Here is a 1153433-nt window from a genome sequence, read left to right as displayed (position 1 = left end):
AATAGGTGATGCAATGAATAAAAAAAATTAGACTTGGAGTTAGGAGGTTAGGAGTTAGGAAGACCTGAGTTTGAATTCTGCCTCAGATCCATGTTCTGTGAGACCCTGAGCAAGTACCTTGAAATCCCTCAGGTTCAGACTCCTCACCTAAAAAGGGAATGATAACAACATTCATCTCCCAAGGTTTAGAGGAAGATTAATTGAGATAACATGCACAAAACACTTTGCAAGCCTTAAAGCACTAAATAAATTCTAATTATGAGGATGATATTTATTAATTATAACTCAACATCAACAGATATAATGCTATAGTCCCGCCTTGGTTTTAGAAGCATAATAGAAAGGTCTAAAAAGTCTTTAAGAGCTTTCCTTATATAAATTCTTATTTTCCTTATTTTATGTTACAGAATTAAAATTGAAAACTCAGTGTCTAAAATAGATGAAATATAAGTATATGTATGTGAATGTATATATGTTTGTGTATACACACACACACACACACACACACGGAGGTTTAGAAAGAGTATTAGTTAAAAAGACATTCTTCCTAAGAGGTTTAGAGCATACTATCACACAAATACATTCAGGGTCTACAGGGAGGCTTAGTACATGTGCAAAAATACAGAAGTATGATTGATCATGTATGGAGAACTCATGTGGCAAAGGGGCAACTTAATATTCTTAACCTTTTTTTCCCTTTGTAGAAATGTCATAAAGTTTTCCTTAGGTGTAGTTCTCTTGTGATATCTGAGGACTGGCCTTTAGAGAGTCCACAGTAGCTGTTCCTCTTACAAAAATGCCTTGAGGTCTATAAGACTTATACGCTTATAAGACAGAGCAGAGCTTAAGCTCATCCTCCTGTTGGACAGTTTCTCCCAGGAGGGAGAATTTCTTCTCTTCATGTCAGTCAAAGCTGACAAAGGTACCCAGAAGCTACTGACTTCTTAAAACCATGAGATTGCCTCCAAGCTTGGAAACATTCATCTCAAGATCCTTGTTCACATGCCTATTCTTAGGAAAAGGAAAACAAAGAGAAGAGATGGCCAAAGGTCCAAGGTTCAGGCATAGGCTCAACTAAGCAATACATGTGCCTTCTTCCACCTATGAGTGGTGTTGGAATGGATGACCTCTACAATTCCTTCCTGTTCTAAATCTATACCCCTATGACTGCACTACCCATAAATCCACTTCCTACTCTGGTTGGTTCTATTTTGTTGGACACAGCAATCGGTATCTGATAACTAAAGAACAACTGCTAATGGACGATGAATATGTTTTCATTTACTGATGTCATTTCTGAATTAAATAGCAATCATTTGGTAAATGTATCACTGTGAGACTTCAGCAGCCAAAGAGAATATGGAGTTGTCTTTTTTAAAGTCCTTAGGTCTTTGGTTTAAGGGATATTTTTTTTCTTTTCTACTTATGTGATTTTTATAAATCATAAAATTTGCATTTTTGTAAGAGGAACAGCTACTGTATTCAGCATTTACCATTTGAATAGTGAGTTATAAAGGAAAGACATGAGACTGGAACCAGAGAAATTGAGTTGTCCTGACTTGGTCACTATGTAGCTGTATGGGATGGGGTAAGATATAGATACCAGAGCTGTGATTTCCTTGGTACAGGCTCCCAGGTAAGGAAATTCTCCCTATAAATGGAGATCACCTCTTTCTTTGCAACTTATAGTCACGGAGAGTTGCCTAAATTGATGGTGCAAATTCAAATTGAAAAGGGTATCACTAAACTGCATGTAAGAATCCCTAAAGGCCAAATTTGTGTTGACTTAGAAAGCCACATATTATCTCTATTTTGCTGTATTTTCATTTATTTTGTTAAATATTTCCCATTTATATTTTTATCTGGTCCAACTGTCCCAGGGAATATTGGGTTGCAATGCTGTAGGCTGTGTTTTTAACATCTCTGGCTCATTGTACTCAGAGGTTACCTGACACAGCCATTTTGTGTTAGAGACCAAGATTGCAACTCAAGGCTTCCTAGTCTTGATAAGAGCTCTCTGTCCACAACACCTAGTATGACTTTAGACAAATATCTCAAACTCTCTTGGCCTCAGTTTCTGTACATGTAAAATGAGGAAAGTGGACAAGGTAACTTCTAAGGTTTCTAATCCCTAAAATCTACAATTTTATACAACCAGCTTTTTTTTCTTGACCATGGACAAAATGAGTATGTATAATCATCACAATTTTGGCAATCATTCACATCACTCCATAGGTCAGTTACCTTACAAATAAAAATATAATAACAATATCCATCATGAAGCCACTAAAGTACATTGCCAAAATATATGCAGCCCTAAAATTCTGAAAATGTAGAAGATAAGAATTCCTTATTGTGACTATAAAGGGGTGTGCTATAAGGCTTTGGCTAGTGACACTGAATACACAGTTCCAGAGGAGTTTAGCCCAAGGAAGTGATCTATTTTATTCTGTTCTACCTAATATACAACAAAGCTCACAACCCTCAGAATTTCTCTCTCATTGAAGAGTGAAAGCCAAGTAGAAAGTGTACCAAGTTATCTCCCCCATTATACTATAAGCTCCTTCACAGGAGGGATTATTTCTTTTTTTCTTTTTTTTGTATTCCCAGCACTTGACATTACAGGATCAGGAACATACTCAGCCACTGATTCTTGTTGACTGTCAAAAAAATGGGGTCATTTTACATCACCATCACAGATAAATAATGGAATCTTGAGCTGCATTCAAAGAGGCGTAGTTTTAAGAAATAAGGAGATCTCTTATCCACGGATAAGAAACCCAATAATCTGATCTCCAGTCAAACAACATCCAGAGTACTGTGTTCAGTTCTGGGTTCCATGATTTAAGGGGGTTATTGCTAAGATGAAGATTGTTCAGAGGAAGGAAACCTTCACTGCCATGTAGAAGAGGGACTAGACTTGTTCTCTTTAGCTCCAGAATCACTGCGTAGAAGCTGTAGACGGTCAAATTTAGTCTTGATGTCAGGAAAATTTTCCTAACAATCAGAGCTACGTATCTCAAAGGGAAATTGTCTACATTAGAAAAAAGTGAATTCCTCTCCAAAGAAAGTCTCAAAATGTACTCTAGGTCTCTACCAGCTCTAAAATTCTACGACTCGGTGAATTCAGCTTTATCACTAACTTGTAAGAAAGCATCAAACCTTCCCTTTATATAGAGACACCTGTATTTTACAGAAGCTATCGCTCCCAAATAAACAATATTCCCCATGGTTACAGTTTAAATTAGTGGCCTGAATGGAAAGCATTCTAAGTACATAAATCATCCTTCTCCACAGTAAGATTTATGTGTTCTTATACTTCACTATACTTCTCTAAATTCAGAAGAGACCTAAGGTAATGATTTTGTTCATTTGCGAATATCTAATAGGAAGATAATATAAAATCTTCCCGGTGATTCATAAGCATTTTAATTAACTGGTCTAAATGACTTGGGGGGAGGGAAGGAATTCAACCTAAAAAAGAGAGATCTAATCAAGAGTAAAGTATACAACTAATAAAGATCAATTTGAAAAGTCCCAAATTTCCTGTAACTATGGCCTAAGTCAGGGGTGACATTTTCTAACATTTCCTTTCCCAGCCCTATGCTAAATGCTTAATAAATTTAGAGGGAATTAGAATAACTGAAATATATTTCTTATGATTATGACTGGAAATGAATTGAATAGAATTCTTTAAAATGTACAATCTCCTCACTAGTAGTAATCTGGCCACCTTTGGGTGGTTGAATTTTCCTTTTCAGGCTGCCTGTATTATCATTTGGTTAATTACAACCTTAGCATGTTCAATCAAGAACATACAATACTCACAGTCCATAGATAGGGTTTGGACTCAAAAACCCTATGAACACACCTAGAGCCTCTTTTTTTAAATTTTTAAATCCAATGTCCTTTCTTATGCCTTACTTTTCTAGACCACTCAGCAAGATTTCATACTGTTAACCACTCCCTTCCCCTTAATATTCTATTTCCCTTGTGTTTTGATGAAACTGCTCTTTCACAGTTGTGTTCCTACCTTCCTAACAAATCATCCTGTTTCCTATGCTGGATCAACCCTCCATGTGAATGTGACCCAGGGCTCTGTATTGGGCCTTCTTCTTTTCTGTCTCTATACCTCCTTTTTTTGTAATCTTATAATTTTGTAATCTCATTAGCACCCATTCAACTATCATCTTTTAGCAGATGACTCTTAAATTTCATCTTACTTCTGAACTCAAATTCCAATATATTGAATTGTCCACCAGAAATCTCCCCTCTGATGCCCCACTGGTGTCCCAAACAAAATTCATTTTAAAACTTTAACCCATCCTTTTTTCTAAATTATCTATTTCCCATTTCTCTGCTCTCCCAAGAATCATGCTCAACTCTTCATTCTCATATATCCTTCTACAATCAGAAATATCAAGTCACTGGATTCAGATGGCTCTGGGGGAGAAGTGAGGCTGGTGACCTGCACAGCCCTCCCTCACTCAAAACAAAGTCAAGTGCAAATCATGTCATCATTTCTCTGATGGCATGGTCTTGTTTGGCAGCAAAGGACGAACACAATCAACAATCATCTGCCAAGGCTTGTTGATTCTATTTCTAAAACATCCTTCACATTCTGTTCCCCTGTATTTTTTCATATAATCTCCACCTTTATTCAGGTCCTCAACCTCTCTCTTCTTGACTGCTGCAATAGTCTTCTACAGCCATACTCTGTCTCCCTCCAATCCGTTGTCCATCCAGCAAATTGGTATTACTAAAGCACAGCAGAAACTTCAATGCCTCCCTGTTACCTCCAGAGAGGCAAATTTCTCTCCTTGGCATTTAAAGCCTTTAACCATCTGGCTCTAACCTGCCTTTCCAGGTCTAGAATATTCTCCCTCATTGTCACTGGTTTTTGAAACCCCTAACCTCCTGAATTCAAGTCCTGGCTTGGGTGCCTCCCCCCACAATAGTTCTTTCCTGATTCCTGCAGTTAAACTCCTTAACCTATGTAAAATTATTTTGTGATAATTTTGTAAATTTATTTTTAATTTATTTATCTGTATACATATTATTTTCCCTACTCTAAACAGAATGTAAGATCCTTGAAGGCAGAAAATATTTTGTATCCTCAATAGCCCTGGCAAAGTGGAATTGAAATGGGGCCTCAGATGCTTTCCAGCAGTGTGACCCTAGCAGATCACTGAATCTCTGCTTCAGTTTCCTCAACTGTGAATAGGTATAATAATAGCACCTACATCACAGGGTTATTGCGGGGATTACATGATATGATTTTTTTAAAGTGCTTAGCACAGTGCCTAACACAAAGTTTACTCCCTCTCTCACCAGCACATAGTACACACTCTGGCACATAGGTGGCTCTTAATTAATATATGATTAATTGAGCTGAAGCTCACGATCTTTCCTAGAGCTGACTTTGGGAAACCATAAGAGGGAGGAAAAGGGCTAAAAATGTGCCTATCTATCCCATCCTATGTTGTCAGTCTAAAGCTTAAGCCAAGAAGAAAGAGTTTCTTTCCCTTCTCACTAGATATCAGTGAGAGGCTTCTAATCAGTGAAAATTACCAAACTTTTCTAGAGAAAATCATAAAAACATACTGAGTAGATCCACTAAAATTTTATGCTACTTAATTTAGCTCTTTTCTCTTGCCTACAGCTAGTCTCGAATACCCTTGATTTTTATCCATCCTTTCAACTGCAATCAACCAAATACAGTCCCCTTTTACCCCTCAATTAGACTATTGAAATAAGACTAATGGACCTTCATGTATTCAATCTATATACTCTCCAACACATCCTTCACACTGATGTCTTCAGCATCATGTTAATGTACTATTTTTATTACATCACTTGCTCAGACCCTTTTAGGAGTTCCTCATTTTCTCCTAAATAGGGTCTTTGGCTTTCTGTATATTTCATTTTAGTGGTAAGGATAAATAAAGTTCCTTTTGGACTAAAAAAATACCTTGTAACCTTGGCATTCAAGAACTATCACAATCTTGGGACAACCAGCCTTCTAGACTTATCTTGCCCTATTGCCCTTGGAATACTCTGTGTCCCAGCCACACAAGAATATTCACTCCCCCATTCACCTGCCCTCCATTGTCTCAAAGTTTTTGCTCAAATTGTCTCCCAGTACCTCTAATGGACTCTCTATGCTAACTTTGTATCACTTCCAATTATAGAAGTTAATTAATCATCCCTTGAACAATCAATAAATATTAAATAAATAAATATTTAAGCACCTACTATGTGCCAAACACTGTGCTACATGGTGGGAATACAAAATGAGGCAAATAGCAGTCTCTGTCTTCATGGAACTTACAATCTAATGATAGAGATAACCTGCAAAGAAACAGACATGAAGTCAGCTATATACTGGATAAATAAGAAAACAGTTAACAGAGGGAAGGCATTAGAATTAAAAGAGTTTGGGAAAGTCTTCCTTAAAGATGAGCTTTAAGTTGGGACTTAAAGGAAGCTAGGAAAGTCAGTAGGCAGAGTTTAAGAGATACCACTCCAAGCATGGAGTACAGCCAGAGACAATGCCCAGACATGGAAGATGGTAGAAGAGTAAGATCAGTGTCACTGGATGGAAAAGGTGCATGGCAAAGAGAATAAGGTATATGAAGACTTAGAAAGGCAGAGGGAACCAGTTCATAAAGGGCTTTCAATGCCAAACAGAGCATTTTACATTTGCTCCTAGAAGCAATAGGAAACCACTGGAGTTTATGGAGTAGAGGAAGTGACATGATCAGACCTGAACTTTAGGAAATCACTTTAGTGGCTGAATGGAGGATGGACTGGAGTAGGCAAAGACTTGAGGCAGGCTGATTCACCAGCAGGCTACAGCAGTAGCTACTGCTACAGCAGTAATCAAAGCATGAGGTAATGAGGGCTTATACCAGACTGGTGGCAATGACAGGGAAGAGAAGAGGGTATATTCAGGAAATATCACAAAAGTGAAACTGACAGTCCTTGATAACAGACTGGATATGGGGGGAGAGTGGCGAGAGAGTTAGGAGTTGAGGTTGTAAGCCTAAGGGACTAGGAGGATGGAATTGTCTTCTACAGTAATAGAGAAGGTTGAGAAGAGACTATTTAGGGGGAAATAAAATGAGTTTTAGACAAGTTAAATTTAAGATGTCTATTGGACGTCCAATTCAAGATTCTGAAAGGCAGCTAGAGATGTGAGATTAGAAGTCAGTGGAGAGGTTTGGGCAGGATAGGTAGATTTGAGAATCATCAGTGTAAGAATGGTAATATGAGAGCTAATGAGATCACCAAACGAAGTAGTATAGAAGGAGAAGAGAAAAAAGAACCCTGTGAGACACCTGGGACTCAGCAAAGGAGAGTGAGAAAAAACAGTCATATAGGTAGAAGGAGAACCAGGAGTGATATCCCAAAAGCCTGGAGAGAAGAGAATACCAAGGAGGAGTGGGGGATCAACAGTGTAAAGGCTGTCAATGTCAAGGAGAATGAAGATTGAGAAAAGGCCACTGAATCTGGCCACTGAAAAATTATTGTTAACTTTGGAGAGAGCAGTTTCACTGGAATGATGAAGTCAGAAGCTGGATCATAAAGGAGAGGAAAGAAACAGGAGGCACCTATTGGAGATGGTCTTTTCAAGTTTAGCTACAAAGAAAGACAGCTCAGGATGGGAGAGATGTGGGCACGTTTTAGGTAATAAGCAATGAGCCAGCATTAGAGAGAAAGTAATTGAAAAATATGTGATAGAGTAGGGATGATAGAGGGATGTCTGTTGGAGGAGACAGGATGAAATGAGATTATCTAAACAGGTAGAGATGTTAGCCTTAGCAAAGAATAAGGTCACTTCATCATCTGGAACAAATATGAAGGAGGAGATAGGGTTAGTAAGCATATGAGTGATATGAGATGGAGAAGATGGGAAAAGGGGTCACTCACGGCAAATGGTCCCAATAACATAATGCATAATATAAAATATAATAATGATATAACACATTCTACAATTATGCCATTAAACAAACTTAAAATCACCAGACTACGATCTGAAGGCTTCATTTTCTTCTCTGATGTGACAATTAGGCCATCTATACTTTTCAAATCCCATGGTAAACCTCCTGTTTCCCACAGTCTTTCAAAGCTACTGTCAGTGGCTCAGCATCACATCCACCAATATGCTCAATACCTGAGGACATAGTTCATTTGACCCTGATGATTTGAACTCATTAAGGATAGGATAACTAGGTATTCTCTTAAAAATCTTTGTATTTATTTGGGGTATTAAGTTTCTGTTAGCCAATTTTGTTCTGTCATTTCTATTCCAAACATCACTGGCAAGAAAATAGAAGCAAAATAAAAGCTAAGTAGCAATATCTGCTCTCTGTCGTCAGATATCACAACCTTTCCCCCACAGACCAACTGCTTATTTAATATTCACCTTTCCCCCATAAGTACTTACTGAAACTTCTCTCCTCTTTAAAAATCATCCTTAATAGGAGGCACCTCAATCAAGAAGTCTTTTCTCATCTTCTCAATTTTAAGTGATCTCTCCACCTTCCAACTTCTCATAATACTTTATTTTTATCTCTCCTTTGCATTTATATAATATGATCTTATGTTATATAACCTAGAATTACACTAACCTACACTAACCTTCTTGAGCTCTGGTTTTCATATGATATCTTTGTATCTTCGTCACTTACCACATTACTTTTTATAGGTTAGATGCTTAATGTTTTCTGAATTGAACTGAATTTTCCACTCCTCTCCCCACTCTCTGCCTAACACACGACAGAACGGACATGGACATTAGAGCTTAAATTCAAAGCTTAGCCAAACCTATTTCCTGGTCCCCAATTCCCATTTCAACCCCAAATTCATAGGTTCGCACAGAATATTTAAGGAATGTAGGAAACTAGCTTGTCATAATCTAATGCTGTGGTCGGCAAACATTTCACCACAGAAACCACGAAGGTAAAACGAAAGGCCCATGAATATCAAACTCAACCTGCTCCCACTTTCTCCTAGGGTAAAATATAATAAAAATTATGTGGAGTTTTTCTTGGCTTGGATAAATAACAATATATCATCACTATAGTCTTAAACTGTTCGTATTTTTGTTTTTGATTGCTGAAATAAGCCCAAAGTGGAAAAAAATAATACAGAAGGAGAAAAACATATGTTTCATGTGATATTATTTTGGACCCTCACGGAATTCTGCAAATGACCTGAGAATGATTTGGAAAACCACACCACTAAAATCTGCTAAATCATGAACTGTTTGTTACCTTACTAACCTTAAAGCACTAATAAAATCTGCAAAAGTAAAAGCATCTTACTAACATGGAAGAACTAATATCCTGGGGCATGTAAACTCCGTTGAGAAATTACAGACTTTTAAAACTTTTAACAACTGAGCTAATGGTCTCCCCCACACTGCTCAAATATTAATGATCAAAAAGAGTTGGCTATTTTAAAGGACAATCTGGTATTTTTCTGGTAGTGTATGACTAAGATCTAAAATTCCATACTTTCACAGGAGAATCATAGTGAGAAATAGGCTGCTGCTTTTTTTTAACCTGCCCCAAAATTGCAGGAATTCACTCAATTTACTTTGTGAAACCAGATCAACCCTTACTGGCATTGCAGTATCTTACACACTGGGGCCGGGGGGGGGGGGGGGAGGGAGACACAGGAGGCAATTTACTCTCAAGAAAAATGGTTAATCATGTAAACTTATGATCAGAAGGTCTCTTTCTATTTGAATTTGATTGATTTTTTCATCAAATTTCTTCCAATTTATTTTTATCCTATTTACAATGAAAATTCAGGTATATAAGATTTACTCAAGTTAAAGAATCAAAAACATATCCTAGTTGTCCAAGTGAAAAAATATATTTAAAAAAATATTGGCTCAGTGAGGGAAATGTTTGAGCTCAAGGGCAATTCAGTAAAAGAAATATGTAATTACCTAGTACTAAGCACACTGGAGAACAAATGGGGATCTGGGGAGCACGAGGGGAGGTATGAAAGAAAAGCTGCAGAGGAGAAGCAGTCACTTTGAGACAGTCTGAGAATGTTATCTGGATGTCTCACTGGATGAGAGATTCTCAAAGAACGTTATGCTAAGTTGTAGGTGAAAGAGGCATTTCAAATAAACCCAACCAAGATTTATTTCCCTTTCAACACTTTTTTTTCCTAAAAAAAAGACGAAAGAAGAAGTACTTGAAAAAGACCAAAAAAAGTCAATCTTTTAATCAAATCTTTCTTTGGATAGAGGCAGCTAGGTGGCACATTGGATAGAGTGATGAGTCAAGAAGACTCATCTTTGTGAGTTCAAATCTGATCTGAGACACTGATGAGCTGTGTGATCCTGGGCACATCACTTAACATCTAGAAAATGAGCCAGTGAAGGAAGTGTCAAGCCACTCTAGTATTTTTGCCAAGAAAATCCCAAATGGGAGCATGAAGAGTCAGAAATGACTGAACAACAAAAACAAAAACCTTTGGATATGTGACTTTGCAGCACTGATTCAAACATTAGGTCATGATGATTTTCACCATTTGTGTAAACTACACCATGTTTTTAGCATATGAAAGGCTTCCAAAAGCTTGAAATTATAGTCAACTTTTCAAAATTATTTTTTTCAATTGTAGGATAAGAGCCTTATAAAAAGTACTGTCACTTCATTTTGTTAACCCATACTTAATTCTGACAATGAAAAAACAAACCTCTCTCTAGCTAACTTGGCAAGCCATTACCCATGGCGCCCATTGTGGCCTGAATTGTTCTGGCTTCATGTCCCGTATTTCCTTCTACCAAGCTAATGAATCACAACTTCAGGACCTGAGAAATCACTGTTTCAATCTCAAGTATAACTGGATAAAGAGCTCTTAAAGTGGTTAAAATATGCACTTGTGTTTTAAAAGATAGATGCTGTCTCAAAGGGACGACTATTAAATTGGATAAAATATTGAGGTGAGTGAGAAATGAGTATGTAATTTTATTGTACTGGTTAAGCATTACAGCTTTATCATGTACTAGTAAATAAAGACTACATTCACAACCACGGTCAATATTTGATCACCAACAGCAAAAACTACAGGAAGGTCACTTTGTCAACTGGCACAAATTAAGAGTTCTATTTCCCCAGTCTCCCAATTTCTTAAGAGATCAAGAGGGCACATCAACACTTTATTTTTTGCTAAAAACAAAATATTTTAAGAAATAGCATCAACTTCCATCTGAATATAACCACTTGCCATCATCACTGAAAGCTTATCTATTAGCTCTGACCTCACTACCACCAGCTTCAAGAGTGTGGAAGTTGATGATACTGTAAGATTCATTTGGGTTCTCAACTGTTTGTTGTAAACTAGAACTTAGTCTTATTGCCAATTACCATTAATTTTTTCTATCACCTCAATAGTGGTTGCAATTGAAAATAATTTTCACATTTGTATAGTTAACTGCATGTTTCAAAAATATGTTCACTGCAAGACCAATGGTTGAAAATATTCAGGAAGACAACATTTTTCTGCGGTTATGATATTTAGCTACTCAAATACAATATGATAGTTTTCACTCTTAGCACATGCACACACATGCGTGAGCACACACACTCACACACACATACCGTTACAAGTCTTAGTGCAGTTATACTTAATGCTTAATGCTATAACCACACATTCAGAGAAGCTGTCAACTTCTTTCAGTTTAGTTGAGATAACAGCAAATCAATTCAAATTATTAAAAACAAACATTTAAATATTTTTAGATGTTTTAATGTGACATCCTATATATCACAAATGAAAATTCCAACCCCAAGTAAAAACAAATCAAGCTAGGTAAATACTTATCATTCTAAGATATATATATTTTTTAAAAAGAATTGCAAAATAGTATGAAAACCATGTAAAATTTGAACTCAAATGTTTAGGAAAACAGAATGAAATTTTAAACAAGCAATGATTCATCATTTCAATTCCTCATTGGTAACATCCCAAGATGGATTTAACAGCCTACTAGCAAAACTCCACATTCACTGGTATTGCCAAATATTACTGACATATGCTACAAAATCATCAGAATGCATTAATTTTTGAAAGCTGGACATATTTTTGGAAAAAAGTGAAATAACAGAGTAATAAGTACTATCTCAGTTTGGGAAAGAGTTAAGAAATATTTTTTTTTTCCAAATCTGGAAATTCTCCTTTAAAAGGCTATTGTTAAATACTATTAAGTATTACCTTTTTGAAATATTTTTTTTCTCTCATTCATAATATATCCAAAAATACTATCTAAAGATTTCAGGTTAAATATGCAGTTAAAGGCACCCACATTTTCAAGCATACAAAGGCAAAAACATAGGAAACTATTATGGAGCTCTTTCATGTGGGAGTGCATTTCTAAAATAAAAAGTATTATCACTCCAACAGATGTAAGTCTGCTAAATGATCAAGTCAGACTTGAAATTCTGTTTTGACAGTTTCACCAGAGATCCTGAGAAACACAAAGATGTTTAGTGATGAGCATGAAAATGAAGCAAAACCGATGTTGAAAGGACAATAAAGTTTGTGAAGATTTTCTTCTGCATATACATGTACATATATATATATACACATGTATATATAAATATATATATATACATATACACACATATATATATATCTTCTAGTATATGCTACATCTAAGGGCAAACCAGGTTACCCACGGACTGTAGTTAGCTTTTTCCATCATAGTGTAGTACTCAAGTTTAATACATTAATATATAATCATACATGGAACTGCCATTCTATTTTTAAAGTAAATTTCATAATGTGTGATAGTCTCCTAGAGGGTTGGAAACAGTTTGTTTTAATACAAAAGTCTTTTGGATTTCTACAATTCAATGAACTACATATATATTTTATATATGTGTGTGTATGATCTATATGTATATACATAGTTTCACATGTGTGTGTATATTGCTTCATATATGTATGCAAACATCTGAAACTGAAATCCAATTTTATACAAAAAAAAAATCTGGCACTTTCGTTTACATACTACAATCTGAATCCTGTAAGCCACATGTTGTTACATAAAGACTTTATTTTCTTTCATAGCAGATGATAAATCCTTAAGTGCATAGTTGTATGCCATTTCCAAGAAGATCAAAGAGTACAAAATACTATACTCAATGGACAAAATACATTTGTCACCCCAGGCACGTTATAGCATTCTGGGGTAAAGTTACAATTCCATATAGCTTTGTATGCAGTATTTTTCCTCATCCCTGAAAGCACAGGTTGATTTGTTTGTTTCTTTCAGAATTTTCTCTTTATACTGAGGTAATATGATTATTTACTTATTTTCCCCATTTTTTAAAGCTAATTCTACCAGAAAAGTGGAATTCAATTCAATTTTGTTTCCAGATGTAAGACAGACCACAAATGATGGTCAAACACAATTAAAAAACAGGTGTCTCTAGGATACACATATCTAACTAGAACACCACATCATATGTTGTGTTTGGGGGGGTGGGGGAGGAGTTGCAACTACAATGCTTTCAAAAATATTACAATCTGATTTAGATAAAAACCGGATATAAAAGAGGAATACAGGTGGGCATGATGTTTCTTTGTGAAAACAATAAAATGGCACATTTGCATTTCAGATTGCAACATCCTAGGCACTAGTTCTTTACTAACCCAAAGTTACATTGAAAACCATTATCACAAGGATACATTAGAAACTCAGTATCGCACAAGTTACAATACAATTAGTAAAAATAATAAAATGTTCCTTCTTTAAAAGAACACAATCCTCAGGATCCTTTCCATTGCTACAAGGCAGAACTTAGGGTCCAAAACTGTGCTTACCCGACGTTTGCCCAGTTTTGTTTTTATTATGAACAACACAGGCGAGGTTATTTTCATTGGAAATGGTCAGTCCTTCCTCTTAGCCTTCTCAAAAGGTACACAGAGATGTCAATTTACATGTATTGAAGAAGGCCAACTATTTTTTTTTTTTTTTTAGCAAAAATAGCCAAGCTCAAGCTCTTTCCAGATCATGATATGGCAAACGTCTGGACTGAGTCTGCGGAAACAAAGTAGGCGAAAACTAAAGAGGAAGGGGGTGGGGGGCGGGGATGGGAACGGGGGTTCCCTTATTTCCGACTGAGCAGTGCGACTCTGCCTGGCATCTGCAGAGGTTCCGAAAAACACATCCGTGAGTGTGTGTGTGTCTGTGTGTCTGTGTGTGCACCATACTAACCCAATAAACAAACAAATCCTTGCGGCAAGGGAGGGAGCATCCTCAGGCTTTCGGGGCATGAACCGAAACCCAGTCTACCTGTCACTGGTCTCCTAACTACAGCCCTCCAGCGCCGGCAAGAGATCTCCATGCACCGCCTGGATACCGGGCTCGGGGACTTGTGGGGTTCTGCTTCCCTTTTGTTTGTCACTATTATCCTTCTTTGGCCCTGAAGCTCGTTTGCTCACCCTCTCCCTTCCCCCGCAAAAAATAAAAGAACTCCCAAATGCCCCCCAGCCATCCTCCTTCCTCCCCCGCCCCCTACTCCACCATCCCCCGTCCCCGAGAGCCACTAGGTCCGAGAAGAGCGGCTTCCCCGGCAAGCCCCCACGCCAATAATCCCTCTCCCCAAGCGCTCGGATCCTTACATCAGCTGGAGGGGCGGCGGGTGGGCTTCTCTAGGGCCAGCGACTTGCAAATGGATGGATGGTGGCAGCGCTGGCCACCGGCGGTCCTCTCCGGCCGCTCGGGGCTCTCGCGCTCCGCGTGTGTATGCCTCTGTCTCTCGGGGTGTCTGTGTGCCTCTCTCTCTTTCTCCTCTCCCTCCCTCCCTCCCTCTCTCTCCTTGTTCTCTCCTCCCGGCTTAAGAGCCAAAGCTCTCTACTTGCAACCCAAACCTGCCCAGGCTACGGAGCATGCCCAGTCCGGCTGCTCCGAGCCACTTAGAGCGGGTGAGCAATGTGGGGATCCTCCCGCCGCCGCCGCTCCTCCTCCCGGGTTAGGGAACGTCGGGGCCAGGAGGAGCGGGAGTGGAGAAGGGAAGAGCTAGCCTCGGGGTGCCCAGCCCGTGCCGGACCCCAGGACCGAGCCCCAGGATGTCTGGGGGGCAGGGCGGGCTAGGGTGGGAGCAGGCGAGGGGGTGGGCGGGGCGCCCCGTCCGGGGAGCCGGCAGTCTACCGTGGATCGGTTTCTACTAGGTGGGGGGCGGGGAGCGTGTGTGTGTCTACTCTGTGTGTCTACTCTGTGTGTGTGTCTACTGTGTGTGTCTGCTCTGTGTGTGTGTGTCTACTGTGTGTGTCTGCTCTGTGTTGTCTACTCTGTGTCTACTGTGTCTGTTCTGTGTGTGTCTGCTCTGTGTTGTCTACTCTGTGTCTACTGTGTCTGTTCTGTGTGTGTCTGCTGTGTGTGTGTCTACTCTGTGTGTGTCCGCTGTGTGTGTCTACTCTGTGTGTCTGCTCTGTGTGTGCGTCTACTGTGTGTGTGTCTGCTCTGTGTGTGTGTGTGTGTCTACTCTGTGTGTCTACTGTGTGTGTGTCTGCTCTGTGTGTCTGCTCTGTGTGTCTACTCTGTGTGTGTGTATCTACTCTGTGTGTGTGTATCTACTCTGTGTCTAATCGTGTCTACTCTGTGTGCGTGTCTACCCTGTATGTGTGTCTACTCTCTGTGCCCAGGCTCTCCGCCCCGCTTCCCGCACCGCCCCCTCCTCGGCAGGTGTGCGTGTCTAGTCTGGGTCACTCCTAGGGAACCTCGAGCGGGCCTCGCCGGCGCTTCTCCTCTGCTGGGGATTGGCTACCCCGGGGAGTGCCGTCATCACCGTGGGAAGAGAGGCAGAGCGCCCCGAGGGGACGCAGGGGGGGCGGTGCGGTGCTGGGGGGGAGGGGGGGATGGATGGGAATCACGTGTAAACACATACAGCGGGGTGGGGACCGGCGCTGGAGGATGGCCAGAGGGATGGCTTCATGACAGCTCCAGATCACAGAATGCAACAGGGCTGGAGGGTCCCGACCGCAGTCCCCAGGACGCGAGCTGGTTGGGAAACCCCTACCCCGCTTAAGAACCATCAGCCCTCTCTGCACTTAGGGGTCACGATGGGTGGGAAGGGGGAGAGGATGGAGGGCACTGGACTGAAGCTCCCAACGCTCTGGAGATCGCCTTCGCCCCCGTATCCAGCCCCCACTTTCAGACCTCCTCCTTTCAGGCTTCATCCATGTGTGGAAGCTACACTTTCTCCGCCTCCTGGCTCCTCTCTCTCACTCCGCCACTACCCCGGTCCCTGCTCACTGCGCTCCTCCCTCCTCCGGCCACCGAACCCCGCGAAGTGGGACCTGCGCATTGTGGCTCCTTGGTGGCGCTCACAGCCGCACTGGGCATGCTCAATAGCCTGAGCAGGTTTGGACTGCCAAAAAGGGCGGGGTGGAGGCAATGCCTTTTGCAGACACCTGTAGGGATGTAACAGAGGAGGAATGGAGGGTGAGAAGACTGTCTAAGCTCAGAAGCAGGACCAGCTTTTTACCTGCTCTCAAGTTCCAGTTCACACGCGTTGTCCCTTTGTGGGACTGGGCAGGGGAGACTGAAAGGAACACGCAGACCGGCAGTCAGTGCTTAGAGGGGTCTAGATGCCACATTATTTTCTCCCAGTCTCTTTCTGGTGCCTAATTTATCTGAAGAACGCCAGTGCTAGCTACAGCAGCCTCATCAGTGTGTCTGTGTGTATGTAACCAGATGAAAAACCCAACTCGCATTCTTCTGCACCAGAATGTCATGAATAAAAGGAGTTGAACCTTTGTAGCTGACTGTCATTGTTCAAGAAATTAGACTGGAGATCTCCAAGACACTGATTGACCCCCAGGCCATCTCAAATATATGTATATACTTACTGAATTGAGGGTATATGTGGGTGTATGTTTTTACCCATGCCCTCAGATACCTCTGTTTATCTGCATACAAAAGTAAGCACATTAACTGTATCTATACACTAATTATCAGTACACCCACTCTTGTTACTGATGTGTATGTCTATTTTACCCACTCCCCAGTATCTGCATACAGATGTGCCATGTGAAATGTTCTATGCATTTTGTCTATTATTGATCCTTGGTCATCAGAGATAATTTATCTGAGACAGGCAAACATAACCTGTCATAATGCTAGGCCTCTGGGTTTATGGTGGAATATACAGCTAATATTCAATTCTTCGTATTAAAAATTTGTAAACCAAACAACATTTTTTTTGTCTGGTTTTCTAATATAATGTAACATCATTTCAAGTGAAGGAAAGTCCCAATAAAAATGCAATGGAAAAGGGCGGGGGAGGGAAATAGGATAATCAGCACATAGACTTAGGGTTGGGTCTGCTGAAGAAAAAAATACTATGTAATAGTCTATTCAGAAACAGGTTACTGTCCTCTAGTGTTCTGTTTATAATGTGTTCATCATAGCTGCTAAAGAACAAATGGGTCTATGTTATAAACGCCAGTAAATGTTTAGACCAGAAGTTAACTTCTTTGATTCGGCTGTCTACTTCATTTACATAGAACTTTACAGTTTTTAAAGATGAGATACCCAACAAATTGCAACTATGATATGTAAACCCGGGCTCAAAGTCCATTTGTATAGGACTGTCCCTACTAGTGAAGATCAGTGCCCTTAAACTGCATCAGGGGCAGGGATGGAGCTGGCTGGTGAGAGTAGGGTTTAGTTTCTTCAGTCTTCCTTGAAGGGTCTTCTGGTTTCCAGCTTTAACAGATAAGATGGAAGAGGTGAACTCCACTTCAGGTTGCTGAAGGAAAAAACTCTGGGAGGACAGGCAAGGAGTTGGCAGTCTTTCCCTGATGTCCCTATGTGCAGTTAGTAATTTCCCCTTGGGTAAGACCTCAGTTTTGCTGCTACCTTACTCCAGATAGGAGAGCTCCTTCACAATATATTGCCGGGCATTTATTTTCCTACTTTGTCTGATTTCTGTTTTGCTATAGAATTATATAAATGAGTTTCTTGGCTAAGTGCTATGTGTATTCATTGTGGAAGTGGTGAGGAAAGAGGTCAAGTCTTGGGATTTATAAAAATATAAAACTTGTAGTCCTGCTTTCCCCCATAATGGAACAAATCAGAAGCTAGATTAAATCTGAAAAACAGATCTACTAGATGAGGAGTGGGGAACATGCAGTCTCAAAGGCACATATGGTCTTCTAGGTCCTTGGGTATGGCTTGTTGACTGAGTCCAAGTTTTACAGAATAAATCCTTTTATTAAGGAGATTTGATCTGTAAAGCTTAGATTTAGTCAAAGGGCCACTCTTGAGGACCTAGAGGGCCACATGTGACTTCAAGACAACAGGTTCCCCACCCCTGCCCCAGACCAACAATATTTAAGGGAGCAGATGAATTTAATTCTAGCCCAGTGACCCCCTTTTCTAAGGAGAGCAAGGTGGCCTCCAGCCCCAAACTTGGCTTTCCATCCTAGAAGGAATTCAGGTTCTCCTTGGAGAAAATTAAGGGGAGAAAAGGCTATAGATGTCTATTCTGCCTCCCTTCCAGCCACACAGCCCCTCCATGGTATTTGCTGGGGAACAACCCTTCTACATATTGAATATAAACCTGCTGAGGGCAAGGACGGTATCCTTGTTTGACTTTCTTTTTTATCATTGTATCCTTATTGCCTAAAAAAATGCCTGGCACATAGTAGGAGTTAAATAAATGTTTGTAGAACAAATGTTTACTGAATGAAGGTAGGTAAGGTAAGAATTAAAGCAATTTTCCGGATAAAGAAGCAGGCTCAGAAAGGTCATGACCTCCCTATGGTCCCATGGGTAGTAAATAGTCAGATATGCATATCTGCCTCCAACCCAGTGCACTTTTCACTGTCATGATGCTTGTCTGTTTTCTATCCTTTGTATTTGAAGAGTCCTTATTAATCCTTAGAAGATTATAGGTTTTGAGCTGTTATCAAGAATCCTTTGTAATGAAAGAGAAACAGCTTAATGTATGAAAAATGATATAATATAAAGAACACTGGGTTGTAGCCATGAAACCTGAGTTTTCATCCTGGTTCAGCCACTACCTATTGGTTTGACCTTGAGCAAAGCAGGAATCCTTGATTTCCTAATATATAAAATACAGAGTTAGTCTAGATGATGTCACTTGTAGAAGGGACTGTACACTCCACGGAGCATGAAGAGGCCATACCAATGGAGTGTGCACTTAGTTCCCCTGGCAACTTTCAGGGACATGCATGACTTAATGCTGAAAAAAAATAATTGGCCCTTTTTTCATCAAATCCTCTCCCTCCACCACATGATGGCTGCAGAGGGAGAGGAGACTTCCTGAAAGCTCCATCAGAGAGGATTAGCCACTGAACCAGGAATATTTGCTCAGATAGAAGACTTTAAAAAAGTAACTTCACCTTCTGGTGCTCTGTCCTAAACTTGTAGCATTTTGCTTTTTCTCTCTAGGATTTCCCATGAAATCTAAAGTAAAAATGGTGAGTTGCATCCATCTACATACTTGTGTGGGATGAGTCTGGACATTAAAGTTCTGGCTGCTTCTTCTGTTTGCTTCTTTTCCCTGATCATAGGTGATTGAATCTATTGTGTTGTTAAAAAATTGCACAGTACAATGAAGTTCTCCTTTGGAATTCTCTGTGTTTTCTACATTTCTACACTTCCCTTCAAAAGGAATGGGATGCCTTAGAAGGTAATGAAAATAGTACCTTCCCCTTAATTGTAGGTCTTCAAGGAGAAACCTGATAGTTATAAACTGTAAAAACAGATTTGCAAGGAATCTGTAATTCTGGTTGTTATGGATGTTAAATCACATGACCTTGTCCTTTGCACCATTCTCAAAACAATTGTGCTAACTATAGTTACATACATGGTTAAAAAAGATTCCCTGATGGAAAATACTCAAGGTAAATCATCCTCCTTCTCTTCTTTTGGCTCTGGACATGTACTCTATCTGATGGCTAAATAGAAGAATGGGCTTTCCTCCCATCTAGACCTACCAGTAAAGAGAAAATCTCAATTCTCCCATCCAAATAAGAAATTTAGTAACCAAAACAAACAGAACAAAGAACTAAAGATTATGAATCAAATAAGCCCTATCAAATTAGAGCAGTTCTCTCCAGCTGAAATCTGTGTATCTTATTTTAAAAAAAACCTATGCAAATTGACCAGTCAGTTTGAATATCTCCAAAACTTCTCCCACTCCTTACTCCATTGTTTCTTAAGGATAACCATGGAGAAATGCAATGTTGTTTGGAGTTTATCACTGACATTCATTGAATTTTGGCTCAGAGGTAATTTTTCTCTCTCCTCACCCCTTTCCTAGCCCATAAATCTAGGATTTTCTCTGTTGCATAATAGCGTTCAAGCAGACATGAAATAAGCCCCTTTGTTCATATTTGGTGAAATGGTTTTTGTTTTTACTCTAGTGAACCCAAGGAATAAAAAAATCCCTGAGGGAACCTCACTGTTTGGTTCCCCAATTTTGTAACACTCATGAAAATGGTCCAAAGAATGTGTTTATAATAATCAAAACAATGCCCACCACTTATATAGTACTTTTGGATTTGCAAAGTATATATATTCTCACATTTGAGGCTCAAACAACCCTATGAAATAGATACTAATATCACCCCCATTTTACAGGGAAGTAATCTGAGACCTTAAGCAGTTTAAGTACTCATCCCAGGGTCATATAGCTAATAAAGATCTGATGCAGAATTTAAATTTAGACCTTCTTAACTTTGAGCCCTGCATTCTATCTACTTGTTCCATCTAGAGGCCTCATGCATGCCAATAGAAAAGCAGAGAAGTTGAAGATGAGAGAATAACAAGAGGCATTGTAGATGAGCTCCCAGCAAAAGTCCAAACATGTAGAAAACATTTCCTAATGGGGAAATTCAGAGAAGTCACAGTAAGTCTTTGTGTAATCTGGGTCAGCATAGGAAGACAGATAGAGAGGTCTGTGGGGACTAGGGACAGGGTCTAACCAGGATTGTGCACCATAGAGCACTATGACAAGCAGGGAAAGAATGTGTACTAGGACAAGAAGGGGTCCCAGACCCATACAGGTCACCTAGTACAGTATACAGGAATAGGTGCCAACTATTGGCTCCTAGTACCCAGTTCCAGGACGTAGAGTTATGGTGGACTGAGACTTGTACCTGGGAAGGGCATTCAGCGTAAGGATGCTCAGGGTGGTGTACTAAGAACAGAACTGGTTCAGAAGCAAGCAGGAGTAAGGTGGTTCAGATCCCAGAAATGAGGCAGGTCTCAGTTCCACCTCAGTCTATGGAGGAATAACCAGGGCAGGAATCCTGGACCAAAAGGAAGCCTACAATTTGGTCACTCTGAAATAGAAGACCTTCCCTAAAAGTTAACAGGGCATTTGTTATTGTTGCTCAGACCCAAACCCAGGTCAGAAACATAGAATTCAAACTGGAGCAGGGGATGAGTGGGTAGCCATCAGCCTTTGCCGTGGATCAGACCACTTTGGAAGCACTGAAAGCTTGCAAGACCCCATTTTTTTATCTGAGATCTAGAATAAAACAACACTCAGTAGCTCAGGAAAGCAACAACAGGACTGGCCCAGACTTTGCATTCAGAAGAGTACAAAGCCCAGTCCTAACATCAAGTCAGTAATTGGGAAGTATATTTAAAGAGTAATGAAACAACAACCACAAAAAAGAATCCCACCATAAAGAGATATTATGTAAGCAAGAATACTCAAGATATGAAGGCAGAAAAAAAACTGCAAAACTTCTACAAATAAAAAAGCTTCAGAATAAAACACAACTTGGGCACAAATTCAACTACAATTTTTCAAAGTGATGATGCAAAAAAAGAAAAAAATTAAAATTAATTTAAAAATTAAATGAAAGTGCTTGAGGAAAAAAATGGAAAAAATGAGAACTATAGAAAGAAGAATTGGGAAAGGAAGAAATAAATGGAAAAGGAATTAACAGCTTGCCAGATGAGGTACAAAATCTTGCCCAAGCAACAAACTCCTGGAAAATTGAACCAGTATGAAGCGAATGACTCCATGAGACCACAGGAAATATTAAAACAAAGTCCAAAGACTGAATAAAAAAGAAGAAAATGTAAGGTATCTCATAGGATGACATGAAAAACAAGTCAAGGAAAAAAATTATTAATCCTTGGGCTACCTGAATTGCATGGAAAACAACAGCATAGACATTATATTTAAAGAAATCTTAGAAGAAAACTGTCCAGATCTCTTAGAATGAGAGGGTAAAGTTGAAACAGAAAGAATCTACCAGTCACATCTTGAAAAAAACCACCCAAATAAACTCCCAGAAATATCATAGCCAAAATCCAGAGTCAGAAAAATTAAAGAAAAAAAAATAACCCTGCGAACAGCCAGGAAGAAATTTAAGTACTAAGGAGTCACAGACAGAATTACACGTAATTTAGCAGCCACCACCATAAAGAAGCAGAGAACTTGGAATATGATATCCCAGATGGCAAAGGATGTATATATAGGCTAATGGCCAAGAATAACTTACCCAGTAAAATTGAGTATAATGCTACAGGGGAAAAAAGATGTATTTTTAATGAAATAGAGGACTTCCAAGCATTCCTGATGAAAAGACCAAAGTAAAGAACAAAGCTTTGAAGTTCAAACATAGTAGCGAAGAGAAACATAAAAAGGTAAATAAGAATAAACAATGATAATTTCTGAATAAGGATAAACTACTTATATTCTAATGCAGGGTAATAATACTGTGCCTCTATGAGCCCTATCATCATCAGGGGTTATAGAGGGAATCTAATTTGATAAGACCTGGGAATGGGTCTGTTATATCTTGATGGTCTTAAGAGAAGAATGGAAAGAAGGGAAGAGGAATGTATAAAGGGGAAAGGGAAAGGAAAATTAGAGAAAATTATCTCACATAATTAGAGTGCATAAATAGATATCTCTACAAACAAGGAGGAAGGGGTGGGGAAGTGACTGACACTGAATGTCACTATCATCTGAACTCCTTAAAGGCAGGAAAGATACTTACATAGTTGGGTACAGATATACACTTTATTCCACAGAGAAATAGGAGGAAAAGAGGAAAAGAGAAGGAGGGCAGATTTAAGGCAGAATTAGACCTAAGCAAAAGACATCCTAAGGATATACAAAAATATAGCTCTATTGAGGTGATAAAGAATTGGATTCTAAGGGGTTGCCCATAAGTTGGGGCATGGATGAGTGAGTTATGGTATATAAATGTGTTAGAATATGTATGTGTGTGTTTTAATGATGAAGGTGATGGTTTCAGGGAAAGTTGGGAAGATTTATATGAACTAATGCAAAGTAAAATGAACAGAGCCAGAACAATTTATACAATGATAGCAATTTGGTAAACATAAACACTTTGAAAGAATTAGGACCTTTTATCAGTATAATGAATGAATGTGATCCTAGGGGCTATAATGATGAAACACTTCCTGACAGAGGGGAGAGGTGAAGAGTGCAGGGTAAAAAAAAATCAAACACATGCAAACACACACACACACATACATGCTTCTATATATGTGTGTATACATATATACACACAGATATACATATATATATATGACATGGACAATGTGGCAGTGTGTTTTGATTGACTACATATATTTGTAATAAGTTGGTTTTTCTTTGGTTCTCAAGTGGGTCTGGAGGGCTGGTATGGGAGAACAAGAAGGCAGCTTTTTGCTGACTATATATATATGTAATTAAAAATATTTTGGGGGGCCAGTAATTAGCACATACAGTCCCATTTAAACATTTAACATTGAGTTAGGTTTTACAAAGAGATATTTACTTCAAAAATATAGCAAGAACATAAGCAAATATTTTTCCCTGCTCTAACATCTTGAGGGCATATTCTTTTCTACTGAAAACTGGGGGTGGGGAGTGAGTACACTCAAAACTTTACCAAATTCCTACATAATATTGGACTCACCAAGTTCATGTCCATATGTAGCATAACTGGACCTGTGTCTCAGCTACCAATGACTATTCCAAAGGTCATTCCCAAAAATACTTTATTGCTCCTTTTTTTCAGTTCCCCATTCAGCAAAAGGGTTAAAATACTACACTACCACACTTGCCATGAAACTTGTCATCTGGAATGGCCAGATGCTAAAGAAGGCTTCACTCATTTCTTATCTGGGACATTGAAATTATGATGGCTGCCAACACAATTTCTGCATCTGAAGTATGCCAAGGAGTCCTTTAGACCTCAGGTTATAGGTTACATTCATTTTACCTGTTGCTGAAATCCTCAAACAGTATTGAGGCAAAGATACCATAGATGAAGCTGAATAACTTTTCTGAATGCCCCTAAAGCCAGTTAAAGAGTTTTTCTTTCCCCACATGTTTAGTTGACCAGAAACAATAATCAAATGTCTGTGCATGCTCCAATCTCTCCAAGGCACTTTCCTTATGTATCATCATAATTCTTCTGGAAGTAGCTCCCTAGTGTCTTCCACATGAAGACATACCAACTACTCCCTAGTGTCTTCCGTGTTGAGACATTATCTGAATAGATTCATGGGGTCTTCAAATGTGCTAGACCCCTGTTAGAAGCAGCTAAGTGATACAGTATGTAGAGCACTAGACTTGGAATCATGAAGGCCTGACTTCAAATTGGGTTTCAGATACTAGTTCTGTGACCTTGGAAAAGTCATTTAACGTCTTATCTGACTCAATTTCCTCAACTGTAAAATGAGAATAATAATAGTACCTATCCCCCAGTGTTGTTGGTTTGAAATGAGGGAACTAAGGCATAGAAAGATAAGTGACTTGCTCAAGAACAAATGGCAGGGTTTGAACTTCGGTATTCCTATCTCCAAGCCCAGTGCCCTATTCGTTATTCAATACTGCCTTACATTTTTTACTTATCTTTCAACATGCCAGATATACTGTGCAGAACAAATTTGTTGTTCCTACTTACCTAATGTTTATGACAACATTGCATGAAACAGCTGAGAACATATGGCATATATGCAATACTTAATGATCCTACTCAACTATGCTACGTAATTGCTTTTGTTTTATCCCATTCTTTAACTGGGAGAAAATCAGTTTTGTAAGTAAAATGATAACTGTTTACTATCATTGTTATTCTGTGAAGACATAAGAAAATACATTAATTTGCAATATGAGTATCTAATACACATTCAGTAAGACTGAATATTCTTTTATTTTCAATGGTTTCTTGTCTTTGGAATCATAAAAAAAAATGCAACCTAGTTAAATATATTCTTCTTTTCCTCTTTCATCCCAGCCTTTATGTGAACACTATTCTTTGACTTTCCTTTACATATCTGACTAGTAGTACAATAATCAAAATTCTAAGTCAGGATAAAATCGTAGGGTTTTAGAGCTTAGTCTAACCCCCTCACTTTATTAATGTAGAAACTGAAGCCAAGAGTAATTAAATGAACTGCCCAAGGTCATAGATCTCCTAAGTATCAGACCCAGAGTTTCTGACCTCTCAATCTAGAAGATACCAGGCAGGTCAATCAGCCAGGTCAGTTAACAAAAAAAAAAAAAAAAAGAATGAATTGGTTTGAGAGTTGGAAATTGTGCTATGAAGAATTTGTGTTAACCATATACCATACTACTGATAAGTGACAACTCCAACTCTCTTCTACACTACAAGTCTCTTTGGATTTTATAAACTCAACCTGATCCACATTTCCTTTTCCAACCTAGATCTTATAAAATAATTCAATTCAATTCAATTTCAATAAAGCAAACTTTTATAAAGAACCTACTGTGTGCAGGGTAATGTGGTAGACTCTGGATATGTAAGTATTAAAATAGACACAATTTTCCCTCAAGAAACTTATAATCTGGTAAACTATGTGCCCTAATAACCATAACATAAGTTAAAATATTAGAAGTCCATAAAAGTCAAACATATAGCAGTGATTTTTAAAGTATCATCCAGGGATCTCTGGGGATCCCTAATGTACTTTTAGGAGGTACTCAAAGTCAAAACTATTTTTACTATAATGCTAAGACATTTTAATTCTGAATCCCATAGCTATCAATTGATATAATTCATATAAACAAAAGTTCTTTAGAATCATCAATAATTTTTAAGAGTATAAAGGAGTCCCAAGACCAAAAAGTTTGAAGACCACTTCTCTAGAATGTCAAGAGAGGTGTAAGTAGAGAGGGATCACTTTATTGTGGAAAAGTATCATGACACATGAGCTAAACCTTGAAACAAGGGAAAGATTTCAATATGTGAAGTAATGAGGAAATCCATATCAGGCAAAGGGGTTGGAGACGGAAGTAGGAGATAAGGGAGAGCAGTCTGGCCATATGGTAGAGTGTGGGAAGTGGAATAATGTGAAATGAGGCAGAAAAAGCAGGTTGGAGCTTGACTGTAAAGGCATTAAATATTCAAAAAAAAGAGTTTGTCTTTTGATTTGTGACTTATGAGAGCCAAAGACGGGTTTTGAATGGAAGAGTAATGTGTATTACAAATATTACTCTGACAATGGTGACACATCAACTGGAATGGAGAAGGACTGGAAGAGGGCAATCATATAGAAGGTGATTTTATAATCTCTATTGTAATAAGTAGAAGTTACCAACACACTGACAAAATGACTCCAAAGTCATAGAGAGCAGATATTTTAGATTGAATGTAGCCATCTCAAATCATTTTAAGAATTAGGTAGAGGGCGGAGTAGAAAGATGCACATACACTACCTCCAAACCCACTGCCCATAAAATACCTATAAAAAAAAGAACCATGGGCAAATTCTGGAGCAGCAGAAGCCACAGAATAGAGTGGACGAGATTTCTGCTCCAGAGAGCCTGAAAACCTCTCGCAAAAGGTCCCTTGCACCCCGGACCCAGAGCAGAGCCCAACCCTGCCTCGGCGGCGGCGCAGCGCTGAAAGGAGCAGATCTGACCAGGCTTCAGGGACGGAATCTCCAGCAGCCACGCAGGTCCCTCCACCCACAGGTGACAAGGGTCGGTGAGAGGGTCTCTTTGGCTGGTCGAGAGGGGAGTGGGGTGCCCCCATAACTCAGGCCCCCTCAGGAGGCAGCTGCAGAGGAGGGAGCAGACCAGGGCTCCCCAAGCAGGCAGGGCCCCAGATCCATTGTTGAAGGTCTCTGCATAAACCCCCTGAGGGAACTGAGCCTGTGAGGCAGCCCTGCCCTGACTTGAGCACCTGAACTTAACCTCACACTGAACAGCAGCCCTGCCCCCGCCCAAAGCCCTGAGGCTGGGGAGCAGCATTTGAATCTCAGACCCCAAGTGCTGGCTGGGAGGATCTGGAGGCGAGGTGGGGGTGGAGAGGACATTCAGAAGTCAAGTTACTGGCTGGGAAAATGCCCAGAAAAGGGAAAAGAAATAAGACTATAGAAGGTTACTTTCTTGGTGAACAGGCATTTCCTCCCTTCCTTTCTGATGAGGAAGAACAATGCTTACCATCAGGGAAAAACGCAGAAGTCAAGGCATCTGTATCTCAGCCCACTCAATGGGCTCAGGCCATGGAAGAGCTCAAAAAGGATTTTGAAAATCAAGTTAGAGAGGTGAAGGAATAACTGGGAAGAGAATTGAGTGACATGCAAGCAAAGCATGAAAAGCAAGTAAACACCCTGCTAAAGGAGACCCCAAAAAATGCTGAAGAAAATAACACCTTGAAAACTAGCCTAACTCAATTGGCAAAAGAGGTTCAAAAAGCCAATGAGGAGAAGAATGCTTTCAAAAGCAGAATTAGCCAAATGGAAAAGGAGGTTCAAAAGCTCACTGAAGAAAATAGTTCTTTCAAAATTAGAATGGAACAGATGGAGGCTAATGACTTTATGAGAAACCAAGAAATCACAAAACAAAACCAAAAGAATGAAAAAAATGGAAGATAATGTGAAATATCTCATTGGAAAAACAACTGACCTGGAGAATAGATCCAGGAGAGACAATTTAAAAATTATGGGACTGCCTGAAAGCCATGATCAAAAAAAGAGCCTAGACATCATCTTTCATGAAATTATCAAGGAAAACTGCCCTGAGATCCTAGAACCAGAGGGCAAAATAAGTATTCAAGGAATCCACAGATCACTGCCTGAAAGAGATCCATAAAGAGAAACTCCTAGGAACATTGTGGCCAAATTCCAGAGTTCCCAGGTCAAGGAGAAAATATTGCAAGCAGCTAGAAAGAAACAATTCAAGTATTGTGGAAATACAATCAGGATAACACAAGATCTAGCAGCTTCTACATTAAGGGATCAAAGGGCGTGGAATAGGATATTCCAGAAGTCAAAGGAACTAGGACTAAAACCAAGAATCACCTACCAAGCAAAACTGAGTATAATACTTCAGGGGAAAAAATTGGTCTTTCAATGAAATTGAGGACTTTCAAGCATTCTTGATGAAAAAACCAGAGCTGAAAAGAAAATTTGACTTTCAAATACAAGAATGAAGAGAAGCATAAAAAGTAAATAACAAAGAGAAGTCATAAGGGACTTTACTAAAGTTGAACTGTTTACATTCTTACATGGAAAGACAATATTTGTAACTCTTGAAACTATTCAGTATCTGGGTACTGGGTGGGATTACACACACACACATGCACACGCACATGCACACACACACATAGACACACACACAGAGTGCACAGAGTGAATTGAAGAGGATGGGATCATATCTTAAAAAAATGAAATCAAGCAGTGAGAGAGAAATATATTGGGAGGAGAAAGGGAGAAATGGAATAGGGCAAATTATCTCTCATAAAAGAGGCAAGCAAAAGACTTATTAGTGGAGGGATAAAGAGGAGAGGTGAGAGAAAAACATGAAGTTTACTCTCATCACATTCCACTAAAGGAAGGAATAAAATGCACACTCATTTTGGTATGAAAACCTATCTTACAATACAGGAAGGTGGGGGATAAGGTGATAAGCAGGGTGGGGGGGATGATGGAAGGGAGAGCATGGGGAGGTCAACACTCATGGGGAGGGACAGGATCAAAAGAGAGAACAGAAGTAATGGGGGACAGGATAGGATGGAGGGAAATATAATTAGTTCTTACACAACACTACTATTATGGAAGTCATTTGCAAAACTACACAGATTTGGCCTGTATTGAATTGCTTGCCCTCCAAAGGGAAGGGGTGGGAAGGGAGGGAGGAAGAGAAGTTGGAACTCAAAGTTTTAGAAACAACTGTCGAGTACTGTTCTTGCCACTAGGAAATAAGAAATACAGGTAAAGGGGTATAGGATGGAGACAACGGCAGAGAGGGATGATAGAAGAGAGGGCAGATTGGCAGACAGGGGCAATTAGAACGCTCGGAGTTTTGGGGTGGGGGGAGGGGATAAAAGGAGAGAAAATTTGGAACCAAAAATTTTGTGAAAATGAATGTTAAAAGTTAAAGAAATAAAAAAAAATAAAAATAAAAAGAATTAGGTATGGGTATTTATAAATACATGTGTCCACACTGGTAATAGAAAGAAAAAGCAAAAACTATCTTAGTTGGCAAGGGGCTTACATTGTAATGGGGAATTAATGTGTCCATACATAAATACATAAAAGAAAAACAGAAAGATACAGAGACAGGAACAGGGAGAGGGAGGGAAGGAAGGAAGGAAGGAAGGAAGGAAGGAAGGAAGGAAGGAAGGAAGGAAGGAAGGAAGGAAGGAAGGAAGGAAGGAAGGAAAGAAGGAAGGAAGGATGGAAGGAAAGAAGGAAGGAAGGGAGGAAGGGAGGAAGGGAGGGAGGAAGGGAGGAAGGGAGGAAGGAAGGAAGGAAGGAAGGAAGGAAGGAAGGAAGGAAGGAAGGAAGGAAGGAAGGAAGGAAGGATGGATGGAAGGAAGGAAGGAAGGAAGGAAGGAAGGAAGGAAGGAAGATGGCTGAGAAGACAGAAACAGAGGATAGAAGGAAGAAAAAATGTAAGACAGCTGGAAACACAGAGAGACAGGAAGAGGGAGAGATGGAGGAAGGGAAATGGGAAAGAGAGGGAGAAGAGGAGAGAAGAGAAAAAAAGAAAAGGAAGGAAGGAATTAGAGAAAGAAGAAAAGAAAAAAGAAAGAAAGAAAATATGTAAGATAGCTGGACAGTTTTTCAAACTGATTTTTAAGAATTTCAATAAGAATTTCCCAGATCTATTGTTTACAGACTTGGAAAAATTGATTGTGAATACAGAAATTAGAGGCAAGGTAGAAATGTATGATTGATTGCTTGAATTAAATATGAAAAGAAATAGAAGCAAAATGAGAATTTCAGTAACATTAGATTTAAAACAGTACCACATTTCAAGGAAATTGAGAACTCTAATAAGAGTCTAATAAGAAGGTTGGAGACATGAGACAATGCTGAGATATCCTAAGAGTTACAATGATTAAAGCAAGGAAAATTGAAATTCCTATGACAGATAATTATCCAAATAGTTAAGATTATTCATTGTGTGTTCATGAACTGAATAAGTCAAACCTCTTCAAGAAATCCAAATATACCAGACATCAATGAAAATAAATGTTCTCATTTATCAAGAATTGATTACAAAGTAAAAAAAAAAGTAACCAATGGAAGAAAAGAAGTAGTTTTAAGACTTTTTTTGAAAAAAAATCTGTTTATATTTTCAGATTTATGCTTCAAAACTTGAAGTTTCTGTAATTTTGTTGAGTGCTCCTAATGCCAGTTCAGACTATACTCACCCTTCTCCAACTTAGTATATGATCTTATCTCTTTGGGGTCAACATGGTGTTGAGTTTTTCCACACTGGGGTATGCACCACAGGCATAAAATCCATCCCTAGATCCACATCCACATATCATGAAGCTTTCCTAGATTGATAGGACCTGCCAGAACTTTTTGTCTGCTGACAGAATTCAAGGTCATCTCTGCACCATGATGCAGCATCAGAGATGGACTATAGTGGTGGATAAAAATTTAAATCTATGGATGCATATAGAGTTATACATATGTATAAATATATATATATATAAAATAAAAAGATGAATCACTAACAAGTACAACAAATCAATAATAATTAGGTTTCTGATCTCTTCATTAAAAGCCCAGATTCTAAAAGAGGATTATGATGAAGTAACTTGGGAATGAAGTAATAACAGAAAACTTGGACAAATGTGAGTATTTTAGTGTCCATTTAAAAAAAAAAAAGAGTTTAATAGTCCTTTAAACTATTTTTGAGAAATAGACTTCAATGAATATTTAATCAATAAAAGTAAAATTTGTCATGCATCCTCACAAAGGGAGTCAAAATAATGTAAAGATATAGATAAGTGAATATGAAAGCAAGGAAAAGAGTGATGACATCTGGGGGGATTAGGCAAGGCCTTCTGTAAGAGGTGGAGGTGGAAGGAAGTCTTGAAGTGGCTGAAGTAAAGAGTGGGAGATCTCCAGTGGCAATCTGTTTAAAGAAAAAAAAAAGTTGGGAGTTCAAATGCCAGTAACAGCAAAGAAGCAAGTTAGGTTGGCATGCCAAATGCACAAAAGGTCATAATATATAATCATCCTAAAATGATAGATTACAATGAGATTGCAATGGCTTTAAATGACAAAAGATACTTTATATTTTATCCTACAATAGGGATACTGAATCATTTTTTTAAGGTATGGACCTTTTGGGCAGTTTGGTGAAGACTATAGATCCTTTTTCAAATTCATATTTTTAAATGAATAAAATAAAATACACAAGACTGAAAAAATTATCTTTGTGTGTCTATGAGGTGGGTGGTCTGGGGAACTGAGTAGTTAGTAATGAAGGATATGTGTTTTGAAGTCTCTTAGTATAAGGGCAGGAGTTTGGGGGTGGAGAGAACAATTGTGAACTATGTACTGAATTCATTGGGGGAGGGAAGGGAGTGACCCGGAAGTCTATGGACCACAGCTACCAGAATTTTGATTAGGCAATAGAGATTAATTACAGGGACTTCAAAAGAGGAAAGATTTCTGAGTGATAGGGAGAGAATTTAAAAATGGCAATGGGGAACCAGTATTCCCATTTCTTTTTCTTGACCAGTGAGACAAAGGAGAATGAATGATGATGCAGTTAGAACTAGGAATGAGAGCCAGGGAGGCTGTGTCATTAGTAGGGAGACAGATTTCATTTATAGCTAGAAGATGAAAGCAGTAGAAGTGGAAAAGATTTAGGATGAAAGGCGTTTGTTGTCTATGGAATAGGCTTTCTATTGGGCAAAGTAGAAGGGGTGGATGGTGTTTGGTTGGAACTTTAGAGATGAGAGAGTTGAGGGAGTGAGAATAAGGAACCAAGTGGTGGGGGAATGGGAAATAGGGTTTGGATTATGATAAAAAGTAATTTGGAATCATTTCTGTCCGTTTCAGCACAAGGCAACTTCCATTTCGTGCTGCTATCCTAAACTTCGAACCTAGGATATATAGGGTATGCCAGGTATGAGAATGTTAATTACTGAATGGAAAGTGCCACTTCTTTTTGCAAAGGAGGCTGGATTTTAGGCTGGAGACAAGTGCAGCATAAGAAGAAAGGCACATGGTCAAGTGGTCAGATGGGGGCCCCAGTTTCATTTATCCTGTTCCCTCAGAAAGTTAGAGATTAGGCAGAAAATGAAACAGCATGAGATGGAAGTTGAATCTGTGCAGTAGGAAGAAGGAAAAGAGGGAAGCTCCCCAATGACATTCCTCTTTGTCTTCTCTCAAGAGACAGGTGCAATAGAACATGGATAGCCTGAGGTTAAAGGGAAGGTTGTACCTCTTTGCTGTCACAAATGGAAGTGCCACCTTTCCTTAGGTAACACACAAGACGAGGTGAAAGGGCATGTCAGGCTTTAAGCTTTACTAGATTTTATATTGATACAGAGCTATAGATATATATAATTCTTCCAAGTTATATGCATTATTCGAAGGACAAACAACAAATTATTCTCTCTATGTGTTGTAAAAGTATATTGTTGGCCCTGCCAAGTGAAAACAAATTGGTCCCATTGTTTAGGATTTATTGGGATAGTAAAAAAAGCATTAGCTAAATCAATAACTTCATTCCAAGTTCCATCCTGTTTCTGGATTCTTTCTATTGAGGTAACGGTATCTGAAACAACAGTATACAAGGAAGGAGTCACCTTCTTATACCTGGCATACCCTACATAATGAGTCATCTTATTCAATTGTTTATCATCCACTGTCATCCTCTCCATGTCCTATATGACTTTTGTACTGTCTAGACAGGGTTATTCCATTGAGTGGTTGTAGGAACTAATACCCCTGCCTCTACATATTCCTTTATAGTATTGGTAATTTCATTTTGCCCATCTGGCACACAAAACTGCTTTAAAGTAATTACTTCAGAAGATTCAGGTAAAGTGATTGGGTCCATTTTTATTGTACCCACTAAAACTGTATTAATTTCTATCTTCCTTACTGCAAATTGGTATCTCCCCTTAGGTAAATTTAAAGTCATACCCCTCAATATATCTATTCCAATGATGTATTCAGGAATGGGTACAATCACCACAGTTTATTCTTTTTTGAGTAATTGTCCAATTTTCATCGTCTGGCTGATTGAAAATTTCAGCCCCTTCTAGTCCTGTGATGATAATACGAGTTGCGTGTTTAAACTTATCAGGGTTTCCATATGTAGGGGAAGCCTTTGCCCCAGTATCTATTAATGCCCTAGTTACAGTATTTGATCCGTTTTTCCAATATATGGTCAAATTGATATGGGGTTTGTAATCCCATCTGTGTATTTCTTTAATATACTGGAATATATATGAGAATTCCTAAGAATCATTTTGGATAGATGTTACCTAAATCAAGATTAGGAGCTCAAAGAATACATGTATTGGCTGGAGTGATAGATTCTAATTATTAAGGAGAAATTATTGTGACATTCCAAAATTTAGGTGTAGAACCCATACAGTTTTGTAAAAATGATGGAATAGTTCAAATGATTATTATTCCTTGTGAAACAATACCCCTTGTGGAAATTGACCCTCCTTCCAAAATAACTAGTGCAGGAACTGAAGGCTTGGGTTCTACTGATGGAATAAAACTGGGAGCTAAAGTATAGGTAAAATGGAAGCTAGACAGTGTTCCAAAGGCTGCAGAAATTATAGCACATAGGAAAGATAATACCGTAACTGTTGTTTATTCAGGGGAAGATGATTACCAAATTGTACCTTTAATTCATATATGTAACTATGAAGGAGGCTATGATAGTGGATTCCTGGACTCTGGAAGCATGGCTGACCCCATATCTACCCTGCTTCTAGTTATTGCCTCCTTGTTTCTTTTTGACTTTTTGTCTGTTAAATTTGTTTGCTAGATTTGTTTCCTGCAGGCTTAGTACCCTCCACCTGCAGATGCCTCATCTCTTAAAACAGATGTCACCCCCTGTCTATGACTGTGATGTGTCACCCCTGGACCTGGCATTGATTAAGCTTCAGATGCCAGCTAAAGAACTGACTTCTCAAGTGGGACCTTTTGGGGTCAGGGACAGGTCTATGTCCAATTTCAGCAGGAAGTATCTATGGAAGAAGAGACCTTCGCCCCTTACCCCAAGATTTTGGGCCCCATTTGTTTGAGGGGGGAATAATGGGGTGATTATGCTCAAGCCCCACCCTAAGGTGTGCTTTGATGTGCTTATTTTGTGTGATTTCTGTCATATTGTTGCAGAGTTCTGTTGACACCAGTTGCCCCATTGACCAATGTAATGGATAAGAAAGACCTTGGGGCAAAAAAGTATTTTTAATGTATTTTGCTTAATTTGAAAATCTTTTGCACCCATTAATAGCCCTATGTGATCTGCTTAAATCACATGGAAGCATAAGTCACAAGTAGGAGGAGATTGCTGAATGGGTAGAACAGGAAGGGTGAAGAAGAGCTGGGAGGAAGTTGGTGAGAGCAGTTAGAGCAGAGGAGAGAGGACACAGGAAATCAGACAACTAGTGCTGGTAAGTGTATGCTTATAGGAAGGCCCTAGCAGGGGGACAGGGGGAAGCAAGACTTAGGAATGGCATTGTCCCTTGTAGTGTTAACGTGTATTGACTTCTTGGTTACTATGATGGATTTGGCTTTCTGATGTTGGGATTTGGCTTTCTGGTGTCTGAATAAATATTTTTTTTTCCTTCTGCCTTCTGTATGGAGAGGCTGTTATAATTTGCTATTCAGAACTATGCCAGGATATTCACCATCACAGTTGGTGCTGTGAATGCTGCTTTGGCATTACAATGGCCCATTCCACTTCTGGGTAATTCTAGTTGTTACACAATTTTTGACATTAAGCTTATATTGACCTTTTTGTGGCTTTGATCCATTGCTTCTAGTGTTGCTATATTGGGCTTCCCTGAACAAATGGAATCTTCCTTCCATGTGACAGTCCTTCAAATAGCTGAAGATAGCTATTAGAATGATTTCTACAATTTGGGAAAAATATGTAACATTTGCAGTACCTCTAGGGTTCTTCCTTCACCTCTCACTTGAATTGGAAGTTTAGGACCCTAGAACATCAATTGATTAGTACAATCCTCAGAATCGAGGGTAAATCTGTTGTGCTTGGTTTTGAGTGCTGTCACTCCCAAGTCTATCACATTAACAAGTCAGCTAGACTTCAGTAAGCTTTTAGAAAAGATTATTTACTAAGATAGTATAAGAATAGGTGACAAAAAACACCCCTTCCTCGAATCTGGTGCAAACTCTGCCACAAGCATAAACTCACAACTGGATACTGGCGATCCTTTCTTGAGTCCATAGCTGACATTTTTTCTGGTTCAAGGAGTCATTGAAGCTACTTCCTTCTGCAGATGGTTATAGTTGTGTTTTCTCCTATGTCCTTGAATGTCTGTGGTTTTCCTTACCGTGTTCTCTGGATGCTTTATCTGCTGCTGGTTTTGTGAGGTGACAGAAGATGGAAAAGGTGGAGGTCAAGAAGAGACAGAAACAGAAAGACTCATCTCTTCACAAGAATATTTCAACCTTACACTAATACTTGGGGTCCCTCACAGCTATCCTGGTTAACCATTTCACTGAACAACTCCTGAAATTTCTCTCATTATTTAAAGCTCCTGAGGGAGTGGTTAGCCTGTTTGATTAATCAAGAGGATATATCTGATAAAGGAATCAAAGGGTTTGTACAGTTTGTTACTTTTTTACAATTTTTAAAATCCTAATAATTTCTATTGATTGATTAAGGTGGAGATATGACATTATTTCCCATATAAATAAAAAACTAAAGAAATGAACACATTTTGGTTTGTTACATAGTGTTAAAGAAGCAGTATCTACATAGATGGTCTAGGTAAGCAACATGCAAAAAAACCATATGAGCAGCCATTCTACTGTTCAAAGTATAAATTTAAGAGGAAGAAATCAAACAGATTTGCAAGTGTAAGTGCACTAAAATCTACACAAAACTCAAAGCTTAATATCTAAGTACAAGGCAAAAAACAGACGGACTAGAAATCAAACAACATTCAAAGACTAGACTGGCAGAGGCAACATCTAGTTTAATCAGTGCCAGAATCACCAAGTGAAAAATGCTTAGTCTACAGAATGACAAAAAACAAAATAATGAAAAACAAAATACGACAAAAACATTTTCATTAAAAACATAAATGTCACAAACATAAATATCAAAAGAAATGTGAAGTATATGAATAAATTAGAAAGGAGTAATGCCATGGGTTGACAATTATTTATCATATTCTTGAATGATCTTTAAAAATCAGTTCAATCCACAAAGATGGTAGAACCTTTCTCCACAACTATTCCAGCAAAGACCAAGGAGGGTTAATGGACTAAGTCATGATCAGGAAATCCAAGGAAAAGTCAGTGAGTCATTTTTCCAGCTGAGGACAGCATAAGGAGACAGAGATCTGAGGGCAGTGGAGGCCACGTCTAGCCAGGAAGGCGTTAGGCAAAACCTTCCAATATAGGGAATGAATTAGAGCTTTTTGACTATATACTAGGCCAAGGTGAGCTCCTGGATTTAATAGGGTCATGTCAGACATGTTCAGAGAACAGGAACATGAGCCAAATGGTAACACTTTCACTCATATCCCTGAGCTAGATCACAGAATTAGTGCTGACTAAGAAGGGGATCTGTTATCTAGAACCAACCTGTGGTTACTTAACCAACACAAGGGGAAACTGTGGACCTTAGGCTATGTAGTGAGCTGGATCAGGAAAAGAAGTGAACAGCAGAGCCACTCATCTCAGAAGGAGAATAATTTGTCAATTTAGAAGAAGCTAAGGAGCCTTAATCACTTAAAAGTAGTCTGCAGTCAAGCAGACATACATACCGACATGAATATAGAGAAGCAGTTACTCATGGTCAGAAGTAGCTTTAAGGAAACAGATCCCCAGAAGTAAGAAAACCAGATGGAGTCAGAAGACATAGCTCAAGCAATAAGAGAAAGAATTAGGAGGACTCTGAAGAGAAATAAGAATTGAACACCCCCATTATATTTCCTTTCCCACATAAATTCCCTACATATATTCCTCATGACCATTGTAATTTCAGTTTTTAACTTTCTCATGGATTCTCTCTGATATTATACACACACACACATACACACACATTATTTATTAATATAATGCTTGGGAGAGTGAATCCCAGGTTTATGGAGGGGGAGAGGGGGGAATATTTTGTAGCTACTGTTCTTACAACGTCATTTTAATAGAAGCCTTTGTTAAGAGCTAATTGTTTCTACTGGCTAATTTGCAGTTGGATACATAGTGGTAGGGACTCATGAGATATTATTTTAGGAACGGGTACCTACTTCATACTTCTAGAACCTATGAGTGCAGGTAGGGTGAATAGTTCAGAGGTGGTGCTCTCTGTCTATCTAATGTTCATTTAGTGATTCATTCAGCATTTATTAAGCATCCACTGAAAAGAAAGCACTTAGCTCTGTATTTGTGGAAATACTCCAAAATTCCAATAGGTATGTAACCGCAAAAGATACAGATCTGACCTAACTCTTTCTGGTTTATCTATGTCCTCCTATAAATTTGCTACGCATTTAGGCTCTTTCTCCTGTTCTCTTGATATTAGGTGGATACAAGTGGTGTATGTGGTTTATCCATTGGTTATTCTTTACTTTTTTATAACTGATGGAGATAACAAAGGTCAATTAAGACATGACCTTTGCCCTTATTAATCTTATTATAGTTGGGAGATATGGCACATAAAAAATAACTAAAATGTATGCCTAATATTGTATTATAAGTATAAACAAAAGGTATAAATGTAGTGTTCTATGAAGTCCTAAGTGGAAAATATCATTACTGACTTGTCAGATAGCAGGGAAAGCTTCATTGAGTTAAGCTTTAAAAGAAGGATAAGATTTAAGCAGGTTAAAGAGAAAGAAGGGTGATAGAGGCACAGGCAAGAGAATCTGATACAAATGAACACAGATATGTATAAAAGCACAAAAAAGCTGAAGGAGATTTTTTTTAAACCCAGAAACAAAAAATTTCAGGAATTATTTAATAACTACTTTCAGATAAAAGATGGACTATTATGAAGGAGCATGAGCAAGAGGAAATGGGTTTATACTGCATTAAGAAAGAATTTGGTTAGACAGATGGATTAAATTATTTAGAAGAGGAGTTCTGTACACTGTAATCAGCTTTTTAAAAGCCTCTCCATGGTGATCCTTTCCCTCACTCACTCCATAATAATACTATTAATGATAACAATCACTCACCTTTGTATATCACTTAAAGGTTGGTAAAATACTTTCCTACTCCCTAGATGCTACACCTTAGACTCTCTCTAATTTTCCCACCATCAAGACTTTCTTTCAGTAGAGGATTTGAGAAACTCACTCTCATTAACATATAAATTTGCTGATGGGTATTTGCATCATAACACACAAAGGTATGAATCATGGAATTTGAGAGGTCAGCACGCAGGATAATGAAGATAATCTGGAAACCTGTTCTGGGGCTGCAGAAACCATCCTACAGAAAACCAGCCCTTTCCTAAAAGCAGTAAGACACCGATGATTTTGGAACGTTCAGTTTCATTATAATGGTGTAGAAAGAAGACAGATTTCAAAGGGTTAAGGGTAAGTGGGCAAAGGAGATATGGAAGCAGCCATCATATGATAATGAATGCTCTCATATAAATGTTACATATATGCATATACATATACATACACACACATATATATACACACATAAACACACACCTGTATAATTTCTTATTTATATATTTGATTAAAATTACGATTTTTAGGTTATTTTTTTCCACTGAATTTTTTATTGTATTATTTTTATTTTTTCAAGTAACATGCCTTTTTTTTAGAGAGTGATCTGTCTCTCTCTCACTACCCCTTCCTCTACTAAGTAAATAAAAAAAGAAAAAGTTTTTAAAAAAATCCTTCAATATGTGTCTATACATCTGACAAAACATTTCCACCCTAGCTATGCCAGAAAACATCATATGGCTCATTCTGCATTTTAAGTCCATCACCTCTGTGTCGGGAGGTGAGGCATGTTTCATCTTCATTCTTTTGGATTCATGGATAATCTTTGTATTGATCAGAACTCTGAAACCTTTCAAAGTTATTTTCCTCTATAATGTTGTTGGTCTTGTATAAATTATACTTCTAGTCCTGCTTATTCCACTCTGTAAAGGTCTTCCCAGTTTCCTCTGAGATTGCCTTTTACACAATTTCTTATGGCACAATAATAATCCATTACATACATATACCACAATTTCTTTAGTCATTTACGAAGAAGAAGACAACCCCTTTGTTTCCAAATTTTGGATACCATGAAACGAGCTGCTATAAATATTTTTATGCATGCAGATACTTTCCCTCTTTAATTTCTGTGTGTTGAGACCTAGCAATGGCACAGATAAGTAAAAATGTAAACACAGTTTGGGCATAGATTCTTTCTGGGCATAGATCCAGATTACTTTCCAGAATGGCTGGACCAAATGACAACTCTACCAATACCACACTGTTATATTTTTGTTTTCTCTTCACTTATACTTATTCTCTCAATTTCTTTTTCTTATCTTGCTGCTATAGCTAGCATTTCTAGTACTGCATTAATTATGGAGGTGTTAATGGGCATTCTTACCTTATCCCTGATCTTATTGGAAAGGCCTCTAAATATTCTCCATTAAATATAATGTTTACTCTCAGTTTTAGATAAAAATAATTTAATATATTAAGAAATATCCACTTATTCCTATTCTAATATGAAGTTAGATTTTGTTTAAAGACTTTTCAGTATCTTTCAATGTAATCACATGACTTTTATTATTGATATTATTAACATGGATTATTATATTGATTGTCTTCCTTATATTGAACCAATCCTGCATCCCAATTACAAACCCAACATGGCATAGTTTATAATCTTTCTAGCAAGTTGTTGTAATGGCCTACTTGCTAATATTTCATTTTTTCCTCAATACTCATTAGGGATCTTGGTCTGGAGTATTTACTTTTTCTTATTTCTCTCTCCCTAGTTAAAGTGTCAAGATAATTTTTGAATTATAGGAAAAGATTGGAAGGATATCTCATTCTCTTGTTACTGTAATTTATGCAGTATTGGAATAAATTATTCTTTGAATATTTTATAGAATTCATCCATAATAAATCCATTGGATTCTAAAAGTGGGGTTTTTTTGTTGTTTTTCCTTATTTTTTACTTATGGCAGTATATGTACGGTTGTTCAATTTTTTTTCCGATATTGAGTTATAAAATAGTTTATTTCTTCTTTTGTTAAACTTGCAATTTTGTGTTTTTAGAGTATTGATAATGTTCTCTGCTACTAAATTTGTTAAACACGTAATCGAAAATAGTTCCTAACAGTTTCCTTTATTTTCTCAATTGTTGTAAGGTCTTTCTCATTTTAAATTTATGTTTCCATTTTTTGTTTGGTTTTCCTCTATCTTTTATCATAAGGTTAGCTGTTTTTTTAATTAATTTTTTAACAACTCCTGGTTTTATTTATTAATTCAATAGTTATTTACTTTCAATGTTATTAGTATCTTTATTTTTTTAACTTAATTTCTCAGTTCCAAATTCTCTCCCTCTAATCCTCCCCTATCCATTGAGAAAATGAGAAATACAATATCAATTATACACACACACACACACACACACACACACGCACACATATATATATATATATATGAATCATACAAAATATATTTCCACATTGGCCCTGTTATACAAAAAAATGAAAGAAAAACAAAGAAAAAAATGTGCTTCAATCTGCAATCAGTTCTCTATCTGAAAGCAAATAGCATTTTTTATCAGGGGTGCTTTGGAATTATTGTGGATCATTGTATTGATCAGAGTTGCTAAGTCTTTCACAGTTGATTATCACTGCAGTATTGCTGTTGATGTATACATGGTTCTCTTGGTTCTGATTACTTCATTTTGCATCAGTACATATGCGTCTTCCCAGGTTTTTCTGAAACCATCTACTTCATCATTTCTTACTACACAATACTATTCCATCACAATTATATGCCATAATTTCTTCAGCCATTCCCGTATTGATGGATATCAGTTTCCAATTCTTGGCCATCACCAAAAGATCTACTATAAATATTTTTGTGCATATGGATCTTTTCTCCTTGTTCATTGATCTCTTTAGCGGTATAGACCTAGTAGCTATCTTGCTGGGTCAAAGGATATACTTTTTATAGTCCCTTGGGTAATGATCCAAATTGTTCTCCAGAATAGTTGGACTTGTTCACAGTTCCACCAATAAAAAATTGGTGTACCTATTTTCCATATCCCTACCATCATTTGTCATTTTCCCTTTCCTGCCATGTTAGCCAATGTTATAAGAGTGAGGTCATACATCAGAGTTATTTTAATTTGCAGTTTCCTAATCATTAGTGATTTAAAACATTTTTCATGTGACTATTGATATACTTCATTTTATCTTCTGAAAATTGCCTGTTCATAACCTTCAATCATTTATCAATTGGAGAATGGCTCTTATTTTTACAAACTTGGCACAGTTCCTTATATATTAGAGAAATGAGACTTTTATCAGAGTAACATAAATTTTTTTTTGGGGGGGGGATGGAGCCAAGATGGCAGAGTAGAAAGATGCACATACTCTAGCTCTTCCCCCACAGCCTATAAAATACCTGTAAAAAATGACTCTCAACAAATTCTAGAGCAGCAGAAGCCACAGAACGACAGAGTGAAAGAGATTTCCAGCCCAAGGTAACCTAGAAGGCTGACAGGAAAGGTCTATTGCCCAAAGCTCAGAGAGGAGCACAGCCCAGCCTTGGCCACACAGGCACTGGGAGGAACAGGACTGGAACAGGCTTCAAGGGCAGAATCCCCAGAAGCAGTGGAGGTTCTCAGATCCCTCAACCCATAATCAGGATAACATAAGATCTAACATCTTCTACATTAAGGGACCAAAGGGCATGGAATATATTTCAGAAGTCAAAGGAACTAGGATTAAAACCAAGAATCACCTACCCAGCAAAACTGAGTATAATTTGGGTTATATTTGTTTAGCTTATTGAGAACCTTTTTATTTTAATGTGATCAAAATCATCCATTTTACCTCTCATGGTCCTCCCTATTCTCTTATTTTGTTGTAAACTATTCATTTATTTGTTGATCTTGCAGGTAATTTATTCCATGCTTATCTAATTTGCTTATTATATCATCCTTTATGTCTAAATCAGGTGCCCATTTTGAGCTTATCTTGGTACACAGTGAGATGTTGGTCTATGTCTAATTTCTGCCAAAATGCTTTCCAGTTTTCCCAGCAGTTTTTGTTGAATGTGAGTTCTCGGCCCAAAAACTTGGATCTTCAGGTTTATCAAACATTAGGTTACTGTGCTCATTTATTTCTGTATACTGTGTGCCTAATCTGTTTAACTGATCAACCACTCTATTTTTATCCAGTACCAGATTGTTTTGAAGATTAATGCTTTGCAGTATAGTTTCAGATATGGTACTACTAGGCTCCTTGCCTTCACTTTTTTATTATTGTTTCCCTTAATATTCTTGACCTTTAGTTCCTATAGATGATTTTTAACTTTTTCTCTTTGTAGTTATTCTTTGGTCGTTTGACTGGTATGGCACCACATAAGTAAATTAAGTAGTATTATCATTTTTATTATATTGACTTTGCCTATGCATGAGCAATGACTATTTTTTCAAAAGTTCAGATTTGCCTTTATTTGTGTGAAATATATTTTGTAATTGTGTTCATATAGTCCTTGAATTTGTCTTTGCAGGTAGACTCTGTCATATTTTATATTGTCTGCAGTTATTTGAAATGGAAATTATCTCTTTTTGCTGTGTTTTATTGGTAATATGTAGACATGCTCCTAATATCTGTGTCCTTATTTTATATCCTAAAACTTTGCTAAAGTTGTTCATTGTATTGACTAGTTTTTTAGGTTGATTCCCTTGCATTTTCTGAGTATTCCATCATATCACCTACGAAAAGTGTGTCTTATTTCCTCATTGCCTGTGCTTATTCAATTTCTTGTTCTTATTTTATTGCTCTAGCTAGTATCTCTGGCTGGTTGTTATGTTTCATTCTCAAAGGGGACCAAAACGACATCACTATGTTGGTATCAAGACACTATCAGACCAACATGAGCTTGGAAGACTCTATCACAGGTCAGGCATAAATAGTTCATATGAGATGCCTCTAAATTTGTGTATGTCATTTCTTTTGAGCTACTGAAATTCTGCTTTGCTAATAGAGCACAGTGCTTTCTTTGATGTAGGCATATCATGCTGTAGTTCTGTGCCATTATCTCCCATGTCTCACAATGAATTCCAAAGTTCTTCAGAGAGATTTGGAGAGTGTCCTTCTATCACTTCTTCTGACTGCCATGTGAGTGCTTGCTTTGTGTGAGTTCTCTGTAAAACAGTCTTTTAGGTAAAAGTACTGTTGGCGTTTGAACAATGTGACCAGCCCATTGGAGTTGCATTTTCTGCAGTAGAGTTTGATTATCTGGCCATTTAGCTCGAGAAAAGACCTCAGTGTCTGGTACTTTGTTGTGCCAGGTGATCTTCAAAATCTTCCTAAAACAATTCAAGTGGAAGATTCAGTTTCCTAGCAGGGCACTGGTATATAGGAATACAGCAATAAGATCAGCACGGTGAGTTTGTACACCTTAATTTTGGTAGGTAGTCTAATACTTCTTCTACTATATACATATATATATATGTGAATGTAATGGAACTCATTTATTTTTTCATATATTTTATAGTTATATATAGTTTATATATAGTTTATAATGAAATGTTCTTTAAATGATAGAAATCACTTGTAAATCTAGCTGGTCTTTACTTCTCCCTTAGGGAACTCATTTATGACTTAGTCAGTTTTGCTTTCCAAAATTGGCTGATTTAAATATTCAGATTTAAATATTCAATAGAAATATTCTATTTCTTCTTCTAATCTGTGTGATTTACACTTTTGTAAATGTTTGTCCATTTCATTTAGATTGCCAGTTTTACTGGCATAAAGTTGGGTTAAAAAGCTCCTAACAAGTGCTTTAATTTCATCTTTATTTGTTGTACATTTTCCTTTACATTTTTGATCTTGGTAAGTAGGTTTTTGTCTTCTTTTAATCAAATTAGTCAATATCTAAATTTATCTAATCTCTTCTTTAATTTTGATAATTTCTACCTTATTTTGTTTAGCTTTTTTGTTTTGTTGTCTGTTATTTTTTTATTTATATTTCCAATTAATTGATTTGTTCTCTCTTTTGTCACTGAAATGATTTAAAGGCTTAAATTTTCCCCTCAGAATTATTTTAGCTGCATCCAATAAGATTTGGTATTTTGACCCTTTATTATTACTTTCTTTGATGACATTTTCTATTGCTTCTATAATTTGTTCTTTCACCCATCAATTCATTTGAAATATATTATTTAATCTCCAATTATGTTAAAATTCTTTTAATGGCCTTTTATGGAATATAAGTTTGTTGCATTGTGATAAATAAATGATGTGTTTGATATGTTTAGTACTTCTTTTCTATCTTTTTATTTTGTGAAGTCTTTATGCTCCAATACATACTTTTTGTAAAAATGCCTTATACAGCTGAGAACATTTAAATTACTTTCTAATCTATCATATCTAACTTTTTTAAAAATTCTATTTAGCCTCTTAACTTCTTTATCATTTAGCTTGGTTAGATTTTTTTAGGTCTGAAAGGGGGATTGTAAGGTCCTTCATTGTTATAGTTTTAATAGCAGTTTCTCCCTTCAAGTCAACAATTGAGTTAACTTTTCCTTTAAATATTTAGATGATATGTTGTTAGGAATATGTATGATATCTATGTATATGTATTTGATATTAACTTGTCTACAATGCCTCTAAAAATAATATAATTTCTTAGCTTATCTCTTTTTTCTTATCTATATTACTGTAGCCTTATATAAACTCGTGATTGCCATCTCTGATTTTTGAGTTCAGCTGATGCTCTCTCCCCTCACTTAAAATGATGTCACACACAGTTAAATTCTGTATGAATTTTTGCATTCCAAGATTTTTTTGTAAACAACATATTGTCAGATTCTGCTTTCCTTTGCATTTGCATCTTCATATATGTGTGTGTGTGTGTTTGGGTGTATATGTGTGTGTGTGTGTGTGTGTGTGTGTGTGTGTGTACACAGAGAGAGAGAGGGAGAGAAAGAGAGAGAGAGAGAGAGAGAGAGAGAGAGAGAGAGAGAGAGAGAGAGAGAGAGAGAGAGAGAGAGAGAGAGAGAGAGAGAGTTCAGCCTAGTTACACTCACGGCTATTCATTGGGTATTTTCCTTCAACCTCGCCTTTTGTTCTTTTTTCACCTTCCACTTTACAAATCAAAAAAGATGGGATAAGGGAAGGAATTTGTCTGTCTATTTTTAATAAGTGATCATATAAGTGAAACAACCTGTATCTTCTCTTTTTATCTCTTATCCTGTTCTTGATTTTAGATTTTTATTCTTTATTATCTTTTTTTTAATATTCCCTTCACATTGCTCCCTACAGCATTCTAATTTCTTTCATTTATGACTTTTCTTTCCTTCTTAGACCTCTCTATACTCCCTTGTCCCTCCCCCACTCCCTCCTTTTTAAACTTAATGTATTTCTAAACGGGAATGTTTGTGTATATACGTATGTTTGTAGTATGCATCTGTGTGTGTGTAAGTATATTCTATCTTCATTTAAACAATTCAGATGAGACTGAGGCTCACAGGATACTCAATCTCTCTTCTCTTCTGGTATGGCCATAAACTCTTCTTCTTGTGAATCTCTATTATGCAATAATGATTTTCTTCCCTTCCTCATTGTTTCCTCCCCAGGATCTCCTATTTTTGTCTTCTCCTAAGAAATGTTAAAATAGAACAACCCCCTTTTTTACCTTGTGCCATTTTAATTTATGTCTATGACTCTTAAATATATTAGGGTTATGAAAATATATTTGTTTCTTATTGACATGTAAAAAATTCTCTATTTAACATGTAAAAAATTCATCCTCATTGATTCCCTTTCAATTATACAAATATGTATACTTTTCAATATTTCTCTTTCCATCTACATTTTTTCACTTTCATTTCTAAATATCTACTCAGTTTTTTGTCTTTTTATCAGGAATGCTTGGAAATCCTATATTCCACTGAAGGTCTACATTTTGCCATATAGGATTATAGTTAATTTTTTTAGATAGGTTATCTTTCATTTTAAACCTTTATATTTTGCCTTTTAGAATACTGCATTCTGATTTCATCTTCATGTGTACAACTGCTAAATCTCGTGTAATGCTTATTGTGGTTTCTTGGTATTTGAACTTTTGGGGGTTGCTTGAAATATTTTGGTTCTGACATGAAATTTCTGGAATTTGGCTATGATATTCCTTGGAGTCTTCTTGTTGAGGTTTCTTTCTGGAGGTGATCAGTGGATTCTATTTTCACATTACATTCTTGGCATAAGTCTTCTGGGCAAATTTTATTTATAATTCCCTCAAATATAGTATCCAGACTTTCGGGTTACAATTTTTCAGATAGCATGATAATAATTACATTGTCTCTTATTGACCTGTTTTCCAGGGCAGTTATTTTTTTGTAATACATATCTTAGATTTTCTTTTGTTTTTTCCCCAGTCTTTTGGCTTTATTTTGATATTTCCTGTATTGTTGAGTCATTGATTCCCGTCTGGTTCAGGGGTGGGGAACCTGTGGCCTAGAGTCCACATGTAGCCCTCTAAGTCCTCAATTGCAGCCCTTTGACTAAATCCAAACTTCACAGAACAAATCCCCTTAATAAAAGGATTTGTTCTGTAAAACTTGGATTCAGTCAAAAGGCTACACCCAAAGACCTAGAAGGCTACATGTGGCCTTGAGGCTGCAGGTCTCTCACCTCTGGTCTGGTCCATTATAATTTTCAGGGTAGGCAGGTCCTGAGGAAATGTTTTGCATTCTCTGTTCTGTGATGTCAATTTTCATTACCATTCTTTCCTTTCTATGCATTTTCATTCTGTACCAGTCACTTTTTCATTCAGTACCAAGTAGTTCTGTGGTCTTCTAGGGCAATTTTTTTTTCCCTGAGGCTTTATTTTGTTTGAATTCTGATGGCTCCGAATCAAAGTACATAGCAATTCTTTCTGTCTTGGCCAGAAACCCTGAGAGTCCTCCCCTCCCAGACTGATTTTTTTGGGGGGAAAGGGGGGATATGTAAAAGAGGCCATTCTCCGCCTCATTTCTTACCTAACCTCACTGCATGGCCATTGCCTCAGTCAGACTGAGTCCTGTTAAAACCCTTAGCTTAAAAAGGCCAAGGTCTACCACAGCATCTGGGCCCATTTCCAGTTGACCTGACATATATCTCACCACTGGACACAGATGGTCCCAGAGAAGAAAGGCTGGTGGTTTTGTACAGCCCTCCTTCACATAAATCCATTTCACTTGTAAGTCATAGCATCACCTCCCTGATGTCATGGTCTTCTTTGAGAACGAAGGACAAATAACAAGGGAACCAGGACTTTGAATTTTCAAAGGACAATGTGACAGCAATCATAAGATTTTGTCATGGTGAAGATATTGATAGAACTAAAAATAAGGTTATATGATGGAAACAGCAAGAGTTCCAATTCATGGAGTCAACTGGAACCAGAACCAAGGACTAGTTAGCTGAAAAGACTGCTGTTGGATGAATCAAAGTAGACATACAAGTTGACTTTGGGTTAGGCTACTGACTGTAGGGAGATGAAGTAACAGAGATGTGGCAACATGTAGTTGCAGGTGGAGGTGGGGTAGATAGCCAAGATCTGTAATTAGCTCATGGAAACTAAAATTTGCACTGTTTTCATCAGTTTTTAGGCAGCATGGAGGACTAAAGCTTTTTTTAAAATATGAGATATGTTGAGAAGGAAAATGAGAATGTATTCATTTGTGACTATTGAATTTTTTTTATTCTTGTTCTGTTCCAATTATATATTAACTCTGTGCTGTTTTTTGTTTAGGTTCTTTTGGTATGGCAAAAAACTGAATCTTTAGACCCCAGTTACCTTTAGAAATCCCTAGTTTCATGCTGAGGTGTGGACTTGAACCATTTGGGGTTTATTTACCAGAAAACATCCTACCACAAAACTGAATCCTAAGCACATATTGAAAAGATCATTGCTATGAGAAGGCTGAGTTTGTATCAGGAATGTAGAATTGGAGAATTTTAAAAATTAAAAACCTAACAAAACATAGTAATAAAAATGCAGAAAAATTGTTTGCCAAAATACACATCCACTTATATTTTTAAAAATTAAAAAACTTAGGGAGAAATGGACCTTTCTTTAATATGGGAAATATCTATTTTAAACAAAGAACCAGCATTCTTTATAATGGAGGAACTCTGGAAGCCTTTCCAATAATATCAGAACTAAAATAATCATGTTCATTATAACCATTATTATTAAATACAGTTCTGGAAATATTAGCTAAGGTAATGTAAAGAAAAACAAAGGAACAAGTACAGGAAAAGAGAAAACAAAATGATCATTTTCTATAGGTGATATGATATTCTACTTAGAGACCCTAAAAATTCCATTAAAATTAATTGAAATAGTAACTTCAACAAAATATCAGTATATAAAGCAAATCCACATAAATCATCAGCTTTTCTCTATATTAAGCAAAAACCACCTGGCAGGAAGAAATAGAGAAATGCTGTTTAAAATAACTACAAAACACATAAAGTAACTTGCACAGGAATTATATGAATACAATTATAAAAGAATAATAAATATAAATATACTATGAATAAATATATAATAAATAGGTATATAAAATATAAATATCTTTACAGATTTTAAACCTGGAGATATATATTTTTTTTTTTACTTTTTTATCTGAGTTATATTGTCTTTTAGTGTTGTCTACATTTTCTTTTTTTTTTTTAATTTAACTTTTAACATTTATTTTCACAAAATTTTGGGTTACAAATTTTCTCCCCTTTTCTCCCCTCCCCCACCAAACACCAAGCATTCTAATTGCCCCTGTGACCAATCTGCTCTCTCTTCTATCTTCCCTCTCTGCCCTTGTCTCCGTCTTCTCTTTTGTCCTGTAGGGCCAGATAGCTTTCTTTACCCCTTAACCTGTATTTCTTATTTCCTAGTGGTAAGAACATTACAGTTGATCCCAACACTTTGAGTTCCAACTTCTTTAGCTCCCTCCCTCTCCACCCCTTCCCTTTGGAAGACAAGCAATTCAATATAGGCCAAATCTGTGTAGTTCTGCAAATGATTTCCATATTAGTTGTGTTGTATAGGACTAACTATATTTCCCTCCATCCTATCCTGTCCCCCATTACTTCTATTCTCTTATGATCCTTTCCCTCCCCATGAGTGTTGACCTCGGATTGCATTCTCCTCCCCATGCCCTCCCCTCCATCCTCCCCCCCACCCTGCTTGTGCCCCTGTCCCCCACTCTCCTGTATTGTGAGATAGGTTTTCCTATCAAAATGAGTGTGCATTTTATTCTTTCCTTTAGTGGAATGTGATGAGAGTAGACCTCATGTTTTTCTCTCACCTCCCCTCTTTATCCCTCCACTAATAAGTCTTTTGCTTGCCTCTTTTATGAGAGATAATTTGCCCCATTCAATTTCTCCCTTTCTCCTCCCAATATTTCTCTCTCACTGCTTGATTTCATTTTTTTTTAAGATATGATCCCATCCTCTTCAATTCACTCTGTGCACTCTGTCTCTATGTATGTGTGCGTGTGTGCATGTGTGTGTGTGTACTCCCACCCAGTACCCAGATACTGAAATGTTTCAAGAGTTACAAATATTGTCTTTCCATGTAGGAATGTAAACAGTTCAACTTTAGTAAGTCCCTATGACTTCTCTTTGCTGTTCACCTTTTCATGGTTCTCTTCATTCTTGTGTTTGAAAGTCAAATTTTCTTTTCAGCTCTGGTCTTTTCATCAAGAAAATTTGAAAGTCCTCTATTTCATTGAAAGACCATTTTTTCTCCTGAAGTATTATACTCAGTTTTGCTGGGTAGGTGATTCTTGGTTTTAGTCCTAGTTCCTTTGACTTCTGGAATATCCTATTCCATGCCCTTCAATCCCTTAATGTAGAGGCTGCTAGATCTTGTGTTATCCTGATTGTATTTCCACAATACTTGAATTGTTTCTTTCTAGCTGCTTGCAATATTTTCTCTTTCACCTGGGAATTCTGGAATTTGGCCACAATGTTCCTAGGAGTTTCTCTTTTTGGATCTCTTTCATGCGGTATTCTGTGGATTCCTTGAATATTTATTTTGCCCTCTGGTTCTAGAATCTCAGGGCAGTTTTCCTTGATAATTTCATGGAAGATGATGTCTAGGCTCTTCTTTTGATCATGGTTTTCAGGTAGTCCCAGAATTTTTACATTGTCTCTCCTGAATCTATTTTCCAGGTCAGTTGTTTTTCCAATAAGATATTTCACATCATCTTCCATTTTTCCAATCTTCTCGCTATGTTCTGTGATATCTGTCTTTCTCATAAAGTCCTTAGCATCCATCTGTGCCATTCTAGTTTTGAAAGAACTATTTTCTTCAGTGAGCTTTTGAATCTCCTTTTCCATTTGGCTAATTCTGCTTTTGAAAGCATTCTTCTCCTCATTGGCTTTTTGAACCTCTTTTGTCAATTGAGTTAGGCTAGTTTTCAAGGTGTTAATTTCTTCAACATTTTTTTGGTTCTCCTTTAGCAGGGAGCTGATCTGCTTTTCATGCTTCTCTTTCATCCCTCTCATTTCTCTTCCCAGCTTTTCCTCCACCTCTCTAATTTGATTTTCAAAATTCTTTTTGATCTCTTCCATGGCCTGAGCCCATTGGGTGGGCTGAGACACAGAATCCTTGATTTCTGTGTCTTTGCCTGATGGTAAGCATTGTTCTTCCTCATCAGAAAGGAAGGGAGGAAATGTATGTTCTCCAAGAAAGTAGCCTTCAATAGTTTTATTTCTTTTCCCTTTTCTGGGCATTCTCCCCAGCCAGTGACTTGACCTCTGAATATTCTCCTCACACCCACCTCTCCTCCTGGTCCTCCCAGCCAGCGTTTGGGGACTGAGATTCAAATGCTGCTTCCCGCCTTAGGGCTTTTGGCGGGGGCAGGGCTGCTATTCAGTGTGAGAATTAAGTTCAGGCGGTCAGGTCGGGGCAGGGCCGCCTCTCAGGCTCAATTCCCTCAGGGGGTTTATGTACAGACCTTCCACAATGGATCCAGGCTCCCGCCCACTTGGGGAGCCCCTGTCTGCAGCCGTCTCTCAGCTTCTATCTCCCGGGGGGGGCCTGAGCCATGGGGGGCACCCCACTCCCCTCTCGACCGCCAAAGAGACTCTCTCACCGACCCCCGTCACCTGTGGGTGGAGGGTCTTGTGCTGCCGCTGGAGATCCCATCCCTGAAGCCTGCTTGGATCTGTACCTCTTGGAGCCGCGGGCGCCGCAGGTCTGTGCTGGGCTCCGCGTCTGCAGCGTGACGGATCTTTTGCGAGAGGTTTGCAGGTCCCTCTGTGGGTGGAGGGACCCGCGTGGCCGCTGGAGATCCCGTCCCCGTAGCCCGCTTGGATCTTTTCCTCACGGTGTCGCGGCCGCTGCAGGGCTGCCCTCTGCTCCCAGTCCCGGTGCCCAGTCCGCAGCGTGAAGGACCCCCTGCGAGAGGTTTGCAGGTCTCTCCAGAACGGAAATCTCCCTCATTCCAATATTCCATGGCCTCTGGGTGCAGAATTCACCGTGAGTTGGTCCCCTCTAGCCGTTCTGTGGGTTGTGGGTTCGGAGCTATGTGTTTGTGTGTCTTTCTACTCCGCCATCTTGGCTCCGCCCCCCTGGAGATATATTAATTGCTCAAATTTGGGCTATTCCAATATAAAAAAATGATAATACTAGCTAAATTATTTATTCCTTGCCATACCAATCAAACTACCAAAAGGTTACTTTATATAGACAGAAAAAATTATAACAAAATTCATCTGGATAATACCATCCAATCAAGAATCTCAAGAGAAATAATGAAGAAAAAAGCAAAGAGCTTAATGTAGCATTTCTCAAATGTGTTGCAAAGTAGTGATCACAAAATTATTTGGCTTAAAAATTTTTTTAATTGATCAATGGAACATATCAGATACATAAGAGTCAGAAGGAAGTGACCATACTAGCATAGTGTTTGATAAACTTAAAAACTCTAAAAATTAAGGGTTCATTATTCAACAGAAAGCAGTCTAACCAAAATAATAATAAAGTACAATACTGGGTCTCAAATTTAAATTATCTGATTGTTTATTTCAATGGCCTTTCCCTATCACCATAAAGCTTGCATCACCTTGCCCATTACTGTTGATTATATTTCTTCAAGCCAATGACCCAACACTGGAATACATGCAATAATGAACCATCAGCAAGTGATTAACTTTTCACTCATTCTGCATACAAACCACTAAGGCTTTCATAGAATAATGGAAATAATTACAAGAGCTTATTGATATCTAAATGATAATGGAGATTTAGTCCAACTTCCCAGTAAATGCATGAGTCCCATCTAAAATTCTACATGTTGTAGAATTTCCTATTATTTCTTAAAAGTAGCTATAGCTAGACAGAACTTCTGAATTTCTCAAAGTTGAGGATAAAAATGGACTCTGCCATAAATTTCTATGAAATTGCCCAAGTCTGTAAGCCTGAGTCATAACTAACTAATGTTGAGTATTAACCAGAATAGGTTCTGGGAACAATGTTGAGTATTCAGTGTAAAACCAAAGCAAACCTGAATCAGCATCTCAGAGACGAATGTACCTTGCTTGAGGCCACAGAATCTAACCTTTGCCTGATCAAGAATTCCCTCTACATTATTCTTTAGTAGTTGACATGATAAACCTGAATTCACTTTCAGTTTGATGAATCTATCTATCTGTTCTCATTATCCTTAAACACGAACTTATTTTTGCCTTCTAGTTTTGTTTTACATTGGATTGGGTGATGGTTCCTGAAGATGTCATTCTTTAAAATTTCCAGCACATTTATTTTCAATTACATGAACTTTCCATTGAATATTAGCCATAATAGACATGAGCTTATGAGAATTGCTCACATTTAAGTCTCCCTTTAATCCTTATAGCAATCATGTGAGATTGGTAGGACATGTGCTGTTATCTTCATTTTACAGATGACAAAAATTAATTTCAGTAAGGTTAAACAATTTATTCTGACATTAAACATATTAAGTGGTGGAGTCAGGATCTGAAGCCAAGTTGTTTCATTCTAGGTCCAACCCTGTTCTATTTAATATAGACAGGTCTCTAGGGCTACCAGCTTGCTTCATTTTTGTCCCTTTAAAGAACTCAGTACACGCCAGCTTGGACCTTTGACAAGAAGGAAGGTCCTGAAGAGATTCAGTTGTCACTAAAGGGTTTTTTTTAAAAGCACAGTTCAGATATTTTTCTTCTCATGAGCCTTTCATACACCCATGTCTTATTTTCCTTTATTGTTTGACATTCATATTGTAGCAATAGCCATGTGGCAGTTATCCACAAATACTCCCTAGCAGTAAATTCTTGGTAATAACGAGTGTAAACAATATAAAGTCACATTTTATTGAATGACAGACTGATTAGATAACTTGATTACATGGGTCCATTACCTGTGACATCTATACATAATAAGGTAATTTGGTTGGCAGAATGATGAAGACATATTTTGGTGCCTAAGATAAGATGTTAGCTTAGCATACACCCTTGGTAACAGCAGAAAGGAGGGGAAAGGGTGAATGCAGGTTACCTTAAATGGAGAATAAACATTTAATTGATAAATAGAGTCCTCTTTTTACATCATGGGTAACAGGAACTGAAGGGTAAAAACATTTCAGCTGTTGCTGCTATAGGTAAGAAAGAATGGTGATAGAGAAGCTACCAACAAATGGTTTGAATTTTTTCTATTACCTGAAGAATCAAAGGTTGAATTTAGGACCCTGATATGGATATTGAGTATAAGCCAAGAATCAAGCCACAGGAGGATAAAATGTCATGACTGATCTTGCCAGGTTTAATAATATAGTAGCTGCTCAGCTTTCTCTTACCCTTATGACACAGCCTGGAATGCTTTAGGTCGTACTAGAGATCTTCTTTCCCAGTTACCTTTCAGCTGGCCTTAGACCCTACAGTACTTCCTCAAGAAAATCAAACAGTTCTGTCCCATCTGATAAGATGCTATTCTGTTTTGGTGCCTGAAATCTCAAAAGCCTGCCCAGAGAGAGGAGGCAACATAGCCAAGTGAGTGATAGACCTTTAAACTTTTTACCCCCTTATTAACTCAAATTGACAAAAACATGCTTTATGACATAACATTACGAATAGGAAGGAGGAAACAGATCTTCTGAAGGTAATTAGTATAAACAAAATAGACTATTATTCTAAGTCTAGGTACAGCCTATGCCAGAGCTCCTGTTTCCGCCTTCCCCTGCATGACTCCATCCCAGACCCAGGTTATTCCTTCGTCTCCCTATCTCATTACTCCCCTGGAACCAGTCAGATGAATCCAACCTTTTTGCTTTCCTGTCTCCTCCATGTTCCCAACATCATGCCTTGTTAGACTCCCTATAAAACACAAGCTCCTGCTTTCCCACTCTCTAGAATTGTCCCAACCCCAGGCCTGGCTTAGTTCAATTCTCTTCTCTCAAGAATTGCCCTGGTCCCAAGCTCAGCCAAGTTGAAACCTGGGCTTCCCACCTCCCTAGCACTACCCTAGGCCCACACTGAATTCCCTACTTCCTCAGCCCCTCCCTCAGGACCACCACAGTTCTGCATTTGATCTGAGGTGTAGTCCAACCCCAGTTCTTTCTTTTTTCCTTATTCCAGGACTAGTCTAGCTTAAGTCTTTATTTTCCCTTTCCCAAACTCAATTCCTAAATAAGGACAGATCAGAACTTTCCCTTTCAACGAAGAGCCCTAGACCAGAGTGTACTGATCCCTACTGTGCCACCTCAGACCCTAACCCTGTTCAGATTATTAGTTTGTCCCAAGTTGAATCCAATCAACTACAAAGCCCTGGCCTGGTTCAGTCAAGTAAGGTCATCAGCTCCCTTATTCTGATCAATGCAAGGATCAGCCATGACTTCAGGGGAAGAAGAATACTACGCACCTGGTGACAGAGACATAATGAAGAAGAAACACATTTTGGGCATGGAAGAGGTGGGAATTTGTCTTGCTTACATGGAAGATACAAGGCCTATTCTTTCTTCCTTTTTTTCTTTTCCCCCTCTCCTTTGTTTTTCCTCCATCCCTCCCTTCCTTCCTCCCTTCCTTCCTTCCTTCCTTCCTTCCTTCCTTCCTTCCTTCCTTCCTTCCTTCCTTCCTTTCTTCCTTCCTTCCTTCTTTCCCTCCCACCTTCCCTCCTCTTTCTCTATGTCTCTCTCTCTCTGTCTCTCTTTGTCTGTCTGCCTGTCTCTCGCTTTCTTCAGAACTGTCATTTGGAAGTATCTTTAGAGTTAGCCTGCTTGTTCTAGAGGGCATTATGAGGAGCAATTGGACAAAGTGGTGAAGAGGACAATCTAGGCTTGACACCAGAAACACTTCTTAACAATTAGGGATAATTAAAAGTAAAACAGCCTGTCAAAGGATATAGTGGATTCCCCCTCACTGGAGGTCTTTAAGCAAAGACTCGATAACTACTTCTCTGGTATATTTTAGTGGGCATTCTTTTTTGGGGTACAGATTAAACTAGATGGTTACTAAGGTGCCTTCCAAACCTGAAATTCTGTAGTTTGATTTTTTTCCCCCCCTGTGAGGAGGAGGTGGGAGCAAAACTGAAGAGGAACCAAAGAAAGATAGCTTAAAATCCATGCACCAAAATGAATGCATTTTTATTATGGCCCCACCCTTTAGAGTTTTCTCAGAATGTATTTACTCTCTTTTTTTCCCAAGACAATTCTAACAATCTTGTAATTTGGTTTCCTGGCTAAGACAAATTATAAAACAGATTAGAAGGGAATATTTTTTTTTCTACAGGCAGTAGCAAAAAGCCACTGCTTAAAACTTGAAATGAAAAAGGAACCTGGATAAAACCTGAAACCTGGAAAAAAGGATACAAGAATTAAAAACCTCTCACTGCAGATAGTCATCATTGATTGTAGAAGCAAATAACCCTACATACTCATTAGACCCACAGCAGATTAGAAAAAAAATCAGATTTGAGTGAGTGTTTCAATTTTTTTGAGACAATTGGGGTTAAGTGACTTGCCCAGGGTCACACAGCTGCTAAATACCAAGTGTCAGAGGTAGAATTGGAACTCAGGTCCTCTTGACTCCAGGGTTAGTGCTCTACCTACTGTGTCACCTTGCTGCCTCTGTGTTTCAATTTTTTAAAAAATTAAATGTAAGCTTCAGTTACATGTAAATTTCCTTATGTGGAACAACTCATTGTAGCAGTGAAATTCTTAGCTGAAGTTACTCTAGTTGAAGTTAAGTTACTCTACTTAGTTGAAGTTAAGTTGAGACAACTTAATGGTATTTACTTTGGGATTTGTCCAGTTGGTCAGAAATAGCAGCACAATACAGTGAAGGGGTCAGGGAGGAGAACAGAGAAACTGTCTTCTCAATAAGAAGACTTGCATCTGCATTCTAATTTCTATTATTTTTGTCTGTGACCTTGAGTAGATCTCTTACCCTCCTTTGGCCATAGTTTTCTTATGTGTAGAATGAGGGCTTGGCCTACAGTTTCCCCATCCCTGAACTAGAGGATTGCTAATTTCAGTTTTAATAATCCTTTCAAATAAATCTTGTGTATTTTCTATCTGGGGAGGAGGCTTAGGGGATTAGAAAAAGGTTAGACCTGAGCTTTCAGGGTGTCTTCTTGCCCAGGATAGTTGAACAGGCAGTTGAAGAATGATTGGCTTATACCAACCACTTGCTGAGAACTGCTCGGTTTTACTTTCCTCATATTTCCTTAATCCACATCTGCCAGTTGGATGATGCAGATTCCATCCTGAAAGTTTTAAAACTTTAAAAGAACACAAAAATACTATGAAAATTCAGCTTCAATGTTAATCTGGGTGCAAACTGAAATCAAGCGCCTTGAATGTCGAGATGACTCACCACAGTTTTTCCTTTCACCTCCTTCAGGATTTTCCTTTGGCTCTTAATTATTTATCTGTTCTGACATAAGTTTACATTCCAAGTTGCTCTGTCTAGCACATAGTCAGGCAGTAATATGAAAAGTGAAAGGCAAAAATTTCCTTTGAACTTGGAGGAATACAGTAAGCTGATTAAATAGAGTTCTCTAGTCAGAAAAATGAGCTTTGTTACCAAGTTGATTAAAAGAACCCAAACCTAAAATCAAAATTCCCAATGTCCCAATATTATAAAATACCTTCAGATATGACTCAAAATGTTCTTTGATAAATATCTTGATACTTTAATATTTCATATTAATATTATTATTATAAAGATAAAATAAGCCAGTTGTTCACCATTGCCTAAATTAATCATTGGTAGTAAAGAGTTACTTAGGGTAGCATTAACTCTTGTCCAATTTCTCATGTACCAATTTTTGCACTTTAACAGCAGAGTATTTTGAGAATTAGACTCAATGTTGCTCTGGATTAGGCTGTTAAAAAAGGTATATGAATTTACAAGCATAGATTATTGCATTCAGAAAGCACATTAGAGATCAACTAGTCAAAACACTATCCTTGAACAATGGAATTGGAGACAAGAAGACCTTGGTTTGAGCCTTGCCTCAGATATTTACTGTGTATTTAAGTATTTAACTTCTCTGAATCTGTTTCTTAAGGCAACTAAGCATTTATTAATTGTCTATGATATGCCAAACCCAGAGCTAAGTGCTAGGTATACAGACATGAAAGCAACGTGGTCCCTGCTCATAAGGAATCTATTTTCTAACTAGGGGCATAATACATATATGTATATATATGTAGGTATATATGTGTGTATACATGTAGAGAGGCCTCACATGTGAAAAAGGGCTGTCCTCCCCCACTCATCTGTAGTGTGGGGGTGTCATTGTGTCGTTCAGAGGAAAGCAGAATAGACATCTCTAACTTCTTCTATTTCCACTCTTATCAGGCTAAACTTTGATTCTTGCCAGGAGAAACAGGGGTTTGGGGCCAGAGTGGCCTCTTCATGCTCCATGTATGTACAGTCCCTTCTACAAGTGACATCATCTAGACTAGCTCTATATTTTATATGTTAGGAAGTTGAGGATTCCTGCTTTGCTCAAGGTTATACAGATAGATAGTGGCTGAACCAGGATGAAAACCCAGGATTCATGACTACAACCCATTTTCATGCATTAAACTATTTCTCTTTCATTACAAAGGGTTTTGATAACACCTCAGAATTTATAATCTTCTAAGGGTCCATAAAAACCTCTTCAAATACAAAGGTCAGAAAACAGACCAGCATCACAACAGTGAAAAGAGCACTGAGTTTGTGGCAAATAAGCATATCTGACTGCTATTTACTACACATGGGACTATGGGGGAGGGGGGGCACAACTTTTCTAAGTCTGCTTCTTTATCTGTAAAATAGGAATAATTCTTTCCTTACCTAGCTTAATTCACCAACATTTGTTCTACAAACATTTATTAAACCCCTACTATGTACCAGGCATTTTTTAAGGCCGTAAGGAGACTAAAAGGAAAATCAAACAAGGAAATAGTTATTTCCTTCAAGGAACTTACATTTATTTGTAGGAAGGTTGTCCCTCAACATGTACCATGGAGGGGTTGTGTGGCTGGGAGGCAGAATAAACATCTATAGTCTCTTCTGCCCTTGCCCTTCTCCAAGGAAGACTTGAATTCCTTCCAGGAAAGAAAGCAGGAGTTTAAGACTGGAGGCCACCCTTCTCTCCTTAGATAAAGGGGTCACTGGGCAAGAATTATATCTAACTGCTCCCTTAAATATTGTTAATCTAGGGGATGTTTTTTCTGGTTTAATTCAGCTTCTTATTATTGTTCCATTATGAGGGGAAATAAGAAACCTCTAGTTTTATATTTTTACATATCCCAAGGTTTGATCCCTTTCCCACCACTTCCACAAAGAATATACATAGCATTTAGCAAGAAGCTCATTTATACAATTCTATAGCAAAACAGAAATCAGAGAATATATACCAGATAATACAGAGTGAAGGACCTCTCCCATTGGGAGTGAAGTAACTGAGTTGGGGAGGAAGGGAGGAAGAGAGAATATGTCCCCAGTCTCACCAAAGAGAAAGTTCCCCTGATCTCCAATGTAACAATCTAGGAGCAAGGACATGATGGAGACTGCCAACTCCTCTCATGTCTTCTCAGGGTCTTTTCTGCAATCCTAAGTGGAATTTATCTCTTCCCTCTTCTTTCTAGAAGTGGAAAGCCAGACGAATGTCTGAAGAAAAACGAAAGTTCTCTAGTTCTCACTAGGTCTACCCCACTGCACATGAAGGAAAGGACATTCACCCCACAAATGAGGAGAGGGTCCCATAGTAATAGACTTTGGGATGTGTGTGGTGTGTGTGTGTGTGTGTGTGTGTGTGTGTGTGTGTGTGTGTGTGTGTGTGTGATACTCAAAGAAACCTTTGGAGGTAAGTCATTTGTGGCTGAGGGAACCAGGAAAAGTCTCATGCTGAAGGTGATAATGGAGAGGAGTGTTGAAGGAAGGCAGAGATTCCAGAAAGTCAGAGATGGGGAGGGAATGCCTTCCAGATATGGGAACACTCAAGACAAAGGATAGGAATAGGAAGTGGAATGTTGTCTATGAGGAATAGAAAGACCAATTTGGCTAGATAATAGAGTGTGTGGAGGGGAAAATTTATAATGAAGCTGGAAAGGTAGGGTAGTGACGGGTTTTAAAGAGTTTTAAATGCCAAACAGAGGTTTTATATGATTCAGGAAGTAACAGGAAGCCACTGTGGGTTAATGAGTAGGAAGATGACAGGGTCATGCCTGCCTTCTATGAAAATTCATTTTGGTGGCCCTGTGGAGAATAGATTAAAGGGGAGAGAGACTTGAAAAAGGGAGACCAATTAGTTTAGGTAAGAAGCAGTGGAGGGGGGGCGGAGCCAAGATGGCGGAGTGAAAGCAACGCCTCACCTAAGCTCCTGGAAAAACTCCTCTGGATATCTCTGGGGGGAGAGTCTGACCAGACTTTGGAGGTGTAGAATCCAGTGGGTGACGGACTTTGATGGATTCGGAGCCCAGGCTGGACCGGAGGGTCCACGGGAGGGATCTGTTCCACGGGGGTAAGACCCCGGCACACAGCGCAGCGCGGTCGGCGCGGCAGGGCGGAGGGGACCAGAGGAACCCGAGAGTGGCGGGCAAGACCAGCGGAGCAGGAGATAAGCCAGGCCGAGCCCGTGAGAGCCGCTGAGTGCCAGACATCAGCGCAGCAGCCCTTGAAATCTTCAGCCTGAAGACGGACTTCGGTGGGTCGCTACTTGAACTTCCAGGAACTGGTATGGCAGAGTGATCAGTAAGTGCTCTCTCCTCCCCCCTGATGACCGTGAGGGAACCATAAAATTCTTCCCCAGATTAATCCTGGATCAGCGGGAACAGCAGAAGGGGGCGGGTGGTCTCATAACACCAGAGGCTGGAAAAGTGGCAAAGGGGGATTCTTCCTACTGTGGCGGAGGCGATCTGGAGGGACAGACGACCCAGGGCAGAGAAAATTCGCACTGAGACCCAGGCAAGCCTCAGAACCAGGAGACGAGCCCAAGGAGGGGCGGGAACACGCGTTAGCTTCTAGGCATGCCCCAGCCCTCCAGGGGAAAAGGGAAGACAATAGGGAAGCTGGGATCACCATCCCCTGACCTTGCTTTTGCCTCAAGTCAGCTGAGGAGATATCCTGAGGACAGACCACCCCTCCCACATACCTAACAAGCTAACCCCAGGGTTGATCGGGGAAACAAAAAACAAAAGCCTGCTTTTAGCCTAGACACACATCAGCTCAACTTAAAGATCTGTACCTTCTGACTGAAAGAACCAAAAGCTACAACACTCAGCCAACATCATGAATCGGAAAAAGCAGACGAAAAGTGAAAAAACCATAGAATCTTTCTATGGGGATAAGGACCAAAACACAAACACCAAAGAGGTTAGAGCTGAGACTGTACTTCCATCTGAAACCTCAGATAGGACTATGAATTTCTCGCAAGCACAACTAGATTACCTGGAACGTCTGAAGAAGGATATAAAAGAAAAACTGGCCAATGATTTTAAAACTACAAAAAAAGAATTCACTGATTAGAACATCACCCGGAAAAAGAAAATTGAAGAAATGGAAAAGGAAGTTCAAAAATTAACTGGAGAGAATAATTCCCTAAAAGGAAGAGCTAATCAAATGGAAAAGGAAACCCAAAACCTAATTGGGAAAATTGATCAGATGGAAAAGGAAACCCAAAACCTAACTGGGAAAATTGGTCGAATGGAAAAAGAAGTACAAAAATTAAATGGAGAAAATAGCTCCTTAAAGGGAAAAATTGGTCAGATGGAAAAGGAGATGGAAAAGCTAACTGAAGAAAACACTACGATGAAGATTAGAATTGGGCAAGTAGAAACTAATGACTCAATGAGGCAACAAGAATCAGTCAAACAAAATCTAAAGAATGAAAAGATAGAAGAAAATGTAAAATATTTAATTGGAAAAACAACTGACCTGGAAAACAGATCCAGGAGAGAAAATCTAAGAATTATTGGCCTGCCAGAAACCCATGATGAAGAAAAGAGTCTGGACAATATCTTCCAGGAAATCATCAAGGAAAATTGTCCAGAAGTACTAGACTCAGAGGGCAAAATAGTCATCGAAAGAATCCACCGTTCCCCTCCCGAAAGGGATCCCAAGCTCAAAACCCCAAGAAATATAGTTGCCAAATTCCAGAGCTATCAAGTGAAGGAGAAAATACTACAAGCAGCCAGAAAGAAACAATTCAAATATCAAGGACACACAGTCAGGATCACACAGGACCTTGCAGCTTCTACATTAAAAGATCGAAAGAATTGGAACCCAATATTCCGTAAGGCAAAGGAGTTGGGACTTTAACCAAGGATCAACTACCCAGCAAAGTTCAGCATAACATTTCAGGCAAGGAGAAAGTCATTCAACGAAATAAGGGATTTCCAGAGCTTCCTGACCAAAACACCAGAACTCAATAGACAATTTGATCTTCAAATGCAGGTCTCCAGAGGATCATAAAAAGGTAAACAGAGGGGAAAAAACAAAAACAAAAACTTGCTACTCAATTAGGGCAAACTGTTTACCTCCCTATAAGGGAAGATGATACCTGTTAATCTTGAGAACTGTGCAGCTATTATGATAAAAGGGATATATGTAGAGGGAACGGGCATAAAGTAAATGATGTCATGTCAAAAATATGATTTAAGTATGAGAAGGGAATGTAATAGGAGGTGTGGAAAGGGGGAAGCAGAAAATGGCAAATTATATCACAGGAAGAAGTACAAAACTATAGTAGAGGGAAGGAGGGGAGGGAGATGAGCATTGTTTGAGAGGTACTCTCATCTGATTCGTTCAAAGGAGGGAACAATAATCTTAAGTAGATAAGCCTAACTAGCTCTATAGGTAGTAGGAGGGGAAGGGGGAAGAAAGGGGAGGGTGGCTAAAAGGGAGGAAAGAAGCAATAAGAGTAAAGGGGACTAAAAGGGAGGGGGGTCAAAAGAAGGAGGGGAAGGCTGCAGGAGGAGGGGGAGAAAAGTGAATACTATTGAGGAGGGGAAGGGAGATGGGAGAGCTAAAAGCACAAATGGTGGGAAAGAGGTTGGAGGGAAATACACAGATTGTAATCATAACTGTGAATGTGAATGGAATGAACTCTCCCATAAAACGGAGACAGATAGCAGAATGGATTAAAAGCCATAATCCAACAATATGCTGCTTACAAGAAACACATTTGAAACGGGGGGATACACATAGGATAAAGGTCAAAGGATGGAGCAGAATATATTGTGCTTCAGCTCATGTAAGAAAGGCAGGAGTAGCAATCCTAATCTCAGACAAAGCAAAAGCAGAAATAGATCTAATCAAAAAGGGATAAGGATGGAAACTATATCCTACTAAAAGGCACCATAGACAATGAAGCAATATCATTACTAAACATGTATGCTCCAAGTGGTATAGCATCCAGATTCTTAGAGGAGAGGTTGGGGGAGTTGAAGGAAGAAATTGATAGCAAAACTATACTAGTGGGGGACCTCAACCTCCCCCTCTCTGAACTCGATAAATCCAACCTCAAAATAAACAAGAAAGAGGTTAAGGAGGTAAATAAAACTCTGGATAAGGTAGATATGATAGATCTTTGGAGAAAATTAAATGGGAATAGAAAGGAATATACTTTTTTCTCAGCGGTACATGGAACATTTACAAAAATTGACCATGTACTAGGACATAAAAATCTCACAATCCAGTGCAGAAAGGTAGAGATAATCAATGCATCCTTTTCAGATCATAATGCATTAAAAATTACATGTAATAAAAGGCCATGGAAAGAGAAACCAAAAATCAATTGGAAACTAAATAATCTAATTCTAAAGAAGGGTTGGGTTAAAGAAGAAATCATAGAAACAATCAACAATTTCATTTGAGAGAATGACAATAGTGAGACAACATACCAAGACTTATGGGATACTGCAAAAGCAGTTATTAGGGGAAGTTTTATATCTCTGAATGCTTCATAAATAAAATAGAGAAAGAGGAGATCAATGACTTAGGCTTGCAGTTGAAAAAGCTAGAAAAAGAACAAATTGAAAATCCCCAAGTAAATACCAAATTAAAAATACTGAAAACCAAAGGAGAGATTAATAAAATTGAAATTAAGAAAACTATTGAATTAATAAATAAAACCAATAGTTGGTTTTATGAAAAAACTAATAAAATTGATAAACCTTTGGTCAATCTGATTAAAAAAAAGAAAGAAGAAAACCAAATTACTAATATTAAAAATGAAAGGGTTGAACTCACCTCCAATGAGGAGGAAATTAAAACAATAATTAGAAACTACTTTGCCCAACTTTATGCCCACAAATTCGATAATCTAAACGAGATGGATGAATATTTTAAAAAATACAAATTGCCCAGATTAACAGAAGAGGAAGTTGAATACTTAAACAACCCCATCTCAGAAAAAGAAATTGAACAAGCCATCAATGAACTCCCTAGGAAAAAATCTCCAGGGCCAGATGGATTCACAAGTGAATTCTATCAAACATTTAAAGAACAGTTAATTCCAATACTACATACACTATTCTTGAAAATTGGGGAAGAAGGAGTCCTCCCAAATTCTTTCTATGATACAAATATGGTTTTGATACCCAAACCAGGAAGAGACAAAACAGAGAAAGAAAATTATAGACCAATTTCCCTAATGAATATAGATGCAAAAATTTTAAATAAGATTCTAGCAAAATGAATACAGCATCTTATCACGAGATTAATACATTATGATCAGGTAGGATTCATACCAGGACTACAGGGCTGGTTCAATATTAGGAAAACTATTAGCATTATCGATCACATCAACAACAAAGCTAACAAAAACCACATGATTATCTCAATAGATGCAGAAAAAGCTTTTGACAAAATACAGCATCCATTCCTACTAAAAACATTGGAGAATGTAGGAATAAAGGGAACTTTCCATAAAATAATAAGCAGTATCTATCTAAAACCTTCAGCAAGCATTATATGCAATGGGGATAAGCTAGATGCATTCCCAATAAGATCAGGGGTGAAACAAGGTTGTCCATTATCACCACTATTATTTAATATGGTACTAGAAATGTTAGCTGTAGCAATTAGACAAGATAAAGATATCCAAGGAATTAAAATAGCCAAAGAAGAAACTAAGTTATCACTCTTTGCAGATGATATGATGATTTACCTAGAGAATCCCAGAGATTCAAGTAAAAAATTACTAGAATTAATAAACAACTTTGGCAAAGTTGCAGGGTACAAAATAAACCCACACAAATCTTCTGCATTCCTATATATTAGCAACAAAGTCCAACAGCAAGAGATAGAAAGAGAAATCCCATTTAAAGTTAGGGTAGACAGTATAAAATACTTAGGAGTCTACCTGCCAAAACAAACCCAGGGATTATATGAACACAATTACAAGACACTTTTTGCACAAATAAAGTCAGATTTAAGTAAGTGGAAAAACATTAGTTGCTCATGGGTAGGCCGTGCTAATATAATAAAAATGACAATTCTACCCAAATTAATATACTTATTTAGTGCCATACCAATTAAACTATCAGACAATTACTTTCTAGAGCTGGACAAAATAATATCAAAATTCATTTGGAAAAACAAAAGGTCCAGAATATCAAAGGGACTAATGAAAAGAAATGCTTGGGAAGGTGGCCTAGCGCTACCAGACCTCAAACTGTACTATAAAGCAGCAATTATCAAAACCACTTGGTATTGGCTAAGAAACAGAGAGGTAGACAAGTGGAATAGACTTGGCACTCAAGATGCAGTAGGCAAGGAATATAGCAACCTTCTGTTTGATAAACCCAAGGACCCCAGCTTCTGGGATAAGAACTCATTGTTTGACAAAAATTGCTGGGAAAACTGGATAACAGTGTGGCGGAAATTAGGCGTAGACCCATACCTGACACCGTACACAAGAATAAAGTCCAAATGGGTACATGATTTAGGTGTAAAGATTGATACCATGAATAAACTGGAGAAGCAAGGAATAGTGTATTTATCAGATCTATGGAGAAGGGAAGAATTCTTTACTAAAGGAGAGATAGAATGCATTATGAAATGCAAAATGGATAACTTTGATTACATTAAACTGAGAAGTTTTTGCACAACCAAACCCAATGCAACCAAAATCCAGAGGGATGTAGTAAATTGGGAAAGAATTTTTACAGCTAAGCTCGGGGATAAAGGCCTCATTTCTAGAATATATAGAGAACTGATCCAAATGTATAATCATACAAGTCATTCCCCAATTGATAAATGGTCAAAGGATATGAACAGGCAATTTTCAGAGGAAGAGGTTAAGGCTATCTATAATCATATGAAAAAATGCTCTAAATCACTATTGGTTAGAGAGATGCAAATCAAAACAACTCTGAGGTACCACATCACACCTATAAGATTGGCAAACATGACAGAACAAGAAAATGATAAATGCTGGAGAGGATGTGGGAAAGTTGGAACACTAATTCATTGTTGGTGGAGCTGCGAGTGCATCCAACCATTCTGGAGAGCAATTTGGAACTATGCCCAAAGGGCTACAAAAATGTGCATACCCTTTGACCCAGCAATATCGCTACTAGGACTATATCCCCAAGAGATCATAAAAATGGGAAAGGGTCCCACATGTACAAAAATATTTATAGCAGCACTCTATGTAGTTGCCAAAAACTGGAAGTCAAGGGGATGTCCATCAATTGGGGAATGGCTGAATAAATTATGGTATATGAATGTAATGGAGTACTATTGTGCCATAAGAAATGATGAACAAGAAGACTTCAGAGAGGCCTGGAAGGACTTATATGACCTGATGCTGAGTGAAAGGAGCAGAACCAGGAGAACTTTATGCACAGCAATAACCACAGTGTGTGAGAGTTTTTTCTGGTAGACTTAGATTTTTGTAATAACACAAGAACTTCTTACTAAAAAAAAAAAAAAAATCCCAATGGAGGATCCCAAGGCAAAATGCCTGCCACACTCAGAGAGAGAAATATGGAAGTCACTCACATATTGTAGCAGATCATGTTTGTGTATGTGTATGTGTTTGTGTATCATGTTCTGATTTGTTATACGATTTCTTTCATTTATCTTAGTCTGACTACATAGCATGACTATAGTGAAAATATACTCAATAGGAAAGTATATGTAGAATCTATACAGAATTGTATGCAGTCGTGGGGAGGGAGGGGGGGAATGGGGGGTAGGTGGGGGGGATAAAATCACAATTGTATGGCAGTGATTGTTAAACATTACAAAATTAAAAAAAAAATCCCAATGGAGGATCTCAAGGCAAAATGCCTGCCACACTCAGAGAGAGAAATATGGAAGTCACTCACATATTGTAGCAGATCATGTTTTTGTATGTGTATGTGTTTGTGTATCATGTTCTGATTTGTTATACGATTTCTTTCATTTATCTTAGTCTGACTACATAGCATGACTATAGTGAAAATATACTCAATAGGAAAGTAAAAAAAAAAAAAGAAGCAGTGGAACTTTAACTAGGATATGAGTAGAAAGAAGGGGACAGATACAAGAACTATGGATGTATAAATGGAAACATTTTTGCAGTGAATTGTCTATGTGGGATAAGTGAGAGTCTAATTGAGGATGACTCTGAAGTGATGAGCCTGCATAATTAGGATAGTGGTGCAATCAAAATAGGGAAAATTAGAAGAGAGGTGAGTGTAGAGGGAAAGATTAGTTCAGCTTTTCACATGTTGAATTTGGGATGTCTAGAGGATGTCTGGTTTGGAATGTTTGGTGAGTAGTTGGTGATGAAAAAGACAGAGAAACAGCGATGTGTAACAAAGAAAAGCAAGAGAGACAGGGAAACAAGGAGAGATTTGTACTACACATAAGCAGTATAAGTGGGAGTCTTAAACATAGAGTCGACAATTAATGCCTATGGGTGCTGATGACTTGACTTGGTTTAAAAAAAAGAAAAAAGGGAGCATTAAAAAAGAACATATCTTTCAGTATTACATGGTACCTTTATAAAAAGAGACCATGTATTAGAGAAGTCATTATAAATAATAAAACTAAGAAATACTAAACAAATCCTCTATAAACCATAATGCAAAATAAATAGTGTTAATACTAGAAGCACAAGGAAAAGATTAAACCTAAACAGAAACTTAATAATGATATCCTTTTTAATGAGTGGGTCAATGAATAAAACATAGAAGCAGTTAAGGACTAGGCAAAAGACAATGATAATCATTATACAAAATAATGGAATTTCTGGGATACAGTTAAAGCATTTTTCAAAGAAAAGGTTACCTGAGAACATTATTAATGAAGTAGAAAAATAAAATTAATGAAATGAATACAAAATCAGTAAATTAGAAAATCAACAAACCAAGAGTAAGCAGTTGTGAAAATGGAGAAATAGATACAACAAAATACAACAAAAAGATTGTAGATTGAATAAACTGAAGTTCTTTGAAAATCAGATTAATAAACCCCTAGTTACCATAATCTAAAAGAGAAGAATCAGGTTTACAATTAACAAAGTAAAAATATAATAGAGAAGAAAAAAATTCAAGTTACCAGAACCTACTACATAAAGTTTTATATCAACAAAACTGATAACTTAAAATGAAGGGAAATTATCTCAAAAATATAATATATTCAAATTAAGAGAATACAAAATAAGTAGCTCCTTCACAAAAGTAAACAAAACTAGTTATATAAGATATATATGAAAGGGAAAAGCTTAGGGAATTTACAGGAAAAGTTTATCAAAGTATTAAAGAATAATTCATGCCTATACAACAATTTCCTTAATTCCCCAATTCCTTTAATGAAACAAATACAATCATATACCTAACCCAGGGTTGGATAGAGCAAAGAAACAGATATATTCCAAGTTTTTTATTCTATTATTAATTTATTTTAAACTTAAATATTAAAACATATAATTAGAAAAGAAAAAGAGATATATGATAACTTACATACAAAACAAGAAAAGAAAAAAAACATCGATGTGTGCACAGCGGAACATGAGAGGATTCAAAATATGCAGCAATAAATTTCTTTTTCAAGAAATCCTACATAATAAATATTATCCATTGTGTTCCAAGCTGCCTATCTTTGCTTCCTTGTAAGTTTTCTTTTGTTCTCTGCTGTGCAATTTTTCTTTGTTCTCCCCGCTACCCCCGTAGGCTACAATGAAGCACAGATACACAAACATACACATATACATATGTGTCCATATACACACATTTATATACATATATACCCTTGCATACACATACATATACTTAGATATCTATAATCATGTTTACATAGAGTTGTATACATTCATATTCATCTATGTAAGACCCTATTATAGTTGTGTGCTCTCTGTTTGAGGGTAGATAATGTCTTTCTTCCTAAGTCTAAGTCTTTCCATATTTTTCTAAGTCCACCAACTAATCATTTCCTATACCTAGCAATATTCCAACTTTATACTGTCTGGTTATTTTAAATAATCTAAAATAATACTGATTAATATGGCTGACATATAGTTTTCCTATTTTTCCCTTTTGATTAAATGTATGCTAGCTTTAACTTGTCTGAGATCATGATTACTATCCCAACTTTTTTCTCTAATAAATTCTATTCCTAATCTTTATTTTATGTTTGTGTGTATCTCTTATTTGTTATCCCTTCTAATCTCTCTACTTCTACTTGCTACCTTTCCCCCCTACCAAAGATCCCTCCCTTATCCTCTCCTCCACCCTGAAATTCTTCCCTTATTCTCTTTCCACCTCCCTATCCCCTTAATATTTTACTTCTTTATTTCTTTATGATTTCAGAAGACTTTTTTGCCCTTCTAAAGATGTATGTATCATTCCCTCTTTAATCCATTCCCAATGAGTTCTCACCCCAGCTAATTCATCTGTCTCAGTTCTTCCTCTCACTCTTCATTTGTATAAAATAATTACTCTTTTCTAGATGTTTTACTTTTTTAGTATTACATCATACTCAACTCTACCCATATCTTCTTTTCAAATTACCCAATTACTGATAATAATCTTAGACATACAATTTACATTTCCTGATATAAAAGTAAACAGTCTGTCCTTATTGAGTTTCTTCTAATAATCTTTGATGTTTACCTTATATTACCTTATATTTCTCTTGGATCATGTATATCAAATTTTCTGTTATTTCTATTATTTTGCTTACAACAAAATTCTGAAAGTCTAGCAATTCATTGAATATTCATTTTTTTTCATTCAGGATTATGCTTCACTTCACTGGATATATTTTTGTTTGCAACCCAAGTTATTTTGCTCTTTGATATATACTGTTCCAAGATTTGTGGTCTTTAAGTGTAGCTGATACTAGGTATTGTGTGATTCTAATTGTGGTTCTGCCATATTTAAATTGGTTTTTTTCTTGTTGCTCATAATATGTTCTCCTTGAACTGAGGGTTTTTGGAATCTAGCTATGTTATTCCTGCAGATTTTCCTTGTAAGGTCCCTGTCAGGTGGTGATCAGTAGATTTTTTTTTCTATTTCTACTGCACCCTCTTGTTCTAATGCTTCAGGACAATTTTCTTTAATTATTTCTTGTATTGTTATATCAAGATTCCTTTTTTGATCATAGCTTTCAGGTAGTCCAATTATATTTTCTTTATCTGTTCTACAGATCAGTGATTCTTCTTGTGAGATGTTTCACTATCTTCTTTTATTTATTCTTTATATTTTATTTCTTGATGTCATATCTTCACTGGCTTCCCCTTGCCAAATTCTAATTTTCTTTTTTACCTAATTATATTTGTTTTCGGTTTTCAATATTTGCTTCCACAAAATTTTGAATTTCAAAATTTCTCCTCATCTCCTTCTCCTCCAACCCCAGGACAGCAGGTATTCTGATTACCCTTTCCTCCAATCTGTCCTCCCTTCTATCATACCCCCAACCTTTCCTTCTATTTTCCTGTAGGCAAGATAGATTTCTATGCCCCATTGCCTATATATCTTATCTCCTAGTTGCATGTAAAAACAATTTTTAGCATTAATTTTCAAAGCTTTGAATTCCACATTCTCTCTCTTCCCCCCTGCTGTAATAGTAATTTAAATGGGAACATCTTTCTCTTTCATTAATAGACCCATGTGACCTGCCTAAGTCACATGGAGCCTGTGGTGGGAGGAGTTTGCTGAATGGGTAGAACAATAAGGGTGGAACAGAGGATATTTGGTCAGAGCAGTCAGAACTGAGGGAGAGAAAATCAGACAGCTGGCTAGTGTGAGTGAGGGAGCCTGTTTGTGATTTGTTTAAGAGAGTTGGTTTGTGGGAAGCCTAACAAAAGGAAGGGATATAGATTTCTTTGTTACTATGATGAATTTGGTTTACTGGTGTTGGAATTTGGCTTTCTGGTATCTGAATAAATGTTTTTGGTTCTGTCTTCCATGTGGAGAGTCTGTTGTATTTCATGATTCAGAATTGCACTGGCATATTTGTGACTGCCTTGGGTGCTGAATATCTTGATGGCACTACAAATCATGACAAGGATGGAATTGTGAAATATCCAACCTCTATTTGGAGGCAGAAAGACTTTAGAGAAAGAAATGGATATTCCAGGATGGGAGGATTTATCTTATTCCTCCTTGGTGAGAGAATGAGCTAAACACACAGGGCTCTGTGAAAACTGGGAGGTAAGGCTACAGAAAGAAGAGCCTAGACATTTAGGAAGGTGTTTGCAAGGAATACCAATAGAACCAGGGAAAGAACTGGCAGGGGTGTGTAGGAGAGGCTGGACCTTGCTAACAAGTTACCACCTTATGTATAAAAGCAGAGACAAGCTGCTGGATGGAAAGGGAGCTGGCTGGTTTGCATGAGAAACTTTTTATCCTGCAGCATTCAAACTCTTCTTTAGAAGAGCAACATAGAAAGTCTCAAGTGGTAGAAGAAAAAGCTGTTGCTAGTTTAACTCACAAAAAGAAGAAAAAAATAACAAGAGGAAGGAAGCATGGGTGGCATCTCAGGCAGACACACAACAGGAGAATCAAGGGAACCACACAGTGTTTTGGAAGGTAATTGAGGATTTTATTCAGCAGGAGGTCACAGATATTTTGAGTCAGCTCATCCAAAGGATGGGAGAATCATTAATATATTGGATGGTGAGAATCAGTGAAAAAGATAAATTTCCTCAAGAGAGAAGAGTAAATAGCCAGCAGATTCAAAGTCAGAATCGACTGATAAGAAAAGAAATGTTTACTGCTCTATTGAGAGCAGGGGTAGATTTAGGAATAACAGATGACATTCCAACTAATGAACTATATAAATTATATTGAGGAAAGAGGCTTGATATTAGACTGAGCAGGGAAATAAGAACTACCCCCTACAGATCCTTCCCAAACATTGTATCCAAGTTTGTCATACCTGCAGGGAGAATATGAAATTGGCCAGGCCCCAGCTCAGATTACACAAAGTATACCTCTAGCCAGAATAATGATCCCAAAATTGCAAAGTAGAAAACAGTAAACTACAGTGAATGAGGCTATGATAGTAAGAAATATAGAATATCTTGAGGTCACATGTAATGGTAATTTAAATGGGAAGATCTTTTCTATTCATTAATAGACCCATGTGACCTTCCTAGGTTCCATGGAAATTTGAGTTACATGGAGCCTGTGGTGGCAGGAGTTTGTTGAACAGGTGGAATAGGGAGAGGCAGAGCTAGAGCAGAGCTGAAAGGAAATTTGGTCAGAGCAGTCAGAACTGAAGGAGAGAGAGAAAAGCAAGCAACTGGTTAGCATGAGGAGGGGAACCTGCTTGAGATTAGTTTAAGGGAGCTGGTTTGTGGGAAGCCTAATGGAGGGAAGACTTGGGAATTGTATTGACCTCTGCATTCTTATTATGCATAGATTTCTTTGTTACTATGATAGATTTGGCTTTCTGGTATTGGAATTTGACTTTCTGGTGTCTGAATAAATGTTTTGGTTCTGTCTTCCATGTCTGGAGAGTCTATTGTATTTCTGAATTCTGAATTGTGTGGGCATATTTGTGACCACCATGGGTGCTGTGAATATTGTGTTAGCACTATACTTGCCCACCCACCCTCACTGAGAAGGTTTGATATAGGTTATATATGTATAGTCATGCAAAACACTTACATAACAGTCATTTTGTGAAAGACTAACTATATTTCCGTCTATCCTGTCCCATGCTCTATTTATTCTATTCTCTCTTTGACCTGTTCCTCTACAAAAGTGTTTGCTTTCAATTAATCCTTCCCCCAATCTGCTGTCCCTTCTATCATCTTCCCTCTCTTATCTCCTTCACCCCTACTTTCCTGCAGGGTAAGATAAACTTCCATTCTCAATTGAGTGTATATTTTATTCCTTCCTGAAGTCAAATCGAATGAAAGTAAGGCTCGCTTATTCCCTCTTACCTTCCCCCCTTTCCCTCCACTGTAAAAGCTTTTACACACACACACACACACACACACACACACACACACACACACACACACACACACATATTCCCTCCAACTACCCTAATACTGAGAAAGGTTTAATGAGTTATGAATATCATCTTTCCATATAGGAATGTAAACGGTTCAACTTTAATAATTCCCTTAAGATTGCTCTTTGCTTTTTACCTTTTCATACTTCTCTTAATTCTTGTATTTGAAAGTCAGATTTTCTATTCAGCTCTTTTCTTTTCAACAAGAATGCTTGGAAGTCCTTGAAACTGCAAGCAAAGTAAGATCTTTTGCTGTTTGAGTTTTAGTCAATCAAGTGACTTTGATTGAGTCTTGCCTTTGATTGAATCAGTCAAGAGTCTGATTAAAAACAGTATATATGTTGGAGAGACAGAGACAGAGCAGTCAGAAGCAGAGCTGAGAGAGAAGCGACCAAACAGGGAAAAGTCTGAAGTGGAACAGTCCCTGTGAGCTGAAACAAGGAGCAGAAGCAGAGAGCTGCCTGTGTGGGAACCCAGGCAAGAGCTGGGAACAATCAGGCTATAGAGGAAGAGCCCACTGAGGAGGAGCTGTGAGATTTGGAAGTCAGCCTCCAGTCAAGATGAAAGAAGACTTTACTTGGACACTTGATATTGATTAAGAAATTGTTTTCTCAGTGACCTAGGGGTGAATGGTGTGGTATTGTGAAAAAGGACTTTACTTGGATATTTGATATTGATTAAGGATGTTGTTGTTATGATATATATATATATATATATATATATATATATATGTATTAGATATGTATTAGATGTTGGATGAATGTTATGCTTTACTATATTGAAAAAAATTTAGTTTGTTGCTGAATAAATAGAGAGTTAATTTTGCTATTCGATTAGACCCCTGAAATCATTCACAGCATCAGTCCTCAGGTGTGCTGCCATGATTGGCTTTACAATCCTCTATTTAATTGAAATTCCATTTTTCCCCTCAAGTATTATACTCAGTTTTGCTGGATAGGTGATTCTTAGTTTTAATTCGACCTCCTTTGACATCTGGAATATCATATTCCAAGCCCTTCAGTCCCTTAGTGTAGAACTTGCTAAATCTTGTGTTATTCTGATTGTGTTTCCACAATACTTGAATTATTTCTTTCTGACTGCTTGTAAAATTTTCTTCTTGACCTGGAAACTATAGAATTTGGCTACAATATTCCTAGGAATTTTCCTTGGGGATCTCCTTCAGGAGGTGATAGGTGAATTTTTTCCATTTCTATTTTACCCTCTGGTTCTAGACTATCAGGGTGGTTTTCCTTGATAATTTCTTGAAAAGTGATGGTCTAGGATCTTTTTTTTTTGATCATGGCTTTTAGGTAGTCCAATAATTTTAAAATTATCTCTCCTGGATCCATTTTTCAGGTGAATTGTATTTCCAATGAGATACTTCACATTGTCTTCATTTTTTTTCATTCTTTTGGTTTTGTTTTATAATTTCATGATTTCTATTAAGGTCATTAGCTTCCATTTGCTTCATTCTAATTTTAAGGAATTATTTTCTTCAGTGAGCTTTTGGACCTCTTTTGCCATTTGGGCTAGTCTAATTTTAAAGGTGTTATTTTCTTCAGAATTTTGGGGGTCTCCTTTAGAAGCTGTTGACTTATTTTTCCTGATTTTCTTGCATCACTCTCATTTCTTTTCCAAATTTTTCTTCTACTTTTCTTACTTGATTTTCAAAATCCTTTTTGAGCTCTTCCATGGTCTGAGACCAATTCATATTTTTCTTGGAGGCTTTGGATGCAGGAACTTTGACTTTGTTGTGTTCTTCTGATTGTATGTTTTGCTCTTCCTCTTCACCAACATAGTAAGAAAAAAGCTTTTCACAGAGAAAGTAAGAATGTTTGGTTTTTTTCCCCCTGCTTGCTCATTTTCCCAGGCAATTACTTGACTTATGAGCTCTTTGTTAAGTGAAAGGTTCCAGAAATAGCCACTACTTCGACAGTGGCTGTTGCTACCTTGGGGCTGTGACCTGGGCTGGGGCTGGGGCTGCACCACACTCTCCTCTCAGCCAGGTGAGGGACCCTTCCCACTCACCTTCAAAGTTTTCTTTGGTGTTTGAGGGGTGAAAAGTCTGGAAACCACCACAACCACCAGCAATTTAGTCCCATAAGGCCTGCTCTAGCGTTGTCCATGCTGAACTGCAATCTGCTCCCAACCTGGTGTGATAGACCTTTTCTATCAATCTTCCATATTGTCTTGGGCTGAAAATTTGCTTCAGTTTGTCATTTTGTGACTTTTGTGCTCTATAATTTATTTAGTCATTTTTTACAGGTTTTTTGAGGAGTTTGGGGAAGAGCTCAAACAGATCCCTGCTTCTCCTCCACCATCTTGGCTCTGTCCCCCCAAATTCTAATTTTCAAGGAGTCATTTTCTTCCCTAAGATCCTGGATCTTCTTTTCTAGTTAGCTGAATTTCTTTTTATAATCTTATTTTTCTTGGATTGTTTTGATTTAAAAAAAATTTTTTCCTCAGGTTCTCTCTTTTGATTTTTAAAGTCTTTTTTAAAGTTCTTCTATGAATTCTTTTTCAGGAGGTGACTATTTAACATTACTTTTTTGATATGAGAGGCTTTTTTGCTTCAGTATCCTCCTCTGAAGACCAATCGTGGTCCTCTCTATTCACATAATAACTTTCTATGGTGTGGTTCTTTCTCTTGTGCTTATTCTTTTTTCTTTCTTTCTTTATAGCAGCTTGTTATTGTAATCACCTCTAGTCCTGAGGTAAAGGGGATAGTGTCTCTGGTCTCAGATCCTCCTTCAGTTCTCCCCTCTTGCTTGGAACCAAAACTGAGTATTCTGCCCTCTGTAAGTGCCCACATCCAACAGCATCTCCTCCCCACTGCTTCTGCACTCATTGGAAGTATACTAGTTCCTTCTTACCAAGGGCTGTGTCTTGGCAGCATAGCTGGGCCTAGTGTGCCTTATCAGAAGAGTTTCCTTCATTCTTTCCCTGCTTAGATGCCCAACTCCCCACATTGTCTGGGAAGTGAAAATTCCTATGGTTGGGGCTGAGGCTACCTCTTAACCCAGGTAGACCTATGGCTTGCCACTGGCTCTTTCAGTTGTTATTTTTACCATTCTACATTAGCCCTGAGGTGCTCTTTTATGTTATTTATGGAGGAAATCTTGAGAGATTGGAATTTTCTGATCTCCACCATCTCAGAATCCTCTCTTTATTCCAAATTTTAATATGAAATTTTTGCAAAAAGTCTATAGCACATTGTTCAAAAAATTATTTGCTATAACCAAGTTAGATTTAGATCAGGGATACAAGAATGGTTCAAAATTAGTGAAAAAACAAACCCCATAATTTGTCACTAAAAGAAAAAACATCCAGAACTGTATTATATGAATTCAGGGAAAAAAAGGCTAGTTACTTTCAAAATAGCTACAATACACCTAATATATTTCTGCTAGCAAAACATACTGAAGAACTACATAGATGTAATTACCAAATGTCCTCTTAATGAATAAAGAATGACTTAAATAACCAGAGGAATAGTTAATGATCATGACCTAATTGCACCAGTGTAATAAATTGACATTATCATTCATTCATTTACATATTTAATGTTATACCAACTACTCAGGGGACACTTCATAGAGCTATATACAATAAGAAAAAAAATCATTTGGAAGAACAAAAAAAAAAGATTTAGAATTCAAGAGAAATAATGAAAAAAGTAGGAATAAAGGGAGAGTAGCACTTTTAAGTCACAAAGTATACCATAAAACCATAAGTATCAAAATTTTTGAGACTGCTCAAAAAACAGGGCCAGTGTAGAGAACAAAACAATGCAGCAGAGTCCCTGAAAGGAAATTACTTCAGTGGCTGGGGATAGCCTCTGTCTCCTTCAACATCCTGCTCAGAGGAGGACCTCATAAATTTCTGGTCAGAGAACTTGGACTTCTCATTCATGTTCTAGCAGTATCCCAGGGCTAGCAGCATTTGGAGTTTGGAGGTAGTGTCAGCATTAGGAGAGACAACATTGAGGGAAGAGAGTTTTAAGATCATATAAGGATCCCAGAAGAAAACTAGCTTCTTCTTCAAGGGAATTTTATGAGTACTCAAGGAAGAAGAAGGAAAGAACAGCTAAGTCCATGAAAGGCACTTTCTACTTTTCAAGCCTGTGCAACATAGGCAAAAAGAAGACATGCATTATTTTCAAGTTGCTCCAATTCAACTTAAGAAGTTCATGCTATTGTCACCATCCTGGGTGTACCATACACTGAACCTCTCATTGAGGCTGACGAGTGAATGAGTGTCAGAGATGAAACAAACCAAGTTATGACCTTGTGAGTATTGAAAGGTAAGAAAAGTCGTTAGATGTCCAGCAAATGGAGTCTATTATCAGAATTTACAAGTAACTGCACTAGCAAAACCTGATTAAAAGTGAGCTCCAGGAGTGATCCAATCCAGCAATGAATTGATCTAGCATCTGAGACGCTAGAGATAGTGAATTACCCATTACCTATGCCACAGCCAGAAATGAAGCCAGTGAAGAGAATGTTTGGTAATCCTCAATTAAGTTTTAGTTCATTATTCTCTCAGGGACTGTGTGAGTGTACAGAAGGGAGTGTATTCTTCAGTGGGAGGAATCCATGAAGGGATTTTTTTTTTTGTAATTCTGTCCTTGCTATATTGTCTCAGTAAATATCTCTTTATAAAAGCTAAGCAATGAACAATAAGCCAAAAAATACAATTCAGGACTGGTTAAAAGAAGAAAAGTAAATGAATAAAACAGATTAGATAATGGAGATCATTTCAAAAAACTGAACTTGATAACCTCACTGTTCAATAAATACCAAAACCCAAATTGTTAAGGGACAAATTCACTATTTTACAGTAAATGATAGGGAAACCAGAAAAAAGTTTTTCAGAAATTCATTTTAGTGATTAACTTTTATGCTATATACCATCATTAATCTTAAAATTTTATATTTGACTTTACTATTAAAGAGCAAACTACAAACCAAAAATAAAACAGAAGAGAATCAGATCAGGTACCTTTCTTATCTACAGACAAGAAAATTCTTTGACAGGAAATTGAAACTATCATTACAAAGTTATATTTTTATTATATGAATTGAGGCTTTTTCAAGAACACAATGCAACCAGTTGAAGAGATGAATGGGATTCAGTGCTTAGCACAGTATCTGGCACATAGTAGGTACTTAATGTTTATTGACTGACTGAATGGAGCATGTATCTCTTCAACCTTGGGGGTTCTTCTTGTACCCCATCTTTCCTACCACCATATTAATCATTACTGATTGGGAGTTTGAGTTTGAGGAGGTTTTTTTTTTATTTTTTAAGCAAGCAATGTCAGTCAATTTATTTGAATGCATTTTCAAATCCTCTTTTTATAGAAAATCACTTCATTCAACTATCAGTCTGGCATTCTATATCAATCACATTCAAATCCAGTATAGAATAATTACACAACAATAATAATGATAGCCAATAATATAAAGAGCTTACTATGTGATAGGTACTACACTAAATACTGTACAATTACTGTGTCATTTGATCCTTACAACAATCCTAGGAGGTAGGCACTGTCATTATCCAATTTTACAGACAAGGAAACTCAGGTAAAATAATTTGCTCATTATCACATAGCTAGTAGGTTTCTGAGACCTGATCTGAACTAAGGTTTTCCTAATCCATGCTGTTTCCAAGTATATTGCCTTAATGCCTAATATCAACTGTATCTTATATTAAATTCTGACTTACCACAGTTATCATAATAGGAGAAGATATCTTACTTTATTTAAACTTTAAATGAAACCAAATTATGTAATTTAGCTTCAGGATATACTTCAACCAAATCAAATCTGGATTTACAATCACAAATGGCAACACTAAAAATCCCTTAGTTGTCAGCACCTGAAATTAGAGACCATACTGCTTTCAGGTAGTTTACCTTCAAGGATTTCTATTAGCAGTTTCATTTCTTATCCTCCCTCTTTTTGAAGCCCAGGAATCTCTAAAGATTGAGACATGCTCTTCTTTTTTTTTTAATTAACTTATTTAACTTTTAACATTCATTTCCACAAAAGTTTGGATTCCAAATTTTCTCCCCATTTGTCCCCTCCCCCCACCCCAAAACACTGAGCATTCTAATTGCCCCTATCACCAATCTGCCCTCTCTTCTATCATCCCTCCCTTCCCTTGTCCCCATCTTCTCTTTTGTCCTGTAGGGCCAGATAACTTTCTCTACCCCTTTACCTGTATTTCTTATTTCCTAGTAGCAAGAACAATACTCGACAGCTGTTCCTAAAACTTTGAGTTCCAAATTCTCTTCATCCCTCCCTCCCCACCCATTCCCTTTAGAAGACAAGCAATTCAATATAGGCCGTATCTGTGTAGTTTTGCAAATGACTTCCATAATAGTCGTGTTGTGTAAAACTAACTATATTTCCCTCCATCCTATCCTGCCCCCCATTGCTTCTATTCTCTCTTTTGATCCTGTCCCTCCCCAAGAGTGTTGACTTCAAATTGCTCCCTCCTCCCATTGCCCTCCCTTCCATCTTCCCCCCCACCCTGCTTATCCCCTTCTCCCCACTTTCCTGTATTGTAAGATAGGTTTTCATACCAAAATGAGTGTGCATTTTATTCCTTCCTTTAGTCGAATGTGATGAGAGTAAACTTCATGTTTTTCTCTCACCTCTCTTCTTTTTCCCTCCACTAAAATGCCTTTTTCTTGCCTCTTTTATGAGAGATAATTTGCCCCATTCCATTTCTCCCTTTCTCCTCCTGATATATTTCTCTCTCACCACTTAATTTCATTTTTTAAAGATATGATCCCATCCTATTCAATTCACTCTGTGCTCTCTGTCTCTCTCTCTGTGTGTGTATGTGTGTGTGTGTGCATGTGTGTGTGTAATCCCACCCAGTACCCAGATACTGAAAAGTTTCAAGAGTTACAAATATTGTCTTTCCATGTAGGAATGTAAACAGTTCAGCTTAGTAAGTCCATTATGACTTCTCTTTGCTGTTTACCTTTTCATGCTTCTCTTCATTCTTGTGTTTGAAAGTCAAATTTTCTTTTCAGCTCTGGTCTTTTCATCAAGAATGCTTGAAAGTCCCCAATTTCATTGAAAGACCATTTTTTCCCCTGAAGTATTATACTCATTTTTGCTGGGTAGATGATTCTTGGTTTTATTCCTAGTTCCTTTGACTTCTGGAATGTCATATTCCATGCCCTTTGATCCCTTAATGTAGAAGCTGCTAGATCTTGTGTTATCCTGATTGTATTTCCACAATACTTGAATTGTTTCTTTCTAGCTGCTTGCAATATTTACTCCTTGACCAGGGAACTCTGGAATTTGGCCACAATGTTCCTAGGAGTTTCTCTTTTTGGATCTCTTTCAGGTGGTGATTGGTAGATTCCTTGAATACTTATTTTGCCCTCTGGTTCTAGAATCTCAGGGCAGTTTTCCTTGATAATTTCATGAAAGATGATATCTAGGCTCTTTTTTTCATCATGGCTTTCAGGTAGTCCCATAATTTTTAAATTGTCTCTCTTGGATCTATTTTCCAGGCCAGCTGTTTTTCCAATGAGATATTTCACATTATCTTCCATTTTTTCATTCTTTTGGTTTTGATTTGTGATTTCTTGGTTTCTCATAAAGTCATTAGCCTCCATCTGTTCCATTCTGATTTTGAAAGAACTATTTTCTTCAGTGAGCTTTTGAACCTCCTTTTCCATTTGGCTAATTCTGCTTTTTAAAGCATTCTTCTCCTCATTGGCTTTTTGAATCTCTTTTGCCAATTGACTTAGCTTATTTTTCAAGGTGTTATTTTCTTCAGCATTTTTTGGGGTCTCCTTTACCAAGATGTTGACCTGCTTTTCATGCTTTTCTTTTATCTCTCTCATTTCTCTTCTCAGTTTTTCCTTCACCTCTCTCACTTGATTTTCAAAATCCTTTTTGAGCTCTTCCATGGCCTGAGCCCATGGTATATTTATTTTGGATGTGTGGGATACAGAAGCCTTGACTTCTGTGTCTTTCCCTGATGGTAAGCATTGTTCTTCCTCATCTGATAGGAAGGGAGGAATTATTTGTTCACTAAGAAAGTAACCTTCTATAGTAGTATTTTTTTTCCCCTTTTCTGGGCATTTTCCCAGCCAGTCACTTGACTTCTGAGGTTTCTTTCCACTGCCACCACGCCTCCAGATCCGCCCAGCCAGTGCTTGGGGTCTGAGATTCAAATGCTGCTTCCTAGCCTCAGAGCTTTGGGAGGGGGTGGGGCTGCTATTCAGTGTGAGATCAAGTTCAGGTGCTCAATTTGGGGCAGGGCCACCACAAGGAGCTCAGTTCCCTTGGGGGTTTATGCAGAGACCTTCAACAATGGATCCAAGCTCCTGCCTGCTTTGGGAGCCCCTGTCTGCCACCCCCGCTGTTGCCTCCTGAGGGGGCCCGAGCCACGGGGACATCCCACTCCCCTGTTGGCTATCCAAAAAGACTCTCTCACCGACCCTTGTCACTTGTGGGTGGAGGGACCTGCGTGGCCACTGGAGATTCTGTCCCTGAAGCCTGCTCGGATCTGCTCCTCTCAGTGCCACACAGCCAAGGCAGGGCTGGGCTCTGCTCAGGGTCTGGTGCATGATGGACCTTTCACTTCAGGTTTTCACGTCTCTCTGGAACAGAAATCTTGTCCACTCCATTGTTCTGTGGCTTCTGCTGCTCCAGAATTTGTTGGGAGTTGCTCTTTGTAGATATTTTATGGGCTGTGGGTTTCAGAGCAAGCATATGTGTGTCTTTCTACTCCACCATCTTGGCTCCTCCCCCCTGAGGAGGTGTTTATTGAGAACTGCAGCAGCAGCATATGTAATTATTCTTATAGACCAATGAAATGTCTAGAAAACAAATCAAAATAGACCCTATGATTATAATCCTGTTAAATTGAAAAATATTGATAATAGTTATATTAACGATAGCTCAATTGTCATAAAAGAGGCACAATGAAATTATGTTTAAATTCAATGTCCACTTCTTGACATGTATTGTATTTCTGGCTAGTGGTATGGCAGCAAAAGTCCAAAGAAATTATCATGTTAAATTAGCAGAGAAAGACTAGATAAAATGTGCACAGTATTGGCCAACCAAAGACCAAGCTTTTTGAAGAAGCAGGGTTCTGTGTGAGCCTCCTGCCAGAAGACATGAAATTGAATACACTAAAATATTCATAGTACTGAAACCAAGATAGTATCTCACTTTCATTGTACTGTGTGTTGGATTTCAGAGTCCCTGAACCATCAGTTTTATTCCTCAATTTTTCATTTAAAGAAATCTGGTTCCCTGAATGCTGAATATGGACCTGCAGTGATTAATTCACTGTAGTTCAGGAATTGGATGGTCTGGAACATTTTCACCAGTTAATCCCCAATCTTGGGGTGTTGTTGGAAATGTTCATATTAAGCAAATATTGCTGACTATGATAAAATAGTAAATGACTGAATAATTATTTCTCAGATTTCATAATGACTAAGATTCCCATATATGGCTGCAATAGAAAGAGCAAAATTTGTAATGGGAGCCTCAAATATATAAAACTGGTAGAAAGAACATTCCGGTGAAGATGAGCCATTTAGCAATGAACATTAACTATTTCATCAAACTAAAATAATTACCGAAATGTACAATGGATAGTTTTGATTACATTAAATTGAAGTTTTTGCACAAACTAAGCCAATGAAGCAAGATTAGGAGGGAATCAGAAAACCAGGAAAGAATCTTTACAACCAGTGTCTCTGATAAAGGCCTCATTTCTTAAATATACAGAGAACTGAGTCAAATTTGAATGAATATGAGTTATTCTCCAGTTGATCAATGGTCAATGATACTAACAGGTCATTTTCAGATAAAGAAACTAAAGCTATCTATAGTCATATGAAAAAATGCTCTACATAACTATTAGTTAGAGAAATGCAAATCAAAACAAGTCTTAGGTACCACATCATACCTATCAGATTGGCTAACAAGATAAAACAGGAAAATGATAAATGTTGGAGAGGATGTGGAAAAATTGGAATACTAATGCATTGTTGGTGGTACTGTGAACTGATCCAACCATTCTGGGGAGCAATTTGGAACTATGCCCAAAGGGCTGTAAATATGTGCATATCCTTTGACCCAATAGAACTACACTAGGACTGTGTTCCAAAGACATCATATAAATAGGAAAAGTATCCACACATACAAAAATATTTATAGCAGCTCTTTTTTGTGGGGGCCAAGAATTAGAAATTGAGGGGATGCCCAACAGTTGGAGAATGGCTGAACAAGTTGTAGTATATATGGAATGGAATCCTATAGTTCCATAAGAAATGATGAGTAGGGAGACTTCAGAAAAACCTGGAAAGACTTACATGAACTGATGCGTAGTAAAGTGAGCAGAACCAGGAGAGCATTGTACATAATAACAGCATTATTGTGTGATGACTAGCTTGAATAGACTTAGCTTTTCTCAGTAATGCAAGGATCTAAGACAAAACCAAAGGACCCATGATGCAAAATGCTATCCACAACCAGAAAAAGAACTATGGAGTCTGAATACTGATTGAAGCATACAATTTACTCTCTTCTTTTGCTTCTTCTTTCTTATGATTTCTTATTGGTTCTACTCTTCTTTACAGCATGACTAATGTGAAAATACGCTTAATATGAATATATATGTAGAACCTATATCAGATTGCACACCATTCTGGGGAGGGTGGAGGGGAAGGAGGAGGAGAAAATTTAGAACTCAAAATCTTATGGAAGTGAATGTTGAAAACCAAAAATAAATTATTTTTTTTTAAAAAGTAAAGTACTATGAGAACATAGTGGATTTAAAAGAAGAAAAAAAAGGGACCAAATAAACTTTAGAAACTTTCCACTAAAATTAAAGCTACTGTGAAATAGAGCACTGAAAATATTGTTAGGAAATGATGCCAGAAAGATGGAAGCTAATAGAGCTCAGAAGGTTTAGCAGATGAAAGATAAGTCGGGCTGAATGAACTGAAATCTTCATTAATTGTCAAAGTTCTGAAGCTATAAATTTTGAACCATTGACACACAAAACAAGACTTGAAGCCTTCTTGGCAATCAAAGTGATATTCGGTAAATCTCTAGAATGCCTCAAACTTATCTATTTGCAATGTAAACTAAATACTCAGGTACTACCAGCAAAAAGATTTTACAAAACTTATAAATTTTCTGTATTAGAATGCTTTAAAAGTGTTTATAAGAATTGTAAAAAGACATAAATCAAACAAGTCAGAAGATACTACTTTGTAATGTTCTGGCATTCTTATACTATATTTATACTTTGTGAACATTAAATTTTTTTAACTGAAATGTTATTTTTATTTAAAAATGCTTTAAACATACCTAGGATAAGTAAAGAAGTGGTCAACCAAGGAAAACAAAAACAACCTTTGCATTAAATATCTCCAATAAAGGTTTACTATCCAAGGCCTATAGGAAACTAACCCAGTGATATAAAATCAAAAACTATTTCCTAAGGGTATGTGGTCAAAGAATATGAATAAATGTTTCTCAAAAGAAAAATTGCAAACCACAGACAACCACATGAAAGATTTTCCAAATCATTAATAACAGAAGAAATTAAAATCACAACTCTAAAATTTCACCTCAGTCTTAGAAATTTAGCAAAGAGGGCAAAAGATGGGAATAGTCAACATTGAAAGGGTTAGGAAAAAAATCACACAGAAAGATTGTATTGTAGAGCTGAGAAGTGGACTAACCATTTTGGATAGCATTTTGGAGCTCTGCCACATAAGTTAAACGTCCATATCCTTTGAGCCAGAGTTCCTGTGCTAAACATAATATCTCAATGATGTCAATAATAAAAACCATAACATATGCAACAACATACTTACATTATATTTTTTGCATTGGCAAAGAAAGCATATTAGGAGGGAAAATATATAACACTGAATTAAGAATAGTTAAATAAATTTTTATATATGGATGCAATGGGATAATAGTATTTTAGAAGAAATTATGAATATGGTGAATACAGAGAATCAGAGGAAGACTTAAACAGTCTAATACAAAGTGAACTTTAGCAGAACCATAAAAACAATATAATGTTCACAACCATGTAAGTATGAAAAGTCACAACAAAGCAATTAAAACTGAATTTTATGAAATTAAAATAACTGAAATTGGTTGAAAAAAGTTATGAGAATGTTCGTTCCTTCTCTCTTTAAAAAAAGGTAATGAACTCTGAATATGAAACATAACATAAAATGTACAAGTTGGTTAGCATGTTTGTTATTCTTCCTGAATTTTTTCTTCTTTTTTTTCCCCTCTGTTATAAAGAGAAAGGGGAAGACATATTAAGAATTGTATCATTAAAATAAGACAAATCAACAATATTTTCTTTACATGCTGCCAAAGTAAACACATAAACATTTTAAAAAAGAGAAAAATACTAAAAATATTACCTACTTTATTGGATTGCTATGATGATGAAATGAAATACATATATAGGGTTTTGTAACTATCCATCCTTCTATCTATCTATCTATCTATCTATCTATCTATCTATCTATCATCTATCTATCTATCTGTGATATTATAATTAGATCTTCCAAATTCTTCCCTTTCCCAGTATTCTCACTTGGCATATAAATATGATCCAAACATCAAAAGCAATAGAGTCTTTTAAAAAAAATTGTCAGAAACACTCATATTCAATAATGTGGAAAGTTCAATGGGAACCCTACTTAGGCACTTACCATGAGATTCTGGGGAATTCAGTTAACATCTCTAGGGTCAGGCTCTTCATCTGTAAAATTAAGATATTAATACTTTCACTACCTGTCTTTCAAAGGTGGTTATGAGAAAAGCATTTCAGAGATCTCAACATTGAAAGTTTTGTTGTGGGTATAATGCCATAATGATGATGATGAACCACAAAAAATCTTTTATATTAATTATATTTTCTTGATCTGACTATTATTAGTTCTCTACAATGTATAATATTGTTTGGGTTTTCTATAAGACTAGAATAAAGTCAGTGATATGATAAATGCCACATAAATACTTGATTTGAGTTGCTACCTTTTGGGAAAGACATTACTAAACTGTAAAGCATCTATGGAAGAGGGATGTAGAAACATAAGGACCTAAAGGGCACACTTGTAAAAAGCATTTCGAGGAACCAGTGATGTTTAGTTTGGAGACTAGAAGTCTCAGCAGAACAACATCACTCTCCATCCATCCATCCATCCATCCATCCATCCATCCATCCATCCACCCATCCACCCATCCATCCGTCTATCCATCTATCTATCTGTCTATCTATCTGAAGGGGATTGTCCATTTGAAAAATGGAATAGATGTATTCTACTTAACCACTGAAGGAGAACAAGTCTCAGTAGGCAGAAGATGTAGAGAATTAAATGTAGGCTTGATAGAAGTCTATAAATCTAACCTGTGAATATCTATGTGTCACTTGGTTTATGCCACAGGGACTGACAATCTTGACTAATCCCTGTCTTTTACCAGAAATTTTCCCTGGGTTTGTTGCTCTGAAGTTGCCTGATTCTTCAAAAGGGAAGTTAGATTCCCTAATTCTCACAGTCATTGACTTCTGACCTACACCATAGCTACCTTTGGATAATTTTATTTTAAGCTTTCCTGACCCCTTCCTCCCTGCCTCCTCCCTCCCAAGGTGAGAATTAAAGGAAGCATCCAGTATCCGATATAAACCAGGTATGGTACAGATAGTTTATTCCCTCACACACAAAAAAGAAAATGCTAAGCAGAGCAGAATCATAGAATGATTAGGACAAAATCCAGTAACCTCACTTGGTACAATCAATTCAGATGTCAATATTCATGCTTCATAGGGACATACTTTCTTTGCACAAATATTAACCAGTCATTTTATATTTCACCTTCACAGAGCATAGTCTGATCAAACATGGGAAGGATTATTTTTCCAGTTGCCTTGTTTTTTCTCTTTCCATGATATCAGAGTACTCCCAATGAAATGGCAGGAATTGGATTTCAATGCACTTTCCTTTCCATCTGCAGTTCTGCTTGGTTTTAACTACGTGAAACAAGATGACCCCAGGCAGGGTACACTGTTTCCCCCCTCCCTTTCCAGCTTCCCTTTGTGTGTTGTCTTGTCTTATTGGCTTGTAAGCTCCTTGAAGATAGGGATTGCCTTTCTTTTTCATATTTGTATACCCAGTACTTAGCACATTGCCTGGCACATAGTAGGTGCTTAATTTATTGAATTTAATTGCATAATAAATCCTCCAAGATCTTTTAATAATCCTGGGTTGATCTTAAAAGAAGGAAATATACAAAAGAGCCAAAGGCAGCTAGAGGTCTTGGTATAAGCTCAACTAATTAAGTCCTAATCTACATAGGGGATGGCCTCTTCTGTCTATCATCTTATTGGGGCAGAGAAGAGTATCATTCTCCAACATTGCCTGAAAATACATCTTAGTGCCAGAGATTCCCAAACTTATTTGACCTACCTCCCCCTTTAAAAAAAATTACTCAACACCCCGGCTCCCAGAAATCAACTTTCTTTAGCACTTTAATAGATTTTTTAAAAATTTGTGTCATTTCAAAAAAATATATAAATTATACATTTTTAAATAATGCATTTTAAATTTAGTAATTTACTATAAATTTGTGGGGAATTTTTCCTACATTGAAATTATGATGATGCATGTAACTGTATGGCATCATGTTGTAAACAAGTCATCAATGCACATAATCCTGCTGATGAATGCTGAACTAACAGGCAGTGGGCAACAGGCTGTCCTACCAACACTTGTTTATTAAGACTTGTTGGTAGACTTGACTACTGATTAGTTAGAACTTGCATTTTGTGTATTTGTTTGGGAAATAATATAATCACTACATCCTTAACTCTGTTACACAACAGATGAAATATGCAAGAATGGTTTTTCTAAATTTTCTTCTTTTCTTTCCTTATATTTTCATTGCCCCTTATTTTTATTCAATGCCCCCCACCATTTGCACCTGAGGCTACTTCTGGCTCCTCCCTGCCAATCATTCCAGTGCCCCCAGAGGGTGGTATCACTCACTTTGGTGATCCATACAGAAGCCAAGAAAAACTACTAGTTAACTAGCCATCCAGGAGTCCCCTCCCCTTTTTACCTGGTGTAGCAATCAGTGTGATCAGCTTTTCCAGATCAGCAATCAAATGGTGGGGAGGAAGAAGCAAGGGAAGTGTCAACCCAGGAATGAGTTATACACAGAATCAGGCAGAATGTATCTTCTGTGCAAGTTCAACTTTTTTTTTTTTGCTTAGTTTTAGTTTAGTTTAATTTTATTTTATTTCAAAGTTCTCTGTGAGCATGGGGAGAACCTCTCCATGGAAGGGATGGGGTGAGAAGTGTCATATAAAGAAAAACTTCCTGAAAACTAAAGCTTTCTGAAAAGGACAGTTTACAGGTAAAAAGACATGAGATCTTCAAACGATGGCTAGATGATTACTTATTTATTATGTTGCAGGGGGTGTTTTGGACACTGTTCTTGTCATCATTTACACGTGGCCTCATGACATCCACTTGCTTGGAAAATCTTTTCCCAATACAACAAAGCACTGCAGTTTCTAACAACCACTAGCAAATCATGTTTCTCAGAAGAAATTTCATTCCTCCATTAAAAACCAAATGTGCATGCTATATATTTCCTCTTTTGCTCAGAATGTTGAACTTCCCACATTTCTTGACCTTCCATACCAGATTGTCCAAAGGCTTCAGAATATAAACATATTCAGCCATGTTTGAGAAAGAATTACTCACATTTAACAGGAAAAAGGAGAGAGGACACTAAGGAGGGGCTATAAGTGACTTTCTTGAGGTCGTGAAACGAATTTTGAGAGGAAGCCAGAAAAAATAAAGCACTAACCTTCTGCAGCTTCCCTTTGTTAACCACCACCTCTCCCGCACTTTGTCCGTTAACTTGGTCCATTCTCAATAGCGATATTGTTTTTATCTGCAGAAGTGGAATAAAAATTCAGCTGAAAAGAAGTAGATTCAATTGATTCTAATAGAGGTGGGCACATATAATTTAACCAAATATATAGCCTTAAGACCCACAGAACAGTTAACACTTAAAGGATTTTGCATTTAACATTTAGGCACTGCTGCATATTATTGATTACGCATTGGAAAACTTTTGAAGAATGCATAAATAACCAAAAGCATGTTATAAACATTATTAATGTTGCTTTGGTTGATAAGGCTTTAATGATATAAGCACACTTATACAAAAAGAACCCTGAACAATTTATTTTGTATGACTGCAATTTCACAGTTTTAAATTGAGGAATTTGCACCAAGGGCATATACTTTGTATCAGGAAAATAAGTAACTAAATGTGATCCACAAATTGTATATGAGTTGCAAGAAAGGAATTCATTAAAAAAAAATGACTCACTGAAATCCCATGGTTTGGGAAGTAATTACACTGTTTGATACAAAGCATAATGCTTCATGATACTTAAAAATAATTGTTTTCTTGAGATCATCAAATTATCTTTAGAGAAAAATCTATTTGACCAAATATCAAGTTTGCTTGTGGTACTTTATCTCAATTTATATCATATTCTCTAAAGGGTTGTCATGCTTCATTAAAGTACATATAGTCTTTGTTTTCTGGAGTCCCTCAGTCATTTGGTACTGGAATCTCATAATTGTTTGTCTAGGATTTCTGGTTCAAGAATCTAAAATGTATTTGGTTTAAAAAGCTCATGTCACTTTAAATTAAACATGAATACTACATAAAGGCAACATTAGTGTATTTATGTTATTGGAAGAGTAAAAGGGCTATGGATTATTCTAGGTCACAGTTAAATCCAAATCATTTATAACTAGTTATCATTTATTTTTCAATTTATATTGCCAAAGGACAGTTTGAGTCCACTTACAAAATTAAAAATATATTAAATTGGACAAGTAAGAATGAAAACAGAACAGAGACCACTGCAAATGAGCAGAGGGAGTTTGTATTACGAGGCCCCTGATGTGACCTAATTATCTTCTAATGGTGTGATAGAGAGAGTACTAGAAGCAGAATATTAAAATCAGGAAACCTAGGTTCCAGTTCTGGAACTAATTGTATGGCGATGAGCAAATCACTTTCCATTTCCGAGTCTCAGTTTCCTTTCATGTAAAACCAAGTTCCCTTACTGCTCTGACACTCCATGATTTTCTGACATTGATATACTTGTCAACTAAAGGAAACAGATTATAACATTTTCATTGTTTTAAAAGAAAACATACAAGATTCATCTGAAGAGACAATTTTTTTCCCCCAGAAATGTCACATATAAATTGCTATGTAGATCATTCTAAAGGGCTCTATGCTCCTGATCTATGAGAGTTCATCACTTTTAGCTGGATGCATAGCCATCATAATGTGTACTCTGGATATTTTCGGGATATGTTGTCAAGTACATTTGCCCAAGACTCCTCCTATTTCCCCAAATTGCCCCAGAAGCAACAATTAAATCAACACTACTACTTTTGGAAAGGCCATGTCAATCAATAGTCCCAGAATTATACTCATTATCCCTGTGACTTCCCAAACCAAAATTTTCTCCTCCAATATGTGCAGTCATACTTCTACTTGAGGGCAGGTACTCTTGCTTTTTAATCCATCAGGGCCCAAACAATGACTAAGTGAGGAGAGGCCTAGGTGATGGCGAGTCAATGAGAACCAGAATGATTTGGTTCTTAAGGAAAAAAGCCTTCAGCATCAAAATTTACATTCTTTTTTTCTCTTTTCTCAGTCAAACTGAGACCTCTTAAAGACCTTAGCTAAAAAAGGTTAAGGTCTCCAGAGGGGGCAGAGCCAAGATGGTGGAGTAACAACATGCACCTTCTAGAGCGGTGACCCCAAGTCCAATCTAATACCTGTAAACATATTCTGGAGCTGCAGAACCCACATAATGATAGAGTGAAGCAAATCTCCAGCCCAAGACAGCCTGGAAGGTCACTGGGAGATGTGTATTGTGCCACACAGGGGGCAGAGAGCAGTCCAGCATGGGCCAGCACAGACAAGACCTAAGGAGGCCTTTGGGGAGACTAAATCTCTCACACCTATGGCAGTTTCCAGACTTCAGGACCTTAAAACACCAAGGACAAATTGGAATGTCAGTGGAAAAAGCCTGTGGGACCAGTGTGGGAGAATGTAGTGGTACAGCTCCAGCCCTAGGGTGGCAGAGAGGGGAGATGTGGAGGAACCCCCAGCATCCACAGCAGCAGTAGGGGCAGAGATAGCAACTGTTTCTCTGTTTCTGAAGCTTTAGGCCTACAGATTGTGGGGGAATCAAATAGCTGACTTCTCACCCCCACTGGAAACAAAGAACTACCTTGACAAAGAGCTCAAAAGTCAAGTAAATGGCTGGGGAAATGAGAAAAAAATGGAAAAAGAATCAGACTATAGAATCTTACTTTGTTAACAAGGAAGACAAAAACATACAAACAGAAGAAAACAAAGTCAAAGTTCCTTCATCAAAAGCCTCCAAGAAAAATAGGAATTGGTCTCAGGACATGGAAGAGCTCAAAAAGGATTTTGAAAATCAAGTAGGAGAAGTAGAGCAAAAATTGGGAAGAGAAATGAAAGTGATGCAAGAAAATCATGAAAAATTAGTCAACTGCTTCCTAAAGGAGACCCAAAAAATTGCTGAAGAAAATAACACTTTAAAAAATAGACTAACCCAAATGGCAAAATAGATCCAAAAAGCCAATGAGGAGAAGAATGCCCTAAAAAGCAGAATTGGTCATATGCAAAAGGAGATCCAAAAGCTCACTAAAGAAAATAATTCCTTAAAGATTAGAATGGAGCAGATGGAAGTTAATGACTTTATGAAAAATGAAGAAATTGTAAAACAAAACCAAAGGAATGAAAAAATCGCAATGTGAAATATCTCATTGGAAAAACAACTGACCTAGAAAATAGATCCAGGAGAGACAATTTAGAAATTATGGGATTACCTGAAAGCCATGATCAAAAAAAGAGCCTAGACATCATCTTTCATGAAATGATCAAGGAAAACTGCCCTGATCTTCTACAACCAGAGGGTAAATATTGAAAGAATCCACCAATCACCTCCTGAAAGAGATTTAAAAAGGAAAACTCCTAGGAATATTGTAGCCAAATTCCAGAGTTCCTAGGTCAAGGACAAAATATTACAAGCAGCCAGAAACAATTTGAGTATTGTGGAAATACAATCAGGATAACACAAGATTTAGCAGCTTCTACATTAAGGGATTGAAGGACTTGGAATATGATATTCCAGAAGTCAAGGGAACTAGGATTAAAACCAAGAATCACCTATCCAACAAAACTGAGTATAATACTTCAGGGGGAAAAACAGTCATTCAATGAAATAGAGGACTTTCAAGCATTCTTGATGAAAAGACCAGAGCTGAGGAGAAAATCTGACTTTCAAACACAAGAATCAAGAGAAGCATGAAAAGATAAACAGGAAAGAGAAGTCATAAGGGACTTACTAAAGTTGAACTGTTTACATTCCTACATGGAAAGATAATATTTATAACTCTTGAGGCTTTTCTCAGTGTTTGGTAGTTGGAGGCATTATATACATATAGACAGAGGACACAGGGTGAGTTGAATAGGAAAGGATGATATCTGAAAAAATAAAATTAAGGGGTGAGAGAGGAATATATTGGGAGGAGAAAGGGAGAAATGGTATGGGGCAAATTATCTCTCATAAAAGAGGCAAGAAAATACTTTTTCAATAGAGGAGGAAGGAGGGAGGTGAGAGGGAAAAAGTGAAGCGTACTCTCATCACATTTGGCTTAAGAAGGGAATAATATGCACACTCAATTTGGTATAAATATCTATCTTACCCTACAGGAAATAGGGGAGAAGGGGGTAAGTGGGATGAGGGCGGGGCATGATAGAAGGGAAGGCAAATGGGAGGAGGGGGTAATTAGAAGTAAATATGTTTGGGGAAGGATAAGGTCAGAAGAGAGAATAAAATAAACAAGGGGAAGGATAGGGTGGAAGGAAATATAGTTAGTCTTTCACAATATGACTTTTACAGAAGTCTTTCACAAAACTACACATGTATAACTTATATGGAATTGCTTGCCTTCTCAGTGGGGATGGGTGGGGAGGGAAGAAGGGAGAGAAGTTGGAACTCAGAGTTTTAAAAACGAATGTTAAAAATTGTTTTTACATGCAGCTGGGAAATATGAAATGCAGGTAATGGGGTATAGAAATCTGTCATGCCCTAGAAGAAAATAGAGGAAATGGGGATAAGGAAAGGGAGGGGTGTGATAGAAGGGAGGACAGATGGGGGAAGGTGTAATCAGAATGCATAGTGTCTTGGGGTGGGGAAGGGGAAAGATGGAGAGAAATTTGGAATTCAAAATCTTGTGGAAATGAATGTTGAAAACTAAAAATAAATAAATTAATAAAAAAAGAAAGAAAAGACCAAGGTCTCCCACCACATCCAGGACCATATTCAGTTGTCCTGATCTGTAGCTTGCCACTAGACCTAGATGGTTCTGGAGAAAAAGTGAGAATGGTGACTTTGCACATCCCTCTCCAACTTAAATCCATTTCACTTGAAAGTTATGGCATCACCTCCTTGATGACATGGTCCTCTTCAAGAATGAAGGACAAAAAACAACAAGAGGATAAGTGATATACCCAGGCTCTAGGTAGGGCTTGGACTCTGCTTCTGCTGACTCCAAGGCCAGTTCTCCATGCACCATGCCATTCTACAATAAAAGTAACCAGTACCAGAATGATTTCTGTAGCTCACAGTCCTCATGAACTAATTTGTCATTTCAAATATCTCTAGTCTCCTGTCTTCTTTCCTCCTTGGTATATTTTCAAAGACCTTATTATTAAAGGCAAACTAGTATTGCTTGTGTCTTGATCAATTCCAACTGTTCTACTCAGCCAGAAACAGGACTACAATAAGATCTTCATGTGCTTATCTTTTGGTGTGCTTTTTGTTCATATCATCTATGCATTTTATATTTTGGATCTTAACTAAAGTCTTCTCTCCTAGAAAATCTCTAGTCCTCAGTCTTAAATATACTATGGTCCTCTTCAGAAATGAAGGATGAACAACAACATGATATAGTCAACAACAGTTTATTTCCAATTAACTATAATTCTTTCACTTTTAATCATTTTTAATTTTAATAATTTTTAAAATCAAATTTCCTGTACCCATGGTATTGGTAGAAGAATCTGTCCAAAGGCCTAGTAAAAATGAAAAACCTACCTGGTAGAGTATGAAAAGTTTTCTGGCTCTGTGTCCAGGAGATCTGAATTTGAATTTCAGTAGTAACATCAACCAGCAAAATGGAGAGCTTAATCATTTAACATCTTTGAGTGTGGGTTTCTCCATTTTTTTTTAGACCATTGAGGTTACGTGATTTGCCCAGGGTCACACAACTAATAAGTGTCTGTGGCCGTATTTGAGATCAGCTGGTGCTTTATCCACTGTGCTACCTTGCTATTCCTGGTTTCCCCAACTTTTAAAGGGAAATAGTGACACTTTATATTATTACCTCATGAAATTTGTGTGAGGAAAATGCTTTACTGGTCTTACAAGTCTATATAAAGGTGGGATAGTCATGTATCTATGTGATACATATGATCTATATTTGTGCACCTATTTGTGTATATACAGTGTGACTGGGGTAGAACTTTGCAAATCAGTTACTATCTTTAACTAAATAATGAGGCATATGCATATCCTTATCAAAACCTCGAAATGAAAACCAGAAATACATTACAGGGGGAAAAGGAAAAGAAAGGGAGGAAAAGATATTTTCTTAATTCTAACCTGTAAATTCATTCTATTCAATCAGTCAGTCATGTAACATTTATTAAGTTCTTGTCATGTGTTAGTCACCATGCAAAGCACTAGGGATACAAAGAAAAGTTTAAAACACACAACACATCAGTCGCTGTTCTCAAGAAGCTCATAATTTACTAGCTTGAAGTGACATAAAAGACATTATCCAAAATAATTGAATATTAAAAGATACATAGGAGGGACCTTGGCATGTTGGATGGATCCTGCATGGAGTATTTATGGGAGGATACCAACAAGAATCCCAAAAGATAAGAAGAAACAAATGAGTTAAAACTTGCACCACTGGAAGCATAGAAACCCTATCCAGTGAAACTGCTGTCATCCCCAAGTGACATACATTCAATCTTAGCCTAATGAACAATATTTTATTATATTTTTATTTATAAACTCCCTATAGAGAGAGACTTTACCCTCTTTCCTCCTAACAGAACTTCATCCACTGTTTATGCCCTCTTCCATCATTTATGCTTCCACCTGTGTCTTCATTTTCTGTTGAGAACTTCTACCACCAAAGACCTCCCCAGGTTTAGGAGCCCAGCATTAGCCCTTCACAAATAGAGATACCAAAGGCAAAGACATCTCTTCCCTTTTTCTGATCCAGAGCTCTCAAAGTTCCTATGAGAATTGTCCAGTTCTTAATCAGATAGTGAACATTTATTAAGTGCCCACTATGTGTCAGGCACTATGCTAAGTGCTGAGGATACATAAAGAAATAGAAGACAGTCCCCAACCTCAAACTCAGAATCTAATATATTATTACCTCTTATGTCCATAGTTCAGAAGTAATCTAAACTTGGAGGTGGCACTCAGAGATCCTAGGGACTCAGTATCAGAACCTTAAAGGAGCTCAGGGTTCAGAAGGTTTAGAGAGCTCAAAGTTGAGCACTACATAGTACTTATTACAGCCACCGAATGAGTTAAATAGGCTTTTGTGAGCTGGTCTGGGAACTCAACCAACTTTTATAACATTGTTTGTATGGGGCAATCTGTTCCAAGTTCCAAACAACTGACATACAATCAAACTTTTGGAACTCAGCCTATTCACAGGCAGGGGACTACCTTACTGATTTCTCAAACTTGCTGGACATTAGCCAGTGGGTGTGTCTAATGTTGACATAAATATAACGTTGTGATATTTGCCACCATACATTAATAGATTTAGTTTGAGTCTCTTCCTACTCCATTATGCCTTCCCTGAGTATCCCAGTCCACAATGATATCTCTCCCTTCTGAATGTCCTCCTGTAATACTAATTTTCTGGACCACTCATAAGAGGTAAATGACTCATATATTGCTATTAGCTGTCTTTTCATATCTATGCACCTTGTCTCTCCAATAAGATTTAAGCCCTTTGAATGCAGAAACAACATTTTGTACTTTCTTGGTTTTGCCAAAGGATGAAATGAAATTCCTTATACCTAAGATGTTTAATGAAATTCTGTTTATGATGTTGGGTTTACAACTGGACAAAAATCTAGTGACATTATTTTGTGGAAGTCAGGGTTAAAGCTTATTTTAAGTTTTAACTGAATTTGAATAATACACATTTATAATTTCATCAGTTTAAGAAACTCCTTGTATATGAACTTCTTCCTCAAAACAGAAATCATGATCTATCCATGACTTAGTACATAAGCCCTAGGGCGGTATCTGAGACCGATAGAGGTTAATTGACTGGCCCAGGGTCACAATTAGTAAGTTTTAGAGGCAGGATTTGAAGCTATGCCTTCCTACCTCCAAGCCTGGTACTCTATCCATCCCACCACTCTGAATAAAGACCAAGTTTGTTCCCATCAAATAGATTCCTGTAGTACTTATTGTCTAGTATTCATTTTTTTGTTATTGGATACTATACTGCTTTCTATTGCTATTTAATTAGAATATCCATCTGAATTCAGTGACCAGATATTCATCAGGATGACTGGAAATGACCCAGGATGCACTGGGAGACCTCAGCTCCTTTAGGCCAAGGTCTTTGCAGGTATTCACTTAGGATGATGCCACATCCATTCATTGAGTAGGCCTGTTTAAGAAGTAGCCAGGGCATGGCCCTTTTAATGAGATCCAGAAAAAGAAAGACACCAGGCTGGGAGGGAAACAGCAACAGTTACTATTGATAATCACTGTAAAAGGTTTTGGGACAGGACAGGACAGAACAGAGTAAGACAGGGGAGGGGAGGGGAGGGAAAGGATTAGCCATCCTAAGTGAGTATCTGGTCACTGGATTCAGATAGCTCTGGAGAAGTGAGGCTGGTGACCTGCACAGCCCTCCCTCACTCAAAACAAAGTCAAGTGCAAGTCATGTCATCATTTCTCCGATGGCATGGTCTTCTTTGGCAACGAAGGACGAACACAATTAGAATATCCAGTCAACCTACAAAATTATAAATTGTCTGAAGGCAGGGATTATGCCTTGTACTTCTTTAGTATTGATTACAATACATGGTAAAGAGATGAGAAAACATAGAGTACTATAACATTTATCAAGTACATTTGAATTGGAGTGATTTAATTAAATTAAATGTTCAGATTAAACCTCTCTTTGGTCTAAAAGAATGGACCCATACAAAACACAACATCCAGTCATTTTGTATAAAAGAGGTGAAGGAGGGGAATCATTCTCATATATAAGTTAACCAGTTAGTTGTTCAGCATGTTTGGTTTCCCTTATACAGCAACACAAAAGTGTCTGCAACTAAGAAATGTTTCAATCTTTTATTATTGAAAATATGGATGACTTCTGAAGTCATGTGCTCTTGATAGAATCACAAGAATTTTTAACAAACAGTATGAATGATGCAAGTCACAATGGGTGTGACCTCTTCTAATTACAATCAAGAGAATTCTTTTATATCATAAAACTAAGAAAAACCAAAAACAAACTCAACTCTCTTCAAAAGAGGTCCCTGAACCCAGCTGAGAATTTCTATTGCTGAAGCACCTTATTACCACCAGGTAGAATATAAAACCACAAAGAAGCAAGGACGAGCTAGTAAAAAAACACTCACCATCACTTTACCAGTCTCCCAAAGGTATTGGCAAAGGACTGAAACCCCCTGAAATATCGATTTGTATTTAAAATATTTTATTAGAACTCCAAGTCCCTGAAAATAGAGAAAGCTAGAGAAGACATTGGAAGCCAGAGGTTCAATACCAAAACACAACCAGAATTGATGTGTTTTGGTGGAGACTGGGAGGTATAATTTAAAAATTATGGGGTTAATTTGCTTTTCTATCTCAAATGGCCCCTGAGAAGGGTAATGTAATTGATCACTCAGTCACAGTGATGAAAAGGTTCTGGTACAAAGCCAGTTCTTGTCTCCTCTTGTAAATTCTTCTATTGGAGTAGGGAAACAATTGACTCTTATGTGATTTCCTCTAGGCTTGCTGGCTATTTCCTGAACACAGTAGACTTTCTGGTTATCACCTTTGTTCTCAGCTCTGACAATCTAAGACATTTCATAAAAAAATGAACCAAAACAAAAAGCCCTTAGCAATACCATTTTCTGAAGCATCCAGGATGATAATGATAGTGTATCAAGAGTAAAGCTGAATTACAATACTGTTCCTGTCTGATGTAAAAAGGCAAGAGCTGACCAGTTTTGAATACATCATAATCCTGAGTTTATATCAGGATTTTTAAAGGGAAGAAACTTGATGTAACAAAAATTATAGTAAATCAACGCATTCATTGAGCTAGTTCAACTTTATTTGAAAAATTACTATAATCATTCTGAAGTTACAAAGGTGAAAAACAAATTAAAATTGGGACCAGAGCTAGGGTCCTGTCAAATTATAAAGAGGAGGAAAGTTATCTTCAGGGTCCCCGGCATCCTTTTAGCCCCCAGTAGAGTTCCTAATATATCCACAAAGTGCTTCCCAATACCTATTGAGGGATCTGATAAATATCTAATCCAATCCAATTGCTCTATTATATGTATGGGACTGTGCTAAGCACTGGAAATAAAGACAAAAGTCTCTGTCCTTAAAGAGCTTTTAGTCTATTGGCAAGATTCAAGCCATAAACAGATAAGAGTACTCATGATCATTTAAAGTGGGAAAGAGCACTACAGGGGTTGGGAACCTCAGGCCAGGAGGCCACATGTGGCCTTCTAGGTCCTTGAGTGCGGCCTTTTGACTGAGTCCAAGTTTTACAGAACAAATCCTTTAAGAGGATTTGTTCTGTGAAGTTGGGATTCAGTCAGAGGGCTGCACTTGAGGACCTAGAGGGCCACTTGTGTTCTTGGGGTCACAGGTTCCCCACCTCTGAGGCATCAGGAAGGCTTTCTAGAGGTGTGGCACATGAGTTTAGCTTTGAAAGAAGCTGGAGATTCTAAGGGGAAGGAGGAGGGAAGAGAAGAAGCATTTATATAGTGCCTACTACATGGCAAGCAGTATGCTAAGTGCTTTACATATATTATCTCATCTGATCCTCATAGGAACCCTGCAAAATAGCTGTTGCTATTATCCTCATTTTACAGTTGAGGGAAACTGAGGAAGACAGAGGTTAAGTGACTTCCAACATCATACAGTGAGTAAGCATCTGAAGTCACATTTAAACTCAGGTCTTCCTGACTTCTGGTTCTAGAGTCCTAGAATATATGGAGGTTAGCAAGCGTTCATTAACCCGGAAAGGCAGGCTGCAGCTATCTTGGGAAGAGCTTTAAAAGACAAATTGAGGAGTCTGTGCTCTCCTAGAGGCAATTGAGAGATACTAACAGTTCTTAGAGGAGGAAGTGACATGGTCTGACCTGTGCTTAAGGAAGATTACTGTTCAATTTGTGCACAGCATAGACGGGAGTGAAAAGAGACTGGAAACTTGTTCACATTAAAGTGTACAATTATTACTAATTTAGACACATTTTAACTGAAATCAAAGACTCAGAATGAAGAAATGAAGTTCGAATAGTAGAATTTCAGATACTTGCTAAGAGATAGGGATGGGATTTCAAGGGAAAAGCAGATTACTGAATACACCTAAACATCAAGTTAGCCCTGCTCAAGACTTCACTTGACAACTCAATCAAAGTGATAGACTCTGAAGCTCATAGATTAGGCAACAGGTCCATGCCCACCTAGCACAGAGTGAATGTAAATACTAAATAGTCACTGTTTCCCTTTTACCCAGGAAGGTCTTCCTCTCCCAGTTTGATTTTTTTATTTTTTTGATTAAAGGGGCCATCCCTTCAGTAAATACTTAAAGAAGCCTATTCATTGAATGGGTAAATCTCACTCAAAGTGGGAATCTGTCAGACTAAAATGGCCAGGGTCTCACATTGCATCCTGGGACATCTCCAGTTGTCTTGATGAATATCTGGCCATTGGACCCAGATGGTTCTGGAAGAGAAAGTGAGGTTGGTGACCTTGCATAGCCCTCCCTCACTCAAATCAAAGTCAACTACAAGTTGTGTCATCATCTTGATGTCATGGTCCTCTTCAAGAATGAAGGACAAACACAACCAACAGCAACAACGATAGGCAATGCTCACAAAATGGAAAATTGGCTTTCCATTCATATCAGTAGATTCATAGAAATGAAAAAGATATAAAATTTCTACCAGGATACAATTCAGTTTCAAATTTACGGAGTTGGAGAGGAAGATTAGGTTATATTCTCTGTGGATAACATGTATAATATTATATGGGCAGAGAAAAGGACCAAAATGAGCCTAAACCAAACAACTCTGTAAAGATGACTTAAGCAAAGCACAAATCTTAGGGCTACAAAGTAGAATGAGAAGACTATGTTCAATTACTAGCAAAGTCCCACATGAGGAGAATGGACAACACATTCAAATAAAAAAAAAAAAAAGAATTCTCCTCAGCAAACCTAGCAATCTACCACATTATTTAAGAAACTAAAATCCATGTTGTATTTCTTTACTACATCACATTAACTTTATATGAAAAGCAGTGGTAATAGGGAAGCAGTTAAACTAACACTAAGTGTATTGTCATAACAAAAAAAAAATCACCACTGTTTTTAAATGTTTAGAAACAGATGTATTTCCATTTTTTTTTGATTTGCAAACTTTTTTTGCATGAAACAATTCTATATAGAAGCAGACAGGTCAATCTAAATTTTTTAAAAGTCTCATTTGGAATTGTTCTAGTGTAACATCAAGCTTCTTATCTATACTTGCATATACATATAATGGTGACTTTGGCAAATTTATAGGTTGTAAGGGATAGTAACAGATACAATTTGGCTTTGAATAGCTGATCTGCAAAGCTTAAAACACAGCAGGGATGATGAGTTTGCCTCCAGGGCATAGACTACCTCATTACTTCATTTCCTCACTACTTATTTACATAAGCCCAAGAGGAAAAAATTGCTTTAAAAAAAACTGAGGAGAAACTCTAAGTCCCTAACCTATTTATTGATTATTAGGCAAATGGCCATAGCCTTTAGCAATGAAGATTTGGGAAATATGTTGGGTAGTCACCATAAGTCAGAGTGAAGTTTCTCCCTGAGGAAACCTAAACCGAGAAGGATTGTTAAAGGAAAGGAGAGGCTATATCATATTGTACTGTCACCTGTTCCCTGAAAAGTTTAGAAAAAAATCTTCAGAACCTGGCTACAAGTATAGAACTAACACTGGGCTAAGGGTCTCAGCCCTTTCTGGAAAAGGACACCACCACCCAAGCTGAGGGTTTTAGTTAAACACTGAGTGGAAAGTGTCAGAGTCTATGGGTGTCATACAGGAATTATAAGATTTAAGCAGAGAACATTTTACCATATTAATAGCAGAGCCAATCTGTCTAGAAAGTAGAGCTAAAACAAGACGGCTTGCGAGGAACTAGCTTAATCCAGTAGCTGAATAGCCTACTCTAGCTGCGGAGAGACCTAACAGCCCAGAACCTTGTCCATTAGTAATGACTGTTCAAGAGAGAAAAGACATTGCAGCCCTATAGTAAATGACTTTGGTTATTTATCTGCGCTACATGTTTTCCTCACTATTCCTGTGCTTTACATTTGTGTCCCCTCTCCATTCATGGCTATTATGTGTACTGGCAGAGAAGTGTACCCTACGTTTTGGGGAGGAATGTTTTGTACTATTTTTCTTGCTATTCTATTTGAGTGATTGCCTTTTAAAAAAAAAAAGTATAAATTTTTGTTGCAGTTTTTGCTTTTTTAAAAAATCACTAGAATTTCTCTCAGTATCTTCCTTCCCATAAAGCCATCCCATGTAAAAAATTTTAAAGAAAAAAATTTAAAAAAGAGCAGAAGAAAAAACCAACAAAACCAATCAATATTTTGAATAAGATTGAACACATATGCCATGTACCCCACTCAGGGACTTTGTAGCATTGACAAAGGAGTGAGGTGAGGGCTTCTTTTCAATTGTCTTCTTTGAGGCCATGTGCTTTCTTGATAATCTTGTAAGATTTACTTTTGATTGTTTTGTTCTTTCCGTTGCATTTTTGTATTCATTGCGTTTATTGTTTTTTCTTCCTGCTTACATCATTTTTCATTAGATCATATTTCTCTATATTTGTCATTTCTTATAGCACAGTAATAATTCTTTAACTCTTTTACCACAATTTATTAAACCTTTTCTAATCTAATTTGTTTCTAAGTTTTTGCTATCCGAAAATGATGGATATAAACATTTTGGTGTATATGGGGACTTTACTCCAAATGATCTCTTCTTTGTTTCTTTTGATATTCTAGATCTTTTGTTTCTCCAAATGACTTTTGCTACTATTATTTTTATCAAGTTCTACAAACTATACCTTTGATAGTTTAAAAATCTTTGTTAAGAATTAATTGAATATACTGTCTGAAGGTTAATGGGAAACATACCAAAAGGGATTCAGGAGCTAGAGTTTTACAAATGTGACCACCCACAAGGGTTACCTCTAGACCATAGCAGTTGTCCATATGGGGGACTTAAAGCTGTGAGTTGACATTTTAGGGATAGATCCCAGAGAGGAAATGCATTTTCACAGCTTTATATGCCAGTGATAGGATGTGTGGTGTAGACAGTTGTTGCCATAGGACCCAACAATAGAAATCTTGCTATGTAGGACAAAATTCTACTTAAATTAAGGAAACAATAGCCTTTCAGGTGTCAAAACCTAATTTTATTCAACAAACATTCATTAAACATATACTACGTGCAAAGCATCATGAGAGAACTAGGAGATATGAAGGGGCAAAATAGTAGAACCTGATCTCAAAGACTAAATTCTGCAAGAGGTAGAGAAAAATATGTACACATATTTTATATAATTATATAACTAATACAATATTATATAATTATATCACATAATTATATAATTAAATATAAGGTAGTTTGAGAAAAGGAAAGACCTGACAATAGGCTTTTGCTGACATAGACTGAAGAGGGGAAAACATGAGAGAAAAAAGACTGAGATAAAGGAGGAAGGGAGCAAGATGAGAAATGTGAGAAAAGAGCAAGAGAAAGGCAAAAGACTGAGAAAGAGGTGCAAATAGGAAATATGAATCAATAATTGGCTAAGATATCCAGGTCCTCTGAAAAACTGGTATAATGTAATTCCATTGTTCATGACTGCCTGTATTTCCCTCAACCTTTCTCCTTGTTTCCTCAATAGATTATGATGTAGCAGATGGAATGCCTGATAGAGTTAGGAAGAGCAAAGTTTCAGTTCTGTTTTAGAACATATTCATTAGTCGTATGAGCCTAAGCAAGTCCCTTTCTTTGAGCCTCATTCAGTTTCTTCTTCTGTAAAAAAGAGACAATAACACTAACCTCACAGGGTTGTTGGCAGGATCAAATGAGAAAATAAACATACCTTAATGTGCTATATAAATGTGATCTTTTTTAAAAAATTATTTTTGTTCTAACCTTCCCCTGTGATATCTTTCCTTCTAAACTGGCATTTCCCTCTGATCATCTCATCCCCAAATATTTATTTCCCAAATTTTACATTTTACTTGATTTTGTCCTAACCATAGGCAGCTTGGAATGTTTCATCTTTTATCTTGTTTTTTTCCTTGTTTTTCCTCCTGCCGCTGCTACCATCCTAGCGGTTTTTTCCTTGTTTTCCTATATCATAATGGCAGCATTGTTGGAAATGTATAGATGTTGGTGATTTCAAAAGAGAAATTATTATCCTAGTCTACTGAGAACAAAAGAATATTAGAGCTGAAAGGGACCTTTAAGATAATCTTGTCCAAACTATTCTAGAAAGTAATGTGCAACTATGCCCCCAAATTTATTAAACTATGCATACCCTTTGACCCAGCGATATTACTACAAGGCTTACACAACAATGAGAGTTTAAAAAAAGAATGAAAGAAAGCTGCATATGTGCAGAAATGTAGCTCTGTTTTATTGGCAAAGAATCAGAAACTGGAGGTATGAATGGCTGAACAAATTATGATATATGAATGTAATGGAATATTACTGTTACAGGAAATGATGAACAGAATTGTTTGAGAGATACTAGGAAAGATGTGTATGAACTGAGACAGAATGGAGTGGGCAGAACCAGTACTTTATATAATAACACTGCAAAAACAAACAACTTTGAAAGAAAAAAACTCTGATGAATAAAATGACCAACCATGATTACAGAAGACCAATAATGAAGCACACTACCCACCTTCTGACAAAGAGCTGATGGACTCCTGTGCAGAATGAGATGAACACACATATATATGTATATATACACACATGTATATATGTATATGTGTGTATATACACACATGTATTTCATCATGAACATTGCAGGAATTTGTATTGTTTGACTCCTGTGCAGAATAAGGCATATTTTTTTTACTGTTTGACTATGTATGTTTGTTATAAGGGTTTTGCTTTTCTTTTTTTTCCCCCAATGTGGAAGTAGGAAGGGAGAGAAAAAAAATATTTTTGTTCATTGAAAAACAAAAGATAATTGTTTCAGTCTTTCTAAATTTATAGGTGAGGGACTGTGGCTTAGGGAGGTTAGCTGATATATTTATATAGTAACACAGTTACTTAGTTGCTGAGCCAAATCGCCTTCTCTTTTCTTTCCTTTAATTATTTATAGGGGAGAAAATCATAGTTTATAACATTAGCTCAAATAACAAGTTTAAGTCAGAAAAGACTTTCTATTTTACCCTGGGAAATAACGACAAAAGAAAAAGATATCTTGCACTTATAGATCATTATTGTTGTCTAAGTGCTTTTGCATATATAATGCTATATATGCAAAAATTAAATACATCTCTTTCTAGAGCTTCTATAAAAGGAGTTAGGTGACACAATGGATAGAGCACTAGGCCTGGAGTCAGAAAGACATCTTCCTAAGTTCAAATCCAGCCTCAGACACTTACTAGCTGTGTGACTCTGGGCAAGTCACCTAACCTTGTTTGCCTCCATTTCCTCATCTGTAAAATGACCTGGAGAAGGAAATGGCAAGAAAACTCCAAATGGGATCACAGAGAGTTGGATATTTTAATTTCTTACTAAGCTGAACTGAATCCCCAATATTTTACTTTGAAATCTGTTTTCCACTAGATGACCTTTTCGGGCAGGTATCATTTCCCAATTTTACAAAGGAGAACAAATTCTTGTTGACCAAGTCACAAGACTTGACCTAGTTGGAACTGCAACTCCTCCTTCAGACTCAGTTCAGTCTTTGTTTTTTTGTTTTTTTTTTGTAGATTCCTTTTTGACTCCAGTTTTTGTAAATCATCATAGGAATAAATTTCATATTTTAAAACCACAAAAATGATATTGCAGAATCACACCAAAGGTTATATCACCTTGAAACTGACATTCACTGTGCATTCTTGAACACTGCTGTTTATCCATAAATAGATCATCATCAGGTATACATATGATATCTAAGTTAAAGAACCTGGAACCCAACTGCCCACTGAAATCCTATGTTCTACAGTTCCTTCCTCTCCACAAACCCCCAAAATTACACACTCTCACACACACACACACACACACACACACTCACAAAACTATCCATTCCTGACCAAGTGCTTCTATACAGCATTGTCTATTTACATATTTTTAAAAAGCCCAGATGAATGATATTTTATTATCTAAAAACTTCTGTGGTACTTTACAATTGTTTGGTTTTAATTAGTTTTTTCTTTAATGATCAGTACATTTGTTAAGTTCACCCAGGATTTTTTTTTCAGTAAGTTTATGTGAATAGAGTTTTCATGTGCAAAATCCACAAAAGCTTGCATGTACAGATACAAAGCATTCAGCTGAATGTATTGTTTTATAAGTCCTAAGAGCAAAGTTAGAGTCAGCACCAAAGACTAGCTCAGCATAAAAAAAAAAACAAACCAAAATGACCTTTTGCATTTTAATGCTTCAGTGGTGTTGCTTCTATTTTCTTTGTTTTTAGCCTAATTTGATTCTATTATGTGTTTTTCACTGAAAGGAAACATTTTTTTCTTTTCATCATAGGGCAAGATGCACTGTGCCAGGCCCCAGTAGCCTTGTTATGATCATTTTTGCTGTCATTAATTATTTACTATTTGTCAAGTACCAGTAGCACACCCTCTTTCTTTGGCTAAATATTTCCCATCTGTCACAGATCTCCCAATCCTTGTTACCATGGAGTCCCCTGAGATACTATCTCCTTTGACCCTACCAACTCAGCAGCAGGCTTTAAAGAGAAGCCAGCTGTTCAGTGGTACCTAGGAAGGAAGAAGAAAGATGATGGGTCTTTTATTGAGAGCAAATCTGAGATATTCTAGCTTTTTTATATTGCACTCTATTCTTAGGATTAGATGTCCTAAAATCTCGAATAACTTGGTTAGGACAAAATGCTGTACATCGCCTCTCAACCAGACCACAGCATGATGCGCTTTCATTTCTGCCATTTTCAAAGTTGATACAGATTGGTGTATTTAAATTAACAGTGTGGATTAACTTCTGTATTTAAGATAGCTCAAAATAAAAACTTGATTGTTTATGCTTTAAAAGCTATCCTGTGGCCTTTTAAATGTTAGTCAAAGATTCTCAAAGACATAAATGCAGTTTTCTTTTCCCTTATGTGAAGTCTAATTTCTCTGCACTAGCTAAAAACGTTATCATATGCATTCCAGCCTTAGGATTATACTTATTAGCTATCCCCTTCCAAATTTCCTCCTTACCAAGAGAATCAACTTCACATAAATAATACCTGTATCACATTCACTCTGGAATCTCCATGACTTACTAGGTTGAATATAGGTTTTAATATATGGCTTGAAACCTTATCCAGTTCCTGTTCTACTTAAAATTGGGCCACAAGAGGGGGAAAAAAGCCAATCAGAAAAGCACTAAATTGAAAGAAAATAGTAAAGTATATAAAAGAGAGAAGTCAAGCAATGGAATCATATTTAGCTCCCTATCATCAAATTAGTAGAATCTCCCACAGAATTATTATCCAGGAAAAGGGTATGAGGCTGGATACCTTAAAAAAAGAAACCTAGATAACTTCTTATAAGAGGTAGAAGAATTGATATTTCAGTTCTATGTGCCTTGCATACTGAAAAGATTCCTGTACCCTGAAACCTCATGAATCTGTCTCCCAAGAGCCAATTCCGTCTCATTGATTCTTGATTTCTGTATGGTTATCCGCTGAACTTTCACCTTTAACTTGTACTCTTTTTTCTCAGTTATCATTTATAGCTAGTCAATTACACTTGTCATCAACAGTTGTTTGCTACAACTCTGAAGCTCTGTCCCACACTGGCTGCTTTGTACAGCCATCACTCTGACTTGTGACTACTTCTTCCACAGGGAAATATCATAGTTATTTTAGAGTGAGAATATGTGGGCTCGCATAAATAAAAGTTAGACCATACATTTTTAGCTCCATTGTTAGCCTGCCTCATGGTCTCACTCAAGTAGCATGATAAGGCTGCTTGACAGATGAAAGATTTACAAATTCACCTTTCTAAGGAGGAGAATGCTCAGCTTTACCCTTACTCCTAGCTAAGTGACCATGATTGAATTCCAGTCTCCTCTTTCCTACTTTAGTATCATTAGGTATTTTTGCAACGATAAACAGTTACCCTTGTTTCCATTTGCCTGTTTCTACTGCACCTTATCCCTAAAGCTGTATTAGGTCAATTCAACTGCCTTGAATCTTCGAAAAAACTCAGGAAGGCATTTAGAAACACTGAAAAGAGCGGGGCAAAAACTGGCAACTTCTTGCCATCATGGCAAAACACATTTCCTAACACAAATAATAATGTGTTTGGAATAGGAAAATACACATCTTGTTAGCTTTCTTTACTCCTTGCTAGTACAAGAACCACACTTTAATTGAAGGGATGCCCATCATTTGGGGAACAGCTGAACGAGTTGTGGTACATGAATGTAATGCAATAATACTATTGTGCAAAAAGATATTATGAGCAGGCAGATTTCAGAAGAACTTAGAAGGACTTACATGAACTGATGATGAATGAAGTGAGCAGAACCAGGAGAACATTGTATATAGTAACAATGTATATAGTAATTATATGATGACCAATGTTGATAGACTTGGCTCTTCAAAGTAATACAATGATTTAAGACAAGTCCCAAAGACTCATAATGGAAAATGCTTTCCATATTCAAAGAAAGAACTATGGCGTCTGAATGCATATCAAAGCATACTATTTTAACTTACTTTTCTTGTGAGTTTTCCCTTTTGTTCTGATTTTTCTTTCATAGCATGACTAATGTGGAAATATGTTTACTATGATTGTACATATATGACCTATGTCAGATTGTTTGCTGTCTTGGGAGGGAGTAGAGGAAGAACAAAATTTGGAACTCAAATTTATAAAACTGAATAGTGAAAACTAAAATAAATAAATTTATATTATAAAAGAACCATACTTTATCTTAGTTAACGAGAATAATAACAAATATAACAATCATTCCTATTCAGTAAAAATAAATTTTGGAAATTTGACTACATATGACAATTTCTTTATAAGGACCAATTCTCTTTCCCCCTTAATAAAATTTATTGTCATGTCAAGCATCATGGGGGATGCAAATGGAAAATGCAAAGAGAAAGACTCGATTATTCCATTAGGTAAATGAAATCTCTGAACATTCTGGTGAGCACATCCAATCCTAAAATAAGATATGATCAGGATGACACCATGAGGAGTGCAATACATAGCTAATTCCTGTCATGATCCCTTCTCTAACCCCAATTATTTGGGAGTAATATAACTGGCAGATTATAATAAAAGCTGACATTTATATAATATTATAAGATTTACAAAGTGATAGATTATCTCATTTAATATTCACAATAACCATGTATGATTTAGGTGCTCTAATCATCTCCATTTTAAAATGAGGAAACTAAGACTCCGATAGGTGGCACAGTGGATAGAGCTGTGGGCCTGGAGTCAGGAGGACCTGAATTCAAATTCAGCCTCACTTATCAGCTATGTGACCCTGAGCAAGTCACTTAACCCTGTTTGCCTCAGTTTCCTCATTTGTAAAATGAGCTACAGAAGGAAATGGCAAAACACTCTAGTATCTCTGCCAAGAAAACCTCAAATGGGGTCAGAAAGAGTTGGCCATGACTCCACAACAACAACAGTGAAAAAAGAACTGGATTTGGAGTCAGAGGACCATGGTTTGAATCCTAGCTGTTACTTAGCTCCTAGCTTTGAACAGGTCACCTAATATTCTCATCTGTAAAATAGGGGGATTGGACTAAGATGTTGTCTCAGATCCCTTCAAGCTCTAAATCTGTGATCTAATGATTTTCCTAGGTTCTTGTAATTAGTGTTAAAGGCAGAATTTAAACCAGATCTTTCTGACTTCAAGTCTATCCCTGTGCAAAGGGCACCAGGTTACCTCTCTCATAGTTTTCTCTTATACTGACCTTACTGGTTTACTTTACTGTGTAATCACATAGTGTCTCTTAAGAAACATTCAAATCTAGTTCCAAATGATTCCCAAAGCCACAATTTCATTGTATTCAACTGAGTAGTCTGGAAAAGAAATACTTTTCTTCTTCTTCTTCTTCTTCTTTTTTTTTTTTTTTTTTTTGTGGCCATTAGAAAAACACTTACCTACTGCAGGATTAGTCACAGGGTCCTGCCATGGGTTTGTACTAGGTCAGCAGAGGAGAAAACACAAGTCAGCATGAATGCTGATTTAAAACCTGTGTCTGTCCCTTACTACCGTGAGCAAGGAACCTTACCTCTCTGCTTCTCAGGTTACTCATTTGTAAAATGAGGGGTTTGGATTATATGGCCACAAAGGTCTCTTTCCTATTTAAATGTGTGATTCTATGATAAATAGATTAAAGGACAAGCAAGGTGCTTAAGAAGAGAATTTCCTAAGGTCATAGTTAGCAACAAAGGTGAGGTGGTGCAATAGATAGAGCACTGGACCTGGAGTTAGGAATACCTAAAATCAAGTTAGACACATCTTAGCTATGTGAACCCCAGGCAAACTAATTAACCTCTGCTTCATTGTCCTCATCTGTACAAACAGGGATAATATAACCTCTACCTCCCATGGTTTTTGTGGAGATAAAAATGGAATGATATTTGTAAAATGTTTTGTAAACCTTAAAGTACCATAAAAATGCTAATTATTTTTCTATTATTACTATTATTACCCCTAATGCTAGCACTTAGTGACCAGTGGTATAATCATGTCTCCAAGTAGTTTTTCCCAGCCTCAAAACAGATTATGCACTAATACTCTTCAATATACCTGTGAAATCATAGGAATTTTCATCCTCTTGAAACTTTCGGGAATATCAGCATTCCCCAGCTTCACACGTCTTTATAGTTTATATAAGCAAATACAATAATGTTGAAGTTGGAATATCTTATTGCTTTTTTCCACTTTAAATTCTCTAAAAAGTACTCTGTGCACATACACATGCAAATACACACATGCACACATACATGGTGCAAAATATATTAAATCTCCCAGTGCTGACATATAGAATGTGGGCACCTAAGTCTGGTTTTATACTGTCAGGTTATATTTATTTCAAGATGTATTGTGAAATATTAAAAAGAATGGGTCAATTCTAATTATCTCATATGTACATCCACACCTATAATACATGTATATAATGTGCAAGCCCCATTCAACAGTCCTTTAAAATCTGCCCTATAGTTATAGATATATAGAAAAATGTTGCCTGAATTAGTCCAGTCTTGTGAGAATTTCTCAGCACCCCTTGAAATACTTGAGGATGACTGGAGGTAGTATAAAACCACAGTTAGACATTCACATCTCAGCCATGTTACATGGGTAGCAATAGGGGTTTGACTATACTGTGTGGTCTGTTTTGCTACCTTGACAACATATCTTTCTGTATACATGAACGTGAAAACTATTATGTGTGTTTTTAATTCGAGCACACCAATAAAGTAAAAATCAATTCAATTAAATTCAATTGAACAAATGGGTATTGAGTGTCTGCTGTTGTGAGGTGCTGAGAAAAACATCAGAGGTGATAAAAGATGAATAAAACATAGTTCGTACTAATAAGAAACTTTGAAGACATTAAAGGAAGGAAGATGTTCACAAATAAACAGAATAAAGGACAGAATGAGGTGAGGGGGAAGAGTCCTATAGAAGAGTAACAAGAAAAGTGTCATGGAAGGGTAAATTATAGAATTATTTCTGGCTAGGGCTGAGATGAGGGCATTCTTCAAGGAGAAGGTAGCATTTGAGCTGGGTCCTGGGGGATAGGTAGAATTTCCACAACTATAACTCGAGGTTGCAGGACTGGAGAGGGCATTCCAGGAAAAGTAAATCGAAAGCTATTTTGGTTCAATAGCTTGAGACTATGATTTGTGATCGTATATACTTTGAACGAACAATGATTTATGCTTAACCTACTTTTTTCATGATTTCCCCTTAGAACTAAAATCCCAATCATGCTGAAGAAATAAGATAATATTTAAAAAAATACTAATGTCCTAGGATATAAAGCACACAAGGTAAGCTGTTCACACAAAAAGGTTCATTGCACTGAGCCTGACCATTTATCCATTGCAAAGTTATGGGGACTTTTCCATTTGAACCAATGTTGGAAAGATGCTGCTTTTAGAGTTGCAGTGTCATCTAAGAATAACCTCTAAAAGCGGTTTCTTCCTAGTGATATTGATTTACAGACTAAGAGGAAAGCAAATAAGATAATGAAGACAAACATCCTTCAGAGGTACCTGATCTTTGGACTCCTATAGCCTAATGGGACTGGGCAGTAGGAATTCCTTCTGACAAAGGTGACAGGTAAGACAGGCTCATTGATTGAACAAGAGCTTTATGGATGGAATTCCATTATCTGTACTACGTATTACTGTGCAGAAGTGACAATGTGTAGCAAAATGTGATTAAATTTATATCATTTTGTTTTGCTACAGTCGATTCCCTAATTTTTCAGGCACAAGTGATGAAATGTTGCACCATGTCCCTTCTCTACAAGTATCTTCTATCCACCTTTAATTTCAGCTTCATTTTCAGTAGCATTAATTATGCAGAGGTCTGTACTGAATACTTTAGCATTCAGCACAATTGATAGAACTCCTTTTGTCAGGAATTAAGTAATCAAAAGGGGAGTAGACTCAGACATGAGAATGACTTTGCTAAAGCTTATATAAGACCATCAAATAATGGAAAGAAACATGAATAATATAGCTAGACATAAATTAGAATTTCTTAGTTAGTATTAGTTATTTTAGAAAGAAACCACAGGAAGATTTTATGTGTAACATGTATTGCTAGGCTACATAATTGAATTTAAGGTATGAAAAAATTAAAATAAAAATCCTGAGCTTCTTGAAATTATAAGTATTTTTGTCCTCAAAAACAAAGTGAATTTTGCTTCCTGTTGGATTGATCTTCTACTAGTAAGATCACATTGGCATTTCCAAGTTATTTGAAAAATCAGAAAAACTACTGGTAAGTTTAATGTACTCCTGTGGGACAAGAGAGATAAGAAAGTGGTTTCAGGGTCCTAAATGCTTCTAATCAACTTTGATAGTCTCATTCTTTAATTTATCCTTCAAAATGACATTGGGACCAAAATAACTGGAATGTTATTTCTTGTCAAGTGTCTTTTGTACCTTAAGGAGAAAGAGGCATATTGTGTTACAGTGTTTTGTTTTTATTTTGTTTTGTTTTGTAGTTCAGACCTGAGATTTTAACTCCTGGAATGGAAATTCCACCAATGCAGAAAAGCAACTCACCTGTAACACAGCTTTAGAGAATTGTCCAAGGGCACTGAGAGGTTGTTGCAAAGCCATTATGTGTGAGAGGCAGTATTTGATCACAGGTCTTTCTGACTTCAAGGCTAACTCACCCTACATTCTCTAAGTAACATTGTCACATACACATATGCTATACATAACAAAATATTTTTTTTTATAATTGTGAATAGAAAGAGAATGAATTTAAGTATTTTTTTAGAGTTGGGGAAAACCTTCACAAAAATAGTTAAATACTTGAGATTTTTTTTTACATTGTACTGAATCAAAAAAGAAGAAACAACAAAAAAAATTTCTTTTTTTTCTTTTGTTGATGTTTTGCTTCTTGTATTGGCAATAATATAGAAAATAGAATAGAATATTCTCTGGGATTTGAGACTTTTTATGATCAATCAATAAAAGTGTTTTGTAAATGTTCTCATAAAACCATGTAAAGCACTGAAGCCACTGACAAGGAGCCATAATTCCTGAAAGAAATACAAAAAAAAGGACAGATAGTAGTTCTCAAACTTTTTCATTCCCTGATCTGTTTCAGTGAGGCAAAGTATACCACAGATAGATAGATAGAGACATAGATATATGCCTATATGTACACATACATATATACATGTAAATATTTACATGCATGTGTGCACACATATACAAATGTTAACATATACTCTCTCCTTCCTTTACATTCCCTTCTATTCTCAAGATGAGGATGCTGTCTTTCCAACCAAAATCCATTAACAGGTTACTGAATTGTTGTAATAAAGGGATAGTGGAGAGAACCGATTGCACTACACATGCATGTACACATAGAAAGAGAAAATATAGAACCTTCCCAAGCAAAGTTCTCCAGGTATATGCATGCCAAATGGAAGTTACTAAGGTAGTATAAAGAATGCTAGATTTAAAGCCAGAAGTCTTGGGCTCAAATTCTCATATTCATTACCTGTGTGACTACCTGGATAATTGGCTTCAAACGTCTTTTGCAGTTCTACATTTCATCATCCTATAAATACACACACACACACAGGCACACACACACACACACACACCACATACCTTTGCCAAAAGAACTTCTATGTCATCTGAGATGCTGTAGCTATATGTTGAGTCCCTGTTCTTTAACCCAAGGACAGGATAACTATATTTCCTGAACCTAAAATCAGAACACCTGGTTTAATTTATTATTTGCTTGAAATCTAGACTCTTCCAGAAAATCAGGTCACTGTATCCACAAGCCATCTGGAAAGCTCTCATGGTTCACTTTGCAAACAAAGCTGCTGTGGGAGAGCTCTATTGTTCAAGCTTCAGATTTTTCTCTTCTCTTGGATCTCTCAATGTTATTCCAGACCAGATTCTTAACCTGGAGATTTCACTGAATTGATAAACTTGGGGAAAAAAATACATCTTTATTTTAGTTAACCTCTAGCTGAATTTTAGCATTTCCTTTTATTGTTCAAGATTATTATTCTGAGAAGATAGCCACAGGTTTCATCAGACTGCCATGACATTAAAAAAAAAAAAAAAAAAGAAAATATTAAGAATCCCTGCACTAGAGGACTTCCATATAAAATGGGACTAGGAAAAAGAGAGCTACTGTAAGCATTCAATCAGTTTGGGATAAGCTCTGTGAGGGCAAGGCAACCTATTTCTTTTTATCATCCTCAGCAGTATTTAGGAAGTGTAATTACTAGGCACTGACTAAATGCTTAGTGATTCGTTGATTGGCCTCTGGGTTACCACAAATACCAGTCCCGTGTTTTTAGTGTTACATTTCCTCCTTTGTAAAGTTGCTTCTTTCCTCCATTCTCTCTCAGAGGAGCCCATTATCCATAAGGTTTCTCCATCCTTCTCTCCCATTAATCCTCTCATGAATTAAATTAGATTAAAGTGTTATTGGATGATCAAAGCTTAAAGTTAGTCAATCAGCAGGTCCCAACTGTAGGCTTCTAGGTGAGATTTTATGGGGATTACCATACTTTTTCTCCACTACATCAAAATGTATTGTTGTGAATGTTAAAGGGCCATAGAGCATCAGTCAGAGAATTCCTATAATATAGGAGAAACCATCAACAAAGTGTAAGACAAGCTGATTTTGCTTTTGTTTTTCTATTCATTTTTTATTCATTTCATTCTTTCAAACATTTATCCACCTCCTGGTCTTTACAGTACACTTTGCTGGATTCCAAGGAAAATAGAAAAAATGAATAAGAAACAATACTTGCTCTCACAGAGCTCAGTACTCAGTTAACAAGACACACAATGTGCTTGGAAACATGGTGTAGGACCTTAGGTCAGTTCATCATCTAACTGTGAAGTATCATTCTTTTTATAAAGGGAGGGATTTTAATCAGTGGCAGATTATTTTAATCAATGGCACATATTTTAAAAATGAGAGGTTAGAAAAGAATCACAGACTATTATAGTGATATGGGTTCCTGAGATTTAGTCCAACCCATATCAAATAGGATTTCTTAAATGTTACCTGAAAAAAAGGGATGATTCATCGAGAGTAGCAGTTCCACATTTGTGATTAATGGACCGTCAGGTGTCTGTGTATAGACCACAGGGGTCTGTAAACTTGGATAAGGAAAGAAAAATTACATCTTCATTTTCACTAACTTTTAGCTGAAAATGAGTATTTCCTTAAATTGTTTTAAAATATTCTGAGAAGGGATTATACTTTTCATCAGACTTTCAGAGGTTTATGACATATCCAGAGGGTTAAAAATCCCTCTTCTAGAGAATCCTTATGAATCTTTCAAGCTTTACATTCTGAGTCTTTTTATTCATGGACTATTAAGCTTAAGGTTAAAAACCAAATAACAATTTTTCCTCAAATAAGATGAACATTTTAAAAGTGTAACTAGTAGCCTATGTATAAAAATACACACATTCATAAAAGATATATTACTCTTTTCAGAGGATCGTTGTGCTACAGTGATGCTCTCTACTATTTAGGAAGTTTACTCATAATAAAAGGAAAATTTCATATTCTGAAAGTTTCTCGATTTGGTATTTGGCATCGAAGTGTTCGTTCCCTCATTTTAACCCATATGAAAACATAAATTGTGTTATATCTACAGTGCCAAGGAAAATTGAGATCAGTAAATTTCTCTAACACAGAGGATGGAATCTGTTCTTTGATCCTATTAGCTTGTAAGGAAATTCTTTGTGTAGTTTGGGCAACAGATATTACACTTAATCCAAAATGGAAAACACAATGCAGATATTTTGGAGAGGTTAAGGTGACCCTGCAACAAGAAGATTCAAGGAAAGATCACGGGTAAAGTGTGTTATGTTAAACTCTTAGGCAGACCATGTAACCAATCACTAGGGAACAGGGACCACAGCTTCACTTAGACGTGTTTATCTAGAAATGAGACTTGAATAAATCACAAAACAATAGGAAAGCAATTAAAAGAATCCACTAAAATGCCTTCTTATGCAAAGTATATCTAAATCATACTGGTGAATTGTTATTCATGTTTTCTCCAAATACATAAGAATTTTTGGATCATTTCCATTTAGGAAGAGATTCTGTTTAAATTTAGACTGAAAAAATAATGAAGGAATTTGTTTTTTTAGAACACTGGGACTTTGGGTGGCACTCCACAATGCGACCCTATATTTAAATCTACCCTTGAGTTAGGAGGAAAGGTCTGACAAATCTTAACAGTCAGTTGGTGCAGTGTGGATCTGCAGTCCCTTCCCATAGCCCGGACTGTGTTCTAGCCTCCACATTACAGGTAGGCGAAAATTGAAATCACTTCTGTATCATCTTACTAGCGAGTTTTTATGTGAACAAAATGATTCAATTTATTGTCTTTAACCATGAGTTAGCCTTAAAGTTAACTAGAAGTAAACCTGCCATGTTTTAGTGTTAGCTTGTTGACACAGCAATGTCATTTCATTACCTGATTTGGATTTGTTTACCTCTGCATATGGTTATCCAAAGCGATATTAGTTAAGAATTAACTTTTCATAGACACAAGCTATCCCTATCCAATTATAACTTCTCATCCAGCTTTTCAAAAACAGGTAAAATTTAGATTTAAAAGTATCAAGAAAAACCATATCTTTTTCGTTTAAAGTATTTTAATGGTATTTGTATATTGCTCTTTCTTTTTAAAAATATATTTTTTATTTATTACATTAATTACATTAAATTACTTTTAAAAATTTTACATTCATTTTTAAAATTTTTGAATTTTAAATTCTCTCCCTCCCCATGAGAAAGCAAACAATATATTGTTTATGCATATGAAGTCATGCAAAACACATTTCTATATTACATTATTCTTTTCTATATTGTCTTGGGAAAATAAAGATGATTTCTTTTAAGGTTATGCTCTAGGAGGTCCAAAGTAATGTGGGAGGACCAGGCATCTGCAGGGCTACTTTTCACTCATGGTTTATTATTATACTAAGATGATGTTCCCTATCATTTCATTCCTTTCAGAATAATTTTAATTAAGAAAGGATCAGTTGTTAGCACTGCATCCTGGTGCCTCTGTTCACTTGTGCTGCCTAATCTCTTTTTGATTCAGCTGGCCTAAGTTTGCTTAGGCTTCATATGTCAGGAGACCCAGATTGAAGTCTCAGCCTGACCACTTACTAGCTTTGTGATTCTTGGCAAATCACTTCAATTCTTTATGCCTTAGTTTCCTCTTCTTCTATCTAGCATTTATGCACTGCCTTAAGATTTGCTAAGGACTTTACAAATAGCATATAATTTTATCCTTACCATAATTCTAGGAGTCAGGTGCTATTATTATACTCATTTTACAGAACAATAAACTGAGGCAAATAGAAGCCAACAGATTTGTCCAGGGTCACATAGTTAATAAGTGTCTGACACTTGAATCAAATTCAGGTCCTTTTAATTCCAGATCCAGTACTCTATTAACTGAGTCACTTTAGAAAGTCTCAACTTGACCACTTATTACATGTATGACTCTAAGCAAACCACTAAACTGCTCTGAGACTCGGTTTCCTATTATATGATATAGGGACAATATTTGGAAAAAAAAACCCTACCCCATATAATTGCTGTGAGGAACATGCACTGAAAGATGTAATCTTTGAAATAAACATCAGTGGCATTGTTATATGTTAGACATGACTCTCACATTGTACCAGGATCAAAAAGATTGAGGAACCATTGAAGTTCATAATCTAATCAGATTTTTAGAAATCCTAGATCTCTCGCCTTCTGTAATTTGAGTCCAAATAATGGCAGATGTCTAAATCATTGTGTCTTGGAGCCTTATGACCTCTGCTCAGTTATTGCTATTGCTGCTATCATAGGGCAGGTAAAGATAGCTTTGAGTTCATGTTCTGGTCACTGTAGCTGATTACTTGGAGATGATGAGGACAAGGTCACCTCCACACTCCTCCTCTGGGCCTGTTAGTTTCACTCTATTCTACAGTCCTAGATGACACTCCAAACACTAGCCATCTGTTAAAAAGCACAAGGTCACAAGGCAGATGGCAAGAGGGGTAGCTCAATCAGCATAAATTCATCCCTTGCTTCTGGAAAAGAAAAAAATTCAAAGTGCCATCTACAAGGAAAATGTGTCATTCATTTTTGTGCTTGTTACACTCTACATCTGAAAACCAGCCTGTTTGCAAATTATCATGACATTTTGTTTGTCTTTTAAAGGCCAAGGTCAAAAGCTACTTCTTACCTGAAGCTTTCTCTGATACTCCTACCTGGAAGTGAGCTCTCTTGTCTGATCTTATAGTGTGCTACTCTTATGCACTTAATGTTTTCTCATTTATCTTTTATTTAGATATTTTAATATTTTAGCACAACGAGAATCTGTGATTTTGTTAGGGTGGGCCCTTCATTTACTGCTCTGCCTCACAATCCCTTTAAACCTTAGTAGATGATCTTTGAGAGTTGCTGTGCAGGACAAATTAGTCATCTGGAGGCCAACCTGATGACTAATCTTTCTTCAGATAGTTGAATATTTTGTCTTCTCCAATACTTCAATGCAAATTCATCCATTTAGATATTCCCACTAGAACTCAAAGGTGATGATTACAACCTGAACATGACCTTCCTATTTATGTTGTCCATATCCTATCATAATTGCTCCCCCATCCAATCAACATTTAAGTGCTTTCTTTATGACAGGTGCTATGCTAAATCCTGGGAATACAAAACCCAAAATACAATCCTTGATTTTAAAGAAGAGACAATTTGCAAATAACAATAGGCCTATAAGATAATATGGTGTAAACAGAAAGCAGTTTCAGAGGGAAAGGATTAGTGATGGGGAGGGCAGAGGATGAACAAAGCTTTCTGCAGAAGGCAAGATTTAAATTGCCTTGAAGGAGGCCAGGAAAGATGGGAGTTGGAAGTGAGGAGGGAGTGCATTCCAGGCATGAGGGATAGCTAATGGATGGGGCATAATGTGTGAAGGTAGCAAATAGGCAAGTCTAATAATTGTACAGAGTGTGTGGAGGGGAAAGACAGGAAGAGGCTGGATTATGAAAAGTTTTAAATGTCAAATAGATGATTTAAAGTTTGATCCAGGAAGTAGTAGGGATTCTCCAGAGTTTTTTGAGTAGGGAGGGGGAAAATAGTCAGACCTTCATTTGGGGAAGTCACTTTAATAGCTTATTGTAAGAGACTGGAGCAAGGACACACTTGAGGCAGGGAGTCCAACAAGGAGGGCATGGTAATTGTCCACTTGTAAGGTGATAAGGTCCTTTGCAATTGCACAGAGAAAAGGGAATGTGTATAAGAGATATTGTAAAGGTGAAAATGACCAGTTTTAGAATAGATTGGTTAAGTGTGGTGAATGTGACTAAGGAGTCAAGAATTACCCTGAAATTGTGAACTAGGAGCCTAGGACAATAGTTCTGCCTTCAGCAGTAATAAAAAGTTAGGAAAACAAGAAGGTTTGAGGAAAAAGATAATGTGTTCTAAATGTTGAATTTGAGATGCCTTTGGACCTCCAATTTGGATGACAAAATGAATGACAAATGAATGATAAAACACGTATTAAGTGTCTATTGTGGACAATGCATTGTGCTAAGCATAGAAGATACAAATAAAGACAGTAGTGGCTAGATTTTGTAGGATGTTTTATGGAACAATAGGACAGATACTTTTCAGAAGCTATCGGTAGAACTGATTTGATAACTAATCCAAGAACAAGAGATTAGACGCTGAGTGAGGAGAGGGGAACATGTTGTTATGTGGGGGCGTGGCCAAAGGATAGCTAGAGTGAAGCAACGTCAGGGACCTGGGGCTGGCTAGATAGTCTAGTTCATGTCTTCTCCTTTATCCACTTACCATTTTGGGACATCAACAGCTTATATCGTTACTGTTGTTATTCTTCCTTCATACTCAAAGAGATCCAATGACATCATGATGTTGGGGTCAAGGTACAATGTGTTTTACTGTGGCTGATCAATCCAATAAGTCAGGACCAAATAATACATTTGAACATTTAAGATGGAGATATCTCTAGATTTATTTGTACATCTCATGTTTCCTTTGTGCTACTGCAATTCTGCTTTACTCATAGAGCACAGCAGCATCTTTGATTCAGGCACCCCATGCTGGGTTGTCCTGTGCCAGTGTCTTTCATGTCTCACAACTGATTCCAGTGTTCTTCAGAGAGACCTTGAGAGTATTGTATTGCTTGTGCTTAACTTGTACAAGTTGTCCATAAAATAGTATTTTAGATAAACATACATTTGGCCTTTGAGCTATGTGGCCAGCCAATTGGAGTTGTACTCTCTGCAGTACAGTTTGAATGCTTGGCAGTTCAGCTTAAGACAGGACCTCAGTGTCCATTACTTTTTCTTGCCAGGTGATCTTCACAATCTTCCTAAGACAATGCAAATGGAAGTGATTCAGTTTTCTGATATGCCACTGCTAGACCATCCAGGTTTCAAAGGCATACAACAATGAAGTCAATAAATTGACTCTGTAGACCTTCAATTTGGCATGAAATCTAATACCTCCTCTCTCCCACACATTCTTTGGGAGCCTTCTTAGCATGCCAATGGTCTGATTTACACTGATAGCTGATTCATAAATAACTCCCACATTTGTAACCAGTCATTTCCTATCTGTTAAGGAACAGCTAATTTCATTTTTGTAATATTATCATTCAATTTCCACCATGTTTAGTAACCTCCCAATCTCTCCTTGAAGAAAGTTCATGATATATAGTCTAGTGCAGTCTAAGTTGTGAGCCTCTTATGTTTCTTGATCTTGAGCTACATTTTTCAATACATTTTTTAGTGTCTTCCCATGTCCATCTTTACATTGATGTCACTGAGTATTTAAGTATGTCTGTCCCATATATTGCAGTTTCTTTTTTAAATTTAATTTTTTTCGGTTACATATTAAGTCCTGAACTATCTCCCTCCTTTGCTCCCTCCACACCCCACACTAAAACAAGCCACCACTTGACACAGATACACACATATATGTTATGTATAATACATATAATTTTAATACATATAATATCATATGTATAAAACATATATGTGTGTAAAACCATACTGTTTACACTTCTATTTGTCAGTTCTTTCTCTAGAGGTGGATAGCATCTTCTTTGTAGTTGATCTGAGTATTTATAATACTCAGTAACTTAGTTGTTCACGGTTATTCTTTGAACAATATTGCTGTTATTGTATGCAACATTCTCTTCATTTTTCTCATTTCACTCTGCATTATTTCATGCAAGTCTTTCCATGTTTTTTTCTAAAAAACATCACTTCTTATAACACAGTAATATTGCATCATAATGACATACCACAATGTGTTTAGCCATTCTCCAACCGATGGGCATTTCTTCAATTTCCAGTTCTTTTCCATTACAAAGAAAGCTGCTATAAATATTTTAGAACAAATAGATTCTTTTACTTTTTCCTTGATCACTTTTGGAAATAGAGCTAATAGTAGTATTGCTGGGTCAAAGGATATACATCATTTTATAAAACTTTGGCCATAATTCCAGATTGCTATGCAAAACGATTGGATCAGCTCATAGTTCCACCAAGTGTACTAGTATCCCAGTTTTGCCATATTCCCTCCAACATCTGTCATTTCCGCTTCTATCATTTTAACCAATTTGATAGGTGCAAGATGATATATTAAAGTTGTTTTAATCTACATTTCTCTAATCAATAATAATTTAGAGCATTTTCATATGACTGTATTTATAGCTTTGATTTCTTCAGTAAAACAAACACAAAAACCCTGCCTTTTCTTGTCTTTTGACCATTGACTAATGACTGTTAATTTTATAAATTTTACAAAGTTCTCTATATATTTGAAATATAAGACCTTTATCTGAGAAGCTATCTATATAATTTCACACATACTCCATTTTCTGCTTTCCTTCTAATCTTCTCTATATTAGTTTTATTGTAAAAAAAACTTTTTTTACATTAGTATAATCAAAATTATTTATTTAATATCTCATAATCCTCCCTATCTCATGTTTCTTCATTAATTCTTTTCTTACCCATAAATCTGATAGGTAATATGTTCCATGCTCTTCTAATTTACTTGTGATATCTCCCTTTATATCTATCCAAGTTATGCATCCATTTTGACCTAATTTTGGTAAATGGAGTAAGATATTGGTTTGTACCCAATTTTTGTCAGACTGGTTTTCAGTTTTCCCAACAATGTTTATCAAATAGTGAATTCTTGTCTTCAAAGTCTGAATCTTTGCATTTGTCAAACACAAAGTTACTATAATCATCTACTACTATGCATTTTATGTCTTCTCTGTTCCACTGATCAACCTTTCTGTTTCTAGGATAGAACCAGTAGCAATTTCTTTTATGACTTAGGAAATTTTTACAAAACTATTAGGCTAGCCAATGATGCTAAAAGGGAGAGGTTTTCATTATTTGTCCAATTTAACTCCTACAGGGGAAGGCTTGAGGTTTAAGGGGATACCCAGAGGTGGGATTTCAGAGAAGGAAGAAACGGGCATCAAGAAAAGACTATAACTAGATTTGTTACAAGCCTTTAGGTGTTAGGATCTCAGGTCTATAACAAGAGGACAGATGATAATAATTAGTAGTCTTGTGAAGGATCTTCTCACGTCCAGTTTCAGCTCTTCCATCACTCCTCTTAGTCAGTGAGAGAGAATACTCAGGTGTCATCCAACAGGGCAACACCTCTCACAATAAGCCCAAGAGATGAAACTTTCCATGTGAGAGTACAGGTGACATTGTGGCTCCACTAAGTGTGCTAGGATTGCCTGCATATATGGCAACCTAGATATCCAACAACATTTTCAGCAATAAAGCAGGTGAGGATGACAGATTTTAGAGAGAGGTAGAACAATCCCCTCAGAGTCTTGTGACTTGGGACAGGTAATGGGATTTTGATTGTCATGATTATATGAAAAATTTAATTTTCTGATATGGAAGAGTCTAGGTGCCAAGGATCTCAGAAGTGAAAAAGTACTAGGAAAGGAGAAATGTGTCTAGATGAAGCAGCACATTGCAAGAAAGGATAACCACCCTCCCTAAGTATCACACAAAACTATTTTTCTTTTACCCTTTATTTACACACTTAATCAATCAATAAACCTTTATTAGGCACCTATTATTTTCTAGGTACAGTGCTAACCACCCTTCCAACTCCATTCTTGAACTCTCTAAAGAGAACCCATGAAATATCCAACCATTTAGCTGCCCCATATCTTCTGACTTAATTTATTGAAAATATGACAATATTTGTGCTATTTTATCTTTCCTGCTAAACAAATATCTCATAGCAAGAGTATTAAAATTTCACTGATGACTCAAAAACTATTATTCTTAAGATTATCACAATCACAAGAGAAGCAGAAGTCCTTTTTTTCCTTCTCTCCCTTCCTCCAAACACATTCACAGGGCTAAGAGCAATTTTGTATGTAAGAGCCTCTTTTCCATGAGTTGCTTGAGCCAAATAATTTGGCACCAATAGTCAGTTTTCATTCTGACTAAATTAGAATCATCTTAAGGGCAGAAATCGGTGCTCATTTATCCTTGTGTTTTCCCTATGTGCACTGAAAATTGTTGATGCTTAATAAATGTGGAAGGAACAAGTTATTTGAAAGTATATCAAATAATCCTCTCCAAACATTAAAAGCCACTAATCATCTCCACATGCTTAGACACAAGTCTCTAAGGAATGTAAACATCAAGTTACCTGCATTCAGATAAACAGAATAGATAATAACAACAACTAAATCTAGCACTTTAAAGTTCACAAAACACCACCAATATTATCTTATTTGGTCCTTAAAACAATTCTGGGAGGTAATTGCCATTATCCTATTTTACAGATGAAGAAACTAAAGCTAAGAGAGGTTAAATGACTTGCCTAGGGTCACATAGCTGGTTTATGAATGAGGCAAGATTAAAACCTTCAAGTCCAGTACCCTATGAAGTATATAACACTGTCTCCTAGATAATACAGTAAAATCCATTAAATCATGAATGTGAGGCATTCATTCTAAGAGACCTTTGCTTTGACTGCTTGGAAGGGCTTGAAAGACAGCAGAGCTAGTTCTTGGGGGTATATTTTTGAAATTCATCTGAAGTCAGAGCCAATAATTTTAATGATTTTGAATATGCATAAATATTTCTCCATATTTGGGCTGGGCCAACTGCACTATTTGTTTCTATAGGTTAGTCTTAACTTGTTAAAAAGGGTTTTACTTATATATTTTTTTCCTTGATCACTGGTTCCTGAGCAGCCCAGAAAGCAATCAACCTTGCGGTAGTGTCAAACTTCACTGTCAGGATAGAAACTAGCTGGGTGGTGGTCATAACTAGTGACGAAAATGTCATCTGGGAAAAATCACACAAAAGTCTGAGCTGACTTCTGTGTACTTTTTCCACATGAATTTTTACTGTACTCCCTAAATCTATCTGTGAAAGTAATCCCAATTATAATCTATTTTCAAACAGCTGATGGCAGAGGCAAATTAATTAAACAGGTTTCATTTCATGCCTTGCCACCGATAAACTTTCTAATATTAAACAATTGTTTTGTAGATAAATTCTTAGAATTTCAGAGTTGAAGGAGACCTCAGAGATCATCTCATGCATTGGAGTAGAAAATGTGCCCTTTGTAGACATCTGGCCAACCCTTCCCTCTGCCCCCCTGGCCCATGCTACCTGAACCAAATTATATTTACCAAAATAAATATTTAATATAACAAATATTAAAATATTAAATATAATATTTAAATATTTGATATACTAAAGGTTAAATATAATATTTAAATATTCAATACACTAAATATTAAATAAATATCTAAGAAAATGAAATAAAATATAGTGAAACATAGAGATATTAATACCTTGTTTTCAGAATCAATATGCAACCTATAGGGATCTTTATGTATGGTTTAGTGGTCTCTATTTCTAGAATTTGACACCCTTGTTCTAGTGTAGTCCTCTCATTTTACAGATGTGAGAACCTGGAAAGGTCAAGCATCTTTTGACTGCTGTTATCTGTGTAAACTTAGTGGAATTCACTTGACCACTCTAGTATTTAATTTCCTCACTTGGAAAATGAGAGGGCTGCTAGCGAGGTGATCTCTATGCTTTTTCCTAGTCTAATGAAACAATGGATCTATACTCCTTGTCTAAGATTACAGAATGAGGTAAATGCAGAACCAACACCAGGACCCAGACAGAAGCATGCTGGATAAGGGGTATACTGGATAAGCTCAAACAAGCTTAAATTTTCAGTAAAGCATTTACAATTCAGGTATCTAGTACAAGCTAGAAATCTGGACTTTGTATATTGTTTTGTTGATTTAAGAAAGTGATAGGGAAAATGCTAATAACACAGATTAAACTTAAAAGTGTTTCAAGAGCAATTTGTTAAAACATTTGCCAGAATATCCCTGGACCCAGGTCATCTTAATCCCTGTCTAGGGGATCTTTCCAGTTCAACTGTTGTGTCAAATCAAACTCAAAAAGGTACTGATTTCAGTGGGGGGCACACTGACTTAGAAAACCACAAATTAATATTATCTATGTTGCATTGCACTTGTATCTATTTTTGTTAAACCTTTTCCAGTTACATTTTAACCTGATTATGACTGCACTGGAGAATCTTGCCCCTCTGACAACCTTGACTATGTCACACTGTTATATTTGTTTCCATTTTATAACAAGGCTTATGCTCAGCTTCTTTTCTCTCTGAGAATGGCTGAGAAAAGGGGTTGATGCTTTGGATCTGAAGAGAGTCAGATGAGGATTAGATGTCATGATTGTTGTTTTTCTTGCATTTGCCTAGAAAAGCAGAGAGTCCACGAATGCAGATCTTTGAGGTCTCACACTCCCTTGGCTGCTGCCAGAGAACATATGGTAAGTTCTATGTACTCTGCATATCTTAACTAATGCCTGACTAAGCAAACAAATTTCAGCACTTACTAATTATTTGACCGTGGGCAAGACACTGACCTCTCTGGGCCACAATTCACTCCCACTTAAAATGAAAGGGTTGGATAAAATGATCTCTAAATTCTTTCCTAGATTCTTAATTATTTAGCTTCATTTTTCTTAAATTTTCAGAACAATTTTTCAGACTTGAAAAATATGAAAACTTGGGTGTACTTCAAATAATCTGCATCTGTCTAAAAAGGAAAGCATTCAGTTATAGCTTAGATATCACATCAGCAAAAATTTCCTTTTTGTTTGTTTGGCTTCTACCTATAAGCTTCAAAGTTTGAGAAGTCCCCTGGATTCTGTGAGGGCAAAGCTTTCTATCAGGAAACAACGTGTGGCAGTTGTGGGTCTTTTAAAAAATCCAAGCAAAGATTCTCTCGTCCTCCCAGCTGGAAGCTGACTTACCACCCTGTAATTTCAGGCTGGTTAGATCAAGACCTACAGTCTAAATGATACAGACACCCAGTCATTAAGCAATTTCTTGAATTTCCAAATGGGCTTCCATGTAAAGCAGAAGAAGATGAGGATTAATTGGTCATTCTGACTCTAGACTTTTTCCTCTACCAGTTTCTTTATTGGAAAAAAAATCCAATCTTAATGCTACATTTCCCCTAGGCATTAGATTCTCTGAGACTGATCAATGTTCTACTGTACTCTTAAAATTTTTTCCAAGTACATTTATTTTCCTGATTTCTTGCGTTTTAACCGGCTGTCCTCCATTTTTTAAAAGTTGTTCCACCTCACCTCTACCTCCTCTTTTTTTCTTCAAGATTCAGCTCAAATCCTACCTTTTGCAAGCCTTTTCAAATTGTCTAAGATGTTAGTTTCTTTCTTTTTTTTTTCTCTGAAGTTATGTTCTATTTACCCCGTGTATATGACAGGTGGTAAAGTGTCAGAGGGCTTGCAGAAGAACAGACACCAAAGCTACTGAGACCAGAACAAGCAATACTTTTATTAGGCTTACAGATTTGGGAGTCATGTAGCAACCAAGTACCCCTGGTGTCTCGTGGATCAATATATGAAGTAGTTTGGGTATATAGCCGTCTGTAAGCCTGAAGAAGTGGGCAGGGTGCATTTTTTGGGGGAGGAGGTTGTTATTATTATTATTATTATTATTATAATTACTGGAGAGAATATGTGGGTTCATTGGCAAATCCACCAACTAGATAGAAGGAAGAACAACGAATAGATCTGAGGAACAAGGCATGGGGATATGATTTTGGAAAGCACATATTTGGAAAAGAGCACATTTGGGAAAGGGCATTGGATGATGATTTGCACGTAGCCTATCATATCTTGCACACTATTTTATCTCAAGGTGCTCAGGTGTAAAATGTGGATAATTTGATAATTTAGGGTCATCTTGCCCAGGTATGATATCCTAGTCTGCAAAATATATATTGTATATAAATTTTTGTTGTTTAGTCATATCCAACTTTACATGATCCCATTTGGGGTTTTCTTGTCAAAGATACTGGAGTGGTTTTCTATTTTCTTTTCCAGTTCATTTTTGCACATGAGGAAACTGAGACAACAAGACTTGCCAGGGTCACACAGCTAGTCAGTGTCAGAGACCAGCTTTGAACTCAGGAAGATGAGTCTTCTTGACTACAGGCCTGGCACTCCATCCACTGTGCCACCTAGCTGCCCTGAATATACATAATTATTTTCCTTTTTCCTCTTTAAAATGTGAAAGGACAGTATTTTTGCCTTCTTTGCTGTCTTTACAACTCAATATATCACCTAAAACGCAGTAAGACCTTAATAAATGCTTGTTGACTGTTGAATGATTTTTTAAAATGTAGTGGACTCTTTCTTCTCCTATTATCATATACAAGCTAAATTTTTATAACTGGACAGAAAGACTGAAGCTTAATTTCAGGAATGCAAAAACTGTAGAGAATACAATGAGAAAATTCATCACATCTACAACTTGTGCAGATTAGAACCATTTCTTTTACAGTGAGGGAAGGGAATCTCAATAATCTCCAACCTCAGGTTCACCTTTCATGTAGGGAATTAATTATGTGCCACAGAAACTTTTTCAAAATTCCCAATCAATTTTTTTGGTGGGGAGAGTGAATGTGGAGATGGAATACAATATAACCTTTTCAATTTCCTTTTTATTCATAGCCATGGGGATTTTACTGTCCTTACGTAGAAACTTGTCCATTTATAGATGGCAATACTCATTTCTGAATGTTGCTATCAACCTTGCTTAGGTATAGAAAAATATTAAGGATAATTCAAAATTAACAGAAAAAACAACACACAGCAAAAAGGGTATTAACCATCTGAATAATAGTGGAAGAAGCCATTGCTTCAGACTTTGTTAATTTACAGTCTTCCCTCTTTGGATTTCTCCACTTTTTTTTCTAGAACCTCTGACTATTTCTCCTGCTCCCTTGACCCACTGTTATTTTTTATTTTCCCATCTTCTTTTTCTCACATGAATACTTCTAGGTTTAATACAGAGTAGGATAAAAGTTCCCATTTTTCTCTTCTCTATAGCTCCTGAAATGAGTACATGACTGCTTTCAGGTTTTGTTTGCTTGTTTGTTTTTTGCGGTAGATAGGTGACTCAGTGGAGCATTGTGTCTGAAGTCAGGAAGTCCTGAATTCTAATCTGTCCTCAGTTACTAGCTAAATGGACCAGTCACTTAACATCTGTTCGCCTCAGTTTCTTCATCTGTAAAATAGGGGTAATAATAGCACCTATCTCCCACGGTTGTTGTGAGGAGTAAGAGATAATCATTGAAAAGGTAATAATAATAAGCACTATATGAATGCTAGCTGTGATGAAAATGAGTTGTTTTTTTCTTTTTAATTGCTAGGAACTATAGTAAAATAGACTAGGTTGACAAACTATCAACCCAAGGGGAGAAATTTCAAAATACTTGAGGACCATAGCAATAGATAGCCCTGGTATTTATTGGGATAATCAGGGAAGCAGGCCTGATATTTATTAGCTCATGTTCTCTTGCACTGTCTGGCTTCTTTCAGTGTTGCTTGAAAATCATTCTTCTTGTAGGAGAATAAAATGTAAAAACCAAAAAGAGCTTTTCTAAGCCCAGTTTTCTCTAACTACAGTCCAATCACACATAGAATTGGCTGGCATAGTTTATGACTCACTTTTCTTCATTCCTATTCTTTGCCTCTACTATACCTGCAGTAGAGGCTACCAAGCAACTGGGGTTCCTAGCCTAAGGGAGCTTTGTTTTGCCATCACTAATATAGGGGAATTATCACATGGAAGAGGGATAATATTGCTCTTCTTGGCCCAATAGGAAAGAACTCGGAGCAATAGGGATAAGTTCCAAAGAGGCTGGTTTAAGACTGATCTAAAGAAAGCGTCATAATCATTAGTTACACAAAAGTAAAATGTGCTTTGTCAGGATGCAGTGAATTTCTCTTCAATGGAGTTCTTTAAGCAAAGACCAGACATATGTTATATAGGATATCATAGATATATTGCTGAAAAGACTTTCTCATATGGGTTGGACTAGATGACCTTTGACATCCTTTCCTACCTTTAGATTCTGTGATTTTCTGATTCTGGTGAGATTCTGATTTCTTTTTAGAAGTAGATGACTTCACTTTTCTCTCAGTTTCAAATTTAAGTCCTTTGGCCTTTCTGTTCCTAAAATACATCAGCAATCTTGGGTCCTGCTCTGGTCTCTCACTTCTCCAAAGATTCCTGTTCTAGACTTTTGGTTATTCTGAACTAACCTTGCATTCACCTCTTTTGACTTTCCAGGAGCCATAGATATCTCTAGGTTATCTATATTTGTGACAAGTAAAATAAATAAAAAGAGACTTAATAAAAGGTATGTGCAAGACCTTCAGGTTACTAGCTAGGGAAAACAGGTGAGCTAAGAGTAGCTCAACGATCTAGCTAGCTATTGTGCCACCTTTATTGACATTTACACACAGAAGAGGTATTTACCTGGTATATTAACAAGGAAAACCAAAGCTGATGGGAAATCCTATTGCCTTTAGCCATAGTTGGCCATCAAAATGGATGGATCTGACTCAAATAAACATCTGGGGTTTAGGGTGTGGCTGTATTGTCTGGGTCTCCAAGGGAGTTTTCCTTACAGGGAACATGTTTTCTCTTTCTTCGGTGAACCAACCCTCAGAAAGTCAGCAAGTGGAGAACAAGTTTCTATGTTTATGTCTTCTTCTGGCATCTCATACATGTACTCTGCCTATACTCTGTACCCTCATTGGTGGATAAGGGGACAATTTAACAGGAAAGTCAAGATTGTGATGACAAAGTCTTTCAGATACATTCTGCTTGCATTTTCAGTAAGGCTATTCTGAAATTACCGCATCAGCCCAAGGACATATTTGAGAGCCCCCAAAATATAATAGGCTTTGAAAACTTGACTTAGATGAGTATGAAAAGTCAAATAGGAAAGCAAAGCTAATTTCCATGTGAACAGGGATTTCTTTATTCTACCTATTTGAAACCAGACCCTACTGGTTTGTTTGTTTGTTTTTTGCTTTATGAGACAATCAGGCTTAAGTGACTTGCCCAGGGTCACATAGATAATAAGCCTCAAGTGTCTGAGTTTAGATTTGGACTCAGGTCTTCCTGACTCCAGGGGTGCTCTATCCACTGTGCCATCTAGCTGTCCTGACCCTACTGGTCTTTGAAAGGCTTTCTTCACATTTGGGTGAAGCCAATTACTGTAAAATGCTATGACAGATATAGCACAAGGCTTTGCCCTCTAGTCTCAAGGAGTTCCTAAGAATTCTAACATGCCAATTTACCTCATCTTCTCCCTTCCTTTATTCAAAAAGTCTAGAAATCTTCCCCTTGGGAAACCATTCCTAATGAGGAAAAGATCATGAATTATTTCTCCCTAATTTGACGTCTCACATGATTTTCTTTCTTTTTTTGTGTGTGTTGGATAATATATGCATCAAATGATTAATTTGCATACATAGCCAACTTTCTAATGATCTGTATTATTTTTATGTATGTGTGATTAACAATCAACAACATGTCTGCTAAAATAGATCGATATTTTGCCTAGCAGAGATGGCCTGTTCAAGCTGGTGCTTATGAGCAATGGAAAGGACTCTGAACTGAGAGACAAAGACTTTTACTCAAAGTCCCAGTTTTGCTACTAATTGGATATGTAACCTTGGGCAAGACACTTCATCTGTTTGGGTCTCACTTTCTTGATCTATAAAAAATGACTGTATTGGAGTACATGATTTCTAAAGTGTCATACAGTTTTAAAGCTCTGTGATTTTAAAAGACTTTTGAATGGATTAAGTGGTAACTTCCTCATCCCATGGATATTAGCTGCTATAGTTAACTGGTGATTTCATTCCTGTATGTGTTGATGTACAGAAGATAGAGGAAATTCCTTCCTTTTCCCCACTGCCCACTGTCAGCCTCACTTCCTATCTGACCTCTATAGTAATTACATACACATTTATCTTTACGGGAAATAAATTTTAAGGGAAAAACTGAGGCAAGGCTAAGTTTATCATACATAATTATAATTTGATTTCCATAAGCTGCGGAAGCATATTCACTCCTTTCATCATGCTCAGGGCAGGAAGAAGGCTATGACTACAAGAAGAGAGGTAGCTTTTCGAAGAGTGAGTTCAGTGCTTTTGAAAGATCTCAGTGTTAGCTCATCTAATTGGCAGTTTCAATTTAGCACAGCTTGAGAATGAGGCAGTCTTCAATGCTTTTCACACTATGAAGACGAGAGGCCTTTCATGACGAACTTGTCTTAAATTAGTGTCCTTCAGTAGACACCCATTTTCTCAAGCCCCTTTTTCCCCCTGAAATTGACTATTCACTTGAGTTTCTCCATGTGTACAGAGAGGAGGAATCTGCATATAATATATTAGCTAGCATTTATATAGAACTTTAAGCACTTTCCAAATATCTCATTTGAGCCTTATCACAATCCTACCAAATAGGTACTATTATTATCCCCATTTTATAAATGAGGAAACCGAGTCAGAGGAAGATGACTGGACCTCTAAGTTCAGATCCAGTAGATAGTCTATTTAATGTATAAAGCATTTTTCAGAATTCATTAAAGTATGTGTATGTGTATACACATGCACACACACATATATTTCTGGAACACAAAGTCAAAACCATCTTTCCCTGGTCTTGCTCTTTTTCAATGACTAATATAGTAGAAACTCAACCCTTCTTTACCCAGAATCTAAGTCCAAAGAGATATCAGACTTGTGGAATATTAGAGCTAGAGGAGACCTTTTAATTCAATCTTGTTATTTTAATGATGAAGAAACTGGAACCGAGAAAGAATAGCTTTCCCAAAGTCATATGTAAAGCTGATAGTAGCCCCCACCTCAGATCTTATTTCTCACTTTGCTTCTACATGACAGTTAGATGTCATAGTGTATATAGAAAACTAGATTTGGAGCCAGGAAGATTTGAGATTGAATGCTATCTTAAACATTTATTAGCTGTATAACCCTGAGCAAGTCACTTCACTTCTGTTCACTCATCTGTAAAATGGGGATAATTATAGCACCAACCTCACAGAATTATTGTGAGAATCAAATGAGATAATATATAAAAGCATTTGTCAATTATTGGTCTACATAAATGCTAGCTACTTATAATAATAATAATTAATGTTTTCCTGTTGCCTTCATATCACATATCCTGAAAATGTTGTTCCATACTTTCTCTTTCCTCAAGCCCCTAACTCCATCTTTACTTCCATCTCTCTTACGAGAAATGACCTTATCTCTGCTTAAATGATTAGACTTCATATCAATCCCTCCATACCTCAAAATACTGCAAAATCATCCTCCTTTGCTTTGGACTCAGAGGATGAAGTATAGATTTATAGAGATGGAAATGGAAAGGATACAAAGATATGGATATATGGATGTAGATGTAGCTATAGATGATAGAGATATACATATAGATACATATATTGTCTCCTCCCCAAGTGAATGTGGTTCTTTGAGGACAACAATTTTGGATTTCATTTTGGACCCTCTTTTCCTCTCCCTCTATGTTACTTCATATAGTGATCACATCAGCTCCAGTGGATTTAATTACCATCTCTATGCTGAAAATTTTCAAATCTACTTTTCCTGTTCTGTTGTCTCTGCTGATCTCCAATCTCACATCTCCAACTGCCTTTCAGACATCTTAACTCAACGTGTTCAAGACAGAACTCATCTTTCTAACTAAACCTTCCCCCTTCCCTCCCACCTTCACCTTCCCTATTACTGTAGAAGGCAATACCACTCTCCCAGTCCCTCAGGCTTACAAAGTAGGTGTCATCCTTGACTCCTCACTATCTCTTATCCCTCATATCCAATGTGCTGCCAAGGCTTGTTGACTTCACCTCTACAACATCTCTAGGATACTCCCCCTTCTTTCCTCTGACACTGCTACCATCCTGAGACAGGCTTCTCATTACCTCATACATTGATTCCAGCTATAGCCTGCTGTGTCAGCTTGCTTTAAGTCTCTCCCCACTCCAATCCATCCTCCATTCAGCCATCAAAGTAATTTTCCTAAAACTCAGATTGGACCAAGTCACCTCTCCCTGCTTTTATCCCCCTCTTCAATAAACTCCAGTGACTCCCTATGGCTTTCATGATCAGATATAAAATCTGATTTAGCATTCAAAGCTTTTTATAACCTAGCCCCACTCCCAATCCTCTAGTCTTCTTATACTTTATTCTCTGCTGAATTTATAGGCAGGATTATTGAATGCAGTTCTTGCTGATGCCATTTGATTCTCAAAACAATCATATGAGGTAGGTGCTATTATTATCTCTATTTTACAGATAGAAAACTGAGGTTCAGAGAGGTTAATCAACTTGCCCAGGATCACATATCTAATGAGCATCTGAAGCTGGATTCAAAATCAGGTCTTCCTGATGCTCACTCAGTCTAGCACTCTAGCCACTGTACCCCCAAGCTGCCTTAACCTCAAGATTTCAGTGTTGATGCAGAGTCTGTCTTTGGCTCAACATCTGCTCTGATTTTCTGAGATTCTAACCCCATCAAGACACATGCAGTTGTTTTTCTATCACATCGGATACTCAAGAAGCCTCAGTGCTTTCACTTGGAGTGCCAAAAGAGAGGTTTGACATATGTTTTCCACACTTGAAGTGGCTCTTTCCATGGAGGGGCAGAAATTTCCTAAACAGGAAACGCCCTTTTTTAGCTATTTCTGTCATCTTGACTAAGTGTTGACCACTGATTACTAAGAAACTTCCTACTAATTTCTCCCCTCAGTATATAATTCCAAATATCTGGCAACTTTGTATGGATGAAAAACTTTAGTACTTTGTGTTTTAGGTTTCTATTCTATCAGAAGGCATTTTATTAATATGCATGTACATTTATGTATCTATATACCTATATATATACTGTAAGCATATACATACATACATACATATACATAGCTTTGTGTGTGTATAAATATATAAAACTTCTGCCTCCTGATTTCCTTGACCTCTTATAAAACTGCTCCAAGCCTACCTTTTACAAGAGATCTTTTAGAGTTCTCCTTCACTACTATTGCCTTCCCTTTGAGATTCCATTTGCTGCATGTATATAGTATATTAGAAAGTAAGTTCCTTAAGAGCAGGAAGCATGCTTTGCTTTTATTTGTCTCTTCAAGTGCTTATCACAGTACCAGGCACAGAGGAAGCCCTTAGTAAATGTTTATTGAATAAATATATATGTATATACACACACACACACACACACACGTGTGTACATGTAGTAATATTTATAAGTATTGCTGTTTCAAGGGAGATTCAAAGATTTAAATAGCTGAGTTACCTTTACTGTCTCCCTCCTGGATGCCCTTCAATTGCAGAATGACTGAACACGTAATGTTATATGATCATGAAAGAATATTATTGTGTTTTAAGACATGATGATGGTGATATTTCAGAAAAATGCGGGAAGACTTATATAAACTACTAGAAAGTGTAGTAAGCAGAACCAGGAAAAAATTGTATATAAAAACAGCAATATTATAATGATAATCAACTAAGAAATACTTAGCTACTCTTATCAATAGAATGATCTACAACATTTCTAAAAGACCCATGATGAAAAATGCTATCCACTGACAGATAGAAAACTGATGAACTTATGTAGATTGAAGTGTATTTTTTTAAACTTTATTTTTTTCTTGCTTTGTTTTGTAACAGCTAATATGGAAATATTTTTTCATGACGTTCAATATATAAAGGATATAATTACTTGTCTCCTAAATAAGTGGGGGGGGGGGCTGGGGGAGAAATAGAATTTGTAACTGAAAATTTAAAAATAAATGTTAAAAAAAGAAACAGAAAGTAGCAATTAAAACTTTAAAAAAAAAAAAAGAAAAGAAAAGAAAAAAGGACACTTTCCCCTCCTCAGGCAAGGTTTTCATATATTTTATCATCTTCAGAAACAAAGAAAAAATTCCAGATTAAAGATTATTTCAAGGTTCAGAGTTTAAGTAACAGTCTCTCATTTATCAAATAGAACAATAGTCTCCTTAACTTTTGCCACACCCTGGGGAATCATTTTCCCAAAACCATTAAGCTCTCCATAACTGCTCCCTCCAGCGATAACCCTTTCAGCCTGGTCAAAGGTGATATTAATAAGTACATATATTAATTAAATTAACCAAAGACTTCTTCCTTCACCTAGTCAGATTCTTACCAGAAACACTTCAGGAAAGAGGTCTTCCTGGAACGATCAAGTCTTTCCCTTTAGAAATTGGTTAGGCTTTCCATAGGAATTATTTTAAAAGTTTTCATTTCAGGGCAGTGCTTTGGAATAGATGGTTAAAGAAAGACTGCCAGTGGTTCCTCATTAATATTAGACTAAGGACTCCAGACTACAGTAAGGTGTTAATATTACTTTGTAAAAGCAGAGACCTTAGAAATTGGGAATAGGGTGAGAAGGAAGGAAGGAAACATGCATGTGAGCTTATTATATGATAGGCATTGGTTGGGGAGGGGCGTTGGTGGGGGAACTCAGTGTTCTATCATATACTATGGATTAGGGTCATATTCTTCTCTTCTCTTTGCATTTTGCATCCATCACTTGGTGATCTCTCCATCAGTAATAGCAAAACACTGCATTCTACTTTCTGTAGTTGCTGTATCTTATAGGACCAAATGGTACACATTTTCATTCCACTGGCAACACAATCCTTTCTAGGGAACAAACTTTAATCCCTATTTTTCCAAATAAAGTCATAGAATTTTGCCAACATTTCCTTTGCTCAATGAGAGAAAGCACTTGCAACACACTAGCGGTATTACTTTGGGCAAGTCATTTAGGTGCAAAGGGGCTCAATTTCCTCAATTGTAACATTGGCGTATCTACCTGGTAAAACTCTCAGAACTTTTTTTAATGTTAAAAAAAAATAACTAAGAGAACATTAATTACTGCCTTATATGACTTCTTTCCTATATAATTTTATGGTATATATTCACGTACACGTATATATCTAGAGCATCCTTGATGAGCTTAGATTTTTGCAAATGATTTTTTAACAGAGAACCACTTTTCTATGTTATATTTAATTGAAAGATGTAGAGAATAAAAGATCACATTTGGGTTTATTGTTTGTTGATTATGAAAAGGCATTTGACTTGATTAAACAAAATGTTACCTGGCAAACTCTTTTGCAACAAAGCGTTTCCCATTATACATCAAAAGTATTCAAGATTCTTTGGAAGATATAACAACAAAAATACCCCTGTTCTAAGACTATGATAATAAATATCAGGTGAAGCATAAAACAGCAACATGCATGTTTGCCAAAGGTGTTCTCCTTTGTAGCACCAAATTTAGTCTACTAGGGATTGCCTATGGAAAGAGAGGGCTTCTAGATGGTCCTCTTTGTGGATGATACTGTGCTGAGTACATTGAATTCCCAAATACTGAAGTACTTGGTCCTCTTCTGGAGAAAGAGGAACAGTAATCTATGAATAGTAGTAGCTGTCCCACTGTGGACCCAACTGGTCAGTTCCTGTTGGGCTGTTCCTTGGCCCCTTCTGAAGCCACAGTGGCTCTCAGGTATGTGACCATCTTCCAGATGAAGGATTAGCCTATTAAGGAGGACTCCAGCAAGAATTTTGCCAGCAATGACTAAGAGAGAGATCCGCTTGTGATTGTCGCAGGACAACCTATTCCCTTTACCCTTATAGAGATGGACTATGGAGGCATCCTTGAACTCCTGGAGGATAACCGCCTCTTGCCATATAACCTGGAAAATTTCAGTCAGCTTTTGTATGAGCAATGGTCCCCCTACCTTGTAAATCTCAGCTGGAATAGAATCAGTACCAGGTGCTTTGCCACATGAAAGGAGCCTAATGGCCCTCAAAACCTCTTCTTCAGTTGGAAGTTCAGCTAAGGAGAGATTGACTTCAACTTGAGGTAAATAGTCAATGGCCTCAGCATTGATTGATGATGGTTTGTTGAGAACACTATGAAAGTGTTCAGCTCATCTCTCAAGGATCATGTCCTTATCACTAATCAATGTGGCTCCATCAGCACTGAGTAGTTGTGATGCACCATAGGTTTTTGGTCCATAAATAGCTTTCAGGGAATCATATATGCGCTTTGGATTGTTACTATCAGCATAAAACTGAATTTCATCTACCTTCTTATTGATCTAGGAATTCTGCATCTCTCTAAGCTTTGCTTGTACTTTGCTTTTGATGGAATTAAATGCTGCCTTCTTAAAGGTGGATGAACTATCCTGCAGGTAAATTCTGTAGAGTTCTCGTTTTTTCATTTAGCAGTGTCTGAATTTCCCCATCATTTTTATCAAACCAGTCATGGTGTTTGTGAGTGTTCTGACCCAGATGAGAAAATACAGTGCTGTACACCAAATCTCTGAATGCTGCCCACTCCTTTTCTGCTCCACTGTTGCCAACTGTATGTTGGCTCAACTTTTCCTCCAAGTCAGCAGCAAACTGTTCATGCTCAGAAAAGAGCTCTAATTTGTTGACATTAATTCTTCTGGTAGTCATTTTGCCTTGGGTTCCATGCTTTTGATGAATGCAAATATTTAGTTTGCAAAGGATAAGTCTATGATCAGTCCAGCACTCTGCACCACTCATTGCCTTTGTCACTCTCACATCTTGCCTGTCTCTTCTCCTTACAATCACATAATCTAATAGATGCCAATGTTTGCTGCGAGGGTGCATCCATGAAGTTTTATTGCATTTAGGTAAACAGAAGACAGTGCTGGTGATGAGAAGGTCAGGTGATACACAAGTCTTCAGCAGTAAATGACCATTGCTGTTGCTATTTCCAACTCCATTCCTCCCAAGGACTCCCTGCCAAATCTGGTAGTCTGAGCCTACTCTAGCATTAAAGTCACCCAGAATTATACGCTTGTCTTCTTTTGGCACATTGATTATAAGGTTCTCTTCATAAAATTTTTCTTTGACTTCTTCAGGGTTTGTCATGGTGGGAGCTAGGCACTGATGATGGTGGCATGACATTTTCCTGCGAGTGGCAATCGCATTGTCATGAGCCTGTCATTCACTCCTTTTGACTGGCATGCCAGCTTGCTGATTAGATTGGTTTTGATTGCAAAACCCATGCCAGCTTCACGACACTCCCCTTCACTGTGCCCACTCCAGAAAAAGGTGTATCCAGCTCCAACCTCAGTAAGCTGGCCTTCATTTGCCAACCTTATTTCACTCAGGGCTGCTATTTGGATGCAATACCTGTTGAGTTCTCTTGCAACAAGAGCAGTTCTTCTTTCAGGTCTACTGCATTTTGTGTTGTCTATTAGTCTGCGCACATTTCATGTGCCAATGGTGAGCAGAATCATCTTTGCAGATGTTTTCTAACATTTTTTTTTGTGTTTTGACCACATAGTGGGATTCCTTGCTTGCCACAGTAATTAGACCAGGGTTGGGGTAGGGCACCTTTTCTAGCCCCCTTCCTCACACCAGGAGGTGAGGAGTGCCATTCTTAAAAGGTTGCTGAGACACCCAGGGGGCTGCTGAGTCCCACTGCTGCTTCCAGTGAGAAACGACCCTATGGCCTGGGCTACCTATGTGCACGGTTGTGACTACAGCTCCCAGTGTATCCTCACCTGCTGCTCACTTACTTATAGCCACAGGACTTTGAGGTATAATAGTGAAATGGTATAGGTGATGTTTTTTGATTTGTGGGTAAGTTGGATTTAAGTGAGGCAGAGTTGCACAAAGTCGTCAGTCTCTCTCTCTCCTCCAGAGTTGATATGGTGTTTGCTGCCTGACAATTCCAGGAGAAATGCCAGGAGCAGAACAGAAGTGTGTACACAATATTTGTAGATCTGACCAAGGTCTTTGACACTGTTAGGCATAAGGGCTTATGGAAAATCATGTCCAAATTTGGTTGCCTGGAGAAGTTCATCAACATTGTACGTCAATTTCATGATGGCATGATTGCCCAGGGTTCTGGATAATGGACAAAGCTCTTATGCCTTCCCAGTCACCAATGTAGTGAAACAGGGCTATGTGTTTGCTCCCATGCTTTTTAGCATGATGTTTTCATCCATGTTGACAAACGCTTTCAATGAGGATGAACTCATCATGGTCAACTACTATAGTGATGGTAAGTTCTTCAATTTGAAAAGGCAAAGTAGAGGGAGTATTGGTGCATGATTTTCTGTTTGCAGATGATTGTGCACTCAATGCAGCCTCTGAAGCTGAGATACAAAAAGTATGGATCAATTCTGTGCTAATTTTGGCCTAATAGTTAACACCAAAAAAACACAGGTTCTCCATGAGCCACCACCACACCACCCATACGTGGAACCATCAATTACAACAAATGGAGAAATTTTGACTTCTGTGGATAAGTTCACTTACCTTGGTAGTGTACCTTCCAGGGATGTACACATTGACAATGAGGTTGATGTACACATTGTCAGAGCTAGCTCAGTGTTTGGGAGGTTCTGGAGAAGTTTGGGAGAGAAGAGGTATTAGACTGACTACCAAATTGAAGGGCTACAGAGCTGTTCTACTGACCTCATTGTTGTATGCCTGTGAAACATGGACAATCTACAAGTGCCATGCCAGGAAATGAAATCCTGAAGTCTTTGCTCAAGCTGAACTGCCAAGTATTCAAAGTATGCTTCAGAGAGTGCAGCTCCGATAGGCTGGCCACATTGTTCGAATGCCAAATGTACTCTTACCAAAATGACTATTTTATGGAGAACTCGCGTGGGGCAGGCGATCACATGGTGGCCAGAAGAAACGATACAAGGACACTCTCAAGGTCTCTCTCAAGAACTTGGATTTGATTGTGCAACATGGGAGACACTGGCACAGGACCGCTCAGCATGGCATGCCCACATAAGAAAAGGTGCTGTGCTCTTTGAGCAAAGCAGAATTGGGATAGCACAAAGTAAATGTAGGATGTGCAAATTTGGGATATTCACCCCAAATATTCACATGGACTATATGTGTCCAACCTGTGGTAGAGCATTCTGAGCTCATATTGGTCTGATCAGCCACAGTGAGACACACTGAAATTTCACTTGCAATGGTGATTTCATTTTGGTCCTCTTCAAAGATGATGAACAAAAACCATCCTGTTGGGCAATGCTGCTATTTCCTTCTTTCCTTCTCCTCTTCCTCCTCTTCTTTTCCTTTTCTCATACCCTTAACATGTGGTTATTCTATCCAAAGGAATAAAGATTTTGATTGCCTATACCTTGCAAGATATCTTGAGATTTGGGGTCTACATTTCTTTTCTTCCCTACTTATTTATTCTATCTTTTTTTTCCAAAAAAAAAACAAAAAACAAAAAACAAAAACAAACAACCTGAAAGAATTAATTCTTTTATCTCATGTAGTTTTCATTTATGATTTCCGGAAATACAGATTTGAAAAATCAGGCTTTGATAAAACCCATTGGGATTCAAATACAGGCACTTGACTATGCTTTTAAACCCAAATCACTTTGGCTTTCACTGACTGGCCAACAACAGGTCCAAGCCCAAGCTTCTCTTTCTCATTGTTTGAGTTTTGATGGCTCCGAGTGTATTTAACAACTGTTTCCATTCTGACCAGAAGCTCTGAGGGGCTTCCCCTCCCATGCTGATTCTTTTGAAAAGGCAAGCTAGGCCATTTTTATCTCAATTCTTACCTATCCTTTAATCACTGAATGGATGTTATCTTGCACAAACTGAGATCTGGAGAAGATCTTAGCTTAAAAAGCCCAAGATTTCCCACTGCTTTCAGGGGCATTGCCATTGCCATGATCTACACCTTGCCACTGAACTCCTAATGACTCTGGAAGAGAGAGTGAAGCTGATGACTTTGCACAGCCCTGCCTCACTTAAATCAATTCACTTGCAAGTCAAGATATTACCTGCCTGATGTCATTCCTCCTCTTCAGAGAATGAAGGACAAATAGCAACTATGAGTTGGGTCCAGAATTGTACAGGAGTAGGATAATAAGGCTTGATTTCTTTCAAGAAATTATAAAACTCCTTTACTAAATTCAAGTTTCCAAAAAAGCAAAAAGCCATCTTTTCAGTACTACTATTCTACCGGTGTTACTATATGGCAGTAAGACTTTGTAGATTTAAAAATGATTATCAAAAAAAGGCAATGGAGAGGCGCCTAGTGAGTGTGAGTAAGCTATCACATAGAACAAAAAGAGAAACTCTGGAGAACTGGAAATACAGAAGTAAAAAGCATCATCAAGGAATTGCATTATAGGAAAAGAAGATGGATCAGTCACATAATAAGACTGAAGGATGACAGATGGACAGCTAGAGTGCTCCATTGGTACCCTTGCAATCAGGGAAGGCCTCCTGCCCATTGGGTAAGCACTCTCTGGTGAAAACTTCTGATAGAAAGGCTTGGACAATAGTTGCATGGAATGGACAGGCGTAGATGGTTTTCTATTTTTGAATCACTTGAGGAATTCCCTAAGTTGATGATCACAGATCCATTTAAGCATTATCTACTTTATAGTTTTGTTGTGATGATTGTGCTTTGTAAAACATACATAAATGTGGGCTATGTGTCTTGCTTGTGGTGTCAATGCACATATGAGTTGTGTTTATACATTGAAGTTGTTGAAGTTTAGGGGTGCTGGGACCTCAAAATATCAACACATGAGTCCTGCCTAAATGAATTTGACCCAAGTCTTCTTTCCGGAGGGAACAAAATTTATTAGAATACAGATAGAGGGTGGCCCTCATTCTAAAAATCTACCCTCATATTTTTCAGACTGTTGGTTGGTTGGTTGGTTGGTTGGTTGTTGTCCTTTGTTCTTGAAGAAGACCAAAATGACATCACTATGATAAAGTGAAATTTCAGTGTGTCTGACTGTGGTTGATCAGACCAATTCGAGCTCAGAATGCTCTACCACAGGTTGGACACAGACAGTCTGACTGAATGTTTGGGATGGATACTCCATATTTGTGCAACCTACATTTATTTTGTGTTGTCTCAATTCTGCTTTGCTCATAGAGCACAGCACCCTTTTTGATGTGGGTACACCATGCTGAGCTGTCCTGTGCCAATGTTTCCCATGCTGCAAAGTCAAATCCAAAGTTCTTGAGAGAGACCTTGAGAGTGTCCTTTTATCACTTCTGACCACCATGTTATCTCCTGCCCCATGTGAGTTCTCCATAAAACAGACTTTTTGGCAAGTGTACATTTTGCATTTGAACAATGTGGTCAGCCCATTGGAGTTGTGCTCTCTGAAGCATAGTTTGAATGCTTGGCAGTTCAGCTCAAGCAAGGACTTCAGTATCTGGTATCTTATCCTGCCAGGTGAACCTCAGAATCTTCCTAAGACAGTTCAAATGGAAGCAATTCAGTTTCCTGGCATGGCGCTAATAGACTGTCCATATTTCACAGGCATACAACAATGAGGTCAGCACAACAGCTCTGTAGACCTTCAGTTTGGTAGGCAATCTAATACCTCTTCTCTCCCAAACTTTTCTTCAGAGCCTCCCAAACACTGAGCTAGCTCTGGCAATGTGTACATCAACCTCATTGTCAATGTGTACATCCCTGAAAAGTACGCTACCAAGGTAAGTGAACTTATCCACAACATTCAAAACTTCTCCATTTGTTGTAATTGATAGTTCCGCGTATGGGTGGTGTGGTGGTGGCTGATGGAGCACCTGTGTTTTTTTGGTGTTAATTATTAGGCCAAAATTAGCACAGAATTGATCCACATTTTTTGTATCTCAGCTTCAGAGGCTGCATTGAGTGCATAATCATCTGCAAACAGAAAATCATGCACCAGCACTCCCCCCAATTTGGTCTTGACTTGCAGCCTTTTCAGATTGAAGAACTTACCATCACTACAGTAGTTGACCTTGATGCCGTGTTCATCCTCGTTGAAAGGATTTGACAAAATGGCTGAAAACATCATGCTAAAAAGCATGGGAGCAAGCACACAGCCCTGTTTCACTCCATTGGGAAGGTATGAGAGCATTGTCCACTATTGAGAACCTGGGCAAACATTCTGTCATGAAATTGACTTAGAATATTGATGAACTTCTCCAGGCAACCAAATTTTGACATAATTTTCCATAAGCCCTCATGACTAGCAGTGTCAAAGACCTTGGTCAGATATGCATCTGTTTAATCGAGGTCAGACTGTAAGTATTGGCTAGATTCTTAAGGAATCTGAGCACTTTAATGGAGGCAAGATGGATCTTTTATACAGAGGAGTGGGAACAGAGAAAGGATCTAAATGGAATTAAGGGAGTGGAAGTCTAGAGTGGGGCCAGGTGCAGACAATGAAAGGCAGTTCATTAACTGGGAAGGGCCAATTGCCCCAGGTTAATGCCAGGGACCTGGGCCCCTTGGGAAAGTCCAAGGGTTTTTCCTTTTGGAGGTTCAGCCCATCCCCATCAAAACAATGTGGCATGGAAGAGTTATATCAGTCATCAAGTATTTATCAAACATTTACTATGTGCCCAGCATTGTGTTAAATATCATTCAGGATCACAGAATCAGATTTCGAGCTAAAAGGGACTAAATTATTTTTCAGATGAGACAACTGAGACTAAAGAATTTAACTTGCCTTGGGTTACAAAGCTAGCAAGTTTCTGAGGTAGGGTTTGAAACCAGGTCTTTCTGTCTCTAAGTACACTCTACCTACTACTCCATACTACATATCTCAAGTTATGGGATGGGATCTCAATGATATGGGAATCAGACAGAATAAATATGAGACAGAAAAAGTTATGTTTAAATGAAGAAGAAGAAAAAATAAAGGTCTAAGGGTCATAGTGAATAGCAAGCTGATCTTGAGTTAGCAACATGGAATTGTCTGATAAAAACAAACATGAAATTGCAGAAATGGAACTGCTGGACATGAAACTTTCTCCCTCCCCTCAGAATTTTTCAGCACCTCTCAGATATTTTTCTCCATCCAGTTCTGGACTCCACTGTGAGTTCTAGATGGGAAAAGGGAGAAAGGTCATGGAAATAATTAAGGGAATGAATGGGAAGACTGAGCAAAAAAGGTTAAACCAAGGGACTAAGATTATTCAGGCTGGAGAAAAGAAGGTTGAGGAACAACTTAATTATAGTCTTTAAGTGCATGAAGGTTTTTTAGACAGAAAATGGTGACCAGCTGTTCTCTACTCCTTCAAAGGAACAGAAAAAAAATGGGCTTTAATTGAAGTATGAGAGATTTAAGTTAGCTGTAACCCAGTTGTATGGACCTATGTGGTCAGGAGAGTGCCTACCACTTTATTACCCTTCATATCACCTTATCTCTTTTATCATATAGTTAATAATTTTATGCAAGAGTTTTAGTAGATAAGAATTTCTTAATTAGAGTTTCATTTCGTTTCTCAAACCTGGATTTCAGTTGGATACCACAGGTTTTATATGGCCTCAGCCTCATTTTATATATGTATTGAATACATATATGCAATTAGAGGCAGCTAGGTGGTACAGTGGATAGAGCACCAGAGCAGGAGTTAGAAGGACCTGAGTTCAAATCTCACCTCAGACACTTGATCCTCAATAGCTATATGACCTTGGGCAAGTCACTTAACCCTAATTGCCTCATCCTGGGTCTGAAGGAGAGGTAAGGCTGGTGACCTGTGCTACCTCCCTCACTCAAAACAAAGTCAAGTGCAAGTCATGTCATTATTTTTCTGATGGCATGGTCTTCTTCAGCAAGGAAGGACAAACACACATATGCATATACATGTATACATATGTGTGTATATATGTGTGCATATGTATGCATGCATGCATATCTATCTATCTATCTGTCTATCTATCTATCTATCTGTCTGTCTGTCTATCTATCTATTTATCTATCCATATGCTCAAGGAGAGCACAAGACAAAGCATCACAGGATCTCAGTTTGACTCACAGAAGGCCTCAGATAAAAATTTGGCTCAGCTACTTGTTACCTGTGGAATCTTGGACAAATCACATCATTTCTGTGGAACTCATTTTCTACATCTATAAAATGAGTTGTTTGACCAAGTTAATCTCTAAGGTTCCTTCCATTGCCGGTATTCTATGATTCTGATCACTTTGCTAGTGAGAGTCTCATCCAGTCCACGTCACCTGGTTCTGCTGTGAGGTTGCTATGGCCAGGAAAAAATGAATTCTTTATTTCAATTTTCATTACAGACTTGCCTTTGCTACACCCTTCAGCCCTGAACTGCTTTTTTCTGAGCATGGAGTCTTGCGGAAACAAGGAAAAACAATCCTGGCCTTATCTTGCTAGCTGATTATTTAAACAGCTGCAGGACAGTTGCAGCTGCCTTGGCATGATTCCACTATAAAGAAGGGAGTGAACTGGCATTTTGCTTGTACGTTCACAATGTAGTCTGAGACCCTTGAATTCTAAGTGGGTGTTTAAACACACACAAAAGCAAGTTTTTTAGCTATCACCTTAAATAGCCTGGCTTTGGGAGGTAACCTGCCTTTAGACTGACAGGAAATCTGGAAATGGTTTAATAGGTGGATGTTCATTAAAGGTTATCTGGTCTGATCACATGGAGACCACCAGGGCAAAACCTGGGCAGAACTGTGAAGCAGAAAAAGAAACAACCTTTCTCCACCTTCTTTTTCCTGCAGCCCTTCCACCTTATCAGTTTTCAAAGTTGGACTGAGTTGATTAACCATCTAGAGCTAGGAGTCAATAGGAGTGATTGGCATCCTCTTTACCCACCAGCTTTGATCTACCACCATTATTCAGTAACTTCTCCTTTGCATTCAGTCCATTTATTCATGTCCCACTATCCCAGTCCTACTGGCTCTTTCCTTCTCTCAAACTCCAGGACCCTTTCCTACCTTCCTCAAGAGCTCATACATCTAGTTAACAGTCTTCTCCATCCCAACTGCTGCTATCATCTTGGTGACTGCAGAAGTCATACTAGTAACTCCTCTGACACCCTGGTCTCTGACTTCAGTGTTTCATTTTACCACCTCAACTGTTTCACTTCTACTCTTGCCTTAGTGGCAGAGGAAGATGAACCTTGCCATCTGTTGAAATGGTACTACCTCTACAATTCTGGGATATGGAAGCTTCATTTTCTGGTCCCAGTTCAATGCTGTATCACCTCTTTCACTAGTTCACTTTTCCTCAGCCTTCTTTTTGCCTTCATTGTGAACTCTGCTTTTTCACCTACATTCTCAAACCACTCAAAGGATCATATGATTTAGAACTAGAAGAGACCTTAGGAATCATTTAGTTCAAGCCATCAATGTAATAAAGGAGAAAATGGAGATTCAGAGAGGTTATGACTTAGTCAAGGTCACAAAGATAATAACAGCTGATATTAGCATAGCTCTGTAAAGTATGCAGACTGTGTCATATAAATCATCTCATTTTATCCTCACTCCAACCCCATGATGTGGGTTTTGGATCACTGGTCTCCAAAGGGGTGATAGGCTCCCCTGAGAGGCTGTGCTATGAACCAAGTGGTCCCTAGCTTGATTCCAAGGAGTATGTGATCAATCAGAAAGGGGGGAAGCTGGGTCACATCCCATTCTTTCTGTAACAGTCAATCCAGCACCATCACACCTATCCTTTACCCATTACATCCTAACTCCTACTCCACCTCCTCTCATTGCTGTTCAGACTATCAACCTTATTCCTTCTGAGTGGATCCCTATGATCTAGGACCAATTCAACAGCATCTGGGCAGGTACAGTTGGGAAAATCTGCCTCCTCCTCCCTACACACCCCAACTATACCACTTGGGGGGAAAATTAAATGTTATATAGAAAGAAGTGACCATTCAAATTATTTGGAGAACACTGTTACAGATAATGAAACTTATCCTCAGAGAGGTTAGATGACTTGTCCTTCAGGTCACCTCATACAGCTAGGAAGACCAAAGGTAACAAAAATGAAACACACAATGAAACATTGCTACATCATGATCATAGATGCTCCAGCAAGTCCTGCCTATTTGAAGATCTTGTATAAAAAAAAATTCAAATTATTTCCACAATTGCTAGATTCTTGTTTGAATCAAAGGATTGTTCCATCATTAGGAAAATGAATTATGACAAGTTTCCTTATTCATGGTGTATAACGTGGAAAGCCATCATCTTATTTTATAGCAAATGCATCTTGATAATGTGCTCATTAATATGCCTCATGTACAAGGTACAAGGGCACAATTATCCAGGGGAAGTTGGTGTGCATATTTTAGAAGTTCCAATTAGTAACTATAGGAAAAAAAGTCAGTCATTTAAAAATAAATAATTTCTGTCATAATCCCCTATTGTCTAATGGGGTGACAGGACAGTCTAGTCTGAAACAGAATTAGGACTATGATCTTTCTTTAGACAAGGCATTTTTCAAATGAGATGTTATATCAATTGGACCTATTCTGGTTTTATTTATAGATATTCTTGGAATCTTGAAATAATGATGGCTATTGATTATTCAAAAAACAATCTAGGAAACTGCAGAAAGTATCCATTTAAAGCACCAAATAATACAGTAATACTAAGTAGAATTTTGTAAGGTCAAATGGATTAATAATACATTGGCAATTAAGCTACCAAATAGGGAGCTGACATCTATAACATTTAAAATTCTATTTTAGAGACATACTTGTTCTGATAAGTATAATAGAAAACAAGTCAGCCTTTGTGTCAAGAAGACCTGTATTTTAATTCTAACTCTGATGCATGCTGGTTATGTAAACCACCCCCACCCCCCAACAAATCCCTCAACCCCTCAGTTCCCCAGGCAATTCTCTTAGACTACAGGTTACAGAAAAGTTGATGTGATTTGAATTAAATGAATGTAGTGTTTATAAAGTACTTACTTCAAAGCACTGTACTAAACACTGGTGATAGAAATAGAAAAGTAAGACAAAAATCCCTGATCTCAGAGCTCTCATTAGAAATGGGTTACTCAACAGTACAAAAGGTTTCAGCTGCAAGGCTGATGGAAAAGTCCCATGGTGTTTATGATGCAGTGGCCAAGCAAATGCTATGACCTCTTCTTTAATATGATTTCCACTAATAAAATCATATCATATTCTGATGTTGAATCATTTGACATCACCAAGGACTTTGGGTGGGAGTTTTCTTTTCTTGTTCTCCAATAGCTGTGGCTATGGAACCTGAAGGAAGTTGCCAGGCTGCATCTCCCAGGATTGTCTCCCAGGATGATAACTGAGGGCATTGGACTGGAAGCACTGTTACTCCCAAGGATCTTGGGTTCAGGGTCTAGGAATGTTTCCCATGGGATCTCAGGGGAGATAATATAGTGGTGGTGGTAGTGGTTTAACTTGCTTGGTACATGCTACTTCCCACCTGTCCTTCAGGGACCTTGTTGCTTCAGCTAGGTTGGTTTGCCTGTCCTGTGTTTTACAGTTGGTTGGCTGTGAGCCCACAAGCCTTGGGAACAGTAAGATTTCTAGCCCAGTTTCCTCAGTTGTGATCCTGGGATACATCGTCTGTAAAGATGCAGTCAGGTACCTTCTCCTTCAAGTGTTACATCTACAGCTATTAAAGATACAGAAAAGAAAGTTCTTGCTACCAAAGGCCTTGGTACTGTCAAATGCATCTACATCAGAAAAGATGAATTACATTGAAGAAGAAGAATTATCATCTGCTTTGCCATTATATCCTAGGGACCATGGAATCTTTCCATCTGCATTGCAGCTAAACTTTTTCATCCATTTTGTCCACTTCATTTATAATAAGAGCCCTTAGAGAGCAGGGACTCTCTTTTCTAATTCTATTCCTAGTGCTTTATACATAGTAATCACTTTTCTCTCCCTCCCTTCCTCCCTCCCTCCCTCCCTCCCTCCCTCCATCCATCCATCCATCCATTTCTTCAGAAAATTTGTTACAAGAATGCTTGGTCTATTCCATCTCCGTGGAAGCATGAAAACAATCTACACTGCTGTATCATTGATAGAAATTCTGTATTAAATAGCCTGGTTGTTTTAGACCATTTTTTTTCTAGCTGGATTGGGACAATTAAAAATGAACACAACATACTGGCCTACCCAGGCAGTGGGATATAGTTGATAAAGTGTCGGGTTTGGAGTCAGGATGACCTGGGATAGAATTCTGCCTTTGACTCTTACTTCCTGTGTGACACTGAACAAAATACTTAATCTCTCTGATTTCAGTTTTCTCATAATACTCACAAAGGCTGTCTTACATTGTTGTTATGAGGTTAAAGATCACTATTGCTTAGCATAGTCCCTCTCTGTAAGGCTTAGCGCAGCGACTTCTGTGCTTAGCACAGTGCCTGGAGCATAGTGGATGCTTAATAAATGTTTATTGATTGATTGATTCTGTAGACAAAATCCAATTAGAACTTTAAAGCATCATATAACTGTCTATTATTATTACCAAGCCAATGATAGCTTTATTTTTTCTTCTTAAGAATAAATTTTGTTATTCTGAACTTGACAAATACCCTAAACATGAACATTTCATACTTCCATTAATAAAGACCACACATATATACAACAGGATCATATATGACATTTGGGCAAATCACTTAAACTTCATGAGTCTCAATTTCTTCAACTGGATATAGCAGCAAATACCCTGACACATCCAGGATGGTCAGCTACCACAGCTTCTTGGATCTGCTTTTCTAAAAGGAAAGCCACTTTTGAGGGGTCAACAATCTTCTTTAATTGCATATACCCACAGAGAAAATATAATCAGAGAAATAAAAACCAGCAGACAGGGCTTCTAACTGTCTGACCTTAAGCAATACATATATCACAGATCAACAGACAGTTCCTAGTGTCTAACCATTACATACATACATAGTTACCAGAGAGATAAGCACCAGCATCTGGTTTTTCAAAGCTGGGGGGCTCCTTAAGGGCTAGCCAGAATCTCATCTGGCACATGAACCTTCTTCCAAAGATTAAGCCTCAAAGCCGAATCTCACCTCAGAGTATATATACACTTTTTAGAGCATCACTACCTTGTGACCCAGTGACTCATTAGAAATTAACAAAAAGTGTGAGGCTTCCTACAAATCAAGCCTCCCCTAATCAAGCTTCCCTTAATGAGTTCCACCTAAGGCCCATTAATGGGTAAGGAAGATCTTTAACTTGTATTACATTGTAAAACGAGAGGATTATCCAAAATGACTTCTGATCCATGCTCTAGATCCATGAACCATGTGAAATTTTGATTTGCTATTAAGTACAACTTAATTTTCAAAATGTATGCATGAACTTCAATATGTTTAGTTTCAGATTTGTCCTACTTATTCATGACTCTCTCTTAGCTGACTTCTGCATTATAAAAAAAAGTTTTAACAAAATTTTAAAAAATTTTAAAAATCTCTCCCTTTTATCAAACAAACATGGTCAAACAAAACAAATACACATATATTGACCATGTCCAGAAATGTGTCATTCCACGTCATGAATCCATTAACTCTGTGTCAGAAAGTGAGTAACATTCTTCATTATAGGTCCTCTGGAATTGTGTTCATTGACCAGAATTCTTAACTATTTGAAAGTTGCTTTTAGAGTACTATTGCTTCATAAATTGTTCTCCTGATTCTGGTCACTTCACTCTACATCATTGCATACAGGTATTCCCAGTTTTTCTTGAATCTATCTCTTTTATGATTTTTTACAGCACAATATTCCATCATATCCATATACCATAATATATATAGCTCTCCCTTGGTTTCCAATTCTTTGCTATAATAAAATGAGCTGTGATTTTGTTTTTTGTATATCAGGGTCCTTTATATTTCTCTTTAATTTCTTTGGGGTATAACCCTAGTAGTACCTTCTCACTCTGGAAGACACTTATACCTTTAGGCAAATTAAGTGACACTAGTCAGGAATCAATCAATAAATAAAATTACATGCTTACTATACGCTAGGCACTGTACTAAGCCTTGAGGATACAAATTCAAGCAAAAAGAAAAAAGTCCCTGCCCTCAATGACTTTACATTCTAATGAAGGAAGATAATCCATAAAAGAGAACTGAAAAAGGGGAGAAGTAAAGGCGAAGTGGCAAAGGGTTGAAGAGACAAATCCAGAGAATCACAAGAAGAGGTAGGAGTGGAGTAAAGCAGTGAGCTTGGTCAATTTGGGCACTTACTCAAAGTGGAGATTCTGGAAGGCACTGTAAATGTCAGGAGAGGGTCACAGAGTCAGAAGGATTTTCTAGGGTGAGGTCAAAGGATATAACTGACTTCCAGAGTTTGTATTTAGGAATCTTTATGTTTATCAAAGACCATGCTGTTGTGTTCTTTTGCCTATGTAGTGTATCTAAACTGTTTTAGTGATTTATCTCTGTGTATTTTTTAAAGTTGTGCCAAATAATTTTGATGATTACTGCTTTATAGTATAATTTGGGACTTTATATGGCCTAGACCTTTTCTCTCTCTCTTCTATCTAATTATTCTTGTTTTATCATTTTTCTGATTTTGTAAAGTAATCCATTGGTGGTTTGTTTAGTATGACATTGACTAAATTAATTTAGGTTATATTTTCAGTTCATCATATTGGCAATGTCCAACTATGAGAAACTGTCACTAATTATTTTGTCTGTTTTCATTTCTATAGAGTGGTTGGCTGTTGTTGTTGTACTCATATAATTCCGGTTTATTGCTGGATTCCCAAATCTATTATACATCCTTTAGTTATTTTGAATGGATATCTCTTCCTGCTGGATTTCCTTGCTAGTGTATAAAAATGTTGATAATTTGGGTAGGTGTTTAATATCTTGATACTTTGCTGAAGTAATTTTTAATAATTGATAGCAATTAATTTCATACTTAAATTTCTAGGCTTCTTTAAGCAGTAGATCATAACTTATCAAAAATAGTAATTTTGTTTCCTCATTGTTTATGTTTATTCTACCAACTTCGTTTCCTTGTCTTATCGGCATAGTCAGGTTACCTAGAACTATATTAAACAACAACAACCATAACATCATAGTATTATGTATTTAGAGCTGGAAGGACTTTAGAAATTATTGAGTCCAACTCCCTCATTTACAAATGAGGCAACTCAGGCTTTCTTACAGACACTTAATTAATAAGGGTGTGAAGTGACAAAGGTTAACCTACTTTTCTTTTTTTTTTTTGCCCTCTGGTCTTACTGGAAAGGCATTTGGCTTTTCTTCATCATAGAGGATACTAGTTCTTGATTTCATGCAGATGATATTTACCACATTGACAGAAAGTTCATTCATTGCTATGCTTTCTAACACAAATAACAGCAAAGGGTGATGCATTTAAAAAAAATTCTTAATGAATGTATTGATATAATCATGTGATTTTTATGGTTTTGTTTCCATTGAACTAATAATGCTGGCATGAATCAAATTATATCACAGTGAAATAATCTTTTTACTTTCACATCTAGTCTCTTTGATAATATTTTGTTCAATATTTTTGTGTCAATATTTATTGAGAATATTAAAGTTCTCTTTCTTTGCTTTTACCTCTCTCTGATCTGTGTAAAGATCATATTTGTATTATACAAGGATTTGTTAGAATTCTTTCTTTTCCTATTTTTGCACACAGTTTATGTATTATGGAAATTAATTTTTTGTAGAGTATATTGGAGAGAATTTGGCTCCTCTACCACCTTTAATGATGCCATCTTAAAAAATCCAATAATATATCCCTTAAGGCCTATCAAGTCTTTGTAGAAACCTACTTACAAACCATGCCCATGACTCTGATCAGCGAGAAATACTATGGAACTACTTAGCTTAGAAAAATTGATAGAATTCACTTGTAAATCCATCTGGTGCTGGGGCTTTGGATTTGGAAGTTCATTTATGGGATGTTCAGTTTCTTTTTCTGAAATTAGACTTATGCAAATACTCCACATAGCTTGTCCTGCAAATCTGGTCTTTAAATTTTGATAAATATGCATCCATTTCATTGGATTCATAAGCTTTGTTGGACTATAAATGGGAAAATATCTTCTAATAAGTAATTTCCTCTTCATGTGTTGTGAAGTCTCCTTTTTCATTTTTGATACTAACAGTTTGACTTTCTTTACTCTCTCAATAACATCATCTAAGAGCCTATATTTTAAGTTATTTTTCCAAAACAAACCCCCAGATTTATTGATCAATTCAATGTGTTTTTTTTGTTTTAATTTAGTTAATATTTTCTTGGATTTTCAGAATTTCTTTTTTAGTTATAGGTCCAATTTATTGACCTAGTTTATATCTCTTGATGATGTATTTTAATGAATATTAGTTATATCACCCTGGAATGATCAAATTAGCTTTTTAAAGAAACAAACTCACATGTGGAAATGTAATATGTAGAATTTTTAACTCAGTAACAACTCAATAAGCTAATAACCAGTATAATCAGTAAATACATAAATAGCTAAATAAGCCTCTAATTAAGCTCTCAAGTTGAGAGCTTGCTGCTCTGGACAGTCCCTCCAGACGTAGAATAAGCCAAGATCCAGGAGTTCTGTTACCTTCACAATCAGAATCTGCCTTTGAACCCCTAAGGGGAGGCACTCACAGTTGTTCAAATCCTATTTGTCTTAAGACTAGTCATTAGGTATAGACACAGTAACTCTAGAGTCAGGGTCACTCATGGCATGGGAGCTGGAACGCAGGATCTAATATTAACTAGAATAGGGTTGTTTTATGTAGTCTCTGAGGTCTTATGACCTCATCTGGCTGCAGCTAATTATGGAGCTTGGTTGGTAGTATCTGTGGCCAGTCCAGAAAAGACCCAAGGTCACCACTATCTTTGTGTCTTTCTGTCCTCATTTCCTATTGTCATTCCCAGCTGTAATCACACACATCACTCCTTTCCAGGGGTGCAATGCACTGGGAATACAAAAAAGAAAAGTTCAGTGATCTCTACTCTCAAGGAGCTCCCCTTCTAATGTAGGAGACAAGGCATATGGAAGTTTCCAGGTGCAAGTCAAATGGAGTGGTCCCATGGTCCTAAGAGTGCAAGGGCAAAGTGAGAGGGAGGGGACCTTACAAGTACTTTCAACACTTATCTCACAGTGTTGTTATGAAGCTCAAACCAAATAATGTATGTAAAGAATTAAGTCTATCTTAAAGCTTTCAATAAATGTCTGTTGTGAATAGGTAAAGGTAGTGTTCAGCAGGTCTGGCTTTGCATTGTCCTTTCTTTAGTCCTCCAGGTGTCTATTGAGTTCATACTACTCAGGGATTCTCTTATTATGGAAATAAAGTGATCTGATTTTATGGGAGACAAGAAAGAAAGAAAGAGAGAAAGAAAGAGAGAAAGAAAGAAAGAAAGAAAGGAAGGAAGAAAGAGAGAAAGAAAGAAAGAAAGAAAGAGAGAGAGAAAGAAAGAAAGAAAGAAAGAAAGAAAGAAAGGAAGGAAGGAAGAAAGAAAGAAAGAAAGGAAGGAAGGAAGAAGAAGAAAGAAAGAAAAAAGAAAGAAAGGAAAAGGAAGGAAAGAGGGAGAAAGGGAAGGGAAAGGGAAAGGAATGGAATAGAATCTAGCCAATGTACAAAACCTTAGACCCTGTGTACTCTGAAGCCCATGGATTAAACAAAAATGGGTCCTTGCCCAACCTCCACTCAATGGCTGCTTTTGGACCCTCCTGGCCCAAATTTTTGCACCATTGTACCTAAACTGAAAGCATATTTGTTGAAAATAACTTGACCATGAGAAGAAAAAACATTCAGCAAATAAAGCCTAGTCAAAATAAGGCCCAGAGGCCTTTCTGACTTTTCTCAGATCAACCAACAAACACAAATACCTACTTCACCTACATATGAAGCCAGTTCTCCTGTTGACTGGAATGTCCACTGTTTGATCTTGGTTTTTTTGACTTTGTAATGTTTGAACCTCAAAACCCAAAGATTTGTGAGCAGAAGTGAGGTTTGGGCATATGTCAAGACTGGAGCATAGCCTTTGGCAGAAGTAGAACATTTGAGCTTGAAAACTCTAAATCACCTTTGGCCATGTGCAATATCAAACTCTGTCCTGCTTCTGAAACTCCAACTGCTGCAGTAATGCTTTGCCAGTCCCTTAAACGTTGTTGAAAAGAGGTTTGGGCAAATATGAAACAAAAATGAGAATGAAAAATAATTGTGTGGTCCAGTTGTTAAATCCTTGTGGTCCTATTCCTTTGTCTTCCTCACTCCCCCTTGCTTGGGGAAGAATCTTTCTTCTGGGACACAGCTACTGATCAGTCTATGCAGTAAATTCAGAATCATCACTTTCTACATAGCCAGATGATATACCTATGGTAGGAATTCATGCCAAGGTAGAAACCTATTTGTTAACTCTCTTTATGAGGTATAATCTGATGGAAAAATTTGGGTTAGTAGCTCTGACAAGGGGAAAAAAAAGAATTGACTGGTTTCTATAAAATCCCTACCCCATCCACTGTTATACTATTGCATAAAAGGCAATTCTTTTAATATATGCCCTATTTATAGTGACATTTATAGTTGAAATGAAGGAAACTCCTTGTTCAGCCTCTTTATTGCCTATTGAATTAGAAACCTATCATAAAGTAGGTATTATTTGCAGCCACCAATCTCATGATGGAACACAGGTCCAGTAGATTCTCTTTTTTATACATTCTTTGACCAGCCTTGCACTAGGGGACAGGAATAGCAGGGGGAAAAAGAATCAAGAGGATCCTCATCTCTCATTTATGTTATTAGCTTTGAATCCTTCCTTATCAAACTTCTGGCAATAGCCTGTTAAGGCAGTGCATATTAAAATGGAGTAGATGTGCCTTTCAGTTCCTTTTATTCCTTCTCTTACCTTCATTAACAAAAGCTAGTGAAGATCCTCCCAAAGGTTGAAGGTAGAAATAAATGTCTTATGTAAACCAACATATTCACTTTTTTGTATTAGAAATATACATATGTGCGTATATGTACATGTATATATATATACATACATACACATATATATATATGCAAAAAAGTAAATGTGTATAGATTAAGAAATGACTGAACAAGCTAGAGTATAGGAATACAATGGGATGTTACTGCACCTTCAGAAACAATGACTATGAGGAATTCAGAGAAACATGGGAAAATACGAAGTGAATTAGAGTGAAGTTAGCAAAGTCAGGAGAATAATGTAGACAATCATTACAGTAATGAAAATGAAAAGAAGATTGAAAGATAACCAAAATCTTCATAACCATAATGACTAGTCTTAGAGAAGAGTTGAAGAAGCACTGCCTCCTTATTGGTAGAAAAGTGGAGGATCAAGGATGAGGAACGTTGTATAGGTGTTCCGTTTAGTCTCTGTGTTGTTTTTGTTTGTTACAAGGGAAGACTATGGTTTGGGCTGTATATCTGGAAATGATTGTGATATAAAATCAGAAGGCATCAATAATTTTTTTCTGAGCTAATGAAATCCTTTCAAAGTGAACAGTCATGAGGGGGGAGGAGAGACTAACAGGAGAAAGGAGAAATAGGGACTCAACCAATAGAGTCCTTAAGTTGGCAGGGGTTACTTTTAATTATTTCCCCTTGTGCTTTAGTTACACATTGAGAACACTGAGTATCCTTATTAATTTATCATCCATAAATTCTCACGGATGGATTATAAAGACCAAAAGCCCTGATCCCAAAGTCTAACATTACTTCCATTGCCAGCACAAAGCTTAAAGGATTAGATCACGAGTAGCCCCGTGATGATAGTTTCTGTCTCATTCTGGTAAGTAACAAGCTCTGATTTGGCTAGCTTTTCATTGCTGAGAACATTTCCTTCTCATTGTCAAGTAGTTTTAAAAGATTCCATTATGCAGTGAAAATTATCCTCAAATATAAGTGAAAGCCCAATGATAATAAAAATTCTTATTGCTAAACACAGTCATGTACATATATAGATATACTTACGTACACAGATACAGTCAATATTTATGCTGTATGTGGCCTGAATTTTATTTCCCTCCTGTGATCTACTCTAGAGTAATGGACTAACTCCCTTAAATGATTTCCCTTGTGGCAAACTTTGTTATCAGTACTGCTTTGCTATCAGTACTGAAAACAGCTATTGCTTTACTTTATTTTTGAGGTAGCACAAATGACCACACATGACCATTGAGATCTAAAAATATTTGGAATCTAGGACATTATGGAAATAGGAATGAAAGAATTAGGGAAAAAAACCCTTCTCATCCATTTTGTTCATCTGCATATTCCAGCAGTCAACTTCCATGGATTTTCCTTTCTCCCATCAAATGTCCTGATGATGCTGATTTCACCTGCGCTTCTTTCTTTTGGGATATTCTTTTGTGATCCAGACATTTTGGCAGTCTCATCTTTTACTCTCTTACAGTTTTCCCCAGGTATTGAGTTTATATCTTTTCTTTGAATGTAGTTTTTATTCATGCTAGCAATTTTACTGCATGGAATTGCAGCTGTTTAGAATTTCAGCCTCGATCCACTAGGTGGCGCAATGCAATGATGCTTTACACCTGTCCTCTCTGGTCCCCTTGTTGCAAATCTAGTTCTCTTTAAGGAGGGCAGGGCAAAAGGGGAATGAACATCTTGAAGTCAGCGAATATTAAAAGAATAAAACACTGACCTTACTTCTCTGCATAAAGCTTTACAACTCATTCCCTCTCATCTCACATTTCTTTCCCAGCTGGTTAAGTTGTGTCAATTTGAAACTGATACCATAATAATTTTATTATCTTGACTCACCTCCATCCCCTAATTCTGCATCTGCATTGTAATGCTCTTTGACTTGACAGGAGGATGTATCTGGTCTTGATCTCACCCATTCATTCTAATTGGGTAGATAACACTTGCAACTGTTGAAGTATATAAATTTCAGGCATTGTTACTAAGTTTCTTGTTTTAGCAGAGGACTTAGAGTTATCTATTATGTCCCATTGTGCCCATTGTGTTGTAGTTGATGATTTGCAACATATTGCAACTCTCATGAAAACTGAAACCATCATATTTCTCATACTTGTTAGCTTTCATTTTGGGGGAAAAAGGAAAGTAAGTATTTGACTTGTTTTGACTAAAAGATTTAAGTAATATTCATTGTAGCTCTCTGGCACATTGATGGTTAGTATTAAAAAGAAAAGGATTGCATCACAGATGAATTAATACTTCAAGTTCTCTTTATACCTGAACTTGGAGTTTCTAAAACCCTTCAAACTGGAAAGCACTCTTAAAGGGTCATCTGGTCCATGGACTGACTCCAGATCAGGCAACAACATTTAAACCATCTGACACATGGGTATCATCCTATTTTGGAAGATTTCCATAGATGGAAAATCTTGGCAGCTTCTTCCATGTTGAAACAGCCTTACATTAAAAACTTTTATCCTTACTTCTAATTAAACTTTCTCATCACAGTTTAAACTTTCTTCCTTTTGCTCTCTATTAAAGCACAAGACTACATAACAAATTTCTTTGCAGCAACAGATACTAACTTTGGGTCCTTGTTTACATCACCAAAATCATCCTCAACATAAGTTTTAGTTGGAAGCATTTTAGCCATCTATCAACCTGATGCAGATAGGTGGCATGGTGGATAAATCACTGGACTTGGAATGAGGAAGATTCATCTTCCTGAGTTCAAATCTGGCTTCAGACACTTACGAGCTGTGTGACCCTAAACAAGTTACTTAACTATGTTCGCCTCAATTTTTCATCTGTAAAATTGGCTAGAGAAAGAAATGGCAAACCACTCTAGTATCTTTGCCAAGAAAACCCCAAACAGGGTCATGAAGAATCAAACATGACTGGAAGGACTGCACAACAACAAGACTGCTTGGCAGTAGTACCCAAAAGTATTCATCCAATGGGTTTTTCTACCAGCTAGAGGTGAGACAAAACAATTCAAATCTCACAAAGGAAAAACGAGAGGGATTTTAATTTTTTGATTCCAGTTGTTGTGACCCAACCCAAATCATGCCTTAGTTTTTACTTCTTCACACAAAATAATCCCAAATTGCAGAATTATAGGCTCTCCCAGTTGGAAAGGACCTGAGGTTTTTTAGTCCCACACTTGGCCTGATACCTGATTCCTTTTACATGTGGTTAGGCAGTCTCTGTTTGAACAACTACAATGATGGAGAAACATGCTTCTCAATGAGGAAGTTTGTTCTATTTTTGAACAGTTCCAACTGCCTGGTTCTTTCCCCTAGAGCTACAGAGCGTAAGATTAATCTCTCTTCTACATGACAGGCCTTTAAATATTTAAAAGCAGAGACTATGTCCTCTCTCCCTAATTTTTCTCTTGTAATTCCTTTACTCTTACCACAGAAGGCTCATTTATCATCTCTTTATTCATTCAGCTTACCCAGTTTGATACTTGGATGGCTCTGTAATCTCATCAGAACAGATAATCCCTCTATTGGTATAGAATTCAATTCCACCTTACTTTCTCATCCTATGTGATTACTGTCTATATATTTCTATAAAACTCTTAATAGAAGATGTGAATAGTGGGCCAGTGCATTCTTCCTATTCCTTTAACATGGTGTGTAGGTCTGTATAGAACTTGAGTTATCCATCTGTTATGTCTCATTCTTGACATATGACATTGTACCTCCTTTCCAGTAATATTTATTTTTTATCATGTCTTTCACACCATTTCTCTCTGATGATACTGTCCCAGTTACCTCAAGTCCCATAGTACGGAAGAGCCGTAGCCATTTGAAATAAACTGAGCTAGCCCACACTAGAAAAACTGAGTAGATTAAAAATGAAAATTGCCCAGATTTTGACATATTGTTGAATGAGAAATTATAATTTCGAAAAAAATCAGTGGTCATAGCTATCTTGGATCTTTCCATTGGCCTTTGACTCAGCTAAGATTTGATTCTTTTGAAATAATGATCTGCCGTGATTCATATCCATATAATATAAATGAGAAAATACAGTAGTTTAAAAATGTGAGTCTTTTAGCAACAAACATAATTAAAAGAACTGTATGAAGTGAGATACAACCTGACTTGCTCCTTCTCTTCAATTCTGAGCATATCTATTCAATATAAAAACACAGATAGCACAGTTCTGTGAGTCCATCCAACAAAATTTTGTAATTTGGACTTTTAAAAAAATCTACTTAGTTTTGCTGGTGTAGATGTGACTAAGTCAGTTTCTTTGAAATGACTGTGGCTTGATCTAACTGGAAAAATGTCATCTGAGAGCAGACACATCATGCTTGATAGGGAATTCTTTCTTAAATCGGCGTGTGATCTGCTCCATTAGGCTAAAAACTATCAAAGAATAGAAGAAGTAAAAAACAGTATTTTTATTAAAAACAAACAAACAAAAAAGTGGTTGTGAAAGCCATAACAGCTAGGGACCCATGTGCCTACTTTCATATATTTAGAAAAGTCATGAGAATGGTCTTTGAATACATCAAGGGTATCCTTGACAATATTATTAAATAAAAATAGTAGGCTTTCATAGATAATTTTCTATCCTACATCACATCATAATCACAGAACTGACCAGGAATACAGCATAAAATCCTACTTGCATGTGTTGATTTCAGTCAAATATCTGGCTCTTTAGAACAAACCAAAAGGTTATCAAGGATCTATTAATTGCCTTTTCTCAATCCAGAGACTTCCGTACCTCTCTGAAGTATCTGACTTTTTAAACTGCTTCCTCCTCCTAGATACTATCTCCACTTATTTTCAGGACACTGATTTCTCCTCTTTCTGGCTGCCTCTTCTCAGCCCTTTTGCTGGCCATCATCCTCACTTACCACCTATGGGCTTGGTCCTAGATCCTCTTCATTTCTCTCCCTACCTTCTCTCTCTCTGTGATTTGTCAGCCCCTGTGTGTTCAGATGTCATCTCTATGCCAAGTTTTATATCCCAGATCAATATGTCTAGCTCTAGTCTCTATCCTTAACTCTTGATGCGTATCGCTGATTATTCCTTAGACACCTTCAACTGGATTTCTAGTAAGCATGATAAACTCAAGATAGCCAAAACGGAACTCACCGTCTTCTCCCCTCAACCTCCCACTCGAATCCTGCCCACTTTCTATTTGCCTTATGTTGATTAAGGGCATCACTTTCCTTCAAGAACCCAGAAACCTTCTTCCTTAAGGACCAAGGTTCTTCATCTCTGAGTTATCCTATATGCTTCACCTGGCTTCACCCCTCACATCCAATCAGTTGCTGTGTCTTGTCAAGTCTATCTCCATCATATATCTTCTATTTTTCCCCTTTTCTTCACTTACCTAGCTACATTCTAGTTCAAGCCTTTATTACCTCTTATCTGAGTAATTAAAATAGCTTCTTAATTGGTCCCCCACCTCAAGTCTTTTCAAATCCATCCTTCACACAGCTGCTAAATCAATATTTCCAAAGTACAAGTCTGACCATGTTTAGAGTCTTACATCCTCAAGAAGCTCTGGTAGTACTCCTTTAATTCTAGGATATAAAACTTCTGGTTTGGTTTTTAAAGCTCTTCACAATCTTGTTCTAACCTACTTTTCTAGATTTATTGTATCTTCTTGTCCTTCACGTATTTCATGTTCTAGCCTAACTGGTTTAATTTATTATTCCCTATAAACAACATTCCATATTGGGTATAAGTCCCTTTGAATAGGTTATCCTCTATCACTACAATGTACTCACTCTTCATTTTGGCCTCATAGAATCCCTAGTTTTCTACAAAATTATTCTCAAGGGCCACTATCCATAGGAAGCCAATACTCAACATCCCCTTTACTCAGTTCCTAGTGCTATCCCACCTGAAATTACTTTACTAATACAGTTGTCATCATTCTTGGTAGCTTTCTATAAAGTCCTCTCAAATATTGAATTAGTGAATATTGAACCATTGCTTCCAGGGGAAATATGGGGTTAGGTTCCTGTGAACCTATTTACCTTAGCCATTTACTTTACTTTCTTAAGCAGCCTCATAGACAGATCAGCTATTTCCTCTCCTTTTTCTGGTTGTATCATATTATTGATTCATTAACATTGAACTCATGGCCAATGGCACTGTATCTCATGCCTGAACACAGTTTTTCTAATACATATGTTTTCTCTGTAAGGTACATGACAGTTTTCTTGCTCTTAGGAGCATTAGATAGCAGGTCAGTACCACACTTGGGGGTCATTGTAAACTGCAAAATCATTAACAAAAAACACAGAGATGTGGAAAATGTGGCACTAAATAGACCACCAAAAGGACAATTGTATACAGTATGAGAGCTGAAACAAGGAGGCAGAGCATCACCTTGTTCAACCTTGTCTGGGAATGTGTTCTACACTGTTAAAGAGCCCCAAGTATTAATCTGGGACCTACAAATAGGTTTTAATGAGTAGTCAAGTTGCATGTTGATTTACATGAGTGGTTGCCACTCCCTAATAGAATGTAAGCTCTGTGAGGACAGACCTCATCTTTTTTTGTTTTTTTGTATTTATATCCCTGTTACCTGGTCCATACAGTGGTTAAGTGGTGAATAAATGTTTAATTGAATTGTTAAAGAGTCAATTACATATTCCATCATGAAGACCAAATAGTTCAGTGATCCACTGAGTATCAATATTAAATCAGGCACAAAAAAACTGTATGCTCACAGACCAGTAGAGGCAACTTTGTTGAAAGGAAGGATGGTAGACTCTACCCCTATACATAAGTGTTAATCAGGGGAAAGACATAGAATGTAAGCACCTGTAATAAAGCAAAATAATGAAACATGTTTCTGAGATTGCAATAGGCAAACCCCTGGGGAAGAGGACATTTACTTCCAACTGAGGGTCAGAGTTGATAATAGAATAAGGATGAACTTCATCTAGAGTGCTGGGATTCAGTTGGTGGAACAAACAAGGGCAGGAATATCTACCTGTGATAAACTTGCCAAAATGTATTTATCTGATTCTTACCTTGATTTCCCAAAACTTTAGCTTCATTATTTTTTTTACAGCTGTTTTCATGCTCTGAAACACGATGAAGTTTCCTGAGTGAAATCTGTCTACATCATACAGTTTCAAAGTTAAAGAGAAATAAGAGTCCTTGCTACAACGGTCCTGATGATTGGTCATCTAAATTTTATTCGATGAGCTTTAGTAATGGAGAACACACCCCTTCATGTGGCATAGTTCTATTAGAAAGTTTCTTTTGCATCAAATGAAAACTCATCTGTGCCTTCTATTTGTTTCTCCTAGATCTGCACTCTAGGGCAGACGCTCAGCAAAACAAGTCTAATCTCTCTTTCATGTGAAATTCTTTCAAATGTGTGAAGGGAGCTGTCATTTATCCCTCTAGCCTGAAAATCCCCAGTTCATTGTATGGATCCTAGTGTGGCACTATCAAAGTTCAATACCATCCTGATAGCCTTCTTTTGGGAATATTTCAGCTTTTCAATGTCCATCCTAACACGTGGCAGCAAGAATTGAACACAACATACAAATACATTCAGTTTAGACCATGATACTGGCATATTTCTAGTTCTATGCCTCTCAATCCAATCTGAAAATTAGATTAGCTTATTTTAAAACCAGACAATCATGCTTTTTATTCACATTAGTCTTATAATACTAAAGTCTCATAAAACTGGAAGATATTGTTTCAGATAATGGTAATAATACTATTTATATAGTGCCATAATATTTCTAAAACATTTTACAAATATCTCATTTTATCTTCAGAACAGTCTTAAGAAGTAAGGTGTTATTATTATCTGTATTTTATAGATGAGGCTGACAGAGGTTAAGTGACCTAACTAGGGTCCTAGTAACAGTTTGCGGCTAGACTGAACTCAGATCTTCCTGATACCAGGTCCGGTGTTTTCTCTCTCCATTAGTTCTGTCACCTCTGCCTTTTACTTGTGAAGCTGATTTCAGATTAATTCACATTTGTAGACTTCGCCCAATACTTTAGGCTGTTGGAACACATATCCTTACTCTGTCATTCAATGTATTAACTGTTACTTTTAGCACATATATATATATATATGTGTGTGTGTGTGTATCATGCTTATTGAATTTTTGGATAACATAAAACTAGAAATAACAGCATATATGTGTGTGTCCATACATATCAAACATTTTATTATCGTTCAGACATTTAGTCATGTCTGACTCCTTATGACCCCACGGACCATAGCATGCCAAGCCCTTCTTTCCTCCATTCTCTTTCAAAGTCTGTCCAAGTTATATTTCTAAGATACTATCTATCCACCTCAATTTTGCTGTCCCCTCTTCCTTTAGGCTTCAATATTTTCCAACATCAGGGTCTTTTCCAGTGAGTCCTATCTTCTCACTATGTGTCCAAAGTATTTAAAAGCTTCAGCTTCAGTATTTGACTTTCCGGTGAATAGCCTGAATTAATTTCTCGAAGTATTGACTGATTTGACCTTCTTGCTGTCCAAGGGATTCTCAAAAGTTTGTAGCACTACAATTTTAAAGCATTAATTATAGTCCAATTCTCACAATCATACATGGCTACTAGAAGTATCATAACTTTGGAGAAGATAGGTGGAGTAGTAGATACAATACCAGCCCTGGAGTTAGGATGACCTGAGTTCAAATCCGGTGTTAGACACTTCACATTTACTACTTGTGTGATCTGGAGCAAGTCACTTTACCCCAATTTCCTAACAAAGTAACAACAACAAAACTGCTTTGACTATACTACCTTGGTTGTCAAGTGATGTCTCTGCTTTTTAGTATGCTATCCAGATTTGCCATTACTTTCCCTCCAAGGAGCAAGCATCTTTTAATATTGCGACTGCAGTTGCTGTTTGCAGTGATCTTGGAGCTCAAGAATATAAAATCTGACACTGCTTCCATTTCTTCTCCCTCTGTTTTCCAAGTTCTTAGAGTTGCCAAGATCTTAGAGGTTTTTTTTTTTTAATGTTAAGCTTCAATCTAGCTTTTATACTCTTCTCTTTCACCCTCATCGAGTCTTCATAATCTACTTTGTGCCATCAGAGTGGTATCATCTGTGTATCCAAGATTATTGATATTTCTACTGACAACCTTAATTGCAGCTTTTGATCCATCCAGCATTTTGCATGATGTACTCTGGATGTAAGTTAAATAAAGTGGATGACAATCTACAGTCCCAATCTTAAACCAATCAATTGTTCCATTGGTTCTAACTATTGCTTGTTGACCCTGAATACAGATTCCTCAGGAGACAAGTGAGATGATCTGGTATTACCTTCTCTTTGATTTGTTGTGATGTAGACAGTCAAAGACTAGTCAGTGAAGCAGAATTAGATATTTTTTTCTGGAACTCCTTTGCTTTCTTGATAATCCAAAGGATGTTGACAATTTAGTCTCTAGTTCTACTTCCTCCTCAAAAACCAGCCTGCACTTCTGGTAATTCTCAGTTCACATATTGCTAAAGCATATCTTGCAGAATCTTAAGAATACTCTTGATAGTGTGTGAAATGAATACAAATGTTTGGTAATTTGGCATTTCCCTTCTTTAGGATTGGGACATAAACTAATCTTTTCCAAACCAGTGGCCAAATTTATTATGTTTTCCAAATTTGCTGACATATTGAGTGCAGCACTTTAAACACCATCTTTTAGGAGTTTAAATAAGTCAATAAGAATTCCATCATCCCCAATGGCCTCATTTTAAGCAATGTTTCCAAAGGCCCATTTTACTTCATTCTCCAGGACATCTGGTTCTAGATCAGTAACCACACTACGGTGGTTATTGGTGATGTTAAGATCTTTCTTGTAGTTCTTTTACGTATTCTCACCACCTCTTAATCTCTTCTACTTCTCTTAAATCCCTACGTATATCATTATTTACACACACATACACACACACATACACTCACACTCACCCACACACACACCCTCCATCCAAGTCATTATTAATTAACTGGTAAATAATACAAAGCCCAGTACAGATTCCTAGGGTATGACATTAGAGACCTCCTCCCAAGCTGATACTGAACCATTAATGATTATTTGGATCTAGCTATTTACCCAGTTCTAAATTCACCTAGCTATATTACTTTCTAGCATGTTTTTTCCATCTTGTTTCCAGGAACAGCATGAAACACTTTGCTAAAATTTAAATAAACTATATTTATAGAATTTTCTTGATTTATTCATCTAGAAGCCTTGCCAAAAAATTACCAATTCCTTTTCCACATACTCACTAATCCCCTTTTAATCTGCCAACAACTGAATATTTAATACATACTGCATCTTAGATTATGTACTTGGTGCTAGAGATACAAAGACAAAAACAAAAATAGCCCCTTTCCAGAAGGAAATTACATCCTGGTGGTGGGAAAGAACATGTACATATGTACAAAATATGTAAAGTCAATACAAAATATTTTAAAAGTGAGTACAATTTCCTGAGAGATGATGAGGGGGCCAATTTAGCAGGAACATAGAGTGGTTGAAGTAGTGTAATGTATATTTAATTTGGAAAGATATTCTGGAGTCAGATTTTAAAGGGCTTTTCTACAAGGAATAGGGACTCTTTGGAGCTTCTAAAGCCCAGAGAGGAAAGATTAAAGAAAAGAGGCCAATTAGAAGTTTGTTAAAATAGTCCAAGCAAGAGGTGATTAGGGCAGCCGTGTGAGTGGAATTAGCTAGACCAATTTGAAAGAAGCTGTGGAAATAGAATTGATACAACTTGGCAACTAATTGGACATGGAGGATGAAGGAAATAACAGTTGAGTCTGACTCTGTGGTTACAAACCTGGTTGACAGGGGAAATGGAAATACCCCCAAAACCAACAGGGGGGTTCAAAAGAGGGATGGACTGGGAAGAAAAGATAACGAATTCTGTTTTAGACATGTTGAGCTTAATATGACTACAAGAAATGCAATTGGAAATACCAAATGAGCTTTCCTCTTGGATACTCACTATTCAGGCTTTTCAGTCACATCGATTCTTTACGACCACATTTGGGGTTTTCTTGGCAAAGATACTGGAGTGGTTTGCCATTTCCTTCTCCATCTCATTTTACAGATGAGGATCTGAGGCAAATGGTTTAAGCAACTTGCCCAGGATCCCACACCTAGTAAGTGAGGCTGGGTTTGAACTCAAGAAGATGAGTCTTCCTGACTTCCGGCCAAGTACTCTATCCATTGTGCTGTCTGCCCCGGATGGTCAGTTTTCAACATACTACTCTTTATTGGTTCTCCCTGTTCTATAAAACTGCCCCTAAATAGACCATCAGTCACATCCTGCCCCTCAGCTACCGATTGTATTCTCTTCTCTCTTTACAACATGTATTCTACTTTAGTATTCTGGACTCCTTTGGTAGTCTGCTGAACCCGATGGACTGCTTCTGAAAATAATGTTTTAAAATGCATAAAAAAATATAATATAATGAAGAAAATACATTATTTGGAAATACAGTTATTAAAATATTTTTAAAAATAAGTCCACAGACCTCAGGTTAAGGACTCCTGTTCCAGTCTGTCTCTCTAAGTGATCTCATGTGCCTGGAAGGGTTCAGTGACTATCTCTAAGCAGGGGAGGAAAGAATGGTCAATAGTGTTATACAATGCATTAAACTGAAGGAGAGAGAGTCGGGTCTCAGTGAGTGGCAGAAAATGGAAGTGAAAAAGGACTATGCATAAGACAAAATGAAGTTTGTTAATGATTGAGCAGACATTCTAGAGTGCATAGTAGAAGGATTTAACAAACTAGAGTAGGACACTGGGGAAATAGAAATATGAGATGGATGGTAAGAAGGGAGTGAATAGGTGGGGTAGGAAAAATGAATTTGTTCTTTTGAACCCAAGGGTTCAGTACCACTCAGAGACAGAGAAAAGAGGAGTAAGCTTATAACCATTAAGAAATCAACTTCCATGGATGGGGAGAGGAACCTTGAATGAAGCACATGATTAGGTGGTTCAAGGTTATCTTTCAAGGCTTTAACCTCATGAAAGATGTGAATTGTGAGGAATTTGGTATAGCATGGGGAGTCTTGAAACCTGGTCAGAAGGCAGAGGTGATAATGTGAGGTGAAATATGGTATAAAGGAGGAGGAAATATGAAAATAACATTCTCTCTCTCTCTCTCTCTCTCTCTCTCTCTCTCTCTCTCTCTCTCTCTCTCTCTCAGAGCAAACATTGGCATTTAATAGACTATGTGATTGTAAGGAGAAGAGACAGATAGGATGTGAGAGTGACAAAGGCAATGTATGGTACAGAGTGCTGGACTGATCATAGACTTATCCTCTCCAAGCTAAATATTCTCATTCAACAGAGTCCCCAAGGCAACATGACTACCAGGACAATTAATGTCAACAGATTAGATTTTTCTCTGATCCTAAACAGTTTGTTGCTAACTTGGAGGGAAAGTTAAGCTAATACACAGTTGACAACAGTGGAGCAAAAAAGGAGTGGGTAGTTTTTAGAGATTTGGTGTATAATACTGCATTTGCTCCTCTGGGTCAGAACACTGGCAATCTTGATATTGCATATTAATGGGAAGAATTAACTCATTAAAAAGGGAGAACATTCAAATGAATTGTCAAGCAAAACCTGTCAGTTTGCTGAATATAAGATATACCCTTAAAACATAAAGATTCAGATAGAGTTAAAATGAAGGTGCAAGTGAAATTTAAGTCAAATTTATTACTTGTCAGATGAATCCAAAATAGCAGGTTTAGACATTAAGATTTCAAGAAAGCAATAGTAAAAATAGTTACTGTTAGTAAAAACAGATACTTCAACCTGGATATAACACAGACGTCTCAAAATAACATACCTCAAATGAAATTCACCACTTCTAGTATTTCTCTTTCTTTTTGAGGATATCATCATTCTTCCAGGCTTCCAAATTTGCAACCTAGAAATCGTCCTCATTACTCACTCTAATCCTCCCACTAACCAATCAGGTACCAAATCTGGCTAATTCCATGTCCTCAACATCTCTGAATCTATTCTCTTCTCTCTGCTTAGGTGATAACTATCCTAGTTCAGGACTTCAATAGCTCTTGCCTTGATGATTGCAATAGTCCTGTAATCATTTTGCTTCATCTAGTTTCTTTCCTCTATAATCTATTCTCTATGCAGTTTCCAAATTGATATTCCCAAAGCACAGGTCTTGATGATGTCATTCTCTTTGCTCAAGAAGCTTAAGTGTTTCTCTATTGCTTATCTGGCAAAATGCAAGCTACTTTGACTTTTAAAGTCCTTCACAATCTGGCCCAGACTGACCTTTTAAAGTTTCCTGTACATGACTTCTTTTAATACTCTTTATCTTACCATGAAACTATCCCTCATTTTGTTTCAGTGCTGTCCCAGCACTTAACACAATTCTAGGCATATACTAGGCACTTAATAAATGTTAATTGATTGATTGTTCCCTAAATATGACATACCATTTCTTGAATCCATGCCATTGGACAGATCACCCTCTCATATTTAAAATGTCCAACCTTTTTACCTCTTGGAACCCCTCTCTTCTTCCTAGGATCAGCCTTCAAAAGGCATTTCCTTATTTTCTTAGTTGTTAGTGTCCTTGATTTCTTAATTATTGTGTAATTATTCTGTATATCCTATAGTAATAATAATGATAGATAGCATAGTGCCAAACATTGTGCTGTGCTTTCACAAATATTTAATTTGTTTTTCACAATAACCTGAGAGAGCTATTATTAACCTCATTTTATAGTTGAACAAACTGAGGTAAACAGAGTTATGTGACTTTTCCAAGGTCACCTAGCTAGTAAGTTTCTAAGGTCATATTTTAAATCAGATCTTTCTGAGAGTAGGTCCAGAGCTCTATCTACTGTGCCATCTACTTGCTATCTATCATGCATATTGTATATTACATATACATATATGTATGTATATATCTATATACATATATACACACACACATGTGTATATGTATGTGTGTAAACACATCTCAATAGGAGAGGTTGGAGGAAGCAACTTGCCCACAAATTATATCTATTCATCTATCTAATTATCATTTATGTATCATTTGTGGACAAGTTGCTTCCTCTTGGAATATAAGCTATTTGAGAGTGGAGATTGTGTCCTTTCTATATTTGTACCCTCATCACCTAGCATGGTATTTAGATATAATAGCTGCTTGATAAATTCTTGCTGATTAATTGGGAAACACATCATGTGTAAATGTATAGATAATAGATAAAAGCATAGATAATTATGTTAGTTCAATATTGAAATTGAAGAGCCAAATATCAAAGGATATAAGTCCTTAAAGGAAGAGTTAGCTAAATGGAAGAAAAAAAAAGACATAGATTGTAAGGTAATAAATGTCAGTGACTTAAACATGCCCCTTTCAAATACATGCAAGTATAACAGGAATCATTCAATCAACAAGCATTTATTAAGCACAAATTATGTTCTAGGCACTGGGGACATGAATATATAGAATGAGATAATATCTATTCTCAAGAAGCTTAAATTATTCCCAAGGAAACAACTTACAAGTCAGTACAGAATAAATATATTAAAATAAATACAATGTAACTAAATTAAAAATAAAATAGGCAGAAAAGGCACTAGCAGTTGAGGACATCAGGAAAGACTTCTAAAAGAAGGAAATTAATGGAGCCTTCCTTAAAATAATAAGTAGCATCTACCTAAAACCATCATCAAGCATTATATGTAATGGGAATAGGCTAGATGAAACAAGGATGTCCATTATCACCATTGTTATTCAGTATGGTACTAAAAATGTTAGCTTTAGCAATAAGAGAAGAAAAACAAATAGAAGGAATTAGAATAGACAAAGAAGAAACTAAGTTATCACCATTTGCAGATGCTATGATTATATAGTCAGAGAATCCTAGAGAACCAAGCAAAAAATTGCTTGAAATGATAAAGAACTTTAACAAAGTTTCAGGATACAAAATAAACCCACAAAAATTATCTGCATTTCTGTATATAGCTAACAAAGCCCAATAGCAAGAGATAGAAAGAGAAATCACATTCAAAGTTACTGTAAACACTATAAAATATTTGGGAGTCTACATGCTGAAAAAAACCTGGGGACTACATGAATGCAATTATAAAACACTTTTCTCACAAATAAAGTCAAATCTAAATAATTAGAAAAATACCAGTTGCTCATCGAAAGGTTGACCTAATTGTAACAAAAATGACAAATCTACACAAATTAATTTACTTATCCAGTGCCATTCCAATTAAACTACCAAAAAAATTTTGTAGAGCAAGAAAAAAATATCAATATTCATCTGGAAGAACAAAAGATCCAGAGAACTAATGAAAAGAAATGCTAGGGAAGGTGGCCTAGCCATATTATAAAGCAGCAATCATCTAAACTCCTTGGTACTGGCTGAGAAATAGAGGGGTAGATCAATGGAATAGGTTAGGTACACATGACACAGTGGTCAATAGTAGCAGTGTAATCCAAGGACCCCAGCTTCTGGGATCAGAACTTTGACAAAAACTGCTGGGAAAACTGGAAAATAGTATGGTGGAAACTGGGCATAAACCAACACCTGACATCATATACCAGAATAAAGTCCAAATGGGCACATGATCTAGGTATAAAGGCTGATATTATAAACAAATTGAGGAGCAAGGAATAGTTTATTTTTCAGATTTATGGAAAATGGAAGAACTTATGATCGAAAAAGACAGAACATTATTAAATCTAAAAGTGATCACTTTGATTACATTAAATTGAAAAGTTTTTACACAAACAAAACCAATGAAATCAAGATTGGGAGGGAAGCAAAAAACTGGGAAAGAACTTTTGCAACTAGTGTCTGTGATAAAGGCCTAATTTCTAAAATATATAGAGAACTCAGTCAAATTTCCAAGAATACAAGTCATTCCTCAATTGATAAATGGTCAAAGGATATGAATAGGCAGCTTTCAGAGGAAGAAATTAAAGCTATCTATAGTCATATGAAAAATGCTTTAAATCACTATTGATTAGAATGATGCAAATCAAAATAATTCTGAGGTACCACATCACACCTATCAGACTGGCTAACATGACAGAATAGGAAAATGATAAATGTTTGAGAAGATGTGGGAGAGTTGTGGGTGGAGCTGTGAGCTGATCCAACCATTTTGGAGAGCAATTTAGAGCTAAACCCAAAGGGCTATAAAAATATGCATACCCTTTGACCCACCAATATGTTACTCCATTATTCAATAAACTCCAGAGGCCTTTCTCCATGCCTGGAATGCTCTCCCTCTTTGCCTCTGCTTCCTGAATGTCCTAGTTTTCTTCAACATTTAGCTCAAATTCCACCTACTGCAAGAAGCTTTTCTTGGTTTCCCCTTCCCACCTCCAATACCTGTCCCCCAAATCTTAATGTCTTTCTTCTGAGATTACCTACTACTTAATCTCCTACTTTATATATCATGCATGCATACAAGATGTTGGTGGAAGCCAGGTGGCACAGCCTTGAGTTAGGAAGACTCATCTTCAGGAGTTCATATCTGGTCTCAGGCACTAGTTGCATGGCCCTGGGAAGGTCACTTAACCCTGTTTGCCTCAGTCTCCTCATCTGTAAAATGAGCTGGAGAAAGAAATGGCAAATAACTCCAGTATCTTCACCAAAATGGGATCATAAAGAGTTAGAAATGACAGAACAATAAAAAAAAACCCATATAAATATTTTCGCGTTGCCTCCCTTATTAAAATTTGAGTTCCTTGAGTTTTTGCCTTTGTTTTTGCCTTTTTTCTAATAACAGTGCTTAGCCCAGTGTCTGGTAGGTGCTTAATAAAAGCTTATTGTTTTTGCTAACAATAATTACGATAATGATCATGAGATAATAAAGCTAAACTAGAAAAAATTTTGAAAGTCATCTAGTATAACCTTCTCATTCTAAAGATGAGGAAATTTAGGCCCAGGAAGTTTAAAAGTATGGATATGTGTGTGTGTGTGTGTGTCTGTGTGTGTGTACACATAATGTATATATTTCCCTACGGTCAAGTTTGATTTATACCAAGAATGCAAGGATGGTTCAATATGAGGAATCTAATGTTCATTTCTCTACTCGGCAAACAGATCAAGTGTATACTTACTAAAGGAATTTTTAGGTTCTTTTGGTTTCCTTGACTAATTTACATCAGTTATACTTCCTTTAGAAATGATGACATGTTATACTGATATCTATTTATTCATTTCCCTTTTTTCAGCATCAACATCTTGTTGAAATGTCTGACGAGGTTTTCCTCAATAGCATTAACTTTTAATTATTAACTTTTCTAAATCTTCCTTAATTTTGATCTTTTGGTGAAAAAGTTGATGTTCTGACTTAACACAGACACTGATTCAGAAATGAGTCCCTTCTCTGTTTAGAACATAATCAGTTTCATTTATTGGGCCAAACATATTTGCTGAGTCAACTGAATCTCTCCAGAAATTATGTATGATATGGAGGCAGGTGGTTTCTATATTACATGTAAGCCTCTTTGTTTCATGCTTGTGAGCCAACATTTAATTTTGCTATCCTCTTTTGTACGCGAATGCATTTAGGCTATAAAACAATAAAAATTACAATCAAATCAAGTCGATAAACATTTATAACTAGCTACTACTTTACAGGTGTAGAGCTAAGCTCCTTCCATGTCATAAAGAGGGCCTTAATGCCCAAACCAGGGGTTGGTAGAGGGAGCAAGCTATAAACCCAATCTATTCTTTCTTCAAAAACAAAAAGTCAGCATATTTTATACTCAAAACTTGTGTCTTGGCTTTCCCTCAAAAGCTTCTTAATAATTAGACATATTTCTAATAAATATTCAAACAGAAAATAAAATTATTAAAGAACAAAATTAATAAAGAAAATTATAAAAGAAGATATTAAAGAAAATAAAATTATTAGAGAAGAACATATGTATGTATAATGTATGTTTATGTTTCCCTATGACCAAGTTGGATGTATACCAGGAATGCAATGATAGCTCGACATGAGGAAAGCTAATGGCATTGTTAACAATAGAATAATAAGATCACATGATCATATTAATAGATGTAGATAAAGACCAAAAATCAGCAATGCATATATGCTAAGGAGTATAGGCAATACAAATCATTTCCCTTAATACAGGCAAAATTATTTACCTAAAACTAATAATTAGCATATTTCTAAAGGGTAATTAGTGAAAGCTTTCCCAATGAGATCAAAAGGTAAGAGGATGAATACGATTCCCAGTATTATTTGGCATAACACTAGAAATTCTGGCTTTTGCAACATGACAAGAAAGAGAAATTAAGGGAATATGGAAAGGAGGCAAAGGAGAGGCAAATGTATCTCTTTTTGCAAATGATATCATGGTTTTCTCCAAGAATACTAGAGACTCACCACACACTCCCCCCCTTCCTCAAATCAAGAGAATACTTATTGAAATGTGGCAGACAAAATAAATACAAAAAAATTCATCAGCCTTTCTGGATTTTGCTAACAAAATATGTATAAAAAGGAGATAAGAAGAAACATTCTCATTTAGATAACTACAAAATACATTAAATAACTAGGAATTTATCTAGCCAAAAACCACATATACAAATGCAGTATATATTCAGCTGGGTTTTCTCTTTAATGATAAAGACAACCCATCTATTCCTGTTTGCCCTATGTGACTCTGTCCAGGTGCTCCCCAAACTCATCTCTGTAGGGCTACCTGATATGTTAGGAAATTTTCTCACTTTCACCTGACAATCCAACAATACTACAGAGACACTTGGGCTGAGTCTCATTATATGACCAATAAAATCAATCTTCTTTTTCATTCATATATTTCCTAGATATCATTCTTTATCAATCAACAAAAACAAATTAATCATCTATCATGTGCTAGGTCTTGGTACAGGTTCTGGTATTACAAATACAAAAGTGAGGCAGACCTTGCTCTCAAGGGGTTGGAGCACAGGAATTGGAGTCAGGAAGATCTTAATTCAAATCTGGTCTTAGACACTCTAACTACCTGTGTGACCCTGAGCAAGTCACATAATCCTGTCTGCCTCAGTTTCTTCATCTGTAAAGTGGAAATACTAATAGCATCTACATCCCAGCACTTTTGTAAGGATATAATTATATGATATTGCAAAACTCTGCAAATCTTAAGTGCTAGAAAAATGTTCACTACTGCTACTGCTGCTGCTGCTACTACTACTATTACTTCTACTACTACTACTACTACAACTACTACTACTACTATTACTACTACACTGCTACTACTACTACTACACTACTACTACTATTTCCTGTTTAATTCTGGGCTCACTTCATTATTCACTTGGACTATGTTGCAGACATATATACTCATGGACAATATTCATAGCTTGTCCATATAACCACATAGCATAATCCGAGCATTTTCCATTCACTTGCTTTTTTGTTGTTCTTGTTGTTTTTTTTTCACCGTGGATGATTAGATCAAATACTATCTTCTTCTCGCTTTCTTCCTCCTTCCTTCCTTCCTTCTTCTTCTCTTTATGATGTTGTTGTTGCTATGTAAGTAAAACTACTGGTTCTGTTCACTTCACTCAATATCAGTTTGTATAAATTTTCCTGGATTTCTCTGAAACTGACCATTTTGTTATTTCTTTCAGTACAATAATATTTCCTTTATAGTCATATATACAGTAATTTGTTCAAACCCCTTCTCCATTGATGAGTTTTTTCTTAGTTTTCATCACAAAAAGAGTCAAAAATATTTTTATGCATTGTGGGTCTTTTTCTTCTTTCTTTGATTTCTTTGAAGTAGTGAGCTTATGGAGGTATTCCTGGGTCAAAGGTCAGACATGGCTTAGTAATTTTTAATCATAGTTCCAAATTGCTTTCCAGGATGGCTGGCCCAATTCCCAGCTTCACCAACAGTGCAATAATATTCATATTTTCTCACAACCTTCCAACATTTGTAATTTTCCTTTTTAAAATCATCTTCGCCAATCTAATAGGGTGTGAGTTGGTACCTTCAAATTGCTTTCATTTGTATTTCTCTAATTATTCGAGATTTGGAGTTTTTTTTTAAAGATGGCTATTGATAGGTTGGATTTCTTCATCTGAGAATTGCCTGTTCATGTCCTTTCATCATGTATCAATTGCAGAATGACGTTGCAAATTTGAGCACATTCCATATATTTATTGAAAATGAGAACTTTCTCAGAGAATTTGCTGCAAAGATTTTTTTCCTTCTAATTACTTCTCTTCTAATTTTAGTAGCTTATATTTTGTTTGTTCAAAAATGCTTTTTAATTTTATGTAATCAATATTGACGTTTTACATTTTGTGATCTTCTTTATCCCTTTTTGGTTACAACCTCCTCCTTTATGCAAAGATTCAAAAAGGAAATTTCTTCATTGTTCCTCTAACTTGTTTCTTTTCATATTTATTTAATTTTTTTCAGTAAAAGACATTTATTTTATTTTTAAAAATTAATTTGCCTATTTGTTTTGTTTTCTACAATCACTTCCATATATCTCAGATTTTTCCCCCTCCTTTCTCCACCTTCCTCCTTCCTTCCTCCCTTTCTCCACAAGACAGCGTGAAATTTTATATAGGTTCTACACATACATTCTTATTAAATACATTTTCACCTTAGTCATGCTTAGCTTGATTTTTGATGTGACTTTTTTATATGTAAATCATATATACATTTAGGACTAATTTTGATATATAATGTAGGGTATTGGTCTACTAATTTCTTCTATATTGCTTTCTGGTTTTCCCAGTTTTTGTTCAATAGTGACACTTTACCCCACAGGCTGGTGTCTTTGTGTTTACTGAACACAAAGTTCATTGGTTCATTGGCTTCTATATGATGTATACCTACTCTGTTCCAGTAACTCTGCTGTTTAACCAGCACCATATCATTTAGATGAGTACTGCTTTAAAGTATAATTTGAGATCTAGTACTGATACTTTCTTCCCACTTTTCTCCATTATTTCCCTTGAGATTCTTGACATTTTTTTCCTCCAGATGGATTTTGTTGTTATTTTTCTAACTCTGTAAAGCAATTCTTTGGTAGTTTGAATCATATAACACTAAATATATAAATTAACTTAGGTGGTATTGTCATTTTTATTAGCCAAATACTTATGAATGTTTAAAATTCTTTTAACAGGCTCTGCAATGTTATGGGATCAATGCAACCAATATACATAATCCACATACATAAATATTTAGAAGTCCTCACTATCCATGGGGGAATCCCTTTTCAACTTAGGCCAAATGTGATTGCAGCACATTTTTTTTTCTGTAAGCATGTTTCTTTTCATTTGTCAACTATCTTCTAGCTATTATTAGAGTCTGAAAAAGTCCTTTTCTGTTATAATTTTTGATATGTCTTGTATCATTTTTATTTATGGAAGAGATATATGGAAGTGATTCACTTTGTTGAGAAAGAATTTTTCATATGGCTTTTCTCTTTGGTATTTTTTTTTAAGTAATCAACAAAAATAAACAGTGAGATCTTGTATTCTGAACATATTTCTGTTTGTGAACTATTTATGAAAGCTTATTTCTCCCCTACTAATACTTTCATGGATGTTATTCTTAATTGCATGTGTAGATGAACCTCATAAAAATTATGTAGATGGGAAAGTATCATATAAGGCAGTAGTTGTTGACTTTTCTTGATCATCTTTTTTGGTATTAAGTCTGAGTTTGTTTTTTTTTTCACGCCTATGGCATTATCTCCCTCCAGTCACTTTGTAAATCAGTCTCTGAAGACCCTCTGAATTATGTCATGTCCTATATTCATCACATCTGCCTACTTGGTATAACACAGCTACTTTTCCTCTTTGTTCTCTTTAGTACCTTCTACGTTTTCTATGTGCTAAGAGATAAACATGATTAGTATTATTATGTTAGAGTTCAAGAGTATGAGAATTGTTCTTGACAGAGAAAAAAAATGCTGTAAACATGTTTGCAGATCTTTTCTACTTTTTTCCTGCCTGGTTTCCTCCTTATATTTTCATCCTTGAAGGTATTTAGGATGAAATTTTAATTAGTCTTCTTGCCAATCTTCTTTTAAATTGCTTTTACTGTCCATGGGTTCTTTCTGTTTTATGGGGAATTACAATTCACAATTTTCTGTTATTGTTCTCCATAATCTTTTACAAACAAGTTTATATTCTAAACCAGTATTGCCCTTGGCTTTCATCTCTCTCCTTTTGGCAAGCAGATCAAGTGTTTGCTGAGGAAGGCATTTTTAAAATTATTTTGACTTCCTTGTTACAGCAATTGCTTTCCATCAGCTTAATTTCTGTATGAAATTATTCTAGTCTGGATTAACCTCTTTTCTTTTATTCCTTTTGAGTTTTCCATTGTCAATAATTTGTTTGGACAGGACAGAACTGAATTGTTTCCATTGAATGCCACATCTTTTAAAATATTTTTATTCTTTTAGCTTTGTACTAATTTTGATCTTTGCTCTAATAAGTTAATGGTGTGACTTTAAATAGACATGTGATTCAGGATTGACTCCAACATTAGTAGCATGCTTTTACCAAAATATTGGTCCCTTGCTATCAAAATTAAAGTTCCTATTCTTTTTGCCAACAATCATTTATGGAAATGGTGGAAATTTTCATGTACTATCAACCCTACTCATCCTATAAAATGTTTTTGTTTTGTATCTGTTTCTGGGGAATATATTTTGTACAGGGCTATTATTTGGGAGTTTTTTGAAATTGATTTCGAAAGAAAAGAATATATGAATAAAAATGTGGGTGAGAAAATAAATATAATTTTTTTGGGGATTTGATTCTCAAAATGGACAAATGGGTTGCTAAGCTGACAATATATAAACCTTGGGAGAAAGTAATCACTCTATTTGAATTTGTGATTGAGGAGAAAAGGAAACCCAGAAACAATTTGACAAGGACCTAATATTTTTGAAGAGTAGGTTTCAAAGATTTCAGATAAAGAATGAAAAGGAGCCTATGCCTTAAAATTCTATAGAGAAATTGAGGACAGGAGAGATGGAAAACTCTCAAGTATGAAGTTCTGGAAACATCAGGAGAAATAATTCCACTGAAGAAGAAAGGAGAAGGTTGTCTAAAAAGAAAAATGCACAAGAAATTCACAAAAACCCACAAATCTTAAGATTTTAAAAAGACATGTAGAGAGAATGGAAGCAGGGGCAGTTAATGGAAGATGAAGGAAAAATATGGCCTGGTCTTATAAGAGTGGGGCAAGCATTCTTAAAGCTCTGAGTAATCCGAGGCTGACATTTCTCACAACATGGTAATATTTCATCACATTCAGGTACTATAATTTTTAAAGTCATTCCTCAATTGATGGGAAACAATTTTGTCAAACTTTTCATTTTTCAGATGAGGAAACTGAGCTCCAGAAAGGGGAAAGCAGTGACCTAAGGTCACAAGGAAAATAAATAACTAATACAAAGATTGAATCCAAGGTCCTTTCGCTCTAAATCTTTCACTTTTTCCATAGAACCTGGCTACCTTTAAAGGAATTATTTTGACTTTTAATCATGGCTTTCTTAAAACTGCTATCTTTGAAGTTCATAAACTCTCAGAGACAGTTCTTGAATTAGGTAGAGTATGGGCTAAATGTTTCACACCCTTGAGCATAAATTGAGTGTTATCATTTAATTTGCTGATTTGATGATTAGTGTTACCATGTCTATTTGTTACATGTATAGGTGAAAACCCCAGAAGGATTCTTGTCTGGAATAACCAATTAATTAAATATAGTGACTGCAAAGAAACTGGGTATGAACAAGCTTGGGCTCTGTTTCTGCCTCTCTTGCAAAAAGAAATATCAGGGACAACTTTGAAAGTACGTCATTGTATCAGCAAGGACCCGACATACACAGGAGGTCCTGCTGTAGAGGTTCTTAGATCTGCTTTTCTGAAAGGAAAGGCAACTTTTGAGGGGTCTACAATCACTTTAATCAAGTACATGTATCATTCACTTAGTTCAGGGGGAAAAGTCAGCACCCTGAACTTCAGAGAAAATGCAGAGAAATAAAAACCAACAGACAGGGCTTCCAACTGTCTGACCATAAGCAATACATACAGTTACCAAAGAGAGAAGCACCAACATTGGGTTTTCAAAGAGGGGGAGGTAGGTGGGACCTTAGTGGCTTCCCAGAGTCTTATCTGGCACACAAAGCTTCTTCCAAAAACTAAACCCAAAACAAACCCTCACCTCAGAGGATATGTAATTTCAGAGCCTGAAGGTCTCACAATCCTGGAGAACCAGCGCCTCCTTAGAAATTAACAAAAGGTGTGGGCCTTCCAACAAGACAAATCTCCCCTAATCAAGCTTCCCTTAATGGGCAGGCCCATTAATGGGTGGGAAAGATCTTTAACTCTCTCATTAACATTACAGTCATTGAACAAGTAGGTGTAGCTGGGTGGTCAGTCAGGGATCTCAGAAGGATAAGAGACCCCAGGTCATTATTTAACTGCCATTTAAGGCAGTTGGCTTTGTTGATCACAGTTTTTAATCAAGCTAAGCCTACCATGGGTATGACATGAAGGAAAACAAAACAGCTATGAAATCATTTCACTAAATTGATTGTCAGTCAATCAATAAAGATTTAATAAGTGCTTACAGGTGTGACTGGCCCTGTGGTAAACTCAGGGAATATGAAAACAAGAAAAAAGAAAGATAGTCCTTGCCTTCAAGGAGCTTACATTCTGATAGGGGAAAAAACACATAAATGGAAGCTGAGAAGGATTGGGAAAGTACTGAGCTAAGGGGGCATGCTGGAGAAGGACAAAGGTGGAGAGGTGTAGGGGCAGAGAGAGTTCCAAGTGAAGAGATTCTGGGCAAGATGAAGAACTTCAGAGGACTGAAGCCTGGCCAAAAGTTAATTTTTGACAATGCATGGATAAAATGGAAAGAATAGTGGGTGTGAAGTCAGGATATCTGGATTCTGGTCTGGGGCTCTCAAGTTGCATTGAGAGAGAAAGTTCCCTATGCTATACAATGGTCCAGATTCCCCTCCCTCCTCAAAAATGTAGTTGTTTGTAGCAAATTACCAATGTCTTCTTCTCTGATGGAACTATATTTCAGGAGAAACTTTTGAAAACTTGTATAACTAGAAAAAGAGATATGTTGGTCATATAGTAAGTGTAAGAGATAACTGAAAGACTGAGTTTTGTACTTATATCCACAACATATGGAATGTCCTGTAGTACATTTTCTCTAAAGAATTTATCAAAAGACAAGAGTAAATGTCACATATGTGATGAGAAGGTCTACTGGATGAATTTTGTTGATCTGAGTGGAGAGGGAGATATTGACATTAATAAGATAGCTAATTTATAGAAACATGTCTTCTACTGAATTATAAGAGCCTTGAGGATAGATGTTTATAAATTCAGCTGAATTTAATTCAATTTAAAAAAATGTATTGACAGTTTGTGAGTATAGTGAATACTGTTGGATCTAGACTCAAGAAGACATGAGTTTAAATCCTTACTTAGATACTAGCTATGTAACCATGGGAAAGTCACTTAACCTGTCTGTCTCCATCACCTTATTTGTAAAATAGGGATAACAATAGCATTTACCTCTCAGGACTATTGTGGAGATAAAAAAATATGCAAAGCAATCATTGCTATTAAACAACTATCGTGTGCAGAACCCTTGTACTAGCTGCTAGAGTATATATACATTTTTGAAAAAAAGTTTATGGTCTCCTTAAGCTTACAGTTTAGGAGCAGAATATGATTCAGAAAGCTCTCTACATATGACTATTATATACAATAAGAAATAATAAGTCAATAAACATTTATTAAGTGCCTACTATGTGTGAGGAGGACATTGTTGGACCTACGCTTTAGGAAAATCACTTTAGTTACTGAATAGAAGATGAATTGGATAGGGGAGAGAATTGAGGCAGTATGGGTAAAATCAATACACCTTGGCAACAGATTGAATGGGCGATGGTGGGGGTCAGTGAGAGTGAGGAAGTGAGGATGACACATAGGTTGAAAGCCTATGGGACTGGGAGGATGGTTTGCCCTTGACAGCAATAGGGAAGTTAGAAGTTGAAGAAGGTATAGGGAGAATGAAAATGAGTTTCCTTTTAGACATGTTGAGTTTAGGATGCCTATTGGACATCAAGTTTAAGATGTACAACAGGCAGTTGAGATGCAAGACTGGATGGATGTTAGCAGAGAAGTTAGAAGTTAGGATAGGTAGGTTTGGGAAGTATCACCATAAAGAAGGTAATTAAATTCATTATTGTTTATGTCAAGTAGTATAGAAGGTAAAGAGAAGAGGACTGGGACCCTATATTCAGACAGTTTAAATACAAAGAAACAATTGAGGATAGGGAGGAGGGGATGAATCAGCCCTGACTGAGAAAACCAGGGATAATAGGGAGTTGCAATGGAGTTGGGCTTTAAAGATGAATAGGAATTCAAGAAATGAAAAGATGAAAGAGTTCATGAAAGAAAGTGAGAAAAAGTGTGCCGATGGGTATGTGCCCTGGTAGAGGCACTTTGGGAAAGTGAGAAAGTGCAATTTGGCTGAAGAGTGGAGGAAGTGGAGGGGATTACTCTGGCTCTCATTGATTGACCAATGATAGGTCCCAGGTCAAGTCCTGCTTGGTTACTGTTTGGGTCCTGATTGACTCAGGCTGCATGTAAATAGCAATTGCTTCTGTTTTGGCCCCAAACTAAAGGGTCTTCTCCTCCCAAATCGACTTTCTTTCTTTGAGTCATTACTTGTTAAGCATTAATCACTGAATGGGTTTTGCCTCAGTCAAACTGAATTCTGTTAAGGACTTTAGCTTGAAGAAGGCCAAGGATCCCTACTGAATTCTGGACCATCTCCAGTTGTCCTGATCTATATCTGGCCACTGAATCTAGATGGCTCCAGAGGTGAAAGTGAGGGTGGTGACTTTGCACAGTCCCTTCTTGCTTAAATCCAATTCATTTGCGTATTGTGGCACCACCTTACTGTCGGCATGGTCCTTTTTGAAAAAGAAAGAAAAGTAACAATGACAGTAGAAATACAGGAATGATTAAAAAAAGGGTAGCATTAGGTAACTGATTAATGAGCAAAGAGGGAGAGGAAAGACTTAAAGATAATGTCAAGTTAGAGAGTAGAGGTTTGGGGTACAGATTTAATTTAGAAGTTTGACAATGAAGGAGAGGCAAACACTGATTGAGGGAGAACCAACAAGGGAAGATCTATTTAGGAATGAGGAAACCTGGACTTATTTGTAGCTAGCCAGGTGGTACAATGGATAGATTACTGAGCCTGGAATCAGGAAATCCTGAGCTCAGAGCTTCCTTGAGACCTTTTCTAGCTATATAACCCTGAGGAAATCACTTATCCTCTGCCTCAGTTTCCCTATCTATAAAATGAGGATAACAATAGTAACTACCTTCCAGGGCTGTTCTGAAGATAAAATGAAATAATATTTATAATGGAATACAAAATTACTAGCTATTGTTATTATTGGACAGCTGGATAGGAGCCAGAGAAGGGGAACACATGAAAGAAGAACGATAAAAAGAAAATAATTGCTCAAGGAAGGTCCTGGAAGATAGAAATAAGGTCAAAGGATAGAAGTTTCAGAGAAACTGATTTCAGATTTATTTTAGGAGAGATTCCTAAAAAATTACAGCTAACCTAAAGTGAAAGAATTCACCTGGGGGAGACAGGGAATTTTCCAACATTTGAGTTTAATCAAATAGACTGAATATAATGCAAAGAATTACCATTCAGGCATAGGTTTGACAGTATAACCTTTGTGTTCCTAATGGTTCTGAGATTCCTTAAACCTGATTCTATGAATTAGCTTATCTTACTTCTCAATGATGACCTCATCTGCTTCTCTTAAACTTCCTCCAGTCTTGTTCCTTAATTACATTATCATATTCACATCTAGTTATTTCACAGCTTCTCAGCCTTAGAAAAGACTTTCAGAAGCCATAAGAATTCCTTCAACAACATATCCAACTGATCCTTCCATATTTTCTTGAAGACCTCTGGAGAAGACCTCTTAAGGAGGCTCATTTCACTTTGGGATAAGGCTAATTGTTAAAATGTTTTTTCCCCCAAGTTTCACTTCTAAACTTGATTACCATCTCACCCTCCCCACCCTTCAAGCACATTCAGGGGTATTTTCTGTGACCTGTCTCCTCCAGCTCAGCCCCAGCCAAAATCAGTTCTCCATATCATAGTTGGGTCTAGGGGAAATTTTCTTGAGAAAGATAAGATTTATTAAACAATCACACATAATGTTGTTCTTTGTGATGTCATTCTAGGTGTCATTGTTTCTCATTCAGTTAAGATATACAACTTAAAAGTTGCCTTTGTTCAATATACCACCTAGTGTTTTCTTATATTCCTCTGTAACACTCAGAAATGGAGGTATTGACCTTTGTCTAAACCTGAAACCCAACATATGCTTGAAGTTCTTATCCTATTCAAACACTGTGTACATAGTAGGACAGCAAGTTGTTGGTGAAAGTATGAGTGATTCGTTTGGTGCCATGATTTTATCTATATAACTCAGGATGATGGTTACAAGTACCTTATGTCTTGGTGAGTTTGAGTGCTTGTACGTTTATGGTAAAAGCAATGAGTCCAACTGTTCGATGTGATCTTTAGTTTCTTGTGACACTTGGCTACTAGCAACAGATATGTTTAGTTCCAATTTTCTATTGCGTAGTGTTTAAGGGAAAAAAAGGAAGAAACACTTCATAGAATCAGGATGAAATAAAACATGATATCTCAAGGATGAGTCTGAAAAAGGAAGTGGTAGTTGTAATATTAATTAGAGAGTTAAAAGATCTTTCCCACCCATTGATGAGTCTGCCCATTAAGGGAAGCTTAATTAGGGGAGTCCCAAACCTTTTGTTAATTTCTAATGAGGCACTGTTTCTCAAAGGTTGTGATGCCCTCTGGCTCTGAAAAGTGTATAAATACTCTGAGGTGAGGCTTTACTTTGGGGCTTTCTCGCTGCAAGTGTTTGGCCAGACTAGACTCTGAATAGCTGCTAAGAAACAATCCCCCTCCCCACTTTGAAAACCCAGATGTTGGTGCTTCTCTCTCTGATACCTATGTATGTATGGTCAGACAGTTGGAAGCCTTGTCTATTGATCTTTATTTCTCTGTATTTTCTCTGAAGTTCAGGTGTTGACTTTTCCCCTTGAACTAAATGAATGATACATGTGCTTGATTAAAGTGATTGTGGACCCCTCAAAAGTTGCTTTCCTTTTAGAAAAGCAGATCTAAGAACCTGTACAGCAGGCCCTCCTGTATATGTAGGAATCCTTGCTGTTACAGTAGTGCAAGAAGGAAAGCAAGAAAGAAAGTAGGGGTTGATGCCTATGTAAAAAAATAGCCTTTTCTTAGATCTTCCAAGGTTTAAACTACGTCTGGTACCTGGACCTGATCCTTCCTTTGTCGTTTTCTTACCAAAACTCACACTATTATAACACTAGGTTTAAAGTAACCAACTATCATTCACAGAGCAAGGGGGTAGGAGGGTATGGATGCAGTAAATGGAGAGCATTGAAGCCTTTTGAAGACTGATAGGAGTATGCTTTTACTCCTAATTCCATAACTGGTAAGGATAAATGAATATGAAATACATGCAGTCATTGAAAGTATGTAGAATACAGAAAAGTTGATTACCTGAAAACATCAGTGCTGTATCTGAACTGGTACCATTATGCTTATCTCAATTGCAGCATGTCTCAATAGTACCACTGGGAGGTGGTAGCAAAAGGAAGAAGGTACACATTAACCTTGATCTTTTCCTCCATAGAACATACTCTTTAAAGGCCCACTTTAGCAAATAGAAGAGGGATTGTGAAAGTACTTGGACCTGGTATAGTACCTCAATCCAATTTTGCCCCGAGGTGAGTTTATGAGAGTACAGTGTAGATCAAATGGGTATTCTTTCTTTTTTTCCTTCTTTTTTTTTAATAGACCCTCAATATAGTGTCTTAAAAACATAGATTCTGAATAACTACTGACTACATAAGTATTTTTATCTTTATTTGTAGATGTTGCTCTTCAAGAGATAGAAACAGAGTAAGAAGGAACCTCCAGGTATTATTTTATCACCCTACATTGCCAAGTTCAATGCTTCCAATTCAATTCAAATAATATTTTGGTACCCACTTTATGCCAGGCTTAGTGCTAATGAATTGGAATGCAAAGACTCAATTAATGTTTGTGACCTCAAGGTGTTTACATTCTGCTTGGAGCTACAACATTTGAATGCATATAGAGATATAATACCAGTGACTGGGAAATAGAGGAGTCTCATGAAAGGTTTTCTGTAGAAGGTGGCAGTTGGATTGATCATCAAAGGAAGCCTAAGAGGGGGAAGAGATGAAAGAATACATTCCAGGAATGAGAAATAGCCTATTCAAAAGCCTAGATGCAAGAGTTAGGATGCCAAGTACAGAGAGTACAAGAAAATCTCAATGTACCCTGAAAGTTACATATATTGTAGTTTTTAAAAAACATCTCTCAAATATAAAAGTTTCCACCTTCCAAGTAAACATTAATGTACATATCTCATTGCTTCAGAAAAGTTCACTAGATTTAATTAGGGCAAATTATTGCACATATACTGAACTTCCTTCTGAACCACATATTGCAAATTAAGTACTAAAGAAATCCTGCTGAGTAGTTTGTGACAGATGGGAAAAAATCAATCATCACATCTTTCCTCTGTCACCCAAATGTTTCCACAATTGGCTCTCTTCCCTCGTTGATAGTTCTGGGCATCTGGTCCTTTCTCTCACTCTGCCACTAAGGATAAAGGGAAGCAGGAGATGTGACACTCAATGAGAGATCTTATGTCTGGCAGGTTGCTTATGAACTGCAGAAATTTGCCATGTTGAGTTTACTTTTACCATTTCTATTTCAATTTAATGCCATGAATATTTATTGGGTATACACTGTGCAGTTGTAATTGGTGTGCCTTCTCCCCTTACACCCTTCTGTCCTTGAGAAAATGAGTTCAATTGACATGATTCAGGTGAGTCAGACAGTTCAATTCTGATAGCTCTTACCATGTAATCTTACCTCTCTCTCCATGATATGCTATCTGAGGGTATTAAAGTTATTAAATTCAGAGAGACAAACCCCTATGAACAACCCTCTCATGGTCTAGCCATTCTTTCTAGGGAAAGAATCCTAAGGAAATCCTGAATCTTCTGATCCCTCTCAGCACTAACCCTGTCTTCTTATATCAAGTTACACACAAGCCACCACTATCAATGACCTTCCTATCATGCAATAACATTGCTCAAGGTCAATCTCAATCATCTAGCCCAGCAATCTGTCTCCTTTGTGAGACTGAAATACTTGTTCGGAACTTGCTTCTCTCCCCAGATGTTTTGGAATGGTGAAATCTATAGAAGGAACTTTTCTCTTTTCTATATGGTAAATAGCAGAGCCTGGGCACTTTATCTCATTCTGGCCTGTAGCATCTCAATCTTTTGACAGACATTCAGTACTATGAGAGCTATTGATGGAGGTATAAGAGAGGAAATATAATGAAAAGCAGTATAGTTTATGGATAAAGTGAGGGGATTGAAGTCAGGAGACCCAATTTCAAATCCGGGTTCTGACAGCTTTCTAGCTGTGTGACCCTAAGCAACTAGTTTAATCTTTTTGGGACTTGTTTTTCCCAATTATAAAATAGAGATCTCTCTCATGGGGCACTTGTGAAGATCAAATGAGGTAATGTATTTAAATAACTCTGAAAATCTTAAAACATTGTAAATCACAGCTCTTACAGAGAAGCAGCTTGCTATAGTAAGACAAGTACCAATTCAAAATCAGAGAGCCAGGTTTAAATCCTTCCAGTGATGATTACTACCTAGGAATCTGCAGAGCAAGTCAATTTACCACCCTTGGCCTCCATTTTCCTACAGTTACTGAGGGTGGAGTAGAGACGTCTGAGCCTCCTTCTAGCTCCAGATTTATGGTAGTATAATATTACTTTTAGAAAAGGCTCTTTTCTTTTATATGTATAATTTACTTTTCAGTTTTCAACATTTACTTCCACAAGAATTTGAATTCCAAATTTTCTCCTCATCTCTCCCCATCCCATCCCAGGACAGCATGCACCCCATTCACCCTTTCCCCCCAGTCAGTCTTCCCTTCTATCACCCCTCCCCTCTATTTTCCTATAGGGCATAATAGATTTCTATACTCCATTATCTGTACATCTTATTTCCCAGTTGCATGTAAAATAATTTTTAACATTCATTTTTAAAGTTTGAGTTCCATATTCTCTCCCTTCCTCCCTCTCCACCCACCCTCATTGAGAAAGCAAGAATTCAATATAGGTCATGCATGTATAGCCATGCAAAACACTTCCATAACAGTTATGTTGTAAAAGACTAACCACATTTCCCTCTGTTCTGTTCTGCCCTCCATTTATCCAGTTTTCTCCCTTGACCTGTTCCCCTACAATAGTTTTTGCTTCTGATTATCCCTTTCCCCAATTTTTTGCCTCTTCTATTATCTTCCTTCTCCCAGCCCCTTTTCTCCTGCCTTCTTGTAGGGTAAAATAGAAAAAAAAAAAAAGCTCTTTTATTTTTTTTAAATTAATTTACTTGTTTTCAATTTTCAACAATCATTTCCATAAATTTTAAATTTTCTTCCCCTTCCTCTCGAATCCTGCCCCAAGATGGCATGCAATCTTATATGGGATCTACAATACACTTATTAAATACATTTTCACATTAGTCATGCTGTATAGAAGAATTCAAACAAATGGGAGATACCATAAGAAAAACCTAAACCAAACAAGACATAACAAAACAGAAAATAATCTGCTTCATTCTGTGTTCCAACTCTATAGTTCTTTCTCTGGATGTGGAGAGCATTTTGCATCAAGTCCTTTGGAAACGCTTTAGGTTGCATTGCAGTGAAGGGCTAAGTTTATTAGAAACAGTGCTCACATACTGTGACTGTTACTGTGTATAATTTTCTCCTGGTTCTGCTCATTTCACTCAGCATCAGTTCATGTAAGTCTTTCCAGGTTTTTCTGAAGTCTGCCTGTTCGTATTCCATTACATTCATATACTACAACTTGTTCAGTCATTCCCCAATTGATGGGCATCTCCTTGATTTCTAGTTCTTGGCCATCACTAAAAGAGCTGCTATACACATTTTTATACATGTGGGTCCTTTTCCTACTTTTATGATCTCTTTGAGATATAACCCTAGAAGTGGTATTGCTCGGTCAAAACATATCCACATTTTTATAGCCTGAAAAGACTCTTTTCTTTAAAGCATTGTTGGGAATAGTATTGTTGGGAAGATAGGACATAGACACATGAAATCATCTTCCACAAAAACACACTTCTGCTTGGTCATTCTCCTGCTTAAAAAATCTTCAATAGATATCTTTTTCTTGTAGAATTAAAAAAAAAACAACAAAGTCCTGAATTTGGCATTTCAGTCTTTCCCAATCTGCTGCTAACCTCCCTTTCCAGGATGATTTTACATCATGTCTAATATATTCCAGTCAAACTGGCCTCCTGGCTATCTGCTCAACCACCCTAGTATTCCACCTCCAAAGTCTATGGCTTGGAAAAGGAACTATCCCTCATATCTGAAATGAACTCTTTTCTCCCTTTCACCTCTAAAACCCTTTAATATCCCTCAAGACTCCAGTCAAGGGCCATTTATTGTAGGAAACTATTCCTGTTCATTTTTAATTATTAGAGCTCTCTTGCCCTCTACAAATTAATTTTTTTATGGTCCCTGTTTATTTGTCATAATTGCTAGGTGGCATAGTGGATAGTATGTCAGGCCTGCAGTAAGGAAGATCCATCTGACCTCAGACATTAGCTGTGTGACACAAGGCAAAGCCACTTAATCTTGTTTGTCTCCATTTCCTCATCAGTAAAATGAACTGAAGGAAATGACAAACCCCTCCAGTATCTTTGCCAAGAAAACCCCAAATAGGAGGATTCTTTGAAGATGGCAGAGTAAGACAGAAAATTCCAAGCTCTCAAGATTTTCCCCCAAGGAAAGAGTTAAAATAACACCTTAGGGTGAACAAAGGAGATAAATAAGAATAGGGGCACAATAGGGTTCTTGCTGGGACAATTCAGGAAGAGGGGAAGAAAAATCTCAGGACTGGGTTTGGTCCTTGTGAAGAGTAAACACCTCCAGGCTAGGTTCCATTTTAACAGCAAGCCTCAAGCCACTTAAACAAATAGTGACAAGCACTGGATATTTTGGTTTGAGAGTTTGCCTTGGCCCCAGCCACAGGAACTTTCACCCCTGGGATTGTGGGGGAATTGGGGAGGAGGGAAAGAAGGATCCATCACAGGCCGGGTGAATGCAGAAGCAGTGGGGCAGAAAGACTCTGGCTGCAGGCACTTACTGGAGGTTGGAGGTTTGGCTTTGGTGCTAGGCCAGAGGGAGGATGGAAGATCTGGGGCAAGAAGCACCATTTCCCATACCCCAGGGCTAGAGGTGATTACGAAAATCAAGTTATTACCACAAAAAAATGCACAGAGAAAGGAGAAAGAATCCAACCATAGAAAGCTATTATTGGAATAAAGACTACCAGGGTTCATCTTCAGAGGAAGACATTGAAGTAAAGAAAACTCCAAAGAGTAACTTCAAATGGTCATCTGGCCAAAAAGAATTTACAGAAGATCTTTAAAAAGACTTTAAAAATCAAATGACAGAGATGGAGGAAAAAATAAAAACAAAAACAAAAACTAAGAATAATCTAAGAAAAACAAGAAGGTTATGAAAATTATAAAAGGAGATCCAGAATCTTAAGGAAGAAAATGACACCTTGAAAATTCAAATTGGGCAAAGTAAAGCCAGCAAAATTATAAGAGATCAAGAAATAATTAAACAAACTATAAGTAATGAAAAAAACAGAAGAGAAAGTGAAACATAAGAAAAACAACAGATTTGGAGAATAGATCAAGAAAAATATCAAAATAATTGGACTAACTAAAAGGTATGTTTGAAAAAAGAATATTGATAGAATAATGCAAGAAAAAAATAATTAAAGAAAATTTGTCCTGAAGCATTAAAACAAGGGGAGAAGTAGAAATAGAAAAAAATCCATCAATCACTACTTAAAAGAGATTCTATGAGGAAAATTCATAGGAATATCACAAATTTTGAAACATAGCTCAAGGAGAAAATATCAAGATTAAAATAATTTAAATATGATGGAGCCATAGTTAGAATTACACAGGACCTAGCAGCAGAGACATTAAAGGGCTTCAGGTCTTGAACACAATATATGGAAGAGCAAAAGAACTGGGCCTCTGGCAAAAATATCATACCCTGCAGTTTAGTATTATTTGGAATGAAAATACTGGAAATTTGATAAACTCTCAGAATTTCAAAACTTCATTAACAAAAATCCTGAACTTAAGAGAAGATTCAACATACAAGAACCAAGAGAAGTATAAGGTATATATCAAAGATGGATTTTAAGGAATTCATAGACTCTTTACCTTTTATATATTTCAAATGTATGTCTAAAACTCATTAATAATTGGGTAGCTTTAAACAAAGAGTGAGGTAAATCTGACTATGATATTAATTTTTAAAGTAAAACCATTTAGGAATAGCTAAAAAGAGTAATTATTTTATACAAATGAGGTACAAGAGGAAGAATTGATACAGAGGAATTAGATGGGGGAGGAGTCAGGTAGTTCTGGTAACCTGCTTTCATCAGGAATGGATTTAAGAGGGAACAATAGATATGTATTTAGGAGAATATAAAAATCTAAATTCAGAGGAAATAAAATGGTAGGGGCATAGGAAGGGGGAGAGGGACAAGGGAGGGATCTGTAGAGGGGAGGGTGAGGGAATCGGTAAAAGGGGGACATAGAAGGGTGTTTAAATTTATGGGAATGGGAGGATAGGGGAGGGATCATTGGAGGGGGGTAGGTAAGTAACAGGTGGGTAAGGTAGTGGGTAGAAGTTAAATAGAGGAGGCAGGAAGGATGGGAAACAAGAGAAATGCACAAACATAAAAACAAAAGATCAGGTGTAGAATAGGCTTGGGAAAATAGAAGTCTATATATGTGTGTATATATCCATATGTGTATATGTGTATCTATAGCTATAGAGAAATACATCTAAACTTCTGGAATGTGGGGGGAAGGGGAAAAAAACAAAGTAAAAAAGTGCACAGTAGAAAACAAAAGAACTCACAAAGAATCAAAGAAAAGATGGATAATTTTCAACACAAGTATTATTTATCATACAGGCTTTCTTGAAATGAAAACATATTGTTACATAATTTGAATCCTTTCTTATGTTCTGTTATGGTCACATGACATGTTTTTTTTTTCTTTTTAACTTTGTATATAAGTTCCAATATTTAAGTTTATGATGTGTTTGTTTCTTTTCTCTATTCTGTATTTGTATTCTGGAGTTTGAGTTTGAAATAAAGTTAAAAAAAAAAAGAAAACCCCAAAACCCCAGGAGTCAGATAGGGATAAGACTAAAAGTTGCACACCACCACCGCCACCACCACCGCCACCACCACCACCACCACCACCACCACCACCAACTGCAACAATGTAGATTTTCCCCCCAGGGGAATTACTCACCTCCCTCCCTCCAAGGATCCTTCCCCTATCCTCTCATTCCCATCAATTTAAACACCTTTCTATACCCCACTTTTACCTATTCCCTTATCCTCCCCTCTACAGATCCCTCCCTTGTTCCTCTCCCCCCTCCCTGTGCCCCTACCAATTTATTTCCTCTGAATTTAGGTTTTTATATTCTTCTTAATACATATATATTGTATTTACTGGGGAAAGTTTTCTGGAGAGGGGAGTCCTGAGGTGGATCTTGAACTACTGGGAAATTGTGGGTAGACAGGAAGAGATGGGATCCATAATCTCATAAAGTTTTGAATGTTGGAATGAACACAATGTGTGTGGAGCAGAGTTTTTGTTGAGGATAAGGGGTAAAGATGAATTTGGGTAGGTAAATGGAGCAGAACACAACATAAAGTCTTCAAAGCCAAGTAGAAGAGTTTAAATTTAATTCTCTCTAGGAAACAGAGAGTCACCAAAGGTTTCTGAACTTATCAAAGATTTCAGTTTAGAATTCATATTAGGGGAAAGGAGTTTCAGCAGTATAATATTATAGTGATGAAAGCAATAAGGCTACAAAAATCTGGAGTAATTGTGGGGAAGCAAAGGAAAGGGCAAACTTAAGAGACAAAGGATGAATCAATAAAACTTGATGACAGATATACAGGATAAAAGATAGAGATAAAGCAAAAATGACTTCAAGGTGACTGAGTAAATGCTTTATCACCAGAAAAACAGGGATTGTAGGAAGGGGAGCTGATATAGAAGGGAGAATTTATTTTGGCAATTAGCTAATATACAGCTTCTCCCCTTAATTCTACTGCCCTCAACAAAAAACTTACAAGAAATTAAAACTATTTCTTCCCAAGATGAACAAAAGACTTTACTGCCTAGTATGTGACACTGAGATAGAAATTCACTTTCTATGTGAATCAGCATCACTCTCTTTAATTGTCCGGTAACAGATACTGAGTATTCTGTATTCCTAGGGCTCTATGAACCTTGCAGATGTGTATCTATAAGAATCATCATTTTTTTCTTGGTATGTGGCCACCCTTCCAGTTTTGGTCCTCTTTACTTTTCTCCTGGATTATTGTCCAAACTCCTTAATGTTTTCCCATCTATCCTTTCATCAATCTATCTTCCACATAGCTGCCAAGTTGTTATTCCTAAAGCACAGATATGTCCATGTCATTATCTCTCCTCAAGAAATGTCATTGACTCTTATCTTTTAAAAAAATTCAAAGTCTGTTAAGCAATAATAGCCCTTCATAATCTAGCTCCCACCTATTTCTAAACTGATTTTGCATTGCTCTCTCTAACCTCAAACACTCTAACTCCATCCAAACTGGTCCATGTGTACTTGCTGTTCTCCATTTGTGACATTCCAGCTTCTACTTTGTTCCTTTACAAAGCTTGTCCACCATGACCAGAATGTTCTCACATCATCTCTGTATCTTGGAATATTGAGTTCTTTTCAAGGCTCAGTTCAAGGGCCACCTTCGCCTTGTCTGATTCCTCACATGCATGTAATAGGAGACTAGGTCAGTTTTTACAGAATGCACAATATACGTTATCTGGTACTAACCCATGTGGAAACTTGAGGAGCTCACATGATTCCAGAAATGTGTGAGAGAGTGGCCCTTTCCATTCCTTCTTCAGACCACATTTTCTTATAGGCTTATTACATAGTGACATAAAGTCTTTTAATTGACTTCTTATCCAGAACTGAATGTGCAGAGAAAAGACTCAGACTGATAGAACTTTCTCTTCATTTCTTGGTGGTGTGTGAGTCAAGAAACACTAATGTCCCCCAACCGCAACATCTTTGGGCCTTAGTTCCTTATTTGTAAAATAAGGGGTTGAACTAGATGACTTATGAGATCTTTTGGACTCCTATCTTCCCATTATACAAATGGCTAGGGAAAAAAAGGCAACATGTCCAATGTTACACTGATAGCATTTTTTGTAGTGGGATTTGAACAAACACAAGTTTTGTCACTTCACATCCAGGGCTATTTTTACATTGCCCTCAGTGCTAGCAAGGCCAACAAATTGTCTTAACACCTCATGTGTAAATGAATCTATCAAATCTTTGTCTCTGACAAGGATTGGACAGCTGAAACACTAGACACCTGGTGGGGAGAGACCCCGAAAGAGCTTGAGAAGAGATATCAAGAGGAGGTAATCGGAGTCAAATACTTGCCTAATTCACAATTTGGCCAAAGGTCAGTCCCAACTGGTTGGACCATCTGTCCACATTTTTATGAAATAGATAGAAAGCTTGATCCCTTTTTTATTGATTGGGAGAATGGATTATAGCTCTGGTGTCAAATCTCTTCCCTACTTATATTAACATCTTTTAAAGCAGAATATTATTCCCCAGAGAATATAGTAGTTGTTTTACTGGGTCATTATTCCTGGGTTATCAGAACATTAGAACATTTGTTGCTTTCATTAATAATAAATGCCCCCATATTGAACTAGGGGGAAATAGAGAAACTTAAGAGAATGAAAATAGATAATTTGGTCCATTTTCTCATTTTCCAAGATGGATATAATGTTTCAGTTATTATAAATTTCCATAAAGAAAATTCATTGCCTTGACAAATAAATATTCTTGACACTTTTAACAACTCCTTGTAAAAAAAAAAAAAAAGAAAAAGACTCCCCTTCCTCAGTAGCACATTCCTCCAACAGAAGGCTGCTTCCTTGATGGAGCAGGATGACTAGCACATCTGGAGGAAAGATAGGAAGTCAAAACCCCTGTTTTGCTAAAGAGTTTAACTGCATGAACTTTCATAGCAAACAGTTGACAAACTGCCAGAATGAATTTTGTGAGAACACTGACTTTTTTTTTGTTGTTCCCAAATGGCATATGTCTTTCTCTTCCTGTGTACCTTTACTTAATGGTCTTTTGAGCATTACTCAAGTCTTTTTCTTTATCAGTGTAAGTCGTTTGGGAAGTAGTTATTAGATCTTGCACAAATAATAGCAATTGTCCTCTGACAAAGGAGAACATGTCCTTCACCTTCTCAGTACAATAATCACATTTATTAGGTTCCCATGTAGAGAAGGAAATGAGCTTGCAATTATATCTAGACATTTTAGATGACTCATTCATCAATGAGTAGCATATCTCAGGGACGGATGTCAGGATACATCCATGTGGTTCGTCAAAACTTTAAAATAAATCTTTGCATTGTAAGCTAATGACCTTGCTGATCCATAATGTTTCATCCTCAACATTCAAATAATTATTTGGTTCTCACTCCTGCTTTAGATGGAGAAAGAAAGGTCAACAGTGGTAATCATATCTATGCAAGTACCTATAACCAAACGGTGGGAATGAAGTTGAAGATTTACGCATTCAAAAAATAGCCCAGAAACAAACTTGCTTACGCCTATGGATTATGTCATGCTTTTCCAGAAGAGGTTAGGAGGCAGTAGAGTCTTCCTCATGTCCAATTCTACCTCCATTGTGACTCCTACATAGCTCTTGGCATTATATGATACCTCAATAAATCCTAGAAATCCTACATACCTTGACCCAACTCCAGAAGCTCCAGCCAGTGGCCTGGCACATAGGAATTCACCTAGTTTGCTTCCTTGAGGTAGTTTCTGTTTGTAGCTGATTATAAAACCTGTACCTGATCAGTGTCAATTAGGCTTTTAAACCAGATTTCTTCCTGATTCTTCTTGCCCAGACCTGATCTGGATGACTCTGACTTGTACTCTGGATCAACTATGTTATGGATACCTACTCTTACCCACAGAGGATTTGAGGGACCAATGCCAGATGATCTTCTGGCTCCCAGTCCAAGGTTCTTTCTAACATGCATCTATCAAGACGCATTTTTAACTAAGGGGATATGACCACAGAATTAAAGAGTATGCTTTGGAAGGTAATATGGCTAATTTAACATTAGAATTCAACAAAGACAAAGGTAGAAATAAACTGTATTGATTGAAAATCACCTAGTGTATGATATGAGGCATTGTGGTACAAAGGACAAGGAGTCAGGAGACCTGGGACCAAGTCTCAGCTGTATGATTTGCCACGTGCAAGTTACTGTAGTCTTAATCTGGTAAAATGAAGAATTTGGACTAAATAATACACAAAGTCTCTTCCACATCTAGAAATCCATGAATTGATTTTGAATTTTCTTATACCCAGCTAGAATTTATTGGAGTGCCATTTTTTTTCAGGGTTATTCACTTTCATCCTATCTATGTCCTATTAGAAACAACACATGATTTGCAATTGAGGAATCAAGCCCAGTATCCTTAATTTTATGGGACACAGCCTTTTCTGAGAACAAGGAGGAGAAAAGCCAAGAAAAAGGAGAACTGTCAACTGCAATGATCAAATGAAGTGGAAAAATCTTATGGAAACTGCTACCAAATAATTTCTTGAACATTGAGGATGAAGCCTTTTGGATCAGCAAGGTCATTAGCTTATAGTGCAAAGGTTTATTTTTAAAGTTTTGACGTACCCCATGGAATGTTTTTGTTTCTAATTTAGAGCAGTTGTCTCAAAAGGTTCCAAGTCTGAGGGAGTGGGAACCAGTCTCTTTTTAGCTTTCACACACAGCTTGTGATCCTTCACAAACCAAAGTCCACCCTGGTAAAGTCAAGTCACTAAATCAAAGTTTGCAAAATCCAATTGGTAAAGCCTGAGGGCAGTGTTGTTCCTGTTGATTACTGGAAGACTCCCATCTCCCTCCTCCTTTCTCTCTACTTAGGGACAGCTGCTTATTTCCATGTGGCTTGTACATACATTTGATCCTTCATTTACATAAATTTACCTTTTTTAGTTCAAAAATTCCTAGCTTACAAAGTGAAATGTGAAGGAATATTGGCAATCCATTGAAATATATTCAAGGGCAATTATTGTTCATTTCTTTTCAGTTGTGTCTGACTTTGTGATCCCATTTGGGGTTTTCTTGACAAAGATACTGGGGTAGTTTGCCATTTCTTTCTCCAGCTCATTTTACAGATGAGAAAATGGAGGCAAGCAGGGTTAAGCTGACTTTCTCAGGGTCATACAGGTATTATCTGAAGTCAGATTTGAACTCAAGAACTCCAGGCCCCAGAACTATTCACTGTGCCATCTAGCTGCCTTAAATTGAGTCCTCTGGGCCTACAAAAAAAAAAGGAGGGGGGCAGGCTTTGGGGCAATGGGTGGGTTTGCCTGAGGAATACTTTTTACTCCTAAGCAGGACAGTTAAAGATCCAAAATGTTATACGGTAGCTTCTGAGCACCCTAAGATACTCAGAATCCCACATTTTTATCTGTTCAGCTGATGATCTTACTTTAAAGCTCTTGTCATATGCCTCCTTTCTGGGGCTCAAATCTGCCCTTAGTCATAGATATATGATATATTAGATACATAATTCCCATTGAAGGCAAATTGCATTGGGATACAAAAAATAGTTAAAATATGGTGCTGAGTTTACATTTTATGCCATGATCCTGATAATGTTTTCTTACCAGGAAAGTTGCCAAGTCATGAAAACAGATTTATTCTTTTTTTAAAAAAATATTTTCTCCCCTAAACACTCCTCCTTCCAAGTTCTTGATTTCCATCAAGGGCACCAGTCTCCTTCTAGATATTCAGGTAAATGAAAGATAGTGAAGATCCAAAGATCTTCACTATCTTTCATTTACCCCCACCTAGTATTAATAGCTTACTAACTTTTGTTGATTCAATCCCCTCAGCAACACTTCTATCCATCTCCTTTTCTTTACTTATGCAACTCCCCAAGTCCAGCTTTACATCACCACCTGCCTAGGAAAAGCTTCTCAGTTGATCTCCCAGCCCCAAGTTGTTCTCCTCTCAGATCCATCCTCTACTCATCAAAAACTGAAATGAAATCATGATTTCATCACTTTTGAAGTTCCCACTAATGATGTAAATTACAGCATATCCATACTTGCCCATTCTACTTGACTATTGTCCATGTGCTTTCATAAGTTCACCACATGGGTTCCCCCCGGTACTCTAGAAGTCTTCCTTGTTTTACCCTTGACATTGGAAAGGTACCAGTAGAGCACTCTAGCTAGTACTCTAGTCTGCCTCTCAGTCTTTTGTCACATAGATCAATTTCACTCCTGACATAAAATTCCTTGATGAAATCTTTTGCTCCTGTCCTTCTGCCATGCATCCTTCCATTGCTCTTTCAATAATATTCATTTTTAATTCTTCAGAGATAACTGAAGTCCACATCTTTCTGTCATGCAGTTGCAGTAGCAGAATGCAGCTTGAGGCAGCTAATAGGTGCATTAGACAGAGGGTCAGACTTGGAGGCACAAATTCCCAAGTTTAAATCATGCCTCAGACACTTACTAGCTGCATGATGCTGGGTAATTCACTTAACCTATATCTGCCTCAGTGTCCCTATTGAAAAATGAGAAGAAGAATAGCACCTGTTAGGATTGTTATGAGGAAAGTCTGAGATTTTGTACAGTACCTTACAAACCTTAAAGCATCATCTAAATGCTAGCCCTACTACTTATCATCATCATCATATTTTAATACAAAAAAGATAGCCCTTTGATTTCCTTGGAAGTATATTATCATTAAAAGAGCTTTGCAGTTTCTCAGAGACAAACAGTCCAATCTGAGACCAGATCACCATCCATCTGTAATACCAATCCAAGGCACACGTACGCATGGCCATACCCAAGGACTCATCACCCTTGTGACTAGAAAACAAATGCCTCCCAACAATGTCACCCCTTAGTCCCCCAAATCCTTTCTGGGAAGAAATTGCCTGAATGCAACAAGTGCACATTGAAATTTGAGCAAAAGACACTTTCCATCCACTTTGTCTTTCTTGCATGGATGGTCAGGCCAAACTCTTGAACATTTGTGTATCTCTCCCAGAAGGCTCTTCAATGTTCCAAGGTTTGATGCACTCAGCAAATGTCATCCACAATTAGAAGCATCTAAAGGAACTCACCATTGACAGAGAATCAATCTTCAACTTGGACTCTATGTCCTGGATCTCCTCCGTCACAATGGCAAATACCTTTGGCTAACATCTGTCTCCCTGTGTAATGCCTAATTTCATACTGTTGTTGTTGTTTTGTCAGAGAATTATGGAATAGCATTATTTTATCTATTATATCTTTCAAAAAATATTGAACAGTTTTAACGTTTACATGGAAGAAACCTTGCTGAAAAAAAACTAAAATAACATCAAATACTCTTATATAATCCACAAATAATAAGCACAATGGAACCTTATAATCCTGATAGTTTTTAGTCAATTATGAAATAGTAATGATGGGGAGGATTTTTAAATATAACTTGTTTAATCCTTTGGCTTTTGCTCCTTACTAATACCCTTATCGAGGATGCCCTGAATTTGTGCATAGATGATTCATCGAGTTTTGTGTTTGTTTGTTTTTGTAAGTAGGAAAATAGCATATAAGTAAGTAGCTATTGATCTTTTCCCAGGTAATACTTTTTTTTTGGAATTAATAAGGTATGAGACTTTTCCCTTCATCTTTGATATTTTTCTTTTGATATTTTATCTATTGATTGAGCAATGCTCTCAAAATTGTGTCCCTTCTACAGTTATTTGGTCTAATCTGACTGTTTTTCTCATATTTATTCCCTTTGATGTCATTTCTAGCTCTCCAAAAGCACATCTGGTACTGTGATGTTGGGGTCCAAGTTTGGTGGTTCTACTGTCCTGAACAGATATGAGTTTGTCATAAAAATTCTAGAAATCTTTTCTACTTTTCTTCTCTTTGCCTTCTTCCTTCCACTGTTGTTCTTAAAAACCCTTGGGATGATTTGGTTGGATTTTTAGTTAAGCTGGCTTTAAAACTGGGCTAATCATTCACTTCTCACTGCTTTATGAGATAGTTCTGTTAATAATTGTCTACCATCCATCTTCATAAGATTTTACAAATGGCAAATATATAAAATAATGACTTTCTTAAAGCATGGGACATGTTTATTTGTATATTTGTTTCTCTAGTTCCAAACACATAGTAGGGTTATAATACATGTACAAGTGGATTGATTGAGTTAATATTGTGGTCCTCAAAATTATATGTTTTAAGGTATAGCCCTCTGGAAGGAAAAAAGGGGGATAGATACAGCTAGAAATCCATGCAAAGTAAAAGCAAAAGATATTAATAAAAATCTATTTTTAAATAGTGGTTCTATCTGGGACTTAATTTGATGCACATTACAGTGATATGCAATTTATCCAACATTGTCAGTCAATGATTTTAATAAATATTTTTAGTTGCATTTTTTTTCTTGGCATCCTTCTCTCTCTGATCAGTAAGTCAGACATTAGATAAGTCACTTTTAGGGCTTCAGGTCCTTTTTCTGACAATTAATTAACATTTTAAAAATATCTGCATACAATCATTTTAATTAGTGATGTCATTTTGTTGTCCATTTTTCATTTTTGATTGTCAATGACTTGTTTAGGATTGAATTTGTTTTAATTTCTTTCTTGCTATAATCATTCTTTCTACCATTTACTTATTCTGATCTGAGGTCTGATGAGTTGATGATCTGACTGCACACAGACTGTAGATGCAAAGACATCTTCCATGCAAATAACAAATCTCGATTGTCTATTAAAGTACAATCTAATTTTGGGGGGCAAGGTTGTTTGGTCATTATCATATCCAGTGCCTTCCCAGTCTTTTCTTTTGTATTAGTTCATGATATAAAGACCTGAAGCCTTTACATCTACAAGTCTTTTGGCCTCTCTCATTCTTCCTGAACCATGTTTTGTTTTGTTTTTTTTGTTTGTTTGTTATTAAGTATATGTTGATTTATTTTGGAGGATTTTACCAAGTTTTCAAAATAATTTTTCCTTTTATTTGTCCTCTGCAACCAGCATTGGTACATAAATTGTAACATTTTCATAGCTCTTTTGGACTTAATGTTGCAATGGATCATGTCTAAATAGTCTATGAAAAAATGCTTCTTGTGACCTTGGTGTGCATGATATTCTTCCCCTTGGTCTTGCAATATTTTGTATTTACTCTTTAAGTTGTAGAATCTAGCTATCACGTTTCTAGGTATGGTAATTTTTTTTTCATACAGTGATGTAGATTTAACCCATTTTCTCTTTGTCCTCTGGTTTCACTAGTTCCAGATAATTTTCTTTTATGGTTTCTTTAAGTATGGTATCTAGGATTTGAACCCAAGTACTCTGATTCCAAATCCAGCACTTTATGATCCTCTTTGCTATTTACTATATTTTAACCTCATCTCACTTTTTAGTATTTTTACCCCTTTGCTCCTTTCCTAATGGTTCATATACTGGTCTTAACCAGGATTTGGTATTTCTTAAATGTCTTTTTTGACTGCCTGTCTGACTTGTTACTTTTCTCAGTGACTACTCCTATTGACTATAAGTTGATGTTTCCAGTTCCTGCTTCATTTCTATTTCAAGTTTTGGCAACCTGGGTCCCTCCCTATAGTAGGTATTGCTATTTGGTGTTACTGGGTGTGAGTCTACTCTGCACTTCCCAGGCTTGGTTGCCTTCACTTTAACCCCTGAATTCTCACTTTCTTAAAATTTTTAGTGTCATCTGTATACAATAAACACATTGTCATCAGTATAAATCAATCAGCAAATATTTACTGAATGTCTCCCCTGGGTCTAATACTTAGCTAGACACTGATACTAAACGATATCTTAACTGCAGTACATGAGGGAACATAAAATGATTTTTGGCTATTTTAAGAAGAGATTGGGACCTATATAGATATTTAAATGGATATATGATTTTGCAGATTACAACCCATCCATTCTAATGCAGTCTATGTATTTCTGATACCCAGTATACTTGTTGACGGTGGGGACGTCTTTGATTTCTGTTGAAATTGCTGGGATGCTAATGAATGATCAAGTACACACAAAAAAGTACCAACAAAAAAGTACATACAAATTAAGTACAAAAAAGCATTTATTGAATATTTAATATGTGCTATGCACTATACTAAATACTGAGAATATAAATAAAACAAACAAACATAATATTCCTTGCCCTCAAGTTACTTACATTCATAGGGTAATAATAGATATATCGGAAAAGGAAATGGCAAACTACTCCAGCATCTTTGCCAAGAATACCCCATGGACAGCATGGTCCGGGGGTCATGAAGAGTCAGACATGACTGAATGACTGGATAACAACAAACATTCATGGAGAACATTCTACTCAGTTCAATAAGTGCTTAGTAATAACTTACTATGAGTAGGGTATTGGGCTAGAAACTAAAGATACAGCAAAGAAAAACAACACAGCTCTTATATCTAAGGAATCTATAATCTAGTAGGCACCAAAATTTCTTGAACAGTAGAATAGGATGGTCAAATCTGCATTTAGTTACTACAATTCAAGTTAGAACATGATGAATTATCCAAGAAACTCCAAATAGAGGGGCATGAGAGAGAGTTAGGGAAGGGTAGATTCCTTCACCTAGAAAAATCTGAAAAATCTTCATGGAATGTGGAACATTAACAATAAATCTCAGGCTTGTGGTACAGAGGACATGCCATAGCCAGATTCCTCTAGAGCTAAAACAATGGACACCATTAATCTATCCTATGCCTTGTGTTCATCTTCTATTACCTGCCTTCGGTTTTCATCTTTTCAGATCTTTTAGTTCTTTGATTAGTGCCCTGTGCTTCAGTGATGTGGTGTTAAATGTTTAATAACTGGCTCTCTGAAAAAAAACCAAACAAATGTATGTATGTATGATGCCATTTTAAGGTGTCATAACCTGCATTATTAACATTTTTTCCATCACATATCTATTCCCTAAGTTATCCAGCTTGATTTAATAGAATAGTCAATTAGCTTTCTCTTCTCTGTTTAATGCCTTTTTGATAAATTAGGCTTACAAGACTCTGAGCAAGCACATTTTTCACTAGCCCTTGTCATGCATCCTCCATCTCTGGTTATGACAACTTTCCTATATTTTCTATAATAGTACAGAAATTAAAATCTTGTTTTCAGAAAGCACATTCTTAATTTAGCAATTCACTTTCTGGTTGTGCCTTTCTCTTTATAAATAGACTAAATAATGAAAATGCCTTCTGTATCTTTGCAGACTTTAGTTTCCCCTGACACTTCAAATCTATCTAGAAATACTATCTAGACTTCTTCTGAAAATAGATTTGTGTTTAGGTGATTCTCCAGAATTGCATAGTAGTCCTCTGGTTTTATAGGTCTTGGGAGGCTCTATATCTCTCTCTGTTGCTATTAGTTTAACAAAGAGCAAATTCGGTACCTGTCAGCAAGGAGTCAACAGCCACAACTACTGCCTCCTTCTTGCCTGACCCTTATTTGAAGAATTTTCAGTAGATTGTAACATCATTATTCCTTGGAGGGCAACCACTCCCTTCATCTTTAGATAATCCAAAACTTTCCTCTGAGAAGATCCTCATGTTGGTCTTTTGATACAAGTAGACCTTCTTCATTTTCTCCTCCATGTCATATTCCTCCTCTATTCAACCTCCTGACAGGGATCGCTATTCTTCTATTACCTTGGAGGGGTTTTTTTGTTTCTTATTTTAACAAGGTTCATTCATTTAGATGCATCCAAATCTTTGCGCTCCCAGAGATCATGAGTCCCTTATATCCTCCACCATCTGAAGTCTGAACTCTTCATGTCATTGCTTCCATGACAGTATATATTCATCTCATCCTTTGTTGTCCTCCTCTCTTTTTACCATTAATCTTTCCCAATCTCAGGGTCTTTTCCAGTGAGTTCTGTCTTCTCATTATGTGGCCAAAGTATTTAAGCTTCAGCTTCAGTATTTGTCAGTATTCCAATGTGTAGTTTGAATTAATTCCTTCACTTACTGACTTATTTGACCTCTTTGCTGTCTGAGGGACTCTCAAAAGTCTTCTCCAGCATGACAATTCAAAAGTGTTGATTCTGTGGTGCTCAGCTTTCCTTATAGTAACTCTCACAACCATTCATTGAGACTGGAAAAACCATACCTTTGACTATATTGACCTTTGTCAACAAGATGGGGTCTCTACTTTTTATTATGCTATCCAGATTTACCATAGCTTTCCTTCCAAGGAGCAAGCATCTTTTAATTTTCTGACTGCAGTCACTGTCTCTAATGATTTTTGAACTTAATAATGTAAAGTTTGATACTGCTTCCATTTCTTCCCCCTCCATTTTCCAAGAAGTGATGGAACCAGTTGCATGATCTTAATTTTTTTTATGATAAGCTTCAAGTTAGGTTTTATACTCTCCTCTTTCACCCACATCAAGAGGCTTCTCAAATCTTCACTTTTGGACATTATGTGCATATCTGGGATGGTTGATATTTCTCCTGAGAGCCTTATTTCTGGCTTTTGAATCATACAGTCTGGTATTTTTCATGTATTCTCTACATAAGTCAAATAAATAAGGTGGCAATATACATTGTCATATTCTTTTCCCAATCTAAAACTAACCAGTTGTTTCATGTTTGGTTCTAACTGTTGCTTCTTGTTCTGTATACAGGTTCCTTGAGAGACAAGTAAGATGATGTGTTACTCCCATCTCTGAGGTTTTTCACATTCTGTTGTGATCCACACAGTCAAAGGCCTCAATACAGTCAATGAAGCAGAAGTAGATTTTTTTTTTTTCTGGAACTCTTTTGCTTTTTCCATAATCCTATCATCAGTTTGGTCTCTAGTTCCTCTGCCTCTCTGAAAACAAGCCTATACTTCTGGTAATTCTCAGTTCACATACCGCTGTAGCCTAGACTGCAGAAACTTAGGCATAACCTTGCTAGCATATGAAATCATATAATTGTTCAATAATTTGAATTTTTTTTGGCATTACTCTTCTTTAGGATTGGGGTGAAAAATGATCTTTTCCAATGCAGTGGCCTCTATTGTGTTTTCTAAACTTGCTGGTCTATTGAGTATAACATTTTAACAGCATTATCTTTTAGGATTTTAAACATCTCAGCTCAAAGTCCTTCACCTCCACTAGACTTACTGTTATCAATGCTTCCTGTCAATAGGCACTCACAACTTCACAAAACTTATGTGAAAAGTAGGTTTATTACAAAAGAAATGAACATGGAAGTAGAACCCAAAGATTTCAAAATCCACACAGAAGTCTGTATATTTATGACATCTGGACAAAGGAAAGAGGAGCAAGCAAAATTCCACCTAAAGGGCTTGCCATGGGAGGGGGAATGTAGTACAGGTAGGAAAAGGACAAAACCCCTTCCAAAGGAGAAGAGCAAGGCTTATGATAAAAGCTGCATTCTTTTCTTTGGGAGCTGCTAGACTATGAAGATAAGATGGTCTGCATATCTACAGGGTTCCAACTGCACACACAAGTTTTCTAGCCCACCACAGACTGGCTGGTGCCTGTCTTGACTCGCAACGACACATGGGAGTCCAGTTTGGATATAAACAATAAATTATGCCATCCATGGGGGAATGGAGATTTTCTTTGACACATTTAGGGCTTCCTGCATTCTCTGGGTCCACTGTTTCTGGAAAATACAACTCAGAAGGTAAGTTCAGGGGATTCCTTAACAATCCTTAACATTCCTAAGGCCCACTTGACTTCATTATCCAGGATGTTTGGCTCTAGATCGGTAACCACACTATGGTGGATTGTTGTTGATGTAAAGATCTTTCTTGTACAGCTCTTCTATGTATTCTTGCCACATTCTCATCCCTTCTGCTTCTATGAAGTCCCTATCATTTTTGTCTTTTATCATGCCCATTTTTGAATGAAATGATCCCTTGATATCTCTCGTTTTCTCAAAGAGATCTCTTGTATTTTTCATTCTCTTCTTTTCTTCTATTTTTTTTTTGCATCGTTTATTTAAAAAAAAACATTTTACTTCTCCTTGCTATTCTCCGGCATTTTGCTTCTTGTATTTTTCTTTGGAGTGATTTTTGGTTGTTGTCTCCTATACAATATTGTTAACCTCTGTCCCTAGTTCTTCAGGCACTCTAGTTACCTGCTTTAATACCTTAAATCTATTCATCACTTCCACTTGATATTCATGAGGGAAGTTATTTAGGGAATACCTATAGGTTCTGATGTTTTTAACATTCAAGCTCTTCTTTTATTATTTATTTTGAGGAATACTTCATTTTCTGTAATAACTTGGAAGATGGAGAGTTGTTTTTCAAGTTTTTTTTACCTTGTTTTCTAAGAGGGAGATCAGTCTGCATTTTGGACACCAAGAAAAATCATTTGACTGTGGCAAAACCATAACGCTGCAGATTCTGTTCAGGTCACTGCAACATTCTCCCTGCTCTCCAGACTGGCTAATAGCGAGATGCTTAGCCCTTTCCTTATTCTTGCTAGGAGGCAGATCTCTGTGCATGACTGTGAGTATGTATATACTAATGAGTTCATAGAACATACGAGAGGCATGCAATACATCTACATCTCCCATAGTTTATAGACATATACATAATTAAACATATATACTAATCTGTGTGTATATAATTGCATTAATTCTCTATTACAAAGGCAGAAAGGTGGACTGAACAATTTTAAAAGCTTTCATGGAATTATGACGTTAGAGTTTAAATATCAAAAAGTCCTTCAAAGTATCATGCATATGCATGATGTTGCTTCCAGCTTAATTTAGCATTTATTAGCATCTTCAGGCATATGCCAATTTGATCAATAATAAAACTAAAGAGCAGTGAAGTGATTTGCCAAAGTTACATAGATAGTGACAAAACTAGGACAAAAAACAAAGACTCCTAATTCTAACTCCAGAGTAATTTTCTAGTACATTACCTGCAACAAGAGTTAACAACTAAATGAAGTTTCTGTTTAGTTTTCAATTATGCAAGTAATAAATAATCCCCTTTCCCTAGGCATTCTGATGAATCAATGTTTGACTGTGGGTAGATATTTGGGAAACTCTTAGCCAATAATTTGGAGATCAAGCTTCATGTCTGCTCAAAAAGAACTTTAAAAAAAGAGAGAGAACACATGAGAAATTAAACAGCAATTTTGGATGCATAAATTACAATTGACTTTGGAAGGAATAATTGGCTTTTCAGAGGTGTAGTCAACAGGGAGCTGTCAGGCTAGATGAGTTTTTACACATTTCAAAGAGAAAAAAAGAGATTTAAATGCTAAATTTAGCTGGCAAAGACATTATACATCCACATGATAACCTCAACGATATTAGCTCCAAAGAGGGTTTTTAAAAAAAATCTTGGCCATTCTGTTAATATAATAGTCGTATTCAGGCTCTATTATTTATAAAACATTGGAAATTGCTCTTTATGTTGCAAAGGGTGATACAAGTTATGGATTGTCCTTAAATGACAAGTCACTTGGTTTTGATACTTTGATAAGTTAGTTTCCACAAAAGGTAACAAATGACAGTAATAGATTATAAAAAGATAGTCCATAGTCTACATAACCATACATTTTAAAAAGAAGATTGAGATTTCAAATGAGAGTCCTGATTCACTTAAACAACAACAAAAGATAGACTTTTAACAAGATGGTCTATGAGTTTGTGTCAAAGTTCAATCCTCTTGACTTGTTTCAAAATAGCAAGAAGTACACCAAATAAAATAAGTCAATTACTGAAGAAGCAATAAAGTAATCCACACATGAAATTTCCCTCTGTAAGGTTTTATAATTTTGTGAAAGTTTTTGGGGAAAAAAGGTGAAAGGATGAGCAGGCTAAAGTTGTACTGAATAAAATGAAAAACGAGAAGGAGAATGCCAGAATAAATCTCCAAAAGAGGAAAATTCTTTAATACCTATAACCAGAACTCCAAAGAAAGAGAATGCTGTGGTCACAAGAGCTCCCAGATTGGTTCAAAAGCCTAATAAGAGATTTAAGAGAAGCCTTTAGTAAAATTAAATAACAATTGTATTTATATTAAATTGAAATTACATTTATGTTAATAAAAATAATAGAAGGAGAATGGATGGCTTAGAACAGAAGCTAGAAAATATTTTTTAAATTTATTTATTTAAGTTTTCAACATTCATTTCCACAAAATTTTGAGTTTCAAATTTTCTCCCCATCTCTCCCCTCCCCCAGCCCAAAATGCCAGCATTCTAATTACCCCTATCACCAATCTGTCCTCCCTCCTAACATTCCTCTCTTCCCTTATCCCCATCTTCTCTTTTGTCCTGTAGGGCAAGATAAATTTCTTTTTTTTTTTTAATTTATTTATTTAACTTGTAACATTCATTTTCACAAAATTTTGGGTTCCAAATTTTCTCCCCTCTCCCTACCCCACAACACCGAGCATTCTGATTGCTCCTATCACCAATCTGCCCTCTCTTCTATCATCCCTTCCTTCCCTTGTCCCCATCTTCTCTTTTGTCCTGTCGGGCCAGATAACCTTCTATACCCCATTACCTGTATTTCTTATTTCCTAGTAGCAAGAACAGTACCTGACAGTTGTTCCTATAACTCTGAGTTCCAGCTTTTCTTCATCCCTCCCTCCCCACCCATTCTCTTTGGGAAGGCAAGCAATTCAATATAGGCCATATCTGTGTAGTTTTGCAAATGACTTCCATAATAGTCGTGTTGTGTAAGACTAACTATATTTGCCTCCATCCTATCCTGCCCCCCATTGCTTCTGTTCTCTCTTTTGATCCTGTCCCTCCCCAAGAGTGTTGACTTCAGATTGCTCCCTCCTCCCATTGCCCTCCCTTCCATCATCCCCACCCCTGCTTATCCCCTTCTCCCCCACTTTCCTGTATTGTAAGATAGGTTTTTCATACCAAAATGAGTGTGTATTTTGTTCCTTCCTTGAGTCAAGTGTGATGAAAGTAAACGTCATGTTTTTCTCTCACCTCCCTTCTTTTTCCCTCCACTAAAAAGTCTTTTGCTTGCCTCTTTTATGAGAGATAATTTGCCCCATTCCATTTCTCCCTTTCTCCTCCCAATATATTTCTCTCTCACCACTTAATTTCATTTCTTTTTTAAGATATGATCCCATCCTATTCCATTCACTCTGTGCTCTCTGTCTCTGTGTGTGCATGCGCATGTGTGTGTGTATGTAATCCCACCAACTACCCAGATACTGAAAAGTTTCAAGAGTTACAAATATTGTCTTTCCATGTAGGAATGTAAACAGTTCAGCTTTAGTAAGTCCCTTATGACTTCTCTTTGCTGTTTACCTTTTCATGCTTCTCTTCATTCTTGTGTTTGAAAGTCAAATTTTCTTTTCAGCTCTGGTCTTTTCATCAAGAATGCTTGAAAGTCCTTGATTTCATTGAAAGACCATTTTTCCCCCTGAAGTATTATACTCAGTTTTGCTGGGTAGGTGATTCTTGGTTTTAGTCCTAGTTCCTTTGACTTCTGGAATATGATATTCCATACCCTTCGATACCTTAACGTAGAAGCTGCTAGATCTTGTGTTATCCTGATTGTATTTCCACAATACTTGAATTGTTTCTTTCTAGCTGCTTGAAATATTTTCTCCTTGACCAGGGAATTCTGGAATTTGGCCACAATGTTCCTAGGAGTTTCTCTTCTTAGATCTCTTTCAGGTGGTGATCAGTGGATTCCTTGGATACTTATTTTGCCCTCTGGTTCTAGAATCTCAGGGCAGTTTTCCTTGATGATTTCATGAAAGATGATGTCTAGGCTCTTTTTTTGATCATGGCTTTCAGGTAGTCCCATAATTTTTAAATTGTCTCTCCTGGATCTATTTTCCAGGTCAGTTGTTTTTCCAATGAGATATTTCACATTATCTTCCATTTTTTCATTCTTTTGGTTTTGTTTTGTGATTTCTTGGTTTCTCATAAAGTCATTAGCCTCCATCTGCTCCATTCTAATTTTGAATGAACTATTTTCTTCAGTGAGCTTTTGGACCTCCTTTTCCATTTGGCTAATTCTGCTTTTGAAAGCATTCTTCTCCTCATTGGCTTTTTGAACCTCTTTTGCCAGTTGAGTTAGCCTATTTTTCAAGGTGTTATTTTCTTCAGCATTTTTTTGGGTCTCCTTTAGCAAGGTGTTGACCTGTTTTTCATGCTTTTCTTGCATCTCTCTCATTTCTCTTCCCAGTTTTTCCTCCACCTCTCTCACTTGATTTTCAAAATCCTTTTTGTGCTCTCCCATGGCCTGAGCCCATGGGATATTTATTCTGCATGTTTGGGATACAGAAGCCTTGACTTCTGTGTCTTTCCCTGATGGTAAGCCTTGTTCTTATCTGAAAGGAAGGGAGGAGATACCTGTTCACCAAGAAAGTAGCCTTCTATAGTCTTATTTTTTTTCCCTTTTCTGGGCATTTTCCCAGCAAGTGACTTGGCTTCTGAGTGTTCTCTCCAACTCCACCTGGCCTCCAGATCCACCCAGCTAGTGCTTGGGGTCTGAGATTCAAATGTTTCTTCCCAGCCTCAGGGCTTTGGACGGGGGGCTGGGCTGCTATTCAGTGTGAGATTAAGTTCAGGTGCTCAGTTGGGGGCAGGGCCGCTACTTGGGGTTCAGTTCCCTCAGGGGGTTTATGCAGAGACCTGCAACAATGGATCCGAGCTCCTGCCTGCTTTGGGAGCCCCTGTCCGCTGCCATCCCTGCTGCTGCCTCCAGAGGGGGCCTGAGTTATGGGGACACCCCACTCCCCTATCGACCAGCCAGAGAGACCCTCTCACCAGCCTTCGGCACCTGTGGGTGGAGGGACCTGCATGGCTGCTGGAGATTCTGTCCCTGAAGCCTGCTCGGATCTGCTCCTCTCAGTGCCACACAGCCAAGGCAGGGCTGGGCTCTGCTCTGGGTCTGGGGCATGACAGACCTTTCGGGTCAGGTTTTCAGGTCTCTCTGGAACAGAAATCTCCTCCACTCCATTGTTCTATGGCTTCTGCTGCTCCCGAATTTTTTGGGAGTTCTTCTTTACAGGTATTTTATGGGCTGTGGGTTTCAGAGCTAGTATATGTGTGTCTTTCTACTCTGCCATCTTCCAAGATAAATTTCTATACTCCATTACCTATATTTCTTATTTCCTAGTTGTATGCAAGAACAATACTCAACAGTTGTTCCTAAAACTTTGAGTTCCAACTTCTCTTCCTTCCTCCCTCCCCTCCCTGGAGCCGATATACACACATACACACATGCATACATGCATGCCTACATATCTATGTATATATGTATGTGTGTGCATATACATTCATATACATATAGCCTTAGACATTTACTAGCTAGGTGACCCTGGGCAAGTCACAACCCTGTTTGCCTCTGTTTTCATCTGTAAAATGAATTGGAGAAAGAAATGGCAAACCATTCCAGTACTTTTGCCAAGGAAACCCCAAATGGGGTCATGAAGAATTAGACAGGACTGAAACAACTCAACCACAACATATACACATATATGCATATCTATGTGTATACAATATAAGTACATTTTATATACGTATATTTATATATACAGTGTATAAATGTACATTTGCATGGTGATTTATACATATATATGCCTGTCTCAATACAGATAGATAGATTAGATAGATAGATAGATAGATAGATAGATAGATAGATAGATAGATCCTTCTTTTTCTTGTACGGGCAAATTTGTGCTTGAGCTCCACAATTATCCAGGTAAGCAAGAAGGGCTGCATGAAGACTGGATGTATTAGCTAAGATACAGAGTAACTTGATACCAACAGTCCTTTGTGGTGACTGAGAGTGAACCCAACTGGATGTGCAGAAAACCATCAACTCTGAAGCCAACTAAGCTTGTACCATTTTTGGAGCAGACCCTGATCCTATTGGTAGTTTATGGACTTCCAAGAGATATCCTTATCTTCACAGACTTTCTTAATTGTTGGTTATGGGGCTCTCAGATATATCCTGTTTTGTGGTTTTTGGAGACATTTCCTTTTATTATGGTTTGTGTTCAAGCCTCAAACTGTCAGACTTGCTTATCACCAGAAATGTCTTCTGATTTATGTATCAAAGGGCCACAGCTTTGACATCTGGAATTCCTCTCCCCCTCCCCTTGGGAACAGGGCTCCCTAACTCATTCTTTTCTAGGATTCCCATCTTTCTCCCCAAATTCCCTGCCTCTCTTTGTTTGAAAAGTATACATATACTCTATATCCATTACTGAGGTGGGCTCATCAACATTAGGCTGGCTATTTTCATGAGCATATTTTATTCCCCTTCTTAATAAAATTCTTTAATTTCACACATATCTTCTTCTGGTTTTCTTCCTTTTAGGGAAAAAGGGGATTTAGATCTTGAGAACTGTCTTTTGCATTCTTATGGTATCTTTCCCCTTTTGGGGGAAAGAGAGATCTAAATTCCCTAAAGACAGCAGCTGCCTTGGTTTACACTCCTGATCCTACTTTCTTCATTTTGTATCAATTGAGGTTTCTCTGAATGCCTAATATATATATATATTGCTACTTATAGTTAATCCAAAAATTAACATTCTCATAAGCATTCAGACCTACTGTAGCTGGTGGGTCCAGATATTACACCCATCCCTCAAATACGTGGCAATTGTAATTCAGTAGACAAATATCATCTTACAAAATATGCAAAGATTACCATTTGTCTTGGTGTATAGAAAGGCTTGTCCCTACTCACTAAAATATAGAAAAAAAAACCTGAGAAAACTGAGTTTTTCTCCCTTAGAAGGAATGTCTGGTCTCAAATAAAGTTGTGGAATACATGGAGCTCTCCCAAAAGGGATTGGGAATCACCTGTTCATATCCAAGTCAATTCAAGCCAACAAGGATTCATGTATCATGTCCTATATTTGACCCTAGAGGTAAAAGAGAGCCACTAGAATTCATTAAATGAGGGGTGGGGAGAGGACCATAGTCAGACCTGTGTTTGAGGAAGATCACTTTGATAACTGTCCAAAAGATGGATTACAATGGGAAAAGACTTGAAGTGAAAAACCAACCAAGTATGAGGTGAAGAAATATTGCACCAGGGTAGTAGCAATGTCGAAGGAGAGAAAGGGGTTTACATGTGAGATGTTATAAGGGTATAATCAATGCAACTTGGCAATAGATTAGATATGGAGGGTGATAGAGAATGATGAGCTTAGGATGGCACCTAGGTTGTGAGCCTGGGTTACTGGTAGAATGGTGGTATCTTCAACAATAATTGGAAAGCTACAAAAGTTTGATCCTAGGCAAAGATAGCAAATCCAGTTTTGGACATGAAGATTTTGCACTATGGAATATTTAGATTAAGATGTCTAGTAGTCATTTGGAGATGTGAACCTGGAGGAGACGCTAGGGCTACATTAACATGTCTGCGATTTAGACCTACAGTTTACATTGTTTACTCCCAGCGAATTCTAGTCATTTGATAATCTTCAGCATGAAAAAGAAAAGTAATTCTATAAAGAAATAAAGAAAAGGGAATGAATTATTTTACCCCTAATTGTAGAATAAAGTTCATTAAAAAAAATAGCAAATGGGAAGAATTATTGGAGGCAAAGTATATGTACTTTATGACATTAGAAAATCTGGTAACAAAAACAATGTAATTAAAGAATATAAAAAACCCCCAAGTTTAGGAAAATATAGGAAACAAAGTAGATACCAATTTGACATCCTAAATATACGAAGAAATACCAAAAAAGTCCAAATGGTAGCTCCCATTAACTCAGAGATAAATAGTCAAAGAATGTGACCAGACAATTTTCAACAAAGAAACATGTTATTAATAATCACTTTAAAATGCTCAACTTTAGTCATAAGCAATCCTTGGGAGAAGACATTGTCTTGTTTTTCAGTTTGTATTCCCAGCACTTTGCACGTAGTAGGTGTTTAGTGAGTACTTTTCCATTCGTTCAATTATCAAAGAGATGCCAATAATAATAATAACTGTAGTTCCCATCTAACTGGATGAAAAAATAGTTAAAATAATAAAATTCAGTGTGAACCTATGGAAAATAGATATCCTCACTTGATACTAGTGATTTGTAAAATTATAGATTTTTTTGGAGAGCTGTCTTGTAGGGCACAATGTAAGTCATCAAAATAATTGTTCCCTCTGATTCAATAATTCTGTTGTTGGAATATAACACAAAATTTTATGAAAAACAACAGCAACATCAAAAAAATAATGGAATAAGAACTATCTGTACCAAGATTTTCATAGTAGCATTTTATGTAATTACAACAAAAGCATATTACAACTGAAGCAACCTAGATATTCAACAACCGGTGAGAGGTTAAACTGTGGGGTATTAAGGCTAGATGGATAGGCAGTGAATATAGACATAGAGATATGCATTATATAATCATAGATATAAACCTGGATGCATATATTTATATAGGAAAGTATGAACTATACTTTCATTTATAAATAGAAGTCAAGAAGTATCAGAAATATAAAGAAATATGGAAAGATCTTTCATAAAATAATATAAAAGCAGAATTAAAAGAATGGGGCATATTCATTTGAAGAAAGCTAAATGACAGTGTATGAATAAAGCATCCTAATAGTGACTTTACACAGAATAATAGAAAATAGTGTTATTATACATCAGACATTGAAATGAATTCATTTAAATGCAAATTTTAGTAAGTTTAGATGTTTGAATTAATGTTTAATATTGTTTCTAATAAAATATTTCACAAAAATAAAATAAGTTCTTGAAAAAAGAAAATGGAAAAATGATTTTCTGTAAAGTCTAATAAATAAATAAAGCACTAGCTAATATGATTAAAAAGAGAGAAAGGAAAGCCAAATTACCAAGAATAAAAACAAAACCCCAATCAGGCATTAAACCAAAAGATAAGAGGAGCAAAATGATTTTACAAAGATACAAACATAAAACTATCCACAAATTATATAAATCAGATGTAGACAAGTTATAGCTAATATAATTTAATAAAATACAATGTTAAAGACAACAAAGTTACATTTTTTTAAAAAGCCTTTTTTGGAGATAGAGGACGACTAGGGAAATGATAGGTCCACTGTACCTACAACAGTAATGGATGAAGGATAAGAGGAAGAAATACTCCCCTCTTATTTTCTTTGTGATAGGCAGATCATCTTTATATGACAAACATAAAACAAAAATAATTAACATTGTATTGAAACCAAAGATAATTAAGAGTATAAAAGGAGAGCATCTTGCTGCCTCATTGAGTTAAAGTCACCTAACAGGATACTAAAAAAAAAAAACCCTGGTAGATTTGATTGCTGAATTACTGTTTGTGATCTTGTGATCTTTGTAAGGTGAGACGAACTATTGGGATTTTTTTGAACAGGGAAGAGAGTAAGGTTTTCTAACAATAGGCTAGTGACCTTGATACGGATTCCTATCAAATTTCTAAAAGAGATAGTTTATAATTTAGGGATAATTTATTAAAGGGATAGTTTGTGAGCATTTAAAAGTGGAAGTAGTGATCACCATAAGGTCTAAGTATGACAATAATGTCAACTGAGGCAAGAATTTTTAAAATAAATTTTAAAGATTTCTATAATTTGCTGTAATTTCTCCTATCCTCTTATCTGTGAAAATGCACTTTAAATATAAATAATTTTATGCATATAACATAATTTTACTTCGAAATACATATTTTCATCTTATTGCTAGTATGTGCAAATGCATTGGGTCAATTGACAGAGAATTGTTCTTCATGGTATTATCCAAATCTGGTCCTTCTCATTAAGAATTCATCATTCTGGAGTAACTTAATTTCATTTTTTGGACAGTTACTACAGTGAAATATTAGGGAACTTTTATATACATAGTTAATTCCTGTCTTGTTATCTCTTCTTGGGGAATAGACCAGTAATGCCAAACTCAGATAGAAATAGGGTCCACTAAACTGTCCATAAGGGTCCCTGAAGACTTCATATTGACTTAGGAAACCACGTAATAGCATTATCTACAGTTTATTTTATTTTTATTTGTGTTGGTAAATATTTCCCAATTGCATTTCCATCTGGTTGTGGATGGTATGCTGCTCCCAGGCTGCATGTTCGACATCTCTGATGTAGATGAGACTTCAAGGAAAAGAATAAAAGCTTAAAGAGTAGTAAGTAATGGTTTGGCATCAGCTTGAAGAATATCTCGTATGGAGATCTGTCCTTACTCCTATGCTTCCCTATGATATAGGCTGATGATAGCAATGACACAAAGATGGCAGGGATAGATAACACATTATAGAAAAGGATTTGAGAAAGGAATCAATACATTGGAACATTGAACTGACTCGAATTAGATTACATTTAATAGACATCAATGTAAGGTAACAGATTTGATTTTAAACATTCAGCTTCTTAATAATGTAACTCAGGAAAGCATAGCTAGGCAATAACTCCTATCATGATGTACTATGACCTTGAAATGTGTCAACAGAGCTATATGAAAGCCTCAAATAGCTGATGCAATCCACATTAAAAGAAGCACAGTGTTTGTAACCACTATGAAGGAAATACTACTCCTATTATATAATGCCCTAGCTAGATCACATTTGGAATGTTTTACTTCTGGGTTGGGCAGTTTAGTCATTCTCAGTTGTATCTGACTCTTCATGACCCTATTTGGGCTTTTCTTGGTGAAGATACTGGAGGGATTTGCCATTTCCTTCTCCTGTTCATTTTACAGATGGAGAACTGAGGCAAATGAATTTAAGTGACATACTGAGGATCATACATAGCTAGTAAGTGTGTGAGGCAAAATTTGAACTCAGGAAAATGAACCTTTCTGACTCTAGGCTCAGCACTCTATTCACTAGTTCTGAGCACCACATTTTAAAGAAAAGACAATGACATCTTTGAAGGGAGGGAAAGTGTTAAAAATGATGATAAGGACGGTGAGAGTGTCAAGTTCATATCATAAAAGGATACAGAGTCATAGTGAAAAGAATATTGAATTTGCATTCAGGAAGATCTGAAATCAAATGCTGACTTACAAACTTATTAGGTCAGGGACCATTAAATATATAATTTAATTTCTATCAGTTTCAGTTCCCACATTTTAAAAATAGTAATAGTAATAGTATTTAATTTATAGCGTTGTTGTAAGACCCAAATGAGATAACATGTGTAACATGGTTTATGTGCTTTAAAGAGCTAGGTAAATGTGTGCTGATTTTTTTAAAGGAATTGTGGATAGTTAGCCTGAATAAGGGATATCTTAAGGGACACATGCTGCCTCTTTTTAACTAGACTACAAGCTTTTTATATGCAGTAGCTATTTCACTGCTGTCTTTAAATCACCACCTCTTAGTACAGTGCATGTGGATAATAGGCAATTATTAAATATTTTAAAATTGAATTGGATTGAACTGACATTTTTGAAGAGCTGTCCTATGGAAGGGAGATTGGATATTTTCTATTTAGCACTAAAGTGTTGACAATTTTTAATGGATATAAGGAAGAGCTACTTTACAATTATCGGTGAGTCATTTCAGTTGCGTGACTCTGACCCATTGGGGTTTTCTTGACAAAGATATTGAAGTGGTTAGACATTTCCTTCTCCAATTCATTTTACAGATAAGGAAACTGAGGCCAATAGGGTAAAGTGACTTGTCCAGGGTCATACAGTTAGTAAGTGTTTGAGGCCGGATTTAAATTCAGGTCTTCCTGATATCAGGCCCAGTAGTCTATTCACTGGGCCATCCAGTTATCCCTAACTCAATAACTTTATTGTCAGTGAGTCATTTTTCAGTTGTATCAGACTCTTTGTGACTCCATTTGGGGTTTTCTTGACAAGGATACTGGAACCTAAGAATTACAGCTATCCCAAAGAAGAGTGGACTATATTAGGGAGTAGTAAGTTCTCCCTTTACTAAAGGTCTTCAACAAGCCTCACATGGTTATTGTTTGGGCTCTAATGGCTCACAGTGAGTGTAAATAGCAACTGCTTCTGTTTTGGTCAGAAATCTTGAGGGTCTTCCCCTTCCAGACTGAATTTTTTAACTAGGAAAAGGAGATCATTCTTTGCCTCATTCCTTATCTAGTCTTAACCATTGAATAGGTGTTGCCTCAGCCAAACTGAGACCTGGGAAAGACCTTAACTTAAAAAGGCCAAGGTTAAAAAAGTCCAGTGCATCCAGAGCCATCCCCAATTTTTCTGATCTATATCTTGCTACTGGACCCAGATGGATCTGGAGGAGAAAGTAAGGTTGGTGACTTTGCACAGCCCTCCCTCAGTTAAATCCAATTCACTTGAAAGTCGTGCTATCACTTTCCTGATGTCATGGTTCTCTTCTAGAATGAAGGACAAAGAACAACAAAGGTCCTCAAAGAAAGGATGGTTTCCCACTTCTAGGAAATACTGCATGGGGAATTGCTGTTCCAATAAACTTGCGAGTTTCCTCCCAAATCTGATAGTCAAAGCACCTGAGTAATATAGTGGTGAGAGTACTGAAGACCTGAATTCAAATCCTAACCTACACTTACTAGCTCTGTGCATCTGGACAAGTCACTCTTTTAGTTGTAGTTTATTCATCTGTAAAATGGGGACAATAATAGCATCTACCACATTGGATTTTCATGAGGGCCAAATGAGATAACATAGGTAAAAAGTTTTGCAAGACTTAAAGTACTGCATAATAATCATTATTACATTCTCTGATACACGTAGACCAAAAAAAAAAATATAATATCACAGTATTGTTAAAAAAAGGAATGAGGTACTCTTTCACTAAAATTTGACTGAATGACCCATTATAGGTTGGAAGACAGAATCATTGCTTATTGGAGTCCATGAATAATCCCTAAGAAGTTAAAGAGAATTAGGAGATCTAATATTTTCATTTTAAAATTGATTAAATGTAATTTAATTGCCTAAAGAAGTTGATAGTTTAAGGAAGCTTAATAATAAAATATTAACACCAATATTTTCTGCTAGTGTGATATGGCTGTAGATCAGAGAACATCATGACCTAAGAAGAATCAAAATCAGCAATAATGCAATATAAATGGACAATATAAATATAAATGAATTTAGGGTGTTAGTGGGCTATCACAGTATCAATGATAACTTGAGTTGGAGAAGAGGTGTAAAAAGATATATCAAGGAAATGTGTAACCAGACAAGAGATGGGCTGGGCAGTTAATGAAAGTAAGGGAGAAGAGACAAGTAGCCCAAAGATTCCACTGGTTGTCCCGCCTCCCCCAATAGCAAAAGAACTAGAGAAATCCTCAAAAGTTTTGGTTACTTCCACAGGGTTGATTTGTGGAAACACCTAGTATATTTCCAGGATGGCTGCTAGCACAGGTTCTTAGATCTGCTTTACTAGGAAAGACAGCTGTTTAAGGGGTCAACAATATTTTTAAATTACATTCACTAGTTCAGGGGAAGAGTCAGCATCCTGAACTTCAGAGAAAACACAGAGAAAATATAAGCAGAGAAATAAAGACCAACAGATAGGGCTCTACTGCCTGAATCAAAGCAACAGTGCTACACATTTTACATACATCCCAGGGTCAAGAGAGTCTTTACATCTGAGCAACTGGGGAACTCTGAACATATGGCCACTCAGAGTCTTGACCAGAGAATCACAAAATCCATCTCATAAGTGAACCTCCAAAGTAAAATACCAACTCAGAGTATGTATATACTTCTCAGAGCCAGAAGGCATCACAACCCTAGTGACTCAGTGCCTAATTATAAATTAACAAAAGATGTGAACGTCTTCCTCCAAGCAAGCCTACCCTAAGCAAGCTTCTCTTAATGCACTCCACCTGAGGCCTATTAATGGGCAGGGAAGATCTTAAATCCTATTAACATTACACCTGGGTAAAAATTGCAATAGATGAGAAGACATGAAGGGATTGCAATGTCTATCAGTGGAAGGAATTCTCAATTTAATGAAATCATTGCTTAATCTGAGTATTAACATCCTTATAAAACATGTATCATAAAATATCATTTGTTAAATTTCTACCTTGAAAGAGATAGATCTAGACCCTCTAGATTAGACATTCTTAAAATTTTTTTCTATCACCTATTCCATTTGGCAATCTGGTAAAACCTAATATAACTGGTGTTTATTGCCTATATTCATAATTTTAAATGATATTCTGTTTTCTCCAATTGCATGTAAAAACAATTTTTAAAATTCATTTTTTAATAACTGAATTCCATATTCTCTCCCTTTCTCCCTCCTCTCCTGCATCCTTGAGAGGGTAAGTGATTTGATATGGGTTATACTTGTCTAATCTTGCAAAACATATTTCAAGATTATTCATGTTGTGAAAGAAAACACAGACCAAGAAAACAAACAAACAAACCTATGAGAAAAATAAAGTAAATTCAGACCCTATCAATGTGCTCTCTGGAAGTCAATAGCATTTTTCACTATAAATCCTTTGGAATTGTCTTAGAGTAGTGCATTGCTCAGAATAGCTAAGTCATTCACAGTTAATATGAGATGAGATGATATGATATGGCTCTTAGTGTGTACAAGATTCTCTTGATTCTGTTCAGTCACTCTACATTAGTTCACCTAAGTTTTTCCAGGTTTTTCTGAAATCATCTTGCTCATCATTTTTTATAGAACAATAAAATGCCATTACAATCATGTACCACAACTCGTTCAATCATTCCCCAATTTACAGGATTCTCCTTAATTTCCAATTCTTTGCCAATACAAAAAAAGCTGCTGTAAATATTTTTGTACAAATAAGTTCTTTTCCCTTTTCCTACATTCATAATTGAAGGAAATTCTGAATTTCAATTAGAGGTTAGTGAAAATAAAGATTCTTTTTTCCCATTCAAGTTTATGTACCCTCTGAAATCTATCCACAGCCCTCTTTTGGGTCTGTGGAACCCAGGTTAAGAAACTTTAAACAAATTGAATTCTTTTTGTATATGACTAGTTCGCAGTGTTGTTTTTTCCATTATGCTGAACTCAATAGCTCTGCTAGACCTTGGAACTTTGACATAATAAAAGTGAGTTGACAGTAAAAATTAATATTTTTTAAAAAATTTCCCTTCGGAGAAGCAAGAATGTCTAGCATAAAATGTTGTTTCCTTCCAGAGGCAGAGCCAACATGTGACAATGATTAGGAAAAACCCTGTGGCAATTCCTTCCTGGGGTAAAAGAGGTGGGGTCTGAACTGGGAGGAGACACAAGGCAGTAGAAAAGTCAGGTCGTATTGCTTCAGGGTTTCTGTGGCAGGCTGAGATTCAAGGGCTGAGACAAGGGCAGAAATGCTGGAGGAGCAGGGACGCACAGGCGGTGAATCTTAAGGAACCAAAATGCCCAGGAGATCCAGTCTGCTAACCTGAATATCCAAAGCTTTGGCCTATTTATTGTAGCTGTTTGTGTTTCCTCCCCTACTAGGTGTTGCTTTGGTGGTCAAAGCTGGAATGTATCATGTTTCCTTCTGACTCAGTCACTTCCATCAGGCTATGACTTCATGAATTGCAAATGCAACAAAGATTATATATCTATTTCTATATACATACTCACATATATGTATGTGTATATACACACATATAATCTGTATATTGTTGTTAATTATTTGTTTTGGTGGTTTCCAACTCTTTGTCATTCCTTTCAGGATATTCTTGGCAAAGATACTAGAGTGGTTTGTCATTTCCTTCTTCAGCTCATTTTACAGATGAGGAAACTGAGGCTAACAGAGTTGAGTGACTTGCCCAGGGTACCATAGCTAGTAAGTATCTGAGGTCAGATTTGAACTCAAGAAGATGAGTTCTTCCTAACTCCAGGCCCAGAACTCTATCCACTGTGCCATGTACCTGCCCATAATACGTATATATGCACATATGTCATATATATGTATATATTATATACTTGTATTTATGTGTGTATGAAAAAAAGAGCAAATTACTATCTCACTTTCTAACTCCTGAAATGATAAAAACCATTACCAAATAACAGATTTTTATGAACAAAGCATTCTATGAACACTGTGACTCTTAGAAAGACTGGAAGAAGACATCACCAGGAATGAATTCCAGGAATGAATGGAAGAAACACTTCAACTGAAAAAAAAGGAGAAAATGAATTTGAAAAATCAGAGGCACATTTTGACTCATTTTCAGTTATGTAGGTAGAAGAAGGTGATGCAGAGAGAATAGGAAGAAAGATACTTGGGGCTTAGTAATACATTTGAGGACCCCCTCCTGGTGGAAGGGGAAGCTAGAACTTCTTGGTGGAAGGACATTTTTGTCTCTGTTGGCTGCTTAAGTGTCATCGGGATAAAAGTCATCAAGTGGTAATCAGAAGAAGACAAGTAATGGTGTCTGGGGATTTCATGTTCAGGACAATATGGAAGGTCATTTCTAGACCTGACATCAACAACAGAGAGGCCTGCTGTACTGGAGGATTTTCTGGGAGATTACAGAGAGAATCCCAGAGGTTGTCAAGCCTAACAACTACTATCCAATGCTGTAAACTTATATACGAATAAGTAATGTTGGTAGAAGTTTCTGGAAAGCTCTCCTAAATATTATGAAGTCCTGGGAAGGGAACTTAAGAGTTTAAAGATATAGGTGAAGTTTTTATTACTGGTGTCAATTAAAGATCAGAGTTTCAGAAGAGAAAGGCATTCTGTTATATGATGGGGTTTAAATACCAAATACAGGAGTTTATATTTTATCCTAAAGTCTTTGGGAGTCATTGAAATTCCTTGAACGAGGGAGTGACATGACATGATTAGTTCTGACAATTTAATCAAAGGTATATTAGAGAAAGGAGAGATTGGATTCAAGGGAACTAATTAAGGAACTTTAAAAATTGTTGTTCAGTCATGTCCTATTCTTTTTGACCCTATTTGGGGTTTTCTTGGTAAAGATACTGGAGTTATTTCCTGTTCCAGCTTATTTTACAGATAAGGAAACTGAGGCAAACAGGGTTAAGTGACCTGTCCAGAGTCACACAGCTAGTAAGTGTCTGAGGCTGGATTTGAACTCAAGAAGATAAATCTTCCTCACCCTAGACCCAGCACTTTATATACTGTGCCACATAGCTGCTTTTAAAATGGCACCTAATAATAAGTACCTGGACTAGAGAGGTTGTGATATTAGTGAGGACAGAAAGAGGAATCAATGTGAAAGATATTGAGGAAATGAAACTAACTAAAATTGACAACTAAATATGAGAAAAAGAGAGCAGTTTGACTAGAGGAATTCAAAATAGAAGATGACTCCTGGAGTATATTGCAGCTGTTATTCTTATTCAAGTAAGGTCCGACTAGATGTCTTGTGAGAGTCTGAGATTTCTCTAATGACTTTCCATTGTCACACATTTGTGTGACATTTCTTGAGACGTGAGCGCTGTTTCAGTTATCCAAGAAGAGTCACTTTTTAATTACCCAACCAAATAAATTAGTGCAATAAGATATTTGAGTTGGTGGGGAGGTGGTTCTCAGAGCCAGAAAACACTTGCACCTTGCTTCACAGCCCCAATATGCTGGTGTCTCATCTTGGCCCCAGCTGGTTTCGTTTCTGTGCAACAGGATCCTCCTTTAGGTAGTGAAACGGATTAATGATCCATTAACAATTCATTAGAAAGTGAGCTCCTTGACAGGAAGAACTGGTTTTTTGTTTGTTTGGTTTTTTTTTTTTTTTTTTTTGCTCTTCTTTGCATGTCAAGCAGTTAACATAGGGCCTAGCACAGAGTAGGAGCTTAATAGGTATTTTGGACTGACTGAATTTTTCAAGATATAGAATATGAAATATGTTATCTATATCTGGTTAAGTGCCCACACTGAAAACTTTTAATTTTTCTCTCAGGCCCCTTTCCCAATGCAGTCATAGATTTAGACATACACATGTATTATACAGACACATAGTTCATTGTATATAGACAAAGTGAAAATGAAAATAGACCAAACAATGTAATATAGAGAGTTGCCATTAACCATCTCCCATAGCCTTTCTCCTTCTGGATCATATTCTTTCAGGTGCAGACAAGAAGAAATCTTAACCACACATTCTTGCAACTTACAAAGGGATATGGCTCTTGCCTTCATTCTTAGGTGCTTGCCCATGCTTCTATCTTCTATACATTTCTTTTAAAAAGCTAAGTTTTGGGGCCAATCCCATATGTGGCCATATCTATCTCTTAAGACAACTACCATTTTTACTGCTCTTTAGAGCATTGGTGTCTTCAGAATTTCATTCTTGAGCATGTCTCAGCCCTCCTGGGTTTGTGTATCTTATAGTATTTTAATCCTTGACATTCTACCTATCATTATTTTCAATTCATTGAAATCTGCTTTATTCATTTCCTTGGTTCTTTTGAGGCTTTCTTCATTTTGTCCCATAGACCTTGAAATGTTCCACAATTTTATGTAACCAGTACAATGTCATTCACAAATAGGAGTTTCTGGAGAACCTCAGCATCTCTAGGGAATATCTCTTCAATTTGAAATTTGCATTAGAGTTCTTCCAATAAAGTAGTGAGTGCCTTTTATGACTATACATCTTCATGTTTTATGCTTGTTATATTCATAATCAGGGAAACATCAAACATAATTGTCTCTGTTAATAGGTCTTGCAAATGAAGGCCATGTGAATTTTGAGGTATCTATTATCCTAACTCTTACTCCCACAGCTAAGTCAGGAGGTCTCCAGAGACTGGATGGTTGTATCTCTCCTCCTGCGTTCTAGGAGTATCCCTGGCGGGTCAGAGGTGATTCTTTAAGGCAATTAATTGGTTCAAGTTCCCACCTGTGTATTTCTTCCCCAGATTATCAACAGACAATCATTTAGATAGCCCGTTTGTAAGTAGTTTTTAGAAAGGGATATTTACTAATGGTATACCATAATAATAGTTTGTACAGAACATCCCCTGAAATGTCCATGTCTAACTCTATCACAAATACATACAGAGCTCAGGATAAAGAGGAGACTCATAGTTCATGATTGATTATTAGCAGTCCTTTTCTCCCATTGGATACTCAAGAAATTCCCATTAGGCATAGTGATTGCAGCTTATTTGTCAGGTTCTTTGTAGAGCTACAAATTCACTGCATTCTTGGTTCCTAATAAATGCAGAGACTGTCACCAGCTGATCTGGGGGCATTGCAAGGACACTGATAGCAATATGGAAACCGCTGCTGTCTCTGGTATTATGATGCAAGGACATTAGTGGAAAGATTAAGAAATTTAACACACTCCAGAACCAGGAGTGGAGAATCTACAGCCTTGAGGCTACATGTGGCCATCTAGGTCCTCGAATGTGGCCTTTTGACTGAATCCAAACTGTACAGAACAAATCCTCTTATTTAAAGGATTTGTTCTGTAAAACTGAGACTCAGTCAAAAGGCCACACTCAAGGATCTAGAATGCCATATGTGACCTCGAGGCCGCAGGTTCCCCACCCCAGACACTTCAAAGCTGAAGGTCTTTTTCTGGTTCAAAGGAGAGGAGGGGAAAAGATGTGGCTGGGGCCCGAAGTTGAAATCATTCAAATCTCAAGAAATTTCTTCTCAGGAATGTAGTAGAAAAATGCGCATTCTCATATCTGGTATTCCTTTCATTTCTCAACTTGCTTGATACTTTATAGGTAATCCCTGAAGGACGAACCAAGTTTTCCAGTCAACTGGAACAGACTTCCTTTCTATCTAGTATTATTTCACTTCATCCAATGGTGTTCAAATACTTTTTACACTTCATTGGTCTTTTGTGTGTTTGATTGATTTCTTGATATTTTCACCTAGTCAAGGCATCAGAGCTAAAATGAAATCTTGTACAAAGGAATCTTGCAAGGTTTGATTTCTTGTTGAAAGATGGCCTTAAACACACCAGCTTGCTCTACTGAATCCTGTACATAATTAAGTCAATTGTACAAAGATGTCGTCTATGAGGAATATTGCTTGCAACAGTCTACCTCTTCCATACTCATATCCTTCTCAGGAATTCCTTCAATACATGTTTGTATTTGTATAAAAATTGTTATAGGTGAAAAAGAAAACACAAAGATTAGTAGTGTTGATAATCCGATTCTCCTTTAGGTGTCTTAATAACTGTGATTGTCTCTATATATTTGCTACCTTTCTTTCTTTCAGATACCTTTAGAATAACACCCTCATAACTGTTGTTGCTTACATTCTGGATTTGTTTTATGTAAGTTTGATCAAATTCATTTTCTTTTCTTTGTTCTCTTTATTGCTATTTCCACCTCCCTCATAAGTTAAAGTATAAGGAAACTATTTTCCTTGATGGTAGAAAAAATTTTACATAAAAATTATTTGCATTTTTCCCCACCTTTTTTTTTTTTCTGGTTGCTGTCTTCCTAGTTTTATCCTTAAATACCCTTGAGAGTCCCTCTTTGGACTGGTTTTACTCTCCATTCTCTCTTTGTATTTTGAAGCTGTTCTGTTCATAATCTTCTGCTTTCATTCTCTGTAAGATTTTATAGTTGACCATAACTATAGTCAACTATATATGTATGTGTATATATATATATATATATGTATACACACATACACACACACACATATAACTGAGCTTCACAAATGAGCAAATTTTTGTTGCTTAATATACATTTTAGGCTTGTTTGCTCACCTTATTAGGACAAGTTAATTATATTGGTTAAACTTCTACATGGCATTATTGCAGTCCATGTTCTTTTTTCATTATCAATAATGTGTTTAAATAGGTCAAAGAAAATGTCATAAAATCACATATTTAGATCATATAATATTTTAAATAAACTTGCACAAGTAAAATAAATGTAGATAAAATCAGAAGACAATATATGGACTTGGAAAATTTGTATTAAATTTCACTCACAAAAATCTTGACATCCAGAATCTATAAAGAATTTATACATATGTATAAGATATCGCACTTAGGAGTAATGGGTGGAAGAGGCAAAGAAGAAGATTTAGGCTTAATATAAGTGAAAAAATAAGTCACCCCAAAGTTGAATGGCTTAACTCAGGAGGTAGTGAGTATCCTCTTCCTGAAAATCTTCAGTGAAACATTAGATGACCATTTGTCAAAGACACTTTACAAAAGATTCCGATTCTTTTTTCCGATGTTGGGGGCTTTCCCAGAAAATATATAATCTGCCAACTTGGTTCTTGCTGCTGTAAAGGGAGTTGGTCATAATTTCTAGAAGAACACTAAAAAACAACAGTTATCGTGTGTTAAGAAATTTTTTTTTATTTTTTTCCTTTAGAACTGTTGATGAAAGCACATAAAATTACAAGTGGAAGAAACATCATGCCACAAAATTGCATAGAATTATTACAAAAATGTGAATTATGCATTTTAAACAATTTGAGATTGATAAATCAAAATATGTACATTTTAATAGCTCAAATAGTTTGTCCTATCTTTTTTCTTAAAAGGCAAAAATCACAAAGTCCAATCCATCACTGACAATATTAATACAATGTACAAGAGCAACATTAAAGTCAAAGAAACGCAAGCAACGTTCCTTTAGAAATCATCCAATGATTGCTTAACTAATACACATGTATTCATTAATATATGGCAATAATGAAACTTTTAAATCCAAAAATGTCTGGCATTTGATTAGAACTTGGAAAATTCTGTTCACGCTGCCAAAACCACACTATTTTCAGTAGTGTAAAGATAGCTGAAGAGCACGTTCTAGGTAAATGCAAGGCTCTACTGTCTATTAGAGAAACATCCACAGTACAGAATTTCATACATTCAACACAGAACAAGGCAAATACATAAAGGCACAAGACTGCACATCATAAAGACCCCTTTTTCTTCATCTTAGTCTATTTCAAGTAATATTAATATTATTAAATGATATTTGTATCACTGTTATAGTTTCAACAATGCAAGATATACAGTGTTACACACTACCCTACAACTGCAAAAAGTATCACTGTACAGATATAAAAAAATGTGATTACAGTAAATGGTCAAATACAAACATATTGCAAAATAGCTACAGTGGTTAAGATATGGAAAACCTACTAACTGAATTGTTTTGTATAACTGAACTGTTTTTGTATAAATAAAAAATTACTCAGCTTAGTCTATTTCCAGATTAAAATTCAGCACTATCTACTGTATTCATTACAATGCTGTGGAGTTATGAATATCCTTATTAGTTTATCTATCCTTCAGGTAATCTGGAATTTTGTTATAAAATGGAGCATTCAATGGAGACCGTTACAGCTTCTTTGTGATCGCTGTCTTTGTCTTTAGAGTGCCAAAGTAGAAAGATCTATAAAGGATTTCCCTTTTCCTAAGTGGAAGCTTTATTCAGTGAATCAAAGTAATTTAGTCCAATATACAATCATCTTGAAAGATCAGGTGACTCCCCCCGTCTTTTTAAAGTTGCTTTAAAAAGAAAGATTTTTTTTTAAAGGTTTGGCCCTAAACTTAATAGTGATTGAAACTGAAGAGTGACTTGTATTTATTGCTTAAATTTAAATAATATAAGGTGCACAGAAATATTAAACTCCTGAGGGAATACAAGTTAAAGAGCAAAAAAGTTTCCTAGGTATTAAACTGCTTTGCTTTGCTCCTAATTATCAAAGACATTTATTTTAATTTCAATAAAATGTAATGAGAATATCTCTTATAGTTTTTAAGCTAAATCTTATTTTTGTGGAATGGCAGTGTGGTATACTGATTAGAACTTTGACCTTGGAGGCAAAAAAGACCGGAGTTCAAGCCCTGTCTCTTATACATAGTTGCTGTGTAACCCTGGACAAGTCACCTAGCCTCTCAGTGCCTAGAATATTATAAATTACAGAAAATCTGCTAATCAGTGGAAGGAGTTTTCCTACCAGGAGTTCCCTCATACCAGTGAAATCATAGGTCTGAAACAACAATAAAAGTACTTACATTGACTTCTAAAGGTTACATTTCTTCATTTAAAAACATCTCAATCCATATACAACTTTCAAATATAATAATCTGATAGGTCTTTACCATGTGGTTGTTTTGCTTTTTAAAATCTAACAATATATAAATACAGATGATTTTGATCTTTAACTACATAAAAATGATGTACAGTGGATTAAAAGTATATGTAAGCATTCAATGGATAGACTTCAGTTTCAAACCTTAGTAAAACTGAAGTTTAGTTAGGGCAAAAGATAGTGGTAGAAAATAAAACATTTCCAATACTGTCATCCTCATTTCTGTTCAGTTCTATCCACTTTAAAACTCATCCTTGATTTAGAGCCTGCAAAACATGCGTATGTATTTTATGTTATAACAAAACTTTGCTTTACACCACCAGTGCCAAAAAATGTTTTCTTAATATTTTAATATAATTTAATATCTACATGATTTAGATATTAGGAACTTACTTTCCCTACCAACTTAAACCTGAATTACATTTAATTTATTATACATGAGGTTGGGTTCACTGCCAAATAATAAATATACCCACATATATATGAATGTGTATAGATACACACATTGTTCTGTGTGTATACATTTGTATGGATACAAGATATATTTATATATATTTTAATATATGGGTCTGTGTGTATTCTCTAGATATATATTCAGTCTTTATTTCTATACCCCAAAATAAAAGGACCATAGAAAGTCAGAACTAGTCTATAGTCCATATGACTCACTACAGTCTGTTCACTATGGCTGTGTCTACATACACCAGGTAGCTTTACTCTTTTGAGTCACAGGTCATCTATTTTCCAATTGTTTGATCAATACATTTAGTTCTACAACTAGAGAGTATATGACCTGTGAATCTAAACAGTGAAACCTATATTCATATGTAGAAACAGCCTCAAAATATCTGGAAATACCAGAGCTCACTCAGCTCTGCAGCTATCTGGGTTGATATCTAAAATAAACCCTAACAAACTATACTGATATGTTTTTACTGTTTTAGGTCATTGGTCTGGCTGCATCTGGATATAAGTGAGTTAAGCCTTTTTTTTTGCTTAAAAAAAAAAAACTTTAAAAAATTACCACTGTTCCTTGTGAAGAAATTTTCAGCAGCAAATATAATTTTACCTCTATGATAAACATAATATCAAAACAGCAAGCCACCAGTGCTTGCAAAGCAAAGACGATAAACCAACTTAAAGCAAATATGAAATTGATGATATGGCTGTTGACAGGCAGTTAGAATGAAGAGATCAAATATGGCTGTTACACGGCATTAAATAGCATTGCACATTTCTGTCACTCTCTGCATTGGTTTAAAATACTTCACTCCGAGTTCAAAAGGAAAGTAGCAAATGGCATTCTTTGTTAAATATTCCCAATAGTGCATGTGGACTATTCTGACAGTAAAAAGAAAGGAAATATCTATATCTCTATCTGTATGGTATACATCATTATCTTCCTCATTAGACTTGCAGTATGCTTCAGCATAATTAACTGAAGAGTGAGAATGAAAGCCTCTGCATATCATTTTGCCAAAAAGATTCCCTCAGGAGATTGGCATTGTATTAAGCCAAGCCTCTTGATACTAGCAGCTGCTCCAGACTCACAATAAGAGAGGGGGGAAAGACCAAGCTTTGTGAAGATGTGGCTCCTGTTTGTGGATCATGGGGGGACAGTTAGAGGGGTGTATCAAACACTCTTTCTGCATTGTCTTCTTCTAGTTCTTCCTCATTTGGGGGAGACTTGTGGTTCACTTTGCTACTATCTGAGGTGAGGGAAGAAGAGATTGAACTATGATTTCCATCTTCACTGATCTTTCCTTTCATGGCTTCCTGTACAAACTCCAGAATTTCCAGGGGGAGCCTTTTGAATTTGTCTTGATACTCCTGGTCAAGTTCCACCTGCATCTGGAAAACGTAAAGAGAAGAGTCTATTTTAGGGTGTTCTGATTTTCATAATCATAAACACAGAAACTACAAACAAACTATAAATAATGATAAAATGTTAAGAAGGGGAGAAATAAGTTCTTTTTAATTAAGATATGTTGAATATCCATACAACTCCTAAAGCTGTAATGCTGGATAGGGTTGAAAATATTTAAAATATATATACCTTGTAAGAGATTCTAATTTCACCTCAGTTAAAAGGATTCACTCACATGTACAATATAGATATATGTGTGTGCATATATATGCATATGGACATACAGATATGTTGATGATTCATGATCCATCTTAGACATATATGCTTTGAGGCTACATGAAAAGACAATCATCTCTTGGTGCCCAAACTAATTATGATGATCACTTTTGAACTTAGCTAGGTGGCTTACTACATGAAAGACAAGCAGTTCATCTCCATGTTTCTTTGACTATATATGTGTGCATATATCTATGTATATAGATATGTACACATAATCTCTACATCTTTGACCAAAATACATGGAAAATAAAATGTCTGAACAAGTAAAAGTAACTCTTAGTGTCCATGTCCATAAAAATAAGACAGGTCAATTGTTTTCACTTTAAAATCTATCATATATTTTAACATATATGTTTGTGTATGTATGTATATATATATAATGTATCTTCTAAAATACTGAAGGCTATATCTGCACAGGATAACTGTGTTTTAGAATTCTAAGTCAGTTAATAAGCATTTATTAAGCATCTATTTTATGCTAAGTAATGCCTAAGCAGTAGAGATACAAAGAAAGGCAAAGCTGGTCCCTGCTCTCTGGGAACTCCCAATCTAATGGAGGTGTTGTAAAGGACATCAGGCACAGACATATGTCGAAGACATAGAGATTATTTAATCCAAGCTGCGACCTCATTTAGGAATCTCCTCTCTTATACCCATAATGGATGGTCATAATCCTCTGTTTCCAGGGATAAAGGACTTACTAGTTCATGATGCATCCAGTCCTTTTATTGGAGAGCTTTACCTCCTTAGAACTTTCACTTGATGACATATATTATACAGAACATGCTCACTTCGAGCCCAACTCAGCTTCTGATTCTCTGGACTACTTTTCCATCTTGCCCCCAAGACCATACCTCTATCTTCACTTCCTTTCAATATCCTTTTATATATTGTCTTCTTCCAACAGAGTGAGCATAAGTTCCTTGAGGGAAGGGACTTTCTTTTTTGTTTATATTTGTTTTTGGTAAGGTACATAGTAAGTGCTCAAACAGTGTTTTAACTTACTTAATCTAATAACCTAATATAATTTAAAGTAACTTGTTATGAAATTTTTCCTCAGTTTGAGCATATTTATAACTTCTACTCACTGGATTTAAATTCTACCATAAGTGACAATATAGAACAAATCTACTTTTTTCCCCAAGACTTTTAAATGTTTAAAGACCTCTTTCATAACTTTTGTTAGTCTTCTCTAAGTTGATTATGTGTATTTCCTTCAACTATTTCTCATAAAACATTGTTTCTAAGCTTTTCACCATCCTGGTCTTCCTCCTCTAAATTTATCAATGTTTTACAATCTGTCTCCCTCAAATGAGCACCATACTCTAGATATGATCATTACTTCATTCATATATTATTTATCTGTTTTACTATCATAGTATAAAGTAGCTGCCGCAAGTCAATTAAAACCCCAGGTCTTTTTTTCACAAAAATCTCTGTCAAATCAAGTCTTCTGTATCTTATAATTGTATAATTGATTTTTTAACACTTCAAGTACAGGAATTTATAATTAGCCACATCAAAATTTGTATATATTTATTTATATACCTATCTCTCCTGATGGAATATAAATACCTTGAGAACAAGGTTTATTTCAGTTTTGGTTATGTATCTCCAGCACTTATCACTTTATAATTATTTGTTTATTCATTATTTGTTGCTATTGGTTTTAGCCTATAGGCATGATAATATGTTTTTACAATTCCTTGTCATCACTGCCTGATCATTGTAAGGACTGTCTCTCTCAATGTATTACAAGTAATTTTGATCACCTTCCAGTGTTGTCTCAAAATTTTTAAGGTATGTTTTCCTCACATTGGTTCAAAAGATGAATGGCAAAAGTATAAGGTGGGGGAGAAATGGCTAAAAAGCAGTTCATGTAAAAAAAATACCTGTGATGGTAAATGGTAAACTCGTTGAGTCAACAGTGTGGCATGGGAGCAAAACAAACAAAATGCCATTTTGGGATGCAGGAGGAAAGATATAGTGTCCAGAAGGAAGGAGATGATAGCCCTTCTCTACTTTGCATTGGTCAGACCATGTAGGGATCATTGTACCCAATGCTGGATGTTAAACTTTACGTGGCACATTGGTAAGTCAATATGTGTCCAAAGGAGTATAATAAGAATGTTGTGGCTTTGAAACTATGCCATATGAGGTTGGCTGAAGGACTTATACATATTTGGCTGGGAGTAGGAAAAAAAAAACAACCTTAATTAGTGGAAAAATAGCTACTTAAAATATCTGAAAAATGGTTACAGGAAAGAACATTCGATTTATTTTCTCTGAATACAAAGAGAGAGCTTGGAGCTATGGATGAAATTTGCAGGATGGTAAATTAGGGCTCAATATAATAATTTTAAAATGTTTTATTTTTAAAATTTTCCCCCAAGGGAATGAATTTTCCAGGGAGGTACTGAATTCCATATCATTGGAAATCTTAAAGTGAAGACTATGTGACCAATTGTTAAAGACGTTCAACTTGGCCTAGGTGGCATCTTCAGTCCTGTTCACCTCCAGAATTCTATGACTCTATGCTTAGTTAAAAACTGATTAGAATTATTGAGGTATTGGAGTATTAAGTAGAAAACTCATTACAGATGACTCTGATTATCTAAATTAAAACAGACATAAATATGGAAGGGTAGAACAGAGTTGGCGTTTGAGGAGAGAGGAAAATTGGGGAAGATCTGCATAAATCATCAGAGTGTAAAGAAATCTTTCAAATGATCCATTTTGAGCTACTCATTTTAATTATGAGGAAATGAAGGACAAGAATCAGTTGCTTAAGGTCTTGCAGATCTGGAACTTGAACCTACATCCATACGAAACATCCATCCATATGGAGAGATTGGAAACCCTCCCCTACAGGCACTGAAAGAATCATATGGTGAGATAATAGACATGTAATGGCTTTGGGGAATATTAGTAGCTAAATTTTGGATAGGAGGCACACATTTCCTTGCCAGGTCTATGTCGAAGTCCACTCTACTGTTACAGACCAGTCCAAAGTTATCATTATGATGCAGAATAGGCAGAGAAATTTAGTTGTGGGGAGATCAGTAAGATTATAATTATAAGATAATGGTATGCAGCATTGAGGGCCCAGTTCAGGTTGCAAAGACTTGGAATTGAGGCCCTTTCTTTAAACTACTAAAAGACTTCTAGGCTTTGGAGCTGCTATACTGCTCCTTGCCAGACTAATAGATGACTTCCTCTTGCGTTTGTTCAGTCATGAAAAAGGAGTCAATCATCAAGATAGAGAATGCCTTCAACACAGAAAAATGAGATGTTTATAAAGAGATTTTACTAATTTTCAAATTCTGCAGAAGAAAACAATTTTCATTCCGATAACTACAAGATAATGATAGCAAGATACTGCAGCATATGAGATGCACGAAGATGATGTAAAAACATAAAACCAAAATAAACTCATCTATAAAACTGGACAAATGGAAATCAATGGAGCATCAATGACAAGATAGCAAAATAGCCCATTTTTTCTCTTGGTGTCGCAACAATTTCAGATGAAGTGGAAGCTTTGCAATTTCACACTTCTTTGCTTGAATAAAAACTCTCTCCATTGTTTGACAGGTTCTACTTTCACCATTACAGTGAACCATTTTTCAATTTTTAATTAAGCAATACATAGGATTAAAGTCTGCAGAAGGTATAATGGGAGAAAAGCTAAGTTCTCTTTCAGGAAATAGAAGTCTGTGTATTAATACCTAATATATTAATATCAGGAAAAAGAAGTTGTATACTAGCTATCTGAAAGTAAAGGTTACACTAGAGGACAGTATAACAGAAGTCTATTGTGGCTTGCTGAGATGAATATTTTCCAGTAGTTATTGACTCTTTAGGATTCACATTCCTATGCTGTTGCTATATTATTGCAAATAATTAAATAATTAAGAACAAATATTGATTTATAAAAATACATCCAGCAATTCTCCTAGGCTAGAGTAAAGCTTCTTCTTAATTGAATTACAACTTTAGTGAATTTGTCCTTTTAGGTTTTTAAAATTTTTTCCCAAAATGATGAATATCATCAGCACATGAGATGGGTCATGAAGAAAAGAGGGATTTCAATAGGAAGAAATGGGGGGTGAGGCTAGTGTTTTCCAGGGATAGTGAATGTTGCATGCAAATGAATGCATGAATAAGGCATCTGACATTACAGTTTCCATTACTAACTCTTTTCTTAGATTTTGCCTCTTAAAAATTATTTGTTGCTTCCACTGATATTCTGTCTGCAATAGCTATTTTTCTCTATTGTCTATCTTGTTAAAAAAAGCCAGTTTCCTCCAAGCATCTCCCTTTTCTGTTCAACAGTTCACTTTTCAAATCTGCCTTTCAATGATGAAAATACCATTTGATGATCAGCTTTCTGAAGGTCCTTCGTGGCAGTAAGTTGAGCAGAAAGGGAACTGGATTTGCTCTTGAAGAAACTCGTTTGAATCCTGGCTCTTCAACTCATTCCTTAAATGGCCTTGGGCAAGTCATTTTTCCCTAAGGGTCATTTTTTTCATTAATAAATAAGAGTTAGACAAGATGACCTCCAAGGTACCTTCCACATCTATATTGATTGATACTACTTCCCATCACTTCTCTGCCACATGAGATATCTATGACACTTAAGATGGACTAAAAGTCTTTCATCTAACATTAGTAAGACATATCATTCTCATTCAGGTTATATATTCTAGTTTTAGAACATTTAGATACCAAATAATGAGAATCCAGGCAAATGTAATTTTAAAAATGATAGGATGACAAGTTACTGAACTGTTCAGATTTTAAGAAATAACATCACAGGCTGGCATGCGTATCTTTTTGGGGGATAACCCTCCAGTCAGTGTGGCATGGAGGACAATGCACTGGACTTGGAATTAGGAGGACACAAGTTTGAATTCATTCTCAGACCCCTACTAGCTGGGAAATGTTGGACAAGTCACTTAACTACTCTCAGCCTCAGTTTCCTCATCTCTAAAATAGGAATTAATAATACTTTAATTATAACACTTCATATAGTTTTTTGTGAAGATCAAATAATAATGATAAGATAGAATTTATATATTAATTTAAGGTTTATAAAATATCTCTTTTCCTCCTCACAATAATCATCGAAGGCAGGTGATATTATACCTCTATTTTATAGATGAGGAACCTGAAGCAGACAAGGATCAAATTATTTGCTCAAGGTGACACATCTAATGAATGTGGAGGGTGGATTTGAACTTGTGTTTTGGGGGCCACCTTGTTAAAGTCTGTACAAACTTTAAATCACAATCTAAACATGAATTGTCCACCACTAGTACAGTGCTTTGTGAACAGTGCTTAATAATTGCTTTCTAAGTAGTCATGTTCAGTTCTAAAACTAATTTCTTTCAGAAGATTGTTTCTGTGACAAATTCTTAACTATAATGAAAATGAAATGTATATATTTTATGTTTAACCCTGAAATTTTTGTTGAAGGTATCTTCCATGCTTGCCACATGGAACACTTTTTTAGATTGCCTTCTAGGATCATAGATTTAGATCTGGAAGGGCCCTCAGAGGTCACAAAGTTCAACACCCTCATTTTACTGATGAAGAAAATTGAATCCTAGAGTCATTAAACTGAACTGCCTGAGATCCCACAGGTGGCAAGTCAGATTCAGAATTCTAACCTAGGCACTCTAATTTCAAGTCTTGCCCTTTTCCCCACTGCACCATGGAGTTTAATGACATTCACAATGATCTGTAAATATACAACTTTGCCAATGACCAAAGAGGAAGCAAAGTTACTCATGTAGGATATAGCTAAAATGGAGAAAACAGACTCTTGTCATTTTACAAAGGGGACCTTCAGAATTACATTAATGTGGTTGAAATCTGAAATTGGCAAGGGTACACACAAGAGAACAATGAGTTATGTACCAGATGCAGTCTAAGCCAGTTCTCTAACAGAGCCAACTGAAACCAGGAAACACACAAACCACAGAGATGCCATGTAGGCAGAGTTACAAAAACCACCAAGGAATTATTGGGAAAATAATGGACGTGGAAAGGTGTTCTTTTCTGTCCTGACAAACCATGTTTCTTTAAATACTAAGGAGGAAAACAAAGGCAGATATTTGTCCAAGGTTTTTGGTTTTTAACATTGGAAAAAGTGTGAAGAATCTGATTGTCCAGTACTGAAATTTAAGTTACAATTAACTTTCAAATAAATTCCATATAAGGACAGCTTTTGGTTCACTTAAGAATCCAACACTTGCAAATATTCATTTTTTCCATTACCGTCAACTGAACTAATACTTTTTGGTCAGGAAGACAGACAAGAAGGGGGATAAACACCCGAAGGGAGAAAAATCAGTGACATTCAAACTCAGCTCTTTTTTTCTTTTCTCTCAACAAGAAAACCATCAGAGAAACTCTACTTTCCTTGATGTTCCACAAAACTCCCTAGGTCTCTTTGGATATATTTTTATCGAATAGAGTTGCTGTTTCAACACAAGCTTTCAATCTCAAAGAGTTAGAAAGGAGCTTTGAGGTCCCCTTGCCTCCCCCAAATGAAGCCCCTCTCCCCAGAATTGTGACCAAATGCAGCTTACACCCGGGGAAAGCTGGTGAAGAATCCCCAACAGACCTATATATTTATACCCCAATGTCAGTGTAAAAGCTAACATCTGCTAAGGGTATTAAAAATAGTGGCTCAAGCATTAAAAAAGCCCAGAAATAGGAACGATGGCTTTAAAGTTATCCTGAGCAACCCTGTAAGGCCTTGGCATATTTTTAGAATGATCTAATGAATTTTTACTTCTACAAAGAACGAAAATAACAGGATCATATGAAAATCACCGAGTGCCGTCAGCAGGGCTACCAAGAGAATTGCAGTCCATGGAGGAGACTGCTTGAAAGAAGCAAGTAAAAGCCTGGGACCACCCCAAAATCCTTGGTCTCCTGGTGCTCGGATTTTCTGATGAGGGATCCAAAGAGAAAACGAGGGCTCCCTTGATTTCATGATTATACTGGACAACTGAAAACTTAAAGAAGTGAATAAAAACTGATTCCTTTTTGTGGTTCTTCTTTAAAATAGTTCTCACAGAGTCCTCCCAACTAGTCTAATTGCCCCTTGACCATAGTATCTAGAGGGACAATATGATTAATCCAAAGAGGGAAAACAGCCTCCCCCTTCCCCCAGTCACTTCTTAGTGTGGAAATGTCTTTTTTTTTTTTTTGAGGTTGGATGATTTAAGGACAGTAAGACTACTTTCCATATGAGGTTGCCTTTCAGGTGGAATTCAAATATCTTCATATTCTTAGAGCCCTTAGTAAGTGATGTCTGGGAGAGGCAGCCTAGAATTATGCTCCATACAGGAGGAAACATGGGGGTTGAACTTTTGTCATCAAGCAAACAATTCAATAATCTACCCATGGAAAACTGAGAGCTGAGTATATAAGAATCGCAAGGCTTTCGTGTGGGAGGAATAAAAACATCTTGGCCACTGGTTAATAAGCTACCTCTGAATCTTTTCTAGGGCAGCAAATATCCTCTGCTGCCATGGGAGTTATTTCATTTCCTGTAAAGGTAGGCACTTTACTTGGATCCGGAATAACTGGAGAACAAGCTCAAGGAATATAATGAAAGAAACCTGTTGTATACCTGAGCATGTGGTATTGGGAGTATTAGCAACTTCACATAGCATCAATAATAGTAATAGTTAAAACAGCAATAACTAATATCTGTATAGAGATTTAATGTTTAACAAGTACTTCTATTCAGTTCAATAAACATTCACTAAGCATCTATTATATGCCAGGCACTATACAAGACTCTGTGTATTCAAAGACAAAAATGAAACAATCTGTGCCCACAAGAAGCTTACATTATATTAGCAGGAAACAATACGGACATGTACAAATAATATAAAATATATTCAAAGTAGTTTCAAGGAGAAGATTACAGGGGTTTCACCTATACAAAGCTTAGTATTATTATCTTTATTTTTCAGACGGGGAAACTATTGCTGAAAGGTAATAGGATTGCAAGACCTAGAACTGCAAGATCATAGCCCAATCTCTTCCTTTTACATGTAAGGAAATTCTTGTCCAGAAAGGAGAACATTGTAATACAGAAAATATTTCAGAACGGCAATTTCAGCTCAGGTTCCTTCACTCTAAATCAGACATGTTTTCTACTGCATTACATTATTTCTACTATATGTGGAAATGACATGTCAAAGGTGACACAACAAAGAGTCAAAGTCAGATCTTCTGCTTTCTAGTCCACTGCTCATTTCACTACATCCATCCTCTCTACTGGCATCCATCTGTGCGTTAGTCCTCCCTCTATACATGGCATCAAACAAACCATGAACATTTCTTGAGTGTTTGCTATATACTATGTATTTGTGGGGCACACAAAGAAGTTTCAGGATCAGTTCCTGCTCTCAAGTATTTTATAATCTAGTTGTAGAGATAGAACATAAACATGAAGAGATAATCACTAACATAAAATTGTAAAATGTAAGCATAAAATGAGTGGAGTTCTGGGCTGGAGCAGTTAACAAAAATAGTTTAGGAAAAGTAGCATTTCAACTTGATGTTGACAGATGGCTACTACTGATATGCTTAACTGTCCTAAAAACAGCTTCTATCCTAACGGAGAACAACAGGTAAGTTCACAGACAACTGTCACCCAAGTATTTCCTATGTTTATGCATTTCATGGAATTGTTCATCTGGGGACATCATATGATGACACAGGTCAAAGGGTCGTTATATTCAGGCTCCTTCATAATCAGAATTAGAATAATACAATTTCGTAGTTGTAAGGGACCTTGGCATCCATCCAATCCAACTCATACCTAGAAAAAGAAAACTGTAATGCACCTGATGAGTGGTCATCCAGCCTATGCTTGGAGCTTTCTGCTTCCTACAATACCTCATCCCACTTTTGAAAAGTTCTCATTTTTAGGAAGTTTTTCCTTACCTCTTTACAATTTCCACCCATTGCTCTTACATTGAGGAGAGCTATGTGGTGCTGTGGATAGAGAACCGAACCTCGAATCAGGAAGTCCTGAGTTCTAATTGGCCTGAAGATACTTACTAGCTGGGGGACCCTAGCCAAGTCACCTATCAGCCACAGTTTTCCTAATCTGTAACAGAGAGTCAGTAATAGCATTTATCTCCTGGAGTTCTTGTGAGGATAAAATGAGGTCATATTATTGAAGTACCATAGAACTTTAAAGCATTAAATAAATGCCATTATTATTATTATTATTATTATTATTATTATAAGCCTATGAGACCAAACAAAACAAGTTTAATCCTTCTTCCACATTAACGTCATTCAGGTACTTGAAGATAGTTTTCCTAGGAGTTTCTCTTTTTGGATCTCTTTCAGGCGGTGTTCTGTGGATTCCTTGAATACCTATTTTGCCCTCTGGTTCTAGAATCTCAGGGCAGTTTTCCTTGATAATTTCATGGAAGATGATGTCTAGGCTCTTCTCTTGATCATGGTTTTCAGGTAGTCCCAGAATTTTTACATTGTCTCTCCTGGATCTATTTTCCAGGTCAGTTGTTTTTCCAATGAGATATTTCACATTATCTTCCATTTTTTCATTCTTTTGGTTTTGTTTTGTGATTTCTTGGTTTCTCATAAAGTCATTAGCCTCCATCTGTTCCATTCTAATTTTGAAAGAACTATTTTCTTCAGTGAGCTTTTGAACCTCCTTTTCCATTTGGCTAATTCTGCTTTTGAAAGCATTCTTCTCCTCATTGGCTTCTTGAACCTCTTTTGCCAATTGAGTTAGCCTAGTTTTCAAGGTGTTATTTTCTTCAGCATTTTTTTGGGTCTCCTTTAGCAGGGTGCTGACCTGCTGTTCATGTTTTGCCTGCATCTCTCTCATTTCTCTTCCCAGCTTTTCCTCCATCTCTCTAATTTGATTTTCAAAATTCTTTTTGGGCTCTTCCATGGCCTGAGACCATTGGGTGGGCTGGGATACAGAAGGCTTGACTTCTGCGTTTTTCCCTGATGGTAAGCATTGTTCTTCCTCATCAGAAAGGAAGGGAGGAAATGCCTGTTCACCAAGAAAGTAACCTTTTATAGTTTTATTTCTTTTCCCTTCTCTGGGCATTTTCCCAGCCAGTGACTTGACTTCTGAGTGTCCTCGCCACCCCCACCTCACCCCCAGATCCACCCAGTCAGGGCTTGGGGGCTGAGATTCAAATGCTGCTTCCCAGCTTCAGGGCTTTGGGAGGGGGCAGGGCTGCTATTCAGTGTGAGATCAAGTTCAGGTGCTCAGGTGGGGACAGGGCTGCCACACAGGGCTCAGTTCCCTCAGGGGGTTTATGCAGAGACCTTCAACAATGGATCTGAGCTCCTGCCTGCTTGGGGAGCCCTGGTTTGCTCCCACCTCCACTGTTGCCTCCTGAGGGCGCCTGAGTTATGGAGGCACCCCACTGCCCTCTCAACCCGCCAAAGACACCCTCTCACCAACCCCCATCACCTGTGCGTGGAGGGACCTGTGTGGCTGCTGGAGATTCCGTCCCTGAAGCCCGCTCGGATCTGCTCCTCTTGGTGCCACGCGGCCAACGCAGGGCTGTGCTGGGCTCCGAGCCCGCAGCGCGATGGACCTTTTGCGAGAGGTTTGCAAGGCTCTCTGGAACAGAAATCTCCTCCACTCCACCGTTCTGTGATCTCTGCTGCTCCAGAATTCGCCAGGAGTTCTTTTCTACAGATGTTCTATGGACTGTGGGTTCAGAGCTATGTGTATGTGCGTCTTTCTACTCCGCCATCTTGGCTCCGCCCCCTTGAAGATAGTTTTCAAGGCTCCATGAGTCGTCTCTTGAACAGGCTAAAGATTCCTAGTCCCTTCAAATAATCTTTGTGTGACAGATGTAAAGTACTTGCCAACTTTTTTGTCCCTACCTCATCTCCTGGACAGTCCAAATTATCCATGCCTTCTTAAAATCTGGACTAAAAACTGAACATTAAACTTCACATGTGGTCTTACCACTACCGAAAATGCAGCAATGTCCTGTTCTTACATCTGAAGAAATTTACTTTCCAATTGGCTCAAGATGACATTAATTTTTTTTTCTGATTATCTTGTCACAGGACTGTCATATTAAGCTTCATGTATGATCAAGCCCCCATACTTTTTCTTTACATAAACTATTGCTTATTGTGCTTCCTTTATCTTGTACTTGAGAAGTTATTATATTTAGCTCTATTTTCTAGCTTGTCAAGATCCTTGTGTCTCCTTACTCTACGATCAAGTATGTTAGCATCTTGGTGTCACTTGCAAAATTTATAAACTTGTCATCTAAATCTTTAAATAAGCTATTGATAAAAATATTAAATAGCACAAAGCAAAGCACAGATCCCTGGGCCACTCTAATGCAGACCTCCTTCCAATATTCTATCATAGCAATAAAGACTATTCTCTAAGTTTGGCTATTTAATTAGTCCCAAATTAATCTAATTTTATTATTGTCTAGCACACATCTTTTTTCTTCTAAAAGGATAGAATGAGAATGTCCTATCAAATTCTTGAATAAATCTAGGTAAACTAAATCTATTGCACCCTCCTCATCTACCACTTTAGTAGCCCTGTTAAAAAAGGAATGTAATTAATGTAGCATAGCCTTTTCATGATGAAGTCATGCTGCCTCTTTGTGATCACTTTCACTTTATAGATGCTCACCAGCCATCTCATTAATAACATGTTCATATGTAGAGGAATATGGCAGAGTCCTCTAACAGTTGTACTAGGAATGCAACAATTCTTTTTCTTTCTTTTTTATAAACCTATCTTTGTAGGGAGAAAAAGGAGAGTCAAGGAAGGGATGGGGTAGGACTATTGCTTGGGGTGGATGGGACAAGAAATAGAAGGCAGAACTACTCAATTCTTGTCTTAGGACAGTTTCCTTTTTGTCTATTGCCCTCCTGCAAAACCACTCCTATTCTGCATTATATTCCAAATAATAATGACATTATTTGATATTTGAGTTAGTTTTTTTTCTTCAGTAGCACAGAATTAGTTATGTGGGACTAATGACTCAGATTGATCAAGGGCAAATAATTACTTTCCCCCCCCCCCTTGTTTTACTATCTTCTTATTTACTTTGAATATTACATGCCTATTAAGTAATTTTTTTTGCTATAGTCTTCATCTCCTCAGTATCTAGCCCAGAGCCTTAGAAAGTACTTAAAAAGAAAGTACTTAAAAAAGTGCTTATTGAATGATGTTTTATACATAAGGGACAAGATTTGCATGACACACATTCTACCCAAGCCCTGGTTCACATTTACTGACTAGGCTGCACAAGTAAATGGTTCAAGGCACGTTCATAGTCCTGAGTCATGGAAGCCCAGAAGGAAGATGTAGGCAGCATCACAATACCGTGCTGCTCTTCAGCGGATTGGTTAGTTGCACTGAGGCCCCTTTCTATTGATGTGTGATGAATTCATATAAATCAGCGCTAAGGAAGCATGGCTTTTTAGACTTGAGAGGCTTCTTTACTCCTGAGCTGGCTGCTTTTGCTACCTTCCTAAGAGTGTTCCTGTGAATAGGGAAATCAGGAGAACTGCACCTATCCATGCTTCTCCGTTAAGCATTGTTATGTTTTATTGTTTTAGTTTTTTTACTCAATTCCTCTCACTAAATTCTGTCCTTGTACTTAGGCCTTGGACATTGTATATCATTGGAAACATTTCATGGAATCAAAAAACCTCAGAAATATAAGGGTCCTGAGAGTTCATCTAGTCTCCTCTCTACCTGAACTGAAACATCCTCTAAAAGAACACTGACTAGTTATCATTTAGTACTTGCTTGAATACTTCCAAAATAGGAAGAATCCTAATTTCTTAAGGCAGTCCACTTTGGAATAGCTCTAATTGTTACAAAATTTTTCTTTATGTAACACGAGTAAGCTTGGAGTCTACTTCCTGAGTGTCTACTCTTACTAGCACGTCAAGTTCCCTGAGTTCAGTTCCTAAGTATTCTCAGGGCTCTAGGGATAACCCTGATGATTTGGTAGATAAATACTTCTACAATTCATGAGCCACTACTAGTGTGCTTTTTACTGTGATTATCAGTTGATATCAATTAGGTGGCCAGACTTAATTTTCTTTTAGAAAGGGGAATTTACTGAGATGGCCTGACAAGAACAGTTAGGACCAAGCATTCTGCCACTTCAGGGTCTATGGCAGACTCTCCCACAAGTATGTACCAAGTCCAGGAGAAAGTGGGCTCAACCTTGGACACAATTAGGAGCTGAGTTACTGGAAGTCTTTTTCTTCCTTTTATGTAGTACTCAAGAAGCTCCCTTTAGACATGACATAGCTTCTTTGTGTAGCCTTGAATCTGCTCTCCCAGGTAGCATCTAGTTTCTTTTCAGCCTTTAAGGTACACAAAACTTCTAGCTGCTAACATTCTGAAGAAGGATGCAAGGACGTTGATGAAAAGACAAACAGTTCAAAATCTTTAGAACCTTTTAATCTCACAAGGTGCCTCTCTGACCAAGAGAGCAGAGAAAGAGACTTAGACAAAGACAAAGCCAAGGTACTCTTTCCTTCCCTCCCATCCTCTCCTCCCAAGTGACACCTCCACTGGGGATTGCTGGCTTGTGCTCACTCTAACCTTTCACAGGCTCAAACTATCTTGAAATTTAATATTCACTCAGGCTGGGACTAAATTTGTTCAGACAATCCAAACACACTTCTTCTGCAATTTTGATTCACTTGATTAAGAGCTTCTTTGCAAGTAATCTAAAGTTTTTAATTGACCAATTAAGATATGTTCTCACGTCATTAAGATACTACTAATTTTAAATAGAAATGAGATGATTTGATTAATTTCCTCCAGTTAGCTCCATCTTTACATTTATATTGGGCCAAAATCTCTCTGAAATTTCCATTGACTTTCCCTGATGTTACCATTTGGAGTCAATTAAAAGCACATCTAATCCCTCTTTTACATGACAGCTTTTTGAAGCTCAAGAGAGTTACTATTTCCAGCCTCAACAGAATAATGCCTTCAATTACACTATGATTTTTGAATCGCCTCACCATCTTGGTTTCTCTTTTAGACATATTTTAGTTTTTCAATGCCCTTCATAAATTCAAGTGCCCAGAAGCTGGACACAAGGATACAGACGTGGTATAAGCAAGACAGAGCACTGGGTGACTATAATCATCCTGGTTCTTGATTTTATTTCATTTGATAGTAGGAGAATCGTGAAAATCTATGTTTGCTGATTTTTTCCATGATAGGTGATACAAATACAGATTATATAAGAAAATAAAGACCTCTTCAAGCAATTGAAGTTTTATATCAATATAGTCTGGAATATAGATTAATTAGAAAATTGCTAGAGGCAAAAAAATTAAAGCTACAGACTCCTCTTAGCCTACCTGTTTATAGTCATTGACAGATGGGTCATACTTGTTTAAGTTATCATTATCATATAAATTATCTTAAAAAGAGTCAGGTATTCCATACAATTTCTGTTACTTGACAAGGACGTCCAATAGGGTATGTACTCCTGGCCTTTCAAATACAATTTTACAAAAGAATGGATAGCAATTGTATAATTCTCTAAAATAGCACTTTAAAAGGGACCAAAAAATATGCACAGAGAAAGTCATTCAGAAATTTGAGGACTATGTATTGAGTGATCCAAATGGCCAGATGGAATAGGAATTTAACTGAGAACAATCTTAATATGCTTATCCATTCTCCTTCTGTTTTTAAGGCCAAAGTCCAGGCTGCTCAGTTCCTCTGTAGGAGATTGCATAATAAGGTAGAGCTCCTTAGCAACCTGAAGCAGATTTAGGGCACTCCTAGAAAGATGAGTGAAAGATTTGTTTTTTTCTTTAAGCATAAATAGATTCATTTAAAAATATCTTTGCATAAAACCATATTGTTTTAAGAGGGATTATGTTTAAATGGATAATTCAACATTTGTCATTCTTTCTATTTGGGGGGGGTTCTTAGAAAATTTAAGACTATTCTCTTTTAAAATTCTCAGGATTTGTTTTTATTTTTAAAGTTATTTTCAATGAATAAGCATTTATTTTCTCTCCTTCCACCATGCCCAATTTTAAGAAAAGGGAAAAAGATCCTTGTAACAAATATGCATAGTTTTGTATGTCTCATTCTGTCTTGTATCCTTGGCCTTTGAGTCACCTGGTGGGTAGCATACTTCATCATCTGTACTCTGGGACTGTGATTGGTCATTGTGCTGATCAGATTTAATACTTTCAGACATCACCACCAGACTTTTCTATACCTTTTCAATCTTTTAAGGAAACAGAAAACACATAAAATTTTATTTTTATTTGGAGGTTTTAGAGTGACTCTTTACAAGCCAAATGTGAAGAAAATCCAGCATCAAAAAGAAGGCATGAAAAGTTGAGTGATTTCTCCAGTCTCTGTGCTAATTATCCCAGGCCACATTGGGATATTTGGGCCACATTATCTTAACTTGGATACCTCAGAATAGCATAGCTTTAGGGGAAGAAAAGCCTTCAGAAATTATCTAGTATAAACTCCTTATTTTGTAGATGAGAATTTAAGGACCAGAGAGGTTAAGTGATCTATTCATGACCACACTGGTCATAAAAAGCACAACCCAGTTTCAAACCCATGTCCTCTTTCTCCATTCAAGCTCTTTCCTATTGTAAATTGCCTTTGTGGTAGAAGATTTTTAGTGAAAAAAAGAAGATACTTAAACTGGAAAGAAGTGCAAGTCAAGCCTAAGAGTTCTGTTCTGAACTGGAAATGATCAATAAACATATGTGAGAGAAAATAGTCATGGTGGGCTTAAAGTATAAATAAAAGGTGTCTGAAGATAATAGTGGTAGCCAAGTAAAGAATACTTTATTGGAAGAAAGAAATGGCATACTGCCCAGGAACCTTTAAATTGTTGGTGGCTGTCTGGATCTTGGCCAGGATGACCAGAGGTGAATCAGGTAGGCACTTTGAAAGTGCCAGTGCCAAAACCATTCAGCTGAGCTGTATTTTACTGTCATAATGGGTGAGTGGAGGGTATTATACAATGGCAGATCTAATAAGAAGTAAGAGGGGATTTCTCTTCCAGTCATTAGGAGCAACCCAGCAGTTTAAGTGGCTTGTAGAATGTGACTCAAATTCAGCTGAGTCTCCAGTGTTTGGAAAGAAGGCATGTTCAATTGGGTTTCCTGGAAGATTTTATTGCAGTGGATATGTCACTATATATCTTCCCCAGATGTTGAATCCTTAGAAGATGGCCAAGGGGTGTTTCCTCTTTCCCTGTGTCTATGTTTGTTATCTCCTCATTGGCTGAGAATAACTCTTCTAGCAACAGCTAACCCTATAATGTTAAGATTGTCCTTGGACAGTCTAAGACTGCTTCTATTGTAGATAATGCCCATGTCTAAAATACTGTCCTATTCATTTGAGAGGTGGTTTGATAGCCCTGGGTATAATGGTGGTCTGGTAGAATTTATATGGAATTGCGCTTTGAATGCTATTTGTTTTATTAGTGATGTGGTCTGAATCCTAGAAAACTTTTCAGCAATCCTGAATTCTTTCTAAGTCAGCAGCAGTGCAAAAGCAACACTAGATTTTTGATCTTTCTCCATTCTGTAGTTAATTTCTTACGGAGAAGCATTTATTGGTACTACAAAATAAATGTAGCTTCCCCTCCTACCCGCTGAACAGGAAAATATCAGAGTAATTGTGGGATGCTTTCCTTCTCTCTTTCCTGGATTCTACCTAAGCTTAGTTTTTTTTTTTTTTTTTGTTTTTTTTTTTACCATTCTTTGACTGTGATGTTTATAATGCACACATATCCATGAAGATTGCTGCTTTTCTCAGAATGAATCCTCCAAAAAGTGTACATCTCAGGCTGTCAACAAAATAGTTCATTAATAAGACATCTTAGACTGATTTGGTATGTCTACATTGTATGCAGGGTAATAGTAATAGTACCTATACATTTCCTACTTTAAGAATTTTTCAGAGCAATACATACATACATACATACATACATACATATATATATACACACACATACATGTATGTGTCTTTGTATAGATGCATTTGATGGCAATCATATGGGAGATTGAAAGCATTATTATTTATTACCATGCTGAGTTTATAGATGAGGAAGCTCAAATCCCACATCAGACACTTATAGTATGTAACCCTGGTCAAGTCACATAACCTCTCCATGTCTCAGTTTCCTTATCAGTAATATGAGGGGATTGGGCTTGGTCTCTCTACCTTCTAGCTAAAAATCTATAATCTTATGATCAAAGTCAGAAAGTTCCCAGTAAGCCTCTTTCCAGGAATTATGCTTACAGGTCTCAGTTCTCAGTCTGTTTTCAAAAAAGTAAAGGTTTTTTAAATATCTCCTACAGACACATGTCTATTTTCAATTCAATATAATCAAAGATCCAACTCAGAATCTCACAAAGCTTACTATTTATAAAACAGATAGTTGAATGAGTATTCCAGTTTTCTCCACAGATCTTTCAGATGATGACAGAGAAACCCAAAATATAAACAGAAATATTTTAACCTGATGAGGGCAATAGAATATCCTGTATTTACAATGAGTATAAGAAGAAGATCCATTTTTCTTGGCTCTGAAGACACAGATCATCTGCCTAGAGAGGACATTTTTACGGCATCTTTAATTTAGATGTGTTATACAACAGGAACACTGGCTGATTGATTCTCTCAGGTCACTGATGCAGAGAAATGGCCACATGAGAAACTTCCTCACTTATCTTTTTATGTAACACAATTTCCTGCTTCCTACATTTGTAACAGTTCACCCTTCAAAACTCTTTAAGAGCTAAAAGAATCTCTCACCAAACAGTCCGACTTATAAAACGTGCAAAATCCTACAATATCTAAGTATGTTACCTTCTTCCTAGAAATGCAAGACCACAGAAATAGAGTCAGGAAACATCTTAGGGTTTACTTTGCTGCAATCAGATCCTCTGACTGCCAAGGAGTTTGTTCTTTCCCCCTGAAGCTCTCCAAGGATCTTTTTTTTTTTTTTTAAATAGGATTTCCCACATCCGGAAATGACAAATTTTCTGATGCTGATGTCCTGCAGTCAAGGATTCATGATAAGACTGGAGATTTAAAAAAATGTGAATTTTCTTAATAAGAGAGATTAAATGGAGTAGAGGCTACATTCCCCTGAAAAGTTCTAATTTTTTAAAGAAATGTTTCCAATGCTTTTAGGACAAAAAAGTTTACTAGTATATGATTTCTATTGAATTTTCCATGAGAAGTTTGTGAAGATCATCAATCCCTGGGAGCAAAAGAGGGTAAATTAATTGTCTGGGTCAACAAAAAGAAGCCTATTTTGAAACAGTGTTTAAATATTTAATCATAATTCCTTAGGCAATGAGGAAGCCTGTATTATTTTGAATTCTAAATACTGTAGAAAGACTCAGAAATACCACTATAGCACTCATCCACGGGAAGTTAGGTGACCTTAAAAACCTTTAGTGGAACAATTTCTTTAACTCTGGAAGGGCTGGAAAATAATCAAACTTCTTCAATTTATAGATGATACTGTTAAAGTCAGAGAGCTAGTCATCAAACCATGGGCTTCTGACTTGTAATCCAATGTTCTTTTGGCTCTATTACAGCCAATTTCTTTCTCTGTAAAATAATATTCAAGATAAGTTAATTTGCATCAGAAAGAATAAGGATGCTGTTTGGGTAAACCACCTCTTAGCTTTTCAAAATGCTTCCACAAAATGTTTAATAACACCTGTTAATACAAAGTGTTTCTGTCCAATCATATTGCTTTGTCCCGAATCTACGTAATACCCCTAAACAATAACTGCAGTGATAGACTAGTTTGGACAGAGAAATCATAGACTGAAATCCTTAAGAACTTGGGTCCCACACCCTCCATCCCCCAGCTACATTCATTCCGGTTAATTTCTGCCTTTTTTGGCTTCTCGGTCATGTTTTTCAATTTATGACAGTTTATATTAGAGGAATCCAACTTTCTACTTCCTTCACTCGCATATCTACATTATCTTTTGTTTTAGGACATTTTTGTTTGGCCAGCTGGCTGCTTTCCTGTCTGTCTTTAAGTGAAGTATATCTAATTCAATTTTGCCTACTTCTCTAAGAACTCAAAAATGTCGCAAGAAAAGAAATGAAAAACCTGAAACAGCCTGAAGTGGTATCCCATGTGGAAGTAAACATGGGAAATAAACAAACTATATAAAACACATCTATCCACAGGATGGCAATGACTTCATAGGGCATGAGACCAAAACCAAACCAAACCAAACCAAACCAACAAGAACTCCCCATAACCCTATTATATGAATGTTGGGGGACTAAGAGACTTGTAGTTTACTAAAGGATAATTTGTTGTCTGCTCTTCTCTACCCTTTCCTGTGAGAGTCCCATGCTTCCTACCACAGAGCACCTCAAAAAAAATCAATAAAAGCCTCTCAAATCAATGAAGAAGACTGTATGTGAAAAGGTTATATATAGAGAGAACAGCTGTAGCACTTGATAAGGTAGAGTGTTGTCACACCATCTCTGACAAAGCCTAAATAGCTATTCTAAGAGGACTTGCAGCTGAGAGTGACAAAAGTTATGGCAGATAGGATATCAGAAAGCCCATTCTCATGGAACTCCCATGTCCATTTTGATACTTAGGCTTCTGTTCCTATGGGTATTTATTTACTCACACTTAACAGGTACTAAAGCTGGAATTAGGCCCAAAGCCCCAGCTACAGCTCTTCTCCATGTGATTTTTGAGCATTACATTTCTTATGAACTCAGACATTTGGTATTTCCTTTTCATTTCACGTTATAGTACCTTTAGTTTGTCTTTTTTCAAGTATGTGTATGCATGCATTCATACATTTTATGTGCATTGAAGTATGTATAAGGAAAGGGTTGTGTGTGTGTGTGTGTGTGTGTGTGTGTGTGTGTGAAAGAGAGAGACAGAGAAAGAGTTAGGAAGAAAGGAAGATTTCAAGAGTGGTTATCTATTCTAGGTATTAAAAAATGGAAAGGCACAGGATGATTCTTTTTCCAATTTTTTAACATTTCAGTTTAAAGTTTTGAGTTCCAAATTCCATCCCTCCCTTACTCTCTCCCCTCTCCCATTCTTGAGATGGTAAGCAATCAGATATAGGTTATACACGTACAATAACATTTTTACAATAGTCACTTTGTATAAGACTTGAAATAAAGAAAAGAAAGAAAGTGAAAAATAGCATGCTTTAGTCTGTATTCAGTCGATATCAGTTCTTTCTCTGGAGGTGGACAGTCTACTTTCTCATTAGTTCTTTGGGATTGTCTTTGATAGCTATATTACTGAGAACAGTTAAATCACTCACACTTCTTCATCAAACAATACTGCTGTACCATGTACACAGTCTCCTGGTTCTGTTTACTTTACTCTGGATCAGTTCATGTAGGTCATAACAGATTTTTCTGAAATCATCCCCGCTTGTCATTTCTTATAGAACAATAACATTCCATTACAATCATAAACCACAGCTTGTTTAGCCATTCCCAGTTGATGAACTTCTCTTTGATTTCCATTTCTTAGTCACCACAAAAAAGAGCTGCTATATGCATTCTTATGCAAATAGGTCCTTCCCCCCTTTTTTGGATGCTTTTAGGATGCAGACCTAGCAGTGGTATTGCTGGATCAAAGGGAACACAGTTTTATGGCCCCTTGGGCTTAGTTCCAAATTGCTCTCCAGAATGACTGGATCAGCTCACAAATCCACCAACAATATGTTAGTGTCCCAGGTTTCCCATATTCCTTCTAACACCCAATATTTTCCTTTTTTTGTCTCATATTAGCTATTCTGACAAGTGTGAGGCAGTACCTTAGTTATTTTAATCTGCACTGCTCTGATCAATAGTGATTTAGAGCATTTTTATATGACTCTAGATAGCTTTGATTTCTTTGTCTAAAAACTGCCTGTTCATATCCTTTGAACACTCATCAACTGGAAAATGAATTATGTTTTTATAAATTTGACTCAGTTCTCTATATATGTAAAGAATAAGGCCTTTATCAGAGATACTTGCTGAAAAAAATTTCCCAGGTTTTCTGCTTTCCTTATGATTTTGGTTTCATGGGTTTTGTTTCGTCAAAAGCTTTCAAATTTTATGTAATAAAATTATTTATTTTATATTTCCTAATGCTTTCTATATCTTCCTTCATCCTAAATTCTTCTCTTATCCATAAATCTGACAGATAAACTATCCCATCCTCTCTTAATTTGCTTATATTTCACCCCTTATGTGTAAATCATGTACTCAATTTGACCTTATCTTGGTATGTGGTCTGGGATGTTGATCTATAGCTAGTTTCTGTCATACTGTTTTCCAGTTTTCCAGCAGTTTTTCTCAAATATTGAGTTTTTGTCCCAAAAGCTTAGATCTTTGGGTTTATCATTTACAAGATTACTATGGTCATTTACTAGAATGTAATTTGTATCTCGTCTATTCCACTGATTCACCATTCTATTTCTGAGTCAGTATCAGATTGGATAATTATCTCTTTATGGTAGTATAGTTTAAGATCTGGTGTGGCTAGAACATCTTTTTTGACATATTTTTCATTGATTCCCCTAATATCCTTGAGCCTTTGTTCTTCCAAATGAGTTTAGCTATTATGTTTTCTAGCTCTATACAATAATGTTTGATAGTTTGATTGATATGACACTGAACAAATAGGTCAATTTAGGTAAAATTGTCATTTTTATTATGTTGGCTCAGCCTATCTATGAGCAATCAATATTTTTGCACTTTTTTTAGATCTGACTTTATTTGTGTGAAAAATGTTTTATAATTATATTCATATAGTTCCTGGGTTTGTCTTGGCAGATAGACTCCCAAGTATTTTATATTATCTACAGTTATTTTAAATGGAATTTTTCTCAATCTCTTGTTGTGGATTCACATGGGTTTATTTTGTGTCCTGCAACTTTGCTAAAGTTGCTAATAATTTCAAGTAGTTTTTAACTGATTCTCTAGGATTTTCTAAGTATAACATCATATAATCTAAAAACAGGGATGGTTTTGTTTCCTCATTGCCTCTTCTAATTCCTTTAATTTCCTTTTCTTCTCTTGTTTCCATAGCTAACATTTCTAGCACAATATTAAATAATAAAGGTAATAATAGCCATCCTTGCTTCTTGCTAACTTGCCTAGAAGGCTGCTGGTTTGCTGCAGGCCCCCTGCTGTGAGGTTGGCTGCTGTTGCTACTCTTGGACTTCTCTCCTCTCCCACTGTAGTGAGACACACCTTTCCTGCTGTGCTGGTAAACTGCTTCCCTGCTTCTAGATCAATTCTGAGGATGAAAACATCTAGCTGTTGGAAGGGCTTCAGAGGGTTCCTTTCTCACTCCATCATCTTGGCACTGGAAATTGCACAGGACAAGTTATCAAGATGTTTAGGAACAGGCAAAATATGGTGTTGCTTATTTTTAATGAGCATTTACTTCCAAAGATCATGTTTATGTTTATCTATTAAAACTGCTCTGTGCCCAAATTGGAAATCTACAATTTGATCTTGATTATGTTGTTTTACTTACATTCCCTTCAAGAGAGACCACCATTTGCTCTTGAACTCACAAATACTTACTGAGGACTGGTCATCATGGTCATGCCTACAATCTGAAGTGCAATAGAGATGTGAAGAAGATCATTTGGGCAGCTCACAATAAAACACTTTGTGTAACATAAAGGAGTTGATGAAAGCTTACCCAGGCCTGAAGTTTTCCTATTTTAGAATTTGCACATGAAAATCAGGTAGGATATAGAATGTGACTCTGGAGGTGGTTTGCTGCAGAATATGGTGGATCTCCCTATTTTTCAGTTTCTTCATGTATTTAGTGAAGGAAAACAAGTTGTAATTTGAATTTGTATATTTTGGGTGAGGGATAATAAATATTAGTCATCAGAAAGTATTTTTTCGTAGAAATTATTTTATATCACTGCCGTTTGTCCTTCATTTTAGAAGAGAATCAGTGACATTATGGGTGATGTCTTGACTTGTACATGAATTGGAATTAAGTAAGGCAGAGTTGTACAAAGTTGTCAGCCTCACTTTCTCTTCCAGATCACTGAAGTTCAATGATAAGACAAAAGTCAAGACAACTGGGGAAGGCTCAACATAGTATAGGTGATTCTGTTTAAGTGTTTCCTGATGGAATGGGGAGGTGATTTAATTTTAGAAGTCTTATTAGATCTCTGTCCTCATTCAATCAATAGATATTTATTTATTGGGAGTGTACCACTTGCCAAGCACTGTATCAGGTACTGAAGACACAAATAAAAAGAATGAAATAATATATTTTTCATTACCTCATGCTATCAAGGAGATAAATAAGAAGGCGACTGTTCCATTACCAAACTGGATTCTATGATAGTTAGAAACAGCTTTTCAAAGACTAATCTCGCAATATTCTGCTACTGGGGTTTCTAGGAAATCTGATCTTACTGACATTCAGGAAACTGTAATGTATAGTGTGAGTTGTCACCACATGGGGACCTAATTTTGATTCCTTTTTCCTATGAGTCTTCTATGAATGGCATTTTCTATGAGTCTTCTATATCTCTGAGGTAGGATTTGAGCTCAGATCTTCCTGACCCCAAATCTTGTGTGCTATCTGCTGTACCAATATTGACTCAATGAGACAAGAAATATTAAAACAAAACAAAAAAATGAGAAAAAATAAAAATTCAACATAAGATAATTTTGGATTTGATAGTCAACCTGAATTCAGTTATCCTGGATAAAGTGTGTGTGTGTATGTGTGTGTGTGTGTGTGTGTGTGTGTGTATGTTTAATAATCCTTGGTGTATGACTGCTGATGAAGTTCACTGTAGTCTGGAAAATAATAAATAAATGCATATTTATTGATCACTCATGTAGCTTGCTATTTATGATTCTTCTTTATTAACCAAGTTTAGCACTACAAGTATGCCTTCTTAAATTGCTTAGGGGTTTTCTAATTCTTCAAAATTTGAAACACAATTAGAGTATAATTCTAACTATAACTCTTGAGTATTATATAGCTGCAGAGAGAAAGAGCTGATGTTATGGTGCCTGAAAGCTTTATTAATTTAAAGTAGTCACGGCTCTCATTTCACAAGAGGGCAGAAATTCTGAGAAGTTAAAAAAAAATCCCTTTCTTCCACTGGTATACCTGGATTAAGAGAGATAAAAGAGGGAACATGGGAAGATAATGATGTGGCTCACATAATGATTTGAATGCATTCAATACTGTTCAAAAACAGTTTTTTTTATCACCCTTTTTTAAAAAAAAAAAACTTGGTTAGCATAAAGTTAAGCAAGGCCAATGTAGGCAAAATTAATATCACAGAATCATTATGCAAATCATCCCCCAACTTTCCCTTGCATATAAAATCTAATAAGGGAAAGACTTGTTTTCTTAACCTAATGTCTATGAACTTGTTTCTATTTTTTTATAACTGCACTTAGTATAATTGTTTTCCTTTGCAAATCTCTGGATTTTATTTTATGTATTTAAAAATATTATTCTGAGAACGAGTCCATAATCTTCACGAGACTGCCAAGGGGATCCATGACACACACACAAAAAGATTAAGCAACATCTCTCCTAGCATTCTCTCCAAAGACAGTGCCTCTAGTGAACAAGTTAAGAGACCTTGGATCATAATCTCCATCTGACCTTGGGGAACCCATTTATTTCAGTTTCTTTATCTCCAAAATGTCTAGGTGATTTCTAAGACATTTTCCTCTTCTAAACACTGTGATCACATAAGGAAAGAGAAAGGCTTATGAGGTCATGTGTCATTCACAGAAGAGTATTTTCGGGGAATTCTAATCAACCTACCAATAAGATGCAAATAGGGTCCCAAGTTTCCCCACTTATACTGTAGCAAAACTATTAAGTTCACACCAGACTGAATAATGATGAAGACATAGAATGATAAAAGGCATTTTCTACTCCAGAATCACACCAAAAGTCATCTAGAAGCCCGAGATCAATAGGAATGGGGGACTCTTTAAGAAAGTGAATTGTAACAAAAATAGAGACAGAGCCATGTGCAGCCTGTAAGCCTCTGTATTGGGAACCAGAAAGAGCTTGAGCTTCCCTGGGCTGAGAAAGCTCTAGTGGAGTCAGAAATGTCCATAGTGAGAACCTTTGGAGCCCCTGGGACAGGTCTCAGGCAGTGACCAGAACTCTGTAGACCAGAGGATGGCTCCAATGCTCTGGCAGGCACAGCCCAGGACCAGGAGCTCAGAGACCCCTAACACTGTTTTGAAATACAAGAAAGGACCTTAAAATCCAGTGCGCTGAAATTCAGAAACCCAAGGGGGACCAAAGGTTGGAAGGTAAAGGTCAGAACAAAGATGCAGGATAAGCTTAAGCAGCGATGACCACTCCATGCAAGAGAGCAGAAGGCAGTCGGGCTTCTCCCTACCACAAACCTCTAATCTAGGAACTAAAGCTAGAGAAATGAGTAAATTAAAAAAAAAAGATATTCAGTATTTAAAATGATTGTAAATCTAACTCCATAATAACTGTAAGCAGAGATTCTAAGGGGAAAAAATTTTTCTGCAAGGGATACATAAATATCAAGAAAAAAGGAAATAAGAGATTAAACATTAAATAAAAGCTCTTGAGGAAAGAAATGGTGAGAGAAAAAGTAACTTAGAAAAGAAGGTGGTAAAACTTACCTAAGAAATGGAAACCTTGAAAACAACAATATCTAACATTTATATGTTACCTTAAATTTCTTTACATTTGTTAACTCATTTGAGCCTTACAACAATTCTGTGAAATAAGTTCTATTATTATTTCCATTTTATAAATAAGGAAACTGAGACTTGGAGAAGTTAAATGACTTTCCCAGGATCATCAAGGTAAATAAGTATCTCAGTCAGGATTTGAACTCAAATCTTCCTGACCCCCAGTTGTTTTGCTCTGTACATTGTACCAGTAATGACTGAATGAGATAAGAAATGTTAAAGTAAAATAAGATTGAAAACAAAAAGAAAAAAATGTAAGAAATATGATATGAAAAACAACTAATGTGGAAAATAGGACAACAGATAATTTAAGAATCACCGGGCTCCTTGTAAACCATGATTTTTAAAAAACCTCAACAACATATTTCAAGAAATAGTAAAATAAAGTTAACCAGATACATTAGAAATGGAGAGAAAAGTAAGCTAAAAAGAAATCTATTGACCATCTCCCAAAAGTAACTCCAAAAGGAAAAGTCCCATAGCCAAATCCAGAGCTCCCATATCAAAGAAAAAGTACTGTAGTCATCCTGACAGAAGCTGACCCAGGAACTAAAATTAGGATCACTCAAGACCTGGCAGCTTCTACCAAGAAACAGAGGGTATCTTGGATTACAATATTCTAAAAGGTCAAAAACAGAGGCTTGCAACCAACATAGCTTGAAAAGTTGAGTATAATCCTACAAGACAAAAAAATGGAACATTAATAGAAGAGAGAACTTGCAAGTATTTCTTATGAAAAGACCACAAATGTGTAGGAACTTTGAAACACAAACACCAAAGTCCAGAGAAAGTTAGGAAAGCAAATTTACTGAGAAATTGGAAAGCACTATGATATTGTGCCAATATTCTAATAGAGGAAGAAGAAAAAAATGTCCCCTTATAAACTTAATGTTTTCAAAATCTATTGAGGAAGTTAAATAAAAAAAACCAGAAGCTCTGGGGCTGAATGGATTTTGTTTTAAGGGTTTTAAGAGAGGAAAGAGAGGAGACAGTGAAAGAATATTTGTAAAGAATAATACCTGTAAATACTTGTGAAAGAACAACTTACATAGCAAAATTGAGTATTATCCTGAATGAAGAAAATGGACATTTGATAAACTAAACAACTTTCAGACATTTGTAACAAACAGACCAGAACTCAATTGAAAATTTGATATAGAAGATCCAGAAGAAACATTTGGAAAACATTAGAGACTAATTATGAGGCACTCATGAAGGTCAAACTGTTTACTTATTACATATATGAAAATGTTGTCAGTATTCTTAAAACCGTTATTACTAAGGTAGTTTGAAAGAAACATTGGGGCTGTATGATGAGAAGATTCTAAAAAACAAAATTGTGCAGGAAAAGGTAAAAGGGAGCAAGTAAATTATAAAAATGAGGCTTTAGCAGAAGAACTAATACTGAGGAAGCAGGTGGGGGGAGGTAGTAATCTTGGGTAGTAATCTTAGTCTCATCTGGGTTGAAAAGGAAATAATGTGTTCATTTGAAAGGGTGTAGGAGTCTTCTCAACATGGAGAGAGGTAAGAAAACTGGGTAAAGAGGTAAGAAAACTGTAAGGGCAGGACATTTGGAGGGGTATGTGGGATGGGGAGTGGGAAGGTGGAGGGAGAAGATAAGGTAACAAGGATAGGGTAAAAAGAGAGGCTGAGAAAGAAAGGTAGTGAATAAAAATAAGATGGAAGGAAATTCACAAATAGAAATTATAACTGAATGTGAATGGGATGTTTATAGCAGTTTTCTTTGTAGTAGCAAAGAACTAGAAATTGTAGGGATCCCCATTAATTGGGGAATGGCTAAACAAGTTCTAGTGTATAGCAGTAATAGAATATTACTATGTTATAAGAAATAATTAATTAGCTCAATGATCTTAGAAAAAAATGGAAAGACTAACATGAAATGGTAAAGAATGAAATGAGCAAAAACAATAGACAACTGCATACAGTAACAGTCATATTGTTTTAAGCATAACTTAGAATGTCTAAGTCATTCTGATGGTTATAAATAAAAAAATTAAAAATAAAAGACATATGAAGAAGATATCTGCATCCAGAGAAAGAACTGATAAAAAGAATTATGTATAGAATAATTTTACAAATATTTACCTATATTTGTTTAATGGTAGGCAATATGGAAGTGGAGAGTGAAGAAAATAGGGAAAAAATAGTTGCACATATTATTTTATATTTAAAAGGAATAGGAAGTTGTACATAACAGATTTGCAATTTCATGTGAAATCATTTTTTTTTGTAATGCTATGTTGTGGACATGCTTATTTTATTCTATAAATTAAAAATCTAAATAAATTAAAAAGGGAATAATTGTATTGAAAGGAGGAAGAAGAGTATGGAATTTGTCATTTCTCATAAATGGGCTGTGTGAAAAGAGGAATATATAAGCATTATGAACCTACTATTTTCAAGGCATTGTGCCGAAATTAGAAAAGCAATATGTGACCCTCAAGGTCTTGATTTCTGTGCAGGTAAATGTGCCATGTGTTTAGTGGCAAATACACATTAATGGCCAGGTTAAATGCTGCCCCATTCTCACATCTGTGGGTGCTAGTATTGGGATCACTGAGTCTTATAAGTACATTTGCTTTGTTGGGCTGTCTTGGCTAAATGGATTAGGTGATCTGACAATGAACTCCATGGATGATTTGCACACCTAGAATATTTTACCTTAATATGTCACCGGGGTTAGAACCAGCAACTGGTTAGCAACTGCATTGCTATTTATTTGCATCTGGGACTAAAAAAAAAAAAATCATTTCTTTGGCTTTCCAGTCTTAAGTTTTGAATTCTTAGATGGTATAGTTTTCCAGTTTAAGAGACTGAAGAACTTATCAAAAAGGAGGCTATTAAAGAATAAAATGATGTAAACACACTCTTTGAACCAATTTCAATCCAGGAATATTTTTGTCTAAATGGCAGTGCAAATACGGCTGCACTGAACATAATACTTTGGTTCCTGTTGTCATTTACTTGCACCCAGGATCCCAAACAGCTTTGAAGTTATTTCCAGGGGGAAAAAGAAAGTGATTAAGGAAAATGCAGAGCTTTTTTCTCTATGACTAAAGAATGTCAAGAATACTAACCATGCATATTTCTCTCTTAGCATGTTGCAGTGTGCTGAAGAGAGGGCTAACATGGAATTCCAATTAAACTTAACTTTTTATATATATAAAATACTAAGCTAAAGAAAAAGTTCCTGCAGGAACTTTAAAAAGATTAAATAATGTAACGTTACAATGAATGCAATTTCCTTTTCTGAAGCATTACATTGAGACAAAACAGCACAAATTAAATATATTATATCAAAAGAGGGAATCATTATATTACATCAATAATCATGAATATAATGTTACTATTTTTATGAGGAAGGTTATTCTTTTTTAACACATCATTTAAGATTTATGGGTTGGTAAAATGTTTTTTTAACCCTACACAGTCAAATTTTTTCCTACTTCATTCCAACCAGTCAAATGTTAATGACATAACATGTTCCTCCAAATGTATCCAAAGAACACATTTCATTCAAATGTACCCTTTCACCACAAAAAGAGATTCAATTAATACATTAATGGATTAGTAATTAATGTAAACTTTTGTTTACTTTCATATAAGCAAACTGATTGCTTATTCTTTACTGAAAACATGGTGCGGGGACCATTGGTTATTAGTAATAATTAATAAATTACACCAAATTTGCATTTCACAAAGCTTGCATTTCTCACCAGGGAATCAAACTCAGACACCACTTTGATGTAGAAAGGTCTCTGATATAGACATAAATCATGAATTTAACATTTAGTCTTTGGAACCAAAGCATAAACAGAATTAATGATTTTACTGTTGTTATTCAACTATGCCTAACCACAAGTACAAAACCTGACTTTTTTTCTTTCTTTCAATACATCCAGTATAAATATAATATAATAGATAATAATATATACACTACATATAATACATAGTATATATAATATATAGTACAAATATAATATACACTGAGATAAAAATATTTTCATGGGGAGTAAAAGCAGGAAAAACCCAAGTGTTTTGATGGTTTACTTTTCTCTAACTCATTTGGTATAGAAAATTAAATATTCTGCTAAAGTACTGGTTAGAATGCTTTTGTAAAAATGGAATTGACTGATTTAGGGATACTTTTTTGCATCACACAAATGGCCAGTTTCCTAAGAAGGAAACTTCAGCCCTGACTTCCATTCTGAGTATTTCAGCTGAACTACCGGATGGACATCTCTGTTTGAATGTTGAATCTATAACTGAAACATCTTCCTTGAATTTGTTTTTCTCCTTAATTTTCTCTTTTTCGCTTCTTAAGATAACATATACATAATTTACCATCAGAACTATGACAAGGTCCTTCCTCTCTCCCACACTCTGTTTTTCCACATTGTCTCTCATGTCAATCTTTCCCTTTCTATTCCCACTAAAATCACCCCAGTTCAAACCCTCATTGTGTGGATTCTCACAGCCTCTTTCCTGTCTCTAGTACCTTTCATTTCCAATCCAGAATTGACTATGTTACCCAGCAATCTAATTTCTCTTATCTTTCATCCTACTCAAAAATCTGTTTCCTACTGAAATGGGGTAAACACTGGATAAAGGGAATTTAAGGTCCTCACTAGTGTAGCTCTAACCATGCTATAATCTAGAGGCATGATGTAAGCTTCTTGATGGTAGAGACACTTCCTTTTTTTGTCTTTTTATTCTGAGTGCTTTGCACAGAATCAGCTCAACATATAATCTTTTATCTAGACAGATATAAAAGAAGAAGATGGCATATTGTAGTACAAAAAGAAGGTTGGGCCATTCACTTAATTTCTATCTGCCTGTTTTCTTGTATATAAGACAAAGAGGTTGGATGAGAGGACAAGTGAAATCCCTTCAAGTTCTAAATATATGATCCTATGAAAATAAATATTAAGACATATCTCCACTTGTCTACTATGGGTTTATTTGTTTAACAGGGTGTAGGTTTGGAAGTACTGCATTGAAAGTACTAGAAAACTAGCTACTCCCTCTTGGACAGCCCCCATCTTTAGTGAGGGAAGTCACACTTTGCCAGCTTCTTCCTTTAGCCAGCCCTGGGGATATGACATTTACCCAGGCAAAAACTCTAGCCACCCCTCACTCAGGAGAAAAGAAGCTGTCACAGAACAATAAGCGAACCCACCTGAAGAAACCCCTGACTACCAAGTGTCTTTCCTCTACTGTCACACTTTTAACTCAGTTGTGCTCCAGGGGAGATGGTGAGGTTGGAGTTCACAAAGTTTATTAACTTGTTTGGGGAGTTTGTTAAAACATGAAAATATTAAAATATGAGCTCTATGCAAGACTAGGTCTTAATGATTTAGACAGATTCTAAGCTTCTATCTTTTTCACTTTCATCTACAAAACCTGGCCATCATAGCTCCCTTTCTCTGGTTTCCTTTCTATATGTATAAAACAATAAACTATTATGTGTGAAAGTTATAATTGATCAGACTTTATCTAACCATCATTTGAACTAAATGAACAGAAATACATGTGTAACTTGAAAAAACAATAGATTTGGTGAGGGGGAGGTTAACATTTGGCTTCTTGGACAGAAAAAAGAAAGGGGGAGATAGATAAGTGCTACTTGAGATTGGCATGATTTTTCTGTAAGAGGAAGTTCAACACTGCCCCCAAATGCCTCACTTCTTGCCTCAGTCTCTCTCTTTTGGCAAAGAAGAGCAAATTTACAAGACAGAGCAGAGTTATTGAACTGGGCCTGCTCCTCTTCTTTCTCTACAGTGTCTCTCTTAATGACTTCATCTGTTCCCAGGGGTTTAATTATCTCTGTGCCCATCACTCCCAGGCTCATATACTCAGGCATTACCTCTCCCATGAGCTCCAAACTCATATCACCAGCTGCCTACTGGAAGTTTCAAAGCAGATGTTCTCAAAACATCTTAAACTCAACAAAATAGGAACCATCATCTTTCCTCCCAAGCCCACTCCTCTTCTAAACTTCCCTATTTCTGTCAAAAGCATTGCTCTTTTTATGTCACAGGTTCCTGACCTTGGTGTCCTCTTAACTACTTTCTGTCCCCACATATATAAGCAGTTGCTGATTCTACCTCTACATCTCTTTCATCTTTTTCTGTACTCACACACTTTATTTCAGGAGCTCTTCTTGACTACAGGATTACAGTTAGATCCCAAATGTTCTACTTTCACCACTCCAGTTCATCCTCAATAAAGTTGCCAAAGTGACTTTTCAGAGGCAGCTAGATCATATAGTGGGTAGAGTGGTGGACTTGGAGTCAGGAAGACCTAAATTCAAATCTTATCTAAGTCACTTACTATATGTGTGACTGTGGATAAATCATTTAACCTCTATCAGTAAAATGGGGATAATAGAACCTGCCTCATATAGGGCTGTTGTGAGAATTAAATTAGATAATATGTGTAAAATACTTTGCAAAATTTTAAAAGGGTTATATAAATGCTTGATATAACAAACATAATGATGATGATAATTTTCTTAAGTACATAACTGACCATGTCTCCCCTCTACTTAAAAAATCAAAAAACCCTACAACTCTAAATTCCCTAACATATCTAGGATCAAATAATAGTTCCTCTGTTTGGCTTTTAAAACCATTTACATCCAAATTATCTTTCTAGCTTCACTTCATTATACATTACTCCCCTACACTGAGATGCTGTCAAACTGTTCTCTCTATACTTCACATATGACACCCTATTCCCCATCTCTACAATGACTCTCCTCCCTGCCTGGAGTGCATTCCCTACTCAGCTCTGCTTCATAGACTACTGTTCTATAAAGACACAGCTGAGGTGCCACCTTCTAGAAGAGCCTTTATTGATTTTCACCAATTGTGAGTGCCCTCCTTTCCCTACATTGTTTTAAATCACCTTGAACTGATTCTGTATGTAGTATGTAGTAGTCTCTGGATGTATGTAGTCTCTGGAAATGGAATACAAGTTCCCAGAGAGAAGAGACTGTTTCATTCTTTCCATTTGTATTACCGGGATGTGAATGGTACTTAATAAATGCTTGTTGATTGAGTAATAGAAAGCAGAAAAGATGGGGGTGAAAATATGAAGGACAGAACTCTAAAGGTTTATGATCAGGAGAGAAAAGTTTTCTCTCACTGATCTCCCCTTGCCTTCATTCTGAGATTGTCAGATAAGTGTTTAATGATTTAAAAGCTCTGTGGATGATCTAGATGATATTAACAAGACATGGCAAGTACCTATGTTTGTCCATGAAATTGGACCAGTTATCCTCACAGGAGGAATCTGATCATAAACATTGAAGAGTAAGAGAAATAGCTTATGTTTTCTCTTTCAGAGATGAAAATTATAATACTTCTGGTATGACTATTTGCTAAACAGTTCTTAAGGAAGAAAAATAACTACTATGTTCAGGTTGTTTTTTCTAAAACAAGTGAAAATGGATGTGTTTCACATTTTTGCAGCCTCGGTTCTTGTTTCCATTCAGAATGACAAAACAGACATTTATGCTGCTAATCTGCAGAATCATGGGCCAGAAGGAACCTAAGAGATCATAACTGTCTAACCCTATCACTTTATCAATGAAGAAATTGACATCTAGAAAATGTTACTAAGCTAAGTTTATACAACCATTTTTCTTAGCTGCTTTGAATTGTTTTAAGTAGTTGAAAAGTATATTTTAAAGGACTTTTTTCCTCTTTGGTTTATACTTGACTTAAATTTTACATTTCATTACAAATTATTAATTCTGAAAGAAAAAATATCAAAGCTGCTAAGGTCCACAAACCCAAATCATTTTTTAAAATTACAAATTGGCCCTCTTTTTTTTTTTTTTTAAATTTCCTTCCCCTTCATTTTCACTCTGATCTTTTGGATCCTACAGAGGCTATCTGGAATGTGGAAAGGGCTTTAGGATAGATGCCCTGCAAGTAATGCAGACTGTCCTGAGAGGGTCTGAGGCCAAGAAGTGTGAATCATTTGGAATGAATTCACTCTCAAATGCATGTTCAGCTTCCATAGGCTTTCTGTCTAAGGATGCTTCAGCAGTGGTGTTCAGCCACAAGGGCTTACATCATTTTATATTTCTGGTTGCTTTAAGAAAAAATTCAGTATAACTGCTACATTTTAAGGAAGTATTCACACTCTGAAAAAACTGTCAATTCTTGTCATAACTCTCCTCCCCTCAAAAACAACATAAAGCAGAACAAAATTTTAAATAATCTCTCGAGTGTCCAAACAGCTCTGGAATGCCTAAATTTTTGACACATGCTCAGAAAATGAGAGTCTTTGAGACAGCCAAACGTACAACCAATCACTCCAATTAAACAATAAATTATCCTATTGGTTTACCTGACACAGAGAGAATGAAGATTCTGAATTCACTACATTAGGAGTCACTTAAAAAATTTCCTATCCAGAGTATGTTATTTAAACTTTTCCTACATATCAATTAGTTTGAAATAATAAGTCTTTAGGCTATCCATTAATTGCTGCACTGTAGACATGATCTGTATTTAAAATTATGCAATGAAAATTAAGCTGAAGCACTGAGCATTGGCTAACGGGGAAGATTTCTTCAGCCCTTCAGAGAAGAAAAAGGAGATAATGGGGACACTGAATACACAAGAGGCTCTTTTCTAGTTTATCATTTGCCAATGTTAGATGTTATAACAGATTGCTCCAGCTGCAAGCTCTTATTCATACGCATTTAAGTTTTCATTTTGAATTCTTACTCTATTTGGTCATGCTGAGGCAGAAAAAATGACTGTCGTCCAAACAGAAACTTATTATAAATAAAATAAAAACAACCTGTCTTCATAGTTAATTTTATTCATACCTACTTTTTTTTCATATAAACTCATCAAGGCTCTATAAAGCTATGTATGTGTTGGGGATGGGGGAGGGAAATATGGAAAAGGGGGAGAAGAAATATAGGAACCGTAATGGGCTTTCTCCCCACCACTGCTTTCATTTTCAGAAGCCAAGATGGCTTTATTGGAGAGAATATTAACCATCAGGAAGAAGAATTCATATTATACACTGTTTCTAGCTCAGTGCTCCTGCTGCTTGTGGAGACTTCATGTTGCTCTCTCTTCTCATGTCCTCTTGGTAATAAAGGCATGAGGAGGACATGCTGAACTATTTGCCTTCTGCATGGGGCTGTGGCTGGCTGCCTGATGCCCATACTCACCAGCACCCCAGTTTGTTCCAGTTGCTAAGTGGCAATGTTAATAGCAGAGAGCTGCAGAATTGACACATATAGTGTAGAAAAGGAAATAACTTTCTTTCAACAACCTTCCTGGCAAGACCAAGAGAAGCAGGGGGATGAGGGTGTCTTAACATTTTATCATTCAAAGTGTCTCTGTGGGTGACATTTTTCACACCCTCCCTTCCTGGGAAAGCTCATGTTTACTTCTGTGGCTGTTTACAGCTTTCTCTGTTCTACTTTTCTCCAGTTCTTGTTTATGCTGAATATGATAAACAATTCTGACCGCAGTTGTCTGGCAGAGCAGATTATGGGCAACCACACCCTCTAGTGTTGATAAGACATGCTGCTAATATTGTTAAAAAGTCTTACCTTTAAATGGGATCATAGATTTAAAGCTGGAAGGGACTTTAGAGTGCACCTAATGCAATATCCTTATTTTAAAGATAAAGAAAAGTTACATGACTTACCCAAGGTCACACAGGTAGTAAAAGACAGAAGGAGGATTTGAGCTCATTTTTTGACTCTAAATTCAATACCTCCCACTGCACCATGATGCCTCAAAAAGAAAGGATGGAAAGCACTTAATAAGTGCTTAATGACTGACTGATACGGAAAATGTGAGAGGCAGCAAAGCATATTTGATAGAGGGATGGCCTTTGACTCAGGAAGACCAGGTTTAAAGGCACAAGCAGGGTGATGTCACTCAAGAATCATTTAACTTCTTGGTGAAGTTCCTGGCCCCAGGAACTCTTCAGGACTAAAACTAAAGGCCAGTCGCTGATTTACATCACTGGAGGGAGTTTCCAATCATAGGTAAGGACATTCCCTACTCCCTCAAAATTTGTACACTTGTGGGAAGTAATAACTGAGTAATAGGGTCTTTATCATCTAAAATACATGATAATTATTCAACATTTAATACTGAGTTTGATTCCCCCTTTCCCAAAGGATGTGTTGCTAACGTAATCTATGGCCTGTGGATAAAAGAAGATCCTCTCTTAAGAAACTGGGAGAGGTCGGTGAGAGCCAGCATTAATGACAAACATCTACTGTGGCCATGTGCCAAACTCTGGCGCAGCTGGAAAAAGTTGTCATCGTCCCCAGATTTTTTGTGCATAAAACAGTTAACTTTAGTGTTGAAATGAAAGGAGACTGATAAAGGGCCAAAGAGTTCTATGGAAAAATTGGTACTCATGGGATTACAGATTCAGAGAAAACAATAATGATTGCTATTGTTGCTCATTCGTTTCAGTTGTGTCTGACTCTTCGGGACCCCATTTGGGGTTTTCTTGGCAAAAATACTGGAGTGGTTTGTTATTTCCTTCTCTAGCTCATTTACAGATGAGGAAACTGAGGAAAATAGGGGTAAATGACTTGTCCAGGGTCATACAGCTAGAAAGTGTCAGAGGGCAGATTTGAACTCAGGAAGCTGAGTCTTCTTGACTCTATACACTGTGCCACTTACCTGCCCATTAATATACAGTTATAATGATAATAGCTCGCATTTACATAACACTATGTGCCAAGCCCTATGTGCTAAGTGCTTTATATTTGGTCCTCATAACAACTTGGGAAGTAGAGGCTATTACTGTCCTCATTTTACAGTTGAGGAAACTGAGGCAATTCAACCTTAAGTGACTTGTTCAAGGTTACACAGCTAACTTTTGTTTATTTTGACCATGGCAACTCCTTAAAGACTGTTCATTAAGGAAAAAGTGAGTTGTGATCTAAAATGGTGGTAGAAATACCCATACCAATATAATTTCATTTTTTTTTAAACACTGAAGAAATATTGACCTTGGATGGTTTGAACCAAATGATGGCCGAAGTCCTTCCTAACTCTGTAATGTGATTCTCTGAGAAGAATAAAATTTCAGCTGGACTCTAAAGAGGAGGAAATAGGCAAATGGGCACAGAGGGGAAAACAAAGGAAACAGCACAAGCAGTTCCATTATTTCCTGTTTCCCAAACTGTATGTATTACCTCATTTATATCTTAGGCCTATAAGATCTAGAGCTGGGAGAAATCTTAAAGATCCATCTGACAGAAGCTCAGAGAGGATGATTGATTTGTTCAGACTCACATTAAATGTCTAAGGCAAGACTCTTAACTCTTTTTCTTTTCTGACTCCATGATCAGTGCTCTCCAGCATGAGCAGAACTTAAAATGAATGTATTTGTGTTGGCAGAAAAGGATACTAATTCATATGCTATGTTGCTAGGTGTTAGAAAACTTGTATTACATAAAAGTTAGCAATTATTATCTTTGAGGTCCCTTATGTCAGATGTTACAATGGATAAAGCCCTGGGCCTAGGGTCAGGAAGGGTTCATATCAGACCTCAGACACTTACTGTGTGACTATGGACAACTCATTTAACCTCTGTCTGCCTCAGTTTCCTCATCTGCAAAAAAGGGATAATAAAAGCACCTACTTTCTGTGGTTGTGGTGAGGACCAAATGAGATAGTATTTGTAAAGTGATTAGCACAGTGCTTAATAACTATTTCATTCCAGGTACTTTTAGAGAGTTGCATCATCTTCAACTAGAGGAGGTTGTGGGGATCCTTATGCATCATCTAGTTACTTACTATACTACTCCAAGGACCTGTGATCTATGCTATTGGAGCATTCCTTTCAACAATGCTGATAAGAACTACCTGATGACTTAAGAAATGGTTCTTGAGAGCTCCTCTGTCTTGAATTTCCATCACCTTGCTGTCAATATATTGATGATTCTCTCCAAATTTACATTGATTGGTGCCAAAATGACAGATGGGGTCCACTGCTAGACTTGGACTTAAAACCTCATTAGTTTGGTATATAACCTGCCTGACTTCGTATGTCACTGGCATAGCCTTTGAGAACCCAGGTTCACTTTTTTATATCATAGCAAGGTGGCATCAGAAGAGACTTTGGCAATTCTTTTACAGATGGGGAAACTGAGGACAAGACAGTTTAAGGAACTGGCTAAATGCTACTTACCTAATCATAAGAAAGCTGAGACAATAACCCATAATCTCTTGATTCCCACACTTAGAATTTCTTCTTCATCATGCTGTCTATGCTTGGTTTCTAAGTGGAAATGCCTACACATTAGTGTAGGTCAGTAAATATTAAGAGATATAAAGCACTGCTATTTTAGGTCTGTGGTTTCTGGTATCTCCTGGGAACTTTCAGTTAACAGAAATAAAAAGCTACCCAATCATCAACGGACCACTTAATGAATAAGGATTCAGAGTCTGTTATATACTCATGGCTCCTAGAGATTTAGCTTGGAGTCCTAGAGAGATTTAGCTCCTTGTTCAAGGTCATACAGGCAGTATTCCGAGAGGAGCTACAGCCAAAGTGGCATAGGTGGGATGTGAAATCAGGTTTTGTGATTCAAAATTAGTGTTCTTCCTATCATACATAGTGCAAGTTGCTTCTAGCAGTGAGGGAAATCATTCAGGTGATAAACCTTAATTAAGTATGTGCTAAATGCTAGGGATACAAAAAGAGTTTTGTAAAAGGCAGTTCCCACCCTCAAGGAGCTTATAATCTAATAGGAGAGACAACATGTGAACAAATACATACAAAGCAAGCTACATACAGGACAGATAAGAAATAATTAAAGGAAGGAAATATTCACTTTACATAGGGACACGCTGACATATTTCAAATATAAAGGACAGAATGAAAATAAATTGACTTATGTAGTTGGCAGTGGAGTAGAGGGGTGAGGGGTTAAAAGGGAGTAAAGCAACATATTCTTCCAATGATAACTCAACATAAAAAAGTTATTAAGAAAACAAGGTCAAAAAACCATATATATGATACCTTCATTTCTGAATATATTCGCAATTATGGTTATTGAGGTAGTGGGCTCACAGTAGTGAAGAGTGCTTGGAGTACTAGGTTTAGAACCTGGAAGATCTGGTTTCAATTCAACCTGCCTTTGAAATTTACTCTCTGTTAGCAGGGCTAAGTCACAACCTCTTTGCCTCAGGCAGGCACTTCCCTAAGTCTTATCTACTAAGTTGCAGATGGTATGCCATATATAGTAGGAAGAACGCTAATTTGGAGTCAGAAAACCTGGTTTCACACCCCAGCTATGCTACTTCATCTTTAGCTCCCCTCAAGAACATAGCCTATGTAACCTTGAGCAAGGGGGACTCACTTTTCTTATCTGAGTCAGACAGACTAGAAATTAGGACCTGGGTCTGAAGTCAGGAAAGAAAGCTGAGACTGAGGCTTGGCTCTGACACCTAATAGCTGAGTGACCTTGGGAAAGTAATTTAATCTTTTTGAACTGGGGTTTCTTTGTCTGCCAAGTGGTGATAATAACACTTGTATTTGCTACCTCAAAGTAAAAAGTGCTTTGGAAATTCAAAAAAAAACAACCCCAAAGTGAATTATTATTATCTTAAAGAAAAAAGACTGGACAAGATGATCTCTAAAGTCTAAACTCCAGCTCTAAATCCTCTAATCCCATGAAAGCAGTAGAGATTTCAGTTGCATACAAGAAAGAAATTTTTGATCATCAAGAAATAGGTTATAGGGTCTGTCTTCCTATGATTGTAGTCGCTTTAATCATTTGCTTGCTGCAGTGAGGCAAATGGGACTTCTCTCTCTTCTTGCACCCTCAGTTACCTAATATTGAGTCCCTACCCCTCAATACCAAGAATCAGTACATGCCTATTCTATGAATGTGTTTGAAATGTAATTGGATAGGAATTTTCTTTGTGTACCTGGCGTTATTTGAAAAGCTTGTTCATTTATGCTGCTGCACAGGTAGAAAATGCAGTGCTGCAGCATGTTTCTAAGTCCCTTTGTGTCAGTTTAGTCTCCTAGAATGCTAAAATTATTGGCTATCACCTGGGGAAATCCATCAGCATCCATAATGATGGGTTTGATCTTAAGGAACCGAAAACACTACAGTTGTTAGGAAGCACTGAACTGAGATGCTGAGTATGCTTGTCTAAAAATACTGAACCCAAGGCAGAAGTGATTTTTTTGGGAGAAAGAAATCCACAAAATCAGGGGCCCACTAAATGATTATGATATATATTGTCTCCACTACCATAGATACATGATATGGCTCCAACACAGGTAACTATAAGAAGGTATTATCATGCTGGCTAATTGCCTCCGAATTCTGTAGCAAATCTTTCTCAGAACAAATTCAAACACTCTAAGTATACTTCCCCATTCTTCTTACCGCCCCCCCTTACCCTTGCAAAACCAAAGACCAAAACACCACAAGCATGAAAGAATCTCTGATGTGATATTCAAATTCTGATTTAAAGTATATTCTTGCTGTGAAGAGGTAAGAATAGTAGAGGAGAAGCAGGGTGAGGCATTGACTAGTTGGAATGCGTTCAGAGGAGGTAGACCAGGCCAATGAGGGGACTTGAAAGCCAGCCAATAAAAGGTTGTTTTATGGCTTAATTGTAAAATCTGATGACCTTTTCTCAGTTTTCATCTTTCTTAACCTTAGAAGAATGCTGACACCTTTGACATCTCCTTGTTCTTACACATTCTCTTCTCCTGGAGATTTTGTGAAACTACTCTTTCCTGAGTTTTCTCCAATTTAGTCAAGCCAAATTAAAAAAAAAAAAAGTATTTGTTAAGTGACTGCTGTGCCAGGCACTGTGCTACCTGTCTGACTGTTCCTTTCTAGTACCTTTTGCTGGATCATTATCTATGTATGTCTCATCCCCTAAACAAAAGTGTCTCAGACAGCACTGTCTGCAGCCCTCTTCTTTTCTTTCTTGACATTTCCTCTCTTTCAGTAATCTCACTTAGAGATCAGTCTCCATGGGTTCAATTTTAATTTTTATACAGATTATTCCCTGACCCATACAGCTAGGCCCCGTTTTACTTCTAAGCTCCAGTCTTACATTACCATCTGCCTATTGGTCATTGCCACCTAACTATCCCATGTTTTTCTAACTCAAATTTGTATCCTGGTTTTACCACTTATTCCGTGTGTGATCTTAGGTAAGGCATTTAACCTTTCTAGGCCTCAGTTTCTTTTTAATCTATAAAATGACAAGTTTAGATTAGATGAAATCTAGAGTACTTTTCTAGCTCTAAATCTATGTTCCAACAACTAAAAGCTTTATCTTCTCCCCAAATCCAACTGTCTTCCAAACGTCCTTATTTTGGTTGAGGGTGCCACCATCGTCACACAGATTCAAAACCTTGACATCATCCTTGACTTTTGACTTCCTCTCATCCTCCCTTGTTCAAATAGCTGCCAGGTCTTATCTATCCTCACTCTATAACATATCTCTCACAGATTCCTTTCTCTCTATTCTATTCAAATGACCACCGCTTTAGATCAAGACAGAATTATCTCTCAAATTGACCTTTTTAATAGCCTCCTAATTGTAATCCTTGTTTCTGGTCTCTTTCCCCTCCAATCCACTCTCAACACAGTTGCCAAAGTAATATTCTTAGAGTATAAATCTAAACATATATTTTTAGTGACTCCTTGTTATTTAAAGTTCTACATGGTGGAGTTCTATTCCACCTCTCTGGGATTATTACCTCTATGGTTCTTCATACATTCTACTTCACCAAACTATCTTACCTAATGTTTTCTGAATACTGCATTGCCCATCTCCATACCTTTGCATGGGCCTGAAGCTCTTGTACTCCCTCCTTATCTCAGTTTCTTGCAACTCTTGGCTTCCTTCAAAGTCCATGTTACGAGTCACTTCCTATAGAAAGTCTCTTCTGACTCTTCTAGTTAGCACTCCCTCCCTCCCACCTTCTTTAGTCATGTATATGCTTATCAGTTTATATATTATATTCCCCCCAAGAATGTAAGCTCCTTGAAACCAAGGCCCCATTTTTTGCTTTTTATACCCAAGTGCCTGACTAGGCACTTATTTACATTCTGCTGGATTGGGTTGACTGATATAACAAGGGACATTTACCCTGTAGGATAAAAAGTGTACAATATACTGCAAGATAGGGAGTATATGCCTCAAGGTAAAGAAGATGTCATCTGTAGCCAGAGAAAGATTTGATAAATGTAAGTATATATAGAATGGCATGTGTGTGTGTGTGTATGTGTGTGTGTGTGTATTTGTTAGCCATCTCTAGAGAGGGAAGAAAAAAAGGAAAAAATAATAAGTTACATGATAATTTTAATATGTAATTTAAAGGAATAGTAAGTTCATAATGAATTTTCAGTTTCATGTGTAATCTTTTTTTTCTATTCTACTATGTTATGGCAATGCCTGTTTCAGTTCTTAAGTTCAGAATAAAATAAATAAAAAAATTACTCTGTAGAAGAGGGAGGAGACTTTATTTTTCATGGGCCTAATTAGATGTAATTGGACAAAGTTATCAAGAAGCAGATATTTGGGAAAACTCCCAAGCAATTAAAGGTATCCAAAAGTATAATGTGCTATCATTAGTGGTTTCATTGGTAAAGATCATCCAGAAGGGGCCAAATGCCATTTGTCAGTGACATTATATGAAAGAAGCCTACTGAGGTATGTGTTGAACTAGATCAATGGATCTCTAATCTAAACTAAACTCTTGACCTAAACTCTGAAAAATTATTTTTTTTCTTTTTTTAATTAAATTATTTTATTTGTTTTCAGTGTTCTACAATCACATAAGAATTTTGTTGTTCAGCCCTTTCAATTGTCCAACTCTTTGTGAATCCATTTGGGATTTTCTTGGCAAAGATACAGGACCGTTTTGTCATTTCTCCAGCTCATTTTACAGATGAGGAGGATATTGGAAACAAGGTTAAGTGACTGACCCAGAGTCACACAACTAATAAGTGTCTGAGGCTGGACTTGAACTCAGGTCTTCCTGACGCTAGGGCTAGTAATCTACTGCACCAAATAGCTATCCCTACACTTTAGAATATTTGCAGCCAAGTAAATGTTGGAAAGTTTAGTAAATTTGCAGATTAGACCTCAGGGTTGTGTCCAGGAAGAGTTAAATATATACATACGCAATACATACATATATTATATATGTGTGTATATATATAAAATATCTGAATGTGTGTGTGTATACATATATATACACACACACGTACACATTTACATCAATCTAAATACCTATGATATGTATATATGTACACACGTATGTGTGGGTGATTTTTTAAAAAAATCAAACTGATTATTTCCCATTAATGTACACCAAAATAGAGCAAAAAGTAAGGTCATCTAAAGCAACTGTTTGACAAAATTAAACTTAAAAAATGAACTCAATTAAACTAAATTCAACATATTGTCCTTTACAGAAAGACAACACTCAGAAGTACATATATTCTTCATGGGGGTGTCTTGAAATGGAAGGGATGGAAAGTACTGACTAATAGCTGAAAAAGAAAATGAATAACATTAAAGCATTGATCAAGTCATCTTAGTCTCTTCTGAAGTATTGAATATATGCATAAATCCTAACATAAGTCATGATTTCTCAGCCTTGGGAACTCTCGGTGCAATAAAATCCATAATTATTAGATAAGTCTTCAGAAGTTGCCTGAGGATATCAAGGTTGTGACTTATTACGTGTCAGAGATTCAATGTGAACTGGGGATGTTCTTACTTCGTTCAGATCCTATACTTTCTCCACTACATTCTGCTGTCTTTATCAACATTACCGGGGAAAAAAATTAAATCAGATCAATTAAAATTCAGCAAAAAATATTAAGCACCTATTGTTTGTCAAGCACTTACAACATGCTGTGGAACAGAGTTCACACAAGACTTTCCTGATCTCATACAGTTTATAATTTAGTAGAAGATCTTTGATGTAGATACAATTTGTTATAATTTTTTAAAAATGAAAATAAAAATAGTTCACAAAATCCTATTTGTTTAGACATCTTTATAAATTGACTCCAAGTCTGTAACAACTTGCTTATCAACCTAACCCTCAGCCTAATGCTACAAACACGCAGAAGAGATTTTGAATCAGAAGACCCAAGTACAAATCCTGTCTTGGCTACACATTACCTATTTGACCTTGGAAAGTCATTTAAAGTCTGTGAGTCCCAGTTTCCTCATCTGTGAGATGAAGGGATTGGATTAGAGGATCTCTAATTTCCCTCCTTGCTCTAAATCCATGACACTCTAATCCTATTGGTCATGGTACAAGTTGGTTAACATTAATCCTCTTTCTTACTACCAAGTCATTAGTCCATGTACAAAGCAATCCATCAAACAGCTAACTCTTTGAACCAATCTAAAGAACATCTATTAAAAATCCACTCAAAACAGCCAACATCCTAATACATTGAAATCAAATACACTAGAATACTAACACATTGTCAACAAGAGCTTGAATCAGGTAGCTCAACAGAGCAGAGATATCAGCTCAGAACTGGCAGTGCATCTCACTTTGATACTAAGTGGATTTGTAATCCCAACCACTCAGTGCTCACATAACTGAAGGAATTATGACCAATATGTTTCAAATTCTATATCTTTTTCTCCAATGTGATCTGGCATGATGAGCTTGCCTGCAATTTGTGTGACTGTGCAAAGAGATATGGAAATTATGCTGTGTATATGTATTTAGTATAGAATACTTATTTGCTATTGGAGTCCCAGGAAGCAAATAGAGTTGGCTTATGGTGTAAGAGAAAATCATAAAGGAAAAGGATTACAGTAAGCCTTAAATTAGGCGGCCTTCTGACCACATAGATGACTGAAATTATTTTCAGTTATATAGTTATAAGATTTGTTGGGGAGAGCAAAGAGAAGGAAGACTCTCACAGGAAAAAAGATCCTTTAGGTGGCTATGATTGGTTTTTTTCTAATGAACTGTATATATCTATATCTATATTCATCTATATTAATGTTCACAAAACAAATTTATTCACTTATGCTGTAGGTAATCTAATCATGACAAAATATTGTTTCAGAAGTCATTTATTTAAAAATGACCTAACAGCCAGTATTCATACATTTTAAGGAAACCTTCTATGGAGAAAACACCAGACTACTTCTGCATAATGAGAGAGAGTTCAGTAGACTGCTGATGGAAGAATATTGTCTTTATTATTGAGAATTAGCATGAGTGCTGAGCTTGCACATAAAATAAAAAAGTCTGATCCAAATGTAAAAGTTATGACATCATTGAATGCAAGCAGAGTACTTAAAATGAATAGCTTAGGGCTCATCATTTTTGTTTATAATATTCAGCCTGAGGAGTCTAGGCCATTTTTTTTGTTTTATTTTGGAGCTAAGGTACAGGGAACATCTAATGGAGTAGGGATTCTCACACAGTGTATCTTAGATGGGGAAAAATGGATTCTTGGTTTTCACTCACCTATAACTGAAATTTAGCATTTCCTTTCATTATGAATGCAGTGGAGCAATACCAAGACCACAGTTTCAATAAGCAGGTGAACACTTTTCCCCCACTGGCTCTGCTGCATTCGGAAGTGAACTTGGAGTTCACTCTTCTCAGGGACTGAGTGGGTGTGGGGTGGGGGGACAGTCTTCCCTTAGGTTAGGGAACATTTGTATTTTGTTCTCAATACATCTTCTCAGTAAAATCCCTTTGTAAAAGCTGATTGATGTTAATTGGTCAAATGATATCTGGGCACTAATCAATGGTATTGACGATATTGAGATATTAAGCTGGTACTGGGAATTAATTCTGGCAGAAACACAGTAGAATTGGGGTTTGAGTTGACATAATTAGAAAAAAAAATCTATAACTTCTTAAGGTTTATATCTAGACTCTGAGTGGGTTGAAGATATAGCTAATGTTATTCTGGGGACCTGACTTACTAATAAAAGTTAGAGTTTGGGTAACAATCCTTATATAGTCTACAGATGAATGGCTGAGCTCATCACTGTGGGTTTTCCTTCCTTTAAGTCATATTACAACTCAATTCAGTACTGCTCATCCTATGTTTTTGCCTATGTTCCCCCTAGAAAATCAGTCATGAGTTTCATACTAATGTTATCAGAAGGCCTTCCTTTAAATATCTTGACATTATTTGGCAGCCAATATAAGCCTTCTTTAGAAATGTAAAAATCTATGGAAAATCCATGGACTGAACTAGCTTTTAACCATATCACCATTATTTTCACTGTAAGCTCTGTAAAAAATAATCAGGACAATATTGCTTTTGAGATCTTATTGTCATAATTAAGCAGGTTATGCTATGTAGTTTTATGCTGACACAGTATGCTGTTACCTTTACTTCTGTTAGACTATAACCTCCATCAGAGCTGGTAACCATAACTGACCTAAACTTTGTACCTTTCTAGAGCCTAACTAGCAGGTGACTAATGCTTGTTGAATTGAATTAAGTTTGTTGAATTAAAGAGGAGATGTTTTGGCTTCCTCAGAGAAACTGTGAGCTAAGAAAGACATGGAGATGATGGGGAAGAAGGCTTTCCCCATCTGGAAAGGATTGCATCTAAGAGGTATCTAGCCAGCTAGCCAAAAGGAAAGAGTAGAATCCATTGAAAACTTACAGAAAACATAAAGGATACTATTGTTCCTCCAAAGTATCCTTTGTGACATGTCACCATAATGCATGGATCTGGTGACTTTGACAAACTGACTACATAGAGTACATTTTCTCCCCTCCAGAGGATATGGTACCCTCACTGACAGAATCAGAATCCCCTATGCCTGGGGTCACCCAGAGACTTTGAAGACTCTACCTAGAATTGATCTGAAAGATCTATTTGTTCAAGAAAAGATCTTTGTTGAGGAAGTCATTGACTGAAGTAAAATTAGAAAGTCTTCTCTCATCCTCTCCCTGGGGAGGGGAAACTGAGCTGTGGGTTAACATTTCTACCCTTATTTTTTCCTTAAATTTGTCCTAATTTTAGAATAGAGATTAATATAGAGTAATTCCAGAGAGAGCAAATATTCTAGTCTGTGAAAATAGAGTGCTCAGCATTTTGCACTTAAATAATTGGACCAAACATATTGATTTGCTAGAGCTTGCTATAAGCGGCTGTTTTGCAGGTCATCCCACAGGTGTGATGGCTTCTACTCCCTGCCCCTCACCCCCAAAATGGAGAAAGAGACTGGTTTCATGCTTTTCCTGTTCCATGCTCTATATCTTATTTCTGCATTTTCTACTTCCTTTGACCTCCAAAAAAAATCTAACACATTTTAATTAAATGTAATGCGTTTAAAGCATCTTTCTAGGTGATTTCCACAAGTTATTTAAATCTCTTATGTAAATTTGTATCTGGGCAGGCACAGTGGATAGAGTGCCAGGCCTGGAGTCAGGAAAACTTCTCTTCCTGAGTTCAAATCTGACCTCAGATACTTATTAGCTATGTGACCCTGGGCAAGTCACTTAACCCCATCTGCCTGAGTTTCTTCATCTATAAAATAATCTAGAGAAGGAGATAGCAAACCATCACAGTATCTTGGCAAAGAAAACCACAAAAGGTTTGAAGAGGCAGTCATAATTGAAAAATAATTCAACCATAATAATAACAAAGTGTTCCCTCACATATGTACAAAAACAGCATTCTGTTCAAGTTTAAAGCCCCCAAAGTTGATTAATGTCAGTGATAACCTGATAACTCCTTGGCAGCTGGAAGAAGGGGAACTCCTTGAAATGCTCCATATGTCAGTAAGATGCCAAAATGCCTGGTGAAATGTGGTGCTCCAAACGGCATCTCATTATTTAATTTAGTCTCTGTGCTCTCACTCTCACTCTTGCTCCCACTCCCAGTCCTGCTGTCATTCTGGGGCAGCACAGGTAATAAGAAAGGGAGCTGTCCAATGTTTTCACGCATCATGGTGTCAGATCCTCTCCCCCTTGCTGTGGATCCCACAGTTTACAAAGTCATGTAGTTGGAAAGGCCACTTAGGCAGTGCTGCAATACATAGGAGTAGAACATGCTGGCTTTGTAGATGTCCCTGACAATTTTGGCCTCCATGATGTTGCGGATGATGAACTTCTTCATGGCTTTATCTTTGGATACATAGCAGTTGGGGCTGGCACACCCAGGGAAAGTGGCCCTTTAGTCCATTGTTTTTACTCTTCCTTGTTTGAGGTGATTGAGCATAGTTTCAAGAAGGGCTGGGGTCTAGGGCCTTAAAGTCCAGGCTCTCCTGTGTTCTGTCTCCATTGATCATAACTGAACTCTTAGCTAAGAGCTTCTCTACCTTCACAGTCCATGGTCCTCCACTGACCTGACCTGACCTGATGGTCTTGACCCAACCTGCCATCCAATCAATATCCAGCCTCACTGGCTGGGCCCAGATTCTCCATATCTCTTCCTCCCTCTTTAGTGACCCTCTTTAGCACCTAGTAACCTTCTAATTCTTGGGTATTCACTCTTTGGATGCCAGACTTGGTTCATTGCAACTCAGAACTCTCAAATGACCTGCTCAAACCTTAGCCTTCTGAGTAGACAGCTAGAATTATAGGCATGGACTACTACATCAGCTCCAATGCATGAGAAGTTTAGCAACCTGCCTTATCTAGGGTCATACAGCCAGGGTATGTCAGAGGCAGAACTTAAACCCAGGTTGTCCTGATTCTAAGGTTCATCCCCAATCTGCTGTGCTAAGTTTATCTTCAAAAAAACTTCACAACTATATTTTCATAGCAAACAGCAGGAAGAATGTGAAATTTATTACAGTTTAGAAAAAAAATCATTAACTGTATTCAAATGACCCTCATTAACTGATTTCAAATTTCCTACTCTAATTGTTAATAGATGCAAATCATAAAAAAGCAAGCTGATGTTATCGTCCTTTAAAAAAGTTATTATTCATGAATGTTATGATGTTATTATGGGTTTACCAGTCTCCAACATTGACTACATTAAGATCTAAAGCAGAAGTTCTTAACCTGGGGTCCCTGAACTTAAAAACAAATTATAACTATTTCAAATAATTGGATTACTTTGCAATTCTATGTGTTTTATTTTAAGCATTTGAAAATGTTATTCTGAGGAGTTCATAAGTTTCACCAGATTGCCAAAAGTGTGGTGACACAAAAATAGTTAAAAACCCTTGAACTAGAGTATCTGAATGATATCAATTGCTATTCAGAATGAAATTTCCAAGAACCTGTAAAATCCTAATTTCTCAGGGAAATATTGAATTAGGTTCACTGGATTTTACTGAGGTAAAAGACTGGACTAATATTGTTTAGAAACCCACAATTTGAAGGAGGTGAAGATTTCTCTAGAAAACTTAACTAGAAAATGTAGGTGATCAGAATTTTGCATTCCTTGAATACTTTAGAGTATGAGAGCTTTGGTACATATAAGTGACAATGAGATCTGTTTATTTAATTTCATGCCAAGGCTCTCAATGACAGCTTTTGTTTTAGATGCTTTGAAAATGAGAGATGTGAGTGGATCCAGAGGTTTAGTGCAGAGTAAAGCTGTGAAGGGAAAAGTTATTTCCAGGAATTATGGGAGATAGGCACCATCTGAACGAATTTTGAAGTGATGTCCACCTCATATGAAAACAGATCAAAATTAGCTGTCAGATTTAGACATGCAGTTTAGCGTGGTTGATAGAGCACTAACTATAAAGCTAGGAAGACCTAGGTTGAAGTCCTATCTTTGACACATGGCTGTGTCACCCTGAGCAAGTCACTTAATGTTTCAATGTTCTAGGAAATTCTTGAAAACTAAAACTTTAAGTCAATATGCTGATCTACTTTATAGAGGGAGTTTTCTCATTCAGGAGTTCCCTATATGAATGAAATAAATCACAGAGCTAGTCCCTTACCCTATCCTGACTCAACATCCATTCATAGTTTAAATGCTTCTCATCACTATGGGAAAATTTTAAAAAATATTTAAATTAGAAACAGAATTTGGTCTGGTACATAGAGAACAACAGACAAAAGGATTTTAACATCCAAAATTTTATATTTCACTCTCCATTGCACTTTTCCCATATTTTTAAGTTGAAATTTAAGTTAGCACATCTTGTCCAGAGAATAAAATTAAGAGGAATCTTGCTCCCCAAGGAGTTTCATACCAATTACTACTACTTTTCCTGGATGTATATGCCTAACTGGAGAATTTGATGCATATAATAATGTTCTTTTAAAAATAATATTTGAGGCATATTTTAAAACTGTCAATATAACTACTCTCATTTTTAGGGGAAACATTACATTCAAACAAATAGTTATTTTCAAATAATTGGTTATATCTATATGAATTCAATTATTTCAAAAACAACCAGTGTTTCAATAACTGAATTCAATCTTCTAAAATAAATTAGTTTATCTGTGCTCAAAGAACTTAGTCTGAGAAGAGTGCATATTAAATCAATGGAATGCAATTACTTTACCTAAGGATTTATGAGTCATTTGAGGAATCTATGGCACCAAAACAGAATCACAGATCTGAGAATGGGAAGGGAATTTAGCAGATAAACCAACCTATAACTGACCAAGAATTCCCTCTAGATGGTGGGTTCTTAACCTGGAATCCATCAACCTTGGTTTTTTTGTTTTTAATACATTGACAACTATTTCAACATAGCTGTTTTCCCATGTAACTTTTTTTCATTGTATTTTATGGATCTAAAAACATTACTCTGAAAAGGGATCTATAGATTTAATGAAACAACAAAGGGGCCATGATACATAAAAAAAAAAAAATTCAGAGCCCCTTCTCTAGAAACAATCATGGATATCAAAAAATTTCAATAAATCAGCTAATTTAACCATTTGACTTTGATCAGGAAAGTTATAGATACGTGTGTATAACACAACACATTTTATATGTGTATGTATGTACGTACCCACATATGTGTTATACATTTATATAAACATACATACACAAAAAACCAATAACTTGCTCACAATTAGTTTGGAGCAGAACCAGAATCAGCACTCAGATCTGGTGCCCAATAAAGTGCTCTTTCAACTATATGATGTTGTATGGTAACTGTTGTATTTGTGGCAAAAAAAAAAATGATATTTATATTAGCACATTGATGGTATGCTGATTACAGGGCTGGAGTTAGTCTGGAAGATCTGATTTTAAATCCTATCATCTAGTCTAGGCCCCTCATTTTATAGATGGAGAAAATGAGGCTCAGCGAGTTTAAGGGACTTGCCTGTATTCATACATTGGAAGAACTGGGAACTGAACTCAGATCCCATTATTTCAAGTTTGACCCACTGACTTCCTAGCTCTAGTTTTCTTGGTACAATGGTCTGTTTTCTTTTTAAGTCATGGAAAATATTCATAAACAACAACAAAAAAGTATTTATCAAAGATATGTTAGCCTTTCCTGATATTCTCTGATAAACCAGTTAGCCTGAAATTTGAACCATAATTCCTGAAACAGAAGATTTTTGAAGACAAGTGTGAGGTGGGTGTGGCCCAGTAGGCTTTGTCTATGTCCATATGAGTTTGTCTACATGAAGCTCATAGACAGGTATGCGTAGATATCTCTGCAATCTTACCCATCCCTCTCCAAGGGAGACTTTAGTGTCTTCTAGGAAGGAAGCAGGAGATCAGGGTCAGCTCTTTGCAGATAGTTGATATTGGAACAAAATTACATCTATCTGCTAAATACTGCTAGTCTAAAGAAAATTATTTTTAAGTTCAACCACTTTCCTGGTTACTTTTCCTCTGCAGGAAAGAAATACCTCAAGCTAGATCCCAAGGCTTAATTCCCTTTCCACTAAATGCTAATTACACAAATACGATCACAACAGCAAATAGCAAATAAACTGCCAATAGCAATCACAGAAATTATACAGATGAGAGTATGCCAGACAGCACACAAAGTAGATGAGGTCTGCCACTGGAAGACGGGATTTTAGCTCAAAGGAGAGAGTCCCAGTTTCAACCACCAGATAAAGTGCTCAAAGTCTCTAGTGAGACATTTGGAAATAAAGAACATACTTAAGACCCTAGCTCCTATACATGTTGGCTTTTCCACACAGTCTCTCTCTCTTTCCAGGGCCTCTTCCTGAAGAGAGCCTGGATCAAAGAATATTCTTTCTTAAAACAGGAAACCAAAGGAAGCACCTCAATTTTTACAAGCTTTTGATAACTCTATCCCTCACAGAGGACTAGAGTGTTAATAATCCTTCTCTCCATCAATGAGGAGAAACTTAGGTAGATGTTACAGGTTACCCAAGTGATGTATTGGTGGGGTGGGGTGGAGTGAAGTCAGGAGAGAGGAAGGGGAGAGAGAGAATACTGACATTATTAAACTCTGACATAATAAATTGTTATACATTTATAAACTGCTTTTATAACTCCATCTCCATCATTCCCAACCTCAGTGCTAACATAGGCACAAACACACATACATACTTAAAAGGACATTCGCTGTTATCTGGAAAACATCCTTTTTTTTGTTTGTTTTTGGTTAGGATTGGAGATGGTGGTAGTACTGGAGGGAACTACTCCTCATTCTAATAGGCTTTTCTGTTCCTTAATTATATCCCTCCCTTCTGCCCTAAAAATTGCCACGTCTGACTTTTTCCTACTAGAAATTTCCAGTTTCTCAGCTGATTGCTGCCTCTTTCTTAATGTCCTTAGCTAGTTCATCATCTATAGCATGCTCTTTACCTGTTGGTGGTCCCCAGGGTTTTGTCTTAGACCTCCTCCTGGTTACCTCATCAACTTTCATAGATTCAATTATCTTCTCTGCAACCCTCTTCTCTCCCTTGAGCTCAAGTCATGAATTGGACATTTCAAAATCTTTGTTATGGAGACAGCTTAAACTTAACATGTCAAAAATAGATCTTCCTATTTTTTGTCCCTTTAAATCCTCACCTCCTCCAATGTCTCTATTTCTGTCAAAAGCATCACCATTCTTTCAGGCTCTCAGGTTCCAAACTATGGGATTATCTAACCTCAACTCACATATTCCCAATATCATCCCCTTACTCCACATATCTAATCAGTTACAAAATCTTGCCATTTTACCTTTAAATATATCTTGTATTTGACCCCTTTTCTCTATTCATTCAGCTACCACCTTAATTTGGGTACTCATGACTCTTGCTTAGATCATTAAAAAGCTTCCTGATTACTCTCCCTGCTTCAAGTTTCTTTATATTTTAATCTATTCTCTACACATCAGCCAGTTTAATTTCCTTAAACACAGATTTTCTTGCTCAATAAATCCCAGGGGTGTCTTGTGCCTCTAGGATCAAACATAAATTCCTCTGTTGTGTTATTCATACTTCATTCTTGAAGAGGACCAATCACCAATGAAGGGCAATGTCTTGAATTATACGTAAATTGGATTTAAGTGAGGAAGAATTGTGCAAAGTCATTAGCCTCACTGTCTCCTCTGGATTCAAAGGAATTCCAGTGGAAAGACATAGGTCAAGATGTCTGGTGAGGGCCCCAGAGGCAGTGGGAGGACTTTTTAAACTAAGGTCTTTACCAGGTCTCTATTTGTCTGAGGCAATGCTTATTTAGTAATTAAAGGCTAGGTAAGAACTGAGGCAAAATATGGCCTACTTTGCCTTCAAAAATTCCTCTGGTTAGCTTTTAAAGCCTTTCACAGCCCCTTCATGTCCCATCGTTCCAGGCTCATTGTACATCAGTCCCCCTTCCACCCTCTTCCATCTAGTCAAATTGACCTTCTCTCTGGGCCTCACATGGCAGACACTCCACCTCCCATCTCAGTGCTTTTGTATTGGCTGTTACCCACCACGGTTACTTGGATATGATGGAATCCCTCTCTTCTTCAAGGACCACTTTCTATCCTGATCCTCTCAGTGGCTTACGATTTTCCTCCTCACCTACTTTGCAGTTAATTACTTTATATTTGCTCATATTTTTTCTGCTCTTATGTACAAAAGGCATATGAACATATGCCTTTTTTACATATGAACAGTTTGGTTGCTTAAAGAGTCAGGGGGAAATCAAAAATTTGTGTAAAAAGACAAAATCAACTTGTGAAAGATGTAGCTTACTGCCCCCTTTCCATGTGAACACTTAATTGTTGAGATCTTTAAAAAAAAAAGACAAAATTCACTTGTGAAGAAATGGAGAGTTTTTCAGATAAAATGTGGAGGGATTTGTATTGTTAGGAAAATTGGCTAATACTGTCCTTCAGATTGATGTACTGACAGGACGTATTAGAGGACAGAGAAATGACTGAGCACCAGAGTACTCTGATATAGACTCTTTTTGTCTTATTTGTTAGAATATAAGCTTCTTGTCTATAGGAATGATTTTATTCATTGTATTTGTAATAGTGTAGGGAACACAGAAGGCATTTAAATAAATATTTATTAATTACATGATTATCTCTGTGACTTCAGAGTTGTGCCATCAGATCCTCTGCAGCAAGATTGCTTTCTCCCTTTCCAATAAAATACCTTTTAACCCTGGATTAGGAACAGCCATGACCAAAAGCACAGGTGGAGAAGTCCTACACCATAGGGCCTCCCTTTCTTTTCCATAGCCTGAAGACCATCCCCACCAAAGCTCCTTGGTAATATTCCCTGGCTCTCTCCCTACCTTGCCCCTTGCTAGTACAGCTTTGTAGGCGTTTGTCCTGGCTCCAGTTAAATTCCTCTAGTTAGCACAGTGCCTGGCACGTAGTAGGCATTTAATAAGTGTTTATTTATTGACTGATTGGATTAGCCTGAGACCTTCTCATGTTCTCCCTAATTAAAGCTCCCTTAGGTTCCTTCAGTTAAATCACACTGTTTTCCCTTAAACAAGCTCTCAGCCCTTACTGACTAATGCTGTTCCATTGTGAAATTTCAGCAGTAGACCCTGACTGCCTTTCTTTAATAACCAATGGAAGCAAATGAATCATGATGAATTCAGCCAAATATTGGCAGTGAAGAATTTAATTACCATAAGATAAGGCATACTCATTCTCCCTTTATAATGAAAGCAGCAGTCTTTGAACCAACAAAAATGAAAGGAATATCTGTAACCTACCAATCCCTGGACTACTCTACACAATACACTCCGATAAATGCTTATACCTGTAAGAGGGCTCACATCCTGGTTTCAGAAAGAAGTGAATCATACATGACTCCACTGGGAGCTTATGAAAAGGCAATGCTAATCAAGGAAGACATTGTGGGTCAGTAACATTTGTAGCACGGCTTTATTTCTTTTGAGTTTAAGACGATAAGCCACCATTTGCCTTTATGATGTAACATGATGCCATGCAGTTTCCACTGACTTGCCCAGAAAAGTACAAATATGAACTACAGGGACCTGACACAGCCCACTGAAAGCTAATAACATATGACTCATGGCAGGAGTTAGCAAGAAGAAACTACCTCGTGAGTTCTCATGCAGTGAGAAAAAGCATTATATTAGAGAATTGAAAAATCTGGGCCTAGCTCTGCCATCTGTAAACTGCAGGAACTTAATCAAGTCTCAACTTCTCAGAGTCTAAAGGCCCCTCTCTGTAAACTGGAGATAACAATATGGATACAACCAAGCTCAACGTTACTGCAAAGAAAGCAAATTTGGAAACTATAAAGCCCAGTATAAATATAACCTATTGCTAAATGTTAAAAATATTGAATTGTAACATAAATATTAAAGGCCGTGCTTTTTATATTATCGATAATTTATTAATTATTAAAATGTCACATAAATGTGAGGTATTATCCATACCATTACTGATTCCCCAATATGCATTTCTGACTGAATTTGTACATGTGATTAAACAAAACAACATCGATTGCTCTATGTCATAAGATTTGGCTGGCATTTTAAACCTACACTATATTTGACTAACTCAGATAACTTAGTGGATGTTGAGAGAATAAACCTCTTTTTAAGGACCGACAGGAAGTGAAATATGAGTTTCCCCTTCCAAACTCTTTTCCCTCTGTGGGGCAAGGAATTCTTCAAGCGCTCTCTGATGTTTGAAATTTCTAAGTATAAAATGGGCCATTCCTTCTTTTCCAAAATAACTTTGTATAAACATGCTGGGGCAAACAGTTTTCTCTTTCTTGAGGAGTTCTTGAGGTCATCTTTATTATCGAATATGTTTTGAGAGACTACAGGCTGTATGACATGATAACAAGTACTTCAGAGAAAGAGAAGATATAATCCCAGTCCTTTAGAAGCTCAAAACAGCTTTGAGGACATTTTTGATAGGGATGATTTAATGGAGTTCTCTAATGTGTCTGAGCTTGGTCCATTAAAGGACTGCATATTCTTATTATCTTGCCCATCCTCAGGAGACAGTAAGATCCAGTGGTAATGAGAGCAGAATGAAGCTGCCTCTCTCCTCAGTTCCCACTGCAAAGTGATTTTTCATGTTCTTCGACATTTGCCTCAGAAGAGGTTGAAAAGATAATTGGCATTGCTGTCAGGAGGGTAAATGAATTTCCTGCTTCTTTATTTTCAAACTATTGAGAACTTAATTTGCTTTCTCACCAATGGGTAGACTGGGGAGAGGAACAGGTTTTAGAGAGTATTAAAAAAGATTATAGCAAGATCCTCAAAGAAAGTTCAAGTCTGGCTGAAGAAGCCTTCTAGACACCCAAGAGAGTCTAAACTCACAGTGTCAGTAGGTTCTCATACCTATTCTATCATGAAACTTTAAAATCTAGGCCAATGCTTCAGCAATCCAGGGTATAGTCTTTCACCGGAAAAGATTTCTACTCTGAAAGGAATTTGTTTTTTTGTTACAAGAAAGTCAGAACTATCAAAGATTTCCTGTGAAATATAACAGCATTACTTTACCATCTCTATAATCTTTATTTAAATTATCATGAAAAGTCGTCTGCTCTCTTGCATGCACTTTGGGGGAAAAATTCTTCCACATGTTGACTGTATGAATTACATTAATTTAGGATACAAAAGTTAATCTCTCACTTTTAAATATCCCATAGAAACAGACACAATACAGCATTTTATTTGAATGCAACCACCACCAAGCTCTGTGAAAAAACAACTACCGAAAATTGGATCCACCATTCAATCTATACAAAGAACATTGGCATGCACAGAGAACTGAGGATTTTTTTTTTGGTGCCATGAGAATTGTTATTTAGGATTAAAGGATTTTAGGACTGAAATACCTAGTCATCTACTCCAACTTCCTTATTTTACTGATGAGGAGACTTAAGACCAGGCAATGAAAGTGATTTGTCTATGTGTTACATAGCTAGTGAGTGACAGAGAATGGAGGTCATAGGATCATATGAATTGTAAGGGACTTTGCAGGTCATCCAGTGCAAGCCTTTTATTGAGCCTCCCCAACTCCACCCAATTCAATTTAGTAATCATTTGTTAAATACCTACACAATATTCTGCGGCAGCAAAAGAAAATGTACACAAATTAGTATTATAAAAATATTAAAAATAGCTAAAAGAGTGGGCTTTGAAGGGAAGGCAATCACAACTAGGGAAATCTGGAAAGGTATGTTGTAGAAGACGAATCTTTTGCTAAGTCTGGAAAAGAATTAACTAGCAGTTCCAAGAGGAAGAAGTGAGAAGAGAATATTCAGAAATTAAGGACTTCTGTCCAACAGCATGGAAACAGGACGTGGACCGTCATAGACAGGAAACATTAAGCAGGTCACTGTAGTTAGAACATATAATGTGTTCATGGGATTTATGTATAATTAGTCTGGAAAGGTAGGTTGGAGCCAGACAAGAGGTCATGAGGACTTGGTGGAGTCCACACGAATAAAGAGGAACAAGGATATTGTGGGGATAGAACTGAAAAGACTTGGAAATATGGTGTGTGGGGCAGTGAGGGGAGGAGAGAATGATGGGCAGAAATTAACTGTAAAACTGGGTGACTTGAGGGATGATGATGAAGCTCTTAACCAAAAACAGGGAGGTTGGTCATAGTGTAGGCTATCGATTTCATAGATCTAGAATTAGAAGGGAGCTCAGAAAGGCCATCCAGCCCAACTCCCTCATGTCACTGATAAAGGAGCTGAGAGCCCACAGCTGGTCAATACAGGTGTTAAATACTTAAATGCAGGTCCTGTCACTTCAGAGTCAGTGTTACTTCCATTGTATCACAATACTTGAAGGGCACAGAATACAGATACATTAATATGCATTAAAAGATGCATTAATTATAAAGCAGCACATTGAGCTTCAAGAAACATAAGGTTCTGGAGATATTCAGTGTGAGATACCTAGGGGATCTCCAGGTGAAGATGTTCAGCCAATGAGAGGATTAGAACTGAGGAAACTAACCACAACTGGATAGGAAGATGTGATAGTCATTTTTGGAAGGATGATAATTGAACCCATGACAGTCCCTGAGATAGGAGAGATAGTGAAGAGAAGAAGAGTCCTGGGGCACACTCATCCAGAGGAGGTGAGACATAGATAATGAGCCTGCAAGGGACACAGGAAAGAATGGACAAACATGAGGAGGGGCACCAGGAATGTGCAGGAGCAAAGAAACTCAAAGAAGAAAGCATATCCAAGGAGGAGGGGGTGAACAGCAGTGTCAAATACAGCAGAGAGGACAAGAAGGATGAAGACTGAGAAAAAGAGTTGTGGATTGAATAATAAAAAATAATTAGTAACCTTGGAGAGGACTCCAATAAATGAGGTGATTTGCCAAAGGTCACAGAAGCAAAGGCAGGATTTAAAGCCAGATCTTCTTACTCCAAGTATAGTAGGTGATCCACCATAACAGAGTTGTTTTCTAGATATTGTTTTAAACCCTGATGGTTCCATCTAGGTGTTTTTGATACAGTAGACTTAATGGAGACCAAAAAGACCCCAACATACCTTAAGTTACTCAAGCTACTCCTCTGATAATATTATTCCTGTGTGCTAGTCAAATAAGTTTAATCAGTCTTCATATTCATCTTCCCACCCCAACTTCTCATACCCTGTACTTTACTGTCCTCACACCATCTATCACCTCATTTTGTCATTTGTCCAGTTACTGTTACCCTTTTCCAAACCAGGATCAAGAATTCTCTGGACTGGACTTTGAATATCCTTCCCCTGATGTTGGAGCAGTTAATCCATTTTAGTCCTTTGTCAGAGATGTCATAATATTTTATTAAATGAACTTAACCTATTAGCTGCTCCTGTTCCATGTTTCACATTTGATCCTGCCATTCAACTGGCCATCATCTGCCTTGCTGAAACATGCAGTATTTTTATGCCCCATATCACTTCCTTACTCTGTAAATAGTAATAATATCATTGCTTTCAGAAAGGGCATAGCAATTGATTGCCCCAGGGATCCATTCACTATTTCTATGATTTCCCAGACCAAAGTTCTCTACCTTTGCCACTTTCCTATAGGTGTGGTCTTTCTCTATCAGAGCGTAAGTTCTTTGAGGCCAGGGACTCTCATTTATGTACTTGTAGCCCCAGCATGTGCCACCGTGTCTGGTACAGAGTTGGCATTTAATGTTTTTTTCTTCATTCATGCATGCATACATACACATGCATGAATTAATGCTATTATTTATGCTTTTTCGTATGACTGAAAATCTTCTCCTCCCCTTAATGCAACCTCTGCCATGAAGGTTTCCCTAACTTTCCCCATTAATAATAAGCTTCCTCCCACCTTCATTATCACATAACACTTTGTTCCCCCCATTGGACTTTGAGCTCCTTGAGGGTAGAGACTGTATTTTGCCTTTCTTTGTATCCCTAGAATTTTTTATTGTGGCTGACACATAGTAGGTACTTAATAAATGCTTATTTACTGACTGCACATTTCTAACATCCTAGCATATTCTTTTCAATTATTGTTATATGTTGTATCCCTCTGTTACATTATAAGGTCCTTACAATTCTTATTAACATTTTGTATCTCCTTTAGTATCTAGTACTATGCTGTACACACCTTCTAATTTTTAAAACTTTAATCCAATCCAAATATTTGCAAGGAAGTAAATGACAACCCTTAGTGTAGGTTACACAAAGTCAAGCTTTAGAAGTTGCCAGGAGTCCCTAACAATGAACTTACTTAAAAGGAGCCAAAGACCATGTCATGAACGTAACCAATTACCGGCAAGGTTCCTGGTTCCAGAAAGCATTTGGTATATCCAAAAGGTCCCATTCAAGAAAATCTGGCTCAGAATCAATACAGCTTTCAGATGCATTAAGCTTTTTAGTTGTGAGACATCTCCTGTCACCATTTAGCATTCACCATCTACTTCTAAACTTTGAGATTTATGACATTGGGAAGTCATTTATATTTAATTGATGAAATTGCTGGAAAGGGAAACAAAAGTCAATGGTCTAATGTTGAAGACAGAGCTGGGAGGAAGAAGGTGAGGTTAATGATGAAGTAAAATGATGCTCTGTTCCCCTCTCCCTTTACATTTCCACCTTTGTAAAAGTTGCACTCTAGGTCAGAGTATTCTCTGTCCAAGAGATTGTGGTAGCCCTTGAGAGATGAGGAAAGGATGATATGGGACTGTTTTAGAGTCATAAGATTATAGATAGACCCTACAGACCATTTAGTCTAACTTCCTTATTTTATAGATGAGGAAACTGAGCCCCATATAGGTTAAGTGACTTGTTGAATAATGAATGTCAGAGTGTCACAGTTGGGACCTGAATCCAGGTCCTCTGATTCCAGTTCTTCTACTGTCTTAAATCTTCACAAAAGGCAGTCTACTTGAACTGGTACCAGGAATTCCAGATCAAACTGCATTCCCAGGAACCTTCCAAATCAAATCATTCCTTCCCTTTCTAGAGCCAATCTTCTCTCTGTGAAGAAAGGATGGGGCACCCTTTGATAGCAGTGTTATGAATAACAGATAGTAATAAGTAGTTACCATTAGCACATGGATTGTAACATTCAGTGAGTAAACCAAAATTCACTTGATAATCAGACTATAGTAAACATTTTCCCCTATAATTTAGAAAATATTTAAATATTTTGTAATGTTTTGGGAATTTACTATATACAAAACATGCTAAGCAATAACCTATTGAAAGTCTAAGGTTTCAGCATTGCAGGGACTAGACAAAGGGTCTAAGATACAATCCTAAAGGAATTTTAAATAGTGTTAGGGAGATGATACACACATTTTGAAATATACAAACATCAGGTATCATTGTACTAGTGAAGTTCAAAAATGCTAGTAAACAGAAATCCTCACTTAAGAAGGCGTTGTTTAAATTAGATTCAATGGCATCTCCCTAAACCCCATTCCCCTTAGCTTACAGGTGTTGGCAATGTGTGCCATTGGGCCTTTCCTTATCACTTCCTTGCTGCTTCTGAATCCAACTACAAGTGGGGGCACTGGATAAAATTCAGTTTGGAAACAATGGATTAAAGTAGTTGTGGGGTATAAACTAAGTCAGGGACTCAATATAAAAAAAAAAACACCAGACTAGGGAACTGTTTTGACATAGGAGATGACTTACATCCTACATGTCTATAAGCATGAGAACATATAATGTTAAATATTCTATTTTGGCCTAGAAACAGTCTTGTGAGGGAAAGGAAACCATCACTGTTTCCAAGGTCACCTCTACATGGTTATATTTGCATCCAGCTGACATTGATTCATGTTGCCAGATGGTAAAGGATGAAGCACAATCACTCAACACAATGTGTGACCTACTTATGGGTCCAACAATCTGCTGCTGCTTAATACCAAATACAAGAATTTGAAGCTTAGAGTTTAAAATGTTATTTTGTTTCTTGGTTAGAGAATATGCAACATGGACAGTTTCTGTATTGGATGCTTCCATCCCTACAAGTCAGAAAGGTGAGGGACCCAAACATATTAACTAAACAAGATGATGGACTAGCTGACAGGTATCCCTTTTTATTGCCCCAATGCAATGGCAAACACCAGTCTAAGTTTCCTAAGGAAATATCATTTAGATAATTGAATGACTGTGTGACATGATGTGATGGATATCAAAATATTTGGTTTACATAAACTACAAAAGCTCTACTCTGATGCATCACTGTGGCATGGCAAAGAGTGATTTTACTGGAACTTTGGCAGGTTCTCTCTAAGTAGGAAGGCTTTGAGTATGGACCTGGTAATGTATCTGTTTTATGTATAGAAAGTACAGAAGTGTACAGAAGATCATCACCATGTTGGCCACAGGGTGATTCATTTTTTTGGCCACAGCAATTCTTAATGATCATCTACTCTGTTATAAAGAAATACCTACGCTGAGGAAATTTCAGAAGCCTCAAATAATGAGGTAAGCATAACATTAATAACCTGAACTTTTCAAATTCCTCAAGGGTCTCCTGAGTCCTCAAGGGAAAATCAAATTATGTTTAAGAGCATTTTAGTATCTCTGTTTCAGTCCTTCATGGATCTTTCATCATGGTGTGTGAGTGATGCTGGCTTCTCAAAGGTCATTCTAATGAAGCAGAAATTCTGGCAAGCCCTATCAAACTGAAAAGATTCTGAGTACAATCCAGGCAACCGGGTAGATGTCTGCCATCAAAGGGTCAACCTCAAGCTATGTGCACTCCATTCCTAAAGGCTGGGCCATTAATTGATTAAGCTTTTTGGCCACAGCAAATCACAAAATCTATTACTAAGACATGTAGGGCTTGTAATTCTGATTGGTAGGGGGTGTATTCACACTTGTAACATAACAGGTCATGAAATGCTGAAGTAGAGTTTTTAGGGGTTTTGGTTTTTTTATTTTTTTAAAAAATGGTTATTATACAGCTAGAGGTGAAGTTTAAATTGTTAGCTTAGCAAAATGAAGTACCTGGGAATGATTTTGCTCTTCAGAGTCAAGTAAATAAATTTACAACATCCATTGTATTCCAGACCCAGGACCTGGTTCCAATATTTTAAAAAAGAATGGCTGTAAATACCATTTTTAACAAATGAAAGATATGCCAGTAAAGCTGAGGTTCATAAGCAGAGGTCTCTGATCTTTTTAAAAAATATTTTGATAACTGTATTTCCAATATAATTGGTTTACTTTATAATCCTATTTATTTTGTTTTATGCTTTTAAAAACACTGAATGTGTTTTTATAAACACAGGGTTGGCCGTGACAAAAGGATGAATTCTTTTTATAAGATTAAAAGGTTTCTAATGTATACATAAATAGGGCAACAAAATAACCATGCACAAAAAATTGCATTTAATATGGTAGCATTATAATTGTTTGTTAAATTAAATTGTTATCTATAGTAAATTGTACAAAATTTTTCTCTTAGTTTAAGAGTCATGTCTTTTACTTAAAAAAATCGGAAGGGAAAAAACACATTCATCTGGGTCATGGTATTCAGAAGGGTTTTTTAGTAAAATTTTAGAGCGAATCTTTAGACCTTCAGCGAGTATTACATTAAAGCTTTACAAAGAGGCTGGTCCAAGGACATCTGCCTCATTGATGACTTTTCCCCTCAGAAGCCATTAATTAATAGTACCTTCCCAAGTCTTTGCTATATGCTTAGGGGTACAATACCAGAAATCAAATAGTCCCTTATATAGAGGGATAGATTCTAGATAAAGTGGCTCACTGGATAGAATGCTAGATTGGGAGTACCTGGGTTCTCCAATGCCTGACCTGGGTTCAAATTCTGCCTTATTATTTGTGTGATTTTGGATAAGTCACTCCTTCTGAGATACAGCTTCCTTAATGACAAACATCAGAGGGCAGTTGTGAGGCTCAATATAGTTACTACATGTAAAGCACTATAAATGTAATTCTCTCTATTGTAAGTGTAGCAATAGGTGGCACAGTGGATAGAGTGCTGGTCTGGAGTCAGGAAGACCTGAGTTCAATCTATTCTCAGACAGTTACTAACTGCATGATCCTGAGCAAACCATTTAAGCTCTATTTGCCTTAGTTTCCCCAAATGTAAAATGATGATGATAATAATAATAGCACCTACCTCACAGAGTTGCTGTAATGATGAAATGACATATATGTAAAGTACTAAGCCCAGTCCTGGCCCATAATAAGTGCTTAATAAACTCTTGTTCCCTCACCTTCTCCCCATCTTGAGCCAAGATCTGATCAGCACCAGTTGATGTATCTCAATGTTATATAAGACATATTTTCCTTTAAAATTCATGAGTAACAGTGGTTTATACTTTTCTCCATTCTTTGATCCCTTATGATGTGTTGTTCCATAGTGGTAAAAAGCTACAAACTTTGGTTTCAGTGGTGATCAAACTCAAATATAGTCTTGTGTGACCCAAATTACATCAAATCAAAAGTCTGTCTCAGCCACAAAACTTTCACTTAACCTTATAATAGTGAGCTACTATTGCTGTAATAACCAGGCTAGGTGGCACACTGGATAGAGTGCTGGGGCTGGAGTCAGGAAGATTCATCTTCATGAGTTCAAATATGGCCTCAGACACTAGCTGTGTGACCCTGGACAAGTCACTTAACCCTGTTTGCCTCGGTCTCCTCATCTGTAAAATGAGCTTGAGAAGGAAATGGCAAACTACTCCAATATTTCTGCCAAGAAAACCTCAAAATGAGGCCACAGAGTGTCTGACGTAACTGAACCAAGTTAACAACATTCTTTTTATCAGTCATTTTTACTTTTAAAAAGTTAATTATATCTGGTTATCAAGCATTAAGTTATTATTTTCAATAGGATGTACACAACCAAATGAACTTTGTCCTTCATAGTAGTCCCCTTGTGAGGCTCTCCACCTGACCAATCAAATGCAACCAGATGCATGATGCGAAAGAGTACATTCCATGAGAAGGGAACTCAGTCAAAATAAGCCAGAAAGGTGGGCTTGAGTCAGGTTGTGAAATACCTTAAGAACTGAAGAGGAGTTTATTCCTCACTCTAGAGACAATGAAATTGTCTCCAAATTCTTGGACAGAGGAGTGATAGGTCAGAGCTGTACTTCAGGAACATAAATTTGGCAAATATGGAGAAGGTACAATGGAAAGGGGAAAGATTAGAAGTCAGTTCAATTAGAAGGATATTGTTATAGTCCCAGTGAGAGGTGATAAGGATCGAAGTTAGGATGGTGGCTCTGTGAATGGAAATAGGGATGGACGCATAGAAGAGATGTTGTGGCAAAAGAGTCTGCAAGACTTGACAACTATGTTATTGAGCTAATGATTTGTTTGATGGTCAATATGATTGTTAATTCGATTTAAAATAAGTTGATATGTTACTTCTGAGTCATGAATTCCCTCAAATCTATACTCTGGTGATTTCCATTAAATATCCCATTTCATTTATGCCAATCTATGTAGTTACTTTGTGTATCAAGCTTTATTGGCATGCCAAGACACGGCCCAAAGACCTCAGCATTCCTGGAACCCCCAAAAGATTCAGGGATACAATAGACTTTAGAGACAATGGGAGCTGGAGGATTTCCCTCGCTTGGGAGAATCTTCTTAACTTCTCAAGTGCCAGAGGAAACTTTTCCTGTTCTCCTTAGCTGCTTGTGCTTTCTCTATATTAAAATTTTCTTTCCTTTATTTATAGCATATTTGCGTAGCATATTTGGGGTTCTTACCAGAAGGAGCATCCTTAGGAGGCCAGATGGTTGTTTAGATGTTTTTTTTTTAATTCTTTGTATCTTCTGTCTAGAATGTCAACTCATTGAGTGTGATCTGAGAACCTCTGAAGGCCCCTAAAGACCCTTTCAGGGAATCCATGAGGTCAAAACTATTTTCATAATAATACTAAAATATTATTTGCTGTTTGTCTATTAAAGTTCTCCATTTCCTATTTTCTTCATATACTTCAACCAAGACAACGTATTACAATACACTGAATGCAGAAGTAGAAATAGAGCTATCTTCTGTTGTCAGACATAAAGAGATTTAAAAAAAAAGAAACAATGCTAGTCTTCTCATTATTTTTTGTTTTGGAAATAGTTATTTTTCATAAAATATTATTTATATTAACATGTAATAGATTTATTATTTCAAAATATAATCATAAATAAATGAAAATGTGAAATAAATAAATTAAATGAAAAAGGTTAAAACGGTAAATACAAATAGATGCAACGTATATAAACAGCTAGGTGACTCAGTGAATAGTGCCAAGCCTGGAGTCAAGATGACTAAATGTGGCCTCAGACACTTACTAGTTGTATGATCCTGGGCAAATCACTTAACTGTTTGCCTCAGTTTTCTCATCTGTAAAATAAGCTAGAGAAGGAAATGGTAAACCATTCCAGTATCTTTGCCAAGAAAAACCCAAAAGGGGTCACACAGAGTTGGACACACTGGAAAAATGATTAAAAAAACAGTATAAACAAAAGCCCTTTGGGGGCCTTAATAATTTTTGAGAGTTTTGCAAAAGGATCTTGAGACCAACACATTTGAGAACTAGTCTGGAACAAAGATTTGCTCATGGTAGGAACTTAACAAATGCTTCTAGTATTCAAGCTAATGCAGAATGCATGGGCATGTGTGTGCACGTGCATGTGTGTGCATGTGTGTGCGTGTGTGTGTGTGTGTGTGGATACATACACATTTTTACAGTAAAACACTCTATTAATGTAAGCTATTGTTAGTAAGACAATGCATATGTTTCCACACAACTTGATAATATGAATATAACTTTCCAAGTGCTATAAAAGTAGATCAGGGTAAATTACCCTAAGTTGAGGACTGCCTATATTTTACTTATAATAATAATATATTCCCAGGACAATCTTCTCCTTCCACCATCTAAACCTCCCCTCTCCCCCACACATACATTTCAGACTCACAGTACACCAACATAGCATATACAGGAGTCACTTCTTGAAGATACTTTAAATTTTATTGGTCCCATTTGTCCTTGGAGTTTTACAGACATATAAAAAACAGGATAAAGGGTAACAATAAGATGACTTCAGATCCGTTATGGTTCTAGTTAAAATCAACAAGGGTGGAAGGGACCATTCATCAAGATATGTTGAAATGGAAAACACATAATGATTTTTAAAATACAATGGATGCCAAAGAGAAAAACAAAGGCATAGCAATGCCTATAATCTAAAACAATTGGCCATTTTAAATAAACGGGCCCCAGCATACTTGGCAGGCAATGCATTCTTTCTCTTTAGTGGCACATGTAAGAAAGTTGTTTCCATATGTTGTCAATTCAACACAAGTGGAGAAGGGGAATGAACCATGAGAATTTACCTATGACAAGATACAGAATAAAGAATAAACCTGCTATTCTTTTGCTAGAAGATTATAGTTTAAATGGCTAATTTAATTATTGCACTTTAGAAGATTCCATTGTTTCAGTATCTCCCCAAACCTTCAGTATCACTCTTATTTTAGAGTTCCAAAAACTGTTTCTATTAGTTATCTTTATAAATTCCTAAATGATATGATTGTTAATGAACATCTGTCTGACATCACTTTCTATAACATTACCTAACATTGACAATATCCCAATCTCCATCAAGACTTTTTAAGATACAGGGTTAATAGGATCATAGATTTATAGCTGGAAGATCCTCTAAGCCCATTGAGTTCAACCTTCTCATTTTACAGATGCAGAAATGGAGGCTCTGACAGGTTGTGACTTACCCATGTTCACGTAATTACTAGGAATCAGAAGTGGGGTTACAATTGAAGTCTTCCCTACTCTATATCTAGCACTTTATCCATTAAGTACAGTCTCTCCCCATTCTACTGTTTCCATGAGTTGACACCAGGTGTTCTTGTTCATTTTGGGAGCCCTGAGTGTCAATCAATCAGTCAAGAAACGTTTATTAAGCAGAATACTTGGCCCAAAACTCTGTTGCCTATCTCTAATTCACATATATGATAAAATCACACAATCTCCTAATGGAACAGATTAGCTTAGAGATCCAGTCCACTCCTTTATGGAAATCTTCTCTACAATATCTCTGACTAGTGGGCATCAGCTTCTCCTTGAAGACCCCTCATGATAAATATAGTCTATAACTGGGGTAGTCTACTTCACTTTTGATCAGTTTTGTTAGAAAATTAAACCTGATATTGAGCTGACCATCTCTTTGTAAATTTTAACTATCACTCCTAGTTCTCTGTTTCAGGATCTCTGCAAAATAAGTATAAGTCCTCTTCTTCAGCATATTTATCTAAATATCTGAAAGTATTTATCATAGCCCATATTCTGTTTTTCAGAATAAATATTCCATTCCTAAAACTTATCTCTGTTTTCTGTCATTCATATTTTCTTAATTTCCTAGTTACCCTCTACTGAAGATACACTAGTTTGCTAGTTTGACAATGTCCTTCCTAAAATGTATCAATTAGAACAGAATACAAAAGTCTAGAGGTGGACTAAGAAGGACACAGATTATGACCTCTTCTTTTGAATGTTATTCTTTTAACAACTGATAGTTATTCATTATTAATGCTAGGAACTTAATTTTAATAGTATTAATTAATTATTATTAATTACTATTTATCATTATTAATTATTATTAATTTTAATTTTAACATTAATTTCTTTTGATTCCTATGCCATACTGTTAACTCAAATTAAGCTCTCAGTTCATCTAAATCTATAGTTCCTTCTCCACATAAATTGTCTAGTCACATCCTCTTCAGTTTCTTCTTACAGAGTTTTTTTTTTGAAACTAAAATATAAATTTAATGTTATTAAATTTAGTCCATTGTTTTTGCCTACTGAGATTTTGGCTATCCTGATTTTCTCATCAAATGTAATAGTTATTTCTTCCAAATTTATGTAATACACAAATTTGATAAACATTTCATTTATGCTTCCACGAAGTTCTTTGATAAAATGCTTTTAAAAAATAGTCAAGAGCAAGGTTCTGAGGCTGTTCCCTGGAGACCTTCTAGATTGACACTGAACCAAAGTGTTACCACTGCCCTTTTGGCCCAGTCTTTCAACCAGTTTAATCTCCACCTAACTATTTTAAGTAGCTCATACTTCCCACATTTTTCCACATGAAAATTGTGAGAACTTTTTAAAATGCCTTGCCAATATTCCTGAATAAATTGCCTTTTGTATTCCCCTGGTCTACCAAAGTAATGATTCTGTTGTAAAAGTAAATGAGATTATACTGTTATGACTTTTTCTTTATAAAACCATGGAACTTTTTAGTAATCACTACTTCTCTCTCTAAATTCTTGCAATCCAACCTTTTAATAATATGTTCGAGAATTTTTATCAAGAAATGAAGTCATTTTAGTACTTAAGTATTTACCTTCTTTCCCTTTCAAAAGCCATTATAACATTTGCTCATTTTCCAATGTCAGACATTTTTCAAAGGTCATTTACAGTGGCTTATTATTCATATCTTTCTATTCTTTCAGCAGTTACCTAAAATTTACCAATGTCTGTTAACACGAACTCATTAGGACTAGCGGGGCACTCTCTTGCCATATTCCCAACCTGTTCTGGTTTGTAATGTCCTGTGAGCTATTTTTTTCATTACATTCCAATCTAAAGATCATTTTCCTATGCAAAGAAATAGAAGCGAAGTTGAATAGTTTTATTTTCTTTCCTTTACACATTCCCATTGTGTATCTATCCTTAACTTATCTTACCAGTCCTTAATTTATCATAGATGGGGAGAGAAAGAGCCTTTTTAAATATGATTTAAAGGAAAAAAAAGATCTTTTGGTATAAGCTATTTATTCTTTCTATTTCTGAAAAGCTAGGATCTACTTGTATGTCCAAAGATGGGGTAATAGTTGACTTCTCTGGAAAATAAAAGATAGAAGGTTATAATTTACATCGGTAGCTTTTTATTAAAAACAGAAACTTAAAAAAAAACTATTTGGAGCAAAGTTAGGTTTTTATTTATTTTGAAAGGAAATGTAATATGTTGTGCTCAAAAAACACTGTGAATTAACCTTCTAATAGACTCTGGTTATTATATCCTCTCCTGATTTGCTTTAATTTTACTTAATCTCCCCTTTTCATCAGGAACCTCTTTATGTTCTATCACTCCTTAATAGCTTTGGAAATAGAAAGTCTCAAACATTTTTTTGGTCATTATAGATTTGGAAGAATTATTATATCAATGGTTCTAGACTTATTGAATCTCTTTTGAAGTCTTTTCTTCCTCCTAAGCATCACAACTAGAACTAGGTCCTTTCTTCAATGCGCTGGCTTTAATGTACCCTTAACTGCCTAGAATGATACTGCCAACCTGCTTGCCTTAGGCCAATCTCACCCAGACTAACTTCCTGATTCACCCTAAGAGGCAGCATGCTCTTCTACGATGCATGTGTGCTGGACCTGCAGTCAAGAAATGTGTACATTCATATCTCAGCTGGCACTTCCTAGATGCATAACCTGGACAGGTTACTTAACATGTCTGAGCTGCAATTTTCCCATGTGTAAGTAGGGACTAGTAACATATCTAACAAGATGGTGCTTTGTAAAGTGGAAGCACTATATACATCTAAGTTATTATTATGGTGAAACTGCTTTTATTTATTTTTAAAGGAATGGGATCCCTTTTGAAGAATGAAAAACTTATGTTGTATACAACAACATAAGTTCAAACAAATACTTTTTCTATATGTGTGTAGATTATGGTTACAAGAAAGTCTAGTAAACAAATCCTCTAAGTCATAAGAGAGAATCCAGTTCAAGAAATTCTAGTTCTAAGAGTTAGAGCTATTGAAGCCCAAAGTCTTCTCAATGGTCTTTTAGGCAATCCATTGTTAGTGTTTATTTTTTAAAAAATTCCTATAAGTCTATGGCAGAGAGCATCTTGGTACAACAAAGAGGTCTTGGACTCAGGCAGAGCTGTGTTTAACTCTGGTCTTTGACCTACACTGGCCATGTGAGCCTGAACAAGTTGCTTAATGTCTCAGTGTCCTAGCCAAATTTCTAAGATTATTCGCTGTGGGGCAAGTACCAATTTGTATCGCTAAACAGAGTTTTTTCACTGAAAGCTCCCTACACCAAAGAAAAATCACAGGTCAGACACCTATGTATGACCAATATGAAAAAAAGAATGAAGGAATAAAAGAAGGAAAACTGGGCAACCACAAATATTTATTAAGCACTTACTATGTGCCAAGCACTGTGCTCGGCGCTCATACAAGGAAAAGTAAAGACATGCTCCATTCCCTCAGGAAATTCATGTGGAGGGGTATGGGAGGAAAGCACGTGAGATCTGAGCTGAGTTTGGAAGGGAGGCAGAGGTAAGAAGGAAAAGCACTCCAAGCCAGTGAAAAGATAACAGAGTAGCAGACAACTATTCCAAGTGACCGGAAAGCTCAAATTTATTTGATAAATATGCCCTTAAGAACAGAAATATATGATCTGAAAAGGAGAAAAGATTTATATTTTCAAAATATGTCTATTCAATTCCATCAAAAGCTTTTTTTTAAAAAAAAGATGCACTTAAACACAGTAATGAAATATAATTTTCATTTCAGTAAGTCACAGAATCTCACTGTTGGAAGGGACATCCAAGGTCCTCTCATCATAACCATATTTAAAAAAGAATCTGATAAGTGGTTATCCTGATTTGTGTGAGGACGTTCAGTGAGGATTCACAATCCCCTAAGGTCCAAAGCCAACCTATTCCACTTCTGAATATCTCTCATTGTTTGGAAGTTGTTTCTAACTTTACGTCCAAGTTGCCTCTTTGTGGCTTCTTGGTGACTTCTACTCATTTTTTCCAACTTTGTTCTCTGGGGCCATGCAAGACAAATCCAATCATCCTTCCACTTAAGAACCTTGAAGACAGCTATTTCCCTCCACACTGAACCCTACTCATGAGCATTTTCTTCCCAAAGTAGAAATCTTCACCATCTTGTTTGCTTTCTTAGGATGCTCTTTTATTAAAGGCCTTTCTCAGATGTAGTTTTCACAAATGAAAACTGTATTCCAGAGGTGATCTGATCTGGGGTATTAAACCTACATGATCTTGGTACTTACAAACAAGACTATTTACAAAATGTTCTAAGGGTATGAATGCTCAAATGTGCCTGCTACTTTTAAAAATATAATGTCTAAAATACTTCATAATGTACATTGGAGGACATTATTAATGTAGAATTGATATTAACAAATTTATTAGTTTTAAAATATGAAACTGACATTTTCACATCAATTTTCTTAATAATTTATAGGTATGTAAGTGTAGAAATTATATTCATGTTGTGAAGTATCAAACATTTCTCATTCTAGAAATATGATATTTAAGGATTTTGACTGCAGGCTCCACAAAAAAAAAAAAAAGCTTTTTTCCCCAGCAGTCTATTGAGAACACAGGAGGAGAGATCAGAAAAGCACTTCATTCAACCTTAGCTCATTTACATTTTCTACCTGATATGACCTGACCTTTCAATGAATTGTTATTCACCTCAACTACAGAAGTCTTTCAGTCACAGCAGGTGTGAGGCTGGTGAGGAGGGGTGATGTCAGGGGGGTACACACTGTACACTAAGCCTGAAAGCTGGGTAAAATTCTTGCCAGCCACCAATTCCCTTTTCGTTATCTCTAAGCATCTGGCACTGTCTGGCACTGCATGTCCACTTTCAACCCAAGGTTATAATTTACTGAAAAGTAGAAACATTTCCCAAATTTCACTAACCTCTGACTGCATAATGGAGGGGTGGAGATGGTAAGACACCTTTTGAAAGGGCTCTTGACAATACTATTGAAATAAAACCCATCCCTTTCTCAAACTAAGTGGAAAATTTCTGCAAAATGGGGTTGTGTTTTAGCAAAACACAAACAATATCAACTCTTCCTGATAGAAAACCCAAACCAAATGAGCATCATGAAGTATCAGGGAGACCTGCTCCCTTAGCCCCCAAGCATCATGTACATATATATATGCATATCTATATACATAGATATGTATATATATGGATGTATATATGTTTTTACCAGTATCAAGCTAGTACTTAACATGATAGACCTGGAGGTGGAAAAAAAAATCTCATGATCTATGTCCTTAACTCATAAAAGCAAAAAATAGGCCTGCATAATTTACTCCTAACTTTCCAAATGCTCTATATAGAGCTAAAAGTGACCTTTGGCATCTTCTATCCCAGCTGCCTCATTTTACAGAGGAGAAAACTGAGGTTTGTAGAGGTTTTTACTTAGCTAAAGTCAGACAAGCCATGAGTAGCAGGGCCAGGATTCCAAATTAGGGAGTTTTCTTTCGATAGCACATTTCTCTCATTTCTTCATATACTAACCAGCATTCTCAAGAGTTTCTAATCCCTAGCAAGTCCCCCTCATCAATCTAAAACATCATGTATAAGAGCTGGATTTCAATATTTCCAATTGTATTAATATTCATAGAAGCTCTAGGGGTTGATTTCTATTAAGCCTGCCCTCATTTCTTAGAATCCCAGAATTTTAAAACTGAAAGGAACCTTAAGCTTTGTCTAGGCTAAGTTATTCGTTATACAAATGAAGACATTTAGACCCAAAGATGTGTTCAAGGTTTTACACCCCTCACCCTTACAACCGTGCATTTTTCTCCAAGATTCTCATGGGAAAGAAGAGGAAACAGCAGTGAAACCACTTCTGCACTCTCCAGTTCAGCGTCTCTTCTGCTAAGCTCCTCCTCTCATATCTTTGAACTCTGGGACCAAGTTAAGCAGAGTCACAGGATTTAGAATTGGCAGGAACTTTAGCCATTGTATGTAGCTTTCTCCATTTTATGCATAAGGAAACTCAGGGTAAGAAATGTTATATGGCCTGCCTAAGATCACCAAGAAAATAATTAGCAGAGTCAGAATTCAGAATTAGGTCTTCATATTCCAAGTCTAGTGCTCTTTCCTTTACATCATGCTATTTCCAAGCTAGTCAGTGGTCATTTGCATGGCTACCTTGACTCATACTCCCTTCTCTATCTGACTAGGTTTTAATAATGTTGATGGTTATGTTTGCTGGGCTTCTTACCTCTCTAGTGGTAGCCACTGAGGCTACTCAGAGGTCTTAAATGATAATTTCAAGTATAACAATTGATTGTACAATGCTTATCTGATAAACGTTGTCAAGGGAAATATTTCAGGATGATTAATTCCTACCTCATTGGGAATTAACAGGTTATCCCTGAACTCTTCCCAGCTTTGGTGTGGAAGGAACACTTCACCATAAGCATTTATGTTCAGCAAAACAAAACAAAACAAAACTTTTTCCATCGTGTTACCAAAAACCACATCAGTTGGTAGTCTATGATCATTCATTTTGGGTCATAAGTCAAGAAGACCAGTGGGAATCTGTGGCTGTTATAATGGATATGGCCCTGGAGTTAGGAAGACTCAGATTTGAGTCCCATCTCAGACACTCAATGGCAAGTGACAGTCTCTCTGATTTTCAGTTTTCTCATGTGTGAAAAGTGGGATAAGAAGAGCACCTGCCTCACCAGACTGCTGTTAGGATAAATGCAATAACATTTGTAAAGTGCTTTGTAAAACTTAAAGAATTATTTTAAATGTTAGCTATCATCATCACCATCATGATCATGCCATAATCATTATTGGTAGCACTGTCCAGACCTGTATTCATTGATACAGGCAATCCAAGGGAGGAAACTTCCTTTTAATGTTGACTGGCAAGAGTCCTCCAACTCAGAGTCTTGAGACTTGTCTAGGACACTGGAAGATTAAATGACTTGCTGAATGTCACACAGCCAGTGTGTGTCAAGAGTGTTCCTTGAAGTCAAGTCTTTCCAACTCTGAAGTAAGTTCTCTATCTATTATTCCATGTTGCCTCTCATTATTATTGAAGTAAGAAGAATAAGACGAAAACTAATAGTGAGAATTGTGGTTAATCAGTTGTTTGCTATCCTTTTTTCTAAAACTTGTCTTTTGACAAATTTGCTAAATATTAGTACCTGAACCAGCCAGAAACTAGTATCTCTTGGCAGATCTCCAAAGAATTCATTGGTCTTAGTTGAGGTCAGTGAGATGAGAGTTTTTCTATTCCCAGAAGGACACTGAATGAATGCAATGATATATACATTTGTTTATTCATACATATTTGCTCATTGTGATTATTCCATTAAATTCCTGTCCATAGGTGCTAATCTAGAATAAAATATCTAGAACCACTAGTAGCCAGAAATAAATATTTCATTTCTCTCTCCCCATTTTGTCTACATCCATACAATGTGGAGCAGGCTCCCAGCTGACCTGAATTTCAAGCTCTCCAGAAATCCATCATTCTTCAAGATGAAATTAACTTTGTAACTCATATCTTCCCAGATCATTTCCTACCCAAGCTACAAGACCTCATCATGCCCTGCACTGACTACTTCTCTTCTCCTCCCCATCCCCACCCCAGGTTCTTTATATAAGCTGTTCTCCCCATTAGATTATGAGTTATTTGAGGACAGGGACTAAACATTTATTGACTATTGACAGGGATAAAATGGATGAGATCTATCTGTCATTTTGCTCTTACCAAAAAAAGTCTGGATTATTCCTTGCCTCCAGCTCCAAGGCTGAGGCCGGGGGCCTCACGTGGATTTTCATGATTCTCCTATTTTTATGACCAGTTTTTTCCTAGCTGACTCCTCCTCTTCCTCCCATCCTTCATATATCTATATCTATATCTATCTATCATCTACCTATCTATCTATCTATCTATCTATCTAATCTATCTACGTATCTGTCTATCTAATCTACCTATCTATATATCTAGATATAGATAAATACAGATATATTTTTTTTTTTTGCCTAAGATTCGGTACTGTCTCCTCTTCTCTTAAAATTCTGTCTCTAGAGATTTAAAAAAAACATTTGGCTCAAACCTTTCATGCTGTAATTTTGTGTATTTTCCTCTTCTTCAAAAAAGGTAAGTCAGCATCTTTGTGTCATAACCTCTCATACTTTAGTAAGGGCAGATGATGAGAGGTGTTTCACCTTTGCAAAGCTTGCCATCCTCAATTGGGGGTGGGGAGAAGTCTCCTTAGACTACTAGATATGTCTTCATCAGGTAATGAATACAAAGTAAAACAATGCTGAATAGTGAAAATGGGGGACAATCCAAAATGGCTCGCGCTGATGACTGCCATGGAAAACTAAGCAGATTGCTTGGGGTATATCATGGTTTTACAATTCACTTGGCTTCACTGTCTGGGAAGAAGAAAATATAAATCACTTCACTTACATTAAGTGACCTGCCAATATTCAGAAAGACAATAGGAATTTGAAATAATGTCCTCTGGCTTCAAATCCAGTATTCATTTCACTAGGTTATGCTGTACTGTTAAAAAATATAGAATAATTCTATGTTACTTCCTTTCTTTTTATGTATTTTAAATTCATTTTATTCATTCCCTTATATCACCTTGAATTGCTGTCTAGTTTTATATTCATATTCAGTGATATTGCTAGCTGGCTAGGGGCAGAGATTATGTCACCAGGTTGTTTTTTTTTTTTTTACTTCTTTTTTAACCTTACAGTACCATGAACAGTGCTGGAAATATAGTATAGAATGTATCTAAACACCTTTATGTAGGAAATGATTTGCATTTAATAATGTTACTTTATATAAAATATCAGGAAATTCTTATTCTATAGATGAACAGAAATAAACCTATTTTGTAAATATGTAGTCGATTTTATGTAGTAGATAAATATTATGCAGTAGATTTTTATTTTTTAGTCTATTTGTTTTTAACTATTTTGTATTTCTATCTTTTATAACAGCTTAAGAAATGGAGATTACCAGGACAATAAACTATGGCTCTTATGCATATCTTTACCTATTAATCTCTAGCTAATGTAGATGGATAGTCACATTCAGAATCAACAAGGGATAATTCTACCTATTTCTGCAATAGCTGCTTTCTAATCCAACCTTGTATTAAACTGAAAAACTGGAGAATTTTTTGATGGTTTTATGCACTGTGGGTTTCTATGTATACTGGTCACTCTCACATTTATCACAATATATATAAGGGACTCCTGGTGATGTCTGTTCAAGTGGATCATAGATTTAAAGCTGGAAGGAACATTTAGGTTACCCAACCCTACCTTTTCATTTTACAGATGAGAAAACTGAGATCAAGAAAGGTTAAGTGACTTGCCAGAGCTCAGACAGACGGAGTATGGATTTGAAACAACAGAATATCCCCATGTTATTTCTTTCCTTTTTATTCATTTATTTTATCTTGAGACTTGTATTTGTTGGATATGAATGCAGTGATACCAAGCAAAGGTGTTGTGTTCCTTCTGTGGGAGGGGATCTCCTTCAAAATAGATTGGTCCTATCCACCACACCAGAGTGCCATCAGAAAAAGAGGCCCAAGATTGACTCTTGTCATAGCAGGACTACTTAACTTCACTGAGATCAAACTTTTCCTGCCTCTGAAGTCATTATGGGGTTTAACTTTTGGTTTTCTTGTTGGTTTGCCCTGTAGGAGCTTATCTACTTCTCTTGGAATCTTGCCCCTTAGATCTGGTTCATGTTTGGTTTCTGGCTGCGGACTATTCCCTCAAATTTGGCCTTTCCACCTTCCTCTTCAGGTACTTGTTTAGTCTACTTAAGATGCCTTTATGAAGGAAGCATTAAATTATAACAGCAGGAAAACTGTCACCTCATTTGCCCCTTATCTCCCATGAAGTTCTGATAAAACTAATTTTTTTTTTTTTTGGTAAATATAGGAAATGGCCAAATATAGTTGGCTACATTCTTCTATCCAATAAATTCACTTTACTCTTTTAATTCAGAGCAACTGCCAAATGGAGTTTACTAGATGGTTCTTTATTTAATAATGAGGTTTATTCATTCCAATAAAATTGCAAAACTTTCATTTGTTTTATGTCACCCATGTGACAAAGGAAGTGAAGAGGGCAAAACAAACTACATGAGCAAGAGATTCTGGCTTTTCTTGCTTGTTTGTTTGGAGTCTTGGGACTGTAGGGTTCATTTTTCTTTCTATAAAAGTAATATTCCCCACATGAATAAGTAAGTTCACTTTATATTCTGGCGGGAATAAAGCCTGTAAATGGAATTAGTATGAGTAGCACAAGGCTGACTGAACATGTATTTTTTAACACAAAAATACATGAAAAACAAAACAAAAAATCAACATTTAAGAACCTTGCATGGTCCTTAAAAAAAAGTCATAAACTCAGACAGCAGCTGGCATTGACCTTACCTGGGAGAATAGGGTTTCCTAAGTATGGCATCAAATGTTTGATAACAGTTTCCCAGACTGCTAGAACTATATTAATGAAGTATTTGCAAAAAAAAGTTTTTTGAAAATGAAGTTTTGACATTTAAAAACTATTCAAAAAATATTTCCAAGGTCCTTCTGTTGACTCTAAATCTCTTTCCAAGAAGATCTCCCTTTAAAAAGGTATAAAAACAGTACAAATACATCTAGGATCATTGGTTTTGTTCTAATCACAACCCACCCACTCCATTTCCTATGCAATTCTTACTAACATGAATAGTGGAAGCACACTGCATCATATTATTAAGAAGCAATTAAAAAGACATCATCCAAGCGATGTATAATTGAGAAAAAGAGATAAGGTAAGAAAAGGGATTACCAATGAGCAGCCTATGTGCTATGCTGGCATTTTTCTGATGCCAAGAAAACAAAGAAGTCTTCTGACACATTGCAGGTATTCCCTGGGGCAATTCATGGAGGGTATGGGTCAGAGTTTCAGAGGATAAGTTCCAATTCATGATTTGCAATTTGCAATCTGTATTTTTAGATCTAATCCCTCCAACTATGAGATCACAGATCCATTGAAGCATTATTGTAAAAAAGTCACCAGGTAAAGACATATTTACAAAGGAATATACATATATATATATAAATGTACATACATACACATAATGTATGTATGGGTACATATGCACATGATTTAGACATGCACACATATATACATTTGTGTATATGAAAATGTGTGTGTGTATATATATATATATATATACATACATATATGTGACTCATAATTAGTCAGAAATGTTAAATACTTGAGAAGACGGCAAAGGCAAGTTGTTTTCGGTTGCTTTCTATCAAAACGTTTGAACCAGATGGTGTGGCTAGTGTAATTCTAATGAATTGGGCTAAAATGTTTTGGTAATATTTCCCTAAAATCCTGAAATAACTGCATTCTAAATTTGCTAAATTTAACCAAAAATGCTAAATTTACTGCGTAAGTAGAGCCAGACTTCTACTCTTCTCACTAAAGTTATCTTTTCTAATCACACTTGTCTGTTCCTCATCCATACTGCTTCATAGGACAAAATAAGTATGAAGCTGTAAGTTTATTTTTGTTCATCTGACTTTTATGATATTAGGAAAAGTCTGATTTCTTGTTAGTATAAACTTAAACAACCTTTTTACCTCCATATGTTTCACTCCTATTGGAATGGCTTGCTCTTTTTGTTATACAAGGGAATACTACTGATTCCATTATCTTCCCTCACTTCTCCTGACTTAGGTAAGTCTTCAAGCTTTCTAAGATATAGATCATCCCTAATCAATGAAAGTCTGCTTATGTCCTAATCTCTGATATCTTCAGCTCCTTATAGTTTACAGAAATATATTTAGGAGGGATGCAAGAAACTGAAAAACATAATGAACCCTTCAGTTAGTACCGGGTCTGGAGGAAGCCAAAGTGCATAGCAGGGGAACCTAACATACTATGGGGGAAGAGAATGATCATTAAATGTAACAGTCTACAGGAGCAAATACAATGGGTAACGGATGGAAAATGGCACAAAGATAGGCAATGTTATGGAAAGAAAGAGTCTTCTAGGAGTAACAAACAACATTTTAAACTATCATCTGCATAATAATGCTATGGAATAATCGTATCTTAAGAGGCAAAGCTGGAGTCTGAAAGGCAAATTCAGGAGATTTAAATATGAGTTATTAAGAAGAAGAAACAAAAAGAAAGGACAGGAAAGAAGGAAATAGATGGAAAAATAATCTTATGAAGATTGGATGACGTAGAATTCAATTTAAATAAACATATTAAGTACCTACTCTGTGCGAGGTACTATATATTAAGATTTGGAGATACAAAGACAAAAATGAAACAGTCCCTTCCTAGACAAAGGTAAAAGAGAAAAAAGTAGAAAGATATGAGGAGAGAAAGTTGGGGGTTGAAAGAATGGGATGAGGAAAAGATGTACAGAGACAGAATGTAAAGATAGATGGAGGAATTCCATCCTGACAGAAAACAGCACTATATGCCACAGACCTCAAATTTCTCAAAAGCCATCCCTCTCATCCAGTCCTACCTGGTCGGGAGGATGGTGGTCACCACTTGAGGCCTTGAGGGTTGGGGGGAGTAAAGTTGGGGGGAATAGAGGGATCCTCAGGGCAAGTTTCCGACAAGTATGAGGAGGAGCCTTCCCCCTGTGTGAAAAAAAAGGGAGGCTGTCATTTTTTTGGCATTGAAATATATGTTTATGTTGTACCTAGTGTAAATTTTTCCCCCTGGGAGAACTCTTGGATAGCTCACTAAACTGGAAATTTGAAACTTCCAACACACTTATGTACTTTAATGTCTCTCATGTGGCCTCCTTGTACCTGCTACCAATAATACAACTGAATGGACTGTATAGCACTCTTGCCTTTGCAAAGTTTTAATTTTCATTACCCGCAGAGGACTATACACATAACCACCAAGGCATTTTATACAAAACTACATCAACCCAGTGAAAAATGTTAATTTGCAAGAAGCAATCTGTGATGTTAAGATGAGGCAGTGCTTGTATTCTGAGCTCAAGTCCAAATCAAGAGTGGAATAAGAATTTCATACATTTTTTTAAAAGATAGAAATGTGTTCAAAATATTGAAGGGAAAATCTTTTTAGTCCATCTAAGCAACTCCAAAGAAGATCTAAGTATTTTATGATGTCCTACAAATGCTAAAGTTGTTTTCATATTAATAAAAAGAGTTGATAGTACTTCAAGATAATCTTACTTTCTCATATATCCATAACATATATCTAATAAATAGATACTCAAATGTAATGATTGGAAAAGTCATAAAGTTAAAAAAAAGGATAATAGATTCCTTGTCATGTAAGGTGGAAAGAACTAATTTTCATTAAAAAGCTGATTATTTTATTTAGCATGATGTTTTAGGGAAAATTGTTTTAATACTGAGTGAAGAATCTTTTATTTTAGTAATATTATTTTTGATGTACTCAGTTTTGATGACAGCTAGCTAAATTTATATTTATTTCCCTGCCATTTCTGAATTGTGTCCTCATGTATGTGCGATAATGGGCTAATATCAACAGCATGAAGAAATACTAATAAAATCACGAATTAATATTCAGTCTGTGATTCTGTTAGGAAAGATAATTATTTATCAGCTAAAGTAAGATCTTTATAATAACTATTAATATTAAATTGTCTGATTCATTATATTTACTGTAAAATATGATTGAATTATATATTGATATTAATACATTATTAAAAACACAGAACTTCAGAATTAGACCTGGAAAATACCTTATAGATAATTTTATATATGCCCTCATTTTACAAATGGGGAAACTGAGGCCACAAGCAGTTCGGTGACTTCCCCAAGATCATAAATCTAGCTACTGGCAGAAATGGAGCTAGAACCCAGGGCTCCTGCTTCTTGATCCAGGACTCTTTCCCCTTTAATTGCAATGAAAGTTTTAGGTCAACCAAAAAAAAAAAAGTAATGATGGTTGAACAGAAATATGTAACAGAATGTGGGTGAACATATTTAACAATTTTTCTTCACTAAACTGGGTTTTTACTATAAGCCACATTGATCTTTAACTGTAACACTTAAAATGTATATGTAGGCTAAGCCATATTAAGTTCAATCATAAAGAGGATTTTCTTTTCATAGCAATTAGATTTTTCTTCCGTTTAGCTGGGTATAATTCTGGGCATAGAAAAGAATAAGAGGAGGGAAGGTACTCTTCTACCTTCTTGTCTGGAAAAAAAAAAAGGATGTTTCTTGGCACAGAGAGAAGAAACATGCTCTTTGGCCTTGCTGCGCAGAAGGTAAATACTCTTATGGAATACTGATGATTGTAGCTTTAGAACTGTAACTTAAAGTTGGTGCAGTCTTAATTCCTTGCTGCTGCCAACCAAGTTATAAGTTATAAGTGGAAAATAAAAGATGTGCTTTATGAAAGACAGAGAGGGAAGAAGGAAGGAATTCAGAAATCATGTATCAGTCATAAATGAGGTCCAGTATATGTCAGGTAACCACAGTAGGCTTCTCTACTGCTATCAGGTCACCTGTCTCTGAAGTAATGTGGAGTTTCTTTTTCTGGTTACTATAAATATAATTAATTTTTAAAATAAAAAATTAAAGGATGATTATTGTCTTGAGTTCATACTAGTTTAGACCCAGCTGAGTATGGATTTGATGATATTCACTTATATAACAGAACAACTGGTTGAAGGAACCATCTACACACTGAGGAAAATCTGCTCATTATACTTGTGATAAACCTGGTCTGATCAAGTTTTTAAAAGATAATTTGTGAATTGTGAAAAAAAAATCTATACTTGTTACCATAATCTATCCAGTCTTTTGTTCAGGAATGTCATTATTTCAATTAATATATTTAATACTCATTATGGGCAAGGGACTATGACGGGGATAAGAAGGTGAAAAACAATGCTGTCCTCAAATAATCTTCAATCTATTAAGGATGATTCAAACACATACACACACATATATGTGTACATATCTCTGTGTACATGTACTTATATATACATATTCTGTGTCTACATATATACATATGTAAGTATATACATATATAGATATGTGTATATATCAGGGCACATATTGCATGTGTATATGAATATGCATATATAAACACACATCCATGTATATGCAAATATGATACAAAGTAGAACCTGATAAAGACAGAAGAGGTACCCAAAATGTACTTTTCAAAAAGCAACAGGAAAAGGAAGAGATAATTTTCAGTTAGTGGGAAATAGGGGGAATTATTGAGGATTTGGACCAGAATTTGAACCATGAAGGAAGGGAGAGTTTTCAACACATAATATGGAAGTAGTTCATCCCAAGCTTGGACATTCCAGGTATGTCCAGGGGCAGGATAATTCAGGTCAAAATCAGGGGATGGCTAATGATAAAGTTTGGCTAGACTATAGAATGCATGAAGGAGAAGAGTGAGGCATCAAAGATAGGCTGGAGCTAGGCAAAGGAAGATTTCTAATACTAGGTTGAGTAATTGATATTTTATTCTGTGGGTAATGGATAGCCATTGAGGGGTGGCAAGAGTAGGGAAAAACAACTTCAACAACAAAGAGAAGACTTGAAAAAGTAGTTTCAAGATTACTTTTTTCATGTCTCCCTCTAACATAATTTAATTAGTTGTCAAACCTCTCATTTAATCCAGGAAGTCCTACAACACTGCTGAGAGATGATCATCAACCTCCAATAAGACCCTTCTTGATCAGAACTCACTATTTCACAAAGTAGTCCATTTCTCCACTGGAGGACTCCAATTATTTTTAAAAAATCCTTACATGGAGCCAAAACCTGTCTCTTCTCTACTTCTTAGTTCTAGTTTTACCCTTTGGAATAAAACAGAACTTGTCTTTCTTCAAATATTTAAAGACATATATTTCTTTTGTCTCCAGGTTAAATATTATTTTGGGCCAGCAAGAAGTATGGTCAGCTTACCCTTCCCCTTAAAGTCCATTCCTCCTTCTCTCTTTTTGAACTCAGTGACTTCTGGAAACCTCTGACCCATCCTTTTTTGGCTACAAACCTGCAATATGGAAGGTGATTACTTTCCTCACTGAGCTCTGCACATGTACCATCTATTCCTTATCTCTAGGAATAAGGAAAGTTGGAGGGAAAAAAGCAGGGAGGAGAAAGAAGGGGAAAGTGGGTATGTATGAAAAAGCAATGTATAGGAAGAAGGAACACTAGTCAGTTACAAATCTTTTTAAGACACTGTTTAGGTGCTCTATAATGATCCACTATAGGGCCACAGGGTCATAAAGAAAGTGATACCAAATAGGAAACAGGAATGGGAGGCTCAGCGCCACTTAATCAAATTTCTACATCAGCTACCAAATTAGAGATGGCACAAGTAAATGACTAGGACTGTGGCTGCTGTAATAAACTCACAGGGGCACTAAAGGATATTTTAAAATTTCAAGGGAAAAACAGGTTGCTCGACATCTCTCAGACTGAGAGAATAATTAGTTTAAGAGAATTCACGGTTTCACATTAGAACACACAACATCCTTTTGATGACATTCTCAAATGTCTGAGATACGTTCTTGACTTTTTTTACTTTTGGCTACACCACTAACTTTATGAACTTTCTCATTTGGGATGTCAGAACTTTGCAAAGCTGGATTTTCATTGGTTGTTATGATCAAAAGCAAGCACTGGGTGAAAATCAATCTGAAAGAAGACACGAGAGTAGAATTCTAAGGTTTGAGAAGTTATACAGTGTCCAAAAGGGATACCAATCTCATTCGAAATTGTGGTTATTTAAAAAAGAAAAAAAATATTTTTTCTTTCAATTTATGTATTTTCTTTTCAAATAGCTTCTAAGTTGTTAGTTCAAGAATATGTATTAAGTTGTTTGGATCTAACTACTTAACAAACAGAAATATTAGGTATTTCTTTTGGTCTAGAGGCGCTATGAAAAAATTACTGAGACACTAAGGGCACCATGAACAGGAAAAATTTAGGGAACTTTTGGTTTAAGAGATGGAACTTGCTGCCTGGATTCTTTTTTTGTAACAAGGCAATCCATAAATCATGAATAAGTAATTTTTGGTTGAGATAGCAAATTAAGAAAGCAGCACTTTTCCAAAATATTAGAAAGATGGTGAAGAGATAGGAATACTTCCTAAGCACTCCTGGCACATACGCCTGGTCAGTCATAGATTTGATAGGAACAAGTTCATCCAAGAAAGATGAGTCATTTTGTTACAGGGATGCTAAAGAGGAAAATGAGGCTAATCATTGCATATCCCCTTGAAGGTGAAAAAGAACATGCAGCTACATGATTAAAATGCTCTTTGTGCACAAATTAGGATGCTTTAAAGCTTCCTGGAAATATTTCTTTTCCTGAGGAGCTAAGTTAAAACAGAAAGCTGTGTTCCAAGAAACATGGAATGCAAGCAGGATGTCACAGCAGTAATAGTAGATTGGAGATGGAAGCAAACTAGTTGTGTTCAGTTTCATAGAAAATTCATTAAAAATCTTCCTGAAAAGGGGACTTAAGTCAACAGCTTCAGTATGTTGAAAATGTGTGTCGAGGAGAGTGGGAATGCATTCAGCACACTTGGGAAAATCTTCATTAGCTATGATTCAATATGATAAAGTCAGTCTCTCTTGGTCTCTCTCTGTCTCTCTGTCTGTCTCTGTCTCTCTGTCTCTCTGCCTCTCTCTCTGTCTCCTGACTGTTAGAGGAAAAGTCAAGCTGTCCCCTTGATAAAAGCATCAGTTCAAATAGGCTAGGTCTCTGAAGTTAGAGTCATTTGCCTGGATTGGTAGATGGTTTTTCTCACTTTCTACATATTATAATAAACCTCTTCCTTAAGGCCTTGGCAAGCGCATTCAGGTGTGGCATTTCCAGTGAAACCAATTATTTTGCTTTGTTGAAAGGGGAGGCCAGGACTTATTACATGGAGCTTAAGGACACTGGAGATGAAGCTTCTGCAAGAAGTCACCCCTGAGCAACACTAAGAGACCAAATTAAATAGTTTGCCAAAAAAGTTGTATCTAGAAATTTCCTCCTGAATAAAAAATGCTATCTAACAGGCCCTGATGATCCTTTACAACACTCTTATTGATTTCTGTGACTTAATAATATTAAGTTTCAGTGGGACTTGTATACAAATACATATACCATTTTAAAGCCAAACTGTGGAACAAGATATTTATACAGGTGCAGGTCACTCACCCCAGGGGATTAAATTCTTCTATTTCTTACTGTCCTTTACTTTTCACCTACAAAAGTCAAAACATGACATTCCCAGAATCAAAAGCATCATATGAAAATCACCAAATTGGCCAAACTAAAATAATTCAGTGAATCAGACCTGGTCAAGGCTGGTACCTTAGTCAAATTTGTCTCTATCATACTTAAGCCATTGACTCTGGCTTGTCAAACTGGGAAAATAGTAGTCTACTTAGGCAGCTAGGTGGGAGGAACAGTGGCTAGGGCACTGGACTTAGAAGTCAGGACCATAAGTGAGAATCCTGCCTCAGATACTTAATAGCTAAGTGACTTACTCTGTCTGTCTCAGTTTCCCCATCTATAAAATGAGGACAATAATATTATCCACCTCACAGAGTTGCTGTGAGGATTGAACAAGTTAAGCTATTTAAAACATTTTGCAAACCTTAATGCATAATTTACATAAATGCTAGCTATGATTAAGTTGCTAACTTTTGAAGTTCAGTTTTGATTAGTAAGATGTTTTTCAGATTATAAATTCTTCCCAAAGGGCAATTTGAAATGGTGCTTTTGCTTTTTTCAGAAAACTAACACTGAGCAAATTTTGGAATGCGCTAATTGACAGTCCTAATTATTCTGTTTTAAAATAAGTACCATAATATCACTTAAGGGAGAATGTGGGAGAGCATGTCCATGCATCAGCTTATACAAAATGAAATACAAATAAATACACAGAAATGGTGGAAGGAAGGTACTAGCAACTGGTGGAATCAGGAAAACCTTGTAGAAGGCAATGCCTGATATACACATTTTAAAGGAAGCGAGATGTTTGAAAATGAGCAAATAAGGAAGAAGGCCTGGGGAATAAGCCTTGTAAAAGTACAAAGGTGGAAGGCAGTATATGCTGTGTAAGGATGATTGGCAACTAGGTCAGTTTGACTTGAAAATAAAATGAGTGAAGGGAATGAATTTATAATAAGTCTTTAGAACTGGGCTGGAGCCAGGTTGAAGGGCTTTAAATGCTAAACAGAAGGGTTTCTATTTGATTAGAGAGAATACAGACCCATTACTGAGCAAGTAAATGACAGTAAAATGAGTGATTTATGAATCCCACATTGATAGAATTATGGAGGCTGCATTGGAGTGGGAAGAGACAAGGCAGAGAGTACACTTAGGAAATTGTGGTGGTTCAGGTGAGAGGTGACGAGGCTCTGAACTAGGGTGGCGATCATACAAGCAAAGAGAAAGATATGAGATAGGTATGAGAGAGATTGTGGAGACAATCTATAAGACTCAAATTCAAGATTCAAATGGAGGCATATGAAACTGTCCATATGCAAAATGAAAATATAATCTCCATCCCATATACACACATGTATATAGAGTGCCATATATCGGAAAGGGTTCTCATATATATTATCTCTTATTTTCTTTTTCATATCAACTCTCCGAGCTAGGCAAGGCTAATATTATCTTAATTTCATCTCTAAGGGGAAAAAAAGGAGTCAAAGAGATTAAGTAATTAGTCCAATATCACAGAATTTCAATTTGAACTCTGCTCTTTTAATGTGAAATCTAAAACTCCTTTCCCTGGAGAAAAAAACAAAAACAAACCTGAATGGAGAGACCCTTTAAAAAAGCAAAGGTGGAATTAAAATAAAAATACTCCAGTATTGTGCAGTAACATGATCTGCCCTTAGTTGAGGGAGCATTGGACTGGAAGGCAGCAGATGTGATTTCAAGCCCCAGGCCTGTGTTTAAATCACTCTGTCCTTTAAATTTCCAGTGACTCTTCTGTCTTACGTTCCTTGCAGGTTTGCTGTGAAGATTCAGTGAGATCACAGATATTAAAGTGCTTTGATAATCATACTGATGTAAAACATTTTCACATTCAAGAGGCTAAAGGTCTCCGTCAATCCTCAGAGCCCATATCAGCATGAAATAAATACTACTATTTAAATAAAATAGCAAATAAATTTTGCTTTCAAGGAAACTTAGAGAAAGAAAAAGAAGACAAGCAAGGAAGAAAGGTGTTAGAAAAAAAGTGTGAGGAGGAAGTTATAAGATTAAACAATGTAATGAAAGCAATTTAAGAGCCAAAAAGAAGGTATCATCTAGAGTTTCCCCTTACCTCTCAAGACTAAGCATTATGCTTCCAGCTAAAATGTGTTAATGTGATTATTAGATTCTTTTTACAAAGAAAATCTGCCAATCTTCTCAATTCTATACGCTAATGCTTAGGATGGGGCAGCTAGGCGATGTTTGAGCGCTGGGCCGAAAGTCAGGAAGACCTGAGTTCAAAAATGGCCTTAGTATTTCCTACCTATGTGATCTGGGGCAAGTCAATTAAACTTTTTTTTGCCTCAGGTTTTTTTCCTCAGATAAAATGAGCTGGAGAAGAAAATGGCAAGCTGCTGCATCCAGTTGTGTGTGTGTGTGTATGTGTATGTGTGTGTATGTGTGTATGTGTATGTGTGTGTATGTGCGTGCATGTGTGTATGTAGTGTGTGTGTGTGTGTTTGCCAAGAAAACCCCAAATATGGTCAAGAACGGTCAGACATAACTGAAATAATGAACAACAATAATAATATGTAGGATACTTTCAAACCTCCATAAGTGATAATGACTAATATATTTCTCCTGTTATAAATTAAGATCATTCATTAATCCTAAACTCATTGAAGGGTAACTAACTGTTGATGTATTTGAAGACTTTATTAAATCAGTTAGCCTTCCCTTTTTTTCACTCTAAATGACAACAACTTATCTAACCTTTTCAAACGGATGCTGCCACACAGACCCTCATCCATTTGCATCTTTTTGGTTCTTTCTTTGGCTTCTCTCTCATTTTTCTTTGGCTTCTCTCAAGTCTGTGTCAGCCTAGAAAAATGCTTTTAAGAACTTTCTATGTAAAAAAGCAGGTCATGTCACTCCATCAGCTGTTACACAAGTGGGTCCATGAGGCAAACAAAAAGATTGTGATTGATGGAAGAAAAAAATAAACAAACCCAAGATTAAGACAAGTCTATAACAACCCAACTCTCTTCTTGGCTATGGATTAATTCATTGTGGCTTATATGAAATGCCTTGAAATCTTTTAAAATATTATATTATAAAGAACACTGTACATCAATGCAACTAAACTTGGTTAGTCACTATTTATACTTCAATAATTTCAATAAATAAAATGCAGAATACTTTGTTAGTCACTTCCTTTTAGTGTCCACTTTTTTTTCCCATTTCATTCTCATTTATGTTTCCTACTACGATCATACTTACTGTACATTTCTGTCTTCTAATCTTTATGTGTAGTAAATAGTGGAATTAAAACAAACCTTTGTAAGCACCAAGGCAGATATGAATCCAGGAGAACATTACACAGTTATGTATCAGATGACCATAAACACCTAGATAACTCAATTAAGACAGGTCTCTTTTGGAAGATGTCCATGGTCTTAGATGAGTACCACAATAAAACATTCTACAGATTGCTTTGGACTTTAAGAAAATTTAAGGTATTTTTTAAAAATTAGGATAAAGCAGTTATGCACTAAATGAACAGCCTAATACTACAGATTCTAAGAGACATAACCCAGAACTGCAGCTGTAGGCCACTATATCTGAGAAGTCATTCTGTTGTAATTTACAGGGACTGAAAATCTTTAATTAAGGAGAAGAGTGTAAAATATATGCCTTGAAAGAACTGGAAACTACAGGGACACCTATCAATTAGGGAATGGTTGAACAAATTTTGTTATATGGATGTAAAAGAATACCAGTATGTTGTAAGAAAAGCCAAAAGTCAGTTTCATAGAAACCTGAATAGGTTTCTATGAACTGATACAGAGCGAAGTAAGCAGGACCCAGAACAATTTATACAATAACAACAACGTAAGGAAAAAACAACTGTGGAAGACCTGAGAACTCTGATTAATGCAATAACCAACTATGATTCCAGGGGAATGTTCTACCCCCATCCTACCCACCTCCTGATAGACATCTAGTGGGCTCAAGGCACATTATTAGTCAAATATTTTTGAACACGACCAAGATGAGATTTGGTTGCTTGACTACACATATGTATTTTGAAAGTTCTGTTTCTCTTCCCCATTACCCCCTGTCTCCCAATGTGAGGAGGAAGAAAACAGGAGAAAATAAAAAAAGGAGATAAGAGATGAGGATGAGGTAAGAAAATAAATACTTATTCAATTATTCATTGAAATTTTTAAATAAAAAAATGAATACATACTCAGGAAAAGCCTGAGAAGCTTCTTTTTAATAATTGGTGAGGCCCTCCTGAGTTTCTAGTAAGGTTCTTCTGAATCCCTCTAGTGTGTCATAACGGAGGAATGAGGTACCAATGGAACATATCAGGGACATGGAAAGGCCGGTCCAGGCTGCCCACAGGCTAACGCTTTGTTTACAAGATTAGCAATGATGAGGCCTTTGTTCTGTCATAGAGTACAATACCAAGCCTTTGAAGGCTCTAGAACCCTCCTCTATTCTTTCAAGGTTGAGCGCATTTTAGATAATCATTTACATAAATCATGGCCTAATGATTCATCCAGTATAGTATTTTATTATCAAGCCAACTGAGCATCACTCATCCAATAGCAAATGTCTTTAATTAAAATATGAAAGCAATTTTTAGTATAAAACCCCAAGAAGATAACAAGCCCTAGAGTAATATTCTACTCCTCAGAAGAGGGTATAATCCCTAGCATCTCCCACTATAGTGGATACTATTGAACATCCCAGGGAAAACTTAAGAGAGAATGAGGAAACTGCTGCTCAGTGAGTGGGTGGTTGCTGTTGAAAAAATTGTCAGTACTCTCCTCATCCCTTCTCAGCCTGCTCTCAGGGGTCAATTTGGCATCTTTCTAACCTCTGGAGGTAGGGAAGAATCTTCTTCAGCCTCTCTGCTTGGATATGAGCTTGTTGGGATTCTGCCTAGATTCATAATTTAGGGGATGCTATGACAGTACCAATCTATACGTTCTTCTCTCAGTTCATCTACTGTTGTCTGTTGCTTGTAGTTTGTCTCTTGGTCTCACAGCATCCCCAAAACACCCATGGACTACTTGGATTCAGTCACCACTCCATGCCACATCTTAGTTCTTCCTTTTCTTTTCCTTTTGCATCTGCCTTTCCATTTTCTTCCCTCTTCAAGTTTGCTGGGCACAGTTCCCATTTCCAGTTCCAAGTCCTCACAGTAGCCCCTTTGCATTATTATTGGACTGAAAGCATTTCATAAGCAGTAATACTTACACAACTAACAATACTTGGCTCTGTATGAAGTCCAAGTTGGATTGGCACTAGATTATTTGTTTAATATTTCAACCCTATAAAATCTGGCATTTTTTTCATCATGAAACACTGGAGAATGCCCTGACATTTTGTAAATAACTATCCTCCCTATGTAGAAAGTTAGGCATTTTTGAAGCAACTATTAAAATGCATTTTGTTTTGTCTTTACAGAAACAAGTAAAAGATGGCTAAGAATATTTAAACAGGAAGTTGAATTATGTTGAAATTTAAATCTTCATTGTTTCTAGAAAAAGTCTGTTATCGCTACTGAAAATTACAGTTAACATGATGACTTCATTGATAAGATTAAGAAATTAAGCTTAGAAAGAATCTTGTCAGTATAGGACATATGGAGGCAAACTGGACCACAGAAAAGCATGGAGTTAAATTTTTTAAAACTATAACATTGTTAATATATAAACAAAGCAAAAAACCCGATACATGTTATGTATATATACATGCATGTATGTGTTCATGTGTGTATATACATACATGTATACATGTGTGTATGTATGCATATATTATATATAAATATTATAAATAATTTAAGGTATAAGAGTTTCTACTTACAAAAATTCCACCCCCAACCATCCCACTCATCTAGAATATAGTATCAGTATCTTTATGATCTCCATTTTTAGGACCACATCAATGTTGGAAGGACTGGTGGGATATATTAAAACATTTAGTATCTTTTTTCTAAGCATAAGTACTGTCTAATATAAATTCTATTTCAAACTTGGTGGAATGTATTTTAGAGGGTATATACTTAATTTGATCTACAACAATTTAATTTAGTAGACATTAGCAAATCATTTATTCCTTTTATTTACATGAACGCTGATCTGATTTTTAAAAGATCTAAAAAAAATTTAAGAACAAAATCTAAAACAACAAATATAAGACTAAGCATAATTATTTTGTTAAATGATACTAAAAAAGGCCAGACATATTACACAATTACACTGTAAAATTTTTACTTTTCTTTCTCATGATAATTTGTGTGATTACCCTATGTATTTATGTATCTACCTATCTATTGCATAGTGATTGAGGAGATTTCAGTAAAGGGCACACTCTGCTGGACAGAGCCAGACTTTACATCAAATACCTAAGAAAGGCTTCCTTAATCTCTTTAGCTGAGTGTACACTGAAAGAATTGCTACAATGGTATTATCAAGTTTTGAATAGAGGACTTGTAACAAAATGTTTATCAAGCATAATCAAGAAATAACTTACTTTTGAAACAAGCACATGCATGTGTGTGTACATACCTCTGTGTGTATGAGTGTGTGTGTGTATGTGTGTGTGTGTGTGTGTATATGTGTGTGTGTGTGTGTGTATGTGTGTGTGTGTGTGTGTCTGAATAGATTCATTTACCTTTGGTTTTTCATCCAGTATCTGTTGACGGATCTCCTTGTGTTTCTCTAAAAGTTTCTCCTGCCTCTTGCTTTGTGCATCTTCTAGCTGAAAAAAAAAGAAAAATAGGGTCAATTTCTTTGTTTTCTTTTCTTTTCTTTTTTCTTTTTTTTGCTGTCTTTTAGGACAACCTCAACATTTTTAAAATAATTTTTCTTTTCTTCTCACCCACAATGAGGATGAAAAGAGGAACAAAACCCATGTTGCAGTCTTGTGTGTGTGTGTGCGTGTGTGTGTGTGTCTGTGATTCTGCACTGTGAATTCTTCATCTCTTTGTATGAAGGTAGGTAGTATCCATTTTCTGCAATTGTGGTTGGTCATTATATTGATACAAGTTCCTTTTTCTTTCAAAAAGAAGAAAAATAAACAGTCCCTATCCTCAAGAAACTCACATTCCATTGGTAGAAAAAGATATCTACAGAAATAAATAAATCCAAGATATACACAAAGTAACTACATAGTAATATGGAAGGGAAACCCATAAGCAAGGGATGATGAGGTAGTTGCTCTGCTAGGAGATGGCACATAAGTATCACACAAGTATCATGTTTTGATTTTCCACCTTTGAGGGATATGCCATACAATGAACTCTCAAACAATTTCCAAGTAAAAAACAAATAAACTAGCGCCTGAGAAAAGCTCATTAGGTAGATTGAAGCTTTCAGCCTCAGTTTCCTTCTCTGTAAAATGAGGGTGATTTTTCAAAATCACTCTCATTTGTAAGTTAAGACACCTACCTTACAGGGTTGTTTTAGAGATCAAATAAAATAGTATATGTAAAGCTTTGCCAGCTTTAAAGAGCTACATACGTTGGCTATTCTTCTGTGTGCTGAAATATATGGAAATAACTGTCCTTCTGATTGGAGGGTGGGGCCATGAAGTCTAAACCTCCATTTAAGGAGAACTCAGTTCAGATACTTCTTTCTTGGTTGTTCTACTTTAGGACTTTTCTGACTGACTCCTACAGTATGCCTCAGGAAGCTCATTATTGGAGTAATCTCATCAGTACCCTCTGCCTCTTTGACTGGAGGGGCGCCATGAACTACAAACCTCTATTTAAGGAGTGTGTTCTTCCTTTGCTGCCGAAGAAGACCATGCCATCAGAGAAATGATGACATGACTTGCACTTGACTTTGGTTTTTGAGTGAGGGAGGGTTGTGAAGGTCACCAGCCTCACTTCTCCTCCTCAGCCATCTGAATCCAGTGACCAGATATTCATCAGGATGACTGGAGATGACCCAGGATGAAGCAGTTGGGGTTAAGTGACTTGCCCAAGATCACACAGTTAGTGAGTGTCAAGTGTCTGAGGTGAGATTTCTACTCAGATCCTCCTGACTCCTGCACTGGTGCTCTATCCACTGCACCACCTAGCTATCCCAAGACAATAGCTCTCTCTATTTAAGGATAGAGCTCCCCTGACACCCCCACCCACCCTTTCAGCTTTTTGTGTTTTGTTCCCATTAAATTGTAATCTCCTTGAAGGCAGGGCCTTTTCCTCCCCCCCCAACCTACTCCCACCCCATTTGTATCCCCATATCTTAGCACTATAGTAGGTGCTTAATAAATATCTATTAACTATTTATTATCAAGGAGCTACAGTTTCATTATCTTTTAGAAATTGGAACATTTTGTGCTGTCAAAGAACAATGAAATAAACGGCTGACATACTCTCTTAATGTATTGCACCACTTCTTGAATGTATGACCGGATCATTTCAGTCTTCTCCCTAGAAGCAAACAATTAGTTTATTAACAGGCTAGTATACATATAGACTATGATCCTTACAATACATTTGGTCTCAAAATTGGTTCTATATTCGCTTTTAAATGCTTTTTTGAACCTTACACATATAATCCAGTACTATAGATGCTTACATTATTAAGGGGTTACACAAATGTTATTGGAATTTTTAGCTAATTCTGAGTTTTAAAAGCTGAGCATCATATTCCATCTCCATTGAAAAAGAATTAAGTCCCAAGCATTATTTATGGAGGATGGTTAACCCCTAAAAATTGAACTGGAATTTATGTGTAGCAGATTCAGAAGTCCTCCACCTCCCAACCAGGCTCTCCAAGGGTAATTCTGCTGTATTTTACATACTCTTCCATTTGGCTCTTGTCTTTCGACTTTGCCTCTGTTATCTTCTCCTGCCTTTTTCTATCCATTTTCTTCTTCAACTCTTTCTTTTCTCTAAAAGCCAAGGATGCAATAAGGAGAGAAAAAAAGGTCACATGAATGAAAAGCTTTTTACCGAATATGTTTATAAATATATCTTCCAATCTTAATGAAAATTTCTCCTTACTTCTCACAAATTTCTTTCAGTTTCTTTAACTGATTGTTCTGGCATTCTTCTGCAACATCTGTCAGCTTCTGAATAAGCTGGGGATAGAAAATGACAAATTGTAGAATTCAGTTATTACGAATGAAGATTTTTCCCTCCACACCAGTCTTAGCGGAAAATCCCCAGATTGCTATTTAGAAGGAAGTCATAAAACTAACAACAATGATAAGTTAAAATTACTTGTTGGCATATACCATACTTCAGAAACAGAGATAATTAAATGAAGAGACTGGAAGGTAGAGGAAATATAGACTGGATGCCAGGGGATGAACCAGAGCAGTGCAATACAAGCGGTAGAGCACCTGACTTGGATTCCAAAAGGTCACAATTCAAATACTGCCTCAGGCATTAATTAGTTGTGTGACTCTGGACAAGTTATTTAACCTCTCTATGCCTCAGTTCCTTCATCTGTAAAATGGGGATAATAACACATCTATATCATAGGGATATTGTAAGGATCCGATGAGTTATGATATGCAACACTTAAAGTATTTGTGCTAGCTATTATCATTACATTGTTTGTGTTACATTGTTGTTATACAGCCATGGAAACCAAGGAAGACTAACTTCTAAAAAGAATTGTAGCTATTATTTTTGACAACGGCCACACTACAGCTACCACACAATTAGGTAGAGAGGAGAAAAGGCAAGAAGCAACAGCAGTTCACACTCTGATTTGGACCCTAAAATCAAAGCAGTGATTTCCCAATGTTACAAGCATGTTCCTTCCACAACATGGCATTCCCAACTCTGTCCTTCCAATATCAGTCTCTCAATAAATATTTATTGCATAATTTTATGTAGTTGATATTTTACTCACTTATAGGCAATGTGATAAAAAACCAACAGTATATGAAATTAAATTCCCAGCTCTAATATATGAGAATGAAAGAGGTCAGAGAAATGAACACTTACAGAATTATAATGAAGGATCCACATCAATGAAACATTAATATGAAACTTGATTCATTCATTTTTTTACTTATAATCTACACAAATAATAAGTTAGATTTGGACAGTAGGATCACTACTGATTCAAAAGAAATTTGATTATAGTGACATTCAGAATTAAAGGATTCAGAAACTGTAATTTAATTTTTGATGGAATTTATTAAACATCTTTGTGATAAAATAAAATCAGGCATCTATTTCATTATATTTTATCTTGAATCCTGATATATACTAACTGTATGACCTTGGGTACATGTGTCACTTAATCTTTCTGGGTTTCAAAGTTCTCATCTTTAAAATGATGATATTACTTAAGTGACATATATCACATGGCCATGAGGAAGGCACTTTGTAAACCTTGAAATTCCAAAAGTCAGTGCATTTTTAAACTTTAATATTATAAAGCTTCAAAAATTTAAATATATAATATTTTATAAAGTAAATTTTATAATACCTTATAAAATAATAAAATTTTAAACTTTAATAGTATAAAACCTAGCAGGCAGGTAGGTGATATGATGGATAAAATATCCTCTAAATTCAGGAGGATCTGAGTTCAAATTTGATCTCAGACACTTATTAGCTGTGTGACCCTGGGCAAGTCACTTAACTCTCTTTGCCTCAATTTCCTCATCTGTAAAATGATCTGGAAAAGGAAAACTAGTCCAGCATCTTTGTCAAGAAAACCCTAAATGAAATCAAGGAGATTTGGACATAACTGGAGACTTAATAACAACAAGTATAAAACCACACTAAGACTTTTGGGATACCCTGCAGACAGGGAATGATTTACTAATATTGTTGCTACTTTAAGGACACCTTTGACCTTTTTCTTATGTTTTAGCAATGCCATGTTGATTGTCTGAAATCTGGCTTTCTCTAGACATCACCATATCTCTGGAAATTAGGTGATACAATGGTTAGAGCTCTGGGCCTAAAGGAAACCTGAGTTCAGACACAGCCTCAGACACTTAACTAGCTTGTGTGGCCTTGAAAAAATTCAGTTAGCAAATGTTGTAACCTCATTTTCCTATCTCACAGAGTTGTGAGATTTATCTCAAATGAAATAATATCTGTATAGCATTTGTTCAGTTGTTTCTGACTCTTCATAACCCCATGTGAGGTTTTCTTGGCAAAAGTACTGGAATGGTTTACCTTTTCTTTCTCTACCTCATTTTACAGATGAGTAAACTGAGGTAAATAGCATTAAGTGATTGCTCAGGGTTTCACATCTAGTAAGTATGTAAGGCAGGATTTGAATTCAGGAAGATAAGACTTAAGGCCCAGCGCTCTATCCACTGTGCCACCTAACTGGCCTACTACTTAGCACAATACCTGGCATCTGATGTTTGATAAATGGTGTTTAATAAATGCATGGTCCCTCCTTATATCCGGTAGTTGTCCATACTGTATTTTCCACTGGAGAACAAACATTTTCTCTGCATTGTGTTTACCCCTCCTCCCTCACCCTTGCTTTTGGAAAAGTAGAATTTGTTTCTGTACTATTTAACATTTTCATGTGCAAATTGAAAAGAGACATATATGACATACTTAAAAAATTTGTGACAGAAATATGGAACGTATAGCTAACACCCTAGATGACTGAATCAAGAATTTAAAAAAGTGCTAGTACATTGGAATGAATCTAAGAAGAATAAATGGGGAATCTTACACTCAGGTTAAAAAGAAAAATAAACTTCCTGAATATATAAGATGAGGGAGATGTGTTAACAATGTACACACACACAAATCATATATATATATGTATATATATACATATATATGTATATATATACATATATATCTATGTGTGTGTGTGTGTGTGTGTGTGTGTATGTAGATAATCTTAGAGCTAAGGCATTCATAATAAGGAGGATGAGGAAATACTTCTGGTAAAAGATGGGATTTTAGGTGAGATCTGAAGGCAGCCAGAAGGTGTAACCAAGAAGAAGAGAATTCTGTACAAGGAAAATAGCCAGTGAAAATGCACCAAGTTGAGAGGGGTGTAAGGAATGGCAAAATGGAATGGTCTCTGGTGAGACCAATGTCATTGGATCATGGATGTGTAAGAAGATAAGAAAGATAGGAAGGGGCCAGGTTATGAAGGGATGTGAAAGCTAGAGTATTTTGTATTTGATCCTGGAAGTAAGAGGAAGCGCTAGAGTTTAATCTACAAGGAAGATAACATGTTCAGACCTGAGCTTTAGGAAGATGATTGTGAGAGATGATCATTAATAACCAATGACTTGGGGAGATCCAGAGTTCCACCTTTTTCTAAAATCCTCATTTCAAGGCTCAGTCTTTGAAGGTTACACTTTCTCCTCAACAGTGATCAGACCCACCCCATCCCCCAGCCTAACAAGGAGTTTAATCTCATGTGGAGAAGCCCAATGTGCTCCAATTATGTTTGGGTAGGGATAAATTCTTTGATTAGATTTCCCAAGGCTGGACAATTTTAGAAGTAAATGATATAATCAAAGTTACATTTCCCCCCCTTAACCCTTCTTATTCCCTCATTGTAATATTCATGCTCTTTCATTGCTTTGTTGAGAAAAAAAATCAACAAGAGATTGGTTTTAAGAGTGAGGAGTTAAGGGGGCAGAATCAAGATGGCAGAGCAGAATGATGGACCTGTAGAAGCTCCCCTCCATATGACTCATAAAATACTTGTAAAAAATGAGTCTGAACAAATTCTACAGCAGCAGAAGCCACAAAATGACAGAGTAAAAGAGATTTCCAGCCCAAGGTCCCCTGGAAGGCCAACAGAAAAGGTCCACTGCACCAGGCACAGAGAAGAGCATAGCCCAGAGTGGGCCTTGCTGCATGGCAGGGACAGGACTAGAGCAGACCTCAGGGCTCGCGGAATTCCTGGGCAGCAGCTGGGGTTCCCAGATTACTCAGCCCACAAACGCCAAAGGCAGCTTCAAAGGTCAATGAGAAAGCACTTTCACCTGGGAGAGAAGGAAATGTAATCTGGCCCCAGCAGCCCCAGTTGATGCAGTAGTGTCCATTTTAGGACAGCCTAAAACCCCTGGGGGAATCACATGGTTGATCTGGATCTCAGCTCTGAGTGATGGTGCTGGGGTGAGGAAGAGCTCTGGCTGACCTGGTAGAGCTGGTGGAGGCTTTGGAGAGGGAATTCTACTCACAGATCCTGTGCAGAAAAGAGTGCTTGTGGTTGCTCCCAAACCAGAGCACAGGCCAGGAGAAGAGTAAACTCCTCTCCCTTGATTGTGTCACCTTGGAGGAGCTGAAAACTTACCCAGAGTATACCCTCCTCTTGACAAAGGAATCAAAAGTCAAGTAACTGGCTGGGAAAATGTCCAAAAAAGGGGGAAAAATAAGACTATAGAAGGCTACTTTCTTGGTGAACAGGTATTTTCTTCCATCCTTTCAGATGAGGAAGAACAATGCATATCATCAGAGGAAGACCAAAAAGTCAAGGCTTCTGCATCCAAAACCTCCAAAATAAATATGCAATAGTTTCAGGCCATGAAACAGCTCAAAAAGGATTTTGAAAATCAAGTAAGAGAGGTGGAGGAAAAAATGAGAAGAGAAATGAGAGCAATGCAAGAAAATCATGAAAAGTGAGTCAACGGCTTCCTAAAGGAGACCCAAAAAATGCTGAAGAAAATAACACCTTTAAAAATAGGCTAACTCAATTGGCAAAAGAGGTCCAAAAAGCCAATGAGGAGAAGAATGTTTTAAAAAGCTATATTAGCCAAATGGAAAATGAGGTTCAAATGCTCAGTGAAGAAAATAGTTCTTTAAAAATTAGAATGGAGCAGATGGAAGCTAATGACTTTATGAGAAACCAAGAAATTACAAAACAAAATCAAAAGAATGAAAAAATAGAAGACAATGTGAAATATCTCATTGGACAAACAATTGACCTAGAAAATAAATCCAGGATAGACAATTTCAAAATTATGAGACTACTTGAAAGCCAAGATCAAAAAAAGAGCCTAGACATTTTCTTTCATTAAATTATCAAGGAAAACTGCCCTGATACTCTAGAACCAGAGAGTAAAATAACTATTGAAAGAGAGTTAGGAGTTGAGAAGGACATCTATATTGAGGGTCTGTGAAGAGCCTAGAGATTATCACACATACACATGTATGTGTCATAATATGATGCATGTCACACATTTATAGATGTATCCAAGCGAGTTGAAATAAATAGGGATATTTAGCTTTGAGAAGAGAACGCTTAAAGTAGGACATGATAAGTCACGGAATCAGTCACTGAATATTTGAAAGGTTTACAAGAGACATTGATCAAGATCAAGAGATCTCACCAGGCAAAGAGAGGAACATGGATAAAATTTGCAAAGAAGAAATTTTACATCTAGTACGAAAAATCTTCCTTATAATTAGAACTATCCATAAGTGGAAAGTTGAGTGACTAAGTTGGTTGAGTGACTAAGTCAGAGACCAAATTATAAACTTAGGGTTAAGAAATGAATGGGAAATGAGAAATTAGTGTCTATGAGTCTAGATGACCTTTTTCTTAGGAATGTGGCTGCAAAAGAAAGGAAAGAAACAGGAGAGGATTACTTTCTTTACATTGATCCTGTATTGACTGTGTTCATTCATCCCTCATCTCCTTTCAGCCCCTTTTTATGTGTTGTCTTCTTCCCTGATTAGAATATAATAATGAGTGCACATACATACATACATATACACATATAAATCTTATATAAAATGTATATTTTATATCACTGAGGAAATTAATTTTGCTTGGCTGTGATTATTTGTTGATGTTGCAACAAATGTGTTTTTTCTTCTTTTTTTTTTTTCCCACCAATGGAGTGGGAGATTAAAAGGAGAGAAAATAGAGGTTTAATTTTTTCTTTTTTAAAATAGATAATATGTGTGTTAGAGGAATGGTAATGTTACAGATGGGAAATGTTACATGCACTTTTAGATGAGGCCACTGTATTACTGGTTTTACTTAGCAGTATTAATATTATAGATTTTCTAAGACATTTAATTCTAGTAATATGTCATTATTTCCAAGAATATGTTGCTAAACAGCAAAATTTAATGTGACTTTAATTGGTAACTGGTTTGCCTCAAGATAAGAGAGAGTAAAAGAAAACCTAGGTAATAAAACCACAATTAGTTTTTTCCTAGTATCCCCCACTGCTAGTGCCTTTCCTCTGTATTTCCCATATACAATATAGCTATCTTGTATGTATACAGTTATTTCCATATTATTTCCATTAGAATACATGCTCCTTGAGCACAGGAACTATGTTTTTGCTTTCTCTGTGTCCCAGTACTTATCCCCATGCCTGGCACAAACGTGCACCACACACACGTACACACAGACACACAGGTATGTGTGCCTATACACACATATGTATGTATAATACTTTGTACAAAATAAGCAATTATTTAACTAATCTAAGGAAGAGACTGCATTAAAAGATTAAGCAAGCTTGTTTTTGACTGTGACTTAGCAGTCAACATACCCTCAAGAACCTTAAATCTTTATTCACGTTAATCGGTGACCAAATAGAAAATACTTTGCCAACTTTAAAGAGCTATATTTGTGTAAGCTATTACTGTTACCATTATCATAGTTCTTTATGGGGAAAGTATTTTTAAAAAGATAGCAATAACAGCGAAATAATGACAATGAGCATGTAGTTCCCCAAGAGAATATGTTAATAAACCAGAAAAAAACACAGTAAATCTATTTTAATTTTATCCCGCTGTTTAAATTCATTGGGCTCCTAGAAAATAAAAAAGTATTTCCATTATTTTACATTTCTCTCTATAATTCATCCCCAATTCCTTTGTCAAACATTTTTAATCTTTTAGAAACAATAACACAACATCAAAACTCTTGGCCTTTCTTAAAAATCAATCCTAGTTTGTCTTCATCTCCATGGTCAACCGTACTGGATTAAAAAATCCAGTTTTGTGTGTAGAGTGGATGAGGGGTAAGGGGAACAGAACCAGGGAGAATTTTCTGTGGTAGATTATATTTTGGTCTTTCAATCCATAAAAGACTGAAAACATAGTTTGAATCTAGTAAGTTTGCAGAATCTCTGAGGAAGGATAATTATGGGGAATAGGAAAAAAGCCAAAGTTCTAAATGTTAATCATTCCCCCAAAACATTTTTTTCTCTTTTCAGTTTCTATTTTTTTTGTAAGTATGTCTCCCTTTTGGGGCAATACTAAAAACATTATCCAACATGGCACCCCATTAAGACTTGACTTTTGTCAAAAATCATTCATTTATTGAACAGAAAATAATTTTTTGACATTTTTGAGAATGGCAAGGTACTTTTAAAAGACAAATATCACTAGAGGAAATTGAATTTCCAATTTAGGAAGTTTCTTATCTTCTTTTTCCCCCTCTCAAAAAAAAAAAAAAAGACAAAGGTTAAACTTTAAAAAAAGGCAGCCACTCTTATTCTCCCCAATACTCAACTTTTATGTCTTTCATATCTGTCTATTTATTATTAAAAACTTCCCACAGTCACACAGCCTTTGAAGCTCTGGCTTTTCATGTTTCGTTTCAAAACCTTGACACTACAGTCATGTATATCTGAGTGTTTAATTACCCTTGAGGATTTTTTTTAACAAGAAAAGAAGAAGAAAAAAAAGGAATATACTAAATAAAATTCTTACTGGATGCAAGTAGTTTGATTCACTGAAATTCCAACTGATTGTAATTATTTTTCTTGTCATAAAAACTTGGTTAATGTAAATGTCAACTTTCTCCCTAAGATCTTACAAAATGTGGATAATATTACAACATCATCCCTTAACAAATAGCTAATTAAAATAACATTACAGTATCAAAAATTGTAATTAAAAAGAGCACAGAACTGGGATTCTAGAAACCTTAATCCTTCTAGGTTTCTATTTAACTAACCTTTTAATCTTGTACTCGTCACTTTATGTCATTTGGCCTCAGGGCAGCTACATGGCCCAGTGGATAGAGCACCAGAGCTGGAGTCTGGAAGACTCATGTGCTTGAGTTCAAATCTGGCCTTAGATATTTACTAGCTATGGGGACAAGTCATTTAACCCTGTTTGCCTCAGTTTTCTCATCTGTAAAATGAGCTGGAGAAGGAATTGGAAAACAATTCTGGTAAATTTGTCAAGAAAGCTCCAAAGGGAGTCAAGAGTTTGACACAACTGAAATGCCTGAACAACAAAATGAATCCATTTAATTCAACACTACCACTAAACTTTATTGGATGCTTACTACATGCCAGGTACTGTGCACTTTTAAGCATTCATCGGACAGCTACTATGTGTAGATAATTCTGCTAGGTCTTATGAAAACAAAGACAAAAATGAGATGTGGAACCTGCCCTCAAGATGATCATAAGGTCATAGACTTAGAGCTGAAAAGGACCTCAAAAATCAAGTAATCCAACCCCATCTTTCTATAGATGAAGAAACTAAGGTCCCTAGATGGCTAAATGTCTTGCACAGTTAGTCAAATGGGTACTAAATGGCATTGGTGTGATACTACTGGGTTCCCTTACTTCAAATAAATACAAAACCATATAAAGCTAAACAAAATCAGAGAACTAATGAGCACCAACCACTTTCTCTTCTTTAACTGATGGGGTTAGATGAGACGAACTTTAGGATTTTTTTTAAGCTCTAATATTCAAAGATTCCAAATGTAGCACAATCAAAAATATTGACATTCAAATTTTAAATATATTTCATCTCTTCTTCCTGGCTTCCCTGAAATCCTCCTGAAGTCAGATTTGAACTCAGGAGCCTTTCTGACGTCAGGCTTGTCACTCTATCCACTACTCCACCTAGAGACCCTTATAAATAGAGCTTTTAGCTTTAGTGTAGAAGGTAAAAGATAAACAGAAAAGTTTATCATTTGGGAGTAATAGAAAATGAAATGTCCAAACCTACAGTGCAGAGCCAAATATCTGGAGGAAGGTGCTGTGTAATGGGATTTGACTCTAAAGATAAATTCATTTAAAGTAAAAGTAGGTATACCCAGAAAAAGGGTCCTCCTTGACACAGAGACAAGGGCCATGGCTGCTGTTTTTACTTTGTATGAAATGTGTTGCCTCAGCTCCTCGGCTTGACAAACACATGCAATGAGTCAGGAAATTCCAGGGGAGGCAAACTAAACAAACCATTAGGCCATGGGAATTCCATTCCTGGAATTCTCACTGTAAACAGAATTCCTTCTCTCCCAACTGTCTTAAGTTCCTACACTGTTAAAAGTTTCAAACCTATTTCCGAATTTATTTTCTTAGCTGAAGTTTTAATCACTTCTCTGGATTATCTCTAAATGTAATTAGTCTCAGAGAAAAAAAAATATATTATTTTTTAACTCAAAGTTCCATCCACATTTCAGTTATAAATAAAACAGTAACAACCAGTGTACAAAAAAAGGGCCCTTCTGAGTCACCTAGTTCAATCTTCCCATTTTGCAGATGAGAAAACTGAGTCCCAGAGAAGTTCCATCTATGGACAGAAGAGATTACCACTGCATTCTAGATGCATCAATAGATCACAGATATTTAACGCTTAATAGGGACCTTAGAGATCATCTAGTCCAAATTCTCATTTTAAGATGAGGAAACAGAGGCCCCAGAATTTACAGGAGGAGTTCAGTGTTACACAGGTAATTAAAAATGTCAGAACCAGAACTATAACAGAAGTCCTCTTTCTGGAAAATTTATGGCTCTACTATCACAGAGGTAGTCTTGATGGAAGTCAGTATGGTTTTTTGTACTCCTTTCTAAAAGCAAGTAAGCCAAATGCTCTGGAGAAAGGTAGGAGAATGACTGAATGAAGACTCATTTATGAAGCATTAGGAAACTAGTGACAGTTAGGTGGCACAATGGATAGAGTGACAAACTGGAGTCAGAAAGACCTGAGTTCACATCCAGCCTCAGATACTTACTCACTGTGTGACCTTGGCCAAGTCACTTAACTCAGTTTGACTCAGTTTCCTCATCTGTAAAATAGCACCTCCCTCCCAGGGTTATCAAATGAGATAATAACTGTAAACTTCTTAGCAAGGAGCCTGTGCATATAGTATGCACTATATACAAGCTAGCTATTATTACTATTTTTATTAATATTATTATTATTGGGCAGCCAGGTAGTGTAGTGGATAGAGTGCTGGGTCTGGAGTCACAGAGACTCACCTCACTGAATTCAAGTCTGTTCTCAGACACTTACTAGCTGTGTGACTCTGAGCAAGTCACTTCACCTTGTTTGCCTCAGTTCATGTGTAAAATGAACTAGAGAAGGAATGGCAAACCACTCCAATATCTTTGCCAAGAAAATCACAAATAGCATCATGAAGAGTTGGCCATGACTGAAATGACTGGACAATAACAACACTTTTGTTATGGTTAGATCAAAACGTTATCATATTTGTAAAGCACTTAACACAGTGGCACATGCCACTAATAATAATGATGAAAATTAATATTCCATATTCCCCATACATGATATTTCATCTGATGTATAGATTATCACCATTCTGGAATGCTCTCCCTCTTCATCACCTAATAAATAATAGTTTTCATCTATATGGATCTTAACAATTTGCAAAGTGTTTTACATAAGGTTATATCATTTGACCCTTACAGTAACCCTGGAAGGGAGGTACCGTCATGATCCCTGTATTACAAAAGAGAACGCTGAAGCTAGAAGTTAGGTGATTTGCCCAGGGTCACACAGGTAGTAACTCCAGGCTCAGTGCTCTATCTACTACCAGTGAATCATGAGGCTGCCTCTAAGTTTTAATTTCATTCAAAATGCTGTACTGGAACCTTGAATTTCCTGCATAAGGAGTTCTTTCTGATGCCCTCAGCTGCCTGTGCTCAACTCTCCCAGAATTCTTTTGTTTGCTTTTTATATATGTTTTGTTTATTCATCTGTGTACATGTTTTTGTAAGCTCTTGACTTTTCACAAGATCTTCTTTCATCATATTATACACAAACTTGTGGTAGAGAGAATGAGCTCAAAATGTCCTCCATAGTAGGAGAAAGTTAGCCTGTGATATTTGCCAGAGATAAAGCATGAAGGGTATGATAAAGATCTGGATAGTGAAGGTACTGTACTGATTCCCTTTTCAAATTAGGGAATTTTAAGGTTAATTGCATGAGGGCTTATGGTGAGATTGATGGATTAATATCTAGAGTAATGGCAAAAAAAATTAGTTCACATCTCTACAGTGCTTAAAATTTTATATATTATAAATTTCATAGAGTACTTTTATCACAATCACCTTTTTAGGTAAGTACAATAAGTACTGCTATTCCCATTTTAAAGATTAATAAACTGAGGCATACAAAGATCGTTAGTGGCAGAGCTGAGTTGAACCTAATTGTAATGATGTCTAGTCTAGTCCAGTGTCTTCTCTATGCCTTCCTGCCTCTCCTAGGGCTTGAAGAATTGTCAGATCATAGATATAGAGCTAGAAAGGATCTTAAAAACCCTTTGTCCAATTCTTTCATTTTATGAATGAGCAAACTGAGGATTAGAGAGAGAACAAGTAAATCGCTCAAGGTCACACACTGTAGGTCCTAGATAGAAGGAGGATTTGAAGTAAGGTTCTCTTGATTCCAAAGCCTGTGGTCTTTCCACCATATCAAGCATCATTCTCCACTCTACCATTGCATCAAATGATCCTTTTTATGATGAGTATGAAAAAAATCATTAAAACACATTTCCTGTAAAATCTGAAGTCTGTTTTACATCATAGTTGTGCCAGGTGAGTTAGAAACTATTTACCGATTGTGAAAAATTATCAAATCATATGGCAGTTTCTCTCTTGATCATTACCTTATGGATCATTATATCTGGAGTGCATGAGCCTTAAATAAAATAAGGCTTTGTCTGATGGGCTACACAAGTCTGGAAGCTAAAATATCGTTAATTTGTCTAGTCACCCCCTCCCAGACTTGTTGGTATCCTGTGTTAATTACATTTGCTTTCTTATTTAGTGTTGGGTTGGGTATCTTGTTCAGAGACACATTCTCATATGTTATTCAAGATTTGGTTGCCTTTTGGGTGACACATATTCTGAACATTTTGGATTTATATGAAAGTGTTTTCTAAGGGTTTAAAAAAATGTTTACTGTTGGTGAGATTCAGGGCATTACTTGCTATGGTGTTTTGTTGTTTGTTTGGTTTTTTTTTTTTTGCTCCCCCTGGACTTGAAGAAATATATTGCATGACTCTTTTTTCATTTATATCCCACATGCCTTTGGAAGCTGGGGCAAACTTGTGTGCAGAAAAGAAAGGCAGAGGCTTCAAATGCTGCAGCCAAGGCAAAGAGAAAAATAATACCTCATTAGACTGTCTTTAACACTAAGTTAGAAGCAGAGGAAGCATCTCAAATAGTAGGGAAGTGCTGTAATAATTATAGTATTAACAATAACACCTAGCATTTATATAAGACTTTAAGATTTGCAAAGCACTTTACAAATATTAACCCTGGGAGGTAGGTGCTATTATTTATCTCCATTTCGCAGAAGAGAAAGGATCTGAGGTTGCATTTGAACTTAGGTTTTCCTGAATCTAGATCTAGTACTCCATTTGCTGACTCTATCCCCAAGGGTTATTGTAGAAAGATGGGTGACACTTATTGCTAATGGTTTCCCCAAACTGGGCCAGGCATAGTAACGCCATGCTCTTGCTGTTCTCATCTCAACAACCATCCTGAGGCTGCCCCAATACTTGTAATGTCAAAGTTGTTAGAGACAGTTTTGCTGATGAGCAAGTCACAGTGGCCTCACGGAGTTTTTATATTAGGTCACAAGTCTCAAATTAGCTGTAAACATCAAGATAAAGTGAAAGTCATTTCCTTGGGGCCTGGCACAGGCAAACTCCCTGGAGCAAACTGCCAGAAATGCATTCAGCTTCACAGGAGAGTGTGGTGGCATTGTGGAAAGAGCAGAGGCCCTAGAGTCAGATGACCTGAGTTCCAATCCCACCTCTGACTTGTATTATTTTTATGGATTTGAGTAAATGACTTAATCTTGTGAAGTCTCAGATTCCTTATACAAAATGAGAAGTTAGAGTAGATGCTCTCTGAAGTTCCTTGGGTCTAGATATGTAATACTGTGATCTGGTGTTTCCTTGACTTTCTTAAAACTTTGGGTCATTCCAATGCTTAGCGCTTGGCCCAGCTCCTATTTCTATATACTGAATCCAGAGTTCTTGACTATCATCCCTCTGATCTTTCATGATTGGAGTACTCCTCTATTCTCTCCAGTTATTGAACCCCCTCCTCATGTGTTGACTAATGCTTTTTTTATTCTCATTGTTTCTAAATTCTTCAGCCAGCATTCTCCTTCCCCATATTACTTCCCATTCCTAAATACAACTTTTGGCATGGATGAAATTCATGGAATTAATTTTTGACTACTTATTTATGTAGAAAATAACACTACCTGGAAGCAACCCTAGAAGTCATGTTCTATCTTTTCATTTTACAGGTGAGAGCCAGAGAGGATTGTTTAACCAAGGTTAAACACATAGTAAGTAAATTGTGTGTATGTGTGTTCGTCCTTCGTTGCCAAAGCAGACCATGCCATCAGAGAAATAATGACATGACTTGCACTTGACTTTGTTTTGAGTGAGGAAGGGCTGTGCAGGTCACCAACCTCACTTCTCCTCCAGAGCCATCTGATTCCAGTGACCAGATCTTCATCAGGATGACTGGAGATGACCCAGGATGAGGCAATTGGGGTTAAGTGACTTGCCCAAGGTCACACAGCTAGTGAGAGTCAAGTGTCTGAGGTGAGATTTGAACTCAGGTCCTCCTGACTCCTGCACTGGTGCTCTATCCACTGCACCACCTAATTGCCTTAAGTAAATTGTAGAACTAGATTAGAACCCATGTCCTTTCATACCAAATCCAATGTGATTTTCCCATCAATTTGCAATGATGTCCCCCTGGATATCTCACTTTATGAACTGAAATTCTGTTCTAAAATGCTCAGAGGAGGGAAAAATGTTTTTAACAAACAGAAAAGATTTTTTAAATTTTTTTAAGGAATGAGGCAAATGAGACGATGCTACTTAAGTACGAATGAAATCAAATGAGCTAAGTTGGTTGTGAAATAATTTTCTCCCAACAGCTAAGAAGTCTTCTTGGAGATAGACTTTAACATATAAAAGAAGAATGACTTGTTTTTGTTTTTGTTTTTCTTCATTTTGTTTTTCATTTGAAAGAGGAAACTTGCAGGAATGAAGGAATAGAGAAAACTGAGGCTTTCCCCGAATATAAGAGGACAGCCTATTTTCCATGGAAGTTCATTAGGAAGACAGGAATGGTTCAAGGAAGTCTTGACATCAGTGCCTGCTAGCTAACTTTGGAGAAAAAACTTGTATGGGCTATTATTCCTTAACCTGCTAACGGCCTTTTAGGGCAGATATTCCACAACTTTTAGATGCAATAAAGGTGAGAGAACTTAAAGATTTTTCTGACAATAGAAAAGGAAAGATAAAGTTAAGTGGTGATTGATAACAGTTGGATTTACTGAAACTATTTTATTTGTAATCAGATATTTTTATTTCATTAAATATTTTTATATGAGTAAACAAGAACAGTAATCCTTAAACTGTGCTGTTATTATGAGTTCTATGTTTATAGAAAAAACGATACATACTATCGATGCTTCTCTTATCTAAACTTGAGAAGATCCTATATTCTCCCATTTATAGATATCTGTTCACCTAGTGATAGCTACCAGAATTCTAAGCATCGTGCTTAGGAATAGTCTTCTAAATAGGGTTTTTAAAACATAGCTAGATTTTGCCATTTGAAAAACAGGAGTGTTTTGTGCTGAACAATCATATCATGCACCGAAAAAAAACTTGATTCAATTTCAAATAAAGGTTATATGGCTAAGAAGTCCTAAATTCAAGCACAAAGAAATATATAAGCTTAGGGGGGAAAAACCTTTGGCTACAGAAATTGAATAAACTGATTATGTTACTGTCAGAATTTGAGGGAGATACATTTTTTTATTATATTTTAATTTCATCATCAAAACAAACTATGTGCCATTGCAGTAGAAATGTCTGGAAGATTTGTACCCATTTTGCTCTTATAATAGGCAAGAAAATTTCATTTGAGATTTGCATAATCAATTTTTAGGAATGATTTAGATAAGAGATTGCCTATTTAGCAGCATTACTAGTGGATTTTCTGATTTCAGTCATTGCAAACTGAGATGGAAGGGGACACAGATGATAATGTACCATGTGTGATGAATGAGTGTTTCCCAGTTGGGCAAGCAAAACACACTTATGTTTTGAAAGAGAAGAATGCGGAGAATGACAGGGAAAAAGTGGCAACCAGGTGCATTATAATGTAACTAACATTATCATCCATCTACTGGCAGGCTTTCATGAGGCTCTAATAGTCAATGTCAAGCTTGCTATTGTGAAACCCATCAGACTTAGTTCCAGGAGAAAGGAGCAAAAATATAGGGAGAAAGTGCAGCAATGTAATGCAAAGGAGTTGAGATTTATTGAGCCAGGAAAAGCAAAACCAATCCCCAGGTGACATATTGCTCCCACCAGTACATATGGTTTTGGGATTCCTATACCACTTAGAATAACCTTGTTTTTGAGTGAAAAATTGTTTTGTCCATTTGCCAATAGGGAGTAACTAAAAATGGAGAGCTAACGCAAAAATATTGAACTGCTAGCTACTTTAAGTTCGGAATTGTGTTATTTAAAAAAAAAATCATTAGCCAGTTACCTATTTATAATCACTATGAGGGCCTTTGTTGTAATACCTCCAGTGACAAGAAACTCACTGCCCCATGAAAGAGACCATCAAGTCTTTTCTACTTCTAAATGTTAAGGAGTTCTACCATTCTAGGCTTACATAATATTATTCCTTTGGTCACATTTGTGTTTCAGTCAAACTAGATTATAAGCTCTTTTGCAAATGTGATATTCCATCTCCTCACTGTGCTATCAGTATATAGCACAGTAATGAATAGTATTAAATAATTAATAATTAAATAAAACAAATAAATAAACTTAATATTAAATAAGTATCGAATAATATTAAGTATTCAAGAGAAGCCTTTCGCAACTTTCTCCTTGTCACTCAACAAATTTTTAATACCCATTTCCTTCTTAAATTTCCATGTACTATCTGTGTACATGTCAGAATTTCTCAGTCAAATGTTGGCTCCTCCAGGGGGGAGAACGGTGTCATTTTTGCTTTTATAACACTTGTGGCTAGCACAGTGCCTTCTATATAGGCATGGGGATTGGAGCTGTGCTTTCACTTATATGGACAACTCCTGGATGAGATAAACACCTTCTATTGATACAGATCAAACTTTATAGGTTTAAGAGAGGTCCTTACAGCATGTAGAAGTTAAGTGACTTGCCCAAGGTCACACAGTCAGTATTTGTCAGAGATGAACCTCGAGCCCATATCTTCCTGGCTTAGAGGCTTGCCCTGAACATGATGGATGCTTAAAAAATGTTAAGTTGTTTAACTAAAACCTGTGATTTACACACATTGGTCTTAGTTCTTCCTTTGGATTTAGGTTCATTATGGTTAACCCTTCTTTGAAGGATGGTCCTTCGAATATTTTCAGACAGGTAAGCATGCAACCCATAAGTTGTCTCTTCTCCACGCTAAATGCCTCACATTCTGATACCAATTTGCATTTTTAAAAAATATTTAAGTTTGTTTTTTTAATGAAAAAAATCTATTTTTTCTCCCTTCCCAATCCCCTTACCCATTGAAAAGAAAAAGAAAACTCTTGTAACAAATGTATAGTCATCTGATATCACTTTGAAACCAGTACGTGTAAATGGGTTCACTTCTGACAAAGACATGTATTAACCTACATGTGGTGCCTGGAACTCATTTCCTTCTCAATTTTTCCTCCTCAAATACTGGCTTCAAGGCCTAACTCAGGTGCTCTCTCTTACTCTGCAAACTCCAGTGGAAAGTGACCTCTTCCTCCAATTTTCCTAGAACATTTTGTCAGAGTCTTCTCTTTGCCTCTATCCCACTCTGCCTTATATTGTGGTCATCTGTTTCTAGGTCATATCCTCACATGAGGATCATTCCTTGTATTGTGGATACTGAGCTGGTCCTGAAGCCAGTTAGACTCGGGATCATTCCTACCTCTTGACACACAATCTTACTGCGTAACCCTGCATAATCACCCTTTCTGGGACCCAGGCTGCTAAGAATAAATATTACAGAGAAAGTGCTTATCTGCATGGGAAGAGAGGATTTCCTTCTCATCACCTTCCTCTTAGAAAACAGTCACATGTCTAGAAGCACACACATACAATATCCACATTTGATTTTAAGTGCTCAACTCCTAGGACATGTAGTGTTTTAATAATATGTAATATGTATTCAGTTATCTATATAATATGTATTTAGTTGCATACATCAAATTTATTTAATTAAATTATATATAATACATAATATGTATTTAATACATCTGTTGAAATGAATGATTAAATTTTGTGATCCCAAAAAATGTAGGCAGGGGAAGATTTTAGCCCCAATAATGAAGGATCTCAACTCTGTGGCTGGTTTTAATAAATAGCTGCCCTGAAATTATCTTGTGCTTCTCCAACTTACCAACTTGATATGTTCTCGTTTCTGATATTTTTCACTATAATACTGTTCCTGCCGCAGATTCAGGAGCTGCTGCTGCTGCTTGTCCTTTAATTCTACCAGCTTCTGTGTCATTTCTGCATCCAGGGCAGCAAGGTCCTGTTCCATTGTTGAAGAACCATGATCAGGGCTGCTGGGTTCAGATCTGCAAAAACAAGCTCATGAGGTTCACTTGGAAAATTCAGTCAGTCAGTCATTTATTAAAGGCTTACTATAAAGCTAGGTGGTACAGTGGATAGAGTACAGACCCTGCAGTCAAGAAGAACTAAGTTCAAATTTAGTCTCAGGCACTTAACCTCTGTTTGCCTCAGTTTCCTTCTCTGTAAAGTATGGATAATAATGGCACCTATCTTCCAGGGTTTCTGTGAACATCAAATGAGATAGTGATCATTAAGTGCTTAGCACAGTACTTGGCATAGGAAGTATTATATAAATGTTAGCTTTGATGATGAGGATGATGATGCTACTTTCCCCTTAAAAATATATGGAGAATATGTGAATTCATTAGTGGGGGGATTCTTACATCCATCTAAGACATAGCAGACAAATTCCAGGCTGTTTCTGAGGCATCCAGAAAATGAGTTACTTTGAAGGTTGTTAGAATTTGAACTCTGGTCTTCCAGATCTCGAGATCAGCCTTTACCATGCCACAGTGCCAAAATGTTATGCTTGTCAAGACACTTAGGTGCAAGTGAAGAGATGAAGATGATTTAATAGGGAGGCTGACATGTTTGCAGAATGTTTTAAAGAATGCAAACAAATGATTCCTAAGTGTTGGTTTTGCTTGGAAATGTGGGTTCATTTTTCTGACATTTGTATTTTTTGTACAAATATAACAGACAGGAACAGAGCAGGTTGGAGAAGAGGCTGACAGGATACTTCTTTTGCCACTTTAAATTAGGGCCACTCTGAGAGTGATGAATAAACAGCTGCCCAGGATGACCAACACTTTGGAACGGTATTTCTATGCTTGTCAACACAGCGACCCAACTGGAATGTTGACAGTTCATTTACTTGGATAAACTGGTACCAGGCAGCCTGTTAGGGCAGGACTTTTCTTCAAAGAGGAGAAGAAAATTTGGAACTAAATGTATGTGTGTGTTTGTCCTTCGTTGCCAAAGAAAACCATGCCATCAGAGAAACAATGACATGACTTGCACTGACTTTGTTTTGAGTGAGGGAGGGCTGTGCAGGTCACTAGCCTCACTTCTCCTCCAGAGCCATCCGAATCCAGTGACCAGATATTCATCAGGATGACTGGAGATGACCCAGGATGAGGCAATTGGGGTTAAGTGACTTGCCCAAGGTCACACAGCTAGTGAGTGTCAAGTGCCTGAAGTGAGATTTCAACTCAGATCCTCCTGACTACTGCAACATAGGAGAAGCTAATGTTAATAGGCTTTTTCTCCCCTTCCAAAGTGTACAGGTAAAGACTTAGCTGTAAGGGAATCCAGTTTTGTATCAATATTTTTGTCAATGGTGCTAACAGATAATGACTAGAAGAAAATTTATACTGTTCATCTATATTAAGAGACTTTGATAGAACTAAGCTCAGGACATCTGTTTTTAATTTAGAGAAGCACATTGGTCATTTCATATTTTTCATATGAGAGTGTGGCCAAATTACAGGTTTCATGTGACAGCATGGGACCCATTTCACCACAAATCTGGTATAACAAGATTCAGAATGATATCTCTCTCTAATTATTAATCTTACTGAAGTAGAGCACAGAAGCTTTAGCAGCAGGAAAACAGCACTTCAATTTTCAATGCCAACTAAGTAAGCCAAGACCTTTAGGGCATTTTCAATATGTGTGACAATAATATCTCCAAACTGAAACTTCAGTTAGTACAAAATGTATTCCACATGTGCCTCTAACAAAGTTATTCAGATCACGGACAGTCTTTGATTGTGCCATGCCTTTCCATTTGTACTTTTTCAGTCCAAGAAACATTCAGGAAGTCTACTTACAAAAAAAGCCTAGTAATTTGTATTCTGTAGCTATAGGCAACAATTAGACTAATGATCTAAGGAGAATGTAATCCACTGAGGATCTCTAGCTGGAAATAAAATGCACTGCTAAAATACAGTGAGTCTAAAACGATACTCTTACTTTGTAAAAAAAAAAAATCTACATTTAATTTCCTAAACTGTTTGTTTTTTAATACTTGAAATAAAATTTGACTTCTGAGAAAAAAAGGAATGTGTTTGGGCCATGATGAAACCAACAATTTTTCATTATCAGGAAACTAGATTTTTATTTCCATTTTCCTTTTCAAGACTGAATGTAATAAATGATTTTGACAAAAATGAATATTGTTTATGGAAACTGGCCTTACACAATAGCATAGATTATAAATTTGCATTATGTGTCTTGTAAGAGTGATTAAAATAAATTCAAAGTGCAATAGAATTCCACAAGAACTGAAAACTACATTAGTAAATTTATCTAGCCCTTGCTATTTAAGACTAAACACTCAAATTTAGCAGAAAAATCTTTCATTGAATAGATAAACTACATCTGCATTTTTTGGGGTCTAAGGTTGTTGTTTTTGTGCATTTGTTGGAATCATATCCAACTCTTTGTGACCCTATATGGGACTTTCTTGGCAAAAATACCAGAATGATCTGCCATTTCCTTCTTCAGTTCATTTTACAGATGAGGAAACTGAGGCAAACAGGGTGAAATGACTTAACCACGGTCACAGAGCTAGTAAGTATCTGAGGCCAGATTTGAACACAGGGAGATGAGCTCATCACTCTATCCACTGCATGACCTACCTATCTTTGGTATCTAAGGTACCTCACATATTCTAGGCAGAAGAGTCTTGAGTACAGTTTATAGACAATTAATCATCCTTTCCCTGGCAACCCCCAAAATATGGAAAGTATTGAACAAAGAGTTACGGAAAAAGAATGCAAAAGTTTTCCACTATTAGTTACCGTCCTATCATAGGACACTTCATTGGTTTAAACCAGTATTACTTGACTCCTGTGTTTACCAGCTGTTCTCAAAGCAAAATTCAGCCACAAGGATTTCAGTGGCTAAAGGTATTTAAAGTAATGCATATTTTGTTGTTGTTTAGATGTTTCAGTTTCCTCCAAGTTGTAGTGATCCCATGTTGGGTTTTCTTGGCAAAGATACTGGAGTGGTTTGCCATTTCCTTTTTCAGCTCATTTTACAGATGAGGAAACTGAGGCAAACAGGGTTAAGTGACTTGTCTAGGATCACACAATTAGTAAGTATCTGAGGCTGGATGTGAATTCAGGAAGATGAGTCTTCTTCACTCCAGGCCCAGAACTCTATTAACTATGCCATCTAGTTGCCCTAACGTATATAGGGTATATTATTTGATCTTCATACCTCATCCCATCAGAGGAGACTAAACTGAGGATGATGGGTGATGGCCGTAGGGGGCAGAACGGATTATTTTCTAGTACAATCAGAAATCTAGAGCTGAAGGGAACCTCAAAGAGCATGTAGTCCAATAATGGTAATTGAAGTCTAAATAATTCAAGAGACTTGCCCACGGTCACAAAGGTAGTTATGTAACATCAGTCCTCTGACTCTGAATTCAAAGTTCTTTCCAACCCTACTAGATCGTCTTTTCTTAGAATTAAGCATCCAACAATCTCAAATATCATGCTACTGGTCCTAGATTTTTGGTGTTAAAATAAGAAAGGACATTCACCCAACTTACTTCTTCTTGCTGTCTTTTTTTGCATTTTTTTCTAGGACAGCCCTCCTTCGCAAGTAATCATTTTGGATTTCATTGTACTTTGTGGTGTGCTCTTTGATGAGGTCAGTGGTTTTCTTGTGGTGTCTCTTCACAAGGTCTTTCATTTCTTTGTAATGTTTCTTCTGAAGTTTAACAAAAGACTTCTGTTGCTTTAACTCCTCAATTGTCTGGGCTTCCACATCTGCAAAAAACACAGTAGCAGGTAACTAAAAAGACATGCTTTAGGAGCGTTCAACCCAAATATAGTAATGGGTCTGATTCTTTCTTTTGGGGATCTAAGAAAGGTGGACCAGTGTTATTTTGCAGAATATATATCCAAGGAATTAAAATCTTTGGATAAGCTGGAGTGCTGCTGTTAAAATATTCTGAATGATACTATGTGGACCTGTTATCAGTTTATTTCTATTTATTTTTGTGGCCCTAGATTAAAATATTCAGGGTGTAATATTGAAAATATTTTTTAAATGTAGCTTTTGAATAAATCAGACATTTTTGTGACATTAATAATAATGTAAATGGAAAGAAAGTTAATTATAGAATGGAAAATAGGTTGATACCAGAGTAATTGACATTATGAAAAATCCAGTGAAGAAATTTGCACCCAAAACAGACCACTGCTCAGGCTTTGCCCCATAGGTGGAATACACTGCTTTTTAACCTCCATTTTCTTCCAATCTTTAGTTCCCCCCAAGGCTAAATTCATGTGCCTCTTGCTATACACCAAGCCTTTATTGATCTGCCTGGTTATGAGGCACCTCCTATAATTTTATATTTTTATTTGTGAATACCTTATATGATCTCAGGAAAATACAGGCAGGAACTTTTTCACTTGGGTACCTCTGGCACCTAACACAGCACCTGACAAATAGGAAGTACCTAATACATTGTTGTTGAATCAAATGAATTGAAGGTGGCTCCAGCCTTTCCGCATGTCTGCTTATGTGGGCAGGTGAGTGGGGAAATAGTGATGAAGGTTATATAAACCACCTCTGAACCCAAATATATTACTATCAGGAATACATATGATTGTAAAGTTAGGGACGCTTTTAAAGTTTATCCCGTTGTTTCTGGATCAAAAATATTTGCTCTGAAATCCTGAATTGAAAAATTGTTTCATAGATTTTTTTGTTGGTTGTTTCAATGGTTTATCATTTTATTTCACAGCTTAAATCTGTATATTATTCAAGTCTATTTCTATAGAGATATTGCAGGGGAAAGTAGGCACCTTTATTTATTATCTCTCGGGTTTAAATTAACTTATGATTTTTTATGTGTGCCCTTTAAAAATTTTCATTATTACATTTTATTTTTATATCACTTTCACTTTAGAATGTATTTAAATAAATATATTAAATATAGTTGAGGCTAGATAGCATAGGAGATAGAGCACTGGACCTGGAGTCAGGAAATACTGGGTTCTACTCTGGCCTCAGACACTAATTGTGAGACATTGGACAAGTCACTTAATCTCTCTCTCAGCTTCTTCAATTATAAAACTATAAAACAGTCCAACTTAGCAGGGTTGTTGTGACGGTCAAATGAGGTATTTGCAAAGCACTTTGTGCACCTGGTATTTAGACACTGTTTCCTTCCTTCCTCTCTCCTATCTAGCTAGTCATTTCTTAAAAGCAGTTCAGGAAAAACAACCAAATACATCATTCTAGTCTGACAATATATATAATGTTTCACAGCCATAGTCTCCTCCCTGCCTGCAAAGAAAGGAAGGAGGTACATGTTTTTCATCTCTTCTTTAGGGCTTAGCTTGATCATTATGAAAACTGACTGATTCTATAACTGGTTAATATCGTTTCGTGTAAATTCTTAGTTGTCTAATATAAGCCTGTACATTTTGGTAACCAAAGGTTTACCAATATCCACTTAAAAGTGTTTCAGGTAGGAATGTGGGAAGTACATCTTCTATGGCTGATAAAGAAGTACCACAGGAATATTCATAGGATCTGAGAGTTGGAAGATTTCTCAGATGTCATTTAGCTATGATTGTTATCAAAAGAACATATTGTTCTGTGTTTCCAACTGCCAACTGTTGTTAGTTCTGTAATAGGTCTACTGAGGTCACTTGGGCCAATTGTGGTTAATGTTGTGGCCAATCACTCATCCATGGTTATTTTAAACTTTATATTTCAATACTTTAAGAGTTTGTGATTTCTTTATAGTCAGTATTGCCTCTGTCAATGAAGATTGCAGTGTACCTATGACTTATTTATAAATTAAAGACCACTTATGGTCTTTAAGAGTTGCTATAGCAAAAAAAAAAAAAAAAGTTCCTACATTCAGGCTGGAGAAAAGACTTTTCAAAATTAGCTACAGTACTCAAGTCTTCACATGAAAGATAATACAGTACACTTGGCTGGACTGGCCAGATTTTGTGTTCCTGGGTCACCTCCATGCTACAATGAGATATCAGAGGAAGGCTTTAATGGAAAAGCATTTCAGTAGTTTCTATTAGAAAACAGATGTTACTATTTAATGAGTCATTATTCTGGGGCCCAAGATACTCTCTGATTTTGAGCCATTCCTCAATAATTTTGTCATTGATCTAATTCTTAGATGGTACTAAAACTGGTGTTTATAAAGTTATAAGTTTCCTTCCTAATGACAGAATGTTAAGGGAATATTCAAACAAATGAACAAATCTGGGTATGCACACGTACACATGCCTTTACCTTAGTATAAAGCAGGGAGCTCTGAGTAGGGGCATTTTTACTTTACCTGTTAAGACACTCTGAATAAGATCTTCAGTTTTTGCAGGTGCTTTTACTGAACCTAAAATGAAAGAGGAAGAAAAGGAAAATTTTTGGTGATGTCCTGCATAAAGTATGTCTCCAAACTTAGTCTGTTACACAGAGAATCTAGACTTTGTGAACAAACACTTATTCCATTTTCACTTGTACAGCTTGGAAACAAATTCTGGAAAAAATGAAATCATAAACTCAGTTCACATGGGCAAGGAGAGAAGAGAATTTTATTCAATGGAACTAAATACTTAATGCTTTTTTTTTTTTTTTAACCAAATGCAATATAAGATTACTACTGCCACCTTTTGGCACAAATCAAAATGGCAACGTTTTGAAGGATAAAATTCTATCAGTGACCTCATGGATTCTAACAACTTAGATTTTAGATGGCACATAAATCTTTGAAATCTAAATCTGTAAAATATTTTATTTGAAAGTTGTTTTATTGCTTCTGTGGGTTTTTTTCACTTTTGGAGAGGAGGCATAGAATTGCGTAGAGTGGTAGCCTTGCAGTCAGCAAGAATTCACTTTACGTTCTACCACTGACACTAGCGACCACGGACAATTCACTTTTCCTCTCTGAGGCTCAGACAGCTCTCCAAGGCTATAATGTAAAGATAGGTAAGGTGCCTTGGTGGAGGGGGTCCAGCTGAGATGAAACCACTGGTTCTTGACATATCTAACATTTCAGGGATTGTCTTTTTAAAAAAAATTTTATGAAACTGACAAACATCAAGAGATATAAACATTAACTTCTACAAAAAAAGTTGTAGTGATGGGAACAATAACAAAAAATAATTCACATTTCTATTATACTTTACAAATCCTAAAACAGTCCTGGAAGGTATGTGGTAAAAATGTTGCACCCACTTCACAGAGGAAGAATTGAAGATTCCTTAGACTAAAGACCTCTGGGCTTTTCCCACTTCACTTAATAATGTTGGTCACTATAGGAGCTGAGGTTTGAATCCAGGAGTCCTCACTCCAGCGTTTGGACAATTTTAATGGAATTCTTCATCTGTTTGTGAGACTTCGGCTCACTATCTTACCCGAGCTGAAACAAAGACACCATACTACATGGTGACTCCTTTCATGGGCCGAAACTGCCGCTGAAAAGCCAAATAAGTTTTGACCTGCTCTGTTTTCGATCTGGACTAGTTTGCCATTCCTTAAATAGTTCACTCTTTCTTCCCTCCCCTTCACCTTAAGAGTTCATTATATTTGTGGCAAACTTAGGGCAGACACCTCAGCAATGAGGCTTAGAACTCTACTGCTCTAGGGATCCACCAATTTTCCATTTGTATATTAGGAGAACTAAATTTCCTATTTGAAGAATCTCTCTGTCTTTTCCCAACATCTTCACCAACCGGTATTTTCCAGCTAATGAGAGAATGAGAAATATTGTGCTGGTAATAATGTGATGAACTAGAAAGTAACCAGAATCACTCACTCGGTAAATATTGAAGAGCATACTATGCACTGGGCACTATGCTAGTGCTGCGGACACAAAAAAGAGGGAAAAGACAATTCCTACCCTCAGGAAGCTCACAATCTAATGAGGATAAAAACAAACAAATATATACAAATAATACATAGGATTAATAGGGAATAATTAGCAGAGGGAAAGTACTAGAATAAACAGAGGTAGAAAGAGGTTCCTTGTAAAGATGACATTTTAGTTGGGATTTAGAGGAAGCCAGTGAAGCCAGTAGGTGGATGTGAGGAGGGAGAGCATTCCAGGCTGGGGGACAGGCAGAGAAAATGCTCAGAGTCAAGAGAAAGAGTGCCTTCTTCAAGATACAGCCAGGAAGTCAGTGTCACTGGATTGAAGGGAGTAAGGTATAAGAAGACTTGTAAAGGTAGGAAGGGGCTAGGTTATAAAAGTCATTGAATGCCAAGTAGAGGATTTTGTATTTGATCCTGGCAGTCACGGGGAGCCATTGGAGCCATAGTGAATTGGTGGGAAGGTAACAGTTTTACTGATGCTTTAGGAAAATCACTTTAAGTGCCCATTTGGAGGATGGACTGGAGTGGGGAGAGACCTGAGGCAGGTCAACCCACCAGCAGGCTAATGCAATGGTCCAGATGTGAGGTGATAAAGACCTGCACCAGAATGCTGACAACATCAAAGGAGAGAAGGCAGTGTATTTGAGAGATGTGCAGTGGATAGAAAGCTGGGCCTGAAGCCAGGAAGACTCATATTCCTGAGTTCAAATCTAGCCTCAGGCACTTACTAGCTGTGTAATCCCAGCAAGTCACTCAACCCTATTTGCCTCAGTTACTCATCTTTAAAAATGAGCTGGAGAAGGAAACAGTGAACCACTGCAGTATCTTTGCCGAGAAAATCCCAAGGGAGTCATGAAGAGTGGGAAATGACTGGAACAAATGCACAACAACTGAACGTCAAATTCAAGACATCTGAAAGGCAGTTGGAGATTCAAGACTAGTGGTAAGCAAAGAGGTTGGGGCAGGATAGGTAGATTTTAGAATAACCACTATAGAGGTGACAATTAGATCATTAGCCAATTAGCTGATGAGATCAAGTGAAATAGAGAAGAGCAAGGGGCTCAGGAGGTGCCCTGTGGGACACCTATGATTAGAGGGCATGATCCGGCAAAGGATCCAACAAACAAGACTGAGTAGTGGTCAGAAGGAGAACCAAGACACCATACTACATGGTGACTCCTTTTCTCTTTCCCTGATTTCATTATTCTTTAAACAAATACAATATTACCTTCTGTCACATACTAGGAAAAATTAGAGGGTGAAATAAAAAAATATTACAAGTCTTGCCTTCAAGAAGCTTAGAGTCCAAGAAGCAATCTGAGACAGTCACATGAAATGGACAACAATGTAACATAGCATATGATTAAATGAATGATAGAGACCACATGTGTAATAGGACTATGGGAAATTAAATTATCTCCAAAGTCCTTTTCAACTCTAAATCAATTAATCAACAAGCATTAAACACTTACTAGAAGCAGGTACTGCTGCAAAGCTCCAGGGATAAGAAGAAAGAGGAAAAATTATCCCTGCCCTCAAGAAGTCTATATTCTAATGGGAGAGACAAGAAACATTAATAATATCTAAAGACATATGCATAATAGAGGAAGAGTAATCTAAAAGAGAGGGCACTGTTAGCTTTGGAGACTGCAAAAGACCTCCTTATAGCAAGTGAACTAAGAAGAACTAAGGAATCTTGAGTGATTGATGTGAAGAGGGAGAGTCTTGTTTTTCAGGCTAAGTGACAACTAGTTCAAAGGCACAGAGATGAGAAATGGGGTATCATGTGAGGAAGGGTGAGGAAATCTGTATGGCAGAACTATATATATTATGGAAGAGAGAAATTTGCAAGAAACCTAGAAAGATAGGAAGCAGCCAGGGTGTGAAAAGGTTTAAATACCATATTTTATTGAATACCATATTTTATTGAATATGAGGATGGCATGGGGTACTTGTACTTTAGAACTGCTTTGGCATCTTTGTGGAGGATTAGATTAGAGTAGAAAGAAACAACTGGAAGGTTATTGCAATAGTCTAGATTGTGGGAAATGAATATTTCTCTCTTTAATAACTAATTATTATATTAGGACCAAGTTTTCCCCCTTTTCTACTTCTTCATTCAGAAACCAACTGGTGTGGGAAATATCTCTTAGGGATTTACCCAGGCCAATATCTAATCAGACAGGAAAATGAAATTCCAAATTTGGGCTAATTGTATTCCTGTTCATCATGTTCGCTCAGAAAGGTCCGAGGAAAACGTTGATTCTCCCTATTATAAGAAGGTGATGATGAAATTGATGTCTCTGACCATGATTTAAGTGACCTCAAAGATAGTCCACCTCCCTTTTGATTAACCTATCAGAGTGGAGTAGGCATCCCTGGCAATTTCTCCTCTACAAAGAACTGTGACCCCACCACTATTAGGCATCTTTGGTCTAAGAGAGGCGGCCAAATGATCATTCTTTTTGTTAATAACCTGCTTGCCTTCTTAATAAAATAATAAATATATAATAAATATATAAATAAAACTATGTTTCTTGAACCTTTTTAAATGTCATTGATGGGAAGTGATGAGGGGCTGAACTACAATGTAAAATGGAGAGAAGAGTCCATATCTGAGAGATGTAGCGGGGAAATGACAGGATTTGGCAAATGATTGCTAAAATGACTTGGTAATTATTTGAAAAGAGATGATAACTGAAGCCACATGGAAGAAACATTTAATGAGGGACAAGGTGGCCAGCTAAAGGTGCATGAAGGAAGGTGAATTTGAATGAAACTTTGAAGCACAGGCAAAATGGGCATAGGTGGATGGGAATAAGGAAAACATTCAAGGTGGATACAACATTATAGTGAAGTTCAGATTTGGAAATGCTCATATCTATCTACTGCTCTAAATAGCTACAAACCAATGCTTCAAATGCCTTCCATGGTAGATGAATAAAATCACTGTTAAACCTTTTAAAAAGAGAAATAAGAAATGTGAGTGACTTAGATTTGTTCAGCGAGTGAATATTAAGCTTACTTGCTAAGAATTAGACAAATTTACTCAAGGAATAAGTATGAATTTCTCGTTTATTTTTTCATTCAACAAACTATGAGGATCCTTTATATATCACACACAATATTAAGAATTACCTTCCTTATGTTTTATACAAAACTTCTATTGTCAATTACCTGGGGTTGGTTGGCTGTGGACAACCTGAGATGGTGGTTTTGGTGCCAGTGATGTGGTATGATTGACTCCATTTTCAGCTGGTGCTGGTCTGGGTTCACTCTTAGACTCTGTTGGCGTTTCTCCAAGATCAGCCTGAAAATGAAGATATCATACAATATATTTATCATCCTTTAAACATTTTTAAAAAAATATTTTTCATTTCTCTGTCTTTGGTCTCTGACCCAAATATTAGTTCTTTTGAAAGAGAATCTTAACCTCTTCTTGATAAATAGAGACATGTGAATAGATGGAAACATGAAAGAGCTTTTACCAAGCATAGAAGAAATTATCTAGTATCTTCCAAATCAACTAGTACATTGCCTTGCACTGAGTTGGAACTCAAATATCTATCGAATCAACTGAATGAGTTTTTTCTCCAACAAAGGAGTCACATTGGGAGGTGCTGCCATAGTTCTACGGTTCAATATTATTTTTAAAATTTCTTTTTTAGCCAATCGTTGTGGTTCACCTCTCTAATTCCTGGTAGCGGAAAGGCTAAGGCTCACAGACTGCTTGAGATTGGGAGTTCTGAACTGCGGTGAGTTAAGTGGAGCATGGGTCCACACTAAGTTGGGCATTAATATGGCGACCCTCCCCAGCCCTCTTCTCTCCTCTCTTCTCCCCTACTGAAATCGACAGGCAGAGGAACCAGACTGCTTAAGGAAAAATGAAGTAGTCTAGGTTAGATACAGCAGAGCAAATCTTCCATGTCAATCAGAATGTGGTTGCAGATAGACCGACTACTTCTAGCTTAGTCAAAATAAGGAGTCCCAAAGCTTAAAAAAAATAGATGATAGAAATTTATCTATATTTTTAGAGTCTATGCTATGTTTTTATTTTGAATATTTTTAATGGTGTCAAAACTGCATGCTTTGAGGAATAATTTTCATTATTTATTTATTTATTTTTAAAAAGCTAAGTCACTCATAATCATATCTAGTAAAATACAGTTGATGATAAAACAAAGATAATAGAAGAAAATGAAATGGAATTATATAGTAATGAGTCTAACTTTTAACTCAATCTGAAGATAATTTCAAAAGACTGTTCCAAAATGTTTTGAGTAATGAAATCATCACTTCAAAAACATATGTTAATTTAAGGCAGCATAGGAAGACAAGAAATCCTGAGCTTATGTACCCATACAACAATACCAAGCGTTTGGTAGGTCTGGTATCTAGTCCATCAAGTGATTCTAGTTAATGACTAACATTTATATATAACCCTTTAGTGTATTTAAAGTACTGTGTATATATTATCTCATTTGAACCTTTCAACAACTCTTTGTTGTAGGTATTACGGTGTCATTATCTCCATTTTACAGAGGAGGAATACTGAGGTCCACAGAGGTGAAGTCACTTGCCTGTGGTCACACAGCTAGCAAGGGCTAAGTTTAGATTTGGATCTTGCTCTTTATGACTTCCATATAGCACTTGATCCACTTGTCATAATGACTTTAATTGCTGGAGTAGTGATGAAAAAACCCTTACTGATGTGATTTTTCAGAATGGTTTGATTCTTATCCCCTGGTATTTTCTAAATGGAGAGCAATGAAGCAGAAAAATAGAGAAAAATTTAGTGTGAATCCATTATACTGTACACAGGACTAGTAAGAGTCAGAATTTACTTCAATAATTCAAAAATAGATCATAGGTTCTTAACTTTTACTTGTAGTCATATATGCCTTTGTCAGTGTGTTGAATCCTATGGACTCCTCAGAATAACTTTTTTAATACATAAAATAAAGTATGTAGAGTTACAGAGGAAATAAATTATATTAGAATAAAGATGTATTTTTTTCCATCGAAGTTCATGGACCAATTGTAATTCATCCACCAAAATTCTGGATTTCAGGTTAAGACCCCCTAGTGTAAATGTTCCCTGCAATGCTACAGGTTAACTTTTCTATGCCTTAGTAAATTTTAGTGAGTGCTTTTGGACAAAAAAAAATCATCACTTAGTGGGAAATATTTTGGTAATAAGCTATTCTGCATTTATCTAAGTTGGTCTTTGGATGAGAGACAGAATGTGCCCCTGAAGCCTAGCTTAAAACCTTTCTAAATTCTTAGGCCCTGACATAGTTTGTATTTCAGAATTACAGACTTTAAGAATCCAGAATCACATCTACTTGCTGTTATTAATTACCAGAGAAAGTTGTAAATGGAGAAAGTGAGAAGAAAAAAATTCTATAAAGCATGAACATCTTAAGCTCAGTTTTGGGGTCCCTACTCTAATATGCAGTTCCACTTCCTGTGGAAACATTCTCAAATGTAACTTTTCCTCCTAAGTTATCTATGAATGATTTATAAAGCAACTTTCTTGACCCTGTACCAGCTACATCTAATCCTACATCCAACACCATCCCCAACAATTCTATATACAACACCTCAAGATTCCCACTGGCAATATTTCCCATTTCTACGAATTGTAACACCATCATACTGGCAACCCACTGGACACACTGTTGACTCTTCTGCTTTATGTGTATATTGATACTTACTGATGCTCACATACATGCACACTGTGTGTGTGTGTGTGTGTGTGTGTGTACGTACATGGTCGTACATATGCATTTGGATTTATACAATATGAATATTCTCTATTGACAGTATTATTATCATCTCTGCTTTTAAACATTATTTGAATCCATCCATTTTTCTTATTTCTCATTGGATTCCTGGACCTGAAATAGTAAAGAGCATCTCATGATGATTAATAAAATGTTTGAACTGAACTGATTTCAGTCTTCTGTATTTTTAAGACCAATAACTTTTAAAGTACATTACTTGAATAAGACTGGCTGAACTGTTCCTATTAGCTTAATTTCTGGGTACCAATTCTAAAAAATCTGTGATCCTAAAAATCTTAGGATATAAAGTCAAGTTGAAGTTCACTTGGATCTGTTACTCCAGTTTGGATACTCTAATGACTTGATTTTGAGGGGAACTGGTGTGATGAAATGGAAAAAGTTCTAAATTTTGTCAGTGACCTAGATTCAAACCCTAGTTTGGCCACTTGTCACCTCTATGACCTTGGAGAAGTGATTTGATCTCTATGGGCCTCTGTTTCTGAATCTATAAAACCATGGAGATGGAGTACATGACTTCTAAGGTCTCATTGAGATAGAAATCTATGATCCCATATTCAAAACTGCTTTTCAGGTTGAACAGTTAGTTGCCCTGAAGCTAGTTTCAACCCCAAAGAAAATCTGCCATTGGGAACTATGGCCTATAAACTACCTAAATATAAAAAGTCTGAAAAAAAGTAGATTTTTAAAAATGGTAGTTTCTAGTTATATTCTTTGACTCTGGGATTATACTTAGAATGAACAGTTTAAGCTAAAAAGGAAAGTAATGAAGTTGTCTACTCTAATAAGCTAGTTCTTCATTTTGCAATTTAATTTACAATCACTTCATGTGGCTATTCACTCGTGGGTACCCAAATTATTTCTCTAAGAAACTTAATCAAAGAAGGAGTCAAACTCAAGGTGAGAACAAATAACCAAATGTGTCTATCAAGCAATTTAATCTTGTGAAAAGGAGCACAATATGTTCTTTATCATACATGAGTATAGGTCTAAAAATTATATTTCCATAGAGAAACCCAACCCAGAACATTTTTCTTAATGCATCAAGCATTCTATCTTCACATTTAAAACAAAAAAAATTCAAATATTTCTTGCAAGACTGAAATATTTTCTACAAAAGCAATTTGATCATGTTAGCTAGGAGAACACTCATCTATACCATGGCAAATTTAAAGAATCCATGGGAATATTCTCTGACTAGTGATAAAGTCTGGTATATTTTTCAATGTTACTTAGATAAACATATTGTGGATATTTGTTAACATCATTACCGATCAATACAAATCAGTATATATTTAATCACTTGCTATGTTCATACCACTATAAAGATGCAGAGAAGTATTTCCTACTCTCAAGAAGTTATCAATCTAATTGGAGACATATTTTTTAAAACATTATATAGGACTCAAGGATTTGCAAATGATTTTCCTTACAATAATACTGTGACGTTGGCAGTTTCACATTATTATAATGACTTCGTAGAGAAGGAAACTGAACTCTGATAGGTTAATTGACACATCAGTGATCACATCCAGAAATAATACTATTAATTCTTGTTTCTAACATTCCCTGTTTATTCAAAAGAGACAAATCTGAGGTCACCCTCTGAGTGTAATTTTGAATTATATAACTGAATTGGATTCAAACCCAGATATCCTTACTCTGTTGATGACTCATTGATATCCAATGATCAAATCAAAACCAAAGAAAAAATGTGATATTTGTAAAGTACTTAGTACAGTGTCTGAACATAGTAGTTCCCTTCTTTATGTCTAGTGATCTGCTTTCTTGGCTATTCTACCATTCAAGAAAGGTTAAACATGCATAGAAAAAAGATAAATAATGATACATATTTTATACTGAACACTATATGAATGGTACACATATGCTATAAATAGGGTGTTCCAATATTTTTAGGACAATTTTAAGATACTACAGTATCACACTCCATTAAGACTTTTGAGTCTTATAGGATACCTTATATTTGAGGGAAAAAAAGCTCAGTATGGGTTAAAATCAGATAAGATTTTATAAGGTACCCTAGAAAAATCTATAGAGGTGTTGGGACATGAGACAGTCATTAAGGGATGGAGAAGGTTTTCATATGTGTAAGGTAAAATAGAAAGCATTCCAGAAAGGGGAAGATTAACAAGCAAATGGGAAAGATAGATGTGGTGTCTTTTGTTTGAAATCTCTGCTATTAGGGAGGCTGAGGCTGGTGGTTCTCTTGAGCTTGGAAATTTTAAGCTGTAAGAGGGCTAAAGATGATCAGGTGACACTAATATGGAAAGCCTCCAGAAATGACAGGCCTCAAGGACACCCAAGGAGGGACAAATGAGTCTGGGCCAAAAAGAAGGCAGATTTCTTGTCAATTTCTTGTCCATCAGGTTCAGGCCTATGAGTGTTCACTGCACTTCCAGTTTGGGCAGTAGGGAAACTCACTCTCAAAACCAAACAAACAAACAAACTGAACAAATAAGAAAAGCAAGGATTGTGTTTGTAGGGCACATTTTCTCAAAGTATGTTCCAATAGCCCCCAAAGAATCCTGATATCCTTTCTGGGGGTCTCTGGGTTCAAAACTATTTTTGTAATAATACTAAGATGTTTTAATTCCTAGTACAATAAATAGTGATAGATGTAACCCCATATCAACAATGCTTTTTTTTATTTTAAGAGTTTAAAGGGGTCCTGAGACCAAAATGGCTGAGAACTAGTGAATTTGAGAATGATGAACAGAACATTTTGACTCCATTCTGTACCCTAGAATACTTTCCTTATCTCCTCACCTTTTCTATATATATTTTACTTACTCAAAACCTTGGATTCTCTTCCAAGGTATAGAAAATACTTCATTTATTCCTTCTTACCTTCAGGGGAGGGGAGACACAAATATTTTTGTACACTGGCAGGCAATATGCTAAGTTGTAAATACTATCTCATATGAACTTCACAACAACATTGCTGAAGTCTAAACAGGGCACATCCTTACAAAGGACAGAGGAACAGAAATAAAAATAGGAATAATAAAATAAGGAATGAAACAGCTTCATTTTTTTCTCTATCTCCTTCATCTCAAACAGTAGTATTCTTGATATTCCTTTTCCCTCTATATGGCAAACCAAACAATATATTACACTTTTTTTGCTTAGTTTCCTTTGCCAAGCTCATCTCATTTTTATCTTTAAACATTTTTAAAAATCATGTTATAGAAGTCTTATAGGACTGAGCTAAGCTTTGTTGTTCATCATTAGTTGTCTGTTTTTGCTTCTGTCTTCTGTAATCTTTGAAAAAATCTAATTTGGTTGACAAGAAATATGATAATGAGATCATAAATAAAGACCTCAAAGAGACTTTAGGGACCATCCAACACTTTCATTTTACCAGTAAGTAAACTGAAGTCTCGTACCGTGGGTATGTACCGTGCCTTAATTCATACAGATAGTGGCTTTGCTGGAATTTTTCTCTGCACTCACACCCTCCGCATGGTTCCCATTTACCCTTTCTTTTCAACACTCTCTTTTTGACTTCAGAATTTCCTTCTGTAGAGGTTCCAGTCCCTCTACAGAGGACTAGATCATAGGATATCCCATGAACTTGTTTATGGGATCCTATTTTCTTATGCTATCTCTGAATCTTCTGAAACCACTTCTCCCAAAAAGTTACACATGTCTGAACAGACCCATCTGTCCCTTGTTTTTGTTGCACCAAGTCTAAGATAAAATATGGGATATTCAAAGACCCCCATGACTATAATAATGTCTGTATATTCTATACATATTGGCTGATTGCTTTCCTGAACAACTTATCATTTTCATCTTTCTTTCTGGTTGCTCTGTAATATATTCCAGTGAGGAAAAAATGACTTCTCTTGATACTTCTGTTCATCTCTGCCCAAATGCTCTCCTCCGTGACTGTTTTCTGGATTTCATCACATGAAGATATCTTCTTAAACTACTTTCTCCACTGCTCTTTTCCTGTTCTGTTCCTTTTGAATAAATAATGTCCTTTCTGAGCCAAATTCCAGTCCTGTATCTCATCACTCTAAGTATCAGCAACACTTCTGAGCAATACTCATGTTCTTTGCTTTAGTTCACTTTGCCTACTGTCTATACTTTGTGCATTATTTCTAGACATCTGAAGCCTTGAGATTTATTGCTAGTCCCCTCCTTGGATTTTGATTCAAATAAATTTCTGGGGTAACAGGGGTCTAGCCCATGCACAGAGTGCCATGAAGTGCTCATTTGATGCCAAACATGTGGAATGTAGAGGCCAGAAAATCTGCCTCCAGAAGAAGGATGATAAACATGGAATGGAAGTACCTTGGAAAGACCTGGAACATGTGGAGATATTCTGTAACTGATTCAAGTCAGCAAACCACGTAATTCCTTTTTTTTTTGCTTTTGTTTTTGTTTTTATTTCCTGCACAGCTAGGATATCTTTTCTTGATTCCCTGCATGGCCAGAGCTGGAGGTGTGTTCAAAAAGGCCTGAGTTTGCCTGACCATATTCTGTTCACTTTTACGAGATCTCTTTGACTCCTTTTCTCACGGCATTCAGAAGGGGCAATGCTATAAGGGAGGGGGGTCTTGGGCCTTCTCTCATCCAAGACCATGTGGTCCTGTGAAAACAGGCCTGGGTTTTTTGTCTGCTTTGGCATTTATTCTTTAGATTTACGTGAAGAATAAAATCTATATGTCCAAATGTCCAGTTTTTTGCAGTCACCTCAAATTCAGTGCCTATTGGAGTGAATGGAGTGAATTTCCAAATGACCTTTGGAAGAAAGCCTTGTGGTGGCTGAAAAGAGGACTTATCTGGCAGCCATGACTCATCTGGATATAAACTTGGTGGGATCAACGCTATGCAGAAAGCATGCTAAGAACAAGCTCTCTGTCCCTTTTCCCTAGATACTGAGTTGGTACAGAGCAGAGTATGCCGTAAGATGTTGGGGCAAAGGCGGGGGAGAATTGTACTTTTCCTCTTTGCTTATATCTTTGAATTAAATACCCATTTTGTAAAGTATAATAGAAGTTAAGGGGTTAAATTGAACTTACTAGTACCTTAAAGTATGGGAAACATAGCCAGTGGCTGCCTGACACCACAGCATTAGGGAAAAAGTACCTCTAAAATCCCTCAGTAGACTTGAACTCTCTGGGGAAGATGTAGCTGGTCTGACTCTGAGATAACGGCCCAGGACATCCCTGCTACACAGGGCAACTCTTGTCAGTGTAGCTCTTTGAGGGCTTCTAGCTGAATGGATATTCATTGGCACTTTTCTCCTCCATCTTCCTTCCTTTCATATAAGAGTTTAAGGCAAAGTCTCTTTCAAAGATTTTTCAGATCTTATGCAGCAGCATTAACATGTGGAAATGCCAGGAATATAATAGATAGTTGGCAGAGAACATGACCTCATTTCCTGGGCATAGAATGTCTCTGTATGTTATTCCATTTACATGGAGAAATGGGATACAATCTGAAGTAAAAATGGGAAACCCTGAAAACCAGTGCTGCTTTGAGATACAGTAAAAATGATCATTGCTTGAGTTATGACCTGGCCTCAAGGGATACAAATTCATAAAGCCTATTTATTAATTGACAAACATAGAGCAACATCTTTGACCAAGGGCATCCAGATCAATAGCAGGAAAGGAAATATGAGGAAAAAAATAGTTGAGGCTTCTGTTGGCTTCCATTCTTTGGAGGACTAAAACTTGGGGACTAGAGGGGATCATGAACCAGCACAGGGAATTCAGAAGAACTAGTCCAAATAGGTAAAATAAAAACTGAGAAAGTAAGGTTACAAAAAGCCAGGGGAGGAGAGAACATCTCTAACTTTATATTTGATCATGGAGCATAGTCAAGTGCTTACAACTAAAAAGTATTTGAGAGATTGCCTAACATCACAGATTATTATAATGAAAACTGAGGCTTACAGTTAGGCAAAAGCCATTTCTGCAGAAGGCTACTAAAATTCATTATTTTGCCTGATGTTTTTATGAGTAATGGTATTGAACATGATGGTTCAGCACATAATATCTATTCAATAAACACTTGTTGATTTAATATAGTTTATCAACCAAAGAAATCAATTAGCTAATTATATTCTTTAGATTTAATTGATAGGTGAGTCAAATTAACATGTAAGCACCATTTTAAATAGTTTCCCCTCTCCACTGCTATATCCAATTTCTTTACCGTGTTGTTTTAAGATATTGACTTTACCAAAAACAGTGCAATTAACCCACACTCTCAAAGGAAAAAAATGTATTCATAATCATTATTATCAACAAGCATTTATGGAGTACTTACAACATGGTTACTTAATGTACCCACTGTAATAGGCATTAAAGATTTAACAAAATGTGATACAGTTCTTGACTTTTAGGGACTGAATATAGAGCTGGAAAACATGGCACACATCCATAAAAATATAAAATAATAATAAACTGTAGCATATGATCACTACATGAGTGATATAAAAATATGTTAGAAGAATTCAGAGAAGGGAGACATGCTAAAGGTTGAGTAAGATGGGAAAACCTCATGGTGGAGACAAGGCTTCAGCGAGGCCTTGAGGTGATTTGGTCAACGCGTATTTATTATGAAGCACCTACTATGTGGCAGGACTTGTGCTACGCATTGAGTACATAAAGGCAGAAGACAGTCCCTGCTCTCAGGGATCTCAGTCTAAAGGGGAGACATCATGAAAACAACTTGTAGAAATAAGATACACACAAGATAAATTGGAGGTAATCAATGGAGAGAAGGCACTACATTAAGGGGCATCAGGAAAGGTTTCTTGTAGAAGGTGGCATCAGGAAAACTTGTGGAAAGTGAAGGACAAAAAGCTACATAATTAGAGAGGAAAGAAGCAATCATTTCCCTGGAGGGAAAATAAAAGCAAAGGCTCCAAAACTTTGGAAACATTTGTAAGCATGTTGCCCAAAGACGGCTTACATTTGTTGAGTGGGGACAGCACTGGAGAAGCAGGCAGAAATAACATGGGATGGCAAAATCATGTTCCACATTGAGTTGGGAGGGACACTGGGGATTATCTAGTCTAACACCCTTCTTTTACAAATGAAAACACTCAATAGGGAGTAAATTGGAGAGCAAGGGTTCAAACCTAGGTCTGCTGACTCTAAAGACAGAGCATGGGCCAAGAAATTTCAATTGCATCCCACTGGCCCAAAAGGCATTTAATACAGAAGCTGTTACTCAGTCATCAGACTGGGGTAGATGGTCTACAAGGTCTTTTCCAGCTCTTAAATTCTATGATGTTATGAAGCTTGTGTCAATCAGTAAGCTTTATGGGTGAGAAAAGCTGAATTTCCATAGACTGAATAAGGGATTAGTAGAAGGTTTACAGTTAAGAACTTGCTTTCTCCCTGGTTTACTTTCAGATAACTTTCAAGTAAGTAAAAAACTAACAAACAAAATAAAACAAAACGAAGCAAAACAAAAAAAAACCTAAAACAATCCCTCTTACTGAAGGTCATCAAACAAAGGCTACTTAACTGTTTGTTGGATACGAGGAGAGGATTCTGGTTCAATCATGGATTAGATGAACCTATCACTAACATCCCTTCTAGCTCTGAGATTCTATGACCTGGTTGCAGAAAAAAAAGTTCTAGCTTGGCTGGATTTAGTTATTTATTTAGAATAATTCTGGGAGGGCCCACAAGTCTCTTTTTTTGTGTCAAGGTTAAGAGGCAGATTTTTAATCTTCAGTTCATAGATACCCACCCCGCCACAAGGGATCCATGATGTATTTCACATGGTTCACTAACTTGGATAAGAAAAATCTCTCTCTCTCTCTCTCTCTCTCTCTCTCTCTCTCTCTCTCTCTCTCTCTCTCCATATATACATATATATATGTATATGCGTGTGTGTTTGTGTAGATAGATAGATAGATAGATGGAAAGATAGACATAATTAGTTTCCTTTATAATCCTAGGTATTTTTTTATGCATCTAAAAGTTTATTTTGAGAAGGGGCCTATTCGAAGGCTTTTAACAGACTGGCAAAAGGCATTAGACATAAGACATAAGAAAAGGGTGAGAACCTCTGGACTAGAGGTTTTAAATATTAATTTGGGGACCTCTCTTGCTTGTAACATTTTGTATACTTGGTGATTTGGAGATCTAGCTACAAGGGTGACATCTTCAAGTCATCAATCATATTCTATGGGGTCCAAACCTGGTGTGTTAAATGATATAACCATAATTACTTTGGAACTACTTTATACAAAGCATGTCAATCATATGTTGTATATAAGTGTGAAGTTGTAAAATTGTATATATGCCTAGCACAGTGTCTGGCACAAAGTAAGCACTGTATAATGTCACCTATTATTATTAATACTATTATTCAATTCAACTCATAAACCAATGTTCAAGAAAAATCAAATTCTCTAATTTTAATGGTCCTTGCATTCCTATTGAAAAAACATAAATATATTTTATTAGTTTTTCAAATGGTTTACAGTAAAGATACAATTTTAATCCAATAAAAAAAATCTTAATTATCCTCCCCCCCCACAAATGCTTTCGTTTCTTCATGATGGGAATAATTGAACTTTCTATGTATGAGATTTGAGAATTTCTCTGGGGTGAAAACTTATTTAGCTGGGCAGAATCTGATAATACTGTGCAGTCCTAAAAGGTCTTCTGTTTGCAAGCAAAAATGACCTCTAGAGGTATTAAGCTAAAAGAAGCCTGCTCATAAAGTCCTTGCTGCTAAAATAGGGTCTCTAGTGTGTGCCATGTCCTAGATAAAATTTTCTTTTGAGACACCAGCTGCTAGCTCTTCTGAGTGTCCTCATTCAAGTAAACTTATATTTTCACAAGTGTAGAAGAGACAAAGAGGCAAATTATTGCCCAAAGAAGAATAATGACTTTTCCCTCGTCTAATCTTTGTGAATATGGACAATTTACTCTTCAGTCATAAGAAGTAGTACACAGCCAAGATTTTCTTTTTCCTCTTCTGAAGAGACATCTTCATGAGCGAGAAAAATGTATTGTGTCCAAGAGAAAGGAAAATAGAAACTGTGATTAAATATAACTAAATTGAATACTTTTATGAGCTGAAAGGTCAAAAATATTTTTTGTGAACTAGGCTCCCACCCCCATTACATTTAGGAAACCATCATCTCTTCACTTTCTTAGGAGTATCAAAAAAATAAGGCTGACCTAAAACTCTGCTTCTGTATTTTTTTATCCCCAGTGTTTCAGTCACCCAAAATAGCTCTTTGATATGTGATGTCTGCTGAAATGATATGGCTTTGTGAGTATAAGAATATCTTAAAGGGTCCCTGACAACCTTGGAAGGTCCCAGATTTTATACACCTGAAAAATGCCTTCTTATTGCTGAAAATATTTTGTTCTTCTCTGAATTGGTAATGATGCTTCCTACTCTAATCTGTTGATTCCACCATATGGAGTACACTACAGTCTCTTAAATAGTATATTTGTTACTCTGACCTAAAACCTATGTCCATTAAATTAAGAATATTTTCCAGAAAAAATCTAAATCCTATAGGAAAAAGTCAACAGTCAATTTTTTTGATGCTGTTCAGTCAGTCATTCAGTTATAACCAACTCTTTGTGGCCTTGTGGATCATACTATCCATGGGGTTTTCTTGATAAAGACACTGGAGTGGTTTGCCATTTCCTCCTCCAGTAGATTAAAACAAACAGAAGATAAGTGGTTTGCCCAGTCATACAACACGTATATGTCCGAGGTTAGATTTGAGCTGAGATCTTCTGGACTCCAAGCCCAGAATTCGATCCACTGTTTTATCTAGCTGCCTCATAGGCAAACAAAGGTTAAATGACTTGCCCAAGGTCACACTGCTAGTAAGTGTCTAAGGTCAGATTTTAACTTGGGTCATCCTGACTCCAAGTCCAGCACTCCATCCATCTAGATGCCAGACAGCTAATACATTTTAAGAAAAAACTTTTCCTTTTAAATTCTATCTTTCAAGAAGGAAATCTATCTACAAAGAGGGATTATCCAGAGAGATTACTCCATCTTCCAACTAGAAAACAATGCCACTGATAGTAACTGACATCCCCTACCTTTTTAAGTGGAAATGATATTTTCCATAATCGTGATAAGGAAAAAAGGAAAGAAGGGCAGAGAATTAGTTCTAAGTAGCCAACATCAAGTCAGAAGCTCTAATTTCTAAGTGGTTCCTGCATGAACTGGCTAAGAAAAGGAAGTCACAGATATCACTGGTCTTATTTAATCTTTTTAAAAATGGTTTTGAAAGTACTGTCATTTTTAAATTACAGGATTGGAGTCATAGATATATTTTAGGTAAAGTTTTAGGATCTCAGGCAAAAACAATTTATAAAAGGCAGTCTTTTATTTTGTTATCTAGAAAATTAACAGAATTAAAAAATATTCAGAGGAACCCCTATTTTCCACACCTTAAAATACATGGGCTTCTTGGACATGGCCCTCCAGGACTCACAAAAAGCTTCTCTCTCTGTCTCTCTGTCTCTCTCTCTCTTCCCTCCCCATGAATATGTATATACATATATACGTATATATTTTTTCCTTTAGAGATGTTGACTATATATGTTAGACTCAGAAATGATTTATGAGTTTTAATCCTGTCTAGTGTTAAACACTACTCAATGTCAATAGAAGGTTCTCCCTACAACAAAGTGGCCTGTAATCTGTCATACATATTATTTAAGAGACTTGCCAAACATCTTTAGGTATCTTAAGGGACTAATTTCTCATCATCCTCTACAGGATACGCTTGATACACTTAAAATAAAAGCAATCTGCACTTCTTACTATTTATAGTCTATTTTTCCTTTCATAATTTGTTCCTTGTAATTTTTAGTTAAATCTTGTCTCAAATCAACTCATTTTTCCTATGTTTTAAACTCTGCCATCGCCCAAAGCAATACAAAACAAGATAACTTGCAGAGATCATGACTCATGGGAAGAGAGAGAATACTCAGTAAAACCTTAATTAAACAAGTCAATTTTTGGGGGGGGGGGTAGACAGAAGGCCAAGACTTTTCATTATTCCTATGTTAAATATTATAGACAGGAATAATGTCACTCTAGAAAAGAAATGACTGCTGACTTTTTCCTATAGGATTTAGATTTTTTTTGAAAATATTCTTAAAATAGTTAGATGTGGTAAACTGAACTATTTTTATTGAATTTCCATTTTCCTTTATAAATCATGAACTCAAGTTATTTATTCAATTTTATTGTATTCCTTTAAAATCTTTCTGACCATAGGAATAGAACTAGAAAGAATGTGCCAAATTTTGTTTTAAAGACCAAATTATAGAAACTGATAATATTACCTATTTATTGTTTTTTCCTCTTTATTAAATACAAAGATAATACTCTTTTTTCTTTGTATACAATTAAAATCAAAATTAGCATTTGCGATTTTCTAATGGATATTACAATATTACTTCTTAGAGGCTGCCCTTAGTTTCTGAAGACAGCAAAATGAGTTCCTGCAAAACTCGAAAGTATTTCAAAACAGCCTGGCAATAAACTTTGCATGTATAGATGGGAACTCTATCAGTGTAAGTGCAGAAAGGTTCACCTTTATTAATATGGCTAATCACTATCTACCTCACAGAGCTGTGAATAAAAGTAAAGTGGAAAACTTAAAGAGCTATAGAAGTGTTTATTATTATTAATAAGTGGTAATGACTTTTTATCATAGTAATGTAGGAGATAATGTGGAGGAATTAACTAGGGGAAATTCTCTTCTGTTACTGATTCAAACTTATTAAAAGGCACCAATTGCTTACTAAGGTGAAAATAAGAGGAATATTCTTTGGAGAGAAAGGACTACTTTCTCCCAGGGTTTGTATTAGAAAAGGAAAGATCTTAGTGCAGTTTGACAGGCATGCCATGCTTTTGGAGGACAGGTTTCAAAGGGTTCGAGAGAAGGACTGAAATTCTATAAGGCAAGTCAGCACAGGAGTGAAAGGAAACTTTCAAGAAAAGATTTCTGAAGACACAGGAACAATTTTAATGAGAAGAGAAAAAAATTCTGAAGAGACTAACAAGATTTTATAAACATATGTAACGTAGAAGCAAAAGTATGTGTCAAGATGAATGTTAGAATATAATATGACTCTTAAAAAAGTATTGTCAAGATGGATAAAGTTAAGAATTATTCACCAGGAGTGGATGTTACCATGAATACTGACAGTGGTCAGTCAATAAGCATTTATTGAACGTCTACTATGTACCAGGTGCAGGGGAGCAGGGTGGCACAATGGATAGAGTGCTGGACTGGGAGTCAGGAATACTTATCTTCCTGAGTTCAAATCTGGCTTCCAGCATTTACAAATTATGTGACCGTGGGCAAATCACTTAATCCTGTTTGTCTCAGTTTTATCATCCGTAATATAAGCTAGAGAAGGAAAAGGCAAAACCACACTAGAAATCTTTGCCAAGAAAATCTCAAAAGAGTCATGAAGATTGGATTACTGAAAAAACAACTGAAAATGTGCCAGGCAGAATGGCACATTATATGATGGAGATACAAAGAAAGGCAAAAGACAGTCTCTGCTATGAAGGAGCTCATTGTCTAACTGGGAAAGCATCATGAAAACAACTGTCTACTAGCAAGACAAATTCAAGATGAATTGTAGATAATCAATAGAGGAAAGACACTAGCATTATTAAAGGGGAATTAGGAAAAGCTTCTTGCAGAAGGTAGGGGTTTCATTTGAGATTTGAAGGAAGCCAGGAAAGGCAGGAGGCAAAGATGATGAGGGAGAAAATACCAGGCATGGTGGACAACCATTGAAAATGTGTGGAGCCAAGAGATGGAGTACTGTACTTGAGGAATATAGTCTCACTGGATTGAAATATACAGAGGTGAGTTAGGTGTAAGAAGACCATGAAGGCAGACAATACATATTTGCTAAGTTCTTACAGTCTGCCAGGGACTGTGCTAAGAGCTAGGAACAGAAATATAAGCAAAAAGAAAGACAGTCTCTGCCCTTAAAGACATTACATTTTAATGCAGGAAGAAAATGTATAAAATGGAGCTGAAAAATGGGAGGAACGGGGAAGGAAAAAGGGAAAAAGAGAGGAAAAGGGGGCATGTTAGTGATGTTCGGTGTCATAACCACAATGCAGGGAATGAATCATGGTCCCCAAAATGAAGGCCCTGGGAACTCACCAATGAGAGAAAGGGGGTGACATGGAAAAAGTACATGTTCTAGAATGAGAGGGTATCTGAAGCATGGTACCAGTCTAGAGAGTCACAGATGCAACTAGGAGTAGAATATCTTGAAATAGTTAGGACTAGGAAATCTGCCAAGAGGAGCTGGAAGGTACCTCTGAGATCATCTAATACAATTTTGTCTCTTTACAGATGAGGAAACTAAGGCCCAGGGAGGGGAAGGTCACACAGCAAAGTGTCAGATTTCACCTCTATTATTATCTTGGGTCTGTTTTCTTCTCCATGGAGAATGAGCCTTGTATTGTAAATGACAGAGAAAAAATGACTAAGGGGAGTTGATCCTTGAAGGGGAAGAGGTCACCTAGGAGCAGTTGGTGAATAAAAAATACCATGGTCCAGATAGATGAACTTCCTGAATGGGCAGATATGATCACTGAACCATTGTCAGCAAGATCTGGAAAGACCATGGTGAATAGAAGCAGAAGAGGAGAACTGATTTTCAAGAAAAGGAAGAAAATAGAGACAGCAAATTATTAGGTAGTAAGCTTGACTTCAATTCCTGAGAAAATTCTAGAATAAGTCATTAAAACAATAGTTCAGAAATACCTGAGAAAAATTATGACAACAAAGATCCTCATGGATTCATCAAAAAAAGGTCAAATTCATTTAAATACAAGATTTGAGAGAAGCTTAAAAAGCTAGACATGAAAGAAAAATCATAAAGGATTCAATAAGGTGAAACTGTTTTCATTACTATATGAGAAAATGATATATTTTTCATTATTAGGGCAGTTGGAAGGAGTATACTTAGAGAGCGTGATTGTGAGTCAATTTTGTTGGGATGATCAAAAAAATGGAGTGAGAAAGAAGGATGCACTGGGAAAGGGGGGAAGGAGAGGAAAGATGGGGAAGACTGTCTTATAAATGAGGCATGCAAGGAAGAGCATTTACAATGGAGGGGAAAAATGGGGCTGGGGGGGAACCATAATGCTTGAACCTCACTCTCACTGGAATTGGTTCAAAGAGGGAAGAATATGTTTACATATCCAACTGGTAATAGAAACTACCTTTCTCAATAGGGTAGTAGGAAGGGAAGGGAATAAGAAAAAGGGAGGGGTGATAAAAAGGAGAGTGAATTAAGGGAAGTAGTGATCAGAAGCAGATTGCTTGCCTTCTTCATGGGTGAGTGAGGGGACTGGAAGGAGTGACAGAATTCAGAACTCAATTTTTAGAAAAATTCTAAAAAAAATGCAAATTTAAAAAAGTAAAGGAAAGATCAGGCCAAACTAACTTTATTTTCTCTTAGTCACAGGGTGACTAAACTGTTAGATGAGAGGAATGCTATAGCTGTCATTCATCTAGACTTCAGCAAGGCATTCAATTAAGTGTCTCATACTATTCTTATGGGAAAAAATGGAGGGGCATGGGCTAGATGACATTTACAGTTAGATAAAAAAATGGAGAGACATGGAGTTCTAAACTCAAAAATAGTTGTTAATCATTCAAGGACATTTTGGTTAGAATGGAGTATTCCATGGATCTGTATTTGGTCCTATGTTGCTTAATGACTTGCATTAAAAAACAAATGGAAGATCAACAGATTTGCAGATAACACTGATGGGAGATGAATAGTTAACACAATGGATGATATAGGCAGTATCCAAAAGCCTAGAGCAATGGGATGAATCTAATATGACGAAATTGAATAGACAGATCAGAGAAGCCTGTTAAGACAGCAGTTTATCTGAAAAAGATCTGCAGGTCTTGGTGAACTTAATGTTCAATAAAAATGAAGCAGCTAAAAATGCCAATTCAATCTTAAACTGCTTTAATATATATATATGTATACATATATTTTTTTTTCATAAAGAATAAGGTAACAGTCTATCCATACCATATTCTGGCCAGATCATGTCTGGAATACTGTGCTGTTCTGAGTGCACAGATTGGAAAATGTGTTGATAAGTTGACTAGTGTCCATTTGCAAGCAATCAGGATGGTTAAAATCTCTTAGGGATATATCATGAGAGAATCATTAAAAGGAACTGGGTACATTTAGCCCAGAGATGAGAAAACTCAGGGGTGACATGATAGTTGCCTCTGAGTATCTGAAGGGCAGTCATGTAGAACATTTGTTTGGTTTGTACTAGAAGGGGGGAAAACAATGAGCAATGGTTAGAAGCTGTACAGAGACAAATATCACTTTGATATCAGGAAGAACTTCCTAACAATTTGAGCTCTACCAAAGTGAAATGAACTTCTTCCATTGGTTGTGTGTTCCCCCTCACACAGTGTGTCCAAGCAGACCCTGGATATGGCCGCTAGTGAGGTAGGCAACAATGTGGATTTTTTTGCATGCATAGGTTGAACTAGCACTGCCAAGTCCCTTTCAAACTCTAAAACTTGATAATTTTACTTCTAAAATGTTCAATACAAAAATATTCAATGACTAAGATTCTTTTGTTTCTTGAGATTTTATACTTAGAAACAAAATTCTAAAGTATGGTGAAAGGCAGATTCAATTTTGTGTATTTGCAAACTGTGTGTGTGTGTGTGTGTGTGTGTGTGTGTGTCCTTCATTGCTGAAGAAGACCATGCCATCAGAGAAATAATGACATGACTTGCACTTGACTTTGTTTTAAGTGAGGGAGGGCTGTGCAGGTCACCAGCCTCACTTCTCCTCCAGAGCCATCTGAATCCAGTGACCAAATATTCATCAGGATGACTAGAGATGACCCAGGATGAGGCAATTGGGGTTAAGTAACATGCCCAAGGTCACACAGCTAGTGAGTGTCAAGTGTCTGAGGTGAGATTTGAACTCAGGTCCTCCTGACTCCTGCACTGGTGCTCTATCCACTGCACCAATAGTTATGCCTAGAGACAGTTAGATGGCACAGTGGATAGAGCACTAGATTTGGAGTCAGAAAGACCAGAGTTCAAATATGGCATTAGACACTAGATACATAATCTTGGGCAAGTTACTTAACTTCTATTTGCTTCAGTTTTCTCATCTGCAAAGAGAATGAAGATAGTCATAGCATCTGCCTCCCAGGGTTGTTATGAGGATCACATGAAATGAGCACAGTGCTTGACACAAAGTAGGTAGTATATAAAGGTTATCTATGATGATGGATGATGGTGACAATGACAATGATGGGGATTTCTACAAAATGCCGAAACTTCAGGATGAGAAGTGAAAGAGCTAGTTAATTATTTGAATACTGCTTTGTATCCATGATGCCCTAAATTCAGATGATCAGCTTTTCTCTCTTGTCACAAATAGCCTAACGTCATTTCAATATAACCAGTAACTAGGCACGACAATCAGCTCTATCTACAGTGCACTGAGAATGTTCTCTTGCCTCTTTCTTTACTTCTTCTTCATCTTCTAGGGTCAGGGCTGCCAGCTGCTTAGCTCTCTGCTCCATCAGGTTCACATATCGAATGGGATTTGATAATGCTTCGATTACATCTGAAAATCAAGCAAACACTTCAGATCAAATTTCTGCTGATATTAAAATCCACATATCCATTAAAATCTACATAGCCATGTTTATGAGTATATAGACATGTGCACCTATGTTTATATGTATGTATATACAGAAACATACATATATATAAATATATGTACATATAGTAAATACTAAGTGTACCCTCAAACACATTGATCGCACTAAATTACTATTCCTGTTGCACTGGTGTGAAGGTAATTGAGTATTTAAAATTAGAGGGGAAAAATCTATTCAAGAGGAAATACTTTGAGTCTGTCTATATACTGGTGATGGACTGTTTTCCAATGAACAGCTTAAGTTTCAGGAACTTCATCATGAGAAGGATTTCTATCAGGTGATGTATTTTTTTTTTCACAGAAAATTAATTAAATCTTTCACTAAGAGGTGGAGTACTTGTAATCAGCACTGAGGAAGGAGTACCTAAACTTATGAAATGAGTTATACACACACATATACACAAATTTTTGGTCCAGAACTATGATTTAATCAGGATTGGGAACTTCCCATAAGGAAACTTCTATAGAGATGCAGATGGACAATTATCTTACAACCTATAACCTGGGGCCATGAAGGACCCTGCCCTGAGTGACTTGGCAGAGTCGCACAATCACTGTGTGTCAGAGGTAGCTCTTGAAACCTGGTAATCCTGACTTCTGAGGATGGTCCTCTTAGTTAGCCTATAAGGATAAAGCAAAATCATATCTCCTGTTTGTTTTTCCAGGGCAGCACCTGCATCTTTCTCTTAATTTTATGCTTTTTCCTCTTTTTTTTTTCTCTTCCTTTCTAACTCCCCCCACTACCTATCTTTTTTCTTATATAGAACTAATGCAACTTTTAAATTTCATTTAATAAGTTTTTACCATATTGTAAAATTTTAGGTTCCTATTTTAAATTTAAAAATGAAGTACTTTGTATTTCTCACTTAAAATATTAGATAACATTAATATTTACTGACATTTCCTTCAATAGGACTAAAAAGGTCCCTTATTTCTCAAATATAACATCTGTGTGCAACCTAACTCTTGGGGGTACAAAATTTGGGTTTATATTTTGATAAGGTCATTCAATCTTGGTAATGGATACACAGGCACATATGTATGTATATCGGTATTGTTACACACATTTAAGATATTAACTGGCTATTGACACTGATCAAATAAAATGCATACTTACTAAGGGTCATTGTTTTGACCTATAGAGCAGGAGCCTAAACATTCAATTTCCATTTTTTTAAATGTGTCCTCATATAGAATTTTTACACTGAATTTGACCATGATGAATCTTAACATTTTGAAGCTCAAACTGAACAGAGATTCAAGTGATTCAAAGTTATTTAACTTTACTAGACCTCAATTTTCTCATTTTTAAAATAAGACTTTTAGGGTCCCCCATAGTTCTAACATTCCATGACAACTCTGCATTTCTGTGCTGCTTTATATGATTTTGTTTGGTTGTAACTGGATTTGTGATTTCATCCCTTTAGGGAGTTCCCAATGATAAGCTCCCTCTGCCAAGACAGATCAGATATTCTCTAAAAATTACGGTTTAGAAATGTGCTTAGGGCACTGAGATGTTAAGGAACTACCAGGTGTGCGGAGCCTGAGCCCTTGAGGCCACATGTGGTCTTCTAAGTCCTCACGTATGGCCCTTTGAGTCCACGTTTTACACAACACACCCTTTTATTAAAATTATTTGTTCTATGAAGTTTGGATTCAGTCAAAGGGCCTCACTTGAGGACCTAGAGAGTCACATGTGGCCTCCAGGCTGCAGGTTCCCCACCTCAGGCTAGCCCAACATCACATAGTCAATGTGGGTCAGAGGTATTTGAATCCAGATTTTCTTGGCCTCGAGCTCAGTTATCTATCCACTCTACCATGCTGCCTCTTTAAATAATTTCATGGAAACAAAATACGATGTTGGATCGCCATACAAAAAAGAAATCTGCAAAAAATGTTTGATAAAATATATGCACAGCCATGCTATAGTAAGAATCCCAATTTCCTGAAACCTTTTGTGGGTTGTTTTTTTTTTTTTTTCCGTTTCAGTTACTTAGAGGTCTTGTCAATTTCAACAGAGAAGGAAAATGCTTAAATTAACATCAGAGTCAGTGTCAGCCTTGGAGACATTTCTTTCCACTGCAAGCATTCCTGTTAAATTCACTGACATTCAGAAGTACTTGGGGAGTCCTAGTACTGGTCCCTGTCTTCCCTCTAAATCCTTTACCTAAGCACTACTGCTATATTGTGGTGTCTTCCTTCAAAGTCTGTGCTAGCCCCCTCAGTTGTGATTCTGAAAGAGATGAGGGAGGTCCCCTGAGTACCCTCTCACTGAGGAGACTGCTTCTGATAGGGTATCAGGGTACTGGCATGGGGCCTCCAGGGACTGAATCTACTCAGTAGAGCATGCTGCTGTCATTTTTCAGTTGTGTCCAATTTTTCATGATCCCATTCAGGGTTTTCTTACAAAGATACTGGAGTGGTTTGCCATTTCTTTCTCCAGCTCATTTGACAGATGAAGAAACTGAGACAAACAGGGTTAAGTGACTTGCCCAGGGTCATATAGCTGGTGTCTAAGGCCAGATTTGAACTCACAAAGATGAGTCTTCCTGACTCCAGGCCCATCACTTTATCCACTGTACCACCTAGCTTGCAGCAGCTCCCAGAATAGCGTGTAGGTATCACCCAAATAAAGTAACTTTATTTACATTTGGGGTACTAATGTAGTATCTCATAGAGAAGCCTTCTTAAGTAAATGCCTCCAAATAATATTACCTAAGTTAGAGTCAGTAAGTTTTGTACACTTAGAACTGAAGCATCAACATAAGTGAAGTCCTAAATTCAGTGACACAGAAAGTAGTTATATCTGTTTACCTGCATAAGTATCTGGCACATAGTCTTTCACCTCTATGTATACAAAGACTGCTGGAAGCGTCAGAGGCTGATTCCTTTCATTCCTTAGACAAATGTAGTGATAGCCTGGAAAGTGAAAATATTGAGAGTATTTCAAATTCCAAATTCACTATCTGTGCATTTATCTGTTCTAATATGTAAACATCATATGATGTTTAAGCATTCTCTGATAAACCTTCCTGGTCCCCTGGTTACTGATGCCTTTTCTCCCTACCCCCACCCCCAATCCCCCCGATTATCTTCATCTATTCTGTATGTATCTTTTATGCACCAAGTTGTTTAAGGTTGCCTCCCTCCTTAGAAAGTCCACTCTTTGATAGCAGGTACTCTTTTTTTGCCTATCTCTGTATCCCTAACACTTAGCATAGTGCCACAAATATTGTAGATATTGTAATAATTGTAGATTGAAATTGGTCATTCCTACTCATTAATATCAATAACTTTGTATTTAATGGATTGAAATTGTTTTATCAGTCTCCCAAATTCTTTCTACTCACAATGTTGCACGTGAAAATTGCTTAATAAATATCGAAATCAAATGAATTTCTTAACTATGTTACTAAGTCACCTGGAAAAATTACAAAGATATAGGCACTCAATTCTTATAGTAAATTGTCTTTACAAAATAACAAAACGATATACTGATGAATTTCTCATCTGATTGGAATGCAGAGTTTCTCTTTATAGTGATTTTACCTGGTCGAATTGCTTGTACAGGCAATATCCGATGACCAATAAATTTGCCTCCTTCTTCATATGCTGCTATCCTTAAACATGCCAGAGAAGGTAGGACTACCTAAAGAAACATTTAGGAAACAGACAAGTTATAACTTTGAGCATCAGTTTTCATTAAAATAAATTGCAACATGTTTGAACAATCATGTATTGTTCCACTGAATTCAAATGTTCAACCAATGAAGAGAAAGAAGAAAAAATAAGAGGAGGAAGACACTGGTGTTAAGTAGAGACTTTTAAATTGCCTGTATGACAGGTGAGAAAACACAAGAAGAATGTAAAAAAAAAAGCATAGGAATGTTTCAATAGTAAGGAGAGACCGTTATTTTCTAATCAGTTATTTCGTGGTTGGTTGGTAGAGGATTTAGGGTATTTTAGGTATATAAACTCATCACAAATTAGAGTTTAAATGATTTTCTAAGGCCATCTCATCTGATCCTCTGATTTTACAGATGGAGAACCTTAGGCCCAGAGACATGAAGTGACTTGCCTGAGGTCACACAGGTAGTTAGTGACAAAGCTGAGCTTGGGATCCAGATCCTCTAATTCTAATGCAGCCTAATTTCTATTGTACCATGCACCTTGCCATGCTGGAAATTAGCCATAAATCTAATTTCAAACATCTTTGGAGGCTATCACTATAACTGGGACTGCAATAGAACACTGACTGACATATTCAGTGACTAATATGAGGCTAAATGAGTGTAACTCTAGTCTTAATCTGATTGCCTGAAGGTTGCAGATTTTAGAGACAGATAAATGGATATGATGCCATTAGAAACAATGATGACTGATGATGCCTTAAATATTGTTTCTTCTTCTTTTAGGTTCCTTGATGATCAGAAAGGGCACCCTGATGCTGAGGAAACCTGCCAAACATTTCTCCTACTCCAGTCAGTTGTTTTACAGTGAGTGACAACTGAAAATAAGTTTTCTGGGGAAATATTATGATAAGCTGAAATTTGAACGCATGAGTTGCTGGGGGTGCTGGGTGCTTCACTATGCTGTTTTGTCTTATCTGGCTCTCATGGGAATCTTTGTTTCTTTTTGCAATAATTTTTAGAACACCCATCCTGGCTTCCATTTATTAGAGAAATAGAGCCCATGGCAGGGACAAGGTCAAGGGCAGGGACAAGGGACAAGGGCAGAAATGTGTAAGCCAACAATAGGCTCCCTAAAATTAATCAACTAATCAAAAAGTATTTATTAATGGCTGTTATGTTCTAGGCACTATATAGAGTACCTAAGTGCAAAAATTAAACAGTCCCTAGCCTCTAGGGAATTAAATTCTATAGGGAGAGACAACATGTACAGCATGTATGCATATATGCAAAATACATATGTACCAAATAAATACAAGGTAGTTTGGAATAGGAATCACTAACAGTTGGGAGAACTAGACCTCATGTAGGAGGCTGTAGAAGAGCTGATAAAGGAAAGTAGAGAGTTTAAAAGATGGAAATGAGGAAGGAATACACTGCAGAAATGGAGGGTAGGGAGACAGACTGTACAAAGGTGTGGAAGTGGGTAGTTGGGAACTTTAAATTCTCTCTCTCTCCCTCTCTCTCCATATATATATATATATATATATATATATATATATATATATATATATATATATATATATATATATATATATATGATTTGATCCTAGGCTTATAGGGAGCAAATGGAGTTTATTAAACATGACATGGTCAGGCTTGAATTTTAGGAATAGGGTTTTGGCAGTTACAGGGAGTGGGTGACTGACTAGGGGGCTATTGTAGTAGTCCAGGTGAAAGGTGATGTAAGGTTGAACTAGGGCGGTAGATATGTGAATATAGAGAAGAGAATGGATGGGAGAAGTTGTTGCCTTCTTACCGAATAATCAACAAGTCTTGTTGCCAACTAGAAATGGTGGGAAAAACCCATCAGATACAATTTTCAGAGCTGACTTTGGAGTTTAGTGGAGTAGAAACAGTTTTCTAACAAATTTTTGAGGAACTACATCAAAGGATTTCTTCCCCAAAGTAGCAACTTCTATAGATGCTTTGGGCTCATGGGAAAATTGGTTAGATAAGCAGGAAATTCACTCATCTTTTACAGATTTAATCTCTAATTGCACAATATAAGCATATTAAAATAAAGACTTCACTTGGCTGAGCAGATATTAGCCTTTTGAAATGCTATTTGACCAATAACAGATGTAGCTTGAAGAATCTAATCCCTAAGTGACCTTCTGTAGCTGTCAAAGCAGAATCCAGTCAAATGAGGTGCTACTAGATACTGCCTCTCTTGCTAGCTGTGTGAATTCATGAAAATAACTCCCCTCTGAACCTCAGTTTCCTCATCTATAAAATGAGGATAACAGTAACATCTACCTCACAGGGTTGATGTGAGGATCAATGAGATAATGTATTCGAATTCTAAAGCATTATATAAAAGTGAGCTATTAATATAATTAATAGGCTCTAAGGTTTTGATTTTAATTAACCTCCTTTTAAAAGGGCCATGCTAACCTCTTCTAGGGACCTTATTTTTATTTTTATTCAGAAATTGTCATTTTAACAGCATAGGGAAACTCCTTTTTTTCCCTGAAATCTAATTCTCCTCTGTAATTTATAGCCTGGTAGAGCTGACCATGGTCACACAGCTAGTCTTTGACAAAAGCAGAAAGTGAACTCAGATTTTCCTTACTTTTTTCCCTACTAGCCTAAGTTGCTCCCATAGTTCCAGGGTTCTTATCTTCTCATAATTTCCAGTTTTTTGTCATAACCAAAACATACAAATTAACAGATTATGCTGGTAGTGGCACAATATATAGAGTACTGAGGCTGGACTCAGGAAGACCTGAGTTCATAGCTAGTAGTTCACACTTACTAGCTATGTGTACAGTTGTTGTCAGTTGTGTGTCTGACTCTTCATGACCCCATTTGGTGATTTCTTGGTAAAGACACTGGAGTGGCTTGCTGTTTCCTTTTCCAGATAAGGAAACGGAGACAAATGGGATAAAGTGACTTGCCCAGGGTCACAGGTATCTGAGGCCAGCTTTGCATTCAAGAAGTTGAGTCTTCCTAACTCCATACCTGGCACTCAATCCACTATGCCACCCAATTGCCCTCAACAACAAACAAAAAAGCACTTTTCATTGTGTTTCATAAACAGGTCAAAGAGATCCCACTAAGGTTCTTAGTAAGCTATTTTTAGGATAAAATAAAAACAAAACCTAAACTAACCTTCTTGAACACTATGGGTTCTTCTTCCCAGACTGGATTTACAGCATTTCCTTGAGATGTCTTGGTTTTAAAGGCTTTTCTCCTGGTGTCCACAGGTAAGCCAAACATATCTATTTCTACGTAAGTCCCAACTTTTTTGTCAGAAAGAAACTGACCTGAAATGATCTAGAAGAGAAAGAAAAAAATTTGTTGTGCCTATTTGGTGACAAGATACAGATGTCCTCTAAGGCTCTGGATGCTGAAAAGTCATGCCCAGAAGTTGAGAAATTCCATGAAATGATGATTTTCCCTGAAACCAAATCAATACAAGGTTTTGGGACAAGCATTAATGTTGAACAAGACTTGAAGTCTGAGCTAGTAATTGTGTAAGAGAAAGTTATATGAGAAGGGTATGAGTACTTTGACAAGACGGGAAATTGATACCTAATATTGCCTTTGGAGCTTGAACTCTGAACTACCTTGTGCCAGCCCAAACTATTTGTATCATCAGAATTATATTTGGAAAGTTTTCTAGAGACTAATAGTTAGTTCCCCAGCAAAGAGAACAAGAAATAATAAATTCTGCTGATTTTGCACTTCAATTCCTATGCTCATAATTTCACTTTTTAAAGAAAGAAGCTCAGCTTTGCATTGGATTTCCATAAATTATAAAGGTTAGCATTTTGTAATCATGTTTGAATTCTCAAGTCACATATGTTGTACCCTAGCTCCTCAAATCCTTTCTTATGATGTGATAATACTTCTTAGGACAAGGCCTTAATAAGCTCACAAATAGTAAATCTTTAGAATAGAGTTATATGCAGAGAATACACTTAGTATTTGCATGTAAATATGTGTGTTTTCTAGGGTTCATTAGTTGTCCTTGAAAAAATTATTAATATATTTTGTTTATACATCATATACATTTACAGATTTTTCCCCACTCCTTAAGAGATCTCTTATAGCAAAGTAAAAGCTAAATGAATCCAACAATATAGTGACTTTATCTGAAAGAGCATGCAAGAATTCACATCTAGAGTATTGCCCTCTGAATCTCTCTATTAAAAAAAAATAACAGAAACCTATTTTTTCTTTTTCCATTTATAATCCATTAAAAAAAGAAAAGAAAAAGAAATTCTTTGAAACAATTATGCATAATCAATGAAGACAAATTCCCTCAATTATTGCATATACAGGATATATGTATCATCATGTACCCTAAATTCATCATTACTCTCTCATGGACTGTATGTTTCATTTTACGTTCTCTGAAATCATACATATTTGTCAATGACCATTTGCTATGGTGAATATTTGCTAGCACTGAATTTTGGATATAAAATGTTATACTCAGAAATGTTGAGTCGTTGAAAGAAGAGAATGTTCCTTGGGACAAAAGCAACCAATTACAGTTGATTAAGAACCCAGTGGTCATGGTTTGATAACAATGTCAATACCTTGATGATATCTCATATCTCATTTTTGTTTATAGCCTTTAGCTGCATGTTTAAAAATATTTTAAATTACAATAAAATTATCAAGAAAAATCAAGTGTAAGACAATAAAATTGCAACCATAAAAAGTTTTGACTAGCTCCCATGTAACCTACTTAAGCTCAGACTTTACTGTTGTTTTATTTGTTTGTTTTCTCTGTACCTGCCAGTCCTTTGAGTTGGCCTGAAGCAAACTCATATTTGGGCTAAGAATGGAATCCTAGCTACAACATATACAACAAATAATAACATAGCGCTAATTTACTTGAGTCATTGTAAGTATCTCAAATACATGTACAAGTCACTTAAGTCTGAATGTGACTTAACTTTCTGGCCAATGATGAGAGAGTAGCTACTACATAACCTTGATAATGACCTCTACATCATTATGGGGTTGGGTGAGTCTTCTGACTTTCATTTATTCAAAGCAATAAGGAATGTAATGAACTTAGATTAAAAAATTCCTAAGGGCTGAGGGAAAATAGGTATATTAATGAACAATTGGTGGAGTTGTGAACTGGTCTAACCATTCTGGAGAATAATTTGGAAATAAGCCCAAAGAGCAATAAAACTATGCATCCCCTTTGCCCTAGCAATCCCAGGACTAGATATGTATCCCAAAGAGATAAAAGAAAAGGGAAATGGACCTATGTGTACCAAAATATTTATGGCAATTCTTTTTGTTGTTGTAAAGAATTGGAAATTGAGGGGATGTCCATCCATTAGGCAATAGCTGAACAAATTGTGGCACATAATTGTGATGGAGTATGCTATAAGAAACAATGAGGGAATGATTTCAGAAAAATATGGGAAGATCTATATGAACTGATGCAGAGTGCAATGAACAGAACTAGGAAATCATTGTACACAGTGACAGCAATATTGCAAAGACGATCAACTGTGAAAGACTTAGCTACTCTGATCAATACAATGATCCAAGACAATTCCAAAGAATCATAATGAGAAATGCTATCCACCTTCAGAGAAATATCTGATGAACTCTGAGTGCAAACTGAAGTATAGTTTTCTCACTTTTTATTTTTTTCTTGTTTTTATTTTGTTGAAATATGGCTAATACGGAAATACATTTTGCACCATTTCACATGTATAATAGATATCACATTGCTTGCCTTCCTACTAGATGGGAACGGGGCTGGAGGGAGGGAGAGAATTTGGAATTCAATATTTTAAAATAAAGAAAGTTAAGAATAAATAATAAATATTTTATAATCTCTAAAACAACCACCATACTAGAATGAGTATAAACTGGGAGTTCTAATCATGTGTGCCATCTCTCTTTTAATCTTTAGCCTTAATGAACTAGAAATCCTTAAATTCACTTTGTAATCAATCTCTTTAGTGATAACGCTTTTAACCCCTATCTGGAGATTTTATACTTATATAGGGAACAGAAAACATATAAACCATTCAAATAAAGTGAACTAAATGAAGCCTATTCTTCCTTCCTTAGAAAATTATTCACTATCCTGTCATTGTATTTTCAGTGAATAAAGACTAACAGTGACACTAGTATAAACATTTTAAGAATATAGGTGAATCAAGAACCAAGGTGAATATAAGAATAAATTCAAATTGCTTTATTTCATGAACACAAATATTGTAAGTTTATTACTACATAAAATAAGTGCAACATATTTAAGTGTAGTAATGAGTGTTTGGAATGCTGTTTATAATAGGAATAAAGAACTCAGAGCTCTAGTGTGGATTTTCTTCTGAGGTAATGCACAGCAATTTAAAATCCCAAACTACCTTCTTTCCTTTGGCTCTATCCTGTGCAATTCTTCAAAATACTTTAGGCCCTTTAGAAGGCTCTGAGGTTGGCATTCATCACAAATAAGCTAATTTTTATATTTCCATTTCAAATTGAACAGTGGGACGGCAAAGAGTTTGAACTTTTAAAATGCAAATGGAATTTCCAAACATATCATCCAGGAACCTGAAAAAATCATGTGGGTGTATTAAGAAGGTATTCCCAATTTAAATACCAAAATTTATTTCCTACAGTTTTATCACCTTAGCTATGTAGCATCATAATGGCAAAAGAAAGAATGCTAAAAAGCACGGGAAATTAATTTTTCAGTGTTAGTTTTATATAGTGGTAGTTTTGTTTGAAGCTATTAACAATTCTCTTTAAATATTCCATGATGCTCTAGTAAATCCCAAAGTACAAATATACAGGAATAGAACAGTTTTTATTCAACATTTTTAATAAAGATTACAAAGGGAATATTTTGTTCATTTATATCCCAAGTCTGAATATATTCATAATTTAAAAGACTAATACTCATAGTATTATTGTCTGCTCTACAGATTCCTAAATAAGTTTTTCTGCAGTTCATTTATTTGTACTATATTCAAATAAATGAGAAAGACTGGCACATATGTTGCCCATGTATCTTTTGTGCTCTGTTTTGTTGGGTTGAGGGTAAGATAGAAACCAGTTTATCATTGCATAAGTTTCTTGTTCATGCCAAAAGCAGTGCTTTGCAAGGTGATTTTATAACCCATACTTACATACCTTAACAGATAAAGTATTGGCTACTATACCATCCACGATACCTTCAGTAAATGGATCAAAATGCTTGTCCGGTCGTCTCATAAATTCTGGCTTTAGTCTGTAGCCACTTTTCCCATTGTATTCATACATTCCCAAGTTCAATTGCATAGCCAAGTCTGAACATTAAAAAAAGACAGAGTTAATATAAATCCATTTCAAGGGGTACAGGAGAGAAAGGAAATATGACTTCATGTTCATTAACATAATGGTACCATATTTTATAATAATCATATATAATTTATAGTAATTTAGAATAATCTTTATTATTTTATTTCAAATATTTTTGTCATTAAGTTTTATATATTATACAATCATTATTTTATTTAAATTATTGTTTTATTATTATCCAAGTATTTTAACTATCATTTGTCCATTACCACATCATCTATTACTAATGGAATCAAACATGTACCATTTATCCCTGAAGCTTATTCTCTTCATACATAATCTACAGGCAATTTTTAATTCCAAACTATGCCATTCCCAATGGTCAACATGCTCCTGTGCAGTTTTCTGTGGATTATATATCCCAATATATACTCTGGAAATTCAAACTAATTTTGATATTAGTATGAACATAATAACAGTGGACAGCAAAAGAATCCTACAAAGACGGCATATCACTTGACATCATTATCTCACTTGAATGTCATAAGCAACCTGTTGGAGGTTAGATGATGTTGCAGGTTAGATGATGTTTTTCAGAGGGAATGGTAGGCACAGATCCATGATTTCATTGGTTTATTTAACAGCAGATATAGAAGCTCTATCTACCAAAGAAGATCTGCAACATCTGAAATTTATAGTCTTAAAATTGGTTAAGGATAATGAGAGATAGTTACTTGCCCAGAGTTACATAGCCAATTTGGGCTAGAAGAAGATTTGAATCCAGACCTCCAGGTTCCCAAGGCTGAGGCCCAAACACTATCCATTATTTAATCTTACAGGTGAGGAAACTAAGCTTCTTAGAAGTGAGATGACTTTTGCATAGGTTCACACAGTTAGTAAGTGTTAGAGGTAAGATGTTTTCCCAGATTTTCCAGACTCTCAGTTCTGTGCACTCCCCAATATGCCACATGGACTCTCAAATAATGAACGTAAAAGGGCAACTAATATTAACTGAAGTGTGTTTTCAGAATAATTTATTTCAGAAACTTATAAAAAATTTTTTTCAACTTTATATTTAGGTAATTAAGTGGCACAGTAGATTGAGTTCTGAACCTGAAGTCAGGAAGACCCGAGTTCAAATCCAGCATCAGATACTTACTAGCTGTGCGACCCTTTTTACTTAAAAAAAAAAAAAAATTGTTTGCCTCAGTTTGTTCAATTATAAAATGGGAATAATAATAACACCTACCTCTCAAGATTGTTGTGAGGATAAAATTAAATATTCTTAAAGCATTTTTACAAACCTTGAAGCACTGTATAAATACTAGCTATCTTTGTTTTGATGATTATTAATATTCAAGAAAAGAATGCCATGAATGCATAAACTACTTAAATAATTCAGGATGCTTTTTAAAAAAATGATCAGATGAGGTACTTGTTCTACCAATGAAAATTTCCACTTTTCAGAATCTTTGTAAATGTTCATCATGGGTTGCTTTGACTCCAGAATTCATTATTCATGCTGCCAACTTGGTAATTAACCTTCATGAATTTAGCTAGGCTGTTCAACAGACATAGAGTCGATCACTTGTCCCCTATCATGTATACGTTACAGGTAAACATTGCCCATAAAAATGAAAATTCATCTCAGTTACTGACTCCCCCTCATAAAAATAGATATATTTTCTATGGAAAACTTGTTCATTTGAAAAGTATTATTGAATTGACAAATTTTCCCCAATTCCAAATTAGCTACATTATAGCTACTTTCCACTAACATGAGGATTGAAGGGACCTACCAATTTATAAATCCACGTATTTCAAACATTTGTTTGCAAATTGGTTAATTATTTATATTCCCACAACAACAAAGTTATACATGCTGATTGGGTTCCCAGGTCAATCCACAAAAGATTATTTAACATATAAAGTAGTTTATTTTAAAAATGACCTTTTTTTCTGACTTAAGACTAAAGGAAAGAGTGCTACTTACCTACTGTTTGGAAGTTAAGAGCTACCATTTGACAGCCAGCATTCCAGAAGACTTGGGGCATGTAATTTGAAGAATCCACACGTGTTCCTTTTGGATAAATCCTGCTAAGTTGCATTTTATTATATCTACGTGAAGATGGTTAAGTAGGATCATAGTCTCAAGAGTTAAAATATCATTTAGTCTAATTCTACCATTTTACAAATGGGTAAATCAAGGCCAAGAGTGTTTAAATGACTTGCCCAAAGATAACATCATCTTTTGAAACCATTTCTCTTGTTTCCCAATCCACTAGTCCTGTCACAATATTTGCTGCAAAATTAATTAATTATATTGACTGTGCATTCTGTAATTCTGTGAGAAGTCCTAAATGAAAAAGGAATTTAAGATACAAATAGGGAAACATAAAACACATAAGAGCACAGAAAACAGATATAATTTGAGCATCTAAGCAGCTTTACTTAAGTCATGCATATGTCTTGATGGAACAGCTGGAGTAGTCAGAAACATGTGAGATTCACTGACTAAGATTTCTGGGAAGAAATGGATTTAGAACATAGTTATGAAGGAAGAAAAAAACAAATCCTGATTTCATGGATCATACAATCAATGGTATTCCTATGGGGCAATGACAAATGGAAAGAACTGTAGTCTTTGAAAACTGACAAATCATATGCAGGGATTCACAGAATCAGTTGGATGGGACATTAGAGGACATTTTATTCATTATACTGCTTATCTTATAATATACCTAATAAGTGGGTCACTTAGCTTTTGCTTAAAGACCTTCAGTCGGAGACAACCTCCAAAGGCAACCAATTTCACTTTAGGAAAGTTAAAATTGTTAGGAAGTTTTTCTTTACATCAAACCTAAATTTTCCTGTTTACAACTCTATTTACTTCACGGTAATATCTGTTTAGCAGAGATGCTCATACACTGCCACATGGTGACTCTCTGCTTTCTATGTTGCCTTATGTTTTTCTATCCACATTATTTCTACTTCTGAACACAATGGCACATTTGAGAATGCCTAACATAAGAAAGCTAACAAATAGAAGCTACTCTTGTTTCATACTTTGATTTTTATTCTCATTAGTTATAGATCTAGAACTCTATATTTTCTTATTTATCTGGAATCATGGTATTATTCTCCAAAAGACATTTCTTAAAGCGCTTCAAGATAAGGGACATTATATTATAGGATAGTGAAGGAGTGAACCAAATGAATTCCTGAATTAGTTAGGACTTCACACATTTGATTTGTGCAGTGAATGTTTATTGAAATGTTAAACTAGAAGGTGAGATTTGAAAAACTCATTTTGCTTAAAACATAATAGCATGATATACTGTATAATAAAATATAACAAAGCCACCTATTTATTGACAGATAAATGATATTACTTAAAATCACAGAATTTCAGAGTTGGAAGGGACCACAGGGTCATCTTGTCTAACTCGTACCTAAAGAAAAATTTCAACTACAAAATACTTGGTTTGTGGTAATCCAACATTTGCTGAAAGCCTTGCAGTAACTGGGACCCCCATGCATCCTGATGTTGCCCATTAGAGTTTTGGATAGCTCGAATTGTTAGAAATTTATTATTGTCCCACTTCTACCACTATTGACAAAGAGAATGATATGGGCAGCCTCATTTTTCTAATTTGTGCTTCTTGCAACAGTTTCTTTGAATTACACAAACACTTTTGGTAACCTAAATTCCTTTTCCAGTTTTCTTTATTGAAAGTAATAATTATGACCTCAGATACATGTACATTAATGCCTCTGGTGTGTAAATTATAATCCAAGGGAAATGCCTACAATTATCTATGATCTTACAGGTATCATAGACATTTGATAAGTTAAGATTTATAACTGGAATGTGATAATGGTTTCTAAGAAATGGTTTTGATAGAAGCAGCAATGCAATAGCAAGATAAACATGTGTGGGGATGTACAGATCTGAACAAAGAAGAGCAGTGTAGAAAGAATTTAGGTAACAAAGGAGAGATAAAGAGAAGTAGTTATTCATTTTTAGGGGGCAGCCTTTTGATGAATCTAATTCATTTTTGAAATAGATGGATACATTTCACTACTCTAAAAGTTCAGGGTTCTCATCAATGGGAGTACCTTCATTCTACCAGATTTATAGTCCATCTGATTTAGTAGGCAGTCATAATGCATTAACAGATTAACATGTACTCTCTTGCCAAAGTCAGAACTCAGTGTCATATACACTCCCACAGGAAGGCATCAGAGAAAAACTTTTGTGGAAATGGATGGCCACAGAGATTGCTCAAGGAGATAGCTGTCCCTGGATTATTAACATTTTTCTGGGTAATTAATAATCAATTTATTAATTAGGCTAGCCAATAGTCAATAAATTAATGGTCAGTGATTTCTCTCAGTAACCAAAGATAATTAATGGAGACACTAAATGTCTTAAGTATTTTTCCCCAAAGGGAAATCACAACATTAGGGGTCATCTTCCATTTGTGTGACCTTACATCATGTATTCCCCTACCATGCTTGGATTGCAGTTTCTCTTAATCTTCATCGACTTCCTTCCTTCCTTTCTTCAAGATTTAGCTGCAGCATCACCTTCTCTGAAAAGTCTTTCTTTATCCCTCCCCTCAAGTTGTTAGTGTTCTCATTCTTAAACTACCTTGTATTTAACTGCTTGATTAATGAGATAATGTATGTAAAGCATTCTGGAAATCTTAAAGTACTATATAATTCTAGCAATTAATAGAAATTATTTTTCTATTATATTAACATCCAATTTCAAAATTAGGATTAAACTTTTATTTCCTCTATTTCCTTATTAAAGGACCAGCCTGTGAGGGTTGTTAACATTTAAAAAATGCTTGTTAAGAGTTGGGAATCACAGAATTATAAAATCTCAGAATTAGGTCCTCACAGCCTATCTAGTCCAACCTGTACCTATACAGAAATCTCCTCTACAGTGCAAGAGGTCATCCAACCTTTGCTTGAAATGGAAGGTAGGGGCATCTACTTGCTCTTCAGATACACATTGGAACAGTTCTAGTTATTATGATCTTTTTCCTCATATTGATTCTAAATCTTCATCTCAACTCCTACCCATTATTTCGAGCTTTACCCTTAAGGGTCAACTATAATAAGCTGAATCCTTCTTCTGTATTGAAATCCTTCAGATATTTGAAGAAAGGCTTTATGTGTCCCTGTAAAGTCTGTTCTTCTACAGTGAAACATCTTCTGTTCTTTCATCTGAGTTGTCTAATTTTAAAAAATGTAAAGTAACACAATATCAAGGAGAGACACTTGAGGAACTCCACTAGTGACCTCTATAAAGTATGATAGTGAGCTGTTAACAAGTATTCTCTGGTTTTGTTTACTCACCCTATTAGGAATCCACCTAATTGGATTTAGAGGACCTTAATTCAAATCCTGGAATAACTATTTTACTCTCTGTATGGCCTTGGGTGAATTATTTGACCCCTCAGCCTCAGTTTCCTCATCTGTAAAATGACCCGAGGTTGATTCTAACTCTAAGTCTATGAATATAAGATACTATGAATTAGAGATACTTTCCTGGTAGAAGAGAAAATTTAGTGTAAAAGGAGAAGGGACAGGAAGACTTCCTTAAAATATCTGAATAGCTGCCACCAGAAAGACATATTAGATTTATTTTGCTTAGCTATAAAGTATAGCATGATAATGACTAGGTAGACATCAGAAGGAAGGAGATTACAAGAAATTATAGTTCAATATAAGAAATAACTTTCTGACAATTATAACTGTCTAAAAATGGAATGTGGTGCTTCTGAGAGAATAAGTTCTCTATTACTAGAAGTATTCATGCAGAAGATGAATGTAATAACTGTTTTACAAGTAATAGCAATGATAATAATATTAACTTCCATTTATATGATGCTTCTAAGAATAACTAAGTGCTTTCCTGAATTCAGTAGGAAGCCGTTAAGTGACCTTTGATGTCTCTTCAACCCTGGAATTATATGATTTTACAGATTAAGTACATAATTTTAATAGTAAAACTTATTGAGTCAATTATGCAATAATAGTTGTTTAGATTCAGCAACTGTCAATAAAACTATCAAAAATTATTTTAAAGAGCTAGCAAAATATTTAAAAAATTCATCTGGAAGGACAAAAGATGAAGGATATCAAGGGAATCAATGAAAAAATGTGAAGCTATCTAGCCATACTGGATCTCAAATAGTATTATAAAATGGTAATTATCAATCAATCTAGTACTAGCTAAGAAACAGTAGTGGATGAGTAGAATAGATTAGATACACAAGATACAGTAAATCATAGTAACATAGTATTTGATAAACTCAAAGACCCCAGTCTCTGGAATAAGAATTCACTATCTGACAAAAACTGCTGGGAAACCTGGAAAACAATATGGCACAAACTAGATGTTGACCAACATCTTATACTGTAAACAAAGGTAAGGTCAAAATGGGTACATGACCAAATTGGAAGAGAAAAGAATAGTCTACGTGAAAGATCTATGAAGAAGGGAAGAACTTATGACTCAACAAGATAGAAAACATTATGAAATGTAAAATACATAATTTTGTTTATATTCAATTGAAGTTAGTGTACAAACAAAACTAATGCAACCATGATTAGAAGGAAAGCAGAAAGTTGGGAAACAATCTTAACAGCAAAAAATCTCTTTTTTGAAGTGGCACTAAGTTGTTTTATTTCAACACACATAAAATGTAAAGAGGAGATGTCTGATGCCCAACTGTGCAAGTAATGAACTCAAGGGTGAGCAAGGCAGACAAAGAATCCTACAAAAGTCAACAACAGAAAAAAAATCTGACAAGAGAGGGATCTTCCAGCAGTATTAAGGTTGTACTGGGAAATTCATTCCAAGGGCTTGAGTGTCTACCAGTTTGAGTCAGTATCCTGACCTTGGCCAAGGGTGATGGTACTGAGGTCAAAACAGCTTGTCCAAGAACGTCACTGTCAAGGGCATCGCTTGGCTCTGCACACACTTGAAATAAAAGTGTGACTACATATTATAGGCTATTAAAGTATAAACTCAAAAACAAGCCAATCAACAAAGAATGAAGACATAAAGATCATCGGTGGTTCCAGCAAGGCATCAAGGGCTGCTGGCTTGGCCCTTTATAGACTGGACTGGCACAGTGGCTGACATTTTGGGATTCCCCAGCAAACCCAGTAGTCGGAAACTTAATAAGAAACCAGCAACCTCAAATCAAGAATTCAAAAACTGTCCTTTTGGGGTAGTATTTCATATAAAAAAGTCAAGTTTTTTTTGTTTGTTTAAATAAGTATTTTTAGATAGAAAAAAATATATGCTTCTCTATTTCTTTAAAAAAAAGAACAGGGGCATTCAACAACATTTCAGGAGACCCCATGCTCTTACTGGTCATTAAGGAAAAGGCTCTCAGGCTTCTGTGCCTCAGAGACCACTGAGGTCTGAACCATCTTCCATGCCAAAGTAGACTCTTTCAAGTCATACTTATAAAGAGACCTGTGCCCATGGCACCTGATATCATTTTGATGGCACTGTTCACTGCATTCTATTTATGTACCTAGTCAAACTTCCAGTCCAGCAGAAAATGTCCATTATCTCACCACAGGGCCAGCCTTGTGCTTCGGACATCCACAGCTTGGCACTCCTCTGAACCTCTGCGACAGGGCCCTGGTCACAGGGGCAAATGCCATTGGGATGACTTCACTGGGAATTCCCTTCACCGAGGTTCTTCAAATCCTTCCTATAATCAGCAATAATGATAAAAACTTTGGCACAGTCCGCTACAATCTTCTCCTGAGTCAGACAGCCTAACCTTTGATGAGATGGAAGTCAGTTTCTACTTCTTCAGCACCGTCAATAGTAAGATCAAACTCTAGGTGGCAGTCCAGGTCACCTAGGGCTAAACAATTCTGAAGAATTAGCTGCCAGGCCTGAAAGGATGCAGGAATACAAGGTTCAGGATTTCTTGTCCAGCTCTTTTGGTTATCCTCTACAGCATGGACGATGGTAAAACTGCTGCAGATCTCTGGCACATGATTATTCTTCACATGATTCTCCATTGTAGCACAGCTGACCAGACACTTGGCTTCCATGGTCTTGGACGTGGTTGGGGCAGTGAGTGCAGGTGGGAGTGGGGGGTGGGGGAGGGAGCGAGCATGGGGCTGGAAAGGACAGAGCCCACGTGGTGCCGGAGCAGGGACCTAGGCCACTGTGTGGTGCAGCTCTCCCACGCACCTGTTCCCCTGCCCCTACAGCAAGAATCTTTGATACAGACTTCATTTCTCAAATATATAGAGAACTGAGTCAAATTTACAAGGATACAAGTCATTCCCCAGTTGACAAAGGGCCAAAGGATATGAACAGGAAGTTTTCAGACAAAGATTAAAGCCATCTATAGTCATATAAAAAATGCTTTGATTCACTATTGATTAGAGAAATGCAAATTAAAACAACTCTTAGGTACCACCTCACACCTATCATATTGATTAATATGACAAAAAAGGAAAATGATAAATGTTGGATGGGTGTGGGAAAACTGCGACACTAAAACACTGATGGTGGAATTGTGAACTGATCTTACCATTCTGGAGAGCAATTTGGAACTATGCCCAAAGGCCTATAAAACTGTGTGTATCCTTTGATCCAGCCATATCACTGCTAGATCTATGACCCACAGGTATTTAAAAAAGGGAAAAGGACCTACTTGTACAAAAATATTTACAGCAGCTCTTTTTGTGTTGGTTAAGAATTGGAAATGGAGGGGATGCCCATCAATTGAGGAGTAGTTAAGCAAGCTGTGGTATATGATGGCAATGGAATATTATTGTGCTGTAAGAAATGACTAACAGGATGATTTCAGAAAAACTCAGAAAGACTTACATGAACTGATGAAAAATGAAGTGAGCAGAACAGGAAAATGTTGTACACAGTAATTGCAAAACTATACAATGAAGAATTGTGAATGACTTACATATTCTCAGCAAATACAATAGTGATCCAAGGCAACTCCTCCCCTCTTTGATAAATAAATTTCAAATGAACAACCTCTGTAGTATCAAGTCAAAGACTTTGGGTAAAGGATACTCTACAAATTCTACTGGAGACTTTGTTAATTGCTCAAGTCCTTTGGTTTCCACAAAAGAAGACATTTCAAAACTTTTGTTTCTTTCTGCATTGAGGGAAAAAAGAACAGAAAAAGATAAGTGAACACAAGTCAAAGGAATAATTTAAATTTCCTGCATAAATAAAACTGATAGGAAACATGATGTAACTTTAAGAGAAATTATTTCCCAGTATAATTTTCATATTTATTTGTGTTTTTCAAAGAAGTATTTATTCATAATTAAGGTATTCAAAACTAAGGTATTGTCTGCTATAATATCCTTTTCAATGATACTTTAATCATAGGCCTTTGAGGTATCTAATGGTATTAAAGAAGTTAAAGAGATTTTAATACTTAGCAGTTGGTGAAGACTGCTAATCAAATGTGTGTGTGTGTGTGTGTGTGTGTGTGTGGGTACGTGCGCATGCATGCACGTGGCGCGGTTTTTGCTCTGACTTACAACTTTGAGGCGAGAAGTCATTATATCACAATATATTCAAAAAATACTTGCTGATTTTTACATAATGGTCCATCTGTGGCTATTGTTAGGCTAATTTAAGGTCCAATGTAAATACAAATTGTCAGAATCAATTTCTGTCTAATGATTGTTTCAAAGGAACTCTATTTTTAAAAATGCCCTCCTTTCTTACACACAGGTAAAATTATTTCTAAGTAGAGTCTCTGTCGAAACAATTCAGATATTTGAGAGAAAAAGGAAACAGAGGAACATGCATCCAGACGTCCCAACCTGCTTCTCCCTCCTTCCTCCTCCAAAAGAAGTTCCTCCAAAATTCATAAGTTATATGTAATTCTCACACAGATGGCCCTTGCTCTCCCTTTGCTTCTCCAGAATCTCATCACTGAACTCATCTGCCCCTCTTTTCTCTTCTTGGACATCCTTGTCCAGTCTGTCAGCTTCAGTTGTTCCTTATTTTGTTCTCTCTTAGATCAATGTCTCTCTTAGTGGAGAAAAATCAACCTAGAATTCCCCCCTTAAACTAGGGTTGACTGAGCCATCCTACCACTTTCTCTTCAATTTACCCTCATTTTTTCCCTTCTTCCATTCTACTTCCTACAATTGCTTTTCTCTTTAATTGCTTTGATCAGACAGCTCCTCTTTACAAATGTTCCTAACTACACCTTGAATCAAAAGAAAATTAAACCTTCTTTTAGACGCTGGCAAGATGAATCTATAGCTTGATTAAAATGACCAGATTTCTCATTAGCTAACATGGGGCAGGGGGCAGGAAGAGTTGGACACAACTAGTCCCTTGATAAGTCACTTTCCCCACGCCACCTCCCCACACATATCAGCTCCTAGGCATTATCTTAGCTCTAACTTAAACATAAATGCTACTTTTTCCTGAGCTAACTCCAGTGTTTCTAGGAACAATATTTAAAAAAACAATCTAAGTACTATGATTCAGCTTATGAAGCCCTATTAGTTGTTTAATCATTCAGTTGTGTCCAATTCTTCATGACTCTATGGGCCATACTATCCATGGGATTTTTTTGGCAAAGATGCTGAAATGGTTTGCCATTTCCTTCTCCACTGGATTAAGGCAACTTAAGTGACTTGTGCAGGGTCACACAGCTAGTAAGTGTCTGAGACTGGATTTGAACTCCCAACTCCAGGTCCGGCACTCTATCCACTGAACCACCTAGCTGCATCCTAAAGCCCTCTGTGCATCAGCTTAATTTTAAAATGGGAATTCATAAAGTAAAACACATTTTACAGTCTGTCCATATGGGAGACACAGGGAAGGACCTTTCCTCTCTAACATATTTCCTAGGACGACTGTCTATCTAGTATAGTTTGTTAAATAAAAACACAATCTGGGCTGAGACATGACATTTGGTTGCCTGATGTCATTTATATGGCATGTCAGACTTTCCCAAGTTAGACAAATTACTTGAATTTATTCACACTTTTAACCTTTGTTTCCCTACTGGGCTTCCCAACAATGTTACCAAAGAAAACATTGTAAAGGAGGAGAACTGATATGAGGAATAAGACCAAGAGATATACCTCATGTCATGGACAATGGAAACAACCTAATAGTTTGATAGTTACAAATCAGCCTATTAGTAATGGCATATCAAAGCATTTAATTAGCTTTTACTACCTTAGTATGAGTCAGAATAACTTCTTTCTGCACCTGCCCCAATATAATGCAGACTCCAAGATTAATTATCTGAAGAATGACCTTCAATTAAAAGTCTAGCATTCTGGAGTGCATTGTTCTTCTCAAAGTGACAAATCAATACAAAAAAGCACAAGGAGAGCTATATTGGTAGGCATTTGGCAACTGTCACCTACATTTGTTTCCAGGCTCTGACAGAGCTAAAAGCATATTTAGCTTCCTTTTGAAGAGCTTTCAATTGATGAATGAGCTTATCTCCTATAAATGCTAATGAAATACGCACAAGCACAAAGGTAACTCCTCTAGGAGTTTTCATATGGAATATACAATGCTTGTATCAAGACACATTTCTGAATAAATTATTGAAAATATAAAAAAAATTTACTAATGTATTGATTTGCAAGTTATTTTATTTAGTGTAGAGGTATAGAAAATGAACCATTAGACTAATATAATTTTAGCAATTTAGCAATATAATTGAGGTAATGACTTATAGTGTAACTTTTGGCACCCTAGCATTTTTTATTAATGTCAGGACATGAAAGAAGATAGGGTAATGGAGCTGTGGAGAGAAAGCAGTAGTTTCCATCAATAAATAACCTTGTGTAGTGCACCACCCCTGTCCCATTGCTGGACTTTCTTTAGCCAGCAAATAACAGTCAAGTTGAGCAAAGTTTGTCTGGCAAGCATCAGAGACCGATTGTTGTCATTGTTTGTACAGAGACTGATAGTGTTAGAGGAAGGAGTAGAAAGAGAGGTAGGACTTCATCACAGGAGTACAGCACACCTTTCAGGTTCAAGTGTTCTTGGGTGACTGCTTATGTAGCTATTTCTTAGCTGGGGAGTTTGAGGTATTTTTGTACCAAGGCCTAGTACGTGAAGCATGAGGCACAGAGAAAATCAGTGGGCTGTATTGGTGATAAATTTCTGCCATATGTTTTTAGTGTTTTAGTTTTTAGTTTTAGTTTTGGTTTAGTCACAGGACTCCCTCTTTACTGATACAATGTCTATTAGGGATAGGAGACTCTGAAAGTCAGAGAAACTGTGGGAAAAACACATTTTGGTACTACATTTATCTTACATTTTGGCCAAATGAAAAAGAGAACCTGACAAAAATGGCTTCTTCATTTCTGAAAGGAAAGATGGCATTTTCATGCTCAGAAAGGTTATTGCTAAATCTATAACTAGTCAATACACTTGTTTTTTCCAGAACATAACAAGCTATGAAGATTGATGGCAGAGTCTCTTAAATGTGCAAAAAGTTGGCATGACTAAATGAGAGCTTGTACAAATTACAAATTACATGACTTTCGATATGGAAGAACAAATTACCTTTCAGGGACTATGTTAGCAACTTTCTGCCCAGTGCATTAGATAGCTCATACATTGATTCCCTCTAAGTTGTTAGGGCAAGAGAGGACACCAAATTAATCAAATATTTTTCAGTACAGTTTTTCAGGTTGATAAGTGTTCTTGTTGAATAGCACTGACTGTATGTATTGCTAATGATATCTCTGTTCCTTGCATTTTATTCAGGACTAGCCACATTCTCATTCGTTATATCTCTAAACATCACCAAAATCAGGCAGTTAACTATGCTGAGTAGAACACATGCTGGTCCAGTTACCCAGTGTCTCAAGCATAATCATGACTGGTCACAATTGGGGCTTCGGTCTCTAAGAACAAACAATCAATCAAAAAACTTACTTTTTGATGTCTCAAATGACTCAAATTTCACTGGTTGTATATAGTTTACCAGGTTGGACATCTCTTCTGTGGCCATAGCTTCACTACCAGCAGTGCCCTGGAGCAAGGAATAAAATAAGGATTCAAGTTTGGGAGTTTTATATACAAGAGAACAGTTTTTACAAATTTATGGGTCGTTTACTTCTGCTAGCTGAAAAACGGTGCCTCCTTTACTATGTATTAGTTATCACTGAGAAATATCCTGAAGAAGTGAGAAACAGAAAGATATCATCTTTAAAGTAAGATTAGAAATTTAATAGCACAATACTATCTATCCTAGACTGGCAGATCTCAGTAGACATATTTGATATTATCCTTTAATTTTGGGTGAGGAGCAGGAAAAATACTTCCTTTTGAGGAATCCAGTTCACATTCTCCAGCTTAAAAGATAAGTGGGCAACATCCCAACACAAATTATTGTTTCTCACACAGGGATTCTTGACCGTGTGTGTGTGTGTGTGTGTGTGTGTGTGTGTTGGCTCCCCTTGGAACTCAGAATTACATGTATAGATATGCAAAATAAATTGTATAGTACTATGAGGAAAAACAATTATATTGAAATATAACTAAACACCTTGTTTCTAACTGTTAAAGCACTTTCTATGTTACAGGCCACCTATAACCATCGGCCACCTATCACCACTTATTGCTGATAAGTGAGAAGCTTGTACCATTTTATCTGACACTATCCCTTCGTTTTCTTTTCTGTTTTCCATCAAAATACAAAGATACAAATTAGTTAAGGCACATTAGAAATCAAAAGGGTAGGATAACTCGAAGAATTAGTTGTTAGAGGACATTGAGTCTAATGAAAAAACATTACACAGATGTCTGGTCTTTTTTCCCTCTAAAGGAATAAAACAGAGATTGTGGGAATTTGGAGCATTTAAAAAAGTAATCCCTGGACTATTTCCTTTACAAAACTCTCACAAATTTCAAAACTCCAAATTGTATTACCCTGTTAGTTTTTTATTAATTTATTAGTTTTTACTAAAATAGACTGTAAACATGATTTATTATTATTATTTGATTCTGGGTCTTTGTGAATTGATCCTCATTCTGTAGACCTTCTGAATGACAGGGGCCCCTTTTACATATCTCTCTATTAAATCTGCAATTAAATAATACAAGTGATGCTCAAACTTCTTTTAAAAAATAGACTTGCTATTTTTACTCTGGGGCCTCATATCCTAGTTGGCTTTTTATGCCTTGGGTTTTCTCAGACTCCTCACAATTTTAGAGAATTCTAGAGATGCCTGGCACCTTACAGGCCATCTGTTTTATATCCCTGGAAAATGAATACAGCCTCTATATAACACTGATGCCATAGTATATTGCCTCAAATGCATTAACACCTGATTTCTTTGAGCAACTTTCAATTTATATGGGATGAGGTTGGATTTGTCAACTGGGAGACTTGGTTTTCTAATCTGTTTTCCAAGGAACAATACTAAATGACTCTACAAGTTGTTGCAAGGCAGTTATAGACCTCAAAACAACTATTTGCCTGGGTTATGGGCTCAAAGATTTATAACCTGGAAGGATCAGAGAGATCATCTAGTCCAGTGCTCTCGTTGGCGTTTGAAAGATTAAGTGACTTGATCAGTGTCACATAGGTAATAAGTGTCAGAAGCAGAATCTGAGGCCAGTTCTTTCTGACTCCAAGAATAGCGCTCCATTCATTCTACCATACAGGCTTTTACAATGCCCACACATTACTTTATAACATGGATTTCAAACAAAACTATAGTGATTTTCAAAAAAGAATGTGTCATTTCTTACCACTAGATGGCAGAAGATGATTTAGGAATGAAGATGTGGGCAATGCCCTAGCATCATCTCCAGTTACAGTATAACATGCTCATGGCAGGCCCAAACTAGATCTGCTTACCTCATCCATTGAAGACTTTTTACAGTCATCATCGTCGTCATCATCATCATCACTCTCTATATCTGCTTCTCCTGTAATATATTAATTACAGAACAACAAATTACACTTTAAAAACATTCAAGATCACATGTATACTGCAACAGGATTGATTTTGTTTTCCATATTTCATAATTCATTACAGAGCTACAAGGATATATCTCTGACCAAAGACACCCTTTCAAAAAGGTTTAGTTATGGACAACATTTTGGCCATTTGCAACATATTATTTTTCTAAATGTTAGAATGAATTTTGTGAATTTTAAAAGCTAATTATAATTATTTTCTATTTTACTAGCAAACCAGCTATCAGAAGATGAATATTAAGGATATGGATGGCACAGTTCTGCAAAAATAGTGTAAGGAATCCCAAAGCTCAGAATAAGCTGAGACTCACAAGGGAAGCTAAGGAACACAAAGTTTGATTTCTTTTTTAAAGGCTATATTGTAAGGGGGAAAAAGTATCAAAGAAGGGATAGGACCCTTATTGGTCCTAAATGACAACAGAGAGAAAACATAGCTGCTCATTTCTTATTTTGTTTTTGTTTTCTCTTCAAAACATATCCACCTTTGCCTAGAAATGACAGAAAAAAAATTATTTGTGTGGAGTTGAAATCCAAGATAAGTAGGAGACAGTAAGAGATCCCTAAGTGTCTTGGTAGTCCATGGAGAAGACAGGGATAGATAACAGTTGTTCTGAAAAGTATCTGAGGGTTTTAAGCAGGCTGCAAAATCAATATGAGCTGGCACAGTGATGTGGGAGCCAAAATGGCTAATGCAATCTTGGGTTGCACTAAAATAGAGTCCAGGAATAGGGAAGTAATGGTCCTGTTATTTTCTGCTGTCATCAGATTTCATCTGCAGTATTTGTGTTCAGTTGTGGGCACCCCTGTTTAAGAATGACACTGATAAGCTGGAGAGTGTGCACTAGAGGTTAACCAGGATAGTGAAAGGCTTAGGGTTCATGGCATAAGAAGATCAGTTGAAAGACCTGAATACCCTAAGCCTGGTCTCACAAGGGAAAAGACTCAGTTGGGCTGTCACATAGAGAAGTGATTTGTTAGTGGACAGAATCAGGAACAATGGGAAGGAAGTGTAGAGTCAAAACGAGTCAAGATATCAGGAAAATCTTCCTGATAACTGGAGCTGTCCAAAAATAGAATGAGCTGCCTCAAGAGGTGGTGGATACTTGCTCTTGGAGGACCAGGCATACGCTAGACAACCTATTTGTCGGCTGTTATAATAAGGACTCCTTTCATGTTTGGGTTTGACTAGAATGCCTTTGAGGTCTATTCTTACTCTCCAATTTTGTAATTCCTAGATTCATTTTGTCATCTCGTGCAAGCTTAATTGAAATGCAGGACAAATAACATTTTAAGACAAATTCCTTTAAGAGACATGAGACAAAGACCCTAGGATACCATTCTATCAGTAGAGCAGGACTTTGAAGGAACTCATTTGATATAGGGAAGATTGAGATGATGGGAGAGTTTTCAGATTTAAACTAATTCTTGATAAATAAGTACCAGGCTCACACTGCTAAAGGTGAATGCTGGAAGTCTCATTTAATTTTGGTGCTTGGGGGCAAAAACCTAGTGGCCCTCATCTTAGTTAAAACTATGATATCTAAAATGTTTTATCCTGTGTATTTTTATCTGCTTAAATATATACTATGTGTGTTTAGGGGATACTAAAAAGACATGTATTTTTTAATCTTGATTTCCTACTCGAACATGAAAACAGCCAAAGTGTTATTAGAATTTATGTAAAGTGATGCAGACTCCTTGTGGGCGTTGACTACTTTTGGTTTTATCTTTGCATACCCATCACCAAGCATATAGCCTCAGATATAGCAGGTGTTTAATAACTCCTTATTGACTTAGATCAGAAACTTTTAAAGAAGGAAGAGCCAAGCTGATTTCCTTTCTTTTTTCTATTTTTTTTCTCCTCTCTTAGAAGGGGGCCTCAGAAGTTATTTGTTCCAATCCTCCCATTTTATCAGTCAAGAAAAGGAGACGTTAATTGGAAGGGGCTGTAATGTCCAATATGACTAGAACTGGGACATGTAGAACACTACAGTTCTGTCATTTTTATAAAAAATCTAAACTCAAGTCTATCATCACATAGTAAGATTCAGTCTTTTCATTTGGATGGGCCAACTTGCCTTGTAGATATCTAAAACAGTGCAGTTAGGAAGATAAAAAGGTAGGGCACTGTAACTTATCCAGACTCAATTTAAAAAATATTTAATTAATATATGCTAATTCAAATGCCCAGTCTTCTTCCAGGGAATTTTCAATTGTGCTGAAATAGTGATGACAAGATGATTCTTTAAGAGCTTCTATGGCCCTGGCTCTGGCTTTTAAAGAGTACTATTGGTCAGAAAATCAGCTTTTAGAACAAAAGCAGATAGAAAGAACCTAACCCTGCATGTATTATTTAATTGTATTACTGCTACCTTTCTGACAGTTAACTCAGTGCCATTGCATTAAATGCCCAATAGATGGGAGCAGAAACCAAATGATGGGAAGGCACGCATTGTTACTGTTCTGATTTCCCCTGTAAGAGCCAGCTCTTGCAGAAAAACAAATGGTGTCGCTGTCTCCTTTAACTCTGTAGCTATTACCTTTCCCAGAATAAATAATTACTGAATAGTGAGGCAGAGTGTTATAAAGGACAGAGGTCTGGTCTCAGAGACAGGATGATTTGTGTTCAAATCCACTAAGACATATGTGCAAGCCATTTAATCTCTGCCCCAGGCCACTCTCTAAATTACAGACAGGCTGCTACTCTGCATGGATGGAGGGGGCTTATGCTAGATTTTTCCATATGGGTGAAATCATAGTTTGTTACCACCTACAGATCTGTATTATGCATATATATATATATGCACATGCATGACTGGCATCATAACACATATGTATATAACGCATAAAGTATATCTGCATATATAACATATGTGCACACATCCATATAAACCACATGACTCTAGGTATATGTGTATATGCACACATATCTATATGCTGTATGTATGTATGTATACAATGCAGATATAGCAATGCATGATATACTTATATAATTATAATTATTTATAATATACATATACTGTATATATACATATACCTACCCATATTGTGTCTATATGTCATTTATGTGCATATATGTATCTATAATAAAATGCATGCGTGTGATAGAGCTATATACATTATATATAGGCATGTATATGTAGACATATACACACATATCTCAAAGTATACTGTATATAATGGAAAAGATTTATAGAATTAATAAAGTTATATAGCATATGCCCCAATAGTGATAACTATCACATACTTGTTTGCCAAATGAAAGTGTTATACCTAGGAACAAATGTTAATCTCCCATAAACTCCACAGAAGCAAGGAATGTGTCTTATCTAATATCTTTAGATAATTCTATATCTTTACCCCCTTTAACTGTACCTCTGCCCCTTTGGCCAACAGTCAGCTCTATGGTTGGTGCCATGTTAATGTCTGTTAAATTGTGGAATTTAGATATTTAACATTTACACATTAGTTTAAGTCAAGTAAGTACTTAAAATTTTTAGGACCCCCAATATTTAATATTAACTGACCTGATTAATTTTTAATTAAATTAAGAAAATTAAGAAAAACCCATAGAAGGGCTTTAGGAAAAGATGATTATTCACCCATATTAACGAACAATAATCTTGGGCTCATATATTGGAGGCAGAACTTGCTCATCCCATAGGAGCAATAGATGTGAAATAGGAATCATTGTTTTTCTGGTTGCAGCCCTGGAAGAAGGCTAAAATACAGTTCAGAATTAAAATGAGGGCCACATGGGGGACTCTAATCTTGTAGTAGAAAACCACAGGACCTGCGATCTGAGGATTCAGATATCATGTCTGTGGCCTACTATAGACGTGCCCATAATATGAGCGAGTCACCTTCACCTCTCTTGGCCTTAGTATCTTTAATTATAAAATGAAAGGTTTGTACCGGATGTTCTGTCCCTGTAGACCTCTAAATCCTTTGATCTCAATTATTTAAGAAACCCCTGACACTGTCCCATACACTCCCACTCTTCCCTTCCTCTTCCCTGTCATGCATAAAGTTTTAAGGGTGAGACAAAGACGTTGTGGGATGTTGAAGGCCAGGGCATCGCAGTCAAAACTTACAGGACCTGCCAAGCTGGAAACTACAAACGTAGCCGTTTGTAGCCAAATGTAGCCGTTTGTAGTCAAATGTAGCCATTTGTAGCCAAATGTAGCAATTCAGTTGTGAAGCTAGCCTAGCTAATGCTTCATCCACAGATGATCCTTTTTTTTTTTTTTTCTAAACATAAAAACTCTCAAAGAATTACTCTCCCAAATCAGCACACTCACAATCTTCTTTGATCAAATGATTACCTTCTATCAGGGCAATCACAGAGCTTTGAAGTGCTGGGGTAAATATGATATTTCCCAAAGATAGTCCTTTGTCAGGGGGAATAAGGTCTGTAGTAAAACCAAGGAATCAACCCCATTTCAGACTTTACAAATTATGTGTGCTTCTAGTTAAGATAAAATCCGCCATCTAAAGGCCAAATTAGTAAGCAATGTTCTTGTTTATGGGCCTACCTCCATATTCAAAAGTCCAAAAATTTCCATGGATTGTGGAGGGGACTGTTACACAACCAGCTAGGGGCTGGTTTACGAAATCTACCGAATTACTAACAGACTGCTGCTCTTTCTCTGGATTAAGCAATAATGTTCACTGCCTGTGAAATTCATTATTTATCTTATGCATTCATTTATTAAGACCAAGGAAACCTAGTTAATGGTGGGAGAGGCAGATGGTGAAAAATCTTCACCCACAGAAACATGAAGCATTGGTTGTTTTAGCTGTTGTCTTTCACAGGGTAAGCTCTTCCTAGGAGGAAATCTGCAGCCTGTAACAACCATTCACTCCCAAACACTTAAAGAGAGACCTCACAGAGAACAAACAACAAACATTTCCTCCCCCCCAAAACCCACATTTGAGTATCTTTGGTGAGAGTGGAGGAAATATATAATAAAAGGGTTAAAGGAAAGCTGACAACAAATATTCTAACATTTGGTGACAAGCATTTTATTAATAAGAATGATAGAAACCAAAATGACCAAATGGGACCTAAAACAGAAAAACTAAAAGAGTGGACATCTAAAATAAACGTTATTTAAAAAAATCTTCAAAATATTCTAGATACCCATTAAGCCCAACAAAATACCCTTTGTGAGTTCCTTTTCAGATGGCTACTAATTTTACTTTGATAGCAAGGGCTCATGTACTACCAGTCAGTCCAGATGATACCCAGCCCAAGGGAACCAGGTCACCATTTTCTCTTCTTTCCCTTTGAGCCAACAAAATTTACTACAAGAGCCAATGGTTTGGCATAGGGCTCTAAATTTAAGAATTAATGTTGTAAATCATGGTCTAATAGCCTTAGGAGATAATTCATTTAGCTTCTCTACTTTTTCACTTTGGAAAAACTGTAAAATGCAAATAAGATTCAAGTCACCTTCTAGAGATAATGATTATACTCTGGGTCCAACATTCTCATTACTATTTAGGTAATTGCTGCTCTAAAGGAGCCTGAAATTCAGCAATTACATTAAAGATCAATTGTTTTTTTTTGAAATGTCTAAAAGTGAATATTAATGTTCATTGTATGCTCATGTTAAAGGAGGGTGTGGAGGGTGCAGGGATCTTCATATATGTATATATATATGTATATGTACATACACACACACATATATATATATATATCTGCATATATGTAAGGGGCAGCAATTCCTTGCCCATACATAGGGGCAGGCATTGCTATTCATCAGTGAGTAGAGAGTCCCATACATACAAACACATTCAAATCTGTACATGAAGGCATGAACAGGAATTATTGCTAATGATTTGAAATTAGAAAACTTTTTTGAGATGTGTGTTTATAAGTATCATGTAATGGTTTCCCTTTATTAGGCAGCATGGTAAAAAAGTGCACTTGGCTGAAAGTCAGAAAGTATTAGTCCTTGTTCTGCAACTAAATGGGTGTACGGCCTTCTGCAAGGAGATAGCTTCCTTGAACACAAGGGCTGTTTAATTTTGTATTTTTCTTCCTCAGCGCCTGACACATAATAGGCACTGAATAAATGAGTATTGATTGACAGATGAAGCTACTTAACCTCCCTGGGTCTCTGTTCACCTACCAAAAAAAATGAGTTCTGTGTGAGATGATTCCCTTAAGTGCCTTCTAGCTGTAATATTCTATGACTCAGTGATTTACCTGCTCCAGGAGATGAAGGTTCAAACACACTGGATGAGTCACTGTAAGTATTGGATGCCTGCTCTGAGAGTTTCTTTTTGGCACTTCCTTCTGAAGACTTGTGTGATTTCTTTTTGTTTTTCACCAAAATTTTATACATTAAGTCCATAGGGCTTGGAAGAGGAACTCCAGATTCAAGCTAATATTAAAAAAAGAGAGAGAGAGCACATTAACACACTCACACATGCACACAATCACCTTAGCATGCATGCTCCCCTCCACCAAATTGCCAAGCAATATCACAGGATTTAACAGTAGTAACTGAAAAAGAGATAAAAAAATAGTTAGATTGCTCTGTGCATCCCCAAAGTACTGCCAATTGTCAACTGCCATCTTCATCTGAAGGGAAGTCTACTTTTATCATTTTCTTACAATTACTTTACCAAATTTGGTAAAGGAAGCCTGAGCAAATGTGAATTGATGAAAAATTGTTAGAATGAAGCTGTTATCATCTAGACACCACCAGGAAAGGAAGGATGTTAGTTATCGGGGGCTACATAATAACAGTGGTCAGATGGGTTGGTAAAATGATGAATGAAGGTCAAGGAATAACCTCTCAGAACTGTTACAATAGGATGATTAGCATTCTAAACTGGAGAGTCCTGATATAGGGCTCAATAAAAGTAAGTGAATGGATTCCATAACCTCAGACTATCTTCTAACTCTGAAATGAAGACTAGCATTTCTAAGGAAGGTCATTTTATTTCTCATCTTGAAAGTTAACATTTCATATGCTTAGCATGATACCTGACACATTGCAAGGCTAGGATATCCAAAAAGGACTAGATCAGTGATTTCACTATTATGATGAATTCCTAGGTAAAGAAACTTACTAACAAAGGTAGGAACCCTTGCAACTTATTTTACAGTTGCCTAAGACACTAGGAGGTGGACTTGTGAAGTCATAGAGACCAGAATGTTTCAGTAACAGGACTGAAAACAGGCTTTGGGGCTAGCTCCCTAGTCATTATGACATGCTGCCTCTTACATAGTAAATAACTGACAAATTTTCATTCATTCATTCATTCATTCTAATGGGAAAACCAGTTTAGCTTGATAAAATTGATGTGACATGAGCTATTAGCCACCAGTAGCAAGAATCAACTGTGTCAAGATACGCTGTTTAAACAAATGCCATTCCTTCAGATCTCATTGAGGACAGTGGGCTGATACAAAGTCATTCTTAAAATATTCATATACTGGGAGAAGAAGAAATGGGGTAATGAAACTTAGGACATCTTTCAGTTACTTTCCTTCTTTTTATGGTTGGAGGGGAGAGATCATTTTTATTCTTTACTGATGCTACTATAGCATTGTGCAACTCAGCATGTTGCCATAGATGATGGAGATGTGTAGAGGAGACAACACATGCACAGGGACTCTATCATCTGCACCCTTTAGAGCAAGTATACAGTTCTCAAGAGGATCTGGTCATTTTCATTTGAAGAGTCTTCTTTGGGTTGTTATGTTGGTTGCTTCTGTGTGCTAAGCAATTCTTCAGTCTAACCAAAAACAAGTCTAGCTGTTACAGAGAATATGGGAAAATAGAAAAGGAAAATTTTTTTTTCCTACCCTCCCAGGAGGGTTACAGAAGGAAGAATCAAAATAACAAAACATACATTTCTCAAGTCCCTTCTTCCCTCTCCCAAGCCAAAATAGGAGGTTTCTACATCTCAACAGAGAAATATCAAACTGACTTACTGGGTATTTTTCTAATGGCTCCATAAGCAGTGCATCTCCAAATATTAGTCTGCAATATTCTGCCATCTTGGCTTGCTGTTTAGGACTAAAAAAAGAGAGTGACAAGGAGAAAGAGAGGAAAAAAGAATGATATTTATTTCAGTTGTTGTCTGCATATGAAGAAACCTCATATATTTTACCATATGAAGAAGTCATTTCTTCATCACATTCTAGGTCTTTCTATTCATCTAAATTTGTGCTATTATTATATTGATATATTTTATATATATATACAAAATAGGTAAGGGCTCGCAGAATGCAAGTGATACATAAAGGTATGAATGGTGACTTGACACCACAGAAGGGTTTCATATACACAGTAATGGAATAGACAGTTGCTTCAATGGAGAATTTTAAAGTCTAAAGGAAAGCTTCTCTTTCCTCATACAAATCTTCTTTATTCAGTAGAATATAAAATCCTTGAGGGCAGAAAGTAGATTTCCCTTTTGCCTTTGTTTCCTAAGCACCTGGGACAGTGCCTTGCCTAGCAGTTAATTAGTGCACACTCCTTAGATGTGTTACATTTGTCTGCTTGACCTGCCTCACATTCCAACCATAGTGATGGCTTTCTTTTTTTTTCTTCTTCACGTAACAGTATTTTATTTTCCCCCCAATTACATGTAGAGATACTTTTCAACATTCATTTTTACAAGATTTTGAGTTTCAACTTTTTCTCCTTTCCTCCTTCTCTTCTTACCTCCCCAAAATGGCATGCAATATGATATAGATTATACATGTATAGTCATGTTAAACATATTTCCACATTAGTCATGTTGTGAAAGAATAATCAGAACCAAAGGGGAAAATCATGAGATAAAGAGTAAAAATAGTATGCTTCAATCCTCATTCAGACTCCATAGTTCTTTCTCTGGATGTGGAAAGCATTTTCCATCATGAATCTTTTTGAATTGTCATTGTATTGCTGAGAATAGCTAAGTCTGTCATAGTTGATCATCACACAATGTTGCTGTTACTGTGGACAATGTTCTCCTGATTCTGCTCACCTCACTCAGCATCAGTTCTTCTAAGTCTCTCTTTCATGTAAAGTTTTTCTGAAATCTCCTGCTCATCATTTCTTATGGAAAAATAGTATTCCATTATACTTGTGTATCACAATTTGTTTATCCAATTCCCAATTGATGAGTATTCTCTCAATTTTCAGTTCTTTGCTACCATAAAAAGAGCTGTTCTAAAAATTTTTGTATATGTGGGTCTTTTCCCCCTTTTTATGATCTCTTTAGGATACAGACCTATTAGTGCTACTTCTGTATCAAAGGGTATGCACAGTTTTATAGTCCTTTGGGCAGAGTTCCAAATTGCCCTCCAGAATGGTTGGATCAGTTCACAGCTCCACCAATACATTGGTATTCCAATTTTCCCACATCTATTCCCAAATTTATCATTTTTATTTTCTGTCACATTAGCCAATCTGATAGGTATGAGATGGTACCTTAGAATTATTTTAATCTGAATTCCTTTAATCAATAGTGATTTAGAGCATTTTTTCATATGACTATAGATAGCTTTAATTACTTCATCTGAAAACTGCCTGTTCATATCCTTTGGCCATTTATCCTTTGACTCAATTCTCTCATATTTGAGAAATGAAAGTTTTATCGAAACATTTTCTGTAAAAATTGTTTCCCATCTTTCTGTTTTCCTTCTAGTCTTGGTCACACTGGTTTTGTTTGTGTGAAAACTTTTTAATCTAATGTAATCAAAAGTAACCATTTTGCTTTTCATAATGTCTTCTATCTCATTGGGTCATAAATTCTTTCCTTATCCATAGATGTGACAGCTAAGTGATGGCATACTTTAATGCACTGGGCATGAGTGACTAGTACATTAAACTATTAGGAATCTCTACACTCTTGGTATGACTTAGTTACCAGATACTTTTAAACCTGAAAGTTATGGAAGAACTTAGAGCTTGAAGGAACTTAAGAGGCCATTTGGTCCAACCCCTTCATATGACAGATGAAGAAACTGAGGCAGATAGAGATTAAATAACTTGCATGACACATGGTGTCATGCAGAATTTAAACCTAGTTCTTGCTGACACTAAGTTCAGCCCAAGGCATTATGCCACGCTAGGTGGAACAATGGATAGAGTATTAGTCCTAGAGTTGGGAAGATCTGAGTTCAAATCCAGACATACATTAGTTATGTGATCCAGGGCATGTCATTTAACTTGTCTGCCTTCATTTTTTCAACTGTAAAATGGGGATAATAATAGCACCTACATTGCAGAAATGTTTTGAAGATCTAATGAGACACTATTTTTACAGTACTCAGCACACCTGTCTGGCACAAAATTGGTGCTTAATAAATATGTGTTCCTTTGCCCCATGCTGCTTCAGAATAGGTGCATTTTAATAGGAAGAAATGAGAAAGAGCTAGGTCAAAAGTAGATAAAAATGAAAGCAGAAGGGTGTGGCTAGGTGGAATATTTGAGCAAAGTATGAGGGTATTGGATACACTGGGGTACTAGAGAAAAAGATACTCAAAGCTGAGTTAAAAGGACACTAAGGATAAAATTTACCTAATTATAAAATCAAGTCAAAAACTAACTAGGGTGACCAACAGTAGTAATACAGTCTGGTGGAATGTGCCAGATGTGCAGGTGAATTCTAGTTCTAGTTGCACCTTGCTGTGCTACCTTGGGTAAGCTTTTGAACCTCTTTGTGTGTCTACAGTGAAGAGGAGCAACAAAATTGGCACATCTCACCCTAACAAAAATACTGATCAAATAAGATGCTAGATTTGAAAATATTTGGAAAAGCTAAAAAAACTAAACAAATGCAAGATAGTAATTATATATTACATATAACAGTTCAATAATATTTCACATGCACAACATCCTAATACTTGAATGCAACCTACAAGAGAAAAAAGAAACAAATAAACCTGTAATCTTATATTTTCTTAATGTATTATAAAATGTTGAACATATATAACACAGTAATATACAAATGTCTTATGTCACAGGTTCTCTGATTTGGAAGATTCTAATTTTGTTTGTCCCTTAGTTTATCCAAACATTTTTCTAGTAATCATTTGTTCTTCCTGTAACACTTACACAGGTTGGCTTGTAGATAGAATAAAAATCTATTACATACTGATTTTTAAATATTGTAATTTGAATCTACTGCCAAATTGCACCAATACTAATTAATGTCAAAAACTTTGAAAGTGGTGAGTCACTCAACCATGAGATCTGAATTTAGAGAAGAGGCAGTATGAGATTGGCTAATATTACAGAAAAGGAAAATTATAAATTTTGGAATAGATGTTGAAATATCAGGACACTAATACATTGTTGGTGGAGTTGTGAACTGATTCAACCATTCTGGAGAGTAATTTGGAACTATGTCCAAGGACTATAAAACTGTACATACCCTTTGATCCAGCAGTAGCACTACTAGGTCTGTATCCCAAAGAGATCATAAAAGAAGGAAAAGGACCCATATATACAAAAATATTTAGAGCAGCTCTTTTTGTGGTAGCAAAGCACTGGAAATTGAGGGGATACCCATCAACTGGAGAACAGCTGAACAAATTATGGTGCATGAATGTAATGGAGTACTATTGTGCTATAAGAAATGATGAGCAAGTAAATTTTGGAAAAAACCTGGAAAAACTTACAGGAACTGATACTGATTGAAGACAGCAGGAGAACATTGTCCACAGTAACAGCAACAATGTGTGATGATCAACTCTGACAGACTTAGCTCTTCTCAGCAACACAATGACCTAAGACAATTCTAGAAGTCTCATGATGGAAAATGCTAACTACATTCAGAAAAAGAACTATGGATTCTGAACGAACAAAGATTGCTATTTTTGCTTTTTTGGTTGTTTTATCTTTCTTGTGAATTTTCTCTTTTGTTCTGATTCTTCTTTCATAACGTGGATAATGTGGAAATATATTTAATATGATTGTACATATATAACCTATATCAGATTGCTTGTTGTCTCAGGGAGAAGGGAAGGGAAGGAGGAAGGGAGAAAAATTTGGAACTCAAAATTTTATAAAAGTGAAAGCTGAAAACTATCTTTACATGTAATTGGGGAAAATACAATTATTGAGAAGAGGCAAGTATTCATCTTTTTGGCATTTGAATATTTAAACTCAGAAATCATAGAATCTCAGTGTTGGGAGCAACTTCAAAATTCATTCCAGCCAAACTTACATCTGAACAAGAATATTTTCTACAATGCAACAGGGAAGTGGATATTCAGTTTTTGCCATATTGTTAGGAAGATTTTCCTTATATCTAAGCCTAAATATGCCTCTCTGAAAATTACAATTCTTGTTTTAATTCTATCCTTTGGAGCCAAGCAAAATAAATGCAATCCCACTTTAGGAAATCTCCAGCCATGCTTCAATTCACTCCCTCCTCTCTGGCAGTCTCTTCCACAAGTTGGCCAACCACCTTGCTGCCAAGAACATACCCTTTCCTCCCCTCTCCCATCCTCTTCATTAGTTCCAGAACTAGGAACTATGATGAAATCAAGTCACTTATTGTTCCTAAATGGATTATATCTATCTTATTTCTCTATGGTCTCATTTACCATTCAGATCAAAATGCCTTTCTTGGGTCATCATTCACCTATATATCTAAGATTCCTCCATTAAAATGTAAGGTCAAAATGGGCAAATTACCTAGGTATAAAGAGAAATGTTACAAGAAAATTTGAATAACATGGAATGCATTGCTTACCAGACTTATTGATAGGCAAACAATTTGTGACTAAACAAGAGATAGAGAGCAGAGTATGGTGCAGAATGGATAATTTTGATTACATTAAATTAAAAAGGTTTTATACAAATAAAACATATGTAGACAAGATCAGAAGGAAAGCAGAACAATGTGGGAACATTGTCATAGATGGTTTCTCAGATATAGGTCTCATATCTCAAATATATAATGAACTTTGTAAATTCTATAAGGATATTAGTCATTACCTAATTTATGAATGGTTAAAGCATAAGAACAGGTAATTTTTCAGTGAATAAATCAAAGTAATTTATAGTCACATGAAAGATGCTCAAAATCATTATTGCTTAAAAAATTTAAATTAAAACAACCTTAAGATAGCATTTTATACCTATCAGATTGGCTAAACAATATTACAGGTGATCTTTAAAACCATGGTAGAGATTGTCAAGAAATACAGTATGAAGAGAGAAGATGGGACCAAACCAAAAATCTTGGTGAGTACTCACATTTATGTGGTAGAATAAGAGGGTGTGGTTCTAGGCAAGTAGATAGAAAAAGGGATAGTTACAGAGATATAAAAGAGGAACATGGAAGTGCAGTGTGATCCAAATGAAGAAAAAGAAAATATGTCAAGAAGTAATAGAAATAAAATACTAGTCATTCACTATGGACTCGTCATTTCTTTCTCTTGTCTGGCCATTCTTTGCTAGTCCATCCCTTTCCTACCCTGTACCTGGATAGTGCAGGTCCTTGACTCAAGAAAATATGAATTCAAATTCTGAGTCAGTCACTTACTATATGGTCTTTGGAAAGGCACTTAATCTGTTGGCCTCAGTTTCCTTAATTACAAAATGGGCAAACAACAGTACCTATGTTACAGGGTTATTCTGAGGCTCAAATGAGATGCTTCACGCATTGTAGGTGCTAAATAAATGTTCATTCCTTTTCCTGCTTGGCAACTCTATGGTTGTGAGAACTGACATGGAAAAAAAAAACAGCAAGAGTAGTGAACACCAAAGGAAAATCCACTCTCTGGACCTTGATGCTCATTTATTTAAAAAAAAAAAATCTCCTAAAGCTGGCAAGCTATGTTGTACAGTAGATGGTAAGCTGAATTTTGAGTCAGGAAGATGTGAGTTCATATCCTGACTCAAACACTTACTGCACGACCCAGGGAAAATCACTAGACCTCTGTCAGCTTCAGTTTCCTCACAAGATTGTTATTAGGATAAAATGAAATAACACATGTAAGCCTTTTTGCAGAACATTAAAGTTCTACATAAACGCTAGCTAAGATTCCGCTAAATGAAAGTGGGAGCAAGAGGTAAGAGCCCGAGGCCATACTTATAGTGCACTTTAGAGGTCAAGTAGTTCTTGTTCACCTCCAGCACAAGTGGTCATCTGTTGGAGAACTGATTCAGAAAAGCAGAGGCAGAATGAATAGTAGAAGTCGGGGGGAAAAAGAGGAAAAAGTACTCCAGCTGAAGATTACAGCTGCAGGAATAAGAGGCATTAAAATTGCAATGAGAAAGCTAAAAACCCTGAAGCATTAAGAGGATAAACACTCAGCTACCATGGAGATGAAACAAGGGGGAAGGAGGGAATTTGCAAATGCAGTATATTTTGAGCTTTGGGCCATGGAAGAAGACACATTAAAACACTTTGAATCTGGAACCTCTATTAACTGAGAAACATTCTCCATTTCTATAGAAATCCTTTTCTTAGGAAGTTAACTAGTGGGATGAGGTTTTCACAAAATCACGAGGCAGGAGGCAGGTAAGAGTTCAGCTAGTCCAATTAAAAGGCTATATAACGCTGAGTTCTGATGGCCAAATAACCCTAGTTTTTCTTACTCCTCAATCCTGGTATCTTTCCAACATGATATGTTGTTTTGGTGGCCTAGATTTTATTTTAAAACCATCAAAAATCTTTTGCCTAGATTATTTAATTAGATTACTAACTACAGCTGGGTGGTGCAGCAGATAGAGTACTAGGCCTGGATTCAGGAAGACCTGAGTTCAGATTGAGTCTCAGATACTCCCAAGCTGTGACAAGTCACTTAGCCTCTATCTGACTCAGTTTCCTTAATTGTAAAACAGAGATAATAATAACAACTACCGCCCAAGGCTGTTGAGAGGATCAAATGAGACACAGTGGTAAAGCATCAAGCACAGTGCCCAGAACATAGTAGGCACTTAATAAATCCATGCTCCCTTCCTTTTTCCTTCCCCTCATGACTACCTCTAGATTAAAATGTGAACTCCTTAGCCTGGTATTTTAATCCCTTCAAAGGGATTAATTAATTAATTAATCCCTTTTAGGTTCCTACCTACCTTTCTGGTCTTACTTCATATTATTCTCTTTCATTCATCCCATGTTCTAGCTACATTTTAACCATTTCCTGTTCATGGCATTTGATCTTTCTCCTTCCTGACTTTGCAAAAACAAAAGCGGAAAACTCCATGTCTCTTCCCTTAACTCAGGTGCCCCCTCTAAGAGGAGACCTTTCCTTGTCCTCCCTCCTCTCCCTCCCCAAGTAATTATCACTCTTTCTTTGAAATTACTTTGCATATACTTCATACTTATTTGCATAAATTTTATACCTCTTCTCATAGCATACATTTAACTTAATGGTGAAAATTATTTCATTATTATCTCTTTATTCACAGCACAAGCATCATGTCTTAGACTTATTAGGTACTTTTAAAATCTTTGTGAAATGAATTAGTGTATAGTTATACGATTTCCAATGCCCTAAAAGAAAAATGAAAAAAAAATAATGTGTTTCACAGATAACACACAAAAGGCACTGGAGGTTTTCAACTCCAGCCTTTGGCAGGTTCACTCTTGATCTGGTCAGACAGGCAGGCAGCTTCAGAGGGGTTAATAATCAGCTTTATTCTAGTCTAGTCTTCTCAAAGGGTTGTGGAAGAACCGCTCCTATAGCATTCCCTAATCACTCTTCTCCCAGGGGCTGGTGAGAAGGTGGGGGCAACTACTCCTAGTTTTGATGGGATCAACTGAGACAGGCACACTTGTGCACTCCCCTAAATTCCCTCAAGCCTCAATGGGGGCTACTTGAGGCACACACAGTTTCTCCTATGGGTTCCCTGTGGCCTTCCTCCCTCACTGACCAATGCCCACTTGCTTTTATAGGGCAACAGATGTAGAAGGCACCTTGCTAACATTAAGCTCACAGGTTAGCTTTAGCAATATCATCGTCCTGCAGAAGCATAGTGAATGTTACATTATGTCACCCCTTATCTCACAGCGCAGCCTCAGTAGAACTGTCTGTCAGTGATTTAAAGAACTACCATCTAGAATCCTTGAAACTATTCAGGGAGTTATTATCTAACACCTGGAGACTAGACATTGCCATGGTCATGGATCTTGAGAAACTAACTCTAACAAGGATAACAAAATCCTCTCTGCATACACGATGATTAAGATGTTTCCATAAAATTGGAAATATTTTAGCTGAGGCACATATATTTAGGGTACACCGGATCATAGATGTAGGGCTGAAAGAGGCCTCAGAAATTAGATAGTAAACCTTGTCATTTTAACAATAAATAACTAGTTTTTATTCAGCACTTTACTCTTTGCAAAGTACTTTGCCTAGTTTATCTAATTTTATCCTCACAACTGTGGGAGATAGGTTCTGTTATTATCCCCAATACACACATGAGGAAACTAAGGCACACAGAGGTTAAGGGATTTGTCCAGTTTCATACAGAGAGTAAATGTCTCAGGCAGGATTTGACCTCATGTTTTCTTGACTATTAAGTCCAACACTGTCCATTGTACTACACTTCCCCAAGCTCTCATTGGTAGAAGATAGCAGAGCTAGATTTGAACCCAGATCTCTGTTCTGAAACAAATTCACAAGTCTTCCTCTTTCACCATCCAGATTTTGAGTTGTTATTAAGACATTTGGCATTCTGCAGACTGACTTTTGCATGCTAAAGTTAGCACAATTCTTTCCCCATCTCCCTCTCTCAAAAAACTCCAAAGAAACAGAGCTATGGTGAATAAAATAGTTCAGTCTTTCAGGGGAGAATGAACTCTTATAAAAGTTCTATTTTTTCTTGTCTATAGTCCTTTAAAATAGGAAGCTTACTAAGCAGCTTGGATTTATGGTGCTAAGTCATCCAGAGTCTGGATAATAAAGCAGAACAAGCATTATTCTCATAGGGAGAGGACTTAGATTTAAGTCAGTCTGCTTTTTGTTGCATGATCTTAAGAAACACACTTTTTCATACAAAGTCTATATCTTCATATGTTTGACTTTTTTCAGTCATGTCTGACTCTTTGGGGTTTGTTGGCAAGGATCCTGACGTGGTTTGCCATTTCCTTCTCCAGATCATTTCAAAGATGAGGAAGCTGAGGCAAATGGGTTTAAGTGACTTCCCCAGGGTCTAGTAAGTGTCTGAGGCCAGATCTGAATTCAGTCTTCCTGACTCCAGACTCAGCATTCTATTCACTGTGCCACATAACTGCCCTTATGTAAAATAGTAGTAAGAACCATTACTCTATCTCTGTATGGAGTTGTGACAATAAATGACACGGACTGAATCTGAAATTAAATATGAGACTTAATAGGATAGGAAAGACCGATGCTCAGATTTAAAACAATAATAATAATAACCAACTGTAGCATTCCAGTCTAGGGAAGGCCTGATTAGAACATGACTGAGCACAAAAGATTCAGGGATATTCTTGGACAACAACAGGCACATTAGTCAAGAGCATAAAAAAATCCCGAATAAAGCTAATGGAAACTTGTTCTTGTTTAGTTGTCTCAGTCATGTCTGACTCTTTTTTTGGCAAAGATACTGGAGTGGTTTGCTGTCTCCTTCTCCAGATGAGGAAACTGATACAAACACAGTTAAGTGACTTGCCCAGAGTCACATAGCTTGTATCTGAGATCAGATCTGAACTTAGAAAGATAAATCTTCCTGACTCCAGGCCTGGAACTCTACCCACAAACCACTTGGCCACCATTGGGAATTCAGATTGCAATTTAGAGAGGCATCATGAATATCCCACTCTGTCTTTTTCTCCATTAAGCCACATCTGTGATGTTCTATTTGGTTCTGGATAGTGAATTTTAGGAAGATGATAAAATTATATCAGTTAGTCAGCAAACATTTCTTAGGGGCCTACTCTGTCCTAGGCACTATGCTAAGCACTAGGAATACAAAGAAAGGTAAAAATACAACCTCTCATAAGCTCACATTCTAACAGAGGAGATAATATACAACCACCTATATCTCTGTACAGTTTATATAGAAGGCAATCTTAGAGGAAAGGCACAAGCAGTGGGAGAGACAACAAAAGGGCTGCTGGCTTTTTAAAGTGGGGGCTTGAGCTGAGTCTTGAAGGAAGCAAAGCAGACATGAGGAAGAAACACATTCCAGGGCCAAGGAGCAAAGAGTAAGTGACAAGACATAGACAGCACTGAGAAACAAAATCTTGTGATCTTATGTGCATGTCCACGGAGCAGCAAGAAGATCCAGACACGGGGTCATAGAGTAGATGAAGAAGAGCAAAGTATAAGAAGACTGGAAAGAAAGGGAAAGGCCAGACTACAAAGGGTTTTTAGAAGCCAAACAGAGGATTTTATATTTGATTCTGGAGGTAATAGGGTAGCCAGCATTGTGCAGAGACTAGAGCTGATGGCATCTAAAGACCAAAGGAAGAGGCTGAGGATATTTAGCCAAAAAAAGAAAAAAAAAAGACGTTAAGTGTTTATTTGACAACCTGTCATAGAGAAGGGGGATTAGATGTGTTGTTGCTGGGTTTCGGAGGAGAGAAGTAGAAGTAATATTTGGACATTGCAGAGATACATATACAGATGCAAGGAAAAATCTCAACAATTACAATAAGCTGCGGTCCATGGACTCCCCCCCCCCCCCCCACCCAAAGAGTCTGTGGATAGATTTCATAGAGTCTAGAAGGTTAGAGGGAAAAATATATTTTTCATTAAGTACTAAATGAAATTTAGCATTCCCTTCAATCCTTAAAAAACAAAATTATTCTGATAAAGGGAAAATAGGTTTCACCATGCTGCTGAAGGAGTCCATCATACACACATACACACACACACACACACACACACACACACACACACACACACACACACACACCAATTAAGAATGCCTAAATTGGAGTAATCTGAAAAACTGAATTGTATCCCTTAAGAGGTAGCGGGTGCCATCTTATTGAAGGTCTTTAGGCAAAAAATGGGTAATCTTTTCTTGGATATATTGTAGACAACAGCCTTGTTCAGGAATGGATGGAATTTGACGGACTCTTAGGTCCCTTCTGACTCTGAGATTCTGTGATATATGGAAGTATTATATAAATCTGAAGTAGTAGTCGTCATGATGAGACTATGAAATGTGGCAGAAAACTGGTTCCACTGTATGACTTCTAGAACTGAGTCTTACAAAGCTCTTTCAGGGTCATCAGATTTTTAAAATATTATTTAATATTTTATGTAACTATAGTATGCTATCAGAAAAAATGCCATGTTTGTTTTCTTTAATCATGTACTGACTTTGACTGTGATACAGTTGAATAATTATCTAATATTTAATGAGAAATGCGTTGCGCTTAATATAACAATGACAGTACTTTTGGCGTTATCCTCTTTCACATTTTTTGAGAATTCCAGAAATTAATTTTATTCTCTAGTATCTGATCTGATGTCACTGAAAAGAATTGTAAAGACCTTTGTTGGGAGGTTTACAGATCAGGTGAATGCAAATATTGAAATAGTTTTGTCTTGAGCGCATTTAGCTTTCTACATTCATTGCTTGTGAAGGCTGCTCCTGACTCCAAAGCTTTAGCACTGGAAGCATAAATAAAGATTTTAAACAGAAGCCTATTTCTCTCAAACTGATGGCAAAACAAAAGATAATCACACTGCAAGGATGCGTAATGAGTACAATAACCTTATACTTTATCAAGGTGTCTCTTGTGTTATCAGAATAGAGAATAAAGAAAATATAAATGACTTATCCAAGAACTAAAAAAAATCAGAAACAAAAATGACTAACTCATATTTCTGAGATCCACAATGATCATGCTGAAGGTCATAGGGATCATGGATGTAGAGCTGGAGTGGACTTTAAAAGATAAGTCCAACCTTCTCATTTCATAGATAAGAGCTGAGGCACAGAAGGCTAAATGAGTTGGCCAAGTTACATAGGCAGATCAAAGAGTTGAATTATGATTTTCTAATTGGAGAATCAGCACTCTTTTTATTGAACAAATTTCAACGGTGTTAAAAAATTAAGTTGACATAAAAAGATGACATGAATACCAAAGCCTTCTTAGTAAACAAATCATGAACACAATAAATACAGTACTGGTGATTCTTACTTAAAAGTAATATATATACTAAGGATTTGCACCCTTCATCAGATGGCCTCTCATAGTTATATATAAGTAAAATATGTTTTTTTAAGATTATGCATTTTACGAATGCAAGTGGAAACACATAATGTATAGTATTTTTCATTTTTTAAAATAGTGTCAGATTATATGAGGCTCTACAAGTGTTTTGCTGTCCATTTTAAGAAATCATCAAAATATCAATGACTTAGGAATATACAGTTGAAAAATGTGGTATAAATGATGGTAATGATGTCCTTTTTGAAACAATTATGACTTAGCTGGACAGAGGAAATCAACAATCTGGGAAACTCATTATTTTATCAGGAGATACAAAGATAAATGAAGAAGGTCAAAAAAGGGAGGGGAGGGGGTATAGTTTCCATTCCTGTTCCTAACTTTTTTTGGCAAATGGTTAAGATATTTTGTAAGTAGTTTGAGAATTCAATCTTGTTAAAATACTACCGCCCACAGTGAAATGAAGTGAACACAGGCTTTCTAAATATTCTTTGATGAGGGTGCCTTCCCTAAGAAATTTATCTTTCATTTGTCCTGTGTACATTTATATGCATATATATGTGTGTATATACAAAACATATATACACACATATACATATACACAATGCATATATATACTTTATACAGATATATACTGCATATACATACACACATTAAATATACGTTTATATATAAAATATACAATTATTTGCATATTTTCTCTCCTATTTGAATGGGAGCTCCATAAGGACAGGTTTTTTGTCTTCCTTTGTATGCTCAGTGCTTAGCAAAGTGCCTGGCACATAGAAAGTACTTAAAAGCCTATTGACTGATGACTGATGATTGAGACCACAGTGGCATCCATATTACCAATTCCATACAATTTAATTCCTAAGCCTCAGGTTTGGATCCTTTAATTTCCAAAGAACAAGTATTGGTTATATTTTAATGGTACTTTGCCTGTTTTATGATATACACACATATAGATATATGTATATATATACATATATATATATATATATATATACACTGTTATATTTGTCCATTTTTGATATATTTAATGTAGGTAAAGAAACAGAAATCAATGTTTATAAATATACTATAGCCAAATCTTGTCAAAATCTGTCTATTTAGTCATATGCCCTTCAAGTTTCCTATTTAATGATACATTTAATATCACACCACTAAGTCTGAATGATCTTTCTCTATGTTGAATCAGGCAGTGAAAGGAATGCATTAAATGTGAAAATATTTGCAAAAATTAACAAAATTAAAAGGAGAGGTGCAGAGTGGGTGATGATATGCATAAGGTGGAAGAGAAAGCCATCTAGATAGGGTAGACACCTGACCTTTCAGACTTTTTTAAGTTTCAGGCAACAGGCTGTGTGCTCTTCCATTTTACACAAAAGTTTGACCTGGCATTGCAAAGTTCTATCTAATGTTGAACCTTGTGAGATAACTGCTTTACAAATGTGTAGGTCATGTTCCTATTTATATAGCGCAATATCATTTAACTACTTTTTTAGAAGCCTTCAGACCCTGGGCTCCAGCTGCCTGATTAAAGACCAGCAGAAAAATATGATGAGAAAGTAGAAATGGTGACCAGGTCTGCATGAGATTGTAGCCAGAAACAGGAAAATTGTTGGCAGTTCAAACCATGACCTGTTCCTGCACCCACTCCTCACTCTTCTAGAAAACCATTCCAAAGAATCAGGCTTCCTCAGCCACTAATGATAGTTTCTATGACAATGCGGAAGAACTGCCTGGGGGCATCCCTAAGAATTCAGAGTTGTGGGGATAGATCCCCACCTCCCTTCCTTCTACCTATTTCCTCTGAAAGCCAGGTATGACTTCTCAAATACTAAGCATAGAGATACTAGTGTATATCAAGTGTGGGTCTGGTTTATACAAAACCAACAGGAAATTTTAATTAGGTAAAGATGCTCAGGAATCTCACAGCATGGAAATAAGTAACACAAAAGCAGGGCTGTGACCAATTTTGCCTTCTTGTGAATCAGACTCTTTAGAAAGATAACAAATGTAAGTATGCTCTACTATGTTTGAAAAAAGGAGAATATTTAATTAAAATTCCTAATAGGACCATCAGATGTCTAATTTCAATATTTTACCTTTAATAAAAATTAAACATAAATTCTTCTCTACAAGGATGAAAACATTTCACATATTACACAAGATCTAAAATGATGTCATTAAGAAATTATTGTACCCTGATAAACTATTAACAAATACCTCCTGAATAATTTTTTTAAAAGTACCCTTAGTGAAAATATGCATTACTTACGAATCCACGTGGTTTTCAAAAGAAAGGAGGATCGGGTATGGTGAAGTCTTAAATGCACACTCAGCAATAGCTTCTATCACCTCCTAAAGAGTGAAAACATATATATTTAACATTTTCACATTTCTAAGATCTGCATTTCATCTTGAGTGCTGCACATAATAACGGCAATCCTCTTCTAGACAGACCTGAAGAAAGGAAATGCTCATGAAGCTACAGAGAAACAGGGCAAACTGTATCTTCATCTGAGACACAGGTCCCTGAACCTTTTTATGAGGAACATCTACTTTTCATTTGAGATTAATAAGGCATGAGAGAGGACCTTGAGAGAAGCCCCTGAACAGATCTAGGAAGAGACTTGTGCAGCAGTGAGTGACAAGCCCCTCCTCTCTAGGACACCAGACGAATTCCCAGTATACCTTACACAGGGGAGAACTGTGGCAGAATTTAGACAAGAAATCTGCCAGGTAAAGCTGTGAGATTTCCTAGAAGGCTCTGCTCTTCCAGTTAGGAAGACCTCCTCTACAAAACCAGCAAAAGCCAGCATTCTGGACATTGGGCTAGAGTAGGTGATTAAGGCTTACCTATGCTGAGGGGTACACAGAGAGGGAAGGAGTAAATGTGGGAGAACTATTTGGCTGTTCTACCCTTTCATGCTTCTTTTAAAAGTTGTTTCCTCAACCCTCACTTTCCTACCTACCACCACCCAGGACCAAAATGCTGTTATAGTAGTGTTTCCTGAGTAGGAGAAAGACAGCTGGCTCCCCAGCCCCAAATGTTACTTAAATCCTTTAATCACTGAATTTTTTAATACTATTTACAGGAACCTGTGTAATTTCACTGATTGTAACTATATGTATAGCTAGCTCAACTTTAGACAGTAATTTTTTAAAAATTAGCCATTAATTTAAAAACAAAATACCATTTTGAATTTTTTTTCAGTTATTTGAATGATCTTTTGATAGGTATGTTCATCATGTAGTAGAAATACCTATGTGGATATGTCTAGACATATCTGTGTTCTCTAGGTGTCACAGCCGGATTGAATGGATAGCTGCTGTTATAGCAGAATATGAAGAGCCTTTCTGTAAAATATCAGAATTACCACTTATTCTATTACTGTCCTTTTATTCCTATGATTTTCAAATGCTCTTCAGGATTGAACACTCTAACATAGGTAGAAGTATTTTATAATTCAAAAACTATACAAACATAAGGTGTTTATTATAACAAATATTACTATTAGTATTTTCATGAGTGACCTATTAATAACAACAGCTAACATGTATATAACACTTAAATATTTTAAAAGTGTTTTACATAAATTATCTCATTTTATCCTCACAAAAATCTTGTGTGATAGGTGCTATTATTATCCCCATTTCACATAAGAGGAAACTGAGGTTGGAGGGGGTACAGGGATAAGTGACTTGCCCAGGGTGAGGCAGTAGGTACATAAGTCAAAATTTGAAATCAGGTCTTTCTGACTTCAAATCTCACACATCCACGGTCACCTAGAACCCATTAAAATGCAAGGACACCTGTAAAGTTTTTGGTTTGTCAGTACTTGAGTTATAGGACATCTCAGTTCACAGCCAATGTTGAACAAGCCATGCTGAAGGAATGGGCAGAAAAGGGAAAGGTACCAGGAGAGAGGAGAAGACATCTTTAGTAACGTCACAACTGTCTAGGGCTGAGTCTTGGTTGTAGGTAAAGATAAAGCTTCAGATAACTTCCATTTTAACTGGAATAATCTCAAAACTCAGGACTTTTTTTTTACTGGAACCTTTCTTCCTCCCCTCTGTGTTCTGTTTGTTTTATAATCTCCACCAAAATTCTATCCACAGCCAAAAATGACATCTCACTCCAGAAGTGTTTTATAAGTGTTTGACAAATCATACATCCTTAAATATGCAACTATAACTTTCTCTACCTAAAGCTATGACTTTCATTAATATTCCCTATAATTAGAACAATAATGTACTATTTAAAAAGCAGTTATATTTTCTAAATTTATTTTCCATAAACTAAAATTACTGGCACAGACACATTAGCAGTTTTCTGCATGTTGTAGGGGAATTATTTCAAGCCAAAATGATTGTACTAGAGACTTCTGTAGCTGGAATTAATAATCTTTAAAACATATGGAGCAGTTTCTAAAGTCTCACTGGGGGAAAACTGCCTTTTAAATTCTTCATCCTTGACTGACTGTAGCAGAGCATATTTGAATATCCATTTCATACATTTGTGTTCATGTTGGTATGAAATAATAATTTGAATTATTAGTATTTCTCTTGAGGAAAGAGATCTTATTTTCAGATATGCTCAATTCAAGCACCCGATTAAATTTGATAACATTTTCAGAATACTTAAAAAAATCATTTCATCTAGTTTTCCATCTTCAGCAATTTCTACCTATAGGAAAGCACATGGACCACACGGGATAGGATAGCAAGTTCCACAAAGAAAGAGGCCAGAGAAGATGTAAATAGAAAGAAAAAAATAGCTAGAAATGGACATTGAAGACTGGAAGTACTCCAGAATAATCAAATGAAGACTTTTTGCTGGCAGTCTATCATATTAGCTTTGTTTGCTTTATTGCTACAGAACTCAGTTCCTTCCCTGGGATGGGGGACCCTTATTGACTCCCTTCAGAACGTACAAAACACTGTCACAAAAATTTTGAGATCCTAATACTTTTCATGCCCCATTGTGGGTTTATATTGGATATCTAGTACACAGAAGCTGAGGAAAATAAAAAGTATTTCCTTTATAGAGCAAGACAAACTCAGCAACAGTGTGTTTTATCAGTCCCATTGCACGGGCTTTGTGCTCTCCCAAGTGTCTAGGAGAAAATATCTTCTCCGTGCCTCTTTTCACCCATCTTCCTTCAGCCACACAGCAAATGGACTTTAATGGAGTTTAGAAGTGACTGTTATATCTTTGTTTGTTGTTGTTTAGTCATGTCCAACTCTTCATGACCCCATCTGGGGATTCCTTGGTAGAGATACCAGAGTGGTTTGCTATTTCCTTCTCCAGTTCATGTGACAGATGAGGAAACTGGGGCAAACAGTGTTGACTTGCCCAGGGTCACATACATAGTGTCTGGTCATATTTGAACTCAGGTCTTCCTAACTCCAATCCCATCTTTCTACCCACTGTGTCATCTAGCTGATTATTATATAATGCTTCCCAATTCCTGCACCCGATTCTGCCTATAATATACACTAGCCCCACATCTTTCCAAAACTGTGGTTTAAGACATGAAATCTAATGCATGACTAGGGGTGGGGAAGAGCCCTGAAAAAATTGGATAGAGATTTCCTGAATGAATGATAGCCATGACTTCAATTTCCATCCTCCACTCCAGAATGTGAGGACAGAAGGAATCAAACTTTTTGTTAGCATATGGTAGCTTGCTCTGGAACCTCGTCATCAAGTATGGACTGGAAATGTAATTGAGAAGTGCCACTTCCTGAGACCAACAATAGATATTCAATCAGGATGTGACTGCCATGATTGAAGAACCACTCCTAAGGTTGAGTGGAGAAGAATCCCTTCAATTTGATTGGATGGCAACAGTACAGAACCAAATGTTGCATAAAAAAAAAATACTACAAATAATGTCTTTGAAGAGACTCAAGAAAATCTGCAATTTTGAATTTAAAAATTTTAAAAAATTTAAAAATTTTCATTTAAATAACTCACATCATAACTGAAATTTAAGTAAATGTAGCCTAGGAAGGATGTTTCCAAGGTCACATCTGGAAGACTGAGAACAAAGGGCAAGTGCCTTGATTTCCAGGTTCAGCAGTCTGTCCTTATTATCTCCTTATCTCTTCACCATCTTTATCTACTCAAATTATTCAACAGAATTGTGGCCAACAGTAGTGCCAAGGTTACACAAATGAATTTTTTTCCACTGGCATTTTCTGGAAAGTTCCATTAGTTCCAACAGTACTTTGGAATAATTCACTGAATGAATGGGTTATGAAAGAAAAGAAAAAAATAGGGGGATGAAACAAATACCTATTGATCTTCTTTAAAAGACTATGCAAAGAATGAAGTGTTGTTGTATTCTAGTGGGAGACAGGCACATTTTAAATCTTTGATCAGAAGATCAGTATCCTGTGATGTAGTCTTTCCAGACTCACAGAAGGATGAAAAGGGGGTGGTGGTTTAATCATAGAAATTGTTAAAATGACTGATAAGTCTATCAAGTGCTACCAATGATTACCAAAGAAAATTTTATTTTATTTCTCAACTCTCATCTGCATCTTTATCTAGTTTACTCACACCTGGTATATTCTAAGGTACTTGGTATCTGCTGATTCTAGATTGCTTCTTCTGTAAGAGGCACCAGCTCCCTTTATCTTCCTGAGTGTATAACAACGTAAGCTCTTGTCGATCAGTCAGTGTCCAACTCTCTGTGGCCCTGTGGATCATAGCATGCCAATACAATCCATGTGGTTTTCTTGGCAAAGATACTGGAGTAGTTGCCTTTCCTTCTCCAGCTCATTTTACAGATAGGAAAACTGAAGAAAAAGGGGTAAGTGACTTGCTCAAGGTTACATAGGCTGGTAAATGTCTGAGGCCAGATCTAAATTCAGGTCTTCCTGATTCCAAGCCCAGAGCTCTATCTACTGAGCCACCTAACTGCCTCCAAGGCAAAGAGAGGCTAAGTGACTTTGCCCAGAGTCACACAGCTAATATGTTTGAGATTAGATTTGAACTACAGTTGTTTCTTTCTCCAAAGCCTAGTGCTTTATCCACTGAGACATCTAACTAACTTATAAATCTTTGATCAACTTCTAACTGTATCCCAAAGGTGTTGTGGCACATCCTGGAGGAATACAAAAGAAATTCCCTAGCGACTTTTGTCTGATTAACACATTTCTTCACTTTATCCTATATTCCAACATCAATAAATTATATCTGGGTAAGAACCCATATGGAAACATTGAATATATCAGGAACATCATTAATTATAATACTCAGTAAATGATGTTTTCTCACTAATCATTTTTGTGTGGTAGCTTTTCACACAATTTTGAAAAACTGAATTCCTTAGACTTAGATTATATTTCTCTTTATTTATTACATCTAAGTAATTTTCGGGGGGAGGGAATGCACAAAAAATGAACCTACAAAATACCCAATTATCTAGGTGTGTATTACCTGAATTAGAGTTCTTTTCAGCCATTACAAAAATTGACTGTTCCCCCTCCCCAAGGTTTTCTCTGATCCCAGTGTTATTTTAGGGGTCATCTTTCTATCTGTTTCCCAGACAACAGTCAAGCCTAAAGTCAAATTACATGAACGCTTATGTACATACATGCATACATACAACATGCATAGGGGATAGGGAATGGATCTGTGATTTCATATGCACATGGAATTTCCCTTTGATGAAACTCCCTTTAGCACTGCAGACAACTTACATTTTTAAGAGAGTTGCCCAGAGTATTGAGAGATTAAGTGACTTACCTAATGTCACACAGTATATAACAGAAGCGAGATTCAAACTTAGGTCTTGCTGACTCTGAGGTCAGTTCTCTCTATCCACTAGGCTCCACTGTTTGTCTCTCATATACAGACACATGCATTCATAATATTCTATTACATAGATATGTATTCATATGCATAACAGGACATGTCAAGCACTGAACTGTTCTACTTAGTTCCACCTAACCATCTGTGTTAGTTTAGTGCTTACATGTTTCAAGAATGACAAACTCCATGGCTGCTTCCAGCAGAGCTAAGGACTTGGGTACTTTGAGATTGATGAAGCAATCCCCTCATTGGTTAATAATCAGGAAGAGTTAATGACTCAAGGGATTTTAAAAACTTTGTATTTTCCTTCTACCCTCCAAGGGGTATTAAACAATACTGGAATTTCCTGCAAGGGATGGGCGGTTCCTCCACCAACACCCTGGCAGGACATCTACTCTTTTCACACGGCAGTTGGAACAGGAGGGTGCTGGGCCTCTGGCTTCCTTTTCTACTTTCTGGTTCTTGGCCCGATTGTAGGTGATGGAACATTGATCTCAAGATGGACATGATCAGGCTTGCAGGTGACCATGTGAGTTGGAGAGGCTTGCCAGAAAACATCTACCACAAAGGATACAGAACAGAGTCAAGGTCAGAGAGGAAAATGTGTATTCCACACTCCTGGCAACTGCTTAATGACTTCAGATTTTAAGTATCAATTTCTAATAGCATTATAGTAATTACTTCTGTTTGTTTAGCTTATGTGATTGTTTTATCAATTTTTTTATGAAAACCTTTTATGTTAAGTATTTTTTAACATGCAAGAAATAAATACCTATCTCCTATGTGATCTACACTGTAAAATTGAGTACTTTTGGGGACATCTTAGACATAAGACAAAATGAAAATTTTATGTAATTTTTGCCCAGGGTGCTGGAATAGAAAAATAAAAATAGTCTGACCTTTTTTCTAGGCAGCTAATTCCCGTGGGATTGAACACAGTCTACCATGTTCTTGGATCCAGAGATAAGAGGGTTTCTTTAGTAAAAATGGAGAGGGTATGGTGCCGCAGACCCTTGGACCTGGCAGAGGTTCTAATTGTTAGCCAGTGGTCAACCAGGATCAGTCATTTTGTGTCACCTGCTTTTGATCAATCAAATCAAAGGTAATGGAAGCCAACATTCCACCTTTTAGAATGACACTCATCTTTCTCACAGGTCTGATTGACACATGTTTTAACTGTTCTGGATCTGCCCTTTTTCACAAAGAAAAAAAGAGTTCTCCCTAAGAATAATACTAACTTCTCCAGAAAAATCAGGACAATTCTCTTGTCTGTGAAGGATGACTTCAGAGACCATGGCTTGAACCTTCTGGCCAATGGCATCGTCACAGAGCCTCACAGCCTATATGTATCCCCTAGGGTGGTGGTTCCAAAGAAAAATGGAAAGATTCATATATGTGTAGATTACTGGACCCTAAAAAGAAGGGCCAAAGTCAACCGTGATGTGCACTGCACCAAGAGTTCAAGAGGCAGAAAGAGATTCTGCATATTGGACTTGTACATTGCCTGCCACCAGATTCCTATGAGAGAGGAAGATAAGAAGGCTAGATCTTCCCAGCTGGATTTTTGCCAGTGTTAGCACATGCCCAAAGGCATCATTGTGGGACACTATCTACACTTCAAAAACCAATGTGGAAAGTAGTTGGAGACACGAATTCCTTATAAGTGTTGGTGAACGTTGACAACCTTGCTATATTTGGAAAGATTCTGGAAGAAAATTAGAAGAATCTGATGAAAATATGGGAAGAGCTAAGGAGAGGTTTGTGAGACCCCTTCTCATTTTGTTAATCATAAAATGAAATGTACAAGATTACTGCTGACTGTAGAAAACTTATTTGAATCATACAGTCCCAGTTCCTCTGCTTGTCCATGTCAGCCTTTTGCTAGAAGGGTACTCTTATGGTACCTGCTCCACATTCCTCAGTCCTTATTAGGTAATTTAGAAAATACTATCTCTTTACTGTTCCTTTAGATAACAGAGCACTCTCCCATTACTTTCATCTTGGTTCTTTGTGTCACATGATATATAAGACTGGACCTACAGTCAAAGCATGGAAGCCCTCACTCTGTGCTACACATTGCAGGCATGGAGGTCACAGCTGAACTATACTTGCTAACAGTTATTTTCCTCCTCACCTTATGAATTTTATATACTACATTACAAAAGAACAAAAAGTTAGTAAAATAAAGATTTTGGTTTTTTTCATTTAAGTTCATGGCCCCTTGAAATCTATCTATGAACCCTCAAGGAGTCTGTGGATCCCAGATTAAGAATCCCAGAGATGGAGATAAATGCCTTTAAGTTTTCAATTGACAGGTGCCACTTTTGCAGAGCTTCTGTTAAATATGTTAATGAAATAGCATCAAAAGACGCATGAGTACCATTCCTGAGGAAATGTAAGTGTTGTTGACTTGGCTGTGTCAAAAGAACCTTTGAAATAAAAGGTTTTTTAAAAGAATTTTATGATTAATGCAATTTCTTTCAAGGACTATGATGTTATTATCAAATTACTGAATGACCACTCAGATACAGAGGCACAGAAACAGAATGGAAAGATATGCTAAGTTGCCTTAAAACTCTCAAAGCACTTTGAAGACTAATAGATGGACAGATGTGCGTAAGCTTTCTAAGATTTGCTTCATATACATACTAGTGTTTATGAAGCACAACACAACACAGCCAGTGTTGGCCTATGCAGATCCAATGAAAACTTTTTGTTTTGCTTAGAGATGCTAGCTTGGAGGTCTTAGGAGCTGCTTTGTTCTGAAAGGGTGATGGCCGCCAGACCAGCTGCATTCACCGGCAAAGACCTCAGTGACAGCAAGAGTTATTTCTCCCATTTACAACCTGTGAGCTGTCACTGAGGAGTTCAAAGACTTTGTATGTGCAGGAAATTTATAATAGCAGACTGACAGCAATCCACTGACATATTCTGACCAGTGCCAAGTTAGATGCTGCTTACCAGGCATATTTATCATCACTAACCAATTACAAATTCAGCAAATACCATTAAAGGGGGTGAGGAGGGAGGAAACAGAAAATGTAGATGTCCCATCCTGAAAGTCACAAATCAGTAAAGCTAACAAAATCATGAGTCAAGGCCATTTGACATGCAAAGCGCTAGAATATAAGCAAATGGCAGGACAACTGAGAGTCTGAACTTCCATCAGATAACATGTCAGCAAAATGTGTGAATCAATCTTTTTTGCTCAGAAACTGAGAAGCAAGAGCTGAGGTAATACTGAAAGAACAAATACAAGCCAAGAAGGCAGTGATGCCTAAAGACTCACCTCTCAGTCCTTGAAACAGTGGTATATCATTTTTAACACTCCTTCCATTCATCAAAATTATTTCAGCAATAATCATGATATGAAATAAATAATCATGACCAGAAAAGAAACAAATTGAAAATTTGCTTTTTTTGAACTTTAGACATAAAATCATGCCAATAAGTACAATCACAGTACAATAATACATATATACATAGACACACATATATATAGGTAAATATATATACACATATACACACATACTACAGTACAAAGAGGGAAGGAAGTGATGGATTAATATTTTTAATTACATTAATGGAATTTTCCAGGGCTGTTTCTCCCAAAACAGATATTCCTATAAAGCTGTGGGTGATTGCCCATCATAAGGTTGAAAGAATTCCTGAGGCTAGATTTTGGGGATCTAGATTTTGTTGAGTTTCCACTGTCTCCCATCTTCCAGTTTTGAGAGATTCTAATTCTTACCTCAACTGAAATCTAGCTAAAGCCCCTGGGGCAGAGGCACATTGTGTCTAGTGTTCTTCCTCAAAACCCTGATGAGTCCATGGGCTGTATCTGTCCCAATGTTGGCAGTCCATTCCTGCTGCTTTCCTTTGACAATTGTTGGGAAGGCAATTTCTAGTCCATGAACTCTCTTCTCTCATTACAGTTGCCCTCCCCAGTTTACTTTATTAGTACTTACACCCAAGCTAGACTGACACCCTCGGGTTGCCCTTGGCATACCATTGCCTTGAGGGTACCCTGCTGTCCAGACAATGGTAGAAATTGGGCCGGAAAATGAATACTGTAACAGATTGTTACTGAACACACAGATGGCATCAGGAAGCAGATGGACCTACCCAATTCATATTGCTCCATGGCCCTGAAAGCTTTACAGGATGACTTTGAACATATGGGTCAAGAAAGGCCCTTAAGGTTAATAAGAAACAGACTGTGATGATCCAAGATGGATGCAGATGTAACCAAGAAGTGTCAGATGTTCTCAACATGTGCAAAGAATAGTACAATGAAATTACGCTACATATTTGATTAATAGAAATACTAGCATACGTTTAACATACTCTCTCTAAAAATGACAGGAAGAACATAAGCTTTAGTTTATCAGTAGTAACTGACCATTTCAAAAGGCATATCCAGCTAGAAACTTGAAAGTTCCCATGCTTGCCACAGTGTTGAATGAAAAATATTCCTTAGTGTATGACTTTCTACAAGGCTCTATTCAGACAAAGACAGAAATCTGAAAACACAAAACTCAAGGAGATGTGTTTCAGCTTTGGCTGACATCTCGAACTATATCTAACCATCCTCAAGGGAACCCACAAGAGTATATTTCATTTGAATATGCCAGGATTCTGAGACTAGAACAAAACCTGCAGTGAAAACAACATGTAGCTTTCTTAGTATACGGATGTAACTCTTACCAGGATTAATGCCAGTATCAGTGATGTTTGGGCATGGGTTATAACTATTTCTTTTTTAATGTTTTTATTTTTTTTATTGACTTTGGTGACTACTAGGATAGAAAGAATGCCTACACACTATGATAGTCCATCCATTACTTAGGACAGAAGAAACAAGTTTATTTTCTAGCTACAACTTCAGCTCAGAAGAGTGATAAAAGAAACGATATTAAATTCATTGTCAAGATCTTCACTGATGTGATTGAGTTTTGCTTGAGAAATCTTGGTATTCACAAGACACACAAGAGTTAGCAGATCAATTGAAAGCTATTCCACACTTAGCTGTAAAGAGACCAGGCAGTCTGACTGTTTAGAGAATTGCCCTGGGGATTGACATAAGTCCTGAAAAGACAATTCAGGATAACTACTTATTGTCAATAAGTAGTGATTTGGTTAGATTCCCTGAAGAGTAGGTAGAGACTGATAAGTACTTATTTTGCCAGTTAGGTTTTGGGTTTCCTTTTCCATCTGATCAATTTTCCCAATTAGGTTTTGGGTTTCCTTTTCTGTTTGATTAACTCTTCCTTTTAGGGAATTATTCTCTCCAGTTAATTTTTGAACTTCCTTTTCCATTTGTTCAATTTTCCTTTTCAGAGTGATGTTCTCATCAGTGAATTCTTTTTTTATAATTTTAAAATCATTGGCCAGTTTTTCTTTTATATCGTTCTTCAGATGTTCCAGGTAATCTAGTTGTGCTTGCGAGAAATTCATAGACCCATCTGAGGTTTCAGATGGAAGTACAGTCTCAGCTCTGACCTCTTTGGTGTTTGTGTTTTGGTCCTTATCCCCATAGAAAGATTCTATGGTTTTTTCACTTTTCGTCTGCTTTTTCCGATTCATGATGTTGGCTGAGTGTTGTAGCTTCTGGTTCTTTCAGTCAGAAGGTACAGATCTTTAAGTTGAGTTGATGTGTGTCTAGGCAAAAAGCAGGCTTTTTTTTTTTTGTTTCCCAGATCAACCCTGGGGTTAGCTTGTTAGGTGTGTGGGAGGGGTGGTCTGGTCTCAGGAGATCTCCTCAGCTGACCTGAGGCAAAGGCAAGGTCAGGGGATGGTGATCCCAGCTTCCCTATTGTCTTCCCTTTTCCCCTGGAGGGCTGGGGCACGCCTAGAAGCTAATGCGTGTTCCCGCCCCTCCTGGGGCTTGTCTCCCGGCTCTGAGGCTTGCCTGGGTCTCAGTGCGAATTTTCTCTGCCCTGGGTCGTCTGTCCCTCCAGATCGCCTCCACCACAGTAGGAAGAATTCCCCTTTGCTATTTTTCTAGCCTCTGGTGTTATGAGACTATTTGCCCCCTTCTGCTGTTCCCGCTGATCCAGGATTTATCTGGGGAAGAATTTTATGGTTCTTTCACGGTCATCAGGGGGGAGGAGAGAGCATTTACTGATCACTCCGCCATCCTAGCTCCTGGAAGTTCAAGTAGGTGACTTACCAAAGTTTAGTCTTCAGGCTGAAGGTTTCAAGGGCTGCTGCGCTGATATCTGGCGCTCAGCGGCTCTCACCGGCTCGGTTTGGCCTGTCTCCTGCTCTGCTGGTTTCGCCCGCCACTCTCGGGCTTCTCAGGTCCCTTCCGCCCTGCTGCGCTGACCGTGCTGTGCTGTGTGCTGGGGGCTTACCCCCGCGGAACAGATCCTTCCCGTGGACCTTCCAGTCCAACCTGGGCTCCGAATCTGTCAAAGTCTGTCACCCACTGGATTCTACACCTCCAAAGTCTGGTCAGATTCTCCTTTCAGAGATATCCAGAGGAGTTTGTCCAGGAGCTTAGGTGAGTTGTTGCTTTCACTCCGCCATCTTGGCTCCACCTCCCATAAGTACTTATTTTGAAAAGCATTTTGAGAAGGACTTCTTTCCCAGGGTTAAAAGACTTGTTCATACTGATTATTCTTATTTTCCCTTGTTGAATAAGAATTCCCTTGCCTCATAGTGCTACTTTATATGACTGACCAGCCTATTGGTAATTACTCACTAGACAGATTTATCACTCTTCAGAAGATATTCCTTTTTATTTTTCTGTCTCCAATGGTATTAAAATACTAGATTAAGCCTCATGATATACAGAATTGCAAGACGTCAAGCATTACAAGGGATAGTCGATGTCATATAGTCTAATCCTATATATGCGTACATAAATGTGCGGAGGGATAAGGACCCAAAGTACAGTAAATCCCAGAGCCATGAGGAACCAATATAGGTTCATCAAAAACAAGTCAGATGAAAGTTACCTCGTTTCTATTCTTGGACAGAATTACTATACGGGTAGACCAAAAGAATGTCACAGTCATAACGTATGGTGAATACATATACATGCATACAATATGGTTAAATGAGATAACATATTCAGGGTTCTGTGACACTTAAAGCACTACATAAGTGGTAATAAGCAATTTTTATATCTAATTTCAGCAAGGCATTGCAAAAAGTTGCTCAGAATATCACTGTGGATAAGATGCAGAACTGTGGACTATAATATATTTAAGCTAGGTAGATTTAAAAGATTGAACCCCAAGAAAGACAATTCATGTAACAACATCAGCCTGAAGGAAGTTCTTTAGTGGAATACTTTAAGGATTTGCTTTTAGTCCTATGTTTATTAAATCTTTGGATGGAGGGATAGGTGGCTAACATATGGGTTGACATAATCAAGTTACAAAAAATGTCCTGGCAAGATAGAATGATAGGTCTAATCTAACAGTATGACATTCAATAATTATAAATTTAAAACCCTTGTTGGGCTAAAAATATCAATTTTTACTAATATAGGAAAGATAAAACCTGGCTAGAAAACATGGGAGTGTAGGGGACTATAAGCTTAAGTGAGTCAACACAGTGTAATGACAACCAAAAAAAGCAAATTTCATTTTAGGCCACTTTAATAGCTGCATGGTGCCTAGAATGAGAGATGTGAGAGTTCTTCTGTGGTTTGCCTGAATCAGACCATATCTGTAGTACTGTGTTTAGTTCAGTATGTTGCATTACAGTAAGGATGCTCAGAAAACACACAGAGCATCTAGGGAATGGTAATCAAGATGATGAGGGGATTCAAAACCATACCATGCAAAAGACAGGCTAAAATAATCTAGGTTATTTGTCCTAAAGGAAAAAAAAGTGATCTAAAGAGGACAATAGCAGTCTAATTTTTGAAGGTCTATTACGAAGGGAAGGTAAGTTCCACTTGGTCCCAGATGGTAGAAAGAACTAGGGCTGATGAGAGAAATATGCAAAATCAGATTCTTCTCTTCTGTTTTCTTTTCTCTTCCTCTCTTCTTCTCTTTTTCTCCCCTCCTTTTCCCTCCTCTCTTTGCTTCTCCTCTTCTCTCTCCTTTTCTTTCTCTTCTCTCCTCTCTCCTTCCTCTCTCTCTCTCTCTCTCTCTCTCTCTCTCTCTCTGTAATAATTTGAGCTGTCACAAAGTAGGATGGGTTTCCTTGGAGAGGAAAAGTGTTGTTAACCACTGAAAGTTGTCAGATGAAGGCTGGATAAGTAGTTCTTAGGGATGACATAAAGCCCATTTCTGTTCACATTTGGATTGGACTTTGGTGACCTCTAAGGTGTCTTATATTTTTGACTCTGATCTAGGACAAGGAATGATTAAGGTAAAAGAAAAAGAAGGAAAAGAAACTTTATCAGAAAGAAATCTATCCATTTAGTTCAGGCCTAATTATTTTGATAGAGTCTTTTTAGCAAGTGATTTGGAAATTGATGAGATGTCACTAATGAAATTAAAGTAACTTGCCCTAGGTGACTCAGGTTGAACAGTAATTAGTAGAACCAAAGGCTTGTCAGGAAAATATAAGCTCCTTGCTTGGGGGTGGGATGGAGGAGCAAGAACTATCTGCAGACTTCTTGCCCAAAAGAGGCTATTTTGTACTGGAACAGGAATAGTTAATTAAATGAGAAGTATACCACTCCACATCACCTTCATACTGTAAATTGAAAAACTGATCTGTTTTGTAAGTGAGTTTCTAATGAATTTGATTATCAAAATCAAAGTAGTTGATCACAGGACCTGAGAACTGATAAAAATCTTGTTTTTCCACATGAAAACTGAGAATCAGAAACTAAACCTTCAGCTAAAGTTGCTGAAGTTTCATAGACTTTTAGAACTAGGAAGTAATACAGACATCATCAAATCCAAAGTTCTCTCTTTAAAAATAAGGAGACAAAAGTTCAAACTGATTTTTCCAAAGTTACATAGCCAAAGAGTTACAGAGCTGAGACTAAAAGCAAAGTCCAAGGCTCTCCACTCCACAGTCTTGCCCATGAAGTTCTCCTGAAAAGAGGTAGGATTTCCCATCAACTGAATGATCCATCATACCTTGAAAGAGATTTCCGTCGTCATGGTGAAACCATGGGTAATGACAGGCTCTTCTTCTGCTGTCCGTCCCTTCCAGCAGTCCAGCTCCACACAGCGACAGCCAGACAAGAGTACTTGGCGATACATCTCTACTGAAGAGTTGCCAGCTAGCTGGCCAGCTGTGGAAGAACAAGACTATGAGAGCAGGGCAGTCACCAAAAAGGTAGCATAGGTAAGGTCTTTCAACGCTATGTGAAAACGTACTTCTCAACATTTTCCTAAAAGAAGATTACAAGTGAGTGGCAAAGAGTGATCTCATCACTCCAATTATACCTGCCTGCTTCATGAATTCTTGAACTCTGTCTAGAGATACCACCATCCTTCAGGTCACTTGGTTTGAAACTTTAATTATCTTCTCTTTCTTTTCCGTTACTCCCACTATCCGATCAATTGGCAAATCTTGTCAATTTCCCTCTGTAATATTTATTACATTCCTCCTTTCTCTGAATTAGGGGGATCATCCGAATTTAGGATGTAATCACTTCTTGCTTGAACTATTCTAAGAGGCTCCTAAATGGTGATTCTGATCCCAGGATCCATGCTCCACTCAGTTGTCTAAATTAATATTCCTAAAGTAGACTTCTCCTTTGATGGACACTGAATGTCTTTCACATTACGATTCTGGCTTAGCTTTCCAGACGTACTGCACCTTCGTCTGTTTCACATACCCTACGTCCAAGCCAAACTGGCCTATCTGTGGTTAAGCTCCCTAGCTTCTCATCTGGCTCAGCTGGAGGCTCCCTCATAGAGAGTCTCTTTTGACCTTAGCCACAATAACTTTATATTTATTTTGTATACAGGTTGCTTCTCCCAAGAGAACATGGCCAGAGATTGTTTGACTTTTGTCTTTGTGCTCCCTGCCCCTAACACGTAGTAGGTGTTTAATAAATGTTTGTTGAATGATTTTGTCTCCCTCAGTTGACTGTTAATTTTTTTATTTTATTTTATTTTTATGATTTTTATTGACGTGTTTTTTTTCCACATCCCTTTACTTCTGAATATAGTCTTCTTTCTTATCCTACCCATATAAATCATCCCTCGTAATAGTCATTTAAAAGTCTTACATTGACATCATGCTTTATAGGATGCTTTACAGGCTCATATCAATACATTCATACTTAACATCCTTCGCCCTAACCTGTTATCATTCTGGGACTTAAAAGTCAGATCCTTACTCCAACCTCCTAAGAATCAGCAGAGGGAAGAAAGAACTTAGATAACTACAGAGAATGACAACTTGGAAAACTCTGAGTTGGGTCCATGAAGAAAACAAAACAAAATAAACCTTTGCCATGTACACTTGCTTGCTAAACTACATTTCCCTCCTCCCCCGTCTCCCATACCTCTCCTCAATCTCATTAGAAAACCAAATAAACCCAAACAAAAAAAACCTAAACTACTATGATAAATATAGTCAAAAACAAATTTCCATGTTATCCATATCCAAAAATGTGTCTCATTTTGCATATTAGTCTATGACATCTTGGGCAGGAGACTTTGTTATTGATCCTCTGGGATCATTATTGGACAGAGTTTATCAGACAGAGTTTTCCAGTCTTTCAAAATTATACACTTTAAGTATATTGTTATAGTACAAATTGTTCTCCTGATTCTACAACCTGGATCACTTCATATTAGCCTTCCCAAGTTTCTCTGAAAACATCCCTTTCATAATTTCTTGCAACACAATGTTATCCCATGGTATTATTCACTTAAGATAATTTGTTCGACTATTTTCCATTTGATAGGCATATCCTTAATTTCAAATCTTTGACACCACAAAAAGAATTGCTAAAATATTTCTGTCACATCTACCCCCTCTAGTCTACTATCCATTTAGCTATCAAATGGATCTTTATAATGTGCATATCTAACTATGTCACCTCCACATGTAATAAACTCCATTGGTTCTCTATTACTTCTAGGTTCAAATATGAAACTATTTAGTTTTTAAAGACTTTTATCACTTGGTCCATCCTTATCTTTCCAATACTGTTACACATTTCTCACTCCTATGTACTGCGTAATCCAGTGACACTGGCTTCCCCCTTATACATGATTCCACTTCCCAACTCTGAGAATTTTCATTAAGTGTCCCCTATGCCAGAATTTCTTTCCCTTTTTGTCTCTGCCTCCTGGTTTCCTTTATACTTCCTTTTAACCTCAGCTAAAATTCAACGTTTTTCATGAAGCTTTTCAAGGGTATCCTTAATGCAAGTGTGTTTTCGCAAGATTATCTTCAATTTGTCCTACATATGTCTTGTTTATATATAGTTGTGTATATGTTATCGCCCCACTAGAATGAGAGGCTTTTGAGAAAACCTCTTTTTCTGCTTCTTTGTATTCTCCACACTTATCACAGTGCCTGACACACAGTAGGTGCTTGATAAATGCTCTTTTGATGTGACTACATTACTACTGCCTCATCTTTATTTGATCTCTTTGGAATATAGGCTAGTATGGTGTCAGTCAAAGGGTATGCACAGTTTTATTAATTTGGGGGGCACAGTTCTGAATTGTTTTTCAGAATGACTGGATCAGTACATAGTTCTAACAACAGTGCATCAGTGTTTTAAGCCATATTTCTAAACTAAAAAGAATAGATAATTTTTAAGATAATTTTTATTTTGAGGGTATTTATATCACCATGCTTTCCTATTACAAGGAACACTAATAAGTGGATGGGATCATTTGCTCCTAAAGAGTTATGTCTTTATGCAGTGACAATGATTTTCTTAATCATTTTTATGATGAAGAGATTTTGTTGAGATTATACCATTAACATATCATCTGTTTTAGTTCAACATATACAGTGTTAAGAGATTGTGCATGTGTGCATGTGTGTGTGTGTGTGTGTGTGTGTTAAATAAGACTACTTATGCTGTCTTGGAAATTCTCATATAAAGTTCTAAATGAACAGTGGAAAATGTTGGGTGATTCAGAAATCATTATTCAAAAAAATTATCCTCAGCCCATAAAATTAATATTAGTACAATATAAATAGCCTGTTGCCGTATTCTCCACCTCTATTTTCATTCCTTCTGTATCAAACATAAGAAAATGAAAGCATTTACCTACAGAAAATTCAAGCAGAATTACTATGCTGTACAAATAAATATAGGGATCCAGGAAACACACACATACACACACACACACACATACACACAACATGGAATGGTGAGTAGAGATAGAATGCACTGTAGCTTGTTAGCTTGAATATAAGACAGTGCTATGTGTTTCCACAATGACTTATTTTCAGACATAGCCATTTGAGTCAGTGTTTATCTTGGGATAGTAAAAAATTGTAAAAATTAACCAATCCCCTAAAATAATCCATGAAACACATTGCCTTTTTTAGAGAAGACTGTTATAATATTTAGAGAAAACACAGGATAATTGTGTAATAATGCCAAAAGAATTATCTACTAGTAACTAGTTGATAGTAGAACTCAAGAACTAGAAAAAATCTCTGAGATAATCTAATCTAATTCAGTTTTTCAAAATAGATGAATAAACTGGAGTCTAAAGAGATTAAATGTTTGACTCACCATAAGTTAGAAGTATGTCAGGAAGAAAAACTAAAACCAAAATCTCTTTACTCTTAATTCAGTATTTCTTTTTTCCCCCTGTTTTAAAAATGCATTTTCATTTATGTCTTTTGTTTTATGCATCATTAGTTTTTCCCAGTATAATTCCTCCTCTCCTTCCCACTTCCTGAGAGCCATCACATATGACAAATAATATTTTTAAAGCCAAAATATAGATGAAAAAGTCAGCATAATCAATCAATAGATTGAAAAAATCTGAAAATGTACAATGTATAACACCTATGAACCTCCACTTACATAAAGAGACAGGTTAGAGGTATACTCTCATATTTCTTTATTGATTTTTTTTTTAAACATTCCCATCACAAGAGTCAGTGTTTCCCTTCAGACTCAAATTTTTCTGGCTCCCTTCCACAAAATATTAGTCTCAGTTACTCTAAAAAAATTATTATTCTGTTGCATTTCCCCCTAGAAAACTTTCTGTCACCTTTGGGTACATTTCCAGGGCACTTTGGATCCTTGGTACAACAAGGAAGAATTCCTACTTCTACTATTCTCCTCTATTCATTGTAATAATAATAAGTATAAGAATAAGTCAGGCTTTCACACTGCTCTTGCAGGGAAGCTAAAATATTTCTGGCTATTTTCTTCCAACTATGAGTCTTTCAAACACAGGATACTCTACTCAAAGAAGGTTGATTCTAGAGATCCTACAAATATATAGTATATGTCCCCTAGCCAGAGTCACATTTTCCCTCTTGAACTCTCCCTATTTCAGTAATTTTTAAATTCTTCAAATTATTTCAGTGAATATGTTCTAAAAGGTTTTCTTTATTAAACAAAAAAAAAATGATGAATGATAACCTAGGGATGATCTCTTTGTTATTTGAACTCTCAGCTCACACTGTGCCTCCTTTTTCCTGATTCTAATTCATTCTCCACCCAGATGTCAATGCATAGTCTGACCATACTATGTCCCTTAACCAATAAATTCCAGTCACTCCCTATTACTGCTGCTATTATTGTTAAACAGAGTCATTTTTTAGTCATATCCCTATTTGGGGTTTTCTTGGCAAAGTTACTGAAATGACTTGCCTTTTTTCCTTCTCTATTACCATTAGGATTAAATATAAATTCCACTGGAATATAAGTTCTTCACAACCTAGTTCACTCCTAACTTTGCAGTCTTCTTACATATTATTACCCTGTGTACATTATTGGCCTACTCATCATTCTTTACACATCAGGCTCCATCTCCCATCACTATACCTTTGTACTTTCTATTTTCCAATGGGCAAACACCATCTTCACAGGACCCCTTTTCCTATGCCCTACACCTCCTCTCCAGTTGTCAGTGCCATCCCCTCTAAGATTTCCTTCCATCTACATTATATGTACTGTGTCTTGTACTGCCTATTCATTTACTCCTCCCTTAAAATGTAAATTCCTTAAGAGCAGGGATTACTTAAAGATCCCTTCCTTTTCCCCCCATTGTTTTGCCTTGTTTCTGGTACATACTAAGCACTTAATAAAAGTTTATTCATTGATTGTCTTATGTGCTTAGATTCCCAATCATGAATTGGGAACTGAAAGAGACCTTTACGATTATCAAGTCCACACTGCTTTCAACTGTGCTTCATTTCTATTGTATTTGTTTGTGTATGATTTTTTAAAATTTCCCCATCTAGACTATAACACCCTTGGAGGAAAATGTAATGTGTTTTTCAACTTAAAAAAAAAATACCCCCAGAGTCCCTTACCAGGTTGGGGAGGGAAATACGTGGTCTCAGCTGCAACTTAACATAGCCAACTTTCAGATATGTGGTGAGTGGCACAACTGTGTAAAAACTAGAAATATTAGTCAGTCGGTTTTTATCACCATGCATCTCTGACCAGCTGACTAAAAGTTAGAGTTGGAATGGTTTCATAATATTTCTGCCTTTGAGGCTGTGGCTGTTTGTCCTAAGAAGTAGGTTCTGTTGTTGTTGAGTCACTTCAATGTGTCTGACTCTTTGTGACCCCATTTGAGGTTTTCTTGGCAAAGATACTGTAGTGTGTTACCATTTCCTTTTCCAGCTCATTTTAGAGATGAGGAACTGGGGCAAACAGGGTTAAGTGACTTGCTCAATGTCACACAGCTATTATGTCTCTGAGGCCAGATTTGAAATGAGGAAAATGAATCCTCCTGACTCCAAATCCAGCACTTAATCTCTACCACCTCGCTTCCCCAAAGGAGCAGATACTAATCATAGCATTAAGGATTTAAATATGGAAAGCATTGTAGAGCTCATCTAGTTCAAGAGCCTAATTTTAGACACCTAGGCGATCCACTGAATAAAGTGCAAGATGTGGATTCAGAAAGACCTGAGATCAAATCTAGCCTCAGACACTTAATAGCCATGTGATCCTGGGCAAGTCACTTTACCTCTTTCTGCCAAGTTTCCTCATAAGCAAATTGTGGACAATAATAGTACTTATCTCTAAGGGTTGTTGTGAGAATCAAATTAGATAACCTCTCTAAAGTGTTTTGCAATCTTTAAAGTTCTATAAAAATGCTAGCTATTATTGCTATTTTACAGGTGAGGAAATTGAGGCTGAGGGAAATTAAGAGGCATGACTGAAGTCATATAGGTTCTAAATGCAGAGGCATAATTGGAACCTGGGTCCCCAGAGTCCAAAGGTAGTGTTTTGTTTTTTTTTTTCCTATAGCATCACATGGAAATTCCACAGTTTGTTGTGGTTGAAATAAAATTAAATAAAAATGCTTCACTCCACACCTATAACACATTGCTATTTAATGATAAGTAAGGTTCAGTTCTAAAACCTCTTATTAAAAGATCATCCTTCAACTAAAAGCTTTCCTAAGAAGTTCTATAAAGCAATTTCAGAAAATCTGCACTCTACAAATTTACATAGCACATATTGTAAGGATAGAAATTAGATATTAAATATGGATTTATATGGAAGTAAGCTATTATTCTTTCTCTATAAAACTTAGTTCTAGATAAAGCATTTTGGAAAGTTAAAAAATTAAATAAAATAATCAAAATATCCCTCTCTGAAGCCCTTAATTTTCCATAGGAAAAGTTCTCTCCAATTTGTCAGTGCTCACTGACAAACTGAAGATACCAATGAAATTGTCAAAATGATTTTGCAACACATAATGCCTGTCATGAAAAGCATGCAGGGCAAGGAATATAGGAAGAGAACCACTTTGTTCTACCCTTTTAACATAATCTTTATATACAAATCACAAAAGTATGTCTTTTAGTATAAGAAAAAGTACACCATTCTTGACCCCTACGGTGTCATAACGGAAGTAATGAGGAGCTAAGGAAGTTTTGAATAATCACTATTATTTTCTAGAAAAGCATGACCTCATTAACACACATATTATTCTAAATGTAGAACATATCAATGATGAAATCATCTGGACAAATTCCCTTTGGGATTGACTCCGTTATCCCTTAAATAATCAACTGGCCATCTATTGCAATATCAAGAAATTATGAAGACCAGTGCAAACTTCCATCTTGTCATATACAGATAAAATTTCACAAGAAAAAAGTATGGTTATCATTCTGAATAGTGCCTATTCCAAAGGCAGGGTTATCATATTGAAGTGGAGAGCTCAAAATATTATCCAGGATATTTTAAATAAAAATTCCTGTTTCCATGCCAATCGCACAGTTACTTTAGACTAAAGCAGATTTTTCTCTGCTATCACTTAGGTTATAATTTTAGTTCATTATTTCACATTGCAAATAGAACCTTGGTTTTCTTTCCTTCTACTTAATTACTGGATCTAATTCACAGGCTGGTGGTAATCTTAGCACCAGTTTTAGACCCCTTTCTTAAGTTCATTGAATGTGTAATGAAAATTTTTGAGTAGAATCTGCCCTTTTAGGTAAGTGATTATGCTCAGTTGGACTTCAGAGTCTTAAAAAGTAGCCTATGGGTTGTATTTTCATTAAAAAAAAAAGCTGTTGCAGCTGGTGGAAGCAACTTTTACAGAGGCAAAGATAAGTTCTAGTTGGAAAAAGTTCCTGGGAGGTGAATAGCATCTAAAAATGAGTTGCATATTTAAAGCCTATAAATATCATGGTTGGTCTGGTGCATTGGGTTAGGTAGAGCACAAAGGACAAAAAATAACTAAGAAACTGTGTGTGTGTGTGTGTGTGTGTGTGTCTGTGTGTGTGTGTGTCTGTGTGTGTGTGTTTTCATACCTCTGTTCCTTGGAATAATACAGAGCTGAACTTCTAATAACATGGAAAATAGTTCACTCTTTAAACTCAATAGCTTCTGACAATTATTCCATGAGAAAAAAATTAAGCAGGGTCTAACACTCTACTGCACATCCTCAGGAAACTAAACGATATTTCTTAGAAAACGAAGGTTCATATCAGAGAACACATGATGGCAGATAATATTTTTCAGTGAATGAATATTGACTTTCCAGTAGGTTTTCTTTCATCTACAGCAATTTTCAGCCACAAAGAGGTAAGATATGGACTCTCTTTTTGTGCTGAAGGCCTCAGAGCACTTCAATATTTTTTTAATTTGAAATGCTTTACTACCACTTGCCTTTACTTCCCTCATTCTCTCTCTCCAAGTCTCTTCTTTCTCTTTATTTTCCATTTGAGTACAGGCAACACAGAGTATAGCTGCTAAGGCTAGGGGCCATCTCTGAGTTGGTGTTACTGATGTTCTATGAATCACTCAGCATTTGGTGCTTTGGAAGCTAGCAAGCTGCCATCATCTCTCATAAGCAAATTCCAAACATAAGGATGAACTGGGGAACTGAAGTGACATCTCCCATTAACCCATAGTATTGCCTCCAAGTCACAATATGCGATGTTTCACTATGTTGCATTTATCCTTAGTGACTAATAAATCTGCTTGAGTCCTGCCACACGGGACCTGAGGCATCCTTAGGTGGCAGAGACTAGAATAAGAGTCCACAGACTAAAACAAAACCTTTAAACTCAATGGCATCTGACAATTTTTCTAAGTCAGAGAAATTAGCTAGAGCTAGAAAGTATTCTATCTAAAGACCTAAAAGATTGAGTCTAATGATTCAACCGCCTTGCCTCTTTCCTTCCCCAGCCTACATCCCTTAACTCTGAAAGAGAAGGACCATTGCTAGCCTTATCATTGGTATGTACTTATACTATTTCCTTGTGGTTTTCCTAACTGAAGAGGTTTCCAGTTCATTACAAAAGAAATGGTTAAATGTTCCCCAATAAAAACTGCGTGTGTGGAAATGAGGATCAGGCAATAGATAGGGATGATTTCTTTGCTGTCACTGAAAGAACAGCTTCCATGTGGTCATGGAGGGTACATCAATATTGGAATCACAGCTGAAGGAAACTGTTCTGACCCAGAAGTACTAGCTGCCCTAATTGTTCTTCTGTGCATCAGGGCTACACTAATCAGTCTGACCTTTTCACTCATTTTATTACAGTGTAATGGTAATATGGCAAAAATTCAGGGATTTGATCTCTATGTGGGTGGTTAGTAATTATAATATCCTAGAGTAATATATGATATTACTTTACAGTTTACAAATTGTTTTCATATATACACTTCATCATTTGATCCTTACAACTCTGGACTGCAGGGCAAAAATAGTCTCATTTTATAGCCAAGGGAAATGTGATTTGTCCAATACCACATGTAGAAAGACTTTAATATAATGTCTCAGAGGTCTCCTGAAGGTAACGAGCTTCTAAAGGTATTTTCCAGTCTACGCCTGCTCCCCATACCTCACTTTGTTTCTCATCCTAAGTTTCAGGGTTTCTTCTGTCTCATTCATCCCTTATGGTTCTAGTATACAGAAGGATCCATCCTAGGCTCCTTCTATACAGATCAGAAGAAATAGGTATGAGTTTCTAACTTGTTCCCTACACAAATTCTCTTAGAAGTTTCCCAAGTCCTTCCTTTAGCTTTTTTTGAAGATTTTTTTAACTGCTGAAGAAAAACTCACTTTCCAACTACAGTGGGTCTACAATATCACTGATGAGGATATTTGCCTCCATGGATGCAGCTCATAGCCTACCCACATTTCCACATCCTATATTAACTTGTATTCATTTCAGAAAAGACCTAAAAGAGAATCTACTGAAAGTTGTGGGGGCCTTGCAGTTAAGAAGAAGTTGGTTGAAAACTCATCTCCAATACTTTACCATCTGTGAGACTATGGGTAAATCACTTAATTTCTCTGTCTTCTTTTAAATGGAGTCAGATTTATACTACCCACACCACAGGCCTATTGTAAGGCTCAAATGAGATGATACAAGTTAAGCACTTTGGAAATGTTACAATACCATATAAATGTCAGTTATTATGATCTCATGCAACTCCTAGGTGGTTTATTCATTTTTCTCCAGCTCTCACAGTGTACTTGGTCAACCTGTTCTTCTGAACATAGATTTCCTGTGCAGCAACAGCATCATTACCATCATCGTTATCATCATCATCACAGCATTTATATGACAATTTGAGGTTTGTAGAGCACTTTATAAATATTATCCCATTTTGTCCTCACAACTCTGGAGTTGTGCTATCATCATCCTCATTTTACAACATGGGGAAACCAAGGCAGACAGAGGTTAAGTAACTCGCCCAGGGTCACACAGCTAGTAAGTATCTGAGGTCAGATTTAATTTCATGTCTTTGTGACTCCAAGTCCAGAGCTTTATGCACTAAGCATAAAGTTCCTTTTCCACTTCCTTACACAGCCTAATAGAAGCTGAGGTGTTGGGGTTCCAATCCAGGAGTTCCTCTATTCTCAATGATTAAAATGGATTTGTTGTTCTTCCAGTAACCTCCATGAATATTTTATGTCTCAGTTTAGAATTACACCAAGCTTGCTGTAGACATGTTTTCACATTCATTTCTTTTCATTGCTTTATGTAGCAGTACTGCGCACCATCTTCCCTCATCTTCCTTGGTATTGTTGTAAATGAGCCCCAGCTGCTACTTCTCTCTGTTTAGCAAAGACATGAAATGCTTTTTCCTCACTAATGCAGCGTCTGGGCTCTTTAGGATACTTTGTTTTAGTGTCTGCTCTACTTTGGCTTACTTTGGTTAAACTTTTGTCGGAAACAGCGATAAGCAAATCTACTATCAAAGCCTTTTCTGATTTCCAATATTTCATCTCTGATTGTTTGAACAGATCAAATGGAAGCATTTGTTTTTGTGTACAGCACCTTATCATCTTTACTCTACTTTAATGTTGATTTTTATTTTAACCAGTCAATCATCTGAACTGTATTTCCCAAGACATTTTGCTCTTCATCTCTGTTATTTCCTTCACATTTAAGTCATTAAGTATTAGAGCACACGTTGACCTGATTTGGAGGAGTTTGCCAATTTGCTCCTTGAATTTCTTCACTTCTTCATTCTATGTAACAGATGTTGGTACCCAAGCTGAAATGAGCTTCATGGATGATTTGGCTTTGTTTTTTTGCTTTGGCTCATACTCATTCATCACACATAAAGAGGAGCAAGATAACCAAGTGTTCCATGAAATGGTTTGTCTTTGGGTAAATAATTAAACTAACTCTGCCAGATCTTTTGTTTAGCTTTCCATGGAGGTAAATCTGTGAGTCATCCTTCCATTTAGGTGCAACTTTCTTTTCCCCTATGGTCTCATTTCTTGTGAGAATATTGATATTAATATGCTTCTTCCAATGGTATGCCCACTCATTGTTCAATGGGCAAAGATCACACATTTAGAATATGAGTCACTGATTATAGACATTCTTGTAAATAGCTTGGAAAATCTACATAATTTCTAAGGAAAACATTTGGGGAAAGAGAGATGTTTAGATGTTTAAAATAAAAAAGTTAAAACTACAAACTTCTAAGAAGTCTTAAATGTATATGGGAATACATATTATCTAATTTTCAATAAAAACATAAATGGAGAAGCCTCCTTATTATTAGGTAGTCCTAGTTCTCTTTTGATTAGAGTTTAGACCCTGGGTTCCTAACCTGTAGCAAATGTAGATTTGGAAGGAACTGGATTTGATTCCTGCTGCCTCCTACTTAGGAGAACGAAGACAAACTGTTTAACTTCTTTAGGCTTTAATTTTCAAGATGCTGTCCTCGGTAAATGAAGGAAAATAATGACCCAGTGTCAAGACCTGGAAAATTTTAATCTTTTCTCCCCTGGAAAATATGAATTTGAGGCCCTGCCAACCTGATTAGTGGTGACTTTAAATATGTCCCACATCTAGGTCTTGCTCCACTCATGCCTTTACCCCAGGTGTATTCTCTACAAATACCTTATTTCATTTACCTATGTTTCAATTCATTTTTCTATAACTTTTCAAACCAAAACATCTCTCCCTGGCCATCTCTATATGGCCATCTCCCTAAATAAATGTTAGCATTTATCATTTTAAAAAATTCTTTGGCTTTCTACTCATGATTTTAGATCCCTTTTTAGCTATTCCACTTCTTCAAACTGATATCCTGCTAGCCTGCTTTGGTTTAAGACCCCTAGTTTAACCTTACTCCCCTCCTTATTCCAGTTGATTTCATTACACTTCTATCCAGTTTCCCTTGATCAAACTGATTACCTTCTTTTTACAACATATATCTACACTGCTTTCTTATATCGGTCTCTCTTGTAAGCTACTTACATGCTAGTCACCTTCAGTCCATAAGCAAATACTCTTCAGGAATATCTTAAGGGGGATTTTTAGTTAGTAGATGTTGTAAAAGAAATTACGTGATTGCAAGATTTGACCTCTGTGGTTTCTTTTAACTAATCATTTACTTTAATTCAGCTTGTCCACTACTAAGCCTATACCCCCAAAGATCACAGAAAATGGCACGTAACCCTCAAACTGAAACTACAGTGGTGTCTATCTATTGGGGAATGATTCAGTGGTGATAATGGAGTATTATTGTGCCATAAAAAATGACAAAACGGACAATTTCAGAAGAAATTGGGAAGACTACTATGAATTCAGAGTGAAGCGAGTAGAAGCAGAAAAGCGATTTGTACCATGACAACAATATTATAGAGAAAAATAACTTTGAAATACTTTAATGCTTTGATCTTTGCAGTTACAATCCATGAGTCCTGAGGACTCAAGATAAAACGCAGTGTTCTTTCAGGGAGATAATGGACTTAAAATGCAGAATGAAACATAGATTTTTGGACAAATTCAATATGGGGATTTATTTTGCGGGATTATGTTGTTATTCAGTCCTTTATGACTTTTTGTGACCCGATTTGGGATTTTCTTATCAAAGACTGGAGTGGTTCGCCATTTTATTCTCCAGCCCATTTTCACATATGATGAACTGAGGAAAAGAAGATTGTCTTGCCTAACTTCACACAACTAGTAAATGTCTGAGGCCAGATTTGAACTTACTGAGATGAGTCTTTCTGGTTTCAAGCCCAGCACTCTATCCACTGCACCACCTAGTTGCACTATTGCTGGACTATGCATATTTTTAATGAGAGTTTTCGTTTTCATTTTTCATTTTAAGGAGAGAAGTGGGAGAATAAGAAAATAAATGCTTGTAAAATAAATGAATAGCTAACATATGTATACATACATATATATATAATGTTTTAAAATTTATAAAGTGCTTTACATATATTAACTCACTTGATCCTCACAACAAACCTATTAGAAAAGTGCTATTGTTATCCCCATTTTACAGATAAGGAAACTAAGGAAGACAGAGGTAAAACAATTTCCCCAAGGTCATACAACTTATAAGTGTCTCAGACAAAATTCAAATTCAGATCTTCCTGATTGTAAGTACTGCAGTAGGTGATGAAACGAAGAGAAAGCTGGGAATCAGAGAGACCTGGGTTCAAATTTGATCTCAAATACTGTAATCTTGGGCAAGTCACTTAATGGTTTTCTTCCTCAGTTTCCCCAACTGTAAAGTATGGATAAGAATACCACCTACATTCCAGGGTTATTATGAAGATCCAATGAGTCAACATATGTAAAGCACTTAGCATAAGGCCTGGCACAAATTTGGAACTTAATAGATGAGTGTTTCCTTCTTTCCTCTAGGCACTGTGTCACTTAGCTTTATAAAAATAAACACATAAATAATTTTTAAATAGAATTATAAAAAACAATTAGATTGAGTTGTTTTCCCAAATTCAAATGCACCAGCACAGACTAAAGGAGATATGATTAAGTAAGAGTCCACATGACAAAGAACTGGGGTGGCAGGAGGTTAATAGATTGTAGTAAGTATCAACAGTATGAGAAACTAGTCAAAAAGTTAATATGATCTTAGGCAACACTAGCAGACAAATAGCATTTGAATGAAGGATATGTGCTTTCTGCTGTAATTCATCCTGGTCACAACATCTAAGTTCTGAATGTCACATTTAAGAGAAACATTGACTAAGAGGATTATTCCAGAGGAAGGACCAGGAGGCTATGGGGACTTGGAATCATGCAGTAGGAAATGAGGATATTTACTCTGGACAGGCAAGGAGAGATTAGGGGAAGATATGCTAAATATCTCCAAGTATTTGAAGTATTGTCCCATAAAGTTAGGACAAAGTTTGTTTTTCATAACTGCAAAGCGTGAAACTAGACATAATGGGTAAAAATTGCAAAGAAGCAGCATTCAGTTTGTTTAAAAAAAAGAAGAGGAAAAAGTCCTTGGTTTTAAATTAGAACTGTCTAACATTAGAGTGGCTATCTCTGGGGATAACATGATCTCCTACAAATAGAGGTTGGATAAGCCCTTGTCAGGGATGTTACTGTAGAAAGGATTCCTGCGAAGGTGAACTAGGTGACCCCTATGGTCCTTTCCAATTCTAAGATTCTAGGATAACAGAATCAAGATAATACTGTTATTATTGCTGGAAAAATCCTTGGAACTAGTCTGATGCCAAGAACATACACAGTCTACAAGAAGAGAGTTGAGCAATTATCTGATGAATCCAATCAGATAAATGAATTCATTATATAATTAGGTAATTGAGGTCTTATGCTTTTTTTTTCCTGAAAATAATGGGCATCTTGATTATTGAGAGACTTATAACTTCACTTTGCTTGTTCTGATGAAGGTTTTGATTTACAAATGACTTTGAGGTGGTAGTGGCAGTGGGAAGGTGGGGAATGTTGTTGTGGCACTGAGAAAACATAGCTTGGAATTTTTGTATACCATCCCTACCAAGGAGGACTTTATATTTATTCAAAAATGGTGAACTAGCTATAGACAATCATAACTTTAAATGGATAATCGTTTCTTGATCTGCAGCCAACAAATTTTGCTGAAACACTATCAAAATGGTCATTACAATTAAAAATCAATTCATAATGTGCATATGCTTCTTTCAGTAATTTTATTTATTTTTCCTTTAGGATTATCTTTGCCTGAATTTAAAAAAACCACAAAGGGGCAGTAATTGGCATAGAATAAAGGATGATAGGTTTACATTGCAAGTTGATGTCAGTTTACCCCATAATTTGTAAATGTTGGTCTTTTTTGTGTGTAATGAAAAAGAATGTGTATAATATTGAGATCTTCCTAGGAATTCAACATCTTTTCAAGCTTCCCAACATTTATCTGAAAATAAAATTAACATGGGCCCAATGGTGGAGCTCTCAAATACCACAAATAGCATGATTGAATTTCATCTATTTCGATAATTAAATCAATTTCTTAATGTTTTCATTGTGTATCCTCAAAAATTAAATCTAATGATAGAGGAGAAAAAAATAATCCCATGCATTCTTGCTACCCTATCTCTATGGAATAAATCAGAACCATTCCTCATCTAGAAAAGACAGCAACTAAAATTAGTTTTCTTTACAGAACTTTTTGTTAGGATTTGATTCAGTAGCTCCGCAAAGAAACAATCAGAAAGAAGACAGCCTTTTTCCAGATGTTCTGCTCTGATATGGGACACATTAAAATCAATCTTGTCATTCTCAGTATAATTCACAACTCTACTCATATTGCCCTCCATTTTCATCTATGTACTATATTTTCCCTTAATCACATAGAAAAGGCATGGCAGAAGCCATAAAATAGACTAGGAAAACAAGGTGTATTTGCAGTTAAACTCATGTTAACCTATGGGCAGCTAGGTGGTGCAGTGGATAGAGCACCAGTGCAGGAGTCAGGAGGACCTGAGTTCAAATCTCACCTCAGACACTTGACACTCACTAGCTGTGTGACCTTGGGCAAGTCACTTCACCCCAATTGCCTCATCCTGGGTCATCTCCAGTCATCCTGATGAATATTTGGTCACTGGATTCAGATGGCTCTGGAGGAGAAGTGAGGCTGGTGACCCGCACAGCCCTCCCTCACTCAAAACAAAGTCAAGTGCAAGTCATGTCATTATTTCTCTGATGGAACGGTGTTCTTTGGCAACAAAGGATGAACACACACACACATATTAACCTATAGCTCTTTGGTTTTAAATAGTATTTTCCTACTGTATAGAACATCTGCTATTTCTGCATCTAAGAGATATTCATGATATCTGAAGGAAGCTAGGTATAATAGTGGATAGAGGAAAGTTTAACTTTTAATCTTGTCTCAGATACGTACCAGTTGTGTGATCCTGGACAAGTTACTTTAACCTCTCTGTCTCAATTTGTTCTTGTGTATAATGAGGCTGCTGCACTTGATGGCATCTAAGATCACTTCTAGCTATAAATCTGTGACCCTATTCATGATTCATACTAGCTAGGTGAGAAGAGTCGTTACTATGTCCTAGTTAGCACTTCTCCTCTAATTAGCTATGCCATGCTGGGCAAGTGAAGTCACCTTCTCGTGAAGAACCTATCTCAGCCTCTGTTTCCTCATTTGTAACATTAGGGAGTTTGACTAGATGACCACCAAAGGTCTTATTCACCTCTAAAATTACTTGATTTCTGAGTTACATAATCTTAAAGGAAAATTTTCTGATCCATACCTATATAAAGCACAGATTAGAAAGCACAAGAAAACTATTGATATTACTGAAATATTTTTATGTTACATTTTCTAACTTAAAAGTTGGGATATGAAAGACTGTATAGAATGGTTAAGAAATGTGAGGGGTGGAAAGTCTTCTGAATTCTATCAAACCATTAGTTATTTAAACAAATGCAACAAAACCATGAATAAAATGAAATTACTGGTTATGCAGAAGGGCATTTCATAAAAATTGCTTACATACATGTATGGTCTCTTTTTTCCCTTTCTTGTACTCACTGTCCTCACTTTCAATTTTGAAAATGGTCTTGATTGATTTTTTTTAAAACTTTACTCTTATATCTAATTATGCCTCCAACTGAGAGCTCATTATAAGAAATAATAATAATGATAGCATTCATATAGTGCTTTAAATTTGGCAAAGTACTTTACAATTTTATCCCATTTGATTCTCACAATTCTTTAAAGAAGTTTCTATTACTGTCATGCAGGTACAGCGGAGAGAAGTCAGGCTCTGGAATCAGGGAGACCAGAGTTCAAATGTGGTCTCAGGCACTTAGGAGCTGCGTAACTCTAGACAAGTCACTTAATCTGCTCGCCTCAAGTTCCTCATCTACAAAAAGGGAATAATAATAGAGTTCTGAGTATCAAATGAGATAAACTAAGGGACTTAACACATTGCTTGGCACATCACAGATGCTACATAAATACTGGCTATTATTATAAAGATAACTGAGTCTCAGAAAAGTAACTTGTCCAGGGTCACAGAGCTAGTAAGTGTCTGGGACAGGATCTGGAATGAGGTCTTCCTGCCTACAAGTCCAGCACCCTAGCCCAATAAGTGCTAGTAACTAAAACAAACTAATACCTTAATCCTGTCTGACACTATGTATTTCTTCTGACACCAATTACTCACCATTTTTCTACCTAGAGGAGAAAAGATATGTCAAAGTTTGGATGTCTAAATGTATCTATACTTCTTTTAAAAAAATAGAAATAGAAAAACAATCTGAAAAACCTAAAAAAAGTACATTTTGAGAACTGACAGATTAACTTATAATGGGCCTTGAATCTCTTTATATATAATCTATGTGGAATACTCAAAGACATAATGTGATAACTTCCTAAGGACAAAAAAATGTGCTCTTTGGAAAGTTGATCTGGGTGTGGAGATGTTTCAGTGAACCTAACCCAGTAGAATATATTATGAAGCGGGAAAGGACATTAGGGGTCGCATAGTTCAATTTCCCCAATTTTACACATGGGAAAACCAAAAGTCAGAGAGGAGAAAGGATTTGCCCAAGGGCATGAGGCACATTAGCAGAAGAGATGAGTCAATTACTCACTCATCCTAGTTCCTAGTACTCTGCTTTTTCCTCATTCTCCTTAGTTTTATTTTGGAAAATATTAAAATGTGAATATGCTGACAGATGTCATACTTAATTGAATATGGGTTTTTAATAAATCACCAATTTAATATAATTCTGACTTACCACTTTTTAAAAGCTTCTGGCTTTGCTTTATAGGACAGTTAAGTTTTAAGTCACATGCTTCAGAATGCATAATATGGCCATAAACATCAGTAGAGGCCATTACTACCAGACAATAACTGTATTATCTCAAGTCTAAGAAAAATCAGATCTTCAAAAAACGTGTTTTACTATATTGGGCATGGTAACTTGTGAAGATTCCTCCATCACTGTCTCTTTTCCTCCATTCTTGATTGTCCGTACTAGCAATAAGTCTAGAAATATTTATTCAATATCTGTTTATTTTCATTTTTTGGAGGGGTATCAGGGCTGCTCAGAGGAATTCTTCTGTGTGGAAGAAAAAAAGGCTGGGTCTACCAGCTAAAACATTGGGAGAATTTAGTGAAAACTTAATTGGGGGTAAGGGTGGTTGGCAGTGTACTAAAACACTCTGAGTTGAATCTGCCAAGCTGGTTGAAGTCATGGACATCACGCAGTGTTCTTCCACTCAGCCTCTCAGGTCTTTCTCTCTCAGTGGATGGTTATAAGAAGGTCTCTAGTCCACCAATATTTTCATTCCTCCACAAGCCATACTGCTGACTCTCCTGTCAGACTTTCATTAGAATGCCTCTGTATTGGGTAACTTCATCACCTTTCCTCCCACTACTTTCAGTTTCCTTCTATGTGTTGTTTTCTTCTATTAGAACAGACATTCCTGAGGGCAGGGACTATCTTTTTCCTTGTGTTTCTATCCCTAGTGCTTAGCTTGGTGCATGGCACAGAGTAAACCCTTAATAAATGTGACTCTTATTCTAGAGGTGGTAGAAATTCTTCATATACTTTCTGATGAGGTCAGTTAATTTAACCTGACATTGCCAGATCTGACTTATAGCCAAACCAGGTTCAAAAAGGGGTAAATGGTATTGAGAAATGACTGTGGTATAAAAAAAAGCATCGATAAAACATTAAAACTAAACAATAATGTAAGGGAGTTAAAAAGATAGGGCAATCATGAAGCTAAGACATATGTAGACAACCTTTGAAGAGATACCATTTTGGTCTCCCTTGTTTTTTGCCTCATTGTTTTCCATGGTGATTGTGATTCACTAAGTGAATGCCTCAGAGTCCCTCAAAGTATAAATATATCCTAGGGAGCAAGGATACAACCCTAGCTTTGGAACCATGGGAACTGGGTTCAAGTCCTAACTCTGCCACTCAATACCCTTGTGTTCTTGGGCAAAGAATCAGTACCCTTATTTTTAAAATGAGGGGGTGGGCTTGGATGACCCCAGAATCCTTTCTAAACTTAAATTCATGATCATACAATTCTGTTCTCACAGGCTGACATTTTAAGTCTTACTGGTTGGTTGTTTCAAAACCCCAGCTGTCTGTGTTTATGGGTAAGGTCAGTCTATAGTATATTGTTACCCTGGGGTTATAGACTTAGAGATTGGCCTGACTTAGGTCTATTGAAAAAATATACTGGACATGTAGAATCTTCTGAATGTTTTTATGTTCTGTTTTCCCAGACCAAATGTAAAGCTGGGCAAAGTCCATGAAAAAAAATAATCTCTGAGTTCAGAGATTAAGAGGTTATTATGATTTTGTTCCAGTTGAAAATATCTCTAGATTTTTAAAAAGATGTTTGACTTCCTTTAATATTTTTAATTAAAATATATTTTTTCATTATGTTGGCAAGTACACTCATCACATTACAGCTTTTTAAAAGGTGCAATGAAAACTGGGGAAAGACTGTTAAAAGGAATCTGGTTAAATTTGGCAAGGCTGAATGCCCATTTAGGAACCAATTAAAAATGAATTGCTACTTCTCCTTCCTCATTACCTACCACATTATATAATCTCTGCAGTGAAATATACACTAGGTAATCAATCTGGTCAGTGAGCTTATAGCTGAAACCCTTCTCAGTCTAAAACAGACAACCCCTTATTATCTGGGCTATGGACTACAGTCCAGGATGTCCAGCAAGGACAGTGCATTGTTCAAGGTCATCTGAGTAATTGATCAGTTACACAGGAAGATACTTGATATTAATATCATAGTCATAAGCCAAAAGACTTTGAGAAGGTATAAAAATAAAAAGGGAAATAAACTCAGAGATAAGTATTATTTATGTGACTTGGGGCATTTAGAATTTCACAGCAATGTCTGCATGACTGATGTGGGCCTACTTTTTGCTCCCAAAATTCATCATTCTATTACCCATCATGGTAAACTATCACTTAAGCTATCTCCTAAGCCTGATACATATTTCCTTTTCTTCTCTTAGAATCACTAACTTCCTCCAGGACTTAGCTCATGCACCATGTCCTTTAGAAAGCCATTTTTGATCTAACTACTCCACCCCTACTTCCCCAAATGCCTTCATGAATAAAAGGCCAGTCACGATGCACAGAAAGCAATTCACTGGATTTGTAATCAATCATGTCAGTTCTCTGGGCCTCATTTCCCACAACTGTAGAATGTAAGGGTTAAGCTAAATGACTTTGAAGGCCCCCTCAATCTATAATTCACTGATCCTATGATTGTTAATTCTTTGGTTGTAAGAACTGCTTTGTTTTTATCTTTTGCTTTCCATCACCTAGCATACTTAATAAACATTCCTTGGAATGGATTGGTCACTTTACTTAAAACATATAAAGCTGTAAATGTGCTTCAGCTTTTTAACAGTGGCAAGCACAGATCAGTAAATCTGATAAACACATAGACACAGGTGCAGGTCAAAGAGCTACACATGCAGTACCTGTGAGGTAGGTGTTGTGTGAAGAATTGATGAAATAGTGAGAGAGTGGCTGAGACATGTCTTCATTCAAATCCAGTTTCTCAGGTGGAACAACTCCGTTTTCTTCTCCACTCAGGTAGCGCATGAATCCATCCACTGAGATCTGTCCTAAAGGAAACAAAAAGAATTTGGGGAGGATCTGTATTTATTCACTGTCCAGTACGCATCCCATCACATTGCATTTATTTGTAGGAAACTCTTTGACTATCCAAGGGATACAAGGGCAAGTCCACAGGAATTTGGCAAATAGATTATTTTAGATTTATGCCATTTTTGGTTCTTGTAATTACCTCCAAGCTCTACAAATAATGGACAAAACTCCATCATCTGACCCTTTCCTGACTTCCACGTTCTGACTTCCATAGAGAAGAGAGAGGGAGAGGGCAAAGGAAAGGGAAAGAGAGGAAGAGAGAGAAAGAGGGAGAGGGAGAGGGACAGAGAAAGAGAGAGAGAGAGAGAGAGAGAGAGAGAGAGAGAGAGAGAGAGAGAGAGAGAGAGAGAGAGAGAGAGAGAGAGAGAGAGAAAGGAAAGTCAAACTATGGGGCAATTCCCCTACTCCTTTAATTCATTTGGTTTTGTTATTGTTTTAGGTGAACAGGATCAGTCAATTTCATTTTCTGAGTTAAATTGCACCAGTCAATTCCCTTTGGAGAGGGGGAAGGTTAAGAAGCAGATAGTTTACATAAGTGAGGAGCTTTACCAACCATCTCCAGGATGACTTTAGTGCAAACACAACAGCCAATCAACACTCCAGTTTAAAGGTTTTTACTCTGTGATTATTTGGAGGTCCCTGGAAGCTCAAGTACCAACTCCCTAAGAATTACAATGCATATACCATATTTCACCAAAGACTAAATTACAAAAAGAGATCGTAGTTAACCCATCAAGACAAAGTCCTTTTCCACCCTTCCCCAACTATCTCTGAGATAGCATAAGCGGTATCATTGACAAATTTCTATAAATACATTCCACACAATGGGTAGAAAGCATTGTTTATTCCCGAACATTAAAACAAGCATCATCAGTGACCAGAAGAGCTGATGTTGTCTGTAGCAGTGCAAATGTTTTTATATGACAGGCAAGCATGCAATTGCTCAAAATGACTGATAAGTGCTTTCCTCAGTTTTCAAAGATGAATTGCAATATAGCTTATGGCATTTTTAAGAAAAATAAAATGAATCACAGGTATTGGATTCTTTGATAAGAATAGGTTATATTTTATCTGAGCTTTAGAAAGAAAAACTCATAAACATTTAAAAGAAAGATTATTCACTCTAAGAACACTTATTTAACCTTGAAAAACTCCAAAATGAACTAAGTTATCCAAAAGAGAAATGGATTGCATCAATGGGTGATGTCAGATCTTCTTCCTTGGAGGTATTTAAGCACAGCATGGTAGATAATCACTTGTCTGGTATTTTATATTGGAAATTCCTCTCATAAATTAGTTGAGCTAGATGGGTATGGAGGTCCCTGCCAACTTACATATTCTGTAATTTTGTAAGTATCCTGGGCAGCCAAATTACTGATATGAGGAGGGACAATAAAATAACGTGACTGATTTTTTTAATAAAAGGTTTTGCTGAAAATTTCTTTTTCAATAATAACCACCAAAATTAGCACCTACAACCAAATGCATCTCCTTCAAAGTTGTACCTTGGGACATCATGTCTCTTTTTTAAATCTTTTTTTTTTTTATTGATACCTTCTGGTTTTACTTAATTTTTATTTCTGAAGATATTTTTCCTAACCAAAAGACCATCCCTTTATCAAAGATTTCAAGAACCAAAGAAAAAAATGTTACACAAAACCAACCAACTTACCAGCTTGATTCAGTGAAAAAAGTGCTGAACATGGAGTCATAGAAACTGAATGCAATTTTCTGTGACCTTGAGGATGTCAGTTATTCTCTGGGCTTTAGTTTGCTCATCTTTTAAATGAAGGTATTTGATTAGATGATCTTTAAGGTCCATTCCACTCTAAACATATTACCTATGTTCCATCAGTCACGTCTGTCAATGTATTCAATATTCTACACCATCCCCTATGCCCCCAATCCTACCTTTATAGAGAACTATTATTAACTGCTCTCCAGGACCTACCTTAGACATTACAATTATGCATCATTCAATTTTGTTGTTCATTCTATTTACATTGTTAGAGTCCTATCATATATTGCTTATGCTTACTTTGCCTTACTTCAGTTTACATAAATCTCCCCATACTTATATAAACACTTCCTATCTGTTATTTCTTAGAGCACAGTGATATCCCATTGTATCTGTATATAATACAATTTGTTTAGCCATTTCCCAATGGATGGATATATATTTTTCTTCCAAGTCTTTACTTCCACAGAAGGGCACTCTACGTACATATTTTTCTATATAGGGTACCTTTATTTCCCTCTTTGACATTCTTAGATTATATAAGTTCTAGGATCTCTGAATTAAAGGGTATAGTTATTTTAGTGACATTTTTTGCATAATTGTACATTGTTTCCATAATGGTTAGAGCAATGCCTATCTCTAACAGTTTGTTAGTATGCCTATCTGCCTTTAGCCTTAGGAAAGATGATATGAAATATCATTTGGTTGAATGTGAAGTGACATGTAAAGATTTTATATATTTAATATTCAACCAACACTTATTAAGTGTGCAAAGCACTCTGCTTGATGCTGAGGTTACAAAGACAAAAACAAAGCAGTCTTTGTTCTCAAAGTGCGTAGAAACACTCATAGAAGTAAATAAAAGACAATTTAAGGAAAGAGAGAGCACTAACAGCTAGGGAGATGAGAGAAGGCTGCACAGAGGAGGAAGTACCTGATCTTAGCCTTGATGGAAGAAAAGAATTCTTTAAGATAGAGATGAGAAGGGAGTATACACCTTGCATAAAATCATATCATGAAAATGCAAGAAGGCAAGAGCTTGATAAGTTCTAGGAATGGCCAACAGTTTATTTTGGGTAGAACGTAGGGTTCCTAAAGGCGGGCTATGTGAAAATAGGAAAAAATATAGGCAGACATGAGACTGTTAGGATAAGTAGTAGATTTTATGCTATAAATATGGAATTTCCGAGCAAGAAAATGACATGGTAAGAGTTAGCATTCTGTAATAGGCGCACTGAACCTCAAGCAAAAACACCTGATGTTTGAGCCTTAATTCTGTCACATACTAGCTTTGTTACTTTAAGCAAATCACATCATGTTTCTGAGTCTCAGTTTCCTTTTCTGTAAAATAGGGATAATAATATTTGTATTATGAATCTTAAAAAGGTTGTAGTGAGAATTTTTTAAAAATTGGGTTCTAAACCCCATGGTATTCTATCTAGAGATCACTACAGGACTTTATAGATAGTAAGTTCTTAAAGTCTGTTGAACTGGATGATGATGATGATTGATGATGATGATGATCGTATACCTCTCAGTAAGCTTAAGCTCTCTGAGAGCAGAGATTGCTTTTCTTTTCCTTTGTATCATCAGTCCCCGGTAGTAAAAATGGGCTTAATGTTCATTGATGGATGGATTAACTGATCAAAATGATGCAACATGCAAAATTTAGAGCAAAAAGCAAAATGTGATTGTACAGGAAGGGCACATATTTTCTTGTACTCTTCTGTATTGAGTCGCCTTCATATACAGAAGCTTACTTTTTTTTTATAAAAAAGACTTTTGACAAAGATGTGGGAAACTATAAGCAGAAGAATGTAAAAGGCCTGAACTGTAGGAATTACAGAATAACAGGATTGGAAATGACCTCGGTGATCTTCTCAGCTAAAGCCTGTCCCCAGAAAAGACTTCATGCCCCTCTCAGCTTCCTCTTGGAAATCTCTAGAGAGACAAAACAAACAACCTATTACCCATTTGACTTTGGGATAGATTTAATCGTTAGGAAGATTTTTTTTCTTTATATCAAACTTAAATCTCTGTAACTTCCACTTATTTTTCCTTGATATTCCTCTCAGGTCAGTCCGTTAAAATCTAATGTTTCTTCCATAGGAGAGCCCTTCAAATGATTGAGGGCCATTGATACATCTTTCCTGTCTCTTCTTTTCCAGGTCAAACACCCCCCCCCCCCAATTTATTTCACAGCTTTTTAAACCCAAATGGAGGACTTTACATATATTTACATCATATTTTATCTTATTGGTTTTCCAACTTTTGCCATCTTTTAAAATTCTACTCCTATTATTAACAATGAATAAGTGAATTTTAAAAGTTATCCCTTCAGGCTTTGTAGCATTAGTTAATTTGATAAAATACAATGCAGATAAGGTTAATTTGTGGTTTTCTGAGTCAATATTTTCCCCTTCAGAGACACTACTATTTGAGTTTGATACCTCTGCTCTACATCACAGAAAATGTTAATTTGTAGTTTTCTAAGTCAACAGACTGGAAAGCTAGGTGGCACAGGGCATAGTGTGCTGGGCCAGCAGTCAGGAAGACTCATTTTTCTGAGTTCAAATCTGACCTTGGACTTACTAGCTATGTGACCCCAGGCAAGTCACTTAACCCCATTTGCCTCAGTTTCCTTATATGTAAAATGAGTTAGAAAAGGAAATGGCAAAATCACTCCATTGTTTTTGCCAAGAAAAACTCAAATGGGGTCACAAAGAGTCAGATACAACTAAAAAACAACTAAACAACTGCATCAACAGGAAGACAATATACTACCACTGCTCTATACTATCTCTCTTGGTAATTTCATCAGGACCCACGAGTCCAGTTATCATCATTTTGCAGAAGATTGCCAGTTTGCATATCCAGCTAGAGATATTGTGTTGGAGTCAGCTCATGATGCCTGGTGAGAGCTGAATGTTAAATTTTCAGTGTGATCATTTACACATTAGAAATTGGCAAATACTACAAATCAAGGCTCAATTTACTGCTTTGTTCATTGTCTAGACTTTAAAAAGTGATGGAGAAAATGTTAATGATGCAGATTAAAATTAAAAGAATGTCATGTGTACTTTCCCCCCAAGAGAGTGAATTATTAAAACATTTACCAGCAGATTCCTCTTTCCAGTTCTAATCTCTTTCCTGAACCCCACTCTTGTAGTAACATCTGCATTTTTGTCTTCTTAAACTTGCCCTGTAGGCATCTCAAATTTAAAGTCTAAAGCAGAACTCATTACCTTTTTCCCCAAACTGTCTTTTCAATTTTCTTATTACTCTTGGTAGTACCACCATTCTTCCACTCTCCAAGGTTCACAAGCTCAGTGTCATCCCCAACTCCTTATTCAAACTTACATCTTTTGTCATATTATTTTTAAAATTAATGTATTTGTTTTCAGTTTTCTACAATCACTTTAATAAGTTTTAAATTTTCTCCCCCTCTCTCACATCCTTCCCAAAGACAGCATGCAATGTTATGTGGGTTCTACATATACATTCTTATTAAACACATTTTCTCATTAGTCATGTTGCATAGAAGAATTAAAATGAATGGGAGAAACCATGAGAGAAACCAAAACAAAGCAAAACATAACACAAGAGAAAAGAGTCTGCTTCATTCTCATTCTGACCCCATAGTTCTTTCTCTGAATGTGAATGGCATTTTGCATGAAGAGTCCTTTAGAAATGTTTTAGGTCCTTGTATTGCTATGAAGGACTAGGTCTACCAGAAACAGTCCTCGCATACTGTGGTTGTTACTGTGTATAATGATCTCCTGGTTTTTTTCATTTCACTCAGCATCAGTTCATATAAGTCTTTCTGGGTTTTCCTGTAAGTCTTCCTGTTCATTATTTCTTATAATAAAATAACATTCTATTCCATTCATATACCACAATTTGTTCAGCCATTCCCCAATTGATGGGCATTTCCTTGATTTCCAGTTCTTGGCCACCATAAAAAGAGCGGCTATAAATATTTTTGTATATGTAGGTCCTTTTCCCATTTTTATGATTTCTTTGGGATACAGCCCTAGAAGTGGTATTGCTGGGTGAAAGGGTATACACATTTTTATAGCCCTTTGGGCATAGTTCCAAAATGCTCTCCAGAATGCTTGGATCAGCTCACACCTCAACCAGCAATTAATTTGTGTTCCAACTCTCCCATATCTTCTCAAACATTTATCATCTTCCTGTTTTATCATGTTAGCCAATCTGATAGGTATGATTACTTAGATTTGACTTTATTTGTGAAAAAATGTGCTTTGTAATTGTGTTCATATAGTCCCTGGGTTTGTTTTGGCAGATAGACTCACAAATATTTTATAGTTTCTACTGTAACTTTAAATGGGATTTCTCTTTCTATCTCTTGCTGTTGGACTTTGTTAGTAATATATAGAAATGCAAATGATTTATGTGGGTTTATTTTGTATCCTGCAACTTTGCCAAAGATGCTTATCATTTCAAGAAGTTTTTTACTTGATTCTCTAGGATTCTCTAAGAATATCATCATACTGTCTGCAATGAGTGATAACTTAGTTTCTTCTTTGCCTATAATATTCCTTCAATTTCTTTTTCTTCTCTTATTGCTAAAGCTAACATTTCTAGTACCATAATGAATAACAGTGGTGATAATGGATATCCTTGTTTCATCCCTGATCTTATTGGAAATGCATCTAGCTTATCCCCGTAACATATAATGCTTGTTGATGGTTTTAGGTAGATACTATTTATTATTTTAAGGAAGGCTCCATTTATTCCTTTGCTGTCTAGTGTTTTCAATAGGAACATGAACTGTATTTAGCTTTTTCTGCATCTATTGAGATGGTGATGGTTGTTGTCCTTCGTCTTCGAAGAGAACCAAAATGATATCACCATCATAAAGTAAAATTTCAGTGTGTCCAAATGTGGCTGATCAGACCAATATGAGCTGTAGGTTGATAGTCTCAGGAGTGGCTGCTGAAGTTATGAAGGGCCCTGAATTTCTCTCTCACTTAGTTTTGCTGGACTTCCATCCTATGCTGATATGTTTGAGAATATGCACTGCTGCTTCTGATTCAGTCTGCCCAGTCGTTCCTGCTCCATTCTGCTATGGTGGAGTCTGCACTGGTCTCATCTTATCCTTTTTACCTTTACAATATCTTCTAGGTATATCTCCTTTACGATATTCACATAGCCACCATCATGGGATTGGCCCTCATCATATCATGATGAGACTAATAGCCTTCTGGTTGGTGCCCCTTTCTCAAGTCTCTCCCCACCTCAATCTATCTTCCACTCAGCTTCCAAAATGCTTTTCCTATGGTCAGGTATAATCACATCCCCTCTTATTCAATAAACTGATAACTCACTGATACTTTCAGAATCAAATATAAAATATTCCACTTGGCACTGAAAACCCCTTGCATCTTTTCCTTATTTTTATATGTCATTTATCTCCTTATATATTACATTTTCTCTGTTTTTGTCATTCATGTACATATTTATTTGCATGTTGTCTCACCTCTCCGAAGGTAAAGATTATATTTTTGTTGTTTTTTTTCATCCCAACCATTTATCACAATGCCAAACTTATATTGTTATGTTATGCTACATTATATTAACAAAATTTTGTTGATTGGTTGGATAACAAGCATTCATCAGCTTCTTGTTGCTTCTTATGGGGTTAGATCAAAATCTTTTGATTGATTATGAATTCCTTTTAGGAGGTTCTGTAATGTTCCACTATTCGATGCAATCATTACAATGTCATCTCAATGATATCACAAATTGGAATGATTACAGAACCATGAAATCTATAAGGAATCCTTCCCATATGTGAACTCTGTATTGGAAAGCATCTGTCACAGGGGCAAGCACATTTGGCAAATGCCTGTCTCCTTTTATGACTCATTTTATATTAATAATCAGAGGATCATCGAACAATGTTATCTTTCATTATATATTTCAAAGACTTTTATGACCATATAATATACAAGGAATATATCCTCTTAGAAAGAGCTTTCAATGAGGCATTCTGTTCTACCAAATAAAAATGTTTTTTTAAAAATAGTCTTCACACAGTACATATGGTGGGATCTTGTATTCGTTGTATTTTTCACATGGATTGTTGAATTTTGCCCATCTTGTACTTTTGATTTCAGTCTTTTGGTTTATAAATTTTTGTATTTGTTCACATGTATTTACACCCTTTAAGACTCCATTTAATATTTCACTTTGTCAAAGACTTTTTTAGGTTTCAATTCTACCATTCTATTAGGGTAATAATAAAACCTGTAGAACCTATAAATTTTTATGAGGTTCAAATGAAAGAATGACTGCAAAATGCTTCACAGATACTAAGTTAAAAAACTATATAAATATCTGTTATTATCATTGCTATTGCTGTTCTAACTATTTATTCTAACTTTGATCCACTGAAGTTATTGATTAAAATATTAAATAACACAGATATCTATTAGAGATTTCCTTTTAATTAGATAGCTAATACATTAATGACTACTCTCTGCATCCAGTAATTTGACCAATCCACTGTACTATCATTTGGTCCACATATTTCCCTCTTATTGACAAGAGTAGCCTCAGATACTCTGCTAAAATATAGGCAAACTTTTCACCTGATCTATGTCTAATAAACTTGTGAGTAAAGGAAAGTGAGTGAAATCAACATGACTGGATGAAGCATTGTGGTCTTTTTGTGATATCATTTCCTTTTCTAGGTGCTTTGACACCCATATTTTTAAAATTATCTTTTAGACCTTTATAAAGAATCAAAGTCTACCTCACTGGTCTATAGTTTTCTGGTTCCCATTTTTGATAATTAGGATATTTGCCTCTCTTCTGCCCATCAGCAAATCTGTTCTCCAGGATCTTTCAGAAATTACTAACAGTGATATAACAATCCTCTCTACCAGTTCTTTTCACTGTTTCTTGTCATATGCTGACATTTAGTTTTTCTTTGCCTACTAACTTGTGCTCATCAAAAATCTCCTCAAGGATCTTGGATTCCAATTCCTTATTTACTCTTTTTGTTCAGTTTTTTCCCCAGATTATTCCCTTTTGGAGGAGGAAAGAGGAAAAAAAATAAATGTTAAGGAATTCTGCCTTCTTTCAATTACCTGTTATCATTACGTTAGCCACCAGGAGCTGTGTTCTTATCTCTTTATTGGTTTAGCACTTTTAAACTCTTAGGTTTATTGGTTTAGCAGCTTTAGCACTCCACACACAACTCCACACACAACAGGACTCTACAACACTTTTATATTATCCTCTGATGCTTGCTCTCTATTCTCTCATTGAGAATTCTTTATAAAAGTCTATTGACTGATATGTCCTCTGTGCGTTCACATGAATATCTTTAGATCATTATCCCTCTTCTTTCTTATGAAAATGATTTCTCCAAGTCTTTATAATTTCATTTCTCACAGCTTTCCAGTTTTTTCTGGATGATTTCTTTTGTAGAATTTTTGCCCATGGGATGATGGTAAGAATGATGATAAACACAGTAACAGCAGCAGTGACTATGGGTAAACCTCTAGGAAGTTCATCAAGCTTAAGTGATACCATATGCTTAGAAACTATTAGAAACCATGCAACAGGATAGTAGATTTGGAGCTAGAAGGGACCTTAGCATTTATCTAGTTCAAATCACTAATTTTAAAGATGAGAAATGAAGGACAACAAGGTTAAGTAACTTGCCCAAAGTCAGAGAGCAAGTTCCTGAAGCAGCATTTGAATTCTAATGTGAATTAGAGTTGGCCTTTCTGACTCCCAATCTAACAATGCTAACAACTGTGATTCTCTTACCTAATGAATTAACTCTAAATTTATGAAATTCTCCAGGTGTCTGGAAAAGAGTTTCTTGTTGGCATAAGCTGATATTTAATATAGGTTGTGTTTGCTTCCTTTAATATACGATTAAACATTTTCTTTCCTGCATTTATGAATTGTGTACCTGTAAGGGCTAATGTCTTATAATTAACTTCCATCTTCCAGATGAGGGCAATAAGCCAGTTATGTCAGAAATTCCCCAAGTGTACCCTAGTGTTCCATATCATAGGAAAACCTGTGACATGAGGGTTACATAAGGTTGCAGTCCCTTTTCTGGCAACCACAATGCACTGTAACATATGAACCACAAACTCTCTCTTTGTCCTTTTAAGTATAGTCAACTAAAATTATTTTTAATATTAATTGCTACCTATGGGTATCTTCCCAATCCTATGCTTTTGCTATTAATTTTTGGGACCTAATAGCAAAATGTTACATTTTGTTCTTAAATTCTATCTTGTAAATGATAAACATGACAAAGTGGACAGAATGCTGGCCTTGGCACCAGGAAGATATGAGTTCAAGTCTTTATTCTGATAAATGTGTGAGCAGGCATAAAGTACTTAAACTCCCTCTCCCTCAGTGTCTCTAGCCTGATCTTTAAGACTATAAGGCAGATAGATGAGTTACCATTCTCTATCTGTGCATGGAATCTCCATATGGAGAGATCCCCTCACTGATCAAACTACACAACCTTCTTTCTCCCTCTCTCAAAATAAACATTTTGTTCCAAACTGTCAAAATCTTTTTGGATCTCAGTTTTAACATTCACTTGTTACTTCTTCCAAATCTGTGTCACCTAAAAATGTTATAAACATGCCTTTTTGTCACTTCACTTCCCTGATCCTTAGTTTCCTCTTCTATAAAATTTAAATAGTAATATTTGTACTAGTCACTTCGCACATTAGTTTTCCTGTAGTTCCACTGTATAAGAAATTCCCAGGTGAGAGAATTCCCCACCCGTGCAGTCTATACCAATGCAGGGGAGTACATATGTCATTCAGTCCCCATCTCAACATGTCTAACACCTTATTGAATGATGCATATAGTAGGGAAATACCGATGAAATTAGGCAATATGGAATAATTAATACTGTCCAGGAACTGGAGTGAAGAAGATGTGAGTTTAAATTCCACTTTTTTTCACACTTACTGGCTTTGTGATCATAGTGAAATTACTTAAATTTTTGGAGTCTCATTTTCTTCATTTGTAAAAAGAGGATAATAATCCATATAGTACTTATAGAGTTGTTGTGAAGACCAAATCTTTTTTTTAATAAAGTGTAAAGTATTTTCTCAGTTTTAAAGTACTATTCAGGGTATCCCCAAAGTCTTAGTGCAGTTTTAAACCAGTACTAAGACTTGTGGTACACAAGTCTTATTTATTAGAATAAATTTGAGTTTTAGTATAAAAAACATTTCTTTAGCAAAAATTTTCCTTTATTTTTCCTTGAAGTTCTTTTCAGGCTTATTGAATGTAAAACCTTTTGTCCATGAAACTTTGTAGGAAATTTCAATTTTATTAAGATTTTGTTTTTCACTTTGAGTTTTTTTGTCTCTTTTTACTTCTTTTCTATAATTAAAATAGAACTTTATTTTTAAGTGGGGACATTTAGATATTAATAAATTTAAGTTTTTTATTATCAATTGTGGCAGGTAACAGCTAAAAGAAGAGCAAAATAAATTTCTAGAAAGGAAATTTTGATTCTTGCCCTTTCTGAGTGTACTAATCTTTATTAATATTTTACTTCAAGTTATATCACCCTCTATTCTAGAGTAGGAGAAAAATATATGACATCTGATTAAATAATTTTGGGGGGTTATTTCCTACATATCATCAAAAAATGGGTCAATGAAATATGTTTACTTAAATTCAGGTATTTTTTCCCTCAAGAATCAATCTTATCTATGCCACATTTAAAATCGGGAATGAAAACAAAAATTCCCAACAAATAATGAATAGTTCAGTAAAGGCTTGCAAGGCATATTTATAAATGTATTAATAAATCATCTCACCAAATGTCCCTAAGGGAGGAAATCCACCAAATTAGAATAAGAGCAATGACCTCATATGATGAATTAAATAATAAAATTAAAACAAAGAATGGGGAAACAAGACAGTTAAAAAAGTGACCGTGAGTGCTCGCTGGAGATCAGTCCTTTACCACAAAATGAGCAAGTAAAGGAAATATTTCACAGAAAAGACATATAAATCAAACTCCATGAAAAGTCCCAAAACAATCAATGGAAAAACCAGCAAGTGCCAAAATTCTCCAGCTTGTGCTTTATCAGATGTAAGATGACTGGTCAGGAGCTCATTAACAAAAAGACCCTGTGAGTTCATGTTAATGAAGCCTCCTGAAATAGAACTCTACTACAAGGGTACAAGAGAACACAGAAAGCTTCCAATGAATCAATTTCATTTGACCCACATTCCTCTACTGCTGGATACATTGCTGGAATTATTGATCAAAATGTATTGTTCCATATCCAACAGCTATGGGGTCTTCTAAACTGATCATAAAGTGTTTCTAATGTACAGTGTGTAGTTTTATACAGTTTAGAATGCACTAAGTTCTACACCCTAGATGAAATCAGTAGGAAAGTCATTTTATAAACCAGCAAAAAAAAATAATTCATATTCACATTATGAGGCCCAAGAATGAATGAATGAACAAACAAAAAGCTTTTAATAGAAAATACAAAAATAAGACAGTCCCTACCCTGAAGGGATAAACATATTTTAATGGCAGACACCACAAATGTAAGAGAATGGTGGCAAGGTGTGAATGGTCTGGAAAGTCATAAAAAATGATAAGCAGGACAGCAAGACAGTCTATTTGAATGCTCTTTTCAGAGGCAATGAGAGTATTGATTTGATAACATTTTTCAGAAAAGGTGGAAAAAAGAGAAGGAAAGGTTATGCATTTCATAGTCCAATGGAACGAAAAATGGTTTAGATGGACGTGGAAGTTCATTGTCTCAGGGATTGTTAAGTCATTGGCTTAGAGGCTCATTGAACAGAGTCAAGTTAAGGAGTAATGCAAAACAGTTAAGATAATGAGGCAGTAGACGATTAGCTATGGTAGAAAGAGAACTAGGTTGATTCAGAGGACAAAGGTTTTAAGAGAAGCTTTGCTAGTTATGATCTTTGCTAGAAACTAATGCTAGTTACCATTTATTTATTTATTTATTTTTTATTTTGTGATGTTTAACAATCACTGCCATACAATTGTGATTTTATCCCCCCCACCTACCCCCCACTCCCCCCCTCCCTCCCCACGACTGCATACAATTCTGTATAGATTCTACATATACTTTCCTATTGAGTATATTTTCACTATAGTCATGCTATGTAATCAGACTAAGATAAATGAAAGAAATCGTATAACAAATCAGAACATGATACACAAACACATACACATACACAAACATGATCTGCTACAATATGTGAGTGACTTCCATATTTCTCTCTCTGAGTGTGGCAGGCATTTTGCCTTGAGATCCTCCATTGGGATTTTTTTTTTTTTTTTGGTAAGAAGTTCTTGTGTTATTACAAAAATCTAAGTCTACCAGAAAAACTCTCACACACTGTGGTTGTTGCTGTGCATAAAGTTCTCCTGGTTCTGCTCCTTTCACTCAGCATCAGGTCATATAAGTCCTTCCAGGCCTCTCTGAAGTCTTCTTGTTCATCATTTCTTATGGCACAATAGTACTCCATTACATTCATATACCATAATTTATTCAGCCATTCCCCAATTGATGGACATCCCCTTGACTTCCAGTTTTTGGCAACTACATAGAGTGCTGCTATAAATATTTTTGTACATGTGGGACCCTTTCCCATTTTTATGATCTCTTGGGGATATAGTCCTAGCAGCGATATTGCTGGGTCAAAGGGTATGCACATTTTTGTAGCCCTTTGGGCATAGTTCCAAATTGTTCTCCAGAATGGTTGGATGCGCTCGCAGCTCCATCAACAATGAATTAGTGTTCCAACTTTCCCACATCCTCTCCAGCATTTATCATTTTCTTGTTCTGTCATGTTTGCCAATCTTATAGGTGTGATGTGGTACCTCAGAGTTGTTTTGATTTGCATCTCTCTAACCAATAGTGATTTAGAGCATTTTTTCATATGATTATAGATAGCCTTAACCTCTTCCTCTGAAAATTGCCTGTTCATATCCTTTGACCATTTATCAATTGGGGAATGACTTGTATGATTATACATTTGGATCAGTTCTCTATATATTCTAGAAATGAGGCCTTTATCCCCGAGCTTAGCTGTAAAAATTCTTTCCCAATTTACTACATCCCTCCGGATTTTGGTTGCATTGGGTTTGGTTGTGCAAAAACTTCTCAGTTTAATGTAATCAAAGTTATCCATTTTGCATTTCATAATGCATTCTATCTCTCCTTTAGTAAAGAATTCTTCCCTTCTCCATAGATCTGATAAATACACTATTCCTTGCTTCTCCAGTTTATTCATGGTATCAATCTTTATACCTAAATCATGTACCCATTTGGACTTTATTCTTGTGTACGGTGTCAGGTATGGGTCTATGCCTAATTTCCGCCACACTGTTATCCAGTTTTCCCAGCAATTTTTGTTGAACAATGAGTTCTGATCCCAGAAGCTGGGGTCCTTGGGTTTATCAAACAGAAGGTTGCTATATTCCTTGCCTACTGCATCTTGAGTGCCAAGTCTATTCCACTTGTCTACCTCTCTGTTTCTTAGCCAATACCAAGTGGTTTTGATAATTGCTGCTTTATAGTACAGTTTGAGGTCTGGTAGCGCTAGGCCACCTTCCCAAGCATTTCTTTTCATTAGTCCCTTTGATATTCTGGACCTTTTGTTTTTCCAAATGAATTTTGATATTATTTTGTCCAGCTCTAGAAAGTAATTGTCTGATAGTTTAATTGGTATGGCACTAAATAAGTATATTAATTTGGGTAGAATTGTCATTTTTATTATATTAGCACGGCCTACCCATGAGCAACTAATGTTTTTCCACTTACTTAAATCTGACTTTATTTGTGCAAAAAGTGTCTTGTAATTGTGTTCATATAATCCTTGGGTTTGTTTTGGCAGGTAGACTCCTAAGTATTTTATACTGTCTACCCTAACTTTAAATGGGATTTCTCTTTCTATCTCTTGCTGTTGGACTTTGTTGCTAATATATAGGAATGCAGAAGATTTGTGTGGGTTTATTTTGTACCCTGCAACTTTGCCAAAGTTGTTTATTAATTCTAGTAATTTTTTACTTGAATCTCTGGGATTCTCTAGGTAAATCATAATATCATCTGCAAAGAGTGATAACTTAGTTTCTTCTTTGGCTATTTTAATTCCTTGGATATCTTTATCTTGTCTAATTGCTACAGCTAACATTTCTAGTACCATATTAAATAATAGTGGTGATAATGGACAACCTTGTTTCACCCCTGATCTTATTGGGAATGCATCTAGCTTATCCCCATTGCATATAATGCTTGCTGAAGGTTTTAGATAGATACTGCTTATTATTTTATGGAAAGTTCCCTTTATTCCTACATTCTCCAATGTTTTTAGTAGGAATGGATGTTGTATTTTGTCAAAAGCTTTTTCTGCATCTATTGAGATAATCATGTGGTTTTTGTTAGCTTTGTTGTTGATGTGATCGATAATGCTAATAGTTTTCCTAATATTGAACCAGCCCTGTAGTCCTGGTATGAATCCTACCTGATCATAATGTATTAATCTCGTGATAAGATGCTGTATTCGTTTTGCTAGAATCTTATTTAAAATTTTTGCATCTATATTCATTAGGGAAATTGGTCTATAATTTTCTTTCTCTGTTTTGTCTCTTCCTGGTTTGGGTATCAAAACCATATTTGTATCATAGAAAGAATTTGGGAGGACTCCTTCTTCCCCAATTTTCAAGAATAGTGTATGTAGTATTGGAATTAATTGTTCTTTAAATGTTTGATAGAATTCACTTGTGAATCCATCTGGCCCTGGAGATTTTTTCCTAGGGAGTTCATTGATAGCTTGTTCAATTTCTTTTTCTGAGATGGGGTTGTTTAAGTATTCAACTTCCTCTTCTGTTAATCTGGGCAATTTGTATTTTTTAAAATATTCATCCATCTCATTTAGATTATCGAATTTGTGGGCATAAAGTTGGGCAAAGTAGTTTCTAATTATTGTTTTAATTTCCTCCTCATTGGAGGTGAGTTCACCCCTTTCATTTTTAATATTAGTAATTTGGTTTTCTTCTTTCTTTTTTTTAATTAGATTGACCAAAGGTTTATCAATTTTATTAGTTTTTTCATAAAACCAACTATTGGTTTTATTTATTAATTCAATAGTTTTCTTAATTTCAATTTTATTAATCTCTCCTTTGGTTTTCAGTATTTCTAATTTGGTATTTACTTGGGGATTTTCAATTTGTTCTTTTTCTAGCTTTTTCAACTGCAAGCCTAAGTCATTGATCTCCTCTTTCTCTATTTTATTTATGTAAGCATTCAGAGATATAAAACTTCCCCTAATAACTGCTTTTGCAGAATCCCATAAGTTTTGGTATGTTGTCTCACTATTGTCATTCTCTCGAATGAAATTGTTGATTGTTTCTATGATTTCTTCTTTAACCCAATCCTTCTTTAGAATTAGATTATTTAGTTTCCAATTGATTTTTGGTTTCTCTTTCCATGGCCTTTTATTACATGTAATTTTTAATGCATTATGATCTGAAAAGGATGCATTGATTATCTCTACCTTTCTGCACTGGATTGTGAGATTTTTATGTCCTAGTACATGGTCAATTTTTGTAAATGTTCCATGTACCGCTGAGAAAAAAGTATATTCCTTTCTATTCCCATTTAATTTTCTCCAAAGATCTGTCATATCTACCTTATCCAGAATTTTATTTAGCTCTTTAACCTCTTTCTTGTTTATTTTGAGGTTGGATTTATCGAGTTCAGAGAAGGGGAGGTTGAGGTCCCCCACTAGTATAGTTTTGCTATCAATTTCTTCCTTCAACTCCCCCAACCTCTCCTCTAAGAATCTGGATGCTATACCACTTGGAGCATACATGTTTAGTAATGATATTGCTTCATTGTCTATGGTGCCTTTTAGCAGGATATAGTTTCCATCCTTATCCCTTTTGATTAGATCTATTTCTGCTTTTGCTTTGTCTGAGAGTAGGATTGCTACTCCTGCCTTTCTTACATGAGCTGAAGCACAATATATTCTGCTCCATCCTTTGACCTTTATCCTATGTGTATCCCCCCGTTTCAAATGTGTTTCTTGTAAGCAGCATATTGTTGGATTATGGCTTTTAATCCATTCTGCTATCCGTCTCCGTTTTATGGGAGAGTTCATTCCATTCACATTCACAGTTATGATTACAATCTGTGTATTTCCCTCCAACCTCTTTCCCACCATTTGTGCTTTTAGCTCTCCCGTCTCCCTTCCCCTCCTCAATAGTATTCACTTTTCTCCCCCTCCTCCTGCAGCCTTCCCCTCCTTCTTTTGACCCCCCTCCCTTTTAGTTCCCTTTACTCTTATTGCTTCTTTCCTCCCTTTTAGCCACCCTCCCCTTTCTTCCCCCTTCCCCTCCTACTACCTATAGAGCTAGTTAGGCTTATCTACTTAAGATTATTGTTCCCTCCTTTGAACAAATCAGATGAGAGTACCTCCCAAAAAATGCTCATCTCCCTCCCCTCCTTCCCTCTACTATAGTTTTGTCCTTCTTCCTGTGATATAATTTGCCATTTTCTGCTTCCCCCTTTCCACACCTCCTATTACATTCCCTTCTCATACTTAAATCATATTTTTGACATGACATCATTTACTTTATGCCTGTTCCCTCTACATATATCCCTTTTATCATAATAGCTGCACAGTTCTCAAGATTAACAGGTATCATCTTCCCTTATAGGGAGGTAAACAGTTTGCCCTAATTGAGTAGCAAGTTTTTGTTTTTGTTTTTTCCCCTCTGTTTACCTTTTTATGATTCTCTGGAGACCTGCATTTGAAGATCAAATTGTCTATTGAGTTCTGGTGTTTTGGTCAGGAAGCTCTGGAAATCCCTTATTTCGTTGAATGACTTTCTCCTTGCCTGAAATGTTATGCTGAACTTTGCTGGGTAGTTGATCCTTGGTTGAAGTCCCAACTCCTTTGCCTTACGGAATATTGGGTTCCAATTCTTTCGATCTTTTAATGTAGAAGCTGCAAGGTCCTGTGTGATCCTGACTGTGTGTCCTTGATATTTGAATTGTTTCTTTCTGGCTGCTTGTAGTATTTTCTCCTTCACTTGATAGCTCTGGAATTTGGCAACGATATTTCTTGGGGTTTTGAGTTTGGGATCCCTTTTGGGAGGGGAACGGTGGATTCTTTCGATGACTATTTTGCCCTCTGAGTCTAGTACTTCTGGACAGTTTTCCTTGATGATTTCCTGGAAGATATTGTCCAGACTCTTTTCTTCATCATGGGTTTCTGGCAGGCCAATAATTCTTAGATTTTCTCTCCTGGATGTATTTTCCAGGTCAGTTGTTTTTTCCAATTAAATATTTTACATTTTCTTCTATCTTTTCATTCTTTAGATTTTGTTTGACTGATTCTTGTTGCCTCATTGAGTCATTAGTTTCTACTTGCCCAATTCTAATCTTCATCGTAGTATTTTCTTCAGTTAGCTTTTCCATCTCCTTTTCCATCTGACCAATTTTTCCCTTTAAGGAGCTATTTTCTCCATTTAATTTTTGTACTTCTTTTTCCATTCGACCAATTTTCCCAGTTAGGTTTTGGGTTTCCTTTTCCATCTGATCAATTTTCCCAATTAGGTTTTGGGTTTCCTTTTCCATTTGATTAGCTCTTCCTTTTAGGGAATTATTCTCTCCAGTTAATTTTTGAACTTTCTTTTCCATTTCTTCAATTTTCTTTTTCAGGGTGATGTTCTCATCAGTGAATTCTTTTTTTATAGTTTTAAAATCATTGGCCAGTTTTTCTTTTATATCCTTCTTCAGACGTTCCAGGTAATCTAGTTGTGCTTGCGAGAAGTTCATAGTCCCATCTGAGGTTTCAGATGGAAGTACAGTCTCAGCTCTAACCTCTTTGGTGTTTGTGTTTTGGTCCTTATCCCCATAGAAAGATTCTATGTTTTTTTCACTTTTCGTCTGCTTTTTCCGATTCATGATGTTGGCTGAGTGTTGTGGCTTTTGGTTCTTTCAGTCAGAAGGTACAGATCTTTAAGTTGAGCTGATGTGTGTCTGGGCTAAAAGCAGGCTTTTGTTTTTTGTTTCCCCGATCAACCCTGGGGTTAGCTTGTTAGGTGTGTGGGAGGGGTGGTCTGGTCTCAGGATATCTCCTCAGCTGACTTGAGGCAAAGGCAAGGTCAGGGGATGGTGATCCCAGCTTCCCTATTGTCTTCCCTTTTCCCCTGGAGGGCTGGGGCACGCCTAGAAGCTAAAGCGTGTTCCCGCCCCTCCTGGGGCTCGTCTCCCGGCTCTGAGGCTTGCCTGGGTCTCAGTGCGAATTTTCTCTGCCCTGGGTCGTCTGTCCCTCCAGATCGCCTCCACCACAGTAGGAAGAATCCCCCTTTGCCACTTTTCCAGCCTCTGGTGTTATGAGACCACCCGCCCCCTTCTGCTGTTCCCGCTGATCCAGGATTAATCTGGGGAAGAATTTTATGGTTCCCTCACGGTCATCAGGGGGGAGGAGAGAGCACTTACTGATCACTCTGCCATCCCAGTTCCTGGAAGTTCAAGTAGTGACCCACCGAAGTCCGCCTTCAGGCTGAAGATTTCAAGGGCTGCTGCGCTGATGTCTGGCACTCAGCGGCTCTCACCGGCTCGGCCTGGTTTATCTCCTGCTCCGCTGGTCTCGCCCACCACTCTCAGGCTCCTCTGGTCCCCTCCGCCCTGCCGCGCTGACCGTGCTGCGCTGTGCGCCGGGGTCTTACCCCCGCGGAACAGATCCCTCCCGTGGACCGTCCGGTCCAGCCTGGGCTCCGAATCCGTCAAAGTCCGTCACCCACTGGATTCTACACCTCCAAAGTCTGGTCAGACTCTCCCCCCAGAGATATCCAGAGGAGTTTTTCCAGGAGCTTAGGTGAGTCGTTGCTTTCACTCCACCATCTTGGCTCCGCCCCCCTAGTTACCATTTATGTGACCTTTGGCAAGTCACTTAATTTCTCTGAGCCTCAGTTTCCTAAATATGTAAAATGTGGGAAGAGGAAATCAATGACTTCTAAGGTTTTAAATTATATTTCCCAAATTGTTTACTCGAGTTATATAACATCAATTGAGACATGAAATTATCAATAATAATTTTAACAGGATGGTGACAATGGAAATAGAGGAGAGAGACAAAAAGGCAATCTGGAGACAGAATACGTAGGACTTCTTAACTGATTGGTTATGAAAGACAAGGAGAAGCATCAAAGATAATCTCAAGATTTCAAACATGAGAGATTGTGAGAATGGTTACCATGGACCAGAAGTAGTAATTAGAAGAGGCATAGGTTTTGGAGAAAAGAATAAGTTCAATATGGGATTTTTTTTAATTCAAGGTTATAGGGAACATTTAGGTGGAGCTGCCCCAAAGGTATTTAGATATATGGGTCCATATCTCAAAACACAGGTCAGGGATAAAGACATACTTATATAAATAAGATCAGTAAGTTAAAGGGACCTTAGAGGTGAACTAAATCAACCCCCCCGATCTTTATACAAGAGCAAACTGAGAGAGGGGTTAATCAATTGGCTTAATGTCACACAGTAAATAGCAGAGCTGGAATTTAAAAGCAGATCCTCTGAATCCAAATCTCATGCTCTTTCTACTAGACTATATAAGGGCCATCTCCATAGACTTGGTTGTAGTTGTGAGAGCAAATACTTTCTCCAAGGGATAGCATATACAGAAATAAGAGAAACAGACCAATGAGAGAGTGTAGGGGAAAATTTACCTTAAATGATCGGGAAGAGAAGTCAGCAAATGAGAAAAAAAAAAAAACGGTTAAAGAGATGGAGGGACCAGAGAAGTGTGTTTTCTCTGAAACTCAGGGAGGTCAATGTATCAAATAGGAAGGGATGGCTAAAAGTTGTGGAAAGGTTCAAACAGAATGAGGATTTTAAAAAGTACGAATAGATTTACCAAGCAGAAAGTCATTGGTGACATAAGAAAATAGTTCCAACAGAGTGATAGTAGCAAAAGAAGGGAATGTGTAGTCACAGTGGTTAGGATCACCTTTCTTCAGATCTTTAGCAATGAAAGTAAAAAAAAATAGCTGAGTAGCTGAATTGGGTAGAAAGTCCCAAAGAAGATTTTTTCTTACGTCTTTTGCTATTGTTTCAGTATTTCGGTGACCTGAGTATGTGTGTAGGCAGATGAAAAGAAGACAAAGTAGAGAAAGGGATTGAAGATTAATGAGAAATGACAAGTTTACCTAAACTAACCTACTTATTCTATGTCATCCCAATTAAATTATCAAAAATCATTTTATAGAGTTAAAAAAATGATAAAATTCATTTGGGAGAACAAAGTTCAAGAATATCAAAGGAACTGATGAAAAAATGTAAAGCAGGGAGGTTTAGCAGTACCAGATCTTAAACAATATTATAAGGTACTAATTATCAAAACTATCTGGTACTAGCTAAGAAACAGAAAGGTGGATCAGTGGAGCAAAGTAAATATTCAGTATATAGTAGTAAATTATATAGTAAACTTGTGTTTGTCAAATACAAAGATTTATGCTTTTGGGATAAGAATACACTATTTGGTAAAAATTGTTGGGAAAACTGAAAAGCAATCTGTCAGAAATTGGGTATAAATCAATATCTTACACCATTCATCAAACAAAGGTCAAAATGCATATGTGATCTAGATATGAAAGGAGATATCATGAGAAAATTACAAGAACATGGAACATATTACCTACCAAACTTGTGAATTTATGGAGAAGAATTTATGAATAAACAAGAGAGAGAATATTGTGAGGTGTAAAATTGATCATTTTGATTACATTAAATTAAAAAAGGTTTTGTATAAATAAAACCAATGTAGCCAAGACTAGGAGGATGTAACAGTAAACATCCTGATATACACAGATTCTTAGATCTGCACCTCTAAAAAGAAATGCAACTTTTGAGGGGCTAACAATCTCCTTCATTCAAGCACATATATCATTCCCTTAGTTCAGGAAATCAACAGACAGCACTTCCAAACTGTCTGACATAAGCAAAACATAAATCACAAATCAACAGACAGGTCCAACTGACTGACCATAGTTGCCAGAGAGGGGAGCACCAACATCTGGGTTTTCAAAGCCAAGGGTTGGGGCTCCTTAGCGGCTTCCCAGAGTCTCATCTAGCACTCAAACCTTCTTCCAAAAACTAAGCCCCTAAGTAAAACCTCATCCTCTGAGCATTTATACCTTTTTTAGAGTCAAAGGGCATCCCAACTTTTGAGAACCAGTGCTTCATTAACAAAAGGTATGGGCCTCCTTACAAATCTTTCCTAATCAAACTCCTCTTAATGGGCAGGCCCATTAATGGGTAGGGAAGATCTTCAGTCACATTAACAATACAAATACATATACTGTTTCAATTAAAGAAACTCTTGTTTCTGTACTTTAATCCTAGTAAAGACTCTTGGTTGATAAAGGCAAGATTCAATCAGAGGCATTATACTTCTTGATTATACTAAAACAAAAACAGCAAAAGATCCTACTTGGCTTTCCCTTACAAAGGAAAACAGAAAATTTGAGAAAATTTTATAGGCAGTTTCTCAGATAAAGTTCTCACATCTCAAACATACAGAGAACTTGGTCAAATTTATAGGAATATGAGTATGTTCAATTGATTTTTTACTCATTTTTTCCCAACTGATAAAGGGTCAAAAGATAAAAACAGGCAGTTTTTTGATGAAGAAATCAAAACTATATATAGTCATATGAAAAATGTTCTAAATGAGTATTGATTAGATAAATGCAAATTGAAACAACTGAGATATCTCACACCTATCAGACTGATTAAAATGATAGAAGGGGGAAATGACAAATGTTGGAGGTAATGTGAAAAATTGGGACACATACACTATTGGTGGAATTGTGAACTTATCCAGCCATTTTGGAGAGCAATCTGGAATTATGTTCAAAGTGTTATAAAATTGTGTATATATATCCTTTGACCTAGCAATACCCACTATTAGGTTTCTTTCTCAAGGAGATTACAGAAAAAGGAAAATAACCTATGTGTTCTAAAATATGCATAGCATATTTTTCTCTTTGTTGTGACAAAGAACTGGAAATTAAAAGGATGTCCATCAATTGGGGAATGGTTAAACAAACTGTGGTATATCATTGTGATGGAGTACTACTGTGCTTTAAGAAATCATGAGTTGATTGGTTTTAGAAAAACATGGAAAGACTTACATGATATAATGAAAAGTGAAATGAACATAATTAATAGAATGTTGCGTATAGTAACAACAATATTGTTCAAAGAACAATTGTGAATTTCAAAGTTATTCTAAGTAATATAAACACTCAAATTGACTACGGAGGACCTGTGAAGGAAGATGCTATGCACCTCCAGAGAAAGAACTGATCATAAATAGAAATATACATAGTACGGTTTTATATAGATTCGTAAATCTGTGTCAATGGTGACCTTCTCTAGTGTGGAGTAGGGAGAGAGAAGAGAGACAGTTTGACATTTAAAATATAATTTTAAAAATTAAATTAATTAAAAAATGAACAAAGTTCATTGACCCCCCTACCTCCCCCGCAAAAGAAGATTAATTAGAGAGGTTTTATTGTTAGAGAGTGGTCCTGGAGGGTGCAAGAACACAGGTGAATGGATAATCTTTAATTGGAGAGTAAGGATACCACTTCTCTACCACTGCCAAGAAGAGAATATGTGAATTTGAGAAGTTTAGAGGAATGAAGAAGAGGAATTATGGAAACTAATATTCCATGGCCTTAGTCCTGAAGTTCAGCAAAGCAGTAACATCAATAAAGCAAAATCATCTGCTATAAGTGAAGAAGGTGAGGTACAATAAAAAGTGAGAAAAGATTTGAAATGGTCAGTGTTAGAAATAAGATGAGCAGAACGAAAGCACTATTTTCTTAAGCAGCACTGGGGACAATTTATCCATGAGATATGGAAGAATCAACTGCAATGCATATAAGCTTTGTTTCGTGTTTTTTATCACTGGTGTCTAATACAGGATCTGGTATATAATAAGTGCTTAATAAATATTTGTTGACCAATTGCATATTAATCAAGCAGTCACCATCAATACATATAGGAGCAACATAATAATGTCCAATGTCTCTAAGTTTGGGTAGGCATGCTTTTCATATAAAAACTCTGTGCTTGACCTAATATACCAAAACATATAATACTCACATTTTAAAGCAGTTTGAGACAGACCATCCACCTACCAGTAAAAGACGATCAGAGCAGAGATGTGGATCTTACTTTTAACACACAAAATAGATGGATTTGAGTATACTTTTCCTTTATAAATCTCATGAAAAACCTTGATTTGCAACAAACTGTGTGACTTAGAGAAGTCACAGCTTTCCCTGGTTGACTTCCCTTTTTTGTAAAGACCCCATATGGGGCTGCAACCCACAGTTTAAGAACTGCTGAAGGGGTCGTGAGTAGAAAAAGTTGAAGAAGTTCTGGGTTAGACTAAAATGAACACAGCAATATTCACGTTATTTATTTCCCGGGGTTCTTATAAGGAACACATTTCTTTAAAATTAAAGAATTATATAAGTAAGTTATTAGTATAATTTTTATAATTAGATATTTTATAAGATCTCTTCCATTTCTAAAAGTTGATGGTTTTGAGTTGCCTTATATATTTCAGAAAACAAGAAGCTAAATTCTGAATCCCTGGAATTAAATGGTGAAACATCAAATTGCAGTTAAAAGTGACACTCCATTTTCTAGGATAAAATCAAAAGCAACAGAAGCTAAGTTCAAAAGTAGAAAGCCAGCTGACAGAGGCTAAAAATACAGTCTCTTTTCCATGTGTTATTAATAAAAGATTAGTATGCACCCAATCGGAGATGTCACTCACATAGTGAGATACAAAGATCTTAAAAAATACATATCATTTGAGTCACTTGGAGACAAAGAAAGAAAAATATAAGAAGGTCCATGGGGAATGGGGATAGCACCACATTATTAAACATTTTTGGTCATAAAAATGCACTTATATTTCATCAAAAATAAACTGTTACTACAAAAGAAAAATAAATCCAACCTTTTTGTGTGTGGGGAGAACTCTCTTTTACAGCACCATAAAATGGACAATGTGAGGTTGAACAAGGGCCCCATTGAGTGTTTAAATGTCCTGGTATTCTTTTTTGATATCTTTACCTCAATGAATTTTTCGAATGTCACACAGATTTGCAAAATAAATAAATGACACAGCCTTTTTCTATCCCCAAAGCCTGCTGTCTCCCTCTTCCTCCTCTCTCAGCATAAAACTGAATTTATACACTCTTTTGATGCCATGGTGAAGATACCATGTTCAAAAAACTCTGAAATCAAGGAGTGACACAATGAGATTCTTCTACCTCACCATCTTTCATTGCAAAATGGATACAGAAAAGAAAACAGGATATGTGGTAGGCAACTACAAATTCCCACCCTACCACCAACGCTTCCCACTGCCACCCCTACCCTAACCCATACTCGCTTTTGGTATAGGTATGATCCTCCTCTTCATCTCTACAAAGACAGAAATCACAGTTTCCCTCGAGACTGGGTAGGTCAAATTCCAGATCAGATATCTATCCAAGCCAAAGGTGGGCTAGGCATCATTTTCAGATGTCTCTCTATCTCTATCTCTGTCTCTGTCTCTCTGTGTGTATACATACATACATACATACATATATATGTGTATGCATGTACTTTTACATGCATTATGTCTACACTTTTTGTATGTACGTTGGAATTCTTTGAATAATTGATATGTACAATCTTTCTATGACCTATATTTGTAGACTTTTGAAAGGGAGGCAGTGGGATAAATTTATTGGGGTTCAGCATACTAAGGTCCTAGGCCCAATTCCACCATTAAAAACCTTTATGTCTGAGCAAACCACTTAACCTCTTAAAGTTTCAGTTCTGATCTGCTGGAAGGAGTTGGAACAGGTAATTTCTACATTGTATTTTATGGTCCTAAAATGCTCTATGACTTAAAGCATAATTTTATTGTCTTAAAAGAAAGACAAAGTATTCGAGTTACTCTGTCTGACTCTATGATGACACGTTGCAGTTAGAGGCATGATTTATTTCATGCCGAGTCTCCAGTCAGAATATGATTTCCAATTTTAACATCATCATGGAAAAAATAAGCAGTTTTATGACAGTATATTTTGGTTACAACATTGCTTCCAGGTACCAAAAGTGGAAGTGAGAACTGCATGTATATAATATGAAAACAGGGTATAAGTTAAACACAGCAGTAAATAAGTGACAACATATTCAAGAGGCCAAATGCCTTTCTGGAGGAGATGAATTTGATCGTGGCTTTAATGACTACTTCCCTGGCCTATAGAAACTTATCTCTGCGTCTCTAATGTATTTTGTATAGTCATCTCTTTTCCCTTTTCGAGGGCAAACCTGAATATTAATTACAGAGCATAATTAAGAAGACAAAAAGTGAATTTCCTAAGTCTAAGTTGATCATGTTTTCCAACCTCCCTTCTTCAGTAAGTGCCTCACTATTGCCTCTGTGATCAAAGATTTGCCTCTGTTTGGCATTTAAACCCCTTCACAACCTGACCTCTTCCTCTCTAATCTTTTTACATTTTTATTTCTCCCACTACTCTAAAACACATTGGCCTTCTAGCTGTTCTTTCCACACTACACTCCAAAGACCATGAGATTTTGGAGTCAAATGACATGGTTTGAATTCCATTTCTGTTATTTACCATTCAACCCTGTCTGTACTTCATTTTCCTTTTATGTAAATTGAATAGATTGGATTAGATGATCTCTCGGGTCCCCTCTATGTCTAAATCTGTGTTCTAACATTCCTATCTTATGTATCCCTCTGATTACCTAAATATCTTTATCTTATATATCGTGTAATGAAGCTAGATGGGAACCATGATAAAAAAATGGGAAATTCATTCAAAATGAGTCTTTGGGAATTCTTGAGATATGAACATTAACAATTAAGAAAACAACTTCTCATGCTCTGAATATGCTGTTTGCCAAAACAGTTATTCTACATATCATAAATCTGAAAAATGGTAGTATTCAGCTATTTTTTAAGAAAAATGTTTCTTAACCAAGCCAAATAGAATAATACTCTCTCCCACTGGGTCTTCAGTTTCACATACAGGAAAATCTATTACAGCATGCCCTTAGCATGCTGCTTAGTTTAACATTGTCTATTTATTTTACTGTTATATTTAAAAGTTCGGAAAGATGAAAGAGTGAAAATGTAAAATATTTAAAAGAAAGGGGAAACTTTGGGTTTAGAAATTAGATGATAAAATGGTATACATATCATCTTCACATTTTGTGAGGAATTATATTACTTCATTGTGTTCATCCTTTGTTTTCGAAGAGGACCATGACATCAGAGAAATGATGACATGACTTGCACTTGACTTTGTTTTGAGAAAGGGAGGGCTGTGCAGGTCACCAGCCTCACTTTCTCCTCCTGAGTCATCTGGATCCAGCGGTCAGATATTCATCAGGATGACTGAAGATGGCCCAGGATGAAATGGGAGACCCTGGCCCTTTTAGGCTAAAGCCTTTTCAGGTACTCACTTAAAGTGAGGTAATGCCCATTCAGTGAACAGACCTCTTTAAAAAGTAGTCAGGGGGATGGTCCTTTTAATAGAAAAGAAAAAAAATAGTCAAATAGATAAATCATGCTGGGGTTGTTGTTTTGAAGAGAATTTGTTACTATTGTCATTCACTCTAAGCCAGGAGGGTCCAGAAACAGCCATTGAGTGGAGGTTGGGCAGGGACCCGTTGTGGTTGAATCCATGGGCTTCAGAGCACACAGGGTCTAAGGTTTGGCCAGCTGAAGCCCATTGCATTTGCCAGTAGAGGACTCACTGACATTGAGATTCATTATCCCTTCTACACATTGGAATTCTTGGTTCTAAAGTAGACTGCCACTGATAAGTACTGAGAATCTGCACACAGAGCACAAATTTGTGTCCACTCACATATCCTGAGAAGTGCTGCATTGGATGCTGACAACCGAAGATAGGGAATGGCACTGGTCAGCCATAAGAACAACCACATGGGTTCTCATCCACAATCCATCTAATTCAGTACTGACTGTGACCAGTGGCATCTAGGAAATGGTGAGTGTGAGGGCATGTCTGTCTTCTCTAATATAGAGATTAAATGATTAGGGATTATTGGGACATAATGATTTTCATTGTGGAGCTCAGAGTTTAGGGACCTGAAATAAGTAAAAAGTTACTTAGTCCTTCAGTTTCATTATCTGTAAAATGAGGAAGCTGTAGTAAAAATCCCTAAAATTCTTGCACAAAAAGTGGAAAAATTTCAGTATTTTTGTTTTGTTTTTCAAAACTACAGAAACTCTTTAGTATTATGCATTCTTTAGGGTTACAACTTTTCCCCTAAAGTAGCGCTATGCCTTCTCTTTTAGCATGACTTTCTGATATTAACCTGGAAATCTAACTCATCTAAGTTTCATAGAAATAGCTTACCCATTCTTAAATAAGCAAAAGAGACTGACATTCATTCTAGTAGTTTGATGAATAAGTCTAGCTAGTGACTACATTAACAATCTTTTTTAATTTATAGCCTTTCATTTAATAAGACAAAAAATTCAATTAAACAAATATTGATTAGATGGCAACAGTAGGGATGGCTCTGTGCTAGGTGCTGGGGATATAAAGAAGAAAAAAATGATGCAGTTTCTGCCCTCTAGGAGCTTATAATCCACTAGGGTGAATATGACACACACAAATAATTATGACAGAAGACTAAATTTGATAAGTGCAATAACAAAAATACAGTAGGCATTTAAACATTTGTTCTTCCCCACCCCTCATCAATGTCTTCTGGTACAACTGGATAGAATACTGTCCAACGCTAATCTAACAGGAATGCTACTAATGGGAAACAGCACTTGAGGAGGATTTTTCAGATCAACCAAGGATGGTCTTTAATCTTCTTAAAGAACATATGTCCTCATACTGCTACTATTATCCTAAGTCAGCATGGGGCTGGTGGGAGAAGATCTCCATATAAGCTATATTGTAATGTGCTTATGTAATTATTTAAAATACTCTAAGTGTAAGTATTTTAAAATGAGCCTATTTTCCTCTATCACTCTCCCCTGGTACTTTAAGGAGAACACAGTTAATGAGAAGTACTTCACATTATAATTATCATAATTATGTTTGTTCCAAGAGAAAGCAGAGGAAAGAATTAATGACCCATTATCAAAAGTTATTCTTTAAATAGAATTTATGGTTCCTGAATAGGCCCAGAGCTGGGTCCGTACCTGCTTGGTACTTGTCTGTACCAGAATATACTATTTCCTAGGAAATCCCCCCAACCCCAATATGTGACTGTTCCTTAAAAGTTTCTGAAAGTTAATTGGAAGCAGTAGGAGTCAAGTGTTTTAAAACAGTTGTAATTCAATGGGGAGAAATATGTTAATGTTTGCAAACAAAATGTTTCTAACCACCCAAATCTACCTTGGAAGCAAAAACTAAGGAAATAAACAAGAATAAAGAGTGGCGGGGGCAGAAAGGGTATCAACGGCTTTATGAATTTCATTTTAAAAAGCAAAATAATATAGCAAATATATGTGTTGTTATTGTTGTTACTTTTATTGTTTAAGGAGTAGGGCACATATGATTCACAATTTTGCTAAGTCCTAAATTTGAACAAAATTTATCTTTTTTCTTTAAATCTGTCCCTTGATTTCAGTGGTGTTGGGAACTCCTGATAAAGAAACTTACTCAACCAAGACATCTCAGCATCTTCTCTGTAACTTAGCCTCAGAAAATAGCCTGGTACACTGAGGATAAGGGACTTACTCAGGGTCACGCTGCCAGGGTCTGTCTGAGACAGACCTTGAACCAAGGTCTTTCAGAAGTCACTTCTCTATCCATAATGCATGACATGCTGTCTCTTGGACAAAGTTAGCATGTAGACAGAGGGAAAGTGGGGCAAAGGGAAAGAGAAATGGAAATCAAGATTCAGGCGAAATATTTCTGATGACAGTCACTTGCATAATTCTATTTGACAGATATCCCAAAAGATCCTTACCTGTACTCTAGCTATGTGACCCAAAGCAAAGCATATAGTCTCCAAGTCTTATACTCCTTAATTGTAAAATGGATGCAATATTACTACACTACTTAGCTAGATTAGAAGTAGAAACAGAATTTATATTACCACTGGAATATACTGGTGTTGATCTAGATAGGAAAAAGGAAATAGAAGAAATATTTGGGAAGTATTTTACAAACTTCTTCTAGAGGCCTGATACAGTGGATGTAGAAGATTTACATTACTCTGTAGGAATTCTGTAGGAATACTTTTTTCTGACAATCAGAGTCACTGATAATTTCCTAATATGCTTTCATGATAACCTCATCCTTCAAAAAGGTGAAACAACTAAGAAGGGGAAATTCTATTCTGGATCTACTTCTTACCAAGAAGGAAAAACTGGTTGCTGGAGTGGAAATGACCACTCCCATTTTTAGTGATTGTGATAAAGTAAAGCTAGGCATATTTTATCCTTGATTTCCAAGGATTCCAAGAAAAAAAATAGTACCTGAGGTCAAAATTTTCCTAGGGAAGCCATCCCAGGAAGGATGGAAAGCATGAAATTCTGAAGCCACAAAGAGAAAGAATTGCAACACAGAGAAAATGGGGGAGTCATCTAAAAGAAGTGATGTGGATGTACAGGAGTTTCAGTGATCAAGTTAGATTTTTTTTACATGACATATTTAGAAGATGGAAGTAAGAGCAGGTAACAGAGGATGAATATAAAAATACAGCATGGTCCTGAAACAATAATGTCAATGCTAAAGCTCAGAATGAGCTGAGGCTAGAGAGAAAAACAAATCAGTAAACAAACATTTATCAAATAGTTAATATGTGCCAGGGACTGTGCTAAGCAGTGGGGGATACAAAGAAGGCAAAAAAAAAAGTGCCTACCCTCAAAAAGGCTCACATTCTAATATGGGTAGGGAGAGGAGGAGATAAGAGACAAAAATTTGTGTTAATTTTGGTTGTTTTCCTTGTATTGTACAGTGGGATGGATGGGATTGCTGAGCAATGGATGGGACAATATTGATTGACACAAGAATGAAGACAGGACTGCCTCTCTCATTTTGCTTCCCCACTCCTATCCTCACCCCACACCTCCTATAAAGGAAACTAATCACCGGTCTGGAAAGAATAGGGCAAAAACATCTAATAGTAAATTGATACCTAAGAAAAGTAATAAAATATGAACAGAGCACTTAGCTGCTCAAATGAATAATATCTTTAGTTCCTGAATGAATGGGCATGTGTGATTTATTGAGCCACAGTCCGATCTTTGAAAGTTCCAACGAAAATAAGAAGGATGCTCAAGAAAGGCAAATGTTTTAATATAAAAAACAGAAAAAAGTAAGAGAAAAACATTTGCAAACCAGAAGAGAAAGCTCAGGGGGAACATGAATTCAGGAATTTGTAGGCCTTTCAAGTGGAAGAGGAATTAAGCTTGTCTGGCTTGAATCCAGAGGCTAGAATTAGGAATAAAGGGTGGAAATTGCGAAGAGGCAAATTCAGACTTAATGTTAGGAAAAGCTTCCTGACAATCAGACCTATCTAAACGTGAAATGAGATTCCTGGGAAGATGGTAAATAACTCTTCCCTTGAGGTTGTTAAGCAAAGCTGGATAACCAGTTGATGATTTCAAAGAGATTTTTTTTTTCCAAGTATGAGTTCTACTAGTTAGCTTCCAAGATTCCTTCTAACGCTTAAGATTCTGTGATTCTCAACTGTATGATGTAGAATCTCACAGAGTTGTTCTGGGGAAAACACATTGTGATTGTCTAAAGAGAAAATACAGGTAGCTAGGTGGCCCAGGAAATAGCTTGCTTGACTGAGTCAAGAAGAACCTAGTCAGAATCCAGGCTCAGAAACTCACTGGAGGGCACTTAACCTCTCTCAGACTCAGTTTCTCCACCTGTAAAATGGGAAAGTAATTGCACCTACTTCTCAGAGTTCTTGTAAGGATAAAATGAGATAATATTTATAAAGTGCTTTGCAAATCTTAGAGTGTTAGATAAATGCTATTATTAAAGGACCAGAGAAATGTGAGTTATGATGACTTACTTTCTTTGACTGTTTCAAATTATTAACATTAGAGTTGCTCTTTGGTCTAAAGAATCATTGATACAGAACAGGAAAATGATTTTAAAATGGAAATATCTAGATGTGCAGTGGGTAACCCTCTATCTACAATGCGGAGAAAGTTTTTCAAAAAAATCAAATGCTTCCTAGGACAGCAGGGTCATAAAGAATGTCACAAGAGAAATGTAAATTTGCTAAGGGCAGAAATCCAGAAATATTTGGAGCATGGGGCCCCTGCAAAAGACTCAGAGGGACTTCTACAATAGGACATATTGGGAACCAGAGTTCAACAAGAGGACACTAGCTACACTGTGAGGGTGGATACTAAAGAAAAAATGAGCCCTAAAAGTTTAGGCTGGAGAAATATTTCTGGGGGAAAACTTCATGTCTTTATAAGCAAAGACTTTACCCTGGATGATTTACCTGTAGATTTAGGCTGAGATCAAACATTAAAATATATGATCAAACTTATGAAATCCATTTTCTACTGTGGAAATCTCTTTTAAATTCAACTTAAAACCAAGGCTTAAGCCTTGTCATCCTCAGTAGTTTTGCTTACTTCATTCCACTTCTCTTTTGAAAATGACTTAAATGAACAACTTGTAAATTAAAACTCAATTTATAATTCATTACAAATTTACTGAGTCATATGCAAGGCATTGGGCTAGGTTCTGGGGATGTTTCAGAGAGGTAAAAACTGATACAGTTCTAGTCCCCAAGGACTTTACAATGTAATTGTGGGGATTGTTCTCCCCTCTAATATTCCTTGTACTTTGCATATAAGTACTCAACAAATGTTTACTAAATCTTGAATGAATTATAAGTAAAATTTACAAATAAGCATGATATAAAGTAGATTCCAAAATTCTCATAGAAGATCAGAGGAGGAAAATATCACTTTAAACTGGGTAGATTTGAGGAGGGGATTGCTGAAGGACTGGACTAGGCAGAGACCAAGAGGCTGAATGTTTCAGGGCAGCACGGCTTACGTGAGTACATGAAGGTATTCTGGAACCAGGAACTATTAGTAATCATCTTTCTGGGAAGCTGAGTGTTTACAAGAGAAGTAGTCTGGAAATGTAGGGTTTGAAATACCAGGCTAAGGAGTAAGTTATCTCATAGGCAATAGGGAACCATTGGAGGGAAGGATGCTATTGCTAAGTCAAAATCAAGATTCTCTAAAGGCCAATACAATAGCCCTGGTTTGGAAAAAGTTCTGAGCGCACTCTGCCTGGGGAAGCACATTTCTTGAGTTGAAAGGCCCATGGATAATAGGTCCTAATGAAAATTCAAAGGGTTTGGTCTAAAATCAAGTTCAGAGGTCAAACTTAGTCCCTCTATAGTATCATGGGAAATATTTGCTCTTCAAATGCACTTAAGTCCTACAGGGCTTCAGTTTAACTGAAACCCAATTGTACTTGTTTGTCTGTTGGTTTGTCGGTGCTCTTTCTGAAGAGGAAACCCATAGTAGAATCTCAAGCCTTGTCCTGGATACGAAGCAGAAGAATACAAATCCATCTAGAGCTTGAAGCATAAAAATAGGAATTATGGAATAGGAATTAAGTCATGACACCAGCCAGATATATGGGGGCTGGACCTAGAGTCAGGAAGACACATCTTCAGGATTTCAAATCTGGTGCCAGACACTTACTAGCTGTGTGACCCTGGCCTAGTCACTTAACCCTATTTGCTCCACTTTCCTCATCTGTAAAATGAGCTGGAGAAGGAAATGACAAACCACTCCAATATCTTTACCAAGAGAGCCTCAAAGCGGGTCACAAAGAGACAAGAGTACAGAATGACTAAACAACAAAAACCAGATCTAAACATGCCTATAGGGGTTGTGCATCTGTGTCATAGCTTAACTATAAAATGTCAGAGAGCCATGAAAAATTACAGGATCATATAACCAGATATCTAGAAGTTCTCAAACTTTTTATTCTTAGGATGCCCTGATTATCTTAAAAAATTAAGGACACCCTAAAGAGCTTTTGTTGGTTATCAGTATCTGTCAATTTTGTTGACTACCAATATCTATCAATATTTATCATATTAGAAATTAACATATTTTATTGTGAAAATAGTTTTGAGCCCCTTGAAAACCCTTGGGACCTTTAGGGATCCCAAGACCATGATTGGAGAACCACTGATCTAAAATACCATTCTTTTTCAGATGAGGAAACTGAGACCAAAGGAAGTTAAGTGACTGACTCAAGCTCATACAGTTAGTATCAGAGATGGCATTTGAAGCCACTTCTGATTCCAGAGCCAAGATTCTTTCGACTATGTGATACTACCACCTGGATCTCACCAGAACACAACAAATGACTGAAAACTAAATTCCACAATTTACTTTAAGTCATAGGATTTAAAGTTCTTGAGAGACTTCACGAACCTTCCAGTCTGATCAAGAAAGTCAGAGAGAAGGGGTAGGTCATCAAGGGCTGTCAAATGTCAAAGCTGCCCTCTCGTACTTTCCGCTCTTCTTAAACCTTCCTTACACCATCCTCCTTTCTATGTACGCTTCAATCCAGTTACAGTGGCTCCCTTAATGTTCCTTAAACAAGACCCTCTTTTTCCTGACCCAGACATTTTCTGAAATGCTTTCCCTCTTTATCTCTACCTCCTGGCTTTCCTGACCTTCTCCAAGTCCCACTTAATATCCCATCTTTTATTGTAAGCTTTTCCTCATGCATCTTTAAATCTAGGGCCTTCCCTCTGTCCATTATTTCCCATTCATTTTGTATTTTGGCTTGTTTGATCATAGTTCTTTGCATGCTGTCCTTCTTATTAGCCTTGTGGACTTCTCCTGGGCAGGGACTGTCTTTTGCCTGTCTTTGTCTTCCCAGCACATAGTAGACACTTAATAAATGCTTATCGACTCACTGACTCCTTCATTTTATAGATGAGAACATTGGGTTCTGGAGGTAAAAAAAAAAAAAATAAACGTAGGTAGTCACTCAAGTGGTAAGTGGAACAGCCAGAAGCTGCTGACTCAAAATTCAGGACTCTTCCTACCACACCAAATGATTAAAAAAAATGTTTTTTAAAGGAAGTATGGTATGCATCTTCCCAATGCCCAGTACCTTTGTAACTGCTAATTTTTTCCCTACTATGAGGGTGAGAGAGGGACTACAATGTGGAACTAAGTATCATAGATTAATGTATAAAAATATGACAGGATACAACAGAATAGCACATTTCCCCCCACTACTACTTAACACGCCAAAGGAAGTTCTATTTTAACCTTCCTGTTAAGGAAGCTGAGGCATAGACAAGATAAATAAACAATCAATTTGTCCTGGTAGGAGTGGTTTATTCTTGGAGTCTTGCCCTTCTCTTCAAAACTTAAAGCTCTGTCCTCTGCCTAATTAGTGGAACTCTCTTTCATGCAAATCATGCAGGATACATCTTTGGTAAGGGTTTATTTTTTGTTTTGTTTTGTTTTCTTTCTCTGTCCAGGGGCTCATCTTTCACCACTGTTAAGAAAAGCAAATACAAGAAGAAGCATTATCCTCATACTTACTGTGGGTATAAAATATATTAAATAGATATTAATCAGCTAAGGTAGTAAACAATGATTTGTGGGTCAGGAGAAAAACTCTCATGTCGATTTAAAAAATAATGCAAATACCTCTTGTCAGGGTTAAGAGATATAAAAGGAAAGGAAATTAAAATCCTTCCTTAGAAGACGAACAGTTCATAAATTAAATGGAGGCCCATGGAACTGTAGGAATGAGTAAACAACTATGAAGGAGTACAATCACCAATATTCATTTTATTTTGTTTTATTTTTCCTTTTCAACTCTTATAAGTAACTTATTTTGTCAGAGTTACATGAGGTCACTGGGTCACAGCCAGTATATGATAGAGGGGGAACCTGAATTCTGGTTTTCCTGGCTCTAAGGCTGGCTCTCTAACCATTACCCCACACTGACTCTCCTTGGGTTTACTCAATTTTCAATAAGGTAGGATTTGGCTTTCCAGTATTGGCAGGTCACTGAAATGATATATCTTGGTATGTCAGCGTGCCATCTTTCAATTAAACCTTTCTGTGTTATGGCAACAGGGTCCAGTAGGATGCTGCTATCCCCTAGCTCAAGACAGGATAAATCACGTCTCAGCCTAACAATGATTTTATTTCACAGGCTCAAAGTAGTTTCAGGTTCTATAAACATTAATGTAAGGTCTGTCCACAGACAACACAGATGGTTTTGGAAATCCCATGACAAGTCAGAAATTTATTTGTCCCCTGTGGGAGATAAACTATCTACTACAACCTACTTTTATAACCTCATCTTCTAAGTTTCCTCAGGATTCTTCTCCTCTTCCAGTCTGAATGTGGGCATTGTACTGAGATTCTATGCTAGATGCTCCTCTTTTATGTGATTTCTGCTTTAAAAAAAAAAATAATTAACAACCTTTTCTTAAACACCTGCTCTGTATCTGGCCCTATTGTTGCTACTACAATTGTAGGGACAGTTTGCAGGTGGGGAAGGAGATACACAAAATGAAACTCTTGATTCTACTGTTGATTCAGTAAGTTTATATTCTAACAGGAAAACTTGTACCTTTAGGCACAGTATACTTATTATGTGTACACAGTGCATGTATGCATGTGTGTATATACACAAGCACATACAGATATAGACACAAATAAATGTTCACAGAATAAATACAAAGAACTCCAGAGTAGTTAAATTCAAGGTGGGGCAGCTAGGTGGTTAAGTGGATAGAGTGCTCAGCCTGGCATCAGGAAGACCTGAGTTGAAATATGGCCTCAGACACTTACTAGCTGTGTGACCCTGGGTTGATAAATCACTCAGCTCTGTTCACTTCAGATTTCCCATCTATAAAATGAGCTGAAGAAGGGAATGTCAAACCACTCCAGTATTTTTCCCAAGAAAACCTCCCTCAAAAGGAGTCACAAAGAGTCAGACATGACTGAAACAACTGAACAAGAACAACAAATATTCAAGGCAGTTTGGGACAGGGGAAACTAGAAGTTGCGAATGTCAGGAAAAAGTTTCATTTCAAGGGGGATCTGAAAAATAATCTCTAGAACAACCTCCTCATTTGAAGAGGAAATCAAGACCAAGGTGAAGAAACTTGAACATGCATGCTCACACAGGACGCAAATGTCAGAGCTGGAAGATAGAACTAGGTCTTCTTACTCCAAACCTGGAACTCTTTCCTCTACAACTAGAATTTCCCTGGCCCTGGCTTCTCTAGAAGTGAAACTTTAGAAACAGTGTGGTCAAGTGCCAAGAACACTGGGTTTGGAATCTGAAGACCTGAGCTCAAATCCCAGTTACATATCTACTCTTACATGGTAAATAACATAATTTGTTTGGTCATCCGAACTACTGATCTAAAAAATGAAGGACATGTGAGCAGTTCTTAACTTTTTGAACTCAGGATACTTTTATCCTCTTAAAAATTAATGATGAGACCCCAACCCCCCAAAAAAGAATTTTTTAAAAAAATGCAGGTTATAGTTATTTTCTATTAGAAATTAAACTCTCTTAGTATTGTTACGTAAAAGTTTTGACCTGATGGATCTCCTGAAAAGGTCTCAGGGACTGCCAGAGGTCCTCAGATTATATTTTGAGAACCACTGGGCTAAATTATCTCTAAAATTCCTTCAGCTTCAAATCTTGTGATCCCATGTTTACTGATTTATTCTCTGGCCTCCAGATTGCATTTACTCTATGAACGTACAGTACATAAACTTTCTATAGTTGTTTATGAATTTCTTCCTTCTATTTTCCTTCTGTAGTCTATATGCCCTGTCCACGTACCTTTGAGTTAGTGTTCTGTCCTGCTAGAGGGCAGTGACCTTGTCCAATCTGCTTTGTAAAGTACCTAGCACAAGCGATGTAAACACAAGTGCCCAATTATGCTTTTGGATGATGATAGTAGAATCAGAGTACATATAATCTGACTGTTTCAATGCTTTTCCTTGATTAATCCTGCCCCTTTTTGATTGCACTGATTGTTCTCTATTACTCTGCTTTCATTTTACACTATATTAATTTTTTACCAGTTGATTAAAAATAAAGTCACCTAAAGTTCTCCCATCCTCTTTCCCTTTTCCCTTTGCTGTTAAACTACTACAATTCTACATCCTCATTAAACATACACATACTGCATTCTCATTAAACATGCTCAGCTGTTTTTTAGTCATGTCTTACTCTTTCTGACCCCATTTGGGGTTTTCTTGGCAAAGAGAGTGACATAATTTGCCATTTCCTTCTCTAGTTGATTTTACAGATGAGGGAATTCGGGCAAACAGAATTAAATGACTTGTCCAATCAAGGTCACACAGCTAGTAATTTTCTGAAAATGGATTTGAACTCAGGTCTTCCTAATGCCAGGTCCAGCATTCTTTCCGTTGAATCACCTAGTTTCCTGCACCTAATTCTTTAAATTTGACTTTCCATCTGAGTCAATTTATTAGAGTCTCTTGAAGGTCATACATGACCCTTCTCCCAGTTCCAGGTCTCTGATTTCTCTGAAAAAATTGGCATTTCTGAAAAATAACCAGACTCTTCTTGAAATTTTTCTTCCTTTTTTTCCCATGACCTTGCATTCTCTTGGTTCTCTGACTCATCTAACCTCTTCTATATTGCCTCAGGTCTCTCCTTCTTTCAGTCAGTTAATGGACATATATTAAGGACTGACAGTGTGCCAAGCACTTTGCATAGCTCCTACTGTAAAAATGTAGGCATCAATCTGATTTTTTTATGCTGGGAGTTCTTCATTCTGAGGTGGCAGCTAGATGACACACTGGGTAGAGTGTTAGGACTGGAGTCAGGAAGACTCATCTTCCTGAGTTCAAATCCAGCCTCAGACACTTACAAGCTGCATGACCCTGTTTGCCTCAGTTTAGTTATCTATAAAATCAGTTGGAAAGGGAAATGGGAAACCACTCCAGTATTTTTGCCAAGAAAACCACAAACAGAAAGGGAATTCTGGGAAGGTAGCAGAGGAGGCCAGAAAATTCCAAGCTTTCCAGATTTCCCCCACAAACAAGATAATAGCACCTCAGGGCAAACATAGAGTGGTAAAAACAGGTTGTTGTGTTTGCTCTTTGTTTTTGAAGAAGACCATAATATCAGAGAAATTATGACATGACTTGCAGTTGTCTTTGTTTTGAGTGAGGGAGAGCTGTGCAAGGTCACCAACCTCACTTTCTCCTCCTGAGCCATCTGCATCCCATGGCCAGATAGTCATCAGGATGATTGGAGACGGCCCAAGATGCAATGGGAGACTTTGGCCTTTTTTGGCTAAGGCCTATTCAGGGACTCACTTAGAGTGAGGTAATGCACATAGAGTGAATAAACCTCTTTAAGAAGTAGTAAGGGAATGGCCCCTTTAATGAGCAAAAGGAAAAAATATTTAACTAAAGCTGGGAGGAAAAGAGCAACAGGTAGTATTGATAATCACTCTTAAGCCAGGAGGGTCCAGAAAACAGCCATTAAGTGGAGGTTGGGCAGGGACCTATTGTTGTTCAATATGTAGGCTTCAGAGTGCATTGGGTTTAAGGTCTGGGGAAAGACAAGGAAGGAAGGAAGGAAAGGGAAGGGAAGGGAAGGGAAGGGAAGGGAAAGGAAGGGAAGGGAAGGGAAGGGAAGGGAAGGGAAGGGAAGGGAAGGGAAGGGAAGGGAAGGGAAGGGAAGGGAAGGGAAGGGAAGGGAAGGGAAGGAAAGGAAAGGAAAGGAAGGGAAGGAAGAAATCTAAATAACAGTAGACATAGAACAGTGGTCCTCCTGGGACAATTGGAGAAGCCCAGAAAAAAATCCCAGGAAAAGGTCTAGTCCCTGTGAAGAGTAAACACCTCAAGACTAGAACTGTTTAAACAACAAGTGGCAAGCCCTGAGGGTAGCTGGGTTGAGAGGCTCCCTTGGCCCCAGTCACAATTTTTACCCCTAGGATGGTAAGGAGAGTGGGTGTTCTGAGTGGGGGAAGAACAATGGTACCTCTACTGATAAAGAATGCCAGACCCAGCAATGCTGTGGAGATGTGGCTGACTGGGATGAGATGGGACCAAAGCACGCCAGTGAGTGCAGAAGCAGTGGGCCTGGGATGCCACTGAGTGTACAGGAGGCTAGAGGCCTTTCTTTCCATCTGAAGTAGGATCCGAGGCCAGAGGCATCATCCCCAATAGCCCAGGACTAGAGGTGATTACAAAAACTGAGGGACTACAAATTTTAAAAAATGAATAGGTAAAAGAGAAAAAATGCAACTAGAAAATTACTTTGGGAATAGAGAAGACTGTGGTTTATCTTCAGAGAAGGATACTGAAGCAAAGAAGCCCTCTTCTACTCCAAATGGTAAAATCAAATGATCACTTGCCCAAGAAAAAATCATAGAAGAACTTTAAAAAGACTTTAAAGATTCAATGAGAGAGATTGAGGAAAAATTTTTAAAAAATCCAATAAAAACAAGAAGATTATGAAAAGAAAGTCAACCAATTCAAAAAGGAGATGCAGAATCTTAAGAAAGAAAACAACTTGAAAATTAGAATTGGACAAGGAGAAATCAGCAAAGTAATCAGAGATCAATAAATAATAAAGCAAAATATAAAGAATGAAAAAAATAGAAGAGAATGTGAAACATCTCATAAGAAAAACAACTGATTTGTAGAACAAATCAAGAAAACATAAGAATAATTGGACTACCTGAAAGTTATGATCAAAAAAAGAATCTTGATACAATAAAACAAGAAATAATTAAAGAAAATTGTCCTGAAGCATTAGGACAAAAGGGAAAAGGAGAAATGAAAAAAAAATTTATCAATCACCCCTGAAAGAGATGCTACAAGGAAAACCCACAGGAATGTCATAGTCAAATTCCAAAACCCCCAACTCAAGTATAAAATATTATGAGCAATAACAACAAAAAATTAAATATAGAAGAGCCACTATTAGAATCACATAAGACCTAGCATCAGTGACACTGAAAGACATCGAAAGATCTTGGAACATGGAGCAAAAGAACTGGGGTTCTGGTCAAAAATATCACACCCAGCAAAGCTAAGCATAATATTGAATGGAAAAAAATGAATATTTAGTGAATTATCAGGCTTTCAGGATTTTGTTTAAAAAAAGAAAAACAACCTGAACTTAATAGATTTGATATACAAGAGCCAAGAGAAAAATAAGGTACATACAAAAGACTAGTTATAAGGGATTCAATAAGGACACAGTTTACCTTTTATGTGTGCAAAATCAAAATGCATGTCTAAGAATATTATTAGTAATTGGGTAGCTCATAAGAAATACTGGGGTAGAACTGTGATGTGATGTGATTTTTAAAAGTAAAACAATTTAGGAACAGCTAAAAAGAAAATTATCCTATATGAGTGAAGTGCAAGAGGAAGATCAACATAGAGGAATCAGGTAGGGGAGGAAATCTAGTAGTTCTGGAAACCTTTCATTGGGAATGGGTCTAAGAGAGAACAATACATATATATTTAGAAGAGTATTAAAGTCTTTTAAATACATAAAGAAAACACTAAGGGAATAGCGAGAAGGAAAAGGATACAAGAAGGATCTTGAGAGGGTATGATGAGGGAATAGGTTAAAGGTGGGGTAAAGAAGGGTGTTTAATGGGAATAGGGGAATTAGGGAGGGATCCTGGAGTGGGGAGTTAGGTTAAGTAACAGGAAGGCAAGGTAGCAGGTAGAAATAAAGTAGAGAAGTCAGGAGGGATAGGAAATAGGAGATATGCACAAACATAAAATAAAGATCAATAATAGAATTTGTTAGGGGAAAAGGAGCAAATCTCAGACAACATTACAGGTAAAATAGATTTTTAAACGACACTACGTGTCAATCATATTTATCAACTAATTTTTGATTACTTAAAACAACTAGACAGTTATAATGTGGGAGTATTGTTATGGTGCAGGAAATAACTAGTTGGTGGACTTAGAAAATCTGGAAAGACTTAGACTTATGAAGGAAGAGGGTATCCATCCTCGGAGAAACAGAGGATGAATAACTATAACAAGCACAGTCTTACATAAAGGCATGTGAATGTATATGTCTACATATGACCATGATTATTGATATCTAAGTATATGTATGTATAGGTACATGTGAGGCTATGTATATATGTATATCTTTGTGACTATATATGCGGATATGTGTATATATACATAGTAGATACATAAACACATGTGTACATACATATACATACATATATTATGTATATATACACTTACACATCTGCACTTAATTTTAACCTTCTGGGGTATAGGGAGGAAAAGAGCAAAGGAAAAGTGGACAGCAGAGAACAAAAGAAAGCAAAGAAAATATGGATAGCATTCAACCCAAGGCATAGTATTTATTATATAGGCTTTCTTGAAATGGAAATATATTGCTGCATATTTTGAATCTTCCCTCATGTTCTGCTGTGCACATGGCAATGCTTTTTTTCTTTTCTTATTTTTGTATTATTTTTGTTTTAGCATTTAAATTTGTTTCGTTTTTCTTATTTTGTATTTAAGTTTAAAATAAAAAAAAATACAAAGGAAAAAAGAAAACAAGAAAACCCCAAATAGGGTCATGAAGAGTCAGACATGAATGAAATGACTGAACAACAAGCTTCATTTTCAAATTCTTGCTTTGCTAATCTCTTTCAGTCTCCCAGCTTTGCTTATCACTGCTTTCCAGATGACTTTCAAATCTATATTTCCAGCCTAAAATTCTATCTCAAACTAGTTATCTGTTTCTAACAACTACCTAAGTATCCCACTGAAGTCACAAACTCAATATGACCAATACCTAATTCATCATCTTGCTACTCATTTTGGCTCCTCTATCCAACTTTTCTTTGTCCATCAACTGTGTTACTATTCTCCGCCTCAAAAGCCTCACTGTGCAGATACTCTCCCTTCTTTTGCCACCTTCATCCAGACTTGCCATAATATCATAGTTTCTATCTCTGTAACATCTCTCCCAGTATCCACATCCTCTTTCTATTCACTGGCCTAGGTCCAGATTCAATATATAAAGTGTTATATAAATATGACCTATTATCTTTTTTTATTGTTCAGGATTGCATTATATCTGGCCTACATCACCGTTACAGCTTCCTTAACCAGCCTCTCCATCATGTAGGCAGAGTAGAGGGAGAATTTCTTATTTCTTTTCTTTTCACCCCAGGTCTGTACTCTGGAGGGACGGGGGAAAGAGAGCAGCAGGGAGAGAGGCAGACATTCAGAGGGGGGGAGGGAGGGAAGGAGGAAGAAAGCAGGAGAGGAAGAGAGAGAGGCATGGAAGAAGGAAGAGGCAATGGGACAGAGATGGGAAGGGAGGATGAAGAGACACACACAGAGAGAGGAGTGTATGTGTAAAACAGGCTAAAAATCATAGGCTTATATCATCATGTTATGCTGTTTTGACAGTGACAGAAAAGATTATCATTATAGATACCTATTGAGCACCTACTATGTGCAAGGCCCTGTGTTAGCCTCTGAGAACTGCCAGGGCTGTCATTCCCTAAGTAGGGCTTGTTATCAGAATGGTATTAGACTATAATCTCTACCTCTAACTAGTGACATTAGGTTAGATTTAGAGATAGAAGTTCCTAAAACCTCTGCATTTAATAGATGAGGAAACTGAGACACTTAAAGATGAATTGACTTACCTGGGGTCAAACAGGTAGTAAGTAGAAGACCTGAGTTTGAATTTAGACCTTCTCACTGTGACAATATGCTTCCTGTTTCATATCCAGAACTCTACAGACTTCAGAATTTCATCATTTAAATTATTTCAATGGACCTCTCCATCATGCGTGGAATAGTACAGGGACATTTTCTTATTTCTTTCCTTTTCATACTATTTCCTGCACTCTGGAGACTATGTTTCTTTATCTTAATCACCTCTCTCCAAGACTATTCTAATGGCCTCCTAATTCATCTTCCTACCTTAAACTTCTTCCCCTCCAACCATCTTCCTTGTAGTTGCAAGACTAACTTTACTAATGTATAGGTTTGACCATGTATAATGGCAATTTAAATGGGAAGATATTTCCCATTCATTAATAGACCCATATGACCCACTTAACTCACATGGAAGCCTAAGTCACTTGTGGTGGGAGAAGCTTGCTGACTGTGTGGAACAGGAAGGGTGGAGTAGAGCTTGGAAGAAGCTGGTGAGAGCAGTTAGGGCAGAGGAGAGAGAGGACACAGGCAGGCACAGCTAGTCTTACGAGTGTTTGTTTCTGGGAAAGCCCCAGCACAGGGGAGGTGAGGGAAGGCTTGGGAATGTAGGGCTTTGTGCCCTACAGTGTTAACATATATTGACTTCTTGGTTACTATGACGGGTTTGGCTTTCTGGTGTCTGAATAAATATTTTTCTTCTGCCTTTTATATGAAGAGTCTGTTATACTTTGCAATCCAGAACTGCACTGGCATATTCATAGTCACCCTTGGTGTTGTGAATATTGCCTTGGTCACACACCATGTCATTTTCCTACTCAATAAACTCATGACATATCACCTTTATACTCAGGTATAAACTCTTCTGTTGGCATGTAAAGTTCATTACACTCTACCCCTAACTTACTTACTTACTAGGTTTATATATTTCTCTACTTCATGTAATTGTCACAGCAAGGACCCGACATACACAGGAGGGCCTGCTGTACAAGTTTTTAGATCTGCTTTTCTAAAGGGAAAGCAACTTTTGAGGGGTCAACAATCTACTTTAATCAAGCACATGTATCGCACACTTAGTTCTGGGGGGAAAGTCAGCATCATTAACTTCAGGGAAAACACAAACAGAAATTACAAGTAGAAAGACCAACAGACAGGGCTTCCGGCTCTCTGATCACAGACGATACATAGGTGGTTAACATACGGAAAAGAACCAGCATCTGGGTTTTCAAAGCAGGGAGGTCTCCTTAGCCTCTGAGCAGAACCTCATCTGGCCCAACATACACTTCCAAATGAGTAAGTCCCAAAGGAAAACTCACCTGAGTACTCATGCACTTTTCAGAGCCAGAGGGTATAATCCTCTGACCCAGTCCCTCAATAGAAATTAACAAAAGGTATTAGGACCTGTTAATGGGCAGGAAGATCTTTAACTTTTCTCCCCATCCACCATTAACCTTACATTAACATTTCAGCAATGTATGGTCCAGACAAACTGGACAAGCCACTCTCATCTTCATACTTTTTGATTGACATTACCCTATGCGTGGAATGCCCTTCTTAGATTTCTTGGTTGCCTTCAAAGCTCCTGTAAGTGCCATATGAATCCTTTTCTGATCTCCCTGAATCACCTTCTTCACTCTCTCTGAAACTGATTTGCATTTATTTGGCATGTATTATGTATTTATATGACATGCTGTTTGCTCTGATACAACATAAGTTCTTTGAGGGCAGGGGCTATTTTGTCTTTTGTCTTTCTAACCCCAGTGCCTAGCATCATAGCTGATACTGATACAGGTAGGTAGTGTGTGTTTGTCCTTCGTTGCCTAAGAAGACCATGCCATCAGAGAAATAATGACATGACTTGCACTTGACTTTGTTTTGAGTGAGGGAGGGTTGTACAGGTCACCAGCCTCACTTCTCCTCCAGTGTCATCTGAACCCAGTGACCATATATTCATCAGGATGACTGGAGATGACCCAGGATGAGGCAACTGGAGTTAAGTGACTTGCCCAAGGTCACACAGCTAGAGAGTGTCAAGTATCTGAGGTGAGATTTGAACTCAGGTCCTCCTGACTCCTGCACTGGTGCTCTACCCACTGCACTACCTAGCTGCCCCACAGGCACTTAGTAAATGTTACCTTAATGATGGATAGCCAAAGCAGACCTACTTTTATTTCAATAACGAACAAAAGAATTCACTTCTTTTTCATTTTGCTATGAAACTCTGGTAGAGTGATTGAACTGTCAAGACGTTTGCCCTTTTAGTCTGCAGCTGGGATGGACTATCTATCTTTGCTACATGTGAGCTATAAACACCTTTGGGAGTAGTCTCTGCATTCTACAGCATTAATTTCCTTTTCCAGAGAAAAACTAGGATCCTTTTCACCCCTTTTGAGTCTGGTAAATGATCAATTTCTATCTAACACTGGACTATGCCATGAAGCAACCTCTACTTCATCCGTGTTGCTCTGGGATCTTTCTCTCTTCTAAGAACACCAGGTATCCTGTAACTATCCAGCTGCATCTTTCTGCTATATTACAATCTTACAATACTTGCTATAAATAGTCTTATATGGTACTTGCTATAGAGAACAAAATGTTAAAAAAAATGCAACTGGGTTTTGGTGGGTTGGGTTTTACTGATATGTTGCTTCTAGCAAAAATCATTATCTTTCCCCCATCACACATACACCCCTGTGCCCACTTTTTTCATATTTAATGGCAAAGCATAGCAAGAAAATCATTTCTCAACCTAAATAAGTAAATAATATGTCCCATGGCCCTGGACTTCCCAAGGACTAATTCTAATGGGGGTGGAGGGGATGGGGGATTGGCAGAAAGAGAAAGTTTCTTTCTTTAGCTCATTTCCCCATGCCAGACATTTACTTTAGAGAAATACCCTAATATCCAAAATAATATTTCTCTATAGCCTGTTCACCCAAATGAGGGTGAAAAGGCACCCAATTCCTAAGCAAATATTTAACATATAAATATAAGACAAAGGATATCCTTTATTTCATCTACCATGAAAAATGTTTAAGATGTGGACTCATGAGTCCTTGAACAAACACAAAAAATAGAAATAGAAAACAATGAAAGAACACCTTAGTCTTATTAAAGATAACAAAAACCTTGGGGGCTGCCCAACACACATTCCTCATTTACCATAGTTCTCTTTTTTAAAGCAACTCATGGCCACAGTCGGGAAACTTTGGCAAGGTCCAGATTTCTTGCTCAGTTCCCATTTTTCTCCTCTCTCTCTCTTGACTCTGATATAGTTTAAGTCATCTGGCTACAGAGGTGTATTACCAAGGCAATATTCATAACACTTAAGATAACTACGAAAATGTGGGCATAATTCTGAATCATAAAGTATAATAGACTCTCCATACAGAAGGCAGAAGAAAAAGATTTTTTCAGACACTAGAAAGCCAAATCCATCATAGTAACCAAGACATCAATACACATTAGCACTGCAGGGGACAAAGCCATTCCCAAGCCGTGCCTCCCCACCCCAACCAGGCTTTCCCAGAAACACTCACAAGACTAACTGTGCCTGCCTGTGTCCTTTCTCTTCCTCAGCTCTAACTGCTTTCACCAACTTTCTCCCAGCCCTGCTCCACCCTTCCTGTTACATCTATCAGCAAGCTCCATCTACCACATGTGACTTAGCCTTCCATGTGATTTAAGCAGGTCACATGGGCCTATGAATGGGTGAGACAGATCTTCAAATTAAGCAAAAATACATTAACAGTACAAGAGACCATGCTAGTCTACTTCCTCCTCTGCAAAGCATACTAGTGGTGAAAGAAATCTCCCTTTAGGAAGTTAGAGTTAAAACACTCGAACTTGAAAATTCACCATTTGAAATATTATGAATAAAGTTTAAACACTAAGTTTAGCAAAGGTTGCTTTCAGGATTTCTTCTCTCAAGCTATGTGTAATCCAATATCTACCATTTTCCTGGGCCTCTACAGCAACTTCATCAACGTCCTCATCATGGCTATATTTGAGGTGTAGAGAGACCTTTGCAATGTGAATCTTTTAACTGAGCTCACAAAATAAATAGAAAGGCAGAAGGTGATCAGGAAACTGAGGTCCAGTAACCTTAGGCCACTTGGGCATGCATATTTGTTTCTCATACATGTAACTACTTTCTGCTTCAGGACAGGAAAGAAGATAAATCTCTCACTTTTCATTTAGTCCCATCCCTTGTTCTACTCTATTCTGGTAGTCTAAGGGAGAGAGACCACTCCAGAATTAAAAACAAAAAAGGAAGATGAAAGAATTGACATGAACAATACATTCTGGCACTTGTATTGAACCTCATTCTGAAAACAAGCCGCCTCCTCTTCCCTTTCTCCTCCTCAACAAGCTCAGATGTTCATTTCTGTAATGTTTTAGTATCAATAAAACCATTAACAATCATTAAAAAAAAATCCTATCATTACCAGATACAGCAGAATGGGAAAAGCATATCTGCTAACAACAGTTTGACCCTACGTCTTAGAGAACCAATCACCAGAAGTTAGGCCCAGTCTGTGAAATTCAATCAGTAAGGCAGCAGTGGGCATACCTAAGGAAAGATGGCCTAGATTACCCCTGTAATTTCCTACCCTTTATTCCTTCCTCCTAACTGACCTTTAATTTCAACTTTTCCTCCCAGTTTCCCTCATGATGAATTTCTCTCAATTACAAAACAAGTGATGTTTTCCCCTTTGCTAGGCATTTCATAAACAAAAGAAGCTTCAGCTCTGAATGGTGGTTGTATTTTTTTGAGATCAGGGCTGGAAAACCAATGTAAGACAGTCTTTGGGTTCACTGAAAGGTCTCTGTATGGAACAGGACCAGGACCCCTTCATGGGCAGCTTGCCTGTTCATCAGGACTCAGTCCTTTTCTCCCTCTCAAACACTGCCTGCTTTGTCTGTGGATGAGAAAGAAAGGAGAACAGGGACAATGGGGAATTGCCAAGCCAACCTACAAACCGATAGGCACAATTCAGGAAATCTGGATGGCTCCACAACTTCAGTGACAGAATGTTTTTCATCTTTTTCTAGTCATTCTCAAATACTTTGGGGAATAGGAAAAAGAAAAGGAGAATTGTGCAAGTTTGAAATGGAGAGATAGATTCCAAATACTGTACTTTTGTGACCCTATCTGGAGACTGATAAGTCAATAGGTGGAATTGAAATGGAATTTTAATCAATAAAATACTAGAAATGGCTTTTCAAATAATTTTTCAATATAGTAATTTAATTATGGAATGAAAGGAAGTGATTTTCATCATGAGCTAACTCATCTTTTGTGAATTTGTTTTATTCTTTCCTATTGCCTTTTGCTCTGAAAACTATCATCTTTTTTCTAATCACTTATACAAAAGTAGCTAAATAGGTTACCTCTGTTATTGTAATAGTAATTTAAATGGGAAGATCTTTCCCATTCATTAATAGACACATGTGACCTGCCTGGGTCACATGGAAATCTGAGTCACATGAGTCTGAGTCACATGGAGTCTATGGTGGGAGGAGCTTGCTGAACAGGTCAAACAGGAAGCAGAGCTGAGAGGAAGTTAATCATGACAGGAGTCAGAGCTAAGAAGGATGCAGGCAAGCAAGCAGCTGGCTAACATGAGTGAGAGAGCTTGTTTGTGATTTTGTTTAAGGGAGCCTGCTTGTGATTTGTTTAATGGATGTTGTTTGTGGAAAGTCTAGCAGAGGGAAGGCTTGGGGATGGTGTTGTTCTCTGCATTATTATTGGGTATAGGTTTTTGTTACTATGAAGGATTTGGCTTTCTGATGTCTGAAGAGATGTTTTGGTTCTGTCTTCCATGTGGAGAGTCTGTTGTATTTCATGATTAAGAACTGCACCAGGATATTCATGGATGCCATAGGTACTGTGAGTATCATACTGGCACTGCAGTTATGGAGATCTAAAACAGAATTTTTAACTATTCTATCTTTTTTTTTCATCTCTGCAGCTAGATGACAGCTTTATGGAGTAGTAGATACAGCACTGGTCTTAGAGTCAAGAATGTCTGAGTATTAATCTTGCCTGGGATAATTAATGGCTGTATAACCCTGGACCAGTCATATAACCCTGGTCTGCTTTTACCTAAAAAATGGGCATACTAATAGCCAAGGATGTTATGAGGATCAAATGAAATAATTTATGTAAAAGGATTTACAAACTTTTATGTCTAAGTAAATGTTAAATGTTATGATCTTTTCTCAACGTCTCTATGGCTAACTTCTAATCAGCATAGGTTGTGTAAAATAATGTTGTTGGACTGGCTCTGATTTGAGAGTCAGAAGACCAGTATTCTATGCTTTATAGTATGACCTTGATCAAATCATCATATTCTTACGTGCTTAAGGACAGTACCTGAAATATGGTATATACTTTAATAAATAAATGAATCCTTGCTTCCTTCCTTTCCTTAACTCTATCTCAGTATTTACAAGCATGGCTAGCCAGATGCCACAGTGGACAGAGTGCAAGGCATGGAGTCAGAAAAACTCATCTTCCTGGGTTCAAATCTGGTCTCAGACATTTACTACTTGTATGACCCTGGGCAATTCACTTAACCCTGTTTACCTCAATTTCCTCATCTATAAAATGAGCTGGAAAAGGAAATGGCAAACTGCCCCAATATCTTTGGCAATAAAACCCCAAATGGGATCAAGAAGAGTTCAATGCAACTGAAATGACAGAACGACAAGAAAAACAATAACAAAAATTCACAAGATAAGAGGGGTGTACTAGATAATTTCTAAGATGCCTAGATTTTTTTGAAGTTCTTATTATGTATCAGGCACTGTGCTAAGTGCTTTATATTTTATCTCATTTAGAGTTCATTCTAGATCTAACACTGCATTAATCTAACCATTTGGCCAAGGTTTATTGATTATTAATTGCAGAAAGAGTTTCACTTAAGATGGTTAAAGAAGAATAGGTAGAATTCAGGAGACTTAATAGAAATTAAGACATGAACAGCTGAAGAGAAAAACTCAGGAAAAATTTAAGGAAAAGGAGAAGGTAGTTGGCAAGGCAAGATAAATAAAAGGAGAGAGGTGGAACAAACTGGTGAGTAAAGAAAATTGACAGAATAGATTGATGGGTGAGGCTAGCTGGTAAAACCAACAGGGAAATTGGTTAGTTTAAGGGATGTGGAGGAAATATGTGACAGTAGACTTTTTGAGTCTAAGGGAAAGAACCTGATTGTTCTTGCCAAGTCAACCAACAAGGCTCTAAAGACTGTAATAAGCTATTTAAGGGCTCTCTCAAGTAGTTAAGAACACTAAAGAAAAAAATAGACATTGAGGAAATTGTGTTCCTTATCTTCTTCTAACTTCTGTCATATGGGTGACTATCTAAGAGTGTTCTTTTATTTTTGTTAAAGATCACATCTGACTGATCTGATATTATTTCTTTTAAATACTTTTAGTTAAATCCTGTCCTTTGTATATTCTTATGTCCCTTTGTTTACATTGTGAAAGCATGAGACAGCTCTGAGAGCCACTGTAATGTGTGGAAAAGTCGTAGAACAGAGCTATAATCCCAACTCCCCACTCCTTTGTTAGAGAGTTTGATTTCTCTAGATTTTGGCATAACTAGGACCCATTCATACGTTTCTTTACTACATTTCCAAGGGGAGAATTACTCTGAACACATACATCTTTAAGTTTTCCCCATCAAACTATGAGTCTACACTGATGATCTCAGGGTTCAGCTTAAATGCTCAAATGGATCCATTATCTCAGTGATATGAATGTTTCCTCCAATAAAGCAGCAGATCCATCCACCTCCACTACACCTGCCCATTCTGGGTGATTTCTATTGGTGTCCTCTCATGAGTTAACCAAAGAGATTAGCTTACCAAGTGAGGGACTTTCCTTGCTTTATGCTGAAATCCTGGGGATACCATTGGAACATACATAAGTTATATACAAGTTCCTCACCCTTACTAAGGAACTATCCCATCTCCTTATTTTAGAATACATGGCCCCGATGATATTGCTTGCTCTGGTTCTTCTTCAGAGATCTTTGTTCTATATGGTACAGTATTCTCATAGTAACTATGCACCTGCCCATTGCCCCTTAAGTGATGCTCATTTAAAATATTTCAGATATTCTATAGTGTTCTTGATTTGTAGTCACATAATACCTCCAGTATAATATGTGCATCGAAAAAGATGGGCTTTTGTTTCCATGATCATCAAAGGAACTTTGCAATTTCCTACAACATGATCCAGACTGTTTGACTCCTTACTAGCATAATCTTGGTCAATGTGCCAAATTCATTCTGTATCACTTTAACAAACATACATTTTGAGAACAATGTAAAAAACAACTCTGTGCAAGGTATAGTAAAGCACACACTTAGTATTTTAGATCATTTATATCAGTCACATGACCTGGAAGTTTGAGAAACTTTAGGTAAGGTAAAACCTGCCTAACAATTAAAAGCTAATCCAAAGTGGAGTGGGCTATGAGGAAGGGTAGGGTAGCTTTTTTTTTGGAACATCTTCAAACAAATGCTATCCTATCAAACTACTTATCAAGTATGTGGTTTTACCTTTTTCTGTATCCCCAGTACTTAGCATGGTACATGGCAAATAAATATTATTTAATAAATGCTTGTTGGCTGATTGCAGAGATTATTTTTCCTGCTCTGAGTTGGATATTTTAAGCTAGCATTGATATGGCACTTTAAGATTTATAAAGAACTTTTCATAATAATCAGCAGTCAATAAAAATTTATTAAGTGCCTACTATTGATGAGGATTGGAAAGGGGATATAAGATCCCCACAAAGACCGGGGTTCCAGGCGCAGGTTGTCTGGGGAAGAATTCAAGAACTCAAGCACTGTTGAAGGCAAGGTAAAGATTTATTATGCTTTTCTATGGGCAAGAGTTGTTAGGGAACCTGCAACCTTAAAGGGGGGTACAGGGAAAGTTTAGATAGAGGATATTCTATCACATCACTTGTGCCAAATATGCTAACTAGGTGTTTTGGGGTGGGATTAGGGAGTGGTTAAGGAGTGGTCAGTTAAAGAACATGCACTTTTGGTATCTACTGTGCAGGTATCTTACCCAAAATTCATCAAGAAATAGCCCAAGGGGAGGCTACTTGGAGGTGTGGTTTTGGCCTGAAATGTCACTAAGTCAATCTATGGTCAGGGCTGACCAGGAAAAATCAGACTTCTCTTCGCCAATGTCTTGTTAGACAAGATAAATGTAAGGGAGTATAAGTATGTCTAAGTCTGGGATACATATGATTGGTCAGTGAGTAGTTAATGTCATTATGACCCAGGACACAGCCAGTTCAGTCAGTATGCAGCTGCCTCTAAGTGATAAATTCTATAGGCACATCTGGCTACCATAGCAGAAAGGGAGATAACGGTTGTTGCTAGGGCAGCCTGTGTCCTTGGGCTGGGGAGAAACTGCCTGAGATAGTATTTTGAGGCTAGGGAGAAATGTGATTGTTAAAGAGAAATGTGATCTTAGAATTGGGGCCCAAGTACATGCACCCAAGCACCCTATCACTATGTGTCAGGCACTGTGATAAACTCTGAGCATATAATTACAAAATAAGAAAATTACAAAATAATTACAAAAATAAGAAAGACAGTTCCCTGCCCTCAAGGAGCTTATGATCTAATGGGAAAAGAAAACACACAAAAGGATGCTGAAAATTGGAGGGTGACCAATGAAAAGTCAATAAAGTCCGAAAGTAGTACAGTCAGATGATATCTCAATTTATTGTCACAACAAGCCTGTGAAGTATGTGCTATTATTATACTCATTTTACATATGAAGAAACTGAGGCAGGCAACAATTAAAAGACTTGATCAGGGGCAAGGAGCTAGCAAGTATCTGAAGACAGAGTTGTATTCAGGCCTTTCAGATTGCAAATCTGTACTTTATCCACTGTACCACTTAGCTGCCTTTTTGTTCATTTCAACCCTATAATTCGGTGATATGACAACTTTTGTCTTTTTTCCTCCATATTTTCCTCATTTCAAGAATCTCACTACAATCACTATAAATGCTAATTTAGAATGATAGCCATATTAGTCTATTTTAAAAAGAAATAGTAAATAAAAACCAAGGAACACATGGCCTATTTACATATTTCCATTAATCTAATGCTAATTAATTAGCTAAGGACTTTTGCTAATCAAGACTTGCTTATGCCTGGGCACAATTGTTTTCATTTGAAACTTCTAGAAGTATGCTATTCTCAGTTTTCAGGTTTATTTTATTCTCCGTCAACTTAAAAATTTTAAACACAATAGCTATTGTGTATATGCTACACAAGCTTTTCTAGCTCATAACTTATTACCAAACTTTAACATGGCATGATATTCTCTATAAAGTAATTATAGGATCACAGGAAACATCTTTGATTAAAATAACGGAATAAGCTGGACCTTCTGCCTTGGAATCTTGCAGTGTCATAAAATCCCTGAATCATAATCCAAAAGTATAAAATTGTGAATAATAATTGACATATTAAAAGACCAGAATATACCATCTCATTTGAACCCTCAACATAGCCCTGTGGGAAAGGTGTTATCTTTGTCTCATTTTACAGATAAGGACATTTTACCTCAGAGACATTGAGTGACGAGTCCCTCAGTCGCATTGACAGAGGCAAGATCCAAACACAAGTCTTCCTGACAAGTCCAGAACTCCATCAACTACCCCCAGGCTACCCATCAACGAGTGAGATGTGATAAAGTTTTCCTTTAATTTAACAGTCTTGAGCCAAATCTTGCCCTCGGACGCTGTGTTATTGACTAAATCTTCAAGGGCTGCATGAAGTTACTGCTGCTACCACAATATACCAATTGCATTTATTATGGTAAGTTACTCAGTATACCTTTCTTCTGGAGAGTTTACATAATAAAACCACTTCGATTCCAGAGACATCAATCTGAAAGCTTTGAGATTTGTGTTGCATGATTTTAAAGACACAGAGATCAGTGCTGACTCGTGGCTTTTTTTAAAGATGGATAGTGTGAATGTGTAAAAAAAAAAAATGGCATTTGGCTGCATCATGACATTTACTGGGTGTGCTTTTTAAGTGTGGAAAATAAACTGAACTCCATGGAGGAAAGTAGTCTCCGTGGAAAGCTTTAAACTGTTACTGTGACACTAAGACAGAAATTTTACATCAGACTACACAGACACAACACAATTGGAGTGTCTGTGGTGAATTGGCACATCTCTGGAAAAAAACATTTACTTGAAGGAAAGGACAAGATGTTTATAACAACAATAAGCTACTATACTGCTAATCATTCTTTTTAAAAATTTTTTAACATTAATTTAAAAATAGTTATCAGATCCAAATTCTTTCTTCCAGCCCTTATTCCATAGAGAAGTCAAGCAATATAATATCCATTATACATATGAAGTCAGGAAAAATATATTTCCATATTATCCTGCTACTATTCTCTAATATTTAATGTTCTGTGAACTATAATAGAAGTAAAAAAAATGACTGCTTTTTTTTGTAATTAGAGACTTGAGATATAAACTCACTGAAATCATCTTTGGGATAACTCCATAGTATAGAGAACAGAGTGGGGATGATAGATGCTACTACTGATAGTAATGATAACTAACTTTTATATGTCTCTTTAAAATTTTCAAAGACTTTTACATCGATTTATAGATATACACACATATAATCTATCTATCTAACCTACATATCTACATATATTCTAACTTGATCCTCCCAATTTCATGAAATACTATATTATGCACATTGAGACAAAGAGAAAAAACCTAAATTATTGGCTCATTTTTAAGATATTTTGTTTTTCCACAATTACATGTAAACCAATTTTTAACATTCTTTTTTTCTTAATGTTTCGAGTTCCAAATTCCATCCTTCTCTCCCTCTTTCTCCACCTTACCCTGATGGTAAGCAATCTTATATAGGTTATACATGTACAAGCATGTAAAACATTTTCATATTAGTCATATTGTGGAAGAAACTCAAAGAAAATAAAAGAATGAAATGAAGTGAAAAATAGTATGCTTTGGTCTGTATTCAGGTATCATCAGTTCTTTCTCGAGGTGGATAGCATTTTTCAGCATGAGTCCTTTGTATTTATCTTGGATCACTGTATTGGCGGGAATGGGTAAATCATTTGCAATTATTTATCACATAATATTGCTGTTCCTGTGTACAATGTTTCTCTGGTGCTGTTCACTTTGCTCTGTATCAGTTCATGTAAGTCTTTCCAGGCTTTTCATCATTTCTCATAGAACAATAATACTCCATTACAATCATATACCACAACTTGCTTATCCATTCCCCAACTGATGGGCATACCCTCAATTTCTAATACTTTCCCCCCACAAAAAGAGTTGCTATAAACATTTTTATACAGTTTCTTTCCCCCATTTTATCTTTCTGGGCTATAGACATAATAATGGTATCGCTGGATCAAAGGGTACGCACAGCTTGATAGTCATTTTTACATAGTTCCAAATTGCTCTTCAGGTGATCGGATCAGTTCACAACTCTATCAAAAGTATATTAGTGGTTTGTTGGTTTATTTTTTCCCCCTACATTCCTTCCAACATTTGTCATTTTCCTTTTTTGTCATATTATGTAATCTGATAGGTGTAGGGTGGTACCTCAGAGTTGTTTTAATTTGTATTTTCCTAATCAAGTATGATTTAGAGCATTTTCTATGATTACAGATAGCTTTAATTTCTTTGTCTGAAAACTGCTTATTAATATCCTTTCACCATTTATCCTTTGGGAATGACTTGTATTCTTATACATTTGTCTTAGTTCTCCATGTATTTGAGAAATGAGGCCTTTATCAGAGATATTTGACTTACCAAAAAATCCTTACAACTTTAGGAAATTTTAATAGCAAATGTCATCCTTTTGCTACAATATTTAATTGCTACAATATTTAAGTGATTCAGCATTGAGTTCACAAGAATTTGACACATATTTTTCAATTTCTCATTACAAAACCACATATCACATTGAGTATTAAGCTTTCTTTTGATCAACAATCCATTTTTTCTAATTCTAGTCTTAATTATAGTTGATCAGTTTTAAATGAGTTTTAAATCAGGATAATTTCCAGACCACTGAAGCTTGTTTATTTCCATCTTTTGGTTCAATTCATCAACTTTTCATAACTTGTAGCATAGCGTATACTGTATCTCTTTTTAGAAATGTCTGTAATTCTAGAAAAATTTGCTTCTCAGTCTACCAGAGTTAATCTTTCCTTCAATGAGGACAAGACATCAAAGTTCACTGAAGTTAAAAAACAGCAATGTGTGTGTGTGTGTGTGTGTGTGTGTGTGTGTGTGTGTGTGTGTACATTTTATACTCTAACTAGGATGCCCAGTTCTTAATAGGTTCATCTGGAATCTTCTTCCAAAGGTGTTTAGCTTTGAATGAAAAAGTGAATTTCATCAAAAGAAATTAACATTTTAAACTCTTTGGTATTGCATCCTTTTTATTTTTTTGTCCATAGTAAGAACTTTTTCCTTCATAACAATAGTTAGCAACTTTTTTTGGTTGGTCATCTTGCTATTTTTTTAACTTATAGAAGCTAACACCATTACATAAAGGGAATCAATAACAAACCTTTCACTTTCTAGGTTTCTTTGAAGGTCTTTTTTTGTTGTCTGTAGATTCATTGTTTCGCATCAGTAGTTTGTCAGTTCTTAGTGTTTTTCATTTTAGACTGTATTTTCCTGTATTTGCTAATATTTTTCACTCTTTAATGTGAATGATTCTGTTTTAATATACATTTGAAATGTTCTTGAAGCAATTAACTTCCTTACATCAAGAGGCACTGTAATATCTTTAACAGTCTCGATATGAGCTCTTTCAGAGCTATAACTTTTGCTTGTTTCCTTAGAGAAATATCTGTTCTTAAAAACCTTAGAATTAAAAACCCAATAGAGACTTTAATGAAATATGTGTGTGGGATTAAACCTAGTACTCGACTAACAGAGAACTAAAGAGGATGGGGGAAACTGATTAATTTGGTTTCATCTCATCAGAGTCATAAATACTGAATCAGACGAGGGTCAATATAAGGAAACATTTAAGTCCATTGCAAAAACAAAATGAAACAATATTAAAATTAGCACTTGCCTCAAGTAATTCACATACATAATTATGGGTACAATTATCACAAACATTTTGTAGTTGTGAAAACTAATCATGACAGAGTTTAAGTGACTTGCCCAAGGTCACACAGCTAATAAGTATTTGAGGTGAGATCTGATCCTAGGTTTTCTCTATTCTAAGTATCATTTACTTTGTACTGCCATGAGATGATAGATAACTAATCCTATTCCCATATGATTCATATTTCACCTCTTGTTGGTGCTTTTTATTTTTACATTTTGAAAGTTTTTCATTCTATGTATTTGAAAGATTAAGAATATTCCATAGAGTCAAATTGGTTAAACACATTGTTCCTAAATTTTATAAATCAGTGTTATGTCTAAAAAGTTTTAAAAAGTTCTCTTTTAATGATTCTTCAGGCCCAGCAGTTTATTTGTTAAAATGAGCAGACTATTTTGAAGTTTAAGTTTTTATTATAGACTTGTCAAATTATAAGGAATTTGAGCAACTAGATGGTGCAGTGTACACAGCACTGACTCTGGAGTTAAAAAACCTGAGTTCACATCCAGCCTCCACTATTCATTGGCTATGTGACCCTGGAAAAATTACTTAACTTCTTTTTTCCTGTTTCCTTACCTATAAAATGGATATAATAATCCTCCCAACCCCACAAGGTTATTATGATGATCAAGTGAAATAATATTTGTAAAGAGTTTAGCACAGTGGTTCTTAATAAATGCTTGCTCCTTCCCTACCCACTTGAATTCTAGCCATACAGTCATATCATTTTAGGTATCTAGTAGATGTTAAATTGGAGCAGCTAAGTGACACAGTAGATAGAGCACTGGGCCTGGAGTCAGGAAGATTCCTCTTTCTGAGTTCACATATGGCCTCAGACACTTCCTAGTTGTGTGATCCTGGGCAAGTCACTTGACCCTGTTGGTCTTAGTTTCCTTATCTATATAATGAGCTGGAGAAGGAAATGACAAACCACTCCAGTATCTTGGCCAAAAACAAAAACCCTCAAATGGGGTCATAAAGAGTCAGACAGCTGAACTGTAAAACTATTGAATAACAACAAAGATGCCAAGTTTTTGTAACCTGCAGTAATGTTACACAGCTTCCACTATTTTATTTCAGTCTTTACCAATCAATATGTCTGGGCTTTTGTGAATAATCTTTCTGCCACTTCTAGTGGCAGTGACCTGATCCTGAACACCTATCATAATCTCTTCGACTTTTGTAGACAAATCCACATGACTCAGTCATTCGTCTAATACTTTGTCAAGATATTGTTGGTTGAGTTCATGTAACTGTTTTCTGGCGTGTACCCTTTTAATTCTACTCCTGAATCTTAGCTCTTTTACAAGCTCGTTTTAGAGAGAAACCACTTCCAATTATGCTCAACACATTCAGTAGCATATATCTGCAGGCAGCCTTTAGTATTGTGTATTTAATTTGAACTAAGTTATTTTTGTTCATTCCAAAACAAATTTACTTCTGTAAGTTTTTAACCTATTTATCATGTGCTCTGAGAATATCTGTCATTCTTCTTCATCATTATCATTAGAATTATATTATCTGAGAATTAGGGATAATAACTGCCTTACCTCCCTCATGCTCTTTTTGTAAGGCTCTACAGAAGCAAGTATGTGAAAGTATTTTCTAAAGGTACTACATAAATGAGTTGAAATCATTATTCTTTGGATAACTTTATAACTAATATTTAATATACAACCACCTTCTTTTCATAAACATAACATATTCTGATCAACTCAGAAAGATGAACCTTTCAAAACTTGAAAAATTCCAGTATTTGAAGGAAATAATCACCATCACTGAAGGTCTAAAGGATTTTTGAGTACAGCAAAAGGAAAAAGAGTACTGGATTTATAGGCTGAAGATATGGACTCAAAATTCATTTCTGCTACTTGGATTAGAGGTCACTCTGGCAAGGAAATTCAGTTTTCTGTCCCTAGTTTGTTTGATTGTCTTTTGGATTGGACTGGATGACCTTTAAGGTTCCTTCTACTTCCTAATCACACGAACCTATGATTTCATAGATTTGGGTGCCTCTTCCCCTGAAACAAATCAGAAGCCTATGCCTACTCCCAATTCTTGAATTGTAGAGGCTAACAAAAAATTCTCAGTTTGGTTGTATACATTCTGATGACTATCATCTCTGAACATGGGTACTTATTCTAGTTAAAACAGCACTCATTTAACTGCCATATGCAGGCGATGAACCTTTACAGCACACTCAGACCTACTATGATTACACTGTGTTGGTTTAAGTTTTAATGACCCAATCTCTTCCAATTCACAATGAAGAATTAGAGAAGGCTTTTGGTGTAAGGATATTTGAGAAAATTTCCTCTTTCTGTGTAATGATAGGGACCTTCCAGATTCTGAGCTGCACTCCTGAGCAGAATGTCAGATAAAAATTAACAAAACGATAATAATGATAATAATGATAAACATAATAATAGTTTACTTTTATGTTGAATTTTGTGGTTGCAAAGAAATTTACATATATTATTTCATTTGATCTTTACAACACCTGAGAGACAAGTAGCATTATTCCCATTTTAGGGATCAGGAGACTGGGTTTAAGTAACTTACCCATGGTCATTCAGCTAGTAAGTGGCAAAGGACAAACTGAAACCATTATTATACAATTCTATGACTTTTCACTATACTGCTGTTCTAATTTGAGAAAACTGAAAAATGCAAGGAAGATCAAAACATAAGCATATTTCATAACCCAATCTTGATTAGGAAGGTCAAAACCAACCCAATAATTATTTGTATTAGACAGCTATCAGATTAGGAAACAGTGAGCAAAGGTCAAGTAAAAAAGCTTTCTCTCTCCCTCTGATCATCTTGCTTTTTAACTTTGATAATTCATATGACCTCATATACCAGGACATCTGGGCAGCAGGTGGCACAGTGGATAGAGTGGTGGACTTGGTGTAAGGAAGACTCCTCTTCCTGAGTTTAAATGGAGCCTCAAACAGCTCAGACAAATGAACTGAAGAAGGAAATAGCAAACCACTTCAGTATCTTTGCCAAGTATCTTTCCCAAATGGGGTCACAAAAAGTTGGACACAACTAAAACGACTGAACAACAGCAGGTCAGTTCCTCTTCTCCACCAAAAATAAAAAAGCACTGTGGATATCTCAAAAAAACAAAACAAAAAACTGATGGTGATTCAAGTGATGAACAGTGGATTTGTCACCTAATGCCAGCATAGGTAAATTCAGAAAAGCTTATCATTTGAAGTTCACTGGTTGGCCATCAGATCAAATTTTGTTTATAGGAACTATAGGAATATGGTGTGAGAGGTTGAGGAATTTTAATCCACATCAATACAAATATTACTTACACCAATAAAATCACAGAATTATGATGTTTTGAAGTTCAACCAAGTTACTTAGTAGACTTCATGGTTTTGACAATGGAATCATTCTGAAATATTTCAAACTCATACTATTACCATAACTAAAAAAAAAATAAAAGTTTTAATCGAAGAATGTTTATTTTGTAATAACATCCCAATTTTCTTACTGATCAAACTTTTGGTGCAACTAAATAAAACTTCAAGGAAGAGAGAAGTCTTTTGAGATTTTCTACAATCAGTGTACTATGACATGAAAGTGATTATTTCCTGCAATTATATTTTGTATAATCTTATTATAGAAATACTTTAAGAGGAAACAAAAATGCTTGCATTAGAGTCATTTCCAGGCAGCAGAGAATAACTTCTCTGATATCCATCCTTCTGGCAGTCATCAAAATTCCTTTTGTGGAATCAAAATTAACTTTATCACAATATAATATTTTAGGGAATTCTAAATAGTTCAGGAGTGCAATGAGAATAAATCCATTAGGGGATATGAAAAATGGAAAAAAATACTATTGAACTGAATTGCTATTTGTAGATTCAGTGCTTTAATACAAGTCTTTGAGATGTGATATGAATTAAAACTTCATATTGCTTCTGAAACCAAGGTTAACCAAGAAAAGTTAGAGCAGAAGGGGACAAAAGCAGAGAAAAAAAATCTTTAAGATATTCAAGAGTACATTTTCTCATAATAAAAACAAGTACCCATTGACTAATTAAAGCTAAGAGTAAAATAATTATGTTTTTTCACATAGCTTACCACCTGTCACTACATTTCATTATCTTTTATTCGATAATGATGACTTTTGGCATTTCATAAGTTTCCTAACTACAGGCAAAGAATTATTTCCAAGTACTTTACATATGCAAAATGATTTTCGTTGCAGAACCACTATGAACAATTCCTAATGACAATGATTAGAAGTAAAGCAGAGAAATAAGTATCTCAGACCTAATACATGAGAAATCTGAATGAAGGCAGTCCACTGGTCACAGAACTTCAATCTCCCATAGTATTTTAAGTGACTGCAAAATAATTTATTCACAGTTTCAAATAAGGGGTTGGAAAAAGTGTGAAGCAAATTCCACTGACCTTTTTTTGCTAAGGAATTGTTAGGTTCATACTTCTCAATAAGCACTTGGACTTGCTCCTGTTTTAAGGGTGGATAAAGAATTTCATTGAGCCGGGGATCTCGTTGCTTTAAATTGATAAACTCCATCATCTGATCAACAGTAAGATATGGTCTACTCTTGGCACCACTAAAAATAGGTAAAAGAAAAAAAAATCACAGTTTTTCTGTAAGTCATATTTAACCAGTCAACAAGAATTTACTAAATACCCTGTAAATACCAGGAACTTATATCACAGAGATCCAGGTCTTGTAAGATCAAAGTGCTCTTAATAAAAAAAGAAAACATTCACATTGCCCCAACTAAGTTTTGTTGAGCTTTCAAAGTATAATTGTACATTGTAATCATCTTCTAAAGTGATTATCACAGAACTGGCATGCCTAAGAAAATTACTAACCATTGGCAAGAGGGCAAAAAATGCCTGTGAGTTCATGCGGTAATACATCCAAAAGGAAAAACTTCTTTATGGCGGAAATGGAAACATCAGTAAGGTTTATACAGTGGACTTAAACATTCTGGCTGAATCACCAGCTTCCCATATCCAGCTTATTTCCATAAGGATGTGTCTATTTATGGCAACTGAAAAAATGAGTAAATTCTGTCATGCTTTTCCTCTTCTTAGAAGGGGAATCATGAACATCAAAACATATCTAAAGCCCTCCACTTCCTGAATAGGAAGATCATCATCTCTTTAAGGACAGAGATTGTATCTGATGTAAATAATCCTCTTAATACTACAGGGCCTAATTCCATAACATATACCCTATAAACACTCATTTAATGTTTGAGGGTTAGAAATTGCAAAAATAACAAGTCAGTTGATCCAAGTATATAATATCATAATCATGAGCACCAAACACCTTTCCTTTGCGAAGACAGTTATCCCTCCTGTCTTTTTCAATTAATTATGTAGACTTTAATATCAGATAAGATATAAAATTACTATTTTTCTACTTTTACATAACTTACTATTCTCATATATTTTCTCTTTAAAATTAACAGGTGAGTTTGTTATTAATGTAATAAAGGATAGGGACTGTCTGTGATCTTAATAGATGCTATCTAATACAAATTTTATTTGTTCACAGTTTCACCAAGATAAAGTTTCTGGTCTTTGAAAAATGATCTAGAACTCAAAGCAGGGTCAAGAGAGGGATCCATACATATGGTACTTTCTTTAGGCAGGAAACAAGAACTAGAAAGAGGGAGGTAGTATCCGTGTGGAACAACCAATCAGATACAAGGCACTTGGAAAATGGAAATTCAAATCCTGGAATATTCTCCAATGAGCCTCAATTCCTCCCATATTAGAACTATGGACAAACCCCAGTTTAGAGGAAAGTGTCGACTAAGAGAACAGGCAATCTTCATTTCCTACTATAAACAGAATCATCTAATTTAATAACTACAAATAGTCTTAAAATTATGTAGTTTAGTCCTCTCATTTTACAGATGAGGAAATTAATGTTGAGACTAGGTCACATTGATGCTTAGTGACTCAGATGAGATCAATATCCATGTATCCATCAACTCATCATTATTTCTCTTACATCACCTCTCCTTTCTATCTATGATGTTAAAACCATAAAGGGTTACATAAAAAGAATATACCACTTATACCTAGTAATGAATATCAGGTAGCAAACCTCTGCCCATTTAAATTAACTGATATTCCTATGGGAGAAGAGTATATGATCGATTAATGCACATTAATCTATTCTCATAGCTGTGTGATTTCCCTAAACTCAGATACCCAACATAGCATTATTAAATGGGGAAAAAAAGAGAATTTTAAAAAATCCCTTACAATTCAGAAAAGATGTTATCAATTTCAGGTCGAGGGCAAAGGTTGTTTAAGAAAACTCTGTATACTTCTGGAGTGAAGTCCTCTTGAGGTATTGAATCATTCTGAGAAAGAAAACAAAAGAAATGAAAACAAAAATTCTTTTTTTTTAAAAAACCAGTGTGAACATGATGAAAATCTGTGGAACAAACCATTCATTGTATCTTTTACATCACTGGGAGTAAGATTCTCCCTTGTTAGTCATTGGATGAATGTAGTTGCTACTAGTATATAAAAACACATATTCAGATTTCATTGTGGATAAAATTTGGCAAACTCATATTAGGTGTTGTTTGATCAATTGTCAAATAAGTTTTATAAATAACAAAATACTTTATCATTGAATATTTCTGACCTTGATTGTTTAGGAAATAAGTAGTTAGTATAGGAAACAGTTTTCATAATTTATTTCACTGTTTTTCTGTGTTGCCATGCAAACCGGAAACAAGCACTGAAGTCTTTGTTAATAGGAATGGCGCTTTTTAATAACCTTTCCTGTTTCAGGTACATGTGTTATGTTTATTTTCATTTTCAAGGCAGTATAGCTGGGAAGACAGAATTCTTTCCTCTTATATTTAATATCAGTTCTAAAATATGCATTAGATAGAAATGCCTAAAAATTTATCATAAAAAGTTCCCAACACATTGCCTGGAAAGTGATAGCAGAATGCCCAGTTCAGTGTCAATGAGGAGAAGCTCACTAGGTATTTCTTGATTAAGTGAAATATTTAGAAACCGTTTTTTCTCCAGATGGATAGGGATACTTTTTTTTTTCTATAGAAAAGTATGAAGACTTGTAGTCAACTACCTAAGAATCCACACAGAAGGGACATGTACTAAGAACCATTATGCCTTAGGTAACTGAAGACCAATTTTAAAATCATGAAACCAAGAATTTAAACCAAGGATATGAGGAAGATACACTTGAGATCCTCAAATGACCTTGCTGGCCTATTTCATTATATATAAAATTATAAAGATAACAAAATCTTTTTACTCTTTATACTTACATTTTTCTCTCTGGGTTATAGAATCCTCATTTATGAATGTCAACTTCTCAATCATTTAGCTAAATGATTCAAAAATTGCTTTATAGACAGATGATATAATTTCTCACCTTTCTTTTTCTATGGGTATGGCTGAATGAGGTACATAGTTTATTCAATGATTTTTCTAGAGCAATCTTGCTCAAGAGATTGTATAACTAGGAAGGCTTTCTTTTATAGGCAAAGCTTATTTCTTGTTTACCCTTTTGTTAATCAAGTGAGGGTTTTTAAAGGATGGAGGAGAACTGACTATGTTTGTCAGAGATGAAGCTAGTAGATTGGAAAAGACTGAAGAGAGGCTTAGAAAAAGACACAGAGGCAAAGCAGAGACAGAGAAGGAGACAAAGAGAAACACTGATGATGGTGATAATGACAATGATACAATGATATGGATGATGGGGGCAATACTCTCATAGAAGTGAAGGTAAGATCAAGGTTCAGATAGAGGAGCTGACATAATGACAATTTCAACTGGTTCCTCACTATATCAAGGTAGTCCTTTTCTGCTCCATAATTACTTCTTTATCAAACTTCCCACAGAGGCTTTCCCATTCTTCTTTTTTCTCCTCACCTTTTCATAATAGACCAGAAGAAAGGAGGGCAGAAAGAGGGAAGACACGAGGGAGCTTTGATTTGTAATGTAGAACAGAGAAGAGAGATCATGACAATTTACCTCTATTTTCTCATTAAGATATAAGGGATGATGTATGAGGAGCAGCTAAGTAGCGCAGTGAAGAGAGTGGCAAACCTGGAGTCAGGAAGACTCTTCAAATCTAGCCTCAGACACTAGGGACTCTAGGCAAATTACTTAACCTTGTTTGTTTCAGTTTCCTCATCTGTAAAATGAACTGGAGAAGGAAATGACAAACCACTCCAGTATCTTGGCCAAGAAAACTCCAAATGGAGTCATAAAGAGTTGTTCATGACTGAAATGACTGACAACAAATAAAAATGGGGAGAAAAAAGAAGATTGGGAAAGCCTCTGTGGGAAGTTTGATAAGTAATTATGGAGCAGAAAAGGACTGCCTTGATGTAGTGAGGACCCAGTTAAAATTGTTATTTTTCAGTTGTGTCCAACTCTCTGGGGCCTCATTTGGGATTTTCTTGGTAAAGATTAGAGTGATTTGCCATGTCCTTCTCCAGCACATTCTACCGATGAGGAACTGTGAATAACAGGGTTAAATGACTTGGCCAGAGTCACAAAGTTAATAAGTGTCTGAGGTCAGATTTGAATTCAGGAAGATGAATCTTCCGGACTCCAGGCATAACACTCTAATCAATGCACCACCTCCACCTCTCTGTCTGGTTAAGATTAGATAACAGAAATTTGTAAGGGACTTAATCAGCACGATTGTTTAACTTCCTCCAAAGTGATTCAGCAGAAGTAGAGGTGGATGATAGTGGGAATAATACAGAGCTGACATTTGGAAAGGGATGAATGATGAAGGCATTAAGTGTGGGAAGGGATTTGGAAAGGAAGAAATAGAAGATGGAGCAGGCTGGGTATAGTACTGAGGGCTCATGGGACTGGAGGTCATAGCAAGGGCATATGATAGGTTTAGAAGGAATGAGACAAAGGGAAAAATGGACTGATAAGAGGTTACAGCCAAAGTAATTTCAGAATTCTCAATCACAGAAGTATAACACTTGTGAATAATAATGAGATTAAATATGTGAACATCCTTGTGTGTGGCTAGATTGAAGTTAAGGTATAGGTTATTGTATTGTTAATGCATTTTTGCTTAATTTGAAGATCTTTTCCACCCTAATGGAATTTCCCATCTTAAATCACATGGAAGCCTAAGTTATAGGCGGTGGAAGGAGCTTGCTAAACGGGTGGAGCAAGAAGGGTGGTGAGGGTAGTTAGATCTGAGGAGAGAGGACACAAGCAGGCAGACAACTAGGATAGTGAGTGTTTGTTTGTGGGAAGACCCTAGCAGGGATGGGGAAGGCTTGGGAATGGCATTGTCCCCGCAGTGGTAATATGTATTGATTTCTTGGTTACTATGATGGATTTGGATTGGTGGTGTTGGGATTTGGCTTTCTGGTGTCTGAATAAACGTTTTTCTCCTGCCTTCTATATGAAGAGTCTGTATTACTTTGTGATTCCGAACTGCACCAGCATATCCATAGCTGTTCTCAGTGCTGGAAATACTGCCTTGGAAATACAGTTATAGGAGTTAAGGAGGCTGAGGAACTGGAAAGGCAGAGTGTTTGAGGAAAAAAATCAACATATATATTGGAGTTTTCTAGTATCAAGGCTGAAAATGAGAGAAAGGCTGTAGTCTAGGTACTGAATTTCTTGGGAAAGGAGGGCAAATGATTTGGAGGAGAACTCAGATTGATTGATATATCTAGGCAGGTGGAGAGGTTACTTAGTGATGGCAGCAGAGAGAGAATCTCAAAATGGCAGTAGGCAGCAAAGAGTACACCAAGTTCTCTCCTGGACTAGTGTACTGGAGACACAATAAATCCAAAACCAATAGTGGAAAGGATGAGCAAGGCTATAATATCTTATGTGGGACAGCCAAGTCTCCATGGGTGCCAGGAGATGGAAGGAGCAAAAGACAAAGAAGTCTAAATTAAAGGGAAATTTACTAATGACAGAATGTGGATTCAAGATGGTGAAATAGAAAGGAATACAGGGATGATATGGAGCATGAGAGAGGTAGGGATGAGTTAGATGGAGATGAGAGTACATGAAATCATTAGAGAGGAGATGGGTGGATTTAGCACAGGCAGCCTGAAACTCTGGATCACTGGGATTAGAAAAGTAAGAGTTGAGGAGTTACTAAGTGTAGGGGTTTTAGTTTCTTTATACTAGAGCTCACATGATCAAGAATCCTATGAAAGATAGACGTGTATCAGTTATACTTCAAGTGTAAAGGCACAGGTGTTGGGTAAGATTATGGAGGTAAATCCTCAATGACAGAAGCTTAGATACTGATCTGGGTCTGGGATAGCAAGATAAGTGATCTGAGAGCAGGAAGCAAAAATCACAGTATATACAGGGCATAATTTTGATGGAATTTGTCTAAGTGGAGTAGTAGGAGATCTTGTACCTGATGAAGGACTTGATTAAGACATTGGGGCTGCCTGTATAGTCCCCCAAGTTCCAGGGGAGTCTGAAAGGTTGTTGATAGCTTCTGGCTATTATATTCTTCCTCTGGGCTTATTCCATGCTCTTCTAGTAGTTTCCTCTGAATGTTGCTTTACCTGGATATGGTTTTCAGGTATCTCAGACATGGTAGGATCATCATTATCTTCTGATAATGTCATAAAGCTACTCTTATTGGGCTGTCTTTGATGGGATCAATACTCTACTGGATCCCACTAATCATGGAGAGTGCTGAGGTTAAGCTGGTATACAGTGAGCTCTAGTGTCTTTGCAGCAACCACCAGGCATATATTCATAAAGGTTGCTCTGACAGCTGCAAGGTGGGCAGTATCTGCTAGGTATTGCTCCCTGGTTCATACTGTCAGGGTTTCCTATCCTAATCAAGAAATTTTTCCCATAAGAGGTGACACCTGAGTTGAACCTTAAGGAGCTCAGAAATTCTAAGAGGAAAAGGTATGGAAGAAGTGAATTCCAATAATGGGAGATGGTCTAAGCCAGACAGAGATAGGAAGAGAGCAAGGGCAGGAAAAGCAAAAACAAAAACAAAACCACAAAAAAGTTTTGTTCAATTTTGTGGATGGGCTGTATGTCAACATTTCACAAAGATTATGTGAACATGCTAAACCCACATATTCTAGCAGAGAATGGTGATGGCGATTCCTAGGGCAGGGAATGGGTGAGTACTACAGGCAAGCAGTAGGAATAGGAGACGATAAAGAGAAGGTAGAAGACACCCAAGAAAGAATCTACCTGTGACAGATTAGGTTTGTTAACCTAATGCACAATGACTGTGAGTAGGCTTTTACTCACTCTATTTTGTACATAAGACAGGGAGTTATTATCAACTTTTCTCTCTCTGACAAGTTTTTGGATTATGGTTTCTCAGTAAATTCAATGGATAAAATCTGTTTTTAACTACTTTAAATGAAGTTAAAAAAAAACGAGGCTAAATGCAATAGTTTAAAAGTGAAATGTTAATAAGGAGTATAATAGTGTGTGTGGTATTCAACTACAATTTGGATGCCATAAGAAACAGGATTTTCTTCTTCTAAAGAAACATGTAATTTCAAAAGTTACAATAATTACTTTGAAATGTTCATTGGTCCATGATGAAAACAGAATATGGGAACAGGGTACACGCTCTCAGTTGACCTGGAGGTGGCAGTTTAATACAACTTTCAATTTAGTAATATTAAAGTCTTTGTAGCTAAAAGAAAATTACAAGTTTTCTTCCCTGTAGAAAATGTAGACCTATCAGCCTAAGGAAGATTTTTTAAAATTATTAAGATATTTGTGTATGTGGGAGAAGCAGGGCTGTTTACAGAGTCAGGAAGACTGAAGTTTAAAATTTGCCTCTGACACATACAGTGCAGGAACCCTAGGGAGATCAAGTAACTCCTAAGTGGTCCAGGCCTCTCTCTAGGGTTGTAAATCACAAAAAGGCTGCTGGTCTGTATCTCAGCATTAGTGAAAGGAACCTATATACCTGGAATTCTTCACTGTGATAAAATCATCAGTCCAGATCATTATCCACATTCCTCCCCACCCCAAAGAAAGTAAAATGGATTTACACTCATTTTCAAAAAAAAATGTGTATTCTTACACCAGTGTAGAAATTCACAGGAACTACTCTAATTACTGCTGTACTCAGTTCATGTTAATGGTCTTTAAATCAAATGCAGACAATGGTAAAAGGAAAGCTGGAAATATTACCAGGAAATTTGAGGAATACACTGTTGGAATTGTCTCTTGCTAGACATGTTTTCAAGTATGCAAGTAAAGTATACACAAAGACTAGGAAAAAAACTCAATAGGACCCACTGTACATCATTGTTAACATATCCATTTATATTGCACAATTAAAACCATAGGGAAAAGGCTCCTGGAAACAATGGCTGCTGAGATACTATCCTCTCTACAACTTGTCCAATATTTTTTTTCTTCTGTAGAGTGCTCCAGGCCTTCCTCACTTAGCCTCATGGGAATCTCATCTGGTGACTGAAAGATGTTTTCTATGGCTGTTGTGTTAGCACATATGAAAATATACGTTGTTGATGTGGACCCGGAATAGTAATTAAACAGTGTTGGTATTTTCTTGTTCTGGAATGGATTTTGGCTTTCACATCTTTATATGAATAAATGAGTACGAAGAAAAACTCATAAAGCTAATTATACCTCTAATGAATAAGGTCTACATTCTAAAACATAGGCTGATTTAGAAAAACAAACAAATGCTTTGGGCATTGTGGTCTTTGTTTAGAAAATGTGCATTATTTTTTAGCCACTAGAGATGTTTATTCAATTTTATAATTCTTTCAGCCCTTTAAAATCTCATTTTGCATTGAAGGTCCCTTGTAGTGGGACTAATTAAATCACATGCCAGTAGTCTGAAGGAATGGAAATTTACTTGAAATATGAAACAGAGTTATATGATTTTGTTTGTCCAGAGACTGAGTGGTACATTGGAAAGAATAATGGATCTGAGAGTCAGAAGACTGGGGTATGGATCCCACCTCTGACACATATTACTTATGTGACATTGGGTAACCTTTTAGACCTCAGTTCTCTCATTTATAAAAAAGCTAATGACTTCTACAATTCCTTCTAGCTTCAAACCTATGATCCTATATCATTTAGTTTTTTATCATTAATTTGATTGACAAATTGAGTGCCATTACTCCATTGTCTTCTTTAGCTTAGAATTTTATTGTATGTAGCACAGTGCCTGGCACATAGTAGGCACTTAATAAATGCTTATTGACTATCAAATTTACTCTAAATCAATAATTCAGAATAAAATAAATAATAAATTAATAATAATAGTTAGCAATTATATATTGCTTTAAGGTTTACAAAGTGCTTCACAGATATTATCTCATTTTATACTCAAAGCAACCCTGGGAGGTAGATGATCCTATTATATTCATCTTATAAATGAAGATATATAAATGAGACAGGCATAGGTTAAGTGACTTGCCCAGAGTCATATGATGAGTGTCTGAGGGAAAATTTGAATTTATCTTCCTTATTCTAAGCTCCCTACTCTACCCAATGGGAAACCTAGCCCTATTGAATAAATTAATTAATTAAAATTAAACAGTCCTACAAATTACTTTAACAGTTTCATTTGAAAGCAGATACACACACACATACACACATGTATATATACATGCATATATGCAAGTATATATGGATGTATGTGTGTATATATGTATATATATGTACATATATGTATGTATGTATGTAGATATATGCTATGTTGTTATCCCCATTGCCAAATATCCTTAAGGTTGAATAGTCATAAATTGAAACATGTTCATACTCTTAAACTTATTTATATTACCTCAAAAATATAGTATTAGATTCCCCCATAGAGACCTTACAAGGCCTTCTATCTCTCTTCCATCTCAATTTCCAAAGTCAAAGTCATCAATTTTATTCTCCCCAGTCCACAATTTCTGAAGCCGTCAGCCAGGTTTTTTAATATACAAGACACAAAACTGATAATAGAGACAGCTGACTCAGCTCCTGGTAAACCAAGAAAGCAATTAATATAACCTTTAAGTACAAAATATAGACAACCAATAGTTTTATTCCATGTTTTGAGTTATGATAAAAAATGTAAATTGGTTTTCTAATGCTCCAAAAATGTGACTGTAAAGCTGTTTAAAGGAACTAGAAATTTTCCCTCTTAAATCAGTTTTGTCCATAAATAACTCCATCTGTGATGTTGAAATACTGATGTAAAAATAAGTTTAATTTCTCCATCAAAAATGAGAAAGATTTCATGGGCTAAATTCAGTTCTTTCAGAAACAATAACAAAATTCCTTTCAAAACTAAAAGTGTGAAAATTCTTGTAAAATGTAAGATAAATTGTCTAGGGAGGCATCTTGAGGACTTCAACAAAGTTATGAATCACCCCCTTCAGCACATTTGGGCTAAGTCTAAGCAGGCTTTCCCTTGGATTCGGTATATACTCGGGGTAGAGTGTATCACAGATTTTGAGGGAGGGGGCATTTTGTACCAACATTTCTTACTGTATTACCTTAGTTATTATTACCTTAAATAGAGTATTTCTAAAAACTAACTGATATTGACTAATGATCCTGGGACAAAAGCATAGTAGTGGAGGCTCATCGGCTACAGTAATAGAATTATACTCTAACCCTCCACAGTTACCCATAGAAGTCTGAGAGGAGATAATGCAGTTACCCTTGCGGGATTCCACTTGTCCGTGATAATGGCATTTGGGAGAGTAGCTTCAGAACATGTACTGCATTTATAATCATTGTAAAAATTACCACAATGATGTAAAAGTTACCAAAATGAGGAGTCCAAAACAGCTCAGAAAATATCTCAATCAGTAAACACATTCTCATTGCCAAAAGGAGAGTTATGGCAGCCAAATACCATGTTAATTTAGATAACTTATTTGCAAAACATTACTGAGGAGGAGGAAGAAAGTTTATTAGAAGCAGTATTGCAGTTGATTTAGTGCTATAGACAATAAAACATTTCACTTTATTAGTTTTAAGAAAGCATTTGATTTGATAGAATAAAATGCAACCTTGAATACTCTCCTCAGAAATGATGTTTTCTATGAATATATCCAAGTCTCAGCCTTTGTGACAGAGTTAAATGACTGTGATACTTTTATTACTCAATAGGTTTTATTTTTCATCTTCTACAAACAGATACCTAATTGTATCATACTGATGTCTGGTATTTGTCAATTCTTGATACAGAAAAAAGTAAAGTGAGAGATCAAGAGAGCCAAAGAACTAGATAGTTTTAAAAGTCAAATAAAATTACTACCAAAAAAAAAAGGAAGAAAAGAAAAGATTGAGAACGTGAGTGTAAGAAGTGAATGAGGCTGGAGAATTAGCCAAGTCTGAATAGCCCTGGGCTAGGACAACAGTCTGCAAGTAGTACTCAAGAAGTTAATGGAAGTACACATACTTCTATTTCCTTTTCTGGTTGTAGTCATAAGAAGTGAGATACTCATTTCAGTGTATAAGGATGGCAAGAAAGGACAGAATTATCATTAATAAGAATAAAAGATCCTAAGTCTAGGATTTAAGAACAGGCTTTTGATCAGTACAAACCATGAAAGAGAATATGATAGCTGTTTGGCAGCACTCTTTGGAGAGCAGATGTCATTAACAAGAGGTATTATAGTTGAGTTAAAAGACAATTAGTTTAGGGCTGAGGCCAGGGTTCTAGTAAAAAGTCTGCCAGTAGCTGTGTGAATTTTTACCAACCAATTAACTTCTGTGAGACTCAGTTTCCTTAATTGTCAAATGTGGATGTTTTATCTGTCCCATTAATGCAAAGGGCTTTAACGAGAAAGCATATAAAACTGCTTTGAAGAACATAAAATATTCACAGTATGTTTGTAATAATTATTACAATCAATCTACCTGTTGAGACCTTGATCCTAAAGGCATCAGGAGACTGTTACAAAAAAAATTGTATATAATAAAAAATAGAGAGAGATTGCCTGTTTCAGAGGCAAGTTTTACAAGTAAAATTGTATAATGTACTTGAAAGCATGGCAACAGGAGGCCTGGGTTTAGGAGCACAGACACACAGCTAGAAACAATCTCAGAAATTATTAAGTACAACTCCCTTACTTTACTCTGTGGAAGCCAGAGAGAAAGTTGTCTTATTTCAACTTGTACTGGTAGATTTTTTTTTTGTTCAGTCATTTCAGTCCTATCTGGCTCTTCATGCCCTCATTTGGGGTTTTCTTGGCAAAGACATTGGAGTGGTTTGCCACTCCTTTCCCAGATCATTTTACAGATGAAGAAATTGAAGCAAATTTGAACTTCAGTCTTCCTGACTCCAGGTCCAGAGCTCTATCCACTGCTTCACCTACCTGCTCCCCTGGTGGAAAAGATAGGATTTTAAAGGAGATTCTCTGACTTCAAATCCAGGTTCCTTCCTCTGTACCATAGAGTATGTTCAACACATTTCTCCAGACTTATCTTACATTACCTCCCCTCATGTACATTCTATGCTCCAGTCAAGTTGGCCTTTCTGATGCTTCTTGTACAGGAAATTCTGTCTCTTGCCTCTGTGTCTCTAGTGTGTATAAACCTTAAGTTTCTTCAAGGCTCAGATCAAATTTTTACCTTCTCCAAGAAGCTTTTCTTGATTTCCCCATTGGAATCACAGAATCATAGCTCTAAATTTGAAAGAGACCTCAGAGGTCACATATTTTAACCTCTCAATTTTACAGATGAAGGAACTGAAGCCTAGAGATGTTAAATGACTGATTTAACCTCACACATGTCAGAGGAAGAATATGAACTCAGTCCTCTCCATTCCAAAGTCCTTTCTCCTATACCACTTTATTAGGACCCTTGCACTGAAATTACTTTGTAGTTACTGAATATTTATCTGTGTACACATTGCTTCACCACTACTTCCATGAAAATATTAGCCTCAATGGCTGGATTTATTTTGTTTTTGTCTGGTACATAACAGGTATTTAATAAATGTTTATTGAATTAAAAATGAGGAGTTTGGATGGGATTACTTTCAGTTCAAATATTTCCTGTTTTATTTCCCACACCATGACAATCAAGAATAAGACCAAAAGGACTTAGGCAGCTCTCAGACCTATTCTACAGACAAATTAATTAGAACATATACTGGTTACTTCCAACAACAGTATTCATGTCCTTCTTGTTAGTACTGAGTAAAAGAAATGTTTTAAATCATGGTAGCCAGGTGAAGTTACTCTGAAAGGCCTTATGTTTGATAGTTATTTATTTTATTCCAGTTTAGTAACCAAAAATCAGAGCTCAAAATTATGGTGTCAGTTTTTCTCACTAAGGGTTATTGTATAAGACTCTGGTAATAAATCGTCAATGAAAGAGGGATGTGGGTTAAGGAAGAGACTATCTTTTCACTATTTATGAAATGGTAATTGGTCTAATAGGAAAACATATTCAAATTTCTATTATTCAATAGGATTTACAGTAGAAACAGATAAAAATGGAAAATGAAGCATATACATTTCCATTTGGAAAATATTATCAAATTCAATTTGAAAGAAATGTTTGTTCTTGTTGAGTGACTTCAGTCATGTCTGACTCTTCATGACACCGTTTGGGGTTTTCTTGGCAAAGGTACTAGAGTGGTTTGCCATTTCCTTCTCCAGCTCATTTTACATATGAGGAACTGAGGTCAACAGGGAAAGACACTTGCCCAGGGTCACACAGCTAGTAAATATCTGAGGCTCATCTCGAAGATGAGTCTTCCTGATTTCCAAGATCAGTGCTCTATCCATTGTGCCATCTAGCTTCTCAAAGAAATGTTACAAATATCATGTTTATATATACATGTGTTGAGAAAAAAGCAAGAAAAAAGGAATGTAATAGCTAATATATATATCTACACATAACTTGAGAAGAAATCAAGAAAAACATATTTGAGTAAAAACAATAGTCTCACAAATTGCAGACACATAATTAATAATGCCTTTGTTGTCTCTCATGTTAAAAATAAGCCAACGGCTTAAAAATTGCTGGTTTACAAGGATATTTTGGTGGAAAGTTACAAGGAATATTTCAGTTTAGGTTGTTTAAAGAGATGTTAGATAAGCTATTCTTAGGTTGGCCATATGCTTACCCTTGAAGATGGAAGACTACAAGCTTCTAAAGCAGTTTCAACTCGTTTTCGGTCTGCTGAAAACAAGCGATAGATGCTGTGAAATGAAAAAAAAAAGAAAAGAATTGGATAAAAGTTATATTATGTTGTTTTATCCTTAATTCTATGGAAATTCAAGGTGAAAATGTTTTAGTAATTCAAATATTATTTGTTACACTAAAAAAAAACACACCAATTTATATTAGAGTCAATATAGCATCATGGCTTCAGGGCCTAAATCTGACACATACTAGCTAGGGGATCCTAAACAAGTCATTTAACTTCTCAGCGACCTAGGTAGCTCTATAAGACTAAGTTATAAGGAGGGCACTGGCCTGTATTGGTAGAAAGGGTTTTTTTCTGGGAACTTCCCTCTATAATGAAATAATAGATCCAGTCCTTCTCTCTATCCCTATCTTAAAAAAACAAAAAGCACGTACTTTGTGTCCACATCTGTGATTTCTGTACTGAATGAAAAACATTGTGCTTGACACAATTATTCTGGCCAGTGTCTAAAACAAACATCGCATCTCCGGAACATAATCCACACTATGAAATGATGGTGATGATGATGATAAATGCTACTTTAAAGTTTTCAAAGTGCTTAAAAATATTATCACATTTGATCCTCACAACCCTGGGAGGCAGGTACTCATATCTATTTTAGCAATGAGGAAACTAAGGCAGATTGAGGTTAAGTAACTTGCCCAACATTACATAGTTAGTAAGTATCTGAGGCTGAAACTGCATTTAGGTCTTTCTGACTCTAGATCCAGCACTCTGTCTTTTGGACTATCTAGCAGCCTCTCTGAAAAATTAATTTAAATGAAGGGACATCAAAAGTAAGAATTTGAAACTATGAAATTGTTTCCTCCCCACCCCAAACAAACTAATCTTATGTGAAAAGATTCTGAAACTTCTTAAATCTGGTAAAAGCAGCCTAATGAAATTAAGGACTAATACAGGAAAACTTCAATTATATAGAGAAAATTGCTATCCCTCACCTGTGGTTTGAGAGACCACCACACAGAAAGAAGAAAGCAAGACTATGGTCCAAAGAGGACAGGTTAAAGATAAGGGTCTTTCTATTACACAATGAATTCTCAACTTTTTTGAGTGTGCCATGGAATCTTTTGGCAGCCTGGTGTAGTCTCTGCATACTTTCACAGAATACTGTTGTTAAATGCAGGAAGTATATTATATATACTTCCAAGGAAACCAGTTACACTGAAAACAGCATCAATCAATCATGATACATTATATATAATATAGACATATGATATAAATGATACACATATACTATGTCTATATGAAGACAATGCTTAATTGTATTTAAATATATTTCTATGTTTATCTATATACATTATTTATTTATTTTTGGTGTTCCACAATCACTACCATACAACCTAGATTTTTTCTTTCCCTCCCTCCCCCTTCCTCCTCCCCACCTACTCCCTCCCTCCTCAAGACAGCATACAATTTTATATAGGTCCTTCACATGCATTCTTGCATGTATTTAATTAAATGTATTTAATACATTTTCACTACAGTCATGTTGCATAGAAGAATTAAAATGAATGGGAGAAATCATATAACAAACCAAAACGTAATACAAAAGAAAATGATTTGCTACAATCTGCGATTGAATTCCACAGTTCTTTCTCAGGACGTGGAAGGCATTTTTGCCTTAAGCAACCATTGGGAATTTTTTAAGTCCTTGCATTGTAATGAAGCTCTAAGTCTACCAGAAAAAGTCCTCGCACCCTGTGGTTGTTGCTGTGCACAAAGTTCTCCTGCTTCTACTCCTTTTGTTCAGCATCTATATACATTTTTTGGGGGTCCTGGATTAAGAACACTATACCATGCTACCTACTACAGTGTAACACTATGTTATTTTACTTTACGCTTCGCACTTTTTTACTCACTTTACTCACTTATTTTTACTCAGCCGGTTATGAACCTAGTGTTATTCTGAAAGGGTGTGTGTGTGTGTGTGTGTGTGTGTGTGTGTGTGTGTGTGTGTGTGTGTGTGTGTGTGTGTGTAGCAAAATGTCATTAAAAATGTGTAGAACAAAAAAAATTCTCTAGCAATGATTTCTAATCTGATCTCTTTCATTACTGGGCTGGGTGACGCAGGTCAAAACACAGAATTCCTTCTTCCTCAGTTTCCTCATCTATACAATAAGGTGATATCAATATGATGTCAACTCAAGCCAATTAAAATTGTTTTTAAACAAATCACAATAGTGATGGAACTTACTTTTTGAGAGGAATTCGTCCTTCAGGAGTGACCTGTAGCTTGAGTTTGGTATAGCTGTTGGGGGAAGAAAAAAACAGCATTCTTTTTAATTCACAGTACTTACAAGAAAATAAAAATGAAACCACTAATCAAATACATTTATGAATCCTACTGTTCTTTAGCCTGCTTTGGGAGAACATCACCACTCTTTCAGACAACTGCATCAATAGCTGAGCAAGGAAGATAATTTAGATTATAAAATTGCTCTTTTAATAAAATTCCTTAAGTACTAAAAAAACCCAAGTCTTTCAGGAGAGTTTGTAAGCCACTTCAATTCATCATTTGTCTGCTCTGATCCTGAACAATAACTATATAGATTGAGAAGTAAGAAAATCAAAGGAAAGCTAGGCTAGAACTTAGAACATGCTCCACATGGTTGGTTTAATGGAATTTAAAATGGATACAATGTAAAAGAGATGAATTTTTCAATATTCCCAGTACAGCATTACCAGAAGAATATATGCATCAAACAGATGTGTTTTTGTTCTAGAAAGTAATTTGAAATCATTAAAAGCAGTGTAATTTTTCAAATGTAATCAATTCTTCCACTTGATTCTCTGCCCAACTTGTCATACATCCACTGTTCTTGTCCCAAAGCTATATACAGGCTGTCTCTCCCATTGGATTGACTATTGAACCGCAAATTACAGCCTAGCTCAGTGGTAGGGAACCTGAAGACTTAAGGTCACATGTGGCCTTCTAGGTCCTTAGGTGCAGACTTTTGACTGAATCCAAAGTGCACAGAACAAATCCCATTAAAGGATCTGTTCTGTAAAACTTGGACTTACTCAAAAGTCCACATCCAAGGATCTAGAACTAGAAGGCCACATAACTGCAAGTTCCCCACCCCTGGAGATAACAGGCATGTTTCATACATTCAGTTTGGCTTGACTGTTAGGGCTATTATCTTTTGAATAACCATGCATCTCATTGAGAACATTTTGCATCACACTTGAGCTTGATGCTATCAGGACAATATTACATTTAAACTTGGCCTTTGGAGGACCCATCTATCTGTAACAAGGGTTTTTGACCTGAGGTCCATGAAGCATACATATATGTGTGTGTATACATACATACATATATATGTGTATGTATGTATGTGTGCACACAAAAAAAGATTAAAAACTGACATTTAGTGAACCCTTCTATAACTCTTCTCCATAATTACAATCACATAGGCATATAATATTGACAAGCTACAAACTTTAATTCACCAAATAAATGCTAGTTACTGTTATTTGTCATTTGGTGAGGATAATAGAGTCACTGAATAAAATTATTCTTACTAAGGAATACTTTATTATTTATTATATGCATGAGAAAATCTTTGTTGGGTGACTTTTAAGGTTGGATTTTGCTCTACTGGATTAAACATTTTATTTTTTTTTTTGGATAATCAACAAAAAATTGAGGTGATGAATCTTGCATTCTAGGTAGCTTTCAGTTAATTATGAGACTATAAAGATGTGGTCTGCTATGAAAATCATTTGTGAAATCCTGCCTTTTAATTTTTCATATTTTCATGGTGTATATCTTTGAGATGTGTGCACACAAAAGATAAAAATGTAGTTGGCACATGGGGTTGGTAGTTATTGAAGTACTCTCAGTCACCTTTTTTGCAAGACTGATGTCTGTCTGTCATTCTTTTTTTATACATAGTGTTGTATCTCCTGCTCTCTAATATAGTTTGTAAAATATTTCCTCAATGGTTTCACATTCATCTTTGATTTTTCTCAATGTATACTTCTGCTAGTCCAGATGTTTTCCCCAATTTTATTTTCCTAACTGCAATTTCTATTTCTTTATATAGCAAATCAGGTGCTAAGAATTTTAAGCCCAAATATAACACTCTCTCAATGATGACAAAAACACATAGAAATAGAAATATTGACAAATTGGCTCCATTTTATATTTACTTGTACTTTCGCCAGTTTCATTCATGAAATGTCCTTGCAATGATATTCATTTGAGTATGAATGCCAAGTGCCAACCTTTCAGGGGACTTGTTTTTGCTTTTACTGCTTATTGCTAATTTTATAAGGTGACATTGCCTATAATTCCCAGCCATTTTCCTCCATTATATTCTGTAAATGTGATTGGTAGCATATGATATGAAAACAATCTGCATTCAAAACTGTTGTTGCCCATGGTCCATGTTTCACTAACGCAAAGAATTCAAGTGTTGGGTGGTATGATATGTAGGTGAAAGCCCAATTTTTATAGCATGGTCAAATCTAACCTTCCCAGTGGGTCATACATAATTTATGTAATTATGTTCAGCTTGGTTCCAATCCAACACATGGACCTTGGCTGAGCCTGCTTCTCACACATGTAAGGCTCCCTTCCTCCTCTTCTGTGTATGAGCAGGTATCCTTTGACTTTTTCTTTTTGGAACATTGTATAATAATTTTTAAAAATCTTTTAATTGGCTGCTGAACTGGAACTGAGAGCACATACAAAAGGTTTAAATTGAAAAATCTGTTTCTTCCCTGGAAGCTCTGAAATGATAAATATTGTGAACCACTGGTTGAGGAAGGAAAAGAATGCCTTATCTCCCATCTAGCTACCATGTGGCCTTAGGGACATGGCAACTGTTTCTGTTGTGTTTTTTTTTTCTTTTATGATCTTTGGTCTATGAGGATTCTGAGATGAAATGGCTCAGGTTAAGATTATATGAGTGGCAAAAGGTCAGTAATGACATTAGTTATCACCTCAGTAATCAGCATAGCAGAGATCACTGTAGCCAACAGCAACAGTAGTTTAGTGGAATGAGGAGCTCCCCTCCTCCATCTGACTGCTGAGCTACCATCTTGACTCAGTACCTCAATGGACTGACCTAGCAGTCAAGAAAATATATCCTGGAAGAAGTCAGTTCAGTTAAGCAAAGGGATAACTCATCATCTATTGTGAGGCTATGCACCAAAGTAGGGACTCTGCAAAAGGGAAAAAAAGGATTCTCAGTGTCAGGAACCATAAGGTAACACATGGCTCCATTTGTCCTTCACTACCTTGTGTGTTAAGTTTGAGCTTACTCATTCCTGGGACTGGTCACATATGAAGGCAAGTGAAGTACTAACTTGAAGTGGATGATGTTAAACAACTTCTGTTCTTATTCTATCTTCTCAGTAAATTCTTCTTTTTCTTGGTAAAAGAAAATTGATAATAATTGATATTGGTTAACTGATGCTGGTACAAGAACCTGGGAGGACTCAAGAGATATTATATCATAAACCCCAACCTAAGGGGATTTTTCAAGTGTCCAAAGGTAGAGATGCTATACTTAAAAATCCCAATTCGAAGTTTTTTGGCTTCTGTCTTACATTAACTGACTTAAGTAAATTAAAAAGAAAATGGTGCTGATACAAGTTCAACATCTTTGCCTTTTATCCATTTTCCACTTTCTGCATTGTTGATTCATTTGAATAGATCACATTTAAACTCTTACAATCACATGAAGGGTTCAGATGATGTCGAATTTGACCTATGCTCTCATTAATCAATGGTCTGACCACAAACAGATATTTGACTCAGTTTTAACTTCCATAATATTAACCATTTGTTTCCTATCAAGATATATCTATTTTTATTTGTTGTGATGTTTGGTGTTTACCATTTTCAGTGCCTTCTGACTCTTCTGGAAGAAAATATTCACCATATGTAGCTATGAGACTTGTATGTAGCCTAAGAGTTTTTGATCTTCTTTTCTCAAACCAGAGCAAGGTTTTTCAAAATATTCAAAATATTCTCCCTATTACCTCCTACTGACTGAAAAAGATGCTGGTACATAAGGTATAATTTGGCTTCAAGTTGAGATGCCTAAATATCCCATGACATAGTGTTTTTATTGCCTTTGGGTGTACAAGGAAATAAACTTCAATAATTCTGTTTTGATTTTTTTTCCTTCACTCTCAGAGTCTATGCTTTGCTTAGTAATTTTTTGTAAATTCCAGGTCATTTCCACAACACAATGGGCATGTGGGTAGGAATTTTTGAAGCGAAAAATACATATTGCCCAGATTATGATATATAGTTGGACAAGGGTAGCCAATTAACCCAGTCCATGACCACAGAAATAGTTACAGAAAAATACGTGTTTATGTATCTGTATATCCATGTATCTATCTACATCTCAATATCTATCTTACCTCTTTTTCTGTCTATATCTAAATCTATATCTATTTTGGACAAGCAGTGCAGATGAACAATAACCTAGGACAGATCAATAATAGCTTAGGGTATATGTATTGTAGTGAAGAGTGCTCTGTTGGAACTAAGATACTCTGAGTCTGAATCTCAACTCTACTGCTTACCAACTGGTATGACTTTAATCAAGTCACTTCCCTGCCTGAGTCTCAGCATTCCCATATGAAAAATGAGGGGGCTGGTTAGATGATCTCTAAAGTTCTTTTCATCTCTAAATCTATAGCATCTGAGGTTTAAGAAGAAAATGAAAAGATGATATTGGGCTGGATCATATTTGGGAAATGGTGTCACATTTATGACAGTTGGCTATTGGCAGTTCTCTCAATCCCACAAACCAATCTTTGGCTTATACCAAATACCAGTATAAACCTATGACTCATGGAATCCGATTGCCTCACAATAATAAAAATTAAAGGTGTCCTAAAGGAAAGTAGAAAAATCATGGTGTGTATTAGTGAAAAGATTTCTGGTTTTGAAGTTCATGTACCTGGGTTCAAGCACTGACTCTGCTAAATGATACCTGTGTGATCATGGATAAGTAATGACCAGTTTCCTCATCTGTAAAATGAGCGTTTAAACTATATAATCTGAGAGATCCATTCAAATTCAATTTAATTCTGTGATCCTAAATTACCAGAAGCATGTTGTCAGTAGTGACATGCATGAGAAGTAGCGTAAAAAGCATCATTAAGAACGTAAGATAAGGGCATAAATTGCTTTTCCTTCCTCAACCAGTGGATTTGTGAGTATAGCATCTTTACCTTTAGACACTTGAAAAATCCCCTTAGGATGGAGTTTGTGGTATAATATCTCTTGAGCCCTCCTGGGTACTTTCACCAGCATCAGTTAATCAATATCAATGATGTGATAAGAGATGGACACACCAAGTACACAGAAAATACTAAAAGAACCAAAGAAAGTCCTTCAATGTTCGCATCCTCTCTTCATGTATGGTTTATGGGAAGGCATGAATAAACAATAATTTATTAAGCCCTAGTAATGATAGATGAATTACTTGAGACAAGCAATAATCTGGATATGGTATCATTTTCTTACAAAAATCTACATGCGTGTGGTGTTTCCACTAACCTTACACTGACTGAGAATAGCTGACATGGACCAGATGAAACTGAATTGGGATTTTTTTAGGATGTCAAAATCTATCAATGTTATTGTCTAAATCAGTAAATTTGATCATTTTATTCTGTCCCTTGTAATTTAACATACCACTGCACTATATGGTAAGTTCTAGGGAAATAATGAGAACACCTGGACAGTCCCTGCTTTCAAGAAGTGTTTTATTATATACATGTATACATTCACACATATATATATACACACATACATATGTACGTATAGATATATATTTGTATGTATGTATGCATTTAAGGATTCAAATACAGGAAAATGGAAAGGTTCATTTGGTTAAAAGGTATCACTCACATGAAGGGCGAGTGACAAGACCTGGGAGTTGTTAGGACATATTAGCAAGTAAGATAGCAATGACTGGGCACAAAGGTCCAGTGGTCCTTCATCTTACTGGAAGGGTTATAGTTGGTGACTCCTTGCCTATAAAATGTATGAGTGACCCTATCTGGCAGAAGATAAAGGAGGTCTAGAGGGGCTTGGCCCACCACTTTGGGGAATAAGGGAAGTAGACTTGAGGGTTGGAGTAAAGTGAAGCTTTTGAGTTCCTTTCTGTAAGGATATAGATGGGGGAGGGTCAGTGTCCTAACTAGGAAGGGGTCAGGGGAAGGGAACATTGGAACAAAGGTTGTGGGGAGGGCTTCCCATGGACTCTGCTCCTTCTGGGCCCTCTGTGTGAAATCTGGACAATCAAAGAGGCTGGAGTAGGGGAGGGGGGAAAGAAATGTAAAAGAATTATGCATTAAAAGGAGGCAATGAAGTTTATGCTCTTCACTACACAAAGGACTACCCATACTATTGAAATAATTGATCCATTTATATATCTATGCATTGCATATAAGGTAAATATGTTAAAATAGTTTTATACTCTGGGCCCACATTCAAATACAAATTAGAAGTAACTTTAGGGTCTTCTCCATTTCTCCTTAAATAGAAAATGAATTGGTGAAAACTGAGATAATTTTTGTTTGTTGCTGAATTTTTCTACTAGTTGGTCTTCTTTCTTAGCTTCAGGTACTTCCTGTACTAGAGGAAGATGTGATATCAATTTAATTGTCTCTACGTTGGCCCTTTGCAAGCTCTTCAGGGTAACAAGGCACTGAATTGAAATCAATCTATCACACCTATAGCAAAAAGGTTGTCTGGAATCTGCAAACCATGCAATATGTGTGTGTGTGTGTGTGTGTGTGTGTGTGTGTGTGTGTGTGAGACATATATATATATATATATATATATATATATATATATATATATATATATATATATATATATATATATACATATATATATATATACACACATACACGCATTACTATGCCACATCACATAAGTGTACAACCCATTCATTCTTTGATCTGAATGTAGTAAGTTTTAGATACCTTGGACAGGAACTGCCCTCATTTATTAAGATGAAAGGAATTATCTGAAAATTATATGACCTGGTTCTAAAGAGCTAAATGCCTTTAATTATTATAAGATTTAAAACAGTGGAAAAACTTTTCCTGTCAAAACCAATACCTGCTTGAGTAGGTCTGATTTAATAATTATATGTATACATTGGAAATGCAAGAGAGTCCAGGGGCTTATTAATTAATGAAACTCAAGTTGATTTATAAACCTTCAGGCCTCCATCACAAAGTAAATTACACTGACTATGGGTGGAGGGGGCCCAAGAAATTGGACTGGACATAGGAGCACAAGAATGTGGGACTAGATGTCCCAACTTCAGGGTTTCTCAGAAAGCATGTATCTGGGTTTGCTGTATATCTGAGTTTTTCTGAAAATTAATGTTAAATATGAGCCTTTTCATACTAAAGGCAAATGAACTGGTTCAAGTAACAATGACCAATCTTTTTTACATCCCTTGAGAGTACGTAGTACTTGTAGATCAATCAATCTTCATTCATAAAACAAATCTCAGTCATTCATCCTACTCTCTCAGAACACTTAGAGGAATTAGAGATATTTTTTGGATATATGACTAATGACATGCTGACCTCAAGCTTAAGTCTAGTTGGAAAGACAGGACTAGCTCCTATTAAAACAGTTAAAGAATACATGAGTGATGAACTGTGCAGTACTTATAAGTTACAATACGAATTCAGAGAAGGAAATAATCAGTGTGATGGGTAGAGAAACCAGGAAAGGTTTAAAGGAGAGGATTTTCTGGACCTGAGCCTTGAAGGATGGGTAGGTTTGGAAAAATAGAAGAGGAGGAAGTACACTATATATAGCCTAATATACAAGCCCATGATTATGAATTAATGGACTGTCCAAATACGAACATGGCCACAACTCAAAAATAAAAGCCATCAGTCTTCATTTGCCTTGGCCAACTAGATGCTGACAAAGTGGTTTTGACTAAATAGTAGTTTCTTAATCTTTTTTTCCTTCTTCTTCCCTTCTCCTTCTTTTATCTAGTTAAAACATTCATTCCTCCTACTGTCTATCTCATCCTATGGTACTTTTCTTGTGAACTTCTGTTTTCATTGTTGCAAAGATTAGACTCCGTACATTGACTCATTGATCTAGAAACAGCGGTGGCTTCACTGAGGCTCACTACCAGAACTTTAAAATGCCAGAAAAACAAGTAGCATATACCATTCATTCTCCTTCTTGCACTAATAATTGGGATATATGCATGAATTTATGTATATGGATGAAAAGGTAGGTTGCACCATAGATAAACTGTTAGGCCTGGAGTCAGGGAGACCACAGTTTAAATACAGCATCAGTTGTTTACTAACTGAGGCCCTGGACATTCTATTTAACCTCTGTTTATCTCTTTAGACTGTAAAATGAGGGTGATGATAATAGTACCTAGCTTTCACAGTTGTTGAAGGGATCAAATGAGATAAAATGCTCAGCACAGTGACTGGCACATAGTAGGTGTTTAACAAATGCTTGTGTCCTTCCTTCCACATGGGGGTGGGAGGGTCTAGGATTTCATTAGTACAGCATTTATAAGTTAAAATCTAGCCCATACAGCCAGTATATGAAATTTTAACCCAGGTCATCTTCTACTCATTATTCCACACACCCTTTCTAATAATAGCCATAACACTTGCAAATGCAGAAGGAGAAAAAGATAAAGCATTCTTTGTTTTTAATCCTGGGAGCTGATTCCAGGATCTGGAAGTTCTTCCCTACTATGTGCAATGGAATTAACACATGGGCATGCAAGCATGTTGTTCATCAATAACTCTAAAAGACAGTTTTCTGAAAGGAGTTGTGTTTCTTGGCAATTTTCCATGATCATATAGTGGAACACAACCCAAGAGGAAAATCCGTGTTTATAACTATGAAAAAGTCAGCAATCACATAAACAAAAGGCTAACAAAGGGGAAAGGAAACTGACTCAGAAAAAGAAGTAACACCCTTACCAATAAACATTTGAGGTACTTACGCTTTTTCCAGAAATGCATCCCTGGACATGTTTTGTGCCAGCAGGTTTGTTGCCAAACTGAAAACCTCATCTGTCCATTCCTAAAGAGACGGAAGTTAGATTTTCTGTTAGTTCAGATAAAGCACTGTCATAAGAGGTTGCTTTTTACCTTTATAGCCAAAAAGACAAATGGATTTAATTTGAGTTTCTGTTGCTTGTAAGAAATACATAGTCCACATAGGTTCCCCACCTCCTATCTCAGCTTTGTTACTGCTCCTTTGCTTAGGAAAAAACATTTTTTTTACATTTGTCTTGGTGTATTTCTTCTTCTGGTTTACTAGAGGTTTACTGTGTGTTTTGAATGTGGGTACATGTATATGCATGCATGTGTGCGTATATATATGTTGTTTAGTCATTTCAGTCATGTCTGACTCTTCATGATTCCATTTGAGGTTTTCTTGGCAAAGATATTTGAGTGGTTCACCATTCACCATCTCCTTCTCCAGCTCTTTTTACAGATGAAGAAACGTAGGCAAACAGGCGTAAGTGACTTTCCCAGGGTCACAGAGCTAGGAAATTTCTGAACCAGATTTGAACTCAGGAAAATGAATCTTCCTGACTTTAGAACTGGCACTCTATCTACTGTGACACATAGTTGTCCTGTGTGTATACATGCACACATATGTGTGTGTATATATATACATATATATACACATAAATACACACATACGTCTAAATTTATTACAGAATATTTTTAAATAAGGAATTTCAATAAGTTAGTAATTACATGGTCTGCCCAGGAACGAAAAAGGTACAAATTCAAGACTGGATTTTTTTATGCATATTGGGAAACAGGGACAGGACATTTAACCTCTTTGTACCCCAGGTAACTCTTAAAGATTATAGATTATAGATGGAGTTCTTTACATAGATAAAACCAAAAGCCCTGCCCATCCACAACAATAACAAAACAAACATATGTGGTCCACTGATTTCCAAACAGCTTCAAACTCAACTCTCAAACAAACAGAAGGCCAAGATACAATTTTAATTTTAGGTCCAAGAGGAACAGGAAGCTAGGTGGCAAGAGGCAGGGAGTAATAAAGAAGACTCATCTTGAGTTCAAATCCAGCCTCAGATACTTACTAGCTGTGTGACCCTGGGCAAGTCATTTAACCCTGTTTGCTTCAGTTTCTCATCTGTGAAACGAAATGGAGAAGGAAATGGCAAACCACTCCAGTGTCTTTGCCAAGAAAATGTCAAATCGGGTCATGAAGAGTCAGACACAACTGAAAAAGAGGCTGAAATTAGACTAGCAGATTAGAATCTGCCAGTAGACTTTGAAGCCCTAGTTGGCACATTTCCAAGGCAGTTGCCCCTGCCATGCCCCCTTCTCTGGATGTTTTATCCTGTTGTTTTACATAATTCCTGGCAGGGACAGGAGCGAATTTAACCACAGCAACATTTCTTGTTTTTTTCTTCAGATATTTCCTTGTAATCACTAAGCCCCTGCTGATCTTGAGGCTTCTAGTGAAATGAAAGACTGATACTTTAAAAAAAAAAAAAAGTTTGAGGACTTCCTATTCTTCATGAATACTGCAAAGCTACAGTAAACTTTCTGGCAAAGACTATTTTTACAAAAGGGCAATGAAATAGTGAACTGCATAATTAACTAGGGAGTTAAATGGATAGTATCTTGCACGCTGGAGGTACTCAAATATTTTCAAGAGGAAAGAGTTAAATTTTTCACCATTTCTCTGTCTTTTTCCATTTTCTTTATCTCTCCTGTCTCAGAGAAGGAGGATTTTCTTTTCGTTTGCAAGGCTTATTTCTTTTTCTTTGTTCCTCACCTCACACTTTGGGATCTTGCTTCATCAGTCGTGATCCCTTGCCAGCCCTTGCAAGTTAAATTTCTCCCTCTGTGCTCATACACTCATCCTAGAACTTATACTTTGATCTCTTCTTTTCAAAGAAAACTCTTCATCCTCCTTCCTCCATGTATGCTATTACTTCCTTCCATTTTCACACCAAACTTATCCAAAAGATAGAGTTGTTTACACTTTGTAGCATACTTACCTTTTAACCCCTAAAAATCTTGATTCCATATCAACTATTCTATTAAATTGCTTACAAAAGATTGTGTGACTTCCTAAATCAAGCAATCACTAAGTATTTGTTAAGTGCTTACTAAATCCTAGGTGATGTGCTAAATACTAGGGATTTCAAGAAAAATAAAATGGTCCCTGAATTAAAAAATATTCCATGTCTATATTGATGTATGTAATATAAATGTAAAAAAATGGAAGATAGCCTTAGAGAGAAAGGCACTAGCACTTGGGAGAATTGGGAAAGACTGAAAGGAGGAGGTGGTCTTAAAGGAAGCCAGGGATTCTAAGAGTCAGAACTTAGAAGGGAATTTCAGTTTTAGTGGAAAGCTAGTGCAAAGGTTCTGACATAGGAGATAGGGTTTGTTGTGTGTGGAACAGTAAGGAAGCAAGTATAACCTGACTATAGAATGTGATGAGGAGAGTAATGTGTTAAAAGATTGGGAAGAAAGGAAGGGGCCATGTTGTGAAGAATTTTAAATGCTAAACAAAAGACTTTGTATTTGATCCTAAAGGTAATTTGGAAGCACTGGAATTTAGCAAAGTGGTTGGATAATGTCATAAGACCTACATTTTAAGAAAATCACTATATTCAGGATGGGCTAGAGCGGAGAGAGACTTGAGTCAGGGAGATCAATTAGAAGGATATTGCAATAGTTTGAGTGAGAAGTGATGAGGACTTGTACTAGGGTGGAATCTGTGTGAAAAAGGAAAGAAAGATGAGAGAAGGATTTGAGAGTCTTAATAAGAAATTACAAGATTTAGCAACTAATTGGATATGTTTGGTGAGTAAGGGAGACAGAGAGGAAGACACTAAGGATGTGAGTATGAATCACTAGAAGAATGGTGTTTTCAACAATAATATAGAAGTTCAGAAGGATGGGTTTGGGGGAAATAGAGTACATTCTGTTCTGGACATGTCATAACTTTCATGGCATCTGGTTCAAAATGTCCAATAGCCCAGTGGTGACATGGGCCTGGAACTCAGGAGAGAAACTAGAATTGGATAAATGGAATTTGAGCCTCATATGCATAGATGATAAGTGAATCTGCAGGAGTCAATGAGATCACCAAAGGAAATAATATCAAGTGAGAAGATAAGGTCTAGAGCAGAGCCTTGGGAGACATCCACAACTAGTGGACATAACATGGATAAAGATCCAGCAAAGGAGACTGAGAAGGGGTGGTCTGGTCATGAGAAAGAGGACCAACAGAAAGAACAGTCACAAAACATGAGGAGAGTTTCCAGGAAGAAAGGATTCTCAATGGTACAAAATTATGGAGAGGGGTTAAGAATGATGAAGGTTGAGGAAAGGGCCACCGTGCTAGGCAATTAGATATCTTTGGTAATTTGGAGAGAAGTTGCAGTCAAATTATGAGGTCAGGAGAGAAAGTGATAGAAGTATAAACACTTTTTAAAGGAGGCTTAGTTGAAAAGAAGAGGAGAGACAAGATGGAAATTGGCAGGCAGAGAAGCATTGAGTGGGGATTTGTTTTTTAAGGATGGCTATGTCTGTAAGAAACAAGGAAGGAACAGGTAGATAGGAGGAGATGTAGAACATTAGAGAGAGTGAGGCAACATGCCATTTGTGTTAGGACAAAGGAACAAAGAATTGGAAAGTGGAAAATAACAGAGTTGAATTACTTCACCTTTTGGTCAAGATTCAGAAGGGAATTTAATGTAGCCAGATGAGGGTAACGCCCTGAGATAGACCTTAGAGGGATTGGAGGCCATAGGAGGGAGAAAAGTATAGGCTTTGGGAAGGTTCCTGGATGAAGCACTTCTACTCTTCATTATCTTTTACTTTCCAATCCCTTGTCTAGCCTCAACCATGGATTACTCTCACCATCCAACTACTTCGCTCATCCTCATGTACTGCTAAATGGAACTAGAAAAAATCACAAAACTATGCTGAACCCTCACTGCAAGAAGACAATCCTACTCTTCCTCCCAAATTGAGGCTCTATATCAGTCACCACAGCAGCTGTTCCAAATATTCTCTTCTTTCCTCAAGCATCCCACCAATCCTTGACCTGATCTCAGCTGAAGACCGCAACTCATATTCACTGAAAAAACTGAGACCATCCATCAAGACCTTCCTCTTTTCACCTCTTTATTTCATTTCATTCATCATTTACCTCTTCTAACATCATGCTCCATTACTACTTTCAGCCTCTGATGATGAGTACTCTCTTGCCTGCCATGTACAATCTCTTCGTATGTACTCATCATCCATCTCCTCCTATATTCTCCAGTAGATTGGCCTTACCATCATGCCAACTCATTTTCCTATTTTCCCAATTATTCATAACCTTTTCTTAACTCTCAGTCTCCACTGTTTTGGACTTTCTTCTTGACTAACAAGGCAGCTGATGGCATAGTATATCCACTATGTGAGGGACACTGGGTCTGCAGTCAGGAAGACCTGGGTTCAAATTTGGCCTCAGACATTATGTAACCCTAGGCAAGTCATTTAACCTCTGTTTGCCTCAGTTTCCTCGAATGTAAAGTGGGGATAATAATAATAATATCCACCTCATAGGAGTGTTGTGAGAATCAAATAGGATACTTGCAAAAGGTGCTTAGAATGGTGCCTGACACACGGTGGGAGTTATATAAATATTTAATTCCCTTTCCATGGCCACCCCACCATGGACTTGTTATCTGTGCATCTCAGAGTGTACTATGTCTCCTGCAGTATATGAAAGGAAAAGAAATATTAGTGGGCCTATTTTTTTTCTTTAAACAAAACTCTGGATTGGTCAGCACAACCTTAAATTAATCATTTAACCTCTCTGAGTTTCATTTACCTTATTTGTGTGTACTGAGGGAGAAAGAGCTTGTTGAGCTAGATTAATTACAAGCTCTAAGTCTATGACACTCTAAATTTAAGACAATAAGGCTATCATAGTCTATATATTCCACCACATGTTGGATGTCAATTTTCGCACTATTGGAGATCCTGATTCTCCCTCGTAGGTTTTTTTTTTCTTACCATGCATTCGTTGCAATAACCAGTATGTCATAGACAACCATCCTTTTATGACTAAAGTTTTTTCTATGTGGTCATCTTTGGCACCAAATTTCCCTTCCTCCTTCTTTCTGTATGACACAAATGTCTACTCCACTGCCTTTTAAGTCACAGTAGCAACAAGGCTCCCAAGGAAAACAAGGTCATCCCTAGGGCTACACAGTGATTTTACTCTATAAACATGAAGCCTGAGCCAGTGAGCAGCAAAAAGTATCCCCAAACTTGGACTTTAATTACTGCAGCAATTCATCCTCATTCTCAAACTCACTTTCAGTCTTTATGTTCCCCTTCCAAGCCTACTTCAGTCAACACTAATTTAGGTCCATGAAGGGCTTTGGAAGGAAAAAAATTACAGAAACAAATTTTGAGCACCCAAATTCCTCACTCAAAAATTCCTTTTTAAAACTCTCTGTGTTTATGTTTTTGGTATCTCTCATGTAGGTTGATCAGAAGGAGGAAGGGAAATGGTCATAAAGTGAGTCCTGGGCCAGAGTCAGGAAGAAATGACCTTGAAAGTGACCTCAGACACTTCCTAACAACCCTGGGCAAGTCAAGTCACTTAACTTCTCTCTGTCTCAGTTTCCTTAGCTATTAAACAGGGATCATATGAGCATCTCCTTTATTGGACTGTGGTAAGGATCAAATGAGATAATATCCGTAAAGTACTTAGCAATTTGCCTGGCATATAGTGAGTGCTTAAAAAGCTATTTGTTTCCTTTTCCTCCTCTCTGCAGTTCTAGACTAACACAGTGTCCCAACTCAAGTGAGGAAAGATCTAACCATTACAGGGAAAGCCAGATTTGTGGTACAGCTCATAATATTCGGATTCTGTCATCATCAACTGCTTTTGTCTCTTTGCTGGATATTCAGATATACAGATCAATTGGTTAATGAATTCAATCTATCCTTTGAATAAGCACTTATTAAGGGACTACTACATATCTGGGGATGTGCTTGGTTGGAGTGACACAAAGACAAAAACAGAACTGCCTGTTTCCTCAACATGCTTACACAGTTAGGACACAGACACAGAGAAGTAAATACAGATACCCATAAGCCAACACAGAGCAATATCCTGGAGAGGTCAGTCAACTAGTAATTGGAGGGAACAATATAAGCCTTCTGCAAAAAGCAAAACTGAGCTGACTCTTAAAGGAGGCAACATTCTCATTTTACAGATGAGAAAATTGAGGAAAATGGAATTTAAGTGATTTGCTCAAGGTAGTACAAGAAGCGAGCAATAGACCTGGGATTAACAGCGAAGTCCTCTTTCTTAAAACCAGCTGTTTTTCCCCAATAGCATACTGACTGTCAGGATAAGAAGTGAAGACAATTACTTAAAACTACTTTTCCTAGTCATTCTGATGTGAGAGGGAGGACATATATGGGATGATATGTTTAGATTATAGGTCCAAGTGTTTGTTTGGTTTTTTTGTTTTAATGTAGAATATGGAGGCAGGTTTGTAAGCAGCAGAGAAGAAGCCAATAGACAGGAAGAGACTGAAAACTAGAGAAAAAATATGGGGATGATTGTGGGTCAAGCTGTCTGAGGACATGATTGGGGAATGGATCAAGGGCACAGGTTGAAGAGTTGTCCTTGGCAAGAAGATAAGTTATGTTTTCATTGAGAGAAAGTAGCATATGATGATGATGTAAAAGGGAGGCTTAAGGAGAGAAACATGTAAGTTTGGAACAGCAATTATGGCCATTGTAAGAGGCAAGAATCAATCGCATCTTCACTGTTTTTGATATTATTTAAAAATAAAGTGCTGAGGACTCAATCAACACAGTTGTGTGACTTCTTGGAATTCTGTTCACCAACATGCAAGGGGGAGTGGATAAGGAAGACAATGGGGGTGATAGGATGAGGAGAAAGAGGACCTACCATAGAGGAAAGCCTGTCATTTAACCGATTATACTGTTGATGTTAGCAAGACAGGAAAGTAAAAGCAGAGCAAGGGGGATGCTAGTTTGAGAAAGGAAGGGACTGGAGGTCAGGGTGAGATTTAGAAATGAGGTACAAGGCGGATAGAAACATGAGAAAGTTAGGGTCACACAGAAAAACTTCAGAGTGCTTGATCAAGGAAGGAGACCACTTAAGAGATGATTGTAAGATCAAGAGTATAGCAGCTATCCCTCTGATTGCTAAGATGGAGTGAAGTTGAAGGTCATGGGCATTGGGAAGGTTAATGAACTATAAGGTTGGTGTTTTTGAGGGACATTATCTGGTCATATATTCATGTCTCACACATATATGAAATATATGTGATATATATACATGTATAAATATGTACTATATACATGTGTTTATATATGCATACATACATGTGTGTGAATGCATACATGTGCATGTGTACACGTGTGTATATATACATGTATGTATTATACACACACACATATCCCCTAAGAAACTGAAGTAAAGAAAATTGGAAACCAAGTATTAAAACACTAAAGAAAGAGGGGCAAATGATCTCAAGGTTAGCAAATAAGTGCCACCAGGATTTGAATTGGGCATAATTAGACAGAATAGCAAACTTCAAGGAGGAGAGGGTGCTGAGTGATTGTATAAGAGAGAAAGGGTCTGGGGATCAAAGCAAATAGCAAAGAGTAGGCCTCCATCTCCTCTGAATCCAGTGTGCAGGTGACAGAAATGGTCTATCCTGTACTAGAGTGGATGGTGTCTTTAGAGGAAGCCAGTGGCAGAAGACGAGAAAGACTAATATAAAAAGGCTAAAATAAAGGGAAAGTCATTGAAAACAGAAAGGGGTTTCAATAGGATTCTAAGGGAGACCAGAGTTGGAGTTTGGGGAAATATGTGGCAAGGGTGAATAGGAATGAGAGGACAATAAGTGATGGTAACAAGGGAAAGAGCACTGATATATAATAAAACTATTATAATTCTGGGACACAAAACTTTATGGTACAGTGGAAAAGGCAGGAAAGGTTGGATTTGAACTATATTTAAATGTCAGACCTGCCAATCACTACCTGTGTGAGCTTCAGTAAATAATTTAACCTTACTAGGTTTCAGTTTCTTCTATAAAATGAGGTGATTAGATTAGAAGACATCTAAGGTTCTTTGCTATACCCATTAATTCGCTTGCTATTCTTAACCTTTTGTTCTTCTAGATGAATTTTCTTATTATTTTTTGCTAGCTCTATAAAATGATTTTGGTAGCTTGATAGGTATGACAATTTTGTAAATTAATTTAGGAAGAATTGTCATTTTTGTTGATTGGCTCAGTCTGCCCTGAGCAATTAATTTTTTTTTCAATTTTGTAAATCCAGCTTTATTTGTGTGAAGAGTGTTTTGTAATTGTGTTCATATAGGTCCTGGGTTTGTTTTGGCAGGTAGATTCTCAAGTATTTTATATTGTCTACAGTTATTTAAATGGAATTTCTCTTTCTATATTTTGCTTCTGGACTTTATTGGTGATATATAGAAATGCGAATGATTTATATGGGTTTATTTTGTGTCCTGCAACTTGGCTAAAGTTGGAAATTATTTCAACTCGTTTTTTAGTTCATTCTCTAGGATTCTCTTAAGTATACCTATGCTAGAAAGAAGCTTCCCTCTATGATTATGTCTAATTGGTCATCTATATATCTATCCACATGTATGTATACATATATACACACATGTATACACACATGTATATAGATGTATATACATATACATTTTCTTGAACATAGTTATTCAAAAGTTATCTCCTTCAACAGATTGTGAGTTCCTTGAAGGTGAGAACCATCTTGTGTTTCTTTAACACAGTAAGTACTTAATAAATGGTTGTTGACTTGATGTTTTATAGCAGTTAGACAAGGTCTGGAAGGTTAGTTTCTAATTTTATCTCTGAAATTAATATACTGTTTCAGTACAAAATATCATTTGGCCTCTCAGAGCTTTGGTTTTCTAACCTGTTACATGGTAGTAAATTATTAATTAATTTGTAGCACCCATCTCACAATTTTATTGTGAGGATAAAAATGACAATAAAGGTAAAGTATTTTGCAAATACTTTATAAGTGCTATAAAATAGCAAGCTATTATTATTATTATTTATTATAATGTAAATAGATTAAAAGATAAAAATGAATCTGAAGAAAAAACTGAGTCATAAAAATATATCCAAACACAGTATGATATTTTGGCTAAGAAGTCATGTTGGGTATTTAAGAGAAAAGATTTTCTATAGTTTGTCATTTCACTTTTAAAACAACAATCATTTTCTTCTTTCTGTGAGTTTGAGGTAGAAGGGGACTGAAGAGAAAAAGAAATTTAAGGAGTATAATTTTTAGTGAGAGTTGTTAAAGGCAAGATAATGGAGCTAAAAGAGGAGAGAAAAAGAAAAGACTAAAAGGGTTAAGAGAGAGGAATAATAAGTAGCTCTTTAGATCAGGAGATGAGAAAGGATGGGGAAAAGAAAGAACATTATCAGTTATTACTCTTGCCTGAACTCCCTGAGAATATGACCCTGATCTCAGTCCACCTCTGTACTATTGGCAGACAGTTTTCCTCTGCCTTCTAGCATGCCCTTAGTCCTAGCTCAGAATTTTTAGAGCTCAAGTAAAGGAGTTGTTAGTGGATAAAACTCAATGAAAGTGTTTAAATAGCTATTATTGTAACAGATTGCAATGTGGAAAGTATGTTTTCCTTAAAAAGAAATAGAAAGATTTTTTGGTCATTCAAAATAAATAGTCAAAAGCCAACCGTGATGTAAAATTAAAAAAAAAAAAAGATCAAAGAGTTTGAGCATTTTATTCAGCATCTAGTGAAAATGATTTAGAAAACAAGCATAGATATAAATAAGGGAACCATCTGTCCTGGATTCTAAGAAGAGGAGTTAAGCTTTTAAGGAGGCCTTGCAAAGTCTAGCCTTTATCAAATTGTTTTCTGCTTTGGGGTTAGAAAACAAGGTCACTATAAGTTCAGATTACTAGGATCTATTCCAAAGCACTAGGCCAGCTGGGTTCATTTATAAGGACCATAACTACTTTAGAGACACAAAACTGTCCCTCATAAAAATCATATAATCAGTCAGCTAAAAGTCTGAGTGTCTGTTGGGAAAGTGGGGATAACTTAACAGAGTCACTGCTTCTCACTGCAGAGATGGAATGATGGCCTATGGCCCCCTCAACAATGCAAAGTACAGCAAATCAAAGGATTTGGAAACTAGACACTGCTGGGGTCAATAAAGGACTGTGTTTTCCCACTTACAACCTCCCTTCTCCTCACCAGGGAACCTCTGCCTCCCACATATTTATTTATTAAACATCAGTCTAATAACAGATTATAATTGCAAATAAGTTATGTTGATATTAATGGAACAACAACCTACAATTCTAGCTCTGATTTTTTGTGGGGGATGGGGCAAAGTCCTATTGGTCTAATTCACATTTATATCACTCTCATTAACTCGACACACAATCATGAAACAGTCTGGAACTTGGGCAAACAAGTCTGTCTTGGAGTCCATTTAGCTCTAGCATTGCTTGGATCAGCTCATTTTCTCAACTACGGTATGTATCTGAAAAGACTTCTAAATATATTTGTTTTAATAAAAAAAATTTTTCCAGTGTTTAAGGATGCTGGAAAACATTCTTTTTCTTGAAATTGAAACTGGTGTTTTGTAAAAGCACAGAATTTATGAGACATTTAGAACACAGATTATTTGATAAGTTACTTTTTTCAGTACTGAGAAGCAAGCAGTGTGATAATGCAATGGATGGAGAACTGACTCCAGAACCAGGAAGGTCTGAGTTCAAAACTCACCTGTAACATATATTCAGTTCACATAAATCTCAGAATTCTTGAAATCATCTCCTTTGCCATTTGTTATTGGGAAATAATATTCCATTAGATTCATATATGTAATATTAATTAGGGAGTTAAAGATCTTCCCCACCCATTAATGGGCCTGCCCATTAAGCAAAGCTTGATTAGGGGAGATTTTTTTCTTAGGAAGGCCCATATCTTTTGTTAATTTCTAATGAGGCACTGGTTCTCAAGGGTTGTCAAGCCTATGCATGTATGTATGCACACATATATGTACACACATACATACATACATACATACACACATTCTGAGATGAGGTTTTGTTGTGGCGCTTACTCATTGGAAGTGTTTGTTTGGCCAGTAGAGACTCTGAGTGGCAGCTAAGGAGCCCCCCAATTTTGAAAACCCACATGTTGGTGCTTCTCTCTCTGGTAACTATGCATGTATGTAATGGTCAGACAGTTGGATCTGTCTGTTGATCTGTGATGTATGTGTTGCTTATGGTCAGACAGTTGGAAGTCCTGTCTGTTGGTCTTTCTGTTTGTATTTTCCCTTAAGTTTAGGGTGCTGACTTCTTTCCTGATCTAAGTGAATGATACATGTGCTTGATCAAAGTGACTGTAGTAGATCAAGAACCTGTACAGCAGGCTCTCCTGTGTATGTCGGAGTCCTTTCTATTACAATATATCATATGTGTTCAGCCATTCTCCAGCTACCATAAAGGGAATGGAAGGCATTTAATTAAATCCTAGTTCTTTTGTTTTTCTTCCCTCTCTCCCTTTAAATCTCTTTTAATATTCTGGAAGTTTGTTTTCTTCCTTTTACCAAGTTATCCTCTCTCTTAATCCTACTTCCCTTCCCCATTCATGCTTCTTTTTCTGTTGAGTATGTTATATTTCTAGATTCAGTTGTGTGTGTTCACCCTCCTTTGTACATTTCAGATAAGAGAGAAATCCACCTGATGCTTGTTCCCACCACCTCTTTCTTCCTGAAGAGTCTGAAAGAAAATCTGTCTCCTCTCCTCCTATTAGAAAGTTAGCATTATATCATCTTCTATCCCTTTCCAAGCGCTCATAGTAATTTACCTTCCTAGTTTTCTTCTGACTCTGGTATTTGCATTACCAAGTTCCCACTCAGCTCTGTTTTTTTCATCAAAAATGCTTGCAAGTACTCTATTCAATTGAAGATACCTTGTTTCCCCTGAAGGATTGTATTTAGCTTTGCAGGGTCAAAATAGGTTCCATCTGTGTGTGTGCATGCTCAGCTTTGTGTGTGTGTTGAAACAGGTTGTAAAAATATATCTTTTGCTTTTTAGGATTTTACACTCTAAGATTTCCTCTTATTTTTATTAGAAGCTGTAAGGTCTTACGTTATACTAATATTGTTTTCTTGGTACTTTATTTCCTTCTTTCTTCCTTCCTTTGATGTGGGAGCTCAAGATTTTGGCTATAATATTCCCATAACTTTCCCTTGGGGATTCCTCGTAAGAGGAAGATTATTTTCTCCTCCAGTTTTTATAGATCAGGGCTTTTTGGTTCATGATTTCTTGAAATATAGTATCCAGGTTTAAAAAAAAATCATCCATTTCAAGGATTCTGAAGATTCTTAAGTTATCTCTTCCTGATCTGTTTTTCAGTTTAGTTGTGTTTTTTTTTTTAACATCAAACAGCTTATATTTATTTCAATTTTAATCTTTTGATTTTGTTTAAATATTTTTTGATATCTCATGGAGTCAGAAGTTACTAGGTGAGTCAGTGAAGACAGCACTTGGCCTAGAGTCAGGAATACTGAAGTTCAAATCTGACCTCTGACTTTTACTAAATGTATGACCTTGGGCAAGTCACTTAACCTTTGTCTCACTTTCCTCTCTTTAAAATGAACATAATAATAGCATCTATTTCCCAGGATTGTTATGAGGACCAAATGAGATAATAATTGTAAAGCCCTGAGCACAGTTTAGAAAGAAACAAGGGGAATACTACCAAAGTAGTAGTAACATTGTAACTGCTATATTAATGTGTATCAGTGTGCAGGCATGCATGCATGTGTGTGTGCATATGTGTGTGCATGTATGCTTTAAGGAAGTCCATCTTAGAAAATGTTTTCCCCTTTCCTTTCTAAGCTTTTTATTCTCCTTCTAATTCTTTGCCCTAGGACTTTTATTTCATTTTTTAAAAAGAATTTCCTGATTAATTTCTTCTATGCATGCAATTTTTGATGAAAATAACTTTTTTTTCCCTTTGAGTCTCTGCTTGCAGTTGTTATGGAGATAGTCTCTCCTTGGAGGACTCCCTAGATCTGTGATACTTATTTATAGTAATTACATTAATTGGAGTCTTGTTTGGTTTACTCATACTTTCAGATTTAATTACTGAATTTGGACTCTGCCCTCTGCTATACATTTTGGGAAGGGTGAGCAATCTTGCTTGGTCTCATCCTCACACATGAGTTTCTGTGCCAACTTCCCAAGGTTAGGTTATCTTGGATCACTGAGGTTCTGAGTGCTAGATTTTCAGGATGCTCTATGGCATTTCAGGGAAAAGTGTAATAATGTTAGAGTCTCTAGACCTGGGATGTTCTTGTCTTTTCTGAGTACTGCCAACCAGCAGTGGTTATTTCTACACCTAGAGTTTCTAATATCCCAACCCTTGGATCTTCTGACAACCCTGGGGTTTTCTCAGGGGAATTCTCCAGTCTTGCTTACTTGGGATACAAAGCCTTGCAGGCTACACGTTTCTGGCCTGGCCATACTTGAGCAAGGAAACTATTGGCCTCCTTGTCTGCACTGGGGGTTGTCTTCCTCATGTGACCCCCTTTCCTATTGCCCACAGAAATCTTGCTTATTTGTTCCTCAATTCTAAGATGGAGGAATTAACTTATTTCAGTTTTATCATTGGATTTCTTGATCATTTACTGGGTGCAGTATGAATTTCAGGCTTCTACAGCAGCTGGTATATGGGACTTTTCCTCCATAGAGGCATCCACTCTGGACAGTAAGTTCTACAGTAGAGCATTACTTATTACTTATTACTATTAATTATAGTAAAATTAATTAAGTGATATTAATTATTACTTATTACACGTGTGTGTGTGTGTGTGCCCAGGAGAATACTATGTATCAGGTATGGGGCAAGAGGAACAGGAGAAAAGCAGTCTAATGATAGATTATTGGTGTTTGGCAGCATTCCCTTTGTTTCCTGCCTTCCTATTCTCTGTAATAAGGAATGCCTATGTGCATGATCACCAATGAGAGGACACATTATAGAACAATATGATGGAGAGAATCATCTGTGAAAACCTTCCTACTTCTCATGTTTTCATCAAGAAGGCTTTTGATCATTCACACATAGAGGTGAAAGTAAGCATACGGGGCTGTAGTTACTAATACATACTTAGCGGTCTTTGGTTAATAATAGTATTTATAATCCCCATTCTTTTGGATTTTTCTCCCTAAAATAAGTGAAAAAATGATTCCCAAATACCTCTAAAATAGTACCATCTCTAAAACAGTTCTGAAAGCAGTGTGGTAACCGGAGAATCTGAACTCAAATTTTGTCTCTGTCACTTACTAGCTGTGAAACATGAGTACATCACTTGATCTTTCTAGGCCTTGGTTCCTCATTTGTAAAATGAGGATTTGATTACTTCTAAATCTATGATCCTTTATCTTAAAGCTCTAAAGTTATGATTCCTATTTGGCCAGATCTGGCTGTACTTCCCAAGACAATAGTGGTGATGACAGAACAAAATGATGATTTAAGAAATGTATCTCTCCTTAGAGGTAACTTTACTGTGTATAATTTTTCTCTAAAAAAAACTATCAGGATGGTTTTTGTTTGGCAATTAAAGTATGAAGGGAAAACATCAAGGAAAATTTTTGCTTTTATTTTTCACAGCTTTTTATAAAAAATAAAAACAGGACACTTTGAACTAGAGGCTTAACTGTAGATCTTAAGGAAAGGTAACATGGCATACCAAATGGACACTGGGCTGGTGGTCAAACTATCTGATAACATCTCTGCTTCTAATTATCTGTGTGACCTTAGACTAGTATGTCATTTTTCTGAATCTAGTTACTTTACCTATGAAATGAGGGAGTTGCAATATTTGTCTCCCTAAAGATCCATGGTATACAGGTATCATGGTACAGGGTGAAAGCACTGTCTTTGGAGTTAGAGGTCCCAGGTTAAACTCCTGCCTCCAGTGTTTACTACCTGTGTGACCTTGGGCAAATCACTTCACTTCCCTCACCCTCAGTTTCCCTATATATAAAATAAAGGGGTTGAGCTAGACAGCTTCTGAAATCCCTTCCAGCTCTGTGCTACTATGACTCTACTAATTTTATGATTCTCCTCCTCATGTTGAGGTCATCATGTCCATTGATTGCCAAAGCTGACCAGAAGGAATTAGGAACAGAAGAGAAAAGGCAGATTTGTATTTAATGGGGGATATAGGGGTTTGGGGTACATAGCCATTTTTCTTTAAGAAAGGCCTCCTCCTTCTCCAATTGATAAATGATCAAAGGATATGAACAGGAAGTTTTCAGAGGAAGAAATTAAAACTATCTATAGTTATATGAAAAATGCTCTAAAACACTATTGATTAGAGACAAAACCAACTCTGAGATACTGCATCGCACCTATCAGATTGGCTAACATGAAAAAACAGGAAAATGATAAATGTTGGAGAAGATATGGGAGAGTTGGAACACTAAGTCATTGTTGGTGAAGCTGTGAGCTGATCCAACCATTCTGGAGAACACTTTGGAACTATGCCCAAAGGGCTATAAAAATGGGCTTACACTTTGACCCAGCAATGCCCACTTCTAGGGATGCATCCCGAAGAGATCGTAAAAATGGGAAAAGGACCCACAGGTACAAAAATATTTATAGCAACTTTTTTTGTGGTGGCCAAGAACTGGAAACTGAGGAGATGCCCATCAATTGGGGAATGACTGAACAAGTTGTGGTATATGAATGTAATTGAATACTATCGTCCTATAAGAAATGAAGAACAGGCAGACTTCAGAAAAACCTGGAAATACCTATATGAATGGATACTGAGTGAAATGAACAGAACCAGGAGAACATTATATGCAGTAACAATGACAGTGTACAAGGACTATTTTTGATAGACTTAGCCATTCACAACGATGCAAGGACCTAAAACGTTTCCAAAGGACTCATGAGGCACAATGCCATCCACATCCAGAGAAAGAACTATGGAGTAAGGACGCAGAATGAAGCAGACTATTTCCCGCCCCCCCCCTTGCCTCTGTTTTCTTTTTCTTATGGTTTCTCCTACTTGTTTTAATTCTCTTACGCAGTATGACTAACGTTAAAATGTGTTTAATAGGAATGTATGTATAGAACCCATATAAGATGCATGCCATCTTGGGGAAGGAGGGGGAAAGAGGAGGAGAAAATTGAGAACTCATGGAGGTGATTGTTGAAAACTGAAAATAAATAAATTAATAAATTGGGAGAAAAAAAGGCCTCCTTCCCACCTCCCTGTAGAAGTACTTCAGATTGAACTTGAAGTCTCTTTAAAGTTCAGTCAACAGTTGGATTTATCTGGGCTTAAGGGAGAGATCTGAACCCAATCTACTTTTTCATCCTTTCTATTGTGGCTGTACCTCTCTTGACTTGATATTTTGAATTTATAAATGATTATTTCAGAGTAATATTTTCACAGTTTAAAAGGTTAAAATCCTTGCCTTTTATCTTCTTAACTCCAAAACCCAAACCACCACTCTGCCAACATAACATTTTCCATCAAGGCCACCATAATAAACTATGTGGGCCTTGGATTAGTAGACAACTCAAGAAAATTAACCGTGGAATTGGGTATTAAATATGGGTCCCAATCACGATTGTCTAGGAAGGCTCATATAAATTCATGCACACAAATTTGTTGGTTGGGTAACCTCAGGTATATCTGAACACTAAATAAGAAATTTTGAAATGTAGTGTCCCAATTTTCAAAACACTGTTTTCTAGAGAAAATAGTTTTTAATGAAGCAATTTTATAAGATATATCCTATGTTCAAAGGCGGGCGATGGGGAAAAGGTAACCAAGAACCAGGTCCTGGTCTCACACATGAAAAACATCTTACTATACCTTCTGTTATTGGGTTGATCATTTCACTTAAAAGAAAGATCAAATAGTACATGCAGATAAATGCCTCATAAACTCATCCGCCATTTACAAAGCAGATGAGCTAAGCTGAGCCCTCCATAAGGAATGTCTACTAGAGCTTTGGAAAAATTTTAAGAGATGTCCCCAGAGCAAAATGAAATGAGAATCATGTACTTTACTCAAGATTCTAATTTTCTTATATCCATTTGTAGAAACTTGTAAAACGTTTTGCTGAAGCAAGAATTCTTAACATGGGGATCTTTTAGTTTAAGAAATATATTTTGATGACTATTTCAATATAATTGGCTTCTTATATAATCCTAAATATTATATTTTATTCATTTAAAAACATTCTGAGATAGGGTTCATAGGCTTCACCAAACTGCCATGGTTCATGGCACACACAAAAAGTTAAGATCTATTGTTCTGCGTCAAGGGCAGGCATCTTAGAACACCAGAGACAGAGGTTACAAGGCCCCCTTTTCTCTCTCATTCTCCACCTGCTTGTCTTTGTCCAATTTTTTTCTCCTTCCATTGCCTAGGACAGCGGACTCCTAGATATTTCAGGGCAAAGGTTCAAAGATATTTGATTAGTTCAAGTTTTTTTCCAGTTTCCTCCCAAATTTGAGATCACTTAGGGGCAATGGCAGGGCCACTTGATACAGAATCCTTTAAGTAAACCTGGGGAGTGAGAAATGCAGCTACTGATGTTACTGACAAACTATTAGAAGGATGGCAAAGGTGAGTACCATCCTTGTTCTAAAACAAATCTGAAAATCATAGCCACTGGACACTTTTTACAGAAATGATATTTCAAGAGGACATGAGATACCTCTGGAAGGAAATAAATGAATGCTACTAAGATGATATGTTAAGTATTTTGGTAAATAAATGTTTTTTTATTGTTTTTCTCATAAGCTAGCTGTTCTACTAACACAGCTAAAATGGCAGAAGTTAATCCGGAAAAGCTATTGAGTTTTTAATCCATATGTATAAATGCTTAAGTGAATTTACTATTCATGGAAATGAAGGCCTAAAAATAATGGCCTATGCCAAATGTAGTGTGGATAAGTGCACTAAAGCTTTCCCTCCACATGTTCCTCTCATTAGATGCCTCAAACTGCAAATGCCAATTCTCTGTTGCTCGAACCCACTTGTCCCTCTGGAGAAAAGAATGCCATCTGTGTAGAAATTGGCCTAATGGTGGGAAGGCTTGATGCAGGGTACTCAAGGGTGAGGTCTGAGTGCCAAACTGGTTAGCACTTAGGATTAGAGTCTGGATATGAAATCACCTCTTTCCCTGGGTGACAAAGGATAATTCTAATACAAAGGGAATGAAAGGCAGCGGGGGGAGAGTTTCTGGGTGCCAGCCACAGAAGCTTTCAGTCTTTCATGACTCATCGTGTGCAATGGCTCATTGGTCATGGACCACTACCTTTGGTTTTTCCTTTCCAGGCTTTTAAAAGGAAGATTGCAGTTTTTTATTCATGGATGATTGGAAGCAAGAACCAGGAAGAAATGCTGAAAATAGCTTCTGCTTGTAAAATTCATCTTTGCTCTGCTCTTTCATACCCTTGCTCCCCTCAGCCAAACCAAAGAAGACATTCATGTGCATCTTCTTATTTAGTGGTTTGAGAACTTCCTCTGGACAGGAAAACAAGACTGCAGTACCTTGCTGATTAGAAATGTTAGACCATTAGACACATCATAATTTCTGAATAATTGATGGTTTATATTTGCAAGACAGATACAGTTGTATGGTCTTCCCTCTCATCTGCTACAGTTCCACAAATGTAGGCTTAACTCTTGTGGAAACTACTTTCACAGGCTGTAAAATATAGTTTCAAAGAGTTGCCAGTATATGTCAGATGAAGGATCCAGGTCATCCTGACCCCAAAGATGATCACTATCCACTAGTATGGTGTGGAGAACGCTGAACATCCCTTAGCCCCCTGTCAGGGATCCACAAAATCAAAACTATTTTCATAATAATATTAGGATGTTTTAATTTCAAATATGGTAAACATTAATAGATATAAACCATATAAGCTAAAGCTCTTTGGGAAGAGAGTCCTTTCTTAATAATATAAAGGGATCCTGAGATAAAAAAGTGTAAGAACCACTAGACGACATCATCCTACTTCCATACTGGACTTCAGTTTAGTTGGATGTGACCTAAAAGTCTGTCTCCAATATTTTGTAGCTGGGTGACCATGCAGGGAAATCATTAATCCTTTCTCAGCCTCAATTTCCTGTAAAATGGGGCTTATAGTAATAATAGCATCAGCTTTGCAGAGTTTTGAGGATCAAATGAGATAACAATATACGTAAAGCACTTGGAAAATCTTTAAGAGTTATAAAAATGTTGCTTCTCATCATATAACTAAATGGCAATATATTGTCACCCTAGGAACCAGATAGCCTTGGGATACAAGTACTTACATACAAAATTATCTATTATAAGGCACTGAGACCAATATTTTCCTTCTATGAGGTGTGATAGGCAAAATGAATTATAACTTTCAGAAAATTCTCTGAACCATTACCTCTTCTCATAGTATTCCAAAACACGCTGATACTGAGTGAAAACGTTTTCTACAAACCAAAACATCCAAATTAAATGTTTCCTTAATCAAATTAACCTGATAATTAATTGGATAATCAGGTGTGGCTGATTTATTTTATTTAGGCATAGATTATTTATCTGTTTCTTCCACCTACTATGGGCTAGGCAAGGTCTCAAGTTCTTATTCATCAAAAGATATATTCATTTATTCCCCCCGCCTCAAAGTGACATGTCTATGCATTCCACATCCACCTTCTTAAATGTCTCTTCCTCCTTTACCTATTTTGTTTTTATGAAAGTAATATGGTGAAAATTGAAAGAAGAGTTCAGAGGAATTCATGGGTCAGCAGAAAAAAAGGGGAAGAAGCAGTGGAGGTATGCATGCTCTTCTTGTCCATTCTCTTTTCCACTTGGCTTAGCCAAGCTGAGGATTTGACAGCAACCTCCTTGTTAACAACAGGTGTTTCATTTTCAGGTCATAAGTGTTGAAAAAGTGAGCCTGAAGATGTCCAGGAGATGGTTTTGGATGTGATTAGATGAGAAAAGTGACTGTTAAAAATGCCTCCCCACTGATTCCAGAGCTACAGTGACATTATGCAGCTTGTTTAATTGAGAGAAAATAATGCAAAAGGCTTGTCCTGCCCTGGTGAGCAAAAATAGTCAGGAGCAGACCTCCAGTTCTGAGGCATTTGAGGCCAAATTAAAGAGAAAAATCCAAGGCTGACCAAAAGGAAGTGGCAGATAACTATGTAGTCTGCGTAATATAACAGGCATCTTTTTACAAGAACTAAAAAATGCAGTTTTGAATGTTATTTTAAAAAGAAAAGTTTGTCTTAGTAGAGAATAATGTTTTCTTACAAGTTATCTTCTACTAATTAATCTCTTAGGCATGAGGAACAATGGAAAAGGACTTGAAGTCAAAGGATCTGAGTTCAAAATCTGACTGCCAGTATATAACTTGTGCAGCATTGGAAAAGTCACTTGACATCTGTAACCTTCAGCCATATGAGTTGTAATCATCTGTAAAATGAGGACGGTGGATGAGACGATCTCTTCTAGCACTTTACCTCTGATAAAGTGATCCAAGGCATTTGTTAAGTATTAAAATTATTTAATCAATGTAACCACAGAGATGACTCTTTTTTAATGACCCTCTGACTATTGTCAAGTGAGACATGACATAGGGAGGTATAGGTTGGCCAAATGTGTTTGAAACTGTCATGAGGGATGTCCTCCGATGGGAGGAGAATTTACCTAGATGTTCAAGATGCTTTTGCTTATAGATGATATTTTTCTGACTGTGACAAACCCCAGGGCACTCTAGGACATCCCATCCCATCATGTCCCATCAATTAAATTTAGTACTCAAAAGAGATCAGTCTATTAATATATATAAGGAAAAATACGTAGGTGAAAAAATATAATATTGATTTATCAATATATTATACATGCATATATATGAATCTGTATATATACAGATATATATATGTATAGTACATATACAATTATGTATGTTTGTGTATGTGTATATGGGTGTATGGATACACATACATTCCCAGCACAAAAAGCCAGATTTTCTTTTTAACATGAACCTATCTCCTATCAATGATTTATGTTTTCAAGTCTTGGAACGTCATCATTTCTGCAGAATCACATTTTTAGGAGACAAAGAACAATTGAGAAAAGCATGACGGGTACAAGTTGTTGTCCAGTCATTTCTCACTCTTTGTGGCCCCATTTGGGGCTTTCTTGGCAAAGATACTGGAATGGTTTGCCATTTCCTTCTTCAGCTCATTTTACAGACAAGGAAAATGATATCAAGGAGGGTAAGTGACTTGCCCAGGGTCACACAGCTAGTAGGTTTCTGAGTCTGGATTTGAACGTAGGAAGATGAGTCTTCCAGACTCCAGGCCCAGCCTTCTATCCACTGCACCACCTAGCTGCCTATGTTCAAGTAGGCTGTAGCATATTTCCAGTGATGAACTACATTCAAGAAGTGATATAGGGGACATAATGGAGGAAACGTATGTGTGGAGAAGGAAGCAGGTTACTAGCAGAGGATAACAGAGAAAGAGCCCAAATTCTGTACTAATAGGTATGAAATGTAAAAAATTGAAGAAGGAGGCCTCCATCATGTTAGATAGATCTTCTGTGGAAGACAGAATCACAAAGGACAAAAATATGTGAGCTGTACTAAAGGATGAGTTGTGGCCTGTACCGATGGAGAAAATTCCCATACTAAAAAGATCATAGCTCCTTTAAAAGAATTAATTATAGTTCAATAAATAATTAAGCATAATTCAATACTCAATATAGGTTAGGAGAGGGTGAGAGACTGGGACTTCCAGGACAAGAAATTTTGGAAAATTTTAAATACTAATTATAACATTAGATTTTGCTTAGAGTTATCTCCTAAGTCTTTGCTGTATTATTTTTGGTATTATCAAACAAGATTATCTCAGTTTATAGTATCCCTCTGTGAAAATGAATACAACTTTCAAAAGAGACATATTTACTTGTACTAAGCCGCTTACATACTGAGAGAGTCTGGCTTGGGAAATGATATATGATGCTAATAAAAAAACCTAAGAGCTTAAATCAGAAGTCCAATAGTGTAACACAATATTGTCAATTAAAATATGTAAATTATATTTTTTGAGTAAAATTCTTCTGTAAATTTATTTGCAAATCTCAAAGCTCATTATGGTTATGCAAATCCAGGGCTATGGGAAGAGCAGAAAAGTTTGCTACCACAGTTAAGCAAAGGCAAAGAAGATGCCCAGTTGCTTTCCTAGTCATGACAGAACACCAAAGAGTTTCTGGTGTCTTCTAGATAATAAGACTTGAAGGTGGGCTTTATAACATTTAGGATCTCAAAAAGGTAAGGAGAAAACAATGAGCAAGAGAGTATTAGTCATCCCTTAGACAGAACAATGCTTAATTCGTTCCTTATGGTGAATCAGGAAACCAAATATGTCAAAACTATCTGATAGAATAGAGACATGGACCCTAGAAAATTTAATTTTAAAAGTACCAAGTGACATTCAACATCAAGGAAAGGTACATGGAAATTTATCTTAACTTTAAGAGCCATAGAATTCCAGGATTTTAGAATTGGAAGGGACCATCTAGTTAAACCTTTACCTTAATGGAATCCTCACTAACAACCTACGGTGCAAACATATACCCCCTAAGAAGGGCTATATGTTCCTTTCTAAGGCACACCATTCTACTTTTTGCCATCTCTAACAGGAATATTTCCTGACATAAAACCTAAATTTGACTCTTTTCATCTTCCACCATTTGTTTTTCCTTAGCATTTATATGGTGCTTTACAGTTTGCAAAATAATGCTTTACAAACATCACCTCCTCTAGTCCTCACGAGAACTGAGAGTTAGGTGCTATTATTGTCCCCATTTTACTGACGAAACTAAGTAGACAGAGAATGAGTGACTTGCCCAGGGGCACACAGCTAAGAAGTGTCTGAGGCAGATTTTTAACTCAGGTCTTCTGGTCTCCTGGTCCAGTAATCTATCCACTGTGTCATCTTGCTATCTCAAGATAGTTCTAACATTTAGGGTCCAAAAGAACGTTTAATACCACCTCCACTTGAAAATCCTTAAAAATACCTGAAGATTCCTATTATCTCCCTGAATCTTCTGCTTTCTCCCCCATACTAAGCATCTCTATCTCCTTCAATGGATCCTCATATGAGGTGGATTAAAACCCTTTATCATCCCGGTTGCCTTTCTCTAGATAGTCTCCAGTGTGCTTCTTAAACTGCGGTGGTAAGAATTACACTCAATATAACAGGTGAAATCTGACTATGGCAGAGCACAGAAGAACTACCATATCATTAGCCCCAAAGATCACTCATCTTTTGAAACAGCCCAAGATTGCTTTAGCTTTTTAAGCTTCCACAGTCCATTGCCAACCCATAATAAACTACCAATACACTAACCATCCCCTCAGATTTTTTTTCAGTTATTATTTTGTTCTGCTTTTCTCTTCCTATATTTGTGAGGTTGATTTTTTGAAACTATGTGTAAAATGTATATTCCATATTATATATGGAATCCATCTTATTACATTCAGCTGGAGGCTCTAGCCTGTCAAAATAATTTTGAATCTCAACTCTGCCATGCAGTGTGTTAGGTAGCCCTCCCAGGTTTGCAGCATCTACAAATCTGATGAGTCTGCCATCTCTGCTTTCATCCATGTCGTTGATGGAAATGTTAACTGCCACAAGATCCCTGAAACCCTCTTCTGGGACCTTCTGCTGAGCTGTCACTGAACCATCAGTGACTATGTATTGAGTCTTGTCATTCAGCCAGTTCCATATATTTATTGAATTGTGAGAACTGGTAAAATATTATTAACTGGATACTTTCTATAAATTAATACAGGATGATTTAGGAAATCAAGGTTTATAAACTTTTAAAAAAATTTTGCAATTTATTATTACTGCTCCCACCTATCCAAGATTCACTCTCCTGCCCCTCACAAATATTAGCAAAATTTATCTATGTTAATCTCAGAAAGAAGAAGCAAAAGGAGTTTGCAAGTAGAAAAATATTCCAAAGAAGTTTTCATTGAAACAGAAGCTTGCAAGAGTGTTCCTTATGCTATAAGGAGATAGGAGAGTTTTTTTTTCCTTGGTGCTTTAAAACTAAAATAAATCTGGTCCTGTTTGGATCCTTAATGTAAACAACATTCTAAAATCACCAAGAAATGAGAAGCTGATTAAATACATGCATATTTCTCCCAATACAGGCCAAAAATCTATATAATGTGCACTCTCTCTCTCTCATTTCACTGCATGCTCCAGTAGTTTCCCTGCACCGAGGTCCTACTCTCCTCTTTATAAGAATTTGGAGGTGATCCTAGGCTGCCATAGACAATGCCAGCGGAACACTGACTTTTGTAGTCATTAACATTAACATTAAGAGGTTAGAAGGAAGAACCTAGTGACAGACTTGATTTGTTGTTTGAGGACCAGTCTTAATAACTTGGGAGAGGCTTGGATAAAGGGAAAGGAATCATGGCACATAGCACCAAGGTAACTAGCAGGGGAGGGGAACTACCAAACATGGGGACTAAAGTAAAGTGCCACTTGGTAGTTAGTTCAGCTATTTCACTCAGCTGATTAATTAACCCATCAATCTGAATAAAGGATGATGATTCTCTTGGTTCTGTGCAGCACCAAGCAAGTTGGGATGTTTGTTTGGAGTTGTTTTCCAGGCTCAGGTTAGATTGTGTGCACCTAAGGGTTCATTCCTCTTTGAGCCCTGATGGTTGGCAGGAATCCTGAGTCATGTGAGTTTCCTGCCTGCTGACTCTGAGCCAATCAGGAGCCAAGTCTTCATTATATATACTGGGAGGTTAGTATTTTACCTTTTGGGTTTACTTATGAGAAGGATTTTGTGATTATCTGGTTGAGACTCTGAGGGGCCATGAGTTCAGACATTTCCCCTCTCCCCACCACCGCTCAGATGTAAAGACTCTCTACATTGAGGGATGTATGTAAATTGAATGGCAATATTGCTTTGATGCAGGCGGTAAGAACCCTGTCTATTGGTCTTTATCTCTCTGTTTATACTTTTTTGCATGTTGAATGTAATTAAAGTGATTGTGAACTCCTCAAAAGTTGCCTTTCCTTTAATAAATGCAGATTTTAGAACCCATGATAATAGCCCCCTGGGTATGTCGGGGTGTTACTGATACACTATAACTCTCAAAAATTATCTTCTAAATTGTGAAGGGGCTGTGGTCTATGAGGGTGAATTGAAGCAGTCAAACAAATGGATTTACAAACATTTCAAAATATTACAGGAAATAATCTCCTAATGGAAAAAGAATATTTCCAGATAGAGTGATTGACCTAGTTTTACAAGACCATTCCAGTATATGTTTTTCTGTTTGTGGTCTTGCTTTTCTTCTTTTTACAAAGGAGTCTTCAAACTTCAACAACATTTAACAAATATTTGCAGAATGAAAGAATATTCCCTGCTCATTTATCTCTTTGAATTATTTTTCTCTATGCCCAAGATGATTCCCTGAAAGACCTGTGGGCCAATTTCTGATGATTCTGGCATGAGAAAAGGATCACATATACTCCTTCTAGGACCTAGATGATTCTTTCTCTCTCTCTCTTTGCTCACTTTCCTTTTGCAACAGGAACAAATGCCACAAGACTGCTACCTGAATTCTGTGTTTTTTCCTCTTTTTAAATTTCCTCTTTTCTTGAAATAAAGACTTCTATTAATGCCAGGAAGAAACACAAAGCATGGTACCTAGAGCATCTAGGCAACTGGCAATAGCGTAAGGAAGGGGACACCTAGAAAATATAATTAGAATGTCACTTGGTGCCCAACTGAGATATTGCATGCAATTAACTGAATTCCCTTGCTGGATAATGAACACAGTGACATGCCATCACCCTGTATGCATAAGAAAGGAAGAACTAAGTCACAAAGTATCACATATTTGTTAAATACTTTCTGTGTTCAGAAACCTGAAGTGGGTAGTAGGGGGCCATATAATGACTAAAAAAAGACTTGGTCCTTATCTCAGTGGAGTTCACAATTTAGTAAGGTGATGAGATGCATATGAAATGCATGATGAAAAGTGATACATAAATTCATAAACAGTGCAAATTAAATGTTATGTGAGTTATGAAGGGAAAACAGCTGCTACTAACTTAAAGGGAAAGGATTTATGAAGAAGATAGCATTTGTGCTTTGCCTTAAAAGCTGAGCAGGATTTCAACAGAAATAGGGAAGAGGAAGGTATTCCAGGAATTCAGAACAGAGGGAGCAGACATCGTTGCAGGGCAACGTGTGGCATGTTATTTGAAATGACATGCATTTCTGTTCTGCTGGAGTACAGCACATGTGGAGTGCAATCATCTGAAATATAGTAAGAATTAAAGTAGTGCCTGGTTATTAGGCATCACATGGGTCATAGCTTTAGAGCTGGAAGGAATCTTAGACATCTAGGCTTAGACATCACACAGGTAGGAGGTGACAGAAACAGAATTTGATCCCAGGTCCTCTTATTCAAAATCCAATGTCTTTCCCATTCTCAGGGGCCTTGAATGCCCATAAGGAGTTTAAAGTTTTCTTAGTAGGTAATAAGGAATCCTTGAATAGTCCCAAGAAGGGGAGTTAAATGATTCAATCTTCAAAATTTCCTATAATTATTTTGAAGGTCTGACTTCATAGGAATGGCTACATCAACAAAGATCACAAACTTTATGAGCTTTAGAATATTGTCTTCATGAGTTATTAAATTCTCCCTCCATGCCCCCAAATTATTACTTGATGTCCTATATCATGAGTCTCTTTTAGCTTGGCAGAACCTAACAGAGCTTCTATTGGCAAAGAAATAAAGAATCCAGGTTCAACTCCATGCTACTATGAGGTATGACAATAGTCTTTGATGGAAAGATCTGTGCACAAGGAAGCAATGGTGTAATGAATGTAGTGGAGGAGGCAGAGGGTAAAAGAAGAAAGGCTGGATTACATGCTATTGCCACTGCCCAGGTGATTGGCAAAGCAGGCCTGTGCTAGCGTATAGGAGAAAGATAGGAAAGAGAATGCAAGAGAGACTGATGAGGTTTTTTAAAAAAAGGCAAATATTGACCAACTGACTTACTCTCAGTGGAAATTGCTTAATGATCTTACAGATGAAAATGTTCCTTTCAACTCCCACTGGAACCTGCTGTATTATTTACCTTAGTTCTTAATATTTTATAGCTTAACAACTCAATTGATTTTCATTTTAAAAAGAGACTGGTGGTGGTGGTAAAGTGAATACCACTGCAATGTCTCTGTCTTAATTTTACATTAAGTATGACAAAATGTCAATTTCTTCCCAAGGACATTAACAAAATATTGCCGAGGTAGTAAGTACCTTTTAGGGTTTTTCTGGGTTGTCATGCCCATGTAGCAGGGCATGAAGGCAGTAGTAGCAGAAGCATTTTTCTAATATAATAAAGGATTTTTAAGCTTCAATACACTTTACCTTGGCTACTTCTTCTTGAAATGCTACTAAATTCAAATAGGAAATGTTGACCAAATCCGGACCATATACCACAGTTATCATTCGATGTTCCAGGCGTCCTATGTTCCCCACATCCAAGAGCTCACGTAATTTTGGGTCCTGCAAAATAAATATTAGAAAATCAATCATCATATGATAATAATGATTATCAAGCTTTACACAATGTTTTTGAGGTTTACAAAACACTTAACATACATTATTTCATTAGAATTTCACAACCACGATATGAAGTAGGAGTTTCATTATCCCCATTTTATGATGAAGAATCTGAGGATGATAGAGATTAAGTGACTTTTCTAAGACCACAAAGCTATAAATGTCTGAAACAACATTTGAGCTCCAGTCTTCTTGACTCTCACTATACCACATAACTGCCTCTGAAGAGAATTATGCTTTTTTCTAATTTTGATGTAATAAAATTATTTTATTTCAGAACTACAATTATTATAAAATTGATCTACTTGTTTAACCTGAAAAGTTGCTGTAGAAAGTGATATACTTCTAGGGATCGAAGACACCAAGATCATGTAATCTAGTCCAACAGCATTCTCCTACCTGTAATTCACAAAAGCTATATAGAAGCTAGGATTACAGTGATAGCCTAGACTTGAAGTTAGAAGTATAAAGTTCAAACTTTAGTTCCTATTACTTAGTATATGTAGAACTATGGACAAATCACATCACTTCACCTTATCTTATAGTGGCTCAGTTTTCTGATTTATAAAATAAAGTTGTTGGACTCCATCTTTCTAGCTGCAAATTCCATGACTCCCCAGGGAATATTCTTTCAACTATACCATGTTCCATCAATACATTTACAAATTCCTTTTGTATCTTTAATAGCAAATAGCAAATTGTAATTACAATTAAAGCATTTTCCTTTTACCTCCTAATTTATAAAGAAGCCAACAGTATAGTATAACCAGCTCTTAATGGTTTTCAAGAGCCTACTGTTACATTTTCATTTTGACCATTTCAAAATAAGAAAATGACTAGTTCTACAAATCAGGGTTTGATTTATTATTTTGTTGATTATTTGGATTTAAGAAGATAATGGTAAAAATATTAATAATGCAGATTAAATTTTAAAGTATGCCATAATACATTTTAATAGAGTCTGTTGTTAAACATTAAGCACATCCCTGAATAGAAACATGGAATTCTCAGGGATGAATGAGAAGGTTCAGATTTAAAGAATATATTATTATACTACAGTCTAATCGTCTGTGATTATTATGAGGCTCAGACTAGCCTACTCAAAGAGGGTCAATAGCAAAAAGCTGGTCATAGGTGATGAATTACTTTAGCCAAGGAAAAAAATGAAGATGTCTTAAGAACATACAGAAGGGTTATGATTTCCATTTGTGATGGGTGTCTTCATATCAATTAAATAAAAGATATTTAAATTATTGAAACAAATGTTTTCATAGAAATATGTCTGAAATTTTCTGGGGCCTGATTTACTTAGCACATTATCAACAAAGTTGGAGTCTCTGAAGGATTTCACAATCTACATGGAATGCCTTTTCCTTGTGGAGATTATGCTGGGACTCTTCCACGACAGTTACAAACAACTTTGGCCAGTACATCTCCCTGCTATAAATCTGACTTGATATTAATGATAATGATATACATTCTTCTGTTTGCAGGCAATACTATGTTTATTATATCAAAACTTAAAACATTGTAAAACTTCCCAAGCAAGAATCAAAATCACCCAAAAGATTTTGGCCTAACTACCTAACACAGGAAAAAAAAGTGTCTGAAGAATGTCCAGATAACAATATGTAATATGCAACTGAATGGGCGATGGATGGTACTCATCTATAGGCATGTAGGAGCAGAACCTAACATGAGGAGGCACTGGGCATTGGGATATAATTGAAAAACTACAAAGATGATTTTAAAAATAATCTTTTTTAATGACTCCAAAATGTGTGTTTGTCCTTCGTTGCTGAAGAAGACTGTGCCATCAGAGAAATAATGACATGACTTGCACTTGACTTTGTTTTGAGTGAGGGAGGGCTGTGCAGGTCACCAGCCTCACTTCTCCTCCAGAGCCTTCTGGATCCAGTGACCAGATATTCATCAGGATGACTGGAGATGACCCAGGATGAGGCAATTGGGGTTAAATGACTTGCCCAAGGTCACACAGCTAGAGAGTGTCAAGTGTCTGAGGTGAGATTTGAACTCAGGTCCTCCTGACTCCTGCACTGGTCCTCTATCCACTGCACCACCTAGCTGCTCAATGACCCCAAGATGCTCCTTAAGACAAAGGCCCAACTTTTAAATTACATTATTTTCCCAGTGATATTTTATGTCTATGAGTCATGGAATCACATAATCACGTAATCTCCAAAAATTTAATTATCATACAAAGGATGATGGAGAGGTGCAGGGGTGGGGCATCATCATGCTGCAATATATCGCAAAGATTTAAGCAGGAAGACTGGTATAAAGGACGTCAATGAAGAAATGCATGTCCAGAAGAAAAAAGCAGGGAGGGGCAGTTATGTGACAAGAGTAATATATAATTTATAGAAAGTTCATGCGCTCTATTCATGTCTGTATAATGAAAATATGAATATTGTACCCAGTGGGTTGAGTGAGGGAACTTAAGGTAAATTTATGGGAAGATACAGATTAGAAGACTACAGAAGAGGCAGGAAAGGCCAAGCTCTGTTCTGTATCACATCTAAGAGACAACCGATCCATTGAAGTACGGAATTGTACCTGAAGCAGACAGTTAGAAACCATCGATCAACAAAAACATAAAGGGAATTAATAACTATAATTAGCACTTATGTAGAGCTTTATGGTTTGCAAAGTGCTTTAGAAGCATTTCATTTGATTCTCATAACTATTGGTACTACTATTATTGGTACTATCATTATTCCCATTTTACAGTTGAGGAAACTGAGGCAAAAAGAGGTGAGGTGACTTGCCTAGAGTCTCAAAGTCAGTGACAGCCACAGGATTCAGGTCTTCCTGATTTCATGTCCATTGTACCAACTAATTGCCATAAAAATACAACAACTATATTGACTAGTAGCAGTAGTAGCAGTAGTAGTAGTAGTAGTAGTAGTAGCAGTAGCAGTAGTAGTAGCAGTAGTAGTAGTAATAGTAGTAGTAGTAGTGCTTCTACTACTAACAACAATAATGCCACCAACCAAATGGCATTAATAATAATAATAGCAGGTATCACAACAGACTGGACCTGGAATTCAAAGGACCTAAGTTCAAATCCTGCCTCAGATACTTACTAGTTGTGTAACCTGGGCAAGTCACTTAACCCTTTGTCTGCCTCAGTTTCTTCACCACAAATGAGGGTAATAGCACCTTTTCATTTGTTGTTCTCAGTCATTTTTTAGTTACATCCAACTCTTCATGACCTCATTTGGGGATTTCTTAGAAAAGATGTTGGGGTGGTTTCCCATTTCCTTCTCCAGTTCGTTTTACAGATGAAGAAACTGAGGCAAACAGAGTGTCTCAGGTCAGATTTGAATTCAGGAAGATGAATCTTTCTGACTCCAGTTCTGCCATTCTATCTACTGGACCACCTAACTGCCTGATAACAACAGCACCTACCTCTCAGGGTTGTTGTGAGGATCAAATATTTTTAAAATGATTTGTAAACTACACAAGGCAAATATTTCCATGTTCTCATGCTTAATCTATGAGGTTGTGTGATATATTGGACAGAGAGGTGGCTTCAGAGTCAAAAAGCTTTGAGTCAAGGTCCTACCTCTGACACTCATTGGCAATATGATCCTGGACAAGTCATGCGTTACCTCTCAGTGCTCTAGGCAGTTACTCAAGTCTTTAAATAGTAGAGAGAGAATATCAATCTCCATTGGCAGAAAAAGTCTCTCAGAGTTAGCTATACCAATGGGTTCACAAGTCCAGACTTATTTTTAATGTGAACATTTTTTTCATAAGTCTCTTTTGTTATATGTTTCTTAGTTAACTCAGTATGAAGTCTTAAGCTCTCTAGCATTCAATCATTCTGAGGAGACATTCTAAACGACAGTGTTTAGAATGTAAGATCACTGTGCTGCACTGACTGATCCTCTTCCACTCCTTCAGAAAGATTCAGAAGGAAAGGAGAAATACAACTGAGTGACTAATAGGCATTAGATCAATACTTTGACAAAATAAAATAATTTGCAGGCAAACTATTTAGTCTGTGATAGGGTTTCAGGGTTATTTGTCTAGCTAAATTGTGAGGACCAAAAGGACTGGCTATCTACTTGAATCGGATAGCTGTACTCTGATTGCAAAGACTCTACAATGAAGTCACTCACCCTAAACTTGAAAAGGTGCGTTACTTAACCACCTCATCCTGGCATCCTTGCTCAGGTCTGTAGAAACCAGAGTAATCTCTGTTTCAACATATTTCCTTCACTAAAACTGTAATCCAAACTGAGAACCTAGCATGCAATTTTTCCACTTTCATGAATTCACTGCAAAATAGAAAATGTTCACACAAAAAACTTATTGGTATGATCTAGAGAAAGAAAAATACAGAATTTTTAAAACTATATAACAATATTGTCAGGATAAAAAGGGGGAAAGGAAGTGTTTACTGGTCATTCTACAGGCATCAAGGTAGTGCAGTGGAGTGCAGGAAGACTCATCTTCCTGAGTTCAAATCTGACCTTAGACACTTACTAGCTGTGTGATCCTGGGCATGTCATAACTCTGTTTGCCTCAGTTTTCCATCTGTAAAATGAGCTGGAGAAGGAAATGCCAAAGTACTTCACTATCCTTGTCAAGAAAACCCTAAATGGGGTCATGGAAAGTTGAACATGAATAAAATAGCTAAACACACTGGTCATTCTAACACTAAAGAGGAATCTTCAGATGGATCAAAAAAATACCAGCTAAAAAACTACCTCTGGAACTTTAAATGTGTGTGACTGTAGGCAAGTGATTGAAATTCTCTCAGATTTATTTTTCTAACATAATAAATGGAGATCAAATCATATTTGCTACTGTGTTCACTGCTTTGTAAGGTAAGGACAGAATTAGAAAATACATGTAAAAGGGAAGAAGATACTATATATATATATCTATATGTATATAGATATATATATATATAGTCACTCATTTTGGCAAACAATTTTCTATTTTAGGACACATAAAAGATAAAACAATTCTTAGAAAATTCATGAAATTTACTGATTTCACTAAAATTTGAAGTCAATTACGTTATTAAATTCATTACTATCTGTAGTTCTGTACTGTTAGAAAAATATTTAGAAATCAATGTACTATATAATTTTTGACATTTTGCTTGTAGAGTCTTCCTTTCTGATTTTTCTCTGTAAATATCTCACCAAACCTAGTGGCAATCGCACCAACCCCATCTCCATCACCAATATATCTGGTTTTCAGAAACTTCCTGGTCAGCATTGTTACCTTTAAGTTTTCCTCCTCGAGTAACTTGAATGAGAAAAAAAATTAAAGGCAAGTAGAGATCCATTGGTAAAAAGGGTGTGGAAGGGAAAAGAGGATTTAAAGTTAGATGGAACATTTGAGATTATCCAGCACAGTGGTGGCAAATTTCAAATAGAAATGCAGTCACTGAATCGCGCATACAGATCCCGATGGGCCACATATTGACTTAGATGGGAGGGGGTGGGGGATCTTGGTAAAGATACTGGAGTGGTTTGCCCATTCCTCCTCCAACTCATTTTACAGATGAGGAAACTGAGGCAAACAAGGTTAAGTGACTTGCCTGAGGTTACACAGGTAGTAAGTGTCTGAGGCCACATTTGAACTCACAAAGATGAGTCTTTCTGATCCCAAGCCCCAGAGGTCTGTCCACTGTACCACCTAACTGCCCTAGAAAGTCATATATGGACATTACCTATCTTTTACTGCATTTGTATTTACTTTGTTACTTTTTATTTTTTAAATAAAAAAGTTGATTTTTTCAATTTTATTTTAGACTCAAACACCAGAACACAAATACAGAATAAAGAAAAAAATTATAAATTTAAGTATTGAAACTTAAATACAAAGAAAAAAAAAGGCATGTCATGTGCATATCAGAACATAAGAAAGGATTCAAAATACGTAATAAATTCTCAATTCAAGAAAGCCTGTATGATAAATATTGCATGTTGTATTGAGAGCTGTCCATCTTTTCTTTGCTTCCCTGTAAGTTTTGTTGTTCTTCGCTGTGCATTTTTAATTTTTTTTTTGCCTTTCTCCCCCCACCCCAAGGCTACAATTAAATGCAGACATATTTCTATGTAGATATAGATATGCACATACATATACAAACATATACTTTCCCTAACAAATTCTATTTCTTATCCTTGTTTTTGTTTGGCATCTCTTATTTCCTATCCCTCCTGACTTCTCTACTTTACTTCTACTCACTGCCTTGCCCTCCTACTACTTAGCCTACCCCGCCTCCAAGAAGCCCTCCCCTATTTTCCCTTTAATCTGGTTCCAGATGTATTGCAGATTATAAGAAGTCTGGGGCTGTGTGTTTGACATTTCTGACCCAGAACCACCTGTTCGTTTTATAGATTAAGGAACTGAGGCTTAGAGAAATGAAATAATTTGTATAATTCCACACAGTTGGTAATTAATAAAGCAGAGATTTGAACTTAGGGGCTTTTGAATCTATACCAAGTGTTCTTTTTATTAGAAAGTAGAACTGGTTAGAGAGTATGGATTCAGTTGGGGGGAACAGTCAGCAGAGGGAGAAAAATGATTAGCCATATGTATCAGTAAGCACCCTGCTATACACAGGGAGGGCCAGCTATCACAGGTTCTTAGATCTGCATTTATAAAAAGGCAACTTTTGAGGTGTCAACAATCACTTTAATTACATTCAACATACAGGGACCAACAGAAAGTCTTCCACTTATTTGACCAATACATACATACATACATACATACATACATACATACATACATAGTTACCAGACAGGGAAGCACCAACATCTGGGTTTTCAAAACCAGGGGTATGCTTAGCAGCTTCCCAGAGTCTCATCTGGCACACAAACGTTCTTTCAAAACTAAGCCCCAAAACAAAACCTCCCTTCAGAGTATATATACTCTTTTCAGAGCCAGCGTGCATGACCACTCATGACCCAGCGCCTCATTAGCGATCAGCAAAAGCTGTGGGCCTTCATAAGAAACAAGCCTCCCCCAATCAAGCCTCCCTCAATAGCTCCACCTGAGGCCTATCAGTGGGCGGAAGATTTTTAACTCCCATTACACTGTAATTGACATGTTTCTTAATGACATTTTTCATTAGAGCCAATGAGTAATAATTTTAAAAGGCTACCAGCCCTAAATGGATGATCAAAAGGGAGTCATGAAATATTTTATAGGAAAAAACAATGGTTATACGTAAAACATTTTTAGAGATAATTTTAAATTTGCAATAAGAAATAAAGAAAATCCTTTATAATTTTGCTCTGTAAACTCTATTCCAAATTGGTTTTATACTACTTTTATGTAGTATTCCATATATAATAGTCCTATTCTTTGTTATTTTTCTATAGCCTAAACTAGGAAAGAGTCTTCCTCCGAGGACATATTTTCCTTTAAAAAACAAAACCAAACCAAAAACTTCACTTTCTTTTTTAGAATATGACAGCTCAGGTTGACCTTCTTGCTTCAGAAACTCATTATTTGTTATTAGGTTACTGATGTGTCAGAGATGCTGGGCAAAAGATCTGTTGTAAAGGTTTATCTTTTTAAAGATTCTGTAAAACACCTATCATAAAATACACCTGCCACCTCAAGTGTCAACAACTGGTTATCAGTTACACTCGGTATAGATTCAAAAGCCCCTAAGCTCAAATCTCTGCTCTATTAATTACCAACTGTGTGGAATTAAACAAATGATTTAATTTTTCTGAGCCTCAGTTGACTCAAAGGGAAGAACTGGTGGGGAAATCATTGGAAATACAGTAACAGAAAAGGAGTTGAGGCAGGAGTAATACATCCAGGAAGATATGGAAAGGGATATGTTTTTATTATTATTATTAATTATTATCATCATATCACAGAAAAGAGACTGATGCTGATAGAGACTTTTTCATCTAGGGAAATATAATTCATTTCCAAATTTAAATAAAATCTAACAGAGTTCATGCTGAATGGGCATTAAAAAATGTCCACCTCTACTTTCATTTAAAGAGTACATGAAATAGTAAAATACAAAACCCAAACTCACAGGATCTGACTTTGATCTATCATACACCATATTTTTAAAGCAATGATTCTGTGAACATAATAGAACGGAAAAGGAAAATGAAATATAGCTTTTAGAAAGAAAACCATAGTCCCTTATCTCACAACATACAAAGTCCAATACTGGAAATAATGAGGAGGCTAGGTGGCTAAGCGGATAAAGTGAACCTGGAGCCAGGAAGACTTGATTAGGTTCAAATTCAATCATAGACACTTACTAGGCTGTGTGACTCTGGATAAGTTACTTAACCTCTGTTTACCTTAATCCACTGGAGAAGGAAATAGCAAACCACTCCAGTTATCTTTGCCAAGAAAACCCCATGGACAATATGTTCCACAGGGTCATGAAGAGTTGGACACAACTTAGCAATAACAACTGGAAATAAAGCAGAGAATTATAACCATAATATGTTGTATGAAAAACATTTCCATACATTTTTATGTAACATCATTCCAAAGAAAGTGTTACATGCTATATGAATGGGGAAGAACTCTATGAAACACGAGGATTCTGAGGAGGCTTCACTGAGGAGGTAGAACGATTTTTTAAATGAAAAGAAAAGAGAGTGGGGGAGTTGAGGAAATTAAGAGATTGTCTTTGTTGGAATGGTTGTCAACATGAACTCTGAAATTCCAGAGTGTGATAACAGTGAATGGGGTAGGGAGAATGAACCAGACGTATCACATTTCTCTACCAGAATAGTGAGGTGTTGAAATGAGTTGGATGTAGTTCATTTGGAAAGGGTATATCATGGATGTTTTTAGTCTGCTTTTCACAGGAATAAGAATGCAGAAGATAACCAAAGCTATTTGGTAAACATGAAATATAGTGTTTTAACTCAGCAGAGCTTTTTAAAGAGGCACTTAAACATTCTTCTAGAATAGCTAATATACATGCTTGGGAAGCTAAAGATCTGAATTGCGAGTAAAGCACAAAAGAATTATGCCAATTTTAAAATCTGCACCTATTTTGCTCATTTAAATGTAGGTGTTTCATGTGTAATCTATATCAGATTGCTTCTCTCTGGGAGGGAAGGATAGAACTTAGAACTCAAAACTAAAAAAATGCTTTAAAATGGTTTTAACATGTAATTGGGGAAAATGAAATATTATATAAAAAAGAATAAATGTATGTGCTGCATCTTCAGAACTGGATAGCCTCTGTTACATTTATCTATAAATCGACCTTACAAATATTTATGAAGATAGAGCACTGAAGGAAAGTGCATGAAGGCAGATGTCATATCTGAGACACTAAAACGTTTTAACAATCGAAGGCATAACAAAAATTATTATTAAAATAAGTTATAATTAGGATCCAGGAATATTCAAAGAATTTTTTAGAATGATTCATGGCCAAAGTCTAGCACCCCTTGAAATAATGAATCATATTTCACACATCAAAAGGACTTTCATAACGCTGGATTTGTGATGCTTATATAACTTCATCAGCTTAATTAGCCTACACAAATAAAAACTAAGATTTTTTGCGGGGGAGAACAGGAAATGAGGTTATAAAGTTGTTGAGTTTGGAATGTATATGGCATATGTTGACTGTGGTCTTCATAGCTAAAAAGGAGTGGGATTACCACTGCTCAGAAATGTGGGAAAGGGGATGGGTAGAATTAAGACTAGAGAAGGCAATAAATCTTCCAAACCCCTCCTCTGGCCCTAGGAAGCCCCATTTTCCTGAAACTCTGAATATAATTTTCACTAGTCAAGTTTTGCATCCTGTCTTGGAATTATCTTTTGGGCGATCACATGAAGGGAAGATGAGTGAAATCTTCCAGTCACTCTCCAGCAGCAACAGCAACTACCTATGGGCTTCATTATAACACAGAATCTATGTGGAAATGTAAGGATCTCTTCTCTCTACCCATAGGGTAGAGAGACTATGGTGCTTTTTTGGGTGTAATGGAAAGGCTGCAGTAAGGATCAAAACTGCTTTCAAAGTAAGATGCACATCTATGAGATTTATCTGCTATTAGAAATATCTACCAACTAACTCATAATTATAACTTATTTTAGCACTTTAGAATTTACTAAGTACTTTCCTCATGACTACACCGTGAGGTAGGCAGTTCATGCAAATATGACCTTTCATTTTGAAATCGAGGAAAATAGAATTCACTTATGTAGGGTTCCATGCTAGCACAGAAGTTTCAAACATGGGAATCAAATCTAAGTCCTTCTAGCTCAAAGCTCACACTGTACCCTATATTTTGGTGTGCTGAGAGGAGGGACATTTCCCATTCAGCTCTTTAAACATAGTCCAGAATCATTACTGTTTATATAAGGATTGCAAAATAGAGTCTGCAACTAAATAATGTGGCTCTTTTTGAACTATGAGGGTTAATGATTAAATTACCTATATCTATTTGCAGAAAGTGAGCATTTATACATATTAAAGCTAAAGCAATGATTTACTTTTGCTTACTTCAATTAACTAGGAAAGACTTCTCTGGAAATTTAATACAATCCCATTCCCACTAAAGATCATTTAAATGTCTGTCTTTTTTTTTTTTTCTCGAGAAGTGATCACTCTAACTGGTCAGCTCAAGAGTGGTAAGGAACATATTTTTTCACACTTTTTTTTTTTAGATCAAAAATCCACAAGATTTTAAGGACTAAAGTGACATAAGACCTGATAGCTTAGAAATAGGGACACACATTAAGCAAATGTGATTATCATTATCAAATTAAATAATATGAGTAAATGTTTTAAAGTATTATACGAATGCCAGCTATCATTATTTAAATCATAGGTTCTAAAGCAAATGAAAGAAAGAAACAGATATAGAATGGACAACTCTAAAAGTAGTAAAGATATCTTTTGTATTTCCTATATTTTTTCTATGCATTGCTATAAAAAGAAATAGCTGTATTTTTGTCGAAAAGCTACCTGCAAATGAAAATGTATCTAAAAACAATTTCTTAAATTCATTTTTCATGCTTGAAATATGCTGACATAGAAAATACATACGATTTATTGTATTCTTTATAAAAAATGCCCTTATTGACTTTTAAGTGTATTTGGTAGGTTTGATATTAAGCTAACATTAATCATGATCTTAGCACTGAAGAGAATCACAACAACCTGAATTACATTTCAAGTAGTTTTAGCTTTTATAACATAATCCAATGAAAAATTTATCATTGGTGATCATGAATCATGCATTTATAAATGTCTTTAAAATATTCTTGTACAACTGTTAGAAGAGGAAGAGAGAAATCCCCTTGGTTTTTAACTCTAGTGATTTTCATGTGATGTATGTTCATAATGATAAACTGTTTTCTTCCACTGAAGATTGAGTTCTTCCTATTATAGCTTATTAAGATTTGTTGTATAAGGAAAAAATATGTTGGGGGGGGGAAAGCAGTAAGCTATTATCCAGACTACAAATATTAAATAGATCAGGCAAAAACATGGTGAAAGGTGAGATTTACTATTTCACTTTTTAAAATAATTCAACACTCATTATAGGGCGATTAATTATCATTATAGATTTTTTCATGATTCAAGAATGGATTGATAGGTGTCCAGACTCTTGAGGTGGCTAGGTAGTAGAGTGGACAAGAGTGCAGGGCCTGGAGTCAGGAAGGCCTGAGTTCCAATTCTGCCTCAGACATTTATTAACTTTGTGACCCTGGGCAAGTCATTTAACTTCATTTCAGTTACTACATCTGTAAAATGAGGATAAAAATAGTACCTACTTCCTATGATCACTGTGAGAATCAAGCAAGTTAATAATTGTAAAGCATTTAGCACAGTTCCTAGCATATAGTAAGTGCTATATAAATGTTAGCTATTATTATTATTTATTACGTTGCATATCAATATTGATATGTTACAATATATTATTATGTCACTTAATAGTTCATTTCAAAGTATTTTGCCCAGTGAGCATACTACATTCCAATCAGCTTTATCACTAACTGCATGTCCTTGGCAAAGTTATAATGCTGAATATTTAATAACTTGTTCTCTGGGAAAAATTATATATATATATGTATATATGTGTGTGTACAATAAATTTTTTAAGTTTAATATGCATATCAATATTTTCTCCATAAGTTTCTTAAATGTAAACAATAAAAAATATCAAGCCAGATTTGTAACATTTTCTGATTTCTGATGTCCAAATGCTCACACTGAAAATTTAAGAACTGGCTTTTGCCAATCACTTTGAGCTGGGTCCAAGGTAGTGTTGGACCTTGATCAAGAAATCACCTTAACTTGAGTTTCCTCATTTGTAAAATAGGAATAATAGTTTGTAAAACGGAATGAGTATCTACCGTGCCTACCAAAAGTAAGATTTTATTGGGATGACACAAGGACTGCAAAGTTATTTATCATAAAATTAGAGCTATTAGGAACTTCAGAGGACATCTAATCTAATATAGATGCAACAACTGAGGATCAAAGAAATTAAGTAATCTGACCAAGGCCACCAAGATCATACAGGTACTTAATCACAGAGATATAATTTACCATACTTCAGCACATATGGGCAATCAGGTGGCTCAATGGATAGAGTGCTCAGCCTGGAGTCAGGAAGATTTGTGTTCAAATCTGGCCTCAGACACTTATTAACTGTGTGACGTTGGGAAAGTCACTTAACCCTGTTTGTCTCAGTTTCTTCATCTGTAAATTGAGTTAGAGAAGGAAATGGCAAACCATTCCAGTATCTTTGCCGAGAAAACTCCCAGTGAGATCACAAAGTGTCAGACGTGACTGAAGAACAATAATAACCCATGACACTGTTCCAAATTGTGAAAGTATTTTGAAAACATCAAAGCTTTATGAATATATGAGATGGCAGTATTACATTATTATTATTAACATTCACTACTAAATAGCAACTAAATCAAATTTTCTATATAAATAAGCTATGATTATTTATGATTAACATATATAATGATGATTCCACTGACTGTCATTGGACACTGAATTTAAATTTTCCCCAAGATCAGCTTTCTCGACAATGAGCAGATCACTGTATAATCCAATTTCAAGCACCAAGAATAAGGTCACTGACCACTAAAATTTTCAATAACCTAGTTGTATAAGCACCAGAAAATTTGTCCTGAAATTTTACCACCTATTCTGTATCTTTGCTCTTGAAAAATGTTTCCATAGCAAGCATTTCTGATTTCACAAACTTCAAGTTGACCTATCTTTTGGGTTATATTTTGGATATATACAGTTTCTCCAGACCTAAACACAGAAACTGTTCATTTCATCCAAAACATCCTCATCCTAAGCAAGCTAAAATTTAGGGGACGGAGTGAATCTGGTTGCTAGATCACCTTCTGATATTCACTTCCTATGACCCAAGACCTATCTCACTTGACTTAGCGATCATCTTGTTTCCGTTCCAAATTCCAAGTATTTTACATTTAGATCTGTTGGGTAGTCAAATAGCTGCCAAATGAGAGATACATCAACTCTTGGGTGTCAGGTTCATAAGAGAAGTTTTTCCAAATCATGCCATGCCTATTTCTTGGTTGACATGTCACCCAAGTCTCCTATACTCTTATTAATATTTGAGACTACTCCTTCTATTCTAGCCTAAATTCTTTGTTCTTCACATTTCTTTGAAAAGATCATGACTTCTTGCTGGATTTTTCTTGATGGCTTGTGGTATAAAGCTTTCCACAGAATGTGTCCCCAACAATTCCTTGCATTCAATATTTGTTTCTCAAAAGAGCTTAGGAATAATATTGACACACCTTTCATCTCCAATAACTTGAGCATTTTGCCTTCAAGATTAAAAATACAGATAGTTTTCTATCACTTTTTTTATTGCTGGAGTGGAGCAGTGATAAATGTCTCCTTACTAAGGCACATCAAATTTATACTACACACTCAAAAGAAAGTAATAAAATCTCTGTATGGAAAATATTTTTGAAACCCAGTGTTAGTTGTGGTATACAATAATGTGGTGAATACTATCTTGTATAGAAAGTCAGTTTTGTATAGTTTCATTCTTTCTATCATCCCCCCCAACACACACACACACACACACACACACACACACACACACACACTACAGTGCATGGGGCTGCTGATCTTATTTTTTAAAGTTCTGTCTTTTTCATTTGACAACGATACAAACATTAGTATGATCTGACACATTTTTTTAATTTTTTTGGTGGTTACTGGTTGAATTTGTACTGAATAACTTAAGCCACCTCACCTTGATCACAAGCATACAACTTCAGGTATCTGGCTAGAATTCAGAGTGTAGTTTGTGCCCTTTAAGAAACGAAAGGCATAGTAGATGTAGCATTTTCAGTCTTTCAAAGGACAGAGCTGATTGTTCCTTTTCCTTTTTCCACTGTTTTCTCTAAACAGGTCCTAGCTAACTTTCCTGGCATAGAAACCCTATGAGACACCCTAGAGAAAAATGGGAATCAAAAGGCAAATGAAAAAGGAGCTGGAGCAAATTTCTAAACTCTTCTGTATTTAGTTGAACGTTTTCAGTTAATGAAATGAGTTAACATGCGTAAAGTGCTTTGTAAATCTTAACCATTATATAAATACTAGTTATTAATAATAATTACTAACAGTTATTAATAATAATTACTATCAGGAGTGGATAAAAGGTAATTTAGTTAAATACAGTAAGTAAAAGACACTTCCTTTGGATGTGAAGATGCCTTCTCCCTTTTTTTAAATAGGCTAGAACAATGAAATCTCATAGAAAAGAAGGAGTGAATGATAAGGAACAATTCTCTCCCAGTAGACATGAAAGAGCAGTAGGATTATCAGCTGAGACTTCTGATAATCCAGCAATGAGCAAGCTGTTCTAAAGCTGGTACCATCTCATAGGAGGAAAGAATAATTACTAGAGTTTTGTTTTGTTTTATTTATTTATTTTTTTAAGGAGAGTTGAATAGAATCTGTTAATGCCTTATGGAAAGGACAGTAATAGTGGGGTGGGGGAACCTCTGCAGGAGAGAAAAGTTGAAATAGATAGCAAAGCAAAATTCTATGGAGCAACAGCAAGAGAGACCAGAACACCAACAGAGCCTACAGAGCTGTTACTGTACCAAAAAGGAGCTTAATCAGTCTAAATACATAAATTATAAATAAATGACATACAAAGAAATATGCTATCTGCATCCAGAGAAATGATAAATAAAGTATGTATAGAATAATTCATATGTGTGTATACATATATCTAATTGTGTCTAACAATAGTCATCTGTGGGCAAGAGGGGAGAAAATAAGGAAAAAAGATATGATAACTTTGTTGTATATTTGGAGGGAATAGCAAGTTGTACATGGTGGGTTTGCAGTTTCATGTGGAATCATCTTTTCATTGTAATAGAAATGCTTGTTTTGTTCCATGAATTGAAAATAAATTTAAAATTTAAAAATTAGTGCCTGCCAGGAAATTGGAGGATCAACTCTGATCTTCCTTTCTGAAGCCCCTTCCAAGGTCAGTGCTTGGAATCCCGAGGACTCTACAAATCTCTTGGATAGATAGAATGGGGACCCACCAGAAGGAAGGAAAAGACATTCCTGACACTATAAGCCTCAATAAAACTGTTTTCTATATTCTTTACTGTGAGATAAAACCTTTCCTAGGCTAGATACCTTGTAATCCTGAATGTTTGTAAGATAAACTGGTGCTATCAATGGGAAATGAAAAATATAAATGTTTCTGACAAATTAGTTTTGCCCTCTTTGTGTGGACAAATGAAACAGAGATATTTAGAGATCTTCCAAGCTGAGATGTACCTTGGTTTTAGTGAAGAGTCTCTATCAGTAGGGCCACAATAGCAAGAGACCAATACTTAAACACATAAAGGATTCTTAATTTTGTAGGGTCAGTCACTCCTCCATATTCCTCCCCACCTCTTACTATGAGCAAAAATATTCATCACTAGGGAGAATCACTTCTGATGCTGAGCTTTCCTGACCTTAACTAGGCTGGTTTTTCTGGTTGAGAGCCATAACATTAGCTATATATATATATATATATATATATATATATATATATATATATCTGAAATATGGATCAGATAAATTACTTTGGCCTTATATGTGCCAAGCTTAGTACTACTGAGCTAAATTAATTATTCTGCATCTAACAAGTGAGAGAGAAAATAAACTTGGAATAAAAATATGGACTAGAAAGAATACCAGGCTGAAAGTCAGCAAATTCAACTTTTTTCCTGGTTCTGACACTTACTTGCTTCATAATCTTGGGTAAGTGACTTAAATTACCTGGACTTCAGTTTTTTCCATCTATAAAATAAGGAGGTAGATGTCATCTCAAATTAAGTAATATCTGTAAAGTACTTAGTACAGTGCCTGGAACATAGTAAGGAGCATCTAAATTCCTATTCCTTACCAGTCTTTCTCCTCTGAATTCTAAAACTCTATGATTCTAATAATGTGACTTTATGTTCCACACTATAGTACACTAGTGAGACCTATCAACTATTTCAGACCTCTAGAATTATGATCATTTCATTATTGTTCTGGAAATTTAAATACACATCTATGAGCTATCAGGGAAGCTAGATGATACAGTGGATAGAGTGCTGGACCCAGAGTCAGGAAGATTCATCTTCCTAGGTTCAAATCTGGCCTCAGATACTAAGTAGCTGTATGACCCTGGGCAAGTCACTTAACCTTATTTGTCTCAGTTCCTTGTCTGTACAATGAGCTGAAGAAGGAATTGGAAAACCACTCTAGTAGCTTTGCCAAGAAAACTCCCAGTGGAATCACAAAGAGTCATACAGAACTGAAACAAATGACCAACAACAACAAATGATAAGAAAACAATAAGGCATCAAAACAAATCGCTCCTCCATTGCCCCACAAGAGCAGATGTGGAAAAAATGGCTATTTCTTAAGGAGGTTTATCCAATGTAAAACATAAAAATGAGGAGGTCAAAAGAGCCAAGAAACAATCTTAATTGAATTTGTGTTCTTTCAGTCAAGCAGAAGAGCCATACTCATTCAGAATGTAAAAATTTCTTTCAAAATTTTGTGGAAGATAATGGAAAATTATGGACAATAGCACTGACTAATAAATAGCAAAAAGCACTATTAAGAAAAACAAATACACAGAAACCTTTCTAAGAAGCCATGCAAAAAACTTTTAAGAATGAAACTAGAAGGCAAAAAACAGAAAACTGGGGAAAATATTTTACCAAGATTTCTATAACAAACATTTTCTGCATCAATCACACTAGATAGCCTATATTTGGAATGTAACATCACAGTCCTCAGTATCCTCGATGAGGAATTAGAAATGGTGCAGAAAAAAACAAAGGAGGACAGTGTAGTTGGATCAGGTCAACTATATGCTGAAGGGCTTTATGATGAATATGATCTCATTTTTAGTGTATTAAGGAATTCTCAACATATCTAAAAGAGAAAGATATAACCAATGTTTGGTAGAAGTCCCAGATATTGTTACTATCAAAAAAGGCAATTAAGAAAATATCAATAATTGCTGCATATCTATCTCTATATATGTATTGTGTGTATATATGCATGTAGGTATTGAGGGAGTTCTTGATGGAAGAGACAGAAACAGTAAGGCATTAAAAATCATATTCTACAATAGACCACACCTTTACAGTCACACAATGGACCCAACAGCATAAGAAATACAAAATCTCACTGTGCTTTTGGGTATTTATTGACTATACAAAAGCATTTGATTCAGGAGACCAAAATGCTGTCTTAAAGGTTCTTATCCAACAAACTTTTCTCATGTATATTTTACAATTATACAATATTCTCTTAAGGGTAAAACCGAAGTCAGTCTATTAGTATTAAACGAGTATTAAAATTAAGTAAAACACCAAACAGAAAGACATGCGCCTATAAATGGTGTTCCTCACTGTCACAGGGACTATACAATGCCTAAATTGAAGATAGATTCCTTGTAGATAATGAAGTTCTCCAGATACTCCTGTGTGCAGGTGACACTGTACTGGTTTGTATATTCAAGAAAACAACAGAGCTCCAAAAAGTGATGTATAATGTCTTAAAAGAGTGTGGTCTAACAATCCACATAAGAAACATTAAATTATATGAATTTGTTATCTTACTGTGATAAACAGTTAGAATAGGGACACTATATAGAGATAGGGTATACACGCATATATGTATATATACACATACACATACATACACACATTCAGTATATGTATATGTATGTATGGTATAGAGATAGGGCATATATTTATTTGTATGTATGTATATGTACATATACATATATATAATTTCAGAAATATGCTATAGATGGAGAGCAAACTGTACCAAGAATTGAATAGGAAGAAGATAGTTGGGTACATGGCATTTGGGATATTATGAAGTGTTTGTATTAATTGCACAGTTATTCCCCGAAAAAAAGAATCACACATTTTTAACATTACTTCCAGTGCAGTTATATATGCTTATAGATAATAGAAAAATCTGTAACAAAAATGCACTATCCAAAAATCAAAACCGAGTGATCTAAACATCACCCAGAGGCAATGAAGAGATAGTTGACCTAAGTAGATTGAGGAATATTACCAGTGCAAACTGCAAACAAGAAGCAACATAAAATATATTATCAAAGAGATAGAAGACTAGAAAATACATCATCTTGTCATATAGTAAAAAAGATGATAGACTCATAGGTAACGTGTCGCATTAGTACTTAGATAATATTGGAAATCCTAGAGGAACGCTTCCAGCCTGTTGGGTAGATATCTATTAGAGTATTTAGAGGATACTATAGAAAAGAAATAAGAAGAGTGAAGGATATATAATCTGCACCATTGGAGGAAGGGCCCATCTGTTGATAGCCTTGTCTCCATTTCTCTACTTATTTTATTATTATTTAGGGCTTTATTAAATGTCATATGCAAGTAAATAAGTGATCACAACATGTATATAACTCAATCATCCCATCATTGCCCCTAAACTGTAGTTGTATGCGAATGAATGAATAAACTAATAGGAATTTGCATGAGTATGCATGAAATGCTAAAAGCACAAGCAAAAGCCAAAAAAGGTACAATTATTCTTTTTGATTTTTTAATGATCCTAAAAAGATGATAAAACAGACATTGTTGATGAATCCTCTCCATCAACATAGTATGAACATTTAATCTCACTTAAATTCCTAGAAATTTTTTCTAATGAATTTTTAAAGGGATGTTCAGTAAAAACCTAAAAAAAGGAAGCAGTAATCACAAAGAGCACAAAGAGTAGTTCATGCCAGCATAACTTTGTTTCCTTTTTTGACGGGTTTATTTACTTGGTAGGTTTGCAGAAAACAGTTCTCAGCAAATATAGCAACTTAGATTCTAATAAAACTTGTCTTTCTAGTCTAAGAATGAAGAAATATGGACCAGATGACAGTACAGTTATGTGAATTCAGAATTTGCAGAATTGCAAGACCTGAAGGATTACTGGTATACAGTCATTTGGAAAGGAGGTCACTAGTAGATTACCTCACAGATCTGTTGTTAACCTATTCTGATTAACATCTTTGATTTAATTAATATTAATTAATTAATATTTAACAACTCAGCTAAAGAAATGGCAATCAAATTTGCAGATGGACAAATTGGGAAGGATAGCTAACATTTGAATGACAGTCAGGATTCAATAATATTTGGACAGGCAGTCCCATATGGACTCAATCAAGGTAGATGGTCTTATTCCCATTTTACAGAGTATTATTCCTATTTTACAAAAGAGACTTGTCAAGAGGTTATATCTTTTTTTTTTTGAGAGGGAAAGGCAAGACAATTGGGGTTAAATGACTTGTCCAAGGTTACACAACTAGTAAGTGTCAAGTGTCTGAGGTCAAATTTGAACTCAGCTCCTCCTGACTCCAGGGTCAGTGCCCTGTGCACTGCACCACCTAGCTGCCCCATTATATCCTGAACAAGGTGCAGGAGTATGCTGGGACCAGCTCAAGGTGGTTAGTGAAAGCCAATTTCTAAATTTTCAGTGTGAGCATTCAGGGAATGCTACGAATCAGGGCTTGTTTTTTTGATTGTCTAGATTTAAGAAATTTATAGAGAAATTATAAATATGCAGATTAAATTTAAAAATGTGTTGTACATATATACCCACCAGATTGGCAAAGTTGATGAAGAAAAGGAAATTAATGTTGGAGTAAGCTAGGAGAAATTAATAGACTACTGGTGGATCTGTGAATTAGTCCAGCCATTCTGGAATGCATTTTGGAACTCTGCCCAAAGAACCATTAAATTTTGCATAAACTTTGACCCAAGGATGCTGTTACTAGATCAATACCCCAAAGAGATCAAAGAAAGAGGAAAAGGACCTATATGGATAAAAATATTTATAGCAGCTTTTTAAAATCATGACCAAAAATTGAAAACTGAGGGGTTGTCCATTAATAAACGAATGAATGAACAAAAATGTGAATGTGATGGAATACAGTTGTGCTGTAGGAAATGGTACGTGGGATCATGTCATAGAAACCTGCCTAGCGAGATCTGTTTGAAATGTTGGAGAGCGAATGAGCAGAACCAGGAGAACACTTTATACCATTAGTATCATAAAGACAGTTTCAAAAGACTTAAGAACTCTTATCAGCACAATGACCAACTACAGTTCCAGAGAGGCTTATGTTTTGTTTTGTGCAATGCAGGTATTTGTTTTGCTTCACTATGTGTGTTCATAATGGGTTTTGTTTTTCTTGCTTTCTCACTGGAGTGAAGGAAGGTGAGAGGAAGTGGATTTAAACTTGAAAACAAAATAAAAGTGAATTTAAAAAGAAAAGTAGGATCATCTACTAATTGTATTAATTGTAAGATCCTTTCTGTGCACTAGGACCTTTACCATAATTATATAAATAAAAAAGATTACTGACTTCAAAAAGATTCCTAATAATACATACATGTATACACACATATATGTGTATGTGTGCGTATAAGACAGAGAGAGACAGAGTGAGAGAGACTTCATATGCTCCTAGATTCTGCCAACAGTGATGGGGTGGGTTGGGCAAGGAGGGAAGCATGCTATCTTTCATTCTAAGAATATTACCAGAAAAAAAATTTAGAATTACATTCCCAAATGAAAAAATGCAGCGTGTTAGACTGAAATAAGTTTTCTCTCCAGAAAAACAGATGCTTGTTTTATTTTTAATAGGCAAGTACTAGTTTAGATTTAGATCATGGGGGAAAATAGTATTTGCTTACCTCTTGCTCAGGAATCATCACAAATATATGCTCAAATGCCCTATCATCGTGTTTAAATGCTCAAGTATCATCTCGTGGTCAAGAAAGATTGATTATTACTAATGTGACCTCAATTTTTTCGATAAATTCTCTCTTCTCTGATGACTGAATGAAATGAACAAATGCTGTCCTGAAGGTTTAATCAAAGTATGTTCAACCATCACATTTTACATGGAAATGAGATTTCTAGAAATGATGCGAAAAATAAAGTGGAATATATTCAATTATCAAATTTAATGATAGATCATTGGCTTAGTATGGAATATATTGTACAGGACAATAAAATGCATCCTACATTAAAAGTATATGTATATTCAGGGTTATGTGATAGATGCAGAGAACATTAATAGGTTTCTATTAGAAACATAGTATAGAAACATAGAAACGTAGAGATTTCTATATATTAGAAACAATGTATAAGACTATATATATCTGTCATTAGATCATTCTATGTATCTAATCCATAACTGAACCATTTAATAATATGTACATGACATATTTATTAATAATGTATTAATGTATTAATCAGTATATATGAGCTACACATGTAAATAAAGTACTAATACCCATGACCAACAACAAACAAACTTGAATAATCCAGGTTATCAGGCTACCTCATTTTGTTCAGGAAGAATAACTTCATTATCTTCAAGTGGGTTACATATTTTATGTATTGGTATTATTTACACCTCTTGTCTATGGTATGAACCCTGAGTAATCAAAATGTCATTAAATTATATAATTATTAATTATAATTTAAATTAATATATCTTTTGATAATATAGCTCCTCACTAAAGTCCTGCTTGATTGCCTCATTGAGGTAACTGCTAGTTCACTGACTAGTGTAGAAAGAAAAGAAGTATTTATTAAGTATGCTAGGCACTATGCAAAGCACTTCACAAATATCATCTCACTTGATCTTCACAGCAATCCAGGGAGACAAGTGCTATCATTATCCCCATTTTACAGTTGAGAAAACTGAGGCAAACAGAAGTTAAATGATTTGCCCGGATCACATAGCTAGTAAATGTTTCAGGATTTTCTGACTCCCCTGTTCTGTTCACTGTGCCATTTAGCTACCTCCAGATAGCTGTTATGGAGGCAATTCTGATTTTTGGATTCCAACAAAACACAGGTTATTGAAGTTTGTTACAATATGGAAAGGCTTTAAGCATGGGTTCACTGTCACAATGAAAGCCTACTGCCTAGGGATCAGACTAGTTAAGTTCAGTGAGGTTTACAGAAAGTTAGGTAGTATTTTTTTGGGGGGGTGAGAGGGAAGATAAGAGAGGCAGTTGTGATTCATAAAGACTGTATGGGTTGTTTTTTTTTATTTTTTTTGCATGATGGATTGTAATTTGTAGTAATGGTAAGTGTACCTACATTAATGAAGTAATATATTAATAATTATTGATATTTAAGCATTATAATTCATACCATTTAATATTCATAGCTCTAACAATGTTAGGAAATTAGTTTAATAAAATTTCAAAAGTTATTATTTGAATAAGCCAAAGGTTTTCATAAATATGTACATGTAGGTGTTTTTCTTTGATAATTTGGGAATTAATATGGCACAGTGCAAAAAAAAAAAGAGACTGGGGCTCTAGATTAACTATAACATTAATTCACTATATGCTCTTGGGCAAATCCATTCAATATCTATGTATTAGAGCTATAAAAATAAAGGGTATTGGACTAGATGGTCTCTAACATTTCTTAGTAGTGTAACATTTAAAAAAATATTGATGAGAACATCTCAATATGATAATTCCTACAAAAAAGACTAAATATAGCACATCTCTAAATCATACTTAAGTTCAGAATTCTAGTTGGTTCACCATCTATCCAAACAGAGAGTTGTTTCCCTCAATACATCTTTATGTTTACCTATTCAAGATGGCACTTGACTCCAAAGCATACCATATAAGATGAGCTAAAAGGGACCTTAGAGACTATCTAATTGAAACACCTTATTGTATAGTTGAGAAGACAGCCCAGAAGAGACTAGGAGATTTATTTAGGGTCACACAGTTGTGCCAATGGTAGAGCAAGTATTTCATTAAAACATGATAGCAAAGTAAATGACAAGAAATATATTAGGTAGTAAATAGCCTTGGCGCTACTATGCTAGGAGTATCAACTCCTATGTCTCCTGGCATAAGGGTACTGGTAATATTTAACAACTAGTTGGTTCTCTTAGAGAAAGAACAAAAAGAGCTCATATCACACATAGGTTTGATCTGCATTATTGTTATTTTCTCCATCACTTTTTTAAGTCTAGTCAATCAAAGAAAATAATAAATGGGCCCTGATTTGAAATTTTGAAATCCAAAGTATAAATGCTTGCACTGAAAATTTAATAGTTGGGTCATATGAGCTAATTTGAACTGGCTCCAGCACACTCATACCTCTGGGATAGTGTTAATCAGCCTCAGATAAATACCTTTATGTCCTCAATATAGTAGAAAAAGAACACAGTCAGTTAAACTTGCAGCAATGATGCTGCTTCTGAGAGTATCATGTCATATTATATGATCAATTTCCCCTTATCTCTTGGCTTAAAAGATAAAGAGTTAGGAATACTAAAAATTCTTGCTATGACTCCAAAAATACCAAAATAAATCAGAAAGGAGGTCAGGGCTCAAGATCCCATAGTTAGATCTAAATGTGCTGGGTCTTGCCTCTTGGCCATTGTTCCTACCTCTTGCTACTGCTCTCATGCTCAAATGTCACATGATTTGGGCTTCCCATGTCCTGACACTTTTTCAAGATTTCTTCCCTTCCCCTTTCTTCCCTTTAATAGCTTTTTCAACTTCTCATACTCAAAACCTCCTTATGGAATGTGAGTTTGTATTAAGTATTGAGCTCATACTATTGGCTCCTATACAGTATTTCAGGCTGAGACTTGTAGTGCATACCTGTAATTCCTGCTCCTGAGGAAACTGAAGCAGGGAGATCTTCTGAACTTGGAAATTCTAAGCTGGAGTAGAGTAAAAGTCAATCAGGTGTCTGAACCATGTCTGACACCAATATGGTGAACCCTTGGAAGCAGGGAACCAAAAGATTGACTAAAGAGGAGTAAAGTAGCCTAGGTCAGAAATCAGAATTAGTCTAGATAAGATAGTGATATCCAATCACAAAAAGAAGGAAGGAAGGAAAGAAGGAAGGAAGAAGGGAGGGAGGCAGGAATGAAAGAAGGGAGGGAGGTAGGAATGAAAGAAGGGAGGAAGGAGAGAAGGAGGGAGAATGGAAAAAAGAGAGAGGGAGGAAAGAAGGAAGAGAGAGAAGGGGCATGTAGGGACAAAGCGAGGGCAAGGGGGAAGAAGAGAAAAAGGAAAAGGGGAAGGAAAGAAGGGAAAGAGGAAGAAAATTTTGTCTACATAATTTTCTGTAGTGAATAAGGTTTCCATAGCCCCAAGCATTTTGGGAAATGCTGTCCATCCATTGGCATGCCCTCTGTATCAGTAATAGAAAATTAATTCTAGCAGAATAAGCCCTTAATATTTTTAGATGCTATAACAATCATCGTGGGACCTGTGGAAATTTACCTAAGGAGTAAGAATAGTTTGGCTAATAGTACTTCCAAACTTCAGAGTTAGCATTAAGAATGATTTAAAATTCTAAACAGGGATAAGAAAAGGAACCCTTAGAATGTAATGCTCCATTAATTTTATGAGAAAATTAGAAAAGTAATTAAGCAGTCCCTAGACAATATCATGAGGTACATGTTAGAATGTTACTTATCAACATATAGTAATTAGTATCTAAGCAACTGTTTTTCCTCTTTTCCCTCTCATTTTTTTTCTTTTCTCCTTGCTCTTTTCTCATTAACGTTTACTTAATCCAAACAAACTGGTATTTCAAGTGTCCTTCCTCATACTTCCTAAGGCACAGGTCTTGCTACATCACTCTCATGTCCAAAGTTCTTTATGATTCTCTATGGCCCTCAGAATAAAATACACACTTCTTAGCTTAAAATTCAGGTCTTCTACAATCTGAGTTAGCCTCCCATTTAATCCTTACTTCAAATTACTTCCAGTGATACATTCTATGTCCTAATCAAAAAGGCATCTTAGTTGTTCCCTGAACCCAATATTCATTTCCCACCTCTGAACATTTGTACAATGTACCTCCCATGCCTGGAATGTACTTCATTCTCATCTCTGCCTCAGGATCATTGCCCTCCTTCAAGGCTTAACTCAGATATAATTTCCTCTATATAAAGTATTACCTGATGCCTTTCCCTACTAGTTTTAATTGTTTGTTTCCTCCTAAAGCTACCTTGCATTTTGCGGCCCCCCACCCCACTTCCTCCTAGGTCTATGTCTATTCCCTGGAGTCATGGACTATTATTATATTACATTTTTATTGCAGGCACCTAGCACATTACCTTGCACATAGTACATGAATTCCTGAATTTTCTGAATTGAATAACATACAGTACATGGTAAGGAGTGAAATGAAATAGAATGGTTGCCCCAAATTACAATTTACTACACAGTTGGATACTCTGCTAAATCACTCTACTTCAATCTAATTGAAAAGAAAACTATTTGATTTCCTTTATTTCTTGTGCTTTAAGCCCTTTAAACAATTAAGAGTTTTAACATTAAATTTACATACATAAAATGGAACCACTATTGGGACAATCAAAGAAGTTTACAGCAAAGAGATCGATTAACCCTGTGAAATCTTTAAAAAAAAAAAAATCACAACTTCTTGCCAGTAACTAAGTTCACCCACCAGAGAACCATTTGGTGTAAAAATGTAGCAAACACTAGCGCTACCTTTAAAGGAATCACTGAGGGGAAAAAGAGATTAAAAGGACCAGTGCAAAGCAGGAAAATGTTCAATACTTCTCAAGGGTTTAGGTGAACTTCAAATTGTCTGTATAATTTTTCTAATCAAATACCATGAGTATATTCAATATTATAATGCTATTTATACAAACCACAGCTTATTAGAGCTGGAAGGGAATTTGGAGTTCATCTTGTACAATACCCTCATATCACAAATGATGGACGTGAGCTTCAGGAAGGACAAGTTCTCGTAAAAATATAGGCAGACTGGTGGCACAACCAGGAGCAGATGGATCCCAAGCCTTTTGAATTCCATTCTGTTGCTCATTTCATTACACCCTGATGGCTCAAAATATGACCAAATCATATCACTATTCCTATGGGTATTATAGGAATGTCCTACCTTTTGCTGAATGGAACACAAGCAATATGAATAATAATGATTTGTGTTTAACCAAAAATGTATAGTCAGAAGCATATCATAGTGGAGAGAGAGCTTTGCCTTTGAGTCATGAAGACTTACATTCAAGAACCATATGCCTCTAGCTCTTACTAACCATGTATTCCTGATCACGTTACTCATCTTCTCAGTTGAGTAATTTAACTGTGTCCTTGGAACCTCTCCAAGACTTGAAGTTTCAGGCAACGTGTTTGGCCTACATCAGTAGAGGGAAAGTCTTCACCAGGGAGTTACCAACACTAATGAACTCACAAATCCAGTCCCTGCATCTATCCTTTTGGATTATAAAGTATTTTATAAAAAGTGATGGAGCTAGGGCTCAAATGCAAGCCTGATTCCTAAGAGTTCAGAGATCTTCAGTTATATAGTTACACACACACACACACACACACACACATATACACACACACATCCATACAAAAACATACATTTAATAAAGTGAATAAGAACGTGAAGATAAGGAACTAAATAGTAAGCGAGAAAGTCAAACATCTGTAATGCAAGAGCAAAAGATTTCTGCTGATAAAAACCCCTCTGCCAGACTCCCTCCAGCCCATTCCACATTCACACCTATTGAATATTAACATGCAGAAGTATTTAATTTTTTAAAATGTGCTGTAATGTACCCAAAATTTCCATCTAGTGCATCTTCATTGACACATCTTATATAAGCCATTGTCCCAAGCATTACTCATTCCTGTAAAACTGCATTTAAAAGTTTAAAGAAATAGGAAATATAGAAATGGAGTTTCATTCCAATCTTTAATGCACTGTGCACCTTTCTTCTTTTGCTGTTTTCTCTTCCTCTAGGTCATACTTGTATTGACCAATTCCCAAAATGTTTCTGTGCAGAATATCAGAAGGCTAACTGTTTGTCTAATATTAATGAAAGTCCGCTTCCTAGCCAAAAGAATCTCCTTAGCAGTGGGAGATAAATCAAAATTCAAATGTCTTTTCTACTAGAAAAGGGCTCCATAAAACTCAGCACCTGATTTCTACTTGTCATTAGATTGAATGGTAAATAGAACAAGGGTAAGCGTAGACAGATGCACCATCCAGATTTATTATTGCAAGTGTTCTTTTTTCCATGGATTCCAGGTAGGTTTTTCTTTATTTTTCCAAACCATTTCTTTTACTGACTGCTGTGCTATAGTCATTTCATATTCACCAAAATGGCCAAGAAAGTTCAATCAAGAACAGACAACTATACAATACATCAGGTGAGAATTCCTCCCAATGTGTTATCTTTTTAGATATATCTACAAAAAATTGATGCTAACTATGATTTATGCCTATTATTCAACATCTCTGATATAGGGGGAATGGAATAATAGACATATTTTCTCAGAAATATTTATTCAGCAATTTTGAATGGTCTTGTCTGCTATGTCATATTTTCCAAAGCCATTGGAAGTATGGCATCTGTAGGGATTTTACTAGGAAATACCTTCCTCATTTACCATGCCTACCCTTCTAGTGGACCAGAGGTAAAGTACTTTCCTCTTTTCAGAGAGATGATAGACTGTGGGGATTAAATGTTGCAAAGACCATCAGACAGTCACATAATTTAGATTTGTTTAATTGTTATCATTATTATAAAAAAAGTTCTACGGGTTAAGGTGTTATTAGAAAGTGGTTGTGATGTTAAAAAAAACACAAACCCCAAACCCGAAATTATTTTTAAAAGTATTCCCAGGAAATCCTCTGCTTTTCAAACTGCTCAAATCTTTCCAAAATAATTTACAGTATAATACGCACTCAAAACTATTTAGAATAGAGTTGTGTTTTTTTTTTCAAGTAGCACTCTGAATTGCTAACTTTAAGTTCTTTTTTGGAAAAATTCTGGCACTTATAATTCTTCCATGGATGAAAGATGCACATGATGTTGCCTGAAATTTATATAGCAGAATTTAAGAAAGTAAGAGTACCTACCTTGTGCTGTGGTTTCACTCTCTTAGTTAAAAAATTATTATGCTCACATAACAGGCTTAATGAGCTTTAATACTTTACAGTTAGTTCCCTGAAATCCACTGCCCAGTTATTGGCAGCTGATGGTACAATCTTGTCTCCAGAAGATTTTTTTTCTTTTCAAAGACAGTCAATCTTTACAGGAATTTATGATAATTTATTTGTAGTCTCAGTCAGAGTCTGGCAAAACCAATCTTCGCACTGATCTTTCTTTTTATGTTGTGCTCATTCTTTGTTTACATCTACAGTAAATCTTTTCTCAAGGTATGCAAGAAATGCACTTTGAGAGGAAGACCATATAAGAGACAATTCTTGAAGACAGTGAACTTATTGATGAAAGAACCTTCAAGGCTGTCTAGTACAACCCTTTCATTTTACAAACCGGGGCAAGTAGAGCCAAGGGGTGTTAAGTGACTTTCCTGAAGGTCATAAGTGTGGTCAGTGGCAGAGCTAGGATATGAACCCAAGTCATCTGATTCCAAACCTTGCAGTGCTTTTTCTACTTCTCAGCTTTTGCTTACAGGAAATGAAACTTAAATAACAAAACAGAAAAAAAAATTGTTAATTTCCACTAATCTAAGCTACTTCAGAATGAACTTTTAAGAGCAGTAATTAAGCATATGAACATCTGTCTACACAAGTCCTTGTTAGAGCATGTGTCTGCTTAATTGAGGTCCTAAACTGTGGTCAGATCACCAGAGAGAATATACTAGACTAGAGTCCACCAGTCTATGATAGAGCCACCTTTTCTGGTAAGAAACAGACATAACAGAAACTCACACCATCCTTCTCAGTGATAAGTTCATTATGGGAATCAATATTTTGAAATGAAAAATCTTCTGGGATAGTAGTGAGGAGACCTATACTCAAATGCTGTATTCCATGTTTGCTTCTTTGAATATTTGGTTGCCTAATACATATTTATTATCTTGCTTTGACTCAAGGATGGGTCCAGAGGTTTCACCAGTCTGCCAGAAGAGTCTGTGACACACCAAAAAGTACAAGAACTGCTACTCCAGAATGTGTCTTGAGGGTATGGGCAATTTTACTTCTGTTGCCAAATTCCTAGCACAGGGCTTAGCACATTAGTATGCTTTTAAATCACTGTTTCCATTGCTTTTCAGCTTAATTTTTTTTTATGTTTTATATTTTAGATGTGTGAAAAGGACTTTCCTCACAATAACGCTGTGAAGTAAGAAATCTTAATTTGTATTATCCCAGTTTTACAGGTAAGAACATTAGGATTAGAAGGGGGTAAATTACTAGCTTACAATCCTTGGGAGGAGATTTGAACCTAAGATTCCTGATTCTCATTCCAGTGTCAATTCACTACACTGTACTACTTGGTTGTTTAGCATCTGGAGTTGAAGGTTTTGATTTGGAAGTACATCAAAGTATAGTAGAAGCAGCAGTTACCTAGAAGTTAGGACAACTGAGTTCTAGAACATATTTTGTCACTAACTAGCTATCTAATCATGGCAAATCATTTAACTTCTAGGAGCTATTTAACCGCCTTTGAAACCAAGGAACAAGGATATATGATCTCTAAGATCAATGATGGCAAACTCAAAAAAGAAATGGGCCTTCTAAGCCACACAGAAGGATCCTTGTGGTGTCACATATTGATTTATAAAACCATATACTAACATCGCTTATGCTTTATTATATTTACTTTGTTAAATATTTGCCAATACTTTAATATTTGCCAATACTTTAATCTGGTTGTGCTGTGCAAGTTTGATACCTAAGATCCTTATCGAGGAGTACACTATAGGGTACTAGCTCAAGAAAGCTAATTGATAAATTTTTAGTTTGAGCATATACACTTCAGAAACAGGTAAATATTGAAAACCAGGGTTTGATTTCCTGTTTTGTTGACTGTCCAGATTTGAGAAAGTGATAGAGAATATGTTAATAAAAATATTTTTATCATGATTATATTTTTACTTTGTAAGCATACTATCAATTCGATAGATATTGACTTGAAAAGCATATGTCACCATATTTACATAAGATTCTCCTCATTAGTGAAGATGGATCACTAAATGTTCTATCCCTATGTAAGAGTCAGAGCTGGAGTTTTTCCAGGAGAGGTCCCAGAAGGAAGAGAAAGATAACCTCACTCCTCACTTTAGACATGGAGCATTGCACAATTAATCCCTACCAAAAAGAAAAGTCTTATAAAAGTGAGCTTTGAGTCTCTGCTTAAACTTATGTGTTACTTTTTCCATTTCAATGCCACATCATAGTGTGGAGGTGGGACAGAGTTTTCAAAGTCCACATACACCAAGCTCCAGTTTCTGTAGATACTGCCAAGGCCACAAAAATCCTGAATACGGTCTAGCAATAAACTCTGTCATTGGCTAAGCAACCAAGTTAAATTCAAAAAAGGTTTATCAATTAAAAATAGTCCCCACATAATGACTTCACTCAAACACAATAACTCATTAAAACAATCTCCAAAGGAATTAAAATAGGATGTAACATAAATAAAATTATGGATAATTTAAGTGTATTGAAATATTTAAGTGTATTGCTAAATGAAAAGTTAGGGTATGCTAGAACTTTAAAGCTGCTTATATTAAGTTATGTATCTGGATGATGAAAATGAACAGCATGACCAGATAAATCATGCCATGGTCTGCTTAGTTTCCCTAGGTATCTTCAAAGCTCAGCTCAAATACTCTTCCAAATGGGAACTTTGCTGATGCCTCTAATTGCTAGTTCCTTCTCCTCCTCCAAATTACCTTACATTTTTTGTCTTAATAATTGAGTGAGTACTTGTTGTCTTGTGCTATAGAATTTAACCTCTTTGAGGGCAGGGAGTATATCATCTTGTCTTTGTGTCTCTACTGTTTGGCACAATGCCTGGCACATAGTAGATGCTTAATAAATATTTATGACTGATTAGTCAATACTTACCAAAGAAAATATGTATTTGGTTTAAAGACCAGAGAAAATATATAAACCTACGTTCTTCCCTAACTATAGTGCCAACCTGAATTAGAAGAAGACTTTCCTTTACCAGAGCATACATATACATATATATATATATATACATATATATATATATATATACATGTATATATATATATATAGTCCCTATTTCTTTTTCTATTACTTCAGAAAATATGACAATGAATACCATCTCATTTGGCACATTGATGAATTTCCATTGACAGAAAGAATAGTTGTCTGTATTAGGTATAACAACAAGAACTTAGGCTTTATCAAGTATTTTATTACAATAGTTCTGTGGGGTGTATAGGGTAGTATTATTCCCAGTTTATAGTTGCGGAATCAGAGACATGAAGTTTAATGATTTTCCCAGCATCACACATCTTTTAAGTGTCAAAATTAGGACTAATAGAACAACGTGTTTTCCTCTACGTCATGTTGCCTCCATACTTAAATTGCACTATACTGAATCTGCTAAACCAATCAGTTATTGCCCTTATTTTGTTGGTGGTCTCATCAAAACAGAGAATTAATATCATAGCTTCCCTCTTTTCCTCAAAGGCAGGTATTAATCTCATTCATGATCCTGACACTTGCCTTAAATCTACATTTTACTTAGTTGTTTGTTTTTTTTTTTTTTGATAATGTTATCTATTAGTTACTGACAAATTTTTAATTGAAGGGTCATCATTCCTTTCCTTCTAACAAAAAACCTATCCTTTGACTTTCTTCTTCTCTTCCATTCCTTTTCTACATTCATCTTCCATATCCCCAAATACATACGCATCACGTATTATCTTCCCTTTGTGCAGTTCCCTTACTTCTTTTTTCTTAGAAAATTAAAATAAAAAAGCACTTAGCAAGTAAAAAATATAAATCTTATTCCATCAATATTGTGATCTACCTTTTGTTAGGTATTTTCATTCTAAGCACACATATGCTACTCAATCATACGTATACTCCTACACAAATCACTTCAATGCTTCCTTACATTTCCTGAAAGTTAATCACCCAGTCTTTCCACCTTTTTGTATCATTAATATTCCTTATCTGCCCAATGTTATCTTTATTGCATAACATTCTCCCCTTTTCTCTTTTCCTCTGCAGTCACTGACCTATTCTATGATTCAGTTTCACAAGACTCATGGAATTATATCAGGCTTTCAAAGATAAGCATTCAAATCACAGCTTTAAATAATACACTTGCCTTGCACTATCTTGATAAGCCTGATTACACTGATATCTGTGTAGTTATAACTCTGGTATTGTCTGTGTCTATAAAAAGTTCCTAGCAGTTAGAAGCATTTCAGCAGCTGGATGGTTGAGGGAGTTGGAACAGGATACAGAGTCCTTTGCTTCTTTGCATCAGATATACAAATTATTCTGATAAATGAAGATGAAGGTTACTCCTTATTTCTAAATTGGGAAAATGCAATAGTTGGTAAAAGGTTTAATGCAGCACTAGCAGATGTATTCACAAAGATATCTGTGGAGGTTTTGCACCAGATATCAGAATGCAGCTGAGTTGATTAGCAATAGTGTTATGTTGAAGAACCTTACTGTCCTTGGAGATGGTGCAGAGGTATGCAAATTCATGGGGCCAGCTGCTGATACTTACAAGCTACCAGCTGGGATTATTCAAATTGTTGTTTGAATTATATTTCTGAATTCCCATTTGAGAGGAGGTACAAATGCTAACCCAACTTTGACTTGGATCTACTTGCAAAACAACCAAAAATGTGTTTAACTGTAGATTTACAGATCCACATGCAAAAGAAAGGAAAAAACGTAAGATAACATTGTCAGTCCTAGACATTATAGTTCAAGTCATAATCATTACAATTTCCTTGGGAAATAATTGCTTTCCTTTTTTGTATTTCCATTTGGGGAGTTTTTTAAATGGTTGTTCAAAGTGTACAAAATTACTCTTTTGTCAGGATTATAATATGTACTTCCAGAATGTGAAGATATTTGTTAATTAAGCAAAGATTTATTAAGTATTTATGGTAAATAAGATATAGCAATAGTTTAAAGGGACAAAAAAGATATAGCTTTATTTGAAGACAAAAATAGGTGAATGAAAACCTCTGATATAAGAAAATCTGAAATAAGTGCAAAGAAGAAGCCTAGGCAATGGATTATGAGAAATTTGATGAGGATGGTTCAGATTCATCTGAGCTCATGGTACAGAAGGATCAAAAAACTCTTTTTCAAGAGACTGTAGGTGTTCCTTGAAGAAAGGGAGGAACTAGAATACAGATAAAGGTAGGGGATAGCCATTCCATACATGGAAAATTGAATCACCCGATGATCAGGGGTAGATGAAGGAAGGGCAGTCAAATAACTAGGATTTTTCAGTGGGAAGATTTGCAAAATGTAGAAAAAAGTCGCAACTATTAAATTCCTAGTCATGTTCTTGTTGAATGCCACCAATTGTTAAAGTGCTCCCCTAGACTATTAAACCATTTGAAAATGTTGTCCACTGGTTTAACTGCTTAGATGGGTAATAAACAAGCAGAGCAAAGGAGGGAGGGAAAGATTTTATAATATTCTTATTAGGGAGCTCTGTGTGATGCATATTGCACTAATGATTGCTTCAGGCTCCAGGGAAGAATTCTAGCTGAACTAACTAAAAAAGATGGTGATAATAGCTATTTGGTCTTCTCTGAGAAGTTTAACAAAGCCAAGGGTAGAGATCAGATCAGCTTGATAGCAGGATCCCAGCAGGTTCTGTAAATATTGGAACCAGGACTAAAAATGTGTGGCCAAATGTATATTAACAATCAATCAATCACTGAACATTTATTGTGTCCCTTATGTGCTAGATACTATGCAAAAGCACTGAGTATACAAAAAAGATTTAAAAGGCAATCCCTGCCCTCTAGGAGCTTACAATTTTATGGAGGAGAGAACATGCAACCAAACATATAAAATCAAGATTTGTACAAGATAAATAGGAAATAACAGAAGAAAGGGACTATAATTAAGAGGGAATGGAGAATCCTGCCAGTAAAAGATGGGATTCCAAAACTCCAAAGGGTCACAAAGAATTGGATATGCCTGAATGACCAAAGAACAACAACAAAAGAAAGCAAGAGAAATCAATAGGCAGAGCTGAGGAGGAAGAGTAGACCAGGTATTGGGAACAGCCAGAGAAAATGTCCAGAAAGGAGAGTCAGAATGTCTTTTCATGGATTAGCCAGTACAATGGAACTGAGTTTGTCATTTCAGGGAAAAGAGTATGTATAATTCTGCACCTTGAGTCCATTATATCAGCAGAACAATTTATATTGTAAAAAATGGAAACAAAAGAACCCTGAAAGACATAAGAAACTTGATCGAAACAGTGAACAATTATGCTTCTTTTTATTGATGAGGAATTTAGTATTGATAAGAAAGAATTCTACATGCTTCCAGGCAGCTCATATAAGTCTTCCAAAGTTTCTACAAAATAATCTACAAAGTAAACTTACACTAAAATAATATTATCAAATTAATATGCCATGATTTGTTCAGCCATTCCTCAAATTTATGGACATCTCAATTGTTTTTAGTTCTGTGCTACAACAAAAAGAAACACGCAGAGTAATTTTATAGAAGATAATAAGGTTGGCTAATATGTTAAAAGACAGAATCAAGATCCAAAAACATTGTAACAGGCTAGAACTGTGCACCAAATTTATCACACACACACACACACACACACACACACACACACACTATATTAGAAACCCTAAAAGCACTATGTCAATTTCACCTAAAGTAATCTACAATTTTAACAGTATCAATCAGAACAGCAATGGTGTAGGACTATATAAAATGTGAAAGAACAAAAGGATAATTTTACTTCTAGACCTCAAAAATAAAGAAGTAATCAAAATCAAACATTTCTTGGTTGAAAAATAGGAAAATATATCAATGAAATTTAAAACAACAACTGACATTTGTAAAGCACTTTAGGGTTTGCAATGTGTTTTCTTCACGTCAACCTTTTGTCATGGGCAATGCAAATATTAGTATATCTTTTTTATAGATGGAGAAGCTAAGACTGAGAGAACAAATAAATTGTTCAGTCACACAGTATATCTAAGGCGAATCTGAGATGAGATTCAAACCCAGGTCTCCTAACTCCTAAGTCCAGAATATTCATCTATGACTACACCACAGTACAAGACTGTGAACTAGATAGCCTAGCCAGTAAACTCAGGTTAACTGGGCATCTTTTGACCATCCAAATTTACCTTCCTTTGGAGAGAAGAAGGAAGGAGAGGGGGAGACAGACAGGAGAGGAGGAGCTGAGTTATGCAGCTAGCTAGAGTCCCATTCAGGCTGCTGCGTCTACTCACAGATAGTTGTGCTCATTCTTCGTTGCTGAAGACCCTGCCATCAAAGAAATGATGACATGACTTGCACTTTGTTTTAAGTGAGGGAGGGCTGTGCAAGGTCACCAGCCTTACTTCTCCTCCAGAGCCATCTAAATCCAGTGACCAGATATTCATCAGGGTGACTGGAGATGACCCAGGATGTACTGGGACACCTTGACTCCTTTAGGCAAAGGTCTATTCAGGAACTCACTTGGGATGAGGTAACGCCCATTCATTGAATAAATCTGTTTAAGAAGTATCCAGGGGATGGCCCTAGCCTACAGTACAGCTGGAACTTTAATCATGTCTACTCTTCTCATCTTTGCCCTTTTCCTGCTCTGCCGTTTATCCTTTCCAGTTATCCCCAAAACTGTCCTGGATGATTTGGATGTGTTTAAGGATTACTTCCATCAATTCCTCACCAAAGAAGAATCCTAGCACCAAATGCTGGAGGATCAATTGCACATCTTGCAGCATTTCTTCAGGCTGGAAGAAGCTGGCTGGTTCTATGAGCCCACAAAGGCCATCAAAAGGCATCTTCAATGTGGGGTCCAAGATATTGCTGACTATTCATTTTTTCTGGGAAGCCCAAAATTAAAAATAATTCTATAACCTACAGTATCATCAACTATTCAAAGGGCATGAATCGTAAGAGAGTTGAAAAGATCCTGAGGAAGGCAGCAAAAGTCTGGAGAAGTGTGACACCCCTGAAGTTTCAAAGAGTGTATAAACAAGATTCTGACATTGAGTTTGCTTTTCTGTCTGGAGATCATGGAGATGCCTACCCCTTTGATGGAGAAGGAAACATTCTAGCTCATGCTTTTGCCCTAAGTCCTGACTACCAAGGAGCTGTCCACTTTGACAGTGAAGAAGAATGGTCATATTTTGAGGAGGGAACTAACTTCTTTCTGGTGGCTGTTCTTAAGATAAGCCATACCCTGGGCCTGGGACACTCTCAGGATTCAGACTCTATCACATTCACCAACTATCAATATCAGGACCCAAGACTCTTCAGGATCAGTGATGATGATATAAAAGGGACCCTTTTATTGAGGGAAAAAGAAAATGCCATATCCTGAAGTTCTAGACTTGGTGCATGTGGATCCTTTTCCACAGACAGTATAAATTTCCTTGACCCAGGAAGCAAACCAATAACTCATGGGGAAATGTTTCCCATGTTACCTTTGAGACCTGCTGGAGCTAAGATCCCAAGTAAGAGGGGAGGAATAGTTTAATTTAGAATTTGAACTCTGAACAAGAGAATACAAAGGAGTATTTTAAATATGAAACTGAATATCCATTTTCTACTGCTTCTTTTAAAGAATGTAAATAAATTGTACATATTTCTAAAAACAAAGATTGTGAGATAAATGCATATGGCATTCTAGTGCTCAATGAACACAGTGACATAAATTACTGAGGAAGGAACTCTAATCGATAAAAGCTGCTAAGAAAAAACTGAATATCAAATTAGTAAAAAAAATTAATGTATTAGCTAATACTCTGAACTTTGTTACCTTTCACATTGATCAGTGACCTAAATACAAAAAGTCATAAGGCAAAAAACTTTTTAAAATAAAAGAAATGGGAAAGCTATACCTTTTGTAAATATGAATGGGGAAAAATTCTTATAAGAATTATAGATAGGGCAAGTCATTTAAAAATAAAAAAAGTGATTTGGGGCTATGAACTAGACTTATGATTTCATTGGCATAAGGAACACCTGGGTGAGAAACTCCCTCCAGTAATGCTGTCTGTGGCATAATACAGTTTACACTCTTAGAGAATTACCTGGAACAGAGATGTCAAACATGGACAAGCCCCTCGTGATCTGAAATAGTCTTCAGTAAATCTGAACAAGATTAAAATGCAGTTGGGAAGTATTTAACAAAATGAATAAAAATACAATAAATATAGATAATGTTGATATGCAGTTTTCTAAGTCAATATGCACATGCAAATATCCTTACATATACCTTAGTAACCCCCATTTCTATTTGGACTTGAAACCACTGGCCAAGATCATTGAGAGATTAAGGGACTTGTCTACAGTTACCTGGCAAATATGTGTTGAGTACATAAAATAAAAAGGCTTTGCACAGATAATGGCAATCCAACATGATTAAGAAGAAAAAAATATACAAAATATTGCATTAGTCATGTTGGATAGAATTCTTATACCTAAAATCTATAGAGAATTTATAAGAATAAATGCCATTCATATGCATATGTGTGTATATATATGTGTATATAATATATTATCCAATGATATTAACTGAGATTTATGTAAAGAAATAAATCATTAATTACTTGAAAAAGTCCAAATAACTAGTTAATACATAGATAAATAAAAGGTAAAATAACCATGAAGTTCCATCAAATACACATATAATTAACCAAGGTATTTTTAAGAATGACAAAAATCCATTGTTGGTGAGAATAGCAAGAAATAGGGATGCTTCTTCACTGCTGGTGGAACTATGAGCTGATTCAGTGAATCCTGCTTCAATGGATTTGTACAAATGCATATGACATTCTAGTATTCAACAAACCCAAGAACCCAGGTTAATGAGGAAGGAACTAATTATTTCACAAAAACTTTCTGTAATGCGCACACCCCCTCAGTTCTGCTTCAGATAATCTCTAGCTTCTTTCAAATGGCACCTCCAGCTCTACCTCCTACAAGAAGCCTTTCCTGACTTGCCTCAGTCATTAGCATTCTCTCCCTCTCCCTGATCTATCATGTACCAGGCACCATGATGGACGATAGGAATACAAAGACAAAAACCAGTAAGTCACTGTGCTCAAGGAGCTTACATTCTACTGGGAGAAAGCAATCCATACACAGTGAAACCAATACAAAATATATACATAGTATATACACAGTGATTTTGGAGTGAAATACTAGCAGTAGGGGGTATCTGGAAAAGTTTTGTAAAGAGGTAGCATTTGACCTGATCCTCAAATGGAGTCAGAGTTTCCAAGAGGATGAAGTGAGGAGAGAGAATATTCCATGCATAGGGAAAGTCTATACAAAAGCATGGAAGAAAAATTGAAATACATACAAGCAGAGTAATATGAAATGTTTCAGAAGATATACAAAAGGGTTTAAATTCCTTTTTCTGATACAGATAATGAAACTATGTCAGAGGTGACTCATCCTATCTCATTCTGTTCTCACAACAACCCTTGGAGGTAGATGTTATTAGTATCTCTACTTATAGCTAAGGAAACAGGAAGACAGAAAATTAAGTTACTTGACCAGTCACACGGCTAGTAAGTCTAAAGCTGCCCATTTTCTATTTCCCCCACTGATCACTCCATTATTCGCATCCCTGGGCATCAAATTTGCTTTCATCTAAAAACTTTTCTTTTCCCATCCCTTCCATCTTCCACCACTCAGTGAAATCTACCTTTCTCCTGATGACAAAGCTTCCTGACCTCCCTTTCTAGGACTGGTTGTACTTTTGCTCGTACCATCCGACTTATTCATCATTACCCAATAACCTCTTTTTGTTTGAGGTTCATTGAATCCATATTTACCATCCAATCAGTATGCTGGTAGCTGTTTTCAGCTGAACCGCAGGATACCTCCCTTCTTTCTTCAATGAGTTCAGTGCTTGGTTTCTAGTCTTTCTCCATTACCCAGCTCCTACTCTCATACTGGGAGACTTCAACCTACAAATTAGTACTCCCTCCAACATCCTAATTTCCTAGTTCCTCAATTTATTCATTTCCTATAATCTACTCTTCCACCTTATCTCAGTTACAAATAGAGGTGGTCATACCTTTGATCTCACAATCACCCACAAGTGTTCCACCTTTACTTTCATGGACTCTGAAATTTCCTTATCTGATCACAATATGTTATTATTTCATCTCTCTTTGTTCCTTATAACCCTAAATCCTGCTCTTTATTCTTTCAATGATATCTACCCCTTGATTCTTTCCCAGACTACACCCCTGAACTGGTTACCTACACTCTCCTACTTTCCTCTTCCTGACTCATTGGTGAAACAGTTTAACAATATACTGACCTCTTCTCTCTAGTCTCTTGACCCATTATCCTTTAATTGATTTTGCTCTGCCAAACCAAAACTATGGATTGTTTCCACTGTCATCTACTAGAGATAGAAAGAATCATGAAATCATGCTGATTGCGTCCACTACAAATTTGTGTTTCATAATGTCAACAGAGCTGTCACTGTGGCAAGGCAATCCTCTTATAATTTCTTAATTGATTCAGTATACCACTCACCACTGCACATTTTCCAAAGTTTTTCACTTCTCCTTAAACTAACATAGTTCCCCAAACTCCTACATTCTCAACTGAGAACCTGAAATCACATTTGAATAAAAAAATTAGGTGCTTGGCCAAGAGCTACCCTTTATTCCCTCTTCCTCATCTCACTTTACTCAGATGCCTACCTTCTACTCCTGTCTTCTTCTTTATTCCTTCACTATACTAAACCCTTCTACTTCCTTTCCACTCACTCCTGTCTTAACTCTTTATAATCTGGGTACTTTATTATTCAACTGAAACTGCTCACTCCAAAGTTACTCAAGATTTCTTAATTGCCAAATTGAATGGCCTTTTCTCCATCCTCATTCTTTTTGACTTCTTAGCCTTTGAACTGTCAATTACCCTTTTCTCCTTGACATTATCTTCTCTCTCAGTTTTTGTGACATTATTCTCTCCTGGTTCTCATCTTACCTATCTGACTGCTCCTTCTCAATCTCCCTTGCTGGATCTTCCTTCAGGTTATATCCATTGACTTTGGGTGTTCGCCAAGGACCTGTCCTGGGCCTTCTTCTCTTCTCTCATTACTCTATTTCACTTGTTGATTTCAGCTTCATGAATTCAGATACCATCTCTGTGCTGATGATTCACAGATATACTTATCCAGGCTTAATCTGTCTCTTGACCCCCTAGTATTGTATCTTCAACTTCCTAGTCTATATCTTAAACTGGATGTTTTTTAGACATTCCAAATTAAATGTCCAAAATTGAAATAATTATTCTTGACCCTCTTCCCAACGTAAACCCTCAGCTCTTCCCATTTTCCTTTTACTTTCAAAGACACCATTATCCTCCCAGTCACCCAGGCTTATAACCTAGATGTCATCCTTGCTTGACACCTTACTTCCCCTGCAATATCCAATCTGTTGGCAAGTCATATAAACTTTACCTTTGAAATAGCTCTCATAAACCTTCTTTTCTCCTCTGACACAGCTACCAACCTTGTTCAGGCCTTAAGTACCTCACTCTTGTGATTAGTTTCTCAGACTCAAGTCCTTTTCTACTCTTGTTCATTCTCGGCTCAGCTGTCAAATTGATCTTACCAAAGCGAAGGTCTGATCATATCCCTCCCTCTATTCAGTCAAAGTCAGTGGACCATTGTCAATCCAAGTTCAGATTCCTCTGTTTGATGTTCAAAGACCTTCAAAACACTGCTCCCTTCTACTTTTCCAGGTTTCTTACACCTTATGTTTGTCCACAGACTATGTGACCCAGTGATGCTGGCCTCTGCTAGTCCTCACAAGAGACCCCCCCATATCCTGACTCCTGGGCTGTCACACATGCATAGAATTCTTCCTCTTCCTCTTCATCTCTAGTCCTTCAAGTCTCTGATAAAAATCCCTTTTACCAGAAATCTTCACTGATCCCTCTTAATGTGTTCCCTCTGTTGATTATCTCCAATTTATCCTGCATATATTTTGTTTATGAATAGTTGTCAACATGTCTCCACCATTAAGACTTCATTAAGATTTGACTTCATTGAGAGCAGGGATTATTTTTCCCTTTATATCCTTAGAACTTAGCACAGTACATGGCACAAAGTAGATGCTTAGTAAATGCCTGCTGATTTATTAACCTTAAAATATGATTTTATGATCATTCTTTCATTCAATAAACATTTACTAAATATCAAATAGGTACAAAAACATAAAGAGCAAAGTCCCAAGGGAAAGATATACAAATGTAACTTCACGAGTTCCTGCTTTCAAGGATCTTCTACAGTGATCTGTATGATAAATAATACATTTTAAGTAGTATATACACTATACACACATGTATGTGTACACACACACACAAACACACACTTTCAATATCTCCTTAAGTGTCTATGGAATTTATTGCACATAAATCTATTTATACAATGGTGATTTATCTTGTCAAGTAATGATTTAAATTCTATTCTTTATTTTGATTTTCCTTACTTTCCAAGTGGATATCTTTCTACCTCCTTCATGCCCTTCCATTGCAAGGTTTTCAAATATCAGATGTGAAATTCTATTATTCAAATTAATAAATGGAAAACAATGAACTAAAGTATCTTTGTCTTCCTGTTACTCCATTTCCCCCCTTGATGTAATAACTTGATAGCAATCAATCAATCAACATTTATTAAACATTTGTACCAGACACTGTGTTAGAAAAGTAAAAAGGCATTAAAGTAGTGGATATAAGTAATTTAATAGTTGTTAGATTTTTTTTTAATTAATGAAAAGAATGAAATCCAACCAGTGAAAGTCTCATCTTGACATCTGAGATGGACTGATTTAAGTGGCTATTATATGATTTTCCTTTTTAACCATTAAGAACTATTTCTTTTGAAAACTCTAAATTTAGCTCTACAGTGCACAAAACTGATGATTTTTCTTCTCAAAATTTGGCAGATCATGCAATCCTTTACAATGACACTCTCTGCAGGTAAAAATATTCCATTTCTTTTTGTGGCCTAGATAATTGAAAAAACTCCATTGTTGCACAATCTTTTACAAGGCCACTTTTCCTTTTTCTTAAATTTCAACATTAGAAAATCTTCAATAAAGAATGTCAGAAATGTCTTTGAATAACTCAACGCTGCATTCATGGCTAGCATCCTGTTTTTGAAGTTCAAACTTATGAGCATAGAAAAGGAAGCCCTAGAATGAAACTGCATCATTGCTTCTGGGACAGAGCTAGGTATTATACCAATGATGAATTTGCATTTATAAAATTATTGGTTTCATATATCACCATTAGACAAAACAGATACTTTTCAGAATTGTGGACATGTGAATAGGACATAAACTTTTGCTTTGCTTTGTTTTCTAAGTATTAATGTAAGTTCTATTAGAATTAGCAAATTATGACTCTTTGAATAAATGCTATTTGAGGAGTTTCCTCAAATCATGGCTTATTTAATCTTTTTCTCCCTCGTCACTTAATATGTTACATTGTGAACACTGTAGATAATGGTTATTGATTGTCAATATATAACTGTCCAAATTAAAGTAGAAGCCTGAGAATCACAGATTCTGGATTTTTGAGATAGAAGGAATCTTAGAACTTGTCTGATCCAACCCCCCCATTATATGATTATAAGATCATAGAGAATGTAAGGGACATCAGACACCTGCCCAACCTGTCTTATTTAATCAGTGAAGAAACATAGTCCCTGAAAAGTTAAATAATTTCACACAGGTAGAAACTGGCAGTACCCAGACTCAAATAGAATGACCCAGCACCAAATACGTTAATCTTTCAATGACACTATGAGGACTCATGAAATTAAATGACTTGTCCAAATTACACAGTCATTTAGGTCTACAAGCTAGGGCTCCTGATTTCAAGGCTTGGAGTGGGGAGGAGTATGCTTTCACCATATGCTTTCATGCTCATCCTTAAGATATTCTTTCAGTGCGAAATGCGTCAAGCATTACCATTCTAATTTCAACGTCTTGTTTTCCTCTGATTTTTATTTGAAATTTCACTAAACTCTGTTTTGTAGTCACTAACACAATATTCTGTTTATTACTATATAATCAAAAAGTAATTGCCATTTTTAGTTCATATGGAGTAAAAAATAACCACCAATAGATGACTTTTGTTGTGTTTTTCTTTGTTCTCTATAAAAGTAAAACAAAATAAATACTATTTGTAAGGAGGCAACTAGGTGGCTCAGTGGATGGAGCACTAGACCTGGAGTCAATAAGACCTGAGTTCAAGTCCAACCTTAGACACTTACTAGCTGTGTGATCCTGGTCAAGTCATTTACCCTCTGTTTGTCTTAATCCACTGGAGAAGAAAATGGCAAACCATTCAGTATTTTTGCCAAGAAAACCTCATGGTTTTCTTGTATGGTCCAGAAGGTCATGAAGAATCGGACATGACTGACCAACAGCAATATTTTTACTCTGTATAAGATTTCCTTTCCTTTTATTTACTAGTTTTTATTACTTGCATTGGACATAGTCATTCAGATGCAGGTGTACTCTGGGGGCTTTTTAAGAAGTGACTCAGAATGGTAGGTGTTCCCTTTTATAATTTCTCCAGACAAGGAAGAACTGGCCAGCATTTTAAGTATACACAGATAGCATAATTTTAGTATTTGCTTCTTTTGTGTCAGTGCCAAACATGCTCATCTTAAATCTCTTGATAATAAACTAGAACTCACTTCCTTTCTTTTCTTACTTTAAGAAGGGAACATTCAGTGTTAAAATCACAATAATGAGATTTCCTCTTGAAGGAATTTTTGGATAAGCTACTGGGAACTAGGGGAAAAAAAAAAGTATAACCCAATTATATCTCATTTGGCTCAGTGAACAATGAGATGTTCTTTCTTGGAAGCTGGCATTAAGAGTACAAAGTTCTATAGACCTAGTTTGGCAGACAGCAAGTGAAGAACGATCCAGACTTCTATTCATTCCAGAGAGCTCTCTCCAGGCTGTCCTCACCATTAGGTCAATGTCTGTTTTATTTTTTTATAAATTGGTTCACTACAGCCATGAATTCTTCTTTCCAGTGACAAACAGGATCATGTGTGAGTGGTAAACTCATTTTTGTGCTATAACTGAATGGTGTATGCAAGTTGCACAAGACTGAAAAAATGAATTTTAAAGTATTTTGAGAATTTAGGGAATGACACAGACTATGTTATTATTCAGCACAATTTAATCTATTGTTTTATGCTATGATTCTCCACTCAGCCCCAAACCCTTCCACACAAGCCTTTCTCAAACCTTCTTAAATTAACGAGAAGAGTAATTTTCCCCATGCCAATGTACAAAATTCTTTTTATAGCTTAAGATAAGGTGTTAAGTAATCTGGATGTGGCCAGGACATATACTGGTACTGTCTTGGCAAGCCCACTGGTAAATCATAGCCATGACCTTCCCATCTAGCTATCATATTCTGATATATGCCCTAAAAATCATATAGTTGCAGCAGAGCAGAATTTTCAGAACCAGGGGATGGTATATGTTCAAGAGTCTATTTCCCTCTTCAAGTTTGGTTTGGTTTTGTTGTTGTTATTGTTGTTTTGTTTTAATGAATAGAGAGGAAAATATATGGAGCATGTTTAAATACCTAGAATTAAATAGCTAGCCTTATTTACTCAAGTAGCACATTCTAATCAGTACACGCAAAAGCAAAATTTGATCCAATGCTTCTTTATATTTTTAAGTTAAAAAGGCCTTTAAAATTTAAATCAATAAAACAATCTTTTGATATAATCTATATGTTCATTCAGACTATTAAGTAAATTATGTAAACAAGTTTCTATCTATCTATCTGTCTGTCCATCTATGTATCTCAGGCAGCCAGGTAGCATGGTAGACAAAGCACTAGGCTTGGAATCAGGAAGACTCATCTTCCTGAGTTAAAATTTGACCTCAGATTTGTGACCCTGGGCAAATCATTTAATCCTTTTTGCCTCAGCTTCCTTATCTGTAAAAATGAGCTGAAGAAGGAAGTGGCAAACCACTTCAGTATCTTTGCCAAGAAAACCCCAAATGGGATCATAAAGAGTCAGATGACTGAAAAGTATACTGAAGGATACTGAAAAGATACTGAAATGTATTTCAGTAACAGACCTTTTATGGATGAAGCTGTCCTTTCTGTTTTCTTTATGGTAAATATCCCCAGTCTGTTAAACTGATTCTCAAATAATGTGACATTGAGACCTTTCATGATTCCAGATGTGCACTTCTAGATGCCCTCCAGCTAACCAATACCCTTCCTAAAATGTGGTACTACAAACCAAATTCAATGCCCCAGAATAATTCTGAGCAGAGTAGAACACAGCAAGTCTATTGCTTTCTGAGTCCTGTATCTTATACCTTTCTTAATTCAGTCGAAAACTACATTATATTTTTTGGCTGCCATATCACACTATTGGCTCATATTTATCTAGGATCAACTCAGTCTCCCAGATTTTTCACACTTATTGGAACCTCAGTTTTCCCATCTATAAAATATGGATTATAATTTGTCAATTCCACCTCACAAAGTTGGAAGGATCAATTTGGATCTATATCATACACATTTTATATGAGGAAAATAGAACTCTGACTCCTCAGGTTTTCCTCTTCCCTTCCTTATGACATTCCTAGACATAAATTGTAAATTACCAGTGAAGAATTTTATAGGAGGTGGGCTCCATGGACCTCAGATGAAGAAAGTGGGTGCTTGGATAATCAGAGAATAGGACCCATAAGACAAGGCTTTAAATTTGGGCCTCAGTGAGAGTTTTGATATTCATTTGTTCTGAGAAACTTGAATGGACTGCTAGTTAATGGGCTACTAGTAAACTGGGAAAGTTGGAGGAAGCATGACGGTGAGAGGGCAATGTCAGATGCCTTTAGAGTGGAGGCACATCAACAGTAAGGACCAAGTGCCTCCAACAGTAAGTACCTCAACATACACAGGAGGGCCTGCTATCACAGGTTCTAGATCTGCATTCATAAAAGGAAAGCAACTTGGGTTCTCAAAGGATGGGAGAGTAGCTGGAAGGGGGGCATTTTTAGAGGCTTCCCAGAGTCCTCATCTGGCCAAACAAACACTTCCAGTCAGTAAGCCCCAAAGTAAAACCTCAACCCAAAGTATTTATATCTTTTTTTTTTTGAGCCAGAGGGCATCACAACCCTTCAGAACCAGTGCCTCATTAACAAAAGGCTTGGACCTTCTCACAAATTTTCCCTAAGCAAATTTCTCTTAATGGGCAGGCCCATTAATGGATGGGAAAGATCTTTAATCACATTAAAATAATTAACAATACAAATATATATATACTGTTTCTAGTTAAAGAAATTCTTATTTCTGTTCTTTACTCCTAGTAAAGACTCTTGATTGGTAATGGTTCAATCAGAGGCACTTGATTATACTAAAACAAAAACAGCATAAGATCCTATTTTGCTTGCCATCACACTCCACCCTTCCAGGATCTTTGGTCTTACAATCTAAATGTCCATGGATCCTGGAACAAAGAGAGGCATTATACTTCTTGATTATACTCTAATATACTTGATTAAAACAAAAACAGCAAAAGATCCTACTTTTCTTGCCTTTACATTGCCTTTTTGGGGAAAGTTCTAAATTCCAGACTATGTAAGAAAACACATAATTAATGGCTTCAAAGAGATCCTACTTAACATTTTAAACCGATTTTGTCCATCTTTTGTTTTACATCATCTAGATTTCCCCCTATATTTTTTCTTCTCCTACCTGTCAGAGAGCCATACCTTAGAACAAAGTATTATTAAAGAAAATAAAAGTTTCAGTAAACTCAGTCAATAATTTGAAAAATTCATGTAATGATAAACACCTATGGACCTTGATTTCTACAAAGGAGCTGGGTAGATGCCATTTCATATCCCTTCTTCAGGGTTAAAGTTGGTCAATATAATTTTGCAATACATGCCTAAATTTCTGGCTTCATCCTTTCTTCTCTTCCCTTCCAGAAAGCTATCCCATATAACAAAAAGTTTTTTTAAAGAAAAAGAAAAAAATGAGCAAAAGTGATTTTTAAAATCTGAAAATATGTGGATTATTCCACAGCTCTAGAGCCCTGACATTTTTGCAAATAAAAGGAGGAGGTATATTCTCAAATTTATTCTTTAAGGTTAGCAGTAGCCACCTAGCTAAAGGTGAATAAAATAAGCCTTATTATCTGCTAGGCACTGTACTAAGTGCTGTATAAATATTATTTCACATGATCCTCACAATGACCCTGTAAAGTAGGTGCTATTATGACACTTCTTTTCTGAGGAAACTGAAGTTAAGTGACTTAAATAGGGTCACACAGTTAGTAAATGTCTGAGGTTAGATTTCATTTCAGATCTTCCTGATCCCAAGCCCAGCACACAATTCACTGTGTCATTTAGCTGTCTTTTGGAAACTCAAATCTAAATTAACCTGTTAAAGTAACAGCAAAAGCTCCTTGTCCCCAAATTAAGGAACTGGAATATCAACTTATCACTGATCCCACAGGTGTTTTCCTCACCTCCACCCTACGTCACTCCCCATGTAGCATGAGTTAACATCACTCTAGAGCCCTGATGAACCCCTGGTTGAGGGCTCCCTGTTTCTTCCCCAAATGCCTAGTCTTGCTTGAAAAAGATAAAAACTCACCACACTTCACCCATACTTGGTGTCTAATTCCATCCAGAAATCCAAGGGACCTACCTTGTGTCTATTCTCTTTGACTTACCCTTTTTATTGTATTGTCCCTCATCATAGCTGGTTTGCTTTATTTTCTCTTGCTGACTTTCTCTTGTTGTCTTTCTGTGTTGCCAGTACTGTACTTTGTAATATGAGCTTAACCTAAAACTGCATTTTAAGACCAGGGTCATGCTTATCTTTTTGTAATTTTGCAACAACCTTTTCTGATAACTTTATCATGATTGTTCTTTTTACTTACATTGTTGTGCTGCATATGTTTTCTTGGTTCTGCTTAACTTCACTTTGCATTAAGTCATGTAAGTCTCAATCTTTCCATGATTCTCTTTAGTCACTATATTTGCCATTTCTTACAGGACAGAAAATTCCATTGCATTTATATACTACAATTTGCTTAGCTGTTCCGCAATTGATGGGCATTACATACTGTTTCTGGTTGTTGTTTTTTCTACTACAAAATGTGCTCCTACAAATACTTTGGTGTATAGAAGGACTTTTTTTTTTTTTTTATCACTGACCTCCTTGGAGTCCATGCCCAATAGTAGAATCTCTAGACTTAAGTGTTTGGGACATTTGAATCACTCTATTTAAATAATTCCAAATTCCTTTTCAGAATGGTTGTATCTATTCACAACTCCACCAACAATGCATTTTGGCCAATTTACTGCAAGTGAGGGGAACCCTCGGGGTCAGTGTGATTTTCATTTCTCTTGTTATTAGTGATTTTGTCATATTCTTTTTACTAGCTTGTAGTTTTTCTTTGAGACCTCTTTGTTCTTATCTTTTAACCACTCCTCTATTGGGAGAATAGCTTTTGGTCTTACGCACTTAATATCATTTATGAAGTTTTTATTTTTATATAAGAAACCAATCATCATAAGTGTATACATTTATGTCTTTATTAAATGTCTATTCATTTCCGATTATTTCATGATGAATAAGGTTGGAAGAATTTTAATCAGTGCTTAGAAGTAGACTGGTAGGCATTAAAAAGATCAATCTGCATCCTTTTCAGAGAATGCCAAAGAAAATTATAGACCCCTCTGTCTGTCTCTCTGTGTCTGTCTCTCTGTGTCTCTGTGTCTGTCTCTGTGTCTGTCTCTGTCTCTCTCTGTCTCTGTGTCTGTCTCTGTCTCTCTGTTTCTGTCTCTCTCTCTGTCTCTCTCTCTGTCTCTCTCTCTGTGTCTCTGTGTCTCTGTGTCTCTGTCTCTGTCTGTCTCTCTCTCTTTCTCTCTCACTCTCTCTCTCTTTCTCTCTCTCTCTCTCCTCTTTCCCCACCTCCCTCCCTCTCTCTTTCTCTCTCTTGCACATGTACTTCTATGGTAATGTGCAAGGAAGAGTCTGGTATTTAGAGAGCACAGAGATGGAACTGGGAAGCACAGGCCACTTAACACATCTCTCAATCTGATTAATACCTCTAGAGGCAATGCTTTAAACATTTCAGGTTAGAAAGCATTTTTGTAAAGAGCTTTGCTATTTTCAAGTGACCATTTGTGAGCTCTCCAAATTATCTTTCAATATCATCTTTCACTCAAGAAATAAACATTTGTCTTCTCATTGTATTGACCATTTGGAGAAGCTTAGTTTTTCTTAGTTAGGTTTTAGGAGTCAACAATTTTGCTCACACACCTCTAGCACTCAATAAATTCCAGTATATCAGGGACTGTGGAAGTTGGATCATTTGCAAATTACTTATATTCGCAGTCAGAAAGAGCACTGAACTTGTAGTCAGCAAACCATGTTCCCAGCCCACAGTTTTTAATTGTGTGAAGATGGATGAGTTAATATTTTGGAGATTATTTCTTTCTCGTAAAATAGTGATAAGAACGATCACATTACTCCTCTCATAGGGTGACTGTGAGGAGAATGCTTTGTAAATCTTAAAGCATTGTATAAATATAAGCTATTATACTGTCATTTCTGGATGGAACTCATTTCAATAGTTAATTTGAAAACAATTTACAATAGTTCATTCAAAAGTAGTAGAGAAGGTAGTTCATTCAAAAGACATTTATTGTCCATTTACATTGCATAGTACTGTGCTAGCTAGGTGTTGTGGAGAGGCTTCAGCAGTGTACCATGGGGTTACATTCTCCAATCTACTTCTTCCCATAAAAGGTAACAAAAAGCATTGACCCAAGTCACTCTCAAAGAGCAGTACTGATAATTACTATCAGAGACTGAAACAAGACATCACTAGGGGCCACAAAGGACAAATGGCTAAACTTTCAGAGGCATAATTTTATAAGATAACCTCACCTCTAAGGCAAATCTATACCATGAACCCCCAAGATGGATACAATGAGGTGTGTGTGTGTGTGTGTGTGTGTGTGTGTGTGTGCGTGCGTGCGTGCACGTGCTTCATTCTACCACATCCCCACATGTGTGCAAAATTTAAAAACACAGCTGACATAAAAAGAAAAAAAATATTTCTGATGAGCCAAAAGTAAGGTGGCATAAATGAATTATTAAGTGATGGTTGTGTGTTCATCCTTCATTTTCAAAGAGGACCATGACATCAGAGAAATGATAACATGACTTAAGTGATAGTATGCAATTTACTAGAAAGTGAACTTACTTTGTCACCAGAAGATGTAGATTTTAATCCTGACACTACCTGCTTCATTACCTGTTTATCCTTGGGAAGTCATTTGACTTCTTTCAGATTTATTTTCCTCATCTATAAAATGGAGAGATTGGATTAGATGACCTCTAATGAATCTTCTAGCTCAGAATCTATGTTCCTATACTTATTATCATGGTTTATCTCTTTTGATATTTTTAGAACAGTTATTACTGGGACATCCAAGCAGTTTACCAGAGCTACAATTTTAAGACACAAACAATAACTAAAGATTTTTTACTTGTATTTATGTTTTCTTAGATGAAAACTAACTACATTTTGCTATCATTGTATAAAATGCTAACTGATCTTAATAGAAAACATAATTGGTTTCACAACTCTCAAAAATAAATCTAATGAATTTTTTTCCTATGCTGTATCTAATAATAGCTCATTTGATAATGATACCAAGTTGGGAGTGAGGAGGAGAATTAACAAGAACTAAAAGTAATAGATGGTATTCATAGGTCTCTTAGGATGGGGACTATCTTGTATTTCTTTCAAATTGCCCAGATTCCAGCACAATGCCCTGTACATAATAGGTACTTAATAACTGTTTCCTGAACGAATGGATATGATTTTATGTCACTTAAATTTTAATATTAACTCTAATCATGAGTATACATTTCAATTCAATATAACAAGCATTAATTCAGCATTGGCTGGATTGGGACTCTGAGGACTGTGGGGTCAGAGTGGATTCAGAGACATATAGTCCTTATATGCAAGAAGCTTATAATTTCCCCAGGAATTAAGATATATACATAAATAATGATAGTGTGAGGCAATGTGACAACCTCTAAAATAAATCAATTGTATGGCAACACATAGGAAGATATTATTTTGGGCTGGGATAAACAGGAAAGATTTCCTAGAAAAAGTAATATAGGAATAGGAAATTGAATTACGGGTAAGGTTAATCAGAGAAGAGGAGGAAGTGTCTTCCAGATAGAAGGATGCTGAATAGTCTAGTTTGGTCAGAGAGTCAGGAATATGAAGGAGAGTAATAGGCAGGAAACATGTCTAGAATGGTAGGTCAGATTTAAGGGGGCCTTAAATGTCATTGTTTGGGACTTTCTTAGAGAACAATGGGGAATTATGAAGAACTTGTAAACAGGGACTATATTAGTGTTGTATGGCTATCTGGTTTTTGCCACAGTTTTTTTCTCCATTCTCTAAATGGATGAGATAACCTGGCTGCTGTGGGAAGTAGCTCTCAAGATATTTAATTCATCAACACTCATTGAGCTTCTATCCTACAATTAATAGTATGCTGCATAGATGACCAGGGACAAAAAACTAAGAAAAATTGTCAATAGTAAGAAGCTTGACTGAAACATCTCTCCAGCTTCCCATTGGTGACCTTCATTTCAATGTCCTGGCTGGAAGGTAATCAAAGTGGTGGTCAGTCAGCATCTGCCACTTAGACCTGGTTTGCTCAGTACAATATTTGCTTCTATTCTCAATCCCCATCTTTTTGCTTAGTGTCATACTTATTGTGAAAAAAAAATTAGATATCATTTAGTTTCAGACACCATCCAGGAACCCCTTGTTCAGAATAAAGAATGTCATTTAGAACAGAATATTTGGATAGAGAGATCCCTTCTTTTCTATCCAGTATTTGGTTTTTCTTTCCTCCCCACCCCCCCCCATACAAAATGGCCTAAATTTTTTTTTTAATTTTAATTAATTAATTTATTTAACTTTTAACATCCATTTTCACAGAATTTTTAGGCTCCAAATTTTCACCCCTCTTGTCCCTTCCCCCCACCCCAAAACACCGAGCATTTCAATTGCCCCCATCACCACTCCGCTCTCTCCTCCATCATTCCTCTCTGCCCTTGTCTCCATCTTCTCCTCTGTCCTGTTGGGCCAAATAACTTTCTATACCTCTTTACCTGTATTTCTTATTTCCTAGTGGCAAGAACAGCTCTCTACAGTTATTCCTAAAACTTTGAGTTCCAACTTCTTTTCCTCCTTCCCTCCCTACCCCCTCCCTTTGGAAGGCAAGCAATTCAATATAGGAAAATGGCCTAAATTTTTAGCACCAATAAAAATATGTGCTTTGGAAAGTGGTGGTAATGTAATAACACTGGCCATAAACAGAATTCTATTAAAATATGAAATCAGCTTAAGTGCTTCATGGATTCAATTCAAATGAAAGCATTCTCCTTAATAGAAATGAAAATATTGTTCCGCTAATAGCGGATTTTTCAAAATTTTTAATGAACTACTGGGAAATCACTCATATAATTAAAATAGGAATGATGTTTTCCTGTCAAAGTAAAAATATTATACTTTAAATGAAAAATATATTCTAAAATTGCACTCTGAGCAATAATTAAGCAGATATTTTCTATTGGATTTTATGGATAAAAATAACTCACATTTATATAATGTTTTATGGTGACAAAAAGTTTTACAATCATTATCTCACTGGGTATTCAATATAGCATTGTGACATAGGCAAAACAGATATCAACCATTTTATTTCCCATTTTATAAATAAGAAAACTGTGACTCAGTTAGATTAAATAAATATAAAGCATTTACTATGGCAAGGTATTGAGCAAGAGATACACAGACAAAAGGAAATTCTCTCAGGGAACTTACATGCCAATGGGGTAGGGAAAGAGTAAGGATAAAATGTGTAGAAAAAATACAAATTGTACACAGAGAAATTTAAAGAGGGAGAGCATGTTACTATCTGGGTGCTTTGGAAAGACTTCATAAAAGAGATGAAATGTGAGCTATTTTTTGAAGGAATCTGTAATTTTACCAAGTAGAGAGGAGGAGGGAGTGAATTCCAGATGTAGAGGACCATTTCTGCAAAAGAATGCCCAGTGTAACAGCTAGGAGAACAGTCTGACTGGAATAGTAAGAGATTAGAGGACTTGACTGAGATTATACAGCTAGTAACCTTACTTACTCATAGTGATGCAGCTGAAGGATACTGAGTCACTTGATGAAGAAATATGGTATTAGTTTAAACAACGGACTGATATGTTCACACTAGTACAAGGTCATGGCTGGAAATTTCATTTTGTACTTTTACTATGTTTTAACATCTAAAATAGTGATTCCTGTATTTCTCTTGAGTATCACAAAAAGTAATAAAACAAAAAATAGTCTAACACTACATCTCTAAAAATGAGAAGATTTGGCAAATGTCAATTGAACCTAGACCTAAAAGAAAATCAAAACTAATTCAATTCAACATTTTTTTTAAGGGCCTACCCTGAACACACAGCCAGAATTGACCTGATAACTGGTAAATTTCCTATTTAGGGTTTTCTTGGCAAAGATATTGGAGTGGTTTGCCATTTCCTCCATCAGTTCATTTTATAGATGGAGAATGAGGCAAACAGGATTAAGTGACTTGCCCAAGGTCACACAGTTTGTAAGTGTCTGAGGCTATATTAGAACTTAGGAAGATGAGTCTTCCTGATTCTAAGCCCAGAGCCCTATTCACTATGCCCTAGATCTCCACATAGTATTCTCCAAATGATTAAGATGTTTGTATTGGGAACACTCAAGCAGATGCATAGGATTCATGTATTCCTCCCTACCTCATACATTTTCTGACCCAATTTATATAAGAGCCAAAGGTAGGTGACTGACATAGGAAGCCAGCTGAAGACTTTCCTTCATTCTCCTTATGCACAAACCCATTATTTTTAATATCTTCCCTGTGTTATGCTCAAGTTAGCTCCTTTTTGATGTTATTACTGTTGTCCTTCAGTTTTGAATAGGATCAATGATATCATGGAGTGTTGTCTTGACTCATGCCTGAACTGGATTTATGTGAAGCAAATTTGCACAGTTATCAGTCTCACTCTCTTTTCCTGAGTCATCAAAGTGTAGTGGCAAGACAAAAGTCAGGAGAACTGCCAGTGGCTCAGGATGCAGTGGATGACCTTGGAGTCTTTGATATCTGACCAGGTTCTAAGTGATCCACAGTACTTGCTTCAGCTGCTTTTATGAGCCACTGGAAGAAATTTTTCTCATCCACTCATTCCACCCAGAGAAATCTTCACATGCTTTGGGTAAATGCCCACTAATTCACTGACAGGCTTGAGGCCTGTTGTTACCCTCAACCTGGTTTAGCAGATTAATCAAGATGGTCTACCAGGGCGTGGCTGCTGTACATGACACAGCTTTTTGGAGTCATAGGTAAGAGTTCAGTGCCAAGTGGACACAAAAGGTGGATGAGCAGCCCTAAAAATGACTTGGCTAGCTCTCCCATCAGAGGTGAAAGTCCTCCTTGAATACCCATAGGGTTGAAGTGAAGGAGTTGCCCTCCTTCAGGATTTCATTATTATCGTGTTGCCAGGAACCATTCTTCCTTCTATTTAAAGTCCCACTGAGTCAGTATTCTACTTACATTGCCTTCACCCTTGTCCTCTAATACAAATAATGAAAATGTCCATTAACTAATTTATAAATGTAAATATATGGTTTGCTTAAGTAATGGGTTTAAAGAACTTTTAAACTGTTTTATTTCAGATGAAAAAAATTGGAAGTTTTATCATTTCAGTTGGTCAACACCATAGACTCTAGTTGGTTTGTGCATAAAATAAAATGAAAAATATTTCTCTTTCAGACCTTAGTTTCTAGCTTTATTAATACAAGCAAACAAAAATTTTAAAAGTTAGAGCAATTTTTATCTACATATATGGCATATCAATATGAAAACAACCTTCTCTTCCTCTTTAATGAGTAAAGACTTTCCACAGGTGATAGATTTTGAGTAGGAATTTTAAGAATAGTAGAGAAACAAACATATAATGAGACAGAGAAGCTGTCTTCAGACCTGAGAGATAAGTGATCTAGTAATCTAGTAAAGAATGAAGATTTTTTTTGGAGAGTGTATAAAATATATTACTGAGCCTTTATCCATGGTCTCTGTAGCTCAAATAGTCTTTCTCTGATAATAGCATGAAGGAATAATTTGTGGGAAGGGATCATGGGCTTTTTTACTCTTCTCTGACAAAGCTTAGTAATATAAATCTAAAAGTCTTATCTTGCTTTAATAAATTGTTATACATACATAATTCATGAAGTCATCTAAATACTTGGAAACGAAAACTATACACACAAAAAACAAACATCCAGTTCCTCCCTGAGATTATTGTGATCTTTAAGTTTACTATTGCTCTATTCAGTAGCCTCTTCTTTTATTTGGCCCTCTCCTAAAACTGATAATCTTCGAAAGGATTCTTTGTTTTAGCATTTGGGGATCTGATATTCAATTTCTTCATATTCATGGCTAATTTAAAACTGTGACCATATTCTCCATTCTCCCATGTAGGAGATTTTGATATTCTAAAATCTCTCTCCCAAATCAAATTTCTTCATTATCATGTTCATTTTGGTTGCTTGGGTGAAGGCTAAGGACCAGACAAAATAATTCTCATAAAATCACAGAATTTCTGAAATGGAAGGGCCACCAGAGGTCATCTGGGGCAACCCAACCCATTAATCAACAAATATCTATTATGCCCCTATTATTTACCAAGTGCTGGATATTGTTGGAAATACAAACATGAAGAATGAAATAATTCCTATTCAAAGCAACTTATATTCTAATGGAGGCAACTAAGAGTAATATATAAGTATACGGTAGTTAGGCATGGAGAGCATTAGCAATTGGGTGTATTAGCAATGGTTTCATGTAGAAGATAGTCTCTACTGAGTTTATTATTGAGTACTTAGCAACTGTAAGCATAGGTTGGTAAAAAAAAAGTATTCTCTTGCTGGGTAAATACTAATAAAATTTTAAGTAATATTCCTACTTAAGTTATAGAAGTAAGCTTTGGCCATTACTGGTGGGACTCTATCTTTGACTTTATTCCTCAAGACCAGATTTGATTGAGATTTAAAATTAGATTGCAAGAACCATCAAAAAAGAAAGAAAGAACTTGGAGCACAATTTAAAACTGTATATTCTTTGTATAACCTTGATTACATTTTCTTTTTTAATTGGATATTTTGAAAAAACAAACCCTCAAGTATTCAGTTTTGACTTTTCTTATTCTTATACAAAGAAGCTTCAATACAGGTCATTTATGTTGCAATAGAAACCAACATGGCATTCTCACACAATGCAAACACATATGCTCTGCAAATTTTAAAACCACTTCAAAGAAATACTACATAAAGATAATATCCATTGATTTGAGCATAAAAACATTAAGGAATTTTATTTATCTTAAATAGAGGAAGAGTATATTTATTATATATGTGATTACAGGACTTTTTTATCTCTTTAGTGCACTTATCAATGTGTTCTAAAGGTAAGAATGTCTTTCTCCTACTCATCATCATACCTTTTGAAACGATTATGATATGTGTTGCCATCAACAAGAACTTTTCACTAAATTTGAATCTTAAGGAAAGCCAACATAGTCACTGATCATCAACCACAGTTTAAACAGTTCATTGGCAAAGAAAAGTTCTGAGATTAAATAGAGAGTAATGGGAATTTTTAGTAGTTTAAAGTTCTCTAACAAATACAATGAATGTCCATCAGCATAGACTTAACTGTGGATGCTTAAACATAACCTGGGAATTTGTGGACATTATAGATCCAATTTTCCAAGTAATTTACAGCTTTTCTGCTCTAAGGGTAACTGAAAATAATAATGAATGAATCTTTAAAAAGAAAGTCAATTGCTAAGATACAACGATATCTGTATTTTTGTTTTTTAATTTTATTCTTACATTTTAGAACCTTTGAGTTCTTAAGATTTCCAATATGAATGTAAGATCAGAAGCTCTACAGATCTCTAATTCCCTTTAAAGTATAAATTTACTTCAAAGTCATCATTTTAGTTGTCATGACTAGTAAGTAACACCTTTTAAAAATGTTTCTTTCAACTTCAAATATGTATATTTTACTAAAAGGTGATTATAAGTAGATGTGGCTTTATTATGCATTTTATGCAAAAATTTTAGAGGTAATGTTTCTTAATGTGCTGTCACATCAAATGAATATCAAATTATAATTCTATTTTTATAAGTATTATATCTGCTCAAATTATTTAGAAATTTTAATGTAACGTGATTTTCCCATCAAAATTCTGTGAGTTTATCTCTAAAAACTTTTAATTTTAATGGTGGAATATTATATAATATGATACCAAATGACTCCTCCAGCATTCAAGTTGGGTAAATAAAGCTGAAGTACACAAATTATACAGGATCAAATAAATCTATTCTTTGGTAAACCAGTGGCTCTTGGTATGCTTAAGGGAACGTCAGATCATTTAGTCTTTATAACACTACATTAGAACCACCAAAATAACTCTCTGGTTTCAACTCTTACTGTTTCTAGTACTTTCCTTAATACTTTCCAGTCCTAACTTCTTGTCTCTGCTTTCTTCAAGGTCCATTACTTTAGAAACTCTACTATCTCCACTGTTTAGAAACTGGTTCTTTTCAAATCAGTACACAGTTATATCACTCTAATCCTTCTTCCAGGAACCTGAGAATCATATTTCAAGTCAATTAAAAAAAAAAAAACAACTTCCATTTAATCTGTTAAGTTGGGACTGACAGTGGCAATTAAGGTCTGAGAATCGAATCAAGAACTCTGCCTTGTCTCTTTTGTTATTTACTGTTTGTCATTTGTTCTTGAAGACCAATGACATCAGGAAGGCGATCTCTTGATTTAAAAGGGAGTTGGATTTAAGTGAGCCAGAAAGCTAGCAGCCTCACCCTCTCCTCCAGAATCATCAGAGTACAGTGGTAAGACATAGCTCAAGATGACTGGTGATGGACCCCACAGAATGCAGTGGGGAAGACTTGAAAGAGGGAAACCAACCAGAAATTTATGGTAACATTCTAAGTATGTGGTGATGAGGGCTCACACTAAGATGGTGGTAGTGTCAGAGAAGAGAATATATAAGATATGTTATAAAGGAAGATATGACAGGAATTAGATAGGTAAGAGAGAGGAGCTGAGGATAACACCTAGGTTGTGATCCTGGAAGACTGAGACTCTGCCTCCAGATCATGATGAAGGACCATCCTCATATCACTGATGAGTCAAATGAGAATAAGAGAGGTTAAATAAATTGATGAAAATAGCATGGCTATATACAGCTAGGACTTCTCACCCCAGTCTTCTTCCAAAAATAATAAATATTAATTCATATATTTACTCATTTTATATTATTTTACAATATAAGGACCTCCAGAGAATAGAGCAACCTCTGGAATACCACATCTTTAATATAGTTATTATTAGGATGGTAGGAATATCACCTATTTCCACAAGATGTAGCCTGCAATTTGGAAGTTGTTCTCTGGATGTACATGGTTTGGAAAAATCTGAACTTGATATCACCTAAAATGTAATCCACCACATATAAATGAGGTCCATCTAGGCTAAAAAATTTCACCATCATTTAAGTACTAGGGTATCTATTGAAAATATAAAACATTTATCTATGCAACAGTACCAGGTGAGAAATTTTGATAAAACCTAGCCAGCTGTGTATCTTATTCCACATTCTATTATCCACAATATTCAAGGGAGATTTAATAATGACTATTTATTAAATTCAATGTCGTGATTATCTCTTAAGCAGTACAAAACTGAAATATATTCAGTGGCAAATGTAGCTGCTTAAAAGGTACATAGCTGAACTGTAATGTTTATTCAGTGACATTCAAATCATTATCATAATCTCATTCAAGTTCACATATTCCTTTTTCAAAAACTGCTTCCTTTCATATTTCTAAATGTAGGCTTTGCATCATTTCCAAGCACCATAATAAAAATGTGTGTGACTTGGACGATGTTGGGTTATGCTTACTTATTCATTAGAAACAATCATTAATAATGATGATGACTGTGATGAAGAAAAAGAATAAAGTTGAGTTCAAATTCTGGAAATGACACAGTGTCATATGATTCATAACAAGGAGTAATTACATAAAAATACAGACCTCATAGAACTTCCTGTTCCTTATGGAAAAATTGTTCATAGAATTTTATTCATAAAATGTTCTCATCTGAGTCTCTCATTTTATCGATAAGGAAAATGGGGTTCAGATATGTTCAGTATTTTGCCCAAAGTGACTCAACACACCAGTTGCAAGTAAGGTCTAGAATGTTTATTGATAGATAAAATGGTAGTGATATAGTAGTAATGGAGAGTATATCTTCAAGGAAAGCCTGGATTCAAGAATCTCTTTTCAGGGAGGCTGTACAAGAGGATGAGGAAAGAAAGACCTCCCCATTTTTAGTGCTCTATCCATATGAAAATTATTTTCATTGGCTTTTATGTGCACATTCCCTTCTCCCTATCACTAGTGGAATGTAAGCTCCTTGAGGGTACAGAATGTTTCATTTTTATCTGTAATCATCAGCAGCTTACATTTCCTTCCCACTTCCTCATTATCTTATCTGTTTCTACCTTGGTTGTATCTCTCATCAATGCTCCCTTCTCTTCTCTGATGCTTTAATTATCTGGCAGAGACCTTCATTACCTCATACCCAGACAGCTACAAATACCCTGGTGGTGGATCTGCCTGCCTCAGATCTCTCCTAAGTCCAATTCTTCCTCTACTCATCCTTCAAAATGATCTTTCTAACACAAAACTGACCATGTCACCCCTATCCCATATGCAATAAATTACTATTACTTCCCAGATCTCTTTTAAAACACTTTACAACCTGGACAGTAATTTTTACACCTTACTCCTCTTCACTTACAGTGTGATCCAGTGACACTGGCCTCTTAGCTCAAGAAATTACCAATTCTGAACAATTTCCACGTGACACTGACCTCCATACCAGTAAATTTCTCCTTTCTCATCTTCACCTTTTGGCTTCTTTTACATGTCATCTAAAGTCTCATCTTTTCTGGCCATTCTTAATCTTATGACTTCCCTCTGTTATCTACATTTATTCTTGTCTATATCTTGTTTGTATGTAGCTGTCTGCATGATGTCTCCCCCACTGAACTGTAAGCTCCTCATGAGTAGGGATCACTTTCTGCCCTCAGCACTGGTACCTAGTAGTATGTGCTTAATAAATTTTTAGTTGATCGAATGACTGACATGTTGTTTAAACTAAATTTAAATGGATTAATCTGTTAGTGGTAGGGTGAGGAATTTAAACTAGTTTACCTTGAAAATTCTTTTCAGTTCTGAGATGCTTTGTCCCTATCATTCTGTACTTTCTAGAATATTCAAAAGACCACTGATCCATTCTGATGTGGTGGATTGAGGCCTCAGAGTCAAAAATGTCTGTGAAACTTCAACCATTGACTTACACTGCCTTTTGTGATTCCATACCCCCCTCCCCCAACATCACCATTAGTAGAGAAAGTTCTTTCCTAGGACCTTTCTATATCTGTGAAGTCATAAGCCTGGTCCCTATCCCTGTTCTATGCAGAAGGTTACATTCTGACATCAGTCAGTCATTCAGCAAGCTTTTATCATATGCTTACTATGTTCCAGACATCTTGGTAAATGCTGGTAATACAAAGAAAGTACCTCCCACCAAAAAAAAGGTACCTAGAAAACGTATAATTTAATTGCCACATGTAAATAGATATATGAAAACACATAGAGAGTATATGTACAATAGTTTTTGAGGGCAAGACTCTTGCATCTGGAGAAATGGAAAAGACCTCATACATGTGGTGGCATTGATTCTATTAAAGATCAAGAAGGAGTGCATTCCAGTCATAGGGAACAATGAATTAAAAGGAATGGGCAGCTTCATGGTATGGTGGATAAAGCACTGGACTTGGAAACAGAAAGACTCATCTTTGTGAGTTCAAATCTAGCCTCAGACACTTATTAGCTGTGAAACCCCTGGCAAGTCATTTAACCCTATTTGTCTCATTTTCCCCATCTGTAATAATAGAGTAGGAAATGGCAAATCACTCCAGTATTTTTGTCAAGAAAAAGCCAAATGGAGTCATGACAAGATGGATATGAGTGAAATGACTGAAAGAAAAGCTAAAAGGTACAGAGATAAGAAGGAGATGGAGTGACACAGGTCAATGTGGACAGACTGTAGAGTACATGGATAACACTAACGTGCATGAAGACTAGAAACGTAGAAAAGGGCCAGGCTGGGAAAAGCTTTAAATGCCAAAAGACTTTATGTTTGATTCTGGAGACAGCAAGGAACAGGTGGAGTTTAGAACATGGTGGGGACATGGTCAGACCTATATTTCAGGGAAATCATTTTGGCAGTTTTGTTGAGGATAGACTGGAGTGGGGACAAACTTGATTTCAGGAGACCAATCAGAAAGCTATTGTAACAGTCTGGCGTCTAGTGACTAGGGCGGTAGCTTTGTGAGCGCAGACAAGGGAACATACACAGAAATCTTGTAAAAGTTGCAATGAGATTAGAAATTATCGAGAAACTAGTCCGTCCTTGAAGTTTGTGATGCTAATCTCACATCCAGGTAGAATTACAGTGCTAGAACATGTGTGAAATTTCAACTCTGTGTTTTTTTACATTGTTGGGTTTAAAAAGTAGCACAAATCTGTTCTATAGGCCTGATTCCCACAATTTTTAATGATCGTTATACTAACTAGGGAAAATATGGCTGCTCTGGCACAGCTGTTGATTGGATTTCCTCTACTATCAACAAAGAAATGTAGAAGAAATGTAGCAAGCACTTCTAGGATATTTTTTTGTCTATATCATGACTCTAAACACAAGCAAGCTCTTCCGGACTTTTTTGTTACTTCCTCCCAAGAACACAGCATCCCAGTATTTCTATATTGGTCCTCCATTTCTGGGGTGGCTTGTTTTATGTGATAAAAGGTCAAGCAGCAGATGATGTTAGGAGTAGTCATTTTCATTCTATTGTTCACAGAATCAACATTCCTGTGTTAGTGTGAAGGAGTTCAATGATGCCTTGTTGACAGAGTGGTCTTAGGTTGACAAAGGGATCTTTGAAGAATTCCTTTCTATGAGGTTTATATAAATAAGAATGTTATTATTTATATAATTTATATAATAGAGACAGCTAGGTGGTGCAGTGGATACAGCACCAGTGCAGGAGTCAGGAGGACCTGAGTTCAAATCTTACCTCAGACACTTGACACTCACTGGCTATGTGACCTTGGACAAATCACTTAACCCCAATTACCTCATCCTGGGTCATGTCCAGTTATCCTGATGAATATCTGGTCACTGGATTCAGATGGCTCTGGAGGAGAAGTGAGGCTGGTGACTTGCACAGCCCTCCCTCACTCAAAACAAAGTCAGTGCAAGTCATGTCATTATTTCTCTGATGGCATGGTATTCTTTGGCAACGAAGGACAAGCACACATATAAATAATAATATCATTTTTAATTCCTGTTAATGTTGGAGCACTAGTCTAACCTTCAGTCCACTATGAATCTTCTAAAAGGGAGAATCCTTGTTGGGTTAAAGAGACTTCCCTATTTAGATCTCCTCTTTCTCTGTGTATGTCTAGGAAGACTTGTTAATAGTAGAAACTCAAATTTAAAGAGATATACAAATTTAGAGGAAAACTAGATTTTAAGTAAATAGAGGAAATAATTTATTGATCCAAGTCCTTAACTTTAAGATCTCTCTTTAGCTAAATACATTAGTTGTCCCACAAATAAATAGATTTGCATAAAATAAGCCTAATTTCAACAAAATATGTAATATATTATTCATAATCAGCTAAATGAATTCAATTCTCATAGAACCTGATAAAAGGAAGTAAAGTGAATCCAATTCAATTCAATAAAAAAAAAACATGTATTAAGTATTTAATATGCATAAGTCACTTCGATGGGTACTAGGAATAGAAAGATGAAGACCCATTTGATATTTGCCTTCAAGGAACCAACAATATAAGAGATGATCAGATATATGCACAAATAAATTTATATGCAAAGTAGAATGAAAACGTGATGTCTGAGTAAAGTATCATAAGAAACTCAGGAATCATTTTAAGTTTGGCATTAGAAGAGAATTCTGGTAGATCTTAGGGGACAAAGTACTACATGAGCTGAACTTTGAAGGAAGAGAAAGATTTAAGAAGGTAGAAAAGTAGAAAATATTGCTCCAAGCATGAGACATTGTTTGTGTGAATGCCTAGAGAAAGAACAGCACAGAGTGATGTTAGGAAATAGTTAATAGTTCAATTTTAAGGATAATAGAGTCCACTAAGGAAAATAGTATAAATTAAATCCAGAAAGGTATACGGGCATCAGATTATATACTGAGAAAGTCTGATGTAGTAGGTAAGAAGATTGGACTTGAAGAAAGTAAGATCTGAGTCTAAGTCATCACACAAATATTCAGTAGCTGTATAGTAAAACATCCACACTTACTGGCCAAGAGAAGATGAATCTGTGAGAGATAACAGAGAGATAACTGTAGTAGAGCCAGGATGAAGCAGTACTCAGAAGTCAAAGAAATCACAGGATATCAAGAAGAAAAGGGTATCAAACAATATCAAATGATAAAAAATAGGTCAAGAAGGAAAAAGATTGTAAAATGATCACTAGCTCTAGTAATTAAGAAGTAGCAAGATCAAGAGAAAATCTTTTTATGTTTGTAGATAGAAAAAAAGGAGGAAAAGAGAAAGGATAGAGGAAAGAAGAGAAAGGGAGAGACTAACTGAAGGTAAGAAGGTAAAGAATGATAAATGGAGCTAGACACCAGAGGGGTTGGGAATGGGATGGGACCTGTTAGTCAACTGCAGCCAGAACTCTGTGTAGGATTTCAAGAGCTGGGCAGCACCCCTGTAGGCTTTGTCATGGCACAAGAACCTGGCTGTGGTCAGGAAGCGTTTTCTCACAAAGACAAGCTAATTTAGATACTACACAAAAATACACACACATACATGCATACACATACATACATGCACACACACACACACACACACACACACACACACACACACACCTGTGGTAGTATGATCCTTGGTTGGAACCAATGTTAATGATAGGATTACTCTATATTTTACAGTTCTAGGACTTCACTCCTATTTATACAATACAGTAAAGTGTTTGTTTTGAAAGGATGGTTATATACCTCACTAATATTTAGCTTGTGACTCAATCTGAATCCTTAGGTTGTTTTCTGCCACCCAAACAAAATGAGACTCAAAAGACTTTGGAGGTTGTTTAAATATATGCTGAAAATTTTTGATCTACAAATTCATTCTTTCCTTCTTCTTATGATTAACTTCTTTGTGATTGCATTATTTTCTCTACAGTTGAAACATAAATTGGCATAAGCTAAGTTTAAAATTAAAAAGTAATAGATGAAAACTAAGTGAAAATAGTTTATTATAATGCTAGCATAGGACCCAATGTGTCTCTGGGCTGCCGTTGGCTCTTATATATGCCATCAAAAATATAAAAGGCTATAATGCCTTCTTCCAACAATTATAAAAGAACAAAGTACATTAGTGTTTTTTTTATTCCAATTTATTTATTTATTTTTAGTTTTCAACATTCATTTCCACAAGATTTTGAGTTCCAAATTTTCTCCCCATCTCTCCCCTCTACCCACTCCAAGACAGCGTGCATTCTGATTATCTCTTCCCCCAATCTGCCCTCCCTTCTATCACACCTCCTCCGTTCTCTTATCCCCATCCCCTCTATTTTCTTGGAGGACAAGATAGATTTCCATACTCCATTGCTTGTATATCTTATTTCCCAGTTGCATGCAAAAAAAAAATTAACATTCATTTTTAAAATTTTGAGTTCCAACTTCTTTCCCTTCCTTTCTCCCCACCCATCCCCACTGAGAAGAAAAGCAATTCGATAATATGTTATACATGTGAAGTTATGCAAAAGACTTCCATATAAGTCATGTTATGGAAGACTAACTATATTTCCCTCCATCATATCCTGCCCTCCATTTATTCTGTTCTCTCTTTTGACTTTATCCCTCCTCAAAAGTATTTACTACTAATGATGCCCTCTGCCCATTTGCCCTCCCTTCTATCATCCCCTCACCCTCTTATTATCCCCTTGTGCCCTACTTTCCTGAAGTGTAAGATGGAGTTTCATAGAAAATTGAGTATGTATGTTATTCCCCCCTTAAGCCGAATGTGATGAGAATAAGGTTCACTTTTTCCCTCTCACCTCCCCTCTCTTCCCTTCCATTGAAAAAGCTTTTTCTTACCTCTTTTATGTGAAAGATAACTTGGTCCATTCTATTGTTTCCTTTCTCTTCCCAATATATTCCTCTCACCCCTTAATTATATTTTTTTACATATCCCTTCCTATTCAACTCACCCTGTGCCCTCTGTCTGTATGCATATAATCTCTCCAACTATTCTAATACTGAGAAAAGTCTCAAAAGTTACAAATATTATCTTTCCATGTAGGAATGTAGTAAAGGTCAACTTTATTAAGTCCCTTAAGATTTCTCTTTCCTGCCTAGCTTTTCATGCCTCTCTTCATTCTTGTGTTTGAAAGTCAAATTTTCTATTCAGTTCTGGTCTTTTCATCAAGAATGCTCTAAAGTCCTCTATTTCACTGAATGACCATTTTTTCCCCTGAAGTATTATACTCATTTTTGCTTGGTAAGTGATTCTTGGTTTTAATCCTAGTTTCTTTGACTTCTGGAATATCATATTCCAAGCCCTCAGATCCCTTAATGTAGAAACTGCTAGATCTGGTGTTGTCCTGATTATATTTCTACAATACTCAAACTGTTTCTTTCTGGTTGCTTACAATATTTTCTCCTTGACCTGGGAGCTCTGGAATTTGGCTACAATATTCCTAGGAGTTTTTCTTTCGAGATCTCTTTCAGGAGATGATTGGTGGACTCTTTTAATATTTATTTTACCCTCTGGTTCTAGAATATCAGGGCAATTTTCCTTGATAATTTTTCAAAAGATGATGTCCAGGCTCATTTTATGATCATGGCTTTCAAGTAGGCCCATAATTTTCAAATTGTCTCTCCTGGATCTATTTTTCAAGTCAGTTATCTTTCCAATGAGATATTTCACATTATCTGATATTTTTTCATTCCTTTGGTTTTGTTTTATAATTTCTTGATTTTTCATAAAGTCATTAGCTTCCATCTGCTCCATTCTAATCTTTAAGGAATTATTTTCTTCAGTGAGTTTTTGGACCTCCTTATCCATCTGGCCAATTCTGCTTTTTAGGGCATTCTTCTCTTCATTTTTGGATCTCTTGTTATTTGAGTTAGTCTATTTTTAAAGGTGTTCTTTTCATCACTCTCATTTTTCTTCCCAATTTTTGCTCTACTTCTCTTACCTGATTTTCAAAATCCTTTCTGAACTCTTCCAAGGCCTAAGACTAATTCATATTTTTCTTGGAGGCTTTGGATGGAGGAGCTTTAACTTTGTTGTCTTCTGTTTGCATGCTTTGGTCTTCCTTGTCACCAAAGTAAGATTCTAGAGTCAGATTCTTTTTTTCAGTTTTTGCTCATTTCCCCAGCCATTTACTTGACTTTTGAGCTCTTTGTCAGGGGCGATCTCTGCTTCCAGTGGGGGTGGGAGGTGAACTGTTATCTGCTCAATTTCCCTGTAATCTGTGGGACTAGATCTCCAGAAACAATTGCTGTCTCTGCCCTGGCCGCTTCTGTTGCTTCTGTGGGTTCCTCTACCCCCTTCCCCCTCTTCTGCCCTGGGGCTGGGGCCAGACCACTCTAATCTCCCACACTGGTACCACAGGCTTTTTCCACTGACCTTCCAATTTGTCCATGGTGCTTTAGGATCCTGAAGTCTGGAAACTGCCACAGGTGTGAGAGATTCAGTCTCCCCAAGACCTGATGAGGTCCTGTCTTGGCCAGGTCAGCCCTAGCTGTACAGCACCTTGCCCCCTATGTGGTGCAAAAGACACTTCCTGGTAATATTCCAGGCTGTCTTTGGCTGGAGATTTGCTTCACTCCATTGTTCTGTGGGTTGTGCAGCTCCAGAATTTATTTAAAGTCATTTTTATAGGTATTTGACTGGTCTTGGGGGCAGCACTCTAGAAAGTGTGTGCTGTTAACTCCACCATCTTGACTCTACCCGTCTACATTACTTTTAAATGACAAACTTTTCTAGGTAAGAAGTTTTTCACCATCAAGAAATATAATATTTAATTATGTATATTTTTGACACACTATATAACTTGTCTCTTCAACTCAAGTAATAATCAAAGCATTCAGATTCACTTCAGAAATTGTTAATGCTTTTAGACTTAACATGGATTGATCAGCTAGTCCTCCCTCTATTTTTTTCATCTTGACACTGTGATACCACATCTCTCCTTTCCCCAAAAGAATAATCATTTTGTTTTTCTCAAATTCCAAAGAGGTCTACCTGTTAACTGACATTTAGTAACAGTCTAACAGCTTGAGAAAGAAATAAAAAATGTTTTTTAAATATGATACACAGTAAAAATGCTCTCAAGTGGGACTTGTTTTGTCTTTCTGAGAGCAACAGATTATTTTTGGTCACCCAATGACCCACTCTATTACTTTATTATACTTTCATAAGGTAAAAGCCATCACCAGGGACACATAACTAAGAACATCATTTTCTGTAAGCAAATCTCCTTTGTGGATTGTAGATGAGTCTGATCCAGAAGTGCCCAGTCTTGTTTGGGATTTAGTTTTATTGAGTGACCAAGGACAAGTCAACAAACTCCAATTTTTTTTAAATATTCCTAATTGTGAAGAAAAAAAACAATCTGTCCTCTTATTTTCCACCTTATTCCACTATCATCAACCTAAATAATGTGCAGAATTCTGAAGAAAGCATTACTTATAGATCTATATGAAATCCTTGCAGAAGCTAGTGCCTTTCCTTTGAGATGATTTACTAATTACTCTATAGATATCTCCTTTGTACCTGGTAATTTAAATGTTATCTCTTCCATTAGAATTTAAGTTCCTTGGAGCTAGAGATTATCTTTGCCTTTTTTAAAATCAAATAAGATACCATATGTTAAGTCTTTTGAAAACTTTAAAAGTCTATGTAAATGCTGGCTATTATTATTAATAGATATTCCTTGGCTTTACTTGATGAGGTTAAAGTTCCATCTCTGACCCATATTGACTGGGTGCCCTTGAGCAAGGCTTTAAATATTAGTGCTCTGTGCAACTCTTAGACATCATATTGTTTCATTTCATGTGTAACCAACTCCCTCCTTTAACTTCCCTGCCTCTGTTTCTCATTCTTTAGTCATGTTCAACCCTTTGTGATCTCATGGACCATAGCATACCAGGCCCTTCCATTCTCCACTATCTCCTGAAGTCTGTCCAAACTCATGTTTGCTTCCTCATATTACCTTTCCTACGTATGTTGAAAAGACTTTTATGGAACATTCAGATAGGCAGGGAGATCAGGATTAGGCTGACTTTGGTTCTATGAAAAAAGATTCAGATCCAGGAAACCATGGAAATGAAAGAAATACTAATGTTTGGATATACTGGTCAAAAACAAAAACTTTCACTGGTCAGTCTTTGTCCAGAGTCACAGCTATTGATGCTACATGAATGAACTTTGATTATCTGGATATCAGAAGAAAATATTTTCAGAAAATAATTTTCTGAACATCTATCAACATGTTTAAGAAACACATACTATATATCCAGAATTGTGTAAGAAAATGCAGGAAAAGGAATATGAGAAATGGTTTCTGTCCTCAAGGAGTATACCACAGGGTTGGGGAGATATGAATAACATATATGACAGCATTACCAAATGATCAAGTGCTAACATTTGTGGCATTGAATAAAAACAAGAAATCAGAGAAATGAAGTCTGATAAAAGCCTTCAGAGAAGATCTGGGACTTGAAGGATAGGTTTAGCATTTAGATAAGTGTCTTGGATGAATGAAAAGCATTACAGGTGTGGAAAATTACATGAGCAAAGGCATGGTGATAGAGATGAGCACTGTGTATAAAGAAGATAGTAAAACAAGTAACCTAACTTGGGGGTGGGGGTAGGGATGTGAAAAGTGTTTTAAAGAATAGTTGGGAATGAACTTAGACAAATAGAAGGTAGGGACAGTTCATGGATTGCACTGAAAATTATTCTTGGTATGGACTAACTACAGTAGATAATACATAAATATTATAGGCCTATGTCCACAGGAATGACTTGATGAAAATAACTTGAAGTGATCTAATCTAGCAGTAATTTGTGTGGTTAGTTAGGAGGAGGGATTAGAAATAGGATGACCAACTAGTAAGTTATTATAGTAACTCATCATGAGCTGATGAAGACTATGTATGTGTGTAGCTACTGTAAGAAAAAAGGAAAATCCAAGAAATGAGAAAGAAGACCAAGAAGGACTTGATTAGGGGCTGGATAAAGTATATAAAAGAGAGTTTCTTGGCCTGGGACTAGAAGAATGGGTGCATAACTGGAGACTGGTCATTATGAACCCTTTTAAGTCCCAGAATGAGAGGGGCCCACAAGAATCATCCAAGGCCATCAAAAAGAAATTTCAATTGAGGAAGTATGAGCCTCAACTTTGCCCCTCTCCTCACAGTCTAAACTTCCCTTGATATTGAAAAACAATCTGATTCATTCACCTTGTGTTCTCTCTGTCCTGGACAGAAGACTAGTCCTCAACTCCTTCCCTCAAAGAGGTAAAAAGTCTCATCATGATCTGTAAGGTCCTACTATATGGCTGTCTGCTGACCTCAGCTAGAACTCAGACATTATGACCTTTCTTGGGAAGTATCAACACATCTCATTTAAACCACCACCACCCAGACTCCTTTACAATACAAAAATACAATAATTTCTATCCATAATGATGCCCTTGAGCCATGGATTAAAGATTAAGTCATGTTTATTTTACTCATTGTAATAAGACCGGGAAGCATGGAGTACAGTTTGGAACTACATCAAAAATGATTAACATAGAGAGAGTATCGGTATGAATAATTTTCAGTTACATGGAAAATTCACTTAGGTGTGACAGCTCCTTCTTTAACCATGCTGGACGAATGAGGTGGAACTTTTGTTCTCTGATTAAAGTAAAGGAAAGCACAAACCAAATGTTATCAGTTCTGTCAGCAACAACAGAATTTCAAAAGTATGTTGGTATATATCATAACATACTACATTCCATTGTTCTGGATCCAATGGCTATATTTTACATAATTATAACTTTGAATAGCATGAATTTGAATACATGGGATCACTTCAGGATCCACACTAATCAGGACCTGGACTTGGTTGTATTTAAGAGAATATGAAAACAGAAACTTCTTGTACAATTATATCCCGATGAGTCTCCTCAAACCCACCCAACTTCTTGCTCTGCTGTGGATTTTTTTCTTTGTAGGATCCTTTTTGTTAGAGTTTTCCTTGTTCTGACCAAAATTCCATTACTCAAAATATCTAAACCTAGCTTTAAGTTTGTAGCTCTAACTTTGCTTTAAAATGGCATTAACGGCTAAACCATGTGATTGTCTGTTACATATATCTGAAGAAGCATTGTATGTAAACACAGATAGCATTTTATGTTTTAAAAATTAAGAACATACCCTGGCTGAAAAGCAAGTGGATCTTAAAGTTGATCGCTGAGCACCCTTAGCTTACTCTACAGCACCAGACCCTCCAACCCTCTCCCCAGAGAAGTACTGACATCATTCATATATGTTGACCCATGGAGACCTTTTGGCATTACCAGCCTTCTGCTAAATTCTCAAAAGTTAATTTTATCACTAGCTAAAATACCAAGAAGCATGTTTTCCAACTATTGTCATTTCGATAGAGGAAAATAAAAGGAACCACTGAATTTGCCACTCAGGGGCTACATTTCACATTTTGCAATTATTATGCCTTTTGAACTAATGACATTAAGAGCAATTTACATTCAGTCAACAAGCATTTATTAAGCACCTCCTATGAAGGAGGCACTGTGCTAAGTATTGAGGAAACAAAGAAAGGGCAACTCAGTAAGCCTTCTAATAAGATCCAACCTCCAGGGTCAGCCACCAGAAAGACTGTTTCCATAGGAACCAAGCAGAAAGGTCCCACTCCTGGAACAGGCCAGCAGCTAAACTCTGCACCCAAAGGAGGCCAACAGGAAGGCCCCACCCCACCCAGTACAAGCCAGAAGGGTAGCCTACTATCCAGTGAAAGCAAACAGCTACACCCTGAAACCCAGTGAAAGCCAACAGAAGACCCAGAAACCCAGCACAAAAAGCTTGGGACAGTGCAGGATCGGAGCCCAGCTCTTACATAAAAACACTGTCACAAAAAAGGCAGAAAAAAAATTAAGAACAACAACAATAAAAAAAAGAAAACTTGACCATAGAAAGTTACTGTGGTGACAGGGAGGATCCAGGCATAAACTTAGAAGAGGACAATAGTATCAAAATGGCTACATATGAAGACTCAAACAAAAATATAATTTGGTCTTTAGCCCAAAAAGAATTCCTGAAAGAGCTTAAAAAGTATTTTAAAAAGCAAATTAGAGAAGCAGAAGAAAAATTGGGAAAAGGAATGATAGCAATGCAAAAGAATCATGAAAAAAGTCAATAGCATAGAAACAAATATACAAAAATGTATTAAGGAAAATAATTCCCTAGAAAAATTGAACTGACCAAATGGAAAAGAAAGTACAAAAAAATCACTGAAGAAAATAATTTCTTAAACATTAGACCTGAGCAAATAGAAGTTAATGATTCTATGAGACACCAAGATATGAAAAACACAAAATCAAAAAAGTTTTAAAAATTAGGAGAAAATATGAAAGTTCTCATTGGAAAAATGAGTGACCTAGAAAATGGATCCTGGAGAAATAATATAGAATTACCAAATTACCTGAAAGCCATGATTTAAAAAAAAAAAGCCTGGACAATATCTTTCAAGAAATTTTTAAAGAAAAATGTCTTGATATATTAGAACCAGAGGGCAAAATAGACATTGAAAGAATTTACCAATTCACCTGAAAGAAATCCCAAAATGAAAATTTCCAGGAATAGTATAGCCAAATTCAAGAGTTCACAGATCAAGGTGAAAATATTGCAAGCAGCCAAAAAGAAACCATCCAAATATTGTGGAACTACAGTAAGGATCACACAGGATTTGGAAGCTTCCACATTAAAGAACTGGAGGGCTTAGAATATGATATACCTGAAGACAAAATTGAAGGTAATCTTTCAGGGCAAAAAAAAGTGGTCATTTAACAAAATGGAGGACTTTTAAGCATTAAAAGACCAGAGCCTAATAAAAAAAAAAAATGGACCACTAAATATAAGACTCAAGGGAAACATTAAAAAGTAAAAGAGAAAAGTGAAAGAGAAAATGTAAGAAATTCAATATGGTTAAGTTGTTTATGTTTCTATATAGCAAGATAATATGTGCAACTCTTAAAAACTTTATTTCTGTAAAAGCAATTAGAAGGAGTATAGATAGACAAAGGGTATGGATATGAGGTAATTCTAATGGTACGAACTCCCTCCCCCCCAAAATAAAGGAGTGAGAAAGAAAATTTCCTGGAAGGAGAGAGAGATGAAATGAGGTAAAGTACAGCACACAAAAGAGATAATATGAAGGGGGAAATGCTTGAACCTTACTGTCATCAAAATTGGCTCAAAGAGGGAATAACACACACACTCAATTTGCTATAGAAATCTATCTTACCCTAAAAGGAGGTAAAAAGGGACAGAGATAATAGAAGGGGGAGAGAGGACTTATAAAAGGGAGGGTAGATTATAGAAGGGGAGGATCAGAAGTAAATCACTGGGGGCAGGGTTAGAGTGGAGTATAAGAAAAAAGGGGATAAATAAGGGAAAATAGGATGGAGGGAAATACATATTTAGTTATCATATCTATAAAAGTGAATGAGATGAACTCACTCATAAAATGGAAGTGAATACAGAATGGATTAAAAGCCAGAATTTTACAATATGTCATTTATAAGAAACAGATCTGAAGCAGAGAGATACATACAGGATAAAGTTAAGAGGCTGAAACAGAATTCATTATGCTTCAGTTGAAGCAAAGAAAACAGAGGTGGTGATCATGATCTCAGAGACAGAAAAAATAAAAATAGATTTAATTAAAAGTGATAAGGAAAGAAAAAGAAACTATATCTTTCTGTAAGGTACCACAGACAAGGAAGTTATATCAATACTAAACTTATTATACAATCAAATGGTATAGCATCAAAATATTTGACGGGGGAGTTAAATGAGTTTCAGGGGAAAATATATAATAAAACTATACTAGTGGGAGACCTCAACTTTTCCCTCTCAGAAGTAACTAAATCTAACAAAAAATTAACAAGAAAGAAGTTAAGATCAAATTCTGGAAAAGTTAGATATGATAGATCTCTGGAGAAAACTGAATAGAAATAGAAAGGAATATAGCTTTTTCTCAGTATTATTGGACTAGGACATAAAACTCTCACAACCAAATTCCAGAAAAACAGAAATAGTAAATACATCCTTTTCAGATCATAATGCAATAAAAATTACATTCAATATTTGATAATAAAAAGAGGAATTAAATTAATTGTAAATTAAATAATGTAGTCCTGTGTGAAAGAGCAAATCATAGAAACAATCAATAATTTCATTAAAGAAAAAGACAACAATGAGACAAAATACCAAAATTTATGTGATACAGCCAGAGTGGTGCTTGGTGCAAACTTTAATTAAATCTTTAATTGCTTATATCAATAAAGTAGAAGAAAAAAAGGAGACCAATGAATTGGGCATGCAATGAAAAAAAGTAGAAAAAGAACAAATTTAAAATTCCTTGTTAAATAGCAATTTTGAAATCCTGAAAATCAAAGGAGAGATTAATAAAATTGAAAGAAAACCATTGAACTAATAAATAAAACTAGAAGCTGCTTTTATGAAAAAAACCACTAAAATAGACAAAACTTTGGTTAATTTGATTTTTAAAAGGAAAGAAGAAAGTCAAATAACTAGTATCAAAAATTCAAGGGATGAATTCACTACCAATGAATAGGAAATTAAGACAATTGCTAGGAGCTATTTTGCCCAATTATATGCCAACAAGGCTGACAATCTAAATGCAATGGATGAATAGCTACAAAAATATACGTTACCTAGATTAACAAAAGATAAAATACTTACTTAACTCAATCTTAGAAAAAGAAATTGAACAAGTCATCAATGAATATCCTAAGAAAAAAATTCTCTGGACCGAGATGGATTCACAAGTGAATTCTACCAAACACTTAAAGAACAATGAATCCCAAAAGTATATAAACTATTTGGGAAAATAGGCAAAGAAGGAGTCTTGCTAAATTCCTTTTATGACACAAATATGGTGCTAACACCCAAACTAGGAAGAGTCAAAACAGAGAAAGGAAATTATGGGTAGGTTTCCCTAATGAATATCGATGCAAAAAAAAATTAAATAAAATACCAGCAAAGAGATGAAAGCCATATATCATAAGACTTACACACTGTGAGCAAGTGGAATGCAGGGCTGGTTCAATATTAGGAAAACTATCAACACAATTACAAAAACAATACCAACAGAAAACACAATTATCTCAAAAGATGCAGGAAAAACCTGACAAAATACAGCAACCCTTTCTATTAAAAAACACAAGAGAGCATATGAATAAATGAAACTTACCTTAAAATAATAAATGATATTTACCTAAAACTATCAACAAGCATTTTTTGTAATGAGGATAAGCTAGAAGCCTTCCCAATACAACCAAGGATGAAGAAAGGATGCCCATTATCATCTCTATTGTTTAATATTGTACTAGAAATGTTAGTTATAGCAGTAAGGGAAAAAACAAGAAATTTAAGTAATTATAAGGGGCAATAAGGAAACAAAACTTACTCTTTGTAGATGACATGATATTATACTTAGAAAATCCTAGAGAATCAATTTAAAAAAACTACTTGAAATTATTAACAACTTTAGCAAAGTTGCAGGATACAAAATAAAACCATAGAAATTATCAGCATTTCTATATATTACCAACAAAGTCCACCAGCAAGAAAGAGAAATTCCATAGTGGACAATATATAAAGTATTTGGGAATCTACCCACCAAGAAAAAAATCAGAAAATATAAAAACACAACTATAAAACATTTTTCACCTACATAAAGTCAGTTCTAAACAACTGGAAAATATTAATTGTTCAATTGTGGGCCAAGCCAATATAATAAAAACAGTAACTCTACCTAAATTAATCTATTTATTCAGTGCCATGCCAATCAAACTATCAAAAAGTATTTTATAGAGCTAGAAAAAATAACAAAAATCATCAGGAAGAACAAAAGCTCAAGAATGTCAAGAGAATCAGTGAAAAAAAAAGTGCAAAAGAATGTGGTCCAGTCAAATCAGATCTCAAAAAATTATCAAAATAATCTGACACTAGCTAGGAAATAAAGTAGTCAATCAATAGAAAAGATTACATACAAATTACTTTATAGTAAATTATTATAGTAATCTAGTATATGATAAACCCAAAGATTCAAATTTTTGGAACAAAAACTCATTATGACAAAAACTGCTCAGAAAACTGGAAAACAGTAAGACAGAAACTACGTATAGACCAAAATCTCACATTATATACTAAGATAATGTCAAAATGGGTATATGATTTACACAGAAAGGGAGATACCAGAAGCAAATTAAGAGAGTATGGAATAGTTTATCTGTCAGATTTATGTATAAGGGAAGAATTTAGGCCTAAAGAAGATATAAAGAGAACTGCAAAATCTAAAGAAGATAATTTTGATTACATAATATTTTAAAAAAGCTTTTAAACAAACAAAATCAATGCAACCAACATTAGAATGAAAGCAGAAAACTGGGGAAGAGGGGAATTTTGCAACAAGTATCTCTGATAAAGGCCTCATTTCTCAAATATATAGAAAACTGATTCACATTTATAAGAATACAAATCATTTCCTAATCGATAAATGGTCAAAGGAAATGAACAAGCACTTTTCAGATGAAAAAATCAAATCTGTAGTCATAGTAAAAATGCTATAAATCACTATTGATTAGAGAAATGTAAACTGAAACAAATCTGAGGTCCCACCTCACAACTATCATATTGGCTAATATGACAAAAAAAGGAAAATAATAAATATTGAGGGGGATGTAGGAAAATTGGGACACAAATATACTGTTGGTGGAGCTGGGAACTGATCCAATCACTCTGGAGAGCAATTTGGAACTATGCCCAAAGGGCTATAAGAGTATTACCCTTTGATCCAGCAATACCACTGCTAGGTCTTTATCCCAAAGACATTCAAAATAAATAAATAAATAAAAGAAGCCACATATACAAAAGTATTTATAGCAGCTCTTTTTATGTTGACCAAGAATTGGAGATTCCCCATCAATTGGGAAATGGTTGAACAAATTGTAGAGAATGAATATAAGTGAATACTAAAGCTCCATAAGAAACGATGAGCAGGTGGATTGCAGAAAAACCTGGAAAGACTTATAGGAACTGATGCTGATTGAATTGAGGAGAACCAGGAGAACACTGTACATAGTAAAAGCAACATTACGCAATGTCCAACTTTGATAGACTTATCTCTTCTCAGCAATGCTGATCTAAGACAATTTCAAAAGACTCATGATGGAAAATGCTATCCACTTCCAGAGAAAGAACTGTGGAGTTTGAATGCAGATCACAACATACTATTTTCTCTTTTTTTTTTTCTTTCTCATGGTTTTTCCCTTTTGTTCTGATTATTCTTTCACAACATGACTGATGTGGAGATATATTTAATATAATTGTATACACATAGTGTATATCAGATTGCAGATTTCTTGGGGAAGGGGGAGAGCAGGGAGGGGAGAAATTTAGAACTTAAAATTTTATAAAAGTTAATGTGAAAACTAAAGATAAATAAATAAATTTATTTTTTTAAGAAAAGACTAACATGAACTAATACATAGTGAAGCGAACAGAATCAGGAGAATGTTTTACACAATAACAATAATATCATTTGATGAAGTATTTGATGTGTATGACTTAGTTATTCTCAGCAATACAATGATCTAAGATGATCCCAAAGGACTAATGATGAAGCATACGATCAGAGAAAGAACTCATGTTGTTTGTATACATGCTGAAATATGATATCTTTCACTTTCTTTCTTTGATTTTTTTCTCTTTTATTCAAGTAGTCATGTACAAAATGATTAATAGGGAAAGTTTTATGTAATTCCACGTGGATAATCTATAACTGATTGTTTACCATCTCAGGGAAAGGGAAGGGAAGAGAGAGAGGGAAGGATAGAATTTGGAACTGAAAACTTTAAATAAAGTTGTTTTTTAAAAGAGTCTCTCTGCATTTTTCTCAGTCTTTGAGCAAAACAAAATGAGTTTATACAATCAAATACCCTCACTATTGAGTATTTGTGAACATTCTCATTAGAGATATTTTATTTATATCAATAGTAAGCCACAGAAATATGATATAATGTATTTTTAAAATATAGTCCAGATTTTTGGACCTGTTTTTATAGCTTCAGGAATTAGTTTCTGATTACCTTACTCCCCTCTTTCCCATTTAAACACTATTTAAATTAAAAATGTGGCTTTCTTGGAAGTTAATATGTTTTTGTCCGGGGTAAGTTGTTTTGCCTTCTTTTAGGCCAGTGTTTACATCCCCTCAATTACTGGCTTTTATTTGAGTTGGTCTTGAGATGTGCTATTTCTTGTGTTCTTTATTTAGTTTTTCTCAGTTTCTGAAAATGCGAACAATTTTCTAGGTCTTAATGTAGCAGAGGTGCTACATTAAAGAACAGCAGAGACTAAACCTGCCATTGCCCAGTTTGCCCATCTTTGCTAGCATACAAATTACAAAGCTTCACAAATGCTGATTTAGAAAAATGCCTTCTGAATCTGCTTTAGGGCCTCATTGAACAACAGATACGGAGCAAAGCAGAAGCAGAATGTGTTCAGCAAACAAATGGTGGAAATTCAATTGCCTGCAGAAACAATAAACCAGCTTTATTAAAGCAAGTCTAGACTATATTGGAAAGTTGTATCAAGACAATCAAATACTTCAGTTTCTTCAAAGTCTAACTGAAGTTATTATTCCAAAGACCACATGCATTTATTAACTAGTTTATAATTAAACTGTTAATACTAACCCAATTTATACATGGAAGGCACAACAAACAAGCTTATCAGACATACGCATTTATAGCTACTTAACTGAAAAAGACAAAATAGAGAGATAAGATGAAACTATCACCACAAGATTAACATAAAAGGGCAAATGAATGCAAAAGAATTCAAAACCTCATTGATTAAAATCTAAATATTCCTACTTCAAGGAAAAATTAATTAGATGATTTCAGCTTGGCTTAAGACATTACCCAGTTTTCCACAAATAAACATTCAATGGAAATGAGCAATAGCCAATAGACAATAGTGATTACAGTATTTATAATTAATTATCTCACCATTTACCTGCAATTCAGGCAACAGAGTTCAAAATACTATACTATATTGGCAGAGGCCAATTCATGGTTTATGGGGACTTTGTGGACTCCTTTCCTTCTCAAAATAGTGCTTTTAAATGAACTATATAGGGTTACAAAGGAAACGAATTAGAGGAATAGAGTAAGCAACATATTTTTAAAAACAGGTAAAAAGACTCCAGCTTTAAATAAAAGGATGCAGAGGTAAGGTTGGAGGTATAGAGGATGGTCTGTGAATGGAATATTTGCATGAAATCCAATTTGGCCTTGAAGTTACTGGAGAACTGGGTGGTCATAACACCTCTCCCTCAGGACCTACTACTGTAGCCCAGTAAACATGGACACAGCCTCTTTAAGTCAAATCTGGGAAACAGGAAATGAATTTTTAAAAAACTATCTCAAATGTTTGCTGGGAGGATTAAATAATAAATGTAAAGTACTTTACAAATGTTACAATGCTTTATAAAGCCATGTTATTATTGTTGCTGCTAAAATATCCATATAATTCAGTGTATGGTTGCATTATTCCCCTAGATTTCAGTTGCTATATATTTGCTTTTCTTGAGATTGTGACTACTTTAAGTGGAAACCTCAGCCAAGCAGACACTGACTCCTATTTCACAATGAGCAAAATAACACAGCTAAGATTGCTATTCATGAATAACTCACATGCTTAGAATGGCATGTTAGTTAAAGTTTGCTGCATTATTCAATGACTTAGAAATAACTCTAGCAAGAAAAAAGTCAGAGTTGGTTAGGGCACATAGTCAACAAGTTGTATAATCATTCAAGAGAGGGTTGGTTTTTTTTTTTTTAATGGAGTAAATTTATATCCTTTCATTAATTCCTTCCACTCCCATGGCTCGGGGCCAAATTGGATTTCATGCAAATATTCCATTCACAGACCATCCTCTATACCTCCAACCTTACCTCTGCATCTTAGAATCCACGTCTTCCTTCAAAACTCAGATTAAAGTGTCAGTCACTCACTGAGGCTTTTCCTTCTCTCCAAACAACTAGTTCCCCTTATATATCCTCAATTTACTTTGAATTCATTTTTTAATATATTTTGTATTTAATTACATTGTATACCTACTGTTTCACCTTGATAAAACTGTAAACTCCTTGAAGCTGGGATTATTTTCTCTTTGTCTTTCTATCCCTATCATGGAGCACAATGCCAAGTACACTGTTAAACATTTAATAAATGCTTATTAAAGGATCAATAACTTCAACTATGTGTTGCTGAGGAAAATGATGGAAATTGAAACTGAAGATCTAGGTTTGAGTCACGCTACTACTCATGTGCTCTGTGATAAGGAAACACATTTTCTGCTACTCTCAGTATCAGTTTCCTTGTCAGTAATATGGTGAAAATCTGGCTGTTGGAGGTATCAAATAAAAAGATGTATGAAAAGTACTCTGTAAATCTTAAAGCTCATCTGCATGTCTGTCATTCCTATCCCAGTTTATCTCTACCAAGAATGCCCAACTTAGCCCTGTAGTCTCAGTCTTGTTGCCCAGTGTCCACTGAACATTTCAGTGAGGTATCTTGCCAATACTTCAAAGTCAAAATGTCTAAAACTGCACTCATTATCTTCTCTAAATAGCTAGGTTCCTCCCAGGACTCTCCTACTCCTCTTAATAGCATCATGATTTTCAGTCGGCTAGACTATAAATGTCAGTCATATGTGACTCCTCCTCTCCCAAACTACTCACATCTAATTAGCATCAGATTCAGTCAATTACCCCTTCTGAAGAGCATTTTCATGCATCCCCACTACCACCACCCTTGTGCAGGCTTTTACTGCTGCTTCCCTGTATCATTACCATAGTATAAATTGTTCCCTGAGTAATCTTCGAAAAGCATGGCTCTAACAAGAATTGTAAGATACAGGAATCAGAGCTCTAGGGCTGGAAGGGACCCAAGAGGTCATTAAGTCCAAACTACTCATTTTATTAGACTTAGACAAGTAATAACCAGCCCAAGGCCACAAAGTTGGTAATCAACATGGGATTTCCCTGATCAAAGGCCTTCATTGACTTTACATCATCTACTGAATACTCTTATAATAGTTCACTTGAATCTTAGAGCTGCATGTTATTATGGAGATGATATAGTTCAACCTCCTCATTTTATTTACATTGAAGCAAATCAAAGCCTAGAGAGGTAAAGTGATTTACTCAGTTAGTAGCAGAGTTGGGTCCATAACTCTATTGTCCTATCTCCTGAAGTAGGTCTAATGCTCTTTCAATTACACAATGCTGCTTTTGAATGATCTCTTCTTAACCTACCTCTCAATGATCTGCTCATAACCTATTGGTTGAGACCCTATCCTGCTCCTCCCTTGTTTGCATCCCACATTCCAGACAACTGAACTTTTCATTACCTAACATTACCTAAACACCCCCTTGTGCCTATCTACTTCCCTGTCTTTATTTCCTGCTCCCACTCCATCTGAAATACTTGGCTCCACCTCCTACCTCCACTTGCCTTTGCTGCAAGCATGTATACCCTTTAAAGTCTACTTTAAGTGCTACCATGTCCCTAACTGATTAAAATGACTACATTTCATTTAGCCTAGCTATATCCCTGACAGAAACAACAATAAACATTTCAGCATTATTCTAGTGATGCACATGTAAGACTTTGTATGAACACTGAGATAAATTGAGCTATGCCTCATTATATAATAAAAAGGAATGTTATACAGTCTTTCTGATTAATACCCATGATGGTTTCAAACTTACCTCAGATAAATCTTTCCTTTCTATGTCTTTCAATTGTAGTAAGGTAAGAATTTTAAGCCACACCCTGGAGAAAACAAACAAACCTTCACATGATCCACTTGAGAACTGTTGTTTGCATTAAATGATCCTGACCCCAAATAGCTCTGTGAATTTCAGTTCAGTTAACCTCTAGACATCTATTTTCTAATCAGCAAAATTATGATCTCAGTGGTTCAACTCTTGCATTCTAGAAAATATTCAAAAAAAGGCTACGTAACTGGGAAAAATAAAGGTTTTTCTAACTAATCTATAAGGAAAAGAAAATTCATTAATGGTGAAAAAGTCCTTTAGCTTTTCTTTAATGAGGTTTTTCTAAGAAGCATTTTTCATCAAGAACTTACAAAGTGGGATTTCAGAACAGTTGTTTGCTGAAGATTATTAAAAAAAAAAAAAAAAAGGTATGCTCCAAGACCAAAGCACACGATATGCTCTCCAAGCCGTCAAAAGCTTTAAGCAAGTCTATAGTGTAAGTAGTGAAGCATAACTTCATGTTGGCAAGTATTTTGACAATGTGTAGACAGACAGAGGAAGAAATTTAAGCACAATCCATATATTTTATTCAATGATCAACGCTGACTTCTCAACACCTCACCCCCAGTTTCACCCAATAATTATCTATATTCCCAGTGACTTAGTGTTACTATAGTATCTACTTTTGTTGAGTAAGTCCTGTAACCTTGGACATGGGATCAGGTAGAGCCAAGATGACAGAGTAAAGGCAGGGGCTTGTCTGAGTTCTTCCCTGAGTTCTCCCCCAAATCCCTTTAAATAATGACGTTAAACAAATTCTAGAGAAGCAGAACCCAAAGAAAGACAGAGTGAAACAATTTTCCAGCACAAGACAACTTGGAAGATCAGTAGGAAAGGTCTGTTGCACCAGGGTGAGAGAGGAGTATAATCCGGTGCAAGCCATATAACCACAGACCAAGCCCCAGCAAACCAGGAGCAGGCCTTGGAGTAACTAAATCAGTGGCAGCAGTGATAGTTGCAGATCTCTCAGTCCACAAATGGTAAGGGAGTTGAACAACTGGTCAGAAGGAGATTACAGGAAGCTTTTTGCTAGCACTGAGGCAGGACTATATTGCTTTGCCTATACTCAGGTCTGGGTTGCAGTCCTTGGTGGCAGCTCTAGGGTGAGGAGGAGCACCAGCACACTAGAGCTTATAACCACAGTGAAGCAGGGACCCCTGTCAGACTTCCATGCCAGAAATGGATACCTGTGGTCACTCACAAACCACAGCACAAGTAGAGAGTCACACTTCTCTTAAGATCATACCACATTGGAAAAATTGAAAATTTACAAGTCTCTAGGAGTATCTCAGAAAACAGCAGCAGGGATAGTGTGCCCTTCACGGTGGAGGTAGAGCCCTACTTTATCAAAGAGCCAAAACTCAAGAAATAGGTGCAGAAAATACAAACACAGAAAAAAAAATCTGACTACAGAAAGTTATTATGGTGACAAGGAAGACCAAAACACACACTCAAGAGAAGACAGTGAAGTCAAAGCTCCTATATCCAAAGACTCTAAGAATAATATAAATTAGTCTTAGGCCATGGAAGAACTAGAAAAGGATTTTGAAAATCAAGTAAGAGAGAGAGAAGAAAAATCAGGAAGAGAAATTAGAGTGATACAAGAAAGTTACAAAAAAATGAGACAATAGTCTGGTAAAAGAGATACAAAAAATTTGAAGAAAATAACACCATAAAAAACAGAATAGGCCAAATGCTAAAAGAGGCACAAAATGCCAATGAGGAGAAAACCCTAATAAGCAGAATTGACCAAATGGAAAAAGAGGTAAAAAATTCACTGAAGAAAAAAGCACCTTAAAAATTAGAATTGGGCAAATGGAAAAAGAAGGTAGAAAAACTTACTGAAGAAAATGATTCCTTAAAAATTATAATGGAGCAAATGGAAGCTAATGCTGTTATGAGATATCAAGAAACAAACAAAAAAATAATTGAAGACAATGTGAAATCTCTTATTAGAAAAACAACTGACCTGGAAAACAGATCCAGGAGACAGAATTTAAAAATTATTGGACTACATGAAAATCATGATCAAAAGAACAGCCTCGATATCATCTTTCAAGAAATCATCAAGGAAAACTACCCCAATATTCTAGAACCAAAAGACAAAATAGAAATTGAAAGAATCCACCAATCACCTCCTCAAAGAGATCCCAAAATAAAATCTCCTGGGAATATAACAGCCAAATTCCAGAGTTCTCAGGCCAAGGAGAAAATACTGCAAGCAGCCAGAAAGAAACAATTCAAATATCATGGAGCCACAGTCAGGATAACACAAGATATAGCAGCACTTATGTTAAAGGCTTGGAATATGATATTCTGGAGGGCGAAGGAGAATCATCTACTTAGTAAAACTGTGTATAACCATTCAGGGGGAAAATAGACATTCAATGAGATAGAGGACTTTCAAGCATTCCTGATGAAAAAGTCAAGAGTTGAATAGAAATTTTGACTTTCATATACAAGAATCAAGAGAAGCATAAAAAGGTAAACAGGAAAGGAAAATCATAATGAATTTAATACGGTTAAACTGTTTACATCCTTACATTGGAAGATGACACTTGTAGCTCATAAGAACTTTCTCATTATTAGGCAGATAGAAGGAGTATATATAGACAAAGGGAACAGGTGTGAGTTGAATATGAAGAGATGATTACTGAAAATAAAATTAAATTAAGGGTGAAAGAAGAATGTATTGGGACAAAGGGAAAGGAATAGATAGAATGGAATAAATTATCTCACATAAATGAAGCAAGAAAAAAGTTTTTATAGTAGAGGAGAAGAGAGAAGTAGGTGGAGTTAGTGAAACTTACTTTCATCAAAATTGGCTCAAAGAGGGAATGATATTCATATTCAGTAAGATACAGAAATCTATCTGACTCTCCAGGAAAGTAGAAAGGTAGGGGGATAAGAGTAAAGGAGGAGTGATAGAAGGGAGGACAGATTTGGGGAGAGGGTAGTGAGAAGCAAAACACTTTTGTGGGGGGACAGGGTAAAAGGAGAGAGGTAATAGAATAAATGGGGAGAGGGGAAATAGGATAGTCAGAAATGAAGCTTACAATAGTGGCTGCAAAAAAAAAGTTTCTCTGATAATGGCCTCCTTTCTCAAACATGTGGAAAACTCAGGTAAATTTATAAAAAATAAGAGCCATTACCTAACTGATAAATGATCAAAAGTTATGAATAGATTTCAGATAAAGTAATCAAAGCTATCTATGGCTTTATGAAAAACTGCTCTCATTATTTATCGGAGAAATATAAATTAAAACAATTCGAAGGTACTACTTCATACTGATCAGATTAGCCAATAGGACAGAAAGGTAAAATGACAAATGTTGAAGGGGACATAGGAAAAATAAGACATTAATGTACTGCTGGTGGAGTTGTGAAATGATTTAACCATTCTGCAGAGAACTTTGGAAATATGCCCAAAGAGCTATAAAACCCTGCATACCCTTTGACCTAGCAATACCACTATGAGGTCTGTGCTCCAAAAGAGTAAAAATAAAAGGGAAAAGGACCTATATGTACACATATATGTATAGCAGCTCTTCTCTGGGGGCAAAAATTGGAAATTGAGGGGATGCCCATCAGTTGAGGAACAACTGAACAAATTGTGGTATATGGTTATGATAGAATGTTATTGTGCAGTAAAAAATGTTGAGCAGGATGTTCTCAGAAAATCCTGGAAAGACATAACACGAGCTGATTCAAAGTAAAACATAATGAGTACAAAGTAACAGCAATATTGTAAAATGTTCGGCTGTGAATGACTTAGCTATTCTCAGTAATATAATGATGCATGACATCTCTGAAGGACTTATGACGAAAAACGCTATCCATGCCCAGAAAAAGAACTGCTGGTGTCTGAATACATATTGAAGCTTCCTTTTTTTTTATTCTTCTTGAGCTCCCCCACCCTTTGGTCTATGTTTTTCTTCATACCATGACTATAATGGAAAGGTTTTGAATGACTATATATGTATAACCTATATAGAACTGCTTGCATTCTCAGTGAGAGAAAGTTGGGGAGGGAGGAAGGGAAAGAATTTGGAACTCAAAGTTTTAAAAATGAATATTAAAAATGTTTTACATGTAATAAGGGAAAATAAAATACTAAATAAATATTTTTAAAATTTGTTGGGGGGGGAAGCTCAATTCCATGTGGACAGTCTCGGGCGGGTAAAGGTGGGAACTTCTAAATCTTAGAGTTCTCATGAGGCCCCCCAGAAAACAGCAGGGAATCGAGGAGGAGACCGAGCTATCTCATGTATTTCCGCCTCTTCCCGTGAGAAACGTGATGGGAGGAGCATCTCCGCCCTCGAGACTGGCCAGGATCTGGGCACACCTATTGTTATCTAACAGGCACGGTATTCAGGTGCAAACTACACGGCCGGAGAGCTTAATTAGGGTCAGGAAAGCCTGAAGGCGCTCTTAGCGCGGAGGGGCCCTGACAGGACAGAAGGCTCCGTTTTTCCTCTCTTCGCTCTCCCTTCCCCCTCTCTCCCCACTTCCACTTCTGCTTCCAATCTCTTACTGTAAGATCTTTGCCTCCTTGGGAGACTTCTCTCTCCCTCCTAAGGAAGAGTTCCCTCTGCACATGTAACCAGGACCCTGAATAAAGCCTAACCCTTGTTCGACTCCGGAAAGTTTCTTCTCTCATACGTTTATCTGGTTTGGCCAACCGAAGACCTGGGACAGGTAAGGTAAGACTCGGGTAGCCCTCAGGCCTCTAGGCCTGGCAAAAATTAAAAAAAAAACATTGGGCATAGGTTCATGGAAACCACTCATTTGTTGAGATATCAGCAATATTTCAACAGTAAGCATAACTTTTTTGAAAAAGCAATTAATAATGTTATACCACAGGGTGGAAAGAGACCTTGGGACCAATCTCTCAAGGTTTGTTTACTTGGCCTTCCAGAGACAACAAGTCATTGCTAGGTGAAAATGAAGAAAAATAAGATCACACATTTTGTTTAAATAAAAGAACTACTAAGTATTCAAAGCATCCTGTGTATAGGATTTCTGGTACTAAAAAAAAAGAAAGAAAAGAAAAAGTCATTCATTTCATTCACCACCCTACCTCTTTGAGGGGAAATTACAGGCAGCTGGATTCTGCATTCACATCTGTGTCATGGAGCTTGTTGATGCTAACCCACTTCTCTTTTTTTTGGTTTAAATGGCATGATTATTTCTAACATCTTATGCAAATGTGAGCATGGAGCAAGTAGAAAACCATATTTTTTTCAGTCCCTATGGTTCCTGATTTGAGATTTTTCTAGCAGGTTAATATTGATTTATTGTTTTCTTGAAAAGGACTTATGAAGTTCCATATAGTCCAAAGTATTTAGATGAATCCCTCTTTTGAAATAAATTGTACAGACAGAAAATGTGCTTTTCACCATTGCATTAATCTTAACCTTGCACATCAATCAAGAGCAGTTGCTTAGTGACTACCTACTATAGACCTAGCTTGAATTTAGAAATGATACTTTACCTTCAATATTTTAAAAAAATACATTTTTTTTATTTGTGTGAACAATCTCTCCATCTATACATATCTAAAGCTCTTCATATATTAGGAGGAAATCTTAAAAGTTTCCATGACTCACAGAAAATGATAACGTGTCTTTGACAAGGAAGGCAATCAGATTCTTGAGAAAGAGCTAGGGAGTTCACAATAGGTCCAGGTCTTTTAGCTTTGGAAGACCTTCCAGGACTGTTTGGGAATCCAAGGTCATCTCTGCACCAAAATGAGATATCAAGATAGGACATTTTTGGGTTGGTAGAAAAGTCCTAAAAAAAGGATTTTTTAAAGGAGTAAGAGAATAGAAAGATTATTAATTTTCCTACTCATAAAATCCATGTAAAAAGTTGATATAAAGATAGTGTGGTAAATAGATCGGTAGGTAGACATAGTTATATCTAGTATGGTATGTGTATACATATATAATACATATATGTACATGTGTATATACACACAACATACATGTAAGTATATATACATATATATACACACATACATATGTGTAGGGGAGCGAATGGTGTTTTATTGCCTTATTGTAGGACCCTGCATAGTGTGAAGAACAATAAGATAAAACATTTGGGAATCACTATTTTGATGCAACACATAATCATGCTCAATCATTGTTTGCCAAATGAATATTTTTGAAGATCATTCAAACTGCATGAATCAAAGGCAAGCAAACCCTAATCTCAGTGGATTAACAATAAGTGTTCATACTATACATATTAAATATGTGTCAATAGGGTAAAGAAAATGGGAAAAATACTAATCATCAGTTACTGCTGTCACAACTTGGCTTCTGCATTTTGTTAATGGTGTCTGTGATGGTGTGTATTCTTATAGTTACCTGAACATTTAAGTGAAAAAGTATGATTGTTGTATGGTGGTTTGAAATGGGACAGAGGTATCCTACTAGGTTGATAAGAGGTCTATATTAAAGAATTAATTTGGACTGTCACCTAAAATGTAATGCTATTTTTATGTCCATTAACAAATTATGTTTCACTTGTTATAAAATCAGAAAAGTATACTCATCTTTGGTCCTACCTCAGCTTTTTGAAGCTAGAGGTAGCACTAATGATGCCTCATAGAATCACTGAATTGGAAACAACCTACAATTGTACATGAAGCATATGCTCTCAAATACCCTTGACAACTTTGCCTCTGCTGGAAGACCAAATTATAGCCAATTTCATTTTGAGATAGTTCTAAATGAAAGTAAGTTCTGTACTTTATAAGCTAAAATCTGCCAACTTTTCTTGACCAGTTCTAATTCTCCCTTCTGAGTAAGCCAAATCCTTCTTTCACTTGACATCTTTTTCAATATTTGAGGACAGCTATCTGATCCCCCAGGTTTTTTTATTTTATTTTTTCTTCTTGAATCAAACAATCAAAGTTTCTTTAAGGAATATTCATATAGTATGGTTTTTAAATTCCTTAATCTTTCCAGTCAATCTCCTCTGGATGTGCTCCCACTTGCCAATGTCATTCCTAAAGCGTGACATTCAAAAGCCCATGGACATCTGGACATCTTAGATTAAATCCTGGTTTGTTTGCACATGCGCTGCAGACAAGATTCTTGTTCAGGTATGGATTGTACAAATGGTCTCTGAGGTTTCTCCTAATTCTGGGCTTCTATGATCCTTTGAAATAAATTCGATACTTATTTTTTTAGTTCTTAAAGAGAATACAATAAAAAATGTTTCACTTATTCTTAATGAGGGATATACTATATCATAGTACTAAATGAGTCTATGTGGCCTCTTGGTACTGAGGTAGGTGTAGATATTTGCTGTGATACTAAATGGTTCATGATTGTTATGCATTTTTCATTAGTGCACATTTTCTTCCCTTTTCATCAACTATATCCTTTCTTTTTTTGTCATTCTCACTGTGCTTATTTTCAATAGCCTGCTTTTACTTCTACTGTGCTCCTTTCAATCTACTGCGGTCTAGAAAAAGTGATAAATCTTATTAGGTCTTGTTAAATAAGAACGAGAAGTTTCTAAATCCTTGAGGGAAGACTCTCAGTTCTTAGAGAGCTTTTGATGCCTACATTATGTAATATCTGTCTTCATGAAGGCTTTTAAAAACTTCTTTCTCAGAATACACCTATTTTTCAGATAGCTGAAGTCATCACTTAAGTCACCAGTGAACAAAATGTTGCTAATATAGCAAATAAAATTAATCACTATGAGTATAAAATTTCATCAGTGCAGTTAAAACAAAATGTTGCAGCTTGGGTCTAAGAATTTATTGCAAAAGTTTTTTTTTTTTTTATCTAGAAGTAATTTAGAATTAAGGATCTACTTGAGAAGATGGTAGATAAATAAAAAAGCTTTACAAAAATTTCTCATTTTATAACACAGAAGTTGAATGACAAATTTATTAGCTATTGAATATTGATTTAATTTTATATAGTCATTAAGCATTAGTGTAACATTAAAAATCTGGTATGAACTCCTGGAAACTTAGCAAATAAGACAAAGAAAGTTACATGACTCAGTACAAATTTATCATGAGATTATCTGTAGTTCACTAGTGTTCTTCTAATAAACCTTTAGTCTGTGCACAGATGTCACACTGGGTTGGCAGAATTTAATTTTGAATATGTGTTTAACTATCAAGGTTATTTGTTCATCACTTGTATATCACAAGGCTTGCCCTGTCTGCACAAAGCCAGATATTTAAATGACAGTTGAGAAATTGTCCATTTACTGAAAATATTTGGAAATACAGTAAAAGCTTTGTTATCTGGCATGTTAGAGGAATGGGAAAATACTGGTTAATCAGGAAAAAAATCTGGTTATTTAAGAGTTATGCCCATTCATGTTTGCCCATGAAAATCTCCCGTTTCCTAGTTCCTTTATTAAAATTATAAGTGAATTAAAATGGAATGATTCACAAATGCTTGTTGAATTGAATTGAATATGCAGTTCTCTTTTTTTTTCAAGTTTGCTTGAAAAAGCCACTGAGTTTTTTTTCAAATTTGCTTGAAAAAGCCAATGAGTTACTTTTTTGTTTTTTTAATTGGTCTCCTTGCTTCCATGTCTCTCTCCTTTTCAGTCCATCCTCCAAATGGTGAAATCCATCATCCTAAAACTTGTATCTCTCTCAAGTCACTCACTCATTCAAAAAAAAAATCCTTTATGTCTCCCTATTGACCCTAAGATAAAATATGAGCTTCCCAGCCTGGCAATTAAAATCTTTCCATATCTGGCTTCCACATTTTTTGGTCTCATTTCATATTATTCCCCTTCATGCATCTTCCCTTTCCAGTCACACTGGTCTAACTCTTTGCCATACATGATACTCCATTTCTAGCCTAAGTGCCTTTGCACAAATGCTTCACCATGTCTGCAATGTCCTCCCTCTTCCCCTTCACCCAACAGAATTCTTCCCTTCTTTCAAAGAATACCTCAGGTGCTTCCTCCCACCACAAGATCCTTCCAGTGTATTAGCCTTTTCTTCCTCTGGAAATTTGCATTACTTCATAGATACTTTTAATTCATTTATTCACATACTTGTTGTAGGTTCCTAGTAGAATAAAAGATCTTGAAAGGTATGAAACATTTTGATTAGAATTTCTGTCATCAGGATCTAATGCAGTGTTTTTCACATAGTAGGCCATTAATACATATCTGCTGAATCTAACTGAATTTCATTATTTCCCAAATTAGCACAAAATGAAATGTTATACAAAAGTATGACAATTCCATCATAGTCTGATGGGTCTGTTACTGTGCATTAAAATGTTGTAATGAAAACATTGGAAATGCCCATTTGTGGAGCCTATCCACCCAGTAAAATGATCAATAGCAGGTTGTACACCAAGAAGTAGCTATGTGCTGTAGTTGGTAAAGTCCTGGACTTAGGGTCAGATAGACCTGAGTTCAAGTTCTGCCTCAGACTAGCTGTGTGATCAGGGAAAGTCACTTGACTTCTTCAGGCCTCAATTTAACAAATATAACAGCAGCTATTTTGCAGAGTTGTTCTGAGGATCAGACTAGATGATATATATATATATATATATATATATATATATATGTATATGTATATATAAGTATGTGGCAAAACCTAAAGAGCTATATGAATACTACAACTACACTACTACAATTACATTTAAATGGTTAAAATTTTCATTTCTAATCAAGCTATTAGATGTTACAGCTATAGCCTAATGAAATTTCTTGAGGATAGGGACATTGTATTCTTATGATTATTCTGAAGTGCCCAATACAGCCTGAAGAAGGCTGAGAGAGCTAAATAAATGTTAATTGAATGACTAATTGGATAAATTTCACATTTATATATTGAGGAGAATAACATCTCTCACATAATTTTGAGTTAAAATTAAGACACTCTTCATTTAAGCTCATAATTGATAATGGGAAATTCATTACATAAAATGGCATTAGAATGCCAACCCCCCAGCCTGGTTCTCAAAGAAATTTGTCAGGATATCTTTGGAGTATCTACCACTCACATGTATTAAAAGAAAAAAACTCTTCAAATTGTGTATGGAGAGCAGTGACGAGCCTTCTTGAACTCTACGATGATATGTAATTAGAGCATGAATATGTTCTTAGGTTATTGCTGAGGTTTGAGCAAAATAAAAAGAATCTTTCTCCCAAGCAAAGTATTATCGTCAATGCTTGACATTCTCTCTTTCCTCACCTCTGCCTCTTAGAACCTCTTTTTTTCTTCAGGAAAACACAGACACTACACTTCTTGAAATCTGGTCTTTCCAAGTTAGTATTTTCTTCCTGCTGAAGTTACTTTGTATTTACTTATCTATGTACATACCATAACTTCTGTAACCAGTAAAATGTAAAGGGATTTCCAATTTAGTGTTTATTTGGGGATTTTTACTTTGTTCTTTTTCTCTAGATCTGAATTCTCCTCTTATCACTGCTTTTGTTGTATCCCATAGGTTTTGATATGCTGTCTTATTATTGTCATTTTATTTAATGAGATTATTAACTGTTTCTATGATTTTGGAACTCTGCTCAAAAAGAATATAAAATTATGCATACTCTTTGACCCAACTAGGTCTGTATCTAAAAAAGATAAAAGCAAAAGGAAAAGAACTCAAATATTTAGAACAGCTCTTTTTATAGTGGCAAAGAATAGGAAATTAAGGGGATGTTCATCAATTAGCAAATGAGCAAACAATTTGTGGCACATGATTTTGATGGAGTGCTATTGTGATATATGAAACACTGAAGGAGGTTGATTCAGAAAGAAAAAAAATGGCAAGACCTATGTGAACTGATACAAAGTGAAATGAGGAGAACTGGGAGATCATTGCACCCAGTAAAAAGAATGATCAATTGTGAAGGATTTGGCTACTCTGATACAACAATACAACAATCCAGACAATTCCAAAGGACTCATGATAAAAACAAAATGCTACCCCGCCTCCAGAGACTTGATGAACTCTGAGTACAAATTGAAATATAATTTTCTTGCTTTATTTTTTTCAATATAGCTAATATGTAACTATATCTTACATTATTTCATATGTACAATTTATTGATATCATTTTGCTTGCCTTCTCAGTAGGTGGGAGGGAGAGATTTTGTATCTCAAAAATTAAAAAGAATCTTCAAAATAAATAGATCATTTGAAAGGAAAAAAAAGAAATACAAGGGGAATAGGCTTGTGTTGTTGTCTTATAACCTCAATGTCAAGCAGACTGCTTGGCACAAAGTAAGCACTTAAATGTTTGTTGAATTTATCTAATGAATATGAATTCAGAAATTCAGTCGCTCTAAGGAAAAATGTAAGCAACATGTAAACCATTCAGATGCATATAAGTATACTCACATGAATTCCCTCTCTGAGAACAAACTACTCCCATGTATCTCAAATGAATTGTACTAAAATTTTCCTTTTTTACAAGGAATATATTTCAAAGGAATTTCATTTACAGTCCCATTAACCTGTCAAATATTGTAAAGCAAAGTGAATTATGCCATTATTTTCTTCAAAAGATGCCCAAAATTCACATATTGAGAAATATATAATTAAATGAATAGATACAAAGCCTTTTTGAAGTGCTTCTTACATGCCAAACACCGTGCTAAGCACTGGGGATACAAATAAAAACATTGAAATTGTCCCTTCTTTCCAGGAGCTCAAATTCATACACAATACATACAAAGTATCCTGGGAAGAGCAGGAACTAGTAAACTGGGCAACCAAGAAAGGTTTTCTACAGAAGACAGCACTAGGGTTGAGTCTTAAAGGAAATCAGAGATTTCATGCAGGACATGGGGTGGGGTCGGAGGGGTGGGGAGCATCCAGGCATGAAGATAGGAGAAGAGTCACATGTGAGGAAGAGTAAGAATGCTGGTTTCAGTTCAGTCAGATTGTGAAGAACTTTCAGTGTCAAACACAGGAGCTGAATTAAAGATAAAAGGAAATCATGGGAGTTTTATTCAACAACGGACTGACATGGTCAGCTTTGGGCTTTAGGAAAACCATTTCAGTATCTGTGTGGATGCTGGATTGGAATGGTCAGATCTTGAGGCATAGACAAATTAGGAAGCTATTGCAATAGTTCAGTCCTAAGTGATGAGGGCTGAAATTAGGATTTTGGCCATATAAAGGGTATTTTGGAGGTAGGCTCAGCACGAATTGGCAATTGACTGGATGTATATAATGAAGAATAAAAGAATGACACATAGGTTGCAAACCTTGAGTAGAAGAAAATAAATAGATGGATTATGGTGCCCTAGAAAGAAACAGGGAGTCAAGAAGAGGGTTGATTTGGGGAAAAGAAAGTGAGTTGTTTTGGGCATATTGAATTTCAGATGTTTTGGGGAGTTTGAGATGTCCAAAAGGCACTTAAATTTGAGTAGCTAAGGTCTATAGCAAAAGAGAGAGAGTGGGGCTAGATAATTAGATTTAAGAATTACCAATATAGCAATAATAATTATCTCTACCCTCAGACAATGGCTGATGACTGATGAGGCTGTGAAGTAGTAGAGGAGAGAGAAAAGACAAGAGGGCTCATGAGAGATCTTTGGGTATACCCATTGTTAGGGTTATAATGTGGATGATGAATCATTAAAAGTGAATGAGGAGTAGCCTGACAGATACAAAGAGAACAAAGAAAAAAACAGTCATGAAAGTCCCAAAAGAAGAGAACATCTAGAAGAAAAAGGTGATCAACAAGGTCAGATGCTGCAGAATTTTCTAGAAGCATAAAGTAGTTTGGTAATTAAGAGATTAATATTAGCCAGAGTAGTTTCAGTTGAACAGTGAAGTCAGACACCAAATTATAGAGGGTTTAGAAGTCAGTAAGAGGAGAAGAAATGGAAGCAAAAAATGCAGACAGCTTTTTGAAGGGGTTAGCACAGGAGAGAAAGATATATAGCTTGTAGGGATGGTAGGATTTAATGGATTTTTTTTTAAATATGCGGGAAACATGGCCATGTCTGTAGATCAGAGGAAAGGAACCTGTAGATAGTGAGATATTAAAGATTAACCTTCCCTGGCTTCTTAAGGACTTAGAAGCAGAGAAGTTACTTGGGAACCGGCCGAGATGTTCAAAGTTCCAGGCTCATCTTTCAGATGGTGTCCTGGAATTGGGATCATAAAGCATGGATTTAGCACTACAAGAGATTCCTGAAGCCATCCAGGTCACTCCCTTATTTTTATAAATGAGGAACTAAGGTCTAGAGAGATTAGTTTGCTCAAGGTCACACAAATAGTAACACCCAGAATCATCTGATTCTAAACCAGTGTCCTTCCTTCATCCCCTCTCTGAGAACAAACTAAACTTGACTGTAAGTATGTGTATATACATACATACATAATCCAGTATATGTATACATACACACATATGCATACAAACATACATAAATGTATATTTGTACATATTTGTGTGTTACCACTTTCATCACCTTGTCTTGGAGGATGAAATGTGTAAGTTCTATATATAGAGTCCTACCTCAGAGCAATGAGTGTATTGCCAAGAATCCTGTAACTATTTAATGAATACTAACTGAATGAAAGGAATGCCAAGGAGCACTGGGATAGATGAGTTTTAGACTGAAGAACAGTGAAGTCATTCTAAATCAAGCAAAGCTTAAATTGCTTAGCTAATAAAAAAAGATTAAGTCCAACAACTTATCTTCTTTTTTTTTTTAAATGTTTTATCTTTTCACAGACCTCTGGTAATTTTGAGAAGAATGACTTTAAATGACATGGGTATCAAAATGATTCAGACTAATATGCATGTTTCTTACTATGCAAAAAATGTTACTGGGGAAAATATGAGGCTTGATTTGTATTTCATTGGTCTGGTTTACAATACCATATCTGCTACTTAACTACTTTATGCCTATACAGCTTTAAATAAGTCATTTTAATATTCTGAGCCTTGGGTTTATATGTATATATACGTAAACACACATACACACGTATGTATATGTATGCACATATACATTCACACATGTAATAAGAGCATAGGTGAGATAACCTCCAAGTTTGTTCCCAACTTTTAATCTATGATCCTATAATTAATTCCTACATGAATCCATAAAGCATATCCTCAAAACTAATATTATTAAACATTTCTATTGACCTAGTAAAATCAACTTTTTAAAAAAAAATAATAAGCATTGCAATGATAAGGAGTAATAAAGTGTATTATTTGTTATTTGGATAAATTATGTCAATATCTGTATTCCAGATCAGTTGCAAAGTCATGTTAGCATGCACTGCCTTTAGAGATCCCTGTTGGACCAGACACTTCAGTCTTCCTACTTTGTTGTGTCCCATGTACTATGGAGATTAGACAAGCACGACTTACACTCTGTGTTCAAACATGACAGGATGAATAATTAACTTCAGTTCTCTTTCTCCCTCACTTCAATAACAGCACAAACCCTTTTTTTGTTGTTTCATATCAGGTGGAAGCAGGAAAAATGGTGTTTTTGATCACATTGTAAACTGTAAACATCCTATGCATTTGGGGAAAAAAACAGCTGTACTACAAAAGATTTCAGCAAGACGCTGGTTTATATTGTTTGGGGTTCTTGATATACATGTTTTCAAGGTAGAGAAAATTTTATCAGCATATAAAAATCTTAGCCTTTTTAGTCAAACCAGATTAAAAAGGTTAAGAACTCCTGCCTTAAGCCTATGTAATTCCTTAAACTATGTGAGTAACAATGAGAAAGGGTGTGCAATAGAGAGAGTCCTGGACCTAGAATCACAAAGACCTGGTTTCAGATCCTGTCTCTTATTCTAAGTATTTTTATCACCACAAGGTATTCAGGCTCTCTAAGACATTTAAATCATACACAGATGACCACCTTTAAAATCACAGATTCTGCCCGTCAGTGGGGGAATGGCTATGACTGTGGAGGAATACCATTGTGCTGCTGCTGCTGCTGATGAGTAGGATGCTTTCAGAAAAACCTGGAAAGACTTACCTGAACTGATGCAAAATGAAATAAGCAGAGCCAAGAGAACATTGTACACACATACAGCAACTGTGAGGGACTAAGCTACTCTTAGAAATACAACGATCCCAGGCAATTCCAAAGGACTTATAATAAAAATGCTTTCCAGCTCGAGAGAAAGAACCGATGGAGTCTGAATGCAGTTTGAAGCATCTTTTTTTATTTTTTTTGTTTGTGTTTTCTTTTCGTTTTGTTTTGCATGATCGCACACATATAATCTATATCAAATTGCCTGCCTCCTCAGTGAGACAAAGGAAGTAAGATAAGAGAAGATTTAGAACTCAATTTTAAAAAATATTAGACATTTTTTATATGTAACTGGAAAAAATAAAATATTAAATGAAAAAAATCACAGATCCTTAACATATCTGAGCAATAGGAGGAGACAGAGATAATTAACATAAAGTTTCATGGTAAGTGCTCCTTTCTAGTTCTGGCCTATATATTAATTTGAATAATAACAACAAAATTCAGACATTTGAAGATGTCCAATGAAACATACATAAAGTGTTAGGTTTAAAATTAACATAGTGTTCCTTCATCTTTTATACTGTGAGATACTTTTTAGGGAATACCAAACCAAGGGAGTAAATAATGTTCTCTTTAGTAAATCTTGTCACATCAGGGACCTCAAGCGCATTTCTTATTTATGTGTGTGTATGTGTGTGTGTGTGTGTGTGTGTGCATTTTTCTAAAGAAGAAATGTGTTTGGGAGGTATAGTTTACAATTGAGGCTAAGGTGTTCTAGGTTTGAATTCTGCCTAATACTTACAGGTTCCATGGCCAAGAGCAAATCTTTTAACCCCTCTATACTCCCTAGGACTTAATCTATTAAGTCAGGAGGTTTTTACTCCTTTTTGGGGGTGAGGTGGGGGGGGGGTTGGATCATGCATTGCTTTTTTATTCTGGTGAAGATCATGAACCCCTTCTCAGAAAATTGTAAATGCATGAACTAAAATGGATAGAATTACAAAGGAACTAAATTATAATGAACTAGTTTAAAATAATTCTTCTTTTAAAAGCTCACAGACTCCAAGTTAATAATCCATTTCATAACTCTTTCAGTCTGCAACAATGGGAAGGGGGTGCTATTTCCCTGCACCGAGGAGAGCCCAGATCATTAACATATTCATATTAAAACATGCACTTAGACACCTTCATTGTTCTAAATCCCTTCATGTTTCTCTCTCTTTGCATTGTCAATTTATACCTGGTTAAAAGGCAAATTGTCTTTTATAAAGGGCAAGAATATTTCTAAATGAAGAATATTTATTTAAAATAAATAATAGCTCACGGACTTGATGAAAATGGAAGCACCAAGAGAACTCTGTGTCCTTTAAGCTTAATTTATACCCATACTCTTGAACCAAACAAATAGCAATTTGACTGTTTCTAAAATGCTAGAGAGCTTCAAAGAGCTCCCTAATGTACATCTACTATATTTAGCTCATAGAAATGTTCTGATGAAAGCTGTGACACACAAATGGAGTGCTGGTTATATATTGAAAACGTGAAAGTGAAAAACAACGAAGAGAAAATTAGAACTTTCATGTACAAATCAATTGTAAGCATCGCAGGGGTTACACTTAAATGCATACAGTGTGATCCCCAGGCCTAGAAACCATCTCTGGTCCCAGTAGCTGCCTAGCAACTAAACACTACACCTAATCTGTGTTTTAATGGGCAAGACACTGCAGTTGCTAGGTATTTAGTAACTGATAACACGTTTTACCTAAGCATTGGAGAACTGTAATAGTTCAGCAGATCTCAATGAATTTGAAGTCTTTTTTTTATTTGGCTAGAAGCATTTATCTAAACTTTAGGCAAAACGATACAAACTAGCTATTTTCTCCATCTCAGAGATAAAATATGGAATAAATAATGTGCCAATTAGCTTATGGTTAGAATAATGAGCAAAATTTCATCCAAATGCTCTAAAAGAGTTAATATGCCCCATGAATTTCGCTTATGACTGAAGGTGGGGTCATAAGGAGAACAGAAATCATTATTTGAGCATGAACTTTAGTAATTTTTAAAATTACTGTTCTCATTTTCCCCAAACTAGACATTTGGTATATAGAAAAAGGAGGATAAACATCATAGTCGTTATACTCTGACATAGAGAGGTAACTATTTATTCTTTGCAAAAAATATGCTCCAAATGGTACCCTGATAACTCAAGAGGGTAAAAGCTCCTCCTTGAGTGGCCACTGGAGAAATACTATCATGATCCTGGGGATCAGTTTAAAGGAATTATAGAACAGGTGTCTTGATTCTTTCTCTCCCTCCTATACATTTTCCTATACAGTTTTTCTTTGTTATTATTTGGAAGAAGGAGGAAAGGGTAAGAAACTGGTTTCTGCATTGAATGCCTCAACAGACTTCTCCTGGGAAACTGAATTGCATAAGTAATTCTTAATACCCAGAAGTAGCTAGGCGCCTGTGGATTGGATTCTGGACCTACATTCAGGAAGATCTGAATTCACATCCGACTTCAGGCACTTACTAGCTGGACAAGTTACTTAACTTCTGTCTGCTTTGGTATCTCCACCTGTGAAATGGGGATAATAATAGCACCTGTTTCCTAGGGTTGTAATAAGGATCAAATGAAATAGTGTTTGTCAAGTGCTCTGCAAACTTCAAAGCATGATAAAAATACTAGCTATTATTACTCTATCAAATACTCTGAAAAACAGATTTAACTCATGAAAATTGAAAACAGTCTTTACTAGTGAATGACATAAGTAGGCACTGAGAAAAAATATATTCATACTCTAATGCAGAACGTTATATTCTGTCATTGTGTTCTTGTCCTTCATTTTAAAAGAGGACCATGACATCAGGGAGATGATGACATGACTTGCCGTTGACTTTGATTTGAGTGAGGGATGGCTGTGCAAGGTCATCAGCCTCCCTTTCTCCTCCACAGCCACCTCGGTCCAGGGACCAAATATTCATCAGGATCACTAGAGATGGTTCAGCTTGCAATAGGACACCCTGGCCCTTTTAGGGTAAGGCCTTTTCAGGTTCTCACTTTGAATGAGGTAATGCCAGTTCAGTGAATAGGCCTCTTAAAGAAGTGATGGCCCCTTTAATTAAAAAAAAAAAAGCAAACTTCAGGTTTGCTGGCCCAAAGAGAAACAGTTACTATTCACACTGACTGAGCCAGGAGGGCCCAAAATATAGCCATTAAGTGGTGTTTGGGCGGGGATCTATTGTCCAACCTATGAGCTCCAGTGTGAAATAGGTTTAAGGTTTGGAGAGAGACAGAGACAGATAAAGGGAGAAAAATCTTACCAATAAACTGCAAGTTAACTAGGCAGCTTGGTCAAGAGCAATAGACCATCTTGAACAGTTGGAATATATTATATTCAAAATACCATTAAGCTTTCAACTTAGTGTATCTCATTGGCATTCCATATGTATTAGATAATAATACAAGTAAATTTTATTGTCATCTGTCATTGAACACATATATCCTTTCATAGAATGATGAATTAGAACATAGTACCATGAAAGGAATTCATTCATTTATGTTGCTAACAACAATGGAAATTTATATGATTTGCCTTCATTCATATTTCACACCCTTATTTGTACAAGGACCAGTCGAGGCAAAATTGCAAAGTTAGTAAAATTTCTCTCTGAGTTCAAATCCTTTTTCTGCTACAATCTGACCTCAGACTTGGGCAAATACTTCACTTCTATGGGGTCTAGTTTCCTTACCTGTAAAATGAGAAGGTTGGTCTAGGTAGTTTCTTCCTACTCAAAATCTCTTCTCTGTTACTGTCCTCATATCTTAATACTATGAATCCCTCAATGTGTCTGCAACAAGCATCAGCAAAGTCTTGTATCCCACTAGCCATTTCTCAACTCTCTTTCCTGTCAAAAATCACTTGCTGTGTCTCATTCCCTCAACATCCTGTGGAGTGACTAGAATTAATTTGATTAACTAATTTACTAAGATGTTAATAGATAACCATAACAATGTGTTTCTTCCTTCTAGGCCAACAGACAAAGTCTTATTATTATTCAAATAAATAGTGTGAGAATTTCTGGCCTTGTGACAAGTTGCTGGTAGAGATGACTTTGAGCAAAGGGGAACATTTATGGCTAACTCAGTAAATAGTAAACTGGTCTCTACTTAAAAGAATAACCTTCTTATATTCTTAGAACTATTTATCTCAAGAGAATATGGAACTAATTACATCTTTAAAAGTAAATTGAGAATACATGCGGAGCTAAAGTAATGAGACATTAGCAGATACCCCATATTTTCCAAGAGTAAAAATGATTAAGATGGCCTAGGAGAAAATGAAAATTATCTGTGATAGATGACTATTTTTACTGCATTACAAAACACTGAGGGTCTTTGTTTCTACATTTTAATATTTCAACTAAGGTTAAGTAGATACCTAAATTAAATACAATTTTGAAAATTCTCTGGATTTAAAGAAATTTCCCAACATGAGAACAGATTAGAGTGCTATCAGCAACATGCCTTGAAATTTAACAGGAATTAAAATGCAAGCAAAAGATTTAAAAATTTTAAATCATGAAATGGAAAATTAGTGGATATCATGAATATTTACTAGAGAAAAGACACAAAATGAGAATAACATTCATAAGAAGCCCACAAAACCAATTATTAAAAATCATGCAAAGGCTATTTCTTTTTCAAAATAAAATAAAACAAAGACATTTTTAATACATATGGTATAGATATAGGATAGCCCTTGAGATTTCCTTTATTTGATTCCTTAGCAGACAAGGTTCTCTAGTCTGCCTTACCAAGGACATCTTGGTTTCATGGCGGTGTCATTATATTATTTTTTCTAGATGGAAAGTCTTCAGGATTATTTTTTTTCTCAGTTTGATTTGGTTTGGTTTTGGATAGAAACTTCTACTTGTGCCATGTTTATGTCAGTATTGCCTAACGTACCTAAATTGTCTCTAGATAAAATTCAAAAGACTGTGCAGAGGGCCATGTTCCATAAGTTTTAAGCTTTATTTTAAGGATAATAGGACAACAGCTTTAAAGTTAGAAGGGACCACAGAAAGCAGTGCTAAACTGTTTAGACACAAAAGAAAGAAAACACACAAAAAAAGCTATGGAGTGAAAAACCAAAAACAAACAAAAAACCTATGTTCCTGAACCACTACATCAAAAAAGATATTTACTTTCACTGCCATGACCACTTCAAATCCTTTTACTTCTAAGCCCCCAACAACCTGCCTTCGACTGTCAATTGAAATTTCTCTCTATAAAATCACCAAAGATCTCTTAATTGCTAAGTCTGATGGCTTTATGTCATTTCTTGTCCTTCTTGATCTTTTTCGACAGCTTATGATACTACTGAACACCATCCTGCATTTTCTCTTTTCTGGAATTCTTGACTTCTTTCTTTTGACTCTCCTTACACAGAGCTCTGAGTATCTTTTTCCCAATCTCCATTGCTAGATCCTGATCCCTGTCAGGCACGCAAATTGTGGTTTTTCCCTCCTTCCCACCAAAGCTTTGACTTGTGGTTTCTTTTCTTTTCTATTTAAGCTCTTTCACGTTAACTCCCTAGAGTTCAATCATTGTTTCCACGTATATGTTCTTGGATCTATATGTTCAGCCCTAATATCTTTTCAAAACTCTAACTGCACATCAGTAACTGCCTATTGAAGATTTCAAACTTCGTGTCCTATAGGACTTTATGCATCCAAACTAGAACTCATTACCTTTCCCCTAAAAACCACTCCAGGCAACAAGGTGGCATAGTGGATAGATCACTGGTCCTGGAATCACAAAGGCTCTTCCTCGTGAGTTGAAATCTGGCCCCAGACACTTACTAGCTGGGTGACCCTGGGAAAGTCACTTAACCCGTTTGCCTCAGTTTCCTTGTCTGTAAAATGAGCTAGAGAAGGAAATGGTGAACCATTCCAGTTATCTTTTGCCCAAGAAAACTATCAGAAGCCTCCCAATTGGTCTTCCTGTCTAAAGTCTCTTTCCATTCCTAACAATCCTGAACATACCTAAAAAATAATTTTTCTAAAACCTAAGTCTGACCATGTCACCCTACTGCTTGACAAAATCTAGTGGCTCAACTCTAGGATAAAATATAAACTCCAGTTGGCATTTCAATCTCTTCACAATCTGGTCCCTACCTATCTTTCTAGACTTATTGATCACAACTGTCCTTCATATTTGTTAAGGTGAAGTCATACTGGACTTTTTAACATTTCTAATATTCCATCTCCATAGTGTTCCTGTGGCTGTCCCTCATGCCTGTAATGTTCTTCTTCCCCACCTCTGCCTTTTGAAGTTCCTTGGTGAGGCAGCTCATGTTATCTTCTGCATGAGGTTTATCCTGCTCTACCAGGCTAGTAGTACTTGCCTTTGAAGGTTAACCTATATCTGCTTTAAAAAAAGAAACAAAAAAAACCCAACCCACTATTGATACATATGTGTGTTGTCTTTCCTATTAGAATGGAAGGTCCTTGAGGATTGGGGTGATTTTGCTTTTGTCTTTACTCTAAGCATGTAGCACAGTTCCTGACACATAACAGGTTCTGTTTGTTTGTTTTCTTTTTACTTCACCTAGATTTCTGACTTTATCACTGCCCCAATTCCCTTATACAGATCCATCCTTTTTAACAAAGAATTATTTTAAAAAGGAAACGGGGTGGGGGGGGGAACAGCGAAACTAGCCAATAAATCAAAAAAAAAAAAAGTCTGACATTATATACAACATTCCTCACCTGTGGATCTTCCTTCACCACTACTGTAAAGGTGTGGCACAGGTGTTTTCATAGCACTTTTTTATGGCTAGGTTTGTTTTGTCTGTTTGTTTGTTGCAACATTCATTTATTCATTGTATGGTTATTCTTTCCATTTAAATTGTTGTAACCATCGAATATAATGTTTTCCTGGCTCTGTTTATTTCACTTGGTATGAGTTCAAATAAGTCTTTTCATACTTTCATACTTTCTCTGAATTCATCAAGTTCATTGTCTCTCATAGCATGATAATATTCCATTATATTCATGTAACACTATTTGTTTAGCCATCTTCCTTCCTATTTTAATTGATTCCCTGGATATCCTTGACCTTTCATTCTTCCAGATGAATTTTGTGATTTTTTTCTAGCTCTATACAACATTTTTAGTAGTTTGGTATAAGAAAATTAATTTAGGTCTAATTGGCATTTTTATTATAATGGCTCAGCCTATCCATGAACAATTAATATTTCCCTAATTGTTTAAATCCGACTTTTTAAGTGTTTCATTATTATTTTCCTATAATTCCTGAATTTGTCTTGGCAGGCAGACTCTTAAGTATTTTATATTATCTGCAGTTATTTTAAATGGAATTTCTCTATCTCTTCCCGATGGGCTTTGTTGGTAGTATGCAGAAATGTTGGTGATTTATGTGGTTTTATTATATATCCTGCAAGTTTGATGAAATTGTTAATTCTGAACTGTTTTTTTTAGTTGGTGGATTATATTTGAGATTAGTCTTTTTATCCTCGAGATTAACTTTCTAAGTACTCTTTTAACATTCAACCTTATGAACAGAGGTGCTAGTTTGTTTTGTTGCTATTTAAATCTCTCAGATTAAGGTACCAAATGAAGGTAAAACTTCCAGGAATAAGGCTTGTACTCTGCTGAAGACACGTCACATATACAATGCTATGTTCAGTTCTGGATCCTATATTTTAAAAAACTAGCGGTCATCTAGGGGAGGGCAAGTATGAGAATGAAGGGCCTTGAGTCCATGTCATATGAGGACTGGCTGAAGATGCAGAGGGATGAGGGTATGATAACCATGTCTAAGTATTTAGTGGTTTACATATGTAAGAGGAGGAAGATGTTTTATTTGGTCATGGAGAGAAGAAATAGTAGCACAAAGTAGAAGTTATAGAGGCAAATTTAGACATTGTGGTATGGGGGGAAACTTCCTTACAATCCAAGTTGTCCAAAAGGGATTGGTGGCTTTCCATTGTCGAAAGTCTTTAAGCAGAAGCTGGATGAGCACCTTCTGGGTATATTCCACAGTTTGCTTGAGCCATATCAAACCAGCTCATTAGAAGTGATTGTTAAGTTTTAAATTTCAGCATTTATGCCCTGGAAATCCACAAATGACTATTCAGTAAGTTCTTGATTGTTTAGACTTAAGAAGGTGGTAGGAAAATGTTAATAATGCAGATTAACCTTAAAAGGATATTGTGTATTTTCAGAGAGCAGGTTTTAAACAATTACCAGCACGTGCCTGGTGGTGAGGATTTCTTTAATGTATGTGTCAGAATAGATGGCTGCTCAGGTCGCTTCCAGCTCTAACATTCTATAATTCTGTGATTCAATGTACTAGAATAACATCACTTTCTGATGGTCAAGGATATTAGCTACCGTGTGCACATAAGACAGCACATTTAATCACCAATGTGTAGTCTTTCAAATATATCCCTCAGCAAGATCAAGGTATACTACAGTTGCTCTTTGATGAAAACTGTAGGTAAACACTTAGGGGTGGGCACTGATTGACTCCCAGTCAATTTTTTCTGGCAATAGGAAGTCTCTTGAAAAAATTTATATTTATCATCATTCTAAGTCATTTTTAGTTCCAACACCAAATTGAAACAATTAGAAAAATATTAATACTTATAGGTCACAATAGGGCATGTTCATGCTGATCTAGTAATCTTTTTCTTAAAATATCATTGATTTTCTACCCAGGCCTTTGCAAAGAAATTTACATTGTAATTGATACCATTCCCCACTGTGGCAGCTAAGGTCTGAAAAACAGTATGGTCTCCAAGAGTGCACTCTTGATTACTGATATTCAGATATTATATTTTACTATATTGATAATCCAATAAAGTTATAAAAGTATAGATATACACATAAAGCAGAGGAGTCAACAGTGTATCCAGTGGGGTACCAGTACGATGGTGATAGGGCAGCTAGGTGGTACAGTGGATAGAGCAGCAGTGCAGGAGTCAGGAAGACCTGAGTTCAAATCTCACCTCAGACACTTGATACTCACTAGCTGTGTGACCTTGGGCAAGTCACTTAACCCCAATTGCCTCATCCTGGGTCATCTCCAGTCATCCTGATGAATATCTGGTCACTGGATTCAGATGGCTCTGGAGGAGAAGTGAGGCTGGTGACCTGCATAGCCCTCCCTCACTCAAAACGAAGTCAAGTGCAAGTCATGTCATTATTTCTCTGATGGCAAGGTCTTCTTCGGCAACGAAGGACAAACACACACACACACACACACACATTCATATGAGAAACATTTCCTCATCCTACTCATTAATTGTGCTCTCTGTATCTTCAAATTATGTTGTAGTTATGTACACATCTAAAAGTTGGCACCACATACACAAATACATCCAAGAGAATGTAAATTCTGTGAAAGCAGATTTATTGTGTTTTTTCTTCATAATCCTAGAGCCTGGTACAGTGCCTTAAACAGAGTAAGTGATTAATAAATGCCTGATGAATTACATTCACCAATTTCTCTAATAATAAGTTAGATAATGGCAAAATTAACCTAATAAAAAGTTCCGTTTGGAAGACAAAGATATGTGCAAATGCTTTATAAACAAATTAACTGCATATAGAGAAAAACTGCTTCATCGGCAGTCTTTGTCTCATTCCTAGTCAGTCATCTCATAAATTTGTCCACAGGACAAAATCAATGAAGTGATGATGGAGAAATGTATCTTGAAGAATTTAAGGACCTATGAGGGAAATGATACCTGTCTTGAAAATGTTGCCCCGTACAAGAGGCATATTTAATTTACTTAATTTAAGATGAAAAATATATGGAGACTGCAGAAAGATGGATTTTGGCTCAAATGAAAGAAAAAAAAATTCTCTAATATCATTCAAAAGTGGAAAGGGATGTCAAGGGATTTTCAAAATGGAGATTTAAAGTGGCATCCTATGGTCCATCAAGTATCAAATTCCATTAGGGGGTGTTTGAAATCTTCCATGATCTGTTACTAAACACACTAGCTCTTCCTCCTTATCTGATATTACGACCCCACATGCATGCTACATTCCAAGAAAACTAAACTTCTTGTGTCTAAACACAACTCTACACTTTCTCATTTTTATGTCCTTCCTCACAGTGTTTCCTCCATCTTCACCTACCGAAGCCTCACTCAAACTTAATATCCCAAAGTGCCACTTTCTCCACAAAGTCCACTTTGACTCCTCCACTTTAATCCATTCTACTGGTAATAATCATCCCCGGACTCCATTTAACACTTTTTGGGGGGACACTTCTAATGCACTTACGAAACACTAATGGGTGATTAGGTGCTAGTATTTCCCTATTTTGCAAATGAGGAAACTGAAGCAACAAGTGGATAAGTGATTTGTCCAGTACCATACAAGTAGTCATTGTGGATGGATTTGAATTCAGTTTCCTGACTCCAGATCCAGTACTCTATTCACTGTGCCACTTAGCTACAGGAAGAAAAAAGCCAGCAATATTTCAAAACAAAAACTGAAAATATATACAATATTCCTTACCCCTGGATCTCTCACCCTTGGCTTGCACTTGTTCTTTGTAATTCTGAACCATTCATTTCGGAATGTTATTTGATATATTCAGCCTGTATAGGTTTTCTTGTTGCTGGTTTTTCTATTTACATTGATGTAGTCCTTGGGTATACTGTTTTCATGGCTGCTCACCTCGCTCTGCATCAGTTCATGTACATTCTTCCATATTCTTCTACATTCATCATATTTGTTGTATCTTACAACAAGTAGTATTTCATTAGATTCAGGCACCACAATTTGCTTAGCCATTCCCCAATCAACGTACATCTACTTTTTTTATGGTTCTTTGCCATCAAAAAAGAAAAGTTTGCATGTTTTTGAATATCTATCTTTGTGCCTAATTCCATTAGAAGTCCATGAGCTCCACAGAAGCAAAGATTGTTCCTCATAACTTTTTCTGTTCTCTTTAATTTAAATAAATTAAGGCTCTGTAGATAGCAGGTGTTTAATAAATGTTTATTTAACAAGTGAATTTGAATTGGTTCCAAGAAAATATAATCTTCAAGTAGAATTGATTCACTTGGTTACTTTCCTGTGTTCAGAGTTATATACACATAGAAGTGTTGCTTATTTGAGCTTTAAAAAATTTATCAATTATTCTTGTTATAGTCATTATGTTTAAGAAGGCTCAGTGCTTCTTTTTAAAATTTGCTGTGAAATTTAAATAATTTATTCCTGCTCTCTGCCTGGGGTTCGCTTCTTTCATCCCTAAATAGAAAAATACATTCTATCATCATTATTCTTCTTTTAATGTGCCCTAAGCAGTTTACAAAATAAAAAAAAGAGAACGTGTAAAATTCTGATATCCTTGTATGTCAAGGTGGTAAGACCTTATTATAATAATAGAATCTTTGTGTTGGAAGGAAACTTAGATGTTTAGGATCAAGTTCAATTATTTACCTTATGAAGGACCCCCTTTCATAAGATAACCAAGAAATGTTCATCTAATACAGGGGTGCAGGCTGGATGTGGCCTTGTAGGTCCCTGGGTGCAGCCTTTGGATTGAGTTCAAGTTTTACAGAACAAAACCTTTTATTAAGGGGATTTGTTCTGTGAAGTTTAGATTCAGTTAAAGGGCAGCACTTGAGGACCTAGAGGGCCACCTGTGATCTCAAGGCTGCAGCTTCTCCAACCTTAACTAATCATTCCTTGAAAGCTTTCAATGATGGGGAGATGGTTACTTTACAGGACTGTCTATTTTATTTCACTTCCTGCCTCTCTATGATTCATTCAATGTATTCCAAAGAGAAAGCCAATCTCCCCTATCATTCCCTCAGATTCTTCAGTACTTTCTAGATTAGGCCTTTGCTTTCCAAGACTTTATCTTCTATTTTCCTCCAGATCCCCCTTTATACAGTTAACAGATTACCTTCATTACTCATCACAGCCTGCCACACTTTAGGACCACTGATAGCTATTTTGCCCAAGCTTCCTGATCTATCAATCTAGGAGGAATATATTCCTTACTCCCAACTGCCACTTCAAGATCCTCCCTCTACTGCCATCATTCAGGATTACATACTCCTTTGAGATTCATTTCATTTGCATATGTCACCTGGTACACATCCTTGCTTGCTTCTAGCATCTTACAAGTCATTTTTTTTTCTTCAGATGTCCATTGTCTGGTTCACAATATCCCTTTCCACCCCAATTCCTGTCTTCATCCCCAAGGATATTCATGTTGATAATCTTTTAAACACCCTGGTTTTTCAGAATTAAATTCTTTAATTCTGATAACATGCATCATGTCTATGTTAATTTAATCATTCACAAATTTAACTACATCTTAGAACTTACCATTACCCACAACAATATGAACTTCTTGACTGTGAACTCTAAAATTTTCCTTGTTGATCATAATCTGTTGTCCTTTACTTTCTCTCTGCTTCATACCTCCAAATTCTATTGTTTGATTCTCACTGAAACTTTACATTTCCTTCACCTCTCCAACCTTTAGTACTCCCAGCTTATTAACTCAGCCTAGACTTATTTTGTTTTTGTTTTGTTTTATTTTTCATCATGCTTCCCCTCTAAGTTCCCTTCAGTTCAATAACAAACTTTCCTTAATCCATGGATCCCTTGTCTCGTTATCCACTTCCTTCCATTGATCCTGGGTCATCCTTAGCATCTGTCTTCTCAGCTATTCTCTTAGGTACTGAAAACTGCTGGAGGTATGCAAATAACCATAGTGATTAGCTCCATGACAAACTGCTGTTACCAAATTCAGTGGTATTACTTACTAAGAAGATGGGCTCATGTGAAGAAATCTAGGAACAAGGAAGTGAAGCTTGGTAAAGAAATTTGGTAAAGAAATCCTTTATTGTTAAAGGATAGAGTAGTCTAAACACATTCCTTTTAGTAGCCTAGCCTCAAAGCATCATAGTACAGAATGTTTACACACATTTTCCTTCTCTATTCTGGACCAGCTTCTTCTCTAAGATGAAAATAAATCAATGACACATCAGGCAGATAGGTGGACAGGGTAACGACCCGCTTCAACTATTGCTTTCTTCTCAGCTGGAGTACTTAATAGCTACAAAATAAATACCAGCCAAAAATTAGACAAAAAGAACTTCATTTGATATAGTTCAGCCTGCACAGTCTGAACATAGACTATAAAGAGTTAACGAAGTCAAAATGAATACTTTCTTCTTTAGGCAGAATTCTAATGTTCCCCAAAGGAACCATTCTTCTCATCTTATCACTGGAGCATGCTTTTCTAAATTCCATTTCTCTGGGTCTGCCAAATTTAAGATAACTGAAAATCTCACCTGACTAAAGCACCAAGTACAGGATGCTTATGATTTTAAAAAGAACTTTAGATCTAGTATAATAAAGTCATGTGGGCAGATTTAAATATATTCTGTACCAAATATGAGGAAATGAAAAATGTCTTTTTTGTAGATTCTGAGCCAGAAGACTTCCAACAGGAATTTTGAGAAATTAGAGTCTTGGAGTATTTAGTAGATGGTATGTGATTTTGTTTTAACATCAACATTTAGAAAGAGTTTTCCTAGAAAAAAAAGTTATTGCTATACGGTCTTTGAAGAAATAAACACATTTGTTTTTAATGTGTAAACTCTCTTAGTGGGTGATTCTGATAATTTTCTGGCTTTAGAAGCCACAGAACTTATTGAGTATTAGCTGTACACAGAATATTGTACTCTTAGTATCTAAGCATTGTAGGTCTTTGTATACCAAGGCAAAGTCAAGGGAAAAATTGAAGCACTTAACTAACTCAAATGGATATCTGATCTCACCAGTTAAGGAATTCCCACTAATGATTTTGATCTTAACCATCCATGCTTAATTATTCATTGGCCTTATCTTCCCAAAAGGCTTAATTCAGGAGGGCTGCCCAACATCCTAGAGGCCTTCCTTGCTTTTTCCTGATATTGAAAGATACAGGTGGAACACTGATCACTGACCCATCATTACTTACTTTCACCACATGACTAACCCATGTCATTTTTTATCATTCTTTTTTTAATTCTCTGTTTATCATTCAAGTCTTTGATGATACCTTCCTGTTCTTCAGAGTTCCTAATTGGTTCTATGTTGTGGCCTTTCCATTGACCATTTGTGTAATGCTCATCTTTAGTTCTTCAGAGCTAGCAGTCTTTCATGTTTCACTCACATATAGCAAAAGCCACACAAGCAGCACCTTCTCCGTTATCTCTCAAGAAACAGTAACAATTCCACAACAACAACAACAACAAAGCCCAACAAACTATTGAAGGAAATCTTTAAAAAAGAAAAAAAAAGAAAAAAGAATCATCCACAATAACTATTTACCTCGACTGAACTGCTCAGATGATTACTCAACATCATATATCAGTTTTTTATAATCAAAATTTACCTAGACATTAAATTGATTCATAAAATCCTTTGCCTGCTTCAATACTTGGTGTTCTTGGGAAGATGGCATGAACAATGAATTATATAATCTTAAATATTCCTCAATTTTAGTTTCTAAAGATTTCGGATGGTTTGATTCAATCTCACTTAGCTGGCTAGATTCTGAAGTAGTGTTGAATTGGTCTTGATCTGAAAAACAGAAAACTTGAATTTTATTTTCTGCTGTATGAGATGAATTTAAATAAATCACCAACAGTCCTTATTTCATATTTTCCTTAGAAAAATGGAATGCACTGACATTTACCAAAGACTTTTCTCATGTAGAATGAAATGAGACAAGGGATTCAATGTTCTCCTTTGCAACTGTATAGCACATCTGGTCATATCCACTTGTAACTAGAGAGTAGGCTGGTTGTGCTCTGATGCTTTGTTTCAGACTATGTGGAGGTGGACAGCATAAAAACCAGCAACAGCTACACTTTCAGCATTATACACAATTTCATCAGGTTTATAGGAGATTCAGTGCTACATACAATCTAATCTAGTTCTTTTCTCTCTTCCTAATAAGATTTTGGGAACACTTAGACTTCTTGTTCAGAATCAGGTCATGCCTATTACACAGCATTCATGTGGACCACCCATGTGAGAATATATGTGTGTTCTGAAACTATTAATATGTCTATAGTGCTAAGAATGTGAGAAAGGAGCAAAGTTTTGTGCCTGGTTGTCAATGTACCCTTCCCTGTTGAAGTGGGGGAGAGAAACTTTGCTCCATAGTAAGAGAAGGAGTTCTAAGAGCCTGAAAAGTATGTTCTACCACCACCTGTAGGGGCTCTAAGTGCCACCACTAATCCCCAAATCTTCATGGAAGACCTAGGGTTGCCATTCAAACCAAATACTAAGGAACAATGGGGACATAATGTTATATTTCCTTCAGTGGAGGTTAAGTACCTGGATTCTTTATGATATGGGCAAACCTGTTTTAGATTCTGGGCAGACAAAATAAAGAAGAACTGTACTGTCCAAGATAAAAAGGCAAACAACTAATTAGAAACTCCTTTTGGAGCCTACAGGTTCATTGAGAGCTTATAAGGGATCAAGTCCTGGACTTTGGCCTAAGGTCCTGGGGTAGGCAACTCAAGACCTCAATGCCATATGTGACCATCTAGGTCCTCAAGAGTGGCCTTTTGACTCAATCCAAACTTCACAGAACATGGATTCATTTTGACAAGGGTTGCGCTTGAAGACCAAGAGGGCCACATGTGGCCTTGAGGCTGCAGGTTTCACAGCCTTGGCCTAGCCCTTACTAAGGAACAGGCTTATTTGTCACTCCCCGATATGATAAACTCCAAGATACCCCTGCTACCTTGAGGATCAAATGTCCAATGTTCAAAGCCCTTTATAACCTGGTCCTTTCCTACCTTTGCAGAATTCTTACACTTACACTCCATGCATTTTAACCCTGATCTCTTTGACACTCTACTTCCTACACTATACATTTTGACTGTCCCCCTTCTTATCTGGAATTCTTTCCCTCTGAGCCTCCTGATTTCCCTGGCTTTCTTCAAGTCTGAGCCAAAATCTCATCTTGTTGCAGATACCTTTCCGAGACCTCCTTAATCTTAATGTCTTCCCTCTGAGATTATCTCGTTTATCCCATATATATTCTTTGTACATGGTTTTTTGCATATTGTCTCACCCCACTGGATTATGAACTCATTCAAGGAAAGGGCTGTTTTTGCCTTACTTTGTATCTCCAGGGCTTAGCATAGTGCCTAGCACATAGGAAGCATTTAATAATTATTGACTTAATTAGCTGAATAGGTGAATCCAGATCATCTAAGAGAGAAGCTTTGTCTTGGGCCAGCAGTACTTCTAATTCCCAGAATTCTAAACCTTCACTGCTCACTGAATTCCCTGACTTTTTTGTTCTTGGAGGTATTTTGAATCCCTAGGTCCAGAGATCTGCTGCAACTAATCCTGTCTTTTTTTCCCTACTTCTGTCACTGCAATTGTAGCTGGATGTCTAAATCTGAAACCCACTTTTCCCCCTTCCTATCTCTTTCTACCACGCAGTATGGACCTGAGTTTTCTAAGGTATAAGCCAAGAGAATATAAAAATCTTGAAATACAGTTCATTAAGTTAAGGTAATTGGACATGCAAACAAATAAACCATTACCTACTTTCAGATTGAATGGTACTCAATTTTTAATTAATTGCAGCCAGCCCTAACTTCTGCCTATTGATCAAACCTTAGGTTGTTTTGTTTGCTGATCTTACCCTTAACCTTTTTCATAATCAAGCCTTTAGCCTCCTTAAAATTTGTCCTACCTAGGCTTTTTAGTAGTTTTATTGCATCTTTCATCTTACACTACCTATAACATGCCCTACCTCAACCCAAGTCCTCTGCTTGAGTCTGTCCCAGAAGAACTATTTTAGTTCCCTCCTTTAAGGCAAGATACTGGGCTGCTCTGGAGCAGAGAGCTACACTTTTACAATTACCAGTCTAAGCAGCAAGCCTTGAAAAGCAATCCTCGTAAGGAATTTATGAGTAAATTCCCCACATGCTCTTGCAATGTTAAATATTATGGACTTAACTGTAAAATTTACTGTTTCCCATCTTGCTAAATTATCTATAGTTAGGATATAATTTAGGCAAATAATCAACTTTTGTTGAAATGACTTTCTCATTAATGCATTAATGAGTGTAGAAAATGACCTGTATAAACATTACTTTTGTACACCACTGTGCGCTGGTAGGCAATGAATAAACTGTTTTTCATTTTGGCACTGAGCATTCAAACAACGCAGATTGGAAACAATGGAATTTGAGACAAGAATTCTAATAAAAATTTCATTCTGAATCATTAAATAAATTCTCCATGTATCTTAACGTGAAATCTGTTAATTTTTGTAAATTAATAACTGTTTTTCAATTTAATTGCTTTCCTTTGTCATCATGGGTCTTTTGGGTTGTTTTTTTGGTTTTTTTTTGCATTTAAAACCATTATTCTGTGAAGAGGTCCATAGGCTTCATGAGACTGTCAAAGGGAATTGTGGCACAAATAAAAAAAGTTAAGAACCATTGATGTGGTACAGGAAACAATTGGATAAAATTAGTTTTAAAGAGAAAAAACAATTCATTTAAAAATTCAATATATTTCCGAAGAAATGAACAGAAGTAATGTAAAAAAGATAGAAGGACTTCCATGAAATTAATGATAAAAGCAGAAAGTTCTAATCGTTTGATGCCATAGAACCTAGAATATTTAGTGCTGTAATTACAAATGTGATCTTAGCAACGTCTTCAGGCTAATAACTAGCCATTTTACAATACTAGATCTCTAATAACACAGATGCTACTAGAGATGCAGCACTTTAACTGAAGGGCTATTGTTGGAAAGTCACTTTTAAAAGAGAAACATTAAAGATGTTTTAACATCATCAAGAGCTACAGAAATTTCTCTCTAGAGTGTTTATTTTAAGGATCCTACCAGTTTCTGCACAAGTCCCCAGATTGGGTTTTAGTTTAAGTTTTTCTATGAAAGCTATGAGCCTTTTTATGGGATACCCAACTTCATAATTACTCATAACCTCCACTGACTTGAAAAGGCAAAGGTAGCATGGGAGAGTAAAAATGTGTTGGATTAAAGAGTTGGGGATTTGAGTTCAAATCTTGCCTTGATCAGTATATGATCTTGGAAAAATTACCACCTTTCATGCATTCATTTTCTTTAGTTACAAAATGGAGACAATATAGGCATTACTTAACTTCCAGATTTGTTACCATTTTTTTTAAATTTTTAAAAATTAATTATTTTTTAAGTATTTTTTTAATTTTGAGACGTATATATATATATATATATATATATATATATATATATATACATATGAGGAATATGGGCTATTTTAAATTTGTGGTAAGAGAATCAATATGGTCCTCAATTTATTAGTTTAAAAAAACTGCACTTTGGTATAATCTGGGAATACTCAAATGGATATATAATTTCACCAATTTGGATACTGCCTCTAATGATAAAAGTCACAACCTATTCATGCCTACTCATTCTGTGTGCTCATCTATTGTTTCCCACAAGTTCACCAGAGGGAATCCAGTCAAAGTGCTACAGTTATTCCTAGACAACAGCTGAGTATCAGTGGAGAACCAGGCCTCTCTACTTGTCATCCTTATTTATCATATGATTAACCCATCTCTTTTCACCAGAGGTTTTCATTATTTTGTTATAGGAAATGCAGGGGAAAATCCAAACTGAAGAGGAATTCCTTGTGCATGGAAATGGCTTCCATTTGATCCTGTTTATGGATTATATTGTACTGGTTTCAAAAAGTCTGGGAACGTTGCAGAGTGTTCTTGAAGAGCATGTGTCTACATCCAAAACAGTTCAGTCTAAACACATACACAGGAAAGATCAAGTTAAATGAAGAATGTCTGTTATCCAAAATATGAAATTCAGTATTTGGAGATCCTATGGAGCATGCCTGTCAGCATGTATCTCTGGGGCAACATGATTAGGCTAGAGCTCTCTCTTTTGTTTCATATGGAAGAATATTTTAATCAAACAGTGTATCCACTTTATAGCAAAAATGTTCATCACCAGTCATAAATAATAATCATACCCAGAAATAAGTTTATAAATATTCCCATGATTTCTGTCTCTGTTTCTGTCTCCCTCCATGTCTCTGTCTCTCTAAACTTCTGTCTGTATGTCTGTCTCCATCTCATCTCTCTCTCATACAAATGAACTTTAGTGGCTTCCTATTGCCTCTAGGATCAACACAAACCCCTCTACTTGGCTTTTAAAGCCCTTCACAGTCTGCCTACTGCCTACCTTTGCAGTCTCATCAGACTGCTATATGTACTTCTATATGTTTTTGCTCTCTTCCCCATTCAAATGTAAGCTGCATATAAGCAGGAGTTATTTTATTCTTTGTATTTGTATCTCTAGCACACATAGTGCCTGACACATAGTAGATGTTGAATAAATATTTGTGTTTGATACATCTCCAAATCCAGCCTTTCCCCCCCAAGATATCCCTAAATTCACTATCTATCTATCTATCTATCTATCTATCTATCTATCTATCTATCTATCTATCTATCTATCTATCTATCTATATGTCTGCCTGTCTGTCTGTCTATCTATCTACCTATCTATCCATCTACCTATCTAAATCTTATGTTACATTTAGATATACTTTAGGAAAAGAAGTTAGTAGATTTCAATTTACAACATATTTCAATCTTTTACTATATTTCAAACAACTAAAAAAATTAAAGAGCATTCTATTCTTGGATAATGCTTTTGAAGTGTAGATATATATGTACATTTAAAATGTAACTACAGAAGCCTTTAAGATGTGTATAAAGAATTCATAAATCTGAGATGAAATGCTTTTAAGGCAATGGGACATATTTATTGTGAATATTACCTATTTTGTATAACATTTTACTTCAAGTCAACATTTCAATAAACTTGCACAATATTGAAAGCCAGCACCATATACACCATACCAGCAAAATATACAAAATTCTAACTGGAATATACCACATTAATTCTAGCTATCAGAAAAAAGATGGTCACCAATTCAACTCCAAATCAAACAAATAAATAGCTATCAGTTTGGCAAGTACTTAAATATAGGACGTGAAATTCGGGAAAGCAAAACTTGTTTCTACTTAAAATAATGGCCATTCAATATGATCAAAGAAGGCTCAGAGGAAATAGATGATGAAAAAATGCCTCCTTTAGAAACAGCATTGTTAAGCTGTAATTTGTGTCTAGGGAAAAGTAATTAAAAATCCATTTACTTCTGCTGTGAAAACTGTAAAGTTTAAAATTCCATAGTATACAAATCAACACAAGACTTTAAAAATAACTTGGACAATTAATTTTATTATAAGCCTAGAATTTCTGTGATTAGAGGGGATACATGCACACCAACACACACATACACACACACATATACACCCCAACATATGTAATGGATATCTGCACATGAATCAGAACCAGCCTGCAGTCAGGACTGTTATGAGCCTCCTCACATAAACAGTTCTCCCAAACCTCATACCTGATACATTATGAAATGACTGGCACAACTGCCCTTCAGGCCACTGTCATCATGGGGAACATGATCAGATATTTCTTCCTAAAAAGAAGCTGGAGCTCTCTCTCTTTTGTTTCATGTTAAGAGTACTTGAATCAGACAGTCTATCTACTTTATAGCAAAAATGTCCATTACTAGTCATAAATTATAATAATCCTCAGAAATGAGAGTTAGAAACATTCCCATAATGCAACATGCAAAAATGAACTATCAGCAAATCCATGAAAAACAAAGCAGATGGCAGTCTTTTGAGGCACAGGCAAGTGCACAAATTGACTAAGGCAGCAACCTCATATTGAGCATTCACTTGGAAAATGGGCAGTTCCTCCCAGTACTGCAGAAGGAGGTCTAGGCAGCTGTCACTCAAAATAATTCCATTTCCTGTCTCCTGCTGTCTTAATAGCTCTGTTCATGTCATTGCCTTTAACAAACAATATAATGTGCTAAAAAAGGAAGGCAGCTGCGGGGATTGACAAATTATATAGCCAATATTTTGCTTTGATTATTTCTTATTTATAGGCATGAAGATGAACATGATATGATGGATAGTTTTTAACAAATTCTCCTTCGGAATTCAAATACATTGTCCTACACAATAGGCTTTTACTTTCAGTCATAGAAATCTACCCCTTATTTTTCCTCCTTCCTCCTTCCACCACTACCACACATGCTGGTTAGATCTTAGGAAAGCTGTTTTGGTTCCAATTAGCATATACTTTTAAAATATATGGAAAATATTTTAATGAAACCCCACTGTTTTGTTCAGGATAATGATTTCATCTCTGGGATGGCTAGGAAAGGATGTGTGTTCTCTCCCATGCTGGTTCCGTTTTCCTTAATTTGCAGTACATTAAAACATTGCAAAGGAGGAAACGCCCAGACATTTAGTTGTCCAGCCTTGTAGTCATCTGAATGATAAGAGTCTGCCCACAACCAATGACCATGGTTTATTTCAAGACAATACATTCAGTATTGATGGCTGACAATCCAGTTTTAAATTTCTATTCCTGCTATTATAAAGGGACTTAGGTTTTGATGGACCATGAAAATGAGCTTTCTTTATAACTTTTCTATCCAGTTGGAGAAGTAATGAAAAACCATGAACAATAACATTCAAGGTTATCATTATTTACCAATAATCTCAGGTAAGTTGTGGTTTACTGTGTTTGAAAGAAGAATGAGAATTTGGCACCAAATGGGCAATTGGTGGAATAATAGAAAGAATGTTAAGTATATGGTCAGAAAACCTGGATTCAAATCCTATCTCAGACACTTAATAGCTATATAACCTTAGTGAAGTCACATAGTCACTTAGAGTCTCATTTTATTAAAAAAAAAAAAGCTATAAAATATTTACATAACAAGGCTATCGTAAGGAAAATGCTTTGTCCAATTTCAACACACAACACATCTCTTTATTGTGATCATTTCACTTCACCATGGATCCCTATTGCCCACTGACTAAAGTTTCTCTCTGTCATCCAAATACAGTAACCATGTTTTAGGTTTACTTCCTTCCCTACTTGGTCTTGACTCTGTGGTCATCCATTTGAGGCATGCTCTTTCTTAGACTTTTTGATATTTTGGACTCCTTTGCTTTCCACTATTTATTCCTTGCTGATATCCAACTCTGGGTATCTCTTACAATATATTACTTTTAATCTTACTCCTTAATAGGGCAGCTAGTTGGTGAAGTGTATAGAGTATTCATCTTGGAATCAGGATCAAATCCTTCTTCAGACAATTACTAGTTTTTTGGGCTTTGGCAAATGACTTGTTCTATCTGTCATGGTTTCCTCACCTGTAAAATAGGGATGATAATAATAGCACCTACTTTGCAAGGTTGCTATGAGGATTAAATGAGATACTATTTGTAAAGGGTCGTATAAATTGCTAATTACCGTTGCTGTTATTGTTAATAACCCTGAACAGTCAAGTCCTGGGAAGAGAATCATGAAATCATGCCATCCATACTAAAATATGTTATATAACCACAGCTAGGCTCTCATTGATGATGCACAATCTCATACCATATCACAATATCATATTCCCCACAACAGCAATTCCAAACATAAGCTCCTCTAATTTTATTGCCCTTATGTACTCTAAGTAAAACAACTTTCCCTCCTATTTTTTTGAGACTATTGAGGTTCTCCAATGTGAATTGCCTTGATCCACCTCCTCTGAATTCCCTAATATTGTAACCTACTCTCTTCCTTTCTTCTAATCTCAACGGTGTAACACTGGGCAAGCCACTTAACTTTTCTAGACCTTAATTTTCCTCATACATAAATGATAAATCTAGACTCTATTGTCATCCTGCTACAAAATCTACAATTTTATAAAGGAAAAGTTGCTTACCAAATAGTATCTAGCAAAAATCCTTTATCTATAAAGCAATATATAATAATATAAAAGAAAAATGAAATTATGCAAAGGTAGGCTGTTTTCCCCCTCCCCAAAGATTGGGGTATATAGCTGGATGATTATAAAAAATACGTAATTGTCTTGTAGTTGAGGGCAGCCAAGTGACAGAATGGATAGAGTGCCAGGCCTGAAGAGACTTGAAACTGAAAATAAAAATTTAAAAAAAACTACTCTGAACATATTGGTTTAGTACTTTCTTCTATGAGAAAGTCTGGACCTTCTGTTTTTAGCTTTGTTTCATGAGACCCCTGAGCCCACCCAATTATTGTGTGTGTGTGTATGTGTGTATACCATATATATAGAAATATATATATGTATATGTATATAGTATAATGCACATATATATATAATGTTAAGAAAATACTTTTTTTCAAACATTTTGGAACATTTATTTGCATGTATACACTTATGATTATTTTTGGTTTCTGCCCATAAATGTCATATCACTACTTATCAACACTGAGCTCCTTCTGAGTTGAAATCTAGCCCTCAGACATTTTAGATGTCTGACCCTGGTCAAGTCATTTACTGTAACTTGTTTCTCTCAGTTTCTCATCCGTAAAATGAGCTGGAGAAGAAAATATCAAACCACTCCTGTATATTTGCTAAGAAAATCCAACATGGGGTCATAAAGAATTGGGCACAATTGTAATGACTGAACAATTACATGCAGGGGCAGCTAGGTGGCACAGTGGATAGAACTCTGGGCCAAGAATTAGGAAGACTTGAGTTCAAGTATGGTCTCAGATACTTACTGTGTGACCCTGGACAAGTCTATTTACCTCAGTTTTCTCATCTGTAAAATGAGCTGGAAAAGGAAATGGCAAATCACTCCAGTATCTTTCCCATGAACACCCTAAATGAGGTCACAAGGAGTCAGATCTCACTCTCTTTTCCCCATTTTGTTCTTAACCCCTTACAATCTGGTTTTCATAAGCTGGCTTCACCAAATCATCCTGCTTCATCTCCTACTTTTCTCAAAATATTATGTGCCAGCCAAACTGTACTGTTCTATTTCCTAGGCTCCTCCTGACTTCTGTCTGTGCCTTTGTCTTGCCATCCTCCACTTCTGGAATGAACTGTCCCATTTCCCCTGTCTTTATTTGTTAGATTTCTTTATTCCTTAGACGTCAAGGGCCTAACTCCTTCCACAAATTCTACCCCTAGTGAATAACGAACTCTCTATTTTTCAGATATCCTACTAACCCACACACATACAACTGCTAATTTTTCATGTTTAAATGATTTCTCTTCTTTCTGGTCTTTTTATGCTTGTTTTGTACTTATTATATTTTTTGTTATATCAAGATCATTTTTTTCACATGTATTTTCATCCCATTAGGGTCTAAGCTTCTTGAGATAAGGGGCCAGTAATCTTACATCCCCCGGTATCTGACATGGTACCTTGAAGATTCTAATAAATATCTGTTTAATTGAAAGCGGGCCAGCTCTAGTGACTGCACCTAATCAAGATTTTTAAAGACTTGATCTTAAAGACCTGTCTTTGAGATTTAATAAGAGAGTATAAAATCTGGTTAATTCTGGCTTTCTAGGAACATGTCTACATTACTTTTTTCATTTTTTTTGAAGATTTTTACATGTTATTTGAATCACACAAAAGTTTTAAAGAGGCTCAAGTGGTGATAAGTAGTAACATGACATTAATGGATAGGAACCAAAAATTATCACAGTAAGTGTGTACATGCAAAGAAATGTTTCAAAATGTTTGAAAACAAAGTATTTTCTTAACATTATATATACACATGTATAATATATGTGCATTATATATAGTATAATAACATATAATATAATAATATATATAACTATATATAGTATTATACTATATATATATATTTCTATATATCTATTGGGTACACACACACACACACACACACACACACACACACACACACACACACTAATTATGTGGGCTCAGGGGTCTCATGAAACAAAGCTAAAAACAGACAGCCCAAACTTTCTCACAGAAGAGAGCAAAAAACCAATATGTTCATGCTAGGTTTTTTTTTTATTTTCAGTTTCAAATTCCTTTCTTTCCTCTACTCCTCCCACCCACTGAGAAGGCAAGAAAAATGATACCCATTGTACATATAAAGTCATGCAAACATTTCCATATTAGCCATGTTGTGAAAAAAAAAAGAAAAAAGAAAGAAAAAACGTGCTTTTGAAAAAATTTCCCAATACCAGTTTCAAGAATCTAACTTTATATATTAATATCAAACCCCAAACACCTGGGGAAAGGTTGACAAGTTAGTGTCTCCAACTCTCAATAGCCATTTTATTAAGAAACATCATTAAAAAACTAAATTTAAGGTGTTATCACTGACTGTCAATATTCAATTGTACAACTCATCAAATTCTTCCAATAATGGTATCAGGCTATTTGCATGTAATCTAACTCCCTTTTAATTAAATTGTTACCCCACACGTTCCCTTTAAGGCTAACTGATTTCTCCAAACAGATGTAGGATAATTACCAGCCCTCAGAGACTGCATCAGAACTCAGCCAACTGATTTTTCCCTGAGCTTTTAAATGCTGAAATTTCCAGTCTTCTTAGTTCCCTGGGAGGAATGTTAATCTTGTCAAGCAATCTAACAATTTCAGAAAATTGTTCTCCACCACATCTAGCAAAAGAAGACAAAATTTATGATTCCATTTAACTATTTCACTGAGTATTATGATAATGAGAAATTTGTCGCTGCAAAGGTTTATGGGTACACTGTATTTTTCTATTTGTTTTTGCTACAGTTGGTGATCAGCCCAGAAAGCTATATTTTTCTTCCCATTCTCTGTCACTCTTTTTTCAGGACAAGCACAAAAAGTGTGGGACTGCTGCTTGATTCACCAATTGCATTAATTCAAAATGTCTCTTCTGCGGTAACCAAACCCAATGCATAGTCCCTGTGTCCCAGGCTGTTTGTCTATTAGTCACAGTGGATTGGGACCAGGCAAACCGCTGAATCTCACGAGTGCTCTGCTCAATCAGGCAGAACAGAATCTGAGGAACAAACAGACTTAGACCTGGCAAAGACATTCCATTCATCTATAGCATCAGATAGCATCTAATACTGAATTGGTCATCACTATGACACCACACATGACTCATGTCAGAGGAAATTTCCTACTTTTCTTTATGACTTCTTTGCACTGTCATGGGTTGCTTCTCCAAAGAAAATCACAGGCAAACTTAGTTCTCTCATTTCCAAGAGCCACCTCAGCTATCTATGTCTGAAAGCTTTTGTGTGATCTGATTGAATTCATAAAGCAGTCAGTAATCATTTATTAAGTTTTCTATGTACCAGACACTGTGTTAAGCTTGGAGTATAGGAAACACTTATTAAATATCTATTATACACAAAGTATTTTGCTGGGTGCTAGAGATATAAATACAGATCACATAAAAGAATAACAGAAGTACCTGATCTCAAGGAGCTTATATTCTACTTATATCTTCTAATAAACTCCCCTAGACTTCATTTTAGCATGGAGATAACCTGTGTTCTTGAGGCTATGCCAGTGGCATAAGTGGAACCTGAAGCAAGTTTTGCTACTATGGGAAGTCTTCAAAAAATCTGATTGTAATAATGGTTTTATGTCTTTCAAAAAAAAAAAGCTAGCTAAGTACAGAGACAATCAGCACTAAAATAGCAATCAACAAGTAATGCATTTGTTCTGCCAAACCCACTCATGAATCATCAATGAAATCACCGATCCTTTTAGTATATTGTGTCACAGGAACAGAGAGCTGGAAAGGACCTGCAAGATCATTTAGCTGAACTTCCTGACTTTACAGATAAAAACTTTAAAACAAAACTGACTCCCAGAAAGGTGATGCTACCTGAGTCACATGGAAATATCAGAATATGATTTTATAGCCACATTCTCTGACTTCAAATTCAGCAACCATTTCATTTGACTACACTGCCTCTAGTAATGAATGGTGCCAGGCTAACTTTCAAGAAAAAATAGATAATTAACAACTTACCTGACCAAACTTCTAATTCATTTTTTTAGCTATAATGTGGAGTGGAAGAAGGAAGAATATAGGAGGGAATATAAGAAATTTCTTACCTAGGTAGAAACTATGCCTAAAGCTTTATCATAACAGAGATTCCCTAAGCTTCTTTGTGTAGACTGCCCAATTGCTTTTAATAGGCAGAGACTCCACAGATACAAATTATGTACCATCTGTATTCCATTAGAATAGCTGTAAGATATCAATGTAATATAGATTCTATATATCTAACACGGAGAGTAGTGCAAAGGAAAGTTGTTATCTTGATTGCACGTCATTATCGTGAGCTAAATAATTTGAATAGAGAAGTTAGTTTCTCACCCAAAACAAAACAAAATTTAAAAAAGGCATAAGCAGTAAAATATAGACACTCAAAGATGTTTTATCTTCAACTAGTCTAAGGAAAACACAATTTTGTTAGGCTATATTACCTAAATATTTGAAAGAAAACAAGATAAAATATTGTGGAAAGACTGTTGTTGGATTATAAAGGTAATAGAAATAGCAACAACTCTTGAGTGCTTACACAAAGACAACCAAAATCAGGTGTAATTTCTACATCTGCTTATTTACTTTTAGAAAATCACTTTCTATAGACTGCACGTATTTGATTTCTTTCATAAACCAACAGGTACAGTAGGCATTGAATTGCCTTTTGACAAGATATCTCAAAGTAATAGCATCTCAGCTGTGTCTGACAATGCAATAGAAATTGAAAGATTAGTTCAAGTACCCTCAAGAAAGAAAATAATTCTAGGCAAAGAAACTGCTGGCATTTTTTTTCTTTACACAATTTCCTGAAATCTGTCCTACTACAAATTTGGGCTTTGGGGGGTTGAGATATTTCTTCCTAAGGGATGACCATTAGTGACCAAGAATAAGTGAAAAATATACGGTATGTTGGTGAAAAACAAGTGGAATGTTCTTTGTTTTCTACCTCAGGTATTGCAGTGGACTTCTGAGGACATTCTAATAAACATAAGACTCAGGGTGAAAAGAGGAGTTACCTTCCAAATACTGATTTGTTGTATTATTATTCTATAGAATTCAGTATTCAAAAATATGATTCTTTTCCCAGATGCAGAAAAACACTATTTGTAAACATATTTTTACAGTCCCACATTATTAGCAAATGGAATGTAAGCTTCCCAAGGATAGGAACTGTGTCTTTACATTTCTTTTATTTTTGTTGAGTGAAAGGTACAGTTAAAAGCATTTAGTAAATGCTTAGTAATTGACACACTGCCTGAAAAGTAGACAAGGACTGTGCTGAACTTTATTGAATTCAATGTACTTTCTAGGTCACAGAATTCAGACAACCCATACATTATTTTCCTTTGCTTTGTTTTCAGTTGATGGAATCACATCAGAAAGGCAATCTCAATGAACGAATAATTTCTTTCCATTTCTTTCTTTCTTTTTTTCCTAGATAACCAATCCATTATTAACCAATAGTGTAATGCTGCTAAAGAAGTCGAAAATTTTGCTGATAGATAAAAAAGAAAAAAGTAGTACATAGGGAATCAAGAGTTCTGACAACTAGAAAGGAAAAATACAAGCATACTTATTCTCCTGGATCTAAATCACTATGACTTGAAAATCATTCTACTTCTTTAAATGGTGTATAAATATAAAAAGAAAAATGTCACACAATAAAAAGGCTCATAAAATGGTATGGTTAGAAGGAGTCTTAGGGGTCAGCTTGTCTCGTCCATACCTCAAATATTCTCAATAAATGGTTATCCAGCTTCTGCTTAAAGACTTGAAAGGACAGGGAGATCGTTATGTCCAAATGCAGCCATTGGGGGGAACTCCAATTGCTAAAAAATTTCTCCCTTTAACTTCTAAACACTGAATAAGACTGTGCCCTCTAAAGTAAAAAACAAAAAAACCTAATTCCTCTTCTATATGAAGGTAGCTATCATCCTCATAAGCAAGCACGCCCTGTCTTCCCAAAACACTTCAATGATTCCTCATCTGATATGATTTCAAGGCCCCCCATGATCCTGGTCATCCAACTCCTGCTTGTCAATACTTTGATTTTATTGAGTTATGACTTCATCAGTGTTAGTAGTCCTCCCAACAATATAAATCACTGCCTCTGTAAGCATTTCATCATATGATTTTCTTGTCCATTTCTCTGTCATCCACAGACAATCAATTCAGTGTACTAAAAGACTTCCTCTGGTTTTTTTGTTTGTTTGTTTGTTTTATAACTCGGTGGCACAGTACACTGCACTTTTATCTTGCTATTCTGGACACTATACTTATATTAATGCAAACTGAGTTCTAAATGGCTTTCTGGCTGTCATGTTACATTGTTAATTCATACTAAGTTTTCAGTCTACTCAAACCCCCAGGTCTTTGCCAGCTCTACTACTGTGTATCCATAGCTTTCTCTCCTATATTTACTAAGTTGATTTTTTGGAGTCCAAGTACAAGAGTTTACAGTTATTCTTTTTTAAATTTCATCTTATTGACTCTGTCTTACCACATGCCTGAGTAACCCTTTTTGGAATCTGATTCTGTCAAACAACATGTTATCTATTTCTTCAAGCTTGATATGATATGCCAATTTAGTAAACATGATATATATACCTTTTCAAACTGTTCATAACAATATTCAAAAGAAAGAGAGGCAAACATTAACTTATTAATTGATATTCTTCATAGAGTGCTTCAAACAACTGCAAATTGACCTAATAGTGTGCTCTCTTACCTAGCTCAAATTTTTAAAACTTTTTCAGGGGTATGATATAATAAGATATTTTGTCAAATGCCTTGGTAAAATCAAAGTATATTTTGTGGCATTCTCCAGGCCAATAACTGCCCCCGAAAGGAAAGGAAGTTAGTTTAATATGACTTACTCTTCTTGAATTTATGCTAGCTGGCTAGTAGCAATCTCCATTTTCCTTTCTAAGTGTTCTTGAAGTGGAACACCAAAGCCTACATATTTTTAAAATACAAATTAATTACCAGCCAAACTGTATAATTCTGTGTTTTGAACATGACTCACATTTTCCTCTCTTCAAGCCTTCACTTAGGTCACTCCCATTGCCTAGAAGGCTCTCCTGTCTCTCTCGTTCCACCAAGTTCTGCCTTGAGAATCTTGCCCTTCTTTTTAAAAGTCTAGTTCAAATGCCAAATCGTCCAAAAGTCTTTCATAACAATCCCGCCCTCCCCCCTACACCACTGGAATACTACGAACTTTCATTGTACCTTGATAATGCATTTCTTTCACAAAATATTGGACTTTTGTATTATACTGGATAGAGGATCAACCTTGGGAATCAGAAAGGCCTGGGTTGAAAAAATATCTCAACACTTATTAGTTGTGTTATCCTACCTAAGCAACTTCATCTCTCAGTGCCTCCAGGAATCAGTGCCTCCAAGACTATATCTTTCAGAAGAGAGCAAAGTTCTGGATACTTCTCAGTGGAGTGTGTTCTCTAACCAAGACTGTACTACCTACATTATTGAAAATCACAGTGGATACCACTCATGTTGCCACCCTCAATAAATTTTATACACACACACACAGACACACACACACGTACATATGTATGTGTGTACATATATATATACATATATATGCATACACACTATTTTATTAATTCTTGACAATTGTTTTTTGTTTCCTTACTTGGAACACTGAAAAAATACTAGTAAATGGTATGTTAATATTTGAATACAACAAGCAAAGCTCAAATAAATATTTATATAAAACTTGAAATATATAAATTCATATAAAATATAAACATAATACATGTATACATATATACAAATTTGAGATACTTATTAATGGGAGAAAAGTATTTCAAACTAAAATTAATCTTCCACTACTAGGCCGATTTTTAATCAAAGTATTTCTTCCTTCTATTATCGTATTTAATTCTCACAGTATATCCTAGAATTTCTCTTCAATGGAGTTTGTAGGTAAAACTGGTATCATTATTTTCATTTACAGATTACATACATGGTAAAACCAGCCTCTATGACTTCACATCAGCATGTGTATATGTGTGTGTTTAATAGACCATTCTGGTTATTCAATTCAGTTCCATTAATTTCAGAGGCCGTAATGTTTAAGGAGACTTGCTTGCTACAATAATCTGGGTATAGTAGATATTAGAGAGCAAAGAACCCATGTATATGAACTTTCCAAGACTTGAAATGAGTGAAGAATTTCAGTACATGGATTTAAAGAAGTATTACTATTATACATCTTTCTATTTCCACTCCCACTACTTCCCCAGGGTTTATCAGAAAAATGTTAAGGCTATTATCTGACATGCAATTTTTCCCCAATATTCTACCAGAGGTTTTTGTGAAAATTCTGAAAAGATATTACAAGATAGTATGGAACATCATTTTCTGCAAGAGCTAGAGATTACAGTTTGGAAAGTAGACTAAGCCCTAATAACCAAGGGAACAAATTTCCCATCAATAGGATCATACAAATATTCTTATCCAAGAGAGCAGGATGGTTTACAGTATGTGTAAAATAAAATGCAAAAATTAATGGACAAATGTCTTTTGTGTAAAATGGTTTGTACTTAATTAAATATAAAAATGCAAACCCCAAAATTAATTCTGCATTTTATTTCCAAAAAGAAAAAAAATCCAAGGTAGAATAGCTATCATTACCATGATTTGTGAATGTAGTAGGGGAAAAAAATGTCACTTCTAAGCAGATCTATCTGCCTTTTCATGGCTATAAATTAAGGGATTTACAGCAAGAAAATTAGATAGCTATTAACGTCACCTTTATCTTTTAATTTGACAATGCTGATGAGAAGATATTTAAATGTCAGAATGGAGAACTGCTTATTTTTCTGATATACTGTTATAAGCATATATTTTTAAAGCTGAATAAAACTCTACAATGTTTCTTTTTACTTTAGAATTTTTCATTTTATATATATTCAATCTTTGGTGGAAACCCTAAAAACCAGAGCATATACTCAGAAACTGAATAATCTCACTGACATGAAAAACATTAATTTCAATGAAAATTGACAAATTATGCAATTAAACACAAAATAGGCTTAATTATTTGTTAGATTTTAAATATGCCCCCTTCTTGACATTGCTTTAGGCTAAGTAAATTAAAACATTAAGACAGATAAAACATGAGAGGCACAATGAGAACAGCTCACTACATCACATCATATATTAAAAACATCAGTCTTTTAACATTAAGATGCTACCCTGCCAAGCAAAACCACTTTAAAGATACATTTAACATCCCTGTTTTGAAAGTAGACGAGCTGTGGCTTTGTTGGGATACGGCAGGGCAAATATTTCTGTAAATAAAGCCGATGTCCATTAGAAACAAAACAAATATCACTTTCCCAGTTTTCAGAGAACTAGACCCAACTAAAATCTTACTGCATTAATGAAATACTCCTCAATAGCCCCTTCATTCCCACCAGCCATCCTCAAATTCCTGGAGTTTCTTCTTTGAATTAATCATTTTCTTTGTTTCATAATTATTTGTATAATATGCTATTTCCCATCTACCCACCTATTCCCATTAGTTCATACGGAGGATTTACAACAAATCTATGTAGCCCTGTGCCTAGCACAGTGACTCACACACATTAGGCATTTAAGAAATGCTTGGTGAAATGAAAAGAATATACACTGACCATTCTCAGTTTTCATGTAGGACAGGGATGACCTCTAAGTTGACTAGTGTTAAACAAAGTCAATTTAGCTCTTTTCCTGGGAGGAAGACCAGTACTATAGGTGCCAAGGCAGACCACTGTGGATCTGCCATAGCATTCTTTAAAAAAATTAATCTTTACAATTAACAAATATTTATTTTTTAAAAGGAAAACAATACCCTACTAACAAATATGAAAACCAGATTCCCACATTGGTCATGTCCAAAAGCACGTGTCTCATTTTACATGTTGAGTCTATCACTTCTCTGTTAAGAGATAAATAGCATGCTTAATTATCAGACCTTTCGAGTAATAGTTGATTATTTTGCTGATTAGAGTTTTGGAGTCTTTGAAGGTTTTTTCTTTATAATTTTGTTATTACCATATAAATTGTTCTTCAGGTTCTGTTTGTTCCACTGTTCAATAGTTCATACAAGTCTTCCTAGGTTTCTGTGTCATTCCTTACAGCAAAATGCATTCCATGGCATTCATGTATCATAACCTAACCACCATTCCTAATTGATGGTTGCTACTTTAGAGGTGCCATAACATTTGGAATTGTGACTATATTTAGATAGAGGGATAGAAATGTAGTCCTCTTTATCTGAATGTAAATTCCCAAATGAGTAAAGCAAAAGGACATAATAGCTGTTTAGAATACTATGCCTATCAGCAAGTAACTGAATGGATCTTAGCACAGCAGACCAAATCTTTTGGAAAATCATAATAATCAATGCAGACAGCTTCAGGACTTATTCAGAAGAGTTAAGTTAGTAACACCCTCCATATGTCTCTCCCCATAAAGGCTCTGTCCTAAGCCTTTTTTTTTTCCTACTGTAACTCTACATTCTTTACTTTGGTGTGCTCTTATCTCTCATGGTTTCAATTTTCATTGCTATAGAAATGACTACTAATTCTATCCAGCCCTGAATTCTAGTCCTGCAGTATATATTGTTACATATTTCCTCCAGGATGTCCAGTAGGCATCTCAAAATTCACATTAAAATTGAGCGAATAAAATTTTTCTTCAAATCCATCCCTCTTCTAAACTTCCATGTTTGTGCTAATGACACCATGATCCTTTCAGTCACCTAGGTACACAATCTTAAAGTCATCGTTGACTACTCCCTCTCTTTTAACTCCAGTATCTATTAATCACCAAATCTTTTCAAACTCAACTCTACAACATCATTCACATTCCTCCCTCTTCTCTCCACTCATATAACCTCTATGCCCTACTTCATCCTTATGCCACCAGACTATTCCTATAGTTTCCAAACTGATCTCTTTGCATCCAGTTTCCACTTTCACTTCTGAAACTCATGTTCTTCACATCTGCCAAATGGAGATTCTTAATTAAAAGAGATCTGACCTCAACTGTCACCTCAACTACTAAGATTTTTTTTCAATAGCTCCCTATTTCCTTTAAGTTATACACAATATGAAATCTTTACACTCTACTGGCATTTAAAGTTCTTCACAATCTGCTTCCCACCTACTGCTACAGACTTACTATGCATTATTCCCACTCATATTACAAACAAATTGTTCTCACCAGTTAATAGAGCTCTATTGCCTAAGAGTCAGGAAGATCTAAGTTCAAATCCTGTCTTTAACACTTACTGACTGAGTAACTTTGTGTAAGTCACTTACTAAGAAGACCTATTAGTTGCAGAGAAGACACTTGTAGTAGAAGTTAATCACTGAGAACTCTTTACTTAGATCCCAGCTCAAGGACCTATCCTGAGTCCGTTCCTTTTGAAATGATTTCACACTACTTTGTATATACTTTGCATTTACTTACCATTTATCTGTCTATACCTCCTACATTCAGAATATAAGTTCCTTGTTAGAAGAGACTTTTGTTTTTGTATCCCTAATATCGAGCACACTGCCTTGCACAGAGTAGGCATGTAACACACGTTTATGCAATAGATTTGAATACCTAAGGTTACTTCCTTTTATGAGCAATGGAACATAAATATTTGGGGAAGAGCTATTGTCTGGGTTCCTTCAGCAGTGATTGTTAAAGATGTCATAGCACCCCAAAATTTTAAAGTTCAGAATAATTAGTCCTTCTTGTTAGTGGACAAAAGGTTAATTGATCTCTAGTGACAAAACTTGTGAATTTATAGACATGCAAGAGAGAAATGAGGAATAAGGGAGGAAGAGAAAGAAAGGAAGGAAGGAAGGAAGGAAGGAAGGAAGGAAGGAAGGAAGGAAGGAAGGAAGGAAGGAAGGAAGGGAGGGAGGGAGGGAGGAAGGAAGGAAGGAAGGAAGGAAGGAAGGAAGGAAGGAAGGAAGGAAGGGAGGGAGGGAGGGAGGGAGGGAGGGAGGAAGGAAGGAAGCAAGGAAGGAAGGAAGGAAGGAAGGAAGGAAGGAAGGAAGGAAGGAAGGAAGGAAGGAAGAGAGATGACAAGTTAGCACATTAACTATTAGAGAATTTTCTGTCTCATTAACAAGCATACATATTCTAATTGCAAAGTTGTAACTAGGATTTCTGGTATCTGGGATTAATTTATTTGGAAAGAAAGACTTTTGAAAGCACAAGGTACAAACATATGTCATGGAAGCTGGGAATAGTGAAGAACTGGGAGTCCAGGATGTTCAAAGCAGGTCAGGGGTTGGGGTGGAGAAGAACATTGTAAGCAAGGAACTAAACTAATTGTGGTGTATGATCAATGACATAGAAATCCATTTATGATAGCAAAAAAAAGGGGTCTGCAAATTGGCCCACCTAAAAAAGGGGTTTTTTTTACACTTTAAAATGTAATAAAACTTCATTTAAAATGTAAAAATCATTGATAATGGAGTGTACAAAAACACAACAGATGATTTGGCAAACCACTCACTAAGAGAATCTAGATAGAACGGAGGGGTGTTAGTTGCTAAGTGAAGGTGGCAAAGTAAGAGTTTGAAAATGGTAATGGGCCAAGGTGTATGCCAGCTCTTCTTCCTGGTCCTGTTTGTTAGAGGCTATGAGATAAAAAGCAGATAATGTCAAGACATGTGGTATCTTTTAAGAAGTGGCTAGGTTTCAGTGAGTGTCAGAAGATTAAATCTGTGAAGAAGAAGATTGTAACAACACAGAATGATTCCAGAGGACACAGTGAAAGGACAGGATTGTTTGAGCAGCTAGGTGGCACAGTGGAGAGAGCATCAGGTCTGGAGTCAGGAAGATCTGAGTTCAAATCTGACCCTGGGCAAGTCACTTAACCCTCAGTTTCCTCATCTGTAAAGTAAGAACTGGAGAAGGAAATGTCAAATGACTTCAAGTATCTTTACCAAGAAAACCCCAAATGGGGTCATGAAGAAACAGAAAAGACTGAAACAACTGAAAAATAGCAAAGGGTCATTTACTATTGGGAGAGGATGATGGTGGCACACTCCCTAAACTCCTATACCAGCACGGATTCAATTACAGATGTCATGATGAGCCCAGGTATTATATTTAGCACAGGTCTTCAGGCCAGGCAGTATGTCAGAGACAGTGTACTTCAGTAGGTGGATGACATTGGGAGAGGTTCATGACAAGAAGGGACCTTGAGACCTCAGGGCTATGAATTGCTGTAGTGTAAGAGCTCCTTACAATGAAGAAAACATCTACTTGGGGAGAAGGACGCCTACTGCCATGGCTGTTAACACCTGGAGCAAAGCTCCAGCTATCCCATGCTAGTTTTAGCATTGTCTATAAATTGGTAATAAAATCCTTAACAATAACTCTCATTGAATCCCAGAAATTTAGAGTCAGAATGGCCACATACTCCAACCTCCATCCACACATATCCACTATGACATACCCAACAAATGTTCAATCAGACTTTGCATGAAGACCAGAAATGAACACCTTCATGAAGAATACTATTTCACTTTTAGATGGCTCCCATTTCTAGGAAGTTTTTCGTATGTCAAATTTAAATTTCCTTCTGTGAAATTTCTACTATTGTCTCTAACAAGTCAGCTATCAAACAGAGTAAGTCTAATCCCTTTTCAAAGATTTGAAGCCTACCATCCTGTCATCACTAAATCTTCTTCCCCAGGCTAAATATCCCTAATTACTTCAATTAATCCAGATATGGCATGAGCTAAAGGCCCTCAGCTATAATGGCTATCCTCTTCTGGACACTCTGATTTATCAATGTCTTTTCTAAAATACAGTTTACCAGAACCAATGTAATACAAGACTCTAGACCTCATCTGACATGGGTAAGTACAATATGCCTATCACCTCCTTATTCCTGGATGCTTCTTTAATGTTCTAAAATTACTTTTCAGCTAGATGGCATACTGGAGACGGTATTGAAATTGGAGTTAGGAAGACCTGATGTCAAATTCTGCCTCAAATACTTACTAATTGTGACCCTGGGAAAATAATTTAACCTTTCAGCTTCTCATCTGTAAAATGGGAATAACATCATCTATTTCCTAGGGTTGTTATTAGGATCTAATGAGATAACCCATATAAAATGCCTTGCAAGATTCAAAGTGTTTTATATACAACAGGCACACACATACATTTGTGTGTATGTATATATACACACATATGTATATGTATGCATGTTAGCTCTATGTCTGACTATTGACTCACACTAAGTCTTCAATTTATTAAAATTTTCAGATTTATTTTTGCCATCTCTCATCTTATACTTGTAAATTTTTTAACCTAAATATAAAATTTTGTATTTATCTCTATTAAATTTCATTGCATTTCTTTCAGGAACTTATTCCCTCTCACTTGGATTGTTGTAATTGACTCTTAATTGTTCTACATTCCTTCCCTCTATACTTTAATCCATCCTACACAGAGATATCAAAGTGATTTTCCAATTTGTAGGTCTATGTTATTACCCTAGAAATTCCAAGTATCACAGTCCCTTGTAGAATCAAATATAAAGACCTCTGCTTAGCATTGTTAATAAGCAGATGTATTAACAAAGTCTGTCATAATCTGGCCCCAACCTACCTTTCATGTGTAAGACCCTGTACGCACTAGGGTCTAGTCATACTGGTTTTCTAATTGTTCCTTATCTATGACACTCTATCCCTTTTGAACAGAACAGAAAAATAAAAGTAAGCACTCACTAAAACCATTAGTCCTCTTGACACACAGTTTTTAGGTTTTGTATGTTAAAGTTTGCATTTCTTTCAAATATAACCAACAAAAACTTGCATAGAACCTTCTTTGACAAGTCACCAAAGGAAAAAGTAGGAATAATACCTTGATTCATTATATCAATTATACTGTTCAAGTGATAAAGTGCTCTGGCCACTTTATCTAGAATTTCCACACCAAACAAAGACTATGTCCTAGTGGAACTTGGAGCCTGGGGCCGTGATCTCTTAATTGAGAACTTCCTCTCTTGCACATTCTCTGAGCTGCAGCCACAAACCCCTTCCTCTTCCTTGTCCCCTTAGTGTCCTCAGTGCTTGACATACCATAAATGCTTAATTAATGCATTTTCATTCATTACATCAGCATAGAGCTTTGTGTTCCTTTTTCATGCTATAAACTACATCTTGCTCTAATATATTATATATAATATAATATTATTATATTATATATTATTATATTATAGACCTATTAATCTTCATTTTTCTATTATCCATACTGATTCATTCATAATTAACCATTATCATTCTTATCCAAATGAAAATATCAACAGCCACAACTGATTAATTTAATGTTCAGATAGAAACTAGAACATAAAGAAAAAAATTTAATCAGTTAGTTCGTAATTGTTGTGACGTCCTCAGAACATGAAAAACATATTTTTTCCTCTTTCCTGAAAATGCAGTGGCTGAAATGGGTAATTTGGATAGTATTTTTCTCTTCAAAACACTTTTAATACCTGCAAATAGTAATGTATTGAAAACACTGTCTTCTGAATTGCTTTCCAACAGTATTTTCAAATGGTTGGTATTTACTGAAATCGTCAAAATAATTTTAAAAGTTCAGTAATAAATATCAGATGATGATCTTAAACATAAGACAAACTCATAGAAAGTATCAAGTTTAAATACTTATCCAGCAAATGAACATAAGATGAAGTGCAGATTTTTATTACTTCCTTCAAATGATAATTAATTTGTTTTACATAAAATTCACAAGTATAAACAGCTTAAAGAGAATAAAAAGCTTCTTGCAGGATTTTCCCCTAAGTCTCCAAGAACTTACCGTCCTAGAAAACCACAAAACATGAATACTATGACAAATTTAAAATATTAAGAAAAATCTTAAAAATAAGACTTCCAGATTAAACACACACTGCTTAATTTCAACAGAACTCTTTCAGCATACAAATTGATGTTCCTGGTTTTTAAAAGCAACAGCTTATATGGCTAAAATGAAGAAAGGCTCAGTATTTTGAAACTTTATGTATCAGAGCGATCAAGCAAGACACTCCCTCTTCCTTAGGACTGCATGTGGTCCTCCTAAGTGAGATCACAGAGCTCTTTCTTTGTTCAAGTGAATACACAATTTGATTAATTAGTTTTCCCGAAGATAAAAATATAGAAAGTAAATAAGGTAAAATGAGATCGGTTATACTACATGATGTCTAAGGTCTCATCTAGTTCAAAATTTATGATCCCGTGATCCTAAGGCAAGCAGAGAAATGATTTAAACTTAAAACAACCATTCTATTTGCATTTGAGATCACTGATATTTACATTAGAACTCCATTATGCAATGGTTCACTGTTCAAATCACTTTGTCACCCCATTTCTTTATCTATAAAATAGGGAAAATAGGGACAATGATAACGCCAAATCTATAGGGTTATCCTTAAAATCATATAATCTAAAACTTTAGAACAGGAGCATTACAGAATACCTAACACAAGTTCTCTATTTTAGAGATGAGGAAACTGAGTCTCAGAAAGGTTAAATTATCCATGATGCGATTTATCTAAAAATCCTTCAAAATGTATATGGATATGAAATTATTAAGGCATTATAAACTAGCAGATCAGTCATGTCAAAATAAGAAAGGAAAGAAGCATGTAGTAAGTGCCTACCATACACCAGGCACGGTGCTAAATAGTTTATAATTATCTCATTTGATCCCAACAACCTGGGAGGTAGACACTAATATTATTCCCATTGTATAGTTGAGGAAAGGGAGAAAGATTAAATGACCTTCGTAGGGTCATAACGCCAGCACATATTTGAGGCAGAATTTCAAGTCAGGTTTTGCTAATTCTAGGCCCAGCATTCTATCTTCTGTGCCACCTAGCTGCCTTTATATACTGTATTTTGGAAGGCACAATTCAATCTCATGAGCGTAATAGCCCTGGTCATGCCATTTCTGTCAGTACCACTCCCATAGTCTAATGTACAGATATTCTTCCAGCTTCTGTTTCTGAAAGATACAACTCAAAGAAGAAGTCAGGTAAGGGATTTCTTTCTTCCTGTTAAAGACAGATATGCGCAAAAACGGATTCTCGATGATATACACTCATTAGCAACTACTTAAATATGAGACATGTTGAGAGGGGGTTGAAAAAAATCTCTGCTCATTAATAGCTTCCAAAGGTAATCAGCCCTGTAAAACACAAGTAGTGTGCCTATTTAAATAATAAAGACAGAAATCTAGACCTGCAGGTAGGGGCCAATAACCATGTGTGGTTTTTGGGGTTTTGTTTTTGTTTTTGCTTTTGCTTTAATTTTGCTTAAATTTATTTTTATGCCAATCCAGAGATGTTCCTGGGGGTTAAATGGGTTTTGTAGCCCCGGTCTTCACACAGCTTTTGTGAGCTAGAAGCCCAATAGGTCCTAGGGACAAATTGTAAACAGGAGTAGTTAAGTGAAAGTTATACATAATTAGGGTTTCATTAAGAGAAGCAGAGCCTCCAGTAATAAAAAGGTGATAGTCACATTTGGTAAGACTACATCTGGAGTGTAAAGTTCAGTTTTGGGCACCACGTTGATCAGCATCCAGAGGAGAGAGAATCAGGATGCTGAAGCACATTGACCTCATGTCCCATGGGAACGAGTACAGGTGATAGGTAGCCTAGAATAGATAAGACAGAGGGAAAAATGGTTGCACTCTTCAAGTACATGAAAAGAAGGATTGGATTAATTCTCTGGTTCTGGAGGGTAGATCTTGGTGCAGAGGAAAGATGTTACAAACAGGCAAATGTAATCTCTTGAAAGAAAAAAGGAAAACATTTTCTCACATTTATCCCTACTGTAAAGTAAACTGTGGTATCTTTGGAGGTAATAATTTCCCTTTCCTATGAAATTTTTAAGAACAGACTAAATGATTATTGTCAGAAACATTGCTGAGAGGATTCTTTGCAGATTATCGCTAGGATTGGTTGGTCAGTGTAATCCTTTATAACTCTGAAATTCAGTTTGGTTTTTTTATTGGCTAAGGTCCAAGGTGGATAGCTAAGTGGTGTAATAGGTACAGCAATGGGTTTGGAATTAGGAAGACCCATGTTCATGATTTCAAATCCAGCCTCAGGCACTTACTAGTTGTATAACCCTGGGCAAGTCACTTAACCCTGTTTGCCTCAGTTTCCTCATCTGTAAAATGAGCTGGAGAAGGAAATGCAAATCACTCCAGTACTTTCGCCAAGAAGACCCCAGATGAGTCACAGAGAGTTGGACATGACAGAGAAACAACAACAAGGACCAATGATTCTTTCTGGCTTCATCATCATAAGTATCATTCCCAATTACTCAATGACTTTGTTGTGTACAGAGCCATGACATCTCATGTGTAGTTCTACCATCATTGCTGATAAAAGTAGTTCACTAAAAAAAAAAAAAAAAAAATAGAACATATTCCTTCTATTTCCTCTCCCGCTGTCATCCTCCTGATTTCAACTGCAAATGTTCTCAGGATAAAATCTGATTTTCTTTAGCTGAATTGTAGGTCAGGTTCTTCTATAGCTTTATTTTCTACCAAATTTCATTTTATGATTTGCAAATTACATTTTCTGTCATCCTGTAATGTTTTCCAAATGAGTTCATATTCTAAAAATGTACATCTTTTGACTACTATGTCTCTCTGCTTGACAAGGTGATTATGTTTGCTGGTTGAGATGGTTTGTGGGCTCATCTGCCCCACTTATTGTGGAGACTGCTTTGCATGAATTAAACTGCTCTATGAAATCATCTATGAAACAACTTTTCAGCTGATAATAATAACATCTAGCATTTACACACTACTCAAAGTTTTGCAAAGTACCTTACACATGCTGACTCATTTGATCCTGACAACTACCTTATGAGGTAAGTTCTACTATTATATCCATCTCACAGATGAGGCAACAGAGACACAAAGACATCAAGGGTTTGTCCAGGATCAAATAGCAGAATTCGAATGAAAGCTTCCCTGACTCCAACTCCTATGTTCTAACTACTATGTCAGCTTGTTGCCTCCTGCTTTATGGAAGTTACTATTTTTTTCTGGTAATTTATATTGTATTTCAGTGGGTTATTTTGAAAATGCTGCAGTCATATTCTTTCTTCTATTTTAAAAATATCGGAGAAACACAAGAGTTCATCAGTTAACTCGTAATATGAAAATAACAGCAGCTGAAATACACATGGAGCTCAAAAGTTTGAAAAGAGGAAGTATCTGGTACCTCACAGTGATCCTATACAGGAGATACTACAGATGTTTTTTAAAAAACTGTTTAACAGATGAGGAAGAAGAGGCACAGAGAAGTTAAAGTGGACTGCACATAGTTAGCAATTATGTGTCAGAGGAAACATTCAAATCCAGTTTTTCCTGATCATAAGTCCAGAATTCATTTTATTTCACTGTACCACATACTCAATTTCCCTTGCTGGGAAATTTAGGTAAATCAAGGGATAGCTACTAGATTCTAGCTAATCAAATTTCAGTCTGAATTAGAAGTATGTGACTAAGTCAAGGCAGAGTGAAAAAATGTCTTGCTGAATTAAAATATCTATTATTATGAATTGACCCTTTTAGAGAAGCAAAGTAACACTGTTACCTAATTGAAAAACCTTTAATCTATTTCAACTGGCTAATCTTGAATAGTCTACAGCTGTTGAAATGGCCATGAAAGCTAAGGTGATCAAACATTCATTCATTTTCTCTGTAAACTTACTGCCATGAAGCTTTGAATCATGGAAAGTTACCACGAAAAAAAAAAAAGAATGTAATGAATGAATTTTAAGACAAGTTTAAAGGAATAAGGAGGCAGGTTGTCACATAGTTCAGGGTAGGTAAGGAGGAGAGAGAGCAAGGTTAAGATATAAAGATGATCTGAAGACATGGCAGGAAAGAGGGAAACTGAGTAGGAATAATGAACCAATTGCTGTGAGTGGGAGAAGAATAAGAAGACTGAACACTAAGAAAAGAAGTTGAAATATACAGAGGAAACAGACAATACGAGGAGCACTTCTGACACATTTTAGGAACACCCAGCAATACATGCTGTGGGAGATTCATTTTCTCTATTCTTTTTGTGATAAAATGCTTTGTTCACTATATAGCAAAGATCTTTTTGACATTAAAAAAGAATGTTAGCTGCTCTGGAAGAAAAAGAATGTTAAATGTTAGAAATACACTACTACATTTAAAATATTGTGATTGATAGCGGCATTCTTTTCTTCACAAAAGCAAGAAAAGTGGTACAAGGTACCTTTTACTTATCTTGCCAATAATATATCTTATTGAGGCTTCTAATGCTTATAATAATAAAAAATAATAATACAACTTCCTAGCCCTCAAGGCCCTGCTTAGGTGCCCTGTCCTCTATGATTCTTTCCAGTTGAAGTTCTATCCCTGTCTTGCCATTAATATCTCTCCCTCCCAGGATCTCTTCTGAATAGATCTCTCCTCAGGCATACAACAGGTATATTATAACTATACTTAATTAATTGTCTTCTGTAGCAGATTGTAAGTTCATTTTTAATGCCAGGTGCTCGATCTTATTTCATCTCTGTAGCCCCATACATTTTTCTTTTTTTCTTTCTCTTTATTTATTTATTTTTTAAAAAAAAATTAATTTATTTGTTTTCTATTTTCAACAATCACTTCCATAAGTCTTAAATTTTTTCCCCCTCCCTCTCCCCTCTCTCCCTGAGATGGCATGCAATCTTATACCCAATACATTTAAAAAGGAAATATTTAATAAATTTTGTTGAATTAAACCTGAAATGTCCAAAGCAAGTATTAATGATATTCAAGAGATGTTCAAGACACTACTTGGGTGGGAGTAAAATAAAAAGAAAAAATAAAACATGTAGAACATTCTATACCAGAATATTATATGGAAAAATTCATTATAATTATAAAAGAATAATAAACATTTTTTACTGCATCTGATCTATATCTTGGAAGATTTTCCTTAAAGAATGTCTACAAGAGACTCGACCCCTAATTTCCCTAGTATAGGGAACTAGTTGCTGTGGAAATTTCACTACTTATTGTGTTAGAAAGTTGACTAGAGCATTGAGATGTTAAGCGACTTGCCCATAGCCAATAAGTGTCATAAATCAGATTTAACCCAGGTATGCCTAGCTCTGAGATTCATTCTACTAATCTAATCTACTCTGCCGTTGACTAGGAAAACAAAATATTCCCTAAAACCATTTTCAAAAAGATGGCTTCTTTTAGGGAGACTATCAATTAAAAAAGGTCTCATTCAGTGGTTATATCACCTCTTGGCTATTATAACTCTAGACAGCATCAAGTACACAAATACTTGGAATGTATGGGGAGATATTTTCTTGGACATGGCTAGGTAAATATCAAAAAAATATCTAAAAGAGAAGTTCATGACTTCAGTTTTAGAAGTTTAAAATTATAAGAAAATGAAGTAGATGAGAAAGAGATGTGAAAGTGGAATGAAAATCAGAGAAAACACACATGTACACATACACACAGCAGTGCCTACTCAATCTATAACATATTATCCTAGGAAAATATATTTATTACTGTGTTGGTTACTTCAAAGAAATGAACATAAGATTTTAAAATTATTAGCTTAGCCTTAATAATGTTGATTCTATGAAGATAGAATGATTGAAAGAAAAATGAGAAATCATTGCCAAAATGAAGAGTGAGTGGCACAACTGCTTCAAGACACAAATACCAGTATAGACTCAAAAATTAAAAGAAAGTTTTATTTTCAGCAAGACTATTAAGCTGTACCTTGGGAAAAAATGCTTGGATTTGAAGAGTCAAGAAAGGATACTCATCTGAAGAGTAAGTTAAATCGCATTTCCATTTGGTCCTTACAAGTCTTCATTTTGTAAATGTAGTTTCAATGGATATTATCATTGTCCATCTAAGCTTATATCACCCCGGGACTAGGAATTAATTACTTGTTATTCTGAAGCTTGCCTGTTGACTGTCAACAATAATGATGCACAGCAGAACATGTGGTGCTTTAATAGAGCTAAAATGAATTTTAAATAATGGTTTATCCAATTAGTTGAAGATATGCACATTGATGCTGATAAAATAACAGTTTGAAAAATGATCATTAGCAATTACTACACAGTGTGCTAGCTTATTCTCATCTCAGAGCATGAAAAATCAACAATGTATAGCTTAAGGAAAATAATTTAAAATCTGTTTTTCATGACTTTGAAAAAGTCTTTGTTTTATTACTCTGAACATATCCCCTGACTAATAATTAGGCATGTGCCTCCTTACCCCTTATATAAGTGGTGAAATAAATTACCTGCCTACTCATTTCATGGTAGGTGACAGTGTATTGATCAATCAGCTAATGAATAGAGCTCTTGTTACAAACTCAGGTAGGACAGTATGATAAAACTGATGATTTAAAGGAAAGAGTAGATGTCATCCAACTAACTCTAAATCCTCTGCTTTTTCCATTATAATAGACTCGTAAAGAAACTCAAATTCCCTAAAGAAATCATCCTTTCACAAAGCATGGGTTTTGAAGGTTCATAGGTATTTGACAAAGATTCTTTATCCTCAGTAAAATTTGAGTTTGCTGTGTCTGGTTAGGATGGCAAAAAAAAAAAAAATTGTTAAGAACCTACTATATGCCAAGCACTGGGGATACAAGAAAAAGCAAAAGAGAAGTCTCTGACCTCAAGATTTGGTCATGAGTATTTAATAGCTAACTATTAGGTTCCATGGGCATTGTCAATAAGGTAGTTACTTGAAGTGCCTAGAATTAAAGACCTCACATGGTAGGAAACTGTAACCAGCACTGATCAAGCCTGTTTTGCCTACATGCCACATGATACCAGATTACCTGACCACTGATTTTCCTTACCCAAACCTGCTACCATGACTTGAATCCACTTAAATGAAAACCCTGACTTGCAGATGGTCTTATCTTGATAGCATTGCCTGTCACTGTTACATCTACATTTGGAAAATCAAAACAACTTTAGCTTAATTGAGTCAGGATTATGTCTTGTTCTGTGCAACTACTGTGGCTCATATTGATGTATTTACTGGCAGAGTTCGCTATAAGGCTGCTGATGCCTTGGTGGAATTACTCATAACACAGCATTTTCTGCTGGGCAGGAATAAATTCAGGTTGCAATGAACCTATGAGGAGATAACTTGACTAGGAGTCTCCAGGGTCACTGAATTACCACAGGTGGTATAGTCTGATAAGTAGATAGAGTCAATGCCTTCTTGTATTTGAAAGGGAAGATCATGATCCCTGGGATCCCTGTGCCTTTTTTATTTTTTTGTTTTTTACTTAATAGTATTTTATTTTTTCCCAATTACATGTAAAGATAGTTTTCAATATTAATTTTTATAAGATTTTGAGTTCCCAAGTTTTCTCCTTCCCTCCTTTTCCCTCTCCTCTCCCCAAGACACCAAGCAATCTGATATAGATTATACATATGTAATCATGTTAAACATTTCCATGTTAGTCATGTTGTGAAAGAAGAATCAGAACAAAAGGAGAAGAAAAGCCACGAGAAATAAAACAAAAAACAACGTACAAATCTGCATTCAGACTCCATAGTTCTTTCTCTGGATGTGGATAGCATTTCCATCGTGTGTCTTTTGGAATTGTCTTGGATCAGTGTATTGTTGAGGAGAGCTAAGTTTACCATAGCTAACTGTCACACAATGTTGTTGTTACTGTGTACAGTGTTTTCCTAGTTCTGCTCACTTCACTCAGCATCAGTTGGTGTCTTTCTTTCATACAAAGATTGTCTGAAATCTGCCTGCTCATCATTTCTTATAGAACAATAATATTCTAATTACATTCATATAACACAACTTGTTTATCCAATCTTCAACTTATGGGCATTCCTTGAATTTCCAATTCTTTGCCACCACAAAAAGAGCTGCTAAAATATTTTTTTCATGTGGGTCCTTTTCCCTTTTTTATGATCTCTTTAGGATACAGACCTAGTAGTGTTACTGCTGCTGGATCAAAGGGTATGCAGTTTTATAGCCCTTTGGTCATAGTTCCAAACTGCTCTCCAGAATGGTTGGATCAATTCACAGATCCACTAACAATGCACTAGTGTTCCAATTTTCCCATACCTTCACCTACATTTATCATTTTCCTTTTCTGTGTATTAACCAATCTGATAGGTGTGAGGTGGTACCTCAGAGTTGTTGAAATTTGAATTTCTCTAGTCAGTAGTGATTTAGAGTGTTTTTGCATATGACTATAGATTGCTTTAATTTCTTCATCTGAAAACTGCCTGTTCATATCCTTTGACCACTTATAAACTGGGGATTCTGTGCCCTTTTTTGACCTATTAAGAATCTTAATACCTCTGTCATAAATAAATAGATAAATCGATAAAATATGCAATGGAATGAATGAATAATAAATTTAGAAGTCCAAGAAGATACCATAGGCATGACAAAAGATATGCGGTAGGATAACATCTTTACAAAGTTAGCAGTTACATGAAATTTGAATTATTTTGTCATTGTTGCTTGGTTGATCAATAAGTGCTTTCTATGTGTCAGGCACTGTGATGAGCACTAAGGATAGATATAAGGAAAAACTAGAAACAGTCCTAGCTTTTGGGAAGTTTACTTTTTAATAGAGAGGGCTAAAACATTTCAGCATACCATACTTCCCTCCTCCCCCACACACATATCAAGATTATAGTTTGGGAAGACGGTACATTAGCAATTAAGAGAAAGAAGAAAGAATTCATGTGGAGGGTGGCACTTGAGTTGAGTTTTGAAAGAAACCAGGGATTCTAAGAGGTAGGGACAAAGCAGAAAAGCATTCCAGGCATGGGGACCAGTCAATGCAAAAGAATGGAGAGGGAAGTGGAGCTTTAAATGAATTCAAGGTGACCTATCACTTTTAACAAAACAAAACAAAACAAAATCCTCAGTGTTCTGTACTAGTGCCCTAATTCTATATACAATAATGTATTTCATTTAAGAAAGCTGCCTCTTAACAACCATTAGTTGTCGTTATGGTTAAATACAATGCTGAACATTAACAACCTCCTGTTTTCAGAATATAAAGACCATTCTCTGTCTAAATTTGAACCACCATGGGGCAAAGTGATTAATTCTAGGGAATTTAAATATATTCACTGTCATTCCTTTAATACTAGGTTTGACCACTTTGAATGTCAAAAATATAATTACAAAAATCAATTCCAAAAGCTCTGCTATCAACATGTTTTAATGAGAAAACTAAAAACAAACAACTCAGGAAAGGTTTTAATTTAGCAGCTTAAAAGGCAATTAAATTCACAAATACTCCAGATAACCCTAGTTTGCTATAGAAGGGATGGAAATTTTGGTCGTCATTAGTCTCAGTATACATGTCAGAGATTAACAAATACAGGAAGCCACAATTAGAAAAAATTGATAGAATGGAGCTTGCCTCCCCTCAAGGTCACCAGTAATTAGTACAATGCCTGGCACATAGTAGGTGCTTAATAAATGCTAGTTGGCCTCACTATAATTTGGCTATTTTATTTCAGTTGTAGTCTTGGTTACATGTGAAATAATGAAGTGCCATATTCAAAGTTTTTCTATTATAAATATCTTCTCACATTTCCCTATTTATGGCTGTTTGCTGTTCTAAACAGAGCTGTGCTGATTAATTATATTTGTATTAGCTCAAAGCATCCATTCTTCAATAGTTAAAGCCCCAACCCTCAAGGTAATTGAAAAGACTTTTAGTAGAGCCTGCCTGAGGAAGTTGGATAAGCCCAGGTCAGACATAGTTATAGTATGAGTATCTTGAGACTTATCTAAAGGTCTGTAAAGGAGCCAGGGTATACCAAGGTTCCCCCGGGAGGTTCTGAGAACCATCAAGGGAGCATGAGGGAAAGCCTATTGAAGTCAACACTCATAGATAATTCTTTACTCATTAAGTCTTGAGGATTTTGAGACACTCCAGGATTAGAACCAAGAAATCAATTACTAGAAAAGTTGTTTAAAGTTCTTACAGAGATGAAACACATTTAAACCATTCTATCAATTCTACATGGTTTCCCAATATTTATTTTGTCTCTGATTCTTTTTGCTGGATTATTGAACTATTTTATGATTAGACATGATGCTGAGGTTCAGAAGCACAATGGCAATTCTTGAGTGTGTGTGTGTGTGTGTGTGTGTGTGTGTGCGTGTGTGTGTACCCGCGTGTGTGTGTGCACGCACATCAACCTTCTTTCCTCTAATGTTTATTAAAGCCCTAGTTAATGGAACATTTGATAAAATGCGCCAATAAATACAGACACTTCCACTTTTATATCCCATTGTCTCATATTATTGTTATACATGAGAGCAGTTGATAGAATGATAGAAAGGAAACAAAGAAGTTCATCGTAGATGGTAACAGATCTGTGCTCCTATTCACTGTGGCATTGACAAGCAGAGGACTACACTTTACCTTTCAGTCTCTCAACATTTGCAGTTCTGAATAACAGAGACCTACCATCTGAGCACAAATTGCAAATCCATCCCTATGGACTAAAACCAAGAATAAGCAGATATATGAAAATCCGAGCAACACTGTTATTGGTTTATGTCCTTGCTTTCTTTTTCTTTTCTTAAATTTTATTTATTTTATTCTGAACTTCAGGAGACACATTTGGATCTTTTAGAAGACTGTGATCCCAATGGACCCAAATCATGCATTAAGTGCTACATGGTTTCCCTTACTATGGTTGTGTGACTGAGATTTACAAGTACAGGTCTTACCACTTACTCTCATACCATCAAGGTGATTTTAAGTGAGCATCTCTAAAATTATTTTTTTCTCGTTTCAAATTATTTATTTACTTTAGTTTTCAACGTTCATTTCCACAAGATTCTAAGTTCCAAATTTTCTCCCCATCTCTCCCCTCCCCCCATCCCATGATGGTATGTATTCTGATTCTCCTTTTCCCCAATCTGTCCTCCCTTCTGTCACTACTCCCCACTTTTTTTATCCTCTTTCCTTCTTATCATATTCTATTTCCTATCATATTCTATTTATAAGCTAAATTTTTATATCCTCTTGCCTGTGTATCTTATTTCCCAGTTGCATGTAAAAACATTTTTCAACATTTGCTTTTAAAACTTTGACTTTCAAAATTTGTCTCTTCTTCCTTCCCTACCCACACTCATTGAGAGGGCAAACATTTGGATATAGGTTATAGATGTATAGTCATGCAAAACACTTCCATAATAGACATGTTGTAAAAGACTAACTGTATTTCCATCCTATCTTGATGCCGCTGTCCCGCCCTGCCATCTATTCTGTTCTCTCCTTTAACCCTATCCATCCTCAAAAGTATTTGCTTCTCATTACCCCCTCGCCAAATCTGCCCTCCCTTCTATTACCCTCCTCTTATGCCTTTCCACTCTATGTTCCTATAGGATAAGATAGATTTCCATACCCAATTGAGCATATATGTTATTCCCTCCTTAAGCCAAATCCAATGAGAGTAAGGTTCGTTCACTCGTTACCTCTTGCTTTCCCCCTCTTCCCCTCCACTGTAACAGCTTTTTCTTCCCTCTTTTATGTGAGGTGATTTACCCTTTTCTACTTCTGCCTCCATCCTTCTCCCAGAACATTCCTCTCTTACCCTTAATTTTATTTGTTTGATCTCATCCCTTCATATTCAACTCACCCTGTGCCCTCTATCTATATATATTTCCTATGATTACCCTAATGAGAAAGTACTCATGAGTTACAGGTATCATTTTCCATGTAGGAATGTAAATAGTTAAATTTTAATATGTCCCTGTAACAGTAAGCACTCCAACATGCACAGGGGCGGGGCAGATATCACAGGTTCTTAGATCTGCATTCATAAAAGGAAAGAAACTTTCAAGGGGTTAACAATCACTTTAATCGAGTACATGTGTCATTCCTTTAACCAAGCACATATATCATTCATTTAGTTCAGGGGAGTCAGCACCCTGAACTTCAAAGAAAATATAGAGAAATCAAAAGATCCACAGACATGGCTTCCTCTGCTTGATCATAATCAATAGATATATCACAAACCAACAGACAGGTCCAAGTGTCTGACCATAGTTAACAGAGAGGGAAGCCCTGACTTCCGGGTTTTCAAAGCTTATGGGGCTCCTTAGCAGCTTCCCAGGGCCCTCCTCTGGCCAAACAAACACTTCCAGTCAGTAAGTCCCAAAATAAAACCTCACCCTCAGAGATAAATACCTTTTTTTAGAGTCAGAGGGCATCTCAACCCTTGATAACCAGTGCCCCCTTAACAAAAGGTGTGGGCCTTCCTATAGATCTTCCCTAATCAAACGCCCCTTAATGGGCAGGCCCATGAGTGGGGAAGATCTTTAATCACATTAACAACACAAATACATATACTGTTTCTAGTTAAAGAAACTCTTGTTTCTGTACTTTACTCCTAGTAAAGACTCTTGGTTGATAAAGGCAAGATCAGAGGTATTAGATTAAACTAAAACAAAAATAGCAAATATCCCACTTTGCTTGCCATCATAGGGTGATTTTCTCTATTAGAATTAAGTCCCTTTAAACAACAGATATACAGTTTCTAGAACCATAACAAAAACAAAACAAAAGAAAAAACTTTTCAAATTTGATCAGACTTGTCAGAGGTTAAAATAATGATAATACCTTTCAAGAATCCAGAGTCACTTCCCTACTGTGATTAGGAAGCAGTTTAGGACTGGAGTGGAGGTTGAGGGCAAGCATCTTATGGCAATTACCTTTTATGTCCCTCAGTGCATATGGATTTTGCTTTCAATCCAAAGATATTCATGAGATATGAGAAGAATTAGAAGTAGTTGCAAAATGTTCAGTGAATCCTTTACAGTGTATTTACAGGACACAGACAAGAGTCAAACAGGATAGGCAAACACGGATGGGCTGTATTGAGAGAGTATCTATATTGGTGAGATCAGAGATCAATTAAATGTGATTCCACGTCCATTTTGGCAGGATCCAGGAGACCCTGTCAGAGGTGTAGTTTATAAGAAGGTTGACGTAAACATTCTGTACTATCCATTTTTTCAGTGAGAAGGAAAACAATAATTTAATAATGACCAAATGCAATATTCTCAATTATGAGAAAATGATACAGATATCACTATAAATCATAATGATAATAATGTTTAGGCATTATTATATTTTTTTATGGAAGGACTGATAACTCTGAAAGCAACAATCATTAACTTAGAAAAATCAAATTCAAATTATCCTCATTTATGAGTAAAATGGGCAACCTAACAGGGAAGATAATCCCAATTTTTCTTTAGATTGTAATTCCAATTTATGACAGTAGATATTTTCTTCTTGATTTTGATTAGGATATATTAAAGTTAATTTTCATTTGTACTGAAACCACCACTAAAATCTTCATCATGGTATACCAGTAACCCTGGGTTTTTCAACCTCTATGAAAAAAGGCTATGAGCACAACCTTTAGGAGGTTATAATAAATTGTCAGTTAATCAGGCAAGCAGGTAACAAGCATTTTTTAAATGCTTATTATGTGCCAGGCACTGTGTAAAGTGCTGTATTTCAAAGAAAGCAAACAAAAACAGAAACAAAAAGTTCCTGACCTCAAAGAGCATTATATTTTAATAAGGGAAATGACACGTACAAAAAACTAGGTGTATATAAAAAATGTATTCAGAACAGAGGAAAGTAATCTTAAATGGCAAGGCATTAAATTAGGAGCAGAAAAAGCTTTCTGCAGAAGGTGAAATTTAAAAAAGTTATAGAAACTAACAGAAAGAAGTGAGACAGGGCATGAGGAGAAGAGCTGGGAAATATCTGGGTAACGATATGGCAGCAGACATTAGTTTTTTTGTCTGAGTTAAAACCTTGCGAAAGATTCATCACCAAATCTGCCAAAAGATGATGAAAGATTTTCTCCATAGCAACTCACAATGATGACCTCCTGAGACCATAGAGAGGGAATACAGTCTTGGCTGAATGGGAGAACCCACACTGATAAAATAGTAGCTGCTTATCGTATTGAAGCACAGTACAGAACAGCATCTGATGGAAGATGAAGTGACGAGGTGTTGGGGAAAAAAATGAGGCAGTGTTAACAAAGGTATGAGAGGACTATGCTCGAGTCATCGTGAGCTGTGTCTGTGACTTAGTTCTCCACCTTGGCAATGCATCATGAGGTACTAAGAAAAACACTATAGGCAGAGTCAAAATATTGGAGTCTGAACTCTAGTTCTGTTGTTCAGATGAATTCTGTATTGTTTTGGGGGTGGGGGGGAGGAACCTAGGGTATTATCACTTAATACTTTGGACAAGCTACTAAATCTCTCTAGATTTAGTCTTTCATCCAGAAAATGACGGACATTATTCTAGATCACCTCCAAGGTCCGTCCTTCCTCAAAATCTATGATATTTAATTCCTTTAACCTTTTAGCTCAAGAGTCCAGAGCAGGGCCTGGCTTAACAAATACTTATTGATTGATTGGTAATTAGGCAGGTAAGTGGCCCAATGGATACAGTGCTAGGCCAGGAATCAGGAAGACTTGAGTTTAAATATGGCCTTGCACCAGGCCTGCACAATCTGCAGTGAGGGCTGCTCACAGCTGGTGGGGATGCTGAAGAATGTTTTCCTCTACATCCGTTGCAGACTGCTCAAATTTCTTTGATGTGCCACAAGCAGCCCAATTTGTCCATGAGCTGCAGGTTTTTGCAAACATGTCTTAGACCATAGTTGTGTGGCCCTTACTGAGAAAGTTAGTTAGCCTCTGTCTGCTTCAATTTCCTCCACCAAAAATGAAGATAATAATATCGCACTCACCTCCAGGGTTACCTTGAAGATTAAATGAGATATTTATAAAGTGTTTAGCATCATCCCTGGTATGTAGTAGGTGTCCTTATACAATTGGGATTATATGGGCAATGTGCTTTGCAAAGCTTCAAATGATGTATAAAATGCCAGCTACTACTAGCCGCCTCTCACACAGTAGTATGGTGATCAAACGTCAATGTGGAAGTAAAGCATTTCTGTAACCAAGAAGTAAAGCTATGCTTATTATATTTATTGCTAGGCACAAGTCTTAAATCAAATTTTATCATTCAATCACTAAAAAACAAATAAATTTTAAAAAATCAAGCATCCAACTTAAGAACAATTATTTCAAAAGTATTTTATTAATTCAAATAAAAAAACTGGAAGAACATTTCAGAAAACTGTATTATAAAACCAAATAAGAATGCATAGAAATTCCTTCAAAAATGGTTACAACAAATGGTGTCTTCAGTGGAAACAATGACAGTTCTAGGTCTTCTCATGTAAGGAGTTCATGTAAATAAATGTTTTCATAGGATTCTTGATATCAAAATTTTAAAAATATGCTTCAATATTATTAAAAAGAGAAAATACCATTATCATCAAGCAGCAGTTGGTGGTCTTGGAAAATGTAAATACAAAGAAATGCAAATAACTAAAATCAGGATTGCTACATTATGCTGTATTACATTCCAATAGGATCTGCCATGGTATGAATTCAAAGTCTGAACAATTCATGATCAGCTACAAAAACTATACTAAACTAAAACCCATGCATTTATGATGATGAAATAATATTCTCCAACACTGAAATAATAATTATTTAAATGAGTAAGAATTGTGCCCATAAGGCATTGCTACAAAGTTAGCCTGAAAAACAAATAAATGCAAATAATAAAAACATTCCCGTAAGCCATGAAGAAATATTTGTGGCACTGTGTTTTCCGCATAAAATGCTCCAGAGCTTTTTATATATGTACTGAAATTATTTTTTTACTCACTAATTCCACTCAGTTAATTTACCCCCATGGTATTCAGAATTCACACACTTAGAATAGTGTCCTTTGCATTTGATTAAATAATTTTTAATTTTTGTATTTTCTATACTCATACGAGCATAAAGCATGATGTTTTCAGTTTATCAAAGCATCCACTTCCACCCCTACAACGTTTACATTAAAGTAGCTTCCATTGGCCAGCAAGATGTTGAAACATTTTATTCAGGGATTGAAGTACTCAATTTAATTCAAAACGCATTTATTAAATGCTCACTGTGTGCAAGTCACTATCCTAAGAGCTACAGATACCAAAACAAAAATGATCTAGTCTTTCCCTTGATGCAATTTTGATTTTCCTCTTAGAATGTTTTAAGTCCTTTTTTGCTTTATTGTTTTAAGAGAACACATTTCTGTTAATAGGAGAGAGGTATAAAGATCAACAAATAACATTTCATACATAATCTGTCTGCCAAAAGTCCCATTACAAGTCTGTTTCAAATAACTTGAAAAAGAAATTCTAAATCATTTAAAGTTTTCAGAATCCATGCTGCAAAATTATTTCCTTTTTATCAGGAAGCATTTCAGCTCTCTTATTTTTTTTATTTTTTTTTTTGGTTTGTTTGTTTGTTGGTATTGAGATTAAGTTTACAAATTATTGCATTTCCTATAAACATAAATATTTTAAAACAAGTGAACAGCATTTATTAAACACACCCTATATGCCAGACACTGAACCAAGTGCTGGACCTACAAAATAAAGTAATTTACAAAAAGTTCCTGCTCTCAAGGAACTCACAATCTAATGTAGTAGATAGCATGCAAATAATTAGGTAAATAAAAGATATTGAGATGACAAATTGGAGATAATCAACAAAAGGAAGGCACCAGCAATAAGGACGGTTGGGGAAAGCTTTGTGTAGGAGTAAGGATTTTAGGGATTTGAAGGAAACCAGGAGAAGACAGAGATGAGGAGGGAGCAAAATCCAGGCTTTAAGGGCCATCAATGAAAATGCTTGGAGCAGGGAGATGGTGTATAATGTTCAAGTTACAACAGGAGGTCAGTGTCACTGGATTGCAGAGTATGTGGAGAGCAGTATGGTTTTAAAGGCTAGAAATATAAGAAGAGATCAAATTATAAAGGGTTTTAAATACCAACCAAGATTTTATATTTCTCAGAGGTGATAGGGAGCCAGTTTAGTTTACTGACTAGGAAGGGTGATATGATTAAAACAACTTTTTTAAAATAATATTTTATTTTCCCTCAACTCTACGTAAAAACAATTTTACCATTCTTTTTGCAAAAAATTTTGAATTCCACATTCTGTCCCTCACTCCTTCCCCTCTTCCCTCCTTGAGACAGTAAGCAATATTTGACATGTATAGTCATGGAAAACATTTCCATATGTTAATTTGTGTAAGAAAACTCAAAAGCAAAGAAGGGAGGGAGGAAGGGAGGAAGGAAGGAGAAAGAAAAATAATACATCACTTTGGTCAGTATTTAGACAGCTCAGCTTTCTCTGGAGAGAGCATTTTTCATCATGAGTCCTTTGGGATCATCTTGGATCACTGTATTCCTGAGGATAGCTATTACTCACAGTAGATCTATACTGCTGTAACTGTGTATAAAGTTCTGGTTCTGCTCAATTCACTCTACTATTCATGTATGTTCTTCCCAGGTTTTTCTGAAATCATCCTGTTTATCATTTCTTATAGCATAATATTTTTCCATGACAATCATATACTGCACATTGTTCAGTCATTCCCCAATTGATAGGCATCTACTTAATTTCCAATTCTTAGCCACTACAAAAAAAGAGCTGCTATCAATATTTTAGTATAAATAGGTTCTTTTCCTTTTCTTCATCTCTTTGGGATACAAAACTCATAGTGGGATAGCCTTTTGGGCATAGTTCCAAAATGATCTCCAGAATGGTTGGACCAGTTCACAACTCCACAACAGTGAAGTCCCAGGTTTTCCACAGACCCCCCAACATTTATCATTTTTCTTTTCTGTCAGTATTACCCAATCTGAAGGGTGTAAGATGGCACTTCAGAGCAAAACAGCTTTTAGGAAAATCAATTTGACAGATGGAATGGGGAGACTTGAAACAAGGAGACCAACCAATAGGCTATTGCAATAGTCCAGGCATAAAGTGATGAAAGGCTGGACAACAGTGGTAGAAGTTTTAGAAGAGAGAAGTAAGCATACACAAATTAGAACTGGCAGTCCTTGGCAAATGATTATATATGGGGGATGAGAGACAGAGAAGTTTAGGATGATATCTAAGTTGTGAGCATATGTGATTAGGAGGATGGTGGTACCTGTAACAGTAAGATGGAAGTTTGGATAGAGGGAGAAGAAAAAAAAAAGACTGAGACCAAAGCCTTAGAGGACACTCACAATTAGTGGTTAAGACCTGGACAAAGATCCAAAAAAGCAGAAAGAAGAGTGGGTCCAACATGTATCAAGAGGATAAGGTCAGAACAGTAGCATGAAAACCAGAGAGAAGAGAGTGTCAAGGAGAAAAGGGTGATCATATCAAAGTCTTCAAGAGAATAGGGATTGAGAAAGGAACATTAGATCTAGTGATGAAACAATCATTGGTAAATTTGGAGAGAGCAATTTCGGATAAATGATTAGTTCAGAACCCAGACTTCAGGGAATTTAAAAGAGAGTGAGAGGAAAGGAAGAAGAAGCATAGATTGTAGATAGCTCTCTCAAAGTGCTTAGCCACAAAAGAGGGAAAAATATAGGGCAATAAGTAATGTGGATGGATGGTAATGGATTCAGTATGACACAGTGATTAAATAAGTACAAAACAAAATATCTATAAGCCCTAAGAAATGATGCCACAAAGATTTCTGCCATCTAATATCCGATGTGAGTAGAAAATAGAACATATAACCTTTCAACAAAAGCAAAAGATAAAACTAACTGTGGAATAAGAGTAGGCTTTCTAAACAATATTGGTAAATAAGAAAATGTTGAGGTAATGGGGCTAGGCCATCATTGTGCTAATTTTACTTAGACCTGCCTTCCCAAACTATGAACCAAGTCTTGAACTACTACTGAATCTAGAATCCACTTAGAACAGAGATTTCTTGTTGTTACCTCTACCTACAATAGAATCATAGAATTAAAACTGGGAATGACCTCAGATTTCATGGACTCCTACCTTCTTACTGCACAGATAAGGAAACCAAGGTCTAGAAAGTTTAAATACCTTGCGCAAGATAACACGTATAAAATCAATAGGTAAGTATTAATTAAATGCCTACTGATGTACTAAGAGCTAAAGAAAGGCAAAAAAAAAAGTTTCTACTCTCAAGGAGCACACAATCAAATGGGTGAGATAACATACAAGAACTGTGTGGAAATTAGATACCCAGTAGGACCTCAGTTCACAAATTTAATATGCTCCAAGATTCTGTTCATCATGTGATTTGTTCATATTGCAAAGAACTTTTCCCATAGGAAAATGTCAGATGATCGGTACCACATCCCCAAAAAATTCATATAAAATTAATTATTTATAATTGCAAGTAACTTGTTTTGTCCCTAATGTACCTGAAATAGCAATGATTAGGACACAATATAAACAAAAAATAAAATCAATTAACCTGCACTTTACCATTGAGAAGTGTTGTGGCTAGAGAGAGGGAGATGAGAAGGAGGAGGAAGAGGAGGAGGAGGAAGAAGGGTTACTGCTTGGAAGGAGACTCTCCTACTATGAGAACATTGGAAGTGTTCTCTTTTATGCTGCTTTCACCAAAAGTAAGACTAACAATACTGCCTTCACTTATTTTTCATTTTTTAGAATCACTTTCATGTTTTGACTCACTGATTTTTCTTCTTTATGTTTGCTTCTGACTAGGAATCTATCTAACAACATTTTTTTTTTATGTTTTTTCAGAATGTTGCAGAAATGTGACACTGCATTATCGTTAAAAATATTTGTATCTCTCATTGCTATACCCTTATTTGTGCAATGTTTTTCAACAAAATTTTGATGATCATATTGTGAATTTTTGATTCATCCTGCAAGATAAATTTTGCAAAAAGTTATTCCTCTAACAGTGAAGCATACATATATATAATACTAGAAATAATTATAAAAGAAAGACTAAAATTCAGGTGGACTAGGAAAGACCTTGCAGATGGTGAGATTTTATCTGAGACTTTAAGGTAACCTAGGAAGCCAAGAGACTGAGATGAGGAAAAAATGGTAGCACTGGGATTTGAACCCAAGTCCAATACTGAATCCAAGTCCAATACTCTTTCATTAATTAGACTACCTTTTTCATTCCTTCTAAGTAGCTATGCTAATGTTCCTCCTTACAGATACCTCTATGCTGATTGCCCTGAATCTTGGAGTACTATTAGAGTTTCTGAAAGAGATCCACACTTATTTTAAATGATGGACTACCTATGTCTGCTGTAAAAGAGAAGTAAATGAAGACCACATATTGCCCAGATAATGGCATGTAGTTAGACGGGAAACCTATTTATTTTGTAGAAGCATTAAATAAAACTAGAGAATAAATGGGAGTAGATTTGAAAAAAAACAAAACTTTGGATAGAGTGTACACGGGAAATTACGAAGCACATCCGACAATCCCATAGAACCGACTGTTAGGAAGAGAAATATCTTTGAAACTCCAATATCCTACATGTCTGAGAAACAAACATTTGGAAACAAAGTTAAAAAACAGGCACAACTGTCTCCCACTTAATTTTTTGCCAAATCACTCATTTGCCATCATTTAAGGTCAAGCTTTAGACTTGGCTTGGTCATGGGTGCTATGATGATGTCTGAGACAAGAGTTTTCAAAATAAACTGTACTACAGACAGTCTTTCTTGGCAAATAGTCAACATTTATATTTTCTATTTAAAAATATTGTGCCCTCTCTAATCAAATTGTCTTCTTTTGAAAAAGAATGTGTACTATGAGCAAAACCTTTAAAATACAAACTTTTTTTGCCATCATTCAGTCTGAACAAAGCAATTTTATTTGGATTTCAATGTAGTTAAATATTTTTGAATGTTTCCACTCATTACTTTCAGTAGGGGGATCACCTTCTGTAGACTATGCAAGAATCTATAAAGGCTTTTCTATTAGGAAAATGTCCTTATGACTCATAATGGTAGCTAAATAGAAGTGTTGATATGTAACTTAGTTAGGGTCCACAGGGCCATGGGTTTTAAAGAATTTAATTTGAGCCCAAAATAAATTGAGCTGCAGGGGAGAAAAAGAATTTTAATACAATATTAAACTATGACCCAGTGCACTAAAACTCCAATTTCTTTAAGCTGCAGATTTTCAAGGGTGTCAAGTACAATATCTCTATGACAAGATTGGAAAAGATATTTGGGATCTACGTCCTCACTCCCTCCCCCTCCTCCATTAAGACGGAACTTAGTTAACTCTTAAATTCAATCTGTTCAGAATACAGTCTCTTGAATATTATTCACTGGAAGTTTGCCACTAAATAAGTTGGGAAATCATTTATTATCCAAACTCTTCAAATGATTTAACCAACAAAAATTTATTTAATGAAAGTCTGCTACATGTTCATCACTGGACTAGGCACCTAAGATATGGCTGCTGGATAAAAGATAAAAGAAACTTATAGTCTCATGCAAGTGCATTTGGAAGGTGTTTTTATACAGATATAAATATACATATACATATATACATACACACATATACATATACATATGTATTTATGTATATACACGCATTATATATGTACATAAATATGTACATTCTGATAACTGTTTTTCAGCATTCTTAGTTTAATTTATAATCCTGTATATTTTAGTTTATGCATTAAAAAGTTATTCTGAGAAGGGATCCATAGGTTTCACCTGCCTCCGAAAGGGGTCTATGACAGAAAAGAAGTTAAGAACCCCCTGATCTAATATAGGTGCAAAAGGCTGACAAAGAAATCATGAATAACGCATAAAAGACAACAAAGATTTAATGCTTAATTGCACATGACATTAAATAATTATGCACTACAGTATGTGGTAATTACCTATCATACAAGTAAAAAGATGTGAGATATTAACAAACTGAATGAATTTTGATTTAAAAAACAATGCCTTTAAATATAGCACATAAGCCCCTGAGCCTCTAAATTCTGGTTGAACCATAAGGAATTTGTATGATGAAGGTGCAGCTAGGGAGGAGTTCAGATAAAAAGAACTGAAGAGCTAAATGGGCTGCAAGTTTAGCAAGAAAAAGGAAAGGAGTATGGCAGCTCTCAAAGGTTAAAATAATCTTCAAATGTATTTAGAGAAGTAACATTTTCCTGTGTGAGGGAGATTACGCTTTCACTGTGTTCTACTCTCATCAGGATTTAAGCAGGATTATAACAACTCAGGCAGCCCAGTAGCACAGTGGATAGTGTGCTGGAAGACTCATCTTCCTCAGTTCAAATCTGGTCTCAGACACTTACTAGCTGTGTGACCCTGGACAAGTCATTTAGCTCTGTTTGGCTCAGTTTCCTCATATGTAAAATGATCTGGAGAAGGAAATGACAAAATACTCCAGCGTCTTTGCCAAGAAATGGTGTCATGAAGAATTGGATACAATAGAAAGAAAATGGTTCTGTTGACCCAGAATCAATTTGTCTTGAAGTAACTTTTCCACCAAAGAATACCTTACCTAATTGATACACAGGCTAAAACCACAGCACACACACCAAAAAAAAATCATATTCCTTAAACATTTTTCCAAGAGGAAACAAAAGGCTAATCTACAGGTCTACAGAAATTTGAACACTAATGCTGAGCATGACAAGTTTTACTGCAGATGCTGCATTCTTTAGTCTGTACCTTTGTTCAGTAGCAGTAGAGCTTTATGCTACAAGCGTGAAGTCATAAGAATATAGTTTTACAGCTAGAAGAGACATAAAATGCCATCTAGTCCACCCACATCCACATTTTACAGATGATACAACTGAGGCACAGAGAGATGAAATGATTTGCCTAAGGTTCCAGACTTATAAGTGGCAAGCCAAAATTCAAGTCAGCTCATCTGATTACAAATCCATCGGAATTCATAGGAAATGATTCATTAAAGCACCATGGGATGATACTTTTGCCAATGAATTGCAAATGTTCATTAGTGACAAAAATGTTCTTAGATTAAACCATTCTACAGGTGATAATGTACTGCATTTGCCTTTGTTCATATTATAAAACAAAGCAAGATAAAATAGCACCTACATACAAAGGGTCTGAACACAATATTTTTCCATATTACCTGGCAGTATGCCTTGCACATACTTCTAAAGTGCCCACATCTATGCTACAATTATATAATCTGTGACTAATTCACAAAAATTTAAAGCAGATAAGAAAAGATTAAAATTACTAAACAACTGTGATTAGTAGAAATGCTTAAGAAAAATCAAATGAATATGCAAATGTATCAGGCATGACCTTTTGTACTATTTCAATTTAATAATAACATGCATCACTTACAGAATATATTTATACCATTAAACAGAAGCAAGGAATATTAATTTTGATAAAAGGCGAATTCTAAAACCTACTTTCTGAATGGATTTCTAGACTTTAATGCCAACATAAACTCTACATATTGGCTATCCACAGAAAAGTGCATAAATACAGGAGTCCAGGAAAACTCTGTGATGAGGCCAGTAATGAATATAATGCAATATAGCTGAATGGATACCTAAAATACATGCACCTAGATAATTTAGTATTTCTAATTTTTTGCAAGACTTTGTGGACGAACATGGTAGGCAATTACTGGAAGGGCAAATCACCCTTCTGAAATTATTATTTATTATCTTATACTTTGCAGTTATTTATTATTTTATACTTTGCAGTTATTTGAAACTGCATACATGTATGACCATTCATATCCTCATGAAATAGGATAAATGTAACTATAGTTACCATATACATGTAATTTATTTGCCTAATTTTCTATGCTAGAAAAGAACTATTATAATTTCACTTAACACTGTTTAGTTTAGTACAAATAATTACAAAGTAATAAATTGTTAAATTACTTCAACTTGAGAACAGCATATCATTTTTTTCTAAATCATCTCCGATGCTATTTCCTTGAAATATGAAGCTGATCTCTGTATATTTTCTCTCTCTTTCTCCCCACCTCCCCACTCCACCTTGTGATGGGGGAATTTTTTTTCTATGTATGTACAGAATGAAGGGGAGAAATTTAGTATTATACCCCCTACCTCCCAACCGCATCACTGAGGCAGCTTAGCAGAAGAGGAGATTCTAGCTAGGTTTGCTACCATATGGAACTGAGCAAGTAGACAAGATATCCTGGCTGTGACAAACTTAATAAATTAAGACAGGACGCAGGGAATACTGCCAGGAAATACAAGACAAGCTGAGAGCTACATGGAGAAGTCACAGACTGCATTTTCAGAGTGAGAAGTATTGTTCTGTACAACGAGATTAGCAATTTATTGTTCACATCTTGTAATCTAATATCTAATATACTGTTTTCTCCAATAATTGTTTCATATATCTATGCCTGTCTTATTCAGATTATAAGTTTCTTTAAATTATGTACAGACCATAGCGTATACCTCTTTTGTGCCCCATAGCACCTAGTACAGTGTTAGGCACGAAGTAGCACTGAATTAATATGTGATAGATTTAACTAGTCTTGCATTTTCTACCTATTTTTATTTTATGCTTAAAGATACTATTTTCACGGACTGAGAATATGATTGTGTGGACATATCTGTCTATACTCAAAACTGCTTCTAATTATATTTATTATCACAAATTTTCATTCAGAATCTCCAAGAAGGGCTAATTCATCCTGTATCTGAATATGTATCCCCTCTACAACATAATCAACAAATGGTCATCCACTTTATCCAAACAGGTTATCCAGTCTTTGCTTGAACAACTCCAATATGGGGGAGAGGGGAGATAAGAGGGTACTACCACACTAGTCAGACCATTCTATTTTGGATAGTAAAAATTTCTTTCACACAAATCTAAATTTGTATCTTGGCAACATTTACATGTCACATCTAAATTCTCCTCTATCCCCATCCTGATCCCCCTGGAGTGAAATAGGAAAAGTGTGATCAGTCATCTAAGTGGACAAGACTTCAGTTCCATGAATGGAGCTACCATATACCTCTAAATCATGTCTTATCCAGACTAAAGACCTTCAGTTCCTTCAATCACTTATCAAATGGCATCATGTCTTGTGTCTTCATTCATCACCCCAATTGTTCTCCTCAGGATGCTCTCCAACTTACCAATGTCTTTGCTAAAACTGTCTAAAATTTTGCTTAAAATGACTGAAGAAGAAAGTGACAAATGTTGGAGGGGATGTGGAAAAATTAGGAACACTAATTCATTGTTAGGGGAATTGTGAATTGATCAAATCATTTGGAGAACAATTTGGAGTTATGCCCAAAGAGTTATTAAACTAACTATCACCTTTGACCCAGTAACATCACTACCAGGTCTATTTCCAAAGATGATTAGGGAAAAAGTAAAAGAACCTGAATGTTATAAAAAATTAATAGCAGCTCTCTTTGTGGTGGCAAAAACACTCCCGGAAATTGTAGGGATGCCCATCAATTGGGGAATGATTGAACAAGTTGTCTTTTATGATTGTGATGGAACATTACTGTGCCATAAGAAATGATGAGTTCAATGATCTTAGATAAACATGGATAGACTTGAACAAAATAATGCAGAGCAAAATGAACAGTCAAGAGAATACTGTATACAGTAAGAATAATATTGTTTTAAGAACAACTTTGAGTGAATAAGTCATTATGACTATTACAAATACCCAAATTAATGACAAAGACATATAAAAGAAAATGTTATCTGCATATAGAGAAAGATCTGATAAAAAAAGCATTTGTAAAATGATTTTATATATGTGCATATTTGTATTTGATAGTAGCTATCTCTAATGCAGGGATAAGAGGAGGAAAGAAAAGATGAAATTTACATGATAACTTTATCATATATTTAAAAGGAAGAGCAAGTTGTACACAACAGATTTGCAGTTTCATGTGTAATCATCTTTTTATTATACTATATTATGGAAATACTTGCTTTATTCCACAAACCAAAAATTAAACTATTATGCTTGTTTCATGGTAGAGGAAACTAAGGCAGAAAGAGGCTAAATGACTTGTCCAGGGTCACACAGCTAGTAAGTATTTGAGGCCAGATTGGAATTCAAGTCTTCTTGACCCTAGACCCAGTACTCTATCTAATGTGTCACTGATCAGCTGCTCCAGTGACTGGCTCTGGTTTTGACTTAGTCTACCCATGTTTAAAAAGAAAAAGAAAGAATGGGGAATGACTGTTAATATGTTGGACTCACCTATAAAATGAATCAAATTTTTAAAATTTAATTTTCACAACTTTTTGCCATTTCCTAGAGACATACAGACATATATCTAATCCTTTGTTCTGTAGGTCATGAAAATGAGATATTAGCATAATTCAGGCACTTTCCTTCAAATGAAAAAATATCTTGCATATTCAGAAACCTAGAATTAAAAACTTGGTTAAAGAAGTCTAAAACTAAGTGTCTAAGATGTTTAGGAAAAGAGAAGTTTACTTCCAACAAATTCACATAATCTTGAGGTTTTGAAAGACCTAATACTTTCCCCATGTTCTAAGAATGGGTCTACATGAAGCAACAGAGGGTTGCTCCCATGAGGTTGTAATGGCAAGCAAAGCAGGATATTTTGCTCTTTGAGTTTTAGCCAATCAGGTGCTTCTGATTGAGTATTGCCTTTGAATCAAGCAAGAGTCTTAGAAACAGTATCTACCTATCTATCTGTCTGTCTATATATAGATATATATATAGACAGACAGATAGATATAGATATATACAGATAGAGATAGATAGATAGATAGATGACAGATAGATAGATAGATAGATAGATAGATAGATAGATAGATAGATAGATAGATATACATAGTAGAGAGAACAGTAAGATGCAGAGCTGAGAGAAGCTTAGAGAGAGGCAGAGCTGAGAGAAGGGACCATGATCAGGCTATGGGAACATGCTTGTGGGGAGGCCTAACAGAAAGAATGTTTGTGATATCTGTCGGCACTCTTGTCTGTTGCTCTGTGTTGATTTCTCGGACAGGAGCTCTGTCTGTCAGTCTTTATGAGTGAATTGAGATGATGGTGCTGGTAATGTGAATAAACACTATTATAGCCCTATTAAGCTTTGTTTTCCTAGAAACAGAAGCTGCCCCTGGAGTCTGCTATCAGGCTGAAGCAGGAAGAGTTTGGAGTGGAACAGTCCCCATGAACTTGGACAAGGAGCAGGAGCAGAGAGCTGCCTGCGTGTGATCCCAGGCAAGAGCTGGGAGTGTTCGGCCCATGGAGGAGGAATCATGGGGTTTGGAAGTTAGCCTCCAACCAAGGTGATAAAAGAATTTACTTGGACACTGTGTATTGATTAAAAAGATTGTTCTTACAGTGACCTAGGGGTAGGTGGTGTGGCATTTCCTGCTTAAGGATGCATCATGCTAGGGAAGACCCTAGCCTGGGACCCCCTGATTTTGAGGATGCAATGATATATGCTGTGTGCAATATGATATACTGAGTGTTATGAGATACATATATTTATTAGATGATATGTTTTGCTTAAGGACATTGCTATGAATGCTTTATTTTATTTTACTTTATTGAACAATGTTTAGTTTATTGCTGAATAGAGAGGACATTATACTATCTGACTAGACCCTAACAATCATGCACAGCAGCAGTCCTCAGGTGTGCTCCCATGAGTGATTGGCTTTACAGAGGTGATCAACAGTTTTGCTTCTTGAGGTTATGCTTTGTCGGATCAGTTGTGCTGAATCAATCTGACAGCTAATAAATAAGGTTTGTACAACTGACTGGTATTCTCTATAGGTATGAACTATGATCCTCATAAGCCAGGCTTTTCATTTTCTACTCCATTATCAATCACACCATCTCTTTTTCACTACATACAATCTCCTGGTCTATCTAGATTTTAGGTGATGTTTGCCCTGGAAAATTATAGTTCTATTGAATGAAAAAGTGACTAATGCTATATGGGCCATGTACATGGCTGATTCTATTTTTCTACCAGTTCCTTTTTTCAAAAGCTTTAACACAAAATGAAAACAGATCAATTCACTGTTCTTCCATCATCTTTAAAAGTGACGTGCAAGAAACATACTGGTTGAATATGATGGATTTTTAGATGACATAGTGAGCAAAAGGACATTATTAAATATCAAATTCCAAGAATCACTGTGGACCAAAAAAATAGTGTTAGATATGGTTTCTTCAGTGATCCAAATTATTAGAAGCCACAGAATTACTGAAAGACTGAGCTTAGAAGGACTTCATGAGTTCACCTCTCTGCCACACTGCAAAGCATACCGTTCCCAAATACTTCCAAACAGAAAGTTATACACTCCTCATAATTAATATGATTCCATTGCTCCCAAGTGAAAGTTCATTATCTATTTTTAAAAGAAACAACGTTCTGATGATTTCACATAAGCGGTTTTTTTTTTTCTGACTTTACCAGTTTTCTCAGTTTTCAACACTAGGGAGTCATTACTTGCATGCATACACATTCATTCTCACGTCATTTTTATCAGAGTAGGAAATGCATATATAACTTAAATTGTTAGAGGGTTGCCTGGGGCACTGAGATGTTAAGTGATTTGCACATGGTCACTTAGCTACTTTGTCAAGCTCTGCACTTGAACTTAGTTCTTCATGATTCCAAGTTTAGCCCTCAATGCACCAGGCAGCCCTATTACCCATTATATGAGGATTACCTTAATTCAATAGCTTGCCAACCATTGAATTTGAAAATGAAAGATGTAGTCTACAATGGGATTTATATAATATATCATCAGAACACACATTTCTAGCTTTGCAGGCCAGGTTATGCATACAGATCAAATTGTAAAGCACTAGATGCCACCAGAAAATTATTTCTGACAAGCCAGCTTTGTCTGTTATCATTACAGTGGGTATCATTAAGGTGAAGACTGTGGATACCAAAGCAGACCTAAAACACTAATGGATAACAAATATCCATCAAGGAGCCTGGTAACATCATCTGAATGGAAAATGACATCAAGTAATTTGTTTTGTCTGAATTGTTCATTGTGTGAAAATTTGATTCAGGCTGGTCAAGACATGATGTCATTTTCCCTGGAGAAGCCGCCGGGAAAGTGAGCTGCAGCTTTTGAACTCCTTGTCCATTTCACTTTTCCCTGCATGAATTTGTAATACAACTCTCTTTTTAAGATAACTTGTCTTGCAAACTTCTTTTGAGGACAAGAGCCCTATACACACCTACTGTAACTCTCTTGATAAAGATGAGTTCTAATCCTTTCAAATATAAACATACCAGATTATTCTGAACAACGTGAAAGATCTCAGTAGATTATCTTTAAGAAAACGTTCTTATTGGTGTAAGGAAAGGCTTGCTTAACAGTTATGAAATGAAACTCCCTATGTCTGATTTTAGCAATCTGGAAGGAATTCACAATTCACAGTGGCTGCTTTGCTCTAAGTTAACACCATTCTCTTTCTCCTTTCCTCTCATTATCAATGTATGAAGAATGTTTGGTAGCCCCAGGAGCATGATAGGTCCAATTAAAATGTTATAATAAATCAAAACCTTGCATCTTAGGAGGATGAGGTTGCTGATAAAGTTCAACAGCCAGACATCCTTAATCACATGGTCCAAAAGTGGTCTTGGACTTGGACTAACATCTATATTCAGTACAACTTGGTCATCAACATACCATATTGGTGGCTGAGGGTTAAATGTGTTACCAAGAATTTCCAAGTAGCTCTGGGTGAGTCACACTAGTGTTATAATCTCTAAATGCTGACCATAATTACCATTAAATTCAAAACTGGCTTAGTCCTTCATGTGTTCTAGGGCATAGCAGCAACGGGAACAAGTTTTCATCTATTTTTGTATTAATCACATTTAGTTGGACCAAAGCTAAATTTAGGTAAACATAACCTAAGTAGCAGGGCATTCAGGTCAGGGTGGCCCAGAGAATAATTCTACCTAGAATAATGTTAGAAGGTACCTTTTCTGTCTAGCCAGAAAAGTTAGCTTGTTATCATTCCATTAAAAACAGCAGCAGCAGCAGCAGCAGCAGTAGCAATAATTAGCAATTATCATAAACAAACAAAAAAAAAAACCCTAAAACTCCATTTATCAAGTGTCATTTTATTTCAGTTAATTATTATCATAAGGAGACTTGAGGAGGGGGAAATTCAAAGTGAAAGTGGAGCTACCAACAGAAACTTTTAAAGTAACATATCTTTACCAAATTCAATGAAAAATTAAATAATATGATTTTGTGTTTAGTGTAATTAAATGTATTATAATATTCAGATTCACATACTTTATATACATTCAATCAAAACTGACATTAAAGAAATTTGTGTCAGAATTTAGAAGGCAGTTATAAGAAAGAAAGCAACTATTCAACTCCCCTATATTTTGTAATAAAGAAATATCACTGTTTCCAAAAAATATGTGAGAAAAAATTATTCCTACAATATTCATATTTTAATAAAATGAGATAACCTATAGGTCAATAATGACTTCATAGAATAAGTGACTTATTTGTTGTGGTACAAAAGATTAGAACCTGTCAAGGAAAAACCCACAACTCATAAATGCATACTTATTCAGAACATACCTTGAGAGGCAGGACATGTTCACTCTTAATATGATTTACAAAATATAACAAAAGAAAACACCCAAACCCAGTTTATTCAATGAGTAGACTGTCAATTATGAACTCCAACTAAAATAAACAACCAATTTAGCAAGAGATAACATGAATTGTCAGACTCAATTATTACCCTTACCTTCCACTTTCTTTTCTAAATATTTTAAATATCATTGAGTTAGAAGTTGAACTTTTATTTTCAACATGATTTTGGCATATTATTTATAAATCATACATTATTGTTTTTCATATGAGAACATGTCACATAGTCATAGCCTTTAATGGTAACTGTCCTTTTTTTCCGGGAATCTTATAAATTTGACATGATTGTATGAGACATTGTAAGTTTAATAGAGTAAACAGCATGAATAATTCAATTTTTGCATCTCCCCTGAGAATATAGCAAAGTACTCTGCATGCACTGAACCTATAGGCAGGGAACAGCTTCCATCCAACTATTCATCTAAGTATAACCTCAATGACTCAAGATCATTGATCTTTTCCTCAGTGGCCCTATAGCACTTAGAGTTGGTGCCACACAATTTACAATAGCTCTTAATTATAACTGTCTTATATGCTATTGATTCATGTTCAGCTAACTTATCAGCTCCCTAACCACCTAGAATGCAACCTCCACTGGCAAAGGTTTGATTAGATTCAATTAAAATATTGTCAAGTATTTGTTCTCTTAAAGGCACTGTACTAAGCATGAGGGGTCATGAAAATGGATACAACACAGACTTTATTTTTAAGGAGTAAACAATTTAAGTGGATATGTGTCTACACAATGAGAGTTACAAGGAAGAGTTCCAGGCAAAGTGTTAATAATCTGCTTAACACTGGAGCTAGAAGAAGAGCAGCCCTGCCTAATGACTGTATTTTGAGTAAATCAACCACACTTTACTCCTCTCTAATCAGACAGATACCAGACTTGGGATTATTCAGTCTCCAAATGATTACCAGGCTTGTACTAGGATTTGTCATCTGCTCTGCTGCCACATTAGGCCCCAGTTCCTGCCCCGAATTCCTATATACATATCCATGTCTCCTCAAAAGTCCAGTTCATCCACCTCCTAAGCTCTCAAGGGCTATCCTTTCTGTCTATCTTAACCCTAAAAGAAACTGTCATATTTTGGATTTCATCATGATCCACACTTGTTTCTTCTCTACAATCTATAGCTCTGAAATTCCTTTTGCTGAAAGTAATATCCATCTTTCCCTTACTTCACCCCTCCCAAACCGTTTATTTTTTTCTGGATTATTTTGTTTTTCTTTTTTGTAACTGGGTCTTTATGTCTCATCTAGGTTGAAAATGCAATATCCTTTTATTGGCCCTATCCCAATACTGATTGGCACAGAAACTTTGTTTTTCTGACAGAGACTACTTTACCTCTGCTTAGAAAACCCAGTATATTTTCATCTGAACTGAACACTGGGAAACAGAACCCTAAATCAGTAATTCATTTAGACACTGGATTAGATTTTAGCCTTATTTTAGCTCAGAACTCCCAAACTAAAACAATCCACTCTAATTGACCTCTAAATTCTCACTGCAACGCTAATCATTCTAGTTCTTCTTGAGTTCCCAGTCAATCAACCATCCCTACTCTGGACTCACTTTCTTCCCTTCAAAAGTTTACCTATACTAGTTAACCAGTTTAACTTTTCACTGTCCTCTCCCCTTGAATGCCTTGCACCCTTGTCCTCTCACTTCTCATTTCTTTCCAATTCCAACCCAGATTAAACCCACCACCTGCCTTCTTCATGCTTACACTCTGCTGAATAGTGCTTTTGGAGCTCCTATAACCATGCTGAGTCAATAAAAAATAAAAGTATCCCTATTTCAAATAAGTCCTCACTGCTCTGAGAGGCAATGTTACAAAAGGGATAGAAAGCTGACTTTGACTTACATGAACTGATGCAAAGTGAAGTAAGAAGAACCAGGAGAATATTGTACACAGTAACAGAAATATTCTATGTTGATCAACTGTGATTGACCTAACACTTCAATGATCCAAGACAATGCCAAAGGACTAATAATGGAAAATGCTATTACTCTCCAGAGAAAGAACTGATGGAAGTTGAATGCAGATCAAAGAATACTATTTTCACCTTTTTTATTTTTTCATAGGTTTTTTCTTTTGCTCTGTTTTTTCTTATCCAACATAACTAATATGGAAATATATTTTACATGACTGCACATATATAACCTATATCAAATTGCTTATCATCTTGGGGAGTAGGGAAGGAGGGAGTGAAGGAGAAAAGTGGAACTCAAAATTTTACTTAAAAATAATGTTAAGATTGTCTTTACAGATAATTGGGAAAAAAATACTATTTCAAAGGAAAAAAAAGAAAGCTGACTTTGGGGCTAGGAAGGACTGTTTTTAAGTCATACCTCTGACCTATACTGGCAGTGGGACGTGCGGAGGTCACTTCAGCATTCATTGTCCTCCACAACTCTTTAAGACTACAAGTTGCTGATAAGGTTTTAATCTGCATTGACAGAAGAAGTTTCTTTACTTAGGAGTTCCCTATATAATGAAATCAGAGATTCAGTTCCTATTCTTGTCCCACAGGACTCCATGCCAATCCTTTCCATCTCCTCTTATTGATTTTTTTCTCCTCAATCCAACTACATCTCCTCTGATTTCATTGAGAACCTTATCCCCTACTTCGCTAAAACATAACTGGAGAGAAGAGAGAGATCATTCACAAGGCCATCTATAGTAAGTTCCCTTTTCTCCTCAGTTCTAACTTTCAGATCACTTCATTATCGTCTACCATTCTCCTCTGCTCCAGTTTCAACAATTTGCCAACATCCACACCTCTCCTTATGCCCTTGATTCCATCCCTTTCCAGCTCCTCCAGGACCTTTCAATTTTGATCATCCCCTCTCCTAACTTCTACCTTTAAAAAGTGGTTTTGCTCTTCTTATATTTTCCCTATTGCCCCATATCTACAACATTGTTTAAAAAAAATTCTCCCTTAATTCTACCATACCTTCAAGCTATTGTCTTACATCACTGTTCCCTTTCACAGCTAAAACCCTACTGATTTTTTAAAGTCATCTATTCATTGAACTTTATATTCCCTCAGTTCTCACTTACTTTCTAACCCTTTACAATCTGATATTCACCTTCATCACTCAACCAAAACTATTCTTTTCAAGATTGCTGATAACCTTTATTGCTAAATCCTATGGTCTTTTCTCTGTTCTGATCCTTTTTGTCTTATCATTTTGCTAAATACTTTTTTTTCCTCTTTGGGTTTTCAGGACCCTTATCTCTCTGGATTCTAGTTACTGTCTGATTCATCCTCATTCTCCTTTTCAGAATGATTATTCATTTCCTATCCTTGATCCCTACACTTCCCATCTTAGAGATTGCATCAGCTTCCATAAAATCAATGACCATTTCCATGCAGATGTATCCCAAATCTACTTGTTCAGCCCTCATCTTTTTCGTAAACTCTAGTCCTACATCTCCAATTGGATAGTGTATCACAAACTAAAGATATCCAAAACTGAACTAATTATACTTCCCCTAATGTTTCCTCTTCTGAACACCCATCTTTTGTACCAATGAAACCAGCATTCTTCTAGTCAGAGTTTTATGACTTCAGGGTTACCACCAACTTTTGACCCTAAATTCAACCCTACATTCAGTCAATTGTCCATGGTTACCAATTTAACCTCTCCATCTTTCCCATCCATCCCATTCTCTTTACTCACACCACAAGCATCCTACTTCAAAGCCTTCTCACTTCTTGCCTAGAGTGTTGTAATGATTTCCTTTCTCTTCCCTGTCCAATTCATTCTCAGTACAACCACCAAATTAGTGTTTCAGAAATACTTGTGCATGTTACTCCTCTCCTAAATAAGTTATAGTGTTTCATTATTGCCTCTTGGGTAAAGTATAAACTCCTATGTCTGACATTTAAAGACCTTCATGATATGGGTTCAAACCATCTCTCTAAGATGATTACACATTACACTATGTTTAGGCACTCCATGTTCCAAACAAATGGGCCTACTTTTTATTTCTCATGTATTGCATTCTATTTCCAGTCTCCATGCCTCTGCATTGACTATTCTGGATACTTGGAATTCCATCTTTCCTCAGTTATGCCTCTTGAAACACTTGGCTCTCTTAAAGTCTCAACTCAAAACTACCTCCAAGAAGTATTTACTGATTCACCTATTTGTTAGTGAGCCCTGTCATATAAATTCATATTTATTTTGTTTTGTCTGTATATGTATGTTTACATATAAGTGTAAGTATATATATGGATGGATATTCATATAGGTGAGTATATGCACTTGTGTATATTCCTCTGTGTGTATCTCTCCAGCAAAATATAAGTTCCTTGAGGTCACAAACTGTTTCATTTTTGATTTTATGTCCCAAGTACTTACCATAGCTCCTGATACCTAGTAGAATCATAAAAATGTATAGCTACAACAATTGATTGAATTTTACTTGAGTATTTGATTGACTGGTGCTTAAAGTCTTAAAGAGTTGCTTGGAGTACTGAGAGGTTAAGCAATATAGCCATGGTCACACAATCGGTGACAGAGACAAGACCTTCCAGCCTTGAAGTCCCGCCCTCAACTACAATGCTGCTCACAGTTTGTCTCATCAGACCAACTTCACCGTTTAAAAATACGACTTGATATACTAGTGGAAAATTTGGAGAGAAAAAAATTAATAAATGCTAATAGGCATGTTATTATTATGACTATGACAGTTGTTTAAGACAGTACAACGACAGTCAATTCCATTATGAATTTGTAACATTTTAATGTAGGTAAGTGAATTCACTGTGTTCTATTTAAGAAATCTCTTGATTTTATCTTATGAACCTTAAGTGACACAGCTTTTGATTATACCCATATGTAAGTCATAATTTGCCAAGGTTCACTGAATGCATGATTTATATCCTCACTACTAACAGCTTTATTTTCAAAAGCTTCAGAACTCTGCAAATAATAGCAAAATTAGGGAGATTTGTTCAGTGAAAATGCAAATCTCTTCACAAAGATATTTAGGAAAAAAAAAAACTAGGTGTTATGCTGTATTTCTGATGATTAATCAACTTTTCCCTCAGTTCTCCAAGTAATGGTAAACACAAATGGATATACTACTGCTCATTAAAACTGGAATCCTGTGCAGGCTTTTAATCTTACAGTTCACAAGGCCGTTAACTTGGATTTCTCAAAACATCAGTAAGGAAAATGCAATGGAAGGTACAGAGAAAAAAATGATTTTCCCATGGCAACTCAGATCAATAAAAACAAAAGGATAAGTCCATATTCTTTACTTTGAGGAAGAACTTAGAATTATTTAGCCAGTAGACCTAAGAGCATTTGTAAATTAATTTTAAAAATACAGTCCATTTATAATATTCCTGCCATACTGAACTAAGTTTTTCTTATGATTTTAAGTGCAAAAGCTAAGTTGAAATGTTATTTATATATGTAATGTGTATATATATATGTGCAATATTAAAATTATTCTGTTACAAAATTAGATATTTGTTGAAACATCATATAAGGCATAAAACAGAACCTCTTTATACGGGAAAACTGAAATACGCACATAATAACATCTTTAATTTATGCCAGCATAAAACATCTTTCTGCATTAATTATCAAAATAATGAAAAATCAATAAAAGAAAAAAAGACCAATATCAATTTAGTTCAGAGAATAATAGACACTTGCCGTTCAGAGCTCATAGATAACCTCTCTATAATATTTCAAATAGCTGGTCACTAAGTCCCTAGGGAGCTCATTCCACTTGTGTATATCACTAATGGTTAGAGGGCTTTCCTGACATGAAGCCTAATCTGTCTTACTGTAACTTCCACTCATTGCTCCTAATTCTGCTCTTTACAGCCAAAAAAGAAAAAATAAATTGAATCCTTTACTACACCGAACTATTCAAAAGCCATCATGTTCTCCATAAATCTCTCCTCTAAGTGAAATATCATGAGTACTTTCCATTGATCTTCATAAGCCACAGATTGTAGGTCCCCTTACCCTCTTAGATACCCTCTGGACAAACTCAGCTTGTCAATATTCTTCTCGAATGTGGTGTCAAAATTGCATACCCTATGCTGAGTATAGTCTGACAAGGGCAGTCTAGCGCATCTGACCACTGGAAGGTTAAAAGCCATTAAGGATGTTAATTTTTTTTGAAAAATTATGACACCTATCTTACTTTTCTTATCTGTGATACAAATAACTTTAACATCTTACGTGATTAATATGTAAACTACTTTTTTTATTTGGCTCTGTGAAATAAACCACTTAAAACCAAAGTATTATTTCAAAAAGATCAAGTTTACTCTTCTATAGATCCAAATTAAGTTGAAATATCTAAAATGATACATGACAAAGACAATGGGTTAGATGGCATATATTTGGTCTGCCAGTTTAATAAACATGTCATACAAGAAATAGTGTTTGTCTGGCTTAACCTAATCATACTGAAGCCATATAGGCTCTCAGCAATGATTGATGCCTTTACTAAACGCTTTCATGTAATCTCTCTGTAACCAAACTAGTTTGAACTACATCCATTAGAAGCAATGACCCCAGAATAGCTTATTTTCTCAGATAAGTATGCCCCATTTTAAGATCTGTAATATGATTTCCATGGAGAAAAAGTGTGTTTCACTAAATGCCATCTCCTCCACAAAATCTTTCCTGCTAGTTTTAATTGTGGATAGCCTCTTTATTAAATCTTTCAGTTTAATTTTATTAGATTCTGCTCAGTGCTACTACTGCTAATTTTTCATGCGTGTTACATGTTAAGATTAAATCATAATTTGTATTCTAATTATCTACACACATCTTATTTCACCTGTCGGATCATTATGTTCCTTGAAGGTATCAAATTGCTACCATAGTATCTTAAACAAAGAAGCCCTACTCAATATAATTTTTTAAACTAAATCATCCAAATGAAATGGAATTTACTACAATCACATGATACAACATACATACATAAGTAGAAAATTGGGCACATAGTTTATTTGCACTTTAATAGGCTTCCGACAAGGCTTTGAGTCACCTGCCAAAGACTTAAAGAGAAACATTCTCAAACTTTGAGCAATGACAATTTAGGGAACAATGTTTTCCTAGATATGTAGTACGTGCTAAAGGACACAAAGTAAATAGTAATAATAAATAGACACTTCTCTGGAGAAAACAGTGTTCCCAACAGCGTCCCTGAAACATTCCTATTGACTGGTTTTAGAATTTTTGTAAATGAGAAGGAAGGCAGAGGGTGGAGTGGAATCTGACTTTGCAGATGATGCAGTATTCTTCTGGTTCTTGAAATGACAGCATAAACTGCATAAAGATTCTGAAGAACTATGTGAGTGGTGGAAAAGTGGCAGCGGAGCTTCACTGTGTGCAAATGTTCAGCAACATATCTAAAAAAAATTACAAGCTGTACTCCCAAAATGATGAGCTGTGGGCTATCAATTATGAACCAGGAAAAAAATCACAGTGTCATCTTCAGCTTTTTTATATCAGCTCAAAGTCGTGTTGTAGTCAACAAGGTTATAAAAATGCTAGGTATCAACAAGAAGCGTACTGAAAACAAATTTTAAAAATCATCTTACTTTGGTTCAAGTATCTTTTTCTGTTGCTGGTGCAAGGGTGGGAAAACAGGTCAACAAGGACCTGATCCTTAGAGCATGTTCAGATTTGCCCTTCTTTGTGGGTTACATAGACCATGCCTAGATATTCTCCAACTTGTTTCAATCCCCAAACTGGTATTATGTGATAAGGAAAAGTTTTCTATTTGACTACAGAACCAGAAAAATCAATGACTCGGGGTATTAAGCCACATCTGAGTACATACAAAAGGGAGAATCCACTACTGTCTCATTCTTTTTTTTTTTCTTTCTTGGTTTGGAGTAAATCAAAAACTACTCTGAGCTCTAAGGTAGGAAAGAGCAGCTGCCCTTTGTCCCACCCAGATGTCATGTGTCTCTGTTTATTTTTTGGTTATACTTTGTAATCTTAAGTGAATAAATATTCTGAGACAAAAGTTAACAAAAAAGTTAACAAAAGCCCAGGTTAAGTGTTTCATTTTGGGAGATCCTGGGGTTCCATTAAAGGCCTCTAGCAATGACATGAACTGGTAAGTTTAGAGTCCACCAGCTGTCAGACATAGGAGGAAATGATAGAGCAGCAACTTTTAGATGGATATATCCAGGAAGTGAACTTATGGATGTTTAGGGTCTGGAAAGATTGTGAGAGAGGCAGCTAAGCAGTCTAGTTCAGTAGCAATACTAAGAAAGCTGGAGTCTAACCCTGTCCTCTTACCTAAACAGAAACTGGGAAAAGTGGTCTCTGTAGGAGATTGATATGTACTCCTCTTGAATTTGACTCACCTTTTTCCTATATACTCCAATAAAAACATATCTAACCAGACAAGTTACTGGTTTTATGGTTTTACAGTTAACTGGTAAATAGCTCCTTAATAAAGGGATAAATTCACTGTGTTTTTGTTTGATTGGTATTTTTATTTGCAACTGAGCTGGGGTTTGATTACCACTGCTAGCTCCTGCAGAATTACCAGAATGCACATATAACCCTTTAAATCCCCATATTCCAGTTTGGGGATAAAAATGATTAAACATATCTACAATCTGAGTTTATGGATATGAAGGTAGAAAAGATATGGGAGGCTATTAAAAAAACTCATGTGTCTAATTTTGCAAATAAGGGAAGTGAAGGCGGTGAAGGAAAGCAACTTTTCAAGGCAATTTGTATAAATAATGAGCAACATTTCTAGAAAAGGGATGCTCATCCCATCAATTGAGAAATGCTAGGTGGCTCAGTTGATAGAACACCAGACCTGGGGAAGTCAAGAAGATATTTACTGACTGTGTGACCCTGAACAAGTCACTTAACTGTTTGCCTCACTTTCCTCATCTATAAAATGAACTGGAGAAGGAAATGTCAAACCATTCCAGAATCTTTGCCGAGAAAACCCCACATTGAATCATGAAGATTTGGACACAATTGAAATCAACCTAACAACAACAAAAAAGTGGTAGATGAATACAATATAATAATTGCTATACTTTAAAAAATATATTGAATATGGGAAGACTGATCTGAACTGAATCAGAATGAAGAAAAATAATACACAATCATTACAATAATGTAAAAGTAAAACACCCAAACACAGGAGAAGTTAGACCAATAAACCGATCAGTCTTCACACTAGTGGTCTAGGGAAGATGCATATCTCACCTTTTGGTATAGATGTAAAATGAAGCATATATGCTCTCAAACATCATTGTGTTGGTTTGTTTTATGTAACTATAGGTCTTTGTTCAAAGAAAGAGTTTTATTGGAGATGGGTTACTAGAAAATGAAATTCATATATACAAAAGGCATCAATAAAACATTTTTTAAAAAGAAAAGAACATGCATTTAGTACAAATTAACACATTTAACCAAACCCTGTTCTCATGAATGCTTGGGATTCCAAAAGATATTACTAGATATGTAACTTTTGGCTCACTATTTGGTCCATTTGACTCCATAACACCTAATATAAATAAGTACAAGGAGAGTAATCTGCAAGAACTTTGTTAGAACCTACCTTTCAAAGTGCTTAATAGCATAGAAATAGCCTACTCTCTCATATTTTAAAAAGTATGTGACAAGCAATTCATAATCCATCGTACAATGGCTTTTAACGCTATTGAAATGCAGTCTGAACATTTCATAGAACACACACCCTATTATTAGGTACTTTTTGTGCCATGTCAAACACTTCACATATCCCCTCACTCTTCTGCATAATCTGCTTTATGGAGTGGGTGGCATGGATTAGCATTACTCATTTACGTGTAGAAAAAATTATGTCCAAAGATTAATGACATCTTCTGAGGAAGAACAATTAGAGATCCAAATATCCTCTTCTAACTCATACGTAAGCAATGTTAAGGACAGTCCCGTAACCAAGATCTGAGCAATCCTACTGTGAATTCTTCTCTGTCCAGATATATCTATTTTCCCCTACATTTTACTATATGTCCTTAAGCAAGTTCTCTTAAAGTAGGAAAACTTTGTTCCCAATTGTCCTATGTTAGCGTTTCTCTCTAAACCTTTTAATGTAAGAAAAAGCCTTACTAGGGGCATTCTGAAGTCCAAATAAATTATGGGTATAGATTTCCTTTTTTTGAATGTGCTTACATATGTACATCTACTATACATACATATTCAAATAATTCTAGTCAATTAAATTTCACTTTGATAAAAAAAAAAGTCATGGTACTATATTCTAGGACTATGGAGTCACAGTCAAAATGGTAGGATTGAAAATAATAGTAAAAATTATCTCCAGCGGTTACTGAGCTTTCTATGTCATTCCCTGCTTTGGCAGTCTGGTGAAGCCTATGGATTCCATCTCAAAAGTTTTTAAAGGCATAAAATAAAATGTATAGGATTACAAAGGAAAGAAATTATGCTGAAGTTCAGTAAGTACATGAAAAGATGATGTTCTTAGGACTCCAAATTGAAAAGCTCTGATCTGGTTCAACCATCTTTTTTTTTTTTTTTAATTGACAAGGAAACTGATGATTTCTTAATCTAGAAGTGGAGCTAAAACATGAGCACAAATAACTATGATATAAATTTAAATGTCTTTTATGTAATCAGTCAATTGGAACTTCCAAGAAAATTAGGTAAAGGGAGTAACCCTACTCCTTAGCATGACTAGCACTATCATTTCAGAAACTTGCTATAATTCCTTGAAAAATTAGTGTTTTCATAACAAATCATATGTAATATTGATAGGATTATAGATTTAGGGTAGATGGGAGCTCTAAGACCTTCTAGGTCACCTCCTTCATTTGGAAGATGAAGAAAATTTATCTTGGATATCGGTACGTGTACAGTGTCATAAAGGGGGTAAGCAGGAAAGCTTTATTTAAATCCTGATTTGGTGACTCTGAAGCCAATGTGTCATTTGCTAAACTACTAGCACACAGGATTTGAAAGCAACATGGTCAACAGGCAGTCTTTTGTACTTTCATATATCACATTGAGAAAGAAAAAATTTGAAATGGGGTGGACTATCTCACCAGCAAAATTCTGAAACAGGTGTTTATCTATATGGGGGTTCCTGCCTACTTGACAGTAGCTTAGCACTGACCCCCTTCTAAGCGTACTTCTCTCTTACCCTTGTTAGCCAAAACCGTTCACTCAGAGCTTCTTTCTGTGAACTGTGCTCTATTCTCTGAATTTTATTCTTTCCATCCTCAAAATTTATTTATCCTGTGTCCTACTTTCATTTAACTAATCTGTTCTAATGTATTAGTGCATACTAAGAAGCGAGCATGCTGCCTTTCTGAGATAATATACTTATATTTTATCAGAGGGTTCTTGGAAATACCTGTATATAGAACATGAGCCATAACAAGCAGTTACAGTATAATGGAAAGGGCATTTGATTGGAACCAGAGGGAGTGGGTTGACATCTCAGTCCCACTACGTGCTACCTCAACTTGGAGAAGGTACTTCACATTTATGAACATCTGTACAGTGACAAGTTTGTATTGACCTATATTTGAGCTTCTTATCAATTCTAAATCCTATGTCAGCTCCTGGGATCATTGTAAAAACGATTCCTTTTCAAGTGTTCAGAAATAGAAATATATTTTGCTATAATTAAAAGAAAAACAGTAACCAGGCACAAGAAGCTTACTATTAACTCTGTGTGTGTGTGTGTGTGTGTGTGTGTGTGAAATTGGTCAGGAACTGATATGTCATGCTTCAAACTTGATCCCAAAATTCCCTCTAACTTTTCAAAGTGGCAAAAAAAAAGACCTTTAGGAAGCTTTTCTGATAGAGGTAGATAATGTTAAGTAGGGAGATGTTATTTTAAAAAAGAATATAAAGCCTGACAGTGAGAAAGGAAGATAAATTTATCTAAGTAATCATTTGCCTTGAGCAAAGAAATCAGAGGACCAACATCCTTTGTCCTTCCTGAAAGTTCACTTTCTTTTTTTTGAAACTGAAGGATTTAACTGTATTTCCTAAAATAAATTTATTAAAAGCAAAATAAACATTACTTAATCGTTAAAGCTACTCCTTGACAACTAGCAACATATGGGATAAAGGGAAAGAAAAACCTCTGCCATTTATGAAGACAACTTCCCAACACACACACACACACACACACACACACACACACTCACACACACATAATCAAACAATTATGTCCCTTCTCACTGAGAAACTAGATAATCACATAATCACACCAAACTTTTCATCTTCTCACTATTCACACTAACTAAAGATAGGGACCTTTTTAGCATTATAGGGTACATTCATATTAGCTAATTTTTGTATGTCTGAATACCAACTTATTTGATAAACACCTTTATGTGCATAGCACCCAGCAAGGTGTTAAGGTGTTGGTGGGCTCTTTCAGTCTCTGTAGATGTTTGTGCACACACATACACACACACACACATATATGTGTGTGTGTGTGTATATACACATATACACACATATCAAGAAAGAGAATGTATGCACATACATATATTCACAAACAAGCTATTGTCAGGAGATTAGAGATCAGATTTTATAAAGGACAACATCATTATGAATACGTCTATAATAAAATTAAACACGAACCCACGTAGAACATAAGTAATGTGGGTAAATATTTATTACTGTGGGAAGGGCTATATAAAGAGAAGAAACATGGGAATGTATTTATGTATGTGTATGTGTTTGCATGTAGAAAATACAAGCATATTCATCTTGGTTCCTATACTCCTGGAGTTTGCATTCTATGGTAGAAATTCTATTTTTACTGGACCTTTGACTCTTGAAAAGAAGGAAGTTTGTATCCACAGGATTAGCAGAAGAGACATATTAAATATTTCAAAAGCCCTCTCATTTCATTGGTGCAGGTTCTTCTACCACCAATTCAGTTCCTAATCATTCTATGACCCAATAGATGATTTCCTTAGTTTCTGTTACAAAACACTTCAGCATCTTAGTGGATATCTTCTAACAGATCTAAGCCCGCCACAAGACAACCTTCTATTGCAGGGCCCATACTTAGAATCCTTCCAGATAACAGCACTTGTCTTTATTTATACTCTGCAAAAGAATGCAGGGTCAAATCCATCTCTTGATAAAGAAGCCTCTGGGCATGTAAGTAGTCAGTCATATCATTGACAAAACATAGTCTGCATCATCAATTGTTTTCAAAGTGATTTTGGTTGGGTCAAAAGATAATTTTGTTTTTTCTTGGAATACAGCAATTTTGTTATTAAAAGTTAGTTCAGGTTATTCCTTGGATACTTTGATGGAATTGCAATTTCACTGAAACAGGCAGTCTCTCTAACAGTATAGATTGCAATCCTCCCATGTCTTTCAATCATGCCCTAGTCTCATATGAAGCTGGGAAATGAGGAGGAGGAAAAGGGGAAGGGAAATTTTGCTCACTCTGAACTTTTGAATCAAAACTTGTCTGTCCAAATTTTTAATGATCTCCTAGCTGACAAATCTAATGGCCTTTTCTTGATCCTCTACCTTCTGACTTTCCTGCAGATTTTGACATCGTCAACCTTCCTCTTTTCCTTGGAACTCTCTTCTCTAGATTTTCATGACATTTCTCTCTCTGTCTTGGTTCTTCTCCTACATATCTGACAGCTCCTTTTTAATTCCCTTTGTTGGACCTTCATCGAGGTCATACCCTGTAAATTGCACAAGGGTCTGTCCTGGTCTTTCTTCTCTTCTCCCTCTTTGAAATTTAACTTGATCTCATAAGATCCCATGGATTCAAATACCACCTCATATATACTTATCCAGTCCTAAACTCTCCTTGACCTCTAGTCTTACATCTCCCTTTGCCTTTTGGTCATCTCAATCTAAATGTCCTATGGGCATCATTAATTCAACATGTACAAAACTGGAACTATTAGCTTTCCCTTCAAGCTGTTCCCTCGTTCTAATTTTATTATTTTTGTCAAGGGTCCCACTATCTTCCCAGTTACCCAAGTTTGCACGCCTGACCGTGTCAACCCCAGTGACTCCCTATCACCACTAAGTGGTGTTCACTGCCCTTCATAATCTTTTCCCTTCCTCCTCCTGCCATTCCTTTCCACTCTTTTTATACCCTGCTTACTCCCATGTACTCCATAACCCAGTGAAACTATTACCTGATAGGTAAAATGAAATAATACATGTATAAATGTAAAATATTATTTTAAAATATCAATAATTATTAATAATATATGCATTTTGTTGATGAATGAGGAGGGAGGAAGTGAAGGAGATTGTAGTGGAAGGGGGGGGAGAGAGAGAGAGAGACAGAGAGAGAGAGAGAGAGAATGGCATTTGCTGAAAATTCCTATGTATAGCCTCCTTAGATTCTGAATTTTGCAAAATTCACGATGTAAATTTTGCTCAGTCCCTGAACAATTTGCTTCAATAGTAGGACTATGGAGGAATATCATCTCGAGCTCACTTTCACATAGACACACATGAACTCAATTCTCAGACATTAATTCAAGAAACATTTTTAAAATGCCTACATTGCTTGGAACACTATTCCAGGATGTGTAGGAAGTATAAAGCTTAGATAAAACTCCATTTCTACCCTTGGGAAACAACCACATCTACTGTACAATAGCTCTCAAATGATGTAACCCCAATGTTTGCTGTTGGGCAGAGGTAAATCTAAACAAGGTCTATATTCTCTATATTCCAAACCTTCTTTTGACTTCATTAAGCTTTTCTCCAGCCAGAAGGAATTCCTATGATCTTATGTGATATATCCAAACAGCAACAAAAATTTTGATCGGCAATATTAGTTGGTAATCTCCCAAGGGTGCTATCTTGTTGTCTTCATATGGCATAAAATCTCCAACAAAATGAAATAAAAAACAAATGAGAGGAGACACAAGAAATATAACTCTTTCCCAACAGGAAACAGGAAATATTCAGTTCAGAAAAGGAAGCCAGAATTACAACTGTTTTATCAACAATTTATTAATTTTAAAGAAACATTAAAGAAACACATCTATTAACTGAAACGGTGTAGAAATGATATTGTTTGTAAATAGAATTTCTTGGGTCTGCAGTGGAGCCCGATAATGGAAGTTAAAACCAAGACAATTTTCACAAAACATCACAGAACATCTTATTCTACTTGAAAAAAATAAATATGGCAATGCTTAGAAAGGGGAGATTATCTGAAAAATGTGCTCCATCAAAAATAAATTATCTTTGAGTAGAATCCAAAGCAATGCTCAAATACTATAAAGGATAAAAGTTACCTTTCCCTCTCAAATGTTCATAATTTATACATTTGTACATCTGTATGACTCTTCCATAAATCTCTTATAAATTTGCCAGAGAATGCATTCCAAAGTACTGGAGACTTTCTGTGACTTCTGTTGTCATCAAGAGATAGTGGAGAGGGTGGAGTCAAGATGGCAGACTAGAAAGACACACATACACAGGGTCCTCCCCACAGCCCATAAAATACCTGTAGAGGGGGACTCTCAACAAATTTTGGAGCAGGAGAAGTGGAGAACAACAGAGTGGAGGAGATTTCCAGCCTACGGTGACCTGAAAGGCCCACAGAAATGTCAGTTGCACTGGACACAGAGCCAAGCATGGAGCCCAGCCCAGCCTTGGCTGAGCAGCATGGTGCAACAAGACTCTGGGAGGAGGACACCTTGGTGGTGGAATCTCCAGTCGCAGTAGCAGGTACTCAGATCCCTCCCACAGGTGCCAAAGGTCAGCAATGGGGTTCTATCAGCTGGCCAGCAAGGGAGAAATGCCTTCCCATAGCTCCAGCAGCAGGCAGCAGCCATAGAGCCTGCACAGCAGACCGTACATAAGCTCCATTGTTGGAGCATAAAAACCCCTGGAGGCATTGCAGAGCTGAGTCTTACCTCAGCCCTGGGTGGAGGCCTTGGCTGAGCTGGTCATTGTCTCAAACTGAATGGTGGCCTTGCCCATCCAGGTTGTCTGAAAATCAGCCCCCAGTGCTGACTTGAGAAATGGAGGCCAGGTGGCTGTGGAGAGGTAACTGCTAAAATTCTGGCCATAAAAATCCCTCTCTGCGTCCAGACCAGTACAGGCTTGCTTGTGCCACCTTGGAGGAACTGAAATCTTACAGATTCCCAGAGTATAACCTACTCTTGACAAAGGACCCAAAAGTCAAGTAACTGGTTGGGAAAATGCCCAGAAAAGGGAAAAAAAAATAAGACTATAGAAGGTTACTTTCTTGGTGAACAGATATCTCCTCCCATCCTTTCAGATAAGGAAGAACAAGGCTTGCCATCAGGGAAAGACATAGAAGTCAAGGCTTCTGTATCCCAAACATCCAAAATAAATATTCAATGGTCTCAGGCCATGGAAGAGCTCAAAATGGATTTTGAAAATCAAGTTAGAGAGCTGGAGGAAAAACTGGGAAAAGAAATGAGAGAGATGTAAGAAAAGCATGAAAAGCAGGTCAACACCTTGCTAAAGGAGACCCAAAAAAATGCTGAAGAAAATAACACCTTGAAAAATAGGCTAACTCAATTGGCAAAAGAGGTGGAAAAAGCCAATGAGGAGTAGAATGCTTTAAAAAGCAGAATTAGCCAAATGGAAAAGGAGGTCCAAAAGCTCACTGAAAAAAATAGTTCTTTCAAAATTAGAATGGAACAGATGGAGGCTAATGACTTTATGAGAAACCAAGAAATCACAAAACAAAACCAAAAGAATGAAAAAATGGAAGATAATGTGAAATATTTCATTGGAAAAACAACTGACCTGGAAAATAGATCCAGGAGAGACAATTTAAAAATTATGGGACTACCTGAAAGCCATGATCAAAAAAAGAGCCTAGACATCATCTTCCATGAAATTATCAAGGAAAACTGCCCTGAGATTCTAGAACCAGAGGGCAAAATAAATATTCAAGGAATCCACAGAACACCGCCTGAAAGAGACCCAAAAAGAGAAACTCTTAGGAACATTGTGGCCAAATTCCAGAGTTCCCAGGTCAAGGAGAAAATATTGCAAGCAGCTAGAAAGAAACAATTCAAGTATTGTGGAAATACAATCAGGATAACACAAGATCTAGCAGCTTCTACATTAAGGGATCGAAGGGCATGGAATAGGATATTCCAGAAGTCAAAGGAACTAGGACTAAAACCAAGAATCACCTACCCAGCAAAACTGAGTATAATACTTCAGGGGGAAAAATGGTCATTCAATGAAATCGAGGACTTTCAAGAATTCTTGATGAAAAGACCAGAGCTGAAAAGAAAATTTGACTTTCAAACACAAGAATGAAGAGAAGCGTGAAAAGGTAAATAGCAAAGAGAAGTCATGAGGGACTTACTAAAGTTGAACTGTTTACATTCCTACATGGAAAGACAATATTTGTAATTCTTGAAACTTTTCAGTATCTGGGTAGTTGGTGGGATTACACACACACACACACACAGACACACACACACACACATACACACACAGAGCACAGAGTGAGTTGAATAGGATGGGATCATACCTTAAAAAAATGAAATTAAGTGGTGAGAGAGAAATATATTGGGAGGAGAAAGGGAGAAATGAAATGGGGCAAATTATCTCTCATAAAAGAGGCAAGTGACTTTTCACTGCAGGGAAAAAGGGGGGAGGTGAAAGAAAAAACATGAAGCTTACTCTCACCACATTCAGCTAAAGGAAGGAATAAAATCCACACTCATTTTGGCATGAAAACCTATCTTACAATAGAGGAAAGTGGGAGAGAAGGGGATAAGCAGGGTGGGGGGGATAATGGAAGGAAGGGCAATGGGAGGAGGGAGCAACTAGAAGTCAGCACTCTTGGGGAGGGACAGGGTCAAAAGAGAGAATAGAAGAAATGGGGGGGCAGGATAGGATGGAGGGAAATATAATTAGTCTTACAGAACACGACTATTATGGAAGTCATTTGCAAAACTACACAGACATGGCCTATATTGAATTGCTTGCTTCCCAAAGGGAATGGGTGGGGAGGGAGGGGGGAAGAGAAGTTGGAACTCAAAGTTTTAGGAGCAACTGTTGAGTATTGTTCTTGCGTACAACTAGGAAATAAGAAATACAGGTAATGGGGTATAGAAAGTTATCTTGCCCTACAGGACAAAAGAAAAGATGAGGATAAGGGGAGGGAGGGATGTTAGAAGGGAGGGCAGATTGGTGATTAGGGTAATTAGAATGCTCAGCATTTGGGGTTGGGGAGAAAATTTGGAACTCAAAATTTTGTGGAAATGAATGCTGAAAACTCAAAAAAATAAATTTAAATACAAAAAAAGAGAAAGGCTTTCGTTTCAGAAAGAAAATTTGTGATCATAAAAAGATCATTGCAATTTCCCAAAGACTATCTGACTTACTTTCTTCTATCTCCTGTTCAGCTCAGGGCCCTACTTATTATCCCACAGAAGCACCTATCTAAGATAGATATCATGATGGACAATTTCTGCAAATTGTCCACCTACATTACATATGCAAATGCAACAATCTCAAATTTTCCACCTTTCTTTTAAATTAATCCATTCCAACATATCTCACCAACTAAGTACAATGAAATTCAATTTTAAAAGATTTCAGGTGGGGTAATATGGATTTGCCTAGGCAATAACTAAGAACTTACAGTTGAATAAGCAAGAAAGAATGTACAGCAGGCAAGAAATATTCACTCCATTCTCCTAATTCTCTTCTTTCTTTACTAATACATCTGCAAGAATTTTTTCCTGTCTACACCCCACCTCTAACATCATTTTGCATCCTTTTATGTGTCCTCTTTTGATTGGAATGAAAGTTCCTCTAGGAAAGGGAGTGTCTTTTTTCTTTTGTCGCTTATATTTGTATCACAACATTTAGGACATTTCTTGGAAGACTGTCAATACTTCATAAATGTTTGTTTGCCAGATGACTTACAGGAAAGAGGCAGCAAGTTGTAACAAAATCATCCTAAATCTGGATAGATTTGAATTTACATTCTGACTTCGAGCTAGTCCTATAGCTTTTCTCCATTTTATTTGCCCACCTATAAAAATGACAGAGCTGGAATAAATTTACTGTAAGGGCTGTTCTGATTTGAAATATATGATTCTATTAATTCAAATGATCACTAAATGAAAGATGTATGTAGCCTACGGGGGGAAAAGCCTTAAGGTTTTTATATTAAGCTAGACATTTGTATACCACTACTCTAGCATTACACTGGTGTGGCACTGCCAATATTAGTCTCTTTTCTTAGTAGGATGCCATTGTGAAATTCAGTTCTTATAAACTGTCTAAAACAAATGCTGAATATTACAATGTGAGATATGTCTATTTGGTTACCTACTTAACCCCACCATTCTTCTACAAATATTCTGCCCTCTAGTTTTTAAGAGTTCTTTCTTCTCTGACACAGTTTCACTGAGTGGATCACAGTTCATCAATCAAGGGTGTTAAAATATCCACAAATATCTCGGAAAATCAGGTTTGTGGAGTAAACTGTGTTGTGTTTCCTGTGGGTCGTCCCATTATAGGCAAGGAGTTCCCAAAGATGAATTTAACCATAAGCATAATAAGGTATTTATTTATACTAGAAATGAAACATAAATAATTTTATGGAAATATATTCTATTTTGCCATGGCTATCAGCAAAAAGGTATTGTTATTATTTCATTTTTCCATAGTATTTTAAAATTTGAAAGAAACTTCACAACAACCCTGTAAGGTAAATGCTATTTATCATCCCCATTTTTATGGATGAGGCAACAGAAGCTCACAGAATTTTAATGATGATGTGAATCAAACAGGTCAAATGCCAGACTCCAACACGTCTTTTATTTATTAGATCAGCAATTTACTATGTCATGTTGGAACAAATATGTATTAGTAATAATAATAACAGTTTCCATTTATATAATGCTTTAAGATTTTATGATGTAATGCCCATTCTACTTCCTAACAGAGAAGTGAAAGATTTAGGAAACAGACACATGTATTTTTGTAAACAGTTAATGAGGGAATTTATTTTTCTTGACTGTGCATATTTGTTATGAAAATTAATTTTTGTTTATTCTCTCTTTTTTTGATTGGATGGAGATGGGAGAGAGTGAAAATAGATTTCTATTAATTAGGAAAACATTTTTTAAATAGACAGCTGAGGAGTGCTGCTGGTGTGGAACACTGCATGTACTTTTAGATGAGGTCACTGTAGTGTCCATTTTGCTTAATTGTTTTACTTTGTTATGAAATCTCTCATAGCATAAGAGCAATCTGTAAATGTTTGTAATGTGAAAACAAAACACATCAACAAAATATTTTTAAAGTGATTTATAAGCATTCATCTTGAATCCCCAAAATGATCCTGTTTGCTGGATACTGCCATGGCACAGCATCGTTCACCTTCTGAAGGACATGGCATGAAGAAAACAGTGACAAGGAGAAAACAATACAAGGAAGACAACAACCCAATATGATAGCTGTGAGTAACTATATGGCAACTGAATTGGATCAATGTCACATTAAATATCTATATCAAGATTGCTTTCAATTTTAAGGGTCATTTGCATACTCTTTATTTTAAAGCTCTGCAGAAATTTAATTCAATTTACTTCAATTTAATTCCAGCATTTGTTATGCAATTGCATGTTTATACTCAATATAAGATAAAAATCAAGTAAATCTTCTAACTCAGAAGGATGAAATAAAAGCTCAATTAACTATGTGCTTGATTATAATTAAAATATTGGAATGAAGATAGCTATTTGGTAAGAGGTTTGTTTTTTTTTTTTGCCTAATAAAGTGTATTTAAATTCAGTCCATTCATTTAGTCTATCTTATCTGTGACCTTAAGACAAATTAAAAGTATAGTTATTCATGGTCAAGGGGAGCGATACTGGAAAAATGATGATCTTGAAATATTCATGGCAACCCCTTTGACATCTAAGAGACTTTAATCATGCCATTGTGCACAAGTTCTTATTTTACTAAATAAGTGAATTCTAACAAAATTACACTTTTCCATATAACAAATTTCTTTCAAATGTGTTCCCTTAGTTAACATTTACATTAATGTCCATTATAAAACAAGACATGTTCCCATATATCTCCAACAAATTTGCTTCTAGTAAAGAAAATACTGCATAATGGCAAAGTGGACATAGTGGAATGTCAAGGGGTCCTACCTATAAGTAGTTGCAGTGCCTTCCTACTTAGCACCATTTTTTCTAATTTCAGACTGAAAATCTCTTAAAAGCACATTTTTATAGGGAGGTAGCATGTCACTGTGCACAAGAGGTGGGATTTCAAGTGAGGAAGACTGGGGTTCAATTTCTTCCTCTGACAAATACTGACCATGTGACCCAGAATGAATCATTTTGAGCACTTTGTGCTCTCCTGGAAGTTGCCCTGTGGTCAGAGACATAGGAGATAGCTATCATGGACAAAACTAGAACGGTAAAACAAAAACAAAACTCCCTTTAGGCTAAAGATCAGTATCATCTAGCTTCCTACCCTGGGAAACTGCTTCTTGTCTGCCAGTTTCTTGAAAGAAAATCAAAAGTATATATGGTCACTATATTTAGGATCTTTCTCTAGAGGTAGAAAAAAATATTTTTAGGGTATATATCATAAAGGTTTATACATAACACATAAATCTTTATATAAACTGCTTAAAACATTTACAAAGGTTTTATATATATATATGTATAATATAAAATATTTCAAGGTTATATATGAAGTTCCAAAATTTTCTCTCTCTCTCCCCCTACACACACACACACACACACACACACACACACACACACACATTCTTCACAAATTCTGGAGTGGCTATGGAATGGAAAACCTCAAATCCTGAGTGAAATCTAAAGAGACAGATATGCTATCAAACTCTCCAAATGACAATCATAGGATTAAGGACTCAGACAGACTGGGAATGAGGTGTCAGCTCATAACTATAATGGCCTTTGGGAAGGTCAAACTTGATTGAGTCATTCCTAGGTGAGAACTCCCCCTAGAAATTCAATATGACCCCAAAGTAAATATGGATTGTGCAGCTAACTTAGGCTACATTAAACCCCTCTTTATTGTGTCTCCCTAACCCCCTTCCAGAAATGACCCCAGAACCATTCTAGTCTCCCAAAAGTTAGCTACACGTGACCAAAAGGAAAAAAAAGAATGTTCATCCATTGTTGGGAAACATATATTAGATACCAGATAATCACTAAATATTAGAACTGGGACCCTTAGAGCTCATTGGGACTAACACTTCCATATTATTTATAATAAAACTGAAAACCAGAGAGTTTCAGAAATGTAGAGTTACAGATTAAGAGCTGGAAGGAGACCTTAGAGGTAATCTAATCCAAGTGTAATTTTTTAGATAATAAAAATGAAGCTAAGAATGATGTGATTCAGCAAGGTTCTGGCAGTGGTAAGTAGTTAAACTGCAGCTTCCCCGGCCCCCCTGCCCAGGTCTTCAAATGCCAAGCCCAGTATTCTTTTCCCTTCATGACAGTTCTTTCCCATCATCCCTTCCTTACTAATAAAAATGTGGAAGGGGAGGGAGGATAGGGATTATAGCTTTGCTAATATGTACATAATTTTTTCCATTTTGAACTTAGAAGGGATTGTAACAGCGGCAACACGAAGGTGATTCCTCCAAGAATAGGTAGAAAGGTGAGTAGAATTAGAGAGATTTCCATGTATCTCAATTTTGATAGTGAGCTATGAGCCAGAGGTTTCTTAGAAACAGGAACTTAAGGAAAGTCTAAAATGTAGGTATAGGTTTTGAATAAGGAAAGTCAGTCTGCCTAGAGACTTTAAAAAGAGGAGGCTTAAATTTGCAATGGAAGATGTCACTGAGATACATAGCAGGCCACAAGGCTTTTAGGAAGAATGTGGCCTGGATAAAGAGGGTAGAGAAGACAGGCTTAACATGAAAGACAGAACTATTCATAATAACAGGCTGGTGAATTTCCTTCAGCAAAATCAAACAAGAAAGAGGAAAATGTCAAGTACATTAGAACTCACAAAGGCTAGAACCATCGAAATCTGGGTGAAAAAGGCAAACTCCAAGTCAGGGCAGGATTTGTTGAAGGGCAGGGAAAGAATATTTGGGTGCCATCTTGGGAAATATCTGTCTGGAGCTGAATAGCCAGACCTTGAGGTTTGTGAGTAGAAGAAAATTAGATGTACTAGAGATCCACACCTTCCTAATTCTTAATCATTTTGCTTTAATATCCAAGGTTAATATGCAAAGATTTTATATATATATATATATTTATATAATATACTAAATATATTAAATATTATATATTTAGATATAATTCATATATATAAAATCTATGTACATATATGTATGTATATCTATGTGTATAGATATACATATATGTGTATGTGTATACATACACATATATGTATATGTGTACATATGTGTATACACACATGTATTTATGTGCACACAAACTCCTCTCTGTTCAATATTGTTGTTCACTCATTTTAGTCATATTTCACTCTTCATGACCCAATTTGGGATTTTCTTGGCAAAGATACATTTTACATTTTATAGATGAGGAAACTGGAACAAACAGAATTAGGTGACTTGTCCAGAGTCATGTCACTAGTAATTTTCTGAGGCCAAATTTGAATTCAGGAAGATGATTCTTCTTCACTACTAAACCACCTAGCTGCCTCTTGCACGATATATCCCCTGGTTAACTTTTATTGGCAGTGCCCAATGGATAATGTTTGTTGAAATGAGTTGAACTGGCTAACAGAACTGTGTTATGCTAAAAAAAAATCGCAAAAACAGTCACATGAATGGGCCACATCTGTGGTTTCCCACCAAGAAGAAACATGAGATGTGATTATAATGTAACCAGTCTGATCTGGGGGCATGGGACTCAATACTTCACAGACATACCTTATACAATGTGTGAAAATTGAAAGTGTGGTTTGAAACTCTCAAATTTTCCTTCAGAAAAAGAAAAAGGCAGCATTTAGTAGAAAGATTTCCAACTTTAAGCAATGAAAAATAATAATTACCCTTGATATTGATGTTTCCTTAGAGTTTACTTTAAAAAAATAGGCATTCCTATTTTTGCTACAGGAGTTACCTGTTTCTGAATCAACATGGCTGTATAAGAGAGGGTTTTTACAGCTCTAGAGAATACTTCTCTTTAGTAGCACCCTAACTCAACAATTAGGCTGCCAGTTGTAACATCTTCCACCGCCTTCCAAACACAATGTATTAGATAGCACATCAGCCACTTATCTACACAAAAGGTACTTTTTCCACAGAAAAAGTCACTTTTGCTAAGTATCTGAAAAGGTATAATTAGCAGGCATTAGTATTACCAGAAATAAAATAAATAAATAAATAAAAAGCCTTGCAAATGATGTTCATGTATGGTTTCCAGAACCCATTCACTCAGGGTAAAAATAACTGGCAGGAATCAAAAGAAAAACACATCTACCATGAAGTTTCCTTTCTGTGCAAACCATTTCTCATTCTGGTTATGGAAAAAGGCTGTGCTTTACAAAAGTAATTTGTTCTGGTTTGCAAGCTTGAACCCAAAAACCATCTACTGGGGAAGCATACAACCCTTGCAGTACAGTGATCCATTGTGTGTCACTCAATGTTTCACTAGCCGTCAAGCCTATGTGAGCAAGGAAAATATTGGCTCTTTTGCCTTCCTAGTGTTGACAATGAGAAGTTAGGGCAACAAGTCTCAGAACCGTGGCCAGTGTGTTGATTTGCAGAGGGCAAAAGGAGTGCAAATAAAGGTAGCAACAGTTTCCCTCATATCCAATCCAACACATACACACAATCTTATTAATCTTAAGAGCAGTCTACATTGACAGCATACTTTGCAGTTACAAAGTGCTTTGCACACATTCCTCCATGTAATCCCAACCACAACTTATTAAAACAAGTTGATCAAATATATTCTTGTCTTCATTTTTAATCCAAGGAAAATGGAAGCAAAATGAACTGATTTCACTAAGATTGACCATCTTGCAAGCAGAAGAGGTGATAATGAAACTCTAGATTTCTGACTTAATCTAGTATCTTTTCTACTGTTATGACCAGAAGAAGCCTTAAGAATCATCTTGCTATATCCTGCTTATCAAGACACTGAATAAAATGAGGAAGAAGGAAATCGGAGGATTTATCTAAGGTTACTACACTGAGAGTCAATGTCAGTTGGGATAAGAACCTGAGTCTCCAGACTACAGTGTCTCGAACACTGTAGGTATTTAATAAATGTTTATTGAATCAGATATTAGTTTAGTGATTTCTCCCTTATATACAACAACCTTTGGTCAATTAAAATACTGGAGATAAATACTTCTGTTGTTCAGAATATAATTGTAGCTATAATTTAGTACTTTAAAGTTTATTAGGCATTTTACATACATTATCTCATTTGAGTGCCATGACAACAATCATAATTAGCATTAATATAGTGCTTTAAGGTTTGCAAAGTACTTTACAAATATCATATCGTTAGATCTTCATAACACACCTGGGAGCTAGGTGCCTATCCACTGTGCCCCCTAGCTACCTCACAGCAAACCTGTGAGGAACACAGCAGGTATTATTATCACAACCATTTTACATGAGGAAAAAGAGGATCTGTCTAGCCCAGGTTTAAATATCTAATATAAAGGGGTTATGACCAAATGTGTCTCCCTGACTCAAGCACTCTATCTCCTTTCCTGTACTGCCTCTCCAGCATAGTCCTTTGGCATTCTGGTCTGGAAATTTAACATGTCAATTGTTACCTGCATGTCCTTGAATGTGTAATTCATAACCTCTTTGTGCTTCACCTTCTCATCTGTAAAATGAGGGGAGTTGACTAGATCATCTCCAAGTTCCTTTTGAACTTTAAATTCTACAATATAAGATGTAAAGAGACTCATCTTTTTCTTTTCTTTTTTTAGTCTATGGCTGTATCAGAAAGCACCCCAACATACACAGTGGGGTCTGCTACCATAGGTTTTTAGATCTGCATTCATAAAAGGAAAGGCAACTTTTGAGGGGTTAACAGTCACTTTAATCAAGCACATGTATCATTCCTTTAACCGAACCCAGATATCATTCATGTAGTTCAGGGGAATCAGTACCCTGAACTTCAAAAAAAAAAACCCAAAAAACAAGGAGAAATCAAAGATCAACAGACATGGTTTCCTCTGACTGACCATCAACAGGTCCAACTGTCTGACCATAGTTACCAGAGAGGGAATCACTGACATCTGGGTTTTCCAAGTGGGAGTTGGGGGTGGATGGGGGTGAAGGCTCCTTAGCAGCTTCCCAGAGTCCTCCTCTGGCCAAACAAGCACTTCCAGTAAGAACCAAAGTAAAAACTCAACCGAAGGGTATTTATACTGTTTTTAGAGACAGAGGGCATCTCAACCCTTGAGAATCAGTGCCTCATTAATAAAAGGTGTGAGCCTTCCTACACATCTTCTCTAATCAAACTCCCCTTAATGGGCAGGTTCATTAATGGGTAGGGAAATTCTTTAATTACATTAACAATACAAATATATATACTGTTTCTAGTTAAAGAAACTCTTGTTTCTATACTTTTTTCCTAGTAAAGACTCCTGCTTGATAAAGGCAAGATTCGATCAGAGGCATGTGATAATACTAAAACAAAAACAACAAAAGATCCTACTTTGCTGGCCATCACAATGGCTTTACATTTCATTTATTATATGGAATGGCTATCTGGAAGACAGAGGTAAAAGGCTGGGAGAAATTATGGTGATATAAAATACATGATTAAAATGAAAACTTTCCCCTTATCTCCCAAACTAAAGGTTTTAATCTCCTTCTTTCCCAATATCTAATGTTATCAAAGTAACTGGGGCTAATTTTACAACATTTGAAAATCAGAAGCAAGGAAAGTGTCTTGATAGGTAGAGAAAAAGTGCAATCATGAATAGAAAGAAAAAAATGTTCATCTAGAGTAGTGGTGCCAAATTCACATAGATGCTTGGCCACTAATCTGTACATAAAGATCCCTGCAGGCCACGTAGCGACTTATTAGGGAGTGTTGTAGGTCACAAGAGGCCAGCAGACAGTTTGATTGATATCTCTGATATGGAGTATATCTAAAGCAGAGAGAAAAAAACCAAAGAATAAGAGAAAAAATATTTTGAAGCAAGAAATTTGACTTTTAAGCTTTAATATCTTAAAACTTCTAAAAGGATTTTAAGACACACTGCATAAATTATAGATCCAATGGGGTAGAAGTGGAAGAGGTTGAAAAAATTAACTTTGATAACATTAATTTTCTGATGGTGTTTGTGCCAGCCTTTTTGTTATATGTATAGCAAAGTTTTGCATGTCTTAATAATAGATCCTGTTATGGTGGGTTACCAAGTAAATTTTAACTATAACCAGCTTTTCAATCCATTACAGGGAGCTTAGTAGGTGATATAAGCAAAGAAAAATTACTAGAAGGTGATGAACAAAGGAATTTCAATTTTAGCACTAAAAGGTAATGCTTAGACCAGATGAACTCACTGAATATATATATATATGTATATACATTTAATTCAGATGTTAAGACATAGGTATCTAGTCATGTATAATGTCCCTTCTTATAATCAGCAATAATTCACTTGTTAGCAGAGAGAATAACAATCTAGTTTGTCTATAAACTAAATACTTTCTCTGTTTAGCAGACTTATTACTTCATAAGAAAAGCCAAAAAATTAAGAAAAGCCATAGAAAGAACCAGCATGACTCACACAGAGAAAGCTATTTGAATCCAAATTAATTTTCCTTTTAATTTCCCACCTACAAATACTCTTTCATTGGTTCTATTGTACATATGGCTTTTGCTTTTTAAAAAAACCAAAATACTGTTTTTTAAAAAAAATTGTTACTCCCTATCCATCCCCATCACCCTCCAATTATTACATAAAGGATTAAGCAAAGGTTTAAAAACCTTTGTGACATCTAGGTATTTGCTAACATTGAAATTATTCTCCATTCTTAGAAACAGCCTTTCAGCTTTTAATTACAAGTCAATCACCAGTTATATACCATTTCTATGGCTTTCAAGTCTATCAAAACATACCTAGAATGAATCATTCCATTTCAGTTCTTTCATGGACCTGTTGTTTGGCCAGGGAAATACAAACTATCTGAGGAAAGGAATTATCAAAACACCAAGTTTTGCTGTCTTGAAGTATTAATATTTCTTCAGTTTTAATTTCTTGAAAATAGGATATACTTCATGATTATAGCTTTCACAATCTATGTATTTATCTAAGAAGTTATATTCCCTAATACTATATAAAACATCCACATTAGTTAAAAATCAAGTAAGAGATGGAGTTTGTAGTAACTCCATAAAGGCAAGGGAAAAGACTGGTGAAAGGGAACCTTGAAAAAGAATTTCAATTTAATAAGAATTCTGGTACAAATTAAAAGGGTTTCTAAACCATAGTTTATTATTTTAAGCAAAGAGAGAATAAATTAATTACCTGACTGACTAAAAGAATCTAAGAAAGGTCCAAGTATTATGTGAGAAATTTGGCCAAAGTATAGTATGCCTCCTTTTCTCCCTTGTAAAATGGAATTATTGCATGATAGTGGATACTGGTAAAAACATTCCGTCTGAACTTTGAGGTCAAAGGAAAAAACCCAACAATAACAGAGTCCACTATAGATTAATAGAAAAAAGAAACCATGAATACATTCACTAGTCCTCTTGCCATGGCCAGTCTGCTTATGTTCATCACTCTCCCACCATAGCCCCAAACTTTGAGATTTTCTTTACTGATTTTCTTTACTACTCTTTACCATTTCTGCTCTGTGCTTTAGGAAAGAAGCCAGGGCAACTGAGCCAGGGGCAATAACCCTGGGGTATGCCCCAGTTACTAACTCACTTGGAGGCTGCCTCAGAAAGCAAATAAAAGCTAGGAAAAGCTGAACAGCTCCACAGATGCTCATCAGACTGACTTTTCTCTTGAGGCTTCCTAATGTAGAAGGATATCTTGGGCAACTTTTGTTTCTGGGCAGCTTTCTCTGCACCCTATGTCTGGTGATTGAGCTATGTGGAATGCTGGTCAAGGTCTTGATGTTAATACTTTAATGGCAGAATGCACCATCAGCAGGCTCTGGAAAAGTAGCAGAGCCCATGGTTGCTCGTCCAGTAAGCACTGACTAGGAAAAGCTACAGCTGTATTCTGTGTCACCATTATGCTCATATATATGTGGGGCTATATCAAATAAAATACTTTAAGAGAATGGACCATAACTAGTTGCCAGTAAATATTTAAACCCTTTGAAGATATTAAAGTCATCTCATAAGATAAGATTCCTGGTCTTGGAAAGGCATATATACAATGGAAAGACATGTTTTCTGAGGAGAAATTTCTCAGCTATGGGAAAGAAGAAAATAAATATTTATTGAGCATGTTTCAAGCATTGTGCTAAGAACCTTACAAAGATTATCTCATTTGATCCTCATAATAACCCTGGAAGGAAGGTGCTATTGCTACTCCCATTTTACAATAAGGAAATTGAAGCACAGTGAGATTAAGTGGCTTGTCCAGGATCACACAGCTATTAAGTGTCTGAGTCCAGATTTGAACTCAGGTTTTCTTGACTCCAGTGTTCTATCCACTGCAATTCCTATCTATAGAAGGGTCTGAGTCTCTTCCTTGGTCAGCCCTCTGTACAGAAGATAAGAAGAGAGCCTATGTCTCTATACTTCATTATGAAACCATACCCTATCTCTCTAAAGATGTATCTGAGAGCCCAGACTGACATCAGTTATAAAAAAACACCCAAGCATTTGGCAATGAAAAGTGTGTCAAAGATATTATATCTTTGGTCATATCATCTGGGTTCTTAGCTCTTCTCTCACATGTGCCTGTCTCAAAGGTTACAAAAAATTTGGAATCAGACATGATCCTAATAGTTTCTAACACTGCCAGTGTCTGTCTGTGTATTGAAACGTTTCTTGGTGCATTTTTTTCTACCCTGTACAGAAGTTGTTGTTTCTGAGTCATTTCAGTTGTGTCTGTCTCTTCATGACCCCATCTGGGGTTCTCATGGCAGAGATACTGGAGTGGTTTGCCATTTCCTTCTTTAGCTCATTTTATAGATGAGGAAACTGATGAAAGAGCATTAAGAGATTTGCCCACGGTACCACAAGTAGTTAAGTGTCTGAGACTCAATGAATGTCCAGAATTGTCTTGTAGTAAAATTATTTCATTTTATATTCATTTTTTCTATAAATGCATCCTTTGATATATCATTTGAAGATGTATATTTAAAATGTTTTTAAGTACATTTGTGTCCTATTTAATTTCAAAATTTGAAAAATTATAAATTTGTGGAAAATATTTCTTTGGTGAGGTTCTCATATTTTACCTGATTCTCTTTGACTTGATAGAATGAGTTATTTTTATTGATTCAGATAATAGCATTAAAAAATTTTTAAAGATTTTATGTAGAAAACAATGCTTTTCTAAAATTAAAAACTAAGATGGAAGGCAATGACTGACATTCAGTACATTTCTCAAAGTGGGAGCATTTGAAGCATTTTGGATAGTATCATCTAACCCTACAGAATGGCAGTGGTGTTGGAGACAATTATCTACTCTGAACATTAAGGAGGGAAGTAAGCTTTATTTAAAAATTCTGAGTTGAGACTGTTTGGTTGTACATAAAACAATATTCAAGTTGATGATGTTAAAAAAAATTAAAGTACTGCAACATATTCCTATGAGACCAAACAGAGCAAACTTTAGTCACTGCTGCCTACAATTATATCTGTGCACGCAAAGTACACCCACAAACAAAGATTTTGTCAATGATCATGATCAATGGGGATAGCTTATCTGGATAATTCACAATTGCTGCCCCCAAAACCCTCTCAATTAAAAAATTTTGAAAGTAATTTACTCACCTATCATTTGCAAATAGCCTTGCACAGTACCTGGCACTTAGCTGTGACTTAAAAAATGCTTATTGACTGAATGATTGATCCCTCCTCTTCAAATTTCCCTGTTTTGACTTCTCTGTATATGTAAGGCCCAAGTAAAATGCAAGCTCTTTGAAGGCAGGGACCATTTTAAAACTGTACCTTGCTGCTAATTTATAAATGTCTTTTGGATTGGACTGAGCTGGATTCTCCCTTTGTCATTTTCCTGCAACATATCCCTAACTCTACATATCGCTTTCATCAGTAAAATAGGGCATGCAAACTCACCCTTAAATAAACAAATAAACAGCTGTGGGGGTTGATTACAAACCAAGTCAAAAGCTTATACTATTCTTAGTGTACCTAGGGATGAATTTCATATGACCTAATTATCAATCCCCTCTTTCCCTTAACAAGAATGTAATAATTAATTAATTTTGTTTGGCTTAAATTCTTTTTTTCTTTTACTGAAGTTCAATATGTTAGCATATATCCATCTAAATCACTTTCAAAGCTCTTAGCATAGTTCAGTGTGCAAATTTGTGGTTAATAAGATATCAAAAAAGATTTATTGCTTTGAAATAATGAAATGCTTGATTGTGTTTTTTTTTCATTCCATGCACACAACATTCTAGAAGTACTGAAGCACTATATTTATTCTTCTTGGCTATTCAGTCTTCTCAGTGATAAAACTTTCAAAAGAAATTGTTTGACCCTTTGATATACATATTATTTCCTTCCTTTTATTTGTTGAAAATAATGTACCCTATATAGGGATCATCCAATAACACTGCAGTCTTTAATTTAAGAAGGTATGATATTTTATTATAGTCCATACTTCCATAAAAGGATTATCCAGTCATAAGAATGGTATTTCAAAGAGTACATAACAAAGACCAGCTTTTAAAAAAAAATTTCCTTTTATCTTCTTTAATAAATCTGATAAAGTGAGGCTTCTCACAAGATTCACTGTTAAAATTGGGGTATATTTATAGAGAAAAAGTAAAGGGGTGGCTCATATGATCTAAACTAGCTCTTCTTTATTAAGGAACAAGAATAATTAAGGAAGTATTTTATGTCTGAAAAAATTAGAAACAGAGTCGTGCATTGTAGAGAATAAGGGATATCTAAAGGAAAATGAACAACTTAACAATGAAAGCATTTTAAAACTTTTTAATAAGTCACTGGAAGTATCAAGTGTAAGTCAAAAAACAATGTCCTTTTTACATAACTGACACCTTGTCAGTGGGACATATTCTTCAAGCTTGTTTCCATTTTCCCAGAATTGATGCTAATTTTGTACTGATTTTTTTCTATTCTACTGGGATAGAGCCCAACGTCTTGGTTACTCCAACAAAGCTAACTAGTCTGCAGACTATGCCCAAAAGACTGTTTCTGAAGAATAACGTAGAATCATAAAGATAGGAATGGACCAAGGTGATTATTCAGCACAACTTATCATTTTATACATAACAGCAACAGAAGCGCAGGGAGGATAAATAACTTCCCTTAAGTCATATAGCTAATTGATAGCAAAAGTAGGATTATTTTTTCATTATAAATCTTATTTTATATGAGTTATGGCTGGCCCATATCTGGAGTCAAGTCAGCAAACATGCACTAGGCATTTGTTATGTGTAAGGCCATATGCTAAGAGCTGGAACTTAAAAGAAAGGCAAAAACAACCCCTTTTGTGAAGGAGCTCACAATCTAATGGATGAGATGACACACAGACAACTAAGTACAAATAAAATACATACATGATAGATTGTAGACAATTTCAGAAGGAAACCTGGGGAAGGCTTCTTACAGAAAGTGAATTTTAGCTAAGGCCTGAAGGAAGACCAGAAAGCCAGGAGGCAGGGAAAGGGGAACATTCTAGTTCTGGGGGACAGCCTGTGAAAATCCATAGTTGGCAGTACTTTCAAGTATTTGAAAGACTAGTACGTTGAAGACGGATTGGTTTCTAGATTAGATTAGGATTTTTTTTTCTCAGCATGAAAGGATAAATTAGGAGAAATGGATAGATGTTAAAAAAGACAAAATTAGACTTGATGCAAAACTTCCTAACAATCCTATCTCTCCAGATGTGGAATGGCGAGCCTTGGGAAATAGAGGCTTCCTTCTCAAAAGAGGTTTTCAAAAAATTCTGGATGACCACTTATCAAGGACATGGTAAAGGGAATTTTTCAGGTATTAGTTGACCTCATAATAAAAAATAAAAAAAAAACAAAACCGAGTGATTTAGGCGGTATATACACAATAACTACAGTTATACAGATGAAAGTGACACTAAAATACAACGTAAACCAGATTCACTGTATTGAAAAATCTGGCTTGCAGAGAACAAATAATGAATGACTTTTCCATACTGTGATACAGAAAAAAGAAGGTTGCAGTTGCAATCCGAAAACCTTGGTTCAAATCCTAACTCTACTACTTGTTATCTACATGAATTTTGGACATGTTACTTAACCTATCTAAGCATATAAAATGAGGCCGGTGGATTAAAAATCCTCTAAGGCATCTTTTATCTCCAAAGATAAGATCTTATGAACTTCCTGCCGGAGAAGAGGGCGTCTCTGAATACAGCAAAGGGCACTGAACACCTATCAGCTGAGGTAGTCATTTCAATCAGCTATGATACAATTAAGCTTTCTTTATCTTACTTCATTACAAGGGAGGGCTCAATAATTTTGGGAACATATTAGAAAATATAATGTAAAAATAAAAGGCACTTATGTAAAAAAGTAAATGGAAAGGTGCATCAAGATAGTGCCTAAATAACCAGCAAAAATGCTAGAAATATCCAAAAACGTTTTGTCGGTGTGATGGCAAATAACTAGATTGCCTGAATAATACAACTTTGGGCATAATGGTGAAACAGAACAACTCCCTTCATAAGATGTTTCTGTGAACAGTTAACAAAAGCGAACTGTGTGAGTTTATACAACATAGCTCTATATTACATTGCCCAATTAAAACTGATAATCTTGAAAGTTCATCAAAGAGTTCACTCAGACTGAAAAGAAACATTAGAGACGTGAATATTCTCAAAACATGTATGATGTTCATTATTTCATTTCAATTTTTCCAAACAGAAGAATTCTATCACAAGATAGGAAACATTCCTGCTATGTAGTTATTAGAAAGTTAAATTACAAAATTCCTCCCAGATTTTGACAATTATGTGTCTGATGCTGCGGTTTGGGATTTTGTTCCTGCCTGCCGTATGCAGAAAAAGACAGGATGCTGCAAGGAATTTGTTTCCTGTTTTGAATTGTCCTGTCCAAAGGCTAATTATATTAATAGACTTTCCTGGGTCTAATTAGTGCTTTGTGAAACCTCAGCTGATTGTGACAATTTCATTTAATGTCTTTAGTGAGAGAGAAATTATTAAATCCAGTCATGATAAAAGGATTGCACTTGTAATCCCAGAACCTGTAGATAGAAGGTATTTGGCAGGTCACTGAACCCTGACCAAGCCAAACCAGAAGCTTCCTACCAACAATGTTGATTTCAGTACTAAATTTAACCCAGGGTAGGAAATGTTTTCCCTGCCAGATGGCTTTCTGCACCTCAGAACTGTGAATTCAGACTGATGAAAGATCTCTTCTCTCTGTCTAGCTGACAAACAGGAGCAATTGATCAAACATTTAACACTGGCAACTGCAAATGTCCATTCTTACTTTCTAGCACTTTAATCCTATAAGACTACAAGGTAGTGAGACTATCACTCAACAGGGTGGAAGAAAATGAGAAAACCCACACATGCACTTGGGTAAAGCAAAAGTGACCACCACGCTTTGAATGTTAGAGTATCTGGATATAGAACTGAAAATGGCTCAGACATGATGTCGTCCAACAACCTCATTTCACACATGAGGAAACAGGTGCGAAAGGTAGGTGATGAGTGGAAGAGCCAGAATTCAAACCCAAAGCCTCTGACTATACACACAACATACTTTTATCAACATATGTTGCCCCTTCTAGCCGTTGCTGGTTGTGTATATCATTATTACTATTACTGCTATTATTATATAACTAATAATATAATTAATAATCAATAATGAAATTAATAATGAATTAAAATCCATATAGACAAACATAAACATAATAGGTGAATTTTTGTTCCAAAGTGGTCTTACTGCCCACATGAACAGTGTGTAGTATATAAAATGTCCAGTTTATAGGCTATATTTACATATCTTTTCACTGACTGTCAGCCATGTCTGGAATACTCTCCCTCCTCATCTCAACAACTTGGCTTCTCTAACTTTTTCAAGCCCCTGCTAAAACTCTACCTTCTACTGGAGGCTTTTTCTCAATCCATCTTAATTCTAGTACCTTACCTATGTTAATTATTTCCAATTTATCCTGTCTAGATTGTGTCTGTACGTAGCTGTTTGCATGCTATCTCCCCCCATTAGAATGGGAGCTTCTTGAGAGTGGGGACTGTCTTTATTTTTCTTTGTATCCTCAGCACTTGGCACCGTGCTTAGCACATAATATGTACTGGATAAATGTTTATTCCCTTTCTGACTGACAAGTCTCTCAAATTCCATATCAATACATTAATAAATAAATGTTTAATAACCATATAATTTGTCCCAAGCACTGTTACATGTTAGCAGTACAAAGACAAAAATTAAATAGCCCCTGTTCTCAAGATACTTACAAATCTAAAATACATACACATACATATACATATATACATATATATTAAATTTTAAATATAAATAATTTCACTGGAGAAGGAAAGAGAAACTATTAACTGAAAAGATTAAAATATCTTTTGATATTAAAATCTATGAGTTTCTAAAGTATTTTTAAACAGGTATTAATTAGGCAACTTGTAGTTTTTGTGCAAGAAAAGTGAGTTCCAAAGAGGTAAATACACACTCCTTGCCTTCATAGACTCTCTTCCCATGCTCCCCTTTCAACTCCATGCCTTTGGTGTCTAACTTCCAATCCCATTACTATTTTAAACCATTCTCTTCAAAGTGACCAGTGATCTCTCAATTACTAAATTCAATGTCCTTTTCAAACTCTTTATATTTGACACTATTTACCAAACCTTCCTCCAGGATACCCTCTCCCTCCTGGGTATTATTATTTCCCCCACAGTGGTCACTGCTGTTGTTTTAATCACAGTGTTCTGTCCCCTGAGTCTTCATCCTGTCTAAACACTCCTTTTCAGTTTTCTTTATTGGATTACCTTATAAGTCCCAGAACCTAACTGTGATTGTCCCCAAAGCCTGTGCCCTGACTTATCTCTGCAAACTGTCACTCAGTGATCTCCTCACCTTCCATAGACTTAATTACCATCCATTTGCATAGGTTTACTCCAAGATCTATATATGCAACTCCATTCTCTCCTAATGGCCAGTCCTGTACTACCACATGCCCTTCAGACATTTTAGACAGGATTTCCCACAGATATCTCAAACTCTGTATGCCCAAAGCAGACCTCATTATTTTTTTCCCAAATCTCCAACAAATTCCAATGTTTCCTATTTCTTTTGAATGTACCACCTCCTTTCCAGTCTCACAGGTCTGTAATTTTAGTATTATCTTGACCTCTCATTCTCCAATATCCAAATATTGTCAGTTGACAAATTTTGCTCTTTCCAACTCTGTAACATCTCCCCTTTTCTCCATTCATATAGCCAAAATTTTAGTTTAGGCTCTTACCACCTCTCACATGAACTGCTGCAATGGTCTTCTAATTATTCTCTCTGCCTCCAATCATTCTCCATTCCAGTCCATTCATCAGTGGAGCCAAAGGTATTTTTTCCTTAAGAACAAATATGATTGGTCTCTTGTCTGCTCAATGAACTTTAGCTCCACTAGGCAATACTGTCTACATAGGCCAGTTCTTAAACTGTAATCTATGAATTTGATTTTGTAGTATTTTGCTGATTATATTTTGGTATATTTAGTTTTCTTTGCAATCATTTTCATTTTATTTTATGCATTTCAAAACACTATTCTGAGGAGTTCATATATTCCAGTAGACTGGGAAAGAGGACTGTGTCACTAAAAACAAAAAACAAAAACAAAACACCAAAACTGGTTTAGGGTGAAATATAAATTCCATTCTTTAACTATTGAAGTCCTTCATAAACTAAGCTCAAGTAAAAATTCTAGCCTCGCTATATATTCCTTGTCTTCCCATGACAGCCTTGCTGTTGCTTGAACATAGACTCCATCTCTTACCTCTCTATGCCTTGGCTTCATCCATCCCCCACATCTGAAACGTACTTCTTTCTTATGTCCAACTTGTAGATCACTTCTACTTAACTCAGCTCAATCAGCAGCTTCTATATGAAGACTTTTCCTGATTCCCTCTAATTGTTAGTGCCCTCCCTCTCTATACTACCTTGAATTTATTATGTATATACATATATGTAGATACGTTGCTTCCCCTGATACCAGATCTTTGAGGACAAGGTTATAGAGTCTCCCAATTGGTATTTGATTCTTCGCTCTTTCTAATACATCTTTCACCTAGATCCCACCATCATTTTCCTAAAGCATGAAAATGTCATTCTCCTGCTCAACCACATGCAGGGGCTCTCCATTTCCTCTAGAATAAAATATAAAATACTTAATCTTTAAGGATACCTGGCTATGGGTGACCTGTCAAGGTTGATTTCACATTATTCCTCTTAATGTACTATAAAGTTCCAGTTGAATTGATATATTCACTGTTCCCTGTACTTAGCACTCCATCTCAAGTCTCTAGGCCTTTGTAGTTCACTCCTTATGCCTGGAATGCATTCCCTCCTCACCTAAGCCTCTTGGAAAGCCTGGTTTTCTTCCAAGAAAACCCACTCCCATCTGTTCTGCTTTTATCTCAGCACTCACTTTCATTATCCAGGGAGACAACTACTGAGAAGAAGCAGCCATGCCCAGTGACTGTCATCCACCATTAAGGCATGCCAGCCAAGCTGAAATGACAAGTGCCATGAGGGAGAGACCTGAGAAAACATATGCCAGTCAAATCAAACCACCATCACCACCACCCACCACCACCTTGATCATCATCTTTCCTCAGATCCTGATGAAGAAAGTGCAGGACCTTGAACCTAAAAGCCTTGGGAATAGCAAGGCTTCCAGCCCAGTGTCTACAGCCATCATTCATAGAAGTAATCGCTGCAGAGATATACCCTGACGTTGCTCCAGTAGGTGCTATTACCATAGCTATGGAAGAAAAACAAAGGAAAGGTCTTACTACCCAAGCCTTTCACACTGTCAAATGATTCAATTTCAGAAGTAGATATAACTTCGTCAGTGAAAATGACATTGAAGAAGAGGCCTTACCATGTGCTTTGCTGCTGCATACTAAGGCCTATGGAACCTTTCCATTTGGCTTGCAGCTGAAACCTTCCATATGTATTGTCTTTCATTAATGAAACCTTGTTGAGCACAGGGATTATCTTATTTTTCATTTATATTCCCATCACATAAGTCTGTGTTTGGAACATAGCAAATTTTAAAATTATTTATTAAGTATTTTATTTTCCCCAAACTACATGTAAAAACAATTCTTGACATTCACTTTTTTAAAACTGAGTTTCAAATTCTTTTTCTTCCTTCTTCCCCACCCTACCATCACTGAGAAGGCAAGCAGTTTAATATAGGTTACACATGTGTAATCATGCAAAACATTTTCATATTAGTCATATTGTAAAAGAAAACATCGACCAAAAAAATCTTCAAAAAAAACTAAAAAAGCATGCTTTCAACTGGATTCAGACATCATCACTTCTTTCTCTTGGGATGCATAGAATTTTTCAACGTAAGTCCTTCAGAGTTGTCTTGGATCATCGTATTGCCGAGAATAAATAAGTCATTCACAGCTGATTATCTTACAATATTACTATTACTCTATGCAAGAACATAGTAAATTCTTGATAAATACCTCATTCATTCATTTATTCATTCATTCATGTATCTGTTCATTCATGCATCAAATCCTCTACTACCTCTTAAAGAAAGCCTTTACTAATGGCTGTAGTTAGTAAGACTCCCTCCCTTCATATAATTCATGGATTTTGTTCTCATTATACATATTGTGTATACATATTGTGTACCCCTAGCATCACGTAAGATCCTTGAGGACCTCAGGGACTATTTTTTTATTTTTATATCTCCACTGTATTGAACATATAAGGCATTTAATAAATGATTAGAGTTCTCTTCTAATCTTAGGAATTCAGTATGTATCACTATGATAAACAGTATCACTCCTCTTCCAAACTATGTGATCCAGTCAAACTGTGTTCTCTCTGAGCCCCTCAGACAACACTCCATCTCTTATCTCCATACCTTTTTTCCCCTGGCTGTCCCACATTCCTGAACTGCACACTGCTCCTACCTCTACCTTACAGAATCTGTCTCTTCTTATAACAGATATCTCAAATTCTTCTTTCTACCAGAAGCCTTTCTTTATCTCAAAGACCAGTTTCCTCTATTTCAAACTATCTTGTACATATTCTCTCCGTTACATATAACATATAATATATAAATGTACAGGTATATATGTGTTGTTTAATAGTTTTCAGTCATACCCAACTCTTCATGACACCATTTGGGGTTTTCTTGGAAAAGATCCTGTAGTGGTTTGCCGTTTCCCACTCCAGTTCTTTTTACAGATGAGGAAACTGAGGCAAACAGGGTTGCCAAGGTCACAAAGTTAGCAAGTATCTGAGTCTGGATTTGAACTCACAAAAATGAGTCTTTCTAACTCCAGGCCACACACTCTATCCAGTGGGCTACATAGCTGCCCTGCTTAGGGGTGTGTGTGTGTGTGTGTGTGTGTGTGCGTGTGTGTGTGTGTGTGTGTGTGTGTGTGTGTGTGTGTACATACTTGATTTTTACTCAGTTAAAATGAAAACTTTTTAAAAGTAGAGTTTGCTTTATTTATTGTGCCTAGCATAAAATGCTCAATAAATATCTGTATTTGTTTATTGATAATTAGAAGCTAAATTTCAGCATTTCTGAGAGTATCTAAAATGGGGGCAGGAAGGCACAACAGAACCATATCATACAATTTCCCATAGCCTGAAAATTTTGGATTCCTTGTTTACTATGGCTTATCCGCACAACAGAGTTGTTACCCATGTCGTGCTGCTTTCAACAATTTCACAGAACGAACACAACAAGGGGGACGCCAGACAAAAGAAATAGTTTTGTCTCCCCATCTGGTTTCTTAGGACTCTGTGGATGTTGGTCACTGTCTGCCACTCTCCTGAGAATTCTCTAATTTGGCCAACTCTTTCTGTCAGGTTACATCCACACCAGCTTTGTTGTGGGATATAGCCAGTATATTGTGGTTTGTTAGGCCCTGGTTTAGATATGTAGAGCTAATATCAATGTATTTGTCCAAAGGAAATAAAAACCACCACTTTGCCAGGGCCTACATTATCACTCAGTGTAATTTGAAATACAAAACATTATTACACTATTACTCATACAAAAGACAAGTCCACTGCTCTCTTAGTGTGGGGATAGTGAATAGAACCCAGGTTAAGGAGCTGGGGATCTGAGTCTAATGTCAGGTCTGCCAACTTCTTAACGGTTAGGTGATCACATCCCCACAATATTTCTCATTCTCATTTTCCTTACTTGAAAAGTGAAGGGATTGGACCTCATCTGTTAGATCCCTTCCAGGTCTGACATTTGGCAGTTCTATAGCTGTGAAAAATCTGCCTAATCATGCTCTGCTTTTTTATCCGTGGTATTCTGAAAATCACCTTTCCTTTGAGACTGCTTTTTTGTACATGCAAATGCAATATTTGCTTTGCTAATGGACAAGGCACTTGAGCAAAATGGACACTAACTGAAATATGTCTACCACTTCCTTGTTGAACTATGGATCAAAACATGTCAGCAACAAATTTCATATTTTAGCAGTTTAAAATGTCTTGAGATGTGGTAAATCTAGGCGATAGTTTTGAATAAATAAATATACATATGTGTGTGTCCATGTGCGTGTGTGTGTCCATGTGTATGTGTGTTTATGTGAACATTTTTGGTAGCTACTATTATAGCTGACCTGCCTCTATTCAGGACATGACACGGCCACTGTCATAGTTCAGACCCTTACCACCTTTTATCTAGACCAGGATGGTTCCATGAAGTTCGGATTCAGTCGAAGGGTCACACTTGAGGAACTAGAGGGCCACATGTGGCCTCAAGGCTGCAGGTTCCCCAACCCTAATCTAGACTATGATGATAGAAGCTAATTAACAAGTAAGTATTGTAGCCAGTGGAGAGAGTATTGGACATGGAATCAAAAAGACCTGCATCTGGAGGCTCCTTCAAACAACTGGATTATTTTAGTATTCAAATATACTTGGTATATGATCCTGGAAAAGTCATTTAACCTCTTTAATTTTCAATTTTCTCTTCTGTAAAATGGGGATAATGACAGTACATACATCTCCTGGAGTTGGCACAAGGACCCCTGAGATTTGCAAACATTGGTATAATACACACAATGTGTATGTATATGAGAGTATATATAAATATATATATATGTCTATATGCTTTTATTATTTGTCTCCCACGTTTTCCTTGCCTGAAGTCTTTCTTTTCTCTAACTCATCCTTTCTAGCCCTGTCGAAGCAAACGCCCTATTACACAGGTCTGCAAATGATTTCCTCCATCACAAAACACGTAATTTTCAAAATCCAAAGCTTCCTTCTCGTCTCAGTGCATGTGCTACCTCCTCTATGATACCATTCCTGATTCCCACAGTGAGAAATGATAAGAACCTGTCATAGCCCTCTGTCACCTGTCTTTTCCATCTTAGCTAGTTTTGTAATTGTTTACATGCACTTCTTATCCCTCTAAAGTATTAAGAGCACTTGTCTCATTAGAATCTCCAGTACCTTTCATAGTGTACTAATCAGAGAAGGAACTTAATGTTTATTAAATTCAATATCATTCCTGTATTTGCCCTTGATTATGTGTCCCTTTCCCCATCTTCTGTATATTTCCCTTTTTAAAGCTCAGGCAATTCCCTCTACAGCCAAATCAAGAATTTCTTCAGATTCTCCTGCCCTGTGGTTCTCATTCAGATCAACTAAGATTATATAATCAAAACTCTTTTTTTGTGAATTTCTTATCCCTTTTCAACTAGTGTCCATTTTAGAAGTATAAGTACTATACTATTGTCAATCTTTTCTTTGGAGTTTTAAAATCTGCTTTCCTATATTCCAGAGCATATGCATGACCATGTTTACCATAAGTTCCTCATATGAGGTAGTATAACATTACATGATCCCAGAGTTCATGGTACTTGAACATCTCAAAAATATTCTTGATTATTAGATGGAATATTTAAATTTATACTTTTGATTAAAGTGTATGTTTTTCATTATTGTATTATCTTTTTGTTTTGTACTTAACTTCTTTTCTTTCTCTGAGGCATATGACAGCATCAATAGCATCCCCTTTTTCCCAGTACCATCTATGCTATGGGATTTTCCAGTACTGAATTCTTGCAATTTTCCTCCTAACTTTCTGAATGCTACTCCTCTGTTACTTTTCTTTTTGATCCTCCTCTACCCCATAAATACAGAGTTCTGTACATTGAACTGTTTTCTTTATATACTCTCTCCCTTGAAAAATCTATTAACTCCCATAGCTTCAAAATGATCACTGCGTAGCTGACTTCCAAATTTCTTACCACCTACACCAGCACTCTAGTCTCATGTTTCCAACTGTGCCTGAAAGTCAGTATGTTAAGCTCAGAACTCTGTATTAGACTCAAACTAAATAATGTATGACAACTCAAATAATGTATGACAGAGAGTAGGCACTTGATAAACATGTTTTGTTTGATTCATGCCCTAAGCTAACCTCTAAGTTTCTCTCTCTACATATCAATAATATGTTTCATTTAATAGCACCTTTATTCTGCCAATAACCTAGTCTCAGAAGCTTAGAACCAGCTTTGACTCCTTTCTGTACCACTCACATCTAATTAATTGGATAAACCTCTCAAATCACCCTCTATGACCTCACAAACCATCTTCTCACTAATTCTTCTGAAAACACCCTATTGTAGGTCCTCATGTCCTTTCAAACTATTGAAGAAGTCCCCTAAAGGATAGTTTGGGTCCAAACTGATCAGACAGAAGACTGCCCAAGTAACTTTCCCAATCACTGTTATGTGTCTCAAGCGACAAAACAAAACAAAAACCTTCCCTGCTGACTCAAAAAGATGTAAACAATTGATCCTCACCTTCAAGCTCTTCAACTGTCTTAACCCAAACTTCTTTCTAGTTTCATATTACTCCTCTATACACATGCTAAATTATCACAATATCATTGATTTACAGTTGGAAGAGATTTTAGAGGTTACCTATGTGACCAACTGTGTCACTATCCTCTCCATAGCACTTATTACCTCACTCTTCAATGCCCAATTAAGACACTATAGCTTTTATAAAATATTCCCTGACCACTTCCCAAAATGTTTTATCCATAGTAGGTATTGCTGAATCTAACAGACTTACAGATTATATTTCACTTTATTCAGTGATTCCTATCATGACCCTCAATTCCAATTTATTTCTTCAACATTGATAAACAACTTTCCCCTCCTCTTTCCACCCATGTTTGAGAAAAACATAGTCAGCCTATTTGATCTTTCATCAATGGAAGAAAAAAATTAATGGTTTTCCAGTTTTTCAATGTCTGCTGGGGGAGAAATGTATTTTTCCCTTACCTGAAGATTAGGATTTATTTTTGGTCTATTCCAGAAACTCTTGAACATAAAAGTAGCACATTTCTCATGTAGTTGGCCTTCAATGAAGAATGATCACTGTGTTATCTTTCTGTTATTTTTTTTTTTGCCAGTCTTCCACATTTTGGGAAAAGAAATCATGCTGTCAGTATGTCCCTGGCTTTTACTGGCAGGAATGAAATAGTGTTTTTAGTGGTTCATTTAATTGAGGATACAACCATTATTCTAATGCTCTGGCAATTATTTCACTACTCTGATGCCAGAGGAGAAGAAAGCATCACTATAAAACCAAAGGTGAAAGAAAGATTTGTTTCAGAAAATTTCCTTTATTGCCACTCAGGATATGCTAAAAAGATCATCAGAATCAGACAAAAGATATTTAAGTTATATAAATACTGTAGGTCTTTTGAGCTATTCTTAATCCAGTTGCTCCTTAAATGTAAATGGCTTACAATCAGCAAAATACAAAAGGAAACAAACATTATCTGCCAAATAAATTATGAAAAATATATTATAACCTGGAAAATGCAATGTTGCTGTTTCATAAGGGAAAGAAGCATGCCTTCATATGAGTGACAGATCTTTAGACCGACTCTCATAAAACTAATAGTTTGGATACAGTAGAACTGAATCATGCAAAAGTTTCATTTAATTAGCAAAGGTAACCAATACTAATATTCTCTTATTTTTCTTTGAGTAATAGTTTTCCCCAAATGAATAAGGATTAATTTTAATATCATCAATTCAATCTATATGCATATCCTAGTCAGGGTAAGAAGAGTTGCCAATAGAGGTTCCCTTTCCTCTCTTCCCTCTCCCCTTCCCTGTTCTCTGGCTCACTTAAATCCTACTGGGGTAACCTGGTAGAAAGAATACGATCGTGTTCACACTACTTGGATGAGTAGAGAGCTAGCTACCAATCACAATTTATCTGATAAAATGGAGGACCACCAGGCTTTACTGTCTGTCCTAGCCATTGAATCCTAAAGTTCAAAAGGTTCTCCATCTAACTCCTTCTAGGTCCTTAAGCACTTCCATTTCCCTGCATGTGAAGTCTTACTTTCCTGGGTTAAAAGGTGAACTAAAAATAAGCACTATCTTGACTTCTATTCAAATCCCCAGCACTTAGCATAGTGTTTTTACAAATATTAAGTGCTTAATTAACGCTTTCTTTTCAAAGAAAGACATGTCAGAGAAAGTTTTAATTATAATCTGCCAACATGCACTACTCACAAGTTCTTAAGATCCTAGGTTCAGAAGGTTCTTGGAATGTATTGTGCCCATGGAGAGATTTGGTAATAGGTCCCCAGGGAACTCATCTACTTTTCCCCTCAATTTCCCCTCATTTGAACTTATCTATTACTGTCAAAGGCACTACCATCCTTTCTGTCTTCTAGAATCACAACCTCAGTGTTTCACCAGTCATCTTCAGCCCCTCACTTGCACTAACCCAATCATTTGCAAAGCCTTATCATTCCTGTCTTTACAACATCTCTTGTTCACAATAGCAGAGCGAATTCCAGAGCATGGGTTTGGGCAAGGCCTCTTTCAGAACCAGGATTTGAACTGAATCTTGAAGAAAGTCAGAAAAATAAGGAGGGAGAGACAAAGAGAGGAAATGTTCCTGGTATCAGAGAGAGCCAGTGAAACAGCACAGAGTCAGGAGACAGATATCACATTGGAGGAAAGGATATCAATTTGAGGAAGGCCAGTGTTGCTGAAGTATGGAGTATGTTAAGGGGAGTCAAGTGTAAGAAAATTGGGAAGGTAGAAAGGGGCAAGGCTGTGAAGGGTATACAAGCCAAAAAGAGGATTTTACATTTGATTCTGAAGGTAAGAGAGAATTACTGGAGTTTACTGAGTAAGAGTTTTACGTGGTTAGACCTTCACTTTAGGAAAAACACTTTGGCAGCCAAGAGGAAGATAGATTGGAGTGGGGATATCCTTGTGGCAGGATCATGAAACAGAAGTCACTGCAATAGTCAAGGTGAGATATAATGAGGTCTTGTACAAGGATAGTGGCTATGTGAGTGGAGAGAAGATGATGTATATGGGAGGCTCGAAGATAGAAATGACAGCACTTCACTGTACGGGAAAATGGGGTGAATGACAGCAAGTGGCCAAGCATGACACCTAGGCTGAGAGATGGGCTGAGTAGGAGGGTGGTGGTGCCCTCCATAATAACAGGGAAATTCAGAAGCAGGGGTGGGAGGAGGGAGACCCATAGAAGGAAAAGAAGGAAGCAAGGAAGGAACTGAGCATTAAGTGCCTACTCTGTGCACACACTGCTTTTAACAATTATCTCATTTGATCCTCACAATAAGTCTGCAAGGTAGGTGCCATTATTATCCCCACTTTACAGCTGAGGAAACTGAGGCAAGCAACATGGGAGTTATCTGTGAATATCTGTAATTTAAAAACAAAATATATCATTAAATCTTATTAAAAGAAAAAACACAAAACAGTCCTTAAATGACATTTCCTAACTTCAGCTCTACAGAGATTTTCCTCCATGCTTGAAATATACTTTTCCCCCCACCTCCGCCTCCTAGAATCTCTACCTTCTTTCAAGGCTCAGTTAAATTGCCACATCCTACACAAGACCTTTCTGTTCCTCCCCCACCCCCAGTTACAGTGACTTCCCATCCGCCTCCCAAATTGTTTTGTATTTCCTACATGTACTTAGTATATATCTTACATATACTTCACATTTAATCTATGTATTTTGCCTATACATATATCTCTGTGCATGTTATAATATAAGATTGTAAAGGGCAAAGACTGTCCTGGTTTTAATTTTGTATCTATGTTGCCTGGAATATAGTAGGCACTTAAGAGTTGATTGTTGTGTGAATTTACTAGGAAGTACCCAGTTCTCTGACAAAACTGGACTTCCCAGATGAGGGAGAGATAGATATCTATAAGTTGAGTACATTATGGAAGAGATTCCAGCTTTACTTAGACTGAGATTATGGTCCTTTCCACAACATGGAACTTCTACAATTCTAAATTCTGAATATTTAGGGTCAATGTCTGTGTCACATTGTTTAATGTACAGATGCCATGTGAAGGTATAGGTTATCATTTCATATATGGGAAGAATAATTTTGACCATTGTCAAAAATAGTTATTGTTATTGTATACGGAAGGTAGATACCAAAACAAATGACCTTTAACATCCACTACTTTTGCTCAATATCAGCCATATAAACAGCATTTAATCCATTTCACCAAGTATTTCTTAGGTATCAACTATGTGCCAGTTACTGTGTTGGGTTTTTAGGATACAAAGGAAAAAATGGGATAGGCCCTGCTCTGGAGGAGTTTACATCTATTTCATAGATGAAAATACTGTTATTTAAACAAGTCAGTGTCTTGGGGAAATGGAACACAGAAATTGTTATTGTTTTTTACTTTTGTCTTGCAGTGATGAGGAAAACATGTTCATAATCTACTTAGAATATGTTTTCATTTGGAATAAGACAGTTCTACAGAAGTAGGGCAATGATATTTAAATCCCCCTTTTCTGCGGGGGTTGCTACCTTTGTAGTTTGTATTTTGAATATCAGACATTTTTAAGAAATTCATTACAGAATCATAATCTGTCAGATACAAGCAATATTCATATTTGAAATACATCTCAATGCCAAGTTTTAAGTGCTTTTCTCTAAAATCTGCACTTCCTTGCCCTTTTTGTGCATATGCAAATCTTCCCCTTGAAGTATTAGTCATGCTCTGATTCTGTTCAATTCATCTGACACTACAAACCCTACCAGCTGACGCTGTGGCTGAGTAAAGACTGTGTTGGAAGTCATAGTTTCTTGGCACTTCCAGCTTCCCATTTCTGTCAGTACTGGAGCTCAGTGGGAGGCCGGATATGCTGAACAGCAAACGGCTGGGGCCTGGAATCTAGACAGAACCAGTGGAGTGTGACAGATGACTTGGGGAGGTGAGCAAGAAGGAAGTCCGGATGGGTGAGACAGTATGGAGACTGGCTTTAATTTTGTATATATATATGTATTATTTATCTGTGCACAAGTCATTCCCCCCTCTCCCCTTTAGAATATAAGTTCCTTGAAGTCAGGGACTTCTTCATTTTGTCCTTCTATCCCTGGTGCCTGACAGAGTACTTGGCACACAGCAGATGCCCACTAGGCAAAAAAGGCAAACAGCTGGGCAAAATTTTTAAGTATGTATGAAGCATAAGGACAAGTTGGCAATCAGAATCAGGAAGGTCTTGTAAACTTCACTATGGATGCATGGATTATAGGCAGGACTCCAATCCATAATAGTAAGGTTAGAAGAAGGAAGAATCCCAGACCAAAAGAATTTCAGTGATATGGTATCTACAGAAATTTAGACTGGGAAAAGGAAAGGCATCCAGTTATTGATTTGAGGTGTAATGGGATGGGGTTGGTAACAATGGACAAAGGGGGGAAATATCCACTCTCAGTGTCTTGTCTGCTGAATAGAAAATGCAAATCCTTTATCTTGGCATTCAAGACCTTCCACAACACAACTTTCTAACTTTATTTCACCTGATTCTTGGTCATGGACTCCTCTCCAGCCAAACTTGATTATTTATCATGGCCTTTCCTATCTCTATAGATTTGCATGTGTTGTCTTCTAGTTTGAAGATATATTGAGGTTATTCTCATCATTTGAGATCAGCAAAGATGCTGCCTCCTTCATGATGTCTTTCTAATCCACAGCTACAAGTGATCTCTCCTTCCATGAACTAAACTGAAAATCATACAATGTGTACGAGGTCTGAGACAAACAACTAGGGTAACTTAATATATTTGATCTACAGATGCATGAGTCATCATTTTTTTCACCTAAATGTGCCATAGTTAAGGGATCAAATAGTTCCAGTTACAGGGAACAGGGGCCAAAGAATTAGATCTGTCACTAATAACAACACCTATCATTTAGATAGTGCTTTAAAATTTGTAAAATATTTTATAGATATTATTTCATTTGATCCTCACAACAATCCTGAGAGGTGTATGCTATTATCATCATCCTCATTTTATAGATGAGGAAACTGAGGCAGATAATAGCTAAGTAATTTGCCCAAGGTCCTACAGATTGAAAATATCTGAAACTTCCACTTTTGAACTGAAGTCTTTCCAAGTCTAGTGAGGATAAATCTAGTACATAAAATCTATGACTTGTTAAAGGAAAACAATGGCAAATCAAAAAATTGATACGACACCCCTAAGTTTCAAAAGAACTTGAAAAGAGAAGAATGAATAAATCTGACCCAAATCAAAAAATAATCTGTCCTAGCAATTCCTCTTTTCCAGCACCTGTGGAGAGCTCTGAAATATTCTTCATGAAGAAACATTTTTATCAAAATGCCCCTAACTAGATAAATCAAGGTATCTAATGATTATGATACACTAAATGTCAGCTCTGGGATGAAAGGTCATTTCTGCTTAAATAACTGACAGGAATAATATACTTTCTGAAATATAGAATTTATTTATTTTTCAGCTTTCAACATTCACTTCAACAAGAATTTGAATTCAAAATTTTCTCCCCATCTCTACCCATCCCCCACCCCAGGACAGCATGCAACCCATTCACCCCTTCCTTCAGTCTGTCCTCCCTTCTATTACCCACCCTTCTTCCATCCCCATTCCCCTCTATTTTCCTGTAAGGCAAAGTAGATTTCAATACCTATATATCTTAATTTCCAACTGCATGCTAAAATGATTTTTAACATTCATTATTAAAGCTTTGAATTCCATATTCTCTCCCTCCCTTCCCACACATCATCACTGAGCAAACAAGCAATTCAATATAGGTCATACACATGTAACAATGCAAAGCACTTCCATAATAGTTATGTTGTAAAAGACTAACCACATTTCCCTCTGTCCTACCCTGCCCTCCATTTATTCCATTCTCTCCCTTGACCTGTTCTCCCACAATAGTGTTTGCTTCAGATTATCCTTTTCTCCAATTTACTGTCCCTTCTACTATCTTTCCTCTCCTATCCCTTTCCCCCTTGCCTTCCTGCAGGCTAAAATAGATTACCATATCCAATTGAGTGTGGTATTCTTCCTTAAGCTAAATACCATGAGAGTAAAGCTCACTTATTTCCTTTCATCTCCCACCACTTCCCTTCTATTGTAAAAGCTCTCTCTTCCCCCTTTTATATGAGAGGATTTGTTACATTTAACCTCTCCCTTTCTCTTACTCCTAGTGCATTCCATTCAACTGCAAATTTTATTTTTTTTAGGTATTCTCTCTTCATATTCAGCTCACTCTGTGTCCTCTATGTGTGTATTTATGTATATATATATATATATATACATATACATACACATAGTCACACCCACCCACATACATATACATACCTACACATATATAATATACACATACATACATACCCATACATGCCTACGTGTGTGTATATATATATATACATATATATATATACATATATATGTATATATATATATATATATATATATATAATATCTTTCCGTATAGGAATGTAAACAGTTCAACTTTAATGAGTTCTTTAAGACTTCTCTTTCCTGTTTACCTTTTCAAGTTTCTCTTGATTCATGTATTTGAAAGTCAAATTTTCTATTCAGCTCTGATCTTTTCAACAAAAATTTTTGAAAGTTCTCTATTTCACTGACATTTCATTTTTCCCCTGAAGTATTATACTCAGTTTTGTTGGGTAAGTGATTCCTGGTTTTAATCCTATCTCCTTTGACATCTGGAATATCATATTCCAAGCCTTTCAATCCTTAGAGTAAAAGCTGCTAAATCCTGTGTTATCTTGATTGTATTTCCACAATACTTGAATTGTTTCTTTCTGGCAGCCTGCAATATTTTCTCCTTGACCTGGGAACTCTGGAATTTTGCCACAATGTTCCTAGGAGTTTCTTTTTTTGGATCTCTTTCAGGAGGTGATTGGTGAATTATTTCTATTTCTATTTTATCCTCTGAGTCTAGAATATCAGGGGAGTTTGTCTTAATAATTTCTTGGAAGATAATGTCTAGGCTCTTTTTTTGATCATGATTTTCAGGTAGACCAATAATTTTAAAATTGTCTCTCCTGGATTTATTTTCAAGGTCAGCTGTATTTCCAATGAAATATTTCACATTGTCTTCTATTTTTTTTCCTTCTTTGGTTTTGTTTTATAATTTCTTGGTTTCTCATAAAGTCATTAACTTCCCTCTACTTCATTCTAATTTTTAAAGAACTATTTTGTTTTGTGAGCTTTTGAACCTCCTTTTCCATTAGGCCAATTCTGCTTTTTTAAAGCATTCTTCTCCTCATTGGTTTTTTGGATCTCTTTTGCCATTTGGGTTAGTCTGTTTTGAAAGGTGTTATTTTCTTCAGCATGTCTTTGGGTCTTATTTAGCAAGCTGCTGACTCACTTTTCATGATTTTCTTGCATTCTCTCATTTCTCTTCCCAATTTTTCCTCCACCTCTCTTACTTGATTTTCAAAATCCTTTTTGAGCTCTTCCATGACATTAGACCACTGCATATTTTTTTTGAGGTTTTGGATGTAGAAGCCTTGACTTTGATGTCTTCCTCAGTATGCTTAGTTCTTCCTCATCCAAAAGGATGGAAGACTTTTCACCAAGAAAGTAACCTTCTATAGTCTTCCCCCCCCCCTTTTTTGGGCATTTTCTCAGTCAATTACTAGACTTTTGAGTCCTTTGTCAAGTGTAGGGTATACTATCCTAGGCTTCAGAGGTTTTATGCAGCTGTTCTCTGAGATATCTCTAGGGACCTGTAAGTTACTAGTTCCTCCAAGGTGGTACAATCAAGGGAGTGGATTTTACTCCTCTTCTGACCTGTGGTCTGGTCTGTGAGCAACCAAAATCTCTCTTTTCTGCCTTACTGCAAGTAGGGTTCCCTCTCCACAACCACCACTATGCCAGCACTCTTTCTCACTCCAGGACCACCACTCAGGATTGGGACTCAGATCAGCTGCTCAGTTCCCCCAGGGTCTTTAGACCAAGGGCTCCAAAAGTGGACACTCTTGCTGTAGTAGATGCTGGGGCTGGACTGCACTCCCCTCTCACCCAGGTAAAAGAGCTTTTTTACTGACTTTGAAGTTGTCTTTGGCATTTGTGGGTTAAGAAATCTGGAAACCACAGCTGCCACCTGTGATTCCACACCCTCAAGCCTGCTCTGGTCCTGCTGGTGCTGAGTGGCCAAGACTGGGCTGCTCCCCACTCTGATCTGAGCCTGGTGCAACAGAGCTTTCCTGTCAACCTTCCAGGCTTTCTTGGGCTGGAAATCTGCTTCATTCTCTCATTTTGTGGCTTTTGCTGCTCTAGAATTCGCTTAGAGTCATTTTTTACAGTTATTTTATGGGCAATGGGGGGAGAGCTAAAGCAGATCCTCCTTCCACTCTGTCATCTTGGCTCTGCCTCCAGTAATAATATACTTTTGAGAGGAAGTTAATAGTAAGACAGCATGGTGTAGAAATAGTCATAAGCAGCCCTTAACCAACATGCTGACATGTATGGGAGGGATGGCCTCTCCAAAGGATACATTTCTGTGCGTTCTTCCCTCTGAAAATTGCAGTCTTCATTGTCTTCTGGAGATGTGGTGCACAACTGTCCCCATATCCCCTGGAACTCTCTGGACACCATCCTCCATCCCTCATCAGACCATCTACCTCCAGGCACCTGCATCATCCATCATTCAATAGTCCTCCTCACAACCCCTCCTGATTTTGTCCAACTTAACTTATCCCAGATGCAGTGCCAACTTCTTAAAGCTCTAGGCAAAGACAGAACAGGATGAGCATTCAGGAAAGCTTGTTTCATTTTTCTTACTCTGCCACAAAGCATCTGTGATACCTTAAACAAGTCTTTTCTTCTCTGTTGGTTTTAGTTTATTCTTATAAAATTAGGTAGCTTTTCTACCTTAAATTTCCATGCATGATCTATAGTGAAACACTGAATTGACCTATGACATAAATCATGATATTTTCCCAGGTCTCTTAAAGGGGCACATATAAATTCAGGTGTGTGTGTGTGTATGTATATGTATGTATATATGTACATGTGTGTGTGTGGTGAATAACACCATGTCCCACACAAATATAACATCACATGATATTATCAGCTTACCCCATATGCAAAGGGGAGATGTGAAGCTCATAAATCCATAGCTATTTCTGAGAAGAAAGAAGAAAGATGAGGAATAGGACTAATGAAGTTCCAGTTCTGGGTTCCAGAATCTGAGAAGACTTCAGGAGATGGCAGATGAAGAGGAGATTTATGGAAGAAGAGTTTTGCAGAAGGAGAAACTCTGCAATTAAGAACCTTCAAGACTTTTGCTTTTTATAGTGATTTTGGTGATCATAATAGGACATATAGAAATAGAATCGTAGAGCCAGAAGAAAATTTGGAGACTGTGTAGTTCAAAAGCCACATTATATAAACCATAAAACTAAAAAGCTTAGAGGTTCAATGATTGATTCAGCATCATATAGGCATTTAATAAGTCACTACTTTTTACTTACATCTCATGCTCTTTCTATCATATGTTGCATCAGTTAACACTGCATGCACTTATGCATATACACACACGCATGCATGTACATGCATATGCACACACAAACACACACTTTTAGGATTACTTCTGAAAGAAACCACCATGTTTGCAGCTATTTTTACTTCACACACTTTCACACTGGCATGTTACACAGCAATTACACAAGACAATAAATTAAGCGCCAGATATACGTCTATATATCTTGAGTGATGTGCGTGTGTGTATCAAATAAGTTTGGGAAGTTTTGGGCAACAATGGAAAATTATTGTTTTTCTAATTGGATCATGGCAACTCCCAAGATCTTAATTTTTTTAAATTGCATTTATGCTGCATTGCTTACTATGTGCAAGGCCCTGTGCTATGTGATTATCAAATTATCTTTGAAATTTCTACTTGTAGAGTTAGATTACATTATGCTAGTGTTTTTTTAGTTCATATTATGTTCGTTTGAAATAAGTTGATGATGTTCTCAAAATTAGATTCATGGAACAAGATATTGTCCATCATAGGGTATTTGTGCAAATCACTATTTGTTTGAGCTACTTTCCCTCTTTTCTCTTTAGAAGACTTGGTCCAATGCATTTTTATAATGCAAGTCTATCTTATATCACTTTCCGTTCCCAACAATGTTTACAAATATTTAAAAGAAATAAAACAACAGTAAGGGGAAAAAAAGAGGGAACATTTTGTTTAATATTTTCTCTACCATCACCGTTTTCAAATTTAACAAGAGGTCTCTAAATTTATAGATTCAATAAAAGTTTATTGGGCATCACAATTCATTCTCTGTAGTAGGAACTATAAGACAATAAATCAATCATTCCATTAAAAGCACTTATTAAGTAACTGAGATGTACAGGTTCTCAGTTAAGTGCTACCAAAGAAACAAGAGAAACATATTCTTTTAAGGAGCTTATATTTTAATGATGGAAAATACGTATACCTTTCAAAGTATACACAGAATATATGCTAGATAAATACAAGGTGATTTTGGGGAGGAAAGTCATATATACATTTATTTGTATGGGGAAATCATCATGTGCAACAAAAATTCGTAGCAAAAGTAAGAAAAATAATCAATCAATTTATAACCATTTATTGGGTACCTCCTACAGGCCAGACCCTGAGCTAAGTGCTAGAACATTCCAGAATGATTTCTGTCTTGTTCTCTCTTTGCATTGCCTTTTCAATGAACCCAATAGCCAGCTGGTCAGCTTCTCTTCCTCTTCCTTGTACAGAAAAGTCAAACCTAAACATAAGTTATGGTAGGAAGGCTCAGTATCTTTGAGACATCTTTTATTCGATTGTGAACACGACCTTAAGTTATCAAGCTCTGTTACAATAAAACCTTAGGTCTTTTAATTTGCTCACAGCTAAAATAAATTTATTATTAGAAATTATATTCCCAGACTGAATACAAGGTTAATGTTCAGTTGCCCTGAATAGATAATGAATTTTCAAGTAAAAAGTATGCTGAAAATTCAGGGGCATGACCCTCTCTCATTTCTTAGGCACTTCTTAACTCCTTAATTTCTTTCCTGCCATCTTGGAAGATTTTCTTTTAGATTTCGGTCACAATGTTTATCAATGTTGTCGTTCCTATTCTTGTCAATGGATCTGGCCAGAACCTGTTGGGCCATAAGGGCAGCCCCCTCTCAGATAACTATATATTTTCTCTTTGTTCATTTTCCTTAAGCTTGGCAATTTTGAATGCACACTGGGAAAATTTTTTAAAAAGACATTTAGGGCAGGTTCACTAATGTACATATAACTTTGAAGTTCAGGAAACATCTTTGTCCTGGCCCAACAGCAATAGCAATCATGTTTTACAATTTTATAAATTAAAATAAGGATGTGGACTGCTATCATTTACGTATCTATTAATATCAAGATGGGGAAAATAATGCCCTTTTAATAACAAATTAGAACTTTGGTTATTTTGCCTCACTTATAATAATCTCTTATTTCATAAAAATGATATATTGCCTGCTGGTTTATAGAGTGATTTATCTTCCTAATAGCTGAAAATTATTCAGATGATATATAATTTTGCTATTCAGCTTCAAAAAAACCTGTTGGTCATTTGTTTTTATTTTGTAGGGAAATAATCTAATTGGATTTTTAAAAAGACAAATCTCTGATTATTGTTAAATGAAATGGAGCTTAGAAAACAGTAGGTGATGACAGATCACTATAGAAACCTCTCTTAGTGAAAGTGTCAGATGGTACCAGCTTGAGTCTCTACATTCTTCGATTATTATATCTAATGTGAGGTGAGGGGAAGAAAAGGAAAAAAAGTAAAATTATTTCCAAAATTCTGAAATGTTTCAAATGTCTTATGTGGAAAAATAATTTGATTTCATGGGTTAAGCTAGTTAAATTTAGCTTCCTGAAGGGTAGGTAGCAGAGTGACAATCACAAGAGGCAGTGTAGTATTGTACAGCAAGGTATATGACAAATCTTTCTGTAACTCAGTTCTTGACTTGGAAAATAGGAATGATAATACATCAGCTGGCTGTTGTTAGTGTGAAATGAGTTAATGCATGTAAAGTGCTTTACAGACCTTTGAGTTCTACATAAATGTTAGCTATGATTATTACCCTTGCTAGTTACAAGGTAACTTTGACCCGAAAAATGTTCATTTCTATAATACTTACCTACCTTGAAAAAGGTCAGGCCATTGATTTGTCCATCGCAGTCAGAACCGAATTCAGCTGAGAAGCTGGCTACAAAATAATGCTAAATGAAACTTTGTTAGCACTTCCTAAATATTTATGGAATAACAGTAACCACAGCAACTTCTGTTGCAACCAGATCTTATTTGAACGGATGGCTCCACTGCTCACAGACAAATAAATGCTTGTTGAATGAATGAGCTAATGAACAAATGAGATTTTTTTTCAAAGAGCGTACCTTGTGATGTACAATGATATTACATGTTAATTATTGGGGACAGTCAGTAATGATGAAGCAACTAGGTGGAGTGGTAGGTAGAGCACTGAATTTGGAATCATGCAACTCTAGACAGCTATCATGCATTCCCACTGGTCTTTCCTCTTCAGGATAAAAATGCTCCATGTATTCAATCACTCCTCACAATGGCCTTGACTCAAGGCTTTTCACTATTTGGGTTACTATCTTCTGTATGTTTTCTAGCATATGTCAAAGTATTTACTCAACAGTACCGTTCAGAACCGAATGCAGTAAAACCTGAGGTGGTCTGGCTAAGGCATAATTCTGACTACAATAATAGGGCTACCATGCTGTTATTCTTGGAACTCAGGACTCTCTAACTGTAATCTTAAACTGAATTACTCCTTTTATTGCTCTATCACACTGTTGATTCATATGGGGGTTGTGGTTCCATAAAACCTCAAGTTTTTTAAGCAGTCTGCTATCCAAACATGCCTCCCTAATTTTTATTTGTGAAATTGATTTTTTTTAATCCAAGCGTAAGACCTAATATTTTCCCTCTTCAGTTTCAACTTATTAGATTCAAACCATTGCTCATCTAATCTCTCACGTCATCATCTACTATTCCTCCATACTTTGTGCAATCTTTACCTTTATCCAAACAGCTGATTAAAAAAGATTAAGCAGAACATTACTGTTGTTGCTGTTGCTTTTAAATCACAATGCCTGAGAGGCAAAGTTTGCTGGAGACCTCCTGCCAATTCAACTTTTAAACCACAATTAATAAACTATTCTGAATCTGACTATTTAATCAGTTCTGAATCCGACAGGACCACTGCCTAGTCTATATTTCTCAATTTTATTCATGAGAACAGTACAAGATATTCTATCAAATGCTTAGCTCAACTCTAGTTAAGCTATAACTACAGTATCCCCCATCACACACACACACACACACACACACACACACACACACACACACACACACACACACACACACACACACACACACACACCCCTCTTAAAAAAGGAAAAACGACTGGTCTGACAGTACCTGCATTTGATAAAGCCACGATGGGGCACTGTAATCATAGAATGATTTTCTCTGATCTCAGTCATAATCCAGCCTACATTTTCCCCCCTCACCCTTCCTGACCAGGAATCAAAGTCAATCTCTTGATCTATAATTTGAAGACTCTGTTTTCACATATGAAAATTGGGACATTAGCCCCTCTAAGATCTATGGTATCTCTATTGTCCTTCATCATGCTTAAAATATCAGTGGGAGTGGCTCAGTATTCATATTCTCAGTTCTTTCACTACATGAAGTTTATCTCTCTCAGATGACCTCTGGAGCATATGCTATGGAGCTTTTGGCTGGACCCCAGCTTGTACCGACAGGCTGGGTTTCAGGAAGCAAGGGCTGCATCTCTCTTCAGGGCCCAAGGGCAGCCTGTAAAGGCTTTAGGGTGGTTTTATAATGTGGTGGCTCACAAGCTCACACTATTATTGTTATTATTAACAGTTGAAATCAATTAGTCACTAGATCAATTGAATCAATTAACAGTTAAAATCAATTAGTCACTTATTTTCGAAACAAGTATTTACTATGATGGTACAGTTATCACAAAACAGCTTTTTCCCCATCCCCAATATTCTGTGACACATTCTCTACAAGTAAATAAAGAGTCCAGGGGAAAGTGGGCTCAGTCGTAGAGTGTATTTGTCAAAATGCCTTTGCTAAAGTTCTCAAGACATTTCCCTTGAGTACACTGTAGCTTTTCTGCAGAGTTCCTTGTAGCTGGAGCCTTTAATCTGCTTTTCCAGTCTATTCGTGCACCTTGATGCAGACATTGGCCATCAGTTGTTACTATTTGAGGGATAGTGCTAGGATGCTAATTTAAAAATCTATTAATCTTTAGTGAAACACTTTCCACTGTGATTTGGTGTTCTGATTCCTGGAATTACTCACAAGTGTGTACGATTTTAATTGTAGAATGCTCTTGTGAATTTCTAAGCATCTTAATTACCATTCTTTTTGTTTCACTGCAGCCACTCTCTATGGTATCTAATTTGGTGTACGGACAGAGAATTCTTTAAACCATTTACATCTAAAGCCTTTTTTCATTATATTAATAAGACACCTAATACATACATTTTAATTCACCTTTTTTAGGTACACTAGATCCCTGGAAGAAGTCTTCCATTCCTCTACATTGAAGCATGGTAGAAAAACCCAAATCCTTTTCTCAGACATCATTTTCTTAGCCAACTACTCACTTCCTTAATATTGTTTTGACTTTTCTGAATCACTTGCCTTCAGCAGACAATGAGGAAACCAACCTAGTGCCTCTATATGATTTGGGTTCTTGCCCAAAACTTTGTCAATATACTTTCTAGGTTCCTTTTGAAGATATCTTTTATGCTCATGTGAATCACAAGGACATAACAGCCATCCATCTTAAGTTTTAGGAGTTTCTTTTATATCTTGAATATAGAAAAAAATCAACAGAGAAGCTCAATCTCATAATTGTGGAAAATTCTTTAAAAATAAACTCAAACATGATCTTAATCTAAATGATTTGAGGAGAAAAGAAAATTAATCAGGAGATTGTTTCTTCTGGGGATAGAATACATTAATTTGTATGTAACAACTTTTCTAATAAATATATAACTGGCTAAGATATTTTCCCTATTTAAGAATATTCATTTGTTTCATGATAAGAACAGCTTTCTGCATGAGAAAGTCTTAAAGAAAAAGCGTACAAAATGTCCTTTACCCAGTTAGGTTTTTTTTTTTTCCAGCCATGGATATTAAATACTAGGATCACTGAATCTATGACCTAATCTCTCCTAATAATCTCTAAAAACCGGCATTTTTAACCAAAACTTTTATTATCTTTTTAACATACCACAGGAACAAATAAAACGAGACAATTTTTTTTAGCAAACTATAAATGTTGTAATTCAATTCAATAACAAATATTTCCATCCTACCATCACATAAGATAATGAATACCCAAGAATACAAAGATAAAAATGTAATAGTCCCTGTCCCTTACTGCATTTAAATTCTACTGGAGGAATACTGCATGTAATTTGAAGAGTTTGCTAAAAAAAATTTGAGATATCATTTGACACCTATCAGATTGGCTAAAGTGATTGAAAGGGAAATGTTGCAGGGGAGGTGAAAAAATTAGGACACTAATTCATTATTGGTAGCATTGTGAACTAATTCAACAATTTTGGAGAGCAACCTGGAAATATGCACAAAGGGTTATTAAACTGCATATACCCTTTGACCCAGCAATGTCAATTCTAGGTTTATTTCCAAAGATGATCAGGAAAAGGAAAAGAACCCATGTGTTCTAAAATGTTTGTAGCACCTCTCTTTGTGGTGGCAAAGAACTGGAAACTACAGGGATACCCATCAATTGACTGAACAAATTGTTGTATGACAATTGTGATGGAATACTATTGGGCTCTAAGAAATGATAAACTCAACGATCATGGAAAAACATGGTTAGACCATGCACAAAATAATGAAGAGAAGGGGCAGCTAGGTGGTACAGTGGATAGAATACCAGTCTTGGAGTCAGGAGGACTTAAGTTCAAATCCAGCCTCAGATTCTTGACATTTAGTAGCTGCATGACCCTGGGCAAGTCACTTAACTCTGATTGGCAAACAAACAACATAATGAAGAGCAAAATGAGGAGAAACAAGGGAATATTTATACAGGAACAGCACTATTGTTTTAAGAATGATTTTGAACAAATAAGTCACTTTGACTAACATAAATACCCAAATTATCTGCAAAGGACATATGAAGGAAGAAGTTATGTGCATCCAGAGAAAGAACTGAAAAGGAGAAATATGTATAGAATGATTTTACACACATATATATTTGTCTAATGGTAGGCATCTCTAAGGTGGGGAGGGAGGGAAGAAAACATAGGGGGAAAAGCAAAAAAAAGAAAATTGCATGATAACTTTAAAAAGAATAGCAAGTTACACATAACAGATTTGCAGTTTCATACGTAATCATTTTTATTACAGTTATATTATGAAAATGCTTGTTTTACCCCACAAATTAAAAGTAAAATAAATAAAACATTTTTTTAAAAAGACAGGGCCAGGCAAAAATTAGGATTCTATTCTCAAAATGGGGGGAAACGTACGAATTCATCGGGATACCAAACGAAACGTACAGTTCCGAAAATAGCAAACCAGTAAGGCTGAAAAGGACAGAATATAAAAGAGTAACATGAAACAAGACTGGAAAGGTAAATTGGAGCCAGACTATAGAGGTCCTTACATTATAATCTAGGAGAGTATATTTTATCTTACTAGGGAAATGGAGGCATTGAAGATTTCTGAACAAGTGTAGTACCACCCAATTTGTACTCTGAAGGGAGTTTGGGCCACAGAGTAAAGAATTTATGTAATAGGAGCAGTGAAACCAGTTACACTAGTCTATGCAAAAGGTCAATATGACCTGAAAGGATAGTGTTCATGTGAGCAGAGAGGGACAGGTGGGTTCAAGGAAGTTTCTGGAGGTAGAAGATACACAACCTGGCAACTGAATGGACATGGGAAAGGAAAGAATACAACAGGGATTGGATTTTGATTTCCTCAATTTAGTGAACTCTCAAGTGAGTAATTCCCTCTACTAATGTAGTTCCAGACCTTCTCTTCAATTTAGAGTCTAGCTGTCCAGAGCATTTAGGGGTTAAGTAACTTGTTTGTGGTCATATAGTCAATCAGAGTCCTACCTTCCAGGCTTTGAGGCTAGCTCACTATCCACTATGGCATGCTGCCTCTCATGTCTAAAAAAAGGAGAGGAAGTAGTTAATGATTATTCATAGGTTGCAGAAACTGAATGACTAGAATGATGGTGAGGTCACCCTCTAAGAAGGGGAAGAAAGGTAAAGGAATAAACATTTTTAAGTGTTTATTGAATGAAGATTTTTTTTTACTTCCCCTCCCCTAGTGCCTTTACTGTATTATCCTCAAATTATCCTATATAAATCTCACACCTATATTTCATACTTACATATGTCTCTACACCATTAGACTATAAATTCTTGTGAGTAGGGTTTATTTCCTAGGTTAGAATAAAAAACCTCCACAGTCTGGATCCAACTTACCTTTCTCTTTTTCTTTCACTTTATTATTTTATTTCTACATCTAGCTCCTAGCAAAGGGGCTGGCAAAGAATATCACCTAAGAAATACTTGTTGATAGTTTAATTTACAACATTTTTAAAAGCCACATCAATATCATTTTTTTAAAAAGGGTTCATTTTTAAATGGTGTAAAAAATTTTAAATATAAAAGCTATTTGCATAGGTAAAGCATACCCTAGCAGTTGTCCTTAGTTTATTAGAGACATTTCTATGCAAGTAATTATTTTTCATGATAAGAAGTAACAGGGTGAAAACACAGAGGACAAAGGAAAATGCCAAATTAGAGCAATTGTGAATCCCTAGACAGATAATAGAAGTAGTTAATTTCTGAGTTTTTTTTCAGTGTATGAAAGAACCTATCCCAACCACTGACAATTAAGTCCTTGCAGTTACCATATACATGGCATGAAAAGATGTAAAAGCCATTGCCCTTTACTACTATCCCTGGAAAAACTTTAATGGAACAGAAAAAAAGTTTTCACAATTCAATTATAATAAGAATTTTTTTAACACATCTCATTAAAACCTAGCTTCATCTAAGTGATTTTACCTAACAGAAACATCAAAAATTTCTCATTATAATAAAATGTCACCTGTGTGAACCCTGATGACAGTATTGCAACAACTCCCTGTAATGTGGCTTCCTATTAGGATACAAATGTATTATGAGTTATGCCTTCATGATGCTACTTCATATTTTAACAGCTAAGTAAACATAGAAATGCTTTACAATAACAAATTTCATATCCATCTCCCTTTATCCACTCTCAGGGCCACCAACCTAATTTAATCTCTCATCGATTCTCAGCTGGAATGCTAAAATATTTCCCCAGTTATTCTCCATGCCTTCTTTTTCAACTTCTCAAATTCACCCTCCAGAGAGTTGGCAAATTGGTATTCCTAAATCATATCATTGGCCAGGTTATTTCCTTGTTCACAAAGTTCAAATGACTGCCTTTTTCATCAAGGATAAGATAAAAATACCTTTGTTTGGCTTTGAAAGCCCTTTACAATTTCACTCCAGGCTATGTTTTCAGGCATTGTACATTCTTCTCTTTCACATACTCTATGTTCCAGCCAAACTGGAATGCTTGCTGTTTGTTACACAGGGTATTTCATCTCCCATCTCTAGAATACTGCACACAGTCACTTCTGGAATGCATTCCCATCCTTATCTTTGCCTCATGCAATTCCTAGCACCACCTTTTACAAGAAGCCCATCCCCATTACCTCAGGTGCTAGTGACCTCTTGTAGAAATTAATGACACATATATTTAAATTTTATTTTCTATATATTTGTTATTTCTCCCCAATACAAGTTTTATGAAGACAGGGTTTTCATTTTTACTAAGAATGTAGCACAAAGTAAGTGTTTATTAAGCACTTGCTAAATTGAATTAAATAATATGAAAAAACGTAAGCGATAAATTATCACTGACAATTAAGAAGTTGTGGTTGCTTAAATATAGAGATAACTGTTTCTAGGCCACACATAAAGAGTGGTTTCAAACTTCAACAAAACTTTCAGATTATTGTCATGGTTCTGGGACAGGCAGGAAAATCATCACCATATGGGAAGAAAAGCTAATGGGGAGTGAACGTAAATAATTTGTCTCCATGATCCCACAACTGGGTAGTGGCACAGTTGGAAATAGAACCTAACACATTTTATTTCTTTTGAGTGAGATTTCAGACACTTAAATTAAAATGCTAATATGCCTAAAGGTGTGAAGTGGTCTAAAGTTAAGAATTTCTACACTTAAGAAATTCTACATTCAACAGCATATTGATTTATACTAAAAGTTCATCATTTTTAAAAATTGTTTAATCACTGAAATACCAGCTATTTAAAAGAAAGAGAGGCAGATGAAAGGTAACATTTCAACAGTAAAGGAATCTTTTTTAATATATTTAATTTCAAATTTTTGCCACTTATAATTGAAAATACTCCCTCTAACATTGAAAGGTATTTTTCAAATTAAAATTATTTACCAGAAAGATTTCATAGTACAGAGATATCAATGAAAGAATTCAATGATTTCAAACATGTATTTATTAAAATAACAGTGTACTAAGTACTGGAAAAGAGAAAAAGTTCAGATAAAGTATGGCTATTCTCCTCAGAGGGGCAGCTAGGTGGTACAGTGCTGGGCCTGGAGTCAAGAGGCTGAGTCTTCCTGAGTTCAAATCTGGTCTCAGACACTTACTAGCTATGTGACCTGGGACAAGTCACTTAACCTTGTTTGCCTCAGTTTCCTATTTGTAAAATGAGCTGGAGAAGAAAATGGTAAGCCACTCCAGAATCTTTGCCAAGAAAACCCCAAATGGGGTCATGAAGAGTTAGATATGACTGAACAACAATATGGCTGTTGTCCCCAGGGAGTTTATAGTCTGTAAAATGATGAGAATGTATAAATAAAATTATGTATATTAATGTTTTAGTGGATTAAGTGATAATGTAATTCCTTAAGCTACTAGAAGGTAAGAACATGTTCAACCCAATGTCAATTCAGAAGACCTAAATCTGAGTCCCAGTCTCCCATTTACTAGTTATTTTAATCAAGTTACTTAAGCTCTCAAGATCTCAATTTCCTTATATGTTAAAAAAAAAAGGGGGGGGGGAGTAAATTATCATAGGAATATGGCTAAAAGAGCTTCGTATTATGTCAATCTACTCCTTTTAGAAATGAGAAAACTGAGGTCCAAGAAAATCACGTGAGACTTGCACCAGGTCACTGACAGAAATGGGTTTTGAATGTAGCACTTGACTCCTAATCCACACTGCCTCATTTTAACATTTTATTATTCTCTTGGTACACATATATCCTTAGAAACCCATTTTTCACTCCAAGGAACGAACAGAAAAATAGAGAGTTTAGAGATTTAAACATGTCTCTTTAAATTTCTTTTGGCCTCTCTCCAACACATCAGCTGTTTGTCCTTCGGATGGACAACTCTACTTCAGACACCTAAACAGTAGAGCAGAATCCGTTCCTGTCACCGTGTTAAGAGACTCAGAGAGCAGAACCTGCCAAGGCTGGGATAAGATAGTCAACACACCCTTGTTTCCTTTATAAAAAGGAAGACAAAAACATATTGCTTCCATATTCTTTTTGACTGTTTGATTCTTAAGAGATGAACCAGAAAATTCTTTCCCCCTTTTTAATCTCTTTAATACATGGTACTTCCTACCCTATCAGTAAGTAATTTGATCCTAATTTTCATTACCATGGGATTCCTTTAAAATAGTCTAATAACCGACTCATTACATCTTTTACCATACATTTGAATTGAAGCCTAGGGGGCTGGCGGTATGTGAGTGAATATATACATTTAGGAAAGCTATTCAGTGAAAGAGAGAAAAGCTTTGGAATTCACTAAAGAAGGAGGGGGCAGCTTTCACCAGAGAGGTTTTCAATAGGCATCGGAAGGAGTTTGGGGCATTTTAGTCTCTAGCCATCTGTACCCACATACACCTCCCATGTAGCTACTAGCAATATTAGCACTCAAGAGATAGCACAGTTCATTTCACAGACAGAAGGGACATTAAAGCCAGCAGGGGGGAACTTAAGACCTCAAAGCCACATATGGCCCTCTAGGTCCTCAAATGCAGCCCTTTGATTGTATCCAAACTTCACAGAAGAAATCCCCTTAATAAAAGGATTTGCTCTATAAAACTTGGAATCAGTCAAAAGATTGCATCCGAGGACATAGAAGGCCACATGTGGCCTTAAGGCTGCAGGCCAGATTTAGAGTTGAAAGAGACCTGAGAAATCATTACGGAAATCCTCTCATTTTATAAATGAGGGAACAGGTTAAGTGCCTTGCCCAAGGTCTCAAAGTCTATATGTGGTTGAGGCAGAATTCAAACCCATGTCTTCCTATGTCAATTCAGTGAGCTTATTATTCATTCTACCAGGATGTCTTATGTTATTACAACAAACCAAAAGTGAAGTAATGATCAAAAAAAAGTCAGTGTGTTTTATTTAGTTTTTTTTTTTTCAAGAATAGATCTTGTCAGTCCAATTTCCTTTTTGACAGGTGTTTCTATTTCAGCAGAATGGAATTTTTTATTGTGTTCATTTCCTGATTTTTGAAGTTCAAGTTTTGTTTCGGGGGGGGGGGGATATGCATACAAACATTACACATGTGCTCATCCTACTGACTACTGAAGACAATGGTTAAAAGTTTTATGCATTAACAGCAAAACAGGGAATCTAACATCAGATCTGCGAACAATATGAGCAAAGGATGAACATTCAAAAAAGGTGAGTGATACCTAAATAACAATTTTGGTACCTCCATACCTATGCCAGAAAAAAGAACCATCATTGGACAGAATAGTTGAAAAGAATCAGACCTCAATACTGTGTTCCTTTATGATGTTCTTCATTCACCAATACCGTAAAATATCATTATTGCCCAAATGCCGTGACCTGACAAGCTACCTTACACACAACATTTTCTTACTATGCTGTAGAGACCCCCTGGAAATAAAAGCTAATGATGAACCCCTTAGAGTATGTACTTACCATATTTCTCCCAACAGCTCAGCCCCTCACATCTCCCCTTTCCCATTTGAAAGTACTGGGTTTGGTTTGGTAAATGGATGGAGCAAAGAAGATACTTTTAAAAGGCATGGGAGTAGCTAAAATACCAAAGATTAAACTCAATGCATTGCCATTTTACCAAGCATTTACTTTGTTCAAGCCATATATTTCTAAATAACTGCCAAATTGATGCTCCTAAACCAAATTCACCACCGTAACTTTCCCTGACTTAGAACCCTGTGGCTTCTAAGACAAAATACAAACAACCCGCGAGGTGATCAAAGCCCTTCACAATTGGCTGCAATTAAACTTTCCTTTCTAGAGGTAATATTATTGCCAACGGCAGCTGGAGGCAGAGTAGATAGAGGTGGAGTTTGGAATCTGGAAGGCTTAGGTTCAAATCTAGTCTTGGATGTGTGACCCTGGGCAAGTCTCTTAATCTCTATTTGCTTCAGTTTTCTCACCTGTAAATTGGTAAAAATAATAGCAACTACGTCACAGAGTTCAAAGGATCAAATGGAATACTATTGTAAAATTGCTTACCACATTGCCTGGCACATAATAGCCCTATATAAGTGCTTATTCCCTTTCTTCTCTACCTCTGACTTTCCAACAATATTCCATTTTCAATGTAGGCCTTTCTCCATACCTAGAATTCATATCCCTCTCAAAATCTAGTTAAGGACCATCCCAGCTTTCCTCCAATAGAATATAAGCTTCTTGAAGGTAAAGATTGTTATCCTTTGTGCTTTCACATTTCCAGGGGTTAGAAGTAACTGGCACAGAGTGGGTATTTCATAAATGCTTATGGAATTGTGTTGAATTGAAGATACTGTGCTAGTTACTGAAGATACTAAAAAGTCCCATTAAAGGCAAATATCACTCACTACTCACGATTTAGTTTCTTCCTACAAAATCTTCTCAATTTCGAATCCTCCTAGGTTTTTGTCAGTTATCATTGTTGTTTATGACTCTCTGTGACCCCATTTGGAATTTTCTTGGCTAAGATACTGGAGCAGTTTGTCATTTTCTCCTCGAACTCATTTTACAGATGAGGAATTGAAGCAAACAGGGTTAAGGGAGTTGCCATGGGCCCTAGAGCTACCAAGCAATCTGAAGCTAAATTTGAACTCAGGTTCTCCTAACTCCATGGCCTGTCGAATCAGTTTGCTCTCTAACTGTTCCCTCCTAGGTTTTACCTGAATTCAAATAATTTATTGATGACTATTATTTTCACAATTCATCTTTAGAGCTATGATTATTTTTACTGCCTCCAGTTATAAAATGGCTGACTTATGTTTTTGGCATTTTTGTACAGAAGCCCCTTCAAAGTAAAGTTCATGGGTCAAATCATTCTTACTCCAAATAATCTTGACAGCTTCTGGAGAGAAATTTGGACCATCCTAGACATCGTTTGAATGAGACTTTTTTTAAGAATTTTACATTTTGGGAAAGACACATAACTAGGTAGCAGCTGGGCAAGAGATAGAATGTGGGTCTTCTGTTTCAAAGACAATGTCATACTGTCTTGCTTGAAGCATTAAACTCCTTTTCACTTAGATATTCCACACTGGACCTCAGAAGTGTCACTGGAAATTTCTGAAGGAAGCTCTTTATTAGAAACTTATGAATAAAAGTACTTTTCTTTAGATCATTCAAGTCCAGCTTTGCCTGGGAAGCAGAGTATTGGTTTGGATGACCTATTCATGTCACATCCATCATTTATAAAATCATAAATGGTTTGAATTCATTCCTTGTATATTTGTGCTTACGATATGTCAGGTGTTGGAAATACAGAAATGAGAAGGAAAAAAACGCCTCCCTTTAAGGGGTACTTCTTTAATTTTTTATCAGAATTATAGAGGGGTGGTCAGGATGATGATTTTATTAGTGTGATAAATTTCAGAAGGGGAAACTCCCCATGGATTTAGGTTAACGGGTCATCTATAGTTTGGGACCTTGGAGAGTTATCTGGTGCAGAGAGGTTAAGTGATTTGGCTTTTGTTCATACAGTGTTGGAAGCAGGACTGCCTGATACCATTTCATGGCTTCTATCTACAACTCTTCTGATGATCAAAGTCGTTAAATAATTTTATACCCCTACTTTGGGCATTTCCCCAATTCCCACTCTCATCGTCAGGCCAGGTCCCCAGAAGGTGTCTTATTCCTCCCCTCAGACGCCACATCTTTCTGCCACTTTAGGCCCTGTTCAAAAAAACAAAACTGCTGTAAAACGTTATTCAAGATAGGCTACCCCTAATTCTCTTCTGACTTTCATTTACAGGCAAATTTACTCAACCTAGAAAGTCTAACTTGAGGAAAAAACTGACAGCCATCAGCCTTCTTAGAAAAGGCTTCTCTCAGGAAATGTGGCATTTTTACTTATACTGTACAGCTAATATAAGGGTCCCAATACAGCTACTACCACTCAGTCTCTATAAATTCCTGACATTATGAAGAGTTTTCATCCCATAAAAATGATAGACTTTAAAAGCTTGGGACAGATGCAGCATAACTCTACTCCCACATGCTTTAAGGCTATTTAAAGGGACTGTCAGCATGAATAATGCACAGAAGTTATTTTTACATAAAACGCACATAGAGGTTATATAATCATCTGGTAGATTATGACATTGATAACTAAAAGTTCAATTTACATGACAAAGTAAGACTAATCCTGGTTGCCTGGATTAAGTTTTAGAAGGCTAAATTGTTAAACTGTCAAGATTCTCCCCAAATTTCTTACCAATATGCATTTAAGAAAGAAAACAACATGTAGTAACATTGGCATGTGTGAAAAGCAGAAAAATAACTTTAGAGGATTTTGCATGTGTTAGGGCTGGAGATTGAGCGAAGAGTATCCTGGAGAAAGGAAGAAAGAGGTTATTCATGAAAATAAATGAGACTAGATACTGGCAATTCCTCATCTTTGCTTTCAAGTTCTTGGAATAGTTAACGTTTTGTTTTAATTCTTTAAAGCTAATTTAACAAAAAAATGTGAGAATAATCCAGTAAAACCCTTCTGACTATTGACTTATAGGTCACCACAGGATCCCCCAAAAATGAAATATTGAACTAAAGAAGTCCACTAGTTAATTCCGTTAAGCTCTTTTTTCTTTTCATTTAAACCCCTGAAGGTAGGAGTTATATATTTGTATTTTTCTTAGTTTGAAACCTAGCAGTAGTAAATGAGGTAGTTTTAAATCTCTTTTGATGTTAATAGTGAGAGGTGGTGTTTTTTAAAGGTATATTTTGCATTTAATTATTTGGGTTACTTATGTACTTTTATTAACTTCATTCAGTTCTTCTGCCATATGTTTTAGCTCCTCTGCTTCAGGAAACTATGCATCCAAGCACCCTGGGCCTTGTAAAGATTCCTTTTTTCCCACTAATATAATATAAAAAATAAACAGTTGACGATCAAAAAGCAAAGCTTAACTGTTTAGTTTTGGGCCTCAAGCTCCCAAAATTCATGTTTGTGTGAAAGAGTGTATGTTTGTTTGGTTGGTTGGTTTCTTGGTAATAAAACTATCCTGAATCTGAGATGAATTAGTAAGAATTAGTAATATTGTGCAATCCTAGAATGTCAAAGATGGAAAGGATCTCAGGAAGAAAAGTGTAAGGATGGTTTACAAGTTCAGTATTTGAATGAAACAGGAAGAATAAAGCTGGTAAGTAAACTATATATCAGGTTGATGTTCACCCAAGTTTCTTATTGTCAACATCTGTCTGCCCTTACATATCTGTCTCTTTTCTTAAATAATTATCCTTGGATGCTCTCTCTCTCTCATCAAAGCAGTGCCAACCAGTTTGGGGACAGAAGCCTGAATTTCTCAATTCTTCTCAGACTCATGTTTCTAATTATTTGAAAGTTATCACACATATTGACAAAGGAATGGACAGGACATATTCACTTGTTTCCAATAAACAGATGGATGTAAACATGATCTTTCCCTTAAGTATATTACAGGACAGTCCAGTCCTAAATGTAGATGTCTTACTCCTCCCCTCAAGAAAGAAGAAAGAGAACATTCTTTCTTTCAATGATGATTTGACATTGCTTATATCAGGTCTAGAATGGAAATGTGAAACATAAAATTATAATAGTTATCCAAATATTCAAACAAATATTTTTCTCCTTAATAGAAAAGATAATTCACATGATCTGGAAAACTGCCTCAGTTTTTCTCTTCAATATCTAGTATAGATCATGACATAATAATCACTTAACATTTATTTGATGGTTTAAGATTCACAAAGCATTTCTCATAAATAATCCCATTTGATTTGAACAACCCTGTGAAATAGAAAGCATATTATTAACTGCATTTTACTGATTACAAAACACATTTAGAGAGGTTAACTAACTTGTCAGAGGACAGGGAGATCTTAAGTGGCAGAGCTGATATTCAAACCCAGGTGATTCCAAGGACAGTCTTCATTCCATTACACCCACTACCATTCATGTAAGTGCTCCATTAGCAAATGGAGATAGATTCTGAAACGCAAGCACCTGCACTACTTTTAGCCATCTGTTGTACAAGATTAGATGTAGGACAGGAAATACATGATTCAGTTTAATTCAATGAACTTTTTTTTACATTTAAGTTTTCAAATCTTTTTTTAGTAAAGAATATAGAACAAGAATTGTTCATATGAACTCAGAGAAGTTATTGTGCCTATAAAATGGTCCACTTGAGTTTATAAAATCAAAGATAGGTTTAATGTCTTGTCTTTATTTATTTAATTTCCCTTATTCCACCCAGAATGCCATAAAAATGGGTCTAAGGTCAAGCTCCATGAAATGTTTTGCCAAATCTAAGTAAAGGATATCTACAGTATTCTTCTGATCTACCAGTCAAACAGGAAATAAGATTAATATGGCATGGCATCTTATAGGATCCCTACTCAACAGATAGTAGGGAACTCGGAAGCCACCTAGTTCAGTCAGCTTATTTTACAGATGAGGAAATTGAGGTCTGTGGGGGAAGTTAAATAACTTGTTCAAAGTAACACAATAGGCTCTGACTCTTAGAGATGGTACTTTTTTCAATGAAATACATTAGCTACATACTATACCTTTGTAATCACTCATTCCTTTTTCTAGATGTTCACTAATAATCATTTTAATAATGCGTTCTAGAATGTTGCTAAGCTGAAAGCCCATTGCTCTATAGTTGACAGGCTTTGTTCTCTTTCCTTTAGATTTCTGAATATTTATATAATACCTAGGACTTCCACGACCCTGCCTTTCTCCATAATGTTTCAAATATTACTGAAAGTGGTTTAGAAATCATATGCATCAATTCTGTCAGCAAAATCATGGCTTTGGGTTTCCAGGACTATAATTCAGTCATTCAGATGCATGTGGGAAGGACTGTTAGAACATTCATTTTTCATTCTGTAGACTTTCACTGTCAGAACTAGTTGGACATGTGCTTATGGATAAACAGAACATTCTGGAAAAAAAAAAAAAGTACCTACACACACCGTATAAACAAAACATTTTTTTAATGCCAGTAGGAAATTCCTTCCTAACCAATCCTTAAAGTTCAAACAAAATTTTGTGTAAACAGATGAATCTGGCATCATGTTCTAGAGTTCAAAAGGAACGTAGTGAATGTCCTTCACAGGAACACCCCTTGTCAGAAGGCCTTCACTCTAGCAGGAAGTATTTTTAAAAGTCTTTTTATGGGTCAAAACAAATCAAAACCAGGAATAAAAATATACTTGGAAATATTTCTTGGATATGTGTTTTCATCTTTCCTGATTCTCGGAATTACTGATGTCCTTCTTAAGCCAGGATATTCCTGTTTATCTTTGCATACTCACCACCTTGGACAGTGCATGGTACATAGTAGAAGTTATTATTGTACTTATCACTATTTATAATTTTATTAAGCATACTTAATAATAACACCTCCCGTTGATATAGTGCTTAAAGCTTGCAAACATTTAACCACGTTTGACCCGTTTGGCCCTCATAACCATGAGAGTTAGGTACTATTATCATCCCCACTTTGCAGAAAAGGAGACTTGTCCACACAATGCTGGATTTGAACTCGGGTCTTTCAATCCACACTAAGTATTTAATAAATATTTGCTGATCGATTGACTCTGTTCCTTTTTTTAATTTCTTTAAACAAATTATAGATCACTTAATTTTCTAGTTTCTTTTACCCTGTCTTTCGTACTTATGCACAATCGTAAAGCAGCTTTTCTGACCTCCAAATGGAAAGTTACTTCAAGGTTTACCATTATTGCTTCATTAACCACATTAGAGCTGCTCTCTGAGATAATTGCCTCAATCTAACCACAATACTCCCACATTGCTTTTTTTCAAAAGTAAAATTGTCTCAGTCTTACATATCCGATATCACATGAAACAATGGATATTTGGTAGCTAGAGTTATAAGCAGCAGGCATAAATTCCAGTTCATTGCACTGAGCTGGAAGGCTGGTCAAAATTTCCACTGAACCAGAAGATAACAATTTACCTATTCTTGGTTTCTTAGACAATACATTATTGGTGTTGATGACTTTGTAATTCCTACTAGGCTATATATATTATTAAAGCAACGATATAAAGCTAGTAGCATGTTAATGAATACTACTATGTATGCATTTGAGTTATTATATAAGCAGTACAAACATTTTAGAGAAGAAGAGTACTGTCCAGTGCATCCAAATATCAAAATATTTCCATCTTCTAAGAAAAAGTAGGTTCCTATAAAAGAATTTACAAAATATATATCAAATCAATGCAGCATTATTTTTGTAGGTAAGGGAGGCACTAGCAGTGGGGGCAATTGCCATATGCTTCAGGTGAAAGGTGGTGCTGCACTCTTTCTAAAGTAACAAGGTATTCCAAGATTAGAGGAGGTGCGTTCTAGGTGTGGTTATAGAATATTGTATATGATGAACTGCATGTATGTTTCATGGGGATAGACGGATATGCTGAGGCTAGAAAATTGCCTTAATTGTTGGTTTTCCTTTCCTACTATAAATATCAGTGACAGACCAAGATGAATTTGTGACAATGTCTAGCTCGTTATTTTTTTACTGATTGATTTACAAATATATGCACATATATATATATATATAATCTTGAAAACTGATTTTAAAATAGATGATAATCCTACTCTGTTCTTTCCTTATCAAATCCCTTTTGTTCTTGGGCAACACAGTTATTTTGGGAAGGCTTTTGATAAACTAGAGAGTTTGAAGATAAAGGAACTCAGGACAGTGATGAATCTTGAGGCTTTCTCCTGTAAGGATCATTGGAAAGGATTTGAAGGAAATATTTAATTAGAAAAATCAAGAGAATATGATAAGCATCATCGAGTATGTGAAAGGTTGTCAAGTGGAAGAGAAAGGAAACTTACTCTATTTGACCCCAGAGTGTCATACTAGGGATGATAAATAGATGGAAGCTTCAAAGAAAAAAAAATTAAGGTTTCCTATCAGAAAGGGCCTGTTTTCAGAGGCAATGAGTTTCTACTGTGGAGGTCTGCAAACAAAAGCTGGTTGTTGGAAATTTAATAGAAGGCATTCATTATGCTTAGAGGGTAGCTAGGTGGTTCAGTGGATAGAGTGCCAGGCCTAGAGTCAGGAAGACTCAATTTCCTGAGGTCAAATCCCACCTCAGATGATTACTAACTGTATGTGACCCTGGGCAAATCACTTAACTCTGGCTTACCTCAGTTTTCTCATCTGTAAAATGAGTGAGAGAAGGAAATGGCAAACCATTCCAGTATCTTTGCAAAGAAAACCCCGAATAAGATCACAAAGAGTTGGACATGACTGAAAAAATAGATATGAGTGAAAAAATGATTGAACAGCAACAATCATTTGTTAAGGTATGCGATTGCTTCTGAGTCTTCTTTCAACTTGAAGTCCAGAGGTTCTGTGATCATCACAGACAACCCTATTAGGGTGAATTTTTTATTTCCATTTCACAGTTGAGGAAACTCATCAAAGCTTAACTTTCTCAAGTTCACAAAGCAAAGAAATGTCAAAGTCAGTGATGGGGTACTTGGGTGCATGTGCTTGAACCCCAATTCTAAAATCACATTTCTCTTTAAAAGTCACACTTCTCTCTAGCCACAAACACTGTCTCAGGCATTTTCTCCGTAGCCCAAGGCCACAGCCTGCCCCAGCAAAAACCGTTATCTCCCTTCCTGCTATAGTAGCCAGGGCCACCTGTAGAATTTATTAGTTTGAACCAGCTGTGTATTGGCTGAACTGGCTGTGTACTGGCTCATAATGACATTTACTACTCACTGACTGATCGTATGTATCCTAGACTTAGACATACGTATACTCCCTTCCATTTATGTTGTCTAACAAGACATTGATGAGAGCAGCCTGGTATTCTTTGGTCAGTCCTAACCATTAGTTGACAGTGACTTTCACGCTTATAACACACTTTCATGTAGACCCTCTCCCAGGCTATTTCCCAATGAGCTCTATGTAAAATACAGTAGATACCAAAAAGTTCATATTCCTTTAAGAACTAACCACTCCCTAATCCCACCCTCAATCACCTAGTCATCACACTTGGCACATGTTATACTATAGAATATACTATATACACTTTAACTGTATCCCTCTAAGAACTCTTGCCACCCACAGAAAAGTGTAATAAATCTTTACCACCTTGACCTCAAAAATGCTTGAGTGTAGGAAATTCTTTTCCAGATGGCCCACGCAAAAAGTCTTTGTTCTTCTATCTTTACTCTACCTTATCTGAGCCCTCATCAGTCGGAACTTGATCTAGGTCACCCGACTCCTAGTTCAGAATGTCAAAACTACATTATGGTGCTGGTCTATTGAGATTTTTAATTTTGTCCCACATACAACATCTTTTTGATTTAGCATACACAAACATTTAATTCCAACCATCTGCTCCCAATCTAACTGTGTCCCAGAATCCCTAAAGTAACTTTATACTTTGAGAAAAAAATCCCTAGATGATAATCACAGCTACTCCATGAGCTAAATTTGAAATCCTTGATATTCAGGTACAATGTATAATTTAAAAGAAAATTTATAAAACTTTAGGAAGGACAGAGTAGAACACAGGACCCTGAATTTTCAAATTTGCTTAGAATCGTAGGATATATATTATGATTATAGATTTAAGGATTTAGGAGAAAAGTAAAGAACTTTCAATAACTTAAAGCATTATATAAATTCTAGCAATCATCATCACTACTTTTATTATTATGGCTAGAAAGTACATATTAGTTGATCGAGCCCAATCACCACACTTTACAATTTGGAAAAGACAGGTAGCATCATGTTATCTGACCTGAAAGCTTTGTTTTATAAACCATCAAAAATGGTAACACACCAAATTTTTGGTTGTCTATCCTGAATCCAACAATGTCCCCAATGATAACATATTAATATTCAAACAAAACACATCTTTTGAATGTGTTTTCTATAAACCTTCACAAAGTGCAGAATTGCCAGGATTGTGAGGAATATTTTAAATGAAAAAATATATAAAAGTGGTATAAAGAACATCATAAAACAAAGGTATGACTGGACCAAAAGACAACTTGTTATGTGGTAAGAGCAAGAGACAACATATGAAGAGGCTTCATGCTCCATTGTCAAGAAAACTGAGACTCACAATGCATTGGATGAACCCTGCTGTGGCAAGTTCATGAGAAAAGATAGATGACAACTGAACAGGATGGGCAGGCATGGATGAGTTACACATGCATTACTGAAAGGAATGCCCACACTGATGGAATTATAGTACCACTATATTACCGAAATAAGAATACCAGTAGTCTAAAGGAATTTAGAGGCAGCTAGGTGGGACAGTAGACAGAGTACTCAACTTAGAATTCAAATCTTGCCTCACACACCTATTAACTGTCTGATTCTGGGCAAGTCACTTCATTTGAATCTTCCTCAGTTTATCCACCAGTAAAATTCAGATAAGAAAATTACCTACTCCCCAGGGTTATTGTGAGGATCAAATATAATGCCAGTTATTACAGTTAGAATTCAAAGAAGAAAATGGATATTGTGGAAGAATAATTGTTACCCATTCGTATATTGGATAGCTATGTAGCTCAGTGTATAGAATACCAGACCTGGAGTCAGGAAGACTCATCTTCCTGAGTTCAAATTCAGCCTCAGACACTTACTAGCTATGCTGCCCTGAGTAAGACACTTAACCTCATTTGCCTCAGTTTCCTCACTTGTAAAATGAGCTGGAGAAGGAAAATGGCAAACCTCTCCAGTATCTTTATCCAGAAAAGTTCTAATGGGGTCACAGTCAGACACGACTGAAAAATCACTCAACAATAACATTTCCATATTATGCTAGTCCACTGAGAATTTCTTTAATTTGGATGGGACATGTGGTTTAATTGATATACATTAAATAATTGGTTAAATTGATAGTGAAGAAATTCTTTCTACCACTGCAAACCAGCACATCTGTTCTGCAACTTAAATATGTCAAGAGCATTGAGAAGTTAAGCGCCTGATGTAGCATCTTATAGCCCAAATGTATCACAGATGAGACCTGAAGCCAATCTCTTTGACCTGAGGACAGCTTGCTATTTACTGTGTGCCACACTGATTCTTTCTGAGAGAAATGGTACCAAAACATGAAACTGAGAGCCTTGTCTAAGACAGATAAATAACTTGTTTTAGTACTTCATACCTGGGAAAATGATTACAGTAGTGTTGCTGCTACTTAGTATAATCGCAAAAGTACAATATCCGCAATACGTGGAAGACGAGGGAGAAAAGATTCCACTTCTAATTTTTTCTTCTGTTAAAAGCATCTGTACAGCTAAGCTCCATTCAACAGTTTTCATACAGCTCTTTAATTCCATTTTTAAATAGTTAACGCTCAAAGAGAATACACTGCCTTAATTTTCAGTTCCTGCCTTTTCAATCCAAATTAGAGCACTTAGAGGGCCAGGTTCCCCATCCATGGGATAGATCATAGTCACTATCCAGAAAAATAGACAGTAATATCTATATAAATAGAAATATGTATAGAATGGTTGTGTGTGTGCTTGTGTGTGAATCTAATGGTAGTTATCTTTAGGGCAGGAGGGAAAGAGAAAGAAGAAAAAAGAAAGAAAAAAAGAAAAAGCTACATGATAACTTTATTATATATTTAAAAGGAATGGCAAGCCGTGCATAATAGATTTGCGGTTTCATGTGCAATCAGTCCTTTTTCTATTCTACTATGTTTTGGCAATGCTTGTTTTATTTCTTAAGTCCAGAATTTAAAGAAAAATTAATGTTTCAGAGCAGGTACCAATCTACACTGAGAGAAGTTTCTGTAGTAGGAGTTACTTACATTGGCTGAGAAAAAATAAAATGGGAAAGAAAAGAGTAGACCATAAACAATAAAATTGAGTAATCTGTGGTCATGATGTCCATGTATCACCACAGGTCATAAATTTAGAATTAGTATTTAGTCCAACTCCTTCCACTGAGAAAACTGGAGGTCCCAAGAGATAAAATAATTTGAGCAAGGTCACATGAGTAATGAGAAAATTACAAAGCAAGGAAATGAACCTAGCTACCCAAATCCATCTTCTTTCCACATGCACCACAAGTCCCATACTTTTAGTGTGTGTTTTACATTTTAGATCACACTTACCTCTGCATTAGTCCAGGGAAGAAAAAACCCAAAGGCCTATGATAACCTCAGTAAAAAATACTTTGAATATTGTAAATACTCAGTTAATGATGGCTGATTAAAGGAAATATTTATTTAAAAGTAGCTAACTTAAAAAGCAGTATACTTTTTGCCTTCAAAACAATCATGCGAGGAATGTGACCATTTTGACCAGCTCCTAATGAGACAGATATTTTTGTTGGTATTTAATCGTGTCTGACTCTTCTTGACTCAGTTTGCGGTCTTCTTGGAAAAGATACTGGAGTGGTTTGCTATTTTCCACTCCAGCTCATTTTACAGATGAGGAAACTGAGGCAAGCTGAGTTAAGTGACTTGCCCAGAGTCACATACTGCTAGTAAATATCTGAAGTTGACTCCAGGCCAAATGCTCTTCTACCTCAGGTGGCAGGTGGGACAGACATAAATTATTAATTAATTAATAACAGCAAAATTAAGTAAACCTAAAAATCTGGCCTGTTATACAAAGTTCCACATACATGGACTCGCTGTATCTGGAAAGGAAAAAAAGGGGGGGGGGGAGTGTCTTCTCCCATATCTTCTTTGAGGTCAAGCTTGCTCTTTATAATTTTGGAACATTTTTCCATTTACTTTATTGTAGTCGTATATTTTTTCTTGACTCTGCTTATTCCATTTTGCATCAATTAAAGTAATTAGCTCCCTGCTTCTTTGTATTCATCATGTTTGTCATTTCTTACATTCATGGACCACAATTTGTTTCATCATTCTCCATTCAACAGGCATTTATTCCGTGTGCAGTTCTTTACTACTACTACAAAAAAATTTTTTTTGCTATTTTCATACCTCTCCAACATTCACTATTCCCACCTTTTATCATCTTTGTCAATTTAGTAGGTAAGTAGTGAAACATCAGGGTTGTATTATTTTATCATTATATCATTATTTCATCATTTATTTTATCATCAATCATATTTTATCATTATCATAGTGATTATGAACATTTATACACAGGTTGCTAATAGCTGACAATTCTTTACATGACTAACCTTTGATATAGTGCACTCATTCATATTTATTTAGCAAAAACATAATCTACAACAATTGCACCTTACTCCCTGACATATACTCTTTGATTCGGTGACACTGACCTCCTTGCTTTGCATTGAACAAGACACTCCATCTTTTATCTCTGGACACTTTCTCTGGTCGTCTCCCATGCCTCATGTCTGTAATGCTCTCCTGCCTCTTTTTGCCTACTGATCTCCCTGGCTTCCTTTAATTCCCAAACTTTCTATATGAAGGTTTTCCCAGCTCCTCTTAATTCTTGTGACTTCCCTCTGTTAATTATTTCCTATTTATAGATTACTTTGTATGTATTTCTTTGTTGTCTCCATTAAATTGGGAGCTCCTTGAAGCTTTGGATCTAGGAAGACCTGAGCTTTACCTGTACCTCTGACATGCACACTGGTTAAGACCAAGAGGAAACTACTTAACTTCTCTGTGCTTTCGGTAATTCTCTAAAACCCCAAGTTTCAGGGAAGGTCCTAACCTGCATTTTCAAGATAGGTTTCCTCATCTGAGAGTTTCCCATAGCAATGAAATCAGAAGTCCAGTCCCCACACCCTATCCTGATCATTGTAATACCACATGCCTCTGAGTCAATAAAATGCCAGTCTCCAAAGTGTTAAAGTTGCCAGCCATGCAAAATTCAGTGGAGAACACCTAGAATAAGTGAGGAGACTGTAGGTGATATATTACTAAGAACTGCATAGTCTATAATTGGAAAAGAAGATGGAATGGTCATGTGGGAAGATGAAGAGAAAAGGGAATGTCACATTGGTATCCACTCAAATCTGACCTAAAGAAAACCCACCAGGATATCGGTTAAAGCAAGTTTTTTTGGTTTATTTTATTTTAGCATTTAAGATTTGTAGGGGTACATGGATAAGAGTCTCACAGTATAACAAGTCATGGCAGAGTTGAAATCTGTACCACTAGAGGGTCTCCAGTGGTTGAGATCATAGATCCATTAAATATAAACAAAGATTGTGATTTATTTCTCTGTAATTATAAGCACTACAACTTAACAATATACACCACTCAGGTCAATGCATATTTATTAGGTTCTTAGTCTATTCAAAGCAATACAGTATGCTCTTGGGATAAAAAGTTGAAATAAAGTGTAGTCTCTGCTTTCAAAGGGGTAACAGTCTAAACAAACAGACTAGGGAGAGTTCACTAGAGAGATTCAGGACTCCTTGCCTCCCCCACCTCCACCCCTCCACCCCTCCCAAAAAAACACCAAAGACAGGGGAAGGTACCAAGAAATGTGAAGAGTAAGTATTGTTGAAAAGCATTAGACTCCTTCAAAAAGTGTTGGATTCCTTCTCTTTGGATTATTCATTGTGACTGCAGTCAGAATATCTGATTTTTAATAATAATGATAACTAATCTTTATACTATGTGCCTACTATGTGCCAGGCACTGTGCTGTGCACTTTACAATTTCTATCTCATAACAACCCTGAAATTTAGGTGCTGTTATTATCCCAATTTTATAAATGAGGAAACTGAGACAAATATGGTAAATGACTTGCCCAAGTATCTGAGGCTAGATTTGAACTCAGGTCTTCCTGACTCCAGGTTTAGCACTCAATCTACCATGCTACCCGGCTGCCCTAAGTTTTGGCCACACATCACTTATTAACTGTGACTGTAAGCAATCACTTGATTTCTCTGGACCAGATACTCTTCATGTAAAATGAAAGGTTTAAACTAGGTTATCCTTAAGGTCCCTTTCAGTTCTAAAGATTTATGTGTATTACTAATTCATTGTTGGTGGAGCTGCGAGCACATCCAACTATTCTGGAGAGCAATTTGGAACTATGCCCAAAGGGCTACAAAAATGTGCATACCCTTTGACCCAGCAATATCGCTACTAGGACTGTATCCCCAAGAGATCATAAAAATGGGAAAGGGTCCCACATGTACAAAAATATTTATAGCAGCACTTTTTGTAGTTGCCAAAAACTGGAAGTCAAGGGTATGTCCATCAATTGGGGAATGGCTGAATAAATTATGGTATATGAATGTAATGGAGTACTATTGCGCCATAAGAAATGATGAACAAGAAGACTTCAGAGAGGCCTGGAAGGACTTATATGACCTGATGCTGAGTGAAAGGAGCAGAACCAGGAGAACTTTGTGCACAGCAACGACCACAGTATGCGAGAGTTTGTTCTGGTAGACTTGGAATTTCGTAATAATGCAAGAACTTCTTAAAAAAAAAAAAATCCCAATGGTGGCTCTCAAGGCAAAATGCCTTCCACACTCAGAGAAAGAAATATGGAAGTCATTTGCAAAATGTAGCAGATCATGTTTGTGTATGTGTAAGCTTTTGTGTATCATGTTTTGATTTGTTATATGATTTCTTTCATTTATTTTAGTCTGACTACATAGCATGACTATAGTGAAAATATACTCAGTAGCAAAGTATATGTAGAACCTATACAGAATTGTATGCAGTCATGGGGAGGGAGGGGGGTAGTGGGGGGTAGGAGTGGGGGGGATAAAATTTCAATTGTATGGCAGTGATTGTTAAACATTAAAAAATAAAAAAATAAAAAAAATTAAATTAAATTTAAAAAAAAAGATTTATGTGTATTGATACTAGTTGTCATGTAATCATCAAAAGTAATTACAGGCAGACAGACGTGTTCGTCCTTCGTTGCCAAAGCAGCCATGCCATCAGAGAAATGATGACATGACTTGCACTTGACTTTGAGTGAGGGAGGGCTGTGCAGGTCACAAGCCTCACTTCTCCTCCAGAGCTATCAGAATCCAGTGACCAGATATTCATCAGGATGACTGAAGATGACCCAGGATGAGGCAATTGGGGTTAAGTGACTTGTCCAAGGTCACACAGTTAGTGAGAGTGAAGTGTCTGAGGTGAGATTTGAACTCAGGTCCTCCTGACTCCTATGCTGGTGCTCTATCCACTGCATCACCAAGCTGCCCCAGATAGATAGGCTGTATTTGGAAACTTATTCATTTGCACATAAGCCTCTCTGTTAAGGAGTAATCCCTTCTGTGGTGGTAAGAATCATTTAGGGGCATTTGCATTCACATAAGGGCAATTACTGCTTTCCAAATACTAAAAAAAAAAAAAAAAATTGTCTGCCATTTTTATAAATGCCTTCAAATGGATTAGTTGTGCTGTTTGCTCTGCATGAAAAGGCAAATGTCTATAAAGTAACACAAATTTCTCATTAATTTAATTATCTCATATGTCTTCCTTAGCAAGAGTTTACTTCTCTACTTCATGAGACAAGATCTGTTCTGTTCTGTGCACTGGCTTTTGTTTCAAGCAAGGCAAAATTTAAGCCTTAGTGACAACTCTGTGATGATTTTCTCTGATGATTTTCCATTTTGTGTATCCCTGTATGGATCTCAGTTAATGAAAAGAAGTGTGACAGTTATGTGACAAGGTAAAAAGATTGTAACTAAGTTTAATACTGCCTAGTAAATCCAGGCATTCTCTGATTTGTAAGCTTTCTGTGATAAGGTATCAGTTGCCTATTTCTATTAAGATGTCTGGATTCCTGGATAGTATGTAGGAAAGTGAAGTAGGAAAACAAAATAGGAAAGTTTTGCAATAGTAGAGACAAGATAATGAAGGGCTGAACTAGGCACTTGAATAATAATTACTGTGGTTTTTGCTTACTAGTGAGCATCAATCATCTTTCTATTTAATTCCTGATTCCTTTATATTTGTGCAACTCATTTGAAATATAGCCAAGGATAGACCAGCATTTCTAAATATAAACAATCTCTTAAAAAGAAATTATCAATCAATAAATATTTATTAAGCATCTACTACATGCCAGGCATTGTACTAAGGACTGGGGATAAAAAAGGATTCAACAGAGCTCATTTAGGAAGCTCAGCTATAAAGTAAGGTTTGATATAATATGAGCAATGATATATGCTAATAGGAGTATTTGGAGGGCCTTACTATGTATTGAAAATTTCCATTCCACATGAACTCTTTGCTGGATGAATTTTTTAAAACATCTTCCATGGCACTGATAAACACCTTTGACATCTCCTCTTGTGTTTTGCTTGGAATGAATAATAACAGGATCATCAGATATTTTCACAGCTTCTACAGCCTTCAAAAATATTACATTTTCTCATATGACTGTGAGATACATTATTCCAGAAGAATTTGTAAAATGAACTTTTTCATTACTGAATCAGTTACTTTTATTGTAGTTAAAAATAATAAAGAAATGGGACTTTTATTTTCTACAGCTTTGAATCAGTTTTAGCACTGAAAAGATGTGGTCTACCATGAGATATCAGATATAAAAAACCTGCTAATTCATCTCTCATGTCTCCATTAAGGAAGCTCTTGATACATATGTAGATTATGCTCACAAAGATTTCATAGTGGTCATATAGGATATATAAGAAAAATAGTCATATAGGACATTTAATATTGGTATATTGTCAATTTCCTTTGCTACTGCTTGGGATAAGGATAGGGATAGGAAACAGACCTGTGATTTCACTGTTACATGCTATTCTGAGCTAAGAAAACGACTTAAATCCAGGTCTTCCTGGCATTGAGGCCAGCTCTCTATTTAATACATCATTCAGCCTCTTTTTATGTGAGTGTCAAATTCTAAAAAAAAATATGCCTTTGGTATTTTTCTCCCTTTCAGAGCTCTTACGATCCAATGGTTTCACTCCCTACAAATTATATCACCTCCAGCAAGGATTTCCTTTGTATCTACTTCATCTTTGTTTTCTTCAGGGTCATTTCTATTTCATAATACAGCACAGTGGATGCTGCTGTAACTGACGGAGAAAAGAGGAAATGAGTATAGGTTGATTCCATTTTCTATTTGTTATCCTTCCAGTCTCATTCTTAAATAAGAAAAATAATAAAAATAACAGCTAATGTTTACTACATGCCTAAATCACGGAAAGCACTTTAGATATGTTCTCTCATTTTATTCTCCCAACAACCCTAGTGGGTAGTTGATCACATTTTAGGTGTTTTCTGTTTTACATATGAGGGAATTGATCAGGATCAAGAGAAGTTAAATGACTTGCTCAGGATCATACAGCTAAAAAAAATTACCTGAGGTGAGATTAAAACTCAGATCTTTCTGACTCCAAATCCAACACACTATTTACAATGCCAGCCCTACAATGCTCTTTGATCATCTAGCTTGTCAGACTTTATCCCTTGACTTTTTTTCTCTTTATAAAAGAATACTGTTCATGATCTTCTGCCATTCTCCTCTGTGCGATTGTAAATATTCTGATATCCCTCAAACTTTTACAGAATCTAGTGTAAGTTGATTTTTAAAAGATCACTTGCCATTCTTAATTGAAAAGTGGTCTAACTGACAGGTGACTATTGAAGATAAAGATTTTCAGTATAAAAAAATCTATCTACACGTTAGTATGGGGGTCTGGGGAGGGGCACAGAAAAAATATATCATTCTGCTAAGATAAATGTTTTCCTAATTAGATTGTCAGTCTTTTCCTATGGTGTTAAGAACTTGGTGCCAGACTTCACCACAAGATGGCGAACAGTTGCATTCTGAAAATGTCAAAGGATCCAAAATACAACTCTACTTTTCATGCCAAACGAATGTGATTTACTCAAATACACCTGATGGAATAAAGGGGGAAATTGCCATATTTATCCAGTCTTACTGTGAGTGCAGAGGCCTTTCTATGTTTTATATATCGTGTCCTTGGATCGTCCAATTCCTAAATAATGTTCTTAGCTTGCATTTGTTTCATCTACTAATAGTGTGATGTCAATGTGGAACAATGGTGAGTAGGACCCTAAATAGCCTACTTGTCCTCTCTCTGCCAGTGTTTCCTCGTTGGACATAAGAGAATAACATAATTTCCTCATAAATAATCACATAATTTAGTAATAAAATAATCATACTTCACTCTTCTATAGTTTTTTTTTTCAGGTGTATAATGCACTTTCTCAAGATAACCTACAGATACCCACAAGTCTGTGAGGAAAGTGCTTTTATAAGGTAGGTTGTTAATTTTTATTATTTTCATTATTATTATTGCTATCATCATCGTTGTTAAAATATTTTACAAACATTATTGTATGACCCTCTTCCCCAACTGGCTTTGAAAATTGTCAGAGACCTGAGGTCATGCGTATCTTTCCTGTTGTACGCTAGTATCTGACTCTGTGACCCTGTGGACCATAACACACCAATACTGTCCATGGGATTTTCTTGGCAAAAATTTGGGAGTGGCTTGCCATCCTCTAGTATTAAATTAGTAAAAATTGATAACGTTTCTAATTCTTACTAATTAAAAACTAGTAAAGATTCAGTCCGCAGTTACCAAGTACCAGAGGAGACTGATAACCAGTTCAAGTGGCTGAGAGATCTGCCTTATTTGAATAATTGCATTTAAGTGCTTAAGGAAAGTAAATTTCAGAAAAATTTTGGAAATTGGTTAGTCCCTAAAACGTAGTCTCTTAGACAAGGGATACCCAACAGAGTTTTAAACAGCTTTGTGAGGGTCGTTTCTCTTCCTCATCTAGCAACAGTAAGGAAGAAGCACTATTTTGGTTTCCTTTTACTAGGCCCATGGGCTCTAAATCCTACCAGATCAAGAGAGACAATGTTAGGAATATCCTAATTAATGTCAAGGGTCCTGGCTATTAGGTCCTGGTACTGGTAGAGAGTACTGTGCCCACTAATTGGAACTAAAAGACTCCATCTGGACAACGTGAGAAGCCACTCAGAGAATGTAATTGTCCTTAGTAGGATTATTTAAAATAGCTCAGGGCTCTCAGTTACCTGAAGTAGTTATTAACCTAATCTTTTCCTAGATAACTGAGAGCTATGGCTCCAGCAGTTCCTAAGGCATATATCCTCTCAGAACTTAGACGTTTTTCAAAATCAGCAAAGGAGGAGAGACTGTACTTGAATAATAATTATATCATTTCCATTTATAATTGTTTATAATAATGATTAATTTTTTGGTACTCTGTGGTATATTAATATTATCAAGGCTAGTCTGTAAAAGCCCTTTATATACTTTTTTTTTAATTGAGCTTCACAACAGCCAAAAGGACAAGGCACATGCTTAGACTAGATGTTTGATGCTATAAAAAGACATATAATCCTTAATATCTATGTATAGTAGATGAGTAATTTTAACATCATATTATACATGGATATATGTAAATGAAATATTTGGTTGGGATAAGCTTAGAGGATTTAAATGTTAATATAGGACAAGTAATTAGTGTATCAGTGGCTAGTATCTGTACCAGTTAAAATAAAATTTTGCCATTTTACAGAAAATACTTGGCATACATATTATACAAATGATTATTAGGAGTTTTCAGACCTTTAGGAAAGATGTTGAGATATTACTACTATCCATTTTTATTTACGACTGTTGAATGAGAGAAGACAAATAGATCAAAGTTTTCAGTGAAAACATTTGCCAGAGGAACTATTTCTTATACTTGTCAGCATCCTAATATTATTGCTACCAAACCTCTGACTAGTTGCATAAAGGTTTTTGTTTCCAAGGAAACTACTGACATCGGTAGAATTTAATGAACATAAAAAGGAACTATGGCTTGTAATTTATACCTGGGTAAAAACATATAAATCCACCTCTGAAAGCACATGGAAGGAAAAATCCATAAACTTCAATTTAGTAACTTCTTCCTTTGTTGCTATATCTGCTTATACTACATGAATATATAATCACATATATATGTATATATGTAATCACCACCTGATTCGGAATAACAAATACTTGTACACTCATAGATATAAATCAATTTGTTTTAAATAAGGACAAATTTTTTAAAGATAATTTTCTTCTTCCTTCACCCTTAAAAATCAACACAGAATTTATGGCTGAGGTTTCATAAGATGGAGACATCAGGTACAAAATTATTTATTATCCACTTGCTATGTAGAATTTAACCTTCCGTAAATGCTTGCACAGAATTATCGCTCAGAATTAACTTTATACTTCTGAAACAATTTGTTCATTTCTTTGATGCATTTCTCAAGTAAGCATGTGACATACTTAGGATGGAAATAATTTCTTAGTAAAATACAGAAATCCAGAAAATTCTCAGTCATATGTGAAAATAGAGAAAAATCAACATCCTTATTTCAATATAATTGTTCCTTTGTAACCCTTTGCTTTTATTTTATACATTGGTTTGTCAGGGAAAATGGGAATTACTTTTGAAATTTAAATTCTAACAACAATCGTACTACTTGTCCATTTTCTGAGGTCTTGAATATAGTCAGTCCTTAACCAATAGTTGTTGAGAAGATGACTGATGAATATTAATAAGAAGGAGATTTTGATAAAAAATAAACAACTCTAAGAAGATGTATGTTTCAGATACAGAGTGATATTGATAGACACTGATACAGAGTGAAAAAGAGTAGGACCAGGAAGGCAGTTTACATAGTAACAACACTGGAAAGATACAAATTAATAACTATTAACTCTAAGAACAAGCTGTCAAAAAAGTCATAAGTTTATGTGATATTTTAAGAGCAATATGAAAGAGAAATTAATTTAACTATATGGATTTTGTGGTGTGATATGTCTCAAAGTCTTCTGTTTCCTATAATGAGATCATTTCAGATCAAACAGTATATATTTCTGACCAAATCTTAAAATCTAAAAAGTACTGAGGAGAGCATGGATAACTGAAATGCCTAGATAATTGAAAAGAAAACCACAACATACAGAATGTAGGTCATGAATGTCAACCTTCACAGAATAACAAAATTTCAGAGCTGGAGGTATTCTGGTGGCCACCTGGCCCAACCCATTCCTGGAGGGAAAATGCTTTTTGAACATGTCCAACAAGTAGTAGGCCAACATTGTATTCATGATTCCCAGTCAGGGGAAACCACTACCTTCTGGATCAACCTGTTGCCATTTTTGATAGATTTGTTAGAAATATGTCTTCACATGATACTTAAATTTGCCTATTTGCAAATTTCATCCATTGGTCCTAATTTTTACCTCTGGGGCTATCCGAATAAGTGATTTTTCATTTGACTGTCTTTTAAATACTCAAAGATGCCTATCATGTACTCCGTAAGACTTCTCATCTTACATCTAAACATTCCACATTTCCTCAACTAAGCCATGTATGGAAGTATCTCAATGCCTAGACAATGAATGTCCTTCCTAAAATATGGCTTCTGGAACTGAACAAAATATTCCATGGTGGCATGATCATTCCAAAGTACAGCAGGACTCTCACCTCTTTATTCTTCTACCCTCTGGCTCTATAAATGCAATTTAATATCACATTAGGGTTTTTGACTGACACCGTCAGTTCATATTGAGATTGCAGTCCAGTAAAACACAAAAATCCTTTGTAGCTTCACTATTGTCTATTCATGCCTCTCCTTGCAATTAATGTGTTGCTTTTACAACAAATTTTACAATAATTTTTTTTTATTTACAACTCTTATTTTACTCAGTCCATTGTTCTAGCTTATCAAGATTTTTTTACCTCTTGATAGTCAGGCAGTGTGTTAGATAACCCTCCCAGCTTTGTGTCATTTGTAAATTTGATAAACATCCTATCTGTGCATTCGTTGATCAATCAAATACTTATTAAAGTGTTTACTGTGTACTAGACATTGTGCTAAGTGATACTGAAATAAATCGCTATCACAAAATTGGTCCCTATGTATAATAAAATTGAAGAAGGTCACATTATAACTGAGAGCACAGCACGTAAATAGGCACGTATATAATAAAGAATAAATGGAATGTAATCTCAAAGGAGATAGTACAAGTATGTATGGGCACCAGAGACCACAAATGGCTTCTAACAGATGATGGAATTGAAGTGAGGGCTGAGGGAGCTTAGGGAAGTCAAGGAGCTGATGTGAGAAGCAAAATCATTCCAGGGATGTAGATAGCCGGTCAAAAGGTACAGATCTGAGTGATAAAAGATTATGTAGAAGATAGTAGGATGTATGGGGAGGAAGAAGGTTGTGGAGAATTTTATATTTGATCCTGGATTTAATGGTCACTGGAGTTAACCGAATGGTGATTAAGCATTAGTTATGTCAGGGTCAGATCTGAGCTACACACACACACACACACACATATCCCACAAGACTTTGGCAGAGTGGGGGATGGATTGGAGGAGAGAAAGACCTAAATCAAGGAGACAAATCACAAGCCTATTTTAATAACCTAGGCAAAAGGTAATAAGATCTTAAATTATTCTGAATATGTGATAACCCTACTTAAAGACCCCATACAGTTGTCAGTGGCTTGTCATGTCAGGTTTTGATCTCTGCCAGATTATCCACTATAATTTTTCTCTCTCTGCCACTCCTTTCATATTCCTTCTTCTTTAGCATGACTTGCCAACCTCCTACTCTAGGCTTTCTTCTGTGATGTACCATAATGACATTGGTGTTCCACTATTAAAGATCCTCCTAAGACTCCATTTCATGCAAGCACCTTCTGCAGCATGAGTGCTCAGAATGAGGACTCATTTCAAAAAAGTTGGTTTAGTCATTGGAACTTCCCAAATCTTTTTAAACTTCAGAATTATTATATTTTACACTACCAATTCAAGATCAAACAATTTATTCTAACACAAGTGAGAAACATATGATTTAAACAAATAGACTGTGGAATTGATATGGCTTGGCCTTTTAAAAGCTTAAGACATAATGAATGACAACCAAGAATAAGTACATTTCGCTTTTCTTTCTTTTTAGTTTTATTTAGAAGATGAATAGAACTTTGTTTATATATCACTTCCAAAATCTATTTGTTTAAATTATATCTTGATGACTGGTATGAAGATAAAAATCAAAGTAAACCAAAAAAGCAGCCTATAAAAAGTGATTCTTCGGTGGTCAAAGGTTGAAAGATATACTTACAGAATGTCCTCTGACACTTAATTCTAAATTTTTAGCTAAGGAATCTAAGTTTGTGAGTTTTATGATGTTTAAAAAGACTTGGAAAGTTCAAATGTAAGTTTTTATTAAGGATCACTAATGATCTATCATTAAAAAAGGACCTTGTTAGCTAAGTTACAATTATCTTGTTTGTTTCAAATACTAGTAGAAGATAATTTGTGAACTTGCTATCTCTCCCACTGGGGCCACATTAGGGCTTTAATAGTTAGCTGGTTTCAAACTCCTATTAACAAGACAGACTTTGGTAAGTTGAGGGTTGAAGGCAGCCTCTCCAGAGAGGTGTTCTAAGATCCAAGATGAGTTTATTAGCAAAACACATTCCATATCCCTATGCCATTTATCAAAAACCACTCACAATTAATAAAACATTTAATGGGCAATCATGACAGTTACAACACTGGATATTATAATAAAAAAAAAAAACAGACAAATCCAAATTGAAAGGATTCTACAATGCAACACCATTAAGACTTGATGGACTCCTATTGTTCCTCAGTCCAAGAACATATCTGAGTTGTTCAAGGGGTGCAGATGCTTCACTATGATTTTATCTTTCATTATTAACAGGGCACTAACTTTTAATAATGTATAATTATATCTTCTAGCTCTATAATCAATAAAAAACCAACAAAATGACAAGCTGAGTGCAACTAGGTTTGAAGTATTTTTTGTCAGAGGAAAGAAAATATTTCTTCAAGCAAAATGTCAACATTTTTCACCTATTGGTAAGTATAGAGAAGAAAAATTGGATATTACTGAACTGTTACTAAGAAGTTCATTCTGAAAATTATCTGGTGTGAAGTGGGCATTAGAATTACTGAAATTCTATCTCTGACACACAGATAACTCGTAATTTTCTCATGGCAATTTTTTTTTTACATATTTCAGGGATGAAGAGAGTAGCTAAGTATTTCTTTAAGGCAGAATTTGGCTACCCCTAGTAACTATAATTTCTCTAAAAGAACTGTCTGTCCTCATACCTTTGCTAGATAGATAGATAGATAGATAGATAGATAGATAGATAGATAGATAGATAGATAGATAGATAGATAGATGATAGATACAGATGTAGATATACAGATATAGATATGTAGATCTATATCTATATATACAGATAGATAAATATTTACCTAGCAATAAAGCAGTTTTTCTTTCAAGTAAATAATTATGATCTCAAGAAAGAATAAGATGACAGGTAAACAAATGTTTCAATAGAAACTTACATAAGTGATAGTAAGAATGAAAGGATTAAGATTCCTTTCTGTCAATATTATTAAGGTAAAGTATATCTGATCAAGTAGTTAATGTCTTCAGAAATAATATTTGATATGAATATTCTACTAATTAGAGCATACTTGGGCTTTCCTACCATATCTTCCATAGCCCTGATTATTAGTGAAATGTAAGAGCTCATCAATATAATGCTTTAAAGGGTTAGAAATGTATTGAATCTGTCTTTTATCTACAGTGTGATGATTCTAAATTAGAAACAACCAAAATTCAATCAAATTAATACAAAATTAGAACTGTATTTCGCTATAAAATAAGCAAAATCACTTTTTGAAATCTGAAACTAATCGTTTATCTCTTGTCTCCACCTCCATTAGTGGAGACAGCTTTACTAGAAGTTATTTGAGATACTGTATTTTTTTTTATCACTTCTGAAGTTTATTTCACTTGACATGCCTGAGGCACAGAAAAGCAGCACAGGGGAAAGCACAAATGATCTCATTTTTAAGTTAATCACTGAGAAATATCAGGTAAGTTTTGAATTTTTAAGTTTAACCCATTTTAAAGAAAAGATAAACTACTTTTTAAAAAGGAATTTTACTGGTACAGGGAACTCCCAGATGTGGAGATTTTCTCTACCAATGCAGGCCAGAACCTGCTCTGCAACTTACAAAATTTCTTAGAACAATGAGAGACTAAATGACTTAAGTGACTTGACTGTGGTCACACAGCCAATGTGTCAGAGGTGGGGCAGGAACCAAATTATATTAGATGTGAGACTGGATTTCTATCTACTATGGCATACTGCCTCTTATAAGGAAAGAGAAAAAATGTTCTAGTTACAGCCATCATTTTATACCATAGCTTAGCTCAATAGTTGATGCAGTATCTGAGAAATCACAAAAACCACTTCCTACCTTTGGGGCTCTGGCATGTTTCCCACATCTGGCATCCTTGACAAGGCTGAGATCTAAGAGCTCAGTCTCCTGAAAGACAAAAGAGCAATTTGTAAGCATCCATAGAGGGGGAAAAAAACTGCTTTAACACTTTTTTTTTTTAAATTTGGATCTTGATAACTGCATGAAGATGGTTCTGTTTTCTGTTTTTTTCTTTTTGTCTCTAATAAGACTTCATGTAAATAAAAACTAAAACTTATGAACTGTTTACACTGTTTAGCAGACTAAATCATTTTTTTTCAATATAAAGTCCACTGTTTTTGTCCCATATACATGACCCATCAGGTGCCACCTTATTGCCAAAATCCAGTGATTTTTTTCTACAGCACTCTCATTAATCCCACGCAAGCACCTAATCTCTAAGTAGAGAGCTGATCACTTTAGCTATTCTCTCCTTCCTGGGTTCTCCATATTTGCCCTTAGCCGCCGAGCCCCACCCCTCCCCCCTGCCACCAGCACCTCCTCCTCCTTCTTCCTCTCCTTCTTCTGTCTCTGTCTCTCTCTATCTCTGTCTGTCTGTCTGTCTCTCTCTCTCTCTTTCTCTCTCTCTCTCTCTCTCTCTCTCTCTCTCTCTCTCTCTCTCTCTCTCTCTCACACACACACACACACACACACACACACACACACACACACACACACACACACACACACACACACACACATACACACACACAGCCAGTAAGTGATTAAGGATGGATTTGAATTCAAGTTTTCTTGACTCTGTTCACTGTGCCACTGAGCAGCATTTATTATTTACTTGGATTGGACACTTGGACCTCAAACTCAACATATTCAGAACTGATCTCATCTTTCTTTTAAACCTGTTCCTTCTTTGGACTTCACTACTTCTGTCAGTGATACATACCAACATTCACTCAATCTCCCACCTCAACTATACCTCTATCCCAACATGTCAAAATCCAACTGATACTCACTTCATAATATCTTTCATATCCTTCCTTTTCTCTCTAGTTCTTCATTGCCACATGCTTAGCTTCCTGATTTCTATTCCATACCTCCTCCAATTATCACTCAACATCACTTCCATATTAATCTTCCTACTGTGAAAATCTTGGTATGACACTCTGCTACTCAAAACCCTTCAAAGGCTCCCTATTGTCTATCAGTTGGTCAGTCAGTACTTATTAAGAGCCTACTATGTGCCCGACGTGCTAAGTTTTGGGGACACAAAGTAAGACAAACGATATTTCCTGTCCTTGAGAAGCTCTAATGGGGTAGACAACAAATGAATAAGGACAAATATGAGCGGCTAGGTAGTGTAGTGGATAGAGTACCAAACTTGAAGACTCATCCTCATGAGTTCAAATCCAATCTGAGACACTTACTAGCTGTGGGACCCTGGGAAAGTCACAAACTTGTTAGCCTCAGTTCCTCATCTCTAAAATAAACTGAAGAAGGAAATGACAAACCATTACAGTATTTTTGACAAGAAAACTTCAAAAAGGGTCACAGTCAGACATGACTGAAATGACTCAATGACAAAATACACAAACATGATATCTTCATAATAAGTATGAAATGATTAACAGAGAGAAGGCATTAGAATTAAGAAGGATTGAGAAAATCTTCCTGTAGAAGGTAGGATTTTACTTGATTCTTAAAAGAAATCTAGTAAACTCAAAAGACGAGGAGGGAGAACGTTCCAGGTATGGGAGACAGTCAGATAAAAATGGAATTTAAACTATTTCTTATCCCTAGCATTAAAGTCTCAACACTGGGGACAAGCTAGATGCATTTCCAATAAGATCAGGGGAGAAACAAGGATGTCTATTATCACCACTGTCATTAAATATGGTACTAGAAATATTAGTTTTAGCAATAAGAGGAGAAAAAGAAGTGGAAGGAATTAGAATAGGCAAAGAAAAATGTAAGTTATCACTCTTTGCAGATGATATGATGATATACTTAGAGTATCCTAGAGAATCAAGTAAGAAACAACGTGAAATAATAAACAACTTTGGCAAAGTTACAGGTTACAAAATAAACCCACATAAATCATCTACATTTCTATATATTACTATTAAAGTAGAAAGAGAAATACCATTTAAAGGTACAGTAGACAGTATGAAATATTTGGGAGTCTACCTGCCAAAACAAACCCAGGAACAATATGAACACAACTACAAAACACTTTTCACACAAATAAAGTCAGATCTAAGTAACTGAAAAAACATCAGCTGCTTGTGGGTAGGCCAAGCTAATATAATAAAAATGATAATTCTACCTACATTGATTTATATATTCAGTGCCATATCTATCAAATTACCAGAAAATTATTTTCTGGAGCTGGAAAAAATAATATCAAAATTCATCTGGAAGAACAAAAAGTCCAGAATATCAAGGACATTAATGAAAAGAAATGCTAGACAAGGTGGCCTAGCCATGCCAGATCACAAACTGTATTATAAAGTAGAAATCATCAAAACTATTTGTTACTTACTAAGAAACAGAGGGGTAGATCAGTGGAATATGTTAGGTACACAAGAAACAGTAGTCAACGAACATAACAGTCTACTGTTTGATAAACTCAAGGATCCTAGTTTCTGGGAAAAGAACTCACTGTTTGACAAACCTGCTAGGAAAACTGGATAACAGTGTGGCAGAAACTGGGCATAGACCAATGCCTGACACCGTACACAAGAATAAAGTCCATAAGGGTACATGATCTAGGTATAAAGGCTGATACTATAAACAAATTAGGGGAGTAAGGAATAGTGTATTTGTCAGATTTCTGGAGAATGGAGAAATTTATGACCAAACAAGAGATAGAGAACATTATGAAGTGCAAAATGGATAATTTTGATTACATTAAATGAAAAGTTTTTGACAACCAAGATTAGGAGGGAAGCAGAAAACTGGGAAAGAATTTTTACTAGTATCTGTGATAAAGGTCTCATTTCTAAAATATATAGAGAACTCGGTCAAATTTACAAGAATACAAGTCATTCCCCAACTAAATGGTATATATGGTCAAATGATAAATGGTCAAAAGATATGAACAGGCAGTTTTCAGAGGAAGAAATTAAAGCTACCTATAGTCATATGAAAAAAATGATCTAAATCACTATTGATTAGAGAGATGCAAATAAAAACCACTCTGAGGTACCACTTCACACCTATCAGACTGACTAACATGACAAAACAGGAAGATGATAAATGTTGAAGAAGATGTGGGAGAGTTGGAACACTAATTCATTGTTGGTGGAGCTGTGAGCTGATACAACCATTCTGGAGAACAATTTGAAACTATGCCCAAAGGGCCATAAAATATGCATATCCTTTGACCCAGTAATGCCACTTCTAGGACTATATCCCCAAGAGATCATAAAAATAGGAAAATGACCCACATGTACAAAATTATTTACAGCAGCTCTTTTTGTGGTGGCCAAGAACTAGAAATTGAGGGGATGCCCGTCAATTGGGGAATGGATGAAAAAGTTGTGGTATACAAATGTAATTGAATACTATTGTCCTATAAGAAATGACAAACAGTCAGACTTCAGAAAAACCTGGAAAGACTTATATGAACTGATACTGAGTGAAATGAGCAGAACCAGGAGAACATTATACACAGTAACAGCCACAATGTGCAAGGACTGTTTTTTGATACACTTAGCTGTTCACAGCAATGCAAGGACCTAAAATGTTTCCAAAGGACTCATGAGGCAAAATGCCATGAACATCCAGAGAAAGAACTATGGAGTCAGGATGCAGAAAGAAGCAGACTATTTTCTCCTTTGCTATGTTTTGTTTTTCTTATGGTTTCTCCCATTCATTTTGATCCTTCTATGCAACATGACTAACGTGAAAATGTGTTTAATAAGAATGTATGTGTAGAACCCATATAAGATTGCACGCCATTTCAGGGAGGGATGAAAGAGGGAAGGGGTGAAAATGTAAAACTTATGGGAGTGATTGTTGAAAACTTGAAAACAAATAAATTAACTAAATATTTTAAAATCTCATCATAATCTTGTATCATTAAATTTATGTTATATGGTATGCTCCAGTAAGCTTGTACTACCTCATTATCCCCTTTACATATACAAAGCTCTTTGACTTCTAAGACACTGCCTTATGCAGGGAATATCCTTCCCTTATCTACCTATTGAAATTCTACATACACTTTAACTCCCTACTCAAATTTCATCTCCTTCAATATAGTCTTGAATAATCTGTGTATTCAGTAATGATATTTCCCTTTCTATGTCTTACAGTCTATCAACAATTATACAACATGCAGATATATTCTAAGCATCATATAATATGGAGATAATAAGTGTGCTGCTGATATGACAGGACTATTGTAAATCAGTGCTTTACAAACTATAAAACACCATACAGATGTTAGCCATTATAATTATTAGTAATAAACATATTCCAAAAATGTCATACTTTTACTTGAAATGTAAAGTTTTTCATTTGTGTACATCTTTAATAAATTTTATAATAATTCTAACTAATAAAAACAGATTGATTTAAAGATACAGAGATTTGAAACAATTTGTTGTTGCAGACTAGAATAATCTACTTGTATTTTCAAAAGGCTTTAGGATAGTAATACTCCCTGAAGTTTCTAGAATAGAAAGAAAGAAAATGAAGCAATCCCCACTCTCAAAGAGCTTATGTTTTATCTGTTCTTCATCTCTCTTATTTACTTACCATATATTGTTCTATCATGGAGATCTGGTATAATAAAAAATTTTCATAACTCATAAAAATAGAGAAAAGAGCTAGATACGAATAAATTCTCATCTATTTTCAGTGCTGGTTCAGAAATGGTTCCCTGACTGCCACCAAAAAAAGTATTTGAATCTGTATGGTAATACTGACATTTAATTTTAGGTTTACCCAGCTCCCCTTATTTCAAGCCTGTTTGCTAATAAGCAACATGCTGGTATTAATAAGAATTGCCAAGGGGAATTTCCTCTCCCAATGAGGGCGCTGATAAACCAACAGTAGTATTAGCATTCAGCTTTATTAATGTATTAGAGTTTGGCCAGCTAGAATCAGGACCCCAGAGCCTTTCACTCCTGGGTGACCTGATAAAAGAGAGGTCCTGGGTCTGCAGGGCTCAGGATATAACTGGTGGTGAATCCATCAGTGCTAATTTTGACTGAAAGTACTGATCTCTTCACACTGTCTCCCAACTACAAAAGAGACAACATAAATATATAGTAAATTTCACAGAGAGTGATTATTTAAATGAGGATTATATTACCTGTCAATTAGGAACTAAAATTCATATGGGCTGAACAAGCACTGAAGTAGCAAACAGCTTCTATTTTACTTCCTTTTTTTACAGACACAAAGGATTCATCATGCTTGCAGAGCACTAGAACTTGGAGGAGTTATTATATAAATATTTTATTGGTAATAAAAAAATCTGCTGTAGGGCATTATGGGACAGCATTCCCAAAGAAGGCATTGTGGTATAGAAAGGATCCAGGCAGGGAAGCTATTTTTATATTCTGTGTTTAGGGGATGAAATTATTCTCCCCAAAATGAATTTATATACAACAGCTCTTCCTGTATGACTTGACCACATGCAGCAGAGAATTGGGCATAATGTTTCAAGCAATAAAGCCATGATTGTGTCTCCATAAAACAAATTTTTATTTGTATTTTTCTCTTGTTTCTATTATATTAGCAATGTGTTTACATTATGACTATTAAAAAGCTATTTGGATAGTGACTTTCTTAACCTTTAAAAGTCCGTCCTTTTTTTTTAGTCAAAGAAACTCTCATTTACCATTTTGAGTCATTCTATTTTGTCACTGCCACCAGATGCATAAACTCAAAGTCATCCTTGACTCCTTTTCCCTCTCTCTCAGCTCCCTCCATGCCCACCCCAATTCAATCAGTTGCCAAATAAGTTAATTCTATCTGCACAACATCTCTGGAATTCACCTCTCTAGTCACATATTTACTACCCAAGCTATTTCCACTTCTTGCCTGAAGCATTTTCAATAGATTCCTAATTGATGTCCCTGCCTCAAGTCTCTCTCCTCTTCAAACCACCCAGTCCCATCATGACCAAAGTAGCATTCCCAAACCATTGGTCTGACCAGTGTCAGTCCTCTGCTCAGAAAAATCTAGTTGCTCCCTATTGATTTCTAGGATGAAAACAAAAACAAAAAACCCTTCATTTTTTCATTTACAGCTCTTTATAGCCAGAATTAAACTTACCTTTCCAGTCATTATATAGTAACCTCTCCAAATATTTTGTTCTACCCAAATTGGACCTTACTGATTTTTCTTAAACAAAACATCTGTAATTTTTTTTTCTTTTAAACTTTTTCATTTTTCAGTTGTGTCTTACTCTTTGTGACCCCATTTGGGCTTTTCTTGGCAAAGATACTGGAGTGGTTTGCCATTTCCATCTCCACCTCATTTTACAAATGTAAAACTGAGGCAAACATGGTTAAGTGATTTGTGCAGGGTCACACAGATAGTAAGAATCTGAGGTTACATTGGAACTCTAGAAGATGAGTCTTCCTGACTTCAGGTCCAGCACCTTATCCACTACACCCCCTAGCTGACTGCCTTTAAACGTACTGTGTTCTGTGTCCATAATGCATTCCCTTCTCACCTCACCTCTCTTAAGCCCTGATTCCTTCACAGCCCCCCTCAAATACCACCTCTTTCCTCCTTCCCCATTTGCTAGTGCCTCCAACTTTAAAATAACCTTGTATTTAGTGTGCATGTATATGTATATCCTATCGCCCCCTATAGATTATAAACTCCTTTTCATGGCAGGGTCTATTTTTGTCTTTTGTGCCCTCATTACCTGGCATAGTGCCTGACTCATAGCAGGTGTTTAATAAATGTGTATTGATTGATTTATTTAAGGAAGTTGGACAATATTACTTTAGATGCCAAGAAGGAAATCTATCTAAATTTATGGTATATGGGAAATGATAAATACCAGCGTGGCACTTTGACATCTATTGAGAATTTAAGAGTGTGCCTAGATTTGAAGATTTTTTTTTTTAAATTCAGAAGAAGCTACTAAAACATTATAAGAATAATAACTATATCTAGCACTACATATCATTTTTCTAGAAGCAGATTCCATTATATTAGAACATATGGTGCAAGAAATTAAAGCTTTCAGTTGAAAGGAGGTAAAAATGGAAACAGAATAGTTAGTTAAGAAGATGGTATCAGACAACAGAATTTGGAATTCTAAATACATACACACATACACACATATGGGTATGTATACATACACATACGATATAGGAATAGGAATCACTTGATCAGTGATGGAGTGAATTTAATCAAGATTGGTAAAATTATACAAAGTGTCTCTTAATGTTTTCAATTTTAATAGTTTAAAATTGCACCAAGACTTTGGGGACACCCTTTATTTGTCTGGAGACTTGAAGACCTAGACTTTGAATTAACTCAGTGACGTGATTTTTCATATGTTACCATGGGCAAGTAACATCATTCTAATGGACTTCACTTTCTTGATAAATAAAATGAGAGGACTGGATAAAGAGCTTACAGCACCCTGCTGTTACAGCACATGGATGAATACACTCTGAAACCTTCCATGTATGTTGTCTCTGTCATTTGAATAAGAACACTTTGAGACTGGAACTATCTTGCTTTTCCATTTATATCATTAGCACCTGGTACCATGTTTTGCACATAGTAAGCTCTTAGTAAATCATTCATTCATTCATTCAATAGTGACATATCCACAATAATTCAGGCTAAATAAAGGGAAGAATAAAATTTTACTGCTTTTTCTACATGTACTAGTTCCTTCCTCCTACACCTGTCAGAAAAATAGAGAAATAAGTATATTTTACCATGAGTTTCTTTTTATTCTTATTGGCATTGAGTGATGAGACTAATCCAGGATTTAGGCTACATAGATAAACATACCTATATACATACATATACACACACACATATATATTTCTTAAGAAATTCAAAAGCTTAGGAGGAGCCTAAATATTCACCTATGCTTATTATTCAGTAGAAATATTTCAATCCATATGCTACAAACATACTGTGAAACAGATGAGCCATGAAATCCACTTTAAGCTTAGGAAAAAGAACAATTTGAAATTCTGTCCCTTTTCTAAATACAAATCCCCATACATTGTTAATGAATTCTATTATTTCCATGACATAATAATATAGTTTAAGTTCATACAATATATAATCACACCATTATAAACATTTCTGAGGAATATATTCATATATATGTATGTAAATATATGTTTGCGCTGTCATAGATGACCTATTTATGAATTTTTCAGCTTTGCTATAGGACAAGCCTAAGTTTTAAATACAAGTCATTGATTGCAAAACTCTCCAAGCTTCCTTATGTCAAAACAATTCTATTGCAAAGGAAAGGCTTTTGGTGCGAATGAATGACATAGAATGTGTTTCATTCCTTTCCTGGAAAAATTTTAATTTCATTTTATTTCTTTGGGGTGAATAAAAACCACTTCAAAATATTTCTGCACATTCTCCATGAAGGAACCTTCGTTTCCTTTTCCTCCCTCAGATTCTCCATTTCATTTACTTTGCAACTCTGTATCTGCACTCAACAACATTAAAGAACGGGAAATATGATGGTTTCAGATGACCCCATGGAGTGGAAAGGACAAGAAAAAGAAAAAATCTAAAGTTGATTGTCCTCTCCATGGCTCAGTTTTCACATCTGTAAATTTGGACACGTGTGTGTGTGTGTGTGTGTGTGTGTTAATTCATAGAATTACAGGATGTGACAGGTGGGAACGGTCTCACAAACCAACTAGTGTAACTCAAAACAAGAATCCCCTGCAGAAAAAAAAAAAAAAAGGGAAAACAAAACTAGCAAAAAAGAAGCAATCAGCTATAATTAGTCAATAAGGAGAAAGTCATGTGTTTAGAGTGGAGCTCTTCAGGAGCTGTAGAAGTTTGGGATGCCAGATTACATATGCTTCTGTCTCAGCTTTCAAATCTGCCAATCCACTCAATCCATCAATAATAGGCACTATGCTAAACGTCAGGGATACAAAAAGCAAAAGTTAATCCCTGCCCTCAAGCAGTTTACAATCTAATCGGGGAGACAACACGTAAACACATACATACAAAGCAGCTACGTGTAGGATGAATAGGAAATAATTAGCAGACAGAAGACGTTAGAATTAAGAAGGGTGGGAGGAGCCTTTCCATAGAAAATTGGATTTTAATTGGGATTTAAATGAAGTCAGGGACCTCAGTAGGCAGAGTTGGGGGAGAGCAATCCAGGAATGGGGGAACAGCCAGAGAAAATTCCCAGAGCCAACAGATGGTGTGTCTGGTTTGTGGAACAGCCATAAATTCAGTGTTCCTCAATGGAAGAGAGCAAGACGGGGATATGGGGAGGGGAGGGGAAGTATAAGAAGGTATAAGAAGAGTGGAAAGTGTCTAGATTATGGAAGGCTCTGGGGCCTTGAGCTCTTCCTCTGTAAGCCAGTTTCTAACCATTTTCAAGCTGCCATGCTCATGAAGACAGAATGACCTAGCTTCAAATATTACCTTGGACACTGTCAACTGAGTGACCTAAACAAATGACTGAGTTTTTCTAAGCCTGTTTCCTTATCTGTAAAAAGTGGATAATAACACCTACTTCACAGGATTGTTGTCAGGATTAAATGAGATAATTTAGGCAAAGTGCTTTGCAAACCATTAAGTACTCTAAAACTTGAGGTATATTTTTAAACAATATTGATTAGAGTCTCCTGTTCTCTAGAATCCAGAGAGAAGAGGAGAGGGGGCTGCATTACCACTTTGCTCCTTGCACCTCCTGCCTGATCTTCAGTCTCAGATGGTAGTGGGGGATGGGGGGAATGAGCTGGGTGTCATATCTCCACACCCCTTGCCTAACCTCTAGTTTTGGGGGGGAAGAGGGTTTCAACCCTGAACTCCTGTCTTGAGGGAATCACTAGTCCTCTGTTCCAAGTTTTTGTTCTTTTGCCTAAACTGCCTATGGCTCTGAAAAGACTTCCCCTAAAGTTCTTCAAAAGAAACTGTTTTAAATTTTATTTTTCACTTATGATTAATACAATGCAGTCCCACTTGGTCATACCAGTCCCATCCCATTGTTTCTTTACTTTCATCAGTCATTATCCAAATGCCATTCTCTCCTTTGCCTAAACCTCATTGATTAAGTTCTTATTCCCATTCCCCTCAACTCAACCCTCTCAATGTCTCAGTCTAAAGCTATTAGCTCCTTCCACTATTCCTTCTAAAAAGCAACAAATCTGTTTTCAACTTAAAACTTTTCCTGTCCCATTCTTTCCTTCTTTGGCTCATTAAAACCTGGCTCCCTACTAATGCCACAGCTTCCTTGGCCACCGTTTCCAACACTAGCTATGCTTTCACTCATTCCCCCTCCCCCATAACTTACTGCTCCAGGTGGGGCAGTTAGAATATCCCTTGCTCCTCATAGCCACTTCCAAGTTCTCCCCCTACACCATCACTAAGTAACATTTCCTCCTTTGATGTTCATGAAAAGCACACCTATCACCCAATCAAAATCCTAGTGGATTTCTAAAACCTCCCCCTTCCTTACACAATGGTTTCCGTACCTGGTTCACAATCTTTCTCTCCTTTCTAATTCCTGTCTTCACATCAGGGGACTTCAACAAACATATTGATACTCTTTCAAACACCCTAAGCTCAGTTTGCCAACTTAAAAAAGATTCCTGTGAACTATTCCTTCATTCCACCTCAGTCACACACAAAAATGGTCATAACCTTAGTTTCTCCTTCACTCATTAATGTACCACTTCTGTATTCATGAATTTTAAAATTCCCTTATCTGATCACAATGTATTGCATTTCTACTTCTCCCTCTCTCTTTCTATATCAAATCTTGCTCTTTGTCTACCCTGTGGCCTCCAATCCCTAGACCCATCAGTTGTCTCAGGCCATTACCCCTGTACTAGCCACATTCTCCTTTTCCTAATTTGGCTCCTTGATTAACTAGTGCAATTCTGTATTGCCTTTTCTCTTGAATCCCTTACTCCCTTTTTATAACATCGATCTGTTTTTTCTTGCCAAGTCTCAGCTTTGGATCGTTTCCAACTGCTGCCTTTTCTTCGACACAAATTCTGCTGAAATGAAGGTGAAGAAAATGACACAGCTATCCTGACTGGGTCCACTACAAATGTATGTCACGTAGCCTCAGATGGGCTCTCACTGCTGCATATGATAGCTCTACAATTACTTTGCGATCATACTTAACACTCTCTTTTCCAAAACTTTTTCAGCCCTCTTCAATTCTTTTGCAACCTTGCCTTTCCCCCAAGTCCTCTTGGCTGAGAACTTTGTCTCATATTTTACCAGAAAAAAGTGAAATCATTTGCTAGGACTTCTTTCTTCTCCTTTCCTCCTTATCTCATATCACTCTGATGACTTCTTCCACTATCTTTCCTTCACCCATCTCACATAAGGTGATGCTTCTCCTTGCAGAGGTCAGTAGTGCAATTTGTTCTACATGGACATGTGATTTGATTCCATCCTGTTTTCTGCCGCATATTATCCTCTCTATCGTCACCAGTCTCAAATTCTCAGTCTCTCCTGGTTGAATAGCTGCTTCCCTACTCTCTAAAAACATGCCCAGGGATGCTAATAGCAGGAGAGGAAGAAAGATGAATAATTAGAATTTGAGTGTGACAGATTTTTGAACTCTGAGAACCTAGAAAATCCAGGAGTGTTTGTATATGCTTTTAGGGATCAGGGAAGTTTAAGAGAAAGAATAAGGTCAAAAAGTCCTAAGGACAATAGCAAGGTAGTCTGGATCTACTTCAAGTAGATAAGCAAAGGCTAAGATTTGAGGTTGTAGTACAGGATCATTTGCATAGGCCATTCAACTTCTAGTATTACATAATTTATTGATAATGTAAAATATCATTTAAGGAATATTGTTAAAAGATTACACTGACAAAGCAAAAGGTCCTCACATGTACCTTGTGAGAATGCCTCTCTTTTCTGTTTCAGATCCATTGCAACTAATTATTTAACTAAGTTAACTCACATTTTTAAAGGTTATAAAAAGTACTAAATTTGCCCAACACACACACACACACCTACCCCAGAGAGACTAGGGTAATATTATAAACCTAAATGATTTGCAATCAAACTTGGTTATTTATTAGGCAACAAATTTTGTCTCTTTAGATCCTTTTCAATATTTGGCATATCAGCAAGCATCTGTCATATTCCTTTGGGCTCCTGATACTAAGAAAGGCCTGAAGCACAAAAATTAGAAAGGTAGAGATGATTGTCACGTTGTTCTCTATTCCTGCCATGTAGATATTCTAAACATAGATTTCCATTACAGGCTGACTTGATTAGCTTGAATGGTCATAAATCCCTCTGCAAATAGTCTCATAAAATGCTAAAAATCATCATTACAGATATTTTGACTGAACAATAGATTAGGTCTCCAAATGCCAACTCACAGAGAAATTCAGAAATAACACAGATAAATCAGGCAAAGAACCTTTTTATCATCTGAAAAATACAGGTGGTTGAATATAAAACAGATTTTTTACCTAAATCTTGTCCAATGTCAAGCAACTCAATACTAGTGTACCCCTAGATAAACATCTTTGTTTAATGTCTGACATGAAGATCTTAGTCTGTTCCATATATGTGAATATATGTGTGTATATATGTCTATTATGTGACCTTGGGTGTGTCATAAATTCTCTGTCACCAAAATTCTCCCTTTCTACCCTTTTTAAATGGAAATAATAATAGTCTTCTGTCTCATGGGTATTTTGAGGGGAAATTAGATCATTTCAAAAATCTAGAGAGCCCCCTTTGACCCAGCAATATCGCTGCTAGGACTATATCCCCAAGAGATCATAAAAATGGGAAAGGGTCCCACATGTACAAAAATATTTATAGCAGCACTCTATGTAGTTGCCAAAAACTGGAAGTCAAGGGGATGTCCATCAATTGGGGAATGGCTGAATAAATTATGGTATATGAATGTAATGGAGTACTATTGTGCCATAAGAAATGATGAACAAGAAGACTTCAGAGAGGCCTGGAAGGACTTATATGACCTGATGCTGAGTGAAAGGAGCAGAACCAGGAGAACTTTGTGCACAGCAACAACCACAGTGTGTGAGAGTTTTTTCTGGTAGACTTAGATTTTTGTAATAACACAAGAACTTCTTACCAAAAAAAAAAAAAAAATCCCAATGGAGGATCTCAAGGCAAAATGCCTGACACACTCAGAGAGAGAAATATGGAAGTCACTCACACATTGTAGCAGATCATGTTTGTGTATGTGTATGTGTTTGTGTATCATGTTCTGATTTGTTATACGATTTCTTTCATTTATCTTAGTCTGACTACATAGCATGACTATAGTGAAAATATACTCAATAGGAAAGTATATGTAGAATCTATACAGAATTGTATGCAGTCGTGGGGAGGGAGGGGGGTAGTGGGGAGTAGGTGGGGAGGGATAAAATCGCAATTGTATGGCAGTGATTGTTAAACATTACAAAATAAAAAAAATAAAAAATAAATAAAAAAATAAAAAAAAAAAATCTAGAGAGCCAGCTTTGAAACCAAGAAGACTTTTGTTGAAGCCTGAACTCTGAAATGTAATGGTTTGGTGACACTAAGTCACTTGATCTCTCAGTACTCTAAACCAGTCACAACTATCAGTTTTCAATACCTATGTTGTTATTGTTCAGTCATTCTTTCAGTTGTGTCTGACTCTTCATCATTTGGAGTTTACTTGGCAAAGATACTGGAATGGTTTACCATTTCCTTCTCTAGTTCACCAGTTTACAGACAAGGAAACTGAGGCAAATGGGGTTAAGTGAGTTGTTCAGAGTCACACAACTAGGAAGTGTCTGAGGCCAGATTTGAACTCAGGGAGATGAGACTTCCTGACTGAGGGTCCAGCACTCTATCCCCTGAGCTGCCTAAATTGCTGACCTACATTGGTAGTGGGAGTTTCTTCCTCAAGGAGTTCCCCACACCAGTGAGATCACAGGTCTAGTTCCTATCCTCACAATTAAATAAAACAAATTTAAGAATACAGCTTGAAGAATGGGATTGTTTTTGCTTTTCTTTGTATCTTTATATATAATATACTATAATAATCAATCTTTAAATATAATATATAAATACATATGTTATATATAAATGCTTAATAAATAACAGGCATTTAAATGTTTGCTGACTTTTTACTTGACTGTACTGGAGAACTGTAGCTAATCATATATACATATATATTACATATATACACTTTTTTTCTTTTTGAACAAAAGAGGTTTGGTTGTCAGGATGGGAAAAGTCTTGCTCACATATTATGCCTATATATTAATTGACTGGTTCTACAACTCATTCCAAAGCCTGATAGGGAGGAAGAGAACCATGATAAAGTAATGTCAGGCAAACATAGGGAATGGACAATATACAGAAAAGGGGGATTGGCAGTCAGTATCAAATGTGGTAAACTTGGAGAATGGAGTCTCAGTGACCTGCCAGAGTCAAAGTTAGATTGCAAGGTGTAAAAGCAAGCACCCTGACACATCCAGGAGGGCCTGCTATCACAGGTTCTTTGAACTGCTTTTCTAAAAGGAAAGCAACTTTTGAGGGGTCAACAATTGACTTTAATCAAACATATATATCCTTCACTTAGTTCAGGGGAAAAGTCAGCACCCTGAATTTTAGATAAAATACAGAGAAATAAAAACCAACAGATAGGGCTTCCAACTGTCTGACAATAAGCAATACATACATCACAGATCAACAGACAGACAGTTCTATCTGACTTTTCAGACTAATTCTGACTGTTCATAACTAATTCATAGTTACCAGAGAGAGAAGCATCAACCTCTGAGTTTCCAAAGGGACTTGGGGGCAGGGGGGCTCCTTAGGGGTTACCCAGAGTCTCCTATGGCCAAAGGAACATTTCAAATGAGTAAGCCTCAAAACAAAACCTCACTTCAGAGTATAAAAACACTTTTCAGAGACAAAGGGCATCACAATCATTGAAAACCAGTGTTTCGTTAGAAATTAACAAAAGGTGTGGGCCTTCCTACAAAACAAATCTGTCCTAATCAAACTTACCTTAATAGGAAGGCCCATTAATGGGTGAGGAAGATCTTTAACTCTGATTAATGTACTTAACATAGTATAAGTGGTTGAGAAATGAGTGAGGGTTGACACATTGAAGCCAAGGGATATATATGTTTTTCTAGGAGTTTGTGAAAAAAAAAACAAAATAAAGGACAAATAACTTGAAATAGTAGGTTCAAGTGAAGGTCTATTAAGGATGGGGAAATCTAGGCATTTTTGAAGACAGCAGAGAAGGAGCTAATAGATAGGGAAATGCTGAATATTAGAGATGCAAGGAGGTGCTCAAAGATGCAAGCCCTTGGAGGAAACAAGAAGGAGCAGGATAAAAGGGGGAAAAAAGTAAAGGTGTTGGCATTGGCAAGGAAAAAGTATAGTTTCATTTTCTATGACTGGGGCAAAGGAGGACAGTGAAGGGAAGAACAAAAAAAAATGGTATTCAACAGAATAGAGAGCTAAATAAATTAGTAGTGGACCCAGTCATTGAAGATGCATGACTTCTTTAAAGTTGAGCAGCATTCTGAGGAGAAAGAGAAGATGGTAGTGGAGTAATGCAAGGTTTGGGATGTGGAGACTTGTGAGTCAGGATATGATTGTGGATGAAGGGTTGAACAGAGTGAAGATGTATTGTTCAAAAGAAGTGAGATTCTGAAAGGTAGACAAAAAGTCAGACCAGGGGGTGGACTGGGAAATTAAGGAGGAGCAGATTGACTGGAAGTTGAACAGAAGAGGGAGAAATGAGTTTAGGAAGGATGAGGCCCAGGACAAAATTGAAGGACAAGAAGTAGTTTATTCCAATAATTAAAATATAGGAAATATACCAGATAATCCCAGAAAATCTTTTGGCTTTCTCATATGTGATTCACAACAACAAAGCAAAAATTTCTTCACAAGTGTTATACTCCACCACAAGGCTAATCCTCAAGTAGTGAATTTCTTAAAAAGACCCTAGAGACCAGAAGGAGTCAATGTAGCTTCCAAGGTCACCTAATCTACTTCCCAGAAGTTCCTCCTCTTATTTATAGGTTCCTAAATATGTAGTGTCCTAGTTGGCAGACTTGATGCCCAGCAATATCTCTTTAATTATATAACAATGTTGTCTCCAGTGACCTTCTGAGTTTCTAAATAAGATGTAAATGATATTTTTCCTTGACCTGTTTAATAGTGCCATTGAAATGTCCAGCCAGTCACTCACTTTTATTTCTTTCCCTCAGAAATCTCTTCCAAAATAAATCATAAATTACCCTATTCCCAAAGCTTACATCATACTCTACTGAGCCTCTCCCAATCTCCGTGGGGCAAAAGCATTTTGAACACTTTTTTTTAAAACACATACTCTTGAAAATTCAGGCATTCATGTGTGTGTGTGTGTGTGTGTGTGTGTGTGTGTGTATGCGTGTGCATGTGTGGGTATGTATGTGCGTGCATGTGTACTCATGAAAATTACAGTACTGAGGTGACAAGAGAACAGGAAAATGTTTTCTTTTTCTCCTTTGCAAATGTCTTCAATATTCAAAACTTTTGCTGCCCAAGATTATCTTCTTAGACTTTGCCTCTTAAATTTTCTTTTTCCACTCCTCTCTGTAGAGCCTAATGCCTGAGGCTTCAATCTATTTGGCTCAGATTATTCAATCAGTGTTTATTTTTTAAAAGTAATAACTTTTATATGCAGTCCAAATGTACATTCATTATTAGTCTCTTCTATAATCAACTGCAAAATTAGTGAATTTGATTGCAAATGTTTTTAAAAAGCAGCCTCAAATATAGTCATTTCCTCTTTTCTTTTAACTTTAAATCATTAAGAAAATAATTTAAAACATTAAATTTCTTCTATATTTTCAATAACATATTTTTCTTTACACAAGAACTCTTTTTAATGTAATACTTTTTTCTTATTGAAATACAAAGATCGAGGGATTTTTTAAAAATGTTTACAATTTAAACTGAAAAAATTTCCAATCCTTATTCTGCAGCCATTAAATAGTCATTTTAAAGATAATGCCTTTGAAAAGGTGAGCTCACAGGCATCATACTCAGGCTTTTGTCTTTTACCTTTTCTTTAATAAGATTTTTAAATATTGTGATCGCTTCCTGGCAAGTAGATGTCTGTGTACATATTATTTAATCTAATGTGCAAATAGTCTTCCCAAAAGCTTAAATATAGGATCTTCTAAGCTCAGAGACTGAATCTGATTTTAAAGCAGGAAGAAATTAAAGAAACAATTTCCCTTTAAAAAAATCTTTTTTCTAGATCAAAAATTTAAAACTATTTTTTTAAAAAAGCAGCTAACCTGTCACTTTAACTTCCTCTTTTGCTGTATCCAAACTAAAGGGAAATTTGATTTATGGTCACTATATTTAGGATTTTTGGTCTTCATTCACTATTTATCCCATGTCCATGTGTGCTCCCAAGCTATCTCTCCTGCTATCTTAAAAATGAATTACCATCAATATGAAACTTTGACAGAATCCATGCTCAAAAGATGATGCTTATTATGATACAAATACCTTTGATCTCAATATAGCATTATTCTCAAAGCATTTTCCCCTTAATTTGTTCTTCCAATATCCCTGGGAAGAAGAAAGAACAGCTGAAGACCAATCTTAACCTCAAACACACACCAGTCATTGGTAGAATCCAAAAAGAAGGACTCTGTAGTGTAGGAAGAACATTGGAAGGGAGAAAAAGAACGCATCATGAAGAATGGAAAAAAAAAAGGTGCAGTTTCTGTTCAGCAGATCTTTTGGTAAGATGATGTTTTTCTTAGGGAGAAGATTCAAAGAACATGTCAAGTGTTCTTACAAGTCAAGAAGCATGCTTATAAAGTCCCAAAGGGTGACACTGAAAAACTGGGGTTTTTTTGTTTTATTGATTCAGGTGCTAGAGATGAAAAGTGTGACATAAACATTAACAGTAGGGGAACTGAACATTACTGAATAAAGAGGGCAAGATGCTATTGGTTAAATCAGGCTTATTCTATGCAGTATCCAGAAATGACATGGTCACCAGAGATTGCACTGTACTGTAGTTAAAGAGACCCTGCTATGTCATAATCCACTAAGATTCTAGATATATCTGGAGAACCAGGAATATAAATGTGGCAAAAGTGAAACTGTAAGAAACCACTTAATGGAGATCCTTTAGCCTGGAAAAGAGAGGTCTATCAGTAAAAAAAGAATGCTGATCTGGATAATTAAATATAGTAGACACTTCTTGAGTAGGTAAAACATAAATTGCACCTTACATCTTTATCCTAATTTTCTAGACCAGATAATTACAAACCAAAGAGGTTAAGTGACTTATCTCATTGTCATACAGCTGATTAGTGGTAAAGTGAGAATTAAAGGTCTAAATATTCTTTCTCCTTATGCTATATTCTTCTCCTTTTATTCCAGTTGCATAAAATCAGAACAGAAAGAGTAAGAGAGAGACAACTGAAAATAAAACAAATCCACATCTTTATTTAGCTCATTCTTGCCTCCCTCTCCATGAATATCCATGGCTTCCGATGCCATTTTTAAAGAAGGAAAGGTGTTCACCATGTTGTCTTAGAGAGGACTCTTAAGAACATGAAACTGCCAAAAAATATGTTCATATTATAGGTAAAGCAAGAAGTGACAAAAAGAACTGACATATTTAGTTATAAGAGGATTTTGTTAACAGTTTGTGGAAAGTATGGGAATCAGACAATTAAAGATTAAGGAGCTGAATTATAACAAAAAGAGGGAAGGATGTTCAAAGGGCAAAATCTACAGTCAGCCAGTAGCCTCACCCCTATTCAGGATAGATAGGATGGTAGGCTACCTGGAGAAGGAAACACGATGTGAATGTACATGGAGGAAGGAGATGCTATGCCTCCAGGCCCTGGCTCTCCTCCTACCGTTCTGCCTCAGCAGGGACAGGAGCTAACAACGATGATAGAAGGCAGCCATAAAGAGCATAGTTCTCTAGCCCCTCATCCTGAAAATGGTCAACTGAACCATGGCACTCATGGGTTTCACCTCAGGGAGGCAAGCAGGGAATATGGAGAGCATTTCCAGATTCTGCTAACCCAGAAGCACCCTGGTCAGAAACCTTGCCACCTAAATATAGGCTTTGAACTATGGTCAGAAAATGGATTGGGGGCGGGAGGAGATTCATCAATCCATTATAACAGAAAAGAAAGGAAAACAAACTAAACCTCAAATAAAAATCATCAGCCTACCACTGAAAATCACTCATTTGTAGTAAGAATAAATATGGGCTTAAGCAGCTAATGCCTGCACTTTAAATATGGAATATGTTCAAGAAATAGTTGGGATCTTATTGCTATTTTTTTTCAAGACTGAGATCTAAGATTTTTTTCATTCCTTCACTCATTTGAATAGCATAGGATATGCAGTTGGCCTTGGATCCTCTCATCAAGGGATCACACACTGATCTACATTACCTTTCCACCTTTTGAAGTAAGTTCAATAAACACTCTTGCCTATAAGACCTAAATAGTGTATCATTAGACAGCAAGGTTTCATCAAGTTCACTTACTATTTGTTCTCTCATTCCACAGTGGTGATATGCTAATCTATTACCTGACTCTGCTGAAGAGCTGCATTTCATAATCTGTTATGGGTATTAAATTTTCCCCAGGGTCAATGTCTCTGGATATATTATGTTCCTAAATAAATAACTTGTAAATCCTTGACATAGGCGTTCAGCACACAAAGGACAGTTTTTTTTTTTCTTTTCAGTCCTGTGCAGTCTATTTTTGTTAGCTCCCAACCAAGCTATTGCTCACATGTAAATAAATCCAGGAGATAAATACTTTTGAAAATTAATTCCCCTGGGCTATTAAGAGAGGAAACATGTTTCTCTCATAACCAGAAGACTAAAAACAGTCCTCAGACTGTCCCTGAAAAGAAAAGGCATGGTAACATCATAGGAAAGGATTGAAAATTATGCTCTACCACAAATAAAATTGTATCACCTGATGTTTGAAAATTGTACCCTCTCTGTTACAGTCCCTTGGAAGCTTTCAGCCTTCAAGGTAATGTAAATGACATCCAAAATAAATAACTTCATTCAATGGGGAATAAGATTTTCTGGTATTAAAAATATGTAGATTTGTAAATAATAAAAATTAAAAAAGCAATATTTTAGTATCCCTCATAGCAAATCCCTGCAGGTAATACCTGCCCTAGATGGTTAACTTTGACTTACTTTTGACTCTTTGCTTTAGCCCTTTTGTAATTATCTTACTTCTTTTCCAATGGTTTCCTTAATTTTGCTTCTCTTACTCTTCACACAAATTTGATCCAGTCTCCTACTTCAGTGATACTCCTGTTTGTCTCTTACTCAACAACAGATTTTTTTAGAGCTGTGTTTCGTAACATGGGATATTTGTGTTTATACTTTAAAGACAGACTTAGCATATAAGTCCTATGTAAGTCATTGAAGATTAAATACAGAAATCTCCATATAGAAAAATAGGTATTCCAGGCCTTGCTGTTATGAAATCAAATTAACTCCAGTCTTGAACACTCTGAGTACTTCAATGTACTTACTTCAGGGCAATAACTAGGGCATCACTTAGATCAAATAACACAAATTCAGCGACCCAGGAGGGAATACCCTTTACTTTCTTCTGTGATTCTGAATTTGCAAGAAGGCAAATTTGGTTTTGATGTAAAATTTGCTCACAAGTAACCCTAATCAAAAGTAGAACAGGTTGTCTCTGGACGTAGTGAATTTCTGCATTAAGGTGTTCAAGTGAAAGCTAGATGACTCACATGTTGGGCATGTTGTAGAGAGGATTATTTAATTACAGGTTGTTTTGCTTTGTTTTTAAGATTGAATGAAATAATACTTGGAAAGTACTTAGCGCAATGCCTGGCACCTGGTAGACTCTTAATAAATTTTGGCTCATTTACCATCTTCCTAGTCTTTTATGATATATTCTGTCTCTTATTTTCTCTAGGACTTATTGTCATGAGAATTATCTGCAATTGGAAGATTATAAAGAGGAATGAAAAAGCACTAGATTTGCAGTCAGAAGAAATGCATTCATATTCTGTCTTTCTTCTACTCACTATGCATGTGATCTTGAACAAGTCCCAGCCAAGTGACTCTAAGACCCTTCTAGCTCTATATCCTACGTCCTAAACTGTATGTGGTTTTTCAAATACATTTGTGCAAGGTTTTAGGCAAAATAAAAGAATGATCAGTAACTATGAACTCATCTCATTATTAAGCAAACAGGTTAAAGTTTTTTCTAACCTTGGTAGCAAAGAAAGCTCAAAGAGCTGTACAGACACACATGATTTACCCCAAATACAAAATTCTCACTGTTACCTCCAGGTTCTATTCATCAATTTCTTTACCTCCAAAATGGTGTTGCCATATATCTTCCTTTCTCCCACTTCCATCCCGTCAGGTCAGACTCTCCCTGACTGTCAAAGTGGTAACTTGCTAATATGATCCACCTGTTTTACCAATTTGTTAATGGAAAAAGACTACAAGACCTCATTAACACCATTCTTCCAGTTCTTAGGCCATCATATCCACACATGGCAGCCATAAGTAATAGGTCTTTATGTTATGTTTTATTAATTTATATGAATAAAATTTAAAATGACACTGAGTAAAGTGATGTAAAATCATTTACAATCAATTCTTCAAAAAAAAAGTTTTATTCCCAGAATACTACCAAAAATGGTATTCCTCTCTCAAAAAGTTTCTTAAAAGATGTGGGAGAGTTGGAACACTAATTCATTGTTGGTGAAGCTGTGAGTTGATCCAACTATTCTGGAGAACAATTTGGAACTATGCCCAAAAGGCTACAAAAACAGGCATACCCTTTGACGCAGCAATATCCCTTCTAGGGCTGTATCCCAAAGAGATCATAAACATGGGAAAAGGACCCACGTGTACAAAAATATAGCAACTCTTTTGGTCATGGCCAAGAACTGGAAATCAAGGGAATGCCCATCAATTGGGGAATGGCTGAACAAGTTGTGGTATATAAATGTAATGGAACATATTGTGGTATAAGAAATGACAAACAGTCGGACTTCAGAAAAACCTGGAAAGACTTATATGAACTGATGCTCAGTGAAATGAGCAGATCCAGGAGAACATTATACACAGTAACAGCCACAGTGTGTAAGGGCAGTTTTTAATAGATTAAGCCCTTCACAGCAATGCAAGGACCTAAAACATTCGCAAAGGACTCTTGAGGCAAAATGCCATCCACATCCAGATAAAGAACTACGGAACTGGACTGCAGAATGAAGCAGGCCATTTTCTCTTGTGTTACATTTTGTTTTAGTTGTTGTTTCTCATGGTTTCTCCTATTCGTTTTAATTTGTCTATGCAACATAATAATGTGAAAATGTTTTTAATAAGAATGTATGTGTAGAACCCATATAAGATTGCAAGCCGTATCAGAGAGGGAGGTGAGAGGGAGGGGGAGAAAATTTAAGACTTATGGAAGTGATTGTTGAAAACTGAAAACAAATAAATTAATTAAATTTTTTTAAAAAGTGTCTCAAGAAGTTGCCAACCCCATATTTATTTTTAAGCTAATTTTGAGCTGCCTTGTGATAGCTGTTCTAGTGCTGAATGAATCTATTATTTGTCTTATTTAATTTTTCATATATTTATATATTTTCTCCTCAGCTAGATATTTTCTGAAGACAGGCACTGTGCAACAAGTTTCTGTCTGCTGTAGTTCCAAGCATATAATGGGTACTCAGCAAAGACTGGGTAATTAATTTCTTCTTAGAAGCAATATAACATTCTAATTGGAACAAAAGTTAACAATACAAACTCCTATGCATAGCTTTAGTGTCTTAGTCATTATTTAACTTTTATATGCTCTGTTTATCTACACATTTGTTATCCTTTATACTTAAAGAAAGGCCATTGTCTTTTTCTCCTCTTTAAGGCTTCCCATATAACCTTCCTTCAATTGCACAGTGTTCCTAAATTGCTATTTAGAAGAAAGGTGATAATTACCTTCTTAACACCTACTACTCTGGGAGCACTCCCCATTGTTGAATCTTCCTTACCCAGATCATTCTTGGAGGGCTCAGTCCCTGAACCACAGCACATTACCTTCCAGCTACAGGGCCCCTTACTACCATTCTCAAAACAGAACATTCTGAGGACTGTACACCCACAGCTTATTCCTAAATCATTCACTCAGCATCTTTTCTCCTAAATGGTTTCTCCCTTTGATAACTCGGATCCCCATAAGGGTCAACCTCTCTTCTTCTTCTTAACATTTAGAAAACACCAAACAAACCAGAAAGGGTTGTGAACAGTTATACAGGGTTACATTATGTATCTGGGTGTGTATGTACACACATATGTTATATTGTCTACATCATTTATATATGTATATACATACATATACATACCTATGTACACATAGGTATACACATACATAGGGTACATACACACACATGCACATATATATATTTACAAACACAGCTGTATATATCCATGGGCAGCTACATGGAACAGTGGATAGAATGTCAGATCTGGAATCAGGAAGACTCATCTTCCTGAGTTCAAATCTCACCTCAGACACTCACTAGCTAGGTGAGCCTCGACAAGTCACTTAACCCTGTTTGCCTCAGTTTGTAAAATGAGCTGAAGAAGGAAATGGCAAACCACGCCAGTATCTTTGCCAAGAAAACCCCAATTAGCGTCATGAAGAGTTGACCGTGACTGAAACCAGCTAAACAACAGAATACATGCATATTCAAACAAACAAAATAGAATATACTATAATTCAGAAGAGAACTTCAAAACAAAGTCAGCTCAGTTTATTCATGTGGAAAAACAAGAAGTTGATTAAAAATATATACATATATGTACATATACATATATGTATGTGTGTATATATGTATATTTAAAAACATTTTTGTGGTTGTAAAAAAGTTGAGACAAGTGGGTGCCCATCAGCTAGGGTAATGGCTGGATAAATTCATTAGAACATAGAATCATGATAATATATAAATTTGTGTGAATTTAATGCAATATCATATTCCCATAGGAAATGATGAATATGAGGGATTCAGGAAAACATGGGGATGTTGTATAAACAAATACAGAACAAAGACAGAAGAGTAGTATGCAAAATGACTACATGACTACTAATATACATTTTTAAAATGCTAAATTCAATTAAAAAAACTTGAATTAATTGCAATGATCGGTCTTGATCCTAGAAAGCAAATGATTAAACAATTCGTGGCTTTCTGAGAAAGGTACAGGAAAAGGGGGAAGTGACATGATCAGATGCAGTCCTTTGGTTAGTTGACTTCACATAATTCTCTTCCTTTCCTAACAGGAATAAACAGCGCATAAGCATCCCATCCTCACCAAAAAAACAAAAACACAAATAAACAGTCTTGCTCCTGCCCATAGCCAGAGCAGAACACATGAAGGAAGCATGGAGCTAAGTCCTCCTGACCACTTCCAGTGAGCCACACGTGCTCTAATGAAGTACAGAAATATGCCACACTTTGTAACAAGTCCCTGTGATGGTCTTGGGCAGCAGGGATGCATCAAAAGAGGAAGGACCGGTGATCTAGGAAAAGTAGCCTACTCCATAGTCTTTAAAGAAAAAGCAAGTTCATTTTCACACTCTTTGACAAGTAGCTGTTATAAATACAAAATGTTGATCTCAAGTAGTATTTGAAAAAAATTATGAATAGTAGTATCATAAATGATACCTTTTGAAAAATGCACTATATATGTATATACATACACACACACTTAGCATAACTTAAATATTGTTAAAAATTAAGAAGACCAAATTTACATTGGCTCTACCTATCATCTACTTTCTTCTTTTTAAACATTTTTTTAATATTATTCTACTGGCAAAGAATATATGACTAACAGAAAATCCCACGAAAAGCAACAGAGTGAGAAAATGGAGTCAATCTATTCAATTAATTGTAGACTGATTGACTTGGATTCGCTGTGTTTCTCCCTCCTTTCCTTATTTACTTAGGTCTCCGAAATGGGATCCACATCAATTGCCTCTTTAGTTGCTCAGCATTCTGCTCAGTCACTTGGCATTTTTAAAACTCCTTTCTTGAAAAGAAATAGTTTTGGTTTTTTTTTTTAAATGTATACTCTCTATCTTCTCTAAAAGTTCTTTTAAAAAAATCCTTCAAATTTATTTCTTGACCTTTTAATTCTCTAAACAGCAAAACACGGAGGCCAATTATTCAGAATATTCTTCATCTTTTCCTGGTACCATCTTTGCATGGAACTATTTGAGTTGTTTTGGGTATAATACAAAAGGAACCAAGGTTATCCTAGAAGCTCAGACTATTTCTTGCTATAGTTTCCATATTTAGTTCTTGGCTTTGGTTATAGTCTTCCTACCCACAAACACTTTTTAATCCTCATTCCTTATACAACTCAGCATCTTTCTGTCTAGCACTCTGTTTGGCTGAACATTTTGCTCCTTGACTAGCCCAGAAAAGGTTGCCTTTGAGATGACTCTTGTTCAACTTTGATTTTATTCTGAAAAGAAAGGAAATTACCTCTCTGGGAAGAGTAACCCTCCCTTTGCAGAGTTACAGATCCTGCATTCTCATTTAGGTGAGGAACATACACAGCTGGTTTCATCCAGAGATCTGTTGAGTAAACTTTGAGCTACAAGGGTGGGCAAGGACCTTTTAACCCAAACATTCAGTAGATGTACAATACATATTACTTTTAAAAACTATTTTGTTTCTCATGCTAGTCAAGAAGGCATGTTCGGATTCAATATGTTGCTTGCCACTCTACTAATGTAAACAGACAAAAATAAAGTCGAGGCTTCATGAATAATAGTTCGAGTGATATATTAATACGAAATGTAGAAAAGTACAGAATGTACCATATGAAATAACAAAAATTAGAATATTTTGAGCAACATTATGAATTTAAGCTTTCTAAAGTTAGGGGGCTAGCCTTTATGCAAATTTTATTTAATCTTTATATACTGAAGGGAGAATAAGTTAACATAAAATGTCAAAATCATATAAATTATTCAGGCTATAAAAATTTAGATTCACTGAATTCTCTCTTATTTAAAGGGATTCTATGGCCTAGGTTGGGAGATGTGTGAGGACTTTTCTTCAAAGGATTTAGCTAATAAATTTGGCAACATGGTTTTCTTGGGCATATTTTGGAGGGTTTTGCTTTCTAACTTCATGGCAAGAACTAGTATGTTCAATAAATACTTGACTTTTGAAAACACATCTAAAGTTTGGGATTTTATTAAACCTCCTTCATTACTTTGCTGGGAACAACATAAAAACACACTTCTCTTTCTTTACTATACTGTCACACTGTTATTATAGGCCTCAGAAGATATGTGAAAGTACAGGCACGTGGTATATCCTGTCTTCTGATATTTTACCTGCCTTGAGGAAGAGTTTAATTAAAAATTATGCTTACAATTTAAGAAATAGGAAATAAATCACTGAGCAAAGAACATCCAATTCTGCTTTTTCTTCCTTTGTGGAGAGTGGGATGAAAGGGAGAAAATAGATTTTGCATCCCCAGATCCTACTGATGTACTTCAGATTGAAGGGAGCTCCTTAATCACATCAGGAACATGACAATCTCCCAGAATGAAGAGACAGAGACAGAGAGAGAGAGAAAGAGAGAGAACAGCACCTTGCATTTATATAGAATCTTGTGTTTTTCAAAGTACTTTTACATACATTTGATTCTCACCACAAACCTGGTATTATATAAATATAAATATACAGATATATTTTATTTTTTAGAGATGCAGAAATTCGAGTTGTGTCCATTTAATGACTTCCTCAAAGTAGTAGGGAAAGCCAGGGTCAGAGCTATGTCCTGTCTACTCATTAAAGATCTTTCAATTAAGACACTCTGGGGAAAAGAGATAAAATACAACTTATTGTAAATGGGCCATTATTTTTTCTCTGCATCTGTAAAAATCCAGTGCACAAGCTACTATCCGCTTTAGGAAAATCACTCTTTCTCCACACACAGTTCTACGTTGGGAAGAAACTCAGTATCTTCATTTTATCTTCAACCAGGAAGGAAAGCAAGTAATATTCTTCTATAAATGAAAGAGGGACAAGGATGTCATATGGCAAGTTGATATCATGTTGTATCACCAGCATTACCTTTATTTAAAAGTTGACACTTGCATAGTCTCGGAAAATGGCATGGGTTGTGGGAGGGTGGAGAGAAGAGGTATTATCATACCTAAATCTATGTGATAACAATTTTTTAAAAAGTCTTTTATATGTTCAACAGAAATTGGGAATAGACCTTGAAATGACTACAATAATAAGAGCTCACATTTACATTGTCCTTCTAAGATTTGTAAAGTGCTAAATGTACATTATTTAGTTATTATTAGCCTCATTATACAGATGTGGAAATTCAGGCTCAGAAGTGTTAAAGGAATTGTCCAGCTTATTACAAACCCAGTAAGTGTCTAGTATTCAAGCCTAGTTCTCCTGTAAAATGAATGTAAGGATAATACGTATCTTCCAGGGTTCTGGTGAGAATAAAATGAGATTTTATATATATGTACGTATATATGTATAGTACTTTGCAAACCTTAAAGAGAAATTTAATTATCATTATATTTCTCACTTATAGTACATAATTCTAACCATTAAACCTCTAAAACATTAAAAATGGCCTTTTTTTCCAATTTTAATCGTCCTGTTTATACTCACTGTCTCTTTTAAGACACAATTTCAAGCTAGCCAGAAGCAACGCACTCAAAAAAATCCTCAAAGAAATGTGCCTATTTTGCTTCTATTGTAGCAAGAATAATCATATATAAATATATATGTATGTATATGTATATATCTGCACATATATTTATATACACATACATTGTGTATATATATGCATATTTTTATAATATAAGATGTTATCAAGAAAGTACAAAAGGAGAGCTATAATAAAACATTTTAATCTGAATACATTTCCAAACTTTCAGATACAATTAATAAAAGGGATGAAAAGAAAAATTATGAATAAAGATGTCTTTTTTTCCTTGTTAAGGTCATACTAAGGGATAACTGAAAACAAAGTTTGACAGTTTTGAAAGTTTCTTATCTTAAATAAAAAGTCAAACCTAGAAAGAGACAACATGAAACCACAAAGGCTGCTGAATCATGGTTTTCTGTTTATCAGTCAAATAAAATCATTATTTTGGTTTTAACGTGCCTTCATACTTTCTTGCAAAGAATTCTGAGGGTTCATTAATGGAAAACAATTCCATTTATCATGGAAAATCTGCATCAGTTGTGCCTATATTTGCCAATGCTGTGACGGCTTCTTGTTAGCTTTCTCTGACACTACAGGAAAATCATAAACATCTGCCTGCAGTAAAAATGTGCCCTCACACAAACTTTTATGATAACCAGATGAAAAAGATGGATGGAGAAAAGCAAATTTCCTTTGATGCCTCTACCACCTGATTTTCATTAAACCCACCCTGACTTATACTTGGCCTTGGCAATATCTTTACTTTTACAACTGCTTTGTTATATAATTGACAGACATTATACTTTGTAATTAGATAAGTGAAAACTGAACCAGCCTAAAACAAGCAAAGTTGATGGTGGCCTCCATGCTAGTACTATAATGAAGTTAAGAAAGCCAGACATCCAAGTGCCAAGGTGCCTCAAATTCTATTCCTATAGCAATTAATGCCCTCTCCATGTACTAATCTTTTGTAATGCAGGTATGATTGAGAAGCATAACAAATGAAATGACTAATTCCAAAATTCAAAAGTATTTGTCAGATTCCTTTCCTCTAGGACAAGTACCAGGGACAGCATGAGGAAGGGTGGAGATGATTGTATTTTATAAGGGGACAAATGAAGTGGGGGGTAGGATTCGGAAAAAAAAGGGAAGAAACAAAAGCAAACTTTGGTTTCCCCTGTTTTATTTCAAAAGGGGAAAAATCTAGGCATCAGATTCCATCAGGTTATAAGAATTCTGTTAAGTGAAAATCAGAATCTGTAGTCCAATGAAAGAGGTTAAAAAAGTTCAAGGAGAATGCTTTGAACCAAACAGGCAGGATATCTTAGGCTGCCTCATGAAGCAGCAAAATACCAGGTTTTATTTTTCAGTCCAAGGATCTGTGAAAGACTTGAAAATGAAGTCTATGGCCAGAACTAATAAATCCCAAACTTTGTATTCCAAAGTTTAAATAGTGAGAATTCTTTTAAACAAAAATTTATTAAGCATATATTATGTATAGAAGAGTATACCATATATATTGGGAGAGATCCAAAAGTAAATTAGACATGGCACTCACTCTCACAAAGTTTAGACTCTAATAAGAGGTACAAAATAAACATAGTAGAAACAAGCCCTGAAGCTGATAAATGCATAAGTGAAGTAGGGAAAGTGGTATGGGAGAATTTTAACTTGACCAGCTTCGTAGTCTAAAGCTCATACTAAACTTCATTCCATCATCACCTATTGAATTCAATATTTAGAACCCTGTGCTACTATAAATTAACGTCATCATTATAAAGTCATCTCAAATGTATAAAGCATTTTGTTCATAATCTTGCAAAGTAGAATATAAATATAATTATATTCATTTTTCAAGCAAGAAAATTGAAGCTCTGAAAAGATAGTGATTTGCTTTGTGATACACAGTGAGTGACCTTTATGACCTGGACTGAAACACAATCTTTGCTAATTCCAATTTTCATTCTAATTCCAAGGAACCAGTGTCATTCATCCACTCAACCTTTTGTTTTAATAATGTTTATTTTCTTTTAAAAAATGTTTTCTTGATGTTTCTTTTGTTTTTGATTCTCCTTTTTTCACTCTTATCTATTCAATGATATATCATGTATCTCTGGTTTTTCACGTGTTTTTTATAGAACTATATCTCTTTTCATATAAAATAAAAACTATCTCATTTGTCACCTAAAGCACGCTTTATAAACTGGGCCCCACCTGTCTTTCTAGTCTTATTTCATATTATTTCCCTTCACATACTGCATGCTCCAGGCAAAGTGGCCAACTTGCTGTTCGCTGCATAGGATCTTCCCTCGTAATGACGTATAATTGTAAAGTCTGTCTCTCATGCCTAGAATGCTTTCCCTCCTCATTGTGTTCGTCCTTCATTGCCAAAGAAGAAGTGATGACATGACTTGCACTTGACTTTGTTTTGAGTGAAGGAGGGCTGTGCAGGTCACCAGCCTCAATTCTCCCAAGCCATCTGAATCCAGCGACCAGATATTCATCAGGATGACTGGAGATGACCCAGGATGCACTGGGAGACCTTGCGCCCTTTAAGCCAAGGTCTTTACAGGTACTCACTTAGGGTGAGGTAATGCCCATTCATTGAATAGGCCTGTTTAAGAAGTAGCCAGGGCATGGCCCCTTTAATGAGGTCAAGAAAAAGAAAGACATCAGGCTGGGAGGGAAACAGCAACAGTTACTATTGATAATCACTTGCTCCAATGGAGTCCCCGTTTCAGAGTGTAGTAGGTTGGAGAGAAGAGGGGAAGGGAAGGAAATAGGAGAGGAGTCAGTAAAAACCAAGTCAACTGAGCATCTTTTGGCCATCCAAGTTTACCTTCCTTTGGAGAGGAGAAAGAAGGGGAGGGGGAGGCAGACAGGAGAGGAGGTGAGTTACCCAGCAAGCATTCAGCCAGCTGCATCTACTCACAGGATTGCGTTTATCCTTCGTTGCCAAAGAAGACCTTGCCATCAGAGAAATGGTGACATGACTTGCATTTGACTTTGTTTTGATTTAGGGAGGGCTGTGCAGGTCACCAGCCTCACTTCTCCTCCAAAGCCATATCTCCCCTCCTCATAATTCTCACCTGAAATCTCTATCTCCAACAAGGTTCAGTTCACAGCTCACGGGTCACCACCAGAGCCTTTTCCTGGTTCAGGAAAATACAATTTCTTTGTTTTGTTGTTGCATATATTTACTAATCTTGCACATACCCTTCCCCACCATCAGAATATAAATTATTTGAGGTTAGAGGTCACTTTCATTTTTGTCTTTGCCTCCATTTTTGTCTTTGTGGCAATCACCTGCCACAAAGTAGGATCTTAATAAATGCTTGTTGAATTGAACTAGACTAAATTGAATTTATACACCAAAATTTGTTGTCATTCTTCAATCAATAGACATCTACTTGGTATCCAGTTCCATGTGACAGAATATACTGCTATAAATATTTCTATGTACAAACATATACTACTAGAGACCATCATTCTTTTTGCTGCAGCATGCTGCCTTTGCTAAAATACTTTGTGTATATTAATATGCTTCTGCTTTTCAAAGAATGAAAATATTTAAAGTGTTAAGTTAGAAGAACTGTCATTTGGTGTCATTAAACGTACCTTTCATGCTACTTTTGTCAAGGCGAAAACTATTTTAGTGTTCTAATTAATGTGCTTACTACATACAGAAGTTATTCTTGACAAGTTCAACTAGTTATATATTATTATTCACTTGGTTTGCCTTCAAGTAATGATACCAATATCCAATTGTATTAAAACCTTCACCAACAGGAAATTTCACTGTATTAGCTTAAAGGATTATAATGTTGTTAAAGCTCCTAAGATGTGTGTGCAGTTTGAGTTATTTTTCTGCTATAAAATAAAAAGAAAGCAATTAAAATGAAAATGAGTATAGTCCTATTAACTCTTTAAAACCTTCCATTAAAATGATTATAATTATGAATATTATAAAATATCCTAAATAAAATGTTTTGCATGATTACACACGTATAAGCCATATCGCCTTGCTTACTGTCTCAGAGATAGGGAGGTAGGGAAGAAGGGATAGAAGTTGGAACTCAAACTGTTTTTGAAAAAATGTTTAAAAATTGTTTTAACATAATTGGGGGAAAATAAAATATTACATAAAATGTCCTAAATAGAAATGTAAAAATGTGAGACAAAGATGTAGCAATATTTGATTCTGTAATTATTAAAGAGATTCTGGAGTAGGTTTAGTGCAGGAGGTGACATGGTCAGATCAACATTTTAAGGAAATCACCTTGACACATTTGTGGGAAGAATTAGGAGGAGGAAAAATTTGAAGTAGGGATGATGATGAGGTAAATTGCAATCATTGATCCCAGATATAATGTGAGTCAAAATAGGGTTGTAGATAGTGAATAGAGAGAAGGGGACAGATGTGAAGGATACTAAAAATGGCCTTCAAGATATGGCAAATGATTGGAAATGTGGGGTGAGAAGGAGAAGCTGAAAAAGCTGAGTTGTGAAAGTTTAGATAACTAGAGAGATGGTAGTGGTCTGGGTAGTCATAGGGAAATTTGGAAAATGAGAGGGTCTGTGGGAAAAGATAATGTAAATATAATTTGGGATCTAGATCATAAACTACTTATGTTAGCACATCATAAAACATTCTGTTCCACTGAAAAGGAAAAGGAGTAGGTCTTTAACCGGGGGAAGGGGGGAAATAGAGCACCTAAAATAGCTATGAGTTTTGGGAAGCAGAATTTCCCAATGGTACCTGCTCAACTATGGGGAAAGTTAAGTGATAACTGCCCTAATGTGCCCACATTTGCTCATAAAGGAGAAATAACCCAACTCTCCCTTCTTATAAAACAGTTAAGGGATGTAGAGATGCAGTGTTGGGGGGAAAGGGGACATGTCAACATTATGTTTCAAATAAACCCCCTGAATGACTATTTCCTCCTAAGAGAGCAGGATGCAACCTATTTTTCCATTCTCCAATTGATCAAATACCTCTTAGACTCAGACTATGGCCTCATAGCTCCTACTTTGGAAACCACTGATCCACTCTAGCCCTCACATTTACAGATAAAATATAGGAGGAACAGAGATGTTAAGTGAATTATCCAAATGACATATCCAGGATTTGAAGTTAGATTTTCTAAATAAAAAAATCTGTCATGCTTCTTGAAGGCATTGCCAAGGCAGCTTCATTTTCTTCACACATCAAATGAGAGGGCTAGGCCAGTGGAACTCTTCAGGTTAAAATCTATGATTCTGTGAAATGCTATCATGCCCTACCATTGTGTAAGGGCATTATATATGGGTTCAACAATAAATTGCATCATTTGTATGAAGGTTAGTCTCATTAAATTTGAAAAAAAAAGTAGTTGGACAGGAGGTGATCAATGATTTGGCCACAGTAACTCTTGAAAAATGTCTCCAAAGGCATGGAAGGTATTCTAATTTATGTTGTTAGAAGAAGCATTGACATGAATAAAATCAAGAATCCTTGAAATAATAATGTATTAATAAAGTTGTAATACAATGTAACAACATATAATAATAGTACAAAAATGACTCAATAAGGTACAAATAACTTACAGATAGCCCTGACAATTAAAAGTGTCTGTTTTCTTAGTTATAACTTTAATGGCTCCTGCCAGAGTCTTTATCACAGTGTGTGCTATGATCAGGACAGACACATATCACTACATGACTTGCTTCGCCAAACATAATATGAATTTTCAACATCTTTGTGGGGTTCAAAATCCTAGTAAGTAATTTTTTTAAACATTCAAAATCAATTTGGATAGTCACTGGGGTTTTTGGACTCTGGCCTCTAACAGGTTCACTCTTAATCTGATCAGACAACAAAGACAGGAAGATAGCTTCAGAGGGGTTAATAATCTTTATTCTAGTCTAGTCTTTTCGAAAGGGAGTTGCTGATAACGGGTGCACCAGTTGATATAGCATTCCCTAATCACCCTTCTCACAGGAGCAGGTGAGAAGAGGGGAGCAACTATCTGTACATCTCGAGGGGGTCAACTGAGACAGGAATAGCTTGTGCACCCCTAAATCCCCTCAAGTCTTAATGGGGGCCAGCGGAGGCAGATACAAGCATTCCTCTATGCATTACCCAAATCGTAAATGCATTTGCCCATGGGTTCCCTACTCACTGACCAGTGCCCAGGGCAACAGACAAAGAAAGCATTTTGCCAAAATTAAGCTCATAGATTAATGATAGCAATATTGTTATCCTGCATAAGAATGGTAAATATTACTTATGTCACCCCTATATCTCCCTGCACAGTCTCGGTAAAACTATCTGTTCATTCTAAGAATTATTATCTAGAATCATTGGGGCCATTCTGGGAGTTATTGTCTAACACCTGGAAACTAGACATTGCCACGGTCGTGAATCTTGAGAAACTAAACTCAACAAAGTCCTCCTTACTTACATATAGTATCTGAATTACATCATCATTGTTGGGAAGTTCAAAAGACCAATCCATTGCTGTCAGTGGTTTGTTAACAATATTACAGAGATAATAAAATCACACAGTTAAAATGGATCAGTCCTATGTCTCAGAGTCACAGTGTTTCCCAGCACCCTGCTGTCCCTGATTCTTAAAACCAATCCCCCTAAAAGAGGAAAAAAAACTTTCCGATTTACAGATTTAGGATTGGGTTTTGAAAACTCACAGCCTCCTGTGTGCTCCCTAGGGTCTTTCTGGCCTGCTGTTGACTGAGCAATAATATTTCTCTTATTGTTAAAGATCAGCAGGTAGTTATAGAGAAATGCTCAAAACCATTAGCATCAAATTAAGGCTTTCTCCCTGATGAAAATTAGACCTGAAGTGGTTTTGAAAAAGGGTAAGTTCTGGAGAGAAAGAAAGGCAGCTATACAGGACACATTTATGATACGATTAAATGGTAGTGGATTTGTCGATTTGTGGAGGTCATAGGATCATAGTTTTCTAGTTGGAAGAGAACTTAGAGGTTATCTCCTCCAACTTCCTAATTTTATAGATGAGGAGAATGAGGTCCAAGAGGTAAAATGTTTTGCCCCCATGGATGTACAATGCATTTTTTCAGCAAGAAAGATATTTTATACGTTCCATGGTATATAAAGATCAGAGCCCTAGAAACAAATGAGTTTAGAATGTAGGTGGAATTTATTTTAATAGAAAACATACTACTTACATAGTACTTCAATTTAACAATGTTTACTAAGTGACTACAATGTGCAAGGCACCATGCTAACACTTGGGATACAAAGATAAAAGCTCAACAGTCTCCACCCTTGAAGAGCTTCCTGGAAGACAAGTGTCCAACCATTTGTAGATTCAGAGTGAAACACTATCACATTGATTCCTTCAATCTTAAATCTAGATCCATGAAAACGCAGAGGAAGAAAGTATATGAACTCTAAATCTCTTTCCATGGTCTGGCACTCACTGAAACCTAGTTCCTTCTTAATGACACTATTATCCTGGTTAAACTACAATATTGGTTACGGCTTCTCTCATCCTTATGAGGGAACAAAAACATTCCATGCTCACCATGGACATTTCTAGATTCCACCTCTACTGCTATCACTTAGCAACCTCTTCTCCTCTGAGATTCATGCTATTTAAATGTATCACCCAATTCAGATCAGTAGTGGCCATTATCAACCTCCAGGACATTGTTGATGATCTGATTCTCCTTTTCTCAATGAGTTCACAGTCTAACAGTCTTTCTCTACAGTCCCAATGTTATGCTAGTCCTGGAGTGCTTCAACACACAAACTCATGCTCCCTCAAATACTGCCAAGCTACATCCTCTAAATGCACCCATAATTCCATTTTTTCTGACTTCTCCAACAGATTGACCTCTCTATAATTCCCAGTCTATTTTACCTTTTGACTCCTTCCCTGTTGCCTATAAATAGGCCTATGTCTTACCTATCCTTAAAAAAAAATTATTACCTGTTTGTACTATCCCTACCTGTTTTCATCCTTTATCTCTTGGATCCTTTGTGGTTGGATTTCTTGAGAAATCTGTCAAGTGCCTCCTCTTCTCCTCCTCTGATTCTAATTTGATGTCTCTAAAATCTGGTTCCCATCCTTATCATTCATCCAAATATGTCCTCTCCAATCACCAAATCTAAAGACTTCTCAGTCTTCATCTTCTTGATGTCTCTGCAGCATTTTACATTGTTGATTACCTTCTTTCCCTTCCCTCCAGGATTTTTTGTGATATTGCTCTCTCCTATTTCTCCTCCTACATGTATGACTGCTTCTTTTTAGTCTCTTTTGCTGGGCCTTCCCTTTCCCCTCTATTATGGCTCACTTGGTTTCGTCAGTAACCATAAGTTCAATTATCATTTCTATGCAAATGATTCCTAGAGTAATATATCCAGTTCTAATCTTTTTCATGAGCCATACATAGTCCAGAATCATTTAATGCTTTCTGTATATGTGAAACTGCATATCCCACAGACATCACAAATACAAGTTATGCAAAATAAAACTCACTCTGTTCTTTCCTACTCCCCCAAAAACTCTCATCTTACAAACTTCCCTATCACTGTCAGAAGTCAGAATTACAATAGCTTGAAAAAAACCTGAAGTATGGAAATTTAGAAGCATCTCTAGTACAAATATTCATATGGGCTATTTGTGCCTGACCTATGGTAGAGCCTTCGGAGCTACATATTGGTCTGATCAGTCACAGCTGGACACACTGTACCTTGACCACAACATAGTGATGTCATTTAAGTCCTCTTCAAGGACAAAGGACAACAAGCAACAATTGTTGTTAAAGTTGCTACCAGACTATCAGCCTCAGTGGAAGGGAAAAGATAGAGGGAAAGTAAAAGTCTTGCCCAGAATGACAAGAATAAGATTCAAATCCAAATTTACTCTTAAAGAATCAGTGCTTTTCACACTGTACTAATCTTCCAATGAATACTTATCTCCTGCCTACAAGTACAAATGAAATGTTCAATGGAGAATTGAAGGGAATTGAGGAAACTTCTAAGTGGTCTTTGATCAATTCAATGAAACTCACATTATTAATTTTCCTCACTCAGTAGCTTCACACAACAGCTGCATAACCACTTACTGAAGATGAAAAGATGGAATCATCGGTCAGATGTGACCTGGATTCACATATTATCACGTTGTTTCTTATTCTGAGGATATATAATTTTGTAATTCTGTGAAAGATATATATATATATATTTATACATATATGTAGCTAAAATGTATAGTTAAATTTTATGGTGCTAAATATAAACAGCTAAAATTTATATTGTGTATTAAAATTTGAAAGCACTTTTACATACAATATCTCATTTAATCTTTACAATGACTCTGTGGGGTAGGTACTCTTATTAACACCATTTTAAGGGTGAGTAAACTGAGAGTGAGACAGATTAAGGAGCTTCTCACAGAAGTCAGTGTTTGAAGCAGTTTTGGGACTCCAGTTTTCTTAACTCCACCTCTCCAATTCTTAACTGCAACTCCAGCTTGTTATCTACCTTCACGTAGGTGAAGAGAAGTTATTTCTGGAGTCTCTATGTTATGATTCTGTGTTGGACTTCAAGGAACCTTTAACTTCTCAGAATCTACTACCTTTTGGGATCAAACAGGTACATGTATGGCTGTGAATAGTTTTGATCACATTAGTCCAATAAAGATTATAATTTCACCTGTAATGATAGCTGTTTCCTAAATTAAGTCAGCCCATCACAATTCTCCTCTCCTTGTGTCTAGGTGGAGGGGGAGGGAGTTGTGATGCTGGGGGGAGGTGCAAACATCAATTTCAAAGGATAACTATGGTCTTTGAAAAATAGTTGGTAAGTAATGTTAAGGGCTGATATGTGACTAAGCTGACTCCCACTCTAATATAAAGATTTTATTAAAAACTGTAGCCATGGTAATAAGAGTATATAGGAATACTGGATTGGAACTAAGCTTTAATTTAAAAAAACCACTCGAACATTACCCAATATCCAGTTTCAATTTCATCTTATTTTTAGCAAAAACTAAACAAATATGTAAACAATGAATTTATACAAACATCATTTTTAATCTTCAAAATGTAATTTCTGTTTCATAAAATACGTGGACTAAACCAAATTTGAATTCCTAAAATGCTTCCAAAGTATGTTAGGGAACACAGAGAAAAATGTTAACTCTTTGAGAACTTTAAAATTGAAAATACTTTTGTCTGTCCTTAGATTAAATATAGGTAAGGTCAATCATGTCCTAATGAAAATAAAGATAAAATTATGTAAGTTTAAGGTAATTGATTATTTCACATTCAGTTATTTCCCATTTTTAGTGACAAGGAATGTTATGTTTATGTAATCCTAATATCAAGATAGGAATCAGTTGAGGACAAGAGCTTTCCTAAAATCAACTCTGAGTGGGCTTGGGTAGGGGGCAGCCAACATTTTTTTTTTTTCATAAATGGCATTATATGGTTCCAGTGGGAAAATATACATTATTCTATTACTATAAATATTCAAATGGAGACATTTAAAATAACAGTACCTGACCAACCAACCAGAATACAATAGAAGAAACAAAATTTGAGAGATAAGATAGGAGACCTTGATTCTAGTGCATACTCTGTCACTAATTCTCTGTGTGACTTTCAGTGTATCTCTTCATCTCTCTTAACCTCCAATTCCTCATTGATCAAATAAGGATGTTAGACTAGACAATTTCAAGGATTTCATTTAGCTCCTAAATAACATGATTCTATTGCCCAGCCTAGAGGGTAAAGCTTTGGACAATAAAGTTCAATTTCCAGAATGAAACTCAAGTCCTTCTAATGGTCCCAATTTATCTTTCTTCCTATATCTGTCACCTTTCCTCATCTTGAAGACTGGGTCAGTCTCAGAAATTTACTTCTTATTACACATAATACCTCCCTACCTAATATTTCTTTAGTTATTTTATTTTTTACCTTTGGGAGCAAAAATCTGTTACTCCTTTTACATGACAGCTTTTTAAATACTGAATGACAGTTATTAAGTTTCTCCTTAATCTTCTCTTATCCAGGCTAAACATGCAAAGTTTTCTCAACTATTTATCAGCAGCATGAAATATATTTTCAAGCTCCTTATCTACTACTAAATATGTTCTGTCAAATTTCTAGTTTGCCAGTTCCTATATCTTCATGGTTCTGATGAGATATGTCTCAAAGTTGAAGCAGTCTCCATGATGTTATTTCTTGTTGTAGGGGTCAATGGAATGGAATCCACAAGTCATGGAAAATGCTTTCCTTCTCTAAGTTAACAGTGAAATGTGTACCACATACTGTGTTTGTGTGCATTGCTGAAGATACATCTGGATATGGAATATGAGGACACCAAAGGTATCCTCCGACATCTTCCAAAATCCTTTTAAGTTTGTAAAGTTTAAGTTTATAAAAACCTGCACCTGCATCCATTTTGTTTACCAGTAACCCAACACGTAGCAAAATTGAATAACTTAATTTAGGTTTTTCTAAATATTATGTTTAATATTTTATTTTTATTTATTTGTATTTTCACATTACATGTTAAACAATTTTAGCATCTCCAGTAGTCCTGATCTATATCTTGCTGGGGGAGAAAGTGAGGCTGGTAATCTTGCACAGCCCTTCTTCACTTAAATCTAATTCATTTGCAAGTCAAGGCATCACCTTCCTGATGTAATCTTCAAAGTAACCATCACCTTCCTGCTATAAATATTTTTGTACATATAGGTCCTTTTTCTTTTTTTTTTTTTTTTTTTTTATCTCTTTGGTATACAGACCTAGTAGTGGTATTGCTTGGTCAAAAAGTATGCATAGTTTTATGTCCCTTTGGTCATAGTTTCAAATTGCTTTCCAGAATGGTTGAATCTGTATATAACTTTACCAGTATTACATTAGTATCTTAACTTTCCCACATCCTCTCCAACATTTGTCACTTTGAGGGGTGAGGTGGCAGCTCAGAATTGTTTTAATTTGCATTTCTCTCATCAATAATGATTTAGAGCTGTTTTTCCATATGCCTATAGAGAGCTTTGATTACTTTCTCTGAAAACTTCCTGTTCTCACCCTTGGGCAACAGATCTTTCCTGCAGGCCTTCTAAGTTGTCTTGGGCTGGAAAATTGTTTCACTCCATCTTTTTTGTGAATTCTGCCACTCTAGGACTTGTTTAGAGTTACTTTTTAAAAGACATTTGGAGGAGTTTGGAGGAGAGCTCAGGTGTGCCCCTGCCTTTACTCATCCATCTTCACTCTGCCTCTTGACAATTTAGAATTTTAAAGCAAAGCATTAACAGAATAAAAAGAAGCCACAATCTGGAGATATGTCATAATGTCAGGCTAGTTCTCTGTTTGAGTAGTGATGATATGTGAATAAGCTACATTTAAAAATATTTTAACATTTCTCTACCCGAAACAACCTTAAAGCATCCCCATTTAAAGATGGAAGCAGATAAGAATCAAAGAATTGTAAGTATCTTAAGCCAACAAAACAAGTGAGTTGCAGAGTCAAATTTGCTGATAACCAGTCTAACATTCTTTTGACCTTACAATGAAAAATGAAAATTCAGACTGGTGTAGTAGCTGTTTGTAAAATCAAACCCAAGTATCTGGCTCACAGAAGTAATAGTATATCAACAGCAATATAACTAGCTATCTGCAACAATATTGATATAGATATATAGAAAGCATATAATGTGAGAACTGGGTCTATGTTCATTATCTTGTGTTCGCTTCTTCTACATCAGAGTAGCTACAGCATTGATAAAAATAAAATTTTATAGTATGAAGGAGCCTTAGAGAACACTTAGTTGGCCACTTTCATTTTACACAGGAACAAAGAGTTTCAAAAAGATTGGATGCTTTGCCCAAGATCACTTAGTGAATCAAGAATAGGCACCTAGGTATCTTTATACCTTCCCCAGTGATGTCGTGCATCCTTGTTGTTCCCAGGTTTACTGAACGTGGAAGGGTATGGTTCTTCCATTTTCTTTCTTCCCCATCCTATAAGGTGAGGCAATTGGAAAGTGACAATAGTCTTGTAGCCCAGAGCTATATAATTGTCATAACTACACTGCTTCCTTCTGGGGACTGCTATTAATTCACAAGGCACACCAGGACATCTCTATACATAATTTTCAGACTAAGAATTGGCAACTTCTGAGAATTTGGTATATAGTAATCAGATGAGAGATTTCACGTAATGCCAGGCCTAGAGGCCTGAGGGCTACCCGAGTCTTACCTTACCTATCACAGGTCTTCGGCTGGCCAAACCGGATAAACGTATGAGAGAAGAGACTTTCCGGAGTCGAACAAGGGTTAGGCTTTATTCAGGGTCCTGGTTACATGTGCAGGGGGAACTCTTCCTTAGGAGAGAGAGAGAAATCTCCCAAGGAGGCAAAGATCTTACAGTAAGAGAATGAAAGCAGAAGTGGAAGTGGGGAGAGAGGGGGGAGGGAAGAGTGAAGAGAGGAAAAGGGGCCTTCTGTCCTGTAAGGGCCCCTCAGCGCTAAGAGCACCTTCGGGCTTTCCTGACCCTACTTAAGCTCTCTTGCCGCATAGTTTGCACCTGAATACCGTGCCTGTTAGATAACAATAGGTGTGCCCAGATCCGGGCCAGTCTCGAGGGCGGGGATGCTCTCTCCCATCACCTTTCTCATGGGAAGAGGCGGAAATACACGAGATCTCACTCCTCAATTCCCTGCTGTTTCCTGGGGGGCCTCATGAGAACTCTAAGGTTTAGAAGCTCTCACCTTTACCCACCCGAGACTGTCCACATGGAACTGAGCTTACACCCCCAACAACGTAAAGTCACAAAATCCAAAGAGAATACCTAGAGATTTGTGACATCAGCTAAGCAAAGTCCAACATTTTCAGTCTAACAAATGAAAAGTTCATCATATATTGTGAGAACCTAAAATGACTTTTCACTGTATGAAAGTTCATTGTTTTAGAATCATCAAAGCATAGTATGCGGAAGGTTGGAATTGCAGTAAGGAAGATGTGGGTTGAAATCCTGCCTCTGACTTCTACATAATGTGCAACCATGGTCAAGACACTTAATCATTATGAACCCCAGGCATATCTATTACTAAGATATGTATTCTAAGTTACAGCTGAATTTCTATTTTCATCCATACTCAAACGATATCACAAATCTATAGGAAAGATATCTAATATCTCAAGGTGACATGTCCCTTCATAGCTAGAGTGCTGAACTTGGAGTCAAAAGAACTTGAATTTAAATTGCATTTATGATCCTTCCTAGTTGTATGAACATAGATAAGTCCATTTATCTTACTCAGTCTCAGCTTCCCGTTTAGTATAATAAGGAAAAATGTCCTATTTCATAGAGTTGTTAAGGGGCAAATGAGAAAAAGTTCATAAGTGCTTTGTAAAAGTCAAAGAGGTATATAAATGCCAGTTATTGTTAACAAACATTTTTATGTGTCTACTAAGTGCAAGGAAACAACAAACAAAAAAAGAAAGCAAAGAAAAACAGTCAGCTCTCAAGGAGCTAGAATTCTTATGGCAGGAAAAACCCATATGCAAATAAGCACAAAACACATACTGTGCAAATAGCTAAGTGTAAAAATGGCTCCCACACTACAGAGGGGCATTCAAACACACACACACACACACACACACACACACACACACACACACACACACACCTTGCAAAATCCCAAGGTACTATGTAAAGAGCATAGTGAAGGGATCAAAGGACCTGAGTTCAAATTTTGACTATGCCATTTCACCATCTGTTTGATTTTGGGCAAATCATTTTTGCCTTTTTAAACTTCAGTTTCCTCTTTGGTAAAATAAGGTATTGGACCGCTCTAATGTCTCATACAGCTAAAGATCTAAGTGCTTACCAGGTTAAGAAGTTCTGTCCTGAGGTTTTCTAGTTTTTATTTTAAAAAAAGACAATTATCTGTTTTGGATAATATATCTACAATAATTATAATATGAATGTCATTTTTAATATTTGAGCCTCATTTGTTCAGGTCATATATTGTGGATTGGGGTCATGTTGGCAGAAATGTTTTAAGCTGCCTCTCACATAAGATCAGGCACATAACTGTCCAAGGTCCTGACAGTTCTTACTGGATAGAGCCTGAAAGAGTTTTACAGTCTCCCCTCAACTTCAGCTATCTAACATTTTGATATGACAAAGAGTTTAGGCAAGTTTACCACAGTAACTAAGTGCTTTGGTTTATTCAACACACAAAAGTTGTAAAGAGTAGTAAATGATTTCCTGAAACTTTCAACAAAGGCTATTTTACTGTGAAGATGTAACTGATACCAAAGATTCAGTTAACACCTTCTGGGAATAGGGTTCACTACAAAGGATATAAACTTGCCTCCTACCATCTTGGGCAATTCAATCTGTTTTATATATCCATCCCCTGAGACACAACAAAGGAACTAAAAGCTACATTTTCAGATGCCTAGGAAATTCTTTCAACTCAAGAAAATATAAATATCATCCAAAGACCTTGAGACAGTCATTCAAGATCTCTCATATGTTGAGGATGCCCTCCAAGTACATATACAAGACAGCATATAAAAGATTTGGAGGCACTTTGCATAACTGACAAAAATGTGATGAACCTGAGGAAAGCGAGGCATTGTGAACTAACCAATATCAGAGTAAACAAGCAAGAAGTGATGAATTTTCATCAGGATCAGAGCTAAAAACCACAGTAAAATTCCACTGGGCAGTTAGGTGGTACAGTGGATGGAGTACTGGGTTTGGAATTAAGAATATCTTAATTGAAAATCTGTACTTAGACACTCACTAGCTGGGCAAGTCATTTAACCCAGTTTGCCTCAGTTCCCTCATCTATAGAATGAGCTGGAGACAGTAATGGCAAACCACTCCAGTATCTTTGCCTAGAAAAACCCATATAGGGTCATGAAGAGTTGTACACAACTTAAACAACTGAACAATAAAAATTCCATTAATATGGTATAGAAAGGGAAATGGATCTGTGATTTTGCTGGCATAGGGAACTCGCAGAGGTGGAAACTCCTTTTACTAATGAAGGTAGGCAATTTTTCTGTAACTTAAAATCTTTGAAATTTTCCTAGAACACTGACAGGGTCACACATCTAAAATGTGCTAGAAAGTCTTCCTGGAATGAGACTGGTATGCTATCCAATATACCACACTGTACCTCACAAGGTCATATGCTACACCATTTAAAAAGGAATAAAAGGTCCTCTGTGCTCCAATGTTCTGCCTTGTCTTTGTTTTTCTTTCTTTATACTTCCTCCCCAAGTGATCTTTTGGACTCCATTTATGGGTTCCAAGCACTTGACTCCCTGATCTACATAATCCAACTAAAATATTTGCCTTGTGTTCCAGTTCAACATCTTCAACTGCCTGCTGAACATATGGATATTGATGTCTTATTGGCACGTTAAACTCAATATGTCTGAAAATGAATGCAGCATCTCCCCCCACATAAGAAACCGGATCCTCACCTAAATTTCAACAATCAATAGTTAAGTGCCTACTACAAGGAAGTCAATTTGCTAGGCAAAAGGAGATACAAAAACAAAAACCAAAGAGTCCCTGTCCTTCTTTTGCTGACCACAGTGATCTTCCCTTTCACCCAAATTAAATATCTTAGAGTCATCTTAGAATCATAATTACATAGTCCTTGAAGTTAAGTAGTATTTTTTTTATGACAAACCCATCTTGACCAAACCATACCTGAAAAAGAATGCGCTTCACAACATAACTGATGTTATAACTATTCATTCAATTTTTCAGTAATAATAATGTCAATAACAATCACTACCATTTATATAATGCTTACTGTGTGTCAATCACTGTGCTAAGTACTTTATCATCTCATTTGATCCTCATAACCACACTGTGAGGTAGGTACTATTAATGTCACCATTCTCTAGGTAAAGAAACAGAGGTTGTGATTTGCCTTTTTTAATGGAACTGAGTTAATATTAATTTTAAAAATTCTTAGCCTGTAAGCAGCATAAGAACAAAGTGGACTGTATCTGGCCTATGAGCCATAGTTTACTGACCATTTCCTTAAAACCCTACATAAATAAAAAGTAATATCAGCTACTATTATTATTCCACCTCCAAATTGTTGTTCAATAGTACTGACTCTTTTCTTGGCAAAGATACTAAAGAAGTTAACTACTAATTAATGATTAGTCATTGGGCACAGGCATTCAAGTAATTATGAATCCACATAATTGAATTATTTTCTAACTCACCACGCCATAGTTTCTAAAAGAATTTTATAAGAGATTTTTTAAATGCTGTTCTAAAAATAGGTAAACTGTCTGTGTATACACATATGTATAAGCACACATAACTGTATTTTCCCTGATCTTCCAGTCAACAGTCCTTGTCAGAAAGGGATATGATGTTCATTTTTTTTATATAAACATGCTAGCTCTTTGTGGCCCTCATCATTTCCTTTTCTCAGTGCTCATTAGTCACTGCTTTGTAATAAGCCCTAGAATTTTAAAATGAATCAATGTTATGCTAACTAGCTTACAGTTGTCTCTGCATTCTCCAAAACAAACAAGCAAACAAACCAGGATAACACTTTTATTTTTCTGTGTTGCAGCAACTCCTCTAGTTTTCACAATCTTTCAAAGATTGTTGCTGCTAGTGGGTCAGCAATCACATCTGCCGGTTCTATTACTACTCCTGGTCTGGTGCTCTGAATTAAGTTAAAGCAGGGGAGTACTCATCCTACTTATCTAAGGTTCAAATCCCTAGTATCCATTTTAGCTCCTTTCCAGTCCAAAGATTATTCTTATCTTACAAAACAGGCAAAAGAAAAGTTGAGTGTTTCTGCTTCCTTTCTTTCTATCAGTTATCAACATCACATCCACCTTCAGCATTAATCTGTTCCAACTGCTCATTTGGATCACTTCTTTTTTCCAACACTGCTAAAGTACCTCTTGTCCTGAGTATTAGTCACCAGCATCAGATCATTCTGAATTATCAAACTCATGATTTATATGCAATCTGTATTTCCTGCAGTTGCATCCATATTGTGTTCTCTCTCTCTCTCTTCCATATGGTCTTTGTCCAGTTCCTCTTTCCTTCCAGGTGATCTGAAGTTTGCTCTGATGATAATATCCCCCTATGACTGCCTTCTCAGATCTTCTCTGCAGAGATCTCCACCATGTTTTCTCATTTTTGAAAAAAAGATTTCCTGATATGAGTTTATCTTCTTTATATTCAACATTGCCAATTGCTGTTGCTACTACCACTTTTGCAGCTGTTACTACTGATTCTTCTGCTACTACTACTACTATCCTTCTTCCTCCTCTTTTACCTCTTCCTAATATTACCACTTACACACATACAATTTTATTACTTCTTATAAAAGTATAACCTTCCTAAGCCATGTTACACACAGGCAGCTAGGAGGTAAAATGGATAGAATCTTGGGCCTGGAGTGAGAAAGATTTGAGTTCAAATACGGTTTCAGACACTCACTGTGTTACCCTGGCAAGTCCCTTAATCTCTGCCTGTTTCTTCAACTTTAAAATGGAATTAACAATAGTATTTACCTCTCAGAGTTGTGGTAAGGTTCAAAGGAGATAATATTTGTAAAGTAATTAGCATATGATAGGTACTATTATTCCCTCCCCCTGTTACATTCTTGGGTCCTTTCTCATCAAATCTAAGTAGTATCTGTTATGTTAAATTTCTTTACATTAGAGTCCTTAGTTCTCTCTGCTTATTAACTGTACTTTATAGAGACTATCTTGATGGGTAGTAGGTACTTCCCCTCTCTTTCCCTATTATGAATAGATTTTTCAAGGCTTTAAGGCCCATGTGCATGCACATGCACACACACACAAACACACACAGGCTTCCTTTGCTAGGTATAATTCATCATTCTCCAGTCTTCCATTCCTATATTTTAAGTAATAATCCCAAAAGCCAAATCCTATTCTTGAATACCATCTTCTTAACCATCTGTTCAATTCTAAATCTGCCTTTCTTTTCAGAAGCCCTTGCTTTCCATCAGTAGTAGTGATTAAACACACACACACACACACACACACACACACAAGCACACACTTCTATATTCCTAAACTCTTCAGATGAGCAAAGTGAGGCAATTAATTAGTAGCAAAACTGAGTCTGGCCTCAGGTCATATCATCATCATCACCTTCATTATCATCTCTCCCACTTATATAGAACTTTAAGGTTTAGAAAACACTTTACAAATATTATCTCATTTGAACCTCACAACAACCCTGGGGAAATGGTGCTTTTATTATTACCATGAGAGGAAATGGAAACAGGCAGGTTAAGTGACTTGTCCAGGATCATGAATCTGGGGATTGTCCGATGCTGGATATGGATGTAGCTCTTTCTGTCTCAACTTCCTGCCTATCCACCGCACCACCCAGTTGCCTCATCATAAATAGGAGGTTTCAGAGTCAGGACTCAGAACGGGGTTGCTTGATTCTTTTCCATTGTATCTATACTATAAGCAACTGATACTTTTTGATATCCTAAAAATCTACTTGAGAATTTTCATGTAAGACAAGATTTTCCCCAAATAAGGATATTCAATATAATTACTTTATAACCACTGAATAATAATAGCTTGAGCACAATAATAACATAAAAAAACATGAAAGACTTCATAACTCTGATCAAAGCAGTGGTCAATGATGTCGTCAATAGTTCAATACTGAAATATACTCATCCCTTGGCAGAGAGATGATTTGCAGTTTCAGGGACAATATCTTGATGTGTTTTGCTTGACTATAAATATATATTATACGGGAGTATTCTATGTGTACTACCCAATACCACACTTTCCTGCTTGTCACACTGATTATTAAATGGGTTGGCCATTTATGACACGAGAGTATCCAAATAGTTATAGTGTGTGAACCTAAAATGGTGTTCTAATGAGCAGTCTATGAAGAAATCAAACTATTTTTTAAAGAAATATCAGAATTGTACTTGGGTTTCTCCTTTCTTATCAGAATTCTCCTTTGGGTCTATGTATTTCATAATTAAAATATAAGTTTCCTGAGGGCACGATTGGTCATTTTACATCTTGGCATCCCTTAATCAAGCACAATGTTTTGCATAAAACACATATTTAACAAATGTTTTATGAATTGAATTGGCAAATAGAAGAAGAGAATTTTGTTTCATAACTGGGGGAGGGAGCTAGAAAAGTGAAGAAAACTCTTAAGTAGTATTATTTGTAAGCCAATTAACAATCCTAATAAGTAACATACAAATGCCAAGATCAAAAATTTTCAAACACACCTGCATATGCAGAAATAATTACCATCAGAATTATTACCATAGAGAACACAGAGAATAATAGATAGCTTCAGAGAGGGCCTAATGATGTTTTAAATTCTGGCAACTGAAAAAACAAAACGTCTCAGCTGCCAGAAAAAATATTTGCAAGATTGAAACAATTGCTGCAAATGGGATGGCTAAAACAAACATTTATTTTGGGCTGAGAGAACCAGAAAATATATCGAGAACTCTTTCATCCATTACTTTCAATTATAAGCATGCCTCCATGGAGACAGCTTCAAATACTCACATTCACATTTGGTAAAAAAAAAAAAAAAAAAAAAAAAAAAAAGCAAGTATAAAGATTTTAGAATACCTCTACTCAAAAAAAAGGCTGCTAGAGTAAATTCATAGAGAGAAAAATGGATTCTCTTTTCCACACTTACATTGCCTATGGAGTGGTAGACAGACTATTATTCTTCTGTAGATGGCTCTCATCTCAGTGTACTAGATATAAACAAGGATGAAGGACTAAAACATTCCACACTGGGGACCAGCTTTGATCTCTAATGCTGAGTCAAAGTGGCTAGGACCCAAAATCACCTAACTGTGTGTAGACTCTGGATAGATGAAATAGGAGACTGGTCAAGGTATCTGCCTTTTTTCCTTGTGTCACCTAATGGAGTGCTTTGCACACAGTAGACATTCAATTAAAATTTGCTCACAGGTTTCTCTATGATTACCATGGGCTTTTTTTTTTTTCACATTCTATGTTCAGCTGGAATAGGATTTCCAGAAACTGGAGGTGGCTATTCAAGAATGGACTTTTTCAAGAAACTCAAAGCAATAAGTACCTCATGGAAACCTTTGTCTTCATAGACAAGTGGAACATGGCAGAAAGAAATGAAAATCCTTAACTTTAAAGTGTGTCAAGTTACTTGTGAGCAGTTAGTCCCAATCAAAATACATTCAGTTCTGTAAGATACACATGGGGAGGAGTAGAAGAGTGGGAGACAGACAATTCAAGGAAAAAAACAGCAACAAAAATATATCAGCAAAGAAATGACTCAGAACACCAAAATATAAATTCAAAAGTAATTTTCAGGCTTGCTTCCAAGTACTAGGAGCTCACAAGGACACTGGCAAAAATGTGGCTTTCCCAGAGCAAGAAAAATGGTCAAAAACTCCCACTAGACATCCACAAGTAACAAAGCCAGAATCAGAAGCCAAGTAACCCTATGGACAAGAAGAATGGCTGAGAGCACACCACCAGTTAATGCTGACACCAACTCTTTTCATTTTGGGGAACTATACATCAGCAGCTGAATTCAGTCAAGCTGTTAGAAAACAGAACAGTAACAGGAGTGAGGAACACAAAACTTCCGTGAAGAATGCAAAGAAAACCCCAGAAAATGTACAGTGAATAAATGTTGCATTCAACAACTCAAAGTCACACTTCGGTGAACATTGCTGTATGGTGTTTCTTCTTCATAACTGGTCCTGGACAGATCAAAGAAATCATGTCAGGAAAGTAAAATGGTAGTAACAAGTGTCAGTATATTTGGCAAATGTGAAGATAGAGAATGTGAAATAGTAGTTAAAAATGATACAGGATTTTAAAAGTCCCAGATATCCAAAAGGATGCTTAATTATGAACAGAAAAAATTCCTATAAAGAGAAGTTATCATGAAACTCTACTACACAATAGTCAAAAAATACAATCCCACCCCCACCCTCACTGTCTCCCCACTCCGATTGCTTTTAGTATCTCTTGGGTGTTACTAATGCATACAGTTTCGGTCTTGATATCTCAGGAATGATTTTGAGGAAGCAGAAGAGGGCCCATAGATGTGCAACACAGATGATTTTGGTGATAGAAAATTGGACACATCGGGGAAAACCTTAAAGGAAGTTGAGGGCTAGTCTCCAACAGAGAACTCTGAGAGGTAGTTTAGCAGCACCATGGATAAGAGCACTGCATTTGTAGTCAGGGAAGACCCTATGTTCAAATCCTGCCTCAGACACTTATGTTAATGTATGACTCTGAGAAAATCACTTAACCTCTCTGGGTCTCAATTTTGTTATCTGTAATCATAGTGCCTAGTTCACAGGTTGGTTGTGAGGCTCAAATGAGAAAACATGTATTTTATGAACTTTAAAGCACCGTATAAATTCTAGCTATTATTATAATTAAGAAGTTGAATAGTTGCTTCCAAATATTTAATATATCATCAGAAGGAAGATGGTATAAACCTGTTTTCTCTGTTCTCAGATGACAGAAGTGAAACAAAGTGGGGTTTAAAATCAGGGACATAATCTCTAAGCAAATGTTAAAATACCAGGTGGAAGGCCTTCAGTACATTGGTCAAAATCCTTATGGAGGATTTATGACACAGCAGAGATAACTTACAAACTTACATGAAAAGAGAAAGCAAGTAAAGTTTGTCACCTCAATTTAACATATATATATATATATATACATATATATATATATATATATATATATATATACAAACACACACACATATATGCGTGTGTGTGTGTGTTCTATATCTATAGACATGAAGATATATAATTCATACACATAGCACTTTCAGGTTTGCAAAACATTTTTCTTACAACAAGCCTAACCTGTATTTTAGGAAGGATGTATATGTTTTATCACTATTTTATAAATGAGGAAAATGACACTCTAACAGATTAAACAATTGCCCATGATCACACAGCTAATACCAGGATCGGATTTAAATATCTCTTGTGATATCAATGAAGTGCTCTCTACACACCACACAATTCAAATTGCTGAATTAGAAAGAAGAAACTCCTGTCAATAAAAGTTATCACGCACTATGCTAGATCAAAAAAAAAAAATCATGGGATCTTTATTACCGGAAAATTCTAAGAACATCAATGACAACTACCCAACAAGGCTAAATTAGAATTAGTCCTATTTAAAACTAAGAGACTGGACTAGTGCTATCTTCAAGTCTTTTTCAGCTTAGGATTTATATGATGGTAAGGGAAAGACAGAAAGCTAGAGAAGCTATAAACAGAAAAAAATCCACATTAAGTCCCAATAGAGGGAAGGAGAGCTTTAGATGTTGGTATGCCAATATTTCACTGATATCCCTTTCCAAATCATTAAAACAGTAACAAAAGCAAAAGTATTTAAGAAAATAAATTCTTAAGTTAGAAAGATAGGCTTGACTAAATACACCACGAGATATATACAAATATAAGTGGGAACACTTGAGAATTAGCAAAATATTTACTTTAAAAGAGGGAAGTCACCAAATATCATTTTTACTTACCTATAAACAGAAGCCGAAATCTTTTCCCTAGAAAGATTGGCAAAAATCTATGCAAAAAGCCAATTAAGTTTGCATCCTTTGCTATTATGAATATTGTTTAGGATCACATCTCCATCGTACATGCAAGGTTATACAATACTATGACATTCTTTTCCACTGAGATGATATATTAAAATCATTTCAATCATGCAGTGAAAACATTACTCAAATACAGAAAGCAACATAGCATTTAGAGTTTCTTCTATACTTTTTCTAGATTAGGTTCTAGACTGGAAGGTTAGAATTTAACTGAAGTATAAATGAAACAGTTTAGAAGAAGAAAGGATAACTTTGTATGTAGGAATCAGGTAAGATTTAAGGTACAAAAAGACTTGAAATACAAATAACAATATTTATAATGGAGGTAATAGTATACATTCTAATGTTCTGTAACTATAGGTGTTATTTATCAAATATTTACTTTGCACTTTCGTTTAATACCCACAAGAACTTTTCTTCAATAGTTTGGAAATTCCCCACAAATTCAAGTACTCTATAGTACTAATGTACCTGTATAAATATTATTAGGAGATGGATCATTTGATTTTGAATTTCTGGTCTATTTGGGGGTTAATTGTGCATTTAGAATAGTTCTTTTTATTGGATGGAGCATTAATTGTTACAAATCTTTCAATATTTAATTTATTCTATTTACTTATGGGTATATTCAATTAAGTAATAATAAAGTTCATCACACGAACATATATACGCACACAAACATGTGTGTGTATATATGTGTGTATCATAGATTTAGATCTCCATCCCTGCATATTAAGTATGAGGAAACTGAGTCTCAGAGAGGTTAAGTAATCACTTAACCCAAGGTTATCTGAGGTGGCATTTGAACTCAAGTCATCCTCATACCTGGACGAAGAACTTCACCACTATACCATGCTGCCTTTGCATAGAAGGTGGGGGAGTGAAACCACAGTAAATTGTGTTATATTCTTAATTTGTGACACTACATTAAAATAACAATAAAAGTTCTACCCTGATGCCTCACCATGACATGGAAGTGTCCTAGCTTTCAGCAGGTCCTACAAAGTATAGGCTTTAAGTGTGGGCCAGGTGACAGACTATGTGACTGTCATCTTGGGACAATTTGAAGAGGTATTACTAGGTTGGCTGCAAAGTAATGATTGTTTTGGATAGAGACTCTCAAAACATGTGGAGAGTGTGAAATCTATATTGTAGAAAATCTATACACTGGTAAAATAAAAAAATCCTGAAATGACAAATATTTCTAAGGTAACCTCTCTTTATTTTATCTTCTGAAACTCTTTCTTTCTTCACTTTACTTTTAGAAAAAAAAGCTAAAACACAAAAAAACAGCAAAAATAAAGTTCTCCAAACTAAAAAACAAAGAGTAAATGATGGGGACTCTCTTTAACACTAAAAATCAGCATTATATTCTACAAATGCCAATTTTCTCTTTATTGATTTTCTGGGGTTTTTTATTCAACATTTCTACTTTCAAGATGGTCTGTAAAGACAAGGAAATTGCTTTTTCTTTTAATTACTTTCTATATTTAAGTACCTCATGCAAAAGAAGTCTAGTGATGTTTTGTTGATAAAGAGAAAGTTGCAAATGGCACAAGAGGTTTATCCAAAGTCTAAACATCATTGGTACTGCTGATCTCGATGCTAAACGAATGAGTCAATTAAACAGTTAATTTGGTAGGGTTTTTTTTTCATTCAAGCAAGGACCTTACTTCTGTTGTGAAACATGTTTTACTCAAAGTGCTTTGAGGTGCTTTTATTCTTTACTAATTTTTAATGTAGCATAAAGGAAATTATCTCAAGAAGAAAGAGGTAGAGGAAGTGGTTGTGGCTCTTTACAATAACTAGGAGAAGTGCTAAGACCTTTAGTTATTGTGGGTAAAATAGGTTGAAAGAATGAATGAAAAAAGCACATATTAGGTACTTACAATGTGCATGGCACTATGTTAAGTTCTGGGATAAAAACAGAAATGTCACAGACCCTTTTCTCAAGCAGCTAACATCCTACTATAAGGATGAGCCAATACATATGGGAAGTTTCAGCGACAAATCATATGGAAAAATTCTGTGGTCCTTAGGGCACAGCACCAAGGCAGATGATGTATTTTCTTTATAGCCATTTTAATTAACAAAACCATTATCAGTTTCTGATAGTGAACCATTTGACAGTGCCAAGAATTTCTGTGGAGAAAATTTTCCTGTTCAGATCTTCAGTCAGTATATATGCTGAAGATTCAAAGATTATAGCACCTGTAAAAGCAGTTGTCTCATTGCATGTAAGCAAATGTTGATTTCTTGGATGATGGTTGTGAAGGCTGAGCTGGAAGTGGGTTAGATAGTCTGGGGATGATGGAAATGAACTCTTACAAAACGTGTGATTAACCCAACAGTGCAAAACTCACTTGAAATCAAAGGAGCAGGTGGTCACATGACCATAACCAAAGACCCAAAAGATGCTACAAATAAAGGCATCTTCTTTTTATCAAGGTTGTATAGGCTTCTGTGGCCACACAGTGATTTTCAGACACCCAACTAAATCTCCTCATTTTGAGTTACTCATTTTTTTCTTTGCTTTGAAGACTAAGAAACACACACATTTTAAGACAAAGAAAAGGATTTCTTTATGTCCTTTTTTCATAATCCCACTTATAATGGTCCCACACACCACAATGTTAAGGTAAATATAGAATGATGCTCCAAACTTTGAAAAATTAATTTAGTTTTAGTTTTCAACATTCATTTCCATAAGATTTTGAGTTTTAATTTTCTTCCCCTCCCCAAGATGGCATGCAATCTGATATAGGCTCTTACATATACACTCATATTAAACGTATTTTCATATTAGTCATTTCAATGTATTTTAATGACCAACTTACCAGCTATATTTTGGGGAAGTCATTTCAAATGACTAAAAAGAGACTATTTTAGACTTAATTCCCAATGTAGATATAGAAATAAAATATATTCACAAAGTATTTTGGAGATAAAATCCCTCATGAGATCTCATTTTCAAATAGATCAGCTAAATATTTGCATTATAAAAGCTCCCATTCTACCAGATAAATCAAAAGCATATTGCTTGAAAAATTTCACTCTACTAATGAACATAAGCTATTCCTTCTCATTCCTGACACAAGGAAAGGTTTTTCTTCCTTCATTCCTTTTATTTCTTTTTAAAGGTCAGAGCTGTTAAACCCTGAACCATGGCATAGACTCAAGTAAACCCTGAACCATGGCATAGACTCAAGTAAACCCTGAACCATGGCATAGACTCAAATGATTCAACATACATCTGGTCAGTAATGCAAAAATATTTCCTTTCTTCTGGCAGAAACAGTAAGCTGACACTTCTAAAAAAGGGAAAGTTGGACCTGTTAAAAGAATTTTCAGAAGAAATTATTATCTATTGAACTACCGTCAATTACAACTTATTGAAGTGAAAAACTGGCATATTCTTATGCTCTCTAGTCATTACATAATGTGGTTTTTACTGTCCAAGGTGGATGCGTATCATTTTGACAGATGGTTATCAATATAACAACCTTAAAATTACATTTTAAACTAATTTAAAGAGAGCTCAGTAATAATTTAATTTTTTCATCATATTTTATATTCATGTTCCTGAGAAGGATATAACTTTTTTTTTAAATTATTCACCTGCTGTGTGAAAGACTTTGTCCTAAGTGCTAGACATATGAAGGCCAAAAGTAAAAATTTCCTGCCCTAATGAAAATTACACTCTAATAAGAAAATAATGAACACTGATAAGTAAATAGAAATATCTTTGAAGAGAGATAAAACACTAACAATTGGTAAGATCAGGGAAGGTTTCATGGAGAGAAAGAATCTGAGCTGAATCTCAGAGAATAGTAGGACTGTGGAAAGCAGAGATGACAAGGTAGTCTATGCCAGGCATGAGAGGGCAGAGGAGGGGGTGGGATGGCAGAGGACTAGTTTGTACAAATGTATCAAGGTAGGAGATGGAATGCCAATCTCCTGAAACAGCTAGCAGACCAATTTAGATGAAATGTTTATTTTGGGGTGGAGGGGAGAATGTGATATAATAAACTGGAAAAAATAGACTGCAGCTAGACTATGAGAGACTTTAAAAGCCACACTGAGTAGTTTCTATTTTATCCTGGGGGCAAAAGAATTTCTAATACACAAGGGACCTTAAAAGCTGTCCAATCCATGTTTGAACAAGAAGCTCCTCTATGTCAAACTGTTATCTAATCTTTCCTATAAGACTGTAATAAAGGAAACAACCTCCCGAGGCAACCTATTTACATCTTTGGATAGCTCTAAATATTAAAAAATATTTTCTTACGTAAAAAAACAATTTGCAACTTGTATCAACAGGTCCCAGTTCAACCCTATTTGGACAACAGAATATGACTAATAATAGTAACAGCATATGCATAGTACTTTAAAGTTCAAAAAGCATTTAATATTTATTATCTCATTTGACCTTTACCACAATATTATTACTTTTCCCATTTTACCTATGAGAAAACTGAGGTTGAGAAAGGTAAAGTGATTTTTCTCAAGGTCACACAGCTAGTAGGTGTGCATGCAAGGCATGGTCCTCTTGACTCCAGATCTAATCTTCTATTTACTATATCACCTACTACCTAATGTCTATTCTATATAGAGATAACTTGATAGTAGAGTGGATGGAGCCCCAGACCTGGAATCAAACAGACCTGAGTTCAAAGTCAGTATCAGATACTTACTAGCAGGGTGACCTTGGGCAAGTCACCTCACCCCTGCTTGCCTCAGTTGTCTCAAATTTATAATAGGGATACTATCAGCATGTATCTTATCGGGTTGTAGTGATGATCAAATGAAATAACATTTGTAATATGCTTAATACAATGCCTCACACATAGTAGGTGCTATATAAATGCTAGTTATTATTACTTTTCATTACTATTACTTCAAATATTGAAATTTCCTTCAAATATTTGAAAACATTTATTCTTTCAAGCCACCCTCAACAAGTTTATTCTTCAGGTTAAAGAGGCCCAATTCCTCTTGTAAAGACCTTTCATGATGATACTGATCTATTGATATTAGTGGTTTATTGGATAAAGCACTGGACTTGGAATCAGGAAGATCTGAATTCAAATCATCCCCGGGGCTCAATATCTATGTGACCCTGTACAAGACACTTAACCTCTCTTTGCTTCTTTTTCTGTATCTGTAAAATGCATATAATGATAACAGCTAATTCACAGTCCTGTTATAAAGATCAAATAAGATAATATAAAAAAAGTTTTACAAACTATAAAATGCTATATAAATGCTAACTCCTGTCATCATCCTTTTCCTCCTCTTCATCTTCATTCTCCTCCTTATCTACTTTGGTTGTAATTGTTCAAGCATTTCTGGGTCTACCTGACTATACTATTTTTCCCCAGGATACATTTCTTCAACTTCATGAAAAGAATGTTTTGGTTATTTAGTGGTTTCAGTTGCACCTGACTCTCTGGGACCCCATTTTAGGTTTTCTTGGCAAAGATACTGGAGTGGCTTGCCATTTCCTTCTCTAACTCATTTTACAGAAGAGGAAACTGACCCAAAGGGTGAAGAGGCATGCAGCTAGTTAAAGTATCTGAGGGTAGATAAGAACCCACAAAGATGAGTCTTCCTGACTCTAGGATCCGCATTCTAACCACTATGCCTCCTAGATGTCCTAGAATCTAGGATGAAAAGAAGAGCAGGAGAGAATTTATCAAATGTTTTGCTGAGATCTAGATAAACTATAGCTAAAGATTTCTCCCAGTCTACTAGTTAAATAACTCTATCAAAAAGGAAATAAGTTCAGTTTTACATTTCATGTTTAAGATGAAGCTATATTGGTTCCTAGTGACTGTTGCTTCCTTTTCTAGATGTTTCCTAACACTTTAGTATGTTCTAGCATTTAATCAGGAATTAAGTCTAGCTCATTGAACTATGGTTTACAGGCTTCACTTCTTTCCCTTTTTAAAAAACAATTATATTTGCTTTTCTCTTGTATTATAACATCTCTCCTCTTCACTTTGAATCTTTAAAGAACACAGAGTCAACAGCCACATCTACCAGAAGTCATAGCGAGATCAACCCACAGTTTTAGCAGGAATGTCAGAAATGAAAACATAACAGGACAGGAGATTGTGAACAGAGATATTCATTTCAGAGTTTAAGATCTTAGAGGCAGTACAGTTTTGTGTAATAATGATATTTAAGGTGTGACTATTCTTCTAATTACTCAAGGAAGAGTAAAGACAAATTATTAAAGACTAAAAGACATTTTTTTAAGGAATTAATGTAGATCAGAAAAAGGGTGGAATGGAGAAATGTCAGGAAAAAAGGAAGTGGTGAGAAAAGCCTCATTCAAATTCAAGGACAATCAGTCCAAGTTTTTGAGACCCCATTCTTTATGATATCATTTTTTTTGGATTAAATCCATACATGGACCCTATCTTCAATTCAGGAACTCTACCTAATATTAATAATAATGCCTTACATTTCTGTAGCACCTTGCAATTTAAAAAAGTGTTTAGTGTACTTAGTTGAGCTTAATGTCTTCCTGTGAGTTAGGTAGTGCTAAAGCAATTATCTACCTTTTTATAGATGAGAAAAGTGAGAATCAGTGGGATTAAGTAAATTGGCCAAGGTCACATAGCCAATAAGTAGCATAACCTGCAACCAAGTTCATCTGACTCCAAGAATAGTGTTTTTTCCATTGGTATAGGTTGTGTATTTGACAGAAACAAGGTAACTTTCCTATGACCTATGCCTGATCCTGATGGGCTTGCAATATTATTATTCGTACAATCTCTCTCTCTCTCTCTCTCTCTCTCTCTCTCTCTCTCTCTCTCTCTCTCTCTCTCTCTCTCACTCTCTCTCTCTTTCCCTGTCTGTCTCTCTTTGTCTCCCTCCCTCCCTCTCCCCTCTCCCTCTCTCTCTCTCTTTCTTTGTCTTTGTCTGTCTGTCTCTCTGTCATCTCTCTCTGCCCCTGTCTTTCCTTAACTGTCTCTCTCTGTCTTTCTGTCTCTGTCTCTCTCTGTCTCTCTCCCTCCCTCTCTCTCTCTCTCTGTCTCTGTCTCTCTTTGTCTTTGTCTCTCTGTCTTCTCTCTCTGTCCCTGTCTTTCTTTAACTCTGTCTCTCTCTGTCTCTGTTTCTCTCTGTCTTTCTTTATCTCTGTCTGTCTGTCTCTCTGTCTGTCTGTCTCTCTCTCTCTCTCTCTCTCTCTCTCTCTCTCTCTCTCTCTCTCTCTCTCTCTCTCTGTGTGTGTGTGTGTGTCTTGGAGAAAGGAGTGTCCTATTAATGTATTTTTGTGCTACTCACTTGGAACCACAGAATCTGAAGAACAGCTTTTAACACACTTTTTGTAATCTTTTACTTGTTATAAAAGACCTTTTCCCGGCATTTTCTTCAATACCACCACTAATTCTCTTGACCACAAAGGTGTTTACTTCAAAAGTCACTTGGAACAAATTATTACAAATACACATTTATATGAGGAAATGCATTTAAATGGAGAAATAGAATTGAAAATTAATTTTATGAGGTATTTTGAAGGCATCTATGGATCTGATGTCTAACAATTAGGATTGGGCAAAAAATGCTGTTAATTTTAAAATATTTTAATTAGTCATTTCTTTCACATGTTTATAATCTGAGATAAATATAGAAACTGCACTCATTCACAAGAAAAACAGAATTACTAAAGACTCACTTTCTGAAATGATTATGGATTAAGTAGGCCCTTTAGTTTTAGCCCAATAAGCTAACCAAATGGCATATCATCTCTTTTCTTAGTAAGGGCTACTTTATAATTAGGGGGAAATAAACCTAAAAACAATGGGAAAATAGTCTCTATTTGCAATGATAATTTGTCTTTGGTTTGTTTGCTTATTGGTTTGGCCCCATGACTTTTTGGGTGCAGGTTGCTCCCTTTATGGAAACTTCCTACTCCAATGAAGATCAGCCCCTCTTCTATAACCTTAGGTCTAAAGACTGCTGAACCTAGAGTAATTGAACTTCCCAGTCAGTGTGTGTAAAAGATGGGAAAGGAACTCAAGTGTTCCTACTCCAAAGTCTACCTTCTATATACTATATTATGTTGACATTCAGTGACTTTCTTAGTACAATATTAATGTTAGCTTGCATTCTTTGAACAAATCAGTGGGTAAAGAACAAAACACAGCTGTGTGCTGGGCAACTAGAGGAAGTCAGACTGGAATTAAAACTTCACCATGGGAAATCCATGTCAGACCATTCACACATTGATAATTGAGCTAATTGTAGTTTCTTCAAAAAGTCATGCTGATTCCCATGGAAAACACTGAATGTGATCCTTCCTAAGCTTCCAAAGGATAAAGAAATATTCTTTTCTATAGTCAGAATTTCTTCAATAATTTTTTTTGATATCAAGGACTTCAAACTATGGAAAATCTTGTTATTTACATAATAATAAAGATACAATAGCTAAGAAAAGTTATAATTCATGGAGTCTGCAGATATTTCCCCAAACACTCATTATTTGACAGAAGAAACATAAGAGAATAAACTGACTGGTAGACCCATTGGTTGGGGCAGGTAGGTGGTTCAGTGAATAGAGCACTGGGCATAGAATTAGTAAGTTAAAAAAAAATCAGCCTCAGACACTTACTAGTTATGTGACCCTGGGCAAGTCACTTAACCCTGTCTGCTTTAGTTTCCTCATATATAAAATGAGCTTCAGAAGTCAATGGCAAACCATGCCAGTATCTCTGCCAAGAAAACCCCAAAATGGGATCATAAAGTCAGACAAGCCAGAAATGATAACAACGACATACCCATTCCTGAAAGGCTTATAAGGGGGGCAAGTTAATGGCCACCCTAGGCACTTTATTAATGAGTCAAATCAGCAAATATGTATGAAATGCCTACTAAATGCCAGGCAATGTGCTAAAGACTATCAAATGACAGGCAAACAGAGCTAATTTATCTGAAGTAATAGGAATGAAATAACAAGAACATATTATCTTTCGCCTGTATGTGGCCTCACGAGTAATTTTTAGCCTACCCTATGCCTCAGATCAAGGCTGAACTCAAATTTTGTACAGACAATTATTTCTTTGAAATCAAAATATAGAAGATTCCACATGAGGAAAAGTTGGCACAGCCTTAGATTTCTAATCGCACATCTGATATTAGTTATGTGATCATGCTGCTCGATCTCCAAGAGCCTTGGTTTCATCTTTTGTATATTATAGATAATACTTGCATTATCAAAATTATTTCACAGTGTTGTCTTGGGCCTTAAAGCCCTACATGAACAAAAGGGCTTGTAAGGTTACAGGAGTTTGAAGATTTTACCTGCCCCTTAATAGGCCCATGCAACTTGCTTTGGCTCAGCCCACACACAGCCTGAGTCACATTGAGCCCATGGTGGGAGGAGCTTGCTGAATGGGTGGAGCAGGAGTAGAGAGTGAGGTGGAGCTGAGAGAGAGGCAGCAAGCAGAGAAGAGCAGAGCAGCTAGCCTGGGTGAGAGAGGAGTACTTTCCCTGAGGGAGCTTCTTTGTGGGAAGGTCTGATGGAAGGAAGGCTTGTGGATGGCAATCCTCCCTCTATTGGTAATGTACACAAACTTCCTCATTACCATGGTGGAGTTCGTTTTACAGAATCTGAATAAATATTTTGGTTTCATCTTGGAGGAAGAGAGTTTATATCTTGTAAATTTACCACGGAAATATGCCTGCATATCCATAAAGGCTGCTGTGGGTATGGCATTGGTGCTATAGGACTGCACTGGTACTCTCTCAGTGTTAAAAGACTTAGACTTTCAGGATGTTAAGTAGCTTCTCCATGGAACATTTTCAGGAGGAATTAGACAATAATCACACAAGCCAAGTCAAAAAAGAATTTATTAAGTTTCTATCATGTTCCAGACATTGTGCTAAGTTCTAAGGATGTAAAGTAAAACAAAAACAAAAAAATACCCACTCTCAAGGAGTCCACATTCCCCTTCTTTCTATACTTCTTACTTTCCCTGCATCCTCAGCAGTAGCACTCTGAAATATCCATCTGCCCCTATGACCTTCTCACCTCAGAATATCCTTCTGCTATGCTAACCTCTTTAACTCAATGATAAGTACCCCCTGTGGCCCACATTTTATGGAGGGGATCAGTCTGGCTAAATCATATTCATCTCCTTTCCGACTTTCTAGACTTCAACATCAAGGTTCCTTTTCCTAACTCTTCCTTTGTGTGTGCTGTCTTTTCTTTTCATGCATCATCTTCCCCCATTATGTTTTAAGTTCCGTGAGGATAGATGCCTTTTTTGTGTATATGTGTATGTCTGTGTGTATGCGTATGTCTGTGTGTATGCTTATCACAGTATCTGGAACACAGTAAGCACTTAATAAATGCTTAGACCCAAGACAGTGTGCTCTGAAACAGTCAAAGGAGAATGCTGACATATGTTTGAGTTGCTGTTGCTGTATGCTACACTATTCTATAAGGTGGAATTTTTGGCCAAGGAAGATTCACAATTATAAAAGTACTGTCACAGAAAAAAAAAAAAGTTCTGTTTAACTATACCCAAGACAACCCCCAATGAAGTCATGAACATGAGATTCTATTATAGCTGAACCACCATATATTAGTCTACTCTCAGGGGCTACCAGTAAACTGAGTACAGACTCAACCCTGAAATCTTATGAAACTTTTTGTTCAAAATATTGGCTTTCAGTATAAACAAGTGAGGTTTCTCTTTCTTTGTCCAATTCCTATGTTTTAAAGCCATTAATATTGACCTATTATGAAGCATACAAAATGAAAATTTCTAAGCAAAAGAGCAGTATAAGCCTGATCACCTGGGTGTCCAAATATATGCCACAAAAAGAAACTTCACTTTTTCTGTCTTACCTCAGATATCTGATGATCATAGACATACTTCTCTACAGCACTAGTCATGATTTAGAGATCTAAATTTCATTCCCTGAATCAACAAGAGAGTAAAGCTATTGCTTCTTAGTTTAGAGACTTGAAAAAAATCTATCTCAACACTAATTCTGAGGATTTCTTAAACAGTACTTTTTATGTGGAATTCATAATGAAGCCCTCCAATATTATCTTCTGACTGAACCAAATTTGACACTTCTAACTGTCCAAGAAAAGACCCTGTCAGTGAGGTGTATTATGTACATGTTACTAAAATGAAAAATTACTCTCCAAAATCCTTGCTATCCAAAACACAGAGACACAATCTTGCCAATGGGGTCAAGGGAAAGCAAGAAATCCATGCTTTATAATATCAGCGAATCAATTTTTATGTAGAAAATCATACTCATATTGAAAATGGTTAAACCCTAGAAGAATATGGCATTATAAATCCATCAGACGCAAGTTTAAGAAGTGAAAAAACAGCTTCCATTATTTGACATCGGATGATAGTAAAGTCCTTAAAGAATATCTCATTAAGAGGCTCCATGGCAAAATTACAACTCCTTTACACCATAAAGAATATCTATATCTATACCTAGATTTATATTGATATTTATCTATCAACACACAAAGAAGAGCATCTAATACAATACCTTGTGCATATCAAGCATTTAATAAATATTTGTTGGATTGGATAATATAATATTTGGAACTTAGTTTAATTACTTTGATCTGTGAGTAATAGCAACTGCTAACATCCTGAGTTAACTATTGCAAATGATATATAATGTGTCTTGGGAATTCAGATACTAAAAAGCCATTCCTTCATGTTTTCCTGTTAATCAAATTGCCTAATTAATTTGACTGTGCCAAACTGATCTATATGTTGAACTGAAAATGTGCATTGCTGGTGGGTGTGGTTGGGGAGGGTAGGAAAGAGAAAGTTTCTACAGGATTCAAACATTCACAATTCACCAACATTACCTACCTTCCTTTGAAGAATCTCCATTTATGGGGAACTGGCTTTTCCAAACCATAAAATAGTCATCATGTCACTGTGGCTGTGCAGCACATGCATGAAATCTTTGCATGGAAACACTAGAAATAGCTGTTTAGTGGACTGATATTGAAAAAGAAATGTAAGGAAATGTAGCAGTACAAGGGTCCTCAATATTATCTGCCAAAGACAGTTCCATCACTTCTCCACACTTAACTATTCCATAGACAGTAAATAAAAATCCTAAATCAAAGATTCATTTTTATTTTTGTAGGGTTATTTCTTGGAGAAAAGCACTGACTGTGACATATTCTTTCTCATTATGGCTCAAAATGCACCCAGTTCTATCTCAAACCTCTAATGAAACAGTCATGATTCTCTCTCCATTGCTTAAAACACAAAGGCCACCAGATACTCTCATTTTTGATAATAGTTCTGAATTTATCCAATTTAATTTGGCACCAGCATTTCTCACTAAAACTACTTTCACCTAACAAACTATCAAATATTAAAAAATGGTATCAATTATGAAGATGACAGGAAAAAGAATGGTAGAAGAGATGAGCCAACTAGACCTACAAGATTTCTCCTCATACAGCATATTCACCCAATTTCAATAAGAATTAATTTAACTAAATTAATGCTGTAGTGATATAAGATTGGCCTAGTTTGTCTCTAAACACTTATCTGAGGACTTAAAGAGATCATATATAGTACCATTGCTGCACGTAAATTTGATTCATTTGTAGCACAAGAATCAGTCTTTGCTAGATATGTTGGGACCAGAATAATTTGGACCCAAGGAAATAAAATTCAGGTCCTTGGGCCTCAGTCACACAAAGTCCAGAGGACAGATGAGTTTTTATGGTAAGCATCATTTAGATGAACTAGGAAAGCAAACTCTACTGTGCAGGGTAGTTTGGAAAGAGCAAAGTCGTGAGAAGCATCTTCTCAAGCATCTCATAACATCAATCTCTTGGCTATGAGTCCCAGGATCATAGGACTTCACCAAGTGAAGACAAAAATAATCCTTCTGGGATCATGAATTTACCACAATAGAGTAAATGAGTATTTCTCCATTAGTTTATCATAGATTAAAAAAAAAAAAGTCTAACAAAAGTATATACCTTGCTGTTAAAATGTTAGCTAAGCAGGGAGATCTGTTATTGATATATGGCAGGCAGTAGTGATATCAGCTCTAGTAGGAACAATATTCTAGCTCCCTAAGCCCATACAAGTTGAGTTTTCCTTAAAAGATAGAAAACTTAGTAGGCTCAGGGACTAAAGGTTTAGACTACTGAAATAATGTCCTGGTCACATGAGTACAAATATTTTACAACCAGTAAAAGCCACAAGTACCCTCCGTGGATGCCTGGAAGACTACAAAGGACAATTGATGCAAGAGAGCTTTGATTAGTTGAATAACTGGCGATCATTTTGTTATGGCTAGGTAAAAATTATTTATTTTATTTTTAATTTATGAAATAAAGCAAGTATTTCCGTAACATAACAGAAATAAGAAAGATGATTACACACAAAACTGCAAATTTATTATTATGTACAACATGCTTTTACTTTTTAAATCTATAATAAAGTTATCATGTACCTTTTTCCTTCTTTTTATTCCCCCCAAGGAAAGAACTGATAAATAGAAGTATGTATAGAATGATTTTACATACACACACCGGTGCGTATGTGTGTGTATGCGTCTAATAGTAGCTTCATTTTGTTAACTGTTGGTATCTCATTTTGGTTCTACTGCCAAATGTAAACTACCAGGGGGCTGGCCTGAGTCATTCCTAGCCAAAAATAGCAACACAACATAGTGTTGTTGGGTTTTTTTTACCAAAATAATTATAGTTATAAATCTATTAACAATAGATTTTATATATAATTTATAATTTTATATATAATAATGTACCATCAGGAGTTACAAAGTAAAGGAAAAGGATCTTTTGAAAGCTTTCATTTTTACCATTAATGAAAAATCCAGAAATAAATCCCAAATCATTTAAAAGAGAAATTTTACTTCCTACTCCTCATGCCATTTCAAAATTAGACCATAAAAAACTGTGCAAGTTCAAATGTGACACCTTTCGGCCTTTTGAAAATGATTTCCACTTTTCCTGTCTTCATATGTCTGGAAGCATAACAGATAAAGGCACAGAGAGTATCCACTATCTTTAATGGGTGTTACATATTTATATCAGTGGAAGTATGAACTTATAGAAGTTGAAATGACAAAAAAAATTTACTGTAGTCTCACCTATTTTCTTTCTTCTGCTATTCATATTTCTGATATTTTTTGATAATTTATTTAAGCCTGTAATTTTTACCAATTTGGCATGTTAATCAAGGGCTCTTAATATTTTTTGTGTTTCATGGATACCTTTGGAAATCAAATAAAACTTAGGGCTCTCTTCTCAAAATAACGTTTTTAAGTACATACAAGGAAACTCATAGGATTGCAAAGCAAACTGATTATACTGAAATACATTTATCAAAATATAAAAAAGAAACAAGTTCCTCAAAGATCCAAAATATAGGGCCCCTGACCTAAATGATACAAGGATACAGCTTTTTGCCTTTCCCCTGCTCTTTCCTGGCACCTACCTCCCAGTTTATGGAGAACAGGATCCTAGAATTAGAGATCTGATGTTGAGAAAACTAGAGGCCAGAGAGATACTATGTGTTCATCCTTCTTTGCCAAAGAACACTATGGAGTCAGAGAAATAATGACATGACTTGCACTTGACTTTGTTTTGAGTGAGGGAGGGCTGTGCAGGTCACCAGCCTTATTTCTCCTCCAGAGCCATCTGAATCCAGTGACCAGATATTCATCAGAATGACTGGAGATGACCCAGGATGAGGCAATTGGGGTTAAGCAATTTGTCCAAGATCACACGGCTAGTGAGTGTCAAATGTCTGAGGTGAGATTTGAACTCAGGTTCTCCTGACTCCTGCTCTATCCACTGCACCACCTAGCTGCCACTTGTCCAAGGATATACCTTCTCATCGAAGAAAAAGAAGCAAAAAGAACCATGAAAATTGTCTTCCATGCCTCCTTAATTTCTTTATTCTTTGTTTTAGTAATTTCTTGATTTTGTGTTAAAACAGAGAGTCCTCCACCAAACAAGACAGAAGAGGAACATCAATGAGATTAAAGGTAGAAGCCTACAACTCAACTTATAATTACTAAAATTATTCTCTAAATTTCCTACATAGCTACTTTTCCTAAATACTTATTCTGTCATGAGAGAAATGTAACCAATGACTTGGGGAGATCATGAGTTCCTAAAGCACTCATTTCAAATCTCAGTATGTGAAGGTTGAATTAACTTTCTCCTCAATCCAGCTCAGACCCCACCCAACCATGCTAGGAATTTAATCTAAGGTGGAGAAACCCACTGTGTTCTAATCAGGTTTGAGTGGGTATAAATTCTTTGACTAGATTGTCCAAGGCTGGGGGTAATTTACAAGTAAATGACCTAATCAATGTTCATTAAAATAGGTCCATCCCCTTATTGTGATATTCATTCTCTCTCACTACTTGTTAACCAATCAGAGTTGACTGCCACCCTCTTTTCCAAGTGGGGTAACACCCACTTTTCCAAATGCATATAAGCTTTGAGCTCAGGGCCATGACAGTCTTTGACATTCAGGAGTGCCACTGACTTCTTTTATTAAAATGCTAGCATTATTAATAAAATGACTAATGACCCAGGAATTATGTCTCTTGAACTTTTTAAAAGTCACAGTAATTGAATAGGATACACAGTAAGCTAAAAAGAAACATAAAAAATTACACTCAGGAAATGACAATAGGCAGGAACCAGAAAAAAAAACAAAACTCCCATTGCCCTTCTCCTAAAACAGAAGAGTCAAACCAGACTAACCCTGGGGTACAAGAGTAATATAAAATAATCTGTAAGTGAATATAAGTCTAATACAAGTTGTCAACATATTACCATTATTAGAAAGCTGCCATTTGTACTGGAATTCATTGACAATGATAAGGTATTCAGGGACCTAGGAATTATCCTTTCTTGAGGTGTGATATTGCACATTAGAGCTTCTTATTTTTTTTGTCTTCACATTCTAAGAGATGTGGAAAAAAAGATTAAAGGAAAAGAAAATAACACCTATTAGATAATGAGGAAAGTACAGGAATTTTTTTTCTTTTGCCAGAAAATGAGAATGCTAATAGGTGAGTTCATTATCCTTATATAAAGCAGAATGTTAAAGACACTGGCTACTTGCTTTCCATTTCCACCATGTATAGGAAGAAGAGGAAGTGAGATTAAACTATAAAATAGTAATAACTCACTCACTCACTGTAGTACTGAATAAACACTAGAACAAAATACCATAGAAGGATAGGAGGTGGGTGTGGGAAAGGAAGGAGCAGTCAAAAACAGTTTTGAGCTGGAGTGCATTATGGTTGAATCAGTAACCACTGTCAGACCATGGTGTCATGGTGTACATTCAAATATAATTTTATGTCACCTTCGTTTTCCGAGTGTGAACTCACTGGTTTAGACCTACCTAAGGCTTACATTTTGTATGCGCAGGGATTATCTTTTGTCTCTTTTTGTATCCCTAGCACTTAGCACAGTGCCTGACAAATAGAAAGCACTTAATAAATGTTTATTGATTGATAGAATGTGCTTGATTTCTAGCCTTGAGTTTACCCAGTATTTTAAAAGCTTATCCAGTTATTTTCTTTTGCTTAGATGTTCAGTGAAATTCCTTATTCATCCAGTAGGGTACTCCATTACTCCAATGGATCTATGAGTTATATGTATGTATGTATATGTGTTTGTATGCATGTGTGCATATGTTTATATATACATATGTGTGCATATACACATACATATATACGTACATACATATATACACGTATACATACACACAAACACAGATACACTCATTCTTTTTAAAACTGTCACCAGTACAGAACTTCCTATATATTAACAAGATAACTTACTGCAAAATTTTTTTCTTTTTTGCTATCTCTGATGTTATCTTTCAGCAAAGGACTAGGTCATATCCTTGGTTCCTTGTTAAATTCATAGACATTGAGCATAGACATACTCAACTGATCAAAAATTTTTACTAAGTGTTGTTGGGATTGGAAGCTCAATTCCGTGTGGACAGTCTCGGGCGGGTAAAGGTGGGAGCTTCTAAATCTTAGAGCTCTCACGAGACCCTCCCAGGAAACGGCAGGGAATAGAGGTGAATCGAGCTATCTCGAGTAATTCCGCCTCTTCCCGTGAGAAACGTGATGGGAGAGAGATCTCCCCACCCTCGAGATGGTCCCGGATCTGGGCACACTATTGTTATCTAACAGCACGGTATTGAGATGCAAACTGTGTGGCTGAAGGTTAAGTAGGATTGAGGAAGCCTGAAAGCTCTCTTAGCACGTGAGGAGCCAAGAGGACAGTAGGCTCCGCTTTCTTCTTTCCTCTCTCCCCTCCCCCTCTCTCCCCGCTTATACTTCTACTTCCAATCCCTTAAGATCTTAGCCTCCTTAGGAAATCTCCCCCTCTTCCTCCTAAGGAAGACCCCCCTGCACTTGTAACTAGACCTGAAATAAAGCTCAACCCTTGTTCGACTCTGGAACGTCCTTTCTCTCATATGTGCATCCGGCGTGGCCAGCCGAAGACCTCGGAGGTGAGGTAAGAAAGACTCGGGTAGCCCACACAGGCCTCTAGGCCTGGCAAAGTGTCTACTATGATTAAGGTGATATGCTAGGCATTGAAGACATAGAAACACAAATGAAACAGGCCATTCCTGTTCCATTTGAGGATATAATATGTATGTAAGTTTATATAAAATACATGAAAATTATATATAAAGAAATTCCAGGACTGCATTGACAAATAGGAGGCTGAGAAAGGCTTCACGTAGGAGACCTGAAGGAAATTAGTGATTCTTATATGTGGAGGTGAGGAGGGAGAGATTTCCAGGAATTCAGTACAACTTATACAAAGCCACCAAGACAAGATGGAATGTGCTATCTGAGGAGCAGCAAGAAGGCCTGGCCTGGAGCATGTATAAAGGGGTGTAGTGTACAATGAGCCTCAAAATATAGTCTGGAGTCAAGTTCTGAAAAACATTACAATCAAAGCCAAGATCTACTGCTCCTGTTTCATAAGACCTCAATGCAAGCAAACTCCCAACTAAAAGAGATGCCTTTAGGAGATCTGAAATATAGCTAGAGCACATTTCTCACCCTAGTCCCTTCTGGAAAATTCCAAGTCTTATTTTGCATATGCAACAGAGGTTCCCATTCCTTATATCTGCTAAAAAATAAACAAGCAAAAAGTAGTTTAGAGAGGAGAATGAAGGCTAAATTTTGAAAGAAAGGAGCAGTTTTTGAATTGAAAAGGCATGGATTTAATGGAATTATATTTTATGTCTCTACTACATGACTAACAAGTAAAGTACTTGCTACAGAGAAATAAAACAGCCAACATAAAAAGTGAACATTCAAATCAGAAGTACACCTGATCTCTAATCCAAAGTATTTTGAAGGCCCATATTTTGCTTTTAATTTTGATTATTCTTTATATTACTAATCCTGTGTGTGTTCGATCTTTGTTGCCAAAGAAGACCATGTCATCAGAGAAATGATGATATGACTTTGTTTTGAGTGAGGGAGGGCTGTGAAGCTCACCAGCCTCACTTCTCCTCCAGAGTCAGACTGGAGATGACCCAGGATGAGGCAATTGGGGTTAAGTGACTTGCCCAAGGTCACACAGCTAATGAGCGTCAAGTGTCTGAGGTAAGATTTGAACTCAGGTCCTCCTGACTCCTGCACTGGTGCTCCATCCACTGCACCACCTAGCTGCCCCTACTAATCCTTACTAATCCTAAGTCAAACTGAAAAGAAATAAGACCCTCCGTTGAGTAGCAAAATAATTAGATACACAGAATGACTGGGAAACTTTCCTAACACAACCACAAATAAACTAATTAGAATTTGAAAATCAATTTGAAGAATATTTGAGAGCTTCCAGCATTTTTTCATTTGTCTTTAAGAAGACAGAAAAGGGAGGAAGGATGGAAAATAGGGAAAGAAGTACTAAAACTAAGAGAAAATCAATTCTAGTTGCTGATATCAATATATAATGTAAACCATATGATAATTACACAGAATGAAAATACTTCAAAGGAACTCATTACACTGTAAGAAAATGGAGGGTCTTTTTTAAAGATGAGAATGTCCATTTGTCCATTTATGAATCAAATCTAAGGAATTTCTTCTCAAAAAAATTAATGAAAAAAAAAAAAACAATGCAAACTGAATTAGCACAATTGTTCCAAGAGCCTCTATATTTTTATTCATGTAGAATGGAGGGGATTCTAATGCAGAAAATCTGTGGGTAAGTGGTATTCTCCATAGTATCTCTAGCAGGAGTTGTCTCTTGCCCCAGAAAATTTTTAAATGGATTTTAATTAGACCTCTGTTCAAGTGCAGGTATAAAATGAATCTACATGTAGGAGGCAAGTACTGTGATTCTTTCCCATTGTATACATATATAAATAGATATCATATAGCAATGTAAGTGAAGATACATTGAAGACTGGATTGAATTGTTTGATAAAGAACTGAGTTGAATTGTACTGCTGAACAGAAGAAAATGTAAAATGCTGGAGATACATAGTCATTTTTTTCAAAATTCAGAAATAATGAAATATGGAAGCATAAATATGTTAATGAGATACCATTAATAATAATAATTTCCTATTGTGATGATTTGATATAAAAACTGGTTCAATGTGCATCTATCGTTTAATATGGTAACCTAAAAAGAAAATTTTCTCTTACATTGCATTAAGGGAAGCATAATATTCAAGACTACATTATATTCCTGCTGTACTCTGCCCTCCTCAAACCATATCTGGTTGAGTTCTGGGCACTCTTGTTTAGGAAAAGACTTTAATATGATTAGAGCAGGAGGCAAGCAACTCATATGGTTCTTGAAATCATAACATATGCAAAGCAATCTCAGACACTGAAGATGTTTAGCCTTGAGAAAAGAAGACTCGATGGAAGGGGAGATGTAACAGCTATCTCCAGGTACTTTGAGGGTGGGTATATGGAAGAGAAAACAAAAATCTAGATGGTCCTGGAGGGCAGACTGTGAACAATTAGAAGAAGTTGTAAAGGAGGCATATTCCATCTCCCTGTAAGGAAAATATACTTTGAATTAGAAGTATCCAAAAATGGAATATGTTCCCTTTCCCCTGTAAGGTCTGTAAGCATGGGCTGTATATTGTTGAGGAAATTTTTGATCAGTTATGGGCTGGATTATGTTTCAGATACCAACAGAGTCCAATATCCTATAATTCTGTGATTTAAAGATGTGGATATTTTTCACTTTTATTAGTATTTAAAGTAATAAACCTCCTTCTGAACTTTTCCTCTATGAAATTTTGTATTCTGATGTAAAGATCAAAAGACAATAAGGTAAGTATCCTCGGATTGGTTCTGATTTGACCACTGGCTTGCAAGAGAAGATGAAGATGAGTATACAAAACTCTTCTACAGTATTCAGTAAAGGAGATATCCACACACACCTGAAGACAATTTGTTCTGTTCTTTGTAAGCTCCGCATGTTAAGAAGAGTGAAATTGTCCAATATTTCTACATGTAGTGATATTAAGCTCTGCCAGATATCAATATAGTATGTGAAGTGCTTATTCAAAAATAAGGATTTTGCCAAGAGTATAAATGCTTGTAATGGGAAGTATGCAAAAAAAAAAATGTTATTGAATTGTTTTCAACCCTCAGAGATCTGGAAAATTTAGTAAAGATTACATATCATTAAGAAGATTGGTGTAAAACATTTCAGCAATATGATCACATTTCTTTGAAAACTGTGATTGGATATGGTTAACATGTAAATATAATCAGTTTCATTAGTTTTATATTGACCTTTGTAGCTTCCAATAGCTTTGAGCAACTATGCAGAGACTTGGGACTCCTCTACCACTTTCCTAATTTTCTTTAAGGTTCAGCTGAGAGTTGTGAAGCATAAAGATATCATGCCATAACATAAAGAACACTCACCTAGAAGTCAGAGGATAAGTGTTTGGAGGTCGGTACTAATTGTCTTTGTAATTTGGAACAAATCAGAATCATAGTCTTAGAATTAGATAGGACAAGAGAGGTAATCTAGTTCAACTCACATATAAAAAACAGAACCCTTTCAGAAAAAGCCTCCATGGGAGCAGAGCCAAAATGGCAGAGGGGGGCAGAGCCAAGATAGTAGAGTAAAAGCAGGAACTTCTCTGAGCTCTCCCCAAAGTTCTCCAAATACCTGGAAAAATGACTCTAAACAAATTCTAGAGCTACAGAACCCACAAAATGACAGAGTGAAACAAATCCCCAGCCCAAGACAACCTGGAAAATTGACAGGCAGGGTCTTTCATACTGGGCAGGGAGCAGAGTACAGTCTGAGAAGGGCCTTACCAGCACAGACAGGATTGGAACAGGCCTCAGGGGACTGAATCATTGGCAGCTGTGGCAGTTCCCAAACTTCTCTACCCACACACACCCAAAAGGAGCTCCAAAAGGATTTTGGAAATCAAGTAAGAGAAGCAGAGGAAAAATTGGCGAGAGAAATGAGAGTAATGCAAGAAAATCATGAACACTGAGTCAACAGTTTGCTAAAGGAGACTCAAAAAAATACTGAAAAAAATAACACCTTAAAAACTAGGCTATTCCAAATAGCAAAAGAAGTCCAAAAAGTCAATGAAGAAAAAATGACTTAAAAGGCAGAATTGGCCAAATGGAAAAGGAGGTCAAAAGCTCATTGAAGAAAATAATTCATAAAATATTAGAATGGAGTAAATGGATGCTAATGACTTTATGAAAAATCAAGAAATTATAAAAAACAGAACCAAAAGAATGAAAAAATAGAAGACAATGTGAAACATCTCATTGGAAAAAACACTGACCTGGAAAATAGATCCAGGAGAGACAATTTAAAAATTATGGGACTACCTGAAAACCATGATTCAAAAAAGAGCCTAGACATCATTTTTCAAGAAATTATCAAGGAAAACTGCCCTGATATTCTAGAACTAGAGGGTAAAATAGAAATTGAAAGAATCCACTGATCACTTCTGGAAAGAGATCCTGAAAGGAAAACTCCTAGGAATATTGTAGGTAAATTCCCAAGTTCCCAGGTCAAGGAAAAAAATACTATAAGCAGCCAGAAAGAAACAATTCAAGTAGTGTGGAAATACAATCAGGATACCACAAAATCTATCAGCTTCTACATTAAGGGATCGAAGGGTTTGGTATATAATATTCCAGAGGTCAGAGGAGCTAGGATTAAAACTAAGAATCACCTACCCAGCAAAACTGAGTATAATACTTCAGGGGGAAAATTGGATGTTCAATGAAACAAAGAACATTCAAGCATTCTTGATTAAAAGACCAGAGCTGAATAGAAAATTTGACTTTTAAATACAAGAATCAAGAGAAGCATGGGAAAGTAAACAAGAAAGAGAAATCATAAAAGACTTACTAAAGTTTTGCTATTTACATTCCTATATGGAGAGATATTTGTAACTCATGACACCTTTCCCAGTATTAGGGTAGTTAGAGGAAATAGACAGACAGATGGACAGATGGACGGAAGGGCAGATGGAAGGATGGATGGATGGATGGATGGATGGATGGATGGATGGATGGATGGATGGATAGGTGGGCGGGTGGACGGATCAAAAGACAGACAGACGAATAGATAGAGAGACAGACAGACAGACAGGGCACAGGGTGAGGTGAATATGAAGGGACGATATCTAAAAAGGAAAATTAAGGGGTAAGAGAGGAATATATTGGGAAAAGGAGAAAGGGAGAGATAGAATGGGGTAAATTGTCTCACATAAAAGAAGCAAGAAAAAGGTTTCACAATAGAGGAGAAGAGGGGGAGGTGAGAAGGAAAGAGTGAACCTTTTCCTCAGTGGATTTGGCTTGAAGAGGGAATAACATACACATTCCTACAGGAAAGTAAGTGGGTGGGGAATGAGAAGGGGGGTATGATGGGAGGGAGGGTAGATTGGGGAGGGGGTGGTCAAAAGTGAACACTTTTGAAAAGGGACAGGGTCAAAGGAGAAAGTACAATTGTGGGGCAGGATAGGATGGAGGGAAATAGAGTCTTTCAAAACATGAATACACATGTATAACCTGTGTTGAATTGCTTGCCTTCTCAATGGGGGTGGGTGGGGAGGGAAGAGGGGAGAGAATTTGGAACTCAGAGTTTTGAAAACAAGTGTTAAAATAATTGTTTTTATATGCAACTGAGAAATAAGATACAGGCAATAGGGTATAGAAATCTATTTTGCCCTTCAAGAAAGTAAAGGAGAAGGGAACAGGAGTTGGGGGTAGATGACAAAAGGGAGGATAGAGTGGAGGAAAGGGTATTCAGAATGTATGCCATCTTGGCTCGGGGAGTGGAGGAGGCGAAAGATGGAAAGAAAATTTGGAACTCAAAATCTTATAGAAATGAATGTTGAAAACTGAAAATAAATAAATTTAAAAAACAGAAAAAGCCTCTACTTAAAGACCTTATATGACAGAGAATTCAATATACTTTGAAGATGCCAGCTCCATTTCAGAAATGCCTTAATATTGAGTTCTTTATCTTACACTAAAATTTACCCCTTTCTAATCTCCACTCAGTTGGTTCTAATTATGCCTTCTGATGAAAATCATACTATATTTAATCTTCTCACACACACACACACACACACACACACACACACACACACTCATTGCAGTTCATTAAGTGGGCAGGCAGGTGGTTCAGTGAGCTCACATCTGGCCTCAGACACCTCACTAGCTATGTGACCTCTGGGCAAGTCAGTTAATCCTGTTTCCCTTAGTTTCCTCATCCCTAAAATGAGCTGGAGAAGGGAATGGCAACCACTCCAATATCTCTGCCAAGAAAACACTAAATGGTGCCACAAAGAGTTGGACATGACTGAAGTGATGCAAGATTTCAAGAATCCTTGAAAAACAACTCATCCCTCTACTAAATATGGCTTTCCTTGTGCTGATTTAGCTCCTTCAACCTATTCTTCAATAATGTGGAGGCGAGAGTTTTATTACAATTCCTAAGACATAATATATGTTCTGTCTTTCCTAATATGTGGCACCCAAAATGAACATGATACTTCTCTGACAAAATAATAATAGGTAACATTTATACAGTACTTACTGTGTACCAGGCACTATGCTAACCACTTTACAATTTTTACCTCATTTGATCTTCACAACTCTGGACAGCAAGTGCTATTATTATGGCCATTTTACAGATGAGGAAACTGAGGCAAACAGAGGTCAAGTGACTTTCCTTGTATGACATAGCTAGTAAATGTTCAGGTATTCCTGATGCCAGCAATAAGTACAACAGGGCTATTGGCTACTTCCTGGAAAATTTATGTCTCTTAATATAACTTAAAATCACATTAGCTTCTTATTTCCTTCCAATATCACAGGGGCATAGATTTAGAGATGGAAGTATCCCTAGTCATTATACTTGTTAAATATTATATTTGTGGACCTCCAGGTGGGAGGTCCACAAGTATGACATTATGCATGTTTTCAGGCTTTTTTCAATGCCTTGGGCAGTAGTGCTTGATTTTTTTCTCTTTTTTCTTTCTTTTTTTTGTCTTTAAAAATGTTATTTATTACATGGGATGACTCTCTGAAGGAGATGGGAGGGACATTGGGGAAAACTATGGTGATATAAAAAAATCAAACACATCACAAAAAGAAAATTAAAAAAAAAAATCATCTACTTAGACCACCTCATTTTGTACATGAGGACACTGAAGGCCAGGAAAACTTAAGTGGTTTATCTAAGGTTACTAAGCAGTTATTAAAGCAGAGATTAAAAGTTAGATCATCTGACTTGAAATCCAGTACCCTGAGTACAATACTACAAATCCTCTGTCAGACATTTGATTCTTTGAGTTTCTTGTGTATTAAAACCCCCAGCTTTTTTCAACATTAATTGTCTAGTTACATCTCTCCTATCTCCTGTTTAGCTAGTATTTTCCTCAAGTATCATCCCATCCCATCACTGTCCATCATTAAGTCCATCATTTTAGCCCATTAAAATCTATTTAGATCACAATTCTGTGACCCAACATATTCTTCCAGCTTTATATAATTCACAACTTCAATCAAATTTCCATCTATGTCTCCACCTAAGATACTGTAAGTCATTGATATAAGATGTTTGATATGAGGACCAAGGATAGATGTCAGCCAATCAGCAAGCATTTATTAAGCTCTTGCTCTGTGTTCTAACATTGTGCTCTAAGCTAGGGATATAAATACAAGCAAAAAGTAAGATAGTGCCTTTCCTCAAGGAGATCATATTCTAATAAGGGAGATAATGCATACAAAGGAACTGAAAAGAGGAGGAAAGAAGCAGCCCTGGAGTCAGAATGTAGTTCAGAGGTGTGTGAGTTCCAAGGCTGAAATGATCTTTGTGATGAAGAGATGTCTGTGATACGATGGTAAAGTCCAAAAGAGTACAAGTTAATGGGAAATGAAAGGGCCATTGAGGGGCCTCCTTAAATGGAGGTTCTTGGAGGAGTCCTCTACTCTCTAATAAAAGGGTGAGATCCTGGGAGCAAAGAATATTGACACAGTATGGGTTCCAGATCTGAAGTGACCCTACAGAATGAAGGAGGCATATGATGAAGTCCAGAATAGTGCAGCCTGATGGGAAATGTGAATGGAAAATAATGCTAGTATAGTACCCCTTCCAGGTTCGCTCTCCTAATTTTCTCTGAAATAGGCAGGCATCATCCCCACAGGGAATCTGAGTGGTTCTTTCGGAGTTCTATGTGCAATTCTGAGGGGCTGAATTTTTAGTGCTCTCTTTCATGAACCCCCCGTGGTGAGCTCCCTATGAATCATCTAACAATATTTACTAAGTAGGAATAACAAAGGCAATTGTTATAGAATCATCACCTCAAATGATGGACACACTCTCCCTTTACTCACACAAGGTACCTGTGGAGAGTTGGCTCAAATCTCAAGAATACATGTGGCCAAAGAATCAATTCCCACCTCCTGATTATTGGAAAGCCTCATGAAGTTTCCCTTAGGTATATCTTTCTGCTGTCTCTGAGTGTTTGTGCCCTTGTAGATCCCTGAAACTATAAAGCTGCCTTTTCTCAATGTGTCTCATTTTCTCTTAGTGCATCTCTCAGCTACCAATGCAGGCCCTGATGTCAGTCATGCTACTCCTGGGACACCTCTACTAATGCTGATGGGAACGCCACATCATCTCACATTTTGAAGTTCACAATATTATCACTTGGTCAAAGCCTCCTCACATAAAAGGGAAATTCCCATTTAGGAATGCCATTACTCAACTGTCTACTGTTGAAATAGGCAATTCAGAAATTGTTTTCTGTGTTATGCAAAGACCCAGAGGTGTCTGATTTCTTCAGATGATCACAAAATACTTTCTGTATGGCATCTTCCATCTTCATCCAGTACCCATGGTCTCTATAATCCTTCCATATTGATTAATGACTTATATGTACAATGTTCATAACTAATTTAATAGAGTTATCTGAGCCTTTGGTAATTATATTAATTGAGGTTATGTTAGAAACTCCCACACTCACACCAGAAACTTCCAGCTCTTCCAGTTTGGCATCAAGTCATCATTGACTTTTTTGGGGTCTAATTATTTGACCAGTTTAAAATTCATTTAACAATTCTGTAATCCAACTCATATTTCTCCAGCTTGTACGAGACAATCAAATGGCTTAATGAACTATACATATACTGTATTAATATAGCACTATGACAGTCATAGGCCCCTGATCAAACAATATAACTATACCTTTTAACAAAGGAAATGAGGTTAATTAGAATCTTGAAGAACTCATGTTGGTCCACCCTGATTACCATTCTGTTTTGTACATGTTTGTACATACTTATCCTTTTAATAATGTGTTCCTAATTTTACAAGAAATCAAAGCTGTGACTGTTGGTCTATAGCTTGAAGAATCTAACATCTTCCACCTTTTTTAAAAATCAGGACAGTATTTACTTTTAGTCATGTGGCACCTCTTTATGTTCTACACGTTTTTAAAGAACCCTGGGATAAAACTTGTCTTTTCTGGGCAGCTTAGACTCATTAACAACACTTGGGTGTTTTCTTAACACCTCTCCTCATTTATAACAGATTTCAACTCTCTATTAAACCACTTTAATGCTATATTTCCACTCATCTGAAAACCTTCTTCTTGAAAAATAAACAAAATTAAGTTGAGAAGTTCTGCCTTTCTATGCTATTTATTCTTATTAGTATATCTATCCTTAGCAAATGATGCCCTTGTTTTGTCTTGTTCTTGGTCCCAGAATAGATCAAAAACATCTCCCTTTTTAATGCTAAGCACTTATTTTCTACTTTTATTCTCTGTTCTGCCATTCCTGGCAGTATTCTTCAGGAACAGGTTGTGTCCTTGCTTTTATCTTTATGTATGTACATATATGGTTGTATAAATACATATATATATACATATATATGCATGTATGCATATATATGTATACATGTCTACAAATATACATCTGTATGTATGTCTACCAAAGTTGTGCCTTGAGTTCTTAAGGCAGCTAGGTGGCACAACAGATAGTATGCCAGGCTTATAGTCAGGAATACTCATCTTCCCAAGTTACAAAACAAGAAAACAAGGTCTTAAGTAGAATTCTGTTCACCGAAGTCATTTTCCCAACCAGATAGTTACTTTCTCTTCTTAAAAACCTATTCTCTTTAGATATGATCACAAAATCAGTGGTAAATCTTCTAGCTCATGGTGCCCTTCTATCCTGTTCAGGAAGTTATTATAAATGACTTTGTCAAGTGCCATGCTAAAATCGAAATATACCCCATCCATTACATTTTGAAATGAGATTTGTATAGTATGGTATTCTAAACTGGATCATATGATGGCTGCTTTTCACTTCTGTGGAAGTATTATCAAGCAGACTAAATGCTAGATTGGGAGTCAGTCTTTGAAACTGAACTCTGTTTACTACCACTGTAACCTTTGGCAAATCACTTAACTGCAGCCTCAAGTTACCTCATCTATAAAATGAGGCAGGTGATGTAGATAGCCTAAATAAATGCTCATATGAATTTTAAGTGATCATTTCTATCTGTTCAAAAGGAACTATACAATATTTCTAAAAATAAACAAGAAGAATAATTATGCTTTCTTTTTTAATTTTTTTAAATTTAGTTTTAAACATTCACTTTTATAAGATTGAGTTCCAATTTTTTTTTCTCTCTCTCTCCTCCCCAAGATAGCATGTAATCTGATATAGGCTATGCATGTACAATCATATTAAACATATTTCCACATTAGTAATGTTGTGAAAGAAAAATCAAAACAAAAAAGAAAAACCACAAGAAAGGAAAAAAAAGAGACAACAGTGTGCTTCAATCTACATTCAGACTCCATAGTTCTTTTTTTTTTTAGATCTGGATAGCATATTCCATCTTGAGTTTCTTTCAAATTGTCATAGATCATGATATTGCTGAGAAGAACTAAGTCTATCAGAGTTGGTCATCACAAGTATTGCTATTACTATTTACAATGTTCTCCTGATTCTGCTTATTTCACTTAGCATCAGTTCATATAAATCTTCCCAGGTACTTCTGAAATCCATCTGCTCATCATTCTTAAAGACAAATAGTATTCCATTATATTCACATATCACAATTTGTTCAGTCATTCCCCAACTGATGGGCATCCCTTCAATTTCCAATTCTTTGCTACCACAAAAAAGAGCTGCTCTAAATATATTTTTATGTGTGGGTCCTTTTCCCTTTTTTATGATCTCTTTGAGATACTGACCTAATAGTGGTATTGCTGGATGAAAGGGTATGCACATTTTACAGCCCTTTGGGCATGGTTCCAAATTGCTGTCCAGAATGGTTGGATCAGTTCACAACTCCACCAACAATTATGTTTCTTTTTCATTAAAAGAAACTGAACATTTGCTTGAATCTAGCCTTATAGAACTTTATATCACTGAGATTACTAGAAGCAATTCAGCAATCACAATACAAGCTTGTTCAATACTCATGCTTTCATATAAGTCATTTGATTTGAATCTACTTAGGACAGTTAGCTTCACTCATCATAAATTTCACTTATCTTAGGTTTCAATTGCCTCCAATTTGTTAGTTGAGATTGTGGAGAGGTCACAAGACTGTTAAAGGAATCATATTATATGGTGCTCATTCTACCACATCATGCTGTGTCATAACATCAAAGAGAGTTTCGTGGTTGCTGAGACAGAAATATTTCATGACTATTAAAATTCTAGCCTTTCCTGATCAGTAAATTAGAGCCACAGAGAGAATTCTGGAACTGGAACAAGGAGGACTCAAGTTCAAATCATGCCTCAGATATTTACTAAATTTGTGGTCTGGGCAAGTTTCTCAATCTCATCCTGCTTCAGTTTCCTCACCTGTAAAATAGAATAGTAACAGCACCTGCCTCCTAAAGTTGTTGTGAAGATAAAATGAGCTAATACTGGTAAAGTACTTTATACATCTTAAGGTGCCATATACAGGCTAGTTACTATTACTATCTGTAATAATCATTATCTTTATCACTATTATTAGAATGCTTGTGCTAAGCAGTTGCCCTTACTCTCTGAGCTTCCTATACTTTTATGAACTCCCATACAGTATCATTATCATTATGGATTCAGAATTGTAAGGGACCTTATATGTTATCTAGTCTAACCTCTTCATTTCACAGATGAGGAAACTGAGGTACAGTGAGACTACCTAATAAGCAGCAGATGAAGGATTTGAACCCAGATTTTCTCATTCTAAATCTGATGTTCTGTCCATTGCACAATATATACACTTATAGCTTAACTTACTTTGTCATATTTGTGTTAAATTTTAAACAAACCAAAAGTCATTCTGGACATTAAACCACATCTTATTCCCGAACAGTGATTCTTTTCCATGTTTCCAGAGATAACTTTTAACTGGCTTCTTCTAGTTGTGGCTACATACAAGTGAGATAGAGGAGTGGTAGGATCCAAGAGAGTATGTTTGTAGGAGAGCAAGGTATAGCAAATGGATTATCCAATCATCAAACAACATTCTTGAGATGGTGCATCATGTTCAAGAAATAGCAAGTAAGACAAGACAGCTGGATCGCAATATGCATGGAGGAGAGTAAAGCATATGATCTGTAGAAAGACAGAAAGGGGCCAAGTTATAAGAAGTTTTAAGTGCCAAGTAGAGGTGAATTTATTGAACTAGAATTTATTGAAAATTGGAGTGATATGATTAAACCTCCACCTTAGGAAAATCACTTTACCAGCTGAGTAGAGAATGGATTAGAGTAGGGAGAGATTTGAGACATAAAGACCAATTAGAGGCCTACTACAATAGTCCACATGAGGGGTTATGAGGGCCTGAACCAGGATGGTGGAAAGGCAATATAATGGATATTAGAGCTATCAAGCAGAAATGACAAGATTTGGCAAAAGCTTATATAGGTATGGTGAGTGAAAATCAACAATCACACTGAGCATCTGAAATAGAATGATAGAGACAGAAGAAAGAAAAGGCAGACAAAATTAAGATCTCAGATTTCACTGGAATAGAGAGTTCCCAGATGAGGCATGCCTAGGGCGTTAGGAGGTTAATTTTTTTGCCCAGGGAAACCAAACCAGTACCATCAGAGGATGGCTTTGAACCCACATCTTTCTTACTCTGAAGATAGCTCTGTATCCACTAGCTCAATCTGCCTTTCATATTAAAATTCATATTTACACATACATATATATGCATTCATATATGTATACATACACATATATGTATATATAGGCATGAGGGTAGGTGGATACTTACATATGTACACATGTGCTCACCCACATGCATGCCTACACACATCTATTTTGCACATGCATATATATGCCTACATGGGTATATGCATGTATGTTTATGTATGTTTTGTGTGTGTTTCTATATGTACTGTGTATGGCATCCCCAGCTAAGGTATTAAGTAACAGAGTACTTACTGATCTACAGTGATGGATGGAATTTCCTCAATAGGAACTTCCTTCACTAAGGAAAAATATTACAGATGCAGATAAAAATAAATATGTATGTGTGTCTATATGTGTATGTTTACACACATTCATACATGTATGAACATATATTTGAATACAGATGTATACATATTGAGAAAGAGTCATGGTACATAGGTCTGGTAAAAATGCAGAGATGGATACATATATACACACATAATACATGTATGTATACATGTACATACATGCATACATTCATTCATTCAAAGAAAACATATACGAATGTTTTTTAGGGGAAAGAGATTTGAGCTGGAACTTGAAGAATGGGTAGAATTCAAATAAAGAAAAGGGCAGGGTGAACACTGAGGGGAAGGAAATAATTTATACAAAGATAGAAAGGGAAGAGAGAGAGAAGTGTATTCAGGGTTCAATGAGCAGATCAACCCATCTGCAGCATTTAGTATTGAAATATTGTGGGAGAAGTATATGGCTTCCCTAACTATTCTGTACTTAGTACATTGAGCTTTTGACTAAAGAATATAGGATTTTCATCTTATAAGATAATAAACAGAATTACTTGTTTGTTTTTGAATGTCTTTATTGAAAAGTATGTGTATATATAAGTATCCAGATATATTTGTTATTTTTTATTTGCAGTAGCTCATGCCATAGCATATATCAAAGTCTCTTCTGCAAGAAGGAGAAATCTGCCTTCTTTTATCTTCTCTGCCCCCTTCTTAAAGCAAACACTTCCTTTTTATATCTGCCATTTTTAGTACAGCACTTTAAAAGTAAGCAATGGTTAAGAGTAAACACTTTGGCTTTTTCCCCATCTGTCTCGGCAATGCTAGCTTTTTCTAGAAAAAGCAAAACAAAGCAAAACAAAAGAGCCTCTCTCCAAGCAGTGACACCTTCAAACACATTTTCCAGTGAGTGATTCCACTGCAGGTTGCAGCAGTCAGTTTTCAGAGAAGTGATGTAGAGCCACTTGGTTCCCACAGGGCTACAAAGCCTGGAGTGTGTTTTTGTATTAAACTAGTGGCACAGTCTACATTCTTTCCACATGTGGTACTCCCATTGAAATGTCTACAGATGGAATGAGTAGAAAGGATGCCCTTTAAATGTAATAGAAGAAAAATGTTTAAAACATGTCTTTCCTGTTTTTCTTCCTTTATACTGATATGTGGGAGGGTAATGAGTCTCAGTACTGTGCCATCACCGGGAAATAGTTGTAATCCAAAGACATAACACTTTGCTGCCTCTCTGGGCAATAAGAACATTGAGAATAACTAGATCAATATTCAAACTCACATGGTGATAGAGAGTCCCTAGTGAATGGTTTCTAATTGTTTTGGTACAAAGATATCACCACCATGCCATTGACTAAGCTGCTCCTACGTCCTTCAGAGAATGAGTTTGCCATAGTAAGAGTCCTAGATTTGTCATATGAGGAAGAACCAGAGAGCAAATCCCTTTTCTGCATATCACTTCAGCTCTTGTGGTCTCAGTTTCTTAATCTGTAAAATGAGAATAATGCACTAAATCTCCGAAACAAGTTCTAATTCTACCAAATGAGAGAATTGAACAACTAGCTATTTGGTGAATACTGACAATTTTCATAATAATTTTTCCCTTAACTACAGGGAGTTTAGTCAAATCATCTAAAAATGCCCTTCGCTTTATTTTGTTTGGAATGACCCAGATCTTTTCTTCTGTGACAGAATGCCCAGCTAAAGAAGACACTCTAGGGTGAATGGATGGCTCTGACTCTATGCCTATATGACCTTTGCCTTTCTCCTACTCTCACTCTGTAGAGATAGAAACTTTGTTGCAGTATCCACAGGTGGATCTCTAAGGATTTCCATTATAATTTCATACTAAACAAATACTTCTTCAGTAGTAAAGAAGTATTAACAAAATAGCAGATATGAAGACAAAGCAATTCTGATAGAAGAAACAAAAACATCAGGTTTTTTTTTTAATTTTGCTAAAAAGAAACAGTAAAATATTCTTAACTACATTGGATTAGGTTTACAATCAATAGACTAACTGTGTTTGATGACTGTCCAAACGCTTGGTCTTCAATCTCTCTAGACTGTTAAAAGCAGATTAAGGACCAAAGGGTTGGCGGGGAGTAAGAGTAGTACACAGAATTGTAGTTAGGCATTAGTCTATTTCATTGTGTATTTTTCTGTACTACATAGGGAGAATAAATCTGAGATTAGAGAAGTAATAATCCACACACAGACTTCCTCCACCAGACTTCCCCACCTCAGAAACCTCTTTTCCCAGATGTTTCTAGCCCTAGGCTAAAGTCCCAACTTATGAAAGTCATTTTATGAATCAATAGTCAAGTAGAAAGGGCTGCTGATAGCAAAAAAACAAGATGTACTGTATCACCATAAAAGGAGGAGAAAATAAAAACCATCAGCAATGCCAATCTATGAGTAATGATAAATCAACACCTAGAGAAATCAGATGACTTATCCATTAAAATATATGCTCAGTAGATATCATTTCTCTCCATTCACAGGGAAGAAAAGGAATAAAAATTCAAATGAAATAAAAAGGTCTATTTTCTAAACCCACTTAATCTTTGCAAAATCAATAGACTAATGGGGGCACTTTCACTAAGGCAGGTACCTTGCCATTGTAGATCAGAAAGTCTGGGGAATATATGAAATAAAGGTACTGAAATGATCTGACCTATGTGCTGACAAATGTGTGCCACAAAGCCTGTAACTGTTTTTGATCAAACTGTCTCAAATAATTCCATAGCCTCTCATTTTTCATTAGTCTTTATAATCATTTAATACAAAAATAAAATTAATGTATCATTGGTGTTGTAATGAAGAAGTTGAGCATAATATTTTCCAGCTTTTGTTATTTTCATAAAAATTTGGAAAAAATCTTTTGAAGAAAAAATATAGAATATTGGGTATTTGTTCTCCCCATGAAAGAAAAGAAAAATCAGACACCCAACCCAGTCCCTTTTAAAAACAACAGTATTCTGGGACTAGAAATTATTAAAAGATATAGATAGATAGATGACAGATAGACAGAGATATGAATAATATACACAAACATATATATGCATGCATGTATGTATGTATTGTAAAAGGAAAAAACAAAACAAAATTGTGTCTCACTGGAGACATTTTATCTTTAAGCCTTAGTACTGTACTATGGAAATAAATCACCCATGCTGTCAGTCCCTAGGACTTAACAGTGACAATATAACCTGAAGAATAATTGCTCAAACACTTTATTTCTGGCAAACTCTCTCAAGCCACCAGCATGCTAATCCCTTCCTTGAGAACAGTTAGCACAGTCAATGTGCAAAGCAAACACACCAAAATATGAGTTCCAGTTTAGTATGCTAATCAGTACCATGGAAACAGAAATGCCAATGCTGAGTTAAGGGCAATCAGCAGCAACCAGATGAGCCATGAATCAAGGCCTGAAGAAAACTGCTGTCAACAGGATTACTAACATAGATTGCTTTTCACTGTGTGGTTTACATTAATACTGAACTAGGAGATTTAAACTTGGCACTTCAATTGACTATTTCATCATTGGGCTATGCATTATCATTTGCAGTTCCAGGTAGGAGAATTGTAATTATGTACTTTTAGAATATGAAAATTAAAGTTTCACATCTTTCTACTACTTGTAATAGGATACATTATTCATTGTTTATGAACATTTAAACATTTTGCATTTTTAACAATTTGTGCTAGGTCTGAAATGCCCTCATACATTTCAAAAGAAATCTACCATGATGTAACAAGACAATATTTAGGTGAAGAAAATTCCATTTCCCTGCATATAGCTGTGTAACTACGTGGGTCTCTTGGATGGCCCCAGTAAGGGTTCTTAACATTTGATACAGGGGAAGAAAAAAATGAAATGTTCAATTTCCTAAGACTACATGGGAGAAAGTACAATGGGCCAGATGGGTTTTAGATGGGTTTTAGTCTTTTTCATCACAGATATAAATTAGAAAGGGACTTTAGAAGCTAAATAAGGCCTATCCTTTCAGTCTTACAGATTTTACAGTTTTTATAGATTACAATCTTAGGATCAGAGGTTAAGAGTTGGAAGAGATCGTAGAAGCCATATAGTCTGTTGTCTTTATTTTATAGATGTGGAAACTAAAGTGGTGAAGTTAATATAGGCAGTAAGCATCATAGCAGGATTGAAACCTCAGGTCCTGATTCTACAGTTAATGCTCTAAATTGTTTGTTGGAACAAATAACCATAACATAAAATAATCCATAATCGTTGAATAAAAAATACAGAAATAGGGTATGAAATTTGCAAAAAAGAAAGCTCCTTCTTCACTGGAAGACAGAGGTGTTTAAGTGACACCATCATGGAAGAACTGACATTTGCGATAGAATTTAAGGAATGAGTAGCATTTCAACAGGCAAAAACGGATGTTAGGGTTCCAGGGATAGGACATAGATTGAGAGGAGGCACAAAGTCAGAAGAGAACATAGTATATACAAGCATCATCAAGAAATCCAGTTTGACTGAGAAGGTCAAGTCAAGGGGAAATGGGATTTGAATTGAAGGGAGGTAAGAAAGGTAGACTGGTACTAGACTGTTAAAAAACAAAACAAAACAAACAAAAAAAACCTTGAATGATAAGCTAAGGCATTTGAACTTTTTTTGATAAGCAATAGGGAATTTGGGTTTTGAGCAGAGAATGTCATGACTAGATGGATAAGGTAATTGTTTTCTTGGTTGATAAAGAACTTTTATATTTCCCCAGGTAGCTGATGAGAAAGGCAGTTTTGTTTAAGGAATCCTTTCTTACTACATAGCTACTCCTTCACTTAAATATCAGGCTGGTCATTGAAGCCAGGCAAGGGGATTAGGACATAGGTTTTAAAAGTCTTCTCCTTCAACAAAGCTTGGGAAGAATTTGATGTTGCTCCTTTCAAGAAGGAAAGGATGGTCAACAATTTTTCATATTAAAAAGTAACAATATAAAATTGTTTTTAAAGCAATACCAATCATTTCATCAGTGTATGCATGTTCTGATGAGGAACTTCCTTCACAAATGCACATCAGGACCTTCTCTGCATCTTAGTCTCAGTTTAGAGAGTTGCCTGGGACAATATGTCATGAAGGGATTTGTTCAGACAGTGCAGTCTTCTTGACTCTGAGGTGAACCCTCTACACCTTGCTACTTCTTGCTAAGATTAATACATTTTATAATTCTAAATACAAAGTATTCAAATGCAAGGACCAGCTAGGTATCATCTGTTTCAAATTCTTCATTATACAAGTAAAAAACAAAAAGCAAGGACTCTGATTATGTGAAAGATATGAAGATAAATAGAGAATAGGTTTTATAGATGAGTTAGCCTGAGAATTGTGGTCAGAAAATGAACTTAAAGTGGGACATTTGGGAGTTAAAGTCATTAAACCTGTATTAAGGGAGGACTTGGGGAGAAACTAAAGGAAGAGAAAGGTCTAGATATTAAAAAGAATGACTCAATAGGAAAAATGTAAATTTAATTTTTTAAAAAGGACCTGAGGAATAAAAAAAAGGAGGTGAAGAACTTGAAAGGCAAGAGGAAAAGTAGAAGAACTAAAGAAGTAGGACATGATAAGTAAGACAAGTTGGTAATACAAGGTAAGAGGTTAATAAGAGATTAAAGAAGCTGGGTATAGATTTTGAAGTACTAATAAGGTACTGGTAAGGAGAGGAGAGTGTCAACTCTGGATTTTGCCAGGTCTGCACAGAAGCTACTGACAAGAATAACAAAGGACCAAGGATCTTGCTAAGCACTGAAAAATAAAGTAAAAAAAAAAGGTAGAAAACAGTCCCTGTTCTCAAAGAATCTCAAAGTCTAATAGGGGAGACAACACACACACACACAAATTATGGAGGGTAAATTGGAAATATTTCTAGAGGAAAGATAGAAAGTAAAATTAAGGAGGCCTTGGAAAAGCTTCTTGCAGAAGGTAAGACTTCAATTAAGATGTGAAAGAAATCAGGAAAACCAGGAGGCAAAAATGATGAGGGAGAGCATTGTAGGTGTGGGGGATCAGTGAAAAAGGAGTCAGAAGATGGACTATTGTCTATAGGGAAAAATACCAGTGTCACTGGATCATCAAGTGTGTGGAGATGATTAAGGAGTAATAAGACTGTAAAGGTATGAGGGGGAAGATTATAAGGAGCTTTAAAAGCCAAACGGAGAATTACTCCCTCCTTTCCTTCCTTTCTTATATTTTAATATTTGGTCTTGGAGGTGATACGGAGCCACTGGAGTTGACTGAATGGGGTGAGATGGATGGGAAGGTGATATGGTTAACTTGTATTTAGGGAAATCAATTTGAGAACTGAATGGAGAAGGGACTGAGTGGACAACCATTTGAGGCAGGTGATTAGGGTCTGTGTGTTGGCAATGTCAGAGGAGAGAATATGGCACATGGGAGAGATATTACAAAAAGTAGAAGTGGACTTGGTAAGTGATGGCATATGGTCTCTTCTTTGTCCTCATGCATTTTTATCTTTCTGTACCATTTACCACTCTCAATATTCTTCTACTCCTGGATACTTTCTACATTTTCATGCCTCAGTTTTCTCCTGGTTGTACTCCCCTTCATTATTACATCTTCATCCATGTCACATCATCTAACTGCTGGCACATCCTAAGTTTCTGTCTTTGACCTTCTTCTCTTTGCCCTCTGTACAAGACATTCTTAATCTTGAATCCATGAACTTAAAAATTAATAACGTTATTTCAATACAATCAGTTTCTTTTCTAATCCTCTGTATTTTATTTAAGCATTTAAATGCATTATGTTCAAAAGGAATACACAAGAGAGTCAACGATGAGAAAAAAAGGAGTTAAAACTCCCTAACCTATGGATCTTAATTGATGATCTCCTCAGCTCCCAAGGTTTCAAAGACTGTTTCTCTAAAGGTGATTGCCAAATCTAATTGTTCAATTCAAGCCTTTCTCCTTAGGTATAGGCCCCTATCACTACCTAACTGACTGTGGGACATTTTAAGGAAAAACATATCTAAAACAAAACTCATTATCTTTGGTCTAAAATCCCAGAGTTTCCCTACGACTTTCTTTTTTTTTAATTTGTGTATTTATTTTTAGTTTTCAACATTTATTTCCACAAGATTATGAGTTCCAAATTTTCTCCCCATCTCTCCTCTCCCCTCATCCCAAGACACTGTGCATTCTGATTATCCCTTTCCCCAATCTGGCCTCCCTTCTATCATATCCCTCCCTTCCCTTATCCCCATCTTCTCTCTTTTCTTGTAGGGCAAGATAGATTTCTATACCCCATTACCTGCATTTCTTATCTTCCAGTTGCATGCAAAAAGAATTCTCAACATTCGTTCCTAAAATTCTGAGTTCCCACTTCTCTACCTTCCTCCCTCCCCACCCATCCACACTGAGAAGGCAAGCAATTCAATATAGGCTATACATGTGTAGTTATGCAAAAGAATTCCGTAATAGTCATGTTGTGAAAGACTAATTATATTTCCCTCCACCCTATCCTATCCCCCATTTATTTTGTTCTCCCTTTTGACCTTATGCCTCCCCAAAAGGAGGGACTTACTTCTAATCACTTCCTCCTCCCATTTTTCCTCCCTTCTATCATCCTCCCATGCCCCACTTATCCTCTTCTCCCCTACTTTCCTTTAGTATAAGATAGATTTTAATACCAAATTGAGTGTGCATGTTATTCCCTCCTTAAGCCAAATGTGATAAGAGTAAGCTTCACTTTTTCCCTCTCACTTCCCCCTTTCCCCCTCCATTGAGAAAACTTTTTCTTGCCTCTTTTATGAGATATAATTTGCCCCATTCCATTGATCTCTTTCTCCTTCCAATATATTCCTCTCTCACTCCTTCATTTTATTTTTTATATATCATCCCTTTCGATTCAACTCACCCTGTGCTGTCTGTCTATATATATATATATATATATATATATATATGCATATAATCCCTCCAATGACCCAAATACTGAGACAAGTTTCAAGAGTTACAAATATTATCTTTGCATGTAGGAATGCAAACAGTTCATCTTTTGTAAGTTCCTTATGATCTCTCTTTCCTCTTTACCTCTTCATGCTTCTCTTCATTCTTGTGTTTGAAAGTCAAATTTTCTATTCAGCTCTGGTCTTTTCATCAAGAATGCTTGAAAGTCCTCTATATCATTGAATGACTATTTTTTTCCCCTGAAGTATTATACTCAGTTTTGCTGGGCAGGTGATTCTTGGTTTTAATCCTCGTTCTTTTGACTTCTGGAATATCATATTCCAAGCCCTTCTATCCCATAATATAGAAGCTGCTAGATAATTGTGTTATCCTGACTGTATTTCCACAGTATTTGAATTGTTTCTTCCTGGCTGCTTGCAATATTTTCTCCTTGTCCTGGGAACTCTGGAATTTGACTACAATATTCCTAGGAGTTTTTCTTTTCAGATGTCTTTCAGGAGGTGATCAGTGGATTCTTTCAATATTTATTTTATCCTCTGGTTCTAGAATATCAGGGGAGTTTTTCTTGATGAAAGTTGGTGTCTAGGCTCTTTTTTTGATCATGGCTTTCAGGTAGTCCCATAATTTTTAAATTATCTCTCCTGGATCTATTTTTCAGGTCAGTTGTTTTTCCAATGAGATATTTCACATTGTCTGCTATTATTTCATTCTTTTGGTTTTGTTTTGTAATTTCTTGGTTTCTCATGAAGTCATTAGCTTCCATCAGCTCCATTCTAATTTTTAAAGAACTAATTTCTTCAGTGAGTTTTTGAATCTCCTTTTTCGTTTGGCTAATTCTGCTTTTGAAAGCATTCTTCTCCTCATTGGCTTTTTGAATCTTTTTTGCAATTTGGGTTATTCTATTTTTGAAGGTGTTATTTTCTTCAGAATTTCTTTTGGTCTCTTTTAACAAGCTATTGACTCATTTTTCATGATTTTAATACATTGTTCTCGTTTCTCTTTCTAATTTTTCTTCCACCTCTCTTAATTGGTTTTCACAATCCTTTCTGAGCTCTTCCATGACCTGAGACCATTGCATATATTTTTTTTTGGAGGTTTTGGATGTAGAAGCCTTGACTTTGATGCCTTCCTCTGATGGTGTGCTGTGTTCTTCCTCATCTGAAAGGATGGAAGAAAATAACTTTTCTGCAGGAAAGTAACCTTCTATAATCTTATTTTTTCTCTTTTAGGGGCATTTTTCCAGCCAGTTACTTGACTTTTGAGTTCTTTGTCAAGTGGAGGGTATACTCTAGGGACCAGTAAGTTCTCAGTTCTTGGAGGAGCTTACTCCTCTCCTTGCCTGCTCTCCAGTCTGGAAGAAACCACAAGGTTTTCTGCCCAAGATCTGTGAGTAGAATTCCCTCTCTACAGTCACCACCAGTTCCACCACACCAGCGCTCTTCCTCAACCCAGACAACCAGTCAGTGCTGAGATTCATATCAGCTGCTAAATTCTCCCAGGATCTTTATGCTGAGGGCTCCTAAAATGGATGCTGCTGCCTCAGCAACTGCCACTCTCCTGACACCCAGGCCAGATCTCATTCCCTTCTCACCAAGGTGAAAGAGCTTTCTCACTGACCTTTGAAGCAGTCTTGCATTTGTGGATTGAGAAATCTGGGAATCTCAGCTGTGATTCCATATCCTGAACCCTGCTCTGGTCTTATTCACACCACGATGAGTGGCCAAGGCTGGGCTGCACTCCATTGGTTGTGCTCTGCTCTAAGTCCAGTGCAATAGATGTTTTCTGTCAGCTTACTAGGCTGTCTTGGGTTGGAAATCTGTTTCACTCCTTCATTTTGTGGCTTCTGCTGCTCTAGAATTTGTTTAAGAGTCATTTTACAGGTATTTTATGGGCTTTGGGGCGAGAGCTATAGCAGGTCCATCCTTCTACTCCACCATCTTGGCTCCATGCCCCCTCCCCATGACTTTCAAGGGCAACACAATTCTTCCAGTAATACAGGTTACAACTTCAGTGTTACTTTCAATGATTCCTCTTTCTTGTTTATGCCAAATAGACAATGTTGCCAAATACTGTAATACTGTAATTATATAACATTTCTTGCACATGCTTACTTCTATCCACTCACACAGCTACCACCTCTGTTTAGACTTTTATCACCTCGATTCTGGACTAGTGCAGAGCCAGCAATTGTCTTCTAATTGGTCTTCCTGCCTCAAGAATCTAGGTTCTGATCTGTATTAGTAGTCTCCTCCATTGGTATGTGAATTCCTTAGGGCCAATAATGTTTTTGTTTTTTCTTCTTCATACCTTAGTGTTTAACATAGATTGTGTGTCTATGCATAAGTCCTGCAATCTCTTTCAGATTCAGTTTCATCTTTCATAGAATGGGAAAAACAATACCAGTAGTATTTATCTCACAGTGTTGTTATTAGGAGTACCTATGATAAAGCATGCAAAGTGCTTTACTAACCTTAAAGTACTATATAACTGCTGGCTATTTTTATTTTTGTTGTTTAGTCATTTCAGTTGTGCCCAACTCTTTGTGACCACGTTTGGCGCATTCTTGCCAAAGATACTGGAGTGGTTTGCCATTTCCTTCTCCAGTTCTTTTAAGAGAGGAGGAAACTGAGACAAGCAGGGTTAAGTGACTTGCCCAGGGTCACATAGCTAGTAGGTATTTGAGGGCAGATTTGAATTTTCAAAGATGAGTCTTCTTGATTTTCCACTTAGCCATTATTTTCCCCCAGCCATTATTATTGATGAATTGGAAAAAGAAGTAAATACACAGCATCTAGGGACACAATCTATACAATTTATAGCACTAGATAAAGGGAAGCCATGACTGATTCATTTCTCCTTAACTCATTAAAGTGCAAAAGCAAAGTCTTTTAATTGATTCCATAAGCAAAATTAAAAAAAATAACCACCTACTACTTCCACTGATGCTGTTTTTACAAAAAATACTATTTTAAACCCTTGAAATATGGGTGCTTTAGCCTATTCTATTTAAGGACCTTGCAGAATGCCAAGTGAATGCCCCACTTTAAACAATGGTTTAGCAGATCTAACATTCTGAATCACTTAGTTCTGCTTTGTCCTCATTATGTTTCTGAAATCATTTAAAAGATTTAAAACAGAAATAAGTATTCACAAAGTAGTTGAACTCATAAAAGAACAAACTTTTTTTTTCCAAAAAAGCATTTAGTATTACTTTAAGTCAAGATGATTAGATTAATTCTTGTAAATTGTAGCAGGTGCTGTTCTTGGAAAATAATCTCCTGTGGTGGTTGTTCTTTTTTTGAGAAAGAGTTGTGGTTTCTAAGTACAGAATCCAAATACCCATTTTTAAAGCATTTCTGATGTCCCTTTTTTAAAACAACAGTCATTTTCAAAATGAGTCCCATAGAATCCTCCCTTGCAACAGAGAAAAACAGTTAATTAAAACTAATCCCCACCATTACCTACTCTGACAACACATAGAGTATACACAAAATTCGATCACAGTGGCCCTCCACATTTTTCATCATTTGTCCTCTGGAACCTTGATCAGTGTATTTACTCTGAGCCTGGATGCCTTTTATTGTTTTCAAAACACTCATTCATAAAGACAATGTTCCTAAGACATGGTACCTGCTAACTTTTACTATGTTGTATAGTTTAGCCCCTCTCATACAACTGTCTATCAGTTTCCTGAAGGACAGTATACATTGACCTCTCAATTATATAAAGTTATCAACCGAAATTCAGAAATCCTGAGAATCATCTCTACATAACTCTAAAACTCTTCCCCAAAGTGGCCTCAGTAATAACAGAAGGCTTAGAGGAAGAGAAAATAGGTTTTGAGTAGATCCAGAGTGCCTATGGCAGATCTAGAGAATTGAATCCATCATCATTTGAATCAGTCCCCACCAGAAACTTGAAATTCTTAATCTCTATAGCTTCGACATAAATACTGTAGTTCCTAGAAAGAATCAGACATATAAGTTCTTTAATATGTTTTGGGTAGCACCTATCACAGCATAAATACAATTTTGTTCATTCCAGCAGGTAAGTATTTATATGCATGAAGTTCGTACAGTACAGTAGAATGTAGGCTTGTTCCATGAGGGCAAGGAATGTTTTTGGGACTGGAGTGTTTGGTTTGGTCTTCTTCTTGCCTAGGATGATGTCTTGCATATAGTGGACACTAAAACTCTTATTGATCTGGATTGGACTAAATACTATGGGAGATACTGGAAAAATTGGAAATCATGATCCTTTGTCTGAGAAGGATTACTGATGTGATACGAGCCCAAGTCAAAGACTTTGTCTCTTAGCCCAAAAGAGTTTTGGTCCCATTTGTCAAAAGGGCCCAGAAAACCTCACCTTGAAAGCTGTTTGGTTTTCCTTTATTTGATCTAGCATTCTCTTGAGGTCCATAAGTTTTTCATTATTGCCATGCCCAGATCTCTGTTACACTCCTCACCCTTGATCCTATCAAAATCCTATTCTCTGGGCTACTAGTCACTCCCATCAAGCTCCTCTCTAGATCTGACCTCTATACTCTATATCTACCTCTAGACATTTCAGGCTGGCCACCACTATCAAGACCTTTCCTGGAAACCAAAGACTACATGGCCACACCTGGATTCTTCCCTCACTCTTTCTGTATATAAGATCCTTCTTGTCTCCAACAAGGCGCACAGATTCAGTCGAGTTCAGACTCAATTTAACTCAGATTCTATCTGGCTCACTTGTCAATATGAGTGTCACAAATGGTTAGGCTTCTTAAGAATCAACCCAGAAAATTCTAGAACAGCAGAAGACACAGAATGGCAGAGTGAAAGAGATTTCTATCCCAAGACAGCCTGGAAGGCCAATGGGAAGGGTCTGTCACACCAGGCTCAGAGCATGCAGTGTAGTCTTTATGGCATAGACAGGACTGGAGGGGCTGTAGGGCATAGAATCATGGGCAGTTCAAAGATTTCTCAGCCCACAAATGCCAAAGACAGATTCAAGAGTCAGTGAGAAAACTCTTTCACCTGAATGAGAAGGGAGAAGGGGTTGGCCCTCGCCCCAGCACCAGGGCAACAGCAGCCACTGCAGCAGCAGCATCCATTTTTGGAGCCCTCCACCTAAAGGCCCTGGGAAAAGTGAGCAGCTGATTTAGGTCTCAGTTCTGAGTGGCAGGCTGTGAGGGGTGAGGAGGAACACTGGCCTGATGGAGCTGGTGGAGGCTCTGGAGATGGAATCCTACTTGCAGTTCCTGGGCAGAAAAGCTTGTGGTTGCTCTCAGACAAGAGCTCAGGCCAGGAGAGGAGAAAACTCCTTTCCCTTGATTGTGCCTTGGAGGAACTGAGAACTTACAGGTTCCTAGAGTATACCCTCCACTTGACAAAGGACTCAAAAGTCAAGTAACTGGCTGGGAAAATGCCCCTAAAAATGAAAAATAAGACTATAGAAGGTTACTTTCCACAAGAAAAGGTATTTTCTTCTGTCCTTTCAGATGACGAAGAACACAGCAAACCATCAGACGAAGGTATCAAAGTCAAGGCTTCTACATCCAAAACCTCCAAAAAAAATATACAATGGTCTCAGGCCATGGAAGAGCTCAAAAAGGATTTTGAAAATCAAGTAAGAGAGGTGGAGGAAAAATTGGGAAGAGAAATGAGAGCAATGCATGAAAATCATGAAAAATGAATCAACAGCTTGCTAAAAGAGACCCAAAGAAATACTGACGAAAATAACACTTTCAAAAATAGAATAACCCAAATGGCAAAAAAGTACAAAAAGCCAATGAGGAAAAGAATGCCAACAACTGAATGGGTCTAATGGAAAAAGAGGTTCAAAAGCTCACTGAAAAAATAAGTTCTTTAAAAATTAGAATGGAGCTGATAGAAGCTAATGATTTTATGAGAAACCAAGAAATTACAAAACAAAACCAAAAGAATGAAAAAAATAGCAATGTGAAATATCTCACTGTAAAAACAAATTACCTGGAAAAATAGATCTAGGAGAGACAATTTAAAAATTATGGGACTACCTGAAAGCCATGACCAAAAAAAGAGCCTAGACATCATCTTTCATGAAATTAACAAGGAAAAGTCCCCTGATATTTTTGAACCAGAAGGTAAAATAAATATTGAAAGAATCCACTCATCACCTTCTGAAAGAGATCTGAAAAGAAAAATTCCTAGCAATATTGTACCCAAATTCCAGAGTTCCCAGGTCAAGGAGAAAATATTGCAAGCAGCCAGAAAGAAACAATTCAAGTACTGTTGAAATACAGTCAGGATAACACAAGATCTAGCAGCTTGTACATTAAGGGATGGAAGGGCTTGAAATATGATATTCCAGAAATCAAAGGAACTAGGATTAAAATCAAGAATCACCTATCCAGCAAAAGTGAGTATAATACTTCAGGGGAAAAAAATGGTCATTCAATGAAATAGAGGACTTTCAAGTATTCTTGATGAACAGAACTGAAGAGAAAATTTCACTTTCAAACACAAGAATCAAGAGAACCATGAAGAAGTAAACAGGAAAGAGAAATTATAAGGGACTTACTAAGTTGAGCTGTTTGCATTCCTACATGCAAAGATAATGTTTGTAACTCTTGAAACTTTTCTCAGTTTTGGGCTGTTGGAGAGATTATATACATACATACATACATACATATTATATATATACATATATATATGTATAGACAGGGCAGAGGGTGAGTTGAATAGGGAGGGATTGTATCTAAAACAATAAAATTAAGGGGGGAGAGAGAAATATATTGGGAGGAGAAAGGGAGCAATGGAATGGGGCAAATTATGTCCCATAAAAAAGGCAAGAAAAAGCTTTTTCAATGGAGGGGAAAAGGTGGGGAGGTGAGAGGGAAAAAGTAAAGCTTATTCTCATCACAATTGGCTTAAGGAGAGAACAACATGCACACTCAATTTGTTATGAAAATCTATCTTATACTAAAGGAAAGTAGGGGAGAAGCGGATAAGTGGTGCATGGGAGGATGATAGAAGGGAGGGAGAATGGGAGGAGAGAGTGATTAGAAGTAAACACTTTTTGGGGAGGGAAAAGGTCAAAAGAGAGAACAGAATAAATGGGGGGCAGGATAGGGTGGAGGGAAATATAGTTAATCTTTCACAACACGACTATTATCGAAGTCTTTTGCATAACTACACATGTATAGCCTATACTGAATTGCTTGCCTTCTCAGTGTGGATGGCAGGGGAGGGAGGAAGGTAGAAGTTGGAACTCAAAGTTTTAGGAATGAATGTTGAGAATTGTTTTTGCATGCAACTGAGAAATAAGAAATACAGGTCATGCAGTATAGAAATCTATCTTGCCCTACAAGAAAACAGAGAAGATGGGGATAAGGGAAGGGAGGGGTGTGATAGAAGGGAGGGCAGATTGGGGTAAGGGATAATCAGAATGCATGGTGTTGGGATGGAGGGAGGGGAGATAGGGAGAAAATTTGGAACTCAAAATCTTGTGGAAATGAACGTTGAAAACTAAAAATAAAAAAAATTAAATTTAAAAGAAAACAGTCAACCCAATATGGCAAATCTTTAAAAAACTTTGTTTTTCTTTGTCCTAAAGAAAGCTCGGGTCAAATTCATTCTCACAGCACCCAGTATGTTGGTATTTTGTGGTCCTGAGCACCCCAAACCTCAGCATTACAATTGGGAAAACAAAACGTACTTGTAAATAAGAAAAACAAAAGTAAATTCATGATTTTATAGTTGAAATGTGCATAAATGAGCATTTAATGGTTAGATTAATACTGATGAGACACTGGAAATGTCTTTGATTTCAATCATTCTCTGGGCTTTAGAATGCCACAAATTTTTACTCCATTTTCTGACAAGCCAGAATTGATTAAACTGCTTTTGTGCAGCCATGTTTTCACTTTCTTGGATGAACAGTTGGCAGTGAAGCTTTTGTGATACTGACCTGGCTCACCTGACAGAGCAAGATGATCTTTCAAGAAAACAGCAAGAAATGTTATTCATTGGAAATATCCTTCATCTGGACTTTGGCATTCAGAACCATTTCAATCCACAGCTTATTGGCAATTACTTGTTTCCATTTAGAAATTAATTAAGGCTTTCATGGAGGAAGAACAGTTCTTCACTTTGAATCCTATGCCCTACTGCTGAAACTTTGAAATCATTTTTTTAAAGTTTCCAATTTGGGGCTTAATAAGGAACATTTTAAGGGCCCCCTGTTGTTCTCAACCTCTGCGTGCTGAACAATGTGCTAAAAATGTTTTACTATGGTGCATATGCAGGATTTTAGCCACTTGGAAAGGCAGGCCAACTTTTGTCAAGGAAAAAAAATATTTCTGTTCAGAACACAAAAGGCTTACTTAAATAATTATATACCTTGACATTTCCAATCCTTTGGAATTCTGCCCCCCCCCCATTTCTTATCTTCCCAAAGCTCCTATACTTTGTAAGAGAAGCAGGTGAAACACAATAAAAATGAAAGTAAAAAGTTCATTTTACTGAGATGCTCAAAAGACAAGAGAATCTGGTCAGTGTATTTCCTGATTAATTGAGGTTATGTATACAACATTATTTATGGACATATTAACAACTTAAGTTGGTACAGCATTGGGACACAAGAATTTTCTTTGGTTTTTCCACTACTGATTAGAACAATTGCAGTACTAATTGTTATTTCTCTTAATGTAGCTGGTCCTTACTTGATGTCCAGGGTCCTATAGCACCCTTGGTGCAGAGTAAATAACTCTTAGCTTATCTTTTATTCAGAGGTAAAATCACTCTCTCAGATCAAATGTTCCTTTTCATGATGCCAGAATTTAGCTGCTCCCAAGAAGGATGTTTCCATTTGGGGAGAACGGGAGGAGGACATAAGAAAGAATTGAACATTTTAACCTTATTAAGAAAGAACCTTCTCTCTTTCTCACTTATTTCCTCTAATAATAGAAGTGTTTAATTCCTTCTAAGTATCCTTTCCTGGAATTAAGCCCTATCAGGCACAGAATGCAGTAATGAAAAGTTTGTTAATGCAGCTGATACAGTCCAGTAGCATGCTGTTTCAATTTTGTTATATTGTAAATGACTACATTGACTGCTTCCCTCAAGCTTCCAGGGAAGACCCCAATTTCAAGTTCTAGAACTATTGTAATATAATAATGTTAGGTCATTTTTTTCCTATTTTCTTTCAGAAATCAAAGGCTCTGGTGTGATTTTTTTTAGATTATCTGGATTAATTTTAGCCTCTTATTGATTAATAAAGTGTATCTATAGAGGTAAAAAACTAGAGTTGATGGCCTCTGAGGTTCTTTACATTGCTGATTTTCCTTAATATATGTGGCAGTTTCTTTCATTCTCCAGAACTTTAAAGGATCTGAATTTATCAATGTGTAAATACCTTTCCATGGCTAATTGCATTGCCTATAGTATATTAGTAATGTTAGTTGGTGGAAAGAACACTAGATCTGGAGTCAGAATATCTGTCAAGGTCACAGAATCAAAGAATTTCAGGGTTCAAAGGAACCAACCAAGAGCTGAAGAAGCGTCCCTACTGTGACTTTAACAAGTGGCTCTTCTATTTGGGCCAAAATTGTGCAGCAGAAAACACACCAGAAAACTCAAACTCAAATCTCATATCTGACACATCTATGTGACCCTGGACAATTCATGTAAACTCTTTGGGCTTTAGTTTTCTCCTTTCAAAATTAAGAGGTAGGACTAGATGTTCTGTAATGTCTCCTTCAGTTCTATGAGCTCTGCATGCTACAAAAATGTGTTTCATTGGTTCCGATTGTCAAAAACATCCATAAGCTAATAGTCAACAAAAATGGTGATGCCTCCAGAACTTAACTAAATGAGTTGGAATATCAAAGAAAAAGTTCTTTACTGGATTCACACTCAAAGATGTTCAAACTTTGTAAGACCTGCCAGAAATTTCTTGTGTGCTGGTATAATCTTTGATAGTCTGTGATCAACTCTATATCACAATAATCCATCAGGAAAAAGATTTTAGTAAAGAGTATGATGACATGAGGAAATAAAACAACCAAACAAACCACAGCTAAAGTCCCACAACCAGCAACTAAAGCAAAGGATGCATCTGTTTTCTTCATTCTGTTCTTGGTGTTAAAATGTTCTTCAACCACAGCAAGAAGACTCCAGATGGCTAAACTCATATCTTGGCAGGGGCACAGTCAATACATTGTTATTATATGTTCATCTGGGAACCAGAGTTTTAAATGGCAAGTTCTACTGCTGCTAAGGGATGAATATTAACTTCTAAGATTAGCTAAATATAAATTTAATAAGCCAATTATGACCCCTGTTTCCCTTTTCAAATAGGTTACCTAGACATTTACCTTCATTGTACAGCTTCAAGTGCCTGCCATGGCCACAGTGCAATCACTGGACACTCTTTTGTGCTCACACATTGTTGCCAGAAGAGAGCTAGCTCCAAATTTCAGAAACCTAGATGCCTATTGAAAGATTTGGTTTACTTTCAGAAATCCCATCAGCATTAGAGCTAACTGTAATTATAGGAGCTTCTCTCCTGTTTTACTCAAACCCATTACAGTACATATGATAATGAAATGAAATTATTTAGGAAATAAAAAAGCAGCTATGGATTTTTTACTTCATCTCATTTTTAGATTTATTCTGCAGAAAATCTCCATAAAGAGAAGGCAAATGAGTTCATTACTATGTTAAGCCACATCAAATGTAGTCCTAAATTTTGTGGCACTAATGCACTGAAAATGAATAAATAATGGTGTTCTTTGCATAGAAAGGTGATGCTTCTGACTTACCATCAGTTTGGCATGTACATAGAGTTGGGTTTTTTTTTTCCAGCAATGGGGATTTTTCTTCAGAGATCAAACACTCTCACCAAAATTTTATGAGACTAATAGACCATTTGTGGACAGAATTAGGAGGCAGTCTATAACCACAAATAGAACCTAGCTAACTGGCCCAAAAAGGAAAAGAATCAATGACTCTGGTGTGCTTTTAGAAGAATCATTATCTAACTGATTAGAGTTTTTAGCCATGGACAAATAAAAGTGGTTACTTTGTGACTTGCAGCTAACTTTGGCACTATTTAGATCACTTATGCTTTTCTTTGGTGCTTAAAAGTCAATACTCCTCTGAAGTTTCCAATACTGAAAACCATTTTGAAGTTGGAAGAAGTCATCTAAATAATTCTGTACTAATTCAACACAGATGCAAGTGATTTGCCTGGAATCTCACATGGGTATTATATTTTTTCATACTAAATAAAGCCATACTAGAGTCTCTAGATATTTTCTGACAAAAGGTAAAAAAAACCACTTCTATAAATTATTGATTTTATGACACTATATCCTCTCTCTTTGCCTCCACAATAATACTTAGCATTATGAACTACATTGGTGCTTCACATGTGGTTTGTCAAATGCTTGTGGACTAATGAAGAAATTAAAGGATAAATGAATCATTTTATTTTGTCCTTTATTTTTGTTAGAAAAAAAATACCAAAATTCTCTGGTTCCCCATTGCCTTCTTCCAGATCAAAGAGGATTCTACAAATCCCCAAATTCAAAAAGATGCAAGTATTGCACAGTGGCATATTATATAATAAGAGCAAAAATACAAGAGCCTTGAACATATGGCTCTACATAGAAAAATTGTACTTGAGCTATGTTCATACGGATATATACAAAAGGTCATTTTTGCAGACACACGGATCTACCATGATAATCATGAATTTTCACATATTAGATTTTACCTCCACAAAACTAACTTCAAATCTTGAAGACCTAACACAATGGAATAAAACATTAGATAGTTAATTCTTCACTAACTCACCACAGACTCAAGCCTATGCCATTTGTCAGGTTTTGTTTTCTGTTTTTGCTTTTTGTTTCTTTTTACTATTTTTATTTTTGTGGGGAGAAGTGGGAGGAAAGCTGAATGAAATTTGTGATTTCGTTACAGTAGAGACCTCCTGCTGTAGAAGCTCTCTCTCTGGATGCAGACTACAAAGTCATCTTTAGTTTACAATCTTAGAGAGTTGCCTGGAATGGCGAGACATTAAGTTGCTTGCCCATTGTTACAGAGCTTTATATGTCAGAGACAGCTTGAATTCAAGGAATGGTGACTTCAAGGCTCCACCATGGAGGAGACCACGGCTGTATGCCACAATGTCTCTGCTTTTTTTTAGCCTAACAATATGATTTCATTGCTCTAATCAAATCCCAATGAGGAAAGCTCTCCTATTAATTTAGTTCAGGGATTGTTTTGCAGCTCATAGTCTTATAATTGTCAAGCAAAGGAAAGATGAAATGAAGGAAGGAAAGAAGCATGTACTCAATACCTACTATGTTCTAAGCATTGCACTCAGCTGATTATATACATACATAATATATAGACGTAATATATACATAATAACATATACACACACATATGGAAGCTGCTACTATTATTTCCGTTTTGTAGGTGAGGAAACTGGAGCAGAGATTAAATGAGTTGCCTGGAGTCACACAGACTGGATGTGAACTCAAGTATTCCTGACTCCAGGTCCAGAGTTCTGTTCACTGCATGACTTAGCTGCTTAGGGCACAAAGAAGTTAAGCAACAAGCCCATGGTAACACATCTAGCATGGCTCAGGCATACTCTCTATTCATTCTGCAATACTGCCTCTCAAGACTGTATCCCTATAGCTATCACCACTCAAATTGCAAAAGATAAGACCACCCATTTAACTTGAAATCAATTGTGTTATCATCATATAATATAAATATGATAGATGCAACATTTCTTAGCTGGGGAGGTCACCTGGAAAATCATTTAGGAAATCTCCTGAATAGGGAACATAAAACGTAATGAAGGTCAGTGTGGTACAGTGCAAAGAAAGTTAGATTTAGAACCCCAGTTCAGCCATGACTTAATTAGCAAGAAATAACTTCTATGGGCTTCAGTCTTCTCATTTCTAACATGAGAGGATTGAACCAGATGGCTACTAAGGTCCTTTCTAGCTCTATATCTATGGTCATATAATCCTTTTCCAAATGGTTACTCATGACCCCATTACAATTCCATCTAATGCTTCTATGTAATTCTACTACTTTGTCCGAACTCCCTCTTAAATGATGGAAGGGTATATTGTATTGGTGCTACGGACAGTAAATAGGAGCTATTGAGAAGATGAGACACCTGATTTGTTTATAGACATGAAATGAGACACCTGTCATGAGTAGTACACTCAGTGTTAAAAGTGAAACAAAGTTATGGTAGAGTAGGCTGGCAACATTACACAGGAATCATCCACAGACTAGCAGCACTTGACCATTTTATCTACCACAAACATCCCTTCTTTCTATTTCTAAAGGCTGTTACTACTCACCACCTTTTAAAATCTTTAAACCTAATCTTGCATCGATAATACTACATACTCAGAATCTTGGGAAAGCTTTCATAGGTATTTTATCAATCAATAACCTCACTCTCAGCTATCCATCAGTGGATCTCATTATTATTACCAGGTACTAAATTACCTTTCTTAGTTTTCTTGAGTTTCTTTTTCAGAGTTTTATCAATACATAATTAAAAAGACTATGTTACTTAATGGGTTCCCCCTACCAATTCCTTATTTAGTCCAGTTATATATTTGTTTCATCTCTGGCTACTTAATGGTATTATTAACTCTTTTAGAGTTAATGGAGTTAACTCCTATTAACTCTTTTCTTACTACTAACATATCACCTGGAGAGATGATAACAAGGCTAATATTTTATTATAAAGCCTTTTAAAAACACCTTTACAAATGATTTCCTTCTGTATACAAGTCATTTTATCCTATGTAACTGCCAATAAATGTTACTCACATTCCCCTTTAGAAAATAAATGTACAATAGACATTCTAAAGATTGCATCTGGCTACAGATGATTTCATATAACATATGCATCCAAAGGACAAAGGTTTTTAATTTAGCTACTTTCCTTTTTATTTTATAGTGACTTTTGTTTTACAATACAGTCATTTCCTAATTGAACTTTCCCTTCCAACAAAGAAAAAATGAACAGCAAAAGTGACAATATGTCACAGTGTTTTCAACGTCATTTCCCTCTTTACTAAGACAAAGGAAGTGTTTTTCAATATCTCTTTTCCAGGATCAAGAATTGTCACTGCCATTAATGGGATTCCCACTGAACAATTTTCCATACAAATCAGTACATAAGTATATAACTCCTACATCCCCAAACAAAAAACTGACTTCTGAATAATGAGATAGCATATGAAAAGTTATTTTATTATCTGAAACAAAATTAGACTCTGGTAGCTCTTTTTAATATTTTTTCTTAACTACATGGGGTTTCTAATTCTCTCCATAATTCTTCAATTTGTCCTTTCCTATTCTGGTTGAAGTAAAAGGAATTAATGACAGAAGTGTTTTGTTTGGTTTAGGGAGTAGGAGCTGAGAGCTAAGATTGCTGATTTCATCTGCGTAGGGAACTTCAGGTGTGGAAATTCCCATCATCTCTGCCAAACCAGCAACTCAGATAGGTAGCTACGTGGCAAAGTAGATGGAGCACTAGGCCTGGGATCAAGAAGACCTGCGTATAAACCAGCCTCAGACACTTTCTATCCGTGTGACCTTGGGTAAGTCATTTAGACACTGTCTACCTCAGTTTCATCAGCTATAAAATGGGGATGATAATAGCACTATCTAGCTTGCAAGGTTGTTGTAAGGATCAAATATGATATTGTCACGCAATCAACACTGTGTCTGACATATAGTAGGAGTTAGATAAATGCTACCTATTAGTAATTAATATTATTTTTATTGATTTCTAGTCTTAGAAAGTATCCAACAGCACTGAAAGCTTTAATGAATTGACTATGTTCACACAGACATTATGTCAGAGCAGGGCTTGAACCCAAATTATTCTGATTCCAAAGTTAGCCAGAGATCTATTATACCAAATTTATTCTCAATTGAGATAATATATACAAAAGATTTTCTAAACCTAAAGAGATATATAAATTTTAACTATTAATATATGGGATACATCATGACTGTTTTCTATCATTTCTTATTATTCTCCATGCTGCTCCAAAGTCAATCTCCCAGTTCAAATTAATGTGAGTACAGTATACCAGTACAAATTTATTAGCAAATGAGATCACGAGGTGTTTCCAAGTACCCATAATTATTGCCACAGCTAGATATATGTTTCAAAAAAATCCAAATGGTTATAAGAAAAAAAATGCCAACTATCTAGGGTCTATTGATATGACAGAAAAAGAAAAAAGTAGAAACCAAGAAAATTGAGAGAAAATGAAATATATGACAGTATTGTTTTAAATGAATATTTCATTTAGTAAAAAAGACTAAAATTCCATATATGTATATATTATATGTGCAGAGACTGAATATGTAGCACAGCACATAGCAAAAATGGTCTTGTATAATGGATTAAAAGTCAAGCCCTGCATAGTTCAATGAATATAAATAAATTACCCTATTGAGTAATTATTTATATATTGAAAGAGAAAAATCACATTTCTTTTCACTCAGGAAAAATATTTTGGGAGTAAAGGGCTACTTGGAAAAGACATCTGTCTATGGATTATTATAGTATTTTTTTGTTTTTTAAGATTTAAATTTATTTATTTTTAGTTTTCAACATTCACTTCCACAAGATTTTGAGCTCTAAATTTTCTCCACATATTTCCCCTCCCCCCACCCTGAGATGGCCTGAATTCTGATTACCCCTTCCCAAGTCTGCCCTCCCCTTTATCATTTCCTCCTCTTATCCCCTTCCCCTTGACTTTCTCAAAGGGTAAAACAGATGTCTATACCCCATTGCCTGTATATCTTATTTCTTAGTTGCATGTAGAAACCATTTTTTAACATTTGTTTTTAAAACTTAGAGTTCCAAATTCTCTCTCTTCTTCCCTCCCCACCCACCCCCATTGTGAAGGCAAACCATTCAATATAGGTTATACATGTGTAGTTATGCAAAACATCCCCATAATTGTCATGCTGTGAAAGACTATATTTCCCTCCATCCTATCCTGCCTGCTAATTATTCTGTTTTCTCCTTTGACCCTGTGCCTTTTCAAAAGTGTTTGCTTCTGACTACCCTCTCCCCCAATCTGCCCTCCTTTCTATCATCCTCTGCCCCATTATCCCTACTTCTCTTTAGGGTAAGATACCCAGTTCAGGGTGTATGTTATTCTCTCCTTACACCAAATGTGATGAGAGTGATGTTCACTCATTCTTTCTCACCTAACCCCTCTTCCCCTCCACTGTGAAAACTTTTTCTTCCTCTTTTATGTGACATAATTTACTCCATTCTATCTCTTCCTTTCTCCTTCTCCCAATATATTCCTCTCCTACCCATTAATTTTATTTTTTACATGTCATCACTTCACATGCAACTCACCCTATGTCATCTATCTCCCTATCAATCTATCTATCTATCTATTCCTCTAACTATGCTAGTACTGAGAAAGACCATAAGCTACAAATATCATCTTTCTCTGCAAAAATGTAAACAGTTCAACTTTAATAATATTCTTATGATTTATCTTATTTGCCTCTTCATATTCCTCTTGACCTTGTGTTTGAAACTCAAATTTTCTATTCAGCTCTGATCTTTTCATCAAGAATGTTTGAAAGTCCTCTATTCCATTGAATGTCTATTTCTTCCCCTGAAGATTTATACTCAGTTTTGCTGGGTTGGTGATTCTTGGTTTTAATCCTACCTCCTCTGACTTCTGGAATATTACATTTCAAGCCCTTCAATCCCTTAATGTAGAAGCTGCTAGATCTTGTGTTATCCTGATTGTGTTTCTACTATAAGTGAATTGTTTCTTTCTGGCTGCCTGCAATATTTGCTCCTTGACCTGGGAACTCTGGAATTTGACTACAATATTCCTAGGAATTTTCCTTTGGGGAATCTCTTTCAGGAGGCAATCAGGAAATTCTTTCAATTTCTATTTTATCCTCTGGTTCTAGAATATCAGGGCAGTTTTCCTTGATAATTTCTTGAAAGATGATGTCTAGGCTCTTTTTTTAGATCATGGTTTTCAGGTAGTCCAATAATTTTTAAACTATCTCTCCTGGATCTATTATCCAGGTCAGTGGTTTTTCCAATGAGATATTTCACATTATCTTCTATTTTTTTCATTCTTTTGGTTCTGTTTTATAATTTCTTGATTTCTCATACAGTCAATAGCTTCCATTTGTTCCATTCTAATTTTGAAGGAATTATTTTCTTCAGTGAGCTTTTCGACCTCTTTTTTCCATTTGGTAAATTGTACTTTGTAAGTCATTCTTTTCATCATTGGCTTTTTGGACCACTTTTGCCATTCAAGTTAGTCTTTTTTTTTTTAAGGTTTCATTTTCTTCAGTATTTTTTGGTTCTGCTTTAGCAAGCTGTTTTTAACTCTTGTGAAGGTAGGATTCTGGTCCCAGTGGGGGTAGAGGTGGGTGTAGAGGTCTCAGGCTTCAGGGATTTTGTATCAGTTGCTCTCTCCCCCCGCATCTGTGGACCCAGAGCTGTGGAAGTATCTTCTGTTGCTGTTGCCACTGCCACCCCCACCCTGGGGCTGGGGCAGGACCTAGTCAGATTGAGAGTTCCTCTTTCACCCAGGTCCCACACAGTTTTCCCGCTGACCTTTTTGACATTTGTGGGTTGAAAAGTCTGGACACTGCCACAGCTGCCAATAATTCAGCCCCCTGAGGCCTGCTCTGGCCCATCTGTGCTGGTGTGACCCACACCAGACTGTGCTCTGCTCCCTGCCTGGTGCAAAAGACCCTTTCCATTGACTTTCCAGGTTGCCTTGGGCTTGTTTCACTCTGTCACATGTGAGTTCTGTAGTTTTAGAATTTCTTTAGAGTCATTTTTACAGTCATCTGGAGGGCTTTGGGGGGGTGGAGCTCAAGAAAGTCCCTACTTTTACTCCACCATCTTGTCTCTGCCCCCAATATAATATATTTTGAAGACAAATTCTCCCCTGCATAAACTATTTATTCAAACCTTCCTCAATACATTTGCTTAAGGATTATTTCCTTTTGGTCAAAAAGGAAAGAGGCAGTGTGGTGTATTGAAAAGAATGCTTAACTTTGAGTGAAGAAACTTAGTTCTGAATCCTACGTCATATATGTGTACATACCTACATATCTACAGGCATAAATACACACATATATATACATGTATAAATACATACATACCTATATAAGTCCTTCCTGCATACAAATTGATTTTTTTAAAAAAGTATTGTATATAAAAATAGTTTCATTTAAATAATAATTATCTGGAGGAAATAAATGATATTTATTTGATTGATTTGATAAATATATCAAAATGATGTAAAAATAATAGAACTGAATTATTCTAAAGAGTTTAGATCACTTAACAGATCTTTCAGCAATCCTCTATTACCTCCAACTAGAAATAACAAAATATTTCAAAGGTATACAGAGAACGTTGCTATGACATAAGAAAATGCATGTACTGACTAACATCACACAGTGAGTAGGTATGGGAGACTATCATGTATAGACTGTCCTGTCTATAAGATGACGTTGTTTTTTGGGAGAGTACTCAAAAACAACACAACTTCTTGATAAAAGTTTATTGAACTGAATGGAATACTGCCTTTCTGGTTAGTTCCATTTCTGTACATAGGGAACGAAAATGAGAACAGAAAAGCCAAAATAAACAATTATAATGATTCCGGAACAGTGACTTGCAGTAGGAAGAAAGATAACTAAAAGAGTTAAAGTAATAGTCCTGTTTCCTTTTTTTTTTTCAGAGAAAAGAAGACTTCACCCAGATTAGCAGCTGAGACTAAAATGCAGTAAAAAAGTCATCTGATTAGTGACAACTGGAAGTCTGGGTCAAGGGTAAGGTAGAGAAGGAAGCTAGATAGAGTAGTACACAGAGCACCTGGCCTACAGTCAGGAAGACCTGAGTTCAAATCTGGCCTCAGATACTTATTAGCTATGTGACCCTGGGCAAGACACTTAATCCTATTTGCCTCAGTTTTCTCATCTGTAAAATGACCTGGACAAGGCAAACCACTCCAGTATTGTTGCCAAAATAACCCCAAATGGGGTGACGAAGAGTTGTATTTGACTGAAACAAATGAACAGCAAGAAAGGTTAGTTAAGGTCTAAATGACTTCTTTTCTGCCTAGAATTTTGGTATTTATGTCCATATTCAAAGCTCAATGTTAAAGATCTTAAATGTTAAAGATGTGACATAAAGAAATATAAAAATAACATGAGGAAAACTTTTTCCAACAGATACTCTGGTTTTATCTCAATGTAAAATTCAATGTATGTATACTATTTACCCCAAAATGTTTGTTTTTTTCCTTTAAAGTGTATCTCCATTAACACTTTCATTTATTAGGATGTTTTACTTTTTCTTGAAATGGAAGAAATTATTATACACTGAAGTGAATTGAGGGAAAACGTAAACAGGACAGGGACTTAGAGAGAGATAGGAGGCCCCCTGCAAGATGAAGAGTAGTGGCTATGCCATAATAGGACCCTATAGAGAAAAAAATGGCTGTTTTTGTTTGTTTGTTTTGGTTTGATTTTGGATAGGGGTAGTAAGAGTTTCTTGTGGGTTCCAGAGTCTTTCTCTTTAAGCTCCTTGGGTCCTCTGGCAGGCATTGCTTACTTCCATCAGCCACAGAGTAGTTATTCAGAGGTAACTTAAGTCTCCCATAAAGACTAAACCAGATTTTGTTGTTCAAATTTAAAATAAGCTACATCCTTACTTCTACAAAAAAAATCCTGTTCTTGCAATACAAAAAGTGAAAATCAATTAAACTAAATAAAGCCAAGACATCAACTTCAGCAAATCAGTTTCTGATTTTCCAATCATCTTCTGGTTGACAGGATGCATTGAGACATAATAAAAGCCAAATTAAATAATGCCTAATCTTCCAGTAGTTATTCCTTCATTGAATGATTTATGTTAGGCACAGGGGCTAATAATAATGAACCTTCAGGAAATTCTAGCTGACACAGTATACTAAACATGTGACAAGTATTTTGGAATAACAATACAATAAGAATGGCCAGTTGAAAAGCATATTCTTTGGATATTCATTCTTGCCTCCATGTATATTGTTTCTTAATAGGTTTTCAGTATTCTTACAAATTTTTCATAAATGTTATGCCCTGCTCTTGGTGAACCTTCTACCCTCTTCTAGGCATTTTTCTTCTCTCTTCCCTTGGATTTGTTCTCACTTTCTTTCCCTCAAATCACAGATTTACAAATCAAGAGATAAAAGGAAGCTTAGACTTTATCTAATCTAATCCTCTCATTTACAGACCAGCAAACGAGGCCAAAAAAGTCAAGTGTTTTGTGCAAGGTCACACAAGTATTAAGTGACAAAACCAGGATTTGGAGCCACGTCTTGTGATTCCAAATTCAGCACACTTTTCCCTACACACAATATTTATAATACTGGTAATGCTGTCTTCCTGAACAGCTCTATTTGCAGGTCATCTTTCCTGCAAGAAATAAGCTAGAGGTCCTCACTGATGCCAGAGTCACCTACACCCATGACAAATCTTTCTCTGTTTTTTCTTTAAAGTGGTTTGAAAGTGACCACTTACCATGTACATGGGTTTATAACCATGGGACTCTCCTCTTTGGCTGCTTTAGAATCATTTCTAAGGGAACTGCATTTCTTCACATAATTGTCACCATTACAAAAATCTTCACACCTTGGTGTTTGGTTTGGTTTGTTTTTTTAAAGTTCAAAACTTGATTTCTAACCTTACATGGTTTAATTCTGTTCACCACTCCACTTAAAAGGTAAACAGAGCAGCATTGTATTCAGCGGTTGCATATGGATATGCATTTATTTCTTCCACATTGTAAGCTGCCAGTTTTAGAATTCTCAGTACACATGCACATTGTCAGTATTCACTTTTAATATATATTCACCAGTATTCTATGCATCCTAATCTTATACCAAGACACTTTCATAATAAATGATTTTTAAGTACCACTGTCACAAATTTAAAAAAAAACAAGCTTTCTTTAAAGGTTGCACCCCACTTTTTGCAAAAAAAAAAAATATTTAACATAAAAATCTGTGACTATTATGAAGTGAAATATGATATCTCACATGTAGTCAAGCTAGCATCCAGGACTCTCCTTTCATAATCTGAAACTGATGTTGACTTTTCTTCATACTACAATCCACAAACATTTATTAAGCATCTGCTGTATGCTAGATACCACAGTAGGTGCTAGAGATAAGAAGGCAAAAATAAAATATCAGTTCTAAGGAGGAGCAATACGTAAACATGTAAATAGAAAACAAATACAAAAATAATTTAGGGATAAATGGGGGGAAAGTCATTAGCCAGGGAAAGGATCAGGAAAATCCTCATGTAGCAGGTGACATCTGAGCTGAGCTTTGCGGTAAGTTAGAGATTCCAAGAGGCCGTGGTTAAGAGATATTGCATTCTAGGCATGGGGTGAGTTGGGGGAGTTAGGGTGGGGGTGGGGTGACAGATAACCTGCATCATCACTGAGAGAGGGGACAAAATGCTGTGCAGGAAGAACATTGATCAGTTTGTCCATTCCATGTCTTTCTTTAATTTTCCACGAACAGGAGTATTGGGGTAGATGTTCCCTGGATGATTTTTATAAAGTCCAAATAGAGTCTTAGAGAAGAGGAATATTAATAGATGTCTGGCATTCCAAATGGAAAGGTGAGGTCAAGAATGAAGAAGTGTTGTTGGTTCTCCTCAACTCTGCCCCAGATAACCTCAGCAATACCGAAAGATTGGTTTTTATTGCAGAGCTGGTGTAGGACTATAATACTACCACACAGATAGACCCCTCTATGATCTTGCCCCTCCTGACCTCTCAACAAGCACAGGAAACAGTAGCTCTTAGTCTTACTTGATATTTGGAAAGGATTATTTCTCACTAAAATCTCCTAAAATAATCTTATTTTTCTATTTTATATGTGAATGTCAAAACTGTTCCTTTTCTCTAGAATTATCTTGCATTTTTCTTTATATCTCATAGCAGAGATCCCAAAAATATTTTGTAAGAGACAGGTACTTCCATTTCCTGAAATTCTTCTGAATATCTAAGAGTTATAAAATTTACCTGAACAATCAGAAAAAGGGGTTCCATGGTTGGCTGCTATCCTTTCTTTGATGGGAATACCAAAAAAAAAAAAGCTAAGGCAAAGGGGACATACCAGTGTCAACCAATCAAATTCAAATTCAAATCAACAAACATTTGACTGTTTACCATATTAAGCTCTAATGAAGAAACAATTATTAATTGTTAATTAACAATTAATTAATTAACAATTAATGTTAACAAGAATTAAATAAAACAAAGTCTCTGCATTCATGGCAGGTGACATATATAACCATAGCATTATGATTCTCCACCAAGAGGAAGACACTGTGACTTCCAATTTGTCCAGTTCTCAATGAGCAGTCTCTAACTACAACTACTATGTTGACAAAATGCAGTGGATAACATTAATCTTATTCATTGTAGGTACTTCTAATGCTTCCCTTAAGGAAGCAATCAGTTAAGCTTCATCTAACTCTCATCACTTGAAGAAATTTCTACACCTATAATTAGGTTTTCAATATCCCCAACTTAGTAGAGACTACTGCGGGGATAATAAAACAGATACTTATTCCACTCATTCATACATCATCTAACCCTATAGATTTATTGGAAACAATGCAAACCTTCAACAATACACATAGAAGGGATTCCATAATACATTACAAATCAGTTCTAATACCCAGTTCCTTGGCTATCCACTCTGATACTTCAGAAGGAAAGCAGCACAAGTTGCTGGTCTAGGACAGGGGGACCTGTGCCCTCGAGGTTATGTGTAGCTTTCTAGGTCCTCAGTGCAGTCTTTTGACTGAGTCCAAGTTGTACAGAACAAATCCTTTCATTAAGGGGATTTGTTCTGTGAAGAATGGATTCAGTCAAAGTACCACACTTGAGGAACTAGAGGGCCACATGTGGCCTCGAGGCCATATGTTCCCCACCACTGGTCTAGGAAATCCTGGTTCTGGTTCCGGTTCTGAATAGGAGAGGTTTGAGCAGTGTCAGAGACTGAGTACACTACTTTACATTCAAGAGAACGAAGGGAGCTGGGACCCTTTCCAAATCCACAGACAGACTCCAGTTACTTTTTAAATACATCATTCATGAGTCATCTATATAAGCATGGGCATCAGTGGTTGGTGTCACAGGGAGAGATGTGCTCATTTGATCTATCAGTCATCCTACTCAGTTCTGCATCCTTCTTGTCTCCCTGTCGGGGGGTTTAGGAACAGAGTCTGGCCAGGCACAGCTTTCCACCCTATGACTGAAGATGCACATGGATGCTCTAGTTACATGTAAATCCTTTAATAATTGCTAGCAATTTTCTAAAAATAAAACTTGCGGAGAAAAAAATTCATCTGCATTGTCAGAGGAAGTAACTCACTGGGAGGTCTCTATACTGATGAACCTACATACAGTAAAATACAATAACTATTATGATGATTATTAATTATATGTATAGGACTTTACAGATGATTTTCTAGTTAGGAACAAAATAAAGTAGCCTATGGCTTGTAAATCTGTCAGTCAATAAATATTTGTTAAGCAACTACTACATTCCAGGTACTGTGCTAAGCATTCAGGACAAAAAGAAAGGTAAAAGATAGCTCCTGCTCTCAGAAAACTCACAGCCTAATGGAGGAGATAACATACAACCAATTATACGCAAATAAGCTACATGCAAGATAAATCAAAATAATTAATAGAGAAAAGGCTTAATTAATTAATAGAATTAAGGGGGATCAGAAAAGGCTTCCTGTATAAGGTGGGATTTTAGCTGGAACATGAAGAAAGTCAGGGTTAGGATAGCTCAGGGAAATAAAGAAGTGGAGATGACAAGAGCATTACAAGAATGAAGGAAAGCCAATGAAATGTCTGAAGTTGGAAGATGGAATGCATTGTTTATGGAACACAGCGTCACCAAAGAGTGGAAGGTGTAAGAAGACTGAAAAGGTAAGGGGTTGGAAAGATTATGAAGGATTTTGAATGCCAGAAGATTTTATATGATTCTGAGGGTTATAGGGAACCACTAGAGTTTATTGGATGGAGGAGGGAGTGATATTGCCAGACTTACACTTGAATGGCAGCTTGACAGTTGAATGCAGAATGGACTAGAGTGGGTTGACACATGAGGTAGGAAGACTAACCAGAACCCTACTGCCATATTCTCGAGGTGACATGACACATCAGGGTAGGGTGAGTGTCATGGGAGAGAAAGGAGCTTATATAAGAAGTATTACAAAGGTAGAATTGACAGAATTTTACCAGTGATTGGATATGTGGGTTGAGAAAGAATAAGGATTCAATGATGACACCTAAGTTGGCAGCCTGAGTGACTGAGAGGTTGGTGGTATGCTAAACAGTAGTAATAAGGAAGTTAGGAAGAGTGGGGTAGGGTTGTGGTGGGGTTTAATTTTGGACATGGTGAGTTTAAGATGTCTAAGAGACATCTAGTTCAAGATGTCCAATGGGTAGTTGGAGATTGTCAGCAGAGAGGTCAGAGCTAGAAGAGTAAACTTGAACATCATCGTCATAGAGGCAATCGAATCCATGGAACTCATGAGACCACCAAGTCAAATAAGATATACTGAGAGAAGAGCTCAGTAAAAGAGAAGATAGGAGAGGAAGGAAAAGGAAATGGAGATGGGGGAGGGGAAGGGAAGGAGGAGTCTATGGGAAAGCCCTGTGGAATACCTACAGTTAGGGGACCTTAAAGAAAGAGAAGGAGGCCTGTAAGAGTCAGTTTGGCAGTGAAGACGATAGCACTGAGTCTGCAGTCAGTAAGGAAAACTTTAATTTAAATTCAGCTTTAGACATTTATCAGTTGTGTAACCTTGGGAGAGTCACTTAACCTTTGGTTGTCTCAGTCTCCTAACCCATAAAATGGGGATAATAACACTAACCTTGCAGAGTTATTATAAGGATTGAATGAGAAATTTGCCTATGAGCAAATCAAATCCGGATTCATAGTCACTAGTGATAACATTTTAATTTCTAAAGCCTAATGCTCTTGAAAGTATTAAAAGATTATTATCCACAAATTCACATTTTTGCTAACATAGGGGCAACTTGCAAGGAAGTCCTGCTGAGTCCAGCTGCAAGGATCTGGTGGCCAACACGCCAGGAGAAAAGGGTGCTCCTGTAGGCATGGGCATGGGGACGGGGAATATTGGGGTGCAGAGGGAAGGGAGCACCTGTAGTTTTCCTAGTTCCCTAGCAATGAGAGAAATGAGGGAATTGGACTTACCCTTCCAGATAGGGCTTTGGAAGGTGTGTCCAGGTCCATGGCCTCCAATCCCTAGACCCAGAGCCCTCCAGTCATGGCTGGAGAGGAGATATAGTCCCTTGTCTTTTCTACATTTGAGACTTAGCAGAGAAGAAAATGCATATCCCACAGTGGAGGGGAAGCAAAGGGTAGGGACAAAGAGAAAGCTTACATCTAGGCAGTAAACCAGGTGTAGAGGCCCACATGGCACAAAGACCCTGAAACCAGGGTGCAGGGACCCCTAAAAACAACCAGGTGCAGAGGCCCACCTACCCGCCTCCCCCAATGTCCCAAGGGGAGAGGAAAGAACAATACAGGGTAAACAGTTTACTTAACAAGGTGTCTTTTCTTTAAGTTTTGGAGACCAAATTTCCTTCTAAGGTGGTTTTGTTTAGAAACATCCTTCACAAATTAACACTAGTTGCTTTTCCTTAAGATCTCTTCCCCAAATTCCCCTCCCAGAAGTCTCCAAGCAACCTCTCCTCACTTTTGCCAGGGTCCTGGGAAGAGGGAAGAAAAAAATGTGACCCACCCAGTGTTAGGGTGTCCCCTTAATATGAGGGTCCACAGTCTGACTGACCACCCAGAAATCAGTGGAGCTACAGATGCAGCTGGCAGTGTCTGGGCACTCCAGGGGTCTCGCTGCTAGGCAGACAGTGGGAGCAGAAAAGTCTGGGGAAGAATAAAGAAAAGGGCACTTACCTCTTATCCCAGTGGCTAGGAGAAGATCACTGGAGTCCAATTAATATTTGGACTCCCGGGTTTTCAGCACCATTATGTTGAAGACTGAGAGATGGGAGAGTTGGTTCAAAATGTGAATGTATTCACTTAGACCTTCTCTGTAGCCACTGGAAGCTTTATTGATGCAAAAAAGCAGTCCTAAGATTTAGCAAGGAGCTAAACAGAGGTAATTCTCTTACCTCCAAATCCTTACCTCCTAACTAATATAATTTCCAACTAGGACTAGAGAGAAGAGATAATGAATTAAATTGGCAATAATATGTGGTGAGGAAGTGAAAGATGAGCAATTTGAGTTTTGTGAGAATAAAGCATGATTGATTCAGTTTGGAGAGTTGTGATTTCCTCTCTGTCCTCCCACTTTAGAAATGCAAGCAAGTTCATACTTGATGGAATATGAATAAATAAAATACAAAGCTTCTGTCTGCAAACCAATTTAGGTGGCAGATGAATGCTAACAGGTGAAGAGATTACTTCTACACATCTGGAGCCAGTAATGCCATTGTGGATGGAGTTGACTTGGGGACAGGACCTCCTCTGTTTAAATTCTGTCTTTGTACATGTATTACTGTGGATATTAACTGGGCCCTAGTTTCCTGCAAAATGAAGATAATAATAATTCTGGTATTTTTCTTACATTGTTGCTGAAACACACAAATGAGACAATAAATGTGAAAACATTACAAAAAGATTTTTTTAAATATTTTTTTCTTGATATTTACAATTATCTAAGGTAGTGTATATATTGACCTCTAAATCCTCAACTGTAGCAAACACGTTAGTTTTCTTTGCCACCTCTCTTGCTATTTGATCCAATTCACTGTGTTGATTTAATTTTTTTTTTCTTTTTTTATGGGCATCCAAATAAGCAAATTAGAAAGATGAAGAATGGAAAAGGATTTTTCAAAAAAATTATCAAAAAGATTATTTCAAAAAGATCTAATTGTAGGAACTTTAAGTCTAAACTCACAGTGACTAGATGAAGGGCCATCAAGATATAAGCAATCAGGGGAGGAGCCAAGATGGCAGAGCAGAAAGATACACATAAGCTAGCTCTGAACCCACAGCCCATAAAATACCTGTAAAGAAGAACTCCCAACAAATTCTGGAGCAGCAGAAGCCACAGAACAATGGACTGGAGGAGATTTCTGTTCCAGAGAGACCTGAAAAACTGACCCAAAGGGTCAGTAGTGCCCTGGACCGGGAGCAGAGCTCAGCCCTGCCTTGGCCGCGTGGCACCAAGAGGAGCAGATCCAAGCAGGCTTCAGGGACAGAATCTCCAGCAGCCACGCAGGTCCCTCCACCCACAGACGCCAAAGGTCAGTGAGAGGGTCTTTTTGGCTTGCTGAGATGGGAGCAGGGTGTCCCCATAACTCAGGCACCCTCGGGAGGCACCAGCAGAGGCAGCAGCAGACAGGGGCTCCCAAAGCAAGCAGGAGTTCAGATCCATTGTTGAAGGTCTCTGCATAAAGACCCTGAGGGAACTGAGCCTCTTGTGGTGGCCTGCCCCCACCTGAGCACCTAAAATTAATCTCACACTGAATAGCAGCCCCACCCACAAAAAGCCCTGAGGCTGGGAAGCAGCATTTGAATCTCAGACCCCAAGCACTGGCTGGGCGGATCTGGAGGCCAGGTGGGTTTAGAGAGGACACTCAGAAGTCAAGTAACTGGCTGGGAAAATGCCCAGAAAAGGGAAAAAAAATAAGACTATAGAAGGTTACTTTCTTGGTGAACAGATATCTCCTCCCATCCTTTCAGATGAGGAAGAACAATGCTTACCATCAGGGAAAGACATAGAAATCAAGGCTTCTGTATCCCAAACATCCAAAATAAATATTCAATGGGCTCAGGCAATGGAAGAGCTCAAAAAGGATTTTGAAAATCAAGTCAGAGAGGTGGAGGAAAAACTGGGAAGAGAAATGAGAAAGATGCAAGAAAAGTATGAAAAGCAGGTCAACACCTTGCTAAAGGAGACCCAAAAAAATGCTGAAGAAAATAACACCTTGAAAAATAGGCTAACTCAATTGGCAAAAGAGGTTCAAAAAGCCAATGAGGAGAAGAATGCTTTCAAAAGCAGAATTAGCCAAATGGAAAAGAAGGTTCAAAAGCTCACTGAAGAAAATAGTTCTTTCAAAATTAGAATGGAACAGATGGAGGCTAATGACTTATGAGAAACCAAGAAATCACAAAACAAAACCAAAAGAATGAAAAAATGGAAGATAATGTGAAATATCTCATGGGAAAAACAACTGACCTAGAAAATAGATCCTGGAGAGACAATTTAAAAATTATGGGACTCCCTGAAAGCCATGATCAAAAAAACAGCCTAGACATCATCTTTCAAGAAATTATCAAGGAAAGCTGCCCTGATATTCTAGAACCAGAGGGCAAAATAAGTATTCAAGGAATACACAGAACACCGCCTGAAAGAGATCCAAAAAGAGAAACTCCTAGGAACATTGTGGCCAAATTCCAGAGTTCCCAGGTCAAGGAGAAAATATTGCAAGCAGCTAGAAAGAAACAATTCAAGTACTGTGGAAATACAATCAGGATAACACAAGATCTAGCAGCTTCTACATTAAGGGATCGAAAGGCGTGAAATAGGATATTCCAGAAGTCAAAGGAACTAGGACTAAAACCAAGAATCACCTACCCAGCAAAACTGAGTATAATACTTCAGGGGAAAAAAATGGTCTTTCAATGAAACTGGGGACTTTCAAGCATTCTTGATGAAAAGACTAGAGCTGAAAAGAAAATTTGACTTTCAAACACAAGAATGAAGAGAAGCATGAAAAGGTAAACAGCAAAGAGAAGTCATAAGGGACTTACTAAAGTTGAACTGTTTACATTACATTTGTAACTCTTGAAACTTTTCAGTATCTGGGTAGTTGGTGGGATTACACACACACACACACACACACACACACACACACGGAGAGCACAGAATGAATTGAATAGGATGGGATCATATCTTTAAAAAATGAAATTAAATGGTGAGAGAGAAATATATTGGAAGGAGAAAGGGAGAACTGGAATGGGGCAAATTATCTCTCATAAAAGAGGCAAGCATAAGACTTATTAGTGGAGGGAAAAAGAGGGGAGGTGAGAGAAAAACATGAAGTTTACTCTCATCACATTCGACTAAAGGAAGGAATAAAATGCACATTCATTTTGGTATGAAAACCTATCTTACAATACAGGAAAGTCAGGGAGAAGGGGATAAGCAGGGTGGGGGGGGAGGATGGAAGGGAGGGCATGGGGAGGAGGGAGCACTCTTGGGGAGGGACAGGATCAAAAGAGAGAATAGAAGAAAAGGAGGGCAGGATAGGATGGAGGGAAATATAGTTAGTCTTACACAACACAACTATTATGGAAGTCATTTGCAAAACTACACAGATATGGCCTATATTGAATTGCTTGCCTTCCCAAAAGGAATGGGTGGGGAGGGAGGGATGAAGGGAAGTTGGAATTCAAAGTTTTAGGAACAACTGTCAAGTACTGTTCTTGCCACTAGGAAATAAGAAATACAGGTAATGGGGTATAGAAAGTTATCTGGCCCTACAGGAATAAAGAGAAGATGGGGACAAGGGAAGGGAGGGATGATAGAAGAGAGGGCAGATTGGTGATAGGGGCAATCAGAATGCTCAGTGTTGTGGGGTGGGGGAGGGGACAAATGGGGAGAAAATTTGGAACCCAAAATTTTGTGAAAATGAGTGTTAAAAGTTAAATAAATAAATTAAAAATAAAAAAATAAAAAGATATAAGCAATCAGCACTCAAAATGATCACTTGTGTAAGCTTTAAAAGCCCTCAAGGTGTTTTTTGTAGATTTCTAACAAGGTACTCCCTGGAGAGGCAAATGGGTAATTTCAAAAGAAAGACTGACATTATTTGTATATGTATTCAATCCTTATGTCATCTTATCTATTATTAGAAATGACTATTATTTCTTTATGTCTGTGGTGCAGAAAGGTACACTACAAGAGATAGAAACTCAAAGAAGAGAACCCCGAAGGGGATATGAACCAACTCTGCTGTAACTAGTAATAAGACAGTATGGTCTCAACATGGTAGCTTAATCTTCTTATGTGCCAGTACACTTCCAATTCTCATTTGAGAATCTTCCATGTGAAATGACTTGATTAGAAATTTTAGCATGTGATCTAAATGACAGTTAATTTGGCATGCTTTTAAATGAGGAAATAAAGAAATCCTATCATTTTAGTTGGATTAAGCAATTTTCAGTCTGAGAATGAGATACCAAGCAAGACAAAAAAGTAAGTCCATTTGAAAAATCTTTTGTAACTTGGTATAAAATAAAATTTTCAGGCCCATTTATTCTGATATGAAGGGAAAATGATACTAAGTATGCATCTGGGTTTAGCTGTAGTTGTATATAAAGCATCATGTTTGGAGTCAGAAAGACTGGTTTTTGTCCTGGATCTCCCATGTTCTAGATGTGTGTCTTTAAGCAAGTCACTTAACCTAGAAAAGCCTGACTCTCTATATCATGAAAATATAATTATCAAATAAAAATATTTATATAGCTAGGTTTCACAGCTGGTTCTGCTGGATGGAAGATGCATGACTTTAGTGAAGGTCGCTCTCAACCTCAGTATCTTCATGTGTACAAGGATGAAGTTGGAATAGGTGATCTCCAAATTTCCATTTATCTATAAATCTTAAGTTAATAGATTCTGTGATCCATTTTATAAAACACAGAACATAATTCTCTTTACTGATTGAATGTAATGAGTATTTATGTTTACAGCAATAAGTGGATTTGTATAATTTAGTGGATTTACATAATTTATACAGTCTTTAGATTGTAAACTCCTTAAGTACAAGGACAGTTTTGTTATTACTATTTTTATTATTATTAATTATATTTCCTACGCTTAGCACAGTGCCTGGCACAAAGGTGCTAAATAAATGTATATGGGATTGGATTGGACATGATTACCAATACTCTCCATAGAAGTGCCAGAGTGATTTCCCAAAATCTCAGATCTGACCAGGACACACCCATGCAAAACCAAACCAAACTGCCAGTGACTCTCTAGGATCAAATATAAATGCTTCTCTGTCTTTAATAGTTAAGGCCCCTTGTATTCTGGCTCCAACCAACTTTTGCTTATTTATTATACATTCTTCTCTATGCATTTTTAAATCTAGCCTAACTGACCTCCTTACACATATCTCCTTGTCTTAGCTTGGGCTGCCCCCCATTCCCTGCTCCTACTGGAACATACTCCCATTTCATACTCAACTTTTAGAATACCTAGTTTCCTTCAAAACTCAGTTTACCTTTTGCAATGGGGCCTTTTATTTTTGCCTTCCCCTACCCCAAAGCCATTATCATTCCTTCAGAATTGTCCTGTATTTCTTTCATATATACTTATGAAAAAAAATGAAGGTTGGCCAATGAGGCATCAGTACAATAGCATACACAATACAAATTCTTTTAGGTTTTCTTGGTTTTTTTTTAAATTTTAGACAAATACTAGAATGTAAACACATATTAGGAAAAGAAAAAGAAACATTATAAACTTAAATATAAAATAATAAAAGAAAAAACATCACGTGTACAGCAGAACATAGGAGAGGATTCAGAATATATAGCAATAACTTGTCATTTCAAGAAAGCCTATATATTAAATACTGTGGGGTATATTGAAAGTTGTCTATCTTTTCTTTGCTTCCCTGTAGATTTTCTTTGGTTCTTTATTTTGATCTTTTCCCCCTTCCTCCTCACTACTCACCACTCCAAGTCCATACTGATTTATACATACATGTATACACATACACACACACTTACATACATATATAAACATATACTTTCCCTAAGAGATTCTACTCCTACTCTTGTTTTTATGTTTGTTTATCTCTTTTTTCCTATCTCTGACTCGTCTACTTTCTTCTACCTGATACCTTGCCCTCCTATTACTTAACCTACCCCCCCTACATGGGCAATCCCTCCCTTATCCTCCCATTCCCTTAAAGCTAAAGACCCCTCTATATCCCCCTTTTAACTTATTCCCTCACCCTCCCCTCTAAAAATCCCTCTTTTATTCTCTCCCTTTTCCCCTTAGAGTGTTATTTCTTTCTAAATTTAGACGACTTTTATACTCTTCTAGATGTATATGTATTTTCCCCTCTTAAACCCATTCCAGATGAAATTAGCTTTCCAGAACAGCTGCCCTCCTCCATCTAATTCCTCTGAACTGGTTCTTCCTCTTGTACCTCATTTGTATAATTATTCTTTTGGCTGCTCTTGAACGGTTTTATTTTTTGAAATCATGACATACTCAGGTCTTCCCCAATCTTTCTTATAAGCTACCTAATTACTGGTAACATCTTAGATATAGGTTTTACATTTTCCATACACAAAGGGTAAACATTCTATCCTTATTTAATCCCTTCTAATTGGTCATTGGTATGTACCTTATATTTCTCTTGGCTCTTTGTATGTCAAATCTTTTATTGAGTTCAGGGGTTTTTTTAACAGAGTCCTGGAAGTCTGACAGTTGATCAAATGTCCTTTTTTTAAAATTCAGAATTATGTTTAGCTTTGCTGGGTATGATATTTGTGGCTGGAGGCCCAGTTCTTTTGCTCTTCCATGTATAGTTTTCCAAGGCCTGTGATCTTTTAGTGTCACCAACACTAGATCTTGTGTGATTCTAATTGTGGTACTGTCATATGTAAATTGTTTTTTTTTTCTTATTGCTCATAATATTTTGTCCTTCATCTGGGAGTTTCAGAATTTAAGTATAATTTTCCTGTGAGTTTTCCTCATAGCATCTCTTTCAGGTGGTGATTGGTGGATTTTTTTCTATTTTTTGTTTTCCTCCCTTGTTCTAATTCTTCAGCACAATTTTCTTTAATTACTTCTTGTATTATTGTATCAAAATACTTTTTTATCAGAACTTTCAAGTAGTCCAATTATTCTTATGTTTGCTCTTCTTGATCCGTTCTCTAAATCTTATTTTTTTACAAGATGTTTCACATTCTCTTCTATTTTTTCATTGCATATATATGTATGTATGTATGTATGTATTACTTCTTCATGTCTTATAACTTTGCTGTCTTCCCCTTGCCCAATTTTGATTTTCAGGAAGTAATTTTCTTCCTTAAGATTCTGGATCTACTTTTCTAATTGGCTGACTTTCTTGTTATGATCTTCTTGCTTTTCTTGTATTATTCTTATTTTTCTTTTTAATTTTTCCTCAATCTCTCCCATTTGGTTTTTAAAGTCTTTTTCAAGTTCTTCAATGAATTATTCTGTATCAGGTGACCATTTGACTTTACTCTTTGTGGTAGAAGAGGATTTCTTTGCTTCAGCATCCTCCTCTGAAGATGAACTCTGGTTTTTTCTATTGCCATAGTGGCTCTCTGTGGTTGGATTCTTTCTTCTTTGCCTGGACTTTTTTTTTTTTTTGGTAATAATTTAGTTTTTATAATCACCTCTAGTGAGGTATGGGCATGACGTATGGTGCCTCTGGCCTCTGATCCTCTTCAGTTCTCCCCTCTGACCTTGAACTCAAACCAAGACCTCCAGCCTTCTGTAAGTGCCCGCAGCCAGAAGCTTTCTGCCCCACTGCTTCTGTACTCACAGGGCATGTGATGATTCCTTCCTGCCCCCAGGCTCTTTGCAGCACAGCTGGGTCTTGTGTTCCTTGTCAGCAAAGATTCCTTACATCTAACCCATTTCAGACACCCAACTCCCCTCAACATACCATGGGTAAAAGTTCCTGTGGCCTGGACTGAGGGCACTAACCCAGCTAACTCCAGGACTTGCTGCTTATGGTTTAAGCAGCTTGTTGCTAGTTGTTAAAGTAGAACCTAGCCTGGAGGGATTACTCTTCATCCAGAGGAAATGCAGTCCTGGGATTTTTCTTCAGGTCTTCTCCCATTGCTCCAAGAGGACCTCTGTTCTGCCCCTACTCTTACTTGTTTTCATCAGTCTGTGTTCACCCAGAGGTGCTATTTTATTTCTTTTGTGGAGGAAAACCTTGAGCACTTGAAATTTTCTGACCTACTCTACCATCTTTTCAGAATTCTCTTTCTTTTAGGATTTTTATAAATTTTAGTCCAATGTCTTATAGGAAATCTTACCAAGGTACCAAAAACCTTCCTACACAATTTACACAGAGTTAGAACCACATTTTCTCACACTTTGTTTGTCTATTGCTTTTAAATTGTTCCAAGTTAGTTGGACATGATAATCATTACTAGTGGGGTGCCTAAAATTGGTGGATTCCTGAAGCACCACAGTTCTGAGCTGCATGCAGTAAGGGTAAAGCCCACCGAGAATCCACGTTAAGTCAAACACCCAATGTGGTGAACCAGCTCAAGTCCGAAATAGAGCAGGTTTAAAGCCTACGCATCTATCAGCCATTAGATCAAGCCCAAGAATGGCTGCACTTCTGGCCAGGGTGAAATAGAGAGACAGTTTCAAAAAAAAAAAAAAAAAAAAAAGCAATTTTGCAAAAGTATTTCAAATAGTTGCACATATCCTTATATCCTCAATCAGATCAGTAGAAGTTTACTATATTGCTTGAAGTACTTAGTAGAAAATTTCTATTAACTTGAAGTGAAATAAGTATAATAGAAAGATTAAATTTATTATTTCAATTCCCATCATAATTTTACAAATTTCATCAATCCATTAAGTCAGTAACATAGTTGGTTAACTATATGTATCCCAACAAACAACAAATTACTGTCATGTGTATTATCTTTTGTCCATGAAAACTTGTATTGACCTCATAATAAGTAAGACTTTGTGCTAGGAATGGCATTTTCAGAAGCAGAGATGTTTATACACTAAATTACCCATACTTTCTTTATCACTTTAGGACTAACAGTATTCAATTATAAGTACTAACAATGGGGACTAGAAGTTCCATCTGTAGCCAGTGAACTAAGGAAAGTTAACTGGCTCACAATAACACCGACCTCATTAGTTCCATGCTCTGAGATATTGACAAAAGTCCAGTATGTCTGTCTATATTTTAACTAATAGGACAACTCTTCTTTAAAATATGTATCTCCTGTCAATGGATCTTGCAGTAAGAATAAATGACTCTGGATTTTTCTTTTACAGAACTCCATGAGGAAAATTTGCCACGATCAAGTTGTAAAGGTATTTCCAAGGCAACAGAAACCAAGTGACCAGCAAAGAACACTCCAGCAAGAAAATAACTAATGCTCTGTTACAAAAAAAGTGAAACTATTACTTTCATTCATATGATTTAATAATTCAAATGAAGAAAAAAACAGAGCTAATTATATATTTGGGTAATTGATCAGAGAGTTCCATGCAGAACAACATAGAAGAGAAAAAGAAAAATATCCATTTTTTCAGAATATCTTATTATAATTACTCATTTCATGTGTTCAACAAATATTTCTTTTAAAATATTACAAGTTTTTAAAGTATTATCATGTTCCTTGATACATTCCTCCTTTAAAAATGTAACTGAACAAGGTAAACTACATTAAGAAAAGATACAACAGAAGAAACTAAGCTAGCAGTAGTCCTATAAAAATGCTCCAAATCACTAATAATTAGAGCAATGCAAATTAAAACAATTCTGAGATAGCACCTCACATCTATTAAATTGGGCAATAAATCAGAAAAGGAAAAAGAGAAATGCTGGAGTGGATGTGGGAAAATAACTACACTAATGAATTGTTGGAGCTGTGAACTTGTCCAACCATTCCGGAAAACAATTTGGAACTATGCTCAAAGGGATATTAAATTGTACATACTCTTAGACTTAGCAATACTACTCTTGATCCAAAAGAGATCAAAGAAAAGGAAAAAAGACCTATATATAAAAAATATTTATAGCAACTCTTTTTGTGGTGACAAAGACTTGGAAACTGAAGGGCTGAATATCAGTTGGGGAATGGCTGAACAAGTTGTGTATATGGTTGTGATGGAATACGATTGTGCTATAAGAAATGATGAGGATGATAATTTCAGAAAATCCTGGGAAAACATATGAACTGATACAAAGTGAAATGAGGAGAACCAGGAGAACAGAGTATATACCAATATTATAACAATGATCAACTCTGAAAGACTTATCTACTCTGATAAGCAGCATGATTCACAAAAATCCCAAAGAACCCATGATCAAAAATGTTATCTACTTCCAGAGAGAGAGCCAATGAATTATGAGAATGGATTAAAGCATATTTTATTTTGATTTTCTATATTTTCTTGCTTTTTTCCAACATGATTAATATGGAAATATGTTTTGCATGTATAATGGATACCACATTGCTTGCCAGCTCAGGGTGGGGGAGGGGTTGTAAGGAGGAAGAAAATCTGGAAATCAAAATTTATAAATAAATATTAAAATTTTTTAAAGTAAAAGATAAAAAGGAAAGATACCAGAATTCCTCAATAACAGGAAAGTTAATGAGGTGTGAATCTTACTTCTTCAGCTTATAAGTGATAACAGAAGTGAAAGTGGGAGATTCTGGCAAGCACTAAGATACCAAAAAAAAATTGACTTAGGAATCTTCAGGAATGCTACTACTAAGGTACAACTTCAAGCATCCCATCCCACTGTAGTCATCTTTTATACATGGCTAACATACCATTTCTCAAGTCTACTTTAGCATCTGTCTGGGCTACTTGTTTGCCAGTTCCTTTGATATATTTGGTGCTAGTTTTACATACAGTTTCCTTAAATTGTTAATGTATACATGTTTGACTCATTCCACAAAGGTATGACTGAGCTCACCCCAAATATCTAAAGTCATCTTTTACCTCTCTTTGTTATTGTACTAGTCTCTTTTTTAGACAACTATAAATACATTGCCACAGCCAAAAATAAAGCATTCCCCATAGCCTACTTCAGGAGCTTGCATAAAGTAGGCACTTAATAAATGTTGGATTTATTTGAGTCACCTAGTGATCAACTTTATGGTAACAAGTCTCTCTGAAATTATCTAGGGTGGTCTTTGAACAAGACATCAGATCCATTGTCAAACCTTTACAATTTGATAAAAACACATTTTGTGATATACTAACTTTGTAGTACACTGAGATATACTTTAAGAAGTTAGGGCAGATAGGTGGTGCAGTGGATAGAGCACCAGCGCAGGAGTCAGGAGGACCTGAATTCAAATCTCATCTCAGACACTTGACACTCACTAGCTGTGTGACCTTGGGCTTAACCCCAATTGACTCATCCTGGATCGTCTCCACTCATCCTGATGAATATCTGGTCACCGGATTCAGATGACTCTGGAGGAGAAGGTGAGGCTGGTGACCTGCACAGCCCTTTCTCACTCAAAACAAAGTCAAGTGCAATTCATGTCATCATTCCTCTGATGGCACGGTCTTCTTCAGCACCAAAGGACAAACATACACACACTTTAAGAAGCTGAGGTCTCTTGTATAACATGATAAGGAACTTGAGTAGACAAAATGTAACTAATATACCATGACGTGTTGAGATAACTTATGGACAGATTATCACTAAGAGGCAATTCTTTCAGTATAAAAGATTTTGTAATAAAATTACAACTGCTAGTCTGTAAATCACATACATTTCCTGCACTAAAGCAAAAACAAGCCAGAGTAAAGATTCTGTTGAAGGAATATATGAAAACCTTCATTTTGGCTACCATTCTCTGGTTTAAGTAACTTAATATGCTTGGATTTACCGATCTAAAAGATGAAATAGTTATTAGTTTTAGTAAATATTAACAAAATGTGACTCTAAATAATCAAATACAATTAAAAGATCCCCAGTTACATGATTCATTCTATGACTTTAAATATGATTATAGCCTTTTGCCATGCTTTGCTGAAACTCATTTCTTTTGGCCATCTTTTATCTAGATAATCCTTTTTTCATGAGGGTCCTTTTTGATGACACCCAGAGATCCTGATACGGACAGCACTGTTAGTCTTATCACTTTCTCCCCTTTTCTTTGACAATCTAAATCTATGATTTTTTTTTAAGTCTACCTCATGACCACCCTTCCATGAAGTCTTACCAAGATAACTAAAAACCATTTTCCATTACTCTCATTCCTCCAGCATTTATACAAAATTGGTACCACATAATCTCACCTATGCATTTTTATATGCATGTGTTCATATCCTTAGAATTATTCCACATTTTTTAAAGTAGATACACATATCCCCAAACACAGTATCAACATGCTGAAAACAAAAACTTTATCTACCATAGTACTTAGTTTAAAATGTTTCTTAACTTGAATTGACCAGAGTAAATTGAGTTAAAGGATTAATTATTCAAATGAAAATAATGAAGTATCCACATGCCTGCTAGTACTATCATTATTTTTGTAATGTAGTGAATTAGAACATTACTCATTTTGTATTCTTGCAAATATGTATTGAATGTCCTAAAATGCTTGTTTCATATTCAAAGGAGGCAAATTTTCAAGAATTTGGTATATGTGATTTTGTAGGGTAGCAGGGCTGCTATATATTTAGTTAAATAATGAAAATTAACAACATTTATTTTGGAACTTAAATAATTTTAATTTCTCATCTTTAAACCAGAAACCATTTACACTTAAATGAGAGGTAATTCAAAGCCTGACAACAAGTAATAGGAACATTATGTTTCGCTTCTGGCTTAATAATAATAATCCATATAACATTAAATATAAAAGAATAATAGCAGAATTTCTAATATTAATAGTTGATACTGGTATATCTTAAGTTTTGCAAAATCTTTTATATAAATTATCTTACTAAATCTTTTAAAATATTTTCTTTATTTTCAACTTAAAAGCACTTAAAATATGTTCACTTTAATATTCATAGAAACATAAAAAAGATTATATATAAACTGAATTTATATTATATAATTTCAAAGGAGTATATTAATTTTAACATGAGAGTACATTAGTGTACCTGTCCTCTCACAACCCTTCCAACAACGCATCCTTGCCTTTTTTTGTCATCTCTGTCAATCTGAAGATGATTATATCTTATTCGATCTTAAAGATAAAACTTTCTGAGATGCTCCCAGACTTATTTTAGCAAAAATTTCTAGAAGAGGAAACTTAGGATCAAAGAGATGGGGGTGACTTGTCCATGATAATGTAGTTAGTAAACAACTGCAGTAGAATTTGACCATTCTGACTGCAGGACCAACAAAAAAAAATGAAAAAGAATAGTTTGGAACCTGACTGGTAATAGAATCAGGGGACATGGGCTGTCACACCAGTTTTAGTCTCCACAATATTCTATGATTACTCCCATTGACATCAGTGCAAGGACACTAAGTTTGAAGTTGGAATGTTGCCACAGTGTGCAACATCTCTGGTATCTTTGGCCATTTGCCCCTACACTGCTTGGGAGGAAAACTTAAAGGCTCAGATCTTGAAGTTTCATTTCACAAATGGATGGTGTGCAAGGACAGTTAGCTATAATATTAGCCAGAGGAAACTTATCTCATCACATCTCAAATACTAAATAAGGAAGCAAGGTGATGTCGGATCCATTAGTGGAATAGAACACTCCCAGGAACAATATACTTATTAGCAAAATAAAGATTATCTTTTGTCTTGAATACTTCTAAATCTACAATACTGTGTTAGGGAGTTCAGTGTTACCATAATCACATAAAAATTCAGTTTCATGCATTTCCAAAATTCACTTTGGCATGTAAAAGACAACATGAAACAATTTTAGTCATGTACAGATGTGAAAAATCTTCATGTGCCCTATGCCTTGCAGTAGCATACATTTAAATCTCAAATAAAGCTCAGAATTCATACTTGGTCCTTATTGGTCACAAAAAAGAAAGAAAGAAATACAAATGAGTGACCATGAGTTTACAGAGGTTGTTTTCTCAGTAGAGTACAACTCCCTATCGATCACCATGGTTGAACTCAATCATAGGATTATCTAAAGATTCAGGATGGTGCTAAATATGAAGCAATTATTTTAGACCAACTTTCCTAATACATTTTTGAGAGATTTTTCTTCCCCTAATCTGTACATTTTCCTTCATGAAATACTGAGATAATTAAAATCAGTCAGCAACTATTTATTAAGTGTCTCCTATATGTCATTTATCATACCAAGTGCTGGAGATAAAAAGCCAAAAAACATTTAAGAAAAAGTCCTGGTTCTCAAGAAGTTCAGTCTAATATGGGAGAGAACATGCATGCAGCTATGTACAAACAAGATATGTACAGAATAAATTGGGGTTACTATTGGAAGGAAGGTAGAAAGATTATGGAGGACTGAGAAGATTTGTCACAGAAGGTGAGACTTTAGCTGACACTTGAAGGAAATAGGGGAAGCCAAAAGGCAGCAGTGAGGAGACAGAGAGTCCCAGACACAGCAGAGTCAGGGAAAGTGCCAAGAATCAGAAGATGGAGTAAAATGTGAGACGCAGGGAGAAGTTGCATGACAACAGATTCTGATCCTAAAAAGAGATTTCAGAATTAATGAACATGGAAATGGTGTATTTGTGAGTGCAAGATCAAGGGTATCATCTTTACATGTATCAGAGGTGGTGTGCAGCGGGTTGTGTGAAATGAGTAAGTTAAGGAACTGTGAAATTACAGTTTTTTGTCACTGTGGCACAGGCATTCCAAAGAGCATGATGAAAGGATGACTAGACTTACAGTGGGACATTGGTGTTGGGTAATTGGAGTGGGAAACTGGGTTGAGGGTAATGACTATAAGGGAAAAGAAGAAAAATAGGAAATAGGAAGGGAGAAAGGACTGAGAACTAGGCTTGAACAATGGTAACCCCCCAGAATTTCAGAATCATGGATAGAAAAGAATGATAAAGTGGAAGTATGTGAATCACTGAGGAATGAGTTTAGGTAGGTTATTTCTGTTCATAGGTTCAGCCTAGGAAGTGAGTTATCGCACGGCATCTGATAAAAGGGTGTAGCTAGAAAGTAGAAGGGGAGGGTGTTCAGACAAGTTAAAGGCAACTGCTATGGAGAATTCCCAGAGAATGACAGATGCTCTGAGAGGTCAGGAAATCTTCCCAGAAATACATAAGCAAGGCACTTGCTGTGGAATTTAGATGGCAGGAAAGAATGCCTAGAGTATATCAGCTCAGATCCTCAGAAAGAGCCTCTGTAGTTTCAACCTCATTTCCTTGATTTTTTTGATAGAATTTTTAAGGGACAACAGAGCTAATGAATCCTTCATAAAGTAAAATAGTATATATTCACACACACACACACACACACACACACACACACACACACACACACACAAAAGACTTTCAAGGTCAAGGCCTTTGAAAAGTAAGAGAAAGGTAACTGTTTAGTTACCCAAATGATGCCATGCATAATATAGAAAATAAAGTTTCAAAGGAGGAAATTTCAAACAGCTGCTAGTCATTATTCCTTAGAAATCCTTTTTTACTTTCTTTCTTTCTGCAGTACTGTGTAGGTGGAATGTGCGACTTGCAAAATGGAGTCTAATTATACAACCATGCTTCTTCTTCTACATGTCCCAATGATGTTATGCCAAGACTAACTTATTTTGTCTTAGTTACATAATTGGGTTGTAGGATGCATATTCCAGTACACCTACATAAATATTAATTTTATTTCTATTCTTGCTTTGTTCTGACAGTATCAGGATCTAATTTTACATATTTTAAAAGACAACTTCCCTTTTAAAGTAAGAGAATTTGCTTTACTTTTTTCATATTATACCAACTTTTCATAAATGTGTGTTTGGCTTATATACTGGTTATTGTTCCTTTGACACATACAGAAGAACAAAATAATACCTGTGAGATCTTTCCATATGCCTTTACAGAAGGTACTAATTTCCATAAAATCATCCTTACTTTTAAAAGAAAGTTTTACTTCCTAAAACAAAGCTAAAACTTAACAAAGTCAAATTAAGACTTAATTTTCCTAAAGTTGGTGCTTAGCTTACTTAGTGAAACTTATTATCTTTGAGACAAGACAAGGAAGATTTGATTGAAGCATTATAAACTTCAGAGTCAAACTGTCAGGATTTCTGTTCATGCAATCTGGCAGAAGAATTCCTGAGTTACCTAAATTTTGACTGAGAAAATCTATAAATCAAACAGAGTTGTATTTCAGAGAAGTAAAAGAATCATTAGATTAAAAGATGGTGATAATTCTTATTGTTACCCCCTCATTTTGTAGATGAGAAAACTGAGTTCCAGAAAGGTGAGAATTGCCTATGATCACACAGTTACAGACAGGAAATTCAAATATCTCTAATATAATTGAAGATGAAATTGCTTATTTCCTCAAAATACTTTTATACACACCCCCATCGGTACCATTCTTTGTACTCTGTTACAATTTATTCTATAGCTATTTGTACATCACTGTCCAGTAAAAGAAAATTGATCAATAATAAATAATAGGCTGATTAGTGGCATAAGCATGGTGGGAGATCACTCTGCATTTGATTCTTTTGAGTATAATATACCATTGTGTTCAATTGTGTGGCCTGTGGGTTGATTGCTGCCATGGCTAATTTCTTCCATATTTGTGTAGGTTTGTTTTGCCTTATCAGCAGAAAAGTTACAGATTGGATTGACACCAAGGCTGTTTGGGAGTCTCTTCTCAATAGGGTTACTTACATAACTGTGAATGTTTGCCTAATGGCTAGAACAGTGCATCAGAAGACATATTACTTTTATTCTAACTGTTATCAATGGAAACCAATCTCTTCACCCATAAGCAAAACAAAAATGGGAACTTACTTATTTTTGATTCTTTAAGAGCTGCTGTTATGTAGCATGTACAAGAGAAAAAAATCCACAAACTGGTCATACTTTAGGTCTTGCCCAGATCTAAAATGTGTTCTTTGTTTTCTTGAATATTTCAGTATTCCTCTACACTATATATTCTCTGAATATGTGTGTGTGTTATTGCTATGACATGGGACATAGTGTATGAGAGCAACAGGATAGGCTACGTGAACATCTGGGTGAAAGATCACAGATTTTGTGTGTGTGTGTGTGTGTGTGTTCGTCCTTCATTGCCGAAGAAGACCATGCCATCAGAGAAATAATGACATGACTTGCATTTGACTTGTTTTGAGTGAGAGTTGGACAGTGACTTCACAGATTGTAGGATAGTTCACAATGGACTAGAAGTCTGAAGACTTGGGTATGAATCTCAGTAGTGCCACTTACAATCTACTGGACTTCACCAATCCTCCGGTTCCTTATGGAGATTACAGAATCTACTTCATAGTTTTGTTGTGAGAATCTAAAAATGCTACATTAAAGAATGATTCACGTCACCTTTGTGACCTTTATTGTTGAGATTCTCATTTTAATTTATTAAAATGATAATAACTCTCATCTGTATACCACTTTAAAGTTTGCAAAAGGCTTTCCAAATATTTTCACCTTTTTATTCTCAGAACAACCCTGGGAGATAAATGTTATTATTTTCCCCATTTTACAAATAAGCCAGCTGAGGCAGACGGAGATCAAGTGACTTGCCCAATATCACAAAACTAATAAGTAACTAAGACTACATTTGCACTGAGGTCTTCCTGACTCCAGACCCAGAGTTCTGTTCATTGTATCACCTATCCACTTGCCACCTAGCTGCCTTTTAAAAGACACTGATTGACATTCCCCAGATGACAATAATCAATATAAAGATCTCTGACAACTAGATCTCTGACCATTTTCCTCTTTTAATTCTTCAAATTTCTTTTTTTCTCTTTTTTCTTTTATTTATTTTCAATGTTCTACAACCACTACCATATAACTTAGATTATTTTTCCCTCCATTCACTTGCCTCTCCCTTATATTCCCCCTCCCTCCTCGAGATGGCATATAATTTTATACAGGTGTTACACATACATTCCTATTAAATATATTTTCACCATAGTCATGTTATATAGAATTAAAATGAATGGGAGAAATTATATAACAAACCAAAACACAGTACAAGAGAAAATGATCTGCTCCATTCTGTGATTGAATACCATAGTTCTTTCTCTGGATGTGGAAGGCATTTTGCCTTAAAAAACCATTGGGAATTTTTTAAGTCCTTGCATTGCAATGAAGTTCCAAGTCTACCAGAAAAAATCCTCGCACACTGTGGTTGTTGCTGTGTACAAAGTTCTCCTGGTTCTGCTCCTTTCACTCAGCATCAGTTCATATAAGTCTTTCCAGGCCTCTCTGAAGTCTTCCTGTTCATCATTTCTTATAGTGCAATAGTATTCCATTACATTCATATACCACAATTTATTCAGCCATCCCCCAACTGATGGGCATCCTCTTGATTTCTAGTTTTTGGCCACCACAAAGAGAGCTGCTATAAATATTTTTGTTCATGTGGGACCCTTTCCCATTTTTATAATCTCTTGGGGATACAGTCCTAGACTCAGTATTGCTAGGTCAACGGGAAATCTTCAAATTTCTAAAGAAACCAAGTTAACAAGGGTGGAGGAACTCTTTATGCCAAGAAATTGCACTGGGCCTGCCAATTAGGTTGAAAGGCAAGACTGTGATAAAGGAAGAATATACAAAATATATGTAAAAAAAGGATGAAAAGTTAGTCAAACACACACATATCATATAGAAACATAAACAGAAACAAATTCTGAGTCCTAGTGGAATTTATATCTAAATCTGCCTCGTGGTATTATATATAATCACAGAATGATATTTTGGGGCTTGGTATTTTCAGACGATAAGCTTTTTTGTCGTTTTTGTTGTCGTTAGCCATATTCATCACTGCCCTAAGTAAAACTGAGATGTGAGCCATAACAGCTCAAGTTAGACTTCCTAGTATATAGTTTTAACACATGAGGAGATACATGAGGAAAACTATTTGTTTCCAGGGAAAATAAAAATGTAAGCCCAGTCTTAAAGAATGGAGCTCTCCTCCATGGTGGACATGAATGCCCAGCCGTGTAGGAGAAGCAATGTTGGAGACACTGGACCTTTAATATCTTCAGTCTTCTCATTCTTCTCAAGGCACTTTGAGTTCTCAACATACTTCAAGTTACTTCTGGTGTTTCTGGCTTCCAGCTTCTAGAAGGAAGATGGATGACTGAGAAGAAACCTAAAAGAAAGAAGCTGATAGTCTTCTTTATATCCCTAAACCCAGTTTGCTACACTAGAAACTTCAGGGCTATTCCTCTTGGGTTAAATCTAGGACTCTTGGTCAAGTGGAGTTACCTCACTCCCAACAGGAGAGTTCCTTCATTCTGTACTGTCTGGTATATATTTTCCTATGCATACCTTCTCTGATTTCTTTTTTGCTATGATTTGGATAAATGGGTTTCTTGGCTAAGTGCTATGACATTTGCTGGGAAAAGGGGTCAGGTCTTGTATATAAATTCTGGGGTTCTGTCTCTTCCCTCCAAGAATGAAACTGTAATCAGAAGTTAAGTTGAACCTGACCACATCCTTTAGACTAATAATATTTAAGGTAGCCAACAGGTGGAGTTCTAGCCTAGTAACCCCTGTCTCTGAGGGGAGCAGAGTAGCTAAACCATTTAGCCCCAACTTTCTGGTTCCATTCCTAGCAGGAATCAAACTTTGTCTTGGAGCAGGGTTCTAGATACACAATGACAACTTCATGCCACATGTGAGGAATGGCTCTCACTACACATGGGACCTCACCTCAAATATATTATGGTGAAGTGCAGAGAGCATTGTATTTAGAATCAGAACACCTCTATTGCTTTGGTATCAGATAATGTAACATTATCAGAAAAAAAGTGCGTGTGTGTATGTGTGTGTATGTTAATATAGCCACAGGGTGGGGAACCCTGGGGCCTCATGTAGCCTTCTATGCCCTTGGGTGTGGCCTTTTGACTGACTCCAAGTTTTACAGAACAAATCATTTTATTAAGGGGATTTGTTCTGTGAAGTTTGGATTCAAAGGGCCACACTTGAGGACCTAGAGGGTCACCTGTGGCCTTAAGGCTGCAGGTTCCCCACCCACCTTATGAAGTAATAAGAATGGCACACTCTCTGATGCTAAAGCTGCATAGATCTATATGAGGTTGGGCTCCCATCCTAGAAAAACTAAAACTAAGAATTGCTAAATGAGAATTGCTAATCCAGAACTCTTTCCACAGAAGTACCAGTTGTTTATTTTTTCCCATACTTCAAGTCAATGGATCAATTATCACTTCCATACAGGCATTTCCATTCAATCATGCTTCTCATATGGTGAGATTCTGTTTTGGTTTTTCTTATGGACTCTCCATAGAAAGTTCACTCATTTATGTAAGAGGATTTCTTTTGAGCCTTTTTTTTTTACATTTAACTCATAAGCTGTCTATTTGTTGTTACTTTGTCTTAACACATATGTCATCCACTTTCTTTTCCATTCCTACATTTTTTTTCTGGTATCTTTATGCTTCTTTTTGAGAATAAGCATGACACAGTCATGAACAGCTTAGGAAAACAGGCTTCCAATTCTACCTCAGACACATACTGACTATGTAACCTTGAGTTTAACCTCTTTGTGGTCTCAGGAACTCTCTAAGACTGCAAGGTGGAAAGAAGGTACTGAACTGTATTTGTAGAGGGAGTCTCCTTCATCTGGAATTTCCTATACTCAGGAAATCAAAGAAATCAGTCCACATGTTTTTACTTTTTGTGTCACTTAAAAAGTTTTATTAGTATCTTTTGTTTTTTTTTAATTATCAAGTTTCCCCCAGTACCCTTTCCCTTTCGCCTCCAATACAGGCAATATAACAAATAATATTTTAAAGTAAAAAAGAGAAAAATTAGCAAAACCTATCAAAATACATTAAAAAGCTGAAAATATATTCACATGACTGTGGACTTCCCAGCTCTGCAGAGAAGTAGAGATAGAAATGTCTTCTCTTCTTCTCCTTGGAGCCCTGCTTGTAATTCTTAATTTTGCATCATTCACCACTGATTGTGTAGTGGTTACATTTTCCATTTACATTATTGCAGTCACTGAGTATGTTCTTTTCTTGGCTCTGTTTATTTTACTTGTATTAGATCATGAAAATCTTTTCATAAATATTAATATTCACAATATTTAGCATTTCTTAAAGCACAATAATATTCCATTATATTCATGTTCCACATTTTGTTTAGCCACTCCTCTATTAGTGGGCATCCACTTTGTACCTAATTATTTGCTAACGCAAAAAGTACTTCTATAAAGATTCTGGCGTTTCAAGGGGTTTCTTGCTCTCTGTAACCTCCTTGGGGATATGCCTGGTAGTGAAATCTCTGGGGCAAAGGCTATGGACATTTTAATCACTTCATCTTCTTTATGCTAACTCTTGGGCATAGGTCATCACCGAGATCCTCTATGTTCCTTTGCACTGTCATTCCTTTTTTTAAGAGATGCTGCTGCTTGAACATTAGTAATGATATAGAATCTCCAAAAGTTCCCATTCTCATGCCACCATCATCATCATTAAAAAAACAATAATTTTATGATACTTCAAAGTTTACAAAATATTTTTATTCTGACAATTTTGTGAAGTAGCTTGTATACAAGTACTTAGCACAGTGCCTGGCACATAGATTCTTAATAAATGTTGATTGGTTTACTGAAAGTATTATGATCCCTAATTTATAGATAAGGAAATTAAAGGCCTATGATTTGCTTGGGGTCACACAGTCACTAAGTGTTAAAACTGGAATATGAATCTAGGTATTCCAAATCTAAACCCAGTGATCTTTGCAATTCATCATAATATATTTATATAGCCTGAAAGCTATAGAGACTCTATTGTAGGATATTATCTTGACAGCCCTTATGAACATAAGCAAATTCTAATGAGATATGATATTAGACTCAGGGTTACAAGTGGAAAAAAACCCTGAAGAAGTAGGGGCCAATATGCCAGAAGGTTCCATACCACTGACAGTTTTCTTTATTCAAAGCACAGTAAGTAACCTTAGAAATAGTGATCAGAGAACCAAAAGCTATTCCAAGACCCAGCTGTGGTACTTATCGTACTTCATTAAATATAACGGCACCATCTAAAAGAGCTTGCATAAAATATCTAATCAATATAGGTTTCAAAAGGAATGAAAATGTTTCATTCAACTAGATATAAAGATTCTGCCATATCATAATAATTCATTTCAACCTTGACCTATTATTTAAATTCAAGATTGTCATTTTAGAAAACGTCATTTTCCATAAATCTATTATGATAGACTAAGCCTATTCAAGTGTACATTGTTATTTTTAACAATTCCCAAATGATTTTTATTAATATGATGACTATTCTGTACACTGTGAAGGAAATTGAAACACATTTTTATGCTATGTAAGTCTCCCCCCACCTTTAGAAACAGCAGATTGAATCTGCAAAGCAGAGTTAAATAACTATTCAGTATAAAACAAAGTTGAGGAACAAAGCCTGGGATGTATTTAGTGAGGGATCATCTTGTTAAATAGGATTAACCACAATCCTGTCTTTCTATTTCATTACAGATGTAGCTCAAAAAGTCAAAAGATCATACTTCTATACTTTTTCATAAGGGCAATTATTCATATCCCTCCTTCTTCCTCCCCCCAAATACATAAAAACAAAAATAAAAATAAAAAAACTATGACTACTACCAATTTTCTGGCATACACTTTCTTAAATTTTCCCAAAACAACAAGAGTGGTCTGTATTAACAGCTAGCACCAGCAATAAATTTGTCCGTTCTCCACAAGTCCCAGCATTGGTCAGCCCCAGAAGACATTAGCTGTGGATAAATCTACTATTATGTTCAGTTGAAGGGGAAAAGTCCCCAGACTCTGTCAAGGCAGGATATCAGTTCTATTTCTTTGGACAAAATTTCAAATAAGACCATGATTTCATAGACTCTTGTACTTGATCACAATCACCAAAAAGACTGGTATGGCATCATCCTGATGTATTCACAATAAATATCTCAAGAGATAAATAGCAATGCTTGAAAAATAAGACAGAAACAAGTTTGACCTTAATATGGTGATACAGTGCATAAAGGGTTGACTCTGCAGTCAGAAAGACCTAGGTCCAAATACTGCCACTCACAGATGAGGCTGGGTAACCCTGAACAAGTGACTATAAGACATTAAGTTGCTATAAAACTGCTGATCTGAGTTTATAAAACAAGATTTTCTCACTAATAGTTCACTAATGTCAGATATCTGATCTGTAACAAAAGCTATTATAGCAAATTCACCAACAGTTCAATTCAAATCTTGTCTTGCAAGTGTGTACTAGGTACAAGACAATGAACTAGAGTTGGGGACATAAAAACAAAATTGAAATACTCCCTGGTTTCTAGAATGCGACACTCTTTAACAAACCAAAATATGCATATACTCAGTTAGGTGTCTGAACTTGGAGAGTTAATGAACATGAGGCCCAAAGAAGTTAATTGTCTAGTCCTAAGACACAAAGTTACTGCCAAAACTGGGTCTAGAAACCAAACAGCAAGGCTTCTATGTCAGTATTCTTTCCTCTATACTAAACTGTTATCACTTCAAGTAGTTCTTGAATAAACTGGTACAGTAACTAAACCCTTAGGACCTAGAGGCAACTATAGGTAGTCCAGTAGACAGAATATTGGGTGCAGAGTCAGAAGGACCCACATTCAAATTTAACCTCACACACTTACCTGTTGTATGACCCTACTAACCTCTCTCTTCCTCAGTTTCCTCAAATGAAAAATGGGGGTAATAAAAACACCTATCTCACAGGATTATTGTGAACACTAAATGAGGTAATATTTATAAAGCATTTAGGACTTGATAAATGCTTGCTTCTATCTTCTCTCCCTTTCCCTGCCTTATGGCACAAGTTTCCAGAGCATTTTCTGTATCGATAAAAATCACATAATTTTTATTATTATTTTGGACATTAACATGGTCAATTAAGTTGAAAGTCTTACCAATTTGTTGAGAATGTGTGAATGTGTGTGCTTACACACACACACACACACACACACACACACACATATACACACACACACAAATACAATATACTGGAGCAAGGGGTGAAGAAAAACAGGCTATTTGGTGCCATATTTTTAAAAATACTTTAAAACACTAATTAGAAAAAATACTAATTAAGGCAATTCTGAGATTCCACCTCATACCCATCAGACTGGCAAAGATGACCACAAACAATAAAAGACAAATGTTGGAGGGCTGTGGGAAAACAGACACCTTAATATACTATAGGTGTCTTGGTCCAGTCTTTCTGCAAAACAATTTGGAACTATGTCCTAAAACTTATTAAACTGCACATACTCTTTGATTTAGATCTGTCACTGCTAGGCCTATTTCCTAAAGATACAAAAGAAAGAAGAAAATCATACTGTACGTAAGAAAATATTTATAGCTGCTCTTTTTGTAGAGGGTAAGAAAAAATTGGAAATAAGGTTATGCCCATCAATTGAAGAATGGCTAAATAGATTGTGGTATGTGAATAACGGAATACTATCTTGCTGTTAATAAATCAACAAAAAAGATGACTGCAAAGAGACAAGGAAAAATGTGTATGAACTGAAGCAGAATAAAATGAGCAGATCTGGAAGAATAATTTACAGTATAAAATAAATAGGGTAAAAATAGATAATGATGAAAGACTTAACTCTGATCAACTAAGTAATCAATGATAATTTCAAAAGACTGATGAAGTAGTATTCAGAGAGAGAAATGATAGACATGTAGAATGTGAAACAAATTTGGGATATGACCAATAAAGGAATATTAATTTTGAGTGACTGTGCTTATGTGATATCGGAATTCTATGTTTCTTTCTATTTCTTTTCTCCAGTGAATGAAGGAAAAGAGAAAAAAAGGAATGCCTGATAACTGAAAAAATAAAATAGTTTTTTAAAAAATAATGTATTTTTATGTTACATTAATATAGTATCTTAAAATCAAGACTAAGATGATAATTTCATTCTACAGGATCAATGTATTTTTTTTCTGAAATATTTTGTTCACTTCTAGGCACCGTATTTTAAGAAGAATGTTAACAAGCTAGAGTGTGTCCCAACAAGTGTAATCACGATAACAAAGGTTGATAAAATGGCAGCATAAAAATATCAATCCAGAAACTTGGGATTTTTAACATGGAAAAGAGAAGACTTATAGGAGGCCCAATAGCTGTCTTCAAATACAGGAAGAGCTATTATGTATAACTGGGTTTAAACTTGTTTTGCTTAGAACCTGAGGACAGGAATAAGATCACAGTTTCAAAGTTAAAGGGAGGTAGGTATTGTCTAAGGAAAAACATTCCTAATAATTAGAGCTGTTCAGAAGTGGAACAGGTTGCCTCAAAAGGCTGTAAGCTCCCCATCACAACAGGCCTTTGAGAAGAAGATGTTTGCCCATTTCTTGGGGATACAATAGAAGGGATACCTGCTCAGTTATGAGGGCTGAACTAGACAATCTCTAATACACAATGATTCTTAAATACAATGAAAAAATGCTTCAGTATACACAGATTTAGCTGGAGAATCTTATTCAGTCACAAGTCAAACTTAATGAATTTTAATCTGTTTTTTCATCCTATGATCTTGCTTCTTAGAAGAAGGCACCTTAATAATTCAGCCCATTTATAAGTATCTTAAGCTGAAATAACATGTTTAATCACCTGAAAGTTTTGTTGTAAGTTTTCAAACTAAATACTTCCATGTAAAGTCTTATTTGTTTCTAAAATAACTATTTGAAACTTTCAGGTGAACTGGAGAAACAGGAAAGGGATTTTTTAAAAAGGAATTGGAGCTTGTATCTGAGAAAAAAAAATAGAATCCTGGTTCCAACTTAGAAGTCAGGAATTTTAACTTGTAGGGAGCTGCAATGGAGGGTTCTTTGTGATCAATAAATAATCCCAGCCCCTGCTGCTTTTGACTTGGCATTAAGTGTAAAACTATGTCCTTTTCTCCCCCTTCTCTAATTCAGATTTTAAATGAAACAGCCAGACTTATTGGATCATGCAGCACCACTCTTTCTTCCCTTCCTGGAATTGATCATTTCCTGTGAAACCCAGGTGTGGAAAAATGGAGAGGGGAAGACACAGATGTTACTCAAAAAGAAGTAGCTCTGGGTAAAGCTGCTCAGAGAAACTTGAGGCTTCTTGCCAGAAGTATAAGCAGATGTGGTTGGATTTTTGTGAATGCATTCTACTAAATATTAGACTTAACTCTTCAAGTTGGATTTTTTATAATGAAGGCTCTTAAGGAAAAAAAAAGAGAGATGGATTTTCTGTTATACAATCTTGTACAATTAATGAATAAGATATAATTTGTTGAATTCAGTATTTTTGATTATGTAATTTCCATAACTTTAGATTAGTACATAATATTCTGCATGTAATACATTTGAAAATAACAGCTGATATCAGTTAAACACTTTTAGTGAAGAGATGTATAATTGTGTTCTATGAACACAGAATGATTTATTTCCCACATAGTACATCCTTAGCTGTTTAACTGGGCAAGATGACCTTTCCAGAAATAACCACAAGAAGACTGTTCCTTTTTGTTCTGTTTTTAAGAGAGTGGGGCTCTTGCCTACTTTAATCTCACAAAAACCTGAATGCCTAGCATTAAGGAAGACGAAATATCATGATAGATTTGTCCTTTTGGACTCAACTAATTTCTATCTATATTGTTTAGTTGTTAAAAATTCTTAATGAAAACACATTTAAAGTACCAATAAATCTATCCCAAGTGAATAAAATGAAAATGAATAATCTTCAAGTCAGTTCCTCCAAAGATACTGCTTAATAAAAATGAATGGTTTAACATTTTATCAATATCCTTTTCACAAAAACATTATATAGTACTTTGCTTTGTTATGCAATGGATTCAATGATATTTTCCCAACATAACAATGTAACATGCACCTCTTATTTTAACATAGAAAACATGAAAAATACCACTTCCCCCATAAAACAGCACTACACGAGAGTGTTATAGTTTTCTTTACCAAGGGACATCAGAGACAAGCTGAGCTGAATCCATCTTCATCATTTAAACTCCACTAAAAGGGGAGAGGAGAGCAGAAACAAAACCAAACCTCATGTTTTCTCATCAGTTGAATAAAATGTCATAATTTTTGAAGAGTACAATCTCTTTTTGGTCTTAAGAAGCTGGAAAAGCATTAAGTATGGGCCAGTAATAAACTCTCTATCTGCTGTCTGTCAGCCTGGACAAATTCAGAGAGGGCCATCAGCACAAACTGCAGCTAGGTGATATAGTGATAGAGTGCTGAAGTCAGGAAGACTCATCTTCCTAAACTTCAATCTGGCCTCAGACACTTTCTAGATGTGTGATCTTGGGCAAGTCACTGAACCCTGTTTGCTTTACTTTCCTCATCTGTAAAAATAAACTGGAGAAGGAAATGGCAAACTATTCCATTATCTCTGCCAAGAAAACCCCTAATGGGGTCCTGAAGAGTCAAATGTGACTGAATAATGACTATGTTAACACAAGTTTGGCCAACAAATCAATGATAAATTATTTTTGGCAATAGTGACTCATTCATCAATTTTCAATCAGTATAGAGAGTGCATACATGGATGAAATGATCAATTTTGGAAAATACAGAAGTACAATATTTTTTTCTGGACTGGACCTATGATTTCATTCATATAAAGATCTTCTAGTGAGGAAATTCCTCTTATCAATGAAGACTAGCACCTGTTGTCTAATTTCCAGCCATAGAGAGCTGCCTGAGACACTGAGAGGTTGAGTGATTTACCCTGGATCACACAACTAATATGTATTTAGAGATGCAAGTTGAATACCAGCCTTCCAGACACTGATGCCCTTTCTCTCCATCATTATGACACTCTACTTTTTTGAAGTACAATGAAGATGTTATAAAATATAGATTTTTTCCTACCATGGTAGCTCTCTTCATTGTATAATTGAATTTATAACAAAATGTAAAATTCTATGGGGTGAGGAAAAAGAAGTAAGAAAGTATGCATAAATAGCCAAAATATAAAAGTTTAGAGAACTGATAACATCCTAATGGCTACCCAAGAATGACTACTTCAGAAAAATGAACTCAAGTTTATTAACTTTCCTTCTTTCTATGGCTTCCACTTGATTCCCTTTACTTCATCCTTTTTCTTTCTCCTTTGCTTCTGCACATCCCATTTCTGTGTTGGATCACTAACTCTTCTTTTCTGCATTTTACCATACCCCAAAACTGTGCAGCCCAGGGTGGGGTCTGGCAGGATTGGCTTTGAAAAAAGAGTGGAAGAGTTCTTTCCCCTCCACCACTAGGGGATGTTCCCAATCATTATGATCACCACATAATCCAGAGTCCTACTCCTGTTTCTCTGATGGAATTTTTAGGATAACTTGACCTATTCTGGACATTTCATTTGGGTTTTATGCTGAAATGTGGATGAACCATGCTTCAACTGTTAAACCCTCACCAGAAGTAATGTGTATTATCTGACAATGGAAAGAGAAGAAAGTAGGCTGTTGGTCTAATTTAATTCAATGATCATTTATTAAACCCTTGTTATTTCTAGCAGAAGGAACTAGACACTAAGACAGACATAAAATTTGCTTCCCAGATATCTTCTAGCCAACTGCATTGACACCACAATTCTTTTTTCATTCATTCAAAAGACATGATTTCTGCCCTCATGGACCTTGTGATCTAAGACATGAATAAGGCACACATGCAAATAACTATAAAGATAATAAGAGATACCTAAGTTTATAACAAACATGAAAAATAAAAGTCCTACATGAATTTCAAGGGAAAAGGTTATTACTAGCAGGAATCAGAGACTACATGGAGAAGGTTGCATTTGAGCAAGATTTCAAACAATACACAAAAATTCAAGAGGATAGTGTAGCAAAATGGAAAGGGGCTTGGCTATGGAATCAGAAGGCTGGATTCAGTCATTTCACTATCCTTGACCATGAACATTTTAGCTAAATCAAAAATAGTACATTTTTTGATATAGGATATATGTGATGATACATTCCATGTTGCTTAATAAGATCTTGTAAATACTTTTAGTTTTCCAAATTTTTTTTACTAATTAAATACACAAATGTACAGTGAAATATCTGAATTTAAATACTTACTAATTTTTTGTCATTTAAGATTAGCAGTTATAAGCACCCATTGTTTTGTGTTAAAATGAAAAGGAATCATTTTCAGGGGCTTGCTCTATAAGAAATCTAAAGCTTTGGTTTTCTATTTTTCATGTTCAAAGTGAAGCCTGCTAATCATATATATATTTATTTTCATGTAGGCTTTATAAGCACACATATATACATACATGTATAGCATATACACATTGAAAGTTTCAAACTTATTGTCAATTAATCAAATCAATTATGCCATTTGGGCTGCTTTCCTGGATTTTATCATCCCTATAAACTTATTCTGTAAGATGAAATCAACCCTGAAATACATCTCCTCAGATCATTTACCACTACTGCTACAGGATTTCATCATGCTCTTGTACTCCACCCTATCCCCATTAGATTGTGAGCTCTTTGTGGGCAGGAACAGTCCTGTTCCTTGCTTTGTATCCCCAGTGCACAGTGGCTGACACAAAATAGGTGCTTAATAAACATTTATTGACTGACTCCAACCCTCAGAAATTCTTAACCAATAACTTTTCCCCAATTGGTTCCCTGAAAAAATAATTAAATATGAAAGGTTTTTTCACAGTATACCACCCATTATTTAAAAAAATCACTGCTATATTAAGAAAAATTATTAACTAAATGCTACTTGGATACCTAATTATTTTAGAGAAATGTTAACCTAACTGCAAGATAACATACAGGAAGAATACAGGCATGGAGGCAGGTATGATTTGAAAAATGACATTTGGAGTTCTTGAGTTTTCTTCCCTTGTACCTTCCTTGTTATGTTTGGAGGGCAATCTAGATACAAGACATTCAGAATAAGAAGAGTTGAGAAGTGATGGAGAGAGAGTAGTGCTTCTAACTTCTAAACTGTAATAGTGAGCAGAAGGTAAGATATTGCATGGCAACTGAACCCTGCAAAGCAGAAAGAGTGCTAGAACTGGAGCAAGTGGGTTTGTGACTGGGTTTTACCATTTTCTGTGTGATTTTAGGGAAAGTCATCTAATTTCTTTTAGCTTTGCTTTTCTCCTCTCCAAAATGAGGACAAAAATGTGTGTTGAAACTATACACTAGAGGTGTTGTTTTTTTTCTAAAGGTAAAGGTTTTGTAAACTATAAAGTTATTTGAGCTTTAACTTTTTTGATAATTATCATTTATATGTTCAGCTATGTCTAGGAAATAAGATTTTAAGGCATTGTCCAATTTCTCAAATAGAGTTGTACACTCCCCAAGGAGACGGAAAGGATTGCAATTTCCTATATTTCCATTGCCCTGGAGATTACGGGAAATGAGACAGTTGGTAACTTGCTGCTGAGTTACCTAAATTATGATACCTAAAACTCAAAGTGAGATTTAATAATTTCTTGCTTTATAGAAAGCACTGAAATTGCAAATATCTTTGCTATGGAAAACAGTTTTCAGAAAGAAAAACAAAGTATATTAAAAAGAAAGCAAGATAAAAACTAACATAACTAACATTTTCTATTCTAATTCACATAGAAAAACCATCTTCCCATTTAATTTGAATTTTATTTATTAATTAATACCATATTTGCTTTATTATTTCCTCTCACTTCATGTAATTATCTCAGACTACTTAATTTGCATTTTATCAGCAACAGAATGTACTTTTAACAAGAATATTAACAGCAGAATCGTTTCTATATATGGAAAAGAGAATAAAAAACACAGGTGGCCTAAAACTGTAAGGTTTAAAAGTCACCCATGAGGCAATGCTTTTTTTTATCAAAATTTAACCTCAGCTCATGACCTCATAAGCTCGCAAAATAAGATTTTAGCTAGGACTTCTATTTTACACTATTAGTAATGTGTTGATTTTATGTATATTTAAAATTCATCTTTCTCATTATTTTTAACATGAAAAATACTTCTGAGGTTTGTCTGTGCTGCTGTTTGGAAAGGATTCAAATCAATCATAGTTGAATCTGTTCCAACTGAGTGCAATCTCGATAATGGAAAGGATGCATGGGCACATGTGTACACGTACACATACACACACACACACACACACACACACACACATACACACATCGTGGTTTGGAAACTCAAATATGACAAACTGTAATTTAGAGAAAGCACCTATTTAAGGTGATTTCAGGATTCTAAGAAAGATCCTTTGTTCCCCAAGTATCTGCTCCATGCTTTCACTGATGCTTGAAATTCCTTTAACAGGGGGAATTTTTTTTTTCATTCCACAATTAGAAATAAGGCATAAAACATAAATAACTGAGAAAAGCAAAACTTTCCTCTAAGGTGAATAAGGTGTATAAGATCCAAGAGCAAGTTTTATTAGGAAGGAAACATAAAATAATGTTAGGGAAGTCATGACAACAAAGAGGGAGGAAAGATTGCAGAAAGGGAAGACTGGGTTTACCTATGACTTCTCAGTTTTGCCTACAGCCAACATCATATCCATGTATAAACTACTCAGTTCTTGGAGCACTTCGATCACTCTCTTTCTTTTAAAAAATAACGTATTTCCACATTAGTTATGTTTTAAAGAAGAATTAGAAGCAAAGGGAAAAATTATGAGAAAAAAAGAAACAAAAAAGGGAGAGAGAGAGAACATAGTATGCTTTAATCTGCATTTAGTTTTCATAGTTCTTTTTCTGGATGCGGATAGCATTTTCCATCATGAGTCTTTTGGAATTGTCTTCGATCTTTGCATTGCTGAGAAGAGCTACTATGAAAGTTGATCATCACACAATGTTATCGCTGCAGTATACAATGTTCTCCTGGTTCTGCTCACTTCATTCAGCATCAGTTCATGCAACTCTTTCCAGGTTTTTCTGAAGTCTGCCTGCTCATCATTTCTTATGGAACAATAGTACTCCATTACATTCATATATCACAGCTTGTTTAGTCATTCCCCAACTGCTGGGCATCACCTCAACTTCCCGTTCTTGGCCACCACAAAAAAGAGCTGCTATATTTTTGTACATGTAAATCCTTTTTCCCATTTTTATAATCTCTTTGGGATACAGTCCTAGAAATGATCCTCCTCTTTCAAGATATTCTTTAGACAACGCAAGTACTGAAATGGCCAGACATTTTTCCAGTGGAAACTCAAAGCTTGGGAGCATATTAGCAAAGCTTTTTAAAATATATATCTGTGGAACTCTATTGGATCAATACCTACTAAACATTAAATGCTCAATAAGAATAATGTCAAACCATCAGAGTAGACAACTCAACAACCACCACCTAATCAGTCCAACCACTTACCCTACTTAAGGGCTAAGGGCATCATCACTTTCAACTCTTCTCCCTGCCATTAACTTTGCCCTGCTCCTAATTCCACAGTTTTTTTCTTACCCTCCTTTACCTTTGCTCTAAATTGGCTCCACTCCTAAAAAACAATTTATAATAATAGGATCATAGATTTAGAGCTCAGGGATCATTTAAACAAAATCACTCATTTTATATATGAGGAAACAAGTCCAGAGAAGTTAAATGACTTTGTAAGTTCTCAAAAGTAACATATCAGAACTAAGCTTTGGATGCAGATCCTCTGACTCCAACAGCTAGGCTTTTTTAAACACTGTATCGCACTATCTAATTAGGAAGAGAGCAACTGGGTAGAATTACGTGCAATTCAACAAACATTTATTATACTCTTACTAAGTCCACAATACTATGCTAAGTGCTAAACCCACTGCAAGTTTTGGCTTTTGGCAACTATCCTGTATTCTACATTAGCTCAAATGGAATGATTATGAAAGGAAAGCATAAAACAAAATGACAATGAGGTCAAAAGGAAGGACAAAGACACTGGTGGATGATGCAGATACTGAATGTGCTGAGTTTTCCAAGATGCTTTGGTAGGTAATTTTCATCTGCTATGAATCACAGTCATGGGAAAATATTTTTGTTGATAAAATACTTGCCTAGGGCTTGAGCTGTTCCTTCCTCAGTGTCTGTGTTTTTTAGTTTCCACTTCCTTTTCTTTTTACAGAATGGCTATAGTTAGGTTTATCACTAGTGTGAGGAGACAGCAAAAAATGTAGTATAGCCAAATTAGGTTCAATTCTACACTAGCCTCATTTAATTTTGTTATTCAAAAATTCAATAAAGTTACAACAAAGAACTTTGTTGTTTCACTGTGATGAAATTTCCTAACCAATTGGTTTTGATATTTTCACATGTGCCAAATAATCCAATTTTAAAACTTCTATAATATGTATGTATATGTATAAATATAATATATAAGTATGCATATATATAAAGCTTTACAGTCTTCTGATTTCATAATATGTATGTATACTTATATATAAAGCTTTATAGTCTTCTGATTTCATTAGTATGCCTTGAAAACTGTAGAATATTCATAGTTATAAAGTCAGCATTTTAAACTACTTTTAAAAAGCTGAATATCTGATATAATGTAATGATTTCATAAATAATCTAATCAGAATCATGTAAAAATCTATACTCAAGAATATAGTATCAAAACAAAACTGTAACAAAGCTAAGAAACTTTTTTACAGTTTATTTACATGAATCAGAATGCTGCTGGTGTTGTAGAAAGAAAAGTGAATTTAGCATCAGAAAACATTCAACTGGTCAGTCAACTAGAATTTATTAAGCACTTACTGTGATACACAAACTGTGCTAAATGCTAAATACATATACAAGTAAAAAAAGAAAGGAGCCTACATTCTAATGGGGGAAGATGACACATTAAAAGGAAGCTGAAGTTGGAGGGGGAGGACAAAAGTACCCAGTTTGAGAGGAGTATAGCCAGCAGAAGAATGAGATATTGCTGGTCTGGGCACCCTCCTTAAAATGGAGGTTCTGGAAGCACCCACATGACCAGAGCAAAAAGGCTTCTGAGACAGAGAGTACTTTCAGCGTTTGAATTCCAGGGTTTGAGTGAGGTTTCAGGATTGCAAGTTAGGGTGAAATGGAGGAGTTCCAGAGTGCACCCTGGAGAAGAATTAGCATGGGTTCAAAAGACAATTTATCACTTATGTTACCAATGTGACCTTAGGCAAGTCATTTAGCTTCTTCATCAGTTTCTTCATTTTTAAAATGGGGGTGCTGGATTACAATGAGGCCTTTACCCTCTATTTTCTGCTTTGTCTCTAAGTCCATGACAAACTATAACCAATGTTAGTTGTCCTACTCTCCTAACACAAGATACATTTGACTTTGGCCGATTTATATCTAAAGATGTGAATTACAAAACTGAAAACACTAAAGGTGTTTTGGTTTTTTTAAGGTAACATCATGCTGCCAAGGTAACGCTTGCCATAGGTTTATATTTTAGAATCTGGTAAACTAGGGAGCTAGATGCCTTAAATGAAATTCTACCATATATTAAATATTTTTAGACAAAAACTGATGGGAAGGGAAATCATTCATTATCTGATATCATATGACTTTAATAGATTTGTGGTCTCAGTGCAGGTATTCTCTCTATTTGGTTCAACTTATAACCTATCCATACCTTCTTATTCTTTCCAATTCTCCACATTCTCTTGAAAATCCTGCACAGAGAGTTTATCCAATATACTGATGAACAGTTTCTAGAGTTCTTGACATTGCATCACAGTGGATCAAGTGAGCTTACCACAAGGTATCCCACCACTTAACTAACTAATGGACAGTTAGGGAGAATTAAATTTACATTGTCAACAAATATTTAATTTTCAAGACAAAAGCACCAAATTCTCTCTTTTATTGGTGTGTGTCCCCAGAGCTTAGAATAGTTCCCAGTACATAGTAGGCACTTAATGTTTATTGACTAACTGACCTACTATGTGACAGGTGCTGTGCTAAGCACAGAGAGTCAAGGAAAGGCAAAACAAAAACAGTCCATGTTCTCAAGAGTCAATAATCTAATAAGGGAGAATATATGCACACAACTATGTACAAATAAGATACATTCAGAGTAAACCTGAGATATCAGAGGGAGGACACTACATGAAGGAGGATTAGGAAAGGCTTTTTGTAGATGATGATATTTTAATGGAAACATTAAAAAAGCCAGGGAACTGGGATATGAATATGAGGAAGAACAAAATTCCAGTATAGGAGCCAGAAAATAAAAATGCCCAGAGTTCAGGAGATGGGCTATCATGTACAAAGATAATGATTACCAAATACAACGACCAAATGACCAAATAACCAATGAAATGGTATACCTTGTTGTCTCGTCAAAGTGGAAAGGGAAAACAAAGGATTGAAAGGAATTTTATACTTTTTCCTGTTTTATGAGTTGATGTAATCAAAAAAATTAGAATAATTTGTGATTATCCTGTTGATTAGACTCTTTGTATTTAGCTATGGTGGTCCTTGAACAGCAGCTACATATAGTCTGTCACTAAGACTTTACTCAAACTCATTCCATTTCTTTAGATCCTACCAGAGTTTGTGTTATGTTTACCTAGCTTTTTAGAATTAGGAATCACCTTTACCCCAAAATAAGGCATCAAAACAGAACTTCTATGGAAGTAAACTCAGGTTTTGGAAGACTGAGCAGCATCACTTTACAATGTAACAAAGAACAATTAAAAACTAAATAAAATTATAGTTTGTTGTAATATCTTTAAGTCAGACAATGTATATGGAATTGAAAAGATTGCAGTAAACAGATACAAAATAGAACAGATTGCCTGACTTCTTAATAGTGATTAAACGTAATCTACAAATCAAACACAAAGTAAAAGTACAAGTACAAAGCAAGTATAAAGTACCTACTATGTGCTGGGCACTGGGGGAGCAAGAAGAATGACATCATCCCTGCTCACAAGAAGCTTACATTCTAAACAGTAGAAAGAAAAAGTGTAGCATCTACCAGTTCAATACTCAATGCGCTGTCAGGGAATAGCAAAAACAAAGATCTCATAATTCTTAAATCTGTCTTTTCATTACTAATACCATTTATGGCTTAGCAGTTACTAATGACCTTCCCTTAGCATCTGGTTAGTTACTAAATTCTCATATCCAGCTCACAATTAGATAAATTAACATTTGTTTCATAATCAGAACAGTTTTAGTGTCTCTATTGCAGTTATTAGCCTATATTAGCCTAACAGTTGTCTAATTCTTCAAATGCAAATTACCAAAGAACATATTCTCCATTCTGAAACTTTTCACATGCAAATGAGCAACTATTGTCTCAGAGCTGTGACTAACAACCCAGTAGCTTAGAAGCTTAAGGCAGAATTATGTCCTAGACAAGTTAACTGTCAAAGGTCATCTTGTTACAAAATCACTTGATTCAATGTAGCAAAATGTACCCATAATTACTTTCTCCAAACAAGCTATCTTCTTAAATAACTCCATTAAGTTTTATAAGAATATGTATTTCAGATGTGACTACAGATGATCTGCAAAATATTGCCATTAGACAAGATATGAAGAAGAGATTTATTGCTCACATACAATATTATGCCACAAGCCACACAGCATAGGACTAGAAGCCCACAGAAATTTTCCCTATAGAAGTCTAAAGTCTTTCCTAACATTCAGCATTTTTTCCATTTTTTTGATGTTGCTCTAATTAGAGCATGAAAGAGTAAAAACAGCTTAAGAAAGTCATCCAGAGATTTATGAAGATATGAAAAAAAAAATCTGATCCAATGAAGTATCTAATTACAAGCCAAGTCGTAAACTAAAATGTATTCAAATTGGTAAGATCATAAAGCCAACACACCACTAAAATATTCAATAAAAGATATGCAAGTTAAAAGGGGTAGCTATTTTTAGAAATATTGTGAACTATGCACTTAATTTAATAATAAAAAATTGTTACCAACAAAGAATAGCTAAAAAACAAAACCATCAAATGGAAAATACTACAGAAGTTTTTTCTGGCTTATTGCAGCATGCCTTGAAAATAAATCACCTTCTCAGCTTGCATTCTCATTCAAGGCACCTGATTTTCAAAGATAGGGGACAATGCACATCACATACTGAATTAAGCTTAACTCTTATCTTTTAACAACTCCCATTTTAATCCAGTTTTCTGAAGTCTCAGGAGCATAAGGAAAGTCCACTACAGAAAGGTAGCTCAGCTTTTGCTCTTGCAATTCTTCATTTTTAAAAAATAAACTAGTCTATGTTTGTATAATAACAATAAACTTCAGAATGAAGTACAGAACATTTAAATAATTAATTGCTTTGATTCAATGGCTATATGTAAGAATAATACAAGGATAATACAAACATAATTGTGAGTCACATTCATTTCTCTGAATTTTCTCCCTCTTCACGAGATCCCAAGACATGTTACATCACAAATCTTTACGCTAAAAAATGGATTATTCTGTAGCAAATACAGTAATAGAATGTCAAAGAAAATTAATAAGTTTTTGGAAGTATCCTTTTTTATTTACAAATCTAGTTTTTAAAATGAGAATTTAAATTTTTAGCACTTTTTTCCCCAGGAAAAAATGATTATAATGAAGAAATTTGAGGAACCAAAATATATTTTATTTTAATTGTGGGTATAGCATTTCGATTTTAAGATAATTCTAATGAAGAACTTGGGCTTACACTATCCATACCTTTGTTTTCATCCTCTATCCCACTTTAGCTAAATATATTCGAATCCAAGATATAAAAATGTTAATTGAGTCATTTTATGAGAATTGGCACCTTTCTTTCTGAAACCTCCTTTGAATCTTGCTGAACTGTGCCTACCTACAAATCCCCTGATACAAATGAACAGATTGTGCTCTTCCAGAAGTGAATCTGTTCTTTATGTTACTCAATTATGAAGAACATTCCTCTGCAGATTGAAATTAATCACTGATTGTTTCCTTCTACTATGGATAATGTTGAAGTTGATTTTTTTTCACACCTTCCTCCTTTATCCTCTTATGCTATGAAGCTACTATGCATAACTACATTCAGAAAATATCTGGCAAGGAATTAACCAAGTATGCCAAAGCCTGAAATAAATTTCCTGAGTATTATGTCATTGGTTCTGTAGTAGCTTCCACTGATGGATATTGCACTGGGGACTAAATCATAGAATTCTGGTATGATAGTGACCTTAAAAGATTCACCTAATCCATTATTATATATATATATATATATATCCCCCAAGAGGGACCACATCATCCTAGCAAGTCATATGCTTACTACATTCTCAAACTCTCCAAAGAAAGATGTTATGACCACTCTTTGTAATATCATCAACATGAAAAGCATTTATTCCTCACCTAATTCAGAATGGCATCATGTCTGCTGGGATACAAAGCACTGCAAAGCCACTGCCATTTTTGCTCCTAAGATTCTTCTTCTTTTGTGCAGAAATATTCCAAATGAAAATCTGTTTAAAATATATGACTTAAAGTCTCACAAAGTGCAGGCAAGGTAAAGTCCATTTTATTTTTAAGTGTTATATCCAGAAATCTGGAAAATCAATGAGGCCAGTAGAGGACCTCCAAGAACAGGGTCAAGCTATCAGAGATCCATCTATATCTGTTTATGACCTAGAGTTCAAGTTTACACAATTTAACAACCTTTCTACAGGTTGAATGAGTACTCACCTGATGATGAGGGCTGATGTTCTGTGAAGGAAAACTAAGTGGTTACTTATTTGGAATGAGATGATGGAGACCGGGAGGACATGGCTTTCTCAAAACATTCCCATTACCAGATTCACAGTATTTGAAATGTCACCCTTACGTGTGTACTCCTTTAAATTAACCAGTATTTTTTTATAATGCAGAAAATCTTGGACAGTTGGCATTATGCTAAATCATTTATGTTAATAACAAACTGAACAGATCATATATATAGCTAAGTCACAGAGTGCATCATACCTAGGGAATGAGAATTTTGATGATCAAAGGGTGAAGTCAGGGGGATAATTTTGAAGCACTGGGTGTTACCCAGTAAGAAAGACTTGGTTTGGCAGTTCATTAAGAATCATTGTTCAGCCTCAGAGACACATTTCCTAAAGAGAGGAGGGGTACCAAAGGGTAAAACAAGGATCTACAGGTAGTAAATTAGATGACTAGAATTTAAACTTCATTTACAATTTTTAAACCAAAACACCTACTCTGTTTTGCTACATGTTAGCAGTTTAAATCTTTTAAAAAGATATCTTGATCAAATATTCAAATAAAACCAGCTTTTAAAAATGCATACTGACACCCTGCACTAGTTAATAATGGTTTAAGGATTTAAATGAATCAATATGAAGAACACATGGGTTCCCTGAGTAGAGATTTCCTACAGTTCAGAATTTTAGAGAAAGAGGTTGCTTCATAAAAGGAAAAGCACAGCAGTAGCTTTGCTCCAGAAGGAAGGTTTTTGTTTCAGGACCAAAATTTCTCAACATCATAAAAAGAAAGCTAGATGTTTTCAAACCTAAGGAAGAAGTAGAACAAAGGTGCTAAAGATTTTCTTGCTCTCAGCTGAAGAATCTCAAGACATCAATGGGACTTTCACATAGGACATGGCCAGGAGGTCACTTTACCTCCATAGGTTTCAGTTTCCAAATGCACAAAGGCTTGGCTGAGATGGCCTCTCATGGGTCTTCCAGCTTTCTATCTATGATTCTATAAGGTAATGATCTATGTGAATTAAAGGGGGAAAGTATGTTTCTTGTATTTAGATTTTATTTCCTTTGCCTGTGGTCTATATTTTGATGTTGCTGACTTAGTGATGGTTTAATTGGTATGTGTATTTCCCAAGGAATTCCTAGGTGTCAAATCCTCAGACCCAAGATTTTACCTAAAGTACTGTGTTGGCTATTCTTCCATAGCAGGCAAAGTCAGCTAACTTTGAGATAGCAATGAGGAAAAAAGCCATACAGAACGAAATTCAATAGAAGAAAGTGACAAGTATCTTTAGGACTTGTCTCAGTGCTTGACCCTAATAGAAATATCACATTGTCTACTTTAAAATTGGGCCTACAGTAGGTTACGTTCTGATTTAGGCAGGTAGATGATATAGTGATCAGAGCACTGGGCCTGGAGTTCAAATCTGGCTTCAGACATATATAGTACCTATTTCCCAAAGCTATTGTGCAGATCAAATGAGATAAAATTTGTAAACAGCTTAAAACAAGTACCTGGTACATAGCAGCTAATTAATAGATGTTTATTTCTTTCCTTCCTAAGCTTATGTTCTTTCTTCTTTGTGGAGCTTTGGGAAGAAAAATATTTTTCAAAGTTCTTTTGAGGCAAAAGTAATTACCTAAAAATCAGGATAGAAAGTTGAGGAACTTACAGCACAAGGTAAGTGAAAGAAGAAAAGAAAGAAAGGAGGAAGAAGGAAAGGAAGGAGGGAGGTACAGAAGGAAGGAAGGAAGAGAAGGAGGAGGAGGGAGGGAGAAAAATTATACTGAAAAATTACATTGGGGGGGGGGGGTGTTAGGAGACCTATATTTTCAGTTCTATGGGAATTTCCATTGTAGAAGAAATTCCCACCACAAAGACAGCAATTCATCTCTAATTTGTTAATGATAGTTTTTATTAAGCAGTAATTTTTTTCTTTATTATGAGTATATAAAAAACTGCTATAAACTATTAGTGTTTTAACTTTACTACATTTCAGGAGAGAGAAAAAATCTTGTTTATGGTACCGTAGCTAAGTTACAGAGCATTCCTCTGTTCACTGCACATTCTTAATGAGTAAAATAGACTTGCTTTGGGATCTAAAACCCTTGTAAAGCGGAGTTTGAGATAAATAATGTAACCATGGAAAGGGATGACTTTTTTCTTTAAAATTGCTATTTATCATTATATGCAACAGAGATAAGCTAGATGCATTTCCAATAAGATCAGGAGTGAAACAAGGATGTCCATTATCACCACAGTTATTCAATATGGTACTAGAATTGTTAGCTACAGCAATTAGACAAGATAAAGCAATTGAAGGAATTAGAATAGGCAAAGAAGAAACTAAGTTATCACTCTTTGCAGATGATATGTTGATATACTTAGAGAATCCCAGAGACTGAAGTAAAAAACTACTTGAAATAATAAACAACTCTGGCAAAGTTGCAGGTTACAAAATAAACCCACACAAATCTTCTGCATTTCTATATATTAGTAACAAAGCCCAACAGCAAGAGATAGAAAAAGAAATTCCAATTAAAGCTAGGGTAGACACTATAAAATATTTGGGAGTTTACCAGCCAAAACAATCCCAGGGACTATATGAACACAAGTACGAGACACTTTTCACACAAATAAAGACAGATCTAAGTAAGTGGAAAAACATCAGTTGCTTGTGGGTAGGCTGAGCCAATGTAATAAAAATGACAATTCTACCTAAATTAACTTACTTATTTAGTGCCATACCAATTAAACTATCAGATAATTATTTTCTAGAGCTGGAAAAAATAGTATCAAAATTCATCTGGAAGAACAAAAGGTCTAGAATATCAAGTGGACTAATGAAAAGAAATGCTAGGGGAAAGTGGCCTAGCTCTACCAAATCTCAAATAGTATTATAAAGCAGCAATCATCAAAACCACTTGGTACTCGCTAAGAAACAGAAGGGTAGACAAGTGGAGCAAGGTAGGTACTCAAAACACAGTAGGCAACGAATATAGCAATGTACTATTTGACAAACCCAAGGCCCCCAGCTTCTGGGATAAGAACTCACTGTTTGACAAAAAGTGCTGTGAAAACTGGATAAGAGTGTGGCAGAAACTGGGCATAGACCAATGTCTGACACAGTATATAAGAATAAAGTCCAAATGGGTATACAATCTAGGTATAAAGGTTGATACTATGGACAAATTGGTAGAGCAAGGAATAGTGTATTTATCACATTTATGGAAAAGGGAAGAATTTTTGACTAAAGAAGAGATAGAGAGAATTATGAAGTACAAGATGGATAATTTTGATTACATTAAACTGAAAAGTTTTTACACAACCAAATCCAATGCAACCAAGATTCATAGGGATGCAGAAAACTGGGAAAGAATTTTTGCAGCTAGTGTCTGTGATAAAAGCCTCATTTCTAGAATATATAGAGAACTGAGTCAAATGTACAAAAATACAAGTCAAATGATCAAAGTATATGAACAAGCAGTTTTCAGAGGAAGAAATTAAAGGTATCTATAGTCATATGAAAAAATGCTCTAAATCACTATTGATTAGAGAGATGCAAATAAAAACAATTCTGAGGCACCACATCACACTTATCAGATTGGCAAACATGACAGAACAGGAAGATGATAAATGCTGGAGAGGATGTGGGAGAGCTGGAACACTAATTCATTGTTGGTGGAGCTGTGGAGAGCAATTTGTAACTATGCCCAAAGGGCTACAAAAATGTGCATAGCCTTTGACCCAGCAATATCGCTTCTAGGACTGTATCCTCAAGAGATGATAAAAATAGGAAAGGGTCCCACATGTACAAAAATATTTATAGCAGCCATCTTTGTGGTGACCAAAAACTGGAAATCAAGGGGATGCCCATCAATTGGGGAATGGCTGAATAAATTATGGTATATGAATGTAATGGAATACTATTGTGCTATAAGATATGAGGAACAGGAAGACTTCAGAGAGGCCTGGAAAGACTTATATGACCTGATGCTGAACAAAAGGAGCAGAACCAGGAGAACTTTGTGCACAGCAAGGACCACAGTGTATGAGAGTTTTTTCTGGTTGACTTGGAACTTCATTGCAATGCAAGGACTTAAAAAAATTCCCAATGGTCTTTTAAGGCAAAATGCCTTCCACATCCAGAGAAAGAACTATGGAATTCAATCACAGAATGTAGCAAATCAATTTTTTGTGTGTGTATATTACATTTTGGTTTATTATATGTTTTGTCCCATTCATTTTAATTCTTCTATACAACATGACTATAGTGAAAATGTATTTCATAGGAATGTATGTGTAGAACCTATATAAAATTGTATGCCATCTCAGGGAGGAAAGGGGGAGAAAGGAGGGAAGGAGAAGAGAAAAAAAATCTAAGTTATATGATAGTGATTGTAGAACACTGAAAATAAATAAAATTAATTTAAAAATAAAATTGCTATTTATAGTCATTTAATGACAGCCATTACAAGTTAAAGATTTCCCTTATCTCATGCTACAAGTTCATAAAATTGTATTTGCTAGTTTCTACCAAGAACTGGTACCTTCTCAATTTAAAAGGGAGTAGGGGGGGTGGGACTCTAGGTAGAACATAATTTACTCTTTAATCCAATAATTTTTGTAAATGGTTGAATCCCAATAGCAAGGGATATTCAGTTCTTTATTTGAAAAAAGCAAATTTCTTCATGCAATTTGGGCTAAAAGAATGCCTCCATAGCCAGTGATCCTCAGTCACAGAACTGAAAAAAAGAAGGAACTCGAAGGGATTTTAAAGGTTGTTTAATCCTGTCCTTCCTTTTACTGAGATTAGATCTGAAAAAAAAGGTTCCAGGTATGGTAGCCTGGTACTGATTTGTTTTATTTTTTTTTAAGTGCCTGATTTGGACTCTCGAGACCAAGGTTTGACTTTTAACTCTGGTTTTTTCTTCCAGAGTGACCTTGAGGAAGTCATTTTACTTCTTTTAACTCCACTCTTCTAACTTTTAATATGAGGGCTTTAGACTAAATGACCTCTACAATCCCTTGCAACAATTTACAACATTTTAGGATCCTGAGGTGGAATTTACTCAGGTTCATCTGATTAGTAAACTCTCAGAATCAAATCTCCTGATTTCCTAATAAGATCTCTCTCTCTCTCTCTCTCTCTCTCTCTCTCTCTCTCTCTCTCTCTCTCTCTCTCTCTCTCTCTCTCTTCCACCCCCCCCCCAATTTTGAAATGGGATCTACAATTTCTTTCTAACCCAGTGGTGTCCAAATTGAATGGAAATGGTATCACTAAACCAAACACAAGGATCCCTAAAAGCAATATAATGATTTAGAAAACCATATATTAATATTATCTATGTTCTATCGTGTTTTTTATTTTTTTTAATATTTTCAAGTTACATTTTAATCTCGTTTAAGCAGTCAGAGAGTGTTGATGTCAGCAATGTGTGTTTGATATCTCTGTTCTAGATCAAAGATATCAAACTTCCTGCCCTCAGTAACTCCTGAGTTTGACTTAACCAGATTAAAATGTAATTGGGAAATGTTTAACAAAATATATTAAAATACCATACAACATAGATAATGTCAATTTGTGGTTTTCTAGGTTAATATGCTGTCCACAGTGAGTTTGATACCAGTGTTTTAGATCATTTCTCTTAAGAGTATTCACACATTCTCCCTGATTCAACTATATACATATTTTCTACTCTGATAATTCACATTTCTATAGTTCTCAAAAATTAGAAAGCACTTTCCTCACAACTATACTCCATCCAATATAGGTAGAATATTATTATCACAACCTTAATAATGAAAAAACTGAAGCTCAGATAAGAAAATGGCTTTTTAAGTGTGCAACTCAAATGTCTAGTGTCAGGAATGTGATTTGAGCCCAATTCCCTGGTTCCAAGTCCAATGTGGTCTTTCTAATATAGCATGCTATCTCACCAAATCTCCAATCCTGCTGTCTCACATGAATTTCATGTTTGCTGTGGGATATTTTTACTAGTGTGTGCTACCATTGCCTTTAAAAACCAATTCATGTTTCTGCTTTGCCTTCTCCCTGTTCCTAAACACGCTCTCATCCTTTTTATTTCCCTCTGCTCTCACTCTCCCTCTCCCTTCCTCTCCTTTCTGATTTTTATTTACATGGTACCATCCTTTCTGTCATCCAGTTTCAAAATCTTGGAGTCAACTCTGATTTCTCCATTCAGTCACTGCTACTATAGCTTCCAACCCTCCCTCACTCAAAACAAAGTCAAGTGCAAGTCATGTCATCATTCTGTGAAAGCATGGTCTTCTTTGGCAATGAAGGATGAACACACACATACACCATAGCTACCAAATGCTGTCGAGTCTTCCTTCAAAATTTGTATCAATTTTTGTCATCCTTTTTTATCATTTGTCATTTCTTTTTTTGTCATTCTGTCATTCCTGTTGCTGCCACTATACTCCAGAACCTCATTATATCATGCTTGGATTACTTCAATTGTTTCCCAGCTGATCCCTCTGACCCTAGTTTTTTCTCACTATAATCTATCTTGCATACTGACAACACACCATTTCCATTGGGTCTGCCCTACTAAAAAATCTTCAGTGACTCAATATTTTCCTATATGATAAAGTTCAGACTCCTCAGGCTGACTTTCTATGCCTCCTAGTTTCAAATTATCATTCCAAATTTATCTCATACTACTCATTAACAAAGAATTTGCTGTTCTTTGCATGTACCATGTCAATGTACACATCTGCACATTTGCTCATTTTCCCCACCTAAAATTCCCTCCCCTTTCCCCATCAGTAGAAATCTTAGTACCATTTTAAGATCTCAACAAAATGTGTCTTACTTTTTTGGTGATGAGAAGGTATTTATTTATTTATAAATATGTATTATTGACTTAGTGTTATATATTATATTATATATTTTATATTATTATGATTTATTTAAAAATACTTATTAATAAATTTCTAAAAATAACTCGGAGTTAAAGGCTTCCATCATTCCTGTCCTTACCATTCTATCCTATCCTTGTTTCTCCTTTCTATGAACTCCTCAAAGAGGTAGGGTGGTATAACTGAGAGTTGCCCTTGACACCGAGAAGACCTAGACTGAAGTCCCACCTTAGACACATACTACTGGCTCTGTGGCTTTGAAGTCACTTAAACTTTCAGCCCTCTAGGGAAATGTTTATTGCAAAGTGTTGACGCGCATTGATAGCAAGAATTTCCTTACCTGAGAATTCCCCATACCAATGAAATCACAGATCCAATTTTTTTCCCTATGAATTACTAGTGTACTTAATGCCTAAAACACTCATTCTGGCATTTAATATCACACACACACACACACACACACACACAAACACACACACACCTGAATGATCGCAAACCTATGACTTAAAGAGAAGAACTGGGTATGACATGACCTAGGTTTTAGTCTTGTCTCTGTGTAATATTGGACAAGAAACTTACCAGAGTTGCTAAAAGGGAGGTATTTTGTAAGTCTAGAAGCATTTTATAAGTGGGAATCACTATGAAAATGATTATAATGCCTTACATTTCTTTTTGAAGTTTTGCTTGTACATGTAATTTTTACAACTATATGCTATCCTCAAGGTTGGGATTGTGTTTTCAACAACCACAGAACTAAGGTAAGAACTATTTTTTTTTTCATTTTGTCTTTAGATTCACAGTGCCCACCATAATGTCTTCACACATAATAGAGTACCTAATAAATGCTAATTTTATCAGATCGGAAGGGATTCCTTCATGAGGCCTAAAACAGAGCTCCATGTATAGTATGAACCCAATAAATAATTGTTGAATAAATTAAGGAATAACTCTGAACTTAGATAAGAATTAGGCTATTTGTGCAATGCTGAAATATTCTTTCCATCCAGTAAGGGCTAGCACAAAACATCTGCTTGCCTTAGGCTAGGTTTGAAAATTCTGACCTTTATGTATTATTATGCCCTGGAAGATCTGAGTCTTTGCTAAAACACATGTAGTAGACTGGTCAGAAAATAAATACCTACTTGCCACAGTGAAAAGAATGTTCTGTCATTAAAATACATTTAAATATATTTTGACAGCTAGGTGGCACAGTAGATAGAGCACTGGACCTAGACTAAACTAGAGAGTCAGGAAGATCTGAGTTCAGCTCCAGCCTCAGGCACTTACTGGTGTGATTTTGGACAAGTTGCTTTAACTCTATTTGCCTCAGTTTTATCAACTATAAAATGGGGATAATAATATTGCATACTTAGCACAGTACCTAGCCTATAGTAGGTACTTAATAAATGCTTATTCCATTTCCTTCCCCCTTATTATATTAATAAAATATACCAAAATATTATGAAAGGTAATATGAAAAACTATATGACATTCTATCACTCTGTATGTTGTCTATACCCTCCGCAGCTATCTGCCTTTAATACCCCCATTTTGAACCTTTTCCATTACAGTAGGCAAGTTTAAAAATAATACTCAAGTTTTAGCTGCCATTGTCCAGAACTTGAAATCTAGCTTCTTCCTTCATGCCAGTACTTGAGATTATCACCTGACAGCAGCAGATGGGCTAGCAAAATAATGGCTTAACCACAGTGTCACTGTTTGGCTAGAAGATATGACCACCTCAAGCTAAGTACACTGGTGAGCAGAGTAGATGTTGTATTTCATTAGTTTCAAAGGTGCAGTTGAGCTGAAACAAAGAAACCTCAGTCAGATCAAGTTAGAATAAAAATGTAACCCCTCTCTTTTCTCCTTAGCACATACCAAATGTTAGTTATGTGTAAATGTTGGTTGCAAGCCAGAAAGCATCAGAGAAGGCCACATGTATCTGGGTTTGAAGCATTCTTACTCTTTTAAGTTTCAGTTTAATACATTCTGGGACCCAAACCCTGGAAAGACTGAACATAGATGGTCTCTATTTTCTTTCCCATCCTTTCTCTCCTCTCCCTTCCCTCTCTCCCTTCCCTGTCTCCCTCCCTCCTTCCTTTCTTCTCTGTCTCTGTCTCTCTGTCTCTCTCTGACTCTTCCCCCTCTTACATATATGTGTATGTATATATGTGTGTGGGTGTATGTTACTGTTGTTCAGTCTTTTCAGTCATGTTCAATTCTTTGTGACCCTATTTGGGGTTTTCTTGGCAACGAAATTGGAGTGATTTGCCATTTCCTTCTCTAGTTCATTTTATAGATGAGGAACTGAGGTACACAGTGACCCTGTTACTTACCCAGGATCACACAGCTAGTAAACGTCTGACCCCATATTTGAACTCAAAAAGATGAGTTTTCATAACACCATAATTCTATCCATTATGCCACTTCATTTCACCCATATATTTATAAACACACACCACACACACAAGGAAATATACATGTGTTCATATATATGTATACATTCATTCCCTAAAATATTATACCTAAGAAATAATCTCGAGTTTTCAGTTATCCTTTTCCTCCTCATTATGAATATACTTGTTTATAATCATGATTGACATTTTTCAGAATGCTTCTCTGAAACAGTTGCAATAATGTTGGAAATAACATGCATGTGTGAACTTCAGTGGAAACAAGGTAAGCATTATGGAAAGGAAGGTGGCCATTTAAAAAGTCACATCATGAAACTTCAGAGAAATTATGATCGCTTACAGAAAATTGAAAAATTGGGCATCCACATGAGTGAAATCTTGAAATGTCCTTAGAAATTACTATGCTTCTTCTTTGCATTTAATCTCATTAGCTCTATGGTAATACACAGTTAAAACTATTTTAGGTATCAACAGGAAACCATAATTCATTTCACAAATTTGTTACAGAATAGGAATAAAAGAAAGATGAAAATATTCCACAGAAGATAATGTTGTATATTTTATTATATCTTGATAAAATGAGAAAAAAAAGAATTCTGACACATTTGGAGCTGTGCTCATAATCACGGTTAGTGTTATGATAAATCAAACTATGTTTTTTCTCTTAGGAATGAGTATTTGCTTTACTGAATCAGACCACAAGCTCTCGCTGTGAAATGCTGTGAAATGCTGTGACCCACCCCTCCCCCAAATTTCACTACTTAATGCCACTCTTAATGAGCCTAGCCCTACGTAATCCTCAGGTAAGAGACAATCAACCTATCCTACCTGGGTCAAAACCTTTCTAAATCTGTAGGTTTTAACAGACCTTGCATTTTATTGGCACAACTTTTGGGAAGTTAGTCATCATTGTGCTGTGTCACACTAAGACATCAAAGTAGAACTTTATTGGACATTTTCTGGAGTCAAGAAGAACTGGATCCTACATCTGCCCTTGATGCTTACGAGTTAGGGGTATGATCATGCTCAAGACACTTAACTTTTCTTAGCCTCAGTTTCCTAATCAGTAAAATGTAGAAAATAATATTTATAATGCTTGTCTCATAAGACTACTGTGAGGCTTAAATTAGATCATCTCTGTAAAGTACTTTGCAGATCTTAAGAAGTGCTACACAAATGTTGGTTTCTATCTTTTGTTGCTCCAGTGAGGAAAATGTTTTTTAAAAAATAGGTTTTCTGTGTTTGTATACAAGTTTGTGGCATACAAATAAGTGCTTGAAAATTGAAGTTCTTATAATCTTTTTTAGGGAGCTTGCAAGTGTGTCTACTATCAAGACCAAAACAGATTTTCAAATACATTAGTGAACATAGTACTGCTCTTGTTAAAATGAAAAAGCTAAATGTATGTAAATGAAAAATGAAAAAGCTAAATGTATCCTATCACAGAACAGAGGCAAAGAATAAGATGCTATTACTTAATATTTCTTTAATAAGAAAATTTGGATTTTTTCCTCCACTATGTATTATTGCTCTGGGGGAAAAAACTTAATGTATTATTTCAACCAATTAATAAGTAAACAATTGCTGAATACCTCTGCATCAGAAACTGTACTAAGCACTGGGCATGTAAAAAGTCCCTGTCCTCTAGGAACTTAGAATCTAATAAGGAAGACAACATGCAAACAAATATAAAAAAAGCTACATCCAAGACAAATAAGAAATAATTAACAGAGAGAAGACAATAGAATTAAGGTTAGGGAAGCAATCAATAAAAGATGGCATTTTAGTCATGACTTAGAAGAAGCCAAGGGGGTCAACAGTTAATGTGCAGAAAGGAGAATGTTCCAGACATGGGGCACAGCCAGGGAAAACGCCCTGAACCAAGAGATAGAGTGTCTTGTTGGTGGAATAGCCAGGAGGAGAGTTATTATTATACGGGATTTTATCCAGTACTATTATATTGGATAAAAGAGTGTGTGTTGGGGAGTGACCCGTAAGAAGACTGGAAAGGTAGGAGAGGGCTAGGTTATGAAAGGATTGAAAACCAAACAGATCATTTTCTTTTTAATCCTGGAGGCCACAGGGAGCCACTGGGGTTTATTGAGTCATTTTGTTTGTCTCTCACAGAAAGAGAGAATCATAGATTCTTCTCAGAGGATATCTGGTAAAAAGTATACCTAATCACTAATTCCCTCTACAACATCCATATCCAGAGTCATATTCACACACACACACACACACACACACACAGTACCATAATAGATTTTTGTCTTTTAAAGGCATTAGTTTTCTCTTAAATGATAGACAAAACTAGTAGCTTCACTTATTTGCCAAATATATTTATCTTCTGAGATTATTTTTATTCACAATGACATGACTAAAGGTATATTTTTGGACACAACCTGTGATTTCATGATTATATGGAATTGCTAGTGAGAAATTTCTTTAACTAACAGATACTGGCATAATCTCTGCAATTTACTATCTCAGAAAGTTGACTGGGGAAATTTAGACATAAAGTGACTTTCCCAAAGTCACACAGACTAGTACTGGTAAAACAAAGTGGAAAGGAAATAAAGGCTTTGGGACTTCAAGGCGATCCCTCTTTACTCTATACCACAGTTTCCTTAGAGTTGCTTCCTTAAATATATGATTAATTTTTAATAGTACTCATGTCAGTAAAGTTCAATAAATATCCATTTTACTATCAATTAAAAATAGAGAGAGGCAGCACTTTTTAGAGGATATCAAACTAGCCCTGAAGCCTGGAAAACACTTGGTTCAAGTCCACCTTTTGATACATCCTGACTGTGTAACTCTAGGAATATCACTTAAACTCTCAATGCTCTAGAGCTAGGCAACTCCTAAAGCTTTTAAGTTACAAAGAAAGTGCCAAACTAAAGGCAGAGAGAGCTTCTTTACTTGTGAATTCCCTATAGCAGTGAAATCATGGATCCAGTCTATCCTTACTCTAAATTCCTGACTAAAAATTATCCCTGCACTTATGATGATTAATGCCTTTTGAGTCTTTCCATGAGTTTGTGGCTATTTTATGTTCTCCTTCCTTATCTCACATCCATAGAGCATTTTTACCTTGATTCTGAAGAAAACTGATTCTTACGATCACCATTTTTTCACTTGAATAGAAAATGACTATTGAAATCAAAGAACTTCATTTTCATTCCAGTGTGATCATTCCTTAGATCATCATCACCTGTAACTATTCTTTCCTGAAGAACTTGAAGATCTTTTGTGTCTGATCACAACCTGTTTGCCCTACTTCCCCTACTCTTTTTTAACTTCTCAACCTGCTCTTAATCATCATCATGACCTCTGTTCACTTGCTTCATAGAAACAAAAGAATTGGAAAAGGTTCAAAAACATCATTTAGTCAAATACATTATTGAATAGGAATCCCTTTGGCAATGCTTCCAAAGAGTGGTGACAGAATATACTACTCCCTGAGGCAAGATGGTGAATGTGAATGGTATTCATCTTTGAATAAGTATTAGGAAATTGCTAAATCAAATTGTTAAACCATACTAAGCCAAAATCTGTCTCTTTGAACCTTCCATTCATTTCTCTTAGTTCTGCCCTCTCTAAGCAAAAGAAGTCTAATATTTTTCTGTATAATAGCTCTTCACATTTTTATCCCCCCAAATGTTCTCTTCTCTGCATAAAACATCCCTAGCTCCTTTCACTAATGTTCATATGGCATGATTTCAAGTCTTCTCATTACCCTATTCATCCTCCTCTGTATGCATTTTAACATGCCAGCATTCTTCTAAAATTTGGCAACCAGAATGCCACAAAATACTGACCAGACACAGCCTATCCAGAGTACAATAAAACTCTCATAACCCTCATCCTGGATACTATGCCTCTTCTAATGCATCATGGGGGAAAATTAACTTTTTTGATTGCTCTCATACTGTTGATTTATGTGAGCTTCCTGTCCACTAAGATCTTCAGCCTTTTCTTCACATGAATAGTTGCTATCTAGTCACATATCCTTTATCATATACACTTGTGCAGTTCTTTATACTTGTCCTATTAATTTTTGTCATATTTGATCTGAGCCATTATACTAACTCTCTATGATCTTTATGGATCTTAATTATGCCATACATTTGATTAGCTATCCCTCCTGGCTGCATGCGATCAACAAATTTAAGGAAAAAAAGCCATACATGCCTTCATCAAAATCATCAATAATGATGTTTAATGGAATCTTCATATAAATTCCCATTCCATCAGCTCCAGCTGGCTTTCTTATCTCCCTACTCAGCCCCTTTGCATTGTTCTCATGAGTATCATAAACCTTCTGGAATCTCCTCCATGCCAATTCTGATTTCACTGCACTCAGAATTATAAAATCTCAGCTAGAAAGTTCCTGAGGTTATCCAATCTCTAGTCAACCTGAAAAAAATCCTTTCTAAAACAGACCCTAAAAATGGTCAACCAGTTTTTGCTTGAAGAACTTCAGGGGAAATTCATAACCTCAAAAAGTAGTCCAATCTACTTCTGACATTTAAGTCTTAGCAAGTTTATTTTTCCTTATGTTAATCAATTCTGCCTCTTTGTAACTTCACACTTTCGCTCTGGCCTGGAGGACTCAGCCAAACAAACCTACCTCCTCTTCTATAGTATATCCCTTCAATACTTGCATCTTCTCCTCTCCAGAGTGACAGTCCTACTTCAACTCATCCTCAATAATGCATGTTAGCAAGGCCTTTCTCCATGCTAGTCAGCTTCCTCTGCATCCATTCAGGCTCATCAATGTCCTTCCTAAAAGGCACTGGTCAGAATTAAATACAATACTCTAAATTTAGTCTTAATGAGTGCAGTGGAACACCCTATGCCTCTCACCCAGTGCAGTATAATGTCTCTCTTTGGCACCTACAAATGAACTGAAAACTCCATATGTGTTTTGTCTGAGTCAGAGTTCAGTGAAATTTTCAGCTACCTCATTTTGCACACTCTGCATCTCCTAATTCATTCATTCTTATGCTACTCAGTACTGTTGGAGAAGGTTTATTAAGACCCTCTACAAGTCCAAGATGGGTAAACTTGATTGGGCTCTCAGCAATTATTTTATTAATCTCTTATTGACTCTTGATCACAAAAACACAATAGAGGCTTCAGTACAAAATTGCTTAAATAACCTTAAATCCCTCAAAGTCACTCCTGCCTCCCACATTCTCAACATTTGACCTTGATCTTTGCTTTATTGGAAAGAATAAAATCATTAGGAAAGAATTCCTTCAATTTCTCTCCTATATTTCCCAAAATATCTTTTTTGCTGTATCCTCTTCTCCATCTCAAATTATCTCCAACTCTCCCTTCCTAAGTCCTCCAAATGTGCACTTCCTTGTAGTCCATCTGACATTCTCTGGGACCTTTTTGCACTCTTCTGTCTTTCTCCCTCTCCCTCTCCTTTCCTCTCTTCTCCAACTTTTTTGGGTGTCTCCTCTTCTGCCTACAAACAAAGTTAGGTTGTCTCTACTTTTGGTTTTTTTGAGGGACAAAACAGCATCTTCTCCATAAAATAGCCTTTTCTCAATACTCTTGCCCAGCTCTCTTTCTAAATATTCAACATTCACTTAATAAACACATTTTAAGTGTCTACCATGTAAAATGAAAGATTGGACATATTCACTAAGGGAGACAGAAATAAATTAAATAAGACACTCTTCTTGGTATTTAAGGAGTGTGTGAAAGTAATATATTATAAACATACATGCATATAAACACATTTGTGTATGTATATGCATCCATATACACCCAATTTATGTGTGCATGTATATGTGTGTATACGAATAGTGCAGAGAGAGACAGAGAGATGGGGAGAGGGAGGGAGAGAAAAAGAAAGGAGAGAGAGAGGGGAGAGACAAACAGACAGAGAGAGAGAGAGAGCTCTTCTATTATATTGCAAGCTCCTTAAGGGAGGGGACTGTCTTTTGCTTCTTTTTGTATCCTTAGTGCTTAGCACAGTGCTTGGCATGTAGTGGGCACTTAATAAATGATTACTGAATTGAATTGAGTAGTATATGTGTATATAACTGTGTGTGAATATATGTATAGGTTGTTTGTGCATATATATGTGTGTGTATATATATATTACACACACATATGTGTACATACATATATATGTGTGTATATATATACACACATATGTGTATATACATATACATATACACACACACATACTCCTTAAGTACCAGGAATAGGGTTTTATTTATTTCTATGTTTTGATATCTGCAAGTTGTTTTCATAGTACATAGTGAGTATATATGTGTGTGTATATAGAAGTTGGTGTGTGTGTGTGTGTGCGTATATATATACATATGTGTGTATGTGTGTGTATGTTAAAACAGAGATACACCTAACTATGTGCTAGATGTACACTACGCTAGGTGTCCTGTGTATGGTAGGTCACAATACGTATTGATTGAATATAAGTAAAAAGTTCTATGAAATCCTATAAATAAGTAATTACAGTTTAGGGGAAGACTGGAAGACGTAGCATTTGAGATAGATATTGAATTAAGGGTAAGAAGTTAACAAGTAGAAAGGAGGGAGAGGACATTCTAGATATGGCGAACAGTAGGAACAAAGACAAAACTGTGGAAAAGCACAGGGCATATTCATGACATTAATAAGGTAGATTTGTATAAGATTTAGGTAGGTTTCAGCTACTGTGAAGACTTCTGAATGTCAAGATAAGCAATTCCTTTAACAGTATCATAAATTTCAGTATGGAAGAGGCCTTGGAGTCTGCCTTGTCGACTCCCCTCATTTTATAGATGAGCAAACTGAGGTCTAAGAGGGTTAAGTGACCTACCCAACATCACATAGAGGTGTAACATAAAATAAATACTTATAATACCAGACCCAGATCTCTTTTCTACTCTGCCAAACTTCTCAAAAAAGTAGTCTGCACTCATTCTCCATTTTCTCACCACCTACTTACTTCTCATGTCTTGCAATCTAGGCCTCTTTTCATCAGTTCTTCAGATTGACCAAAGACTTCCTAATTGCAAAATCTAATATGTTTCTTCACTCTTTAATCTCCTTGACCTGATGGCATTTGACATTGAACAGTAAAGAGTATAAATTCACATTGACAAAAGTAGTACTCACATTAGTGAAACCACAGATCATGTAAGGAATCAATTTATCAAATTTAATGAATTCCCTGATGATTAGTTTCAGAATCTAATTTTTAAGAACTGTAAATATTCTTGATCAAATAACTGATAAGATGGAGAGATACCCAGGAAAGAAATACAACCCAAACAATGATGGGGGGGAAAAGCACAAATCACAGACTTAAAAGGTGAAAGGTAGTTTAAAGTTCACTACAGATTAAGAACTTCTCATTTTACAGAAGAAGAAACTGAAATTTGAATAGGTTGTTATTTGTTCAAGATCATGAAAGTTATAAGTAGAAGTGCTCTAGCGGCTCTGTCATTCTGCTGACCATACTGTGCAATTTGTAGCTCCTTGGATAGCTGAAAAAAGTACCTTAAAGAATAACTACGTTACAACCAATAACAGTTAGGTGCACAGATCAAAAGAGGATGATTTCATTGGGAAAAGTCATGTGCTCCAATGACTGAACGACGTAGTGACAGAATGTTGCATTTGGAGTCAGGAAAATTTGTGTTCAAATACAGTCACTAACACCTTATAACTGTGCGACCATGGCAATGTCTCTTCATCTCTCAGATCTTCAATTTACTCATCTGCAACAGGAATAATAATTCTTCTCCTATACGCTTCAATGGGTTGTTGAGAAGTACACATTTGATAATGTATGTAAAGTGCTTTGTAAACTTTAAAGCCCTACACTATGTAATGTTAGCTACTATGGTTAACTGAAATAACATGGGGGAAGGAAGAGTTAAAACAACACTCAGTATTATGCACTGTGTAATGCATAACATCTTGGTAAACAGAAACAGATCCACAAGCCTTGTCTCCTGGGATGTCCATAATGAGCCAAGGGGACTATTTTTAGTAAAATACTGTTTCAAGACAGTAATTCCCTACTCCCAGATGAATTAGTAACTATAACTAGATCTTACAAGTGAAAGCAGAGTAAATAATTGAGTCAAGGACTACAGAGTTCAGGCAGGCAACCCACTTTTACCTGCCACATCTAAAAAACTATTGCTTTTACGTACTTATGATAGCCTTGGCATTTTGAAGAATATTCCACTCCTTCAATGATATTTAGAATGATGTGGCAATTTTACAGTTGACCTTTAATGTATGTGCCAATGTGAAAGGAAATGTTTTAAAAAAAGGCTAAAGTATTTTTGTCAGTGATTGAAAATTTCAGGCAAGACAAAGCAAGGTCAACTTATTAAGCTACATGACAGAACTGAAATTTTATGCAAAGCACCAAATGTAATTAACAGCCTCTTATGGATTAAATGGCAGTTCCTGATCTCTGCATCAGAGATGCATTAATTTGTCTTTAGAAGGATTTTAGACAATTTGGTAGCCTTCCTTCCTAATTAACCACTAGTTAAAAAAAAAAAAGATTCCTAGCATTACTTCTAATGTACAAGGACTGAGACAGAATTCCCCTCAGTTATAGGCAAAATTGGACATAGGCAAGGTGTGCCAATATGTGTGACCACACCTGATCCACACTCTCTGCATGCCTATGCCTTAAGTAATGAAGCATATCCTAGTCTACTCTTTCTGTCTAAAAAACAATCAACCAGTTCACAAATTCTTAAGTTTGAGATGAAGCTGGTGCCTACTCCTTTTTGTCTCCCTGGATTCTCACATTTTCTCCTTGTCATTGGAGGGCACATTCTTCAGCGAAAGGCTGAAAGGGAAATAAAAATAAGTGGCCTTAAAAGTGGTCAATTTCATTCATTAGAAGGTCTAGTGAAAGTACATTGGAAGTCATGTAGGTCTTGGCAAACATTTCTTATTGTAGCTAATTTGGTTAGAGACCAGCTGACAGTCTTAGGTACCTTAGTAGACTCAACATGGGACCAGGCTCTGTTTCTAAGCTTTGCTGTTCCAGAAAATCAATTTTATCAGCTTGCCCAGCTATAAGCTGGCTCTGGGCAATTGATTTACACTAAACAATCTTACAGGAGTGTGGAACAAACCAAAGTGTCAATCTACTAATTTCCCATAGGTGATGTACTGGGAGAATACCCAGGAATAGTCAGTCTCTGCTGGTGGGTAGGTTGACTTTGGTGGCAAAATTAGAACTCCAAAGGTTTCTCTAAGAGAGTTTAAAATAAGGATGAATACAAGCAGGTATTATTTACCACAATATGAACTTGTGTCATCCTGCTCTGCTTTAGAGATACTTCCTTCTAGATTAAGTAATAATGACCATTAAAATCAGAACATGGTCTTCCATGGACAAAAGACACAATTGTAATGGGGTAAAGCGGATGGTGAGGAGGAAGGATATATGATAGCTGCCTTCAAATACATGAAGAGCTGTCATCCAGAAAAGGGATATGATTTTTGCAAAAAAAAAAAGAGAATTAGAATCAATGGGTGCCAGATTTTATCTCAGTATGAGAAAGAGCTTCTTAACAATTACAGCTATCCAAAAATGGAATCATTGGTGCTACAGTAAATTCCCTATCACTAAGAGAACTTCAAGCAGAAGCTGATTGATAACAATAGAGAGGATTTTTATAGAAGATAGGATTTGGGCCTATGACCTCTATAGTGCCTCTCAATTTTAAGAATCTGATTTAATGTAAGGGAACATTAATCCATTCAGTTCAAAGGGATATGCACATTATAAATAAGTTTAAAGTTTGATTCTAGATTCTTATTTTTTCACAAGAATTTTTGGATAGTTCATAAAAGATAAGAAGATGAAAATTATATAGACAACCCACAGAGCAAATTATCATAATCACCATGGCCCAAGCTTGACAAAGGATTTTAAGAATTATTTGAGTACAGAACAATATGACTGACAACTGCACAGAGATCATTTGATTCATGTTGGTCTTTCAGTCTCCTTGTAACTTTAGTTTAAAATTGAAGTTTACATTTGTAAAGTCTCAATAAGAAATATACTTCAATGAAGCATAGATCCTAGAACTAGGATGAAGCTAGAAGTTATCTTATTAGCAGAGCTGGCATGAAAAACTGGGTATGATGATTTAATAATTAAGTCATCAAACTGGCTTCCAAAAGTTCCTTCAGTTCATCAATGTGGATAATTTGTCCACTAATACATACCACAGTCCATCCGTGACTTTTCACTCTATGTGAAACCCTATCTCCTCACTAAGCAGAAACTTTCAATCCTTTCTGGGATCATGAATTCCTCTAGAAGTCTCCTAAAATCTATCAGTTAGAAAAATTTTTTACTGCCTATAATTAAATGAAATGCTAAATATCATTTACAGGTTGGTAAAAATAAGATGCACTTTCCCCCTCTAAGCCCATAGACTTACTGAAACCAATGAATATTCAATATTCACGAACACTAGAGTAATAAAAACTTCAGAGAAGATCCTGCGAATAACCTCCAGACTTCCCCTTGCTTCTTAAAATATTTCATGCATACTGGTATAGCACTTGGGCTGTATATATGCTTCCCTTGTTTTTGACACATGACTGGATCACTTTTTTCTGGTCATACTTATCCTCAACAATGTCTTTTACATTTCTCATACACAACTTATTGCTGGCAACAGGCTACTACCTACATACTCAAACTATCTGTTCATAACTCTTTTGCATTACAGACAGCAGTGAATTTTCTGGTATGGTATTTGAAAAATTTTCTCCCTATAGCTTTATCAGGAGAATATTGATATTGAAATACAGGACAATGAGTAGTTAATCACTGAAAGCATAGCAGCACAGTTTCTCAAATGTGATCCATCTAGATACCTTCCTCCTTTTCAAATTAGTGCCAGTCTAGTTATCTCTTTTAAATGCCTATCCAATATATACATATATACGTAAAACCAACTGCTTATCTAAATGTATGGCATAACTCCAGCAATATGCATTCTTTGTCCATCTGTTTTTTTTTTCATTGATTGCTTTTTAAATGACCATAGGTCTCCCTGAAAAGAATGTATAACATTTTAGGTATGTACAATGTCATTTGTATGAACATTTATAAAAACTCAACATCTCCAGGAATCTCTCCTTTATTTAGACTCTCATAAAGACATTCTCTACAGATCTAGTAATATAATTAAGGAGTACTGAGGTCTTTATTTTATGCCTAATCTGATGCTGAAACTGAGAGAGTTGTTGAAAAATATTTGGCTTTTTAGGTGGCTTTATCATGGAGTCTTGTATTATTTAATCATAAGGTTGAGAGACATTTTGTTAGAGCAGAGGCTTTAAGGGTACAATTAGATCAACTCAGTGAAATGCTTTTTCATAGTTACAAAAACAATAAACCCTAACAAGGTCTTATTTTGCTATGCCTCTTAATCAGGTGTATAGCTATGAATGTTTGTTTTCCTGTAGATGATCTGTAAAAGCCTGTCTCTCTCCTTCTAATGTTTGCATCAAGGATTGATTCAATTTGTGCATACACTATTTTAAATGATTTTTTCCATTTAGCAAAAATAAAGGAAATGCAAAATCATTATAATAAATATGCATAGTAGAGCAAAACAAAGTAATGTATTTGCCTCAATCTGCACTCCAAATGTATCACTTCAGTGCACACAGATCTTTATTTTAAAAGATTTAAGATTTTAATCAACTAACAAAATAGGCATAATGGGTCAAAATTGCTTAGTCAACTTTCTTTGATGTCAACCATAGTAAGAAAAAGATAACAAAAATCTACCCTGTCTATGTTATACCCATTCTATAACTTTACATGCATGAGAGGAACTCATTGGTTCTACAACGAAATCCAATACAGCAGGAGGGAAGCCTTCTCAGAGCTATAACCAAAGCAGACAGGGTTAACAGCTACCAACATGATATGATTTAAGTGTCATCGGAAAAGCTCCACCATCCAAAAATACTTCTCTATTGGTCTGTTACAATACTTCAAATTTTAATATTGGATACTTATTGCAAAACCACTGCATTTCATTCAAACCCTGGTTCTGACAGTTGATCATGATTATTATCAAAATTAACATAAATGCTAGTTTTGTTACTATTATTATCACTACTATTATTTATTATTACTAATAGTAATTGTTAATAGCAATGGTAATGTCACATTAATAGCTATTATTAATAATGATGGTGATAAACCAACAGTTATATGGTATTTTCAAGTCAACAGTGTTTTACATGGGTCATCTCATTTGATCCTGTGTGTCCCTGGTCAAATCACTTTGCCCCTTTAAGTTTTCATGTATAAAATACCAATGATAATACTTACACTAGACAAGTAATAGGATTATTATAAAAAAAAATGCTTATCAAAGTCTTGTAAGGACAAGCAAAGTAGGATCTGTTGCTGTTTTTGTTTTACTAAAAATGCCTCTGATTGAACAATAGGATTGAGGAGAATCTTTACCACCCATTGATGGGCCTGGGAATATCTGTAGCTAGGCCCACACCTTTTGTTAATGAAACACTGGTTCTCAAGGGATGTGATGCCCCCTGGCTCTAAAAAGTGTATAAAGACTCTGAAGTGTGGTTTTACTTTGAGGCTTAGGTTTTAGAAGAAAGTTTTTGTGCCACATGAAATTCTGGGAAGCTGCTAAGCAGTCTCCTGGTTTTGAAAACCAAGATGTTAGTGCTTGCTTCTCTGGCAACTATGGTCAGACAGCTACATGTGTTGATTTGTGATATGTGTATTGCTTACGTCTGACGGTCTGGAAGCGCTGTCTGCTGATTTCCTGAACTAAGTGAATGATACATGTGCTTGATTAAAGGACATTGTTAACCCCTCAAAAGTTGCCTTTCCTTTTAGAGGTATATCTAAGAACCTGTGATAGGCCCCCCTGTGTATATCAGGGTGCATATTGATACAAGCCTAAAGCCCTATATTAAAGAGGACTGTCACCATCCTCTTCGCTGTCATCATCATTATAATCATCATTGTCATCAATATTTAGAACTTCCATGCAATATTTTTAACAAGAAAACATGTTTTGCTTGATTTATCATGAATTGGTTCATTGGATGGTTTTCTTCTGAGGCATATATATCATCTTCTGAGAGCAGAGCCTCAGAAAAATAGAGAACAGAAATAACAAACAGGAAGCTTTTTTGGATTACATATTTTATTTTTCTCATTGGTGGTATATACTGTGCTACATATATGAATATATATGATGAATATATATTATTGTAGCTAAATTTCCCATAAAATCAATTTTAACTTTTTTTCTAATTTTGAGTTTAAAATTCTTACTCCCCCTTTACTGAGAAGGTAAGTAATTTGATACAGGTTTTTCATGTGTCATCATGCAAAATATATTTCCATATTAATCATGTTGTGAAAGAAAACACAGACTCAAAAAACAAAACAAGAAAAATAAACTTATAAAAAAAGATCCTACAATATTCATTCAGAATCATCAGTTATTTCTCTGGTGATAGATAGCATTTTTCATCACAAGTCTTCTGGAACTGTCTTGCATCGTATTTCAGAGAATAGCTGTCATTCACAGTTGACCATTGTACAATATTGCTGTTACTTTATACAGTGTTCTCCTGGTCCTTCTCATTTCACTTTGCATCAGTTTATGTAAATTTTCCAGGCTTTTTCTGAGATCATCCTGTTGTCATTCCTTATAGCACAACAGTATTCTATCACAATCACACGCCATCATAGTCATTCTCCAGTTGATGGGCATGCCCTCAATTTCTAATTCTTTGCCACCACAAAAAGACCTGTTATAAATATTTGGGTACATACAGGTCCTTATCCTTTTTGATTTTTTTTTATTTCTAGTAGTGGTATTGCTCATTTAAAGGCTATGCATGGTTTTATAGCCCTTTGGGAATAGTTCCAAATTGAAGAAAAGAATGACTAAATCAGTTTACAACTTCACCAACAATTCATTAGTATCTGAATTTGCCCAAATCCCTTCCAACATTTGTCATTTTCCTTTTCTGTCATATTAGTCAATCTGATAGGTGTGGGGTAGTATCTCAAAGTTGTTTTAATTTGCATTTCTCTAATCTACAGGGATTTAGAGCACTTTTTTCATAGGAGTATACATAACTTTGGTTACATAACTAAAAACTGCCTGTTCATCTGCTTTGATGATTTATTGGTTGGGGAATGACTCTTATTTTTAGAAATTTAATTCAAATCTATATATAATTGAGAATTAAAAACTTGTAGCAATTTTTTCACAGTTGTAATTATTATGTATTTTCTTCCATCCTATTTTCCCCTGTTTATCCTACTCTCTCTCCCTCTCCCCTTTCACTCCATCCATACTCAAAAGTGTTTTGCTTCTAACCACGGATTTCCGCAATCTGCCCTTCCTACTCTCAGTTCCCCAACCTTGCAAGACATGAAATCTAGTGTTATTCTGGCTGTGGCTCCGTAATATTTGAATTGTTTTTTTCTGGCTCCCTGCAATATTTTATCCTTGGCCTAGGAGCTCTGGAGATTGGCTATAATATTCTTGAGTTTTCAATTTGGGATCTCTTTCAAGAGCTTCTTGGTGAATTCTTTCAATTTCTATTTTATCCTTGGATTCTGGAATACTAAGTCACCTTTCTTTGATAATTTCTTGAGAGATGATGCCTAGCCTCCTCCCCTTTATTTATTGTGGCCTTCAGGTAGTACAGTAATTCTTAAATTATCGCTCCTGGATCTATTTCCCAGATCAATTGTTTTTCCAATGAGATATTTCACATTTCTTTTTTTTATTCATTTGATTCTGTCTTATTGTTTCTTGATGTCTCATGGAGTCATTAACTTCTTTCTCAACTCTAATTTTTAAGGAATTATTTTCTTCATTGAGCTCTTATACCTACTCTTCCATTTGGCTAATTCTACTTCTTAAGCTAAATTTTTGTACCTCTTTTACCATTTGGCTTATTCTGTTTTTGTAAGATGTTATTTTCTTCAGCATTTTTGAGTCTTTTTTTTTACTAAGCTGTTCACTCTTTTTTTCATGATTTCTTGCATTATTCTCATTTCTTTTCCCAATTTTCCCTCTACCTCTATTATTTGATTTTTTAAATCCTTTCTGAGTTCTTCAGAGAATTATTTCAGGGACTAAGACCAATTCACATTTTTCTTTGAGGCTCTGGATGTAGCAATTTGAACTTTGTTGTCTTCTGAGTTTGTGCTTTGATCTTCTCTGTCACTAAAGTAATTTTCTATAGTCAGGTTCCTTTTTATTGTTTACTTATTTTTTAGTCTATTTCTTGACTTTTAACTCTACATTAAAGTGGGGTTCTCTTCCCAGAACAGAGAGGGCACTGTCCCAAGTTTCATGCCATTCTTCTGGCTGCTCTGAGAGCTAGTTTTGGGGGCCTGTAAGTTTTTAGTTCTTCTGAGGTGCTGTGATGTAAGGAGAGATATGGTTACTGCTCTTTTGGCCTGTGCTTGGGTCTATAAGGGACCACAAGCACTCTTTTCCACCCTGGATCTATGACTAGGGTTCCTGCTCCCTTGCTGTCCAAGTACTATCATCCAAGGATGAGATAGTACTCATCCTTGCCCTGAGACTGTGACCTAGGACTGCAAACCGGATCCACATATGTGCAAACAACAGAGTTCTGCACCTGATGCCAGAAACAGTCCCATAGAGGACAACACTGTCAAAATGTCCACATGTAAAGCCTCAAAGGGGAACACAAATTGTTCTCAAGCCCAAAAAGTCTTCTTGGAAGAACTCAAAAACAATCTTAAAAACCAAGTAGGAGAAGTACAAGAAAAATTGGTAAAAATTTTTGAGTCTTTTTTTTTACTAAGCTGTTCACTCTTCTTTCATGATTTCTTGCATTATTCTCATTTTTTTCCCAATTTGCCCTCTACCTCTAATATTTTATTTTTAAAATCCTTTTTGAGTTCTTCAGAGAATTATTTCAGGAGAATTATGGAAAAAAGGATCAACACCTTGGAAGAGGAAGCACAAAAATTGAAGAAAATAACTACTTAAAAATAGAATGGGTCAAATGGAAAAAAGATACAAAAGCTCACTGAAGAAAATAATTCCTTAAAAATTGTAATTGGCCATGTGGAAGCCACAAGAAGACATGAAGACATCAAGAATTAGTAAAATGAAATCAAAAGATTGAAAAAATAGAAGAAAATGTAAACTATTTCATTGGGAAAAACAACTGACCTATAAAATAGATCCAGGAGAGATAATTTAAGAATTACTGAACTACCTGAAGGTTATAAAAAAAAAAGGCTGGGCAACATCTTTCAAGACATTATCAAAGAAAACTGCCTTTATATCCTAGAACCAGATGGCAAAAACAGTCATTAAAAGAATCCACTGATCACCTCCTGAAAGAGATCCCAAAATGCAAACTCTTAAGGAATACTGTAGCCAAATTCCAGAATTATGAGGTCAAGGAGAAAATACTGCAAGAAGCCAGAAAGAAACAATTCAAATATCAAGGAACCACAGTCAGGATTACACAGGATTCAGCAGCTTCTACCTTAAAGGATTGGAGGGATTGGAATATGATACTCTGGAAGGCCAAAGAAGCTTGTATTATAACCAAGAATTAACAATCCAGCAAAACTGATCATAATCTTTTAGGAGAAAAGATGGATATTCAATGAAAAATGGGAAATTCCAAACTTCCCTGATGAAAAAGACCAGAGCTATACAGAAAATATGATCTTCAAATACACAACTCAACAGAAACATAAAAAAGGTAAAAGGAAAAAAATATGTTATTCAATAAGATTAAGCTATTTATATCCCTACATAGGAAGATGGTATTTGTGACTCTTGAAAATGATATTTCTATTAGGGCCGCTAGGAGTATATATAGACAGAGGGTGTGGATATAAAATGACTTTGATGTGATGATATAAAAAAATTAAGGGGTGAAAAAATGATTGTACTAGAAGAAGAGGAAAGGGGGAGGTAGAATACGGTAAATTAAATCACATGAAAAAGTGCAAAGTTGAGCAACTTGCTCAAGTTCACACAAGTAACAATTGTCAGAGGTAAGATTTGAATTCAGTAGCTTACAAATCCATGGCTCTTTCCACCACATCATACTATCTCTTGAGTTCAACTTGGTAAATTTTGAAAATATGTGGACTTTTATATGCACCTATTCTCTCATCTCTTTTTCTGCTCTCCCTGAATGGGAATGAAGGTCATCTGTAGACAATTCATAGCTCAACACAAATATCAACAAAAGATCACCCAGTGGGCTTGTCACTTCACAAGTAAATTAACAAAGCAAAAATTGTTAAAGATAAACTTTATAATACTTAAATCTAGAAAAAACATTGAAGCAAAGAGGGGCCTTAAAGTATGTTGTGACAGAAAGTTCAGGAAATAAGCATTACTTCTCATAGTGTAATATAACAGCATGAGAAAATGTTCGAAAACATGTACAGTATGCTTCATTTATCTAAAGGTTAGGTCATAAAGAATCACAATTCCATCTATATTTTTTAAACATGCATAGATTTAAAAATGTTTGGATTTTTTTCAATGACTAAATATTGAAAATTATATTTAAATAATACTTAACTGAAAGTTACATTTTATGTCTTCTAGACAATGAACCAAAATATCTGAAAATAAAAACTTCCTAGAATCAAAAGTTCATAGGTGTCCAAAGCTCATACTGTATGGATGTGTGGAAGATGAGGCAGAACATTTTAGAGGATAGAGTCAGGAAGATGTGCCTCTTGGTCTGAAATAGACATGGATTCAAGGACAAGTCCCTTAACATCTCAGTGCAGTTAGAGCAGCTCTCAAAAGCTAAAAGTTGCACGCAATTTGCTTTTTTAAATTGGTAGACAGAGTTTCCATGAAGGGAGTGTCATATGCCAATGAAATTACTGGTATGCTTTTTTTTTAATTAGCAGGAAAAAAATAATAACAATAATCACTAGTCAAGAAAATCCACTGGGATACTGAAAGTAGAAGAACACACACCTCAACTGAAGAACTAAAATACTTATCTCAAACACAAAACTGGCATTTGGTCTAAGAAACTAACCACGTTTTTCTCAATATCGGCTTTTCCTAAAGTACCAGCCAAATCCACAAACAATAGGTCAAAAATCTGTCAGAAGTTGTTCTGCGTCTGAGCATTCAGAGGTCATCTGAGATGTACAATTGTATCACTACCTTCTCTTTCAAAGACAACATCTGGCCCTTTATTTCTCATTTTTGAAAAGCCCCTGGATAAAATACAATAACAAGTTTCAGTTAATCTCAAGCCTGGACTACTTTGTAACAACACTACTGAGAAAGCATTGCTCACAAACAAGAGGCTTTCAATAGTTAGTAGTGACCACATTTGTTTATTTTGAGCCAAAGACTTCAGACTGAGTGCGTCATAACAAGTGTACAGCAAATCTGCAAAGTAAGTTGCATGTTTATTTTGCATTAAACACTTGAAATCAAAGCTTTTTGCATTTTTTTTTGTTTCCTAACCAAAATAACAGAAAAAAGATACAAAAATTTAAGTGATAAGCTGTGGTTTTCTTTGAACAATTCCATCCATATTAAAACGTTCCATGTCTTGTTTTATTTACTGCTTGACTTTTCCTTTCTAGAAATGTTTATCCCCAATCAAACATATTAGGAATAATGGTTGTTTTTGAGTTTTAACATAATGTGCATTTTATTCCAGTAAGATGAATATACTTTGAAAGACACTTGAAAAACACATTTTCTGAACTATTCACATGATATGCTGCCTGAAGGAAGGGGTTGATTCTATATGAATCAGTCTGACTCTGACCAGTTTGTCAAGTGTGAGTTCTTCCTGAGTTCTAAAAAGTATCTGGCTGGATGTTTATATACCCAGAACACAATCCTTTCCCATGGAATTTAACCAATTTTTTATGCCTTGGGAAATGAAAAAAGCTGGAACTAATTCAACAAAAGCAAATGTGCACAGTAAAACAAGTTTAATGTTCAACTGCCGAATTTCAAAAGTTGATACATATTAAAATCAACAGCAAGTAGCCTTTCTTCTAGTTCTTTTTAAAAAAAAAGATGACAGTAAAAGGGCAGAGTTGGGACACTATCAATTCCTTAGTCTTTAAAGTTCAATTTTGGCTCCCCCAAATGGATAACTACCACTGTCTTTGCCAATGTCTGTGATGGCAATAATGAGTTCTGGTCAGAACAGAGAAATCTCACAGATTGTTCTAAACAGAGCTATGAGACAGGATGAATTTTCAGAGAAAACCTAGGTTTTAGCTATTTACCTTAAGGATAGAAATCCTAAAAGGACAGAACTGGTTGGTACTGCACCATGTGTTTATGCTACAATATCCTAATATGAGATCTTATTATGAAACCTGAAATAGGCCAAACAAAGTACAAAATGATCAAAGCTTATATAATTGAATTAAAATATGTGATGCATGAAAAGAACATAGGATTCACTGTCTTAGGACATAGGTACAAATCCCAGTTGTGCCCCTTTGTGGCTATATGGCCTTGGGGAAGTCACTTAATATCTTGGTATTTAACTGTAAAATCAATCAATAAGCATTTCTAAGTGCTTACTATGTCTATACACTGCACTATGAGAGGAAAAAAATAAGAGGATGAAGAGGACAGATGAATTTGATGATCTCTAAAGGTTTCTTTGGGATTGAAATCCATTATCTTTGATCCTATTCACGCCATGATTGGATGTTGACATGGCTAGTCAACCTCCAGTGCCATGCATCTACATCCCCTACTAAAATTTAAACTCCTTGAAAGTAGGACTTGTTTTAGCCTTTCTTTGTGCCCCTAGTCCTTAGCAAAATGTATGGCACACAAAAAATGCTTTAAATAAATGCTTGTTGGGTAATTAATTATTAATTATAATACAAGTAAACGTCCATGGTCAATAATAGTTGGTCTGATATAGAGTGCACAACATTCTGCTAATAAATTCAGAGGATACAGGATATCAGGTTTGGATTTAATTGGTTGGAAAACACTGAAGGATGAGAAGTGTCAAGAGAAATCCAATTTATAAGCAAATACACATACAAAGGATTTGTTAAGTCCTACAGAGATGACACATAGAGGTTTATGTTGTGGGTCCTAGAAGTTAATGGTAGCAGAGATAGTTTTTGAAACCAGGTCTTCCACATTTCAAATCCATCCAGTACTCTACTACTATGAAATAAATTTTTTATGAAAATACAGAAAAATTATTGAAGCAAGAAAGGCAAATGAAAAACTGAAAATGCACTAAAACAATGCTTAACAGAAGATATCTTTACAAATTTCAGTTTTGACTTTGAATTTATTTTTTTTTCTGAAAGTTACTTCTAAAGACCTATTTCTTTAGTAGATTTTGATAGCATTTCAATAATTTACTTGAAGAGTCTTTTACTAATTGGAGACTGATGAACATACAGTGTTCACTAAGGATATGCAGCATATTTTAGGAGTACAATTAGTTTTGGATTTCTGTATCTTAATCACAATCTCAAGCAATTAATCAAGGTGTGAATCTTGTTTGAATCTTAAAAGTTATATCTGATACTTGGAAACTTCAGTTTATGATGACACATTGATTCAAAATTTTAAAAAGCCTTTTTCGTGCTTTTCTTAGATTCTTGATTATATTAAATTAAGGATAAAGGATTGCAAAGTTGTTTTATTTTTTTTTTCCTTTAGTGATCCTAAAATGGTAGCACCAGTTTATTGGGTAATGTTAATTTAGGGTCATCCCCAAAATCATTCCTGTTATTATCATGGAGAATGGAAAATACAGTTTTCCTAGAGTACATACAGCAGGGGAGGTTTAAAATTGAAAACATGCTTCATTCAAGACTGCTCATGGAAAACTCATGAAGTTATTGGCCCACAGAAGACTACAGTTATAATGTAATAGATGTAAGTCATAGATATACATGTATATCAAGAGCAGAACAGGCACATTTTCATATTAGGAAGCCAAATGGATTTTCAAAGGTAACAAACTACCACTGTTCCCTCCCCTATTGCTGAAAGTGCAAAAAATGTCAGTTACTCACAATCCTTTGAGTAAATATCTAAATGCTCCTAAATTGTTCAAGTGATTTTGTTCTATAATATAAAAAGAAGGTTGCACCAATCTAAAAAAGAGATGAAACCCTACTCTTCTTAGGAAATCACTCCCACAATTAGAAAAAAAGATTTTATACTTTTCAAAATCCAACACTGGACTGTTTTTGTGGTATCAAGGAATTTTTCCTTATATCTCAAGTGTATTCCTCCTGAGACAATTTAATACAACTTTGTTTATTCTTTCCCTGATCAAGAGGACTGCTAATAATCCTCCCCCACTAATACCCAATCTCCTTGAGGACAGGGACTGTTTTCACTTTTATCTTTTTATCCCAAAGACCTAACATGGCATCTAGCACAATAAATGCTTGTTGAATTGAGGTTAATCTTATAAGAACCCTCCTTTATTTGAATCATTGAACATACCATACCACTTATTCACTCCCAGAATACTCTCTTGATACCATTCTACTCAATACTCACTCCAAATGTTTTTTCCAGTAACCTGTAACCTGTAATCACAAGTATTTTCATAAATACACTCCATCTTTCATTTTTCTGACACCACTGTATTGCAATGTGTTGCACTGGAATTAATATTGCATTGGGAGACAGGAAGCTTCAGTCGTAGCTTTGCTCTCTTGTTCTTCAGCAAGCCACTTCAGTGCTATGAATCTCAGTTTCCTCACCTATAAAATCAACATGTTGGAAGAGATGCTCTCTAAGGTCTCTTCCAATTATAAGATTCTATGATCTGTATATAACGGTATTTGGTTTTGTGTACTTTTATTACTATATTTATTGCAAGTATGTTTATGAGAATAGTCCATGTTTATTTAGTATTTTCATTTAATGTTATTTAATGTGATTAATTGATTTTAATTTAATATTCCATAGCATTTTTTCTAATTTTAATTCAACATTTATTAATCACCTATTAACTGCTTCTGCATGGTCCTTTCACTTGGTTATTTAGCTATGTATGTTTATTTTTCTTCGTTCCTCTGAGTCAATTATTACTCTTAGGAGGAATGTCCAGAAGGAACATTCAAACATCTAAGACAGGAATCAAGAAATAACAGTGTCATGAAAATCACCAAAGAGAGAATATCCAGGAGGAGAGGTCTGGTTGGCAGCATCATATGCTGCAGAGTTCAAACAGGATGAGGACTGAAAAGAGGCCAATATCTTTGTGACTATGGGAATCCACTTAATCTGTCTGAGTCTCAGATTTATCACCTATAAAATTAATAGAATGGCAATACTCATGGAAACAGCCCTTTATGGTTGCTGTGAGGGTCAAATGAGACAAACCATGTAAAGTATTTTGAAAACCTTAATATAATACAGAAATTTCCATTGTTATTACAGTGTAATTATCTCTGGATCTTTTCACTCCTATAAGTAAAAACTTTGATGAATTCCGTCCCAGTTGTACATTTCCTTTTCTGTAAAATTGTTGAGACCAGAATTCACTCATCAACATACTCTAATAATATTCTACTGCAGTTTATATTGTAGTCCTTCTGCAATCCTTCCAGTGCCATGTTTTTTGGTAACAACTCAATGTTGATGACTCATGCTCTTTTAAATACTCACAATGACCTCTGGATCATTCTCAGTTGTCTACAGAGTTGTTTGTCCATGTTATATTTGTACTTTCTTTTTTTTTTTCTCCCTAGATTCCTTTAAAAATGCTTCCATTCTTGTCCACAACCGAACTTAATAAAATAATTAAAATTCATGCACATTAGATGTTAAAAAGGATCCAGAGGCATGTTTAATACTACAAGTAAAACTCTCTCAATAAAAAGCATTTATTTTATTTGAAAATTCATCAATCACTCCCAAATAAGGCACGTTCAACTCTGAGTTCCTTCCATTTCTTCTGAACTTATGCCCCCATGTCCTATAACCATATATGCTGTCAAATGTTAAATAAGCTAAAACCAAGTAAACAGAAGAGAATTAAAATTAAAACTGCCATTTAATTCATTGAACAAGTATGTCCTAATCTTTTCTTCAGAAAATGGTCCCATATGCATGCTGTATACTTATTCTAAAAAAATAATGTATTTCTTTGTATTATTGAACAGTATTTTTAATGAACATTCAGAATATTTCTAGTGGTGAACTATTTGCAAAAGACTCGGAGATGGGACCCAAACTACTTGTTCCATAAAGTAAAAACAAGGTAATAACAGGGTTGTACACCTATCCAAGAAATTTAATAAAAGTATACATTAAGTAGATTTCTACTAACTGCAATGTATTTTGCCAAGAATACACACAAAAAAGTCCCTTTAATCAAGAAGTTTACATCCTATTTACATTTTTCAGGATAATATAATAATACTATGGGGTGTATTAGTGAGCAATAATTCAAAATCCACATTTGGGAGGAAAAAAGGGCTACATTTTAATAAAACATGTGCAAAATGTAGTCCATGGCCCAGTGCTCTAAGCTGTAGCCTTATAAGTACCCATTTCAACCCCAAATGTACCATCTCTTTGGCTCGCTTCATCCCTGCATGGAATTGCCTTTGAAAAATCTCAGTATAGCTCATGTTATGTTGCCCAGGTGTAGGCAAAAAGGACCCATAAGTCTCATAAAAGAATTCAAAATAGCATTGTATATCACATATGGGACAGACTTTATTTCATCTCACAGAAGAGACAGAAAACACCAAAAGAAGTCCCCATTGGCCTGCAGGAACTAGTTACAGTTCTCCTATATCTCAAGTTATTATTTGTCTTTTAAAGTTCACAAACCCTAGGTTAAGAACTCATGTTACATATTCACAGTCTAAGAACTCAGAAATCTTTACTATTCTACCAGGACCCTGTTTCCATCTGCTGAGGGGAGAGGTTGCCTTTTCTGAGGCTGAAGTGGGAATTATCAACGTTCCCTAAACGGTTATGGCAATGTGCAGGAACCTTACAGGGACCAACAATGTTCATTCTCAGGTCTCTGACCTGCATTCATCTGATCCTTAGGATCTCTCTGAATAAGGGGAAAAATGGAGGAGAAAGGTTCAGTATTAAAATGAAAGTTTACTTTAAACTGAAAGTGGTGGCTCTGGATCACAAAAGCCTTTGCCAATCAAACTATTCCAAATTAATGCCTCTTAAGGAGGTGGCTTAACTTTTGAGGAAATCATCAGTGAATATAACTACACCACTGATATTAAGATATAATCAAAGTCCCAAGCAAAGGCTCACTACATTATAATCAACAACAACTCATCAGGGACCTGCCTAGATCAATCACTTCTATTATTTCCAAAAGATGGAGGAAAGGGTTCAAAATATAATAACTTACATATTTCAGTGGGTATAAAATGAAATACATATTTCTATTATGCAGCTATTGGGCTATACAAAATTAAAGTCTGTAAACTGCTACCAATATTATACTTGCACTTTGAAAGTAAAATGTTTAGTTTACCTGTAAAAAAAAATCAAACCAGTACCTATCTGTAATTAATCTTTTATTTCTAGAACTCAAGTATTAGAGTAATATAGAAACATATATAATGGTTCAAATCACATCTTATGCACAGGCCATTCCAGGTGCATTCCCTATGAGATGACCTTCTATCACACCCTGAATATGTCTTGTATATACACAATTGTTTGCATGCTATCTCCCTCAACAGAATGTAAGCTCCCTAAGGACAGAGATTTTTTTGTCCCTTTCTTTGTATCTCCCACACTGGGCATGGTGCTTGGCATATAGTAAATAATTTATGCTTACTGATTGATTTATTTTATACATGTATATGTGTACGTATACATTACATATATATATATTAAATGTACAGTTCCAAAATTCAGATGTGGAAATAACCATGTTTCACTTGTGGTTGATTCTGCATTAACAGGTTTTTCTGATTGTTTTGTAAGACCTTTAATGCCAAGTTAATTTTTAAACCACTAGCAATTGCTGTGGATTCTGTAACTGGCAGGATCTTTGTCCTACAGTAAAATATGTTTCATTATTAGTTGCCTACTGAACCCACAAAATTACTGCATTAATGGGTTTACATGTAAAAGAATCAATAATTATCTTCATGCTTAGTTGACCGGTGCATAACAATCAAGAAAAATCCTAGCAACATTTTCCTCTTATTGTATTTATTTAGTTTTAACCATACCAAACAAACTTTTCAATGCTGCTTAATAAATCCAGAATCCTCTATATTTCCTAGATCCAGAATTTTATACCTAAAAAGAGATTTTAAAGATGATCTTTAATTTGTTTATCCCCTTAATTCTAGAAAAACTGAGACCTGGAAAGGTAGTCAAGTCACTTCTGACTTTCCAAACTTTGTCACCAATTTTCAGCCTCCTCATTCTGGAACATCTCTCCTTCATGCCAGGTTCCTTTTTCCCATTCTTTAATTCCATCCTCAGACTTTACTGGGGATAAGTCCAAGCTAGCCAGGTTCCATTCTCCTCCCTATTGTGCTTTTGACTTGCAGATTTTTCTAAGTTCCTGCTACTACCTCTTTCCTGCTTTTTCAGTTCTCTTTTATATGTTGTCTTGCACCATTAGAACATAAGCTTGTTGAGGGGAGGTGTTGTCTTTCTTTTTGACTGTATGTTTTTTTGCCAGTGCTTACCACAGTGTCTGACACACTGTAAGCACTTCCTGTTTGATCAAAGAATTAGTCAAGGAATGATTCAAAGATAAAACTTCTAATCCGAAATCATTCAGGTCACACCATGTGGAATACAGAATAAGACAAACCTTCTTCTTCATCTGAATCATAGAAACAAAATTAAAAATTATCTTTCTTCAAAAACTTGCTCCCTATACTGACTTCCCTGATTACATAAGCAACACTTCTATTCAGCGTGTCAGCCACAGTAAACCTTTTATTTCAAATCTCTCTCACCCTTTACAACTGTCCAGTTGTCAAGTCTTGTCAATTCTGCCACATTCAAAACATTTTCCCCTACTCTTTCTACTTCCACTGCCCTGTAGTTATCTTCATTAGATATCAATTGAAGAAAGCCAAATTGGAAAATATAATTGATACACAGACTAATCAAATAAACCAGAATTTTATCTAATGGCTTTTAAGGAGGTTAAGTAACCTGCGCTTCACCTCATTCTAAGTGAGCACCTGAATAGGCCTTAGATTAAAAAAGACCAAGGTCTCCCATTGTATTTTGGGCCATCTCCAGTCATCCTATGAATATCTGGTCACTGGATCCAGATGGCTCAGGAGGAGAAAGTGAGGCTGGTGACCTGCACAGCCCTCCCTCACTCAAAAAAAAGTCAAGAGCAAGTCATGTCATCATTTCTCTGATGTCATGGTCTTCTTTGAAAATGAAGGACAAATACAATAACAACAACTTCCCAGGAGTAAGACATAATAATACTAGTTTCCTAAATGTGCCACTTGTTCAAAGTCCTAGTGATATTTCTCAAGCTATTCCACTAAAGACGCATAGGAAATATGTGCCAAAGGCACCAAAGATAAATGATAAGCTGGAGACAGAAACTACACACAAATTGTTAAATAAACATGCTAGTATAGAGGAAATTTCTTATTTAACAGCCTTTACATGCTGGAATAAAGATTTACATATAAAAGCAACTGTGAGAATGAAAAATCAGCACCAGAAAATCCAAAAATCGATGAATATTCAGGACATTGACATTCTAAATTCAACTCTTAGTAAAGGAAATTAATGTCTTGCAAAAACAAACAAAAATATTAATAACCAAGCAACTGACCTGAAAGGTGGTAGAAAAGGGTCATGATAAAATGATAGTTAATAGAAGCATTTCAGTGATTGTTTTTAAAAAAGTAAAAGATTTTAACATCCTTTTCAAGCAAAATTCACACAGTAATCTTAGCAAGAATTTTATTTATATACACAGCAAAACTAAAACAATATATTGACAAAATCATGTAAAATTTTTAAAAGATGGGAAAGAAATGTATTTGATATTTTCATTTTCAAGAAGTGGGAATCACTTGAATTTTCTCATTTTTTCTAGTATTTTATAGACCTGTATTCCCTGTTAACCACCTGTCTTTTGTGCTACATGCATAAATTCAGGAACAAGAGTCTTATCACATGTGTAATCTTTTTTGAGTTGAGGATTTTTAGTCCAGACATGATTTTGTCACTGTGAGGAACTGTGACTATAAAAACTCCCTTCCCTGATAAAGATAGACAAGTCATTTGCAAATTCAAAGTCTTAGAAAGTTCTTCTAGGGAGTGCAGAGATTAAGTGACTTGACTAATAGCTTGTTTTTCAGTCCTGTCTGACTCTTAGTGACTCACTGGACTATACATACCAGTATTGTCACTGGGGTTTTCTTGGCAAAGATACTGGAGTGGTTTGTCATTTTCTTCTTCAGTAGATTAAAGCAAACCAAGGTTAAATAACTTGCCCAGAGTCATACAGCTAAGTAACTGTCTGAGACTGGACCTGAACTCAGGCGTTCCCAACTCTGACCCCAGAGCTCTATCTACTGAACTACCTATATGTCAAACACAAGATCTGAGCCCAGTTCTTCCTAACACTAGGGCCAATTCTCCACCCACCTGATTATTTACTTCTCAGGGCTATGTTGTAGGAATATAATTTTGCAACTACACTGTTGACATAAAATTTGGGTTAAGTGGACATAGATCGTAAGATAGAACCAAAACATTTGTCATCCTCATCCTCATTTAGTAGGAGATATATCTAGGCATTCTAGTCTCCCATTCCTATAGCAAGGTGAGATTAGGGAAGATAGGCATCACATCCATGGGATAAAAATTAAACAAACTATGTCGTTTGGTTTCTTGTAGTCATTTTATTTTCTCTAACTAAATGTGCTACCCTATAGTAAGCTCCCCTTTTCTGAACTCATAGCATTCATTCTGGCCCTTAGAACATCGCACCTGGCACGGATATTTGTTTCTTGTACATATATAGTTTTTCTCAAGTCAAAAATTTCCAAGAACAAAAAGACCATGTTTAATACTTCATTTAAATCGCTCACCATGCCTTGTATAATGTCAGGTGTTAAATAAGTATATAGCGCTTAGTAAGTTAGAATGGCGTCTGGAAAAATAGTAAACACTGGATTTGAAATCAAGGCACTCAGATTGAAGTCCCAGCTCTGTTTCTAAGTTAACAGTGTGACCATGACTTAATTATTTAACTCCTCATACTCATTTTCCTTTTCTGTAAAATGGGGATAAAAACAGCAGCTTTACTTCTTAGCACACTGGGTCACTACCGAGACCTCTGTAAGCACCACCTCCTGCATGAGCCCTTTTCTAGTCTCTTACTGTCTTTCAAATTTTCCCCCTGCCCTGCTCTGACCCTCAGACCACCCCACCCTGCATGCTTCACAACTAGTTTATATCTCTTCTTTATGAGTTGTGTATATACGTACATGTCTCCACTATTACAATGTAAGCTCTCTGAAAGCAGGGATTTTTTTTTTTTTTTTGCTTTTGTTGTTGTGTGTGTTGGTCCTTCGTTGTCGAAGAAGACCATGCCATCAGAGAAATGATGACATGACTTGCACTTGACTTTGTTTTTGAGTGAGGGAGGGCTGTGCAGCTCACCAGCCTCACTTCTCCTCCAGAGTCAGACTGGAGATGACCCAGGATGAGGCAACTGGGGTTAAGTGACTTGCCCAAGGTCACACAGCTAGTGAGTGTCAAGTGTCTGAGGTGAGATTTGAACTCAGGTCCTCCTGACTCCTACACTGGTGCTCTATCCACTATACCACCTAGCTGCTGCCATCACCACCTAGCTTGCAAGAACCTAGCATAGTGCCTGGTCATAATGGTAGCCCCTATTGTATAGGACTGTTAATACACAACAACACTTACAGAGCACCTACTTCATGTCAGATACTGTGCTAAATGCCTTATGATTACCTCATTTGATCTTCACAACAATCCTGGGGATAGGTGCCATTACTATCCCCATATTACTGAAGAACAAACTGAAGCAAACAGGATTAAGTGACTTACCCAAGGTCCCCATAGCTAGTAAGTATGTGAGTCTGAATCTGAACTCAGATCTTCCTGACTCCAAGCGGGGCTCTACTCACTGTGCTACCTAGCTGTTAGTTGTTTTAGGGATCAAATGATTTAATAATATATGTAAAAGGAGAGGGACTCTAGACTGTCATTTCATTGCTGTAAGAACTCCCCAGTGAGAAAGTTCCCTATACTTCTTTACTTCAACTTAATATTCTTAGAGAGTTGCCTAGAACACTGATAGATTGGGACTTGACCAGGCTCATAGAATCCCTGTATCAGAGGTAAGACTGGAATCAAATCTTTGTGTCTCTGAAGCAATTAGGTGACCTGCCCAGGATTACCTAGTCAATAAATACCTAAAAGTAGGATTTGAACCTAAATCAAACAGTAGGATTTGAACCTAAATCTAGGACACAGACATAATGTTTATAACTATAGGAATCTATCCAGGCCAGTTGACGTATTGAGTGCATCTATCTGGGCTTTAACTATATCCTTATGTATGTCTTCTAATTCTCTTATGACCATTTTTGCTTTACCCATCACAATTTGAATATCACTCTCCTTGGTACAGAATACAAGGTCTTCTCTCTGTCATTTGCCTTCCCATTCATTTTGAGCAACAGTCCAATCTTTTCTTTGATCTTTCCCTTGTTCCCAAGAATGTCTTCTTTTTCTTATTGTTAATTATAAAAAACCCTTTTTTGTCTTTAAACCACATGATTTGGTTAACAATAGATTTTAACTTTTCATTCCTTATTCTTGGAGGATATCACTATACTTTTCTTTTTGTCCCCAATTACTTGTCCTGAAATTTATTCCTTGATATGTCCTTTTAAATTCTAAATTGGTCAATTAATTTTCTCTTTAGATATCACTACCTTTTCTTCTTCATTAGGATCAGCTCTGATCGTGTCATTAGAATTTTGTTCTTTTGAATCTGCTATCACTGTTGAGTCAATTTTCCTTTTATTTTCAGATTCTGGGATCCTTTAAATTCTTATATCTGAATTCTTTGAAAGGCAGTGGAAACTATACAATGGAAAGAGTGACAAACTCTAAGTCAAAAGAAACCTAGGACCAAAATGTATTTAAAGTACTTACGCACTATAGAAGCATAGATAAGTGATATGATCTGACCTCTCAGCCTCATATACCTCATTTGGGAAATGTAGATAATAGTACACATAGAAACTAATTTACAGGGTTGTTGTGAGGAACAACTGAGATAACATAGAAGAAGGCAACACAGAAACATTAAGGCACTATATAAATTCTAGCTTTTATTACTCTCCTAGTGTCTATGGCATATATATGACTAGCGTTCCTTTCCTTTTTTCTAACAAAGCCTAAGATAACATGATTGTTGCCTCTCAATGATCAATTCATCTTTACTATTTCTTCCTAATTAGTCAGAATCAGGCCCAGAATAGCAACATAACTAATTATTTTCTCTGTCTTCTGAAAGATGGAATCATCAAGTCAAGTCAAGAAATTCTCAGCTGCTCTGCTTTACCAGAGTGACCTCCAGTAGAACTCTGGATAATTTATGTTCCCCATCAGAACTATATCCTGTCTCCATGCCAGCTTTAGTCTGGGCCAGGCATTTTCATATAATACCTTCAGCTTCTCTAACAGACTGGAATAAGTAAATTAATGATCTATCACTTTTTCTTCTCCTTCTTTTAATGCTCACTAAATGGACTTTCTATCATGCCTGTTCTCTACCTGCCAAGGTTCATGAGTTTCTACATATATTAATAGTGTCTATATGTAAAATAATACAATATAAAATAATTCAATAATAATAAAATGTGTAAAATAAAATGTTTCCCTTTCTATTTCAATTTGTTCCTCTTAAACGACATGCAAGGGATCTTTTCTAATAGAAGTCATTCTGGTATGAACTGTAACACACTAAGCCTCAGTAACATCTAAGAGGTCATATTTACACTGGTTAATCTATTTCACACATATTCCATGCTTTGGTACACATATAGATATCCAAGCCATTCATTTCCTTTCTTTGCCATATTCTCTGACCTATATGTTATTCAGTTTATTAACTAAGCTTACATACTTTTTCCTGTCTCCCTCCCTTTTAAGTATATATTTCTCTTTATCAGAAAAGTCAGTCCAGGTAAACATATTGTTCCAGATCTTATTAGAGATACTCCTTTCCTGACCAAGGGGCTCATCACTCCTTTATGTGCTATCACTGTTCAGAAAGCAAAATTCCACTTTCTGACACCACTTTCATGAAACACTTTTTCATTTTCAATATCTTACTTTGATTTCAAACATGCTCACCTTCAACTGACAGGACCGATGAAAACACCACCTGTTCCTCTAAATTGATCAGTTTCCTTCCTATGTCCTCATAATGTCTTGAGAGTCTTCCCAGGTTCCTTCTAACAGTATCACAAAATGACAGAGAATCTCAGAGTTGGAAGGGATCTAAGAAGCTATCTAGTACAACTCTGGAGAACTTTAGTGAGAGGAAAACCATTATCTTCTGAGTCAGTCTATTCTACTTTTGGTTTGATCAAATTCTAATCCATTTTTCTCCCATGGATCATCAGTGGTAAGTAGTTTAATTTGAATGGTCTCCAAAGCCCCAAAAATATACTCCAAAAAGATGACATACTTTCCAAATAGATGAATTAAGTCAACATAAATCCTCTTCCTTACAACTCAACCTAATACACATCTCTCTTTCCTTGGGCCACTGACAGATGCTCTCACTCATCTTTGATTTGTGAATGAACTCATCATTTGTGAATGAACCTAACTTTTGTCCCCATGGAGCAGAGGAATATATTGCTTTCTTAAAAAGTCCACTTCCTTCTGCGAGAAGAAACAATTGTATTCATAGGTACTCTTTCCCTTTCTCTGTATCTTTTCTTCGACCTTCCAACTTCTTGACCTTCATGCCCCTGATCTGTATTCCCTTCCATTTCCTTAGCATCTTTTTTCTGGTTTGCTTTCTTGTGTGTTTACTGGCATTCCCTGTAATAAAACATGGACAGAAACAAATTATTTCATTTCTGCTATGAATTTCTTAAAGTTTAAAGAATGTAAAATAACTTTTTTATGGCACCATTCACAGATGCCATCTTTTTCTTCTAACTAGCATTTTGATCCAGAAAAATACTGTCTAATTCCTTACATGAAACATTCAACATTTGTCAAGGAAAGTTAATCTTACTTTCACTTAAAATGAAAGCCATTTGGTTGCTGTGCTGTAAATGTGTTTGAATATTATGTTCCTGTTCTTATTCATTTTCTTCTAAAGTTATTGATAGAACCCTAAGGTTAAAGCCATTGTGTAATCCAAATCCTTATAGAAGAAAAGGTTCCTGTCCCTTTTCCCTCACATTTAATTAAAATAGCTATTCCTGTGATCTGAGTGACTGCTATTTGAAGATCATCTGTAAAACATTCTGCCAGTAAAACATTCTTTCCCTTAACATTATTTTGTTTCATCATTAACCATGCTTCCCAAATATCACTGCCAGCAAAAGATGTGGGAAGGAATGCTATAGATCAGTGAGGTCCAGCTCAGATAGAAATAGGGGTGCTAAGCTATACATACCATATATTGACTTAGTTTTAAAACATAATGTTATTTATGTATTGTTATATTTACATGGATTTTGTTAAATATTTCCAATTTGGTTTAAGCGGCACTCCAGAGCATTGTAAGCCACAGGCCTGACACTCCTGCTATAGTGCAGTAATTTCTCCTTTGTCATGGAATAGATGCCTAAATCACACGTAAGAATAGAAAAAGAGAAATCGGAAATTATTATCATGGTTTGGAGCTAAAATCCTGACTAGTCCAAATAAAAAAGCTTTTAAACTTAACTACTAAGATCATTTCATTGATTGACTCATTCATTCATAGAATTAAAATATCATGTACTTGTTATATACAAAACACATGGAGATACAAAGCTCATTAATATGTGGTCCCTCTACTCATGTAGGTGATTCTCTACTTCTTATTGCTAATTAAAATCTTGTTAAAAAAGATTATCTTTATTTTATGTTTTTGAGTCATCTGAAAATAAGTAAATAAAAAAAGTATATTTAATGAAGTAATTCTAAAATTAGTTTTTCTTATCAAATAAAAGAACTGTCTGAACTCATTTATTACATGAGTCAACTATGTCCATACCTACGAACTCTATCTGTCTGAATTTGCCTGTAAACTCTTTGGAGGAGAGATCATATCTTTTCCCCCCAGAGCATTCCATATGGCAGCTGTAAAACACAGACAAGGGTAGTAGTCACCTACCTACTTTCTAATAAGATGATTGTGTATTTTAATGACATAATATTTATTGAGCTCTTTGATTAACTTGCACTATATAAACAAAAGCCAATTCTAATATTTGCTTAGTAGCAGCAGGGTTCTGAATACTGGAATGAGTTATTTTAAAAGTCTGTAACAAATTGAAAGGAATAAATGATGATGTCCTACTGACATTACCAACCTAAGTTGAAAGGTCTTGTCTACAATTATTATTTTCCTATGTCTATCATTTTATGGTTCATAATCATAGGCTAAAACCTATAGAGACAGACTTAAAGGGAAAGGAGCAGCTGTATAATTACAAAAATCAAGTTTAGCAGCATCTAAGAGACCCAATCTGGAACTGGATAAAATTTCAGGCACATTTTCTAAACCTAAGTAATCACTTTTCTTCTGGCCCTATCTTTCAAGGTAAGAAATCCAACAGCTGTAAAAAAAAAAAATTGCCTAGTATTTGAGGATACAGAAAGTGAGCAAATCACAGACCAGGAACATGTTGAAAACCTTTCATGGTTCAGGGATTCTAAAAACACAATGGCAAGCCTCCACATACCACATGTACATAGAAAGAATGAGACTTATTGTTAGAGTTTTTAAACACTTATTGAACATCTACAATGCTAAGAATGTGATATAGATCATAAAATTAGGTGTCCACTGCAAGGCTGTGCTACCAAAATTAAGGGAAATAAGCTATAAGCTAAAAGAAAGAAGATAGATCTGGTAGAGAAAAGTAAGTTGATAAAATTCAGCAGTAATAATTATGAAGTTTTACTTAAAACAAGCTTCCTGAAAATATGATGGCTCAAAAGTCAGTGTTTTAAAAAAAAATTTTAGCTACAAAGCAGCCATGAAATATGAACACTGGATTTGAGATGGAAGAAACTAATTTTTTATCCTTGCTTTTCAACTTTCTGTCTGTGATTTAGGGTAACATTTCTTGTCCTGACCCTTGGTTTATTCATTTGTAAAATGTTGGATTACGCTCAATTTTGAAGATTACTTCAATTTTAAAAACTATGATGAAAATTTTGGATAAATTTGAAAATATACCGTAATTTCTTTTAAAATTTTATTTCCTTCACTTCTCTAGTTTATTTTTAATGGAAATTTCTTTCAAATGGGGACCCAAAGAATATTCTCCAGAATGCTGTATTTATCCATTTCACAGTCATATTTCCTTTTATATTTATCTTTCTTTAAAGAATCAAAGTTTGAGGGCAGAGCCAAGATGGCAGAGTAGAAAGACACACCTACTCTATCTCTCCCCACTATAGCCCATAAAATACCTATAAAAATTAACTTAAACAAATTCTAGAGCAACAGAAGCCATAAAACGACAGAGTGAAAGAGATTTCCAGCCCAAGACAGCCTGGAAGGCCAACAGGAAATGTCTATCACAGGGGGCATGGAGCAGAGCGCAGCCCAGCCTTTACTGTGTGGCACAGCAAGGACAGTACCAGAGCAGGACTCAAGGTGCATGGAATCCTGGGCAGCAGCTGTGGTTCCCAGATTACTCAGCCCACAAACAACAAGGTAGCTTCAAAGTTCAGTGAGAAAGCTCTTTCACCTGGGTGAGAAGGCAAAGTGGTCTGGCCCTTGTGACCCAAGGGCCTCAGCCCTGAGTGGTGGCCCTGGGGTGAAGAGGAGCTCTGGCTTGCCTGAAGGAGCTAGTGTAGGCTATGGAGAGCGAATTCTACTTAAAGATCCTGGCCAGAAAAGAGTGCATGTGGTTGCTTCCAGACCAGAGTGTAGGCCTTCATTGTACCACCCTGGAGGAACTGAGAACTTACAGGTCCCTAGAGTATACCGTCCACCTGACAAAGAACTCAAAAGTCAAGTAATAGGCTGTGAAAATGCCCCAAAATTGAAAAAAAATAATACTATAGAAGGTTAATTTCTTGATGAACAGGTATTTTCTTCCATCCTTTCAGATGAGGAAGAACAATGCATACTATCAGAGGAAGACAAAAAGTCAAGGCTTCTACATCCAAAAACCTGCAAAATAAATATGCAATGGTCTCAGGCCATGGAAGAGCTCAAATAGGATTTTGAAAATCAAGTAAGAAAGGGGGAGGAAAAATTGGGAAGATAAATGAAAGCAATGCAATAAAATCATGAAAAGTGAGTCAACAGCTTGCTAAAGGAGACCCAAATAAATGCTGAAGAAAATAACACCTTTAAAAATATACTAACTAAATTGGCAAAAGAGGTCCAAAAAGTCAATGAGGAGAAGAATGCTGTAAAAAGGAGAATTAACCAAATGGAAAAGGAGGTTCAAAAGATTACTAAAGAAAATAGTTCTTTAAAAATTAGAATGGAGCAGATGGAAACTAAAGACTTTATGAGAAACCAAGAAATTACAAAACAAAACCAAAAGAATGAAAAAATAGAAGACAATGTGAAATATCTCATTGGAAAAACAACTGATCTGGAAAACAGATCCAGGAGAGACAATTTAAAAATTATGGGACTACCTAAAATTCATGATGAAAAGAACAGCCTAGACATCATCTTTCATGAAATTATCAAGGAAAACTGCCCTGATATTCTAGAACCAGAGGGTAAAATAAATATTGACAGAATCCATCAATCACCTCCTGTAAAAGATTTGAAAAGAAAAACTCCTAGGAATATTGTACCCAAATTCCAGAGTTCCCTGGTCAAGGAGAAAATATTGCAAGCCGCCAGAAAAAAACAATTCGAGTACTGTGGAAATGCAATCAGGATAACACAAGATCTATCAGCTTCTACATTAAGGGATCGAAGGGCTTGAAATATAATATTCCAGAAGTCAAAGGAACTAGGATTAAAACCAAGAATCACCTACCCAGCAAAAATGAGTATAATACTTCAGGGAAAAAAAAATGATCATTCAATGAAATAAAGGACTTCCAAGCATTCTTGATGAAAAGATCAGAGCTGAATAGAAAATGTGGCTTTCAAATACAAGAATCAAGAGAAGCATGAAAAGGTAAACAGAAAATAGAAATCAAAAAGGACTTACTAAAGTTGAACTGTTTACATTCCTACATGGAAAGGTAATATTTGTAACTCTTGAGACTTTTCTCAGCATTTGGGTAGTTGGAGGGATTACATATGCATAGACAGAGGGCACAGGGGGAGCTGGATAGAAAGGAATGATATCTAAAAAAAAAAAATTAAAGGGTGAGAGAGGAATATATCAGGAAGAGAAAGGGAGAAATGAATGGGGAAAGTTATCTTTCATAAAAGAGACAAGAAAAAGCCTTTTTCAATGGAGGGGAAAAGGGGGGAGGTTAGAGAGGAAAAGTGAAGTTTCCTCTAATCACATTTGGCTCAAAGAGGGAACAAAAATGCACACTCAGTTTAGCATGAAAATCTATCCTACACTACAGGAAAGTAGGGGAGAAGGGGCTAAGTAGGGTGGGGCGGATGACAGAAGGGAGGGCAAATGGGAGGAGGGAGTAATTAGAAGTAAACACTTTAGGGGAGGAACAAGGTCAAAACAGAGAACAGAATAAATGGGGGGGTAGGATAGGATGGAGGTAAATATAGTTAGTCTTTCACAACATGACTATTATGGAAGTCTTTTGTAAAACTACACGTATATACCCTATATGGAATTGCTTGCCTTCTCACTGGGGATGGTTGGGGAGGGAGGCAGGGAGAGAAGTTGGAACTCAAAGTTTTAGGAATGAATGTTGAGAATTGCTTTTACATGCGACTGGGAAGTAAGAAATAACAGGTAATAGGGTATGGAAATCTATCTTGCCCTACAAGAAAAGAGAGAATATTATGACAGAATGGAAGGCAGATTGGGGGAAGGGGTAATCAGTATGCATGGGGTCTTGGGGTGGGGAGAGGGGAGAGATGGGGAGAAAATTTGGAACTCAAAAATCTTGTGGAGATGAATGTCAAAAACTAAAAATAAATAAATAAATAATGAAAAAGAATCAAAGTTTGAGTTTAATTCCAAATTTCTAAGACATAAACGGACCAAACAACTAACATCACACAAGACGAGGGAAGATCAGTTTCCTATTCAGAATACAGACACTTTCTTTAAAAGGGAACAGGGATGATGAGAGTTTCATGGTTTGATTTAGACAGTTATCTTTTTTCCTTCATTATGCTTCTGCATACTGGAGTTTTAGGCAGCAGTGTTATAATGGGGGAGCTGAATCTCACTGTTTGGGGATTCAAAAGATTTGAACTTAAATTTCCAACTCTTCCACTTACCACAATGACTTGAATGAAGTAATTCATCTGCTCAGCGTCTGATATAATTGAGTCTTTGCTTCTATTAGAGCTAACTAGTCTTACCAAAAAGGAGCAAGATTAACATGTTTTCATTTGATATGTTTAAGTTTCTCAGTCTTCTAGCCTATAAAACAAAATACCTGCAATAACTATCCTCTAAGTTTGTCACGAGGTTTGTAACCAATCAAGTCCGCTTACTGACTTAGGTCCGTAAGCATTTATTAACCATTTAGTACGTGTCAGGCACTGTGCTATCTTTGTGATACAAAGAAAAGCAAAAGACAGTTTCTGTTGTACCTGCATGGAGCATAGGCCAGCATATGACATCAGCATATCCCATGTGAACATTTGCATTGGTCCTTCCCTTTCTCCTTTCATTCACTCCCTATGCAAATACTCCCTCAAGGCATGCACATTTGTCTCACACTTCAGTAAAGTGCTACATGAATATGTTATTATTTTCATTCTTCTGGAATTACCTGAAAAAGGAAGACACTATATTTAAGCCTTTTGTATATTCTACAATACTGGCCGAAGAGGACATGGAATTATTGCCTAAACGTTGATCTAACCTTAATTTGAAATGAGATTTATTGAATATTATTATTATTCTGAACACGATCAACTGCCAGTTATGTTCAAGACAAAGTTTTTTTTTAAAAAATAGGTAAAGTGCCTATCCCTTAGAGTTAAAATCTAGACAAAAGCTATTTCAATCCAACAGAGGAATGAGGACATGAAAGAAAAGTAGCATGAATAACTGACAGGCTTGACTAATTGTTAATCTGAAAACATCATGCACTCTAGACAATCCAGCCCTTCTCCCATATTCTTCTTACCTTTAATGACCTAGGAAAAGAAGTAATTGTATACTTTCATGATTTGGGTTGTAAAAATAATGAAGGGGACTTAATAGTCTCTGATAAATTTAAGGTAATTCTTTTTCATTTATAAGAGTGTTTTCCTATTTGGTTACCATTAATTAGCCATATTTTAAAGTGATTTTTTGAGAAGCAAAATGCTGGAATTCTTATGTTAGAGTTCATAAAGTAGACAGAAAATAGTGTTCCTTAAAAGTTGACGAAGAAATGAGAAGCTAAAGGAAGATTTATTTGCAGATACTTTCCAATAATTTCCTTAAACTGATTCAAAGATGAAAAGAAAGTAGTAAAAGCTGCTGATGCAAATTTGCGTTTATATTATAGTCCAGGTGAACATTGGAGAGATAGAGAGACGGAGACACCAAGAGAGAGAAAGAGAGAGACAGACAGAGATAGAGGGGGTGAGAGAAGGAGAGAAAAAGAGAGAGAGAGGAGAGAGAGAGAGAGAGAGAGAGAGAGAGAGAGAGAGAGAGAGAGAGAGAGAGAGAGAGAGAGAGAGAGAGAGAGAAAATGGTCTTTGTTTCAGGGAGAAGCTTTGCTTCAGCAAAGGTACCACACATTTTCCAAAAAGCAATCTCACATGTTTTCTTCCTCTTTATATGCCATCAGCTACTTTGCTTGGTTTTAACTGCTCCATTATCATTATGCCCCCTTACTGGGTACAATCTGGTGCCCCAACCATCCTCAGGCTTCCTTACTTATATTACACCATTACACTGTAAACTTCTTGAGGGTGAAGACTTTCTTTTTTCTTATTTGTATCCCCAGTGCTTAGTATATTGCCTGGCACATAGTAGGCATTTAATAAATGTATATTCATTGATGAACCAATTCTACAAACTGTTCATATAACTACATAGTATAGTATAGTATAGGCATTTTTATCCACTTGGTTTTTCCTTTGTGTATAGCCCAATTTGTGTGTGTGTGTGTGTGTGTGTGTGTGTGTGTGTGTGTGTGTGTGTGTGTGTGTAATGACAGGTCTCACTTACAAAGCTTTGCAATGCTCTGATGTTTGATAAAGCCAGAAAAATGTCACCTACACCCAGAAGCATGTACTGATCATTATGTATAAGGAATCCCCTGTCCATTTGGACTTTGATCTCATCATTGCCCATAATGATGGCAAACATTTTTCATGTATGTTACTTTTCAGTAATGTAAATCTCCCCCTTTTTACATCTCACTTGATAACAATAATCAAAGAGTCATCCCACCAAAGTTATTACTATTGTCATAACTTTCAAGTACTCTTGTTATGATCTTAATATGTACACAAAAATATCTTCTTAGAGAGTCTTTAAGGTGATATTTTTCTCTACTGAACCAAATGATTTTTTTTACTCAACAAACAAATAAAGAAGAGCTCTGTATCCCCTACTCATTTATTTCTTTATATAACTGTAAAGATGTAGATTGCTATGGAATACCATTCATGAAAGTCTGCCTGTCCTCATCTCATACATTCACTGGAGGTGCCTCAATATGTAGGCACAAAACCTTTATAGAAACAGAAAAATAAGCAAATGGAGTTAGATATTCTGAGTTGCCCTTCATTGATAACAGTCAGATTTGAGGGTTGTTGTATTTTAATAAACCCACTAGCATGCTCTACTCTTTGAGAATTCTACCTTGACAATCAATGACCTCAAAATTAAGTTACCCTCAGCACAAACCTCCTTAGAATATGGTTTGTTTGGTCCACCTGTTCTCCCCATCTTTGGTGTCACTTTTACTACAAAACTTCAGGAATACTGACATTGGAAGTATGCTAATATTTGCCATAAAAATCCAAACTTCATTATATTAGCAAATTACTCAAATAATTAAATCCAAAATCAGAAACTAAAATGCCTTATTTCATTATCTCAACTTTATTTGGCCAATCACTTTCATGGCCATACTTTCTGCAAATAAGTGGGTGCAATGTTGAGCAATCTGATTAGGTACTATTCTGATGCCTCCCCATATGGAAGAGGTGATTGATTTCTCAAAAATTATCACAGTAGAGTACTAACTCTGACAGGATTTATTAAGTTGAAAACACTGTGAACGTGTACATAAAAGGTATCCTGGAGTGGCTTATGCAAACCTTAGTGTCTCCAGGGAAAAAAAAATCCCTGGTATTTTCTGTCTTATTTAAAACTTCCTCTCTTTATGTAAAATCTAGCTGTTAGTTTAAAAAAAAGGGTCTTTTTTTTTTTTAATTTGAAGAATAGTATGCTTTATAATAGAATATTCAATAAATATACAATAAAATATCTTTACCAGATTGGCCACAGGGTGATACAATTTCCAATCATAGCAACTCTTAAAACTATCTAAGAAGTTGTTGAGGTCACAGTTCATGTTACTGGAGGGAAAGCCCACAACAACAAAATCACTAACTCTTCAATGACTTATTTAGTGATACTGATCAGTGTTGCTTGTGACTTCATTGTCCAAAGTGTGAATGTTCTTGAGTTTTCACATTCCTTTGACATGGCTTGATCCCATAAGGATGTACTAGTGTTGAGCACTTTTCATTCTTTTTACCCTCTGAACAATTATCATTGATTAATTCTTTTTTTAGGGGTGAGGAAGGCAATGAAGGTTAAGTGACTTGCCCAGGGTCACACAGCCAGTAAATGTCTAAGGCCAGATTTTAATTCAGTTCCTCCTGACTTTGGGGCCAGTGCTCTATCAGGAGTGCGACCTGCTGCCCTCCACTGACTAATTCTTGCAAAATATCTCACTAAAGCAAGGGCTCTTAAATAGTGGATAGATATCAGGAGGTGTATGAACTTGGATTCAAAATAAAATTATGTCTTTGTATCAATATAATTGGTTTCCTTTGTCATTCCATTTATTTACATTTCTGCATTTAAATATATTATTCTGAGAAGTGGTCCAAGATTTCACCAAACTGGCAAAAGTTTGCATGCAGTGAGGTGCTGATAAATATTTAAATATACACAACACACTTTTAAGTTTGATTATGATTAGTAACACTTTCTCCATCACTTTCTTTAGTCCAGACAAACAACAAAGTAATAGGCCTTACTTGTAGAACTTGCAGATTTTTGATCTGACACTGAAAATGTAACAATTAACTCAGCATTAAAGCAGACTTCAGCACACTCTTGGATTCATGACACAAAAACCATTTAAAAACCCCTGGACTAATGCACTAAACAATGCACACAAATAAGAAAAACGAGATAATTCTTAGCACTGATTCAGAGACATTTAAGATGTTATTTTCACAGACTTATATGAACTGACGTTGACTGAAGTGAGCAGAACCAGAATATTGTACACAGTCACAGCCACAATGTGTGATGGATGACTGACTTTGATAGACTTAGCCCTTCTCAGCAATGCAAGGACCTAAAACAATTCCCAAGGACTCAGGATGGAAAATACCATCCACACCCAGAGAAAGAACTATGGAGTCTAAATGCAGGGCAAAGCAGACTATTTTTTTATTTGTTTTGTTTTTTTTCTTTCTTATGGATCCTCTCATTTAGTCTAATTTTTCTATACAACATGACTAATGTGAAAATATGTTAAATAAGGATGTATATGTAGAGCCTTTATCATATTGCATGCCTTCCTGGGGAAGGGGAAGGGAAAGGAGGAGGAACTACTTATGGAAATGAATGCTGAAAACTCAAAATAAATAAATTAACTTTAGAAAAGATGATATTTTCATTTCCTTGAGCTTCAACAGGGAGAGAGTCCCAAAATGTTTAACGTAGGCAGAAGGGTAACAATCTCTTCTGGATCTGACAGTGCCAGCAGTGTTCTATTTAGACTGGGGGGAAAAAGTCCTATAGGAAAAACTGGGTAACTAGAGAATGAGAAAAAATATTTTTAAGATCCTTTATCTAGAATAAAATATGTTGAAACGACACATATATGTGTTGTAGAGAAGCAAAAGAACGTGAAAAATAGTGTCCTTTTCATACTTTATTCCATCTCTTGAAGAAAAGGTCAAGGCTGTATTTACAATGAAGCTTATCACAGGATAATTTCCCCAAGTTCCTGAAGTGTTGAGACCCATTTCTATCAAATAAATGAATCAACCCATGTGCCGTGCACATACTATAAAAGTGAATGGGTTTTCAGTGTTACAAATGTGATAGATGATGTAGGAAACAAGATCATAATTATTCACTTTCATGAATTTCAACCAGTTTTAGAAACATCAACTTATATTTTTGAGAGTCTACTTATAATAAGTAAGGGAAATTAGCTAGTTGATATTAATTGAGGTAGTTAGGTGGTTTAGTGATAGAATGATAGACGGAGTCAGGAAGACATAAATCCAAATCATTCTTACACATTTAATCATCTCTGTGGCCCTGTCACTTCTTAAATCCTCAGTTTCCTTATCTGCAAAGATTTGTTGTGAGGATCAAATGAGAGAATGTATACTAAGCACTACGTAAATGCTGTCATGTTAATTCTTAATATTTCATCTTGCATTTCCTACTGTGTGCCAAGACTTTTTCACCCTTCTTCCCAAACAATTTAAGGCAATTCTAAAGGTGATCATTTTATTGCCGCTCAAAATAATTTAATTTACATGGGTATCAATACATGAAAACAATATTATATAACACAGATGAGAGATAAACAATTAAATTAAATTCAAGATCACAAAATTTTTTCAAACATCCCCAGTAGCAAATTCCAAAGGAGGCAAACTTGGGACACTTGAACTTTCCTGTTTGTATAGTAGGATTCTAATTAAGTATCCTCTTGTGGGCAAAATCATAATCATCCAGGCTAATAAAGGGTGGGCACTTTTCTCCATAGTAGCCTCCTCATTAGTGTTCTTACCTTAAGGCTCTCCCTATTCTAATCCATCCTTCAGGAAACTGTCAGTGATTTTTTTTTCTTTTATTTTCTTTTTTTGAGGCAATCAGGTTTAGTTGACTTGCCCAGGGTCACACAGCTAGAAAGTGTTAGAGGCCAAATTTGAACTCTGTTTCTCCTGACTCCAGGGCCAGTGCTCTATCTATTGTACCACACAGCTTCCCCATCAGGGATTTTCTTAAATCACAGGGCTCACTATGTCATCCACTCAAAAAATTTCAGTGGCTTCCTATGTTGCTCCTTAAGGTAGAATATAGACTTCATAGACAACCCTTTAAAATCTGGCTCCGGTCTATGTTTCCAACCTTCTGACACTTTCATATCCTTATATGCAGACTAGACTTCTAACCATCCAGCCTTCTCATATGTGACACTGTATCTCCCATCTCCTGGCTTTTGTACTGGCTTTCTCCGATGCCTGGAATGAATTCTATCTTCACCTCTTAGAATTCTCTACCTTCCAAGCTTAGCTACATTGCTGGGGGCTGTGAACTGTTTTTTTCAATGCATTTTGATAACTGTGTCTCAATATAAATGAGTCCCTTTGTATTTTGTTCATATTATTTAAAACATTATTCTGAGAAGCGGTCCACAGATTTGGCCAGACTACCACGGGTTCATAACACGCAAAAATGTTAAAAAAAAAAAAAAGTTCTGTTTTAAATGAAATCTCTCCTGATTCCCCAGGTGCTATTGCCTCCCCTAAATATTACCCTCGTATCTGTTTTGTTTTACCTACACATGTACATTTTGTCTCCATTGGCTAGAATAAACTTGAGGGAAGACTGTTTTGTGTTTATTTTCGTGTCCCTAAAGCAATACCTAGTATACAGAAGATATTTAATAAATGCTTGTTGATTGTGTCTATAGCCACACACACATACGCACACACACACACAAACACATACACACACACACATGCTAAATTCTCAAACTAAATAATGTTGACATTAATCAAAATTAGGAGTTAAGGAACATAGAGCTACATGGAAAGTCATCTGCTCTTTATTATAACCTAAAATTAAAAGGCCCCCAAATATTGACATGATATCAAGCCTAGCCATGATTCAGACATTATTCCAAATACAGAGGTATGAAATATTGGAATGATACGGGATGTTTACATGTTCATGCTATCAATTCACTTATGAGTTCAGTCAGTATTTAGTGAGCATATGAGGGCAGGCAGCATATGTGGTGAAAAACACACTAAGTTTGGATTCAGTGGATGACAGTTAAATTCTGGCATTGTCATTCATTTCTCATGAGATCTTAGGTCAAGGTTTTAATCTCTGAGGATCTTTGTTTCTTCATCTGTAAAATGAGGGGGTTTTACTAGGAGACCTAGCTCTAAGACTCCCTTTTAGGTTGAAAATCTGTGATTATATTAAAGATAATATATGCACATGCTCTCCTAGTCTGAATCCATTATCTTCAACACTGAACTGTTCAATAAAGCAATGAACTTTTTCCTTGATTTTATTCATCTTTAATTCAAAGAAGTGTTTTGTTCCTTCCATCATAATCCTGACTCAGAGGAAGTGTTGCCAACAGAAAAAGTATAAATCTTTTCAGAATCTCATGCCGATGTATATGTTGCTTCAATATACTTCTATATCTCAAACTGCTTACTAAAGTAAATCTATAACTTTGGCTGAAATAATAGTCTGTATAATTTGGAAAGCTTCCTGAATTTAATTTTCTGCTCAAGTTGTATTTTGAGACATGCACTTGCTTTCCTTATTGAATTACACCCAAAGGCATATTTACTTTTATCTATAAACATAAAACATTTCTTTTGGCCACTTCTTCTACTACTATTCAGGTCATAACACAGGCATCCATCTCAGATGTTAGATAATTACTTGCTCAGAGTTTATTTGTATTTAAAGAACAGGGATGCAGAGTTCTAGCAAAAAGCATAAATGACTCTATCTAGAGGTTGTCTGAATAGTCACAAGTGACACCTCTCCAAATCAGAATGAATGAGAAAGCCATAGCTAAATAATACTGTATACAGATCGTGAAATATTTGTCAGTAGGAGAACGGATTAAAACCTAATTCTAATAACAAATAGAGAAAAGAGGAGGGATATTCCTTTACAATGAAATAAACATTAGTTTCTCCAAGAAGGAAAAAAATTGGTCATGGATTAAAATCTAATTCTAATAACAAGTAGAGAGAAGGAATATTCCCTTAAAATGAAATAAACATCAGTTTCTCCAAGAAGGAAAAGAATTGGTCTTGTGAAATGTTGAAAATTGATGTCAGTAAAATCAGGAAAGACCCTATGAATGTAAAATAAGGACATTTAAGCAGATGATCACCAGGGTCCCTTCTTCTGCTAACCTCTAAGAGTTAACCTTGAAAATAGTAATGACAAAGAAAATAGTTAACAAAAAAAACCAAAGATAAGTGTGTTGCTGAATATCAAAGAGTATAGTATAGAACAGCTAACAGTTGAAGCCTGCATTTTCTTAAAGACATTACAAGGAAAAAAAATCAAAATTTGAGCTGGCTGAGGAATTTATTCTCTTTTTCAAACAAAAAAAGCTATAAGCTCTTCATTCTCTTGAGCATAAGGAAAACTTAGGATATGGACTTAGTTGTGTGGCTTGTCCTTCATTCTTGAAGAAGACCATGACATCAGGCAGGTGATGCCATGACTTGCAAGTGAATTGGATTTAAGTGAGGGAGGGCTGTACAAAGTCACCAGCCTCACTTTCTCCTCTGGAGCCAGTGGCCAGATAGAGTTCAGGACAACTATAGCTAGTACCCTCAACACAATACCTATAGCAACTCTCCTAATATCTGAAAAATAGAGTCATATGCCTGAAAGAATTAAATACTAATTATTCAGCAAAGGACAATAGAATAATGGGAATTTGGAGTTAGAGGGCCTGACTTAAAAAATTGCCTTTATTATGATATGTGTGACTTTGTCAGCACATACCACATTGTACAGAACAGGAGAAGCTCAATGAATAGCTAGAGACTGATTGACTTTGGACAAATCACTTAACCACAATGAGCTTAAGTTTAATGGTCTCTAAGGTCCACTACAGCTCTAACACCTATTATCACATGCTTAAGCCTTATTCTCTTCCACTTTGTCTCTGAAGATGGTTGAAATGGATTCCTTAGAGGGCTTATGGCCCTCTGTTTCATCAAGGATAAAATTCAGATTCCTCAGTCTGGTATTTAAGGATCTCCACAACCTGGTGCCAATGTATTTTTCCAATTTTATTCCGTGGCATTCCCTCTAACATTCTGAATTCCAGCCAAACTGGACTGCTGAGCCTGATTTGACATCTATTCCCTCTGATCATTATCAAAAGTTGTACCCCATGCTTGAAATGCATTCCATTTTCATTTCTCACTTTCCAGTTCTTTATCTTTCTTCAGTGTTCACCTCCTAAGGAAACTTCTCTAATATTCCAACCATAAGTATGTTCTCTCTCCCTAAATATTCCTAGAGACTCTTTTTAAACTGATCTTTACTTTCCCCTTCATTTCCTACTCAGTATTATATTTATCTGTATATCAGTTATATTTCCCAGGAATTTGTAAGCTCTCTGAAGGAAGTGTCTATTTTGTTTCTATCTCTGTATCTCTAGCACTTAGCTCAGCACCTGGAAAAGAATAATTACTTAAATATTTATTCTTTCTTGAGTGGAAGTTATAGCATTGTATTTCAATGGTGTTATGTACTTCAAGATGAAATAAGGATGATTATCTTTCCCCATCATATTCCAGGCTGCAAGAACACCTATGATGCCCTAATACGCAACTATGATATCTTGATATGTCAGCAGAATATAAGAAAAGAAGTCAAACTGATAAGAGAATGTCCTCACCTCACCGTCTGTATATGTGGTGAGATTGCTAAAAAGAATAATATTTAACTAAAAATCTATGTCACCAAGCATAATGCTGTATTGATTTATGGTCAGAACATAAGGGAAAATGGTCTAAAGGCTTCTTGGCAAAGTCAACTGCCAACCAAGCAACCCCATCTTTTCTTCTGCAAATGGAATGACAATCGTATATTATACCGTAGTATATGCAACAGATCAATTTGCATGTCATTGATGTTGGTGAAGGTATTGTTCAGTTATTTCAATTGTGTATGACTCTTAGTGACCCGATTTTCTTGGCAAAGGTACTGGAGTGGTTTGTCATTTCCTTCTCCAGCTCATTTTACAGATAAGAAAATTGAGGGAAATAGGATTAAGTGATTTTCCCAAGGTCACATGGCTAGTAAGCGTCTGAGGCTGGATTTGAACTCAGGTCCTCCTGACTTTAGGCCAGGTATTCTATCCCCTGATTGGAATCCACAAGATTCAAAACCTACCTAACCTTGGGCAAGTCATTTAACATCTCCATGCCTCAATTTCATTACCAAAATATACGGATTGAGACCACTAAAAATCCATGGGATTTTTACCATTAAATTGTTTTAGTCATCTAATTAGACAGTAATGACCTGTAACATTAGTCATCTCATTGTGATTGTTATAAATTTTCTACTCTCTCTTAAAGCAACCAGCTTTATGACTATGCCATGCCAATTGGACATAACCGGATGACCTCCTAGGTCAACTTCCAAGTCTTAGACTCTGATTTTAAGAACCGATCAATAATCTATATGTTTTATCAAAAACAGAAAGAACTCTGGATTGGCCTATAAGACACCAAGATTTCATCTTGTGTCATCACCACCTTTATAAACATAATCAGGCTAAGAATGTAAGCAGTGGAGCTATTTTTTTTCCTGATGACAAGGTAGTTTCAAATTTTTAAGTTGTAGGAATGTTACTCTCTAATTACTGTTACAATTTTTCTGTGTCAGAGAGTCTGACCAAACTAGATAAAATGCCAAATTTTTTGTAATTAAAAGTGCGTTTTAGGGAAATTGCATGTAAATGGAGTCTTGAATTTAGCTGAATACAAGTCATTGAAATGGGGTCTTGAATTCAGTTGAAGACAAGTCATTAAAATCCCTTTCCAAAGGGGACTATGCTAATTGACTTTAATATTTACATAATTTTTGATGAAATAATCCTATTCTAACCTATTTCTGGTACATAATGAAACATAAAATTATATAAAACTGTATAATCCTTTGACTTCAAATTGTGATGGAATCAAAACTAATAGATGAGAGATAACATGAATAATCTCATCTTTTTGCTTTTGTTTTTGTTTTTAAAATCCATACCTATGATTTTATTCATATTGAGAACTCCTAGTAAGGAAATTCCTGCAAAGCTAATTAGCTTGTTCATGGTCACATAATAGATGCCAGAGAAAGGACTCAAAATCAGTTCTTTCCATCTTAAAAGCTTTTATTCTCTCTAAAAGCTAGTAAACACCTAGAAAAAAAGCTCTCACCACCAGTCCTTGACACTATCAAATGATTCTGTATCAGAAAAAGGAATAATTTAATCAATGAAAATGGCACTACAGAGTGACCACTTGATTTGCTTCTGAACCCTAATGACCACTGGGCCTCTCCATCTAACTCAAAGCTGAAATCTCCCACATGTATATGTGAGCAGGGACTGTCATGTGTATATGTATATATGATAAATATGTATACATGTATATATCTTAACACTGTGCTTTACATATAGTAAAAGTTTGAAAAATGTTTTCATATTTATTCCTTATTCCATTCCACCTTCCTGGTTATTAAAGAATTGGGTAAATTACAGTCCTCAGATAATTTTTTAGTCCAAGGTTGTCAAAATTAATCAATGTTCAGCAATACAATGGTATTCAAACACAAATACCAAACCTTTTAAATAACAAAACAAAGAAGAAATTCATATTTCCTGTATATATATATATAAACTCTTTGATCTAGTGTGATCAGCATCTGTTAATCATGTAATTCAGATTATTTTAGCTGCTCTGAATTCCACATCATCTGTGGGTCAGATATCCTCTTTGCAAAATTACAATTGTTGTTAGCTTCAGTAACATAATATGTATCCTATTACAAATAATCAGTGAAGTAAATTTTATCCAGAGCCCAACTTATTCACTCTTTCTTAGAGTTGAATACTTTCCAGAATAAATTACATATTTTAGAGCACTAGGAAACCTTTAGAGAGTACTGCTCTAACCATGCAGTTCTGGTGTTCAAAGCAATATATTAACATCTTTAGGCCACAAGTCAGTCAATAAATGATTTCCTAGTACAAGACAGTTAACATTCATCCCTAAGTGGCCAATAGATAGCAAGAACTAACAAAACTAATCTGTTTAAACATAGAGTCCCATTAGGTACTCAAAACCAGATGTGTCTTTGTAGATTAGAGAATTGTCTAACTACACACAAATAACTTAGATGCTTGATCTTTTTCTAAATAATTTCTCCATTTCTAGCTTTTACCTGATGGAACACAATGAGATGCAATAAATATCCTGGAAAGGACAGTTTAAAAAAGCAAAATGGTCTTCAAGGGAGGGGTAAGACATTTTTCTATAGAAAAAGATTCAAACCAATGAAAACTGGAATATAATATCAAATGCTCTTTCATATAAAGAGTCAGATAATTTTTTTGTATTTTTATATTTTATATAATGTTATATATCTTATGATATATTATACAATATATAACATATATTGCAAATATATTATATATTAAACTATATTTAATAGCAATTACAAAAAAATTATTAAATGTTGGGGGTGGAAGCTCAATTCCATGTGGACAGTCTCGGGCGGGTAAAGGTGGGAACTTCTAAATCTTAGAGTTCTCATGAGGCCCCCCAGAAAACAGCAGGGAATCGAGGAGTGAGACCGAGCTATCTCGTGTATTTCCGCCTCTTCCCGTGAGAACGTGATGGGAGGAGCATCCCCGCCCTCGAGATTGGCCCGGGTCTGGGCACACCTATTGTTATCTAGCAGGCACAGTATTCAGGTGCAAACCACGCGGCTGGAGAGCTTAAGTAGGGTCAGGAAAGCCTGAAGGCACTCTTAGCGCGGGGAGGGGCCCTGACAGGACAGAAGGCCCCTCTTCCTTCTCTCTTCGCTCTCCCTTCCCCCTCTCTCCCCACTTACACTTCTACTTCCAATCTCTTACCGTAAGATCTTTGCCTCCTTGGGAGATTTCTCTCTCCCTCCTAAGGAAGAATTCCCCCTGCACATGTAACCAGGACCCTGAATAAAGCCTAACCCTTGTTCGACTCCGGAAAGTCTCTTCTCTCATACGTTTATCCGGTTTGGCCAGCCGAAGACCTGGGACAGGTAAGGTAAGACTCGGGTAGCCCTCAGGCCTCTAGGCCTGGCAATTAAAGTTAATGATTAAATAGGTATTACATAGGGAAATTTAATGATACATACTATGAAAATACATAAAGAGTACAAGTTATATTAGAATAATACACTGACACTGCCACCGTATGTTTACTGGTTACTATTCTAATCTTTGTGAGTAGCATGATAACTTTCTCCGACCTGGATAAAGAATCCTTTCCTTAAAAAAATTAAAATATTTGTAAATAGGCACCCATGCTATATGTGTAATACCTGATTTTCCAAAATAATGATTAATCAATCAACAAGCATTTATTAAGCTCTTACTATTTTCCAGAAACTTTAAATATTGGGGATACAAAGAAAAAGCAGAAGTAGTCCCTGTTCTCATGGAGCTTAGATTTTGTTGAGGGAGATGCCCTGTACGTAATTCAGTATATATAAAATACATGGAAAGTAAGTGGAAGGAAGCCATGGAGGGAAAGGCACTAACAGCTGGGAGTCCAGAAAAGGCTTCTTGCAGGAGGTGTCACTGAGTCTTACAGGAAGTCAGGGATCCGAAGAGACAAAGCTTAGGAGACAGAGCATTCTAGGCATGGAGGACAGCCAATATAAACGCTCAAGGACAGGGGATGGAGCAACATGGATGATGAAGAGTAAATGGCCTAATATGACTGGTTACTCATGCATGTAGAAAAAAAAGCATGACTAGAAGGATAGAAAGCAGACAGGAGGTAAAAAGCTTACATGTCAAATAAGAGTTCATCATCTGATCGATCCCAGAGATAATGGAGACAGTGGAGGTTATGGAGCAGGGGATCACATAGTCAGACCTACATTTGGGGAAAATCATGCTGGGAAGAAAAAGGAATAAACATTTATACAGTGCCTACTATGCACTAGGCACTGTGCCAGGAGCTTTATAAATATCTCATTTGGTTCTCACAAAACCCTACAAGATAGGCACTTATGCAGAGAATGTATCAGAGTGTGAAGAGATTTAAGGTAGGAAGAATAATCAGAAAATTACAACATTCCAAGCAAGGAGAATCAGGGCATGAACTCACAGGGTGGCTATATGAATTGACAAAAAGGGATGTATGTGAGAGATGTAAAGAAATGACAGGATTTGGTCACTATGGCTTCTAGCTGGCACAATGGATAAGGCTGCAGGCACAGTTAGGAAAATACTTGATGTTCAAAAAGATGATGGCATCCTAGGCAGTAACAGTAAAGTTGAAAATCTTAGGATTAAGAGATAAAAAATGAATTTTTTTAAACATGTTGGTTTTTGAAAGGGCTCCCAGATATCCAATTTAAATTATTTTTTCCAGAAAATTGGATTTAATTCCTTCTTGGACCTTCATATTGAAGGCAACATAGTATGATGGAGAGATGGGGAGTCAAGAGGAGTGCGGTTCACATCCAGGTTCTGGTATTTACTGCATGTGTGACTATGAATAACTAGGCGTTCTCTTCCTCTAGTGATTAAATAAGGATTAAATCTGATGGTCAATAAATTGACTGTAAACCAGCAGAGATTTGGAAATTGGAAAGAACATTGGATTTGTAGAGGTGAGATCTGAGTTTAAGTTTCGGTTTTTCTATTTCCTACCTCATTTAACCAACTCATTTCACCATTTTTGCCTCAGTTTCTTCATCTACAAAATAAAAGTTTTGACTGGATAATCTCTAAAGTCTGATCTGGTTTTTAAAATTGTGTGGTCCTATGAAATAATGAAGCCATTCCACGAGTATCTAAATTTTGGAAGTGTTAATTATGTCTTCAGTTTCTCCATCCTGACTCAGTCTGTTCCATGAAAACCTTGCCAAGCTGAGAACAGAAACTGAAGCAAGGTCAGCCCTCTCTTAATAGCCCCTTTAAGCAAGTGATGTGGTCAAGTTTTGAAGTTCTAAAGGGCTTCTCCTAATGAAAAGTACACAGAAGAGTCAAGATTTCAACAAAACTGCATTTTTAAAAATCAGTTACTTGTAAACTTGAAAACAAAAAGTCTTTCAATATGAATGGAATTCATGTTGGGTAGATAAATATTCATGCAGATAATCTAGATGGAACATAAAGAACCAAAGTGACACTTTAAGAAAATGGTTTGAAAATGAATTGAACACAATTAATTATTTGAAAGAACCAACTCACATTTAGCCATGAGAACACTTCATTCCTTTAGTTTGGATAAAAGAATAATTCTCTTATTATATTCCCCTCTAATTGAAAAGCAATGGAAAGGATGTTTTGGAGCCAATTTTTCCCATGTCCAATTTTTTTTTTACTCTGTACTGTTCCTTTAGATGATATACAAGACCAATTGCTTGCTTTCTGCACCATTATATGTCAATAACTTTAACAGAAGCAACAGAGAATATTGTTATATTCATCAAACAAAGCAAATTCTGTTCAGACACTTCAACCATTTGTAATTTGTGGCTCATGTCTCACTTCAAATTCTAAAGTCATTTCTTTTAAGGATGAATCTTCTTTGAAATGCTCATACTCTAGTTCTCAATTATAACGCAAACTAGAACTACGAGCACAGTCTCTCTAGCATTCCATAAGCAGCTTTGGCTCACATTCTAGGACCCCATTTCCTGATATGATCAAAGTTTAAGTGTTAATGTTTGACTATTTTATCTCATTTTACAGGATCTGAGGGAGGTTGATAAAGGCCAGTTTTGAAAAAAAAAAATTGTAAAAGTCATGTGCCATGTCATTCTCTTTCACAGATAAGTGTTCCCTCTAAAGACTGTTGAATACATATCTATGATTCACCACTTATGAAAGTAAAAATTTAAATCTTCCAGGCAGCATTCAAAAAGTATTATGAAAAATGCTTGTAAGTGGGGAGGTAGGGGGTGAAGAGAGGAAGTTAACTTATAGGGCAGACAGCTATTTAGCATGCTACTATAAAATAAAATCTCCTTTTCCAAGAAAATTCTCTTTAGATACTTTTGGCCTTCTCATGTAATGCCTATAGCAACAAAGAGATTTTAACATTCTTATTTTGGTACTTTTATCTTACTCTTAATTAGAAATTAAAGTCTGTGAAACAAAAGTAAAATAGCCATAAAAATACTCTATGTCAATCAACATATTCTCTAAGGGGGAAAAAAGCACTTATGTGAGCTCTTTGAAGTAAGAGAACGTATTATTTGCCTTTCTTTGCATGCCCAGTGCTGAACACAATGCCTGGTATGTGAAAAGTGTTCAATAAATACTTTTTGACTGACATTGGCTATGACATAAATTGGTACTGCATAAGGATTTTTAAATACACTTTAACATTCTAAAAAGTTTCCATAAGAGGTACTTAATCATATTTATAAGCATTCACCTATATTCTATAAGCTATATTAGAGGAAAAGAAAGTGCCATCCCATATGGAATTTGTCATAGGTTTCAATTAGAACCTAGCACCCCAGGTTATACAATGAAAAATTTATGGCTTTTGCAGCTCATTTATTGAAGGTGTCAGACATTTCCACAATAGCCACTTGGGAAAGACAGGCTGTGTTCCCCCACCCTATATTCTCTTTGTGCCCTATATTATGCATGAGTTCACCTTGTAATAACAATGAAGGTTCACTCTTAGCTCCATAGTGCTACCTCTGAGAAAAGAAGCAGTGATAATAGAAAGAGAAAGCCCCATAAATAATAGTCTTGGGGGTTTTTTGGAAGTAATAACAGAGCTCTCTCCCTCTAACACCAGATATGGTACAACACCTGGTTCCAACAGGCACTATATCTGTGAGTGCTGACAAAGAGTTCAATATGTTCCAGTGCACCTGCACACACGAATCTCCACAGGAATACAGAAAGGGAAGCAGAAGTACTGGGAAGGATATACAAGGCTGTTCTAATTTTCTTTAGGATGACTTGCTGCCTGATTCTTTATTCCCTAAGTATAGAGTTACATACCAATTTGCATTACTCTTGATATACAAAGAGCACACAGTACACCTGAATTAGAGAATAAAATATTCAAAGCAAATGGTATGCCATGACCACAATCTGTAAATGCATATTCAAACTCACACTCAAGATTTATTTGACAAGCCATTTTATATAGAGAAAGTGTGCTTCTTCATAACCACAGGTGGCATTCGAATCATGATATTTCCTATATCATGTTGCTTTCATAGATTGTTAGATTGTTGTGGTGATTACAATGCCCTCATTCTCACCTACAAAGGGTATAAAAGATTAGGAACTAGGATTCACAACTTAACCAGACTGCAAATTGTTCATGTTGCCCACATCACAGTCACAAGACAGATAATGGATGGATGGATAAATAGATGGATGAAAGATAGATAGATAATTTATTCTAGCGAGTTATGGTCCAGGTACTGTGTTTAGTACTGAGGATACATATACAAAAAAACAAGATAGTTTCTGCCCTCTAAAAGTTAACATTCTAGAGGGGAGAAGACTACGACAAGTAAGGATAGGGAAGGTGTGGGTATGACAAGAAATGATCTAGAGGCCTGATTCCAGGCAAGATAAGGCAAAAGGTCATCTAAGAGGGCATCGTATGCCAGGGGCAGAGTCCAAGGTTCTGGGGTGGGAGGAGGAGGATGATGACAGTGGAGACCACATGATACAGAGATGACCAGGAAATGACAGCGGCACTCAATTCTTACTTGGCTGGATAAAATTAACATATGAGCAACTTAACAGACTATATCTATATCTGGCATGGGATGCTGTTTTCAGCCACACTGTGACTTAAATCTCAATTTTATTCTGGAACTTTCATGAAAGTAGAGGAAAGAACAGACACAGAATTAAAATCTTGGGAATATGAGAAGCAAAGCAAGTGGGTAGAGGAAAAAAAGGCAGAGATGCTAAGAGAAGAGAAAAAAGAGTTAATAAAGGAAGTTCTAGGGAAGGAGGAAACTAGACAAGCAAAAAAAAATACATAGAGACGAAATGAGGGAGAATGGATTCCTTAGCATAAAAGGTTACCATGTCACAGATTAATCTTAAACTAATACGGGTCAGGAATCTTTTCTTAAACAAATGCAAACAGGAAAGGGAAGAAATGAAGGGAAGACCACCATTATCCTTCAGCTTCTACAATCTGTATAAAGATAGGATTAGCAAATATATTTTAATGAAAACGTTTACAATATTTTCATAGACATATTAATATGGATTCCACCCCACTCAATCCCCAGGTATCTTCCAAGCCTGCCCAGAATACGTACAGAGTATGTTGGAATATACCCAAGCCAGACTCCATGAATACCTATGTAGTCTTCATTTACATGGTATATACCATAGTATACCATGTCATCTGCATTTAGATGGTAAGCAGTCATATCACAGTGTTCAATAATATTTCCTACATTATCAATGTGTTGATAATGAGAAAAATTAAGAGTACTCATTTTATTCATTTTTACTAATTTTTAGGTATAAATATTTTTAATCAAGAGAATGATATAATCTAAGAATAATAAGGGTCTATACCCTCACTGGCTTGCTCAGCCAATATAAACTCTCAATGTACTGGCTAGATGGCTTCTGGGAGAAAAATGATGACACAAAAGGGAAGTGCTTTGGAGAGACTGTGGAGCACGCACATATGCTCTATAAGTGGATCTATTCAGCTAACTATCTGGTTAAAGAGAGGCCTTCTTTTTGTTTTTTTTTTTTTAAGTGGCAGAGCCAGGATTTATTTTTTATTTTTTTTTATTTCACTTTTAACATTCATTTTCACAGAATTTTTGGGCTCCAAATTTTCTCCCCCCTTATCCCCTCCCCCCACCCCAAAACACCGAGCATTCCAATTGCCCCCATCACCACTCCGCTCTCTCCTCCATCATTCCTCTCTGCCCTTGTCTCCATCCTCTCCTCTGTCCTGTTGGGCCAAATAACTTTCTATACCCCTTTACCTGTATTTCTTATTTCCTAGCGGCAATAGCAGTACGTGACAGTTATTCCTAAAACTTTGAGTTCCAACTTCTTTTCCTCCCTCCCTCCCCAACCCCTCCCTTTGGAAGGCAAGCAATTCAATATAGGCCAAATCTGTGTAGTTTTGCAAATGACTTCCATAATAGTCATGTTGTATAAGACTAACTATATTTCCCTCCATCCTATCCTGCCTCCAATTACTTCTATTCTCTCTTTTGATCCTGACCCTCCCCGTGAGTGTCGACCTCAAATTGTACCCTCCTCCCCATGCCCTCCCTTCCATCATCCCCCCCACCCTGTTTATCCCCTTGTCTCCCACCTTCCTGTATTGTAAGATAGGTTTTCATACCAAAATGAGTGTGCATTTTATTCCTTCCTTTAGTGGAATGTGATGAGAGTAAACTTCATGTTTTTCTCTCACCTCCCCTCTCTTTCCCCAAAGTAAAAAAATCTTTTGCTTGCCTCTTTTATGAGAGATAATTTGCCCCATTCCATTTCTCCCTTTCTCCTCCCATATATTTCTCTCTCACTGCTTGATTTCATTTTTTTTAAGATATGATCCTGCCCTATTCAATTCACTCTGCGCACTCTGTCTCTATGAGTGTGTGCATGTGCATGTGTGTGTGTGTAATCCCACCAAGTACCCAGATACTGAATAGTTTCAAGAGTAACTAATATTGTCTTTCCATGTAGGGATGTAAACAGTTCAACTTTTATACGTCCCTTATGACTTCTCTTTGCTGTTTACCTTTTCATGCTTCTCTTCATTCTTGTGTTTGAAAGTCAAATTTTCTTTTTAGCTCTGGTCTTTTCATCAAGAATGCTTGAAAGTCCTCTATTTCATTGAAAGACCAATTTTTCCCCTTAAGTATTATACTCAGTTTTGCTGGGTAGATGGTTCTTGGTTTTAGTCCTAGTTCCTTTGACTTCTGGAATATCCTATTCCATGCCCTTCGATCCCTTAATGTAGAAGCTGCTAGATCTTGTGTTATCCTGATTGTATTTCCACAGTACTTGAATTGTTTCTTTCTAGCTGCTTGCAATATTTTCTCCTTGACCTGGGAATTCTGGAATTTGGCCACAACATTCCTAGGAGTTTCTCTTTTTGGATCTCTTTCAGGTGGTGATCAGTGGGTTCTTTGAATACTTATTTTGCCCTCTGGTTCTAGAATCTCAGGGCAGTTTTCCTTGATAATTTCATGAAAGATGATGTCTAGGCTCTTTTTTTGATCATGATTTTCAGGTAGGCCCATAATTTTTAAATTGTCTCTCCTGGATCTATTTTCCAGGTCAGTTGTTTTTCCAATGAGATATTTCACATTATCTTCCATTTTTTCATTCTTTTGGTTTTGTTTTGTGATTTCTTGGTTTCTCATAAAGTCATTAGCCTCCATCTGTTCCATTCTAATTTTGAAAGAACTATTTTCTTCAGTGAGCTTTTGAATCTCCTTTTCCATTTGGCTAATTCTGCTTTTGAAAGCATTCTTCTCCTCATTGGCTTCTTGAACCTCCTTTGCCAATTGAGTTAGCCTATTTTTCAGGGTGTTATTTTCTTCAGCATTTTTTTGGGTCTCCTTTAGCAGGGTGCTGATCTGTTGTTCATACTTTGCTTGCAAGTCTTTTATTGCTCTTCCCAGTTTTTCCTCCACCTCTCTAACATAATTTTGAAAATTTTTTGAGCTCTTTTTGAGCTTTTCCCAGGTCTGATCCCATTGAGTGGGCTGGTATGTAGAAGCACTGACTTCCGTGTCTTTCCCTGATGGTGAGCACCACTCTTCCTCATCAGAAAGGAGGGCAGGAGAAACCTGCTCACCAAGAAAGTAACCCTGTATAGTCTTGGTTTTTTTCCCTTTTCTGGACATTTTCCCAGCCTGTGACTTGACCTCTGAATATTCTCCTCACACCCACCTCGCCTCCAGATCCTCCCAGCCAGCACTTGGGGTCTGAGACTCAAATGCTGCTTCCCAGCCTCAGGGCTTTGGGCGGGGGTGGGGCTGCTATTCAGTGTGAGATTAAGTTCAGGTGCTCAGGTGGGGGCAGCACCACCTCAGGGGGCTCAGTTCCCTCAGGGGGTTAATGCAGAGACCTTCAACAATGGATCCAGGCTCCTGCCTGCTTGGGGAGCCCCGGTCTGCTCCCACTTCTGCTGGTGCCTCCCGAGGGGCCTGAGTCATGGGGGCTCCCCACTCCCCTCTCGACCCGCTGAAGAGACCCTCTCACCGACCCTTGTCACCTGTGGGTGGAGGGACCTGCGCAGCTGCTGAAGATTCTGTCCCTGAAGCCTGCTCGGATCTGCTCCCTGCTCGGATCTGCTCCTCTCAGCCCTGGGCGGCTGCGGCAGGGCTCCCAGTCTGCTGCACGAAGAACCTTTTGCGAGAGGTTTTCAGCCTCTCAGGAACAGAAATTTTATCCGCTCCGCTGTTATGTGGCTTCTCCTGCTCCCGAATTTATTGGCAGCTCTTTACTACAGATATTTCATGGGTTGTGGGTTCGGAGCTAGCGTATTTGTGTGTTTCTACTCTGCCATCTTGGCTCCGCCCCCCAAAGAGAAGCCTTCTAAGAGACTTTAGGATCATGCAAAAAGACCTATCAGTTACCACTTTGCTTCAGTCTTGTTCATGGGAGCTCTTTGCTTCTTGCAATCACTGAACCAAGTGGGTAAGAGACGTGGCCTTGGGAACTTCTCCTCTGAGGCTATACAGGCCATGAGAAATAGGCTTTTATCCCTGTCCTTTTCATTAGCTCTTTTCAGCAGTATGTGCTGAGAGTGGAATCTTGAACGCTGGTTAGGAGCCACAGTAATCTGAGAGACAACATCCAGGATGGATTTTGCGGCCAATACAGTACTGATGCCTGGAGGAACAAGAAGTGACCTTTGGGACCCCTATTCAGTGAAAAGACTTACTCACCAGTCATGCCACTTGACATTATTTTATTAGGATTAATACTATGTAGGAAATGAACTTAAGTTTTGGCTATATTTCCTCTGGAACTAAGAAGATAATATAGAAGAGAGTATGCCCTCAAGGTATTGGGGGCAAGGTTTTTATTATTCCCACTGAACATCTGCAGTTAATATCCCTTTGTATGAGAAGTGGTTAACTAGTATTAGAGCACTAGTCACTGACTCCTTAACATTGGAAAGGGAACACAGTTATTTGGTGCAAAGATTTTGTGTTCTTCCTTAGTATTCAAAGAGGATCATGACATCAGGGAAATGATGACATGACTTGCAGTTGACTTTGATCTGAGTGAGGGAGGGTTGTACAAGATCACCAGTCCCACTTTGTCCTCCAGGATCCAGTGACCAGAAGGCAGGTAGGTAAGAGACCACCTGACCTCTCAGATTGTGCTTCTGCAACCCTGAAGAGAAATATAGCTGAAGTGGCTGAGAGAGAATTCATATGCTACATAAATTATTCTCTAGGAAGATGAATCTGGCATCACTATAGAATGTACTAGAATAGAGAGTGACTGGAGATAGGAAAACCTATCAGAAAACTATTGCAATAAAAATGAAAGATAATAAAGGACCCCATGAGACTGCAAGTTCCTTGAAGTCAGGAAATGTCTTTGCCTCTTTGTGCACCTGCAGTGCTTAAGGCAATTCTTGGCATATATTAGCCATCTAATAAAAGTTTATTGATTAATTAATTGAATTGAAGGGCTGGCAGGTGGAAGGATTATCAAACTTGTTCTACTTGGCTCCAGAGGGTAGAACTAAGATGTATGTGTGGAAGTTGAAACTGAATCAATGCTGATACAAGTGTAAAACTTCCTAACAATTAGACCTGCCTTAAAGGGGAATGAGTTTCCTAGGAAGGTAGTGGGTTTCCTCTTTATAAAAGATTTCCAAGAAAAGGTTTCATGGTCACTTGTCTCCTATCAAGAATTCAAGTTGGAATTAGATGGTCTCTAAGCTTATATTCATTGCATGGCACTACAATTCTGAAGGATATCAGATGTAAGCATACATAATAACAGCTAAAATTATTGTGTATGGATATATGGATAGATCATAATAACAATAATAATAGCTAGTATTTAATTAGCACTTTAAGATTTGTAAAGGGTTTCGTCATTTGATCTTCAGAACAACTTTATGAAGCACCTACTATTATTATCTCCATTTTACAGAGGAGGAAACTGAAATTGAAAGAAGTGCTTAGCAGAGTGCTTAATGCAGTAGGCCCTTAATTAATGTTTATTTCCTTCCCTCCCTCCTAAACTACCTAACAAACTGGTGGATATCCATTGCATTCAAATCCTAAACCAAACAGCAAAGAATTAATTTTTGAAATCTTAGTCACAGACCTGAACCAGATTTAGAATTTCTGGTCATGTCTCACATTAGGGATATAATAGCATTTAAAAAAAAATCATGGAAAGAATAAAAAAAGACTGAAAGTATTTCTTTGAAATGGGGAGTTTTTAAAAGTTCACAATATAATAAAGACATAAATGACTACAAAAGAAATAAATTTCTAACAGGGAAAAAAATCTCAAAATTGACAAGATGACATGCAGAGAACTCAGTTCACAGATAAAAATGACAGACTTTTCTTTTAGAAGGTTGATGGTAGTTTAGCTTCAAGTCACACTGACTGTGGACTAGTTAATGAAAGCAACAGTATTTGTTTATACCTGTGATCTAGAGATTTCAGTGCTGAAGAATTAACATGAAAAATTATTTTCTTATATTATGGGATAAATTTCTATTCTCCACATACAAAATAAAGGAATGTGTAATCAAAAAGAGACATCAAATGCTTGAAAATAAATGTATACCTAATTAAAGATTTATGCAATCAATTACCTGATTAGAGCATACAAATTTTACTTAGGGGGTGCAAGAGGTTCATCAACTAACTTGATGGAATGCTATTCACGTCTGAAATTTGTACTCAGAAATTCAACATTGACAAGTATTGTCAAATAGAGAATATTTTTGCAAAAATAAAGTTTTCATATCTAACGTTTGCAAGTTCTCCCCAAAAATAGAGTGGCAGGGAAAATATGAAAAAATGCTTGGATTATCTTAGTTCTATCAATGTAATATTCTATTGTGATGATTGGTATTAATTTTTCCAGCTGGAAATACAAAATAAATGCCTCAGGTACCACATCTGAGCAAGTATTGGGGATCTCCTAAATATATGATTGTTCAAAATATAGGCTTTTCCTTATTCTCAAAAATATCATGGCATAGTAGATAGGGTTTGCGACTTGTAATCAGGAAGAATTCAGTTCAAATCTGGCTTTAAACATTTAGTTTGACTTAGTATGATCTTAGGTAAGGCTGTGCCTCAGTTTCAATATCTATAAAATGATGAGGATGATACAGTGATAGGATCTGAACCTATCATTCCAGTATCAGTGGTCTTGCAGGATGATTTTTTGTAGTAGATCGTATCTTCAGTCATATAAAAGTATCTCCAAAATACTACATGAACAAATGCTTAATCTGAGTAAAGGATAATCTTGATTTTAAGATCCTAGTCTTTATGGCAAGGGGATACCAAACTGTCCAAATCACTTCTTTAGGGTTATGTGGTAGTTGGACACACACATTGATAAGAGATTCATTTCCATTGAGAGTCTCTCTTTTGAAAGTCTAACAGGGCTAGATTGAGCAGCTATTAATATCTTAGTAGGAATAATTTTTAATTAGCCATCAGATTGCATCATGGCTACACTGGGAGAATCGAAGTTTTCAGAGGCATAGTCAATAGAGGGTTACAACAGGGGTTATTTTAGAGTATAAGTAAGGCAATAACTATAGAGAAGGACAGACCTACTTTACAGTTTTCTCTAGAACTGTAGTTAAGCTAAGTTTGCCACTGAAAATTATTTCCAGTGCTACTTTGGGCACATACCTTATGGGTTGTGATGCCTAATAAGATTTCAGCCCAGAAGAGAATTTCAATTTTCAATTTCAATTTAAATCATGTGAACTATTTCATCTAAAATACAACCTAACAGATGGAACTCAGGAGCATTTCTCTGTAATCTTAGATCTGCTGTTAACTAGCTCTGTAGCCTAGGCAGGGAGGAGCAGGGGGAGGAGGTACCGGTCACTTAATATCTCTTTGCTTCAGTTTCCTGAGCTGAAAATGAGGAGATTAGACATGTATGTTCTCAGGCCTGAAACTCTCATTATCCAAGCTGAACCAGAGTGCCCCCTACATTACCCCTGAAAAGTGGTCACTCAACCTCTGCTTTGAAAACCATGGGTGATAGTGAACCCAAGATAAGTAGAGGAAAATTCATTCTACTTGTGAATAGCTTTAGTTGTTGTGAAGTTTTCCCTTACATCAAGTCTATTGTCTCTTTGAAATTTCTATTGCTCCTACTTATGCCCTCAGAGAACAAGTACAGCAAATCAGATCCCTGTTGCATAATATTAAAATGCTTGAAGATTGCTTTCATATTTACCCTCCACTCCCACAGAAGGGCTAGAGCATGTACACACTTGTATGCACATACTCATGCACACATAGAGTCACAAACACTAAATATTCTCTAAGCTAAAAATCTCCAGTTTTTCCAAACAATTCTCACAGAGCATATTTACCAGGTATCTCACTATCCTAGTCTCCTTCTTTTGGACCTGCTTCAATTTAGCAATGTTCTTCCTAAAGGAGAGCATCATTTTAGTGCCCTCCCAGTTCTAAAATTGTTTACGTTTTTGCACTTATGATTGTGATATGGTTCAGGTTAAACAAACTGCCTTATACCTTGTAGTGTAATTCTTTGTGCATTGGTATATTTTGACAGAATCTAGCCAAACCCATACCTCAATAAGAACCCTCTCTAGAAGACACCCAACAATAGCCAACTGCATTTTCCTTAGATACCTCAAGGGAATAGAAGGAATTGGCCAAGCCATTCTAAGGTTATATTGGGAGGTGGCCAAGTGTTTCTTTTCATTCCCCCACCTGTCTTTCTCTTTGGAATCTGTCTTCTCATTTAGGCTTAATGGGCTCCTTCATTCTCAATTATCAGTCAGTTAATGGCTGATAACATATCATCTATCTCAGAACTATTTGCATTTTGCTGTGGAACTACTAAAGGTTCAATGGAATGCATCTCAAAATGGGGCAATTTCAGGCCTTGGAAGGAAGGTGGTACAAAATCTTTCTTCAAGCTTGAAAATAATACCACATATCACTACTCCAGTTCCTAAGGTTAGCCCTGCCTGCATATATTTCATACTTTCAAGTTGAAGACAAAAATATACTTCTCTAAAGACTATAAAATATGTGAGGCATTGTCCATAGACACTTCAAAACAGATTAGAAAACAGCTGAAGACAGTATGAAATATAAAAATTCATCCCTTAAGTTTGAACGAAAGAGCCCAACCCATAAAAATAAACAATATCCTCTCCTGAATGTAAGATATGTAAATAGGTCAATGTATGGATAGATAGATAGATAGATAGATAGATAGATAGATAGATAGATAGATAGATAGATAGATAGATAATACTTCAGTGTTTCATTTTCAAAAGAACTCTGATTTCATCAGTTTGGATATTCTAGTGTCTTTAATTCCTCCATGTATTGGATGATTTTCTTCCTGGATTGCTGTGGTCAAATATTCACCACCTGGTGTCCGACCTTCTGGTAATGAACCTCTCTGAACTTAATTCAACTATTTTTCAGATGCCAGACATACTATTTTTTGCCAAGACTATACTTGAAACCCTTCCAGCATAGTAGGACCTGCCAGACCTTGCGTTTTGTTAACAAAGATCCCAAGGTCACCTCCATGCCACAGTAAAGCATGAGGATTTTGCTTCAGTGCAATTATAAATAAATAAAACAAAATTAAATTCATGTTTATGTTACCCAAACTCCACTTCGAGGTAGAATTCTTTAATATTACTTATATTTGCCATCTACTATCTATGTTTGAACAGGTATTAGATGATGTCCACTTAAATACTCAAAATAGCTCATTCTTTCCTGTAATTTGACACCTTGCTAATGTCCTAGAATAATATAACATTCATTTCACAATGGAAGAACTTGACTCATTTTTGCAATGTTCTAACGCATTGTTCAAAACTATAATCTTAGTTAATTTAATCTAATTTTAACTGGCAAAGAAAGAAATGGGTTTCTCTGTAAGAGAAATATAGATCCATTATAGATATTTCAGCAGATATCATTGTCTCTGTATTATTTGTAAATAAAAATGTGTATCAAAGATCACTAGTGTCCTCTGCATCCTCTGTGTCACCTGTAAGTCCAAATTCATCAAGTACTAAAAAGTATTCAGTGAAGTCATTGCTTGTAATAATATCAAAAATAAAGTTTATTCTTAACAAGTCTGGACTTATTGATCAATTCCTTATGCAACGATATGATAAAAACTATAACACATCCCTAAACTTTCAAAACTTAGCATTCATCAAATACCACATAACATCCTAGCTAGAATTAAACATCAGAAGTTTGATATTTTAAAAAAATTAACAGATGACAAAAGCTACATGTAGTAAAAGGATTGAAAAATACAGAGACATTGAAGAATATATCAAAACCACGTAGGACTAGGATAAGCTTAGAGAAGATAAGTTTGAATAGCAATAAATTGAGTGAATTACAAAAAAGTAGTTATTTTTATCTACCTACTCTTAGTCCTCAGAGTTTTAAATACAAAAGAATAATAGTATAGCTATTTCTCTCAGGACTATTCCTATCTGAATTCCATCTAAAGAGATGAAAAGAATGAGATCAGGAATCAACTTCCACATATAATGGGAGAGAGGTTTACAAGGTGTTTGACATCCATTGTTCCATTCCATCCTCACAATATCTTTTTAAGGTAGTTATTATTATCATTATCCTACTTCTGTTGAGGAAGAAAACTGACATGAAGAGAAGTACAGTGGATTGCCCAAGGTCACATGGCTAGTAAATAGCAGGGGTGAGATTGCCACTCAGGTGTTCTTGATTCAAAGTTGAATAACATCATTCCACTACACAACAGTGTCTTCCATTGCTGCTATAAAGGCTACGTCACAGTTTTGTAGCTATAAGGTATCTTTTGGATCCCCCACCTAGAGTTTTGCTTTAAAAACAACAACAATCACATTTATTTCTTCTTCCAAAAAAGACTTTAGTTAATGACAGTTAAAATAATTTTTAAAACAATTCTTCAAAGAATATTATATCTTCATGCAGTTTCCCCACTTTCATTTGTAGCAACATCCATGACTTAACACCAACTATTCATCTTTCTTACCTCTAATTTTAAAGACCAATTACTTTCCATACTCTGTAAATCCTTAATCATAGTTAATTTATCCAGTTGAGTTCAATAAATATCTATTAGGCACCTGCTACTTGCAACTAATTCTACAAGATGCTACAAACACAAATTTCTGCCCTCACAGAGTTTATAAGCTATTGGAGGAATAAGATGGATACACAAATAATTCTAACAGAAGTGGTAAGTGCTGAGAAGTCCAAATAAGATGGTATAAAGATTCAAGAAGGAATTCTATAAGCACTATGAACCACTTAAAGTGTTTAAGCAGAATATGTGCATTGTAAAACTTATTTTGTCAGCTGTATGAAAGACAGCCTGGAAAGGGAGAACTGGAAGTGGGAGGAGCAGTCAGACTCCCATCCAAACGAGAAGGATTTAAGGGGCTGAACTAGGGTGGTGATAATAAAAGAAGGAAATAGATAGAAGTGAAATTCTTGTGTTAGAACCAAAAGGACTTGGCAATTCATTAGATATAGGGGTTAAGGGAGGGGGAGCGCCTATGATGACTCTTGGAGTCCTGTCTAAAAATAAGAAATACATTCCATGTTTCAGTGAATCGGTAAATTGACTTCCCATCTGCACCCAGGGCATGCAGTTGGCCTCATAGATCAATAATTTAGTAATCTACAAAGGCAGCTCCACAAAAAATGCTTAGATACAATAATGTTAAGCATTTAAACAACTGAGTGAGAGATTAAATGATGCTTAAGATACCATTGTCATTTATGAGAGTTTACAACTGCCAATGTGGAAATGAAACAAAATTTGGTTTTGCTGAAACCTTTTTCTATGAAAACTTCTCTTTAACAAGTTATCTTTTAGAATTAACAGTAGAAAAATATGAACCTCAGAAATAATATCATATTCATTGATTAGGATTCCTGAAATTTTTTAGTAGACAACAAGATGTTGGTTTACTCTCCTCCAATAATACCATCCATAGTAAAGGAATTTAAACCACTATTCTTATATAATCACCCAGCATTTATCATTAGCATTCACCTGAATAAATGTTTGACAAACTAATTCCAGGCATTGCATCAATGTACCAATATTGGATAGATGCCAGGCAGCAGAGTTTACTGGAAACAATAACAACATAAAGTATTCTTTCCAGAGAGTAATGATAATAACTTTAACATTTCTATAACAATTTACACATAGAATCTCATTTGACAGCCACAACAGAGTGCAAAATGTAATTTGTTAACCCATGTAACAAAAGAGGAAAACAAGACTGAGAGAGGTTAAGTGACCTACCCTGGGTCACAAAGTCAGTAAGTATCTATAGCAGAATTCAAGTTCAGGTCTTTGTGACTCTAAATGTAGAGCTTTATCCACTTTACCACCTTCATTCTCAGCTTGGGGCAAATTCATTCCAATTTGAGATAAATCTGGGAATAGGTAACACAGATAAATAAAAGCAAATTTGGTGGATTTCGCCAAAAGCAAACCTGTTCCCTTAAGAACCATGGAAATATGCATGAGTTCACTTTTCACTATGGCCAGAATATAGATAGATGAGAAACACAGAGAGAGAGAGAGAGAGAGAGAGAGAGAGAGAGAGAGAGAGAGATGGATGGGGGAATTGGGCACTTCAGTGTCCATATTAGTTCTATGCAAGATAAATTCTGCAGACATTTGCCAACTCTTTTTTAAAAATTTTTTTCATCTAGAGAATAAAATAAGCATTTTGACAACACAGTATAATTGTTTTTAAAAATATGATTGCACATGAAACTACAAAATGTACATACATACATACACACACATGTAAAATTTTTCTATACATACTTCTTATCAATTCTTTCTCTGGATGCATATGGCTTCTTTCTTCATATGTCCTTCATATGTACTGATAATAGTCATTCTTAAAACAATATTGCTATTACCGTATACAATGTTTACTTGGTTCAACTCATTTCTCTCTTCATCATTTTATGAGTGTTTCCATATTTTCCTAAGATCACTGAGTTCATTTCTTATATCACAGTAGTGTCCAATCACAATCATATACCACAACTTGTTCAGTCATTCCCCAATTGATGAGCATCCCTACAATTTCCAGTTTACAACAACCTTGAGATATTTTATAACTATCAATTTGCCAACTTTCCAATTGCCTGTAAAGTATCATTCAACTTCATAACCAGCATGAGCACACCTACTGCTGATGGAAACTCCTTGGATGCACTTGGTAAGTATTTTGAATATGTACCATGTGACTTCCCTATCAATCCTGACCAAAAAAAAAAAATGGAAATATAGGATCAAATCATTTAATGTCTCTCTTCTGTAACTTCACTAGCGGTCAAATAGGCTTGTCATTTGAATGGCATTTACTGGTTTTATAACACCTCAACATCCAAATGTATCCTCCCCTCTTCTCAATCCCCTATCTCTCCCAGTGAGGCATCCCTTATAAAGGAAAAAAAGTAGACGAAAGTCAATTCAGCAAAACTACCAAAGATAACACTTTCAAAGAGCTGTCCCTCTTCATTTCCAAAGAAATGGAAGGAGGTACGTTTTCATGGTTCTTCTTTAGAGGCAAATATGGCTATTGAAATTGCTCAGTATTTATGTACAATTGTTTTGTTTTTCTTTAGATTTACATAGTGTATTTATATAGTGACCATTGTGTATAATGTTTCATGATGTTGCATATTTCACTTTGCATCAGTTCATATAACTCAAGTTTTTCCACATAAATTATATTCACAGTTTCACATACCATCATTCCTGAACCATAATAATAGACATCTAATTTGTCTCTCAGTTGTTTCCTACTATGAAAAGTTAAACAACTACAACAAACATGTAGGTATGTATGGGACCTTTATTTTCTTCACCGACTTCTTGGAATATACATCTAGTGGTGGAATCTCTGGGTCAAATGATCTGGGCATTTTAGTCACTTTCTTTGGTTGCTTCCAAATTATTTTCCAGGCTGCTTGGATCAATTTGTATTTCCACTAATAGTGCATTTGTGTTTATATCTTCCCACAATACCCAAACCCCCAATGTTTGTTATTCGCATTTTTTTTGTCATTTTTGCCAGCGTGCTGAGTATGAATTGAAATCTCAGTACGATTTGAGTCTGAATTTTTATTTAGAGCATTCTTTCATACAGTTGTTATCACTTTTCTACTGCTTTTTGAGAACTGTTTGTTAATAATCTTTGGCCACTACTCTATTGAGTAATAACTTTTGGTCATATATTTTTACAACAATCTAACTTGTTTTTAAAAAGTTGTCAAAAAATTTAAAACCTATTGAAGTAATTGTTGAAATCTGAAAACAAATTAATCAAATTTAAATAAAAAGAAAAAAAGTTGCCAAAAAAGAAAAACAAATATTAAATAATTAAAATAAAAAGGGTTTTCCTAGAACTGACAGATTTTTTTTCCTTTTAAATCTACACTGTACAAGATGCAGAGACTTCATTTCAGCAAACATTTATTAAGCACCTACTACATATGCAGCAGTGTTCCTGCCATTGAGAATACATGAGCAACACAAAGTAGTCCCTGCCCTCAAGGAGCTTACATTCGACAATGCACAAAAGAGTAAACACAAAAGTAGAGACAAAGTAAATATATAATAATTTGGGGGAGTGAGCACTAACAACTCTCAGGAGGACCAGGAAATTTCTTTTATAGAAGGTTGTATGCAAGATGAATCATGAAGGGAGCCAGAAATTCCAGAATGTAAGAGGAAATTACAGACATGTGATACAGCCTATGCAAAAAAATGGAAATAGAAGTTGGAATATCCCATATGAAGAACATCAAATAATAATGATAATGATGATGCTAGGAGACATCTCTCTCTCAAAGCCATAAAATTCTGCAAACCCCTTGATCCAGGATTAACACTACTACATCTACATCCCAAAGAGATCAAAGAAAAGGGGAAAAGACCTATGTGTACAAAAATATTTATAGCAGATCTTTTTTGTGGTGACAAAGATTTGGAAACTGGGGGGATGCTCATCATTGGGGAATAGCTAAACAAGTGGTAGTATAGAATTGTGATGGAATACTATTGTCTAATAAGAAATGATAAGCAGGATCGTTTCAGAAAATCCTGGAAAGACCTATATGAACTGATGCAAAGTAAAGTAAGCAGAACCAGAACAGTGTACACAGTAACAGCAATATTGTAATGATGACCAACTATGAAAGATTTAGCTACTCGGAACAAGACAATGATCTAATTCTAAGACAGATCCAAAGATCCCATGATGTAAAATGCTATAGTCTTCCAGAGAGAGAGAACTAATGAACTATGAATGCAAATCAAAGCATACATTTTTAAATTTTGTCTTTCTTGTTGTTTTTATCTGTTTTCTTTTTCAATGTGACTAATACGGAAACATGTTTTGTATGGCTTCACATGTATAATCAATATTAAACTGCTGGCTTTCCTAAAGAAGGGGAAGAGGAGGAAGGGAGGGAGAAAATTTGGAACTCAAAATTTAAAAAAATATATATTTCTAAATTTTTTACATGTAATTGGGAAACAAACCATGAAATACGTAAAAATATTTTTTTAAAAAAATAGACAATGCTCAGAACCAAGAGATGGAGAGATTTCTTTGTAGAATAGCCAGGAGGCCAGCATCAGTGGATGGAAGAGTATGAATCAAGGGACAAGGTATGAGAAAACCTGGAAAGGTAGAAGGGAACTAGGTTATGAAAAGCTTTGAATGACAAACAGAACATTTTGGTTTTGCTCTTGAAGGCAATAAGAAGCCATTGGAGTTCAGTGTGTGTGTATGTGTGTGTGTGTGTGTGTGTGTGTGTGTGTGTGTGTGTGTGTGTATGTGTGTGTGCAATGGGGGGAGAGCAAGTGTCTGGTGATACAATCAGACCTATTCTTCAAGAAAATCACTTCAGTGGTTAAATAGATGGATTGAAGTGGGGAAGAAACTTAAGACAGACTGACATACCAGGAGGTACTGCAATAATGTGGTGATGAGGACCTGCACTAAAGAGGTGGCAATGTCAAAGGAGAAAAGACGGAATATTCAAAAGATGTTGCATTGGTGAATTGGCCTTGGCAACAGATTGGATATGATGAGTGAGAGACAGTAAGGGATAGAAGATGTCAGCTAACTTGTTAGTCTAGGGGACTAGGAGGATAGTGTTGCCCTTTAAATAGGAAAGGGTTTAGGGGGGAAGATAATAATATAAACAAAAAAAACATTAAAAAGAAACAAAACAGTGTGCTGTTATATTATAAAGATCAAATTTACCTCAAAAGATGAGATATGAAAAGTCATCTCCCCCTGCTCCTTTGCATAAGTGAAAGGTCCTTGGATGTAAAACACTACATATAGCCTCAGATTTGTGTGTATATATATGTTATCTGGTTTTGCTGATTTTTTCTTCCTTTTTTTAAAAAATAAAAGATAGCTTCTTGAAAGTGGACAGATATAGGGAGAAATTTAAGCTATATAAAAACAATAGATAACAATAAAAATCTATTTTAAAGTGTGTTCTTATTAAGTACTAATCTTTCCCAAATTTCATTGTCAAAACCTCCATAAAACTACATAAATTTGGTAAAAAAAAAAAAAAAATGAGTTTCTAATCCAGAAAAAAAGATTGATGTGGTACCAACCAAGCCGACAGGTTTGGAATAATTTCCCTTTTCTGCTTTGGAAAATCCACCACAATAATTTCCACCACTGAGAAGTCCTTGGATTTTATTTCCACACTCCACCTGGAATCACTGCTATTTTCTGAAAATGAAGGGACCTCTATTATAAGTAAAGAGAAGTCTCAGTAACAAGAAAAGGAAAGGAAAAAGGCAGTACTAAATGATGAGAATTATCAATAATGACAAACAAATTTCCTTGGAGATTTCTCAACAGTCTTCCCTTCTTCCTGTAATCCCCCACCCATTCTGATTCTTGAGGAAATATGAAAACACAATCTGGGACCAGAAATTGTTGCTAGGCGTATGCTCACTGTTCTAAATTGGAAAGCAGCCCCACTTTTCTAATATATCGCATGGATTATTATTCTTCAAATAATCATCAACAACAAAAGATGAGGTTAGAAGAAACACCTCCCTACTCAAATCACAGTCAAAGAGGTCTGCCACTGTGCAGTCTGGTTATTTGGATGATTTCCTAGATTACAAAGAGAGGGAAGGAAAACTACCTGCCCACCAACTTCGGTACCTATTTCAAAAACAACTGAAGGAAAAATTACTTTATGATGTAACTGATCAATCTGATCATTTACTTAAACAAAACGAAGTCCTCTAGATTCTAATTCAAAAGATTGATCTCAATTCTAAACCAAGAAACAAATGAATAAGCTGGGTCATTTCATAGAGTCCTAGAGTATAAAAACTAGAAGGGATCTTAGAGATTATTTAGCTGAAACACCAGGGCATGTAGGTGGTACAGTGAATATAGCACTGGTTTGGAATCAGGAACACTCATCTTCATGAGTTCAAATCAGACCTCTGACACTTACTAGCTGTGCGACCCTTAGACAAATCATTTAACCCTGTTTACCTCAGTTTTCTCATCTGTAAAATGAGGTGGAGAAGGAAATGGCAAATCACTCCAGGGTCTTTGCTAAGAAAGCCCCAACCCCAAACGGGGTCACAAAGAGTCTGACATGACTGAACAACAACAAATTAGAAGAGAATTTGTTTCGTAGAGGTGCTATAGATGGATCCACTCAAGGCTAACAAAGGTTTAAAAGATGCACCCAAAATCATTTAATTAGTAAGTTAATATCTAAATATTTCATGCAAATTTATATTCATATATGTATATATACATCTGTATATGTGTATATTTATATGTATTCAACACATAAATATATATGTGTGTATATCTCTGTGTGCATGTATATATAGATAAGATTATAGATATGGATACTTGACTGAAACCTAAATATTCCCTCAAAGTATATATTTTAAATTATAAACATATATATCGTACTAAATATATTATTAGCTTATGTATCTCTCTCTCTGAAAAGACATGTCCTGATCTTACTTTGAAATGAAAAATTCATGGAAGTCTGCAAAAACAAATAATTTGGAAGGACGTAAAAACTCTAATAAATGTAATCATCTATGATCCAAAAGGCCTGATGATAAAGCATGTTGTCTACTTCCAAATAAATAAGTCATTGACTCATGTGAGGAAAGAGACATAAATTTTTTGAAGAAGGAAAATGAGGGAATTTCTTGTGGTTAACATAGTTGAAGTAGCATAGTGGACAGAGCACTAAACCTGCAGTGAGGAAGATCTGAGTTCAAATCCAGTCTCAGACCCCTGAGCAAGTCACTTAATCTCTGTCTGCTTCAGTTTCCCCATCGGTAAAATGGGAATATTAATAGCACCTACTTCCTAGGATTCTTTGGGGGATAAAATGAGGTAACATTTGTAAAATACTGAAAACTTTAAAGCTAGGGAAGATAAATGCTAGTTCTTGTTAATATTATTATTTGTTATAAGCAATTTGGTTTATTTTTTCAATGGGGAGCTAGTGAAAGGAAGAAAAAAGTAGATTAATTTTTAAAAAGGTGAGTCAGAATTTAAACTCTACATTTGCACAAGACTCTCCTCATGTTGCTTAAGACCTTGTACCTACTTGTTTTTTTTGGTTTCCGGCTTCTAAAAAATACACAAAATTCTAGGCTATCTTCAAGAAGAGGTCCATGAGGAAGAAAAACACTTTTGGAAGAGCCAACACATGTAGAGGAGCAGACAAGCATAATTCAACTAAGTTCAGCTCAACTCATTAGAGAAAAAGGCCTTAATCAATTTGAAGAGGAAATTCCTCAAAATCTGTAGTATAATAAACTGGGAATATGGATATGAATGAGGTGCTCCATTATGTCGCTGTCTTTTTTTTCTTTCCAGGGACTTTTTTTTTTTTTTAAAGATCCTAGAACCACATGTGAAGTCTTTGAAAGTCAGAAGTTAGAAGAAATAAGGATATATCTTCTCCTGGAATCTCTGACTCTCCACAACTCTGACTCTAGTGGAAGGGAATAGACAGGGAATAATCATTCTCTTCAACAATGAGGAGAGTCGTATACAAATGTCAGGTTGGACCTTGGGTACAGTGTTATGGAGAGCAAAGGAAGTAGATACAGGGAAACAGTATATTCCATGCCTACAACAAAAAATTAAAAGAATAATAGCAAAAATAAAATTCCTAATTTCCGCATAACTATAATGACCAAGGTTTACCCCAAGGAAAGAAGAAAATCTTCCATTTCTTGCAAACTAGTATCCAATATTGGTTTCTATGTTGGTTAGTTTTGATGAACTTTTTTTTAATTCTCTTGTCCTCTTACTCTTTATTTACAAGGGTTGGATCAGTGGAAAGGAGGAAACATAAAAGTGAGGTAAAAACAAAAGATATCAATAAAAACATAAAAGAAAAACAAAGAAAATTAAAATTATTCCCTAGTTTATTTTCTGTACTTCAACTACAGAAAACAAATCAGATGTACTTCAATAAATGTGTCCCTTACAAATTTCTAATAAACTGCTTTTTAAAAGTTAAATTTCTGAAAAGAACATTTAAAGGCATCTTTTTAAAAAGGTTTTAAAGTTTGGATTTTAACATGTGAGTTTCATGGGATTTCTTAAAATTAAATTACACAGACATAATAAATAACCAGCCGCTTTGTTTTAGGGCTGTTACCATACACAGATAAGTATTTCAGTAGGACATCTAACTGCACATTGAAATCCATTTATCAAAAGGAAAAGGGGCTTGTTTTGTTGAATAAATATAGAAACAATGAGATTGCTGATGAACAGTCAGGATGAAACAATCATGTACTGGCAAGAAAATGAACAAGGGAACCACCTAGCAGTTCCAATCTATCTCTAACATCTATAATTCAAACAAAGGAATATTACATTATCTCAATACCAAATATCTAGGAATGCTTGACTTACAAAGGCAAGTGAATTTATCATTTAACAGTAAACAGAATTTTCTGTGATGTAGGAAATGAATCTCCCAATCTTCCAATTCACTTTATTAAACTCTTCTGAGTATCAAAAAATTACATTCTGTATAAAAACTTCATGTTTGGCAAATATTCATTTTTATGTTCCCCACAAGACTAGAAATTTCCTAATATGAAACAACCCACCTAACTGAAATATACTTTTAAAATTTAATCATATTAACAGTTGTACACTTGGAATGACAACCAAAGTATTATTAAATGGTAACAAAATTGTTACAATGTTCTATAAGGATATTTTTGTTAACATTTACTAAATTTACAAATTAAAGATGAAAAATTCATAACAGCAATTCTGATCCATCAATTCCTTTTTAATATGATTTTTTCCTACAGTACAAATTTATACTAGAATTCTAGCATAGGCCTAGTTTGAGCAGAAAACCAAAATCATAACCTCTATAAAAATTTGGGAATTGTTCCAATACTTATTATCAAAAGTGTTTCTATGTCTTAAGGCTGTGTCTACATAATAGCTTCTTAAGAGTCTTATTGATAGGTATAATTTTCCTCAGGGATTTTGCCTCTGAAAAACTTAATGGAATTTTAAAAATCTGTCTTCCCTTTAACCCATGTAGAATGCTCCCCAGTCTTTTCTCTACTGTTACATTTTTTTTCTGTTAAATTCATTGTGTCATGCTCAGTTCATTATGGAAAAAGAAGACTGTGCTAGTGAAACAAGGAATTAAGCTGAAAATATGGGAATTCCTTTTGTGTATGGGTTGGCCAAATGGACTGTGGTCCCTTCTAAATCTTAAGTTATAGGATTCTGTGACCCTCTTTTTAGAGCGAATTTCATCCCCAATAATCTTAATGCAATAGAAAACTCAAACTTTTGATACTAAATGTTTGGTTAAGAGAGAAAAACAATGCTATGATGTGTCATTAGTTTGTGATTCTTATTCCTTAAAGCTCACATTTACGTATACTTTAAGGTTTATGAAGCACATTTCTTAAATCCCCAAGTATAGGGTACAGCGGGTGGAAAGAGTGCTAAACTTTGAGTCACAAGACCTCAGTTTAAATCCTGGTCACATACTACCTTTATTATACCAAAATGTCACAACCTTGGGGAGGGGAAAGAAGAAGGTTCCTTATCTTCATGTAAGGAACTGTCCCTGTAATAGGATATGTTTTCATATAAAGCAGTTTAGTGTGGAAAGGGGCAGAAAAAATTACTTTTTTCACGAAGAAAAAGAGTCAAATCAAGGATTCAAGATATTGCCTCTTGGAAAGATAAAGTTTGATGCCTGAAAAGAGGAAAAGAAATTAAATTTTTATTAAAAACTACTAAATTGTGTCTAAAGAAATATAGTTGCAAGTTGGGATTTGAGCAGTTTAGTACAGAGAATGAACAGTGGAATAAGTATAAAAGTTTAAATCACCTTGTAAAGGTTGTAAGGCAATGCTTCATTTATATGTGAAACCATTCAATAGCTAAAAGAACTTTTATTTATTAAAACTGATCAAATGTGATTATGGAGAAACAGTTTTGAGAACACAGAACATAATGTAGGACCATTTTGAGAACTGAGAGATGTAATACAATATGAATCTTAAATTTTTTTACATGTAATTTTTAAGACTAAAGAGGGTGAAAAAAAGAAAAATCACATAACTTTGAAAACTCTAAGAATAATTAAATAATGACACTGACTTCATCAGGAAAAATGAGTGGATTGTTGCCTCCTAAGTAATAGATAAGTTACTGAGATCTGGAAGCTCTGATTTAAGCCACTTAAAGGAGCTATAGGGGGTAAGGCTGGAGTGGTCAGGAAGAGGAAGGAGAGGAAATCAGTCAGAGCCATTTGAAGAAACCTGCAGCAGTAGCAGTCAGTTAATAGTAAGCCTTTGGCCGCTAGTTCCTGACTGGCTGAGGCATGGAGGCAGAAGGGGTGAGAGCGGAAGACTGGTGTTTCAGTTATTTCCCTACTCTGTTAGTAAACTTATGAGAAATGAAGATTCTCAAAAGAATCTAATGCTCTTTGCTATCTCTCACTGGCTTGAGAGAGAAAAACTAGAATGATAGAAGATAAACTTTGCTATATATATGAAGAGTTACTTACATCTAATGGAATGATTCAGAATCCTAGTGAGTAAAGAGCTGGATAGGTTAGTTTGCCTTGCCCATTGATTCAGTGGGAGCTGTCCTGGTCACCTCTGCTCTGAATGAATGACATAGCATCCCAAATAGGGGCTGGTTTGATCTGTAGTATCCAAAGATAGTCAATTCTCTAGAGGAAAATGAACTGCTAGTTAATTCAATAATGTAACCATTTTCCAGTGTCTATTTTATGGGGAACTGTAAGTTGGATGAACTTGTAAATCCAATGTTAGTTTGAGAATAAAGGAGGATTTACCCAGCTGGAGAATGGTGAGGAGTGGCATAGAATCAGTTATCAAAGAAATGACTGCATATGTCACTGAAATTCCTGAAAGAATGAATGAAGGAGAGCAAAGCTTAGAGTGTGCAGTGATGCTACTCCAAGCACACTGGTTTTCCTCTTTGGCATCCTTCTCTCCTTGGTTTCTGTAAGTATGTTCTAATTCTTCCTCCTCCCACCCCCAAATACTGAATGCAATATGTGTGGCTTGTAATGTACTTAAGGATGGGCCTGGTTTATTTGTGGCTTGTAATGTTTTTTAGGGGGGGGCTTGACTCAGGCCAATATCCTGTTAATTTAAATTAGACTTTGGAATGAAATGCAGCACTCATAGGTTATTCAATCATTAACAAAAGGTTTATTCAGCCATAGCACAGAAAGGATATTCAACATGGATACTGCAGTACTAAGCTTGGATAGATGTAGTCCCCTGGTCTCCATGTGGTCAACAGGGCAGGGTGTAACTACTCAAGTGGTTTTGGGATATTTACCAAGTCCAAAGAGATTCAATTCCATATGGGTATTTATGTCCTTAGGTGACCAGAAAGCCACATCAATAAGACCAGGAAACTGTATTAAGAAGGTACAACTTTAGCCTTAGAATTCTGGGTCAATCAAGTCCCAAGGAAAGATATGTCACCTTTGAGGGAAAAAAAGTAGCTTTATTTCCAGTATGTGTGTATATATGTGTTTGGTGGTATATACACACATTTATGTATATAAGTATATGCATATATGGGTATAACTGTATTTCAGTGTAATAATTTCCCTTCATAATCCTATATTTTTATGTTATGGATTTAAAAAGATTATTCTGAGAAGAGGCCTATAGGCTTCACCAGACAGCCAAAGAGTTCCACTACAAGGGCTGATGACACTATATATGCTCATGTTACAAATAAAATGAGAAATTTGGACCAAATGATATCTAAGATGCCTTCAAGCTTTTAACTTATACGATCTTTTGATTAGCATATATTGTATTGCAACTATTCACAATTCTTCATTAAAGAAATAGACCCAAAAAATTTAAGTGATATTCTTAGGTTCACTCACCCAAGAAATGTAAGTCCAAAGATTACTTTCACATCTCCTGGTTTCACATACAGGTAAAACCACCTTTAGAAAGTCCAGTTTTGCTATAGGATAATATTCATTTTTCTCTGAGTAAGTTATTTGAACAATATTAAAGAACCAAAAGAATAACACAAGTGAAAATAATATTAAAAACATCAGAATTAAGATGAAATGTTAAAAACAGTGTTGGCTCTAGAAGACCAATGATCATATATCTACATATATATCTTCTCTGTAGATAAATAGCAGATTACAGGTGTCAAATGTCATATATGTGGGCAGATGTTTTTTTGGGATAGTACGTTTGCCTTAACTGTTTTTCTTTGTCACATGGTGGGGTTCTGTGCGAGAAGGGTTATTGAGAAGTTGCCCTGGGAGCACTAGTGGCTTACAGTGATGGCAAACTATTTTAGTCAGTTTTTTCCTTGAAGAAAATAAATCATTTTTACCCCTTCTAACACTAATCCCCAAATAATACAAACTATATAAATAAATATTTTGTTTGCTTAAATGGATGAGAGATCTAATGCTTTTTAGCCAAGCATCATTAAAGAGACTAAAGAGACATGAAAACAGCATTTTGGTGAAAAAATGGCCTAGGATTTTTTTTTCACTTGACTTCCAAACATTATTTCTGTCATCATCAATGAAAGTCAGGGATATTAAGAGTGGTATGAAGAAAAAGTGAAGGGAAGGGAATAAGCATTAAAATAGCATTGTTGCAGGCACTGTACTTTACCCTTTATACGTATTATCCCACTTGATTCTCACAACAATTCTGGGAGATGCATGCTATTATTATCCCCATTCTATAGTTTAGGAAATTAAGGCAAAGGGAGATTAAGTGATTTGCCCAGGGTTACACAGCTAGTAAGTGTCTGAAACTGGTTTTGAATTTAGATCTTACTGACTCCAGGTGCAGGGTTCTATGCCATCTCTCATGTACTTAGTTGTTGGTATTTTAATCTCCATCAATTTGTCAAGGAGCTATAATTTGCAGGCATGGGAAATCCCTTCTGCAGATCCACAAGCTGTCTAGAACTTTATAGATATGTTGTACAGAGTTGCCTGAGTTTTGTAGTAAATAGGTAATTTGTCCATGGTCACGTAACTATGAAATATAAGAGATGGGATTTGAACTCAGGTTTTCTGGATTCCAGTACTTTTATGTACTATGCCATGATGCCTTTCTTATTGAAATTTAAGAAGTATTTTAAGTTTTCTCTTTGGAAAGGTTCTATCTTACCATACAAAATGCCCTGAAAATACTCTTAGATACAAAAAGACTCTGAAAATACACTGAATTGTTGTTTTGGTTCTTTTTTTACAAAATACATAATTAAACATGTAACATTTAATGATTTAATTATTTCTGGGGAATTTTTATTTGGTTTTAAACTTGTGGAATAAAACAGGCATTTTCATAACATAGTATGATAATAAAAAGATGATTGCACAGGCAACTGCAAATCTATTATGTACAACTTGCTACTCCTTTGAAATATAAAATAAATTTTTTTTCCTTTCCCTCTCTTCTTTAAAAATCAAAAATTTTAAACTTTAAAAATTACTAAGAAATGTATTGGAAAAAAGGAGTGTAGAAACAAAAATTTATGTAATTTGTTCAATGAAGGCCCTGTGCTAATAAGTGTTCAGTAAAAATGGTCATTCAAAAATGCCTTTTAGATTTCAAAAAATTCACTGCTTGTTTCTGCAGGCCTTGTCAGGGAAAAACTTTTTAAATTTGTGGTGTAAGTGATAGTTAAGAATTGTCCTGCCCAGTTAATTTCAGACCACAAAAATGTGTATTTCTATTAATGTTTTGTTAAATTATGGTGTTAATTTTCATTGTTACACTGTTAAAAACATGAACTTAACAGGTACAGCATGAAGAGAACAAGGCTACGCAACACTTCAGAACCTGGAGATCTGAGTGGACTTAAATTTGAAATGAGTCAAGAATCTGGCATGATAACTCATGCCAAGGCTCATCCAATCTTAGATTTTATTAATAGAAGCAAAGTGTCCAGAGTAAGGAGGTAATGGCCTCGTTGTGCTCCACCCTGATTAGATCACACTAGGAGTCGTGTATTTAGTTCTGGACACAACTTTTAGGAAATACATTGCCAAAGCTGAAGCACATCCAGAGGACAGTGACCCAGATGGTGAGGGGACTCGAAACCATAACACAACATCTGTTTAAGGAACTGGGAGTGTTTATCTCAGAGAAAAGAAGTCTTAGGAAGGATATGATAAATGCCTCCTTACATTCGAAAGAGGGAAAAGACTCAGTCTGCTTGGCCCCAGGGGACAAAGCCAGGAATAAGGGGTGGACATTTTTTCAGACATTGATTTCAAGACTGTTCCCTTAACAAGCATGGCTGCTTATTAATTCTCCATCAATGGAGGTCTTCTAATGGAGGCTAAGTAACTTTCTCAGAAATGTTTAGAGGGAATTTCTGTTCACGTAAAGGTAGAACTCAATAATTTATTACATTCCTCCCTACTTTAAAATTCAGGGTGAGTCTTTTACCTAAATGAGTCAGAATATTATTCATGCAATAAAACACTGGTAGCATCTTCATGGTTTTTCCTTATCTAGAGAAAATCCATGATAAAGTGCTAATCATAACAGTAATGACTTAGGAATGGTAAGATTCTGAAGGAAGCCAATGATGTAAAGCAAAATTTCTTAAAACAGGAGTTTTCTCATGGAATGCCATGAAAACAAAGAAGTTCTATGAAAATCTTGATTGATCATAGACTACTCCACAATGTGAGTACTCTGTTTCTTTTGTTGTTATCTTTTAGCTTGATTCCTTCCACTACACTATGCCTAGACACGTGACATGTAATAGAAAAACACTGGAATTGGAGTAAAAGAACCTGGGGTCAAATCCCAGCTGTGCTACCTTTGTCACCTCCAACAACCAATCAATCCATAAGTGTTTAAGTGCCTACTATGTGCTAGACATTGTTTGGTGCTAAGCACAGAGGTATGAAATAATCCATATCCTCAGTTTCTTTCCCTGATGATAGAGTAGAACTACAGGATATTTAGGAATCCTTCTAGCCCTAATGCCATATTTCGAATTATTGTTTTATCCATTGTGTGAAGGTAATGGAAATTTTCTTTAGCCTCCTCAGGGAAAAAGGAAACAAGTATTTATTAAGCATCTACTGTGTTCCAATATTATTTTGCAAGTATTCTTTCCTCTGATTCTCACTACAAATCCAGGAGGCAGTAACTACCATTATCCCTGTTTTATAGTTGAAGATAACTGAGGAAAAAAGATTAAGTAGCTTGCCCAGGATCACATATCTAGCAAATGTCTGAGGCTAAATTTGAACTTAGATCTTCCTGACTCCAAGTCCAGTGCTCCTTCTATTTCACCACCTAGCTCTCTCATAGAGATTTCAATTGGCAAGCTGTAATCATAACTTTAAATGACCACGTCTCTCTTTCAACACTACGTTCAACACCACTGCTGCTCTCCCACTTCTACAAACAAATTCAGAATGATTCCCAGGATCCTTGAAGGGGGAAAGAAATGAAGACTGAGATTCATTATTGTTATTGGAATATGTCTTAAAGCACTTTATTCTGAAGGTCATTTCCCCCCCAAGATTCTAGCATAAAGGATTTCATTGACATCTCAGTTCAAAATATTTTTGGACTCTCAGAGTTTATATACTTTTTCTGACAGATATCATACCACGAGTCACATAAATGTTTTACAATATTTGAAGAAAAATATTTATGAAAAAATATTCACACTCTATGTGGAATATCTAGGTTATATTACATAGTGTGTTCTTCAGAGAATTAGCAGCATTTTTTACATCATTCAGTAAATTATTGAGCAGTTAATATGTTCAAAACAAGGACTACAGTAGCTACACAGAAAAACAAATTATGGTTCTCAAGTAACTTAGAATACAAAGGAGAAAATTAAAAAATGCACAAAAAAACCAAACCTAAATAATTAAGTGTATAAATTATGTGTAAGAAAAATATTATTAGAGTAGGAATCATATTCTCATTTATTTGTTTAGATAACTATTGCTACATTTGAAGATCTAGTGTATTAGTTGATAATAATATAGAACATAAGAAGTTCATCCCACATAGCATGTCTGTTCTTCTCCCATTTCTATTAAGAAACTTATCTAGTGCCAGTTCTCTAGGGTTAGAGATTCACATTGGTTGTTGGAGGTGACAAAGGTAGCACAGCTGAGATTTGACCCCAAGTTCCTTTACTCTAATTCCAGTGTTTTTCTATTACATGTCATGTGTCTAGGCATAGTATAGTGGAAGGAATCAAACTAAAAGATAACAACAAAAGAAATACAGTACTCACATTGTGGAGTAGTCTATGATCAATCAAGATTTTCATAGAACTTCTTTGTTTTCATGGCATTCCATGAGAAAACTCCTGTTTTAAGGAATTTTGCTTTACATCATTGGCTTCCTTCAGAATCTTACCATTCCTAAGTCATTACTGTTATGATTAGCACTTTATCATGGATTTTCTCTAGATAAGGAAAAACCATGAAGATGCTACCAGTGTTTTATTGCATGAATAATATTCTGACTCATTTTAGGTAAAAGACTCACCCTGAATTTTAAAGTAGGAAGGAACGTAATAAATTATTGAGTTCTACCTTTACGTGAACAGAAATTCCCTCTAAACATTTCTGAGAAAGTTACTTAGCCTCCATTTGAAGACCTCCATTGATGGAGAATTAATAAGCAGCAATGCTTGTTAAGGGAACAGTCTTGAAATCAGAACTAACCACCTTAGTTCCCTGGACTCCATGTTGGGAGCAGCTGGGGAGAAAAGAAAACATTATACTAATGTAATCTATTTTTATTTTTACACCATCCTTGGCACTCAGGCAAGGGCATGGAGTTGCAAGGCAAACATTTATTTTGTTCCATTTTCTAACTTGATAGATGTTCCTAATCTCTTTAATTTTGACCTCTCCTCTTCTTTAACCCTGCTCAGAAATTACTAAGCAGAAACATTCTCGTTATGGTTCTTGCTATTCTTAACGTCGTTTGCTTGGCTGACGTTTCCTGCATTGGTGTCAGCTGCCAACATGGCGTATCTCCAAAATAAAAGCAATAGACTTTTTAAGGACTCATGCATCCAGCCTCTTAAATGTTCCTGTGCTATGTATGCAGTATCTACTAAATCAGATTTTCTATAACCAATATCTTACAAATAAGAATCATCTTCAGTTTTTATGTGAAATAAATATTAAAATAAGATAATCATTTTTGGAATGACCTTTCTACTATTTTAGATATGAGGCTTATATAAATAACGAATATGAAAGAATCACTAAACTGCAGAGGATTCTCACTTCCCTTATCTATATAATGAGGTAACTGCCTGTACTGCTTATCTTATTGTATTAATGTGAGGATCAAATGAGATAATGAACATAATATGCTTTATAAAGCACTATGAAAATGACATCATGATTTCTGATACTGTTAGGTGTGAAAGCAATCCCATAGTGTTGCTACTTTTCTTTTTCTTTTCTTTCCTCCTCAATAATCTACCCTTTCAGAACTTCACCAATTGACATATGTAGTGCAAAATTTGTTCTGGAACTCTGGATGTGGTTTCCTAAATCCATCTCTTTCTGTGATTCTCTCCTATGCTTCCTGCCATTTCTATACTGGAAATGAGAGACTGTTCAGTTCTATGTATGTGTGTGTGTGTGTGTATATATATAGATATCCATACACGCACACACACACACATATACACATATATAGACACAAAATAATTTTACAGGAGAAAGAATACTTATAACCTGAGGTATCCAGAAAAGCCTCATGTAGGAGGAGGCATCTGAGATGTGCTTAGATTGTTGGAAAGGTATCATGGCTCATACTAATCGTACCAAGTGACTGGTTTAAATATCCTGGCAAGGGTTACCCACAGATCCCCTTCAGTAAAGTGAGCTGAAAGTGTAATTGGTGCCCTGGAGTCCACTACCACTTTGGTTAACTGAGAAGCAACAATGTATTTTCTGTGCAGTATAGCTTCTCCGAAATGACAGAAGAGACAAGAATAAGCCATTCAGTCGGCTGCTGGGTAATTTCCCCCTGCTGAAGTGAAGAATAAACTCTTGTGGAAGGGAATCTTTGCCACAGGGCAGCCCAGAGTCACTGGGCTATGTTACTGAAAAACAGACTGTGCCTGAGGTGTTGTTAAATAATAAGATTTCAGAAGTGAGGAAACTGAAACCTGAAGAAAATAGATGCTCCTTCAACAAAAATAAAATAAAAATAGTATGACAGAAAAAAGCGGCAAAATGAGCTTTCTTCATTTCCTAAGACATACAGAAAAACAAGTCAAAAACAAAATGTTACCAGAACAGGTAATAAATCTAGGGATTTCTTTTTTTCTCTCTAAAATATATTTAAATTAGCGTATGCAATTGATGCCAAACAAGAAATTCTTGAATGTCACTTTAAAGAAGAAAGCCAATGAATACTGGTATCATCATTATAGTTATGCCATGTATTTTCAAGGGATCTTGTTTAAATACTTGGAGTGGTGTACTTCCTCTAGCCCCACCATTTTCTTCTGGCATCTGCTTACTTCATGACTTAATGCATCATTTATAGGAGTCCATCTCCCAGAATTCAGTGCATTATTCATTCTGTTCCAGGACTGGGCTTAAAGTCAAAAGAAAGAAACCTAACAGAATCATAGGTGGCTTTACACTTTTTTTCTTTAATCTTCTATCTTTTGGATTCTAAACTATATGACCACTGAATAAAAATAAATCATTAAAACTAATAGGTGAAAGAACAATCAAGATTTCAATAGCGAAAAATACAACACACTTTTTGTCTGCCGTGAACCATTTGCAAGTAGTTTGTGAAGTAAAATCATATAGTACTGCAATGAAACTGTGGCTGTATTTTTTGCTTTCAATTAATCATGTACATCATTACTGGATTATGAGGAGACAAAGAATACAGAGAATTGAAATAATATATTGCTACCATCACTTTTATTTTCAAAAACTAAATCTGTATTTTTGGAATAAACATCATTCAGAATGTTGAATTAACATAACAACAGAGATAAGGCAGAAAGCATTCTTTCCCAAACATTTTCACTTTATTAAGCAAAGAAACCTTTAGGATAGGTCTTGTAGCTTAACTGAGGTGCCATGAATTATTAATGACTCAAAATCCCTTCGGTTGCTTTTATAGAAACTTGATTTACAAGTTGAAAAATCAAACTGACACTTAAGTCTCTTGTACAAATACCCAACCTTTAAAAATGCTCTGGGCATTATAAATACATTTTTCATGAATATGGCTATAACAGTTCTAAAAATAGCTTTTAAAAATAGAACTCCTCCAAGCCATTGTTTTACACATAACAGTAGGAAATGCAAGGGAACGTCAAAGCCAAAAGTATTTAAAAACCAAATAATGAACTCTGGGTATTTTTTTTTTTTTTATAAAACAATAATATATGCACTTAGAGGTCACAAATGTAGCAAATCACTGAAGTCAGAAAGCTCTGCTTCTTCAAACCAGATTTGGTAACCAAGAAGCATTGCTAGTAATTGGTATCCCTCGGAGTCTCAAATCCTCCAGGCTCATCCCAGGGCAATTACACAATCCCAAAAGAAAAATGAACTTTAAATGAATTATATCCAGAACATAACTCCTTTCTTTACCTACTCTCAAGATCACATGACTAAAAGAATGCCATTCGTGGAGGAACAGAAATATCTTTGCTCATCAACAGCTTAACTTTCAGTGAATCCAGATGAGAAAATTCTTCATGTTAAAACCAAAAGAGAGTTATATATTGGATCTGAACCTCTGGGTTAAGAGTGGAATCAGGGCTAAGACTCAACTTGCAAACAGACCTTCTCAAAGGACATAATAAATTAGAGTAATTTTCTCTGTTTCTTTCACAAATTAAGGTTTAATTAAACCCAGATATGGAGGGTAGTAGCTATAGCAGGTGCGGAAAGTGAAAAAGTCAGTAAGATTTATTAGTGGTGGAGGGATGGTTAAAGGAAGTAATACCAGGACATTGTCCAATTTACTATGTAACTGTGACAATACTGGTCTCATTTGACCCTCCCACTACTCTTGCCCTACTCTTCAAACTAGCTCTTTTCCTATGATGATAATCTCAACGTAAAGAGAAACTTCTTAGAGGTTTTTTTTTTCTTCAGTGTAAAAGTAAAATGTAGGACAACAGGAATTAATACCTAAGATAACAATCAATTTATTTGAATATTCGTTTTCAAAAGTGGTTTTCTACCCTGATCCCAATTAATATAATTACAGAAACCTCAGATATCAGATTGAATCAATCAAAAAATATGATCCAGGTATGAATAAGTCCTCAATCAATTCAAGAGGATTATCAGGTTTTTGACCATTCAATGAAAGGCAGATCTGGAACACAAGAAACAACTTATTGAGAAGATCGAATAACACCTCTTAGACTGCAAGTAAAAACAAGAAAGGGCAATGGGTAATGTTGAGAGAGTTCCAAATCAGAGAGTAGAGCCAAATCCTCAAGAAGGAATGGGGCAGGGGGGTATGGAGAGAAGGAAGGAGAATACTTCTCTCTCAAACTTCTACCACTTCTGCTCATGTTATTAGAGAGTCTGGACCATTAGCAGTGACTCTAGGTATGATAAGAGAGATAGGACCAGTAAGAGACCACATATCAATTGAGAAGGATAGTCACTTCAGGGAGTGTGACCTCCCTGATAGAGCAAAGTGCAGTCATGCACGCTGCAAAAGTACTGACACATGTAACCCAAAAGAAAGAACTTCCTGAAGGCTGTACAAAGAAAGAAAATAATTTCCAACAGACAAGAGTTGTTAACCCTTTTGCCATATGTGCATATGTTCCTTAATATTTTTAAACTTTAATTTGTTCCTCTCTTCTCAGTGGGCCTTGTATAAAACTGTAGGAGAATATACCCCATACTTATATACGAAAATTGTTTCTGTAACTCCCTTTGTTAGAAGTATGTGCTAGTTGATCATTACTGAGAACAATATTGGTGGGAGCTTGTAAGCATGACATTAGAAAGTCAGCCCCTCCAGGTTCTTCCCAGAGTCCCTTGAGCCTATTATAGTAAGATCTGAAGAATTATCCTGAGTGGAATTGACATAATTGTCATACTGCCTAATTGGCTATCAAGCCTAAATAACAGTAACGTATTGGTTCAAGTTTGCTTAATTCAGCATGGATTATCTTTAATGAACTATTTTATAATGCATGTGAATAATTAATCCTAAACAAAAGCAAAGATAAATGTTTTGTTAAAAAACTTTCAAAGACTTTTTGAAGGTTCCTGCTTGAGACGAAATGAAACATACACTTTGTTTGATGAAAGTGTATGAAACGCTTCCTATGATGGCTCACCTGAACAAATTACCAAGGTCAAGTTCTTATTGAATCCAGCAGGATAATTTAATAAAGAAGAAAGGAGAAGAGAAAGGTGCCAGTCAAGGGCATTTTCATTAATGTTGGTTTGCCTCTATATCTGGAGTGGCAAACCTCCCGGGGTAGTTCACATCCCCTTTAGTCATTCCATTATTTAGGCTGGAGGTGGGAGGGAGATACTATGAAAACAAGAGTAGGAGCAAAACCTAATTTAACCAGATTTTTATGTTGATAGCCCTATAAATATATAAATAAAAAAGTATTAACAGAGCACTAATCAAAATAGCACATAATATAGTCATTCTGATATATATGTGACATTCTTTCACCTATTCTTTTCTGTTAGAAAATTCAACCAGAGAAAATGCAAAAATTTAGAGGAATATATCTGTTTTATAATATGTAGGTTCAGAGTTAGGATTTAAATTCAGAATCCAGACCCTAGATAATCAACCATTCTACTTCCTCCACAGGTTCTCAAATCTTTACTACTAAAGTAGTTTAACATTTCTCCCAAAAGTTCATAACAGGCACCAAAGACTAGGAGTGTTATTCAAAATCAGAACAGCACCAAAAGATTAAAACACTATCCAGTCTACATAGACGTAAATTTTTCAAAGGCTAGGAATACCTTTAAAAAAGTGTTCCATCAATTGACAAACTTCAGATATTTTAGAAGAAGGTATTACAAATCTTACCTTATTTTGATCTGTCCAATAAAAGAAAAATCCTTGTGGATCAGTCCTCAGAATAATTGGAGTAACAATAGTGGAGTCCTGGAAATGAAGGAGGGAAATATATACTATGTAAGACACTGAACTCATAGCACTTTATTTTACCTTGGAATGATTTTGATAAACCACAGTTGCTTAAAAGACAGCCTGAAGTTATCATTTATGAGAAGATATTACCAAATTAGATGTGATTATTTAGGATAAAATTGTGTTACTATGCTAAATAATCAAAATGTTTTGCTATAAAAGGGTAAAAGATAACCACAGTGCACAAAAATTATGACATAATCTGATTTTGGGGACTTAGTTTTATAAACCTGTTTTGCTTTTAGTCTTTTTAACACTTATTTTTCAACATTTAAAACCTAGATATTTAAATAAATAAAAATCGATGCTAGTTCATAATATTTTTAATTTTACCTATCCAAGAAAATGAGATCAACCAAAATATCAGAGCATTTCTGTTTCCAAGACAATAGTAAATATGGACTTCTATATATCCTATTTTTTAAAAAAATCCACAGGCCTGATTCAAATTACATGTCCTGAAACTTCCATGTGTTTTAAATAAAATTGACATATATCATACTCATTAAATTTCTTTTCTTTCCAATGATAATTTTCAGAAAGGTATGCCATCTGTACAAGAAATAATATTTCTCACTGGAAATGCAATATCTCTTTAGTACATCTGCATTAAAGAGAAAGGAATGGTCAAGATTTTTGTTGAGTTTTTTTTTTTTATCTTTTCATACACTGACAAAAATAATGAGAATCATGTCATGTTTCATCCTACACCTGACTTATCCTTAAACCTAAAATCAGAGATCTCCATGGACCCTGAAGTGCTAAATGATTCGCCCATGATCGTGCAGCTCATATGAATCAGAGTTAGTACTTTAACCAGACCTTAATGACGCCAACTCCAGATTTATATTACTCTATCCTGCCATTCCACATGTAACTTCTGGTCAAAACAAAACAAAGTTCTACAAAAAGTGTTCTGGTTTCTGTGATAGAATTTGACTGAAAGACTTTATCAAGGACACAGTCAAGGTCCAGAGGTAGACTGATTACATGCAGAAAATTCCAACATGAGACATGAATAATTATAATTGTGTAACAGTACTCCAGAGATATCAAAAGAAAAGGGAGCCTCCAGCATGGAGGGTAGACCCCTTATTCATTTTCTGAATGCAAGCTGGGGTTAGGAAGATAAAATCTTCACTTCTAAAATGATTGAGTAGGAAGATAAAGCCTTTACTTCTGAGATTAAATAATATGCCATACAGTACAATAATCAATCAGTAAACATTTATTATAGACTTACTACGTGTCAGGTGTAGTGCTAGGTTCTGGGGATGAAAAGAAGAAAAAGAAAAACAGCCCTTACCCTTAAGGAGCATAAAGTCTAATAGGGAAATTACATACATATACATAAGCAAGTTGAAACAAATAGTCAGGGCATGGTGGAGTCTAAACCAAGCAGAGTTGCTTATAGAAAATGGAGAATTACTTGGAAAATTCTAAGTCCTCTATAAGGGAAGGTTTTGGGAGATTACTGCTCTTCCCTTTAGTCCTCTAGACTAAGGAGAGGCAACTGAGGGAGGTGAGAAGTGATTATCAAAAGCTGAATCAATCTGTACCGTGACCGGATTTCAGGTGATTGTCTTATCCTGAGAGAGGCAAGATGTTCCATAGAGTAAAACCTAAGCAGACACACTGAGAAGACATGGAAAGTGGTGGTGTGCCTGGAGTCAGGAAGACTCCCCTTTGTGAGCTCAAATCTGACCTCAGACATTTAGGAGCTGCGAGACTCTGGGCAAGTCATTTTACCCTATTTGCCTCAGTTCCCTCATCTGTAAAATAAGATGGAGAAGGAAATACCAAACCACTCCAGTACCTTTGCCAAGAAAACCCCAAATGGGGTCAACAAAGAGTCAGATATGACTGAAACAACTCAACAACAACAACAAATAGAATCAAAAGACCATTCACAATTTAGAGATAGAAGTTTTAGCCCCAGGCAAGGCATTTTCCTTTTTGAAAGGGAACTGTGGTGTCACCCAAAGACTACTGACTGGATTTGGAGTCAGGAAAAACGTAGGTCCAAATCCAATCGCTAGTACCAGTTATGTGTCTTAGACAGTTTGTATCACTGAACTTCAGTAATGTTGATCTATAAAATAGGGATAATAATACCAGTACTACTTACCTTAAGAGAGAATTGTAGGGAGAATTCTTTATAAACTTAAAGTGTTAAACAAAGCTAACTTGTTAAATTTAATTACTTTATAAAATAAAATGTAATTTTAAAACCTTTCACCCAATAGGATAGCATCATGGAGTGAAAAGTAAAAGCAACAGATTCTAAAATCAGAAGACAGGGGCTCAAATTCTCATCTCCAAAATGAATTGCTTGGAGCAGATAACTTCCTTGAACACTACATCTTAGGACCCTAAGATCAATTTCCCAATAGTTAAATCCTCCCTAAAGTGGAATACTATTTCCAAAGCAATAGCTGTCTTGTCAGGAGACCTGAGTTGTCTTCTGGTTCAACTGCTAAATCAATATTACCACCTTAGCAAATCTTTTTCTGTCTTTTGGACTCAGCTTCCTTTTCTGTGAAATGAGGGGATTGGATAACTTAATATCTAGGTCTTTTATAGATCCCCCAATTAGAATCAATCCAATTCAACATGTTTTAACTGAGGATCCACTATGTGCCAAACTCTTTGCTAAGTTCAATGGGACACAGTAGAGGCAATCATTATTCCTGGTTTTTAAGTGAATACTCAATACTAACATGCTTATGTTGGGTAGTCAGAATTCCTGTTCAGGTACACATGGCCTCTGAGGTCCCTTCCAATTCAAAACTTCTGTGATACGGGGATTCCATAAAAGATTGGTTGAGAATAAAAGTGGAAAAAACTGCACCAGAAGTGCAGAGGATTTGTAGGGGAGGTTTTAAAAACTATGCAGATAGAAAGCATACTCACACAAGTGAAATCATGAATCTTTTTTTTTATAATTCAAATTTTTTAATGTTTATTTATTTTTAGTTTTGACAGAGATTTCCACAAAATTTTGAGTTCCAAATTTTCTCCCCATCTCTCCTCACCTCCCACCCCATAACACCTTGCATTCTGATTACCCCTTCCCTCAATATGCCCTCTTTTCTATCACACCCCACCCTTCCCTTATCCCCATCCTCTCTCCTTTCCTGCAGGGCAATATAGATCTCTATACCCCACCATCTGCACCTCTTATTTCTCAGTTGTATGCAAAAACAACTCTCAACATTCGTTCCAACACTTTGAATTTCAACTTCTCTCCCTTCCTCCCTCCCCACCCATTCCTACTGAGAAGGCAAGCAATTTAACATAGGCCATATATGTGTAGCCCTGCAAAAGACTTCTACAATAGTCATGTTGTGTGAGACCAACAGCACTTCCCTCCATCCCATCCTGCCCTCCATCCATTCCACCCTCTCACTTGACCTTGTCCCTCCCCAAAAGTGTCCACTTCTAATTACTCTCTTCTCCCATTTGCCCTCCCCTCCATCATCTCTCTCACTGCACTTATCCCCCTTTCTCCTACTTTCCTGTAATGTAAGATAGATTTTCATACCAAATTGAGTGAGCATGTTATTCACTCCATAAGCCAAAAATGAAGAGAGTAAGCTTCACTTTTTCCCTCTCACCTCCTCCCTTTTCTCCTCCACTGAAAAAGATTCTCCTTGCCTCTTTTATGAGTGATAATTTGCCCCATTCCATTTCTCCCTTTCTCCTCCCAACATATTCCTCTCTCACCCCTTGATTTTTTTTTTTTAGATATCATTTCTTCTTATTCAACTCACCTTGTGATGTCTATATGTAGTGTGTGAGTGTGTATGTGTGCATAATCCTTTCCACTACTCAAATACTGAGAAAAGTCTCAAGAGTTACAAATATTATCCTTCCATGTAGGAACATAAACAGTTCAACTTTAGAAAGTCCTTTATGATTTCTCTTTCCTGTTTACCTTTTCCTGTTTCTCTTGATTCTTGTGTTTGAAAGTCCAATTTTCTCTTCAGTTCTGGTTTTTTTCATCAAGAATGCTTGAAAGTCCTCTATATCACTGAATGACCATTCATTCCCTTGAAGTATTATATTCAGTTTTTCTGGGTAGGTGATTCTTCATTTTAATCCTAGCTCCTTTGACTTCTGGAATATCATATTCTAAGCCCTATGATCCCTTAATGTAGAAGTTGCCAGATCCTGTGTTATCTTGATTGTATTTCCACAATACTCCAATTGTTTCTTTATATCTGCTTGCAATATTTTCTCCTTGGCCTGGGAACTCTGGAATTTGGTTACAATATTCCTAGGAGTTTCTCTTTTTTGGATCTGTTTCAGGAGGTGATTGGTGGATTCTTTCAATATTTATTTTGCCCTCTGGTTCTAGAATATCAGGACAGTTTTCCTTGAAAATTTCATGAAAGATGATGTCTAAACTCTTTTTTTGATCATGGCTTTCAGGTAGTCCCATAATTTTTAAATTGTCTCTCCTGGATCTATTTTCCAGGTCAGTTGCTTTTCCAGTGAGATATTTCACATTGTTTTCAATTTTTTCATTCTTTTGGCTTTGTTTTGTAATTTCTTGGTTTCTCATAAAGTCATTAGCTTTCATCTGCTCCATTCTAATTTTTAAAGAACTATTTTCTTCAGTGAGTTTTTGAACCTCCTTTTCCATTTGGCTAATTCTGCTTTTTAAAGCATTCTTCTCCTCATTGGCTTTTTGAACCTCTTTTGCCACTTGAGTTAGCCTATTTTTAAATGTGTTATTTTCTTCAGCATTTTTGGGATCTCCTTTAGTAAACTGTTGACTTGCTTTTCATGATTTTCTTGCATTGCTCTCATTTCTCTTCCCAGTTTTTCCTCCACCTCTCTAACTTGATTTTCAAAATCCTTTTTGAGCTCTTTCATGGCCTGAGACCATTGCATATTTATTTCAGAGGCATCTGATGGTAAGCATTGTTCTTCCTCATTCGAAAGGATGGAAGGAAATACCTGTTCACCAAGAAAGTAACCTTCTCTAGTCTTGTATTTTTTCCCTTTTTTGGGCATTTTCCCAGTCAGTTACTTGACTTTTGAGTCCTTTGTCAAGAGGAGGGTATGCTCTGGGGACCTGAAAGTTCTCAGTCCAAGGTGGCACAGTCAAGGGAGAGGAGTTCACTCCTCTCCTGCCCTGCACATTGGTCTGGGAGCAACCAAAAACTTTTCTGCACAGAATCTGAGAATCGTAGAATTTTCTCTCCACAACCACCTCCAACTCCACCACTTCAGCCCAGCATACCTCCTCACCCCAGGACCATGCTCAGGGCTGAGATTCAGATCAGCTGCTCAATTCCCCCAGGGGCTTTAGGCTGATTGCTCCACAAATGGATGCTGCTGCTGCTGCCTCAACCACTGCTGCCTGGCTCCAGGTCTAGGGGAGGACCCTGTTCCCTTCTTGCCCTTTGAAAAAGCCCTCTCACTGACCTTTGAAGTTGTCTTTGGTGTTTGTGGGTTGAGGTATCTGAGAACCTCCACTGCTGCTGGGGATTCCATCCCTGAGGTCTGTTCTGGTCCTGTTCCTCCCAGTGCCAAGTGGCCAAGGCTGTGCTGCGCTCTGCTCTGTTTCCGGTACGATAGACCATTCCTGTCGGCCTTCCAGGTTACCTTGGCCTAGAAATCTCTTTCACTCTGTTGTTCTGTGACTTCTACTGCTTTAGATTTGTTGAGAGTCATTTTTTACAGGTATTTTATGGGCTCTAGCCCATAGAGTATGTGCATCTTTTTACTCCATCATCTTGGCTTCATCCCCGAAATCATGAATCTTTGAAAGTATCAAACAATTTAATAAGAAGAATTGATTTAATATCCGAAGGATACACAGTAATGAAATGAAAATTTCTGAAGATATTTTTAGGTTTCTCTCACCAATAAGAGTATTTTTACACATTACTAGAATGAATTAGAAACAATAGTTTTAATTCAAGTCAGCTTACTTTCTACATATAAGACAAAAAAAAAAAAAAAGCTTCCATTACTTGCGAAATAGCATACGTGGAAACTTTTAGCTCAAATTCAAAATGAACCAGAATTTGTGGCTTAATATCTAAAGTTCTATTTCTTGCAGCATTCACAATATGCAGAGAGGGATGGTTGGACAGATTTCTGAAACATAACTTAAAATGTCTGGCAGATTCCTCTAGACATAGCACACCTAACAAAGACTAATAAGGATGAATTTGTCATGAATCTAGCAAATCCAGTCAAAAGTAGTGCAGACTAACAAGGATGAGGGAAGGATATATTGCTTACAAATAGCCCCTGCTAGTTACCGTAGAGAGCCACAAAGAAGGAAGAAAGGAACTGGAAATGCCAAGAAATTCATAGGAGATAAAATTCAAAAAAAGAGCCAACAATAAAACCTATGTCCTTGAGCATCTATACAAAAATGTCCAAAGTTTAGGCAAAGAATAATGGAAGAGTGGACAACTTTGCCTCATATTTTACAAAAACAACTGATGTTATTCACTGTGAATTCCCTCTTCCCCTTTTCTTCCTGTGCCATCACTCACATGACTTGCCACTTTCTCCTTCTTCACCCATTTCAAATGATAAAGTAACCTCATTCCTTACCAAGGCTAACCCTTCTTCTTGGTAAAGTGATGCCATTTCATCACATCTCCAACAAAATGTCCCCTCTTTCACCCACACTTTCACTTATTTTCCATCTCTCCCTTTCTACTAGTTCATTTCCTTCTGCTTACAAACATGCTTATGTCTTGCCTATCTTGAAAAAAACTCTTTTGATCCTTTCATCCTTGCCAACTATCATCCTATTTCTCTTCTCTCCTTTGTAGCTAAACTCCTCTAAAAGGACATCTGCAATAGGTGCTTCCACTTTCACTCTTTTTAACCCCTTACAATCTGGCTTCTGACATCATTCCACCAAAATCGCTTTCTCCAAAATTACTAATTATCTCTTAATCGTCAAGTCTGATGGCCTTTGATCAATCCTCACTCTCTTTGACCCCTCTGTAGCCTTTGACATTGTTGATGAGTCTCTCCTCCTTTATACTCTCTTCTCTCTAGGTTTTCAGGACACTGCTCTCACCTGGTTTTCCTCCTATCTAACTACTACTTGGTCTCCTTTTCTGTTTCCTTCTCCAGATGATGTCACCTAACCATTAGTCCCCTCAGGTTCTGTCCTGGCCCCACTTCTCTTCTCCTTCTGAACTACTTCATTTACTAATCTCATCTGCTCCCATGGATTTAATTACCATCTTAACACTGATGATTCTCAGATCACTTTTCCTCCCACAATCTCTCTACTGAACTCCAATCTCCGATCTCCAACTGCCTCTCAGATATCTCAAACTCGATGTCTAGGAAACATCTTAAACTCAGTATGTCCAAAACTGAACTCATTATCTTTTCCTCTAAACTCTTTCCTCCACCTTCCTATTATTGCAGAAAATAACACCATTCTCCCGGTCCCTCAGACTTACAATCTAGTAGCCATTCTCAACTTCCCATTATCTCTTACTTCCAACATTCAAGCTGTTGCCTAGGCCTGTAGATTTCACCTTTGCAATACCTCTTTGAAACACCCCTTTCTCTCCTCTGATTCTGGTACCACTCTAGTACAAGTCCTCATCACGTCAGGTCTGGACTATTATAATAACCTGCTGGTGGGTCTGTGTTCCTCAAGGCTCATGCCATTCCAATTCATCCTCCATCCAGTCACTAAAGTGATTTTCCTCAAACACAGATCTGATCAAGAAACCATCCTACTTCAGTGCTTTCCTATTGCCTCCAGGAGCAAATACCAAATGCTCTGTTTAGTATTCAAAACTCTCCATAATCTAGTCCCCTCCTAACTTCCCAGTCTTCTTACACCTTACTCCTCAACATGAACTTTTCAATCCAGGGACGCTGACTTCCCAATTATTCTGCAAACAGGGGCTTTCATCTCTCAGCTATGGACCTTTTCTCTGGTTGTCTCCCATGCCAAAAATGTGTTTCCTCCTCTGCTCCAGCTACTGATCTCCTTGACTTCCTTTAAGTCTCATCTAAAATCTCACCTTCTACAGGAAGTCTCCACAACCCCTCTTATTTCTAGAGTTTTCCTTTTTTGAGTAACTTCTACTTATCCTGTATATAGTTTGCTTTGTATATATTTGTTTACATATTGTCTCTCCCATTAGATTATACCCTCTTTGTGGGCTGGGGCTGTTTTTTTCCTCTTCTTGTATTCCCGGTGCTTAGCACAGTAAGTGGTATATAGTAGGCACTTAATGGTTGCTGAATTGAATACAAAAGCATCAAACATTCCTTCAGAAGTGTCATCAGCATGCTCAAGCTAAAATGATCTGACACTTTGAATCTAAAACACAGAACAACACAAAAGGTTTTTGTTTGTTTGTTCTAAAGATATTTTGAAGGAAGAAAGGAGAAGAAGGGAAGGAATAGAATTCCCTATTTGCAGTACAGGCAATGGTGATTAGTAATGACAAAGAAATGGCAGGGCTGTTTTATTCTTACTTATTACTTAACTTAATTCTTATTATTAATTAACTTATGTCCAGTTTAGGATTACATAAATGAGAGGAAAGTGAAGAGTTCAGGATGATTTGAAGTGACATTCAGACATTATTATGCACACATATTTTAAATCATTAAATACAGCATAGAAAAATGTTGGGTCAAAAGAATTGACCCTACAAGCTAACAATTGCAGTTATATCTATAAAGACATTAAGACAGCAGCTGGGTATAGCATAACGAGCTGTTAACAAAAATCAGAAGATTTCAATTCTGATCCAGTCCCTCCCACTAAGAATACATGTGTCTTCCAAAAAGTCACTTCACTTTTCTTTTTTCTTCATATGTATAATGAAAGGGCGTATGAGATGATCATGTAGCGTCTCAGATTCAGTTTGGATTGGGGAGAATGTTAAGATCAGGGTTAATGACTTTGCTTCTGCTTTCTCTGCCAAGAAAGATGATGTTAAGACTACAAAGATCAGAAGAGAGTTGGCTAATGGGGGGTTCATACCTAGGTAAGACAGATCTAACATTCTCTGTAGAAATTTGTTACCAAGCCCAAGCAAACTACATCTTAGGAAAAGAAAATGAAATCAGTGGAAGATGTGATTCCTGAGTCTTGGCGGTAATTTTTGAAAGCTTATGAAAATTGCACAAGAACTGTAGGATCAATGAAGGACAATTTTATGAATTTGAAAAAAAAAAAAAGAGATATGAGATTCTACAAACTCTAGGACAATTTGCTTGATTTTGATTCCTGGAAATGTTATTACCTGTTCTTGCTTCTATCTTCTGTGTGTATGTTTATCTATTTATCTCATTTTTAAAATATAAGTTGCTGATAAATCCTTTTTTCATACATATATCCTTCTAGACAAATTCTCCCTTATTCCTCATCAGAATTGCTTCTCTTTGGATCATCAGAAATACATTTTTTTTACATCTTCATATCCTTCCAGGCCTGACTTTTTTATAGATTTTTTTTGCATGTGTGGTGAAGATAATGGTGGGAGGTAGGTGCAGACAGAGAGGAAATTCAATCTATTCTTTTCTTGAATCTTTTTATATCTATAATATGTACAGTTTGGGACTATACAAACTTGAGGGAAGTGAAGAAGTGATGTTAAGAGATTGTCATGCACACACATTTTTTAAACATTAAATATAGCATAGAAAAATGTCAAAAAGCTTGACCATTCCACCTAATGATTACAATTCTATTTCTAGAGATATTTAAATACTTAAATATCTCAAGACATTTAAATTGAAATGAAGATTTAAATTAATGTGTCATAATGAGTAGTGAGCAAGTCAAGAGATTGCAATTGCAAACCAGTACCTCCCACTAAGGATCTACATGTCTTCCAAGGACTCACTTTACCTTTTTTGAACTTTTTTATTCATATCTAAAATGAGAGGAATGGGTGAGATAATCTTGTAGCATTCTGTGAATCTCAGATTCAGTTTGAATTAGAGGAGTTTTTAAATCAGGGTTAATTATAAATGATAACTATATTCTGAAAACATAAATATGTGGAAAAAACATATTCAATAATATATATTTATTTATGTTTTTATACATTAAATATATATATACATAAATTTAATAAAATATGTTTCAATATAATTTTTTCATGCATCTTTTTTTACCCTGTTTTATTGTTGCCTTTTGCTTTCAAAATAGTCATTGGGGGTAGGCCTTTGGGGGAAAAACAGTTGAGTAAAACCATCCAATACTATCACAAAATCTGACCATGTATATAATACCTTGTCTAAGTATTATCTTCTTCTCTGCCATAAGGAAAGAGGAATTTTTCATATCTACTCCCTAGGACCTTCATTGCTTTTTTTCAATTACTTAAGTTTTAGCTTACATTTAGTGGTCTTTTCATTTATACTACTATAATCACTATGCATGAAGCAGCTCAATGGATAAAGTGTTGGAAATAGACTCAGTAAGATCTGAGTTCAAATGTGGGCTCAGACACTCACTAGCTGTATGACCATGGAAAAGTCATTTAATTTCCACTTGCCTTAGTCCACTGGAAAAGGAAATGACAAATCATGCCAATATCTGTCAAAAAAAAGTCCGTGGACAGTATGGTCCCTCAGGCCATGGAGAGTAGGATGAAACTGAATGACTGAACAACAATAATAACTGTTCACATTGAACTTAAATCCTCATTTCACTCTTCATCAAATCATACATCATATTTTATGAATTAGAAAAAAAGAGATATGAGATTCTATAAACTCTAGGACAATTTGCTTGATTTTGATTCCTGGAAATGTTATTACCTGTTCTTCCTTCCATCTTCTTTGTGTATGTTTATCTATTTATCTCATTTTTAAAATATAAGTTGCTCTACAATAATTAGCTGTTGCATTTGTATGCTAGTTTTTTCCCCTGGTACTCCCAGATGGATGGGCAACCACTTTTTTTCAGTTCTTTGTTGCCACAGAGAGTGATGCTGTGAATATTTTTGAAAAATAATAGACCTTTGCTTCTGCCTTTAAATTCCTTAGAGTATATACCAGTAATTGGATCTACGGCTCAAAGAGCAGAGATAGTTTAGTCATTTACTTTCCTAATTCCAAGTTTATATATACAGTAACAGGATCAATTCAGAGCTAAACCAACAGTGTGACTGTCTTTACAAAGCCCACTGAATACTGACTGTCATGATTGTTATCAGCTTCATCAATTTGCAAAATATAAAGAGAAATATCATTGTTTTAATTTGTATTTTCTCATAATTTGGTGATTTGGAAAATGTGTTAGATGGTCATTTGTAGTTTGAAATTCTTTTAAAACCTCTATATGTATTATTTGAATATATGTCTATTGGGAAATTGCTCTTGATGTTATATATGTATCAATTCACCTTACATTGTGGTTGCTTTTAACTCAAACACTCAAATGGATCCTTAGAGATGATCAGTTCAGGAGCTACCTCCAACAATGCATATTGCACCTCATCTGTATCTGTCTGTCCTATGAGATACTTATCCATTTTCTCTAAAAATTTCCAGGCAGGTAGTGTACCTGGTGTTCTGGAGACCTTTTGCAATTTCTCCTGACATAGTGAGAACAAAATGAGAGTACTACAGTCATCTGCTCTCTTTTGCTCTTGACATGTGACCAACCTATCCTCTCTTTCTGTAATACAATTCTGTGTTGATAGTGTTTATTTAGCTTCTTTAGAGTTCGTGGTAGGCTCTATATTTCCATTTGCTCATACCTACCATGTAGCTTTATGCTCTATGTGATGCTAATTCTTCAAAGGAAGTGATTTAACTGCCTTACAGCAACACTGGTAAAAACATTTCAACTAAAAAAGATGGGCATTAGTTATCACAGGAAGCTTGGGATCTATAAAAGTGCCTTGCATTTCTCAAGTACAATCCAGTGTGTTCCATTCCTTTTCAACTCTGGGTCCACTGAACACACTGTCCATTTGGATTGCCTATTACTGGTATATATTCTATTGGATAAGCTCTACAATTTGTCCATTTAGCTGCATACTGAAATCTAAGCAATTGACATTTTTCATCCATTTGGTCTTTCCTCTATGGATAGACAAGACAAACTCTTTTGTTATGATTGCTGTGAAGTTGTTCTGTAATGTTTTGAAGCTTGATACGATGAACACAATGGCATTCATATTCATAGGTTCCCAAAGTGGGAGATACAGCCCCCTGGTGGGGTGCTGGAATGATTTAGGGGGGTGGTAATAGCCTTGGGTGCAATTGGGGGACATTGAATAAAAATAAAGGGGAGGTGGAAGCATAAGGAAAGAACAGAAGAAAATTTTGAAAAACCATTCATATATATTTTATCTGTTGTGTAAAAGAGTTAAAGTCACAGTGATTGTATTATTTCCCAAATAAACACACAAAATGCAAGTTATAACCAATCAGTGTTCAAGACTGACAACAGGTCTTAACAAGCAAGTGTTGGCAGGCAAGCTTGTCATGCATTCTCAGGAATTCCAGCATGCATTGGCAAGAATATGCGCATGTAATGACTTGTTTATAATAAGACAATATTTGGTTATATGATTAAGTATTAAATCATCAAAATTTCAGTGCAGGAAAAACTACAAACTTACAACAAATTATTAAATTTAAGATGTGTCATTTCAAAAAAAATTTTTTTTTTGAAATGACACAAATTTTTAAAAAACCATTAAAGGATTAGAGAAAGTAGATTTCCAGGGGGATGCTGAGTAATTTTTTTGAAAAGGCAGGACAGGACAAACATATGATAATTAGAAACATTTAGAGGACCTCACCATTCATAGGGAATCCCTCCTTGGCATATGCTGGAACACTATCATCAAAGTGACCAATACTTCTGACAAGCATGAATTTACCTGTTTCATGTCTTAATTGATGTCCATTATCAGTGAGTCATTGAAAAGTGTTACTTCTATTGGTACATCTTCCAATGATTTGTGAGTATTCTTGATATAGAGTTGGAAATTACCATTTTGTAAAAGAATCAAATGCATTTAGATAATTGACGAACAATAAGCATAACAAGATGTTACATTTTCTACATCTTTTAGTCAGTTTCAAAATGTGGAATATCATTTGCAAAAGCCTGCTTATTTTCTACTAATATTCTCACCTAGGATATTTTGCTTTAATGTACAGATAAATTGTCCTCAAAAGGTTGTGCATAGATGGCAAAATAGGGATATGGGTCAACATTTGTTGATGTTCTCTTTATCACTATTTTTGGAACCAACAAGTTCTGAGATTATTTTGTGAATATGAGAACTTTCTCTTCTTTGGATACTTTGCAAATTGGTTCCAAAATACATGCAAAATTACATTTCCTTGAACGTAGTTCTCTTCAGTATGTACTTGATACAATCTGCATTTTCCCTTTACCTCTTTAGTGCTACTTCTACTTTTGCTCTAAGCATCTCAGGGACCGTCAGTCAATGAATATTTATTATGTGCCTAGTATATGTCAAGCATTGTGCTAAGTACTAGTGATATAAAAAAGAATCAGAAGAAGGTCCCTGCCCTCAAGGAGCTCACTATCTAGTGGAGGAAACAATAAGCAAACAAATACATTCAAACAAGCTATGTAAAGGATAAGCAGGAAATATTTAAGAAGGGTCTGGAGGTTGCAGGGACCAGGAAAAATCTCATGAGGAAAACAATACTTGAGCTAAGTCTCAAAGGAAACCAGGAACTCCAAGGGAGGAAGTAAAACAGGGCATTTTAAGATGAGAGACTTCTTTATGGGAGATGGAGTACTTTATGTAAGGAGCAGCAAAAAAGGCAGGTAGAGTGGCTAGTAAACTTCATGGAAGGGACTAATGTGTAAGAAAGCTGGAAAGGTAGGAAGGGGCTAGATTTTAAAGATCTTTAAATGCCAAAGAAGAGTTTATTTGATCCTAAAAGATATGAGAAATCCACTAGGATTTATTGAGGGGTGAGGTATGACATGGTCAGATCTGCTGTTTAGGAAAACCACTTTGGTAGGTGATTGAAAATAGGTTGAATTCAGGAGACATATGGGAGGAAGAACGTTTAGGAAGTTATTACAAATAGTCTAGGCAATACAAGATGACAGATTTAACTGATGATGGGTATGTGATAGTGGAGAGAAATACAAGGGAAATTTTGATGGGATGGCCTGGCTAGAAATAATAATGGAACCTGATGAGGTCACCAAGTAAGAAAATAGAGAAAGAAAATAAATTAGAGTCCAGGGAAATACCTTGAGCTATACCTAGAGTTAATAGGCATGGCATCAATGTCAGCAAAAGAGGTTAAGAAGTATCAGATACATATTGGTGGCAAGGGGGAGTGTGTATCTGTGTGTGTGTAGGTCCTAAAGAGAAGGGTGTCACAAAAGTCCCATATAGAAGGAACAGTCTAGGTAGAAGAGGTAGAAATGCCAACCAATGCAGAAAAATGAGGAAGAAGATTAAGAAAAGCACATTAGTTTTGGCAATTGAGAAGATACTAACAACTTTGTAGACAATAGTTTCAGTTGAAAGATGAATTAGATTTCGGAAGAGAGTGAGAGAGAGAAATAAGGTCAATGAGTATAGACAACTTTTAGGCTGAGAAAGGAAGGAAAAGAGGGGGGAAGAGGTCATGTGATTTTTTTGAAAGGGTTATTTTTTTAAAGGATTGGGGAGACTTGGTCGTGTTTGCTGGCAGGAAGCAGAAAATGAAGAGGCAATGATAATTGGAACAATCTTCTGGGAGAAGATGTAATCAATGGCCCTCTAGTAATTTGTGTTTCTCAAACACTGGATTACTGTTTTCACCTCCTCTTCCTCACTACCAAGTCTGTTCTACTGATCTCCTTTTCTGGTTTTTTTTTTAATTGGTACCAAATTATTTTGATAACAACTGCTTTATAATGTAATTATGTAATTTGTCTAGTAAAGCTATGCCTCCTTCATTTGTGGGGTTTTTTTCTCATTACTTCCATTGAGATTCTAGGAATTTTTTCTTCTGAAAAAACTTTTGGCAGTATTTTGTCTGCTTCTAGGAAATATCACTTTGGTAATATGATTGATATAGCACTAAATTTGTAAATTAGTTGAGATAATATAATTTTCATTACATACAGTGAATCTCTCTATGGATGCTAATGATACTTTATTTTTAAAAGACTGCTTTGTACTGCTATATAGATGTGTGTATATGTATGATATGTGTTTATAGAGATAGAGTGGGTGAGAGAGGAAGAGGGACATGAAAGAAGAGGGGGGAGAGAGATGGGGGAGGAAGGGAGTAAGAGGAGAGGGGGCGGGAAAGGGAAAGGGAGAGTGAGAGAGTGAGGGAGAGAATGAGGACCATGTGACCTAGCAAGTTATTTACCCTCCCTCAGGCTTGTTTCCCCTTATATGAAATGAGGATGATAATACCATTTACCTCCCAGAGTTACTTTGAGTGTCAAATAATGTAACACATAAAGTGCTTTACAAACCTCAATTGTTTATATTAATACATATTATATATAATAACCCAATGCTATATAATTATAAATAATATGATTATATATGAATAATTAAAAACAAAATAATCATTATTATCACTATTATTATTATGGCAGCAATTTGGGTATGTTAGTAAGTTAACTCAGTTTATGTTTCATAGTCATTTTGAATAGCAATTCTTTTATTTACGATTTCTTCCTGGTTTTTGTTCATGTTTCATTGAACTATGTCAAATAACAGTGGAGAGAGGGAGAGCGCCCTGGCTTTATGTTTCATTCATACACAGAAACTTCTAATGTTTGCTCATTGCTAGTTGTTGGTTTTAAATATAAGTTTTTTGGTTATATTAAAGTAGGGCTTTTTAAGAAGTATTTTAAGTCAATAACTGCTATCTTTTTATTATTTTTTTATAATTTATGGATAAAACAAGCCTTTGCATAACATAGTATAATAAAAAAAATTGTACACGAAATTATAAATCAACTACCTTTCAAATATACAAAATTATCATGTAAATTTCTTTTTTTTTCTTCTCTCTCCCCTTCAATAGAGATAGCTACCACTATATACAAATGGGCATATATGTGTAAAATTATTCTATACACATTTCTATTTATCAGTTCTTTCTCTGGAGCAGAGAGAGCCTTTCTACATATGTGCTTCATAATTAATTTGGGTATTTATAATAGTCAAAATAACTTATTCAAAGTCATTCTTAAAACAATATTGCTCATGACTAATGTGAAAATGTTTTTTTCCTTTTTTAATTAATTTATTTTACTTTTCAACATTCATTTCCACAAGATTTTGAGTCCCAAATTTTCTCCCTATGTCTCCCCTCTTCCCACCCCAAGATACTATGCATTCTGAATACCCCTTCCCCCAATCTGCCCTCCCTTCTATCACACCCCTCCCTTCCTTTATTCCCATTTTCTCTCTTTTCTTGTAGGGCAAGACAGATTTCTATACGCCATTACCTGTATTTCTTATTTCCCAGTTAGTTGCATGCAAAAACAATTCTCACCATTTGTTCCTAAGACTTTGAGTTCCAACTTCTCTCCCTTCCTTCCTCTCCACACATCCCCACTGTGAAGGTAAGCAATTCAATATAGACTATACATGTGTAGTTATGCAAAGGACATAGTTGTGAAAGACTGTATTTCCTTCCATCCTATCCTGCCTCCCATTTAATCTTTATCTCTTTTGACCTTGTTCCTCCCTAAAAATGTTTACTTCTAATTACTCCCTCCTCCCATTTGCCCTCCCTTCTGTCATCCCCCCTACACCACACTTATCACCTTCTCCCCTACTTTCCCGTAGTGTAAGATAGATTTTCATACCAAATTAAGCGTACATGTTATTCCTTCCTTAAGCCAAATGTGATGAAAGTAATCTTCACTTTTTCCCTCTCACCTCTTCCCATTTCCCCCCACTGAAAAAGCTTTTTCTTGCCTCTTTTATGAAATAATTTGCCCCATTCCATTTCTCCCTTTCTCCTCCCAATATATTCCTTTCTCACCCCTTAATTTTATTTTTTTAGATATCATCCCTTCTTATTCAGCTCACCCTGTACCTTCTGTCTATATGTATATAAGCCTTCCAAACACCCAAATACAAAGAAAAGCCTCAAGAGTTACAAAGATTTTCTTTCCATGGAGGAATGTAAACAATTCAACTTTAAGAAGTCCTTATGATTTCTCTTTCCTGTTTACCTCTTTATGCTTCTCTTGATTCTTGTATTTGTAAGTCAAAATTTCTATTCAACTCTGGACTTTTCATCAAAAATGCTTGAAAGTCCTCTATTTCATTGAATGACCATTTTTTACCCTGAAGTATTATACTCAGTTTTGCTGGGTAGGTAATTCTTAGTTTTAATCCTAGTTCCTTTGACTTCTGGAATATCATATTCCAAGCCCTATGATCCCTTAATGTAGTAGCTGCTAGATCTTGTGTTATCCTCATTGCCTTTCCCCAATACTCAAATTGTTTCTTTCTAGCTACTGAACAATATTGTCTCCTTGACCTGGGAATTCTGGAACTTGGCTACAATATACCTTGGAGCTGTTTTTTTTTTCAAATCTCTTTCAGGAGGTGATTTGTGGATTCTTTCAATATTTATTTTACCCTCTGGTTCTAGAATATCAGGGCTGTTTTCCTTGACAATTTCATGAAAGATGATATCTAGGCTGTTTTTTTCATCATGGCTTTCAGATAGCCCCATAATTTTTAAATTGTCTCTCCTGGATCTATTTTCCAGGTCAGTTGCTTTTCCAGTGAGATATTTTACATTGTCTTCAATTTTTTCATTCTTTTGGCTTTGTTTTGTAATTGCTTGGTTTCTCATAAAGTCATTAGCTTCCATCTGCTCCATTCTAATTTTTAAAGAACTATTTTCTTCAGTGAGTTTTTGAGCCTCCTTTTCCATTTGGCTAATTCTGCTTTTGAAAGCATTCTTCTCCTCATTGGCTTTTTGGGCCTCTTTTGCCATTTGGGTAAGTCTATTTTTAAAGGTGTTATTTTCTTCAGCATTTTTGGGGGATCTCCATTAGCAAGCTATTGACTTGCTTTTCATGATTTTCTTGCATTGATCTCATTTCTCTTCCCAATTTTTCCTCCACCTCTCTAACTTGATTTTCAAAATCACTTTTGACCTCTTTCATGGCCTGAGACCATTGCATATTTATTTTAGAGGTTTTGGATGAAGAATCATTGACTTTGATGTCTTCCTCTGAGGGTATACATTGTTCTTCCTCATCTGAAAGGATGGAGGAAAATACCTGTTTACCAAGAAAGTAACCTTCTATAGTCTTACTTTTTTTTCCCTTTTTGGAGCAATTTCCTAGCCAGTTTTGACTCCTTTTGTCAAGTGGAGGGTATACTTTAGGGACCTGTAAGTTCAGAGTTCCTCTAAGGCAGCACAATCAAGGGAGAGGAGTTTACTCCTGTCCTGGCCTGAGCTCTGGTCTGGGAGCAACCACAAGTTTTTCTGCCCAGGATCTGCAAGTAGAATTCTCTCTCCAGAGCCTCCACCAGCTCCACCAGCCAGTGCTCCTCCTCACTCACGGATGGCACTCAAGGCTGAGATTCAGATCAGCAGTTTGATTTCCCCAGGGTCTTTAGGCCAAGGTCGCCAAAACTGGATACTGTGCCGCAGTGACTTCTGGCACCCTGGGTCCTAGGCTAGGGCCAGACCCTGCTCCTTTCTCACCCAAGTGAAAGAGATTTCTCACTGACCTCTGAAGCTGTCTTTGGTGTTTGTGGGGTAAGAAATCTTGGAACTGAAGCTGCTGCCCAGGAGTCCACCTGCTCCAGTCTTGTCCCTGCTGCACCATGTGACCAAGGCTGGGCTGTGCTCTACTCTAAGCCTGGTGACATAGACCTTTTCTGTCAGTCTTCCAGGCTGTCTTAGTCTGGAAATCTCTTTCACTCTGTTGTTTTGTGGCTTCTGCTCCTCTATAATTTGTTGAGAGTCATTTTTTACAGGTATTTTATGAGCTTAAGGTAGGGCTAAGAGCAGGTCTATCCTTCAACTCTGCCATCTTGGCTCTGCCCCCAAAAATATTTTTTGAATAAGAATGTATGTGTAGAACCTATATAAGATTGCAAGCCAACTGAGGGAGGAAGGGGAGGGGGAGAAGGAGAAAATTTAAGATTTATAGAAGTGATTGATAAAAACTGAAAACAAATTAATTAAATTTTAAAAAAGATAAAATTGGATTAAAACAAAAAACTGATATAATATTAAATTATTTGGAATAAGTAAAAGTTTTTAAGGTTTTTAACATAAATTAATACTACATTTTGACAAATGTTTTTTCTAAATTTATTGAAAAAAATCCAGTAGCCTTTTTTTTTATGGATTATATGATTAATAATTCTAGTTATTCTCCCAAGTTTGAACCATCCATGCATTCCTGTATGGATCCAACTTGATTACAGTGAATTATTTTCTGGATGAATAGTAGTAATCTCCTTGAAAAGATATCATTTAAAAATTCTGCATTAATATTTATTGAGATTGGTCTGTATTTTTCTCTGCTTTGTCTCTTTTATTCTTAGAAAAATCCATATGTGATTTTTTTCTAATTTTCATGAATTATTGTGTCGGTGAGTATATCCACTATTATCTTTTTTTTATTTCTCACCCTCAACTCTTCAGAATTTTTCTAATAGTTATTTTAGTTGCTGGATTAAAGTGATGTGTTTATGGTCCTTATGCATTTCCAAAGCCTTAGATCAAGGGGGGAGAACCTGCAGCCTCGAGACCACATGTGGTCCTCAAATGTGGTCCTTTGACCAAATCCAAACTTTATAGAAGAAATCTATTTATTAAGGGATTCAATCAAAGAGCTGCACTTGAGGACTTACACAGCCACATGTGGCCACAGGATTCCCACCCATTTTAGGCAAATGGGAAGATTTGAAATAGGCAAGAAAACTGCTACTTAACATTTAAAATTTTAAATGATTGGGGAGGGGTCTATACACCCCTTCAATAAATGTAATATAATCAGTTTAAGTGCATGATGAAGTTTTAAATATATGAATATGATGATTCACGTCCTGTGATATCTTTTTAAGGACTGAATCTTGATTGAGTCAAGAAGAGGAAGACTGACTATTCAAACAATCTAACAGTGCCTCTGGAAGTTTTAAAGAACTAGAAGAATTTCAGTAAAAGACAGTGCAACACCTTGACAGTGAAGAGAAGTGAGACTAAAGGATCTGGAGCACCTATAGGAGAAGGACCCTTAGACCTGCACCACAGAGCAGCAAGGAGAGGAGGATAATCACAACATGATTTTTATACTTCCACTCCCAATATCACACTTACTAGCAGTTAACACATCTAACCAGGAGCAGTGAAAGACACATTGAGGACACATGTTGTTGTTCAGTCATTTCAGTCATGTCCAACAATTTGTGACCTCTTTGAGAGTTTTCTTGGCAAAGAAACTGAAGCAGTGTGCCATTTCTCTTCTGGCTCATTTTATACATGACAAAACTGAGGCAAACAGGGTGAAGTTATTTGCCCAGAGTCCAACAGCCAGTAAGTGTTTAATGTCAGATCTGAATTCAGTACTTCCTGATTCCAGTTTGGCCCTCTATCCATTGTGCCATCTAGCTGCCCCTTATGATATGCAAAGATACAGATGGCTCTTCACCCAAGGGAGAAAGCAATTTAAACTAGTAGGACCCCGCATGGCAGATAGGATGATGGACAAAGATTCTAGAAAGGCATCTAACCATGGAACCCAACAAAGAGCTATCCCTAAGGGGTACTTAATGGTGACTCTACAAAGGGAGAAAAGGACTTTCAGTAACCTGGAATTGTGAGTTATCCTTTTCTCACATGTGTACATTACAGGTGTGCTTCATTAAATTCATAGTAAGCCCAATCTCCTCAGGAATTTTGTGAGAACAAAGAAAGAGGATGTCCCAATGTAGAAAAAATATTTTATATTAACTTTTTGTAGTATACCACCTTAGTAAATGCCTTTTGTTAAAAAAAAAGAAAAAATACTGTTTGGCTGATTATCATTAAGAAATACACTAATGGGGGCTCTAAGTCAATACTAAAAATCTAGCCATTCAAGGTCATCCCCAGAATTCTGATTAGGAAGAGTAACTATCCTCCAGGGCTTGGAGTTTACAGTTCAAGCACTAGTTGGATGCATGAGAGTCTCACACCTCTCTGGAGCTTTTCTGAATTTGTTTTCCTTTTAAGATAACTTGATTATTCTAATAAGGGCTAAGCTAGAAACTGCATTTGGGTTGCCCTATTCCATAGCAGGGAAAGGAGATTTCAGGTGTCCTGTGATAAAGGGACTTAGGGGAAATTTATGCCTGGGTCTCCTGTGGGCCTAACTTATGTGAGAAAAGATCACTTAAGACATTTTGTTGTACTCTGTATGGAAATGAATGGGTACTTGGAGATGATTTAGCATCATGGATAAATTTTCACACAGGACAACTTGGTTCTGACTCTGAGAAGAGTGACTTCTAGTTGACCCCAGGTGCCTGATCACTGTGGGGAATGCCCCAAATGCTCCTTAGTGACCAGAATTTGTCTTGGGGGGGGGGGGGGAGATTCTTGATTTTTCTTTTTCTTTGCAATATCTATTGTCTTTAGATTGGGGACAGTCCTGGAAGCACAAACACAGATAAACAACAATGGCAATTTTATAAAAGTGTATCTGTTGGTTAAGTTGTATCATTATGTGTTCAGAAGTATATAAATATTAATTTTCAATTGTTCATGAATTGTTTCATATAGATTTTTTTCTAAAATGCTTTAGAAAAAGTCACTGGGGAAGATGCTAGAAAAGGATAATGCTTGAAACCTCCCCAAGTCACTAGAAAACTATTCAGAATTTTGGATTGTGGACTACTGATTATTTGCTGAGGACAGCAAATGCTTAACTGGGTAGGGGGAGAGGAGAGTGCAAGAAGAATTTCTACACTCCTACGTCAACTGATATGACGTGATCATTGTCAAGAATGATCAAATTTCAAATATATAAAATATAGAGACTCATGAGTGACAGCACTAAAAACCCAGCCACTCAGTGCTACCCCTAAAATCCTGAGCAGAAGTAGTGGAAATGCTCAGGAGACCCCAACCTGAGAGCGTAAGTAAATTTGAAGGGAATAGCCCAGAAGGGATAATACTGTGATCTGAAATTAAACTTTAAGTTGATAGGAGCATTGCTGCTCATATACTCTTACAATGTGTAGTTCTATATTACCACATGAAATATTTTAATACTCTAAATAATGAACAGAAAAGCTAATCAAAACGAATAGGAAGTAGGCTAGGAGATAAGATATGACCCCAATGTGACATCAAGATCCATACCAAACTAAAAGTCTATGGACCAGTATTTCCCTAACAACATAGTGAATAAGCAGCGTATTGCCAAGACCTCTTTGGTATATCTCTGCCAACTGTATGCTTCATTTAGCTTCCCTACGTGTGACTACTACTGTGCCCAAGGCACATTAAATCTCTTTACCATTCTTCTCTATCCTCTGTTAATTCTTATTTCTCCCCTTTTATTGATAAATAAGAACCTACCTTAAGGTTTGCCCTTGAGCAGGCATATTTCAAATTCTTAATCTCAATTTCCCTGACTCCTCTACTGTTATATTCCTTATTTTATGCTTTTCAAAGACTTAACTCCTCTCCTTAATCCTATCCCACATTCATTCTTATCAATTAGTATGGCCATTCCCTGAGGAGGTTAAGTAAAATGCAAATTATATAAGCAGGATGTACAAGTTGGGAAGTATTACCTAGCGTAATGCTAGGAATACAGATATCTAATCAGTCAGGTTCTGGAAAAAAATCCCATTTATTTAACATCATTATTGAACAAGTGCCTGCCAACGTGGCTGTTTCCACATCGTGAAAGTAATGTGTGATACTTGCAAAAACTCCAGAAAATACACTGGTATTTATGCATTGGTCCTGTGTTTTCTACATGGCATCAATCAGCTATGAAAAACTACTCATATCTACGTCCTCCCAAGTACATGCCAAAATATACTTTCTACTACCACCATGAAAAATGTTATCCTAAAGACATCAATGAGAGGGGATAAAGTCATAGGGTGGATACATGATTTAAAGAAAGGAGATAGGACAAGCAAGTAATTTGGTTTAATGTGAATCCATTTGAAGTCCATACCCAAGTTTTAGTTACCAGAATTCCCAGAACAAAATCTTACAACACATTCACATCCTGTTCCCTTCAAGAGAAGCATTCTAACACATCACAAGGAAATGCCATTAGATTTGATGCTGAAAGGAGAAATTACTCATGATGCACAACACTTTGGTTCTTAAAAATAAAATCAAAGAACAGACAAATCTAAAAAGAATGTTACTGAACTGCTAACAACAATATTTAACAATTTAACAATAATATTTAATATTTATATCTTAACTGAAGACCTGATTCAATATCCTCATTTTCTCTAACCTTTGATAAATGGTTTTGTGGTTCCTTTTCTGTATCTTACCTAAGAATCAATGGAATCAGTATTACTCTCTCCTTCCCTATTTCTCATAGAATTATACTGAACTCAGTTTTCTGAAATAATAGAATATGTTCTTTGAGTTACTTAAGTATCTGTACTTCCTAAACACAAGGTAACCAAGCTACCATAACTAGTTTAGGTAAGAACCATTTCTTTTACAAATGGAACCGTTTTCACTGCTTGATCCCATAACTGTAGTTGGAAAGAAAAGAAGCAAAATGTAACCATACATGATGAACTGATTCAACCCTTGAAATGGAAAACAGATGTAGATTTCTAGAAATTACACTTTAGTCATAAATACATATCTTTTTAAAAGGTTTTTTCTATTTACAATAAATTGATCTGTGTCTGGATAAGTGTGTAAGTTGAAATGTGACATTTCTATACCACTGAAAAATACATGTGTATCAGTATTTATTGTTCCAGAGATTAATCATATAAATCTGCTTAGAACACAATGGCTATCAGACATTATGCCTCAAAGAAATTAAGACATAAACCAATAAGAATTTTAATAAGGTTGGCCTTTTTTACATTATATTTCAATTATATTTTGATGGAAATCATTGCATTTGTCTGTATTATGAGTATATTTGGTTTTAGCTAGGATTTTTACAGCCAAGTGATATATAGAGACACATGGCACTGATCATACAATGGTAGAAAGAAGGAGGGTCAGAACACCAGGACATCTGAAAATGCTTTGGAAAAAGTACATGAAGTTTATGATTCTGTGTAAAAAGCTCTACAAACCTAATAATAGCTCTGGCAATATGAGAACTAGCACTTTAAATTACAAATAATGCTTATTTAGGCAGATATCTATAGTATTAGCCAGCTATTCACAACTGAATCCTGTTCCATTTTCCACTGGCACTATCTGTGCAGACTAAGTGGTTCCTTATCAGAATTGTTTCTTGTTAACTATAGGTTACTGGGTTCAAAGTTAAAAAGCAAAATGTTCCAGTCCCATAAAAATGCAGCTGCTGGTATAAATAATCAGATCTTTATTTACTGATAAGATAAACTTTAAAGTGAAAAAAAACAGCATTATAATAGTGCTAATTTGAGCCATTGATCTTTATGAACTACACATAATAAATGGGATTTCATGGGAAGATAAAGTAAAAGTGCCTTCAATATAGGGTTAGAAGATAAATGGGGCAGCTAGGTGGTGCAGTGGATAGACCACCAGTGCAGGAGTCAGGAGGATCTGAGTTCAAATCTCACCTCAGACACTTGACACTCATTAGCTATGTGACCTTGGGCAAGTCACTTAACCCCAATTGCCTCATCCTGGGTCATCTCCAGTCATTCCAATGAATATCTGATCACTGCATTCAGATGGCTCTGGAGAAGAAGTGAGGCTGGTGACCTGCACAGCCCTCCCTCACTCAAAACAAGGTCAAGTGCAAGTCATGTCATCATTTCTCTGATGACATGGTCTTCTTCGGCAACAAAGGACGAACACGCACAGAAAATGAATACATATTTCAATACGGTCATAGAATTAATCGACCTTTTAAGTCAAAAAACAAAACAAAATCAGACTTTAGGTAATGTAACACCACTGTACTACTGGAGCTAAGTTTAAATGTTTCTGGTTTCAAAATGTTTGTCATATATGCTGACTTCCCCAGACTTCATTCCAGGGCTACTGCACACATATGATTTATGGGGAAATGGATAAGAAGAGATGAAAGCAACAACCACCATCAACTCAAGCCTGTTAGCTTTCTCATTCCAGGTTTGTCATTTATCCCAGTTCTCTTACTCCCTTTCTAGCACTGATTCTGGGACTTCACAGCCACTCAGCTCACTGAACTTTCTGCTCTGCTTCAACATTAACCTTGTCATTGGCTCTCTGCATTGTGTCATTTGGGAAATTCTCTTGAAAAATCACATCTAAAACAAAAGTCATAACCATGCTTCAGTGGCTATGCTGAGAAGATTCCAAGCTTTTATATGTTCTTGCTATTTTCTTTCTTTGGCTTCTGGGACTACTTGCCTGAAGAGCATAAATATAAACCTATATTCCAAAACGTTTTTTACTCCTGAAATAAGGTGTCTCTGTCAATTACGGATACTATAGAACTCTTTGGAATTCTAGTTCACTCTTGGCATAGAGGACTAATTCTGACTTTTTTCTCTTTCATGTTAGGATCATATCAAAGTATCAAGGAATTAAAATAGGAATAATAGATTATTTTTAAAATTACTATATTTTAATAACAATGGGTTTGTTTTATCATGACACAGAAAAATTTTCTTTAAAATACAGGTTCATAGATTTAGAGATGGAAGGGACCTTTAAGGTAAGATAGTCTAATTCACTCATTTTACAATTGAGAATATGAAGGTTGAAGTTATCACTCCATAGAATCATTAAGATTAGAAATTTAAAGACAGAAGGACCTTTAGAAGTCATCTTGTCCCATCCCCTCATTTTATAGATGAGGAAACTATCCCTTACAGCAGTTATGAGAATTACCCAAGATAACACAAGTAGTGACAGAAACAGGATTTGAACTCAGGTCCTCTGATTCAAAAACCAGTCCTTTCCAATATACCATTTGCCCCAAAAAGGATAAAAATTTTCCAAAAGAAGAAAAGAAGCGTAAAAAGGAAAAGTTATTTTTCATCTTGTAATTAATGAAGTAAAGATAAAGGAGATAGCAAGGCATAGTGGGTAGAGGGTTAGCTTTTGACTGAAGAAAACCTGGGATTAAGAACTTCCTCTGACACGTAACTAGTTGTGTGACCACAGACAAGTCATGTTGTCCATGGCAACTATCTAAGACTATAAGTTGCTATAAGTATTGATTTTCATTAATGGAGGGAGTTTCCATAATGAGTTTTCCAGATTTATGAAACCAAAGACAAAAACTAAAAGAAAGAAAAAATATTATAGATAAAATTGTACTTTTTTTGAGCAAGACTGGTGATTGTGCATGGGGTCCTTCACTACTGAAATACATGGTAAGTATTCAGTACTTAATATTCAGCTTGCTTCTCCTCTTCCCAATCAAAAGTTACTATTATAGTCTTTAGAGCATGAATGAAAGACTATTCACTCTTAAGGAATTTGATATAGGGTAGAAGTGACAAGCATTAATGATGGGACAAATACCTATCCTAGAGAATTCCTAAATACTAAAGCAGTTGGGAAACAAAAGCTGTCACTTGCTCACCCCCCATTTTTGTGTACAGAACAGCTAATTTTAGGGTGGAGAAGAAAGGGGCCAAAGGGCCCTATAGTAAAACTGTTAGTCACAGAATCATAACTCTGGAATTTAAAGGAACCTCAGTCATCATAACTGCTGATATATTCAAAGCCCTTTGAATTTTACAAAACATTTTACGAGCATTATTTCATTTGATCCTTATATGTGTGGCAGGTGATTTATGTAGGAATAAACCTCAAACCTTGGTTCTCTGACTCCAAATTCAGTACCTTTTACCCTGTGCCACAATCCCTGGCCTATTACTTTTGTAACCCTATTTGTGCCTTATCACAGCTTAGCATGTTCCCAGACATAAGGATCTTGACCCATGATAAAAGTGGAGATTATTCTCCCCTACTATTGAGGACACATAAGTCTGATGACCCTCATCCATCACCCAGAGAATCAAACTGATAATATGGCAATATTAAATAAGAGTTATAGCAATGGGAAGATTTTTTTCAGTATTTGTAGACCAAGACAACTTTGGGGTTATAGATCAATCATATTTTATTAAGCTCTTAGTGTGTCTAAGTTTAGGATTAGCAGAAGAAAATATGATTTGACCTATGGTATAGCTACAGAAAGGCAGGCTGTGTTTTAATAGGTTTCTAAAATTCAGGAGGTTCATAGTACCATCACATTGAGATCATATAACAAATACATCCCACTCATTTTAGAGATGATGAAAATCAAGGCTGAGAGAGGGGAAGTAGTTTGTCCAAGATCACATAAGTAGTAGAAGAGCCAAAAAACAAAACCAAGTCTTCTTACTCCAAACAAATCCAGACTTCTATAAGTCTCATGCCAGTCAAACTTGAATTATCCTAAAAATTGTCAGGATCTGAAAGGATCATCCATATCATACTACAAAACTATGAGTATCCCAAAAAGTCCTTTCCTGGGCACCCTTCTCTCCCTTTCCACTATCATTTTAGCTATTTCATCAGTTCCTAAAGATTCAAATAGAGGGAGGCAATGTGGTGTGATTGATAAAGTGCCATACTTTAAGGCAGGAAGACATAAATTCAAATCCTACTTCAATCACTTACTGGTTGTGATGGGGTTAGTGAGAGGAAATGATGGTTGTCTTCAAGTATATGCTGGACTAGACTGTCACTGAGGTCACTTCCAATTCCTACTCTGGCCCCTAACCACCTACCCTAAATCTATGATCTTATCATCCTATAGCTCCCAGATTCATCCATCTTTTTTCCCTAGTCTCTCTTCTAGGATCTAATCCTGAATCACCAACAGACTGTTGGAAATCTCTAAATAGATGTCTCATATGAACCTTAAACTCAACATTTAAAAAACAAAATTAATTCTCTTTACTCCATCTCTCCTTCAAACTTCCCAATACCTGTCAAGAGAACTTCTCTATCCTGACAGTCACAAAATGCTGAAGCCCATGGCTCTTCAATCTCCTCCAAAAATAAGCAAGTCCTGCCAATTCTGCCTCTCTATCTCTTGCACCCATCTCCTCTCGACTCAAAACCTTTCTCATCACCTCCTGTTTGTTCCATTACAAGAATCTCCTAATTTATCTTCCCTGACTTTCCTTTCTCCAATCCATGCTCCACACAGTTTCCAAATCAACATTCCAAAAACCTAGGTCTGACCATGTTCCACCCCTGCTCAAGACACTTCAACTGTCTTTCAGGGAGAAAAAAAATAAGCTTCCAATGCTTTTCATTTAAAACCTTTTACAATCTGACTCCAGCTTCACTTTCCAGACTCAACTGCATGTCACTCTCCCTCACATAAATCTACATTCTAGCCAAATTGGCCTAATTACTGCTCCCCAAACTGAGCATTGGATCTCTGGCTGCTCTCCATGCCGTGAGGTCTTTACTGAACCCTCCCCCAAACACTGGTGTTCTCCCATACACAAAATTAAATGTCTTCGTATTTGCTTTGTATATATTATGTATTTACTTGTGTGTATGTAGGGTCTTACCAGTAGACTGCAAACTCTTTTAGGATAAGAACTGTCCCTTTCTTTTTTTTGCATCCCCAAAACTTATATATCGTGCAGCTAGTGAGAGATTAATAAACATGTACTGAATTGAAATCTTTGCAAAACCACAAGGTAGGCAATAGGAATGAAGATAAACCACCCACTGAAAGCTGGGGAGAGGGACAAAAGAAATCACTGGCACCAATTAAGTGCTTCAAGGGTATGCAATGGAAAACTTAGAGCTAATGCCTACATAGAGTCCTTCTTAACACATCATAATAAAAGAAGGAAGCAGGACAGCTCTCCTAAGAAAGGCTTCTCATTGGCAGGTGCTAATTTGTTTTGTTTGACATGTAAATAAACATGTTCTTTGAAGTTGATGAACTGTGTTCATGGAAGGAAAATTATTGATAACATACTGATTAGTATCATGCAGTGAAGTTTCAAGGTGGCACAGTGCTGGGTCTGGAGTCAGAAAGACTCATCTTCCTGAGTTCGAATCCAGCCACAGACTTACTAGCTGTGTGACGCTCAGCAAGTCACTTGTTTACTTCAGTTTCCTCAACTGTAAAATGAGCTAGAGAAGGAAATGGCAAACCGTTCCAGTACCTCTACGAAGGAAATTCCAAATGGAGTCATGAAGAGTCCAACATGATTGAAATGACTGAAAAACAACAACCTCTCTACAATCTACCTTTCTGGACTGATTTCACATTATTCTCATTCACATACTCTACATTCCAGCCAAACTGCTCAACATATGCTGTTCCCTAAACTGAACATTCCATCTCCTGCTCTGAGCCTTTGGACAAGCTGTTCCCATGCTGAAGGCACTCCTTCCTCACCTCCACATTTTAGAATCTCTAGCTTGCCCCAGTTCTCAGCTCATAAGCCACTAGTTATGAGAAACCTTTACTGATCTATTTCCCTAGTGTTCTCCCTACCTTCGAACCAAGATTTTTGCAGTAAAATAGCATAGGCCTTAGAAATGGAAAGGATCTTTGAGGAATTCTAGTTCAACCCCTTCATGTGATGAAAGGGGAAACCAGGTCTCACAGAGAGGTTAAGAGACTTACCCAATATCACAAATATAGTAAATGGAAGAACCAAGATTCTGACCTAGGTCCTCTCAGTCCAAGTTTAGCATTCTTTCCATTTGTGTTTCATTTATGGCAGGGATTGTTTTTTCTTTATTCTGATACTCTAACAACCTAGTACACTGCCTTGAACATAGTAATCGTCTAACAAATGCTAGTTGGTTTATCGTGCATTGGATTTGATTCCAAGTGCCCCTTGGAAATCTGTGGTAAAGGTCCCTCTGATCGAAACAATGCCTGTGCTAAAAAATACAGCTGAAAGAAATTTCCTTACTATGTGACATGAACCTGTACCAGCTCCACCTAAGGCTGAATCACCCCTTCAGAGGCAGTCAGGGAGAAAGTATTCTTTGTACATATGTGCTTATCCAATCACTGATAAAATTTTGGACTATGAGAAAATGTATTCTGATCTATGAATTAATTCTTTAATCAACAAGCATTGAATCAACATCTGCCTTGTATTAGGGACTGCGCTAGGTCCAGGGGTCACAAAAATAAAAAATTAATCCCTACTTGTAATAAACATCAAAACGGCTATGGCATTTTGTGAGTTTAGGGACTCATCATCTAAGACCACTATGCCTCTTACATATCATTCATAAAATTGGGCTAATTATTGTGGGATAACACCAAGCAGTTTGAAGAACATGGCGGTAAACATCACATTTGGGACAAGTTAGAGATCTTTAGTTATTTCAAATATTCACATCTCATCTCATCCAACTAGATGGGAAATCCTCAAGGACAGGAATTTTCTAGTTGCCACAGTACTTGGGTATCCTGTTTAAATGTAAAGAGATGGTTCAAATGACTTTTTAAGGTTCCTTCCTTGTAATTCTATTGTGTAGGATTCTGAAGGCAAATTTCTATTTAGATTTTTATTTTCACAAGCAATTGTTAGGGAGTTTTGTTTCTGAATTAAGCCTGTAGGAACAGAGATCATACTGTCACAAAAGATCCCCAGAGATGCAAAAAGATTCCTTAGAGTTTATTACAATTTTGAAGAATTTCCATGTTTCCATGTCCTCAGTAGGGAGATCAGTTCTCAAGGGGCTTCTCCAAACTCTTAAGATTTATATGCAAGGTAAAATTTGTATGGGCTTAGTGGTATATTTATCACAGAGACCAAATTAGCAAAATGTATGGAGAAGGTGGTAAATAGAAAAACATTATACAAATGTTAGTTATTTTATTATATATTTGTATGGGATTCTATAGACTTATGACATACTGTCATATGTTATCTCATTTGACATAATAATAATTTCATTTTATGGATAAGGAAGCTGAGGCTACGAGAGAATTAATAATGGCCTGGGCCAAGACTAAAGCCCAGGCTTTTCAACCCCTAGCCCAGTATTTCTAGTTCAATTACTGCAAAACCTGTATTAAGAAGGATCCTCACCCTCTCTTTAGGTGGAAAAGATACAGGCTAAGGTCAGTAGTCCAGACTAAATGGAACACAAGGATGAGAAAACTAACTATCAAATACTTGACCACTTGTGATCTAGAAAACACTCATAAATTCACTCTGGATCCACACAGGGAATTCTGTTCTGTTCCAGGGCAGGTGAGTTCTCCACTGAAGAAATAAGAATGAGACCCAGAATGGAATGGAATGTCACCCAGTGAACTAAAGAAGAGGTAGAGTTAGAAACCAAGACCTCTGATAAAAACTGGAAAGGCATGTGTGTGCTCGCTGGGCAAGGTTTTAAAATTCGTACATCCTCTGTGTTGCTGTCCACTACAAGATTTCGGACTTCCTAGTAAAATACAGTGAACCACAGAGATCAGAATTTTCTGACCTCAGAATATGTGCACTTATAAAGAGTAACATTTTTAAATGCCCTGAATTGCAGCCCCTCTACTTGTTGAGGTCTAAGTAGTTAAGTACCCTACTTACCCTTAGTCTCAATTTTGTTATGGTTGACTAGTTTACTTTTCTTTCTACTCTATCCTAGTTTATTTCTGTGGTAGCATGCAAATCAAATAAGAAAGCAATGAGGTTTTGCATAAAGTATATGGTTATGAGAAAAACAAGGTAAAGGAATTCAAAGCTTACACTAAGACATCTTATCTTAGGCTGTTACGCCTCTGTTACAGGTGTCTCCTTTGTATTGCTCTGTAGTTCTGATTACACTGATTCTCTATCAAGTGGGACTGAATATGAACAAAAATCTCTATAGGAAATAAGTTTTATTGATGGACTTATTGACCCAGACAAAATATCTACTGGATTCTTTGAACATACTGATTATATTCTAAATTATTTATGCACCCCAACCCCTAAAAAAAAGTCCTGTTCCATCAGGATAGGGTTGTTGAAAAGATATACAGTTTTTATTCTTTGCCTGTTGCCTCTGATAATTGACAAGGAAACGGTTAAATCTTGTACCTTCTCTATTCATACTTCCAACTTTACAAAATATAGAAACAAATATACTGGGTTAAGTAACTGGATTTTCTACCTGGACCATCTAAATTATTTTCACATGGAAGAAAAATGACATAAGATTATTAAAAGGGAAACATTCTGAAGGATAATAGTCTGTAATTTGCTGAGTGGAAAACATTCTCAACAAGAAGGGTACCCAACTGTCCTATAATTACTCCTGATTAAGAGGTGCCTCAATCATTTGGACTTAAATCTCCCTCAACCCTGGAAGTCTCATGTTTATCACAATGAATAATTCATACCAATAAATTCTGAATGAAATCAAGGATGTAGTATTAATAAAAATTAATTCCCTATTGTCAGTCCAAACTTATTCCCTCAATATTGTGTGTGTGTGTGTGTGTGTGTTTAATTTATGTCTCTTGAGGATGAATGTCATGTTCAGATTCAGATTCTTAGGAGAAAAACTCTCAGAGCCCTGTGGGGTCCTGAAATTATGACAATTCTCATCTATCCCTTGCCCTTCTGTCTCCGCTACCATGTTAGGCCCCCTGACACTGCAGGGTAAAACTTCACAGCAGGGTCTTTTCAAGCTATTGCCTTAAAAGCCTTGGAAGCTCTAGAAAATTAGCAGGCAGCACCTGCAAAGCTATTGACTCTTCCCCCTTGTCAATCCACAAAATGCCACTTTATGCTCCCTCTCTACCGTTAGCCTTTACCCTGGAGCCCCTACTTTGAAGAAGACAGAGACTTAAGTTTGGGAGCAAACAACCTGTGGTGTGAGCCCATACCGTCTGGTGTCAGATCACTTAAATAAGGTACAATGCAGCAGCTTGCCACTCTTGAATTAATAACTCAGAGCACCAAATGGTCATTTTTCTGGAGGAATGATGGAGGACTTGGGAGTTGTGCATTTGTAGGAGGAAAAAGAAGCTTCCTTCTCCCAATGCACATTAAGGACACTTGTCTACCCGTCAGAAGTACCACCCACGTTACTTTTCGAATTATAATGACCTGTCAAGGCAACATAAGCCTTGCCATAGATATTAGCGTAATGATTTTTAAAAATCCTCTTCTCCTTGCTTTCCGCTCTTAAGGATGTAAAATACTGAACGCTGACAGACACACACGCACACTGCCCTTTCACTGCCTGTGCAGTTTCCAACATGTGTACTTTCTGGCACCCTTATCGATCCACTATGCCCATTGCATAACGCGTGTGCTTCCTCCCACCTTCCCCACCCCCACTCCCACCCCCTCCCCCGCCAAGGGAGGCCACTTACATCATCCCATTTGACAAATTTGATGCCTTTCTTCAGGTTGTCCGAGACACTGACAGGTTTGAGTTGCAAGGCGTGAACTCCTGGCTGTGCCCCGGCCATCTACACACATGGAGGCTTGCCAGCGGAGGAGAAAAGACAATCCGAGAAGGGGAGAGAAGTGGGGAGACGGGGAGGGGGCGGGCCTGGGGTCTGCACTGGCTCGGGAAGCGGGGGGCTCTTCTGGCTTTCCCCCGACCCCTCTCTCCTTCCTCCCCTCCGTTCACCGCGGGGAAGGTGGCTCAGCGCAGGAGTGCGGGGCAGGAGAGGAAGCGGTCCATGCCCTCCGTGGAAAGTGGTGTCGGGCGCCCGTCGGGGAGCAGCGGCAGATGCCCAGGAGACCCGGCGAGCGAGCACGGGCGAGCGAGGGACGAAGCTGGTACCGAGGCTTGGCCGGCGGACCTGGAGGGACGGGGCGCGGGGGAGCCCGCTGGAGCCGTAGCGGCCGCCGCTGCTCCCGCTGCCGCCCGCTCGGGCTCGACTGGGGCTCAGGATCTGCTCCTCCTCCGCTGCCTCCTCCGCGCCCGCCGCGGGTCTGAAGAGCACCATTCAGCACATCCTATATACACAGAGGGAGTGGAGCGAGCGAGTGACACACGCTCCTGGCGTCCCCCTCCCACCCTACTTCCCTCCCCTCCCTCCACACTCGCTGGCTCCGTCCCTCCTTTCCCTTGCCTTTCCCGGAGCCCAACTTTCTCCGCTGGGTCAGGCGAATGGAAGGCAGCAGGGGCGCAGCGGCACCTCCCGGTCTCAGGACACTGCTACAACGAGACACTTTCTCCTTGGGAGAGGCTCAGTGAGCATGCCCGGTTACCTTTCAGGGGCTGGAGGCTTGGATGTGAGGGTTGCATTTCTCTGGGCTCGGTGAAAAACTGAGCAAGGAGAGGAGAGGAAACGGGGAGACAGGCTGAGGGGGAAATGGGACGGAGAAAGAGGGATGTAGGTTTTTGGTGGAGACCATCCTGTACCCCCAAATGAGAATATCGTAGTGCTGAAGCCCGCAACACAATGGACAGTTGTTACTGGCGGAGGAGATAGTAAGCAGCCTGGAGACATGAATTGGATACATCTCCTGAGGCTCATCTGCACCCCTGGACACCTCATCCTTAGCTTTGTGTCCGAGTACACTTCTTACACTAGTATTTAGCACAAGAGAAAGTGGCAAATTGTATTTGCAGGAAGATAAAAGGACAGTCCTGAAAAAACTGGTTGCAATACTTGTACATAAATGTCATCTTCCAAGCAAGGGAATGTTTTTTGTTTGTGGTCTTGTGGTTGCTATTTAATAAAGAAAAGAACAGAAGGAAATTTAAGCAATGTGAAAACAAAAAACTATCAAATAAAATTGTATTTTTAAAAGAAAATTTTAAAACTGTTGTATAGGGGGAAAATTCTTCTCTCCAGACTTCAGATTGTGTTTCCTGTAACGCTGGAACTATTCTGTTGATAAAATGTTAATTTTCTTAGAGTACTACAGAGGAAAAAAGTGCTGAATTTGGAAGTTTAAGTCCTGAGTTCTAATGTGGCTCTATACTTTAGTTCCTGTGTGACTTTAAGCAAGTCAGTTAACCCTTCAGTTTCCTCAGTTTAGTCTTGGACTAAATAACCTGCCAACTCAAAATCTGTTACGCAATTTAGGAACAAAAATGCCTTAATTTTTAAATTTGTTTTTTTTTAATTTCTCCTAGAATCTTTGTTCCTTGCTATACTTGGAAAAGTACACCCTACCACTTTTCAAACCGTCCTTATCATAATAAACCCAGACATAAGCACCTCATAAAGATAATGGAAATTCATTCTTATATTTTAATTTTGCAAAGTACTTTCCTCACAACAGTCCTTCATTTAGTTGTCAGAAATGCGAGGAAAGATAAAGAAACAACCTCAGAGAAGTGAATTATCTTAGCTAAGTGTCAAAAAGGGGCTTTGAATCCCAGCACTCTTGAGTCTAAGTCCAGACAATGTCCACTTATCCCATACTATATAAAGTTGTTTCTTTTCTGTTATCTGATGTCAAAAAATCTTTTTAGAGATCAGCCTTCTGTATAGAACTTTCCTTAATTATGAGTGTTTTTATTTTTCCTGGTCTGGACCTATTATTTCTTTGGAACTGAGAACTCCTAGTGAGAAAAGTCCCTTTCCCAAATGTAGATTACTAAGGGTGAACTGGGAGGCTAAATTATCTGCCCAGGATCACACAGTCAGTACCTAGTAGAAAAAGACAACTCTAGGCAGGACCCAAGTCTTCTAGACTACAAAACTACTTCTCTGTCATGCTGCCTCTCCAACTGTGATTCTGACTTTCTGAAAAAACAAACAAAAATCCACCAAAAAAAGAGACTAAAATAAAAACACTTCTGCTCAAGGTTCAGTTCTATTTGTCAATTCAACTAATTAACGAATAGCCTATTTAAACGCAACAATAGAAAAAACCCCACCTTTTCCCCATCTTTTCTGTTCCAGACACAAAGTGTGTAGTAAGGAGTCAATGTGATGTTCCAAAAGAAGTGCTAGATTTAGAGTCTGGTGAAACTGGGTTTCAAGTCTTGGTCTCTAAAATTTACTATGTGACCATGAACAAGTCATTTGATGACCTCTGTGACACTTTTTAAATATGTAAAGTGGTAATAATAATTAATATGTATTATATATGTATATATATTATATATGTAATAATAATGTAATACTTATCTCACCAAGTTGCTTAAAAGATCAAATACAATAATGTATAAATAAAGTAATGTAAAAGTGATGTATATGTAAAAGTGATGTGTAAATGTCAAAACTGATAGGATGTACTTCCCCTAGCAGCATGTCTATTTATGAATCACTGGACAAGGAACTCACATGTAGAGTGCCAAGAGTTTAGCTAATGGTTGTAAATAGTATAAAAATTGGAAGCAGCTAGGTGGCATTAGTGCATATAGAAAAGAGTCAGGAAGACCTAAGTTCAAATCCTCCCTACTTATTAGCTGTGGGACAGTAGGCAAGTCATTTAACCTGTTTCCTCATCTGTAAAAGGAGAATCTGCTTCCCAGAGTTGTTGTAAGGATCAAACGGGATGGCATATACAAAGTGCTTGCAATCCTTAAAGACTTATATAAGTGTCAGGTTATTATTGTTGTTATTAAGCTGACTCTTAGCCCTTCGGCATTGTGACCTTCTCCACCCCACCTCCGGAAAGGGTAGGGGGTTGGGAGGAGCAAGAGGGAAATGCTTTTCCTGCACCATGGTATGGAAATGACCTTGGGTTCCTGAGGGCTATGACAGCTTTGTAAATGTCAGCTATTGTTAGAAAATGAGAAGCTTTCTCTAAGGTTTTTACAATTTTGCCCCTCCCATCCCTCATCCTTACTCACTTTATAAATTAAGTTCAGTTCACTTGTTCAACTCAATGATCCCTCTCTTCGATTTCTGCTTCCTTTCAATCCTAAAAAAACAAAAAGAGCTACTGTGCCCCCAAATACCCTCAGGTGAATAAGGTTTTTCCCTTATTTGAGAAAAGGGAATGTGTTGAAGGAATAAGGAGATATTTTTAATGAAACCCACATTGTTGTAGCTTTCAGAACAGGAGATAAGAAGATCAGAAATGAACTTGAGATTACATGAATGAAAGATTTGACTTAATTTTTATTTTGCAATCACTACACAGCCTTTAAGAGCTATAAGTACTTGAAGGATGATAGAGCTATGGGAATTTGAACTTTTGTTTGAGTTTAACACCATCACTAAAACAAAAGCATGATTTAGTTATTGAATTTCCCTTGACCTGCAAGTAAGATTGGATTTTCTTTTACCTAAAAAAATGTTGTAGTGTGGGAGGGTTACAGGATAAAAAGGTTTAAAATGTAGTGGATAAAGTTATATACAAACTAGGTCTCTTAAACCAGCCTCTTCTCATTTTGCCACCCATTTGGAGATTACATTGGAGAGAAAAATATGCAATTTGGGGTAAAGTTTTGAAACATCTAAGAACAAAATAAATGACATGGTGCCCCAAGTCAACAATGCATCTTGTACAATGTTCTATTTAATTTTTAACAAATGGTACAAAGACATCTTGGGAAGGAAAGGGGGAAATTTTTATGATGGTCTCAATGGGCAAGGAAGGTACTCTATAAAACATTCCTAGATTCCCTCATTAACCTCATCAGCTATTATTAATTTCATTATCATTTCTTTGCAGATGACTCACAGATCTTCATACATATCTAGCCCCAGTCTCTCTCTCAAGTTAACAGTTGCACACTGACCACCTCTACCTGGATGGCCTATAGGCATCTCAAACTCAACATCCCCCCAAAATAAACCCATCATCCCCACACACAAAAACATGCATATGATTTATTATTTATTTATTTGTCTAGATATTTCAAAAAATCTATTCAAAATTATGAAGCATAGTATGATACCTTTAATGATCCCACTGTACTTAGGAATTAAGAAGCATGGGTTTGACTCCAAACTCCAAGTGTTGCTGTGTGAACATAGGCAATTTAATTAACCTCATCTATAAAAAGGGAGATAATAACTGTATCATATACTATACAGCATTGTTGTGAGAAGTGTTTTATGTAACTCAAAGCTTTACTTTTCTTTCCCTGCTGCCTACAAACATGCTTGTCTTCCCCATTCTTAAAAAAAAAAACAAGAAAAACCATATCTCTAAATTGCATCATTCCTGTTACCTATTATCCTATATCTCTTCTTTCAGTCAAATTCCTTGAAAGAGTTATCTATACTTGCTGCCTCCACTCTTTTATCACTCATTCCTCAGGCCTATACAGTCTGGCTTGTATCCTCATCACTCAGCTGAAATTAGTCTCTCCATAGTTAAAAGTGATTCTTCATCACCAAATCTAATGTCTCCTTCACAAACCTTATCCTTCTTGACTGCTGCAGCATTTCTTTTTTTGAAGGGTAGCCATCATTTTAATGACATTGATCTTTGGTGTTTCCCTTGTTAGCAGTCAGACTATCCCCATCTCCTCCCACCAAAGAGTCTCTATGATGAATTACAAACAGAAAGGAAATCACATTTCTTTATACTAAAAATAAAATCTTCAGAGCCTTGATTTCTCCACTAGAAACTATATGTACAGTTCAAGATTTCGCATGAAACACATGACATAATAGACTGTTATCTCACCCTCTGGACTGGAGCTGGACCCCTTGCCCAGCCCTGAGCCAGAGAGATGGCCAGTGTCATAATAGTGACACATGAAGCTATTGCTCTGGTGTTCACTGGGGAAGGATCTTGGTGAACCAACCCAGAGGCAGGCTTTCTTGCAACCCTCCTTGTCCCAGGCTCACTGAGTGAGCTCTTGCTCACTAACCTATATGACTTCCCTTTCCCTGGGGAAAAAGAAATCCTTAGTATGCAAGTGAACTGACCCCATCACCATATAGTTAGTTGTCCCCCACCAGATAAGTTATTCCCAGAGGTCAGCCTAGGGGTCCTGCTTTGAAGCTTTCTCTGATAAGAAAACCAAGGGATCAATCCAAAAAGGTCCAGAGATGGGAGAGAACTTTGATGGGGCCTCTTCCTAGGATACTCTTCCTTTCCAGTGAGTTGAAGTCCCAATAGCCCTTCCCCAGGAACACAACTGTCCTTACTTCAGACTTTCCCCAGAGTTGGAAGGTGATTTATCCTCATGACCTTTAGGCCCCTTCCTGTCCCTTGACCCATGAGCAAAGAGGACTCATAGTGAGAGAAACTAAATGCCATCTTCTCAGAGGCCCACTCTGCCCATGTTGGGCCTTGGTGAGCAAAAGTTAGTACCAAGTGACCACAGAAGAGGGGAGTAGGATGGTCACTAGGCTCTGGTGTGTGTGTGTATGTGTATGTCCCTGGACTCTGGAAGGTAAATGTGGGGAATGTGGCCCCAGCTACCCCTCTCATTCCTCCCTTGTACTCCATCAGATTCCCTTTGTGGTCAGCAGTTTCTCTTTGTGCACAGTTTCAAGTCAGTTACGAGGTCAGATCTCTACTTCCTGCTGCAGCATTTGACATTGACTTTCTTTCCTGGTTTTATTCTTTACCAGTCTGACTGCTTCTTTTTAGTCTCTTGATGGTTCACCATTCATGCCACAACCCTCATACGTGGGTGTGTTTCAAAGGTCTATTCTGGGGCTTTCCTCCCTGCATACACGCTGTTCTCTTACTCCATGATCTTATCAGTTTCCATGGGTACAATTATCATCTCTCTACAGATGACTGAATTGTGCTTTTATTTTATAGATCATGCTAAACTCAAACGACAGTTCTAATTCCCATAGCTCTAATATCCTTCTTCAATACTAACAGTTCTTAAAAACTGAGGAGTGATTCTAAAATGAAAAAGTAAAAGCTTCCATTTGTGTAAACTAAAGTTTATTTCTGACCCCACTCAACTCCTCTTCCAAAGGCTGCATCATCCCATATCAACATATCTGCTCTAACCTCCTGAGATTCAGTTTGCCTCACCAGTTGACCAAGAGACATTGTGAATTTGATTTTCCCTAAGTATATCCAACTCAGTATATCCAAAACAGATGTTATCTTCCTCTCCAAATTCTCCCCACTACCAAACTGCCCTGTTATTTAAAGAGATCCACCAACTTTCCAGTCACCCAAGTGTATAACTTCAATGTCATCCTTAAGTCATCCCACTCAGCCTAAATATCCAGTCAGCTGCCAAATCTTATCATTTCTATCTCTACAACATTTCTTACATACCCTCCTCAACACTCACACAACTACCATAATATTTTAGGCCCTCCTACTTTTGAAATAACCTCTTTTTTAGTTTACTTTCCTCTACCACTCCCTGCTCCAATTCATCTTCCTCAGGCACTTAAACAATTTTCCTCAAGTCCTAAGCAATCAATCAATAAACATTCATTAAGATGTGCCAGGCACTGAGTTAAGTGCTGAGTCAGTCTCAGCATGTCACTTCCCTACTCAATAAACTCATGAAGTTGCCTATTAACCCCTAGGATTAAGTATAAACTTTTACGTTTGTCATGTAAAGTTCTTCACAGTCTGGACCTTTCCTATCTTTCCAATTTTCTTTCACATTATTTTCCTTCATTGTTCCGTGGTCTAGGCAAACCTACATTTGGCATATCCATGGCTTTCTGTTGGGGGTTTGGCTCCCATACCTGCGATATACTTCCTCCTTACTTTTGCCTCTTGAGATCCCTGCTTTCTTTCAAGACTCAGCTCAGCTGCTGCCTTTTAACTATATCCTTTTCTGATCCCTCCTCCTAGTTTCTAATATACTTTCTCCCCAAAAGTTTTTTCTTCATTTTTATTATAATAGATATCAATATGCATGTATAACTGTCCATCTATCATCTATCAACTATCCTCACGTTTATCTTTGTATTCCTAGTACTTATTAGCACAATGCTTGACGCATATAAGATAGTTAATAAATCCTTGCTGATAGTTTGATATCCAAGCTTTGATTTAAGCTATCAAAGCTTAAAATGGCACTAAGATTTTTGAAACACCCCATATAAGTAAATGTAAAATTTCAATAAATCCAACCTCTGGGTCAAAATGAGTTTCATTCATTTACTAACTTTTATAAAAAGTGGTGCTGTACAGCATTTTACTGTATGAGACCACTGCTTTTGTTTTGTTTGTTAGTCTCATAGTTCTAAGACAGGGGCAGTGGACCTGGATGTGTTTGCCCACTCTTGATCATTTAAAAAGATTATCCTGCTATAGTGCAAAGAATGGGATTTGATCCATTAGAAGAAAAGTTGTAAGATTTACAGTTAAAATGACCATGGAGATCACAGAATCATTGAATCTCAGAACTGGAATGAGCCTGAGAGGCCAGCAATTGAAAATTGTCAATAAACAGGAATTCCCTCTGCGATATCCCCAACAAGTGAACTAGCCTTATCTGAAAACCTCTTGTGGTTGTAAGGAACTCCACACATTCTACTTCTGAATAGTTCCAATCACTGGAATTTTTTCCCTTACATTTTCTTATTTATTTATTTATTTATTTATTTGCAATTTTCATCCATTATTCTTAGTTCAGTCCTATTGGGCCAAGCAGGACAAGTAAAATGACCCTCCCAAGTGAAATTCCCTTCCCATGTGACAGCTCTTTGAACACTTCACAACTCCCCTGTGCCCACTGGGGCTCCTCTTCTCCAGGATAATACCCCTAATTCCATTACTTAATCTAGTCTAACAATCTCACTTTGCAGATGAAGAAATTTAGTCATAGTAAGGTTGAGCAACTGCTGACCTAATAATCATAGTACCTATATTTTGCTCACAAGTTAATAGGTTCAAGATGTCACAGAATTACAGAAAACCTCACAAACATCTATTCTGTCTCCTGTCTCCATCTCATTTCCCTTTACTGTCCCTGTCCTGAAGACTGAGGTCCGAAATTATCACATGATCTGATTTTACACAAATCATAAAATGTCAATACAACTCTCTGCATCATAAGATTCTTTATCTGCAAAGTAAGAATATTTTACCTACCTCATAGAGTTGTAATAAGGATAATATATGTGAAATGCAAATAAATCAATACATATGAAGTCTTTTGTATACTATAAAATGTTATATAAATATTTTACTTTCATAATTCAATGGATCTCATTGATGTAGGTGCTCCTTGCAAGTATTCTTGGTACTTTAATTAGAAAAAGTATGTCTCAGTCATTCATAAATTTTAGATTAAATGCTAAAAGTATTTTGAACTGGAATGAGTTGCACAAGAATACAAAAATCTTTTTCACTTAAGTTGAGGAAACTTGTCCACACTCAAGGATCATTTATAAATTATCAGAGCAGTTAAGAAGGAAAGGAATTCCAGAAATTGGTATAAGTCAAAAGTTGGAGTGAATTTCTTTGAGAAGCAGCTGTTACTAGGTAAAGGAGGAGGCACGATCTTTAGCCTTGATCAGCTTTTCATCCTCCTCTTTACACTGTGACCAGAGGAATACTTTTCAAGCCTCAAAGGTTCATAAAGATTTTAGACTTCCCATGTTCTCATTGGTGTTCTAGTGATGTACCCTCATCATCAGGTCTACGTAGAAAACCAAGGACAACAGGATACGCATTCACCATGCTTAAAAGAAAATTCATAAGTATCCTACATAGCGTCAAATGGGAAAAAAGACTTCCAGCAACTGGGACTTTTGTGTTACTTCTTTGCCACATCTGATCTCTAAGACTAAGCCCATATTTTTCTGAACTTTATGTACTTATAAGAGAATATGTCACAGACAACTGAGGAGATAGTTTGCACCAAATGATTTTCTTTAAAGCTTCTGTACAGTCCCTTTCCTAAAATACTACTACTACTAATTTCTAGTATATATATGTATGTGTATGTGTATATGTATATATGTATATATATATATATCACTACAAGGTTTGCTTTATAGGCATATGTGATTTTATTTGATCCAAAGCTACTTAAGGCTGGGAGACTAAACTGATTCTCAAATAATGGTATTATAGAGAGACAAGATGATGGGACTGAAGCCAATGGCAGTGGTGCCTGTAGAGATGTAGCTAAGCCCTGGGGATCTGGGGCATATCAGTGAGAGTGGAATCATATAAAAATCTTCAGAACTCCTATGTGCTACACAAAGATTCAGATCAAAACATATCTATGCCTTCACATTCTATGCATCTTTTGTACGTTTTAAAGATAAAAGTTGTTATTGTAGATTATAGTAAAGTAGAATATATAAAATATAACAATATATGTTAGATACATAACATATAATAAAAAATTATCTTTTTTCCTATCATTCCTATCATCCTTATAATGATTGTTGTTGTTTGACCCCAAAGAGGACTAATGACATGTTGGGGTAAAGGTACAGTGTGTTCAACTGTGGCTGATAATCCAGTATGAGCTCAGAAGGCTCTACCATAAGTCAGGTACAAATAGTTGGTGTGAACATTTGGGATGTTGGAAATGTCACCTGAATGACAAATGTACATTTATCTAAAAGACTATTTTACAGAAAACTCACACAAGGCAAGTGTTCACATGGAGGTCAGAAGAAGCAATACACGGACACTATCAAGGTCTTTCCGAGGAACTTTAATGTTGATTGTGAGATGCTGCAACAGGAGCACCTAGTATGGCGTGCCAGCGCCCTCATCAAAGAAGGCACTGTGCTCTGTGAACTAAGCAGAATCACAACAGCACAAAGGAGATGTTAGATGTGCACATCCTTATAATGAAGTGGCTTGCCAAATGGCCAAAGTTCTATTCTTTCAATACTTACTTGCATTCCTGTTTCAAGATTCTAGCTTCAGGCAACCTGATTTGGTGAATAATTGGGTATTAATCTCAGTATAATATTAGATATCATATAATAAACTACCATATAACATATTATATATGATATATTATAAATTAATATTCTGTTAAATAGTAAAATACGGAATTATCACAATTTTATCTAGATCCAAGGGATAAAGTTCAGGCAAGTAATGTTTGGAAGGTTGATGAGGAAAAAAAATATTTTATGGTTCAACAAAAAAGTTCTGAATGAAATTTGAAACAATATAAATTTAGGACTTAGTCACAGAATCAAAGGCATCTAAAAAAAGACAATTTAAAATTATTACCAGAACATGGTAAATGGAAATCCTTTCCTTTTCCCTGAGGGAAAAAATTGGAACCCATTCTTAATGAATTTGATACTTTTCTGTAGGTTACCACACAAAAGAACAAAAAAGCTTTTGGAAAGTGATATTATGTTATATGATTAGGATTTTTCTTGCTGTAATAAAAAGAAAATGACTTCAAATTCATTTAAGGTCCCTGTCTACCATTCATTAAAAACAAAGGTTTTCATTGAAATTTAGCCTCAAACAGGATTTTGTAGGGAAAAAAAGAATTGTAAAGTTCTCACCCAATATATTTTAACAGAGATTCTGAGCAAAACAGCACAGAGATAATACCTGGGATGGGTAATGAGACAGACTGAAATATCTCTACCCATTCAACCCTAGGATTTTAGGAAGGATCTCTTTATCTCACAATGTGCCTCTTCTAATCTCCTACTCAATCCCCACTCCCAACTAACTACACAGGTTCACATTCACAAAATTTAGCAACACAAGGGTCAGAATGACATTTATATGAGGAGTATGTCTTCAGGACATGTAGTCTTTCTCACTACATAAAGATGTCATTCAGTGTGTCTTTAGCAGTCCGTATCACCTAAAATAAAAGCAACCCATGTGATCTCAGGTGTATAATAAAGAAGAATACAAGAGGCCTTGGAGGAAAATTCCATGTTTGTTTTGAGGCTTGAGACATTAAGTGAATTCAAATCAGGTGTGTGGTTTTCATCTCTGGTTTGTTTATGGTGTTGGAAGTTGTTAATCTTCTTAAGAATCAACTACAATAGGTGCTTTAAGTTAAATTCAATATGAACATTATGTTTCATATCTTCCCGTCTTATATAAATATTATGATCATCCATAGAGCTGCCATTCGGAAATATTGCTAGTCATCCAAATCCCCCTTTTTTTATATTTCTCAAGATCGTTTTTATTTAACAAGGAAGAATTTGAGAACAAATATTTCTGTTCTCATTTGACTAACTTGCATAACTTAAGGAAATAAGGTATCAGAATGAACTTTTAGCCCCTGACTGTATTATAAGAATACTCTCAAATTTTCTTTTCTGTTTTAAAATGATATTAAAAAAGTAGGTCCTTAAAAAAAGTAAAAAGGACTGGATCTGCATAGTGCAAGTATTTTAGACCACATTGCCTTTCATTTTTCAAAGAAATCAGAACACACACACACACACACACACACAAATCAAATAGGACTCTTTACTACTACTGTAATACACTCCAGTTTTCTAAGTGCCTGTAGTTCACTGCATGCTAGCAGGGGAGGAAAAATGAATTTAGTTCCCTACATATATATTTCTCTGGGGCTTTTGTGTCCAAAGTAACTACAGTTTCTCAAGCTTTTTTGACAAAAAAACCTCAAAATAACTTTCTACCTGCCATTCCAAGATCATAATAGAAACATCTGATTTAGGAAAGAGGCACTGGGCTTAAGACATCTTTGGTAGAGTAACTATACATTTTACTAGGAATCTATCCCAATGCTATGGCTGTAGATTTGCATGACTGTCCAGAGATACTGCCATTTAAGCCTAAGAAGCTGTATAGATATCCTGCACAGAGAGCTGCAGTTTTTGTTGTTGCTTTCTGAATCTGTTAATTATACCACTATAGATAAGGAAAATCCATGAACAAAGCTTAAAATAAGGTGAGCACTGGACAGCTCAGAGAATGACTACTGTATCTAGCTAAAGTACTGAATTGGCTGATTGAGAAGACTGGCAATGATCCAGGATGCAGTGGATGACTTTGGTGTCTTCAATGCCTGACCTCTAAATTCTCCACAGTGCCTGCTTCCACTGCATTCATAGCCATAGAACAAAGTGTTCTCTTCCACCAGTTCCTCTGTGGCAAGTCTTCACATGCTTACGGTAGACAGCCCCCTAATTCACTGACAGGTTTGAGGCCCATCAGTTACCCTCAACCTGGTTAAGCCCTTTAGCCAAGGTGGTTTTACTGGGGTGTGACTGCTGCTCATACTACAGCTTATTGGAGCCGTAGGTAAGAGTTGGGTGAGAAGTGAGTGTCAAAGGTGGAAAAGCAGCCCTGAAAAGGACTCAGCAAGTCCTCATATCAGAGGTACTAGTGTTCCCTGAACACCCCATTCACCCTCCTACTTGTTATGCCAATACAAAGGAAATAAAACCTACTTTAGGACTATATATTCTATCTGAGGAGACCTTTGTGTATACAGATTATGCATAACAGAGAGCAAATACAAATAATGCAAGATATTTAAGGATGGAGAACATGTGGGGGAATCTGAGAAAAGGTTTCTGTGGAAGGTGAGATCTGCCCTCTGACTTGAAGGAAGAAAGTGATGCTATGAGGTATAGATGAGGAAGGGAAAATCCCAGATAAAGTGGACGAGCAGGTCAAAAGGCTTGGAGATAAAGTGCTGTATGTAAAAATCAGAGAAGACCAGATTGGCTGCATCACAGAATACTAAATTGGGAGTGATATGTAATAAAGCTGAACAGATAGATGGGTCAGGTTGTGAAAAATGTTAAGCTTTTAAACAGAGGAGGATATACATATGCTATCTATATTAAAATGAACAAGACACATTTTGTATCATATGGAAGAAAGGCATGATCAAACCTATCTATTTACTAATTAAGTCTTAGAACATTATCAAAGGCTAAGAGAGTTTGAATGACTTGTCTGTGCTCTCACAATTAGTAAGTGTTACAGTCAGGATTTGAGTTCGGATCACTGTTATTATAAGACTTTAACCTATACTGTGGCCAAGTGTGGATAAAAGACCAAGCTAGAATTTGGGAAGGCCTGGGCTCTAGCCTTCACTCTGATATGTACTAGGCAACCATAAGGAAATCATTTAATGTCTCTGTGTCCCAGATAACTCTCTTAAAAATCTCTGAATTACAACCTACTTGTCAATCTGCATTGGTCAAAATTTGTTGTTGTTGTTCAGTTGTTTTCAGTTATATCTGACACTTCATGACCCCATTTGGGGTTTTCTTGACAAAAGATAATGGGAGTAGTTTGTCATTTCTTTCTCCAGATCATTTTACAGATGAGAAAATTTGGCAAACAGGGTTAAGTGACTTGCCCAGGGTCACATAGCTAGCAAGTATCTGAGACCAGATTCAAATTCGGGAAGATGAGTCTTCCTGATTCCAGGTATGGTACTCTGTTCACTGTGTCACCTAGCTGCAAGCTAAAAGTTTACACAACAGTATTTCCATATATCGGTGAAAGTCTTTCTAATCTCCCCCTGTACCTTTCTTGTCTTGCCACTGGACTCCAGTGACTCTAGCAGGGAGAAAGTGAGGCTGATGACTTTGCACAGCTCTGCCTCCCTCAATCCCAATTCACTGTCAAGTCAAGACATCCCCCTCATGATGTCACTGGTTCTCATTGATGCTCTTGGAAAATGAAAGATGAACAAGAACCCCTTTCCCAAAAGACCGCATTGATGAATATTTACTGAGTACCCACTGTGGTGAGATATTATGCTAGATATTCCTAGCAAAGCACTTGATAATGAGATTTCACTGACTAGAGGCAAATACCTTGAAAATGCCATTTATTACAAATCTAAATATGATTCAAAGGAAGATTGTATACTCCAGTTTTCATCAGATTTAGGAACCTGGAATAAATAGATTTCCACAGTAGTGTTTCATGTGACCCAACAAAGACAGGAATATCACAAAATACACAGCAGAAGACTTACATCCTCATGAAGAGGAGTTATTCTATCAGGAATTTTTTTTAGAGGAATCAGTTTATATTATATGCGCATTGGGTTAACTATACACATATATGTAGATTTCCCACATCATACATATTATCTAAAGTATACAGAATCAATGTGTTATGTTCACATATGTAGAAGAGTAGGGGAAACACAAGTAAGCCAAATAATAGATAACAATGACAACCTTACAGAATGAAAATTACAATTGCATAAATCATAAATTTGGAAAGGCACAGAAAGTCTTATCTTTCAGAGACAGAAATTTTTAAAATGCTTTCAAAGCAAACATCAGTTCTTCTTTAGTGCCTTTAGAAAATTAAGCTCCTGTAAAGATAGAGCTGTGTTAAATTTTCTTTTAATTCTGTATAGTGATTAACTGAAATGTGTTTGAATTCCACGTTACAAAGAATGAAAAAAGGACAGATTTGCAATTACCTTGTAGTTTTCATCCCAAATCTTACAAAATGAAGATGTTATTATAATGTCTCAAGAAATTTACCCAAATTAATTCATTTCAAAGAATATATTGTACCAATCTAGAGATTGGAGGAAAGTCCAGTGTATTCTAAAAGTCCTCAGTTCCTTTCTTAAATTAATTAAACCTTTATTGAATTTGCCTAATTAATTGATGGCCTTACATGTCTCTGTGCCAGAGAATTTATATTCTGGGTGATTTTAATTTGATCAGCTACAAAGAAACACAAACCAAGCCACAAATGCTAGACAGCTGAGATTTGGAATGCTTTCCTACATGACAACAGACAACTTGGTGGCACTCAATCCTCTATCAGGTGACAAATAATAAATGAACATAAAAAATTCTGGCACACATAACAACACCATAGCAACAAAGATTATAGCTTGGCAACAGCGACAACTGCATAAAAAGAAAAATCAAAGAAATAACTTATAAAATGTATACTTTATAGAAATCAATTATACATATATTATATATAATTTTATAATATTAATTATAATATATATAATTATATGTATAATTTGTATATATATATTTGTAAATCAATTTTGGATCCTGTACTTTGTAACTATGAGATCAGTCTTTGAGTAAAAAGACTTGAAAATATCAATATTTTGAAAATCTCATAATTGTGTTCCCTACTAAAAGAAGAGAAAATCTGCACCCGAGTCTACCTCTGTAATAACTTTTCATTGTTTGAATGTAGCCAAAATGTTCTTAGTGCTTTATTAGATACATGAGATAAAATACTATTAAATCACATACTGAGTGCTCATTCTCCTTATGTCAAAGCCACTCCCTAGGAGGAAGGCATTTTTAGTTTTTCACTTCTAGTCAAAGAACTTGCTAAATGACAGCCTAGGAAATTAAGAGCTCAGGTAAGGACATGATTTAGGATACAGTTTGACTACAGTAGACTATTTCCATAATGACCTGGGAGAGTGTGGTAATCTGTGTAACTCCTTAGCTCACCATGAAGGAATAACTTTTACAAGATTTCAGTAGATCATCGTCTAGCACTCTAAAAGAATCACAGCATATTGTAAGAACTTATCTGAATACATTCCATCTCATTTACTTATTATATAGAATTGCTAAGACTCTATCTACACAAACTCAAGAAAATGGTCAGTTGTTTTTTTTTCTTTTAATATGCTGTTGAAATGTGTCAGAGATGACCTGTTAACAGTTTTTCATGTCCCCTTATTAGAGAATTAGAAGGAAAGAGCACCAGAAAAAACCACACATCTCCTGACTTCTACAGTTAGAGAGAATCTGTAAACTACTACTAATAATAAAGTTAATTAAAATGGTCTTCATTTTGTATGTTGTATGTTTGGAAGAATTTAATTTTTCAAACTAATAATGCAGTAGTTTAGGCTACTTCTGCAGAAACAATAAACCAATGCATGTTAGAATGTTATATTTGAGTATTTTGATATGTAGATATGCTGTAGAATATATTATTTTTATTTTTGAAAAACTCTGTACGTATTATGTTGATTTCAAATTTTGTTGAGACAACAGCTTTTGTAGAGGAGTCTGTGTGTATGCATGTCTATAAATGGGAGGAGGAGACAAAATGTTGGTCTGTTTCTCTTTGAAAGAGTTAGCTTTTGAATTAGGAAAGAAGTGGACTCAAATATTCTCTCTGCTACTTGCTGTGTGATATACAGAGTCATTTAAACTTTATAAGCCTCAGTTTTCTCATCTATAAAATATCAAATAAGGATCAAATGTGATAATGAATGTAAGGATTTATTTTTAAAAATCAGTGTTATATAAGATCAGTTATTATTATTTTAACTACTATTTTTTTCACTCCAATGAAAGAATTTAGGGTGTGGGGAGCTGTCTATGAAATTTACCATCTACTGAAAGACATTTAGTGGGCCTGATTCCTTTGCTGTGTATTATACAATCTTCGGTGACAATTAGACAGTAAAGAACAAAGATGTGTGTGTCATGATGGGTGCCACGGAGATTGTGATGAAGGTATCATCCTTGACGTATTCTCCTACATCCAGTCAGGTGCCAAATCTTGATATTTCTGTCTTCAAACATCTCTCTTTTCTTTCAGCTACACTTTATTTCAGAACCTTACAACCTCTCTTTTCCTTAAGTGCAAATCTAACCCATATTCTTCCTTCACTCAATAATCTCCATTGTCTCTCTATTAACTTGAGTAGGGAAAACATATATATGCATGTGTGTATACATAGTACATGCATGTACTATGTATATGTATGCATGTGTATATATGTAACCACATATGCATATGTACATACGTATATGTGCATGTGTGTACACACATATATCCATATATTTTCATTCCCTTTGTGTAACATCATTCCCTATCTCAGCCTCATAGACTTCTTTGCTTCCTTCAAAAAGTAGTTCAACAAGCTGCTAGGTGGCATAGTGGATGGAGCACTGGTCCTGGAGTCAGGAGAACCTGATTTCAAATCTAGCCTCAAACACTTGACCTTTCCAGGCTCTGTGACTTAACAAGTCACTTAACCTGGATTGCCTAACCAAAAAAAAACAAAACAAAAAAACAACAAGCAATTCAAGTATTATGTTTGATCATCTCAACAGTTGGTAGTCCCCACCCTCCCTAACCCCCTCCTTTGTATTTTTTGTATTTATTTTGCATGGACAGCTAGGTGATGCAGTGGATAGAGCACTAGTGCAGGAGTCAGGAGGACCTGAGTTCAAATTTCACCTCAGACACTTGACACTTTCTAACTGTGTGACTTTGGGCAAGTCACTTAACCCTAATTGTCTCATCCTGGGTCATCTCCAGTCATCCTGATGAATATCTGGTCACTGGATTCAGATGGCTCTGGAGGAGAAGTGAGGCTGGTGACCTGCACAGCCCTCCTTCCCTCAAAACAAAGTCAAGTGCAAGTCATGTCATCATTTCTCTGATGGCATGGTCTTTTTCGGCAACGAAGGACAAACACAAACAATTTATTCTGTGTATACTTATGTACATGTTGTTTTCTCAGGTAAAATATAAGTTCCTTGGAAGCTGGGCTTGGTTTATTTTTTATTTGTTGTCCCAACATAATCTCTGGCCCATAATCAATGATTATTGATGGATTGGTTGTTCTTGTTTTTGTTTTGAAGGTATATTCAAATCTTTTGGTGGACATCATTTAGCTGTAGTTTTCAATGTGGCAGTTATCTTTTTCTTCATGATTCTGCAGGATGTCATATTTCACTATATTTCTCAGCAAATTTTCTGGTGTTTGGCAGAGATTTCTACTGCAAAGTTTTAATCTTCTTGAAGAGATATTGGTATGTATTTCCCTTAAATAAGACTGACTGTAGAAGTAAACAAAACTATGTTAAATTGTGGTCTTGGTAAGCTTAAATATGCTAAATGTATGTTCAAAATAAATCCAGGTAATAACTGTTTTACAAATGAAGAAAGAGATCCAGTGAATTGGACAAATCTAGATCATCATATTTTTTCCAATCAGCAAATGCAGGTCTCCTGATGACCAGGCTGCTTACCTGTCCAAGGTTTTACCCTTCATTCCAACCAGAGGAATTAGAATAGTTCTCTCATCTCAAAAGTAATTAGTCTAAGCTGAATATGACTTGCGTGTCAAGGACCTGTGATTTCATCTGTGTGGCACTTTTCATTAAGTTACCATCTTAGAGAGTTATCCAAATTTCAGAATAATTAAGTGATATGCTTGTGGTCATATCACTACCGAGTATCAAAGGCAAGATTTAATTCTAATTAGTCTTGACTACAAGTCTAGCACTCTGGCCACATGGTTACTCTGAACACTCTTAAGAAAATAAGAACTCTAAATGCAAACCTGAGGTCAGGACCCACTAGATCTACTTTGACCTTTCATACAACTTATATTTTCCCTCAGTGAATTATTTCTATATGACATCTGAAAAACTATGCAGAAGCAATTGAAAATAAGTGTGGGTAAAATTAGTTCTTGAATCAACCTATTACCCAGTGAAAAATACAGCATGGCTTATTAGAAAATGTATGAGTTGGAAGAAGAAATGGAAGAAGCTGGCTTCCATGGTAAGTAAAATCTGGGTGGTTTTTTATTGGATGTGTTGTAGAAGGGATTCTATTTCAGATGTGTCTTGGACTTGATGGCAACTGAGGTAACATCTATTTTTAAGTTATTATCATATTTGTATCCTGGGTTTGAATCCAAGTTATACCAGTTGCTAAGCATGAATGCAAGAATGTCCCTATATCAGTTTTAAAATATTTTAGGAATTGTTATTGTCATATTAGAAAGCTGAATAATACATGTTTAATGCATGTGATTTCTTGTGACTCCAACCCTTCAATGAGAAGTAACACTTAGAAACCAATAATCTCCATTTTATTCTGAATTATGAAATAATCCTACAGTAGTCTTGTAACCCTAGCTCTTGTTACTGAAGAATTTTATATCTTCTTTAGTGATTTTGATGATTTTTAATAGATTTATTTTTCTGGATTTTTAGTAGATTTCATTTTCTTGAATTTTTTGGTCTCAACTTTTTATTTCATCAACATAGAAAATTCATGGAGGAAATTCTCTCCACTGATTTAGCAGTTCAGTTATTTGTCTATTATAGTTTTAGATAGTTGTCTAGAGACCTTCAGAGTTTACATGACTTGCTTCTGTAACACAGCCAATATGTGTCAGGGGTCAGATTTGAACCAGGTGTTTCTGCCTAGCTTTGGTTTTCTATTGCACAGTAACTCTCTGAGTTTATAAACAAAAATCATTTTTACTCATATGCAAAATATTACAGAAGCAAACAGGTTTTCTTCTTCTGAAATTCAGGCCATGGGAAAAAACATTTTGTTTAACAATTTAAATTCCTTTTTTAAAAAAATCTCCCATGTCTAAAAAGATTGCTTTTCATCTGTAGAAGCACATAGCTGCAATTTCCCCTTTTTCCATCTGGTTCTGTCAATATCTAGAGAATTTATTCATTAGCTATTCTTGATATAATTGCAATGTCCATTTAAGTTAAAATTATGTCTAGACATGACCATAAATAATAGCTACCTTCCTGTTTCTGGCAGAATATCACCTAAGAGAGAAAGAATTTGCCGGAAATGACATAAGTTTATTCAGTAAATTAAGTAAACTACACAAAAGAAATGACAAATGACAAATTATTGTTATGTAAGTGCAGCAAAAGTGAATGTCACACCCACATATTACCACATTGAACTTGAGTGTTCAAGTAGCCAAATGGGACATTTCAGATCCTAGAAAATGTATGTCAGCCAAACTCACAAATTCATAAAAATAGTTGGCATGTCTTATAGATCCCTCTAAGTACAAATTTGGCAGATGCTGCCTGCTGCAGTGGCAGTCTGGTATTACCATCTGAAATGTTTGAAATTTCCCAGATGTGCATGAGAATTTGAATACCTCTCAAAAGCAAGTACAGTAGATTATGAAAATGCCTTATCATTTAATTAAAACAATGTCATTTTACTCAAATTCTTTTTCCATTCGTCTAGTATTCCTTCCTTTCTCTTTTGTTAGAGATCAAGTTATTGATTTGTTGCCCGAAAATATTTTCAGGTCAGCCCTGATTATCAAATCCCATGAGCATTTATTTATTATTACTGTATCTGACTTTAGGCCATTTGATATTCTTTTTTCAATGACTTGATTGAAGACATAGCTCAGGGCTTTGTAACCTTTTTAGATATATGTCATAAATCCCTTTGGTAGTCTGGTGAAGCCTATAGACTCTTTCTCAGAATAATGTGCTTAAATATACACAATAAAATAACAGAATTTCAAAGTAAATCTTTTATCTTTAAATATAATTACCAATATATTATTGTAAAACAAGTTCACAAACCCCATGTTAAGAATCCGTGGGTAAATCCCTGCTAATAACAATTGCATGACACAATGCTGGGCAAGAGAGCCAACAAAATGGATAACACAACATTCAAAAGTATTTAGACAGGCCAGAGCATTGGGTTGGACTGAATATGATGAAATTCATTAGGAATAAATTAGGATATTGCCTTGTGTTTGTATGCAAAAAAAACCCAACAACCCAATATCTCAAAAATAAGGTGGGAAGATATGGGAAGATGGTAGCATGTTAGGAACTAGAAGAGCCAAGATCTCCACCATGCAGTTCAATAAAGTTCCAAAAATGCAGAACTCAAATGTCTTCAGGTGTTATAGAGAAAATTAAAAAAGACAGGAAGAAGGCCTTACAGTGGTTTTGGAAGAGTGTCACACTTGGTCTATGAGGCTCTTGGGTAGAAGCAACAAAGAGGAAAATATGGGTTAGATGTCAGGAAAATCTTCCTAACAATTAGAGTTGTTTTTGAACAGTGGGATGGCTTGTCTCAAGAGGAGATGGTGTCTTCCTCTTCGGAGGTCCTCAGGCAAAGATTCTGAATGACTAGTTGGTGGGAATGTGGAGATTCCTTTAGCATACAGATTGGACTAGATGTTTAATGAGTTCTTTTCCAACTCTCAAATTCTGTGATTCTGTGAAGAGCCTATATACACAAAGCATTGTGCTAGGTGCTGGGAATACAATGACAAAAAAAAAAAAACAAAAAAAGAATCAAAACATAATATCTCCTGCCTGCCCTCAAGGGCTACGAATACTGCCAAGGGCATATACCATATAAACCAATAGATACATACATAATAATTTGAGGGAAAAGGATAAAAAGCACTGGTGGCTAAGGAGATCACATACCCCTTTTAGAAATATTGAACAATCCAGGATGAAAAACTGTAATTCCAGGAATTACGAGTCAACAAATAACAGGATTTCATTAATGTAGCTTGTGAAAATACTCAATATATTAATTGTACCTTTTGGAAATCAAGATCCCAGTTTGAGTTCTAGTACTTAAAACTAACTTGTATTTGCACAGCATTTAAGACCAAAGGGCTTTTCCCTCTTTCCTTTTATGCCCACAGCATCCTTAAGAAAGAACTATTGCCTATTTCCAGGCAGGTTCTAATCATAGAATTAGAACCCCCACTAAAATCAGGAATAGGATACAAGACTTCTGAAACCCTGATCAGTGTTCTTTATACTTGACCTTTAAAAAAATTCAATGTATTTTAATAGATATAATTTTAGGGAAATAAGCATTAATTAATTCTATTTCAATAATTTTATTTTAGCTTATATATTCAAATAATGTTCTATACTTATAGATCACTGTAAAATTTTCAAAGTGCTTTCTTTTACACTATCTCATTGGATCTTCCCAACACAGTTGGGGAAGCAGAGCAGGTGTTTATTCCCTTTCAACAGGTGAAAGAACAGAGCAACGAAGAAGTTAAGTAAATTCCAGAAAGTACCTGGCTTAGAAGTGGCAGAAATAGGACGCCTGACTCTTAGTCTAGTGTTCTTTCCATTATTTCAGAAACCACTGCTACAGAGCTTTGCCTAATCAAGGCATTTCCTAAGCAGAAGTTTTGTCTATACACTAACAACACAGCTGAGATCATCATGCCCCAAAGGGAAAGTCTGTGCCAAGTAAGTTAAAGGGGAGATTTAGCTGGCTAAGCTAGTGGAAACCATAGTGAGATACTGCAAGTTAGATGTGCACCACACAGAAGAATCTATTCATAAGGAAATAGACTGAACTGGCTTATTGGCTTCCATTACAGTAATTTGGAGTTCAAAGTTGGAAGAGTCCCTGAGTCAATATCTTTGTACTCTGAAGAGAAAAGGGGGGAACAGGGTTGCAAGTTGAGGATATGGGCAAATATAGTGCACCAAGCCAGAGAGGAAAAAATATTCTTTGATTCCTGGCTTCCTGGGCAGATTCAACCTAAAATTACTTTCTAAGGACAGACAACTTGTTTCTGAAGAGCCCTATGTTGACATCATATCCCACAACACACCTGGGACGTAGCAGCATAGATTCAGATGACAGCTACACAAAGCATAACTGGTGAGTTAAAGCATGAACTACATCTGCTTATGCTCTTTCACAAGGGTTTTGTTTTTTTCTTTCTGAAGATCAGTAGCAGTTTAAACAACTATTTTCAATTCAATCCAGCTACCATTCTTCTGCATTCCAAATATGTGATGACTAAGAAATCAGTGAGTTTTGAATTTTTGAATCATGATTGAGCTACAGAACTCGAAGGTGGTTGCCCAGAGAGATTCTTTCTAAGTATCCAGGAACACTAAAGGTCCTTGATGCCATTTATTTAAAGAACACATGTGACATATTTAATAAGTAGGCAGCATGAAAAAATAATAAGCAGTGGATATATATATATATATACACATATATGTTATGCTCCAACATTTATATAGATTTTAGGGAAAAATAGTTTTAAAAAGGAGGGAAAGGAAGAGAATAGAAGGGGGAGGAGAGAAGAATGAAAGAGAAGAGAAGAGAGGAGAGGAGGAAAAGGGAGGGGAGAGGAGGGAAGAGCAGAGGAGGGAAGGAAAGGAGAAATACACTGGACAGACCTAAGTTTAACCTAAGTTTAGCATCAATATTAACTTGCAATATGGCTATAGGTCATTTAACTTCTCTGGCTTTTCTGGAATATAAGAATAATAATGCCTGCCCTTTGTACCTCAAAGAGAATGAGGTGATGAGTTTATGAAGAATAGACCTTATAAGATCTGAGGATCCTCATACCAACATCCACCACCCTCATGGAATAGAAGGATCTCCCAAAAAAAAGTCTAAATCTAAACTCTTGAAGTTCTGATAGTGTGGGATGGCTCGTTCATAATCCCAGCTCAAGTTTCTATTCCAATATGTTCTCCTTAATATCAACCAATATATTCTTAATATCAACCACTAGTAATCAGTGCTTCAATTTCATTTAATCAATTAGTTTTTACAAAGAGATATGTATTCTGAAGAGCAAAACCAGAAGTATAAACTAGTTACTCCCCAAAATCTAGGGGCATGCTCTCTCCTCTACTGTATTAGTCCAGGGGAAAGTGGGCACAAACCTAATGCAATTTCTGGAAATCATTTTTTCTACCAAGTTTACCTCCAAATTCTCTCTAGCTCACTGATAAACTGCTACAGCTTCTTTTAGCTACTTTTGATCTATTCTGGGTCCAACAAGTCACTTGGGACTTTGATCCTTACCATATGGCTGTCAGCTGAATTCTAGAATTTTGGGTGGCTCTCCCTTCAAAGCTCACAAAGCACAAATTTGTAACTATATACAATATTTCTTCACATAAAGAATAAAAACAACAGAAACAGAAATACCAGAAGCATTTGCTCATAAGCAACATCACATCTGCCCTGATGGGGAGAAAAAGACTTGAGGCCTTTCTCCTCACTGAGGGCTCAGCCCCAACCTCCTCACAAGAACACTGCCAAACAGGAATGAGGACAAGATTCTATTTTGGACTGTAAGTGACATTTGAATGTACCCCATTTCTGCCTCCAACAGTCAATTAATCATCTCTTCACCACATGGTAGTAGATCAGAAACATATACAGAATGCCTGCGTATGCTTCAAAATAGGGAGTATGGTCCTTCTATTATATTATGTCATCATGCCTTTCCCAAAAACAGATTGTTAGCTTCTTTCCATGTGAGGAATTCATTAGCTGACCAAACTGTCGATCCTTACCAACCCTCTTTTATGTATGAAATGTTGATTGGCTGTTGTCCCAGAATTTGGGTACATTTAGAAGGCACTAACTAGCCAAAGGACTCTAGATTTCAAACACTACTGCCTTCAGTAAATTAGTGTGGAAAGAGCTGAGCCTAGGTTCTAGAGGGCTATGCCAACAGATTTTGAGACCTGGCAGGTGCTACCAAGTTGAAATGGCCAGGGCAATTGACTGTGAGTCTATTGTAAAAGGACCAACCTAGCTACATTCTGAGGATCCTTATCCAATTGACTACAGAGTGATTAGTGTTTTGGCCATTACACTTTTGACTGATTTGTAGACGATTTGTGATCTTCAGAAGTAGATTGACTATATACCATGACAAATGCACACATCCTCGAAGTATAAGAAGACAACTCTCCACTTAAAAATATAATTTATTAGAGTGCTTCTGCCACTTGAGAATGGGCAACAACCAAAGTGGAAACTATGTACACCAGGGTCTAGTTGTTTGTACTTCATTTCATAGAATATGTCTTGACATGTGCATGAATTGGATGTAAACAAAACAGAAATGCACAAAGTCACCAGCCTCCAGAGTAATTAAAGTCCAGTAGTAAGGTAAAAGTCAGCTCTGGCATGCAGTAGATTACCTTGGCATCTTCAATGCTTGACCAAGCTCCAAGCACTCCACAGTACCTACTTCAGTCACCTTATTGGCCACTGGAACAAATTGTTCTCATCAACCATTCTACTAGGCAAAGTCTTCACGTGCTTGAGGTAGACATCCTCCTAACTCACCAATAGGTCTGAGATCTGTTGGTTATCCTCAACTTGTTTTAGCCTGTCTGCCAATACAGTTTTGTCAGGGTATGGATACTGTGCATGTTATAGCTTCTTGGAGCCACATGAGAGTTGAATGAGAGGTGGACACCAAAGGTGGATGAATAGTCCTGAAAAGGGTTTGGCGAGCCCTCATATCAGAGGTGCTACTTCTCCCTGAACACCCCATAAACCCAAGGATAAACTAGTGATCAAAAGAAACACTGCTTCCAATTTTCTCAAATTCACATTTACTTACATGTTTAAGAAGAGACAATCTTATTAATAGAATCTCACATAGAGATAAAGCCTTAGTTTTCAGTAAATTAGACTCAATTTGACAACCATTTATTAAGTTTTTGCTGTGTCATTTTAGACTCACCATGACACCATTTGAGATTTTCTTAGCAAAGATACTGAAACTGTTTGCCAATTCCTTCTCCAGCTCATTTTACAGATGGGGAATCAGAGGTAAACAGGGTTAAGTGACTTTGCCAGGGTCACAAAACTAGTGCCTGAGGCAGGATTTGAACTTATGAAGATGAGCCTTCCTGACTCCAAACCCAGTGCTCTATTCACTGTGCCACCTAGCTGGCCATTGGAGCAACAATTGGGGGATAGTGTATTGATAATGCATTTTTACTTATTGTTAATATAATTTTACTTCTTAATGAGATCTTTCCCACTCATTAATGGGCCTGCCCATTAAGGGGAGTTTGATTAGGGAAGATTTGTAGGAAGACCCACACCTTTTGTTAATTTTCTAATGAGGCACTGGTTCTTAAGGGTTATGATGCCCTCTGGCACTGAAAAATGTATAAGTACTCTGAAGTGAGGTTTTACTTTGGTACTTAGTTTTTGGAGGAAGATTTATGTGCCAGATGAGACTCTGGGAAGCTGCTAAGCAGCCTCCTGGCTTTGAAAACCCAGATGTTGGTGCTTCTCTCTCTGGAAACTGTATGTATGATCAGATAGTTATCTGTCTGTTGATTTATGATATACGTATTGCTTATGTCAGGCAGCTGGAAGCACTGTCTGTTGATTTTGATTTCTCTATATTTTCTCTGAAGTTCAGGGTGCCGACTTTTCCCCCTGAACTCAGTGAACGATACATGTGCTTGATTAAAGTGATTATTGACCCCTCAACAGTTGCCTTTCCTTTTAGAAAAGCAGATTTAAGAACTTGTGACAGCAGACCTTCCTGTGTATGTCAGGGTCCTTGCTTTTACAAATGGTTAAAAATATTGTGATGTATATGAGTATATATGTAATAGAATATTATGGTGCTATAAGAAATAATGACTATAAATATGAAAAAAGTAGAGAAGGATGGAAAGACGTGAATTGATGCAAAGTGAAATACACACAACTACTTCAATAATGTAACAGTAGTAATAACAAAAACTGAATGCTGTGTAACTATAACAATGAAATTTGGTCATGAAGGAGAGACAATAAAATGTACCTTCTTCCTGTCTTTGCAGATGTAGGGAACTATAGGTCTAGAACGTTGCGGATAATGTCAGACTTTGTTGATATGTTGATTAGTTTTGCTGAAGTGTGTTTTTCTCATTCACTTTTATTCTTTGAAATGAGGAATATTTTCTTGACAGGGAAGGGTTGAGGGAAATATTTGGAAAGGAACATGATGTAAAAACAAAAGATGCAGAAATACCCTTTAAAGTACGTACTATGAAGTTCCTGCCATAATTGATGACTGAATGGGAAACAGATAACCCAGTTGCCATATGCCTTACTTTAAAAAACAAAACAAAACAAAACAAAAAAAACATAGAATTTCTCACCAAACCAAATAATGATCATGAAATCAAGTGAGAAACTATAGTGTCAACTTTCACCTAAAAACTACACAAGATGTTAAGCACGTGGCACAAGGAAACTAGGAAAGGGAGACCCTCCAACAAAACTAACACCAATCCAGCAGTAGAGTCCCAGGGGCACACAATCCCTGGCCCTACAAGAGTTGGAGAGATGACTGCATCAAAGAAAACACAAACACTGACCAGTATAAAAATTATTACAAATCTAGAGAACTCATATTTCAATATACTTCAAAAAATCATAAATTAAAATTATACAAATCAATTGGATCCAGAAAGCAAAGTATAGTTTTAACAACTACCTCCTGATAGAAAAAAAAACAAAAAGTCCCGGGAATGTAATATCCAAAACTCAGAGCTTGCAACATGTCAAATATCTATATCTATATCTATCTATATGTGTGTGAATACATATACATTCCTATAGGTATATTGCATACATATATGTATATGCATGTATATAGACACATGTGTAAGGTACATATGCATGAGTATATATGCATGTGCAGGCATATGTGTGTGTGTACACATCTCTATATGTGTGTATGTATGTGTATATATGCATATGTGTGTATATATGTATATATATACAGAAACTCCATGTTGGATCATATAACTTGTATTATATTAAAGAGGAGTTCTTGAATTACAATATTCTAGAAGGAAAAAGAGATGTGCTCACAACCAAAAATCATTTAGCTTGAAAAGCTGAGTTGGTAATAGTAATAAAAGGATGGAAGAGAGAAAAAAAGGAAGAGAGAGGAGGGAGGGAGGAAGGAAGGAAAGAAGGAAGGGAGGAAGATGTAGCAATTTTTTGAATGCACAGAAGAGAACAGAGGGAAATTCAGTAGGAAGCAGAGACATAAAGGGCAGTTTTCAAAGTAATCTGTAGAGTTTGTTAAATACTTCAAAAAAAAGAAAAGCAAAAGTATGAAATAGGAATTCATTTTTATATGGAATCATATTTTTATGTTCTGTTGTGAATGAAAATGCTTTTTGTGTTTAATTTCTTCAAAAACATATTTTAGGTGTGTACCATCTGGAGGCATTAGTGCTAGAATATAAATTATTATTGGGAATTTAAAAAACTCTTCTTGCCATCAAGGAGCTTTCTAATGTCATTGTGACATCACCATAAGTACAATACAAGGTAAAATGTGTAAAGGGCTAGCACTTAGAAAAGAGAGAGATTTTCATCTGAAGAATGAAAGGTTCTACCTTTATTTAAGTAGGAATTCGAAGATATTATCTCTCTCCAATTATCTAATTCACAATGAAATCTACAATAAATCATCTAAAGTTTATACTTTCCTTTCAGCCTTAGTTGATAGGTAAAAGGAGTATTATTGACCCTATTTTACATATGAGGAGCCCAAAGCTCAGAGCAGTTGTGACATTAAAGTCACAGAGTCGATAAGTGTTAAGAGTTACAAACTGACCCCCTGACAAGTCTAGTACAATATTGACCATATCACTTTGCAATTTCTAATTCAGTTTTCTAATCATTCTTACATCAAAACTGCCAAGATTAAATGGTAGTCTAAACTTTGTGATCAGATAGCAGATGATGGTACTTAACTGAAATAGATTCAGTTATTTTTCCCAAAAGTCTGTTAGATAATGACATGTAATTTGAAATGTAAATAGCAAAATTTATTACAATTCATCTCACTCAATATAGTTTAAATTGAGTACAACTTCTTTTATTAAACACACAATTTGTATCTTTGTATTTCTTTCCATCATTAAATTCTTACAAATTCACTTAGATAATTATTGATTTCACACTGCATACAAGTGTTGACCTTCAAGGAGTGATCCCATTGTATACACAAAATTTAATCTCTTTTAGCACCATTTCTATTTTTGAATTACTTCTTGGTAGACAATGCTCTTAACAGAATTAATTCCATTAGGTTAACAAATGTCAAGTATGACTTACCTTCCAGGGAAAAAGTTCTCCATGGGGGAAAAATCATATTAATAAGAATAAAGAGATAGGAATGGCCTAAGGAACTGTCAGGTGAGGAAATTTCCTTTACCAATATAGATCAGCACTTTTTCTGCAACTGACAGAATTGCTCAGAGCTCTGAGAAGTTAAATGATTTGCCCATGGTCATGTAGCTACTTTGTTTTAGAAGTAGATCTCTCTTCATCATACCATGCTGCCTTCATGGAGAATGAATGGCCATACAGTTATTATATCTGTTCTATATACTGTTATAAACTGAGACATTTCCTTTAGCAAAGAGATTAACTTCCTCGTGCTAAATTAAATTTTCTTTATATGCAATGGCTGATGATTTTATGGCTAGATAGAAGCCTAGAAAATTATGAAAAAAAATTAGTCACTGGACACACTAGACATAGAAGGTATATTGGTGCAATGAGCAGGGCATTTGACTTCTACTAATTCTTTTTCTGTCATCAGCTATGTGTGTGACTTGAAATCTTGGGAGAAAGTTCATAGCATCGAGAGCTAAAAGGTACCTGAGGGCCCATATATAGACAGACAGATATACAACTATAGTCAGTCAATCTACAAATATTTATGAAGAGCAAACTATGTAACAGGCATTGTGGTAAGCACTGTCAATACAAATATTAGGAGGAAAAAGACAATCTCTGCCCTCAAGCAGCTTATATTCTAATGGACAAGACTATACAGTATAGTAAGAGAAAAATGATGGAGTAGAAGCAGGTACCTGCTAGAGCTCTCCTCCCAAAGCCCTCAATGCCCGTAAAAAATGACTCTAAAAAATTCTAGAGCAGCAGAAGCCACAAAATGATAGAGTAAAGCAAATTTACAGTCCAAGACAATCTGGAAGATTGACAGTAAAGGTCTGTCACACCAGGCTGAGAGCTGGGCACAGTCCAGTGTGGGCTTCACTGCTGGTGCTGATGGAGCTAGAGCAGGCCTTAGGGGAGTGAATTGCTGATGGCTGCTGTAGTTTCTAGACTTCTCAACCCACAAACCCTAAAGACAGCTTCAAAGGTCTGTGGGAAAGGTTTCTCAATTGGCTGAGAGAGGAGTATGGTCCTGACCAAGTCCCAGCCCCAGGGTAGTGGCAGCCACTGCTGAAACAGAGGCTACTTCTGGAGCTCTTCACATGACAAAGAGTTCAAAAGTCAAATAACTGACTAAGAAAATGAGCAAACTGGGGAGGAGGGGGAGGAACAGACTATAGATTCTTACTTTCTCTGTAAAGAGGTATTTTTCTTACATTATTGATGATGAGGAAGATCAAAACATAGAGCCCAAAGAAGACAACAAAGCCAAAGCTCCTGTACCCAAATCCTCCAAGAAGAATATGAATTGGTCTCAGGTCATGGAAGAACTCAAAAAGGATTGAGAAAATCAAGTGAGAGAAGTAGAGGAAAAATTGGGAAGAGAAATGAAAGTGATGTCAGAAAATCATGAAAAATGAGTCCACACCTTGCTAACGAAAACCCAAAAGAATACTGAAGAAAATAACACTTTTAAATTTAGACTAGCACAAATGGCAAAAGAGGTTCAAAAAGCCAATGAGGAGAAGAATGCTTTCAAAAGCAGAATAGGCCAAATGGAAAAAGAGGTACAAAAGCTCACTGAAAAAAATAATTCCTTCAAAATCAGAAGGGAGCAAATGGAGGCTAATGACTTTATGAAAAATCAAGAAATTATAAAACAAGACCACAAGAATGAGAAAAATAGAAAACAACGTGAAGTATCTCATTGGAAAAACAACTGACTTGGAAAATGGATCCAGGAGGGATATGTTAAAAATTACTGGACAATCTGAAAGCCATGATCAAAAAAGAGACCAGACTTCATTTTTCAAGAAATTATCAAGGAAAACCATCTAGATATTTTAGATCTACAGAGTAAACTAGATATTAAAAGACTCCACCAATTGCCTCCTGACAGAGATCCCAAAAGGAAAACTCCTGGGAATATTGTTGCCAAATTCCAGAGTTCCCAGGTCAAAGAGAAAATATTACAAGCATCCAGAAAGAATAATTCAAGTGTTGTGGAAACACAATCAGGATAACACAAGGTTTAGTAGTTTTCATATTAAGAGATCAGAGGACTTAGAATATGATATTCCAGAGGTCAAAGGAGATAGGATTAAAACGAAGAATCACCTACTCAACAAAACTAAGTATGATACTTTAGGGGTAAAAAATGGAACTTCAATGAAATAGAGGACTTCTAAGTATTCTTGCTGAAAAGATCAGAGTTGAATAGAATATTTTACATTCAAATATAAGAATCAAGAGAAGAATGAAAAGATAAATAAGAAATAGAAACCATAAAGGCCTTATTAAAGTTGAACTGTTTACATTCTTACATGGAAAGATGATATTTGTAACTCATGAGTCCTTTCTCAGTATTAGGGTAGTTGGAAGGAATATGTGTGTGTGTGTGTGTGTGTGTGTGACACACACACATATGTGTAGAGAGAGAGAGAGAGAGAGAAGGAGGGAGGGAGGGAGAGAGGGAGAGAGAAAAAGAGTGAGAGGCAGAGGGCACAGGATGAACTGAATATGAAGAGATGATATCTAAAAAAGAAACTTAAGTGTTGAGAAGTGTTGTACTAGAAGAAAGAGAGAGAGATAGGATGTAGTAAATCATCTTACATAAAAGAAGTGAAAAAGAGCTTTTACAATGGAGGGGAAGAAGAGAAAGATGAGGGGGAATAAGTGAGCCTTACTTTCACTGGATTTGTTTTCAGGAGGGAATAATATATACACTCAATTGGGTATGGAAGTTTATCTTACCTTACAGAAAAGTAGAGGGTAAGGGGACAAGAGGGGAGGATAACAGAAGGGATGGCTGGTGGGGTGAAGGGGTAATCAGAAGCAAACACTTTTATAGAGGGACATTCTAAAAGAATTCCTGACTACTTCCTGTCAATCATCATGGCTCTTTAAATTGTCTTTTGAGGTGTAACTCCATGCATGGATCTGTAGTAAAGAGAAACACTATCCCTTTGGCTTCTCCTTTCTGTTAGTTTTAAGGCAGAAGGACATCTGGAGGGTCAATGGGGAAGGGGCACTAAGGAGGAAGGAATGTCCCTGCCCCATCCCACATACCCTCAGGCTTGGCTTCATGAGCCCATAGCCTGCATTTGGGATGGGGCCTCCTTCTGTTTTTATCTTTTATCTATTGGTACAAGATCTTGTGAAATCTTAAAAGACATCTGTCATCTTTTCCCTTTCCTGCCCCACTCAAATCAATATATCAGCTACCAGAGAAGCTGTAGTGCTAGAAGAGGCAGCAGAGCACCTGAGACATGAGAGTCACCAAGAAACAGAGGAGCACCCACTTGGTATGGATGAGACTCTACAGCTTGTTCCAACCCTGATTGTCATTTGTACTCTAGGTATCCTTTTCATATCCTCTCCTCACCTCCATCCCTGCTAGGGAGACCCTCTCAGACTGCAACCAAAAATGGAATTGATCCTCAAAAATCTGAGGTGGAGATGAAAGTAAAGTACTGGGAGCCAGGCAACCCCAGAGCAGTGAACAGGACAAATCTCCCCAGGGCAGGTAAAAGACAATACCTGGTGAAGCTTAATGGCACCTGGAGCCTAGACATCATGGGACGTGACCAGCAGCTATTCTAAATATACAAAGTGGATACAAAGGAATTTTGGGGCAAAACAATAACCACGATAGGAATCAGGAACTGTCCAAGTAGCTGACCTTTAAAAAAGATGAATTTTAGAAATTAACTCCTAGGAGGCCAAATTCTGATTCAACAGAGTTCTCCTTGAAGCAGGAACTGTTTTTCCTTTGTATCTTCAGAACTTAGCTCAGAGACAGGCACCTAGTAAGGGTTGAATAACTACCTGTTGATGGACTGATTAATTGTATAGGCCAAAAGATAAACCTGTTAGGAGTCAATCAAAATAAAATTATTCATTATAGTTATATATTAATATTTTGTTTTCATAGAATTGATGTGTCCCAGAAGAGTTGTATGGAGAATGAGCATTCATGAAGTGAATCTTAGTTGGCACAGTGTGGCACAGTGGATAAAGCGAGGAATTTAGAGTCAGGAAGATCTGAATTCAAATTCTGCCTCAGGCATTTACTAGCTTAGGAATCCTAAGCAGGTCCCTTAACACCTTCCAGCCTCATTTTTCTTATCTGTAAAATTAGTATTAAAGTGTTTACCTTACAGGGTTGTTGTGAGAACCAAATAAGGTACCGTATATAAAGTACTTTGCAAATTTTGAAGCATTGTAATTACATTTTATATATACATATACATGTATATATACATATCTATCTATTTATATATATACACACATATCTATAATTACATTAATAACAATTATGTTGTTGTTGTTCATCTTTCATTCTCTAAGAGGATCATGATGTCAGGGAGGTGATGTCACGACTTGCAGATGAGTTGGATTTAAAGGAGAGAGGGCTGTGCAAAGTCACCAGACTTACTTTCTCCTCCAG

General features: G+C 36.2%; 2 protein-coding genes and 2 pseudogenes across 11 annotated transcripts in view; 1 reads left to right on the top strand and 3 right to left on the bottom strand.

Moving 5' to 3' along the window:
- PLCB4 (phospholipase C beta 4) overlaps positions 1-15756 on the bottom strand; it is a 482923-nt gene extending 467167 nt beyond the window's left edge. For 4 of the 8 annotated variants that reach the window (XM_072634439.1, XM_072634436.1, XM_072634435.1 and 1 more), the window contains exon 1: positions 14656-15756. The gene's annotated coding sequence lies outside the window, so the exon portion shown is untranslated. The remainder of the gene's footprint in view (positions 1-14655) is intronic. The other 4 variants (XM_072634437.1, XM_072634434.1, XM_072634445.1 and 1 more) reach the window with 1 other exon arrangement.
- Positions 15757-228995: 213239 nt separating this feature from the next.
- PLCB1 (phospholipase C beta 1) lies at positions 228996-1120410 on the bottom strand. 3 transcript variants are annotated; one of them, XM_072634431.1, is made up of 33 exons: positions 1119844-1120409; positions 1086243-1086320; positions 833078-833146; positions 574355-574492; positions 546735-546814; positions 537938-537991; positions 535660-535735; positions 523821-523921; positions 521976-522142; positions 459570-459716; positions 438822-438979; positions 424219-424301; positions 409756-409840; positions 408016-408193; positions 401679-401749; positions 399749-399845; positions 395879-395963; positions 388781-388905; positions 386641-386795; positions 382630-382794; positions 379376-379475; positions 378641-378745; positions 375621-375730; positions 356446-356578; positions 351737-351790; positions 348968-349187; positions 345230-345410; positions 327630-327706; positions 327428-327517; positions 326996-327053; positions 325289-325375; positions 312939-313056; positions 232489-232620 (listed from the first exon to the last, which is right to left on the bottom strand). In XM_072634431.1, the coding sequence occupies exons 1-32, from the start codon at positions 1119940-1119942 to the stop codon at positions 312958-312960; spliced, it is 3525 nt and encodes a 1174-aa protein (XP_072490532.1). In that variant the 5' UTR covers positions 1119943-1120409; the 3' UTR covers positions 232489-232620; positions 312939-312957. The 3 variants fall into 3 exon arrangements, with proteins under 3 accessions (XP_072490531.1, XP_072490532.1, XP_072490534.1); XM_072634433.1 differs by lacking the exon at positions 232489-232620 and adding an exon at positions 298737-299911 and having other exon boundaries at positions 1119844-1120410; XM_072634430.1 differs by lacking the exon at positions 312939-313056 and having other exon boundaries at positions 228996-232620; positions 1119844-1120410.
- On the bottom strand, positions 388915-395867 carry LOC140520491 (ribose-5-phosphate isomerase pseudogene; annotated as a pseudogene).
- Positions 610710-611511, top strand: LOC140520489 (collagenase 3 pseudogene; annotated as a pseudogene).
- Positions 1120411-1153433: the final 33023 nt, after the last annotated feature.

This window comes from Notamacropus eugenii, chromosome 1 (genome assembly GCF_028372415.1).
Source record: "Notamacropus eugenii isolate mMacEug1 chromosome 1, mMacEug1.pri_v2, whole genome shotgun sequence".
Taxonomy (NCBI): domain Eukaryota; kingdom Metazoa; phylum Chordata; class Mammalia; order Diprotodontia; family Macropodidae; genus Notamacropus; species Notamacropus eugenii.
The sequence above is the reverse complement of the archived record's forward strand: the minus strand, read 5'-3'. Positions and strand labels throughout refer to the sequence as shown.

What these genes read in the sequence shown, in the direction of transcription:
- PLCB1 (XM_072634430.1), bottom strand. Translation starts at nt 1,119,942, where the DNA reads ATGGCCGGGGCACAGCCAGGAGTTCACGCCTTGCAACTCAAACCTGTC. An exon ending in GGACGAATTCCTCTCAAAAA is followed by an intron (nt 535,736 to 537,937) that starts GTAAGTTCCATC and finishes TTCATTTCACAG; the next exon opens with CATCTATCGCTTGTTTTCAG. An exon ending in CAATTCCTTAGCAAAAAAAG is followed by an intron (nt 459,717 to 521,975) that starts GTCAGTGGAATT and finishes TGTTTCCTTTAG; the next exon opens with GACAGATCTCAGTGGATGGA.